Here is a 1,153,433-nt window from a genome sequence, read left to right as displayed (position 1 = left end):
TATCATTAGTGTTTTATTTAGTTCTAAATATTTATTTTTTAAACCAAATGTCACTTGATAATAATATGTCACCTAGTTTCTAAATATGTAGGATTTTATTTTAGCTATCTTTTAAAAAATATGAATCCCATAACCTCATTGTCCAAATGGGATTGATTCTTTGGAACTTATGGCCTGATACATGTCTCCTGTTGTAAATGTGCCATGTATATTTAAAAAGAATATGTTTTCTTTTTTTTATGTATGTGTACTATTTAATTGTATTTTCAGTTTATTCATATCACAGTGTTCTTTTTTTTTCATAGTGTTCTTATTTCTATTTGATTCACAGTTCTTAGAGATGCATATTATAATATTTCCAACTACAGTTGTTAATTCATGTATATTTTTCTGTTTATTTATTTGATAAAGTTCATAAGATTGTACTATTAGGTGCATGTATGTCACACTGATTATATCTACCATTCTTTAATTAAACATTTAAAGCTATAAAATAATATACAAGCAAAAAGCTTATATACTTTTGTGTACATTTAAAGAAATACTTATAGAATGAACACTCATTTAATCATGACTAAGTTCGAGAAATAAAACATTGTCAAAAAAATAAAAATAAATAAATAAAATAAATAAACATTGCCAACATTTAAAAATCAAGAGGGAACACACAAAAAAATCTAGCCTTTTCTGGCAGTAATCTATCTTTCTCACCAAGCCTTCCACACACCACCTGCTTTTTTAGGGATCAGGCTGTTCATCATGCATTAATTCTGTCCTTCATTACACCCAGCTGCCTCCACACTTTTCCCTTCACTCTAACTCACCCCGGGGGGGGGGGGGGGGCCTTCCCCCAAGCTCACCTGCTGATGCTTCTAGCTGTCACTAAACGGGACCTCTGTGGAGAACTTTCTTCACCTTGTCTCTTAGAGGAACCTTCCACCCCTCTCCTCTCTGTGTATCTCTACACCAGTTTCCATATACTCCTCGTGTTATAGTTATTTTCTTTGTCATCTACTAGACATTGGCTCCTTAAAGACAGGACCAGGGTCTTGCCATCTGAATTTCTTATAGCTTCTGATTTAGAGGCATATGGTAAGTACTCAACAAATATTTCAAAAAAATAAATGGAATCTCTCTTTCATTCCCTATGTCTCATTAGCAAGGCACCTGGCACTTTTACCCTTATAATGTCTCTTTATCTTAATTCTCCATTTCAATTGCAACTGTTTTATTTCAGGGCCTTATCCTCCTCACATCCAAATAGCTGCAGAAAGAGAGAGAAAAGAGGGAGGGTGGGAGGGAGGGAAACGGGGAGGGAAGGAGAAAAACGAAAAGAAGGGACTATGCTCAGACTTTCTCCCCAGACCAAATGAATCAGAATCTCTAGAGAAGGGGCCAAGGTATATAATTTCTCAGTGCACCACCAGGGCTAAGAACCACTGCCTGTTTGGTCACTCTTAATTTAATCAAGTTTACTTCTAAAATTTTGATACCAGAAACAAATCTTTTAAAAACACAACTCTCATGCACACCTTACTCCCAAATCTCCCCAGCCAAAGACTTCTAGATGACTTATGTAATAGATACACAAACAGGAAGGAAGGAAGGAAGAAAGGAAAAAAAATCCAATGGCTTTCAAGGCTTACATAATGGGCCCCATCTACAAACTTTATTCAGCCACTTCCTCCAGCAGGCAACTCTCCCAATTCCACAGATGCACCCTGTTCCGGTCTTTGTTCTTTGCTCTTCTCACCTGGAAATTTCCTTTCTCCTCTTCCCTCCTAACATTCTAACCACCTTTCATGGCCCTTCCTGTATTTTATCTCCTCCAAGAAGCTTTCCCAGTCCTCTGCTCTTGCCCCATTCTAAATTCCTGTAGTGGAAAAAAAGCCTTGGGATTCAGCACAAAATCCCACACAACAAATTTATCACCACCACTAGTCCATGTCCTGGTCTCCCAACAAGATCACCAACTCCCCAGGGCCAAGAACCACAGCTGAAGATTCTCTCCCCTCCTCCCTCCACCTAGCCCCTCGCCAGCGTGGAGAAGAGATAGTGTGCTAACTGAATGCTTTCTCCAGAAGGGCTGCTTTAATCCAACCCTGTTACAGATAAGGATATGACGAAAGTGATTTATTGGAGGTCCCACACCTAGTGAATGGGAGAGTCAAGATAAAAATTACTTAAGTCTACTGAGACCTGTAGCTCTTGTTGTCTGGTTGCTTAATCATGACTTTCCTTCTTCCGTCTTCATGGGTTCCCTCCTTGCTGGGTCCTTGCCACACTGGAATCTCCTCAGATTTCTCCTTGAGGAGAGCAGAAAGCCTTCTTGTCACTTCTCCGACTTTGCCTTATGAGCTGTCTTCCCCAGGGGTCGGTCATTCACCGGGCGGATTTGGGAACAGAGCCCAGAGACCAGCCCAGAACCACAGTGCTCAGGGTAATTGAAGCTATTTTCTGAAAATCTTCCTTGATGATCATTTTTTGTGTCTATGTGGGTTTGTCTTCTGGGTGGACGGAGAAAGTACATATCTGAGCTGGTCCGGTGAGAGGCTTCAGCAGAGGCTACAGGAGGGCAGGGCATCACTGCAGTAGAAAATTTCAAAACAACAGTTTAGTAGAAATAGACCCTGCTGCCATCAAGCTGAAGGATTTCAGGCCGGGAGCATGTGGCAGCAAGAGAACCAGAATTCTGCACTTGAGCAATAATAGCTCTGTTATCCCAAGTCATTGGTAGACATTGAAGTAATTTTTATTCCTGGGGGGGTGGCAGAGATGCCAGAAATTCCTCTGAATTTCTTCCTGGTCAAAGCTGTTGGCAGGGTCTCGGATGAAGATAGAAATAGTGTAATAAGGGGAGCGAAGAAGACAGGAAGGGTTGGGTCTACACAAGTGGCTGCTCTCCCCATTCTCAGCAGTTGATGGTTTTGATTAGAGACGTAGGACACCTGTGGGGGAGTAAAGCCACCTTCCCAGGTACAGCTGAAGGAGCACTCAGGAACAGGGCAGCTGCTTGTAGGTGGGCTCTCTTGTGCCCTGTGTTCTATCACACTGGGATCTTCCAAGCTAGGGTGGAAATAAACTTGATTTATTGAAATCCTGGGACAACTCTGCTAGTCTCAGAGAGAAAAAGAAGATTTAGAATGATAGGGCCAGAGGATTATAGAAATGGAAATGACTCCTGTTTATGAGAACTTGGATGAGAGAACAGTCAACAAAGCATTTACAAAGCATTAAACAGAGCATTTAAGTGAGTATTTACTACAGCTATGCAAGCCCTGAGGACTAGGTGTGAGGGGTTCTTTCTAGTCTTAGCTCCACCACTCAGGAAGTATGTGACCCTGGGCAACTCTTAGCATGGAAGTGCTTCATCACTCCTGCATGTATCATGTGCAGACGTAGAGCAAAATGGCCCTGGAGACAGGACTGATGACTCTAACTTCAAATCCTCATTCTACAGTCAAGAGGTGAGGGCTCAGATCACACAGCCAGTTAGGGACAGAGCAGGGCTAGAACTGCCACCTTGAATCTTTCTCCGCCTACTAGACACCTCCATTCCTTACATACATGATCCCCAGCTGTGCTTTTAATAAGAGCAGTGAGAGTAGGAGCCTTGAACAATAAGGCTGGAGAAAAGCCAGCCCCCCAATAAGGTGGCCTGCAAGCATCACTTCCAGATGCCAAGGAAGGACCTCTCTGCCCCCTTCAGGGGGCTCCCCCACAGAATTGAGGACGAGCCAGATTCTACCAAGTGGGTGTTTAAAGACAATTTGGTCATCTGTATTACTTGGGCTTCTAGCCGTTGAGTATTTGTATATTATCTTTTTTAAAAAAGATGTTATTTATTTATCTGAGGGAGAGAGAGAGAGAGAGAGAGAGAGAGAGAGAGATAGCAAGCACATGAGCAGAGGGGAGGGGTAGAGGGAAAGAAAGAGAAAAGCAGACTCCCTGCTGAGCAGAGAGCCCGCTGCGGGGCTCCATCCCAGGACCCTGAGATCATGACCTAAGCGGAAGGCAGACACTTAACCAACTGAGCCACTCAGGTGCCCTGATATTTGCATATTACTTAATTAAAAAACAATTGAGTACAGATTCTTACAAGTTCTTCCATTAGATTAATTTCTTTTGGCTTAAGTGGTATTTGATTAGTAAAACACAAATATCCCAGTGGTGGACAATGCATACAGAACTCCTTATGGATAACAACAAGAGCTCACATTTATTGAGAGCATACCACGGGCCACGCAGTCGTGTATACTATTGCATTTTACACTTTGGACAATCGATGAGGAGCTGTCAGTAGCATCTTACAAGCGTGGACTCTGAAAGCTGCAGTAAGGTTAGGTCTTTTGTCTGGTCACACGGGCAAGGTATGGAGCCAGTATGCACACTCAGGTCAGGTCGACTACACGGTCCATATCCCTAACTCCTACCCACATTGCCTCTCCATAGGTATTTACACTTGGCATCCGTACGTCTCTAATGCCTTTTCTAAAAATCAGATTTCAAACGGTGGAAGGGGGATAAGAGTAAGAACATCACAGTGCCTGGGTTCAAGTCCCAGCTTCACCACTAACAGCATGACTTCAAGGAAGTTCACTTTTTTTTTTTGAAGTTCACTTTTATAAGCTACAATTCCTCATCTGTCAAATAAGAATTAAAGAATCTTGCTCACAGAGCTGTTATGAAGATTAAATTAGAGAATACATCTGCAATGCTCAATGCCATGCCTGGTATATACTAAGATCTCAATAAATATATTATCATTATGGTTCAAGAGGCCAAAGGCCCCTTTATAGCTTTGCTGCTGGTTAACCCGGGCGGGGAGGGGGTGGGGGTCATGCTCCCTAGCCATTAGCTTCTGCAGCTGAAAGCTAAACATTCCCTGACTTAAAGCATAAAGGTAGCTTCCAAGAAAAGCACAATTTGATCTCAAATTAAACTATGATGTAAAAGAGAGCTGCCATTCATATGGAGCCCAGTCAGGACAGCTGGACAAGCTGGGGATGCTATCAGCCCAAGAGGGTCATGTCACACATTCCCCAGCCAGGAGCGTGGGGCGGCGCTGGCCATCCCTGAATGCCTTAAGCATTCTTACTGGTTTAGGGAAACCTCATTTCCCCCAATTCCCTGTGTCTGCAGCAGTGACGATGTACCACCCTAGTTAGGGTTCTGCTCAGCTCTATACAACATGAATTAAAAGAGTTTTCAAGATGAGTGTCTTAAAAGCCAAGGGGAATGGCCTCAGGTTTTTCTATTTATCCAAAACCAATTCCAAAAGGTATGGGCTTTCCAACTCCAGCTCTGACTACATGTTTCCATACATCCTCTTACACAAGCCTGTCAATCCACCCCCTGCTCTGAAAACACAACCTTCTTGCCAGGGCCTCTGTGCCTTTGCTCCTGCTCTCCCTGCCTCCGAATGAATCACTTTCCACCCTCCACGTGAACCCCACATTACTTCCTCGTTTTCACATCTTTTGTATGAGATGTTCATCTGCGTCTTTGTCATCCTACTACACTGGAGGACAGGGGCCACCTCCTTGTCGTCGTTACGTCCACTAGTCTCTTAGTGGTAAAAAGAAGCACCAAGTTGGTCCTCAAGGTAGGAGGCCAACAAATGTTCGTAACCGCAAATAGTAGCCTCTGACCCTCACAATGAACAATCAGGCCACTTGGCTCACAAACTCTTCAATATATTGCAATTATACATGGCAGGTAAGCAAGATGTTAACATCCGCTGTGGTGCAGAGCAGGACTGACGATTTTGAAAACTGTTTTTTATCCTTTATCATTTTAAATGCATTGCTACTTGGAAGCGGTGCTGAATGGTATTTATTGCTTCCACCGCACAAGCACAAAATGCTGGCTCACTCTCAAATTCAACGTGGACCTTGGGAAAGTAGTTAAATGCTGTGAGACTTCGTTTTCCAATGACGTTAGTAAATTCCTCTTGGGGGGATTGTAATTGCAGGTGGTGATCAGAGAACGCAGAGACCCCAGAAGAATTTTATGGCATTCCAGGCAGGACACAGACCGGCCTGGGGGAAAGCAGGAATAAGAACTGGCAATCCAGGGAGTAGTACTACTAGGCAGAGATCTCTGAAGTGAAACAATGGTAAGAAAGACCTTCCAGCACCCAGACTGGTTCTGACACAGTAGGGAAGAATTCTTAGAGGGACCCCTTTTATTGAAAAGTACTCATTTTACCGGTACCTATGCAGACATGATTCAACAGAAGCATTCTGGTTATTCCATAGCCATCGTTCTGGAACTGTTCTGACGACTCCTCTCCTGCATTCTCCTTCTATTCTCCAAATCTTCTCCCATCTGGCTTCTCTAAATTAATTTTTTTTTTTTTGAGCTAGAGCTTCCACTTTATTGCAATGGTTACTTTCATGTCTCTTATTGCTTTCTTTAATAACTTTTAATGACCCAAGAAATAGTTGGCTGGGTACCATTTTCCACTTCCTCAAATGATAGCACATCCTACACCCTGTGTTTACAAGTATCAGAGAAGGGCAGCACTAATTCTCTCTGCCTTATCTCTACTAAGGCAGGCCTGGATTTTCAACAGGGCAAAAGAGAGCAAGAAAGTGGTTTTCTACATTGCTAAGAAATAACAAGCAAGCCCAGATGTCATGAGAGCTAGCAACCTGCAGAAGTCATCTGTCCATTCTCTCAGTGATTTCCTGTATGTGGTTTTGGTGCCTCCCATCAGAGGAGCACAGAATTTGGTGCTTTGGGGGGAGATAGCCAAGAGTAAGGCAAAAACACTGCCTTAAGGAGCTTTCATTCTGCAAGAAGAATAAGACAGATGTCCAAATCAATATGATACAGGTTGCAGAACACAGGTGTCCCAGGAGACAGGTGTCCCAGTAGAGGTTACAAAGAACTATGGAAGGTCAAACGGGGGACAGATTGCATCCCATCAGAGACCTGGTGGAGATCCCAGTCAGTTTTAGGAATGTTGAGTTTGAAATCAGTGGGAAATTCAGAGGCAAGTAATAGCGGGTGGCAGGAACATGGGTCAGAAATCAGGAAGAGAAGGGCAGATGAGAAGTAGAGTCCAAAGTCATGTTTGAAAGTGTTTTTTTCTCAGTTCCCTGACTCAGGTTGGACTACTGAGGTGCTTTTACTGCTACAGCTTCCAGACCCCATGTATAGATGGGGCTTTTCATTTCCTAGCAAAGAGACTTCCTGATGCAGCTGATGTACCCAGGACCTAGAGTCAAAAGGACTTCTGCTTAGGCAAAGTTGTACTTCAGTTTTTAAAACTGAAAGTTTTTTGTTTTTGTTGTTTTTCAGATTTTTACAGTAATACCTGCACAAAGTTTCAAGCAAGTTAAAAAAAAAAGTCATTCCTATTCCTAGTACCCAGAAATAATATATAGTAACAAGCTTTGCAAAATAAATAATGCAAGTTAATATCTACATATTAATTCCATTTTTTACTTTAATATTTTTTAAAAACAACAATTGGGTTGTGTTAGACATAACCTTTGGAATTATTTTCTCTTTAACTCTGTAAATAATATGCCATGGCCTTCCTTGACATACACATCTACATCATCATTTTGGGTTCAGGGCAGAAAATTCCAACCCCTATTGACAGATATTTAGGTTACTTTCACTTTTAAACTGCTCTTAAATGATATTGTGATAAACATCGTTGTGTGTACACTTCTGCACAAGTGTTTTGGCTTTTTTTTTTCTTAATATAAATTTTTTAAAGTGGAATTCCAGGGCCAAAAGATATGTTTCACTGGATTAATACACATTGTCCTTGGACAAAATTTAACATCAAACAGTTTAAACTTTGAGCTCATCTTCCTCTCCTTGAAGAACTCCTCACACATCAGGTGGTACTCCCTCCTCAACCGTACACCAATCTTGATCTCCATTCTTACAAGACCTGGGCTGACTATTACCTAACTGCTTTAATCAATAAGATATTCGCTTTTTATGGCTTTTAATGACCCATTTTCCTGAACATAAAAATGGTGTCTGGAGCCAAAGGAATAAAGCTATAATGAAGAAAACAAGGACCGGAGAACTCTTATGGTCTGAACCCCTGACTGATAAACCTCAAAGCACACCATTATTAGCCAGGATGAGGCATTTTGAGTTAAAATCAGATAATTGGTCCATTTGCAATGTGAGATTTTCTTGATCTTTCATCAGCACAATTTCTGCACTGACATGATCACCAACATTTCCATTTTTAAGATCTTTTGTCATTTCTCCAACCTACCTTCTATTGCCTTTATGGAGAAAGAGAATTGCCACCAAAGAAAATTTGGTTTTGGATCCCACCTTCCCCTCTCTGTTCAATAGAGGCACAGGTCCCTTGGCCTTTGTGTTCATTTCTGCAGCCCATCTCAATGGTAATAACAACTCAGGATTATGACCAATAATTACTAAGTCCAGTAACAAATTCCACTGCATTATCAGCCACAAGCATCACATCCTAATCTTGCAAAGCACATCTGTGGGCAAGCCAGGGAGGCCATGGAAAATTTACTGTGGGACTCTAGGATCTCATTTCATGTTCTCACATTTCTCTGAAAAAAAAATGTTACTTATAAACACTTAGTTAAACGCTTACAAATTTCACATTACAAAAGAAAAAGGGAATCCAATCTTGAAAATTCAGCCTAAAAATACCTATATGTTTTTTTTAAATGCAATGTTTTAAAACCTAACCAAAATGAGTGACTACTGATTTTTTTCTCTCCATTAGTTTGATGTTTCAGTTAGTACCTTCCTATTGTGAAATTTGATTTTCTATTATCTTCTTACACATAGTAGGCATTCAATAAATGTTTATACAACCAGCTGAAGCTAAGACACTTAGATCAATATCTTTCACACATTCCCTATAGTAGTTTATGGTTGGAAAACCACATTGACAACAGCCATTTCAGTGCAGAGATAATACCAAAGGGAGCTCTCTTGAGATACCGGAGGTAAATTATTAAATTCTCATTTAGCCAGCCAATATTACCAATTTGTTTTAAATAACTTGTCCAACTCTTAGAAGGGAACAATGATTTGGAGAACAAGTAGATCAAGAAAATTGAGAGTAAATGGCAGGGGTAAAGGGATACATATTTGCAATTCTGGCTTCCCGTGGTGAATATTCAAAAGCTCTCCTACCAGAAAATAATATCTTGAATTGAAAAGCATTTAGATTGTGGTGGATTTCTAACCCTATTAAATTTCCTCCTCCCAGGTAGTCTATTTACTAAAGCAGTGTGATGGCTGTTAATATTGTCATTTGATAAACATGTTTCTGTTGGGGGAAAAAATAAAATAAAATAATCCAACTATATTCAACATGTAAATAAAGATTTCTACTTAAAATTTTAGCTTTGTTTGAGGTAGTTGCTTTTCTTTTCTTAGGAATTCTCTTCCTTAATTCTCATAGGAATTAAAATTACCAACAAATGAAATTAGTTACACAAAGCAATAAAATACGTTTTTCATAATATGCAAATATCTTCCCATGTTCTCAAGATAACAGCACACTGGAAGGACTGGGATACAGAAAACTGTCACTTAAAATGCCCCAAAGTGTTGTTTTTTTTTCATCAGAAAACCATATTCAAGCAGCCCCATTTTTCATTGCAATGTACTTGGTCACTCTATTCACTCAAAACTTCTTGGTAAGCATTTATGCATCACTCCCGATGCCTCACTAGTTCCTTGGGTGACTTCCTCTGGAGAGTAAACAGAGTTGAACAGACAAAATAATGCATCCTGTGTTCACATTACACCAATGTGCCTTCAGAGAAGCATTTCAAACACACATTTTCTCATTAGTAGGAAAGACTCTATTGAGCAAAATAACTTTAGCTTAAATATGATCCTAGAAATCTTTTCAAAGATAAGATAATCTTTTTCTAAGCCAATGGGAAACCTTAAAAGAGTATAGGCTACAGGTGACCAACTTATCTGGTTTGCCTAAAACTGTCCCAATTTGAAAACAAAAAGTCCCACATCCTGGGAGCTCCCCTCAGACCCAAGCAAACCAGGACAACTGGTCACCCTAAAATAAACAATCTTTGAGTGCAGATATCAGAACTGTCAGACCACTCTTTTTCACTAAATTTAAAAAGGCTTTATTGAGTGCCCTGCCATGCGTAAAGCACTGTGCTCAATAGGTGTCTGGCAGGGTTCAGGCAAGAACAAGATGGCACAGCCCAACAGGGTAATTTGAGGAGAGTTTCACGAAGATGTTACGGTACAGAGGTATGGGCAGAGTTAGGGAACTCAATAAGATGTCAGGCAGGATCCTGGGCTAGCAGCAGCGGGGGGAGGGGAGGGAATAATTATCAGAACCAAAGGCAACTGTTCAATGAGGGCAGTCTTCCTGAATGGTGACACGGCTCCTGTGGTGACACAGCTCAGGAGGAAGAGAACCTAGATCTCTCTCTCTCATCCCACTCTCCAGATTTGCATCGATGCCTCTCCTTTCTGAATCCAACTAGAAGGCAGAGGAAGGAAGTCTGTTGATGGAATTCTCATATGTCAACGTCCCAGGCCATGGAGCAGCACAGACTGGGTCTGGAGAGGCCCAAAGAGACTTAAGCCTGGTCTCTGCTTTTAGCAATTTATTTTTTTTTAAAGATCTTATTTATTTATTCATGAGAGACACACAGAGAGGCAGAGACACAGGCAGAGGGAGAAGCAGGCTCTATGCAGAGACCCCGATGTGTGACTCGATCCCGAGACTCCAGGATCACGCCCTGGGCCAAAGGCAGGTGCTAAACCACTGAGCCACCCAGGGATCCCTAGCTATTTAAAATATGGGAGAAATCTTAAAGCATTGTTTTTTGCTGAATTTTATTATAAATAGGCTTCACACCTAGTGTGGGGCTTGAACTCATGACCCTGAGATTAAGAATCTCATGCTCTACCAACTGAGCCAGCCAGGCACCCCTTAAAGCAGTATTTTACCTTATTTTATTTTTAAAGATTTATTTATTTCTTAGAGAGTGTGTGTGAGAGAGAGGAAGGAGGGGCAGAGGGAGCAGGAGACAAGCAGACTCTCTGCTAAGTGGGGAGCCCAACACAGGGTTCAATCCCATGACCCTGAGGTCATGACCTGAGCCAGAACCATGAGTCAGATGCCTAACCAACTGAAGTGCCCAGGTGCCCCTTAAAGCATTACTTTAGACACACACATGCAGTTTCCCTGAGATAACTTGCTAGTACCAAAAAACTGAGTCTTGCTAACTAGTCTTTGCTGCAGTAAATAGAAATCGAGTTTCTTTATGCCTTTGGGCCTGGTCTGTCTTTAGTCAACTCAAAATGAATGAACCTGAGAGTTAAAGAGGCATTTGTATAAATCTTAAAGTATTACCTCTGCTACTTTCATGATTAGGCCTGAGTTAGAGTCGTGCATGTACTCACTCCCTTAATAACTCCAACAAAATAATTTGAGGGTATCTCTCGGGTGGCACTGAGTTACACTGTTGGATTTACTCGACAGCACTCTGCCAACATTTTTACTCAGAAGCAACCCACTCATATCGAAAGTGAGAGTCTTCATGCTTTCCCAAAGTGTGTCCATTCCTGTCAAAGCTGAAAATAAATGGGCAGGTCACCCAGTAACGCAAGCACTGTTTGCTCCACGGCCACTTAGATTTACAGAAGACACGTGACAGGAAATCACTGCCAATGTGATCCCCAAAATCCATCCCTAGTATTATCACCTCTGCCATCATTAGTCCAATTTCTAGAGGTTAAAACACCAGTGAATGGGGGCACCTGGGTGGCTCAGTTGGTTAAGCATCTGCCTTCAGCTCAGGTCATGATCCCAAGGTTCTGGGATTGAGCCCCCAATTTGAGTCAGGGTCCTTGCTCAGCAAGGAGTCTGCCTCTCGGGCTCCCTCTGCCCCTCCCTCTGCGTGTGCTCTCCCTCAAATAAATTAGTAAAATCTTTAAAATACCAGTGAATGTATCATAAAGTTAGCTCTCATTCTGAAAGCATTCAAACCGCTGAAATTCCTCACACAATCACAGCATCATGGCTGCTCATGTCTCTCGAAAAGACCTCAACTTTTCATGTAAAGATGCTTATTATCTTTAAAGTGATTGTGAGTGAGTTACTCTGAGATTCCATTCCTTCCTTCATAAAATGAGGGAACTAATGGGTAATTCATTGACTGTCGTAAAGATTAAGAAGTAACGTAATTTCAGAAACTATCTGACAAGAAGTAGGCCCAAAACTGATGTCCACACACACTGTGACTTACCCTCCTATATATTACATATACATTTGGATATATAGTTCTAGTAACTTTATATTTGAATAACTTAAGAAACGTATGCCATAGAATCTCTGAACGTATCTGCTCATCTCTGCTCCTGGACACTGAGTAGCCATCGGCAAATATGTGGGATGAGTTGAGACAAGTATGGCATTCCATTGAACAAAGGGTTTTCAGAGAAGTATGAGCTTTCTTTGTTTTAACCCACTTGAGGTCGTCCAAATCAGTAAGAAATGAAGTTTAGCTCAGCAACATGCATTCAGGTGAGGGGAAAGGGTAGAAATCTTACATATTTATCGAGAAGAAAATTTAAAGGGTCCTCTCAGACACATTCTTGTCCATATGTGAGGTAGATTGGCAATGCACATCCCTTCAGAGACTCAAGCTCACCTGCTGTGGGGAACATGAATCAATACAGGACAATGAGAAAAATGGTCAAGTCATCCTTCTGGCCAAATAGCTTTTTTTTTTTTTTCTTTCAAAGCCTGGTGTTTCTTTTCTCCTCCTCTCTCTCCATTCCATCCAATTCCCCCACCCCCACCGAAAGAAATTAAAATTTTCAAGTACCTCCATTTGATACTGTGTTCAGTGTCAGCCCTGGGTAGTCATGGATCCTCCTTCTTGAATTTTCACTGACAAACTGCTTCCAGCTGCCCCTCGGGTGGGACAACCACCACAATAAAATGCAGTGTTTGTTGAGGATTTCAGCTGCCACCTGGGGGCTCAGCGCACTCAATGAGGGCTATTTAAGCAGGCTGGTGGTGAAATGGTGACAAATGGTATGTTGACGTTTTTTCTGGTGTTTGTGGTTTAGGACTCGCTGGTTTCAGCCTTGCTGGCTCTTGCTTCCGTGTGACCAACCTTTTCCACATTTAAAGTCTGTTACTGCCTCCCCTTCAGGGTTCTGGCAGCAAGCTCTGTGCTGTTGACAGAAGCCATTTGTGGAGTAGAAGGTTCATATTTTAGACTATTGGCAAGGACTGATTTTACAGTTAGTCCATGGATCTGAATTTACATTTATTTTTTTAAGGGTTTTCTTTTTCAACTAGCTAAAAAATGTTTCTTCATTAGGTTGTTATCACTCCACCTCGCGTGCAATGGCCCTTGACTGCTCCTTCTTTTATCTCCAGTCACACCCAGTAAAATTAGGCTTGTGCCTATATGATTAGCCAGAGACTGGTCCACATCTGAGTCACATTTGCTCTCTAAACATCCCAGTGGCTTCACTGGTATAATGGACTCTGGCTCAAGCTCAGCACCTAATATGTCACCTTTCCCATCTCAGAGTCCCCTCCCTAGCCATAGTGGCAGCTCTCAAAGACAATCATCTTTGCATGTCTCAGTCACCGAGGCTTCTTTCAGTTGACTTCCGTCTCCTTACACCACCTTCCTCCTTATCCCTCATAGTTCCAGGAAACCTCCAGTTATTTCTGCTTCAAGGTCCTGATCTGGACTATTGGCTGAACTAAAAAAAAATGGCTGCACCCAAAGATCTGAGGAAGGACAGTTTCCACTCTATTCCTGATGCGGACTCTTGCTTATAAAGGGAAAGGAAGTACACTTCAACTAAAGACGTGTTAGGAGTTCCAGCAAGCCCTTGGACAGAAGACTTTGGCCACTGAGATAGCTGTCTGCTTCCAGCTGTAAAGAGATCCAAGAGCTATTCACTTTCAAAGACGTGCCATGGGTTCAGGACCCTTCTGTGCACTTCACATCTTGTCTGCTCCAAAATAACAAGGTCAGCTGACCATTTGAAGTGGGAAAAAATGGTTTTCTCCAATCCAAAGCAGGCTTGGGGACAATCTAGAGGTAACTTAAGCTATTTGCAAACCACACTGTTCCATTTATTTAGGACAAACCCGTATGTACACAGGCCTGGACCAGGTCTCAGTTCTGCTTCTCAAGCCCGGTCCCAGCTGTGAACCTTCCCAGAGCTCTTCTTTTCCTCCTAAGTATCCCAATCTCCCTCTAAGTATCAAGTCAATTGAAAAATCAACTTTTTTAAACATCTACTGTGTGCCAGCATGGTAGCCAGCGACATAAAGTCATAAATTACAACACAGAGTGATCACAGTGAAAAAAGTGGGACGAAATACCTTCTTCTCCAAACACATGAACTCCACCTCTGTAGCATCCTTCTAGATGTAGATTCCATCCACCCCTGGAATCTCCCCAAACCAGACTCTCCCTCCTGCTGGCACACAGCCTGCCTCAAAGATCTCAAAGAGGCCCTGCTGCCTCTTCTTGCTCAGTTCTCCTTCAAGCTTTGTGTGAATCTACTTTCTGTGAAACTCCATTTTGCGTGGGTGCAGTCATGCGTGCTCACACACACGTTCACACATGTTCACACACTCACACACAAATATACACACCAGAATCAACAAGTCATGCTGAGAATACAGAATCCATATCCATATTTCCAGACTGTTCTCAGACCTCCTGTATAGCCATAGTCCAGACACGGGGTTACTCAGTCTGTTCACTGTTTTGGAGGAGGGAATACATGTCACACCAACACGTAGATCCAACCAGCCCTGTTACCATCAACGGGACCCAACCATCTTTTGACTATGAGGGTTAAAATGTGGAGCTAGAAGTACAGGTAACCTGAAACACCCAAAACTCCAAAAGCTTTTCTGGTCTGAAAGCATCAGCCGATTTTCTTCCAGCAAATATAGTTTCCTGATGATGTTTGGATTGAAATGTTATTAGAGTAAGTGTCTACAACCACAGGTAGTCTGCAAAATGATCAAGGCAAATTCTGGGTGGCACAGTGAAACCAGCATGAGATACAAAGCATCTGCTGAAGGTAAACCATAGAATTGAGAAAGGAGACTTAATTCTGTGTTTTTCCAAAACTGTGTCCAGATAACGAAACTTACGTGCTCCCAAATGAGGGAAGGAAATTCTTCGGGAGACAAAGCTGAATGGCTTCAGCACTGGCACCAATTGTCTTCTTGCCCAGCAAGTCCATTTTAAGTCTCGTTCAGGATTACGCTGGAGTGGACTAAGGGGGCCAAAGTAAAGTCAATGAGACATCCATTGTGTTCCCTGCAGGCACTGTCCTCCAACAGGCAGTCAAAGCAGCCAACGCCCATTCATAGCGCATCTGTCCTCAGATGGAGGAGAGATGCTGCAAAAAATATTTTTATATATACACTATATAAAAATTTATACGTTAAAAATATAAAATATATAGCATAGTGTATATATATTTCTATTTAAATCAATATTATGCATATATGTCATGTAAATAAAGGTCTCACAGACTCCCTGACCTTAAGGGGCTTAACACCCAGACAGACGTGCAAATCCAAGCCTGTGTTGAAGGCAAACTGCTGAGAGCGGAGGGACGAGTGCCAGCTGAGCCAGGGACTTGGGCAAGGAAGTAGGAGGTAGCATTTGAATCTGACGCTGGAGAATGAATAACTGCATGCATGCATCAATGAATGAATGAAATCAGACCTCCGTGAAGACAGAAGGCAAGGGAGGTCAGTCTGGCCCCGGCCCCCTAGGAGCCAGGACGGTGAGATGTGCTCTCCAGGGTGCAAGCGAAGCAGGCGGGGCCTGGGGACCAGGCTGAGGAGGGGTGGGAATGCAGAAGAGCCCCAACGAGGCCACCGCCAGAGGAGAAGCAGGGGATGCCCGCATCCTGGGTGCCGCCGGGCTGAGTCCTGGGAGGCTGGGCCCCAAGCAGGTCCAATCGGATCAGGCCGTCTGGATGCTGAGCATCGCGGGTGACCTTCCGGCCGGAGCGTGACCAGTGCGAGTGCGGAGGCCTCCTGTGTTTGCAACCTTGCACGGCCTGTGACACAAGCTGCCACTGTGCTCGTCTCTCTCAAAGCCACTTAACACTTGTGGCTGATTTAAATCTTAGAGTGAGGGGCGCCTGGGGGGCTCAGCGGTTGAGCATCTGCCTCTGGCTCAGGGCCTCATCCCGGGGTGCTGGGATCCAGCCCCCACCGGGCTCCCCGCAGGGAGCCTGCTTCTCCCTCTGCCTGAGGCTCTGCCTCTCTCTCTCTCTCTCTCTCTCTCTCTCTCTCAATCTGTGTCGCTCATGAATGAATAAAATTGTTAAAAATAAATAAATAAATCTTGTAGTTAAAAAAAGCCTCTAGGTTTCGCATGAGGTGCTGCTAAATCACGAGTCTCTCATCCTCTCTCCATCTTTAGGGGAGGTTTAGAGGTTCCTTCCTTGGGGAGTAAGGGGTGCTGATGTGTTAGATTGCCAAGATGCCTTCTAAGGGGGCCCCCGAGATCTAACTCAAGCGATGAGAACGCAGGGTCTGTGCCAGGCCTCAGTGTAAGACATATGCTTTGTGAACAAGAAAGGGGCTTTTTGCCCTTTGCTCCCTCTACCTCCCATCCTTCCATCATATTCCTTGGAATACGTAAAAAAATAAAAACAAAAAGAAAAAAATAAAGAATATGTTAAAAAATTCAGCATAGGGATCCCTGGGTGGCGCAGCGGTTTGGCGCCTGCCTTTGGCCCAGGGCGCGATCCTGGAGACCCGGGATCGAATCCCACATCAGGCTCCCGGTGCATGGAGCCTGCTTCTCCCTCCGCCTGTGTCTCTGCCTCTCTCTCTCTCTCTGTGACTATCATAAATAAATAAAAAATTAAAAAAAAATTTATAAAAAAAAAAAAATTCAGCATAGCAGTAACGTGTGCAGGGGAAAGGGGGAGGTTGCAATATTTATTTGGGGTGTCAAATGCAAAGAGATCATTTTATTTTAGAACTCTTGTATGTATGTAGTGCTTCATGACAAAAATCTTAAATATACAATGGTTTAAAAGGTCTATCTGGGGTTGATTTAAAATAGGAAGAAATTAAAAAAAAATAAAAAAAAAAATAAAAAAAAAAAATAGGAAGAAATTCTCAATATTCCCTCAGCATGAGGTTTTTAAAAAAAAAAAGCGGTAATGGAGAAAAATGAAAGAGAAGGCATTAAATAAGCAAAATGAGGGGAAGATAAAAAGATTTAAGGTGGAGAAGGTAAATGAAAGAATGAAAGTGAGAAAAAAGAGAGAAGCAGAGAAGCTGGGCAGCCAGGCGCCCCGTGGGGTGGGGAGGAGGCTTTGTGGGCTGCTGGGCCCGGAGGGGACCAGACAGGAGCAGGTGCAGGCGGCCAGGTAGCCACAGCCAGAAGAGATGGGGGTCAGGAGAGGTGGAGGGTGCCTGGGACTCCAGGTCCCCTCGGCCCCGGCCCCGCCGTCCGAGGTGGTCAGCGTCCTCCCGGCATCTGGACCACGGTCCGCAGTCAGGAGGCCGTGAGGCCCGCGTCCTGCCGGGGCTGCCACCAGGCCTCCCCTCAGCTCTGCTGCAGAGGCTCCTAGATGGGAGGTGGCCCCCACGTGACCCACCTGCTGTCCTCCTCTCCCCCCAGGGCCTGAGCGGCAGCCTGCCAACCTATAATCAGCAAGAGCCCTGCAAGCCTCAGGAGGAATGGCAACATCTTTCCAGCGAAACCTGCCAGGTGGGTGTGCAGACTACCCAGGGCTTTCTTGGTCACAATGGGACTCCTAACTTCAGGGTAAAAGTCATGCAGCCCCACCTCCACGCCCTCCCCACCCACCCCCTCAACCCCCAGTGTGGCAAAATTCCACTTGAGTTAAAGAGTTACATGTCTTTAAAAAGTGCAACCATAAAAATGTATGTGACTCAGATAAGTAAGGTTAAAAAAAAAAAAAAACGAGATAGATAAACAAGTGCATGAGACCAGTGCAATGGACAGTCCAGACTTTATGGTGTAAACCATGAAATGGCTTTTTTTTTTTTTTCCTCAATCTCTGCCCTCATGGCTTCCTCTCCAGTCTCTTCTTGACTCCTTGGACTCAACACACAGCTCTTTAGTCGTGCAGCTTTAAGAACAGCCTCATTCAGGTCGTTAAGATTCCATTTCATTTATTAAAGGCCAGGCCAAGCCAAAGATTAATTTCACATCCATTCACATCCAAAGACTTTTCCCCTCCAACCCTCCCGGGCTGGACTTCTGGCCCCGGGGTCCATCTGGGAGGGAGGGGGAGTTCTGCTTTTGCATGGTTCTCCCCTTGTCTCCCTCGCCCCATGCTTCCCCCTATGGAGTTGGAGGGATGGAGAGTGAGAAGAATAGGGCAAAAGGACTTTCACTTGACTCTTGCAACCTCCTCCTATCTTGGTAGTTGTGCTCTTGGGTCTAGAGGGCCCACCCACGTGAATTCTCCTGGAGGCCCTCGGGAGTCTCACCGTGGCACTGCTGTCTGACCCGGGAGGCATTCAGGGTCATCTCTCCTCACAGTCTCACCCCCAGGCTCCCATCCTGCTATGCCCATCACAGCCTAAGGGTGGGGGATAGGAGTGTCCTCCCCAGCCAGCCACCTTGGGTGAGGCACCAGCAAGGTGGTATACCTCAGTTTCTACTAGGACAACTTTGAAGCTTCTCATTGGGCTGTGAGTGACAGTAAGAGAAGCACCCCAAGCCACACCCTCTCTTTCTAGATCTTGGTTACGCAAGGATTCTTTTGGTAGTCTTATGTCAAAAGGTTTACAGACCCCCTCTTAGAATAATGTTTTTAAATTTATAAAATAAGGTAGGCCGTAGTACAAAGGAAATGTTTTAGATGCAGCTGGCAAAAGCATTTTTTAAAAGTTGTACTCTAGTATGTGTGCTGCTTTATTAACACATTATGTGACAAGTTCTAGCTGTGATTTTAAGTGGTGATGAACATAAATGATAATTTGAGGTATCTGCAACAACCGTAATATGAAAACACCTATGGTTTCTTCTGGTGACAGTTACATTTGTTGCTAACACTACTGTGGTTTACTGCCTACATTCATAATGGAAGGAAATACTAAATTTCAGCCAGAAGATAGCAAAAATAAGGATGGGCCCTTTTCCCCATGCATGTTCATAAACCCCCTCAATCCTATCCACAAATCCCCAAGGACCCCAGATCAAAAAACCTTGCTCTAGATGAGGTCTCCTGCTCCAGAGAACACTCCTCCCACAGGCTTCCTGCTTCTGCTTATATAGGTCAGAGAGAATAAAGGGGAGGTGGCTGCAGGGCCAGTTTGGTGGCCTCTTGGTGAGGTTTGCAGCTCCTATAAGATTGGAGAAAATTAAATCCAATAGTCATCAGCTTTGGGACACATAACTGAATCGACATGAAAAAGTCTACTGCATGACCTGATGCTGCAGCAAATGTAGTTTATGGAATTGGTACCCAAGAAGCTGTTAAGGGTAAATATCTCCAGGGAGTAGAGGGAGAGGTTGGGATGAAGAGAAGGGAATGACTTTTCATATGAAGCTGTTTAGTACTACCTATAAAAAGTTTAAAATATTTTGTTTATATGATGAAAACTGACTTTAAAGAAAACTTTGAAACTTTTTCTAAAGGAAACTAGTTGTGATTTTAACTGATCTAAGGCTGGTGAGGACTTTCCAAGCATACAAGTAATAAGAAAATGATGGGGAAGATGATAGGGTTGATGACACACAAAGATAAGGCAAAGTGTAATGATATCATAAACTAAAAGAAAAAAACTTGATATCTTCAACAAAACTTACAGAAAAGGAGCTAACGGTCTTATCCTATGAAACCATCTTAGGGACCAATGGAAAAAACAGTCCCATGCTATAAACAGCTGTTCCGGACTTTTCAGTACTCTTTCTTCTTTCCGCCCTAATTCCACCATATTCACCTACAGAGAATCCTAAATATATAGATGAAATCTCAGATTCCGTGGTGGCTGAGGCCGCTTCCACTTCTCTTTTATCCCCACTTCAGTCCAAGATTTGGTTACTGACCACTGGTGCTTCAAACTACATAAGGCTTGGAGGACCTTGGACCAGTGGACCTGAATTTCCCTACGGGAGGGGAAATAAGTTGATCTCCTGATCTCCCATCTAAGACATACCTAGAGATAGATGATACTCTTCCAATAAAAATGCAAGAAAATTTCTCAAGAAATAAAATGCGATGTTTATTTGCACTGGCCTCCTGGAACATGCATGGTGCCACATGCATGATGGAATGGCCTTTGGAGACCAAACTAACGGATTCAAGTCCTGGCGCTGCTGCCTTATACCATCTATGAAACTTGGCCAAGTCACTTAACTAAATCTTGGTTTTCCCATCTGTGAAATGGTAATCATGGCTACCTCATAGGGTTGTTGTAAGGTTGAGAGATAGTATGTGAGGTCCTTAGTTCATGGCGTAGACACAAAAAGATTCCAGAAGGTTCAAAGAGATAAATGTTTAAATAAAACATGAAAACTCTTTGAAATACAGGCTAATATCTTCATGACCTTGGAATGAATTGGAAGGATTTCTTGGAAAGGATTTCTTTTTTTTTTTTTTTTGTAAATTTATTTTTTATTGGTGTTCAATTTGCCAACATATAGAATAACACCCAATGCCCATCCCATCAAGTGCCCCCCTCAGTGCCTGTCACCCAGTCACCCCCCCCCGCCCACCTCCCCTTTGGAAAGGATTTCTTAAGTAAGGTCTGAAAAAAAGACAAATGATAAAAGAAAAATATGTATGAATTGGACTACAATGAGGTTTAAAACTTCAACGCAAAAAAAAAAAGAGTTATCTTTTAAAAAGTGAAGACAAACAAAAACCTGGAAGAAGATATTTGTAATTTATAAAATAAGCAAAGCATTATTATGGGACACACTAAAATTCTTCTAAAACATTTTAATGCAAACCCAATAGAAAAAAATGAGCAAAGGACACGAAAAATAACTCACAGAAGAAATCACTCTAGCCAACAAATATAGGAAAAGATGTACACTTTCACCAAAAACATGACCATGCAAATAAATCCAGAGTGAGACATTTCACTCCCATGAGGTTAGAAAAACTTTCAGATTCTGATAAAATCAGGCACTGGAGAGGATCCTGGGGAATCGGGGATTTTCATGCACTGCTAGTGGGAATGTAAATTGATTCAATCACTTTGGAGAACAACTTGGCATTATCCAGTAAAGTTAAAAATAGTCACAGCCTCTGATCCAACAATTCTACTTCTGAAGAAACCCCTGCAGATGTTGCATGTGTGCACAGACATATAAAGATGTTTACTGTAGTCTTGTTTTATAATGGAGATTTACTAGAACCAACTCAAATGTCCATCTGTAGAAGGATGGATGAATAAATTGCAGTACATGCATACAGTGGAATACTATATACAAGTTAAAATAAATCAACCAGATTTATATGTAGAATAAGGAATCACAAAAAATATAACTACATATGCTCTGATACCATTCATGTAAATATCCTTAAATACCCAAAGCAACACTGAATATTGTTTAGAGCTAGACACATACAAAAATATGAACTTGGGGCACCTGGATGGCTCAGTGTCCAACTCTTGCTCTCAGCTCAGGACGTGATCTCAGGGTCATGAGATCCAGCCCCACATTGGGGTCCATGCTCAGCACAGAGCCTGCTTGAGAGCTTTCTCTTCCTCCCCTCTCTCCCTCTGCTTGTGCTCTTTCTCTCTCTCAAATAAATAAAATCTTTTTTTAAAAATATGGATGGGATACATACCAAATTTCTAATGGAAAGGAAATTGGGCAGGAAATATAGAAAAATTGTTATTATACTTTATTATACTGCACTTTTTAAATTGAGGTATAATTGATATATAACATTACAGTAGTTTCGGATGTACAACATAATAATTTGATATTGCAAAAAAAATAATTTGGGTATATTGCAAAATGATCACTGTATGTCTAGTTAATAGCCATCACCACATACAATTAAAAAAGATTTTTTTCTATTAAAATTTTTTTTGTTGAGAACTTTGGAGATCTACTCTCTTGCAACATTCAAATACGCAAGACAGTCTTATTAACTATAGTCACCATGCTGTATATCACATCACCATGACTTATTTATTTTATAACTAAAAGTTTGTACCTTTTAGCCCTTTGACTCATTTTGCCCATGCTCCATCCCCCAGCTCTGGCAACCACCAACCTCTTTTTTTTTTTTTTTTTTTTTTTTTTTTTTTTTTTTTTTTTTTTTTTTTTTTTTTTTTTTTTTTTTTTTTTTTTTTTTTTTTTTTTTAAAATTTTTATTTATTTATGATAGTCACAGAGAGAGAGAGAGAGAGAGAGAGAGAGGCAGAGACACAGGTAGAGGGAGAAGCAGGCTCCATGCACCGGGAGCCCGACGTGGGATTCGATCCCGGGTCTCCAGGATCGCGCCCTGGGCCAAAGGCAGGCACTAAACCGCTGCGCCACCCAGGGATCCCAACCACCAACCTCTTTCCTGTATCTATATGCTCCAGGTTTTGCTCTGTTGTATTTTCCTATATTTTTAAAACATTTTTCCAAAAGAAAATAGCAAATGGGAAGTACTAAGGAGAGTGCATGACCTTTATTAGGTATTTGTTAAATTATAGCTATTTTTGAAATTTTCTATCAACTACAGGTAACTAAAGTGACTTCAGTCCCATGTCCCAGCTACAGGAAGCTGGTAGCCTTTACCCACCCAGTACACCAGCTAATGATAGGCTCCATGTTTTGTAAAACAACATGAGATTAGTGTTAATTCAGTGGTTCTCAACTGGGGGCAATGTTGACTCACAGGGGACACCTGACGATGTCTGGAGATATTTTGGTTGTCACAACTGGAATGCGGAGCATTGCAACTAGAATGTAGAGGATTAAGACCAGGGATGCTGATGAAGATCCTACAATGTGTAGGGGAGCCCCCTGCACAGCAAAGAACTATCTGGTATAAAATGTCAATAGTGCCAAGGCTGTAAGCTCATAGAAAAAATAAATATCCATTGAACTGAATTTAATATATAAAATTTAACTACTTTTCTGATGAGTTGTTTTGTTTTCTATTTTTCTAAATTATCAGACCTGTGAAACTACTCCTTCTTTCTAATACTGGACACTAGGGCTAGAGCAGAGAGCATGGGTACCAGAGCTGCTCCCACCCAGTCCATAACCCTTAGTTTTTTTTTTCTCTTTTTCCTTAGTAGGCAAGATGCGATCTGCCAGAGGGAGTGTACTCTCTATAATAATTTTAATTGGGCAAAGCATTACAGAATTTTTTTCCAACACTAAAAATTTATCAGTCTTGCATCCTAATGCAGTCCAACACTGGCTGCTTCCAAGCTGAAACAACATAGGCATTTCTTTTCAACTGCCCAGGAAATAGTTTAGCTGGTCAGTGGACCAGACCTCAAGCTCACAACACTAAACCAACTACTTTATATTAAAGTTCACCTGGCCAAATCAGACATAGTCTATCAATCATAATTAGATTCTGCTTCATAGGTCAAAACTGCAAAAATATATTAGCTTAAATAAGATAGAACTTTATTTCTTTCTCATTTAAAAGATCTAGAGGTAAGGCAATTCAGGGCTAATTTGCTAGTTCCATGACATCATCATGCTTCTTTGAACTGTCTGTGGCCCTCATTCTCATAGTCCAAATGGCCGCTGAAGATCCAACTAGAACGTCCACCTTCGAATCAGCAGGATGGAAGAGAAGGGGGATAGGCAAGGCCCTTCCCTTGTAAGAGACTTCCAGAGGGTTCCTTGCAACTCAACTACTTTTTATCTCATTGGTCAGAACTTAAATACTTGGCTATACCTAAATAGTAAGGAAGGCAGGGATACAAAGATTTCTAGCTGGGCAATGATGTCCCTAGTTAAAAATCAGGATTCTTTCATTAAAGAAGAGAAGAGTGGATTTGGTGGAAGGCAGCTAGCAATTTGGCTTCCCAAATAATCATGCATATGCTTTTCCCCCTACGTAGATACATGTATCTCTGTCTGCAAAAGAGATGACCCCAAATGCAGTAACTAGATGAAATTCCAAAGTTTCATTCAGTTATTGCATTTCACTCAAAATCCAGAATCTCCGGGTAATGTCATTCCCAGCACGACCAGATGTGGCTCCTCGTGGTCTGGTAATTCACAAACCAAAAAATAAATTATCTGCATTTACATGCAATATAATTGCTGAAGTGGGAGTGGAATAACCACAATAAAACTCCCATCAAAAAGGTAGGAAAAGGAAATACTGCAGGTATGGTCTACAGCAATTATTGAATCCTGTTAGATAAGAATGGCAAACACTCCCTTCCTGGCAGTGGAGTACATGCCTTGCTTGGTTCCTCCGGTAGCTGATGCCTTGGAGGAACTCCTTTGTCCATTGTCCACCATGACCTCTGGCTTTGCCCCTTGGGACACTCTTCCTTGTCCATTTTCCTCCATGGCTGCATTTGAGCCATAGACAGTGGAAGAAACGATATTCTTTGGAGCTGTATGGTTTCCACAGCCATTTCTCTCTTGTGCAGGTGCAGGGACCCAGGGATTCTTATAAGAATTGAATAATTAGAAGTTTTTGCAAGCCAAGCTAGAGATTTCTGTCCAAATGGAGTAAGCTTCCAACATATTTGCTTCCTAGTCAGTTCCAAGTGTGAGCTACCACAGCCTAAAACTGTGTCTGGAAACTCTATGCCTGAAAATTCTGATCTTTTATTTATAGGTCTTTATGCTCTGCCAATCTCTTGCTTCTCAAATTGAAGTTGACTATTCTTGAGACCTTTTGAAGCAAAGAATGAAAAAGTTGGGTGGGATGGCAATACTCTTCATCTGTCCTTATGACCAGACTTGTTTCCATTGTCTAGCACTGAATACATAGAGAAGATGCTTGAAAAGGGCTTGGGGCCACGTTCTTATCTCCTGCCAAGGCTGGATGCACTTGCAGTTGCTTCTTACCACTGCTTCAGTATGGGCTAAAAAGTAATTGGATTTTTCACCCCAGCAAGACTCCCAGTTATAGGACTCATAATCAATTTAGATCATAGGCAGAGACAATCCTTTAGCAAAGCTGTATTCCCTTCCATTTCTGTTGGCAGGCAGGATAGCTCCAGCCTGTGTTCACATCTTTATTGTGGTAGTTGAATAAAAGCCACAAGAAGCAAACAATACAAACCAAAGTTTTACTTTTCCTACCTTTTCTCCTACCCACACCCTCAGTTCGCCGCTTTATTTACATAATTCAGCAGATGACAAGTTGGATCAGATGATTTGCTACCGCATAACAAGAGTCCCTAACTTTCTAACCAACATTATCTGTTTCATCACTACTCAATATCTGAACTTCTCCACTAAGGCAATGACACTGTTGGATTTTATTGTTGACATCACTCAGTACCCAGGTGCCAAATCTCATATTGATAAGGATGAAGTTTTAGTTGTTATCAAATACTAAGATACAAGATAAAAGCGACTTAAAGAAGAAGATGCTACACCCAAAGATGTGACTAGACATATATAGGATATAGGAAATATTTCTTAATTAGAACAGTTCCTAGAAATAACATTAATCTGAGAGTTAATAACTTAGATAAAACCTTTTCCTACATATAATTCGTAAGTCTTTTCTCAAGTTGGAATAGGATTTGAGATGATATTCCTCATAAGGAGGACTCCAAAGATTTCATGATTATGTAGACTAATCCTGACTCAGAATATCAAAGATTGGCCATGAAAGGATTAGAGATGTCATCACTGATGCCTAGCACAAAGGTCAGATGGGTATTGTAAGGGGAACATGGAAGGAAAAGAAGAGAGGTGACTGGGACTCATCAGCTCAGAATCTGACTGACTATAAATTGCTAAATTGTGAGAGAAAAAGAGAGAGAGAGAGAGGGATTGAAATAAATCAGAGTCTTTCAGAGTCCTGCTGCCACTGGTTATTATAATAACCAACATTTTTTGACACTGTGTAGTAAATGGCAATGTATTAAGTTCTTTATGTGCCTCAGGTAATTTTCAAAAACTTATGATACTCCTGTGATGACCACTTTACAGATAAGGATACTGTGACTTAGGTTAAATAATTTACCAAAGGTCATAGCAAATGGCAGAGCCAAGACTTCAGAGATCAAAGGTACTCTTTGACCACTATGGTATATTGTTCATCATGGATTTTGAGGTTTGGGAGTTTTTTCTGAAACGAATGACTCTTAGCCATGTTAATTTGTCAGTACTAGACAGTTCTTCATCACCTATATAATCAATCTGTTTTCATTAGGAGGAAAGTCACTCCAGCTCTAGATTACTAATTGAAATTTTAAAACCATGTATTATGGTCTTAATGAGCTGGAAGGGGGGTAGGGGAAAGGATAAATAGGCCAAGTATGATTTGAACACCTTTCATCCTACTCTCAGAAACCTCTTTTCTCCCTTTACTCTTTTCTCATCAAATATTAAGTGTCCTTTCTGTGCCAGTTAATGCACTTATGACTGGAAATGTCACCAGGCTCAATGCTCCACTCCACTCACAGAACAGGGCAGTAAGTGCTGGGAGGGGTGAGGTCAGGCACTGCATAAGCACATAAGAAACATGTCATGCCCAGTCTTGGGGGGCTATGAGAGGACAAAAGCCTTCCTCTAGGAAAAGGTGTCCAAAGGTGTCTAAATGTCTATTTAGAAGGATAAATAGATATTAGCCAAGTCCTGGCAGGCAGGAAGGCCACCCTAACCAAGGAGACAACATGAGTAAAGCCCCAGAAGCAAGAGAAAGCATATATCTAGGGAACTGGTGGGTATAACTAGAATTTGGAGGTCATGAGTAGGGATGGGAGAAGAGTCAGCCTGAGGCTGGATTCAAATCCTGAAGGTCCTGGTTGTGCCACACTAACCAGTGTGGGTTGTATCTTGAGGCTAATGGAATGTTGAGCACAAGAGAGAGATATCCAATTTGTGCTCTAGAGAGTTCACTCTAGTTTCAGGGTAGAGGACAGTTTGAAACATGATGTTAAGTGGAGAAATTAGGGGGTAATCGATCAAGCTGATGTAGTGTTGAGATGTTGACGGTCAGGTCTCAGGTGTAACAACAGGCAGCAGTGGACAGACCAAAGTGCTGCTGTGGAGGCGAAGACAGCAGACTTAATGCCTGCTTATGAGTGGCAGGTGAGTGACAAGGAAGAGTCCAGCTCCACATCTGGTTCCACTTGGAAAACTAGGTGGGTGAGGGGGACCAGAGACAGGAAGAAGAGGAGCAGCTCTGAAGACAGGTTGATATCTAATAGGAGTCATAGGAGTGTAGAGTTCACCAGAGAGATCTGGCCTGGAAAAGAAGGTGTATGGTTGTGCACCTGCCATAATTAGAGCCAGGGACAGGGGGAGCTTACACAGGGAGCAAAGTGGGCCTTCTTCCCTGCACAGATGTCACAGGTCTTTCTTACTTTGTGCTATACTCACACCACCTAGGTCTTTCCACTGTGGTGGCCCCCCACTCAGATTACTCTTTGGGGTCTTACCCCATTCTGGGATAGTTGCTCTAATCTGCATCTAAAATTAGATTCTTTGTCTCAGGATCTCTCTCCTAGTTATTCTAATAAGTGATTTAATGGTAAAAACTCATTGACATTAATGGATTATTACCTGAAACATTTCTGAATTTTAACTGAAGAGAACCAATAGGATTTGAATTCACAGAAATCTCAGAAATTTTTCTTCCTTTCTTCTTCTCTCTTTATTTTTGAGTTGTAGGTTATTACTGAGGTGAACTGCCCTTAGGAACTCCCACTGCCACTATAACTCCCATTTCCTCAACCATGGATGTGCCAAACATTGAGTATCTGGGTTTTTTGCTTTGAAAGCATAGGTATAAGTTGCCTTCCCAAATCCTGATCCTTTTTGTCAAAGAGAACCTCTACAAGCACTTACTGCATTTATTTAACAAAATAGCAAATCAGGTTATGGCTATTTTAGTGCCTGGCATTGCCAAAACACAGTCAGAACATGCAGCTATTTCCCACCAATGCAAGGCCCGTAGGTTAGAGACGCTGTAGGGGGTGGCAGAGAAGAAACCATGGTGTTTTGGAAATCAAATGCAATACCCCAGAGAAGCTTTGGCACAGCAATCATTAGGGGTTCCAGCCCCATGTTCTCATCTCATTTGTCATACTGCATTGGAATTCTTTTGTTTACAAGTTTTTCTTCTTATATTTTATTTCTCAGGAAGAGAAAAATCATACCTTTTCCTTCTTTTCACTCCCTGTCCCTGTGCTTTGACACATGCTGTTTATAGCAGGTGCTTAATATATGTATCTGTTGAGGGGCACCTGTAGTGAGATTGAGTCCTGCATTGGTCTCTGTGCTCAGCCCAAAAAGTTTATTTGAGATTCTCTCTCTCTCCCTCTTTCTGCCCCCCTACTCCCAACACACACTCTCTATCAAATAAATAAATAAATCGTTTTAAGAAATAAGCCATTCAGAGCATGTCAGGTAACTTTTTTTTTTAAGATTTTATTTATATATTCAGGAGAGACACAGAGAGAGGCACAGAGACACAGGCAGAGGGAGAAGCAGGCTCTCTCAATCCCAGGACCCAGGATCATGATCTGAGCTAAAGGCAGATGCTCAACCACTGAGTATCAGGTAACTCCTTGATACACCAAATCACATGGGCAAATTTTCCAGGACATAGAGGATTTCTACCATTCCATCTTCCACTGGGAAAAAGTATGGAGAATGTGTGCTAATAACAGGTTGTGTGACAAATATCAGATGGCTTCTGGTGGAGTGTGAGAAAGAGAGAATTGAGTGAACAAAAATGGAAGTTGATCACAACAAGTGAAATAGATAAATAAACTAGGCTTAGTGGTGACCATTTCACAATGTATACAAACATCAAATCATGCTGTATACATACATGCTGTGCTGTATACCTGAAAATAAAATAATATTTTAAGTCAGCTTGACCTCAATACATTTAATAAAAAAGAATTTAGAAGCAAAATGGAGGTATGATGGAATTAAGAGATGTAAGGGAAGAAAGCCAAGAGGATGAATATGAATGAGCGCAGGATTGGGAGCCAGGAAAGAAAAAGTTTGTGGTTGGATGGGAGAGATTAATGGCAAATATGTGAATTTAGTAAACTGTGAACTGATGATGGAGTTGAGAAAGGTAAAAAGGAAAATGTGCCAAAAGCCAAAAAGTCACTTACAATGAACCATCCCTAAAGGTTTCTACAGTTTTAGTCCTGCTATTCAAAGCTTTCTAAAATTCTTCTCTTTGTAGAAGTCTTTAACAGGAAAGGAGAAAACATTCAAACTTCTCTGATAGAATTGTAAGACTAGAAGAGATCTTAGCAATCATGGAGAACCTTTAGTCTACAGATGAGGAAATTAGGAAATTGAGGCCCAGGGGATGGAAGTTACTTCCCCCCAGGGTTGGGCCATTTTGAAGCCTAAGACAAAACCACCGTCTGTATATTTCCAGATCCGTGCTCATTCCAATAGATACTCATTTCCTGCTCCTATTTCTCTCAACGGAGGACATCTCTGTCATCTGAATAAAGTGAAAGAAAAAACTTTGTTTTGTTTTTTTAAAATGAGTCAATAAACATTTCTATGTGAAGAAATAAACAAGAGATCTAGGAGGAAGAGCCTGTGTTTTGATTGTTACTATACTTCTATGACCTAGCCCAGCACCTGGCAGAGTGATTTTAAATAAGGTTTAGATGGATGGCTGGATGCATGGGCAGATAGACAGGTGGATGGATAGATGGACGGATGAATGTGTCCTATCAGGGCTGCCACTGCTACCCAGATATTTATTGAATAGACTTACATTTTCGGATCTTAAGAGCTATCTGAATCCAACTTCCAATTGTATATGGAACAATGACCCCAAGTTGTTTTAAAGAACACCCCATATATATTGATAAAGTGAATCAATGGGCTGCCCTCAGATAAGGTATAATCTCATCGAAGTCCCAAGTTGTAGACACAAGTGTAAGTAGTAAGCAATAGAGAACAACAGCATGCTAAGAGCCAGGTAACTCTACACGCAGGTGTGGGCTATAAATAGCGTGATTCTATGACTTATTTCCTAAACTGGGACCCTTTTGGGGCCCTGAGTGGCTCAGTGGTTGAGCATCTGCCTTCGGCTCAGGTCATGATCCCGGGGTCCTTGGATCAAGCCCCACATCGGGCTCTTCTCAGAGAGCCTGCTTCTCCCTCTGCCTAGGTCTCTGCCTCTCTGTGTGTGTCTCTCATGAATAAATAAAAACAAATAAACTGGGATCCTTTTGAGAATGAAGGGAGGCTACTACTTAGTCTTCTTCAAATGAATAAGTATGATACACTAGATGGCTGTGAAAGATGCATGTAAGTGATAGAGGCTAGAGAAAGAAAGAAATGGAGATTTTGTAAATGCTGTTTAAGTTTGTGGAGATGAGTTTGCTATCTCATGAGAGAAAATCAAACTGTCCTTCTAGCATTTTAAATTACAGATGCACAATGAGCAAAATGCCCTTTTTAATGGTCTAATGAGGAGAGTCTAGAAATTTGTTTTTAATGACAGAAGAGTTGTTAACAAGGGTTTATACCCTTCCTATGTAAAGTGTGATTGATGGGCCAGCAGCGCTGGCATCCCGTGGGAATGTGTTAGAAATGCAGAGTTGGGGATCCCGGGTGGCTCAGCGATTTGGCACCTGCCTTAGGCCCAGGGCGAGATCCTAGAGTCCCGGGATTGAGTCCCACATCGGGCTCCCTGCATGAAGCCTGCTTCTCCCTCTGCCTGTGTGTCTCTGTCTCTCTCTCTGTGTGTGTCTATTATAAATAAATAAATAAATAAATAAATAGTCTTAAAAAAAAAAAAAAGAAATGCAGAGTCTCCGGCCCCACCCCAGATCCACAGACTCTACCTATTAATGAGGTCCTGGGACGATCCGGGGGCACATCACAGCTGAGAAGTATTGGTCTAGGGATCCCTGGGTGGCGCAGTGGTTTGGCGCCTGCCTTTGGCCCGGGGCGCGATCCTGGAGACCCGGGATCGAATCCCATGTCGGGCTCCCGGTGCATGGAGCCTGCTTCTCCCTCTGCCTATGTCTCTGCTTCTCTCTCTCTCACTGTGTGCCTATCATAAATAAATAAAATTAAAAAAATAAAAAATAAAAAAAAAAACTGAAAAAAAAAAGAAGTATTGGTCTATAGCACATGGATTCTTCCAAAGAATAACATTTCTTTAAACATTGGAATATACTCTTCCTTCTTTGCTCCTGCTCCCCCTTCTAAAATGTCTTCAAAGTGCACTTCCTTTTGCTTTTCAGCCATGTCAGTGTCTGGAACTTTAATGATGATAACGAGGAGGACTCTTTGTTTACAAAAAGAACAGGAAAACTGGATAGAAATACCCTTTGTCCCACAAATGCACTCTCTGCCCGGGGCTGAGGATGGGAAGCATTCACATTCGCAAGATAAGCTTCTCCATTTCGGTGCAGACCAGCTTTAACTCCACTCAACCAATTTTGGTTTCAAACCTTCTCTCAGTAAGAGGGGGGGAAAGGAGAGAAGAGGAAGGCATCCTTGGAAATGCAAACGAATCTAGGAAATCTTCACTTTCATTCATTGTAAATGCTTCACAGAGGTTTTATCTTTTCATAAGTTGAAGGAATATTCACACGCTTCGGAGGTGGCTTGCTCATCTTTCCTGTGACTGTTCTGTTGGCCCCAGGCCCAGTGTGAATTTGGTAATACCGGGCAAGGCCACAGCTGTGTGCCGGCCTGCGTGGCATCTCTATTTTTGCAGCCATTAAATAACTTCTCCGATCGCCAGCATGTGTTGTTGTACATGTGACCCGATGAATCCCCTGTAGAATGAAGCAACAATAATGGGCAGGGCAATTAGCTCAGGGACACGGGGCCTTCCTAGCCGCCTCTTGCCCATGTTCATATTTGCAATGCATCCTGGGCGGGGTGCTTCTGAGAAATCCACTCACGGCCCATTACCATCCCCGAGGCTGGGAACCGAGGGGAGAGAGCTCAGTTTCCTTCCTGCCCAAGATGACTGTTGTGAAGGGCAGTTGAGGGGGTTGGGAATGCCTCCAAATAAAGATCTTTTATGGCCCTTTAAAACTGTAAGTCACTCAGTCATAGTCTCTTTTGCCTGCTGGCATGACAACTTTAAAAATGTACATTTCTGAACTTGCAGTTAAGCAGGCTTTCATCCTAACTTCGGTGAAGAAGAATTAGAACAGGGAAGGTTTAAGTATATGGTGTGGGCTCAAATCGGGTGATACCGACTAAGGGCCTTCATGGTGCTCTCCTATCATAAGCCATTACCTGCCGACTAGAATTTTATGTTCCAAAAAGCATAGATGAATCTTCAACAGTCGAGGCTGCCATCCCGAAAGGTCATGTAGACAGGATATTTCATAGTGAAAATCATGGAGTCTTCGCTCTGAAAGATCTTTAGAACTCCCCTCTTTTTTTCAAGGGGAATTGTCTATAAAATGAGGTCTGTACCTAACCTGCCTCATCGTATTACAGTAAGGACCATGTCAAACAAAATGGGAGACTACGTTGAAACTCTGCAAACCAAAATAATACATATGTTTAGTGATCTTCATTATTATTTTAATATTTTTAAAGCCTTATTTATTTATTTGAGAGAGAGAAAGAGAGAGAGCTCAAGTGGGTGGGGAGAGCGGAGGCAGAGGGAGAGAGGAAACTCAAGCAGACTCCATCCTGAGCAGGGAGCTGGATTCGGGCCTCAATACCGTGAACCTGAGATCATGACCTGAGCCAAAACCAAGAGTCAGACGCTCAACCGACTGTGCCACCCAGGTGCCCCTTCGTTGTTATTTTAAACTGAGAAAAACAGGCTCAAAGGAGTCAAATGGTGACTTGTCCACAGCTGCTAGGCCATGAGTTCCTTTAGAGGTGCTCACCCACCTGTGAGCTCAACTGGACTAGATCATTTTCACAAAAGAACTTGTCCTTCCCCTTGATCTGCCAGTGGTCAAAGCACCTGTGCCTGCCCTAGATCATACAGGATACTTGCACTCAGGGCTGTCACTGGAGAATACAACCTTGAACTTCCTACTGTCCAGTCCATTAGCAAATACTGATTTTTGAAAAATAATGTTTGTGGGAATACCCTGAAGGGTATGCAAATTAGCCATTCGGCTGGATACCCTACAATTTATCTTAGGACCAAACATGATTGTCAGGGTACTTGTGTGCTTAGATCACAGGTATTTGCCTCCTAGTAGAATGGACTTAGATGGACTGTGCGTACATAGAGGGCTACTCTCAGATCCAACCCTAAGAAATGTATCACTGTATCTAACAGAGATTTTGTTGATAACCCAGTCTGCTACATGGCCAGATTCCTCTTTACGAGGATCCATAGGAGAAATTCCCCTGGAGTTGCAGCTTTAGGAGAATCATGGCTTTTACTAAATATCCATTTATCTTATAAACAGCAGCACCAACCTCATAACAAGGAGTGCTTTCATTGCTCTGGCCGCTAGAAAACTTAGAGCCAAATTTATTTAGCAAGTGGTATACATTGCTCCATAATAATTTTACTCTTGCTTTGACTTCCTTACCCTCTTTTCCCTTTGACAATTTCTTTTATCTCTTTGTATTGCTTATGTTTTGTAAACCAACTCATTTTTTTTTAAAGACTTTATTTATTTGAGAGAGAGAGAGAGAGCACACCGGGGAAGGGCAGAGGGAGAGGACAAGAACTTCAAGCAGACTTATTGCTGAGTGTGAAACCTGCCTTGGGGCTCAATCTCAATCTAGTGCCCAGGTGCCCCTAAACCAACTCATTTTTATAAACCCATTGTGGTAACTTTGTAAATTTCAGTTGGATTGAATTGCCTGAGCTCAGTCTTTATGCTGGGTACTTGCAGCAGCTGGGCATTGGAAATGATGCTCAGCTATGATTTTTTAGAGGCATATGCAAGTCATGAATGTAAATAGATCACATTTCCAAGACCATGAAGTTGACAGATTTTTATATCAGAAGATGTAGTTAGCTCCATAAGATCTCTTGAACTTACAATCAGATATTTAAGGTTAAATAAATGGCCTTTGACATTTAGCTCTTGGCCTCATCAACATGCAAAATAGTAAATTTCTATCGGACTGTATTTTTGGATTTTTGTGACAATCTGGAGAAAGACTGGTTGAAGTTTACTCTTTGTCCTCTGGATACATTAAACAAATGAAGAATGTAATTTGTAAGAAGGAATATTAAAATGCCATTAAATTACCTTGCATAATCGAGCATTGAGCTGGCTAGTACTTTGATATGCTGATTACAAACCTTCCTTATTTACTAAATTAATAATTGATTACTCAAATTAGAAAGTCTAACATTGATGATAATAAATATGCACTCTTGAAAAATATCCAAAACATTTCTAATATATATGGTCTTGACAATCATGCCAGCTCTTGTAATTGCTCTAAAATTTAAGTAATACATGGTAGGTGCTTTTTCTGCAACATTTGGGAGATGTTCACTTTCTGTTGAAATCCCCCCCTTTCTCGAATTCTGTAATATTGCATCCACTTTCTTCTCTTGTTCTCTCTCTGATTAAGTCTTCGTCTTATCGAGCGTCTTCTCTTCCTCCTCACACCCTTGGACTGGAGGCATTTTCCAAGTTTAGTGCTCAGTCTGACCACTTCCCACTTCACACTTGCTAGGGTAATGAATCCTTCTTAAAGCATCAACTATCACTCCTAACAGCTGACTCTCTGATCTGAATATTCACTTGAGTTCCAACTTCTCAGCTCAAATTATTTACTAGATACTTTCATGGACACCTCAATTCATTGGGTCAGCCGTTAGTAAATACTGTCAACCTTGTTAGTGCTATCATAACACTTAGCAATCACACACAAAAATTTTGTATTGATTGTATATACTACATGTTACAATAGGTGCTCTAAAAACAAATTTCATTCCACCCTCTAAACCATCCTGGATTTTGCGACCTTCACTTTATCTATTAGGAAATTGGGAATGAAAGAGATAATAGAAACTTGCCCATGTTTTTTTCAACATTACAAAAATAAAATTTGAACTCCAGTCTGTCACATTAAGCTGCCTCCCAAACTTATATCTAAAATTAAATTCTCTCTTTTTTTTTTTTTTTCCAAAATAAACTTTTGTGATGTTCCTATTTTTGCCTATGGTACCGTAATTCTCCTATTAAATATAGAAGTTTAAAACTTTGGTTACTTATTTGGTCCTCCCTCTCTTTATTCTTCTTAATCAAATCCATCACCAAGGCCTGCCATGTTGCTTCTTTCTAATTTTTCTTTCTTCCTTTCTCTACTTCACACTTATTCATTAATGTCTCTAATAAATTTTTTTCCTCTCTTTATGCCTCTAGCTCTCCTGCATGCTTTCCTTCCCTGATTCATGACTGTTGAACCTTCCATAGGGCAGCCTTTGCCTTGCCATTAGCTGGTCAAAAGAAGCCTTCAGATGACCACATTGTCTTAAGGCCCTTAGCCCAACAGTGTAGGACTTCTACAATTCAACTGATTTTTACAGTTTTGTCGGCCTTCACTTTACCTCCATTTCAATTTTCCGCTCTCTTCATTCTCCCTGAAATGGCATTTAATTGCCCTTCTAAACTTTTGTTCACACAATTTTCTCTCTTTTGAAATAAATATCCTTCTCCCACTTCTTGCCTTAAAATGCTCATCTCAAGCCTCAGAGTTGGTTTTGTGGTTTTTACCTTTGTCAAAAGTTTACCCGTTGTATTTATTATTACTTATTCAGCACAATGATATGTTGCCTTGTGTTGTAAGGAAAATTGTGTGTGTGTGTGTATGCGTGTATGTGTATTATGCCTCCTTGGTCAGATTTTAAATTCCTAGAGGGCAGGGATGGATTTCAAAAACCTTCTATATCCTTTGGAGGTTTGAAGTGAGTTATAATATAAATCATCTACAAACAATATTCAAGGAAAGCAAATTACTTTGATAGAAGAAATGAAAAGAACATGGGTTTTAGAATTTATAATACCTGAATTCCCCTTCAATCAACTGTGCAAATTTAGTCACTTCAAATTCTTTAATAACATGAAGTTACTTCTGTCTACCTCTTAGCTTATTGTGATAGTCAGTGAAGTACAGAGAATGTAGGCCAGTACCTGCCATCAATTATACTGAAAAATGAAATTATTATGGTTATTTGATAACTGAAGAGAGTCATTGTCTTTTTAAGCTCTATGTGATCATAAATGATTAGTTTGGGCCACCACTGTGTCTATAGTTGACTGACACGAATAAATGTATAGAATATACACTCAGCCCATGTAAAATAAGTTTGTTGCTTTGTTTGCTTCATCTGTTAATAGGAACTTACATAGAAATATGCCCACCAAAATGAAGGACTAGTCAGTTTTCCCCTGCAGCTCTTTCCATTCTTGCTTTTTATATTTTGAGGGTATAGAACTAGATGCATAACTTTATGCATCTAATGACCTTCCTGGTGAATCAGATCTTTTGTCATTAAACATGCAGTTTCTCTATCTGTAATAAAGTCAATTATTTTTTATGGTAAAAATAAAATAAATAAAATAAAATAAAATTGTTGCATATTTCTGTGCTTTGAATCATACTATTTTAGAGTGGAAATGGTTCTCATCTAAATCATGATTCCCCAACACAGGTCTGCAAGAAAATGAGAAAAACATTATTTTTAAAGATTTTATTTATTTACTTGAGAGAGAGAGAGAGAGAGCATGAGCAGGAAGAGGGGCATTGGGAGAGGGAGAAGCAGACTCCCCACTGAGCAGAGAGCCCAACACAGTGCTCGATCCAAGGACCCTGAGATCATGACCTGAACCAAAGGCAGACACCTAACCGCCTGAGCCACCCAGGCACCCTGAGAAAAACATTTTTATAATGGTCTTTTTTTGTGACAACAAATAATATAATTTAAAATATTACCCTACATATTGTGATTATGATTCTCCTACATTGTGTACATGTTAAAATTCCTTTGTTTTATGAAACAATGTTGATGATACATAGTAGAGGGTAGCAGTTGTGAGTTTTGTGGTAACCGAAATGACTTTCCTTGATGAAACAGAAAAGTGGCAAATGGATGATAATTTCCACAGTATTTTTTAAAAGGTTACAGGTCCACATTACCCCAAATGCCTAAAACCCTAGCCTAGCCCAAGCTCTTTGTTTCAGAGTGGAAAATTATTTGACCTACAGAAGTTATATTACTTGTTCAAGCTCACAAAACTAGTGCAGACCTACCATGAGAATTCAACTCTCTAAACTCTCAGAATGTATATCATCCTTTAAGTGAAAATTGATCTTTTCTACTAATAGAAATGGGAAGCTATTTTCCATTTGACTCTTGAAGAAGGTGCATTGTATACATTTTATTCATTTATAATAAACTTATTTATTCCAAAGGATGACTTTATCCCTAACTGGAAATAATAATAAGCTATAAACCCTTAAAGGATATTTAAAATAGTTTCCTAAGTTTTTAAAATTTCATATTTTCCATTTAGTTTCAAACAAAACTAATTTTCTTACTTAAAAACTATGGAAAATACAGAAATAAAGGAAGGAGGAATAAGAACCATATTATTCCAGAGAGAATCATGTTGATATTTGAGCATAATTCCTGCTATATATTTTTCTTTTTAAAAAAGATTTATTTATTTATTTATTTATTTATTTATTTATTTATTTATTATTTGAAAAAGAGGGAGAGAGAGAAAACCTGCAATTGGGGGGAGGAGCAGAGGGGAGGAAAAAGGAGAGAAGCAGACTCCCTGATAGGCTGGGAGCATGAAGCAGAGCTTGATCTTACAACCCTGAGATCATGACCTGACCTGAAATCAAGAGTCAGACATTCAACCAACTGAACCACCTAGGCGCTACATATTTTTCTACATACATGTTTGCATAGTTGAAATTATACTATAAATAGAAATATGCAATATTTCTATTTCTGAGTTCTTCATTTTAATTATTTCAAAATTTAAAATATAAGTAATACATTCACATTGTTTCAAGCTCAGAAAGTACAAAGAATATAGAGTGAATATTCTCTTCTGACCTAACTTGCCATCACCTTCTTCTCCTACTTAACAAAAAATAACATTTCCAGTTTTAAAATTTTTGGTATGTGTATTCTTCTAGAGGTATTTTATGCTTATGCTCAGGTTCTTTCACTCCATATTAAGACATAAGCATTTCCCCATTAAAAAATTATTTTTAAGTGCTATATATTGTTTTATTTTGTAGATATGCCATAGCTTATTTAGTCATGCTTATATATTACACATTAAAATTGTTTTCATACTTTATTTTTAGTAAAATTTCAGATCCTATAGCTTAAACTAAATGAATCCATTGATATTTTTACATTATAAATTATAAGGCCTTAGTTACAACTTTCCTTAAACCGATTAGTTTTATTTTACTTCTAGTCCCAAAAACAAATATATTGTTTCTTCAACTGAAGCTGGTCAATCAGTCTGGGATTGAAACAATCTTTTATTTACATGAGCTGATTTCAGCTGAATACACTCATATTCTCTCAAGAAAGAATATTGGCCCCCTTCAGTGCACCATAAAGAACCTACTATAATAATGCAGCAGTAGAACAAACTTTTCAGTTTAAGATGAACAAAGACTGAGATCTAATGTAAAAAAAAATGGTGAATATAGTTGATAACACTGTATTGTATAATTGAAATTTGCTGAGAGAATAGAACTCAAATATTCCCACAAAAATTTTTAGAAGATAAATTTGTGAAGTAGTGGATGTGTTAATTAACTAGAGTGGGAGAGTCCTTCACAATGTACGTGTATGTGTATCAAATACATATATCAAATCACCATTGTGTATGCTTTGAATATCTTACCATTTTGTATATCAATCATACCTCAATAAAACAAACTAAAAAGAAAGGAATGTACCAGTAGAGTTGATGCCATTTTGACCTCAATATGATCACTGCATCCTATATCCTGGGAGCTCATGGGTTCACATATTGTTGGCTAAAACTTTGTTTAGAGCTCTCTCTCCCTAAAGCAGAGAGAAGAGATGGATTCAAACATCAGCAAGGACATGAAAAGGACAGGAAAAACAGCATGGCAATTAATAAAAAAAGAAAGATTATCCAAGTAGTAAACATACCAAGAATAAATGTTTATGCTGCTTTCAGAGGACCATGCAGTGTCGATGGGCTTAGTGCTAAATGCTGATGACATTGGTTCCTCGTGGATTGGTCAGAAAAAAAGTTTGCTTCGTTGAGAAGAATATTCATGACAATGCATAAAGAAAGGAGAAGCCTCAGCAAAATAGGGTACAGGCCATCCATTTCTAGCATAGAGGAAGGTATATGAGAAATTGAGCTATGCAGGGTGAGAAATCTGAACCTAAGCTATGACAATATTAGCACAAAGGGACTAAAAAGAAATCTGGCAAGAATGGAAAATACCTGGTTAAAAGATCTACAGTAAATAAGGGAAAATATGGCTTTACCATAAATGGAAATATGAAATATAAGCCCAACTTTCAGAAAAGCAACTTCACTTTATGCTTTTCGCTCTAATTCTCTCCCAACCAAGCCAATTCCCAGCCCCATCCTATCCTTCATAAATAAAGTCCTTGGCCTTGTGTCATTCCTTGATGTGGAAATCTAACATGTTCTCAATTTGGTGTAAAGTGTTATGCAATTGCAGGATCCAGCTCACTCTTCTGGCTATATTTCCAAATATGTGTTACAATATTAAGCTAGAACTCTCTATTATAGAGATGTTCAAAGTGACTTTAGGAAAAAGCAGAAATCACTAATGCAGAAAAATCATAATGCAGAAAAATCACTACTGGAGACTTCAGTTCAGGTTTGAATTATCTCAATCCATGATACTGGTTTTGGGTGACCTTTGAGTATAAGTGCTAAAAGCACTTAGGTTGGTGGCAGAAGCAAACATAAATCCTCTTTGGAGAAAGATAGCATTATTCTGGACTTCAAACATTTCTAGAATTTTGTAAATACTGTATCTAGCCCATAATAAAAAAACATGTAAGGAGTAAAATAATATGAACTAAAATTGATAGAAACAGCAGATAATAGAGACAGATTCACAGAAGCTACAAATATGAATTTGAGAGACTAACTTCAAAGTAACTGTATTATTAAGGTCAAGGAGATTTTTACAAATCAAACAAGATTGAAAATTTTAGCCAAGAGCAAAGAAACTAATAAATCAAATGGATAGTCTGGATTAAATACAACAACAAAAAGTTTAAGAGCAGATCAGACACAACTGAAGAGAGAATTAGTAAACTGAAAGATAAGTCAGAAGAAAGTGTCCAGAATGAAGTAGACAAAAAAAGAATATTAAAATCAGGGGAAAAAAGGCAAGAGATATAGAACTACAGTGAAAAATTCTAACATATGTTCACTGAATTTCAAGAAAGAAAGAGACTGTGGCAGTAGCAATTATTAAAAGATAATGATTGAGAGAATTTCCCAAATTGGTGCAAGATGTCAACCAATAGATTCAATGAATCCTATGAACTCTAAGAAGAATAAATAAATCCTTAGATACACTATTGGAAACCAAAGACAAAGAGAAAGATTTTAAGATAATAATAGAAGACAGATTACTGTCAAAAGAACAAAAATAAAGCAGATTCCTCAGTGGAAACAACAGAAATCAGAAGACAAAAAATATGTAAAATACTAAGAGAAATAAACACTCTCACAAACAGCCAATCCAAGCCAAATTGTGTTTTCTGCAACCTTTGTCTATGAATAGTCAGAATTTGGACTGCCAGATCCCTGCATTTTGCCCCCCACTTCCAACTCAGGAACAACCAGGAAAAGCCAAATATATTTCCAAACCAATCACATAAGATGCCCTGCTCCTAGTTAGCCCATTTCCAGCTTCCTCATGCCAAAAACTTCTAATCGGAGACACCTGACTCCGATTTTCTCACGATTGGCTTTCACATTCCTCTGACTGTCTTTGAGTTTCTTCCCCATACAAGTGATTGTGGCTGACTTCTTTGCTATAGCAGCTCTGAACTGTTCTCATTTGAGTGGTCTTTTGATTTATTCCCACACTCCTAAAAATAAAGCCCCAAACAATCTGAGAGTTTTCATTAACTGGGCTCCAATTTATCAAGTTCTTGTGATACTTGAACACATCCTTTAATAATTTAAAAGGAACCATTTAAGAAAATTTACTAATTACCAATCATTCTAATCTGTCCAATAAATCAGGTCTCTTAAGGACCTCTTATATAACAATAGACCAGTTTCTGTTTTATACGTTCCTAATACTGAGCACACATGTGTAAGTCATACATATGACTTATGAACTTCATCTACCTATTTTTCTCTCTCTTTTTTTTAAAAGATTTTATTTATTTATTCATGAGAGACACACAGAGAGAGAGAGAGAGACACAGACACAGGCAGAGGGAGAAGCAGGCTCCATGCAGGCTTCCTGCAAGGAGCCTCAATCCCGAGTCTCCAGGCTGAAGGCTGCGCTAAACTGCTGAGCCACCCGGGATCCCCATCATCTACCTATTAATGGCCAAGTGTTTGTAATCTTTCCTTTCCAAACTAAATTATAACGTCATCTCAATGAGATCTTCTCATTGATCATCTTAATGATCTAGACTTCCAGTTATAAGACGAATAAGTTTTGGGTATATAAACATACAGCACGGTGTCTCTTAAAATAACTAAAAGTAGATTTTAAATATTCTCATCATGAAAAAATTGTATTTATGTGAGGTGGTGAAGGCATTAACTAACCTTACAGTAGTAATAATTTTGTAATATATATATATATATCAAATCATCATAATGTACACCTTAAACTTACACAATGTCAATTATATTTTAATCAAGCTAGAAGAAAAGATATCTGTTTTTAAATTTTTTTTATTATTTATTTATGATAGTCACAGAGAGAGAGAGAGAGGCAGAGACACAGGCAGAAGGAGAAGCAGGCTCCATGCACCGGGAGCCCGATGTGGAACTCGACCCCGGGTCTCCAGGATCGTGCCCTGGGCCAAAGGCAGGAGGCGCTAAACCGCTGCACCACCCAGGGATCCCAAGAAAAGAAATCTTGATGATTTTATATAAAAAAGAAAAACTGCCAACCTGGAATTCTATACCAAGTGACATAGCCTTCCATAAAAAAATAAAATAGACATTTTCAGACCAACAAAAATGAGAGAATTCATCCATCATCAGCAATCTGCACTAAAGAAAATACTAGTTGTTTTTCAAGCAGGAAATGATTCCAGATAGATTGGAACTACAGTTAAAAAAAAAAAAGAGCAGCAATAAAAATGATTATGCATGTGAATCTAAATAAATACTGGCTACATAAATCAATAATTATAGTGATTTTTGGTATTTGAAATAGAGAATTAAAATACAAAACTACATTTAGGGTAAGACATGGGTCAGTAGGATACGGAATAAATGATATAAAGTATTCTCAGATTATTGTGTTATGCAGAAAAAGTTTAAAAGTATTGCTATTACACTTAGTTAAGAGAAAGATGAATATCATAATTTCTAGGGTTACAATTATATATATTGTAAGAGAACATATGACCTCCAAGATAATGAAAAAATGACAATATTTTCTTAAAGTTCTCAATCAATCTGAAACAAACTGATGACAGGGGGAAAAAAGAAACCTAGGATAAGCAAGATAAATAGAAAATACTGAGTAATTTGATACTACAATACTACTACTACACATATCAGTAACTACCTTAAATGTAAATTGACTATACTTTAATTAAAATGCAAAGATTGTCATACTGGATTTTAAAAAATTGCTGTTTATAAGAGACATATAAAAAACATAATGATCCAGAAACTTTGAAAACACAAAGATAGAAAAATATTTATCTATCATAAAAACATGAATCAAAAGAAAGTTAGTTATAAAAATTTTAATATCAGATAGTAGGCTTCAAGTCTACTAGTGTAATAACGCTAGCATTAATTGATATACTAGCATTAATATATTAATATTATTAGTATCTTTGTAATGACAAGATGCCTCACTTAGCAGGTAGATATAATAGTTTAAACTTGTATGTACTTAATAAATTAGCTTCAAAATATATAAAGCAAAACCTAACTGAACTAAAAAGACTTAAATAAATTCACAATTATATTGGGAATTTTTAACACATCTGTTCCAGTAACTGACAGATGATTTGAACAACATAAATAGTAGAACAGGATAAATATTAAACTGAAATATATATATGGATATATATCTCTATATATAAAAATATAGTGTATATTCATATATATAAATATATTATTACTATACTATATTGCTATTACATATACTATGTTATTATATTACTATTATATATAATGTATATCTAGTGTTATATAAATAATATATAATTTATAGATCATCATATAACTTATGTAATAAATTATATATTTTTTATATATAAATGACACTGCACATAACAACTGCAAAATATAGTCTTTTGAAGTACCATATAGAAAATTAGGATATCTGGGACATAAAATAAGTCTTAACAAATTTCAAAGAACTGAACTTCTACAGATCATGTTCTTTAACTATAATGCAACTAAGCCAGGAATCAAATAACAAGTCATAGAAGAAATCAAAATGAAATAGAAATATATTTTGAAGAAATGATAATGAAAATGGAAAATATCAAGAGGTGAGGGATATAGAGTAATTTATAGATTTAAATACATACATTTGAAGAGAAAGATCAAGTCAATAAAGTCATGTAAAGAAATTAGAAAAATAACAATACCTAAAACCCAAAGTAAAAAAGAAATAATAATGGTAGGAGCATAATGAAATAAAAGACACTTGCAAAACAGAAAACCAAAATGTCCAAAATTGCTTTTTTCAAAAGACTGATAGATTAATACAGCTCTGGCAAGACTGATAAAGAAAAAGAAGAAAAATCACACATAATTTGAAAAATAGAAATGGGACATTACTACAGACCCTACCCATACTAAAATTTCTGAATAATTTTATGCCATTAGATTTGATTAATTTATATGAAATGGATGAATTGACATAGAAAGAAACCTATTTGTTCATTAAAATTGTGAATCTATAAAAGAGGATTAAAGAGCACACTTATTGTGATAAGCACTAAATAATGTACAGAATTCCTGAATTATTATACTGTACACCTGAAACTAATATAACATAGTATGTTAACTATGCTTCAGTTAAAAAAAAGGAAAAAAAATTGAATGTATAATTTAAAGCCTTCCAACAATAGTGCTCCAGGTCCAGATGGTTTTATAAGCAAAAGCAAAAAAAAAAAAATTTTTTTCTTAAATAAGCAAAAGCATATAGAATACATGAAGAAATAATGGCATTCACATACAAACTAAAAATTGAAAAAGAGGACGTATATACCAATTCCTTTTATGAGACATGTAAAACTTGATATCAAAACCCAACAAAGGCATAAAAAGGAAAATTTCAGGCCAACATTTCTCATAAGCATCCTAAACACAATATTCTCATAACAAATATAACAATTTATAAAAAGGATAATGCATCAAAACCAAATGTGGCTTATTCCAGAAAAGGAAAATTGGTTTAAAATTTAAAAAATGACAAAAATAAATAAACAAACAAACAAATAAATAAATAAAAATAAGTAATGTAAGTCAACATGTTTACAAAATGAAGGAATAAAATCTACAATCATTTCAATAGATGACAAAATTCAATATCCATTCATGATTTAATAAAATTTTTCAAAAATTAGTGTTAGAAAGGAACTTCTTTAATCTGGTTAAATATGAATACAAAATCACTGTAGCAGTTATCATTTCTAATGGTAAAAGCTTTCCCTTGGTAATAAAAATCAGGAAAAGATGCCCACTCTCACCATTTCTGTTTAATGTTGCATTGTAGATCTTAAAGGCAGTGTCCATAACCTCAAGGGCCTGCTGAATACATGCCTAGCATCAGCAAAGTATTCTTGAGAAATTTATTTTGAAATAATCTGATATCTTAAAAAAGTATCAAAATTAATGCAATACTGCAATAATTCCCTAACTGGTCTGCCCCAACCACTTGTTCTTCATAGAGCCATGCTTTTTAAAAATACCGATCCAATTATTACTTAAGACACTAAGGACACTGCCATGACTCACCAACCTCACCTGATTCTTAATCATATTTAATGTCCCTCTTCCTCTTCTCTGCATTCCAATCCCACCAGCTTTTCTCAGATTCTCCAAGATGGGCTTCTTACACATCTAGACCTTTCCACAGGCTCTTATCCCAGGCTGAGACCATCTCTACCATTCTTTTACCTAGTTCTTTGTTCAGACTTTACCTCACCAGTTTAGGGATAATCTAATAAAAACCTAAGATGTCACAGTAGCCATCAGTACATTAGCACCACATCTTGCTTTCTAAGATGATTCTTTAGTAAAAGGAAACAGAGCTACTTGAAGATATGGCTGGGCCAGAAAATCTACAAGATGAACCTGGAGCATCTAATAATGTCAGAAAGTAAGGAATTGGTCAGGCACACATACTTAACACCCCAACCCATGATCTGAATATGTCAAAGGGGCACAGAAGCCAACTGAAAGAGCTCCTAATGGCCAAAGCTAGAATAGTCAAAGTAACACAGGAAATAAAGAAGTATGGTTTGTAATCCTAAGTATAAAATAAATTTCCATGAGTCCATATTAATAGAAATGATTGAATAAATTAACAAACTGACAAATCTCCTGCACAGAATTCCAAATAATTTTTGTAGATACCCTGCCCTCAGGAAGGAGGAGGAGGAGGAAGAGGAGGAAGAGGAAGAGGAGGGGGAGGAGGAGGAAGAGGAGGAGGAGGAGGAGGAGGAGGAGGAGGAGGAGGATAGTTCCTCATTCCTTAATATAGGCTTTCCATTGTAACTCCCACCCAAAGAGTATAGAGTAGAAAGGAGGGTAGGGGAGAGTAACTTTACAGTGGAGAAACTTGCCAAACACTACTTTAGCCAGGCAAACAAGGTCAACATCAACAGTGATAAGTCATGTTGATAGTACATACCTTCAATATGATGTGATGAGAAAGGCATTTTACCTCTGTGGTCTTCCTCTCAAAAACATCTAACCCCAGTCGAGAAAAACATCAGGCAAATCCCAGTTGAGGGTCAGTCTACAAAATATTCAATCAGTACTTGTCAAAACTGTCAAGGTCATCAAAAACAGGAAAATCTGAGAAACTGTCATAGGCAAGAGGAACCTGAGGAGATACAATCACTAAATGTAATAGATTATCCTGAATAAGATTCCAGAAAAGAAAACAGACATCAAGTAAAAAGCATGGAAATCTGAATAAAGGACTTTAGTTAATAGTAATGTATCAGTATTGGCCTCATTAATTGTGACAAATGTACCATACTAATGTAAGAGGTTAACAGCAGAGGAAACAGTGTGGGGTGTTTGGGAAGTCTCTATACCATTTTTGTAATTTTTCGGTAAATCTAAGTCATTTATTTTTAAAAGTTCACAAAAACCACAAAGAAATAAACCCTAAATACTGAATGCAATATAGTATACTCTCTACCTTCCATAAATTATTCAAAAAAGTCTGCCAAGTATTGGCTTGAATATAGAAACATTTTTCTTAAACTGGGGAGTGGGTACACAGACTTCTGTTGTATTCTCTAATGTCAGTTTGAAAGTTTAATACTTCATTTTTTTTAAAATGCTAAATTATAAAGCAATTACATGACAGTTGAATTGTTGATTCTCCTATAATGGCTACTTAGATGGCTTTTTCTTAAGGCATCAAATGATTGGACAATAATTTTTCAATGATCCTGCTTTGTTGGTATCCAAATATCTCTAGAGTACCCAGCGGGTGATGGACACCGTCTTTGGGGAAGCAGCAGACCAGACTCATCTCCAGGTAATAGGGGCTCACAGCTCCCTGCCATTTTTCTTGATTTATAATTGAGACTTTCTATCTGATGATTTTTTTTTAAAAGATTTTATATATTTATTCATGAGAGACACAGAGAGAGAGGCAGAGACAAAGGCAGAGGGAGACAGGCTCCTCACAGGGAGTCTGACACGGGGCTCAATCCCTGACCTTGGGATCACGCCCTAAACTGAAAGTAGATCTTCAACTGCTGAGCCACCCAGGGGTCCCTCTACCTGACAATTTAATGTCTATCCATCCCAGTAGATTACTAGTTGCCTGAGAGCAGGGATGATTGTGTATATCTTGCTTAGCAAGGGGCCTGGCACACAATAAGTGGTCAGTAAATATTTATAGGGTGAATGAATGACTTTAATTTAATGATTCAAAGCTCAGGCCCTGGAGTTACCTGGGCCTGAGTATAAATTTCAGTTTCTCTACTTACTAGGAATCAGGCCAATAATAGTGCCTATTCCAAAAAGTGCATTATGAATGGATGGTCATGCTTAGGGTTCTTTGCAAATGAGCTATAATTTTTATTAGGTGCTCATTGAATTAAAAAGGTTAACATTTGTAAAGTACTTATAATAGTTCCCAGCTTCTTGTTTGTGTTTATTTATTTATTTATTTTTTAATGTTGCCGTTGGCCAAATTAAGCTGTATTCACTTTGCACAGTCTGTTAGCAATAGTCTTTGGAAATGCATGCATAGTCTTTGGAAAGAAAATGCCTAAAATACATACTATAAATCCTCATTAGTTCAAAATATATTACTCTTAGAATATGTGATAATTCAGAAAAGAACCTGGTCCAAACACCTTTGTAGTATTTATGGAGAAAAAAATTGTACTATAAAAAAGGGATCATTAAACCATTTAAGAAAATAGTTTTAGAGCACTTTGGCAATACCATTAATATATTATTAGTAATCCAACCATGAGAAAATTATGTGGGGGATCCATAAATTGGGACCCATCTCCCAAACATTAGTTTTCAAAATTTTTGATCTGAATCAAAATGTAGCAACGAATTTTACATTATGACCTAGTATGTGATAATATGCATGTATATGTGTGTATGTGTATGCACATATTTGTATAAATATTTTATAGGTGTGTATATATATATTTTTTATATGTATATATATATATATATATAAATAAGTGTGTGTACAATGGAAATAAGAGTCACCCTAGCGGAGTAATGAATGCATTCTGATTCTTTTTCCAAATCCACTCCATTCTATCCATTCCATTTTGTCTCATTTAAAAAATGCTATTCAAGATTTCCTAAAATGATCTAAATATCCACTAATGTTTTGAAATCTGTAGCTTGATAAAAACAATAACCACGAAGAAATAAACAACACTGTTCTAAACCACTGCCTCTCAAACTTTAGCATGCATCAAGATCACCTAAGGACTTATTAAAGAGATTTCTGGGTGCCTGTAGGTGGGTGGTAGGTAGAAAATTTGTGCTTCTAACAAGTGGAGAGTAAGTCTGTTGCTACTGGTCTGGGGACCACAATTTGAAAACCTTTGCACTAGATAATACTAGTGATTGAAAAAAAGCAAGCACGAGTACATGGTTCCATATGCTTCGTGGTACCAGCTTTATTTTTTAGTTCATTTTGAACCTCTTATCTCTGCTTTAGATTCAGTCCCTACCTGTTCTGGTCCTGGGCTTATTCTGGATTCCACTGATTTTGGTGGGCCTGGTGTTTCTATTTTCCTTATGAGCCAGAAAGTCCACACTCATCTCCTGCTTAGTGGCTCTCTCTTATTGATAATCTCTCTCTTCAGAAAAGTCCAGAAAGTAATGAGGTTATTGGGATGGTCTCGGTTGAGTGACAAACATAATTATTCCTCACAATGATTCAAGGAACGTTCACATTTGATGCTTATTTTGAAGAATCCAAAATGAATTAGTTACTGCTCTGGTAAAAAGTCAACCAGAATGTCATGCCAGGACCTCAAGGCAATTTACTCTCTATGACTTTTGGTTATTTTCTGTTTCCAGAAGGTGGGGTAACGTGCAATGTTATGAACGAATACTTTCTCAATCTTGATTAATTCAATCAAAAGATGGTTCAACAAATACGTACTACAAGGATTCTTTGGGTAGAATCACCATTAACTAAATAGAAAAACAAACAGCAATTAGAAACTAAATCTAGTTGAGAAAGAAAATGACCCTTAATTGTGAATTGATGAGGTTTGGGCAATGGTGGTACCTCAGCCTAAGAGGAAACTGGTGAAATCAAATGTGAAGAAGTCTCAGGATTGATATCACTAGGGCAGAGATCAAATAAATGGTGGCATTGGGCCAAGAAATAGCAGTGTGGCAGCTGCATTAGATACCAGAGAGAATAATACCCGGGACCAAGATAGATGTAGGGAGGGAGAGGCTGCCCGTTGAAATGGGGATATTGACTGTTTGGCTAAGGGAGGAAGCAGGAGCTGAAACCAGGAATCAGAGATTACTGGTTGTCCAGAAAAGACAAAGGGCACTGGTATCCAATTTAAGTTTTTAGAGAAGGAACGAACTGCTTGGCTCTAAGTTCACCAAAGGGCCTAGCATCCGAATTCATCTTAAGACTGGTTCTCTCTGTTTCTCTCTTTTGCTTCTCCGGCTTGAAATTTCTTACTTTCTTTTGAGTAGGTGATTGAGATAGGGATTTCCCAAAGTTTTGTGGAATGAATGTTCTGTAACAAGAATGGTATTTAATTTCTCTTTGGCTACAGTGTGCACAAACAAACAAACTTAGGTCACTTCTTCATGAAAAACGCAGTTCAGTTTGGGGTTTTGGAGGAGGTACCCAAGATAGATTATGTCTTTGGGTTACAAAATTAATGAAGGGAATCATTAGCAGCAGCTTTTCCACTGCTACCCAACCTGCCTCAGGCTGAGGGTAGTAGCTGCTAGATTTTGGCTTCTTTTGTCTTTCCAGCCCCACCCCCACCGATTCTCGGTAGCCTTGGAATTCAAATGTAGATGAAATGCAGATTCTTGGGAGTAGGGAAGGAGTGACTGGTTGGTTGGTTGGCTGAATGGGAAAAGAGGAGACCCTCCAATTTGAGATTTTCCATTGTTCGACTGAGGTGGGGAATGGCTTCGACTCTGGATCTGAAGAGTCTTCACTGGAGCGGGGCTGATAGTCTATTACCAATTGTTCAGATAAATTTGGAAAAGGAGTAAACTGGCTTGTGTTGGTCTCCACCACTGGCTCGAGTCAGGTAAGAGCTGAAGCTTACTGCCGGTAGATGGGTGTTTTAATCGTGTGTGTACGTCAGCTCACTTGTTGACCACCCCCATAATCCTCAAGGTTTACATATTTTACTAATACATCCCATTGTGCTGCGTGTATTTTTGGTACAATGCCGATATCTCCCTTGATGAGTTTTGGGGATGTGATTCCACTTTTATTCTCAATTCACCGAGAAAGTGCTTTCACAGCACCCACACACGTGGTCATGGTAACTACTGTAAGACTTCACTATTTCATAAAAGGTGGTATAAATTCAAAGACATTCTATGGTCTCGGACGTATTTGCTTCTCTTATGAGCACCGATAAGTGTTGATGATTTGAAAAAAAAATGAAGGAAGAAAGCAAGATTTGCTTAAAAGTAAGACAGTTTGAATTAATTGAGGTAAAATATATACATGAACAAAATAGTACTCCATAAACTGGTTGGGTGTTTCGTGCGGAGGGCAGATGAGAAGTAGTAACAAAGTGGACAGCTGAAAACTTGCTCAAGTTCTCGGTCACTGGTCGGGTATCTCAGTACTGCTCACAGTGGAAAGCCACTGATTGCTGGGAGAGAGGGAGCTGGAGCTGAGCTTAGGAGAGTGGCTTACCCCCGCTTCGTTATGGGGGTGACCTCTACCCAGTGGTTGTTCTTTTACTGTCGTTGACTAGTCATAGCAGCATAAATAATCCAGGTCACCAGGATTAAAGGTCCCTGTAAATTGGCTTTTTGGAGTTACCTTTTTAAAATCTGTAACTCCCCCTTGCTCTTTTTCTCCACATTGACGGAAGTCACCTTAGCACTAGGATTGTTGTATACACGCTGAAGGTACCAGCTCAATATCTGAGTATGGCTGTCTTTCTGTCCTTGTTTCTTTCTCCTTTCCCCTTGGCAACAGTGGTAGTGCTGGAGACCTTAGGGACGCCGTATTTAACATTACGGACCATTAAGAACATGGTGGACCACTGGTGAATGCTTCACAAATTTTGTTCTAAGAGTGGAAGTAATTAGGGCGGTGGCCTGGCGGGAAGAAGAAATGTTTATATTTGTATCAACCCATTGCATATGGGTTTCTATGTGTGAGCTGTGTCTGTTCATTTTAGACTGAGGATCCCTTTTTAATTTACATTTTCTTACACTTGTGTGACTTTTAACCATCTGGGCGTTTGGAGTAAGTAGGTGAGCTAACTGCTTTGAGACTTCACAGATTATATATGAAGTCCTAGTCCTTGCCTTCAGGGAGCTTACAACTTTCATTGATGTTATTTGTGTGGCTGGAGAGACCATGATTAGATGCAGCCTAATAATGACAATGTCAAGCGGGGAAGAGGAGCAAGTATTAGGAGGAGGTAGAATTTGGGCCATCAGAAAAAGGGGCAGAGCTTGAGAGTTCCTTATTTGGTAGAGGGGGTGGGCCATTTGTGGTTGTGTTGTCAAAGCATTTGATAACGGGGGAATCCCTGGGTGGCTCAGCGGGTTAGCTCCTGCCTTTGGCCCAGGGCGCGATCCTGGAGTGTCTGGATCGAGTCCCACGTCAGGCATGGAGCCTGCTTCTCCCTCCTCCCCCCTCTCTCTATATATCATAAATAAATGAATAAATCTTTAAAAAAAAAAAGGCATTTGATAACGGAAGCTGGACGTCTGCATGTCAGACTTCACCGTGAACACGAGAGTTCCAACTCATTGAATAAAAACTTTTTTTTTTTTATTTTTATTTATGCAGAGAGAATGGTGCTGGGGCTGGAGAGTCCAATTTGCAGATGAGGTCTGAAAGGAGGTCACGGTCTAGAAGTGGGGGTGGGAGAGCAGAGTGGACCAAACAGTTAAAACAGGCAGAGATGGATGGATGGGCCCTTCGAGGGGGGCACGCCCGAGGGCCCCGGGAGCCCCTGGAAGCCAGAAGGTTACGCTTTTGAGGTGACGTCGGAGCTGGAGTTGAGGGTTGCGAGGGCGCATTCCGGGCGGAGGGGATCGCAGGCGAGGCGCGGGCGGGACGAGGAGGGCGGCTCGACTTTAAGTGACTTAAGGGCAAGCGCTCGTGCTCGTCCCGGGAGCGGGGAGGGCAGGAAATTCGGCGGGGTCTGCGGACGCCCTGCGGCTGCAAACTGTAGGTCTGGGCCCAATCGGATCGGGTTACGGGAAGAAGAGTAGTGGGAGGGGCCTGGAGGGTGGAGGGTCGGTTAGGGACCCGCGCCGGATAGAGCACCGCGATCGCGGCGCCGGCCGAGGGCCCTCTCCGGGAGATGTGGGCTCTGGTGGTGGCTTCCAGGTGCAGGGGTGGCCGCGCTCGTGCGACGAGGTCCACGTAGTGTCCGGGGAGCGGTCGGGGAGGGCGGCCTGGCGCTGTGGGCTGTGGGGCGGGAGGGAGGGCGGGCGCGGCCCCGCGCCGCTGGGGAGCCGTCCGGGCGCGGCAGGTGTGCCCCGGCAGGTGGCCGGGCGGGCCGCCCCACGTTGCGCATCTCTCCTCTGCAGCGGAGCAAGGGCCACCCCTCGCCCGGCTCGGACTGGAGGGCCCGCGTCCCCCCCCACACCCCGCCCCAAGAACCACCCCACTGACAGCCTCGTTCCATTAGAACCCAGACCTCCCGGGAGCCCAGATGCCGGCCCCTCCTCCCCGCTCGCCGTCCGGGAGGAACAGGGAGGCCCGGCGTGGGGGAAGCTGCGGGCGGGGAGGCGGCGGCCGCGCCCTCGCACCGCCCCGGTCCCACCCCCGGCCTCCCGCCCCGCGAGCCTGTCCCGAGCGCTCCGGGCCGCACGGCGGGGCGCGGGCTTCGGGCTCCGGGTCTTGGCGGCCGCCGCGGGGGAGGCGGGCACGTGTCGGGGCGGGGGGACCCACCTGGCCCGGGGCGCGCGTCTGGGGGCGGGAGCGGGGCGCAGGGCGGGGGAGCCGCTGCCGTCGGGGCGGCGGGCTCTGCAGGCCGGCGCGGCGCCCCCACGGCCCCCGGCCCAGCTCCGGGCCCGCCGGCGTCCTCGGCGACCTTCGAGGCCCCCCGCCCGCCCCGGGGCCCCGCGGCCCCGCTCCCACGTCGGGGCGCGCCGGCGGGCAGCGCGGGCCGCGGGCGTCCGACCCCGGCGAGGGCGCCCGCTCGAGCCGGCCCCGCCCCCCGCGCCGGGCCCCGCCCCCCGCGCCTCGGCCCCGCCCCCCGCCTGGCTCCTCCCCTTCCTGCCGCCCCGCTCCCCGCCGCCGCCCGCCCGCCAGGCCCCGGAGCCGAGCCCGCCGCTCCCCGCGGCCGCCGCGCCCCGCCCGCCGCCCCGCCCCGCCCGCGCGGGCGGCCCGAAAACCCGGAGCGCGGGAGCGCGGCTCCGCCGGGCCGGGCGGCCGCACTGGGCATGCTCAGTAGCCGGGGCAGGTTTTTTGGTCGCAAGTAGGAAGCTTTTTGCACTACACCGGAGAGGGGGAGCCACGGAGCCGCCGCGCCGCCGTGCACCGCCGCCGCGCCCGCCCCAGCCCGGCCCGGCCCCGCGGCGGGGCGCGATGAGCCCGAGCCCCAGCCGGCCCGCCGGGGAGTGAGCGCGGGGCGCGGAGGGCGCGTTGCGCAGCTGCTCCTGCGCACAACCCCGCCGCCGCCGCCGCCGCCGGCCCGCACCGGCCGCGAGTGCGAGAGGCTCGTCCTGCGCCGAGCCCCGGGCGCCGGGCGCGGGAGCAGGAAGCGCAGGCCACGCAGGGACCCAACTGAAACAAAGTGTCGGCCGCCCGGCGGCGGCGGCGGCGGCGCCTCGCCCCGACCCTGCCCCTCCCGCGCGCCCGCAACTCCGCCGCCCACCATGGCTTCCGAGGAGCTGTACGAGGTACCTCCCCTCCCCCCGGACCCTCGGCCGCCCCCGCCCGCGCCCGCGCCCCCGCCCGCGCCCAGCCCGACGGCCCGCTCCGCCGCGGGCGCCCGCCTCGCCCCCTCCCCTGCCCCTGCCCCTGCCCTGCCCCTCCCCCTCCGCGGCCGCAGTTTGCTGGACGGGAAATGTGCGCGGAGGGAGCCCGGGCCGCGCCGCCCCGGGGGCAGGGCAGGGGAGGGGGGGGGCTCCCGGAGTTGTGGGGCGCCCGCGGGCGGCGGGCGGGGGCGGGGGGTGCAGGCTCCGGCCGCGGGGAGCCAGCGCCGGCACCAGCGCCCCGGCTCCCGCGGAGCCCCGAGTGCAGCCGGCGGGGGCGGCGGGCGTGAAGCCCCGGGGTCCCCCCCCCCCCGCACCCGGGGCGTGGGCTGCGGGCCGTGCGGGGGCGGCTCTCCTGCCGGCTGGGGGAGCGTGTGCCCCCGGGGCGGGGGGGGGGACGGAGAGGAAGAGCGCAACTGTCTGGCTGGGCTCCGTCGCGATGCAAAATAACGCACCGCAAGGGCCGAGCGGCGACCGCAGGCTTTAATTAGGTTAGCATCGTGGCCCGAGCCAGGAAATTTGAATTTAACGCTGATACACCGTCATTCATTTGCGCCCGCAGATGCGTTGCAAGTGAGAAAAGGGCACACGGGCGGGCACGCGCGCGCACAGAGCTCTCCGAGTTAGGGACGATGGGCTCGCCAGCTCCCTAACTTGCAAGTTTTGGAGTTATCTGCCGGGATCTCTAGACAGAACGTGGCTGCCTCGGTGCTAACTTCTCGACGTCTTTCAAAGTAGACTTGCTGAGAGTTAAGCTTTGGGAGGCTCTTTCTCTCTTCTGTCTATGGGTGTGTCTGGATGCATCTTCAGAAGGGGCTTTAGGAACTTGTGGGCACTCCGTGGGTTCGCCTCTATGATGCATTTTAGAGACCTGGGTGTCTGGGTGGGTGGGTGGGGGGGTGGGGGGGCTTAAGTCAGCGTCTGTAAGCAATAGAGCCCCGTGGTCCCTGTCAAGCCCTAGGAGGTGTTGCTGTTGCTGTTGGCACAGAATGGCACGCTCTTGCCCACAGTGATGGCCTTCTAGCAACTTTTTGTTGCTTTTTGGAGGCAAGTGTTTGCAAAAGTTCTCAGGAGGAGGCTGCTTTCTGTAGACGTAATGGTAAGATTGTTGCCTCCCCTTACATTGTACGCGGTCAGTGTACCTTAGCTGGTGCTTGAGAATGTTCTATTCACTGCAGCCATTTTGCACATTAGCTGTGCCCTGGTGTATTCAAGATGCTATCTTGGGTCATTTGGGTATGTGAAGGGCGGGGGGGAACTCCCTGTCCTGTCCTCAAGAAGTTTCCCTTCTAGGAGGGAAAGTGGTGTGCATGGGAAAGGTCCACAGCCGAGGCTGGTAGCTGAGATAGATGCTGGTCTTTCTGGCTGACATACGTTTGGGGAGATGCATGTGAGGGGTTCTGGCTTCTGCCTCAGGTTATTCTGTGCTGGTGTTCAGGTCTGAGTACTCACTCTTTCTTAATTTTTGTGATTATAAAGACGCAGTCGTGTAGGTCATCTCATTAGGGAAAGTTGGGTGAAGGCAGAAACTTATACGTAAGTTGTATCTTAGGGTTTATAAACATGACCCTGAAGACCGTACATTTACCGCCAGTGCGGTGTGAACTACATTTCTTTCTTTCTTTAGTCATGTCTTCAGGTTTCCTGGTCACTGGAGGCTTGGCGGAATTCATGTAGAAGTTACATTTTGTTGGAAATTGTGCACATTCAGCCTCCTGTTGAATGTCTGCCCTACAGAGGTGCCATAGGGAGATAAGGAGGTGGAAGGTATGAGGATGCTTCCTGTTCTCGTCATTGATTGGGGAAGAGATAAGTACATGGCAAAGAAATGATGATACACTTGCACAATTGACCTTTAGATTCTGGGTTTGGGGTTAGTTTTGAAAAAAAGCGTTCTAGGAGTGGAGCTGAAGTGACGGTAAATAACGTATTCTCCGGGATAAGTTCTCTTCTCCTTTACTTGTAGACAGCACTGCGACTCCGTGACTCTATTACAATTCAAAGTTGATACTTGAAAGTTCTGCATAGTGGTTGAGAGCCTGGAGTTGGGAGTCAGAAAACCTAGTTGTTGAATTCCAGCCCTGTCACCCTGGGTAGATTGCCTTGAGAGCTCAGTTTCCTCATCTGCAAAATTGGAATCAGTGCTTACCTCCCAGAACTGTGAAGGTTAGGTGAAAAAATACATATACAAAGCATACTCCACAGTTCCCATAATGACTACTCAGTAGGTGATGGTTATTGTTATATTTTAACCGCTCTAACACACCTCCCTGAGGCCTGGTTTTGTTTCTAAAGATAGAGAATTGCATTGTTTTAATCGAGGCAGTATTACTTGTGAGGTGGAAATGATGTGCATTTGTAAATAAACACTACAGTCTAACAGGCTATTTGAACAAAGCTGGGGAGAACACTAAGGTACATTAGTAATAAGGTCAGGGACATCAGTTGCCTTGTTTTGTTTGGTTCGGTCTAAATCAGAAGACAAGTTTCATATTTGGCCTCAAACTCTACAATTCTGTAGGGATGTATTGACAAAGGAGGAAGTTCAAAGTCTAGCTTCTTCGTGTAACCTGGTATAGTAAAAACACGGGTTTGCAGTAGCTGTGTGAATTAATCTGATTGCTAAGCCTCTGTTTTGTCACCTAAAAGAAATGAGATCTCCAGTACTTAGCATGGTGCCTGCGTATGGTAATGGGTCCTTAGGAAATGTTTAAAGTGGCTGGCATAGCTCTGTTTGTGAATAAAAAAATAAGGAAACGAGCTGGGATGGAGCGTCAGCCTTACAAAATTGGAAGAGCATTCTGTTGGTGATAGAGTGGATTTACTCCCGGTTATCTCTAGCAGCTAGGATTAGGAAAGATGGATCTTTTACTCACTCCTCCTGACTACTTTAACTTTCACAAAAAGACAAGCATCCTGTTGATCAGAGGTCCACGGACTTTATGTCAAGGGCCAGACAGTTGATATTTTAGACTCCTCGGTCCACGCGGTCTTTCTTGCAACTCCCCAGCTCTGCTGTCGTAGCGCAGAAGCAACCATAGGCAATACCTAAACGAATGAGTGCCATTTTCCAATAAAACTGCCGATGGACAGTAAAATTCTAATTTCGTGTGATTTTTACATGTCCTAAAATATTCTTGTTCCCCCCCGCCCCCCGTCAAATCACTTAAAAATGTAAAAATCGTTCTCAGCCCACGGGTTCCACAAAATCTATGGGCTGGACTTTGTTTCCTCACCGCTGCTTTAGATGACCAGCTACTCAGGAACTCAGGTTGAGGCGAATGGAGGTGGAGTGTGGAGTCATGAAAGTCCTTCCAGCTCCAATCCCAGGTCTAGAGTGGGGTCCACTCTTTTCTTCTGTATAATGAAGGGAGTAACTCTGTGTCTTCGGTAACTCTCTCTCCTGAACCTCCTCTTCAGTAAAACGTGAAGCTTGAATGACATTAGCATGTAAGTGCAATTTGTAGTCGATAAAGTCCTTTACCCAAGTGTTAAGTGATTATATTATTCTAGGAAACTTCTTTATCTTCTTCCATTCTTAAAAGCTACCAAACTCTCAAACCCTGAAACCAAACCTGTTTTCCTTTGATACTTGGTATTTCAGAACATCAAGTAAATTGATTATTACCAAAGAAAACTGAAATCAAGAAGACTTTATCTACTGGTCACGTAACCAGCATAAGACTTTGTTCATGTGGGACTGAATAAGGAATACACACTGTAGTAAAATGGAGATGCATTCTCCTTAGATGCGTATATTAATTCCTTTTTTTCTCAGTGGATATGGGGCTGTTCCCTTGAGAACTATTATAATTGCTAATTTAAATTTTAGTAAGATCTCAGTGATCTAGTCCTGGCCTTTTGAGAAACTTATCTAATACATGCATATTCTGGTCCATCATAAATGGAAGTAAATTTTTAAGGATGAAATTGCACCTGGTTTATAAGAAAATGTCTTAAAGTTGATTAGCTTGGAAGGATAGTCAGGATTTGAGGGAAAGGTAAGTCTTTTTGAATTCTTTTTATTACTTTGGGATATGATTGCTCCTGTTGCCTCTGCATCACAAGAATTTTATGAACATTGACCAAAAGCACAGTTATAAATAAAATCTGCTTGGGTCATTCAAGTGGAAGTCACAAAGATCAAGAGACCTTCAGTGGATGTTGGTCAAGATAAACCCGCATCAGTTGTGTGGTGTGCTGGCTCTTAAAAGATTGACCGAGATAAGAAAAAAGAGTCGTTTTGATTTTTGGAGTTGATTGTGGGACAATGAAGTCAAATGTGTATTTTGAAAATTAGCATCTTGAATGTGAATTGCAAAGAATATTATTTATTTATTTATTTACCTAAGCAACAGTGTGGAGACATCCCATGTGCTTTTCCTCCAAATTTGCTTTCAATTCCTGCATACTAGAATAAATCTTTTTTTTTTGTTTTTGCTATAATATCTAAGAATCATTCCATTGTTCTTCATACTCTATAATGATTTTTAACCATCAAAGGTATTTCAATGGTATATAGGAAATACTTTATTTGCAGTGTCCTGATTCACAGTTTTGTATATCTGTGATGCACAAAGCTAATATGAATCAAATTTTTGTGAACAGGATGTAGTTTTCATATTGTGTGTGTTCTGTAGAGGCAACAGAGTCATCTCAGGTCCTTTTAAAATACAGATTCTTGGGCCCAAACCATGAGAGTGTAGTGTTCAAAGTTTGGGTGGAAACTAGAATCTGTCTTTCCAAAAAGCTTGTATATGGAACGCTGGCAGATGTAGTAGGGGCCTTTGGTTTGCAGTGGTCTGTGTTTCTGACACTGAGGCAGCAGCGTGTTGAGGTTGGGAAGGGTTGGGATCTGCCTTAGCAGAAGAACTCCACGCGGACCATACTAGGCCTTTTTGCAGGCTCTTTGTTGCTGGTCTTAACGGAGTCATCCCAGGAAGGGTTCTAAAAACACTCAGTAGCTAGCTAAGGGTGCTGTAATGTCTGCTTTCTGTCTTCATTGTATGGCATACCTGTCCATCAGATTGTTGGGCTGGTGCTTACAATATTTAAACCTAGGCTTTTTTTTTTTTTTTTTCTGCTCGTTATTTTCCAGAGTTTAAATATTGCAATAGTTGCACAATGGTTGAAATATGGTTTAATCAAAGAGTAGATTATAGGAATGACTCTCCATTCTGGACCCCTTCCCTCCAGAATCTCCCTCCCCCAAACATTATGCCTTAGTTCCTCCTCTGCATATGTGGTTTCAACTCTTGGATAGGAGAACTTCTAACTTTACTGTTTCCCACACAAACTTAATTCTCTTTAGCTTTTTAAGCTGTGCAAGGCCTTGGAGAACCTGTGTTCTCTGGGGAGTCTGGAAAAGGTCTTTCTCATTTGTATGAAAGTTTGTACAAGTCTCTATGAGAGTTTTTCTCAGGGAGAGAATCAGTAGCTTTCATCTGTTGCTCAGAGGGAGCTGTGGCCCAAAGCAAGTATTGAAATTGTTCTTGAGATCTTTGAGCCTAAGACTTGACTTTCACTGTCCTTCATTGACTACTCTGATGTTATTTTTGCCAAACTCCGTTCTGCTTCAACAAGAGTCCACAGTAAAATCATATTAAAAACTTGACTGGGTTTGGAAGTTGTGTGCTATTTCTTTAAGCGGCTGTTCTCAAAATTATACATATATGAAGTCTAAAATCAATCCAAAGGGGAGTGGGAGATACAAGCTTCAAGTTATGGAATGAATGAGTCATGGGGCTGAAAGATCTAGAATAGAGAATATAGTCAATGGTAATGTAACAGCATTGTATGGGGACAGATGATAGCCATCTATGCTTGGGGTAAGCATAGCATGATGTGTAGACTTCTCCACTCACTATGTTGTACACCTGAAACTTATGTAGCATTATGTGTTAACTGTATTTCGGTTTAAAAAAAAAAGTGAAGCAGTAATTTAGCTTCGCTTCTGACAGCATAAGGACTTTAGAATCCCTTAACTTTGATTCCCTCCCTCCAGATTTATTTACATGCTGTTATTTTCCAGTGTTTATTATCATCTGTTAAAAGACAAAACCTTACAAAATAGGACATTATTATTGTGTACAGACAATATTTGTTTAGATTTACCTATATTTTTACCAGCTTCTTCTATCTTCATTCTTATATTACGGAACTTCCTTGTGGGACTAGTTTTTCCTTTCTTAGGTATAGCCTTTAGAGATTTCTTTAGTAAAGGGTCATTGGTGGAAATGTCTACTTTTTTTTGTCTGGACATGTCTTCATTCTGCCTTCATTTTAGGAAAACAGAATTGATTCTAAATAAAACCAATTAATTGGTTAATTTCTTTCAGCATTTTGAAGATAGTATTCCATTGTTTTCTGGCTTTCCCATTATGATGGCGAGGTTGTTGTCAGCCTAGGTGTAGTTATTTAAGAGATCTGTCTTCTGTCTCTGGTTGCTTTTGAGATCCTCTCTTTGACTTTGGTGTTCTCTAGACTTACTGCAGTGTCTCTCTGTGAGACTTTCTATTAATAAGATTTATATATGTTGTGTTTCTTTTGTCAATTTTTGCTGTATTAGTTCTAAAAATATCCATTTTATCATAAAATACTGCTTCTTTAATACACTTCTGAAATTTCACCAAGTAGGTATTTATAAGGTCTTTTCATTTTCTCCTCCCTGTCAAAGGGTAAGAACCCTCTCATTTCAATCTTGTTTTAGTTTTGTTTGCATTCTGGGTTTTTCCTTGGATCTGACTTCTAGTTCATTAATGAACTGTGCCTTATTTAACCCACCTATTGAGTTTTTAATTTCAACAATTATATTTTTTAGTTCTGATCATCTGGGGCTCTCCACCCCCAGTTTGTAGCTTGCTTTCTTAGTCTTTGGGTTTGTCTACTTTTATGATTGAAGCATTCTTTATGGTTGGGTTGGGGAGAATTATGGGGCACTCAGGTATTTTCCCTCTTGCAAGTTCAATAAAGCATTAAGCAATATACTGTATTGAAGATCTAGTTACCTTGTGGTGAGAATGCCCTTTTGGAATCTTGTTTGCTTTCTTTCTTTCTTTCTTTTTTTTTTTTTTTTTGCCAGAATTGGAAGAAACCTTATTGATTTTGAATTTGTGGTAATACGAATTGGGCTAGAGCCAACACTTGAGATTTACATAAAGATATTGAAAATGCAGATAAAGTATAAACTAGATTTCAAGGGGACTGAAAACATATGAAAATTGATGTAATAGCTTCAGAACTAATGCTTCTAAGGCATCTTTGTTCTGTCAGCCTTGATTTATAAGCATATTTTCTCTAACTTCTCTTTACCTGAGATTGTCCTGCTCAGTGGGTCTGAGCTACTGAAGCCATAGTTGTTGACTTATTTTGTCCACACCTGCACAGCCCATCCTTTCCTACCTTAGTGTTGTCATTTTTCCCATAGGTGAGTCCTCCAGCTTGCTAGCTTCAGTGTCAATCTTCATTCAGGACCTCATTAGAGTTCACACCTGGCAAGAATCCTCCCCTCCAAACTCTGTGTAACTAATTTACTCATTTCTTTTGCACTATTGATTATTAATTTGGACTTTAAGTATTACTTTCTCTAGGTATTGAATAGTATGTATATTTTCCCCTATATTTGGCAATTTTTTGGTTTGTTGCAGTGCTCAATCTGAAGACCTGAATGTGGTGAGCAGTCAGTGATTACCAATGTTTAGCTAAAATACAAGTATTACAGTGTCTGGAGTTACATTGTTTGAAATTATACCATATATGTAAGAATTATGCATTTAGTTATCTTTTTAACAAAAACTCTACACTGTGTTTTGTAGGAAAATTATTTCTAAATTTGATACAAATAATTTGGAAGAAAATTGTGTTCCTAGAAAGAGCATTTGAAATGTTCATCATACTGTTTGTGTTTAGCTGTTGATGAAAAGTGTTGGGGAATGGGGGAGATGTCTAAAAATACTCTCCAGTTGGAGAAGTTAACCACAATATATTTAGGAAATGCCTTTGTTTTTTGTCTTATTTTCATTTATAATGGGCTCTGCAGTGTGAAGTTTTTAAGAGGTTGATATTTTCCTAGTGTTTGTTAATAAAGCTCAATGATGTTGATTGCGTATATGAATATCTGTGGTTAAAATGTACCCATTTTTCATCAGTAGTTTAGTATTTAGGATTTTAGGGCATCACAGAGCTGCATACAGAAGCATTTCCTATTTTAACATGTAACTAATTTGGTTGCCTCAGCTATTTAGAATATGTGAAAACAGGACCAGATAAAAGCCTTCTTGGCCTGTAAAAAGGTGTCACACCCTCTACACATTAAACAGCTCTGGGCCTCTCTTGGAGACTGTTTTATTTGAGGCATGATATGCTTGGACTTCACTGGCTTCCTTATCAAGTTAGGGACAGATATTTGGTAAGGGAAAGAGCTGTCTAAGGCAGGTGAGTTGACATTAATAAAATTGTTTGTGAGCTGAGCTGGTGAGACGGCACCTCCAGGTCATGGATAGCAAGTAGCTCCTGAGCCCCCAGAGCATGTGAAAGGCATGCTTATGAAAAGAAAGGCATATGTTGAAAAGAGCTGTCAAAAATTATTTTTAAAAGTTTTGGCATGTAAGTGGCAACATTCAGTTTACTTTTATGGTATGTTTTCCAGAGATTCCACTCAAGTGTTCCTAACAGCAGAAGCAAGAGATCAGATAGCCTAGTAAAGAGATGGAGGTGGAAGTTGGGGATTGAATGGCCTGCCTGCTGCAGGCCTGGCCTGTTTTCGAATTCTCATGTTACCTGAAGCCTTTGTGAATTTAACAGTGTGTGCCGTAGAAAATGGTATGATATTAAGTCCCTTAAACATGTTTACCGGTATGTACTTCATCATAAAATTTTGGATCAGGTTGGTGTTTTGGGGAGATGAGCCATCATCACTTAGTATCTTCATACAACTCTTGATCTCCCTCTGGCTGTGTGTACCCAACATAGGAGCAAGGGCTTGCTGTGTTCTCTTTCATGATGACGCCAGGTAGAAGAATTATTAGCTGGTTTGGTGATATGCAAATGAGAATATTTGAATGGAGTGATCAAAAAATTTGTTTAAATCTCATTTCAGTCATTCCTACCGCTGAAGAGTTTTTTTTATTTTTTAAGATATTTTTAATTTTTTCAAGAGAGACACACAGATGAGGCAGAGACCTAGGCAGAGGGAGAAGCAGGCTCTAACTTCCCTCTTGGATGCAGATGAGCTTTTGAGCTTAAAGCAAGAGGGAAATGATTATTTTATTATCATTTTTAAGGATGGAGAGTCATGTGTATGTGGCAGAGGGTGCTAACTAGAATATGATTTGTAGTACTCTTCCCTCAGAGTATACATGAGTAAAATTTTCTCCAGAATTATTTTATATGCCATCATTCAACACCACTAGCTAGCTTCAACTGATAACTGAGCTTTTTGAGTGTCTTGATTAAATAGATACATACCTAAAAATGTATTCCTAAGGGAAATGATCCTAAGTAACTGTAGGTTAGGACTGCTTAAAAATGATGAGGTTGCAATGATCTTATAGAATGAGTTTAAAAGATTGTGGAATGAGGGGCTCCTGGTTGGCTCAGTCGGAGGAGCATGCAACTCTTGATTTCTTAGGGTTGTGAGTTTGAGCCCCACATTGGGTGTAGAGATTACTTAACTAAATTAATATTTAAACAAATAAATAAAAGATTGTGGAATGAGATCTTGTCAAGGTATGTCGGTCCACCTTGGCAGGAGGGAGTTATATGTTAAGACCAGGCACATTTCAGTTTACCCAGGAACCTGATCAAAGCCAACAGAAAAGAGATTGTGGTCACGAGTGGACAGCTTTACGGCAGTGCTGCAGCCCTACTTTTGTCAAACAATGGCCTGGGAGAGAGACCAAAACCATGAAGTGAAGGATCAGATGTGGAGAAAGGATTGTTCTCAAATTCAAGCCTCTTTTATGCATAATCCCACTCAAAGAAGGTGAAACCCTGGAGTCCTTGTCTTGACTGATTTCTGTTGCAGTAGAGGGACGTGCCTTAGAAGTTGGGAAGCTCTTAAAAAGCCTTTGCTATCGTGGATCATGTCTCCCCTCGAGGAAGAGTGTTCTTCGAGCTTGAGAAGGGGACATGATTGGAGCAAGTGGGGACATTAATGTGACCAAGGCTTTGAGAACTTTGCTTCCCCTCTGAGGTGGTAGGCAGGATGCCCCTCACACCCCGGTGACTGGGGTGGGAGCGACAAGTAGGGTGGACGTTTCCATCCTTCAGGTGCTTTTGCACTACCTTCCACACTCAGAAGAGTGAGCCCTATTTCTCCAGAGTCCTTCTACCACACACACAGGAGCTCCCGCCTGTTAGGGCCACAGCTGACTATCTGCTCTGCTCCTTGGGGGGACAGATGTCCTCCTGTCCTTCCCCGAATCGAGTGGAATTGCTTCCTATAATTCCCCAGGTGACATGAGGTCAGCTAGAGCCCTCACCTTGGCACAGGAGTTTTTGCTTTTTCCTTGTGCTTCCCTCCTGGGTAGCTCCCCTGGTAAGGGGAGGGATCTGGGGGCAGAGCGGCCTGTGCTCGCCGTCCACCCTCACACCACAGACTTCATTGCTGGGCCAACTCTGGTCTGGCCCCCTCCTGGTCCACGCACGTCTCTGAGTCACTGTGGCCAGGAGCTCTAGTGGTTCACACTGCCGTACCTCGTAGCTGCAGAGAAAGAGTGGCCAAGGGCCACGTGCAGTGGGTTCTCAGCTTTGACGGGAGATGTGGATCAGAAGCTCCTATCATTGAGCATTGAGCATTGATAGGATCGATTAACCATCCAAGATTTGTTTCCAAATTGCTTTGTCTTTTTTCTTTAGCCCCTGTTGCATTTTTGGCCTTTTCTACCTCTGGGACAAGGGCATGAGACTGCGAGTTGCTGTCTCTACCCCCTGCCCACCCTCTCTGTCCTCACCCAGCCTCCTGTTGGAGAGCACTACCCTGTCGCACTCCATATAATATGGAATCGAACTTTTCAGAAAAGTTTAGTTTCCTGTTCTTAATGAAAAACAACAAGCAAGTGAACAAAGAATCCTGTCTTTCTAAAACAATAAACTTTCAAATGACTCAGCTTCTCTTTACTTGTCCCCCCCGTTTCCCTGTGGTTTGTTTGAAAATGGATTTCTCACTCCTGCTGTACATCATTATCAATTTAGGACATGCCATCCAGTCAGGTTTTTGCTTATCTATCATATATAAAGCATCAGTAAAGACACAGAAGAGCAACAAACATGTAGAAAGATGTCTTCACCCTCCTTATCTCTTTTGGGTCTATGTTGGCAAAAAACTAGTAAACATCATTAATTGATGTGTGTTTGTTAAAAGTGGCATTTGAAAGATTTCTTCAAGAGAGTTTATAAATAATACTCTTGAAACCTTTTAAATAGGAAGATTGTGGGCAGCCCCGGTGGCTCAGCGGTTTAACGCCTGCCTTTGGCCCGGGGCGTGATCCTAGAGACCCGGGATCGAGTCCTGCATCGGGCTCCCTGCATGGAGCCCACTTCTCCCTCTGTGTCTCTGCCTGTCTCTCTCTCTCTCTCTCTGAATGAATAAATAAATAAATCTTTAAATAAATAAATAAATAAATAGGAAAATTGCATAAATTAAAAGATCTTTTACTTAATAAATTTTAATGAGCATCTAATAACGTGACTCAGTACTCTAAGCATGTGTAGGTGGCCTTTTGCATTAGCACGCTATATAGAAACTTCTCTGAGTCCAGGAGGCATTACCTCTGTGGTTCGGGTTTACTTTAAGTTGTTGATGTTACCGCCTTGTAAGAAGTCATACATCTGTACCTTAACCAACAAAAACTCACTCATTTTCCTTGCTATGAGGACTACAGTTATAAGGGTTTCTTAAGCTCTTTGTGTAGTATAAATTAACAGATGACGGTAGTAGCTCCATTATAAAAGATAGACAGGATCCTCATCAGTATCTTAATCTGCCTTTTCTACCATGGTCACCATACTCAAGGTCATTAAGCAGAATGTAGAGCATATGTGACTAAAGGAATGGCATTTTCCGATGTAGTTTGCGGAAGCATAACAGGAAAACTCAACTAATTACCTGTAATTTCAAAGGCAGCCAGTAGGTTCCCCATGCCCAGCAGCTTGACAATCTTCCGTATGGGCCTAATAATAATAACTATATAGGGTAGAAAATGAATAAGCTTTGAACGAGATTAAACAAATTTGCAAGGAGAATGAACTTAATGCTCCATCATGGATAGCAATTTTTGAGTGTTCTCAAAGATTTCAAGTTAAACAAGGTATTCATAGTGAAGCACAAAACATTGATGAAAACAGAAAAGATTCCATTTGTCCCGTATTGTTGTCCACAAAAAATAAGCAGGTATTCACTTTAGAAGAGAGTTTGGAAATTCCCTCAAAGATGCTGAATACAAACAATGATGATTTAACATTTTCTATGATACTTTTTTAAAGAAAGAGAACAAAGTGATGGGTTTGGATAGTGTATTAAGACATGTCCAGTGTAAACTTTAAACGACTCCTGCTGGTGGCAAGCATTAACATTCCCAGGAAACAAGAAAGGAGCGGTGTCAAATCAGCGTGAGATTTTTGTCACCAGTGGCACTGATCATTGTATAACTGATTCCGTAGGGACCCACATAGATTTAGTATGTGGAAATGAGAAAGTGGAGAGTCATGAGATGCAGAAGGAACACACCCGAGGCCTGAGTGATGGGTTTCTTTATTAGGATGCTTCATACTGTTTGTGAGCAGCCACTTTTGATTTACAGCATATCAGCAATGTAAGTCACTAGACTTACAGTTCTGAATTATGTTCATTCCAAAATTCATTTCTCCCTTAGGCGGTAAAGATTGGGCGCCACAGAGGATATTCAAAAGACTGTGTCTGAGGGCAGTCCTAGACCAGGAGAAAGTTCTGGGAATGTTTTGTGTTAACTGCCTCTTTGAAATAAGAGTTTGGCCTTTAAAGTCAGTACTTGAACCAGCTGACATCCGCTTGGCAGACAGGTCCTTTGAATTTCATAGTGTCAGAATTTACATGGTCTCCTAACCTTACTTGTGGTTTGTGTGTGAAGGCCCTATGCATGTTTACTGAGAAAAGGAGGGGGGAGAAGTCTAAAAGGGAAAGAAAATTCGTTGCTCTGCTTCCCTAGATCAGCTACCATGAACCATAGAGGACCACCATTGTGGCCATCTCTATGCATAAGTACAGTTAGAAGAATGGATTATACAGATAACAATTATTTCATGAAAATAGAATTGATGTGCCTGCTGTTTAATAGAAGACAGAAAGTAACAGGAAAGAATTGTAGAATTTTATATAAACTTTTTTTTCCTTATTTGTCCATTTTTCGTTTGCCCTTTTCTTACTGATTTGTCGGATGAACTTTGGTCCATCTGTTTTTATGTGTGATATGAAATTGCGATCTGACTTCTTTTTAAAATGTGGATAATCTATTGTCACTTTTTATTAGATAGTCCATCCCTCCCCCACTCATTTGCCACCTTTGCCATAATGTAAAGGCTTCATTTACGTGTGGGTCAGTTTCTTCAGTTCCTATTTATCTTTCTTGATTACACCACACGGTTGTGATTAATATGGGTTTATAGTAAGTCTTGGAAACTTGCCCTACCAGATATTTTTATCTTGTTCTGTTTTTCTGAAAAATTTCTTAGTCCCTCTTGATGGTGTGCTCTTCCACCTAAACATTGGAATCATTGTGTTGAATTACACAGGAAACCATGTTGGGGTTGGGATTGATGCTGCATCGTGCCTGTGGATTCATATGTGGCAGTGGAGATACAGCAGTGGGCCTAATAGATAAAGTCCCTGCCCCAAGGGCCTTATATTCTAGTGGTAGCGGCAGACTGATTAGGATACTGCTGGTGGCTTGGGGCGTGTGTTATTTTTATGTAAATTGTTAGAGAAAGCCTCATTGATATGGTGACACTAGGGTCTTGAAAGCAAAGGAATCCCTCCCCTCCCCCTTGTTGGCTTGTGCTTAGGAAGTTTGAGCTGCAACCAGGAGGCCACTGTGTCTGAAGACTGAGGGAGAGAATGGTAGATGAGGGCAGAGTGGTGGGGGGATCCGTGCAGGCTCTTTGTAGGTGTTCTAAAGGTTCTGAGTTTTATTTTATTTTTTTACTAAGGTAGGGAAGCCATTGGAGGAATAATGTAATCAAATGAAAAATTTTAAGAGGTTATGCTGGATGCTATATAAGGAAGAAACTGTAGGGGGACCAGGTAGGAAGCAGGGAGATTGCTTAGGAGGTTGGTAGAGTGATTCAGGCAAAAGATGATGGTAGTTTGAAGCCCAGGTGCTGGGATAATGCTTGGAGGTGGGGTAAGTGAACAGTGATGGCATTGGGGGCATGTTTTGGAGGTAGAACTGAGCAGGATTTACTCCTGAATTGGACATTGAATATGAGGGAATGACAAGAAAAATGGAAAGAACCCAAGTTTTTAGGCTTGATTTGCCATTTATTCAGGCAGGTGTCACCACATAAGGTGCACCTTTGGTTTTATTGGAAGTGAGGGCTGGTGGTGGATAAATGGGAATTGGAGTTTAGACATGTTAAGTTTGAGATGCCTTATAGACGTGCAGGTGGAGGACGGCTTGAGCGGCAGCAGGCTCTACAAGCTTAGAGGTGAGGGCATATGCTTGGGGGTGGATGATATGGGGAGATACCAGTGTATATACATGGTTTTGAATCTCCAAAGTGTTAGAGTGTAGGTAGAGAAGAGATGCGAGGCTTCAGTCTTGGGAGCATTCGTGTGTAGAGCTTGGGGGAGATGAAGGTACAGTGGAAGGAGACCAAGAAGTGGGGTGGCCGGGAAGGTAGGAGAAACGGGAGTAGGTGGGAGCCAGGTGAAGAGCATTTCAAGGAGGGCGTGACCCCGTGTGTTCTACGCTGCAGCTGAGGACTGAGGATTGGTTGGGATTTGGCACCGTCTGTTTGGTGGAGTCCTGGGGATGAGGGGCTGGCCTGGGCTCAGGAGGGAAGAGGAGAGAGGAGGGATTGATGATAGTCGGCAGCTCTCACGACCAGTTTTGTGAAAAGGGAACCAGGAGGGCGAGGTGGGCCCCAGAGTTAGTTTGCTTTTAATTTTAAGATAGGGGAAATTAGAGTGTGTTGTGTGATGATGGGAAAGAGCTAATAGGAATGGGGAATTAACGAATCAGAAGCAGGAGGGAAGGCGCTAACTGGAATGCTTCACGCGAGTCTACAAGAGGGGATCTGATCCAAGAGCACGGGGGCGGTGGACGCACATTCTCTCTTCTCTGTCTCTCTCCCAATCTCCCCGCCTTTTGGTTCTTCAGTAATGCTATGGACTTTTTTAAAGTTTTGCACAGACTTTCTTGGATTTATTCCTAGAGACATACTTGTTAAAGTTATATTTTCAAATTAGTTATTACTCTTGCACAGAAAGGCTATTTATTTATACCTGCTTTTTAGGTCTGTTTACCTTGTTCAACTATCTTAGTATTTGAAAGTTGGTAGGTTCTTTTAGGTTCACATGTAATCCTATCTTAATGCATAGGGATAGTTACATTTTTTTGTTTTCACCTTCATACCTATTCTTTTTCTTTTATTACATTCGACAGGACCATCCAGTAGAGGGTTGAATAAAAAGTTAACAACATTCTTATTTTATTTCTAATTCTGAAAGTCCTATAAAATTTTATTAAGTAAAAGCTGTAGATAATTGCTAGATACTCTTTTTAAAAATTTGTTTAAAGCTCTTTTTTCTTCTAGTTTGAGTTTTTAATTGTGAATGGTTAATGAATTGTATTGAAATGTGTTCTCTGCATTTGTTAGAAGTTGTCATTTTTACCCCATTTTACTATTTTGATAAAATATATTAATATCTTTTCTGATGTTGAGCTATCCTTGCCTTTCTGGTTTATTTTTTATTTTTATTTTTTTAATTTTCATTTATTTATGATAGTCACACACAGAGAGAGAGAGAGAGAGGCAGAGACATAGGCAGAGGGAGAAGCAGGCTCCATGCACCGGGAGCCCAACGTGGGATTTGATCCCAGGTCTCCAGGATCGTGCCCTGGGCCAAAGGCAGCACTAAACTGCTGCGCCACCCAGGGTTCCCGCCTTTCTGGTTTAAACCTTGCATAGTCACAGTGTATTATATTATGTACATTGTTAAATTCTTTTCAGAATCAGTGTTGGAATAGTCATTGAAAGGAGAGGTAACCAATTTCACTTTTTTTTTTTTTTTTCTATTCTGAAAGATTTGCAGGATCTTTGGAATTTTTGTTTTGAGGATTTGGGCTTACTTGCCTATAAAATCATTTGGGCTTCTGTTGACTTTTAAGATTGGAGAGGAACCATTTGATTATCCATTAAAAAAATCAGCTCTCATCGATTAGTAATGCTTTCCATTTGTTAAGTCAATTGTGGTCTAAAGTTTTTTATATTAGAATATTCTTCGGACCTTTATTTTTTTTTTAATTTTTTTATTTATTTATGATAGTCACAGAGAGAGAGAGAGAGAGAGAGGCAGAGACACAGGCAGAGGGAGAAGCAGGCTCCATGCACTGGGAGCCCGATGTGGGACTCGATCCCGGGTCTCCAGGATCGCGCCCTGGGCCAAAGGCAGGCGCCAAACCGCTGCGCCACCCAGGGATCCCTTCTTCGGACCTTTAAAAAATCTTACTGAATCTGTGATTATATACCTTCAGAACCACTTTTTAGTTTTATTGGCTCTTTCTATCTCTGTCATCTACTTTATTTATTGCTCTTTATTTCCTTCTGCCTATTTAGGTTATCGGATTCTCTTCCTGGGTTATTGAATTGAACACTTAGCTCATTTGTTCTTTAATGAGGCTATAAAATGACCTATAGTACAGCTTTGGCCACTTCTTTCAAGTTTGCTAAATTGTTTTTCAATCTGGTCTCTAGATTTTCCCTTGTGTTTATTAAAACATTTTTATTAACCTATTTATTCATATGTTTTAAAAGCCAAAAAATTATTTTAAGAAGTTAGCCAGGAAGATTTCTGTGTATATTTGAGTACTTAAATGTATTAAATATTTTAAAGGTGAAATATGGATTTTGAACTGAAGTGCATCGTGGTCAGAAAATGGTTTTTATGAATCCTTGAAAATCGTGGGGGAGGTTTCCTTTTGTGATCTTGTAAAAAGTTTTATTTTGGGGTTAGAGTTCAATAATTGATTCAGGGCTCAAATATTATATACATGTATATGAAAATTTATTAAATATTGACCATACTGTTCAATATGTAGTACTCCTCTATTAACGAATTATTCTCTTAAAATTTGTTTCTATATGTTGTATACACTTGCTTTAGTTATATTGTTATATTAACTGGGTTGTATTTACTAGTCATATCTTTTCCTCTTTAAAAAAGTCTCTGGTTTTGTCTAGAACTGTCTTGTAAGCAACGCATAGTAAGTTTAAAAACTTGGATGTCTTTTATGAGTTTAATATTTTTGTTAGGATTTATGAAATATTTGGACTTGTTAATTTTGCTGTTTATCCTTTGCATATTTTTTTCTTTTCAGCTGTTGGTTTAAGAGAATATTCTGTGTGGATTTGCTGTTTATTCCTTTACTGGTTTGGAATATACAGATTCTTTGTCTGACCTTGTGGTTGCCATTAATTTCTTTAAACTCTGCTTAACTTTTCCTGAATAATCAAATTATTCAATAACTTCTCATCTTCTGAAATGTGACAAGAATGTCAGCATTCTTTACCTTGGGAATAGGTCTACTCATTTTCTGCTCATCCAGAACTTTTTTTTTTTTTTCAATGTACCCAAAAGTGAGATCTGTATCTAATAGTTAAGTTAGTCTATCTTCCATGAGAATATAGCAGGGACACAACACACTACTATTGAAATCTCCAATTTTACCTCCACTAGATTAATACTGTCTTGTATTTATTCTATCCTTCAAAAATACACTAATAATTTTTTTTTATAAATCTCAGGCTATTTAAATTTTTAACATTATATTTGAATACTGTTTTGTTTATCCCTTCTTTGTGGGCTTTTTTCCCCTGAATTTTATTTTATTCTTTCTTTCCTTTTTTTTTAAAGATATAATTCACATACCATAGAGTTCTCCTTTGAATGTACAGTTCAGTAATTTTTAGTATATTCAGAGCTGTAAAACCATTACTATTGTCTAATTTCAGAACATTTTCATTAGCTGTCTGTCAGTCCCCATTCCTACTCCCACCTCGTACCCCTGACCACCATTAATTTACTTTCTGTCTTTACAGGTTTCGACATTTCACATAAATGGAATCATATAGTATGTAGTCTTTTCTGTCTGACTTCTTTCATAACATGCTAATAAGCTAGTATAATGTGTTCATGGTTCATCCATATTGTAGAGTATACCAGCACATCATTTCTTTTTATGGCTGAATAATATTCTGTTTTTTGGATATAGCACATTTTGGTTATCCACTCATCAGTTGATACATATTTGAATTGTTTCTATTTTTGTCTGTTAGGAATAATGCTGCATGCAGTGAACATTCATGTAGAAGTTATATGGACATAATGCTTTCAGTTCTCTTGAGTGTATAGCTAGGAGTAGAACAAACCACAACTTCTAATTATTTTAACATTTTTTTAATTTTTATTTTTTTAATTTTTTAATTTTTTATTTATGATAGTCACAGAGAGAGAGAGAGAGGCAGAGACATAGGCAGAGGGAGAAGCAGGCTCCATGCACCGGGAGCCCGACGTGGGACTCAATCCTGGGTCTCCAGGATCGCGCCCTGGGCCAAAGGCAGGCGCCAAGCCGCTGAGCCACCCAGGGATCCCAACTTCTAATTATTTTAATGAAAATTTGGGATATTAGATTCTTGGTATTTATGTGCCTGTAGATAATCTTTCTGTTGTAAATTTTGTTGGCTTTTTAGCTCAGTGTAAGTTTTATTAGTTTTGTAGCTGATGAGAAATATTTCCCTATTTATAGGTCATCTGAGTTTCCAGTAGTTTAAGATCTCGTACCTTTGGGATCCCTGGGTGGCGCAGCGGTTTGGCGCCTGCCTTTGGCCCAGGGCGCGATCCTGGAGACCTGGGATCGAATCCCACGTCGGGCTCCCGGTGCATGGAGCCTGCTTCTCCCTCTGCCTGTGTCTCTGCCTCTCTCTCTGTGTGTGTGTGTGACTATCATAAATAAATAAAAATTAAAAAAAAAAAAAAGATCTCGTACCTTTGATAGTTCTGCAGTTTTATTACAGTGGGTCTAAGAGTAGATGTGATATACTTTAGATCTGAGTATGTTTAGTCCTTTTAATGTTAATGCCTTGAGGAATTGTTGTCAATGTTCAGGAGATACATGGGTCTGTAACTTTCTCTCCTTGTTTCATGTCAAAGTTATGCTGACATCATAAAAGGAGTTAGGAAGCATTCCTTTATTTTCTGAAATTGGTTATTTCCTGAAGTTGCTTTTGATTCTTACACGAGTGTTTATAGAATTTATCAGTGAAACCATGTGGTACTGAAATTTTCTTGTTGGTTAATTAGACTATATATTAACTATCTTGAATGACATATAAAGCTATTCAAACTTTCTATTGAGTTTCGGTGTTGCGTCTTTTAAGGAATTTACTTTATCTAGAGTATTGAACTTATTAATGGATAGTTTCCACTCTTTATTATTATTTATCTTCCACTTTTGATTTAATTTGCTTTTCTTTTTAATTTTATAAGGTGAAAGTTCAGGCCATTGTTTTAAGACTTTCTTTATTTTCTAAAATTAACATTGAATGCTGTACATTTCCCTAAAGCCCTGCTGCTGTATGTATCCTGTGAAATTTGCTATGCTTTCATTTCAGTTTAGTTCAAAATAGTTTTTAATTTCCCTTGTGATTTTTTTTTCTTTGGTCCTTCGGTTGTTTAGAATTAGGTTATTTACTTTATAGATATTTGGGGATGTACTAGATGTTTTACTTTTGATTTTTTGATATTCTGTTGTAGTCAGAGAACATTTTCTGTAAGACTTTAGTCTTTTGGAATCTTATAAAGTGTAACGGCCCAGAATATAGACCATCCTGGTTGAATGTTCTATGTGCCCTTGAAAAGGTTATGTAATTCTTCAGTTGCTGGCAGAGTGTTTTATAGATACCAGCTAATTAAGGTTGATGTTATTATTTAGATCTGCTTTAGCTGTACTGGTTTTTGTCCAGTTTTATCAATTACTGAGAAAATCTCCAACCACAAACGTGCATTTGCCTCTTTCTTTCTTTACTTCTGGTTTTGTTTCACATATTTTGAAGCTGTCATTAGATGTGTGTATAGTTATAATGTTGGCAGATCTGCCATTCTATTAATCTTTTAAGTCATGAAATGTCTCTTTTTGCCCTCTCCTATGTAAAGAGCCCCACACAGGGCTTGATCCTACAACCCTGAGATCATGACCTGAGCTGAAATCACAAGTTGGACACCTGACCGACTGATCCATCTAGGTGCCCCTATTTTGTTTTGCATTAATATATTTATTGCAACCTTGGTATATATTTATTCAGTTTCCTAGTTTGTTTGTTTCTTTATATTTAAAGGATTTTTTGGAAACTAGAATATAATTGGAGTTTGCACTTTTTAAAATCCAATCTGACATCTCTGCCTTTTGATGAGAATGTTTAGTACATTTACATTTAAAATAGTTACTGCTATGGTTGTACTTAGGTCTTTCATTTGTGCTTTTTCAGGGAGAGAGTTTTGTCATTATTCGTTCTTTTTTTGGTTTTTGTATTAAAGTGTTTAAATTCTATTTTAATTCTTCTGTTGGTTTTCTTTGCTTTTTTTGAAGGGGTGGTGTGTGTTGCTCTCTAGGGATTACAGTTTGCCTCTTAGCTATATCTCAATCTACTTAGAGTTAATATTGAATCATCTTGAGTAAAACACAGAGTTTTTCAAACAGTATATCTCTACTTTCTTCTTACTCTTCATATTATTGTTCTAATACTGTATTATATCTGAATACTTAGTTCAGTAACACATTTCCATTTTACCCCCCCCGTCCTCAGTATTGTCATATGTGTTATGTCAGTATACCTCGTTAACCTGACAATAATGTTATAATTTTTGCTTTAAACTGTCTCTTTTATAGACACTAAAAAATTACATGTTATATATGCCCACATAATTACCATTTCTGGCTTTCTTCCTTTTTTCTTGTAGATCCAAGTTGCCATCTAGTGTAATTTCCATTTGGAATAGAGAACTTTCTTTAGCATCTCTTGTAGTACAGATCTGGTGATAAATTGTTTTTTATTTGAAAATGTCCTTGTTTCACCTTTATCTTTAAAAATCTTTTTTTTTTTTTTTTTTAACTGGATATTCGATTCTTTGTTGACAGGATTCTTCTCCCCGTTTGGCAATTTGAATATGTGGTCCCAGTGTCTTCAAACTTCCATAGTTCCCAGTGAGAAGTCAGTCCACATTCCTATCATTTTGTCATATTTCTTGTGTATAACATGTCAGTTTTCTTTAGCTGCTTTCAAGATTATCTTTGTATTTTAGCAGAATGGCTAAGATGCAGGTTAGTAGTTTTATTTGTGTTTATTTCACTTTTAGTACATTGAGCTTTGGGGAGATTTCTCAAAGGTTACATCTCAGTTACTTTTTTCTCCTTTCTCTCCTGGGCTTCCAGTTATTGTGCTCATCTCTATTGTCACTTATGGTTTTGAATTCTACTTATTTTTCATCCATCTCTTTTTATTTTATTCAGATTCTTCTATATACAAGTTTTGTTACAGATGGCAGATCAATCTGTTTAGCCAATCTAGTGAGTTCATTTTAGTAAATGTTTATTTGTTTTTCTGTTGATATTGCCCTGTTTACTCATTGATACCACATTGCCCTTCAATTCCTTGATGACATTTTTACAATATTTTGAGATATTTATGGTAGCTGCTTCAAAGTCTGTTAAATACAACATCCAGGCTGTCTTGCAATCAGTTTTTATTGATTATCTTCTTACCTGCTCACGGGTCATACTTTCCTCTTGTTTTCCTTGTTTAGTTGAAAATTAGATAATGTGGTGACTCTGAACTCTTCTGTGTTCTTCTGAGGATTATTGGGTTTTATTATACAGACAGTTAACTTGCTTGGAGTCAAACTGTAAGCTTAGTTTTCACTGTGTTATGCAGCTACTTAAATCTCTGTTTCTAGGTCTTTCTGCTTATGTTTCTTTAGTCTGACGTCCTTTAGGTCTCCTCTGCCTGTAAGATTCAGAAGTCAGGAAGCAAGTGCGTAGAGATGGACTTAGTCTCTGAGGTTGTCCTTCTTTGGGGGATTTCCCTAGTTTCTAACTGGCCTATCAGCTCTGGGCACCATTCTGGTATTTCAAGCTTTCTACTACCCTAGCTAAGCACAATTGGGAAAAAGCATCAGATTCACAGATTTGGCTCCATATTACTCTTTAAAAAGAAGATTTCTTTCTGGTCCCTGACTGCTTTTTCGGCATGCTGTTTGTGGTTTCCTCTGAGCATATGTAATTCAGCTGTCAGCCGGGGATTTTAGCATTTTATGCTCCGAATTTGAGTGTCATTTCTACAGTTCTTGTGCTGTCAGAAAGCTCTGAATTTCTGGTTGCTTCCCCAGCTCTAAACTCTGATACCTGGCACCTTTAGCTGGTAAGGCTTTGTTGTTTTTTTTTCTGCCACCAGTTTTGCAGCCATAGCTCTGGGGTTTGCGGTGCTCTCAAGTTAAGGAACCACATACTCAATAGTTCTTACCCCTCAGGGTTATAGCATTTAAGACTTACTCTTTCCCTAGCTTTTGTAAACATTGTCTTTAGATTTTTTTAATTCCCCTTTTTTTTATTGTTATCTGTGGGTATTCATATGATCTCTTCATTCTTCCTGCGTATTATAGAAAATTGGCAATTTTCATTTGTTTTGAAATATTAGGATACGGTTTATCTGATTTATGAGCATGTCTTCCTGCTGTGTTTTTGTGGCTGGTAGCGTCGTCCTAGTCCTCATTCTTTTTTTTTCTTTTTTCTTATAGTATGTTTGTATGACGTTCGACTACTATCCTTTTTCTTTTGTTCAATCTTATTTGAAATTAGTCATTCTGTACTTTAGGAAGGGGGATGGGTCAGGAAAGGTTTCTGAAGTCACAGCTCCAGAGCTCCCTCTTCTGTCGTATTTGAAAATATGGCATGGTGCTTCCTGAGATCCGGCTCTGTCCTGCTGTCCCTACCCCTCCACTGTCATCTGGCCCTTCTCTGCCCATTTTCACCAGTGTCCTTGTCCTCCCCAATTTGTATTCTGTTCTCAGCAGGTTTCCTTCATAAAGGGTACCTGAGTTGGCTGATTTCAAGAGCTTTTCAGCCTAGACAACCCTAGTCCCCTCGGACCTGACTAGTTCCCTTGTGCAGAAGTTCCTTCCACTTCTGATTGTTGTTCTCACCAGGGCTCAGTGTTTTCCAGCAGGTACCTGTTGATAATGTTGTGGTTCCTCTGTTTGCCTCAGTCAGGTGCCCTGTTGCTTCCCTCTCCTTCCAGCACAGACCCTGGTACATCTCCATCTTGTAGCTTCCAGTGATTTGTTCCTTCTCAATAGTATTCTGTAGTTTGTGGGGTGCCTTGTTTTCTTTTGGCTAATAACTGAAGATTTTTTTTTTAACTGAAGATTTTTGGTTTTTATTAAGGCAGTGGGGATATTGAGAGCCTGCTCTCCTCATTCTCCCATCGTTCCTCCTTTCTTGAGGTGGAGCAGGGCTTTATCCTGCTCTGAAGTCTGGAATTCGGGTGAGACTCCTCTCACCAACTTCCTCTTCCAGCTGAGATTGCTAAAAACGTGTTTCCTTGTTCTGTCCCCTTGTCACTCACTTGAGAGAGTAGCTTGCCATCTTGCCTGTGTTTGTGGGTCTCTGAGATAACTTTCTACATCCCACAGGCTGTCTCCTGATCTCTAGATCACCAAGCATCAGTGGATGCCCTTGGGGCCATTCTCTGGCTTCCTATTTGGCTCACCTTTCTGGGTTTTTGGATTCTTATCTTTATGTTCTTGAAGATTTCCCTTCTTGCCAGCTTGTGAGTGATGCATTTCAAAAAGTATTTTTAAAATATCTTAGTTTTCTGCTTGTGTGTTTATTGTTCTAGGAGGCTTTTTTAAGGTATTTTGCTACCATATTGGTGAAAATGTGAAAATTTCATGTTTTTTTCTTGAAATTTGTCTTTTTCTGTGTTTTGTCTGATTGCTTAGCATGCTTTCTTTGCTCTCTTAAACTTTGTGGTTTTTGAAATACCATTGTTTTCAAAGTTTGCTGTCTTTCCCCTCAAGAAACCAATGCACGATCTGTAATTTTCCCCAGGCTTGGGATTTGGGTCACTTACAGACTAGCCAGTAAGGATAAAAGGGAGAGAAGTGTAACACTGATGTTATTAGATCTGGGTGACAGAGGTCACTCCCCACATTTTGCAAGTTTGTAGAATATTATAGTGAGAAAGGTCCTTTGGCAATAATCTTGCCTCATCCACCTCTTGCACTTTCATGCGCAAGGATACCATAACTGACACTGAGAAGCTAATTACTGAATTATGATGAAGTGCAAAACTCTAGGAAGGTAACTCATGTTCCTTACATCACTGCAAGGCAGATGTTAATCACCCCCGTTTAGAGCTGAAGCAGAGAGTCAAGTATTGAAATAGAATTACAGTTCAGATCTCAGAGACTTCTGACCCCATTCTTCTGACCTATAGTACCCCAATAGGGGTACTCAACCCCAAGAAGGTGATGGGTCATGCTGCTTGATTTGCTCAGATTTTTAGTAAATTTAAAATGTACCTCCCATGATTAAACTTAGTGGGACCTACCCATCACTCTCTTCCCATCCCTGTAAACGACAGACCGCACTCACTTCCTCTGATCTTTTTCTGGCACTGTTTCTCAGACTTGACTAACATCCAAAAGCCTAGTAAAGGAAGAAATTCTTATGCTCATCTCTAGATATATTCTCTATCCCATACTAATTATAGAAATTCCTAGTTCTTTGAGAAAATGTCTTTCAGTGGCATATTAACCCTCCAGAAGAGTAATTAGACTTAATAATTGGATTATTTTTTAGTTCATCACTTAAATGAAAACATAAAATTGAAAAATGTTGTGGAACTATTGGCCCATTTAGCATATATAGTTGTCACATTTCTATGTTTTATCGTGTGATCCAGGTTACTCTTCATACTCTCACTTTTTCTTTCTTCTTTTTTTTTTTTGTTTCCTTTTAGAAGAGATGATACAGAGATTTTCCTTGACTATTTTGAAGGTAGTCTCTACGCTTTGACATTGGATTGCACATTAAGTTCTATTTTGAATATTAAAGAGAGAAGTTGTTCATAGTGGCTTCTTAGTTAACAATGGTTTTAGCTGGAGTAAAGATTTTAATCAAAATGTCAAACTGCCCACAAAAAAGTAAACTAGAAAGTGCTTTCGACTGGGAATAATGTATGTAAACTAATGTGTATCACAAGATACTAAGGCTATTAATATGCTAATTGGCGAGTGAGTTAACTTTTTTCCCCTTCAAAGTGATGAGTGAGTTTTGCTTACTTTCTGAATTTCTAAAACCTAGCATGATGTTCCTGTTAATCCAGCTGTGGTGGCAGCACAGATCTATTCTGCTTCTTTAGGGTAAGGTATGTGGTTGGTTAAAGGAGAAAGGAATGTAATTGGTGTCATGTCCAGGGGAAGTGGTGCTAGGACTTGAGTCTGTCATAGTCCAGTCAGGACTCTGAAGCCACACGGGTAATCTGAGGGGGTCCCCTCAGTGAGAGGTGAGAGCTGGGGATGGAGAAGACTCATGCACAGGGAAGCAGAATGACAAAGGCAGATACTGCCCCCCCCCCGGGGGGGGTATGAAAGGAGCTTCGCCTGACCCCCACCTTTGGGGGAGTGGTGCATGAAGGCCCCCAACCCCCCCCCCCCCAGGTGGTGCCGCCCCCACTGCTGGAGGAGGAGGTAGGAAGAGGGAGGGTCCCTTCTGGCAGTGGCCCTGCAGCACCCTCTGTCGGCAGAGGAGGGAGGAATGTGTACCTTGTCCTGCTCCTGTGTCACAAAGACAAGACAAAGCAGAGTTTGGAACCGAGTGACAGTAAATTAGTAACTCCTCCACGTTGCTCCCGAGTGATCTTTCTAAAATTTAAAAACCGTTCCTAGCATTCCCCTACCCAAATATCTTACTGGTTCAACATTTTTTTAAAGAGCCTTTTTAACTTTTAATTCTGGAGTTACTTTAGATTTCGGGAGAGTTGCAGAAAGTGATCGGGAGTGCTCATATACCCTTCACCCAGCTTCCTGAATCTTCGCATCTTCCATAACCACATAACCCCAGCACAGTTAGCAGTCGTCGACAGACTACGGGCTTCATTCAGATTTTGCCAGTGTTCCTCTTAATGTCCTTTTTCTGTTAGGATTCACCATTGTGTTTCGTCGTCAGGTCTCCTTAATCTGTGGCAGTCTTTCCGTTCTTGACCTTGCCATCTTTGAAGAGTATTTGTAAGTTACTTCGTAGAGAGAGTGTCCCTAAATTCCAGGTTCCTCTGTGCTTTTTCGCAGTTAAATTCGGGGTTCCCGCATCCTGGGGCAGGGTTGGGCGCGAAGAGTGCGCGTCCCCGCGTCCCTACCCTAACAGAATAGGGCCGCGGGGGCTTAAGCCACAGATGCGCTCTCTCCCTCAGAGCTCTGAAGGCTGAAGTGCTGATCGGCAGGTTTGGTTTCTTCTGCGGCTTCTCTCCTGGGCTTGCTTTCGGCTGCCTCCGCTCCGGCTTCTGCATACGTGTGTGCCTGGCTTCTTGGGCCCACACTTCCCGCTCCTCTAAGGACACCCGTCGGGTTGCACTGGGGCCCGTCCTGACAGCCTCATTCTAACTTAGTGATCTCTCTCAAAGGCCCTGTCTCTAAACAGTCATTTTCTGTGGTTCTGGGTTTAGGACTTCAATGTAGTGACTTGGGGGTTGGGGGGGACACACACAATCCAGCCCATATCCCCTTCCCAGTGCATCACATCAGGAGGAGGGTATAGGATGCTGTTGTCTTACTACCGGTGGCTGGGTAAGCTGTGTCTGCCGGGTCCGTCCTTGTGCCTTGTAGTTAACACATATCTGGGAGGAGGTCGCATTGAGCCTGGGCAGATGGAACATCGCGGCCCGCGGACTGGAAGGCTCCAGAGGCGGCTCTGGCCTGCGGTGGATTTTCCTTGGTGTCTACCTAACGGGGATTTCTGTTGCCCTGACCTCTCTTTCCCATTTATTAGTTGGGAAATTTTCTGGGAAGAGCTGTTGCTTCCCCCCGTATACATTCATTCAGTCACACCTGTCTTTATGGAATCCCCGACTTTAAACATTCTCTGGGTTATAATCCTGGACTCTCCTTCTGGTGTTCCGTTGTTCTGCTTTTGGCCGCTGAAAGTTCCTGTGTGTGGCTTCTGTGTCCTTTGGTCACTCTCCCTCCCTCCCTCCCTTTTTTTGAGCACTTCCCTACCCTCATCTACCAAGGGTGCTCGGGACTCGACCTGAAGTTTCCTTGCCCCAGCACTGGAATCAGCCACTTCTCCAAACAGCCGTGATTCGTTTCATTGGAGAATGACGTTTAAAAACCCTGATCTGGGCGCAAGGTGTGCTTGTTGCTACTGGGGTGTCATTGTCTAGACCCTCCTGGTGGACAGAGCTGTATGTGTGTATGTAAACTGGCCCACAGACCCACACATCTTGTCGTGGATCTGTCTGGGTCTGTATTGAAAAAAGTTCAAGCTGATAAACCTCCATTTCTCAGCCAGCATCTTACCATTCACTGTAACTATTCTCCTCTCCTTATTTGTAGTTTCTTGCCCCAAAAGTGAGAAACCTGGTCCTCATTATTTATCATACATTCACTCAACTTTAGGAGTTTGGAGTTGCTAACCCAAACTAGGTAAGAAAGAGCTTTACTAACTAAACCAGAGTGTGGCCCATGGGCCAAATCCAGCACACTTCCTGTTTTTGTAAATAAAATTTTATTGGGATACAGTCGCCCATTTGTTTATATATCGTCTATGGTTTTTCCTCACTACAGTGGCAAAAGGGAGCATATGGGCTGCAAAGCTGAAAATATTTATTGTCTGGCTCTTGATAGAAAAAGCTTGCTGATTCCTAAACTGTAGAGTATGGATTTTGTACACAGTTCCTTTTGTCTTTGGCCTTTTGGCATCCTAGTAAAAATAACTGTTTTCCAAACTTATTTTTCCCTTTATCTCTTTCTGTGTAGTAACTAAAGCTGTAGATTAATAGTTTGTCATACAATTAGATTCATGTATCACTGTGTGTGTTCCATTGTGAGTTCTCCAGTATCCTGGTGGATTGTAATTGTTTATTTTGGGGTATGTGAAACACACTTCCGCTTTAGGAGTGGGAGCTGTGCAAAAGGGGATGATGAGAAATGGCCCTCCCCACCTCGTTCCTACTACCCCCTTCCCATTCCACCATGCTGCCCTCTTTTCCCACCCACCCTCTGTGGGTAACCATCCTCTTTAATTTCTGACTTTCCTTCATGTATATCTTTTGTACAGATTAGCAGGTACATATGTATTTCCTTATATCTTCTTTCCTACAAGAAGAGTAGCCTGTTGTAGATACTCCTGTGCTTTGCTTTTTTTTCCCCTAGCGGATGTCTTGGAAATCACTCCAAACGGTTCATAAAGATCATCCCCACTTTTTAGAGTACCTGCGTAGGAGCTCCGTTGTGTGAATGTTCCATAGGTGAGTCAGCCACCTTCCTGTGTATGGCATGTGGAATGTTTCTGACATTTTGCAGTCACATACAGTGCTGTAGTGAATAACCTTTGTGTGTGTACTTTCATATAAGGTTGGGGGCCTGCCCTCAGTATAAGTTCCTAGAAGAGGAATCACTGGGTTGGAAGCTAAGTGCACATGTGGTTTTGTTAGCTGTTGCCAAATTCCCTTCGAGGAGGTTGCCCCACTTTGCATTTAGCATCAAGGTGTGAGAGGGCGTTTCCCTGCAGCCTCACCAGCAGAATGTATTGTCCTGCTTTTTTCGTATTATTTTACTGGTGTTATCTCAGTGTTTTTAACTTGAGTTTTTCTAATGAGTTTCGGTAATTTTTCACGTTTGACTTGTTTTTTATCTTTTTGTGACTTTAAAATATGTACATTAATATTTTAAGTATCTTTTTACATGAATTGCCTGTTCATCTGTTCTTCCAATTTTTCTATCAGATTTTGGTTCTCTGTATCCTCTGACTTTTACGAGTTCTTCTGTACATCAGCTGTTGGTGATTTTTTTTTTTTTTTTTTTTTTTTTGTCAACTACACCTCTCCCCCAACACGCACATTGTCTTTCAACTTTGATTATGGCATTTATTTTTACCTTAATGACTCCCTCTTGCCTAGGGAGTGAGGTTCTAATTAATACACAGTTCTCTAAATGCACCATTGCTAACCCTTTGCTATTCCCTGTTTGCAGTGTACTTCCTACCAAAGACAAGTCAAGCATTGCCTTCCAAATGATTCCTCAACTAGAATGGGTTAAAGAAAGAAATTATCTTTTGCTTCCTCAGAGGATGCTGCTTTTCATAGTTATTTGATCCTCATATTTGATGGTTTGATGATTCTCTGTGATTATGTGACTAGTACTAGTTAACGAAGTCAGAGTTCCTTTCAGATTTCATCATTGCCATGCCTATATGGAATGATTCGCTGCTAGATTTGCGACTTTGTTTTCCCAATTTGTTATGATTTCATGAATGTGTTTCCACCAAAACCCTTTTCTGCCCTGGCATATAATAAAATGTATAAGTCCCGCTGTTAACTTGAGTGGCCATTTCTGTACATTCAATTACTGCAGACAGCTCCTTCAATAAACAGCGAAATGGCTGGTCAGTGCCTACCATCTCCTGTCAGGGCAGCCACAGAGAGGCCAATTTACTGGGAGCTAATGAAGCTTCAGCTTCAGGTCCCCTCTCTGGCAAGGGCCAGGCCTGGAGACTTTTTCATAGTTGTCATTACAGAAGGGACACTTCTGCATGCTCGTTAATTCTTTAGTAGTTAAGAAGGATTCCTCTGGAAGGATTAATTAGCAAGTATATGTGGTAGAGATGAAGCCTAGTAGGCCAGGTGAAAAACGCCCGAACTATGTTGCATAGATGCTACTTAAAGGTGGAAATAGCACTTGTTTATTTTTAATAAACTTATTAGGTCTAAAAAATTTAAGACTAGAACACCTGATTTAAACTAGTGTTTTTGAAAAAAGTACCTCTGCTGTAGCTGTGGGCTGTCACCACCAGGTCATCAATTAATTTCCCTCAGCTGCTCCTCTCTTCTGGCCAATTACTGAGTATTATTTGAGGAGCAGAGGTGGCCAGTGTTAATTGACCCTCTCTGTGTACTTGGCGCCATGCAATTCCTAGAATTCAGTAACTGTATACTCAAAAATGGTCTGTATGGGTTTTTTAAAACTAGCTTTTAATGCACAGTACATGACCGCATTATTCTTGTTAAATTAAAACGCTGTTAAGTAAGGCTGAAGCCCCCTTTTAGTCCTGCGGATGGTCTCCCTGCCACCCCGTCCCGCTTTGGTTCTCCTTGGTGTCCAGCCCCCCTGGAGCCTCTGGGTCGCCTGTGCACCTTCCTCTCCTCCGTGTGGTCCGCACACCAGCAGCGCCAGGGTCTCATTGGGCGCTGGTGAGAAATGCAGAAGCCCAGGTACCACTGCCAACTTGTTGAGAGCCGGAGTCTGCATTTTTTTTTTTTTTTAACATAGGAGTTCATAACAGCTTCACTCGTAATAGCAAAAAAACCCTAGAAGCAGCTGGAACATGATATATCCAGCAAAGGACTGCCTCTGCGGCAGATATACAGGACTATGTACATTTGTCAAGCAGAATCTACCGTTTACAGGGTCCTTAGGTTTTCGTACGTACATGGTTTTGTGTACGTGTATTAATGCTGCCGGTGTGTGTTGGAAATTTCCGCCCGTGGCCTGCTGCTGTGTATTTCCATCAACAAGCTGCCCTGGAGACTGTCCATCCCGCTGGCGTTCCCTAGGCCTGGCTCCTTCTTTCCCTCGCAGCCGCCCCACTCCCTTCTGTACTGTTGTTAAATGGCCAGTCATTTCCCCATTGAGGGATGTTAAGGCTGTTGGCAGCTTTTTGGTTTTTTTGAGACATCCAGTTTGGCAGTGCACTCTCCTGGGCATATCTTGTGTGCACGTGTCAGTGAAATAACTAGATGGAGGGGTGTGAACGTTTTAATGATGCTGCTGAATTTGCCCTCCAAAGTGGCTGTATCAGTTTGACTCTTCTTTTGTTCAGGGATTAATTTGCATATTTTAAATTCTTTATAGAATTGTTTTAATTACTGCAGCTTTATCAAGTTGCCCAATTTCCCTCTTCGTGGTAATTTTAAATTATATTGACTTTTAAAGAAATTTTGCATTTGTCTTCTGTAGGAAATTTAAAATAGTTTGTCAGGTTCTGTGAAAAAAAATCTCTTAGGGTTTTCATGGCAAGAGATTGTATTGAATTTCTAGATTAATTTGGGTGGAGAAGTCAAGCCTTCTGATATTTATTCCTGAACATGGTATTTCTCTCAATTCATTTCAGCCTTAAGTCCTTCAGTAAAGCTTTATTGCTGGTTGCATATATGGATGTATTTATGTATGTGTGGGTTGCATTATAGTTTTACTTATTTTCTGTTAGGTTTATTCTTCGCTAATTTTTCTAGCTATTATAAGTGGCATTTTTGAAAATCTGTTTGTCTATTTTTATTATGTATATTTTTATTGAAGTATAGTTGACAATGTTGTATTAGTTTCAGATGTATAGCACAGTGATTCAACAAGTCTGTTAGGCTGTGCTCACCCCAAGTGTAGCTAACGTCTGTCACATGCAATGCCATTATATTACCGTTGACTATATTCCCTGTGCTGTACCTTTTATCCCCCTGAAAAGATTGATTTTTAATGGATTCTTAGTATATCTGTGGGTTTTTTTTTTTTTTTTTTTTTTTTGGCGTGTTAATCTGGTACCTGCTTCTGCTGGACACTAATAGTTTTAATTATCTGTTAGAGCTCTAGGATTTTCTGAGTAGGCAATCACATGCCCTCTAATTAATTGTGGTTTTATACTTTTTTCCTAGTATTCATACATCCATTTCATTTTCTCATCTAATGTAGGCTGAGAACTTCCAGGACAGTGTTGAATAAATAGTAGTATGATAACATTGCTATCATCTTCTTCACTTACGGGGGAGTGCTTCTGATAATTCACCATTAAAGTATGATAGTTTCCAAAAAGACTTTGTAGTAGATATTTTTCCATCCAGATTTTCTGGGTAAAAGGCGTTTATTACTTTTTAAAATCATGAGTGGGTTTTTAATTTGATGGTATGCTTTTCAGCATTCACTGATACTGTTTTTTCTCCTGCTTTTTGATGGTAGTGATAGATTTTCTAATGTTGAATTATCGTGGTATTCCTAGGGCACACTCTACTTGGTCACCATTTATTCTTTTGCCAGTGATGGATTCTGTTTGCTAAATTATTTGTTTAGAAATACAAGTGAGAGGGACACCTGGGTGGCTCAGCAGTTGAGCGTCTGCCTTTGGCTCAGGGTGCGATCCTGGGGTCCTCGGATCGAGTCCCCGCAGGGAGCCTGTTTCTCCCTCTGCTTATGTCTCTGCCTCTCTCTCTGTATGTCTCTCATGAATAAAGAAATAACATTTTCAAAGGAAAAAAACAAGAAAAGAAATACAAGTGAGATTGACCCACATATTTTTTTTTTCTTCGTGTTATTCGGGTTTGGTTTGATATCAGATGTTAATAGAATGTTAATAATTTGATTTTTGGGGATCCCTGGGTGGCGCAGCGGTTTGGCGCCTGCCTTTGGCCCAGGGCGCGATCCTGGAGACCCGGGATTGAGTCCCACATCGGGCTCCCGGTGCATGGAGCCTGCTTCTTTCTCTGCCTATGTCTCCTGCCTCTCTCTCTCTCTCTCTCTCTCTCTCTGTGACTATCATAAATAAATAAAAATTAAAAAAAAAAAACTTAAAAAAAATTTTGATTTTTGACCTTTTGGTAGGATTTGTCTTAACATTTCTTGTGAACAGGATTGTTGGTGCTATGATTTTTTAAGTATTTTTATTTCTAATAACAGTGAACATTAGCTTTTGGCAGGTCTGTGTGGCATTCAAATTATCTTTATTTCCACATTTAAAATTTTTCTCAGCAAAGCTTTTGGAATAAAACTGCATTTCCTGAAAATATTGGAGTAATACATTTTCTTAAACTTTGTGTAAGCAGCTCTTTTTTTATGCTTAGTGAATTACTTTAGAGTTGAAATAATTAGGTGGAAAAAGAACCATTAAGTAATTGACTTGAACCTGTTGGAAAATGAAACTGAACGGAAGTTTTACTGTCCTGTGGAGTACAGACAGGGCCAACCAGAGAAGGCGAAGGAATTTAGAATTCAAGGAAATTCTACTTCAACTAACTGAGGATTTCCTAGGAGAGGAGTAGGGCGGACAGGCGGACTGAGGCCTGGGAACAGGTCCTGCAGACCTGCCAAGTGGGGTTGGTGTCAGCTTGTTGTGGCTTTGAGGTGGAATCCATTTGAAAAGGGGGAGAGAATGAAGAGAGCAGCCGAGTCCCTGGTCACAGATCCCAGTACCCTGCTTCACAGACACCCCTAGTTTACCCTCTTTGTCACTGCCCAGCGGCCCAGTCTTCAATGTCAAAATCACTCTTTTAAGCCATGAGTAGGAGCTCCAGTTTGGGTGGCACCTGCTCTTAGGCTAGTAATAATAAATAATTGCAGACGTTAAAGGGGACATCTGTTTTCTCCTCCTCCGTCCTAGAACTTTCACAGCATACTTGCACATGCGTGTGTGTAGACAGGACTACTGGGTCCGGAAGTATATGTACTTAAAAATTCTTTCTCGCACCAGATGACCTTCCAAATAGTTGAGCTGTGTGCCCTCAAATGGAATACCTGTTTTCCTGTAGGTAGATCAATTTTGATTATTTATTACCAGTCTTTAAGTTTCGTTAATCGAATGGACAAAATATGCTTTGTGATTGTCTTAATCAGGCATGTTATAAATCGTAGTCCTGTGTTGGCAGTGTTTTTTCCTAACCCTACTACCTGCCGTAACTTTTAAATATATGTATCTTTTGCTCTACAGAATGTTTTTATTTTGATAGTTAACTGTCTTCTTTATTACTACTGACTTGTGTCTTGATCAAGAAGTCCTTTTCCTACAGCAACATGATAAACACCCTCCTGTATTTTTTTTATATTTTTATAGTTTTGTATTGGAAAAATAATATTTACAGTTTGGGGACATAGGATTGAACTTAACATTTTACTGTATGAAATAGCCAGTTTCCCGCTATTTTATTGAATTTCTGCTGTTTGAAAATGCTACCACTTAGCATATATTAAGTTTCCATAAATTTCTGAAGTTTCTATTCGGCTCCATTGAATAATTGATCTCTTCTGCAGTGTCACAGACTTCTGACTACTGGAGTTGCACAGTATGTTTTGATAACCTTGTATGTAAGTTTCCCTCAATTTTGCTCCTTTCAGTCAAAATTCTTTTGGGTATTTTTGTATGTGTATGTGGATTCATTTTAAGAGTTTAATTTTGAATGGGGTTCCTGGGTGGCTTAGTTGGTTAAGCGTCTGCCTTTGGCTCAGGTCATGATCTCAGGGCTCTGGGATCGAGCCCCACGTCTGGCTCCCCGCTCAGTGGGGAGTCTGCTTCTCCCCACATCCCCACCCTACCTGTCATTCTCAAATAAATAAAATCTTTAAAAAAAAAAAGTTTTATTCTGGATTTTATAACTAGTAAAGGGGCCTCATTTTACAAAGGCAAAATACAAAGCTCCTTGAGAAATTAGCACTTACCCAAGATTTATTTCTATTTTCCAGTGTGCTGGATGTTGTTTTAAGTGCTTTGCAAATACTGTTACAGGAAAAGCACTTACAACCTTCATTTCTCAGTAAGCAGAAAGTTAGCCTGATGGAATGACTGTAATAAGAAAACATTAACAAGCCAACAACTATATATTTTAGTAGAGACAGTAGAGATAGTATATAAGTATGGGTCTGAAATGCACCAACCAAAATTCCAGTCTTATTTCCTCCATGTGCACACCTAATTTTTGTACACTCACATTTAACGTGATTTATGTATTAAGGGTGTTATGTATTTATGTGCTGCTTTCTGTAAATTCGGAACATTTCCCCATCTCATCAAAACAGTTTTATAAATGTAACCAATAACTGTTTTATATCTTACATTGTTTCAAAATCTACCTAACCCTTACAGGTGATTTATTTGTCTTTTAATTGCATTTTTCTTTCATAATTTTGATACATGCAAAAGAGTAGGTCACACTGAAGTATAATAATCATGGGCACACCTGGGAACAACCTGATTTCAATGAGAGCCTGTCTAATAGTCGTGCATGGAACGGTGTGCTCTTCTCCTAAAAGTCTTTTTTTTTTTTTTAAGGTTTTATTTATTCATGAGAGAGAAGAGAGAGAGAGAGAGAGGCAGAGACACAGGCAGAGGGAGAAGCAGGCTCCATGCAAGGAGCCCGATGTGGGACTCGATCCCGGGTCTCCAGGATCACGCCCTGGGCCAAAGGCAGGCACTAAACCGCTGAGCCACCCGGGCAGCCCCTAAAAGTCTTAATTAAAGCTACACAGTTACAGTACTGTGACCTATTCTCTGGTTGTCCTCCTCCTTTTAAGAGAGAGTTTTTGTTTGTTTTAATACAGTGAAATTACTGGTTTGGAAGCTGTGAACATTGTAAGCTTTTGTCGGAGTCAAGCATTCACTCCCACCAGCGGTACCTGAAAGGGTATCCCAGCATTTCCTTACCAGTGTTGGGTGTTACACATCAGATCAGTTCAAGGGCGCCTGGGTGGCTCAGTGGTTGAGCGTCTGCCTTCGGCCCAGGGCGTGACCCCAGGGTCCTGGGATCGAGTCCCACATCGGGCTCCCCACAGGGAGCCTGCTTCTCCCTCCACCTGTGTCTCTCCCTCTCTCAATGTGTCTCATGAATAAATAAATAAAATCTTTTTAAAAAAATCAAATAAAAAATTTAGCTCACCTGATAGAAAAGTTCTCTTTTTATTTGTATTTCTCAATGACTAGAAGCTAAATGGTTTTGAAATTTCTGGCAGTCCTTTTATAGTTAGATTTTTTCAAAATCATTTCTCTCTTAACTGTATTAAGGACATCCACCTTTTGTGGCAAATGTATTTTCTCAATTTGTTTTCTTTATACTTCTGTGCTTTTTATTATCTGAGTTTTACTCTTTAAAGTGTAGGCAGGTCCATTGGTCTTTCTCTTTATCATATGAGATTGAACAGTTCGTTCCCAAGTGTAAATTCAGTATCTTTATCATTTTAAATAAACCTTTATTTATTTTTAAGTAATCTCTACCCCAGGATGGGGCTCCAGTTCACCCAAGATTAAGAGTCACACGCTCCACTGACTGAGCCAGTCAGGCGCTCCAAGTTTTAAAACTATAAAAAGTTTATAATTTATCTGGAATTTATTTTGCCCTGTGTTGTGTCTTGATGGTCTAATTCTCAGTCAATTAGGCAGTATTTCCAGTGTTATTTATGACTCATCTTGCCCATTTACCAGAAGTTGAAGCTTCCGTGTGTACTAGAATCTGCTTTGGACTGATTTGCTAAGTCAAATGTAGATGAATCTATCTGCCCATCTCATTTCTTGGGACAAAGCATTTCTCTAAAGGAACTTCGAAAAAATATCTTTTTAATATTTGAAGTATTTATTTAAACATTGGTAATTCTTGTTTAATGTCTGCGTAGCCACCAATGTTACATTTTCTCAGCCTTTGTATCTTTGAGTATTAAATTTAAAACAGGAAATTATTAACATTAATTAGAGTATTAAAATTTAAAACAGGAAATGCCAGGAAAGGGTGTGGGTAATAAGAGTGATATTGATAAACCCTTCTAGGAAAGATCATTTGTTTTAGGAAAGGAAGGGAATTTTAAAGGACTGTCTGAGACCTTTTTCCCTGTGTATATTGTATAGCTTACGGATGGTGTGCAGGTGAATTAGAGTTGCAGTCTTTTGCCCTAGTGGATTGTATGGTTAGTGGGGGTGGGACTTCTTTCTCTAGTGTAAGTCTGAGGCTGGACATGTGTTCAATAGACTTACAGGGTTTACTGACCTTCAGCCGGAATTCATTTGTCTTCCACGAGCAAATGGATCTTTCTTTTGTTGGTGCCCGGTTTTCCTACTCATGGTCTGCCCAGCCTACTGTATCTGGGGGCTTTTATCATCATATTAACTTCTGTTCTTCAAGAGGAAGAAAGCCATTGTATTCTTTAGTAAAAACACTAAACTGGAAAGATGATAAAAGTGAACTCTTACCACAGGCTTTTTAGCATTTAAATGCTAGCATTTAAATACACATTTAGGGGGATCCCTGGGTGGCTCAGCGGATTAGCGCCTGCCTTTGGCCCAGGGCGGGATCCTGGGGTCCCGGAATCGAGTCTCACATCGGGCTCCCTACACGGAGCCTGCTTCTCCCTCTGCCTGTTTCTGCCTCTCTCTCTCTTTCTGTGTGTCTCATGAATAAATAAATAAAATTTTTTTAAAAAATTAAAAAATAAAAATCACAGATTTAAAAAATCATATTAACTTGAGTGTTATTCTTTTACCAGGTGGCTGGAACAGGGGCCCCAGGACTATGTTTGGTTTTTGGTTTTTGTTTTCTAGGGATTGATCCCCTCCTACTTTTAAGACCAAGTGTCTGTTGTGAAAATTAACACAAGTGCTGTGTAACTGTGTAGGTCCCTATGAATTGGGAATGCAACCCCTACAAAAATGAGTGTTGGAAATTTGGCTATTGTCCTGAAATCTAATTCTGTATTTACATTGATAATCATAATACTACCTGGATTTTTTTTGTTAAGGTTTTCTGGTTTTTGTGTGTGTAGGTATCTTCAGAGTTTTTTCTGATTGGGGGAGTTACTCATGTGTGTTGGATTTATTCATGTGTGTTGGATTTAGTGTTTTATAATCTCAGTCTTATTTTGAGATTTGGTAATGTTTTGTTTACGGTCAATTAAAAGAAATACAAAGAATTATTTATATTTTTAAATTATTGGGTCTGGAGCTTCCTTTGCTAAGATGTCCTCAGCATAGATAATGTCAGTTCAAGCTGGAAGATGATGTGATCTTCTGAGATTTCACCATTGGACAGAGGGAAGAGTTGGAGGTCCAGAGGTTGCGGGGTTTGCCCAGAGTCACACTGGTAAGGCTGGGACTTGAGTCCAGCTACTCTGATATCCACCCAGCGACCTGTCTACCGGATGGTGCTGGCTTCTGGCCTTTGTCTTTCCGCTTAATTGATAACCTCCACGTAGTGGGGCTCCTCACTTTAAAGGTATCATCAGGGCGGCGACATCATGAGGTTTGAGGTGGACACAGTTTATAGAGGAGTGTCCGACAGCTTCCTGGTGATGCTTCTTGTTTCTCCCCTTTCTGTATGTAATCTGATAGCTAGTGGGTTTTTTTAATTTTTTTTAAATTTTTATTTATTTATGATAGTCACAGAGAGAGAGAGGCAGAGACACAGGCAGAGGGAGAAGCAGGCTCCATGCACCGGGAGCCCGACGTGGGACTCGATCCTGGGTCTCCAGGATCACGCCCAGGCCAAAGGCAGGCGCTAACCCTGGCGCTGCGCCACCAGGGATCCCTGACAGCGAGTGTTTATGGCAGTGCCCTTCCGAGGAGGGGGCAGATCCTGTTTGTTCTCCGGAGGACATTTGATAACGCCTGGAGACATCTTTGATGGTCCTGACCGGGCTGGGGCCGCGTGCTCCTGGCACCCAGTGGGTGGGAGCCAGGGGTGCTGTTTGACATCGGACAGTGCAGAGGACACGCCCCACGGTAAGGAAGTCCCCGGCCCAGTGGGCCGCGGTGCTGGGGCGGGAACCCGGGCCTTGGGAACGGGCCAGAGGTCAGCGGTGGGGTGGCAGGGCCCAGGTGGTCGGGGAGACTGAGGAGAAGGGGCTGTCGCGGGGAGTAGTGGAGGGACGGCGACTGATTGTCCTGCCTCGGTCGTAGGCTCCGTGGCGGTTGGCCCTGCCGTCCTCCTGGTCCCAGGAAGGTCCTAGGACGCACGTCCGTAACCCGTGGGAGACGTGGGTATTGCCCCGGAGCACAGGAGTAGATGAGAAGCTTTCAAGCCGCAGCACCTTCCCCATGGCTCAGGGCCCTGCATGTGCTTCTGTGATGGGGGGGGGGGGGGGGTCAAATAGCAGATGGTGAAAGACAAAATCGCAGGACGGTGGCTCGGCTCCCACCCCAGGGTCCTTCCCTTCCCGCAGCTCGGTCGCCGGCTGACTTGGCCCTTGCTTAGCCGTCCGGTACTCCAGCCCGGTCCTCACGGTGGTTCCTCGGGGATGTTGTCTGCTCTTCCCTTTTCTCTTCTCTCTCTGGTAGTGTCCGACTTCTCAGGGTGCTGAGACAGGCCCTGGGCCTTCGGGGAGGCGTCCCCAGGGAGGAACAGGTGTTCAGCGCTCGCTGCAGTCCTTTGTCCAGGGCCGTGCGTGGTCCCCCCCTCACATTGAATTTAGGAAGAGGCTGTGTAGACAGGGAGACCCTCGAGCTAGACGAAGGAAGACAAGATCAAATCAAAGCGCTAGTTCCCTGGTGATAAGAAACCACGTCCACAGGATGGCTGAGCCTACTTGCGTGGATGGAAATCGTCTTCCCAAACACCTGTGAAAGTAAAAGTACAGAGGCAGGCTTAGCATATGCCAAATGACTTAGAATAACGAAACATCCCAAAATTTGTGGAGGGAGCGAGGAAGTAGAAAAAAAAAAATCTAAAAGATCTTACCTCACATCCAGAATGTAAGGTCCATAGTGAGAACTGTTCAGTTCTTAATACTAGCGGTTGAACTTTAAATTTTTCTTATCTTGCTTTGATTGTATTAATCTTATTAATGATGCAATGTAGATTTTCATGTTACATTATCACTATTCATCTCTTTCTCACCTTTTCATCTTAGTGAGTTGTAGTGCCTTTGTGGGCCAAGTGAAGGTTCAGAAGCACAAAATGCAAATCCCAGGGGGGAGGGGGTGATCTCTATCATAGAGTAATTGTTTCTATAAAAGTTCTCCTTGGGTTTTCATGTGTTCTTAAAATGCGTGATTTACAAAACTTAATAAAGCACCCTCCTTTGGGATCATGTAATTTAAAATATGCATCTAGATCATCCATTAGATGATCACAGCCAAATCATAATTCCCCAAATTTTACTTAACTGGTTTTTGCATTGCATGTGTACCATCAACAAGGTGAATTTTTTCTTTAAATCAGCTTACTTTCCTTTTTAAAGGCAAACTTTCTCACTGCCATACTTGCTAGGGTCATTTAGCTTAAGTAGAGGTATAAAAAAACAAAAACAAAGCAATAATATTAGTTTTGGGGAAAAATACAATAACCACAGCAAATTGATTTACAAAAATGTATCCCTGAAAATGTTTTTTTTTATCAGTGGGAATGTAGTTGTTTCATAATCAGTCAATAATAAAGGGGTAAGAATGTTTAATACTCCCTAGTGAAGGCAAAAATGAGATTTTTTATGTAATACTACTGATTGAATGATCGATTAATAGTTTTATAATTTTTGTCAGCCACATTGAGAGCCAGTTCACATGTACATGATTGAAAGTACAAAAGATATTTAACTATTTTGATAGTGTTTGAATACCAGGAATTTCTAATACAGATGATGAAAGTGACCTTGCCTTTAAGGAGCTGCAAGAAGCCATCCTCCATAAAATAGTCTGAATGTGTTGAGTTTTCCAATTAGTAGTGAGACAATGGAAGGGGGTCCCATAGCCACTCATTGTTGCCATTTTGGTATGGCAAATGAAACCCTTAGGTCTTTCAGGTTTTCTTAATATGTAAAGTATTTTCTGTAGGTCATTCATTCATTCATTCATTCATTTTAAGGTTTTATTTATTTATTCATGAGAGAGACAGAAAGAGAGAGGCAGAGACACAGGCAGAGGGGGAAGCAGGCTCCCTGCAAGGAGCCCGATGCGGGACTCGATCCCAGGACCCCGGGATCAAGACCTGAGCCGAAGGCAGGCGCTAAACCACTGAGCCACCCAGGGATCCCCTCTGTCCGTAGGTCTTTTAAATCAGTTTATCTCTAGGTCATGCAGATAACAAAAGACCCTCATATACTTTTATCAGTCCCTAGTCCCAAAGTTCTACTTTTGTCCTCATAATGGAATTCATTTCATCTTGCATGTAGACTACTACTTATGTAAAGATAAATCCAGGTGACTTAAAATGAGCCAATGTCTTTGCAGGGTATGATGATTCGTGAAGTTTTGCTTATTTGCGCCTATGCCCTGACATGGACATAATCTGTCCATCAGAGTGAGAATCTCTTCCTGCAAGGAGTATAGTAGTGTAGACCTTCAAAGCTTTGGAGTTTCAGGATTAAATGGCAGTCAGACTCACACCTATCTCTATGGGAAGTGGAGGCAGGAGGATTTAGCATCTTTCCTTAATATATGGTAACATTTTGAGTTTACTTCTCTGTCTAAACAAGGAATAGATTTTATAAGTTCCCACAAGTGTCCATATTTCCATCATGACCTTAAAGACTCTTTTTAATTACTTAATCTTACGATAAGTTTAACAGAAAGAAGAGAAATTCAGAGAACAGTCCCAACTCCCATTTCCCAATTATGTATATTTGTATGATAAAGTACTGCCAACTAAGACAAACTTTTGGTCTGTCAGTGATGAGTGCATTGATACATTGAGATTCAGCGTTCAGAAGTCTTGGTTGGCCTTCGGGCATAATGTCCCATCTATCTGTACTTTTTCCCCCCCTTTCTTGTGATAAAATATAACACAGAAGTTGTCACTATAACCATTTTTTTTTCTTTTTTAAGTGGGCTTTGTGCCCAGCATGTTGAACTCAACTCTGACTTGAGACCTGAGCTGAGATCAGGAGTCAGACACTTACTTAACTGACTGAGCCACCCAGGTGCCTCTGCCACTATAACCATTTTAAGTACAGTTCAGTGGCATTCACACGGTTATACTATTTCCAAAACTTGTCATCACCCCAACAGAAACTCTAACCACTCAGTAATAACTCCCTATTCTCCTCTTCCCACAGTCCCTAGAAACCTGTGTTCTACTTTTTGTCTCAATGCGTTTGCCTATTCTGGATATTTTATATAAGTGGAATTGTATAATAATTGTCCTTTTGTTTATGACGTCCTTCACTAACTAGTTTCAAAGTTCATCCATGTTGTAGCATGTGTAAGAATCACATTCCTTTTTATGGCTAAATAATAGTCCATTGTGTATGTATATTCCACATTTTATTTAGTCATTCATCTGTTAGTGGTCATGTGAGTTGGTTACCTATTTGGGCTGTTGTCAGTAATGTTTCAGTTAACGTTAATATATATATTTGAGTCCCTGTTTCCAGTTACTTAGGTTGTATTATCTAGGAGTGGATCATAAGGGTTGTCTGGTGGATCATTGTTGGGTCATATGGTAATTCTGTGTTTAACTTTTTGAGGAACCATTAAACTGTTCTACACAGTGGCAACACCAGTTTACATTTCCATCAAGAACGCTTGTTTTCCCTTTTGTAAAATTATAGTCATCCTGATAAGTATGAAGTGGGATCTTATTGTGGTTTTGATTTACATTTTCCCAAAGACAAACGATGTTGAGTATCTTTTTATGTTTGTTATCCATTTGTGTATCTTTGAAGAAATGTCTAGTCCTTTGCCCATTTTTTATTGCTTTGCTTGTCATTATTGTAGTTCTTTGTATATTATGAATATGAAACTTACAATATTCTGAATATTAAACTCTTAACCCAAATGTGATTTGCAGATATTTGTATTCTATAGGATGTCTTTTTATTCTTGATAATGTCCTTTGAAACACAACAGTTTTAAAATTGATGAAGTCCAGTACCTCTATTTTTTCCCTACTGCCCAAGTTTTTGTTGTCATAACTAAGAAGCCATTGCCAAAATCCAGTGTTGTGAAGATTTATCTATACGTTTTCTTCTAAGAGTTTTTGGGTTTTGCTTATATGTTAAAATTATTGATCCATTTTATTTTTTTTTAATTTTTATTTATTTATGATGGTCACACACACACACAGAGAGAGAGAGAGAGAGAGGCAGAGACATAGGCAGAGGGAGGGAGAAGCAGGCTCCATGCACCGGGAGCCCGACGTGGGATTCGATCCCAGGTCTCCAGGATCGCGCCCTGGGCAAAAGGCAGGCACCAAACCACTGTGCCACCCAGGGATCCCTATTGATCCATTTTAAATTACATCTTGTATATGGTGTGAGATTGGGTTCCAACTTCATTCTTTTACTTGTGCATTTCCAGTTGTCCCAGAACCATTTGTTGAAAAGACTATTCTTTCCTCCATTGAATGGAGGTTGGCACCCATATCAGAAGTCAGCTGGCCATAGATATATAGATTTATTTCTGGAGCCTCAATTCTATTCCATTCGTCTATGTGCTTACCCTTATGTCAGGACTACACTGTTTTGATTACTATAGCATTGTAGTAAGTTTTGAAATTGGGAAGCTTGAGCCTTCTAACTTTGTTCTTTTCAACATTGTTTTGGCTCTCGGTCCTTTGCAGTTCCATATGAGTTCGAGGATCAGCTTTTCCATTTCTGGAATAAAAACAGCTATTGAAATTTTGGTAGAGATTGCATTCAATCTATAGATCCCTTTGATTAGTATCTATTGCTGTTGTATAGAAACACGTTGATTTGTGTGTGTGTATCTTGTGTCCTGCAATTTTGCTAAATTTATTAGGTCAAGTAGCTTTCTTGTGAGTACTTTACATCTGTTTTCTTTACACAAGATCATGTCATCTGTGAATCATGATGGCTTTATTAATTCCTTTCTAATTGGATGCCTTTTATTTCTTTTTCTTGTCTAATTGTTGTGGCTAGAACTTCCAGTACAGTGTTGAATAGCAATGCTGAAAGTGGGGCATCCTTGTCTTGTTCCTGAAAGTTTTAGTCTAACCCATTGAGTATGATGTTAGCTGTGGGTTTTTCATAAATACCTTTTATCATTGAGGAAATTCCCTTGTGTTTCTAGTTTGTTGAATGCTTTTATCATGAAAGGGTACTGAATCTTGTCAGTGCGTTTTCTGCATTGAGATGATCATATGTTTTTTCTTTGTTCTGTTAATGTGACGTATTACATTGATTTTCTTCTGTTAAACCACCTTTGCATTTCTGGGATAATCACATTGGGTCATGGTACATAATCCCTTTAATACGCTGTTAGATTCAGTTTGCTGCTAGTACCATCAGTCCTCCTTTGTGGATTCCATATTTGTGAATTCCTACATGTTGATAGAGTTTATTTGTAACCCCAAAATGAATATAGGGCATTGTCATGATTATTCATGAATATGCCTACATTTGCACCTTCCCGCTTAAAATTGACTAAGGAGCCGGTGCCTTCTTACTTTGGCTCTCACAGAGATGACCAGGGGATGGAAACAGTAGGGGGCAGTGCAACATAATGTAAGAGGCTGTGTCTCTGGGCCTGTTGACGGAGTTTGAGTCCTGACTCTGGCACTTGGAGTAGTCTCAGGTAAGTTACTTAACACTTCGCAACCTACCTTTCTCTTTGGTAAAATAAAAATCTGTAGGTATAAGTTATTTTTGATTTAAGATTATAATCTATGTGCAGGGTGTATTTGTATGTCTATACCTCTGTAGGACCAGTGATTCAGTATTTGCAGCAACTTTATCAAACATAACTACTGTGAATATTGGTTTCTATTGTATTTCGTTGAGGATTTTTGCATCTTTATTCATAAGAGAGATTGACCTGTGATTTTTTTTTTCTTGTCATATTTTTTACCTGGCTTTAGAATCAGATAATGCAGGCCTCACAGAATGAGCTAGAAAGTGCTTCTTCTTTTATTTTTGGGAAGAATTTGAGAAGGTTTGTTGCTAATTCTTCTCCTAATATTTGTTTTTTTTTTTTAAGATTTATTTATTTATTCATTCATTCATTCATTCATTCATTCATTTATTTATTTATGATAGACCTAGAAAGAGAGAGAGAGGCAGAGACACAGGAGGAGGGAGAAGCAGGCTCCATGCTGGCTCGATCCCAGGTCTCCAGGATCGCGCCCTGGGCCAAAGGCAAGCACTAAACCGCTGAGCCACCCAGGGATCCCCTTCTCCAAATATTTGGTAGTGAAACTGCCTGGTCTTGGACTTCTCTTTGTTAGGAGGTTTTGATTGCTGATTCAGTCGCTTGTTACATGTCTGTTGATGGAGATATTCTATTTCTTCTTGAGCAGTTTAGTTAATTTGTGTGTGGTTCTAGGAATTTGTTCCATCTAGGGTATCCATTTGTTGGTATATGACTGTTGATAATTTTTCCTTAAAATATTCTTGATTTCTGTAAGATTGGTAGTAAAATGTCCCCACTTTCATTTCTGATCTTAATTATTTGAATCTTTCTCTTTTTTGTCAGTCCAGCTAAAGGTTTATTTTATTGACTCTTTATAAAGAACCATCTCTTGGTTTTATTGGTTTTTCTCTATTGTTTTTCTGTCCTTCATTTTATTTATCTCTGCTCTAATATCTTTTTCATTCTTACGCCACCTTTGGGTTTAGTTCACTTTCTTCATTTTCTCAGAGTGTAAAGTTAGGTTACTGATTTGAGATTTTTCTCCTTTTTTAATGTAAGTTTTTAAAGCCCTAAACTTCTAGGTACTACATTCACTGCATCTGATAACATCACAACATATATTGTGATTTTGATTTCATTTGTCCTTAAGTAACTTCTAATTTCCTTGTGATCTTTCTGACCCTTTCAGTTGTTTCTTTTATTTAACTTCCACATATTTGTGAATTGCCTAGTTTACCTTTTACGTTTCTAGCTTCATTCCAGGGGATGGTTTGTATGACTTTGATCTTTTAAAATGTGAGGCTGTGTTGAGGTCCAGTATATGATCTGTATTGACACTTGAAAGGAGGGTGTGTTTTGCTGTTAGGTGGTCTGTAAATGTCTCTTAGGTCTAGTTTGTTTACAGTGTTGTTCAAGTCCTGTTTCTTTACTGGTCTCGTGGTCAGATGTTCTTTCTGAAAAGTGGTGTATTGAAGTCTCCAATTATTATTGTAAAATTGTCTAGCTCTTCTGTTGATGTTTGCTTCATGTATTTTGGTGCCCTGTTGTTTGAGGCAGAGATATGTAGAACTGTTTTAATTGTTGTATCATCTCAATGAATTATCCTTTTTTGCCAGTGTCCCTAAGTCTTTTGTGAACAGTTTGGACTTAAAATACATTTTATCTGATATTTCATAGCCACCTGACTACTATTTGTATATAATATCCTTTCCTATTTTTTTTTCATTTTCAGCCTTTTTTGTGTCCTTGGATCTAAAATGAGTCTTTTGTAAATAACTTACAGTTGGATCATGCTTTTATATCCATTTTGCCACTTTGCCTTTTGATAGGAAAGTTTACACTAAAATATATGCTAAAGGAGGGTTTAATTCTTCCATGTTGCTGTGTTCTGTACGTCTTACGCTTCTTTTGTCTTTCATCTCTTTGATTATTGCTTTATGTGATTAGTTGATTTTTGTAGTGAACGATTTTGATACTCTTCTCATTCCCTTTTGTGTATATACTTTTTAGGTATTTGTGTTTTTTGTGAGGATTACATTTAACATTCTAAATTTGTAGCAGTGTAGCTTGATTTCCTACCAACTTCAGTAGCGTACAAATGTCTGCCTCTGTATAGCTTTCTCAGCCCCCTCTATGTTGGTGTCATGAATTATGTCTTTATTCATTGTGTTGCTAATAATAGATTTATAGTTGGGGTTTGTTTTGCATTTGTCTTTTAAATCATGTGTGAAATAAAAGTAGATTTCCACCCCAAAAAACAGTAATACTGGCTTATATATATGCCTTTACCAGAGAGTTTTGTTTTCAGACAAAACACCACCACTCCTAGTCTTTGCATGTTGGCTCTGTGACAGGGCACTCCTTCAGCACTTAGATAGGTTTGCACTGAAGTGAAAACTAAAGGTCTTCTTGGGTCTTTTCTGAGCACGCATCTTTCCTTGGGCACGTGCATGGCTTTCCATCTCCCCATTTACAATACTTTTGAGTATATTGATTTCTCTCCCCCAGCTTTTTTTTCCTACACTTTTTGGGGGACTTTGTTGCGTGTGCCCTGGGTGTGTATGGTGTTGCGTTACCTTGCGGTGTTTATGAGCAATGAGCACCACTTTTCTGGCCTAAGTTCAGACATCCTGTGTCACTCCTTTAGGTAGCCTGCCCTGTCCGGTCAGAACATAACCTACACAGTAATTTCTGAGAAAAGTCTGCTCTGCTCCGTCCACCCCGGGACCCAGGGCCCACGTTGGGAATGCAAGCTGCCTCTGTTCAAACTGCTGCCCCCCGTGGGGGGGGAGGGTGGGCCGAGACCTGGTGAATACACCACAAAGCTTTCTGTTCGGAAGTTACTTTTTCACTATTCAGTGTGTGTTCACTAAATTGCTGTGAGTCTCTGCCTTCTTTCCAGAGTTCTGACAAAGTTGGTTCTGACGGTTTCTGCTGGTTTTGTTTTTTTTTTCCTTTGGGGGGATGAGAAATCAGAGCTTCCTAGTCCCCACCTCCTCGAGCCTCTCCATACTCCTGAGTGGCTCTGGTGGGAGGTCACTTAAAATCTTAAATGTTGAAGGTGTGCATGGGCACCAGTGCAAGGGTCCGTATACAGGGACCACACTACCCCTGTAAATTTGCTAAGCAGTTGGTGCTAGCTATGGCTTTTCTTTTCTTTTTTTTTTTTTTTTTAAGATTTTATTTATTTATTCATAGACACAGAGAGAGAGAGGCAGAGATACAGGCAGAGGGAGAAGCAGGCTCCATGCAGGGAGCCCAGTGTGGGACTCGATCCTGGGACTCCAGGATCACACCCCAGGCTGCAGGCGGCGCCAAACCTCTGTGCCACCGGGGCTGCCCAGCTATGGCTTTTCTAATACACATTGAAATATAATGTTAGTAAATTGAAACGTTCACCCTTGTGCCACCTAAAAATTATCTTGGGTCGCCTCTGCAGGACATATATTGTGCTTTGGGAGATACTTGCCTACCGTACATAGGGAGCTTGGATGGCAGTGACGATTTTGTCTCAGCAGCCCCTGCTGCATTCTAGACCAGGCTTCCCTGTTAGGTACTTTGTGTCAGCCACCTTTGCTTTGCACTTCACAACTCATGCGTGCTTTATGGTCTGAAAGTCTTTTTGTTTGTTTTTTAATTAGTGCTTTTGAATCTAGGAACTTTTGTTTTTTTAAAGAGGGCTTTGGGGAAGAGACTCTTAAGCAGGCTCCATGCCCAGCACAGAGCCCTACATGGGGCTCGATCTTATGACCCTGAGATCTCGACCTGAGCCAAAATTAAGAGTTGGATGCTTAACCAACTGAGCCACCCCTGGTGCCCTGGAATCTGGGAACTTATGACTCCGTGTTATTCATAGGTTTAGGTTTCCAAGTCTGCTATAAATGCCACCCATAACTTATGGAAGGTAGAAAATACTGTGGAACCAAAAGCAGGTTTTGGTTCATTTATTTTATGCACGTACCCCACTAGAGGAGATGGTGTGATAAACCAGTGTAATAAATTCTCAGTGTGATTTAGTTTACTATTTTTTCATTTTTCTACCTCTCTCGAGAGTCCTAGGCATTGAGCCTTCTACTTCCCTTTTCCCATGATGTCACTTGTTGTGCATCCACGGAGCATGGCTCTCACTATCTTCTCTCCAATTTTTGCAAGAGACACTTTGTTCTCTACAAGTCTCCTAAAGGGCTTCTTACTGAGAAAATTTTTTTAATCTGTTAACGATAGGGGGCTTTTTTTTTTCTTCTATGCACACCACCATGCAGCAGGGAAAAAATAACTTGTGCATATGTCATGCAAGGGATGGAAGACAGCAAGAGCTTACATGTCGTGCACTTCAGGGTGGGTTTGGCTGTCAGTGTGCCTAAGAGAGAGAAGCTGGGGATGCCACCTGCACAGGTGCTTGCACTGAATGTCCGGGGGGGGGGGGGGCGGTGGGCAGGGGGGAGGTGGCTCCTTGCTGTGAGGAGCCACCTGTGAGGCTAGAGGCCTTGTCCTGCATGGACCACTAGACCTGGAAACCAGGAAGCCTGACGGAACAAAGTGGGGTTTGTATTCTGGTGTCCCTGGCCTGGAGGGGGAAAGTGGGGGTGTGCTTGCTCACACGTCTGCCCATGTCTGTCTGGCTCACCCCTCTGTCCTCTTGTGGGATGGATCAGTATCCAGACCAGGTAGCAGAGCCATTCTGGGAGGTGGGCACCCGAGCACTCACTCTCACACGTCCAGGGGTATAAATTGGCAGTTGATTTTATTTTACCAATTTAACTCCGTGTGCACCCCCTTCACAGGGTTTTATAATTAGAGCGACTATATAATTTGTCATCACATGGACACATGTGAGAGGAAAAGGGCGACTAAAAATAGTTACATAATCATCAAAATATTTTTTGACCAAATTTATTGTATTGATAGACCTGTAAAATAGTTCTATTTAATAAACTGTTTTGCAAAATAAAATGATCTGAAGTAAATTTTTGTAAGTTGGTCATCCCAAGTATTGTAGGCGCTGGTAATTATTCTTGGTCTAGTCTCATTCTTTTATCATGTGCTGTGTTACTGATGTTACTCTGAAGAATGTTTTTCACCAACATGGTTTTATTTCCAGAATTCTCATAATACAGCCTGCAAGCTTCTTCAGAGTTGTTTTTTTCAGTAATAAGTTTGATATTGTCAACATTTTGAGTTTATCTTCCATGTGCCATAATTTTTTATTTTTAATTGAAATAATATCCTTTGGGTGCTAAGGCATCTAGTAAGTTCAGACCAACTTGTGCTGAAGGAAGATCATTTTCAGTCTTTTTTTTAAAACTAAAATGAGAAATATTTCAGCTCAAATATTTTCACAAGAGTCATTTTTACTTCTCTTCAGAATACCTTTGTTCAGCAAATAATTTTATAAGATAAAAATTGTCAAATAAATTACTTCTCTTTGATTATTTTGACTGTATTTGTGAAATTTAGATGATATAAAATTTTTAGTTCCTATTTCATTTCTTTTTAGAGAATATAAATTTATCCAATTAAAAACAAAAAGCTCTATAAAATGATTCTTTGTATAAATTGATATATTCTAAAGTGCACTGAATGAATTTCAAAATTGTTATATACCTTCCTAAACTCTGAGTATTTGATCATTTTAATTCCTTGCTTTTTTAATAGAGATTAATTTCATTGTCTTACTTGCAAATCTTCATTTCAATAATTGCAGTCTGCCAAAATCTTCAAAAGCAGACTTAAAAAAAAATTGTTTGATAAAAGCTTTGACCAAAGATATCCAGCTGATTTTGAGTACAATTCAACCAAAATTTTGTATTCTCACAAAAAATAGTCTAAATCATTTTTGCAATACTGGATTGATTTTTCAAGGTAGTTTTCTCTTTTTTTCTTTTCTTTTCTTTTCTTTTCTTTTCTTTTCTTTTCTTCTTTTTTTCTTTTCCTTTCTAAGATTTATTTATTCATGAGAGACACAGAGAAAGAGAGAAAGAGAGAGAGGCAGAGAGAGACACAGGCAGAGGGAGAAGCAGGCTCGATGCAAGACTTGATCCCATATCCCAGGATCACGACCTGAGCCAAAGGCAGGTGCTCTACTGCTGAGCCACCCAGGCGTCCCTCAAAGTAGTTTCTTAAAGACTTAAGCAGCAAAAAGAGAATGCATGTTGTCATGCTAAAGCATTTTTATTTTTTTCTCTGAAGCATTTTTAAATTCAACTTCAGTCTTTAGAAATTTTTCACTGTGTATATATAAAAGTTTGTATTCATGTTAAAATCACAAAAAGTGTCCTACATTGAGCTTTTACAGTATTTGTTCATAATCATATCAGATGTTCAGTCTTCAAAGATAAAATTCAGCCCTTCTGTAAAGGGCCAGATAGTAAACATTTTATACTTTGTAGGGCCAGAGATCTGCTGTAGCTACTCAGTTCTGCAGCTGTAACCTGAAAGTAGCTATAGACAATATATAAACAGATCACCATGACTGTGTCTCAATAAGAGTTTATTTATGTGAATTTCATATGATTTTCACATATCAAAAGTTATTATACCTTTTTTGACCTTTTTCCAATCACTGTGAACTGAAAAAAATACCTTTATCTTGCAGGCCATGGCAAGAAAGAGGTGGCAGGCTGGACTTGGCTTGCAGGTCATACTTTGCTGACCTTTGTTCCATGAAATGGATGGAAAAAAAAAAAAAATAGAACCACTAATGAAATCGGTTTTCTGTGTGAAAGCGCAAATTGACTTCTTGTAAAGCTCTCCCATTGCTTTAAAATGAGCCAGTGTTTAATGGCTGTTTTGCCTAGAGTTTTATATGTGTAGGAGAAAATTTAGGGGAAAATGAACACAATTATAATACTTATTTGATCTAAATGAAAAGTCATGCTTCAGAAAGAAATATACATGCTATAACTATAAACGGAAATTCTTCTGTAGCTGCACTCCTGAATTAATTCTTTTCGGGCACTCTGTTTTAAATAAAAAACCAGGTAGCTTCTAAAGTTGCTTGTTGAACACATGTCTTCTGGTGTTCACTGAACTGACTGTGGCGTCTCATGGAGCATGACAGGGGCAAACATTTGCAAAACACACACTCATCATTAACTTCCTTAAGAAGTGGAAATGTAGTACTTATGAAATCTTTTTATTAAATCTGTATTTAATTTTTTTAGTTCATTGCTAATAAAATGCTTTTTTGCAAAATACAAGTAAAGCAATAAAATCAAAAGTTATTTACACCATTTAGTGAATGCCAGAATCACTGTAATAAGAACTATCAGACTGTTCTCTATATGTAACTCCTTCCCACAGACTTCAGAAGTGTACAAGAGTCTTAACACTAGCATACCCTGTTCAATCCATGAGTGCCGTGTGTCCTTTAAAAAGGAAGGAGTAACTGTAGACCTAGAAGGAGTTTGGAAGATAGATGGTTTACTGCTGGTTGATTTTCACATGTAGCCACATTGTAAAATGGGAAGTCTGTTCACTGTACACTACTAGATGAGGTTGTAGCAGAAGCAAGATACAGAAAATAGAGGTATATTTTACTGGAACTGGCTTATTTAAACGTGATGATGAGTCATAATATTTAAATAAAAGTGAAAAATGGACACAGGCAAAACCTGGTTGGACATTGAAACAGCAGGAGTAAGACTGTCTTAGGCAAACCAGAACATACGGTTCTTCTGTTTCAATACATAAAATTAAGCTTTTCTATGATTTGAATGGTTCTTCTCTTTTCTTTTTCCCAATTTGGTCAGCACAGTAGCTTCCTAACAGGGTTCACTGACGGTCCCACATCCACTTATTCCACACACGTTGCTTTTACATAATCCAGCAAGCTAACAAGACCCAAACCCAATCACGTCTATCCTATGCTTAAAAACTTCATGTTAACTACCCATGAATGTCATTAAGGGACTTTCAGTGATTGTGTGCATCAGTCTCTAGTGCGTGAGGGTAAGTGCAAATATGTTTCCTGTCGCAGAGACTTAGATTCACTGGCACATGGGAAGTTGGGGCCCTTATCAGGCTGTCTTCAGTGTTCTCCCATCCCCCCTCCAGTCTCACAGTCTGAACTATTGTAGTTCCCTGTGTCTCGTTTCATGGACCTGGACATCTCCCACCAGCCAAGAGGACTGTTACCATACACCTTTGTGTTGAAATTATGTTTATTGCTTTTTGATTCCGTTTTCCTCTAGACTAAGCATCTTGCGATAGCAGGTTCTAGATCTCAAATCACTCCTGTATTCTTAACCTGACACCTGAAACTCATGGCAGCCGTTTAGTGATGATTATTATGGGTATAAAGTTCAAGGTAAGGATCATTCCATTGTTCTTTTGTCATGAGCTGAAAGTTAAGAGTGAATCAAAGTAGAGTTTGTATAGTCCCTTCACGTAGCTCATTGCGCCTATTAAGTTCTGCCTTTAAAACTTAAGCTTTCTCCAAAATTAATCAGTGTGCTGGTGATTATTAATTTCAGGCTTTAAAAATTGTGCTTTAGAGCAGATGAACCCCTTAAATGTTAACAACCACTGCTTTATTTTAAAATATAACAGCAACTATACCTTTCTACAACAAGGATAGGGCTCAACAGTGAAGGCTCAACAGTAGAAGATGTTGGAAGCCTCCAGCTCGGTGGGGATAGCACAAGAGCTGTGTTAGTAAGATTCTCAAGGTTCTTTCTGCACATCAGGATTGCTGTCAGGATGGTTAGGGAATATCTGCTCAAGCTTTCCTGAGAGTTTGTGCCAGTGGGACATGTCTTACACTTTGAATTAAGTTCTGGTAAGAGTCTAGTTAACGACTAGTGTTAAATTCACAAATTTCTGTTACTTGTTTATGCTTTTGCTTATAAATATTGAAGTTTCATAAAATTCAACCATGATTACCTAATATCTTTCTAAATGTGGTAGGCTTTCTTAAGAAAAAAAAAAAGCCATGTATATAAGATAGGATTTTTTTTTTTCTTGGCTGGAAATCGGGGATACTGATACTCCATGATCTCGAACAGCATCTGACAAATAGTAGGCACTCAATATTTGTTTAAGGAATATACTCGGACTTAAAGTTTGAGTATAGCGAATTGATTCTTTGATGCTTCAAATTTTTCTTGCTAGCAAATTTTTACAGAAATTGAAGAGTTTTATAAAATTTTTAAATACCCAGAATTATCTATGCTATCCTCTCTTTAAGCCATCAGTTTGAAATTAAGTTGCTAGTACTTAGAGCAAGATTAATGCTTCTTGTTACGAGATACTGAGAATGCTCTCTTTTTGACAAATGCATAAATGAAGAAGCATGTAAGAACAATGTGCAGCTTCTTGTTTAGAATGACAACAATGAAGGTGTTCCCGGCAGGAAAGCATTTGCATCGCGTGAGTGGCTGGCCTGAATTTTTCATTCAAGTCAATGAAAAGGCAAATGTTTTGATCAGGAGAAGAATTCTTCTTGGAGAGTATATAAATAGCCCAGGACAGCTTTAGTCGTAGCTATTTATATCTTCCCAATGATTTGTGTTTTAGTTTTTATTTGATTTTTTTTTAGGATCCCCTGAGTGTTGAGGGTCTTAAGCCTTCATTGTATGGTTGACAGAATTTGAGCCAGTTGCTTCCAAGGCTTCTCTCTGAAACCTCTTAGGACAAGGAGCAGAACATTATTGCACAGAGAGGATATTTGAAGCCTGTTGTTTACTTTGTTAATATTTGACTAATTTTCCCAAACATTTCTTTGTGTAACCTCAAAGTTAAAAAGATAGTACGTTAATGTGTTTGGCCCTAGTCGTCATTATTGTGTCCATACTTTTTATTGATCAAATTTTAAATTTAATCATGTTTACCTTAGAAAAGTGGTCTTATTTAATAAGAGTGTCCTGATTATTTGAGGCCATCTGGATAAAACAGTTTGACTTACTCTTAATCTTTTCTTTGAATTTCCCTAGCCAAGTATTGGTATTTCTTAAAAATCAACAATTGGGTGAAGCACCACTTTATGGGTAGGGCAGCTTTGTAATAGTATTGAAGCTTATTAAAAATGTGAAATGATAGGCCAATTACTAAAACAGATAATAATTTTTCACAAAATGAATCTTCATTGGAAGAATATATATTAATGATTGTCAAGTACAAGTGCTTTTTGAGGGTAACTGAATTTAAACAGGAAGCTACAGAAAGGTTAGTACTGAGCAGCATGATATTTATGCAGTATGTTTCTTCCAAAGATTTCATTCATTTTAAATGCTCTGTCTGCATGATATGTTACTAATTTATTTGGGACAGTCATTTAAATAAGTGTCCATATTTTCTTTCTCACATCAGTGCTTTTGGACATAAACTTCACTGTTCAAAGAACTTTGTTCATTTAACTTATTTATTTTTAATATAGTTTCCCCCACATGGTAAAATTGGTCATGCCGGAACAAAGTCCCTCCCACCAAGTGTAATCAGTTAGGTAAGTCCTCCAATTTTGCACCTGCTATATGCCCACACTTAGCCGAGTTCAAGGGATACAGCCAGCTACAAAACAGATGGGCTGCCTGCCTTCATAAAGCTCACAGGTAGACCCCACAGGATCAAGAAGAAACACATGCCATCCTGGAGAGAGAGACAGGGTGCTGAGAACTCAAGAGAAAACAAAACCAGGAAAAGTGGCGGCAGGGGACGTGCAGCTGGCTCAGTCAGTAAAGCAGGCAGCTCTTGATCATCAGAGTTGTGAGTTCAGGACCTACGTTGGGTACAGAGACTACTTAAAAATAAAGTCTTAAAAAAAGCAAGGAGAGGGGATACATAGCCCTGGGATGTGGGCACAACACAGGGCAGTTCAGCTGGGTGACTACAGGTCTGTCATTTAACTCTGGAACTTGGGTTCTCATGAATAAATGGATAAAAATAGTACATGTTCAACCTGCTACATAAGGTTGTGTGGGTAGAAGGAATACTGTTAGTGAAAAGGCCTTATCAGTAGTTCATATAATGATAACTGTTAACCTTTTTTTTAGTATTAGCTTATTGAATCCTTACAATAACGCTGTAAGTCAACTGCCTTTATTGTGATTAATTCCTTGATTAATTTAGCAGATAATTACTGAGTGTCTTTGTGCTAGACACTAGTGATATTGCTAGGTTTTAAATAGAGAAATCTCTGCCCTCATTCTATTTGAGGTATAGTTGAAGAGAAGTAGCATTTAGTACCTCTCACAATTGCTTTTGTATATTTTATTTTTATTAAAAAGTTAAGTTTGGCAATCTTTTGCCAATTAGCCAGAAAAGTTTATATTTTAGTGAAACCTATGATAGGAAACTCATTATGATTTCATTGTCCCATTAATTGGTCTTGGGACCACTCAAAATAGTAATTGCTTTTGCTCCGTAAGCATCGATTTTAAAAGTATTCATGAAGTTCCTTCTATTCCTTTCCTTATAAAAATTCTGCTGTAGCTCTCGATTTATAATGGTGTTCAGTAAGAATGATGAATATAATAAATTTCGTGAAGACAGTATAGATCAGGAAATAGAAATATGTCATTTGATAATTGAAAGCGGTCAGGTTGTGAAAATCATGTACTGGAATTTAGCTATGCTGATGAAGTGCTGATTGGTAAATGAGGTAAATAGTTCTCCATTTGGGAAAAAGGAGTGGAAAGGATACAAATAATTTGAGTACTTAAGAAAAAATTATCAATAGTTAAAAAGTTCTTTGAAAAAATGAATAATATGCATTACCAGGCAATATAGAGTTCTTAATTGAACAACTAGAAAATCCTGCTGATTGGGGGGCGAGGGGAGGAGCTGATTACCAGGGTTTTCCTACTTCCTACTACTTTTGTAGTAGGTATCAAGCATTGTCACTGTGACTTGTTAAGATCAACTCTGTACCTAGAATCTTGGGCTAGCAAAGACTTGACTGACTCGGGTTTATGATTTAATCTTAAGGCCCTTAGAAATTTTGGGCAGCCAGCACTGTGTCCTCACTGACTCAGACACAATGCTGACACTCAGTTCTGGGGACGTAACTCCATGAATGACAGTGACAGCACTTATTTGGATGGGTAGGCATAGTTCAGAGCTGGAGGACATGTGTTTAATAGAAGGTAATTTGGGTTCAGCATCTGTGAGCTCAGTTGCTAATTCAACAGTGTTGGGCAAGTCACCCAGCGTCCTGGTGCTCCTGGTTTCCTCACCTGGACATGGACATAACAGGACTGTAGGACTCAAATGAGGTAATGCAGCACCTAACCCAGTGCTTGCACACAGATGCACGAAGTGCATGATGATCATTAGCTGTTGTTACTGGTGTAGCTGAAGGGTTTTCTCCGAAGCGTGAGCGCTCCACCATATCGAAGGGGCCCTGCTCTTGGAAGGGTTTAGCTCTCCCTGTGGCTGCGAGTGAGTCACTGTAGCAGGCAAGATTCACGGCACTTCCTCCGGCCTTGTGTGGGTGCAAGAAGTTCGAGTCTGGGAGTTGTCTCTTGTTAAGGGATCTCTGGAAAGGTAGAAACATTGGAGATCATTTGCTTGCACCCCCCACCCTCACCCCCAGGACCAAGCAGGAAACCATAATCCCTGTCTAACTCCTCACTGCCTTTACTGATGCTTTGCATTCACCTGCCTCTGGGCAGTCACTGATGCTGACAGGCCTGGAAATGTGGCTCTGCATCTAGTCAGGCTTTCTCAGCCCGGCTTCAGTAGAACCCCGCAGCTCTCATTCTTCGTATTTAACCGTGAGAGACTAGGGAATGGTCTGATAACAGGCTGGAGGGTGCTAAAACCACCCACCAGCAACCGAAATGCTAGGCGTAAGCCGTGGTGATAGGGATACTAATGAACACAGCGTGCTGTTTTATACTCTTGTCTAGTACAATCCCCCTTACGTTTATTTATTTGCTTTTACATTGACTTTTCGAGGTGCTCACGTTAGTTTTTTGTTGAATGTCTTGCCTCCTGGATTTATCTGATTGTTTCCTGGTGGTGTTTTCTAACTCATTTCTCTACCTCTTGCGTTTTCTGTAAATTGGAAGTTTGGGTTGAAGGCCGGCTACTCTGTGTTGTCACATCCCGTTACTTGCCACCCCCGTGGCAGGTTGTCCTGCTGGTGAATGCCAACCTTGATGGCTTAGGTGGTGTCTCCATTGAGAAAGGGATGCATTGCCCCCTGCTCTTAGTGCAGAGCCTGGCAGGAACGCACCTGGCCCCAGGCAGAAGCCCCGTTTCCATTAATGTCTCAGCCTGTGAATTTGGCATCTGCCAATGGTCCTTCCTGAATCTTCTGTGGGTATTGCAATATAATGACTTCTAATTCTGTCATTTTTTTTCTGTGTTTAGTAGGTAGAATTATTTTGTAAATAAGAGCTTTCTCTTTCTCATCAACTGGGATGAACTCCAGTTCCTCCTGGGAAAGGCAGGGCTTAATTCATTTTACCAATTTTCCAAGTTTAGATCTAGTGTAAGAGTTCTTAGCTTCATTGATAAGTGCAGGCTTAAAATTTTTTTGTGGGTATCATTGTGGGCTTTGGATTTTTACTCCATGATTCTGATACAGTCATTCTTTTTTTGTTTGGATTGTCCCAATTTTCAGCCAGCGGGAACTCTTTCTCGTGGGCTCCTTTGTTCTTTTGACATCTGCCCACACCCCCTCATTAGTCTTTGAGTTTTTCCTTGCATTTTGGCACAATAAGGCTCCCCCTGTATTTCCCCCATGTAACTGATGACAGTAATTATAGATAACCATTACTGAACACTTCCTGTATGTCAGGTACTGCTTCATATTTTAAAAGCATTACTTCATTCAAACTTCGTAGCAGCCCTGAGGATGGGTACTTTTATTTTCCTCTGTAAAATGAGCACACTAAACCTCAGAGAGGTTAAGGAAGGGTGATACGACTTCTCCGGAGCTAGTTGTTAAATGGCAGAGTCTGCATCTGAATCCAGGCTTCCAGCATCAGAGCCTCCAAAGCAACCAGATTGCATGTTACCCACGCATCTACTCCCCCGTGTGTAGGGCCAGAGTAGCCCCTGAACCCTTTGTCTCAGCGGCCTGAATACTTTCTTGCTTCAAGTCCTTCTAGATTACTGCTGACTCTCTGCCTCTTGCCTTTCTCCTTCCAATATCTATATTCTTTCCATAAGGATTAAAAAAAAAAATAAAGCGAGTATCGCTTTTGCTTACAGAGTAAAGTCCAGCCTCTTCTGCCTGGCACACGGGCCCTCCAGGCTCCGTCCCCTGAGCCAGCCACAGGCCAGTTTCCCCCACACCCCAGGGCCCCCCCACAGCATGCACAGGTGCAGAACAGAGCAGCATGCAGTCCTCAGAACACTTGCTTGACGCTCATTCCTGCACCTCTCTTTGCACACCTGGTTTCTTCTCCTTGGAATTCTCCTCCCACTTTTATTTTTTTTTTTGAAACTCAGCACAGATGGGCACCTTCTGGGAATGTGTTTTCCTGACTCTCTGTACAAGGTGTCTGTGTTCCCGGCATGCCCCCTGAAGTGTCTCCCTTGGGTGCAGCCCACCTTGCGCACATGGCCTTCTCCACCTCTGCCTGCCCCATCTCTCGCGCAGCTCCTCCAGCCCGCAAATACAGCGTTTTAGCCCTCAGCCCGCATGACCTTTGATAGGCATTTGAGCAGAATGACTTCTGGTTCTCCTCCCTGGAATTGTCACTTGGACTCTCCTTTATCCCAAATGACAGCCATCTTGCAAGATGTAGCTCAGAACTCCTCTTCTGCAAGACATTTTTCCTCATTATGCCTGTTTTCTTAAAAACTCAGGATCTCCAGTTCACATGACCCTATTTATGTGATTTTATACAATTTGGTATTTCATTATGTATTTTACCACCAGATCTCACAGTTTAAACATGAGAGTTCTTCCCACTGCAAAGAACTCTGTGTACCCTGTAGGTCCCTAATGAATCATTTCCATTGAAGAGGTGACATGGGCCCTTACTCAGCTGGGAGCTCCATATGTGTGCTCTCATTTTAGACGTGTTTCTAGAGAGAGAACAAATACACCAAGTCTTTCAATATGGTAAGTGTTCTCAAAGGGTGAGAGCTTAGTCACCTGGGATAAAATTCCAAACACTCATGGTCCTTTGTGAGTAGAAAAGTAATTCCAAGACTTGCAGGTAAAAGCTTGTTCTGTTTAGCATGTGTCTGCTGAAAAGGTAAGTTGTGGCCTCTCAGTGGCAGAACAGGGAAGACTCAGTTCCAAGACGTTGTCACTCCCCAGATCTATTTACCCTCAGGCTATATGTATGTAGCAGGGAAATATATCTGAAGCACCCACAGTGATTTATGTTTGTGCAGTCCTCTTTTGGTCACTTGTGTTAAGAGCTAGCTAAGATGAATGTCCACAATGGCCAAGGTATGGAAAGAGCCCAGATGTCCATCAACAGGTTAGGTAAAGAGGTGGTGTATATATTCACGCTCTCTCTCTCTATGTGTGTGTGTGTAGCACCGAACACGCCAAGGTGGTCCTGTATATATGTGTATATATGTATACATATATACACAACCGTCAAAAAGAATGAAATCTTGCGTTTGCAACAATGCATATGGAACTAGAGAGTATTATGCTAAGTGAAATAAGTCAGAAAGACAAATACCATTCATTTTATTTCATTCATAATGTGGAATTTTAGAAACAAAACAGATGATCATAGGGGAGGGGAAGGAAAAATAAAATGATATCAGAGAGGGAGACAAACCATAAGAGACTCTTAACTATAGGAAACTGAGGGTTGCTGGAGGGGGCAAGGTAGGGGGATGGAGTACCCGGGTGATGGGCATTAAGGAGGGCATGTGATGTAATGAGCACTGGTATTACATGCAATTGATGAATCACTAAATTCTACTCCTGAAACTAAGAATATACTAATGTTAACGAAATTGAATTTAAATTAAAAAAATTAAAAAGAGCTAGCTACGATTAAGGACAGGGCAAGTCTAATGAGGCTTCTGGTAATTTGACCAGGTGTGTTTACAATTATAAAATACATGGATAGGGCAAACAGGAACTTTTTTACCAAGTGCTGGAATTCTAGACCTAGTCTCTATCCAGACAAGGCTGATTTAGGGTTAAATGAACAAAAATAATTATCTCGTGGATAATTAGCTTAAGATTTTAGAATGACTAGATGGATTGAAGGATGATTTACATATATTAATTGATCCATAATGGATTCTCAAAAAGGTATCAGAGAAAGCCCAATAACTAACCCTTTTCACTGTTAATATCCTCTTTGTCAATCATTTTTAACCTGTTTAAGCCATGGATCCCTCTGGAATCTGCCAAAAGGCCATGGACTCTCCATCTGGAAAATTGCACATAACACACTCAAAATTTTTCCACATAGCTTTTTTTTCCCCCTTTGGGGAAAAGTCAGAGAAGTCACAGACCCCTTTGAAAGTTATTTCTGGACCCTTTTTCTCAAAAGTTTTCTTGACCACAACCCATAGTTAGAACTAGATTTTATATCACAATCTATACATGTATGTAAGGTCATCGGTAGAATTTTTATGACACACTAACGAGTCTCCACCTGCCGTTAGAAAAATATAACTCTCAGGGTGCAAAGTTGCTGAAGTGTAGAATCTTTGTCTTATCATAGTCAAATTCAATATTGTTGAGACATAGCTTTTATGCCCAGTGTCCATTTGTTGCTGAAAAGGACAGGTTGAGCTTGGCCATATGCTTACCTTAAGCAGTTAGAAGAAGAGGGTTACAATTTAGTTTATGACCAATTAAAAGTACTGAGATCTGAACCACATTATTCATATAGGTTGTAGAAGTCACACATGTTCCGTGAACACACATCCTTTGTGCTCACAAAGAGCATCATGGTATAACAGTGAATAAAATAAAAATTCTTGCCTTCTATAGAAGAGGTAAGCAATATCTCTTATAAAATAAAAAATGTAGTATATCAGGTTGTGATAATGCTAAGGAGAAAAAATAAAAACTAAAGGGAGTGGGTATGAAATGTTGAGATACAGCTTGAAGTTTTAGGTAGCATAGTTGGGGTGTTAAACTCACTGAGAAAGTAACTTTTGAGTAAAGACCTGAAGGAAGTCAATCCTTTAACCATCAGGTATTCAAGGATAGAACTTTACAGGCAGAGGCAACAGCAAGTGCAAAGGCCCTGAGAGAGAAAATGCCTAATGGGTGGGAGGACTCAAGAGCCTCCTGGTGTCAGGAGAGGAGTGACAGGTGCCCTTGGAGGACTTAAGCTCAGTAACCTGAAGGGTGTCAAAGGCAGAGGCAGGAAGACAGGTGGTGATGTGGACCAGGATGATGGCTATGGGAACATCGAGAGGTGATTGGATTATGGAAAGTCGGGAAGTGGTAGAAAAGAAAAGAGCCACGGTTGGCACCAACCAGAAGAGGAATTGGTGACCAAGTAAAAAACTTGGAGGCAGGAGGCTGCGTTGGGTTATTAGATTGGAGGTCTGGGGATTATGATTTGGGGCAGGTGAAAATTTGACATGCCTTTTACAGCAATTGGGAAAGTCAGGAAGTTATTAGGATCCTTAATTTGTAATTTTCGGACATTTCCTCATTATAGCTTGAAAGAGAAGCTCTAAACTTTTTCTGACAAATATAGTCATGATGTTTTTTGTCCACGGCTATCCTGCATACTTTAATGTGGGGTTAAATTCTTGACCGTTCCTTTCTCAACCACCCTAGAGAAGTCTTCTGAGCAGGAGAAAAATTAACAGATGTTGGCAAGGATGTGGAGACAGAGGAACCCTCGTGCTCTGTTGGCGGAAATGCATGCAAACTGGTGTAGCCACTGTGGAACACAGTATGGAGTTTCCTCAAAAATAGAATTACCTGACAGCCCAATAATCTCACTCCTGGGGGGACACCTGGGTGGCTCAGTGGTTAAGTTTCTGCCTTTGGCTCAGGGTGTGATCCCGGGTCTGGGAATTGCGTCCCACATCGGGCTCCCTGCACGGAGCCTGCTTCTCCCTCTGCCCGTGTCTCTCTGCCTCTCTGTCTGTGTCTCTCATGAATGAATATATAAAATCTTAAAAACAATTAATTTATTGATTTAAAAAAGTCTCACTACTGGGTATTTACATGAAAAATACAAAAATACTAAGTCAGAGGGATCCATGCTCCCCGATGTTTATAGCAGCATTATCTACAATAGCCATATTATGGAAATAAGGTAAGTGTCCACAGACTGAGGAATGGATAAAGAAGAGGTGGTGTGTATATGTACAATGGAATATTACTCGGCCATAGAAGAAGAATGAAATCTTGCCATTTGCAGCAATATGGTTGGAGCTGGAGAGTATTATGCTAAGTAGAATAAGAGCCAAATACCAAATGATTTTACTCATATGTGAAATTTAAGAAACAAACCAACAAAAGAAAAAAAAAAAAGACAAACCAAGAAGCAGACTCTTTACCTGTGGAGAGGAAATAGATGGTTATCAGGAGGGTGGGGGGATGGGTAAAATAGGTGATGGGGTTAAGGAGGGTGTTTGCTGTGATGTGCACCAGGTGATGCATGGAAGTGTTGAATCACTGTATTGTACACCTGAAACTAACATTACAGTGTATGTTAACTATACTGGAATTTAAAATAAAATTAAAGAATAAAAAAGAGCACCTCTCTGGTAAAATAGCATGATTTAAAAAATAAAGGTGTGGATCTGTTCATCTAAAGATTTGTCTGCTTCACAAATCCGCTGGTCGCATTTCCTTATTTTGTATTGTAATACCTCACTGATCACTGTTTTCCATATCCTTCAAAATTACTTAATAATGCAAAAATTTCAACTAGAAACCTTATTTATTCACTTTCTTTTCTGACTCCTCTTATCTCAAAATATTCTTCTTATCCAAAGTGAGACTTTTATTCCTCCCTCAGGTATAAATAGCTCTGATTTTGGATTATTGTTATTAAAAAAAAAAAGCCATATGTAGAAAATTCAAGCAGTAAAGTAACTTACAGCAGGATGGGGAAACATGTAAAATCTGAGTCAGATCCAAACCACTGTTTGTTTTATTGATCATTCTTACCGATTATCTCCTTATTCATATGTAATAATGATTAACATAAATTCAGTCTCAGCAGGTGCCAAGCACCAAAAATGCTTTACGCCTACGCACATCAGTTACTTCTCACAGCAGCCTTTCAAGGGGAGGTAGGCCCCCCACCCCCTGCAGCCCCCAAGTGCAGTGTGCTAGAGCCCTGCAGCCCACACAAGCCGGCAGCCACACCGGAGCCCGGCGGCGTGCATGCCAGGCCCAGCCAGCCGCTGTCTCTGGAATTGCCCCCTCATTTGTTGGAGTGTCCCCTACATACCATACATGCTTTTAACCTGCCTTTTTTTTTTTTTTTAATTTGGGGATATAGTGAAATTCTTTCACTGTTTACACATTGACTCAAAATTTAAGGCCATCATCCTGAAGGTGGTTAAGTGTAGACTTTGGAGTCAGATTGCCTTGGTTTACATTGGCACTGCCTCAGTTCCTTCTGTGTAAAAAGAGGATATGATCTACCTCCTAGGGTTTTACAAGAATTAAATAAGTAAATACATGTAAAAAGCTTAAAATAGCCATAGCCATGGCTAAATAAGCCCTTAAGTGCTAATGTCCTGCTATGTTAATAGTATGATACATGTCTGTTGCCTGCTGTGTCCTCACATGGTTCTGGGCTTACTCATGAGTGATCCTTTCTTGGAGCGCTCTCAGTGGTGCCGGAGTTAGAGTACATGTGCACATATTTTACTGATGATGTTATTTCTTTAAGTGTTGTCCGTGGTAAGGTGTTTGGTGGCTGGGCAGTGTTTCATTCCACGTTCCTTAATAATTTCTATTTTGTGATGTGTTCAGTGAGTCACAGTAGAGATCACACAGTAGAAGGCGTGTTCTGAGGAACAAACCTGCCCTTGGATTACCACAACAGGGTAATTTTATTACAGTCGGGAGCTCCATTCCATGAGCTGTGTGCTTCCACATGTAGTCTTTTCTTCCGATTACAGTCACCTTGGATTACTTGCTGTGATGTGTTGCTGGTCTGCTATGCTCTGGGTGCACTGCTTAATGTAGCATACACGTCATTTCACCTTCTCAACACCTCGAGTTGCTTGCCCTTGTGTTGTCGATGAGGACATGGGTTATGTACCTGCCATGGTTTCCTGGCAGAACCAGTGTTGCTCTCCAGAGCCTTTCCCTGCCCTTTTGCCACATTTATTCTGTCCAGGAAGCTTGATTTTTTTTTTTTAAGATTTTATTTATTTATTCATGATAGTCAGAGAGAGAGAGAGGCAGAGACACAGGCAGAGGGAGAAGCAGGCTCCATGCAGGGAGCCCGACGCGGGACTCGATCCCGGGTTTCCAGGATCGCGCCCCGGGCCAAAGGCAGGCGCCAAACCGCTGCGCCACCCATGGATCCCCAGGAAGCTTGATTTAATGGTGGCTGCCTTTTCTGTGACTGTTCCATGAAAGGACATTTTTATTAGGGGTTTTATTAGATTATTTTGATTAGGGCTAGTTCTGAAAATTTGCATTTTCAGGGACTCTCCGCCTTATTTAGGAGATTGTTTTGTCTTTTAGGTGTTCATAAAAGAGCTTTTTAAAATTTAAGTTCCATGTTTGCTGAACAAAAGGGTGTCTGTTCACTAGCATCACCTCTCCTGACGCTTTGCTTCCTCTTCCTCTTAGCACCTTACACTGACTGCAGGGAGCAAAAGAAGGGCTTAGATGGCTGTCTTGGAACTAACCTGACACTATGACTTTTGTAGACCAAAAAAAGAAGAAGAAGAATCTTAATAACAAGTTTATACTTCCTGGTTTTTTTGAACTATAGCCTTTGAGTGTTATTACACGTACCTAATGTGTATGATTATTATTGCCACTCTTACAAACCATATTCTCCCTCTTTGTCCCCCCACCTACCAGGTAGGAGCTTATGTTAATAGCTTATGATGTTGTAACCTGTAGGCGTTAGCATATGGTAGCATATGGGTGGTTAGGAGCTTGTTACCAATAATTAGAATAGTATAGAGTGAGATTAATTCATTGACAGCAGTTACTTATTTTCTGACACAGAGGACCTAAAAATACAAAGCAATTAAAATGTATGAATGTCCATAGAGAATGTAGTGCTGTGAGCAAAATATTACGGAAGAATATCCATATTCTTTTAAGTTATGTCTATTAATGACTTACACAGTGATGCTTTGATTCACATCCTCCCGATGTACACCCAGGCCTGAAGAGCACTAAGGTGGCACATAGGGTGGTAGTTGTCTCAGAACCAGGCAGGTGGCTGGAGAGGAGGTGACCCAGAACTCCTCTTTGGAGGTTGTTGTGTCACTCATCCCTGGTGGTTTTTGTGGCCACCTATGAACTGAGCTGGAGCTGGTCCAGGCCCTGGCCACGTGTGAGCTCCACTTTCCTGCATCAGATTCCTTTGAGGACCAAGACGGCCAGTATATCATGTCTCACCTTTTCCTCAAGTAGTAAGAAGAAACTGGTAGGATAAGAAATGGAAACCTACCTCTTAAGACGTGGCTCACCTCTGTGTAATATGCCTGAGGATGTTTTCATTAATAAAGCTATTACTGAAGGTATTTTGATTTTATGGAAGTGCTCTCTAGAAAGAGTAGAAAGAAACGGTATGCTTCTTGTTGCCCTTGAAAACTGTCCTTTTGAGTTGGGTTTGTTGCCATGTGCCACTCTCTCCTTAAATGTGCTCAGTATACAGAGTGGCTCCCTGGTGTTTTTCTGTCCCTGAACAATTTTATTCGTCCACTCAACAAACCTTTAAACTCAAAGGTTTACACCACTCTGGGTTACAGGTGCATGAATCTGGTTACATTAACTTGACCATCTCCTAAAATCCAGCAATGACCATAAAGTATATATTTGTTATTAAATCACAACAGGCCTTCCATAGCCCTGGTAATAAACAAGAAAGTAGGGAATCAGAGACAAAAAGAACTGTTCGAGTGCTGGATAGCCCTCTTTGAGTAACCAAGCAGGTCTGTGTGTGTGCCTGGCATTTTTGTTTTAATGTCTCATGTTAAATAAAACGTTATAGAGTGATATAACACCATACATTAATTATCCTTCAATTAAAAAATAACTGTACGATGGGAATTAAAAATTCCCCCTTCCCTGTAATTACACCTGATTTCCTGGTGTAGTATGTACATACTAGCTTTGAAAGAAATGTTAAATGTTTGTGTTCTTGTTTGGGATGTGTGTGTGTCTGGAGGGGTGAATTTATTTTGATTCTGGTGTAAGCTTATAAAGTTGACATTAAGCCCACAAATAAGACATGAACAAATCCATCTAGTGACGACATATCCTATTTTTACTCTAGCCATATAAACTTAAAATTCACAGTAAAATAATAAGTATTATATCTATTAAAGCATATTTCATGTAACTAAGCTTATAGCTGTAAATGTCATCTAATAAGTAAAGATCTCAAAGTTCGCTACCTTTGGAGGCAGTCCAGTTAATACATGTGAATATGTACTATCAGGCAGTGTGCTCAATTTGCAAAAGTTTTCCATCAGGACTGTTACCTAATTCACTCATCCTTCGTTTATAATTCCGAGATCATTTTATCATTAATAGCTTCAAAAGGAAATTCCCTGGCAATAATTTTTTTAGATCATCTGTGGCGACTCTCTGGTTTAACATGGTGTTACAGACCTGGCAGGTCTTCTCAGCTCGTCAGTGTCTCTTGGTTTGAATGAGACTTCCTTTCAGATAGCTAATTTATTTAAAACATCTTTCCCTACTTTATTGCAAAAATTGAAAAAAACAGTCCAGTGATTCCTTATGCTTTTTGGATTAGAAAAAGTCAATTTTATGTTAATAAAGGATGATCCTCCCAAAGGAATTAGCAGCTCCTGGGTATGGCTTGATATTTCCATGTAGTGACATTCTTCTGCAAATGACTCTAGCTTCGATGCAACCCTTTCCTGGTGCAAAATGCTACTTCCCATAAAGCTTGATGTTCTGATGTTCCCAGAAAGCCATTTTGTGTCACAGACATCTAAATTAGTCAGGAAAACAATACACTTCTGCAGGTATTTATAGGTATGTGAAACAAATATTTAACACAGAAGCCAATCTCAGACTGAATTGGATTTTAATGTCTATGTTGGGATAAACTCAGATCCTATTTCCTTGCCTCATTCAGGTCCCCCAAGGCCTTGTCTCAAGCCAGAGAAGGTCCAACTTAAGTAAAATATGTTTTTCAGAAAAGTGGACTCCAAGGGACTAGAGAAATAATATTGGAAAAGATAATGGCCAGGAAGATATGATTATGGGGTTTTTAAAAAAAGATTTATTTATTTATTTATTTATTTATTTATTTATTTATTTATTTATTTATTTGAGAGAGAGAGAGAGAGCAGGATAGAGAGGCAGAGGGAGAATCTTCAAGCAGACTCTGCCAAGTTGGGGAGCCCAGTGTGGGGCTCAATCCCAGGACCCTGAGATCATGACCTGAGCCAAAATCAAGAGTCAGCTGCGTAATGGGCTAAGCCACCCAGGTGTCCCTCATTATTGGGTATTTGTTTGTTTTTTAAAGAAGTCCTCCAATTGAAGCACTAAAACCTCAAAGAAATTGAGCCCAGACCCTGACAGAGTAAACTGCAAAACATGAAAGGCAAAGGAGAAGATCTTGAAGAAGCAAAGAGAAAATATGGAGAAAGATGACCTCAGAAAGACCAACCAGGACACCGACCACAGACATGAACACCAGGCAGTGAAGCCAGAAGCTGGAGCTGAGAAAAGAGCTGCCGACCTGCCCTGCTTTACTAATGCAAACTATCATTCAAGAAGCAAAATGAAATGCACGCTTTCAGACAGACAAGTTCTGAAGGTTTTATCGCTGGTAGATTCTAAGAAGATCATCAAACGTTATTCAAAAAGAAGTTGTTGTACCCAGAAAGACATGAAATATAAATGATCAATAAGGAAAGAAATTGGGAATAACAGGCAAACACACCGTAGTTGTATAAAACAGTAATAGTTAAATTGTTGATAAATTAGGTCGTAATAAGTTAGATGCAGCGAAAATTTGTAGTTACGAGAAGATAGGTGATCAGAATTTATGCTGTCTCCTGCCCTTTTATTACTTGGAACAGATTTTCTTTTTTTTTAAAGATTTTATTCATTCATGAGAGACACAAAGAGAGAGGCAGAGACATAGGAAGAGGGAGAAGCAGGCTTCTTCTAGGAAGCCCGATGCAGGACTCAGTCCCAGGACCCGGCGATCACAACCCTGAGCAAAAGCAGATGCTTAACCACTAAACCAACTTTAGATTTTAATAAAACAGATAAACATGCTAAAGCTTTAAGGGGGGTATAGCTACTTAAGAAAAATACAGAATGTAGGAAAGAAGGGGGAAAGAATGATAGGAAGAGCAAGGACAAATAGAATGACAGGGTCAGAATGACTATAAATAGAAACATATTTGTAATCGCAATAAATAAAGGAACGTGTCTCTTAAAAGAGTATGTCAGATTGGATAATATAACTTTAAGGCAATAAAGGGACAAACATAAAGGGTCATTATATAATAGTGATAAAAAGAACAATCCTCCATGAAGTTAAAGTAATTTTAAACTTGCTTGCCTGGGCAGCCCTGGTGGCGCAGCGGTTTGGTGCTGCCTGCAGCCCGGGGTGTGATCCTGGAGACCCGGGATCAAGTCCCGCATTGGGCTCCCTGCATGGAGCCTGCTTCTCCCTCTGCTTGTGTCTCTGCCTCTCTCTCTTTCTCTCCATGTGACTATCATAAATAAATAAAAATTAAAAAAAAAAAAAAAGAAATTCACCCCAAACAAGGATACCAATCCAAGAGTTAGCTCTTAGAAGATACCAAATGTGACAGAACTTATAAAGGATGAGAAAAATGAGTAAACAGCAGTAGGAATGGACAGGAGTTTACATCTACAGGTGAAACAGGTGTTTTTAATGTGTAAAACTACAGACAAGTGTGTGCCAGCAAGTGTGAGAAGCTATAATGCTTTGTGATCTACTAGAAATATATATAACTTGAAATTGACTCAAGAAGAGTAGGAAACCATTAAAAATTTTAATCACAGCAGTCTATATGCCCACCCCTGCACCTTACCCCGATAGCAGACCCAGAAAGCTCACTAATGTGTTCAACCAGAACCTCAAAGGAATGGAATCTCTACATATTATTTAGATATTTCTAGAGAAAAGAGACTGGATTGATCTTTTCTGGAAAGATCTTTTCTTTCTATTTTAAACTGTTTACTATGAAAAATCTCAAATTATATCATGGTATAATAAACTCTCTTGAACCCATCATCCATCATTCATCATACAAGAATAGGTCTCATATTTTAAAAGAACATATCTACTTATTGAAGGCAGGGTTCACTACCTCAGACAAAACTCCGATATGCAAATCTTGTAACCTTTCTAATTTCTCTCTGCTCAATCTATTTGTTACTTATAGAGAAGTTACTTAACAATTTCCCCTGAACATAGATCTGAAATGACATCAGCTTTGTCTTCCTCTACATATTTTGAAGCAAACAAATCTGCAGTCAACAATTAGAATATTTTGCCATTCATGTTTTGTCTGTACTTCCTCATATATACCTTTTTGGTTAGTTTCATTTGTCATTTCTGGGATATTTTAGAGGAAATACCATTTTTGTCATTTCTTTGCTAAATACTTAAGTAAATATCTCTATAAGGATTTAAGAACATAATTATACTGTTACTGTGCCAACAACATTGACTAAAAGTAGATTTTAAAATGCCATTTTTATAAATGGTTTGTCTTAATTAGAATTCATATTATGACTACTTTGCATTTGGTTGACATGGCTCTTAAATATTTTCCAACTTTCTCTTTTTTTCCCCCCTCATCCTATTCATTTATTGAAGGAATCAAGTCGTTTGTCTTCTAGAATTTCTCCAGTATGGTCTGGCTGATTGTATCCTTGTAATATTGTATAACTTATCTTCCACTCCCCTATATTTACTACAAATTGATAATTACTAGATTTAGAGGCTTGTTAGATTTGCGTTCATCACTTTGGCAAGAATACTTGAGATAGTACTGTTTCCTTCCTGTTGTATCCTATCAGGAGCACCTGATGTCTGGTTGTGGAACTTATAGTGATGTTAATTAAGGTTGATTAGTAGATTCAGAAGTTATATCTATGAACATAGACAAAAAAAATTTTCTAGAGTATCAATTTAAAAATTTAGCAGTATATTAAGAGCAGGATCAAATGAAATGTATTTTAGGAACGCAAAGACGGTTCAACACTTGAAAATTTAATGTAACCTACATTAATATACAGCATCTCAGTAGGTTAAACACTTTAAAAAATCTACCTTCCTTTATTGATAAAAACTCTTAGGAAATTCTACTTAACCTTCCTCTAAACATAGTAATAATAGAATGTTGAAAGTAACCTAACTTTTAAAATTGGGAATAGATCAAGGTAGAAACCCTGGAAAGCAAGAAATAAAGCTATCCTTATGCACAAATAAGACTGCATAAAAATGGTAGACAAATTTTTAGAAATTAAGAGTTCATCAGTAAGGTTAGACACAAGATTAATAACTGTGTATATCAGGGTACTAATCTGAATATATAATTTTGAAAGATTGACAAGAGCACCAACACTATAACCACAAACTTAAAATATGCAAAATCTTAATGGAGAGAATTCTAAAGCTTTATTGGAGGAAATTTGAGAACCAAATAAATGGAGAAGTTCCATGCTTATGGATGAAGGCTTATAACTGTAATGTCCAGTTCTCCCAAATAAATCTGTGAATTTGGAATCATTTTTATGAAAATCCCAACATCAGATGTTGTATTCTTCATTTGTTTTGCTGCCTTCTTCCTTCCCTGCCCCCTTTTTTGGGTTGTCGTTGTGTGATACTACTTTGTTTTGTAATTTATATGGGAGAACTTTGTGCCAGGAATAGCCAAGATAGTTTTCAAATAGAACAAGGTAGAATGACTTAATGAACCAAATGCTTATTATAAGGTCATTTTAGACAATGTGGTATTGATGTTGGGAGCAAATAGTACATAAAAGTGAGTCATGTAGAAACTAGCAAGAAAGAAACAAAATTAGATTTCCTATCTCACACTGTACAGAAGCCATTTATATGTGTATCAAAGACTATCTTTATGACCTTGGGAAAGAGATGAGTTTTTTAAGCAAGACATCAGAACCAATAATTATAAAGAAAAAAAACTGGATTTAGTCAAAGTAAAACAATAACAACAAAAGTCTCATAAAAGCAACCTTAAACAAATTGAAAAAGAGAATCCACAGAATGGGCAAAATATGTGAACAGGGCTTCACAGAAAAGGAAACCAGAATAAAAGATAAAGTTTTATAAGAATTCTGGGGCAGCCCGGTGGCTCAGCGGTTTAGCGCCACCTTTGGCCCAGGGCGTGACCCTGGAGACCTGGGACCGAGTCCCACATCAGGCTCCCTGCATGGAGCTTACTTCTCCCTCTCTCTCTGTCTCTCATGAATAAATAAATAAAATCTTAAAAAAAAAATTATGTTCTCACCAGTTATTGAGAAAGTACAAATTAAAACAAGTTAGCATTCTATGCTAGTCAGACTTTAAAATAGTAGTTTGCTGGTGAGGGTGAAGAAACTGTGCTCATTTGAAGTATTAATGGTTAACCAGCCACTTCAGACAATTTAATAATATCTAGTTGACTTGAAAGTGCTTCTAACCATCTGATTTAATTAATTTTATTCTAGATATATACTTTAGAAGAATAGGTCATGTGCATGAAGAATTGTTAATAAGGATACTTGTTACATTGCTGTTTCTTAAAAAAAATAAACAACTCAAATGTGCATGAGAATGGATATGTAGCTGAGGGAATTATTCCTACTGTGGAATACTATATAGCCTTGATGAATGACCTAGATCTGTATGTATGAATATGGATTAATTTCAAAATCACTGATGAAGATTATAAAGTGTCTAGAGCTTAAAACTATGCAAAATAATATTGCTATTTAGACACACACAAGTAATATACTTTTTCAAAAATGTATGAGAATGATAAACATCAGATTTGAAATAGTTACCTCTGAGAAGTGGACAGGAGATGGAATCACAGAGAGGTGCTCACTGGGTTTCAGCTGTATCATATTGCTTTAAAAAACAAAACCCTATATCACCTATAAAGTTGATCAGTTAGGTGGGCTGTCAAAATAATAGATAATCCACCACCACCACTCCCATTTTTCTGTGTGGTTGAAATACTGCTTTTTGGGAGTCCAGAAAAAACATTGCCATGAAGTGAAGCAAGGGTAATCTATCTGGTAAGAAGTACTTATAATGAAGTATAGACTTTAAAATCATTATTGAAAGGCAAGCGCTGGGAGTATAAATCTGCAGCTGGAATGTCACACCACTACATCACCAGTACCAGAGCTAAGGGATCAATAATGGTAAAGCAGGATTCCACAGCCAGGAACTGCTTCTGGACATAAACAAAAACGGAAATACTCAAACTTCCTTTTGGTCCCATTCAGACTATATTTTCTGTGCTTCTTATTCGAGCAAGAGCCAGTCTTAGGATGTGGTTGGCTTTGGTCCTGCAGGTGAGCAGAATAATTAGGCAAAATCAGATTAATGCACCTTGAAGAGAAAATTTAAGCCTAATACATGGACAAGTCCTGAGCCTGCGTCGACCTACAGATTTTCTAAAATCAAATGGTGCCATTCTCCAGTTTTACTGCCAAACTTGTATGGTTAATGCTAATCTTCTGAGCAACCCTAACTGTTAGTGCTGCTTTAGGGTGGCGTCTTCTCCAGCATGTTAGCTGTATACCTGGTCCATGAGAAGGCAGCCACAAATCAGAGTCTGAAGCAGTGTTTCAAAGACACAAAACACTGCGGCTTGCTTCTCCAGAATCAGCAACTTTGCAATGACTAGTCACAGGTTTCAAGCAACATCATTCTTCCAAATCACAACAGTCCTCAACCTTAAATTCTTTCCTCTCCCAGCTTCAACTCTATGAAGATGCACCCAGAGTACTGGTGTCTCTTTACCACAGGGCACGGTAGGACCCATCACTTCCCAGATCTGTCGCGTTCCCCCAGATGGAAGCCCATAGGCCCCAGCGATTTAGATCTTCTTTAATTTCTCTCAGTAATGCTTTGAAGATTTCAGTGTAAAATTCTTGAACTTCTTTCATTAAGTTGATTTCTAAGTATTTTTATTCTTTTTAATAGAGATTGCTTATTTTCATTTTTGGATTGTCCATTGCTAGCATACAGAAATACAGTGGATTTTTATGTATTGGTTTTTAATTTTTAATAAATTTACAAAATTTTTATGTACTTCCTATATATCCTTCAACCTTGCTAAACTCATTTATTAGTTCTCATAGTTATTTTGTAGGTTTCTTAGCTTTTTCACACTGAATCACATCGTCTGCAATTAGAGACAATTTTCTTTCTTTCTAGTCTGTGTTTTTTGTGCTATGTAGAGCCTACAGGGAGTGGCAGTAGGAGTGGTAAGAATAAACGTCTCCCTTTTAGTTCCTAGGATATTTAGGGGAATGTCTTCAGCCTTTTACATTAAGGATGATATTAGCTGAGTTTTTGTAGACTTCCTTATCAGGTTAAGAAAGTTCCCTTCTACTTCTGCTTTGTTGAGAGTTTAGTCATAAGTTTGTATTTTGTCAAATGTTTTATCTGTGGCCATTAAGATGATCATGTGGCTTTTGTTCTATAGTCCATTAGTATGGTGTATTATTGCATTAGTTGATTTTCAGATTGCAACTGACCTACCTTGCATTTGGGGGATAAGTTTTGCAAGATATGGTATACAGTCCTATATATATGTTTGTTGGTCAATTTGGTTTGGGATTTTTGTGTCTATGCTTATAAGAAATACTGTTCCGTAGAGGGTGCCTTTTGTTTAGTTTTGTTTTTATGATGTCTTTGTTTGGCTTTACTATTGGGTAATACTGGCCTCAGATAGAATGAGTTGGGAAGTGGTCTTTCCTATTTTTGGGCAGTGTTTTTATAGGATTTTTTTTCTTTTTTTAAGACATTTTATGCAATTCATAACTGAAGCCATCTGAGCCTGTACTTTTCTTTGTGGGAAGACTTTACTAAATATACTATTTACTTGCAAATCTATACAAATTTTCTCTTTCTTCTGGAGTCAGTTGTGATAATTTTTATCTTCCTGGGATATCTCCATTTCTTTTTTTTTTATTTTAAGATTTTACTTATTTATACATGAAAGATAGAGAGGCAGAGACACAGGCAGAGGGAGAAGCAGGCTCCATGCAGGGAGCCCAATATGGGACTCAATCCTGGTGTCCTGAGCCAAAGGCAGACACTCAACTGCTTAGCCACTCAGATGTCCTAGGATATCACCATTTCATCTAAGTTGCCTAATTTGTTGGCAGAGTTGTTCATAATACCTAGTATTTCCCTTGTAGTCCTTTGCTTAATTTCTGCCAGGTAGATAGTGATACCCTCTCTTTCATTTCTGATGTTACTTATTTGTGTTCTCTTCTTTTTTTAGTTGGTCTAGTTAAAGGTTTTATCAGTTTTATTGACCTGTTTGAAGAACTATCTTTTGGTTTCTTTGACGTTTTGGTTTGTTCTTGTCTTTGCTGTTGTATTGATTTCTGCTCAGATCTTTATTATTTACTACCTTGTGCTTGCCTTGAGCTTAATTTTCTCTTGTTTTTGTTTCCCAAGGTGGAAATCTTAGATTATTGATTTTTTTTTACTTTATTAACTTCTCTTCTAAATGGGTGTTTAAAGCTATAAAATTGCCTCTAAGCACTACATCAGCTGTTTCCCATAAGTTTTTATATGTTTCCCATTTTCTTTCTATTCCAAATACTTTGATTTCCCTACACTTTTTTCTTGGACCCATTTTTTAGAAATGTGTTGTTTGATGGCCAGTTTTGGAAAACTTCCAAAATTGATGATTTCTAATTTAATCCCTTGTCTGTGAACAAGATTTTTCTGTCTTTAGCTTTCATTAGTGTGACTATTAGGTGTCATAGTAAGGATCTCTTTGTATATCTTTAATTCTTTCAAATTTATTAAAGCTTGTTGTGTGGCCTCAAACATGGTCTGTTTTACCTCAAACATGGTAAATGTTTTGTGTGCACTTGGAAACAATGTGCATCCTATTGTTCCTAGATGGAGTTTTCAGTAAACGTCAGATTGTGTTGATAGATAGCATTCAAATTTTCTAGATCATTGCTGATTTTCTGTTGTATTCTGTCAGTTACTGGTAGTTGGATACTAAATCTCCAACTATAAACATAGTATTGTCTATTTCTCCTTTCATGTATATTCATTTTTGCCTCATATATTTCAAGACTCTTTTAGATATATACATTCATAGTTATTATATCTTCCTGAAATATTACCCCCTTTCTCATAATAAAATGCTCCTTTCAGTCTCTGGTCATATTTCTTGGCTAAAAGTCTGTTTTCTCCAATATGAATACACTCTCCTGTGGTTACTATAGTCATGGTATATCTTTTTCTGCCCTTTTAGTTGTATGCTATTTTTTTCTTTGAATCTAAAGTGTGTCTCTCATAGATAGTATATAGTTGCTTTTTTGAAAAAAAAAAAAATCTGGCTTGATAACCTCCGCTTTTTGTTAGGAGTGTCTAATTCTTTCATACTTTGTGTAATTATTGATTTGGCTGGATTTACTTTCTCAATCTGCTAGTTCTTTTCTGTTCATCTCATTGCTTTGTTCTTGTTTCTCCTTTCTGGTGTTCTCTTATGTTAAACTCTTTTTTTACCCAGACCACATTAATCTGTATGATTTTTAAAACTATGTCTTTGGATTATTTTCTTGGTGATTGTTCTAAGGATTATTATTATATATTTTTTTAAGATTTTATTTATTTATTCATGAGAGAGAGAGAGAGAGAGAGGCAGAGACACAGGCAAAGGGAGGAGCAGGCTCCATGCAGGGAGCCTGACATGGGACTTGATCCCGGGTCTCCAGGATCACGCCCTGGACTAAAGGTGGCGGTAAACCGCTGAGCCCCTGGGGCTGCCCTATAATATATATTTTAACTTCTCACAATCTACTTACATTTAATACAATCAACATTTACATTTACACTTACATTTAATTCCAATCAACATATCACCTGTACTCCAGTATATCTCCATTTTCTCCCCCTTTGGGCTGTTAGAGTTCTGTATATTGTATATTGTTAGGTAGGTACAGTGCTATAATTTGTTTTATACAGTCTTGTTTTATTTAAAGAAATTGAGTAAAGAAAAGAAATAATTTTTAATTAGTCTTTAATATTTACCCACATATTTACTATTTCCAGTGCTCTTCCTTCCTTTTCCTGGTTTTAAATTGCTGTCTGGAGCCTTCTTCCTTTTAACCCATAAGATTTTTTGTAGTGTTGTTGCTTTTTTGTTTTGTTTTCCTTTTTCCAGACAGTTATGCCAGCAGTGGATTTTCTCAGTATCATTTATTTGGGAATGTCTTTATTTTGCCTTCATTTTTTTTTTTTTTTGGAGGGTAACTTAGCTGGATATAAAATTCCTGGTTTCCTTATGGTGCTTTGTGTCATTCCCGTTTTCTGCTTTCCATTGTTTCTAATGAAAAGCCAACTGTTAATTATATTCTTATTCCCCAATACATGTTAACTTGTTATTTTCCTTGTTATTTTTCCAATTACTTTCAAGATATTTTTTGTTTTAGCTTCCATTGATTTATTATATCTCTGAAGAGCTCTTTAATTGATATTAATTGGGTTCTGTTGAGCTTGAATCTATGAATAATTGCTTTTTATCATATTTGGAATGTTTTCAGCCATTATTTAAAAAATATAGCACCATCTCTCTCTTTTTTCTATCTTTTTTCTCTCCTTCAGTTTGGATAAAGTCTGTGTGTCTCTCAGTCTTCTTCCATCTCAAATCTGCTAGTGATTTTTTTCATTTCCATTACTACTGTGTTTTTCAACTCTAGAATTTTTGTTTATTTGATTGTCTATTTCTTATTTCCTGTTTGAGTCATTTTCATCACTTTTTCTTTTCTTTACATGTGTTTTTTTCCCCAAGTCTTTAAATGTATTTATAATAATTGTAGTATTTTTCTGCTAAATCCAAATTATGGGACAACTGAAAGATGGTTTCCATGGACAGTTTTTACCTTAATGTGACTCCTATTTTCCTGGTGTTTTACGTTTATTTCAGGGTTTTAATTTTTTTCATTTGTGTGTGTGTGTGTGTGTGAGAGAGAGAGAGAGAGAGAGAGAGAGAGAGAGAGAATGAGAGAGAGAGAATGTTTTAAGCCATTTACCTGGGTGTAATCTGAGCAGTCTTGTCAACCCTACATTGTGTGGCCACTGACTTCTCTGTTCCAACTATCTCCATCCCAGTTCTCATCTTTATTTTTTGGCCAGACTTTATAGGGGCCAGTCTGCATAGTTTATCTGCATAGTTTATCTGTGGGCCATGTTTTGGTTTAGACACTTCAAGCCCATAAGACTTCCACCCTCTGCATTCGATTTATGCTTGGTTTGGGAGTACATTCAAAGTTCAGACAGCTTTCAGGGCTACCCTAGGTTTTACTCTGTGCTAGTTCTCTTGAATGTCCACTGTATTTGGGGCATGTGGAGTGTTCATCAGACTCTTCAAGGCATGATCTCGTTTCCAGAATCTCAGTCTCAGTTTAAATTTCTACCAGTTCCTCCATTCTGTCACATGCAGGATGCCAGCCTCTCACTAGGAGAGCTTCTGTTTCCTGGCTTGGGTTTTCTGCCCTTTGCTTCAAATCATGTCAGCCCCCTTGACAGCCAACCTGTAGGCTTTCAAGGCTGGCCCCATGGCGATAGAACCACCGTGCTATTGGAGCAGTGGTGGGGAGCAGCCCCAGGCAATAGGGCCACCAGCTTCCACTCTTACCCCAAGGTCAGCAATTCTTCATGGGTATATGTTTCTCAATCTGTTGTTTGCTTTTATTGGATTTCCAGAAGCCTGGAATGGTTTGACCACTTCCAAGTTTTATAGTGATTTTTTCAGTGGTAAGGATTTGTCAACCTTTCATTCCTCCAGAGCTGGAAGTCCCACTCTTCCAAGTCTGATTTAGTCCATTAAGATCAGTGGTGTGATCATTGACTCCTCTTTAATATACTTGACTTCTGGGAACCACTTTATTGGATCTCTTCCAACACCACTCCTTTATTATTTTTTTGTAATCTCTGCTGGAGTCTTGTTCTGTCTTGTAAATGCGTATCTTAGGGCCCACTCCTCAAACGCCTTCCTTTTTTTCTTTATCCATCTGTATCTTTACTCCCTTCTTGATCTCAGACTTAATGACTTTTAATGCCTACAAATTCCAAATTTCTTTCTTTAGTATGCATTCCAAATATGTAAATCAAATGGCCTATTCTGCATCTGCTCTGAATGTCTTTAAAATGAACTCTTTTGTCTTCTCACATCCCAGTAAATGTCAGCTCCACCTTTTCATTTACTCAGGCCAGGTATCTTGGTTAACCTTCACTTTTTGTGTTCTTTCATATCTTACTTTCTGTCCATTAGGAAATCTTATTAGCACTCCTTTAAATTGGACTCCAAATGCAGCTACTTCTCACCATGTACTGTATCACCATTCTAGTCCATGTGATACCTTCTTTCACTGGGATTATCACAGTAGCCTACCAGTCATTCTTCCTTGTTTCCACAGGGTTGCTGGACTCATAATTCTGAGATGTAAAATAGATACCATCTGCCCAAAACCTTTCCATGGCTTCCATCTTACTGAAAGCAAACCCCAAATATATACTTCCTACAGGGCACTAAATAATCCCTTCCCCACCCTCTACCCCCACCTCTAAGCCTTCTTGTACTGGTCTTCTCCATTTATCCCTTGTTAGCTCCACTTCAGCCTTGCTGGCCTTCTTGCTGTTCCTCACTCACGCAGCAGTGCCTCACCTCCTCCTGAACAACCTCTCTACCATTACCCTGTCCTCTTCCTGTGTTTTTTTTTTCTTTTTAGCACTTAAATATGTGTAACATCTTCCATATCTATTTAGCCTGACTTTTTCACTTGAATGTAAAATAATAGAAATACTGTTTTTGGTATCCTCCTGTGTCCTCAGAAAAGAAGCAGCCAGATGTAGGGTCTCCATATATATTGGTGGCATTGTTGGGATTGACTATGATAGTGGAACTGGATTTTAGAATCCATTCAGTTCAGGGGCCTCCAGCCAGACTGTCAGGGTCTCTAGATCAGAATCTCTTATTTAGCAGATCTCAAAGTGAGTTTGTCCAACTTAGTTAGAATCTGCATATATTGACTACTACTTCCATGATAGTTTGTAGCTTGTTACGGTTTTGTATAAAAGTTACATTTGGCAGTGTTGTGTCTACCCTTAAATGGCCTTATCTAGATGGGGCTTTGGAGGATATATAAAGGAGTACTTTCTCACAAAAAAAAATACCCCAACCTGGTTCATGCTGTCTCTAATGTTCATGCTAACCCTAACCCTAACCAAAGTTCCTGTTACCCCTTTGCACTGACCTTGAGTATTCCTCATTGGCATTCTGACAGATGCTACTGGGAGCCTGCATTGTGGAACTGGAATATGACTACCATAATAGCACCTGGGATCTCTGTGCAGGAGTTGAGATTTTGGGTTTTGGCCAAAGCAATTATATTCTGGTTCCTAAATGCTTTATTTGTTTTTCACTGGTCTAAGTATGTGTGTGCAAGTATATTCCTGTGTAGTTTTAATAGTCTTTTATGGGCTATAGAACAGTTCTGCTGCATTTCATCCCAGAGTGGGTTGTATTCCTCTGGTGGATGTACTCATTGCTTGAGCAGAGGACTTAGGAGGTTTTCAACACAAAGATACCTTCTTCATGAGTCATCTTGTAGTTTATGAGATTTTCATCAAACTGTATCAGTGAAATCTGTCACAGATGTTACTTTTACTATGTGCTGGGTATATTCCAAAATTATTTTACTTAATTTTGGCTTTTGGTAAAACATCTAGGTTTAAAAGTTCACACTTCGACAAGGTTTTTATAATGTAAAGTACACGGAACCTTGCCTATACCATTGTCATTTCTAATTTTGCTGTTTTGTTATGAAAATAGGACCAGATTCCCAGCCTCAGAAATCTTGGTTTATCTATTTTGAGTTCCTGAACAGTTTCATCTTTGTCTCTATTCATTTAATAAAGCCAGACAGTAAAGCATAGCAGCAAACATTTGACTCAGAACAGAATTTTCTTTATTATTTCTTCAAGCTCCCTCTTTAGCATTTTTGGTTTGTGTTGTCAGTGGAAACAACAAATGCTTTATTCTATTTTGAGGTATCTGAAGAGTAATACAGTTGTTATGAATATGTTTTTATAGGTTTTCAGTTGTAGCAGCTGTGCAGGAAAAGTTCTCATTCAGCCTTGTTTATACATTACACACATATAGATCTGATTCAGTTTGTGATTTGTTTGTCAAGTATGCAAGAAGCAAGTGGTTTTATTTGTACCAGATACCATCCTACTCTTATTCAGAACAAAACACCAGAAATGTGACTTACTGGTAAGATTTCTAAATGACTTAACCTTCAAACATTTTTTATCCATTTTTACTTGTGTAAAGTCACATAAGAAAAAGTGGATAGATGTGGTGAGTGTTGCCACTTACAGCCAAAGGAATCCCTTTACTCTGTGTATAGATAGAATTCTGAATCTCACGTTAAGGAGGAAGAGGATGGGTACATAGGACCTCCGCACACCTTCGTGTGTATGTACTGAGAGGCATCACGTTGCTGGAGTATCTGGTATTCTTATGGGAGGGGGAAGATGTGGACAGTGATGATACTGTTCCGTACATTTTTGTTGGGGCAGGTGGAAATCCACATTTACTAACAACCTAAATCATAGCATTTCTCCTTTGTTTTTGGTCAGAAGATTGACTTACATTTAACCTTTTGGAAAACGCAGCCACTGAAAATTCTTACACCTTGATTCTATCTCCTTCAAGAGTAAATTGATGAAGACCTAATAACACAGGATTTTACCAGTCATTATTGAAAGAATTCAGAGCTGAGATTCAGTTTGCCTATGGGCACCCATCTCCCGGTGAGCAGGGCTCGGAGAGCCTGGTGGAAGCCATCGAGGAGATGCCTTCTCCCGGCGAGGGCGAGGGCCAGGGGTGGGAGGGTGATTACGGACTCGAGCCTGCAGATTTCACCTCATCTGCTCCCCTGCTCCCCTGTGTGTGCCCCACGAGCGCCCCGGAGCATGTCTTCAGTTAGTTCCTTGAGTTTATTCCTTAACTAAATTCTCACATACAGAGGAAGATTGTTGACAACCCTTCTTGATGTTCATTGTTAAATTGCCCTCCATAAAATAGCGCATGCACCCCCTTAGCAGTTAAGAAAGTAGCTTCTTCACACCCTCGTAAGCCTGACCCACAGAAGTGACATCTTACCTTGGTGAGGTTAAACGTTGTCATAGGCTTATTGCCGTTTGTATTTTCATATACGAATTGCTTACTCATAGTTCTGCACCTGCTTTATCACAGTGCTGACCTTACTGATTTGAAAGGGCTTTTTCTGCAGTAAGATTAATAGCCTCTTAATCTCTACTTTCCATAGCTTGTCAGTTTTATTTGATGGTGATTCTATAGATATATACACCTGTATATATCCAGTCACATGTTTTCAGTGCTTCTGTTCAGACCTGCCACTGCCAGCTTTGGGCTGAGGCTTGGCAGGGCCTTCCCTACTCTTCTGCCCTGGGAACCAGCGGGCTCTGCCCAGGGCGGGAAGCTCTGCCCGGGAGGAGGCAGCAGCGGTTGCAGATGTTTTCTGCCAGAAGCATCTTTTCATTCCCTGACTCATCCCAGGCTGAGAGCCGCCTAGGTTTTTTCCTGTTAAGGTTGTTCAATGAGGTATGACTCCCATGCGATAAAGGCGTAAAGGTACAGCTAGATGAATTTTAACAAACGCGTATACCTGTGGCACCCCCGTCTTGCTAGAGACAGAGAGAACATTTTCACCACTTTAGTTCCTTGTGCCTCCATCCATTCCCCTCTTCGCACCCCACTGCGGCCCCCACCCCAGCCACAAACGGCCACTGTTGCACAGGTGGGTTTTGCTTCTTCTGGGGCCCTATACAAGTGGAACCACATAGGACAGATCCCGTTGGGTCTCATGTCCTCTGCTCAGCCTGATGTTTGGATTCACCGGCGTTGCTGCATGAATCCGTAGTAGTGCTCTTCTATTGGGAGCGGCAGTCCATGGCGTGAGGATGCCTCCTCGTGTGGCTGCACTCTGCAGGGTTTCCTGGCCCTCACCTAGGGCTGCTGTGGACATTCTTGCATAAGGCTTACTGTTGCCCTTTGTTCCCATTTCTCTTGGGTACAATACCTAGGAAGAGAATTGCTGAGGTAGGAAGCGCCAGTTTTCCAGAGTGTTTGTGACATTTTCCATACTTGCCAGCAGAGTTTGAGAGTCCCAGGTGTTCTGCATCCTCATCAACATTTACCCTTGTTTTAATTTTAGCCAGTAGAGTCAGTCTTGAATTTAGGTAACATAAGCCGTCCAACTTTGTGCTGCTTTTTCGAGATTGTCCTGGCTATGTATAAAACTTTGGAGTCAGCTTTTTCAATTTCTATTAAAAAGCTTTGGGGGTGTTTTTATTGGGATTATGTTGCATCTGTATCAGTTTTGGAAAAATAGACAACTAAATTATATTGAGTCTGCCAACAGACATGTCTCTCAATTTAGAAGTATTCAATTTCTCTCCACCATGTTTTGTCATGTTCAGTATAGGTGTTTTAGGCATTTTTATTAAATATATTCGTATTAATTTTGTTTTTTGATTATATTATAAATGGAGATTTTTTCCGTTTTCTAATCATTTACTACTGTTATATAGAAATTCATGACATTCATTTGGTTTTTTGAAATTTAATCCTGTGACTTTACTGAATTCACTTCTTTTTCCTAGTAGTTGTTTGTAGATTCCTTTATTTCTGAGTTTTTAAAATCAAGAATCAACATTGACTTTTTCTCGCGATTTTTTAATTACAAAAAAGTTTTAGACATCTAAGATGAAAGAATTTTACAGAGACCGTTCATATGCCTAGTACATGTTCTTCCACAAACATTTTATTTTTCCGCCCGTTCTCCATCCATCATCTCATTTGTTGACACATTTCAAAGTAAACGCTGACTTCAGGGCATTTCCCTATACAAAACTTGATTAGCATGCATTTCATTAACTAGAATTCCGTATTGTTTATAGCTTTTTACCTTTGATATAAAATTTTCTAACCATGCGATGCACTGGTCTTAAATATGATACCATTTGCTGAGCTTATTAATAATAACAAAGGCACAGACATACCTGTGTACTCCAGAAGTGCTTATTAAGCTAGAAAGCTGTCACCGCAGGAAGTTCTCTGATGCTCCCCCTTAATCCCCCAATCAATTCCCCACCAACCTTTGTTTTGCTTTCATTTTTTTTAACAGGGTGTGGGTTTTTTTTTTTTTTTGGCTTGTTTAAGAATTTCCATTTAAATGGAATTATGCAATGAGTATTCTTTTGAGTAAGACTTTCTCATTTAGCATGTTTTTGAGGCTCAGCTATTTTCTTGTATGCATCACTAGTTGAATGCTTTCTTTTGTTAGATGATACTGTCTGTACTTACCACACTGTGTCCAGTCACTTGCTGGAACTTTGGGCTCTCTCTGGTTTGGGGCCATTATGAACCAAGCTGCTATAAATAGCTTTGTACAAATCTTTTGCAGACCTATGTTTTCATTCCTTTTGAGTAAGTAATTAGGATTAGAATTACTGGATCATTGGCTAGGTATTTGTTTAGTTTTATAAAATGCTGTCAGACCTTTTACCAAAATGGCTGTACCATTTTAAAATCTTCCCAACAGTGTGTGAATATCTCAGTTGGTCATCATTGGTGTGTTTTCATGTTAGCCATTTTATTGGGTGTGTAGTATCTCATATTTTTTAATCTATCCGTTCCTAAAGAATGATGATATTCATCACTTTTCACTGTGTTTATTGGCCATTATCATGTCTTCTTTTGGAAATGCGTGCCCAGATCTTTTGCCCGCTTCTTAATTCTATTTTGTCATTATTGAATGCTAAGAATCCTTTATTAGGCATTGGGACCAGTCCTTGAAGATATCTTTATGGACAGTATCTCCAATATATGACTTGTTTATACATTTTGTCAGCATGGTGTTTTGATGAAGTCAGGTTTATCAGTTTTCTTTCTTTCAGGTTAGTACTTTTTTATCTTTTTTATCACCTAAGGAAGCTTTGCCTCGAAGCCAAGTCACAAAGTTGACATCCTACAGCTTTTATAATTAAACGTGTAATAAATCTTGAATCAATTTCTGTGTATAAAAGTTGTGATAACGGTTGTGATTCACTTTTTTTTTTTTTAACCTATGGATAGCCAGTATCGCAGCACCGATTACTGGAAGGACTCAACCAAATAGATTGCTTTGGAAGCCTTTCCTACCAAAAATAAATGAATGAATGAATCTATGGTCATATCAGTGAGAGTCTACTTCGGGCTCCCTTGCTATCTCCTCTATGTCAGTGATCTCTCTGTAGGCCGTGTATCCGGACCATACTCTTTGAAATCTGTTGCTTTATGGTAGTAGGTCTCGAAGTAATGCTGTACAGCTACTTTTTTTCTTTTTCAAGATTCCCTAGGGTTTCTTTTCAGGTTGTTGCTTTTCTTTGTGAATGTTAAAATCTTGGCAGTTTACACACAAAAGTTTACTGGGATTATTATTGAGATTGTCTGAATTTGAGATGCATTTGAGAAAATTTACTGTTTAACAATATTCTTTTAATTCATGAACATCTTTTCTTTTGGTTTCATTGAAAGAGAATTGACATACAGCATTATATAAGTCTAAAGTGCACAGGGCAACCCCAGTGGCTCAGCAGTTTAGCGCCGTCGTGAGCCCAGGGCGTGATCCTGGGGACCCGGGATTGGGTCCCGCATCGGGCTCCCTGCATGGAGCCTGCTTCTCCCTCTGCCTATGTCTCTGCCTCGCTCTCTCCATGTCTCTCGTGATTAAATAAAAAAAAAAAAATCTTAAAAAAAAAAGTGTAAAGTGCACAGCATAATGACCTGATATATATTTTGCAAAATGATTACCACAGTAAGTTTAGTTAACATCCATCATCTCATATAGATACAAAAAAGGAGAAAAAAATTATTTTCCATATGATGAGAACTATTAGGATCTACTCTCTTAGCAACTGTCAAATGATACCATACAGCAGTGTTAACTAGTCATGTTGTACATTAAATCACCAGTACTTATTTATCTTATAACTGGAAGTTTATACCTTTTGGCCACCTTCATCTAGTTCCTGCACCTCCCTCACCCCCTGCCTTGAACATCATTTAGGGATATTTGTGTAGAGGACAACAGTAGTTTCTCCCACCAGCGGTTGGGGCAGGCACACTCACTGTCCATCATAAAAAAACTCAGCTTCCCAAGCTCAATATTCCTCTCGTAACATAAACATTGTATGGCCCTCGTGTGTCATCCTGTGGAACTGGGGCTCAGGGAACTGTAAAAAGAAGATGCTGGTACTCTGACTATTCAAATTGCTATGAGTAGCAGAAGTCCTCTTATCTGTGACTCTGGAGTCTCTTGCCTCCTCCCACATCCATGAAACTGGCAGGCTCACTTGTTAGCTTGCAAATAGTGTAAAATCACAAACCAGTCGCAGTTCTTAACAGTTTCAGTTATGGTGACAGGAAGCTGACAAGGATGTGGTTTTCTCAAAGGGAAGGATGAAAGCCTCCTGGGTCAGTTGAAGAGATTTGAGGGAAATCCATGAAGATCAATAGCTTGACATGTTGACCAGCTCCTCAACCTGGCAATAAATGGTCGTCTACTTCATTGTGGGAGGTGATTGCACACTGAGCTCCTTACTACGTGGTCACATTTGATCACGGCTGCCAAACACTGCTCTGATTATTGTACCTCCTTCCTGGACAGGAGGACATCCTCACTGGTTTGATGGGCAGACGGTCCTGGCCCTTCTCGAATGGTTAAAGGACCGAAAGTCACAACCACGATGGGCAGAAAGCAGGTGGATTGTTAGGACTTTGGCTGGTTCTCTTGGGAGATGAGGGGTTGGGACTTGTTAAAGCAGGAACAGCGAGGAAGCCCTGCCCTCCCTTGCTGCACCGTTTCTCCAACACTGTCATGCCACCATCAGGTCTATCGGGAGGTGACAGTAAAAGGCTCAGGTTTTTTTGTTTTGTTTTGTTTTGTTTTTTTTCAGTGGGTTCTGGCTGCCAGGGGGGTAGGTTTGGCCCTCGTGGAGATTTCCCAGAGACAGACAAATAACAGTGGGAAAATATTGATGATACATTGACTGGTATTCCTGGGGTTTTGACTGTCCCAGATTGGATTTCTAGTGTTGATGAAGGTGACCCACTAAGGAGTGAGAAGCCCTAAAAGTTGGAGATAAATTGTTGCCATCAGCCTCTCTGCCTGGAAAATTCTCCCCTGGCCTTTTTGCTAAAACCATGTAAGATGTCAGGACAGTGGAGCATCGAATAGCCATAGTTTAGTCACACGCCGTGAAATTGCTGCTCAGCAAGTCAGGCTTGAATCAACCAAAATGTGCAGACTGGCCCCAGCCAGATGAGACTGCTGAAATCAGTGATGTCAGTGATGGCCTTGCCACCTGGTAAAGGGCTTCATTACAATGGACTGAAAACACTAGAAGTGTGGTTGAGCCAGGAGGAGCTGCCGTGCTACTCGAATGTGCTTATTTACCAATACAGCACCTTTCCCTCTCTCTGCACCCCTGACCCTCTCTCCACCTCTACTTTGACCCCAGCTGCTTTAGGGGAAGATGTTTAGGGGTCTGACCAAGCCCTGCCTGTCCTCAAAGGGGACTGCATACACACCCACCCCATATTCTAGGAACTTTGGACAGGGGAGGAGCTCAAACATTTTTAAATCTCTTGAGTACAGCCACCCAAGTCACCATCCTGTCCAGTCTTGCAGGAGTAGGTGGGACCTGAATTCAGCTGATGGGCTTTGGTCAAGCTTTGTACAATGGGGGAAGAAGTTAACGTGACCTCTTGGGTAGAGCGCATTGGGCCAGTTCAGTGTCCTGTTGCTATATATCGGAATCTGCTGTGGGAATTGATGTGTTGTTACTACAGGCTTCCCTATCCTGTAAGTTTCAGGGAGGAGTCTCCCAATCAGAAGGAACTTTGTGTAGATTGTAGTACATCTTTGGGGGTATGTAAGTTCCTCTGCAGATTGCCCGTAGTGAGTAGGTTAGGATTTAGACTGACTGCCCTTGCCCTCTGGAATCACAGCTTTCACTCTATGGGTAGTGTCCTGGTAGGCATGTCAGAGGCCTCGGTCTCAAAAGCCTTGTCTGCAGTATCACCACCAGCAAGAGTGACTGACTCCCAACATAATTGAGAGGTCTACTTGCTTTGTAAAGTAGCAGCTTTATGGGCAGACTCATGGTCTGGACCCCCGTGTGCACTCAACAATAATTTTTCTCTTTTTAACCCCCACATCAGAAAGGAAGTCCAGTGCTTTATTGAGCTTTGGAGGTTGGAGACAGTGCATGCCTCACTTGGGCATTATTCTACTTGGTCCATTATATAGGCCAACTTGCAAATCAGCATCCTCTGAGGCCAAGTCTAGCAGGTTGTGTTGGAAGCTGTCCAGAGGTCTGCAGCTGTCTTGGCTGCAGGTACACCCCTTTTGAAAGGCAGCTAGCTATTATTAGCTTGTTCTCACCTTGCTGCCAGGCCCTCGTCGAAATTGAATGCCTGTGCCATGGAGGTCTTGTAAGTCTCAGGCCCGATACTCTAATTTTGAATGGTGAATTTGGAATCAGTGACTAACCCAATGGGAAGGGCCCAACAGGCCTGGATTGTTCAACGGAAATGCCGTATTGAAGAACTAGACGCCTGGTCCCAGTGGCACGTTAGCTTTATGTGAAAAGTGGGAGGAACCTGTATCCCCCACTCCTTCACCCTAACCCAAGCCACTGGCTCAGTAGGATCCTTGATTCATAGAGTTCCCTGAGATGCCAAGCCTGGTTCACTCATGGTTCAGTTGAGCTGAAAACGGATGGTGCTTCATCTGCATCACCTGCTCTTGAGATGGGAAGCGGTTGCTCTGCTCAGTAGGCAAACCTCAGGGCGGTGCTCAGTGTTCTGCTCAGTTCTGCCCTTGGTGAACCCTGTGAGATGTGGACTGGCTCCTGGGCTGTGGCTTAGCCTTTGGTCTGCCACTTGGAAAATTCTGGACTGTTTTGAGTCACTCATGTAGTCGCTCATGTAGACACCCCTGGTAAGTGCCTGCTGTCTGATGAGACCAGCTGGAATCAAGCTGCTGGTTGAGCCTGCACCATCTAGGCTATCATTGTGCCAGACATGACAACACATCTGCCATCACAGACTGGAGGCCTTATAAAAACTCTCATGTTTCTGGTGCACACGTGACCACTGCATGTCCAACATAACGATTCCTGCCAAACATTTACCTAATTGCCTGACAGGGGACCCATATCACATGGGTCTTTGCCCCACCTGCCTCTTGGCAGGCTGATTACGTGGGACATTTGAGCCTTACTCAGAGCTAATGGGTGCCTCCGGACTCTGGACACTTTCAGGTTATGATGTTGCTGTTCTACTGCGACTGGCCAGCTTTGGCCATACCTAGTGACCTGTGAAACTAATCTGTTCCATGTTTTCAGCCTCCCAGACTGTGTGCAGTCTGACATCGGTATACCTTTATCTCCAATGCCACTTAGTAATAGACTTACCATTAAGGCATTCAGTGGGCCTGCCATGTTCCCTACCATCCACAGATAGCATATGGCATCAGGGGGAATTGGACTAGGCTCTTCGAAACCCATGCAGAAAGGTTTCTGACTCTGTCTCCTTCATCTCATCCCCTCATACTCTAAACATAGCAAAGCAGTTGGATCGCTGAATATAGGTTTCCCCAGGAAGGGATCATTTCATCTTAGCCACTTCCTGGGTTTTGATTAGGACGAAAGTTATGAGACGTTTTTTATATATCCATTTCAAAAATTCTAGATTCCATCCTTGATCATTCATGGGTATCTTTTTTTCCCATAACAGCAACTGCAGACTGCTTTAGGTGACAGCCGAGCCAATGGGGATTTAGGGAATTTGAATTTAATTCTGCTCTAGCCACCTGAATTAATTGTCTTGCTGGACTTATAGGGGGAACCTAGATTATTAGGATAACGACCACTTATTTTAATCCTGCTGCTGAGTTACCAACAGGGTCCACATTGGCCAAGGTGGAAGACTGTGTGAGCTGCAGAAAAATGCCCTCACTTCTCCTGTACCTGGCCCTTCATTGCAGAGGTCTGGGTGTGGGTAAGGTGTGATTAACAAGCAGGTGCCGTAATAGGAACATGTGGTGTTGGAGGGAAGGCACCAGTGCTGACACTTGGGGAAGAGAGCTGGGTGTGGTTCTCTCAAATTTTTGCAAGGGACTGCGCTCAGGCAGTCCCTCCGAAAACAAGGACAAGATAATTATTTTAACTGAGCCGTAAGCCTTAACAAGCTGAAAAGCTATGTTGGAGGCACTTTCAGTGTATGGAAGGGCCACTTGGAGGAACCCCAGTCACCGAAAACAATACTTTCCAGGACCAGCATGTGCACCATTGGGACTGTATTTGTATAAAATCCAGAAATTAACATGTTTCTCTCCCACACACGTGGTGACTTAGACCCTGAGGGTGGTCACTGAAGACTTAGAAGTGGTTAAAGAAGAGCAGCCAGTAGGTCATAGAACCCTCATAAGACTGTGGAGATCTCCAAAATGAGGCTACTCTTGATTACTCAGAGCAAATTGCTGGAGGGATAATTGACTTACTATGTCCTGCAGAGAGTTAGCACTACTATGAGAGCCATAGAGAAAGCAGTAGGAAATTTGTTCCTGGCTTTCTCTGAAGTGAGCAGTAAGAATGCCTTGGCCCTGGAAGATGTTCAAGTCAGCCTCAGCTCACTGGCCAGGGCTGTATGGATGCTAGAATTGCTCTGGATTTCCTCCTTGTGGGCGAAGACAGAGCTTATGCAATTACTAACGCGTCCCGTTGTCCCTGTATTAATGCCCCAGAGCAAGAGGAAAAATCAATTCAGAAACTTAAGGAGAAAGCCACCTGGCTTTTTGAGATAGATCCTAATAGTTTATGGGATTTGTTCAGCCACCTGGGTCCAGGACACTGGAGGCCTGGTTAAAGACAAGACCGCCGGGTAGCTCATTCTGATGCTTGGAGTCCTACAGATAGTAGCTTTAATTAAGTGCTGTGTGAGATAAATTGAATGGATTTGGTCCCAGCCTCTATTGGTCAGATTGATCACAGCAGCTGATGGAGTGGTATACTTAGGAAAATGTGCCAGAGGCCAAGACAGTGTGAATACAAGGGGTAGATACCGTTGGTGCACAGTTCTCGAGGGATCTCTTTCATTTCCTTATGTCTTGGGAACAGAGACTGCGAGTTTGTCCCAGACCCTTTTCAATAATATTGGTATAGCAAACAGTCTTGGAGACACAGTGGCTCCTTTCAGACCTTAGGGTAGATTTGCTGACAGCTTTGGATGATCAAGGGAGGGTAGGCATCCTAACTGACCGTTGAAAGATTTTGGTTTCCCAGGCTGAGAGTTACACTCCTGTCTTGCCTGCCTACTGGATGAGCAGCTGTCACCTGGCCCTCTTTCTATTGCCCTGTAGGAACTGGGGCTCAGGTGGCTGGTACCACCAAATGCTGATACTCTGACAATTGCTATTGCTCTTGCTCTCAGTAATAGAGTATTTCTTCTCTGATAAGAAGCATTAGAGCATCCATGAAAATGTCAAAAGCTGACTCAGCAGATTGTAAATAGGTAAAATTTCAGGTAAAAATTCTTCTTAGTTATTGGAGGTCTGTTGCAAAAAATTCTTCCAACTCTTCTTTCCCTGAAAATATGTTTAATATTTTCTTTAAACAGCTTTTATGAGATTAATTCACCTACTAAACAGTTCACCCATTTAAATTGTACAGTTCAGGGCAGCCTGGGTGGCTCAGCGGTTTAGCACAGCCTTGGGCCCAGGACGTGGTCCTGGAGACCTGGGATCGAGTCCCACGTTGGGCTCCCTGCGTGGAGCCTGCTTCTCTCTTTGCCTGTGTCTTTGCCTCTCTTTCTCTCTCTCTCTCTCTGTGTCTCATGAATAAATAAAATCTTTTTTAAAAAATTGTACCTTTCATTGGCTGTGGTTTATACAGTGTTGCATCCATCACCACAGTCAATTTTAGACCATTTTCATCACTTCAGAAAGAAACCCATATCCACTAGCTGTCACCTGCTTATACGCCCACCTGCATGGCCTTCTCTCCCCACCATTGCCCCCCATTCCAGCCCCAAGCAGCCACTAATTTGTTGTCTATCTCTAAAATCACCTGTTCTGGACATTTCTTAGAAATGAAATCATATAATTTATGGTCTCTTGTGACTGGCTTCTTTTACTCGGCCTAATATTTTCAGGGTTTATCCATATTGTAGTATGTAGCAAGTACTTCATTTCTTTTTACAGCTGAATAATAATCCCTCATGTAGACACATATGTATTATTTGGTTTATCCAGTCATCAGTTAATGGACTTTTGGGTTGTTTGTACCTGTTTACTATTAACAAATAATGCTGCTATAAACATTTATATACAAGTTTTGCTGGGGACAGAAGTTTCCTTTCTCTTGGGTGGATACCTAAAAGTGAAATCGCTAGGTCATATGGTAACTGTATATTTAACTTTTGGGGGATCCGGGGTGCCTGGGTGGCTCAAGGGGTTTAGTGCCTGCCTTCTGCCCAGGGCATGATCCTAGAGTCCCGGGATTGAGTTCCGCATTGGGCTCCCTGCATGGAGCCTGCTTCTCCCTCTGCCTATGTCTCTGCCTCTCTCTGTGTGTGTCTCATGAATAAATAAATAAAATCTTTTAAAAAAAAAAAACTTTTGGGGGAATCTGACAGATTGTTTTTACAAAATGACTGCCCCATTTTACATCCCCACAAGCAGCATATAAGGTTCATTTCCTCTACATACTTGCCAACACTTGTCTTTTTTATATAGCCATCCTAATTGAGTATGAAGTGGTGTCTCCTTGTGGTTATGATACACATTTCCCTGCTGGCTAATGATGCTGAACATCTTTTCGTGTGCTTGCTGCCCATTTGTACATCCTCTTTGGAGAAATCTCTGTTCAGATCCTTTGTCATTGTTAAACTGGCTTATCTTTTTATTACTGAGGTGTAAGACCTTTTGTATCCTCAATATAGGTCTCTTACCAGTTATAATTTGCAAAAACTCTGTCCTATTTTGTGCGTTGTCTTTTCACTTTCTTGACGGGGTCCTTTGAAGCACAGAAGTGTTTCATTTTGATGTCCAGTTTATTCTTTTGTTGCTTTTGCTTTTGGTGTCATGTCTAAGAAATCATTGACTGATCCAGTTTAATAATTTTAACTCTTACAAATAAATCTTCGATCCATTTGAGTTAAATTTTGCATGTGGTATGAGGTAAGAGTCCAACTTGATCTTTTGCATGGGGATATCTAGCTGTGCCAGCATTATTTGTCAAAGACTGTTCTTTCCCCTCATTGAACGGTCTTGGCACCTTTGTAGAAACCATTTGACTTATACAAAACCATTACACAAGGGCTTGTTTCTGGGCTCTCGCTCTCTCTTTCTCTTTCTCTTTTTTTAAGATTTCATTTATTTATTTGAGAGAGAGAGAGAGAGAGAACGAATGGGAAGCAGAGAGAGGGAGAAGGAGACTCCCCGCTGAGCAGGGAGCCTGATGTGGGGCTCAGATCCCAGGACCCTGAAATCATGACCTGAGCCAAAGGCAGACGCTTAACCGAGTCACCCAGGCTCCCCTGGGCTCTCTTATCTATCCCATTGGTCTCTATACCTGTCTATATGCCAGTCTCACACTATTTTAATTACTATAGATTTGTAGGAAATTTTGACATAGAGAGGTGTGAGTCTAACTTTTTTTTTTAAGATTATTGTTCTTCCTTTTGAAGAGCTATATAGTCCCTTGGAGTTCCATAAAGATTTTAGGATTAGCGTGCCACTTTCTCCAAAGTCAGCTGGAATTTTACTAGGGATTACATTGAATGTTTAGGTTAATTTGGGAAATACAATAATAGTAATATTGTTATGTATCCTGATCCATGAACATGCGGTTTCTTTCCATTTAATTAGGTCTTTAATTTGTTTCAACAATGTTTTATAAATTAAATGTTTCCATGTAACAGACTAGTACCTTTTTTGCTGAATTTATTCCTAAATATTTTTTCCTTTTGATGCTATTTTGAATGGACCTGTTTTCTTTATTTCATATTTGGTTTGATCATTGCTACTATATACAATGAATTCAGTATACTGGTATACAATTTAGTTTTGTATTCTACGATCTCGCTGAACTTGTTTGTTTTAATAGTTTTTATTGGACTCCTTACCATTTTTCTGTATCATGTCATTTGCAAGTAGAGATAATTTTACTTCTTCCTTTTCAGTGTGGATGCTTTTTTATTTCTTGCCTAATTATCCAGCAAGAGCTCTAGTATGATTGTCGCGTAGATGTGGCAAGAGTACACATCCTTGTCTTTCTGATCTTAGGGGGGAAAGCATTCAATCTTCCACCATTGTGTGTGATGTTAGTTCTATGGTTTTTGTAGATGCCTTTATCAGGTTAAGGAAGCTTCTGTTTCTAGTTTCTAGTTTATCGTGAAGTGCTATTAAATTTTCTCAAGTGCTTGTTCTTCATCTGTTGAAATGAGATGTGATTTTTCTCTTCATCCTATTAATGTATAGCAAATTACATTAATGAATTGATTTTCAGATGTTAAGTCAACCTTGAATTCCTGGAATAAATCCTTCTTGACCATGGTCTTTTTTTTTTTTTTTTTTTTTTTTTTTACATATTGCTGGATTCAACTGCTCATATTTTGCTGAGGATTTCTGTGTCTAAATTTGTAAAAGATACTGATCTCCAGTTTCTTATTATGTCTTGGCTTTGTTATCAAGGTAATACTGGCCTCATAGAATGAGTTGTGAAGTGTTCTCTCTTCTAATTATTCAAAGAGTTGGTCTTAATCTTTCCTTTAAAAATTTGGTAGAATTCACCAGAAAAGCAATCTGATCCTGCGCTTTTTCTTTGTGGGAAGTTTTTGTTTCATTTTGTTTTTGTTGTTGGTTTTGTATTTTGGTTTGGTTTGTTTTTTTTACACATTCGATCTTTTTGTTATAGGTCTATTTAGATTTTTAAGTCTGCTTCGTGAGTCTCTGTCTTTCCTGGAATTTATTCATTTCGTTATTCGTTTAACTTGTAAGTTATCCAAATTGTTGTTCACGGTATTATAATTCTTTTTATTTCTCTGCTTTTGGTAGTTACCTTTTTCATTCCTGATTTTAATAATTGGAGTGTTCTCTTTTTTCTTGATTAGCCTAACAAGTTCAGTAAATTTGTTGATCTTTTCAAGGAAACTAGTTGTGTTGATTTTTTTATATTGCTTTCTTATTCTTTGTTCCATGAATGTCTACTCTAATTTTATTATTTTCTTCTTTTTGCATGCTTTGGCTTTAGTTTGCTCTTTTTCCAGTATCTGTCTTTTTCTTTTTCTTTTTCTTTTTCTTTTTCTTTTTCTTTTTCTTTTTCTTTTTCTTTCCTTTCCTTTCCTTTCCCTTTCCATTCCTTTCCCTTTCCCTTTCTTTTTCTTTTTCTTTTTCTTTTTTTCTTTCTTTCTTTCTTTCTTTCTTTCTTTCTTTCTTTCTTTCTTTCTTTCTTTCTTTCTTTCTTTCTTTTCTTTCTCCATCCATCCATCCATCCATCCATCCATTATGATGGGGAGGGATAGAGGGAGAGGGACAAACAGATTCTGTGCTGAGCATGGAGATGACGCCTGCCTCAGTCCGTCCCAGGACCTGACACCTGAGCCAAAAATCAAGAGTCTGACACTTAACTGACTGAGCCACCCAGATGCCCTTTCCGGTGTCTTAAGGTGGATGGTTAGGTTATTGATTTGAAATTTTTCTTTTTGGGACACCTGGGTCGCTCACTGGTTGAGCATCTGCCTTTGGCTCAGGTCATGATCCTGGGGTCCTGGGATCAAGTCCCGGATCAGGCTGCCCCAGGAAACCTGTTTCTCTCTCTGCCTATGTCTCTCTCTCTCTCTCTCTCTCTCATGAATAAATAAATAAAATCTTTTTTAAAAAATTCTTCTTGGGCAGCCCGGGTGACTCAGCAATTTAGTGCCACCTTCAGCCCAGGGTGTGATCCTGGAGACCTGGAATCAAGTCCCATGTTGGGCTCCCTGCATGGAGCCTGGTTCTCCCTCTGCCTGTGTCCCTTTCTCTCTCTCTGTCTCTCTCTCTCTCTCTTTCTGTCTCATGAATAAAGAAATAAAATCTTTTAAAAAAAATTCTTTTTCAATGTAGGCATATGCAACTATAAATTTCCCTCTCATTACTGTGTGTTGTGTTTTTGTATTAACTTATCTTGAGGGACTTTCTAATTTCCCTTGTGATTTCTTCCTTGTCCCACATTAGTAAGTTTCTCAAATTTTTCTGTTAATTTTCATTTTCACTCCATTTTATTGGCGATAAGACTTTATATGACTTCAATCTTCAGATTTATTGAGGCTCATGTTCTGGGCTGGCATATGGTCCCTGCTGGGGAATGTTCCATGTGTTCTTAAAGGAATTACATTGTGCTGTTGTTGAGCAGAGTGTTCCCTGGATGTCTGCTGGGTGTTCTGGACTTCTGTTACCTTGTTGATCTTCTGTGTACTTTGCCCATTACTGAATGTGGGAGTTGAAGTCTCCAACTCTTACTGTTGAAGTGTCATTTCTCTTTTTACTCTTCTGTCAATCTTAGCTTTGTGTATTTTTTGGCTCTCACTAGATATGCTTGTGACAATTACATATTTCTGTATGTTATAGATCTAGCAGTGCAACTGTATATGTGTTGTTTTGTTGAATTGTTCTTTATGTAAGAAGAAGGCAGAAAAATGGGCATTTTGAACTTTAAGAATTACATAATTATCTCTACCGGTCCTCATTGGGCTTTTGTGTGTGAATTCTGGCTTATATCTGTTTACAGCCTGAAAAACTTCCATGGGTATTTTTTGCAAAGCAGGTCTGCTAACAACAAATTTTATTTTTATTTATCTGGGAGTATCTTTATTTTGTTTTCATTTTGGGAAAGGAAGTGGTTTGTAGACTTTTATTTTAGAGCAGTTTTAAGATTCACGGCAAAATTGAGCAGAAAGGACAGTGTTCCCATATACTTCCTGCCCCTACACATGAACGGTCTCCCCCACGTCATGGTCATCCCTGACCAGAGTGGTGCCATTGTCACAGTCGAACCTGCACTGACCAGCCATATCACACCCAGTCTATAGTTTACATTAGGGTTCACTCTTGGCCTTGTACATGCACTGGGTTTTGATAAATCCGTAATGACATTTATCTACCATTCTAGGATCATAGAGAATAATTTCACTGCTGTAAAAGTCTTCTGTGTTTCACCTGTTCGTTCCTCTTTCCACGCTAACTGACCTTTTTACAGTCTCTACAGTTTTACCTTTTCCAGAATTGTTGTACGGTTGGAACCACACAGAAAAACTTTTCTGTTTTTTTGGTTTTTTGTTTTTTGTTTTTTTATTCAGGAGAGACACATAAAGAGAGGCAGAGGCAGAGGGAGAAGCAGGCTCCCTGTAGGGAGTCTGATGTGGGACTCATTCCTGGGACTCCAGGATCATGACCTGAGCTGAAGGCAGATGCTCAACCGCTGAACCGCCCAGGTGTCCCCCCTTTTCTGTTTTCATTTCTGAAGGATAGCATTGCTGGATTGAATCAGATTCTTAGCTGGCATTGTTTTCGTGTAGTACCTTGAATGTTGTCCCACTGCCTCTTTCCTCCATGATGTCTGATAAGAAGTTAGCTGTTAACCTTATTAGAATTCCCTTGTAACTGAGCAGTTGTATCCCTCCTGCTGCTTCCAGGTTTTCTCTTCGCCCTGACTTCCAGTATTTTGACTATAACATGTATTTCTGGATCGCTGCATTTATCCTAAACTTGGGATGTTGTCACCCATTTTTTCGAACACTTTTCTGCTCCCCATGCTCCCCATTAGCACATATGTTGGTGTGCAGATGCATGTCTCCTTTTTCTCTGTGGTTCCGTTTGTATGTTCTGTATTCTTCTTTGCATAATTTCCATCCATCTTTTTTTTTCAAGTCGATTGATTCTTCTCATGCTCCCCATTAGCACATATGTTGGTGTGCAGATGCATGTCTCCTTTTTCTCTGTGGTTCTGTTTGTATGTTCTGTATTCTTCTTTGCATAATTTCCATCCATCTTTTTTTTTCAAGTCGATTGATTCTTCTGCCAATTCAGGTCTGTCAAGCACCCATAATTAAAAAGTTGTTCCTTTTAGGGATGCCTGGGTGGCTCAGTTGGTTGACCTTGGTTTCAGCTCAAGTCATGAGATCGAGCCCCATGTTGGGCTCTGCACTCAGCATGAAGCCTGCTTAAGATTCTCTCTCTCCCTCTGCCCCAGCCCCCTGCCTTTAAAAAAAAAGAAGAAGAAGAAAAAAGAAAAAAAAAGTTTTTTATTTTAGTCATTGTACATTTCAACTCCAGAATTTGCCTTTGGTTCTTTTTTGCATTTCTAGCTCATTAACAATATTCTTTGTTTAAGGTGATCCTGTCTTCATACTTTACTTCTCTAAGCATGGTGTCCTTATTTGAAGTCTTTGTTTGCTGTACCTGATATCTCTCCCTTTCACCGGCAGTTCCTGTTGCCTGCTTTCCCCCTGATGTGTGGGCCATTTGTTGTTATTTGCTTGGTGGTTTGTTTTGTGACCGACTATATTATTTTGGTGAAATCTATTACCCTACTATGCAAAGACTTCCATGGACTCCTCAGTGGGCACAGTCTTGAACAGTCCTGGAATAATAGTGATTTCATAGAGCTCTCTTTGGCTCTCTCCTTCCCTGGTTCTGTAAGCTGCTAACTTTATTTGGTATTACACCTAGCCTGCTAAGACTCCACTGATGACTGGTTGACCACTCTCTTGTTTTGTTTTTTGTGTGTTTTTTTTTTTTTTTTTTTTTTACAATGTCTGGTGCATTAATTGCTCAACAGTCTGATCCAAGTAAACTTGGATAAAGGTATTTCTGAGACCAGTCTGAGGTTTGTTCTTATCCTAGGAGGGCTCTTAGCTGGCTTTCCCTGGTGACTAGATGAGTTATGGTTTAGTTTGTTGTCTTCATTATCATTTTCAAGAGCATCCTTAGGTTTAAACTTAACCCCTACTCTGTCTCAAACAAAGTCAGTTATTTGGAGGGGGAACAGTTTTCTTATGGATTACCTCTCCCCCAGGGCAAACTGTCTGAACCACTAGTCTGGGTGCTGAGTGGACTGGTAGCCTCTGATAATTCTCTGCCTTGCCTCTGCCAACATAAAACCTCTCCCCTAGGAATGACTCAGGGCAGAATTGGTCACAGTCCCCAATATTTTTGCCCTGTCCCCCTGGGATAGAACCTCCTTATGAATAGGGGTCAGCTAGAGGAAATGAGCCCCTGACCTCTCAGCCATACTAATCAGTGGTTTTTACCTCTTCTACTCTGAGTGGAAGAGGAGAAATGTTGGTAGCCTGTCTCTCCTGGCAACATTTGATGAGCTTTGATTGGGAGCTGAGAGAGGGGAGAGCGAGCCTGTATTCTTGGCCATACTCAGAATGAGATTCTGTCATACTGAATGAACTGAGGGTGGGTGGGGAAAGAAGTAGGTCTTGGCTCAGATATCATAAACTCTCTGTTCTTATTGAGTGTTAACAGACTTTCTTGAATAAATGTTCCTTCGTTTGCTCTATGGCCTTAGGACAATTTCCAGAGACTTTAGGGTTTTGTGATTTTTTTTTTTTTTTTGTAATAGTTTTTACCAGCTTTGCTTATTTGATTGAGGAATGTGTTTATAGAGCTCCTTATTTTTACCGCCATCACTGAATTGGAACTCCACCTTTGCTTTTGAAGCTTTTTTTTCTTTTTAATAAAGAATTCTGAGTTGACAGGTCCTTCCTTCAGTGCTTTAAATATGTTTCCTTTGTCTCCTGTCCCCCATTGTTTTGGCCCCGTCTATAATGTCTTCTCCCATCCTCTACCCGCTGGCTAGTTGACGTTACCCTTATCTTGGTTTGTTTAGGTTTGACTATGATGTCCATTGGTATGATTCATGCTGAACACCTGCTTTCCTCCCAAGATTCTGGAATTTTGATACATGCTAGGCAGAGGATGCCTCTGTGGCCAGGCCCCAATAAAAACTCCTGGGCAGGAAGTATTTAATGAGCTCTGATACACAGCATTTTCCATGTGTTGGTGACAACTTGTTGCTGGAGGAATGAAGCACATCCTGTGTGACTCCCCCGGGAAAGGACCCTTGCAAGCTTGTGCTCAGTTTCCCTCGGACTTTCTCCCACATGTTTTTCCCTTGGCTCATCTTGCTGAGTGTCCTTGCGCTGTGTTAAATCATAGCCACGAGTGAGACTGTATGCCAAGTCCTGTGAGTCCTCCTAGTGAGTCCTCAAACCTAGAGGTGGACCTGGGTGCCCCCAACACACCAATTGTTGTTTTCTACCAGTCTATTGTAGTTCAGGAATCTGCCTGAGATTTGAGAGGGTTTGTAATGTTGTTTCAGGGGGCTCCCCCTTCTGTGGGGCCCTCCTGTCCGACCTCCACTGGATTTCTAGCACTCTCTCAACTCCTGACTCTGCCTTACGACTCCCGAGGCCTGGAAGACTGCACTCTGCGTGAGTCCTCCCAGCTGCAGATTGGGGAGTGCAAAAAGCCTTTGGGCTTCCTTGTTTGAAGGGTCCACTACCTCCACCCCCCACCCCAACCCCATTTCTACCGGCTTTTGGTTTCTTTACATTGTTGTCAAATGCCTATGTCTATATTATTCCTTTACTTCTTGCAAGGGAACTGTCTGCCTGTGTTTTTAATAGTTAACAAATGTTCCTAGTAATTCAGGCAACTTTTCCTGTTCTTAATAGTAAACACAACTTTTAAATGGCCGGTGAAACACATCTTCTTTATATAAAGAGCTGTTGCTTTCTACAGATCCACTAGAATTCCTTGATAAAAGCAGGGGTTTTGTTTATTCATTTTTTCCATAGCAATGCTCTCTTGTCCCAAATGTTCCAGCCGTTGGTGTAAGACCCAAATCTGAGAAAAAGCTTTCAGCCTTTCTTGTGGTTTCAAAGTTATCTTGGCAGCCGGCTCCCACTGTTCTGGCTGGGAGGAATCACAGCAAGTATTAGCAAGCAGCATCTAGCTGACAAGGTTATCGATGATGATACAGTGTGCCAAACTTTTCCTACTGTGAGTTTTTTGCAACTTTGGTCTTTTCTTATAAGCTGATATATTTGCATGCCTTGCCCTGATACAATTTCTAGGCTGTTTGGCATTTAATTGTAACAATTGCAGAGTTAATCTTTCTTCCAGCTCTTCCTGAGCTCTTTACCCAGTTTGGGCTTCTCTGTGGGTTTTTGTTTCTGTGTTAAGGAACCTTTGTCCATCCTGTCCTGGCTTCTGCCGCTCTGTGGCACGTTTCAGCACATTCCCAGAGCCACAGATACCAGGATGTGCTCTGAGGTAAGTGAGGCGGATTAGGTGTTTGGAATGATCTTTTGACTAATTTCACTGCTCCACAAACCATCAGAGGACTTTGTAATGTTAAGGAAAGCCTTGTTTGACTTGTGTCACATCTTGGCTTTTTAGGTTGAGTTTTAGAAGGAAATCCCAACAAAAAGAACTTTGATCAGTTTACTATGTTTGCCACCTGTAGTCAAGGCTGTTGTGATTTGGATGAGAACATCTAGGTAATTTGGATGAGATTTTCATGCCTTTATTTCTTCATTTTGTCTTGTCTTTTAAGAATCTTAGGAGAACTTGTCTGCAGTTCTATACTTCTGAAGTTTGTTTTATATAAAATTCTTTGCATTGAGATTCTATAACCAAAGGGCGATACCCGTGGATATACTTTAAAAAGACTGTTCACTGACACTAGTTTGTAGAAACAGCGATGTTAGCAGGGAGAGGAAGAACTCCACGGGAAGGGACTGAAAACCTGACGGAAGAGTTATTCACGTGTTTCTCTTATGATCAAGGCTTTCCTCCCTTAGCACCATAAAAGTGCTCTGGAAATAATTTTAGTCTTATTATTACAGTAAAATTTTTTTGAATCGGGTGATGCCTTTTTGTGGGAAACTAATTTATTTTAGCCCCAGGAATCAACAGGACTTTACCTTTAAGCTTTCAAAGGGGGAAGAAGAACATGTGTCCTTGACTGGTGGAGAGAGGGTGTCATGTACCCAGTTTAGTCTGAGGTTGGTATCAGAGGACTGTGGTCATTGGCCTAAACCCTACTCTGCGTCTAGTGCCCAGAGTGACTTTTGTAGACCTTCCACTTGAAAGGTATGGTTGCTGGCTCCTTATCCGCCATATGTGTCTTGTCAGTTTGCAAACCATGTTCCCCATGAGAATTAGTAGGACAGCAAGTCTGCAACCTGAGTGTCATATGTCCAGTTGTTTCCTCACAGTCTACTGCGGGGCTCAGCAAACTGTGGCCTACAGGTTAGCTCAAAGAATGGTGTTTACCTTTTTAAATACTTGAGAAACAATCAAAAGCTTAATATCTCATGATATAAGTAAATTTATAAAACTAATTTTAGGGTCCATGAATAGAACTGTGTTGTTTTTAGTGTCTTGTCATTTACATGTTGTTTGTGGCTGTTTTTGTGCTGCAGTGACAAGAGTTCAGTGGTTGCGAGCCCATATGGCTCATGTGCCCCTAAAGTTTGCCAATTCCCAATCTAATGTGTCCCCCATTTCTGCCCGCCTCCCATGTCTACACAAAGTCTGTCCACTGAGTATACATGAAACACAGCATATGTACCAGCACAGCTCTGACAGAGAGGGACAGGCCTGGTGGGGGCGCTGCCAAGTGAAGGTTCCCATGGGTTCTGGCCCTAGAGGAAAACACCAATGATACGAGGAGAGGAGGAGCAAGAATCTCATCTCACTTTACCAGATTCCCCCTCAGCTTTAAGAAAGTGGAAGACGGAAAGCGTGGTTTAGTTGACTCTTGGACAACATAGGTTTGAACTACATGAGTCCTCTTATAGCAGATTTTTTTCTGATAAATACAGTACAGTACTCTAAATGTATCTTCTCATACTTAAGACTTTCTTAGTAACATTTTCTTTTCTCTTCCTTTATCATAAGAATACAGTATGTCTCGTATGTACAAAATATGTGTTAATCAATTGTGTATGTTATCGATAACGCTTCCAGTCAGTAGTAAGCTATTATTAGTTGTTTTGAGAGGAGTCAAAAGTTATATGCAGATTTATTTATTTTTTTTTTACTGCCTTGAGGTGGGGGTCGGTGCCCCTAACTCCCATGTAGTTCAAGGATCAACTGTACCTCATGCTTCTGGAATGGAAATTGAGGTAGAAAAAAAATAAGATTAAAATGTAGCTTTCTCTTGAGAGATCATCCCTTTACTCCTTGTCTTTAACACTTCTAAACTATTTCTGCTGTAAAATTGATTCACGTGGAATTTTCTAGAAATAAGTCTTTATATGTAATTTTTCACAAGCAAAGGAGCAGGGAGGAAAATCACTATCAAAGCTTTCAGTGCCACATTATGGACTGTGTGGACTTATATATGCAGATCCAACGTTAGTTGTTAGTTAATAATCTAGAGAGATTATTAGTTATCTCTGTAGAGATTTGTTAGGCATGAAACCTGCCACCTACTGATACAAGTCCTTTCTTTACCTTTTTGCACAGAAGCCATAATGTATATTTACTTTAGGCTTTTCTATAGTTAAGGGCTTTAATTCCCTATATCCCAGATAGACATATTGGAGAGTTTTTTTTTAAGGGGGGTGGATTTTGAGAGGGGAAAATGATGGGGTAAGGTATTCTCCCTTTCTCCAAAAGTGTCTCTTGTTGTATTCCAAATTAGCCCCTGTTACATTGGAATGTTGGAGAACTAGGCATACCATTATGTCATCTGACCTGACCTGTAGCTTTGCAAGAAATTTATTGATGTTCTTGGTAATTGATGGACTTTGACTTTGCATCCTTAATTAAAGAGCTGCTCTGTGGCTGTGGGCCTCTCCCTGCAAGGTACAGAGAGGTGCACGCTGCCGCAGGGAGAGCAGGCTGATCGTGTTTACGTTAACTATAGAGAGGTTCCACTAGATTCTAAGCATTTTCCCAACTACACGCCGAATATTAGGTCAAATATATTTTGTTCACATGAGTCATCAGATATCTCCCATTTACACTTAAGAACGTGAAGGTACTAGAATTTGTCGCAGTTATAACTATCTTTCATGACAAATTCGTAAATTTGTGTAAATTCATAAATTAGCCACTGGATGTACTGATCACCAAATTCAAAGATTAGCAGCATCTTCTTTAAAGACATTAGCCCCAAATTAGTTCAAACCAAGATTCGGAGGTGAATAACTTGCCATTTTGTTATTGATACAACATCATGAATTCTATGGACCTCTCTCGGCTTTAACCGAGTAAATAATACTTGCAATACTGACCATGTTTCTTCAGTGAGCCAGTTGCACACCTCAGAAGGCTCCGAGCCCTGCATAGCTGTTTACCACAGCCAAGCTGGTGCTTGAGGACCTGCCGTTGGTACCCTAAGCATGACCACGCAGAAGACTGTAGATGACTAGTCTGTTGCAGCTGGAACTGAGAACCAACTCGGGTGGTCAGGGGCGGAGGTAAAAACAGAGCCCCGTTTGAAACACAGAAAAATAAGCTACCCAGTGTGCATCCATGTGATCTGGGCATAAAATTTTAGCATTTCGTCTGACTTAATTTCACAGAAATTGCTAAAATCCCCAGTGTTCCGTTCCTGTTCTCTTTTCAGATGATTCGGCTGAGGAGAGAGGTCATTCTCCGTACCTGTTGCGGTTTTTATTATTTTTGATGCTTCTTTATGAAACTTGCCTCTTTTTTCCAGACAATACGTTGACACCTCTTTCTTTTCTGTGTGTGAACAGGTTGAAAGGATCGTTGACAAAAGGAAAAACAAAAAAGGGAAGACCGAATATCTGGTTCGGTGGAAGGGCTATGACAGTGAGGACGACACCTGGGAACCAGAACAGCACCTTGTGAACTGTGAGGAGTACATTCACGACTTCAACAGACGCCACACCGAAAAGCAGAGAGAGAGCACACTAACCAGAACAAACAGGACATCCCCAAACAATGCCAGGAAACAGATCTCCAGATCCACCAACAGCAACTTTTCCAAGACCTCTCCTAAATCGCTTGTGATTGGCAAAGACCACGAGTCCAAAAACAGTCAGTTATTTGCTGCCAGCCAGAAGTTCAGGAAAAACACAGCTCCATCTCTCTCAACCCGGAAGAACATGGACCTAGCAAAATCAGGTATAAAGATCCTTGTGCCTAAGAGCCCCATTAAGAGCAGGACCGCAGTGGACGGCTTTCAGAGTGAGAGCCCTGAGAAACTGGACCCCGTCGAACAGGGTCAGGAGGACACGGTGGCCCCCGAAGTGGCAGCCGAAAAGCCAGTCGGAGCTTTATTGGGCCCTGGTGCAGAGCGAGCTAGGATGGGGAGCAGGCCCCGGATACACTCATTAGTGCCTCAGGTGTCTGGGCCCGTGACTGCAGCCATGGCCACGGGATTAGCTGTCAACGGAAAAGGTGAGTGTCCAGGTGAGCTGCTCAGCGGCAGCGTCCCCATCCGTGGCCACGGGCCGTGGCTCCACGTGCCGGCGATGTCCTCAAGGTGCACTGGCACCCCTGCTGCCGCGGTGGGCCTGCTCTAGAAGCTCCGAGCTGGTACAGCCTCTGCCTTTCCTTGAAGACTTTGCCATTTCTCTCCTAAGTCAGCGCTAGCTGTCTCTGTTGAATCGTGTCCGCAAACTGTCCCGCCGCATCAACCTGCTTTATAGTGTCTCCCCACTCTAAATCGGTTACGCTTGGGATTTTTCTGTTTTCTTTTCTTTTCTTTTCTTTTCTTTTCTTTTCTTTTCTTTTCTTTTCTTTTCTTTTCTTTCTTTTCTCTTCTCTTCTCTTCTCTTCTTTTCTTTTTTTTAAGATTTTATTTATTTCTTTGAGAGAGAGCAAGTGAGAGCACAAGCAGGGAGAGGGAGAAGCAGAATCCGATGGAAGGGAGGGTAGCAGGGAGCCCGACGTGGGGCTCGATCCCAGGACCCCGGATCATGACCTGAGCTGAAGGCATACCCTTAACTGACTGGGCCTCCCAGGCGCACCACGCTTGGTATTTATCTTCCTAGCAGGTTTCTTCGAGAACCTTTATACATCTTAGATACGGAGTCTGAATTTTCTAAGTGTGACCAGTATTGGTTAGAAGTCATGAGCCTTATTTGGCCAACCCCTTTAAATAACCAGAAATGCCTTTCAAGTGAAGGTACCATTCACCTAATAGAACTTTTCATTTGCTTCTCTGTAATCTATCATCTGTTCAGATCACATTGTCCTTTTTTCAGAATAGGAGTCCACTCAGCAGGGATGGTATTTTCTGCTCCTGCTCCTGGATTCTGCAGCTTAGTTGGTTGTTCCATGACCCAGCTCCAAAGACTGCCCAGCTGGGATTAGCTTTACTGTCCCCATGTCTTGGCTGGCCACTGATTTTTATAGAATTCTGTTATGGGTTTCTCTAATATAGGCCTCACTAGCTTTGCCTCACTTTAGGCCCTGATCATTTCTTACCTGCCATAGCTTTCACATTGGTCTCCCTGCTTCCTGCCTCTTGATGGTTCCTGGCCATTTACTGTAGTTGTTGGACGGGAGGAGCCCCCCCCCCCACCCCCGTCACCAGTCTGATCATGCCACCATTGCTTTAGTTAACAGGTGTGCTCCTGGGTCTCTGCTTGGCCCTCAGCCTCTCTCAGCTCCCTCTGTGTCGGCACTCCTGCCGTTCTCTGCCAGAAGCGTCACATCTCCCCTGCTCCTCGATCACCTCTGGGACTGCCCCTCTGCCTTCTGGCTCTGTGTCTTCTGGCCTCATATGCTGTCCACGTCCTGTGTATTGCAGTATTGTAATTGTATCTTTCTCTGTGTTTCTGTAACCTCATGCTTAGTAGAGTAAGATAAAATAAAATGGTGTTGGTTTGGAGGGGAGGAGCTGTTTCCCTAAAGGAGAAATGTTTACCTGAGATGCTGCCCAACCCAACTCACTGTGGTGTATCAGTGAGTTTTGGCTTAGACCTTTGTGTGGTAGTGAAGATGGATGGATCCAGAAATCTGGGGTATCCCTTTGGACAGTAAATTGCCATCTGGCTAGTGTCTTTCAGATAACACGTTTTACCCCAAATGCTGCTTTTCTTCCACTCTAAAAGTTTCGGCCTTACTTGGGACTTGTGTGAGCTTGTTTACCGAGTTGACTTCCCGAATTGTTGGCCTGCTCATAGATACGGTTTTCTTTTACCTTGTTGTAAATGAAGGATTATAGAGGTTCAGAGGCAGAAGAGAAATCAGCCATCTAACCGTATGCTCTGTTTCATGGAGTGGGAAGTCAAGTCCACAGAGACTGTGATGTTCAGAGAGAACTGAAGGCAGAGATGGAGTCAGAACACGTTTCTTTCTTCCTACTCCCATGTTCTCACCTTTGCTTGCTACCTTCACTAGACAAGGAGCATTTACTTCTTGATTAATTATTCAGGGCTGTGCACTCCCCTGGGCTGTGGTGCAGCAGGTAAGGGCTAGGCATCTGCTGACTCTGGGGCAGGTGTTGGCAAACCGGCCCATTAGCTAAACCTACCCCATCACCTGTAGTGTATGGCTTGCAAGCCAAAAATGGTTTTGATGTTTTCTAATGCTTGAAAAAAATCAAGAGGAATAGTATTTAATGACATATTGAAAATAAAAGAAATCCAAATATGTGTCCATAATGTTTGTGTGGGGGGGGGGGTTGCTTTGGTTTTTAGAGAAGGGGAGAGAGAGAAAAAGATTGTTCTTTCTTTGGTTTTGGAGAGAGAGAGAGAGGTAGATAGATGGGGGGAGGGCAAAAGGAGAGAGAATCTCAAGCAGTCTCCATGCCTAGTGCGGAGCCCAACACGGAGCCCAACACGGGTTTCCATCCCGCAGCCCTGAGATCATGACCTGAGCATAAATCAAGAGTCAGACACTTAACCGACTGAGCTACCCAGGCTCCCCTCCCCTCCATAAATAAAGTTTGATTGGAACCCAGACACATTCATTCATTCACTCATGGTCTGTGGCTGCTTTCTCATTAAACTCTCAACAGTGTTGAATCATTATGAGAGAGGCTATATAGCCTGCAAAGCTGAAAGAGTTCTTTCAGTCTGGCTCTTCACAGAAAAGTTTGCTAATCCTTACTCTAGAAGGTCACGCTCCTAGGACAGTATTTTTGGGAAGTAAGAGGACACGAAGGGCTTCAGAAGACCTGTGGTTCCCCATGTCCACAGAGGTGGTATGTCCGTGCAGCTTCTATGGGATATGTGGGGCTTGATTTTTGGAACTTCTTTGACCTTAAAGTTCCCAAACTTTCTCTTGAGCACACTTACACAGGCTTGGCTTTCCTCCGCAAAGCCTTCAGTTTCCTATAAAAGGATAGTGACTTCTGTTTAAAGAAGGAATTAGTGCCTTCCTTTTTCATTACTCTTCCCATTTTGAACTATTTTTAAATGTCCCTAAAGGTGGCTTTGGTTAAAACCACCAGAGATGTGTGAGCATAAAATCTTAAATTATTTTATCTTGCTCTGTGGAGTTAGATTGGTTGGGGTGAGAGTAATACTGTATTTGCAAGGCCCTTGTGACCTCCTTCTTCTCCTGGCCGGGAGTCCTATATGGTGTTGAGAATACACTCTCCACTTAGATGAAAGGAAGAATAGAAGCCACTGGGGAAGAGTTTTAGGACAGTGATAAGTGACATGGCCATGATCTATCAAATCAGGCTTCAGATGAAGAGGGGGGAAAGAACCATCTTCTTCCCTCTGGAGCCTCCCATTGGGATTTCCTTTCTGAACAAAATATGACGGCAAAAGCAAATGGTGTCTTAGACAATATATGGCTGTCTACAGGCAGATGCTTCAGAGGATTAGAGCCTTTGCTTCTCCTCATCCTTTTCTTTGTATACAGAAAGATGCTTTTGTTCCCTCCTCTGGAAAGTAAGCTCCAAGAAGGGATGGCATCTTGCCAGTGCTAGATCCTACCATGTCCAGAGAGTACCTGTGTGTGGTAGATGCTCTGCCAGTGTTTGTGGAGGGAATGATTCCAATAGAAGGGGTGCTCACTGAAGACAGGAACTGTAGTGAGTTCTTTGTAACCCTATAGCTGGGTCACACTGAATGTGAGGAAAGAAATGCTATTGAGATGACAAGGTATGGAGGCCAGAAGTACAGGAACATTCTAGAAAACCGATTACTAGCCCTCAGGGCATTTCTTTTCTGAGAGAGCAGTACTGAAGCTGTGTCAGGTTGTTGGTCCATACTCATAATTTCTTAAAGTAGTTGTTTGTTTTTACTTTCCACATTAATTTTAGGGCTACATAGAAAACTGATTTGTTTTTCTAAAACTAATTGAAGCAGATACTCATGGAGTCACTGGGAAATGAGTCATCTTATTCAAAGCATTAATCGTGTGTATGAAGGATATTTTTGCCACCAAACACAACAGATATTTAAATATCTGTTAACCAAAAGAGTAAATGTTTCTGGAGAATTTTAACACACAGGATTGCTTTTACAGAATAACCATATGTATATTTGGTTTGTAACTGTTTTAAGTATGAAACAAAGATTTAAAAGATGACTATATTGCTTCCTTTTAGAAATATGAAAAATTTTAAAGTTTAGGCCATGTCACTGTCTATTTCTACTGTTCTTTTTTTAAAAAAAAAAAGATTTTATTTATGTATTCATGAGACAGAGAGAGAGGCAGAGACACAGGCAGAGGGAGAAGCAGGCTCCATGCAAGGAGCCCCACGTGGGACTTGATCCCGGGTCTCCAGAATCAGGCTCTGGGCTGCAGGCGGCGCTAAACCGCTGAGCCACCTGGGCTGCCCCTCTACTGTTCTTTATCAATAAGCTAATGATAGTATTTTCTTGCTCTTTTAATTGCCTAACAAATTAATCCTACAAAAGAAGCAATTGTTTTTAAAAGCTGTCTTGTTATTTTATTCTTTTGTGAATTCAAATATATAATTGTTCGTTTGACAAAGTATGACATTTGAGAAAACACTGCTAACACGCTTTAAAAAAAAAAAAAAGGTCTAAACCCAATCAGTGTTACTGCATGGGGTTGCTGCTATTAAGTCAAAAGCCAGAAGATTCAGGAAGAAAATGAAGAAGTACCTTAACTTACCCACAAGTCTTTCATCCCATGAGCATTTCCATCCAAGAAAGGCTCCCAGGAGAACTTGTTCAGAAGATTTGGCTTCTTCTGAGGAGCTGGAGTGTAAATTCCCCTAAATAAAAATATGAAGCTGATGATCTACCTCCCTTCTGTATCATTATCAGGGAAGCTGATGTTCCAAATCAGTAGCTCCAACCGAAGAAGAGACCCACAGTCCCCTAGGGCCATTTACAATTTATATGCCGAGATTAGAATTAACTCCAGGGAAAGTTAAGAAATCAGGAGACCAGTCGCAGAAGCCACTGAGCAGACCTCAACAGGAAACGTCAAGAGAGGACAGTCGAAGCTGTGCCTAACAAGTAGTCAATTGACCGTGCCAGTGAGGGTTTGATTACAAAAGACTTTGGAAACCAACATTTACTGGAGCCTCTTGTAAATGGATTCCATGGTAGATAGTTCCACTTATCACAGGGTACAAACCTACTTATTCATAAAGCTTTTTGCAGGAAAAAAAAAAAAAACCTTATTCATAGGCAGATTATAGAAGCTAAAATTGAACCAAGTAAAGTTTTGAGGCAAGCAGATGTGCAACTCCCCACCCCACAGAACATTTTACTAGGTGCTTCAGGCAGAAGGATGTGGTAGCCAGACACAGTTGTTCCTTCTTCCTTGAGGGGATCCCAGTGGGCTCAGAACTCCCTGTACTCAAGCATCTAGTGGCGTTTTAGGCACAAAGCTCTTACGGAAGATGCTCTTGTCCAGCAGCAGCCATCTGCTAGTGTCAAGAGTTGGCCACCTCCAGGAATCTTTGAGAACATAAAACCATAATCATTTCATTGTAAAGCTAAAAATATGCAGCTCTTTGCCATTGATCTAAAGCCCATGCCTTTACATAAAGGAGTACTTTGATATGCCACTTGTTTGGTGAATCAAGCCCTTTTCCTTGGGAATGGATCTATTGATCGGAGCTCAGTTGTATGGGAAGTGCATCCATAACGCATCATCTACTATTGCCAGTTTGGATTTCACTGAAGTGGAGCAGAAACGTCGGTGCTTATATGTCTTGGGTCCACAGTCCTGGGATTTTTTCATTTTTCCCATTTTCTCACTTAGACCTGACTTGACAGTTATTTTCACTTAGAGCCTTTCCAGAGCATTAGACATCATTTCCCTTGAGGCCTCAGCTCACCTCTTGTAACCATATCTCTTATCTTATGTAAAAATGAATTAAATACAGTAACAAGTTCCACTGGCCTAAGAAATTTAGGACAGAAGCCCAGCCAGCTCTTGGCCAACACACATCCCAGCAGGAGCAGCCCAGGGGCTGCTGCCAGAGACCCCCTCGCCCCCTGAACTTCCAGGGTTTGATGGTGGTGTTCAGAGGTGATTAGGACTTGGGGAGGGGTAACCCAATGAACCTGTTTCAGAGCTTTTGTGATTGTTTAGTTTTCTCTTTTTGTTTCCACTCTCTTGGGTATTTTTTCCTATACCAGCAATTCTCAAAGCCTGATGCCAAGAGCAGGTGCCGCAGTGGCATCTGGGGGCCTGTTAGAAATGCACGTGCCCAAGCCCCCCTCTCGCCTCCTGGATTGGAATGTCTGCTGGGCCCAGCCACCTGTTTCCCAGGACCCCCACGTGGCTCTGCTGCTCGCCAAAGTGCAGCAACGACCCCCCTGTACCATGCTTTATTTTAAATTTGGTTTTATACAGCAAGATGGGAAATAAATTAAAAAACGCTACAAAATTCTTCTGTTTATAGCATATTTTAGATTCTTATAGTTAGATCCTATTCTCTCATGAGGTTGCTTAGCCTTCGTATAGCTTGATTTAAAACTATCTTCAGGCTTTTGTAATTTGTCTTAATAAATATTTATAATTAGAAATTTTTAATGACAGGGAAGAATTATAAAATAATTAAAACATCTCAAAGAAAAACAGAAGCACCCCTCCAGGACCCACCTCCTCCTCCTTGTCTCCAGAGAGAGAAAACTGCTGTTAACAGTTTATTCCTTCCAGAAATTTTATAAACATGCACAACTTTTAAATACATCAGTGGGCTCCTACTTGCCATACGGTTCTACAACTTAGGGGTTTATTTTTAATTTTGATAGATCTTGGATATGTTTTCATATCCACACAAATAGCCCTATCTCGTTCCTCTAAAATGTTTTGTGGATCTTTATGGTGTGACTCTATTGTACATGCCTGCTCCCCGGTGACTTAGTGTCAGTATTTCGCGGCAGGGGGCGCTTTGGCCTTTGGGCCTGGACACTTGCTGGTTTAGCATCTCAGGCCCTGCCCTTAAGATGCTAGTAATGGCCTCGGGCATCGTGACAGATCGCAGTGTCTGTTATTCCCATCTGCCTGCCCAGGGCCTGTGTCTGGGTACATCCATTGTGTGAGCATCTCAGCTGTAGACGTTAAGAGTTTTTTCCACACAGATGGATACATTTTATCGATGTTGCAACAGCAGAAATGTTAATGCACCTCCTGTCTTAAACCTCTTAAGTAATCCATAAATACTATGAATTTTTATACAAGTAATTTAGAAGTACACTGAGCAAAATAGGAAAGTTTACCATTACCTTCTCCCCTAAGAATACCATTCCTTCCCCCAGAGGGAACATTAATAGTTTGACAGGTGTCATTTCAGACCTTCTACATACTTACACTCTTATTATGGAATCATACTATGTACATTGTTCTGGTATCTGCCTCTTTCATTTAACATCATGTGTCATGTCATGGAGAGCTTTCTGTTTTAAGAGTCAGAACTCTTACTTCTTGAAGTTTTTTTTTTTGTTTTGTTTTGTTTTTATTTATTCATAGAGACAGAGAGAGAGAGAGAGAGAGAGAGGCACAGGCAGAGGGAGAAGCAGGATCCTCGCAGGGAGCCTGATGTGGGACTCGATCCTGGAACTCCAGGATCATGACCTGGACTGAAGGCGGCGCTAAACCACTGAGCCACCCAGGCTGCCCCTTCTTTTGAAGTTTTAAACTTGATTTGTGTCTTTTTGGATGCAATTTCAAATTTATGGAGAGTTGCAAAAACAGTACAAAAAGAACATGTACACTTTATCACTTTCTCTGCAGTTGTTTCCGTTTGGCTTCATTGACTTTCTCCCTCCTGCAGGCGCAGGCGTGTGCCTGCGTTTATATAGTCACATATGTACATACACACATGTGCATATGCATCCACCCTGCACCCCCTCCCACCCGTTTGAGTGTTAGCTGGAGACTTGCTGCTGTAAACAAGAATAAAGTATAAGCTTGTAATTAAGATTTTGCTAGATGTTGCCAAATTGCTCTCTAAACAAGCTATAAAGATTGCGAGTGCCCATTTTCCTATTGTTCTTAATCAACTTTTAAATATCTGTCACATACTTAAAGTAGAAGATGGTATCTCCTTGTCTTAATTTTAAATTGTGAAAGTTCTGCTTTTACAGGTTAGAATTGTTTGCATTTCTTTTTCTGTTCATTCCCTTTATATACTCTCTTGCCTGTTGATGGGGGACAGAGTAGTGCAGTTTTTCCAAAATGTAAAGACTTTGTTGAATTACGCCCGTCATCCTTGCCCAGGGGCCACGCTAATCTCCGCGTGTTTGGCCTGCCAAGTACATACTTTGAACAGGAGCATTTCAGAAGAGGTCACTGACTTTGGCTCTCCCAGTACCCACTCAAGGACAGATACTTTCATGCCAGAGGTTAGAATGAATAGTGCCATCTAGTCTCTGCCTTAAGGGATTTACAAGAGTTTAATGAGAAAGCCTCAAATTAATTTGCATTGATTTTATGGTTCCTGCTCAGGTTTGAATATACCAAAGTGTATTTTATTAACTTGGAGTTTTACAATTTACAAGAAATTTGGGTTCGTTAGGTCCTATGTCAGGAAAGAATCTGACTGCAGTTCCTGCTCCTCTTGAACTTTGTAACTGATTGGCACAAGGGCAGAATAAAAACAAGTCATCAATTCAAGTGAAATTCCTTTTCTTGGACATATTTGCTCTTGTTGGCACCTGCTGCCAGGGGCTGAACACCTGTTACAAATCCCACTTGTCTTGGGGCACCGGGGTGGCTCCGATCGGTTAAGTGTCTGCCTGCATCTCAGGTCATGATCTCAGGGTCCTGGGATCGAGTCCTGATGTCAGGCGCTCTGCTCAGCACAGTCTGCTTCTCCCTTCCTCCTGCCCCTGCCCCTGCTTGTGCTCTGGCTCTCTTGTTCGCTCGCTGTCTCTCTTTCAAATAAATAAATCATTTTTTAAAAAAAGAAACAAATCCCTACTACTTCATGCCCATTTTTATTGCTGTTATCTTTAGCAGGGTCCTGGTCTTCTAGAATATTCCTCTTAGGACATCCTATATCTTAGAAGTGAGAGCAGCTACGTATGTATATAGTGTACAGCCCATCCAGCCTTATCCCAACTATACTGTTGATTTTATTGTCTTCAGTTCCTTTCACATTATTCCTCGTCTTCCAGAGAATGCTTATTTTATAAGTGAGCCTGGTTGGGAAAGAGAAAGGGATTTGATAAAAAGTCACTCAGCAGAGTTCATAAGACAGTAGGGTCCACATTATAGCCTGCTCCTGACTTCAGTTTGTGTCAGGCTGGCGAAAGGCATTTTTTGCAAGCCTAATTCGGTGTTGCTAGTATTATATTAGACGAAACTTGTTCTTTCTTCAGTGAAACCGAACTCAAATTGGCTTCAACAGACAAGCAAACAAAAATGCCATCTGTTGGCTCAGGTGAGCAAGCTCAGGCATAGGTGGATCCGTTGCCTAAAAAGTAACCAAGCCCCAGCCCCCCCCCCCCCCCCCCCCCCCCACCTCAGCCCCAGGCCCTCTCCCCACCTCTGGGCTCTCTTGGCTGCGTTCAGGTGGACCCATCCTGCGGGGAAGACTGGTGCTGCCCGCAGTTCTGGGTGGCATCCCAACCCTCCCAGTAAGCCAGGCAGAAAAGAGTCTTAACTCTCCCAGAAGTTCCAAGAGAGAAGATCAGCGTCATCCAAACTCTGGTTGCCCAAGCGAACCCCAGGGCTGTTCAACGGTAGGAGTGGAAGTGGGGGCTGAGCTGTTGACCGGCCTGAGGTTACTGAGCACCCTTAAAATCCAACAGTGCTTTCCTAAGTTAGGGAATACCGTGAGTGCTAAATATGGAATAGTAATTGAACAATCGTCTCAATTCATGTTTGAGCTTTTGGGCAGTCCTCTCAAAGCGTATGTGACCTTCCAGTACACCTGGATGTTGCTCACCATGAGCTTGAACTCTGTGTTCGCCGTTGCATTTTCTATTTTTGTGTGTCTAGGTGTGCTCTTCCTCCTTGGTGGCTGTTTTGGAGGGGGCTGAGCATGGTGTCTATCTCCTCCTAATTTGGTACGTCGCCTTTTTCAAGGCCAGCCGCGTTTTTCATTACAAAGGAGGAAAGGCTATGTTCCAGTCAGTTTATTAGGAAACTCTGGAAAGAAGACACTAAAGAGTCCTGTTCCCCAACGTGCTTTTGCTTTGAGTGGAGTCTTAAGTGGCTTGGACGCCTAGCCTAGGTAGAGGAGAGCTGATTCCTTAGGGGAATCTCCAAGGAAGTAAAATCTGGTGGAAGAGAGCCAGAGAAAGATCCAGAATAGACAGACAAATTCAACAAAACTTTAGATAATAGAATGGGAAAGCATTGTGGCAAACGTTGTAATCTTTAGAATCTTCTGCATTGTCTAGTCCCATTGTTTACACATAATAGGTGCTTAATTAACATTTGTGTTGTGAGGGAAGAAGTTGTCTGAGCAGTTTTTTTCACTTCTACTTTCATCATTACTGTTTGTCTTCCCAAAAGGGTACGTGTGAAAAAGAGACGAGGTTTGTGGGGGTGGTTGGGAGAAATTGCTGAGGAAGTAAGAGCCAGGGCAAGTTTTGAGCTTGCAAACACGGAATGATACGTAATGCTTTGAGCTGGAAAAACTCAAGAAAACATCTGTAGGTTCATGGTGCACAACGTCTTTTAAAAATACCAGTGAATAATTTTGCTCCGTATGACAATATCCAGGAGGCAACTTTATGGGTAATAAGTAGGGCCCCTCACCCAGATATATTCACTGCCAGAGCTGTGTCACTAGATTGAGCCTCAGACCAGTAGAGCCTTTCTAGTGCCTTAGTTCTTGGTCATTGTGAGATGGAAATAACCTCACTGCGGGATTCTCTGCATTTCCTCATTGCCTTCCCAAGCCACAGCCCCTGAGCCCCTGAGCCCCTGCAGCCTGTGCCTGTAATCTGATCCCCGCTGAACTGCTTTCTTCCCCTTTCTCATCTGCCCCCACCGTAGTAGCACACCTGCAGCGCTAACAGCTGTGTCTTCCTCAAGTTCCCCAAGGCTCCCAACCTCCCGAAGGAGGATTTCCCATTCGCCTTCCTTCCTGCCCTCCCTGAAACCAGACACCTGCCCTGCTCGCAGGTCCCCTGCCTTCCCTCACGGCCTCTGGACTGCAGAGTGTTCATCCGCAGCCCTCCAAGGCCTGGGGGGCCAGAGGCAGCCTCCTCCCAACCCAGATGGACAATTCTCTGTCGGGGCCTGCGTGTTCCTTCTCCTCGCCCCTCCTTACTGTCTGCCTCACCGACTTCTTGGCCCTATGTCCGCGTTCCCCAGAGACAGGCCTCGGGGTCCTGGCCCGCCCTTCCCACCAGTGCTCACCATCACTCCAGAGGACTGGGCTCCACACGGAAGCCACGACAGCCTCATGGCTCATCCTGCTGGCAGCGTTTCCTGCGTCCCTGCAGTGTGCTGGGTCCACTCCATCCATGTGCTGCTGGTCACCCCTGCTGGGACTGCTAAGTCCTGCCCGTGTTTTTGATGACACCAGCCTGAAAGACGGGAAGGGACTAGAATTCACTAATGCCTTTTCCTCAGGGTTCTGCTGCTTTGCACCCCGATTCTGATTTTTCCTCCTAGGCCACACTTCTGGAGCATTCCATCCGTGATCACTTGCCCTTTTCCTTTCCCACCCACGCCCAGAGTGGCTCCTGCCCTGCTGCTCCGCAGCTGCTCTCAGGCCCCAGGCCCCAGTCACCTCCAGTTCCAGTGCGGTGCTTGTCTTCACCAGTACAGGCCACTCCCAGCCTTTTATATGAGCACCATGGCTTTGTTTCTGTTTTCACTTTGATTGTGGCAAAAACACGTAAACCCTGAGGTTACCATCTTAAACATCTTTAACTGTATAGTTGAGAAACGGTGAAAGTGTAGTCACGTTGCTGTGCTACAGAGCTCTAGAACATTTTCACCTTACAGTTCAAACTCTACCCTTTAAACATTAGCACTCTCTGCCCTCTCCCCCCACAGCCCAGCAAACACCTGTCTCTGTGATTTTGACTACGTTAGATACCTCCTATGAGTGGAATCCTGCCGTATTTATCCTTTTCTGATTGACTTACATCACCTCACAGTGTCCTAGAGATTCATCTACGTTGAAGCCTGTTACAGGATTTCCCTCTTTTTCTAAGGCTGCATAATATTCCATGTTACATATACAACATGCTTGCTTCATGCGCTCATCTGTCAGTAGACTTGGGGTTGCTCCTGTCTCTTGGCTGTTGTGAATGATGCTGCAGTGAACACGAGTGTATAAATCTCTCTTCAAGACCTTGCTTTGAGTGCTTTTGGATAAACACCCACAAGTGGAATTGCAGGATCCTGTGGTAATTCTATTCTTAGTTTTGAGGAGCCACGACACTTTTCTTTAACAGCTGAACCATTTTACTTTCCTGCCACATTTTAAAACCTCACCCCGATACTTCTTGCTTCCTCTTTGTTTTTGGGATGCTTGTTCCAGGAACACTACTGTTTTTTGTGCACCTTTTACTTCTCTGGCTGTTTCTTTTCTCATTTGCCCTTGTGTCTGTTCTTCTGTTACCCCTTAAGTGGCACAGCCCCTAAGACTGCTTGCCATGGCCACCCATACGCAGAAGGACGTTTGGTGCACTGGGCCTCCGGGAGGATGCTGATGGAACAGGAGCTGGGGCCAAGGGCCGTCCGCTGGGGATTCCTGCTGCCTAAGCCCTTAGGGTCCTTCTTCCAAAGCAGTCAAGGTCTGCAGGCCGCCCGTTCTCTTGCGCTGCTCTACTTGCACATGTCCCTGTAAGTGGAGTTGACACACCTCTTTATTTTTTTTTTTTAAAGTAATCTCTACCCCCCATTGTGGGGCTTGAACTTATGACCCCAAGATCAAGCGGCATGCTCCACCAGCTGAGCCAGCCAGGCACCCTGACACGCTCCTCCTTACAGCTGTGTCCCCCATGTACAGGGACCTTCCTGAGAACAAGAACCAAGACTTTTCTCCCAGGGTTTCCACTCCCTGCCTCACACCAGGTGGCCACCCAGTGTGGGAAGTGGAGAGAAAGCGTTTTCCTCTTCATGGCTCATCCTAACGTGTCTTCGTAATTACTGTTTAATTGATATTATTGAATTTGAAAGTTACATTTTAACAGCGTATTAAGATTAATGCAATATTGTTTTATCTGGGCAAAATCTAGTTAAAAGAATTCATTTAAATTCGCTGAACAAATGCAATGATAAAAGAGCACACTTTTTCCTCTAAAATGTGTACAACTACTTGCCATTATCTGAGTGCTCAGGGAACCAGCAGGCTTCTAATTTACTTTCTCCAAAGGAGTGTGGGTCCACTAGGGCTCCTGGATCCCCTTACCTCTCCCACCCCGTGGCTTTGGCTAGAATTGTCTGCGCTTGCTTCACGTTACGTGGCTCCAAGCATGGTTGCTGGCTCCTGATGAACTGCCTTTGGTGAGTCCGAGTTCCTGAAATAGTTTTTCCTCTGGCTTTAAGGCATGTTTTAAACTCTGCTTTTAATTTCTGATTGACTATGTTCCATGCCGTTCTCTGACAGTCAGCCACCTTTGTACAGGGAAGTTTCTGGAAGCTTCACACCTCCTTATCGTGCATTCAGTGAGCATTTACTGTGTGCCAGGCTCTGCTGGATGCTGATAATTCAGAGCCCAGTGAAATACGGCCCCTGACTTCTAGGAGCCCATAGCCTGGTGTAGGACAAATGTTCATGAAAGAGCCTTTGTTTCTGACCCTAGGGATCCATTTGAATGGCATCGCAGTTGGCAGAAAGTAGCAACATAGGTAAAACTGCCTCCCCACCAAAGTCAAGGGTGAAATGGCCCAAAATGGATGGAGCCCTACTGTGCTCTTGGCCAGACTGCGGTGCTGAAAGTTCAACCCTAGGGTTATAGGCAACATTGCTTAATGCAGGAACAGCACACCAGACCATTGATAGGGAAATTATAATAAACTAATCCTTGTGCAGACCTGTTCTTGCTGAAATGATGACATCTAATGAGATAAACTATCTCTATAAAAAAAAGTAATTACCCTCATGTAGTAAATACCCATCTCCCCGAGTGGTAAGGACCTAATGTAATTGCCTCTCAGTCTAGGACCATAAATAGGCTCTGCCAAGGCATTCAAAATATGAAATATTAAGAAAGCACTTTAAAATCCTAACCTTCAAAGTATTTTTTCCTCTGGGTTATTTTCTGAACTGTGTATTTGCTCTTCCATTCTCCATGCCACGGCCCTCCCCACCTTTTAGGAAGATGACACTTGATCATCAGGTTTATTTATGATCACATCTGGTCTGCCCTTCCTGCTTCATTATTTAAGAGTTGCTTGTGCTTAAAAATAGTCTTTTTAATGGGGACAATACTGGGTTCCCAAAATACCTTAAAACAGCCTCCTTCCTGCCCAGTTATCTCAATTGCGGTTCTCTCTAATTTCTGTCTGCAGTTTAAGTTCTTATTTATGTATGTGCGGCTGGGGGGCTGGGGAGAAGCATGCTGTTGGGGAGAAGGTGTAAATCTGCTCCCATGGAACAAATGCCGCTTGTACTTAGGACCATATTAGCCACTTGGAGTGCGGCTGTGCACTGTAGATAGTCCCCTCACTTCTGTGCTGAGAAGGACCTGTTGCACAGTCCGTGCACTGAAATAGTGGCATTGATCCCTAGCAGATCCTCAGGCCCCATGTTGCCAACGGTGCCAGCCTTGCCTTGCCAGCCTGAGACGCACCACCCACCCCAGCGTTAACCTGAATTTCAGAAAGTAAAAGTTGTATAAGAATAGTAGGCCCCTTAGCATGGTTGTAAAAATTATGTGTATCGCAGTCTTAATGAAGTTGGTTTCAATGATTGGGCTACTAACATGAGTTTCTGTTCTCTCCAACCCTCTTGAGACTTGATTAAGAATATCAAACCGCCTGGAGTCCTTGGTGACCTCTAAAGGACTGTCTTAATCACTCTGGGACAGCTCAGTGTCCCACATGTCAGGGTGGTCATGAGTCAGTACATGGGAGGTGATGATGTGCCCATGGGTGCTGGCCTCTCCTCCCAGGAGACACGCTCGGCTCATTCGGAAAACTGTACTCTGTCACCAAGGAGGGTTTCGGTGTCTTTTCTGCAGTGGCATGCCAAATTCTGATGGAGGGTGGGTTCAGAAGCAGTCTGCGGGGAAGGATGAATCCCTGGATTATTTTCAAGTAATAAGGGAGGAGATCACGACATTCGTTTCCGTTGATTAAACTGGCGAGGCCACTGGCCCCAGTGGGGTGAGAGCCGCGCGGCGTGGAGACCCGAGCACGCTCCGTGCGGAGGAGCCCCTCCTTCCCCAGTGCTGGCTTCCACCTGTCAGACACCTTACACCCAGGACCTTTATCCTCAGACCCACAGGACCGTTTCTAGTGTTAACTGTCATTGTCGTGGGAATCCTGTGTCTCTGGTGGTTGGAGCCCTGAAAGAACTTAGTTACTTCTAATTAAATTTTAAAGTCAAATAATAAGATGACATGGTATATGAGAAGGTGCACCCTCAGTTTTAATTAAGTTTTATGTTGCTAATGGAGGGAGGGCTCTGCATTTTATCCAGTAAATGACACTCTGCCTGCCACAAGGATGTGCAGGGGGACTTTTATTAAATGTAACACACATTGTTACCTGGAGCTCATAACGGGACAGAGACTCTTTTTCATCTTGCTGTTAGAGTCTTAAATTATGTATTCCGTGTGAGTATCGTAATTGTAGTATTTTCTTCTTTGGATGACACTTTTCAGCAAAGCTTGGTAGCTAGTTCTTGGCATTACCTCTAAAGGTTAAATGACATTTTGGTTCTGTAAGAACACTGTGGAAACGTAACGTGAACATTAGCAGCATGACTGCGGAGGCTCACGCTGTTTAATTGCTGTGTCGCCAGAGAGCGGAGTGAGCTCCGCCAGCATCGCCCCCTCCTGCCTTCCTAGCTGCAGCTCGAGCGTAGGGGCTGGAGGAGGAAGGACAGGGCCACCGGCCCACGCCAGCATTGGAGCATGTCGTGTCTTATCCACGGTGTGGCTTTGGATACACTGTTTCTGACTGCTGGGACCCAGACTGGTTTTTGGACTTGGCAGGGAAAGTGGGACACATGTCCCGTTGCCCTGTCACAGGTGTGTGCTCTGGTGTTTCAGGTCAAGCACACGTGATGGGACAGGACTGCCACGGCTTTATAACGGGGCAAGGAGGGCCATAAGAGGAGTCTCAGTCTGGCTGGGAAGGAGCGGTTGCCCTAGTGAATTTTCCACTTGCAAACTAATCCAGTTTTCTCGAGGGATTTTCTGATGTGCATTTAACAAGCAGTTACACACCGGGTTTTCCTTCTCCTTTCATCTGGGTGATCCTGTGGCCACCGAGGGTGGCACTCCGCCACAAGCGTCAGGGTTGCACACGTTACTGAGTATGACTAGTCCACGTTAGAAACGGGGGCTCGAGGAAGTCAGATGGTGGCCCCGAGAGCCTCACCACTGGAGGGACAGGGTGTCCCCAAGATGCCCGACACGGGACGGAGGGGCCGCTGCTGGTGTCTGTTTCCTGGATTTCTGGAAGAATTAAAAGAAAAGCTGACTACTGGAACTTGACTCAAGTACAGTTTTGAAGTAGTCCGTGATGCTCAAAACCGGATTTTAAAATCACTGTCTTATTTTTTTTACACTGTATTTCAGGTTTTTTGCTTTGTATTTTGAGTCTGTTGTGTGGAGGTCAGTTTTCTGTCTTAACCTTTGAGTAGCTTTCGTCCTCATCTGTAAAATGATGCGTTAAATGTTCTCTCGTGAGCCCTTGCCTTTCAACATGTGATTCTAACCTTCAGCCAAAACATCCCTTGTCAAGTTGAGTAGTCGGTGCGATGGCGTGGCTCTGTCCTGAGCTCTGAGTCCCCTGCCTGTTGTCAAGGGGTCCAAGGGCTGTCATTCTTCAGTGTCCGTGGTGTGTGGACTCCTCTAAAGGCCAAACACGTGGAGTACCCTTGAGAAGCTTCTCGTACCCCAGTTGGAGGAATACTGATTAAGAGTCCCCGCAGCTCTCAGCCCTCGCTGCGTGTTAGGAATACCTGTGCTCCCTGGCAGAGAGGGAAGTGGCCCGTCCTTAATGATTGTTGTGGAAGGCTGGCTCAGAGCCACAGCTGAAGGCGGCGAGCCTTGGCAACAGCCTGATTACACCCGATGGGAAAGGAGCCTGAAAGCCACATGGCAGGCCATCATCAGTCCTTGTAGATGATCACAAGGGTAAAAGTGCAGGATTTAAGGGGCGCCTGGGTGGCTCAGTGATTGACATCTGCCTTTAGCTCAGTGCATGATCCTGGAGACCCGGGATCGAGTCCTGCTCCCTGCATGGAGCCTGCTTCTCCCTCTGCCTGTGACTCTGCCTCTCTCTCTGTGTGTGTCTCTTATGTATAAATAAATAAAATCTTTTAAAAAGAGAGAGAGAAGTGCTAATCTGGACTAAAGCTGGATGTTTATCTTAGAATTTGCTTTAGAAGATACTTAATTTCAGTCTAGTTTGCTTAGCCTTTTCGCTCTGCAGATGAAGCTGGCTGCTTAGAGTGACAACGCACAGCGAGAGTCCCTGGAGCAGCTCTCCATGATCGCGGGTGCTGCGGGCCAGCCTCGCAACAGCATCAGGAACTTCTTCCTGTGGCGGCTGGCGTTAGTGGCATGCCCCGGAACTGTGCATTAGCTGGCCTTCATCCTTGGCTCCCCAAGGTTGCAGGGTCTATTTTCTGAAGCATAAAACCTTCTGTTACTTTAAAGCTATTCCTTAAAAGACAGTGCCTGACCTGTGAGCTTACCACGGTCTTTCCTCATTTTTCCCTCTCCATCCATAAAAAAATGAAACTTTACTTCTGACAGGGCCACCAGTAGGCCACACGTGGCCCTGTGACATTTTGACCCACTGTAAATCCTCCAACCAGCAACTCTTTACACCTACCTGGAAATGTGCTGTGTGACTTTAGTGAATACTGTGATACTTTCTTTAGAGGGTCTGCTTTCCGGGCATGGGGTCACATTCTGTGTCTATCTAGGTGCCCCATTCTTTACTGGGTTCTGCTCACCTGATTAATCCACAAAGGGTTCTGTGCTGTAAACAATAGGTACAGGCTCAAGTGTCGATGCCCATGCACCAGGGTGGACAGTTAGAGTGTACGTGGGCGAACTTACCATCCCAGTCCCACCCCACCCCTCATGACCCCAAGCCAAGAGAGGCGTTCTCAGTCATCTGAAAATATTTGTCTTGTGGTTCTGTGAGAGTAGAGAAATCTCATAAAGGAACCCATCCAGAACGGGAAAGGAATCAAGTATATCAGGAGGAAAGATGATCTATTTATCATGTCATTACTTACGTCCTTGTAATAGGCTTTTTAAAGTGATAAATTTCATCATGAGTGTGGTAAACAGTGAGTCTGTTTACCAGGAGCATTGTAAACAGTTGCATTAATTATTGGCCTCCTTCATCCTGGCAGGGAGAACAGGGAACTCAGTGAGTGCTACCTCCATCTCTCTAATAGCTCAAGCCACAAGCCACAGATGGGCCATGCCTGCCCCTCTCCCTCATCCTTACCACCCCGCCGCCCACTCCACTCCATGCCAAGTGTGCCAGTGTCCATCTCCTTCCTGACCTCCAGCCATTGCCACCTCCTGGTCTAGGTAACCAACATCTTTCTTTTTTAAAGATTTATTTATTTTGCAGGGGAGAAGCACAGCAGAGGGAGAGAAAGCATCTCAAGAGCATCTCAAGCAGACTCCCCTCTGAGCACAGAGCTTGATGCAGGGCTTGATCTCATGACACTGAAATCATGACCTGAGCCGACACTAAGAATCAGACACTTAACCAACTGAGCCACTGAGGCACCCCCAGCATCTTTCTTTTTTTTTTTTTTTTCCCCAGCATCTTTCTTAATTGTCTTTTTCAATCCATTTTTTACTTAGTCGCCAGAAGAATTTTTGGAGATATAATCCTACATTAATATCCTGCTGAAATATCTTTCTTGGCTTTCTCATGTACTTGAGATCAGACTCAGACTCCTCACTGTGATCTGCAGAGCCCTCCATGGCTTGCCCCTTCAGTGCATCTGCTTCAGGTGCACTAGGCTTCCTCCAGTCTTGGAATTGGCTAAGTTCTCTCCTTTCTCAGGGTTTCACACGTGCTTCTGTTTTATTGTCTGGTTAATTCCTTATCTTCCGGGCCTCGGCCCCTGGCAGTTCCTCTAAGAAGCATTCCTTGATCTTCTCCCAAACTCTTTCCCCTACCTCTAAAGTAGACCATTTATGTTCTGTGACTTTCTAGCATCATCCACATTTCTACTTGGATACTTAGTGTGTTTATTAATGTGGGTTGCCGGAGGTTGGACGCTATATATACTCTCTAGCCCCATATCTTCAGCATCCAGAACAGCGCCAGACAATGGCTGCCTGCCCAGGTTTGCTAAATGGTCATTCTGATTTTCTTGTCTTTCTCCTACCAGATTAGCTCTGTTCCTGGCCAGAGTAGGTGCTCATTAATGAACGAATGCTCTGCATTTAACGACCATTTGCCTTTGTACTTTTGCTTTCTTCCCTCAACTTGATTTATTAAGCATCCTGCACACTGTGTGCCAAGTATTATGAGCTCCAACTGGTGACATACAAGTGACTAGTCTCTCTGCTCCAGGAGCTGGTGTTTGCTAGGATGAGAAGCCAGTTACGGAGGCTGTAACATAAGGCAGTGTACAAATGCCTGTAAGTGACTTGAGAGAGTGTGTCTGACTGAGATCAGCAGTAACATGGTGAAGAGGGTAGAGGTGTCTCCAGGGAAGCATTTAGTAGGGTTTTGTTAAACAGCAGCTGTACTGGGAGAGGTGGTCTAGGTAGAGAAGCGTAAGCAGAGGTCCAAGAAGTAATAGTGGAGTGATTCTGGTGACTTATACACAACTTGAAAAAGGACCTAAGGCAGTTTACAATTTGAAACTGCAAGGTTTGGTTTTTCCAAATGAAGACATCAAGACAAATAGGAATGAAAGCGCGATGAAACTGAGAGCATGATAATGTAGAGAATGTGTGCACAACACTGAACATTGCCAGGGAGCCACAGATGTGGCTTCAAGCTGAGAATGAACAGGTGAATCACGTTCACCTGAGAATATCCTGAGAATGAACAGGTGAATCACGTTCACAGAGCACATGCACACTTGTACACAAACACACACACACACACACACACACACACACACATGCGCGCCCACACATGCTGCTCAGTAAAAGTACAATTAGGCACAATTGTAAGACCTGAAAGAGTATTTCTCTGTTTGGTGAACACCACCATCTTCGCAGTAAATATAAGGTTCGGAGGTTGTTTCTTAATAGCTGATCTTTGTGACTTAAGGCATAAACCCAAGCAATCTGGGTATCTGTTCTAGAGAACAATGATAGTTCATGGCCTCAGTGTTCCAAGTCAAAAAGAATAGTGTGTCTAAAAATCCCCCTTAGATAAAAATGAAATCTCAGGAGGGGATCCATTTAAGTAACTTCTTGGGGCACGTGGGTGGCTCAGTCAATGAAGCGGCTGACTCATCATCTCAGTTAAGGTCTTGACTTGAAACCCTACTCTGGGCTCCATGCTGGACATGGAGATAGCATTGTTAGTTTTAAACCTGTAGCATCTGTCAAATTAAGATTTTCAAAAAATAAACACAGGTCTCATAAATACAGAATGACTATATGTCAAAAATTTGTTGCAGGAATCAAAATGATGGTTAAGTTGGTTTCAAAGAAAATTCAGGAGACTGACTAGAGTCACTGAACGAATGCCTGAATAGTCCCAGGGTTAAGTACAAAACCAGTGAACGTCCTTCTGGACCATCAAGCCAACCTTCGGTGTTACCTCTCTCCTGAGTGGTTGCCCTTTGTATCTCTAACCAATGCTATTCATTGTATATCACCATCAGTTCTCAAAAATTAACATCCATGCTTACAGACTTCTAGAATATCCTAATCAATGCCAAATTCATAAGTCAAATGAAAGTACCTAGCCCTAGAGAAGGCCATAATCTTTGGTGGACACATCTCACAGTGCTCCGGCATGACATTGAAGTGATATGTAGGCATCCTGTTTTAGCCTTCAGCCTTGTTTCCACTTTGGAGATTTTTTTTTCCCTCGGACCATGATGAAAAATGTTGGCTTTGGTTTTAGAGAATTTGATCTGATCCATTCTTTCCAGGAGTAAATGGATAGCAGGGCCACCTCTCATTTATTCAGACAACTCCAGGCCATTGTTAATCTGTATGTGGCCTTGAGGGTCATCTGTTTTCTGCAGGAGATGCTTAGGAGAGAAGTAGCATCCTGTTCATCAAAGGAAGAGACCAAAAGTGCTGGTTGAAAGAGCTGATAGTCAGGGGCCGAATCATGTAGGGCTTTGTAGGGCAGGGTAAGGAGGTTGAATTTTTTTCAGTATGGTGAAGGGGCTGAAGTAGAAACATGATGTGAACCATTTGACATTTTGACATTGATCGTTGACTATAAATGAAAGAAAATCTCTGCAGTGTGGCTGTAGTCTTTGACACTATTTCTTATTACTTAAGAATTATTTTAGGGTTGTTTTTAAATGTCTTTATTTTTAAGCTTTCTGTTTAGCAGAGTAGCATATGCAAAATATAGTGCTTATCATACAAATAATACTAAAAAGGCACCAACATTCCATATCATCAAAAGACCCTAAAGAGTTAGTTATGGTATTGTGTGGAGAGAGTGATGGTGGAAGAATGAGTCCTTTTCGTTCAGCACTGACCTTGTGAGGTGATAGCCGTTCAGACATCCAACTCCACAAAGAGTGAAGCAGCCCCCTAAGGGGTTTCTGTACTTACACCCTTGGTACCTGACTTAAAGGGCAGGCATGCTGAGCTAGTCTCCGTCCCTCTGAGGAGCTCCTGGTAGGGTAGAATGGCCAGCCACCATACAAAGAACACTTGCCCAGGAGAAGCAGCGCAGGAGGTACACAGTGGGGCAAGTGGACTTTCCACCATCGGTATCCTGCCTTTGGCACAAGGTTCAAAGAACACAACCAAACTGGCCTGAATCTGGAGGAAGGGCTCACGGGAGGGGCTGTGTCCAACCTGGCGTTTGTGCATGTGTGATTACAAACATTTTGAAGAACCAACATCTGTCTCTGGGTCTGTTTCACTGTGTCATAAAATAAAATCACTCTGGTGGAAAGAAATCCTAAATCCCAATCAGAACAGCCTCCCAGGGTAACAAAAGAAGCACCTGAGCTTGTGCTTTGGATTCATGTGTCCTCTCCCATCACTGACCTCACCTGAAGATTGGTAGATGTCGGGTGTTGTTTTACTTGTGGTCCATGGTGGTTTTTCAAGAGGAGTGATTATGTCTTTCAGCTGATGGTCATATTTGTATGTGCATAAGTACATGGTTTTAAGGAGTTTCGTGAAGCCCTTTAGTTTCTTTGCATTGAACAGAAAGCGGTATGGACCAGAAATACCCATGAATATCAGAAATGCACTTCCACAGAGCCGCGTCAGAGCCCCCGCTGTGTTAGTGCAGGCATGTGACAACAGCCATTCCCAGGAGGTCTCCAGTGAGGCGTCAAGTTTCTGTCCTTCGCCTTGTTCTGTAGAAGAGCATATTTACCAATAATATTAGTAATAGTGATAGTATAGTATCTGGTCTGAATCACTTTTGAGTACTTTGAGGTCCCCTGTGAAGCAAATGTTATATGTATTACTGTCCCTTGTTTAACAATAAGGAAGAACAAATGGCTTACGGTCGCAGAGCTAGTAAATGACAGAACTAGGTCCTCTGACATCTCTGCCAAAGTGCTCTGAGCAAGAAGGTAGAGGGCTACTGGCTGTGGTGGATCCAGATTCACAGACAGCTTCTTGCAGGAGCCTCCCACTACCTCCAGGTTAGCAAAAATAATAAAAATCCTGTGTTACAGAGCAGCCCCTAGTCCTGAGAGAGTGGGGACACTGACCTGCCCCCTCTCATCTGTACACAGAAGCCCAGGAGCAGGAGGCAGCCTGTCTGGAGGGAAAAGCTACTTTCTTACTAGGAAATGGGGTTGGGTGGTAATCAAACCAATATGGTGTCCAAAGCAGTTGTTTTCAGTGTATTTGGGAGGAGTGGGGAGGGGCTCCATGGAGCTCTTTCTCTAATTCAAAGGCAGTTCTCAGCTATGTCCTTGGGAGAGAAAGCCTTGTTGAAAGGGAAAGGCTGCCTGCTGCCCCTGGTCTTCCAGGCTGAGTAAAGATGACCTAGCCATCTGCCTGCCCACCCTCAGGTGAGGACGGAGAGAAGGTTCTCTCCAAATTAGTAAAGAGGCCAAAGTCTGCCACGAAGTGGGAGGGGCAGGATGATGGGTAGATGGCAGCAGCAACAGTGTCTCAGGTTCTTAAAAGAAGAGGAAGCGACCCATAGCCTTCACCCTGCTGGTCCTTATAACTTAGCAGGGTCATACACTGTGGAGAGCAGGAAGTTCAGATTAGCATTTTATCTCAAGGTAAGTGGGACCAGGAGGCCAGGACCTGGGACTTCTCAGGGTCATCCTGATGGGACAAACCTTTAAAGATATGATGGTATATATGAAACAGAAGACACGGAAGCATATCAAACTTGAGTGGCCAGATTGAAACAACCAAAATAATTTGTAAAAACACACTGATATACCGCAAGAGGTAGTATATGTGCAGACCTCAGAGGTACTACAGGCTCATTCCAGACCACCGCAATGAAGTGAAGATCACAGTAAAGCGAGCAAAGTGAGTTTTTTTTTTTAGAGTGAATTTTTTCGTTTCTTGGTGCGTATAAAAGTTATGTTTACACTCTACTGTAGTCTCTTAAATGTGCAATAGCATTATGTCTAAAAACACAGTGTATATTAATTTAAAAATACTTCATTGCTAAAAAATGCTAACCATCATCTGAGCTTTCAGCGAGTTGTGATCCCTGAACACAGATCATTGTAACAAATATAATAATAATGAAATAGGTTTGAAATATTGCAAGTATTATCAAAATGTGACAGACACGAAATGAGCAAACACCGTTGGAAAAATGGTACCAATCTACTTAACCCAGAGTGGCCACAAAACTTCAATTTGTACCAAAAAAAACCCACAATATCTGCAAAGTCCAGTAAAGCAAAGCACAAAAAAAAAAAAAAAAAAAAAAAAAACCCCACAAGGTTTTGCCTGTATTTTAACACTGCCAAAATCCTTCTTGCATGGGCATGCATAAAACCAATGAGTGAGTAATGAGAAGGCTCATCTTTATTTTCCTGTTTTCAAGCTCTTAGCACTAATGCAGAACTCCTGTTGCCACGGAGAATTGAAAGCTAACTGTACCGCTCCATTTTATGAATGAAAACTTGATTTAACAAAAGAGTTGGGATTTTGGAAACTACCAAGTAAGCCTGATACTATCCTTTCCAAAAATGTGGCATTGCTTACAATCGGGGGAGATAAATGTGTTGGGGAAGAGGCTGGGAGACAAGGGAGGGCCTTGGGAATCCAGTAACAAATGTCTGGTGGTCTTGCTTCACAACTTAAAGTTGGCATAGTTTTTAAAATATTGTTTAGATTGTGTGCTCTTAATGTGAAAATAAAAACTTAAATCAGCTTTTTAAATGTCACATGACAAATATAAATACGTATCTCAAAAAAAATAAATAAATAAATACGTATCTCAGAATTGTTGATTTCAGAACTTTACCGTCAAAGGACTGAGTCATGGTGGACTTCAGAGCCACCTCAGTGAATTTTGCTGATGTGTGTGTGTGCCAAATTTCTTACAAATCCTTACCAAGAATTACTTTCTAATCAAGAGTGGGAGAGCCTATTTCAAACATCAGATAGACTCTTAGTTTCAGTTTTCAGGCAGTGGATTTATCTTCAAAGATGACATGCCTGTTAGTATGAAGAGATAAGCAATCACTGATCAATCTGTCTTGTATCTGTGTAAACAGAAAGGAAGCCCACCTCTTTGAAGTATGCTTTGAGAAAGGTACAATATATTATAAGATTGTTGGAATGGACATCTAGGTGGTGAAAGCTCTGAAGATAGATGTAATGTGGGAAAAAATCTTGAGATACAGGAAAAGAGCTTTTGAAAAGATTTATAGGAATCTTGAAGAGTTTGAGGTTAGTCTTCATTATTCTGAGAGCATCAGAAACATCAGAATCTTGTTGAGAGTGGGTGGGGAGAAGCAGCAAAAACACATTTGATTTTTAGCCAGTTTCTTTTTTTTTTTTAATTTGTGGAGAATAAGCAGACCCAATATTCACACTGATATCATATGATCAACGTCAAAATTGTATGGTTTTCAAGACAATTTTTCTCCAGAAATGACCATTAATTTGAGTTGTTTTTAATCATGGTAATGGTTTTCCAGTACATTAAAGTTTCAAATATAATTAAGAAGACAACTGAGAGGGGAGCCTGGGTTATTTAAAAAAAATAGTGAGGGATGAGAAATACTTGTGGAGTGTATGAGAAGGAATAATTTTGTTGCTCTGGGACTGTCAGGGGACAGGGAATTGTTTTGAACATGAACTTTATACCTGCCCCTCAGATAGGCCTGAGTACAACATACAGACAGCATCATATCCGAATATAGGTTCCTGAATTACCTGTTGAAGGTGGTTCATCCTCAGTAACATTACTAGCGCCTGCTCATGTTTGCTTGCTTTGATTAAGAGATCAGTTACAGGTTACCTGTTTGGGAGTATCTGTGGTTTCCTTAAAAACTACTCCGTAACCCCTTTTTAAGTTAATTGTTTGTTTGGTTTTTTTAAGTTAATAGTTTTTAAATACAACCCATATCTCTGTGTTGGCATTGTTTGGTTGGTGATTCTATGACATTGCCACACTTTCTGCTTTTAGCCAGAGAAAGTCTGGCTGCACGTTGGCAAAACAAATTTAGACGGTAGAAAATAATCTTTGCTTTAAAATCCTGCTAATAGCTAAACTGTTACCTCCTTCTAGTCTTCCAGGGAACTAACCTCCCCCCCCCTTCCTTTCTATGATGATTACACTGCACATAAGAGGACAGTGTAGCCAAAGGATCAGCACACTTTTTCTGTGAAGAGCCAGATAGTATTTTAGGCTTTGGAGCCTACGCTCCCTGTTACAACGTCTCGGCCTAGGAAAGTTGCCCTAGACAGCGTGTGTGAACAGATGAGTGTAGTAGCTGGATATTCCAGCAGAACGTTGTTTACAGAGACGGAAGCCCAGATTTGGGCCGTGCACCCCTATCTAGCCTACTGGCTAGAGCTCTTTCCCATCTTCTCCCCCTGTCCCCATCACTTTCAGAAGTATAGTTTGATATCCTACAACTAGGGCACTCCCCCCTAACGATCTTGAAAATACCCTAGACTCCCTTCCATATTTTTGCTGCCGTCTCATCTACGTGAACAGGATGCACGCTGCTACTTCAGCGGCTTATTCTTACCGATTTGTAAAAGTTCCGAACATATTCCAAATACAAGCCCTGCATACTCTGCACCAGCCTCTGGTACAACCTCTTTGTCGGAAGTGTTGCAAAGTTCTCTTTTCAGTCTTTGCTTGATTTTTTTTTTTTTAATTCTCTGATGGTCTTTTGATGAACAGAGTTCTTAATTTAGTGTACTCCAGTGTATCTGTCTTTTTTTCCCTCTTCTTGTCATGCTGTTTAACACATGCTCCCTAATCCCCAAGTTCATTCTCTTAAGTTGTCTCCTAGAAGCTTTCACATTTAGGTCTGTCATTTCCCCTAGTGTATGTATAGGAGTCCAGTTTTACACCACTTTTGCTGCATAACCCAGGGACTGTCTGTATACAGGTCAGCCCGTTCTGTTATCTATGCTTACACCAATTCCACATTGTCTTAATTGTAGTATCTTTAAGTCTTGTCAATAATCTGGTAGAGAAAGCCCTCCTACTTGGTTTCCTTCCAGTGCCTTGGTTACTCTTGTCCCTTTCCAGGTCACTGTACAGTGTACAGTTAACTTTTCATTTTCCACTCCGCAGGAAGAAACTTCCTGGAATTTTGACTGAGACAGCATTCAGTCAGGTCATTTACAGAAATTGGCATCTTTACAAAAAATTAATGTCTTTTTTTTTTTTTCTGAGTTAGAGACCTTATTACATGTTTTCTGTTATTAGATGGATTCCTTCAGATTGTTGTTGTTGTTGTTGTTGTTGTTTAATAAAGTTTTGTGGGGATCCCTGGGTAGCTCAGCGGTTTGGCACCTGCCTTTGGCCCAGGGCGCAATCCTGGAGTCCCGGGATTGAGTCCCATGTCAGGCTCCCGGCATGGAGCCTGCTTCTCCCTCCTCCTGTGTCTCTGCCCCTGTCTCTCTCTCTCTCTCTCTCTCTCTCTCTCTATCATAAATAAATAAACAAATCTTAAAAATATTTTTTTTCATGTTATTATAAATGGTGTCTTTTAAATTTTGTTTTCATGTTATGTTTATTGTTCTGTTCATCCTAATCTCTGAAAGAAAATTGCAAGATTTCATCATTAAGAATAATGTTTGCTGTAGAGATTTTAAATACTGTGTATCAGGCATCTCAGTTATCCATTGCCATTACACTGCTGTGTAACAAACTATCTCAAAACCTCAGTACCATAGAACATTTGTTATTTACACATCTGATGTTGTTGGATGGGCAGCCCTGATCTTGCCTGGGCTTTCTTCCAGGTCTGTTTTTATATAGGAACATATTAGTATTGAATTTGACTCCTTTCTAAAGATATAATCCAAAGATTAAAATACAGTGACAATCTCTTAAAAATAATTTTTTTCTAATTCTAGAGTTATAAAAGATGAACATAGGTTGTTCTGAAAAATAGTTCAGAAGATGGGCGATAACAGCAATTCCAAAGGGGATGGGAAAGGAGCAATTTAAAATATTGGGCATGTAATAGTTGTAGCATGTGTCCATTGACTGGTTAATGCATGTCAGGCACTGTTGTAAGTACTTTACGTACAGCAGTGATTTGATTGCATAAAAGCCCTGTGATGTAGCTGTTACTGTCATTCCCATGTATTGATGGGCAGAGCTAAGCAGCTTGCTCAAGGACACACAACTAGTCTAGTGAGTGACAGAGCTAAGAAAGCACTGGAAACAGTCCAACTCAGGACCCCAAGCTGTACTGCTTCAGATGAAGGTAAATATTTAAAATCCTCATCTGATCTTGAATGGCCTCAGCTGGAACAGCTGGGGTGGTTCAGATTGGTTCTTTCCTCCTCCAGCAAACCAGACTAATCATATTGTCACAGCAGTATCAAAGATACAAGAAGAGCGCAAGCTCCTGTTCAAAGCCCATTTCAAACCTCTATTTCCAGATTCACCAACTGTGACAGCCAATCCACATTGGGAGAAAAACATAAAGCTACATGGCAAAGGCATATGGATACAAAGAAGAGTTAACAGTTGGGGCCATCACTAATGAAGAAGTTCCATTCTATTTCTAATTTGTTAAAAAAAAAATCTTTTGTCATGAATGGATATTGAATTACCTTTATCTTTTGAGATTTTGCCTTTCTCATTTATTTTATTAAGCAGGTGTATTTCCATTGGATTCTCTTCCTTCCTTGCCCACCCAAAACACCAGGTCACCCTTGCGTTCCTGGAATGAACCCAAACTGATAATGATTGTTTTATGCTTTTTATATGTGGCTGGATTTGCTTTATTAAAATCATGTTACAGATAAAGGATCCTAGTTCATTGTTGACATTGACCTAACATTTCCCTTCGTGTGTAGTAATCTGGCTATTCAAATTTTTTTAACTTTCACTGTTTTTAATCTTGTAATACCTTACAGAGCAAAGTGTAAACATTTATATTATTTCTATCAGCAACTGTCTATTGAGGTTCTGCTATTTGAAAGGTGCTTTTACGTTGCATTTACAAAAAAGGACAAAGTCATGCAGCCATCGACATTTTTAATTCCAGAACACTCACATCACTCCAAAAAAGAAACCCATACTCAGCAGCCACTCTCCTTTCCACCTTCCTGCCAGATGCTGATAACTACTCATTTACTTTCTGCCTCTATGAGTTTGCCTATTCTAGACAATTCATATAAATGAAAGCAGATACATGGATTTAGTACCTGTGTTTTTACCTAACATAATGTTTTCAAAGTTCATCTGCATAACATCAATGAGTACGCCATTCCTTCTTATGACTGAATAATATTCCATTGTATGGATATACCACATTTTATGTGTGGTGAATAATGCTACTATGAACATTTAGATACGTGCTTTTGCATGGACGTATGTTTTCAGTTCTCTTGGATATATACATGGGAATAACTGGATAATACAGTAACTCTGTGTTTAATAATTGAGGAACTGCAAAACTTTTCCAGAGCATCTGTACCATTTTACATCTCCACCACCAGTGGAGGAGGTTCCTAGTTTCTCTGCATTCTTACCAATACTTGTCATTGTTATTATTGCTGTTCTTCTTAGTATAGACATCCTAGTGGGTATGAGGTGGTTTTGGTGTTTCCATAATGACTGATGATGTTGAGCATCTTTTCATGTGCTCATTTTCCATTTGCATGTCTTTGGAGATAGGTCTGTTTAGATCCTTGGCCTGGTTTTTAAGTTGGGATTTTTTTGGGGGGGGGTCTTAATTGAGTGGTATGAGCTCCTTATATATTCTGGATATTATAAGACGTTATGAGACATGTGATTTGCAAACATTCCTCACATTCTGTTGGTTGCCTTTCACTTTCTTGATAGTGTCCTTTGAAGCAAAAACATTTTTAATTTTGATGATATCTAATCTTTTTCTTCTTTGGCTTCTTGTGCTTTTTAGTGTCATAGCTAAGAAACCTTTGCCTAATCTGAGGTTAGGAAGATTTATACTGGTCTTCCTCCAAGAATTTTATAGATTTTACCCTTTCATTTAGGTCTTTGATTCATTTTGTGTTAATTTTTATATATAGTATAAGTATGTGGCTATTGTGTTGTTCCAGCAGCAATATTTGAAGAAGAGTATTCTTTACTACATTGAATGGCCTCGGTACCCTTGTCAGAGGCCAGTTAACACAGATATATGTTTATCTCTGGACTCTTAATTCTAGTCCATTGATCAATATGGCTATTCACATACCAATTCTGCATTGCCTTGATTACTGTAGCTTTGTAGTGGATTTTGAAATCAGAAAGTATGAGTCCTGTTTTGTTCTTTTTCAGGATCATTTGCTATTCTAGGTTCTTTGCCATTCCATATGAATTTTAGAATCACCTTGTCCATTTCTATTAAAAGTCGGCTGGGATTTGCATTGATCAATTTTGGAAAAACTGCCACCTTAACAATGTTAAATCTTCTGATACATGAACCTTCTTTCCATTTATTTAGATCATTAATTTTTTTTCAGTGGCTTTTGTTATTTTCAGTATACAGGTCTTGCACTTCTTTGGTTAAATTTATTCCTGTGTATTTTATTCTTTTTGCTGCTATTGTAAATGTAAATTGTTTCTTTAATTTCATTTTATTTCCTATTGCTACTATATGAGAAATACAGTTGATTTCTGTACATTGATCTTGTGTCCTGCCACCTTGCTCAACTCCTTCATTAGTTCTAACAATTGTGTATATGTATGTGAATTCCTTAGGATTTTCTGTATTTACAGTTATGTCTCATCTGAAAATAAGTAATTTACTTCTTCCTTTCTGATCTTTTGTCTTATTTTCTTACCTAATTGCCCTGGCCTCCCAATTCAGTGTTGAATAGAAGTGACTAGAGTGGGCATCTTTGACTTGCTCCTGATCTTATAGGGAAAGTGTTTAGTCTTTCATAATTAGATATGATGGTTGCTGTGGATTTTTCACAGATACTCATTATCAGGTAGAAAAAGTTCCCTTCTATTCCTAGTTTCTTTAGTGTTTATCCTGAAAGGGTATTGCATTTTATCATACACTTTTTCCATATTTTTTAAATGATCATGTGTTTTTTGTCTTCTTTTCATGTGGTTTATTACATTGACTGATTTTCATCTGTTGACCCAACCTTGCCTTCCTGAGGTGAATCCCACTTTGTCATGGTATATAACTGAATTGTGTATGCTGCTGGATTCAGCTTGCTAACATTTTGTTGGGGGATTTGGGATCTATGTTCATAAGGGTTATTGGTCGGGAGTTATCTTGTATTACCCTTGTGAGGTTTTGGTATCAGAGTGGCTTCATAAAATGTTTGGAGGTGTATTCTATTCTGTTTTTTTGTTTTGTTTTGTTTTGTTTTGTTTTGGAAAAGTTTATGAAGTATTGGTTTTAATTCTTTCTTATGTTTGGTAGACTTAACCAGTGACGCTTTTGTGGAAAGTTTTTTGATTATTCATTTAATCTCTTGTTGCAAGTCTTTTCAAATTTTTTCTTTCTTCTTGAGTCAGTTTCAGTAATTTATATCATTCTAGGAATTTGTTTCATCTAGGGTATCTAATTTGTTGACCTACAGTTGTTCATAGTATTCCATTATAATCCTTTTTATTTCTATAAGGTCGTTGATGGTATTCACTCTTTCATTCCTGATTATGATAATTAGAATATTCCTTTTTTTCCCTAGTCAGTCTAAAAAGTTTGTTGAATTTGTTGATTTTTTTTTTTCAAAGAACCAACTTTTGGCTTCTTTGTTGCTCTTGTCTTTCTAGTGTATATTTCATTACTTTGTGTTCTCAGTTTTACTTTCTTCTTTCTGCTTGCTTTGGGTTTAGTTTACTTTTTGACTTAGTATCCTAGGGTGGATGCTTAGGCTTAATAGTTTGAGATCTTCTTTTTTGATGTGGAGGTTTACCAAATTTCCTTCGGTCACTGATTTCTAATTTCATTCCATTGTGTTTCCAGGTGTTTGAGTGGGTTGTTCTCCAGATGTCTAGTTGGTCTAGTTGGTTCATGGTGGTATTCAGTCTTCTTTCCTTGCTGATATCTGTCTTGTTCAGTCTGTTCTATCTAGGTCAGTATCTATTTTGAAAGTGGATTAAAGACCACTTATTAAAGACCTCAGTGATTACTGTTGAATGGTTTATTTCTGTCATACTTCATCTTAGGGCTCTTTTTTGGGGGACACATAGTTTATAATTGTTATGGCTTTTTGATGATTTCACACTTTATTATTACAAAATAGCCTTCCTTTTCTCTTGTAACTATTTATTTTTTAAAAGATTTTATTTATTTTTATTTGAGAGAGAATGAATGAGAGTGAGCCAGAGGAGGAGCAGAGGGAGTGGGAGAAGCAGAGTCCTTGCCAAGAAAGGAGCCCAACCCGGGGCTTGATCCCCAGGGACTCTGGAATTCTGACCCGAGCCAAAGGCAGACATTTAACTGACTGAGCCACCCAGGCGCCCCCAACTATTTGTTTTAAAGTCTGTTTTTGCCTCATTTGGAATAGGCATTTCAGGTCTCTCTTGGTTATTGTTTATGTACCATGTGTCTTTCCCAGTCTCTTAACCTTTTCATGTCTTTGTATATAAAGTGTTTCTCATACAGATAGCATAGAGTTAAACCAGGTCGTTTTATCCTTTCTGCCAAGCTCTGCCTTTTAAATTGAGTGTTTGTAATTACTGATATCTCACACCTTTTTTTCTCCCTCCGTTACTCCATTATTGCCTTCTTTATTCATGTTATATAGGTATTGTCTAATGTACCATTTTAATTCCTTTATTGTTTTTTTACGATATATTTTTAGCTTTTTTCATAGTTGTTGCCTTTACATTTTAATCTAGGAAAATGTTAAGTTCAGTAGTATATAAAAACTTCACTCTTGAATAACATTGTTCTCTCTTCTCTCCTTTGTGCTTGTAACTGTCATACAAAATCCATCATTTTCGTTTATATGCCCATCAATACAGATTTATTATTATTGCTTTATGTACTTGCCTTTTAAATTAGATAAGAGAAAGAGAATTGTGAACTGAAAAACATTTACCCTGTTTTTTTATAACTACCTTTTCAGTTGCCTTTGCCAGTATCTTTTATTTCTTTGTGTGGATTTCAGTTACTATCTAGTGTTCTCTCATTTTAGCTTGAAGAACTCCCTTTAGTATTATAAAATAGGTCAGCTAGGCACTGAATCTCTGTTTTTGTTTATCTGGGAATGTCTTAATTTCTCCTTCATTTTCAAGTTTAATTATGCTAGATATCAAATTCTTGGTTGACAGTCTTTTTTTCTTTTATTACTTTATATATTTATTCCACTGCCTTCTGACCTCCATAATTTCCACTGAGAATTAAGCTGTTAATCTTATCAAAGGTCCTTGAACATAACATGTTGGTTCTCTCTTCCTGCTTTCAAGATTATTTTTCTTTATCTTTCAACAATTTCATTATGATTTGCCTAGGCAAGGATCTCTTTATTTTGTTTGGAATTCCTTGAGCTTCTTCGGTATACAGAGTAATGTTTTCCTTTAAGTTTTGGAAGTTTCTGGCCATTATTTCTTGAAATATTTTTTCTGCCTCCATCTTCTCCTTTTAAGACTCCCGTAATGTGTGTTACTATACTTAAGGATGTCCCAGCATCTCTGAAGTTCTGTTCTCTTTCTTCATTTTTTTTTTTATCCTGTTCCTCAGACTAGATCATCTAAATTGACCTATCTTTGGTGATTATTTCTTCTGCTAGTCCATTTCTGCTCTTGAGCTGGTCTAGTGATTTTTTTCACATCAATTATTGTACTTTTCAACTCAAGAATTTCTATTTTTTAAAGTAATCTATTTTGAGATGCCTGGGTGGCTCAGGTCATGATCCCAGGGTCTGGGGATTGAGTCCCACAGTGGGCTCACCACAGGGAGCCTGCTTTTCCCTCTGCCTATGTTTGTGGCCTCTCTCTCTGTCTCTCATGAATAAATAAATAAAATATTTTATAGAATAAAATAGTCTATCTTTATTGATACTATTTGATAAGGCATTTTTCTCATACTTCCCTTTAGATCCTTTGACATTATTTTCTGTTGTTCTTGAACATATTTGAAATAGCTAATTAATGTGTTTGTTAAGTTTAGTGTCTGGGCTTCTTCAAGTGAGTTTCTGTTGACTTCTTTTTTCATTACGGTATGGGTCATGTTTCCTTGTATCTTTGCATGTCTTGTGACTTGTTAAAAACAGGACTTTTAGGGCATTTGGGTGAGTCACCCCACTCATGCTCTCTCACTCTCAAAATGAGAATAAGTAAAATCTTAAACACACACACACACACACACACACACAGTACATTTAAAAGAATATGGCAACTCTGGAAATCAGATTCCTCCCTTCACCAAGGTTTGTTGTTGTTTCGAGTTTTAACGCTTGACTTTTTCTTACAGTTTCTGTGTCTTTACTGGAATGCCCCATTTGTTCATGCAAGTTGTCTACCTTTTCTAGTAGGTTCTTTCACATGTATCTTAGTTATTTTAATGTCTCTATATGATAGTACCATTATCTCCGTCATCTCGGAGTCTGTTTCTTTCAATTGCTTTGTTTCTTGACTATAAGTTATTTTTACCTTGATCTTTGTGTATTTTATAATTTTTTATTGAATGCTGGACATCTTGTAAAAATAGGAAAGACTGAGATAAATAATATGTATGCTTAAAAATGAGCATGGTTCTTCTCAGGCAGCTAGTGTAGGGGATGAGTCTGTCATTCTAGCCAGGAATTGAGCTGGGTTTGTGTTTTGCCTTGCTGTGGTTGCTGGAAGGGTTTTCTCAGTGTGCTTGTAAGCTTTCAGTTGTCTCTATCTGCCTGAGTCATAGAGGATTTCTCTCTCCGTGCTTTTGCCCCTCTCCTAGAGGAAGACTTCTATTGATTTTTTACTCAGTTCTTGCTAGGCTGTTGTAGGAAAGTGCAAGGTGAAGGGGGAACAGGACGGTTCCTTCTATTTGGAGTAGAAATTTGGTTATGCTCTACAAGTATCTAAGCTAGATAGTATCTTCCTTTAGTATCTAAAATTTGAAATGAATGCCCATGTACTATTAAAATGAAATAGAAAAATTAGATTATTATTGATTCACTATCTCACTAAAGCAATAGTGGCAGAAACTAGTTGGTCCTAAAAGTCAAGGTACACATTATGAAGAAAAGTGTTGAGAGAATTCAGTGCTACGTCAAATAAGACAGAATCATTATTGCAGGAAATAAAATTCTTATGGATGTAATAAATAATAAGATTCCACTGTTGGAGAATTATACCTTGTAGATAGTTGTCATTCTTATATTGTGTTTGTGTTTGTTTTTCTTGTCAATCCTTCTGTATTCTGAGCAATAAAGAGGAAGGTAAGTCTCGTTATCTTCTGTTCTGGTTTTTTGGTACTTTAAGGTGACGTTATAGTGTAGAGATTTTCAGTAAGTTTTTTTTCTTTCTGATATTTGACTTACTATCAAAGCTATTAATGAGAAAATAAAATATACTAAATTTAAAGTATCGCCTATCTTACTGGATTTATTTTTGAACCTACCCTGATATGCTTAGTTTGAATAATAGGATTTATATTGCTAGTAATTTTTCATTTTTTTGTTTTGGTTTATCGTGGTACAATTAAACTTTAATAGCTTGAATTTGCATTTGTAATTAAAGATTGATCATGCTTAAATAAAGTTTTCCATCAGTCTCTTCAAATAACATACTTCACTTTTAAGGATTTCAGTTTCCTCGGTGTTCTTAACTTTGATTCTAAAATGTTGGTTGCTAATAGCTTTGTAACTGTGTTATCACCATATGTGTTGAAAAGCTGAGTAAAGATGGATGCTTAAATTTCTTTGGGTCTATTAAGGACTTCATTGCTTTTCTAGATTTGGGAATCCAAATCCCTTTAGAGTTTAATGCTCTCTGAGGAGCTTGATCAACAGAACTCAAAATGAAGATTAAAATTGACAGAGGATTCTTCTCCATATAATAATGCTGCAGAGTACTGACCTTTATGCGTCAGAACTTTAAAACGTGGACAAGGGCATTTGATTGTCTTTAGTTACACTCTGAACTGACCGTAGATGTTTGCATAGTTTACAGTAACATTGCTTATTCGAGTGTTTCTGTTCTAAAAAACAAAAATCCGTAAATTCTTTTTTTCTCCTACTGTCAGAATCAGCAGACTTAGTGACCTCAGTAACAAGGTTAGTGGTCAGAACCAGAGGCACAAGCTTGATGAGGCCTGGACCCTAGCCACAGGGAAGCATGTGACCTGTATATGGACACTTAAACTGCAAGATTGGCTAGCAGAAAACAATTTCTGGCCATAAAAAGAAACAAGTGATATACTTTATGAGGGTTTTGTCTCTAAACTACGCCTCATAATTGGCTGTGGATCTTTGTGCGATTTATCTGTGATTATATTAACTCCTCTTCAATATGTAAAGGATTTTACATCCTTGTCTTCTCTGGTTTCCAATCTCAGGAAAACAAACAAAAATAGAAAATAGCACTGAAGTGGAAGTAATCACCATCCAGTCCATGATTTGGATCTTCTCCAAGAGTTTGATTATAATTACTAATTAAACACATTCTAACTAATTTAGGAAAATATTAAATATAATTTCAAAAAGCAAACATGAAATTATCAGATGATCCATTTGTATATAAACAGATACAGATGTTTCTATATAATCCATAGAATTATCAATTCTACCTCTAGCTGGAGTATCCAAAGAATTGAAAGCAGGGACTCAAATATTTGTACATTTATGTTCATAGTGGCATTCACAGTAGCCAAAAGGTTGGAAACAACTCAGAAATATCCACTGATGGATGAATGGATAAACAAAATGTGGCTTAGCACAATGGAATGTTATTCAGCCTTAGAAATGATATTCTAACGCAGGCTCCAACATGGGTGTAGGCTACAACATGGGTGAGCCTTGAAGACATTATTCTCACTGAAATAAGTTAGGCAGAAAGGACAGATTCGTACGATTTTGTGTATGTGAGGTATCTAGGATGGTCCAATTCATTGACACAAAAAGTAGAATATTGGTGTTGGGGAACAGCGAGTTCTTGTGTAATGAGTTCAGAGTTTTGGTTTGGGAAGATGCAAAGAGTTCTGAGAGCGGTAGTAGTGATGGTTGCACAGTGTGAATATACTTCATGCTCTTAAAAATGATTAAAATGGTAAATTTATAATATGTCCACGATAAAAAAAAAAGCATATTCTAAATTCTGTTTGCTAATATTTTATTTAAGCCTTTTGCAAAAGATCTAGAGAGATACACAAAAGCAAAGAAGTTTGAGGTGGTAACGTGCAGTTGAGGTTTAAGAGGAGCTGTCCCGTGCTGTGGTGGGCAGGTGGTGCAGGTGGAAGGTGTGTGGGTGTGACCTGCGGGGTAGGCCCCGGCCGGGGCCTGCGTTTCTGTCTGCGTGAGCCCCGGAGTCCACGTGGCAGGAGACAGACTAGATGAGCTCTGGGACCAGGCCGACGTGCTGGCCCTGGACTGTAATTTTCTGAAGCACAAAGCCCGCTGATGTCCTGTGGGGGCAGAACTGCAGTCGGATGCCGCGGACAGAGCTGCTCTCGCACAGCTGCCGCCTGCCCCTCGGCAGCTCCGGCCGGTACTTGGGATAAGAGCCGGGGCCGTGAAAGTCAAGTGGCGAAGCCAGGCTCTTCACCTAATTCTGGGTCAGTTGTTTGTTCTGATCCCCACACTGGCACGGCGCGTCCCCACCCGGCCCCGGCAGCCCTGCGGTGGGCAGAGCTCGCAGAGGACGTGCCCCCGCCCGAAGGCCGCGGGAGGATGCATTTGCCCGGGGCCCCTTCCTGGCGTCCTCCCCGCAGGCCGGGCAGGCCGGGTGGTGACTGCGTCCACAGGACTGGACTCCGCGAGCTTTTCTCCCCGTTCGCAGGAAGCCATCCCTTCCACCCACCCTTCCTCTCCACCCGACCAGAAGTACCGTGCCGCTCTAGTTGGGAGCCCTTACAGCTGAGCAAGCAGTTGACTGGGCATGTGTTGGGACTTATTCCAGCCTCTGAGGTCTTTTTTCCCCCGCAAGTGGCTCAGAATACATTTCTGGCCCCTGGAAGGTCTTTCACGGTCCTCTTTTCCTAGGCTGGATGTTTAGGTGTTACAGGCAGGTCCTCTGTTGCCTCCAGCATTCAATCCATTTTCTTTTTAACTTATTTTTAACTTGGTATAACCCTTAACAGGCTGATTTCAACCAATTCTTTTCCAACTTTTATTTCTTTATTCATGAGAGACACACACAGAGAGGCAGAGACACAGGCAGAGGGAGAAGCAAGCTCCATGCAGGGAGCCCGACGTGGGACTCGATCCCAGGTCTCCAGGATCAGGCCCTGGGCCGAAGGTAGGCGCCAAACCACTGAGCCACCCAGGGATCCCCTAACTAAAGTTTACTTAAAGTTCCATAGCCTTGTGGTGCCTGGGTGGCTCAGTTAAACATCTGCCTGATTGAGCTCAGGTCGTGATCCTGGAGTCCTGGGATTAAGCCCTGCGTCAGACTCCCTCCTCAACAGGAGTCTGCTTCTCCCTCGTCCCACCCTCTCAAATAAATACAATCTTTAAAAAATAATAACAAAATCACTTAGTCTCGATTGCTACTTTTTAATCTCAATATTCTTCTCTTTAAGCCTTCTCATTGCTTTTTCATACCTAATATTTTTAGATTGGTTCTTTCTGAAAGTTAATAATTACACAGGGTGATTTTAATTGAAGAAACCACAGCTTATGTTCTATTTTCTGTTGATTTTCAAAATGCTTCCTAATTCTGTGTACTCTGGGGTTTTTTTAACTAACTCATTTCACAGTTTTCCATTTGTCTGTTTCGAGTATATTCCTAGCATTCATGAGTTATTTAGTAGTTTCAAGGAAATAATTTGTATGCTTCATGGACTAAAATGGCTTTTATGCAGGCTCCATTCTTAAGTATTCTTTTGCTCTTTAGAGAATGAGTTGTTTGGAGTATGTTTCTCTGAGTGCTAATACTGTGCCAATAGCCACTCGGTACAGAGTTTAGGAACCCACTCAGCCAGCTAGCATGGTTGCAGCTCATATTAAACATCTTGGATGCATATGGTTGTGCCTGGACCCTGGAGCAAAGTGCCTGATTAATTCTTAAGAGATAATGTCAGAGATGCAAAAGAGACTGAACTTATGGAAAACCTTAATTATTTCATCTGATCAGTTTTGGTTTGTTTGAATTTTTTGGTTAAAAGGAAAACACTTGAGTAAAAAAGGTTTGAAGAAAGTTATCATGGCAATAAGAGTTGTCGTGGCTACTGTGCAGTAGCATAGTAGAAGCCAGAGGAGCAGTGAGGCTAATGGAGCGGTCCCAGTATAGAATAGTCACTTTGAAAATCAGGCGAATCAAGAGAACAGTGCAGAGGCAGAGCTATGAAGGGGTTAACAAACGGGATGTGAGTGTGCAGGGTCCTAAATCATCTATCCCCTCTTCCCATTTCCAAAGGTGGGAAGACGTGACACGTAGAGGACAGTGACCCAGTGTTTGCAGCGCAGAGTGACAGCAGGCCAAGGAAGGGGAGACCTTGATCATGCTGTTGAGAAGGCCGAAGACATGCAGATCAGAGTGGTGGCATTTGGGTCTCAGATTTATTCATTTATCAGATACTGAGGTCCAGGCACAGAGGTGTCCTCAGGGGAGTCGGCTCCTTACAGCCCAGTGCAACAAGTGCCAGAGGGTTCAGGTGACACCAACACCAAGTTGGTGCGTCAGGAAGACCCCTGGGAAGGCCGTGTCCAGAAACACTACTCAGCCTTTCTCTCTGGATGGGTGTTGCATGCACAGCTGCTTGGCAGTCTAAGCAGCCTTCTCCAACTCCTCCAGCGGCAGTCCACAGTAAGACACACATTTAATCTGCTGGCCCCGGGTCCTGCTGGCCACCATCTCTGGTTTCTCCTAGTCTTCTCTAAATAAAGGAATACTGATTGGTATCCCCGAAAGGGATTTTGTGTCCCAGAGCTTGCAAAGCACTGTTGTGTAAGCAGGGGAAGGTGACACAGCACTCACTTGCCTGTCCACCCCCAAAGAACCCCAGAGCTGATGATGAGTCTAGGTGCAGGGTAGCCACACTGAAATGATTAGAAGAAAGGGACCTTCTAATCTAGACCCAGAGTGGATAACAATTGCTGCAACAGCTGGAATAGGAAGGCACCTGCCTCAGGCTTTAAGATCATAGACTGACTCTGGCAGGTTCACCTGGCCTGCGCAGAGCATTGCTGTGGTTTCCAGCACATTTATGGAAAGTGTGCGCTAGTCACTGAGGATAGTCTGGTCTTCCCTCTCATTTCCTGTGCCACTGTACCATCTTGGGGTCCAGAGGCTGGAGCCACAGGACCTAATGACTAGAATACGTGGTCCGGGCCAGGGAGGCAGAGATGTCCAATGCATCCACAGCATAGCCGAGTATTGGGAATGGACAGGACAGGGGAGATGTATTTGTACAGCAGAAACTGGACAGATTTATTCTTTTTTTTTTTTTAAGATTTTATTTACTTATTTGAGAGAGCATGATGGGAGTGGGGAGCAGAGGGAGAGGGTAAAGCAGATTCCATGCTGAGTGCAGAGCCCAATCTCAGGCTGATCCCATGGCCCCATGATCGTAGAATTGGACACTTAACTGACTGAGCCACCCAGGTGCCTGCAGACTTAGTCTTAATGATAGCGATTCTTATATTTCAATTTGATTACATGTCTTAAGTAATTTACGTTTCTGAATTAGGGTTTGTCCTAATACAGTGCACAAAAATAAAGCACCCCCAAGCACAGCACTCAGGGGCCTCAGTGGTGATATAAAAATGAGCTTGCACTGGATGTCTGAATCCCAAATCCTGAGCTGTAGGTGGTCATCAGGCACATCTTACCAGCTGTGGGGGGACCTGCCCTGTGGGCTAATCCTGAGGGACCTACCAGGGAAGGTCTAGGTGGGCTGGGAGTCACAGGCCAACAAGTGTTGACGGATTCTAAAGACCATTTGCACTCTCCTAACCCTCCTGCGGGGTGACAGGTGGGGCCTCCGTGTTCCCGACTGTTGTGGCCAGTGATGTGGTCTGAAGGGAAGAGGAGAAGCTCCTCTGCACATCAAGGGTGGCAGGGATTGCATTTGAGGTACCATTGCCCTTAAACACAGGTCTCTTGGGGAGGATTGTGGTGGTAGGTGTTGCCCTTTGAAACAAAAAGGAATATATTTAGCTTGAAAGTGATCATGAAGCTCTAATGTCAGATTTGTGGGTAGAAAGAGAGATTTGGGGGCAACCTGCTGTGGAGAACAAAGGACTGATCCACAGAGAAAGCAAAGCCCACTTAAGGACTTTGGAACACACACACACACACACACACACACACAGAGCACCCTGCTCTCTCCAGTTGTTGGGAGAATCTTCCTTCGGCTCCAGAAGCCTAGGTGCCCTTTGCCATGGAAGCCCACTCCGTTGGGGTGGGGACTGCAGCATCCAGGCACTGTGCGGTGGCATTTGGGTGGAGCCCCTGCTTGACATAGGGAGTTTCTCCGGGAAGGATTGGGCTGATGAATACCAAAGAGCTCTCTGAATCTGGAGTTTGATTGTACGCATTTCCATCCTAATTCCCCATTGAGCAGTTGCTTGTTGGTTTATGTACGGCCTCTTGAAGCAAATCATTAGTTAGATGGTTTTATTTTTAAGGCCAGGTCTAAAACGTGGCTGTGAATAAATTCTTTCTTGACTCAGGCAAAAAGAATGACTTTGATACTGAGCAATGGAAAGAAAACTTACAGCCAGTTCTGCTATAATGTGACGTATGCACTCCTGAAAATTACCGCACTATGCAAAATCATGCACTAAAAACCATGGGCTTAGGTGGGAAACGGATAGGAGCCCGGCACTCAAAAACCATGTCATTGGCATATTTAAAAATAAGGAAGGTCCCTAATAAGAACGGTACTACAGTTTGGCATATTAAATGTTTAAGAAAAACAAATACTACAATAAATGTGGTTCTTTATCATGAAAGAGGCATGCAGTTTGCTGGTGGAAGTGGGCGTGCGAAGGGTTATAGCTTGTGAGGCTGTGGAAGGAGCATCTGAAACCCGGGGTGGCTGGTGGCAGTGTGTGTTTTGTGTTTTTCTGCCCAACTAGAGTCACCTGAGTTGTGGTTGTGCGTTCACCAACTCTCTCCAGACAAAATTAGGCATAAAGAGAACATGAAATTTGCAGCATGCTCAAAATTGTTACTTGTATATCAGTCGTGTTGGAGCAAAAGCCTCTAGCAGCACTGACCATATATTATTGTCTTTGATGAAGACAGCTCAGAATAAGCATATATAGCCTTATACCCAGGGATCCCTACACACGGGGACCTGTATTTGAAGGAATTGGAGCAGAGAGACTTTTATAATTATGTATAAAGGGTTCAATCATTTAACATGTTCTGGAAAAAAGGGATACTGTGTTTAAAGCCTCCCTTTTACTTCCACATTCATTCAGAAAGTTCTCTGCTAATAAATTCAGTTTGCAGATTATATAATCTCAATAAAGCAGTAAGCTCTCTATGGTTAAATAGGATTAGGGTTGGTCGGTGTGGAGGATGTTTTGAAATGTTAAACTTTATAAAGGATGGTTAATAATTCTATCAACACTCTAGTGTTTGCTCTGTAACTTTAGACTAAAGAAAGTAACAGCTGGTTTTGAACTTTTCTTACGGCTCAGACCCATACTGCCTTGACAACATATTAATTTACCAGCTTTTGATTAAACAACCCTATGCTAAAATACACTTAGAAAAATACCAATAAATCTTTACCTTTTTAAAAATAGTACCCCAGAAATTTTTGTCTGGTTTTTGGCTGCTATAGTCTGTTTCCAAGTGGTTTTTACCCTGACATTGGTAGTATAGTGTACAAGTTTACAAAGTACCAAGAATATTTTAAAAATCACCCATAACTCCGTCACCGAGAGAGAGCCATTAATAACATTTTTATGTATTTCCATTTCCAATAAACTCATACATATGCATTGTTGATTACACTGTATATACTACTTTTGAGATCTTTCATTTTCATTTCTGTACTGTATAATTTAGGGAGTAACAAAGTAAAAGAATACAAGCTTGGGAGATCTGCAGACACAGCCCCACTTTCAGACATCCCCAGTAGTTTTAAATTAGATTTACGTTAAAAGCTTGGCATATGTAACATATCATGTAATAAATGGTAGCTGTTGTGACACACTTAGACCTGGGTGTTAACAGTGTGAACATCCCAATAAGGGCTGCTTCCTATGTGTCAAGATGTATCTCATTGATCATTTAACCATTTCCTTACTATTAAGGTTAGGCCTCTTTACAGTTTTTCCATTTTAAAAATAAAGTTATTTGAATACTTTTATTTTTTATTTTTTGACCTTTTATAAGGATCCCTGGGTGGCGCAGCGGTTTGGCGCCTGCCTTTGGCCCAGGGCGCGATCCTGGAGACCCGGGATCGAATCCCACGTGGGGCTCCCGGTGCATGGAGCCTGCTTCTCCCTCTGCCTGTGTCTCTGCCTCTCTCTCTCTCTCTCTCTCTCTGTGACTATCATAAAAAAAAATAAATAAATATAAATAAAAGAATACCTTTTATATGTGAAAACATGTCCTCATCTAAAGAAAGAAAGAAAGGAGAAAGAAACAAAAAAGTTTCTTTTGTTAGAATTCTAAGAGTGGAATCACAAGGGCAGAGGTTGGTGGATACACCTTACAAAATTGCTAAAAGTGAATCCGTTTATGCGTGTGTGCTCTTCACCAGCCCTGATGTAATTGTCATTTTTAAAAAGGTTTCCTAATCTGTAGGTAGAAAGGACCGTTTCATTTTTTGTTTGTGAGATCAGTTTTTCATGTTTTGGTGTTTTCATTCCATCAAATGAATTTTCTGTACTCATCTCACATGTGTGTCTGTGTTTTATTTTGAATAAAGACATAAACAGACAGTTTTAAGAAACTTTGTTTTTCATTACCACTTACTGAATGATCCTTACCGACTTCTTTTTGTCTGCAATGCCATAGATTGTCATCATAGGAACTAGTCCTAGGTTAATTCTAGTCATCTTCTCCTACACTAGCCCCATGTCCTCAAGAGCTATAAATACGTAATTATCAGGGCGCATTTTGCTCATCATTCTCTTCAAAAAAATTTTAGCTTGTCTTCCAGCCAAACCTTAGCCACTGAGGTTGCAATTGGAAGTCTGTTAGAATTAAAATCAAGAAGACAGATCTCTTTATGATATTTGGTGTTAGCAAAATAGAACTGTGGTGTCACAAGTCATAAGTAAAATTGGCATGTGGTTTGGTTTTGTGTCATCAGTGTCAAGTGCTGACATCAGAGTTAAATTACCTTCCCCACAAAATGAATCTGGCAGATTTCCTGCTTTCCTCGGAGCCTCAGAGCCTTTTCTTCCGTGCCCAGCCCTGCAGCACTTTTCAGAGGCAGTTCTTCAACTTACTTCTATCTTCCCTCGGTTATTCATCGTGCCAGACATCGGTCTTGAGAATGCATATTTTTCCAGAAAGTTGTCAATTCCTCGGAGCTACTGTAAGGTATTCATGGAGCGTCCACAAAGTGGTTTTTACTCATTCTGGTTAGGTTGGTGTGAAAGCAGGGGACACGTTTCTGTGAGGAGGCCAGTGACTGCCTCCGGCCTGTAATCAGTGGAACGGGATGTGCAGTGTGTGCAGGGCCACTTGCCCCCATGTGTTCACACTTCTGGGGCTCCACCTTCTTCTGTGTGCTTTTGCCTGAAGAGCTTCCTTTAGCACTTTGTAGAGCAGGTCCGCTGGCTACCAATTTCCTCAGCTTTTGCCTGGAAAAGTTTTTATCTGTCTCTGTGCAGGACGGATAGGCCACAGGTATGCAGTTCGCGTATTTTGTGCCCCCCACACTGTAAAGATGCGAGCCTTCTCCGCGGGGTTCTCTGCTTTCAAAGATAAACATGCACTGGCTGTTATGTTGTTCTATCTGTTGGGTCTTTCTCTCTCCGTCTCTGTGCTTTGAAGATTTTCTATTTATCACTAGCTTCTGCAGAGTGATTATGATGTGCCTTACTTTTGTTTCCTTTATGCTTATCCTGATTGGTATTTGTTAAGCTTCTAGGGTCGGTGAGCTTCTGGTTTTCATCAGATACGGAAAACTTTGAGCCATTTATTTCTGCAAATGTGTTTTACACACATGCACACACCACATCTTGGGCTCAAGTTATGCATATGCTGGATGTTCGATGTTCTCCCTCAGGGCACTCGGGCTCTAGTCTTTGGTTTTTCTTCTTTCTGTGCTTCATTTTGGGTAGAATCTGTTGGTAGGTCTCAAGTTCTCTGATCTTTTCTTGTGCAGTGTCTAATCTGTTAAACGTATCCAATAAAATTCATATATTCATGCTGTCTCCTAAATTCTTGAGCACACTGAGGGGCTTTATCACTGAGGTGATTGAGAACAATTTTGGAAATGTCCTTTTCTATTATTCCATCACCTCTCATTTTTAGATCTCTTTCTGTTAAATGAGTTCATCTGGATCATAGGTCCGAGTTTTCTACTTTGCATTGTCTGTAGTTTGTGGGCTGCTAAATGTTGGGACTTTTACATTTTGGGGCACTGGTTTTATTTTATGCTTTTAAAAGTGTTAGGTTTGTTCTAACATCCACTTGTTACTTGCAAATCAGTTTGACCTTTTCAAGGCTTGTATTTTTAAGCGTGGTCAGTGCACTTCTAGAGTATCCTTTGTTCTAGAGCCAGAGGTGCCTGTTCCGGGGTCTCGACCCCGTGTCCAGTGTATTCAGTGAAGTCTTTCCACTCTGGCTGGGGACGACTGCCAGCCCCATGTACACTCTGGCAATTACATGGTTTATAGGTCATTTTTTCCTCAAAAGTTGTTATCTGGCAACCCTTGTGGAATTTCACCTCATACATACTCAGGTTGGTGTTCAAGGAAGACTCAGGAGGGTCCCGAGGCCATTCTGGAACTTTCTGTGTGGCTCCCTCCTTTTTCAGCACCCCACCCCACGGATGATAGCCTCCTGGGCTCCTCCTGATTTTAGGACTTCTGCTGGGCAGCATGCAGTGTCCCTTCCCTGCACCCGCCGTGTGGACGTGGCCTCCAGGCAGAAAGCCTGCTATGTTGTTGAGCTTGCCAGGCTTGGTCCCCTTCATGCTCAGAATGTGGTCCTGCCCTGCCCATGGTCCAGCATCTGAAATAGTTGTTTGGTGGATTTTTTTTTTTTACCTTTTGGTTTTCCACTTACGCGGGCAAGTAAGGAAATGCAGCTGTTTCTCTCGATGTTTAGAAGCAGAAGGCACATTTCATTTTTCGAGAGACATGCTTTTTGAAGCAGTGATTTCTAACAGGTTAATAAACACATGTTTGAGGGTATCCTTTTTGTTCTCGAGCATGTTGGGAAAAAAAAAAAACATTTATTAGGAGAGGCTCTAAAATGGTTTTTCTGCCAGTAAATCCTAGGAAGGCACTTAGTAGTCTCTGAATCCAAATCCTTAAGAAACTGTCAGCTTGCTGAGAACGTTTGCTCCATTTTTTCATCAGAGCTGTTGGTTTAGGGAGTCACAGTAAATTTTCACACAGTTTACATGTGGAGGATATTTTTTCCCGAATCTCAGTGTTTACCTTTTAGATTGGTCATTAGCAGTTGATTCTGCACTGAAGCATACTACTTGCTGTCCCCAGATTGGCAGCAGGTGATCAGCTGTGTGACGTCGGGCAGGCCACTTACCTTCTCATCCCTCCGTGGAGGGAGCTGGGCTGATGGGACTTGAAGGGCCCTTCCATTCCTTCCTTCAGTGGATATTGAGTGTTCCAAGCCCTGAGGATACATTAGTAAATGAGACAGGCAGGGATGCTGCTGTCACAGAGCTCAGTGGAGTACAGCAACGACATAGACGCTACAAATAAAAAAAATCAAATGAGGAAGAGAAATACCTTTGGTGAAGGGAGCTGTGAGGAAAACATACAAGGGCAACATGAGTGGTGATGGGAGGGCCCATGTTAGGGGGTGCTCCTCAGAGGCTTGTCTACAGATGGGATGCTCGAGCTGCCATCCAGATGAGCAGAAGGAACCAGCCATTTGAGGCTATAAGGCAAGAACATTCTAGGCAGAAGGAGGAGCCAAGTGTAAAGGCCTTGAGGTGAGCACAAACCCAGAATGGTGAGAGACCTCCATAGCTAGGTTGTCATGAGTGAGGGGCTCAGGGGCACAAACGATGGCAGGGGGTGGTGGTGGGGGACATCAGGACCCAGCTCCTGCTGGCAGTCTGATTCTGATACTCAGTCCTGCTGTGACACTTCTCTACCCACATAGGGCACACAGTTAGATGTCACGTGGCCCCATAGGTAGATAACAGAGGGTTCCAGGAGTCCTTACTGGGGTGGGTGTGGTAGTTGAGGCCCTGGTGAGATCCCAAGGTCTGAAATCAGCAGGGACTGAAATGGCACCAGGGAGCCAGTGCAGTTTTAACAGGGAGATGAAGGCCAAGTTCAACAATCCTGGTCAGCATGAGCCAGCATGAATCCATATCCACATTTGCAGAACCACGGATAGCTCCATAGGACCTGTTGCCTCAAAGAAAAGAAAATGGGCTTTTTGTGAAGTTCACATAAAAAGACTACACGGACCCCATAGCCAGAAATCCCGCTTCTGGGGAAAGAAGCCACCAGGAAATCTGCCTGTAGAGTTAAGGAATGCACACCTTTTAAATAGGGAAAGAAGAGACTGCGAGAAGCAAGAGCAGTTCAGGGAGGGGAAAGGGGCCCGATCTGAAGTCAGCAGGCTTTGTTTTGGCGGAAGGCAGCTATCCAACCCTCAGCAGACCATCCCCCGGGTTGCTGGGTCGTTCTCCCTGTGTTCTCATACAGCACCAATTAATTCAGTTTGCAGTTAGTAACTCTTAAGGATCCAGACAGCTCTCCACCTGTTCTTGTTAGCACACTGGCCTGTGTAGTCTGCAAGAACCCCCTCCTCCTGGGCCCGCCGGAGCCTCCAGCCCGTCTCCGCTCGTTTTGCTTTTGTCACATCATCTTTCACCTCGGAGTTGGGAGGCCTCCAGGCTTGCCTGTCTGCACAGGATGGCTCCTCATGTGGTCTCTTTTAGGGCAGGGGAGTCACTGTTGTCAGCTGCCTTCTCCAGCCCAGCATCCTCTTACCTGGCAGTTGTAGCTCTGTGTTTCTTAAAACAGCATATTAATAGATTCTTGATTTGACCATGAATGGTTTTTTATTTAACAACTTTTAACTGTCTTTCATTGTCTCCTGCAGTCTGGCTTTTTTCCCTTAGCACTCCAGTGACACTGCTTGCCCGAGTTTATTAATGGCTTCTCATCTCCCCTCCCATTGCCTCTTCTTTCTCCTTCGAGGGGAGCCTCTTACTGCCTTCCTGCCTCCCCACTGCCTCCTGGCCCTGCATGTGGTTCCAGCAGGCTTGCTCCTCACTCCTCACTCTTCCTTTGGAGCTCCTGCTTCTCAATTCAACCATCACTTCTGGGCACCAGCTCTACTCATCTCTACCCTGATTTCTCTCACCCCCATTTCTGGGCTCTGGAGCATCTACACTTGAGTAATAGCTGTGGATAAAATCACGTTTCTCCCTTCTCGCCCTCCCGCAGCCTACATCAGACTCCCCTGTGGGTGCCCCATCTGCTGGGCACCCAGGCTCAGTGGTTTCAGGGTCATCTGTGATCCATTTGCCTGTTACTCAAGAAGTTACCTGGTCACGTTGCCTCTAGCTGTAGTGGAGTGTGTTGAGGATGGTGGACAGAGGGAACACCGTGGGGGAGGTTCTGATGAAGGAGAGGCTGAAAGTTAAGAAAGAGGGCCCTTACTAGCTTCCTCGGGATTCAGGACACCCTGTGTTACTGGCAACAGCAGCTTATCAAATGCTCTTTCAGTTGGCAGTCCCAGCATTGGAGTGACGGAGGCCAAGGTAATGTTAGTGTTTATTGCAGTGTGGGTCAGTAAAGTGGATCACGGAGCCTCCACTCAGTGGACTGATAATGCAGCCTTAGAAAAGACTGAGAGCTGACCTGCTAAGACAAGTTCTAAGATACTGTCAAGTGATAAAAGCGAGAGAGGACAAAATACTATGTCTACTAAACTACCACTTGTGTTTTCTTTAAAGGTGAGTGGAAATACTTATATTCTTACTTGCTTGTGGATACATCCAGACACTGTGGAAGGATAGCGGGAAACCAGACTGAGTGGTTACCTGGAGGGTGCGGGTCCTGGGCAGGGGGAGGGCAGGGGTGCTGGGGGGCCTCGTACCACACACCTTCTTACATCTGTAGGTTCTTGAACCTTATGCATGTATTTTAACCTCTTCCAAAGTTCCAAAAGACTGAATTTGTTTTTTAAAGAACCTCTGAAGTTTTTCTACCAATTGAATGTGAAAGTCGTTTTGTTTGACCAGGGAGATTATTGGACTTCTCTAGACGGCCATTCCTGAGTCTTTTCTGGTGGCTTTGGCTTATTTCCTTTCACTGTGGAAGAAATATTTCTGACCTATAATTCGTGTTCTTCCCCTCACAGAACTTCTACCCTTGCTAATTTTATGAGTTAAGCTTGATCCAATTTTCTTACATTTCTTTCCCTTTCTTCTTTCACCCAAGGCTCTATATATTATCAGATGTGATAATAATACTCCGACAATTCATATGAATAGGATGATTATAGTTCTTTATTAATATTTCAATTCTTGGGCGCCTGGGGGCTCAAGTCAGTTGGGCATCTGCCTTTGGCTCAGGTCATGAACCTAGGGTCCTGGGATCAAGTCCCAGATGGGGCTCTGTGCTCAGGCGGGAAATCTGCTTCTCCCTCTGCCCCTTCCCCTGCTTGTACGTGTTCTCTCTCTCTCTCTCTCTGTCTCTCTCCCTCTCCCTCCCTCCCTCTCTCTCTCTCCTCCTCCTCCTCCTCCTCCTCTCCCTCCCTCCCTCCCTCCCTTCCCCCATCCCTCCCCCCCTCTTCCCCCTCCCTCCCTGTCAAGTAAATAAAATCTTTAAAAGAAAATACTTGAATTCTTACCCGGATGTAACTTGATAAACTCTGCAAAAGCATTAAATGAAACTCTGGCCTCTATTCTAAGAAACACTCCGTTCAGAAGACCGCGTGTTGAAGACGCAGCAGCTGATGTGCTGACTCAGGAGGGAGAAGTAGCACAACACTTCATGTGGCAGGAAAGAGAATTGTCTTGAAGTGCTAGTTAGAAGGCTGTTTGTAAGAGGGGCTGGCGGAGAGCATCACATCCCAGGGCAGGGAGGGAGCCCTCCCGAGAGGCTGGGGCCCCGGGGCCCGCAGGGGGCGCTGGGCTGCATTCAGAAAAAGAAATTTCAGCTGAATTTCAGCTGAAATTTCAGCTGAATGAATATTGGAGCTTTGGCTCCAATAATGATATGTTTTGAAGCAATTTCCCTTTTGCGTTCCACTTCTCAAGCCCGGAATAGGCACTCTTCCTGAGGCCCACTCTCTCGGTCCCTTTCTTTAAGAGTCTCAAAGTTTGTAGCTTTTCAGCAATCCATCTTTATTTATTTAGGAGAGATAAGCAAGAGAGGGTGATTTCCTTGTGAGACTTGGAAGGAAAGCAAATGCCCTTAACAGGAGACCTTTGGCGGCCCTGGGGCGGGGGTGACTAGGCCGCCACAGACCACAGACCCTGTGATTTCACGCTCTCGGCAGGTTCGTCTCCGTTCATGGACGCGTTAACAGCCAACGGGACGACCAACATACAGACGTCTGTTACAGGAGTGACAGCCGGGAAAAGGAAATTTATTGACGACAGAAGAGACCAGCCTTTTGACAAGCGGTTGCGTTTCAGCGTGCGGCAAACGGAAAGTGCCTACAGATACAGAGATATTGTCGTCAGGAAGCAGGATGGCTTCACCCACATCTTGTTGTCAACAAAATCATCAGAGAATAACTCCCTAAACCCAGAGGTGAGACACGTTCCTTGGCCGATTCCTGCTTCGCGTTTCCCCGCGTGCCCATTCCCGGGGCCTGCCTCGAACCGGTGCTCTCTGCGCCCTTCCTGCTGCGCCCTTGGCCTGCCCCGCTCGCAGGGGACCGGTGTCGCCGCTCCCCGCTGCAGGGCCTTCTGCAGCGGGGGCCTTCGTGCTCCTCGCAGGGAGCAGCTGGCGAGGTCGGCTCTCGGGTCCGGGGAGCCGGGGAGCGGTGCTTGCACACGTTCAGAAACAAACCCTCGGGGTCTCCGGGGAAGTGCCGGAGCCCGCGCCGGGCGTCCTTACAGCCCTGCACGCCGCGGGTGGCTCATTCCCCCTGGGAGCGCCCAGGCCAAGTGCTTTCCAGACGAGAAAACCAAGAGTTCGTAGGTCTGGCCGGGCCCCGTGGCCAACCCGCTCGGGGCTGGCGTCCGGTACACCTTTAGACTGCAGAGTCCCTTGTCCCTTCGTCCCTTCACTGGGTATTTGTAAATGCTTCAGAGGGATCGTGCCCTCTTTTCAGTGGCTTGTGCCCTTCTAGAACGACCCCTGCTGCTGTGCTCGCACTTACTGTGCTTCTGCACCAAACTGCTGGGGTTTCCGTCCCAGCTCTGGCAGGCGGGTGTTTAAAAAAAAAAAAAGGGAAAAAAAAGCAGGGAACCCTAGTTTCTTTCAACTGGTTGAATGTGCCACCTGCTGTCCGAACTGTAGAAATGCCAAGTGGAAGTCCTGTGTCCCTTGCCTCGCCCGCCAGAGTCCCAGCGACAGGAAGCGGAGGTGACTCGGCCTCACCTGTCCCTGTCGCACACCGCCCCCAGCGTTCCCAGGCTGGCTACAGGAAAGAGGCTTCCTCTGGGGCCAGGCTGGCCGGTCGCAGAACGCTCTTAGGATTCTGTCTCGAGAATACTCTTTGCCACTTTAACTTCTGGTGACTTCCAGGTAATGAAAGAAGTCCAGAGCGCCCTGAGCACGGCCGCCGCCGACGACAGCAAGCTCGTGCTGCTCAGCGCGGTGGGCAGCGTCTTCTGCTGCGGGCTCGACTTTATTTATTTTATACGACGTTTAACAGACGACAGGAAAAGAGAAAGCACTAAAATGGCAGAAGCTATCAGGTATGCAGACCCGGTGTTTCCTCACGGCTCTGGGAGGGTCTTGCCTTTCGCGTACCCCGCACCCCCGACCCCCGCCCCAGAATAGGCTCCAGCAAGCCCGCCCTCCACTGAGACACCGGGATCCAAACTCATTAAATCAGCTGTCTTTCCTGTGGGCCTGGCGTCAAGTGCTGCTTGCCTTGAGCAAATCACGGATTTCAAGGCTGGCTCGAGCCCAGCGCGTGCTCAGGGAACGTTCCAGCGGTCAGCGTGGACAGCAGCACAGAGCCAGAGCGCCCGTTGTGGGTACCGTGAGCGGGTTCTGTCCTCAGCCCTGAAAGATGCATTGTCTTTCCCATAATGACTTACCGTTTGCTCGACTCTGAAAGACACTGGCTGGGCTACATGACACGCTGGTGCCATAACATCGCATGAAAAGCGTGTTTTAGTACAAGCACCTTCTTGTGCAAGTCCATCCCGAGCTCCAGCGACCCATAAAACTAGACCCCGTAGGGTGAAAGTGAGAGTTCCCTTTCTCTCACGTGTTCCCCGCCCCCCAGGGACCCACCATTCGTTTAGGTCTTCCCAGCCTTTTTCTTTTTAGTTCCGTTAAACAAATGGAATTATACTGTGTGTTCTTTTGCAACTTGCATTTTCCGTTTAACCGTGTGACTTCAGAGATCCCCTGTTTGGGGATCTTTTACTGCCATATCATAATATTGCAAAAAGCTTCCCTAGAATCACCTGACGCTGCCATGAGCCTATCTAGGGACATATTCATTTTCCATAGTTTCCAGTGAGGAATAAACTGTAAGGATAATTTAAAATATCTAATTATTCAGAAATTAATTTTATTTGGAGTGAATGAAACCCAGTCACCAACCAGGAAGACCACTGTACTGCCTTAACCCACCTCCCTAAAATGTCATATCCCCGAGTGACCCCTGAGAACCCTCCCATGTGCTTTTGCCTTGCATGGGGTTCAAGAAGATGGGAACTTAGACACACAGACATGCAAAGTAAACTTGGTCAGATCTTCTCCAAATCCCCAGATACTTGGGGTTGAAGCTGAGCTGCTTTGGGTGATTATTGGGCCCTTTGTGGCTAAGATCCTGTGCCCTGACCCTGGAGGCACAGGGCTTCCTGGTACCCCCAACAATCCCTATAGGTGCACGTCGAGATCAGTGGAAGTTCTGTCTTGGTGGTGCGGACTGGGGCAGAGGAGTCCTGGAACCCCATACCTAGGGGTGTCCAGGCATTGCCTTGGCCTTTGTTAAAATTGTTAAAAATTTTCAAAATTCGTATATTTTGTCACTGTATACAGATGCATGCATGCATACAACAGGTTCCTTCGTCTTTTTAAACATTACCACTTTTCAGATTATTATATGATAGTTTTTTCAAAAACAGTTTGAAGTTTTACAGTCTAACTAAGTATTGTCTAAGTATTGTCTCTGGTCTCCTACATAATTTCATACGTGTAGTAGACTGGACCATCTTTTTTTTTTCTTTTTTTCTTTTTTTTTTAAGATTTTATTTATTTATTCATGAGAGACACCGAGAGAGAGAGGCAGAGACACAGGCAGAGGGAGAAGCAGGCTCCATGCAGGGAGCCCGATGCGGGACTCGATCCCGGGACTCCAGGATCACGCCCTGGGCCGAAGGTGGCGCTAAACCGCTGAGCCACCCCAGGGTGCCCTGGACTGGACCATTTTATGACTCAATTTCCAATTGACCTTCTTGATCAATACATACAATTACTTGACTCAGTACCTCTAAGACAACTTGTAGGTATTCCTGATTATTAACCCATCCCATCCTTTTAGGATGAACTACGTGGGTCTAATTTTCATTTTTTTTTTTAATTTTCATTTTTTAAATACAAAGTATTGCGCCTCAGGCGGTGACTTTGTAGGTTTTCTGTAAGCTCACACTGACTTTACACATGATGCTGTGATTTGAGGAGCTCTGCCGTAAAAAGGGACCTGGATTTGTCAGCCAGTGCCTTCTGCATTCTGGCTCATTTCTCCCTGGAGACGCTTCCCTGAGCTCCACTCCTAAATCTCGCTGTCTCCACCCAAGCCTGGCCCACTCTTCCCATGCTGAATTGCCCTTGACGGTGGCTGAGGCTTCCATTGTGGGTACTGGAAAACATCCAGGAAAGATGGATGGACAGACCACATTTGTGGGACCTTTAGGTCACTGCAGGAGTTTATCAGACAGGTGCCCTCTCCCGTTTCTTGTCCAGACTGTCCCTTTCCTCACCCCCAACAAAAAGACCAAATCCTACTTTACGGAAACCCACTTGGTTCTTCTTAAAGTGATTTTTTTTTGTCAATGTGAATTCCTCTTCATGTACTCTGGCAGGGTGTGACAATAATTAGTTATACCAGATTCACTTAACCTCCGCTCTTGCTCATTTGCATTTAAATTAATTTTTATATGTATAAGATGGGCTTTACACATAAAGCTGTATATTTGTTGCTGCCGTGTTGCTTGGATCCCTTAAAACTTTGGGGCGAAGGACGTCCCCGTGACAAGTCTCCTCCATAAGAAGTGGGAAATGGGAAGCTGGGGCTCGGATGGGCCGGTCGGGTTCCTGCTACAGCGAGTTCGGTCCCGGGGCCGCAGGCCTAACCAGGGGCAGTGGAATCAAACATTCGGCACATTGGTGACAAAAACACAGTTACTGTGACTCCATTTATAACATGAGGCTTTGGAAGTCTGTGGGAACCAGTGGCTCCCTCTTAGCCACTGAAGGACCGGGAGGCTCCTCCCGCAGGGGGCAAGCATCTTGCACCGCGGCCCGGACCCGGAGGCCAAGCTGGCAGCGACCTCTCCCCGTTGAGGCCTGTGCGGACGGTCACAGTGAGGGCAGAGGTCCTTTGAAACACGGCAAGGAGCTGGCGATTAGTGGCCTCGTTTCCTGTTGTTCCGAGGTGGTTTTCTCACTTTCTCGGTGACATCTGTGAAGTAGTAAATGTTTTTCCAAAGAATGGGTGAGAAGTTCGCTTTTGTTAAGTTGTGTTTTCCACCTCCTCTGATGACCAGAATATAACCTCTTTCCTTCCGTGCCATTCCCGGCACAGCCTCGATAGCTCGGTTCACACTCACTTCCCAGGAAGCTGAAATTTAAATCCAGTGTGTTGCGTTGAGCACATTTGGACTCGCATGCGTTTTGCTTGAATGCATGCTCTAGACGCCCTGGAGGCAGCAGAGGTGCCTCCTTGAAGGCCACACTCCCGAGGGCAGTGTCCCCGGGCCCGAAGGCAGCCCCTGCCTCCCTGTCTCTGGTCCCAGGGTGGCTCCATACGCAGCCCACGTGGCCAAGCCTTTGTGGCTCTGCAAGTTTCTGCTAAACAGAAAAGCATCTTTTTTTTTTTTAAGATTCTATTTGTTTATTTGTTTATTTATTTGTTTATTTATTTATTATAGACAGAGAGAGAGGCAGAGACACAAGAGGAGGGAGAAGTAGGCTCCATGCCGGGAGCCCAATGCGGGACTCGATCCCGGGACTCCAGGATCACGCCCTGGGCCAAAGGCAGGCGCCAGACCGCTGAGCCACCCAGGGATCCCCCAGAAAAGCATTTCTATGAAGTTTGTTGTCGTTGTTTTCAAACAACAAATTTGAGGGGCGGGGGCGGGGCACGCTCATTTCCGACATCTCCGAGCTCACATGTCAGAATGGTCGCTGTGTCCTCTAAAAGAAGAAAGATGGTCTTTGCTCAGGTGTCCCAGAAGCAGCCACCGGTTTCGAATGAAGCTATCATCCCAAGCAAAAATAAAAATAACTTGAGGGGCGGGGGTGGGGAATCAACCTCAAACAATTCTCCAGGCTTTGATTTTGCAGTATCTATTTTAGAAGCATTTTTTTTTTTCTTCTGTACAAGATACAACGTGAGCAGGAGCGCTTGCTCTGGGGGGTGATTGATTCCTTTGACCATTTCTCTATAAAGTCACTCTCTTACTGCAATATGTGGTCATTTCTTTCATGTTACCCTGCCATCCCATTCATGGTTTCCAGATGTTGTTAGCACTGGTGCAGTTCCTACCGGGCGCCTGTCCACACGAGGCAGATGAAAGCAGGGCGACTCCAGGGCACCCGGGGACGTGTTTTGAAAACGTCTGCTCTGTATCATGGAGACCTTTTCAGAGTCATCAGACTGAGCATAGAAAATGTATTTCCAAAAAAAAAAAAAGAAAATGTATTTCCGTCATGTCATTGACCCAGAATCCTCAAGAGGTGGCACAAGTGAAGTAGCTTCATGTAAATTGTCTACATTATTTCAAGAATCCATTTAAAAGGTTGTCTGGCTCTCTTTGTATCATTAAAACCCAGAGTGATCTTTCTAACAATGCCTCAGGCTCCCGTTTAGAAAGTCTCACTGCACTCATTCATTCGAATGAGTCAGTTCTCACTCAATGTAAAGATCCCACAAACCTTAGGGGACCTTGGGGGCTGGGCTGAGGTCTACACTGGCTGCAGGGTGCCTTTGAGATCACTCCCTGGAACTGGGCGTGCAAGCTGCCACATTCTGCAGTGTGTCCCCTCTTCTGTTCTTCACGCACACACACGCGTGCTCCCCAAACCTCCTAACCTGCCCTTTCCAAAAAAATATATGACCCCTCGTGTCACTATCTGGGGAAATGGGGAGAGCATTTAAGATGTTGAATCATGGAAAAAAAAAAAAGATGATGAGTCATGATTTCCAGAGATAATCTGAAGAGATGTGCTATAGCCTTTAAATTGCTGAATTGCAGAGAGCAACCAGATTGTTGATTCTGGTCCTAAAGATGGTGGTCAGGTTTAGAATTCTGTAATTCTGAGCTAGAACTCTGACTGCCTTAAAGGAATTCTCTTCTGTTTTTGTTAGTACATGTTTGTCCTCTTCACCGTGTTAAATCCTAACAAGCAGCAACCTCTGAAAATAAGGTTAAAGTCTAGTGGGAAGAAGATAGCTGCACGTTCCCAGTATGGCATGGCACCAGCCTACTACCCTCAGTTGAAAAGCAGCTCACTTTTCCAGTCTGATCCTAAAATAAATCCCAAAATAGCATTGGCTCGGTTTTGTAAAACTGCACATCCTCCGTGAAGGCTGCCCTACCCCTGGTCTTGCTCTCCTTTCCAGCCCTGATGTGATTGTGGTCGACAGCACACAGTGGGTACACAGTGGCGCACAGGCATGGGTCTCTGCTGCTTGCTGTTCTTCCTTGGATCTCCTGTCTTACACTAGCCTGGACGTTTCTTGGTTTAGCACCCCCGAGTCATTCCATCTAATTCTGGATACACTCCAGAAATCTCTGGTGTTTCCAAATAGTGAGTTGTCTGAAATTACGTACCAAGTCCAGACCCAGACGCCATGGGTCCTAACCCCAACCTCCTAGTCGTTGCTCAACACCAGACAGTCTTGGTAGGCCCTGTGCCAGGTTTCCTTTGGGAGAGTTCTAGATTGGTCATCAGAAGCCCACAGTGTTTATTGGGCTCCTTATGTCTTAAAAGGAAGAAAGGTTGAAGAGAAAGATGGATTGGCCCTGGAGCCCGAGCGCCAGCTGCAAATCCAAGAGCAGCCTCTGACTGGACTTCACCCACAGTCTTCATACAGGTCCTGTAGCCACCCTCTCAAAGCATCCAGGACACCTCTGGGCCCTTACACGGTCAATAAGTCCGTGGCCTGCTTCCGGGAGAAGGCCTTCAGCGAACCTCAGCTCGTACCGATCTCTATAGTTCACCTCTTGGTTTATTGAACTTTATAATAGTAGATTTTTCTGTTGCTCAGATACACGATGTTTTGAGTAATTTCCCATTTATTTTTCATTTTAGAAACTTCGTGAATACTTTCATTCAGTTTAAGAAGCCTATTATTGTAGCAGTAAATGGCCCAGCCATTGGACTAGGAGCCTCCATATTGCCTCTTTGTGATGTGGTTTGGGCCAATGAAAAGGCTTGGTTTCAAACACCCTATACTACCTTCGGACAGAGTCCAGATGGCTGTTCCACCGTTATGTTTCCCAAGATTATGGGAGGAGCATCTGTGAGTATCTCTATTTTTAAAAATTATTCTAGAAAACTTCCTGAGGAAATCTAGTTTGGTCGTTGGTTTTCTAAATATATACAGGGTGTCATTTTTGTGGGGACTTCTATCAAATGCACTTGTGGTTCAGTTCTGTTCATTAACTCATATTCTTCATGAAATCATGGATTTTCATATTTTGGTTCATAGAACATTTATGGACACATTGCATCATTTCCTAGAGAAGGACTTTACTCGGTGAGCACTGATAGGCACTCGTAGTAAATACCCAGTTTGTAACCCAAACAGTAGAGTGTGCCATCAAACCATTCTTGGCCTGATAACTTAAAAGCCAATAACCTAAAAGCTGTACTTTTAAGGCAAAAAAGGCAAAGTGAGTCAGGATAAGAGAAGTCTTCCCGTGTGATTGTGGAGCTTTATCTTTTTAACTATTTAATCTATCCATGATAAGAGTGTTTGTAGCTTTTGATTTTTTTCAAGCAGTTACATACATTGTATTTCTTACTCCTTGAAGTAGGGCAAGTGGTGGTGTCTTGGGTTGGGGTCTCCACAAGCCCACACTGAGGTGTGGACTTTGGCATGGTGGAGAAATATCAGATGGTCTGCGCCTGCGGGCAGGGTGGCCAGCGAAGCTTGGGCCACCTGTGGGGATCCCTAGAGCACGTACGGCCTTGTCACGGTTGTCCCACAGTGGACTGAAATGGCTGGTTCCTTTATGTCCATCACCGCCAAGTGTGGGCTGCCCGGGAAGAGTGTCGTGACCGTGGACGAGGCAACTCTGCAGCAGGGGACGTCCCCGAAGGAGCTGATGGTGGCTGGCTGCTGACAGCTCTCCCACCAGCTGGGACAGCACAGCGTCCCCTGGATGGGCCTCAGTGGCACTTCCCCGTGTCCATCACAGTCCACCGTTTGGCCTTTCCTATCCACCTTTCATACGCATTGTTCGGGGCCCTCTTCCCAGGGCAAGATGTGGAGGACAGGGATTAGCCACTGATGACTGTAGTGGGCGAGAACCGCCTGGATGTCAGTTAGCGGGTAAGCGTATGATGAGAACACGGCTACTTGCATCCTCTCCTTATCTGCGGTGGGAACAATCGCAACTTTACAGTAGAGGAGCCTGGCAGGCACCACCTTACTAAGGGCTCGGAGTTCCCAGAAATAAGGCCCGTCTTCAGCCCCAACCTGCTGCAACGAGGATGACACAGCATCAGTCCACCAGTCCTGCCAGGTGGGCATCACCTGCGTCCAGCCTGGAGAGAGCACTGGACAGGCCCGGACGGCGACAGTCTTTGGACTGTGAGCAGGGCCCTTCCAGAGAGCTGCTCGGTCAGAGACCTGGGCGCCGCCCCACCCTGGAGGGGACGGAGGGGCCCAGCACCTGTGCACACCATGGGGTGTCCCACGTGCTTTTGGGTCAGAGGAAGGACTTTTCTAGGAAGACAGTCGAACTTTGCAGACGGTTTGTGGCTCGACTCAGTACCATGCTGACAGTCGCTTTCCGGTTTTGTTCGTTGTAAGAGGTCATGTGAGACGTTAACGTTAGAGACAGTGCTGGGTAAAGGGTGTATGTATGGTCTCCGTGCTGCCTTTATAATCCTTCCGTAAGTCTGGCAGGAAGCGTAGAGGAAAGAGGCAGGAGTTGAGTGGACCCACATAGCTCCAGTAGCCACCCCATCCTTGTCGTCTCCCCCCAGCCGCCCCTGGCAGCCCCAGTGGCCATGCTGTGTGGGGAACACAGGTGTCCCCCCCGCCCCACCACTGCCGAGGAGCTGCCCTCGTGCCCCGTGGCCACGGCTGGGCCAGGGAGCACCAGGACGTCCCCAGCAGGCAGCACAGGCCCAGGGAGCGTCCTAGCCTTAAGTTCCCTGGGACCCTTGCTGCGTCCGCTGGCCGTGTGTGCCCCTTGGGGACCTGCGGAGCCCAGTCTCAGCGGCAGGAGGCACGGGGGCCCTCGGATCACAGGTGGGGCGCAGGGGCAGTGGCAGGTGCCCCCGGCCTGCTCCCACCCCTTGTTGCCCAGTCCCGAGTGTTCTGGTCAGGGACATGGTACCGCGGCAAGGTCTGTGACGCCCTGTGTACACCGTCGCTCGGGAGAGGGTGCCGCCCCCAAGCCGGTTCCCCGCCTGCCCCTCAGACTGTCCCCAGCTCCGGTGGCCAGAGGACCCCCGGGCCCTGGGCCTGGTCCCCCGTCCTCTGGCCTGGCCTGCCCCTGCCTGCACACTGGGCCCCCTGCGAGCCTCGGAGCATGGTCCTCGTGAGGACCTCGGGCAGGAGGACAAGCCCGGACTACAGTAGGCATCTGTTCCCGTGAGAACAGTCGGCGGCCGCCACGTGGCCCACCAGCTGGTCTCCCCAGGAGCGTTGCCAAGCAGGCGGCTCGGCATCGGCGTCTGGCCGGAGGCTGGCTGTTCTGCGGTGACAGCGACTGAATCAGCCTCAGTGCACCCGAGCGCATGGACCCCTGCGTGTGCGTCAGACCCGCGCGGGGCAGCCAGCGGCCGGGACTGCTCCTCCCGCCGCGGGGGTCGCCGGTGTGACACAGCCGTGTCCACAGCCACCACAGGCCGGGCCCCCGGGCCCCCAGCCTCCCAGGCCCCTGAGCAGCCAGCCAGGCTGTCGCCGCTGCCCTCGGGCACCGTGTCCCGATTTGGATGCGCTTCTCCTTCCACGCCAGCTGGTCCGGCACATCCGCTCTGGAGTGTTTTTCTCCGTCACTGTCTGGTCCAGCCCCTGCCCACGGAGGCTCCAGGGCCCTCGCCGCCCCTGTTTCAGCTTGCACCCCCCGGACTGAGCCAGCCCACCCACGAACCCCGCTTGCTCGTCAGGACTCCCCGAACGGCCGCAGGTGGGAGCCGAGGCGGGGGCCTGGGCCAGCCGCCCGTGTGCCCACCCTGCCCTGGGCCGTGTGTGCCTTATCCCGGGTGCGCGCCCTACCAGGGCAGGCCCGATGGGACGGCTCTCGGCCGACGTTTCCGACGTGTGGTCGTGGGTCCCGTGGCTGGGTGTCCGCCTCCGCCCGGGCTCAGGAAGCACTTCACAGTTGTTTCCTAAAAGACACGCTCTTCTCTGCCGTGAGCAGCGCAGCCCGGCTCAGAAGCCCGGGGGCCTGCCCTGGTCATCTCTGGCGCGTGCCCCGGGCTCCCTGAGGCATCTGGTCCCACCCGCTCGGCCGGCGGCTCGGCAGCTCTGACACTTCAGCTCCACCTGGCCTGGGGACCAGCACCCCCCCCCCGCCCCCAGGAGCAGGGTCACACCATCTGCCAGACGCTTGCCAGGGAGGTAAACCTTGTATCCCAGCAGAGCTCCAGCCCTGTGTCCTGGCTCTGAGTCCGGCACCCTTGTGTCTTCGTGCAGCTCCTGGGACGGAGGAAGCAGGTGACAGGCCTAGCGGCCGGGAGGGGAGGCAGGGCAGGACTTCGGGGGAGTGGGCCGTCTTGCAGGGGGAGGGCTCTGCGTCGTCTCCAGCCAGATGGCAGCGCTTGTTCCCCTGGGGACAGAGGGCGCAGGAGTGTGCGGTTCAGCTTGGGGTGTCCGCCTGAAGTCCCTATGCCTGGTTTAAGGACCTCCTCCGCCCGCCCCTCCCCACGCAGCCCAACAGACCCTCCTGGTGGCTGACCTTGTCTGCAGCTTGACCACCAGATGATAAGCGTGGGTCTGGATCTGCGCCTTCTCTGCCTTCTTGCTACCCCGGAGCCCCTCTGCCTGCATCAGTGACAAAGAGCAGCTGCTGTCCCGCACCCGCGAGGGTTTTAGCGCTTGAGCCCCCACCAGTGCCGGGCACCCCGGGTGCTCTGCTGGCCCGTGAGGGGGGCGGTCGCCGGGCAGCCCGGGAGCGAGCTTGCCCCGAAGCCCCCTCGTCCCCTCTCTCTCCCATTCCCACTCGGGACGGGTTAGTGTTCCTGGAAGCAGAGGCTGGGGGTTGGGCAGGCCGCCCACCGGGTCAGCATCTTGGCGGGGCAGGGAGGAGGCGGACTGGGCTGAGGGTGAGGTGAGGAGTGGTGCCCCCGGTGCACAGGCGCCCCGGAGCGGGCGTGGCTGTGGGGGGGCCCCAGAGGGGCCGTCCCCGAGCCCCCGGCCAGCAGCGACCGGCAGGCACATGCGTCCGCCCCGGGGAGGGCTCCGTGTTGTGCGGGTGCAGGGTGGGCGCCCGCCTGTCGGGTCCCCCCGGGGCTGGCAGCAGAGTCGTCCTCAGGGCAAGTACGTCAGGTCCCTTCTGAGTCACTACCGTGGTAGGCTGCTTGCTAGCAGTTCACTGGTCGTAGAGACTCCGGAGCGGGCTGAAAGCGTCCTGCGCGTCCTGAGGCCTCGCTGGAGATGGAAGTGGAGGGGCTCCGTGCCCAGGCCGCGGGAGCCGGGCCGACGCCCGAGTCACGCAGACGCAGGAGCCGGCCGCGGGGCACTCCCAGCCTGACGCTTACACGCAGTTCGGGCAGAGACCAGAGACCTCCTGGAACTGGAGCCCTTGGGCCGGGGTCTGCTCCGGGCTGGACGGTGGCGAGCGGGACGGCGGACGGACGGACGGACGCCTGCCTCACCCGACGGTCTGCGAGACGCGCCCCTCCCGACCGCCTGGTGGCCTCCCGGGGTGCAGGGTTCCCACGGGGCGGTGTGTCCCGTCGCCCCCTCCCCACAGGCGGCCGCCGGGGTCCGGGGGCCCGACCGTCCCACTGAGGCGACGCCGGTCACAGGACCAGCTCCCACCTCGGGGCTCTCGGGCCCGGTGCCTCCAGCGCCCGCCGAGAAACCCTGCCCGGAGCAAGAGCGGGGAGCGGAGAGTCCGCTCGAAAACTGCAGACTCGGGCCTCCCTGTGGGGGACAACTGATGCCGCCGGCCTGCGTCACGCCCGGACGGCTCTCATGGAAGGGCCCAGGGAAGGCCCTCCGTGAGCCCGGGGAAGGTGACCGACCCCCCGGGGAAGGCCCTCTGTGAGCCCGTGGAAGGTGACCGACCCCCCGGGGAAGGCCCTCCGTGAGCCCGGGGAAGGTGACCGACCCCCCGGGGAAGGCCCTCTGTGAGCCCGTGGAAGGTGACCCCCCGGGGAAGGTCCCTCTGTGAGCCCGTGGAAGGTGACCCCCCGGGGAAGGTCCCTCAGTGAGCCCCATGGAAGGTGACCCCCCGGGGAAGGTCCCTCTGTGAGCCCGTGGAAGGTGACCCTGCGGGGAAGGTCCCTCTGTGAGCCCGTGGAAGGTGACCCCCCAGGGAAGGTCCCTCAGTGAGCCCCATGGAAGGTGACCCTGCGGGGAAGGTCCCTCTGTGAGCCCGTGGAAGGTGACCCCCCGGGGAAGGTCCCTCTGTGAGCCCGTGGAAGGTGACCCTGCGGGGAAGGTCCCTCTGTGAGCCCGTGGAAGGTGACCCCCCGGGGAAGGTCCCTCTGTGAGCCCGTGGAAGGTGACCCCCCGGGGAAGGTCCCTCTGTGAGCCCGTGGAAGGTGACCCTGCGGGGAAGGCCCTCCCTGAGCCTCTGGTGCGCGCGAGCTCCCGGCAGCCCAGGCAAGGCCCCGGCAGGTGGGCTCGGCACAGGGCGTGTCGCGCTCTACATGGGCCAAGCCCCGTCCCGGCCCAGGAGGGCCTGCCCCGAGCGAGCTGCGGAGCCTCGCCACAGGCCGGACTGCTCTTCTGGAGCTTGCTGCGCCCCGTCCCCAGGAAGCTTTCGGGGCGCGCCGCATTCACCGAGCTGGGGCCCCGCTGACGCAGCTGGCAGCTCTTGCTCCGGCGGGCCCCCGGAGAGGCTGCGGCTCTGGGCTCGAGGGCCCGGAGCTCCCCAGGTGGTCGGGTCTCCCCACCACACCTCCTGTGTGGCCTTTCCGGCCGAAGGAAAAGGGGCCCCTGCTCTTCTCCGGCGTCTCTCACTCGGCTGTCTGGGGAGTCCCATTAGAACTTCTTACAAACACTAGGCCATCCTGGAACCAAAAGGCAGCCAGTGAACCTCCCGTGACCGGATCTTTGCAAATCCGTTTCTCGAGCAGAAGTTAGAAACCTGTCGTGCTCAAGCTGCTGGAAGTTGAGCATACGAGCACGTGCTCCTTGAAATTGTGCACATCGGATCTCCACGATCTTACGGTCTTACCCGTTGACCTGTAACTTAAACCAGCTCCCTCCCTGTCCTTGCACGAGGAACGTTAACAACCTGGAGTCGGTCCTACTTTTGTGCTCTTGGGTAAAGTCAGAAACGCCCTCTTGTCCTGCACGTAGAACAGAGCAGACTGAGGAGGGGAAGACTCCGGGGACAGCGGCCGTGGAGTTAGCCCGGCTCTGGGAGGAGGACCTGGGGCAGTGACCGCTCACCGCGTGGCGGAACTGACTGCTCTGGTGGCCCGGCTGGCTAGCACAGGACGGGCCTGGGGACAGGAAAGGGCTGGGGGACGGGGTAGGGCTCTGTTCTACCTCCAGGGGGCAAAGAGCAGTATTCAGAGAGGCGGCAGGGTGGGGGCAGCCCCATAGAGGGGCGGAGAGGGAACCCGTGAAGGAGACTCCCTCCCCACGCCCCACTCTCAACCGGCTCCCGTTCGCATCCCCCGCCTGAGCCAAGACCCTGTGGTCCGAGCTGGTCTTAAGTGACATAATCTGGTGTTGTCTTCACTGTGTGTTGTGAGTAAAAGAAGCACAACTTAGGAAAACCAGTGAGCACTTCCCACCCAGTCATTGTGTGAGCGCTCCTGTCCCTCTTCCTCGAGGCATTTAGATCTGTCTTCAGGAGAACTATCTTACCAGCTAACAGCAAGGTTAAGTCGGATTTCTAAACACATTGTTTAGACCTTTTCGTTGAGAAGAGGGTGTTCCGCACACAGGTTTTCGAGTAGAACATCTCCAGACTGTTCAAACATTCATGACTTTGTTCGAGACTTGGCACAAATAACAGATCCACGTTGGGGCCAAAATAAGTCATGAGTGTCACGGACCTTGCAGTCCTCGTGGGGACCCAGCTCTCCGCCCTGCTTTCCGTCCTCTGCCTGCGTTACAAGGGTAGTGAGCGAGCCCGGACGCTTGCTTTACCTGCTCTTTTTCCTTGGGTGCCGTCCACACTGTGCATTTCATGTGCAGAAAACGTCTTGATGCATTTACGGGGGACGCACAGGTCGACTGAGAGGGATACTTGAGTAACCGTAAGGCCTTCCCATAACAATATATTTACCTCTTTTGGAAAAGGAAGGTCACGTCCCAAGAGTGTGCTTTACCTGAAGCCCAGTAGATTATGGTCAGGCCCTCATCGTGATCTTCCGAGTGTTTGAGGTTAGCAGTCGGGGAATTGTCACATCGGATCAGAACCTATCCTTGTCACTTAGGTTTTCTCCCTATTTTGGTTATCCGTGAGCCTGTGATTTGAATGAGAGAAAATCTACGCACATCGTGTTGAGACTCTAAGTGAAATAGAATCCAGGACAAAGTTAAGATCAGTTTCATGTACGTGCACATACACACGTGTCCATATATACTTCTTTTATGCAAAAACAAATATTTCCTCAACTGAGCCATTTGAAATAATTATAGTCAGACCCTTCTTTTAAAAAAGAAAAAACAAGATTTTCTGTACTTATTTGAGAGAGAGAGAACAGGGCAGAGGGGGGTGGAGAGAGGGAGCAGCAGACTCCCCCCTGAGCACGAGCCCCACACGGGACTCAACCCCAGGACCCTGGGATCATGACCTGAACCGAAGACAGACACCCAAGCAGCAGAGCCACCCACGCCCTAGTCAGACCCTTCTAGGAAGCCTACAGTAGTGGTCATTTTGGATGCATTCAGGTGCTGAATAGTTTCTGTAACATCCAAGTGGTAAAATGTGGCCAAGTCATACTCCAGCAGAAACATTCACTGCCCTTAGGACATTGTCAGTGAATACTGAGAAGTCTCCATTGGCCTCTCTCAGATCTAGAAAATACCGAGTAGTAACTGATTTAGATCCCTAAAACTACAAATTTTCTAGCTTTGCTTATGCCTCAGTTTCCCAGGATACTGTTTTGTGTATTAAATGACTTCACATGTGGGCTGCTGCTGCGAAGGAAGAGGCAACTGGAGAGGGGCCCGCCAGTAGCTTCAGGCTGACGACAAGTTGACCTGGACCCCTAGGGACTCAGTCAGTTGGGCATCTGCCTTCGGCTCAGGTCGTGATCCCAGGGTCCTGGGATCGAGTCCTGCACCCAGCTCCCTGCTCAGCGGGAAGCCTGCTTCTCCCTCTGCCTCTGCGCGCACTTGCTCTCTCGCTCTCTGTCGAATAAATAAAATCTTGGAAAAAAATAAAAAAGGACACCTTCTCTAAGGGAGATTTCTTGGTCATGCCCACGTGATTTTGTATTACATCATAAAATAAGCCTTTTACCTTTTTTTTTCAATTGCCATTTAGTATATTACCTGTCGTGCGTAGTCACTCATGCCTCGTTGGGTTTATTCTCGGTGCGTGGGCTGCAGAACAGTGCTCCTTAGATGGAACCAGGGAGGAAGTGCAGCGCGTGCCTACCGGGCCCCACACGTTCAAACACCCGTCCTCACTTTGAATATGCTCTTAGATGAATTTTCAGGCCGGGTCTTGTCCGCCTGCCTCTCACTCACATCTCACACCAGTATCCACTCTTCTTGCTTTCAGGCAAATGAAATGTTGCTCAGTGGACGGAAGCTGACGGCGCAGGAGGCATGCGGCAAAGGCCTGGTGTCCCAGGTGTTTTGGCCAGGGACCTTCACCCAGGAGGTCATGGTTCGCATCAAGGAGCTCGCCTCCTGTAATCCAGTTGTAGGTGGAATTCATTCTCTTACACACGTTACCTTTTTTTTTTCTTCTTTTTACTCTGACCTTTCCCCCAGGGAACTCGCACATGTAACGGTGTCTTCTGAGGCCCCGACCTCTGCTTCCGCTCAGCCGTCTGCATGTGAGATGCTGCCAGAGTGGAGGCTGATGCCACTTTGCACATGTGCTTGCCTTACCTCCCAGTTGCAGGTGCCTAGGAATGAAAGGGATGCATTTCAGTCAGATTTAGTAACTTCAAAATGTCCTAGAAAACTCTATAAACATCATCAGTATAGTTCCTTCTGTTTCTAGAGCTTTTCTCCATGACCATGTCTGCTCCCCTGTCCCTTACGGCAGGTGTGAGCTTTGGTTTAATCCATTGGGTAATACTCAGCCTTGTAACAGAACTGCATTTAGCACCTTATGAGATGAAATGTTATTTAATATCAGTTGACAGGACTCCCACCTAGACTCGCCCTGACATAACAGCCCTCGTTACTGGTACTGCATTTCGGTCAGCAAATCCCCGAGCAGGGATTGGTGGAGTGCTCACTGAGCATCCCAAGAGCTGACGTCCGCCCAGGGGCCAGCCCTGCAGCAGCACCAGGGGACCCGGGCTGCTCGGTCTCAGTGCAGAGGTGCCAAGGTACGAGAAACGTAGCTCTCCGGATGTAGCTCAGTGGCTGTTTCGAAGTTGAGAATTTGCCTGGTCCCTAGTGTGAGCGTACGTCAGACCTAGCTCAGACCCGATACGCGCTGAGAAAAACTGGTGGCCTTTATAAGGCTTTAACAGGCAATTACTCAAGTGTGATAAGTGCATCCATCAATGTGGGGACAAATAGAGCCAGTGCTTGCGGACGCGCACCCTTGCTGACTCACTGCTCATCGTTTGGTCCAGGTGCTGGAAGAATCCAAAGCCCTTGTGCGCTGTAACATGAAGATGGAGCTGGAGCAGGCCAACGAGAGGGAGTGTGAAGTGCTGAAGAAGATCTGGGGCTCGGCCCAGGGGATGGACTCCATGCTGAAGTACCTGCAGAGGAAGATTGATGAGTTCTGATTGGCAGGTGCCTGCTGGTGACACTGGAATTATAGAGCAGGACATCTGCGGTGCCAGGTTGCCCTTCTCCATCCTCACCGCCCGAAACAAGTTCACTTTTAGCTCACGCTTGGAAGCAGGACTTGCAACATCCAAGCTATTTATTATCAAGGAGTTTTTAAGTACTGTAACTTTAAAATAAATAACTACAAAGCTCCTTTGTCCAAACGTCATTATTTTATACTTAATATACACACAAGTATAAAAGTATAATGGTGAGCTCTAGACTGCTCTTTGAAGCTCTAATTTTTGTTATCTTTAGCTAGTACTGTATAAAAAAAGAAACGAAGTGTGTTTTGCTGGTTTTGGGTGGCAGAAAAGTCTGGAATAATGTTTGTTTTCCTTATCTTTTTTCCTTCTAGAACACAGAATCTAAAGAGGTGTTAGCCAGCCTCATCTCCCCTGCCCCAGTTAGAGATACAGAAAGATCTGAGATGTGCCTTTGTCTCCAGAAAGGTACAGATACCTCAGAGATGGAATGTCCTGAATCAGAAGTAAGACTTATCGTGTAGGATAAGTATTTCTGATGAAAAACCCACTGACGAACATACCCTTAAACTGAAGTACACTTAGGATTCATGCTGGAAAATCCATTGATTCTTCCTTTTTCATATGTCCAGTTCTTACCCAGTTAACATGAAGAAACCACTGTCTCTCCAGAAGAAAGCTTGTTTTGCAGTATTAGTGAATCACTGAATAGCTTAAGTATGAATATCTAAGTTATAAGTTAATCTTAGTGGATTTTAAAGAGTTTTTCTGACCCTTTTGAAAAATAACTACATAAGTGCTTCTTGTTGCTGGGTGAGAAATACTACTTTATATACAGTTTTGGTTTTTCTATTTGCAGATATGATTGATGTATTACACCAAAAAAAAGTATTTTTATGTTTATAAAGTGTAATTTTTAGGTTCACTTAGAATATATTTTATTTAATAAGTTAAAATTCTTTTGGCACACTATTAAATGCAGAAACTCCTTTTAAAAGAAAAAAAAAAAAACTACCTTATATTCATTGTTTAATGTTCCCGGTCTCTGCTTTCATGTCTACGCAATATGCGGAGTACAGTGTGGTGTCCAAGAGTGCCCTGTGTAAATAGACATTCACATTCCTTTCAGGAGTGGGGACTGATTCCTGATAACAGACGCCTATTATTAGTTAGGCTTCTGGGCTTGCAATCATATTGAATGTATGAAGAATGAAATAAAATCAAAACCTTATTTTTGTACAGTTTGGAAGTTTATACTTAGAACCGACCACCTCCCGGCCACGTGGAGAGCTGTACAGTGTGTAAATCTGCCTTTACCTTGGATTGGTTGGTGCAGTATTTTTGCATCTGTGGGACCTACTTTTTCGTTCAGTAGTTTGAACTATATATAATAAACTGTACAATCTGTAAAGTTTTTATAGAATAAATATTCAGCTGTGAAAACTGGTTAAATAAAACTAATATTTCTTAACACATTTGAAACGTTTGTCTCGTTCTTCACTCCCGAAGTTTCTCGTGGGATGTGCAGTCATTTTCATGGGATACGCACGTGGGCATCCGTACAGGCTGGAGGGTTAGGAACACCTGTGGACCGTGCCCGGAGAGGAGCCGGAAGGTGACAGATACCGTCCTTCCAGTCATGCCCATTGCACTGTCCCCAAGCTGCCGCTTCTTGGGCTTTGTCCCCATGTCCTCACTCCTGTGTCGGGTGCACATTGCTGAGTACATGGCTGACTCCTGCCTGTTTCTGAAATTCATACGTTGTGTCTCCTGTAAGCCTCGGTGACTAATTTAGCATTAAGAGGCTTAGAACTTAGTCCTTCTCTGCCCAAACCCACAATGTGGGCGTTTTCATTCCTGTTAGAGAACGTGAAGTCTGAAACACCCGACGTAGGGGGAGGACCAGGCTTCCCACCTGGGTCGGTGTGGCCAAACCAGGATTCTGGCGGCAACCCCGTACTGTGTGTTTCCTAGAATTTACAAAGAGGGAACTGATTCAGCCAGGTTCCCTCCAGGTAGAGACCTGACTACATCCTCCTGGATTTTGCAACCTCTGGGCCACGTTGACCACATTCTGTCTTCTCTGAAGCAAAACGTTCGTGTTCCGACTTCTGGCGCACGAGTCGAGCCCAAACAGGAGGAAGAACTGCTACTTTAAATCCTTAAGCTTGTGCCCCGTGTCGGTGAAGGTGGCAGGAGATGCTGTCTTTCAGAGCGGCGGGAGTCTAAACTGGTTCCACTTCGAGGAGAACGTGACGGGATCTAGCAAGTGCACGTAGGATTCATCATGGGCAGCCCCGGTGGCGCAGCGGTTTAGCGCCTCCTGCAGCCCAGGGCGCCATCCTGGAGACGCAGGATCGAGTCCCATGTCGGGCTCTCTGCATGGAGCCTGCTTCTCCCTGCCTGTGTCTCTGCTACTCTGTCTCTCTCTGCATCTCTATGAATAAAATAAATAAATAAATAAATAAATAAATAAATAAATAAATAAATAAATAAATAAAATCTTAAAAAAAAAAAAAGGATTCATCATAAGGAATGAACCCTTGCAGGACATACGAGAATAAAGATACATAATGCAATGCAGTTCATCTCAGGATTTCTCCTAACTGTGAAAAGCTGGAAATGGCATACAGACTCATCAGTAGGGTTTCAAATAATTATGCCACCACCACGCAATGTAATACACAGCTGTTAAGAATAAAATATTTATAAATCATAGGTGAAAAACATGTTATCAAGCAACTTATCTCAAAAACACCCATCGTATGCTTTTAAGAGCTTAAAATGATGTGCTTCCCAGCTCCTGGGTCTCAATACTGCTCAGCCCTTGGCAAGTGGAGGTGGAAAGCCAGACAGAGATGGGCACTGCTGCCCTCTTGGGCCTCTGACCAGAGCCGACCCTTGTTCTTCATTCCTCAGCTGTGCTAATAGTGAAACCGCTAGCATGTACACTGCAGGATGTGCCAGGCGCTGTCCCAGACACTTTTTTTTTTGTATGAGCTCATGGTTGTTTTGAGGGAACTTCATTTCCAGAGATTTATTAATGTAATATACAATCACTCTGAAATGAAAGCTCTCAAAAAAAAAAAATCTTTTGATAGGCTGATTCAGTTGCTAGTGACTGACAAGAAGACCACTGAAGACAAGAAACGAGAAGAACCCTGAATTTTAAAGATCTTTGAAGGAAATCATGCCCGGGATGTAAGAGGGAAGGTGCCTGGACAGCTGCTGGCTAGGCTGCTCCTGCTGCTCCCTGGCGTCATTGCTTGGTTGGGAGTGAATGAGGGGTAACCCAAGCCTCTGGGCAAAGCAAGAGCCCAGTGGGCCAGGGGCCAGCCTCCATGCCCAGCTGTCTCAGCCACACCACAGAGGCTCCAGCCCACTCCTATCATTATTCGCTTATCGCTTATCTTGTTCATTGTCTGAACAAGTGTTATTCTCCAAAGGAAGGAAGTTGTGTGTGTCGCAGGAAAATTGGCACTTACCAAATACAAACATATCCTCGAGGGAGAGCCTGGGGATGTGGAGCTATGTCAGCTGGGTCTGTCACTGCTCTCAGGAAGCTCAGTCTCCTCTGCTTGCCCCCAAATCCAGCTGGCCTATCTGGTGGCCTGTTACTCACCTTTCTATCCTCCCATAACCAACTTTGCCCAGTCCATGCCTTTCCTGCCCTAGAGTGCACTCTCATGGCCTGCACAACATGCCAGGGGGAGCCCTGGCCTTCATAGGAAAAGAGACCCGAGGCAAGTGAAAGTCCTCCAAGAGGCCTTAGCCCTGGACTAAAACCCAGAACTGGAGAGTGGGAGAGGATCTGTGACATTGCGTGCATCTATTTATACACGAGACAGACTAGAGGTGTCAGGTGACCTTCTCGTCATTGGACAGCCTGTAAGCGGCCTGGCATCCAGGAGGAGCCAGTGCTCTTCACAGTCCATTTCTGTCTGCCTGCCTGCCTTCCTCAGCACCTTTATTGGACAAATTCAGATTGAGATGAAAACTGGCTACAGGTAGTATAGAGTGGTGGTTATCCAACCTCTTGCACATTAGAATCACCTACAAAGCTTTGAAAACTCTTAATGCCTTGGCTATATATGAAAACAAATCCCAATCCTGAGCTGGGATCCATGCTCAAATACCCCAGGTAGCCTAACCTGTCCGTGCCTGGGGGTGGTGATGGGTAGGAACGTGGCCTGGAGAACGCAATGCATTATGGCATCTCATGGACCTGATTCTGTGGGTGGAAGTGGGACAGTGAGGCAGAGTGGCTGGTTTCAGGCTGCTTGGTGGCTTGGGATTTAGGACTTTCTCAAGTGGAGGCTGGCCTTTCCCTAGAGAGTTTCAATGGTTTACAAACTATTTCTACATCTGGAGGAACTGGACCAGTCCACAAAACCTTAAATACTAGCATCTAGAAATAAACATCCTCAATGTTTGGCAACACAGGAAGGACTATATCCCAGGAAACTCCCCCCTGTTCTCTAGAAAGTATTCCTGAAGTGTTTCGATTACTGAAGACGCTTGGAAATCTCTGTCTCTGAAGAGATTCTGAAAATGGCACTTGGAAATGGTTTTGAACACTGGTTTAAAAGTGACTCTTTTGGTAAGAAAGAAAACCTGAGTTAAAAGCCAACTTTATGATCCATATGAGCCATATTATGTCCTTAGATAACAAATAAGATGTTTAATAAGAACATTTTTAAAAATAAAAGCTAAAGCCTTAACTAGTTTAAAAAAAAAAAGATTTATTTATTTATTTGTTTATTTATGATAGAGAGAGGCAGAGACACAGGCAGAGGGAGAAGCAGGCTCCATGCCAGGAACCCGACGCGGACTCGATTCTGGGACTCCAGGACCGTGCCCTGGGCCAAAGGCAGGCGCTAAACCGCTGAGCCACCCAGGGATCCCCGTCTTAACTAGTTTTAACAGTAATTCGTAGCTTCTAATTTTACATTGTATTCTAAAACTGGTAGCTGTATATCTGTATCAGTATCCATACAGACTATATATATAATCACCTGGATAAAACAATTAGACATAAGATTACAAGGAAATAGAACACCTGAACAACAGTGTAGACCATACAGATCTATACAGGACATATTGTGGGGATCATTTCATAATGTATAAAAATACTGAATCACGGGGCACCTGGGTGGCTCAGCAGTTGAGCGTCTGCCTTCAGCTCTGGGCATAATCCCAGAGTTCTAGGATCGAGTCCCACAACGGAAGAAGCATGGGGAGCCTGCTTCTTCCTCTGCCTATATTTCTGCCTCTCTGTGTCTCTCATAAATAAATTTTTAAAAACTTAATCACTATGATGTACAGCTGAAAATAATAAGATTCTATTCATCAATTGTACTTCAATTTAAAAATGTAAACCTAATACACACATCTGTAGAACCCTCCACCCAGCAGCAGAATACATATTCTTCTCAAAGGCACATGGAACATTTTCCAGAACAGAACATGAGTTAGGCAATAAAACAAGTCTCAATGAATTTAAAAGGATTCAAATCATAGAAAGTGTGTCCTTCAGTGGGTTGGAGTTAGATATCAATAACAAATTTAGGAAATAGAAAAATATATGGAAATTAAACCTCACATTCTTAAAGAGAAAAACTTTACAAGAGAAATTAGAAAAGATCTGGAGATGAATGAAATTGAAAACACAATGTAAGAAAACATAATAAATTATTCATTTAACGAAAACATCTGTATTTTAAAAATAGAAAAGTAAATAGATACCAAATCAATAACCTAATGTCTACCTTAAGAAACTAGAGAAAGAAGAGCAAACCGAACCTACAGCAAGCAGAATGAAGGAAATGAAAATGATTAGAGCAGATATAAATGGAGAATATAAAAAAACGATTTTTTAAAAAAGGAAAGTTCTTTGAAAAGCTTAAAGAGAGAATATCCAAATTACTAAACCAGGAGTAAAAGAGGGACAGTACTCCCAACACTTTAGAAATAAAAAGAATTCTAAGAGAATACAATTGTATGCCAACAAATTAGGTAAACTACATGAGATGAATTAATTCCTAGAAAGATGAAAACTACTGAAACTGACTTAAATAGAAAACCTGCATAGACACCAATAACAAAAAGAATGATTCAGTAATCAAAAAGCTTCCCACCATGAAAAGTCCAAGAATAGAAGGCTTCATTCATTAATTCTATCAAATGCTTAAAAAGTAATCAATACCAGTCCTTCACAAATGTTTGCAAAAAATAGAATAGGGGGGATCCCTGGGTGGCTCAGCGGTTTGGCTCCTGCCTTCGGTCCAAGCATGATCCTGGAGTCCCGGGATCGAGTCCCACATCGGGCTCCCTGCATGGAGCCTGCTTCTCCCTCTGCCTCTCTCTCTCTGTGTCTATCATGAATAAATAAATAAAATCTTAAAAAAAATAGAATAGGAAGGAACACTACTTATTCTGTGTGGTCAATTCTAATACCAAAACCACACAAAGATATCACAAGAAAACTAAAGATCAATATCCCTTATAATACAAATGCAAACATTCTCAACAAAATAATCTGGCGCCATATAAAAATTATACACCATGACCAAGTGGGACTTATCCCAGGAATGCAAAGTTGGGTCAACATAATAAAAATATATATTGATAAAGAATAAAATTACATGATCATCTCAAAAAATGCAGGAAAGTAAAAATCCAACAACCATCACAATAAAAACCAACTTAACAGAAGGGAATTTCCTCAACTTGATAAAGGACATAAATAGGGCAGCCTGGGTGGCTCAGCAGTTTGGTGCTGCCTTCGGCCCAGGGTGTGATCCTGGAGACCCGGGATAGAGTCCCACATCGGGCTCCCTGCATGGTGCCTGCTTCTCCCTCTGCCTGTGTTTCTGCCTCTCTCTCTCTCTCTCTCTCTGTCTCTTGAATAAATAAATAAAACCTTTAAAAAGAAAAAAAACCATAAAAACCACAGTTAATATTAAATTTAATGGTGCAATTAAAAGCTTTCACCTTAAAATCAGGAACAAGACAAAGACGTTTGCCTTTGCCACTTCTACTTGACATTGTACTGAAAGTTCTAGCCAGAACGATTAGACAAGAAAAAGAAATGAAAGACATCTAGGTGGTAGAAGAAGGAGTAAAATTATCATTTGCATGTAACATGATCTTATATGTAGAAAACACTAAGGAATCCACTGAAAAAACCTATTACAACTAATAAGGTCAGTGAGGTTGCAGGATATGAGATAAATATACAAAAATCAGTTGTATTTCTATACACTAGCAATAAATCTGAAAATAATTTCATTTACAATAGAATCAAAAGCAATAAAATACTTAAGAATAAGTTAACCAAAGAAATGCAAGACTTGTGCACTGGAAACTACAAAACACTGCTGAAAGAAATTAAAGAAGACCTAAATAAACAGGAAAACATTCATGAACGGGAAGACTTACCTTGTTAAAATGGAAAAACTATATCTACATGCAGATTCACTGATAACCCCTGTAAAAATTCCAACCTCCTTTTTTGCAGAAATGGACACGCTAGTCCTAAAATTCATATAGAAATGCAGGGGACCCAGAATAGCCAACTCACTCAGTCTTGAAAGTGAAGACAAAGTTGGAGGGTTCACACTTCCAAATTTCAAAACTTACTACAAAGCTACAGTAATCAAGACAGTGTGGTACCAGCCTAAGGAAACACATAAAGATCAATGAAATAGAATTGAGAGTCCTAAATAAACCTATACATCTGTAATCAATTGAATTTCAACGAGGGCACCAAGACCATTCAATGGGAAGAGAACAGTGTTTTTCAACAAATGATTCTGGGATAATTGGATATCCACATGCCAAAGAATCAAGTTGAACTCACCATATACAAAAATTAACTCAAAATGGATCAAACTTTAAATGTAGGAACTACAAGTATAAAACTTAGGAGAGGGATCCCTGGGTGGCGCAGCGGTTTGGCGCCTGCCTTTGGCCCGGGGCGCGATCCTGGAGACCCGGGATCGAATCCCACATCAGGCTCCCGGCGCATGGAGCCTGCTTCTCCCTCCGCCTGTGTCTCTGCCTCTCTCTTTCTCTCTGTATGACTATCATAAATAAATAAAATTTAAAAAAAAAAAACTTAGGAGAAAACAAAGGTGTAACTTCATGATCTTGAATTCGGCAATAATTTTTTTTAGATATGACATTAAAAGCACAGGCAAACCAAAGAAAAGCAATAAATTAGATTCAATTTTAAAAGATTTTTTAAACTTTTGTACTTCAAAAAAAAAATTAAAAAAATAAACTTTTGTACTTCAAAGAACACTACCAAGAAAGTGAAAAGGCAACTCATAAAATGGAGAAAGTATTTGCAAAGTATATGTGTGATAAGGGTCTAGTGTCCAGAAAATATACAAAAATCTTCATACAAAAAATCTTGCAACTCAACAATAAAAAGACAACTCATTTAAAAATAATAATAAAAGGATCTGAATAGACATTCCACCAAAGATATACGTGGTCAATAAATACATGAAAAGATGTTCAATATCATTAATCATTATGGAAAGAAAAATCAAAACTACCATGAAGATAGCACTTTACAACACCAGGATGGCTGTAATGGAAAATAACAAATACCAATGAATATATGGAAAAACTGGAATCTTCTTACATAGCTAGTAGGAATGCAAATTGGTGCAGCCACCATGCTAAACAACTTGGCTGTAACATAGAGTTACTGTGAACTCTGCAAATAAATGGACTCCTGGCTATATACTCAAGAGAACTGAAAACGAGTTCTCAACCAAATACTGTACCCAAATGTCCATAACATCATTATTCATAATAGTCAAAAAGTGGAAACAACCCCAATGTTTATCAACTAGTGAACGAATAAACAAAATATGGTATATCCAAATAATGAACTGTTATCTGGCAGTAAAAAGGACGTAAATATTGATAAATGCTACAATGGGATTGAACCTTGAAAACATTATGCTAAGTAGAAGAAAGAAGCCAGAAACAAAAGGCCACATATTGTATGATTCCGTTTATATGAAATGTCCAGAATAGACAAATCCATAGAAACAGTAAGTAGATTAGTGGTTGCCAGGGAACTGGAAGTGGGGGAAGGGAGACAAAATAGGAAGTGAACTGCTAACAAGTACAGGGTTTTCTTTTGGGTTGGTGAAAATGTTCTGGAATTAGTGGTGATGTTTGTACAACCTTGTGAAAACTACTAAAAACCATTGACTGCCATTAAAATGGTTACTTTTATGGTATTTGAATTATATCTCAAAAATTTTTAAAGTTATTATATCCTCTAAACTAACATAGGGAGAAAATGGGGAAAATACTTAATTGATCCAAAATAAGCAAGAAAGGAATGAAAAAGGATGAATAATAAACACATTTGACATGGTATTAATATCAAAATATTAATATAAAAAATTAAATGAAAGGGACTGAATGTATGAAATATCTGGAAACACGTATATGCTAGTTACCAAAAAAAAAAAAAATGTCAAAAACTGAAAAGCTCAATTAATAAAGAGGTAGAAAATATATATTGTGCAGACACCAAACAACAACAAAACCCTGCTATAACCATATTGTCAAAAACTATTAAAGCAAAAAGCATGTTAGAAAAAAGCATTACTTTATAATGACAGCAGACTGAGTACTACTGAAAGATGAAACACCGAATTTCTGTGCCCTACTTAACTTATCCCCAAAATATATAAAGCAAAAATTGACAGGTCTACTACAAAAAAAGTGACAAGCACAACATCATTATGGGAGATTTTGACCCTACTCAGTAAATGATAGGATCTGACCCTCTTACATTTTCAATGAGGGTGTGGAATTTAACAAACATGTACCTGATTCGAAGTTATTTTATCTTTGCAAGTTCCTGAGTGTGAGTTTGGTAGGCAATAGAAACGATTTAGAAAAATCGGGTCCCCATGATCCCAACTCCCAACACTCACACTCTTGTGTAATCCCTTCCTCTTCTGTGTGGGATGGACCAAATGCCTTGTTTTTAACAAATAGATTATGGAAAATGCGATGGGGTGTCAGTTCTGAAATCTGGCTGTGAAAGATGGTGACTTCCACCTTGCACACACTTGTTCTCTTTCTGCCTCATCTTGTTCACTCCGGGGAAGCCAGCTGCCAGGTTGTGGGGTGCTATCAGGAGAGGCCAAGAAACAGGGCGATTTCCACCAACAGCCAGTGAGGAGCTCAGGCCCTCAGGCTAACAACCCAAGAGGAGTAAATCCTGCCAGTGCCCACATGATTGAGCTTGGAAGGAATCAGGAATCCTGCCCCACCCAGTCCAGCTGTGAGACGAATGCAGCCTGGCCAACATTTTAAGCGCAGCCAGCTAGAGACCGCTGGCCACAGGATCCAGCTCAGCCATACCTGGATCTGTGTTCCGGAAACTATGAGATGATGAACGCTGATATTTTAAGACACTAAGTTTTAGAGTAATTTGTTATGCAATGGAAGATAATGAGTACACTCGGGTGACCAGTCTCACAGCTTACTTTGGTATTTGATCAATAGATAGATAAGAAGTATACATATAAATATAAAGATACATAGGATAGGTAGTAGGGTCTTAGATAAAATTTTCATTTTAACATCCTGTTTATTGTTTGCATTTAAATATCCTTTTATGAGGGACTGGATGCATAAGTGGTTTTATGCTCATACAATGGAATTGTGTGCCACTCTTAAAATGAATATGATGATGATGGTGTAGTAGTAGTAAATATTCATATGATATTAATCTCTTAGAGTGGTAATTATTAATTATTTCTAATTGTATTAGAATTATAACATACTCCATTTTTCAGATGAGTTTTAGGAAGGTTATATAATTTCTCTAAGGCCATCCCGTAAGGCAGCCCAGGTGGCTCAGCGGCCTGATCCTGGGGTCCTGGGATTGAGTCCCACGTTGGGCTCCCTGCATGGAGCCTGCTTCTCCCTCTGCCTATGTCTCTGCCTCTCTCTCTCTCCCTGTGTCTCTCATGAACTAATAAATAAAATCTTAAAAAAAAAAAAATAAGGTCATTCCATAGTAAATGTTGGGGCAGTGTTTGACAGCAACCGAACTGCACCCAAGAACAACTATCTCAGGGCTCCTGGCTGGCTCAGTCAGCGGAGCATGTGACTCTTGGTTCTCGAGCCTCATGTTGAGTGTAGAGATTACACAAAAAATAAAATCATAAAAAAAACAAAACCTCACTTTCTCTGCCTCATTGTCCCCTGAGCTCTGTGGACCCTTGGGTCCTGGAATACATAACCCAAGGAAGGGAGAAAGAGCTGTGAGCCCTTGAACTTGCCCATTTTCTCATTTCTCACGAGCAACTAAGAAGCAGACTTGATTTTGTCTAGAAGTATATCTAGAAATATATGTAAATGTGACATTTATGGCCTCTTGAACTTTAGAAGCAATTTGTATACTTGTGACATGTATGTTATTATAGGAATCCTTGCTGTCCAAACTTTCACTGTCGAGCTTAAGAGTCAAATAAGGTCAGATGACTTTTATTTTTTACACTTGAATTTTATGGTTCAGTTTTGTCGGGTTGTTTTTTTTAAAGTAAGTTCTAGACCCAACGTGGGGCTCGAACTCATGACCCTGAGACTGAGAGTCACATGCTCTACTGGCTGAGCCAGCTAGGGGCCCCCACTAAAGTCAGATGACTTTTTGGATACATTCTTTGTTATGTAAACTCTTGCTCTTCACTGTCTTAAACTAAGGAAACAAATTCACTTGGAATATGCGCTGTCCCTCCTGACTCAAGCTCGGGGTCTGCCTTTCATTGCCCAAATCAGGAAGCAAATACCTTTGGGTGGTGAGAGACCGATACACATGCGCAGAAAGTGCACCAGACTTTGATTTGGCTCTCACCAGTCACCTCAAGGGCCAGTTTACTTTTCAACTAAATTGGTGTGATGTTTTGATTTTTACAAGCATGTTTACAGAAATGATTTATTTATTTTTTTTTAAGATTTTATTCATTTATTCATGAGAGACACAGAGAGAGAGAGAGACAGAGGCAGAGACACAGGCAGAGGGAGAAGCAGGCTCCATGCAGGGAGCCTGACATGGGGCTGGATCCCGGGTCCCCAGGATCAGGCCCTTGGCTGAAGGTGGCCCTAAACCGCTGAGCCACCCAGGCTGCCCCAGAACTGATTTCTATAAAATACACCAGTTGGTGCAATACCCCTGGTCTCTATCCGGGGAATCATAATCCAGATTCTCCCAGGAGGCCTTGCCCGAGTGTTCAGGCACCAACGCCCTCAGCCGGACAAGCATAGGCCTTGTCCCCCTGGTTTCCCCATTCAGATCTTGGCTCCTATGGGGGTTTCCTTGGTGTCACCTCTGGTTCGCTGGGCTGACGCCCCTGTGTTCAAGGTGCAGCCGTTCATGGCCGATGTGAACTCTCTAGACTTCACTAGGAAGTAGACGATTCATTCCCCAGGCCGCGGTCGCCCTCGGTCCACTGCTGGGCATTTGTGGGCTGCTGAGTAGGAGCCTTTGGGACGCTTTGCTCTGGGGCTCAGCAAGGCGGCTCTTCCTCCTACTGTGGAGCCGGCGCTTGACCAGGCCCTGGTGGGCTCGGGCGCTCCGGCCTGCGAGCCCTGGCCAAGGGGCGAGGGCGGCAGCCCCAGCAGCCGTTGCTCACCGGAGGGGCCAGCCCAGCGGGGCGCACGGGCCGGGGCCCCCAGAGAAGGCTGCGCATCCCAGGTGGCAGGTGGAGCCTCCGCCACCCGCACAGCACCGCCCCCTGGGCCAGCAGCAGCACCAGCAGCACCATTTTAATGAAGGAAACACAGTCCCCGAGGCTCCCACGTGGCTGGAAGGGCCTGCCTGTCGCGCCGTCCCCGTGACAGTCACCACTGGGCTTGCTTCTGCCCTTTATCCCCGGAAAGCTGAGCGGCTGGAGCTCGAAGGCCCCCGCGGTGAGAGCTGTTACAGAAACAGGTTGGGAGAGAGCGGAGTGGCCTGTGACTCTTGGTCCCTGCAGACGGCGGCTGTCACAGCAGCTCGGTGCACAGCTCGCCTGGGAGACGCTCAGCTGGGCCTCGTCCCCTGACCCAGCGAAGGACAGGCGGGGACCCTGAGCTTCAAGTCGAAAGCTCCAGCCACCGTGTTGTGGTAGCAGCCCGGGGACGGGGACGGGGACAGGGATGGGGTAGGAGTGAACCCCCCCACCTGGGACTCCGGCCAGGCCTTCCCTCTGCCGGCCTGCGTGGCATCCGGTGCCTGGGCCTCCCGGTGACCAGGACACGGAAGGACCGCGGCTCCCGCAGAGCAGGTGGCTCTGGGGAGACCGATGCTCCTGGTCGAGTGGTTGAAGCAGCTCTTGAAACACTTCACTGCAAGCGAGCTGTGTGCGCACGTGTGTGTGCAAACGTGCGCCTGTGTGCGTGTTGGGAGACTGAGGGCCGACTGGCGTGCAATGAAGGGCACCTATTTAAGGGGTGCAACTTGCTCCATTTTGATGTATGTGTACGCCCGTGACGTCATCACCATAATCAAGACGGTGAACATCTGGGGCGCCCGGGGGAGCTCAGAGGTTGAGTGGCTGCCTTGGGCTCCGGTCGTGACCCCAGGGTCCTGGGATCGAGTCCCACATGCGGTTCCCCGCAGGAGCCTGCTTCTCCCTCTGCCTGGGTCTCTGCCTCTCTCTCTGTGTCTCTCATAAATAGACAAAATCTTCCTTTTTTTTTTCTAATAAAAAAGATAGTGAACATCCACCACCCCAGCTTCCCGCCCCCTGCCCCCTCCCCACACTCCCTCTCCCCAAGCAGCCCCTGACTTGTTCTTTGTCACAAATTCATGGTTCTGTACCTCCTTGTAATACCCGATCGGAGCCCATCAGGCAAATAGGTGGTTTTTGTAGGTGAACTTTTTATTGTGTGTTTAAAGTTCTCCATTCCCAGACAGTGAGGGAAACAGAGACGCACGAAAGGCTGGGGCGCCTCCCGGACACCTGCACCCCTTAAATGTGTGCCCTGCATTGATGGGTGGATTCTAAAAGCTCCCTAGGAGGCAGGTGAGGATTTCTTCAACAGAACACGCACACGCACACGCACACGCACACGCACACGCAGCCTCGGCTCCTCTCCCTGGAGGGATGGGTACCTCAGACCATAGTAAAAACGAAGAATCCCTTTCTCCCCGGTTTTGACCTATAACGCCGTGTAAGTCGAGGCCTACAACACAACGACCTGACGCATGCACGTCCTGTGAGATGAGCACCACAGGAAGTTGAGTTGACATCCGTCCCCCACATGGTTGCGAGCTGTTTTCTTGTGATGAGAACTTTCAGGATTTACTCTTTCAGCAACTGCCAATATGCACTATGACAGCAGTGACTCTACTCACCAGGCTACACGTTACTTGTAACTGGAGGCTTCTAGCTTTTGACTCCCCGCACCCATTTTCCACCCACCTCCCCCAACCTCCAGCAATCTCCAACCTGTTGATGTGAGTTCAACTGGGGGGAGGGGGTGCATATGAGTGAGGACATACAGCATCCGACTTTCTCTGACTTACCTCACTTAGAACAATGCCCTCCGGGGTCATCCCACGGACACAAATGACAGAATTTCCTTCTATTTTATGGCTAAATAATATTCATATGGTTTCATATATATAATTCAGATATATCAGATATTCATATATATTCCTTTCCATATAGATGCATAGACCTATACCCGTCTTATCCATTCATCCATTGACGGACACTTAGATTGTCTCTGTGTCTTAGCCTTTGTAGGAGATGCCGTGACCAACATGGGGCGCAGAGAGCGCAGTCAGAGAGTGATTTTATCTCCTTCAGAAATACACTCAGCAGTAGAATTGCCGGATCAGAGGGTAGTTCTATATTTAATTTTTTAAATAATCTACACATACAGTTTTCCCCAGTGGCTGCACCAATTTACATCCCTACCAACAGTGCACAAAGGTCCCCTCTTCTCCACATCCTCACCACCACTTGTTCTCGCTCGTCTTTTTGATCATAGCCATTTTAACAAGTGTGACGTGCCATCTCGTTGTGGCCTGGATTTGGTTCCTGATGATGAGTGATATTGAGAACTTTTTCACGTCCCTTTTGCCATTTGGATGTCTTCTTTGGAAAAAATGTCTATTCAGGCCCTTCGGTCATTTTCAAGTTGGATTATTATTATTGTGTTATTATTATTATCATTTGCTATTGAGGTACATGAGCTCCTTATCTATTTTGTTTTTTTTTTTAAGATTTTATTTATTTATTCATGAGAGACAGAGAGAGAGAGAGAGAGAGAGAGAGAGAGAGAGAGAGAGACAGGCAGAGGGAGAAGCAGGCTCCATGCAGGGAGCCTGACATGGGACTCGATCCCAGGTCTCCAGGATCACACCCTGGGCTGAAGGCAGTGCTAAACCGCTGGGCCACCTGGGCTGCCCTCCTTATCTATTTTGGATCTGAACCTCTTACTAGATGTGTGTTTTTTAAATATTTACTCCCATTCCATAGGTTGCCTTTGCATTTTCATTTTTTCTATGCTTCTTAGTTATAAAATAAGAGAGTGAAAGGGTCATAGATGGAGCAATATATTCATAATATATATAACAGACACAGTACTCACGTCCAGAAAATGTAACGAGGTCCTACAAATTAAGAAGAAAAAGGCTGATAACCCGATTGAAAAAAAGAACTTAAGAGATGAGCAACCTAGAAGTGGATGGTGGTGACTGCATGACAACATGCATGTACTGATACCATGGGATTGGATGTTGAAAAAAGTTAAATACTATATATATGTCACCATAATAAAAAGTAATCTCATTAATTAAATAAATAAATGAACAGATCCCTCACCAAAAAGGGAAGGACGGGTATCTGAATGTCCAAAAGGCATATAAAAAGTATTCATCTGGGGCACCTGGGTGGCTCAGTGGTTGAGCATCTACTTCAGGTCATGATCCTGGGGTCCTGGGATCGAGTCCCGCATCAGGCTGCCGGCAGGGAGCCTGCTTCTCCCTCTGCCTGTGTCTCCGCCTCTCTGTGTCTCTCATGAATAAGCAAAAAACACATATTCGACCTCATAAGCTATATGACAAACTTAACCCACAGTAAGAAACCAGCACACACCTACCAGAATGGCTGACATTGAAGACTGTTAATCCCCAGGGCCAGGGAGAATGCAGAGTAACCACGGCGTCATCCGCTCATTCCCACTCGTTCCCACCCATTCCCACTCATTCCACAGGGGAAGTATAAAAGAGCACAACCACCTCGGGACACTCTTTAGGAGTATCCAGTAAAGCTGAGCATACCCTGTTATCCAGAAATTCCAGTCCTAGGCATAGACTCCAAAGAAATGCGTGCATATTGTCACCGGTGTGGGGCACTAGAACGTTTACAGCAGCAATATTCCTAACAGCACCAAATGTCCAGCACCAGGAGGACGGATAGGCACGTGGCAGTACATCCATAAAAGGAATTCTTAGGGAAGTGAAAACGGATTAGTATGTGGCTTCTGTGTATACTTGATGAATCCCACCGACATGATGATGAGCAAAAGAAGCCAGAGGCAGAAGAATGCGTCCTATAGGAGTCCATAGATATGAAGTTCAAAAGCAGGTAAAACTAACCTACGGCATTACAGATCACTACACCGATTACCCTAGGGCTACGAGGGGGTGCTTGGGGGGGAAGGTGACTCTGGTAATGCTCTGTCTCCCGATCTGGGGGCCAGTGGTCCAGATGCCTCACTTTGTGATAATTCACTGGGCTATGTTCTCAGGATTGGTGGGTTTTCTCTGTGTATATTACACTCCCATTTTTAAGTTTATTTTATAAAGCTCCTACTGATAAAGAGGCATTCTGTTTTCTTTAAAACAAACCTTCTAATTATCATCCTCACTTGATCTTCATGCCCCACATAAAATAACAAAAAGCTGGAAAGCTTTTAGTAGACTGGTGGCCACGTGCTAACTATACTTACACATACATTCGTTGTGACTTAAAAAAAAAAAAAGAGCATTATGGATTCTGGATTTAATGGATAAAGGGGAAGGGTTAGTCTCTATATCAACAAAGTGAACAACAGGTAAAATCGGGAAACGCCAAACCAAAAACTGGCTGTATTTTCTTTGGAATCTCTGCTTATACTTACAGATTGAAGGTCTTTGTTCAGTTGCAGAGATTCGAAACTTGGTAGAGAAGGTAGGAAAGCTCATTTTTGGCGAGGGAGGCTTCCTTTCTTAGAGCCAGCACGGATCGCACGTGGGCGCGCACTGGGCCTACCCCAAAGCCAGCCTCGGCCCAGCAAGAGCCAAACGCAAGCCAAGCCTCCTGAGGCACCTGGCCTTTGCTGGGCCGGCTGACCCAGGGGGACATGCTGTTTTACTCTCCTCGGTCCCACATGGCAACTACTACTTATCAGAAGTCATGATGAGCCTTAGGGACCCCACCATAAATCAGATGTGGTTCCTATTCTCCAGAGCAGGGAGCCACGGAAGCAGAGCACAATTCAAGGGGATGATAGGAACGTTGTCAACTATACCAGCCGTGGACTATGACCCCAGACAGGTTGTTGCACCTCCCTGTGCCTCAGTTTCTTCATCTGTGAGCTGGGGGTTACAGAAGGCACCCCCCTCCCAGGGTTGTTGAAGGATGAAGTGAGGTCAAGCACGTAAAGCGGTTAGCAGAGGCACCTGAGTGGCTCAGTGGTTGAGCATCTGCCTTCAGCTAAGGACGTGACCCTGGGGTCCTGGGATCGAGTCCTACGTCAGGCTCCCTGCATGGAGCCTGCTTCTCCCTCTGCCTGTGTCTCTACCTCTCTCTGTGTGTCTCTCATGAATGAATGAATAAAATCTTTTAATTAATTAACTAAAGCGGTTAGTCAGTGCCCCACACACGGTGAGGGCCCTGGGGTCCACCCTGCTCCATGTCTGGGATGAGGAGGAGCAGAGGGCGGTTACAGTGATGGGGGGCACCCGGTGGCGATGGGAACATCAAGACCCCGCCGAGGAGCTCACGGTGCCTTTTCTGGAGGAGATTTAAAGGAAAAATGTATTTATTCGTGAGAGACACAGAGAGAGGCAGACCCGGGCAGGGGGAGGAGCAGGCTCCGTGCAGGGAGCCCGACGTGGGACTGGGTCCAGGGACCCGGCGCCCCTGGAGGGGATCTCAGAGGAGCGACAGCTAGAGAGGGCGCGGGCGGGGGGGGGGGGGGGGGGGGGGCGGCCGGGGGCGGGGGGGCTCAGGGCCTCGGCGGGACCCTGTTTGGTTAGGTTGGAGGGAAAGGGGAGCCTCTGGTTTGCAGAGGGGACGGGGAGCCCCGGGGAGGAGGGGGAGGAGGGGGGAGGAGAGGAGGAGGGGGAGGAGGAACAAGGAAGAGGCGGAGGGGGTCGGGGAGGAGGGGGAGGAGGGGCAGGAGGGGGAGGAAGGGGAGGAGGGGGAGGAGGGCCAAAGAGGAGGGGGAGGAGGGGGAGGAGGGCCAAGGAAGAGGGGGAGGAGGGCCGGGGAGGAGCGGGGGAGGGGGAGGAGGGCCGTGCACTGAGTTTCCAGCCACTCGGGTGCGAGGCGCTCACGTAGCAAAGTCCAGGGGCACAGGTGGGTGGGGCCGCCCTGGGGGCCCGGGAGGCGGGAGGGGGCAGAGGGGGGAGGTGGCGGGGTAGGAAGAGCTGGGAGGTGGTGGGGGGGGTAGGGCCCTGGGGAGGTGGAGTGGGGGGGGCGAGGAGGGGGGAGGGCTAAGGGGGTAGGAGGAAGTGGGAGGGGGTGGGGGGAGGTGGAGAGGTAAGGGGAGGTGGGAGGAGGGGGCTTCCCCGGGGGCCCAGGGAGGCGGGAGGTTGGGGGGTGGGAGGTGGGGGAGTAGGGGAAGGTGGGGAGTAGGTGGCCCGGCAGAGATGGGAGATGGGGGGGGGTGGGTTAGAGGGACACTGGGAGGTGGGAGGTGGGAGATGCAGGGGTAGGGGGCCTGGGGAGGTGGGAGGTGGCAGGAGATGGGGAGGCCGGGGGATGCAGGTGGAAAGGACAGCACATCCGGGCACCAGCACCCCGGGACTAGCAGAGTGGGGAGCCCAGGGGAGAGCGAGTAGGACCAGGACCAGCTCCATAGGGACCTCCGGAGGCTGGAAGTGCAAGACCAAGGTGCCCCGGAGGCCGCTGTCCTCGTGTGCAGGTGCCACCTCTCCTCCCTCCCCATCTCAGGCGGTCCTCCCCCTGGGTGTGTCTGGGTCCCCATCTCAGGATGGGCCCACCCCCGACCTCGACCTTGTCTTGCCAGCAGGTGGCAGGAAGGGGGCTGGGGACACCGGATGCCAGGAGAGGCAGGGCAGGGGCCCGGGGGTGCCAGGGCAGGAGCCAGAGGGCATCGGGATGGAGACCAAGGAGAGCCTCAGGCAGGGGCGGCTGCGGGGCAGCATCCCTGGGGGTGGGCAGGGACCGCAGGTCAGGACCCCGGGGGCCCCTCCCTGGGGGGCCATGGGAGCACAGGCAGAGGCCTCTGGGGGACAGGCTGGCCCACCCCGAGCCCCTGGGCTACACCCTCTGCGAGGAGGGGCCCACCCAGGCTCGCCTTGACTCCTGCCCCCTCGAGACTGGGGTCTTGCCCCCGGTGAAGGCTGGTGGCCGGCCGAGAGCACAGGGGACTGGCGCAGAGGCTAACAGAGCAGAAACTTGGATTTTGTGAACGAGAACATTATTTTGTCCTTAGCCTCAAGGTATGTTCTAAATTTAAAAAAAAAAAATTCTTGCCCTTATCATTTTGAGGCCTGAGGACGGAAGAGAGTTGTCAGGTCCCTCTGCTGTGTATCCGAAACCGATAGAACACGGTATGGTGACTACACTGGTGTTGCATTTCGGGGCGCCCCGGGGGGCTCAGGGGTTGGGCGCCTGCCTTCGGCTCAGGGCGTGACCCCGGGGTCCTGGGATCGAGTCCCGTGTCGGGCTCCCTGCGTGGAGCCTGCTTCCCCCTCTGCCTGGGTCTCTGCCTCTCTACGTCTCTGTCTCTGTCTCTCTGTCTCTGTCTCTCTCTGTGTCTCAGGAATCAATCATAAAATCTGAAACAAAAAAGCATGAGGCAGGAGACTCGCCGGGCCTGCGTCTACCAGGGGCTGGTACGGGCCTTCTCAAAGCCTGAGGGGGTTCAGGGGTTCGGACACCAGCAAGACCTTTCAGAGCAGCAGTGGGGGCCACTGCCCTTCACTGGGCCCCTATCACGTGTTTGTGTTGCTCGCATTTCCCCGTGCTTTGCTGTGTCACAAATGGCATCTGGTGTGTAAGGAGGACGGCCGGGCCCCAGGGAGCCACCGAACACCGAACACGGGGCTCCTGCAGCTGGCCCTGTTGTGTCTGGGTCCGCTTGCCTCGGGGGGCCCATCCAGGGAGGGAGCCAAGTGCCTCGCAATCTCATCTCCCTGAAGATTTAAAAAAAAACAAAAACAAAAAACCCGCCGTGGCTGGCCCCTGGAACTCCAGAAAATTCTGAATGAAGACAGCAGTTGCCAAATGGGATGGGTTTACACACTGCAGCTGACTACTCCCTGGCTGCCTCGGGCTTGGGCAGGAGAACATGCAACGTGCGGCTCGGGGCTCGGGGCCCAGCCTGTGCCCACGACCCCAGGCCGCGGGGTGAGGCCGGCGGGGCACAGGGAGCAGGTGTCGGGGGGGCTGAGACTCCCCACTTTGCGGGCACAGCCGAGTCGCCCGCCTGCCTTGTGCATGGTGGCCCAGGGCGCCAGGGCTCTGGGGGAGTGGATCGGGGTGCGAGGGAATGGGTCGGGGTGCAAGCCGGACGCCCCGACAGATGCCCGAGCTGCGCCCCAACCGGTCCTGTCCACTTGTTTTGTGCATAGAACTCAGGCCCCGTAAATACACGTTTCCTTCTGGAATATGCCCGAGGCAGGCCGGTGGCTGCACCTGCAGGCTCCGAGGCCCCGGGTCTCCCCAGCGGCGGGAGCGGGTGCCCCGGAACCGGGCGTCAGGACAAGCTGAGCCGCCTCACTCTGCCCGTCAGGTTCCCGGGCCGCGTGCAAGCCAACGGCGCTCACCGGTGCCCCGAAGCGCCGCAAATATCCATCCTGGTGAAGATCAGCATCGTGCTTCCTTTTGGAAAACAGCATCTTGGGAAAGAAGCTTCCCCCGTGAGTCCACCTGGGAAGATTCTGGGGGCTCAGGCGGCTCCTCTCCCGCCGCCCTGCACACGGAGACACTCCACGAGGGTGAAGCTGCGGGGAGCCGGGCCTGGATCCGGGTGGTCCACACTGGCCAGAGGCGGTTGATGCCCGGACACAAGGGGCTGGGGAAAGCCCCCTTCCAGAAAGGCCAGGAATTGGGTCACCTGGCTCCCAGGGACTCCCAGGAGCCCCAGCCCGGGAGCATCTTCCTTCAGGGATGGGATCCAGGAGGGGGCGGCCGCTCCAGCCCTCCTCTGCCCCCCGGGGGGCTGCACCCCCCCCCAGTGGGAGCCAGCCTGCCAGCTGTTCTAGGGCCCTGCTTCCGTCCGGGCTGAAGGCCCTGTCTCAGCCCAGCCCCCCCCCCGCAAAGTCAGACGCTGGCTTCATGGTCAGACCAGAATGGCCCAGTGCACAAAGGCCATCACCCCCCCATTCCCCCGAGTGACGACAAATGACTTCAAACCACGGCAGTGAGAATAAAAACTAAAGAGAAGCTCGGTGCACAGACTTGCCCGAGAGGGACACCATTCGTGAGCCCACCTGCTGGGTCCCGGGGAGAACGAGACGGGTAAGGCCTGCACCAGGGCTTCTGTCGATTTAATCTCCTCCGACTGCAGGCCCCGGTCAGAATTCAGTCCTCGGGTAGTACATGCGGGTCTGCACAACGTGTAGACCAAGAATCCAAGGTGCTCAGCCTCCTAGAGCCAGCTGGGTGAATTCTGAGGTCAGCGGGTCCTCCCTCTGAAATCTGAGGGGCAGGCGTGAATAAGAGCCACTGGCTCAATGGGTGCAGAGTTTCAGTTGTGCAAGAAAAACTTCTGGAAATCTGTCACACAACAGTGTGAACACAGTTAATGTTAACTGAACTGCACACTTACAAATGGTTCAGCTGGGGGCGCCTGGGTGGCTCAGTGGGTTAGGCATCTGCCTTCGGCTCAGGTCATGACCCCAGGGTCCTGGGACCGAGCCCCGCATCGGGCTCCCTGCTCAGCGGGGAGCCTGCTTCTCCTTCTCCCTCTGCCCCTCCCCTGCTCATACACGTGCTCGCTCCCTCTCTCTCCCTTGCTCTCAAATAAATAAAATCTTTAAAAAAATGGTTAGGACGGCCCACTGTATGTTACAGCCAGACCTCATTTTATTGCACGTCATTGGATTGTGCTTTGCAGATACTGCAGTTTTTCATTTTGTTTTGTTTTTCACGAATTAAAGGTTTGGGTCAAGCAAGACTGTTGGCACCGTTGTTTTCAACGGGATTTCCTCGTTTCACATCTCTGTGTCACATTTTGGTAATTCTTGCAATATTATAAACTTTTTCGAGATTACTCTATTTGGGGGCACCGTGAATCACAGCCGTATAAGAAGCAAGCCTAACAGATGTGTTTGTGTCCTGACTGCCCCACCAGCCCGTTGTTTCCGACCCCCTCCCCCTCCTCGGGCCTCCCCGCTCTGAGACACAACAGTATTGACGTCAGACCAATTGATGACCCTGAAACAGCCTCTAGATTTTCAAGTGAGAGGAGGAATCCCATGTTGAATCACTGAATATTTTAAGCGCACTGTGGAGACCTACTGCTCAGAAGAGAAGATTCCTTTCAAAATATTCCTGCTTGGGATCCCTGGGTGGCGCAGCGGTTTGGCGCCTGCCTTTGGCCCAGGGCGTGATCCTGGAGACCCGGGATCAAATCCCACATCGGGCTCCCGGTGCATGGAGCCTGCTTCTCCCTCTGCCTGTGTCTCTGCCTCTCTCTCTCTCTCTCTCTCTCTCTCTCTCTCTGTGACTATCATAAATAAATAAATTTTAAAAAATTTTAAAAAAACAAAAAACAAAAAACAAAATATTCCTGCTTGTTGACAACGCACCTGTTCATCCTGAAGTTCTGACGGGGATGCGCAAAGAGATGAAATGTTGTGTTCAGGCCCGCTAACACAACATCCGTTCTGTGGCCCATGGATCAAGGAGTCATTTCAACTTTCAAGTCTTATTATTTAAGGAAAACATTTCATGAGGCTGTAGCTGCCAAAGGTAGTGATGGCTCTGATGGAGCTGAACCAAGTCAATTGAAAACCTTCTGGAAAGGCTTTGCCATGCGACATGCCTTTCAGAACATTCCGGATTCAGGGGAGGAGGTAAAAATATGAACATGAACAGGGGTTTGGAAGAAGTTGATTCCCACCCCCATGGATGACTTTGAGGGCGTCAGGATTCCAGTGGAGGAAGGAACTGCAGATGTGGTGGAAACAGCAGGAGGACTAGAGTTAGAAACGCAGCCTGAAGACGGGACTGAACTGCTGCCATCTCATGATAAACCTGAAGGGATGAAGAGTCGCTTCTTAGGGATGAGCCAAGAAAGTGGTTTCCTGACGTGGCATCTACTCTTGGGGAAGATGCCATCAAGACTGTTGAGATGACATCAGAGGGTTTAGAATATGATATAACTCAGCTGATCAAGCAGTGGGGAGAGGATGGACTCTATTTTGAAAGAAGTTCCACGGTGGGTAAAACACTATCAAACAGCATCACAAGCTACAGAGAAATTGTTCCTGAAAGGAAGAGTCAGGAGGTGTCGCCGACTTCATCGTTGTCTTATTTTAAGGAATCGCTGTAGTCACCCCACCTTCAGCAACCATGACCCTGACCAGGCAGCAGCCGTCCACATGGACACAAGATCCTCCACCAGCAAGAAGATTATTCACTAAAAGGTCACATGATGGTTAGCATTTTTTTTTTTTTTTGGCCGTAAAGTCCTTTTAATGAAGTCTTTTTTAATGTACTTAAAAAAAATTATTTATTTATTTATTTATTTATTTATTTGAGAGAGAGAGAGAGAGCTGGGGGAGGAGCAGTGGGAGAGGGAGAAGCAGATTCTGTGCTGAGCATGCAGGCTGACCTGGGGCTTGATCTTGTGACCCTGAGATTACTACCTGAGCTGAAACCAAGAACCAGACTCCTAACCGACTGAGCCACCCAGGTATCCTGTACACGGGTTTTTTGTTTTTTGTTTTTTTCTTAACATAATGCTATCACAGACTTAATAGACTCCAGTATGAACATAACTTTTACATGCACTGGGAAACCAAAAAATTCATTTCACTTGCTTTACCGCTGTCCACTTTATTGTCTGGAACAGAACCCAAACGTCTCCGAGGTATGCCTGTACCCGTTTTTTTGTCACAATTTAAAAGTTACCCCAAAAAGCAAACAAACGAAAACCCTGAGGGGGCTGCTGCCCAACGTGTAGAATCAGTGCTGACGGCCACGGCTCCGTCTTGTCAGTGGGACAGCAGTTCCCACCCCAAGGCCCGCCAGGTGTGCGCGGAGCTTCTGAAAGCACATGGCGGCCCTCTGGCTGAAAGCACCTGCACCCCGTGGCGGGACATTTAGCAATCAGCCTCTCCTTTCCTGACACTACTGCTTGTGACCACCAGGAGCTTCCCTCCCTTGGCCCATTTCAGAACTGAGGCCCCACAGCTTTCTGGGCCCCGAGCCTCTGGGCCCTTCACCACTGAGTTGGTCTGACAGGCCCACAATGACAAATACCCCAGACTGGGTGCTTTAAGCAGCAGAAACTCATTCAGTCACGGTTCTGGAGGCTGGAAGTCTCAGATCAAGGTTGTCAGCAGGGTTGGTTTCCTCTGAGGCCTCTCTCCTTGCCTTGCAGTTGCCACCTTCTCCCTGTGACTTCACATGGTCTTCCCTCTGTGTCTGTGTCCTAATTTTGTTTTTCAACAAAAACACCAGTTATATTGGCTTAGCACCCATCTATATGATTTCATTTTACCTTATTCACTTCTTTAAAGGTCTTATTTCTAAATACATTTGCCTTCTGATGTGGAGTGGTTGTGGTTTAGGACTTCAGCATATGAATTTTTGGAGACATTACTCAGCCCATAACAGCAGGTTCCCTCCAAACACCTCCCGATGATACCAATCGTGGCTGCCTTTTCAGTGACCGTGTACCCCAAGTGGCCCCTCCAACTTTAGGAAAACTTCCAAAGGTGACCTGATGGGACCTCGAGGTGCCCAGTCCTGACCAGCCCAACGTGCCTTGATAAAAGCCATGTACCCAGGACGCCTTGGTGGCTCAGCGGTTGAGCCTCTGCCTTGGGCTCAGGGCGTGATCCTGGGGTCCTGGGATCGAGTCCCACGTCGGGCTCTGTGCAGGGAGCCTGCTTCTCCCTCTGCAGGTCTTTCTCTCTCTCTCTCTCTCTATGTGTGTGTATCTCTTATGAATAAACACATAAAGTCTTTAAAATAAATAAATAAAGGCCAGGTACCCAGCACTTCCCTTCCAAATACAGTTTCAATATTCTTGTTCTGGAGATGGCTGATAGTGACGGTCACACAATGAGTGTACTCCATGCCGCTGAACTTTAAACTTCAATATGGTTAAGATGGTAAATTTCATCTTATACTTCAACGTAATTTTTTTTTTTAAGTGTTAGAGATGATGAAAATTTAAGACCAGGCCCACTAGGGGCGCCTGTGTGGCTCAGTCAGTTAAGCATTCAACTCTTGGTTTCAGCTTAGGGTTGTGGGATCAAGCCCAACGTCTGGCTCCATGCTCAGCATAGAATCTGCTTGAGATTCTCTCCTTCTCCCTCTGCCCCTCCCACTGTTCTCTCTCTCTCTAAAATAAATAAAGATTTTAAAAAGAGAGAGAGAAAGACCAGGCCTACTAGTTTAACACAGCAGCACAAAATGAACCAAAAGCTCCCAGCTTTTGCTCCTGTGAGCTTCTTCTTCCACTTGATTGCAATTGCTTTTAAAAAATCACGCAGGGTGCCTGGCTGGCTCAGTAGGTAGAGCAGGCAACTTGATCTCAGGATTGTGAGTTCAAGCCCTGTGTTGGATGTAGAACTTACTTAAAAACCAAACTATGGGTAGCCCCAGTGGCTCAGCGGTTTGGCGCCGCCTTCGGCCTGGGGCATGATCCTGGAGACCTGGGATCTAGTCCGGTGTCGGGCTCCCTGCATGGAGCCTGCTTCTCCCTCTGCCTGGGTCTCTCTCTCTCTCTCTCTGTCTCTCATGAATAAATAAATAAAATCTTTAAAAAAATTAAAAACAAAACAAACAAACAAAACAAACCAAAAACAACTTCACCCTTCCTTACAAACCTTACAAAAGTGTCCCGTGTTGCTTACTCCTTAGATCCCCAAATTTCTGTTCAGCACCAGAGATGGATTGGAAAGGAGGAAGGAGCATGGCTTTGGAGTCCAATAGCTCCTCAAAACTAGGTCCACTGAGAACCAGGCATGTGACCTGGGCCAAGTTACTTCTACTTCTCATCTGTAAAGTAGAGATCATAATAGAACTGGGGTTTTGTGACTATTAAACCAAATAATGAGTGTGTTGACAAGCTAACTCTCCTTGGAAACAGAGAATATTAAGTTAATAAATGAACTTGCCAATTATTTTTTTAAAAGATTTTATTTATTTATTCGTGACAGGCACACACAGAGAGAGAGGCAGAGACACAGGCAGAGGGGGAAGCAGGCTCTATTCAGGGAGGCTGACGTGGGACTCGATCCCTGGTCTCCAGGATCACACCCAAGGCTGAAGGCGGCGCTAAACCGCTGGGCCACCAGGGCTGCCCGGACTTGCCAATTATTGATTTATTTAGCAACCTGAACACCGCCACTCAAAATTGCAAGGTTTATAGGCCAACAGCTATATGTGTAATTTGAAACTCTAACTGGTGTCTTTGCTATGAGCCTGAGAGGAAGAGATGGACGCTTCTCGGGTAAATAAAATATTACCACATAATGTCTGTTACTGTTACCTCGGCCCCCAGTGAACCACACCTCCTAAGACTCATGTCCTTGTATAGTCTCCCACACTGACTCAGGGCTTGGCCATGAGACTAACTTTGGCCAATGGGCCATTAGCAAGTATGTTAAAAGTGGACCTTAATACACACTCTCAAGACCGGGCTTGTCCTCTTGGAATGTTCCTTCGTAGAGCCCAGTCAACCATGCTGTGAGAAATCCCAAGCAGTCACACAGAGGGGCCCATGCGAAAGAAGCCATTTCGGACTGTCCAGCCAACCCATCATCAGGTAAAACAGAGGGCCTCCTGGTCAACCAGCTGAGTCATGAGAAATAATAGATTGTCGTGGTAAGCCATTAAGTTGTAGGGCCGATTTGTGACCTTAGGATGGATGGCTGAAACAATTCCTTTTCATCTTCCCAACCTCATTTTGGTAATCACACAGGAATAAGGGAATTTGCAAGAGATACTATGTCTTCATATGTAAAATCTCCAGCTATGAAATCAAGCTTTTTTTTTTTAATATTTTATTTTTTTATTTGAGAGAGAGAGTGTGAGAGAGCATGAGTTGTGGGGAGGAGCAGAGGAAGAGGGAGGAGCAGGCTCCCCACTGAATAGGGAGCCCGATGTGGGGCTTCATCCCAAGACCCCGGGATCATGACCCGAGCCAAAGGCAGACACTTAACCAACTACGCCATCCCGGTACCCCAAACCAAGCTTAATTTGTCAGTTTGGTCTCACTGCTTACCTAGCCATGTAGCTTCGAGAAGATTACTTAATTTCTCCAATCTTGCCTGCAGAATATGGATAACGCCCGCTTCAAGTGTCTTTAGTGGGCATTTACTGACGGAACGTGTATAAAATGCTTAGCCTGCCTAAACACACAGTAAGTGCTCAGTAAAGGTCAGCTGTTACTATGAGATTGGATATACTGGCTGCTACTTCTATTCTGAGGACTTTAGAACAAATTCGAAATGAAACAGGGGCAAAGTTTACCAGTTGAGAAACCGAGACAAGCGTTAGAAGTTCGGAAGGCGTTATCTGCCCATAACTTTCCCTCAGGAACAAAGACGTTGAGGCCTGTTACAGGCCGATGAGAAACATCACAAATTCTGTCCGCTTAGAGACCCAAGAGACCGCCCTACATTCTCAAGGCCTCCAAATCTTATCTGGGTCTCTCACCCAGAAGAGTAGCAGGCAGCCTGGCCTAAAAGCCAAGAGACTTACTAAGATTTACAGAATGCACTGCCTTGAAGCTGCCAATTGTTATCTGAAATAAGAGCCAGATGTGAGTTCTTCATAAATGAAAAGGGCTCCAACTTTCCTCATTAGTTGAGGGAAACAAAGAAAGTCTGCAGGAATATACTTTTGTGTGTGGGCCTGTTTTTCCCTCAGAAAGGGCTCACTGATGCTAATAGGGTGATAGCCCAGATTCCAGCCCCTGAATTTCTTTACATTTCCACCTTTCCCACTGAGGCTTTCCCTGCCAATGGTGCTTGAGTGATTGTGATGGCTTTCGGCAGTTCCTTCACACTTGGTCGGCTGCTGCAACCTCCTCCACTGACCACCCCCACCCGCCCAGCTCAATGAGGATATTAAAAGAGAAAGAAAAAAACCAATCCTATCCCAAGCCCAGATGCCTTTTCCATGAGTTTTCTCTGTCCTAATATAAGGGAGAGTCACTCTTTAGAAGCAATGCATGAACAGCTGGCCCGTAAGTGGGGCACCAGGCTATACCTAGGAAAATGGTTGTTTCTATAAATTAATGCATTCTCTTAAGGCAAGTTTTTCTTTCATCTTTAGAGGAAAATGGCTCCTACCAAGCTCTAGCCAAAGAGAGCTGGTGTCCTGTTGAGCAATGTCTTCCCAAACAGGGGTTGAGGGGGTAGACTGAAAGAGAGTAACTCCAAGACCAGGAAGCTCCCAGGTGGCTTTCCTCCCCAAGGGAAGAGCCCTAGCTGACCTGAAACTCCATCCCTTCCAGACTGTTCATTCAGCTCCTTCATGGACTAGTGTACCATGTTAGCTGGAGTCAAGAGCTAATGGGGTCAAGGTAGAGACATCAATCCTCCTGACTAGATTTTCCTCAAAAGGAGAAGTCATGTTAACAATTTGTTCTGTTCTCATAGCCTGCACAGGGAACTACTGGGTGTAAACTAGATGCTCAGCAAACACTACAGACTAAAGTAGTAATCCATGAGGGTGTGTGATGGTTAGTTTTGTGTGGATCATTGCAGTATCCAGATATTTGGCTAAACATTCTTTCTGGGTGTGTCTGGGAGGGGGTCTCTGAATGAGACTAGCATTTGAATCCGTGGACTCAGTAAACAGATTGCCCTCCTTCGTATGGGTGGGTCCTCATCCAATCCCTTGAGGGCCTGGATAGAGCAAAATGGTGAGAAAGGGGGAATCTGTACCCTCTCTTCCTGACCGCTGGACTAGGACTCACACCACTGGCTCTCCTAGTCCTCAGGGGTTTGGGCTGGAATGAACTACACCACCAGCTCTCCTGGGTTCTCCAGCTTGCAGGCAGCGGCTATTGTGGGACTACTAGCCTCCATAACTGTGAGCCAGTTCGTCATTATACATTTTCATAATATATAAAAACATGTATAAGTACGTATTCTTTTTTTAAAAAAATATTTATTTATTCATGAGACACACACACACAGAGGCAGAGACCCAGGCAGAGGGAAAAGCAGGCTCCATGCAGGGAGCCCGATGTGGGACTCGATCCAGGGGCTCCGGGACCACGCCCCAAGCTGAAGGCAGATGCTTAACTGCTGAGCCACCCAGACATCCCTATAAATACATATTCTATTGGTTCCGTGTCTCTGAAGAATCCAGGGAACTTTGTGGTGAAAATGGCACATGGGTTTAGAGGCAACATGCCAGAAGGAGGAAGGAAACACCAACCTTGGGCAATAGGAAAACAAGACGAATATTTCTTCAGTTCTAAGAGATGAAAATAATCATCTTTGACCTCTGGTCATTTCCTCAGAAATGGGTGGGCCACACTTGGCTTTCTGCCAAGTAATTTAATTTGATTTATTAAGATGAATACTTTGCATCCAAAGCATAACCTTTTCCCCTAATCTGGATTCTGAAGAATATGCTTGCAGTAGTCCCTCTGGTCCTCAAGTCCCAGCAAATGACACTAAAAGAATTTGAGCACAATCTTAGCTCCTTAAAAGGGATGCTTCTGGCATAGGTTTTTTTTTGTCGGTTGCTATGTTACCATCTCCCTGCTCCAAACTTAAGAAGAAAACTGCCTTGGTAATTTGTAGGTCTTTCTTTCCTTCTCTCTCTCTCCCTTCTTTTTTTTCTGGAAACCTCTTGACACTTGTTCCTTGAAGAGCTACAAGTCTCTTCCTATGCATATAAATTCATCACGTCAGTCTTTAGAAAATCCTTTATATCAGATTTTTATTTTAATCTTACGTAGAAAATAGTTGAATATGGTATTAACTGGCAGATACAGTTTGAAAACACTAATCAACCCCAGATTATTCCAAAGAATGAAACAGCAATAAATCTTATTCCCAAATTCAATTGACACCTCCTAAATTAGGTTCCCTATTAACAATACTTCCTCTCAGTTGGCATGCGCTCACACAGATAATCAGAGGGAACGGGAACACCTTCCGATGCTTGGGCTGGTGGTTTGCATCATGTTGAGGCAGAGAATGGAGCAGCTGGAAGCTTTTGGTGTTAATACTGTCAAGTTCTAAAGCAGTCCTGGAGGCTATTCTAGGGCCACTGCAGTTCTACAGAAATACACACACACACACACACACACACACACACACACACACACACACACACACCCTGCTGGGATTTGGATTGGGATTGTATTGAATCTGTATTTTGGGAATAGGACATTTTAACAATGCTGAATCTCTTGGCCCACAAACATGGTATATATTATTGTTTATTTAGGTTTTATCACAGTAATATTTTGTAGTTTTCTTGTGTGTGTGTGTGTAGTTTTCAAAGTATGGGTCTTTCACATTTTTTTTGTCAGATTTTTTTCCTAAATTCCTATTTTAAGCTATTGCAAATTTTTCATTTCAAATTGTTACTATACATGCAAAACATGGTTTTTATATGTTGCTTTGTATCTTGCAACTTTGATAAAGTCAATTATTCTAATAGTTTGTAGATTCCATGTACATTTTTTCATGTCTGAAGATGTTATCTGTGAATAAAGGCAAATTTGTTTTTTCTTTCCAATCTTGATGTCCTTTCTTGCCCGATTGTGCAGTCTAGAATCTCCTTACAATGTTGGATAAAGACATCCCTATTTGTTCCTGATGTTAGGGGGAAAGTATTCAATCTTTCACAATTAAGTAGGATGTTAGCTCTAGGGTTTTTGTAGATGTCCTTTATCAAATTGGAGAAGTTCCCTTCATTCCTAGTTTCCCTGAGTTTTTCCCCGAAATAGATGGTGGATTTTGTCAAATGATTTTCTCGTATTGATTGAAATGATTATGTGAATGCTAATCCACCCTGAATTCCTATGATAAATCCCATGACCATGATATATTATCCTTTCATTATGCCATAGGATTCGATTTACAAAACTTTTCCTTAGAATTATTGGACCTATGTTTATGTGGAATTGTTTTGCAGCTTTTCATGTAATGTTTGTCTGGCTGAGGTACCAGGATAATTTTGGTGACAGTACACTGGCCTCAGAATGAATTGGAAAGTATTCCCATTTTGATTTTTTTGAGTCTGTGTAGAATTGGTATTATTTCTTCCTGAAGTGTTTGGTAAACCTCACCACTAATGCCACCTGGGCCTGGATTTTTGTTATAGGAAGTTTTTAAAACTGCAATTTCAACTTCTTTTGTAGGGCTGTTCAGGTTATCTATTTCTTTTTTAGTGAGCTTTGGTAATTTGTATCTTTCAAGGAATTTGTTGGTTTCTTCAAGGATGTTGAATTTATTGGCAAAAAGGTGCTTCTAATATTCCCTTTAACATCTGTAGGACCTGTAGTGATGTTACTTCTCTCAGTCCTTACATTATCTTTTTTCACTCCCTACTGTGGCTGGAGACTTGCCAATTTTATTGGTCTTTCCCCCCAAGAACAAGCTTTTGGTTTCACGGATTGTTCTCTATTGTTTTTGTCTTTTATTTCATTGATTGCCACTTTGATCTTAATCTTTATTATTCCTTTTCTTCTGCTTACCTTGTATCTAATTTCTTCTTTTTCTAGTTTCTTAAAGTGGAAACTCAGGTCACTGATTTGAGACCTTCCTTCCTAATATTAGTACTTAATACTACAAGTTTCCCTCCAAGTACTGCTTTAGTGCAACCTACAATTTCTTTTTTTTTTTTTTTTTAAGATTTTATTTATTTATTCATAGAGAGAGAGAGAGAGGCAGAGACACAGGCAGAGGGAGAAGCAGGCATCATACAGAGAGCCTGATGTGGGACTCGATCCAGGGTCTCCAGGATCACGCCCTGGGCTGCAGGCAGCACTAAACTGCTGCGCCACTGGGGCTGCCCGCAACCTACAATTTCTTACTCTAAATTACTTTCTTAATTTCCCTTTAGATTTCTGGGACTCATTAGTTTCCAAATATTTGAGGATTGTCAAGGATCTTTTTGTTATTGATTTCTAACATAATTCCTTGTAGCCAAAGAACATACTTGGTATGATGAATACTTTCAAATTTGAGATTTTTTTTAATGGGCCATAATGTGGTCTACCTTCATAAATATTCCGTGTGCACTTTTGTGTTCTGCTGTGGCAGGGTGAAATGTTCTATAAATATTGACCAGGTCAAATTGGCTGTTACTGTTCAAATATACTATCTTTTTGTTCTCCCAACTTGCTCTCAGTTTATAAAGGAAGTACTAAAATCTTTGATAATTGTGTATTTGTCCATTTTTTCCTTGCAGTGAGGTTTTCCTATCATTTAGGATTGCCATCAGCTACTCATTAACTGACCCCATTATCGGTATGAAATAATCTTTAATTGCTGTTAATAGTCTTTGCTCTAAAATCGATTTTGTTATTAATATGCTCATTCCCGCTTTCTTTTGATGTTAGCATGGGTTACCTTTTTTCTATCCTTTTACTTTTAACCTACTTGTATCTTTAAAGTACATTTCTTGAAGGCACACTGCTTTTTTTAAATCCAATCTGGCAATCTCTGGCTTTCGATTGGGATGTCTAGACTATTTACATTTAATGTGACTATTGATATGGTTAGGTTTGAATCTGTCATCTTGCTATTTATTTTCTATTTATCCCATCTGTTCTCTACCCTTTTATCTCTTGTCATTTTTTGTATTAATTCACTGTCTTTATTCCATTTTCTCTGTATAGTTTCACAGCTATAATCCTTGGTTATGTTAGTGGTTGCTTTAGGGCTTGTAGAATACATCTGTACTTAGCACAGTCTACATTTAAATAATGGTAACTCATTTCAGATATGGTTCAAGAACCTAACAAAAAGTATGCTTACTTACAGTCTATTTCCCTGCTGTTAAGCTATTCTTGTCATCCATTCTGCTTCTACGTTAAGTCCACACCACTTTTCTGTAATTTGTTTAGACAATTAAGTATTAGAGGTTTAAATAATAATAAATCATACATTTACCCATTGTTACTATTTCCAGCGCTCTTCAGCCCTTTGTGTAGATCTAGATTTCCATCTATCATTTTCCTTCTGCCTGAAGAGCTTTTTCTCATAATGAACATCTGGTGATAAGTCTTTTGCAAGTCTGAAAACACCCCTTTTCCTTCCTATTATTCTTTTCTCAGTGGTACCTAGCCTGCCGTTATGTAAGCCAATCCACTGAACTTTCAATTAGTGTTCCTTATTCCTAGATTTCCATTTGGTATTTTTACAATCATGCTCTTTAATCTCCCTTATTTCTTTAAATATAAAACATAGATTATATTATGTCTGGTAAGTCTTAATAGCTTAAGTCTTTGTAGGTCTGCTTCTTCTGTCCACTGTTTCTGCTGGCTCTCATCTATCTATGTGTTTTTGATTTTTGACTGCCAACTTCTATTCCTTGAAACCATTTGAGTTCTTCCAAAGACCATACGTTTTGCTTCCGTCGGTTACCTGGAAGGCCCTAAAGACCTGATATCACTTTAAATTTTCAGCGTGAGATTGTTTTAAGACTACCCAGACGGTTCAAACAAACCACCTTCAGAGCTGCTTGTGGCAAATCTGTATATATTCTCAGGGGAGATGGAGATGTATTCTCTCAGGACTGGCAATCTTCCTTGCTACCTGGGGGAGTGAGGGAGGACAAATGGAGATTGGAGAGGGAAGAGGCAGGCAGATTTGTTCAGTTCGCCCTTACAATAAGCCTATCTTTTCGAGGTCTCAACTTTATGAGGTCTCTATCCCTCTCACCTTGGGCAGGCCCTCAGCTTTGTTTGCTATGCTAATGTCTCTTCCCCAACCCAGGTGATGAAAAATAAAGCTCACTTTGATACTTGGCAAATGTCCTAAGGGTAAAGGTGGCACGAGTGTCCTAATTATCTGTGTTTCTACTATGGAAGTAGCATTAAAGTTTTGAGACTTGTTATTTTGCAGTTCACTGATCCATTTTTAAAAATGGTTCTTGGGGATCCCTGGGTGGCTCAGCAGTTTAGCGCCTGCCTTTGGCCCAGGGCGCGATCCTGGAGTCCCGGGATCAAGTCCCACGTCAGGCTCCCGGCATGGAGCCTTCTTCTCCCTCCTCCTGTGTCTCTGACTCTCTGTCTATCACGAATGAATAAATAAATAAATCTTAAAAAAAAAAATGGTTCTTGAGGGGCAGTCCAGGTGGCTCAGCAGTTTAGTGCCGCCTTCAGCCCAGGGCCTGGTCCTGGGGATCAGGGGATCGACTCCCATGTCTTGCTCCCTGCATGGAGCCTGTTTCTCCCTCTGCCTGTGTCTCTATCTCTCTCTCTCTCATGAATGAATAAAATATTAAAAAAAAAAAAAAAGGTTCTTGATACATATTCCAGACGTTTTAGTTGTTTTCAGCCACTGTGCTAGGAAAAAAAAAATCTTTCAACTTGTTTACAATATACAGTATCCAAATATCCTTCCTTGATCCGGATGTGAGGGTGAGAACACACACTTAGGAACCAGTTGGCCTGAGGTCAGGTCTCAGACCCACAAGCAGTGTGACCTTGGTAGCTCATTTATAGTCTGTGCTGTTGTTTCCTCATAGGGTTGATGCAAGAAATAAACAAGGTAAAATACAATCAGCATTTAAAGCAGGGGCTTGCTCTGAGAAGTAGGATATAAGGACTTCTTTTTTATTATTATGTGAAAAACTTGTAATCATATGCTGGAGTAACAGCAGATGTCTACCCAATGGTCTAAGAGCACCTATTCCCTGGCCATCCTAGTCCACTCTACCATGCAGTAACCCACATCTCTTTACTTATATTGACACTGACCAGGGGTAATCAACCATGAGCTACTCACTGGATGTCAGTCCCAGGTACACTCAAAGGATGGGCCCTAAGTCAAGGGCAGAATGTTAATGGATGTGGATGCCGATCTAAGAAAGGCCATCATCATACAAACCTGAGTGAACACCATCAACAAAATCTGAAAGCAAGTATAAACATAAACAAACATGATTTTAAGTTTTATATTTTTTATGGTGGACAGTCATCATTTGCCCCAACAGCCATCTGAAGCCAATAGTCCTGATTATTAAAAATCACAAAGTTGTATAAATGCTCTCCTCCTTTTCGAAAACCATGTTCATTTTCTCTCCACGAAACAGGACTGTCTGCAAAGCCTTGTACTGACAACGTAACCCAAGGAGCCAACTTTGGTTCATCAAAGTAGTGACTGAAAAAAGAAAGATAAATCTTAATAAACAGGGAGGGCTAGGAATGTTCACACTTTTTTTTTTTACTTATTTAGGATAAGTGGTATTTCTGACGTTCCCATGAAGCTTAGACTTTAGCTTTTATCTATAAAAATTAAGAGATACCAATTACATTCCTGATCCTATGTAATATATTCAATAAACGTTAACCAATTACAGGATACATAGAACCAACTTCAGCAGTTCCTATGCTTACTGTGCAGCATCATGTAAGATTCAAAAATAAGAAAAAAACCCAAACCACAAAGTACAGTAACAGCTTCCCTCCTTTAACAGTGTTGTTTAATCTCTGTTAACTGAAACACTGCAGAATAATTTGTTGGATTTTTTTTTTAAGATTTTATTTATTTATTCTTGAGAGACACAGAGAGAGGCAGAGACACAGGCAGAGGGAGAAGCAGGCTCCATGCAGGGAGCCCGATGCGGGACTCGATCCCAGGACCTCAGGATCACATCCTGGGCTGAAGGCAGGCACTAAACCACTGAGCCACCCAGGCGTCCCTAATTTATTGGATTTTTTTTAAAAAAATCCTTCTTACTGAGGAAAATGAAAGTCCTACACTAATAAATGAAAAAAGGTACTGGGCTTAAAAAAAGAAAAGACTTGGGACGCCTGGATGGCTCAGCAGTTGAGCGTCTGTCTGCCTTCGGCTCAGGGTGTGATCCTGAAGGCCTGGGATGGGGTCTGGGGAGCCTACTTCTCCCTCTGCCCGTGTCTCTGCCGTGCTTCAGCTAGCAATTTTTTTTTCGCAATTCCACAGGAAGTGGTTTATTGCTTTTAGAACAAAATAAGATGCTATTAAAACTTTTGTTAAGTGAAGAGAAACTGTTAGAACATGAAAACTTTTCTAAAACGATATTTTTGTCAGCTGACGGATGTAGGCACTTCAACAGAGAAAACTTCTCGCCTGTAACAACTGTGTGCACCCTAAGCAAACCACCTAGAAGCAGGGCTTGCACTTGCGGCCGGTGTACTGGGTGTCAGGTCTGACCTCCTTGCCCCGCTGCCTACGGCGCTCCTTCTTCTCCAGCACCCACTCTGTGTCTCTCATGAATAAATAAGTAAAATCTTAAAAAAAAAAAAAAAAAAAAAAAGTTGGGCACTTAACTAGCTGAGCCACCCAGGTGCCCATCAGTCTTCACTTTTTAAATGTGTAAGAAGTCTTCTCTTTGTTGTTGTTGTTGTTGTTGTTGTTGTTTTTAAATATTTTATTTATTTATTCCTAAGAGACACAGAGAGAGGCAGAGACACGGGCAGAGGGAAAAGCAGGCTCCCTGTGGGGAGCCCGATGTGGGACTTGATCCCAGGACCCCGGGATCACCACCTGAGCCAAAGGCAGATGCTCAACCACTGAGCCACCCAGATTCCTTAGTGCCCAAACTCTTGATCTCAGCTCAGGTGTTGATCTCAGGGTCAGGAGTTCAAGCCCGCTGTTGGACAAGGACAGGACAGGACAGGACAGGACAGGAAAGGAAAGGAAAGGGGAAAGGAAAAAGGAAAGGAAAAAAAGAGAAAAAGAAAACGCGATCCTGGAGACCCGGGATCGAATCCCACGTCGGGCTCCCGGTGCATGGAGCCTGCTTCTCCCTCTGCCTGTGTCTCTGCCTCTCTCTCTGTGTCTCTCATGAATAAATAAGTAAAATCTTAAAAAAAAAAAAAAAAAAAAAAAAGAAAAAGAAAAAGAAAAAGGAAAGGAAAAAAAAGAAAAAGAAAAAGAAAAAAAAAAAAAAGAGGGGATCCCTGGGTGGCGCAGCGGTTTGGCGCCTGCCTTTGGCCCAGGGCGCGATCCTGGAGACCCGGGATCGAATCCCACGTCGGGCTCCCGGTGCATGGAGCCTGCTTCTCCCTCTGCCTGTGTCTCTGCCTCTCTCTCTGTGTCTCTCATGAATAAATAAGTAAAATCTTAAAAAAAAAAAAAAAGAGGGGATCCCTGGGTGGCGCAGCGGTTTGGCGCCTGCCTTTGGCCCAGGGCGCGATCCTGGAGACCCGGGATCGAATCCCACGTCGGGCTCCCGGTGCATGGAGCCTGCTTCTCCCTCTGCCTGTGTCTCTGCCTCTCTCTCTCTCAGCTTACTATCAAAAAAAAAAAGATATTTAAAAAAAGAAAAGACTTGGGAGCTGCGCTGGTCTCAGCTGTTGAGGTCGTCTGCCTTCGGCTCAGGGGTGTGATCCTGGAGGTGGGATGGGGTGGGGGAGCTATTCTCCCTCTGCCGTGTCTCTGCGTGCTTCAGCTAGCAATTTTTTTTCGCAATTCCACAGGAAGTGGTTTATTGCTTTTAGAACAAAATAAGATGCTATTAAAACTTTTGTTAAGTGAAGAGAAACTGTTAGAACATGAAAACTTTTCTAAAACGATATTTTTGTCAGCTGACGGATGTAGGCACTTCAACTGAGAAAACTTCTCGCCTGTAACAACTGTGTGCACCCTAAGCAAAAACCACCTAGAAGCAGGGCTTGCACTTGCGGCCGGTGTACTGGGTGTCAGGTCTGACCTCTTGCCCCGCTGCCTACGGCGCTCCTTCACCGCAAACGGGAGAGAACGGACTCCGGGCAAGGAAAGCAGGGTCCCGAAGCACTTCCATAAGCGCACAGGTCACATCCTTCCCAGGGATAACCAGATCTGTCCTCACGACCCCTGAATTACTTGATTTCCAAATCATTGTAGTGGTACACAATTTACAACCTGTAGGCCAGCCAAAAGAAATCAATTTCAGTCTTTTCTAGGACACAGATACTCAGCACTTCTTGAATTGGGAAAGATAATCCATCAAATCAATGGAAACAACTTTAAAGAATGGAAAGAGGAAGAAACAGTTCATTCGTATACATGCAGCCTGCACTGTGGAAAAAGTCCAATAGTAAGAGGCATCAGCATTTTTAGAAATTTTATGAATAGGGGCAGCCCAGTGGCTCAGTGGTTTAGCGCCGCCTTCGGCCCAGGGTGCGATCCTGGGGTCCTGGCATCGAGTCCCATGTCGGGCTCCCTGCATGGAGTCTGCTTCTGCCTCTGCCTGTGTCTCTGCCTCTCTCTCTGTGTCTCTCATGAATAAATAAAATCTTAAAAAAAAAAAAAAAAGAGGGGATCCCTGGGTGGCGCAGCGGTTTGGCGCCTGCCTTTGGCCCAGGGCGCGATCCTGGAGACCCGGGATCGAATCCCACATCGGGCTCCCGGTGCATGGAGCCTGCTTCTCCCTCTGCCTGTGTCTCTGCCTCTCTCTCTCTCTCTGTGACTATCATAAATAAAAAAAATTAAAAAAAGAAAAAAAAAAAAAAGAAACTTTATGAATAGCAATAATTACCTTGTTCTTCTGGCACTCCTTTGGTTTACCACACCAAAACTCTGCCTTTCACGGGCATTTCTAGCGTTGGTAATTAGTAACAAGAGATGTGTTTTAAGTTCATACTTTTTCTAGGTCACAGCCCAAGAGGAGAGGCCCTTGGAAGGTCAAGCCTAATCTGCAGACGTGACAGCCGCTGTCATTCATGTTCAGGCCGGACACTCGGCACAACCGTACCTCCTCACGGGGGTGCCTCCTCCAGTATCACAGAAACTGGGCGAAAGTAAATTCTTCACGAAGAACAAGTTGTAGGCTCTTATCTTGGGTTCATCAGTTTGAATTTTTGACCCAAATCCCACATATTTAATGGGCCACTCCGATTCCGTGATCCTTAGAAGATGCAGCCCACAGCCGAGGAGAATCAGAAGCAATAGCAATCTTACTCTCTCCAAAGCTCAGCCCAGAGCCCTGCGGGTCAGAAGTCTTAAAGCCAAGAAAAAGGCATGTTCCTTCTGAACAAGGGAATGGCGGCAATTCTAACATTTAAACTTCAATTGCTACAGGAAGATTACTGACTTGTTAGAGACCGATGGGAGCATAATACTTACTAAATTTCATGACTTTTCTGCCAGAATATTGAGATGGACGACCTTGAAGGCCAGTTTCTTCGTAAGTGTCTTTATCCAGTGATAAAATTAATTTCCCTAATAAATCAAATAATTTCCATAAAAGAGATGTTAAAAATATGACATGTTCTCTCACTCAAAGAAAGCACAGCCAGTTGAGCAGTTAGATAGGAGCAAAATAAATCACATACAAAGATCTTCTTTATGACACAAGGACGTTAATACATATGTCTTATTTATGTCCAGGGATATTTTAATATGTTGTACATACAAGGACATTATTTATGACAGCGAAAACAGACATTATCTAAATTTCTGTTAAAGAAAGAACGGTTACATAAATCATGGTATTCCCCTTCAAATATCTTCGAAATCTTAAAAATAGTAAGTCAGAACTATATGCCCTGATAGGGAAAGATGTCTATGACATATTGAGAAACAACGCAGTAGAATGCAATTTATGTTAAAAAAAAAAAAAAAAAACAAGCTTTATGTGTGTTTATAAATTTATAGGAAATGTGAAGAAGAATAAACACCAGCCTGTTAACAACAGTTCATTCTAAGAAGGCGAGTGAATCTGGAGATTTGACTTTTTTTTTTTTCTGTATGGTATTTAACAGTAAAGAAAAAAAAAAGCGTTTTTACCGTTTGGCAGCAGGGCAACAGTATTATCTTCATCGATATTTGTGTTGTGTGTTAGTGCATAGCACGAGCCTGTAAGAGAAAGGCCAGATGAGAAATTAAGACAAGAAAAAAAAAATCACACCTGCAAAAAGGTAGTGGATTCTCTTCACACGGTAACGTATCTTCCCGGTGAGTAAGGGTCAGTATCCACCACTGCTCCAGCTGGCTCAGTAAGCCTAAAACCCGCCCAGGGCGAGCTGGAGGACACAGAGGCCGTGCTCCAGCTCGCTCACGCCCCCACCCAGGGCCCACCTGTACCAGGTGACCACCACAGAGCAGAGAATGGACTCAGGGCATAGTGTGTGCCTCCGGGGAGGCTGGCGGAGAGGCACAAAGGAGAATACTAGGTCAGTGCACACCCCTGAGACGACGGGTTCCAGGGAAAGACTCAAAACATGCCAGGACCTTGTGTGACGTTAGGAAAGCTGTTCAGTCTCTGTGAGCCTCACTTTTCCTCACCTGTCAAATGGGGATCGTGGGCCTACTTCATAGAGGTGTTTCAAGAGTTCAACTGGTTAAGATATGTAAACGCCCCCGTTACAGCCAGTGGCCACATTATGAACAAGTAGGACCAAACTTCAAGAGATGAAAGGACTACAGGTGACGGGAACCAAGACCACACAGGGCCAGCAGCACCCGAATGAGAGGAACTGCATGTAACTGGGTTCTTCACAGCTCCGTCTACAACAAGAGAAGGGGCGGGCTTACTCACAGGTGCAGTGAAGGGGGAATCCCTAAAGACAGCCTGAAATATGGTTTCAAACAAGCAACCCCTAGGAAACAAGTGGAACAAAGCAACCAACCCAGCAGGTATGAATGGATGTGGGGTGAGCAGAGAAAGTCAGAGCCACAAAATCATAATGAGCACACGGCCTGGTAAACGGCTGCTATGGTGGTATCAGGGGATGAACTTTTTGAGACGGCTGAGGGGAGACTGCTGGGAACATAGTAGTCTCTGTGGCCACACACCCAACAGCAGTGTATTTGAACACACAGATCCCGGGGCACCTGGGTGGCTCAGTGGTTGAGCATTTGCCTTCGGCTAGGATCTGATCCCAGGGTCCCAGAATCGAAGCCCAGCATCAGGTCCCTGCGTGGAGCCTGCTTCTCCCTCTGCCTGTGTCTCTGCCTCTTTCTCTCTGTGTCTCTCATGAATAAATAAAATTAAAAAAAAGAAAGAAAGAAAGAAAAAGAAAACACAGATCCCAAGACTCTCTCCTCTCCCTGAATCCTTGTTATGTTACATCCCCACGCCACACGTGGACAAGTGTCGTCCGAAACCACCATCTAAAGGGACCATGAGAAGCAGCAGGGTGAGGATGCTGAGGGAGGGGGAGTGATGCATGCATGTGGCCACAGACTATCTCCAAAGGCCCTGGTTAGGACAAGAGAAGACCCTAGTGTTGTGATGTAATCTAACTATACTTCCTCGTCTTGCCATGTTCACAGACCAGGTTCTTCTTACCTTTCTTCACAAAGGTGTTGATGAATTCCTGTGTAATCAACTCATGAAGAGGTAAGTTCTTCACGAAGTAATAGGGTCCAGTTTCCATGACGAGGTTCTTCAGTTCTTTCGATAGTATCCCACACTCAGGAATCAGAAACGAGACCTATTGGAATGTGTCACGTAAGTCTTATTTTCAAGGAGATCAACCTCCAGCTTTTTAAGGATGTTATATGTAGGCTGCTAACTAGTCCCCCCACAGGTTTCTATAAAACCCTAAAGTTAATTTACCCGTCTTAGAAGAAGAGAAATCTGACAATTCATGTTTTTCATTTTCTGTATTCAAACATTATAGGGAAGCGAACAAGCGAAAAAAAAAAATGTTGTTAACGGAAAGCTCTTGCTTGCATTTCATCTTTTGCAAATAAGCACTATGTTTTATATCCTGCCCACTGCTCTAATTAATTTTTAGGGAAATATGGTACATTGGAATAACCCTGGATTTTTTTTTTTTATCCTGGTACCAGGCTGGAATCAAGAGGACGGTCCCTTAGGACAGAAGGAAATTAAAGACATCCATCAGTAAGAGGCTCCTGGGAAGCAGAAGTGCTTCTGGCTGTTTCCGCTTTCTAGGCAGGTGTGCGGGGGCGGGGCAAGGTACCCCGGGCTGCTGCGGCTGCGGCCAGAGACCCGCTCTCCCTCCCCCGCAGAGGAGCTGCACCGAAACTGTTTCAAGTGTTGCCCGAAACGGTTTCAAGTGCTGCCCGGTGCTCCAGACCTTGGAAAGCCCTCTCCCAAAGCTCACACATCAGCTGCTTCCTGAGACACGGGGTCACCACCTGGGTCTCTGGGAAACAGCCGGTCAGGCCTCGGTGGACAGGAGGCTCATGAATTCAAAATGTTAAAGGCAGGGCAGGCCGGGTGGCTCAGGGGTTAGCGCCGCCTCCAGCCCAGGGCGTGACCCTGGAGACCCAGGATTGAGTCCCACGTCGGGCTCCCTGCATGGAGCCTGCTTCTCCCTCTGCCTGTGTCCCTGCCTTCCTCTCTCTGTGTGTGTTCTCATGAATAAATAAATAAAATCTTAAAAAAAAAAAAAAAAAACTTTTAAAGAGCAGTTCACGGGCAGTCGGGTGGCTCAGCAGTTAGCGCCGCCTGCAGCCAGGGCCTGATCCTGGAGTCCCGGGATCGAGTCCCACGTCGCGCTCCCTGCATGGAGCCTGCTTCTCCCTCTGCCTGGGTCTCTGTCTGTGTGTGTGTCTCTATCATGAATAAATAAATAAAATCTTAAAAAAAAAAAAAAAAAACTTTTAAAGAGCAGTTCGCGGGGAGTCGGGTGGCTCAGCGGTTAGCGCCTCCTGCAGCCCAGGCCGTGACCCTGGAGACCCAGGATCGAGTCCCACGTCGGGCTCCCCGCGTGGAGCCTGCTTCTCCCTCTCTGTTTCTCATGCATAAATAAATAAAACCTTTAAAAATAAAATAAGACGGAAAAGGCTCAAAGCATTGCTCGGGTTGTTTCTGGAGCCTCGCCGCTTACGTGGGCCGGTGAGGAGGGGCCCTGGCCCGGCGCTGGTCCCCGTCCAGGCCTGCGGGACGCCGGGGGATCAGCCTCACCGATGCCCCCGCGGACGCCGAGGCCCCCACGAGGAGGAACTCGCACGAGCGACCGGCGGCGTCACCCCGGGAGGCTCCCGAGCGGTGCCTGGAGCAGGGCCGCCCAGCCCGCGCCCGGGGACCGCGCAGGGCGAACCTCTCTCGGAGACAAGCTGGCTCCCCCGCAAGGCTCCGGCTCGGCCACCGGCTCCCACCAGGCAGCAGCAAGAACCGCGCGGGGGACTCCGCGTCGCGCCCACGTCCCTCCCGGGGACCGAGCAGCCAGCGAGCTCTGCAAACCGCCCGGGACGCGCCGCCGCCCCCGAGAGGAGAGGGCACGGCCCCCGCGCCCGGCGCATCCTGGAACTTGTATTCCTGCAGCCCCGCGAGCGGCCACTCTGGAGCACAGGAGGGACTACAATTCCCAACATGCCTGGCGACGAGCCCCGCCCCCTTACGCGTTCAGGGCGGGCCCGCTCCGAGCTAAACGCGACTTTCCCCAGACCCTTCCAGCTTCCGGGGATGAAGCGATGCCCGAGAGGCCGCGGCGGCCGTACTCACCCGGTAGTTGTGATAGTGCGTTTCCACCAGATGCCGGTGGCGCGACTTGTCGTGGCCGAAGTTGGATTTCTCGCAGACCAGCAAGTGCCGGGGAACCTCTCGCAGCCGGCGTAGGGTGGCCATGCTCTCCGCGGCTCCGGCGCTGGGCGGGCTCGGCGCGCCCCGCCCCTCCTCGGCGCCCCGCCCTTCCTCGTCACTTGGCCCCGCCCCCTCAGCGCCCCGCCCTTTACCGTCCCTTAGCCCTGCCCTCTCTCGTCGCTCCGCCCCGCCCTTCCTTGGCACTCCGCCCATCCTCGGCGCCCCGCCCTTCCTCGTCACTTGGCCCCGCCCCTCCTCAGCGCCCCGCCCTTTACCGTCACTTCGCCCCGCCCCTCCTCGGCGCTCCGCCCCCTATCGTCACTCCGCCCCTCCTCGTCGCCCCGCCCTCTCCTCGTCGCCCCGCCCCTCCGCCCCGCCCCTCGGGCATGCGCAGTTCGGCGGCGCCGAGCGGGCTGGGGCGGCCTGCGCTCGGCGATGGGCTGGAGCTGATGCCCGGCCTGGGTGCAGGAACCTCAGCAGAAGCTCGCCCGCCGGTGCCTGCAGCCGCAGATTCATCACCTAAAATGGAAACACCTGGCGCGTGGAAAGCCGGAACTTGCCTTCTCAAACCTTTCTCCCCTTGCCCTCCTCCTCCCTTGCGACTGTCTCTGGCTGAGCATCCTCCTCCCCCTGGTCCTTCCCCAAAAGTTAAGGAACTCTGCGCAGGAGGAGACCTCAAGGTTTCCTGTTCCTGCCCTACAGTACGACTTCTTCGGCGCCACTTTAAGATCCCTTCTTTAAAAATCCCATCAGAACGGCTTTTAAAAATGTGTTGCTGTTGGGGGTTGCGGAGAAAATTCATTTTTCCATGAATTTTCCAATCAGGTACCGCATTGGTGCAAAATTCACTTTTCCATGACTTTTCCAATCAGGTACCGCATTGGTGCAAAACTCACTTTTCCATGACTTTTCCAATCAGGTACCGCATTGGTGCAAAACTCACTTTTCCATGACTTCCAATCAGGTACCGCATTGGTGCAAAACTCACTTTTCCATGACTTTTCCAATCAGGTACCGCATTGGTGCAAAACTCACTTTTCCATGACTTTTCCAATCAGGTACCGCATTGGTGCAAAATTCATTTTTCCATGACTTTTCCAATCAGGTACCGCATTGGTGCAGGCTTCCCAAAGCGTGTGCCCAGGCCCAGTTCTGTGCAGAGAGGATGCGGAACAGCAGGCTGATAGGACTTTCTGGAGCTTCAGTTTTACTATGAGATTTGCAACAGCTGAAGTTAAGCAATTTACAAGGTAAGTATTTAAAGATTTTAAACTGAGACAAGGCTGGAAAGTCCATCTGCCCATTAATGTCAGTGACCTGTGCCTGAAATGTCAGACTATCTGAGAAAACCATGAAAAACACATTTCCCCGTGTTTACTTTTAAAGATTTTATTTATTTATTCATGAGAGACACACAGAGAGAGGCAGAGACACAGGCAGAGGGGCCGACGTGGGACTCATCCCAGGACCCCCCGGCGTCACGCCCTGAGTCAAAGGCGGATGCTCAACCGCTGAGCCACCCAGGTGCCCTTCCCCTTATTTTAAACAGGAAAAATTATAGGGAATAGCAGGTGAATTGAAAAATTCTACCAATTTTCTAAGTCCCGGTATGGCACCTCGATATGTTACCACTGTCCTTTTAGGAGATCAGATGTTTAAAACACCACTTTTTGGTCACCTCCCATTTAAGCAGCAGTGGCCTCCCTTCGAACACCATCAGATGTCTACACCTTTGCTGACACTCCAGAATTTGCACAGTGACCAGTGTGATTTTAGGGTCTGCCACTTGTATTTGGAATCCAGGTGAATGTTTTCTTGCAAGCCATGTAGTTTAAAATGTCTTAAGTTTTGGAAACTCAGTATAAATTGTATCAGCTAAAAAGAGACAGATGAAGGGCCACTAGGCAGTCTGCTTACTCATGACTCCACTGTTCTTCCAGGGAAACAGTACTCGAGGACCTGTTCTGTGGGGTGTGCCTGTAGCATGAAATAGAAGGCAAAAATCTCATTTATTTTAAGGACTAAAGCTGTAATTTCCAGCAAAGCTGGGACTGAAGAGTCCTGAGGCCTCCATCCCCGGTGCTCTGGGGCTCTGTCGGTAAAGGATTCATCATTTCTCCCTGCCTCCAGCTCATCTCTCAGCATACACACAAGCCTCAATGTGCATTAGGCAGAACACCTCCTTTGACCCCATATTCCTCTGCATTCTCACCATTGTGTTTCTCTGCTCCGTGAGAGCCACTTCGCACCTCTCCTGAGCCCATTCCATTCTCGCTTTACTCCACACGACTTCACGGACTTGGCTTTTGTCGAGGTCGCCAGTGATCTCCATTTTGCCAAATTCAAGGCCACATTTGTGTTCACTCAGTCTTTAGATGCACTTGACACAGAAGATGTAGTTGAGACTTCTTCCTTGTATTAATTGTGTTCTCTTCTGTTCTCTATTCCTGTTCTCTGATGCTCTGGTACCTGGGGCCTCGTGGACCAGGGTGGGACTGCCCCTTCCAGGGTTAGCTAACTCCTACACACGGCAAATTACTTGTGCAGTGAGCATTTGCCAACCTGGAGTTTACAGCCCGAAACACCCCAGGCTCCTAATACCCCAGGGCCAGGTGCTAGATACCTGGGGGCAGGCCCTCTACTCCAGAGCCCACGGAAACCATTCAAACTAGCCATTCCTCAACCTACTTAGTCTCTTTACCCCGCCTCACCCCTTCCTTCCCAGAATAAAAGCTCTGACAGATGGTTTGTTCATACTATTATTTGTCTGACTTTCTGGTATCTAGAGCTGAAAGCAGTCTTAATTGACAAACATATATTAGATCATCAATTCAAGAGCATAACAAAAGTGTCTAAGGATGATGGGGCAGGAATGGCAGAAAGGAAAGAAAGAAAGAGAGAGAGAGAAAGAAAGAAAAGAAAAAAGAAAAGAAAAAAGAAAGAAAGAAGGAAGGGAAAGAAGAAAAAGAAAATGGAAGGATGGGGCAGCCCCGGTGGCACAGCCACCGTATCCTGGAGATACGGGATCGAGTCCCACGTCGGGCTTCCTGCATGGAGCCTGCTTCTCCCTCTGCCTGTGTCTCTGCCTCTCTCTCGCTCTCTCTGAATAAATAAATAAATAAATCTTAAAAAAAAAAAAAAAAGAAAATGGAAGGAAGGAAGGAAAGAAAGAAAACAAAAGGAAGGAAGGAAAGAAGGAAAGAAAAGAAAGGAGAAAGAGAAAAAAGAAGGAAAGAGAGGAGAAAAGCACAGGAAATAAAACATAATGGATTTGTATATATACACCCAAAAGAATATAGTAGCAAATGAATTTTTTTTTAAAAGCCAACCCATCAGCCTTGCCAAAAACAAAAAACAAAAAACAAAAAAACAAAAAAACACCACCACAACAAAAAACCTTTGACTAGATTCTAACAAGACAAAAATATACTTAGTATATCTAAAAGGACAACAATTTTATACATCATATTTTGGGGGCTACCATGCAATAAAATTAGAAGCACAGAAACAATTTAAATATGCTCAACTCTAAAAAATGTTAGAAGATTATTATATATAAATTAATGCTTAGGTTGGTGTGCAAGTTCAAAACACAAATATAGTATCTATGAATATACAGTTGACCCTCGTAAAAGACAGGGAAGTTAGAATGCTGACACCCCCTATCTCCTGCAGGCAGAAATCCCCATATAACTTTTGACTCCCCCTGAACTTAATTACCAATAGCCTATTGTTGACTGGAAGCCTTACTGATCACATAAACAATAACACATAGTTTATACATGTGTTATATACTGTATTCTTACAATAAAGGAAACTAAAGGAAAAAATGTTAAAATAATGAAGGAAAACACATTCGCAGTACCGTAAAGCATTCACGAATAAGTGAACCCACACGCTTCAAACCCCATTATTATTCAACCGTGCATGTAAATACAGTGAATCTATGTTGGTGAACAGAGCGAGCTCTCCAGCTCAAGCTCCGGGGGCCGTTCATCGGGATGCAGTGCCAACCTGGAATCAGCATCATCCCATTACGGGTGGGAGCAAGAAGAAAGGTGGTGCTGGGAACTGTAACTGTTGAAGACACTGCTAATAAATCAGAGGCCTCCCTCCCGCCAAGCCTAAACTTGACCTCAGTCCTCCAGGCAGCTGCCTCAAATGGACAGGTGTTGGCGTACAAGATCAGAACTACCCTCTGGGGGCACCTGGAGGGCTCCGTGTTGAGCTTCTGCCTTTGGCTCAGGTCGTGATCCTGAGGTCCTGGGATCGAGTCCCGCATCAGGCTTCCCACAGGGAGCCTGCGTCTCCCTCTGCCTGTGTCTTGCCTCTCTCTGTGTCTCTTATGAATAAATAAATAAAAATAAATAAATAATCCTCTGATGGCAGGCAGCAGGGGAACTGGGTCCAGAGGCTGCAGTGGGAACCATTAGTGGCCCCCCCGAGAAGGATGTGTTATCCCCCTCAAGAGAGGACTTGCATCGCTGGGGGATAGACTCAGAGCCAGACGGCTTGGCCTCCTCTCCTCTGACCGGTTGGGAATGGGTGGAGCCCGGGAACATGTTAACAAGGGCAGCTATGTGGACTGTGTCCAGGTGTCCCAGTGGAAGTGTACAAATGAAGGAGTATTTTAAAAACAGAACACAATGTTATATGTCAATTAAATCTCAATAAAGCTGGGGGAAAAAGAACACAGAACAGTCACACCGTATGACTAAAGCTCTGTCACATATGTTCAAATAAAAAATTTTGGAAGAGAATTTGGGAATGGTTGACATTTTTTATAAAGCTCATTCTTTTGTTTAAAGTAAAAAAACATATGTTTAGAAGTAAATTGGTGCATACATTTAAATCTTAGCTTCCCAGAGACTTCAGATATCTAGAATGAGGCATTTCTGTGTACCTGGAATTTACTATAATGTGAAAACTATTAATCCATAATGCAGTTGATGAAATAATATACATTAACAGAGAAAGGAGGGGCGCGTGGGTGGCTCAGTGGTTGAGCTTCTGCCTTTGGCTCAGGGTGTGATCCCGGGGTTCTGGGATCGAGTCCCGCATCGGGCTGCTTCTGTGTCTCTGCCTCTCTCTGTGTTTCTCATGAATAAATAAATAAAATCTTTTTTAAAAAAAACAGAGAAAAGAGCAATCTATAACTTTATATATAGTTATCAATAATTGTGTAATAATATATATACTACATATGCGATACTGAACCTCTATAACGAATCAGGCAGTACTGCAAGCACTTTACATTAATTATCTCACAAGAATCCTCTCTGAGGCGGGTTTTCGTATCTTCATCTTAGAGGCTAATTAGTAAACAATGCATAGAATTGAGTAAGAAATCTTAAAATATGAAAGACTCAGAAAACACAATGTTGAAAGAGAAATGGAGGTTACATATGTACACTTGGCACGTACGTTTGCAGAAAGCCTAGAAACTTGCAAAGTTAAACAATATACTACTTAGAGGTACATATGTAGCAAAACTATAGTGAAAATGGAATAATAATTTTTAGAAATTTCAGACGAATTACTACCTAGGAGGGGAGGCAAAGAGTTGTATTTGGGAAGGGCCATGCAGACAGCATCAAAAGTAGTAGTAAGATTTTATTAAGCAGGTGACAGGTACAGAGTGTTTGTCTTTATACCATATAATTTCCTGTGTGTAAAACAGTTCATAATTTGTAAGAATTTTATTTTAAAGATTTTATTTACTTATTCATGAGAGACACAGGCAGAGGGAGACGCAGGCTCCATGTAGGGAGCCCGACGTGAGACTCGATCCCAGGACTCCAGGATCACGCCCTGGGCCCAAGGCAGGTGCTAAACCGCTCAGCCACCCAGTGATCCCCGATAATTTGTAAGAATTTTAAACCGCTTTATTGGGATACAATTCACGTCCTGTATAATCCACTCATTTAAAGTGTATAATTTAATGGTGTTTATGCACAGATGTGTGTGTAACTGGCACAAGTCAATTTTGGATCATTTTCATCACCTCAAAAAGAAATTCCCTGTAGCTGTCACCCCGGTACCCTCCCACCTGCCTCCCCTAGCTCTATGCATCCATTAATCTTCTTTCCATCTTTCTAGATTGGTCTTTTCTGGACAGTTCATATAAATGGAATCTTATAATATTTAGACTAATATATATTTAGATAATATAGTAGACTATAATATACTAGACTTGCGACTGGCTTCTTTCACGCCACATAATGTTCTCAAGGTTCGTCCAAGTTGTAGCACGGGTCCCTACTTCCTTCCCTGGTACGGCTGGCACAATAAAGTAAAAATTTGTCTTGAATGCTGGTGCTTGGGGAGAAATAGCTTAATTAGAAAGAAATGAGGACAATGAAGATTTCTGTGCAGATTCTAAAGGATCTTGAACTACTTCCAGGATCTCCAGAAGTGGATGGCACTGGTTCTTGTTCTAGACCGTGACTTCATTTTTTCCCTCCCAATCTGTGGAATCCTAAGCTGTGGGGTGAGTGATTCCCAAGTGAATGTGGGGCAAAGTGATAGAAGAGTTCTTTGATGAGGAAAAGCAGACAAGAACTGCTGGCAGAGGTATAGCAGGAGGGGTGGGGAGGGAAGGAGGGAGGAATAGGGGGCAGAGCTGCTCACAGGAAGGGAATCGAGCTGTGAGCAGAGGAATGCAGAATAAAAGGCAGAAGTACCCCTGGGACAGATTGAAGGGAGGTGGTGATGAGGTAAGAACTTTGGGTGAGAGAAGTCCCCAAGTTCTCTGGAGGCCCTGCCCTGGAGCTGGGGAGCAGGGCATGGCTAAATCCCAGGAAGGATGGGGGGAAGGGGGCATCTCATCCACAGCACCAGGTGTGAACTTGGCCTCCATGGGCATTGGAAGTATTCATTTATCCAATCAACAAGCTCTTAATTAAGTTCCCGCTGTGCTAAGCTAAGCCCCAGAGAGACTCTCTCTCTGCCCCAGCTTTGGGGGACATGCCATGTCACGGGAACGATATTGATTATTTCTTTTCCATCTCCCCACAGTTCCTGGAAGAGTATTCTTCGTAGAATGGGCAATTTTGCAATTATTGTTAGTAATTGAAGAAAGGAAGCTTTTCACATTCAACTCAGAATTTCAAATTCTATGAAAATGCAATATGTTAGATGTAGAACTATATATCTTTGGCTTTAAAGTTAAAGAAAATGAAAAAAAAGTAATTTTATAATATTAAATGTCCACATTGATGTCAATGGGATTTTTTTTTTTTCTCAGAGAGTCTCTACACTTAGGAACTTAAGCAGTTGACAGAGGGGGTGAGGAAAAATACGTAATAAGTGGCACATGCTTTATCATTTCCCTGCATCTCATGGTACTGTGATGATTAATATATACGTGGATTTATGGCTCTGAAAGTTGTCTTCAGGGCACATCTGCTTACAATTAAAATGTGGATTTCATCTTTATTCCTTTTGAATTCAGTTGGATCCCCCAGTAGCCCTGGAAGGACTGCTGCATGGAGGCTGGGCTTCTCTCCTTGAAAATGTTTATTGGAAAAGAAAAATAAGTTGCCTTGCATCAACTAACAGCCATCATGCTTGCTTTCATTGAAGAGCGTTAGTATTTAGTGTTTTTGTGGAGATTTGCTCTCTTCGTAGCATCCCAGCCCTGTGTGGATTCGGCTCATGGTCCCATTTCTATACCAGTGATGGCACTGGGGACTGTCACAGTCTAATACTTGGTATGGACCAAGTCCTGGGAACGTACTGGAATTCTTGGAAGCCATGTCCCTCTTTGGTAATGCACATGCCTGTGAAAGTTCGCTGCGGTGTGATTCTAGACTCAATCCATCTTGTCCTTTTTCCCAGCTGTGGCGGGCAATTGGCATTTCTGATATTAGAAACTAAAAATGTAAACCACAGAAAGAAAAAAAAAAAGAAAGAAGAAAAGAAAAGTCCTCTAGCTTGTGAGAGCGTCAACCTGCACTTCAGCCTTATTCCTTAATCACCCTGGAGGAAGGGAGTCTGTGAAACATGGAACTATCTGGACCTAGAGCCAATCCGCGAGAAGCTAAATAGTAAAGGCCTGGAGCCGAGGAGAGTGTCTTCGCCCTGTTTCTGCAATCCCCGTGCAAAATAATTACCAAGCACGATGTTGAAACGAATGCTTTTTATGAATATAAACCTTAAAATCAAAGCCTTATTAAATCCCTTATTCACAAATGGGGACAGTAAAATGCCAGATTCTTTTAAAACTTCAGATTTCCTAACCTTCCTGGCTTCTGCTCTTCCGAGGAAGCACCCCGAGCTTTGAAAAGGAGGCAGGCCTCTCGGACAGGAATGTCCAGTAGAAACAGGAGGTGAGCCACGTCTGTAGTTTTACATTTTCAGCAACGTTACAGCAAATAAAAAGAAACAGGTGAAACTGACTGTAATACTATTAACTTATTCAGCCTAATATATGTAAAATATTATCTTAAGGTGTAATCAGCAGAAAAGTTTTGATGAAATATTTTCCCTTTTTTTGTATTAAATCTTTGAAATTCACTATTTTGCACTTTTCAGCACCTCATAACTTAGAGGAGCCACAGTCTAGGTGCTGAGTGCTCATGTTGAGAGGCTGCCCCCCTGGAAGGGTGACTCTTCTCGACCTCAGGGAGGTGACTTGCCTGAACATCCCCTTCTCTTCCAGAGGTGTCACCCCTTCCCTGCCAACCTCTCTCCTTGGCCCAAGGTGAGAAGAGATGGTGCCCTGAGAAAAAGTTTCCCAAAGTAGACCACAGCTTCCCAATTGCTTCTTGGGGGGTCCATTCCCCCTTCCCAGAGGTCAGACAGAGTGGAGAGGAAGGTGGGGAACTCTGTGTCTTCAGATCTATCTTCAGCCTTGGCCTCCAGAGTTTAGATTTGGAGGGAATAAAAGGAAACTTCTTATTTTGCAATCTGGCCTTGAGCCCTAGTGGTCAGGCTCTGGTCACCTATTCCCTCTCGCGGTGTGGGGTTTTTTTTTTTTTTTTTTTAGTAAGAGAGTATTTATTTTTTATTTATTTTATTTATTTATGATAGTCACACACAGAGAGAGAGAGAGAGAGAGAGAGAGAGAGAGAGGCAGAGACATAGGCAGAGGGAGAAGCAGGCTCCATGCACCAGGAGCCCGATGTGGGATTCGATCCCGGGTCTCCAGGATCGCGCCCTGGGCCAAAGGCAGGCGTCAAACCGCTGCGCCACCCAGGGATCCCCGCGGTGTGGGGTTTTGTGTGAGTTTAAGCACCAATCACATACATCTGCATCTGCATATGTATTTCTGCTTAACTCAAGAGATGCAACTTTCTATAAAGGAAGAAGGAAATCAGCACCTATAGGATGCCTACTGTTTGCCAAGTAACTTATAATTAATACATCATTGCATCTTGACATCTTATCTGCAACTGGTGTATTAGTTAGCTATTGTGTAACAACCCACCCCAGTACTTACCTAGCTCATGACTGAGCTGGTCAGCAGCTAAGGCTGGGCTCAGCAGGACCGGTCTGGTGTCTGCTCGGCTCCTCCATGCATGTGTGGTCAGCTGCTGGTTGACCAGGGGGCTCTGCTGCTGAGGGGTGAGTTGACTGTCAAGGGGGCACCGTGGTTCTCTTCCTCATGGCATCTCATCCTCCAGCTAAGGCTGGACTTGGAGCCTCTCCAAGGCTAACATGGACTTGGAGACAGCTGTATTCTGAAAGGAAAAACAGAAGCATCTAAGACTGGCCGACTGTCATGGTCCCACTGCATTCTCTTGGCCAGAGCAAGTAAGACCAGATCTGATGCAAAGTTTGGATGAAGAGAGTCTGCCTCTGAAAGGGAGCAGCCGTAAAATCTCATTGCAGAGGGCGTGCGCTGCCAGGAAGAATGAAGTGCTGCTGTTTTTGTAATCAGTACCCTTATGCCTCTTCTTGCAAGAGGTTTATACAACTGTCGTCCAAGTCACGAAGTCTGTCCAAAGCCCCAGAGCTACTAAGTGGCTGGGCTGGGACCCTCCTGACTCCACCACCTGACTGCAGAGCTCCCCTGACTCCACTAGTTCAGACTGCTCCTGCAGCTTCCCTAGTCATCGGAGGTTCTTGAAAGTGAGACTTCTGCAATAGAAGCAGAATTCCTTTGAGATCGGCGTCCATCTCATACTCTTCACATGGGGAGTAATCCCCTTCAGAGAATGCTGAGTGTCTTGGAAAGACTTGGGATAATTTAGGGAAATGGCTGAGGCCTGAGTTTAGGAAATCAAGTCTTCAGCAATACAGTTTTCCTTTCTAATCATAGGAGAAATTTGAAAACATATGCACTCCACATGTGTTTGCAAATTCTTTTCATCCCTTTTTGGTATCTGTAGGCCATTAATGATTTTCAACACAGACTAAATCAAACTGCTGTGCCCGGAGCAACCTCCTATTCTGAAAGCAACCGACATAAAGATAGATCTGCTAAGAAGACTTTTCCTCCTATTGTAGTTTAGACAAATAGCTGAGTTATCTGAAGTAGTCCTTTGATTTTAACAGGGCAGAGCTGTTTTCTAAAACCCCAGAGCACACACACATCACTTACAGCAGATGCATCCCTGGCCTTGAATCTGTGGTCCTCACCACGGGCTCCTTATTAAGTCAGCAGGAGGGTGGGCAGTGGCTTTTGAAATTCCCAGAACCCAAATTACAACAGATCAATCAAATCCAAATCCCTGGAGTGGGACCTGGGCATCAGCATTTTTAGAGCTCTTCGGGTGATCACAGTGTCTGACCAAGGCTGAGCGGCACTGCTTTAAACCAACATCACTGGGTCAACTAGTTGCAAATAGTTGATTAAATAAAGTGTAAAAATGTTTGCTGGTGAGTGTAACCTTTCAGTCTTATCTACCGTCACCTGCTCACTCTCCCGTGCACAAACAAGCCTCTCGTACTAGGTTGGTTCCCGTCCACACAGCTACACGAGTATGGTGTATACCACGTGCAAGGCACTGCGCTAGGTGTCCTGGTGCTGGTAAACATCTTTGGAAATGAGGACTTCTCTGGAAAAAAAAAATGCATCATAAAAAATCAAAACCAGGGCAGCCCCGGTGGCGCAGCGGTTTGGCGCCACCTGCAGCCTGGGGTGTGATCCTGGAGACCCAGGATCGAGTCCCATGTCGGGCTCCCTGGGTGGAGCCTGCTTCTCCCTCTGCCTGTGTCTCTGCCTCTCTCTCTGTTTCTATGAATAAATAAATAAAATCTTTAAAAAAAAAAATCAAAACCATGTGACTTACCAAATTGAAGCAAAAATGGAAAGACCCTAGGAACTCACCCAAGGTTTAGGACAGTAATACTTTGGAATATTAAAATCCACCTGACGATGCCCTGAGCAAACATGTTGTACTTTAACACAAAACACAACAAAATGCTGCTGTTATTCTGAGATATAGAGTTAGGATTTTTATGCAAATATGTAGTATTTAAATTTTAACTAACATAAGGGCACTGGGTGGCTCAGGAGGTTAAGTGTCAGCCTCTGACTCAGGTCATGATCCCAGGGTCCTGGGATGGAACCTGAGTAGGACTCCAGTAGGGTTTCTCCCCTGCCCCTCCCCGAGCTCAGGCGCTCGCTCTCTCTCTCTCTCTCTCTCTCTCTCCCTCTCTCTCAAATAAGTCCTAAAAATAATTGTTTAATTGACATATGCATACAGAAATATATGCAGACACAATTCATGTAAAGCTCAGTGAATTATTACAGACTGAATACACTTGTATAACCAAGAGCTTGAACCAGCTTCGCTCAGGCTCCCTGACAATCACTCTCCCCTTCCCTCTGTCACAAAGGTAACTGATGTCTTTTTTTTTTTTTAAGATTTTATGTATTTATTCATGAGAGACACACAGAGAGAGACAGAGACATAGGAAGAGGGTGGAGAAGCAGACTCCCTGCGGGGAGCCCAACACGGGACTCGATCCCGGGACCCCAGGATCATGCCCTGAGCCAAGGCAGATGCTCAACCTCTGAGCCACCCAGGCGTCCCACAAAGGTAACTGACGTCTTAAACGGCTAACACTGCAGATTAAATAAAGATCACTGCAAAAATCTCTCATGCTGTCGCTTTGTACTCAGCTCCTCCCCCCACCTTATCCCTTGGCAACCACTGATTGTTTTTCATCCCTATAATTTTTCCTTTTCTAGAATGTCATGTAAATAGAATCATATGATATATAGCTCTTGGTGTCTGACTTCGCTTAGAGAAATGCATTTAAGATACATGTTTGTCCTTGTGTGAATCAATACTTTGCTCCTTTTGTTGCCAAGTAGCATCCTACTGTATGGATGCGCCATAGTTACTTATTCACTCACCTGTTGAAGACCACTTGGTTTATTTTTATTTTTTTTGACCACTTGGTTTATTTCCAACTTTTGGCAGTTATGACTAAAGTAGCTCTAAATATTCACACACAAGTTTCTAACATTAGTTTTCAATTTACTTCACTAAATACGTAAGAGTGGAACAGCTAGGTCGCCTAATGTTTAACTTTACAAAAAACTGCTAAATTATTTTCCAAACACTGTACCATTTTGCATTTCCAGTTCTAGGCATTCCAGAGTCTCTCAGAAGTACTGTTATTTGCAATTATTTTTATTTTAGCCATTTCTAACAGGTATGTGGCTTCAGCTTCATTTTGAATTAGAGTTTTGCTGAGTGAATGTGGAATCCTGTGCTGACATGGACTTTTTCCCCTGCACTTTAAAGATATCATTTCATTGTTAATTTGTCTCTCGTTCTCAGTGATATATCATCCATCATTCATATTATTATCCTCTGTATGTAATGTGGTGTCCTTCCCTGGTTGCTTTCAAGATTTTCTTAGAATATTTGGATTTTTGCAGTTGGACTATGAGGTGCCTAGGTTTAGTTTTATTTGTATTTTCTTTTGTGTGTTTTAAGTTCTTGATTTAAACATTTAGGTTTCCTACAAAATGTTGGGTTTTTAATTTTTGATAAGCTCAAAGTTAATTCCTTTTCCTTTTGTCCACTTTCTAACTTTTTAAAAATAATTTCCATTTTTCTGCTGAGTTTCCACATCTGTTCATTAATTATGAGAATATTTTCCTTTACCCCCAGGAACATATTTATAATTGTTGACTTCAAATCCTTATCTGCTAACATCTTAGATATTTTAAGGATAGTTTCCAGTGCCTGCTTTATGTCTCGTGTATAGAATACATTTTCCTGCTTTCTCACACATCTTATGATTTTTAAAAATTGCAAAAAAATAAAAAAAATAAAAATTGCATACTAGACATTATCAACAATAGTTATAGAGACCCTGGATTCTGTTGTATTCCTTTGAAGAGTGTAATTTTCCTAGCACAGTTAATGTGCTAGACTCAAAACCTCACCTACAGTGGGCACAGCTGAAATTCTCTTTTGGGCTGGGTCCCCTAAGGGATGCTCTGCGCATATGTAGTTTGAAGATCTAACCTTAATTTAGGGAAAACTTACATATTTTGGAATTTACACCTCTCTTTCTCCCTTCCAGAATTCCTCCCCTAACTTTCTACCTACTCTGCTAGCCCCAAAATATGTTCTCCCTGACACCACCAGTAAGACTATGGTTTTCTGCCTACATGAGTCATGTGTAGATTGTGAAGTGCATGGAGGCAAAAAGACCCAAGTTTGCAAATATTACCTGTTGCAATTCTCATCATTCAAGAGTAGACTCCCCTCCTTTTCTGCTTGCTTTCTGGAAATATATACACATATATGTCATATGTCTATTATATATAGGTACATATTTCCATATAACTATATATAATATTTTGTCTAGATTTTATCATTGTTGTCTGTGAGAGTGTTAGTTCACAAGCTACTTCAACATTATTTGAGGCCAGACCTCAGTTTTATTTCTCCATTAAAAAACATAGATATAGGGCAGCTTGGGTGGCTCAGTGGTTTAGCTCCGCCTTCGGCCCGGGGTGTGATCCTGGAGACCTGGGATAGAGTCCCACATCGGGCTCCCTGCATGGAGCCTGCAGCCTCTGCCTGTGTCTCTGCCTCTCTCTCTCTCTCTGTGTCTGTCATGAATAAATAAATAAAATCTTTAAAAAAATAACATAGATATAAATGGAATTATATAGTTGGTAAACTTTTGCATCTGGTTTCTTTTCTGCAATATTATGATGGTGATATTCATCCATGCATTGTATGTAGCCATAGCTTGTTCATTTTTTATTTTTTTATTTATTTAATTTTCTTAAAGATTTAATTCACTTATTCATGAGAGACACAAAAAGAGAGGCAGAGACATAGGCAGAGGGAGAAGTGGGATCCTCAAAGGGAGCCTGATGCGGGACTTGATCCTTGGACCCAGGATCATGACCTGAGCCCAAGGCAGACACTCAACCGCTGAGCCACCCCAGGTGTCCTAGTTTGTTCATTTTTTAAAACATTATTTATTTTAAAAAATTTTTAATAAAAAATTATTTTTTAAACAACATAAAATTTACCATTTTAAGCATTTTTTAAAAGTGTACAGTTCAGTAGCATTAAGTACACTCACATTTTGTGCCACCATCACTTCCATCCATCCATAGAATTTTTTTCATCTTGTAAAACTAGATACCTCATATCTAGGTACCTCATGTGAGTGGAATCATACAGTATTTTTTCTGACTACCTTATTTATTGTAGCATCTGTGTGAATTTCATCTCTCTTTAAAGCTGAATAATATTTCATTGTATGTATTACCACATTTTTTCAACTCACCCATTGATCGACACTTGGGTTTCTCTCCCTTTGGCTATTGAGAATAATGCTACTATAAACGTGTGTGTAAGTATATATCTTAGTGTCCTTGATTTCAGTTCTTTTGGGTAAATTCCAAGAATTGGAATTATTGGATCATGTGGTAATCATATTTTTAATTTTCTGAGGAATCATCATACATTTTCCATAGTGGATGCACCTCTTTATACTTTCACCAGCAGCACACAAGTGTTCCAATTTCTCCACATCCTTACTAACATTTCTTATTTTGTTTTTTTTTTTTTTGCTTGTTTGTTTTAAAGATTTTTAAAAATTTATTTGAGAGAGAGAGCAGAGTAAACAAGACAGAATACAAGTGGGAAGAAGAGGGAGAAGCAGTCTCCCAGCCAAGCAGGGGCTCACTCCCAGAACCCTAAGATCATGACCTGAGCCAAAGGCAGACACTTAACTGACTGAGCCAATCAGGTGCTCCTGTTTGCTTGTTTTAAATCATAGCCATCCTAATGGGCGTCATGTGGTATCTCATCATGATTTTGGTTTACATTTCCCTAATGATAAGTGATACTGACATCTTTTCATGTGCTTATTAGTCATTTGTGTATTTTCTTTGGAGGAACATCTACTAAAGTCCTTTGCCTATTTTTAAATCAAGTTTTTGTTGTTTTGAATCATGGATATTAATATGTTACTATAAATTTGATTTGCAAATATTTTCTCCCATTCTGTAGGGTTGCCTCTTTATTAAGAGTGTCCTTTAATGCACAATTTTTTTTTTCATTTGACCAAGTCTAATTTGTCTATTTGCTCTTTTGTTGCCTTTGCCTTTGGTATCATACCCAAGAAGTGACTGTAAAATCTATTATCATGAAGCTGTTCCTCTATGTTTTCTTTGAAGAGTTTTATAGTTTTAGATCTTAAATTTAGATCTTTGATCCATTTTGAGTTAAATTTTGTGTATGGTGTAATTTCTAATTTTAGTAATTTGAGTCTTCTATCTTCTTAAATTAATCTAGCTAAAAATTTGTCAATTTTATTGATCTTTTCAAATAGCTAACTTTTGGTTTCATTGATTTTTTTATTCTCTATTTTATTTAACTCTGCTCTAATCTTTATTTCCTTTCCCCTGGTAGACTTGAATTTAACATATTCTTCTATTTCTAATTCCTTAAATTGTAATGTTAGGGTATTGATTTGAGATCTTCCTTTTTCATGTAAATATCTATAGCTATAAATTTCTCCCTTAGCTCTGGTTTTTCTGGGTCCATTAAGTTTTGATGTATGGTGTTTGTTTTCATGCATCTCTAAGTATTTTCTGGTTTCCCTCGTGCTTTCTTATTTGACCCATTTGATGTTTAGGAGTGTGTTGTTTAGGGGCACCTGAGTGGCTCAGTCAGTTGAATGTCTGACTTTAGGTTTCAGCTCAGGTCATGATCTCATGGGTCATAAGATTGAGCCCCACGTGGGGCTCCACACTCAGAGCAGAGTCTGCTTGAGATTCCCTCTGACCCTCCCCCTGTTCTAAACCTTTAAAAAAATAGTTTTATCCACAAGTTAATATCCACAAATTTGTGAATTTTCTAGTTTTTCTTCTGTATTAATTTCTAACCCTATCCTGTTATGGTCAGAGAAGATACTATATATGATAATTGCCTTGTTAAATATATTGAGACTTATCTGGAGCTTAACATTTGTGGCTTACGCTGCAGAATATCCTTACATATATTTGGAGAAGAATGTGTATTCTGTTATTTCTGGGTACAGTGTTCCATATATGTCTATTGAACCTAGTTCGAGTATCTATCATGTTGTTCAAGTTCTCTATTTTCTTATCTTCTGTCTGGTTATTCTCTCCATTACTGAGAGTGCGGTATTAAGGTCTTCAGTTATTTTTGTAGAGCTCTCTATTTCTCCCTTCAATTTCTGTCAACTTTTACTTCATATAGTTTGATGGTTTGTTGTTATGTACATAAGTATATATGTGTTATATTGTCTTGCTGTTGGATGAAGTTGTCTACAAGATCTGCTTCACTTGAAGTAATTAGATCTAGTTGATTGATCATGCTGTCCCATTAGATCTTACTGACAGTCTACCTGCTGGGTTTGTCAATTATATGTAGAATGTTGCTTGAAGTCTCTCCCTGTAATCGTGGGTTCATCTATTTCTCCTTGTAGTTCTGTCAGCTCTTACCTTGCATATTTTGACACTTTATTATTAGGTGTGTATACATGAAGGGCTGTTATGTCTTCTTGTAGAATTTAATCACTGTGATGTCACCTGTGACCCAGCTTGAGAAACATAGCCTCCTACTTGGACACAAAACACTGAGCTAAATGGTGCTGCCAGTGCAGAAACAGCATAAAATAACATCTCCTGCCCTTGTGGAAATTAAAACCTATTTTGGGATATGAAACTGGGAAAAAAATCCATATGGAAGGTGGTGCCTACTCAAGTAAGTCCTAGAGATGTTGAAAGAAGGGAAAATTACAGGAGGAGGAGATTGAGATCTTAATGGATGGGTAAGATTTAGCAGAGGAAACAATGGCACCTTAATCATGGCATGGCAGTGAACAAAGTCAAGTCAGAATACTGGTGAGTTCATTCTAGTTTTACTCACATTCATAATTTTCTACCATAACTCTGATGTTGGGAGGAATTGAACCCAGGTAGGTCACATGACTTATTTAAAAAATTAGTATGGTTACAGTGACTTTAAAATAGTTTTCAAGGCTTTCCACCCGGATTACAATAGAATTACCTTCTATCAACTTGAGTTAGCTACATTTTTTTTAAATTAAAATTTAATTTAACTAACATACAGTGTACTATTAGTTTCAGGGATAGAATTTAGTGATGCATCAGTTGCATATAACACTCAGTGCTCATTCCATCAAGTGCCCTCTTTAATGCCCATCAACAAATTAACCCATCCACCTACTCCTATCCCCTCCAGGAACCCTCAGTTTGTTTCCCAGAGTTAAGAGTCTCTTATGGCTTGTCTCCCTCTCTGATTTTGTCTTATTTTTCATTCCCTTCCCCTATGTTAACTGTTTTGTTTCTTAAATTCCAAATACGAGTGAAAGAATATATTTGTCTTTCTCTGACTTATTTCACTTAGCTAATACCCTCTAGTTCCATCCACATCATTGCAAATGGAAAGATTCCATTCTTTTTTGATGGCTGAATAATGTTCTGGTGTGTGTGTGTGTGTGTGTGTGTGTGTGTGTGTGTATGACATCTTCTTTATCCATTCATCTGTTAATGGAAATCTGGGCTCTTTCCATATTTTAAAGTGAGCCACACTTGTTTTTTTTTATAGAAACAATGAACAGCAGAGTGTATGGAAATCAGTCAGGCCACATAAGCAGACAAAGCCACAGTGTAACTAAAACATAGCACTCTAATACCCTGACTGTATCTACCACATAGAACAGGACCACTTGGAAAGGTATGTTCTGACATTGCAGCCCTGATAGCAGCACTAGAGATTTTCCCTTCCTCTCACTAACTTCTCAGCCAGGGTCCCTCCTCTGTTCAAGGCCAACAGTAGTGGATATCACCATGGCTGCCCTCCCCAACAAAAATTAGCTGGTAAAGGTTTATAAGATATTGTCTGGGAACAGTAGTGGGAAAAGAAGAGCTTTAGCATAAAAACAGCTCATCTGCAGTAAGTAAACATCCCCACCGTTGGTGGATCAGAGAGCAAAGTTCTAGGCCTTGGAGCTATAGTGGAAAAGATACTCACCAGGAGAACAATTCTGAAGTCATTCTTACTACAAGAGGATTCCTAACTCAATATATGCCATGTCTTAAAAGCCAACAGGGAAAAATGGTTGACTCCAGGACACCATAAATACACTCGCTTCAGTTATACTTCAAAACTACACATCAACACTAATGAAAAGAGGTAGACTTAGACTATGTCAGAGGTATAAAGAACCAGGTGGATCAGCTTAGGAAACTGAGGCAGAGATTTCCCATTGTCATGTGGGAGCTCTAGGGATGGAGCACAGCCAGAACCTGGATCTTCTGAGTCTCAAGCTGTTAATTTTTCATGACATGACATTGCTAACAAGCCTGAGTCAAGGTCCTTAATGTTAAAAAAAAAAAAAAAGAAGAAGAAAGAAAAATGGGGGCCTCCTTCTTTGGTATCACTGATGTTCAGAGCTAACAGCAACAGGATTGTTCTGCAAAACCAGCCCATATTCTCTAAACATGTTCTCAAATAACTATGCTCACAGTGGATTGGGGAGAAAGGATTGGAGGGAGAGAGAACGAGCAGTCTCCTGATAAAATTAAAATATTTTCCTATCCCCTTCAAAAAAAGAAAAGGGACACCTAGGTGGCTCAGCAGTTGAGCATATGCCTTTGGCTCAGGGCATAATCCCGGAGTTCCAGGATCGAGTCCCACATCGGGCTCCCTGTGTGGAGCCTGCTTCTCCCTCTGCCTGTGTTGCTGCCTCTCTCTGCGTCTCTCATGAATAAATATAAAATCTTAAAAAAAAAAAAAAAAAGGAAAGAAAAGAAAGCTAATATGTAGATTCTTTCCAATTTATTCTCCTACAGTTTGGTGGGAGGAGGATACCTATTAATGCTGGCCCATCCTGGACTCTAGTATAAATGGATGTCTCATTTAACAACAACAAATATAAAAGGTATAGTCATTTAAGGATCTATTAAGATCATGCAGTATAATGATTTATGAGAAATATATACTTGGTCATCTTTTTCAGATATATTTGGTCTTTTTCCATAGTTCCTGAAAATGCTGCAGAGCCATAAATGTGAAATGGGCATCTTGTTATTAATGACAGTGACTTTTAGACCCCAGCCAAGGGCAGAGGGATGTTTGGCAGGAGGACCAACCATGTGATTAAAAGGTTAGAATTTTCAGTCCCAATTCTGGAAGGGGAGAGGAGCTAGAGGTTGAACCAGCCAATGGCCAATGGCTTTGTCAATCACATCTATGCAATGACACCTCCATAAAAACTCAAGAGAATAGCTTTTGAACCTTTATTTCTTTTAAAGGGCTTCCTCACATGGGAAATCAGAATGCTTCCATGTGCCATCTTCTGGGCCCCAGGCTCCATGAGCATAGAAGATTTTTTGTTTGGGACCTTGCCCTAAGCACCTCCTCATCCAGCTATTGATTTATATCCTTTTTCATATCCCTTAATAAAATGGCAAATATAAGTATTTCCCCAAGTTCTGTAAGCCGCTCTGGCAAATTCAACAAACCAGAGGAGGGGTCTTGGGAAACTCCAATCTGTAGCCGTTGGTCAGAAGCACTGGTAACCATAGTCTGGGCCTTGCAGTTTAACCTATGGAATCTGACGCTATCTTCTGACAGATAGTGTCAGAATTGCATTGAATTCTCATTGAATTGCTTGAGAATTGTTTGGTGGTGTTGGGGGAATCCACTCACACATTAGAATTGGGTCTGGGAACCCTAAAAGACATCAGTATTTTAAGAGAACCTGCAAAGTATAGCATGAATTTCAAGGACTCGTTCATTGTTTGAGGACAGATCCCTTCTATCCCCTGTCTACTCTCTGAAGGGGGTATGAAAAGTCAGCTGTACAGACCAGCAGTCAGTATGTTGTCTCAGTAAAGCCCAGAATAATGTCAACCCCCAGTGGAACCCACAAAGTGGGAGTCAACACAAGGCAGGCAGCAATGCAGGTGTACCTGTCCCCCTGCCCATCCCCCAACTGCCCTTCTCAAGGGAGGCGGACAGTGGTCTAGTCAATCCAGGAGGGAGGGTGAGAAAGGAGAAAAGGTCAACTCACAGCTCAGTGGCACGTAAGGATGCGTGTTGAACGCAGCAGACCCTACGGGCAATCCTTACCATATACAATGTCACCTTTTCTGTGTGTTCCTCTCTTCACCAACTTCACAAACTATGTAGATTTTACGTCAAAGAACAGGAAAAGTGTGAAGTAATACCTGGCACCATTAGCACGGTGCTGATTAAATGAAAGATAGTAAAGAAATGTTAGAGGTGTTTTCCTTCCCTGTTTCTCCAGGGTGGGGGTGGACTCAGCTCAGGGCTAGAAAGGCAGGATCTCCCTCAAGAGGTCAAATGCGCTGTCACCCCAGCATAAGGGATGAGGCTATGGAGCAGCTGCATCCGTGAGGGGCCCGGGCTGATTTACCAGGCTCATGATGATGGTTTCTCAAATCTGCGTGTAACGCCCTTAACACCAGGTCTGGCTACCACCCTGGTTAGCTGCACTAACTAGCTCAATTCGTAAGAGTATTCAGAGCTAATTATCAGACACTGGGAAGTAAATTAATGCAAAGTATACATAAGTCACTGGCTCAAAATGCTGCCTCCTGGGAAAGAACAGCCCACACCCCAACTGCAGGCTCCCCACACTCACTACTCTGAGCACCTGATGACACTTGCACATGGAGCTACAGTAATGCTCAGAGCAAACACCGCTGCTTGCAGGGCTCATTCGGGGTCTCCCATGTGGCCAGTCTGCTCTGGGCCCAGGTTTTAGAGGGAGCAGAGTGACAAGGCCATTGTCCCCAGAACCCAAAGCCTTAACAAAGGTGGCAGAGGAGTGACAGAGATGAGGAGCCTGCCTATTTGCTCAGCAGACCCTGCCAACCACAGACCCTGCTGGTGCCAGTTAGGGTAGGAGGAACCGGACCTGTCCTGGAGAAGGACCTGCAGGAGGATCTCAAAGCAGCCGCTGGGAGCCCTGGGGAAGCAGCCATGTGGGCAAGGGTCCCTCTGCAGACTTGCCAGGACGGTCCTGTGCCGGATGCTAATGATGGAGGAAAACGAAAAGTGCTCCTCCTGATAACATGTCAGGGTCCCTGCTCTAGAATCTGTGATCACTCTGCCCCGGGCAAAAGAGACGTCCAATGTCACCAGCTCAGGGATGTGGGCTTGCCTTGAGACCAAGCGTAAGTCCTGAGTCTGGTGACACACGCATCAGAGATAACAGGGGAGCAGAGTAAGCTCTCCACGGATGGTCACGTGAAGCAAAATTGCTGTCCTGACCCTCCTGGAGGAAGGTAACCTCCACGTCAAGAGATGTGTGTGCATCTCCTAAACTGCATGATATATTGGCAACCCCCCTAGAGAGACACAGAACCCGGGGATCTCCCATTGAGAGCAGCTGGGAAGGCAGATTTGCAGCTCCTCTCTGACGCTGAGTCTCATCTCTGCCACTCTGATGATTAAAAGTTGGCTCTTTTATATTAATTTCTTTGATTATTAATGATTTTTAAAATCTTTTCATATTTTTATTAGATTTTTGTATTTTTTTTTTAAACTACCTGGGGTATTGATTGTTTCCTTACTAATTTGTTGATCACGTATATTGCATACATTGGAAGTATTTGGTCATTTGCATCGATGCTTATAATTAAGAAAAGTAATTATTGGGGCTTCTGAGTGGCTCCGTCGTGAAGGTGTCTGCCTTCAGCTCAGGTCATGATCCCAGGGTCCTGCTCAGCCAGGAGTCTGCTTCTCCCTCTCCCTCTGTCCCCTCAGCCCTCTCTCTCTGTCTCTCTCTCAAATAAATAAATAAAATCTTTAAAATAAAAAAGTAATAGCATGGGGCACCTGGGTGGCTCAGTCGGTTAAGCATCTCTTGATTTCCGCTCAGGTTATGATCTCAGGGTTGTGAGATCAAGCCCCAGGTTGGGCTCTGTGCTGGGTGTGTAGCCAGCTTAAGATTCTTTTCTGCTCCCCGCTCCACCACCAAAAAAAAAAAAAAAAAAAAAAAAAAAAAAAAAAGAAAGAAAGAAAGAAAAAGAAATCATTTAAACAATTTTATCACTAAGCATCACAAATCATAGCATCTTTCTAAATAAGTGAATAGTCTTTTATGGCTAGACTGAAAATACATGCAAAATATTTCTGACGCTTATTCTTAGGAACCTGTTGCTTTGGGAAGATAAGATAACACACCCTGCGAGAAACCACCGGAGATGCTTTTGGCCCTTGCTTTTCACAACCGAGTGATCCTTTGTACTGATGCTTGGAGGAGGCTGGACACTGCTGACACCGGCCCCTGACAGGGAGGCAGACAAGGCAAGTGGGACCATGGCAGCCCCTGCCTCCGCCGGATGGCAGAGGGGGCAACACGTGGCACACTGGTGATATGCATTTAGCATCAGGGAGGGGAAATAATAATGCACCATTCTGGCAAGTTCCTTAGGTGCGATATTCAAGTTAGGAATAGATTTGCTTCAAGGCCTCTGGCACACAGTATGTCTGCAATTCCTCTCTTTATACTGTGAACAAAACCCCCAGATCTTAACCCATCTACTAGAGCTGCCAGCTTACAAGGGGAGGAGATATCCGAAGGAGCTGGTGTGCCACGTATCAATGGAATTGACAAGCAACAGAGAAACATGCTGTTTTTTACATAAAAAAAGTAACCAGACAAAAAAGGAGTCTTAGGAAAGGTGAAGGCCATAGCTGATAAGTGCTCAGATTTCTCAGGATCTGCACCCACGAGGTGCACGGGAGTACGAGGAACCAGGTGTCTGCCGCTGCTTGCCAACAGGCCCCTCCCTGCGACCAGACGGCACGTCTCTGCACACGACAGTCTAAGGAGGCAGGGAAGTGACAGAGGAAACAGGAGGTCTGTTCTCAGGGAAAAGCCAGTCTGACTCCCTTGAACACAGTAACCTTAGGGCTCATCCTCCCAGAAGCGGGACGGCAGCTCAGGGGCTGCGAGCCACCCCCAAAACGCAGAGGAAAGGCTAGATCCACCACTCGGCAGGCTGAACTGGTGGAGCAAACAGCTAGATTCCCCCCAACACTGCTTGCACACCGTTCACCACGTACCCACGCTTGGGGTCCCTGAGCGTGCACCCTTCACACCTTGGAAGGTGGAAATCCGTTCCACCAAGGCGGCTCAACTGCACCTTCACCAACACTTTCCAAAATGTGCGAGTAGCAGAACAAGTGAGAAAGCGAGATGATGGCCGAGAGCTGGGAGGGTCCGCGCTGTCACGGACGGTGGGATGGAACTGTCACAAACACCTGGGGGGAAAATCGTCCTCTCTTCCCAGCAGTCATCCCTGAAAAGAGCAGTGACTGGCAGGTAAGGGAAGAGGAAGTGGAATAGATTATAAGTTAATTGGTACAGAGAGCAAATCCCAGAAGGAAGCTGCCTATTAGCTTCGAGCAGGTAAGATGTATGTGCGCTATCCCTGGTCTTTCCGGAATAACTTTACCGCCCTGTGCCATCGAGCTGCTGTCACCGCAGACCCAGGGTCAGCGGTGGAAAATCCTTGGTGAGGGCAGCTTCCTGCCTGCCATTCCCTGAGGCGCAGCAGTAATGAGCCCTCACCAGCCTGGTCATTCTGCTCCGTCCCCCAGGAAACCCTGGTAAGACTCTGGGTGACCGCGGCTCTCCATCCTAGTCGTTCATATTTCAACAGAAACTCAGGATGAAAAGTCTTAAAAAAATAAAGACTTAAAAGCCTAACTCACTACTTGTGTGATTTGGGGTGTAAGGAAAGCAGCAGGAGGTCTTTTGAGCATGTCTTAAACCATAACAGAAAAACAGCCCCATCTTCTTAGGGCCAAGCCTTGGTACCTCTTGTTGTGCAAAGCAGGGTAAGACCAAGACGGCATGAAAGGTTCTATCAGACTTGATCTTGCCCATCAGAGCTATGTCGCTTTAAGTGACACAGTGGGTGTTTAAAATAAATAATAGAATATAAAGAAAGAAAAAGCATTCTTTAGAGGGAAAATGTTAGGAACCAGAGAAAAATTTTCACATCCTATAATAAATTATATGTCCTATTCTGTCCTAATGGGTAATACCACCAGTACCTCCACAATGCTTTTAATTTTCAGCTCAAAAACACAGATGCTTTTAAAACCCCCCAAAATCAAAACATCGGGAACACAGAATCATTATTTTTTAAAGCTGACAAAAGTAGTAACACACCAGTGACTCCCAAGGGAACGGCTCTCAAACTAAACAATTATGCCTGGTGGGGATGGTGGAAGCTGGGAGCTATCACTGTGAATGACGGAACTTATCCAGAACAATCCAAATACTGATTAGGAACAAAGGGATTAAATCAAATGGCCAGGGACACTTACTTGAAAATCAAACTCCCAGCGTCATCCCCAGGAGCATTGCTGGAACTTTCCCTCCGGACGCAAGTTTTTATCTTCCAGTATAGACAACACCCAAAGCAAACCTGGACCCACCGGGACAGAGGAGGAGGAGTCCCTGCTGGGGTGGCACTGAGAGGGACTCTGTGCAGGGGGTCACATCTCCAGGGGCCCCAGGGAGGAGGGCTTCCCCCAGGAGGGTCCTCGGGGACTTGGCGTACCTCCCCTCCCCATCAAAACCAAAGCAAAACCACCAGGAAAGACCACCTGCCTGTAAAGCTTTTGCTCCTCTTTAAAGCAAGTTGTAAATTCAAGCGATGAAAAAAACCAATCTACTCACTTCCCGGCAAAAACAGTGTTCCTAGAGGAGAACCGGCCCTGTGCTGCCGTGTCCCCTGCAGGGAGAGCCGTGTCCCATGGACGGATGCGTGGATACAGACCCTGGAGGAATACTCAGCCCACAGAAAGACTGAGACCTTGCCACTTGCCACAACCGGGGTGGATCCGGAGGGTGTGAGGAGTGAAGGCAGAAAAAGACACATCCCATGTGACCGCACTCCTGGAATCTAAGAAACTAAACAAATGAACAAAGGAGGAGAAAAAGGGATAAACCAAAAAATAGACGGAGCTCTAGAGAACAAATTGTGGTCACCAGGGGGGGGGGGGGGGGGGCAGGTGAAGGGGGTTAAGAGGGCAGCATCGTGAGGAGCACCGCAGCACAGGGAGTACCACAGCACCCAGAGCATCGCAGAACCCGGAGCATCGCAGCACCCGGAGCAACCGCAGCACGGGGAGCACCGCAGCATGGGGAGCACCGCAGCACCCGGAGCAACCGCAGCACGGGGAGCACCACAGCACCCGGAGCACCGCAGCACGGGGAGCACCACAGCACCCGGAGCACTGCAGCACCCGGAGCACCACAGCACCCAGAGCATCGCAGAACCCGGAGCATCGCAGCACCCGGAGCACCGCAGCACGGGGAGCACCGCAGCACCCGGAGCACTGCAGCACCCGGAGCACCACAGCACCCAGAGCATCGCAGAACCCGGAGCATCGCAGCACCCGGAGCACCGCAGCATGGGGAGCACCGCAGCATGGGGAGCACCGCAGCACCTGGAGCACCGCAGCACGGGGAGCACCGCAGCACGGGGAGCACCGCAGCATGGGGAGCACCGCAGCACCTGGAGCACCGAAGCAAGGGGAGGACTGCAGCCTCCACTGGCTGCGGTCCTCTGGCTTGGGCACGCTGCGCACCCCGGGCACGCGCGGCAGCACCCGGAGCACCTGGAGCACGCGGAGCGCGGCAGCACCCGGAGCACCCGGAGCACCCGGAGCACCCGGAGCACGAGGAGCATCGCAGCACCCGGAGCATCGCAGCACCCGGAGCACCGCAGCACCTGGAGCACCGAGGCAAGGGGAGCAGCGCAGCACCGGGAGCACCGCAGCACCCGGAGCACTACAGCACCTGAAGCACCGCAGGACAGGGAGCACCGCAGCACCGGGAGCACAGCAGCACCAAGAGCACCGCAGCACGGGGAGCACCGCAGCACCTGGAGCACCGAAGCATGGGGAGCACCGCAGCATGGGGAGCATTGCACATCTGGAGCACCACAGCACCCAGAGCATCGCAGAACCCGGAGCATCGCAGAACCCGGAGCATCGCAGCATCCGGAGCATCGCGGCACCGGGAGCACCGCGGCACCTGGAGCACCGCAGCATCCGGAGCACAGCAGCACCAGGAGTACTGCAGCACCCGGAGCACCGCAGTACCTGGAGCACTGCAGTACCTGGAGCACCGCAGCACCGGGAGCACCGCGGCACCCATAGCACCACGGCACCTGGAGCACCACAGCACCCAGAGCACGAGGAGCACCCGGAGCACCGCAGCACCTGGAGCATTGCAGCACCCGGAGCACCACAGCACCCAGAGCATCGCAGCACCTGGAGCACCGAAGCACGGGGAGCACCGCAGCATGGGGAGCACCGCAGCATCTGGAGCATCACAGCGCCCGGAGCATCGCAGAACCCGGAGCACCGCCGTACCCGGAGCACGAGGAGCACTGCAGCACCTGGAGCACCGAAGCAAGGGGAGGACTGCAGCACCCGGAGCACTGCAGCACCCAAAGCACCGCAGGACAGGGAGCACTGCAGCACCCGGAGCACTGCAGCACAGGGAGTACCACAGCACCCAGAGAACCGCAGCACGGGGAGCACCGCAGCACCCGGAGCACCGCAGCACCAGGAGCAACACAGCACCTGGAGCATTGAAACAAGGGGAGCACCGCAGCACGGGGAGCACCACAGCACCCGGAGCACCGCAGCACCCGGAGCACCGCAGCACGGGGAGCACCGCAGCACCCGGAGCACCGCAGCACCCGGAGCACCGCAGTACCTGGAGCACCGCAGCACCCGGAGCACTGCAGCACGGGGAGCACCGCAGCACCCGGAGCACCGCAGCACCCGGAGCACCGCAGTACCTGGAGCACCGCAGCACCCGGAGCACCGCAGCACGGGGAGCATCACAGCACCCAGAGCACTGCAGCACAGGGAGCACAGCAGCATGGGGAGCACCGCAGCATCCGGAGCATCGCAGCACCGGGAGCATTGTGGCACCTGGAGCAACGCAGCATCCGGAGCACGGCAGCACCCGGAGCACCACAGCACCCAGAGCACCGCAGCACCTGGAGCACCGCACTACCTGGAGCACCACAGCACAGGGAGCACTGCAGCACCCGGAGCACCACTGCACCCGGAACACGAGGAGCACCGCAGCACCTGGAGCACCGAAGCAAGGGAGGACTGCAGCACCCGGAGCACTGCAGCACCAGAAGCACCGCAGCACCCGGAGCACTACAGCACCGGGAGCACTGTGGCATCCAGAGCACTGCAGCACCCGGAGCACCGCAGCATCCGGAGCACCGAAGCACTCAGAGCACCGCAGCACCCGGAGCACCGCAGTATCTGGAGCACCGCAGCACAGGGAGCACTGCAACATGGGGAGCACCGCAGCACCTGGAGCACTGAAGCACCCAGAGCACCGTAGCACCTGGAGCACTGAAGTAAGGCGAGCACCACAGCACCTGGAGCACCACAGCACCTGGAGCACCGCCGCACAGGGAGTACCACAGAACCCGGAGCACCGCCACACGGGGACACCGAACCACCCGGAGCACCGTAGCACCTGGAGCACCGAAGTAAGGCGAGCACCACAGCACAGGGAGCACCACAGCACGGGGAGCACACACCCCGGGGGCCATCACCCTTCTAGCTCTGGAAGCCCTCCAGAACAGCATCCGGGGGACTGCCGGAGGTGTCTACTTGTTGCCACAGGGAACTGAGTCCTGAAGCCAAAGTCCACAACCTTGATGGACATCAGCATCCAAACGCAGGTTCTCTGGCTTTGGATGCCTGTGGCCACTGCCCTCCTGGTGGCAGCACCGCACAGCAGACATCCTCTGGAGGACCGTGCTACAAGCCTCTCTCTCCTTCATGGGGCGGTGCTGCAGTGGGCAATCAACCACCTTTCCTTCACCAGCACTGTGCCATGACTAGGTGGAGTGTTTTCTGGGTCCCCATGACCTCAAATAGCTTCAGGATATTGGGATGAGTCAAGGCCTTCACGCTTTGACCTTTGAGGAATAGTCTCTGGAGGCTGGAGGAACTGATCTTGTTAATGACCTTCATGGTGACCTGTCCCAGCCAGGATGGGCCAGATCAACTCCACCTAAGTGAGCTGCCCTGGCTGATGGTCTAGAGGAGCTGGACATTGTCAATATGGGTGTCCTCACCATGAGAGGTGGCCAAGAGGCCCTGCAGTGTGCTGACCTGATAACTGTACTAATACTAACAACCTTGATTCACAATGCTAATCATGGTAAAGAACAATACTAACAGACTAAATTTTTAAAATATATGGGAAAGGGCAGCCCGGGTGGCTCAGTGGTTTGGCCCCACCTTCAGCCCAGGTCATGATCCTGGAGTCCTGGGATTGAGTCCCACGTCAGGCTCCCTGCATGGAGCCTGCTTCTCCCTCTGCCTGTGTCTCTGCCTCTCTCTCTCTCTCTCTCTTTTTCTCTTTCTCTTTCTCTTTCTCTCTTTCTTTCTTTCTGGTCTCTCATAAAAAAAAAAAAAAGCTCATAAATAAATAAATAAATAAATAAATAAAATCTTTAAATAAAATAAGATAAAATATATGAGAAAAATGTTAAAAAGGAAAAAGGAAAGTGAAAAATGAAGCCAAGAAAGAAATGAGACAAAAAATAAGAATACAAACCAGGAAAACACAGTGTGAAAATAAAAACGAGATAATAAAAATAAAAGAACAAAGACAAGAAGAAAAAAGAAAAATGAGGAAATTAAAAAGAAAGGTAAGATAAAAAAGTTTAAAAAAGAGAATAAGAGAAAAGAAAGGAAAAAAGCAGAGGAGAAAAAAAATAACAAAATGAACAAAAAGTCAAAGAGCAAAAGGGCTACGTGTGGTTAAAGTCCCTGAGATCACCAACAATCAGCTTCCGGGGTAAAAGGACTGAAAGTCCTCAGCCCAGCACGGCCTCATGACGTCATAGCATAGTCACAACTGAGGAAAATCCACAGTGCTTTCCTCACTTGTTGGTCCCAAGAAGATTTTACTGTTCAAGAAAAAAAAAAGGCGGGGGGCGGGGAGAACCCCAAAGGGCTTTTTGTTTATGTGGTTGATAGCAATCAGTATTTCCCTTATTAGAAATTAAAACCTGTAGGATGCTTCAGTGGCCTTTTTTTTGTTTGTTTGTTTGTTTGTTTGTTTTTTGTTTTGTTTTGTTTTGTTTTTTCAGTGGCCTTTTCTGTTGGAGAAGCTGTAATAACCTTTGGCTTTAAAAAAAAAAAAAGCTCATAATGTCTACACTAAGTATATCCAATTCCTTTTTCTTTAAGCTCTGAGTGATTGGTCTCAAAATGATGCCATGACCTAATTGGCAGGAGGATGATGCTATAACACAAATGTTCTGTTGCACAAGACACACTCAGGTGCATTATTAACACCTATAAAGCTGAGGGGAAGATGGCTTTCATCATGTTTTTGGTTCTTATTCGCTGTTTTGCCCAGAGTCTTTGGAGGTTCCCATCTTCCACGAGCCAGAGACCTCACTATGTCCATTTCAGTAATCTGCTAAATGTAGAGGCTACAGCTGTGCATCGAGAAAGTTATTCTCTTTTTTAAGCCAACAAGCTGTCAAACTCCATGTCTATATTTTTCAGCTTGGGTGCTGGCCGCGGGGCATGGCACCAGCGCCTCACGGGAGGGAGGCGAGAAGCCCCTTCATTATTTCTCCCCTAACACTCCTCCTTTCTTTATGTGGATTCCAGTTTCTATGAAGAACTACTTCTAACACTTCTTGCCAGGCACATTTATTGGCAACAAATTCCCTCAATTTTTGTCTGTCTGAGAAAGTCTATTTCTCCTCCACTTCTGAGGGATAATTTCACTGGATACAGAACTCTAGGTTGGTGGGGTTTTCTTGCTTGCATGATTTGTGAGACGTCTGATGGAATCTTTATCCTTGTCCCTCTGTAGGTAAAGTGTTTATTTCCTCTGGATCTCTTCAGGATTTTCTCTTTGTCTTTTATTTTTCTGCAGTTTGAATAGGATACATCTTAGTGTGGTTTTGGGGATTTTCCTGCACAACATTCCCTGAGCTTCCTGAATCTGTGGTTTGTAGTTTATCATAATTTTTGAAAAATTCTCAGCTGAAGTATTATTACTTCAAATATTTCTTCTTTGCCTTTATCTCTTTCTTCTCTTTTCTTGTATTTCCATTGTGTATGCATTACAGCTTTTAAAATTGTTGGGCAGTTCTTAAATGTTCTCTTCTTCCTTTTTTATTTTTTCATTCTTTGTTGTCTTTGCTTTCTGCTTTGGGAGGTTTCTATTGATGTTTATCTTCAAGTTCGCTGATGTTTTTCTTGGCATGTCCAGGCTGCTGATGAGCCCGTTGAAGGCATTCTTCATTTGTTATAGTGTTTTTGATTCTGGCATTTCCTTTGATTCTTCCTTAGTTTCCATCTCTGTGCTTACATTACCCATCTGTTCTTGCATGGTACCCACTTTTTCTACTACATCCCTTAGCCTATGAATCATAGTTAAGTTCTTGGTCTGATAATTCCAAAATTTCTGAGTCCACTTCTGATGCTTGCTCTGCCTCTTCAAGCTGTGTTCTTTTTTCCCTTTTAGCATGCTTTGTGATTTATTTGAAAGCTGGACACGAAGTATTTGATAAGAAGACAAGAGTGAGAGAGAGAATCTCAAGCAGACTTCTGGCTGAGTATGGAGCCTACCTGGGGCTTGATCTCACAACCCCAAGATCATGCCCTGAGCCAAAACCAAGAGGCAGATGATGCTCAATCAACTAAGCCATCCAAGTACCCTACTTAGGAAAGTATATTTTTTAACATTCGCATTTGAAGCTACTTTCTCTCTGGAATTGATTGTTGTAGATGGTATCAGGTTTCAAGATTTTCCTTTTTACATATTAGTATCCAAATGACCAAGCACCAATAATTTTTAAATGTATTTTTGTCACTCATCTATAGGACAGTTGACCCTTGAGCAACCACAGTTTGAATGGCTTGGGTCCACTTATATGTGAATTTTTTTATAGTACACTAGTGTAAATATATTTTCCTTATAATTTTATTAATAACATTGTCTTTGCTTTGGCTTAAGAATACAGTATATGTTACACACATAACATTCAAATATGTGTCAATCAACTATTTACGTCATTGGTAAAGCTGCCAGTCAACAGTAGGCTATTAGTAATTAAGTTTTGGGGAAGCCAAACTTTTTTTTGTTTTTGTTTTTGTTTTTGTTTTTTTGTCTTGTTTCTTTTTTTTTTTTTTTGAAGCCAAAGGTTTTATGTCGATTTTTAACAGCACAGGGTGTCGGTGCCCCTAATCCCCATGTTGTTCAAAGGCCAGCTGTACTTGCTTTGTCATAGATCACATGGGTGTGGGTTGGTCTGGGGGCTCTGATCTCTTCCATTGGTCTAGTTTTTTTCTTGTTTCTTTATTACTGCCTTAATTCCTGTAGATTTGTATTAAGTCTTTGTATCTATGGAGTAGTTTCTCTTTCTTAGTTCTTTAATTATGTTTTGGATCTCTTGGCCCTTAGCATCTCATGTCAATCTTAGAATGAGACTATCAGTTTCTATTTTTAAAACCCTGCTGGGATTTTGATTTATTTAGTCATTAATTTTTAGTTGGGTATTATTTATTTTCTCAGTGGTCTTTTTGTTTCTGATTTTTCCTGTTGTAATTATGATATTTTGTAGGTGATGATAGGAGAATTGCTATTAGAGAGCAGGGACATAATCTTTTAAATGTTAATATTATCTTGCAAGAAGAAACCCCTTTTAATTTGTTAGCATAAACAGTTAATCAGGATTGGTGGGTCAGTCTGGCATTTCACGAGAATTGCCAGATCCCAGGAGGCACAAATGGAACTCTTGATTTCTTCCATGGAAACAAACTACAGCAGGGTTCTCAAACTCCACGGGTCTGATGTACATTATAATCCATGAGCTCAGATTTATCAAAATATTTTTAGATGGTAATCTAAAAGAATGGCATGAGAATATTCTGAATATGACCTTTATTTTTGAATGACCTTTATTTTTTTCGCAAAGTTGTGCAATTTCTAGTCCCAAACTTATAATAAAGAAAGCCAGAGAGTGACATGTAAATTTCTTTATGTTTCCATATTAAGTATCATAGATTCACCAAAATCCTATAAGCCTCACTTCACACCATTGACATGAAATAACTACTGGATGAAGGCTTTAATTTGCTCACACTTTTGTACATCAGTCTGGTGCAGAGTAACTCACCAGACTTTAATAATAATTGACATTGTTTTTTTTTTTATAAATATGAGGATAGATTACCTCAATAATAGCAAATATGCTTTCAGGAGAATCTATTCCAGTGTTATATATTTACTAGTGTGACAAATATTTTAATTTCATTCATGTAAATGTGTTGTCCTGAGACTGACTCCAACAACCCGCCTACCAGAGCAGGCGTGAAGCTGCCGAGATACTCTGCCTCTACTTGTGAGTCAGTTGGTGTCCAAAGCTGAACTTCCATCAGGCATCTGAATGTAAGGGTGGCTTCCAGGTGAATCTGACTGCTGGTTCACTTCCCAGAGGCACAGGGCGTCAGACACATCTTTCTCCAGTGAAACTGCCCCGTGGTTCAATATCCTGGGGTGCTTACCTTTGCTGCGGGTTACAGTACTGTCTGAATTGGGAGCAGCTAGGGTGGGAGGGGGTGTATCTACTAATTATAGACACAAGTGGTCCAGGGGTCAAGGGCAGGGAGAGCCTCTGGTTGAAGAAGCTGAGCATACAAACTGTGTCAAATACAGAAGCACAGTTGGGTGCTTCTTCAGCTCAAAGGTGTAAATCCACGTCCCATTTGGAATAAAGTGAGATGAAAAGTGTGAGGAACAGGCACACGACAAGGTTTGACTTTGAGGCTCCGTATCCTTTGTCTTGGGGAATGATGAGGTCGTCATCTGTTGGCCCCGATCTGTGGTTCGATGCTCTGGGTAACAGGGTCCCCCACCCCGCCGGGAATGCAGGCCTTTATCAGTTCTAAGGGATGAGTGGTAGATGTCAAGCTATATTCGACGTGCTTTCCAGAAATCCGCTAAGACTCCACAGGCAGCAGTGAGCATGCCCTCCCCGGTGCTTAGAGTAACAACAGGGAAGAGCGCCCCGTTCACAGGCCTGTGCTTTGGGGTTCCAATGGATCTGTTGTAAGAGAACTGCTTGGTGAGCAGTAATGAATCTGCTGTAGATAAAGTAAATCAGAGCTGGAAATAGGACAGGGGCTGGCCTGGGGCTGAGTAACCCAGATGGAGGCTGGCTGAGCCAGTAATGAGTCTTCCGTGATGGAAGCTGGTGACTGCCTGAGGTGCTCATCGTACATCACTGGGTTTATGGAAGTCTATAACCAGTCCAATAATTAACATGCTTACTGCTAATTATTTGTTGAGGGTTGTTTTTTTCCCCTTTTAGTCAGGGAAAATAAGAGTGGAGGAGGGGGAAAAGGAAGGAACCCCAATGGGCGACAAGCCCACAGATCATTAACAATACTATTGTGGCATTATTCTGACTCACAGCTCGCTTCAGGTTGCACTTTAATTGCTGTTTTCATGTTCAAATTGCTCATTTGGTTGCTTAAGGTCTTTCATAAATGCTTTAATTATAAAACTGTGGTGCAGGACTTTGACTTACTTATGACCTTCATTCCACCCCTTGCCCTACTCTCCACTGTTCTAAAACGAATGGGAAACGTTTGCTTGAAAATATACCATTTAAGTTCCATGAGAGCAGGAGATCTGTCCGTCGTGTTCACTGCTGTATTCCCGGGGCTTAGTCCGGCCCGTAGCTAGTTCTCGGTAAATGCCAATTAACTGAATACTACTTTCCATACTGCCTGGCTTCAAACTTCTGAAATGATACTAACAGTTTCTAAGTAATAGCAACATCTGGTAAATGATGTGGAGAACAAAGGCAAAAGAAATATAGAAAAAAAATTAAATTCCTTATAACTTACAGCCTACTGACAAGTACTCGAGACAGGCAGTTGACCTCCCTCCAAGGGCTCAGCTGCCATCAAGATAATATTTTGCTAAGGGCAAAGGCAACCTTAGCTTGACCTTAGCTGACCTTAAGGATCCTGTTGGACTTCTTTAACATATAAAAATCCCTTTCGAAATGTCCTTTATCTCTACCCCTACAAGATATACGTTAGCAATCATCCCCCAAGTATATGGCCCCCTGATATACATCTGAAGGGTCTCATGACTAAAGGTCTACCAGACAGTAATAAATGACCTTTTCCAAACAATAGCTGACCCCCTCAAGGTCCTGGAAACTTTGCTTCCAAATTCCTTAGAGACCCACGCTCTCCCTAACCCCTTCCCAACTTGAAAGTATATAATCTGCCACTCTTCATAACCCCAGTGCAGCTCTTTTTGCCTTTGTGCTTTAATGAAACCACAATTTTTTTGCACCAAAGACAAATCAAGGATTCTTGAGGTACCCCTCAAGAATTCTTTCTTGACCGTTTGCTCCTGGACCCCAACGTTTCACATCTATAAGCTTCATGCCTGTTTCCTTTGCAGCGTTATTACACAACTCCTTGGGGCTCCTGGGTGCCTCAGTTGGTTAAGCGTTCAACTGTTGATTTTGGCTCAGGTCATGATCTTAGGGTCTTGGGATGGAGCCCCAAATCAGGCTCTGCGCTCAGCAGGGAGTCTGCATGTTCCTCTCCCTCTGCCCCTTCCCCCACCTGTGTGCTCTCTCAAATAAGTCTGTAAAATCAATCATCAATCAACCAATCAATCAATCAATCAGCAACTCTTTTATTTAGACTAAGGAAAACAAATGAAAATAAGCAATATGTTGTCGGCCCACTCATTCAGTGTTCCAGTCATATCAGACATCCTCAATTTTCATCCAGAAATAATTCTGATAAAAGATCCACTGGCAATATGTTTAGACAATCCATAAAGGAGATAGTTAACCAGCCTTGTAGGCTTAACCCAAACATTTAGAGCAGGTCAAAATAAATTAGCCGAATTGGCAAGTCTTCTCAAAATCAGGAGTTGATGGCCTTTGGAGACCTAGATCACAGTGGACTTTGAAAGGACCCTCCTTGGAACGACTCACCTGACTTTCTAGGCTTCACCGGCTGCCTCTGTTGACTCACAGGAGCTCCAAAAACAGGACCTCAAGCTCCCTGCATTTTGATCAGTCTGTGCTTTCTAATTGATTAAGTTCTTCTCTTTCATCTCAGGAGGAAGACCCCAGGGGCACAGCATTCCCTGTGGGAGCCCAACCCCCCACTCCCTAGCAACAAGGACTGTCCTGAGCCAGTGGGATCCCCACGACTGACCACAGGACACTATGCCCTGACCGTCACCGCCCCCGGCAGGTGCCCACTGACCTCTGTCCCACATTCCCCTTATGTAAGCCCGGGAGGATGCGCAGCACTTGGGAGATGGTGCCAGAGACGCTAGTCCACCAGCCTCCTGGTGGTGGCCTCGTGGAGATAACTTCCCTTCTTGCTTCACCACCCTCTTTGCTCTGCCTGTGGATTTTGTCAGCGACGAGGGGCCGAACCTGGGCTGTTCGAGGGTCTGAACCTGGTCAGTGCCACGTGCCGTCCCCTTGGTGCAACTTGAGTGCATCCCATACCCACAGGCCTGAGAAAGTGCTTACTTTCTCCCCATCCTGGTTCCAGGAGGAGGTGCTAGGCCCAAGGGCAGCGCCTAATTTATGGGTGGTCTCCACCTTGGGAGGTAGACAGGTGGGATCTCTGCCCAGCAGGAAAGAGAACAACCATCTTAAGCAATCAGATCCTTTCTTTGGGGGGAATGTGAATTTGTTAATCTGGGCGGAAGCACAAGGCAGGCAAAGAGAGAAGTGGCCGAAGTGACGAGTCCAGACAAGCCAGGACCAAGCATTGTCTGGAGCAGCCGAGTCTTCATAGCAGCAGCCCCAGCTGAGGGAGGAGCTCACGTTCATTCTCGAAAAGCCTGCTGGTTGTGCAATCACAGGGCTGCTGCCAGGGGCCCGGAGCAGAGCTGTCCACGGATGACCTTCCTTCCAGGCCCCGCAGCCCCCTGCGGAGGGCTGGCTCTGTTCTCTCTCCTCCTGTCTCCTTAGCTAACCTGGAGGAGCCTCATGAACACATGTACAATAAAACTCTCCAGTTCTACAATTCTAGAATTACACCCACCAAGCACAGTAAAAACTCATTAATGTAGACCACTCGTTCCAAGTTTCTAATTATTCCTTTTGGACTAAACTTAAGTTTATTTGGTCAGCAAAATTTTCTTATAGATAGCTCAAATTAAAAAGAGGGCAGAGGAATTATTTAAAATATTTCAGAGAACAAGCTATTGGTTTAATGTTAATTTTAAAACTACTCTATTTATTTAACATGTATGACCTGGGGCGCCTGGGTGGCTCAGTCGGTTAAGCATCTGACTTCAGCTCAGGTCCTGATCTCAGGGTCCTGAGATCCAGTTCTGCATCAGGCTCCCTGCTCAGTGGGGAGTCTGCTTCTCCCTCTCCCTTCACCCCTCCCCCAAACTGTATGTGCGTGCACACTCTCTCTCTCTCAAATAAATAAAATCTTAAAAAAAAAGTATGACCCAAGGAACTTTAATTAGGTAGAATGAATAAATATTGTTAACCTTTATGTTTTTTTTTTTTCAACAAATATTTACTGATCATCTCTCTGGGCCAACCTCTGTGCTAAGCATCAGAATACAGAAACGTAGAATCAATTAAATATGATAGAGTACTGTATGTTAATTTTTACAATAAAATAAAAGTTCAATATAAGGGGATGCCTGGGTGGCTCAGTGGTTGAGCGTCTGCCCTTGGCCCAGTTCATGACCCCGGGGTCCTGGGATCGAGTCCCACGTCGGGCTCCCTGCATGGAGCCTGCTTCTCCCTCTGCCTGTGTCTCTGCTTGTTGCTCATGAATAAATAAATAAAATCTTTAAAAAAAAAAACTCAATGTAAGATATATCTCAGTGTTGGTTTTGCCACCCACAAAATTATACCTGTATGTATGCATATACCCAAATGTATATATATACAAATATGTATGTGTGTGGATGGATGGATGGATGGATGGATGGATGGATGAAGGGGTAGGAAGGAGGAAGGGAGGAAGGAAGGAGGAAAAGAAGGAAGGAAGGCAGGGAGGAAGAGAAGGGGGGAGGGAAGGAAGGAAGGAAGGAAGGAGAAGGGGAGGGAAGGGAGAAGTTGCCCTCAAGCAGCTCAGAGACGATGGGGGGAGACACACAGATGCTTGAACGACTGCATCGCGGAGCCAGAGGAATACGCACAGTGTGTTACACACGGAAGAGGAGCATCTCCATCACCCCGGGGCTCGGGTCCAGAGAGACTTCCTGAGGGTAACTGGTGAGGAGGTCTGAGGATGGGTCAGGTGACCAGACCAGAGGAAAAAGAGGGCGCCCCAGGCAACCACAGATAGTGGAGCCCACAAGGCAGGCCCAGCGGGAAGGACAGTCAGTTCTCACCGTGCACAGTAGTTATGTCCCGGGAACTGAGTGCAAATACTGCATTAGTGGATCCGGACCGCCGCCCTAGGGAAACACAGGGTTAGGCTCCGGGGAGCCCCAGGCATCGTTTTGTCAATCAAAACCCCATTTGTGTTATGCAGCTTTGTTTGCCAACATCCTTGCAAAAGAAGCCTGTTTCATCAGCGTTGAAAACCTGCTCTTCCACATAACACCTTTCCTGTATAATGTTTAACAGATGTTTTAAAAATTCTCCCTGGGTGCTTGGGTGGCTCAGCTGGTTAAGCGTCTGACTCTTGGTTTCGGCTCAGGTCACAATCTCAGCCTCCTGGAATCAAGCCCAACGTTGGGCTCTGCAGTTAGTGGGGAGCTGCTCCAGGATTCTCTCTCCCTGTCCCTCTGCCCCTCCCACTTGCACTCCCACTTACTCTCTTTAAAAAATAAAATCTTAAAAAAAAAATTCTTTCTGGGGATCCCTGGGTGGCGCAGCGGTTTAGTGCCTGCCTTTGGCCCAGGGCACGATCCTGGAGACCCGGGATCGAATCCCACGTCGGGCTCCCGGTGCATGGAGCCTGCTTCTCCCTCTGCCTATGTCTCTGCCTCTCTCTCTCTCTATGACTATCATAAAAAAAAAAAAAAAATTCTTTCTGAGCCTCCTGATTTGCCTCACCTGCCTCACATGCCTGTTTAAAGCTTTTTTACACTGTATCGCCTTTGAAACATTGCAAGAGAGCCAGCCCTAATTGAGAAGGGTTTAGCATTTCCCTGGCCATAAATTTCTTTGGCTTTCCTCACAACACTGCTCATTACGCTTTTTTTTTTTTTTAATTTTTTATTTATTTATGATAGTCACAGAGAGAGAGAGAGAGAGGCAGAGACACAGGCGGAGGGAGAAGCAGGCTCCATGCACCGGGAGCCTGATGTGGGATTCGATCCCCGGTCTCCAGGATCGCGCCCTGGGCCAAAGGCAGGCACCAAACCGCTGCGCCACCCAGGGATCCCTACGCTTTTTTTTTTAAACCAACTATCATCACATGAATCCACAAGTTTAGCTGCTTTTCCATCTTTTTCATAGCTTCATCACCCACTACAGATGTTACTTTAGTGCTTTCTGGAATGGCCTCATGTACAAATCGGTGATTTCTTCTTTCTTTTTCTGGAGATATTATATCACAGATTCATTAACATTGAACTCATGGCTGATGGCCCTGTAGCTCATGCTGAACGTTCATCTAACACACATACTTTCTCCATAAGGCACATCACTGCTTTCTTGCACTTAGGAACACCAGATATCGCTTCAGCCTAAGTTTGGGGGCCATTTTAAACGGTGAAATCATCAACAAAAAGAAAAAAAAATATGAAAAATGTGGCACTAAATAGGCCAAGAAAAGAACACTTGTTTACAGTATGAGCTGAAATGAAAAGCAGAGTGTCATCTGGTTCAACCTCAGCTAGGAATGTGCCCAGTGAATAAGTCCATTTTTCTTCCTCTCTGCACATCTGTGAATAACTGCAAACGTGCCAGGAGTATTGATTTTGGAATTACAAATACATTGTAGAGAGTAAGCAAATTGGCAAACACGGAATCCACAGATAATGCAGATGGGCCGCCCTGCTAGCGAAGCGGATAGAGTCCTGCTGTAAGTGGAAAGGCTTGCTCTTGTCTGAACGCTGTGCGCAGCCACCAAAGGCTTTTAAACAAGGGAGTGACATGATCTTTGCTGTAGAAAAAGCACTTTTCTCTAAATGCAAAGTGTGGTTTGAAGGGGGAAGACTGGAGAGAGGCAGGGGCTGGCTGTACTGGGTGAGGGTGAGAGTGAATGAACTCAGCCAGGGCAGAGGTTTGAGGAGCTGCTCTGAGAGCCACGTGAGTCCAGGTGCCAGCCTTGGCTGGGTGTGAGTGTTGGGGGAGGAACTGAGGACAACTCCCAGGGCTCTGGCTTGGGCAAAGGAGGGGTGCAGGGCCGTGGGTGAGAGCTCTAGTCTCAGAGTCAGAGATGCTTGAGTTTAAATCCAAATTCCACCAACTTACTAGCTGTGTAGCCACGGACATTCTCTGCCATTCTCTGAGCTTCAGTGTTTTCTTCTCCAGTAGACAGATTCTTTATGATGGGAAAATAACACCTCAGACTTATTTTGAGATTGAAATAAATGCTGTTGTTTTCACTTCAAATTAAGGAAAACAGGTAAAGCACGTGGGGTCGAGGGGAGCAGAAGAGGAGTCCCACTGGACACGTAAGTTGGATGTGCCTGTGGGCATCCACGTACAAAGCTCTTTGATATGCTCCCAGGAGGCCAGCAGCAGAGAAGTTGGGGGAGAGAAAGACCGACTTGGAGGTGATTAGAAGGCAGGTGGCAGCAACAACCACAAAGAATGGGCAGTTCCAGCATCAGAGGTCCGAAGCCCAAGCCTGGGGAATTCCAGCACAGAGGCAGAGGATGGAAAGGAGATCAAGAAAGAGCAGCAGAAGGAGGAGGAAAACCAGGAGAGCGTGGGATAATGGAGAGCACGGAAGGGAATTCCCGGCAGGAAGTGAGTTCAGTTAGCGTCCTGAAAGCATTAACTGAAAGTCATAGAACTTTTGAGCTGGAAGGAACCCAAGACCTTTTAATCCCCTTAGCTCTTCTGATGAGGAGATGGAGATTCAAAGAGGTGAAGTGAGTTGCTTGAGGTCACACTGTGATTTCAGAGCAGGACCCCTGATACCTAACGAGTAATAAAACACTTCTTCTAACAAATATTCTAAAATTCAAAATTATTCCTATTCAGTCACACTGCACTTCTTCCCAATGTGATGAAATTAGTGAGATTTTATTGCTGTACAAGAACAACTGTTAACCTTTCCATATACTAAGATGCAGTACAGTAAACCAAACTGTACTTCATAGATCTGTTTATAGTGTACATTTAAATAACTCATGCTCTAATGAATTTAAAAACATAAGAATATACATCAACGGGCATCCCGGGTGGCTCAGCGGTTTAGCGCCGCCTTCCTCCCAGGGTGTGATCCTGGGGACCCGGGATCGAGTCCCACGTCGGGCTCCCTGCATGGAGCCTGCTTCTCCCTCTTGCCTGTGTCTGTGCCTCTCTCTCTCTCTGTGTCTCTCATGAATAAATAAATAAAATCTTAAAAAAAAGAATATACATCAACTCAACAACATGCAAAAGAATGAAACTGGACCACTTTCTTACACCATACACAAAAATAAACTCAAAATGGTTCAGGTATGAAAAGACCTAAATGTGAGACCTGAAACCATAAAAAAATCCTAAAAGAGGACACAGGCAGTAGGTTCTTTGACATTGGCTCTAGGAACTTATTTTTAGGTATATCTCCTGATGCAAGGAAAACAAAAACAAAAACTACTGGGACTACATCAAAATAAAACACTTCTGCACAGTGAAGGAAACAATCAACAAAACTAAAAGGCAACCTAATGAATGGGAGAAGATATATGCAAATGACATCTCCGATAAAGGATTAGTATCCAAAATATATAAAGAACTTATAAAACTCAACACCCCATAAAACAAGTAATCCAATTAAAAAAATGGACAGAAGACATGAATAGATAAGTTTCTAAAGAAGACATACAGATGGCCAACAGACACATGACACAATGCTCAATGGTCACTCATCATCAGGGAAATGCAAATCCAATCTACAATGAGATCTCACCTCACACCTGTCAGGATGGCTAAAATCAATAACACAAGAAACAGCAGGTGTTGACAGGAACATTCTTGGCAAGGATGTGGATTTGAAAGGGTAGGAAAGCAAACCGTGGAAAACAGCATGGGGGTTCCTTAAAAATAGAACTACCCTACAACCCAGCAGTTGCACTACTAGGTAACTACTCCAAAAATACTAAAACACTAATTCAAAGGGATACATGCGCCCTGATATTTATAGCAACATTATTTACAATAGTTAAATAATGGAAATAACCCAAGTGCCAATTGATTGATGAATGGATAAAGGAGATGTGAGATACATACATATACACACAGACACACACACACACACACACACACACATACAGTGTAATATTACTCAGCTGTAAAAAAGAATGGAATCTTACCATTTGCAATGACATAGATGGATCTATAGAGTATGATGCTAAGTGAAATAAATCAGTAAGAAAAAGAAAAATACCATATGATTTCACTCATATGTGGAATTTAAGAAACCAAACAGAGGAGGAAAAAAGAGAGAGAGAGGAAAACCAAGAAACATTCTTAATTATAGAGAAGAACTAATGGTCACCAAAGGGAGGTAGGTGGGTTAAATAGGTGATGAGGACTAAGGAGTGCATGTGTTGTGATGACCACAAGTGACATATGAAAGTGTTGAATCACTATATTACACACCTGAAACTAACATTGCACTGTATGTTACTGGAATTTAAATAAAAACTTAAAAAAAAAGAAAGATACAGTCAACTAATATTCAACAAGTAATGCTCAATGGAGAAAAGACAGTCTCTTCAATAAATAGTCCTGGGATAATCGGATATTCATATGTAAAAGAATGAAACTGGATCCATAGCATACACCACTGACAAAAATTAATTGGAAATGGGTTAGAGACTTAAATGTAAGACCTGAAACCATGAAGCTCTTAGAAGAAAATACAGGACCAAACTCCTTGACATGGGTCTTGGTAATGATTTTTTGTATTTGACACTTAAAGGACAAGCAACAAAATAAAAAATAAAGAAGTGGGATACATTAAAATAAAAATCTTCTGCACAGCAAAAATCATCAACAAAGTGAGAAGACAATCTACAGAATGGAAAAAGCTATTTGCAAGCCATATATCTGATAAGGGGTTAGTATCCAAAAACATAAAGAACTCCTACAACTCAAAAGCGAAACAATTTAAAAATAAAATTAGAAAAAAAAAAACAGGCAAAGGACCAGAATTGATATTTCTTCAAAGAAGATATACAAAAGGAAAGATGTTCAACACCACTCATCATTAGAGAAATGAAAAATCACATGAGATACCACTCCATGCCTGTTTAAAATGGCCATAATAAAAAAGACAAGAGATAACAAATGCTGGTGAGGATGTGGAGAAAAAGGATTGTTAAGACTGCACTATTGCAGTCTATTGCACTATTGTTAAGACTGCAAATTGGTGCAGCCACTAGGGAAAACAACATGGAGGATCCTCAAGAAATTAAAAATAGAACTGCCATATAATCCAGCAGTTTCACTTCTGGGACTATATCAAGAAGAAGTGAAAACACTAACTTGAGAAGATATCTACACTACCATTTTCATAGCAGCATTATTGACATTGGCCAAGACATGGAAACAATCTAAGTGTCCATTGAGGGATGAATGGATAAAGAAGTAGTTGTGGTATATATACATATATATGATGGAATATTAGGGATGAAAACAAAGAAATCCTAATATTTGTGACAACATGAATGGACCTTGAAGGCCTTATGCTAAGTAAAATAAGACAAATACCATATAATCTCACTTATACATGGAATCTAAAAATATAGAAAAGAAAAACCAAACTCATGAATGGATAAAGGAGATGTGAGACACACACACACAGTGTGGACCTAAGGGATAGAAATATTTAAATATTTGGAACTTGATTGTTCTTATAGCTTTAAGGAAACTATTTCTACCATATTCTTTGTTTCCCTCACTATGAAACAAGAATGATATCATCTTGCGAGACTGATATCATAGTTTATTGATACATGTGAAATTCTTGAATAAAAATGTTAAATACATCATAAATATTTTCTGGTAAATATAATCTAACTACATTTATAAATAATGGCATTTTATAGCCCCATTAGAATTATAAATTAAAACCCATTTAAAAACATATACAAATATATGCATATATATACCAGTAGGAAAAGAAAGCCACAATTATCAATGAACAAAGACAGAAAATATCTCTTTCATATAAGATTATTTTGATTGATATAATAAAAATACTTTGTGACTGATCTCTTTTCACTTAATTCTATAATGTCATTTGGGCTCTGCTTAATGCATGTGAAATTGAATATAGCAGGAAACTCTAACACTTCTGCCCTTTTTTTCTAGCTAATGAAGAGAAGCAGAATGATGAAATTATCTTGAAGATAAGCCATTTTATTTATTCAAAATTTGCCTCTGCTTTAGGAATCCAGGACTATACAGTGGCAAAGCTTTGCATGTCTAGAGGGAATGTTGCTACATATCAGTTTCTCAATCTTGGTACTATTAAGATTTGGGGCAGCTGAATAATTCTTCATTGGTTGGTGGTTGCGGGGTGGGGGGACATAGTCTTGTGCATTGTTGGGTGTTTAGCAGCATCCCTGGCCTCTACCCAGTAGATGCCAAAAGCACCCCACCCCAACGTGTGACAACCAAAACAGTCTCTAGACATTGCCAAATGTCCTTGGGGGGCAAAATAGTCCCCCCAACCACTCCTACAAAAACCTCTTTGTGCACAAGTGGCTCCCCTTTATAATGCACTGAGGATACAGGTGGTAACAGGTCTTTGTGTTCCAAACTGTCATGTACCACTGGTTGGGCAGATACAGCAGCCTCCAGATGCGTGGATGACCCCACTTCACATCTCTAGGAATCCAAATAATTCCAAATAATTAAGACAATGGACCAATTCTGTGTCTAGACAGAAGTAGAGGCACAACAGGGAATGCTTGCACGGCACCTTGAATGAGCTGGGCTAGCAGGCAAGTCTTGTCTGCTCATAGCGCTGCCCAGGTCCTCCCAGGGCTCATGCCTCACCTCCCTACGCTCTGTAGCTAGGGCATCCAATTATGTCAAAACAGGTTGGCATTTTGTCCACAGAAAAATCAAAAAGATCTCCGAGTTATCTATTTTCATACATTGCAACTTGAAAACAAGACTAGAGGAAGGAATGTGTAGAAACAGGTAAAATGGTCATCTTAAAGCTGGGAGGGGTCTTGGAGCTGAGGTCCCAACAGTCACACCAGCCACATTTCAAGGTCTCAGTTGCTACAGGTGGCTGACGGCTGCCATACAGGACAGCGCGTGGAACATTTCTGTCATCGTGGAAGTTCTTGCAGGCAGCACTGTCTGAGACTCCCTAGGTCACAGGCCTTATTTTATAGATGAGTAACTAAGTCCTAGAAGCTGTATAAAATAATCCAGTTAAAAAGGGTGCCTGGCTGGCTCAGATAGAAGAGCTTGCAGCTCTTGATCCCCTGGTAGTGAGCTCACGTGCCACATTCAGTGTTGTTTTCAGTGTCTAAAAATAAATAAATAAACTAGGGACACCTGGGCGGCTCAGTGGTTGACCCTCTGCCTTTGGCTCAGGTCATGATTTCCAGGTCTTGGGATCAAGTCCTACATCCTTGTCTCTGCAGGGAGTCTGCTTCTCCTTCTTCCTGTGTCTCTGCCTCTCTCTGGGTCTCTCATGAATAAATGAAATCTTTAAAAAATAACTAAATATTTTCAAAAAGTAATAATCCATCCAGCTTGCAGCAGAGCCAAGACTGAAAGCCTGACCAGTTAACTCCAGTCCTGCGCCCTTTCTCCCACACAGTGCCTTGAGCTAGGCCCAAGCCTGGGATGCCCCGGGGCCTTCTGGCCATTGTAGCTTAAAAAACGGGTGTCTGAGGCAGAAAGACAATTCTAAATAATTAAGACAATGGACCAATTCTGTATAAAACGTTAATCCAGGTCAGTGAGCATGTGCTGTGTGCCTGCCACCACCAGGAACGTGGCCCAGAGAGAATCCCTGTCCTCGTCGGGGGGATACAGACGGGAAACCTTCAGGACCACACAGCCCGAGCACAGGGGAAGGTGAGCCCCGGGCCAGCAGGTGCATGAAGAGGGTGGGGAAGGCGTGCGGGACCCTGACACGCAGAGGCAGCCTCGGGAGGCCGCCTGGGCCACTTCTCGGGCTCCTTGGGTTCAGTTCTGCTCACCTCCGGGCAGCCCGGAGACCTCCATCCCTGAGCCAGCGGTGGCCCTGGTCCCCGGCCACTTCGGGGCACTCGGGCCACCTCCACAGAAAGCACCTCCCTGGCGGCCCGCACACCTGCACACCTGCCCCGCCCGCAGGCACAAGCGCTCGGGGCCTGACAACCAGCCTCCTCTCTCCTTCTCCTTCTTTCTCTGTCTCCTGAGCGCCCGGTGCCCAACCTCTCCCCAGATTCTAATCCTTTTCTTACAAGTTCAAGAACCTACTCTGTACGCTTTACCATCTTTGTTCCAGCTGCCATCCTTTTATTAAAAAGACTATTTTAATTGTATTTTAATTGGAAATCTATTTTAGTTATTTAAAAATGTGACAGCCGTGAGTTTTTAGTATATTCACAAAGTCCTGCGACCCTCACCGCTGTCCCAGTTCCAGAACGTTTCACCTGCCCAGAAAGAAGTCCTGCAGCCATCAGCAGCTGACACCCCCCGCCCCCCCCAGCTGCTGGCCTCTCCCTGACACCTGCCGGTCCACTTGCTGTCTCTAGGGATTTGCCTGTTGCACACACCTCGTATAATGGAATCACACATTATGTGATCTTGCGTGACTGGCTTCTCGCACTTAGCATAAAGCCTTTTCCAAGCTCCATCCTTCCTGTAGCACCTGTCAGTATCGGTGCCTGACGTCTTCGTAATGGTCTAATCCTCCCACCGTAGGGATAGCTCATGTTTTGTTTTCCCACGTGTCAGTTGGTAGGCGTCAGGATGGTTTCCACTTTGAGGCTGTCGTGAATAGTGCTGCTGTGACCGCGGCTGTACAAGTTTCAGTGTGGACGCGAGGTTTCAGTCCTCTTGGGTACCGTCATCTCTCAATAGCATTAGGGGATAAACCTTGCAGTCTCCCCTGCCTCCAGGCTTAGCCTCTCCATTCATTCTCCACACGGACATCAGAGTCTTTTAAACATGTAAATAAATCTTCAGTGTGTGTAAATCAGATCGTGCTGAGCCTGTATTTAAAACCTTTCAATAACTTCCCATTGCACTGAAGAAAAAACAAAAATCAAGAACCCAACTCACTTTTAGGTAAGCTGAATCTACAAGGAAGGTCACCACAGCATGAGCAGCTGTCGGGGGTGGTGGTGCCATTCGCTTCTTCCTGGTCCCTGGGTCCTCTGCCCAGGGTGCTTAGACGATGGGGACAGCTGGGGGCCGGGGGAGGGGGTGGACCAGGCTGTCCTCCTGCAGATTCTCTTTCCTCCCCTCGGGCCATTCCTGAAAATCCAAGTCTCAAGATCTCAGACTGCTACAGCTTCAAGGATCCTTGGGGGAGTTTCCAGGCTGGTGATCTGTGGGCTGTGCTCTGGACACCCCCCCCCTCGCCCCCAGGGCTACTGGGACAGGTGTGAGAGTGGGGGGAGTAGAGGACATGAGCTCAAGTGCGCAGGGCTCCATAGGATGTGGTTTTGAGAAAAATCTTTATGAGCTGAGAGCAAAAAAGAGACTTGAGAATTAATTTTTTTAAATCATTGTTTGATATGTCTCTTATGTCTCTTACAGCTCACTATAACCTCCAATCTCTTTTTCCCTCCATGTATATTTTGTTGATATTTGGGTCATTTGTATTGTAGAAATTCCCATAACCTCAATTTTGTGTCTTCATTTTTTTTTTTTAACATGTTCCTCCTGCCTGTTTGTCTCCTGTAGATTCTTATTAGACCTAGAGGTCCTACGAGATTCAGGATTTGTTTTGGTTTTGTGGTGGGGGTGGGGGAGGGACAGAGTAACTTCGCAGTCCGTGCTGTTTACTTCTACCTAGAAGATCCAAGGTCTGGGGGTCTTCCCTGCGACGTTAGCAGCCATTAATGCTCATGTCCATGTCCATGACACAGGAGGAACTGCAAACTGAGAACGTCCTAATTCTATTACTCCTTTTGCATGTATTAGCTGGGATACTTAAGCCTCTTCATGTACAGGCGAGGTAACCAAGGCTATAGCCCGCAGAACTCTTACTTCTGCAAACCCTCCCTCGGGAGTGCTCCCACCCTCGTGCGTGTCCCCGAAAGGCAGGTAGCCCTGCTTCCCCGAGATGCCCAGGGAGGCGGACAGGCAGTGGGCATACTTCTGGGACACTGAGGCAGGAAAAGGAGCCATCCAAGAGCAGAAGGATAGATGCCGGTGGGGAAAGAAGACCGTGAGCTTTAAATCAGAGGTAATAATAGGAGTGGGCCATGACTTGGGGCCTGGGGCAGGGGTACAGGGGGAGGAATCCTCTTATTAATGACTTGCCAGCTGGCAGGCACAGGCGAAAACTAGCTGCCTCCAGAAATGTCATCACAGATGAGAAGAGGCTGCGTCATGTGACCAGGCTTTCAGGAAAGTTTGGAGGTCCCAGAAACAAACTTCGGGAGGGAAGGGAAGGGTTGATGCGGGAAAGTAAGTGGAGGGGCTTTGCAAGGTGGGAAGCCGAGCTGTCATCCCCCTTCTGTCCCTCGGGGCTCCTGACCCAGTCTGAGAGCAGAGGCTGTTGGGATCCAGCTGCAATTTTTCAAGCCAATTAAGGAGAAGCGCTTGGGCCCCAGGGGGGCGTGCTGTCTGCCTCTCCTGAGTCAGCAGGCTCAGACCAGGACCTTTGGGGATGACATCTGAAGGCTCTAATTGATCCCCTCAGAGTTAAAAATAAAAAGTAGCAAGCAGCTAGTCTTTTGACTTTAAACTGCTGCGGGGTGGGGGGTCTCTTTTTCAACAGAGGTTTTCCATCACAGACGCCGGAGAGCAGTGTGCCCGCTGGCTTCACGGTTGGTACCCAGGCTCCGCACATTTCCCTTTGCACCTGCACCATCTACTTCATGAGGCCTCCGGTCCTGAAATCATCCATTAGCCAAAAGGAAGTTCCAATGGGCCCGACAGTACTGCCATTCAAAACAAAAGCAGCCCAGATCTCTGGGCTGAGAAGAGTCACTAAGACCCTGTGCCCCGTCTTAAACCTCAATCAGTCACTCTTAAGACAGTTGAGTGAAAAGCCGTGGAATATAACAGAGAAAGTGGGCCAAACCATCCCTTTTGGTCATTTTGCAATCCGTAGACCAAACTGCTGGCTGTTAAGGTTTTACTTCTCCTCCGATTTGTCTGGCATTGTGTAGAGGCTGCTTCAGAAAAAAAGGCCCTGTTCACCCCCCCAAGCTGGAGAATCAGAACAGAAAGGTCTGGGCTTGCATAGTTGGGAAGGGAAATGAAATCCGAGCATTCGCTGTCCTCAGGAGCGATCCTCAGACTTCTCTCTTTCCCCAAACATGAAAGCCAAAAATACGTTTTCTGCTTTTCTATAAAAGTTGGACAGCAGCAGAATCATCACTGACTATAGTTTATGAAAACACAGCTCAGTACAATGTAATCCATATAAACATGGGATCCCAATATGGCCTAGTCCTGGCATGCTGTTGCCTTCCAAGAAATAACAGCCTGACATGAAAGTAGAGTTGAGAGGAGGCCAAATCTGTATTTAGTCTCTTGAGGGAACTTGAAAGAGGAACCAATTTTTAGACACAGCACAACATCTACAAAAGGTTCTATTTCTTCATCTTTCTCTCCCCTGGCGCCCACGCCTTCCATCCGAGCTTCCCACCGACCCTACTTCTGACTCCCAGCCCTCCTCCCCTCCTTCCTCTCAGGCTGTCTCTTCACTCTATCCATCCACTGTGGCTTTCTGGATTCTATCATTTTCTTGTTTTATTTTCTAGCACCTGGATTCTATACAAAATAGACCTGAAGAACCAGGAATTGATCTAATAAGAAAGTGGAAAGTGGCAGGAGGGGGAAAGGTTAAAAGGTGTATATGTGCCAGTTTGTGCTCTTCTTTGTTGGATCTCTGTGAGCCTTTGCCGGGCAGGAAAGTATAGTTACTGTATCTCCCAGAGGGGCTTTGGCTCAGCCCTAATCCCATCACTGTTTTTTCTCCTTCCTGTTGATCAGAATTCCTGCCCAGGACTTCTGAAGACATTCTCTGGAAATTTCCAACACTCCTCTTTGCAGACCGGGGAGCAAAGATACTGGTTTAAGGGCTTAATCCCGCCAACCTCCTCCAGGACCCCTGGGCCTTTGGCACTAAATGACCCATGCTGGCACAGCCAGATCAGACAGGGGGACAATTCCAACCCCTGAAAGCCTGAGAAGGCTGGAGGTGTCACCAGATTGGTACCACCATCCTGGGGCCTGCCTCAACCATTTCTTCCCACAGAAACCACAACAAAGGCTCTTAACCACATTTTTCCCCTCTCCCTCTGCCTCCAGATCAACCCTGGTCCTTCCCCTTGGTGCCCCCCACCTGTGATGTGTCATGCCCCCTCCTCTTAGGAACTGTGAGTAGTAAACTTTCTTTTCAGAGGCCATTGTCTCCTAATCTGTTGGCTTTAGTATACCTCAAATTTCCTGTTAATACACTTAAAAAAAAAACACAGCTAGGGAATTTCTTATCCCACTACATATAAAAGGTTCAATCTCAAGAGGGTAAGGCTTACCTGCTTTGTTTCAGGATTTCCATGTACACCCTGGTGCCTAGCTCTGATCTCTGTTGGATTCGTTCCAGGAAGGTGGCCATGGTTTCTTTTTCTTTTTCTTCCTCAGCCTTGATTAACTTTGACAAACGTGAGAACTTTGCCCATTTGGTTCATGATGAAATCCAGAATTGATTAGCCATTCTCGGCTCTCAATTCTCCTGGACTGAGCTGACCCAGTCACTTCTGATTTTCCAAACTAGGCTCTTGAATCATCCTTGGTGGACAGAACACTTTTGCAGCCTATCCAATCTGAATACAGACATGAAGCAGTCTTTCCTTTTTATTTTATCCAACTTCATTTGCCATTCTAGAAAAATGTCTTAATTTTTTATAAAATTATATGTCCTTTGAGATTAGATTAAAAGTCAGCTTTGAGCTGCTAATATCATAAAGGCGTCTTTTAGATTGGTGGCCAACTCCTATTTGTGAGTATACTCTGTATTTCTGTCATCAGTGCATTTTCCTGAACCTCTCCTGGTTTTAGCACTGAAAGTCCAGCACCTTAGGCCCCCAAAAAACCAGGATGGTTGGTCATCTGAATTTTATACATCCTCAACTTCACAAACTTACCTAATGCTAAAAGCAGACTTCCCAAACCATGTATTTGCCTTAAAATTGTGATTCCAACTCTGGTGAAGTCTCCACATATTCTTTTGTCTTTCTGGTGATTGTCCCGGTCTGTAATGGTTGATATTGGATCCACTTGTATCTGGAGTGCTATAAATCCAATAATACGGCAATGAAGATGCATCTTGGGCTGGGCCTGCAGTGGTTATTTTAACCCCAGATATAGCCGAGTACCATATCTTAGATCCAAAATTTCATATGGTAAACCTTAAAAAAATGTAACTCATATGAACCTACAAATTCACATGACCCATTCTCAGTAGATGTCATGTTAAAAAAGCAATTCAAGTTTTATGTGCCTTCTGAACACTAACGTGTTGCTCACTTTTTTCCTGTTATAATAGCATCAAGCATCTCAAAGTGGAAAGAGTTATGTGTACCGTGGAGTCCTGAGTGGTCCTGTGATGGTGAAGGTAGTAAAGAGGGTATCCACTTCTGTTCCTCCAGCCTCGGGTCTCTGTTAGAGTCAGTCAGCATTGCTGATTTCAATAGTTTTCTACAATGTACATGCATGATAAATTCTGGGTGATTGAATGGTCCTGTTAAACTCAATCTCTCTACTAACATATTTCATTTTCCATTAAAGTTATGAGCACCTGTATCCCAAGATTTGTATAGAATGTAGATCATAGGTTAAAATTTGGGTGACAGACAGATCTCAATGATTCTGTAGGAACTTTTCCATCTGATCACACTCTTGTTCATGGCCATCTGGGTTCTGCAGAATAGCAATATCGCACTTAAAGACAGGCTCTATTTTGGCACTGTGTTTCCATGAGTACGTTCCGTGCTGTCCATCATGGAGCCCTACTTCACTTTGTGTTTTTTTTTTTTTATGTTAGGGCTCCACATGGACAATGATGCAAGGAGGAAGGTGGCACTGAAGGATGAGGATGGGCAGGTAGGGCTGGGGAGTGTGTGCCTCAGTGGAGGAGATCAATGTTTAAAGAAAGGTAAGTCTTGGCCTGAAAAGGACAATAAGACGGGATAGAAAGCTGGTAGTCCCTCTGAGCTCCTGGAACTGGGGAATAAGTACTGAAGAAGTAGCAGAACCTGCTCCAGAGGGCCGCAAGGGAAGCAGTTCTCTCGGGGTGGGGGTGGGGGGCAAGAAGATAGAGCAACCTTCAGGGAGGGGCTTGTGAGGAGAGCTGAGGACAAATGAGGACAAAGGGGGTTTCAATCACAGGGTGAGGAAGATGTGAGCGGCCTCACTGCAGAGGAGGGCTGGAAGAAGAGCAGGCATTGGAAGGAAGAATGATGAAGCAATGAAGATCTCGTGGGCATCACCAGTGTGAGACAGGCCTAGTGTTTGTCAAGACTTCACCACCTCTGGTCCCAGAGGAGTCTTGTGTTCCTGAAGTAGGAACCTGTATCCTTCCCTTCACACACAACATGGAGCCCCTGCCTCTACCCATGTTGATAATCTGAGGAACCCATGGGCTCTTCCTTCAGGCCTGAGGGCATTGGCAAGTAGGGAGCTTGCCCCCAGAAGACCCAATCCATGGGAGCCCAAGCTTTCCACCTGGTTAGCTAACGAACACTCTGTGCTGTAACTGAGAGTCTCTTGCATCCTGCTACGCCCACAGAATTATCTCCTGTCAAAAGAACACAGCAGATAAGCAGTTTTGGAGTTTGCAGGGCCTAACACTTAACAGCTGCAGAATCTTTAACAGGTAAGGTATTGGCTCTTCTAACTCTTTTATCTCATCTTTGTCTTTTTAAATTAAAGATTTGTATTTATTTATTTATTTATTTATTTATTTGAGAGACAAAGAGTATGATAGAGAGAAAGTGAACAAGCAGGGGGGAGGGGTTCAGGGAGAAGCAGACTCCCCACTGAGCAGGGAGCCCAATGCAAGACCTGATCTCAGGACCCTTGGATCATGACTTGAGCCAAAGGCAGACACTTAACAAACTGAGCCACCCAGGGACCCTGTTTCCTCATCTTTAACACGGGAATAAGAATGGGTTATTATACGTGGCCTCTCTGAGAATCTAATTTGGGTCTCTTTTTCAAAAGGAAAGTTTGAGTAGAAAAGTTTGGGATCTCTTTCCCAAAAGAAGAGTTTGAATGTAAGAAAGATGGTGAAGTAGGAAGCATCCAGAGTCCCTCTTGCCATGTAGACAACAGTCACACTATAGGGTCCTCTATCCACCAGCCATGCACAACCTCCTGAAGCAGCTTGCACACAGCTTGCAAGAGCTAAAATGGGTGAGAAGGATCCTGTCCTCTAAATAACAGGGATCTGCCTCTGATCACTGATTGCTGCTTCTGATTGCAGAGGTGCAGACACAGAGATGGGCAATGTTGTTGTAGTGTTCATTGCTATTTTTATAAACCCTGCTCCTCCAGCCAAAGTGCTTTCTGGGGGATTTAAACAGCTGGCCCCTGTTTTGGGAGACCTTTTTCCCTTTGTGTTTCCCTTTTGCCATTTTGGAGGCTACACATTTAAATAGTAGGACATTCAAAAGCAATAGGACATTCAAAACAACCACTACACATTTTAAAATATGAATACATATACATTTACACACTGAATTTAGAAAGTCACAGCATGTACCCAGGGAAAGGCACAGGCTCAGAAAAGGCCTGGGAAGACCTTAGGTTTACATCTCAGGTTGATCTCTATAAAAACAAAACCAAAAACCAGCGAGGGGAGAATGTGAGTTCCACACTTACATGATAAGATTCAAATGTCTGGTGTTCAATAAGGCATATAAAGAAACAGAAAAATATGACACATTCAAAGGAAGAAAGATAAAGAGTAGACACCATTCCTGAGAAAGACCAGATGGTAGATTTATTAGACAAAGAACTTAAAACAATTGTCTTGAAGATGGTCAAAGAGCTGAATGAAAATTTAGACAGAGTCAAAAAATGATGTATGAACAAGATGTAAATATCAATAAAAAGATAGGAAATCTAGAAAGAAATCCCCAGCTTAAAACTACAAAAATTGAAATGAAAAATTCATGTATGAGAATCAGAACAGCTTTGGCAGATGGAAGAAGCATCAACATTCTCAGGTCTGAGGAACAAAAAGAAAAAAAGACTAAAGAAAAGTCAACTGAGACTACAGGAGACTACAGGACATGTGGGGTGCAATCAAGTGGACCAGCATACATGTGGTAGGAGTCCCAAAAAGAAGATAGAGAGAGAAGAGGGCAAAGAGATTATTTGAAGAAACAGTGGTTGAAAACTTCCAAAATTTGATTAAAGGCATGGAAATAAACATCCAAGAAGTTCAACGAACCCAAGTAGGATAAACTCAAAGAGACCCACACCAAGAGACATTATAATCAAACTATCAAAAGACAAAGTGAGAATCCTGAGAACTTGCTTCAGCAGCATATATAGAAAAATAGGAACAATGCAGACAGGATTAACATGGCCCCTATGCAAGGACAAGAGAATCTTGAAAGCAGCAAGAAAGAAGGGACTCATCACATACAAGGGATCAATAGTTTCAGGGAAAAAATGGTGATGGAGAACACAGCTTCCCTGATGTCCCACGAGTGATTGGACAGCTATCTATCCACCACAAATAAAAACAGCTCTGGGAGACCTCTAGAGTCCACTTAGAAAGTTTAACAGTACAGTGTGACAAAAATAACTGAGAATAATCAAGAACTGCATTTGCTTGTATCACCCAATCCCACATGCTGGCATGGTGCAGCATCAAGAAGGAACTTGCTAGCTAGAAAGAGTTCCTCTCATCAGGAAGGAAGAGCAGAGTGAGTGACAAGTTTTTCCAGCCTCTCAGGGCACTGCACGAGTGACCTGCTTCAGTACCACCCCAACCAGACTAGCAAACCTGAAATGCATAGAGCTGCTAGGAGCAAGGAAGAAAAGCAGTGGCTTGATTAGCAGACATGCAGGGAGAGCAAATGCAATGTACAGAGATCTGATCTGCAAACAAACTCAGCAAACTTTGCCACTGACAAAGCTAATGGCCAGCACAGCTGCCGCGGATGCCTACGGATTTTGCCAGCTTTTACTCCATAGGTAAACACATTTGTTCACTGACACTATCTGCTTCATTTTCTCCTCGTGCCCTCCCACCCTGCTCCTGCCAGAGACAGCCATCCGATAGCCATCCAAGTCTCTGCAGCTGCAGCTGTGCAAGTAGGAAACCAGTCACCTGAATACTCCCTCACCTCTGCAGGAGCCCTGGAGCCATGCCTGCAGCCAACTTGGGCCTCTGCAGCTGCATGAGCACAAGACTCTAGCCTAGAACCCTCTCCCCGCTGCTGTGCCCATGCTCGGGGCTAGCCCTTCCAGGTGTGCATCTACACAGCACCAGGCTGAAGCCTATTGTCTACCACCACAACAATATGCATGCCCTGGGGGTGGAGGTGGGGGAGAGTGTGAAGTCATAGGTGAGCATGCCAACAGCCAGAGACCGGCTCCCACCTCCTAATTGCTTGTGGCCCTGGATCAGGCCCTGCTGTCTGTCACTGGCCAGCAGCACTGTGCCCAGCAGCTAACCCCTTCAACTGTGTACCTGCATGTCCCTTGCATGATTCCTGTCACTGACCTCCACCAGTGTGGATGCCTGGGAGGAGGATGTGCCGCCACAGGAGAGCATGCTGCTAATCAGGGCCAGTTTCTGGCGAGCTCATAATTAGCCCCAGCCCTTGGTGTCTGCCTTGACCCCATCACTATGTGTGGATCTGTAACACCCCTGCCACTACATAGGCACCTGCAGCTGACCCTCACAGCTGAGTGTGTCCACACTTATGGTTCCGGCCATCACCACTGCCTGCTGAGGTTCCTGGTACCCAGGAGTGCTGTTGAGGACTCCAAAAGCTCTTGCAGCCACTGCAGCTCCTCTGAAGTTCTCACCAAGGACCATACAGTTGTTAATGTTGTGGGCCCCAGTGACCTGAGCCAATGAGACATCGTATCCCCTCAGACCCAGTGCTGCCATGTGCCCCTAAACTTGGCACCATATACCATTAGACACAGGGTTACAGCACAGTCCAGCATGCTCCCATCCGTAGGTGAAAGCTTCCCTTACTGAAATCAGTCTATAAAGTCTGGAAGAGGTGACTATGTCAGACACCTACACAAGGCTACCAGGATCATGAAGAATCAAGGAACATGTTTCCACTAAAGGAATACAGTAAATTTCCAGTATTTGTCACCAAAGAAATGGAGATGTAGGAACTGCTGAGCAACAAATTCAAAATAAGGGTTTTATAGATGCCCAGAGAACTACAAGAAAACACAGATAAGTGATTTAACATTATCAGAAAAACAAAATAAGAAGTTCAACAAAGAGATAGAAAATACTAAAAAGAACCAAATGTTGGAGTTGAAGAATGCAATGACTGAACACACCTTACATGAGAATGGCCATCGGGCAGCCCGGGTGGCTCAGCAGTTTAGCGCCGCCTTCAGCACAGGGCGTGACCCTAGAGACCCAGGATCGAGTCCCACGTTGGGCTCTCCGCGGGGAGCCTGCTTCTCCCTCTGCCTGTGTCTCTGCCTCTCTCTCTCTCTCTGTGTGTGTCTCATGAATAAATAAATAAAATCTTAAAAAAAATAAAAGAGAATGGGCATCCATGACAAGCCCACAGCTGACAGCATCCACAATGGGGAAAGTCTGAGAGCTTCTCCTCTAACATAAGAAATGAGACAAAGATGCTCACTCTCACCCCCCTTACTCAACATAGTACTGAAAGTCCTAGCCAGAGCAGTCAGGAAAGAAAAAAATAAAAGCCATCCAAACAGGAAAGGAAAAATTAAACTATCTTTATTTACAGGTGATAGGATATTATATATAGAAAATCCTAAAGACTCTACCAAAAAAACCTGCTAAAGTGAATCAACAAGTTAAGTAAAGTTTCAGTATAAAAAAAAATCAACATACTAAAAACAGTTGCATTTCTATACACTGACAACAAACAATATGGAAAAGAAATAAAGAAAATCTCATTCACAATAGCATCAAAAACAATAGAATATTTAGGAAAAAAATGTAACTGAAGAGGTAAAAGATTTATGCCCTGAAAACTACAAGACTTAAATGAAAGAAATTGAAGAAGACACACATGGAATGATACCCCATGTTCACGTATCAGAAAAATAATACTGTTTGAGGGTCCATATTACCAATAGCCATCGATAGATTCATTATGCTCCTTTCAAAATTCCAATGGCATTTTTCATAGAAATAGAAAAAACAATACTACAATGTGCATGGACCCACAAAAGAACTCATGTAGCCGAAACAATCTTGAGAAAGAAGAACAAAGATGAAGGCATCCCATTTTCTGACTTCAAAACATACCACAAAGCTATATAAATCAAAACAGTATGGTACTGGGAAAAATAGACCAATGGAACAAAATCAAGAGCTCAATAATAAATTACTGCATATATAGTTGATCTTCAAACAACGCAAGGGTAAAGGGTACCCCCTCCCCCCCCACACCTGTGCAGTTGAAAATTCATGTATAACTTTTGACTCCCCAAAACTTAACTGTTAATAGCCTACTATTGACTGGACACCTACAAAAACATAAACAGTTGATTAATACATGTTTGTATGTTATATGTATTCCATACTTTGTTCTTAAAGTAAGCCAGAGGGGAAAATGTTTTAAGAAAATCATAAGGGTGAGAAAATACATTTACAGTACTATGCTGTATTTATCAAAAAATAAATCCACATATAAGTGGATCCACATGGTTCAAGCCTGTGTTATTCAAGGGTCAACTCTACAGTCAACTAATATTTGACAAGGGAGCCAAGAATGCTCAATGGGAAAAGGATGGGATAAATGGTATTGGGAAAATTGAATAACCATACGCAGAAGAATAAAATCAGACCCCTCTCTTTCGCCACTCACAAAAAGGGAACTTGAAATGGATTAAAGACTTAAACACAAGACCTGAAACCACAAACCTTCTAGTAGATTATATAGGAACAAAGTTCTTGACATTGGTTTTAACAGCAATATCGTACATATGACAACAAATACGGAAGCAATAAAAGCAAAAAGAAGTAAGTGGGACTGCATCAAATTAAAAGATTTCTGCACATCAAAAGAAATAATCGACAAAATTAAAAGGCAATATATGGAATGGGAGAAAATGTTTGCAAATCATACATCTGGTAAGGGGTTAATATCCAAACTCCATGAAGAATTCATGTAATTCAATGGCAAAAAACAAATAACCTGATTTAAAGATGGGCAGAGGAACTGAAATGGTGCCATAGTATATGAAATGGTGCTCATCATCACTAACCATCAGGAAAATGCAACCCAAAATCTCAATGACCTATCACCTCACACCTGTTAGGATGGATACCAACAAAAAAGACAAGAAATAACAAGTGGTGCTGAGGATGTGGAGAAAAGGGAGCCCTTGTGCACTGTTGGTAGGAATGTAAATTGGTGCAGCCACTATGGAAAACAGTATGGAGGTATCTTAAAAAAAATTCAAAAATAGAACTACCATATGATCCAGCAATTCCACTTCTGGATACGTATCCAGCAGAAATGAAAACAAGATCTCAAAGAGACATCTGCACCCTCATTGTTCACCGCAGCATTATTTGCAAAAGCCAAGATATAGAAACCATCCACACGTCCCTCAGTGGGTTCACGGATAAAAAAGATGTGGTGCATATATAATAGATGATTCAGTTCTGAGAAAGAAGAAAATATTGCCATTTAGACAACTTGGGTGAAACTTGAGGACGTTATACTAAGTGAAATAAATCAGGCAAAGTCAAATACTGTATGATATCACATACGAAATCTAAAAAAAGTCAAATTCAGATAAACAGAGAGTGGAGTGTTAGTTTCCAGGGGCCAAATAAACCCTTCCCTCCACCCCAGTTCACTAACAGTCCCCCAAAGCACAGAACTAAGGAACTGAGAACGGCCAGCTGTAGAGTAAAGCCTCTGACTTTGGGGCCAGTAATGCAGAGGAGGGAATGGGAGAGGGAGGGAGGGAAGGAAGGAGGGAGGGGAGGAGGGCAGAAAGAGGGATGGGGCAGGAAAGGACACGAGAAACAGCAAAGAGAGAAGGAGGGACACCACTCACTGGGAAATAAGTAGCAACAGAACTTTGCCAGAAATAGAAGCAGATTTCCCTAGAACACCGTGGGTAAGGACTCTGCTCCTAAACGTGCGGCAATCATCTCTGGGAGCTTACTGCAAATACTAATAAGTGCTCTGACACAATAAAGCCACATTCTTTTAAAAACTGGACATTGGGGCAATCATCTCTGGGAGCTTACTGCAAATAGCAATAAGTGCTCTGACAATAAAGCAACATTCATTTAAAGTGTGGGCATAGAAAACAATCTCTGGGCAATTGTTTATAGTATTTTTAGTATTGTCTCCAAGTTAACCACACAGACAATTGTGTGTGGCTCCCGTTCTGTTTGAAAGAATCTCAGCCATTTTCGATGAATCCCTTTGTTGTTTTCATGAAGTCCCGAGGTAAGGACCCTATATATTTAGTGGGTGTGTGCTGCCTAGTACAGTAAAAAAGTTCTAGAACCCAATGCAAGCAAAAACAGATAAACAGCCCTGCTCCCAGAATATGTCTTTTTTTTTTTTTTAGATTTTATTTATTTATTCCTGAGAGACAGAGAGAGAGGCAGAGACACAGGCAGAGGGAGAAGCAGGCTCCATGCAGGGAGCCCGATGTGGGACTCGATCGCAGGACCCCGGGATCACACCCTGAGCCAAGGGCAGATGCTCAACCACTGAGCCACCCAGGCTCACAATGTGTCTTAACCAGAGTTAATATGGTCTGGTTAACCGACCTCAAATTCTGATAACAGTACCTGTGCTTTCACTGACTTGCCATTAAGAGAAAATCATTAAAACAACTACTTACATAGGAACACGCATTGTGTTTTCTAGTCTAGCTCATCCCTTCCTTCATCCAGGAACTAATGTGGGGATGGTTCTGTCCTCACAATGGTTACCTGGTCATGACTGGAATCCTAGTCTGAGTGTCTAGGGATGGAGGGAGGAGATGGGATGGAGGGAGGAGGTGGGAACACAAGGAAAGTTAATCATCATTACATGAGTGCTTTGTCCCAGGCACTATGCTTCCACGTGTATTTATGATTAATTACCTTAATTCTGAGAGGTTGGTCCATTTTCCAGATGGGGAAGTGGAGGATTGAATAATTGAGTAATTTGCTCAAGATCCCAGAGTAAAGACCTGAGAAAGCCAAAACTCCAGCTGAGTTGTGCCCTGCTCCAATGCTTCTGGTCTTGCCACAGGAGGCTCATGCCATCATCCAGGCTTGAGCTTATTCTCAGCGTTAAATCATTCAGAGTATTTCTAAACAATCTTCTGATAATAGTCTTAGTCTAGGGCATGCCGAGGAGATGGAAATGATGCTGGTTATGGGAGGAGATGTGGAGACAGAAAGGTAGGAGGAGACAAGACGTGACTTGCTTTCACCACGATGAAGTCAAGGTACCCAAGGTTGCTTCAGATCTCTGTATGTTATGTTGCAGGGCCAAACACTACACGTCCCTCAAGACTGAGTCCGAATGCTACCTGCCTCCAGGCCGTCTTCACTTCACATCCCACTTTTCAATCCCCTTGGTTCAGTTAAAAAGGGCTTATTAACCCAACTGCCATCTCAGGACCAGATATACGCCACCTTATATACCTTGTCCCTCCACCACCACCCACCCAGGCTGGGACCTCCAAAGGAGGAGAAAAGGAGCCTGAGCTAAGTAGGTCTCTGATCACCATCCGGAATCTACTAGACGCTCAGACCATGGCTTCGAATCAGGAGTCTGGAGGGACGGAGCCAAAGGGGACCTACTAAAAGGTAACCTCAGAACAGCTGGAAGCCATTCGCATCCTGCCTCATGGACCTGCTAGGGTTACTCCCAAATCGGTGGTTCAAGTTTTTGGTCCTGGGACCTCTTTATTGTGACTGTTATTGTTGGCATCGCTGTTGTGTTTGGAGACCCCCGAAGGAGTTTACCATATTTCCCATAATAGAAATTAAAACAGAAAAATCTAAAATACTGATTTTTTAAAAATGGAATTGTGCGTTACCATTAAAAAAAAAAAACCTTTTATGGAAAAACCCTATATTTTCCAAAACAAAATTAGTCAAAAAGGCAGCAATGTTTTCTATATTTTGCACATCTTCTTAGTGACTGGCTTAAAAGGAGACCGTGGATTCGCTTATCTACCTCTGCACTCAATCAGTTGTGATAGGCACTCTGCTTGAAGCATATGAAGAAAATCCAGCCTCAACTTGATGCATGGTTGAAAGAGGAAAGCGTGTTTTTAATAGCCTCTTGGGATGAGTTGGACATTCTCCTTTGATACTACATCAAAATTCAACTAGATGCTCTTTCTTTCATGTAGTTACAGTGTGGATTCTGAAACCTTGTCAATGAATTCTTCATACTCCCTTACATTACAGTTTGGTTTATCTTGCATTTTGTGAGAATCTTTTACCCACATGTGATTTTGTAACATCACTCATGGTTGTTTGGAGAATAAGATTTCACTGAGATAGGCAGATCTTTCAAATGTTCATGCCTCTCATTATATCAAATGTCAAAAATCACATTTGTTTCACTGCTGATCTTATCAGAAAGTCCTCAAGCACTAGAAAGCTGTCAAGCTCACGGTAGATACAAGTGTTCCAAAATGACAATGTTTCTTCCAAAGTCCAGATTTTAAAACTGGCAACACAGGGACACCTGGGTGGCTCAGCAGGTCTGCCTTCAGCCCAGGGCGTGATCCTGGAGTCCCAGAATCGAGTCCCGCCTCGGGCTCCCTACATGGAGCCTGCTTCTCCCTCTGCCTGTGTCTCTGCCTCTCCCTCTGTGTCTCTCATGAATAAATAAATAAAATATTTTTTAAAAATAAAAATAAATAAAACTGGCAACACATTCTTTCTGATGTTTTCCTTGAGGTCAGAGACCCATTTCAGTGGTTCTTAAGAAAATGTCTACTAAATGCCCCTGTGTATGTTCATGGTTCATTAGTCATTCTTTGAAGTAAAAATGATGTTGTGAAACAAGCAGCCACTTCAACTCACAGGTCAACTATCACTAAAGTGCTTTTCCTCAAGGCAGCCATCACGCTTGGCACTAGAAGCGCTTTATACATACTTCCCATTTTGTCACATAGACTATTAAAAGCCACGTACTCAGGGGTTGAGATTTAATATAACTAAATGGTTTTTACTGGTTTATCTAGGATATTCTTAAATGGCACTGGCATGATTTTACCCACCATTACTTCTGCACCGCCAGTGCAAAGTGAGAAAAGGCAAATAATGTTTTAATGTTGTTATAAAAATAGTTTTGACTTCACGAATCCCCAGCCCCTCCCCCAGAGTCTTGGAACCCCTGGAGACCTCACATCAGGCGCTGCTGTCCTATCCTGTGACAGTTGCTAAAGGATGACATGGGCTTTAACCTAGAGGGGGAGCTCAAGGCCTATCTGATCTCTTTCCCTCTCTCCCTGTCCAACTTGGGAACCAAATTGGTCAGTATGGAAGACCCAAAGGGACCTTAGCTCCAGAGCTGAAAGCTCTCTCATTCTAGACCATACCCTTCCTTTTCTTCATTCAGTTATTTACACGGCCCACTCCTTGTTAAGTTCCAAATACAGTTACGTCTTCTTTATTAAGTTCCAATTACCCAAGATCCAGTCTGCTTCTCAAGGATTTTCATTTTGACTCCCTCAAGAGTCAAAATGGGGCTCTCTCTGCCTAGAGAGAGGAGATGGTTGGAGCCCAATGAGACCACTTGGGCCACTGCTCGGTCACATGGGGTCACTAGGGAAAACAAGTTCGCTCCAGGGTGATGGAGGAGGCTCCCTAAATGCTACGTCTGCCCAGACCCTCTTCCCCAACAACCCGCCCAAGCCCACTGTCTCCATGGGAATAGAGTCTCTTGCCCTTTTCTGCTTCTGGGTCTTTCCTGGACGCTGAGTGGTTGGCTCAGCTTCAAGCCTCCTTAGGGGGTACTCAGTGGGCACCCATTTCCAACCTATAGACTGCACTGAGGACTCTTAGCTTTGTCTGCCTCCAGAGGTTATCTTTTCCCTTCCTCTTTTATAGTCCTCTATTATTTTTCCTGTTTTATCGGTGTCATATTTGGCTTTACAGCTCCATATCTCCGTACTATTTGAGTATATAAAATTGCTTTAATGTCTTTGTTTGTTTTCCATTTTATCCTACTGTTTTAATTTCCCTTATTTTTTTCATGGTAAAAATTTCCTGCTTCCAACTTGTTTTCCTGGATTTTTTATTAACTGTTTTTAATTGGAAAAGTAATAAAAGCCCACGACGAAGTGGAAAATGATAAAAGGGTAAACAATGAAAAGCAAGCAAGGCCTCTGGTCTGCTAATCCCTGTCTCCAGAGACAACAGTGTTACCAGTGTCTGGTGTTTTCTTCCAGAAATGTTCTATGAATATAATAAGTATACTCCTCCCCCTTTATTGAACCAATAGAAGCTTGCTTTTCACACAGTTCTGGACCTCTCATTTTCTTTTTAACCTTGTATCTTGGAGATTGTTTTATATCAGCAGGCAAAGAGCTACCTCAATATTTCCAAGGATTGCACCAATAACAAAAATTATGGATGGGGCACCTGGGTGGCTCAGTGGTTGAGCATCTGCCTTTGGCTCAGGGCATGATCCTGGGGTCCTGAGATCAAGTCCCACGTTGGGCTCCCTGCATGGAGCCTGCTTCTTCCTCTGCCTGTGTCTCTGCCTCTCTCTCTCTCTCTCTCTCTCTCATAAACAAATAAATCTTTGCAAAAAATTATGGATGTATGTAATATATTGAATCTGTCCCCCTTTTATAGAACATGTAGATTATTTCTGATCTCTTCCTGTTACAAATAGTGCTTCAGTAAAATATGTACACGCACATAAAAGTATGGGAAAAGTTCTAGTACAGTTCTTAGGTCAAATCTATTTGCTTTGACAATGTTGATAGGTATTGTTATTGTTATATTGCCTCCCGAAGCATAGGTCATAGGTGTCATAGGTGTTGGAAGTCTTTTGACTTTATTATACATACTTTTTGCCATGAAGAGATAATGGATTTTTATACAAGTAAATGATTTTTTTATGCTTTGCAGGTAAATTCATGTATGGCTTTTGATCTTTGTTTCTTCCTTAATTCAGGTCTTCTCCTATTAAGATTTTTTTCCCCTTGTACTGTGCTTTTTTTTTCTGGTCTCATTTGCTTTCAATTTTGACATTAAAATCTCTCTGGAATTTATTTTGAGAATTAGAACCAAGAAGAGCTTTATTTCTTCCCAAATGGCCAATCGGTTTTACCAGTAGTAGTTATTTTTTGTACATTTTTAATTAAAAAAAATTTTTTTTTGTACATTTTTTTAAAAGATGTATTCATTCGTTTTAGAGAAAGAGAGACAAAGAGTGGGGGTGGGTGGGCAGAGGGTGAGGGGAGAGAGAATCCCAAGCAGACTCCACACTGTGCACAGAGCCCCAGGCAGGGCTTGATCCCAGGACCCAAGACCCGAGCAGAAACCAGAGTGAGGTGCTCAACCGACGATACCACCCAGGCGCCCCACCAGTAGCAGTTATTAAGTAATTCATCTTTTCTCCACTGATGTTAAGTATCACCTTCATCACATAGTTCCTATAGTTACTTGCATTTATTTATAGGTTCTCTGCTCTGTTTTAGTGATCTGTCTTCTTAGTCACATGTCAGGATCAATCTGTTAAGTAAATCACTTTAAAACATGCTTTAATATACGTTAGGACCAACCTCCTACTCATTCTTTTTTTTTTTTTTTTCTTCTCAGAATCTTCCTGGCTATTTTCATATAAATTTTAGTATATAGTTCTCCAAAATATGTTTATATTTATCGGGGTCATAGTAAATTTGTGGATTGTCTTAGGAAGAATGAACACCTCTCTACTATTGTTTCTTCCTACAAGGCTCTTCTTTTCATTTGTTTATGTATTCTTTTGTGTCGCTCAGTAGAAATGGAGTTTCCTTTAATGTACAGAGTTGAGCCTATATATTTCTTGTTAAGTTTATCTGTAGATATTTTATATTTCCTGTGTTTTTTATTAAGTGGAATATTTCTTCCACTAAATATTCCATCCTCCCTCCTTACCCTCAATTTTTAGTTTAATTATTTAAAACAGAAGTAAAAAAAAAAGATTAAAAAAAGTTAAATAAATAAATAAATAATAAATAATAAAAAAATAAAAAATAAAAAGATAAAACAGAAGTGTCCTTATTTTGGGGGGGTATTATTTTACTTTTAACTCTTTAATATTTAATTCATTCTTAATCCCTCAATCCTTCTATTTTTGTGATTTGAACTTATTCCTCAGGCTTTAGCTTTTTGTTTCCTTTATCCAAAACATGATCTATAAGCAGCTTTCTGTTCCATGTACCAACTACTAGCCAATGTATACTTTCTTATTGTCCACTAACACCCACAAACCACCTCCCATGTATGGCAACAAACGACCATCTCTATCTTCCGCGTGAGTCCGACTCTCAGTCAACAATTCAGGTCTGGCTGAACTGTCACCTCTGTCTCTGTAGAGCAGTGATTTCCCAACTATGTGAATACTTTATTTCATTTTTGCCCCTTTTTGTAATATAAAATAATGAACAACTCTAAAATAAAGAGGGTTGATTTTATTTATACTACAGATGTGATAAAGATAGAAATATTAGTCGTGCCCTAAACTTTTAGCTTACTAGGCTTACATAGGTTTAATGCATGTTCACTAGAAGTAGATAAAGGGAAAAAAATAAAAAAAATAAAAAATAAAAAATAAAAAGAAATAGCTAAAGGGTAAGGGGCGTGTGTGTGTGTGTGTGTGTGTGTGTGTGTGGTGATGAGGTGATGAGAATACTCTAAAACTGGCAGTGGTGATGATTACACGTATCTGTGAATGTAATAAAAAACAAATACTTTTCAAAACAGTAAAAGCAAATGAAAGAAGCTGTTAGAAATGTGGGAAGGGCGCCTGGGTGGCTCAGTCAGTTAAGTGTCTGCCTTTGGCTTAGGTCATGATCCCAGGGTCCTGGGATCAAGCCTCGCATTGGGCTCCTCACTTAGCTGGGAGCCTGCTTCTCCCTCTGCCTTTTTCTCTGCCTGCTGCTCCCCCTGCTTGTGTTCTCTCTCTCTTCTCTCTCTCTCTCAAATAAATGAACAGAATCTTTTTTTTTAAATGTGGGAAAAAAGAACATTGAAGATTATATCCATAAACCTGGTGTAGGAATATAGGAAATGGGGAGAACTTGAACATTCTGGGATGACAACTGTCATAAAAAATTATTTTGATCCAAATGCAAAGAGAGTTTTTCTTAAAAGTATTTAATAGGCTTAAAAAAACTATTGATAGGGGAGCAACCCGGGTGGCTCAGGGGTTTAGCGCCGCCTTCAGCCCGGGGCCTGATCCTGGAGACCCGGGATCTAGTCCCAGGTCAGGCTCCCTGTGTGGAGCCTGCTTCTCCCTCTGCCTGTGACTCTGCCTCTCTCTCTGTATGTCTCTCATGAATAAATAAATAAAGTCTTAAAAAAAAAAAACTACTGATAGGGATACAAAGAAGTTTTAAAGAGAAGACAAGGAAATTGATAGGGTACCATCAAAATCCCCTGCTCAGCCTGTATAGATTTACCCAGACCAAATCCATCTCTTCTCTTTGCCCATGTGACACTGAGTAAACTGAGAGAACTAGATTTGAGTGACAAATAATTTTTTATTTTATTATTATTATTATTATTTTAGGATTTTACTTATTTATTCATGAGAGACACACAGAGAGAGAGGCAGAGACACAGGCAGAGGGAGAAGCAGGCTCCGTGCAGGGAGCCCGATGTGGGACTCGATCCCGGGTCTCCAGGATTACACCCTGGGTTGAAGGCAGGCTCCAAACCGCTGAGCCACCCAGGGATCCTGGGACAAATCTTTTTTTTTTTTTTTTTTCAAATCATTAAAAAAAAAAACAGTTTCATTTAGATATAATCCTCATGTCATACAATTCACCCATTGTATATGGTTCAAATGTTTTTAGTGTATTCACAGATACATGCAATCAACACAGTCAGTGTTAGAATGTTTCACTGTATTTCACCAGAAACCTACGTCCTTTAGCTCTCATTCCCTGCTTCTCCAGTCCCCCTAATCCTAAACAACCATGAATCTACTTTCTATCTCAATGGATTTCCCTATTTGGGATATTTCATATATATGAAATCTTATAATTTATGGTCTTTTGTGTCTGGCTTCTTTCATTTGGCATATTTTCAAGGTTCATCCAAGTTGTAGTATGTGTCATAACTTTCTTTCTATGCTGTAATAATATCCCATTGTATGTATATACTATATTCTGTTTATCTATTCACCTGTTCATGGACACTTGGGTTCCAGCAGCATGGGAGACGAGGATGATGCCTATGAATCCTCTCCTGCTACAAATACAAGGATTAATCCTGGATAAAATATACACATATTCCTAGTAAATTATACTTTACATTCATAAAGTTGATTGTTTTAAGTTGGATAAAAAAGCCCACATAACTCCCTTTCTTTTTAATACGTAACTACGTTTAAAAGAATGAAATGCAGACCCTTGGTATCAGAAATACAGAGAAAGACAGAACCCAAGTGGTAAAAAGCAGCTGATGCAGGAGTCTGGGCTGGATCCCAGTAGGAGGGGCTGAGGGCCACAGTAAATGCCCAGGAGCTCAGAGATGTGTGCTCAGTGCTCGGCTGGAAGTACCAAGGAAGGAGGCCCTCTTTCCTAGGCTTCACTGGCAGGGTAACAATGACAGGTCAGGGCCGTGTGTGAGAGTGAGGTGGACGGGGTGAACCCAACACTTGCATGGCCCAAGAACTGAAGCCTGAGAAAATAATATAAAATCAAGGCCCGTGACCAGTGAAACCCCAGGGTGCTCGCAGAAAGAAACTTCATAGTCTTCTGTACTGTGCCAACATCCTTATCACCAACGGCTCACAGGACCCCCACAGAAAACCAGGAAAACGAGTTCGGTTCCTTCACAAAGTATTACAAGCCACTGGGAGAAATAAACATTATGCAGAGCTGCAACACCCAGAAACTGCGTATTTACACCATCACTGAGGACGTTGTAATATGTCTAACTTTCTGGAAATGGAGGTCTTTTATACGTGTGTATTGGCCAACTTTTGTGTAATTAACTCTGGTACTTTTGTATAAAAGTAAGATTTCAGTACTGATATTTTGCTTTTTTTTTTTTTTCTATTCTCCTGGTTTAAAATGCTATTATTCAAAATTCCTGATAATACTTAGTTCTCCTCAATCTCAGGACTTTGCTGTGTTTTTCTTCTCCCGTCACAGTTTTATTTGACTTATAATCTCTTTTTTAGAAAGGCCTGAGGCAAGTATGGGCAGCGGTAGGAAGTAGCACAAAAGGAAGGATTAGAAGCCTTCTTGATTCTGAGCTGTCCATCCTTTTCTAACGAAAGTTCATCTATTTTAAGGTTGGTCTTTAAAAAGAAAAAACAAAATCCACGTTCACCACCTCCCTCGTCCTGGGTGACCCTCAGGACAAAACTCCTGTCTCTGTGCAAACGGCCGTGAGTTCCTGGCCCCTTCAGTTGATTTCTGGAGTTGGATGCTCCTGGAGACACCACACAGCTCAGAATCTGTGATTCCTCATGAGTGTGTAACTGCTGGATCGGGGGCAAACCAAAGCCTGCCACAACCAGGAAGGGCAGGGAAGAAGGAAGTCACATGGAATGGACCTTGGTAGGACCCATGAGGTAATGATGTCCCCAAGGTCAAGGGGACCATGTTGGCAGATGGCGTGGCCAGTCCACCACTAGGCCTATGGAACTGCTCGCTCCCAAACCAGCCCTCCAACAAATGCATTTCCGTCTCTCCACTTCCCTCCTCAAGAGACATAGGAGGAATCTCTGTGGGCATTTCCCCTTCATTACAAAGCTGTCCTGAGTAGCATCGTTTAAGTGGGGTAAGGGGGGTAGCTCGCTTAGGCTTTTTTTTTTTTACAATGGCATAATCTAGGAAGACGGGGAAAAGGCCTTGGTCCAAAGGCCTTGGTCCCATGATGCAGCAGTGCAAGAGATGGCTGAGGCTGGGCTTTACGGGTCCACTGTACCCCCAGGGAGAGCCAGATGTTATTTTGGGGAGATTGGAGTCCCTCCCTAGCAGCCACATTAACTGAACTTCCATTTCCAGACCTTCGTGCCTTCCCTGACTTCCCCATATCCGTCCCGGCACCTTCTGCTCATCCAATCCTCCTTACCCCTCTCCCCTCCTTTGTTTTTAGCAGGTATCATCACTCACACTCATGTGACTATGATCTGAGCCCCTCCAGAATATCTGACAGTCCCAGGACTTTGGCTTCCTCACCTCTGCACCCAGCACCAGTACCGTGCTATTTGTTCAGTGAATGAGCAAGAATCTTCCCGACCGTTACTCCCCGGCAGGTCTCACGTTGGGCACCACTGTGGACCGTCATGGGGAGCCATCTCCTGGGGTTGGAGCCATCCTTTTAGTGATGGCTGAGCCTCTGTAGGCAACACATCCCCTGGAATCCTTCCAACAGCTGCCCCACTTACCCCAAGACCCTGAACAATTCTCTTCATCTCTGTTCACACAGCACATTGGTAACCTGCCCTGGGGACTGTCATCTGCTTCCCAGGACCTGGCTGGACACACTTTGCCTCCCAGAAAAGGAATGTGACCTGCCGAGTGGGGACGGTGGTCCAGGGGGAGCTGCCTGCCTAGTGATCTGAAGCTCTGCAGTGAGCTTATAGCCAGTTTCTTTCAGATCTAGTAGACTCTTCCTGGCCCAGAATCTTCTGGAACATTGCAGGAGTCCATCCTCAATCTGCTTTTAATAGTACATTCTTACAAGGGATCCGGGTCCTGGGATATTCTCTATTCCAAACTCAAAGTTTTTGAACTTCTATCTGCTGGCTGGAGAAAAGGAAATAAATAAATAAACATTAATCAAAATAAGGATGACGGATGAATCAGTCTTCCCATCTTGCTCACAGAAATTGCTGTTTCAGCTGGCCCTGATTGGTTCTCTGGCAAATTAGATGTGATATCTGTAAATTAAATAATTTCTCAGCACATGGAGGCTGGCTTTGCTAAAAGAAAGTGATTCAGGAGATTGAGGAGAACCCTCAGGAGCTTTTATAACCCAGCTGGGCAGTCAGGCAGGGCCACAGCTGCGGTCTCCTGCTGGTTACGGGTTCGAGAGGTTGGGGGTGTGGGGACATTAAATACCAGAGGGCAAGGATCCCTGGGGACGATTTGGGAGGCGGACTATCATAGAGTGGAATTCAGGGATTTGTTTTGTGACTCTTACAGAAAATTTTATATTCGGCAAATGGAAAAATTACCAATTTTAATCAATTTAGGCTTTACCCATATAAAGCAAGCAGTATTAAAACAAATTAAATACCAGGTGGTAGCAAACAAGTTGTGCCGAGGCATTTTCACCATCATGATAAATGGAATAATAAAATTATTCAATATGAATACACAACAGGGAGATTTAAAATTTGCGTGAACATCAGTGAATGCTTGGATATAGGAATATCGTAGGGATAAATTAACTTCCACATATTTAAAATCTTCTATCAAGAACACCCTGCATTTATCTCTGTGTTGGATACGCTCTGTTTTCTTTTTTCCCTTAAAAAAAAAAGATCACAGTTCCTCCCACTCTGATTTATTTTAGACTTGGGCTCATAGATTTGGTCTTCGCTTGTTTACAAACAGATGTTTGCCTTACAGCGGTGTCATCTGTTTGCACACCCATTTTGTGAAGTCCAGTTGAGGCTCTAGCCGGTTTTTAAAAGCAACAGTAAATGGCTTGGGGAAGGAGCAAAGACAAGGTCAACACCTGGAGCAGCGCAGGGAGACAAACTTCCAGGACAGGAGCCACTGTTTGGTGACACAAGGGGTCAAACACCCTCCAGCCAGCACCTCCCAACCCCTCGCCCCACACAGTGCCAGAGTTGCTGTTTACTGTCCTGACTTCCACAGAGCAGCAACTATTGATCACAACTGAGTGCAAACTTAAGAGGACAACAGTGTGCTCATCCGGAAGAAAACCCACGTCAAAACGCGTATTGGTTGGTGTCTCCCCGTGGCGTAGGTCCAAGTGCTGTGTGACCCCTGGCTTGGTTTTTCCACGCTGCTGCCCTTATCACTCATATACCCAGCATCCATTGCAGGTCTATCCTGTAGGTCTGCAGAGTTTAAGTCTCATGTGCGTTATATTTGTGACTGTTTTGTTGACCTCTGTGTCCCTGACACCTAGAAGAATGTCTGGCATGTGATCGGCATGCGATAAATGTGTGCTGAATTGAATGCACGATGCCAATAACAGGTCATATCAGAAAACAATCACTGAAGGCAATTTGCATGGATTTTCTTCTTTAAGTAGGCACTAACATTATTCCATTTTACAGGTGAGGAAGAGCTCAGGGAGAGCAAATGAGTTGCAGAAATGGTCTCCCAGGGCCTTATGCAGATCAAGCCTCCTATCCCACACTCGGGGAAAATTGCAAAGACCAGCTAGACACGATCCCTATCCTCCAAGCAGAAATGCTCATTGGAGAAAAGATTCGGAAACAAGGGGATCCCTGGGTGGATCAGCGGTTTAGCGCCTGCGTTCGGCCCAGGGCCTGATCCTGGAGTCCTGGATCGATTCCCACGTCAGGCTCCCTGCATGGAGCCTGCTTCTCTCTCTGCCTGTGTCTCTGCCCCTCTCTCTCTCTGTGTCTCTCATGAATAAGTAAATAAAATCTAAAAAAAAAAAAAAAAAGTCAGACCCAACGAGAGCAGTAAATGGTAAGAAGTAAGTAAGCCAGAGAAGCCTGCGATAAACTCTGGGTCTGAGGGAGTGGCAAGGGGCAGATAGGAAAGGATGAACACTAAGATACTGACAGGATTCTTGCTGGATGAGATTATGAATGTTTATACTTTCTATTTCCTACTTTACCTGTATTTTCTAATTTTTCCCTAACGAGTAAGTACCACTTTTGTATTAAGGAAAACAATTTGGGATCTTTGGGTGGCGCAGCGGTTTGGCGCCTGCCTTTGGCCCAGAGCGCGATCCTGGAGACCCGGGATCGAATCCCACGTCGGGCTCCCCGTGCATGGAGCCTGCTTCTCCCTCTGCCTGTGTCTCTGCCTCTCTCTCTCTCTGTGTGACTATCATAAATAAATAAAAATTTAAAATAAAATAAAATTGGGAAAACTAAAAATATGTATCAAGTCAGAATGTGTAGGAAGAAAAACAAGTAGCTGTTTCAAATGGCTCATAAAAGGAAAATGCCAAACCCTGTCCTAACCAGGGTTCCTTTAGAAAAAAAAAAAAAAAAAGGAAAACAATTTATCTTAGGAGATTTTCTCTTAAAAACTGAAAAACACCCGGTGCCTGGGTGGCTCAGTCAGTTAGGGGTCCGACTGGGTTTTGGCTCCGGTCATGGTCTCAGGGTTGTGAGATGGAGCTCTGACCCGTGCTCTGCCCTGGGTGTGGGACTCTCTCTCCCTCGCCCTCTGCCCCTCCTCCTACTCACGGTTGTTCTCTCTCTCTCTCTCTCTCTCTCTCTCAAAAAAAAAAAAATTTTTTTGAAAAATACATTTTCTAAGGCAAGCTTCCCCCTGTCATTGCCATTTGGCTTCCCCTGTACCAGGCTTTATATCGATTTATTTTGGTAACTTTTCAATGATAGTCTGTGTCAGCAGGTATATGGCAATGTATTTATGGTTAAGGTTTAACTTAATATGGTTTTGAGAAAATAATTTTAAATATACATATATTTATATATTATTAAAATATATATAAAAATGCTATATAAAATATATATTAAGCATTTTTTTCAAACCATATTAAATTTAACCTTAACCTAAGGAGTCAGGAAGTGCTGCTGAGGAAAGAAATATACCTCCGGTTACTTTTCACAACCTCCAATAAGCAGGGTCAGGACTCAGGTGAGATAAGATAGGCATTTGGCGTGCGCACAAAATTTAAGGGGGCACCAAAAAACTCAGCAATCAAGATAAATATTTTACTTCAATATTTTAAAAATCAAAATTGTGCAAGAAACTCATGAGAAGCAAAATATAAAAATTTTAAATAAAAACAGAACCAGTAAAAGGGTGGGAGGACAGATCCCAGGTTACATGGGGCTGAAACTTATAATTGCAGGTATTATAGGGTTTTCCCTTCAGTGTCCGTGGTTCTTGGTCACACTGCTTCCAAGAATGAAGAGGTGGACAAGACCAAGAGTGGTGGGCAGCAAAGCAAAGTTTATTGAGTGATAGTTACAAAGCTCCCGAAGAGGGAGGGGATGCGAGAGGGTCTCCATTGGAGTTTTTAAGTCTAGGGGTTTTTATGGCTTTGTTGGTGGGCTCTCTTAATCCAATTAACCCTCCATAAGCCTGTCCCCCAATCAGGTTTTTGTCATCCACCTGTCCCATGGGGAAGGGTGGAGGGCTCCTTCCACAGTCACGTAAAATCCTTTTAAGGGTGGTTTCCTCTTAGGTCAGGGGCCCGTTGTCCCCAGCTGTGTCTCTTCCAATTACCCTTCATTACAGGGTGGTGGAGAGGGAAATTTTGGAAAACCTCCATCATGTCTCTTTCACACGGCAGTTGTAAAAGATGTATTATGGGTTTGCACTTGCAAGTGCAGGAAGCTAATAAACTCTATTTCATATAATTACCCTAAAAGAAAAATCTTGCTTTCCACATGAGCCTCTTTCTTCAGAACATTTCACAACATGGCATCTGGCTTCTGGAGAATGTCAGTTAAGAGAGAGAGCCAGAGAGTGTCAACAGAAGGCCTAGCATGGAAGTGGTGTCCTATCACTATTCAGTAGGAAGGGGCCCTGGGCTCTACCCACACTCCAGGATAAGAGATTACATAGAACTGGAACGCATCACAATACGCAACCACGAAATCTGCCACTTTGGCATGAGGATTATTTTGAGCTGAAGAAAATTAAGAAATAGTAGACAAAGGAAAAAAGCTCTCTGCCTTCCCCCTGTCTGGCTAGAAGCATCATATAAATTTCTATTTGTAAAGCTGTTTTCCTCTCCTTACCAGGAAGAGGCAACTCTTAGACTCTCAATCCCTGGAGATGACTCTAGATTCACATCAGCTCAGACAGCAACGGAGGAATCTATATAACTAACCTTACTATAGCAACACTGTTTTCTGCTGGTTTTCCCTGTACATTTACCTTCCGGCGTTTGCCACCTCTAAAAGGGTTTATCCCTGGGACACCGCTCAGCAGTTGAGCGTCTGCCTTTGGCTCAGGATGTGATCCTGGAGACTCAGGATCGAGTCCTGCATCGGCCTCCCTGCAGGGAGCCTGCTTCTCCCTCTGCCTGTGTCCCTGCCTCTCTCTCTGTGCCTGTCATGAATAAATAAATAAAATCTTTAAAAAAAAAGGGGGGGGGCGGGTTTATCCCTTTTCCTTTGTCTTGTCACTTCTTTTTGTTCTTTGTTAAGAACAAAGATAAGAGGATGTTAAGTCCAAGTTCTAACCACTGACCGTCCCTGTGAGTTACTCATCACTGAGTTTCTCCCCCGTGAATTAGTGCTGCACGTTTCTTTTCTCCTATTTTTTTTTAATTTTTTTATTTATTTATGATAGTCACACACACACAGAGAGAGAGAGAGAGAGAGAGAGAGAGAGAGAGAGATAGGCAGAGGGAGAAGCAGGCTCCATGCACCGGGAGCCCGATGTGGGATTTGATCCCGGGTCTCCAGGATCGCGCCCTGGGCCAAAGGCAGGCGCCAAACCGCTGCGCCACCCAGGGATCCCCTCTTTTCTCCTATTAATCCATCTTTTGTCAGCTTAATTTCCCAGAGCCCCAAGTGCAGAACCTAGTAATTTAGAAGAAAAGTTTTCTCCTTCTCCCTATAGCCTGAACATCAGGAAGCAGGACTCCTGGGAGTTATGCGGGAGCTGTGGTGCTGTGGGTGCTGGCCTCGTAGCACACCACTGGCTCAGTGCAGGGTGGGCCACGGAGACATCCTGGAAGCCATGCTGACGGCAGACATCTAGTAATAATACCTCACATAGACATGCAAGTCATTGCACACCCGCCACCTAAACATACTCCATTAAATTGGAAGATGTGTCCCCAACTTGTTCACCCCTCACCTGGATCCCAAAGTGCTACTGGACATTCCAACACCACCTCACACAAATGGTCTTAATTAACTGTGGTTAAAATTCCTTACCCCTGCGAATTTATGCTATATGTTGGCAAATTGAACTCCAATAAAAACATATACAATAGTAATAAGAATAATTTCAAAAAATTTTTATGAATGCACAACTGTGAATACATCAGGAGGGGGTCAAGGAACACTTAAGCTTCAGAAGCTTCACTGTAAATCTGTCTCAGAGCCAAAGTCACCATTACTGACTAGGTTGATCCAAAAAAATGTCACAAAGGAAGTAAAATTTGGACATTGCCTTAAAGACCAGGTCATGGGCAGCCCCAGTGGCCCAGTGGTTTAGCGCCACTGCCTTCGGCCCAGAGCATGATCCTGGAGACCCAGGATCGAGTCCGACGTCGGGCTCCCTGCATGGAGGGAGGTCCCTGCTCAGCAGGAAGCCTGCTTCTCCCTCTGCTTGTGTCTCTGCCTCTCTCTCTCTGTGACTCTCATGAATAAATAAATTAAAAAAAAAAAAACAGGTCATTTCAAAAAGTGGAGGTGGGGGCAAGATGTTCCAGGCAATGAGAAGAGCAAAGGCACTTTTTTCTTTTTTAAGATTTTATTTATTTATTTGAGAGACAGAGAGCATGTGAGAGAGCACAAGCAGGGGGAGGGGCAGAGGGAGAGGGAGAAGTAGGCTTCCTGCTGAGCAGGGACCCCCCCCTCCCCAACACAGGATTGGATCCCAGGACCTGAGATCATGACCTGAGCTGATGGCAGACACTTAACTGACTGAGCCATCCAGGTGCCCTGCAATAGCACTTTTAAGGGAAGAAATTTTAGAAGAGCACTAGTTTTAAAATGTGATGGTGATGATGATGATCATGGTGATGATAAGGGTGATGGTGATGATGATGATCATGGTGATGATAAGGGTGATGGTGATGATGATGATAATGGTGCTGGTGATGATGATCATGGTGATGGTGATGATGATGATGACATTGTTTTGCTGTGGAGTCTTTTCCTCAAACAGTATGTTGGGGAATCTCAATAATGTAAAATACGTAAAGGTACAGTTTCTCAGCTAGATTTGGAGCAGAAGGCACAGAGCCCTGTTGTCTCAGCTCACATCAGCCCAGGGGGCCCCTAGAAGAATTCCACAGAAAATAACTCATTAAGGTGAATAGAGAAGAGGGGATGCAAAAGTGGTTGGAGTCGGATTATTTCTGGGTAAGGAGTTTGGACTATACTTGGGAGACGGATGTGGATGGTGTCAAAGCAGAGAGCGGGTAAGATTCCTCCATCAGGGCTGTGCCAAGGGACTGGAGGAGGTCATGCTAGATGACTCACGGGGATAGGAAAAGGACAAGACGGCCCCACTATAACAAAAGGAAGAATGGGTGGAGGAGTAAGAGCAGGCAGCCAAAGGTAGCCAACGAGAGGGAAAAGTCAAGTGTTATAATGAACTCAATTTTTAAATATTAATCCTACGAATGCTTTATATTTTTAAGATTATGGCAAAATAAACATAACACAAAATTTATCTGCAGGTGCTTTAAAATATCTACAACTTAATAAAAAGATACTTGCACAAGACAAAGGATTCAAACAGTACAAAAGGATCTGCAATAAAAGTGTTTTCCTCCCACCTCCTGTCCCAGTCCTTTAGCTTCACTCCCCAGAGGCAACCCCTGCAGCAGGATTTTTCCAGAAAAACATCATCCATAAACAAACAGATATATGTTTCGCATATTTTTTTAAAGATTTATTTATTTATGATAGAGAGAGAGAGAGAGAGAGAGAGAGAGGCAGAGACACAGGCAGAGGGAGAAGCAGACTCCATGCAGGGAGCCCGATGTGGGACTTGATCCCGCGACCCCAGGATCACACCCTGGGCTAAAGGTAGGCGCCGAACCGCTGAGCCACCCAGGGATCCCCTGCATATATTTTTTTCACATAAAACTTTTGTCCTTTTTTTGTTCATTTGTTCATATTTTTTCACTGAACAAACTAACCACATTTGTTCTTTTGGAGGAAACGGATGGGCGGGAGAAAGCAGAAGAGTCAACTTCAGCACAACTTCCAGATGACTGGAGAGAAAGCAGAGAGGGAGGAAGCAGCCAAGCTCTGAAGTCGGATCTGGAGCCAAATGCTGGCTCTGCCACCGGCTCGTTGATATCCTTGGGCACATTCCTTGACCCCTTTGAGGCTCCATTTATTCTCTCTTTCAAAATTATTATAATAATGCCTTCCTGTTAGGAGACCCTGGGCTGCGACCAACAGAAAGCTCAATTAAATTGGCTTAAATCAAAATGCTGTGTGGTAAGAGGTCCAAAGACAGGGTCTCATGGTTCTCGGAGGCGGAAGGGGGTTTGGAAACAAGAGTATGGATTTTTTGATTGTCCCATTTCTGGAGCAGCTACTGGCATTTTGAGCGTAGGGTTCATGGATGTTAAAGATCTTAAAATGTTTGCTGCAGGGATCCCTGGGTGGCGCAGTGGTTTAGCGCCTGCCTTTGGCCCAGGGCGCGGTCCTGGAGACCCGGGATCGAATCCCACATCGGGCTCCCGGTGCATGGAGCCTGCTTCTCCCTCTGCCTATGTCTCTGCCTCTCTCTCTCTCTCTCTCTCTCTCTCTCTGTGACTATCATTAAAAAAAAAAAATGTTTGCTGCAGATGGTTGCAGCAAACACTTGCCCTGCTCACAATGCCCATAGCCTTCCCACTGAGAAGTGTCAACTGAGCAACTCCGCCGCAGAACCATGTCAACCTCCCATCTCCCACGCTCAGTTTGCACCTCACCTCTGTCGTGAGGTAGTTGTGATTATTGTGGGTCCGGGGACTAAGTGATTCCACATCATCTCCTGCTCTCTCTTGGGAAAAGGCAAACATCCCTTGGAAGCTTCCTCTGACTTCTCCCTCACGTCTTACTGGCCAGGTCACTCGCACATTCCTCAACCAGTCGTGGGCCGGATGGGGGTTCCCCCGAGATCAGACAGATGCCTACTGTGGAGGGGAGTAGGGGAAAGGTGTGTGTGGGAGAGGCAGGACACCTGGCAGAAAGGAGGAAGAGGGGTGGGGGGGGCTGGCCAGCCACGTGCCCACCACACTCCCTCGCAGGCTGTCACACGCCCTATTAGGAGACCAAGTCTCAGTCACGTAGTGAGAAGGCAAGAAATGTGGGTTCAGTCCCTCCTCCCTTCAAGGAAAGATGTCAAACCCAGTTGTTTCCCAAACCTTCCTGTGTTGCCTGCCACGCAGAGGAAGAAAGCAGGCAGCCTCTGGACGAGAATGTTGAGAGGGCAAATGAGGGGCTTCCTTCTAGAAGCTGATGAAGCTCCATGGAGCCACGCAGAAGGAGTGGGTTGGTATCAACCCTAAAGTTTCGTAGGCTTACTCAGAACTGTGTCACTTAGACCAAGAACTTCAGTTTTTGTATTTATTTATGCTTGTGATCATGATTGGTGTTTGCAGCCATCCAAAGCCAAGTGAGAAAAGTTACTAAATGTAAGCAAAATGCCTTAAACAGGACAGAACATTGATACGAGAATAAGAAGGTCACTGAAACTTCAAGTGTTAATAGATAGGAAGTCAACTCGATCCTAGTGGGCTCTTTATTTTCTTTCTTTAAGATTTTATCTATTTATTCATGAGAGACAGAGAGAGAGAGAGAGAAAGAGAGAGAGGCAGAGACACAGGCAGAGGGAGAAGCAGGCTCCATGCAGGGAGCCTGATGTGGGACTCGATCCTGGACCCCGGCATCATGCCCTGAACCAAAGGCAGACGCTCACCCTGAGCCACCCAAGCGTCCCTTGTTTTTATTTGTTTCTGTTTTTTGTTGTTTTGTTGTTGTTGTTTTTTAAAGCCAAAAGCAGGGCAGCCCGGGTGGCTCAGTGGTTTAGCATCGCCTTCAGCCCAGGACGTGACCCCAGAGTCCCGGGATCGAGTCCCACGCCGGGCTCCCTGCATGGATCCTGCTTCTCCCTCTGCCTGTGTCTCAGTCTCTCTGCCTCTCATGAATAAATAAATCTTAAAAAAAAAAAAAAAAAGCCCAAAGCAACATGACTTGTCTCCAGTGGATCCCAGAGGGGGCTGTGCCGGGCCCACTCATGAAGGCTGAATCCTGGCTGAACGGACTCGGCCCTGGATAACTAGAGCGGTTCATTGAACCTTCAAGAACTCCAAGAGTCCATAGTGTGGCGGTCACCATCCCGGTGGGCCGGGTGGGGGTGTGCGATGGTGGCAGCAGCTCCTGACACACGGTGCAGAGCGAGTGGGGGCCTATCAGAGATCACCCAGCGCCCCCTCCACGCGCGGCCCACGGCTCTGGTTAAGTAAATCATTCGAATCTCACGTGGCTTTATTTCCCCACTTTTGAAACAAGTCAGTTGTCTACTAAGGCCTCTTCGAGCTCCTTGGCTCCATTAGACGGCCCACATAAGAAAGAAAAATGAACCAGGCGAGCAGGGTAATTTTTTTTTTCAAATTTATTACAGCTTCATTCCATCGCCATATTTCAGTGGTGCTGACAAAAGTGGCCTAAGGTGCTACAAAATTTGATCCTTTCAAGTTGGAAGGCATTTTTCTAGGAAGTTTCCATGGCTGCATTTACGCCCCTGAAAAATCACCGTGACTTCACCTTAATCAACCCAATCTCCTTCAAAAAGCTAGAGTTAGGGGGGACTGGTTCTCAAATGTTCCTGCTCTTTTAAAATACTTCAAAACAAAACAAAAAAAAATAAGATACTTCAAAACGTATTTTTGAAATACCGTAACATATTATAGATGATGTCTCTACTTAGATTCTAACAATTAAACTGACAAAAGACGAACTTGCAAGAGGAAAGCAGAAAAAGTTCACTTCCTGTTAGTAGTGTTGTGTGAACGTGGAGGCCTTCGTTTGTAAGAAAGGAAGACCGGAAGAAACAGGTAGGCCTGAGAGCTTAGGCACCATTTGAACAAAAAACAGTAAGTCAGGGTGGGGGGGGGCAGGGAGAGGAGATGTGGCAGGACAAAGGAAAAAGGGGTCTGGGCTGAGGAGGGTAAACTGTGGGAAAGTGGCCCAGAAATACATGGGGGAAGCTACCGGAAGCTAAGAGTTATTTTAGTGGGTTTGTTTGTCCAGACTCATCTTGGTGCCAGCTCTGCCTGCGGTGATAAGAATGTTTTCCTTTTCCTGGTGCAGGAAATTTATGCCCGCTTTTAGGTAGAAAGGAGGGGGCCAGAGAGCCCTTCCCCATACTTGCTGATTCTCAGTTGTCCTCACCTCAAAATAAAATAATCCATGTGCCTGCTCTGGTCTGCACGCTTGTGTCTCCTCGGAGTTCATATGTTGAAATCTAACCCCGGTGTGGAGCTACTAGGAGGTGGGGGCTTTGGGGGGAGGTGATTGGGTCATGAGGGTGGGGCCCTTACAAGCGGGATTAGTGCCCTCATGGAAGAGACCCCAGAAAGCCCCCTTGCTGCCTCCACGTGGGGCATGAACTCCATGTTCCAACCACACGAGGACACAGTGAAAAGGCAGCCGTCTGGGAAGCAGGCCCTCACCAGAAGCCAAATCTGCTGGAGCCTCGATCAGGGACTTCCATAGCCTCTGGGACTGTGAGGAGCAGTCTGCTGCTCGTAAGCCACCCAGGCTACGCTTTTCCGTTAGAGCATCCAAGACAGACCAAGCCAAAGCCGAGGTGGCATATTTTGGGTCGTATGCTCTGATCGCCTTCAGTTTCCTGTTACGTAAATAATATCAGCCTGTTTACCGAACAGTCTAACCATCAAAAAAGAAAACCACTGGCAATCAAGGAAGGGTATTATCTTACGAAAAAAAAAAAAAAAAAGAGTTGACTGCGAGGCACAGTCTCAAAGACTAAGAATTCGTGCCTTGAGTGACAAGTTTGAACAACTCTCTTTTCTTCTTTGTCAGCCTGCACATCCAAAAAATTAGATTCTCTTGAGTCCTTTCTCATTTGTCTTGTTCTTTTTTTTTTTAATTTTTATTTATTTATGGTAGTCAGAGAGAGAGAGAGAGAGAGAGAGAGAGAGAGAGGCAGAGACATAGGCAGAGGGAGAAGCAGGCTCCATGCACCAGGAGCCTGATGTGGGACTCGATCCCGGATCTCCAGGATCACGCCCTGGGCCAAAGGCAGGCGCCAAACCGCTGCGCCACGCAGGGATCCCTCATTTGTCTTGTTCTATCACAGGTTGGTGGTTTTAAAACACATCGGCCATATCTTGGACACTCTTCCATCAAGTGGGATCTAATTCCTGTCTCTGGACACACTGGCATTCGTGCGTGACTCACTTCTGAGGAGGACAATGTAGCAGAAGAGGCACTGGGAGGCTTCCGAGACTGGGCCATAAAGTCACGCAGCATCTGCCTCTCTCTAAGCAAACAGGTCACAAGACCTGGCCCTGGGCCACTGTGCTGATGGTCACACAGGGCTGCCTGAGGACCTCCGAGTCCAAGCATCCGATCTTCCGAGTCCCAGCATCAGATGACCCCGGCCCCAGCCTTCCAGTTGCCATGACTGGAGCCCTCCCCACCTTGCGGATTCATGCAGAAAATAAATGTGGTTATTTTAATAAGCAATTATGTCGGGGGGGGGGGTGCCGTGGAGCAGCAGGTAACCAGGATAGATGGTAAGGCTGGGAGCCTCTCAATGCCTGCAGTAAACATTTTCGCAGCCGAGGCATGTGATATTTGAAGTTGGACCAGACACATTTCAGTGGGGTGGCCTACATTTTAAAGTTATTTTTTGAGGCACCTGGGTGGCTCAGTCGGTTAGGTGTCCGCCTTCTGCTCAGGTCATGGTCCCAGGGTCCTGGGATGGAGCCCACATTGGGCTTCCTGCTCATCTCTGTTCTCCCTCTTCCCCTCCCACCCTGTCCCCTACCCTTGTGCTCTCTGTCTCAAATAAATAAAATCTTTTTTAAAAATAAAGTTTCATTAAAAAAAAATAGTTATTTTGCGGGATCCCTGGGTGGCGCAGCGGTTTGGCGCCTGCCTTTGGCCCAGGGCGCGATCCTGGAGACCCGGGATCGAATCCCACATCAGGCTCCCGGTGCATGGAGCCTGCTTCTCCCTCTGCCTGTGTCTCTGCCTGTTTCTCTCTCTCTGTATGACTATCATAAATAAATTAAAAAAAATTAAAAAAATAAATATAAATAAATAAATAAATAAATAAATAGTTATTTTGCATCATTTAATGATCGACTTCAGGCATCCAGATCCTTGTGTGGAGGAGACCTGGGCCTTGTCCTGGGTGGAAGCTCAGGAGAAAGGGAGCCTGGGGCCTGAGGCCACCCACTGTGTCCACATCTTTCAGGAGATGCGGGAGTACCCCACAGGCCCCGTGGGCCCCAAGTGGAGTGCTTACCTCTCCCGCTTCTGAAGTCTTCCCATGGCTTCTGAGCGACAGAGCTGTTTCCTGAGTGCTCATGCTCTGTCCCTCTGTGGGCTCATCCTTCTCCTGGGCCAGCTAGAGCCTGTGCCAGCTAGAGCTGCTGAGAGCTCGGTCCTGGGCCCTCGTCCTCTTCTCAACTCGAGATCTGTCCATCCTCTGTGGTGTAATAAAAATATGTAGTACGCCTTTGTCACCGGTCCTGGCACGGAACTCCTACAACCCTGGAAATTTCCCAAGGGGTGGGAGTGCCTTATCTTATAAGCCCCTTTGGATCACACCTATTTACACTAGTGAGATGATTTAGGGTAGGGCCTCCAGGTGGCCTCAGGATAGCCCAGGGAGGAGGAGGAGGGGGCTGGAGACTGAGCTCCAGGAAAGCTCTTGAACAAGAAGCTTCAGAGAGCTTCCAGGTTGGTGAACACATTGCTGGGAGGGGGTACACGGCGAGGGGGCGAGGGCTTGGATGCTCTGAACTACTTCCCCACATCTGTTTCATTTCACTGGTCCTGAGCTCTATCCTTCATACAATGGATAAGCTGGTAAATACAGGTGAAGTGTTTTCCCGTGTTGGGGAGGAAACACTTTTCCTCTACCCTGTTAGGTTGTGACCAGAGCCTGCAGGTTAAACTGACAAAGACAGATTAACAGGAGAAAAGGTTTATCTCATAATGCACACAGGCGCTTCACTAGAAAGGAGTGAAAACCCAAAAAGCTGTTAGGCCAAGGAGCTAAGAGACCACCTTGCCAAAGGGTGATAAATTGTGGAAAAGTGACAGAGGAAAACGTGCCTGGGCTTCTAGGGGCAGTAATCGTGGGAAGGTAAATATACAGGGGAAATGAATGGACAATAAAGGTTATTGTCAGGTTTATGTGGGTTATGTAAGTTTACGCAGACTTAAGTCAGCATCATCTCCAGGGTCATTTCTGGTGATTAAGAGAGGGAAACACGTTTATAAGTGGATATTTATTATGCTACTTTTACAAGGGAAAATTATGCCCTGTTTTAGGCAAAAAGTGGAAGGACAGAGATCTCGAGCCTGTTCTCTTTAATTGCTTTTGAAAAATAAGCCTTACGATGAAGTAGCATATTTGGGAGAGCATATTCTTATCCCCTTCACCCGAGTCCTATGAGCCATTCTGGTGGACTGCTGAACCTGAAAGGGCAGACTGTGGGGACCCCAAATCTGTAGTTGGCTGGGCCACAGTGTGGTGGCCTGGGCACATCACTTGCATCTGGCATCTGAGAGGGGGCAGTCCCACAGGAGTGAGCCCTTTAACCTGCAGGATCTGATGCTACACCCAGGTAGTTGCAAACAGACTTCAACTGTTGGTGTCAGAGAATTGGTGTCAGAAAGAACCAGAGAATCTACTAAGCTCAAAATGCCCCAGGGGCACCTGGGCGGCTCAGGGGTTGAGCATCTCCCTTTGGCTCAGGTCGTGACCCCGGGGTCCAAGGATCGAATTCCCATTGGGCTCCCAGCAGGGAGCCTGCCTCTCTCTCTCTGTGTCTCATGAATAAATAAAATCTTTTTAAAAAGTGCCCCAAATGGGATTCATGATCTTGCCATCCCTCTATTCCTTCTCTTGATGGTCCCTGCCCCAGGGAACCCTACTGCCTCTGGTAACTGCTCACATCTAAATCCTCAAGGCATCTCCCCTCCCCCCGCCCGCTATATGGGTCCATAAGCACAGGATGCTGGCTTCACCCCTAAATAGCTCTCAGATATGTCCACCCACCCCGTCACCGTTCATTCCTCTTGACCTAAGTATGATCACCTTTCATTTGAAAGGCTGTGATGGTCTCCTAAGAGTCACACCCACAGTGCCTCCATCCCCCACAACCTGCTCTTCATTCTGCTTCCAGAACGAGCTTTCAAAACTTAAAATCTGGTTAGTCACACCTATGATTCAAAATCCTTCAGCGATTTCTCAATCCTCAAGGCCCCGAGCGGCCGGCCCCTTCCTACCCCTGCATCCTCAACGCTCCAACCTTGCGCCCTGCACGAGCCTGAGAGTGAGGCCTCCTTGAGCCCAGTCCTTAGGCCCCTCACCTTCCTTGGTCCCCGTCCCGCCGTGGGCACATGCCCTGGTGAGGGTAGTAGCCAGAGCACTAACTCAAGATCCCTTCAGAACCCTTCTTTATCCTCCAAACAGTTTGCAAATTTTGTGTTTAACTCCAGCATATATAAATGTTCACCGAAATGTAAAAGCAACGTCGCCTCCTCCAGGGACCTGCTGCAAAAGGCCCACAGGCGCATGGGGGCGCCTCGCAGGCTCCAGGTCGGCCGCACCTGCCGCCTTCGGTCCTGGGCGCCGCGGCTCGGCTGCTCGCGGGCCCTCCCGGCCGGACCCCCCCCCCCCCCCCCCCGAGACCGCGCGAGGTCAGGTCAGCGTCCCCGACGCCCCGGGGCCCCGCAGGCCCGCTCCCTCCCCGGAGCCCTGGCTCTGTCCGCCTCGCACCTTCGGGAGCACGGAGGCCCGGGACGGCCCCAGCCCCTCGGGGACGCTGACCCGCGGCAGCCCGGGGCCACCAGCGGCCACGCGGCCAAGTCGGCCTGCAACGCCCGGGGCCGCGCCCCCCGCCCCCCGCCGCAGCCGCCGCCGCCGCCGCCGTGCTAGGGCCCCGCGGGGTGGGGGGAGGGGCGGGGCGGCGGTCCCGGGGGGCGGGGTCGGTCCCGGGGGGCGGGGCGCGCGGAGTCGTCCCGGGGGGGCGGGGTCGGTCTGGGGGGGGCGGGGCGCGCGGGGTCGGTCCCGGGGGGGGCGGGGTCGGTCTGGGGGGGGCGGGGCGCGCGGAGTCGGTCCCGGGGGGCGGGGGGGCGGGGCGCGCGGGGTCGGTCCCGGGGGGGCGGGGTCGGTCTGGGGGGGGCGGGGCGCGCGGAGTCGGTCCCGGGGGGCGGGGCGGGGCGCGCGGGGTCGGTCCCGGGGGGGCGGGGTCGGTCTGGGGGGGGCGGGGCGCGCGGAGTCGGTCCCGGGGGGCGGGGCGGGGCGCGCGGAGTCGTCCCGGGGGGCGGGGTCGGTCCGGGGGGGGGCGGGGCGCGCGGAGTCGGTCCCGGGGGGGCGGGGTCGGTCTGGGGGGGGGCGGGGCGCGCGGAGTCGGTCCCGGGCCCGGGCCTGGGCCCCCAGCGCGGCGGGCGGGGCCGGGGGAGGGGCGGGGCCGTGCGCCCGGGGCCCGCGCTAATGGCCTCCGGCGGCTCGGGGCGCGGCCCCCCGGGCACCCAGGGGAGCGCGCGGCGGCGAGGTCGGGGCCCGGGCGCCCCGAGGTCCGCGAGCGCAGGCGGGAGGGAGCGCTCCGCCTCCCGCGGGCTTCCCTAGCCGCGCGCCGGCCCCGGGGGCTTCCTGGAGGAGGCGACTGCGCTGCGCCCGCCGGGACCGGGACCGGGAGCGGGACCAGGACCGGCGCCGGGCGGGAGGAGGAGGAGGAGGAGGAGGAGGGAGGAGGAGGGAGGCCCGCCCGCCCCGCCGCCGGTGTCCCGCGGTCCGCGCTCCCCGCCCCGGGCCCTCCCCCGCCGCGGGCAGGCTCAGCCGCGAAGCCGCCCCGCGTCCGCGCCCCCTCCCGCCCTCCCGCCCTCCCGCCCGGGCCCGGCGGCCGCCGCTAAAACCCGAGGCTCCGGGGCCGGGCCGGGCCCGACGGCCGCATGGAGCCCCCCGCCGAGGAGGACGCGGCGGCCCGGCAGCGGGAGGAGCCCCCGGAGGCCCGCGGCGGCCCGCGCCCGGCGCCCGTGCCCGCGGCCCGGCTCCTGCAGGCGGCGCTGCTGCGGGGGGCGCGGCCGGGCCCGGGCGCCGAGGGCGGCTGCTGCGCCAAGTGCACGAAGCGGGTGCAGTTCGCCGACGCGCTGGGGCTGAGCCTGGCCAGCGTGCGGCGCTTCAGCGAGGCCGACGAGCCGCGGGTGCCGCCCGCCGTGCTGCTGCGCCTCGGCGGCCCCCCGCGCGCCCCGGCCCCGGCCCCGGCCCCGGCGCCGCGCCCCCGCCTGCGGCCGCTCTTCCAGCTCCCCGGGCCGGGCGCGGCGGCCGAGCGCCTGCGGCGGCAGCGCGTGTGCCTGGAGCTTGTGCAGTGCCCGGCGGCCGGGGGCGCGGCGGTGACGGGCTCGGGCCGCGTGCTGGGCTGCCCGGGGCCGCGGGCCGTGGCGGTGCGCTACACCTTCACCGAGTGGCGCTCGTTCCTCGACGTGCCGGCCGAGCTGCAGCCCGAGCCCGCCGAGCCGGAGCGGGGGCCGGGGCCGGGGCCGGGGCGGGAGCCGGGGCGGGAGCCGGGCGCCGAGCGCTTCCACTTCTCGCTGAGCCTCCCGCCCTGCCTGCAGCCCGAGGCCGGGGACGCCGCGCCGGGCGCCGCCGTGCACTTCGCCGTGCGCTTCCGCTGCGCCCAGGGCGAGTTCTGGGACAACAACGCGGGCGCCAACTACACGCTGCGCTTCGGGCGCCCCCCGGACGCGCCCTGAGCCGCGCACCTGCCCGCGCCCCCGCGCCCCGGAACCCCCGCGCCCTGAGCCGCGCACCTGCCCGCGCCCTGAGCCGCGCACCTGCCCGCGCCCTGAGCCCCGCACCTGCCCGCGCCCTGAGCCGCGCACCTGCCCGCGCCCCGGAACCCCCGCGCCCTGAGCCCCGCACCTGCCCGCGCCCTGAGCCGCGCACCTGCCCGCGCCCTGAGCCGCGCACCTGCCCGCGCCCTGAGCCCCGCACCTGCCCGCGCCCTGAGCCCCGCACCTGCCCGCGCCCTGAGCCGCGCACCTGCCCGCGCCCTGAGCCGCGCACCTGCCCGCGCCCTGAGCCGCGCACCTGCCCGCGCCCCCGCGCCCCGGAACCCCCGCGCCCTGAGCCGCGCACCTGCCCGCGCCCTGAGCCCCGCACCTGCCCGCGCCCCCGCCTCCTCCTGCGCGAAGGTCCTGGCCCTGCGCGCGGCCGCCGCCCTCGGGACTCGCTGCCAGCCGTGGACGCGTGGACGCGCATCCTCGCGGGCGCCCCGGCCTTCGCCTGCTGCTCAACCTCCCCCGCTCCGGGGTGGGGGGGCTGGCTGGGCTGTCCTTGTTTGCCCCTTACCTGCGGTCTGGGTGTTTGCACAGCCCGGACGTGATTTCCGTGGGCCGCTGTGTACACCTGTCCTCGAAGGAGTAAAGGCCACCTGCACACCCCCTGTGCACGCTGTTCTTGGTCCCGCAGCTCCTGCGCCGCTCGGGAGGTCTGGCTGGTCAGGGGATCGCCCTCGGCGGAGCAGGCGGGCAAGCACTACTTCCACGTTTCCTGTTTTCAGTCTTCCCTCTCTGAGGCGGAGAGGCCCAGATGGCCCATTCTTGAAAGCCTCTTGCAGAAGGCGCTTGGTGACTTGGAACCCTCGTGGGCCTGCTGTCCCCGGCAGGGTCGCTGACCCTCAACCCCTGTGTGCAGGCAGGGCTCATAATAGCCGCTAGACTTCTGTGGGCCTTTAGCAGTCAGAGAAGTTGGGCTCTCAGGGGCTGGATGATGCGGGGCGAGGACAGGTGTCTTTCTGTCCGACTCGGAGCCACAGCGGGTAGTGGTGACCTGACAGAGGAGGAGGCATGCCCAGCACGTGCATGCTGCCCAGACCAGAGGGGTACTCTCAGGCTGGGCTTCTTCACTCACCTGCCGATGGCCCTGGATGCCAAGATGATGTGGCCCTGCACGAGCAGGGCTGGTGAGCATCCTGAGAGAGGACCCGATTTTCAACCATGCTGTGCTTAGTCTTTGGTAATTTGTCTGTCTTTGGTTGTCGTATTTTCTGGCACCTGATTGCTACAGTCAGTTCACTGCGTCATGGTAATGTTTAAGGATGGATGGCTTCTACTGTTGCTTTTTAGGAACCAGGGTAGGCATTCTACGGCCCCATGGGCCTAATTCAGCCTGAAATCTGTTCTCGTAGGGCCTGAGAGCTAAAAATGATTTTTACATTTTTAAACACTTGGAAAAATTCAAAGGAAGAATACGGTTTCGTGACACAGGAGAAGTGTGTGAAATTCAGATTTCAGTGTCCATAAATAAAGTTTTATTGGAACACAGCCATGCACATTCATTTACATATAATCTCTGACTGCCTTCCTCTACAAGAGCAAAGTTGAGTAGATGCAACAAAAACCATATGGCAGAAGCTAAAATATTTACTATATGGCCCTTTATGGAAAGCTTGCCATCTCTTGCTCTAGAGAAGTGTTCTTAACATATATGCTGAGAGTTACACTTAATAAAGCAGCTAAACTTTTTAGTAAGGTTTGCCACTTGAAATTAACCTCTTTTATTTAGAGGTAATACTGTTTCTATTACTTTCAGTAATCTTGATCAGAATAAACACGAAGACACCAAATGTACAATTATTACTATACAGGGGAGGAGAATCTACTTGTCATCTTTCATCTAAGATTAATAATAAATCAGTACAGCTGAAATATAGCATCTATCCGAACTGTCGTCAAGCTATCAAAACTGACGGATACTTCCATGCATCAAAATGAGATGTCTTAAGCCATAGAAATATTTAGTTTCGCCTCTGCTTTGGAGACCTCCCTTTTGACCACGGCAGTGTTTGCCAAAGGTAATTGAACTTGGGAAAAAAAATTTTAACATAATTATCCGTGGGAAGCCATCAGAAGCCAATAAATTATAACTTACACTCAGAGTAAAGCAGACTAAAAAACAGTCACATCTATGAAATAATAATTCATACCTACTTATGAAAAAGCTTTATAACAGTAAAAATAAGCAATGATAAGAATTACATCATTTTTCTCTTACAAACATAATCAAGCAATGTCCCTTCCTGGGTTTGGTATACTATTTCTTTTTAAAAAGTGCATTATTGCGGGGGATCTAGGTGGCTCAGTGGTTGAGCGTCTGCCTTTGGCTCAGGGCAGGACCCTGGGGTCCTGGGATGAGTCCTGCATCAGGCTCCCTCCCGGGAGCCTGCTTCTCCCTCTGCCTTTGTCTCTGCCCCTCTCTGTGTTTCTCATGAATAAATAAAAAAATTTTTAAGTGCATTATTACATAAAAACACTAAGATAAAAGTTTTATATTTTTTCTTATGTGTTTTGGAGTACATTTTTGTTGAAAAGTATTGGTAGTGTACACAGCCTATAGCACAATTTGAAATGCCAATTCATATGATAATTATGTATTATTTTAGATTGTTTGGGATTATTTAAAATTACACAAGGATGAAATGAGGAGCCCGATAGCATGATCAATATAGAGATCCCCTTGTCTGGCATTCTTTAAAATGGTAGCCCTTCAAATCTGGAATAAAATAAGAAATGTGTTCTAAAGAGGTGTGAAGAGCAAATTTTCTATTCCTCAAAAAAAAAAAAATTGACTTTCAGAAGTATATTTTGGAATTCAAGCAACTGATCTTTTAAAAGTACTTATTTCATAATATAACAAATGTCCAACCTGCCTTTTAGGTAAGGAAGTCTAGCATTGCTGTCTCCCAAATCATGGAGAACCGCTTTTCTAAGGTTCAGAATTTTGTAAGAGATTTGCAACAGCCCAGTCTGTCTGCCCGTGGTTGTAGCCTTTGCAAGTACTAGGCAATCTTCTAAATGTCAATTTTATTTTATAAAGAGCCAAATTTTTGTCACAGACTGAGAACAAGTTTTGTAAAGAAACATAAGGAAGTTAAATAGGTTTTATTTTTGAAAAGGCAGTTTCAGAGGAAGGAGCAATACTGACCACACTAGGGAAGTATTTAAGAGTGTTTCCCCCCCCCCCCCAAGGGAATGAGTTTTTGTTCACACCCATGCCCCAAAGCAAAATTCCAAAATTCAGTTGTTGTTGTCTTCCAGGGCTGTTAACCTCAACTCCAGGGAGTGCGGGCATTCTGGTGGAAACGTAAGAGCTGCCAACTGTACCCAGCTCCAGGGGTCCGAACTCCCTTCTGCTCGGCTCAGCTGGCCTCTACTGGGAGCTTCCAGCTTCTTCCTCACGGGCTGGTGGGTCCATGGGCCCCGGGGCCGGGGAATGTGGGATGAAACGTGGGTCCCCTCCCGAGGAGCTCCAGAAGCAGAGGCTGCGCTGTGGCAGTCTGTGGGGAACAGGGCTCCCCCCTCCCGTGCCCGAGGTGAGGCCAGTGTCCTGCTGCAGGGAGGGGGGCTTCCTGCAGCATCGGGGTGGCCCCTTGTCCTCCGGGGCCGGGCCGGAGCTGGGGCAGAGCCACTTAGTCCTGGGGCAGGTGCCCGGGGCCTTTCGGGCCGAGCCCTTCCCTGGTGACGCTGTGCTCCTGCGGCCTGGGCACCTGTCAGCTGGCGCAGAGCTCCTGCCTGGTCCATGCTAGAGCCGTGGGGGGCCTGCACCTCCTTCCCCGGCCCCACACCCCCCTTGCACAGCGGGCATGCTTGCCTCCGTGCGAGGCCTTGCACCCCGACTCCCGCGCATGTCTTCGGGGTGTGTGGCTCGGGGCCGCCGGGAGGCCTGTGACCCGCGTCACACGCGCTGTCAGGAGCGCAGGGAACGGCCTCCCAGAGGAAATGGGATGCTTTCCTTTTTTGTAGCGTCGTGGAACTGAATCCAATGTGTATTTTTGATTCTCGCAATGGAGCACAAGTGTGCAGTTTAGAGGGAGCCCGTGACGTGGGGGAATTTAATCAGCCGCGGGCAGGGAGCTGTGGGCGGGCCAGCCTTGCACAGCTAGTCCCCGTGAGGCCAGGGCCAGGCCGGTCTTCCAGAGATCCGGGATGTGCTTGGTGTAGACGCGGGGGCAAAGGTCTGGGGGCAGGTGGCTCAGCCCCGTGGCCCCGGCTCTGCCTCCCTGGCAGGGTCCTGGTCACCCTGCACATCAGCCCGCAGAGGGGAGCTCTTGTCCCTACATAGTAGACACGCTCCACCTGGTGATTTGCTGGGTTTTCATGCCCCCCCCCCCCGACCCCCTTTAGCTGGTCGGGGAGATGACCAGAAGGCAGCCCGGGGTGGTCCTCTAATCCTCCAGAGGCCGGGTGTTGGAGCCCTAAACAACTTCAGGTTCCTTAGGATTTACATTTAATTTTGAATCTTTTGGGTAGACTTTGTATCTGCGTTTTGTAGAGTCTAGTCCTTTGACCTTGGCTGTCCCCGAGTGGACAGATTTTGGCCAGGGGAGAGCAGAGTCACATTCCAGCTGAATGTCGGTTTTGGAGATGGCAAAGATCAACAAGGGCTTACTTTTAAGGTGTGCTGCTGAGTTTTGCTATTGAATCTAATAGAATAGTTTAAGGCAGGAGTTCAGAGCCAGTTCAGCCGGGACCTCTACACACCTACAAACATCTCCGGTAAAGCAAAAATATTCTAGACTCTTTAAATGTTTCAGACATTCAGAGAAATGAGACTAGTATTGTAGTTCCTGATTGTAGTCACTCATCCCATTCTCATGGTTGGTATCGCGCAGGTCCTTTGAAACTGTTACCCGAGGTCATTTCCTGAGGACAGTCAACGGCATCTTCATGTATCCTGGAATGGGAAATTGTGCCTGAAAATCTGAATTGAATAAACATGGAAAACAGGTAGGTTTTTTTTTTTTTTTTTTTTGGTGAACTAAGTTTGAAACGTTTCATCTCCACTTTGAAAAATTCATGAGCACATCCTACAGATGGCTTTTCCTGCAAATAGCTGTGCGCGTGTTGTGCTGAGGGAGCATCCACTCCACGGATGAGGAGTTTATGGTCGTGGGAAACCAGGTCTTTCGAGGGGCCACCTTGCAGTGCTCTCTGGAGCACATGTCCTTTCAGCTCCTTCCTCCACAGCTCTGAGTAAAAAACATCCTTGTTTTCAGGAGGTTATTCTGGTGTAATGGAACAGGTTACAGTTTCCTGGAGAGAGTTAGGGTTTTTTTTTTTTTTCTAATTTTACATTATTTAAAAAGAAATGTGAGTGTATATTCAGAACGACTTTAATTTTTTTTTTTTTTTTTAATTTATGATAGTCACAGAGAGAGAGAGAGAGAGGCAGAGACACAGGCTGAGGAAGAAGCAGGCTCCATGCACCGGGAGCCTGATGTGGGATTCGATCCCGGGTCTCCAGGATCGCGCCCTGGGCCAAAGGCAGGCGCCAAACCGTTGCGCCACCCAGGGATCCCCAGAACGACTTTAAATAGTCCAGAGCCTTCCATTTGTATATTCCTGTTGGGTTAAGGAGCCTCTGGTTAAGGAGCAATTATGATTTTATGCACAGATTTGAGGCATGTTGTTTTTTGTGTGTGTGTATTTTAAGATTTTATTTATTTGAGAGAGAGAGAGAAAGAGAGAATGAGCAGAGGGGGAGGGACAGAGGGAGACGCAGACTCCCTGCTGAGCAGGGAGCCTGATGTGGGGCTCGATCCCAGGACCCGAAATCATGACCTGAACCAAAGGCAGCCACTTAACCTACTGAGCCACCCAGATGCCCCAGGCATGTGCTATTGATATTACATTTTTCAGCCAGAAAACCCCAAAGCTGATGTGTCCACTCAAATTAAGTGCAGACCCCAAGATTAGTGAGGTCTGTTGTTTTAGGATCATAAATCTATAAATCAAATTGAGTTTGAAGGTCCCAGAGATACCTATACATTGATATTGAACAGATAATTGTGAACATAAGTGGATGTTACATTGCAAATGAATGCTTAACAATGAACTAACTACACAACATGTTCTTTTGCAAATAACTAAATAACAATACATATTTAGAAAGGTTTGTGAGACTCAATCCCTTTGTCCCCCCATTTCTTCAAATCTGAGTTAGCGTTTGCTTCTGTTCCTAGATCCTCTGTTATTTTGGACTTTGCGATTTACCATCGAGCCATTAAAAATGAATTTACGCATCAGTCAACATGCCCAGGGAGACTACTTTCCTGGCAGAGGAAACAACAGCTTCAAATTGGGTTGTACGAGCCTTGAGTTCTGGGGGTGAGGGCTGCGCTGCCCAGCACTACCGACCACCGACCACCGCCTGGAGCCGTGAGAAGGTCGGAGGGGATGACACTCCCACCTTGGGCCTCAGGCCTGGGCCACCGTTGTCCTCCCGCAGGCCCTGCAGCCTCTGGCCCGAGCAGAAGCGTGCTGCTGGACACTGCGAGCCTTGGCTTTTGACTCTGCCCCTTCCAGGAGGTTCAGAAGATCTCACAGATGCAGGCTTCACTCTCCAGATCACTATGTTACAGCCCAGGGGTTCTAAAAGGATTCAGCAACATTCTCTGTAGTCCAGGGAGTCCGAGGCGACGCAGATGCCTGTGGTAAGGGATCGATTATGTGATAGCAGAGGCCTGGGATTTGGGCAGGAGACTGATGTGCAGTGGCTCCTCCCTCTGTGAGTGGGGATGGAGTTGGCCTTCTGCGTGTTGGCCCAGGCCGCCCCCCCCCTTGGGGCCAGGGACACTGCCCGGGGAGGGCTCTGGCTCCCCAAAGGAGGGAAGTTGGTGAGGTTCCTGCCCTGTCTGGGGGCGGGGGGTGGGTCTCAGAGCTGAAGCAAAAATGATCAACTTTTATTGGCACAAGGTCTGCCCTCCTTGGCCGAAACCAGATGGGGCCAAATGCTCCTTTATTAGCCAGACAGCAGGTACGAGAATGGGCCACTATTTCAGACAGTAGACTTTTATGTGATTCCATAGAAATTTTACAGTTCTTTCCGATAACGCGAGAGAAAATAACCTCATCAATTTCTGTCTTAAGATTTGCTTGAGAAATGTGCCCAGTGGGATGTTTGCGATGAGTAACAGATTTCTGTGAATGTGATTTTTGTTAGTGTTTATTTAAACAGAGAATTGTAGTCAAAACGCAGCCTTCATCTTTCTCCCTGATTTTTTTTTTTTAAAGGCTAGTTATATTTTTGTGGTTTGAAAAAGTCTTTTTTAAATTCTGAAGACTTAAAAAAAACTTTGTTTGCTGTGGTTATTTTTCTATATGTGTTAACATCTAAAAAAAAAAAAAAGAAGTGCTGAACACCAAAATTGTATTTTGAATAAAGAATGTAAAGCAGTTTGGTACTTTTTTTTTTTTTTTCTTAGTTTGGTACTTTAAAAGCTATCACTGAGTCTGGAAAATTTCTGGTAGTCACAATTGGGGTGCAGGGTGCTACTGGCTGTGCTGCCGAACATCCTACAATCACAGGGCAGCGCGCCACCACAGAGAATTAAATCCTCACTGCGGATGTTGAAAAATGAGTTAGGCGTGTGGAATTTAAGAAACAAAATAGAGGATCATGGGGAAGAGAGGAAAAAGTAAAACAAGATGAAATGAGAGGGGGAGACAAATAATAAGAGACTCTTAATCATCGAAAACAAACAGGGTTGTTGGAGGGATGGGGTAGGGGATGGTGTAACTGGGTGATGGACATTTAGGAGGGCACGTGATATAATGAGTACTGAGTATTACATTTGACTGATGACTCACTGACCCCTAACTCTGAAACCAATAGTACATTATATGTTATTTAAATGAATTTAAATAAAAGTTTTAAAAATGCAAAAAAAAAAAAAGAAAGAAAAGAAAAGAAAGGAAAAATGAGTTAGGTGCACCTGGGTGGCTCAGTTAGTTAAGCATCTGCTTTCGGCTCAGGTCATGATCCCAGTGTCCTGGGATTGGCTCCCTGCTCAGTGGAGGGTCGGCTTCTCCCTCTGTCCCTACCCGGCCCCCGCTTGTGCTTTCTGTCCCTCTCTATCAAATTAATAAGTAAAATCTTAAAAAGAAAAAAAGAAAAGAAAAGCTTTGAGTTAGTGTTGTACCAACATTGACTTCCTGGTTTTGACAAAATACAGTGATTATAGAAGAGATTATTATCAGGGAAAGCCGTGTACCAGATACGTGAGATTTCTCTGTACTATTTCTGCAATTTCTTGGGAGTTTTAGACCATTTCCAAATTTAAAAAGTCATAATAAAAACAAAATTAAATTAAGCCTTCAAAAAAAAAAAATCCCTATCACTGAGAAGTGTATAAAGCACTGTCAGCTGCTCTGGTAGGAGAGTACACTTCTTTGCCGGGGTTGGAGGCGTGATGTGGGGAAGCCACGTGGGCTCCAGGGGAGCCAGGCCCTGCAGCTGGCCCCAGCTCAGCCATCTGCGTGCTTTCAAACCCGTCCCTTAACCTGTGTGAGTTTTCCTATTTGCAGGATAGGCGTGGGAACTGCCCCCTAACCAGATTGTCTGGAGTACAAAAGGAAGTATTTTTTTTTGTTTTTATTTATTTATTTTTATTTTATTTATTTATTCACAAGAGACACACACAGAGAGAGAGAGAGGCAGAGACACAGGCAGAGGGAGAAGCAGGCTCCATGCGGGGAGCCCGACATGGGACTCGATCCCGGGTCTCCAGGATCACACCCTGGGCCGAAGGCAGGCGCTCGACCGCTGAGCCACCCAGATGTCCCCAAAGGGAAGTTATTTACAAAGTCCCAAGCAGACAGTTGGTTCTCCACATCTTTCTCTTTTCCCTTTGATCTCTACCAGGTGGTTTCTACTGATTTCATCCTGACGGTAAATGTTGCCCATCTTCCTCGGAATGTAGGAAGAATGAGCGAAGCTCCCAATGTGCTAACCCAACTGTTCTTGTCACCGTACTAAGCCAACAGGCCACTTGTTTCCTGTGGTTCACATGATAGGATGTACACTGTGTCCGCGTGTTGTCGTAACATACGCACCGTACATATGTTCATCTGACGTACATCTTCGTGTTTCCTTGAGGCAGCTTCTTCCAAGGTGATCCACCCTGGGTTAAGAAACTACTTTTGGAAGGCTTCCTGTTTGGTGTTGTTGAAAATCCATTCTTTGGGACCTGTTTTGATTTTTGTGGCCACCCTCTTCTGATCTGCTTCCTTTCCCTCTAAGCTGTTCCTTGTCAGCCCCTCTGGGACTGATTCTCCTTCTGCCTGCCACACAGTTCTCTGGAAATCCACCTTTAACTTTTTTTCTCTTATAAAGATGCTGAAAATTCTACCGGGGAAGGCAATATAGAATTCCTTTTTTTTTTTTTTTTTTTTTAAAGTAAGCTCCATGCCCAACTCACGGCCCTGAGATGAAGAGTTGCGTGTCCTACCGACTGAGGCCACCCTCCCCTCAGTCACCTCATCAGAAATCTATCCATTCTTTCAGCAAGAGTGGATGGAGCTCTTCTCATGGGGCCAGCACAGCCATGGTGTTGGGAGGTGTGGGGGTGAAGACATAGGGGGGAAGTGGCTCTCAGGGAGCTTGCGTTCAGGCCAGTCGGGCCTTTATGGGGACAACTCCAAATCTACATCTACAGGCACCTTCTCTGTACTCATGCTCCCGTCTTCCTTTCTTCTACAAACCCTAGCCAGCTCCACACACATGGGGAAGTGTTTTCCTCAAAAAAATCTGACCCCCCTTCCCCGAACCCCGGAGTTGGTTCTGCAAGGCGGGGGACGGCTGGTAGGCCTGTGGCTCTGCCTCTGTTGCCCGCAGATGATCCTCCCTCAGCCCCTTTGCATCACCCCTGTCTCACATGCATGTCCAGACCTCCCAGAAGTGGGACTGCCGCATTGCAAACCTGTATCTACTACGGTGGAATGCACACGGAGCCCTCTGACCAGAAGTCCCACAGATGTACAGGTGTGTATATGCATGCACACCTAGAGGCACACAGGAGGAGGTTTCCAGCAGCGTTGTTCCTAACCTGGAAACCATGCCTCCCGCAGTCATGGGCAGCACACAGAGATCCTTACATCGTGTCCGAGGCACGGTGGATGGATCGGCAAGAGCTACAGGTGTGCACATGCCATGCTGCATCTCCCTGAGACAGACCCCCCTCGAGCTACAGTTGTGGGCAGAACTTGTCTGTGGTGTCCTAACTTGTCAGTTATGTCTCTCTCTTGCTGAAGAGAAGGGCTGATTGATTTGGGAAGATTCCCACGGGACGTGATGCCGCTTGCCAGGATTAGCTCCCTCAGTCCTCACAACTGGCAGTTGGGGGCTGGGGAGGGGAAACACCGTTCCTCCACTCCTGGCCACTGGATTTCTCCCTCGCTGGTGGGCTCTTGCGCCCTCCTGTCTGCTGCCCACGGTGGCCTGCGGGGTGGGCCGCAGCCGTCTGCCCACGTTCTCCGGTGGTGTGGGCTCCTGCACAAGTTCTGAGGGCGTCTCCTCTCACGGCAGCAGTGGGGGGCCACAACCTGGGCAGTGTGTACACTCTGCAGACTCACACTCACCTGGTGTGAAGGGGCTCCTTGGGAATACGGATGTATTTGGCCCATTTTGACTCACACATTTGTAGACTTGGTCCCTGTAGCCTGCGCCAATAACAAAGATGCCGTTCTGTTCCTACGGGCCTTCGTTGGTCTTATTTTTCAAGTGGTACAAAGCTTGGGCCACTGGACTCCCCTGGGACTTCAACACAACTCTGGGAGAGACATATTATTCCGATTTTATAATTAAAGCAATTGAGTCTCCGAGAGGTTGAGTAATGTGCCGAGTAAGAGATTGAGCTTGGATGTGAATCCAGGACAGCCCGACCCGCATCCATTTCTCTTGTCCATGTTCAGCTACAACAAACACAAAGAAGACAACATACCAAGTTCATCCATAAGAAGCAAAGGCGGTTTTGCTCGGGTTCTTTCCTTCCTTCTGGGTCTCCTGGGAGGGTGAGGCCTAGACCTTCTAGGCCTCTCAGGGCGTCGCTAGACATCTAGACCTCTTAATATCGGGACAAGAGGTCCACCTCCCTCTTCTTCCTACCTCCTGTCTTCAAAGTGCCAGTTACCTACTTCTGGGGGGAGAGAGAACCCACCTACTGAAAAACGTGAACTTGTGCTCTTCCACCCGGGCCCGGATTTCATTCAACAGCATCAGGCAATGTTCCAAACTGCAAGTTACAGAAACCAGCTCCAACCAGCTGGAGCAAACAGGGGCGTCCGTCTGATGGATGTGGGGCTACCACGTGCATCGGAAGGCAGCTGGGCCTCTCAGGGCCACCGGAATCAGGAGGCTCTCTCTGCCTCCTCCTGCTCCGATCTGCTGCATTCGTCTCTCCCTGCAGACTAGCATCTCCTCTCCTCCGTCCGCATGACGAATGGAAGGTGGCTGCTCTGCATCTCCCGAGTCTGTGAGTCTGTGCCCTCCAGTTCCAGCAAAGAGCCCAGCTGGAAATGGAACTCTCGTGCCTGATTCTGAGTTTCCTTCTTTCTTTCTTTCTTTTTTTTTTTTTTAAAGATTTTATTTATTTATTCATGAGACACCCACAGAGAGAGAGGCAGAGACACAGTCAGAGAGGGAGAAGCAGGCTCCATGCAGGGAGCCCAACGTGGGACTCGATCCTGGATCTCCAGCATCAGGCCCTGGACTGAAGGCAGTGCTAACCCGCTGAACCACCCGGCCTGCCCCCTGGTTCTGAGTTTCTAAGAGAAAAAATTCGGCCCACTTTGGGTCAGACAGGGTATGCATCTCTGTTCCATTAGCTGCGGCTGGAAGTGGGGTAGGATTATGATGTGAAATGGTTGTCAAGAGCCCCCAATGCCTGTTGGGGTCTCGGGAGGTGGGCAGATACCCCAAAGTGTCTCTACTGCAACACAGTAAAACACACAGTACTGTGAACCGTAGGCCTACAGCAGTGCAGTGAGGTGTATATCTGGGGACGTGAATTTGCCCCAAGGGAGACGTGTTGTTGGCCTACGTGTGGTTCAGTGAGAGGCAACCCCACCCTGCCAGTGTTTCAGGACCCAGCATTCCAATGATCTTTGCGTCACTCCTATTCTTTAAGTATCCCTTCGCTCATCAAATCTGTCACTTGCAAATGCCGTTTGGATCCATTCTTCCCTCTGGATCCAGTCCCTACCACGGCGCACCCCAGGCAGGCGTTAGACTCCATCTAAGTGACGGCGACAATTTCCCGGCTGTCTCCCCCAAGAGGCATCGTGTGCACCAGGCAGTTAATCTGCTGTGTCCCACCATCCCCTTCTTAACAGCTCTCTTCCCACCAAATAAAACTCAGGCTCCTTAGCCTAGAATTCACAGTTCAGGCAGAAATATTTTCTCCCTTTGATCTCCCCTCCCCTCCCGCTCCTAGCCCTGAAAGTAGGGCCCTCCTAGGTGACTTACCCCCTTAGACTTTGCAAAGGTATTTACATGTCTTAGGTGCTGTCAGTGAGCACTTTAAGGGAAAAATCTCCATCTGGTTCATTTTTACATCCCCTAAGGCGTCTGATACAGTTTTTCTTTTTTTAAGATTTTATTGATTTATTCCTGAGAGATACAGAGAGAGGCAGAGACACAGGCAGAGGGAGAAGCAGGCTCCTACAGGGAGCCCGAAGTGGGACTCGATCCTGGACCCCAGGGTCACGCCCTGGGCCCAAGGCAGGCGCTCCACTGCTGAGCCCCCCAGGCATCCATTTCTGAAACACTCCAACAACTTGCTCCCTTCCACTCCCGCCGTATCACTTCTCATCGGGTCAGCGACGAGAGCCTCCTGATGCGACTCACCCATGGGTCCCTCCAGTCTGGTTTCATACAGAAGCTACAACTGACTCATAACATGGTCACTTAACCCTTTTCTCTTAGACTGCCGTCCCAACTCCTGGCCTTGGCTTCCAAGGGCCTTCGGAAAAGGTGACGTCTCATCCCATACCACTGTGCTCCTTCTGGATGATTCTCTTTTTTTTTTTTTTTTAGATTTAATTGATTTATTCCTGAGAGACACACAGAGAGGCAGAGACCCAGGCAGAGGGAGAAGCAGGCTCCATGCAGGTTGCCCAGTGCGGGACTCGATCCTGGGACCCCGGGGTCACACCCTGGGCCCAAGGCAGGTGCTCCACGGCTGAGCCACCCAGGTGCCCCTCTGATACAGTTGCTAAACGAACGCTACAACACCTAAAGTTTGCTCGCTCATTCCGTATCACATACGGTTGAAGAACTTGATGTGCGGCACGGCAGCATTCACGATCCTTAGGGCCACCCTGTCAGGTGGGTAGGCAGTTAGGGCCATTCCAGAGACGGGGGAACAGAAGTTTAGAGAAGCTACTTACCTGGGATCTCGCTGCCAGGAAGAGGCGGAGCTGGAAGAGGAGAACCAAGGACTTTCTGGGACGTGGGCAGCTTGGGGCCACGGTGTGCACCTGCCCCTTTGTCAATACTCAGCGCAAGCGGCTGGGCCGAGCTGATCTAGCCTGTGCCCCATTTTCCGCGTCCCACTGGGGGAGGGGGCTGATTCATGCCCCAGGATCTCTCCAGCTCTCTCCAATCGCGGTTCTCTTGCTCTCGTAGCCCATCCAGCCTCTGGTCATTTTCCAGCTGTTCTCCATGTGTTTAGCTGCGCTCCCCCAGACAATGCCCAGGCATAGGAACCCCGGGCTCACCCACAAGCTGCCTCTACCCCAGAGTGCTCACTCTTGCTTGCATACGTTTCGAACTTTCGTTTTTAACCACATGCCTGTAGGGAAAACATCCAAAGCAAAGTTACTGCAGGGTAAGCCAGGCGGGGATATCCCCTTTCTTTTTCAGCAGGGTCAAGGTTTTGCTTTGGGAATCTCAGAAGCCAGCAGAAGCTAGGGAGAGAGTTTTCATTTGTTTAAATAAACAAATTTATATTTATATAAATTTATATGTTTATATATATACTTATATATATTTATTTTTATTATTATTTTTTTTAGTAGGCTCCATACCTGGCGCGGGGCTTGAACTCACAACCCTGAGATCAAAAGTTGTGTGCTCTACCAACAGAGCCAGCCAGGGGATCCCAAGAAAAAATGTTCAGTTCAGAAAAAATTGGAAACCTGTTCGGTCAGATACGGGGCTGGAGGCTGGGGAGGATTCCGAGGGGCCAGGGCCTTCCTCCAGGACTTCGCTGTACCTTTGCAGGGAGCTCAGCTGGCTGCGCTGCCCAGTTTAACCCAAAATCCACATTCTCATGAACCATGGGCTGGGCTGAAAACTACGGCCCACACAAAGAGCACCAAACCCATACTACTTAGGGGACTCATCCTGAAGATTTCCTTTTTTTTTTTTTTAAATTTTTTATTTATTTATGATAGTCACACACACACACACACACACACACAGAGAGAGAGAGAGAGGCAGAGGGAGAAGCAGGCTCCATGCACCGGGAGCCCGACGTGGGATTCGATCCGGGGTCTCCAGGATCACGCCCTGGGCCAAAGGCAGGTGCCAAACTGCTGCGCCACCCAGGGATCCCCTTCCTGAAGATTTCCTGATAATTATTCCAGAAACACTCAAAGCGTCTCCAGGATTGTTTCTTTCCTTTTGATTTAACTGGCATTGCAAGCTGTGAAGCTAGAAAGGTTGCTAGGGGTCCAGGGATCTGGTCATCCCACGTTGCCTACAAGGAGCAAAGTCAGTTAGTGGCCCAGCTGGAGTTAGAGCCCCTCCTGCGGTGGTATCCCTAGGACTCAGGCTATCTGGCCACTTTCACCTTCCTCATTCCCCTCATTGCTCCATATTCCTGTCTACCAGTTTTTTTTATTATTTATTTATTTATTTATTTATTTATTTATTTATTTATTTATTTATTTCCATATTCTCAAAAGAATTGTTTTTTCTTCCAGTTTTTTTAGAAAAAGAAATATTTTATTTTTTTGCAATCTGTTACTGACATATCACTTCCCTCTTTGAACAACATCTACTTATGGAGTCCCACAAAGACGTGCCTTTAAATGTTAAAATTCGGCAAATTAGTTGTCCTAACACAGGTTACATGTTTGAAGCATGAGTAGAGAGTAAATATGGTAAATCTTTTTTTTTTAATAATAAATTTATTTTTTATTGGTGTTCAATTTGTCAACATACAGAATAACACCCAGTGCTCACCCTGTCATGTGCCCCCCTCAGTGCCTGGCACCCAGTTACCCCCACCCCCCACCCTCCTCCCCTTCCACCACCCCTAGTTCGTTTCCCAGAGTTAGGAGTCTTCCATGTTCTGTCTCCCTTTGATATTTCCTACCCATTTTTCTCCCTTCCCCTCTATTCCTTTTCACTATTATTTATATTCCCCAAATGAATGAGACCATAAATATGGTAAATCTTGATGAGACACTTGGCATTAGTATTGCAGTCCCTGATCCTATATCTACGTGTGCTGTGAAGTGTTCCTTTAAAAACCCAGAACCAATTATATTATTAAACTGTCTCTGTGCTCAAGACAGATGAAGTCACATGAATTCACTTAGTAAGTGATCAAAGGTTTTTTTTTGTTTGTTTGTTTAGGTTTTATTTATTTATTTGAGAGAGGGAGAAAGAGAGAGTGTGGTGGGGGGGGGGCAGGAGAGGAGCAGAGGGAGAGGGAGAAGCTGCCTCTGAGCCGGGAGCCAGATGCTCAATCCCAGGGCCCTGAGATCACGATCTGAGCTGAAGTTAAGAGTCGGACGCTTAACTGACCGAGCACCCAGACACCCCCGATCGGAAGTTCTATCGAACTGTTTTAGCGATTAAGTGGCAGTCGTTGGAGTGATACCGTCAAACAAAGTAAATAAAGTAAACTTTATTTAAAAAGGGTGCAGTCTTCTGACTGGAGGAGGAGAAGATCATCTCTAGGAAGCTGTGGCCCTGCTGCGCCGGCTGCCCTCTGGAGGCCCAGCTCCTCTGGGAGGGGACACGGGCTCAGCCTGGGGCCAGCGGCTCTCGAAGACCCCGAGTGTGAGTCCAGCTCCCCTGGAGTCGACATCTGCGTGTGGCTCATTTCAGGATGGCAAGACCCTGACCTCGTTGGCTGCTGCCATCGTGGTGTCAGCGGTCGCCGCTCGGCCAAGAGCAGATTCATCCCTGCCAGCTGTCCTTCTGGGGCTCTGCCCCTGAAACTTTGCCCTGAGCAAAGGCAGGACTGTCCCTCTCAGTCTGGACTCTCCACCCGAGGAGCGGTTTTCACGGACGGTTCCCTGAAGCACTGAGCAGGGCTGCAGAAACACTGAGAAGCAAAGACCTTGTTTGCTCTCAGAGGCGAGGTGAGCCACTGTCCGTAGAGGGCATGGCAAACTGTCATGCCGAAATCACTGCTTTCTCTACCAGCTTCCAGATCTTTCTGTAACAACCGGCCAATACCAGATTGGTGATGAGGTGCCTGCCATCCTGGCATGTGTGAAGCACAAGTTCCTGCAACTGTTTCTTTTGTTCATAGTCCTGACCATCTGCATGGGCCTCCCCACACTCGTCTGCATAACCTCACCACATGAGTCTGTTTTGACGATTCAGAAAACGTGGCCGCTTCTCGTGGCTTCTGATTTACACGCTGGGCCACTGTCATGAAGCCCACTGGTAAGTTTAATGGGTCGAACTTTTAAAATGTTCTTCGGTTCATATGATTATCTTTAGTCAAGAACTGGTCATCCAGGGGCTCCTGGGTGGCGGAGTCGGTTGAGCAACCAACTCTTGATTTTGGCTCAAGTCATGATCTCAGGATTGAGCCTTGTGTCCGACTCCGTGCTCAGCACAGAGTCTGCTTGGGATTCCCTCTCTCCCTCCCCCTCTGCTCCTCCTCTTGCTCTCTCTCCCTTAAAAAGCAAAACAAAACAAAATAAAAGGTCATCTGGGTTCTGACCATATTTAACAAAGAAAAGAACTTCTTGTTCGTGACCTTGGGTAGGCTCAGAAGAAGAGTTCCCAACTCAGAGAACATCATTCTTGGCATCGGAAATGCGTTCTCCTTCGTTCTGAGTGCTTATCATGCCTTCAGCTGCTGCTCTATTTACAGCCTGGCCTCAGTGCGTGTGATAGCCGCCAATCTAGAAAGCTACCAACAGTTTGCTGAAGTACCAAACAAACGAAAGCAGCTCGTTCTGTTATAAAATGTGCTGGTGCGCTTCCTGTATACTTGTTGATATTCTACTGGGCATTTTAGTTGTGTTCTCAGAACTATAGTCTTAGACTGTGTAGGCCAACCTTCCTTCGCCTTCTTTGAAAATCTTATATCACCTTTTACAAAATATAGAAAAATTTCCTCCTACTCATCCTGTCCTCAGAGACAATACGTATCTACAGGCATTACATGGAGAAGGAGTATATTTATCTTACAGAGAGCTATGGGTAAAGTTTCTTTATAAGGGTCTTTTATTAAATTGTTTTCTTCTAGTGGATTTTTTGTTTGTTTGAAAAAACCAGGAATAATATTTTCAACCTTTGGAAGTAAGACACACATTTGTAGATGCTAGTCTTTCTGTTTGAACCTGGCAGGAGGAGAAAGCTTCAGATAGTGCCTACTCCGGTCTTGTCTCAGCTGGTGGCCTAACCTCTGCTCAGTCACCCAGGCCCCAAACCCAAGGCCTTGGAACCCCTCCTGGACTCCCCTGACACCCTCTCTGTACTTCACATCAAATCAATTACCAAGTCCTGTTGACTATATATTTATTTTTTTCTTTCTTCTTTTTGGTCCTGTGTTTTTTTTTTTTTTTTTTTTTTTTTTTATGTATACCCTAACAGGGTCCAGTCGTTGGCAAGCTCTTTTGTCTTTAAGACACATGACATCTGTACTCTGTAGGTACTGTGGAAACGGCTCTCCACAGGAGACCCACAGTTTTATTAAGTTTGCCTACCTACTCTTTGGTTTGCTATGTGGCCCTGAAAAAGAGATAAATTACAATACTAGCTCTCTGTATTAGTCATTGCTGCATAGCTATCCACAAACTTTGTGCCTAAAACAGTAATTTGTTCTGTATCATAGGCCTGAGGGTTGGCTGTAGTTGACCCATCTCAGCGAGACTTGGCTGGGAGGCTCAGCTGGGCGCCTCTGCTCCACACGTCTCTCACTCACCTTGGGAAGAGCGGCTGAGCCAAAGCAAGTTCTTCTCAGGGTGATGTTGACTCTACTTTGCAACGATCATCGTCCTAGGTGAAGTCACCACCATCTCTTACCTGGACTAGTGTCCAGTCTAAGCCTTCCTCCACCTCCCATTAAAGTTGGTTTCCCTGTACCTCTCCTAATCTGTTACCCCTCTACAAACTTTATCCTGCTGAAAAACTTCAATAGCTTCTTAGGTCCTGAGGCCAAGGCTCCCTGGGCCCTCCACAGTGCGGGTCCTGCCTTTTGACTCATCCTTGCTTGCCAGCCATCCTGGTCTGCCTTTAGTTTCTTGCATGGTGCTTCCCGCCACCCTGCTCCCTCATTCAGGCTTTGCATATGCTGTTCCTCCTGCCTAGAGAGCTCCTCTCCCCACCCTTGGTCTGGCCAAGTCCTTATTTATTTATTTATTTATTTATTTATTAAGATTTATTTTTATTTATTTATGATAGACATAGAGAGAGAGACAGAGAGAGAGAGGCAGAGAGAGAAGCAGGCTCCATGCCGGGAGCCCGACGCGGGACTCGATCCCGGGATTCCAGGATTGCGCCCTGGGCCAAAGGCAGGCGCGAAACCGCTGAGCCACCCAGGGATCCCCCCAAGTCCTCATTTAATCTTCAATTTAAATCCCCCTTCCCTCAGGGAGGGCTTTCCAGATACTCCGCATCAGCTCCTAGAGGACCTTTATTTCACCCTTTGTAACGCTCCTCAGACGTGTCCTTTCTCATCCAGTTCCTCTGCTGGACTGCAAGCTCTGCAAAGGCAGGGGCTGCGTTGTTCACTGGTCTCCCCCGCACCTGGCACCAGCTGACTCACAGTCAGTGCTCAATGAATGAATAAAAGACCAGCGTTAGGGATGGCAGAGAAAGGTCTGCAGATGACCCAGGGATGCTCAGCATCTTGGTTTTCACACCTGCAGATCTGGGGCTTGGACCAGGTGGGCTCTAATGCCAGTCAGCTCTGACATTTTGTCATCTCGGTAGCCGTTCCCCTTGGCCTGTCCCCTTTGCTCCCGAATGCTTGGTTGTGTTCAGGGCCTGGAGATGTTGGATGAAGCTATGGATGAAGGTAGTGAAAGTAACTGCTGCTGGTGGCAGGCGGAGTAGATGTGAAGCCAGCTCTACTCAGATCCCGATCTTCTTTCAGTTCCACGATCCAGAGACCCACAGCCATGCACTTGGTCAAGTAAGGTTTCCCAGGTATTAAAGCATGATAGCCAGCCCTGCCGAGTGTTATCTCTGAAGGTCTAGAGAATCGCTGTGCTTGGCCAATGGTTTTGTCTTGTAGTGGCCTTTCTCATTTGCTAAATGCTGACACGGGAAAGTGATCTGCAGACCCCAGCCAGAGCCCCTCTTCACAACAGCCGAGCACAGCAGAGGTCTGTGACGCTGAGTGTGATGTGGGGGTTCACTCAAGCATGGGGAACGCTCAACTCTAGAAACAGAGATCACTACTCTGGGTGTGTCACTTTATTCAAAGCCCTAAGTCCACTCTGGTACTCTGAGCTGAGGAGCACCCAGTGCAAGGCTCTGCCCGCCTCTCCTGAATCTGGAAGACAGGGTCAGGCCCCCTATCTGTGGATTCTGTGGGACAGGCTTCTTGCGTATCTTTCCATATATTCCTAATGCATAGTTATTCTTATCTGAGTCACAAAAATTAGCTCTGTTTAAGGCTCTGGGCATGTTCAAACCCATTCATGGGCTTTGATTAGCATAAAAGCAACCTGCTGTTAGACCTGCAGAACGAGGTAGGCTTGCTTGGCCCACTGCCTCTGTTAGTCAAATCTGGGGGGGATAGCTCCTCTGGAGTGGATGCCCTGCTAGGAACGTGACACTTCTAGGGGAGGGGTTCAACCCCAGACAGGTTTCCAAGTAGCAGCAGCTTTAATTAATTAAGTATAAATCAGAGGTGACATCCATTAGCTAGCCCTTGTTGCTGAATGCCCATATATCCTACCGATGCAGAGTGGAAAAGTGACCCAGAGCCGCACGTCCCAGGGTGGGCCACTCTGTCCCATGATAGTCAGCTGAAGGGGGAGAGCACATTTCCCACATCACCTACACCCACAGTGTGCTCCATGCTGCCGCCCTAACATTGTTTGGGGCTGGGGGGAGCTGTCCAAGACCTACCAAGGTTCAGGTGTACAAGACTATCCATGGGCAAAAGCTTTCTGAAGTCCTAAGTTGTACTGCCAAACAGAAGGAGTACACTTTTAATCTATTTTGGATGCACTGTTACAACAGAATCTACAATCTATGGGTGGCAGGTTCGGTGACACTGTCACAGCGATGTTAGGCCTGTAAATATTTATATGAGCCTGTTCCAAACCTAAACACCCTGGTAATGAATTCACTTAGTGCTGTTTACAAAGGTAAACAAGTCACTCAGATAGTATCTGGGTTCCCTATAAAACCCCCAGATATCAAGTAATTTAATACCTTCTTCTATTTTTAGCTGATGTGTTTCCACGGCTAAATGCACACAAATATCTTTATTACCTGCAACATCCTCAAAAAGCAGAGCTCCTGCAAACCAACTAGACATTAAAGACATGAGGGGACTTTTAAGCATGTAAATATAAATGATCGTGCCTCACCTCTTACTTACTAAGTCAGAGCTGAGGGGAGGGATGTGCCAAGAAACTGCTTTTAAAAAAACTCTGGGCTGCCCGGGTGGCTCAGTGGTTTAGCGCCGTCTTTGGCCCAGGGCATGATCCTGGAGACCTGGGATCGAGTCCCGCGTCGGGCTCCCTGCATGGAGCCTGCTTCTCCCTCTGCTGTGTCTCTGCCTCTCTCTCTCTCTCTCCTCTGTGTATTCTCATGAATAAATAAATAAAATCTTAAAAAAAAAATAAAATACAGACAAAAAAACTCTCCAATTGTCAAGTGCTCATGGCTCTGTCCAGGAAGCTAACTCTGGGAAGCAGTGCCGAGTGGCCCTTCCCCAACCTTGGCTGGCACTAAGGTCACCTGGATGTGTTAGACTTAGGATTCTGATTCAAAATGTTGGGGGTAGGGCTTGAGATTCTGCATCTCCAGCAAGCGCCCGGGTAGGGCCCACACTCTGAGCAGCAGGCTGGCAGGATCCTGTGCCCACGCGTGAAGCCACATGCGGGCCCCTCTGCGGTCACACAGGGGATAAACTGCAGGATGTACCCTCTACCCCTCTGGCCCTGCCCTCTTCCCCGCAGCCCTCCAAATCTTGGGTGCCTAGACTTGCCTTCACCAAGGGGACCGTCCTGCTGGGTCCCCACCACCCTCTGCAGGACCTGCCTCAGTGGCAAGTGGCAGTGCCTTCATTATCGGGAACATTCTGGTGCAAGAAGGCTCAGGGAGACAATTCTGTTTATTGTCAACCAAGAAACAGAGGGTGGAGGCGCTCTATACAAGTGGTGGAGAGATACAGAGGAGAGGAGATGCGACAATACACAGCAGTGTTCCGAGTGAGCGCCACTTCTTCATTCTAACACCTGAATCAAGGAGACACAGCCATCCTTTTCACTAAGGCTGCCGAGGAATGGACACCGGACTCAGTTTATCAGCTCCTCGAGGGCAGGCGGAGCGAGAGGCTATCGTTGGAGGAGGCCACCTGCGGTCTGTGGGGAGCCGACCAAGCGCAGGATGGATGCTGAAGGCAGCCCTCCGCTGCCCGTGGCGGCTGGCCCCGGCTCCCTAGGTCCTAGGCTTCTCTTGATTCTCAATGATCAGCTTGTCAGTCGAATACATTTGGCCGATGTGGACCTGAAGGCAGAGAAAGACACAGATTCCATTAGCTGCGAAAGGTCAGAAAAAGCATTTCTAACATTTAAATGCCAGCCTCTGCCATCCCAGGGCTGTTCCTGTGGGAAACTGCATCGTGAGGCCAAGGGTCGTCACCAGGTTGGCCTTTGCCGACTCCCCACACCCTCCAATTCCCACTTCCTTGTGAGGACAAGTTAGAGATCCACGCTCATTCTTCCTCGCCTTTGAAATGGCACCAGCAGCCGTGGCCTTGGTTTCCTGGGCTGTCCTGGGCTAGCTGAGACCGTCCACCAGCTTCCGCGGCTGGTGGCCCAGAGGGAGAGCCGTCTAGATGTGGGCGACGGCAGCTCCTCACCCAACAGGACCCCCTTCCTTTAGAACTGGTTCTTCCGTAAGCAAAGGCTTTCAGCATAAAGCAGAGATGGGTCTTGGCCGTCTTGGGCTAGAACAGGGGGTTACATCGCCTCTTGTCTTTCCTGACCTTTCCTTTCTCAGTGTCCTCCTAAACTGAGTGTTGCTGTTAGTGCCCAAATGTTCCCACTGTCCTAGGTGGGTGCTGCAGCACCAAGACTCTCAGGTGGCTTTCCCATCTTGCTTTAATATTCCATTCTGTTAGAGAGAGAGAGAGAGAGAGTGAGAGCTCCGTGGGGAGGGGCAGAGGGAGAGGGAGAGAGAGAATCCTCAAACAGATTTTCCACTGAGTGTGAAGCCTGACACAGAGCTCGATCTCACAACCCTGAGATCATGACCTGAGCTGAAATCAAGAGCCAGATACTTAACTGACTGAGCCACTCAGGTGACCCATCTATTTTATTTTTTTATTGGAGTAGAGTTGACACAGCATCTTACATGGTTTAAGGTGTACAACATAATGGTTCAACTTTTCCGTATCTTCTGTTATGCTCACCACAAGGTATGGCTACCACCTGTCACCATACAACGCTACTACATCACTGTCTTCCCTGTTGACACCCCAACAGACCATCTGAACTTTCCCATTTTCCCACGCCATTGGTTATGTCCTCCAGCACACCCTTGCGTAGAGGTGTCCCGATGGCCCAGGAGCACTGGGGACTCACAAGCATCCTGGTGCTAGGAGAATGTGAACAGAGGTCAGAGCAGCCAGGTTATTGATAAAGGAAAGCTAAAGTACAGAGTGGAGATTTAGGGCGATGAGGATGATCGTGTAGATATTTTCACTACAAGTGAATTCCTTAATTTGATAAAAGAAAGAAGTGAGTGGTGGTTGTGGAGCATGAGTGCTCTGCCCCATTCCTAACAGAAGTCGGGGATGAGCTCTGCTCCTGTGCCTTCAGTCTCCCTTCCACTTGTCAACGTAAAGAACACATATGGCTTCCGATGCAAGCAGAGAGGGCAGGCCTGGGATTCTGTGGGCCACACTCTGACAGTGAAGTCATACACCACTCTGAGGTGTGAGATTAGCTGGATGAGATTTCAGGATGAGTGGAGCAGAGGCTTGTCCCGGCTTCTCTTCTTGATGAGCTGGAATAGCTGCGGGGCGAGCAGAAGCCGTAGGCACCCTACTCCAGAGCGGACGCAGGGCAACGGTGTTCGCCACACTGGGTGCTATAGGGTTTTATTTTCATGTGCTAACCTCAACAGACACACGGGTCCACTAGCAATGCTTTTTTAGAAGAAAGCCTAAAATATCAATTATTTTAAAAGGAAAAAAAATCATTTTTTGGGGGGATGTCTAGGTTAATAAAAATAATTTGATGTAACCACTCAAATGGTTCATTTGCCTGGGAACTTGTTTTATATTTCATTGATCGGGAAGGATTTATCAGGAAACCCCTCTTAGAAGTGTCGACAATCACTCAATATCCATGAGTGCTTGACTGAATTTATCAGTGTTTTGTCAGGGCTCTAGTGCCAAGGAGAAGTTACGATCCAGCATAAGGAAGAACTCTTTCACAAGGTTGTCAAAAAATGGAAATGGCTGACTTGGGAAGCTGTCAATTCTCTGTAAGGAGGAGAAGGTGAGGATGGAGAAGCAATTTATATGCTGGACAGAGACAGAACCAGATGGACTCCTTCCACCCCTCAGCCTCTCTTACTACTTGTTGGGTCTCCAGGACGCACCTCACACACCTTTCAGAGCAGCTGGGTGACCCCTGAGAGGCCCAGTGTCAAGCCATGTGTGCGGATACCCTGAGAAAAGGTGGTCTCCGTGGTGGACTGTCTGAAGATCCAGTAGCATGTTTATTATGCTGCAAAATAAACATGTCTCCTCCCACACAGCTCACTTTGTGTTCACAGCCACCCTCTTGATGGGTGGGCTACAAGAAGGACACAGGGTTCTCCTGTAGTGTGGCCTTTCTCTTCTATTCCTAAGCCTCGAGGGATCCAGGTAACACACCAGTGGTTCTCCTAGTCCACCAATCCAAAGGATGGAAACTTTGGGGGGATGGGTGCTCTCTTGAAAGAAATGCAGATGTAATATGGGGTGACTTAGTTGCAAGCAGCGCCACGTAAAAGGCTCCAAAGAAAACCACAGAATGAAGAGTGAGGGGCGATCCAAAGAGCTCAGGCTTTAGGGAACTTAAAACCTTCAGAAAAAGAAAAAAACAAACACAGAGAGGGAGACAAACCATAGGAGACTCTTAACTACAGGAAACAAACTGAGGGTCACCGGAGGAAGGTGGGTGGGGGGACATGGTAATGGGGTGATGGGCATGAAGAAGGACATGTGAAATAATGAGCACTGGGTGTTATATGCAACTGAAGAATCCCTAAATTCTAACTCTGAAACTAATAATAATTAAGTTGAATCTAAATAAAAAATTTAAAATAAATTAAAAAAAGGAACCACTTCCCTCCACAAACCTTCAAGTTTGCAGCCCATTTTGACAGACATAGGAATTAGATTTAAAAAAATTCCATTCAAATACAACACTTTTATGGCTTTTGGGGAAAAAAGTGAAATCAGATCTTATTGTTAATGATGTGAAGAGAGCATACCAATTAATATCTGTCCAGGCCCTGTGGTCTGAGAGCAACAGTCCTCTGGTGCCCCCCCCCCTCCCCATGTAGCACAGAACTTCTCACTGACTGCCGTGAGACTCTGGGTCTTCCAACTTCTCTTTCTGAGGCTCCTCTCCCAAGAAAGGCTCATTCCAGGTCCACCACACAAAAGACTGCCCACCCTTTGGGTGAATGGATGAGGCTTCCCTGGGTCCCCTCTGCAGGAAGGGCTCTCTCGCTCTCTCTTGCTCTCTCTCTCTCAGTCCTGGGAGCACTTACTGCATGTGTCTGCGTGTCTGCATCAGTTTTTTTGCATGAGCATCAGTGACTGCCAGGGACAAAGGAGGGACTCACGTGCTACTTGTTCAGACGTAGTTACTTTCACAGCATAGTTTAGGACAGTGCTAGGCGCGTAGGGAGTGCTCAGTGAGTACTCGGTAACTAAAAATAACGGGGTCTAGTATCCCTGGTTTATAACCAAGGCTCTAGGTCCACTAGTTCTGAAACCTAGATCTGTTAAGTAATTACACAGTCCTTTGGTAGTGAGCTACTAGTGGAATTGATAAAGGCAAGTTGATAAAAGTAGCAATAGGACCATTTCATTGTAATAAGAATGCTCACTCGCTGTTAAGGAAAATATAATGATTTAAATTTGGCCCAGCAGAAAGTTTAAAGCTGTAATCCAAGGCTATAAGGGATTAACCCAGGGCAATTACAGAAGATGTAAGAGAAATATTCAGTTCACACAGGGAGGAAATATTAAAAAGTCATCTCAATGAGAAGGATAGAGGCGAGGCAATAAATGTTTGCGTAACAGTTCTGTTGCATTTATTTGGGCTATAAAATGTGTGAGCACACATGGGGGGGCGGGCAGCTTGGGGATGGATGCTGTGGTGCTAATGACGGAGCATGTTGCTTCTGAGCTGGAGGTGAGAGGAACCGGTCAATGAAGTGAGGAAGTACAGTTACCAGCTTCAATTTACAGCCTTTCCAGAAGTCCCGATAGGCTTAGCCAGCCACATCCAAATATTACCACGCATAAATTGGTCATTAAAGCTGATCACACTTTTATTCTATAAACTTCAGGAGCTGGCATTAGAGTCCATTAGAAAAATACACAGCTTACTCAACTGCAAGTAGATGGGATGGCTGGATGGCCTAGAAACACTTATGAGCTCTGAGACTCATTAGGCAAATAACCTGCTGGGGAGGAAGGAGGAGGATCCGAGAAAAGAATTCAGTACAATGTTTCATGTCTTCATTGCTCACTCATCTGCAGCAGTGCGCTGTCTCCTGTGCAACACATCTCAATCTGATTTAGACTCAGAGGAGCTGGGCTTGCCACAAGGGGTGGGGGCTGTGGGAGGGCCGCAGTGGGGCCTCTGCTACTTCCTGCCTTTTTCACGCCGTTGTTATGAGAATCAAATGCGATACGAGACTGGAAGAAAATGTACCAATTGCCCCAGATACTTCCTAAGGCTCAATGACATGAGCTGTCATCACGTTGGTGAGAGGATTAAATAAGAATGGTAGCGGGCATGTAGTCATGGCTTGTCACATGTTACCGATGCACACGGCATTGTGCACACCCCGTCTGCTGTCCACAGGAATACCACAGGGTGTCAGATCCTGACCTCAAAGATTTTGAAGTCTCCTCACCCCCTGGCTGCAAGAGTCTATGATTCTGTAATTGTTAAACACGGTCACACTGTGCAGAGGGTGTCGGTGATACCTGACACCACTTCCTGGGTTTGTACTTGAGCTTCCTGGGCTGGACTTGAGGACTGATTGACTCTCTTCATTCTCTGCTCTGGGCCAGGGCTTCCTGTCCAGTAGGCCCATGATGCTTCCGGCTGGTCATCAGAGCGGTCCGGTGTGAGGAGGTGCCCTAGGCACTGATAAGTTAGGGGAGAGATGCTGACTCTCCTGGCTTTGCTGGAGAAGCGTAGGGATGGATGGTCCCTGCTTTCTTACCTCTCTGAGGATGGTAAAACCACCCAGGCAGAGATGGTTCCCTGTCCAACAGGGGAGAGGGACAAATCTTGCCTCTCGTATTGTACTGATTGCACCATTACAGCTCTTGATGATAATGATGATGAGAGGTAACAGTCACATTTAATGAGCATTTACTATGTGCCAGGCACTGTTCTAAGCATTTAATTAAATCAATTAATTAAAAGTATTTAATTCTTCCTATCTCACAACAACTTTGAGGAAGATACCACTATCATCATCAATTTAAGGCTTTCTACAGGCAAACCCCATCTTTAGTATTTATTTTCCACACTTGGAAGGAGTGTAATTGCTCAGATGGGCATACCCTTCCAATATAAGAAGCCAGGATCTCAGTGGATCACACTGAAATATGAGGAGAAAAGACAGTAACAACAGTCACCACCACAACAAAACAACACATCCAGACATAACCCTAAAAAGATTGTGTAAGGCTTTAAGAATCAAAATGATAAAACTTAAAAATATAAAATGAATTTGAATGAAATAAGATATACCATGTTCATGGAAAGACCGAATCATATGACAATGTCAATATCTTGCCAAATTCACTTATGTTGAACAAGATAATAAAAACCCCAATGGGGTCTTTTTGAGACATTTGAGGAAACAACTTTCATGCTTATTTGAATGAATACAAAGTCAAAAATAAGAAAGAATTTTTGATGAGAAAGATATTAAAGCATTTTTGAGATAGGATTGAAACAGTTGGCAAGGGCCCAAGGAGAGAGAAATAAGCTAGAAACTAGGCCTTACCAAACAGAGGTAGTTAATACACAAAATCATACTCATGAGGGCTTGGGGCTTAGCTTGAAGAGGATGTAGGAACTAGGTAACTAGAACATTTCTTTGCAGTCTCCTAGTGAGTTTCATGTAAATGGTGTATTCTGTTCCACTATATATTTATACTCATTTTATAAAAATGTTTCCCCAACTCTGGCCCTTTGATAAAATGCATTTTATTTACCCTATGCCTTTGAGTGCCTCCTGACACACCTGGTTGAGAGACATCTTTTTAATTCCCGAAGACAGTTACACTTGATCAGGGCTTTGGAAAGTCCACCCAAAACCTAAGAACCACCAACATAAGTGTATCTTTGATAGCAGAATTTCAGCTTTCAGTCTCCTTGTCAGAACACATGTTCTGTTGACTGCTGCCTGTCTGCTTGACCCATGGAAGGCGGGCAGGACATCTGTGCCCCTCCTCTGACCTATAATGATGTCAGACAGTTTTCCAAGCTGCCTGCAACTTCCTCAATGATTCTCCCAGTGAGCTTCCAGTGTGGAGAGTCTCTGTCGCAGCCTTGCTATAGTAGAGCAACTGCTATGACATCCATTTTCCAAATAGGCTATTTTATCATACTTGGTTTCCTAGTTTTTTTTTTTTTTTTAGATTTTATTTATTTATTCATGAGACACACACACATAAACAGGAAGACATATAGGCAGATAGAGAAGCAGGCTCCATGCAGGGAGAGCAATGTGGGACTTGATCCCGGGACCCTATGATCATGTCCTGGGCCAAAGGCAAATGCTCAACTGCTGAGCCACCCAGTCGTCCCTCCTAATAAGTTTTTAAAGAAGCAAACTGAAATAGGGATACGTGAAATTATATATAATTTTTCCAGTCTTTTCTCTTTAGCAGTAAGAGGTAAAATCCAAACTTAGGAATAGAGGTCACACGGTCTTCCTCTAAAAATAGGTCTTGATGCATACACTTTTTCTTTCTAGAATTTGGTAGCCTTGTTTTTCAAAATGTTTTTAATATAGTAACATAACATTATTGCTTTTGAATTTGCCATCGCTTTATGAAATAGAAGAATGTCTGAAGTGGTCAAACTAGATCTTTGAGAGGTCAGTCCACAGATAGATGTACAGCAGAGAAAGAAGGCTAGTCCAAAGAATCCAGAGATGAATCTTGTTGTGTTTCCTTTCTCACATGCTCTATCTCCATTCAGCTCTGTGGGCCTTGAATTTTAGATACTAGATATTTCTAATGTGGAGGGTGGTGGTGAGGAACTGACCCCTTATTTTTTTCTGTGATATTCCTGGCAGGGCGGTGAACAAATTCCTATCTCCTCTCTACATCCCCTGTCACAATTAATACTTAGTATGTTTCGTCTTTGCTGGTAGGGACAAGAGACACCCCAGATACAGGACTGTGTCCTCTCATCAGCATGACCGGATCCCCGGCTTACACCTATTGTCCCAGTGTGATTATTAATAGAGCCTTCTTTCACTCTCAAGGGTCCCCATTTGTGATGAATTATATGGTTGCCCTATCTCTTATCCACCATTGTCAGATTTCTAGGCCATTCTGTTGTTTTTCTGCATGTCTGATGTTCAGTTAAAATTTTTTTAAAAAGCCCACCAAGAGATGGCCTCTTTCTTTTGTATCCCAGGCCATCAGAGTAAAGGAAATCAAACCATTGTAATGGGTCTCAGAAAATTGTGGCCTCAAAGAGCCTGAAGTCATGGGCAGCCAGCAGGGGTTCCCATTCCGACAAGCATGCTGTCCCCTCTGCAGGAATGAGTCTTTTTGAACAAATATACATGTAAGGCAGTGGTTCCTAACAAGACAGGCCTCAGAACCACAGGGTCAGCTTTCAAGGATACACATGGCCGGGCCCCACTCAGAGTTTCTCATTAGGGAGGTGGGCGAGGGGGGGGGGCGGGAGGGGGAGGTTCATGCATGTCACCATTCTCTTGCTTCTGATTGGCACCCCTTAGTGATGAAGAAGCACAAATATAAGGGCACTCAGGCTCAGCATTTATTATTAATATTTAAAACTTATCAGTTTTTTTTCCAGTGAGCCAATACTTTTCCAAAAAACCCCCCAAAATCTAGGGTTGATATTCACCCCCCAGGTACTCTTTGGGCATAGCCCTTCCAGAAGGTATGGCCATGGACTACAAGACCAGGGTGGGGGAGGCAGGTGTCTTTGTACCTCGGTGTTACTCTAGGATGCCACATTGTTAATAAAAGCCAGGGAATCCTCCCACCCCTGTTCTTTAGAGCTACTGGGTACTTGTGGATAGTGTTTACCTGCTAGGCTGCACCATTGCTCGTGGTGGGCAGAGTTGCAATATGGGAAACAGGCCCTAGCTGTGTTCCCGCTATACCCGATGTTCTCCTTCCCCTGCCTGAGGCATGGCGACCATGGGGGACCCTGGATACATCGGCCAGCTGCTGGACGGGAGCCTCCTGGAGTCACAGCAGGCATTGCATAACCAAGGCTCTGAGAGAGGAAAGCACGCACACGGCCAGCGCGCTGTGTGGCAGGTCAGCATCGCTGCAGCCCAGTCGCCGGGCCCTTCTGGGAACTGGGACCCGAACTCAGGACCCAAATATCACGTCAGAGTGAAACCCGGGACAATGACAGGTGCCCAGGCAAAACGCCAGAGACGCTGGCCTTCCTGCACTGCGCTCGGCTGCACCTCGGCCCCTGAACTCAGTGCTTCAGGCCAACAAAACCACAGCGGCAAGACCAGCATCTGGCACCACTGTCAGTAGCTGCGAGGTCAGGCAACGGCCTAGGCTGGGGCCTCCTGGGACGGTGCTGGGCCCAGCAAGCTCGGGACTGTATGTTTGTCACTTGCTTCAAGAATATCCTTGACAGTTTTCTGAGATAATCAGGTGCTATTTTGTCCTTTTAGGGACACCTTTGTTTAGAGTTAGCTTGGTTCAATTCTGATTTTGTGTGTGTGTGTGTGTGTGTGTGTGTGTGTGTGTATTTTTCCCCTTAAAGAGAGAGGGGGTGGGCAGAGGGAGAGGGGCAGAGAGAATCCTAAGCAGGCTCCACACTGCTGTGGGGCCTGACATGGGGCTCAATCTCACAACCCTGAGATCATGACTTGAGCCGAAATCAAGAGTCCGATGCTTAACTGACTGAGCCACCCAGGCGCCCCTCAATTCTGATTTTACATTTGCTTAAACAAATGTAACTGAAAAGGTCAGGGTGGAAAAGAGAGAGAGAGAGAGAGAAAGAAAGAAAAATACCGAGTTAGATGATTACCCACCACTTCAGACAACTGTTTCTAGAGACTTGCAGATTGACTGTATTTCATTTGGTTTGGCTTTGTCTCCCTCCTTAGAAGGCTGACAGCACCATAGCTGGTCAGATGGTACAGAGCATGGTCACTCACACCATTGTTTGATTTTATAAGTTTTTCACTTTGTGGGCTTCTAGGTTTGAGGAGAGCACGGAGGCATCTGTCACTGTAACTGATTCATAATTTCCAGGGCACTGAACACAGCAGATCCAAAGTCAAGGTTATAGAGTTAAAGAAAGGGCACTCAACACTGGAAAAAGTTAAAAACAAAAAACAAAAAAACAAAAAACCAAAACAACACTGCAAAAAGTTTCCAGAGTATGAACCAGAAGGTGCACTTATAATCCTTTTTTAAAATTCAGGCTTGTGAAATGTGTGGACTTACTGGCTTCTTTTGAAAACAGGATGTTCGATGCCTTTTGGTATTCAGAAGTCAAGGATGACCAAGTGTCCCCTCCCCTGCTGTGCTCACAGCTCTTACAGACCCGGTTTGCTAGACAGTATCCCTGCAACAACCCCACGCTCAGCTGCCCTACCTCCATCTCAGGGGCCGAAACCCGGCTCGTGTAAGAAATGGTGTGAAACGAGAGAAACAAGAAATCAAAATCCACACTTTTTCTCCAACTTGCCCTTTGTCAAGCTCAGCATCTTTACTGTCAGGACACAGATCTTTCTTTTAAACAGCTGCCTTGCGTTCCTTTGTGGCCATCCCCCACGGGGACCTGCTACACCGTATCCAGGGATGTTAAAACACATGGTCAGCAACATCCTTATTTTCCCAGGGCCTGGGAACCTTCTGGGAATATTAAACCTTAAACAACACTGGGGTCAGATGTATAGCAACATGTGTGATTAAGTGCCTCTCCTCTGTCTCTCCCCATCCACAAGTCAGGTTGAAAAGAGCACCAAAATGGACAGGAGAGAAAAACACTTGTGTGAACTAGAAAAAAAAAAAATGAGGTGGGAGGGTCCTTGGAGGGAGCACTGGGTCCAGATAAATTAAGAAGGTACGCTTGCCGGGCCTCCAACCCAGCACTCGGGGTGGGGAGGGGGTGGGTAGTTGGGGCAGTGGACACCCACAGCGATGGGCAGTAAGGTGTGGGCAGTCAGCGGGTGGTACCTCTGCTTAGACTGGCTCACCCCCACAATATCCTAATCTTGAACCCACCACCTTCTGCAGGACCCCCAAACTGGCAGGGTCTAGGCCCAGGAGGGACGTCTGTGTAGGGACTCCTGGGCATACTTGGAAATGTCTGGGGGAGGGGGACACAGGGTCTCTGTTGGCCTGGGGATAGGGCAAAGCTGATATTCAGCCGGTGGGTACTGGACTTGCTAAAATGTTGAACGGCTTCCAGACTGTGGGTAAATGGTTGCTGCTCAGGGACCCTCCCTCCCTGAGGGTCCATGATGTTTGGGCCTCACACGTAGGGTCTCCCTCGCTCCTGCCATCTCCAGGGTAGGACACCTGCATCTCACACTCAGATCCTCATTTGGCTTGGTGGCGTGGTTCTCCTACCTCTTTTGTTTGTTTAAAGATTTTATTTAATCATTTGTGAGAGACACAGAATGGGGCAGAGACATAAGCAGAGGGAGAAGCAGGCTCCCCTGCAGGGAACCCGATGTGGGACTTGATCCCAGGACCCAGGGATCACGCCCTGAGCTGAAGGTAGATCCTCAACCGCTGAGCCACCCAGGCGTCCCTCCCTATCTCCTTTTTAAACATTTTGGAGCAAGGACCTTTTTTTTTCCTAGAAAACATATTACTTCTATGAGTCATGTGTCTTTTGCCTCTTTTCTCTACTCTGCTCCCCTTCGCCCCCGCCCCCACACATCTGATAGGGCTAAAGAGAAACTTCAGAAGCTCAGAAAGTGAGCGTCCCCGCTGGATGGGCCCTCTGAGACACACTCTGGGTTCAGGGAAATGGGGGTACACTTTGAGCAACCCCCAGGACTCTCTGGAGGCAGCCAGGTAGCGAAGAATGCGAGTCACATGGAGACCGGGTTCCCTCGGCTCGGGGGTCCTCCTGGCCACACGCGGGCCCCGCACCCCTACGGCGGGCACACGGCCTCCCGCCCGGCCGGAGCTCCTCCAGCTGTGCTGTGTTTGCCAAAGGCTCTCTGCCAAGGCCCGGACATGACGCTGTTAGCAGAGCTGCGCTGCAGCTTCAGACCATGTTTGGAAAAGGGCTCCGGGCACCCCAGGCCTTCTGTTCTGTCGCAGCACCAGCCACACTGCCCTGACGTTCTGTTTATGTAGTTTCTGAGCTACTTGAGGTCAGGGGCTGCGTCTGTTTCTCGTCCCTTACACCCAGCGCCGCGCCGTTCGCTGCCTTCCCATCCCCTAATGAAGCCGTAGTCCCCTAAGAGCCTGGGAGCACCACAAGGCCTGGGGGGCACCTTTTGTGTCCTTGCTGATGGGGTCGGGATAGCCATAGAAGGGAGGGTGGGACCCTTGCCCGACCTCGGTCCAGTGCACACTGCTGCTAGAATCATCTCTCTCTGATCATATAAAGGTTCTTGGCAAGGAAACCTGTGGTTTCTTTACTTGTATTGAATCCTCAACCCCTGGCTGAGCTCTGGGGCCTCCACCAGCTCTTCTCCCCCTCCAGAGCAACTGGGGGGAGCCAAACACTTGCTTCTTCTGTAGCCTGAACACGGAACCCTGGGTCTGTGCAGGTGGGGTTTGAGCCCATGAGCCAGTCTGGGTGCAGCATCCCCATTCGCCATCCCTAGCGCTTATCAATCTCTGCTGAACGAATGGATGGGTTCCAGGAGTGGGAGGTGCTTGTTTGTCCAAGGTCTCAGGGCAAGCCCTGTCAGAAGAGGAGGAGGAGGAGGCTAGCGCTGGGGGCGGTCACCAGCAGAGGCCACGCCTGGCAGAGGAAGGCTGCTCACGCTGTTAAGCAATAAGATGTTCTAGTTACAGTCACCCGAACGAGAGAAACTTCATCATCTGAGACACTCAGCTGTTTCTTAGAAAAAAGTGAAACTTGAAGCTTTTGATGATGGTCCAGTGTTACAGCTGCGCTCTGGATGTTCATTTTGACCCGAGTCCCAAATGTGACCTGCTATAAGTAGTTTCCCCTTGGATTGACTTCTGTTTTGCTTTTCAGTTCAAAGAAGGTGGATGATCCATTTCTGTCATCAAGGTGAAGGGACCCTGACACCGGATTCAACCCTGAGGACATGGCCCGGCCAGTGGGGGAAGCCCATCTTTTATTTATTATTTGTTTAGAGATTTCTTTAAAGATTTATTTATTGATTTTAGCGGAGCGGGGGGCACAGAGGGAGATGGAGACGCGGAGAATCCCAAGCAGACACCCCACTGAGTGCAGAGCCTGACACAGGGCTCGATTCCAGGACCCTGAGATTATGACTCGAGCTGAAATCCATAGTCGGACGCTTATCTGACTGAGCCACCCAGGCGCCCCAACAAGCTCCTCTTTTAGAGTAGCTTGCTCACCTTTCTCCGTTCCTTTCCACCCAGTGTCTTAGTTAGAGTGATGTGTTCCTGTCACTTAGCTTTGGGAATCTACTACTGAAAGCTAGAGTTCACCATAAATTTAATTCTTTTAGATTTGCTTGCTTTATTTTTGGATAGAATATTCCATACTCTTGTAATGCACAATGAATGATCACCCAGCGCTGTGAGAACACAGAGCAGGTTGATAAGAGCTTTTTATTTATTTATTTTTTAAGATTTTATTTATTTATTCATGAGAGACACACAGAGAAAGAAGCAGAGACCCAGGCAGAGGGAGAAGCAGGCTCCTCACAGGAAGCCCAATGCTGGACTCGATCCCAGGACCCACGGTCATGCCCTGGGCCGAAGGCAGAGCCCCCCCAGGTGTCCCAATAAAAGCTGTTTCCGTCCTTAACCATTTGGCAGTGACCTCGACACAGCCCAGCCACCAGCACTAACTCATCACAGTGTCCAGGTGAATGGAGACAAATCCTCTGAGACCACAAGGAGATCAGTAGTGTTGCTGCTATCAGTGCCCAGTTATTTGAAGAATGTAAACAACAGGCAGATATAGCCAAGGAAAATGCATACAAAATTAAAGCACGGGGCGTCTGAGTGGCTCAGGTGGTTAAGCATCTGCCTTCGGCTCAGGTCATGAGCCCCGGGGTCCTGGGATCGAGCCCTGCGTCGGGCTCGCTGCTCAGTGGGAGTGGGGAGCCTGCTTCTCCCTCTCCTTCTGCCTGCCGCTCTGGCTACTTGTGCTCTCTCTCTCTAAGAAATAAGTAAGATCTTTAAAAATGATGTTAAAATATGTTGAAAAAGACATTAAAGATTTTGTGTTTATAGCCTCAATACTGCGCTGTCCTATTAGCCACGTGGCTGTTTAGCACCTGAAATACGGCTCTTCCAAATTGAGAAGTTCTGGACGTATAAAATACACACTGGGTTTCAAAGACTTAGAAGGAAAAAAGAACATAAAACATCTTATTAACATTTTTTGGTACTGCATGTTGAAATGACAATATTCTAGACACAGCAAGTTAAAGAAAATACATTATTAAATTAATTTTGCCATGTTCTTTTCAATCTTGTGAATGTGGCCACTAAAAAATCTAAAATTACACATGTAGCTTGCATTTATAGGTTGTATTATACTTCTGCAGTATAGTGCTGGTCTGTATCATCCTCTAAAAATTTTTATTTATTTATTTATTTATTATGTATTTATTTATTTAATTTATTTTTAGTGGGCTCAAGAATTGTGGTAAAATATATTTTACATACCAGTAACATTAAAATAAATTGTATCAAAAAGTATCACTTTAATCCTTTTTATTTTGAAATAAATATACAGTCCCAAGAAGCTGCAAAAAGCAGAACAGGGAGGTCCTGTGTACTCTTCACCCTATTTCTCTGAGAAGGGAGCTTTTGCTTAACAATAGCACAATACTAAAACCCAGGAAACTGACATTTATTTATTTTTTTTATTTTTTAAATATTTTATTTATTTATTCATGATAGACACAAAGAGAGAGAGAGGGACAGAGACACAGGCAGAGGGAGAAGCAGGCTCCGTGCAAGGAGCCCGATGTGGGACTGGATCTCGGGTCCCCAGGATCACACCCCGGGCCGAAGGTGGCGCTAAATCGCTGAGCCACCCGGGCTGCCCAGAAACTGACATTTACACCTTCCATTTAAATTTTTTTGGTGTAAGACTGATCAACCCTTGATGAGGAGAAATCTGGATGTGCAACAAGAAATGGTACCTTAGGGACACCTGGGTGGCTTAGTCAGCTGAGTGTGTGCCATGACCCGGGTCATGGTCTCCGGGTCGGGGCTGGAGCCTGGCATCAGGCCCCCTGCTCAACAGGGAATCTGCTTCTCCCTCTCCCTCTGCCCCTCCCCTTACTCGTGCTCATGCTCATCTCGATCTCTCTCTTGCATGAATAAAAAAAAAAATCTTAAAAAAAAAAAAAGAAACGATATCTTAAGGTTGTTGATTCTCTACAAAATAAACACTACTCCTGCTGGAATAAAAAAAATTAAGTGGAAATTTAAATTTAGATTTCCTGCCATCTGCACAGAAATACTTTACAGAACTTGTCAACGTGAAGAGAACCAGTGGTTACAGAGATATTTTGGGCGAGGGTGCCTACTGCAAACTCCCGGCTCCTAGCCAGAGGTGGGGGCGGCCCACCGCACAATCACTCAGTGGCAAAACTCAGTGCACCTGTGGCTGCCTTGTAGGTGCGAGGCCTTCCTCAGCTCCCCAGTCACAGGGGGCTGAGTGACGCCGTCAGGCTTGGTCGTAGCTGAGCCCTTCCTCGGCGAAAGTCAAAGTTACAGGCTGTCTGGCTGACTGACAGCAGATAAAAAGGAGCCACCTCTATCTTTCCCTTTTCAGGGAGAGAATCATACCTGAAGATTTCAGGGGCCACCTTTCACAAACTGTCACAAAGAAGTGTGTATGGAGATCATGCTCCCCTTTCCCTCCCCACAACTGTTTTGTGACTTGGTCTTATGGGCCCTCTGACTATTTTCTGTTTTCCTCTCTCTGTCCACACTTGATGTTCTTACACAGCTTTGGATGTGAACGACTAGGTGGGGTTTGACCGAGTTCACCCATCTTGCTTTTTTACTCACATGTCTGAGGGAGGCCCCATCTCTCCTGTGTGACAAGGTTTAGATGTTCCCCCACAGATGGCACCTGAGATTCTCAGTCTGTGCTGCACCGAGACCTGCACTCCTTGGAAAGCTTGGCTTGGCCTCCCCAGAGCCTCTGACGTCACATATGCACTCGCTCAAAGAAGACTCATTCTCTCCAGAGGACTTCTCTCGGGCACTGGTGGAGAATATGCCCACAGGGGCACCGTCTCTAAGGGCTTAGAGGCAGCAAGCAGCATCAACTGTCCCCACCCCCAGCGACGCTCCCAGAACCTTGAGGGTCATGGTGTATGTATGGCGTGTGTCTCAAGACTGTGTCTCTTCCATTCCTTCCTGGGGACTGGGGACACAGGAGATAGTGGCATTGGTCTTACGGGCTCTCCGAAGGACTGATTACCTTATGTATTAATTGCTGCTGTAACAAATTACTGCAAACTAGGTGGCTTAAAACAACGCACATTCTGGAGGCCAGAGGTCAGTTAGTTTCATGGGGCTAAAGTCAAGGTGTCAGTAGGACTGGGCCCTTCTGGAGGGTCTAAGGGAGAATGTCTTCTTGTCTTTTCCAGCTTCTGGTGGCCTCTTCCTCTGTCTTCAAACCGCATCACTGCAATCTCTGCTCTGTTGTTACATCTCCCTCTCTTCTGTAGTCAAGTCTCCCTCTGCCTTCCTCTTATGAGAGACATTAGTGATTACAATTAGGGCCCATATGATAAATCCAGGATGGTCTCATTTTAAATCCCCTCATCTTAAATTGAGAAGGCTATCCTGGATTTTTCATATGGGCCCTAGTTGTAATCCTTGTCACACTAACTTGTCACACTAACTTGATTACATCTGCAAAGTCCCTTTTGCCATAAAAGGAAATAGACAGGTTCCAAGGATTAGGATGTGGACATCTTTTGGGGGCCATTATTAAGCCTCCCACTCTTTACCTTCATGGCTTTGTTGAAAACATAATTTTTAAACTTCAATGTATCTTAACATAGAAAACATGAAATATAGCTCTACGCCCATCTTTACATTACCAGCGTCACTGAAGGAAGGGGAGGGAGAAGTGAGAACACAAGGCAACCCCCAAAAGGCCAAGTCAAAGAGACGGAGACAGCAAGGTGGAGGTGTGGGGTGGGGCATGGAGGGGGCAGGAGGTTGTGTTCTAAAAGGTCTTTATTTCTAGGTCAACTAAGTTCTTGAAATAGGCTTTTCTTATAGATTATGTTTTACATATTGCTTAGGTCCCCTGTTCTCACTACACAACTAACTGAATCTGAAATCTCTTTAGTAAGATAGCAAGTGGTAGCAGAGAGTGGGGTTCTGGGAACTTGGGGAGCTGAATATACTAGCTTCCCCCCTAGTCTCCAACCCAGTCTGACTCTGAGACAAGCATACAGCCACTGAGGCAGGTGGAGCAGCTGCTGTGAGGTCTCAGGCACAGGGCTGGGGTGCTGCAGGAGTTCATGGGAGCATTCTTCCTGGAGACCACACATGATCTGGAGACCAGTGCTGGGGATTTGGGGATGAGGTCTGTGGGCCTGGGGTTCTGGCCAACATCTGCCTCTTGTAAGAAAGTTTTCCAGTCAAGGAGGAACTGGAGGCCAAGACTGGTGCTCCCTGTTCCTGAGGCTGGGATTGTCCAAGGGGACCTGGGAACAGGAAGCAGGTGGCTGCCATCGTTGCTATGCCACCAGGCTCCGAGGGAGTAGAGAACCCTTCCCTTCCATCCTTGTGGAGCTGCAGCCATCGAGGGCAGTCCAACAGCCAGACCTGAACCTCAGGGAGACGATTAAAAAAAAAAAAAAAAAGTACAGGAAGAGCACTTAGATTCAGGAAGAAACAACTATTAAGGAAGGTACAGATTTATGAAACTTATATATGAGGGAAATGGATGTCTTGATGGGAAAGACAGGTATTCTTTTTCAAATAATAGTAACAAATGTATGCTTCCAATTACAGGGATCAGGCTACAGACAGCAGGGACAAGTAGAATTCCCCCCCAAAAAAGAGGGGGAAAAAGGAACGCAGAGCTACTTCACAGACCAACAGAAACGAAGAAGGGAGCAAGAGAAAACAAACTACAATAAACGGAATGTGGTGTTAGAACACGATACCGATGTGAACGACCTAACGGGTAGATAACAAAATACCTGCAAGAGTGATAAAGACTGAAAACTGAGGAATGAATTAGGATACACTAGGCATATTTTGGGGAAAAATACTAGTTTGTATTAACAGTACACAAGGCAGACTTGAATCTGAAATTGCTAAATGAATAACGAGCAACATTTATTAACGAGATGTAGTCTTGAACTCCGCACAGCATGTCAGATGGTCGCTAGGTATACAAACCTGAACTATCAGAAATGAAAGGAGAAACTGGTAAAATAATGATCAAAATCGAATAAAATTATAGTGGAGGACTTGGATATTCTTCTTTCAAAACCACAGAAAGCCAGTATATTGAAAAAAGTACTGACATACAGTATTTGAATCATACAGTGAGCAAACTAAATACACATACTTGCGCCTCAAAGAATATATATGTATTTTAAATGTCCATAAAATATTTATAAACAATAGCATTTAGAAACATTGATCAAGGACTTGGCCAAAGAAAAATCTTAAAAAAGTTTTATTTCTCAGCTTAAATTACTTTTCATTAGATTTTCAAATTAGCTGCCACAGAGTCACCCATAGCTTTCTCTTATAGTATATCCTTAATATGTCATTATTAAAAATGACATTGTAAAAGAATATCAAGTGACCTGGAAATTATATTTGAAAGGGAAAAAAGAAGCAGGTATGAATCATAATTGAAAGGCAATCATTATATGCCTTGGCCTCATAGCTTTATCCCTAACTTATATCTTTATTTTCAAGTAGTCATGGATCCTCGATGGATACATCAGGATTTACCAGCACATCCTAAATTGTACGTAACCTGGTTTAATCCCAAGCAAGCTTCCGGAGATTGTACCCAACTCTGGCGGCTTTCAGGCACTCCCACAGGAGAGAAGGCTTTTCTGCATCTTGTCCCTTAACCTCTCTGGCCTCAGGGATTAAGTCGGAGGATCACTTGCTTTACCTACTTAGCAACACATATTTAGGGAAGTTACTGGGCATGTGCCAGGCTTATTAGATGGATTATTTTCTTCATTTTTTCTTTTTTCTTTTCTCTCTCTTTCCTTCCTTCCTTCCTTCCTTCCTTCCTTCCTTCCTTCCTTCCTTCCTTCCTTCCTTCCTTCCTTTTCTTTTTTTTAACAAATACCCTATACAATACTTATACATGCATCTTATGGACGAGTTCGCAGTTCTTATTAGCCACTCCACATTTTCACAACTGGTAAATGAATTTTATAGAGCTGCCATATTCCATTCCAGGTCCTGTGACTTCAAAATTTATGAGTTTTAATTTTTTTTAAATATTCACAACCAAGCTTTATACTTTATTAGAGCTGAACAAGCATATCAAGGGTCAGGGCATGGAAAGAAAGAAGCAGGGTCTGCTTTTGGGTTGGAGATGAACCTAGAAATGTTGCTGGTGAGGGGAATTGGGTTCAGAGCCAAATCTATATGACCTTGGACAGCACAAGTCCTTGGAATAAGTGTCTTCTATTCTTTCTAATTAATATTTTAAATGGAAACCCCATGTTATTCAAAGAGAAGAGTCCTTCTGACCAGAGGACATTTTATTTTATTTTATTTTATTTTATTTTATTTTATTTATTTTATTTTATTTTATTTTATTTATTTATTTATTTATTTATTTATTTATTTATTTATGATAGAGGACATTTTAATGTCTCGTTCTCTTTCAGGGATGCTTCTCAGCCTCACTTTCAGGAATGGGAGTTTAGGATGTTCATGGAGTGACGCAGAGCAAAGGATGTTACAAGCCATCCATCTCTTGGATCTCTTAAAGGACTTAACTTTGTGAAGCTGCATGGGGAGCAACAAGCTGCTTGCCCAGTGTTTTTGGGTTTATTCAGATTTTGCCAGAAAAGGAAGCTGGCTGAAGCAGAGGAGAACTAGGACTCCCGGTCTACATTTAGCCTATTTGTAACTCTGCCAAAGCCAGAGCTGGCAACAGCCGTGGCCTGATACGGGCTCATGGGAGGCTAAGGAAATGGCAGTTTCCTTCCTGAGGTCGGGAAGCAAGCTCTGCTGAGATTCGACAGGGCCGAAGACCTCCTGAGCCGTCCCTGGTTGAGAAAGATGACAAGAGAAAGTTCACTGCCCTCCCCGAGCACCAGTGGGGGTTATTTGGCCTCTTGCCCGTAGGTCTTCTCAAGGAGTGGCCAGGAGAGCACCCGCTTTGGCAGGGTCTGTGCTGGGAGGCTGTGGGGCCCCTTGCACGGTGCCCCCACCCCATGGGCCACACTGGCTGCCTTCCAAAGCTCAGTGGCAGTTAGAAAAGAATGGAGGGCCTTTTTCTCTCCTATTAAAAAAACAAGGTTGAGTCACTATTTTGTACACCCGAAACTAATGGAACACTGTATGCCAACTAACACAAGTTTTAAAAAACCCCACTCAGGTCAATGCAAGATGATCTTTTCCTTCTCCAGTTTTCCAAAATTTATTTTCTAAAAAAAGAGACAACATTTTGCGTGACTTGAAGCAGCGATTTCTGACAGCATCTGCTGACTCTAAGCAGAAAAGACATAGCTATTCCCAAGAACAAGTGAACAGACTGGCACAAACTTAAATATATCACACCTCCACTACCACCTACGAAGAAGGCTTGAAATCCAGCCTCCATCAAGAATTCCAAGTCTTGGCAGTACACTGGCATCCCTTGGAGAGCATTAGAATATTCTGATGTTTGGGTCACACTTAAGAGATTATGATTTACTTAGCCTCGGTGTGGCTTTCACGTCAGAAGTTTTAAAACTTGTGGTCAAATACATAACATAAAACTTACCATTTAAGCCACTTTAAAGTGTATGTTAATGACACTGACACTGTTGTATACCCATGACTGCTATCGAGCCCCATACGCGTTAAGTAGTCACTCACCTTTCCCCTCCCCTCAGCCCCTGGCCACCACTAACCTACCTGATGTCTCTGGATTTCCCCAGTCTGGACAGTTCATATACCGGGAACCATAAGATATATGGCCCTTGTGTCAGACTTCTTCCACTTAACATGTTTTCAAGGCTCATCTGGATTGAAGCATGTAACAGCATTTTATTAATTTTCCGTTAATGGAATGGGCTCTATTGTATGGGTATATCATATTTTGTTTATCGATGCCTCAGCTGAAGGACAGTTGGGTTGTTTCCACCTTCTGGCTATTGTGAAGAATACTGCTACATTTGTGTAAAAGTTTTTCTTTGAACACCTGTTTCAATAATTTTGCTGGGTCACATGATAGCTTTATGTTTTTATTCAGGAACTGCCAAACTATTTCCACACATGTCAGGGTCTTTTTTTTTTAAAAGCTCTCTAGGTGAGTCTAATGTCTAGCCAAGGTTAAGAACCTAACGGTTAAGATTCAACTACCATTTTTTATACAAGTAAGTGACAAAACAGATGAAATCAGCAAAATCCAGATATAAGAACTTAACTTTGTCAGCAAATGAATTATAAGGAAAAACAAGAGTGAGGAAAAAAAAAAAAAAAGGATTCAGGCAAGACCTCTACCTTAAAGGAAATCCAGAAGCTGATTTGGATCTTAATTGAAACACACAAAGTTTAAAAGATTATGAGACTGTTCAAAATTCAGATGCTGTATATTTTATGATACTTAAGAATTATTATTGATTTGTTAGGAATGATAATGGCATTATAGTTTATGTTAAAAAAAACTTCTCAGATTTGTACCAAAATAGTTTTGTATGAAATACAAATTTTTCTCTAGATAATATGGGAGGGCATGGGCTCACATACAGATAAAATACCACTGGCCATGAATATAAAATCATTAAAGGTGATCAGTACATGGAGATCATTATGCTATTCTGTATACTTTTGTATTTATCCATATTTTTCCATAGTAAAATTTAAAAAACAAGTTCATATAGCCATTATGGAATAACAGTGTGCAGCTTCCTCAAAATACTAAAAATAGAACTACCACATGATCCAGCAATCCTGCTTTTGGGTCAATAGCCAAGGAAATAAAATCAGTGTCCCAAAGAGGTATCTGTCCTCCTAGGTTCATTGAGGTATTGTTCTAACAGCCACGAAATGGAAACAACGCACATGTCCCTAACAGGTGGAGGGATAAAGAAAATGTCTATATAAATGAATACACACACACGCACACACACACACAGTGGAGTATTATTCAGCCAAAAAAGAAGGAAATCCTACCATTTGCAAAAATATAGATGAACTTGGAAGACTTAATATTAAATGAAACAAGCTGGACAAAGACAAATACTGGCAATGATCCTACTAATAAAAGTCACATTCATAGTAACAGAGAGAATGGTAGTTACCAAAGGCTGGGGGGATGGAGGAAATGGGGGAGGGAGGCTTGATCAAAGGGTACAAACTTTGAGTTCTAAGTAAGTTTACATCCTGGATACCTAATGTACAGTATGGTGACCACGGTTATTAATAATAAAACTTGCTAAAGAGAGTAGATCCCAAGTGTTCTCACCACATGCACATGGAAGGGTAGCTATGTACAATGCTGGACATTTTAATGAGTTTGGGGTAATCATGTCCCAATTTATATGTCTATCAAAATATCATGTTATACACTTTTATACACACATTTTTTATTTGTCCAGCAAACCTTATTAAAGCTGGGGGAGAGTAGAGTGGTTAAGAAACAAAATCCCAGCCATTGCAAACTAATATACAGGAAAGAACGTAATCAAGCGTACCTCATCCCTACTTATTCTTGTCTCCAGCTAACTACATTGCTTGGGACTGTGACTGGAGTGTGGATTCCCTCCAGGTGTGCCTTTTTTTTTTTTTTTATCCATTCATGAGAAACACAGAGGGGGGGTGGGTAGAGACACAGGCTCCATGTAGGGAGCCCGACGTGGGACTTGATCCCAGGGCTCCAGGATCACGCCCTGGGCCGAAGGCGTTGCTAAACCACTGAGCCACCTGGGCTGCCCAGGTATGCCTTTTATTAGCTCCTTTGGTGGGGTTCACTCTGGATGTCTCAGGCCTTGTCTCCTTCCCAAATAAGGACTTTTAAATATTCCAGTTGAACCCACTCAAAAAAAGCTTTCCTGCTCTAAAATTTGAAATATACCCAATACTGGTTTTTTATTGTGGTAAAATACATATAACATAAATTTGCTGTTCTATTTTGAAGTGTATGCTTTAGTGGCATTAAGCACATTCACAATGTTGTAAAAACATGGCCATCATGATCTTAACTTTTTCACCTTCCCAAACTGAAACTCTGTACCCATTAAACTGTAACTTTTCATTCCTCCCTTACCCTGGCAACCATGCACTTTCCGTAAGGACCTCCCTCCCGTAAGTGGAATCACACAATGTTTGTCCTTTTTGGCCTGGGTTACATCACTGGGCATACTGTCCTCAAAGTTCATCCCTTTGTAGCACGTGTCAGAAGCTCCTTCCTTCTTAAGGTTGAAAACATTCCACTGTATGCACAGACCATTTTGTTTATCCATGTATCTGCTGACGGATACTTGGGTTGCTTCCACTTCTTGATGATTACAAATAATGCTGAGAATACTGGTATACAAACATCTGTCTGAGTCCCTGGTTTCAATTCTTTTGGGCAAATACTCAGAAGTAGAATTGCTAGGTCATTTGGTAATTCTTTTTCTTTTTTAAACAATTTTATTTATTTATTCATGAGAGACACAGAAAGAGAGGCAGAGACACAGGCAGAGGGAGATGCAGGACTCGATCCCAGGACCCCTGGGATCACGACCTGAGTCAGAGACAGACAGATGCTCAACCACTGAGCCACCCAGGTACCCCTCATTTGGTAATTCTATTTAATATTTTTAAAACTAAGTCAATATTTGGGGCACCTGAGTGGCTTAGTCAGGTGTCTGATTCTTGATTTCAGATCAGGTCATTATCTCAGGGCCTTAGGATGGAGTCGCGGCTTGGGCTCCCTGCTTGACATGGAGTCTGTTTGAGTTTCTCTCCCTCTGTCCCCACCACCCACTTGCCTGAATGTTCTGTCTCTAAAATAAATAAAATCTTAAAAAACTAAGTCAATAACTTGTCCACAATTTCCTGCTGCTTACAATGGGCTGGAGTGGGGGTGGAGAGGAGGGAAGTCAGGAGAGGTAATCTATGTTGAAGAGCCTGGGCTTTGTCATGGAAAAATTCTGGTTTCCATCTTTGCTCTGCCAATCACTAGCTCTGAAACCCTGGTTATATTACTTAACTCTGGAGCCTCAATTTCCTTACCTGCAGCGTAAGGTAACACTGATCTTATACCAACAGTACTTGCAATGTTTTAGCACAATGCTCGGCCCATTAGCGTTCAATGAATGGCTTCTATTAGTTAGATTACGTCCACTTCAGTTGTCCTGAGTGTTGGCTGGGCAAGTGGTACCTGCATGGAGGGGAGTCTCACAGGTTCTTTTTTTTTTTTTAATAATTTTTTAAAAGATACTTTATTTATTTATGAGAGAGAGAGAGAGAGAGGCAGAGACACAGGCAGAGGGAGAAGCAGGCTCCATGCAGGGAGTCTGATGTGGGACTTGATCCCAGGACTCCAGGATCACGCCCTGGACCAAAGGCAGGTGCTAAACCACTGAGCCACCCAGGGATACCCAGTCCCACAGGTTCTAACCACAGCCTCTTCTGATGGCTTGCTAAAGTGCCCTGAGGTAATGACACCTGTAGGAAGACTGGTTAGACTTTCTTCATTTCTAGTTGTAGGGAACTACGCACAGAATGAACTGGTCTTGTCCTGGTGCCTCTTCTTAACAGCCTAACATAATTCACACACCATAAAAGATTTCAAAATATACAGTCCAGTGGTTTTTAGTATACTGACAGTTGTACACTCATCATCATAATCAATTTTCATGATCCACAAAAGAAGCTGTACCTCTGAGTTGTCATCTCCCCAACCTCCCAAACCTTCCCAGCTCCTGGCAACTACTTCTCTATTCTCTGTCTCTATGGATTTGCCTATTCCAGCTATTTCATAAAAATGAAATCACACAATATATATCCTTTTGTGCCTGGCATGCATCAGTACGTCATTACTTTTTATGGCTGCATATAGTCCATTGTATGGATATATTATATTCTATTTATCCATTCATCAGCTGATGAGCACGGGGTTGTTTCCATTTTTATGGCTGTTGTGAATAGTGAGAATACATTCTTGGGATTGCTGGATCGCAGTCCTTCTTCTTTATAAGGCCAATGTGGAACTGCTGCTTCCAGGATCTGTCAGGACAGCACGAGACCAGCAGAAACCAAACTCCTGGGGTTGGCTCCACTCAGTGGCTGACTTGAAAAGCTGTTCAAGTTTGTAGTTTGTCATATTGCTTGTTGGTCTTTCTTCTTTGAATTCCTTCTTACATGAACTCTAGTGCACTTTACTGTTGGCTGGTGATAGTCCTCTATATGTCTACCTATGTTTAAAATCATCTTCCTTAGGGGCACCTGGGTGGCTCAGTCAGTTAAGCGTCTGACTTCAGCTCAGTTATGATCTTGGGGTCCTGGGCTCCAAGTCGGGCTCCCTGATCATGGGGAGCCTGCTTCTCCCTTTCCTCCTGCCCTTCCCACTGCTCTTTCTCTCTTTCTCAAATAGATAAAAAAAAATCAACTTCCTTGGATGATGCAGATTTTAATATTCTGCATCTAATGTCCTGTTATTCTATCTGTATAATTAAAACTACTCAATTGTTTGTTGACCTACTCTCAGAAAAGACAGAATTTCTGCTCTCTTCTGGGGGATCTCCCTCCAGCCTAGTCACAAACTCGTGTAAGAGTTGATGGGCTTTGCTTGCGAGTTGCCCATACATATATTTTTTAATGCAATTTTTTAAAAACTTGAAGTATAGCTGACACACAATGTTACATTAGTTTCAGGTATACAGTATGAAGATTTGACAGCTCTATACATTATGCCATGCTCAGCACAAGCGCAGCTACTAACTGTCCTCATACAATGCTTTTGCAATACCATTGACTACATTCCCTATGTGGTATCTTTCATCCCCGTGACTTACTCACTCCATAACTAGAAGCCTGTATCTCCTACGCCCCGTCACCCATTTTGCCCACCTCTCCTCTGGTAATCACGAGGTTGTTCTCTGTATTTATGGTTCTATTTCTGTTCTTTTGTTTTGTCTATTTGTTTTTTTTTTAAATTCCATTTAAATTTTTAAATGGTAAGTGTAATCATATGATTTTTCTTTCTCTGTCTTATTCCACTTAAGCATGGTACCTTCTGGGTCCAACCATCTTGTCAGAAATGGCAAGATCTCATTTTTTTTTTTTAAGATTTTATTTATTTATTTGAAAGAGAGAGAGCTAGTACACGAGTGGGGGGAAGGGCAGAGGGAGAAGGAGAAGCAGACTCCCCGCTGAGCAGGGAGCCAAAAGTGGGGCTTGATCTCAGGACCCCGGGATCATGACCTGAGTGGCAGGCAGGTGCTTAACCGATTGAGCCACCCAGACGCCGCAAGATCTCATTTTTTTAACAGATGAGTAATATTCCATTGTATATATAAAAATCTTCATCTATCATCGAATACTTAGATTGCTTCCAAATGTTGGCCATTGTAAATAACGCTGCAATAAATATATGGGTGCATACATCTTTTTGAATTAGCGTTTTCGTTTTATTTGGGTAAATACTCGGTGGAATTCCTCAATCATATGGTAGTTCTATTTTTAATATATTTGTGGAATCTCTATACTGTTTTCTACAGAGGCTATAATGATTTGCATTCCCACCAACACTGTATGAGGGGCCTTTTTCTCTGCATCCTCATTAATACCTGTTATTTCTTGGCTCTTTGATACTAGCCATTGCATCAGAATATATTTTTGAAGGAGGATATGGAACATTCCTCCCACAGTTTTGCAAATTCCAACTTCTATTCTGCTTCTCTTTCTAGCACCAACTTATATGAGAGGCTCTGAATTCACATTAGCTGCAGAAAGACAGTCACGTCTTCTGCATAAAATCTGACCTCTCTCAACTGTGTTATTTACACATCTGACGTGGTGCAGACTTAATTTTGCCTTTGGTCAAAATCTACTGGGTATGGTCGTGGTTGCACACGTTACAAAGAGGAAAAGTGTTTGCTGTCTTCCAGGAGATGGAAAAGGATCGTAAAAAAGATTAATAGTAGATAAGGGGGGATCCCTGGGTGGCGCAGCGGTTTGGCTCCTGCCTTTGACCCAGGGCGCGATCCTGGAGACCCGGGATCGAATCCCACGTCGGGCTCCTGGTGCATGGAGTCTGCTTCTCCCTCTGCCTATGTCTCTGCCTCTCTCTCTCTCTCTCTCTCTCTCTCTGTGTGTGTGACTATCATAAAAAAAAAATAGTAGATAAGGGCTCTGAGAGGGTATCATGAAAGTAAATTCCATGAAGACAAAAGAAAAATGCCTGCTAAAATTTTTATATATAGAACAAATGATGTTGAATACTTTTCCTCAGTTAAAGAATTTTGAGTCAGTAGCCGGTGGGAATGAGTGTTCTTATGAGTGGTTTCCAGACTATGTCACAAAAAGGCTTACATATTTTGACATTTGTATATTACACACATCCCAAACTCAAAACCCAGGAAAACAACCCTAAGATTCAACCGAAAACAAACTCAGTGACAGATGTGACTTTGGACTCAAGACTGGGGGTAAAAAAAGTGACAGAAAGGTAACAACTAGAGATATGAGAAAAGAAAAGCTCTCTTGGAATTCTGAATAGAAGCAAGTGCTAGAGATGAGAAGAGCTAACATGAGATGAATCCTTTAGACGCAGAAATGTTGCTCTCCACAACCATGCTAGTACTCCAATAGTCTCTTGACGATCAAAGGACTTCAAAGTGGTTGCTATGGATAAAGCCTGGGAGAGTTTAATCCCAAAAGAAGAATATGAATATTCTTTGAATACCTACTAAGTTCACGCACTTAATGGGAACTGAATGTCATTCCCTGTTATTAAATTCTTAGGAAACAGGTATTAATATCCCTGGGGTAGGGAGGAGAAGACAGAGGCCAGGGAAAAGGGAAGGAGCCTGTTCTACATGACAAGAGCTGGTGAGCTGCAGGGCGGCTACTTGGTCAGGTAGCCAGCCCCTATGCCCATGGAGAAACAGGGTCAAAGTTCAAACCACCTCATCACCATGACTCCATAAACACGGCAAAGGCATCATAACGAGAACCTTGATCGAGGATATACTTTGAAGTTAGGCAACAGAATATCAAGTTCAATTCATGACACAGGTCACACCCTCTATTTACAAAAAATACAAACTGGAGTAGGAGACTGAAGAGTGTTATGTAAAAGTCAATGTTTGGTTTTAAAACAGTAGTGGCTTGCTGGCTCTCGACACTTTTGACGTAACTGTGTTTAGTATTACACAAGATATTTTTGAAAACATAAAATGTAACTAAAATTCAGGACAAAACTTAAAAAAAAATGGTGGAAGTAGAATTTATTAAGTAAATGATGAGAACATCCAAATGACGTAGGGCTTAGCATTCAAAAAGGTCAATATATGGAAAGGTCAATATATGGGTTTAGACAAACCATGATGGGCTGTGAGTATTTTACAAAGTAGAAGTTTTTCATGCCGTGTTTTACAGGTATCTGCAATTTGTGGCTAGAGCACCTCCCTATGGAGTGTGGAGCTGGGCCTGGGAAAGTTACCTTGTGCTTCAATTTGATTTGATTTGTGAACAGTAAGGCCCAGCATTTCCTTGTATTCTTTACGTAACACATGTTCTTAAAAATGGTTAAGGTGATAAACTTTATTATGTGTATCTTACTACAATTAAAAAAACACATACAAATTTAACCCCAAATATGGCCCCCTTCCTTTTTCCTACACTGTAATGTAGCAGTACGCTTCTCCTCATGCCCCCTACCACCTCCTAAATAATTAACTTAGTAGATTAAAAAGCCTGTATTTAAAATACCTAGTTCTACACGTATTCAAATGTTGTTGGTCCCCACAAACATCATACCCAGAACCTCCATGTGTGATCATGATTACCTCTCGTTAAAATTAGGGTGGATTTCCGGTTTTTTGAGGTAGAGTTTTCATGTCTAAAAAATCGGTACTTTTATGAAAACTAATTGAACATTTGTCGTATCTGTGGAATTAAAAAGAAGATGGCAATGTCACCTACGGTGCACACATTTACATATTTTTGATTAACAGGATGATGTCACACAGAGTATACTGCCTTAGGTGACAAGATTTTAGCCTACACAGCCTCTAACCCTGCCCTTTATGATGGTTAATATTATGTCATTTGGAATGAGCCAAGGGATGCCCATGTTCAACACTATTTCTGGGTGTGTCTGTGACGGTGTTTCCAAATGCGATTAGCATTTGAGTTGGTGGACTCAGAAATTAGGATGCCCTCCCAGTAATTAGGTTTGTGCTCCCCAGAAGAATTCACCGCCTTTCACCATCTCCTGTTCTCAGGCCTTCAGACTTGGACTGAATTACAGTGCCAACTTTCTAGGGTCTCCTGCTTACAGACTGAGGGACTTCTCAGTCCCTCGAATTATTTCAGCCAGTTCCTCACAGTAAATCTTTTAAATCCAGTTGGTTTGTTCCTCTATTGAACCTTGACTAATACACCTGCTGACCTTGGGCACATCACTTGGCCCCTCTGTGCTTAAGTTTTCTCAGTTGTAAAATGGAGAGTTTGATGATTTCCAAGTCCTACCACAAAGCCACTTTGTGATTCTATGGTTCCACACAAAGGAAAACATCTCAAATGGCTTGAATGGGAAACTTACAAACACAGGAACCCTATAGGCTCAAGTATCCGTGTAGCTAAGCAGAATTAGCGTGGATAAAGGAATCTTGTGTCAAAAGAAATATTAAATCATGTGAATCAGCTGAAAAAGTTTAACTGATAATTTAATAGGCCTTTTGTTTTACAGAGCAGCAAACTTGTTTTTTTTTTTAGTGTGAGCAGGATGGAAGTGAGGGGCTGTCAGAGAGACAGGATCTTAAGCAGGCTCCACACCCAGCAGGGAGCCCCACACGGGGCTCTATCAATCTCAAAACCCTGAGATCATGACCTGAGCAGAAATCAAGAGTCAGATGCTTAACCCACTGAGCCACCCAGGCACCCCTGGAGCAGGAAACTAAAACCCAAAGAGGCCGAGCAATTTGTTTCAAGGTTTCAAGGCTCATGATCAATCAGAGCCAGCAGAAATTTTAGAGATAATTTAATTTGGGATTCTCAAGGTGGGGAGGGGAATTGGGGTTTTTGGTGCGCAGGGGGGTGGGGGTGGGGTGCTTTCCCAAACTTTTATCATCACCCTCTTACTCAGAATTACTGCTGTAGCAAGCCCACTACCATTGAAGCATGTGTATCTGGCTACTAAGAAAAGGGAATGGTCACTGACTCAGAGCTCGGTGTATTTGTCTTCTGGGAGAGGAAACTGAGATCCAGAGAGACTAAGACCAGGTCAAACTGCATGCTGGAGAGAGAATCAGAACCGGCGCCAACCCACTGACCCACCCATTTGTCCGTGGCATACCTGTCCAGTGTTCTCTGGGGGTCCACAACACGTCACACTCTGTTGCTGTGCAATGTAAGGAGGTAATTACAATGAAGGGCACAGGCAGGCCTGATGTATTTTCCACATGTGTGACTTCATGCTCCTCTACTGAGAGCAGCTTAATTTCCTCCTGCTTGAATCTGGGCAAGTTCTCCGAGCACCCTGACCAACACACCTGTGATAGTGGCAGTGACATGGCATGGCTTCCGAGGCTAACTCGTAAAGGCAATCTATTTTCTGCCTGGCTCTCTTCTTTGGGGCTCTTGTCCTTGGAATCCAGCCACCATGTTGTGAGGAAGCCCCGTGTACCTGGTGGGGCCGTGTGTGCATGTTCTGGTGACCGCTTCTACCAGGCCCCCAGTTGACAGCCGGTGCCAACCACCAGACGGGTGAGTGGGGGTGATTCCGGGCCCCTGCTTGTGAGGCTCCTGCCCGAGGTCTAGTCACTGCAGGACATTCTCCACAAGACGTGTGCAGTCTGAATATCTGACTCATGGAAGCTGGGAGTGGTGATAAACATTGTTTTAAGCTACTCGGTTTTGTAATTTATTATGCAGCAATAGATAAGCAATATGTCCAATTCTGGAGTTTACAGCCTTTGTTAGACTTTTCGATGTTCGTCTCTACCATTCTATCATTCCATATTGCTTATGGTGAAAGTGAAAAGCCATCCGCTTTTTAATCTCTCACTAAACTTGAAACATGATTCTCTCCCCGTCCCTTTAACTTCCTTTGTCTTGGGAGATAATGTGTCCTGACAACATCTTCTTTGGGGGCCATACTCATGCCCAGAACCAAAGGGCCCAGGACGCTTTAGGAACTCTGCCTCTTAGTTTCAGGTTATAGAATGCCTTGGCCTACGAAGACCACGGTCATCTCCAGGTATGGCTCCTCAGCCTACTAGTCTGTCACAGATGTCTCATACAACATCTGCATCATGGATGTGTCACAGTGCCCCGTGGCTCAGAAGGGACTTCTGTGCCCTTGCCCTACCCTGAGTCGCCATGTGGCTATGTTCTGGATATTCTCTATCCAGCGTTTCACGAAACTTCCAGGAGCCGAGATGCCAGTGTATTGTTTCTGAGCTGGTAAGACATTAATGATGCCACTTCATGTTCAGAAGGGCTCATGGCTGTAACTCAGCTGTATAATGCTCATACGTCACTTGAGGATGCTCAGGTGACCCCTGTTAGTGCTCCACGACCCATGGCTACGTTGGAGATCTCCAGTTTGGCCTAGAGTCTGATGCCCGGTTGGCTCACCACTGTCATTCAGGATGTGATGACCATTTTGAACGGATGTCAAAAAGCTACACAACAATTATTTAGCCATGTCTAAGTAATTAGCATAGGTAACCAAATTTACCTCCTGGCTCTGGTGTCTCATGGCAACATCCGGGGTAAGGTTTCTGCACTGGGAATCCTGTGAGCTCATGCTGATTTATGGGCAAGTTTTACTGCTGATACCAATAATTCCTATTCATTTGCTGTAACGTATTGGTGACGTGACATACAGACACTGAGAGGTAGACAGCTGTGATAACGGGACCCAACCTAAAGATAAACGGGGTACTGAGTCCTCGCCCTTGAGATGCAGGCTGGCCAGGGGCATCTCCGCCCCATCCTGTTTTCTCTGTCCTCCCAGGGTTTTAAAGATTACTACGGTTCTGCTTTGCAATCCTCAAAACCATACGGGATTTCAGTTTGCGTGGGGGGGGGGGGGTGGGGTGGCAAACTTTACCCTGGAAAAATCAGAGAGCAGAAGGACTATGAAGAGGCTGCAGAGGAAAACTGGGAGTCAGATTTCACAGCACAATAGCATATTCGGACAGCAGGTGGCAATAGAGGACTTCGTGAGCAATTCTGGCCGCTGCGCTCGAAATGCTGGAAGGTAGCTTTTAAGGGCTATTGTATAAGTGATTTATGTATTTGGATTCCGCTCAATGTTATATATGCATTACTGAATAAAACATTCACAGTGTATTTCCCACTAGCAGCTGAGCTCCAGTTCCAAGCTTCTGAGCCCTAATTCCCAAGGCTCGAAGGAGCCCCTGACATCAAGTTGCTTTCCTTCCAGAATAGCCGCTTCATAACCCAGAAAAAGAAATGCTTAGGGAGAGCCGAGAGAGATCTGAGGTGACCACGTCATCAGAATGGCTTACCAAGGATGTGTTAGGAAAAGCAAATGTCTGTCAGATGGTTTCTTCAAGGCAAAGCTGTCCAGGGCTTCCCTGAGCTCCCACTGCTGTTCCTGGATTTCCTCACCCCTGTTCTGCTTTGCTCAGCACCACTGGTTTGACAGGCTCGGACAAGAGGGGGACTAGCCTCAGCATGGACACGGAAGGCTTATTTGTCAGAAAGATGTCAAGTACATAAAAAAAAAAAAAGTGAAATATCTCATAGAGGGTATTAAGTTAAGGGGTTTTACTTCTTGTCTTTTCCAGGGAGTTCTAGTTAACCACAGCCATGGGAGCTGGGAAATGTCTTCAGCATCCCAAACAACCCTGAGCTAGAACTGTCTGGAAACAGCAGGCGTGGGGTGCTTGCTCCGAAGGTTCCTGGGCCATTCCTGGCCACACCTCTGTAATGCCTTCCCATGTGGTTTCTCAGCTGGGGCTGTGCCACCTGACTTCTGAGGCCTCTGAGGCCTGATGCGCTGTGACGTTTTGATGTGCCATTATAAGCAGGTACAAGCCACAGGACTGCTAGCATAAACCCAAGGTGTCATTCGCTTGATGGCGTGGCCCCCTGAGAAGGAAATACTCCCTGGGAATGTGTCTGAGAGGCAGAAAGGCAGCCTTTGTCACTGGGCTTAGAGCTGGGACATGGTTCTAGAGAAAACACAGTGGGATGGGCCAATGCCAACCGACCCTTTTAAGTACACACGACCCCCACGTTGGCATTCTGGCTTCAGTCACTAATACATCATATTAGCTGAAGTCGGAAGCAAGCTTCTGCTCCTTTTCATATTTGCCTCCTTTTTTGTCTCTATTTGAACAAAGGAAAGGAAATGCAGTTATGATAAGTGGAGATAATATTATTCTCATTTTGCAGGAGAGGAAAATGAGGTTTATAAAGATTAAGAAATGTGCTCAATTTCACGCGACTAATGTGGTGGGGAGCCAGAACCGAAACCCGGAGCGTGTCTGACAATAAAGTCGACGCTCCTCATCACGATGGTGGTGGGGGCTATGGGGGAGGGGGGGTGACATTTCTTTGCAAAAGGGAAGGCCCTCCTGCCCACAAAGTAAAAAACGCTTCATCTAAAGGGAAGGCAATATGATTCTAGTCATTGTGAGGGGAAAAAATAAATCACAGGAGACCTACTGCCAAGGAGGAGAAAGAACATTGTATTTCTTCATTGCTCATGCATATTGATATGCAGCAGCATAAAACATCAGTAAGGCCACCAATAGGTCTTTAATAAATACTCAGTACATGTGCCCTCATTTATACCCATGGCTCCAATGTGCTGAGAGCACTGCCTGTTAAATCTCTATTGCTAGGCCGGCCCTGTCTCCTGAGCCCCCAACCCAGCATATTCAATCTTCAAATCACCTCTAGTTCATCCATCCTTTTCCATTCCAGCTGTCATCCCCTCTCAGCTCCTAAGTTCTCTCTTGCTTAGATTAGTTAGTTCTACTTGGACACTCTGCCTCCATTCTCAACACTCTACAATTAATTTTCTTCATTACGGCAATCCCTCTAGCACATCAATTTGATACTAGCCCTTCACTGCTTAAGCTGTTCTAAAATGCTCTCACGGCCTATGGTGCTGATCACACCACCTGCGTACCTGCCTGCCTCATTAGGCCGGGAGCCGCCCCGACACAGGGTGTATCTCGTTCCTCGGGTGATGCTAGCCTGTAAGCTCAGCGGCTGTTTTGTGGCATCTTCCCCTCGTTGGCCCGAATAAACAAATGTCTGTGAAGTAAACGAATTGTGCAGAGCGCCGAGGGGTCCCTGATTAACAACTTGTCCTTAAAGAGCTTAGACCTGACTGGGAAGGAAGAGCAGGGCTGTGCATTCATGTTTCCTCTCATGTCATCTTTGGAGGTAGACACTGTTATTATTAGTGGAAAGAGTGTGATGCACGCGTGAGACCCAGTAATTTCTCTCAGGCCCAATCAGTCCTATTAGGGAATACCTGGAGTGCTGGTCAAATGCAGGTGCCCAGGCCCCACGTGTTAAAACCCACTGTGTCTGAGCCCATTGGCTGCCTATCTACAGCTGTCCCTTCTTTGCCTCATTCCCTCCCAACAAAGCCCCAGATTGTTCAGCCCCCTGTGAGCCTTAGGGGAGGCTGGCCTCTCTCTAGCCTCATTGGTGTCCATCTGGACTGACCGAAGCCCATCACTGTGGCCTCTGTCTACCTGCTAGTGAACCACTGGAGGACAACCATGTAACACAACTTTGGTTAGCGTGACTAGAAGGGAGGATGGCTGAGGCCTCGTGGAAAAGGTGTCCTTGCTCTTAGGTGCCAGGGACTTTCTACTTTCCACTGTTGGGCATTGTCAAGCTGGAGCCAGGTTTATGGGCCACTGAATCAACCAATCCAGGATTTGTTGTGAGAAATAGTCCCAACACATTCTCCTGTCTGGGATTTGTAGAGAGAGCGAGAGACCACCAAAGAGTCATTCTGGATTTTTGTGGGAAATGCAACAGCAAGAGGATAGCACAGAGATGATGGAATAATCCCATAAACCATTTACTTCTTCTAGAGCATGAGATGAACTTACAGCCTATGAGCAGGTATTACTGTGTATGCTTGAGGTTTATATTTTTAATGATGTTTCTAATTGGGTGACAGGTAAGCTTTGCTGTGATCTTTGTGTTTGAGCCAAACATACGAAGTCAGAGTCTAGCTGATGTCCTAACATTTTAACCTGGATCTGGGGTAATTAAAGATAATTAGAGTGCTTGGTTAGGCTACCAATGAACAGTCCTGAGCTTCCACCTAAAATGCCCGTCAGCAGAAAGCGTCCCCAGTGTCCCTTTCACGACGAATGGGGTTCATCGTGAGGTTATGGTTTAAATAGTGGGTTATCAGTGTCCACAAAATATACTGTCTCAGGTTAAGTAAAAAAAAAAAAAGTCCTTGGATCTGCCTAACCAAATTCTATATATGCTCATAGGACTACATACGTTTGTTAGGTTAATATATATAACTGTAAATAAAGATATTTTAGAAATAGATCTCTCCCCACTTTTAAAAGGATTTTTATTTATTTGAGAGAAAGTGAGTGACAGGGAGACAGGGAGGGAGACAGAATCTGAAGCAGACTCTGCACTGAGTACAGAGCCTGACACAGGACTCGATCCCACAGCCCTGAGATCATGACCTGAGCTGATAACCAAGAGTACGACGCTTAACCCACGAGCCACCCAGGCGCTCCTAAACAGATCCCTTTACTCTTTGTTTGAACGAAGACAGGAAAGAGAGATACAAAATTTCATAGTCACAAAGCATTCAATGCAGAGAAATTTGGCTTCTTCACTCTCCCCCCACTGCCTGAACTCCTTGTGCGAGCAAGTAAGGTCAGCACAGTGAACCGGGGGGCGATGGCAAAGCACGTGCTGTTTCAGCTCTACTTTTTCTTGTGCTGCTGCTGAAGCAGGTTCTCCCATGGGCTCTGGAAGCTCTAGGTCTCATCAGTGATCACGGGATGACTGCCTGCAGCGGACGCAGTGGACACTCCCTGGCTTGTGGACGCTGCGGCTTGTGGTGGGGAAGCTGGGCCAAGGGGCTTTTCACGGACGTGGAGTCTAATTGCAACAATCCCTGTCTTCCTGCCCCCTCAGGGCACCTGCTCTTCTCCATCCTCCCCTCACGCACCTCTTCCTGTCGCCAACCCAAATCAAGGGTCACTCGCTCCGAGAAGGCATCCTTGACAGGTGTCCCTGGTCACCCTCTCAGGGCTGTCGCCCTCCTTACCAGAACTTAATTTGGCTTGTGATAGGTTCACCCCTGTGCTTATTTGTTTGCTGTCTGTCCTCCGGGGAGCAGGGACTGGACCCCGCTGTTAGTTAGCCCACCGTGCCTTGGCCTGTATTGAGCAGGTGTTTATTGAAAACATGAAACCACGAAGAAGAGAAGGCCTCGACAAGCCCCAGGCTCTCAGACACCAGCAGTGAAACAGTGCTGGGCTATGGGCCGAGAGAGTTAGACTCCGAACTTGAGTCTGGATCTGTGTGACCATTTGAATTGTGGCCCTGAATAAGCCACCGTGCCTTCTGGATGTTCTCAAGTACAAAACATGGATGCAAAAGTGGGAAAACTGGATTAGTCAGGATAAAGAGATTTTTTTTAATGAAAGAAAAATTTTCAGGTTAGTTGATAGATTACTTTTGCTCAGTGAAGAGATGGAAACACACACACACACACAGACAACACTACAGCAACCAAGAAGGCAATTTTTCTAAAACCATGCCAACAACAATTATTGAAAATGACAGCCTCTTATTTGGAATCATTTTCCATTTATAGTAAAGATACATAATGAAATAACTGCTAATTAAACCTATCATATATTTATAGGGGAATCTTCATGGGAAGATTTTTGTCTTATTTATTTATTTATTTATTTATTTCATTTCTTTTTTTTAAATTTATTTACTTATTTATTTGAGAGAGAGAGAGAGAGAGAGAGAGAGAATGCACACGCGCAAGCAGGGAGGAGAGCAGAAGGAGAGGGAGAAACAGGCTCTCCATTGAGCAGGGAACATGATGTGAGGCTCCATCCCAGGACCCTGAGATCATGCCCTGAGCCCAAGGCAGACACTTAAACCACTAAGCCACCCAGGTGCTCCTTCTTTGTCATTTCTAAGGTACTTCCAAATGTACAATTATAAGTTTTGGATTTCTTTCCGAACTCAAGTTTCATTTCTGATTTATCTAGAATAGTTCTTTTACCAAAATTTCATTTTATGACACAATGCTTGTTTGATATTACAAAACTGTCCTTTAAGCTTGAGATTTTGTATTCGTTATTACATTTTTTTAGGATTGTAGGATGACACCACGTTTCAGATAAATGACTGGGTGAGTAAAATTTAGCCAATTTAAGCTTTGGATGTATAGTCCTGAATGATCATTATAATTCAGTGAAACTTCATTACAATGTGTGATACTTTCAGGTTTTCAAAAACCATAAGTGAACTAGGTACTATTGTGGTGATGCTGAATAATACCATAGGTACGTATAAAATGAGGATAATGATAAGATGAGGATCTGACAGGAAAACGCCATGAGGGAAAGCCTGCCAACGGAGAAGCGCTGCAACAGGAGGTCTTCCTCTGAGGGGTCTTCAATCCAAGACTCTCTTGTATTTTATGGTCTTTAGCTCATTAATTCTCCCAGGTCTCAAGGTACCTGGGTGGCTCGGTCAGTTAAGTGTCTACCTTTGGCTCAGGTCATGATCCCAGGGTCCTGGGATCGAGTCCCACTGTGCTCCTTGCTTAGTGGGGAGTCTGCTTCTCCCCCTCGCTCTACCCACCCCTTCACTCTCCTCTTATGCTCTCTCTGGCTTTGCTTCTGCTCTCTCTCTCTCTCAAATAGAATAATCTTTAAAAAAATTCTCCTAGGTTTCGAGGACACAGGTATCAAGGATGGTTCATTATCTCAGACTCTGAAGTAGAGGCCAGGATGGTGGTGGAGGGTTCAATCAAGATCATACAGCATGTCACAGAGCTGGGAGCCAAGCCTGCCTGGAAAGTCACAGCTCAAACTGCTGCTTGGTCCTTACTGCTCCTCCAGACAGTCTCCAAGTGTTCTTTGTGGGGGCAGGGTGGAAAAAACCAGTAACTGCAAAGTGACCATCAGCAGCCGGATTTATTAAATATCTCAGGATAATTAGCTATATACTAAGGTTGGTGGGAAAAGTAGACTTAAAATCTTAGTATGCCTCAGAAAAAAATGTATATCTGAGTTTCTTATATCTGAAAATAAATTTAGCTGAATGGTCAGAGAGCTTCAGAGAAGCCGCCTCTGCAGAGCCATGACCAGAATAACAAAACTATGGGAAAGTGGAAAACTTGGAGCCAATGTTCCCCTGAAATTTTTTTTAAAGATTTTATTTTTTTAATTTATTCATGAGACACACACACACACACACAGAGAGAGAGAGAGAGAGGCAGAAACATAGGCAGAGGGAGAAGCAGGCTCCACGCAGGGAGCACGACGTGGGACTCGATCCTGGGACTCCAGGACCACGCCCTGAGCCAATGTCAGGTGCTAAACCGCTGAGCCACCCAGGGATCCCCTCCCCTGAAATTAAATATAAATATTTAGAAATGTAAGCATCAGCTACACTGTTCCATTTACAATCAGACGTGTGCACGCATGCCCACACACACACAGCATGTAAGTCATTGCAGGATATGTCATCCTACTGGCGTGTCATCGTACTAAGTTTGTTACTCTGGCAGGAAAAAGATCATCACTTAAAAATCACATAGGATGAATGTAACGAAGGGCAAAGGTTACACATCAACCGTTGATGTAGAGAAGCAGCTGAGCACAGCAGCAGCAGGCCTCTGGGCTCTCTGAGGTCCTGCTGACTTTCAGACATTCCCCCTTCTTCCAGGCTGCACGGATACGGGGTAGCGAGAGGCAGGAAGGTGCTGCTGCCCATCTGTTTCACTGAGTATGGAAAATCCTAGCGCCATCAGTTATGAGCTCAGTGTGCAAGCTTTGTGGGAGGCAGGTGGATGTCAATGGTGGTGAACCAGCCCTGGTCAGTGCAAAGTCACTCCAGTCCCCACCCTGACTCTCCGAGCATCCAGCGGCAAACTGCTCAACAGCAATAGGTTGTGCTTCTGCCCTTCTTGCAATTCCTTCTTTTTCTGAGGAATCAGATTTTCCTCAGTCATAGCACCTCTTTTCCTTTTCTCTGTTTAACCAAGGCTGGGGACCTAAAGGCCATTGGACCTGGGCCCTAACCTCAGCTTTGCCATTCACTAGTTGGTTAACGTATTTACCCCTGTCTTAGCTCCTTGCTACAAAAAATGAGCTCCCCTCAAAGGGATGCGAGGACTGAAGTACGCACAACGCTGAGCACAGTGCCTGGTATACAGCAGGCAGTTAATAACTCCTAGCTATCAGCATGGCTATTCTTTCGCTGTGGCTCTCTTCAGCCAGCACAACAAGCACCCGGGATACCAACTGTGCACGCGCTTTGTAAACAGGAGCCGCCAGCCTGCACGGACTCTCAGCCTGCAGTTCCCCTGCAAAAGCGTGATCCTGTGTGCTCTGGCTCTGGCCGCTTTCTTAGGTTCTGGAGCTACAGCTGAAGAAGTCGTGCGCGTCTCGGGCTCACTGGAGTCAGGGTCCTCATCACGCCTCCCCAGTCCGTGCCTCTCGGGTGTGTTTCCCAATGACAGCATCTTCTTGAGAAGGCCACAGAATGCTCCAGTGCCTCCTTTCCCTTCCCCACTTCTGACCTTCAATCTCAGGCCGCCAGCTCGGCCCTGCATTCTTGCACGGCTCCCCAGCCAGGCCAGCGGACTACGATCTCGTTGCCGTCCACGTGAGTACTCACGGGGCATAGCTGGATGTGACCTCTCATCCGAAGCTGGAGTAGCCCCCGAATGCCTTTGCAGTAGCTCTCGGATCTGTCTTTGCCAGCTGCCTTCCCCCTCCTGCTCTGCCGCCAGTCCTTCATAGGTGTTGCTCACAGGGCAGAGGGCAGCGGGGCTTCCTACCTGCGCATGGCTTTCTCCCTCCCGTGTCCTTGCTGGAAATAGACTTCCAGCTCACATGTGCCAATTCCCCCATTTTTAAGTCCTTGAGCAAATGGCTCCTCTATCAGAAAGGGCTTATCCTGCCCCTAAAAGTATCCAACTATTGATCCTTCTAGCATTTTATCAGAAAGCCTAAGCTCTGAAATCAGAAGGGCTGGTTTCTGAATCGTGGTTCAACATCCTAGCTGCACAACTCGAGGCAGGTTACTTGTTCTCTGAATGTTTGCTCCCTTATCTACAAAATGGGACAATAATATCTACCTCGCAGGGTTATTGTGATAATTAAGTTAAATGCATATAAGGTATTTACATACCTTATATACCTAGAAGAGAGTCCCTAGGGCACATAGAGAGGCTTAATAAATTATGGCTTTCTCAACTGATATATTTCCTTTCACTTTCTGGGAGAATGATCCGTGATGCATTTTTGTCTCCCTGGCTGGATGGTACGTTGCAGGAGGGCAGTCTTTGTGGGAACTTTGTGGGAACTCCTTGTTGGGTTCTCCACAGCATCTAGCATAACCCCCTAGACACAGAAGGTGATACACACAGACTTAATGATGAATTACAGTAGGATTATATTCTTGCCAACATGAGTCACTGGCATCATTGAGTAAGAGAACTGGAAAGGACCTCAGAAATACATCACTCGTTCACTTTCATTTTATAGATGCAGGAATCCCATAAGCCAGAGAAGTTAAATGTCTTGCCGCTGGTTAGCACACAAGTAAACAGTGGCCAACTCTCAGCTTATGCTTCTTGCTCCACCATGTTGCTTCCTAGACCAGTGAGATGTTGCTGGCAGGTGTGTGGTGCCAAAAGCATTCTCAGGAAAATCTTACCACCCATATAAGTTATGCTACTTGGGGAAACATCTACAGGAGATAAACGACTTGTAATCTGACAACACATCTGTGTATCTCTGTGCTGCCATGACATAGTAGATTAAATAAGGAAACAGAGCTGGCTTTTAGTAATCTTTCATCCTTCTAATCTAAAAAAGGTATCTCTCAATGTACCTCTGGTAAGAATGTGCCGTCAGAAGGCATGGATGGTGGAAGTAAACAGGGAGGTGGGGGTAGGGTCCAGCTTCCTCCCTCTGACTTGTACCTTCTCGCTGGCCCTCCTTCCCCTGGCTGTCCACCTCCTGCAGGCACCCTACCTGCTACCTTGGGCAGCTCACTTAACCTGAGAGTCCCGGTTTCTTTCTCTGTAAATGTGGGGGTCATCAATAACACTTGCATTATCTTTTTCATGATGAGTGAAAGTGACATAAAATCATGTGAATTATAACCTGACACTCTTGGCAAATCCGTGGTTCTCAAGAGGGAGGCTCACCAAAATCATCTGTGTGATCTTAAAACAATCTATTTTGATGTCTAGCCATAACTGGGAACCACTATTAATGGTACTCAACAAAGGTAAGGAATTACTGCTATCTCTAGAGTCATCCATGACCACTTGAACAGAATGATCACATATTCTGGGAATACTGAAAGATACAAAAGAAAGATTCTGATAACTCCACATGAGAAAACTGCTTATCCCTTAGAAGTAGTAAGCCCACATAAATGCTAAATTAGCAGGAATAAAGCCTGAGAACACCCTATACAGGGATACACAGAATGCTCTGATTCTAAAATACTGGTTCTTGGGCATCCCGGGTGGCTCAGCGGTTTAGCGCCACCTTTGGCCCAGGGCCTGATCCTGGAATCCCGGGATCGAGTCCCACATCGGGCTCCCTGCATGGAGCCTGCTTCTCCCTCTGCCTGGGTCTCTGCCTCTCTCTCTGTGTCTCTTATGAATTAAAAAAAAAAAAAAAAAAGAAAAGAAAAAAAGAAAATGACTTGTTAAATGTTATCATAAACGCTGTGGCTACAATTTTTACCTAAGTTATAAAATAAACCAAGAAAAGGCTCCCTATAAATGAGATATTCTATATCTTTAAGCCAATAATTTTTGTCAATATTAGTCTGGGAGTTTTAAATGACTTTCTTCTGAACCTGCCCACCCCCATCAAGTAATTATCAGAAATATTGATTTCATTCCATACATTCAATCTTACAAGTTCAAAAAATATTAGCCTATTAAGTTAACATAAAAAAGTGTAATTCAGTGGAATTAAACAGCAGAGTGAATTCTGTACAATACCCGGCAAGGGGCCTATCTGAGGGAGATTTTTAATATCTCAGTGACAGCCCTTCCCAGCCTCTTAGCCCTGGAGTGGGTTGGGGAGGAGGTTACAAAGGGGGCTAAAGTAGTAGATGCTAGTGTGCAGGACCTAAGACTGTGCTGCACACAGATGAGACATCAGAAAACAAAATCCTGACACCTCATTTGCAGATTAAAAAAAATCAAATTAACACGTGTACAGTAACTTAACCCAAATTTTCTACTTAGTATCAGGCGCATCAGAAATCAGGTCCCTTTACCCCAGGTCTGGGACTTTTTACAAATGGTATCACTCCAACAGGATGGTTGGTTGAATGGACAGACATGGAAAGAAGAGTGATATGGAGAACTGATTCCTTTCTGTACAGAATCACTTGCCTGTACTGCCTACTATTAGACTGACAGCTAACACCACCACAGGACAGGCTTCCAGACTCCGACTTCACCAGGCTAATAGTTAACTTCTCAGCTACCAAGATCACATACAGAATGGAAATTATTAATGTCGATGAATTCTATCATTTTTCAATAACTGAGTCTCAACAGCTGTGTGTACATGTGCTTGGTGGGACGGGACAAGGTGAGCCATGCATACACAGATCACACATACCATTTAATTATCATGCACTTTTGTATCAAGATGTTGTGAAGCCTATCGAGAAACTGGGATTCTAATACTGGCTCTTTCTGTTGTGATGGGCCTGTTTTCTCTGCAGCAGAAGGTGGATAATAGCCTCTCCTAGTTACTTTGAAGATTAAAATGATAACAAATGGGAGAGCACTTGGAAAAGTCTAAAGCATTAAACAAAACAGAGATTTTTGGTATGCTACAGCTTCTGTTCACACACTACACACACACACACACACACACACACATTACTGTACGTTACAATTTGTGTGTGTGTGTGTTCCAAAGTGTCACACTTGCTCCCTGTGAAATAAATATTGGTTGGTGTATATGTCTAAGAAAAAAAAAAAGGACAGAGAGAAAAGTCTTGAGAGATCTTTGGAGGCAGGCAGGACAAACCAGACATTCTCATTTCACACGGATTTCTCCAGAGGTAACCAAACATATTTATAATCCCGGGCATTCAATAGCGAATTCTCCAGTAGGACTGTATCATCTGTCTTCTAGAGTGTTTGCCAAAGCAGGAGGCAAAGGTAAGAAATGAATAATCCTGTATCAAATCCAAGACAACAAAGCTACGTTGCTAGCTCTGAAGAGGAAGATCATGTAGCAGAGACCCAGCCTAAACTCAAGATGAAATGAGCCAAGCCTCATGGTCCCTTCTCTGCAGAGTGGCAGAGGTGTGTGGACCACAGGTTTCTGCCCAGACCACAGGAACTCTGCCCAGGGCAGGTGGGGATGCTCCAAACTGAAAGAGTTGAAGCAATTGTTTCAAACAGAGTCAGCCAGCCTGCCGGTAGCAGAATGAATAAGTAGCAGGGGTGGAGGGTGGGGAAGCAAAGAGGGGCGGCAAGGCGAGGGGAAAGGTGAACTTTGAGAGCTGCCACTGCTTCTTGAAGGACCTCCAGTCTTGATGAGACAGGAGGGGTGAACTGCTGGGGATCTTTCCTGACCTGCCCCATTTCTCCAGGTGTTACTAGAATAAACGCCCATCTCAGGTCTGTTCTGGGCAACCTGAACTTCTGAACCTCCTATTGCCTGTTCTGTGCAAACAGAAAAAGCCTAACACAAGGAGATAGTCTGGGTCCCCTTAGGGAGAGAAATCTTGACTGCTGCAAGGCAGTCCTGACTTCCCAGAAGTAGCCCTGCAGCTCTTGCAAACCTCTATGGGTTTCAAATCACAACAAACATCACAGTAGTATCACAAGACCCTAATCTCCCCCTGCAGCCTAATTTCATCTTCTTGAAAGAAAAAGAAGAAACACCCTTCCAGCATTTTGAACTTTGCCTTGTGAGTAATAGTAAAGCAATGCTCAGTCTTTCTTCCAGAACTGTCTCCTTGAACTCAGACAAGCAGCACAGAACGGCAAGTTCAAGTTCAGGGTTTCTGAATCTTAAAAAACAGAGAAAGTATTCTTCTGAAAATCATAAGGATATTTGCTCATTTATAAACAGATACTGAGTGAAAGCCCACAACACGGAGAAGTATTTTACCCTAAATCACCAAGAATAATCTACAATGGCCGAAGTTACTATTTCATGCCTACCTTTTATTTTATGATTGATACTTTCACTTAAAAACAAACATTTAAGTGAATAAAGACGCAGGTGTCTGCTATGGACTATGATGCAGTACTCTGATAATTAGTACTTTATTACCAGGCTCGGGCTGCAATTTCTCTAATACGCGAAGGTAGATACACAGCAGCCGCTCCTCACGTGATCAGATGTTCACAGCCAGCTAACATTACAAAACGTTCCTGGTATGAGCTCTGCAAATGGAAAGCAACTACATGGTGTCTAAAGTTAAAAAAAAGAAAGGAGTACTGAAATTTTATATTTACGACATTATGTTTTAACTAAAGGAGAAATCCTGCAGGTTGCTTTAAAATAGAGATAACACAGCAAAATTCCCAGAGGTGGCATTTAGCAGTGAGATTTGGTTTTTCATTTCACCTGGCTTAATAATGAAAACATGAAGGATGGCTCCCGATTTCCCCCAGATCAACATATTAATCCATTTAAGGAAATACCACAGGAGGCTGTTCCTACTTTTCTGCAGAAGGCAGATTTAGTTTGTTCTTGCTTAAAATTGAATGTAGCTCTCAATTATAACAGTACTGGAGCCTGAGCGCTGTAACATGAGCTGGATTTCCATCAGGCCTGTGAGCAGAGGCTGCAGTGAGAGCAGAGGGGGCTCGGGCTCAGTCAGCAGCCCCTGATGCCCTCCGTGGTGTCAGAGGAAAGAGTGTCAGCACTAAACTCCAGGGCAACGCCACCACGGCACACACCCTGCTCTGCTGACTACTGGGACAGAATCAGAGAGAAGGGAAAGAAGGAAGAAAAATGGTCCCCATCCCTCAAAAGTTCTATATATATGTGTGTATGCGGGGGTGTATGTGTGTGGATGTGATTGTGTTTACGCATGTATGCATGCATGCACGCTCACGTTTTCTATGTGTATACATGTGTATTCACAGATTTATTTATATACGTACAGACTTATATACCTACGTATTTATATAGAATAGGAGGAACTTCATCAGTATTTCAAAGTATATCAAGCATAAGCAAAAACGGGCAGGAAAACCTCTGGCCGGTACTCTTGGCTATGAAAATTGGCCCTGAACATAAAGTCACAGGCCAGCTTTAATAACAACATTATTTTCCAAAGCACTTGCCACAGAGTGAGACAAACTGGCTCCAAGGAGGGTCCTCTCCTCTGGTCTACAGCTCTTGAGGTTATGCCCCTTGGTAGGAAATCTAAATAATCACTGCCATTGCCTTTGCTAGGTTGGAAGAGGGTCAAATCCAGAAGAAGCAAAGATTTCTAGAGGCATCATGACCATCTGTTTGAGTGGGAATTTTTAAAATGTCCATAATTATAGTGGAATGGAGGCAGGTACCCTCATTGTGTAGGCAGGTTCACAACGTGACACTCCTCTGGGCCACACTGGCAAGTGGGGATCACAAGTTCTAATGCCACCACATGGGAGAGTCACAGGAGTTTTAAATGGGGAGGGACAGGATCAGATCTGGGTCCTGGCAAGAGTTGCGCTGGAGAGGGCAAGGCTGACAGCAGGTGCCACTCACTCTGGGTGAAATGTCAAGTAGGAAGGCAGGTCAGTGTGTGGTCTGGAGAGATGTATGGGTCAGGTGTCACCGCCACTCAGGTCGTCCCCAAAGAGATGAAGGTGAGTGGGGTGGGCAGAGGGCAGACCATGGTAATGCAGGGAGACAAGGAAATGGTTGAAGAAAGGAGCCCCCAGAGGGGACTAAGGGGCTGCATAATGGTGCAAGAGAAGCCAGGGAAGTAGGGGCATTTCCAAAACCAGGGGAAGATAGTTTTCAAGAGAGATAGGTTACCACATGGCTGAAAGTCAAGAGAGATCATGTAAGATACAGGATAAAAATTATTTATTATTTTATTATATTTTATATATTGTATTCATAACAAAGAACTCAGTGAAGGCTGCATGTGAGCTAAAACACTATGCAGTTCTTTGCTGCATACTAACCCACCTCAAGGTCTCTCTTAAAGCAAAGCTGTCCTCCAGGTCTCTAACTGGCAATTATATCTTAGGTCTTCGGGTCTTCCCATCATGACATTTTGTTCAAGAAGTTGGCTTAAAATTCATTCCTTTTATCCACCTCCATCACACTTATGCTGTGAAGCTTTGTGGGACCGCCTCAGTTCAGAAGTTCTTGATACTGCCTTTATAAAGCATTTATCGTAATACTTGACATTGGGAATATGTTAACCTAGCCATGCTTATTCAGCATGTGTGTAAAGTCTTGGAATCTGCTTTTCCTGTTGCTCATCTATTTCCCCACATCCTCATTTCCCCCTTCTCTTTGGCTTTCTCCTTCTAAGCCATCATCTTTTCCTGGAATGTTCTTTTTTTTGCCTGCCCATATCCTGCCTCCTCCCCTGCTTTTTTTGAGAGAGAGAGAGACAGCGAGTGAGCTAGCGAGGGCGCTTTAGTGAGGGGGCACATGTGGGAGTGGGGGAAGCAGAAGCAGAGAGAGAGAGAGAGAGAATCTCAAGCAGACTCCCTGCCAAGCTGAGGCCTCACCATCTCAGGATCCTGAGATCATGACCTGAGCTGAAATCAAGAGTCAGATGCTTAACTGATGACTGAGCCACCCAGGCGCCCCCTGAAATCCTCTTTCTTAAATTTCAGCCATGGCTGCTCTTTTCTATGAAGAAGGGGTTCTGCTGAGCATCCGTTCAGAAGTGATCTTTTGTTTTTGTGGAACACTTTAGCGGAATGACTATTCTTCCTGCAACGCTGAACGGTAAATGGTATTTCATTTCATGTGTGTCTGCTTGTGTGTGTAATTCCCCCTCCCTTCCAACTGGATCTGAGCTCCTGGAGAAGGAGCAAACTAAGCTTTTCAGCACCTGACTGATCTGGGTCTACCCTCTTGGACTGGTGTGTAGGCTCCTTGAATCTCCATGTTCAACTGAAAAATGGAGGCCAAGATGCTGACTTTGTAGGGGTGTGGTTCTCAGCCAAGTCAGGTGTGAGCGGCACCCTGCTCCATGCCTGAGGTCAGTGGCAATCACTGACCAGCAGATGGATTCCTTCCCTTTTTCCCTTCCTTCTTCTACCTCCAAGTCAAGGGGCCATAAATTAACAGAGATGAAAATGTGCCCCAAATAAATAGGAAGCAAAGGATTTAGATCAGAAAAATGGAATTCCAGTAATCATTACATCCTGTATTCATAATACGGGAAGTCAGTCTAACTTCTCTGAATTTTGGCTTTCCTTTTCTTGAATGAAAAATATAATACTACTGGTCCTGGCCAAATTACTGAAAATGCTGAAAATTACTGAAAATTCTGCATGGGATAATATATATGACATGTATAAAACTAGAAGAAATTGCTGAATTACTGAGTAACGAAAATATTCCAAATTATGGTTCATGATATACAACTTTAGATCTTTTATTACATAACAATATTCTGATCTAGTGAATGAAAAACTATGTTAGGAATAAGAATCGGATTAGGGGTTGTAGATTAAAATTTTATCTATTTGCCCTTTGGTTGGCAGAAGACATGGATGGGTAAAGGAAGAGAAGAAATACAAGATATGAAAAAAACTATTAGCTAAATAATAAATTAGTAGGATTTACCTTTAAAAGTTTTCTTTTATTTACCTTTATGTAGACTTTTCTATTGCATTTCTTTGAATTGCTTTATATAAGCAGCTGCCCCCCACCCCCAACACAACCTTAAATAGATTATCAGATGAGCACAAAATAACCTTTGCGGTCAGCCTTTGTAATAACTTATGAAATCAATTAAAGCAGTACAAATACAAAATATTAAAATATAGTGCATCAATTATTTTTGGTTACTGAAGAGGAAAGTAAATAAGATATTAATCATGGAAGAAAGCAGTTACAAAAGGCTGTATGAATTATGTAAAAATTCTAGTGATGTATTTTCATCACAGTAGATCTGTATTCACAATGGCATTTAAGAAATAAAATTTTAAACAGCCACTACCACCATGTTTCTCTTTGGAAGGAGCTGCCAGGGCTTTGTGCTTTCACGGTACTGAAATACTTGAGTTACAATCATGAATTCTTAATCAGCGTGGTGGGGCCGAGGAGAAGGAAAGGGGGAGGAAGGCCGGATATAGCAGCAATCTAGGCCTTTCTTGTCTGCTGAGCTAGCACAGCGCACACATTATCTTCAGTGAGGTGCTCATGGGGTAATTAGGAAGGGAGGGCAATCTGTGGAAAATCTGAGCATATTCTTGAAAAGACAGTTTCCCCACTTCCTGTTAGGCACCCTCAGAACTCATAATCCCTGGAGAACTCTGAAAAAGAAGAGGTATCCCTCCTCCCCAGTCAAGCCAGAACACAAATGATGCAGTCTAACAGGGTTGCTCTTTGGGGCAATCAAGGTGGTATTTCAGTTTTAACTGTGCCCTGACTCAAGCACCAGCAGGGGTCATGACCTTATCAGTACATGAGAATCACCTGGGGAGCTTTTAGAACTCCTAAGGTCCAGACTGCAACCAGAACCCAGGTATCAGCAAGCTTTCAGAGCCCTCCAGGTGATTCTAATTAATATGTATGGGAAGAGAATGGTTTAACTTGGTCAAGTTCACACCTATTTCATTCACCTAAAAAAAACAAAAAACACAAAACACCCCCCCACACACATTAAATCTTTAGCTTTGAACAGCTTCCAAGCAGAGAATACAACAGGCTTCTGCATCATCTTCTAACCCTGCCACTTAGATGTCCCTTCTTTATCTCCCTAAAGGTGATAGGAGTGACCAGCAGTAGTGAGCTTGATGTGGCTCTGGGTCAGGGGGAGATGTCCATAGCTCAAAGATTGGATTGTGTGTGTGTGTGTGTGTGTGTGTGTGTGTGTGTGTGTGTGAGAGAGAGAGAGAGAGAGAGAGAGAGAGGGAGAGAGAGAGAGGAAGGAGGGAGGACGACGGGGGTGAAGCAGGCAGCAGGGGAGATCTGTTTGCTCACATTTCATGGTAATGGAAAAGCTAATTTTTTTTAGGGTTATAAGTATGTGTGAAACCATCTGGTGTTTCCTGCTGTTGCATCCTTTAGATTTCACATGTTTATATGTCCATGGCATCAAAACATCATGAACCTAAAACAGTAATATTTAAAGGACATCACGTTTTAGTGTAATTACAAATATTATTGATGTTTCATAGGCATACTATTTTAGAGTGTTAGCAGTAAAAAAGTAGCTGGGTATGTACATGACATACATATTCTCTTATTATAAGTAAGGAGAAAAGGAAAAAGACACAAAGAACCCCCCACCCTCACCCCCATGTTAATTGGCCATCTGAATATCACCTTTTGTGAATGTTCATATTTTTTACCCATTTTTTAAAAGCTGGTTTCATTCTTTAAAAAAAAATGATTTGTAGGAGTTTAAAAAATATACTGGTTGTGGATCTTTTTTTCAGACATTTTCATGCATTCTTTTTTATTCTCTTAATAATGGTACCCTGGCCATCACAATTTTAACCTGGCTCAATGTATTCATTTTTTTCTTTTATGGGTCACACTTCTTGTGTCCTGTTTAAGAAATCTTTGTATACTGCAAGGTAATAAAGTAGTTTTCTTTTGTTTTCCTCTAAATTTTTATACACACACATACTTTTCCCACTTAAATCTAGAATCCGCTTTTATGCATAAAATGAGGAAGAGGTCAAGATTCTTTTCTCTCCAAAGAGCTATCCAATTGGCTGAACAGCATTTATTGAAAAGGCTAATAACCCTTTTCCACTGCATGCTGAGTCATCTGTGCCATAAATCAGGTGACAATATATAAGTGGGTCTCTTTCTGGACTGTATTTTTTCCATTGATCAGTTAGCCTAGCACCAATAACACAATCTTAGTTATTACCAAAGCTTTTTTTTTTTTTTTTAAATTTTTATTTATTTATGATAGTCACACAGAGAGAGAGAGAGAGAGAGGCAGAGGGAGAAGCAGGCTCCATGCACCGGGAGCCCGACGTGGGATTTGATCCTGGGTCTCCAGGATCGCACCCTGGGCCAAAGGCAGGCGCCAAACCGCTGCGCCACCCAGGGATCCCTTACCAAAGCTTTTGAATAGGTTATTTTTTTAAAAAATATTTTATTTATTTATTTATTTGATAGGTGGGGGCAGCGAGAGAGAGCAAAAGCAGAGGGAGAGGTAGAGGGAGGAGCAGAGTAGGAGGAAGAAGCACAATGATGTGGGGCTGAGCAGGGAGCCATGATGTGGGGCTCCATCCCAGGACCCTGGGATCATGACCTGAGCCAAAGGCAGATGCTTAACCAACTGAGCCATCCCCTTGAATAGGTTTTATATACAATAATGGAAGTATTCTAGCTTTCTTCTTTAAGAATTCCTTGGCTATCCTTTGTCCTTCGTAAATCCATGTGAATTTTTTAATGAGCTTCTCAGTTTCTGCAAAGAAAATTGCTAGTAATTTGACTGGTACTGTATTATACCTATACATCAACTTGGGGAACACTGACAACTTTACAACGGGTATTCCAATTTCTAAACATGAAATATCCCTCCAGGTACAAATATATGAAAAAGGGCTCATCTTCATGAGTTACTAAAAAAATTACAATTAAAACCACCATATATCCCCTAGAGTGGTTAAAATGGAAAGAGACAGAAAATACCAAGTATTAGAAAGGATGTGGAATAACTGGAATATATATTGCTCATGGGAATGCAATTTGGGGCATCTATTTTGGAAAACTGCTTGGCAGTATCTTCTAAAGCCAAATATATGCAAAACCTATGACCAACCAAGCAATTCCATTCCTAGAATGACCATTCACTAAAAGATAAATACAAAAATATATATACTGGCATGACTCAACCCCAAACTGGAAACTACCCAAGTATCTGTCAGTAGTGGAAAAGATAAATAAATTCTGTAGTGTATTCACACAATGAAGAGATACAGAGGCCTGAGGACAAACCATCCACACCCACATGCAATAATATGGACAAATCTCCAACAATATTGAGGAGTAGCCTGGTTCCACTTTAGAAGGCACAACAGGAAAACCAATCTATGGGATAGATCCCTGACGGTGGTTTGACTTGGTGAGGCAGAGTGACAAGGAAACACAAAAGCTGGGTGTCACCTGCCAGCCGCCGGCTCCCGCGCCTGCTCGTGGGCTCCCCGCCGCAGCTTCAGCACCGCGGCCCCACATGCTAAAGTAGCTGTGCTTGGGGCTTCCGGAGGAATTGGGCAGCCCCTTGCGCTGCTCCTCAAGAACAGCCCCTAGTAGCCGCCTGGCCCTCCGCGATGTTGCTCATGCACCCGAGCGGCCGCGGATCTGAGCCACATCAGGCCAGAGCGACCGTGAAAGGCCGCCTCGGACCTGAGCAGCCGCCGGGTTGCCTCAGAGGCTGCGATGTGGTGGTTATTCCGGCCGGAGGGAGTCCCAAGAAAACCAGGCACGACACGGGATGACGTGCTCAGCACCAAGGCCTCAGCTGTGGCCACCCTGACTGCGGCCTGCGCCCAGCACGGCCCCGAGGCCACGATCTGCGTCAGTTCAAATCCGGTCAACTCCACCATCCCAACCGCAACGGAGGTTTTCAAGAAACACGCAGCTTACGACCCCAAGAAAATCTTCGGGGTGACGACCCTGGACATCGTCAGGGCCAACACTTTCATTGCAGAACTAAAGGGCTTGGATCCCGCGCGAGTCAGTGTTCCTGTCATTGGCGGTCATGCCGGGAAGACCATCATCCCCCTGATCCCTCAGTGCACCCCCAAGGGGGACCTTCCCCAGGACCCGCTGACAGCCGTCACTGGGCGGATCCAGGAGGCCGCACGGAGGCGGTGAAGGCCAGAGCTGGAGCGGGCTCTGCCACCCTGTCCGTGGCATACGCCGGAGCTCGGCTTGTCTTCTCCCTTGTGGATGCAATGAATGGGAAGGAAGGAGTTGGCGAATGTTCCTTCGTTAAATCCCAGGGAGCAGACTGTGCCTATTTCTCCACACCATTACTGCTGGGGAAAAAGGGCATCGAGAAGAATCTAGGCTTTGGCAAGGTCTCCCCTTTTGAAGAGAAGATGATAGCAGAAGCCATCCCGAGCGGAACCTCCATCGCAAAGGGAGAGGAGTTTGTGAAGAACATGAAATGAAAGGGCAGCCAGCTAGCAGCCCGTTTCCCTCACTTGTAGGCATCATGTCCCTGCAAAGCCATCTCCTGCCCTCATGTTTCCCTTGTGTTAACCACCAGTGTCATGTTAACGTCACCGCCCCTTCCACTCGCAGGTCCACCAATGTGTGCATCAATAAAAGCAGGCTTCCATTTTCTTTAAAAAAAAAAAAAAAGAAGAAGAAATACAAAAGCTTGGGGGAGTGTTCATAATGTTCTCTCTATTGATTTGGGTTCTGAGTACATAATACCTTCACTTCACAAAAAGACTATTTATATATTTTATATATATTATATATAATATTTTATATATTTTAACAAAAAGTGTTTATATATTTTAACAAAAAGCATTTTTAAAGGAATTCATAATTGGGCTTTCCATTGAAAAAACAATTCACTTTTAAATAATTCCCTCTCCCCATTTGTCCCGCCCCCTTCCTAGGGCATTTTTATGACCAATAACCTAAAGGGAATTCTTTTTTCTCTTTTGAATTATTAAAAACAAAACAAAACAAAACCAGAACAAAAAAAGGGGGGGGGGAATTATGCTCTGCAGAAGCTTCCCCAGTTGGATTAGTTTAAGAGTTTAAATGCAGTGCTTTTTTGTATATTCTTTCAACCAAGCATGTTGAACTGTTTGTGAGCATCTAATTAGAAGCGTTTTCTTTACCTTTTTAAAGATGAGAAAGTGGAGAAATAAAGGATAGAAGACATTGCTAGTTTCAATGAGTTTGTCTTAATTCCTTATTCAAATCATTACTTATTATTCCTGCCCGTTAGAGTGATTTAGCAATAGCTTTAGCAAGCACACAAGTGTATCTCTGTGTTTATTTTTCCATGAGCAGCCTCTTTAATGGTCCCTTTGCCCATCTTTTTGTAGATTTGTTATGCTAACATCCAGTTGTCCTAATTTGTTTTTCTCTAGTTTTGTGCTGGCACTAAACTAATCAGTGGATACAATCACAGAATCCCAGGAAATTCATTTTTAGATATGACACAACATAATTTTCCCCAAACTTGTAACGAAGGCTAGCTTATTTCCTTCTAGTCTATTTCTAGAAAAGAGGCTACCGAGATTGAGCGTTTCCATAATCCACTAACTGAAAAGTGTAGAGTGAAACAGAGAATTGCAGATAAAGCTGAGACTGTTTAACAAAACCAATAAAGGGAAAGGCTAGCAGGGCAAATGTAGTTTTTTAAAAAAAATTATAAATACAATTATAATTCAACTTCTAATAAAAATACCAAAAATGATTATAGTAAGAGAAAAAAATCTTATTCACTAGAATAGCAAGTGCTATGAAAGAGCTATCTGAAGAATATTTTGTTCTCTTTGTATCTACCTCAGCGTTGGTAATACATTAAAAAAAAAAATAGAATTTTTTAAGGAATACCCTACAATAACCATCACCACACAGATTTGTGGTAGTGCTGAAAGCTGTCTGTGGATAAACTTTTTTTTAACCACATTAAATATTGAAAGGTTCATTTATTTTTTTTAAATATATTTTTTAAAGATTTTATTTATTCATGAGAGACACACACACACACAGAGAGAGAGAGAGAGAGAGATTGATTGAGGCAGAGAGACACAGGCAGAGGGAGAAGCAGGCTCCACGCAGCGAGCCCGACATGGGGCTCGATCTTAGGACCTTGGGGTCACGACCCGGGCCAAAGTGGCGCTAAACCGCTGAGCCACCCAGGCTGCCAGAAAGGTTTCATTTAAAACGCTCAGAAACTACCCAACACCATCGTCTAAACAGTGTGGAGCTGAGGTGGTGACAGTTGTTTTAAAAAGCTGCACTATGTGATTTTCAGGCCCAGTTTCTATGCTGAATATATCATGTAGCTATTCTTCATTTTTTCTATTTATTTATTTATTTATTTATTTATTTATTTATTTATTTATTTATTTATTTATTTATTTATTTATTTATGATAGTCACAGAGAGAGAGAGAGAGAGAGAGAGAGAGAGAGGCAGAGACACAGGCAGAGGGAGAAGCAGGCTCCATGCACCGGGAGCCCGATGTGGGATTCGATCCCGAGTCTCCAGGATCGCGCCCTGGGCCAAAGGCAGGCGCTAAACCGCTGCGCCACCCAGGGATCCCTCTTCATTTTTTTCAAGGTGTTTTTATTGTTTCTGTTGATTTTGGGGGGTGAGGCAGGAAGTGGAGTGATGTTATATCTGTGCTGTTTCCCACTTGTCTCCATTTGTTCCAGGATATCTGTCAGAGACCAGAGGGGAGGAAAACGAGTTCTTTGACCCCATAAGTGATCCATATCGGGATGAACACCCTATCACCACCACCGGATGAGATGATAGCACAAGGAAAACAAAACACTGATTTGAGCTTCATATGCTTATTTTTGTACATACAAGGAAACTAATAAGTTGCTTAGAATGAGGAGGAATAAAATACTAGTTTTTAAAAGCTCACTTGGATGAATGAATTGTTGAAAATTGGAATCATCTGTACTTGAGTAAATAAAAATTGAATTTATTTTGAGAGTCTGAGAATTTTCCTGGGATATAATTTGTTATATTCAATGGAGGCAACCCTAGAAAAAAACCTCTTATCACCCCACTGTGAAACATCCAAAGCAAACCAAATCAAGCACAAAGGCCCTGTAGTTGGAGCAGTTGGCTTTATAGGGAGACAGGGAAGGGCCATCCATTGACAGAGTGCCTTCTACATATGTGTTCCTCTCCATTCTTACCTGTGCACAAATCATCACAGTGAGTGTAATCCACAGTTGAAAGCAGCCCAGCATATAAGTATAAAGCTGATTAACCCACAAAAATAATTTTACTGAGGCATCCTGTCCCCAAATGCTGTATCATTAGAATTTGACAAGAAGCACTGTCTACCCTGGGGAAATGATTATTTCAAGGTGGTACCATAAGCAGATACACGATCATTGGCATTTAAACCTTTGTGGTAATTTAAAAAAAAAAATGGTCGTAGCAAAGCCAGAGAAGCTGACTTTTGAAGAGTGTAATTTCAGAAATGGTAGATCAAAACAAACTGTTCAAAGACTCCATAAATACATGCAGGTATGCCTTGACTTATTCAGAAGACACATCCTAATGACTCTGCTTTCAAAAATACAAATCAAAGTGTATTTTAAATAAACTAGAAGCAATTAAGCTTGATTTTTAAAAAACACATAGTGACTCTTTTCTGAATAAAGGCAAAGAAGACTTTGGTGTCTGTGCGAATTACTGTCCTGCTACATTAGTCCTCCCAAGGCAGGCCTACTATGGCAGTCCCCCATAGCCTGAAAGATCAATTCTAACTTTGCTCTCACTACCCAGCCCGGGCTTCAAGTCTTGCATTTAGTTAGCATAGACCCCTCTTCCCATTGGTCCAAACATCTTCGATAAGCAAAATCTTAAATTTGTCTTTGTTGTTACGAGTAATATACGCACAGAAGAGCATAAAATAAAAAAGTTTTTTTCCTTTTCTCTTGTCCCTCTGGTCCCCTGCCCCAAAGATAATCACTGCTAATGGCTTCTTATGTCAGAAAAAGTCTCCTATCATGAACACACAAACACATAAATACACTGATTCAAAGTTCACTTTAGCTTTGAGCTGCTTTACAGACTAATTCTCCTACGTTCTGCTCTGTGCTACCTCTTCCCCTACTAATTCCTGCAACATTAATAAGTACACTGTCACATACTGACCTGTTCCTCTTTTTCAACTAGCTTTACCTCCTTTTGCCTTTTTAACAATATATCCTTATAGATCTACAATAGCACTCAGCACGGTGTGGGGCACACAACAAAAATTATAAAAACTCCTGTCCAGTGAATGATTTTACATTCTGAATTGTGAGTACAATTCACTTTCCCTTTTCTGCTGCCATGGAAGAGGCTTCTCACACACAAACAATGCCAAGTCAGATATTTCTTTTATTTTTTTTCAAGTCAGATATTTCTTAATGACCTACTCTTTACTGAGAGGAAGTGCCTGTTTATTTAGATTATTAGTAGCTGGGCTCTGATCCAGAAATCCATTTCTGGAGAAATACATTTCATTTTACTTTTAGCTATGAATGGGGTATACATTTTCTTTGGTTATTTAAAATAGTTGGCTGCTCTGATAAAATATAGTGATGGACAGAAAATAATAGATCGTTGTTTCTTATGTCATATTATTGGGAAGAAACAAAGAAAAAAACACTTTTTTTTTTTTTTTTTCAGAAAACAAGGAGGTGCTCAGAGACTAACCAGGGCATGCCAAAGGGTCACAGGAACTGGTTAGAAAAAGCTCCCACTGGCAAATGTGAGCATCAAAGGAACAATGATGGCAACGGACCACACTTTGAACAAACAAATCTCTAGTGATACTCAAAAAAATAGGGGAAGAGTTAGGGAGAAAAGAGAAAGCTCTTCTGTATCTGTATAGAATGTCAGCAAGTTGGAAAATCAGCTATTGCAACCACTCATGTAATACAGGCAAGGGTCATCACCAATGACTCCTGAAACCTAGATGAAAAGTTGAAGCAGAACATGATATCCAATAGGCCTTCAGTATCACTTACTACTTACTACAGGGAGAAAGGGAGACCTCAAGCAAATATTCAAACTGAGCATCCCCAACAATGGGGAGCTTCCTGATGTGACAAAATGAGCACACAGAACTCATGTAGTATTCTTGCCAGAAATTTTTTACCTGAATCTAAGGACAACGAGCTATGTCTGGGTGGCAGGACATTATCTAAGACAACTGGCCTGGACTCTTCAAAACTGATATCTCACAGAAGACACAAAAAAGGGTGAGGAGAGGGTTGAGAAGTGCTGGCAGTCCAGATTTAAGACAAAAGAAAGATGGCAGCCAGTGGGTGGACCCTTTATTGGATCCTGATGGGAGCCAGGAGAGGGAGGAATATGATGGGAGACTATGAAGAAATTTGTATTGGATTGTATTTTATACTAATGGATAATACTATTGCATCATTGATAACTGTCCTGGATGTGATATTGGTATCTTGCCTATGAAGGAGAGTGTGCTTGTTCTTAGGAGACAAATGCTAAAAAATTAGGAGAGTGCCATTATGTGTGCAACTTACTTTCACATGGCTCAGGAAAACATACAGAGAGTGACTGTCATGGTGACAGAGGAAGAGGAAGGAGAACAAGAGGGCAGGCAAATCAGTGAGACAGAACAAATGCGGCTAATGCTAGCAACTGGTCAACCAGGGCGAAGGGTATGTAGGTTATTATTGTATTATTATAATTTTTCCTTTTTTTGTATTTCTGAAAAAATTGAACATAAATAGGTATGAAAAAAACCAGAGCAGCGTATTTTTTTCTCTTTCTTGATTGAACAACAAATGTTAATCACTTAGATGATAGTAGTTAGAGCTGATCAATCTGAGAATCAAAGCAGAGATACAACTGGTTAGTTTTTAAATGAGAACACAAGGAGCCAGCTGACACACAATAAAAGGTGGGAACAAAGCTTGTTGGGGCACATGACAGCATCTTTGTCAAGCAGGTACCTCTTTTAAAAACAGAGAATTACAATGGTACTGCTAATGGCTCTGCCAACAGTGTAACCAGGTAGGTGGAACACAGCAGATAAACCAACCACTGGTGAAGCTGCCACAGGTATCAAGAAGTGAATCCACAAATACGGAATCTGCAAATAATGAGAATCACCTGTATGTGAAACATATACCTTTCATTCCAACACACCATACGTATTCTCCTTGGAGGTTAAATCCCCTTTTGCAACCTTGAAAGTGCTTCCTTGTCGAGGGTTGTGATGCCGATTTATTTGCTTGCCTTTTCCCAACTGTCTCTTAGTATTCTGTAGGCCCCGAAGGAAAAAACCCAGTTCTATTTTACCCTGTCACTTTGCACTCTACATTTGTTGTGTGACTTCTGCTAGGTTTGTGGGAAGAAGAGATGACCATTGTGGTACTTCTGGATGATATTAACATTTAAATCAGTAGACTGAGTGTTGGAGGAGGTCATCAAGAGGATGTGACCGCCAGTGACCTGTGAGCCAGACCCTGGCAATTAGAGGCTCCTCACTTCCTCCCTTGTCCTTGGAATGTGTGTTTTCCCACCGTTTCCACAGTAGGAGCTGATTTCAGGGACGTTACCTTAAGAGAATACGGTATTTTTGAGACCACCTAGATGGTATGTGACTGAATCCATTTTAGGCCTCTGCCTAGACTTTTAGTATTCAAACCTGCCACCTACCAACCTGGAGCGGTCTGCCTCTTGCTTTGGTCTCTGCCTGGCCCTTCATGTGTGGGGGCCAGTGTGTAAACCAACGCTGAGTAAAACAGACTACTTTCCATAATGTGGATGTGCCTTTTCCAATCAGTTGAAGGCTTGAAAAGAACAAAGTGGCTGACCCTCTCCTAAGTACCAGAGAATTCTTACTGCTTGATGGTCTTAAGAGGAGTATCAGATTTATTCTGTTTTTGGACTCAAAATGACAAAAAGGCTCTTCATGGATCTTGAACCTAAAACCATTAGCTCTCCTGAGTCTCTAGCCAACTCACCTTGCAGATCTTGGAACTTGTAGCCTCCATAATTGTGAGGCAATTCCTCATAACAGATCTCTCTCTCTTTTCCCCTCTCCCTCTCTCTATAAGCATATATCCTCTTGATTCTGTTTCTGTGAAGATCCCTGATTAATTCATTGGGCAAGGAAAGCTCAAGTGGAATCTAAAATTTCACCCATGCATGACTGGAAGAAGAGGGGTATGATTAACAGAAATTTGAATGCAAGGAGGTGGAGCATATTCTGAGAAAGAAATGATGAGTATGGCTTTGGTCATGCCAAATGGGACAGTGAGATATTCATTTGGATAAATCCTGCAAGCAAGAAAAATGCACGAACAGATGGGGTAAAGTGAAGCATGTGAACATCACATCCTATATGTTTAAAATGGTCTCACCCAAATGGCTCAAATAAATCTTTGATAACCCTCTGCCAAATGTAAGTCGAGAGTAGTAAGGGCAGTCTATCTTTTTTTCAGAATGAATGATTTCATTCTTGGTTTCAATAATACTTTATAAAAGTCCAATATAAAACAGACTATACATGGAAGACCATAAAGTATTTATTAGACTGGAACAGAAACAGTAAGTTAACTTCATTCTTAACTGATATGAAAGTGATAATAATTAAAAAAAAAACTAAGAAGTACCTTTGTAAGTCAAAGACTGAACTGGAGTTCAGGAGCGGATGGACTATTGGCATTGTATACACACACACATTTTTCTAGGGGAGCATCCAAAGCTTAGCCAGATTCACAAAGGTTCTGTGACCCAAGAAGTAATTAAAAGTGAAACCTCATTTTGTTCCTTTAAATATGGCCATACGAATGTCAAGATTTCATCTAATCTCACAGCACAGGAGTAACACAATAGTAGGACATTAAATATAAACACCTTCTCCTCTCAAATTGGGCATATATAAAATTTCCTTATATTGGGTATCAATTTTGACCTATCACATCTATTTCCAGTAATCTGGAAATCCCGAATGAAGAGCTAGATAAGTGAACAAAGATGTATCATTCACAAGGAGGTCTGCCAAAGCTTTGCTTAAAGTGGCACATATCTACAGGTGTAACAATAAGGGGTTAGCAAAATAAATGAGGTTGGTGCATTGGGTGGGACCCTATGTGTCCACTTAAAAATGATGATGCATGCATATTTTTACTGACTTGAAAAATGTTAACTTGGAAATCACAAAATTATAAATGATTAGTAGGATCCCATTTAACAAAAAAAAAAATACACATTCATACGTGTCTATCTACAGAAGTAACATTCTGGAAGGATATACATAAAAACTGGTGTGTCAGGATAGAAGAATTCTGAAATAATTTTTCTTTCTCCCCTCAAATATTATTATAGTAACTATAGATTATCCATGTAATAAAAAATGTAATACTTCCCTTGAACCAACCTTCCCAATGGTAACAAAACCACTAATCATTCATCAACGTCATATCTGTCTCCAGCTCCTACCCTCTCTCCCCTTGTCAGGCAAAACAGGAAAGCACTGCTTCTTGAGAGCCCTTCATCCTTTCAATTCCTACATTTGCAAGTATGAATCCCTAACACCATTCGGCATCTAGCACTTGGAGGGCTTATTCCAATTCATAGTCGACTCGACACCTCTTACTGAGAAAGACACACCAATGTCACACAAAAATGGGAGGGGTGGTGGAGGACAGTGACTGCTCACAGAGATCCAAGACTTATTTTATAATCAGGAATAAATCTGCAAGTTTAAGCTTTCCACAGCCATAATACAGCAATCAATAGCAGTTGTTATCATTTTGCTGATGCTTGTTAACCAACCGTATAAGCATTTTAAGAGTCCAGGAAGGAAGATAAGGGGAAGGCAGGGGAGAAAAAGAAACATTTTAAGAGTCCAAAGTGATGACAAAGCACCTCTTTCTGTGGTGAAAGCTCTGCTGGAGCAAAATGTGGGGATTTTAGGCTACTGTCACGGTAGGTGATGAGATTTTCCCCCTTGCTTTTATCAAATGTGGCAGATTTATACAGGATGTTTAAATTGTTTATTGTTATTTTTTTTAGGTTGACTGGATAAGGAAACAGCTATGAATTGGGGGAAACCTACTCAGAGGTAATCAGTTTCTAGAAGAGAGCACTGTAAATCTGCACCATGCGAACAGAGTCCATCAACTTCATCGCGACACCCACCCAGCCATGTGGGGACGGCAACAGGATGATGGTCTGTGTTTGTAACTCCAGGTTGTGTGCTTCAAGAAAAGCACCCTGAGCTAACCAGCTGCATTACGAACTGTAGCCCATGTCCAAAAGGGGCTCTGGAGATGCACTAACTACGGGATTACAGGCCTGCCTGGAAGCCAAAGGTTGGCAGCGGATCTAAAAGGTAACAAGTGAACACATGTGCTATAAACCCATGCCTTCTAACACGCTGCGAAAGTGTGCAGAAACACGGGCTGCCACTGTGTGCAAGAGACACGGTCTGAAGAGCAGCAATTTTCAGAAAGCCAGAAAAAGCAAGAGCTGGTGAAAGAGCATTTCCGAACACTGAGGGAGAGAGAGCCCGAGATAAGGACCACAGATCCAGGAACACCTCCATTCCTCTGGCTTCCGTGCTAGATTCGCACAGCTGGCCTGATCCTGTTTTGCAGGATGCCCTGAAGGAAACCCCTTTCCCCAAGCACTTGGCCACCTCAGGATTCTGACATTCGGACCTGTACGGTGGGAAGTTGCGCTTTACATGGAGGGGACGATGCCATGTCACTGCACCTGGCCTGAAGTGCCTCCTTCATCTCACAGATACACAGACCTGAAACGTCCACTGAAATTGGGGCACCCAGCTGGCTCAGTTGGAAGAATGTGCGACTCTTGATCTCCAGGTCATGAGCTTGAGCACCACACCAGGTGTAGGGATTACAAACAAAACAAAATAAAACAAAATTTACTGAAATTATTCTCATGTTCACTAACTCTGAATACTATGTTCCTATGAACTCCAAAGGGATATGTAAAGTAATGTGGGGGAGTAAAAGTACTCATTCAAAGTTTACAAGCTGGTTAGTTATTCCTGGATTTTAAAAAATGGGCTTTTGATGATTTTCAGAAATAATAACTACCAGATTATACCCAAACTCCCCAGATTATACCAATGAAACAACATGGTATGAATTCAGTGACCTATGGGGCTAGCACCTGGTTAGTGTTTCACTCCTTAAATGTTCGAAGATAAGAACAATGAGAACTCCCTCACTGATATGGGGCCAGGTTTCACAGCAGCTTCTTTACTGTCAATAAATCCATTTTCTAATTACATACAAAGACATGTTTGTCTTTGACCCTGATTACATTAAAATACCAGAAGTATCGTTGCTTTAATGTGCATTATAGAAACACAACTCCCTAAGTGAATCTGATCCATTAATAACATCTCTTTAACTACTAATGATTTTTGCAGACATGTAATAAAATATTTTATGGCTGTTTTCAACCATCTGTCCTTCTTTCTCAATATGAATTTGCCAGAGGTGTAGTGAAATTCCCTGTGCTTTGTGCCCTTACACAACATACCAACTAGACAGTCTCTCTGTCACGCATGCTGTACATGGAGCTATGCTCCGGGTACTGCCCTAGGAGCTGGATGGAACCTTCTGTTTCCGAGATTCTTTACGTTATTCCTTGAGCCGGGTGGGCTTCTAACCTACTGTAAAGCAGCACAAGCACCTGTGTACCCAAGATATGCAGAGCTAATGAATCGTGAACTAGTCAGTTATAGGATAAGAACAACCAGCTGCATTAAAGATGGCACGCTTTAAAGAGTAAAACATATTTAAGATTGCAGTCCTTTGAAGTTAGCAATAACCTGTGTTAACATATTTGAAATGCCACTGAATTATGTTATTGACAAGAGCACTTGATGTATGAGTGATCAATAAGACATCAGGCCATATATGTTAAGCTTTCTTCATTTACAAACTTAGTATTTACTGAGTGCCCATTATGAGCTAGAGGCCTCTGATGGTCAAGTTTTCTGAGCTGAGATAGGGCTCATGTTTAAATACGGATGCAGGGCAGCCCGGGTGGCTCAGCGGTCTAGCGCCTGCCTTCGGCCCGGGGCGTGATCCTGGAGACCCAGGATCCTGAGTCCCATGTCGGGCTCCCTGCATGGAGCCTGCTTCTCCCTCTGCCTGTGTCTCTGCCTCTCTCTCTCTCTGTATCTCTCATGAGTAAAAAAATAAAACCTTTAAATAAATAAATAAATAAATACATACATACATACATACATACATACATACTGATGCAGAAGAGAAATGTATTTTACAATGAAGTAGGTCTTAAAATGGACCAACTTTCAAATGATAGTAACCTGCTTTGAGAGTTGCTTTCCCAGCAAGTTGTCCTAGAGATAAGAGGCAGATTTCTGCGGCCCTGGTGGCTGTGGAATAAGGAGGCCGTGAAGAGTTACTGGAAGCTACTGAAGGACCTTATGCCAAGGCCTTGGGGAAAAGGTCGTGGTGACCGCTCACGTCACTTCTGGTCCTGAGCTCCAGGATTCTGTGACAAGAGAACCATGACCCGGGACAAAGACTTCGGAAAACCACCTCTTCTATCGTCAGGCCTGATGTTTTCCAACACACAGGCTTAGGAAAGATCCCTGGCTGCTACTGCTCCACCCTGCCTCCCCCCCCCCCCCCCCCCCGCCCCCGCCAATAGAGTAAAGGAGGAATAAAGAGTTTCCCACAGCAGCTGCCTGTGTTTAGATCTTACAATGCATTTTTACAGAAAGTAGTGAATGTTCTAGAGAATATTGAAAAAAATCATTAAAATTTCACCTTCAACCAAAAGAAAAGCAACTAATTTCACCCTGCCAGGGCACTACCCATGCTACTAAGGATAGTGTCACCTTTAAAATCAATTACTGTGGTTAAAACGAGGACCGTATCTGTCTTTCCTCACTTGTGGCTTCCCCCAGAGGTGATAATGAATAGAGCCCGAGGGATGTATATTGCACAGGGACGTTTTCACAAAGACTCACGTCATAAAAAAGGAAGATAAAGAGCATTCACTGTGCTCATCCTGTTTGGTGTTACTATGACATTTCTTCTCAGAGGGAGGGGGTTATTTATAAACTCCGTTAATGATTAGTTTGAAGAAGGCAGGAAGAAAAATAAAGCTTTCGCTTTAGATTTCTTAAATCTCTTCTTTGTTTATTTTCCTATACTTTTATTTTTGTCTTTACACTTATAATCAGTAATTGTTAAGTTCCAAATACTAAATTGGGGTACATATAAAAAATACCTATTTTTCTTTTTACAGATACCAGGCTTAGGACACATTTAAATTCTAACCAAAATTGAGAAGAGTTGAGGCTATGAAATAGAAGTCAATCCTTCGATTTTATACAGCTAGGCAATAGAGGTCTGTTCCTTAGCTTAGAGACTGGGCTTAGAGACATTGCACATATCCTTAATGCACTACAATGCTGCCATTCCTGTGCTAATTACAGAGGGAAGAAGCATGCCTTCCACTTAGTGAGAACCTAGATTCTTGAACAGAGGCTCTAAGAGGCCGTCTACACTCCAGTGTGCAGATTCTTGTGAATAAATATAAAAATGTAATTTTAAATACTGCTTTGCTTTATGAGTTCTGGACCTTTTTAAGAGGGGTTCAGAGCCTGTACATAGATAATAGTATAAACCCAGATCCCAGGAAGGTCCAGAGGCCCAAAACTGGTGGTCCCTGGGCTACGTGCAGCCAGCAAATGTGTCTGTTGGCCCACAGCATGTTTTTAAAACAATGTGAGCCAATTCAAAAATCCAATTTCACAGTAAAATGGATAGATGTGGAAATACAAAGACTTCATTCTAACCTTCATTTAGAACTAACAGCTGTCCCCTAAAAAAACTTTATTTATTCATGAGAGACAGAGAGAGAGAGAGAGAGAGGCAGAGATACAGGCAGAGGGAGAAGCAGGGACTCCATCCCTGGACTCTGGGATCACGCCCTGAGCCAAAGGCAGGTGCTCAAGCACTGAGCCACCCAGGTGTCCTCCTGCATTTGATTTTTTTACGTGTGCTTATTCAACCTTTTCTTCCCTGCCTGACTGAGGGATTTAAGAGGTAATGGGACAGGGGTGGAACTCCTAGGCCCTTATTCTTGAATGGATGGTGGCAGTGGGGCGGGGAGTTAGAACATATAATTCTCATGTAATGTAATACAGGAATTATAATTCTTCTGAGAATTCCAGGATAAATGGGCTGTTGTAATACTAAAGAGAAGGGGTCTGTGGTTGTTTTAAAACAGCCACAAATTTTGTGACACTCCTCCCATTGAGAAGTGGGGGTCTATGTCCCCATCCCTTGAATCTGAACTCGGGGCTGCTGTGACCAACAGGGTTTGGCAGACGTGATGCTATGTGTCTTTCAAGACGAGGCCATAATGGCCATGCAGCTGGGTCTTATCCTCTGGAATACTGTCCCCTGCAGTTCTTGCGGATGTTCTGTTCAACAGTCGTAGTGGGTCCCAGCCAAGGCAACCAGATGGGTGTGAAGAAGCCTCCAGGTATTTTGACTTCTAGCCGACTGAGTTATCCCCAGCAGTTTAGTGTTCCCTAGTAAGGCTGGCATCATGCATCAGAGACACATAGTCTCTGACAGTACCCACTGTGTACTATCAGTTCTCTGTATTTACGAGTCTGTGCCTGTTTCATTTGTTTTGTCTTTTAGAGTCCAAATATGACTGAAATCATATGGTATTTCTCTTTCACTATCTGACTGATTTCACTTAGTGCCTTCTAGCTCCATCCGTGTTGTTGCAATGGCAAGATTTCATTCTGATGGTGTACGTATGTAGTGCAGCTCTTCTTTATCCATTCATCTATCATTGGGTACTTACGTTGCTTCTATATCTTGGCTATTGTAAATAATGCTACAATAAACACTGGGGTGCATATATCTTTTCCAAACTCCTATTTTATTTTCCTTTTGGGTAAATACTCAACAGTGGAATTACTGGATCTAGATTTGTCTTTGGAAAGGACATTTTCATTTTTTTGTCCTCAAATCAAGAATGATGTCAGCTGATTACCTATTTCACAAGTCTTTCCAAGTTTGGGGGAATATGAATCTCAGATTTCCCAAAGTGAGAGAATATTATTTTATCACCATTGGAATGAAGATGGAGGTATTACTTCCAAAACTTCCTGTATATTTTCCAGTTTCTCATCACATAATTACATGTAAGCACTGTTGTACTTAGGGATATACTTCTTTGATGCTCTAAATGACACGTTTCATTTTGTTTAGGATTGTTGGCTCTTTGAAAATACCTTAAAAAATCTCATTTATATGTCATAAATGTGTGTCAAACTTGAAAATGGCGATATGAAAGGTAAATCCGGAAGTGTGCTAATATAGCTGCATCATTAATAATTGAAGGAGGACTACTAAGGTCTCCCATTTCGCTGTGTGTTTAAGGGAGCTGTGCTTTTGTGACAGCTGTGACCACTGCTGAAATATAAGATTTGGCACAAAAAATTCACAGATGATTTGAGAAATTTCTCAACTCTGTGTTTCACTGCTAGTTAATGCATCTTCTTAAGGCTTTTCTTAAATGGCACAGTTGATGTATTCTTGAGGATCTCAGAAAGGAGTTTTCCTGGTAACACAATGATAGTCAGGAATAATCACGCCCTGGCTTGGAATGAAATCTTCTGACCAGAAAACCCTGCCCCTGTTCTCCAGGGTGATTTCTTTTTAAGTACCGACTGCTTCTTTAAGAGCATAATTCAGTGATACATGAGCTCTTTGGTGCCAACACAATTATCATCCACGTGAAGGATGCTTGTTTAATTTACCTCTCAAGCCAGACTCCCATGTTGTCTTGTTATGACAGGCTGTTTCTGTCCTACTGCTCTGGCTTGAGGGATATTTTACTTAAATGTTTTTTTTTTTTTCCTTCATTTTGGCTACACTTATCAAATATATCCTTATGGTGCCAGGTTATTTCAATGACTTACAAAAATATAAAATCCAACTAGAGTCATAAGATGCTCTAACTTATCTTCCTTGAATAGTTCGAGGGGCTAACATACAAGTTATCACGCTAATAGTGTCTGTTTTCTATTATTCTAAACGAGTCAGGCCAAATGCATTTATTATTCCTTATTATTTACTATAATCATTAGGAAATGAAGATAGTCTTCAAGAAACAGACAAGACCTCCCACCTTTCTTAAGACTGTCATTTGTGGAGATGATAATGAATTCCAGGGATGGTGTCTTTGTTCAAAACATTTCTGAAAGCCACTCCTTGCCCTGGGTTCCTGCTATCTACCCATGTGTGCCACCACTTTTCACTATATATTTAATTGTTTGAGAAGATCTGTTTTCCTCTAAAACTGTCAGCAGCTAAGGAGTAAGGACTGGAATGGTCTGCTCATCTTATGTCCCTCTTGTCCCACAGAACACTTGGCAACATGGTAGGTATTCAATATTTATTGAATGAATAACTCATACATTCATTTGCATATTGCTTGTGTTGTCAAAGTTTCATCCTTTGAGGGTAGATTTACCTTTCAGAAATAGTCAAAAGTGATTCAGAGTCAAGTCTGAAGAAAGAGGCCATGATAAAACTCAATTTTCTTATGTGCATTGGAAACTGACACTGATGGCAATTCTGAAAAGGAAGTTTACTGAAGTAAACAGGTAGGTCCTTAAGGCAAATAATTTAAAGAGTCACACTTGGATGTAGAAATTCTCATGTGGTTCTTAAAAATCGTTGTTCAGGATTCTTAAGCATAACTTTTTTTTTTTTTTAAAGCTTCTACAAGTGAACTGCTTTCCTGCAGATCTGTGTTTGTGTATAAATGAAAAATACAAAAATCACTTATTTGTATCAGTGTTTCTTAAAGGCACATGTGAATATGGGTAGATTTCATACTTGGGCAATCTGTATTAGTTTAAAAGGGACCAAAAGCACATTTAGCCTTTCCATCTTGGCTTCCTGTTCTATTTCTTCCTGTTTCTCTATATCTCAGCCTGAGGTGAGGCACCAGTGCAGGCTGGAAAGAGACAACCTTGTGCCTTCTCTGGCTCACACCTGTGGCAGGCATTGTGTACTGGTGTAAACATCTTTCTCCTAATGCCTGTGGTGTGCAGAACTGGGGAGAAATGCAAAAATGGTGACGGAGTGAAAAGTAAGCCGGGTCAACTCAGGAGTGAGTAATGTCAACATTACCTTGGAAGTGAGATACGCTGAGGGTGAGCTTCATTGTGAGATGGCCGGAAGCAGACAGCCTTGGCCCAACGCGATCCCATTAACCTTGATTCAGGGCTGAAGCTTAGCCTTCCTCTGCACCCACCATTCTTTACTCAACTGCTATAAATGCCAACTTTTAATTCAAATGGATGTATTGCAAAGTTCATCTACTTAGACTTCTTTAAACCCCCCGGTGTATAACTTACATATAGTAAAGCATTTACACCATTAATGAATCAAACTATCTCTGTTATGGCTGTAAGCAATTCCCTTCCCTGGCAACTTCTAAAAGGGACAGGTGAATACATTCACTTTTAGCATAGATCACTTCAAGAACGAGAAGAAAGACCTAAACAAATTTAATCCCCAACATTATTTTTAGTACGGTCCAAAGACGTTGAAAATCAGAAAAAAAAATTTTTTTTAAGTTTTCACGGAAAAGAGATTTTATACATTTTCTGTGAAATGACAGGCTAGAAGAATCAATATTGAGCACCGCAAAACAAGCTGGTCCTGAAAGTGAACTTCACAACCCACCTGACTACCCTTGTCTGCCTCCGCCTCTTTCTCTTAACTGTCATGGTCTATGTGGGCTGCTTTAACACTGGGTGGCTTCTAAAACAACAGACATTAACTTCTCATGGTCCTGGAGGCTGAGGGCCTGAGATCAGGTGTGAGCACCATGGGGTGCTAGTGAGGGGCAGACTGGTGATATTTCCTTATGTCTTCACATGGTAGAGAGTAGAGGGAGGAGGCACACTCTATCAGGACTCTTTTAGGACACATCCCATTCACAAGGGCTCTATCCTAACGACAACTAATCCTAAGTACCTCCCAAAGACCTTGCCTTCTAATATCATCACGTTAGGGGGTGAGATTTCCACATATGATTTTGAGGGGACATGATCATTGAGTCCCTAACAAACACAGAGGACCACTCTGTAGCTACCATGAGGACGGTCGGTCGGTAATCCAGGTCAGTGTCTGATAGCACCAAAGCAGCTACAGATATTCTTTCTCTTTTTTCAATAATAAATTTACTTTTTATTGGTGTTCAATTTGCCAACATACAGAATAACACCCAGTGCTCATCCCGTCAAGTGCCCCCCCTCAGTGCCCGCCACCCAGTCACCCTCCCCCCCGCCCTCCCCCCCTCCCACCACCCCTAGCTACAGATATTCTTTTTTTTTTTTTCTTCAGATATTCTTGTGTATGCTCAGCTAGCTCCACTTCAAGTGTTGGCTGGAGCCACCTTTTCACCATTTTGCTTTTTAGGGCTCTGCCAGGGTAATGCTTCCCGAACACCTCTACTGCTCCATCCTGTTTCATAGGCAACTGATACTGATGCTTATTTAATCCCACTCAAAAACAGAGGCACCAGAACACCCTCAGTTGGACGTGTCCTTTGTGTCTCTGTGGACTCCCTGCTTCTGAAAGTGGAATTGGCAGATTGTGCTCCCCTTCCTTACAACTACCCCCCCATACTTACTCCACACATCCCAAAACAGGAGAAAGGTTATGAATCTACAGGATCTTATTGATCTCTGGGAATCTCACTTACAAAGGAGTCAGTCATGGCTCGCTGAGGGTAACGCTTCAATGAAGTGAAGATTTAACTGAAATTTACACCAACAACTACTCACCCCGTTTTTCCTTGGAATGCTTAGTGAAACACAAAATAAAAACATGTATTGCAATAATCCAGATAACGTGGCCAAGACTCTAATAGAGAAGCAGACAGATTACAGAGGGGATTGAATATGAGCCCAGGCCAGCTCGGGGAACCTGGTAATTTTGGACAATAGAAAGGAACCATAGATCAGCTAGCCTGTCACGCTTATTTTACAGCCCAAAGAGGAAAATGGCTTTCCCCAAACTGCGCTGTGAACTTCAGGCAAAAGTATAAGGAGCAGCGAGAGAGGGAGGCTGCCGGGTTCGCAGGGCGGCCCAGGGCCCTGTGGGCTGTACAGCTGTCTCATCCCAGGGCTGGCTGGTTCTTAGGACTGCGCTCTGATCCAGGCTCTACGGGGAAGTCTAAGATACGAAGCTGGAAAAAGAGAAAAGACTATCAAAGTGATGAAAAGGTGCTATTTCCAATGGAGATTTCCTATTCAAAGTTTTCCTACAAATAGGAGAAGGAATGAGGTAGCTGCTCCCCACCCGAATTCCGCTTCGCCTGCCTTGATCCCAGTGGGGAGGTTGGAAGATGTGATGCCTTATACTTACCAAGTGTCATGGTTTGAGAAAGACAAGTCTTTCATATCTATATTACCTTTACTGACCCAGAGAGAAACAGGAGCGGAAATGAATAGAATGGGTGGGTTCAAAGTTTTCTCTGGTTATACTTCCCTGCCAGAGTGGGTTAAAATCAAGTGAGTTCTTTTTAAGGAAGAGGGCTGACTAGCAGTCCAAACTTGCCATTTCAGAGTGGGGTAAAGCATGGATTTGCATGTGCGCACACACACGCATGCGTGGTTTATACACCCTTGTACAACTAGGAAATGATATATTTTCATTGGTAAGAACATGCTCTTACTGACCTCACTGAGATGCACAACTGAAACAACGGGGGAGCAGACACCTCTCAACAACTCCAAGTCAGAGCCCGAGCCAGTATTATTCTGTTGTGGTCAAACATATAAAACCTAACATTTATTAATCACCTAAACCACTTTTTAGAAAAATGTACCCATACATTTTTATAAAATTGTGGTTAATTATACCTAAAATTTGCCATTTAAACCACTTTGAAGCGTACAGTTCTGTGGCATTAAATACATTATCATGCTTGTGCTACCATCACCATCATCAATATCTGTAACTTTTTCAACTTCCCAAACTGAAACTCTGAACCCATTAAACATGGACTCTCTGTGCTGGCAACCATCATTCCACTTTTTCTGTGTCTATGAATTTGGTTATACTAAATACCTCTATACATGGAATTGTATGAGATGTGTCCTTTCATGACCAGCTTATTTTCCTTCATATCATGTTTTCAAGATTCTTTCCATGTGCTGCCATGAGTCAGGGCCTCATTCTTTCTAAGGCTGAATAATATTCCACTGCACATCTAGACCACATTTTGCCTATCCCTTTATCCATCAATGGACATTTGGGCTGCTTCTACCTTATGGCTACTGGGATTCACGCTGCTGTGAACATGGGTATAAAATATCTCTTTTGAGACTCTGCCTTTAATTTTTTTGGGGGTATACCCAGAAGTGGAATTGCTGGATCATACAGTACCTCTATGATTATTACTTTTTTAAATATTTATTGTTATTTATTTATGATAGACAGAGAGAGAGAGAGGCAGAGACACAGGCAGAGGGAGAAGCAGGCTTCATGCCAGGAGCCCAACGTGGGACTCGATCCCGAACTCCAGGATCGTGCCCTGGGCCAAAGGCAGGTGCGAAACCGCTGAGCCACCCAGGGATCCCCTATTATTACTTTTTTTTTTTTTTTGAGAAACAGTCATACAAGGTGAGTTTTGTAATATCTTGCTCCATCATGCTTATAATACATTTTGGGCTATGGCTCTGCTTACTATTAATTCCTTACTGTGCTTAATCACAGGAGATGTGACTATATCAGATGGGGTCTTATTATGCCAGTCACACAGGCTAATCAATTTCCTTTACTTCTAGTCACACGCTGCAGTTTCTCAGGTAGAAACAAACAAGCTAAGTCTCAATGCAAAGCCACAAATGGTGATTCAACTAAGTAAGTAGATTTGTTTGCTGGGCAAAGCTGAGAATGTTAGCATCTTCCAGGAGATGATCACTGATGAAATCTGAAGAGCCTATAATCCTAGAGGCTCCTATAGAACCTCTTGATTGAAAAAAAAAAAAAAAAAAGAACCTTTTGATTGTTCTGAAGTTTCTATCTACTTTTTCTGGGGTCACCATGCATGGTGGTGCAGGTACACACTGAGGCCGTCTTGGCCCTTTTCTCATACTGGTAGCTGTTACCTGTTCCTGCCCTTTCTCTGACATGGTCCCTTTGGTCCCTAGCTCAGTTTTCCTGTCTACTCATTGCTCTGCCTGCGTTTTTAGGTTTATCAGCTTCTACGCTAATGACCTTTCAAACACCCTGCCTCATACCTATTATCCTCAAGTCCAGTGATGCTCCCTGCCTCCCTAACGTCACTTACCCTTGGTTACGGACCTCACCGACATAGCCAAGTCCAAGACGGTGAGTTAATCTCTCATCCTTCTGCTTTTCTCAGTCTGTCACCCCAAACTTGCTCCTGCTTCTCAGCATGGCCTCCAGCTGATGGGTCTCTTCCATTCTCATGGCCCACCTGCCCCTTCCAGCCCCACAGCTATGCCACCCAGCTTGGATCTGGGGGCTGGTCACTGCACTGATGCTTGTGTGGGTGCCCTTGCTTCATCTGATTTCTACTGCTGCATTTTCCCTGCCAATCCCAGCCTGGCAGATGGCATTAACTGCTCTATCTGCTCCAAATGTTGCAAAACAAGGCTGATTGATCTCACTGCTAAAATGCGTCTTTGACTTTCCTTCTGTCACCTCAGTTGCACAATGACCCTTGGACGCTTTGTTAATGGCCGCCCTTTGCTTTCTTTACATCTGTCTATCAACCCTCTTTATTTCTTTTCACGGCAATGCATTCTTAGCCCTACCTATAAAACTAAAGTTTATACGGTTTTGCTAATTTCTTTTAAAGAATTGAGAGCATGTAAGATAGATGGATTTTCATGCCCAGAAAAACAACAGTAAAAGAAACTGTTGACGTATTTGATGCCATATTACAAGGTTGTTACAGTACCAAACACAAACCTGCTTGAAACATGAATGACAAAGCAGGAAAAAGAAAATGTGTGCTTCTTCTACTACTGTTCCTTCTTTGCCTCGGATCTGTCCTTTTTATCTATTCTACTCTCTTTCCCTTCTCTAATGGTACTTGAGGCTTCTTGAGGAAAACTACTTTCCCCTGGTTGCTCTGAGATATCGATCCATTGATTTTTTCCTATTCTTTATTGTGTCTTCAATGATTTCTTTTGCATTGACTCCTTTTGGTCAACACACATAACGAAATCTTGGCACCTTGAAAAAAATCAACCCCTCTCCTCCGAAATCCCAGATGGACCCATCTACCTATTTTCCAACTTCTCAAACAGTTCTCTGTTCTCTCAGGCTCTTTACTACTGAGCTTCTCTTCCATGGTTTGGTGCCTCTGTCTCTGGGTCACCAGCTTGCCCTGCTGATCCTGTTCTCTCTCATTAAGTGGCTCTCAGAATACAAACGGCCTCCAACTGCCCCTTCACAGACAGCTTCCTGATGAGCTCTAAGTCATGGACCCAGCAAATATCATGCTTAGAAAACTCTGTTCTGAATGCTCTCTTGGCGTCTTTTCTCTCTGATTGCTCCCTCTAGGCAACACAGCCCAGTCTCCGGGTTTTGCCTCTTCTCGGATAACTTTCAAACTTCCATCTCCTGCCCTCTGACCTCTAGGTCTGCATTTTCGCTATTCGTTGGACATACCTAGCTAGGTGGTATAATGGTGGCATGTCTGACTCGGTATGGTTCTGGGAGAACATTTCCTTCCTTCCCATGGGTCCTTTGTTCTCTATTGCTCATAGTAGTCCAGTTGAACAAAGGAACAAATAAAGTACAGACACACACAGTTGTATTGATTTAACAAATGAACTTTACCCATAAAAGGGCAGCTTGGATTGGTGCCCAGGAATCAGGTGGTATCTACTTCAGGTCCTGCAATCTCAAGTATTCTTTTCGTTTGTTGGTAAGATTGAGATTGGTATTAATTAATGTGACATTTCTGAAACTCTAAACCTACAATGTTAGTTTTCTGGAATAGGTTTAGGAGTAAGTACAGAAACTGGTTCTGTAATGACTACTTTTGTGTTGTTACAGCTACTTTTTAAGATGTTTGAAGAGTTTTGGGGTATCTAGGTGACTCAGTGGTTAAGTGTCTGACTCTTGATTTTGGTTCAGGTCATAATCTTGGGGTCATGAGTTCAAGCCTTGCACTGGGCTACATGCTAGGCATGGAGCCTACTTAAAAAAAAAAGATGTTTGGAGAGCTTAAAAGAAGCAGCTCTATTAGATTAGTAACTGCTTCTTATTTTATTTTTTAAAAGATTTTACTTATTTGCATGAGCAGTGGGGAGTGGCAGAGGCAGGAGGAGAGGCAGACTCCCCACTGAGCAGGGGGCCTGATGCAGGACTTGATCCCAGGACCCTTGGATCATGACCTGAGCTAAAGGCAGATGCCCCAGTAACTGCTTTTTAAATTGGTTAAGTAAAATTTAGCTTGTAATCAATGCATAAATGTTTAGCAAAGATCCACTTTAGAAGTTTCTTTTTCTTTTTTTTTTTAGAAGTTTCGATTATTGTGTATAAGATTAATAAACTGGGAATAAACTTATCTGTGGCCATAAGCCCTCTGGATATTAAAAGGCAAACGACACGTTAGAGGTATGTCTCTGTTTGTCTTAAAAGTAGTTAAAAGTCATGGCTTTACCATGACTGGGAGAGTCCAGGTGCTTAGAACTACAAGCTTTAAAGAGGTGGTCCGAGATGTGAGCATGTTTAAGAAGCACTGTTTAGATTCTTTCTTTAATCAGCATGGTAGACACAGGACAGTTAAGCAGTTAAGTTACTAGTCACTTAAATTACTAGTCAAATCGCCATCTTGCTTGACATAGATGGACCTTCTTTATTCTCCATCTGAAATGGATCAGTTTTCCAAGAGGCTGTAACCTAAGAGCAGGGGATGGGGAGATTTCTTATTATGAAAAGATTTAGTCTGTGTGTGTGTTTTACTTTTATAATCTAGTGTTTGTCACATCAAATTGTAGAAACTATAATGACAGCATAAATCCTTGATTTTAAGTGAGTACCTGGCACACACATATTATTTCATTACTAATGGCTTTTCTTCCTCTCTGCCTTTCCTCCTCTGGCTTAGTTTCCATGTGGAGAAATGTTAACCTAATAGCCAGTGTGCATTTATTTAGAAAAGCATTTGGGAACAGGGTCTCTTGCCGGCTAATCCAGAGCTTATGGGCTAACGGCTACAGGAGAGAGAAAAAATACGTTGCTTTGTAATTTCTGGCCTTTCCTATGATGTATAAATGAAAGGCTCCTTGTGCTTTCTATCACTACACAGCATTCCCCATCTGCTATTGGGGCAGTCATTTTAAATATGGAAATGTGGGGTTTTGCAGCTTTGAGTGGCATGCATTGGTTTCAGCCTTAGTGAAAATACGTTTATAGTGTCTGGAGTAAAAGAAACAAAATGAATAGTAGCTGTCATCATTATTATTATTACTCTTACTATTATCATCATTATTATATTTGGAACTATTATTATTTAGTTCCACACCAAAAGGGATTAACATGTACCAATAGAATAATTCTATGAGATCCCAGTTATTAAGACATGTCCAGAGAGCCTACTACTGAGTCAAATTCTTCTATCTGCATACAATGTCCTATTGTGAGTTTCACATCAGACCTCATTTGTCTTTATCCCACATCCTCCCTTTCCCCCTTCAGATCCACTGAATCAAGTATATGGTACAAAAGGGGTAATTTCTCATCTTTTGGCTACATGGCTAGAAATAAACAAAATGGGCAGGGAAAAGAATCTGGCCATGAAATAAGAAAGCCTGCATCTTATTTAAAGCTCTATTTGAGATGTTAAGAATAATAAAAATCAAGTTTCCTTTTCTCTCCTTGTGTATCAAAAGCTTTTATGGAAGGGACTAAGGGGGAAATGTGGTCTGTTTTCCTGGTTTCACACTTGCCTTTTTTGATGACAAATGTTTTTTATTATATATTTTTAATGTCTACATGATATATCTTGTGTATTAAAATAAATAGGCAAATTCCAAAAATCTAAAGCAGAATACAAATGGCGAGTGGTGTGGCATTTCACAATAAAGGGGTTCAAAATTATAAATCCCTGGGATAGTCTCCCCTCCTTCCTTGAAAGAGCTGTCTCTTTAAAAGAAAAACAGCTGTACTTTTCTTTCCCCATTTAGAAGGCAATAGATAACAAACAACCTAGTGTTCACACTTCTATTAAGGCTTGATTTTACTCTGAGGAGAAGTCAGAATCCTACAAAAACAAAAAGGACTTGCTTATATTTTATGAAGCTCAACCATATTAACATTTTAATAAACTGATTTAAGCCATCTGGTGTTTAGAAAATGGGTCTGGTTCTCCAAAGAAAATAAACAAGATATAAATAACTCTTGAGTTCATTTTTTTTTTTTTTAAAGGAAAAGAAGACTCTCGATCATATACCCTGCCTCAACATTCACTCATTTCCACACCAACTCTGTTGAGTGCCGACTGCGGCTCAGGAAGTGTTCTAGGTTGTCATGTTGAAGAAACAGTCTGCCCCGAGGCACTTCCAAAGGGCAATAAGTAAACAGAAGATGCGTGTAGATACCAGCAGAATGACAGGGAGCTGTGTGGAGGAACGAAAGAACAAATGTGATTGTGTGGCTGCTCCCAAGTAAAATGTGAGGGGCCCCTCCCTCTGGATAAAGCCCACACATGGGGTGCAAGGCCCCCAGGTCTCCAGCTCTTGCTTCTCTCTGCAGTTACAGTAAGCCTCTCTTCACCAGAGCCCTCGCCCTCCCCTGGCTAACGCTCCTGGGAGCCTCCCCTTGAACAGCGCCCTTTCTCCCAACCTCCCACCCCATGTGTTCTGCGGTCCTTGTACTTACTTTGCCTCATTACAATAGTGTCCTGCGCCTGTGCCTGGAGGGCTGAGTCTGCCTACCACCACCATAGTTCTAATGTCCAGGTGAGTCCAGCACGAAGGATAGCTATTTGTCCAGTGAATGAATGAATGGATGGATGGATGAATGAATGAATGAATGAGGGAAGATGTGTCTGTCAGTGACGCTGTGCTGGGGTTGGGGGGACAGGAGGTTGGCTGAGTCAGGGGGATGTTGGCTGAGCACAGACATCTAAAGTGGCCACAGTGAGGATTTTCCTAGAACAGAGCTTGTCTTTCTGATGGAGGCTAAGCTTCTGGAGAAAGACTAACAGATAATGGGAAGAGATGGGTTCTGGCTTCAAATGGCGGGTTGAAATATGAAGTGAATACATATGCCTACTTTGTCAAAGACGAGCTGTATAAAGTCCACAGTATGATACCTGACACAGAGTGGGGCCCTCAATACAGCAAAACCTCATCTTGTTTAAAATACAATACAAAATACAACACTATGGAGTCTCTGCCCATATGAAACCCAGCATCCTGTAGGAGAGATGGACCCACTTGGAGGCTGAGAGACAGTAAGTAGCTCCTAAGGATCACTGGGCTGGTAAGTGGGAGCAGCTGAGATCCCAGAAGGCTTGTCTGGTTTCAATGTCTATGCTCCAAGGGGAGGTGATGACTAGAGGCAGACTTAACAGTCATCGTCAAGGGGGACAGATGCATCATGGTGGTGGATGTGATCAGAGGGAAAGGAAGGGCCAGCCAAGGAGACTGGCAGGGGTGGGAGGTGGGAGTGAGGAGTGAGGATGCCAACAATGCAGAGGACCTCTAGAATGGCTCTTCAGAGGTGTCAGGCACTGCTAGAATGCCTGGTTGGACAATATTTGTGGCCATTAGGAACCTGGTTACTTCTGGAAGAGCTGGCATATCATTGGGATGACAGGGGTTGCAGTGTGAAAGGAAGATGAGGAGATGGAACTTGACAGTGTAGCACAAGGGAAGCAAGGAGGGCAGGAGCTTGACATGGAAGCAAAGAAGCCTAAGTGAACTAAGTGGGAAATGCGAATGTGCTTTACAGAGGGAGTGTTGGAGCCAACAGAGGGAGAATGGAGGCTTAAGGAGGGTGGGCAACTGAAAATTAGTGGGATTTCGGAGGCAGGAACTGTGGTAACTGACTGAACTAACTTGGGTAAAAATAACGGGTGCTTCTTTATGAGCTAAATGGAGGGAACTGAAATTTCTGGCCTGGTAAGTTTGGTTAGGAGAAAGATGCCTACTTATTCGATAAATGGTATTAGGACAAGGGAATATCATTTTGGATAAAGTTAAGCTGAACCCATACCTCCATTATTACACTAAAGTAAGTTTTAGATGCATCAAAAATTAGACATGAAAAAGTACCTATGAAAGCACCAGAGGAAAATACAAGAGAATTCTGGAGTCTCGGATTGGGAGTTTGGCATGATGCAAAATTTAAAGGCAATAATGTAAAAAGTAACTACACACAAATTAAAATCCTCTGTATTAAAAAAATGTAGTAATGAAGGCCAAAAAGTAAATGAAATATGGGGAAAACAGATTTGTGATAATTATGACAGGAAACAATAAAACTGAATAAATTAACAAAGAAAAACAGAGCTGGCTAACATAAACTATCCTTAATTTGACCCGTACAACCTTCTACAAGTTGGACTGACAGAGAGGACAATGTTTGATATTCTTGGGGCTCTAGAGTGAGGTGAAGACAGGGTTGGTGGGATGGTAGCCAACTGGGCAGCATGGGAATGCTGGGCTGTGTTTTCAATGCCCACACCTTTGACTCAGCTCTTCCTCCTCTAGGCCTTTATTCGACATGAAGACAGGTACTGTGATGTTTGTGGGTGCATTGCTCATGATGACAAACAGCTGAGGTCACTAAATGTCCATCACCAGTTAGTTAAATTACCACACTGTGGAATAGCATCTAGCCATTAAAGAGGGGGAAAGGGTTGTATGTTCTGGTATGGGAGAATTTAAGTGGGGAAAAAAGAGACTGTAAAAGAGTATTTTTAGTATAATATTATCTGTTTTAAACAGAAGAGTTCACACATATGCATACACATATACTGCACCTCTAAATGTACAGGAAATTTCTAGAAGGCTACATAAGAATCTTAATGTGGGAAGTGAGATTTAGAGTCAGGAGAAAAGAGTGAAAGCAACTTTCTTCTGCCTTTTATCTTGAAAATGTAGTATTTTGATCAAAAAATTGTAAGTAAAGAGATGTAAATGTCTGAAAGACCAAGTTACCCAACTTGCAAATCACAGGGGGTTATTGGTTGTATTCTATTCCCCTTTACTCTAACATTTGACAATGATCATCATATCAGGTAGATTCTTAGGAGCTGGGGCTCTGAGTCTGTGTGAATCCTGGGTCCCTTACTTATTAATGACAACGGGTATATAATTAACTGCTCTAAACTTCAGTTTCTTCATCTCATAGTCCTGGCTGAAAGATTAAATGAGACAGTGCATGTAAATCATTTAGCATACGACGTCAGTGCTCAATAAATGTGATCTATTATCATTATTAATAAAACTCTTTCATCTTACAGTTTGTCATTTCCTTTTACAAATAATTCTTACTTGATGCTTGCTTTTCAGATGATAAAACATTATTATCCTACCTTAATTTCACAACAGCCCCCATTTTTACTGAGTTTCAGAGAAATTAAGTCGTTAGCCTAACATCACAATTGAGGGTTTAACAGCAGATCTGACTTGAAAAGTTTTCTCCTTCTTGATCACAGCTGTCTGCTGACCAACAAGCGCACAGCCTCTATATTTTGACACGAATTAATGTTGATTGTAAAATCCTAGGCATTAGGGACCATGAAGCTCTATATTACTTCATATGGTACTTTGGACAGAGGAAACAAAAGCACTATTTACAACTCAATTCTGCTGATAGGTGCAACTTTCCTTAAAAAGAGTTAAATGAATCTGTCTACATGGTTAGCAATGCTGGCACAAAGAGTTCAGAAAATATAGAAAAGAAAAAAAAAAAACCCTCACAAAGATGGCTAAATCACCTGTCTGAAAAATCAATACATGCTTCATTTACCCTATGAATCTGACCACTGTTGTCCCAAATCTAGGCATTTTTATTAGAGTACTACTATGTTCAATGATTCTTTATATAACAGAAGTTGATCTGACCCAAGGAATATTTTTCCTGAAGTAGAAAAGTAGGCTGATATTGGCATCTTCATTTAGTAGACAAGACGAAGAGATTTTATGCAATTTTCCCAAGGTCCTTTAGTGATTTAAGGGCAGAAACAGATCTGAGTTCAGTTGCTTGCTTTCTAATTTGCCTCAAATACCACACACTGAGATCACACTCTTCTCTGCTTTAATTTTTTCATAGGATTTTCCTGGAATCAGTTCTGAGTTCATTTTGGTATATAAAGTATTACACTGAGCACACAGAATAGACAGTACTGGAGTCTCAGTAAATTCCTTAATAGACTCAAAATAATTGATTTCCTTGAGGTCTTTTTTTTTTTTTTTAAACAGTTCGGCTCAAACTGAGAATGCACATTTTTTAAAAATAGCTTTGACTTCTAAATGCTCTCCTATGTATAAATGTATTTTAGCACAATGCAACTTTGCTTAGGAAAAATCTACTTAGAAGAAAATTCATTTGGTATTTTGTAGTAGTATCATCTCTGTTCTGAACTATCTTAATGAAGAATCAACGAAATATGATGGCTCTACTAGGCTGTGCACTGAAAATTAATTTGATGTTATTCATTTAATTGAAATCACCACACCCCCCCAACACACACACGCATGCATGCACAGTACGACTGACCACCTCTGATGTGACTGAAGACTCTAATCCAGAAAACATCATTTATTTTTAAATTTTTTTCAAAGATTTGTTTATTTATTTTAGAGCTGAGTGTGGAGTCCGATGTGGGGCTTGATTCCACGACCCTGGGATTATGACCCAAGCCCAAACATTGGATGCTCAACCAACTGAGCCACCCAGCACCCCAGAAAACATCACTTAAATCAGTCATCTTCCTCTGACATCTTGGTAAGCATTTTTGTGTTAGACATTTTCTTGGAACATAATGCAGTTAGAAATCTCTGTGCCATATATCAGCTGCCCAATATTGAGTACTTGGAGGGAATGACGTAGACAGTATGAATTAAAATTCCTATGTTTTAATGGTGAGGTGGAAGGGCAGCTATTGATTGATTGATTTTTTTCTAAAGATTTTATTTATTTATTCATGAGAGACATCAAAAGAGAGGCAGAGACACAGGCAAAGGGAGAAGCAGACTCCATGCAGGGAGCCCGATGTGGGACTCGATCCCGGGACTCCAGGATCACATCCTGGGCTGAAGGCAGGTGCTAAACTGCTGAGCCACCCAGACGTCCCTGATTGACTGATTTTTAAAAAAGATTTTATTTATTTATTCAGAAGAAACACAGAGAGAAAGACAGGGACATAGGCAGAGGGAAAAGAAGGCTCGCTGCAGAGAGCCAGATGCAGGACTTGATCCCAGGTCCCCGGGATCATGACCTGTGCTGAAGGTAGACACTCAATCACTGAGCCACCCAGGTGCCCTGGACAGCTATTGATTTAAGTGACCTCAAAATTCCAATATTTTCCCCAGTAAATGCTGCTAAGAATTCATTGGCATGTTCCATTCCAAATGAAAGAAAGATTAAAAACTATCTGGGTTGCAGGGTGCCTGGTTGGCTCAGTTGGTTGGGTGTCTATCTTCAGCTCAAGTCATGATCCCAGGATCCTGGGATCCAGCCCTGAGTTGGGCTTCCTGCTCCATGGGGAGTCTGTTTCTCCCTCTCACCCCTGCTCTTGTTCTCTCTCTTTCTGATAGATAGATAGACAAATAAATAAATAAATAAATAAAATCTAGGTTGCAATTCCCATTGTGGGATGTTCCTAGAGTCCCAACAGTCAAAATCAAAGGTACTTAATCATGGTATATTCTAAGATCTTTAGCGGAAAAATATATCAGACCTATGGATTGGTCAGTCTAGGTTCTCAAGTTAGTCTTCCATAGTATAAATACATTAGGTTAGAACAACTGAATTTATGTAACGGATCAGGGAACTTCAAACTCAAAGTGTTATTCCCCAAACTTCCATAACCAGAGTTACTAGCATTTAGTTATGGAGAACAAATGTGAGTCACTGATTATGAGAGGTAAGTGTTCACTGTACTGAGGATTACAAGAGAACCTGTAGGAACTAATTATGAATATAAAATATCCCAACTCTTCTCTCGAAAAGTGAGAATTTCGGATGCAGTCATACACATTTCTTAACAACAAATAATAGAAAAGCTCCTAACAGTCTCACAACTACTTATCAGAATTAAAGCTAGTGTTTGGAATCATAAAATGGTATGATCCGAGTAGGCATGAGAGAGCTCCTTGGAGAATGTGGTCTTGGCTAATTTTCATACTTAAATCTTGCAAACTGATTTCCGAACCTGAGCCCACGGCTTCAAGAAACCCAGATATCTTATGCAAAACTTATGTATATGTAGGTGAACATTATTTCTGGGGAAAGGGTGAAGAGCTTTTGTGAGATGTAAGGCACCGTCTTTAAAATCCACCTCAAAGCCAGATCTCTGGGGAGATGGCAGATGAGGAGGACCCCACGCTCGCCTCCTCCCCAGGATACAACCAGGTAAGACTCACAGCTGCATAAATAAGCCAGAAAACAACCTGAAGACGGCAAAACAAACTGCGCAGCTAAATGTAGACAAGAGGTTGCAAGGAAGGGACTCAATGGGGAGCGGACGCACCTGCGGGGGCTCTCTGTGGGAGGGAGGGACCTGCAGGTGCTAGGAGGGGAGAGAAACAGACCCCTAGGCCGGGAAGGCAGATCCCTGCAACATTTGGCTTTGACAACCAGAGGGGCTGAATATCAGGAGTTCTTACAGTCAGTGGGACTTAAAACCTTGAATTTTAAAAATCAGCTGGTTCAGAGCAGGGAGGGGAAATGAGTTCTTGCCCTTAAAGAGCCAGCACAACAAACAGCCTAAGGAGATACAGCATGAAAACAGCAGTTTGAAAACCCGGCTGAGGTCTATAGAAGGGAGAGCTGTTTACTCATCGCAGAGCTGTTCTGGAGGGACAGAGATTCTTGGGCGATTCCTCCAGAAACAAAAGAGCTAGCAGGTGGCATTTCTCTCCTCTGCTTCCCCGCAAAATACACAGGCACCTGCAGGAACCAGCAACTTAACTTGCGAATGTTCCCCCTCCCCCTACCACTGTACTCCAGTGGATCTGTCCCCTCTGGCCAGGCCTGCCACAGTTCCTGTGCTGCAGGCCTGCACCCCTGGGCCTGTGAGCAAACCTAGCAAGCACTGTTCATCCAGCCCCTCTGCATGTTGCAGATCTTGCCCCTCCATAATGTTCTTGCCGACAGCCCATCCAGAGCGGTGCTACAAGCCTAGCAGTGTGCAAGCACCCCCAAAAGGGGTCATCACCACTCCAAAGACACTTCTGCCCCAGAGAGAGGGAACGATAACCCCACATACTACTCAGGCCCCAGCAGTGCACTGTCCTAAGTTAGTATGACTACAGGCCTACTCACCAGTAAAAGCTTCTCAGGGGACCACACAGGGAAAGCACCTTGCAGTCTGGTGCTCTAGTCTTCCACAAACAGCTGGTCTGACTCAACTCAAGCCCAAGGAAGCCCCAGACTGGTCCACTAACACCACAGGGACCAAACACTGCCCACAATAAGTAAAGAGAGCCACTGCAGATGACTGGACTAGAGGAAAAAGCAGCATAGCCACAACAGCAGGATGTACCCAGAACCCGCAGGAGACACCTCTGAAATACCAGGTTCTTGTGAAGAGGGGACACTGCACTGCAGGGCACTACAGACCTCTTCTTCATAAGGCCACTATTTTCAAGAGTAAGAGATGTGGTTGACTTTCCAAACACAGAGAAACAGACAGAGACAGACAAAATTAGGAGACAGAGGAATATGTTCCAAATGAAATAATAGAACAGAATCACAGCAAGAGACCTAAGCAAAATAGAGATAAGAAATACATATGAATTTAAAGTAATGGTCATAAAGATACTCACTGGACTTGAGTAAAGAGTGGAGGACATCAGTGAGACCCTTAACAAAGAGATAAAAAAAGAACCAATCAGACATGAAGAACACAATAAATTAAATTAAAAATATGGAATAAACAGTAGATTAGAGGAAGCAGATGTCTCAATGACTTGGAGGACAGAGTAATAGAAAGTAATCAACTGAGGATATGAGAGAAAAAAATTATGCAAAATAAGAATAATTCAGGGAACTCAGCGACATCAAGTATCATAATATATGTATAAGAGGGATCCTAGAACGGGAAGAAAGAGAAAAGGGGGCAGAAAATTTATTTGAAGAAATAATAGCTGAAAACTTTCTGAATCTAGAGAAGCAACAGAAATCCATATCCAAGAGGCACAGATTATCTCCTAACAAAATCAAGCCAAGTAGATCAACACCAAGACACAGAATAATTAAAATATCAAAAAGTAGTGACAATTTTCAAAGCAGTGAGAGAAAATAGTTACATATAAGGAAAACTCCATAAGGCTACCAGCTGATTATTCAACAGAACTTTGCAGGGCAGAAGAAAGTGGCAGGATCAGGCAAACTGACTTTAAAACAAAGACTGTAACAAGAGACAAAAACACTATATGATAGTAATGGGGATGATACAATAAGAAGTTATAACAATTATAAATATTTATGCACTCAACATGGGAGCACCCAAATATATACAGATATTAGTAACAACCATAAAAAGTAGTATTAATAATAATACAATAATAGTAGGGAACTTCAAACCCACTTACCTCAGTGAACAGATCATCCAAACAGAAAATCAACAAGGAAAAGGTGGCTTTGAATGACAAACTGGACCAGATGAATGTAACAGATAAATTCAGAACATTCCATTCTAAAACAGCAGAATATATATTCTTTTAAGGTGTACATGAAATGCTCTCTAGACTAGATCACATATTGGGCCACAAAACTATTCTTGACAAATTCAAAAAGACCAAAGTCATACCATACATCCTTTTTTTTTTTTTTTTCATACATCCTTTTTGACAACAACACTATGAAACTAGAAATCAACCACAAGAAAAAAATCTGGAAAGACCACAAATATATGTAGGTCAATAATATGCTACTAAAAAATGAATGGACTAACCAAGAATCAGAGAGGAAATAAAAAAAAAATATATGCAGACAAATATAAATGAAAACACAATGGCCCAAAGTCTTGGGGAAGAAGCAAAAGTTGTCCTGAGAGGGAATTTTATAGCAATACAGATCTACCTCAAGAAGCAAGAAAAATCTCAAATAAACAACCTAACCCTACACCTCAAGGAGCTTGAAAGAGAGGGACACCTGGGTGGCTCAGGGGTTGAGCGTCTGCCTTTGGCTCAGGGCCTGATTCTGGATTCCTGGAAAGGAGTCCCGAATCGGGCCCCTTGCATGGAGACTGCTTTTCCTCCCTCTGCCTGTGTCTCTCTTTCTGCATCTTTCATGAATAAATAAATAAAATCTTAAGAACCCCCCCAAAACCCTCAAAAACCCCAAACCAGTAGAAGGAAGGAAATAATAAAGATCAGAGGTAAATAGAAAACTAAAAAAAAAAAAACAATAGAACAGTTCAATAAGACCAGGAGCTGGTTCTTTAGAAAAAAACAAAACAAAACACAAAATTGATAAATGTTTAGCCAGATTCACCACAAAAGAAACACAAAAACAATCCCCCCCAAAAGAGGACTCAAAGTCAGAAATAAAAGAGTAGAAATAACTGGTATCAGAGAAATAGAAAAGATTGTAAGAGAATATTATGAAAAATTATATGACAACAAATTAGATAACCTTGAAGAAAGGGATAAATTCCTAGAAACATAACCTCCCAAAACTGAAGCAGGAGGAAAAATAAAATTTGAATAGGTTACCAGCAACAAAACTGGATCAATAATCAAAAAACTCACAACAACAACAACAAAATCCCAAGAGGAGATGGCTTCACAGGTGAATTCTACCAAACGTTTAAAGAAGAGTTAATACGTATTCTTCTCGGGCAGCCCAGGTGGCTCAGCGGTTTAGCGCTGCCTTCAGCCCAGGGCCTGATCCTGGAGTCCCAGGATCAAGTCCCACATCAGGCTTCCTGCATGGAGCCTGCTTTTCCCTCTGCCTGTGTCTCTGTCTCTGTCTCTCTCTCTTTCTGTGTCTCTCATGAATAAATAAATAAAATCTGAAAAAAAAAAACACCCTATTCTTCTCAAGCTATTCCAAAATATAGGAGGAATTAAAACTTCTAAATTCAATCTATGAGGCCAGCATTACCTTGATACCAAAACCAGATAAAGACTCCACTATAAAAAGAGAACTATAGACCAATGTGTCTGATGAATACAAATGCAAAAATTCTCAACAAAATATTAGCACACTGAAGCAATAATACATTAAAAAAATCATTCACCACAGTCATGTGGGACTTATTCTTGGGATGCAAGGGTGGTTTAGTATTTGTGAATCAATTAACATGACACATCACATTAACAAGGGAAGAATAAAAACCATATGTTCATTTCAAGAGATCTAAGAAAAAGCATTTGACAAAGTACAACATCCATTTATGATACAAATCCTCAACAATGTAGGTTTAAAGGGAACATACTTCAAGATAGCAAAGGCCACATATGAAAAACTCATAGCTAACATCATACTCAACAGTTGAAAAACTGAGAGCTTTTTCCCTTTCCCTACGGTCAAGAAGAAGACAAGAATGTCCACTCTTAAGAGTTTTATTCAACATAGACTAGCAGTCCTAGCCACAGCAATCAGACAAGAAAAAGAAATAAAAGGCATCCAAATTGGTAAGGAAGCAGTAAAACTCACTATTTGCAGATAACATGATACTATATATATAAAACCCTAAAGACTCCACCATAAAACTACAAGTGATAAAGGAATTCAGTAAGGATACAAAATAAATATACAGAAATCTATTGCATTTCTGTACACTAATAATGAAGCAGCAGAGAGATTAAGAAAATAATCCCATTTACAATTATACTAAAGATCATAAATTTAACCAAGGATGTGAAAGACCTATACTCTGAAAACTGTAAACCACTGATGAAAGAAATCAAAGATAACACAAATGGAAAGATATTCTATGCTAATGGATTGGAAGAACAAATATTGTTAAAATGTCCATAACTACCCAAAGCAATTTACAGATTTAATGCAATCCCTATCAAAATAGTAAGAACATTTTCACAGAACCGAAACAAATAATCCTAACATTTTGAATGGAACCAGACAAGACCCCGATTAGCCAAAGCAATCTGTTTTTTTTTTTTAAAGATTTTATTTATTTATTCATGACACACACACACATAGAGAGAGAGAGAGAGAGAGAGAGAGAGAGAGGCAGAGACACAGGCAGAGGGAGAAGCAGGCTCCATGCAGGGAGCCTGACGTGGGACTCGATCCTGGGACTCCAGGATCACGCCCTGGGCTGAAGACAGGTGCTAAGCCGCTGAGCCACCCAGGGATCCCCCTAGCCAAAGCAATCTTGAAAAAGAAAAGCAAAGCTGGAGGTATCACAATTCCAGATTTCAAGTTGTACTAGAAAGCTGTTATAATCAAAACAGTATTGTATTGGCACAAAAACAGACACACCCATCAATGGAACAGAACAGAAAGCCCAGAAATAAACCCATGATTATATGATCAATTAATCTTTGACAAAGGAGGCAAGAATATGAAAATGGAAAAAAGACAATCTCTTCATCAGGGGTGTTGGGAAAACTGGTCAGCTACAAGAAAAGAATGGAACTGGACCACTTTCTTACACCACACACAAAAATAAACTCAAAATGGATTAAGGATCTAAATTTATCAGGTGAGACCTAAAACCATAAAAATCCTTGAAGAGAGGACAGGCCTAGTGATTTTTCTGACATCAGCCATAGCAACATCTTTCTAGATATGTCTCCTGAGGCCAGGGAAACAAAAGCAAAAATAAACTACTGGGCTATATCAAATCAAAAGCTTTTGCATATAAGAGGAAACAATGAAACCAGAAGGGAAATTAGTGAATGGGAGAAGATGTTTGCAAATGACATCTCTGATAAGGCTTTAGTATTCAAAATATATAAAGAACTTATATGACTCAGCATCCCAGAAAACAATAATCCTATTTAAAATTCACAGAAGAGGGATGCCTGGGTTGCTCAGTGGTTGGGCACCTGCATTCGGTTCAGGTCATGATCCCGGGATCTGGGATCGAGTCCTGCATCAGGCTCCCTACGAGGAGCCTGCTTCTTCCTCTGCCTATGTCTTTGTCTCTCTCTCTCTGTGTCTCTCATGAATAAATAAATCTTAAAAAAAAAAATCTATAAAAAAATGGACAGAAGATGTGAGCAGACACTTTTCCAAAGAAGACATACAGATGGCCAATAGGCACACGAGAGGATGCTCAATATCATTCATCAGGGAAATGCAGTCAAAACTACAATATCACCTCCCACCTGTTAGACTGGCTAAAATAAAAAAGACAGGAAACAACAAATGTTGGTGAGGATGTTGAGAAAAAGGAAACCTCATACACTGTTGGTGGGAATGCAAACTAGTGCAGCTACTGTGAAAAGCAGTATGGAGGTTTAATAAAACATGGAAAATAGAACTATTCTATGATCTAGTGATTGCACTAATGGGTATTTACCCAAAGAATACAAAAATGCCAATTCAAAAGGATATATGCATCCCCATGTTTAAAGCAGCATTATTTGCAATAGCCAACTTACGGAAGCATCCCAGTGTCCATTGGTAGATGAATGGATAAAGAAGATGTGGCATATATATATATATATATATATATATATATATATATGCAAGGAAATATTATTCAGCCATAAAAGGAATGAAATCTTTTGCCATTTGCAACAGAGTATAACGCTAAGTAAAATAAGTCAGTCAGAAAAAGACAAATCCCGTACGATTTCTACTCTTACATGGAAAAAGAAACCAAACAAAGGAAAAAAAAAAAAAAGACAAACCAAAAAACCAGACTTTTAATTAGAGAGGACAAACTCAGGCTTAGCAGAGGGGAAAGTAGGTGGGGGAGAGGTGAAATAGGTGAAAGGGAAGAAAGAGTACACTCATTATGATAGGTACTGAGTAATGTACAGAATTGTTGAATCACTATATTGTACACTTAAAACCAATTAATTAGATTAATTAATTAATAAGATTTTATTTATTCATGAGAGACACACACAGAGAGGCAGAGACATAGGCAGAGGGAGACTCAGGCTCCCCACGAAGAGCCCAATGCCGGACTCGATCCCAGGACTCCAGGATCATGCCCTGAGCTGAAGGCAGACGCTCAACCACTGAGCCACCCAGGCATCCCTAACACTAATTTAATACTGTATGTTAATTATATTGGAATTTAAAAAATATAATAATTATAAGAAATTGCCTCAATACCTTAAAAAACCACTGATTTTAATTTTAGGAACTTGTCTTAAGAAAAATGTCAGGGATGTACATAAAGATATTTTTGGCCATATTGTCTGTAATAGGGGGAAAAATAAAAAGAAACCAAGTAAAATTTCTACTTTTGGGGGACAGAATAAACAGATCATGGTAAGGCATAAAATGGAATCCTAGAAGCCATAAAAAAATCATGAGGTAAAGAGAACTGATTCACATGAGAACTATTCCCTATACCTTAGGTAAAAAGATGTTATAAACCCAGTGTGCAGTTATGATCCTCAGGGGGGTAGAGAGGCGAACCTGGTCTCCATTTGTGTTCATGCCGGTGGTCCATGTAGGTTGACTGATTATCACAGGCAATTCAAGGAATGATCTGAAGTCCTTCTGAGACCAGACTGACCCCAAGCCTCTGAGTGTAAAGAGTGGAGCCATGTGATTCTGGGAAGAATAGAACTCTAAGACAAAACCTCAAAATGGGTTAGTAGGGGCCGTCTCCATTGAAAACTGGGCTAGGGAAAGGAGTTTGTTGGACTGGGAGAATTAAGATAGATTAGTGAGAAATGTACCTGAATGTAATTTAGTTTTTTTCCTCATTAAAAATGGGCCCCCCAGTGATCTGCAGAAGCAAACTCGGTGACAAGGGAATAAGAAAAATTAACAGTTTGCAACCACACAGTAAATAATTCAGGCAAGGTATGTTAATGGGTCTGAAAACTACTGGTGAAAGGTTGATGGGGCACAGGTTATTTATTTACTATCTATCTATCTATCTATCTATCTATCTATCTATCTATTTATTTATGAGAGAGAGAGAGATTTAAAGATTTTATTTAAAGAGAGAGAGCACCTGAATTGGGGGGAAGAGCAGAGGGAGGGGGAAGCAAGCTTCATGCTGAGCAGGGAGCCCAATGTAGGGCTCGACATCAGGACTCCAGAATCATGAGGGGCACAGGTTATTTATTAATTACAAACAGAAACAGGATGCTTATAATGGAAATATCTGGTCAACTCCAATCTAAGAAATGATGAGACTTAGCATAAACAAATAATGCTACAACCGGCACTAGGGGCCTCCTCACATGATGCAAAGGGAGAACATCATAGTACCAAAGCAGTGTTCCTGCCAAAGTGATTACTCGGAGTGTAATGAGGGAGAAAGAATCTCACACATTCATATTAGGAAACATTCTAGACTAAATATGTCAGTGTCATGAAATTGATCAAAAAAGGGCAGAAGAACTCTTCTCTGTTAAAGGAGACATAAGAAACATAACTACAAAATGCAATGCTTGATCCTTAAATGGATTCTGGATTAGGAGGAAAAAGACATTATAAAAGGTACTGTAGGACAATTGGAAAAATTTGAACTGCTCCATAGTATGTATTGATGTACGTATGGACTGCTCCATAGTATGTATCAATGTTCAATTTAGAGGTATGAGAATAGTATTGTGATAAATATAGAAGAATGCTCTTATTCTAAAAAGATATACATTAATTTATATGGAGGTAGTTATTATGCCTGAAACCTATTTTCAAACAGTTCAATAAGAAAAAACAAAAACAAAACAAAACAAAAGGAAAGGAAACAGATGAGGTAAACATGGCAAAAAATTATGCCAACATTGGTAGAATTCAGTAAAGGGTAAAATGTTCATTCTTTTACATAAGTTAAGTCCAAGTAAAATAATTTCTTTAAAGAAGAAAACTATCCAGAAGAACATGCTACTTTTCATTCCAAGGAAACATGCTTGACATGCTGGTTTTAATAGCCCATAAACTATCCTAGGTTCCTACCACAGGTACTGGAGCAACGCACACTGAGTAGAGCACACATTTAGAAGAGGGAATCATAAACCTCCTCAAAGTTAAATTTGCAAACCTCCCATACATGTTATCAGTAAATATCACAGGCATTATAAAATTAAGATGAGATTTTTATCGTATAACAAAATGCTGGTGCTCCCTCCTGCAACATTAATAAACTAAGAAACTACTTCTAATCAAAATAGAGAGCTAATGAAAGCCTGAAATTAAGAAAAGCAATGAATGCATCTATCGTCCACTTCTTCAGAGACACCGTCTACTTCCTTGCTGAGTAGTATACTTGCCATAGGACCCTGTGAATGACTTTTAACATGCTGTCACTTTCAAAGGCAGATGACTAACAGTGAGGGCGTGGAGGGGGAGTTGGGCAAAGAGAAGTGCTAGGACAGGAAGGAGGGCCCCAAGGGCAGAGTCTGGCCATGTCATACAATGATTCCCTCACCAGGTGAGCAGGGTTAGAAACGTGCAGACTTTTCTGAAAGTGTTCTGAAAAAGCCCTCCTCACAGAATCCCAAAGGTGACATGTAGCAAGGGTCTATTAGAAAAAAAAGTGAATGCAAACATTAAAGAAAATTCTGAGGTCCTAATTATTACTATACTGTTGGGACAATTAGACCTCTGTGCCTCCTGCATCCCCCTCTGCTTGTGAGGGGCTTGTCACAGTCCACGTGGGAAAGTGCTCTGTGGGAGGAGCACTGCTGCTCTGCCCCGTGAGCAGATCAACTCTTTTCAGTGAATGTAGAGCTAAAACCCACAACAAGCCATAACCATAATGTATCCAATGTGTGTCTAGGCATAAAAGCTTAATCTTCATTTGCAGTTTGGTAGACACCATAATAAAAAGCATGGTGTCCTATAAGAGAAAGCCTAAAATGCAAGATCCTTGAACAAGAAAGTTAAAGGGTGGATATCACAAAAGAAACTTGGGAGTGACTACACTTTCTCCTCCTGTTGAGTAATAAGCTCTATTTTAGCATCTCCATGTATTACATGTGATTATTTCCCCATAAAACACTTTAAAGAATGTCTTGCTAGCCTTATTAAGAGTCCTATTTCTGAAGACTCTCAAGTTATAGGTCATTAGTCACTCCCACTGAAGAAACGTGATGGTAGGGCAGGGCTGTTTGGCTCTTTCTAAAGCATGTCATCTTTACAGAGGGAGTAGAGAAAAATGGCTAGGAAGAGACTTAACATTAGCAGGCAGATTCTGTATGTAGGGCTTCTTTCTTCCCATTTTGGTCTTTAAAAAAAGGCAGTGGGAAACTTAAGAGAATCAGGGAGAGGGAAATAAAGTAGATTTTGCCAGCTAGCCAGAAGTACTAAAAAGGCAAATTGAAGTTGTTCTCTATATTACCTAACGATCTAAGTAATGAGCTCCTTAAAACAAGCCTCTAATCAAAATCTGCATATATGGTGTGGTTAGGAGGTAGAGGACAAAGGTAAGGAAATAGAAAAATGGACATACAGTACCAAGGCACTTGTAACTTACAGTTACCTAAGAATAATTGAAGTGAATAATTTATGTTTAATTTCAGGGGCTTAAACAAAAATATGATGATAGTTTATTTTTTATTTTTTGATCTGATAGTTTAAAAGCATGTTAAACAGGGCATGGAAATCAATAGTGTGTGTTTATATGTACATATATACGAATATATGTATGTAGTATATGTAGATGTATATACAGAAAGAGATTTATTTTAAGGAACTGGCTCCTGTGATTGATTATACAGGCTTAGCAAGTAGGGGGTAGGCCACCAGACTGGAGACACAGAGAGAAGTTAGAGTTTGAGTCCAAAGACCATCTGCCGGCAGAACTCTTTCTTGCTCAGTGAGGGGTAGAGGGTGAAGAGGTGTCAGCTTTTTGTTCCACTTAGACCTGTGAGTGACTGGATGAGGCCCACATATCATAGGCAGTAATCTGCTTTACACAAAGCCCACCAATTTAAATGTTAATCTTATAAAAAAAAAACCTTCGTAAAAATATCTAGAATAATTGACCAAATATCTGGGCATCTTGGCTCAGCCATGTTGACACATAAAGTTAACCATCATAAAACTCTATCTTTGGGATCTGAAAAGGAGTCATTCTATCACTTAGGAGTAGTAAATCAGATCCCAAGAAATACTTCTAAGGAAAGAAATAACAAACAAATTAGCTGCAAGGGCTAAAATAATAAATCTTAAGTTATGAAATAAGATAAAAATTCTCAGTGAAGTAGGAATAGAGGGAAACTTCCTCAACTTGATAAAGAAACCTAGAGCTAACATCTTACTTAATAGTGAGGAAGTAGCTTTCCCACTAAGATCAGGAACAAGGCAAGGTTTTCTCCCTCACTACTCTTTTCGATACTGCACTGGAAGTCCTTGTTAATGCAATAAGGCAAGAAAAAGAAATAAAAGATCAGGAAGTAAGAAGTTATGAAGTAACACTAGATGTTGCATTTTATGTATTTGTTTTCACTCACTATCCTTGATCTTTACCAAAAACCAATGAACAAAACCCTCCCAAAACTAAGAGAAGCTATGAGATATCTATAATTTAGTAGGATCATTGTACTGATTCCATGTAATAATGGAATAACTAATGCACATGAAGTGAATTTATATTTATAAAGAGCTTCACATTTATCATTTCATTTGATTCTAAAAACTTTGTATGGCAGATAGGGCTGGTGTATTCATGATTGGTGGTGCCAGAGTTCAAATTCAGATCCTTTAACTCCAAATCGTGTGCTTTTTACACCATGTGTGTGAATTTCTAGAGCATGCTCTTCTCTCCTGACATATAATTAGATATTAAACTATGAATGCAATTCTTCACCAATGTGAAGTTCTGATTTGCATCTTTTCTACCTTCTAGGCCATGATAGGTAAACCAGCAGAATCCAGAAAATCATAGAATGCTCTAGAATTATGCTGTCCAATATGGTAGCCACTAGCTAAAACAGCCACATTTCAAGTGCTGAATCAACAGCAACATGCAGCTACTGGCTATTGTGTTAGAGTAGACATGCAATATTTCTATTAGCAGAGACAGTTCATAGGAAGACTTACAGATTAATCCATCATTTCATCCATTTCAGAGCAGAAAAGACTGAGACTTAGAAGTTATGTAACCTAACCAAGATCTCACAGCTCAACAGTGGAAATGTAGGTCTGTGAACCCCACGTCACTGCTTTTCATGCTATTGAAAAAGCTTTCCAGATGAAATCCAACAGATTCACATAAATCTTTATCAACCAATAGTTAGCAGAAAACTAATTTCTAGGCATCATTCTTTTCCCAACTTTCCTGTTCAAGCTTCTAAATTCTCTCTCTGTTCCCTTTCTCCAAGAACCTTATACATTAATGGGAGTAAGGAACACAGACAGGAAATCACTGTTAACTGAGCACATATTTAACTATCTACTTTGTGCTGAAATTAGCCAGAGTTGTTTTTTGTTGACCACAACTAAGGATCCTGACTGCTGATATATGGGGATGGGGAGGGAGAGAACATGCAGACTGTCTCCCTAACTGAAATTTGCCTCTAATTAAAAGTCACCTTCATGCTCCCAATTTGGGGATTAGAAAAGAAATGTTACTTCCTCTGGTAAACTAGTAAGAAAAAATAGTCACAGTCCTTCTAGCAACATGAGAGACTGGTCAGCATTCACCTTGACACATGCTAAAATGTACTTTCTGGTATACTGCTAGTAATGAGCATCAGCTTTATAGTTCTTAGTTTTAAAATTTCTCTTCGGGATCCCTGGGGTGGCGCAGTGGTTTGGCGCTTGCCTTTGGCCCAGGGCGCGATCCTGGAGACCCGGGATCGAGTCCCGCGTCGGGCTCCCGGTGCATGGGCCTGCTTCTCCCTCTGCCTGTGTCTCTGCCTCTCTCTCTCTCTCTGTGACTATCATAAATAAATAAAAATTTAAAAAAAAAAATAAAATTTCTCTTCTCTGGCAAAATGATTAATTGCTGAGTTGTGGGTATAATCTCTAAAATACTCTGTTCCCTCATCTCCAAAGTGGGTATAAGACCTATTTCATGGGCTCAAAGGAGGATTAAACGCAATAAAACCATTAACTCCCACAAAAACATTAAATATTGTCATGATTGATTTTTAAGTTCTTCAGTAGAGGAGAAAGTATGATTAAATTTTCCATTCATGTGGAAAACTATTACCTTTAAAGTTGAAAATTATCCATAAGTGACCACATCAGAAATAAGGAAAATATAAAAACACTGTTTCATTATTGCAATAGCTTCTGACTACAAAGCTCAGTCATTTTAGTAAAACTTACAGCAGCAGACTTCAAGCTTTTTAAATCGTTTACCTCATTAGCAAAAGATGTTTATGTGTGCATTGTAATGTACATTTATATTTATTTAGACGTTATTCACATGTGCTCCTGCGCTATTAAAATTATGCACATTATAAAATATGTACAATAATACACATTAAAAAAATGAGATAAAAATTATCAGCAGAAGTCCCATTCCTTCTTGTACCTCACAGGATTGTCCTTGCATAATCGTCCCACCTCACCTCGATGATCCAGAGAATGACAGACAGTTTTAAAGTAAAGCAATGTTAGAATTGATGTTTTAACCACTGGTTGCATTAAATCAACCTTACTTTGCAGAGGGATGTTAGAACATTATAAAAGCTCACAGTAGCAAGCCTCTCTCTCACGATAACCTCAGTTAGCCTGTGCCTGGCCATCCTCAGTGATTATCAGAGAAGGGCAGGGGTGGCAATGTCAGAAATAGTTCATTCAGGTGCCGAATGGCTGCTTTACTGATTGACATAGTAATTTTCTTTTTCTCTAATACAGAATATAAGCAGCATGAAGGCAGGGGCAGGGCCTAGATCTGTTTTGTTTATTGCTGGGTCCCACTGTCTAAAACAGTGTCTCATAAATAAGATTTGCATGATTAATGTATAAATGGTGAGTGTTTTTTTTCTTCCTCACACCTAGTCTGGCTTTAAAATATAATAATAGGGATCCCTGGGTGGAGCAGCGGTTTAGCGCCTGCCTTTGGCCCAGGGCGCGATCCTGGAGACCCGGGATCGAATCCCACATCGGGCTCCCGGTGCATGGAGCCTGCTTCTCCCTCTGCCTGTGTCTCTGCCTCTCTCTCTCTCTCTGTGACTATCATAAAATAATAAAATAAAAAATAAAAATTAAAAATTAAAATATAATAATAGTAACAGTGGCACTTGGCACACTTACTACGTGCTGAGCACCTTTATCAAAGGCACTTTTCACGTATTAACTCACTGAATCCTCACAACCACTTTATAATGTAGGTACTGTCAAAACTCTCATCTCAGCTCAGGAAAGTGGGACACACAGTGGCCAAGCGACTTGCCCAAGGGCAGGGGCTGGTGAGTGGCTGAGGGGTGATCTGCTGGGGCCACACTTGAAACGATGGCACAACACACTTGAAACGATGGCACAACACCGCCCCTCAGCAGGTGATAGGGCTGCCCTACTTCTGCTGCCTGTCTGCACAGAAGACAAGGTCTAATCTCCTTCATGGTAAGGGCCTTCGCGTATAGGACAGACCTCCCAAGCCTTTCACATTAATCTTTTTTCAATATTTATTTATTATTTATTTATGTATTTATGTATTATTTATGTATTCATTTATTATGATAGTCACAGAGAGAGAGAGAGAGAGAGAGAGGCAGAGACACAGGCAGAGAGAGAGAAGCAGGCTCCATGCACCGGGACCCCGACGTGGGATTCGGGATCCCGGGTCTCCAGGATCGCGCCCTGGGCCAAAGGCAAGCACTAAACCGCTGCGCCACCCAGGGATCCCTCATCTTTTTTCTGAGCAAACATTCTAGAGTCTTCAAATGCCTAATAGATGATGTGGATTGTCCCTTGAAACCTGTGGGTCTCCCTCGACTTTGGGAGTTTGGTCAGGTCTGTCCCTGAATAGTAAAGAACCTAGCCATGGACTCTGCAAGCCCTGGGTTTGAGTCCCAGCCTTGTGAAGCCACCGTTTGACTCTCCGTAAATAACTGCAGCTCACAAAGCCTCAGTTTCCTCTCCTGAAAAAATGAGCTGATAAAGAGCTCTGTTTTTGCAGGAGTGCAAACTGTCCTTTTGTCCAAATTACTCTCCGAGGAACAGGCTTGGCACAGCACATCACTCGCAGGGGAGACACACCAGCATTCACTTGGACAGTAACGCTGAACTTTATGGGAACGTATTGTACTGGCTTGGGAAATAGCTTTCTTCTCTTTTCATTGGAATGATTTAGCCCTTTAACTTAATTTTATATGGTAACACTGGGGACTCAATTCTCTCTGTCTCTTGCTATACTGTTCCTTCTTTCTCATAGGAAAAAAAGTCCTCATAAAAACAATTTATAATACATCAAAATATTGATAAACCTTAAAGCCTTAATGTCTGAAGATATCTGTGGGCATGATTTATTATAGAAGTTCCACTGTTTTAACTTGGCAATTAGGAAATATTGATAAATGCAAACACATTATTGATGTCAATTAAAAAAAAGCACAAGATTGATGAGCCTCCCAAAGTACTTTGACACACACAGTTAGAGAGTAATGCCCATCAATACACATCTAACCACTATAAATGCCGAGGGAAATTAGGCTGCCAGGAAACAAAGGGTGCTTTCACATTAAAAGTGAGATTATATTTATCTAGGTATGTCTCTGTCATGAAGACCATGCTCCAGGGACATTTGAGGGACTGCCAGGCAACACGAGCTTGAGATAGTCTGGAGAATTCCCTGTGGCCAGGTCTTGGGCCGCTCTGAGATAGAGCATGGGATGGAACCACACGGGACAGAGACTGGGTTAGGAAGTCCTCATGAGCCTCCATGTTGGCCGGCGGAGCTGCCACCATTGTCTGAGGTGCCACCGGTCCTCGCCGTGCGGACTGCTTCAGGGTACTTGATAGACTCTGCTTCACTGTGTGTTGAATGGGTTATGTATTTCTGTTTTGCTTTTTAAGTTTATTGTTTTATCGTTTTGGTACCTCAGAAGCACCTCTATTGACATTTGTTTTGGATGGGTTGGGTGTACCGCTGTGGCTGCCCCTAGAAGTTAAGGCAGCCTCTTTTGGAGAGGATGGCCTACCTCTTTGTGAAAACAAGATGTCATTTCGTGGAAATAAAATGTAAAGCGTAAAAAAAAAAAAAAAAAATCTGTTTATATTTAAACAGATGAGCACCTAGTCCACAGGAATCTCTAACAGAACCTCAAGTAGTCCTACAGAGAAAACAGAATGCTTACTGGTGATCTGTGATAAGGGAGGCAAGGAAAGTATTCAAGAGGAGTCAAGGATTGTGATACACATTGGCTTAGCTAAAGGGTGAGCCAAGTACCTGAGTTGGTTAGACCTGATTATATAAGTGAACAGCATATACCAAGCCAGAACCTAAAGAAAAGGTAGTTTTTAGGGTAGTACCTCAGAACATACCTTAATATTCCCATGTACCCTATTGTAGAGGACCTGAAAAGAGTCTTAGACTGATTTTAAATGGATCACAGACACAGTCGAGGCTTAATTCTCTGTGCATGGGGGAGAGCAAGCACTAGAGCATGGGTTACCAAGAGAATGGAAGTACTGGGAATTCACAAAGGAAATGAGTTGAGGGGAAGGTAACTCATTAAGTTTTGGTCATGATGGGTTTCAAGTGCTTATAAAATACCCAAGTATAAATATCTACTAGACTGAGGCCAACAGTTTACATGAAAGAGAGGACCAGATATGGAGTTTCAAGGAGTAAACGACATCAGATCTGTAAAGAATAAGGATATAAAAAAGATATACTGACTTAGTGGTCTATGTTTTTCAGACAGTAGTTGAATTTCTGTAGGAATTAAGGTAAAGTTAAGAAAAAAATCAACCAATAGTAGAAGAGTTACTGAGGCACTACGAAGGCAAAGCCCATCACTCAGATCATCTGGGAAGTTCATCTCTTCAATCCAAGCTCAGGGAGGGCCTGATAGCATTCTCATCCAGAGCTGCTGATCATGTGAATTAACCCCTCCCTACCCAATGCACACTGCCAAGCCATACCTAACTCTTATATACACTGTAAAATCCACGAGGGCTTAAACTGGTTCTCAGGGAACTGAAGTTTAGATGTAGAGAAGGACTGGCCTGAAGTTCATGTGGACAAAATAAATACATAAAAATTAAAACCAATCTTAACCTTCCCTTGAATATCCCAAGAGCAACTAGGTCAACATTAGCTTTCCGATCTAAATCTGATTGTTTTATGTATAAAAGGGACACCATACTACCTCCCAGACACTGGGATTGCTAGAAGTGTTTGCAAGAATGTGGCAAAATCAGAACCCTTACACAATGCTGACCGGTAATGTACAATGGAGCACTTACTTTGGAAAACAGGCTGGCATTCCTCAGAAGGTGAAACAGAGTTACCATGTGACCCAGCAATTCCACTCCTAGGTATATACCCAAGAGAAATGAAAACATACATCTACACTAAAATTTGTACACAAGTATTCATAGCAGCATCATTGATAATAGCAAAAAAGCAGAAATGGCCCAAATGTTCATCTTAGAGAGAAAATGTGATATAGTCATACAATGCTACTAAAAAGGAATGAAGTATCAATACATACTATGAATGGATGAAACTTGCAAACATTATGCTAAATGGAAGAAGCCAGTCACAAAAATAAATTCCATTTATATGAATGTCCAGAGTAGGGGTAAATCCATAGAGACATGAAGGAGATGGGTGGTTTCTAAGTGCTGGAGAGAGTGGGTTGGGGAGAAATTGGGTCACTGATGATGTGTATGATGTTTCTTTTGGGGTGATGAGAACATTCTAAAAATGACTGTAGTGGGGACCCCTGGGTGGCGCAGCGGTTTGGCGCCTGCCTTTGGCCCGGGGCGTGATCCTGGAGACCCGGGATCGAATCCCATATCAGGCTCCCGGTGCATGGAGCCTGCTTCTCCCTCCGCCTGTGTCTCTGCCTCTCTCTCTCTGTGACTATCATAAATAAATTAAAAAAATAAAATAAAATGAGCTGACGGGCGAAGTATGAGAAATAGGCATTTAGAAAACCAAGGGTTGCATGCAAGTAGAGAAAAATATGACATCTTACCAATTTCGCAGGGCATGCTTTTAAAAAAAAAAAAAAATGACTGTAGTGATGGTCACACAACTCTGCGAATATACTAAAAGTCACTGAATTGTATAGCTTAGAGGGTGAATTTTATATGTGACTTCTGTCTCAATAAAGCTGTTATTTTTTTAAAGATTTACTTATTAGAGAGAGAGCATGAGCTCATGGGATGATTGGAGAGGGAGAGAGTGTGTGCAAGACAGATAGAGAGAATCTCAAGCAGGAGCCTGATGAGGGGCTCGACCTTATGATCGTGACCTGATCATGACCTGAGCTGAAATCAAGAGTTGGATGCTTAACTGACTGAGCCACCCAGGTGCTCCCCATTCCTTTAAAAAAGATTTATTTATTTATTTATTTATTTATTTGAGAGAGAGTCAATAAAGCTGTTATTTAAAGAAAAAAGGCATACACTGAACATTCTAGCAAGTTAAGGAACACATGATCTAGTGAAATCTATACAATCCTGGCCTTCACTAGTAAAGAACAGATTGAACTGCCAGATTTCATTAAAAAGTTTCATCAATGGGCTGAATCTTGATTGGTTCTGGAGTTGAGAAAAACCAGACTAGGAAATTTCCAGACAACCGCCTGAGAAAAATTTGGTGCACCAGCAAGCCAACTCACCCCAATTTAAGCCCTGATAATCTAGTTCCTTTGAGTGCTAGAACATTTGGCCCTGGTGCATTAGCATTTGTCACTGGGCTGGCTCCCAAAATCTGCTGCCCTGTTATGCTTCCACTGGTCTCCTTGCTGTTCCCATGGTGATCTATCCGAGAGTAGATGCTGAGGACAACTTGTGCATCTGAGGGCTGTGGAGTTTCAAACAGACCAAAGTAAAGAGCACACTCATATCAATTATCTTGAAAGGCTGAACAAATTTTACAAGTATCTTTCTTGGAATATAGCTCTATTACTCTTCTTTTTTTCCCCCATCTATTTCCCCGAAAGCAGAGAAGGTGCATGCATGACTTCCTGAATAATTTTACCTGCACTTGGAATATGGCTGCTATGAAGGTACAAACTGCAGATACTCCTATCACCAGGGTTTATGTGACAAGCAGAAATGCAGGATGGATGAACTATAATTTATATGAGCAGCAAACCCACAGTTGCACTAAGAAATATCCTCCAAAGAGTGTTAAATAACTTCTCCCTGAGATGAAGATGGCATTCCTGAGAAGATGTCTCTTCTATTCTTTCGACATTAAGCCGTTATTCCACTTGGTTGTTAAGAATATTGTCTTGTGATAGCAGCCGAACCCCAGAGCTTCACCAGGAGCATGCATGCTATCTTTCTTGATGGGAACACATGAGATTTCCAGTTGTAATAAGAGAGTTTCATTGTTCAATATATAAGAGAACTTAGAGTCTGAATCCGTAAAAGTGCAACAGAACAAAAATTATCCCTGCAACAAAGGTTAATTTAGAGAGATGCAGAGATCAGTAATTACAAACATTAAAGACAACTTGCTGGCCTTCTGGAGAACAGGCACTCTGTGCAGGGTGACATGTTTGGTTGGGGAGGGTGGAGAGTGGACGCCTGTTCAGGGGCTCAGTATCAATTCTAGTTCTCAACCTTGGCTGCACATTGAAATCACCTGGGGAGCTTTAACATGGCTGATGCCCGAGTTCTACCCCCAGAGTCTCTAATTCCATTGGCCTGGAGTGGCCTGGTCAGAGGGATGTGTGAAAGCACAAGGTGGTTCTAATGCACAACCAAGATTGAGAACCACGAACAGAAGGGGCAAAGTCCTGTTTTTGAAGATCCTACTGATGATCAGAAAGCCTTTGGTCCCCCAGTAATACAGTTAAAATATAAAGCTGAGTTGAACTAAATTCCACGTGTACTACAACATAGAGGCACAAAACATGTTAAGATGAAAACTTTCTTCATCTTGGGGAAACATATCATTGTTGTTTTGAGATTGATTACAATTTTTCTTTCCAAACATTACAAAATGTTTAGATCATGGAAAACTTCACACTTGTGTATGGTTTCAAGTATTTGAGGTGAGTTAGTAAATAACACAGGTATCTGATATGGAAAGTGCTAGTCTTCATTTAGCTTCCTTTTACTTCCTTTTATTTTCCCCTATATTGATCATGCATTAATGATTGGGTTTAAACCTGTTTTGTTTTGTCCCCCCCCCCCCCCCCCAAGGAAGGGCTTTAAGCAACCTGGCAAACCTTGGTAATGTATTCCTAAAAGATCCTTCTTGTTTGCATACATGCATGGACAGGCATTCGCCTTCCTCCTCAAGAAGACCTAAACTTTAGATCCTTGACAGTGGTCTGGAAATATACCATAGCCTCGAATGGCCATCCACTTGGGGAGTGCATGGGGCGGGAGGGTTAATTTGCTCATGCCACAAACCATCCCTTTTCTCTGAGTGAATCATTTCACTGGTCAGACTTAATTCCCTGTTCAGCCTTCTGCTCAGCTCTGGGTCAGGCCTCTGGCTTACCTTCTGAGCTAATGCTTGCTGCCTCCAGAGGGAAAAATCTGTGTTTCAAATCCTGCCAGTGGTAAGGCTCGAAGAGCTCCAAGGGCTCAGGGTTGCTCACCTCATTCTCTTTGTATGTACCCGAGGACGAGGGCATGGAGATCTAAGAGTCAGAGGGCTGAGTCATAGGCCTGTGGGCACCTTCCCCAGAGACACACTCCTTGATATTGAGCACCCACTGGCTTTTTGTTGAAAGGGGCTGTCAAGGCTATAGGAGTATATTTAAATCAAATTTTTATAAAATTCATTTTATTAAAATGCAGTGAAAGATCCTACTCTCTGGCAACATGGGATGGCGATAAGAGACCTCAGCTCAAATCCTGCCTTCAACCACTACTGGCTAAGGAGTTTCCCTCTCCTTAAAACCTCTCTCTGTGTGTTGGTTTCCTCACTTGTAAAATGAGGACATGCTGTGGAGCAGTTGTAAATGAAATGATCCATGCCTGCAGCACGTAGCATAGAGGAAGAGATAATGAAATGTTAACCGCCCCTAGTCTCCATAGTCAGTGAATAACCATAACCAGAATTAGTTTTTGTAAGTGTTCAACCTCTAGTTATATTTTCTTGGTAATCTGAATTTTCTTTTCTTTTAAAAAAAGATTTATCAATCAATCCATCAAAAGCAAGAATGCACAAGCAGGGGGAGGGGCAGAGGGAAATAATCCTCAAACTCCCCAGTGACCGTGGAGCTGGACATGGGACATGGGGCTTGATCCCATGATTCTGAGATAACAACCTGAGCTGAAACCAGAGTCGGACACTTAACCGACTGAGCCACTTAGCGTCTCTGGAAACCTGAATTTTCATAATGGATTTGTTTAAACAAAGAATCCTGGCAAGAACTGACTTTTGACCTTCCTACATTTCTGGGCATGTCTGAATTCACATAAAATGAGTTCTCCCAAAGGATAAAAGTCACTAAATCATAATGTATTAGGACCTTTGTGTTTATAACATTTGTATTCCAACTTGATCAGAGGGCAAGGGGAATCCCAGCTCATTTTGCAGTTCTTGGTTCCCTGGACTTGCCTTTGATTGCCACCTATCATGGACATACTGATTTCCCAGCTTCCAATCTGCTCACACATAAACAGAAGGAACATCCACCTTATGCCATCCCAAGAGGCTACCAAACGAAGATGTAGGCCGTGGAAGGAGCATGCAGACCAACTCAGCAGTTTTTTTCACTCATATATTCAGACAAGAATGACTTGCTCTAACAGGCCTCTCCAAAGCAGGTAACCCCGACTCTCTTTATGCTCCCCCCCCCAAAATATGAATAGATTGTCCTAAGTTTGTATGTATGTCAGGACCATCATCTGTTTCAAAGAGAGAGCTATTATAATTGGTTATGGTTCTAATTATTGTTCCATGGTATGGATTAAAATTTTGTTAGCTCAGGTAAGGCCTTTTGCTTTGTTGATAAAAGTTAGTCCATAAATAGAGTGAATGACACTGAGCCACTACTATTCAAGCATATATAATTCAGTCCTTTAGAATTAAAGTATATAACTTTTTTTTTTTTTTTTTTTTGAGACAGAGAGAGAATGTGACCAAGCAGGGGAGGGTCAAAGGAAGAGGGAGAGAGAGAGAATCTTAAGCAGGCTCCATGCCCAGTGCAGAGACCAATGGGGGCTCGACCTCATGACCCTGAGATTACTAGCTGAGTTGAAATTAGGAGTCAGACGTGTAACGGACTGAGACACCCGGGTGCCCCGAAGCATGTAATTCATTCAGCAATATTTCCAAGCATTATCAGTGTGTAAGGCACTGTGGTTAAATGTGAGGATAGACAAAGATCTTGACCTCAGGGAGACAAGGAAAAAAACCCATATTGAATGAAGAAACCACTCATGCGACTCTCATGCCTTGTCCACCTCTACAAAGGCATGTGTTCGAACATGTACACCTGAAGTCTATCAGTCATCTGTCATCACAAAACAAGTTCCTCAAATACTGACCATTCTTCGCCCTCTCGGCCTCGACTTTGGTGGCTCATTCCAGTGGACACTCAATCATGCCTAGGAATAAATACAGATCGTCTGAGATGAGCATTACAGAGAGCTAAGGGAAATTTCACCCACGCTCTGTGAAGACACGACGCGATCAGACACTGTTCTCTGTGTACGGGTGTGGATAAAAAGACGCAAGTCCTTCTAGCTGTAGAGTGTGCTCTGCTTGCTAGGCCCAGTAAGAGCTCCTGGCTCTGCCTTCCCATCTTCTGAATTTGAGGACATCTGTATTTATTCAAATTAAGGCAACCCCAGTTTTCACTTCCAAACACCAACTGGTCCTTCTTACTTTCCTGTAGCCTTTCCTTCATGTCCCTGCCTGGTGGTCTGCGATGTGATGGGAACATCTAAAATAAGAAGGTAGGAATATGTGGACTGAATTTCCCTTTTGCCCTCCTAGTTCCATTTGGTGGATATGCTTTTATCAGCATGTGATAAATATTTCATACGGAAACTGTCACTTGGAATCTAGTCTTTGCAGCTTCACTGAAACCACTGAAAAGCATTTTGGAAAGTCAGACCTATCTTACAACAAGTACCATATGCCAAGAAGCCTGCAGATGAGCAAAGCCTCTGGAGTAGCCATGGAGAAGATTGGAGAACAGAGCTGCCTGAAAGAGGGGCCGGCCGCCGTTCCCTTTCTGCACATTTAGAGATCTGAAACCAAACTGCGACACGGCTCCATCATTTTAGCGCTTGAGATTTTAAAAGTATGGAGAAAACCAAGCTGAAGCACCGACACGGCTGCCAATTATCTTTCATTTCCTGAACATTCACCATGAGCCAGGGACTGTGCTGCATGCTTTACAAACACATTTCTCTGTCTTCTCACGTCCCGACAAGGCGGGAACAGGAGGAGGTCCACAGAAAGTCATTTTCCTAAGTTCATAGAGCTAGGGAGTGATGGCCAGGATTTGAAACCACTCCTGACTCCCTGGTCCTGTGCCCCTCATGCCTCCTAGTGGGGTAAGAAAATAGGAACCCGGTTTAATAGCCTTGTTTCATACTGTTGGAATTCACCTCACTGGGTCAACTTTTGTTTTCAGCTTATTTTGGCAGAGCCAATACACTAATTTCCAGAAGAAATTCTGGCTCCAGTCTGGTATGGAAGGTAGCCACATCCTCAGGGAAAGCAGGGTGTTTAGTTTGAGGGCTGAGTGCTGGCTACAAAAGGTTGTTAACTCTACTGACTGGTGAGTGGCTCTGCTGATGGTAGAGGGCGTTGGCCCACGTGATCTCCTTTTGCAGTCACCAAGATGCTAAGAAGGCTTCCGGTGAGAAAGGCCAAGTCTGCTGCTCTTGTCCTGAGTCTGGGGCACAGTCTGGGCTACAGTTTAGTTTAAAACTCTTCCTTCTGTGTCTTCCCACCAAGCTACCGTGACTCTGTGAAGGATTAATGGAGGGCTTACGATACCTACAAGGCACTGAGGGCACCACGGTGAGCAAGAAACCAGCCCTGCCTCTCTGGAAGGTCAGAGGCTAAGGGCCGATGTGACATACTAATATGCCGCTGCAATGCCATGTAATTAATGCTGCAGATCACACTTCAGTGCACTGGTGGCCTGGCACACAAGATTTCTGCAGGCAAGAAAGAAGGAGGAAGGTCATTCAAGGCCTTCCCGGGGGGAGCTGGTGAACGCAGAAAGGTGTTCTCTGGGCGTCTGTGTGCCTGGTGCGGTGCTGGTCCATTGGACACGGCAGGCGAAGCCCTCAAGGATCCTGCAATCCGGCCGAAGGGAGACTCAGCTGCGTCCAGTCGTGAAGTGACTGCGGTGCTGCATGGGCAGGACACAAAGCCGACTGTCAGGGGGACTGGCCCTGCAGGGCACACAAGCAGGAGCAAGCTATCTTCCTAACACCTCCCTGCACTGCCCAGCACAGAAGGGAGCGCTCAGGGTCTTGTAGGGAAAAATGGGCTCAGTTCTAAAACACGTTTCATTAGAAAAATACTCAGTACCATGGAAAACACAGACAGCTATACAGACCTCTGCAGACTTTCCGTGATAGCGGAGGAACTGAAAAAAACAAAACATGAAGTGTGGCAATGCTCAGAACCTTGCTCAAAGCAAGGGGGAACATTTGACTTTGCTCTTTTTACCGGTTTCCCCTTCCCCAGCCCACTCCTTCTTGAAGGCCTGCTGGGTCCCGGTGAAGAAAACCTCTTTAGTAAGGGGGAGGTATTTACAATCTGTCACCTGTCCAAAAAGGCAGCTTCTGTGCAAGGTTCACAGGTCCCCTGATGTCACCAGGATTTGGTAACAGTCCCGCCATCACTCCGTAGTAAAAGCTTTTACAAAGTATAGCCAAAGGGTTTTCTCGAACCAGCCCGCTGCTGCGGCCGGTGACGAGGAAGCAAGGTTACATAACTCAGCCTTACATAACCCATTTACTGCCCCCTCCCCCCCAACAAAACATGCTGTCTGCGAGCTCAGGGCAGCTCGGCTTTATTTCTAAAGTCAATTCAGTAAACAGAGGAGGTCAGTGCCATAACTCACTCCTGGTCAAACTCCGACACTCCCAGGTGTGTTTCTGGGGCCTAACGATCACCACCAATTATTTTCTGAATCAGAAACTGTCCTGAGCGAGGGAGACATCAGAGCGTCATGGAGCAGCCCCCTCCGGAGTCCCAGGAGGAAGCTGGTAGGAGAGGACTGCCTGCCCACCGGCAGGGGTTGGGAGCAGACCCCAAAGGTGCTGGCTGCCGGGCCACCCAGCTTCAGTGCCTGTGTTTAATGGGCTCCAGAGGCACGTTCATCTCTGTGTTGGCTGTTACAGAGTGCACTCACTTAGTGCTATCAATAACCTGTAGAAAGAAATCTCAAGTGCGATCTCAACCAGGCAGTTATACTTAGGTTTGTTAAATACGGTAGATTCATATATAAATGCTTGTGCTCCGGGGGATCTGCGAAACCAATGCACCCAAGGCCTTAGATTTTACAGGTGAGGCCTAACAGGTCATGGACTTTCTGGTGATGCTACTGCTAATTTCTGACAGACTAAGGGGGAAATCCACGTGGCCTCAGAGTTGGTGCTACTTTCACTGCATTAAAGAGTCAAGATAGGTGGGGAGAAGAGAAGTTAGGCCACGTCAACTGGAGATATTTGAGGAAAAGGAAAGTATTTAAAATACTGATTTAATTGTGCACTAGCATTAACTGAATAAAACTAAGCCACATCTTAGAGAATTTTTAGAGCCTTTTGATTATTTATAATGGACCAATTCATGACATGACAGCCTTAATTGCCAGACTGGGTAAGAGAGAAAATTTCTGACACATTATTTGGCTTTGGTATTCCAAAAACAGAGCAGGTACAAAACTAACAACTTCAGGATGGTATTCCTTTGCCTTTAGTAGAAAAATTGAACGATGATAACATTTTAAGAGAAATTAACTAACATAACCAAGGCCAGAGAGCTACTGGATAAGTGTTAGGATTTCAGTTTAGGTGTTTCCTGCTCAAAATCTCTTCTCTTGGCTACCACTCTTATTATGTCTCTGCATAAAACAACATGGGTTTTTTAGACTCACATATAATTAGGAGGTATCTTTCCAATAGCACCAGTGAATCTATCCTTCATACATATATACAGATGAAACACATCAAGTTTGAAAAAATCCAATGCAGATGTCAAGTGCTCAGGAAACAAGTGTATTTTCTCATACACAACCTGGGCATGGGAGATCAATGGCTCCCTGCCACCTCCGAGGATGTGACAGAGAAACACAAACATAAACGGGCTGAGCCCCTTCCACTGCCCTGCCTGGAAGGGCAGGGACGTTGTTTCTCTGTCATCTTAGGAGAAGATCTTCTGCATAAGCATGACTGAAATTAACTTTGATTACTTGAAAGGACAAGCCAAGCAGCAAGGCATCAAAAGGTTTTCAGTGAAGGGCACTTCGGTGATAGCTTGTCAGGGAGAGCACAATTGGAGTTGCGACCTTCAGATCTATGGGGAAATTCTGAGCAAACACTTCTTAAATAAGGTGGCTGAACTTTAACATTTTCAGACTGTGATTTCTATATTTTTTTTTCTTTTGAAGGCAGTGAGAGAGAGTGAGAGCAAGAGTGAGAGAAAGAGGGAGGAGATAGAGTTTTTTTTTGAGAAATGATAAAGGAGATCAGCTCCTAGGGAAAAACTATTCATATGTTACCTTCTAATATGAATTCTAAATGAGCAATTAGAAAAGGATACCTGCATCTTGCCTTCTTCTCTCTTCTCCAATGTCTTATTTACTCCTGTTGAGATCAGACCACCCACAGTTTGATATCTCTTCTAAGAACTGGCTAGAAAGTGAGAATAGACACTAACCACTCTAATTGTGTGTCCTTGGGGAGTTATTCAAACACCCAGAGTCTGAATTTCCTCATCTAACACATGAGGAAAACAGTATCTTTCTCACAAGGCCACTGTCAGAAGCTGAGACATGTTCAAAGGGCTTAGTCTGTAGTGTCAGTGCATAAAGAGGATACAATGAACCAACACATCATCATCATCATCATCACCACCACCACCACCAGCATCACCTTTCTCAATAGTCATCAATAAAATCTTCTCTTTACACATGCGGTCAATTATGCAAAAAAATAATGACCCCAAGATCATGTCATTCCTATCAGAGCTCAGATGGTAATGTCCCCCTCTTGCCTATGAGATCAATGTCCTTTTTGCTCTAGAGTGGATGGTATCTACTTCCATTTTAGATGCTTCAGCAACAAAAATAGTTCCTTGAGGAATTCAAGAGTGTAAAGCTCTAGGAGGTTAGATGGGAGAAGGATAATAAAAGTTCCTAAATGAAACCCCTGCAAAGCTTTCTACAAATAGCATTACTGTTGCCTTCCTCATGAGGTCTTCTGAACATGTAAATATGAAAAAGAACTACTATTGTATATGAAAAATACGGAGGTGGGATAGGCTTCTTTTAGAGAAAATGGAATCTTCTTTTGTACATGTCAGCCTTGGAGGAGTCAAGCAAATTTAATGCACAATCTCCACCTGAGAGGCATTTCTTCAGAAGGAATGCCAACTGTGGGAATAGTATTGCCCTAGACTCAAAGATTTACTGGAATTTCTAGAAAATGCAGAGAAGGAGGAAATTAGTTTAAATTCTTGTATGAAGAAGTCTTTTTTATAGCTGCAGAGGAACTATATATTGAACAGACTGAAAAAAAAAATGAATGCCATACATAGGCCAAGCTATAAAAGTAATCAACTCTTCTCATTTGACAGGGCGTTGGGGAATCTTTCATTCATATTGAAGGAATTCAGATATCCAAAAGATACAGAGTTCACTCAGGGGGCAATTCTGGTCACTGTATATAAATTCATGTTGATTTCCTGAGGATTTTTATTGAAGTCCAAGACAGAGTGCTTAAATCTCCTTTGCTTCGGACTGCTTTATTAGCTTTTAAATATGTAGATTGATCTTTTGATCTAATTTTAGTTGATCTATACAGGCACAGGGGAAAGTATTGCTGGGGTACCCTATTAGAGTCCATATATTTCTGTTCTATTAAATGAACAAATAGGTGTGATCTAGAATGAAGATGAAAGGTTTGTCTCCCAAGAGTCCAAATGAGAAAGACCTCCAAAGTTCGGATGGACTTCAAAATTCTATTCCCAACTCTGCCTGCAAAGAGCTTACAAAGTCAATTCATAAGTACATGGCACAGAGTGGGTGCTTGGTAAATATCTAGGGAAAGAAGCTGTGGGCATGGAATTACAAATACATAGTGTCATTTGATTTATCTAACAGATTGTCTTTCATGCAGCTGAGAAGCCAGCCAGGGACCAGGGAGAAGGCAAATCAAGAAGAAACTAGTATTAACATCATGGTGGGGCTTGAGGAAAGCATTTTAATCTTTTTTCCTGACTATCAAGTTATCATATTATTGCTCTTGAATTGCTATTTAATTTTCTTTGAGAGAAAAAGTTTTGCTCAGAGATATACTCTAGTATTGGGGACGTATGTTCTATTAGAAAGGAAGGTTAACAGTAGCGGTGCTAGCAACATTAATAAAATAATTCAATTTTCTGACCTTCCTTATAGCAGAAAGGTTAGACAAAGAGAAGTTTCTGAAATTTATGATGGCATAAATACACAGATGGCTTACAGCTTTGCTCATCTATAGCCTAAACTCTGTTAAGATCTTAGTAAAAATTGGTCAAGGAAAGCTGAGCATAGAGTGGTTTACTAAAAAATGTATCAGTTAAGTTTCTGCAAATAAAGAAGGGGACAGATATCTATGTGAAATGTTAAACCATGGGATTTTAGACTTGGAAGTAGCCTTAGGAATCACAGTATAATCCTTTGATTTTACAGATGAGAAACCGAAGGCTCACAACTATAAATCCACTTGTTGAAGCTTCAAAGGACTGAAGCCTTCTGCACTTAAATATCAATGTCTTAAAAGCATTTAATTTTATTTTCTGCAATTAAGAAAAAATTGATGACTAGCTATAATTCTTCTTTGGGGGGCAGCAGAGATATTTTTTTATGGTGGAAGAAAGCCCCTTAAAATTAGCCGTCTTAACCATTTTTAAGTGTACAGTTCAGTAATCCTAAGTACACTCACATTCTTGTGAAACAGATCCTCAGAATTCTTTCAACCTGCAAAAATGCAACTCTGTACCCATATAGCAATAACTCCAAGCATCCACCATCTTTCAGCTCCTGGTAACCCCCACATATAATCTCTCCTTTTGCAACTGGCTTATTTCATTTGCATGATGCCCTCAAGGTTCATCCTAGCTGTAGCATGTGTCAGAAATTCCTTCCTTTTTAATGCTAATATTCCATTGTATGCATATCCTGCATTTTGTTTATCTGTTGATGTACAGTGGGACTTTGAGTTGTTTAAACCTCTTGGCTATTATGAAGAGTATATGATTCTTTTCATGTATTTTCAATGACCCTGATATAGGAGTTGACTTTTCCTTTACTCCATCAAAACAACTGCCAGGTAAATTTTAGAGAGTCCCCCATATTATCAAAATGGTACACGCTAAATGCATACACAAAGAGAGATGCACAGTGTGCTATTGCTCTTCCTCCAAAGGATCTAAAACAATCCTACCTTTTCACAGGCTGCGAACCATGGATAAGCTATTACTTTTTTTTTTTTTTAATTTTTTTTAACTTTATTTATTTATGATAGAGACAGAGAGAGAGGCAGAGACACAGGCAGAGGGAGAAGCAGGCTCCATGCACTGGGAGCCCGACGTGGGATTCGATCCCGGGTCTCCAGGATCGCGCCCTGGGCCAAAGACAGGCGCTAAACCACTGCGCCACCCAGGGATCCCCCCCCCCTTTTTTTTTTTTTTAAGCTATTACTTTTAATTCAGTTTTAACCACCATTTAGGGCATTGGAATCAATGTGGCGGTGACTGACAGTGAGAGAAAAGACAGACATCGTTCACGAGCTTCTCGTTTCACAACCAGCGCACTAAAAAAGTTACTGGGTGGACATTTCTTTTGAATGGCCATTTAAAGACTAAACCATAAACTCGCAAACAAAAGTAAAAAAAATTGGTTTGGGAGACTCATCTATCACCATCCAAAATGCCAATAAACTGGACAATTACTTTACTTTTAGTGACCTACAAATAAAGTAATTTAGTGTAAGCCAAGAAAGGCTAGAAATGCTCACACATATGCACAGTCAGGTTAACAAAAATGCAGGCTACCTATGTAGTATCAACCTCTTTCCTACTATTTTTAATGGCTGCATGGAGTCTGCTCTTAATTGCTCACGCCTGTAGTTTCATAACCCTGAGTCTGATACATCCATTATTTGAACTGTTACCTTATTAAAGACCCTAGCTGGGGAGGTGGCGGGGGGAGAAGGCCTCCTCAGCCAGTCACATGGCAGGCGGGGCCACTGCAGCCATATGGCCAGTGGTGCCCAGCGCAGGATGGTGCTGGAGGCCTCATGGTTGGTGGTGTGAGAGGTGCTGTGGCGGCAGTGCCTGCAGATTTCCAGTTCAGAATGGTGTACCATTTTCCTTCCCTACTGGCAATGTATGTGCAGTCATCTGGCTTCTCCGCATCCTCACCTGCATTTCAGTGTTATCTCTGGATACCCATGGCTTCTTGAAGGGCTTTCTGGTTTATTCATAATCAAATCACTGGTTTTAGTTTGTTTGTTTATTGGTTTGAAGATTTATTTGTTTATTTCAGAGAGAGAAGTGAGAGAGAATATGCAGCCTGAGCAGGGGGGAGGGGCAGAGGGAACAGGAGAGGAGAAGCAGACTTGCTGCTGAGGGGGAGCCCCAGTGAGGCTCTTATCCCACAAACCTTAGATCATCCCCAGCCCAAACCAAGAATCCGAAGCTCAACTGACTGAGCCACCCAGGAGCCACTCACGGGTTTTAATTTGCATGGTAGCTCGTCACCTGAAGAACCTGACATGGCCATGGCTTGACTCCACTGGTTGCCTTCTACCTCAAGGATACCTCACTCATGATTCCTCCCCTGTTGGTTCTGTGCTGCTTCAAGATACAGGTTGGAGATGCAGCAGCCATCTCCTCCAATTCTTCCCGTCCATCCTGATGTGCCCTTTTACTATGTCCCTGATGCTCTCATCAAGCCCATGAATTTAGCTGAAAGCAGTATTCAACAATTTCAAGAGAAGTTTTTATTTTTGTTCTGACACCTTAACGAGTTAGAGAGAGATGCATATCCAGAAATTTTATTTTATTTTTCCAGGTGGTAGGAGAGATTATATAGTCCAAGTTTGGCTGGGACTTTGCCTGGCAGAGACAAGTCGCTCTTAAGAACAAAACTAACCCAACCGTCTATGTATGAAAGTAAATGCGAAGCCATTTCCTTTGCCTGGCTATGCAGCACCACCTAAAAATGGGATTGAACATAAATACAACTTTAGTTGGGTTATCTTCAGCTGTGCCAAATCAGATTTCCATTTCTTAGGCATGAGAAATTGGGAAGAATTACTCCATGTCTGTATATGTTGTATGAGTTCACATCAGCCACGTCATTACAAAGACTAAAAATGAAGGTATTAGAAATCTTGGTCATCCTGAAAAATTAATTAAAGAAAAAATTTTTCTTAAAGATTATTTATTTATTTATGAGAGATAGAGAGAGAGAGAGAAAGAGAGAGAGAGAGAGAGAGAGAGAGAGAGAGACACAGGCAGAGGGAGAAGCAGGCTCCATGCAGAGAGCCCGATGTGGGACTTGATCCCGGGGCCCCAGGATCACGCCCTGAGCGGAAGGCAGGCGCTAAACTGCCGAGCCATCCAGGGAATCCCCAATTAAAGAAAAACTTAACTGCAGCTCCGGATAGTCAAATTCCTTCAGATATCCTTGATGTGCCCTTTAAGGAAAATAAATGAGGCCGACAATCCCATGCCATGCAGTGCCTTATACACATCTATAGTGTTTTGATGCTGCCCTTTGTCTGCAAATGAATGAGAAGCCTGCTTGGATTTGTCTTGTGTGTGACAAAAAAGCTGCCCATGAAAAGTCTATTTTTAGATGGGCTTTTTACAGAAATTCTCAATGACTGTTCTGATGTGTAAGAGATCACATTCCAAGAAGATGGTTCTTGGTATCCAAAGAGACAGAAGAAAGAAGCTATGAAAGTATCTGGCAATCATGTAACAAAATGAAACTTTCAAGTGTCTTCATAAGCCTTCTTCAGGGACTGTAGCCAATGAGGCAAGCAAGAAGAAAGTGATGTTATTGACCTAACACTCAAGAGCTCTTCCCAGAAACAGGAAGACCCTCTTGCCAACAGAAAATGCATCTTGATGTCAGAAACACAAAACAGTTGAACTAAGGGAGTATCACTCATCTTTCATCTGGGGGCCCAGTGATCAGTTGATCCCACTGTTATCCTACCTTCATTAACAGACTGTTCGGTACCATCCCACCACACACAAATGTAAAGGACGTCATCAGATCTGGCAGGTTTGGATTTTCTTCTTCTTATTCCACTTGATCCCTAGTACTGTTCTCTTATTGTATAGTCCTATTGGATATTGGTTTTGGATAGTCTCACCTCATCCTTAACAGGCAAGAGTACATCTGTTCCCACCACTAGCCTCCATGAAAACAGTACTCATGTTAGTTCAACCAGCAGCAGAGTGACACAGGGGTTATCCCCAGCAGTGGCAGCACCATTCCTGACATCATCTCCTCATTGGATTAAAGGAGGACTCACCTGACTCTGGGAGTCATTCATTAAAACTGCTCTTTCTTGGGTCTCTCTGTGGAAGCTGTTTTTTTTTTTTTAAACAATTACTTTGATATTTATTAAAACATCAAATGGACAAGAACCAAATGACATGCAAGGATTTTTCTTACTAGTGCTGTACTTTGAACACTAAATACATTCAGCCGTAACCGTTATCTTGAGAGATGGCTTTCAATTTTATATGTTAGTGGATGAATTCTACAATTCAGTTTAAAACTTTTTTTTGTTGTAATAAAGATTAATAAAGTTATGTAAGTATTCATGTAAGAATATTTTTCCTAATAAAAGAAGATGTAATCAGTGATTCTAAAATGACAGCAACTTTTGTTTAATCTCATGTGAAGGAAAAGTTAAGGCAAACAAACTGTTAAGAAACAAAACAAAAGAAAACCCTTCACTCCTTCCACTCCCAAGCCAAAAAAACAAAACAAAAAACAAAAAACAAAACAAAACAAAACAAAAAAACAAAACTCCACAGAAAATAAAATGAAAACCGACTTGGCTTAAGAACGACCGACGTGTAATAAAATGGTCATCACTGAAAAGCTGCTGGCAAGACTGGTATGACTCTAAAACCTTGTTGTTACCCAGCATGCCCAATCACATGCTATAGAATCAAATATCTTCATCCAAAAACTGAAGCTACACACAAAAATCCTTTTTGGGACGCCTCCCTTACTTCACTATATGTACAACCCACCCCTGATATGGGAACCAAACATTATTTGGATGGAAATTTAGTGCTAAATCTGCTAGCCTACTCAAGTTGGTGGTTGGGAACTTCTCAATAGAGAATAGTTGTTCTTTCCCTAGAGATTATGATTTTGCCAGTTCGTAGCACATGCGCACACATGCACGCACACACCTCTTCTGTTACTCAGATGAGCTGCTACCTGAGGATCCAGGGCAGCAGCATGGCCTTCAGAGGATGCCCTCTGATGAACACCGAGGGCATCACATAGCTGGAAATAAATCCAAACTTTGCACAGATATACTAATTTTCACCAGGTTTCAAGAAAAAGTTGCTACACATTTAGGCTATACCTGAGTATTGCTAAAGTCACACTCCTAATTTGTATATTCAAGTAAACTTTGTTAAAGTACAGAAAGATTAGTCTGGTGATGCCTCCGCACATAGCCACAGTTTTCTGCCCTCAGCTGCTTTTTCCATTTCTTTTTTCATAGACATGTGGCTATTCAGCTAGGTATAGAACAAAGGTGACAATTCTACTTCAAAATGCCTGGAAAATACCTTTAACTTTGAAGAACACAAAATATCTGTGAACTACACAAGGAGAGAAGGCCTTTGGGTGATGGCAATGGTCACCTTGAGTAGCAAGGGTATATAGAGCACAGAAACAATGATATATAAGGCAGGGTTTGTTTGTTTAAAATCCAAAGGTACAAGACAAACTACAATGAGTAGGGATGATTAATTAAGGGCTATTCTAATTAATACCTTATAAATAGGAATCAAAACGAATACCTTCAGAACAGTGAAATGGAAGAAAGAAGCAAGACGAAAGCATGGTTGACCTTCTTGCTCTTCTTTCTGATATGAAACACCCAAGGGGCCTTGTTTACTGTCTGAAGTAGAAAGTACCTAGGTACTTCTCTGCTGCCCAGATTGTGTGAGAGCTGTTCGCCCAACCTTAGACACAGCCCAGCTTTTGTGCATCCTTTCTGGCACCATCTGGCACATACACATAAGGCCTCTCTCTCTCTCTCTCTTTTTTTTTTTTTAAAGATTTTATTTATTTGAGAGAGAGACAGAGTGAGTGAGACAGAGCATGAGCAGGGGGAGAGGCAGATAAGAGGGAGAAGCAGACTCCCTGCTGAACAGGGAGCCTGATACGGGGCTCGATCATAAAACCCTAAGATCATAACCTGGGCTGAAGGCAAACTCTTAACTAACTGATCCACCCAGGTGGCCCAGGCTTCTCTTACTTTTTGATCCCACTCAGGAAGCAGAGAGGGAAGCTAGGTTTAGTGGGGGCTGGTCCAGAACTTGCTTTCAACAGAGAGGAAATATTCATACAAGTTGCTAGGGTCAATCTGTCTTTATAGAACTATTTTATATGGACATAATGGGAATTTAGAGAAAGGGTGGAAGGATGCCTCTGCTACTTATGGGATATGAGATGATGCTTGTAGCTAGAAAGAGACTGACAGACTGGATTATAATTTTCAGGGGTGAGTTGGTTTAAGAATGTCAAAGAAAGAACAAGCGTATGCCATACTTCTATTGAGTGGGCCAGGAGTCTGACTTATTCATAGCGGAGGAAAAATAACCTGCCTTGTTACTTCTTGAAATCAGAATAATCCTTAGGAGTGGTGTGAAAGGCGAATGGGAAATGCTAATGCTCAGTAGAACCTTTCAGGGTTGCCACAATAAAGACAAAATCTCTCTGCACAGTAAAGATTCAAAGGAAGAAAGGCCTCTGAGGAGAGGCTGAGCTGGGTTGATGTTGTCCTTAACTATCTCAGGTACAAAATTGGAGAATGACTTAATATCTTTATCCTTCAGTTTCACTGACTCAGGAGTTTATGTCCTTGAACTTCTGAGTTTGCTCTAAGCTCACATCTGGCTACTTGCCATGGACAAGGCATCCAGCTTGCACCTTGGTTTCTCTACCCAAAAAAGCCAGAAGAAAATCTCTGCTCAGACACTTCTTTAAAAACTCATAATCTTACCAACGTGCACATCACAGCTGATTCAAGGGACCAAAGAGACGTCTGCAGAGAGCAAGATCCACTTTAAAAACTGACAAGAAAGCAGGGAAAAGGTAAACAGTGTCGAGAGAGAAGAAAGTCAGATGGGGGTTCTACATTGAGCATGCCTTCACAATGCGTATCTGGCAGCTGGAAAGATGGCCAGGGCTTTCTCATCCATGGAAGAGTGAAGCTGTGATCGATGTGCATCCGGGTGGATGGTCTTTGGCTTACAAGTATGCAAGAAGAAGAAGGATCTGATATGAAGGGTATTACAGCTTATGCTGGTTATGTCTCATTAGATTACAGGCTAAGGGCGTCATCTGGTTTCCACTTTGCCTTCATGGTTCATTCTCTTTGAAGAGAGGTTCTGGGCAGCCAGCAAGATACCATGGTTTTGATGGCACAGACCCCCTAATTGAGATGTATGATCCCAGGAGCCAAATATATCTTCATATATTCCTTTACTCCACAGAGGATTATTAAGAACCCACTGCAGGTGGGGCCTTTCTAGATGCTTCTGAGAACAATAATAGGAAGAATTTACTACATGCCAGAATCCTTCTAAGGGCTTCATGTATATTAGTTTATATGAGGCTCACCATAACCCATGAGGATTGGGCCTGGTCTCATGTGTGTTTTTTATTAGGGTACCAAGAGGTTAGATATCTGGCTCAGGATCACAGTTAGTAGCCTGAGTTAGGATGTTAACACAGGGGGGCAGGCCCCAGAGTCCATGCTCTGGCCAGTCAGGCACTGGTGACCATGACAGGGGAGAGTCCTGTCCTCATAGAAGAGGAAAAAACAGACAAGTCAAACAGTGAGTAATGTTATTTTTGGGACTGATAAATGCTGTAAAGAAAACCAAAGCAGGGTAGGAGATAGAGGGACAGAGGGAAGGCTATTTTAGATCATGTGGTCAGGATAGCCCTCTGTGAGAAGGTGAAATTGGAATAAAAGTCTGAGTGAAAAAGGGAATTGAGCGACAGGAAGGTCTGAGGAGAGATATTCCAGGCAGACGGTACAAAGCCTCCACCATGGGAATAAGCAGGGGGTGTAACAACAGCATCAGGAAGGCACCTGAGAGTGTGAGGGAGACATGAGCAATAGAGAGCCTTTGAGGACTTCTTAAGGACTTGAGATTTTATTGCCATGGTGCTATGAAGCCTCTGGAGAGTTCTGAGCAGGGGTATAACCTGCTCTGATTCTCCTTTCCTTTTAGAAAAAGATCACTCTGGCATATGTGGAGAACAGATCATTCAGGTGAGGGACTTCAGACAGGCACATTAGGAGGCTTATGATAGCAGCCGGCGTGAAGAAAATACAGACATTGCTTTACTTCAGGCCTTTAGGCCAAGGTCAACTCATACCAGCACAGGGCAAGGCAGTGCGAGGAGCCCCTAATGTCTCAGAGGCCAACTAGGGTAAGCGGTACACCCGGATTTGGGAAGAGTCCTGACAAGAAAGGGAAATAAATGGGAACTTCCCAGTTGTTGACCTGTAATTGGCTAATGAGTTCTCTGATGGAACGGGAATCCTTTCATTTATCGGAACCTTTCTGAGCAGTCTTCAGGGCTAAAATCATCTGCTGCTCCCCTGGTGAAGGGAAGCCCTGGACCTGAAAGTAGGTGCACTTGCCAGGCTGTCCTGGGGAGGGTGCCCCGGCCCCCACCGGTCCACAGGTTGCAGTGTTGGGAGTCAGTTTTTTTTTTTAAAAGGTTTTATTTATTTATTCATGAGAGACAGAGACAGAGAGAGAGAGAGAGAGAGAGAGAGAGAGAGAAAGGCAGAGACACAGGCAGAGGGAGAAGCAGACACCATGCAGGGAGCCTGATGTGGGACCTGATCCCAGGACTCCAGGATCACGACCTGGGCCAAAGGCAGGCTGGGCCTCCCCATGGGAGTCAGTTTTGAATGCGGATTCACTGCGGATGTCTGATGAGAGCCAGTCTAGTCTTTTTGTTCTTGAAAGGGTGGTTTTAGCATCTCAAACTGGGAGGTGACATAGACCATTACGTAACAGAAGGAATGGTGGCACAGAGTACCTACAGGCACCTTTTCAAGGCAGTTTCTACTCTGCGCAACTTTATGCTAAAGGATAAAGCCAGTCTGCTTGGGAGATGCTTGCCAATGTCTACATAAGAAAGTGCCAAAGAATTGAATCTGAGTTTATGTGAAATAAGGACTTAAGCCTGCTTGTTTTTTTCCAAGTTCCAGGGCTAAAGAATCCCATAAAATTCAACCATTGATGCCTGGGAAATGCCATTGTCCTAGAGTTTTTAAAATGACACCTAATTTACCTGCCACTATCAAAGTACATGCAAATATGGATGAATGTGGCAAAGTTATTCTGTTGGTAGATAAGTGTGGAACTAGAGGAGGGTTATCAGAATCTGAAAGGTTATTCTAGAAGGGATTGTTTCATGATATTGTCTTTTGAATTTGACATAAAGGGAAAACTACAGCATTTAATATTGTTTCTTTTTTTGAATTGTTTAGAGTCACGCATGAAGAAGGGTTAGGGATGCGTGTATATATACGTGCATATACATGCCATATATTGTGAGATGATATGTTGTCAGGTAAGTTGGTATCTCCTGATGATGCTGAATAAGCCTTTTCTAAAACACCAAGCAGAATTGAGGGAAATATAAGGGGTTTGCCTTTGGCACTTTACAGACAAATTTACTGCAAGCAAGAGACAAGTGGAAGCAGGACTGGAGCATATGGTGTGATTGTTGTTAAAAGAAAAGAAAAATAGTGAAAAGGACGATTTTTTAGAGGGTGAGAAAACCAAATGAAAGCGGGCCTTTGACTCTAATTAAAACTTTGCAGAAGGAGGGACGTCACACTACCCAAGAGACCATGCTGCCGCAGATGCTCCAGTCCACCTCATGAGGAAGAGAAAAGCAAGCACAAATCAAGGTGATCCCTAGCACTTGTACGAGACAAAGACAAAAACACCTTCCAGGGTCTGTTATGGGGTCAGGAGCCGAGCAGTGCTTTACACCACCTGCACCTGCAGATACACCTTCCGTGTGGCACCAAAATTTAGGTTCCTCACCAATGATAGGGTCTTCAAGAAAGAGACAATATCACCTTGAATTCTGACCTTAAAATACCAGGAAAAGCAGAATATATTTATGGTCCCTGACATATGTCAATGCATAAATATGTAAATATGTCTTACAACGGGATAACATTTTTAAGTTTCTCATCCTTAAAGATCAATCTTTAGTAAATTCTGAGAATGCAGCTTCCCATTAGGATGCCTTCCCTGAATTTCTGGAAAGCTGGTATTTTCCTTTATGTTCTCCTTGAGTTTAGTAATATAATAGGTCATCTTTCTGTGTCTATATGAGTAAAAGGAACAGTTTCATGACTCCGCGGTATAAATCATAAACACCAAAAGCAGTGATGTTCAATTAAGGGGGATATGTCAAAGTTTACAGCTCTTAATGAAAGACAGTACATCATCGAACCATCTTACCTGTCGACGAATTATTCCGAGGTCTCTTTTGGCTTTATTCACTAGGGCCTGAATTTCTGCAGGATCCTTTACATTCTTATTTTCTCTGAAGGCATCTCTTATCCTCCTGACAGCATAAGTTCTAAATGAATTCAGGAAAAAAAGAAAAAATGTCAGCAGTCTCAAACTATGCTTTTAAATGAAATCAAAAGCCTTTCCTTACGAATTAACTGTCTGTATTCCCCTGTGGATAATCCACTTAGATCTTTGCTCTTGGGACAGGCCCATCTATTACTATTCTGGGATGACTAAGCAAACAGATTAGGGAAATAAATCTAGCACAAACAAATCACATATAAATGGCAAACTGCTACTAAGATTACGGGTTCTTTAGTTACTCATGTCTGAGTTCTCTCCATCAACGTAGATAATTGAACCTTTAATGTACAGAGACAAATCAAGAATTAAAAGAGGTGAAATGATGCACCATATATTCATGTGCCCAGATAGTGATCTATGCCTGACTCGAGTCAGCTCTCCAATCTCGTCCCATCATTTAGCTGTTTATTCCTCTTGTGTAATATAACATACAAGGATTCATGTTGGGATCCTACCACAATCCAGAGTGGAGATTATACCAAAATGCTTTCTTCCATCTTTTTTTTTTTTTTTTCTTGATTGAGAAAGAGAGAGAAAGAAGGAGCCCATGCATGAGCACATGAGCGGGGGTGGGCAGCAGTAGAGAATCTTCAAGCAGACTCGCCACTGAACAGGGAGCTGGACAGGATCCCACAACCCATGAGCCAGTGACCTGGGCTGAACCCAAGAGTCAGATGCTTAACTGACTGAGCCACCCAGGCGCCCCTGCTTTCCTTCATCTTTAAAGTGTATACATGTGCACGTACATGCACACAGAAACACCCTCTCCCCAGCAATATAAATTACATGCAGCACAGGACAGCAGTTCAAGAGCACGGCTTTCAAATCAGACAAGCTTGGCTTTGTTCCAAGCTCCTACTGTTTGTGTGAACTTGGGCAAGATTCTTAACATAAGCCCGTGTTTCCTCATCTGTCAAATGGGCGTAATACCACCTACCTCTCAGGGCTGCTGGGAGGATTCACCTTTATAATGTATGACTGGTATTTGGCACAGAACTGGCTGCAGAGGAAGATCCAATCAATGAAAGTTCTTCTTCTTAACACCTTACTGCCATTAGTCCTAGCCTCATCTTTATCCTGCATTCTCGGTCATACCACAGTGTCCGGACAGAGGGCAGAATGGTCTGGATAACCAAGAGTACTTAATGGGATACACCCCACATGCACAGTCATGGCCTTACCGCATGACCTCCCCATCTATGCAAGACTGCAGGAGACTAAGGAGGAGTCCAAGCCAGTCACATCAGACACCATTTTCTCTAGTCTTCTTATGATCTCAGATGTCTGCTTTTAACTTTAAACACCAGCTAAAGAATCCATGTGAAACTAATAATAACATTTGCACATAGGGGGAAAGAGATGAGAGAAGTGGAATATAATTTCTCTGGGAGTTGGGTGTACGTTTTGGGAGGTGGATATAATTTACTGGGAAAACCCGTTTTAGAGAAGACTACTTTTGTTTTCAATCAACTTTCCTAAAGTAAAGAGAATTTTTAAATTAAAAATCCAAATGCTGGGTCCCTTTGTGTTTAGAAGCAAAAGTAAAATGAAATCTTGTGACATTAAGAATCGTGACGGAGCAAGTCAGACACTTTTTAGTGTCTGGGGAGACTTTCATCCGAACCCTTGGTGCACCAAGTAGAGTATTTGCAGAGGCGCTCCTGGGTGCTCAGGATCAATCTTGGGGCAGCCATGACTAGAAATGGAATCCCTAAACTAGCAGACATTATGTAATGACAGGGGCTCCTTCATTATGAAGACTTGGAAAGAATTTTTACTAATAGACTATATCAGCTATTCCCCTCTTGTATAGCTGCTAATCTAACAAGGTTTCATATAATAGCTAGGAAAGCTAAAAGCAATTTCTGAGGTACTCTCTTGCATAGCATGATGGTTATTAACATAGCACAACATCACTGCCCTTCCTCACACCCACACTCCTCAAAACAGCTTCTTTGTGGGTGATGATGGGAGCAGAGTGGACACTATAATTTAATTCTAATATCTTGTTTCACATGTACAACTGGTTTTAGAACCGGAATTTACCCCAGGGAGTCATGCGTTGTTTTAGTTCTTCACTCAGGATGTTACAAGCGCTTTTCAGAAAAATAGAATGGTCAATAGTAGCCGTTACTACCTTCATTTGGCTAAAAGTGGTAACTAGCCCAGAATAGCTAGCAAAAAGAGGAATATGGCTCTGAACACAAAGTCTGATGTTCTTCTAAAGTTTAAGAAATCAGAAAATAACTTACGGTGCCCAATGATTTCTATCAACTGAGCTCAAGGTCCAGCAATTTACATAGTCGGCTGGTATTCTCATCGTCTCCCCACATCTCCAAAGTCCACACCTAAAGGAATGAAGCTCTAGATGTTTGAATTAAATGTGTCTAAAGCTATCAAAAGTTGTTCCAAATTTGAGTGCACCTCTAACATGAACGATGGGACGGTGGCTGTCTTTTCTTTCTTATTCCTCCTCCTCCACTATCCAAAACACAAGGTGTTGTCCTTTGCCCCAAGAGAGGTCATGGCATTGGCTCAGAACCATATAAACAATTACTGTTGTGTGAGCAATTTTTCAGTTGTGTGAATTATTTTTTTACTAAAAGATGTTTAAATTTTTTTGGAGGGGAAGGAGGAGAGGGAGCAGGAAAGAGAACCTTCAGAGAGAATCTTCAGCAGGCTCCATGCCCAGTGCAGAGCCTGTCGTGGGCTCAATCTCTCCACCCTGAGATCATGACCCGAGCTGAAATCAAGAGCTGGATGCTTAATTGACTGAGCCACCCAGGCGCCCCAGTTGTATGAATTATTTCAAATGGTTTTAACTTTGTGAGGGTAATCACAAATCTGCCTGAACCTTCAAACTTTGTAGGAAAGGGCTAACTACCAATTATTTCAGTTCTGCCCCCACCTGGTTTTTATCCTTTGCGTTTTTTTTCTGCCACTACTAAGGTAAATCATTTATTCTTGAACACATTCTGGCTATTGGCCTCCTGACCCTATCACTGAGCAAAAGCATTTCAAAGAAAAATGTGCAGCTGCTGCCATGAAAATGTGCAGCTGCTGCACAATGTCTTGCCTTAGGATGCTCCTGATATGAGTCAGATGCTGTTTGGAATAAGGCATGAAAAATTAGCACATAAAAGCCAACACTGGGGATCCCTGGGTTGCTCAGTGGTTTGGCGCCTGCCTTTGGCCCAGGGCCTGATCCTAGAGACCTGGGATAGAGTTCCGCATTGGGATCCCTGCATGGAGCCTGCTTCTCCCTCTGCCTGTGTCTCGGCCTCTCTCTCTCTCTCTCTTTCTCTGTGTCTCTCATGAATTAAATAAATAAAATCTAAAAAAAAAAAAAAAAAAAGCCAACACAACTGCAAGAGCTATCAACTCTGAGAAAGAGAAAGCAGGCCACATCCACAGAAACAGTAAGGCTATGCTGCTCAGTCACCTCTCACTCTACCCTCCTGAAGCTTTGCGGACCCTCTGTGCTTTTCTCTGTGTAGATTTCCATTTGGCTTTTCTTCTCCACCACAACCTTTGCTCTTTGGTCTGCCATGATACCTTCAAGTGCACACCGGCTCTACTGACTATCCTTTCACCATGCAAGGATCAAACTCCTTTATGAGATTCTTCTACCCATCGTAATTTCCCAGCTGCAAAATAAACAGCAGACAGTAATAAAAGCTCTGTAGTGCCTGAGGTCTTGCTTTACTTTCTCCCCTTCCAATGCAGGCCATGATAATCATAGCATTTGCAGGCTCACATTGGTTGTAGCACCCGAAAGGTGCAACTGGGAGATAAGCTGATATAATTTGTGTCATCCTTCATCACCATCCCACCCCTCATGCTGGTTTCTCTGCTTATCTGTCCTGTGAAAATACTGGTGCTTCTTCCTTCTTCCTCTAAACCCAAGTCAAGTATCCTGGTAATAAAACAACTAGACGCTTCTTTCAGCCTCTTGGGTAAACTCCTTCAGTTGTTTGGAAGGACATGTCCTCCATCAACATATCAACTCAAATGTGCTTTGCCCCCCCGAAGACAGTGCTTTCTTTATAGCCATAAAGAGAAAGCTGCTTAATTTTGCTATGCCTCCAGATTCCAGGGCCAGTGTGTTCTGGGATCCCACTGCTGCTTACGGGTCATTAGTTCATCCTTACACATCTTTGAGGTCAAGCTGCCTAATAAATCCATATTGAAGCCCCGATGACACTGTCATCTGCTGACTTCTTGATGTCAAGACTTAAGATTCATTGAGTCTTAATATCCAAATGGCACTCAGTGCATATGTAGGCTACCTGTCTTAGGTAACTTGAAAAATTTTAATTTTTAATAAAAATAAGATCTTTTAAAGTCAGTAATCTTTATAATGAGATAGATGACAGTGTTTGCAATCTTTTACTGAGTTATCTACATTTGCTTTACTAATGGAGAGTTTCACAGTGAGCGGGTGTCTCCTCTTGTTTTCTAGATCTACTGGTATTTCTTCCTAGGCTACTTTGTGATGTTGCCTCTTCTATGTTGTAGTCTCTAGGGCTCCCTACTGGACCTGTTTTCTTTTTAATAAAATCTCCTCCACTAATTGAATCTGTGCCCAAGGTTTTACTATCATATATATGCCTTTGGCTACCAAGTCTTTCTCTAGCCCATGCTGGCTTTCTGAGTCCCAAATCCATATTACCCAACAGCCTTTTGGACTTGCTAACAAAAGACACTCACTATACTCACTACAGCTTCTTTTATTGAACACTTTGAAACTGAAGTCATCATCCTATTTTCCCCTAGGCCCCAGAGGCCAGTATTTCCTTTGTAGGTAGGTGCATTTTCAAACGGCTAACTATCTAAATCAGATGTTTGGAGATTCATCCTAAATCCCCTCCTTTCCCATAGCTCTTTATATTCAATCAAGCACAGTATCTCATTCTTTCAACCTTTTACATCTCTTCTGAATCACCTTCCACGTCTCAAAACCTTCAGCCCTAGTCTTGGTTCACACTCTGATCTCTCACACTAATGCAATAGCCTTGGGATTATGGTGTGTGTGGTGTACGATAAAATGGATACTAACAACAACAGGAGAGAAAGCTCAAGGACGATTTGAAGGTCATGAGTACTCTGGGTAGATAACAGGATGAGGGTCAGATCAGAAAGCTTCCTTCTTATGAATTTAAGTTTCCACTAGAATATAAGCCCCATACAATAGAGACCTTTATCTTTCTTGTTACCCCGGATCTCAAGTGCATAGCTCAGAGACTGTACTCAGTAAATATGTGGGGAATAAATAAACTTCTCAAGACATCATAGGTGATATTAAAAAGATCTTTAGGAAAAGGCCAATAATCAATAAGGAAAACAGAACGAAGTGTTATACAAAAGGAAAGAGAATGAAAAGGGTTTGCAGCACAAAGACTGAAATAGCCTTGGAAAGGTAGTGGTTACAAAACGTGCACTGAGAATTTACTTAAGAACTAAGTACTGAGGGATCCCTGGGTGGCGCAGTGGTTTAGCGCCTGCCTTTGGCCCAGGGCGCAATCCTGGAGACCCGGGATCGAATCCCACGTCTGGCTCCCGGTGCATGGAGCCTGCTTCTCCCTCTGCCTGTGTCTCTGCCTCTCTCTCTCTCTCTGTGACTATCATAAATAAATAAAAATAAAAAAAAAATAAAAAAAAAAAGGATTAAGTACTGAGTGCCTATTATGTAAGCACTAAATGAGGTACTAGGGCTACATTGGAGAAAAATAAGGTTTTGGACTCAGGGACTATATAGGATTCTACACAGAGATGAAAGAGGAAATAGAAAGTATTTAAAGTGAACACAGAAGGGCTAAGGAGAGTTCTAGGGCGCAATGGAATAGTTCTTAGCTTGACTGGGGTGGTATTTTCACAAGCCTTTACATTTGCCAAAACATTGAAATTGTACACTTAAAACATATACATTTTATTGTAGATAAACTTTTTCTCACTACGGTGACTTTTTTTTTCTTTCAAGATTTTATTTATTTGAGAGAAAGAGAGAGAGAGAGAGAGAGAGAGAGAAAATGAGTAGGGGTGGGGAACAGAGGGAGAGGGAGATGCAGACTTCCTATCAAGCAGGGAGCCTGATGTGGGGCTTGATCCCAGGACCCTTGGGATCATGAACTGAGCCTAAGGCAGATGTTTAACCAATTGCATCCTCTCCCTAGGGTGACTTTCAAGGGACATTGAAAAAATAAACAGTATAGGAGTCATATTACATTTGTCTACTTTTAAGAAAAGCAGAAAGATACCACCAAATAAAGACTATAATACTAGAGAATGATTATGTACATGGCTGAAGTAGAAATTAATGCTGTATTCTAGAAACAGGGTGGAGGACAAACTGGAAAATCAAATCTGAAACAGAAAAATTATGTAAGTTGATGAGAGATATGTAAGAAAAAAATTAAGCTTCAGAGCAGGGCAAAGATACATAACCTATGAATAAGTGTGAATAAACTGAACTGAGTAGGAAATTAAAGTTATAATGGAAGAAAATGTCCCAGGAGTGATTATGAAAAACTGAGAAGACTCACTGAGATTTAACCACCAGAGTACAATGCCAAGATATTTACTTTTAAAACGCTGAACTCCAAGGTCAGAGAAAATGTACTTTAAGAAAGGGTAAAAAATAAAAAATAAAAAACAAAAAAAAAACCTTTAAGTAGGTAGTAGAGAATGGAATATAGATTTCTGTTCTCAAAGCTGCCAAGAGAAAGGCTGCTTTCTGCAGTCATTTGCTGTCTTCAGGGTCCAAAAGGGGGAACAAAATAATATCTATGATTGATGGCACAAGTACCACACACAGGACACTGTGCTTAAGTACGTGGATATATATGTTCTCATTTAATCCTTACCAACTATGGCTCAGAGAGAATTAGAACATTTAGGCCAAGATTACATGTCTAGTAAGTGCAGAGCTGGGTCCTGAACCCCATTGACTTACAGTCTGATTTTCAACTCTAAGCTATGCCTCCTCTAGTGGTCAGTAAACTCTATCCAAATTTCGAAAAGAACTTGGTATAAGCCAATTTATTAATCCTTTGAAAAGGCATTAAAAAAATTGTCTCTTGCATCACAAAGCTTAAAAAGATCATCTGGTTTCTCAACATTGCTTCAAGTGTTCCTATAAATAGTTCAAGGACCAATCGTGTCTTATGAAAAGACAAGCAGCTGAGAGCATTACAAGGGAAAGAGCTATTGATATAAGCAGTAAGAGTGAAATAATCGAGATTAATTATTTTAAAAAGGTGGACAGTGATCAATAAGAGGAGTTGTGGACTGAGGAGGTGAAGTTACTACCAGAAAACCTACTTTGGAGACCAAAGCTCCTTAGTCTTGGGGCAGCTGCTATAAATAAAACCTACTTCATACTTCTCTGTTAGAATCCCCTAATGGCTTTTCATTATCTTCAGGATAAGGGTCAAATGCACGGATGGTATACCCCTGCTTGTCTCTCCCACTCTATCAAGCGCCACTTCCAGTATGGACCACCAACAAGATGTGTCATGTCCTCAGTCCTCTCTCCTTCAGGCCTGCTACTCCTCTATACGAGGAATGTCCTCCTCCAGCTTGGTTTCTTGGCTAACTCCTACTCGTCCTTAAAGACCTAACCCAGTTAGAAACAAGTATGACAAAAGATTAATATCCTTAGCATATACATAGCACACATAAATCGAGTGCAAAAGATGTTAGGACCACAGTAAATAAATGAGTAAGAGTCCAGAAACAATAATTCACAAGAGAGCACAGTGACTAAATTTAGAGAGATAAATGTTCAGTCTCCATCATAATTAGAGAAATGCAAATTTAAACAAGCTATGATTTTGTGCCATCAAATTAGCAGAATTTTTTTTTTTTTAAACAAAGGGCCAAAGAAAACAAAAACAAAAATGAAAACAAAGGGCCTTTACATCCTGCAGGTAGATGTATGAACTGTACTTCCTGTGGGGAAAATAGCATAATAATGTGTAATAAAGTTCATAATTGTTTATCTAGTAATTCTACTTTTAGTAATCTTACAGAAATAATCTGAAATACACATGAAGATATATGCTGAAAGATGTTCATTACAGAACTATTTGTAAGCATTAACAACAACCCTAAATGTTCAACAATGGAGAAGTGGCTACATAATTGATGAAATTATGCTTTTAAAATCAATGTTTCAAGAAACTTAAACTCCCAGGTGCAAAAGTCAAAGGTGTAAAAAATGTGAGAAAGATTAGTCTCCCTCCCAGTTCACGCTAGATGCAATCACAGCAGTTTCTTACTAGCCTGTCAGAGAGTAGGTTCTTGACAAAACCTTTGTATTTTTTTCTTCCTTAAGTGGCAGCACTCTACACACGATGGGTACCTTTAATTCTTCAATTGGAATGTTATCAGTGAACATTTCAGATCAATACAAATGGAGCTGACTCATAAAAGGTTGTGTCGCATTCCACTGTATGGATGAAGTAGGATTCATCCACCCAGGCTTTTATTAACGGATATTTAGGTTACTTATAATCTTGCTCTTACAAACAATGCTGTAATTAATCAATATCCTCGTTTACTGTAGCATCACATATGGGTGTCTACGAGATCAATTCTGAGAACAGGAATTTGTAAGGCAAAAGACATATGTATTTACGGCTTTGATAAAATATTGTCCAAATTCTGTGTAGAGGTTCCATCGGATATAAATGTGACTCTTTCCTAACATCTTTGCCAAAACAATGTATTATCCAAATTTTGATCTTTGTTAATCTAACAGGTGCAAACAGTATCTTATTTTATTAAATTTTTTTTTGTTGTTGTTGAGGTGTAACATATAACATTATATTGGTTTCAGGTGTATAACATAATTTGCTTCCTGTATACACAGTGAAATGATCACCACAATAGGTCTAGTTAACATTTGTCACCATATAAAATGAACTTTAAGGACTTACTCTCCTGGCAACTCTCAAGTATGCTCTGTAATATTATTTACTATCGTCAGGATGCTGTATTATTACTTCCGTATGACTTACTTAGAACTGGAAGTTTGTGGTTTGTGTCTCTAGACTCTCTTCACCCATTTTTGCCTACTCCCCCCAACCTCTTCCCCATTGGCAACCACCATTCTGTTGACTGTTATTTATGATATTGGTCATGTTTTGTTTGGTTGTTTTTTTTTTTTTTTTTAGATTCCACATGTAAGCAAAATCATATGGTATTTGACTTTGCCTTACTTAGAATAATTACCTCAAGGTTTGACTGCATTGTCACAAAGAGGTAAAATGTTACTCTTTTTTTATGGCTGAGTAGTATTCCATCCTATATGTGTATATATATTTTACACACACACACACATATATATATACACACTTTACACATATACTTACATATATACACACACACACCCCACACCACATCTTCTTTGTCCATTCAGCTACTGATGGACACCTACGTTGTTTCTATACCTTGGCTATTATAATGCTGCAATGAACACAGGTAGGTGCATATAACTTTTTGAATTAGTGTTTTCATTTTCTTCAGATATATTCCCAGAAGTAAAATTGCTGAATCATATGGCATTTCTATTTTTAAGTTTTTTAGGAACCTCCATATTGTTTTTCACAATGGCTGCACCAATTCACTTTCCTATAACAGTCACAGTGGTCCCCCTTTTTTCCATACCTTCACCAACACATGTTATTTCTTTTCTTTTAGGGAATAGTCATTTTGACAGGTGTAAGGTGATTTCTCTTTGGGGTTTTGATTTACATTTCCCTGATGATGAGAGATGTTGCACATTTTTTCATGTGTCTATTGGCCATCTTTATGTTTTCTTTGGAAAAATTTCTATTAAGATCTTCTGCCCATTTGGGGAGAATGAAGCGGACCACCTTTTCACAAGCTTAAAGCCATTTATATTTCTTTTTATATCCTTTATATTTTTTTGAATGATTTTTTTTTTACCCCCAAACCTGGGTTTGGTGGGTTTTTATTTATTTAAGAGTTAAGAGATTTATTTATTTATTTATTCTTAGAGACAGAGAGAGGTTGGCAGAGACACAGGCAGAGGGAGAACCAGGCTCCATGCAGGGAGCCTGATGGGGGACTGGATCCAGGGTCTCCAGGATCACGCCCCGGGCTGCAGGCGGCGCTAAACCGCTGCGCCACCAGGGCTGCCCTGATTTTTTTTTTTTTATTCATTTGCAAGATCTATTGTGAGGAGTTGAAATGCTCTCCCCAGTTTGTCCTCTGGCTTTGTTTATGATGTTTTTGTCATGTAGAGATGTTTAGTTTTTAAGGAGTCAAGTGTTACCAATTTTTATGTTTTGGCTTCTGGGTTAATTATATGTACAAAAGCTTCTCTACTGTGCGATCACACAAAAAAAAATTCACTCATGTATTCTTCAGAATCTTTATGGATTCATTTTTTTGTTTCACTCTTTCTGGAATTTATTTTAGTGGGAGGTGTTGAATATGAATCTAACTTTAGCCTCTAAGGGTTAGTTTTTTAAAATGAAGGCTATAACTATATACCCAGAATGACCTCCATTGTGGAATATATAGGCACAGAAAAACTAGAAGGAAATATAATGGCATGCTAACAATAATTACTTTCAGTTACTAGAGCCTATGCTTTCTAAATTATTACACTAACCATAATTTCTTCATAACTTTTTAAAATGGTTTTATTTATTTATTCATGAGAGACACACAGAGAGAGAGAGAGGGGCAGAGACAGAGGCAGAGGGAGAAGGAGGATCCTTGCAGGGAGCCCGATGTGGAACTCAATCCCTGGACCGGGATTACATTTTGAGCCAAAGGTAGACGCTCAACCACTGAACCACCCAGGTGTCCCTCCTCATAAATTTTAAGTTCCTAGTGACGTCATAAAGTCAGTAATATACTACAAATTAAAGAAGAGTCAGCAAAAGAGAAGGCTCCATTGGTGGGGGAAGAGATTGGGTTTAGATCTCTGGTGAGAATGTCCAGGCTAGCGATAAACTTGAAAATCCCTGATCAAGAAGAAGGAAGCACAACCAGGGTGGGTAGAGGAAACTGTTTAGAGGAAAGCAGTAGTATGGGAAGAGAAGCTAGTCCTGGAGACACAGTAAATATTTAAGAGCAGGCACAGGAGATCAGAGTGGAGGCAGCAGAGACAGAAGACAAGAAAGTATACTTTACATGAAGAGAGTAAATAAGATTGTCACAAGTCCTACAAAGGATTAAGACAAAGGCTGAAAAGGGCTCCAATGAAGTTAGCAGTTAGAATATTATTAGTAACATTAGCAAGAATTACGTCAGTGTATACTTACCAACTACAATGTGGTAAATGTATAGAGGAAAAAAACTCCCTAAATTCTTGGAAATATACTCATAAATAATTAGTGAGCCTAAAAAACCTTATTAAATGACAAGAGAATATTTTTAAAATAATGAAAGAGATAATGCATAAAATCTTTGGAATGAGGTCAAAGCCATACTTAGATGAAAATTAATGGCTTACATAGCCTTATTAGTAATAAAATAAAAGCAGAGTTTAATGAATTAACAATATTTCCTAATATTTTAAAAAAGATTTTATTTCTTTGAGAGAGAGCAAGTGAGTTGAGTGTGTAGGGGGAGAGGCAGAGGGAGAGAAAGAATCTTAAGCAGACTCTCTGTTGAGCACAGAGCCTAACTCTGGGCTCAATCTCAAGACATTGAGATCATGACCTGAGCTGAAATCAAGAGTCAGAAGCTCAACTGTCTCAGCTACCCAGGTGCCCCTTTCTTAACATTTTAGAAAGGCATACAATATCCATGAGAAAACAAGAGACAAGGAATCCCCTGGGTGGCCCAGCAGTTTAGTCCCCGCCTTCCGCCCAGGGTGTGATCTTGGGGTCCTGGGATCCGGTCCCACATCAGGCTCCCTGCATGGAGCCTGCTTCTCCGTCTGCCTGTGTCTCTGCCTCTCTATCTCTAATGAATGAATAAATAAAATCTTTAAAAAAAAAGAAAATATTTTTAAAATGTGTCAAACAAATTAAAAATGAAAGAAAAATAGTGGAATTAGCTAAGACAATTGAGTTCCTTTATGCTATGGTTTCTGGGATATACACCAGAAAATAAAATTATGAGGGAAAAAAAAAAGAGTGAGGAGGATTAGAAGTTTGAAAAGAGGGGTTGAAAAGAATTTCAGAAAATGAGAGCATGCCCAGACTCCAGAAATTGCCAAACAATGAGAAGGGGCCAGTGGAAGTTGGAATCATCCAGAATGATGGTACCAATTTGCCAATCGTGGTGATTCTTCTTCTCCAGTTGTGGTTGGTGGCCCAGGTCTAGTTATGGAAAAGACAGATGTTTGAGTAAATCCATATTTCCAGGTTTGACAGATGAAAGTAACAGAAGGGCAAGGCAGAGAAAGAGTGAGAAAGAGTAGGGGAAGAGAAAGAAGAGAAAAAACTGCCTAGGGCTCAAAGGAGGTGGTGCTACGAGCTTCTTCCCCCATGGCATGAACTTCTGAAAGTTCATAAACTTAGGCTATCATCCCACTCAGCCCCCTTTTGTGGGATTTAAGTTCTAATCTACATGTCCAATAATAAACAAAGAAATTATGGTAAATTAATAGACTATCTCTATTAAAATAAATTTGATAATTATATACAAATGAGAAAAAACATATTCAAAAAGCACTATGACCTAAAAAAACAATTTCATATAATTACAGATTTTCAGCAGGTTTCTGAAAATAGGGAATTTTATTTTATTTATTTATTTTGAAAATAGGGAATTTTAAAAAGTTTCTTAAAAAAAACAAACAAACCACTAAACTAATAAAATAACAGAAAGAAAGGCGCCGTCATCCCGTAGCAGATATTCTGAACCTCTGGCCCTAGAGGAAAACTGTACAAGCATTCTGTCCAGGTTTCCTTTTTGGTGCTTAGAAACCTTTAATATCTTTAAATTATAATTCATCAAAGTTGAACTTGTAATTATCACTTAGATACTTCCTCACAGCCACTGACATTTTGTTGCAAATAAGATTTTTCAAAATGTAAACCAATTTATCAAAGTAAAGGCCACCTATAAAACTGTGGTCCAGCTTTCTGCAGTAAAGTATACAGATCAAGGATACAGATCATACCCAGTAGTGGGTATGTCCTGGCTTCTCTTTTATTTGGTTTTAGACATGGGTGTTAGGCAGTCCTGCACAAGCTGGAATCTAGAACTGGTGACAGAGGCTCAGATCTGCAGTCCTTTCTTCACATATTCCTGGCCTGAAAGATGAACAGGTCTTTTATTTGTGGAGTCCAGCAAATGCTCAGGGGAAAAACAAGATAATATTCAAGTATGAATTATTTTCACATCCACAAATCCTGTTCTTATGGAATTGGCCGTTTCTCTTTTAAAAGTTATCACCGTGACATAAAGCCTCTGTGTGCAGGGACAAGGTTTTCTGGCTCTGTTTCCCACTACATTTACCAGAAATAAGCTTGACCTTGTCCCACGAAAGCAAGTTCAAGTTTTCATTATGTAATAGGGGATAAAAGTCAGGCTACAGAATACAACTTTAAGAATTTTATTTTAAATTATAGTGTGAACTAGCCAGTGTAAGACATGACCTTTAGATGATTTAAAATTTATGGAGAATAACTATCCACAGTAAGAATATTCAATTAATTACTTCTGGATTTTCCATTTTTGGGGGGTATAAAGCAGGAATGATGGAAATTACTATTGGTCATTAAACTCAAATGTCTCATTAAAATTTCCTATCAGGGCAGCCCAGGTGGCTCAGTGGTTTAGCGCCACCTTTAGCCTGGGGCGTGATCCTGGAGTGCCCGGATGGTATTCCATGTCAGGCTCCCTGCATGGAGCCTGCTTCTCCCTCTGCCTGTGTCTCTGCCTCTCTCTCTCTCTCTATCTCTCATGAATAAATAAATAAAATCTTAAAAAAAAACCCTAAAATTTCCTATCAGTGCTGCTAAGAAGGCCAAATAAAATGCATTTTGCTTTACTCTTTCCTCCTGCCATCAGTCACCAGCAACAGTAAATGAGCAATGAAGGAAAGACATGAGGGAACACAGAAAGATAAGTCACCTAGTTTGTGCTCAATATATTATTAAGGATAATTCACAAAAAAAAAAAAAAAAAAAAGGATAATTCACATACCAGAAAAAAAAATGCAGAATGATTCTTCCTATGTCTTCTTACAATGTATAAAATAGAATATTTTCTGTGTTATTCAGAAGGAAAGAAAAATCTACATAAAAATATTGGGTATATAGGACCCATACCCATCCATAAGAAAACCAGAAACCAGAAGAGAAATAAAAAAGATGTCAGGGCCTAGACATGGCTGCAAAGTACAGTCAAAATCCTGGTGAGCTTCCCCTGAGTATCCTGGCTTTGGAAAGGACAGTAAGGGACAAGTTGGGTCTCAATTCCCTCAGACTCTGAATACTGGACTGAATTCAGGGTAAGGGAGGCCATTAGCTAACTTTGCTTTGCTTACTTGGAGTTAAAGGGTTCTGAAAGCTATATGTAAATTTATGCAAATTAAAACATTAATCACAGCCCTAGATTTACTGACAAAATCTGGTAGCCCTTTCTCCCTTTGGAGAGCTTTAATTTTGCTTTTCATAGAGAAGAGGCATCTCTAAAGTCTTGTCTAAAATTCTATGAATTTAAAAATGCAATTAACCTCTATGTCTCCTGGGATGTCATAAGCAGCATGAGGCACAGAATATCATGCACTATAATTAAGGGATGGTTATTTTGATCTAGGTGCTATACTGCCTTGAAACAGAGTTTGTTTGCTTGGCCATCTATAATACAAACAACTTGTTACTGTATCTTTCTTCCAAGTAGGTCAAAATATTTCCATGCATTACATAATTTCCATAACATCTTTGTGAATCATCTAGTAGGTGTTTGTGTGTTAAGATTTAATTTTATTTTAAACAACTTGAAGACTTTAAAGAAAAATGAGCAAATGTCTGTATTTACAGATTTGGTCGCTGTTTATCATACTACTTTTTCATATTAATAGTGACTAAATAATATTAGAACGACACTTGCCATTTAACTGCCAATACAACAATAAAGTATACATGGTAGGTCAAACCACACATGCAGTTTCAAAATAAACTCTTCATTCTGCCTGCCACAGGACTGGCGGCAACAGGCATCTTTAGTTGTGAGTGTACTACATCTTTCCCTTCAGGGTATGCTGTGGCTGAAGGAAGCTGGCCATAGGCTGTCCCTCTAACCTTCCATGTCTTGGTTACTACCTACAGCTCCTGTCCAAAGTCAAGTGTTGGTAATTCTCGTGGGATACAGATAATTCTGAAAGGTAGTGACACTTTCTGGACACTTAAGTGCATGCCATGGTTAGGAAGACATGGTATTCTGAAGATAGGCAATTAAGTGCCATTACATTGACAGGAGCCAAGACACTTTACAGAAGTGTAAAGAAGTGCAGGGGAGGAATGTACTGCATTGCTAATAAAACCCTGCACTATAATGTCACTGGGCTTTTCCCTTTAAAATTTGATATTCTTCTTCTAACTGCTTAAGTCCAAGGTCTTAGCAACTGCTGCTCTTTGGATGCTGACCACAACTGTGATATACCAGGTCTAACTGGTAAAATAAAATATGAAGGGCTTTATTCCCTGCCACTTAGATATTAGCACTGAAAACTCAGGGATCAGAAATCTGCGATAAACTTTGATTTTGAGTTGCATGAAACTTTTATTACTTGGCCTAAATCTAAGGCTGACTTCTCAATATACATAAATGCTCAGAGCACGAGGGCAATTGGCCTCAGTATTGTCTGTTATTCCATGATCCAATAAGCCCAGCCCAGAATCAACAAACGGCACGTTCACGGTGAATACTGGGCATACAAACTGAAATCAGTTCCACCTTCTTTAACTACCTCCTAAAACCTTAAAAATGTAAATCTTGCATTAAAATCCACAGGAGTGTGATAAACAGTATTTACTTAGAACCACTATCCATGGATTAACAAAAAAGAGAGGCCCCAGCCAGCCTCTTGGCCCATGTTCAATACACCGAGGTTCACTTGGGAAGCCTTTCCTTGCTGCATTCGTTTGCAAAACATGTTTCCTAGAAATAAAGAGTTCGGTGTAAATGATCAACCACAGCCACAGCCGGCAGAACACGGGTGACCTGGTAGGTTTGGGGAGGACCTTCCAATTGCCTAGCTGAGTTTTCAAGAGACTAAAGCAGGTGAAAATCAGATCTGACAGCATTTCCTAACATGTGTTATGTGGCGGGAAAAAAAATCCACTAGTATCCCCTTGGGAAGAGTTACCAAGAATAGTTGCATATTAAAACAGTAAAGAGGGATCCCTGGGTGGTGCAGCGGTTTGGCGCCTGCCTTTGGCCCAGGGCGCGATCCTGGAGACCCGGGATCGAATCCCACGTCGGGTTCCCGGTGCATGGAGCCTGCTTCTCCCTCTGCCTGTGTCTCTGCCTCTCTATCTCTCTGTGACTATCATAAATAAATAAAAATTTAAAAAAAAAAAAAAACAGTAAAGAAACCTGGAAACATGGGAAGACAAAGCCAGGCACCCAGATTCATTTACGGAACCTCTTTGCACCCCGAGTAATACCCATTACATTTTGGGAAATGTTGATCTGGGCAAAATTTCTACTGAGGCTGCTCTTTTAAGGCTCAAGAGCTGGAGGCTGAATGGGCAGGTCCCACACCTGTGACAACAGTTCCCACCTGCAAGTCCTGCTCAGTCTCATTAAAGGCTACTTACTGAGCATCACAACTGACCTCAAACCCTTCTCTCCCAACAGCTAAGTGGTCCAGCACACTGACTACATACCAGGCACAGCCTTATTACTTTACTTGTATCTCCATTAACCCTCCAGCAACACAGCCTAAGAAGGGCACCAGCTGTGTGTGAAATCCATTAGTTACAGCAGAGATCCTTACCAGAGGTCACCAACCTCTTCTCCCCTAAAGTCCCCTGCCACCCAGACCCCACAGCCACCCCAAAGTCAGGTCACAGTAACAAAGAGGATCAGAACATTCTGCCCCCAAATATGCCACTTTGGCATTTGGTTACTTTGAATGGCAGGCAGTTAACTGAGAAACAGGAGATGCAGGAAGGGCACTCTGTCCTTCCTTCTGTCCAGAAAGCAGGGGATAAAATTCCCACGAGAAAGGTGTCCTCCCAGTACCAGGAAAAAGAGAACATTCTTATTGGAGATGGGAGTCTACACCAAGACGAGTCTGCACAAAGAAGCCAAATGAAAACATCCCTTATAATTCATTAGTTCCCTCCATGTGTTTCCTAGTCACTTTCCTATAATATGCTACCCGCCAAAAGCCCCAGTCCTTTTCTGTGCCTCGCCACTTCTCCACAGTTCATCACCCTTTGTAAAAATGGCATGAGTCCCCAAGTCTAACTGCTTGATGGGGGGCTTCATTCTTCTATGTAGCCATCCGCATGCCCTATAAAAATACTAATATGGAACAGAATTTGTATACTTGGTCTCCTGCTAATCTTTCCACAGTTTAATTTGCAGGTTCCGGGCATAGAACATTAGAGCTCTCTCATGTTTTTCTTCTGCTACAGTGGCCCGTGGGATTGCTCAGGACCGTGGGCAGTGCTGGTTGAGGCGATGCTGGTTGACCTGTGGATGTGCCACCCAGTCTTGCCTGAGTATCTTTGATCAGGCTGTGATTCTACAGCTCTTCCCCCAGCTTGTCCCTTCACTCCTCCACTGTAACCACTTTGTTTTGCTTAAAGGTAGTAAAAAAACGTGACTCCAATTTCAACACCTATTTCTTAAAACAGCCTATACTATATATCTTTCTATCATGATGTTATTAAAAAAGTAAAAACTCACTGTTATTTAAGATGACTAAATTTATCACTACTTTATTTATCACCACTTTAGTTTTGAAGTATTAGTTTTGGGGGAATCTTCACCATTATTTAAAAATAGTTATTTTATTTGTAACCAATATCTCTGAGGTGCAAAGAATGACATTTTGGGGCATGTACTTATTAGTCAAAGGAGAGTCACTAGCCCATGTGTCTGCTCGCTTGCACACACACATCCATTTAGGCAGCAGGTACTGAGTTAGGTAGTGAAGGTTCAAGTGGAAGTAGGCCAAGGCTTTACAAAGCTCATGGTGTCAGGTACATACTCTAAATTATTCTAACAGGGATATTTATGAGGAAGGAGGGAATAACTTGGCCTGCGGGTTTGGCAAGTCTTTCTAGTAAAGATAAACAGATAAACATCTTTGAAAGATAAACAGAATTTTATCACAGTGCAGCAGCCATGCTACAAAGGGAGGCCAATGACAAACTCAGAATTCAAAATCCCATATTTCTAGATGACCCGGAAAACGTATGGAAAAGGAAAGAGGAAAATACGGAAGAAGGAACATAGTTTTGGAGGAAGGAGAGACGGAAAGAGAAAAACTACTTTTTTTTAAACATGAGTCTCTGAACATGGGATGGAATTCTCTGGTAATATTTAGTTGCAAGATCAAGGGAGAAGGAAAATGCCCTTTGCAGTAAAGTTGTGGTTTTAGTATTATAGCTTGCAGGGAAAATTTCATCTCCACCAGTGAGCACATACATCCAACTTCCGTGCCCCACAGCTTCACGGCAGTCCCATTTCCAGGCCACCTCTTGGCCTCTAGCATGTTGTTTCTAGCCTTACGGCGTACCTCCATTCCACTGCCTTGTCCCCGCGGGTTTATGGATAGTGTGTCACCCCACCAGGTTCTCCATCTCTTCATGACAGGCAACCTGACCCTGTTCATCTTTCTTCCCCACAGGCCATACTATGCTTTGCTTATAATAGGCACTCTACAACTACTGTTCAATAAAAAAATCTTACTAGAAAACGAAATACCAAAAAGCATCATAAAAATCTGTGACCCAATGGTACAAGATTTCTAAACCAATAGGAATAAAAATTCAATTATACTTAGCCAGAATTATATGTAGCAATTAACTGACACTTGCTATTATTTTTTAACCTAACAAGCAATTTTAGATATTTTTTATTTCACCTACTAACCACATGTTTATATCTTTTCCTCACTATCATTTAATAATTATTGTAGTGAGTTACCAATGTTAGACAGTTCTGGAAATAACATACATGTATCTCCAATTACTGTACATTATGTTTTAACATTTCCTATATTAAGCATAATTTGGACACATCATTACAATTCTATTCCTGCAACATCACATATGTGGTTAAATTACTTTAGAATATGTCAGACAGAAAAAGTCTGGTTGTGGTAGTTTTAAGTACGTGGTTTAAGGCCTATTCTTTTATCTCTGTGTCCAAACTTGGTTACAAAGCAGTTTCACTGGAAAACAGTGTGTTTATTGACTACCACTGAAAAAGTTTTTTTTTTTTTTTTGGAAAAAGTTTTTAAATATAAGATGTTCTCACTAGTTTAGAGATTACTAACACATAGATTAATAGGTTTGGCTTAGAACCAGAGAAAAGAGGTTATCCCCGTGCTAAATGCTCAACTCTATCCTTCTGAGGGACACTGTGCTGACAAAGCTAGGACTGTTTGAAAAGAACAAAGTCCAGTAGTCTCTCCTTATCTGTGGTTTTGCTTTCTGTGTTTTCAGTTGCATTTGGTTAACCAGTCTTGAAGCAGACGATCCTCCTTCTGATGTATCCTTGGAAGATCAATGTAGCCTAACACTACGTCACAATGCTGACATCGTGCGCCTCACTTCATCTCTTCATATGGGCATTTTATCATCTCACACCATCACAGGAAGAAAAAGAGTGAGTATGGAACAGTATTCTGGGAGAGAGAGACCACATTCACACACCTTTTGTTACAGCACATAGTTGTAATTATTCTATTTTATTACTAGTTACTGTTTTTACTCTCTTACTGTGCCTAATGTATAAACTTTATCAAAGGTATGTACATATAGGAGAAAAACTGTGTGTACCACAGGGTTCCATATTTTTTTAACAGATTTTATTTATTTTTCATGAGAGACAGAGACAGAGAGAGAGGCAGAGACACAGGCAGAGGGAGAAGCAGGCTCCATGCAGGAAGCCTGATGTGGGACTTGATCCACCCTGGGATGGGACTCCAGGATCACACCCTGGGCCGAAGGCAGGGGCTAAACCGCTGAGCCACCAGGAATCCCAGGGTTCCATATTATCTGTGGCTGCAGGCATCCACTGGAGGTACTGAAATGTGTCCCCTACCATGGATAAAGGGAGATAAAACATCTCTCTCCTCGAGCACAAAAGGAAAGGTATACCCGTAGGCAGATAGGTTTTGACAAACATGGGGAATGGTCTTAAGAGACGATGGTTTTGAGCTCAAAATACTATTTTAAAAAATCAGCCTTAGATAACATTTTCTGAAATCGAAGTCTTAATTTTTGGTACATGTTAAGTGGCTTATAGCTCAAAATAACCCTGTAGGATAAACCAATTTAGTTATATAGGGGTTCATTCTATCACTGATTTATTTGAATATTTCATCTAAAAGTTATTTTAAGAAAGATGGTCCACTTAAATAGCCTCTTAAGAAAAACCTTAAAGGTATAGAACTAGAGTGGTTCCAAAGTTCTTAGAAGTCTCTGGTTCTGTCCACGGCCAATTCCCTCAAAGTAAAGTTAAAGCTTTCATTTTCTATTCAGTTTAGACTTTGCCTGGGAGTGTAATTCCACTCATTGCTGCTCAAAACATATCAAGTCTCTGACTGAAGTAAGTACAATTTACGTAGGATTGACTAAAAGGCAAGCCCTCTATTCCTCTGGATACTTGGCTCTATCTGTGGATTATGTCAGGACCTAATCTTGGGTCTCTTGTGGAGCTGCTTCATTGCCTGTGGTCTGGTACCATTAGGCTGCACTAGGAGATGCCAGAAAAAACTGTTCTTTGAAACTGATTGTATTTATGCTAAGGATGTAGCCCTTCATGAGAGTAATCTCTTGAGTTTTCATGCCAGGAAGAGTGTATTTCTAAGCAACTGGGTGCTTATATATCACAGACACTGTGACTCACATTACCATTCATGGTCTTCTCTTTGCATAGGCTACTAGGAAGCTCAGAGCCAGACCAGAGGCTGCTCCTGGCTGCCAAATGTCCTGTCTTCTCAGCACCCATTTTGATTGTTAGCCTCATTCTAGTTTTCCTATTTATTTATTTATTTATTTATTTATTTATTTATTTATTTATTTATTTATGATAGAGAGAGAGAGAGAGAGAGAGAGAGGCAGAGACACAGGCAGAGGGAGAAGCAGGCTCCATGCACCGGGAACCCGACGTGGGATTCGATCCCGGGTCTCCAGGATCGCGCCCTGGGCCAAAGGCAAGCGCCAAACCGCTGCACCACCCAGGGATCCCCTCATTCTAGTTTTCCTATCCTTATTTTCCTGATCTTCTTACTTAAGACACACATCCTGATTAAAAACACGTTGAAATAAATTAGGAATAAAATACAACACAGCTTGTTTCAGTTTATTTGAGAAAAGAAGTTATTTGCAAAGCTTCTTATTTATTAATTGAGAATTTGGAACACTGCTAAAAGACGATAAGGTTCCCAGGCTAGCCCAAGGAAATTTAATTTAGCCACAACATAGCAAGATGTAGTGTTAAGAGAAGCTACTGTCATTCAAAACGAGTTCTGAAGGATAATTCCATATTCATGTTAAAAAAGAAATCTCTCTCATTAGAGAATTTGTGTGTAAAGACATATCACGGATTACCCAAACTCATACAGGCACAAGATACATAAGTTAAGTCAGCTAAGAAATTCATAAGCATTTAAATAAGAGAAAGTCCAAGGGCCTTATAAATAATCCATATTTTATTCAGTTAGGTTGACTTGCTCTTTTTTCCCTTATATAAACAAATAACTAAAGGTAATTTAATTCAGTGAGAGTAGTGAAGTGAATAGAGATCTTTGAAGAACAATAAAATGTTAATTTTATGATCCTATTTATTTTGCTAAAGCTTAATGATAGGACACAAATGCAAATTTTGACTCAGGGGTCAATTCTTAATTTTCCAGCAGTAGAAAACGAAGTCTGAACTTTATAAGCAAATTCGACATATTTCATATAGATAAACATAATAATGTCTTGGACATATTCAGAGGTCTAGAGTGTGGCTCACATTTACTGGGCTTTCATTCAGCATTTACGCATTTGAAGACTACTTAGTCAAATTTTCTTGATAGATCTTGGCTTCTAGGGGAAGAATTCTGCTTCTTTTAACCCTTCGTGCTACTTTTAAATGCATGACTTCAGAGAGTGGCACCACTGGATTTGGACTTAGAGAATCATGCTGGTGATGAGAAGAAGGATGCCTGGTAGTATCACTAAGAGCAAAAGGTGCAGAGATCAGTAGGAGGCTGCTATAAAATCCGGACAAAATCTGATGAGAGCCAAAAAAGGGGACACAAAATTTCTGCCAGTAAGAGAAATATGTGAGATAATCCACTGGGCAAAAAGAGGGCCCCGTGGATAAAATAAGGAGAAAAAATGAAGTGATTTCCAGCTTGAGAGCTGAACATCCAGACAATGAGAGGGAATGCAGGAGGGTCATGTTTGCTGGGAGGGATGCAGGATTTTGTGCAGACACACTGAATTTGGTAGCATACCCAGAAGATGAAGGCAGGCTTTGGAAGGAAGGGTTTGCAGGCTAGGGGAAAGCGTAAACCAAGGGGGAATCATCAGAGCACACAGGGTTGAAGCCACAACTGATTAGCACATGTGGGGGGTGTGAGGTCAAAATGCAATGTAAGGGAGCTTTCATATTGAAGGAAGAGAGATAGAGGAGGAGGAGTGTCTCAAATGGGGAGACACCAGGAGACAGTGGTATCCTGCGTCCCAGGAGGGAAGGAAAGATGATCATGGTGTTAAATGGGCCAAAGACAAAAAAGTAACAGAAGGAATTTGGCAGGGCAGACTGCAGTGGAATGAGGAGTAAGCGGAAAGCATGTGTAGACCATTCCTACCATGAGCAGGCTATCAGGGGATCATCTATGTTAAAAACAGACAAACCACACTCGTCTTTTTTTATACAGGATTGGCTACTGGCTCTTTTAGAGTCATGATGTTTTCCTACAGAAGCTGGTTGTCTGTTCTATAAGGTTCCTTTGGCACAAGCCCTCAGCCACCATTCTAGTCATCCCCATAAAGGAACAGATGCAGACATGGGGCAAGACAAGAGCATGAGCAACCAGAAGCATGGGAGGGAAGGTGATGACAGCAGCAGGACACTCACAACTGCACAGCTCCCATTCTGTACCAATCAGGAAGGAACTGGGGCCTCTGGTCCAGAAAGATTTCCTTCCCTTAAGGTAAATGGGGCCATGTGGCCTTGTGCCACATGACACTCATAGCACCACACATCTTCCTTGGGAGGATGGCCTTTTGGTGGTCAATCCAGCTCTGCCAAAGCTAGCCTCACCTGTATTCTACTGCTAAAAACCTCTCCTCATGGCACAGTGACCCTGCATGCTCTTTCTGCTTGTTTTCATTAATCTCTTTTTTCTGATAAAATCCTGCCTCCCATTTTCCTTTCTTCTTCTTTTCTTTCCCCTCACTACTATTTGGCAGAAATACTATTTTTCAATTAATACTGCTTCTACCCCTCATTGATATTTTAGAATATGGCAAGTTAATTATTTTCAGTTTATATCCCCCTTTGTGATAATATTGCCTTAGAGTATGCACACACATTACAAAATATTTACTTAAGAGACCTAAAACAAAATATCCGTTGGGAGCAACGTCTATTAAAATATCAACTGTGGAATGACAATTTTAAGCATCTGTTTTTGTCTTCTGTCTTAAAAGGAGCACACAATGGGGTCATCAACCTGGAGCAAGAGAGGCGCTCCAAACTCAAGGGGGCGTCCTGGGGGATTCCCACAGAGGACTGTAAATCCTCAGTAGCAGCATTCAATGTGAGTTTCAGATTTGTGAGCAAGGCCAATGGAAAGCAAGATGAAATTATTTAGGGAAATTAAAATTACACAGCCCAAACTTGGACCTGGACTTTGAAGTCAAGAGTTACTAAGAACAGAAGGTGATGTCAGTAGGTCCCCAGGAGAGGTTTCGACAGACAGCTTACGTGCACCTATTGGTGGGACACCAGAACACTCTGATCTATCTCTTATGCCAAGAAGTCCACCCAAAGAGAAAGAGCTGCATCTTACTGTGGAGACAGGTGGAGGCTGAGTCATCAAGGAACATGGGGAAAAGAGTTGGTACTGGAGGTACACAGGAACTCATTAACTCAGTTTCCTACTGGCTGTATCATCTTAGGTTTGCTGCTTTACTGCTCTGAGCTGCAGCTTCCTTACTTGCAAATTGGGGGAAATTAAAAGATCTGCTTCATGGAGTTTTTATGATGATTAAATGAGATGATGCAAGGAAGGGCCTAACGTGTCTGGCTCATGAGAAATGTTGAAGTATAAAAAGGCTGCTTTTACGGTTGTATTTGTAAAATGGAGTAGTAATATCTATTTCATAGTAATTCGACACTGAACAAGACAATGCATACTAAGGATATGATATACAGTGCTTGATACACAGCATGTGATCCACCGATGTTAATTCACTTTGGAGTCCCCCTCTCTTCTTTCCCTCTAGACACTAGGGGATCTGTGTGAATATGGAACAGATACCCGTGAGGCAGTAAACAGCCTTTGTGCAAGGACTGATTTTATTAACATTATTTTAATCAGAATTTGAATAAAATCAGTTCTCCCAAAGCTTTTGACCACTGGAATGAAACTGTATCTAAGCCTCAACAGAGTACAGAATTTGGTACAACAAACACATGTTTAAGACTACTACCTCCAGTGGATCTAGTTAGCAAAATGTTGGAAGGCTTCTGTCATAATACGGTCTTACTAGAACAGAAACTCTATGAACGCAGGCCCCAGATAAGTTTTACTCTCTGCTGCATCTCTAGTGCCCAGCAGAATGCCCGATACACACTGGAACTTCAATACATATTTGTTAACTGAATGAATACGGCTTCCAGGGATATGTTATATGTCAGTGTCTTTGTGAAAAAGTTACCATCCACAAGGATCATGGAGTTCAGGAAAGCAGGCACAGGAGGAGGCCCAAAGGCAGCTCTGGTGGTGACAGTGGACAACTGACATACCACAGCATAATGATACATGGCACTGGCCTGACTCAGGAATACTGGGCATTCCAACATAGCCCTTCAACCTTAACCAGGCCATAAAAAGAAGATAATTTCAACCTAAGTAAGACAAACTCAAACACTCCCAACCATATTACCACTACCTTAATTTGAAAGTGCTTCACAGATTATAAATTCTCGTTTAATAATTTGTTGGCCTGTGTGTACTTTTTATTAGAGTCCCTACTAAGTCAGTGGGGGTGAGGGGGAGGTCTAAAAAAAAAAAAAAAACCACAATATGAATGTGACAAGATTTCTGCTCTTCACAGATTCAAAATATAACAGGAACCAGCAAATCTTTTTTCAAGGGCAAATTCTGTTAATTCATCCATCTGCTCTACCCACACTTGACCCAGGTGTTCTGGCTCCATTACGGAGTCAGATACTCAGGACTCTAGAGAGATTTATGACCCTGGGAGCACAGAACGCAGGTCTCTAAACCTTCTGTCCATAGCTCCCATTCTCTTGCACATATTAAAGACTTAAAGAATAGAAATCAACCAGATTCTCTTTTCTTAGGTTCCAATATTCTCAACACATTCGTTTTCAGGCTGGCAAACGAAAATATAAAGGAACTGCAAAATGAAACAGGCTGTGCTATAAGGTAGTAACTCTTTCCTCTATCCTTAAGAAAGAAAAAAATGGAAGATATGGTAAAAATAAGCACTGGGTTCTCTCTTATTCCTCAGGGTTAGGAGAATGCCAGGGAGACACTCCTCTGTGATAATAACTGTATGCATGAAATACAAGAGGCTTTCTGGGTGACTGTGGATTAAAGTTAATTACTGTAGAAATATGATTGCTAGTAGACGACTGCATAGTTTCGTAGCTGTGGTCATGAAACAAGAGGTAGTTTTTTTGCATTTTGGTTATTTTTAATTATTTAAAACAAAGAGGCTTATTTTCCTCTTTACTATTTTGCATTGGTTCTTCTGACCTTTGAATATTCTTCTCAGTGAAACAGATGGTGGTATCTTAAGAAAACAACATGTTCACAATCACTACCAGTGACAGATATTTCTGACAGTATGGACTTGTCTTCTTCCCATACCAAGTTTTGTTCATCACCTGAGATATCTCATTTATTCATTGCCGGAGATGTCTCAACGTTTTGGATTTTTCCCGGTGTTTTTATTTTTTTTTAGAAGGAAAAGGAACTAGCTTTTAAGAAACCATATGTCCCACATATCTTGCTCTCTGAATTGAGTCTACTACTTAACAATGCTATTGACAAGATATCCCTGTGATAGAGCCTCTTCCCCCATTCCTGCTCGTCCTTTAGGGGACGGACCAAGTCTGAAGGTCTTAGAGCATGGAGAGCATCTGACTGAGGATGCAAGAGCAGGGGTGCTGGGAAGGAAGAAGAGAGAACCCTGTCTGACGTAGCTCATGTGTTTAGCCAGAACATAGAGAGAAATAGTTCCAAACCTGAGATTGTCACTCTAGCTTAGGGTAGAAGCTGGGGCTTGCTCTTTGAACATTCATCTAGTCCGAGGCTCTTTGAGACCTCAGCAATGGTGGTGATGCGGATGGGCAGGCCGGTAACGGTAGCATGCACACTCGAGCATTCCAAATAGCAGACACAGAGAACCAGCCTGTGCTGCCAGTGGGCTGGGGAGGGGAGGCTGGGAGCCCCTTTCTCAGGGCTCCTGCTGTAGCTTACTCCACCTAATGGTCTTCCTCAAGCCTGGTGAGGCAGCTTGGAAAACAACTACCCTAGTAACCATGTGATCACTTGTTAGTAATGGGCTTGCGTATACACACCTTATGGTGATCCCAAAGAGAAAGGAATCAAGCTGGTTTCATTTGCAGGAAGGCCTTTTAAAATATAATAGGTAAATTTCTGGGGGAAAAAAGAAAGGCTAGATATAAATTTGGTTGGGGAAACCAAATCTTATCTTAAAATTCTCTTAGATTTCTCTCTATTCAGATATATGAAGAGGAAGAAAGGAAGATAAAATTATGTGACCTTCTGTGCCCTAAACATGGTCACCCTGGTAGTTAATCGGAATCTTTTCACTTATCCTTATTAATAAGGAGTTACCTATACACACAGCATTCACTCATACGTTTCTTTTGCTTTTACAGTGTGTTATCACAGAGAAAACAAAGTTGACTCAAATATGCTCCCTACACAAGAGTGATGGGGCAGATTTTACACAAAGTGTCTGGAAGACAACGGAGGAGCCATCATAAATATGACCCATACATTTGCCACATACTGTTGCTTTCATTAGTGCCTGGCTTGGATGCTGCGGTGAGAGTGGTGAGCAAAACCACATATAGTCCTTGACCTTCTGCAGCCTGTGGTCAGACTAGTGTGGAAGGCATTATGGAGGTAATTACAAAGTTCATGCAGAATGACATCCGGTTTAAGTATCATGACAGAGAAGTCACGGGGCTGTGAGAGCTTGCAACACTGGGGAGTGCCCTTCCTGGGGTCTAGGCAAGTGAGCAGAGAGTGGTGACCTATACGAACGGAGAAAGACCCTGGAGACACAGGAATAGCATGGGTTCAAGGTAGCACAGTATTTAAGGACATCAAGAAAAGGCCAATATAAGGGGAGCACCCCCAAAGTGGGAAGGTGATGGAATGTACCCCCTAAATGGGAAACTGACCCTGTGGCAAACATGGGCCATGGTAAGGATTTTGAACTTTATCAAGAGCAGTGAGAAGCAACTAAAATTTTTTTCTTTTTCCTTAATTGCTTAATAAGGAATAGAGTGGGTTTGGGAGGTTTCAGAGAGCTTATCAAGAATCAGTCTATTAGCTGAATTTTGAAGGATGATTAGAGATTTGCTGCATGAAGGGAGGAAGTGTTTCAAACACAGGAACCAGGAAATGATCACACGAAAGCCTAAAGCCACGTGGCACCATTAAGAAAATGGGAGACATCTGATCTGGATGAAGTGAAGAGAGGTAGAGAGGAGGCGAACATGGAGAGGGGCCTGTGAAGCTAAGGAGAAGGAATTTTACTCCAAAAGCCACACCGGTCCTCTGGTGCACTTAAACAGGGGGAGAGGGTGGCTGCAGGGGAGCATGCATATCTTGACTCTGTTCCGTACAAGGTCCTGCAGTTGGATCAATCAAGGCACAAAATCTCTACCTAGCCTGCTTACCCCAGCGCCCAGCCCTGCTCAGCAAGTTAGGCAAGGGTACAAAGGGGACCGATGGTAGATTATGGGTTCAGCCAACCAGATGAAGAGTAACGATGAGCTGGGCCAAGCTAGTGGAGGTGAGGAGGAGGGGATGGGCCTGAGTGGTGTCGGGGCAGAATGTGGGAGAACAGAGAGCTAGGTAAAGGGAAGGGATCTTGGATGAATGTCCAGTCCCCAGCTCAGCTGGGCAGCTTTGGATATGTGTGAACTGTCTACTGCACCTGGTGCTTGGGCTGGAAACAGATCTGGGAGTAAGCATCAAATCAAGGTGGCAAATGAAACCATAGATTATATATTCCATGTCTCCACAACTTTACAGGTCCACCACCGTCCCAAAATCTTTTCAACCTTGGTCTGAGAAGAAAAGAAACAGAACACCAAACTTGAGTACATTGTGAATATTCAATAAAGAACTGCTTAATGAATGAGAGACAACTGGACCAGGATAGAGGCTCAATGGTTTGTTCTGGCTCCAGCATGGCTGCAAGAAACTACACTCTTAACTTAGCAATTTGCTTAGTAAAGGAAGGGCAAAGGAGATTTTAGATAAGATACTTCTGCCTGCAGAAATGATTTCTGGTTAAGACAACATAACCATGAGGGATCAGATGCCAGGGAGGGATATTATATAGGGAAAATATTTGTATTTATTCTCAAACTGTGGATGAGCAAAAAGAAATGAGGAGGGCATGAAATGAATAATTATGATACAAAAAATATATATAATGAATTGATTACACAAGTAATTTTACACTAGGCAAAAGGGGGGTGTACTAAATCCACTCAAAAATTACTACAGAAACAAAAGAATATAAGGCTAATAGATGCATTAATGATATCTAATGAGCCATCTATTAAATAAAACAAATAATTACCTTGAGAACAGAGAAAATCAACTAACTGAACACTGATGAATATTAACTGGCAAATTAATATATGAAACATATATAATTGGAGAAACAAAAGTGAGCTAAGTGTACATAGTGCTGCAGATTAACACCTAGGGCCAAAAAGATGCTTTAAAATCCTGTCTAAAGGGGCACCTGGGTGGCTCAGTGAGTTAAGCATCTGCCTTTGGCTCAGGTCATGATCCCAGGGTCCTGGGATTGAGCCCCGAGTTGGGCTCTTTGCTCAGCGGGGAGTCTTCTCCCTCTTCCTCTGCCCTTCTTCCTGTTTATGCCCCCTCTCTCAAATAAATAATTAAATAATCTTAAAAAAAATTTTCTCTAAAATGTCCAGATACTCTCCTGAAGCTGTATCACTGCACACAAATGGACGTACATAAATGTCTTCCTTGTACCAAGGAGGCACTGTCCCTGCTACGTAAGTTTCATTTGGAATGGTCTTTCTCCTTCCAATTATATTCTGCTAACTGCAGTTTGAGTCATTCTCTCTAATCCAACATACTCAACCAATCACCAAGACCAGCTAATTCTATTTCTCAATAGATCTCAAAACCAGTTTCCTCTTTCCTTTACTCACCATTGCTCCAGTCTGCCCTTCACCATCATGACTCAATGAATCAATGCCACTGGCTTCTAACTGGCCTCCGTGTCTTCAGCTTCCTGCATGTCTGGAGTGATCCAGGTAAAGGGGACCTGGAGTCTGCTTAAAATACCTAATGGCTTTCCTCTGCTTAGCAACACATCCCAGCAGCCTAACAGGCCACACAGGGCTCTGTCTTCTGTGGTCCCACCTCCGGGATACTCTCACTTTGCCCGCTGTCTGCCACAGTGGCACCAAACTGCTGGCACTTCCTCAGGCCCAGCACGAATTACATTGGTTGTCGTCTTCTTATTCTTTTATTTATTTAAAAACATCTGTCCCCTCTGCTTTTGCCTCCCTTCACCAGCAAATCCCCACTGGATCTTTGCAGCTCAGACCAGCTACCACAGCTTTCTAAACCTCACCCACAGGCTGTGTTGCATCGCCTGTCTGCTCCCATGATACGCGCTCACGTCTCTATTGGCATGCTGCCACCACCCTGTTGGAAGATTGGCCGTGAACGTATTCCTGCACGGGCTGAACTGTGAAGTTCCTCTCAGGCAAAGATCATGTTCTGTTTATTTCTGTACCTCTAGCAGGGAGCAAAGGGTCTGGCATATTGCAAGTATCCAAAGAAGGCTCGCTGAATGAAGGCTCACACCAATCTCACCATTTTGAAACTGTGTATTACAGCGATAGAGATTTCTGGATTGCCAATAAATACCTGGCGCAGAATGTGACTCCACAAGTTTAACTGGGCTGGCTAAATCACTGTTATCTACTAAAAATTTCAAAGATTTGGCAGTTGGATTGCCAGTGTAAAGGTTAATCCATAGTAGCTAATTTACTTGTATTTGCTGAAACAAAAGACATGACTCTGGAGTACCTGGTGTATGCCAAATGGTCTGCCAGAAAGTTTTGCACCTTTAGCATTCTCATTTTATAGATGATGGACTGGGGAGTAAATTATTTATACCAAGGTCACAGAGCTAGTTGACCTTAAATTTGAAACAAGTTTTCTTTTCATTCTTTAAAAGTAATCTCCATATCTAACATGGGGCTTGAACTCACAACCCTAAGATCAAAAGTGGTATGCCCCGGGGGTGCCCAGGTGGCTCCGTGGATTGAGTTGTCTGATTCTTGATTTCAGCTCAGGTCATGATCTCAGGGTCCTGGTATTGAGCTCCATGTTGGGCTCCATGGTCAATGGGGAGTCTCCTTGATATTCTCTCCCTCCCTTTGCTCCTCTCTTCATGCCCCCAAAATCAATCAATCAATCAATCTTTAAAAAAAGAGTGGTATGCTCTACCAACTGAGCCCTCAGGCGCCCCCAAAACAAATTTTCTTCGTTCCAAGGTCAGGAATCTTTCTAAGTCAAGACGGTCTTGCTCATAATTCTCATTCATAATACTGAAAACAGTATTTAAAGCAAATTAGTTCAGGAATGAGACTATTAGAGGAAGAAATAAGGTGTAAAACAACAGAGCCATCCTAGCAAGTCATTGTAACTTTTGTTTCTGTTTTGTCATGAAAAGACATTTTTGTGAGCTATTTTTTTTGAATCTCAAAATATGAGTTAAAAAAACTGCTATACTTACAAAGACAATTCCAAGAATGAGTGGCTATCAAGTCATGTAGCAAATCAAGATGTGACAGTGCTACATTATTATCTCCTAATTTGGAAATTCTAAATCTTCTTCTTAAAACAGGAGGGTAGAGATCAGCTGAAGGAACCCCATTCAAGGCATTCTTATTACTAACACAAAAGCCAAGAGGACCCATCTTGATTTAGCTGACTCTTATTAAATCTAGAGATTCACAGCTTGGCTCATGTAACTCATCTAGTTTTATCAGCTAATTTGGTTTCTGTAAAATTTTCCTAAATTCGCTAGGTACCAGTTAATTGTGAAAATAAACGCTAAGTCATACGTAAAAATCTATTACCTGATGAAATGGGATTCAGTGTTAGGAAAGGGGTCATAGAAGAGAAGAAACAGGAGATGAAGTACTTTTACCCATGACAAAGTAGTCATTTGGCTGCTGATGCAAATAATTAAGAGGCAGGCAATTTTCTACGATGCTCATTACAGTTTTCAAACAGGATATTTTGTAAGTATACTTGTGTTTTTTTTAAAAAAAGGATTACCCTAGTACAACACAGAATTAAAGATACTTTATCGGAATCCCACTTATTTATAATTGCATTTTATGGTCTATCTTTACTCCTTACTTTCTTATATTCTTTACTTTTATTTCCTCTTTGCTCTGATTCTCTCGTTTATTATTTTTTAATTATAACAATTATTTCATTTTATTGTATGTATTTTTATAAGTTTTTTAAATGCTTTAGGGGCCAAGAGAAAGTATAAATGGATAAGTGCAATTTGGAAACTTTTATAAACTAGACTCAGTAATTCAACAGTGACACTTAGATCTAATAATTTTTTAACACTTTGCTCCACTGTCAAGAGTAAAAAATGTTATTTTTCCCCCAATTCAGGCTGCTGTATATGTTAAATATCTCCTTCTCTGAGTTAGCTATACAATTTTTACTTATTTTTCAAAACAATTATCACTCAAAATAGTGGAACTTAGCAACCTTAAAGGAATTTTTTTTCTTAAAGGAAAAATTTTTAAGGAATTCCTTAAAGGAATTTTTTTATTTTGAAATTTCAAGCATATTTAATGATTATAAATAATCCTTCCTTGAAGAGTCTAAGAGGCTGTTTTTCTTCAGCACAAATGAACTGTCTGTAGTTGTTGTGGGGTTTTGTTAGAAAGAAGGGATCAGGTAACAGTAGTTCTACTCAAGTGCCACAGGCTATCCCATGAGTTCAACAGTATAAATTCGGAACAAATTTAAGAGTAAGTTTGGGAAGAATTTTAAAAATTTAATAGTCTTTTTTTCTTATACTCCTCTCCTCCTTCTCTGTGTTCTTGAATAGTCTGTAATATAAAAGTTAAAAAGCTTTTCACAGAGAGGTATGATTTATTTAACCATTGTATAGTGAGCAAAACTCTACTCTGGCTGCTTATTAAACTATTCTCTGGTTTCTTTGATCGCTTATAATATACACATCCATTTCAAGACTTAAAAAAAGAGAAAACTGTTTTGGGGTGGGGGGAAATCCTAATAATCTTGTTAAGAGTACCAAAAAGCAAAATGCAACACTTGATGCTCACCACACACTTAATAGCTGTCCCAGGTGGCAGGTCTGCGTGGCTCTGAACTGAGTGAAGGAATAAAGGGTACAAAAGAACAAGAGTTCTTGTGGAATTTTCCACGCACCAGCAAGTTCTGATTAAAGGCAGGTTTGTATTCTATCTGCTTTGAGGCTTTAGTGCAATAATATATATATATACCATGAGTTTTCAAGAACTGTTAGGAACAAACTGGATTTGTCCATTTGTTCCAAAGTGAAAGAATATTTGGCAGTTCATGTCTTCAGTGTAGCTTGTTTTTAGAAAGAGAAAGGTGCTTGGTGTTGGTACTCTTCACATTAGATTATTATTCACCTTAGCCTTCTTGATCAATCAGTGGCACATGGGCGCAAAAGAGGCAGTCAACGTCAAAAGGTCTGCAACAGTGAGCACAGAAACCTGTGGAGGAAACGCTCTGCCTGGTTCCTGTCCCGTCCAGGAGCTCAGGGATCTGTGTCCTCAGCTTCTAGTTCAGATTACTAAATAGGAACATCAGTCCATTCATTCAGACTACAATCAAGAGGCTTCAATAACACTGCGTTTAGTGGTGTAGCAGGTAGTAATTAAGACCTGACATTATCAACAGTTAGTAATTTACCAGTCACAAAACTAGAGAATGCTTGTTTGGCTACTTTGGCTGTTAAAAAGAAAGAATTGTGAAAATAAATATCTTTGATGTTTCTAATACTTTTTCTGGCCAAGCCAGGGGATGCATGGGGTTGCAGGAAGCTCCCACACCGCAGCAGAGTGTGGAGTCCTGGAGAAAGCAGCGCACCGGGGGCTGGGAGGCATTCTAGTTCCCACTCTGTCATTTACCAGTTGTGAGGCTTGAGTCAAGCTATTTATCCTTTCTACCCTTGCCTTTGTTTGGGACCCATTTTATCACTTGCTGGCTATTTCGCCCACACTCGAAGTCACCCATGCTGGAACACCAATGCAGTGCTTCTGGTTCTGACGCGCGCCCCCTTGTGCCTCACGGTCGGCCCGGTCGGCCCGGAGTGCTCCTCCGCCCAGGTCTCTGGCCCCTGCTGTGGCAGACACTAACTGTTGGCTGGCCCAGCAGCCACTGCCCAACCCTTTTCTTTGTGCGGCCTCCTGCTCCGAGGCTAGACTAGCTAACCTTCCTTTTTCAGCCTCATGCTCAGCTAGTGATAGAAGAGTTGTGGCCAATGCTACAACCAGAAGTCCACTAGAAAGTTCCAGGAAGTTTACCCTTTCCTTATGAAGAGGAAATGTACTCTTTCCGGGTTGGGGTGCCCTGCTTTCTTCTTGCCTCAAATAGATATATCTGGAATGTCAAGAGCCATTTGCAACCATCAGGCATAAGCATCGGAGGAAAACAAACACTCAAGACACCTCGACATCATCTAGCAGCTAAATCAGTTGGAGCAGCTCCTTGTCTCTAGACCTTGTCTATGTGAGAATAAACCCCTTACGTACTGTGTAAAGGTTTTCTATTACTTGTCAAAAGCATTCCTAATGATATTTATTTTTAAGGTGGTGCTGATGAGGTCAGATCCTCTACACACGTTTTCTTCCTTTGAACTTTATGGATAAACTTCTGATGATATGAATATAATAAAGGGAAGTCTCATTTAAAATGTAGTCGGGAAGCCGTGTAGGGGCTGTCTCTCACCTGCTGTCTAGCTTATCTCACACTAGTGGACAGGAAGAAGCTTACTTTACTACCCCAACAGAAGAAGGAAGATTTTCTCCTGGCCCAGCAACAGCCCAGCCAACGAGAAATCATCACCACCCTGAGCTCTTCACTTTTCCTCCAACTGCCTTTTGTTCCAAGCAGCCCTTCTAACCTCCTCCTTTCTCTCTACAATGTTTCTCTCCTTTGTTCTCCAGAGTAGCCTATGGCTTGCCCTAGCCTGCATGTTCTGAGTTGCAATTTCTCTATTCCTGAACAGACTCATTTGCCGGGTAAAATAAGGGGCTTTTTGGTTACTTTACTGCTCTCTACCATTAATGGGAGGCTCATTTTGATTTGCAGTTCTCACCACAATGCTTAATGTACAGGAAGTGTAATACTCAAACATTGAATGAAGAAAGGAGGAGCTCTGACACTCAACTTGGTAAGCATTTGGACATTATTGTTCCTTTTTCTCACATTTTACAACACTTTTAACCTATAAGAGGAATTGGCTGATAAAAGTTACCTCTGAATACAATTTCCTCCTACTTTTCAACAAAGAATTTTTTTAAAAAAGATTTTATTTATTCATGAGAGACACACAGAGAGAGGCAGAGACACAGGCAGAGGGAGAAGCAGGCTCCATGCAGGGAGCCCGACGTGGGACTTGATCCTGGGTCTCCAGGATCACGCCCTGGGTGGAAGGCAGAGCTAAACCGCTGAGCCACCTGGGCTGTCCTGAACAAAGAATTATAAAAATACACTGGATAGTTATTGTGCTAAGCACTAGAAATAAAGACATAAAATAATTTTTGCTTTCGAGGAATGAATGGCAGAGACAAGTAAACGTACAGCTACAATAGTGTTTGATGTGTGTAATAATAAATCTGAGAGCATAATGCTTCCTCAATATTTACTTACTTTCCACTTTATCCAAAAACTGGCTGTCAGGCATGGCACCAATCACCTCAACTTCCCATCCTTCCTGCATCTTCGCCTCCTTTACCCACTGATGAAAAAGTGTCTCTCTGCCTGTCCCAGGACCAACTGTGCTCTCAGATACACCACTTCTCACCTCTTGTGGGGTCTTGCTCTAACGGTTATCTGAACTCCCAGATCACGTTAAACAGACTTCCTGGGGTGGTGGGTTGGTTTATACTCACTGCAGCTATTTACTTCCTTCTGATTCACTTCTAAACCCCCGTAATCCAGGTTCAGCCTTGACCACCTCACTAACACTGCTCTCTGGTAAAGGTCCCTAGAGATCTCGGTACTGCCAACACCAGGCATCACATTTCCATCTTTATTTATTGGACCTTGCTGAAGCAAGTGACCTTGGCCACAACCACCTTCCAAAAACATGTGACTATCTTGACTTCTGTGATACTGCTTGCACTGCTTGTTTTCTTTTCTTCTTCGTAGATACTACAGTAGTTATCCAGGTGTGGCCAGGGGCCACTGGGGGGGTCTGAGACCTTCCAGGGGATCCATCAGGAAAATTATTTTCACAGTACCACAACTGCCTGTTCTCATTCTCTTAAGCGTGTCCAGTGGAATTTCCCAGAGGCTAAATGACATGTGGTATAGCAACAGGCTGTAGGCAGCAGCAAATATAAAAAAAATCTTCTCTCCTTCTATTAAGACATTCATTGAAAAGATTGGCAAAAATGTTGAAGAATGTCACTCTTGTCACTAATTTTTTTTCTTTTTTGGAAAAAAAATGGTTACTTTTCCTAAAAATGTCATTTATGTTAGTATGTAATGGGCTTATTAATTCATTCACAAATAGGTGTTTTCGTTTTGATTTTCACCATGATATTGATAACTATGCCACACATACACAAAGCTTTTGGGTCCTCGGTTACATTTAAGAATTTAACAAGATCCTGAGACCATTACGTTTGGGACCACATTCTTAGACTATGTCTTCTTGGCCTTCTGTAGCAGCAATTCTTTGGCCAACCCCTCACATTTTGATGTTCTCTAGAACAGCATCCTTAGCCCACTAATTTTCTCACCATACACTAAGATTTCTCAATCTTGGCATGTTTGACATTTTGGATCAGATAATTCTTTATTATGGGGACTTCGTGTTTAGACCAGAGACATCCCTGGTCTCTAACAAGACATCCCTGTTTCTAACTACTAGATGCCTCTAGCATCCTCTCACTCAAGTTATAACAAGAAAAATGTCTCCAGGTATTGTCAGATAAAATTGCCCCTGGTTTAGAAGAACTGTTTAAATACTCTTCCTGGAAATTTCACCTAATATCAAAACTCTTTTTTAAGAGAGAGTGTGCACACATTGGAATGGAGGGGAGGGAGAGAGAGAGAATCTCAAGTAGGCTCCACGTCTAGCACGGTGCCCCATCACACAGGGCTCCATCTCACAACCCTGAGACCACGACCTGAACTGAAATTAGGAGTTGGATGCTTAACTGACTGAGCCACAGAGGCGCCCCAGGCACAACTGTAAGCACCTGACATGTATTAACTCATTTAAACTTCCACTTGAGAGAAAGCATTATCTCTGCTTTACAGAATCTTTGTTTAATAGATTAAGAAACTGCAGCACAGAGAGGTGAAAAGACTTGCCCAGGGTCACAAGGCAAGTAAGTAAGGACGTTAACTCTTGCCCTGTTTGCTCCCCTGAGCTGTGGACTCTTGTGAATAACTGTCTTTGCTGGGCATCACTGACATTTACTCAAGATGTCTGAAGATGTATTTGTAAGTCTTCTTGTCACAAGACCAGCTATTTCTGTATTTCTTAAGTCCGTCAATGGCACAACGTCCCATTTAATCTTTCTGTGCCTCAGCTAAATAGTAACCTGGAAGTGATTCTAGACTTTCCTTGGAATCTCTTCTTCCTTATTCCTGAATGCAATCATTCACAGGTTTCTAACAAGTTTACCCTATAATTATTAATCAAACATGTCTTTTTTTCTCTATCAGCCACTATTCCTACCTTCATTAGGAACCTAATCTCTCCTCAGCACTGCTATAATCCGCTCCCATTTGGTGTCCTTATATTTAGTCCCCAAATTTATTTTCTACACAGCTACCAGTGACCTACCTAAAATGCAAATCTGGCCATGTCATTTTCTGGCTTAAAACGCTTTATTGGCTGCCTGTTAGCTCAGAATAAAGCCCAAGTTCCTTAGCATGGTGCCCAGGCTTCTGAATATGTGGGCTCTCCACCCTTAGTCTCATTCTTTGTCACCCCCTGAATCACACTTCACTCTCTAGCAATTAAAGCATCTACTGAAAGAAAAAAAAAAATAAACCATCTACTGTTTACTGTTATTTGAGCACACTATGTTATTTCATGCTTTTGACCCAATGTCATCTTCTGGGAAGTGTTCTTGATTCTACCCCATCATGCCGATTACAGCACTTAACACAGTTTGTGAAAATGATTTCCATAACTGTATCCTATGGAGGTATGTTAAAAAAGCCACTGACGGTAGATGCCTTGCTGAGCCCAAAGCTCTCACCTTTCTACCTCCAGGTTTTGGTATGGTACGGAGCAAAGTCTTTGGACGTTTCTGGAAGCACTGAAGTAAAATAACACTTTGTCCTGAGAGGATCATGATGGAGCTGACTCTCAAGAGGATGAACTAAAGACAAGAGTGTTTAAAGGGCATGCCCACCAGAGAGAACTTCACAAGGGGAAAGCACTGTCTTTGAAATTCTCAAGACACAGCCTAATACAGAAGGACATTTTTTTTTTAAAAGACTTTCTTTGAGAGAGAAAAAGCAAGCATGTGCAGGCAGCAGAGGCAGAGGGAGAAGCAGGCTCCCCAGAGCAGAGAGCCTGATGCAGGCCTCAATCCAAGGACCCTAGGATCATGACCTGAAGCCAAGACAGACGCTTAACCAACTGAGCCATCCATACGCCCCCAGAAGAGCATCATTTCTTAACTATTAAGTTTATTATCTGAGAGCTCATACCGGTGGGAATCTCAGGTTTTAGGTCCATGATTTCAAGAAAATGTAAAATGATTACCAGATTCTTATAGTTAGTACATTTACATGCATATTTTAAACTAAATAAATTTAGTTTAAAAGCATTATTCAAAGTATAATTTGAACAATTATTTACTAAATGTGTATTACTTTACAGTGGCTCATACAGAAACCCATTTCCAATTTTCTGCCCACAAGGTACAGCTTTGAATGATTTTCCTGAGGTTTACCCCTGTTGACTTGGCATTTATTCACTTGATAAAATTTTGCCTCAAATGTGGATTTCCCCACCTGGCTCATAAATCATTTCCAAATGGATTTTTAGTAATGTAGCAGTCCTCAGAGGTTACCTAGTCCGACAAGCTAATTTTGTAAACAAGAAAATTGAAATACTAAGGTTGAGTGACTTGTTGAAGGTTATATATTCTCTGAGGCCCCCTCTTGACTTCTCTACAGTGTGCTTTCACATCGACCCCATCCCCCCTTTCAGTGTGGGGCCTATATACTGATTCCTAGTTCTTATTTATTTTCAGCAAATTTAAATGACAAAATATCTTTTTCCAGACTGTAAACACCTGGTCAGCACTTATTCATGTGCATATTTTGTAGGTTTCTTCAACAGACTTGGTGAAGTCCTTGGTGCTAAGTACTTGATTCAGTTTTTGTTAAAAATTCCACGTGTACCCCTCATGTTCGCAAACTTTACCTTCCAAAGACAAAGTCACTAAGTAGAACCAGGCTCTCCCAGGATACGTATCTTTCAACCACTTGACTGGTCTTACTGGTAGGACTCAATGTTGCTCTCAAATTTACAGGACATAATGACTTTTCTAAGCAGGTATCTAAAAATTAGTCACTGCTCAAGAGATCTAGCTTTCTGTCCCATAACCAACACTGGGCTGGGTCTACCTACCAGGGTGCCTGCCGGCTCATACACCCTTGGGAGGGTGGCACCTGTCGAACCAGACTCTTTCTTGGGACACTCGATCTCACCCACAGTGAGACCTGGCCTAACTATGGCTCAAAGTCTGAGTTGTGGAGGTAGAAGGAAAACACCAAACCTAAGGATGCAGAAGGAAGATCCATAAGACACATTCAGTAAAAATGAGTCAGAAGTTGTAAGAAAGCAAGGGCTGTGAGGCAGACCAAAGTATGGACGTGAATGAGGGAGTGAGAGCAAGTGTGAGAAGGGGGCGGGCGTGGGGAAAGTTGTGCACTGCACTGGGGGATGGGAGTTTAGCCTGTCACTCTCCTGCCACGAAGATCCTTTACGCTGTATCCCCATCTGATGAGGCCAAGGCAAGTGTTTCAGAGCCTAGAAGTCTGTTTCTTTCCTTTAGTGCTACCTGAATCTCCTGTTCTCACCCCACCGCCTCCTCAAAGCCAGTGCCCCGAGGAGCAAGGATTTGATTCTTGCAACCAGGAAAGCGAGTCAAGGCACCTCGCCGCAGCGAGGCTTCAGCTTTCCCACAGGCTGCTGCTTCCACGACCAACTCTTCCATCCCCGGGAAGTTCTGCACGCGCCACAAGCCGGCCCTGAGCCTGAGGCTTGCGGAAGCGCAGCGGTCAGCGGCCCCCAGAGAACCACCCAGGGAGCCATCACAGGATCGGAATCTCTTCCCTGATACGAGGAAGGGCGAGCCCCCTCCCCCCTGCTCTCTCCTCCTCCAGGTTTCAGAGGGCGCCCTGCTTCCCCTCCCACCGAGGTTTTCAGAGGACACTCTGCTCCCACCAGGTATCAGAGGCCCCCCCCCTGCTCCCACTCAAGTATCAGAGGGTCCCTGCTCTCCCCCCAGGTGTCAGACAGGTCCCTACCCCCCCACCCAAGGTACCAGAGGACCCCCTGCTCCCCCTCAGGTGTCAGAGGACCTCCTGCTCCCCCGCCCCCAGGTGTCGGAGGCCCCACTGCCTCCCAATGTGTCCGAGGCCCCCCCTGCTCCCCCCCAGGTGTCCGAGGCCCCCCCTGCTCCCCCTCAAGGTGTCCGAGGCCCTCCTGCTCCGCCCCAGGTGTCCGAGGCCCCCCTGCTCCCACTCAGGTGTCCGAGGCCCCCCTGCTCCCCCGCCCCCAGGTGTCCGAGGCCCCCCCTGCTCCCCCCAGGTGTCCGAGGCCCCCCTGCTCCGCCCCAGGTGTCCGAGGCCCCCCTGCTCCCCCTCAGGTGTCCGAGGCCCCCCTGCTCCCCCGCCCCCAGGTGTCCGAGGCCCCCCCTGCTCCCCCCAGGTGTCCGAGGCCCCCCTGCTGCCCCCAGGTGTCCGAGGCCCCCCCTGCTCCCCCCCAGGTGTCCGAGGCCCTCCTGCTCCGCCCCAGGTGTCCGAGGCCCCCCCTGCTCCCCCTCAGGTGTCCGGGGCCCCCCTGCTCCCCCTCAGGTGTCCCAGGCCCCCCCTGCTCCCCCTCCCCCAGGTGCCCGAGGCCCCCTGCTCCCCCTCCCCCCAGGTGTCCCAGGCCCCCCCGTCCCCCGCCCCCAGGTGTCCGAGGCCCCCCCTGCTCCCCCCCAGGTGTCCGAGGCCCCCCTGCTCCCCCGCCCCCAGGTGTCCGAGGCCCCCCTGCTCCCCCGCCCCCAGGTGTCCGAGGCCCCCCCTGCTCCCCCAAGGTGTCCGAGGCCCCCCTGCTGCCCCCAGGTGTCCGAGGTGCCCCCTGCTCCCCCCCAGGTGTCCGAGGTCCCCCCTGCTCCCCCCCAGGTGTCCGAGGTCCCCCCCTGCTCCCCCCCAGGTGTCCGAGGCCCCCCCGCCCCCCGCCCCCAGGTGTCCGAGGCCCCCCCTGCTCCCCCCCAGGTGTCCGAGGTCCCCCCCTGCTCCCCCCCAGGTGTCCGAGGTCCCCCCCTGCTCCCCCCCAGGTGTCCGAGGCCCCCCCGTCCCCCGCCCCCAGGTGTCCGAGGTCCCCCCCTGCTCCCCCCCAGGTGTCCGAGGTCCCCCCCTGCTCCCCCCCAGGTGTCCGAGGCCCCCCCGCCCCCCGCCTCCAGGTGTCCGAGGTCCCCCCCTGCTCCCCCCAGGTGTCTGAGGCCCCCCTGCTCCCCCCCAGGTGTCCGAGGCCCCCCTGCTCCCCCGCCCCCAGGTGTCCGAGGCCCCCCCTGCTCCCCCCCAGGTGTCTGAGGCCCCCCTGCTCCCCCCCAGGTGTCCGAGGCCCCCCCGCCCCCCGCCCCCAGGTGTCGTCTCCGCCCCTCGCTCCCCCCGAGGCGCTCGGACCGCGCTGGCCGGCCTGGGAGGCAGGTGGGCGGCGGAGGCTCAGCACCCGGGCCCGAAGCCGCCGCCGCGGGGCAGACACAAGCCGCCCCCGGCCCCCGCCCCCGGCCCCCGGCCCCGGCCCCCGGCCCCGCCGCCCGCCGCCCGCCGCCCGCCGCCCGCCGCCCGCCGCGTCACCTGTAGTTGTAGGCGCTGAAGTGCTTGCTCTCTCTCAGCATCGCCCGGTACAGATCTAACACTTGTGCGCGGCTGGAGGCTGCCATTTTGGAAAGGGGGAAAAACCAAACAAACCCGCGAAGCGCGTCGTCTTCGGGAAGGCCCCGACGTCACCCAACCCGCTCGGCAAAGCCGCGGACGCGCTGAACCGCGCGGCGGGGCCGGGCCGGGGCGGCCAGCGGGCCGGGAGCTCGGCAGGCGGGCGCAGGCGGGCGCAGGCGGGCTCGGGGCAGCCCGAGGGGGAGGCGCCGGCCGGGAGGCGGGCCCCGGGCGCGGCCGCCGCCCCCCCCCCCCCCCCCCCCCCGCCGCGGGCCGAGGCGGGCAGAGGGGAAGCCGCGGGGAAGGGGCCGAGCCCGAGGACGCCTGGAGCGCCCAGAGCCAGCCGCCCGAGAGGCGCCCGCCGCCGCGTTGCCATGGTTACCGAGCGCGCCGCCGCTCGACGCCCCGCCCCCGGCCGCGGAGGACCCGCCCCCTCGCGCTGGGGCTGCCCTCCGCGCTGCCTGAGGGGCCGAGCCGGGTTTCGGGGGCGCCTTTACTTTCCCGCGCGTGTCTGTGGGCCCCCAGCGCCAGGGCGCTTCCGGGGTGCGAGGTCGCGACGCGGGGGCCGCCGAGGCGGTGGGGGCGAGGGACTCCTTGCTGTCCGGCTCCGCTCGGGGCGACCGGCTTGGGGCCTTGAGAGCAAGGACCCCTCTCTTGCCAAGATGGCGGCGCCCAGGGAGCTGTGGGGGTCTCGCTGAGGCTGCGAGTGCGGTGGCTGCTTGGAGCCTCCCGGGGGGGTGAGCAGCGCGCAGCGCGGGGTGCCCGGGGGGTGCTTGGGGGTGCCTGGGTCTCCTGCGGGCGGTGGGCGACTGCTGGCCTGGCCGCGGTCGGGGGCGCGGGGCTCCCCTTCCCCGCCTGTGCTCTGAGCTCTCGAGCTTTGCAGGGTCCTGGGTCCTTCGGCGCCGGGGCCGGGCTGCTGCGCCCGCGGAGACCTGGGGCGCCGGGGCCGCTTCCGTGCATTTAGCCGACCTGATGATTTTTTTTTTAAAGATTTATTTATTTATTCACGAGAGACACAGAGACGCAGGCAGAGGGAGAAGCAGGCTTCATGCAGGGAGCTCGACGCGGGACTCGATCCTAGGACCCCGGGGTCACGCCCTGGGCTGCGGGCGGCGCTAACCGCCGAGCCACCCGGGCTGCCCCGCCGACCTGATGATTGTTAACGTAGCTTTTGCGTTTCATCAAGAACTTGGTATTTTCTGGGACTTTAAGGGCAGGAAGCGCCCGTCAGCGTACTTGCAACCTGGTGTCCCTGCGTGCACCCAGGTGCACTTGGTAACGTTACTCCTTAGGATGCAACGGCGTTTGAAAAGAAAAAAAAAAAGGCACGGAAGAGAACATACTTTTTTTTTTTTATCATTATTATTTTAAAGATTTTATTTATTTTATTCATGAGAGACATACTCGAGAGGGAGAAGCAGGCTCCATGCAGGGAGCCCAATGCGGGACTGGATCCCGGGACCGCGGGGACATGACCTGGGCCCAAGGGAGGCGCTCAACTGCTGAGCCACCCAGGTGTCCCCCAAAAATAATTTTTTTTTTTTAAGATTTTATTTATTTATTCATGAGAGACACAGAGAGAGGCAGAGACACAGGCAGAGGGAGAAGCAGGCTCCATGCCGGGAACCCAAAGTGGGACTCGATCCAGGGACTCCAGGATCGCGCCCTGGGCCAAAGGCAGGCGCTAAACCGCTGGGCCACCCAGCGTTCCCAGTTTCAGGGATTTTTAAAAAAATTCCCCAGGTGATTGGTTGCAGTCTGGTAGAGAAGCATTGATCTGTAGGAATTAGGGGGCCTTTTGGAGGAGATGGTATTCATGTTGCTTGAGAGAATTTAGGTTACCTAAATCTTTTTTTTTTTTCTAAATATTTTGTTTATTTATTCATGAGAAAGAGAGAGAGAGAGAGGCACAGGCAGAGGGAGAAGCAGGCTCCATGCAGGGAGCCCGGTGCGGGACTTGATCCCAGGTCTCCAGGATCATGCCCTGGGCGGAAGGCAGGAGCTCAACTGCTGAGCTGCCCAGGGATCCCCAGGTTAGCTAAATCTTGAAAGGAATTCCAGGATTTGGATATGTGGATGTATTAGTAAGATGGTTATGAAGAATGTAGGTTTACCCGTACAAAGGGTAAAGGAAAGAATCTGAGTGAGGGCTAGGGGAAGATGATCCTGGTCTACAGAACCCTGAAGCCTTATGAGGGAGGGAGTAGGAGAGTGCTTGACGGTGAGTGCAAGAGAAGTACCCGGAAAGGGCTGAAGCCAGCTGAGTCCTTGTAGGATCTCAGTTAATCCTTTGGAACCTTGATGGGAAAGAAAGCTGTTAATTGCATTTAAAGACAGGGAAGCTGAGAAGTTAGGTTACTGAGCTGGAGGTAAGCAGCTAGGAAGCGGGGAGGGTAGGCATTGGCCCAGGATATGATCTGCCTAGCTGTGATGCTACACTGCTTTACAGACAGTCTTCAGTGGAAGCTTCAGGAGTTTGAGGTGTTTTAATTTTTCTTGGATAACATGGGTAAATTTCAGATGTATTTGAAGTTTAATTTAGTTGGATTCCCACTTATTTGTGAAGCTAACTGGTTAGCCCCTGACAAATATTCAGAAAATCGCAAATGTTGATTTTTATATTAGCTTTTTAGTCTTTTAAGAGAAATTTACATTTTTTTCTATTACCATTTTTTTCCCTATAACTATGTCTTAGAAAAGACCTACATCGAATACCTTTTTTAGGTTGTCTGTTCTTATGTGCCACAGATATTATTACCTCATGGGGAATTTCTGAGACTCACCTTTCTATAGAAGCTCTTTTCAAATATACCTAAGAAAATCTGTTCTCCGAGAAAGTTAGAAAGCAGCTATATAGTCTAACTTCATTGATTGGAGGATAAGAGTTCCCCTTGTGGCAGCAGCAATAAAACTGACAATCGATTTTATGTAAAGTGTATCAAATGTCACTTCTAGAGGATTTTTTTTTTTTAAACAAATTCTTTGCCTTCTGAAGGAAAGAAACCATCTTTTTCCTAATACAGACTCCTACCAACTTCAGAATTCTTTCACAGTGTGGTTTATGGTAGTATTCTGCTACAGATCACCTTCATTTTTTATACTAGTTATGAGGGATAACTTAAAGGAATGATGTTTTTTTGTTTGTATGTTTTCTAATGATTTGTTAATCAACCAGCTATGTGTGATGGTAATGACAGCTATTATTTATTCAAAGTGCATTTTCTCTTCCAGCAGCTTTGCCAGGCAGTTCACAAACATGTCAGTAATTCTTATAAAGACCCATTTGAAGCTCTGATGGACTTCTTGGAGTGGGGAGTAATACCTGCCATCTCTTGTTTGTCCAGATTAGTTGGTCGTTTACAGAAAACATTTAGTATCTGCAGTGTTGACTATCCTGTTTGGAAGAAAAAAACAGCCTATGTTTTGCTAATCACTGACAAAATACCAGGTCGATGTCTCCTGATATTCAGTAACTGAGTTCCATGACATTGACTGTTTTCCTGGAGGGAGGAGATACATCTTTGTAAAGGAAAATCCTACAGTTCTTTCCTACTATGTGTTTCTTTCCTATTTGTCTCCTTAACTACTCAAAACAGAACACTTCACCTCTGGTCACCGGATGTGTGGGGTTTTTACTGACACCAAAGCAATCCTCTGTAATACCAGCCGGGTGTCTTAACAGTTCAGCTTAATTTTGACGATACTCAAAGGCAGTATCAGATGCCACAGGTTAATAAGGGCTCATTCCCACAAGACTGCCCTCCCTTCCCTCCTGCTTCAGATGCCAATTACAAGTAGTAGGTCCCCAGGTAACCCACACCTTCTGTCCACTTTGTCTGCAAATTAGAGGTTTCCATGACCTCTTTCTCAGGTTTGAATAATTTCCTAGAGAGGCTCACAAAATTCAAGGAAACAGATTATCAGTTAATTAAAGGTTGAGATAAACATACAGATGAACAGCCAGATGAAGAGATACATAGGGTGAGGTCTGAGAGGGTCCTGAGTGCAAGAGCTTCTGTCCCCATTGAGTTGCGGTGAACCGGGGATCCCTGGGTGGCGCAGCGGTTTGGTGCCTGCCTTTGGCCCAGGGCGCGATCTTGGAGACCCGGGATCGAGTCCCACGTCGGGCTCCCGGTGCATGGAGCCTGCTTCTCCCTCTGCCTGTGTCTCTGCCTCTCTCTCTCTCTCTGTGTGACTATCATAAATAAATAAAAACTAAAAAAAAAAAAAAAAAAAAGAGTTGCGGTGAACCACCCTTCCTGTGTGGATGTGTTCACTCACCTGGATGCTCTGCAAACCCCATACTATTGGAATTTTATGGAAGCTTCCTCACGTAGTCATGATCAGTTAGTAACAACATTTCTAGCTCCTCTTGTTTTCTAGAGAAGCGGGTTTGGGGGGTGGTGGGGCTGAAAATCCCGAGCATCTAATCATGGCTTGGTATTTCTGGTAACCAGCTTCCCTCAGGAGCCTTACAGGAGCCCACCCAGACTCACTTAAGAATAAATGATGCTCCTAATGCTCTTAACACTTAGGAATTTTCAAGGGTTTCAGGATCCCTGTGTCAGGGCTGGGGTCAAAGACCAAATATTAGAACAAGAGATGCTTCTAGTATTGTTGCCTTTTGGAAAATAAAACAAGGTTGTAGGAGACAGGAACTGGGGGTAGAGACCCTATATATATATATATATTTTTTTTTTTTTTTCTATTATTTCACAATCCTTGATACTTGTCTTAGTCTGTTTGGGCTGCTTTAACAGGATATCATAAACTGTATAGCCGATAAACAAAAATTTATTCCTTATAGGTCTGGAGGCAGGGAAGTTCAAGATCAAGGTGCTGGTAGACTCAGTGTCTGCTGAGAGCTTACCGATTCATACATGGCTGCCTTTTTACTGTGTTCTCACATGGAAGGAGCAAGGGATCTTTCTGGGGCCTCTTATAAGGGTACTGATCCTGTTCCTTAGGAATCCTCATGATCTAATCACCCCAAAGTTCCTGCCTTTTTATACCATCACCTTGGTTTTTAACTTAGGATTTTAATGTGAATTTTGGGGGGACGTTTACAAACAGTAGATTGCAATATTATGCTGCAGGGTGTTACTAACATTAAAAGCTAAACAGAGAAGTCATGAATTCTCTGCCATTATAGTGAATACTTTTATATGATTTAATATTTCATAGCTTTTTAATTTAAAAATTTATTTGCTGAGCACAACTAAAGCAATTCAGCAGGGCAGACCTGTGTCCTGTATATTGTGTAATTGTGAGCTTGAGTTAATTAATATTTAAGAGTATAAAAACCTGGCTTGTGTGAAATGAATTGCAATAATATTGACAGGCAGTGATCCAGAGTTATCTTCAGTTAATAAGGATTCATTTATTGGGAGAATATCTTTATAACGATTCCTGGAATTCTGGACGGCAGGGGAGAGTGAAAATGGAGAAATCGCAATATAGAAGAAAGCTTATCAGGCATACTTTCTTCCCTCCTTGACATTTCCAGGTACAGGCACTGGTATCTATTTCAGGTCTCTGAGCACTGTGAAATAAATGCATGTGCCTGAGCATTGATGATGTTAAGCTCTGTTAGAAATCCCATTCATACCTTGGTTTCCAGGTGCAGTGAGAGCACTTCGAGCCTCCTGAGACCTGGTTGTTATGGTGCCACTCTCATTTGTAGAGCCCTGCCTTCCAGGAATTCTCTATACTCCCTACTTTTTAAAGCATCTGGGTAGACTGTCCAGGATTAATACATTTCATGACAATAAGGTCAGTTTCACCAGGATGTCCAAGCTGAGTTCGAATGTCCCTCTGTTAAAGACCTTGTAGAGGAGAGTCCGTGGGTGCCACATTACACTGTTTTCTGAAAATCTTTTTCTGTCGTCTTGACAGCTCTTTTAAAATATTCAGTGTAAATTTATATGACAGTAATTTATGCTAATCTTCCCCCCCCCCGCAAAAAAAAACCACTGCATCATTCTTATTTCAATAATTTTGGGGGTCTCTGGGAGGCTCAGGCAGTTAAACATCTGTCTTTGGCTCAGGTCATGATTCTGGAGTTATGGGATTGAGCCCCATGGTTTTTTTTTTTTTTTTTTTTTTTGTAACTTTTTTTATTGGTTTTCAATTTGCCAACATATAGCATAACACCCAGTGCTCATCCCGCCAAGCGGCCCCCTCAGTGCCCATCACCCAGTCACTCCAACCCCCCGCCCACCTCCCCTTCCACTACCCCTTGTTCATTTCCCAGAGTTAGGTGTCTCTCATGGTTTGTCTCCCTCACTGATATTTTCACTCATTTTCTCTCCTTTCCCCTTTATTCCCTTTTGCTAATTTCTATATTCCCCTAATGAATGAGACCATATAATGTTTGTCCTTTTCCGACTGACTTATTTCACTCAGCATAATACCCTCCAGGTCCAACCACGTCGAAGCAAATGGTGGGTATTTGTCGTTTCTAATGGCTGAGGAATATTCCATTGTATACATAAACCACATCTTCTTTATCCATCATCTTTTGATGGACACCGAGGCTCCTTCCACAGTTTGGCTATTGTGGACATTGCTGCTAGAAACATTGGGGTGCAGGTGTCCCGGCGTTTGATTGCATCTGTATCTTTGGGGTAAATCCCCAACAGTGCAATTGCTGGGTCGTAGGGCAGGTCTATTTTTAACTCTTTGACCAGTTCACATTCCCACCAACAGTGCAGGAGGGTTCCCCTTGCTCCACATCCTCTCCAACATTTGTGGTTTCCTGCCTTGTTAATTGTCCCCATTCTCCCTGGTGTGACGTGGTATCTCATTGTGGTTTTGATTTGTATTTCCCTGATGGCCAGTGATGTGGAGCATTTTCTCATGTGTCTGTTGGCCATGTCTGTCTCTTCCTCTGTGAGATTTCTGTTCATGTCTTTTGCCCATTTCCTGATTGGATGGTTTGTTTCTTTGCTGTTGAGTTTAATAAGTTCTTTATAGATCTTGGATACTAGCCCTTTATCTGATACGTCATTTGCAAATACCTTCTCCCATTCTGTAGGTTGTCTTTTAGTTTTGTTGACTGTTTCTTTTGCTGTGCAGAAGCTTCTTGATGAAGTCCCAATAATTCATTTTTGCTTTTGTTTCTCATGCCTTCATGGATGTATCTTGCAAGAAGTTGCTGTGGCCAAGTTCCAAAAGGGTGTTGGGCTTCCTGCTCAACTGGGAGTCTGCTTCTCCCTATGCCTCTGCTCCTCTTTCCATTCATGCTCACTCACTCTCTTACAAATAACTGAAATCTTTAAAGAAATTAAAAAAAATTTAAAGTTTATTTATTTTAGTAATTTCTGCAGTCAGCATGGGACTTGGACTTAAAATCCTGAGATCTAGAGTTGCATGCTCTTCCAACTGAGCCGGCTAGGTACCACCAGTCCCTCCTCCCACTCCCTGCAGCATTTTTTGAATAAAGTCTAAACAAGTCTGTATAAACTCACTAACACAGCCAGTATGACCTTGAGGGGGCAGTTGCAAATGCTGACCCAAGTGCCTGGAATGTACTCTCCCTTTTCTAATTTGTCTGGTATCAGTTTAAGAAATACTCAAAGACACCTTCTCAAACTTCACACAGATCTTCCTCTTTTAAGCCCTCTTAATGTTGTGAGTGTGAGTATTTTTAGCAGTGACTGCAGTTGCAAGTAACAGAAAACCCAAGTCAAATAGATTTGAACCAATGTAGTGGCTTTATTGTTCCATGTATCTTGAAAGTTCAGAAGACAGATGGGTTTTAGAATTGGTTTATTTGAGTGATATTGTCAGGGACCTGGTTTTGTCCTTTTTTCCATTCTTTCTTGTACAATGTCAACTTTATCCTCAGGCTGGCCTCCTTTCTTGGTTGTAGAAGGCCGCCAACAATTCTGGGGTACTTGTTTCTAGAATGTCAGAAGAGAGCTTCTGTACCAGGAGTGCCCTAAAGTTCTCTCTGTTCACCCCTTTGGTCCTATTAAATTGTGTGCTCATCCATCTCTAACCAATAACTGTGGGTAGAACATAGGATTACAGTCCGTTTAGGTTTGAGCCACCTGTTTAAATCCTAGAGACAAGAATGGGGGCAGCTGCCCCCATGGTATTCAGGCTGTGAGAGCTGGAGATGGGTAGGTAGGCATGAGGGATACATACAGTGAAATTGAAGTAGTAGTTACCAAGAGAACAGGGACAGATTTTTTTGATAAAAGGCACCAAAGTTCATTACAGCAGTCTTGCTAGAGTTCTGTATCTCTTTGTGTGATTATTTGATTAATACTTTTCTCTGTTATCAGCTTGTATATTCTGTGAGGACAGGGGCCAAGTCTGCTTTTTATTACAGTTATTTCCTCAACACTTTGCATCTAGCTTTGCATATGCTAGATGATTAATAAATACTAATAGATGAATGAATGAATCCATTGCATAAGCTCTAAATAACTTACCTGTAAAAATTATTGGGTGATTTCAGATAGTGTTAGTTGTCTATCAACAACCACACTTCTTCTTGGCTAGCGCACAGTAATTTTTTAAGTGGCCATGTGCCTAGTTCCTGGAAATGAGTCATAATAGTCTAGAAAGTCGTCATGGTGATTCCATTCCCTTTTGGCTAGATATTTGGTTTTCCAGCTAATGAAACAAGAAGACGTTGGCTGAAAGTTTTTCAGGAGAGATTTTGCTTCCTGTTAAAAGATAGGTATTCCCAACGGAGCGTTTGCTTCTGCCATCTCTTCTTTCCTGCTTGGGATGTTAATGTGAAGACTAATGCTTGAAGCTCAGCAGCCATGTTGCAACCATGAAGAGAAAAGCCTGTGAGAAAGGGTGAGGGAATACAAGAGATCCCAGCTTAACGTCCTGACTTTTCTGAGCTGTTAAATGAAACCTGGAACTGGGTACTTCTGGTCTCCACGATGAGTAGACAATAAGTGTGCTTCTTATTAACTATTTGGGCTTTCTTACAGCTCAACACATCTTCATACAGTAGTGCCAAAAAGAGAGTTTCATTGTTTCAGCCTTGGCAAAAATTTTTACTTGGAATTTTTCGCATTTGTTAATTTAAGGTAATTTCTTTGCTACTTGTGAAGCTTTGGAATTTTCTCATGTAGTTTCTTTATGTAAATTTGTTGTGTGCATATACAGGCTTTTTTTTTTTTTCTTCACTTAAAGAATTTTATTTTATTTTTTAAATTTATTTATTTATTCCTGAGGGACACAGAGAGAGAGGCAGAGACACAGGCAGCGGGAGAAGCAGGCTCTGTGCAGGGAGCCCAATGCAAGACTTGATCCCAGGACCCCAGGATCATGACCTGAGCCAAAGACAGATGCTCAACCACTGAGCCACCCAGGTGTCCCCCACTTCAGGAATTTTAAACATCAGGGTCCCTCTCTGGAATAGTAAATCTTTTCCCGTACTCTTCATTTGACTAATGGCTGTATAAATTACATATTCCATCTTCAGCAAGGTGTTCCCTAGCCTTAGTTTAAATTATACCACCTTGATCTTATTATTCTTTCTTACAGCATCTTATTCTTTGTTTTTTTATAATGTAAAAGTGTATTGCTTGTAATTCTGAGGTACTGGTTTAATGTTGACTTCTCCCATCAGAAGTCAATCCCGTGAGGGCAGAGACTATGTTTTGTTATAGTATGTTATAGTATAGTATGCATGTTATAACTATGCAAGGTTCATAGTTAGTGCTCAGTAAACATTTGTCACATGACGGGATAAGAGAAAAGACTGAAATCCTTAAATTTCTGCATATTCCAGTTTCTTACCCCATCACAACCAACAATTGTAGGTAATATGAGATGTTCAGCCACAGCACCGTGTCTGTTACACTTGTTTAGATGACATTATTCCCTTTTGGCCAGAGTTTCCCTTTAGATTTTATAAGGGAAGTAGTATAGTCACTTAGCGTACTAACTGAGCAAGCATCTTGTCAGTTTCCTTAGAAGAGTAATACATATTTTGGACACTTTTTCTTAGGATTTATTCTCCTTGAATTTTGCATTATCTTAAACTTTATTGGCACTATTTTTCGAATTTGACTTGAAGAGCCTCTGGTAGCGATTGTTTTTATTTTATGTTTTAGAACACCCTGGAAATGATTCTCATTTTAGCAGGTTATTGTGCGTGGTTACTAGTCATTTAGAATCTCTGTAACTTCTTTCTAAAAGAGTGGTCTCAGGGGAGGCCGTATGAATTATTGACACAAGCTATTGACCTACAGCAGAAATGCTTTTAAATAAAATTTTTGAGTTTCAGCAGACTATGATCCTAGATTGTTGGTAATAGTTTTATTGTTTCTAGGGAGAGTTACTGTGAACTTTTAAAATGATTGTAAACACTATGTATGTGAGTGAGAGGGAGAAAACTTGACTAGGATTTTGTTGATTTGGTTACATTTCACAGCTATCACAAAGCTTTTCCATGTCTTTTTAGGTAAGTCACTTAATTTAACATTTGGGTGATCATATGCATTTCCTAAATCAGGATACTGTTGAGATCAATGGAAGTGGATGCTGTTAAATAATGATGCTGGGACAAGAGGCATAAAGCTGAACTGCCTTGGGGAAACCGAGATGTTTGGTCACTCTGGTACAGTAGTCTATGATGACTATGTTAATCTACACACCCTGGTGTCTTAAGACCTTCCAAAATCAGGGGTCCTTCTTTTTCATGACAAGGCCATAGACTGTTTTGTTTGCAAAGAGAGAGGAATTGGAAGAACAGAGTGAGGAATTGTAAGATTCTGAAACCCATCAAAGCCTTCATTTCCCTTTTATTCCCTGCAGGATCCCTGTGTCCTCCTGCCCTCTGCCCAGAGGTGGGATTTTCCCATTGTATGGATAGCTCTGGGTCCCCAGTCTCCTGTGGCTTCCTCAGCTGTAGGCAGTTGCGGGTGGGGAGTTGGTGCCACAAAAGGGTTTTTTTCTTCTTTAGGGTTGAATCTTTTTGTGCATGAGAGTGGGCTGTACTAAAGTGTAGAAGTAAGGGAAGTGTTTTACTGTTTCACTTGATACAGAACCTATGGGTTCATGGTTCTAGCTAATAACAGTGTTATTTTATGTTCTTTGGACTTCTAGAAGAAAGCTCCTAAATACTAATAGGAACATAAAAAAGCAATCAGGTATTTCAGAACAGAAGAGTTGTACCCTTTTGAGGTTGTTTTCCCTGTTGTGGCTCTGCAGCCTGTCCTTTGGAAGGGGCCCAGCCGTAGCCCAGCCATACCGGGGTTAATACTGTCCTGATCTGTTAACTCTTCTTGGCACTCACGAGAAGGAAGAACGATCAAATGTCAGTGTTGTGTGGTCCTGAGCCTCATGGCACACACTTTCTTGAGGGTACAGACAGTGCTTAACAGTTCTCTTCTTCCAACCATTTTCCACTTCATTTTTAGGCACTGCCAAAGACATCTGACAAAACTTTCTTGGTTCTCATACTAGTTGAATGAACTACACACTTTTACCCCAATTTTACCAGAAACGCAACCCTGAGGCTTAGAGAACTTAAATATGTGTCCTGGTTCACTTGGCAGATTTGATATTTCAACTGTTTGTTTCCAAAGTGTTTGTATTTTTCAGATTATATCATGTCATATTGAATTGGTGGTATAAGAGCAGTCTTAAGAAACTAGCAAATAATTTACATTGATTCTTATTTTTCTGTTAGCATCCCTATAGTGTTTTATTTAGCTCTGTGTGAGCCCTCATTTTCAAGCTCTAGTTGTCCCATAGTTGGGTTATTGGGCTTTGTGTTTGGTTCTGTGCTTGAAAAAGTATGATTAGTGTGTAAATGCTTAAATACATATGATTGTAATGAATGATCGTTACTTCACATACTAAATGTATTCAGTGATTGCTACTTGATCAATAATTTGAGAGAACTTGTGCTTTGGTTTTGTATTTTGCTAGAATCTCTCTGAACCTGTTTTTTCAACTGTAATACCAGGGTTTTTTTTTTTTTTTTTTTTTCCTCTTAGAAACGTTGTACTGCAGGTTCTGCAATTTTAGGATGAAGAATATGAATTTTAGAAGATTCATGGTCCTGTCAGTTAACTCAATCAGGTAGGACAGTGATTTCCAGTCTGTGTGCTAGACAACAGTGGGAGCCACAGAGAGAAGAGCTTATGAGTCCCTATGTTTCTAATGTGCTCTCCTCTCAATTTTCAGACATATGCACATAGTATAGTGGTTGGAAAAATACGCAGTGATAAAAAGCTACTGTGACTTATTAATGCTTTTAAGTAATTTTGAATTATACAGTGGATGTTAAAAGTGTATGTTGCTGAGAGAGTAGATCTTGAAAGTTCTCAGCAAGGAAATGTTTTTCTGTAACTATGACAATGGGTGTTAACTAGCTAGACTTATTATGGTGATCGTTTTGTAATATCGAATCGTATGTTGTACACCTGAAACTAATATGTCAATTTTACCTCAGTAAAAAAATAAAAGTACTATAACCCAGCCTGTTGTTATCATTAAAGGAATTAATACATACAAAACATTTAAAATAGTGCTAGATTTATAGAAAATGCTGTAGAAAGTTATCTGCTATTATTATTGATTTTTTTTTTGGGAGGAGAGCCTGGCGTGATTAGGCTCTCTGAAGTATAGATTTTCCTTAGGAACTAACCATCTTTTATCATTGGATACCCATTCATTCATTTAACATCAATCTCAAAAAAAAAATATGTCTGATCTTGTGGAGATTAGATGATTTTTCAAAGTTAAAATTTATTCTTAGACTGAAATTGGTTGGGATCCCCTGATCATGCTGTAATAAAGCCAGAATGTTTCTGCTGTGTTAACCATTATGTTTCCGCCTCCTGCGTGGCTGCAGAGCACATTCCCAAGCTGTGCATGTGGCAGAAACAGGCCATCTCATCACTCAGGGGACATTTCCTTGTCTTAGGCCAGGCCAATCTTGACTTCCACTACTGTTTTGTAAATACAAGCAATCAGTCACTTCTACTTATTTTACCTCTAATTGCTCTTTAATTTGGTCTGGGTGCCGGACAATATATAATAGCAGTAAATGTGAAAATAACTTATTAGACTGTGCTTTGCATAGCATTCAATAAATATTTGCCAGTTGATTGGTCAGTGATTCAATGGAGTTTTTTTTTTTTTTAACTAGAGCTGCGGTTTCATCATTTACTCCTGTCCTTTGGTTTTCTTCTTTCTCTTCAAAATTGGATTTCTTTCTTGCTGCAGGATTCTTGTGTTTGAAGCTAAGTAATGTGAATTTAAAAATGTGGATGGCGCTATTCTGAGGACTAGGTTTCTCCCTCACCTTGCTGGGTCCTGGTTCCCTGAAGGGACTAACTACTCTTGTACTACTTACTGTGTGGTGGGTGTTGGGCTGGCTGTTGCATGGGCTGCCTTATCTAGTACTCATCACAATCCTCTAGAACGAGGAAACATAAATAGCAAGTGGCCCGGCTGGGATTCACAGTTAAACACATTTTATTGACCAAACTGCCTCCATACTCTCAGTTTTAAGTGTTTCTCTAACTCTGTTCTTACCTTCCAGCTTATTCCTTTTGCTACTAGGGCTGCTTAATTCTTTATTCCCACCAGCACTTGGAAGTCTACTGGACTTTCTACCTTTTATTGTGCCACATCTGTCTCATATCTTTACTTCTTCCCTCCTTACCCAACCTAGACTTCTTGTTCACTGCTTTTTTTTTTTTTTTAAAGATCTAATTTATTTATTCATGAGAGACACAAAGAGAGGCAGCGACACAGGCAGAGGGAGAAGCAGGCTCCATGCAGGGAGTCTGATGTGGGACTCCATCCCAGGACCCCGGGGTCGCACTGAATTCCTGAAGGCAGACGCTTAACTGCTGAGCCACCCAGGCCTCCCTGTTCACTGCTTTTTTGATATATCTGATTGGGTCTGCTTCAGACTAGTGTAGTTCTCAGTCCTAATGATTTCCCTAGTCTGCTTTGTTGATGTGCTTTCATTAGTGGAATTGACATACCGTGTAAGGGAGAAACAAGGTGAGCATCTGTACACCTGGCTTCCCACTGGGTATTTCTGCCTGTGATTTAGTGCTACTGCATCTGTAACCAATATGTTGAACTGGCATGACCTATGGGATGGATGTAGGTCAAACATGTGTCTGCCCCTCTCCCCGCCCCTTGCCGCCAGGCTTCTTTGAGATTTTGTTCAGTGGGCTAATCTTCCCGTGCTTCTGGATGTAAACTTACTTCTTCCCTCACCCATTCCTTCTGCAAAGGAACCTGTGATAGGAAAGGGTGGTGCTGTGTGTGTATGGCTTTTTCTTCGTGCATTAGGTATCCTTTTCCCCTGAGCTGGTAACTTCACTAGGCTCTTATTGTTGATCATTGCATTGTAATTTTTCCTGGAGCATGGTCTGCTCTTGATTCTAGGATAGAGCTTTTATAGAGCTTGATTCTAGGATAGAGCTTCATGTCTTTAAATGTTTTCTTTTCTTTTTCTTCCTCAGAAGCATCAATAATGTGAAGTAGATCTTTTGTCTTAACGTGTCTAGTGTTTTCTTTCCGGTCATTTTTGTATTATTCATTTGCTTCCTTTTGTACGGCTTCTCAGACCTGGCCTTCCTGTGCCTGACAGGGTTTTTATTTGTGTTTCACATTTTGTTGCATATAATATGACACTCATTTTGTAGGAGTTTCATTTTTCTCCACTCTTTCTTGAGCTGTACCAACTCCCTTTTTATCTTCTGTTTTTATATAACCTTTTTTTGATCTTTTGTATGTATTTTTTTGACCCTCCCTAAGACCATATTTTATCTTTTTATCTTTTTTAGTTTATCTCTAATTCCTTTGATTTTGGAAAACAATTTGAACACTTTGTTTTTTCGAGTAATTTTCTTTGGTGGACTTTTTTGTTTTATATTTTTAATTTTGTTTTCATTCATTAGTTTCTATGGAGTGTCTCTGATTTGTCTTCTTTTCTGATAATTACTTATCTCTGGATCAAGGGAGTTTCTCTCTGCCAAAGGACAGCCACTGTGAAGCTTCAGTTGAGGGTTGGTTTTTTTCCTTGTTTGAGGGCACTTCAGTTTTGGATGTCCTCGACAGTGTGATTTGTGTTAGAAGCTCTGTATTTTGTAAAGTGGTGACTGCTAGTTTCCCTTCATCTTAACCCCACCTCACTTTGGCAGTGACTCCTCAGGTATGTTACAGATGTTAAAGACGGTGTGTTGGTGTGCCTTCTTCAGCTCCACTTCCCCCCTGAGTTCCAGGATCATGTTTATAACACATAGATATCTCATTTTATTGCTCCTCTAATTATATTCCTTAATTCCTAATTCCTTACCTCCTCAGAATGTGGCCTGGAACTCCCTTTCTCCTATTCATTACTACTCCATCCTTTGCTCCCCACACTCCTCATCCTGAGCTACCAGCTCTTTTAGGATCTTCATACTCTTACACCTCTGGTCCTTTGCACTTGTGGTTTTTCCACTTTGTAGAAATTTGCTATCAAGATCACTGGTCTGCTGGTTGATGTTTAATAAATGATATTTATGGGAGGAGTGCCTGTCGTAGTGTTTGTCTGTGACCAGTATATTTATACCCAATTTCAGGCCACCGTCAAAAAGCCACTGATTGTAGAATTGAGAAGAGATGTGCTGTCTCTGATGGTGTTAGCTGTCAACCACTGAACATTCATTCTTTGTGAAATTTTTTCTGCTCTTCCTCCATGTACAGTTAGTCACCTCCTCCACTGTCCTTGAGTTTTGGTTGGGAAACTATATCTCTCACTCTGGTTTTGTGGTGGTCTGTGAGCTCCTTGAGGGGTATGACCGTTCTTAGTTACAGTACCAGATATTCAGTAAACCTTAAAATAGCCAAATTAGTGTGTCAGCGATACTGGTTGTAATGTTCCAGATGGGAGAATATAGATGGATCTTTATAGACCTATTGTCTCTAACGAAAAGAGTAAATCCTTGATGTTTGTGTATTATTTTCTTATGTACTTCTATTTCTCATGCTTTTTATTTTGGTAATGATAATTGTACAAATGGTCTGTTAGTTGCTGGATTTAAGAGGTGTATAAATCAAATGGAAAACTGGATGAGATTTTTTTTTCCCTGTTAATTACATTTATTTGTAAATTGATGTTTATATGTTATTTTCTTATATACCTCCTTTTCTCATACTTCTTATTTTGGTCATGATAATAATTGTACAAAACTGTCTAGAAGTTACTAGATTTAACAGGTTTATAAATCAAGCGGAAAACTGGCTGAAATTTTTTTCCCTGTCAGTCAGTTACAGTTGTTTGTAAATGGATTATACATCTTAGCTTTCCTATCATTTAGTTGTAAAAGTGTGTGATCCACATTTCCTGTATCAGTCTCCTAATTTAACATAATTTGTTTGCTGCTTAATAATCATTAAGTTCCCTTTGCGACCTGGTCAGATGATGACAACCCCAGAATTTTAAAGGATATGATACTCAAAATATCTCAGCTCATGATACATGAAAGAATAAGGAATAAGCCCCTGCTGTTATTGTTCTATTTAACTTCAATATACTTTCATTAGTTTTAAGGTTTCGACATAGGAAATGTAGCATAGGACATTAAGCCAGTATTCAGCAGAAATATTCTGTATCTCCATCTGTACCTTATCCTCTTCTCTGTCTAGGTTCCCTGTCAGCCAAGGGGAACCCACCATCCCAAAGATACCTTTCTGGCATTATTTGATTTGCTTGTCTGTGAATTTTGGCTCTCTGGGCTTAAGAGTTTGATTCATGAAGAAGAAATACTTCAGAGGCATAATTTATGAGAAATTTCAATACCAGGGATCAAAACTTCGAGAGGGTAAGGGAAATAAAACCTGATTTACTGAACATCCACTTTTTGCTATGCCCTTTACCTACATTTGCACTTTTAGTTTTTATGAGAACTCTTGACTCCAATTCCTATCTAGTAGATAAATAAATTAAACCTTACAGAGTGTGTGATTTACTGCAGCGTTGAAGCTAAAATTTGAACCTAAGGCCATAGGACACTAAAGCCACAGGGGTCTATTTATTCTAGGGTTTGGATTCCTTCTTTGCCCTTCACTTAAGTTTCTGTTCTTCTTTGGGAGTTGTGCTGAATAGTTGAACTGTTCTTTGCTCTGACATTCAGATCCATCAATTCTGTCTTTTTTCATAATTAGGCATCACTGCCAATTTTGTATAACAAGTAAGCTATGATTCTTCTCCACAAGTTGGCCATGAGACATCTTTGTTACTGGCTTTAGGAAAATATGGAGGTTGTACTATGGCTGTGAAACTTTGAGAAATAATTTATTGAATGTGTCTTATGTGTGAAGAGATGAGCTACAGGATGCCTCTCTTCTTTATTGCCAGAGGCCCATTTGGATTACTTAGAGGTTGACACAACACTCATTTTTGAATACTTGCTGTACTACTTGTTTTACCTGTAATTCATAGTAATATGGGTAGGACCCTGATGAGATGGAATGAGTGCCAGCTTACATCTGGGAAAACAGGTTGAAAGAATCTCCTCAGTGGGCTAGAGCTTTACAGCTAGCCAGCGGTAGGATGGAAATTTGAACTCTTGCCTGCCTGTGTGTGAGCTCAAGCTCTTTGCTCTCACATGAGCTGCCTCCCCCTCATACTTCTTTCTCAGAGAGGGACCAGGATTTGAGTCATCTAAGCAAGCTCAGAGGTCAGATCCGTCTTCATCTGAACTTGTTCCCCTTTGGTTGCTCCCAGATCACATTAGCTGACAGATGGATAATCTTTTGTTTTCATTAAGCCACTGATTCTCTGGCCTCATATTACACATCTGAGAACCTTTAAAAATTACTAGTATTCTAGTTCCACTCATCAAGTCCAGCATAAACCCTTGGCATGGGACCCAGTAATAATATAGTTAAAAAGTGTCAGGGGTTTCTTAATGTGCCACCAGGATGGAGGACCACTGTCATCAGGCCCCAGCCAGACAGCTGTCTGAAAGCAGATGGCATCCATCCATATTTATTCTACTCATGCAGGTGTGGCATTGCCCTTTCTTAGCAGCATTGTGGTGGGGAAAGCCCTGAATATGGTAGGGTGATGTAAATACATCCTCACTCCCAGTGCTCCTGGAATAGCTCACATGACTATGGGCTAGGTGAAAGTTTCCTTTGGTAAGCCCCTTTTCTAAGAGGGAGAGCCTAGTTTTAAGAGAAAATAAATCCTGTACTTGAATTTTTCCTCCCTCAAGCAGTTTTTAGAATTGATCCTGTCCATAATCTTGAAATACGTGACAGTTAACATTACACCAAGACTTCTTGCTACCCCATTTAACCAGTCTTCTTGTGACATATGTGCCTTATTCTTTCAAACCCTAAGAGCAAATCAATAAAGTAAAATCTAGTTTTGCATATACAAAGGCCTGAATTTATATCTTATCAGCCTGCCGTGGAGCTGGTCTTAGCAAAACTTTCTGTAGAAGATGTGAGAGATGGGAAGATAATTTCAGGAGTCTTCTGAAAATGGCCAATATTGCTTCTTCCTTTTTGGCAAAATAGTATTTTTATTAAATACCATTTTGACTGATCGCAGTAATTAATTAAAAATGAAATTTACATATGAAGAGGTATTTGTAATAAAAATGATTTTTATGGGGAAATCTAGATAATTTTTAAAATGATTATCTAAAGATGCTTATTAGCCTTCTCAGGGCTGTATGCTAATTGAAATTCTGATGACACAAATCGTCTTTTGGAACTAAGGCAAAAAGAAATATCTGAGTTAGATGTTAGGTATATTGTGAAATCCTAGGGTGAGTTAAAAAACCCTTGACAATTTGAGAACCAGTTTGAGAACTCTTGGCCTTCGCGGTTGTGGGATTTGTGAACTGTCAGTCTGGAGCAGTGGCTCTTGGTCTTGGCTGCACATTATAAACCCTAGGAGCTTATGAAAGTATTAATGTCAGGGCTCTTCCCCCAGCAATCAAATAAAAATCTCATGATGGTGCCTTGACACAGATCTTTTTTAGCAGCTTTCCAGGTAATTCTAGTGTTTAATCAAGACTGAGAACCACTGACCCTTAGTGCTGCCACCAATATGTGTGACTGATGAAGACACAGTCCTTGCCCACTACTGATATTGGAATTTTGCAAAGCTGGCCTTCTGAAATGTTTGAAGGCAAAGACTTTTTATTTTTCTGTTTCCTAGCACCTTGTCTAAAGGCACAGCAAATATTTGCAAATTAGTTTTATTTTTTTGAAAGTATTCCAGATTTCAAGCTATTCTCTGGATCAAACTGATTTTTTCCCCCAGATAAGCACAGTCCTATGTATACAAATATTAAAATGAAGACACCCTCCACCTCATACACACAACTGAAAAAAAAAAAAAAAAACAACCCAAAACAAAACCCAAAAACAAAATCAGGAGATTTTAAGAGATTTAAAGCAGGGAGGTCATGAAGGCCTCGTGTAGTGGGAGTGAATGGTTGGTGGAGCAGGAGTTATTCCTTCCGATCAAGAGGAGAAGTCTGTCCAGAAAGTCCCCAAGACGTCGGGAGCACCCTGAAGAGGAGTTCTCTGATCTAGCTCTTCCTGTCTCTGTAATAGGCAGCACAGGAACAAATCTGTGTCATTGTTAGGTTTTCAAATAAGACCTGTGCTTCTCAGATGCAGGCCCAGTATACTCCTGAGTCAACTTTAGAACATGGTGGAGGAAAGAAAGAGCATTTATCCTCTTGTGATATTTAAGCCTTATACATACAGAAGCTATTCTGTAATTAACTTCACCTTTTTGTTATTTATTGATTAGATGGTGGCTGCAAAGCAGGATACATGCACAGGTAGTGGATTTAGTTAATGGTACTCAAAGGTTTTTGCATTTGTAGACAAGGGCTTGTTCACAGTATTTTCTTTAGATTAATTGGTATCTGTCATATGTAGATATTTGACTTTTTTCCAAAAGACTTAACTAAAACATTAAATAAAATTGCAGTTAGAATTGCAGAGTGGTTGCACTCAGGAAGTTTTAGAATGACTGTACTTTTCAGTTACATTTTTTTTGTCTTTTAAAAATTATTTACTTTTGAAATGTAATTAATACACAGTGTGATTAATTTTATCAGTTATACAATATAATGATTTAACAATTCTGTAGGTTACTCAGTGCTTGCCAATTACATTTTTGAGAAGGAAATTAGATATGGATTTCAAATGGGCAGTTATACTTTTTTTTTTTAAGCTACAACAGAAATCTTATTAACGAGAAAGGTACAAACTGGAAAGCATAGAAAATGTGATAAAGCTTCTTAAAATTAAGGAATGATAACTTCCAAATGCCTTCTATGTTAGTACTTAAAGACAGAGTATTTTTCAAGTAATCCCTATGGTGTATAAAAGGTTCTGGCCATAGGGAAGCTAAACTTTGTTTCTATGTGGTAGCATATTATCAGAAATACTGTGTTTAGAAGTGAATATATATATTTAAGATATGAAAGATATGGATGGACTTTTTAATTGAATCTATCACAATTTATTCATAATATGAAAGAACATTGGTGTTTTTTCCTTGCTCAGCATTATTTAAATATTTCTTTCAATAAAATCCCAGCATCACATTGTCAGTTCTTACCCCTAGACCCCCATTTTAAGGAATATCCTTGTGCCCGGATATCCCATTGTGGATATCTCCATATAATAAGTGAGGGAAGTTTTGAACAGGGTAGGTACTTGTGGCTTGGTATTTTTATATCCTGCTTGTTTGGATAGAACCCTGATCTTTTAAAGTGATTTTTCCTTAAAGTTATACTTTATCTGTAATTAATCCAAATTATAATTTAAAATAAAGCTGCTACCAGTTGCTGACATTTTCCAGCTCTTACAGTATGATCCTGAAATGGGTCAAGTATGAACACAGCCCTGGAAGGTGAGCATTTGGTGGTGCTCTGCCCCAGCTGATGATCGGGTTACTTTTTCCTGTTTGATTCCTTCAATCCAAAATGGAACCAAAATAATCTGTTGTCTCCTTACCTCTAGGGACATTTTGTAAAGATTAGGAATGTAGTCTCATTATTTTGCGCCATAAACTGAATGTTTGTGCCCTTCTCTCCCCAATTCACAGGTTGAAATCCTAACTCCCAATATGATGGTATTTGGAGGTGGTACCTTTGGGGCGAGGTGATTTGGTCATGAGGGTGGAGCCCTCATGATTGGGTTTGGTGCCTAATAAAAGGGTCCCCAGAGAGCTCTGCCCCTTCTGTCTGTCTTGTGAGGACACAGTGGAAAGATGGCTGTCTGAACCAGGAAGCAGGCTCTCATGTGGTGCCAAATCCGCCAACACCTTGACATTGGACTTCCTAGCCTCTAGACCTGTGGGAAATAAGTAAATAAGTGTGTGTTGTTCCTAAGCCACCAGACCTTTGGTATTTTGCAGTAGCAGCTCAAACTAAGAATATGCTGCTTTGGCTTTCTGTTTAAAAACAAACAAACAAACAAACAAACAAAAAGATGTGTAAGGAGGGCTTGGTATCATTGCCATGAGTAAACCAGGTCTGGCAAAAGCACAGGTTTTAGATTTTTGTTGTTCCTTTAAAAAATTTTTTTTTGATAAATTCACATGGTTTTGTAACATCTGAAGCTTATGCTTTCTTCAAGATACAGTAAAATGAAGTGTTTTTACAAGGTCTTTTACTAAAAACAATAATGGCACACTTTATTTGAAGGAAGCTTAATTTTAATTACTGAAATGTGTTTGGGCAGAAATGTCGCTATGCAATGAATGTTTTGACATGTGTGGATTTAAAATATGTTCCTTAGCTTGATCTTCTGTAACTATTCAACCTCACTGGGCTTTTCAGTTTAGTTAGCATTGGGCTTTTTTCTTCATTAAGGCTAAAAAATCAAAATCTGATGTCAGCAGCATAATTTCCATATTTGACTCTTAATTAATTTGGTATGAGGATGCAGCAGCCTCCTTTTTTTTTTTCTTTTTTCCAATGCCAAGCACTTCAGCTCTTTCCAGCAATGGAGATTCTAATTTTCTCTCCATGAAAGAAATGGGACAGGAAGGAAATTGGCTCGTTTGGCTCCCCTTAAGTATAGAGGGAGATGGATTCCAGCCTTGCATGCAGCAGAGGACAGTGGCTTCAGCGCTAGTTCATGGCCCTCCTGCCTCAGCTCTGCTCGGAGGTCTTGGGTGTGTAGTGATGAAGAAGTTTGAGAAGACAGTGGGGATGACAAAGTGTGTAAATGGAATGAGTTGCCAGGCAGATGTGTTCTAGGCACTCCAGCTGTAGAGGCCTTGAGGGGTTCACTGTATGGAGTCCCCCTCAGTCCTGTCTTTTGAAAGGTGGGGTGTTTTCAGCACCCTACCTGAGAGCTGTCGGTGGGGCAGTGACAATGCTGGGGTGTCCACTGCATGGCAAGCCACTGTGACTCCTGGGAAGAGGATTGTCTCCCCCCCCGCCATTAGCTTTCAGCCCCAGCTGCTGGACTTTACTGCTCCAGGTCTGTGTGGGTTGTGTGCCCTTGGTGGGAACAATGACCGCCTACCCTCCAATGGAAGCTGCTGCCCTTGTGATGACAATATCTTGGTTACCCATGTGAATAGTGGCCTGGGAGAACACAGCTAGTTAAAATTCACTGTAACTCAGAGACCTCGGTTAAGCCCGTTTTCTCTCTGCTAAGAAGTAACAAAATTAATTGCTCTTTCTTTTCCTGCCCACTCAGAAGTTGGTGCTTCCAGAAATGAGATGACAAAAAGGCAGGTGATTTAGAGGGAGAGGGAGAGCTGCCTAGGATAATGTATGGACCGTTGTCTAACTTCCCCATTGGAATAGATTTGGGTGTCAGTTAAATGCTTTGCTTAGTGTTTCAAGTTTAATGAGACAGCTGCAGAATGTACTGAAATCAGTTTCCAGAACATGCTAAGCCCTTCCCACCTGAACACTTTGGTTCTTCAGTTCCTTCTATTTGGAAACTGTTTCTTTTTGAATGGCTTATCTTACTAGTCTTGGCTTAAACATCATTTCCTCAGACAGGACTTCCCTGGCTGCTCTTCTTTATTTAAAGATAAGGTCTCTACTTCTCTACTTTTTAGGTTTTATTTATCTCCTACTTAAACGATTAGTTTCATTCATGGCCATGCCTAATAACCAGCACAGTGCCAGTCCCATAGTAGGAACTCAGCAGCAAACATATGTTGAATGAATGAATGAAAATTCTGTGATTGCTTCAGAAAAAGGCATTTAGTATCTAGAACTCTGTTCAGTAGACTTTGTGATATTAGTGTTTTTGTCTATGCTGTGGAGTATGGCAGCTATCATCTGCTTGTAGCACTTGAAAGGTGGCTAGTACAGCTGAGGAACTAAATTTCAAACTTTAATTAATTTAAAATTAGGTAGCCACAGGTGATCAGTGGTTACTGTTAACACAGATAAAGAGGATGTGCTTTGATCAGCCTGCAACATTTATTTATTAATTTTTAAAGATTTTATTTATAAGAGCATGCAGCATCCACAGGCGTTCAGGAGCCAGCATGGTAGGGGGAGGAGGGGCGGTGGAGCAGAGGGATAAAGAGAAGCCTAACTCCCCGCTGAGCAGGGTGCCCTGTAAGGGGCTGATCCCAGGACTCTGGGATCATGACCTGAGCCTAAGACAGATGCTTAACCGACTGAGCCATCTAGGTGCCCCTAGCCTTCAACATTTAAAAATATTAATATTTAATACTGTCGCACTAAACAGGTAATTTCTGAGGCTGAAAAGGCTTTCTAAAAGCAATAACATGTGCATGGTTCGTTTAACAAAACATAATAGGGGTGTTTTATGATTTACTTGAGATGTAGAAGATCTTATGTCCTGAGGGACAGTCTGTGAGTTAGTGTTAACATTACATTTTTCTTCTATTAGTTTTTATTATTTTAATTGCATTATTTTAATTGGCTGGAGCCTTCCTGGGCTTTAGTATGAGAGAGGACTCATCAGGGAATAAGGGTTGGGTTTCTTTGCATTCAAGCCTGCTATAGGTTCCTGTGCTTGGCATCCATTGTCAGCAGCTATTTACTACAAAACAGCTGCCTAGTGACTGCACATCATGGATCTGTCTGGGAGGTTAAAGCTTTTCTAAATCTTTTTTTTTTTTAAGGTTTTATTTATTTATTCATAAGAGACACAGAGAGTGAGGCAGAGACACAGGCAGAGGGAGAAGCAGGCTCCATGTAGGGAGACAGATGTGGGACTTGATCCCTGGTCTCCAGGATCGGGCCCTGAGCTGAAGGCAGCGCTAAGCCACTGAGCCACCCAGGCTGCCCAATTAAAGCTTTTCAGATGAAGAATAGGATTACAAGAAGGAAAATTAGCGGATTAAATTTAAGTAATAAATTTGCACTTTCCAAGTGAAGGCAGGATTAAAAAAATAATTATTAGAATAAACTTTATGATTAATGTATTTGAAGCATCAGACTTAAACTCCTGATCAGTAAACTGTAAACTGCTGATGTTTTGTTTATATTGTCTTTTTAAATAAAGTACAGTCGACATACAATATTGTATTAGTTTTGGGTGTGTAGCATAGTGATTCAGCATTTTATACAGTATGAATTGATCACAGTATATCTAGCTACCATCTGTCACCATACAAAATTGTTACATATTATTAACTATATTTCCCATACTGTGCATTGTATCCTTGTGCCTGACTTATTTTACAACTGGAAGTTTGTACCTTTCAGTTTGCCTCCTTTGCCCATTCCCCACCATATTGTTCTGTTTCTATGAGTCTATTTCTATTTAGCTTTGCTTGTTCTTTTGTTTAGATTCTACGTGTAAGTGAAATTATATGGTATTTGCCTTTGACTTATTTCATTATTTTTTATGGCTAAAATTTCATAAACGACATCTTCTTTTTCCAATCATTTATCAAGGGACCTTATCCATTCACTATTGACAGACACTTGCTTCCATTACTTGGTTATTATAAAGCTGCAGTGAACATAGGGGTCCATATATCTTTTCGAATTAGAGTTTTTATTTTCTTTGGGTAAATATCCAGAAATGAAATTTCTAGATTGTGTTGTGGTTCTACTTTTAAGTTTTCTTGGATCCTCCATACTGTTTTCCATAGTGGCTGCACCATTTTGCTTTCCCACCAGTAGTGCATGAGAGAGATTTTTCTTCACATCCTCATCAATATTTGTTATTTCTTATCTTTTTTGTTATTTGCCATTCTGAGAAGTGTCAGGTGATTTTTTTTCACTGTGATTTTGATTCGCATTTCCCTAACGATTAGTGATAATTGAGCATCTTTTCATGTTTGTTGGCCTTCTAAAGCCATATCTCAGGAACTTTAAATATGCAAAAGTCCAGGAGTCTCTGAAGTACCTCTCTAACAGAGGTATGTCTTCTTTGGAGGAATGTCTCTTCAGGCCCTCTCTCCATTTGGATTTATTTATTTATTTTTTGATACTGAGTTGTGTGAGTTCTTTGTAAATTTTAGATATTAATCCTTCATCAGAATATCATTTACAAATATCTTCTAATCAGTAGGTTACCTTTTCATTTTGTTGATGGTTTCCTTCACTATGCAAAAGCTTTTTAGTGTGATGTAGTCCAGCAATTTATCTTTGTTTGTGTTGTCTTTGAGGAGATAGATCCAAAATGTATTGATCTGATGTTCAAGAGCTTACTGCCTATGTTTTCTTCTAGATTTTTACGGTTTCTGGTCTTACATTTAAGCCTTTAATCCATTTGGGCTTTATTTTTTATGTATGGTGTAAGAAAGTGTCCAGAATAATTCTTTTGCGTGGAGCTGTGCTGTTTTCCCATCACCACTTACCGATGAGATTGTCTTTTCCCCGTTGTATATTATTACTTGCTTTGTCATAGATTAATTAGACCCTATGGGTTTATTTCTGGACTATTCTGTTCTATTGGTCTGTGTGTGTCAAAACCATACTGTTTTGATTATTAGAGTTTTGTAGTACAGTTCAAAATCAAGGAGTGTGATGCCTCCAGCTTTGCTTGTCTTTCTCAAGATTGTTTTGGTTTTGGGGTCTTTTGTAGTTTTTTTTTTTAAAGATTTTATTTACTCATGAGAGACACAGAGAGAGCCAGAGACATAGGCAGAGGGAGAAGCAGGCTCCCTGCAGGGAACCTGATACTGGACTTGATCCCAGGATCCTGGAATCATGACCTGAGCCAAAGGTAGATACTCAACTGCTGGGCCACCCAGGTGCCCCTCTTTCATAGTTTTCTTATAAATTTTAGGATTCTTTGTTCTAGTTTGGTGAAAAATGCTGTTGACATTTTGATAAGGATTGCATTAAATCTGTAGATTGCTTTGGGTAATATGGACTTTTTAACAACATTAATTCTTCCAGTTCATGAGCATGGTATATCTTCCATTTATTTGTGTTTCCTTCAATTTCTTTCATCAGTATTTTACAGTTTTCATAGTACAGGTCTTTCACCTACTTGTTTAAATGTATTCCTATTCTTTTTGGTACAGTTGTAAATGGGATTATTTTTTAAATTTCTCTTTCATTATTAGTGTATAGTGGTGTAACAGATTTTTGTATATTAATTTTATATCCTGCAACTAGAAAAATTCATTATTCTAACAGTTTTTTGGTGGAGTCCTTAGGGATTTTTATATATAAAAATATATAAATGGGACCCCAGTGGGACCCCAGTCCCACATTGGGGTCCCTGCCCTGTGGTCCCCTGTGTCAGGTTGTTTACAAATAGTGACAGTTTTACTTTTTCTTTTCCGATTTAGATGGCTTTTATTTATTGTTTATTTATTTATTTTTAAGATTTATTTATTCATGAGAGAGAGAGAGAGGAAGAGACACAGGCAAAGGGAGAAGCAGGCTTCTCGCAGTGAACCCGATGCAGGACTTGATCCTGGATCCGGGGATCACACCCTGAGCTGAAGGCAGACGCTAACTGCTGAGCCATCCAGGCATCCCTTTGTGGCTTTTATATCTTCTGTTTTTTGTCTGATTGCTGTGGTTAGGACTTCCAATACTATATTGAATGAAAGTGGTGAGAATGGGCATCCTTGTTTTGTTCCTGACTTTAGAGGAAAAGTTTTAAGCTTTTTGATATTGAGTATATTAGCTATGAGTTTGTCATATATAGTCTTTATTATATTGAGGTATGTTCCCTCTCTGCTCACTCTGTTGAGAGTTTTTTTTTCATAAATGGACATTGAATTTTATCAAATGCTTTTTTTTTTGCATCTGTTGAGATGATTATATGATTTTTTTTAATATGGTGTATCATGTTGACAGATTTGCAGATATCAAATCTTTTTTGCACCCTTGGAATGAACCCCCCTTGATCATGGTGTATGATTATTTTAATGTATTGTTGAATTTGGTTTACTAATATTTTTTTGAGGATTTTTATAGTAGTGTCCATCAAAGATATTGGTCTGTTTTTTTTTTTTTTTTTTTGGTGGTATCTTTGTCTGGTTTTTGTATCAGGATAATGATGGCCTCATCTATAGAATGAATTTGAGTGTTCCTTCTTCAATTTTTTGCAATAATTTGAGAAGGATAGGTATTAATCTTCATTAAATGTTTGGTAGAATTCACCTGTGAAGCTATCTGGTCCTGGACTTTTGTTTGTTAGGATTATTTTGTTTAGTGTTTCAGTTTCATTACTAGTAGTTTGTTCAAATTTTCTCTCTTCTTGATTCAGTCTTGGAAGACAGGGTTTCTAGTAATTTATACATTTATTCTAGATTGTCCTATTTGTTAATCTGTAATTGTTGTTTGTTTTAGTTTTGTTTTTGGGAGAGTGTGTATACATTCGCCCAAGTGGGGGAGAAAAGGCAGAGGGAGAATCTTTTTTTTTTTTTTGGGAGAATCTTAAGCAGTTTCCTCTCTCAGTGTGGAGCCAATGTGAGGCTCCATTTCAGGACCCTGAGTTCCTGACCTGAGTTGAAATCAAGAGTTTGACATTTAACTGAATGAGCCACCCAGGCACTCCTAGCATATAATTGTTTGTAGTAGTCTCATATGATCCTTTGTACTTCTTTGGTATTGGTTGTAACTTCTCATTGTACTGATTTGGGCCTTTTTTCTTGATGAGTCTGCCAAAGGCTTACCAATTTTATTTTTTCAGATAACCAGCTCTTAGAGTCATAGATCTTTTCTATTCTCATTTTTTTTTTTTTAAGTCTCTAGTTCATTTATTTGCACTCTGATCTCTGTTATTTCCTTCCTTCTACTAACTTTGGACTTTTTTAAAGTATAAAATTAGATTGTTCACTGGAGATTTATGCTTCTTGAGGTGGGTCAGTATTGCTATAAACTTTCCTTTTAGTACTGGTTTTGCTGCATCTCACAGACTTGGACTGCTGTGTTTCCATTTTAATATGTCTTAAGGTAGTTTTTGAGTTTGTATTTTAATTCTTTAAGTTTTGGCTTTTTATACCATGTTGCCCACCCACCATATGTTTTTTTCCAGTTTTCTTCTTGTAATTGACTTTTAGTTTCATATCATTGTGGTCTGAAAAGATCTTGATATGATTTCAATCTTCTGAAATTTATTGAGTCTTGTTTTGTGGCCTAACATATGATCTCTTCTGGAGAATGTTTCATGTGTGCTTGAAAAGACTGCGTATTCTGCTGTTTTTGGATGGAATACTCTGTATATATCTATTGAGTCCATCTGGTTTAAAGTGTCATGTAAGGCAACTGTTGTTACCAATTTTTCTGACTGAATGATCTATCTATTGATGTAAATGAGGGTATTAAAGACCCCTACTATTATTGTATTGCTGTCAGCATCTCTCTTAATGTTGGTTATTTCTTTCTGTAAACTTCTCTCATAACGCTTTATGTATTTGGGTGCGGTGCCTCTATGTTGAATGCATAGATATTTACAAATGTTTTTATCCTCTTGTTGGATTGAGCCCTTTATCTTTATGCAATGCCCATCTTTGTCTCTTATGACAGTCTTTGTTTTAAAGTTTATTTTGTGTGGTTGGTTGCTGCCCCAGCTTTCTTTTCATTTTTATTTGCATGGAATATCTATTCACTTCCCTTTACACTGAGTCTGTGTGTCTTTGGATCTGAAGTGAGTCTCTTGTAGGCAGCATATAAGTGGGCCTTGCTGTTTTTAATGCATTTCTTCACCCTTTTGTCTTTTGATTGGAGCACTCTGGCCATTTTGGTGATTATTTTCTGGTTGTTTTTGTAGTTATTTTGTTCCTTTCTTCTTTTGCTCTCTTCCTTTGTCATTGGTGACTTTGCTTAGTGTTCTGTTTATATTCCTTTCACGTTTTTTGTGTATCTGTTATAGATATTTGCTTTGTGGTTAACATGGGGTTTATATATAATATTCTACATATATAGCAGTCTATTTTAAGTTGATGGTTGCTTAAGTTCAAGTGGGTTCTAAAAGCACTACAGTTAAATAAAAAAATCTTAAAAAAAAAAAGGGTAGCCCAGGTGGCTCAGTGGTTTAGTGCTGCCTTTAACCCAGGGCCTGATCCTGGAGACCTAGGATCCAGTCCCACATTGGGGTCCCTGCACGGAGCCTGCTTCTCCCTCTGCCTGTGTCTCTGACACACACACACACACTCTCTCTCTCATGAATAAGTAAATAAATAAATCTTTAAAAAAAATAAAAGCACTACAGTTTTATACAACCCTAAACCCCATGTTTTATGTTTTTGGCATCATATATTACATCTTATTTTTTTTAGAAAACTTTATTTGATAGAGACTGAAAGAGAGAAACAAGCACAAGCAGGGTGAGTAGCAGAGAGAGAGGGAGAAGCAGGGATCACAGAGCCTGATATGGGGCTTAATCCCAGGACCCTAGGATCAAGACCTGAGTGAAAGGCAGATGGTTAACTGAATGAGCCATCTAGGTGCCCCCATATATTGCATCTTACTTTGAATAGCACTTGACTCTTTTAAGTCTAGATAATTTTACAACTTTTGTCTTTTGATTTTCTTAGTAGCTGTACAGGTGGTTGAGCCACTCCCTTTACTGTTTTTACCTTTACCAGTGAGATTTTTCTTTCATAATTTCCTTATTTCTAGTTATGGCCTTTTAAAAAATCTTTCAGTTTAAAGAAGTCCCTTAAACATTTTTAGTAAGACTGGGTGGTGTTTATGAGCTCTTTTAGCTTTTGCTTCTCTGGAAAAACCCTTATCTTTACTTTAATGCTGAGTGATAGCATTACTGGGTATTCTTGGTTTTAATTTTTTTCATTTCAGCACTTTATGCAATGTGCTACTCCTTTCTGGCCTGTGAAGTTTCTGTGAAAAATTAGCTGATAGTCGTATGTGGGTTCCCTTATATATAACTAGTTGCTTTTTCCCTTGCTGCTTTTAAGATTCTCTTAACTGTTGACTCTTGATTATAACATGCCTTGGTGTGGATCTCTTTGAGTTCATCTTGGTTGGGACTTTCTGCACCTCCTGGACTAGGGAAATTTTCAGGCATTATTATTTCAAATAGGTTTTCTGTCCTGTTCTCTTTCTCTTCTTCTGGGATCCCTGTAATGCAAATATTAGCATGCTCAGTGTTGTCCAGTGGTCCCTTAAACTATCCTCATTTACGAAAAATTCTTCTTTTTGCTTCTCTGATTAAGTGATTCCCACTACCCTGTTTTCTAGATCACTGATCTGTTTATCTGCTTCATCTAATCTGCTGCTGTTTTCTTCCCATGTATGTTTCATTTCAGTGACTTTATTCTTCAGCTCTGTTTGATTCTTTTTTATATTTTTTATCTCTGTTGAAGTTCTCACTGTTTTTCCATTCTTCTCCCGAGTTCAGTGACCATCTTTATGGCCATTACTTTGAACTTTTTATCTGGTAGATTGCTTATCTGCATTTCATTTAGTTCTTTTTTTGGTTTTCGTTTTGTTGTTTTGTTTGCAATGTGTTTTTCTTATTCCTCTTTTGCCTGATTCTCTGTTTCTCTGTGTTAATCAATTCCATCTCTTAGTCTTGAAGGGGTGCCTTTATACAGCAGGTGTCTTGAGGGACCCAGTAGGACAAAACCCTCTTGGTCAAATGAGCCAAGTGCTACAGGATTGTCCCCTGTGTGGGTTGTATGCATCCTCCTATTGTCACTGTCTTGCAAGTCGTGATTTGGCCTTGCTGTTATGCAGGGCTGTTGATGTCTGGCTAGGAATGCTATTGTCCTCTGGTGAGTGCAGTTAGCTTTCGGCCCATCTAGCAGTGAGTCTCATTTGTGTGCTGGCAGGTAGAGCAGGTCTTCTGTGGGCTTAACAGTAAGGCCCAGATGTGATCAGCATTCTGGTATTTGGGGCTGGCCCCCTGGGTGGTGGTGCTTTGGAGAGGCTTCAGTGTCAGTGAACGTTCTATGTCAGGTGTGGTGGGGCACAGACCACTTGGGAGGGGCTCTGGTACTGGCTAAGGGTGCCCATTTAGAGTGCTTGGTTGTAGCTGTTTGGAAGGGATCATCTGGCTTGGTGGCTGGTTTGGCAGAGCAAAGGGAGTCTACAGGGAAACGCTGGGACAGAGTGAGTGGTGCAAGTACTATAGATGGAGAGTGTCAGATAGTGCTTGCCAGCAGCAGGCCAGCTAGTAGAAGGTAGAAGGGCAAGATAGAAACATGGCATCTGTTAGCACTTTCATCCCCAGAGGACATTTCTGGCACATGCCCTTAAATCAGTGGATCTCCTCCACATGTAACCAAGAAGCTTTTCAAACTATTGTGTCTGTACTGGGACTTGGAGTGAGTGAGATTGTTTGAGTGCCCTTAAAGAGCATCTTTGTATTGCCCTCCATCTCTTCTGGACATAAGCCCCATTAATTTTCAAAGCCAGACATTATTGGTGTTTGTCTTCCTGGTGCAGGTCCCCTGGCCTTTGGATCTCAATGTGAGGGTTGGACATCTCATTCCTCATGGAGGGGCTCTCTGGTTGTGATATCCCTCCCTCTTGAGGGGTGCCAAATGAAATTCGTTGGTTCTGACTAAATGGTGTCTCTGCCTCTTCCACCCTTCTCAGTGTGGCTTTTTCTTTATATCTTTATATCCTTATGTCTTCTGTATTTTTGTATCCTTAGTTGATTATGATCTGTTTTGCTAGCCTTCAGTTTGTTTGCAGAGATGGTTGTTTTATATATAGTTATAGGTTTTGGTGTGTCTGTGGGAGGAGATGAGCTCAGGATCTTCCTACTCCACCATCTTGATCCCACTTTGTTTCTATTGTCTTACTCAAGTCTTGAAATTAGAGAGAATCAGGAGTTGCATCTTTTACTGTGTAAGAATAAAATGTTTAAAAGTCATGTTTCATGATATATTTTGGAAAATTATCATTGTGTATTTATAAAAAAATTTACCATTTTAGTGATTTTAAATATACAGTTCAGGGGCATTAGTACATTTACATTGCTGTGTAACCATTGCGTCTATCTTCTAGAACTTTTTCATCTCCCAAACACTATCCCCATTGAACAGTAACGGCCCATTTTCCCTCCCTCTGGCCTCTGATAGCCACTATTCTACCCTCTGTCTATATAAATTTGATGGTGGATTTTTAAATTCTTGTCCAAAGTCATTGTCCAAACCAATATATAATACTGATGTCCTTATGTCTATAGGGATTACCTTTTTACAAATGACCTTGACCTAACTAAATGCATAATTGCCATATATTGGGAAATGGTAGATACTTCTTGCTAAGGACCTGAAGCCATCCAATTTAGTCACTGCTTCTAGCCATCACTAACTTTACTTGGTTGCCCCGAGAAAGATCATTTTTCTCATTTATAAAAACAATAACTCTAGAAAATTACTTAAAAGTGACAAGTTTAAAATTGACTTTTTTGAATACGTGTTGTCATGTGCTTGGCATTCCAAACTTTTCATCAGTCTTCATTGAGAAAGGCAAAAAGAAGCAGGGATCAGTTATTTAAAATTTTTACCTTCTAAGTTAGAATAATATCATTCTGAACACTGGGGGACTGTGCAGAATAAGCACATCTAAACTATGGATTCAAGATGGGTTTTTAGTCTTTTAATGAGCAATAAGGGTTTGGGGAATTTGAAGGGAAGTGCTGTAACCTTCACCAAATGACTTGCTCCTATTGCTGAGAGTGCATCACTGTATTCAGAAGATGAAGGAACAAAGCAGAGGATGCAGCCCCAAGGGGAGGCTTAGCATTGGTATATGTGCTTAGGAGAAATCAGTGGAATGGGCGTACAGGGCCACCTTAAAAAAAATACACAGTTCTTCTGTCATATCTCAAATGTACATTAGGGAATGTTTCCTGAGTCAGTGCCCTTTACAGTGAATGCTGAAGGCTACAGAACATCTTAGCTGGTGCATGTGGGGAGGAGAGACGTATGTAGGATGGGGTCATTCCTGGTGGAGGAGGCCGCTAGAATTTAGGTTGATGGGTGGGGAAAAGCGGTTGTAGTTCTAGTCCTTGTGAGCAGTTTCATTCAACTCGAGTGTGGGGTGCAGTCGCTGAGAGACAAGGGGCTTGGGCCTGTGGGGAGTACTGTGATAGGCCAACTAGAGACCAGGTCTTTTGAAGCTTAATAAAATTGTGCTTTAGAAGGAGAAGTCCAGACGTAGTGCATAAGCTGTATCAGAGAAGGTAATCATTGTAGGTAGAAGGTGGTTAAAAGTGGTTTAATTATTTTGGAGGAAGATAATAAAGGGTCTCTAAAATTATGTCGGTTTTGGTGCAAGTAGATAGGAGGTCCAAAATGGCAGAAATGTGAAGGTGGGATTCACAGGCCTGATTGAATGAAGCCGAGTAGGGAGATCAAAAGTGGTCATAAAGTCTCCAGGTTGTAAGGCATATCCTGTAAAATTCAAAAGTATAAATGTATGATTAGAAAAGTGAGCCTCTTTTCTGTGTCTGCCCCTCAGCTCTTATCACTTCTTATATATTTTCTTATATATATGTGTGTATATACATAAGCTATGTTTATATTCCTGTTATAAATACTAAAAATTGCCCTGCATAGTAATCAGTGCTTTGTTTTTGTCATTTAATGATATATTTTGGAGCTATCTTACGTCAATACAGGTAGAGCTGCCTTATTCTTAATTTACTTAGCTAGTCCCCAGTTAATAGAAATGTATTTCCTGTCTTCGGCTCTTACAAATTGTTTAGTGAGTATCTTTGTTTATGCATTGTTTTGCACACATGCCACCAAGTGATTGAAATCACTACAAGTGGGATTGCTGAATGAAAGGATATGTGCATTTTAAATGTTGATGATGTTGCCACTTGTTTTCCACAGAGTTTTTATCAGCACTGCTTGTTTCTTAAACCCTCATTATAGTATGATATCAAACAATATAATCTTTCCCAATCTGCAGATTAAAAAAATCTAATTGTCACTTTAATTTGCATTTCTTTGTGAGTGAGATTGAGCATCTTTTTATAACTTTCAGGGGCATTTGTAATTCCTTTTTGGGAAACATTCTGTCACTGGCGATTCCCATTTTTCTATTCAGAAGCTGGAAGGCTTATACTGGTTTCTCTTAAATAATAATTCTGGAGTTTTGGTGTATTTATAGGGATGATACTAAGGCAATAGGTATTCCCATTTATTAAGAGTTTGTTTTAATGAAGAGTCAGTGTTAAATTTTGTCAAATGCCTTTTGAGCAGCTGGGAGGGCTGATGATCTGTTTTTTAGCTTTGGTCATAGAGTAAACTGGAAGACAGATTTTCTGTTTTTTAAAGATTTTATTTATTTATTCATGAGTGATACAGAGAGAGGCAGAAACACAGGGAGAGGGAGAAGCAGGCTCCATGCAGGGAGCCCGATGTGGGACTCCATCCCGGGACTCTGGCATCACACCCTGGGCCAAAGGCAAGGCGATCAACTGCTGAGCCTGCCCGGTGTCCCCAGATTTTCTGTTTTGGTTTATCCTTGCATCCTGTGCAGGATAGGCACCACCACCCCTTTTTGGCCACAGAATAGTATGTTAGTGGTTTCTGGGTTCTATTTGTTCATGTATTATTTGGGATTTTTGCGTACAGTCCATAAATATCTTTTTCATCACTGAAACAGCTTTTCAAAGACTGCTAATAAGCTCCTAGCAGTTCAGTTACCCCTTAACTCATGTACAGTCATTAATCTTGTTCACTTTAGTGGTGGCATTTCTCATTCTTACCAGTGTTTTCACTTCATCTTCTTAAAATGCTCTCCTTTCTTAGCTTTTATGATACTGGGAGCTGAGCCCTCCACTCTGATGGATTCTTCTCAGAGGAGACTCTGTCTGCCCAGAGCCTCCCTCCTTGACTTTCTTCCAAGCCTGACATCACTAATGTGGAACGACCTCTCCTGTGTTATATGACATACCCATCTGCATATCCCACCATACACGAATGCAGTGTATTTGTCAGAAACTCAGCCCTCGCTCTCATCCCCAATCAGCTTCTTTACTTTATAGATTTGCTTCTGTTCATTGTAACATTTACCATTTTCATGATGATCCTAGTTCTGGCATGTATTGAGCACCTGCTGTATGTCAGGCCCTGAGAAGCTGAGTAGCTAGGAGAGAAAATGGAAACTAGGAGGGCAGGTTCAACTGTAAGTTCTTTTTTCTAGAAACTCGATATAATGGAGAAAAAGACATTATTTGAAAAGGTGAAGGGATAAAGAAGTTGAGGGAAGCCTGATTTGTTTGAGGTGAGGAAGCAGTCAAAGAGGAGAAGCATGAGATACAAGACTTGAAGAGGCTAATGAGAGCATTGCTTAGGAGGTACTGATGGAATCAGTTGCCAGAAGGAGAAGAGAAGGATGGGAAGGCCCATGAGGCCTGGATTAGTGAAAAAAAGTGTTTTGTTCTTGGAGAGAACAGACATTTTAAGTTCTTTTTTCTCTTCTCTTTTAAAGATTTTATTTATTTATTAGAGAGAGAGGGAGAGAGAGAGACAGAGAGAGAGAGAATGAGTGGGGGTGAGGGGCAGGGGCAGAGGGACAATCAGGCTCCCTGCTGAGCAGAGAGCCCGATGTGGGACTTGATCCCAGGACCCTGAGTTCATGATCTGAGCTGAAGTTGCTTAACCAACTGAGCCACCCAGGTGCCCCACATTTTAAGTTCTCTGAACATTTTTCTTAATGTGTCTGTTTTAACACAGTCCTGCTTTTGGCTACATTTAATAGACTATTGAAGTCTGTAGAGGGCATGGAGAACCATCAATAGCTAATGTTAGCATGTTGTAGACGTGCAGTTATTCTTTGAGTTTAAGCTTCTATCTGCAAGTACATTTTTTTGTTCAGGGAAGACTGCGTGTTTTTTTTTTTTTTTTTTTTAGGATTTTATTTATTTATTAATGAGAGAGAGAGAGAGAGAGAGAGAGAGGCAGAGACACAGGCAGAGGGAGAAGCAGGCTCCATGCAGGGAACCCAACGTGGGACTCGATCCGGGGTCTCCAGGATCAGGCCCTGGGCTGAAGGCGGCGCTAAACTGTTGAGCCGCCTGGGCTGCTCCGAAGACTGCTTTTTTGTTTTCTCTTTTAGCAATTTGGCTATTAGGAGCATTGGGGCAGGTAGAGAAGGAATTAAAGTCTCTCCCAATGCCACTCAAAGCATTTAGACCATGTGCGGATTTTTCCTAGTAACAGTAGCTGTGTTTGAGGAGCAGTGAGCCACTGTGCACTCCATGAGCAGCTCCCCCAGCCCTCCTCATAGAAGCCGTCCACCCCCAGCCGTCTGCAGAAGTCCTCATGGTCTCAGAGTGCTGCTCCTTTTCATGGGCTTTTTCACTCCAGTTGTTTGTCTTGATTGTTACAAAAGTTCATATATGAGATTGGTTTTTATGTTTTCCTTCCTCCTCTAGGTTCCTGCTCTCATCTTCCTGTATCAACCACGTCTGTCCCTCCTTTGCATGATTGCATTTCAAGTACTATGATAGCTAGCCTTGTATCTCTTCTCCAGGCTAATTTTTTTTTTTTTCTTCATGTTCCTTTTCCACTAAATACTTGATTTCCGGACAGTTTATATTCTCCTAGATACCTGTAATTTCTGTAGGATTGCATTAGTACATTTTATTTTATTTTTTTATTTTATTTTATTTTATTTTATTTTATTTTATTTTATTTTATTTTATTTTATTTTATATTTTTAACATTAGTGCATTTTAAAGAGAGCATTGGGTTAATTATTTCCAATGAGGGTACACTACTACCTTTCCTTTTGGTCATAAATAGAATTGTAATCTGATTTACGGTCTGTGTTCACTTAGGTACAGTGCTTTTCATGAAGATATTTATAGTTTTTCTTTTTTTAAAAATATTTTATTTATTTATTTGACAGAGCACAAGCAAGGGGAGTGAGAGAGGGAGAAGCAGACTCCCCACCGAGCAGGGAGCCCAATGTGGGGCTTGATCCCAGGACACTGAGATCAGGACCTGAGCCAAAGACAGATGCTTAAATGACTGAGCTACCCAGGTGCACTAGAAGTTTATAGTTCTATTCAGAATATAAAGTGCTTTTTCCTTACCAGTGGTCCTACCCTCTGTCACTCTGTATATAGAAAATAAGTATATGAGAATGTGTATATGTACATATTATATACATAATTACACACATGTAATAGTATATAAAAGTATATAAGAATGTGGTATATATAATTATGTGTATAGTATATAATATACATAATTATATAGTATGTAAACTAGATGATTATCTATAAAGCGTATATCATATCCGTGTGTGTGTGTGTGTGTGTGTGTGTGTGTGTGTGTATTGAGAGAGAGAGAGAGAGAGGAGGGAGGGAGGGAATAAATAGTTTCTACATGTTAAATAATTGCCAGATTAATTCTGGTACTGCTTGAGAATCTTTCAGAGAGCCATAGACCCCTCCTGGGTCCTCTTACCTCTGGGAACCCTGAGTAGGGAAAGTTGGATTGTGTCAGACCTAACTGGGAAGAAAGCTGTGCTTGTGGCCTCTAGGTCTGACTTTGTACCTTGTCTCTGTGGAGAGGTGCCTGGCAAGGAGATATCTTTACACAAAGAACCTGACAGATTCTGTCTCCCGTATCAGCCTGCCCTGGGCCTGGTGTAAGCCTATAGATCGGGACATTCAGTTTTCTGTTCCTGTATGCTTCCCACCTCCTAGCTATCCTTCCTCCCAGACAAGAATCTTCTAGAGTGGACCTATACTCTGTCAATGCCATTTCCTTCTTTGGAGGTTTTTTATAGTATGTCACAGATTCTGTATCAGAAAAAACTCTGTTTCTATGAGTGTTTAGATGGAACCCTTTTCCAGAAAAAACGCCATTACTACAGATGAGGAATTCTTCAAGACAAGGAGCTTACCCCAGTTCATGTGGTTCCAGTCCCCTTTCTCAGTAGGTGCTTTATGGCCATATTTTTGGAAATTGTAAAGCTGTTTTCTCTTTTGATGGCGGGGGATAGGGATGAGTAGCAATGTGGCCTCCACTTATTAGAATATGTGACTTCAAATATGTGACGCAATTGCAGGTATCTGGTTATTCTATAATATTTTTTTTTTCTTATTTTGTTCTTGTTTTCTTTCTTCCACCCACATGGCCTTGTTCTCAGAGTCCTCCTTGTGTTTATCAGGGGGTGTCACCACATCCAAGATGTTCTTTCTCCTTGCTCATTGGCAATGTCATAGTTTTGATTGGGTGGCAAACATTTTCTCCTCTTGAGTTTTGCTTTTCCATCTGTGCTGAGCCCAGTGATTGTCATTTCTTGTCCAACCATCTGTCCTGATTTTGCTATCTTCTTTTGATGTTTTTAGTCAATATTTGGAGCAACTTCTTATAGTGCCTTATTGTTGGCCTATTGAGGGACAGGTTGACCTCCTCTATTGTGCTCTAAATTGTTCTCAACAATTACGTTTGCTGACACTACAGAATTTGATGACAGCCATTTTAAGACACAGCATGACCTGTCGTTGTGAATATATGTAGCCCAGTTCTCTTATTTCTTTTGTTGTGGGGGCACTGTTGTAGTTGCAGGCCATAGGTAGGCTATATGTAGGCATTGGAGTGGGGTGGACAAAAGTCCCTGCTCTTGTACAACTTCTATTCTCCTCCATGGAGTTTTAGAACATACTCTTAAAGGATAAAGAAAAATACTACTCTATTGGCTTTTAATACACAGATGAGAGAAAATGGCAGTGGTCTGTGCCATTGCTTCATTGCCTCTGATACTAAGCCAACACAGTTATTGAGTCTGTTTGCTCTTTCATCAAAATGGTCCTAACTTTAGGCAAGTTGTAAGACCAATATATGCTTACAATTATTTTTTTCTTTTAAAGATTTTATTTATTTATTCATGAGAGACACAGAGAGAGAGAGAGAGAGGCAGAGACCCAGGCAAAGGGAGAAGCAGGCTCCATGCAGAGAGCCTGACTTAGGACTCGATCCCAGGTCTCCAGGATCATGCCCTGGGCTGAAGGCGGCACTAAATCCCTGAGCCACCCAGGGATCCCCTATGCTTACAATTATTTAAGCTACTTGTAGGAAGCATTCAGATGAATTCAGAGTTACTGTTATTATAGATGTGAATAAACCTCTGATGAGTACATTTGTTCTCTTCCATAGTAAATAAAACTATTGAGTAAAGTTGAACAACTTTACACAGTACTGTATAAGGTAAGGGGAAATACGTGTGTGTGTGTGTGTGTGTGTGTATATATGTAACATATACATATGGTGTCTGTGTAATTGTAGTGCTTGGTTTCCCCTACATTATGAAAAATAACATTTACTAATAGATACAGCCATTGTACTTACATTAAAACATTCAAGGAGAAATTTTGACAGTATATAGCCTGAAATACATAACTGACAGTCACAAGAAAATCACTTTTAAGTCCCATTGAGGTGTCTAAAGTGTCAGTCATTTATTCTAGGTTGAAGTCCTTAGATGTTTAACTCTCAGTATTAATATTGTAGAGTATATTTACCCCACTTGTGACCGTTCCTCACAATTGACATGTACTTAGAGCTAGAGAATTTTGATGGGTCATTCATTTTAACAGCAATAATTGAGTTATTCTTAAAAATGTAAGGAAATCTTAATAAAATATTTGACACATTTGACATCTTACATGAATCAAATTCCAGATTCAAAGGAGAAGGGATTATGTTTGAATTTTAATCCTTAAAAGTTTGAGTATTCCTTAGTTTCTACCATTGCCTTAAAGATGGGGAATGATAGACCACTTCTGTGGTTACCAAACCAGGCATGGGTTTGAATTCTTACATCATGGAATCCAAAATAGACAAAATGCTATTCCTTTGTGCTTGGGTCTTTTTAGAAGCTGGTCAGAAATTCTAAAGTTTTCAAGATCATTATTAAATATAGCTGATTCTTGGGATCCCTGGGTGGCGCAACGGTTTGGCGCCTACCTTTGGCCCAGGGCGCGATCCTGGAGACCCGGGATCGAATCCCACATCAGGCTCCCGGTGCATGGAGCCTGCTTCTTCCTCAGCCTGTGTCTCTGCCTCTCTCTCTCTCTCTCTCTCTGTGACTATCATAAATAAATTAAAAAAAAAAAAAATATAGCTGATTCTTGAACAACATGGGTTTGAACAGCACAGGTTCACTTATACATGGATTTCTTATAGTACTGTAAACCTATTTTTTATTTTTGTGATTTTAACATTTACTTTTTTTTAGCTTTATTGTATGAATAGTATACTGTATATACTATATTATAATGAATATTATATATATAATGTAATATATGTATATAATATACAAAATATGTGCTAATTGACTATGTTTTTGGTAAGGCTTCCAATCAATAATGGACTATTAGTAGTTAAGGTTTGGGGGAGTCAGAAGTTATATATGGATTTTGACTGTGCAGGGGTCAGTGCTGTTAACCCTAGTGTTGTTCAGGGGTCAACTCTAGTGGTGTTTTTAATGTATGAAATTGTTTTCAAAAAAATGGAAATAGCTTACTGCATGTTACATTTCCTAAAACTACAAGAAAGGTGAATTTTGGTATATCTATAGCATACTTAGGAATATGGGACTCTCAACAGATTTTTTAACCCTTTTTTATCTACTTTGCATCAAAATTATGGCAAAAGTCTTTGTGTGGGATAGAGAGGGGCATTAGTACTCCATGAACTATGCTTTCTGGTACAGAGGCTTCTTTAGGTAGAAGACTTTCTCTACAAAGTTGATGTGTTCTGTGGATGTAAGATGTAATATCTCACTGATTGTCATTAAGTTACTGCTAGGATTGCAAATTCCATTGGAGTAAAGAGCATAAAGTCATTTGGATGTCTATTTTATGACTAATTAAAATGCACAGTATATTTATTTCTAAACTTTTATTTTTTTATATTCAAACTTTTAAAGTTTGAAAACGAGAGCCTAGATTAAATGAAATAGGAGTTTTTCAAGCAGAATGTGGTTCAGTTTTTCTTTCCACTTTAACTACAAAAATTCTAAGTTGTCATGTTCTTATTTTGGTGGCCTATGATTGGTTAATGAGATCCAACTTAGTTGGTAATATCCCCTTTCCTCCCCCTGGGGGTGAGGTTAAAACAATTCTGGAATGGAAGTACTGTGCTAGCCTTACATGGAGCATTTCTTTCCAGATGTCTCCTCAAGAGCATATGTAATAGATAAGAATCTATCTTTATTCTTCTCTCTTTAGTACACTTCAGAAACAGATGTAGAAAACTTCTCAAGGTGTGGTGTGTGTTCATTGGGCAATGAACTTGATTCCTATTTACCTGCCAAGTGCTTGATTATTTTGATAAGTTAATTCTTGTTAACATGATCTGATACAAGGAACTTGGTTTTATTTGGCCTAAGACTTTGCTGCTTAACCTTGATTCTTTCTTTTATCTTTGGAATTTTAGCAGGATGCTGCTTTTGAATAAGTTGAACATGTTCTAATCTTTGTTCCATAAGCCAACAGTGCTTAAAGCACTTCTCTAAAGGCAGTGTGCTTGCTGCAGGATTGGGCAGGAGTCAGTGAAGGTGGCCAATGGTGATTCCAACTCCCCAAACCAAATGGTTTGGGGAGAAACAAAACCCCTTTGACTTTTATAATTTGTAAGAAAATGAAGTGTAAGGTCTCTCATAAAAAATAACATTTTTCCATTGTACCGATATTTCATGATTTGTCTATTTTATTGTTAGAATTAAATTCTGAATGTGTTTGGTGGAAAATCAGCCTTTTTAATGAAGGTACATTCATTAATTTTGCAAATGTATGGTAGTGGAACATGCAAAATCTAATAAGATGCATTTCCTTTCTCCTGAGACTGCATAGTTCAGTAGGAGAGACCAAGTCAACAACTATAATAAAAAACAGTGATCTGGATGATCAGTGCCGGATAGGCACACAGTGCTGTGGTTGTAGAATGGAGAGTTACTTCCCCTGGACAAGTGGAGTCAGAGGAGTTTTTCTCAGGGGGGTTGTTACAACTCGTGGGACTTGCAGGCAGAGAGTGGGAGGGCTTCCTGTGGCTGAGGGAGCTTTGTTTACTTGGACACATGCTTATTATGTGCTTATTGTGTATGGCTGATGTTTGGGGGGTGGCAGTTGATGGCAACATTTGGGGTAGGTCAGATATTCAGGAAATAAATTATGAAGATAAAGCGCTTTAGAATCTTTTTGTTAAGTTTTAAATAGAAGAGGGGAACCCTGGGTGGCTCAGCAGTTTGGCACCTGCCTTCGGCCTGGGGAGTGATCCTGGAGTCCCGGGATCGAGTCCAACATCGGGTTCCCTGCGTGGAGCCTGCTTCTCTCTCTGCCTATGTCTCTGCCTCTCTCTCTCTCTCTCTGTCTCTCTCTCTGTCTCTCTGTGTCTCTCATGAATAAATAAATAAAATTTTAAAAACAGTTTTAAATAGAAGAGTGACCCTATAAGACTTGTATTTTAGATAATTTTGACAGGAGCTTGGAGGGCTGGTCAGAGCTGCATGTGTTGATGGCAGGTAGAGAGCACTACACTTGTGTATTTTGGTAATCTAGGTGAGGAATAATGAAGGCCTGAACTAGCAGTAGTGGAGGAGATGGGGGGGTGCACAAATTCTAGAGATTTGGGATGTAGAAGCAGTAGGGCCTAGCAACTGCTTGAATATCAGGAATAAAGGGGAAAGAGTAAAGAATGCCTTCGAGTTCTGTCTTTACTACACCCAATGTAGTAAATGCATGAGCTAGTATCAGATTTTGGATGTGATGAGTTTGTAGTGCCTGGGCAATGCCCAGGTGGAGAAGTCCTGCACATGTAAACTGGAGCTCATGAGGGAGATGGGAGGTGGAAATACAGAACTCTGATAGACCTTGGCATGTAATTGGTAATTGAAGTCAGTGATAATCAGAAGTAGATGGGACCAAGGAAGGATATGTAGTAGAGAAGAAAACATGACCAAGGACTGGGTCACTGACTGATAAGGGATGATTGGAGGATGTGGGTCCTTGAAAGAGACTGAGGAGGAAGGTCAGGAGAAAGGCGGAAAAGCTGAGGGAAGGCACACACAGGAAGAGGATGTGACCAAAAGTGTCAGATATTCCAGAGGCTTCAAGTAAGATAAATAGTGAAAAGTGGGCATTGTGAGTAAATGGGAGGCTATTGGTGACACTACTGAAAATAGTTCCAATGGACAGGGAACCTAGAGTTGATTGGGTTGAGAAAACGAAGACAAGTCGGGTTTAAGGCTTAAATTAAGCCTCACTGCCTTCTTGAGAAAAAAGAGAGGAGACAAGACTGGAGACTAGCTGAATGGGGTTGTGGGTTCTTGTCCTGGAAGAAATTCGAGCATTTTTGTATGCTGAAATGAATAAACCATAATGCTTTGGCCTAGGTGGGAAGAATGTTCGCCTTTCCATTGAAATAGGATACAAGTGAGAAAGATGGATGCCAGTGGAGTGAAGATTAAGTGTATGCTCGAGGGGAGGAGGTAGAGCTGGGAGGATCATTACTTGGTCATTCCATACCTCCGTGTAAAGAGAGATAAGTTACTCAAAACCAAGAGTGAGCCATGTGGTTTTTAAGATGAAGAAACTCATTTCATTGCATAGAAACTTGGGTGATTTATAAGTCTTTAAACCCCAGTGTAGGAAAAGTTATATTATACTTAATAATATCATAGACATTCACTTTTATTTAAAGAATCCTGGTAGAAGACAAATTGGAAACTCCATGTGCTGTTTTTTCATCTACCAGAGGGTTTACTCAAATTATATTCCTGTCATTGGCATTTTGGAGCTTGAGGACAATAGAACTGTTACAACATGAATTTTTAGAGCCAATTTTGACCACAGTGAAGTGACTGTGAAGGCTGAAGGTCAAGAGCATGATTGATTGGGTGATTACAATTCCTTTTAAAACAAATTAGAGGTGGCAGGTTTGCCAGGGGCGAAAAGTACTGCAAGGAAATGAATCTCATCAGCATTTAAAACTTCTTGGATCATCAAAAAAGAGTTTAGTGTTTAAAATATAGAGACACACACACACACACACACACACACACACACACACACAGAGGAATGACTTGCATTAGGAATTCCCACGTGTGATATTTTACAATGTAGAGTCTAGCCTTATTTTTCTGTTAAATCATATATAGGCACTTAATTGGGAATGTTTTTTATTTTTAATTTAGGGATTGGTACCCTAAATATTAAATACCCTTATCAGTTCAATTCATTTGTTTTCTTATTTGTCTTTATATTTGGGGTCTTCTAGATGATTGGATTTGTGATTAATTGTGTGTGTTTGCAGGGATGCAGGAAGGAAGCAAGGACCAACGTTAGGAAGGGAAGGATAAAGTAAGTGATGAAGAATGGAGAAAGATACGTGGAGGTGTCTTTTGTCTTGGAGGAGGAGAGTGAGATGGTGGTTTTGGAGAACTAATTTTTCTCAGGAAACTATTAAGTGTCAGACACTAAGCTGTGCACTTTCATGTATTTTACATCCTCACAATAACTTTGGCAAGGTAGATACTCAAGTTATTTGTAGTTTCAAAGGAAAAAATGAAAGGAGGTAAGAAGATACCAGAAAAGAACTTTCTAAAAAAAAAAAAAAGATTTTATTTATTTATTAGAGAAGGAGAAAGAGAGTGTATGTTCACATATACACTCATGCGAGTGGGGGCGGGCAGGGAGAGAATCTTAAGACTACCCTGAGTCAGAGCCCAACTTGGGACTTGATCTTGTGACTCTGCGATCATGACCTGTGCTGAAACCAAGAGTCATTTATTTAACTGAGCCACCCAGGTGTCTCCCAGAAAAGAACTTTTAAAAGTAAAGAAAAATAGTGATGATGGTGCTTGTTATAGTTGAATAATTGCTTCAGTGTAGCTGGTTGTGGTGCTTTTATTATCATATTTTGGGGAGAGAATATAGAGTCTTTGGAAGAATTAAAAAAGAATGTTATTAAGCTGGTTATATGGGGGCTAGTTGAACTCTCTACTTTTTTATATGCTTGGAAATTTTCATACTAATAGGCTTTTTTGATCAGGCAAGGAAGTAAAATAGTCTTGATTGTGGTAAAAAGTAAAAGAATATATATATTATATATAATATATAAATATAAATATATAATATACACACAGATATATATATATAAATAGTAGGGAGATTTTCCTTCTTTTTTCTACTATCAGACGTCTATAAATGGTATTAGCCTTGAGCCCATTTTTGAGGCAAAATTCCTAACCATTTAGGAAATGAAGACAATAAAATCAGCTTTTTTTTCTTTTTTTTTTTTTTTAATGTGGTCATCTCAGCTTTATGTGTGACGACTGCAGAAATTAGGTGTTGTCTTTCTTTATCTAATTGCAGTGGAAGTTTTGTCCCAAGGAAGGAGCATTTGCTCTAGAAGGAAGGCCTGAGCTGGAACTGTCTTGTCGTAGAGGCATACAGCTCCGAGGGGGAGGATCGGAATCTAGTCAGTGAGCATCTGTTTCTGTAGAACAGGATAGTGGGTACTGGAGGGAGCTACAAAGACAGAAAAATAAGATAGTAGCTATTATTTATGGAGGGCTTCCCCTGTGCTGTGCACTTTCTAAACACTTTACGTACATTTAATCCTTACAACATCTCTTGAAGATAGGGCTCTTTCTTTTCTTCTTTCTTTCTTTCTTTTTCTTTCTTTCTTTCTTTCTTTCTTTCTTTCTTTCTTTCTTTCTTTCTTTCTTTCTTTCTCTATTTTTTTTTTTGTGGCAAAATGTACATTACATAAAAATGACTATTGTAACCATTTTTTAAGTGTACAGGTCAGTGGCATTAAGTTTACATTGTTGTGTAAACCATCACTATCATCCATCTTGGAACTTTTTCATCTTCCCAGACTGAAACTCAGCACCTAATATACACTAACTCCCTATTCCTATCATCCCATGCACCCTGTCCCAAGCCCCTGGCAACTGCCCTTCTACTTTTTTGGTCTCTATCGGTTTGACTTCCCTAGGGATCTCATATAAGTGGAATCATACAGTGCGTGTCTTTTTGTAACTGGCTCATTTCACTCAAGGTTCATCCATGCTGTAACATGTATCAGAAGTTTTTCCCCTTATTAAGGCTGAACTATATTCCATGGTATGAATGTACCATCTTTTGTCCAACTGTATGTCTTTATTTTAATTTTATTTTTAAAAATATTTTATTTACTTGACAGAGAGTACAAGCAGGAGGAGGGACAGAGGGAGAAAGGGAAGCAGACTCCCCACGGTGCAGGGAGCCCAATGTGGGGCTCTGTCCCAGTATCCTGAGATCATGACCTGGGCTCAAGACAGACACTTAACCGACTGAGCACCCAGGCGCCCCTGTCCAACTATATGTTGGTGTAGTCTTGGGTAGCTTCCCCCTTTGGCTATTCTAAGTAGGCTGCTTTGAACATGTGCATAAAACATGTTGAGATCTGGCTTTCGGTTCTTTTGTGTATATACTCAGAAGTATAATTGCTGGGTTCATATGGTAATTCTATGTTTAATATTTGTAGGAACTGCCATACTGTTTTCTGCAGCGGCATCACCAGTTAGAGTTGTGTCAGCAGTGTACCAGAGTTCCAGTTTCTCCAGATCGAAGGTAGGTACTATTCTTATTTTAGTATCATAGAGGAGGAAGAGAGGTGCAGAGAGGTGAAATGGGCTCACACAGCTAACATACACAGATCTGAATTTGAACCCTACAGTCCAATGCAGAACCTCTGATAACCACGTAAGATGAGGCCCAGAAAGGATCAGAGACATGATTAAGGGCACTATGCCTAATACATTTTCAGAGCCTTGATTCAGACCAGGCACCTTGCCTTCAGAGTACATATTGTTCAGCATTCTTAGGTTTAGTGGTTTCTCTTTGTTCTTCTTTTTTATCCGCCCCCCAAAAAAACTTTAAAAAAATCTCACATTTTGTAGAAAGATATTAATTTTTAGATATCTCTATATGGTTTTTTCCTGCCATTCTAAATTTATGCTTTAAACTGTTATTTAAAATATTATCTTAGGAAATGTATGCAATATGTTCAATTTTCTCTTTATTCAGGTTTCTTGGGTAAAATTTGCCTTTAAGTGTTTTGAATAAGTATAAATTGACTGGTAGAATTTTTTTATACATCTCCACTCTACCTACTCCTGCCAGAAGTTTGATTTCAAATAAAACCAAGCAAAATTCTCTCAAGCTGGATTTAAATTGGGGGAAACTTGGAGGGTAGCAATGGTAAACATTGAGGACTTTTTTTTTTTTTTTTTTTTTTGAGAGAGTAAAGTTTCCAGGTTTACTGACAGAGGAGCAGCAGCTAGGAAATGTACTTATTTTTTTCATCCTTCTGTGTGTTTTGCTAGGAGGGCGTGCATTCCCCCTCAGCGCGGTCACCAGGGGACTTTGTGGCCTTCTGAAAGTAGTGCCATTCCTCCGTGATGCTGGCTTCGCTTGGCCAGTGTGTCAGTTCATGTGCCCTGTCTGCAGAGCCTCCCCTACCACTGCCAGTGAGGGGCCCTATGATGATACAGACCTAGGGGCCTCTTTAAATCCTGCTCATGCAGGCAGGGCCTCTGAGTGGGTGACTTCTGTGCTCTTTAAGGCCGCGGGGCTGCGTGTGCATGGCCTTGAGTGCCCCCCCCGCGGTGAGGGTGACAGCTTGTACAGCACACCATTATAGCTGGGTGTTCGTTTCAGACAAAGACTCCTGGACCCATGGTATCAAGGGCCCACAATCAGCTAAGATGAGTTTTCTGATCCGGAAGATATCTTTAAGATAATCTGATTCAGTGCCTCCCAGCCTTGGTGTACACTATGCTCTACCTAGCAAGCTTGAAAACAATGATGCCTGAGGCCAACCTCCAGAGATCCTGAGGTAACTGGTCTGATGGGTGCCCTGGCCATTGGGATTTGTGAAAAGCTTCACAGATAACTCTAGTGTATGGTCAAGGTATAGGATTGTTGCTCTAGTTTCTCTTGACTACCTGTTTTTTTTGGCTCTAAGATTTTTACCACCACAGAAGATACAGGAGGTCTTTTTTTCTGGTTGTCCTTCTCAGCAGGGATTGCTGGAGTATATTTCTCACATAAAAGGGAATCTCTTCTATTTTATCTGTGGTTTGAAAATTATTTTCATATCCTTATGGAGTATTCACACAATTTAGTGCCGGTTGCTATAGAGGACAAATCTTATTTACTCTGCAGAGCCTTGAGTTTAGGAATATAGAGGAAAGACAACTGTTTGTTCTCCAAGATTTCAATGCAAGCTCCAGGTCACTGAGTTCTGATGGCAGTTTCATTTTATAAAGTGAAGACTGCGATGACATTGGAGCTGATATTTCTGCAGTTCTGGAAGGCTTCTTGCTATGTGTAGCATCTGCCCTCCTGTGCTTTTAAACACTCAGCCATATCATTACTTTGGGAAGTCTGTATCTTTGAGTAAACCACATAGTCAGTTGGAGAGCATCTGATTTAGAGGAATGCTGTGTCCTAGCCCCTCCCAGACTGTTTGATGAACTTGGCATCATCTTTCCTATGTTGGACTGTGGCTTTAAGATTATTTGGTTGAAACTTCATCAAAGTTCATAGATGAGAGTTGAGGTTTGAGGGAGCAAGTATTCTTGTTTGATTTGGTTTTAAAAATGAGTATTTAGATGTAAAAATTTCTAACTTTGTCATTGTTCGTATTCTGTGTATTTATGAGAGCTCTGTCAGCAGTTGAAACAAAGGCTCTGTGGTGGCTTTCTTGCTGTGTATCTCTTAGAGACCCCAGTTTAGGGTAGACAACATTTGAGTTACTCTAGTAGTTAAGGACAAGGACTTCTGGACCCACTCCAAAACCTTTCTGATATGGGCAGAGCAGAGCAATTTGTACATGTATATGTGTATGTACTTATGAATATACATAGTAGAAGCATACATAATGTTACCTTTATTCATAATCCTACATAGCTGCTAATACAGAGTGGTACAGAGGAAATTCTTGTAGGATCATCTGCTACTCATCTTCCTCAGTTTTTTCAAAGAGAGGCACATTTGGATTTGATCTGGTATTCACATTTAGATAATTTTATAATAGTTGTAGGGCTTGGACTGGGGAGGTGCCTCCCTTCTCACATTTGTGTGGATTTCTCCTCGTAGTTAGTTACCATGGTAACGTGTGTGTGTAAAGGTGGACTGAGGGCACTGATGGATGAGGGGGACCAATTGCTTAGATCAAAAGCAAGGGCATCTGGTCATTTCCAACATCTTTGAAAATGAAAGCTGTGCTTCCCTGGAAGGACTTGATGGGGTTCTTAGATCACTTGGAATGGTTTTTCTGCTCTGTAGTCTTATTTGTTGTCCCTATCACCTTCCCACTAATTATTCCTTGGTTGCTGACTTCCAGGGGCTGATTAGTTACACATGTCACTCAAAAAATGGTCAAGGGTTATAACAATGGGGGACTTAATTTTCTGTTTCCTCAACTTCATTTTTAACATGCTGAATGTTTGAAATGAAAAGGCAGCAAAGTACCAGCAAATTCTCTTTGAAAACATAGCTGGTTGTTTGTGGAGGATATTCTACTGGCCCCTCCTAGCTCCAGCCCAGCTCACTGCCACGCCTGGGTCTTTCAAAGCTGGTATCATTTCTAAGAGCAACAGTTTAGAATTGGATCCCTTCCATTCATAATAGTATGTGGCATCTTCATATAGGAAGTGTAGAATCAAATATTATGTTATGGTGGGATAGGGAGGACCCACTAATATAGCAGTAAAACAGTTGTGTGTGCGTGTTCTTTCTTTTTAATAAGACTAAAAATAGTATTCCAATTTACGGAAGAAGGGGATAACTTGCACAAAAGTGAAGATAGCATCAGATGATTACAGTGAGCCTCTTCCTCTATGTTAGGCAGTTTCAGTTGAAAAATGAAGATGAGTAAGACATAGTCTCTCCACTGTAAGAACTTCTGAAGAAGTTCTTTGTGCCATTTATCTTCTCAGTGATACACTCTTCCATAGTTACCAATCACATTGCTCTCCCTTCTTGTCCACTTAACAGATGCCCAGTGACAGTTTTCTCACATCTTGGCACCCTTCCTATTTGCAAGGCAGGGCTCTCTTCTCATTGTGGCACCTGCTACTCCCAAGTGTGGTCCTGGCATAGTAGTTTCAGGTCCCCCTCCCCACCTAGATCTGTGTTATAACAAGAACCCCTGGTGACTTGGGTGTACAAAATATGTTAATATGCATGTCCCATTTCAGTCAGGCTAAGGCAGGCCCGAGAATCTGCATTTCTGATGAGCTTCCACGTGATGCTGATTCTGGTCTGTGGACCTCACTGGGGATAGCAAAGATTTGCTTTCGAAAGCCTACTTAAATCTCTCCTAGTGCATAAGAGGAACAAAGATGTTTGGCTTGTTCTGCTAATATGGAATAGCATATGTAGCTAAAGACCTCTGGCTTAAATACTCTCATGGGGAGTCAAAGTTGAAAAATTACCTGTCTACTAGGTGCTAGACATAGCTTTCAGAGTTTTATTAATATACTTGATCCTCACAGCAGGTTTAGGGGGGTAGGCACTGTTACACCTCTATTTTATAGATGGGGAAATTGAGACCCAGAGGGGTTAAGTAGCTTGGCCACAGTCACGTTAACTATCAAGTGAAAGAACAGGGCTTTGAATGCAGGCACTTTGGCCTCAGTACCTCAACTTTGAAAGGATTGCTACGTACTTCTTGTGTCTAAGATGTTACATATGTGAGGAAGTGGAGTGAGATCATGGCTGAGAAATGAGAATGTCTCAGTTTGGATAGTAGGGTGGTTCCAGAAGGCAAGCTGAGTACAGATTTGTGATTGGGATACGGAGGGTTTAGCCGTAGAGAGTGGGTCATGCTGTTCATGTTTACTGGACAGGATTAGTGGGGGGAGGTGAGACAGGCATGATGCTGGCAGTTGAGGAACAAAAGGGCATGTAGGCAAACTTTTATTTTAGCATCCCAGTATATCAGATACTGTGGTTTATGTTCATTCATTCTTTTTTAAAAAGATTTTATTTATTCAATTGAGAGAGAGAGAGTGCATGCAAGTTGGGGGAGGGGAACAGGGAGAAGCAGACGATGCATAGAGTGCGTAACCTAATGCAGGGCATGATCCCTATACCCCGAGATCTTGGCTTGAGCTGAAGGCAGGTGCTGACTAACTGAGCTACCCAGACACCCCTACATTCATTATTTCTTTTGAACCTTGTAATCTTATGGCGTAGGTATAGATTTTAAAGATAAGAGAACTGAGGTTTGAGAGATTTAAGTAATTTTCCCAAGGTTGACAGAGAGGAGGGTGACAGTGACATAATATGAATTTTTTAAAGATTTTTTTTAAAGATTTTATTTATTCATTCATGAGAGACATAGAGAAAGAGAGTGAGAGGGAGAGACATCGGCAGAGGGAGAAGTAGGCTCCATGAAGGAGCCCAATGTGGGACTTGATCCCGGGTCTCCAGGATCATACCCCGGGCTGAAGGCGGTGCTAAACTGCTGAGCCACCCAGGCTGCCCTAATATGAATTTTAAGTCAGTTGCTCTATCGCTTCCCAGGGCAGGGCTTCAGAGCAGAAATTAAGGTATAGAGGGGGAGGTGAGACCTAGGTTGTTGACACTGCATTATAAAAGAGATGCATGGTCAAGGGATGAGATTAAGAACACAAGAGCTGTAAGGCAGAGAACCTACAAGTCTCACTCAATGCTGGCCATTTAAAACTGGACTAGAGTTCCCTAAGATCTCCCTGTGTAGGGCTGGTCCCCAGGTTGGACACAGGGTTGACACTGCATGTGGGGTTAAGTGGCTCCAGGTTTAAATTAGTTTCCATCTGGTGATTAACATGTGTTGGGACTGAACACTCTCCCTGACCTCCTGTGTCCTTCCTCCTTGAGTCAGCCCAGGAGAGGTCAGTCCTGCCCTCATGTTGACTCCTATCTCTGAGACACACACCCCTGGTGCCACACTCCTCTGCTTCACCACAAGTGACAGGTACTTCTGTCTTCTTCCCCTCATCTTTCTGATTATTGCATTTCTTGCCGCAGACCTTCCCCATTGCTCCAAATGTGAAAATCTGAGCTTATTTACTTTAAATAAATTATCATACAGCCTCATGTGACCCCATATAAATCTCCTTAACAGAGAACCTGATGGCATATGTGGTGTGCTTGGGGAAATCTCTGCCTCAGGATGCTCGTAATGGAGGGAACCGACTGGAGTTAGCTCGTGGGCACTGTTCATGTTTTGGCAATCATTGACAATATGGGATACCTCCAGGTGGTTCTCCATGAAGCTGTTCTCTGCACATGGCTCCCTGCCCGTCATGCAATGTGAAATGCCTCTGGTCCCCTCCCTCCTGGGTGAGAGAGCCGACTTTGCTCTCTGGTGTGGCCCCTCTCATCTTTATTCTTACAGTCAAAGGCTTCCATTTCATTTTGTATTGTTTTATTTTTGTTTTTTGAATTTTAACTTATTTTTTTTTTTTTTGAGAGAGAGAAAATAGAGGGGGCGGGGGAGGGAAAGGGGGAAAGAGAATCTTTCTGGATGTGGAGCCTGACACGGGTTCAGTATCATGACCCTGCATGACCTGAGCTGAAGTTAAGCGTTAGATGCTTAATTACCTGAGCCATCCAGGCACTCCCCCATTTTTTTTTTTTTTTTAAAGATTCTCTTATAGAGGCCTCAGAACTATATTGCAAAAAGCTAAGAAATAGAATGGGAAAAAATGCTCCCGTGCTCCATGATTATCGTTTTTTGCAATGATTTTTACATATTTGTATGTTTTCTATCTTCATTCCCTGTTAGTACTACATAATCTCCATCATTACCATTTTAATGGTTGCATAATATTCTGTTGTATACCATTAATTATTTAGCTGTCTTGTTGACAAGTACATTGCTCCCAACTTTTCACAATTATTAATAACATTGTAAGGCATATCTTTGTGCATGTTGCTATTTCCATATTTTGAATTAGATTCTTAGGAGAGAGTCCCAGGTGTGGCATTACTAGGTCAAAGAGTATGAACAATTTTATGGCTCCTAAAACATATTGCCAGATTGCTTTCCAGAGGAGTGGAAGCAATTTACAATGCCATCACAAAGTCATTTGTTTTCAAGATGTTTAGCTAGGGTCAAGGATGCGGTCTCTCACAGTAGGACAGGAGGAGGGGCGTGTGTGTTTGTGTGCGCATGCACACAAAACTCACTGATTCGTATGTGTATTGATTTCAACTGCAATGGTATGCATTGTTCTTGTTAATAGGAAGATACTAGGTATCTAATGCCAATCTAATAATTATTCAATGCAGTATTTAATATCACAGTGTGAAGGAATAAAGCAAATTATGTATATTTCCTGTTTCTCTGGAATTTTGAAAATTTAAAAAAATTGGCAAAGATTAATGAATAAGAACATGCAGGCACTGTGATGAGGTTCTTCGTAGCCCTCTCCTTTTTGAGAACACCTATTAATTTGGAGGTGAAGGTGGAATTTGAAGAAAGTTCGTAGGACAGGCAGAGGGGAGGGCATTGGAAATAGCTGGGCCTATGCTCGGGAGCCCACCTAAGTCAGGTAGCAAAGATGCCCTCTCCTGGCAACTGCAGTCTTTCAGATGCAGAACGGAGGAGTGCTTGTGACCTCAAAATCCTTCCTCACACATCTAGGGCTCAGTGGGAAAGGTACTTTGGTTAATTAGTAATTTGTTCTAGATCTTTGCCATTACAATTTTCTCCAATTCTTTGTATTTCCCATTGGACTGTTTTTGATGTTGGTAAACATCAAATGCCTTAAAGTAGGGACTGTACCTTTTAAAGTCATTAATTTTTATACCTCTCCCCTGGATTGTCTAGCACACTGTTTTATGTCTTATGTACCTAGTGGTGGCCTTGTGTCTTCTGACTGCCTGTGGGAAACTTGTGCTGTATCCGATGGTCCCAGGAGTTCCACCAAAGCCCCATGGTTAAGTAATGGGATCGCCCAGATCTTGTGCTCACATGTAAAACTCACAGCTGACCTCACAGGGGTAAAGGAAGAAGAAACTTTGGTGGAGAAATTACCTGAGAAAGGTGATTTTGGAGAAGACCTCTGACTAGTGTGTATTATCTCTCACATCATCTAATGGGACCTCCTTGTTTGACGGATGGAGAAACTGAGCCCAGGAAAACCAAACGTCTTCCTCAAGATCACACAGATCATGGGTGTTGAATGTAACTGGACCTGGCCCTTGGGTCCTACTCTAGTGTCCTTTCCACTACTGCCATCTCCCTATGCCCTCAACAGATCTGTATTTGAAGGTTTTTAATTTTTAAAATTAATTTTTTTTTTCTGTATGCCCACGTTTTGCCTCTCTTACAGCTACACAGAAATGTGTTTATAGAGTGTGACCTTGAGGCAATAGTCAGATCCGGGCAAGAGCCATAGAGGCTTAGAAGTTTGTATTGAGAGCCAAGAGATAGTGTGGGATCGAAATTCAGTTTCATATAAAATTACAGCTTTGCATTATTATCTTTGAATTTAAATATAAACCTTTTATTTCAGAGGAAGAATGTTCAGTTATTTGTGGTACATGTTTGGGGTGTGTATTTGCCACAATTGTGATCCTAATAAAACTCTCGTTATGATCAATATGCACAGAGTAGAGATTTACGGTTTTCAAGAGAGCATTAACTTTGAGTTTCTTGATTTCTCCTTTGCGACTGAAAGCTAAACCTCGGTGTTGTGTCCTCTGTGTGGTGATTTTTCTTCTTCCTCTCTGTAACTTCTTACCCTGAATATGACAAGCACATTGGTTTGCACAGTTGAAGTTCTGCAGCTAAAGGCTTTAATAGTGAGGGAGGTGCCCATGGTCAATGTCAAATGGAAGGACCGAGCAGACAAAGCAGGAGGGAGAATGAACAGTCTCCTGGTCCTTTTAACAGCTCTGTGATGTCTGCCCTGGGATTTGAATGATTTGTGAATGACTACAGCCGGCTCAGTCTGAGGTGCTTGAGGCCTCTGGAAATTGATGTTAACCACATCAGCTGTCAGTAGTTATAGCTACTGGGTAATCGGGTTTGGAATTTATGGGTATTTACATTTCATGGGGCTTTGACTATGTTTCTGTAAGTTGGGAGTAGAAATGTTTGTCCTTGGTATGACTGAATAGCTTATTTTATGCATGGTGCCAGCATTTCAAACTGTCTCAGTGTGTAAACCACTTTCTTCCTGGGAGAGGAAAATAATCTCATTAATCCTATCTGTGGCTAGTGGATGGGATGATTTTTGCCTGCATCCCAGGAATCTAGCTCCATACTGCCTTCTGTGCAATAACTGGTAATATGGTTACACAGTAAAAAGAAGTTAGAAGAGTCTTACTGAAGGCTGTTGATAAACATTTTGTTACAGCTTGCTGAGGTCGGCACTTTTTTTTACTTTGTTTGGTCTCAAAGGGATTAACTTTTTTTTTTCATGATAGGAACTAGAAGCTTGTTCTCAAATTTAGAAGATCAGAAAAAACTGAAAGAGCAGAGAAAATTAACCCAAGTTCTTTCCACTTGAATGCAAGCAATAAAAACATTTCAAAATTTTCTTTCATTCCTTTTCTATACATAATTTTTATGTGGCTATAATTAAGCTATTACATTTTCTTTTTCTTTTTCTTTTTTTGTTAGAGAGAATGTGAGGAGGAGGGGCAGAGGGAGAGAGTCTTAAGCAGACTCCATGCTGAGTGCAGAGCCTGTTTTGTGGCTTGATCCCATGACCCTGAGATCATGGCCTGAGCCCAACCAAGAGTCAGTTGCTTAACCGACTGAGCCACCCATGAGTCCCTGTAGTTATTTTTGGGAAAAAAAAATTTTTTTTTTTGTTTTTCTTTCTACTTACCACATAGTTTTTCCTTGTCATATAATTTCCCTTTCAGAACCCTAGTTTTTCATTGAGAGGCACTTCTTAAAATATTTGCTTTTTTTGTCAGTGTCTGGATCAGAGGCTTAGCCCTCTTTTATCGGTGGGGTTTTGCACTGCTCCTCAGCCATGAAGACAGGCCTGGGTAAATTGTCTCTTCAGTCAGTAGTGCTGGGCTCTCTCTTTCCTTTGAGAGTTATTATTTGGCATAGCTCTAATATTTTCCCAGTTGAAGATTATCCTCTAGTTCGAACTTTCTGTGCATGAAGCTTGATATGTATTTGGGATTAGTTCTTTAGGATATTTTCCCAGAGTTGAATTGCTGGTCGAAAAAGACGAAACATTTTGATGTTATACACATACACACACACACACACACACACACACACACACAGAGTTTTATGTTGTATATTATACATGTTATTTTTGATAAGTGGATACTAGTAATGCCAAACTAACCATACAGTGCACCTTAACATTAGGTGTTACTGCTGTTTAAGCTTTGTTAAGGTGATATGTAAGAAATAGCATTGAGTTATTAAGTCTTTGCTTAGCAGTGAGTTTGAACATTTTGGCATACATTTGCTAACTACTTGGTTTCCTGTGTTATGGATTACCTCATCTTAGCTTAGTGTTCTTGTGGGTAAGGAAGGGTGATGCCCGTGGGAATCTTGGTGAGTATGGTTAGCACACAGAACTGCCCTGCAGCCTTGATCTTGGCAGGACCCTACGTTGTGCTTTTAGCTTCTGTCTTACCTAGTGGCAGGCAAGCACTCACCCTCCCCACGTTGCTTCAAGAGATGAGAATCTTTTAAGACTGAAGTAAAGGGTGGGAGTTGGGCTTAGTTGGTAGTGTATGTGACTCTTGGTTGTGGGGTTGTGGGACCAAGCCTCATGTTGAGTGTAGAGAGTACTTAAAAGTAAATAAATAAAATAAAAATATATATATTTTAATAAAGATTGAAGTAAAGGAGAGTGAAATGTTTTTTAATAAAAAAATGGAGCATGGATGTAAGAATTTTTTTCACTTTTAAAAAATAGCCTGCTACAAAATTGTTCTTCTTCCGTTAATTCTTTCCTGAATTTATGGAGTGTCTACTGGGCCAGGTATTCCTGAGGGAGTGCCCCATGCAATGACCTCAAGGCAGAAAGAGAGCACTGTGTCTTGGGAAGGCAGGTAGAGCCAGGGCACCTGGATGGTGACCAGAAAGATCTGGGTGAAGCCACAGGAGCAGGAAGGAACCCAGTGATGTGGACATTTGTAGGCCTGGAAAATGTTGAGGGCAAGCTCTGAAGGGTTTGAGCTGTAGTACCCTAGAAGGATCACTGTATTAGTGGATTAGAAGGGCGCAAGAGAGGAAGCAACAACTCCCATTGGGTACCTGTCAGGGTAGTCTAGGCATGAGGTGATGGGGCCTCACATGTTCCGCTTCTTAAACCATCTGGCAGAGGAGCATAATTTTTTATTTCTAATCTGTTGTGATGGATGTGTTTGTAAAGAGATATGTTAGGAAGGGTTAAAGACCTGGGAAAAGGAAGAGCTTAGAAAGGAAGCCTTAGGGAACCCTGGGTGGCTCAGTGGTTTAGTGCCTGCCTTTGGCCCAGGGCATGAACCTGGGGTCCTGGTATTGGGTCCCACGTCGGGCTCCCAGTGTGGAGACTGCTTCTCCCTCTGCCTGTGTCTCTGCCTCTCTCTATCTCTCTCTCTCTCTGTGTCTCTCATGAATAAATAGATAAAATCTTAAAAAAAAAAAAAAGAAAGAAAGAAAGGAAGCCTTGATATCAAAGGGGGTCATTTCTCTGGAAATCTGTGAAATCAGTGCTTTCCCAATTCAGAAGAGCCATAGGATTTTTGTTGTTGTTCAGGGAGGGAGTTGGTGAAATGATACAGAATTCTTCTGGAGAAAAAAGATGTGAGAGAGACCTGGGAAATTCTGAAAAAAATAAGGAATGAGCAGCAACTAGACTTAACTGGATGTTAAGGTATGTCATGAAGCTAGAATTGCTTAAGTGCTGGAACTGGACAATTTAAGCTTTTTGCTGCAGAAGAAGAAATAGGCAAACAGATCAATGGAACAAAATAGTATCCAGAAATAAACCTGAAATGGATCTGAAATTAGATGATGATAATGATGGTTTTTAGATCGCTGTAGAAAACAGATTTTCCAATAATTTAAATAGGGAAACGAGGTTAAACAATATGCATTTTTCCTCTTTCACACTTTACACCCCAGGGAATTCCAGATCAAAGATTTAAGCATGAAAATATGAAAACAGTAAAACTAAGAAAACATGGGTGGATTTATTTATAATTTCATAATAGTGAAGATCTTTCTCTGAGCCATAAATTTGTAACGCACATGGCCAAGAAAGAGTTGCCATTAGCGATCTTAATTTTAAAAGAACTCATAGATGCAAGTAATGAAAAAACTCTTAATTCAGTAGGTTTTTGTGTGTGTGTGTGAATTTAGTAGATTAATAAAAAATATATAAATGCTGCTAAAAAAGTAAATGAGGTATATAGCCTTGCTGGTAATAATTATTGGAAGGTATGTCAATGACATACTATTTTTGGCCAGTTTGGCAAAATAAGAAAGAAAGAAAATTCTAAGTGCTCACAGAATTTGGGGAAACAGAAACTCTCACCACAGGAGATCCACAGACAGTATCAAAATAGAATGTATATGCCTTTTCCCTAGAAATCCTACCTTTAAGAAATTACCGTCCATCTGGACTTATAATGATTTGTGAAGATATGTGGGCAAGGATGCTTATTCCAGCATCATTTGCTATAGCAAAAACCTGGGAACAGAGCGCCTCAGTGTGGTACTGGTCAAATAAATTGTTCCACTCTCAAATGGTATATGATTTGTAGCTGTCCAAAGAGTGAGGAAGGTGTATAATGTGCTGACAGAGAAAACATTCCAATGCATGTTGCTGTTAAATGAAAAGCAAGATGTGGTCTGTGACTCTGTAGAAATAATCAGAAAGAATATGTTTTATAGATACATGAAATAAATCCCCCACTCTTCCAAAAAGGATCACAGGTAACATTAACTGTTGTAGGAAAAGTGACAAAGTAACTGAGGTAGAGATTCAGGAGGCATCCCATTTGAATTGTGTGTGTGTGTGTGTGTGTGTGTATGGTCGGTTTTATAATTTTTAACTCAACAGGGGTTATCTGAGTTTGAGATTATAGCGTTTTGTCTAAAACACACACATCAACACTCCCTAATAATTTTTTTTAAATTTATTTATTTATTTATGATAGTCAGAGAGAGAGAGAGAGAGAGAGAGAGAGGCAGAGACACAGACAGAGGGAGAAGCAGGCTCCATGCACCGGGAGCCTGATGTGGGATTCGATCCCGGGTCTCCAGGATCGCGCCCTGGGCCAAAGGCAGGCGCTAAACCCCTGCGCCACCCAGGGATCCCAACACTCCCTAATAAATGTTAGTCAGAAAAAAAAATCCTGTAACATTTTCTTTATTTATAAATTGTGGTACGAGACTCAGATACACTTATTTATCCTATCCTCCTGTGACACTCTTAAGATTGAGACCTTTTCAGTTTTTTATCTTGGTGGTTTAATTAGCTAAAGAGAGGACCATGAGCTGCTTTTTAAGCATGGGCAATTTCCAGTGTAGTGAACAATATAGCATTATATAAGTTTTAGGCGTATAATATAGTGATTGAACAGTTCTATACCTTACTCAGTGCTCATCATAAGTGTCCTCTTCAATCCCCATCACCTATTCCACCCATCCCCCCACCCACAATTTGTTCTTTAGAGTTAAGGTTTGTTTCTTGGTTTGCTTCTTTTTCTCCCCCCTTTGTTCATTTGTTTTGTTTCTTAAATTCCACATGTGAGTGAAGTCGTATGGTATTTACCTTTATCTGACTGACTTCTTTCCCTTGGCATTATATTCTAGCTCCATCCATGTTATTACAAATGGTAAGGTTTCATTCCTTTTTATGGCTGAGTAATTCCTTTGTGTGTACCATATACTACATCTTCCTTACCCCTCTGTTGATGGACATTTGGGCTGCTTCCATAATTTGGCTATTGTAAATAATCCTATAATAAACATATTGATGCATGCATCCCTTTGAATTAGTGTTTTTGTACTTTTTGGGTAAATACCCAGTAGTCTGATTACTGTTTATGTGGTATTTCTATATTTAATTTTTTGAGGAACCTCTATATTATTTTCTATAGTAGCTACAACAGTTTATGCTCCCAGCAACAGTGCGTTGAGGGTTCCTTTTTCTCTGCATCCTCACCAACACTTTTTTGTATTTTTGATTTTAGCCATTCTCATGGGTGTGAGGTGGTATCTCATTATAGTTTTGATAGCATTTCCCTGATGATGAGTGATACTGAGCATCTTTTCATGGGTCTGTTGGCCATCTGGGTTTCATATTTGGAGAAATGTCTGTTCATGTCTTCTGACCATTTTTAAATTGGATTATTTGTTTTTTGGTTATTGAGTTGTATCAGTTCATTATATATTTTGGATATTAACCCTTTATTGGATATGTCATTTGCAAATATCCTCTCCCATTCAGTAGGTTGTCTTTTGTTGGTTGTTTCTCCCAGAAGGCAATTTCTCTCCCCCCTCCTTTTTTTTTTTTTTTTTTTTTTTTAAGATTTACTTATATTTTTGAGAGAGATTTAGAGGGGAAGAGGGAGGTGAAAGGAAGAGAATCTTAAGCAGACTCTGCACTGAACCTGGAGTCGTTCCCTGAGATCACTTGAGCCAAAACTGAGAGTCAGATGCTCAACTGACTGAAAGCCATCCAGGCTCCCCCCAGAAGATAGTTTCTGATAGAGAATTTTTTTTAAGGACTCTACTATAAGAACAGGGAACCTTTCTGGGAACTAGATTTGTACAAGCCATAAGTGAAAGAGGAGTGTTCACAGGGAATAGTCTCAGCAAAGCCATGGGTGCTAGTAAGCATGAGAAAGTGCTGAAAAACAGAAAATGGTTCAGGCAGGCTAGTTTGTGGCTTGGAGTTAGAGAATATTAAGAGGTGAATCCAGAGAGGGAAGCATTGGTTCCTAAAGCTTTGGTGACTTTGGAATCACCTGGGAATTAAAAAATACTGATAACTGGCTTCTACCTCCAGGCATTGTGACTTCATTGGGATGGCGTGTGCTGAGGCATTGAAATTATAAAGCTTCCCAGATTTCTGTATTTAGCAAAATTTGGGAACATCCAAGCCAGTTTATGAAGGTCCATATAATCATACTGAGTCATTAGGATTTTATCCACAGAGACATTTTTGGCATGGAGGAGCTGCTGAATGATTTTACCAGTAGAGTGACTTGATCAGAACTGTAGTTTGGAAGATCTTGCTGGTGGTTTTGGGGTAAATAGATTGAGAAAGCTGAGACTGGAGGCAGGGAAACCAATCAAGGGGTCCCCTTAGATAAATGAAAGTGGCCTGATGGAGGGAATGACAATTAGTGATAGAAAGAGGCAGATGGATCCCTGAGATATTGAAGAGATGGATTCAGTAGAACTTGTAGTGGGTGGGATGGGGTGTATGGGGCAGACGGGAGTCATCAGTTGACTGAGGCAGATGGGAGCAAGGAGAGCAGGGATGATGTAGGGGAAGGGATAGATCCTTTCTCCATGTTTCAGTAGGGGTCACCAGCACTGCTGGTTTCTTCTTCTAAGGAGTAGCTAAGCAAGTCTATCCATTCTTTGCTAAGCACTGACCTCATTTGATGAACTGCCTCTAGTCTGATTTCTCCTCAGGTAGATCTTATATCTTACTCCTTTGCAGTCTGAGTGGTTGTCTTTTCTCTAATGATTAATGATCTTGTATGTCTCATGCATTAAGAGATCTAGTAAGGGGGATTCTCCACATACTTGTGATCCATGGGAGTCCTGATGGCCACTGTGTCTCAGTGGCATCTAAAGAGCTTCAGTTTTCATAGTTGGGGAAATATAAATTTCATTAATCTTTCATATAATTGAATCAAGAATATATATTACTTTTACCTGAAAAGCTTTTGTGGAATTTTTGAGGCAGATTTAATATAGCAATCTGGATTTGAGAAAAATGCAATCTATGAAATAAAAGTTCAGTTGTGCTGTATTTTAAGAAAATCTAATATATAAAAATCTGAAATGACAAAGCTGGTAAATTGTGGGTGGTGATAATTGGTGGTTGATAATTTTGCTAATTCTTGGCTTTGAAAAGAGGTGCTTTAGGAATCCTTCATAATGTAAGGTTTCTGTGTTCATTTAAATGATTTGGATTTTAGGAAAAATATCTTAGGATAGGGAACAGCCTGCCTAGATATTAGATAATTAATATTGTTTTGAGAATCCTGGAGAAGCATTAATAAGGGTTAAGACCCCTCTCCCCCCATAATGCTGGACAATGTCAGACAAGGTGAGTATTCCTTTGTATACATGTGCTCTCTGACCTTTCCCCATAACTGTAGGTTTTGTGAATAGTTGTCTCATTTTTTTCCATGTGTGCAGCTCCTGCAGAACCCCATAGTGAAGTCAAACCTTGTGTATGACATTTTGGTCTATAGACATAAATGTGATTCTAAAATTATAAATTATATTTAATGAAATTCACTATAGATTTACCTAGGTACCGGAGGTTTGAAGCCAGAAATTATAGAGTTAGATGGGAAATGCATTTCCTGGTGAGAAAAAGGAGCTAAGAGAAATTATGAAAATATAATCTGGAAAAAAAAACCACTCCACAATATGAAAAATATTAAGACCTTAACATTAAGTATTTGTGGTAAAGTAATAGCTCTCCCCAGCTTTCAAAGAAAGAATGATATACCAGCAAAAAAAATGTGTTTTCCAAAGCATCAAGATATACTGTTGGCAACATATTATTTTGAAAAGAATTTGTTTTGTTTCTAAAGAGTAGAATGACTTTTAGAGAAAAAGGGAAGAGAGGGTACCTGAACACCTAATACATTTGTGATGGGCTGGTTATAAATGCATGTTCAGAGGCAAATGACCATGATAAACAACCGTATAGGAACCTGCTTCATGTGAAATGAAATCATTTGCCTCCTACCACCTTGCATGGCATCAACAAATGAGTTGTGCATGAGACATAAAGCAGCATATAGTGCTGGTGCTCATTCTGTCATCTGCTGGGGCTTCATTATGGAGAGGGAGGCTCGTGGCTATCCACACGCTTAACTGGCAGCCTTCACTAACTAATGGAGCCATATTCCTGTTGGCTGACATCTGGTTTTAGAAGTTATTTGTAAAGAAAAGTTTGTTGTAATCCAAACAGAGATTTTTAAATGTCAGATGTGTTGCACAAGATTCATCTAATGTGAGTGGCATCATAGGAAGGATTAGCTATTTTTCTAAACACTCATATATGCTGAGGCTGTTTTTCCTGTGTGCACTTAGTATTTCCATATAGCATGTTAAAGCAAAATATTAGAAATAAGCATAAATTTCTGTAGTTTTGAACATTGTAAATAGGACTACAATATCACCAAAGTGACAATGTTAGTAAACCAAAAAATTTGATGGGACAACGTGTAAAGACCTTAGAAGTCCACATCCCTGGCCTCATAATGAGAAAATAAGCTCAACAAACAAAATCAATAACTCTTTTCAGATCCATCAGTGATTCAAGGTTATGAGGTAAACTGCTGCCCCAAGAAATGCAGAGAAGAGTGCATACCAGGAATCAGAGTTTACTGGAAGCAGAAGTCCTGGGGTAGAACCCTCCTTCCCTGCCCCACCCTTCTACCCCTTCCCCCACCAGGACTGGTAGGAGCAGTTAAACTGTTAACAGTTGAATTGCTAGAGGCTTGGTGTACACAAGACTGAGTGTTCAAAACTACCAGGGCCTTGTGTGGAGGGGGAAGGGCTCTGTGCTTTCATGAATTTTATTTCCAGGAGCCCCACCAGAGTCTCAGAAAAAAATCCTGTCCTGTTTTTGGCAGGGGGAGGGGAAAAGAAACCATTTTGAAATATATCCAGAGCATTCTGTTCTCCTTAACAAAAGCCTACCCTAAAACTAATTTACTAAAGCTTAACAGATTTCTGGATTTTACCAGAACCTAACTGACCTGGGGGGTGGGAAATAATCAGTTGCAGCCCCTTCTACACTTTTGGTCTCACCCCAGAGGGAAAAGGAAAGCTTAGTCACTCTTAAGAAAGTCCGTGTCAAAAAAAAAAAAAAAAAAAAAAAAAGTCCAGGGGCACAGGCTCTGTAAAAGACAGACCTGCTCATAGCACTATAGAGGGCTTCCCCTCCCCCCAACACCTTACCACCATTTCAGTCATGGTCCTGGGTAATAACAAGGGATTATCAACAGCAAGACTCAGACCCTATTTAAGAGAAAGCTAAAGGCAACAAGGAAGACAAAAATGGACACTAGAGGAATTTTTAGCCTTTCTGACACCTAAAACTAACAGTAAACAGAGCTATCTTAGCCAGATACACAGAAGACCTCACACTAAAGACTTCAGTTCCTTTTGCATAATACATCATTGTCTGGCTTTAAACAAAAAATTTCAAGGCATGCTAAAAGGCAAAACACAGTTTAAAGATACAAATGAAGCATCAGAACCACAGTCAGATATAGAAGAGATTTTGTAATGATCAGACTGAGCATTTAAAATAAATATATTTAATATGCTAAGGGTTCTAATGGTAAAAATGGACAAAATTCAAGAGCAGATAGATGTAAGCAGAGAGATGGAAACTCTGGAAAGAATCAAAATTAATGCTAGAAATGAAAAACACAGAAAGGTAGAATGTCTTTTGGCTCATCAATAGACGGGCCTGGGCCAAGGAAACAGTCAATGGGTTTGTAGATTCGTCAAGAAAAACTTCCCTAACTGAAAAGCAAAGGAAAAAAGAATAAAAAGTACCAGAACATAATGTTTAAGAACTCTAGGACAGTTAAAACATAAAATATGTGTATTGAGAATACCAAAAAGAGAAGAAAGAGGAAAAGAAGAAATATTTGAAGTAATAATGGCTGAGAAATTTTCCCAAATGGGTGATGGACATCAAACTACAAATCCGGGAAGCTCAGAGGACACTATGCAGGCAAATTCCAAAAAATCTGCACTTAGGTATATCATATTAAAACTACAGAAAATCAAAGACAAAGTTCTGAGTAAAGCCAGAGGAGATAAACACCTTACCTCTATAAGCTCAAGGATAGGAATTACATTCGATTTCTATTCAGAAACCATGTAATCAGATGAGAAAAACAGCCAACTTAAAAGTCTGTACAGGTGTATCTCATTTTATTATTCTTTGCTTTGTTGAATTTTGTAGATACTGTGTTTTTTGCAAATCTTAGGTTTGTGGCAGTCTTACACCAAATAAGTCTCTCACTGCCATTTTTCCAACAGCTTTTCCTCTCTTCATGTTTCTGTGTCACATTTTGGTAGTCCTCAGAATATTTCGGACTCTTCCATGATTACTATATTTGTTATGGTGATCTGTGACCAGTGATCTTTGACGTTCCTCTTCTGATTATTTGGAGGCACCACGAAGTGCCTATATAAGAAGATGAACGGAATTGATAAATGTTGTATGTATCCTGACTGCTCTACTGACCAGCCATTGCCCCATCTCCTTGGGCCTCTCTCTTCCCTGAGACACAATGTTGAAATAACGCCTATCACCCTATTTTGGCTTCTAAGCCTTCAGGTGAAAGGAAGGGTCGCATATCCCTCACTTTAAATCAAAAGCTGGAAGAGATTAAGTTTAGTGATGAAGGCATGTTGAATGCTGAGGCAGGCCAAAAGCTAGGCTGCTTGCACCAGTTAGCCAAGTTGTGAATGCAAAGGACAAGTTCTTGAAAGAAATTAAAAGTGCTATTCCAGTGAACACATGAATAAGAAAGCAAAACAGCCTTACTATGATTTGGAGAAAGTTTTAATAGTCTGGATAGAAGATCAAACCAGCTGCAAATTCCCTTAAGCTAAAGGCTCATCCAGACTAAGGTCCTAACTGTTCAATTCCGTAAAGACTGAGAGAGAGGAGGAAGCTGTTGAAGAAAAGTTTGACATTAGTAGATGTTCATGAAATTTAAGGAAGGAATCCATGTTTGTGGATTCATCAAAGTGCAGGGTGAAGCACCAGGGCTAAGGTAGAAACTGCAGCAGGTTATCTAGAAGATCTAGCTAAGGCAATTAATGAAGGTGGCTGCTCTAATCAGGTTTTCGGTGTAGACAAAACAGCCTTCTGTTGGAAGAAGATGGCATTCAGGACTTTCATACCTACGGAGAGGTCAACTCCTGCCTTCAAGGCTTCAGAGGACAGGCTGACTCTTCTGTTAGGGACTAATGCAGCTGGTGACTTGAAGTTGAAGCCAGGGCTCATTTACCTTTTCAGCATCCCAGGGCCCTTAAGAACTATGCTAAATTATTCTGCCTCTGCTCTAAATGGAACAGCAGAGCATGGATGGTGGCACATCTGTTTACAACATGATTTACTGAATATTTAAAGTCTGCTGTTGAGAATGATTGCTCAGAAAAAAAGATGAGCTTCAAAATATTCCTGCTCATTGACAATACGTCTGCTCATTCAAGACTTCTGACGGAGAGGTCTTACCAGATGAGTGCTGTTTTCAGGCCTCCTAATACAACATCTATTCTGCAGCCCATAGATTGCGGAGTACTTTCAAGTCTTATTAAGAAAGATGTTTCATAAGGCTAGAGCTGTCATAGATAGTGATTCCTCTGATCGAGTTGGGCAAAGTCATTTGGAAACTTTCTGGAAAGGATTCAGCTTTCTAGATATCCTTCAAGATATTAGTGATTCATGGGTAGAGGTCAAAATATCCATATGAATGGGAGTTTGAAAGAAATGGATTCCTCCCCCCCCCCATGGGTGACTTTGAGGGCTTCAGGATTCCAGTGGAAGGAAGGAACTGCAAATATGGTGAGAAGCAAGAGAAGCAAAATCAGAAGTGCAGCCTGAAGATGTGACTGAACTGCTGCCATCTCATGATAAACCTGAATGGATGAAGAGTTGCTTCTTAGGGATGAGCAAAGAAAAGTGGTTTCCTGAGATGGCATCTCATCCCGGTGAAAATGCCAGGATTACTGTTAAGATGATAACAGAGGACTTATGATATGACATAACTCAGTTGATCAAGCAGCAATTTGAGAGGATGGACTCTAATTTGAAAGAAATTCTCCTGAGTATAAAATGCTATCAAACAGCATCACAAGCTACAGAGAAATTGTTCCTGAAAGGAAGAGTCAGTAGATGTGGCTGACTTCATCGATGTCTTGTTTCAGAAATTGCTACAGTCACCCCAGCCTTCAGCAGCCTTCATCAATCACCACCCTGATCAGTCAGCAGCCATTAACGTGGAGCTAAGATGCTCTGCCCGTGAAGAGATTATGACTTGCTGAAGGATCAGATGAAGGTTAGCATTTTTTTTTTTTAGCAATAAAGTCTTTTTTAAATAGGTCATGCACATTGTTTTTCAGACATAATGCTATTGCATGCTTAAGAGACTACAGAATAGTGTAAATATAGCTTTTATATGCAGTAGAAAACCAAAAAATCCATTTGACTCATTTTATTATGAGATTTACTTTATTGTGGTGGTCTGGAACTGAATTCTCAATATTTTCGAGGCATGCCTTTATCTTGTAAAATTATCCTGCAAAACTGAAGGAGAAAAGAAGAATTTCTCAGACAAATAAAAATTGAAAGAACTTTCCACTAGTAAATCTGCCTGGCAAGAAGTGTTAAAAGTTCTTCAGAGAGAAGGGAAATGATAAGAAACTTGGTCAGAAACTTGGATATACACAGGGGTAGGAGGAGTAGAGGGAAGGAATACATGAAAGGGCATCTCGCTTCCCTCCCTTGAGGCACTGGTGCCATGTTCTGCACCCAGCACCTAAGCTAAATAATATAGATAAGGAGTTTTCTGGCTTGTTGGCTTAAAAAAAGAGAGTAACTTTCTGAACCCACAGCTGCCTGGGTTAAATGACCTCTGCATTTAAAGATTACTGAAATGGATATAGCGAGGTCTCTGGCTCATGGAAGATAGGAATCTCCAAAGACTCTGGGCAAAACTGCAAATAACAAATGAAAATATAGCAAAAATCTTGTTCCCTTTTGTATTTATATATATTAATATTGCACCTTATTGTGTCTTATACGACAGAAACTTTTGTTATAGTATCACCTTGTCAGTTACTGTGGCGTCATTTTAAGATCAATCACTCAGAGCTTAAAGAAAAAAGAATTGAATATATTAAGTGTAGACATATGAGCTCTTTAAAAGCCAAGCATTATTATAGCTTTTCAAACTAGAAATGAAAGGGCCACGGAAGCATCATATTTATCTTAAATTTTTCATATATTGATGGCTCTCAACCAAATAAATGAAAAATCTTTTGGGGTACTCCCTTTAAAAAAAAAGGAGGTCTTGAGACAAATGTGAGAAAGTAAGCACTGTGGATTATTCTTATTCATGATTGGTGCGTTTCTTGCTCTGACCTCATAAGGAACCATTGTTAGGGAACTACTAAGTACCTGCAAGGAGTCCATGGGTGGGCCAATTGGGCTTTTGGTCCTTTTACTGAAGAAGTTGATTTTTGGTGACCTGAGGGACATTGACCACAGTTAGCTTTTTTCCTTTATGGGTTTTATCTATTTTGATTGTTCCTTTTTTTTTTTTCTTATTCTTTAATTATTTAAAATTATTTTTTTTTAAAAAAACTTTTACTTTCATTTCTCCTCATTCTTTTTAAAAAATTTATATTTTCAATTCTTATTTTTTTTCCATTTTTTCTCTTATTTTTATTTTTATTTTTTTAGTTAATAACTTTAGCTAGTATCGGTAGTATAGTTAGCAAGTTTCCATGCTGCAGGGCTTTGCAGCAGTCCATACTAATGAGGACATCCATATAGACAGTTACCAGCTCCTTAAGACCATTGGCCAGGACAACTTCAAGGTTGACTCAGCATATTGTGGAACAGAAGTGGCTGTGAAGGTCATTAATAGGAGTCAGCAGAGATTTTACGGCCTCCAGAGACTATTCCTTGAAATCCAAAGCATGAAGGTCTTCAATTACCCTAATAACATGAAACTATTTGAGATGGTCTTGACCCAGGTACATCTGCCTGCTTCAGAGCATACGCTAGCCGCTGTTTGACTACCTAGTGGACTGTGATCACATGGAAAAGAGGCTTGTAGCAAATTTTTCTGGAGAGTGTCCACTGTACAGTGCTTCTTCCACCAGAAGAGTATTGTCCACAGGGACCTAGAGCCAGAGAACCTGATTTTTGATGTTGATCTTTACATCAAGGTTGTGGACTTTGGCTTTGGCAGTGTGTTCACCATTGTCAATAAGCTGAATACCTTCTGTGGCAGACCCCCCTTTTTCCATGGAATTCTTCTGGAGCCGTACTTCTGATGCCTACTTGGTGGATGTTTGGAGCATTGAAGTCATCCAGTTTCCTGCCTTTTGAGGGATCAGAACTCAAAAGACCTGTGGGAATGGATATTGTGTGGAATATACGGCTTTTCTTTCTTCATGTCCATAGAGAGTGAAAACCCACTGAAGAGATTCCTGATCCACAACCACAGCGACAGAGGCATTCTAGAGGAAATCATGAGCGACCTGTGGACAGACATGGGCCCTGAAGAGGAACTGAAGCCATACATTGAGCCACTCCTGACTACAAGGATACCCAGCAGCCTAAGTCAGTGCTGTCCATGGGCTACAAGTGGGAAGAGATGCACGACTCAATGATGGGCCTGAAGTATGAAGAGTTAATGACCATCTGTGGGCTTTGGGCTACTAAGACAGCCCAGCTGGAGTACATTCTGTCACCATGAAGTCCCTGCCTACAGCTGATCCCACCAACAGTGTTGTCCCTCTCCATCCTGTGGGGTAGAGGCTAGTGTCTCTGTAAATCCAAGCAGCAAAATATTGTCATTCCCACCTTTCCTTTGTTCTCTAAGATAGAAAAATCAGTGGTATGAGGACCAAGAGTCTGGGTGGAAAGCTAGCAGAACAGCCAAAGTGACTGTAAGTCCCTGCCCAGGCAGGAGATGAAGATTACCACCCGAACACTACTCTCCCACTTTTCCCCTGTGGTCTCCTCATCCCCCAACAATGCCAGCAATGGTGGTGGAGTGTCAGGCTGAGCCACCTTTTCCCAGCTGTATGTAGAAGGCCTGGCCAGCTCAGAGGACTTTGCCTAATAGAGGATGGAGGTGTACAAAGTACAAAGAGGATGGAGTTCTCTCTGTGGGATTGAAGCTATCTGGCACTTCCGTGGCATTCAGAAGCATTGAGGACAAAACAGCTGTGATGCTTAAGTTTCATAGAATTGCCAGGAACCCTCTTGGAGGGTAGAGAGGCCAGCCCCCAGTTTTACCCATACCTGGTAAAACTTCAGAGATTAGACTCTACCTGGAGCCTTTCTCCCTTGCCCTGCCCTTCTCCCTCCTTTCTTCCATGTTTGTTGGGAGGGGAGATGGTTTTGTAGAAATAAACACAAGTACTAATGGGTAAGCACTAAGTATCTTTCTGATTTGCTTGTGATGATGGATCTTAAATAGTGACTATGGATTTGAATGGATCTTTAGACATGTGTATTTGTCTTAGAGAATATAGAGTTGTCACTGCCTTGAGATTATACAGCAATGATATTAACACTGACAAATAACAAAGACTTTCTCTGCCTTCTAATTCATTTTAGCCACAAATGCCCTCTTAGCAGATTGGGAAGTGAATGGTGAGGGAGGGTAAGCAGGTTGTTGACAGCACGGAAGGGGTGAGTGGCGATCTCCTGTCCTGAGCTAGTGCTTTCTACCCAGTACAGTACAGAGTGGCTCTATGGCTCAGATCTGGGGGTGCCGGAGTCCCAGTTCTGCCATCCTTTTGAGGTTGGTTATACTGTGTCTCTTTTTTTAATATTTTATTTATTTTATTTTATTTTATTTTATTTATTTTATTTATTTTAATTAATTAATTAATTAATTAATTGTCACAGAGAGAGAGAGAGAGAGAGAGAGAGAGAGAGGCAGAGAGGCAGAGACATAGGCAGAGGGAGAAGCAGGCTCCATGCACCAGGAGCCCGATTTGGGATTCAATCCCGGGTCTCCAGGATTGTGCCCTGGGCCAAAGGCAGGCGCCAAACCGCTGCGCCACCCAGGGATCCCTATACTGTGTCTCTTAAATAGATAATTCAGTCATATGAGAGATGAGACAGCGAGCCACTTTGTGTAGTGCTTTTCTGAGCGCCCTGTGAATTAATTTGCATACAGTCCTTGAAGCAGGACATGGTCTTGCTTGAGATGTTGCCTTGAAAATGTGAAAGGAAGTGAAGCTGTCCATGGTACTAGAAACATTAAGGGTGTATGGAACTCTGTGTATAGGAGGCATGGTGCCTTGTGGGTCCTTTGGCATGCAAGTTGGCCACCTTGGTGTTATAGCTTTTTTTGTTTTAAAGATTTATTTACTTATTAGTGAGACACACACACACACACACACACACACACACACACAGAGGCAGAGGCACAGGCAGAGGGAGAAGCAAGCTCCATGCAGGGAGCCCGACACAGGACTCGATCCTGGGTCTCCAGGATCAGGCCCTGGGCTGATGGCGGCACTAAACCGCTGAGCCACCAGGGCTGCCCTGGTGTTATAGCTTTTTACTGGAGTGTCTTTCTGGCCTCAACCTGCTCTTTTGCCTCACATCAAAATCCTTCTGAGTTGGAGAGCAAATGTGGACTGATGACTTTAGGCTGAACAGCTGTTGCATATTTCAAGTACTTATTGAGTTGGAAGAGCCTTCCTAGCCCAATCCTTTTCTATTGTGCCAATTAATGTATATAAGTAGTTAAGATTTTGACTCCTGAGGGGATGTTAGAAGCCAAAGTAATATGTATAATATATATTTGTGAGATGACCGTATTCACTGGGCAGCTACCACTTACCTGAATCTTACAGGAGCTAGAAAGGTGAGCACATGTCTCCATGCCCTGGGTTCAGCCACAATGGCAGATCCTCCGAGCTGCAGCATGCTCTGGGCGACTGTCCTCTCAGACCATCTCCAGTCTTCAGGCATAGGGTCCAGAGATCTCCATTAGGCTGGGACTTGAGCTTTTTCCACTCAGACTGCTTGGTGAGGCCACTGGAAAATTTAGCGGTTAAGTTTTTGGCGTGTCCTTTGTCTGAGGTGCAACCTTTTTGGCACAGACTTGTTTCAATATGACTGTTGCGGTGCCTGGCACATAATTGTGCTCACCAAAGAATATTTTTTTTCTTTCTTCCCTGTAATGTAGCTACAAAAAAAGAACTACAGGAAATATCAGAAGAGAGAGAGAATGCTCTGTAAACTGAGATGGATCAGGAATGTTTTCTGGATGAGGCTGATATGAGGCAAGGATCAAAGGCTAGGTTCTTTCATTTATTCATCTGATGCTATGGTCTATCTACCTAGTATATTTTAGGTATTGCTATGTAATATTAGAGAAGATGGGAGCTTTCAAATATAAAATAATAGAACTAGTCCACAGTAATCAAGACTTTGATTAATTATACAGGAGCTTATTCAGATGAACAGAAATACTGGTAAATCAAATTTTCATCATCATCCCTGGGAGTATTTGTGGAACTTTCCCTCTGGACACAAGTTTTTATCTTCCAATATAGACAAAACCCAAAGCAAACCAAGACCCACCGGGACAGAGAAGGAGGAGTCCCTGCTGGGGCAGCACTGAGAGGGACTCTGTGCTGGGAGGTCACGTTTCCAGGGGCCCCACAGGATGAGGGTTTCCCCCCAGGAGAGTCCTCAGGGACAGTTAGCTTACTTCCCCTCCCCATCAAAACCAAAACAAAACCACCAAGAAAAAACATACCTAAAGGCTTTAGTTTCCCATTTAAAGCATGCAGATCATCCCATTGTAAATTCAAACAATGGAAAAACAAATCTACTTGTTTGTTGGCAAAAACAGTACTCCTTGATGAAAACATGTTCAATGTTCTGCAATCTTACCAGGAATACCCATAGTTCAATGGGCTATATAATCAAATTTCCTATGCACAGGCAAACATGCATTGTTTTTATAAATGAGGGATTATACCCTACACTTTTATATCTTTTTAAATATACCTTTCTTATACCTTTTTAAGTACCTAGTGTTACTGTAATAATTTTATAAGTTGGTTAAAACAATTCCAGTGGCTACATTATATTAAATCATAGGAGCATATTATCATTTATTTCATAATTTTTCTATGGGACATTTAGGTTGTTTCCCATGTAAATTTATATTTACATGATTACCTGATGAACGTTTGTCTGACTCACCAGATTACAAACATTTCTCTTTGTGTTTTGTGACCATTATTTCCACAGGAATGAGTATGGCATACAATTTAATTATCATAAGATGTAAAAATTTTAGAAATTTTTCCTCTGATCTGTAATATTTTACTTGTAAAGAAAGTTTTTCTTTTTCTTCTATTATTTTAAGCACCTCCTGTGTCATGTAAAATGACATAGTTATGATGGACTGGATAACGCTCATGTAACCTTTCATGCCGTCTTGGTCTTACCCTGCTTTGCACAATGGAGGTACCACGGCTTGGTCTTATGAAGGTGCGGTTTTTTTCTATAATCCTGTCAGAGATCCTCAAAAGGCCTCCTTCCTGCTGCTTTCCTTACACCCCAAATCACACAAGTAGTAAGTTAGGCTTTTAAGTCTTTATTTTTTTAAGACTTTTCATCCTGAGTTTCTGTTGAAATATGAACGACTAGGATGGAGAGCCGCGGTCACCCAGAGTCTTACCAGGGTTTCCTGGAGGACGGAGCAGAATGACCAGGCTGGTGAGGGCTCATTACTGCTGCGCCTCAGGGAATGGCAGGCAGGAAGCTGCCCTCACCAAGGATTTTCCACCGCTGACCCTGGGTCTGCGGTGACAGCAGCTCGATGGCACAGGGCGGTAAAGTTATTCCGGAAAGACCAGGGATAGCGCACATACATCTTACCTGCTCGAAGCTAATAGGCAGCTTCCTTCTGGGATTTGCTCTCTATACCAATTAACTTATAATCTATTCCACTTCCTCTTCCCTTACCTGCCAGTCACTGCTCTTTTCAGGGATGACTGCTGGGAAGAGAGGACGATTTTCCCCCCAGGTGTTTGTGACAGTTCCATCCCACCGTCCGTGACAGCGCGGACCCTCCCAGCTCTCGGCCATCATCTCGCTTTCTCACTTGTTCTGCTACTCGCACATTTTGGAAAGTGTTGGCGAAGGTGCAGTTGAGCCGCCTTGGTGGAACGGATTTCCACCTTCCAAGGTGTGACGGGTGCACACTCAGGGACCCCAAATGTGGGTATGTGGTGAACGGTGTGCAAGCAGTGTTGGGGGGAATCTAGCTGTTTGCTCCACCAGTTCAGCCTGCCGAGTGGTGGATCTAGCCTTTCCTCTGCGTTTTGGGGGTGGCTCGCAGCCCCTGAGCTGCCGTCCCGCTTCTGGGAGGATGAGCCCTAAGGTTACTGTGTTCAATTCAAGGGAGTCAGACTGGCTTTCCCCTGAGAACAGACTTCCTGTTTCCTCTGTCACTTCCCTGCCTTCTTAGACTGTCGTGTGCAGAGACGTGCCGTCTGGTCGCAGGGAGGGGTCTGTTGGCAAGCAGCGGCAGACACCTGGTTCCTTGTACTCCCGTGCACCTCGTGGGCACTAATCTTGAGAAGTCTGAGCATTTTTCAAAAATTGATTTTACTTTTAAACATGTTCCTCTTAATTTTATTTAGTCTATTTAAGTTAAAAAGAATGTTTTTCTGTTGCTTGTCTGTTCCATGGATACGTAACATATCCATTCCTCTTGGATATCTCATCCCCTTGTAAGCTGGCAGGTCTGGTGGATGTTTTAAAGTCTATGCTATTTTTGTTTTTCTTTTTCAAAGGGGAGTGGAATTGCTGACATACTGAGTGCCAGAGTATTTTGAGACAAATCTACTTCTAGCTTGAATATAGCGGCTAAAGAAATGCCAGAGTGGTGCATTAGTAATTTTTCTTCCTAATGGGTATGCTGAGTACCCATCCAGTCGCAGGTGGGGAGTGGCATGATCCCACCTGTTTAGTCTGCCTCCCTATCTGGGGCCTGTTTCAGCTTGTCAGGCTTCCTCTAAGCTTTAGGAGTCATAGGGATCACTCAGTTGCTGAAGAGCAGGAGCCACAAGGCTTTCTGGTGGTTTTTCTCATGTAGCATAATTTTATAGCTTAATCAACAGTTTCCTAAAACTATCAGAATTATTTTACATGTTTTTTCAGTCTAACCATGAAAAAATGTTTTACTTGTTTTGGAAAGTAGTATGATTTATGCTTAGTGATTAATTTTTTCACATTTTTTTTTAAATCAGGCACCATAAAAAAGGATGAAATGCCAATAGCCAAAAATTTCTAATATCTACAATGTATGTGAGGGAAAAATAGTTATAAAACAGTCATCACTGTAGTATTAAAAATGTCAAGCACCATCAATTTAAAAAAAAGTACAGTAGTTTAATAAAAATAAGGAAACATTTTAAATACCACTAATAATAGGAGAAATGGGTTTAAAAGGATACATTTTTGTCAGGGAGGAAGTGTTGAGGTGCCTTCTCAGCTACTACTGAGATCATTCACAGGGACAGTGTTTTTGTTAAGCTGTGGGTGTGGGTGTGAATATGTTTAAAATGCAGAATATGCATACATTATTTGCTCTGAAAATTCCCTCCTATTTCATCCTTATATGACTGAAGCAACTCCCAAGGTGGTTGGTCTAGTTCATCTGAAGTGACCATCAGTGGAGTGTTTACTCTGCCTCCACTTTCCACTGCTGTGTAACTCCCTGGACTCAGGACTTATGGTGAGCCCCAGAGCAAGCTCAGTCATTATGTTGGTGACTGAAAGGATATTTATTCCAGACAGTGATCACAGATTCTAGAGCAGGGACCCTGACATGTTATCAGGAGGAGCACTTTTCGTTTCCCTCCATCATTAGCATCCGGCACAGGACCGTCCTGGCAAGTCTGCAGAGCGAGCCTTGCCCACATGGCTGCTTCCCCAGGGCTTCCAGTGGCTGCTTTGAGATCCTCCTGCAGGTCCTTCTCCAGGACAGGTCCGGTTCCTCCTACCCTAACTGGCACTAGCAGGGTCTGTGGTTGGCAGGGTCTGCTGAGCAAATAGGCAGGCTCCTCATCTCTGTCACTCCTCTGCCACCTTTGTTAAGGCTTTGGGTTCTGGGGACAATGGCCTTGTCACTCTGCTCCCTCTAAAACCTGGGCCCAGAGCAGACTGGCCACATGGGAGACCCCGAATGAGCCCTGAAAGCAGCGGTGTTTGCTCTGAGCATTACTGTAGCTCCATGTGCAAGTGTCATCAGGTGCTCAGAGTAGTGAGTGTGGGGAGCCTGCAGTTGGGGTGTGGGCTGTTCTTTCCCAGGAGGCAGCATTTTGAGCCAGTGACTTATGTATACTTTGCATTAATTTACTTCCCAGTGTCTGATAATTAGCTCTGAATACTCTTACGAATTGAGCTAGTTAGTGCAGCTAACCAGGGTGGTAGCCAGACCTGGTGTTAAGGGCGTTACACGCAGATTTGAGAAACCATCATCATGAGCCTGGTAAATCAGCCCGGGCCCCTCACGGATGCAGCTGCTCCATAGCCTCATCCCTTATGCTGGGGTGACAGCGCATTTGACCTCTTGAGGGAGATCCTGCCTTTCTAGCCCTCAGCTGAGTCCACCCCCACCCTGGAGAAACAGGGAAGGAAAACACCTCTAACATTTCTTTACTATCTTTCATTTAATCAGCACTGTGCTAATGGTGCCAGGTATTACTTCACACTTTTCCTGTTCTTTGACATAAAATCTACATCGTTTGTGAAGTTGGTGAAGAGAAGAACACATAGAAAAGGTGACATTGTATATGGTAAGGATTGCCCGTAGGGTCTGCCGCGTTCAACATGTGTCCTTACATGCCATTAGCTGTGAGTTGATCTTTTCTCCTTTCTCACCCTCCCTCCTGGATTGACTAGACCACAGTCCGCCTTCCTTGAGAAGGGCAGTTGGGGGATGGGCAGGGGGACAGGTACACCTGCATTGCTGCCTGCCTTGCTTGTGTTGACTCCCACTTTGTGGGTTCCACTGGGGGTTGACATTATTCTGGGCTTTACTGAGACAACATACTGACTGCTGGTTTGTACAGCTGACTTCTAGTGGCACATTGGGAAATTTTACTCCTTTCAGAGATTAGACAGGGGATAGAAGAGATCTGTTTTTAAAGAGTAAAAAGAGAGTACTTCAAATTCATGCTGCTCTTTGTAGATCATCTAAAAATACTGATCTTAGTATTTTTAGATCTTAAAATAACTAAATGTGTATCTTTTATTTTTGTTCTGTTAAATCAGACATCCATTTATACTGGATTTCAGGTTAGGCCAGAATTAAATACCCTCTTTCCCGAACATTGTGAGAAAATAAATTGGTAAGAGTCTACCTATCATTATGTAGGATGTTCTTTTATTTATAGCAGGAGGCTGCTTCATCCTTCTCACTAACACTTTCTACCCTCAATCCACTGTGGGTGTAGTTGTTAGAGAATGTGGTCTAGAGAATAAGAGTGTGGTGTTGCAGAGCAGTCCTGTTGCTTGTTAGGTTTGAGCATGAATGATAGGAAGGTAGGACACCCTCCTTTCTTTCATTAGGATCCCGTGTTAGCCTCTTCATTGGCAACGTCATATTATGAAATGTTAGCAACTTGAGATTCGGGAGACTCACATTCTGGCTAGCTTTGCTCTCCGAAACTCCCATAGGCTGTGAGGAAATATCTGCTTCAGTTTCCTAAGCCAGTCCCTCTGGTCAGTCACATCCTTTTCTACAGCTTTTTATTACTCTTATTTTGTTATTTTTTTTGAAGTGTGAGCGATGGCAGTATAGTTTAGGCATCTTGGTATCTCCTGTTTTATTCCTTTTGTCTTTAAATATATGATGTGTATTTTGTTGGGGATTCTTGTGTAATGTGAACAACTCAGCAGTAAGTTCTTAGTTGTAGGAAGAACAACTTCTGAGCCATTTTAGTTGTGAAAACTGTACACTGCAGCTCCTAGGCCTAGAATGTTGTTCTGTGAACTTCTTTGTCAACAGTGGTTTATATAAACAGAAGTTTATTTTCTGCAAGTGAGCCCAGTTCTGCATTTTAAACAGCTTTTCTTTCCCCACTACTATTTCTTGACATTAACTTATAAACCTTCAGCAGCCAACCCCTGCTGTGGAGGGCAGCATCATGAAATTCACTTGAACTGGACTGAGGGAGTGCCTTGTCAGAGAAGTTAGAAGGAGGCAATGTCTCCAGTGCTACTTCCATCAGGGCTGCTGATGTCTCCAAAGGGCAGAGCATGCCTTTTAAAATGGTCCTGCTTTATGGTGGGTAGGTTCTAGAGTGATAGGGTACAATGTTTCAGCTACCCCTTGGCTTCATGGATTTTCACCCAGTCTCATAAATTTTTTTAGTATAAAACATGTAGGGCTGTTTCCACTCATAATGAGGTTGGTGGAATGTAACTTTTGTAATTTGAATTCAACTACTTGGAGTATTTTTTTTTTTTTTAAGATTTTTTTTTTAAAGATTTTTTTTTTTATTTATTTATTCTTGAGAGACAGAAGGAGAGACAGAGCCAGAGACACAGGCAGAGACAGAGCCAGAGACACAGGCAGAGGGAGAAGCAGGCTCCATGCACCGGGAGCCCGACGTGGGATTCGATCCTGGGTCTCCAGGATCGCGCCCTGGGCCAAAGGCAGGCGCCAAACCGCTGCGCCACCCAGGGATCCCTACTTGGAGTATTTTAAAAATTTTATAGCATATTGATTTCCACAGTCACTCATGTGCTTTACTTTATTTGTTTTTTCCAAACATTAGAGTGATGTTCCAAAATCAAGAATGTGAGTGAAAAGAAAAAAGAAAAAACGTGAGTGAAATTGAGAATGAACTTACCGTTGTCTCTTAGGTGACCATTATTGTTGTCCTGCTATGTTTGAAGTGCCTGTGAGCTGTGTTTATTCATAAAATATTTGATACCAGATGCATCCTTTCTTTGTTTCTTTCCCCCCATACTAACCCTGTATTCTACCTCTCCAGATACTAACTGGGTATTCTGCAGTAAAGTTTGGTTCTGCACTAACTACCCAGATTTAGTTCGGACTCTGCAGGTAAAGTACTTGTCCCACCAGACTCCCCCTCGCCCCCCCCGCCCACCCCCAGCCCCTTCAGATGCCAGTCACCATCCCAGCTTGTTACCCATACATCTCACCAACTACCTATAAATCTTAGGTTTCCAGTAATCCCCACCTGAGATTCAGTCATTTGCTGGACTGACTTATAGAACCCAGGAAAGTGTTTTACTTACTATTTACTGCCTTATTATAAAGGTTACAATTCAGGAGCAGCTAAATGGAAGAGATGCATAGGAGAGTGTATTAGGATGATACAGTGTGTTTGGCAGCACCTTTCAAGGCATCCCACGTTCCAACAACTGTGTTCACTAACCTTCAATGTTTTTTGAACCCCATTGTTTAGGGATCATTTAATGGTTGCTTTATTTTGTACATAAGATTACAACAAATGTAGGGATATTATGTATTAGGGAAAAATGAGAAACACGTAATGAAAGAAATGTCATGTTCATTAACAGACCACTTTGGATTATGTCTCCTGCCTCCCCTTGAGATTTAGTTATTACTTCTATTCTGTTGGGTAGATTTGACTAGTAGCATCATGCAAGTATTGGAACATACTTTGTAACTCCTAAGAGACTATACAAATGTTTGCTTTATTATAGTAGACATTAGATCAGTACTAACTGATTTATAATCTTACCCCAAATATTTTTTGGACTATCATTTCTTAGGTACTCTGAAGTTTTTATACTTAAATAGTCTTTTGGATAAAAGATTTTGTTTTCTCTCTTATTTTACTTGGCTGAATTAGTCATGATCTTTCTCATTCTTATGTTGCCTATTTCAAGGTGTGTTTAAAGACTAGAAAGTTGTAGTTTTAAAATGCTTTGTATTTAGATACTCATAATGAGAGATTAACCAGAGCTGTGTTTCATATCTTCTAGCATTCAAATTTCTCTCTTTCCCCCATCCACATCCAGCCTGCCATGTACTATACTTGTTATATATTTTAGGATAATACGTCTGGTCATACAGAAGGGCTCAAAAAATAGTGTTCTCCTGGTGACTGGGATTTCTTCTTATCTAGCCCAGGAACTTAGCTTCACTGAAATTCATCTCTATTTCTCCTTGGAATGTTAGTACCAAGTGGATTAGATACAGGGGTTGGATACAAGGAAGGGCATAGATACAAGAAGGATTGAGGGATTAGCTGGCCTAGGAGTCATATTATAGTTGTTAATGGGTCATTTGTAGACTTGAGTCTAAAGGAAGTGTGAGATCAATAATGACAGCATCGAACCATGAAACAAGTTGTAGGAAATATTCTAAAATGGTCAAGGTGATTTCCAGCGCACATTACTGCTTCTTAGGGCTTAGTAACCCCGTCTCTATAGTTACTGGTCTTAAAGGGGAATTACTTACTCTGAACCTATTGTCTGACATGACCTATGTAACTCATGACCTCAGAGAGAATTTGGGTGAAGATGTATGTGTGATTTAGTGAGAATCATCTATAATTTCTTCAGTCCTTATGTACCAACTATTCTGATTTTAAATATACTATTTCATTTAGTTTTCACAGAAACTCTATGAAATAGATATTCTTCATTCCTATTTTTCAGACAAGAGACAAGTCCTGGGAGATCATATGATCTGCTCATGTTCCAGTTTAGATTTGGAAAGTACTGGAACTGGGATTAAAAGCCAGGACTTTGTCACTGTAGCAACCTGTGACAGATATTGAGCACCTACCATGTAGCAGGCACTGGGCCAGGTCCTGGAAGTGCAAAGAAAAATTCAACTGCCTTTACTTCAAGGAAAACAACGTATCGTCTTCATCAAAATGCTAAGGAGATTCCAAAATGACTTAATTAAAAGCACTGCATAAATGCATGGCATTATATTAGGTTGGCAATGGTTTCCTGCCAATATATGAAGTACTAAAAATCAATAGGAAGAAGTATATGGTTATAAAAAAATGAGCAGAGCCATAGAAAGGCTAATTGAAAGCATGGAATGTTAAGGAACTCATAGATTTATTTGTGTAAAGTTTGGAAGATGCTACTCTAGCAGTTTCTGGCTGGTTTTGATGATTGATGATATACTTAAAGTAGCTGAGCCACTCAGATTAAGTTAAGTTGCTTTATTTAAAACTGTGCTCTCTCAGAGAATCTTACTTTTAATATACCCAAAGGTATATACCTGTGTTATGTTGCAGATAAGCTATTTTAGAGCCAGAGAGGAAATGAAGAAAACAGGGTCAGTATTACATGGTTTCAATGCTATTTGTCAATATATTGTCCATGATATTATGCCAAAGCAGCTAGTGAGAAAATGGGGAGGGCAAGTAGGGTAAAGGCTCATATGGAAGGATGACTAGAATCCCACAAGGGTTGAGCTGTATTAGTCATGATCTTAAAGGGGAATTACTTTAAGATCCAGTAAAGATACTTTAAGATGGCTCCCAGAAGTCCTGGGAGCGAGTTCCACATAGGGCTCCCCATGGGGTGTCTGCTTTGCTTCTCCCTCTGGTATGTCTCCACCTCTCTGTGTCTCTCATGGATAAAATCTTAAAAAAAAAACAAAAACAACAACAACAACAACAAACCCAAAAAACCAGTGGTTCAGTATTAAAGAATATAGAATAGCAAGTATTAGGAATTTGCTTTTATTCAGCAAAATGAAGAATTCTTAGGTTTATAGATCAAGAATGTTATATTAATACAGGGTTTCTTATATCACCTCTTGAATTTAGTTCAAAATACTTTTTTTCAAAAAAAAAAACAAAATACTTCTTTTGTTTTTTTATTGGTAACTTCTAGAATGTACCATTCTTTTTTCTGAATGGTCTAGACACTATCACTGAGTACTTTTTTTTTTTTAACTGCTCTGATGGGATTATGCTAGTGAAATTAGAGGAAACTAAAATATGTGCTTGGGAGCAGTTAATATTTAAATGGTACTATATATTTTGGTTTTATTTGAGGTAGGCTGAAAGGGAAGAAAAAGAAATTTGTGTATAGAAACTCCCTTTGTATGCCAGGCACCCAGCTATATTCTATATGTAGATTCTCTTTCTCTCTCCCTAGGTTTAAATATCATCTATATCTATCTATCTATCTTATATCTATATAATTTCATTTGAATAGCATTTGTAACCATTTTGCAGAAGAGGTTTTACAAAATTTAAGGTGGGTGCAGATTGAAACCCAGGGCGTTTTCTTTCAAAACCCTTGTTTTTGCTAGAGCTTGCTGCTGTCTCAGATTTGAAATGACTGAATTGCAGTTATCCTCAAGATAAAACACAAAGTGGTGAAGTTATAGCCTCATTTTTTATTTCTATTTTGAGCAGCATGCTTATATCAAGTAGATATTTTTAAGGGAATCCTATAGTGCATGTATAAAATGTGCAAGAAAAGTCCTGGCTTACTACGGTTTTGAACCTTGTTTAAAAGATATAATCACCTAGAACCTTTCTGAATTGCTGGTCTCCATTTAGAGTTGATTTTTAGGAATTCTTTTCTGCCACTGTTAACCTGTGTTATTTGTTTTTTTTTTTTTTTTTTTTTTTTTTTGCTTTTCTTGTCTGACTGGCCTGTTATTTTGGCAACCTCTGGCCTGGTGTTAGACCAATAGCATGTAATGTAAGTATTTGTTTTGACTTTATTCATCTTGTTTTTTTTTTTTTATTCATTCATTCATTCATTCATTCGAGACAGAGAGAGAGAGAGAGAGAGAGAAAGAGACATATGCAGAGAGAGAAGCAGGCCCCATGCAGGGAGCCTGATGTCAGACTCGATCCTGGGACTTCAGGATCATGCCCTGGGCCAAAGGCAGGCACTAAACTGCTGAGGCACCCAGGGATCCCTCATCTTGTTTGTACACCATCTGCTGTCTCTTCCTTGTAATTTTCTGGCTGCCCAGACTTGAGTTATTAGTCTTACTCCTTCCATGAATGCATTTCCAGTCATTGTTAGCATTTGCTGTTCCTTCTTCTGTACCTCTGGAACCTTGGGGCTGTTCTCTTTTTAATTAATCATATGTTCTTTTATAAATGTATTTCTGTGTTTCATTTTGAGATACTTCATTTGAGATACATTTGAGATACTTCAGCTTCATACATTTTAAACTCTTTGATTTCATGGATGGTGATTTATTTTTTATTTTTTTTAAAGATTTTATTTATTTATTCATGAGAGACACAGATAGAGAGAAGGGGGCAGAGACAAAGGCAGAGGGAGAAGCAGGTTCCATGCAGGGAGCCCGACGTGGAACTCTATCCCAGGTCTCCAGGATCAGGCCTTGGGCCGAAGGAAGCGCTAAACCGCTGAGCCATCCAGGCTACCCTCATGGATGGTGATTTAAACAACAGTTCTTTATACAAAAGTAGGACTTAAAAAATGTTCTTAAAAAATATTTAATGTAACTTTATTTTAGTAAAACTTTGTCAGTATAGAGATGAAATGGTTTGATCATTTATGGTGCTACAAAGGGTACAAGGAGTGTGTCACTCATAATTGGTGGGGCTCTTTGGTGAGACTTGTATAGTGAACTGCCACTTGAGAGATCCATTTGATTGTATCCGTTCAAATTTAAAATGTATAACCATTTGACCTTGCAATTCAACTTCTAAGAGCCTATCCTAAAAATGTTAGAATGTGTATGCAAACATATGTGTATAGGAGTATTTTTAATAGATTTATTCATTTTAACAAAATATTGGAAAACATTTTAATGTTCATCAATAGGAAAGTGGCTGCATACATACATGGTGGGGCTTTCATGTGATGGAATTTGGAATACACATCGTGAAAAGGAATGAGGTGGATCTCTGTGCATTACTTCTGTGCAATGTTATCAGTGTAAATTCTTAACTGGCAAGAAAGACTATGATACAGAAAGATATGCTAACATTTTTTAAAAAATTAAGTCTGTGGGAAAGGGGCTTACATGTTTGTACAAACATGCATACAATTGCATAACACAAAGAAAATGTTTATGGGGGGTAAAGGAGGCAGTAGAATTTTACTTTTCATGTTTACTCTTTTATAACATTTGAATTTTATTGCCACATACATGATTTTTCATTGAATAATATTAGTTTTTTGGAGTCTGATAATACAGATAAAATTCTCAAGTCTGTTGACTTAACAATAGATGAGATCTTGTGTATAAAGAACGTCTTATGGTTTCAGATGTAATAATGAGTATTTAGTAAATTATATGAGCAGTGGTCATGGTGAAGATGGTGGTGGAGTAGTAATGATGATGTCAGAACTTGACACTGAAGAATCCCTAGTGGCAACACATAGTGAATGTTGCATCTCACATCTCACCCCTGCCTGGGGCTCTAAGTAGTCTTAAAGAGGTGGTCTCAAGTGTGGTATATTTTACAGTTCTGGTACTGTGGTATAACATTAATGATTTTTTTCTTTGTTCTGTATTTCCCTATTTGGTTTTTTTTTTTTTTTAGCATGAAATGATTATGAATCACTAATATCAGGGACATAATTTAAGAAATTATTCAGTCAATATTTGCTTATCTTGTAGTAATGTGGAACCCTAGTTCTTTGCCATTAGCTCCAGGTGTATATAAGCCCTATTCTGTTTGAAGCAAAGATTTCTATCTATCAGTTAAGGTTATGATCTGATATTGCCCTTTGATGATTTCTATGATGATGTAATGATTTTTCTGAAAGTGATGGAACTAACTTTGGTTTCTAAGTCATGTGACCCCTTCTTGCCATTAGACCTGTAAGAACATTGGTTCCCTGGCTTGTGTGACCATACTCTAGTAGGATGTAGTAGTCCAGAATTGTTACTTCCAAATCAGTATCCTCACTTCAGGGGTTTTTACTGTTTTCAGTGGCTCATACATTTGCATATTCCATGTCCATTTCAATTCCATTCCTGTCTGGTCCTTTGTTATGACCTAGGCCAAAAAGGGAAACAAGTGCTCTTTAGAGAGGGCAGGTAGGAATGACAAACCAGTAAATGCCAGGGAAAGATCCATAGGTAACCGTCAAGGTAACTCTGTGCTGCCTTTGCTTTGTGTTGTTCCTTCTTCAGAGTGTTGAGGATTTCTGGTTTGATGGATCATATCTGTGAAACTATTAATGGATGTGTTTTTTAAAATTTGTGTCTCGCACTTACATATTGATGTTATTTTTTGATCAATATTCTAATTTAGAATTTATTTAAATGCACAGATATCATTCAAATAAAAATGACCTCAAACTTCTGAGCAGGATTCTTAGATGAAAATTAACATGTTATGAACAATGAGCAATTACAATATAAACCCTCCCTTTTTAAAATGCTTTAGCCATGTTATTAGGTGAAGTAAAATCACATGAAGTGATTCAATATGTAGAAATGTCATGAATGAGCTTTTCATTATTACTTCTAGAGGTTAGATTTTGGAGAAATTGTGTGACCAGTAATCAAGGAATATGTAATATTCTCAAGGTAGAAAGTAAAACAAAACTTTAATATTTGACATGCAAACATTGGTGTCATTTTTTAGTCATATTTTCAAATAGTATTAGTATTTACATGTATAACAAGTGAAGTAGATATTGGATATCTATGCATTTGATGCCATTCTTTTTATGCCATTGGGGCAGGTATTTGGCCTTTTATAGAGGAGAGAGGCGGGAGTGTTTTTTTTTTTTTTCTGCTGTGCTGGACCTCAGAGGAACCCCCACTTGCTTAATGTCTTTCTAGTATAAACTTCGAGAAACAGTGTGCCTGTTTCCTCAAACAGCTCTTACTTATTAGACTTAATATGAAAAAAATCACAGAGCATAAAGGTATTTGAACCATTAATTTTCAGCTTTTTTCCTATCATGTCTTATTTTTACTTTTCAGCTACTATCTCCTTTGGGATTAAACTAAAAGGTAAGTTTGCTTTTTAGAAAGCTCAGAGTGGAAGAAAAAAATCTTAGTTCTAAATATATCTTTCTACAGTTAAAAAAGTAAGATAGCTTTTTCTCTGGAAGAACAAAGATATGGCAGTCTGATGGTTTTTAAAATCTCAGAGACTTTATTTTATACCTGTGTAACTGAAAGCTCTGAGTCTTTTCAAACTGTTTCCAAGATCAAAGATATCTCTTCACATATGTGGGATCTCATAAATCTATGCACAAGTAAACTATTTTTAAAAGCCCAGGTTTGTTTTTGAAATAAAATGTAGACTTGTGTTTTCCAGATCTGTATTTAAAATGATGCAAAAATCTATTTATATGGCATAGAATGTTGAAAAGGCCATCAGCATTTCAAAGAGCTGATACTCTGTACCAGATCTCAAGTAAACAGTGGCTGACTATGTCATTTACTGCAGAGATTTTCCCCAATTTTTTTTTTAATGTTCAAGTTATTTGATGTTTATAAATATCAAAAGTCTTAAATTTTCATGTGGTCAAATTTATGTGCCTTCCATTTATTACGTTTGCTTCTTTTGTAGAACAGTCATTCCTAACCCCAGATCATTTAAAGAATCACCAGTATTCTGTTTTTGTTTGTTTTCTTTTGTATACATATAACTCTCCACAGAAGTCTCCACAGTCTGTTTAGGCATAGGACATGAAATGAAGATGAGTTCGTTTTTCTCCCAAATAGTTTCACACTATTTCTGATATAATTTACTTCTACATTGGTTTATGAGGATATGTTAAATTTAAAAATATCTCAGAATCTACTTGCTTTGTCAGTTCTTTTGCCAGTTTTCACTGTTGCTTTTCTCTTACTGTTTTTCAACAAATTCTTAGCTTCTGTCACTTGTTTAATTTTTCAAATTAACTTGAGTATTATTTAAAGTCCTCTTAACCACTCCCATACAAATTTCTTTGGAAATTACATTAAAATAATTTGGATAGAGCTGGCATTTTATACTATTAAATCTTCCCAGTCAATATATGTCACTTTCTATTTATTCTGATCTTCTTTCATGGTTGCTTGTAAATTTTTGTAATTTGCTTCAAATTGGCCTCTTTATACACAGTAGTCCTTCCTTATTTACAAGGCATCCGTTTTAAGATCCGTAGCAGGTGCCTGAAACCACAGACAGTATTGCATCCTATATATCCTGCTTTTTCCTATATATACACATACCTATAATAAAGTTTATAAATCAGGCACATTAACAGATTAACAATAACTAATAATAAAATATAATGATTTTAAGAACATACTGTAATAGAAGTTATGTGAATATGGTCTCTCTCTCAGAATATCTTATTGTACTATACTCATCTTTCTTGTGATAATGTGAGATGATAAAATGCCCATGTGAGGGGATGAAGTGAGGGGAATGATTCAAGCACTGTGACCTGATGTTAGGCTTCTACTATCTTGCTGACGATACTTGGAAGGAGGATCATCTCCTGCAGCATGTTGACTGCCGGTAACTGGAATGGTGGAAGGTAGAACTGTGGATAAGGGAGGACTATTTAGTATTTGTTACTGTAAATGATTTTTTTCATTATGACTTTATTTCCTGTTGTTTATTGCTGGGATTGAAAAATGCTTTTGACTTTTAGGAATTTTAAATTCATTCCCTTGACCAAACTGTTATTTGTTCTAGTAGTTTATCAGTTGATTCATTTGAGCTTCTTAGATAGTTTTGTTGTGGCCAAAAATGCTTTGGTTTCTTCCTTCTAGGAGTCCTGTCCCATTACTTTCTGTTTTATGTTCTTATGTTGGCTAAAGTCCTAAATTTAAAAAAAATCATTGGTTGTAAAATAATTGCTCCGTTAGAAATGATTTTATAACTTACCTAGAGACTAAAGTTACTTTCTACCATGAAGAAACGTTTTTGTGAAATTGTCACATTTCCTTGGTAATGCATCACTGAAATCTGTTCATGCTTTTGGAAGAATAATTACAATTTTAGAGAAAACTTGTTAAAATAATTGCTTTGAAAACTTATTGAAATCAAATTTAAAAAAGAAAAGAAAGCAAAAATTTAAATAGATTGTTACATATTTTTCTTATTTTTATGTTTCTAAGTGGAAACTTGGTGATATTGGGAAAGAGAAATTCAGAATTAGAAAATAATATGAGGGAGCGCCAGGGAGGCTCAGTTGGTTGACTGTCTGACTCTTTCTTTTGGCTCAGGTCATGGTCTCAGGGTGGTGAGGTCAAGCCCCAAGTTGAGTCCCACACATCAGGCTCCCTCCCTCCCCCCTCAAGTGTGCTTGAAATTCTCTCCCTTTACCCCTCCCCCTGCTCGTTTTCTGTCTCTCAAATAAATATTTTAAAAACAAAAATAATAAAAGCTTAGTGATTTTAAAGTAAAATCCAACTTTTCTGGATAATTGTTATACTGGCTATTGATTATATAGAAAAAATAGTTTTCAGTTTTTCATTAGAGACTCAGCAGAATTATCTTTCCTTTAGTATGCAGGTAACTTTCTTACTAATTAACTTGGTTTTGTGATATGTGTTTTCTATCTCATGAATTGTCTCCACTCTCAGAAAGCTGAAGCCACCTATTCCCTGTGCTTTGGTGTGTTTGCTTCCCACCTTGCATACTTTTACCCATATGCAGGTGTCTTCCTTCTTTTCTCCTCAGCAGTCTTTTGCTTAGCTTGTCACTTGTCCTGAGGCTCTGAGTAGAATCCACTGCTTCTGCAGCAGTGAATTGCCTTTCCCTGTGTATAAGAGACCTGCCTTTTTTTCCCATCCACTTCATTACCAAACCTGTCTACCTGGCAGGATTTCTCAGTTCACCTCGATGAGAGGGCTTTCTCTCATTATCTCTGCCAGTAGTTCCTGGAGCCCCAGGGTGCTTTATGGTAATCTTTATGGCGTTTAGCACTCTAGCTTGCTTTCTGTGTATTTGAGACATGTTTATAATTTCCCCCAGTGTTAAATGGCTGGGTCACATTTCCCACAAATCCCTAGTACTTGGCACTGCTGCAGTGTTTTGAATGAATGAGTGGCAGGTTGCCTATATTTTGGTGCTCAGTACTTGGGAACATGCTTCTTGTAATTTTCCTACATGCTTCCCAGATTTACTAGCCTTTTCTATATATTCCCCTTTTTCAACAATACTGTCTTAATAATGATCATGATACACGCTTGTGTACTATTCTTTCCTAAATGTATATTTTTTTCTCAAAAATGTTATTTTCACAGTGATCATAACACATAAGTTATACTACATAAGTTTTCTGGGCTTCATATGTTGCTATTAAAAATGAGTGGAAAGTAAAGTTTGTTTTTTTTTTTAAATGGCTTTTCCATTAAGATTTTGTTTTAAAGGTAGAGCTCCTAAAAGTTGCTTATGAATTCAACATGAAGCATGAGAAACAGAAATCACAGATGACTTCAAGGTTTCTTACTTGATCCACCAAAAGGACGAACTAGGGAAGAGTCATTGGAGGGGGCAGTGCAAAATCAAGAGCTTAGTGTTGGATGTGATAGGTTTGAAATGACTGTTAGACATCCAGGGAGAGATGCTGAGTAGGCAGGCAGTAGGTTAGTAGGTTTGGAGTGTAGGGAAAGAGGTTATAGCTAGAGGCAAAATCAGAAAGTTTCAATTTATGGATGATATTTAAAATTGTGAAATGGATCAGTTTACATAGGGAGTGAGTGTAGTATAAGAGGAGTGGCTTGAGGACTGAGCCCTGGGGCACTTCAGTGTCTAGAGGTGGGTGATGAGCAAGCATAAGCTAGTGACCAGCAAGGAAGAGCTAGATCTGAGAGAAGAATATGTTCCAAGAAAAAGAAAGGAGCAACTTTGTTAAATGCTGCTGATTGTTGAAGCAATCATGCTCCATTGTTGATGGAGCAGAGGAGTTAGAGACATCAATATATAACACTTGGAGTCGTTTTGTGGCACAAGAATGGAAATTAATGGGATAATAGCTAGAGAGGAAGATGGGATCAAGAGAGGGACTTTTTAAAAGACAGAAAATATAGCAAGTTGTAGGGCTGTGTGAGTAAGACCTAAATAGTTTATTAGAAGAAAATAGTGGGAAAGTCTATAACTTCCCAGGCCACTAAAAGAAAAAGAGGGTACTGAAATTTTTTAGTTTTACCTTCTACTTATTAGCCTTATGACTCTCTGTGATTTTACTGGTTTTATTATATTCAACCAAATCATTACATATGAATGGAAATCTCGATAGTTGTTCTTGGGCTACCTTGCATATCTTGGCAATATTGAGTGCCTTTTCTTGGAGGAACAATTTCATCTATTTACTTGTTTACCTCCTGTCTTGCAGTGAGGAGCTTATAAATGAGGCTGAGATTTTTGTGGTTTGATTTATTTCCTTCTCTAACCCATGAATTTTTGCTTATGATTCACTACTAATTTCACTTGGATGTACTTTATTTTAAAAAAATAACAAAGTAAATGAGAATTGCCTTTCACCACATTTTTTCATGCACTAAGAATGGAGTGGAGGAACATCCAACTGATTAGTGCTTCATTTATATCTATCCTATGGATCTTGGACTTCTCTGCCAATGACATTAGCAATTACCGATAGCTAGTGTGTAGCCGGATTAGATGTCCCAAAGCCATTACAGTCTACTCATAGGAGAGAAGCCTAGCAAAAGAAATACAAAAGATGTACTGCCCAGGAGAGTGGGTTCCAGGCTTTTCTGTGCCACTATGGACTACTGTCCACTTTCATTCATAATTTATAATTAAAGTTATTATTTTTTTTCCCAAGATTTTATTTCTTTGACAGGGAGAGAGCTAAGACACACCCAGGGGGAGTGGCAGGCATAGGCAGAGGGAGGAGCAGGGAGCCCGACACAGGGCTCTGTCCCAGGACCCTGGGATCATGACCTGAGCCAAAGGCAGATGCTTAACCAGCTTTTAATTGCCTCCACAATTAAAAGTTTTAAAACTTTAATATATAAAAATTAAACATGTGGTTTTATATACCCAGAAAACTAAAAGATAAATGTGTTTTATATCCAGGTGTTATGCAGCGTACATGTATTTCTAGAATTTTAACTTATGTCAAACTGAAATGTTGACAGTTTTACAAAGTAGTAATTTTGTTGCTCGGATTTTGCTTCTGTCAGTAATCCTACTATCTGTAATCTGTGAAGTAAACTGTTAATACTGTTAGGAGTAAGGAGTTACCAGTGGTAGTTTTGTTAAGGAGTAGAGCAGAAACTAGCGATGTAGACTTTGATGGTATCTCTTCCTTTCTTCTTTTTAAGAAAGTTCTAGTTACGCTGATTCTTGTGGTAAGATGTATACCTGGCAGATAGACCCACGAACCGCCCCCTACCCCACTCTGTATTTGAGTTACTGGAATGTTCTGATGGTAGTTTTCATTTAATATTTTTGTCACTGTCTTAAAGTTTTCTATCAGTCATCCTCATTGCTTGGAATGTCCTTAGACCTTGTGGTCTTGGTGCTGGAGATATCTGTCCTTTTTCCCTATTACTTTTGCATAAAAGCTTTTGTCTCCTAACTGGCCAGCTGATGTTGAGCCATCACTTATATACCTTTAATTATGTCCATCTTCGTTTCAGTTGTACTGTTAGAATCAGCACTTGTGTTTTTCCATTTCCACTCATTTTCAAAAAATAAGTAAATGTGACACAATATTTAAGTTATTGCACAAGTAAATGTTGCTTGGCAAAATAGAACTGTTGGTTACTGTGCTTTACTGTGATGAAGCAGTGGGATGTGTGTGTCCATCAGCTGATACGTGGTTAGGAGAGATGGTTTGAATATTATCCCCTTTTAACATTTATAAGTGCTGGTTGCATGGACGTCATGCTGTAAAGTTGTGGCATGCCCACAGATAACATGGTGATCCTTGTTGAGTGTTTTCTGGGGCTGTTTTCCCTCTGCGAGATGACCAAGTTGGTTTTATGGTCTTTCTAATGTGGTCAGCGTGATTCTACTTAAAGTTTTAGGTCCTTACACAGAAACTGAGTATTATTTAGATATAATTTGAACAAGTTTATTTTATTAATCTTCTTTTTTTTTTTCCAGCCTGGGACAGAGAAGAAACTGGGTATTATTATGATTTATTTTTTACCTTTCTCTCTTTTTAAAAAAATCTAAATTTTTTTTTTTACCTTTCTCTAATACATATAATGGAAGGCAGCTTACAACAAGGATGTAAATTTACAATATGACATAAAAATAAAGAGGTCCACGTAGGAACGTGGAAACAAAAGTGGAAAAGAAGAACCATACAGAAAGATGACCAGCATGCTGAATGTTAAGACCTGCGATGCCCAGGGGTGTTGACAGGCAGAGAGGCAGGCTCCCCCACAGAGAAGGGAGGTGCTGGCAGCTGGGAGAGGGCCTTGGTCTCGTCAGTTGTCCAACCCATAGACTCCCGTTGCTTTCCTCTTAAGACGGTGGCATCCATGTTACCCCTTAAGAGTTTCAAAATGAAATTCACCCCCCTCCCCTGGCCCAGGCCCTTTAAAAGATGAGAACTAATTTATTAACTCAAATAAACTGAAATGTGGCGGTGGTCCGTGGGTCCGATGGCAGCTGAGCCTGAGCCTTGTCCCGCTCTGAAGTGCCCCCTGCCTCCTTGCTGTAAGCACCAGGCTGGCTCTGCCCTTCCATGCCTCCGTTCCTGAGCCCTCACTGGTGGTTTCTGGCTAAGCAGTCACCGAAATGGACATCAGCCCAGATTTCAGTCCACCAAACGTCACAGAAGCCATTGGGTTTTTATGTGGTGACCTCAAGGCAAGCGGTCTCCAGGTCCGGTTTATCTGTGTCTGAAGTCGTGATTCACAAAGGCCACGTGACCACTTCCTGCTGAGAGACTGGCTGTCGTGGAGGGTTTGCTGGCCAGTGCCATCACTGCACGGGAGAGGGGACGCGGAGGTGACGCGCTGGCTGCCGTAGGAGAGTCACAGGGACCTGTAACAGACCCAGCTGACTTGCAGCCGCCTGGCCTTCACCTCCTGTCTCGCGCAGCCTCTGTGCCCTCCCGGATTCGCTCTACCTCCCTGTTCTCCACCGGCAGGCCAGGTATTGGCAGGTGAGCTGGTGGTTAGGGAGGAGGCAGTGTGATGAGGAGCGAGGTTAGGGCACAGAGGCAGCGCAGGGGCATCTCCGGAGGCCTCCGTCTGCATTAGAGGCGGCCTTGCACCAGATAATTCTGCTCAACGCCCCCGGAAGCCATGTCGGGAGCAAGAGGTCTTGATCGTGGTAACTGAAATTTATCCCCATTATCCACTTCAGTGGAAAAACTGGGGGCTTTGGGGGCTATATACCCTTTTTTTTTGTGTGTTAACTGGAATCTCAATTTTCCTTTTCTATAAAATATCAACCTTGGATTGCAAAGGTGACTAAATGAGATGATGTATGCAAAGTGCCCAGTTAGTGACTCAACAAATACTACTAATGCCATCATTATAATTATTAATTTGTCTACCAGACCTTTAAAAATTGATATTAGTAAAAAGAGAGGTAGCTCGTAGAGATGGTGGTTTTTTGATTCCTCCGTAAAGGTGAAAAGTCTTAAAGACAAACTGTTATTTTGATATTTGAGAAATACCACAAAGACCGAAGGCTGCATAGATTATAAAATTGGTAGCTTAGCAGGTTACTTTTGACAGGGCTATCACCTCACCCCCTGGTAACTTCTTGACTGTACTGAAATATCCACTCCAGGGCTCCCTTAGACAGCAGTGTACACACAGCTTCTCAGACACGCGTGTATAAATGAGGCCCACATGCTCTTTGTGCAGAGCAGGTAATAGAGATTTAGAGAGAAGAGTAATTTCAGCTTAGTGTTTGAATTTTGTGTTTGAGAATAGCAGACAATTAAATGCTGTAAAGTGGCACAGGAAAGTGGCTTGAACTTTAAGAACATTCTTTTTCCTCCATTCTCCCACTTCACTTGGAGATATTCACATTTATATTAATTATCTCCATAGCTCATATTAGGCTATACAATAGAATCTGAATTTCAAATAAATGTCAAAATCAGAAAATAGGCCTGTAATCTTTCACAGGCAGCTATGAAGAAAATGGATCTTGTTTCTTAAGCATTTGTCCTGTGAAACACAGACCTTATTTTTCAAATACCTTGTCACCAATATAACTAGAAAAATCTCATTAAATACTCCTCAGGGGTGCTGGGGATCATGGCAGAATGCAGTGTTACAGAAGAATGAGCCAGGTACTGGCGGCACCCCACGAGCCTGGGCCCGGTCCACCTCACACTGACTTGCAGGGATGACCTGTCACCTGAAAGTCTCTTTCCTAGCTGACCCAAGTTTCTCAGATGGAAAGTCAAGATAGGAAACCAGTGATCTTCAGAGTCCTTTTAGTATTCCATTTGTATCCTATGGGAACACATATAAGGCACCGCTTCTCATATTTTACCCAGACATTCCTGAAAAAGATGGGTATTTTGTTTCTCATGTAGGTCCATGGTCCTTGTGTGGATGAAACTCGTCATCACCTCTAGCAGTGATTTTTGTGTGTGTGTGTGTGTGCCTGAGTGTGTTTTCTTTGTATCACTGGAGTCTTTAAAGCTATTTGCATGAAATTCCAATTTATAAAGTATATAAAAGTAAAGCTGGTGTGGTATCATTAGGGCCAGGGTTCTTCCTGTGTAGTTTTCACCCTCTGAGCCACTTCCATAAGAACCCTAGGGTTTGAACACTAGACGTTGAAAGGGCGAGATCCATACTCTTCAGTGAACCACTGTAGGCTTGGTCTAATCCCATTTTTACTTTCCCCACTTTTTCATTTTCCATTTTGTTAATGAAATTTTCAAGCATACAGTACAATTTAAAAAATTTTTACAATAAACTTCTGTAAAGCCACCTGGATTCTTCTGTGTGTGTGTGTGTGTGTGTGTGTGTGTGTGTGTGATTCTTTTAATTAACACATTATTATGCTCTTTTTACCATATATCTGTCTATCCCTCTGTCCATCCACCAATTCAATCCACTTTTTTCGAATACATTTCAAAGTAAGTTGTAGACTTTCTTCAAATGCATATAAAAATATAATTCTGTTTTTGAAGGCAACGTTTACATACAGTGAAATATACAGATTTCTGACAAATGTATATATGTATGTAATCCAAACCCCCTATCAAGATACAAAATATTACTTATATTTTATACCCCAAGAAGTTTTCTCATGTTACTTTTGAAGATTAATCTCCTCTCCCACCCTCCAAGGAAGGCATTATTTTAATTTTTTTCGACTACAGGTTAGTTTTATTTTTACATTATCTTACATAAGGGGAATCCTATAGTAGGGACTCTTAGGTGACTGGTTTCTGTCACTCATTGTAATGTTTCTGAGATTCATCTATATTATTGTGCTTTTAGTAACTTGTGTGTATGTATGCAATTCCATTTTATGATACCATTATTTGTTTATTCATTCTTGTATTGATGAACATCTGGGTTGTTTTAGAGCTGTTATGAGTAAAGTTATAGCGAATGTTCATATGCAAGCCTTTATGTAGACATAGTTCTTGGTTAGAGATCTAGGATTAGAATTGTTGGGTCAGAGGATAGGTGCATGTTTAGTTTTATAAAATATTGTTCTGAGGAGTGGTATCATTTTACACTGTCCCTAACAAATGTGTGTAAGTTTTGGTTGCTCCATGTCCAACATTTGGTGTTGCCTGTCTTTTAAATTTTAGCTATTATACTGGTATAATAATAATTAATAATAGTGGCAGTAACTAGTAGTGCTATTTCACTAGTATTTATTTGCATTTTCTTGCTGAATATTGATGTCAAGCACTTTCATATGTGCTTATCAGCCATTTGTATATCTTCTTTGAAGTGTGTTGAAATTTTTTTTTATTTGTTTTTAACTGGGCTGTTTGTCTTTTTATTATTGAATTATAGGGACTCTATATATCACAGCTGCCATCTTCATGTTTTTCAAATATTTTCTCTCTCTTTGACTTTCCTTTCATTTTCTTAAAGATGTCTCCAGAACAGAAAATTTTACTTTTCAAAAAATTCGTGTTATCAGTACTTTCTTTCATGATTATTGCTTTCTGTTTTCTAAGAAACCTTTGTCTACTCCAAGTTATAATATTAGAGAAAATATTCTCATACATTATCTTCTAGAAGCTTCACATTTAGGGAGATTAGTTTTTATGTTTAGGTCTTTGATGTATCTTGAATTAACACATGTATATGCTCCACAGAAGTGGCTCTGCCTTTTTGCCAACTTTCAGTGTAGTCTTTGGCTTCTGATATTCTGACTCATTGGTTATTCTTCTAATGTATACACACACTCATGGCTGTATACTTGCACATTCTATTCTTTCTTCACTATCTTCCATAAATATTTATTAAGTGTTTATAATGTGATAGGTGCTAGGCTTAGTATTGGTTATATACCATTGAACAAAATATAAATAATTCATGCCACTGTACAGCTGGTAGTCTAGTAAGGATAAATACTCGTTAAGCAAATAAACACAAATACTCTTATATTTATGTCTTGTGAAGTCTTATTTATCCTTTAAGAATCACCTTATTTGAATATTTGAAAACCACTCACTGTAGTCCATCATAGCAGACTAAAGAAAATAATGTGACCATATCAATTGATAAAGAAAAAAATGTTTGACAAAATCCAATACTCATTCAAGATAAAAATTCTCAGCAGACTATGAATAGAGGGGAATTTCCTCAACTTAAGAAAGGGCATCTATAAAAATCTCCAGTTAAACATCATGTTTCATGCTAAAAGACTGAATGCTTTCTAAGTTGGAAACAAGGCAAGGCTATCTTCTCTTAACACTCTATTCAACATTGTGTTGGAAGTTCTAGCCACTGTTGAAAGGCAAGAACAAGAAATCAAAGGCCTTTAAATTGGAAAAGAAGAAACAAACTATCCCTTTTTACAGATGATTGATTGTATGTGCAGAATATCCCAAAGAATCTACCAAAAACAGAACAGAACAAAACAGAACTCTTAAAACTGGTAAGTGAATTCTGTAAGGTCACAGGATATAATACCTACCAATAGAAATCCATCACATTTCTGTACACTAGCAATAAACATGTGGGAACCAAAGTTATAAACACAAAACTAATTACAGTTACTCTTTAGAAAATGAAATACTTAGGAATATATTTAATGAAACCTGTCTTGGATCTATATGCTGAAGATTAGAAAATACTTTTGAAAGAAATCAAAGACCTAAATAAATGTAGAGACATACTGTGTTCACAGATTGTAAGACTCAACATAGTGAGGATGTCAGTTCTTCCTAAATTGTTCAATGCAAGTATTATGAAAACCCTAGCAAAACTTTTTTTTTTTTGTTTTCACTTAAAGATGTCCTTGATGAAACAGTAAAAATTATTAGTCCTACTAAATTTTAATCTTTGGACACCTGTCTTAGAAATGTATATAAAAGTTTTTATTTGGGGTCACCTGGGTAGCTCAGTGTTTGGGCATCTGGCATTGGCTCAGGTCGTGATCCCAGGGTCCTGGGATTGAATCCCACACCAGGCTACCCTCAGAGAGCCTGCTTCTCCCTCTGCCTGTGTCTCTGCCTATCTCATGAATGAATGGATAGAATCTAAAAAAAAAAAAAAAAAGTTTTTATTTTAGAACAGTTTTAGATTTACAGAACAATTGGGAAGATAAAGAGTTTCCATGCATCCCATTCTCATTTCTCCTCTTATTAACATTTTACATTAGTATGGTATATTTGGTACAATTAATGAACCAGTATTGATACATTGTTATTAACTAAAGTCCAAACTTTATTCAGATTTCCTTATTTTTTACATGATGTCATTTTTCTGTTCCAGAATCCCATCCAGGGTACCACATTATATGTAGTCATCTTTGTTGTTAGCTGGACAGTTTCTCAGACTCTTCTTGATTTTGATGACCTTGACAGTTTCAAGGGGTATCTGTGGGATACTTTTAGAATGCCTCTCAGGATTTGTGTGATGTCTTTCTCATGATTAGACTAGGGTGATGTGGGTGGGTTTTTGTTTGTTTGTTTTTTGGAGAGCAGCGACAGTGGTAATGGCCATTTTCATCACATCATATCATGGATTTGTACTACCAGTATAACTTATCACTGTCAATGTTGACCTTGATCACCTGGCTGAGGTAGTATTTGTCAGGCTTCTCCTTTGTCATGTGACCTCATCCCTTTCTCTGCTGTACTCTTTGGAACCAGCAAGATTTTTATTCACAAGCTTCTTCTAAAATTTGTAGGTAAAGGCACAGGTCCTAAAATAGTTAAAAATCATCCTGAATCATTCTACCTATTATTAAAACCTACTATAACTATAGTAAGGCATAGGGTAGGGGTAGAGAGAGGTGTAGACACAGAATAGGGAATCTAGATAAAAGCAATTTGATGGAAGAAAGGATAACGTTTTCACAAAATGGTGCTGGAGCAGTTGGACATCAATTGGCAAAACTGTGTGTTAGCCCTCATACATTATATAAAAATTAACTCAAAATGGCACATGAACTTAAAAATGTAAAATGCAAAAGTATCATTCTTTTAGAAAAAAAAAAGAAAAATTTGGGGTTCTAGGGCTTGACAAGTAATCCCAAGACTTGACACTCAAACCATTATTCATACGAGAAAACAATGGATAAATTGGATCTCATCAAAATTGGATTTTTACTCTGCTAGAGACCCTATCAAGAGGATGAAAAGATAAATTACAAAATATTCACAAAATACAAATTTGATAAAGGACCAGCATCCAACATATACAGAACTTTCAAAATTCCACAGTAAAAACTAGTACAAGTAGAAAATGGACAAAACCATGAACAAACATTTTACCAAAGAATATCTACAGATGGCAAATAAACACCTAAGAAGATACCCTTCATCATTACCCATGAGGGAAATGCAAACTTAAACCACAATGAGATATCACTACATACCTATCAGAATGGCAAAAATAAAAAGTAGCTTGACAACCACAAATGGCTGGGGAGCATGTACAGAACCTGTATCACTCATATATTGTTGGTAGGAAGTAAAACGTACAGCAATTCTGAAGGCAGTTTGGCAGTTTCTTAAGAAACTAAACACACAACTCCCATTGTGACCCAGCAGTTGCACTCTCGGGCATTTATCCCAGAGATGTGAATACATACATATGCACACGTAAAAATCTGTACATGAATATTCGTAGCAGCTTTATTTCCTTATAATAACCAAAACACAGAAACGACCCAGATATCCTTCAAAGTATGAATCGTTAAACTGTAGTTCATTCATATTATGGTATAAAGCAAAAACTTTCCGTTATTTTCCTTCCTATCTAGGAAAAACCCACTTCTCCCCTATAGTGTATTCCCCTTATCTTGTGTGTCTGTCTTTTTTACCTTTACAGAGAGTGCTTCCCTTCTGAAACTTCTGGTCACTGAGTATTTAGAGAGTTTTCTCCACGTCAGTAAGCAATTTGCAGACATCAGCTAGGTGTCCCACAATTTAATTCTAGCGCTCTCTACCCAGAGATAATGTCAGATTCCACAGGTTAAGGGCTCAGTCTTATAACACACACATATACACTTTAGCTGCCCACTGTTAAGTGTCATCTGTGCTTCTGAGCAACTGCCTATAGAGATTCCTTCAACTCCCTCTTCAGTTTCAGTCAGTTTGCTGGAGTGACTTACAGAATGCAGGGAAACGTTTATATTTACCAGTTTATTAATATGATAAAGGGTACAGTTGAACAGCTAGATGAAGAGATACTTAGGATGAGGTCTGGCAGGCGTCCCTGAGTCAGGGGCTTCTGTCTCTGTGGAGTTGGCATGCATCACCGTCCTAGTGCGGATGTGTTCAACCCGGAAGTTCTCTGAACCTTGTATTTTTAGGATTTCATGGAGGCTTTCTCACATAGGCGTGATCAATTATTAATTCCATTTCTAGGCCCTCTCCCTTAGAGGATAGGAGGTAGGGCTGAATATTCCAAGCTTCTACTTGGTCTTTCTGGTGATCAGCCTCCCGTGAGCTCACCTGTAGTTGCCTCCTTAGGACAAAAGTTATTCCTAGTCCTCTTACCATGTAGGAATTTACAAGGGTTTTAGAAGCCCTGTGTTAGGGATGGGGCCAAGGACCAAGTAGTAGAACAAGAGATGTCCCTACTGTTCTTAATCGCTTAGAAATTTATGAGTTTTAGGGGCTCTTTGCCAGAAGCCAGGGGCAGAGAATATATATATGTAGTTAATTCTACGTCTCACACATGGGTACTAGTCATCGATAAAATGAAACAAAGTCTTAATATAACGACCTGGATGACTCTCTAGAGAATTAAGCCGAATGAAAATACACAATCTTAAGTGATCCTATATTGTATGATGCCATTTGTATAATATTCTTGAAATTCTGAAATTATGGGACTGGAGCACAGGCCTTCCTGGTTACCATGGGTGATGGACATGGTCGGTGGAGAAGTGAGCATGTCTGTGAAAGGCCAGCTTGAGAGCTCCTTGTGTCAGAATATTCTGTGTTGTGAACTTTTTGATGTCAGTATCCTGGTTGTGATCTTGGTGCTGTAGTTTTGCTAGATGTTCTTATTGGAGGAAAATGGGCAAAGAGTCCATGGGTTCTCTCTGCAGTATTTATTATAACCGCTTATAAATCTATAATTATTTCAAAATTAAAAGTTTAATTTTAAAAATCACCTTAAAAACTATTTCCTCTAGAGATCTGGGTTGTCTTCTAGCCCTTTGTATATTTGTCAGTCATTTACTCATTTAGTAAGTTCCTACTTTATGCCAAATTCACTACTAGTTTCTGAAAATACAAAGAGTGAAGACAAGTTTGGATATAAATATTTCGGATGCAGAAACATCTAAATGGTAGGGTACTAACCAGGGAGGATATTGTAGCTTCAGGTAGTGTCAGAGCTGTACTTACTTCACTCTGCTGTATTGAATTCCAGACTGAATGTGAGTAGAGGGCCATCATTTATTCATCTTTATATGCCCAGGACTTGTCCCCCAAAATGGCACCTTGGCATATTGAAAATCTTAAGCTTAAGGAATTTGAAAAAATGACAGAAGCAAGAAGGTCACTCTGCTTCTCTCCACTCTCTTCTCTGAAAGCAGGAAATAAATCTCCCATATGAAAGGTACCCTCCTGTACTAGGAGGAAAGGATGCATTTCTATCACCGGAGAGGGAATTTGGGGCTGAGAAATCTGTACAAACAAACCTTGTTAAACTAACCCTTACCTTCTTAGTTACTTAATCATTTACTACCCTTCACCCTTCACAAATTGATTGTTTCTTTGTTTATAAGATAGGACAATTTCCTGCTCTGGTCACTGTGTTGGGCCTTGATTCTCTTGTGAAGGCTTCCATATACATTGTAAACATTTAGTAAAATTTGCGTGTTTTTCTCCTGTTAATCTGTCTTCGTCAGTTTAATTTTCAAGCCCTGCTATAAACCCTAAGAAGATGAAGGAAAACTTTTTCTTTTCCTACAAAGGCTTTAGTTTTTATAAGAGCAATAAGCTTTATGGCCAAAAGAACTGGATAGGGAGATGCAAAATTAATTTTTTTAGATTGTGGGAACATGTCACAGTATGATGAACAGCTACTGGTTGGTGGACTTGAAGTTTAGCAAACCCGCAAAAATCTACATCTCCAAAAAACTAATTTCTTATGTATTCCTTATATAGCCCATGGAAGATTTTCAGGAGTACTTTGACAGAATATTGACAGTGATTAACTGCATTTCTCCTCTTCCTGTTACAGAAGCTCAGTGTGTAAAAGCAGGATGGGGGAAATCAGATGTAGTTAATTTTTTCATATGCTCTTACAGTAGTTTTTCTAGGATAAGACACAAACATATGTAAAAAATAAAGGCAGCATGTTATATGTATAATATTTTAGCTGCTTTATCTATTTTACAATCATTGTCCAATGTCCAAAGATATTTTTAATTACCATTTTCTCTCATATCATTTGAACTGTTAAAAGATAACTGGATGCACATTAAACATTTTAAGAGTTTGAGCAAATACAGATTTGATTTGAGCAATGCCAAACCAAGAATGGTTAGGAGCACTCCATGGACAGGAGACTTTTATAGAGAAAAGGTGGAAGCAAAGTAAGGAAATTATTGATTGGCCATGGCTTGAAGCCAATTGGTTGGTTGTTAATGTTCTGAAATTTTGATTTCGTAATCTTGAGGCATTTGCAAGCTTAGATTTTGGTTTGCTTCTATAGGCTCCCATGGCGTTACAGCCACCTCGGTCTAATGGCTTCTTCTTAAAATTAATTTAAAGTATCATACTTTATTTCACCAACTCCTTAGAATTGGACTTTTAAGGTTTTTCCAAATGGGAATACTCAGTTTCTTGTTTTGCCCTATTTAGTCATTTAAAGGTAGCATACTTTTGCCATTGCCGTAAAAAGACAAGTACCATGTGTAACAGACTAAATCTCTGGCCATAAATATTTGAAAACAGCTTTTGTTTTTTCCCCATTTATAAGGTTGACAGTAACTTTTATTTCTGGGATGAAGACTTAAATATAATGCTCCTCTTTCAAAAGATTAGCATTGATTTTTTCTTTTTTCTTTTTTTTCTTTTATTAAGTCTTTACTTTTAATTCCAGTATAGTTAACATACAGTGTTATATTAGTTTCAGGTGTATTATATAGTGATCCAACTATTCTGTACATTACTTAGTGCTCATCATAGGAAGTGTCCTCTTAATCCTCATAGCCTCTTTCATCCATCCTCCCACTCACCGCCCGTCTGGGAACCATCCCTCTGATCTATATAGTTAAGAGTCTGTTTCTTGATTTCTGTGTCTCACTCTCTCTGTTTCCTTTTGTTCAGTTGTTTCTTAATTCTACATATGAGTGAAATCATCTGGTATTTGTTTTCTCTGACTTATTTTACTTAGCATTATACTCACTAGCTCCATGTTGTTAAAAATGGCAAGATTTCATTCTTTTCTATGGCTGAATAATATTTCTGTGTGTGTGTGTGTGTGTGTGTGTGTGTGTGTGTATCTTTATCCATTCTTCTATTGATGGACACTAGGGATGCTTAAATAATTTGGTGATTGTAAAGAAAACAGCAATAAAAGAAGGGTGTATATATCTTTTTGGATTAGTGTTATTGTTTTCTTTGGGTAAATGCCCAGTAGTTCAATTACTAGATTATAGGATTGTTCTGTTAACTTTTTGAGGAACCTCCATACTATTTTTCCATGGTGGCAGCACCAGTTTGGGTTCCCATGAGTAGTGCAAGAGGGTTCTTTTTTCTCCACATCCTCACCAGCACTTGTTTCTTGTATTTTTGCTTTTAGCCATTCTGACAGGTGTAGGCAATACCTCATTGTAGTTTTGATTTGCATTGCCCTGATGACGAGTGATGTTGAGCATCATTTCATGTGTCTTTTGCCATCTGGATGTCTTTGGGGAAATGTCTGTTCCTGTCTTCGGCCCATTTTTAAGTTGAATTATTTTTTAGGTGTTGAGTTCTTTATATACTCTGGATATTAACCCTTTATCAGATATGTCATTTGAGGGTAGCCGGGGTGGCCTAGCAGTTTAGTGCTGCCTTCAGCCCAGGGCATGATCCTGGAGACCCAGGATCGAGTCCCACGTCGGGCTCCCTGCGTGGAGCCTGCTTCTCCCTCTGCCTGTGTCTCTGCCTCTCTCTGTGTCTCTCATGAATTAAAAAAAAAAAAGAAAAAAAAGATACGTCATTTGCAAATATCTTTTCCCATTCAGTAGGTTACCTTTTAGTTTTGTTGATTATTTCCTTTGCTGTTCAGAAGTTTTTTTTTTTTTTTTGATGGCATCACAATAGTTTATTTTTGCTCTTGTTTCCCTTGCCTCAGGAGACATATCTAGGAAGATGTTGCTAAGGCCTGTGTCAAAGAAATCACTGCCTGCACTGTCTTACAGGATTTTTATGTTGCCAGGTCTTACATTTAGACCATTTTGAGCTTATTTTGTGTGTGATGTAAGAAAGTGGTCCAGTTTAATTCTTTTGCATGTGGCTGTCCAATTTTCCCAACGTCATTTGTTGAAGAGCCTGTCTTTTTCCCATTGCATATTTTTTCCTGCTTTGTTTAATTGACCATAAAACTGTGGGTTTGTTTCTGGGTTTTCTATCCTGTCCTTTTGATCTATGTGTCTGTTTTTGTGCCAGTGTCCTACTGTCTTGATTACTACAGCTTTGTAATAGAACTTCTGGAATTGTGATGCCTTCAGCTTTTTCTTCTTCAAGATTGTTTTGGCAAAAATTCTAAAAGCTAAAATAATTTATGTGTATAATGCCCACTCCGTTCAAATATTTGCTTACTACTCTGTGAGCGTTTGTGCTTTCTTTGTGTGAATGGAAATACAGGTGGGATCATGGAATGAGCACTAGGTGACAAGTAAACGAGAATAGAAGGCCTGGTCTTTAGTTGACTTGGTGTCTACAGGAAAGGTGTCTCTGGGCCTCAATTTTCACATCTGTCAAATGCCATAGTTAGTTTAGCTCATCTTTAAGGTCCCTCTGACTTTAAGTTTCTTTTCAAATGTCCATACTTGCTTAATTAGCCACAGAGAGAACCTTCCTTTCAAATGTTGGAAAGGCTGTGGAAGAATGAAGCCCAAGATAAAATGGCAAACCAGGTTTCTGAGCTCCTCTTCTTTGCAACTTTGTACTTTTTTTTTTTTTTCAACTTTGTACTTTTTGAAGTGAATTCTTACAACAGTAGACACAGACATATATTCTAGTCTAAGTGAAAAATATTTCCAAATCTTAGTATGTTAACATCTCCATTATATCCAGAGATAATTTTCGATCCATGTCATTCTTTTGGTGCACAGTCAAGGTCTGGGAATTAAAAGCCTATAGGAATTAAAAACTGGCCATTTCAGTAGTCCTGCACTAAAACCAGACACTTTTCTTAGGTCTGCACTCAGTCTTATGGATACTTAGCATTTAATTCTAATGAGCTTAATTATTTTGCTTCCCTGATAGCTCACAACAGAGTGAAAGCCTCAAACTCAGAGAGGATGGCAGAGCTGTTAGTCCTATTAGAATAGTGGTAGAGGTTCTGTTGGCCAATTGAAATCAAAACAGCACAAAATTTAAAACACTAAAAAATCTGTAATTGCAAGAATAGCATTAGCTTTTCCTAAAGGATGACTGTTGTCACTGAGAAAAGTTTAAATTTTGTTTATAGCCTTTGTTAAAGAGTATAGTAACCTTTCAGAGTATTTTTGTACCAGTGGTTCTCCATATGTTTGTGATTTTCCATTTTTGGATGCGTTTGATTATATTTTCATTCCTCCTTATTCTTATTTGCGTGTCTTTTTACTGTCAGAACTCAAAACTTACTTTTACTTTTCTTACATTATTAGTAGGTATAATGATGTTTTATCATAAAATTCCCTCTCCTCCCCCAATTCTAGAGGTTATAATAGGTACAAAAGTAAGTTTTTCCTCTCTTCCTATGCCTCCCAGCCACCCACTTTCCTTCCTTGGAGCATCTACTCTTGTCAGTATATATATATATTTTTTATTAAAGATTGTTTATTTATTCACTCATGACAGATCCAGAAAGAGAGGCAGAGACATAGGCAAAGGGAGAAGCAGGCTCCTCGCAGGGAGTCTGACGTGGGACTCGATCCTAGGACTCCAGGTATCACGCTCTGAGCCAAAGGCAGAGACTCAACCACTGAGCCACCCAGGCATCCCTCTTGTCAGTATCTTGACGTGCGTGCAGTCCTTATCGTTTATGGATTATTCATGGATTCTGTATTTGTGAATTTTCCTAATTGCTGACATTGGTTTGTAACCTCAAAATCAACACTTCTGGGGCTTTTCCAGTCATTTGAGAACACGTACAGAGCATTATAACTTTGATGCATCCATATTTCCACCTGAGGTCCAACAAAGCAATGGTTTGCCTTTTTGTTTCCGGCTCATGCTGTAAACACGTGTCCTTTTTGCCGTCTATCTAGTGCCATGTTTTTTACATTTTTGCATTTGTTTTGGATGATTTTGCTGTTTAAAATGGTCTGCAAGAGTACTACTAAAGTACCGTCTCATGCCACAAAGCTCAGGAAGACTGTGATGTGCCTAATGGAGAAAATACCTGTGTTCAGGACTGAGTTATAGTGCTGTTGGTTGTGAGTTTAATGTAAGTGAATCAACAGTATATATTAAATAGAGTATCTTTTAACAGAAACACACATATAACAAGGTTATGCATTGATTAGTTGACAAAAATGTCAACAGAGGCTCACAGGAAACTGTATTTCCCCTAGGAGCAGTGGTTTAGTATTCGCTAATCTAGTGTTCTCAGAGATGTTATAGATCATAACTACTGGGAATAATGAGAATGGACTGTGTATATATTCTTTTCATGGTTTTTATTTCATATATCTTTTGCAATTTCAATTGCTTCCATGTACTCGCTAATCCTTACTAGTTACGAAGCATATAGAGAAATGCAGAACTATGCTTTTTATAGGGCAGTGTTAGTGGAGGGCACAATATAATCTGGGCTGATTGGGGCTGATGGGACTCTCATAAGTGGGCCTATATTTCACTCTTCTGCCATCTGGTCTCTGTATTGAGGAAATGATTTAGCGTGCACACAACAGCCTTCTCTGAAGTAAGAAAGAATGTTGTTTGACTTCCATCTTTCTAAATGGCTTGCTAAATGAACGTCAGTGCTGTACTTTACTTTTAACTACTTATCATTAGATGTGCTGTGTGGAGAGGGTGGCACAGTGGACTTGTCACTACGAGTTCATGAATAATGTCTTTTCTCAGCAGAACAGTAATAGAGAAATATGTAACATGGATGTTTCTAATGGGGTTCACTCTTTTTGGCTTGGAAAAACATTTCTTTTTTTAAGGACAAAAACATTGTCCCTATCCTCCAGTCGCTTAAGGTCTAGTAGATTGACTAGCAGCTCTTGGATGCGTTCAGAGAGTGTTTTATGTGCATCTGGGGAAGAGAGGAGAGAGACATGGCTCAGTTGGGTGTGAGGAAAGTACGAAGGAGAAGACGTGGTTTCACAGAGATAAAACATCTCTGCAATTATGAAGCATGTCAGTGGGAAAGTGTGTTTTTGGTTTGAAAAGAAAATTGCCAAGGAATTTATCAGGACTGCCTATTGGAAAAAGCTAGGAAGGCCCATATTTATCAAGAGAGGGCTGGAAATGGAAGTGATGATGGGTCAGGACTGGCACTTGGCTAAGTCAGAAGGCCTTGGCTTGAGTCCTGATGCTGCCTTTTAGTGCTTTCAATTTTCAGTTAGTCACATGTACTAACTGTGACTACAGTTACAGTCCAGAGTTACAGTCCAGAGTTTATGTTTTAATAGTTAAGTTTATGTTTATGGACAGTTTATGTTTTTTGTGTTGTCCTGAGAACAAAATAAAAGAAAGAATAAAAAGAAGAAGAAGAAAACACATCAGAGAGGAGGTGATGTTATGTCACCATTTGCCGGTGGAGACATATTCCAGGCTGGTAGCTGCGGCTTAATAATTGTGGAACTGAGGACTGGCACAGAGCCGTTGTGTGCCATAATATACTCCTTCCTCCACTGCAGCCCAGACTCCAGGATTTTATATGCAGTGACTTTATTTGGGGAATCTTAGATAAAATCAGTTTATTTAGAATATTTAGGAGAAAATAATTTTTAACCTGGAGGCTATTTCTTCTATGTAATGTTAATATTTCTAATAACCTAAAATAGTTTTTAATATGCAGTCTCATGAGTTGATTTAAAATAGGTTTTAATTTTACTTGCCATATCTATTCTGCTTGCTAAATTATTTCTAGGTGAAAACTTTATTCTTTTTCATTAGCTGAGTAGTTTTTAATTTTAAGACTGTTATGTACATTTACATTAGTAAGATTATTATTCTTTTTTTTTAAGATTTTTATTTATTTATGTGAGAGAGAAAGCAAGCAAGTGAGAGAGCACAAGCAGGGGGAGCAGCAGAGGGAGAGGGAGAAGCAGAGTCCCCACCGAGCAGGCAGCCCAATGCTGGGCTTGATCTAAGACCCTTGGATCATGACCTGAGCCGAAGGCAGACGTTTAACCAACTCAGCCACCCAGGTGCCCCCATTAGTAAGATTATACAGTTATCTTAAATGTAGAAGTTAGCGGATAATTATTCTGTCATTCTTCAAATGTGGAATATGGAGAACTACAGTATATACTGTTCATTAAAACCAAATATAAGTGATGACTAGTAGGTTGGTTCAAGTTACTCAACTAGGAGTTTTGATGTTTCACTTGAGTTTGCTAACATGCTAGGGAGCATAAAGGATGAGTCTGATACATTTGTCTAACAGTGAGTGTGTCTCTTATAGTTTACATGCAGGGAGAGGACTTTTTCCCTGGCATATCGAGGAAAGGTTCGTTCATATTAATGGATATTGGTTATGTGATCTTAATTTTAACTGATGATACTTTTCATAAGTGAAAAATAGTGCAAGAGTGGTTGGAATCTCCTTGCAATTCCAAATACGGTGATATCTTTAGATACTTATTAACCAGTCTTCAAATTAATTTTTAGCATCTTTGGTTTGCAGTCATTCCCTCATGCATTTGTTTAATTACAGATTTTAACCTTTTGACTTAGGACAACAAAACTCATTTCTCCTGGAACCTAGTGTCGTTCTTTTCCATTTGTTTTTGTGTCCATCACAAGACACTTTTCTCTTGAGGACCTCTCTATTCTTGAATAATTAAGAAGCTCCAGTGTGATAGTACATTTTCAAATCTCTCATTCTTGAAAATATGGCATTTATTAGCAAAGAATAATATTGATAGTCATTTCTCATCTGAATTTATAGTGATGAAAAGACCTCTCTTCTGAATAGGAACATTGTATATTCAGATAATGACTCTTTTAAAATTGCTTTTCCTGCTTCTTTTCTCCCCCTTAGACTTAATTTCAATAAAAGACATTATCTACACAAAAGGTAACTATTACAAAAGAAGACTGACGTGTCAAGGGATTTCTTGGGCTCTCTGATCCTTGTGCCCTGGCACCATCTCTCATCAGGCTTGCCCTCTATGTGCAGCTGCCAAGTCTTCTTCTTGTGTAATTGTCTTGACAAATGGTATACTCGTTGATACTGCAACTGGGCCTTTGCCAGTCTGTGGAAGCCATGTGCCCCAGGCAGCCAAGTCCAGTGCCAATTTCTTGCTGGTAGCTTTCATCCTTAAACACAGCCTTAAATACATTGTTGAGATGGATAAATAAATAGTCACTTAAGGTAAGAAGTACTTTCATTTATCCATGCAAGATAAGAGCATTTTTGAAAGGTAAGGGGCCACTGGTGTTTCTGAGCTGTAGACCCTCTTGTATAGTTGGCACGACAGCTTCCTGCCTTGGAGGCCTCCCTTTTGTCACTTACATGCTCCAGAATCAATGAGAAAAACACATCTTGGTGAATACCTAGAGAAAACAGATTACTCACTTTATTCTCTTTAATGCTGTGGAAGTGCCCAAGGTAGAAAAGCAACATTGTTCTTATCAATGCCCATAGTCATTTCCAGGAATTAGGCACACCAGATGCTGTGCAAAATAATAATTGTGTTTGTATGGACAAAAGTTGAGGAAAGAGTATGAGACGCTCTCAGAACAACTGTGTGTTAAAAAGTTCTTGTAAGCCTTTCATTTTATTGCAGAGTAATGATTTCAAATACAGTGTTCTTTTGAGCCTATATTGGTTATTTACCAGTGGGAGAGATGTACATGTCCATAGATAATTGCTTCTAGGTTTATTGACATAAAAACTGGATATTTCTATTTTAAACATCCAGGTTATTAATACTAACTTCAGCTCGGCCAGGAGGAGATAAATTTTCCTGGTGCCCAGTTATTTCCAGAATGTGTAGAAACTGTGTCTTCTGTTCTTCTGTACATCCAAGCTGGACTCTTGGTGATCTTATTCTTTGTGTATTGTATAGAACCCCTCCTAGTTATCCTCCAAGGTAGAGGTATGTAGATAACATGTAGCCTTATCTCTGCTGACTGAATTCCTTTGCATGTGGATTTTTTCATGATAGTCTCACTCTCAGGATGAAAGAACTGTGGCTGGGGTGACCAGGACCTGGGTGTGTACAGTTTAATTTGTAAAACTTTTGTCCTATTTGACCAGGTTTCAACTGTGTTCTTGGCTTCTCTAACAATTTTGAGAAAGGTTATATTCACATAACTTTTATTAGAGCATATTGTTATAATCGTTCTATTTTATTATCATTTGGTTTTAATAATCTCTTACTGGGCCTCATTTATAAGGTGAACTTTATCACAGGTATGTATGCTTAGGAAAAAACAGGATATATAGGGTTCCTTACTATCCACAGTTTTAGGCACACACTGGGTGGCTTGGAATATATCTCCCCCGTGAGTAAGGGTGGATTAGTGTACATGTATTTTACTTAGGAATGATTATTTATATAAGACAACAGAGGTAACCAGAGAAGTATTTTCTGAACAGTTCATTACCACTTTGTATCAGCAGTACAAGGTCACTAATGATAAAGTGGACAGGAAGAAAAATGAAATTTTACTGTTCCTAGTTAACTATTTCACACAGCCTTACTTTCAACTTATTGTGAAAAGTAATGCTGTTGATGTTACTTTTGCCTAACCCAAAAATGTGACATCTGTAATAGAGCCTTGGTGACTAAAAAATTTTATTCCCTCGATAACTTTAAAGGTAAAAACTGCCGGTTATTTTTCCAGCAAAAGATGAGTTTACTTGGGCATAAAAGAGAATTGCAGTCCCAGGACAAACAAGCTGTGCCAGCTGCAGACAAGTTTGGGGAACAAATGAAAGGTAGGCTTTTTCAAGGAGAAAAGGAGTAAGTTGGGAAGGCAGTGGTAAAGTAAAAGTCCAGTAGAGTAAACTGAGAGTTCTAAGTATGGTGGCTTCTCACTGGCTGAGCTGTTGCCTGGGGAATGAGAAAAGTGTCTCTTCCTCCAGTTTCCTTCCTTGTGCAATTTCAGGTCTCTGTAGGGTCAAGTCCAACTTCCTGTTGGGTCTGCAGTTGATCAAGAGTGGTAGGGCTCCTTGCCGAAACCTCCCAACTTTGTTTTGATAAAATAATTTCCTGTTTTAAACACATTAAAAAAAAATAGACCCAAACTGCATGCTTTCTTTAGAACTGTAGGTTCTACGGTTTTCAGTACAAGAACTGTACTGGCACAGAAACTCAGCCTTAAAAATACTATTTACACAGTTGCTAAGGCTTGAAGTGGGGTAGATGCATCAACACTACAAAGGCTTGGTCCTGGCTTGGGACTACAGTGATGATTGAAACTGTACCTGCAAAGAAGACATTGAAGAAAACTATAGCACTAATGCAAAGATGATGTCACACTCCCTTCTTCTTCTTCTTTTTTTTTTTGTCATACTCTCTTATGCCAGAAGTTGATCACCCAGAAGAGTAATAAGTTGAATAAATTATGAATTTGGTAATGTTTACCTCCCTTACATTCCTTGAATGATGATGAAATTGCTGGAATTTTATTGAGGATTAATGATTTCAAGCATGAGGAGAGTAGTGCTGATGATGGTGACATTGTGAATGCAAATGAGCTAATGCAGTTGATAATAAGAAATACACATTTGGTTTAGTCCATGTTTTCAGCACATAGTTCCTAAAACCCTTGCAATTTCTAATTGTAATTATAACTCAGAGGAGCATCTTTTGTTATAGTATTTAGTTTTGTTCCCAGTACCAGAGATAGGTCCAGGGCCATCAAGATGAAGTGGGTGTCTTTTCTAGTACAGCTGAGTTTATATGAATAAAGTGGTTTTCAGCAAGCCCCCTAGGTAACCTGAGGATGGGGGCTGATTGCCAAGGGAACCAGCTAGACCTTTGAGGAGAGGGAGAGGGGCTGGAAATTGAGCTCAGCCACCAGTACAGTTGATTTAATCATCCAGGCCCATGTAATGAATCTTTCCTAAAACCCAAAAAAGGATGTGGTTGAGAGAGCTTTAGGGTTGCTGATCATGTGGAGGGTTGTATGCCCAGGAGAGGCGTGGAAACTCTACCCTACCCTCCTTCCCACAAAGCTTGCCCTCTGCATCTCTTCCATCTGGCTGTTTCTGAGTAACATGTTTTTATAATACGTCGGTTAAATAGTATGTAAACTGTTGTCCTGAGTGCCACTCTGGTAAATTAATTAAACATGAGGAGGGAGAGCCTCTGATATATGGCTGGTCATCACCTGAACTAGTGATTGGCATTTAAAGTGGGGCAAGAGGGCAGTCTTGTAGGCCTGAGCTCTAAACCTGTGCTACGTAATGCTATCTGCTGGTAGATGGTGTCAGAATTCAGTAAATTGTAGGACACCTAGCTGGTGTCTGCGGAAAATTGGAGAAGTGCTTGGTGGAATTGGAGAACGTACATCACAGCAAGTGAAAAACCCCATGGGCACTGTGGTAAAAACTGTGTCATGAGTTAATTCCTGGCCTTGGAGCAGTGAGTGTGCAGTGGTAACAGCAAGCAAGGGGGAATTCAGTTGAGCCTGATAGGATAGAAACCCGTATTAGAAGGCCAGAAACAAGCCTTTTTAACTTCCGTGTATCAGGGCTAGTCATCATCTGATGGCCAGATTGAGGCTGATGATTACCATGAGGATAGTAATAGTGCCGTATTTCTCTGAGATCCTCTGGCAGCCCCATACAGTGACCTACATGTGAACCCTAGATATTAGCTTATTTTGGACTAAGTTTTGTTGGAAATTTTCCTTAGAAATAAATAAATAAATAAATAAATATATATATATATATATTTTTTTTTTACTAAATTACAGTGTAACATTTTAGCTTTAATGTGTATTAAAGACTTAATGGGTAAGATTGAAAAACATTTATTTGGTATAGAATCTGGCGTCAATTTCCCAGAAAATCTGAGTATCTTAGGAAAAGAACTTTGAGTGATTGGCATTGTGATTATGACAATTGATTTATATTTAGGGAGAGGAAATTGGAAAGGCAAAGAAGTTCTTACAAGCCAAGCATTCTACCTGCTTTGTTATAAAAAATAATTGCTTAGCTGGTCACTGGACGCAAGTAATTAAATGCTCTATGGCCATGTTACATTTATTCTGGCATTTGTTTTTTATATAAGTGAGTTTAATACAGGCCTTTCATACAGGCCTAAGATGATTAAAGCTCAACTCAACAGTTATTTTTAAAATAACTTTTTCTTATAATAACTCAACTCTTTCAAATAAGACAGGTCAATTAAAAATGTAATATCTGTTTAGAAAGCTTAGAAATATAAAAATAGAAAATAAGGACAAGGGATTAAACCTATTAAATCTTGTTTAGTTCCTAAATGTAGTATGCATGTATTTATAGGTAGGTCATATATTTACATAGCTAAGATCATATCATACATACAATTTTATGTCCTATTTATCGCTTTATAAGTATATGGTTATATCATTAAAACTCTGAGACCATTATACTTTATGAGTGCATAATATTTTATTGTATAGTTCTATAATTTACTTAATCACTCCCTTGTTGGGGGATGTTTATATTGTTTCTAATTTTTTTGTATTATAAATCATACTGTAATGAAACTTCTTTGTGTTTAACTTCTGCTTTCATTTACATTATTTTCTTGTGATATATTCCTAGAAGGGTAATTACCCTGTCAAAGGGTATGAACAGTTTTAAATCTCCTGGTAGTGCTGAATTGCTTTCTAGAAAGGTTGCACCAATAACACTCTCACAAGTAATGGAGAGAGCTGCCTTTTTAGAGACATTTGTATTGTTGGTGTTGTTGTTGTGTTCATACCACTCAGCAGGAACATAAGCACACTCTTGCCTTGCCCTTTTATGAGTAAAAGTCTATGGAAGTTGGCCATTTCCCCACCATATTTCAGTGGAGTAAAATGTACAGATTGTATGTTGACTAAGGCACGATCCATATTTTTTGGTAGAAAGTGTTTAAGCACTGCATCTGGAGGTTAATGGAATGTGCCTCATCTTTTTTTTGTGTGGTCGTGACCATATGTGGGTCATGTTTGCTTACAATGGCCCTTTCCCATAAGCTAATTGTGCTTTGAAATGACCAGTCCAGCAGACTTAATGCACTGCTTAGTTTCTTTTACATACAAGACTGAGGGACATTAAAAGGAAAGACTGTTTTAACCATTACAAAATTCATTCATTCTAACAACAAATACTTACTTGGTGTTTTTCTAGTTGTAGTCACTTGAGCTAGATTTATAGTGGTGAAGAAAGCTTACTGTGTTCTCATGTGGCCTGTTGAACAACTTAAAGTATCCAAATACAATCTGTGACCATATAACAAGATGCCTTACCTATCTTTTTAATTTTTATTTATTTATTTATTTATTGAACTTAATTTTTAAAATAAGAATTAGGTATTTAAGATAAATATAGTGATTTGATACACATATATATGAAATGATTTCTACAAACTAATTCACAGTCATCTCACATAGTTACCATTTTTTTGGTATCTAATGACAAAAAAATCTGAAATCTTTACTTTCCATGAATTTCTGATACTCAGTACAGTAGTATAAACTGTAGTTGTTATCATGCTGTACATTAGATCTCTTGACTTCTTCATCTTACAAACTGCAACTTTGTGACTTTTGACCAACATCTCTCCATTCCCCCCTCCTCTGCATCACTGGTAACTACCTTTCTACTTTCATGCTTCTGTGTACTTGATTCTTTTAGATTCCTCATTATAGGTGAGATCTTAACTGAATTCAAGATTAGAACAAATTTGTACCTGGGAATTAGGCCAATGGATTATCACCTCTGACTGATTGATTGGCTGCATATCGTTGGGAATATAGTTAATCTGTGACTTAGCTTCTTTATGACTGTTGGACTTAATGATTTCTTTAGTCCTTTCTAGTTTTCAAGTTGTTAAAATTTTTCTGAAGATTGAATATCTGTTTCTAAGCTGAAATCCATATACTATTTTAGAAGCTAGTTTTAAAATACAATCTTAGGAATCAGTTTGATTGTTTTGAGACTGGAATTCTCATTTTTCTTATATGAGGGTCTAGATCTGCCCTGTCCAGTATGGTATCTACTAGTCATATGTGGTCAACTTCAATTAAAATTAAGTAAAATAGAATGAAAAATGAAATTCCTTAATTGCACTGGCCACATTTCCAATACTCAGTAACCATATGTAGCTGGTTCTACCACATTTGACAGTGTGGATAATAGGGTATTTCTGTCATTGCAGAAAGTTCTGTTGGGTGACACAGACCATTGTTTTTTGGTCAGAATAAGTTGTGTTTTAGTATAGAGAATTGAATAACATTTGTATCAAAAAGAGCTAAAGGGCAGCCCCGGTGGCTCAACGGTTTAGTGCCTACTTTCAGCCCAGGGTGTGATCCTGGAGACCCGGGATCGAGTCCCACGTCGGGTTCCCTGCATGGAGCCTGCTTCTCCCTCTGCCTGTGTCTCTGCCTCTCTTTCTCTCTGTGTGTCTCATGAATAAATAAATAAAATATTTTAAAAAAAAAAGAGCTAAAAAAAGTGATCTAGTATCTATTTAAGTTGTACTGCTTTGGGTACGCTAGGACTTCTCTTTCCCCTCATTTAGTTCCAATGTCAATTTTCAAGAAATTTTTTCTGTCCTAGTTGGAATATAGAGCTATGTACATTGATTTTGACACTTGAAGAAAATGAGCTTTAGCTGCACTTCTGTAAGGACTTCACAGTGTTAAAAATGTTAAAATGTCACTATGTAATTTTGCTTAAAAAAGTTGTTTTTACAAAGTTTCAGTTTGGGATGATAAAAAAGATCCAGGCATAGATGGTGATGATGTTGCACAACAATGTGAATGTACCAAATGCAACTGAACTGTACGCTTAAGAATGACAAACTTTATGTTATGTATATTTTAACTGCACAAAAACCAATTTGCTCTGATTAGAAGGAAAATGAGCATCTGGGTAGTATCAAAGTGGCGTTGAGTGTACTGTCCTTATACTTCAGGAGGAGGAGTAGAGGTTTTAATCTGGATTCGCCAGGAAGCAAATTCTGAGATGAAGATTGGGATGCAAGATTCATGCTCTTCCAACTGGGCCAGCTAGGCACCCCTAGGTAAGGCTGTCTTGAAAAAAGGCAGAGTCTTGAGGAGTATCTGGGTGGATGAGTCCTTCCTTCCCTACCGCAAATTTGGGCAGTGCAGCACAGTTACTCCTGGTTGTATCAACATCAAGCCAGAAGTATGTTTCCTAATAATCCACATTTCTGGACTATGTAAATAGAGGCCCAGAGAGTAAGAGAAAAGGGCTCTTGTAGTGTTGGGTGAATCCAAGAAAGTCACCAGCTGAGGGCTCTGGTGGTCGGTGCAAATAAATATATTGATCCGAATACTACTTAGTACCAGATAATCTATCTTCCTTGTACATTCTCAGTTTTAACCTACTTTAACAAGAGTGCTTTACATTTTATGAAATAATTTCACATGTGCATTACTAATTCCAGTAAAACCTCCTCCAGTACACACAATTATTAGCTACAGCTACCAGTGACCAAGAACATAAGAAAGGGCATGCTCCACTCAGATTTTTCATTTCTTTTCTGGTTTGAGTTAATTATTTGTAATTGTTTATTTTTTCTTATAAACACAAAGTTATATCATAGCTATAAGTAAATGTCCTTTAGAGTGACATAATAATTTTTTATTTCTTATGATCTTTTATTAGTCAAAGTAGCTTGAAATAATGTATGTTTGTATAACTTGGAATGACCAAAGAAGGAAGGAAAATATGATGGAGTGAATTAGCCCATACTGTACAGTGGGAGAAACCACCCTCTTATCTTCCCAGGTACCATCATCAACAAACAACAGCAGTGAGCACTTTTTATAGGGCCCTGAGGCACTCAGTCTAAAGCCAGTAGAGTGATTTTGCCTCTTTCTGACTTTTATGGGGAAATGTATCAAAAGAAAGTCAGCACAAACTTACCTGAATAGCCTTTTAAAAAGAGTCTTGGCCTATTGCAGACATCTCAAAATGTCCTTGTAAGTAATAAAGAAAAAAAGTTCATTGCATTTTTTAGTAGTGTTGACTATCTCTGGCATATTATTTTTAAGTCATGATAGGGTGAGAGGTACATAGAGTTCTTTATATATTTAATACATGACATTTTTATATTCATTTTATAGAACTAAAACTTTGTACCACTGGCTAAAGAAATTCTTATTTATACCTTTGTTTTTGTGTCCTTTTTGCCTCCATCTTATTTCTCTTTTTCAGTGGCATAGAATGGAAACATCATGGGATTTTAAAGTTAGAAGACAAGGATTTGATCCCCTATTTGCTACTTTATCCGTGGGAATTGAGTTATGTAATTTGTGAACCAATATTTCTTTTTCTGTGAGTTGTGGCTAATAATTGTGTGTACTGGAGGAGGTATTACTGGAATCAGTAATGCACATGTGAAATTATTTCATAAAATGTAAAGCACTCTTATTAAAGTAGGTTAAAATTGAGAATGTATAAGGAAGATAGATTATCTGGTACTAAGTAGTATTCGGATCAATATATTTATTTGCACCAGCCACCAGAGCCCTCAGCTGGTGACTTTCTTGGATTCTTACAGAATGTATGTTCATTTTTAATTATTTATTTATTTTTAAAAATCAATAACCTTTGAGTCTATCTAGAAAAATCTTCTAGTGACTGCTCTCTGCTGTTAGGTTGTTCATGGATAACAGGTCACCAATTAATGTACTTCTCTTTGGCTAACTCCTGACTTTTCAGTGGCCACATCAATCAATCATCATTATTCCGCTAGTGTTTCCCTCTACATTCTGATCTTATACTTTCTCTGAATCAGTTTTCTTTTTCCTTTTCAAATTTCTCATGTTTCTTTGAATTTTTATTTTCTACAAATTACTCTTAAATAGATTCTTCTTAATTTCTGGCATAGTGCCCTCCTCTGATCCTACTATCTAATATTCACAACTTTTCAAACTAAACTATAGCATTCCTCTTTGAAAAAAAAATTACATTTACCTGGTGAATGTTGAGATCATACACAATATTTTTCTTATAAATCTAAAGCTTTCCTTGGGAGATTAGGACTATCTATTAAAAGTTCCCTTAGCTTACCTTCCTTCAGTTTCAGAAGTTTTAAATGTTTTTATTCTCTCTTTAGTATCTCCTTCATTTTGATTCATGTCTTCACCCTTGATAATCTGATTGCTTCCTCACTTAGCCATGGAAATTGCCCTGTTGTTGGTCATTCTGTCAAATAGTTCTTTTCTTTGCCCCCTGCCTAACCTCTTTGTTACATTTTATCATATTGACCAATTCTTTCCCCATCCTTTTCTGGTTTTCCTCTTTCACCTCTTCCCTATTCTTTCATCCAGTATCAGGTGTAGTGCTTGACTCTGGGTATATGAAGATTTACATAAGAGAGAGATGTGTGTATTCTGCTCTCAAGAACTGCATAGTCTAACAACAAGATAGACAAATAGTAATAATACTGCATGCTGAGGATTGCACATACAGTGGGTTCAGAAAAGATCTTGGTTGCCATCTAGAAACTCTCTGCCCTTAGGTTCTGTGATATTGTACGCTTTAGTCTCTTCTGGCTTACTCTTTATATACCCTTTTCTTAAATAGGGTAGCTTCCAAGAATTTGGTCTTTTGCCCATTTTTACTTTTGCTCTCACCTGCCCATGGACTATCGTATGCTCTTATAATATTAACTCTCACCTCAATACACATAATTTTCAAGGCCTGCATTTGTAGCACTAATCTCTCACCCCATTTTCAAATCCATACCTCAGACTGATTCTTAGAAATTCTAACATGACTATGATCAGCCATATTTAGCTTTAACCTGTCCAAAGCTGTTTCCCTCTCCAACCACAAAAACACACATGAAAATCATTTGAACAGACAAACAAAATTCATCCTGTGTTTCCTGTATCAGTGAATAACTACCGTTTTTCTGTTATCTGGTCTCTAGAAGTCTCTGAGTTGTTTTAAACTCTTGATTCATCTTTTATGTATTGGGCCTTGAGTATATAATGAACAGGATCTAGTTTAATTTTACTATGAGGTAGGTATTGTTTTTTACAGTTTTCTACATGAGAAACTTAAGAGTCAGAAAGGTCAAACCAGGGGCCCAAGGGTAATACACAGTGCCTGAAGGGCTGACTTAGGGTCACAGCCACGTGGGTGTCTCTGCAGAGTATGGTCTTTTGCCCTTTGTATTCTATTGACTCTTGGTCACGGTTGGTCTCATTGTGTCTTCTGTACTATTATTGGCACATTTAATATCCATATACTTTTGTTACTTTTAGTGGCTCTATAATCTGCATATTTTGTGACTAGGAAGATATTAATAGTTTGGAAGAACTTCTCAGTTAATGAAGTTGAAACAGGGCTCAGCAAACTTTTTCTGTAAAAGATAGGATAATACATGTTTCAGGTCTTTGTGAGCCATATGTTTTCTGTGGCAACTATTTAGCTTTGCCTTCATGGTAGAGAAGCTATTGCAGACTATATGTAAATGAATGGGTTTCATATTGCTACATTCCAGCAAAACTATATTTACAAAAACAGAACATGGACAGGTTTGGCCTACCAGTTTTTGGTTAAATAGCATTTTGTTCCCACTATCTAAACTAGTGGGTTTTATTTGATTTATCAGTTTATTCATTCATTTAAAATGCATTTATATATAATTTAAATTGCTCAGGTAAGAGAAATTAAGAGAGCTAATTAAAGAGATGTACTTTGTATTTAATAGTCTGGGAGCTCTTGATTGTATTGTATTCAGTATTTAAGTTGGTCAGGGTTCTGAACTTTGTCCATGGGGAGCTATATGGGTTTATGCAAGTTGCATGATCTCTCTGACTCTTAGTTTCTTTGTAAAGTGGTAGGAATAACACTTAACCTCGCAGGGTTGCTGAAAATGGAACAACAGAAGTATGACTGCCATTGGTGGTATCATTTTCCTGGGTCTCCTGTGTTTTCCACTTGAACTGTTTCTTTGTTTTTTTAATTAAGGATTTTATTTATTTATTATTTATTTGAGAGAGACAGAGTGTGTGTAAGCACAAGAGTGGGAGAGGGGGAGGAGGAGGGACAAAAGGAGAGGGAGAAACAGACTGCCCGCTGGGCAGGGAGTCTGATGCCCAGTGTGGGGCTTGATCCCAAGACCTGGAGATCATGACTGGAGCTGAAGGCAGATGCTTAACTGACTGAGCCTGGAACTGTTTCTTAGAAATTTGAGAGAAAAAAAAAATTTGAGAGAGACAAAAGAAGGACATCTCCTTCTGAGATGGAAGTCGTAAAGCTATCATAATCATTATTCTCTCACTCTAATAGGTGACAATAGAAAAAACAAAAAAGCCAAATTGGGCAGCCCTGGATGGCTCAGGGGTTTAGTGCTGCCTTCAGCCCAGGACCTGATCCTGGAGACCCGGGATCGAGTCCCACGTCAGTCTTCCTGCATGGAGCCTGCTTCTCCCTCTGCCTGTGTCTCTGCACACCCCCCCCCCCCCCCGCCATGAATAAATAAATAAATAATGCTTAAAAATTTTTAAAAAATAAAATCTCCTTTTAAAAAAAAAATCAAATAAATTTCTTGAGTGGGGAGAAGTGACAGTGGGGAATATATGCCAGGGCTGCACAGATAGATAAAAAGTCTGGAAAAAAGGACAAGAAAATTAAACTTTCCTCCTCAAGCTAAAGGTAGGGTGAGGTGAACAAAAAAGGGGCATGAGGAAGTTGGGGCACATATGTGGGCACATATGGGGGAACAGGACCTAGAAGTGGGTTTGGATGTGTGAAGGGCTGGGAACCAAGAAGGAAAAGATAGCACTCCATGAACGACTGCACCAATAGCATGTTTCCAGAAGAATTCTGACCTTTGCATAACAGCATATACTTTTGGAGGAAAAGAGATGCTTTCTTGTGTCTTACTAAGGGTGCTGAGCTAGATATTTGACAACCTAACAGTGTGACTGTGTGCTAAGATGTATAAGGTGGCATATGCATATTTAAAATCTCATCGACAATCCACTGAACACTGTATATGGGAAGACAGATTTCCACTGAAGTTCAGCCAAAAATGCTTTTTGAAACTGACAAAATAGTGCCATAAATGAATAAATCCAGGGGAGTTCCTGGTATCTTCTCATGATGGCAGTTTCCTGCAAAGGTGCTATGCGCAGGCTTCTAATAAGCAATCACACACACACACGGTAACTTGTAGCTAGATATTTTCAGTTACACTTTTGAATTAGATGCACTGTGATGCCTGGGTACTACTCAGTATGCTTTTGATGTCACTTGGAACAATAGAATTCTCTCCTCAGGCAGCTTACTATCGTGAAGGTATGTGTTTTCGTAGTATGATTATTGGGCCTTGAAGTAGAATAACCACATGGTTGTATGCTTTAAAGTAGCCCAACAGATAAAAAAAATCCCAATTTTTTAAAGATATTATTTATTTATTTGACAGAGAGAGAGAGAGAGAACATGAGCACTCATGCACCAGAGGAGGGCACTGTAGTCAGAGGCAGAGGGAGATGCAGGCTCCCCGCTGAGCAAAGAGCCTGATGGGAGGCTGGATCCCAGGACCCTAGGATCATGACCTGAGCCGAAGGCAGATGCTTAACTGACTGAGCCACCCAAGTGCCCCAAATTCTAGACATGTTTTTAAAAAAGATTTGGTCAGTACTCTGTCTTCTGGCTGCTTTGTATCCATTCCCAAGTAAGTGTAGCCCCATTCCTGGTTTAATATAGGTGCATATTAGAAACTTGCTCTTTTACAAAACAAAAATATAATGGTGGATACTGCACTGTTATTTAGTTTAAATGACATGACCAGATGTGAGGATAGAAAAGATTTGTGTTTATAAAAATAACTTCAGCTGTCCATTGGTATAGTCTATAATATTTAATATTACACTTTGTGTAATAGTTCCTTAAGTTGTTCTTTCTTTATTTCTTTCTTTATTTTTAAGATTTTAAGATATTTATTTGAGAGAGAGAATTCACAAGCATGAGGGAGGGACAGAGGGAGAGGGACAAGCAGACTCCCCTCTGAAAAGGGAACCCGATGCAGCTAGATCTCAGGACCCTGGGATCATGACCAGAGCTGAAGGTGGATGCTTAATTGACTGAGCCACCCTGGCACCCCAATATTTAATATTTTTATAAATATTTAATAAAAATAACCATCACCCATAGTGGTATATTTTATTTGAAATATCAAAAAAAGTTAATGTAACAAATTGTAGTAGCAGTTTTGTAAATTATATAATAACATTTTGTAATACAGTGGAATAACCAGGAAGTCTATGTGTCAAAGTTAAGCAAGTTTTGAGGTTAGGAGAATGATGGGCAGAAACCTGCAGGATGTCTGTTTTATCCTGTCTTCTGCTGTATATAGTCATGTACTTCCTTTCATTAATGAGACATTGTTAGGGTTAACCAAGCCTTGTCTTTTAGACTATCCCTCTAAACCTTTTGGTTCTAGAATATAGTTCAAATAAAAGCAAATTGTCACACAAAGTTTTATTGAACATGAGGGATTCAGGACATGACATGACACGATAAAGGAAGTTTTCTTCAAACCCATGAAAGTCAGCCTCAGTCAGCAGATTTCCTTAATGGGGTCTTTGGTCTGTGTGGAAGAGGTAGTAGGGGAAACACGTCATTAGGACAGTGGGGAGCAGGTTGGAAACACAGGACATACTTACCTTTTACAGAGTGAAGCTTGACTTGTGTTTTGTATGTGTGCTCTTTCCAGAATCTGTGAGAGAAGTTGCAATGGTTTGCTCAGCTCTCAGGAGAGTTGCCCATATGCATGTTTACCTGGTGAGGAAAGCCAGTAGTGTCTCCAAAGGCCATCATCATCATCATCAGGCCTTGGGCTTGAGACCTGCTGCTTCACAGTTTGCTGCCCGAGGAGCTCCAGGCAGTGTGGTAGAGCTGCTGGGCAAATCTTACCCTCAGGACGACTATAGCAACCTGTCCCAGAAGGTCCTCTCCAGGGTTGGCAGGAATCTGCACAACCAGCAGCATCATCCTCTTTGGCTGATCAAAGAGAGGGTGAAGGAGCACTTCTACAAGCAGTATGTGGGCCGCTTTGGGACGCCAATGTTCTCGGTCTATGATGACCTCTCTCCGGTCGTCACCACCTGGCAGAACTTTGACAGCCTGCTCATCCCGCCTGACCACCCTAGCCGGAAGAAGGGAGACAACTATTACCTAAATGGGAATCACATGCTGCGAGCGCACACGTCCGCACACCAGTGGGACCTGCTGCATGCTGGGCTGGATGCCTTCCTGGTAGTGGGCGATGTCTACCGGCGCGACCAGATTGACTCCCAGCACTACCCAGTGTTCCACCAGCTGGAGGGCGTCCGACTCTTCTCTAAGCACGAGGTGAGTCTTGAGACATTTCTTATCATTGATAGACAGCATGGACATTCTTGTTGAGGTCACTAAAGTTTATCTCAGTGAAAACAGTTTAGCTCAGTGAAACCAGACCTCATTTTGCATTTGTGAATTATACATCCTTCATGGTTTCCTTTATACAGGCAGAGAATTTATATATATATATTTTTAAAGATTTTATTTATTCATTCATAGAGACACAGGGAGAGAGAGAGGCAGAGACCCAGGCAGAGGGAGAAGCAGGCTCCATGCAGGGAGCCCGACGTGGGACTCGATTCCGGGTCTCCAGGATCACACCCCGGGCTGCGGCAGCACTAAACCGCTGCACTACCGGGGCTGCCCAAGACTCAATATTTTTTTATTGATTTGTTGTATTAGTACCTACAGAAATTAGTGGGCCTTTGTTTTCCCTCGTCTGCCCTTATTCTTTCAGTCTTGAGACCTGCCTTTCTCTGGGTTCCTTTATGTGAATGAACAGTGAGGGGCTCAAATTTATCCTCAGTCTAGGATGGTTAAGATAAAATGCTGAAACCTACAGTTGGATAATTCCACTTCTCAGTTTGTAAAAGTTGATTAGGTATTCATATTATTAGAGAACAGTGAATTTCTTACACAGGAGAGGGGACTGGCAGTTTATTGGCTTAGATTGGAAACTATGTTCTTGTTCCCAAGCTCTTACCTTAGCCTTCCCTTTCTTACACCTGTACGTGCGTGACATTTTTTCCATTGTCAGATGCTGAAGTGTATCTTTAGATGCTTTGAAGTTTTTGATCAGGAAATCTGACATTCTGGTTATTCTCAAAAGCACCCAACACCTTTGTTTGCTGATATAATATACCGATTTCCTAATTTTTTTTTTTGGCAAATTATGAAAATCCCTAAAAGCTTGAGTCTGTTTCCTAAAATCCTTTAGTACTACTTGTCTTTCATTCATATATTTTTAAATCTGTGTTTTTATGTAAGAAACAAATGGAATGAAATGAAACACAGGAAATGTTCCATTTCAATTTACTCCTTTCGCACTTCTAAACATGCTCTTGGAAACAGGAGGAACAATTACCATCACAAAACTCCCTCCTGTGAACAGAAGCTAAATGGACTGTTGGGCATGGAAAAGTATAGTATATGATCCCTAGACTAAGAAGTAACAATTGTTTTGTTGTATTAAATGAGTCACATCATCTGAGCCAACTGTATGCCTCAGGTTTTCCTTTGCATCCATGATACTCCAGCAGTAGGGTAGCTTTACACAAGAAGGATCACAGAGCTGCTTAAATGAGCATTCTTACTACTTAGAATAGCTGACTTTTCTAAATTAGAATTAATACTATTAATAAGGGTATGGGTTTATTAGAAAATGAAAAGGAAATGAACACAGACAAGTTAAAGTCTAAGAAATATGACCAAGTGATAGAATGTCACCTACAATTAATGTGCTGGAGGAGATGTATGCTAGTAATAGGGTGTCTGGGTTACAGTGGCCGGCAGGTGCTCAGCCTAGTTTACCTCATTACAAACAAATTCATAATCATAGTAGAAGATTTTAAATGACTTTAATAAAAAACCAATAAATTAAGACGACAAAATGAGTAAAGATACAGACAATCTGAAAACATGATTAACAGGCTTGAGTTATGTTTATTTTTAAAATTCTGTAACTAAAATAAAATGAAATCCTGTAACTATACATACAAATGGCAAATTCTATACTCAGAGCTATGCAGTCATATGGGATACCTAAAATAAATTGTTCATGTACTAGTTGACAGCTGAAGTCTAAACAAATGTCAAAGAATCAATAACACAAATAGAACTGTGCTTGACTACAATGTAGTTTATGTAGAAAGCAGGAGGAGAGGACAATAAAATTTTTTCATATCCTCAGACATTTAAAAATTCATCGTTACAAGGTGCCCGGGTGGCTCACTGGTTGAGCGTCTGCCTTTGGCTCAGAGCATGATCCTGGGGTCCTGGGATCGAGTTCCACATCAGACTCCCTGCAGGAAGCCTGCTTCTCCTTGCCTATGTCTGTGCCTTTCTCTTGGTGTCTTTCACGAATAAATAAAATCTTTAAAAAAATAAAAACTTAAAGTTATAGAGTCATGGGATGAAGAGAAATATTACAGTAAATTGCAAATTACTTAGGATTAGCCAAGCAATGAAAATACTGTCTTCAGACTACTCAGGTGTGCAGGAAAATAGTCACTTTATTTTGAAGAGACTTGGTAGGCCCTACTTAAATTGTGTGATCTATATTTAACATTAATAAAGCAAAATGTTTGGATGTAGCTAAAGAGATACTTGTAGTTCATTTAGTTTTAAATATTTTTAGGAAAATCTTAAAACCCTGAAAAATCAATGAATTAAGTATCATCTTAAGATACTAAAGCAAACAACATTGTTCTAAAAAAGTAGAAGGGAACTGGGTTGTATAGTTTTTAATAATCCCAAATCTTACAAAACAGATATAGTGCCTGGAATAGTAAAGCCCATCTCCAGCACAACTCGGTGACAAGGTCTCCCTAAGATCTTCACAAATGGTGGGAACTCTAAACTGCCAGCTAGAAGACCTGCATGGTGTCAGAAACTGGGCCCGTAGAGACCTCACCAGTGGGCACGGATCCTCTCAGAGAAAAAAAACTTTGGACAACCAAATTTACTAGTGGGCTTTTGACATTTAGTACTAGTAGTAATATTGTTCACTAGTGATCACCAGCATCACAAAAAGAGGAGCCAGGGCCAGACTTTTAGGTCTCCTGATGGAAGAATACAATGCCAACTATAAAATCTTGCCAAAAAATTTGGACCTGAATCTGATCAAATCTCTAGATCCAGCTCCAAATTTATAGGAAGTACAGAGGGCACAGAAACATGTTAAACTATGCCATGGAGAATTAATAAGCAAAATCTGGCCTGTAGGAAATGTGACAGCAGTGCTGTGATGTGATGTGTATAATGAAATAAACAGAAGAATCAAAAGGAAGACCTTAGAAATGTTTAAGCAGTAGTGCTTAGAAATGTTTAAGCCATCATATTCAAGCACGTTATCAGGAGACTTCTTTTGTAGAATAGCATATAAACTGGTTCTTCATTACTCCTGGTGAGTTGCATGTGTTCAGTTTGTGTGGTAGTCATGCACAGTAGGACCATGTCTCATCTGAGACAGATTGGAAATCTTAAACTGTTCCTTCAACATAGACCATTTGACAAGCACTGCTCTACAGGACAAATGATTCAATTTTGTCAAATAAATTGCAAGAAAAATAAAAGGGAAATATACCTATAGATTAAAAGAAAGATGAAGAAATCACAATGCATAGATCCTTTCAAGAGAAAACATCTTTAAGGAAAAAATCATTTGAGACCATTGGGAATTTGGGTGTTAACTGAATGAATTTAAGGAGTCCTTTAATTTTTTAAGGTAAGATAGTGGTATTATATTTTTATAAAGTCATATTCCTTTAGATATACATGCTGAAATGAACAAATATCTGTGATTGTCTTCAGAAAATATGGGGATTGGCATGTGGGGATGAATAGGAGAGGATTGGTTATGAACTGATAATTATTGAAGCTGGGTGTTGGATACACAAATGATCATTGTCCTTTAGTGTGTGTTTGAAATCTTTCTGATAAAAGGTTAAAGACTAAATGCAAAACACTGGGGTCTGTCAGTCAATCAGAAAATTATTTGTTGAACACAAACTGGGGTCCAGGTCTGTAAGAAGGTATCAAACAACCGTGAGATGCTCCCTGGTTTCATGTGGGAGACAACTGTTGAGATTTAAAAAAACAAACAGGAGACAGAACATATTAATCATAGAACAACACATTGCATGCAGTAGAAGACTGAAACCACTTAAATCTAGGATTAATGATAGCCTCTCTTCCATCATTCTGAGATGATTTTGCATGTTTTCACCAAGTCTGAAAGATTCGTACGGTCTTTTTCAGAGAATAGAGACCTATCAAGCTCATTTTATGAGATTAGACATGTTAATATACAAACTAGATGAAAAATAAAATTTTAGAAGTTTCATCTTTATGAACATAGATGATTCTCTATTTTAATGAACAGATATAGAATTATTAAATGAAATATTTGCAAATTTAATTCACTGGTGTATTGTGTCTTACCACATTACTATTAATACATTTATTCCATTATATTAACTGATGTAAGGAGAAGAAGCATGTGATCACCTCAATAGATGTAGAAAAATAATTTGACAGCATTTAATGTTTTAGTCTTTAAAAACAAGCATTTGATGACATTAATGACTCATGATAAAAATTTTTAGCAGATTAGGAATAGAAGAGAACTTTCTTAAGTGATATTTGTCAAGCAGTCACAGCAAACATCATCATTAGTGGTGAGTCATTATAAACATTTCCATCAAAATTAGCAAAAAATCAGGAATACTTGCCATCACTGCTTCTGTTCATCATTATGTGGGAAGTTCTACCCTATGTAGTAAGCCAGAAAGAGAAATGGAAGGTATAGCATTGGAAAACATGAGATTAAAGCTCCTTTAGATGAGCTTTAATCATCTAAAACTGTTTTACCTAGAAACTGACTAGAATATTCAGGTCAATTATTAGAACTAATAAGTCAGTTCAGTCAAGTTGATGAATACAAAGACAATATGGAAAAAATATGTTTCTTAGCCATAGGTAATAGCCAATTAGTAAACATATGGAATAAAGATTTCATTCATAGTATCAACTAAAACTTTGAAGTGCCTAGGTATGTATAGTTGGTTGCAGAAGATGATTGAGATATTTATTGATAAAATTACCAGATGTTATTAAGACATAAAAGAAGAGAAAAAGTAGAAATATACCATAATCATAGATTCATAGCTAGGAAAACAATATCATGAAGATGGCAGTTCCCCAAAATCAATGTATAAATTCAGTATAAATCTAATCAAAATATCCAGTGGGTATTTTGGAGAAGTTGAAGGTCTAATCTTCAAATTCAAAAGAAGAACAAATTTATGAATAGCCAGACAATTTTTTACAAGCATTGGTATAAGGTCATGCCTTACCAAACATCAAGACTTAGAATGCTTTAGTTATTAAGATGGCTTATTATTGGCACAAGGTTAGTCACATAAAGAACTTTGATAAAGCTCTCATCATATTTGTGAATTTATTATTATAAATGGAAATGATGTTATGTAAATGGGGAAGTGATGGATTCTGCATGAATTGCTCTGAGATAATTATCTGTGTAGGAAAAAAGAATTGATCTTTATCTCATACCAAATGAAAATTTCAATTCTGGATGGATTCACAATCCATTTGTGAAGAGGTCTTTAAAACTCAAAGAAGAAAATATGAGAGATTATCGTTATCACCTTGGGGGTAGAGTATAATATCTCAAACTCAGACTCCCTGAGCAAAAAAAAATCCTGAATGGAAAAAATTGTTAAAGAGTGATTACATTAAGATAAGATTTCCGCCTAACAAAAGCCTTTCATAAATGATCTTAAAAGACAAGCAACAGGGGTGAAGATATTTGTGTGCATACAGCTAAGAGATTAATGTTGGTCAAATTAAAAGGTCTTAGTTTGGAAAAAATCCAATAGGGAAAGTCTGTCAATACCAAGTGTTGGCCAATACTTGGAGCCATGGGAGTGCTCTGGTGGAGTATAAAACCACACACTTGAAATTTAACTTCCATGTAAATACTTACATACGTTCTTGAGTGCTTGTATTAGCAGATAGATGAGAATGTTCATAGCAGTCTTAGTATTAGTCCAAACCTGGAACAACCCATATTTCTTCCAAGAATAGAACAGATAAGTAAATTGTGGTATATTTATACGATGGTATGTGAGTCCTATCTATAAAAATGAGTAAATCACAACTATACGCATTGAATGAATGAATGTGGAAAGTAATAGTAGGCAAAGAAAGTAAGTTACGGAAGCTTACATTGTATGATTGCATTTACACAGAGTTTAAAAAATGGACAAAATTAATCAGTATGTTACTTAGGGGTTTGTACAATGAGGAAAAATTAAGGAATGCAGGGGAAGAATGAAAAAATTTAATTGTTACCTCTGTTAGGAGCAGCAAGGGGATTGTGATCAGGTAGGGGCATGAAGGGGGCTGCAAAGTTTTTGGTACTGATTTCTTTTCTGAAAATGGATATGGTGGTGAGCACACATGTATGTGCTTTTATTATTCTTTAAACACATATACTATACCATCTTTATATGAATGATTTATTTAGTTTTTAAATTAATAGCCTATCGTCAACATTAACAGCCTACCAGTAGATGTGATTGACCAATAAGCAAGAACTGGCCTTACCAATAAATAACAAAATGCAAAGTCAAAAAAGTAAAAGAACCAGATATTGTTCCAAATCCATTAGAATAGCAAAAATTAATAAGCCTGACAATGGCAAGAGTCTAGAGGAACCACAAGTCTTATACCATTCTATGGGGAGTGCATATAGTTTTTACTATGTAGAGCTATTTTGTATTTTTTTTTTAAATTGTATGCTCTGTAATCTGGTGTTTTTTTTCTTGAAGTATAAAGAATAAAGGACAATTGGCATTATTTGTACATTGAATACTTTATTGTAGCTAACAGAGTACTTATGTCATTGTGGATGAAGTTTTAATACAATTTTGAGAGAAGTTATGAGTGATACCAAACTATTTTTTTTTTTTTTTTAAGAAAGAGAGAGAGAGCAGAGCCAGGGTGCTGGGGGGCAGGGAGGGGGAAGAGGGAGAGACAAAGAATCTTAAAGCAGGTTCCATGCCCAGCTCAGAGTCCCGGCGGGGGGCTTTATCTCACCATCCTGAGATTATAACCTGAGCTGAAATCAAGAGTCAGACGCTTAACCTACTGAGCCACCCAGGTGCTGGTAAACTATATGTCTTTCTTTTTAATTTTTAAAAATTTTATTTATTTATTCCTGAGAGACAGAGAGAGAGACAGAGAGAGAGAGAGAGAGAGAAGCAGGCGCCATGTAGGGTCTGATGTCGGACCTATCCTGGCTCTCCAGGATCAGGCCCTGGGCTGAAGGTGGCGCTAAACCTCTGAGCCACCTGGGCTGCCCCTATGATGTCTTTCTTAATAGATGTTTTAGAATATGCCCAAATAACAAGTGTTCTCATTGAGTACTTGACTTATGCTTTGTCTCTTTCACTTGCTCTAGCTCTTTTTCCTTCTCTCTCTCCACATCCACCCCCCCAATCACACAATTTTGTTTGTTTTGTTTTTTAAATATGTAGGTGTGTGTGAGAAAAATACATGGGAATGATAAACACCAAGATCAGGACACTGATTACCAGGTAGGGGAAGAGAAGGTGAGAGGTAGCAGGCATTATCATTGTTTGCAAATAATGGCAAATATTATGATTTTTTGGAGCCAAGAAGCATTTTCGAGACTCAAAAGTTTGAGCACCATTGTTCAATTCCTTCAAAACTAAATTTTTACTAAACATGTGAGGCATTTATTTTGCAAAGAATAAGCAAATCTCATGTGTTTGACAGGCCCACCAGAGGGAGCCCATACAAATCCTCTATTTATTCTGACTTAAAAAAATTAATAAGTACCTACCTGGACCGTGCTCAAAGAAGCTCTATTTTCCTTTTGTCCCTGGAGTTGCCTTGTCCTGTTTCACCAGCTGTGCCCTGTGTATGGTTCCTGGGAATGCACTCAGTCCAGTGAGCACACCGAGGGGGCTGTGGAGGAGGTAGGAGGCTCTGCAATTCATTCTTCACTCTGGACTGTAGACTCTTTGTTTCCTCAGTGTGTCTGCATTGTCTCCATTCCCCTTCGATTACTCCCTCTGGGTCAGTTTTATCCAATTTTTTTCTTACATACACACATGTGGAAGCTGTAATATCCCCCTGATTATTTTAAGATTGTTCACAATGAGCCTTTCTTTCTTCCTATTTCTGTCTTTATTATTGTTACTAAAAAATTTCAAAATGCTGCTTTTTTTTTTTTTTTATTTTAAGACTGTGTATCTAGCTTGTGTTCATCTTCTTGGCAGGTAGTTCTCAAACTTGAGTGTATTTACAAGTCCTGGTCCATGACCAAGTTTTTGTTGATCTTACAGGATAATTATTGATATAAGAGCTATGTAGCAAGTTTTGTAAATGCATACTTGTTCACTTTAAAGGACTCTTTGCCTTGAGATGATTTCCTTGCTACTTTCTTAGCTATTAAAATATTCTTTTATGAAGTGATGGTGATGGTATTTTAAAAATATGCCTCTACTTGACAAAATAAAGCACTGCCAACCTTATCTTAGTTCCTAGAATTTTTTGAGATTTTTACGAGCCTGTGAAATACAAAGTAACGTCATATTTCTAAGTAAATACGCATATGTCTTGATAAATGAAGACATCATTATATTATGGAGATTTTATAGATATTCTATAATTAATAGTGATTCATTCATATTCACACAGAAACAAAGGGGAATGTTTCTATAAAAGAGATGAGTAAAGCTATACAGGGAAGTAAGCTTTGTTATAATTTGGACCACAACATATTACTGAAATACTACTCTATTCAGAGGTCCAAATTCATAACCCGTCCCATCTCAACTGCCTTCTCTTTAAAAATAATCACCATCATTCCCCATTTTTTCTTGCAGGAGTGTGGTTATGGGGTTTCCCCCCATGGGTTGTGCTTCTTGCCTCTAATTATTCAGTCCAAGTGAAGTGAATATCCTTCATTTTGAACAACCCCTTTGGCATCCTTTGTGGCTCATCCTTATTAGAAAACCACTCTCATTTATCATCAGAAAATTTCATTTTTGCTCCCTTTGATATTCTCTCCTACCTTCCAGATGGTTCATTAGAACCCTCCTGTTCTTGGGCTTCTTTTCCTGAGCTTCCCCACTGTTACTCTTGTGGTGAGCCAAAGGTAGACTCTTTATTCCTGCTTTCTACACCGAATCACTTTTCTCTCATTCAGTCAATGACAAGGTTTTATTCTCCACCATGCGGTTATTGGGTTTCCTTAATAGCCTCATGCGGAGGGGCTTTATTGAAGGCGTTTTTATTTGGCCTTGATAGATTATAGTCACCATGTTTCCCTAATCTCCTCTTTAAAATCTTTTAGGAAGGACTCCTTCTGTTAAAGACACACTTAAATTGAAATGGCTTTTCTTTTTTTTAAATTCTTTTTCTCAGCCTGAGTGTTTACTTAGGTATATCTCTTGACATTGAAGCAAAAGGCAACTGGTCACAGCCAGGAGTCCACAATATATTGGATTTGAGTAATACCCCGTTATTGGAGGACAAAGTAAGGTTTGGAGAACCACTTAAAGAGAGACCAGTCTCTGTTTTCTGTGGCACAAGGCTTTTGCAGATAATTTGTTCTTGCTGTGACAAAATAGAAACTCATAGCCTCTTAGCCTGAGACCCTGTCATTGACCTATAGCATTGTGGCCCATGACCCTCACTGAGCATTCAGTATTTCCTGCCTTGAAGTTTTAGTTTGTGTATGCCTGGTGTCTCCAACTGGTTGGTTGCTTCCTTAAGGATGTCTCCTGTCCAACCCAGGATCCTGCAGGGTAACAGTTGGTAAATGTGGTGCTCGATGTCTCCCTCTTTCTGGTCTGCCATCCTCCATTCTGGAAAGGATGGCAGTTAACATAGTTAATTAAGTGCATGGCAGTTCACCTGTCAGCTTTTCTGACTGGGCAGTCTCAGAGCCATTTCTCATGTTCCAGCCTTTCAGAGGTGCAGGTGTATCATTTGGGACAGGATTGCAGGACAGAAACTACATAATAATGGATCAGGGAAAGCTCAATATCAAGAATTATTAACTATAACATAGAAAATTGGGGCAATCAGGGATTGTCCAGTAAGAAGTAAAGAAAACTCTAGAGAGTATAGAACTAGTGGGTAAATGAGTGGTCGAGACCCCTAGGACTGACACTGAATGCCTTAAGGAAGAGCCTTTTTCCTCCCAACCCCCCAGGTGTGGCTCACTGAATGGCACAGAGGTGGTAATAGTTTCATGCTGCTGAAATTGCTGGATATCTGTGTTCTGGAATTTGCTGGAAATCTGCTTTTTGGGGTTCCAGGGAAAGCTATTTTGGGGGTGATATCTGGAGGAAGCAGCTGCCCACTGTGGGAGCTCCCGGGGGGCTGAGTGCTGTTGCTTATTAGGCTGCCGGACACCTGGGACCCACCAGTAATCCCTGTCTTTTCAGAGATCTCTACTAACAGAGCTTAACATTGTACTGCTGGCAAAGGGAAAATATTTGAAGGGCCCAACTCAGTTTTCACCGAGCAGTCAATGGAGGGTTGATTTCCGGCTGAGAGGCAATACATTGATAACTGGCATAGCCGACTTGCTCCTTTTTCTGAATATCTAGAAGTCTATGGAGTTAGACTCTTACTCACCCAATAAATGGGTTGCTAGGGCAAGTCACATTTAGGGAGGCACAGACATTTGTCCTTGATTCTAATTTAAAATTTCTGAACATAATTTAGGTTGTGGACAAGCTGTCTAGTTACTGGTTCTTAGTACATGGATACAAAAGGACAGAGAATATTCTGAAGGGTAAAAGTTTGAGCCAGTATTGCATCTGGAGAAAAATAGATGAATATCTTCCACATTTCATTCCTTGAAGATCTCAGGAAAATCATTATCATTTATATTCTGCGTTTGCTGTTGGAGGCCAAGAGGGCCTCATTAGGTTTTACTGAATCCATATAATTACAGTAGCAGTATTTTTTGTACTAGCCGAAGTGATGTGTGAAAGTAGCAAAAATATTTTCACAGTGATATTATGCTCTTTCACAGTAGACTTCACACCTTGCTGGAGACTGCTTTTCTTTATGTGGTGCACATTACAGAAACCTACTTTTTATGGGAGGGGTGTTGTAATTTCACATTTTCAACTTGGTAGGTGTGGGTGGGAAGGTAAGGAGATAGTTTTCTGTACCAGCCAGTCTCAGAACTGTAGTAACCTGTGATACCTACATCTTCTTGAATTGTCAGTTCAGATGCCCGAGTCTGCTCTTAGATGTGAGAGATGATATTCTTGCTATTTGACTGGCACTTGAAGTGTCTTCTTCCGAAGCTTTGTCCTCACATCTTCTCATGTCATCCCCCAGACTTATCCTGGGGTAGGTCTCTGAATTTGTAAATTAGTTAACATGAATGAATTTGAAATATAAAACAGAGTTTTCTTAAACTAGATATATCATTATTATACATAATATTATAATAAATAACATTAAAGACCATGTTATTTTTCACCTATCTAGAGACTTTCTATAATGTTGTATATATATAATTGAAAGCATTTCATCATAGCCATGATTTCTAGTCTTTCTTTTACTATTTGGGAATCGCTGAGAGATTTGAGTACTACACACACATATGCACACAGGATTTTTTTTTTTTTAAAGATTTATTTATTTTTTCAGAGAGAGAGAGAGAGAGAGAGAGAGAGAGAGGTAGAGACACAGGCAGAAGGAGAAGCAGGCTCCATGCAGGGAGCCCGACCTGGGACTCAATCCCGGGTCTTCAGGATCACACCTCGGGCTGCAGGCGGCGCTAAACTGCTGCGCCACTGGGGCTGCCCTGCACACAGGATTTTGTATGTAGTTTAAGGGGTGTGATATGTTCCTGGATTAGAAGTCACTGTCTAGGAGATAGTTCAGTCTCCATGTTGATAATTCTCAGCCTACATCTTTAGTAAACTGGAAGAACTATTGTTCTTTATTCCCTTAGCAATTCTCTCTTCCCACTTCTGCTCTTTCTTTATAATACCTCTCTTGCATCATTTGAGATCTGGTCCAGGCTTATTATGTTTGTTGGTGGGTTACATGAACAGCAGCAGCAGTTAGGGTTACGTTAGCTATAGGAAGACAGAGAATTCATCCTAACTTGGAAGTGACCAGATGTTGGCTCTTGGAGTGATTGGAGGATCAAGGTTGAAGTCAAGAGTTAAGATTCAGGGCTGTCCAGGAATAGGTGGGGGACTTGAATGTGTTTGGGAAAGCCAAGGGAACAATTTCTGCCTAAATCTGAGAGCCTTTATCTTCCTACATAGTGACCATTCCAGATTCAAAAAATGGAAATACTCGTTGTATGTTTAGAAGCTTGTAAGGTAGAGAGCTACCTTGAGATTGGACTCAGGTACAGAGTTGGGTGGCATGTGTCTTGTGGGGAGATCTTTGCACATATCCAGTAAAAGGTGACTCTTGGAGGCCTGGCATGTGTTGTGGTTTAGATAATTCATTGCATATATCATTTAAGGTTTATGACCTAGGCTCAAATCAAAACAGAGAAGGGTTTACATTAGACAAACGAAAAGGGTAACTTTCTCACTGTAAGAATTATGAGTAAGAGGCTGTTGCAAAAGGATTTGGGGTTACCTTATCATCCAGGTTATGTTTCTCAATATTTTAAGGACATGGACTCCTAGAGAGGTGAAGGACAACCCTCAGTTCAGTTGCCCCAACTCTGTTACCTTTCAGTGCAAAAACTTGGGATAACAATGATGTGTCATTTCCTAGGGAATTTGGTGGTGGGACCATGTAGAGTATGTATCTATCTGCTTTGGCAGTAGTGGTATAATTGATTCTTATTTGAACCAAAATATCAAATATAATTTTAAAATTTAGTTGTTAGATGTTGGTTCCATCATGTATCTGTATATACGATAGCATTTGTCAAGTAATCCACAATAAATATATCCTTAATGACAGGACTCACAGTGATTTATTGTTAAAAAGCTCTACTAGCATTTGAAATCTACAACCAACCAACTTAGTTCATCTTCAGTTGAAGATAAACTGAAAGTCTCCTCCTTCTGCATTGTGGAAATCCTGACTTTTCAAATATGTCCAGGGCTATAAGAGCTTTTTGGTGTCGTCCTTTTATGTTAGTCAGGATTCTCTGGGAACAGAACCCTAGGGTGGTTTTGTGTGTATGATTTATATAAAGTTATTTATTGTAAGAAAGTGGCTTTTGTGATTATGGAGGCTGAGAAGTCAGACCACAGAGAGCCGGTGGTATATAGTTCCAGTCTGAGTCTGAAGGCCTGAGAAGCAGGAAAGCCAGTGGTATAAGTTCCAGTCCAAATCCACAAGTCCAAAGTCAGAAGACTGTCATTCTGCCTCAAAGACAGTCAGACACGGGGCAAGAGTTGTTACTAAGCCTTTTATTTTATTCTGGCCTTCCAACAGGTTGGATGAGGCCCAGTCACATTGGAGAGTGCAGTCTGCCTGACTCAGTCTACGAATTGTGATGTTAATCTCATCTAGAAAACTCTCATAGAGATATCCAGAAATTATGTCTAGCCAGATATGTGGGTACTCTGTGACACAGTCAAGGCGACACATAAAATTAACCATCACACTCTTCTTGGGCAGCCAGAGTTTGTAGTGGCATGCTGAAAGTCCCTACTCAATTCTCTTAAGTCCTTAATTTTCTGTGAATTCCACATTTTAGTAACTCCTAGTAAATGACTTAATTACTAGTAAGTAACCTTTATTTGTACATAAAGGTGTGAAGGTATGAAATTTTGTATTTTTCACCCTTCAGGATTGAATAGAAGACTTGAACTTGTTGGAGCCTGTCTTGTGGGTCTTTGCATCATAGATGGAAAATGTTTTTGGTAGCAGTGCCTGTTATTCTGGAAATATTACCTCCTTTTGAGCTGGTGTGAGGGGAGTCAAATCCCGGCTCTGCAACTTCCTCTCTGGTAACCTTAGATAAATTACTTCACTGCTTTGAACCTCAGTTTCCTTAATTAAAACAAGTACAGGACACCTGGGTGGCTCAGTGCTTGAGTGTCTACTTTTAGCTCAGGTCATGATCCCAGGGTCCTGGGATTGAGTCCCACCATCAGGCTCCCTGGGAGGGAGGGAAGCCTGCTTCTCCCTCTGCCTATGTCTCTTCCTCTCTCTGTGTGTCTCTCATTAATAAATAAATAAAATCTTTAAAAAAATAAAATAAGTACATTTCCTGAGTTGTGGTTAAAGAACTTAGCATGATTCCTGTCAAGTGGGAGGTACCTGGCAAATGTTCACTCCCCAGCCATCCCCTTATATTATCATAAAAATAGATACCTGCCCTATTTGTGTGGCTTAAGTGTAGATCCAGCTCTATATCAATGTGTAGGTACCTTTTGGGTCCTTCTTTTTAGATCTGATCTACTTTTTCTTTCTTTTTCTTTCTTTCTCTCTCTTTCTTTTCTTTTTTTCTTTCTTTTCTTCCTTTTCTTTCTTTCTGCCACTATCTTTTCTGTTAACTGATTAGTAATATGGCTCCTATCATCTTCCTTTAGAGTAGGTGATAGAGTTTAGATGGGGCCATGGTCCTGTTCTATTTCACCCACTGGCATCGAGAATGAGCTGTTTAGCCGCCAGAAGAAAATGGAATCTCTTTCTCTGCTTATCTGTCGTTACAACCTAGGAAGAGGATGACGAGAGATTTTTAAAGGTGACAGTAGAATGGATGAAGTTTCTTTCTCCTTTAAATGGGTGTTGTCACGAGAACCAGTTCTCAACCAGGACTGGCTTTTTTTTGTTGTTGTTGTTGGTGTTGTTGCTTTTTGCCTCCACACGTCCAAACATTTAATCTCTTGTGTAGCTTGTGTACAGCTTCACGTAACCTCCTTGCTTTGATAGATTGAAGTTTCTGATGTTTCCTCTCTAGGCTGGAGCTTGGCAGAATAGTAATTTTCTTCTCTTTCCCACCGGCACACCTAGGAGAACCCCAGGAGAAGAAAAGTGCTGAAAAAATAAACCTGTCACGATATACTAGAATTATTGAAAGCAGGCAAAAATGTTGACCAGATTTCCAAAATAGCCAGAAGCCTTTGGCCACATCTCTGGGGGCAGGAGGGAGGCAGGAGTCACTGATGACGCTCCCCTGACGTTGCTGTGGAGCACAGCCTCTGCGCGTGCCTGGAAAACAGCTATGTGGAGTCCTGTGGGCGCCTGCCTGCCGTTTTGAGGATTTCCTGACCCTTGCTTCTTAAGACCATGTATTTTGTCATTAAGCAAGGAAGTGAAGAGCCTCTGTGAATATATATTAACATGAGTTTTCTCTCATGGAGGCTTCAGTTAGGGAAGATTTGGAAAGATTGTGTGGTCCAGTGGGGACCTGTTTGAGTTTGCAAATGAAGGTCTAGGTGTGTGTGTGGGGGGGTGTTCCCTGAGAAAGCATTTGAAACTGGAGCTTCTCGTTTTGTAGAGCACCCTTGACAGCCAGGATTTTGTTCAGCTGCCTGGCAGCAGTTGCTTTTCCACTACCAGTGTATTTTTGTAGCATCTTTCACCACAGAGCACTGACTGTTTCAGATCTCTTCCCATTACTCCACTGGCACAAAGTTCCATAGCAAGGAGAGAAAATAAAGTCTGCTTTTGCAGTGCAGAGCTTCAATGCATTCCCTCTCTTGTGCTAATCTAACTTGATTAATTGGCATGTGGTACATTACAGAAAATCCAGGGAATGACAAAACTGCTTCAGTATCAATTAGCTAAAACAGGAATGGACTTCCCACAGTGACCCCAGGACAGAGTTATATTTAAATGGGTCCTTTAAAATGCAAGGCTTCCCAAATGATGAGCAAAAGATTTCACTTAGGGCCTGGTTGTTTAAAGAAATTAAAAACTGTGGAAATTAGCAGCTGAAATCCACTTGGATGAGTCTGCTATCCCTTTAATATGTCTGTCTATTCATCTCAGTAAGACATCCCAATCCTTCCTCCAAAGTGATTTGAATACTTAATATTTGCCAAAATGCTTTAGTTGGATTTGAATAGCGTAATTGAATTTGCTTGCTGCATTCAGGGGGAATGAAGGCTTGGGAGTTCGATGGTAAGATATGTGAACGTGCTTCTTTTTAGAAGTGATTCTTACTTACTTCTCTGTCTGTGAACCAAGAATTAATAAGCAGTGGGCCTGCCAAATATATGGGGCTGGATTCGTCAGAATTATATGCTTTACCTGTCACTCTCTAGGTCACTGGCTCAGCGGCGATCTGCTTAGGGATAGGTGTTGGTTGAGCTGAGTTGGATATAGATTGCCTTTGTGTTTGGATGCCATGTGTTCTTAGGGACCAGATCAGAAACAGGTTAGTTGTAGGATAAGGACCTATGTGCTGTCCTTTTGTTTATGGCCTAGTGAAGGAGACAGATAAATAAACTAGAAACTCAACACAGCCAGTACAGTGAAAGAGATATGGCCAAGGCACAGAAGGAAATGTTTATCTGTAGGATAATAATAGGAGACTTACCAGAGATTCTTCAAGAGAGATTTGAAGTTATCCTGGCAGAGAAGAGGTATTCTATTCCAGGTTGTGGTGGTAGCATATTTGAAGGCATGAGGAAACAAGAGAGTGCTGAATCCTTGGACCATGTATTGTGGGGTGGTTGGAGCATGGAGAAGTGATGGGAGATGAAGTTAGAGAGAGGTATAAACTGCTTCATGAAGGGAGTGACTTTTTTGGAATTTGAGCTTTCGTTTAAAAATACTAAGGAGTCTTTAATGATTTTTGAGTTTAAGAATATTGCAATCAGATTGGCATTTTAGAAAATAATTCTTCAGGGTAGCCCATGGAATGGAGTGGTGTAGGCAGCATTGGACATTAGGAGACTAGTTTAGAAGACTATTTATAATCATCCAAGAGAAAACCAATGCAGCCCAACCAAAGAAACAACTGATATAACAGATAAAGAAGAATGGACTTGAAAGATGTTAAGGAGGTAGAATTTACTGGATTTGGTGGCTGCAGGTAGGCAAATGAGGGAAATGGAAACGTATTTGAAAATAACTCTTGATCTGATTTCTTGGTCCTATTCCCAAAATTTGGGATGACAGGAAAGGAGAAGTAGGTTTTGGGGTTGGGGTCAAGAGAGGTAGTTTAGTTTGGTATACATCTGAATGGAGGATTTGCAGATGACCGTGTTCAGGAGGCTGGCATGGTTGCCTAGGATGGATGTGGAGAATTACGATCTATGGCCATGGTTGCAGCTAAGAGTTTGGCTGCAGTCATCTAGGGGAGCATAAGCAGAGTCAGAAGTATGCAAAGCTGAAAACGAAGACTGTGGAATACAAATATTTACTGGTAGGAAAGGAAGGAAAGGGAAGCTGTGAAGAAGATCAAGAAAGAGTGACCAACTTTCTTGGGAAGAGGAGAGTGGGTTGTAGTAGTGTAACATGGGATGAGAGGGAGCTTTGGGTCTTTTGTAGGCTGTTTGTTTAAATACTGAGGAGAAAACTGGAAAAGAGAATAAAGAAAGAAGAGATATGGGATGATTTCTAAGTAAGAACATTAAAGACAGAGTCATGGACTCGGGTATGTTCAAGTCACTGTAAGGCCTGGAGCCTGAGCATAGGAAGGCACGCTTTTTCCTTTTCCTTTTTCTTTTTTCTTTTCTTTCTTTGTCCCCCCACCCCCTTTTCTTTTTATTTTAGACTAAGGTGGACATGAAGGACTGAAGGATGACTGTAAAGACAAATGCATTTACAAGTGGGAATGGGAGGCTAGAAGTTGAGGAGTCTCCTCTCTGATGACTGTTCTTTTTCAGGAAAAAGGAAAGGTCAGTTTTCTTCCCCTGGTGGAAGTGTTGGGGAGACAGGTACCTTTAAAGGGGGATGTACCTGATTAGTCTCTGAAGTTGACTAGAGGAAACAGCAAATACTTTCTCCAAGATTTGGTTCTCAACTCAGCACATGCCTATAGAGGCAGTTCTAGATTCATCAGGTAGTTAAGAAGACATGCATAAGCATCTGCTCTGTCCAAGGCATTGTGATGATCGTATTAATTCTTGTGGCCACGCTGGTCACATGGAGCCTTTCCTGTTGCTCTTCAATTGGTTATGAACCACGGTAGCCTATCTTCTTTCACATTAGGGGTTTGGAATAGTGCTCTTTGGGCATTAGTCAGTCTCCTTTTAGCATGCTGACATTAGTCAGAGGAGTCTATAATCCCTATATTCAATTTTATAATAAGCTTTTTATTTTAGAATATTTCTAGGTTTTTTAGATAAATTGCAGAGACAGTGCAGAGTTCTGTATACCTCACACCCAGTTTCTCCTGTTATTGACATCTTACATTAGTATGGTATACTTGTCACAATTAGTGAACGAATTTTTATATATTATTATCTATATTTATTTATATTTATTTCCAAACCTTCTTGCTGTGGCCTGTGCAATTATCTTTGCTATTACTGGTAGTATTACTTACTGGTAGGAATACTTATATACCAGTAATTCAGAAACTTGAACAAGCAGTTTGAGTGTTCTTCCTGTTGTGTCTTTGGGATTGTCTTGTCTTAAGCCCTACTTCTGAAGCACCTGGGTGACAGAGTCAGTTAAGCATCTTACTGTTGGTTTCAGCTCAGGTCATGAGATTAAGCCCCATGCCGGGCTCTGTGCTCAGGGTGGAGTCTGCTTAAGACTCTCCTTCTGTATCCCCACCCCTGCTCGTTCTCCTTCTCCCTAAAATTAAAAAAAACAAAAAACAAAACAAAAAAACCCTTACTTTTAATATCTTTGAAAAGTCATCTAATTAAGGAGGTGAAAAAGCCTACAAAGAAAAATAATATCAACAGGTATCAGTTATGTGTCTCTAATTTAAAAAGTATTATTATCCAGTAAATGCAACTTGGGAGACAAAAATCTTTTTAAAAATGTGTTCAGTGGGGATAAGTGTTGTTTTGTTGTTGAAGAGGTTGTGTACCATCATCACCCATGGTAAAGTTCTCTATCCTCTTTGCCTCTAGGTGGCACTATATGGTGTTTTATACTGGCTTATAGTTTTGAAGCTATAAGATTTGGAATAAAGAAGTCTTTCTGGTTTATGTTATGTCTGTGTTTGCTGGTGTGCCATTTTCACCTCCTGCTCAGCGGAACACAGAACTAGGCACCTCTCTTAGTTCCTGTGAGAGGCCCATCCTAACCAAGTCATATCAGCAATGTGGCATTTGCTGATAACTCTGTGAGTAAGGAGGAGGGCATTTGTATCATGTACTCGGCAGTGCAGTCATTTTGGAAAATTTCTGAATAAGCCTGTCTCTTCTCTCCTGATTCCTTTTTCTGTGGTCAATGAGGAGTTGTTCTGAGCTGGTCCTCTGCGTAGACCTTAGTTCTCTGGCATCCCCTTCGCAGCTCCAGGAAATTGCAAAATCCATCAAAAAATTATCTTTGTCATGCAGAGCTGTTTAACAACTATCTTGTATTCCATGGGCACCTTTGGGTTTTCACTTCCCTCCCTTCTCATTGCCTCCACCCTCTAACTGCCAAAGTAAAGAGGTTTACTTGGTACTCAAAGACAATAGTTATTTTACCCCCCCCCCCATCTAATTAAGCTGGTAATCTTTTGAGTCAGATCCTTTCCAACAGAGTCATACAGCTAAATGAAACATTTAAAAAATGTCAGCTTGCAGAAATATTTTATGACTGTAGGTGTAGCGTCATTCTGAAACAGCACATCAGCAGACTGAGATGTCATCTCGGTACTGTTGTTGAGATTTGAAAGCTCTTTCTCCTCCCCTCTCCTCTTCCAGCTCTCTTCTCCTTTCTCCTCCTTTTCCTTCCCCTTCATTCACTTCCTCCCTCTTCCTCTTTATTAAAATGCTGGTTTGCATAGCCCGAATTCATAGTTGGCACCTCATTTCTTTCTTGTACTCAGCCTTTCTACTGAAACTGTTTTATTTGGCTGTGTCACTTGGCAGTACTTTCCCATTAACACGATCTTGGATTATATGTTCGCTACTCATGTTTCTCTTGCCTGCATTTCTATTGTGCAGAGCAAGAATGCTGTCCCACAGGGCTTTAGACTTCTGCTGTATTACCTCAGGCAAAGACTGACTTAGGAACCTTGAATTAACTGAATTGGTGATGTACTAGCGGCTGATTGGTATACCAGCTGGTCAAAATTTCACATGCTGTTGAAGTGACCTCATTATACCTTTGTTTTAATGTTATAATGCATCTGTTTCAGATGTATTTTTCTGAGTTGTCTTGATGCTACTAATGCAGTTTCTTGTTCCAGTACTTCCTTAGCTTGTATAGGTTATTCAGAATGTGAGCCTGATATTTTCCTTCACCATGAGATCAGGCTCGGCGTGACATTTCAGGCAGTAAAGGTGGAATTACTTCAGCATTAAGAGGAAGTTAAAAAGGAGTGAACATGTGCCCTCGCGCATCCCACGTGCCTAACACATTCTTATTGGATGCCTTTGAGGGACCTTGCCTTTATGAGCCCCCAATTGCCTCGGGGGCTACTTGAACTAAGGTTTTATTTTGATTATTTTCTATGCTGTTTCATCTTTCAGAGTGTTATACAGTGAACAACAATATCATAAATCCATGTCTTTTCTTTCTGGAGGGTTTCTTCTGAACCACTTTTAGGTTTGAGCACTATTTCTTCTGCTTCCTCACCTCTATGAGGTTCATTTATTTGCTCAGTGCTGAAACACTCCAATTCCACATTTCTACTGCTCTTTTCATTTGGTTCTGTGCTTTCCTTTAGTGAAGAAGGAAAGCACCGAGGTAACCTCCATCAAGCACTGGTGTCATAGTAGGTGCCACAGGAGTGTCCTCCTCCTTGTGCTCGATACTGTCTTTGGAAGTACACGTGGCCTCTGCCACACATTGCCTTTCTGTCGATGAAGCAGAACATTCTGCAATTTCTGTTTAGTTTCAAAGCAGTCTTCCCTAGATAACTGTCTACATTGATGCACTTACACATATTAATGCATTTGAAAGGCAAACCTTAATTATTTTTTGAGAGATTTATTGGACCTCATGCAATAGTAATGATTTAATTAGGATAAATTGTCACTATTTTATATACGGTGCCTAAAGCAGTATCACTGTGTGAAATTGTGGCAGCTCATCTCTGTTCCTGTTTTTATATTCAGTTCCTAATCCTGTCCACCTGACTCTATAGATTCTTGCCACATAGAAGACAAAGAGATGATAATATACATATTGTCATGGAAATTACCACAGAAACTGGAAGATGGGTCCGTGAGTCCGATTTTGGTTTGAATTCGGACTCTACCACTTACTTGTTAAGTGGCAAATCACTTAACTTCTCCAAACCTCAGATTTCTGAGTAATGGGAAAATAAGGATTGTGAGGATTAAATGGAGACATAGAGTAAGTAAGCTAAGCACTTAGTAAGGCAGCGGATAGAGTAAATGATCTAAAACGATTAGCCAGTCGTAGTGCAAGCAGCAGCAGCAGCAGCAGCAGCAAAATTTGTTATAGGGTCATTTCACGGGAATTCAGAGGCATGGTGTGTATTTAGCATTATTATAAAAGGCAGACTGTATAGATTAAACCAGTGATCAATGGATATCTTTAAATGGCTGAATAGAAAAACTACTGCTTTATCCATCACAGACCAGTCCTGAATAACTCTGTCCTGCTATCATCCAAGTCCTCTTTATACACGGTCACTTATGATTTTTGCATAGATGTATATTATTCTTCTGACCATTTGCTTTTTTATTTGCTTTTTAAATGTGTGTTTAAAAATCTGGGCCATTTTGAAAAATCCCTTTGACTGTCTAAATTTTAAATTTAATTGGCTTTGCAGCCCACTTTTAGTTTTAAGCCTGATTAGAATTAATTTCTCACATTCATTCTTTTCTCATCTGTGAACTACTTGCCCTGGCTTTTGTAAGCAATTGCAGTAGTGGTGGAATTTGTGTTCTGGGTCATTCGGGTTTATGCAAGGACACTTAAGAAAATGTCAGAGAAATAGAAGGAATCCTAGTAGAAAAACAAATAACATAGCCTATTGTGTGCAGTTAATGGAAATCAAATTTAATTTCATCATCAGTGGCTGTCTCTCAAACATAAAGCAGAGAGAGAGCCAGCCACTTAAAGTCCCTGGAATCAGGGGTGAGCTGAGTTGGTTTAGTCCCAGTGTGGTGACTAATTGGCTCAGTGATCTTAGCTTCTGTGGATCTTACCCTCTCTGGATTTCATTTTCTTACTTGGAGTTGGTTTTGTTGATCTGTAAAGTCTCTTCCAGTTTCACTCATATTTGCTCTATAAATAATAACTGGTTCGCTCACATGGTTTTATTCTTTTGTGTTGTATTGTGCTGATGGCCTTACAAATTACTGCTTTTCTTTCTTTGAGAATTTTCCCAACTTGAATTATTAGTGTATGTTACAATTATTTTTGATTTTTAAAGATTTTATTTATTTATTCATGAGTGACACACAGAGAGAGGCAGAGACATAGGCAGAGGGAGACACAGGCTCCATGCAGGGAGCCTGATGTGGGACTTGATCCTGGGACTCCAGGATCACTCCCTGGGCCGAAGGCAGACGGGCTTAACCACTGAGCCACCCAGGCATCCCTATTACAATTATTTTTTTATTATACCCCTATATTATATATACTGTTAGATGTTAGTGATTTTTAAAAAAATAGTATTAAAATGAATGAATTCTTTTACTTATCATTGTCCTAAGCTCTCTGCTGTCTCTGAATTTAGGGGCTTGATATGGGAGTGACACACTTTTCTACTACATAATTAAACTAATATATAACTATAATATATTTACTTGTATATCTCCCTAAATCTTAAAAGAATAAATGCTACTTTTGGGGAAACATTGGTGGCTTTTGGGTTTCATATATCAACCATCCCTGCCCTCCCCTAACATTTTTGATAAGTTTTCTGTACCTACATGGACATGCAGTGCTCTGATTGATCTATTAAAACTAGATTGGCGGGATCCCTGGGTGGCGCAGCGGTTTGGCGCCTGCCTTTGGCCCAGGGCGCGATCCTGGAGACCCGGGATCGAATCCCACATCGGGCTCCCGGTGCGTGAAGCCTGCTTCTCCCTCCGCCTGTGTCTCTGCCTCTCTCTCTCTCTTTGTGACTATCATAAATAAAAAAAAAAAAAAAATTAAAAAAAAAATTTAAAAAAAAAATAAATAAAACTAGATTGGCCACAATGAATAATTGAAACTTGTAGTGCACAAATGGACTCCCAGAATTATGATATGTTAACTGAAAGCTTGGGCAAGACACAGAGAGATTTATATGCCATGTGTGTCAAGTGTTCATAGCAGGAGTGGGAGGATTTGTAGGTGATGGGGAGGTTTTTATGACAAATGGAAGGGAACAATGTGTGGATCAAGAAAAATGCTCTTTAAAAAATGATAATATGCCTTACAGGTATGAGATATGATTAATGTTACCAAGAAGAACACCACAGTTGGAGAAGGGCACTCTCTTCTTTTGTGAGACACACACTAGGGCTATCATCTTGGGTAAGACCAGAGAATGGTTATGGTGCTTGTCTTTCACCTGTTCAATAGTGTATTTGTGTAGCGTGTGTTACGAAAGGAGCGGAAATGATGAGACATCCTTGAGCTTTGTGTTCTGCTATTATGTTGAGAGAATATTTACTTTAGTTTTTATTTCCCTCAGTCTTGACCCATGAAAACCAGGAAAATCACCATATTGAACTAAATTTCTGACTTCAGGCTCTGAATTCCTAAATGATCAAGTATATCATTTTGTCTGCTTGAGTGGAAATTTGAGAGAGGATTCCATTTGTTCCTGGTAATGTAATGACCTTGGTGTAAAAAAGAGTATTTAAGCCCTAGAATGAGGGGACTATAAAGCCAATTTAATACATATGTACATAAGGTTATAATAAAACCATATGGATATTATTGTTCACACAGAACCTAAGTATCCAATTAAGAAATATCTAATTGGATGGCTTTTGATGAGAAATATGCTGTTTTCCTTGTTTCTTCTGTAAGTGACATGAAGCAGTGGTCATTGGCTTTTACCTCCAAGTGTCACTTTGAAATATCCGTATTGCTAATAAAAACGCCAGTTTAAAATTGTTTTTTATACATTCAGTGTCCTTAAATAACAACAATATAAAAGGATTCTTTCTCATAATGCTCATTAACTTTTTCCATGACACTCATTTTGACATTTGGTGTGGTACAGGAACCATATTACATCTTCTTGTCTTGAAGGGTGGTCTTCATCTGGTACCCTGGTTTTTGTGGCTACCACCCAAAGAACATATCATTTGATGTTCTGGCTCTTGTGGCCAGTGGGGCTTGTGTTCATGGGTTTAACAGGACGGTAGCAAAGAAAGAAACAATTCTTAACTGGCTGTCCTCTTACCTACCAGTCTTCCCTTGAAGGAAGTGTATTTGCATATTTTGAAAATTGCTGCTTTACAGTTTGGCTTCTAATCAGCCTACATCTAGGTGCTGACTGAGATCCTCCCCTTTGGGACAGTAACAGGTCTTGTAGCATCCTCAACTACTGGGAGTGATTAAGTACAAAGAAGGCTACTTGAACAATGATAATGGTTTGAGAAACCATCAAGAGCTGAGGACAGGGTTGAATGATAAGTTTCACCTTCTATACATGGCCACTCCATCAATAGTGAGAGAGGGAGTTGTTTTACCTAATGCACAGAAGCCAACACGGAGAGTTAAGGAAAATGAAGAAATAGAGGAATATGTTCTAAATAAAAAACCAAAATACAATCTCAGAAAAAGACCTTAATGAAATAGATAAATGATTTACCTGAGAAAGAGATAAATGATTTACCTAAGAAAGCGTTCAAAATAATGGTCTTATTTATTTTTTTTAAATAATGGTCTTAAATGCTCACAAGGTTAGGAGAATAATGCATAACTAAAGTGAGAATTTCAACAAAGAGAAAATATAAGTACCAAACAAATCGCAAAGCTGAAGAATATAATAACTGCACACAGAAATTCAGCAGAGGATTCAACACCAGGCTAGATGAAGCTGAAGAACGAATTAGTGGACTTGAACACAGGGCAGTAGAATTCATCCATTTGGAGGAGCAAAAAGAAAAAATAACGAGAGTGAAGATAACTTAAGGTATTTGTGGGACACCATCAGGAAGAGTATTTTGTATTATAGGGATCACAGAAGAAGAGATAGAAAGGGGCATATTTAAAGAAATCATTATTGAAAACCTCCCTAAATGGAAAGGAAATAGACATCCATATCCAGGAAGTGCAGCATGTTCAAAATAAAATGAATACTAAAACATAATTAAATTGTTAAAAGTTGAAAGTAAGGACAAAATCTTTTTTAAAAAGAGTTTACAATTTTTAATTTTTTAAAATTTTATCTCTTTTTAAAGATTTTATTAATTTGAGAGCGAGAGCACAAGAAGGTGGAGGGTCAGAGGGAGAAGCAGACAGCCCACTGAGCAGTGCTTATCATGATAAGTGTCCTCTTAATCTCCATCACCTACTTCACTCATCCTCCCATCCACTTGCTTTCTGGCAACCATTGGTTTGTTCTCTGTGTTTAGGAGCCTTTTTTTGTTTGTTTATCTTTGTTTTATTTCTTTAATTTCACATATGAGTGAATCCTATGGAATCTTAAGAGCAGCAACAACAATAAAAAATCTTATTTATAAGAGAACTTTCACAACCCTCCTATTCCATAAGACTATTAACAAAATTTTCAGCAGAAACTTTGCAAGAATGGCAGGATATATACAGTGCCAAAAGAAAAACCTGCTCAATTGAGAATACTGTACTCAACAAAGCTGTCCTTTAGATTCGAAGAAGAGTTTAGTTGACAAGAGCTGAAGGAGTTCATCTAGACTGACCTTAAAATAAATGTTAAAGGAATTTCCTTAAGCTGAAATAAAAAGGTGCTAATTAGTAATAGGCAAACATAAAAAAATATAAATCTCACTGATAATGTTAATTACATAATTAAATTGGAATAATGTAATGTTAGTGGGTTAATCACTTATAACTCTAGTATGAAGGTTAAAAGACAAAAGTAGTAAAAATACAGCAATTTCTTAATGGATACAAAACATAAAAAGATGTAAGTTGTGACATTAAAACAAATGAGGGGAATAAAAATGTAGAACTTTATAATGTGTTCAGCATTTTAGTTGTTTACAGCTTAAAACAAATTGTTACAACTCTACTGTATTTTAGGTAAGCCTCTCGGTAACCACACAATAAAAACCTATAATAGATACAGAAAAGATAAAGGAATGTAAATATACCGATACAGAAAATCATGAACTCACAAATGGAGAGAACAAGAGAAATAAAAAGGAACAAAGGAATTCTAGAACCACTAACAAAATGGTAATAAGTCCATACCTATCAATAATTATTTTAAATGTAAATGTCAGTCTTCCAATCAAAAGACATAGAGTGGCTCAATGAATAAAAGAAAACAATACTCAACTATATGATGCTTAGAAGAGGCTTATTTCAGGGTTAAGGACACACCCAAACCTAACGTGAAGGAATAGAAAATGGTATTCTATGCATAGAAACCCAACAAAAGCTGGGGTAGCTATACTTACATCAGATAAAATAGACTTTAATAGTACTAGGAGACAAAGAAGGGCATTATATAATGGCAAAGGAGGTTACTCCAACAAGAGGATATAACATTTGTAAATATGCACAACATGGGCACCTAAACATATATAAAATAAATATTAACCCAACTAAGGGAATAAATAGACAGCTATACAATAATAGTAGCAGACTTCTATATCCCACTCTCATTAGTGGGTAGATTATGCAGACAGAAAATCAATAAGGAAACGAAAGACTTAGAACTATACATTAGTAGATGAACTTACTAGATAATTACAGAAAATTCCATCCAGTACAGTATACATTTTTCTCTTCTTCATGAACTCCCCCACAATAGGTCATATGTTAGGCTACAGAAGAAATCTTAATAAAGAAGACTGAAATTACATTAAGCATCTTTTTTGGTCACAGTGATATGAAGCTAGAAATCAATAGTCGATGAAAGATGAACAAATCATACACATGTGGAGATTAAATAACATGCTACTGAACAGTCAGTAAGTCAAAGAAGAAATTAAAACAGAAGTCAAAATATACCTTGAAACAAATGAAAATGGAAAAACAGCATACTAAAGCTTATGAGGTGCATTGAAAGCGGTTTTATAAGGGAAGTTCATAGTGATAAACATCTAAAATTAAGAACTAAAAAAATTTCATATAAACAACCTAAGTTTACAATGCAAAGAACTAGAAAAAGAAAAATAAATGAAGCCCAAAGTTAATAGAAGGAAGGAAATAACAAAGATGAGAATGGAAAAAAGTGAAATAGAGGCTGAAAAGTAAGAAAAGACCAATGAACCTAAGAACTGTTTTTTTTTGAAAGATAAACAGAATACACATATCTTTAGATTGACTTACCAAGAGAAAAAGTGAAGAGACACAGTATAAATAAAATCAGAAATGAAAGATGAGATGTTACAACTGATATTGCAGAAATACTACTATGAACAATTGGATGCCAACAAATTGGATAACTTAGAAGAAGTGGACAAATTCCTAGAAACATATAATCTACTAACACTGAATTATGAAGGGCTAGAAAATCTGGACAGACTTGGGGCACCTGGGTGACTCAGTTGGTTAAGTGTCCTGACTCTTCATTTCAGCCCCAGGTCTTGAGCTCAGTGTTCTGAGTTCAAGCCATGTGTTGGGCTCCATGCTGGGCATGGAGCCAACTTAAACGAAAAAAATCTAAACAGACCAGTAATGAATAAGGAGATTGAAATAGTAATCACAAACCTCCTAGTAAAAAACAGCCCACGACCAGACTTCTTCATTGGCTAATTCCTCTAAACATTTAAAGAAGAATTAATACCAGTCCTTCTCAAACTTTCCCAAAAAATAGAAGAGGAGAGAGCACCTTTAAAATCATTTTACAAGGTGAGAATTACCCTGATAACCAAAACCAGGAAAAGAAAATACAACGAAAGAAAATTACAGGCATTATTTAGAGATATTTCAGGTTCAGTTCCAGACCACTACAAAACATGAATGTCACAATGAAGTGAGACAAATGAATTTTTTGGATTCTTAGTTCATGTAAAATTTATGTTTGTGCTATACTATAGTCTGTTAAGTGTGCAATAGTGTTATGTCTAAAAAACAATGTACATACCCGAAATAAAAATTCTTTATTGCTAAACATGCTAATCATCATCTGAACTTTCAGTGAGTTGTAATCTTTTTGCCGGTGGAGGGTCTTGTCTCACTGTTGCCGGCTGCTGATGATCAGGATGGTGGTTGCTGAAAGTTGGAGTGACTGTGGCAATTTCTTAGAGTAAGACAGTGATGAGGTTTGCAGCATCAGTGGACTCTTCTTTCACAATTGATTTCTCTGTAGCATGCAACGCTGTTTGATAGGCTTTTACCCAAGGAGAACTTGTGTCGTAATTGGAGTCCATCCTCTCAAACCCTGACACTACCTTAACAACTAAGTTATGTCATTCGAAATCCTTCATTATCATCTCAGCAGTCTTTATGGCATCTTCACTGGGAATATGTACCATGTCAGGAAACCACTTTCTTGGGATGCCTGAGTGGCTCAGCAGTTGAGCATCTGCCTTTGGCCCAGGGCGTGATCCTGGAGTCCCGGGATCTAGTCCCACATCAGGCTCCCTGCATGGAACCTGCTTCTCCCTCTGCCTGTGTCTTTGCCGCCCTCTCTCTCTCTCTCTCTCTGTGTGTGTCTATCATGAATAAATAAATAAAATCTTAAAAAGAGAGAGAAAAAAAAAAAAGGAAACCACTTTCTTTGCTCACCCATAAGAAGCAACTCCTCATCTGTTCAAGTTCATGAGATGGCAGCAGTTCAGTCACATCTTGAGGCTTCACTTCTAATTCTAGTTCATTTGCTGTTTCCATCACATAGTACTTCCTCCAGTGAAGGCTCAAACCTTCAATTCGTAAAAAATGCAATTTGTTTGAAGTGCAAGGAATTGAAGCACAAAAAAATGAAGAATGTCTGTAGTACAATCCATTGTCCCTGATGAACATAGATAAAACAAATCTCCAACAATATTAGCAAACTGAACTCATCAGGACATTAAAAGGATCATACAACCATGACCAAATGGGATTTTTTTTTTTTTCCAGGGTTGCAAGGAGGATTCAACACCTGCAAATCAAACTGAGGCACCATATCACCATAACATGGGATAAAATTCATAAGAACTCAATAGATGTAGAAAAAAAATTTGACAAAATTCAACATCCATTTATGGTCAAACAAAACTCACAAACTGTGTAGAGAGGGAATGTCTTCCATGCAATAAAAGGCCATATATAACAAGCCCACTGCTAACATGCTCAATGATGGAAAACTGGAAGCTTTTTTTTTTTTTTAACCTAAGATTAGGAACTAGACAAGGATGACTCTTCTTGTAATTTTTATTCATTATATTACTGGAAGTCCTAGACAGAAATATTAGACTCAAAAAATAGTATTCAAATTGGAAAGCAAGAAGTAAAACTATTTTATTTGCAGATGACATGATATTAATAAAGACCTTACTGAAAAACTGCTTAACTAATTAATAAATTCAGTTAAGTTGCAGGGTAAGAAATCAATATACAAAAATGTTATGTTTCTATACACTAGTAATAAATGATCCAAAAGAGAAATATTAATTTGGATTAATACCTAAAATATATAAAGATCCCATGAGAGTCAATTTAAAGAAAGTCAATTAAAAATGGGAAGAAGAGATGAATAGATATTCCCCCAAAGAAGACATAGATATGGCCAACAGATACATTTAAAGATAATCAACATTACTTTTCATCAGGGAAATGCAAAGCCACAATGAGATACTACTTTATGCCTATTACAGTGGTTTCTGTCAGAAAGACAGGAATTAACAAGTGTTGGCAAAGATATGGAAAAAAGGGATTCCTTGTGCACTGTTGGTGGGAATATAAATTAGTATAGTCTCTATGGAAAACAGCATGGAGTTTTCTCATAAAATTAAAAATATAACTATGACATGATCCAGCAGTCCCACTTCTTCCAGGCATTAGCCCAAAGGAAGAGAAATCACTATCATCTTGAAATATATCTGTACCCCCATGTTCATTGCAGCATTATTTACAATAGTCAAGATATGGAATCACCATTAGGGTCTATTGATGATGAACGTATAAAGATGTGTATACATACACACACACACACGCCCAGCCATAAAAACAAAGGAAATCCTGCTGTTTCCCATAACATATACAGACTTTGAGGGCATTATGCTTAGTGGAATGTCAGAAAAAGGCAAGTAGTGTATGACCTCACTTATATATGAAATCTAAAAACCCTGAATTCATAGAGAAAAGATTGTTGGTTGCCAGAGGTAGGGGGTTAGGAGGTAAGGCAAAATGGGCAAAAGGCGGTCAAAGGTTACCACTTCAATTATAAGATAAATAAGTTCTGGGGATGTTATATACAGTCTGGTGGCAGTAGACAATAATACTGTATAGTATATTTGAAGCTTGATAAGAGAGTAGACCTTAACATTTCTCATCATAAGAAAAAACCATTTTGTGAATGTGTGTGATGGTAGATGTTAACCAAAGTTGTTTTGGTAATCATTTCACAATTATACATATTTGAAGTCATAATGTTGTATACCTAAAAGCCATACAATGCTGTATGTCTGTTTTACCTCATTAAATATATAAATATAAAAAGGCTGACCTTCATCTTCTGGAGTGGACACAGAGCAGGGCAGTCACCCTGCGGGCCCCCATTTCATGTGTTTTGGTAGTTACACCAGAGTCATTCCACTCAGCTCCAGTTTCCTTTTCTAGTTGAATATCTTTTTTTTTTTTCTAGTTGAATAACTTGATGTTGTGTTGATCGTTTGTTGGTTTTAATGCATAATTGTGAGTAAAAGGTTCTTTTCTATTAGCCAGCTAGGTCATGTAATAGAATTTTTACTTTTAGTGGACTATAAAAGGTATCTTTTGGAACCTGGGGCTTTTACATTTCTATCATTTATTATGTGAGGAGAACATCTTTTACCTGGATATTCATTTTGATGAAGAGTACCGCATTCCTTTTTCCTTTGTACCGTTTACTGATGAAATGTTCCTTTCCATTTCACCTTAGTGTTCAGCTCTCCACATTTCTTTCTAATTAATGTGTCCTTAGAGTGGTACTCATTCCTGGAAAAACAACAGCTTTATTTTCATCTATAGGAATATTAAGTACTATTTGCTGATTTTGTGTGTGTGTGTGTGTGTAGTTATTTTGGGGTCAGTGACTGTATTCATGTAATATGGTATAAGTTACTTGTGCTTTTATTTGTGTATTACAAGCCACATGGTGGCGATACGTATAATTTTTAATTTTGATCACTTGGTAAAGATAGCATCTGCTAGATTTCTGCACAATGAAGTAACTATTCTTCCCCTTGCAACTAATACGTTTTTTGTGGAGGGATACTTTGAAGCTATGTAACTATCCTTTTTCTCATTATATTTAGCCCCACTAACTTTAGAGCCAGATGTTCATTTTCTTTATCCATCATTTCATCTAAAGCTGTTCTGTAGAATTTTATTTTTAGGAAGACTTTTACCTTCTCCCATATATTTATTCAATTAATTATATCAGCATGACTTTGTAGGTAATTATTTTATCGGTTATATATCGCCTTACTGGAATTATTTATTTCACTTTTCAGCTGACCCCTCCCCCCCCCCCGTTGGCCAGTGGGAACCCCTTCTACTAGTCTCCTGTTTCTTTTGACACGTTTTCATCATTTTTGAGTCCCACGTCGTATCTTGGGTTCATGGTGTGCTTCCTCTGTCCCAACCCTGGAATCAATTCATTTTTTTAAGGGGCCCTGCTTTTTTATTGAAAAATGGTATTTAGAATCCCAGGCTTGAGTGTAATATTGTTATTGGGATGTCATTGCTTCTCATTCCCCTCAATGGACAGAAAATATATGTACATGTACTTTCATTTTTTTAATCAATGTATATGTAGAAAATATGAATTTATATGGATACTTCAGTTTCATGATGACATGAGTCTTTCTAGCTCTCCTCATGTTTTTGTTTTTGGACTGTGAGTGAATAACCTGGTTTTCCTTACTCAGTTTTAGAATGAACATTGAGTAGTTTCAGAAATGTTGACATATACTTCTGTGGAAAAAAATTACATGCTGGTATATATTTGCTGTTATTTTCTGTTAAGAAAATAGAATATCACTTTTCAAATTTACTTTGGTTAATTTTTTCCTACCCTCTTCAGTGTGTGTCAGCGTCATTTATTAAGAATAGAAGCAGCTCTATTGTTACTCATGGTATTCTGCTTTAAGTTCTCGCCATATCTGGGTGAGTTCTGATTATTTGTAATTTTTTTAGTAGGTAAAACATTCCTGTGATTCTAAAAGTCAGAAGTATACAAAAAAGTTTACTTCAGAAAGTTACTCCTATCTCATCCTCACTCCCAACACCTCCTTCTTTTTTACTCCATTCCCATTCACTGATTCTTTTCAGTCTTCAATCTGTTACCACCCGATTTCCTTTACAAAATCAACCTCTTTAGGTTCATCTTTTTGATGTTGTTTGTTCATTTTATTTTATACAAATGAACAGATTTGTGTATGTTTTATTATTTTCCTTTTTTTTTACATGAAAAGAAGCATAATTGGTTTTTTAAAATATTTTTTAAATGTATTTTGGAGTGAGAAGGGGAGAGAGAGAGAGAGAGAGAGACAGTGAGTGCACAGAGGGATAGTAAAAGGGAGAAGCAGGCTTCTCACTAAACAGGGAGCCCGATGGGGCCTCAATCCTAGGACCCCCAGTTCATGACCTGAGCCTAAGGGAGACACTTAACTGACTGAGCCACCCAGGTGCTCTTATAATTGATAAATGATATATGCTTTATTTGCACTTTGCTTTTCTCACTTAGCAGTGTACCTTGAGAATCATTGCACATCAGTTCAGAGAGATTTTCGTTCTTTCTCCTATCTCTAAAATACTCCAATGATGGATAGATCATAGTTTAACTTATCTCTTATATATGGACATTTTTTTTTGTTTCCCATATGTTGTAGTTACAAACAATGCTACAATGAAAATCTTGAATATAGGTATTAGTTCTGGAGGTTTATCTTCAGGGTAAATAGAAGTGGGAGGATTGAGTAAGGAGGTGAATGCATATGTAATTTTGTTAGCTATTGCCAGATTTGCCTTCAAAAGAATTCTACCAATTTCTGTGTTTTTGTCAACAATCTATGTGAGTATGAGTTTTCACAGGTCCCACCAGAAGAGTGTGTTTTGAGTTTTAATTTTTCTAATGTCATAGTGTTGTTTTAATTTGCATTTCTCTTCTGAATATCTTTCACGTGTTAAGAGTCATTACCTTTTTTTTTTTGGTGAATTATATATTCATATATGTTTCCGTTTTTTCTTGATGTTTTGTCAACTCTTAAAAGTTCCTTATATATTTGGATAATTGTCACTTTGTCCTGTTGTTTCCTGAAAAACATTTTCCTTTTTCCTTTTTTCAATTTCCATGTAGAAGGGCGTGTATATTTTCTTTTTTTCTGTTAATGACTTTTAGTTTGTAGTATTGGGGTAGAAATGTAACTTATTATTTCTTATTATGAGACACACTTCTTTCTTCTTTATGGAACACATACTTTTATTAAAAACTGATATATGATCAATTTTTGTTCATGTTGTCTGGGTCCTTGAGGTGAAAATGTATTTTATACTGTCAAGTAGCAAGATATGTATATTATTTCCTTTATTAGTTATGTTGTTTAGGCCTTCTGTCTTCTTAGTTAATTTTGTGTACTTGATTTTATTCTAAGAATGGTGTATTAAATTCTCCCAGTATTAGTGTTTTAAAGTGTGTCTTTTGCATCTCCTATGGATTTTTCAAAATAAGTGTGATTACTGTGTTATTTGATTTGTAAATATTGATAAGCCCTGCATATTATTATGATTTGAAAATTTTAGAATTAATGTCTTGTTTTTCATGTTTAGTGTTGTTACTGTTTTTTTTTTTTTTTTGCTTGAATTTTACCTTTTCTGATTTCATGATTACTGTGCTTGATGTTTCGTTTCTATTTGCTTGTTATACTCTGTTTCTTATTTTTAGCATTGTCTTAGATGTGTTTCTTATAAGCAACATATAGTTAGTTAGGTCCTGCTTTGTTATCAAATTTAATGTTTTTGTTCTTTTTTTTTCCTTTGAAGGGGTGAATCAAGTCCATTCACACATAGTGATATGCCTGATATGTTTGGTCTCAACTCTGTCATAATATTGTGTAATTATGTATTATTTTATATTCAGCTTATTTCTTTCTCCACCAAATATATTTTATTTTGTTTTTTGCCTTTGAATTAATGTTTTTTGCCTTTTAGAAAGGTTCATATTTTTGTTTTAATGGTAACTGTTCTATTTACATCATTTTAAATACTTCATTTCACCATTTTCTTATTTAACCTACTTGTTTGTTCTATTTTTTTTATTTTTTATTTTAAAGATTCATTCATTCATTTATGATAGACACACACACACACACACACACACACACACACACACAGAGAGAGAGAGAGAGAGAGAGAGAGAGAGAGGCAGACACAGGCAGAGGGAGAGGCAGGCTCCCTGCAGGGAGCCTGACATGGGACTCGTTCCCGGGACTCCAGGATCGTGCCCCGGGCCAAAGGCAGGCGCCAAAACCGCTGAGCTACCCAGGGATCCCCTACTAGTTTGTTGTAAAGGTGTTTTTTAACTAATACCTGTCATGTATACAGTAACCAATTTGTATTTTTCACTTGCCACTTCTACTCCATCTTCTTCCATTTCTTATTTTATTATTTCTACTTTGTTTTAGTTTCAGATCTATAATTTTATGTGTTAATGTGTTATTCATTATTAATGTGGTAGGTTTTTTTGTGAATATTTCTCAGTTACCTTTTGCTTGAATAAAGTTTATGCTTTGGTGAATTCTTTAAAAAGAGCTCATTAAGGGATGCCTGAGTGGCTCAGTGGTTGGACATCTGCCTTTGGCTCAGGGTGTGATCCCAGGTCCAGGGATCGAGTGTCACATTGGTTTCCCTGCAGGGAGCCTGCTTCTCCCTCTGTCTATGTCTCTATCTCTGTGTCCTCATGAATAAATAAGTAAAATCTTGGGAAAAAAACCACCAGCTCGTTAATATGAAATTTCCCATGTTGTTGTATGTTTAGAGCTTTTTCTGTAGACCTGATGTGCAAAAGCCAGTGTTGCTGGGTATAAAATTCTTGGTACATAACTTTTTCTTTCTTTAAAAAATTTTTTTTAATTGTTATTGGATTGCTTGAAAATGTGACTCCCCTGCTGCCCTGCTGCATGTTATTTCAAAGAGTCTGATGCTAGTCTAATTGCTTTGCCCTTCTAAGTTATTCGATCATTTTGCTTGGAGGCCTAGGGTATTTTTTTCCTCTTCATCTTTGAAGTCTGATTGTGTTTACCAGAATATGTCTTGTGTTTTGTCCTCCCAAGCTACATTTTCTCTAGTGCTCATTTTATCTGGTGCCCATTAGTTCTGGTCTCATGGTGTTCTCTCCTCTTATAGGGATTTCCAATTATATACATGTTATTCCTTCTTTGCATCACTTCCATTTCCACCACTTTCTCTCAGATTCTTCTTTCTTCACCTTGTTGTTCCTACTTTTCTTTAATGTTCCTAATTAAATTTTCCCCGAGGCTCTTCTCTACCATGTACTTCGTGATTTAGACTTCTATTTCAAGAAAATTTTGTTGTCTTTCTTGAGTTTAATCAACTTTATTTTCATTTCTTCCTGTTTTTCATACATTTTTGTTCTTAATTTTTGAGTTTTTGACTCAAGCAGTTATTCATAACCCCAAATGCTTTTTAGTGTATTTAATTTGGTTTTGAAGTATTATGTTACCTTCTTCTGCTGCTGCTTCTTGACTTTCTTTTTGAGGGAAAGGGGAAAATAGAATTTCATCAGTTAAGCTGTACTGAGTGTTTCTGGTATTTTCTATGTAGCTTTATTTCATTTTCTTCTGTTACTTTTTGTGGGTGTTTTGGTTTGGAAGAATTTGTAGGTGCCTGGTGCCCTCTTCTGTTAGTGTAGCAAAGTACAGAGCCTCCAGTGGAATTTTTTGTTTTATATTTTGTATTGTTTTGTTTTTTGGATGAGATAGGGAAGGAAATGATTTTATAAACCCTCTAAGTTTTTAGGTTTGCTTTATTTTTATGGAACCCCACTCAGTTGCCAAAGGATGTTTTTCATTATTTTCATCTTTTTCTTTTCCATTGTAACCATGCATTTTGATGATTGTCACTTTTAATTGGTCATGCTGTCCCTTCATTGTGATCTTTAGTCACATATCTTAGAATACTTGTAGGATTTTCACACTTACAGTCACTTACTCTTTTTAGTGGTGATTTTAAATCAACCTTAATCCTTCACCAATTCCCCTTTTTTCTCTTACCCTCAATTTTTCTCTGCTTGTGCTTGCTTACCTCAAAGGTAAAAAGTGGGATGGAATTTAATAGTTCCTTTTCTCTGGGAATTATTTAACTTGCATGCCTTCCTTCTTTCCTCCTTTGCTTCCTTGCTCCCTCTCTTCCTCCCTTCCTTCTTTTTTACATATAATCATTTTGAAATTTGGGCATTGTCCTTTTCCCATGTTATTTAACAGTTTTATTTACTCTTTGTTGTTCTCAGTTATTTTAGAATAGTTGTTGAAGAACAGACTTTGGCAGCTGCATTGTCTTCACTCTAATAGGACTAGTTTGAGTTATAGGATAGTAGAATCTTTTTTTTGAGATTTTCTTTTGATTTTGCTAGACACTTAGAGAAGCTACCAGTCTGCGATTGCTTTAGTTTATTTTCACAGCCTGAGATTCTCTCTCTTGCCCAAGTAATGTGACTCCTAACTGCAAGTCTGTACAAGAATATTGTATTCATCCTTATCATGGGGGTAAGTCCTTTAAGGCTGTTTATTGGATTATGCAATTTGGTCAGACACTGTGGGGTTTCACTTGACCCTGACTTGCTGTGGTAAGCTGTCATAACCAATGTTCAGCTTTTCAGTAGATACATTGCATATGCAGATATTCTCAGTGTTTCTCTCTGGCTTATGTGGTGCTTTTTCCCCTGTTTTTTTGCTTTCCTGTAGAGTTTTAATTCCTCTCTATTGTGTTACTTCTGTGCTTTTAGGGATTTTTGTATATTTTAATAGATTTATGAGGAGGCTTGGTTCTAATTATTCAGCTCAATATTACTAGAAATAGCAGTTGACTTATTTTTTTTTTTTTTGTTAAAACATTAATTTTTTTTTAAATTTCTTGGGACATTAGGTGTTAAGAATGATAGATTCATTTGCTCAGTTCTCCATCTTGAGTCCTCTCCTAGCAGGTGAAGATTTGCTTTGTTGTTAAAGATGGGTACACTTTAAAGGAAGGAAGTGAGGGAACCAGCTTATGACTAATAAGAGATGTGATTAATAATGATGATAATTAAAATGTATCTAGTCATTGCAGTATGCTGTGCTTTTCATATGTTATTTAATTATCACAGTCTCTTAATTTAGTGTTATTATTTCTACTTTACAAATCATTACCTGAAATTTATTTACCATAACACATAGCCTTGTGTTCACCTATATTTCATTTTCTGTCCTAAGTTTTGGAGATAACAGGGTTAAGCAAAGTTCAGCATGCTTTCTGCCTTCGTGTGCTTTAAAGAATTTAATTCTTGGAATATACTTTCTTACTTAGTCTCAGGTCACACTGTAAGGACACTGTAGGATGTTCAAGAATACATTTTAGAGTCCGAAAGCTTGATTCACTGGTATTTGCACTAGCATTGAGGATAATGTCTCTTTTGAGGAAATGACTGTAAGTTAAGCCAAAGTAAAATGAAGAGATGAGAAAAGATCAGAACAGTATCTTTTAATTCGCTAGAGACTCTCAATTACATGTAGCATAGTGCTTTGTTCAAAGTCCTACTAAGTGAGTGTTAATTTCAGTATGGTCATTGACTAGAAGACTTAATGGATTTTTTCCCACATAATGTTTTTTCATGTAGGCTGTCCAGGATACTATTTTTATTTATGCATATTATTCATCTTGGTTTACAGTTATTTGCTGGCATAAAGGATGGAGAGAGCCTACAGCTCTTTGAACAGAGTTCTCGCTCGGCTTACAAACAAGAGACACATACCATGGAGGCCACTAAGCTCATCGAGTTTGATCTTAAGCAAACACTTATCAGGCTTGTGACACATATTTTTGGAGATGGTAGGTACTTAAATGCTTTTGTTTTTCATTGGGGGCTTAAATGTTTAACAAATACCACCTTTCTGAAATCATTAAGGCTAATTGTATGTAATTGTATGTAGGTTTTTTTTTTGTCTAGGTTGGGGCTCTCTATGAAGTAGAACTTACGGATTTTCTGGTTTATTTCACTGGAGCAGGAGGACATGAAAATGGAATTAGCTTGAGCAAGAAAAGTGATTACAACCTTTCATGAGAATGATAATGGATTAAGATAGTGGAGAGGAAGCCTACAGCTGATTAGTGTTATTATTATATTTTCATTAGGTCAGCCTTGGATTGTTGGGGCTAGATTCTCAACCATGTGAGTTGACCCAGTGGAAAATTTTATATGTTGGCATACTGATTACTGCTATTAATAGCAAACATATTAACTATGAATTTCCTGGAGGAAGAACAATCTTTTTAAGACCTGGATTCTCAGTTTAGTCACTTACTCTTAGTTACTCTTAGTTATATCTCCAGCATAATTTCTTGTCTCTAATGCTGCCTATCCCCCTCACTATTTTAATTTACTCAAGACATTATTTTGCTTATTTTCAGGATGTAAAGAGAAGGCTAGGGGATGTTTTTAAGTCATGGCCTGTATTTTAAAAGATGTTTAGAAGACAGAAGCCTAGCATGGTTCAGATTGTTTTCAATTTCCTACTATTTTTATCAACTTTTTAAAGGAACAGCTTTATTGAGTTATAATTGATACAAGATAAACTCTACATATTTAAAGTCTACAAGCTGTTGACATTCAGTAAACTGAACATATGTACACACTTCTATGAATTTTGACATGTGTATGCACCTATGAAACCACCAGCAGAATCAAGATAATGAACATGTCTATCACCCACAAAAGTGTCCTCCTGTTCCTTGGTAATCTCTCCTTCCTGCTTTTCCTTACTTCTTACCCCAGGCCATCAGTGATCTACTTTCTGTCATTACTGACAGATTTTTATAAATGAATCCTATGTTGACCCTATTTTTGAGGGGGAGGCTGGTTTCTTTTACTATAATTATTTTAGGATCCATACATATTGTAGTGTGTATCAGTAGTTCATTTCTTTTTATTGCTTAGTGGTATTACATTCCATGGTTTATTTATTTATTCATGTGCCCGTTCATATTTGTTTTTTCATCTAACTTTTGGTAGTTATTTGGATTGTTTCCAGTGTTTGCTATTACAAGTAAAGCTATGCACATTCATGCACAATTCTTTGTAAGGATACATGCTTTTATTTTGCTTAGGTAAATACCTGGGAATGGAGTGTCTATGTTATAAGGTAGTTGTATTTTAACTTTCTAAGAAGCCACTGAACTGTATTCTGATGTGGTTGTGCCATTTTACATTCTTGCCAGTAGTGTATGAAAATTCCAGTTGCTCTGCATCTTCAACAACACTTGATGTGTTCAATCATTTTATTTTTTATTTTTATGTATGTATATTCGTATGTATGTATTTATTTATTCATTCCTTCATTGATTCAGAAAGGTGAGAGAGAAAGAGAGAGTTGGGGGCTGGTGCGGGAGAGGGAGAGAGAATCTTAAGCTGGCTTCTTGCCCATTGTGGAGTCTGAGGCAGGGCTTGATCTTGTGATACTGAGATCATGACCTGAGCCAAAATCCAGAGTCAGACGTGTACCTAACTGACTGAGCCACCCAGGCACCGCTGGTCAGTCATTTTAATTTTAGACATTCAATGGGAATACAGTGGTATGTCCAAGAAGTATTCAGCATATATAAAGAATACCTCCAAATAAACAAGCAAAAATCAAGAGAAAAATGGTGAACTTTTGGTGAAGAACAAGTCGTGCAGCTAGAATGACTAGTGAACATAGGAAAAGATGTTCACCCTTATTAGTAACAAGGGGAAAGTAAATGAAAACCACTGTCAGTTACTGATTGTCATTTTCATATGTGAAAACCTACATACCTAACATTTGTAAGTGTTGAGAAAGATACAGAAAAATAGTATATAATACATAGTGCTGTCCCTTTGTAGGGGTCTCAGTTATTGTTCTCCCAGCTGGAACTTGAGTGCTCACCTACTACTCTTAATTTATGTTTATTTTTTTGTGCCTCCAGTTTTCCCTACTTATGTGTAAATTCAAATTGCATTTACAAAGATTCTTGTTCTAGTTTATTAGGCCTCTGCTGCCCTGTTTTAGCAAGGGTTTAGAGTATATCAACAGCTGTATTATAAAATGCATAGTTCATGTAATATTTAAGAAACCACTAAATAATCCTATATAGTCTTTATATTCCTGTATTTTTAAAAAGAGTACATCAACTTTATGCTAGTGTCTTTTTCCAGAAGGCAGAAAGCCACATTAGGGAGGAGATAAAACCAGGCTTCTAAATGTATTCATACTGTTTTATTAAAATTAAAAAGATATAAAGTTAAATATGACAGAATGTTCTGATTTCATGAAACTGAATGGTGGGTGCATGGATGTTTGTTATTTTCTTTTTGTCTCTTGGTATGAAATATTTTGTATTAAAATAATGTAATTTAATAGTGAAACAGGTTTCACATAGAGATTGCTGATAGGAAAATTCTATTATAGCCTGCTCTTTACTTTCATGATAAAAGGAAGGATTTGTGATATTTCTAGCAGTACTATTATCTATTTAATACTGGAATATGGGGGAATGGATTGTGTTGTTTAGGCTATTTTCAAGGCAGGTCAAGGTAGAAGGGCTGGTGTATTTGAGGGAGAGATAGTGTTCCTTCTCCAGTAGTAGCTTTACAAAGAGATTCAGGATCATCAGAATTTACCTATTGTCAAACTATGGAAAGAATTGTTTTTAGAGCCCTCTTTTTTTTACACCTTGCAACACATTTCTGTCATCAAATGATTTGCTGTTGGTGAGGTTTAGATAACTGAGTGGTTTTGGATAGGCAGGTAGCCTCCTTCTTTAAATGCGTAGTAGTATTTGTGTTTCTCCTATTGGTTATTTTTATTCTTTTCTTCCCCCCTCCTCACCTGGTTAGTCCTCCCAGTCTCTTTACCCTTTAACTGGATAATTATTTATTATTATTTTTTCCCCAACTAGGTAATTCTTATTTATCCTCTAGTGTCAACTCAGATGTCCACCAACCAGGAGGTGCCTCTTCTACGTGCTCATCTAAACTCTCTTTGGGGGTGGGTTTTTATTTTTCTGAGCAGGAAGTGCTATTGGATTTTTTGCACATTGCAGGCATCCCAATATTGAATAAGTGAGACATAATCACTTGTTTTCAAGGAGCCAATCTTGACTCCTTTCACAAGGAAATGCAAAGTGTTTGTTATAGGAGCACATAGGAGAGGCATCTCCTTTGAAATTTGGCATGTGCTCCAGGATAGGTTCCCGGTTGGAGGATGTCAGAGCTGATACCAGCCATTGAGAATAAGCATATAGAATTTAGGGATGAAGAATGGAAGAGGAAGGAAGAAAATGGTTAACAGAAAAATCTCATGTCCACTGAGAAATGGTAGTGTGCAATCAGAAAAATTAAATTTAAGTTCTTTTTCCTCCACTTTAAAATCTTAGGTCAATTAGTGCTTTAGGCCTCAATTTTTGAACTTTTAAAAACCAAGGTAATAATACTTGGTTCCCGTGAGAATAAAATGAGCTATGTGAAAGGTGCCTTGTAAGGAGAAAATATTAAATAAATGTGTAAATGTGAAAAATATGAAGGCAAGAGAAATGAGGACAAGGCAATAAAAACAGGGAGCTTTGAAGAAATATAATACAATCAAAGAACATTAATTTACAGTTGATTTGTCTTTATTTTGTCTAATGAAATGAGATGTGTCTTTCTGTGAGACTGGCACAGCAGTCAGGTGGGTATTGATGATAGCCTTAATGTCCTCTCTGAGCACAAGCAATATTTTAAAAAGAAAACATTGTTCCAGGCCCTGTTTAGACTCTAAAACCTTCCCAGGGGCCTTGGGGATTATTTATCTGAATCTGGTGCTGGATTTCTTTTATGTTATTATTTTTAATATTTGTAATTGAATAGCATTCAAAATCGTGCTTTGAGGTGAAAGTTTCCAGATAACAATTTTCCTTATACAAAAACATTTCTGCAGTGTATAATTTCTCTGGCCATGGTGCCCATTGTACATAATGGGCATGCTCGTGGCCAAGAATTAGGAATCTTACCTTTCGCAAGAGCAGTGAAATTGTAGCCTATTTCAGACAAACATTTGCTTCATTTTTAAAATGCTATTAGCCTAGACATTTAGATTTTAGATTTCATTACAGATCAGAGTTGCTATGTTATAAATCTTCAAATTTACTTTGTGTTTGTAATAGCGGAGTCGTGGAATGGCATTGAAGTAAAAAATCCAACGGGCTTGGAGAATACATGTTCAGTGCACTAAAATCTATCTGTGATTTAAAAAACCTTTTATTTTTTCTTTCCTTCCAGCCATGAGCTTATTTTTAGCCCCATTCACACAGTAGCCAAATACCCTGAAAATCCTTAAAGATGCATCTTTGCCTAACTAACCCCAGTGTGTCTTTGCTTTGTGTATCGCCAAGGGAGCTGTCACCGGGAGGGCTGTGTTAGCTTGTCCCCAGGTGTGTTTGCATGTATATAACATCTGCTAAGGTGCTTCTCAGGGTGGATGCTAACTAAGCAGGGTGGGAAGGTGAGCCAAACCCAGGCCATTTTATGAACTACAAGAACGAGGGGGTATGTATCATAGGAAACAGGTGCTGTGTGTTCTCCTAGTGTTCACACTGAATCTTAACAACTCCCTCAAGACTCTTGGCTGTTTCTTCTGCACTCTGAACAGAAGTGTCATGTTCTTACTTCAGGCATTTCAGAGGGTCATTTAACTTTTTTGGGAAAGGAGGTGTGCTGGTTTTTGAAAAATGTCTTGGTAAACCTGTCCTGGTACAAACACTCTGAGTGTCATTTAAATATTTAATAATAGCTTTAATTATGATAATGACAGTGCCTGAGATAATAATTAACAGTGTCAAATTCTGCACTCGGTTCTTTTTGTTTTGACCTGTGTCTATGATTATAATCCCCATTTTTTTTTTTTTTCTTTAGACAAGGGAACCTAGACAGAGAAATGCGGTGCCATGAGGATCACACAGTTGGGAAGTACTTGAGCCCTGATTGTAGTGCCATCGGGCTGATTTCCTCGCCCAGGTTAGAGGTTAGCTCTTTTGAAAAGGCAGAAAGAAATCATTTCAGTAATATTTCTGCGACTGAGGTCTACGAAAGCCATGATGTCCAAAAAAAAAAAAAAAAAAAAAAAAGAGCCTCTCTTTAGGGTTCCCTTCTGACCTTCCCTGTACTCTGACTCCTATATCGAGCTCTTGGTAGGGCCCTATTTGCAGCATCATACACATTATATTTTGACTACCAAAGATCATTTAAAACTTCAGATTCAATCTTTCTTTAGTTGATGAGCAGTAACTGCCTCGGCAGAGCTCAGAATTATCCAACGACTCTTTTCTATATTTGTTTTTATGGTCTAAGCTTGCTTTCTACTTTTTTGATGTTCCTGTTATTAGTATCATCTTCCTTTGTTCTTGGAAGGCAAAATTAAAAATTAGAACACGCTATTTCCTTGTGGCAATTTGTTGTTATTACAGCTGCTTTAGTTTCAGTTTTTCTCCCCCTGCCTCTCCAAAGCAGTTTTATTATTTTCTGCTAACATTTCAATTGTGCCAGCATCCTAAGGCTGAGAGGTTACCAGGTTAGAATTAGAAAGAAATAAAATAACCCTTTAGAGTGTTTTCATGCTTGTGGCATTTGCTGTCATTTTTTAACATCTCTAAATTGTTTCTCCAATATTTCGTATCATATTTGGCTGATCGTTTATTTCAGAGCAACTAACGTGGAGGCTTAGGATTTCTAATGTTTTATTTTCACTTTCTGTCCTTCAGGATTTATAGCCCTTCTTTGGCAGTCTTGCTAAACATTGGACTTTCCATTTAGAAAGCACTGGCCTCATAGCACAATATAAATGAACTAGTCTGAAGGAGAAATGGGCTGTGATACTCTGCTCTTGACTAGATAAGTTGCCGTGGGCAAGTCATGTCTCACCTTTTGTTTAAAATAAAAAGGATTTGGGAAGGTCATTGAGGTGCATGTTTCAGGATCCCTTCCAAGGACCCTACCGCACTACCATACCACTCTGGGGCAGTTTTGAGGGGCTAAATTCCAGAGTTGTGGTGAGGTTAAGGCTTTTTGTGCCTGATTGCAGCTCATTGACTTCTCCTTCTGCCCCATACTGTTGCCGCCTTCTTCCTTCATAAGTATTGATACTCCCAAAATAACCTGCTTGCCAACCGAGCCTACATATGGTCCCATCCAACCAAAACATTCTAGGCTCTGTATTGTGAATGTTGTCCTGGTCAAGAGTGAAGTTAGTAATGATAATGAAGATCCCATGTCTTCCATATCTGCTCACATTTTTCTCTATCCATAAATACCTGTTAACATAAGTGAAGTGAAAATAATGGAGAAGAATAATTAGTTTTATAGTTGTTAGTTATATTTTGTTCTTAAAACTGAATCAAAAAATTTTAAGCATGTTATTTTAATGATTTTTAAATCAGCGTGTTTGGGTTGTCTGGCGTTTGATTTGGAGAGGGTTGTCTTTCTCTGAGTACTCCTAGAAAGTGAAGGAGCAAACCACTTGTTACATTTGGCCAGTGTTGAGTTGCCTGTGCTCACTGTGGCTTGGATCTTGTCCAAGCAGGCTACACTTGTAAAAACTGGCCGGCGTGGTCAACTTCTGTGAGCCTTACGATCACTAGCTATGAAATGGGGATATGAAATATCTTGCATTGTATCCACTAGGGGTATTCAGTGGAAACATGACATCACCTAGAAATCAGGGGGAGAGAGACCTAAGACAGAGTTTTTTTAAAGATGTTTGGTAAATGGAGAAAACTTGTATTGGAGTTGACATTCCCATCCAAAGAAATTGTCCAAGGAAACCTCTTGGAAGAAAGTTTGGGATAGGCATGATTGAATTGAACTGGAATATTTTTCTTTAAAGATTATTTATTTATTTATTCATAGAGACACACACAGAGAGAGAGAGAGAGAGAGAGAGGCAGAGACACAGGCAGAGGGAGAAGCAGGCACCATGCAGGGAGCCTGACATTGGTCTTGATCCAGGGTCTCCAGGATCACACCCTAAGGCTGCAGGCGGCGCTATACTGCTGTGCCACTGGGGCTGCCCTGAACTGGAATATTTTTAAGGAGCCTAAAATGCCCACACTTCAGTGACGATTGGGCAGGGGCTAAGGAATAGGTTGTTTGGGATTTTATGTAAATGAAATAAAATTATTGGGCCTTAAGGTACAGTGAAAAAAGTGCTTAAAATTTTAGGGATACTGTAATCAAGATGACTAATGTGCCAGGAACTGCTCCTAATGCTTAGCGCTTCTGCTTATAGGTGGTTGATATACAGGCATCCTAGAAAACATCAGGGTTTATAGGAGAGGGAATGTTTCTTCTCTACTTTGTAGGTTTATAGAAAGCTCAAATTCTTGATTCATTTCTTTTACTTCTCTGGTCAGTTTGTTGCTCTACCCCTGTTAAGGAATGGATAATCAACACAAGGCTAGTTATCTAAACTCTGTTCTCAACCACTATAATTCCTTTGCTTTCTCTACTTTCTTGATAAAGACCTAAACTTGAATTGATATTCAAATCAACGCTTTCTGCTTTTTCCCTGGTCAGCTCACTGCACGGACCTCTTTCTCAGATATTCTAGAACACTACCGTCTCACCTTACCTTCCTGTCAGAGGATAAGCTTGTCTGTTGTACAAAGAATATTCAGGTGACTGGGTGTGAAGTTTGAGATACTTCCATGTTGTGCCATGTATTAATACTTCATTCCTTCTTATTGGTGAGTTGTATTTTATTGTATGGACAGCTCACAATATGGTATCCATCCAAGTGGATGGACATTTGGGTTGTTTCTAGGTTTTGGTTATTATAAATAAAGCTGCTACAGTGTTCAGGTCTTTGTATGGGCATATGTTTTTATTTCTCCTGTGTAAATAGGTAGGAATGGAATGGTTGAATAGGAGGGGTATGTTTGAGTTTTTAAGAGACTGTCAAACTGTTTTCCAGAGTGTTTGAACCATTTTACATTCCTGTTAGTATATGATAGTAGAAGTTACTCCCCATCTTTGGCAATAGTAGGTATGGTCAGTCATTTTAATTTTAGCCATTCTAATAGGCGTGTAGTTGTATCTGACTGTGCATTTCCTTAGTTACTGTTAGTGCTGAGTGTCATGTGTTTATTGGCCTTCCATATGCCTGTTCTTTGTGAAGTTTCTAAATCTTTTGCTCATTAAAAATTTTTTTGATTTTCTAAATTTTTTTATGTTTTTCTGGAGACAAGTCTTTTATCAGATATGTGATTTGCAGTTCTTTCCCCTCATTCTGGGCCTTGTCTTTTCATTCTCTTAAGAGCGGAGTTTCTTAATTTTGTTGAAACTTTATTTTTCTTTTATGGAGTGTGTTTTTGATGTGGTTTTTAAGAAATCTTTCATAACCTGAGGTCATAAAGATTTTTCTACTCTCTTTTCTTCTAGAAGATTTATAGTTTTCAGCTTTATTTTTAGGTTTTTGATTATTTTGAAAATTTTTACGTGTAAATGAGCTATGGATCATAGCTTTTCTGTATATGAATATGCAGTTGTTCCAGCACAATATGCTGAAGTGACCATCCTTTTTCTTACTTAATTACCTTTCTGCCTTTATCTAAGATCAACTGACTATATATGTTTGGGTCTATTTATGGACTCTCTCTGTTCTATTCATCTAATATTTGTCTATCTTGATGCAAAATTGTACTGTTTTCATTATAGTAGCTTCATAATAGGTCTTGAAGTCATTTAAAGTCTTTCCAATTTGCTCTTCTTATTCAAAGTTGTTGTAATGAGGTGATTTGTGTTTATGTGGTTATTGATGTGGTTGAATTTAAGTGATCATTTTGCTATTTTTTTTTCATGTTTTTTCTTGGTTCTTTCTCTGTCTTTTTTCAGCTTTGCTTCCTTTGGATTAATTGTGAAATTTTTACTATTTCATTTTATCTGCTTTGTTTGGCTTAGTAGCTATAACTCTTTGTGTTATTTTAGCAATTGCTTTATGGTTGATAGTATATATCTTTAAGTTACCATAGTCTGTCTTCAAGTGATACTATACTACTCAAATACAAGAACCTTGCAACAGTAAACTTTAATTTCCCCCTTTCTGGACTTTGTGCTATAGGTGTTATGTATTTTACTTTTATATGTGTTATCAACTGATAATCACATTGTGGTTATTTTTGTTTTAAACATTTGATTAGCTTTTAAAGATCCTTAAATAATAATAAGAAAAATTCTTATATTTATCCAACTAGTTATCATGTCTACCAATCTTTGTTTTTGAGATATTTTCATTGGGTAAAGGATTCTAGATTGATAATTTTTTGTTTAAGTTCTTTAAAAATATTCTTTCTTCTCACTTAATGTTGTTTCTCATAAGAAATCTGTCATTCTTGCTTTTGCTTTTGTTCTTCTGTACATAATATGTTTTTTCTCTTTGTTTTTGAAATTTTTTGCCATTGGATTTAAGGATTTGGTTATGATTTCTATAGGTGTAGTTTTCTTTAGATTTTTTGTTGTTGTTGAGCTGGAATCAGTGGGTTTATATTTTTCATCAAATTTGAGAAATTTTTGTAAATTTTTTTTTCAAGTATTTTCTCTATTCTTTCCTTTGGGGACTCCATTTACATCTACGTTTGGCCACTTGAAAGTTTTTTGCAATTCACAGGTGTTCTGTTTACTTTTCTTTCAGTGTTGTTTTTTTCTCCTGTGCTTCCTTTTGATGGTTTCCGTTGCTGTATCTTCAAGTTCACCAATTATATTTTTCTTCAGTGTCTAATCTGCTCTTCTAGCCACTGTTTCTTTCTTATTCACCCCATTCATTTGTTTCAATTAGGGTCTTTTTATATCTTAGTTACATCTACTTAACATTTTCAGTCTTTCCCTTAACTTTTTGAACATATTGAATACTATTGTCATGCATATTTTAATGTCTTTTTCCTACTACTAATATCCTCTGTGTCATCTTTTGATGAATTGCTCTTTATTTTTTCCTATTTGTTGTTTTCTTCTTTGTATGATAATTTTCTATGGAATGCCAAGTAGTGTTAATTTTACCTTGTAATGGTATTTTTGTATTCCTCATAATATTCCTGAAGTTTGTTCCAGGATTCTTAGAAATACCTTAATCCTTTTGGGTCTTCTTGCTAGGTCTTATTAGGCAAGACCAATGTAGGATTTCAATCCAGAGTTAATTTTTCCTCCAACCAATGTGAGACCCTTTTTAGTGCATAACTGATAATCCATTGATTATTAGGTTTTCCACTTGGCTGTTGGGAACTAGCAGTATTTAAGCTCCCAGCATTATTGTGATCCTTGTGAGCTCCCAGCATTATTGATCCTGTGAGCTCCCAGCATATTTTTGCGTTGTCTGTTCCCTGGCCTTGGGTAGGTTCAAGCACTGATGGTCTTCAATTGAATACTAAAGGGGTATTTTTTTTTTCCAGATCTTCAGAGTTCTCTGTCTAGACAGCCCCTTTCTCTCCTTCACTATGTCCTATGAACGGTAGTTAACCCTGACTTGTTCAGACTTTCAGCTCTGTCTCTTCAACTTGGGAGGACTTCTGGGCTTTTTCTGTGTTCTCTGTTGGGAAAATGTTAGGGCTCACTTCTCAGGGATCAGTGCCCTTGGTAACTTAATGCCCAGTGTTTTGTGTGGCTTTTTGTTTTGTTTTGTTTTGTTTTGTTTTTAGTTTTTCACATGGAGGGATAAAACTGGTTCATTATTCCCGATTGTTCAGACATAGAAGTCTTTCTTTTTAATTTGACACTTTGACTACTCTTTCTTTTAATTGTAGAACTTCCTTGATTTATGATGTTATTACGTCCTGATAAACCCATTTTAAGTTGAAAATATCCTAAGTGGTATACACATTTAATACACCTAACCTGGGCAGCCCTGGTGGCTTAGCAGTTTAGCATTGCCTTCTGCCCACGCCGTGATCCTGGAGACCCAGGATCGAGTCCCACGTCAGGCTCCCTGCATGGAGCCTGCTTCTCCATCTGCCTGTCTCTCTCTCTCTCTCTCTGCCTCTAATAAATAAAAAAATCTTTAAAAAAAAATACACCTAACCTACCAAACATCATAGCTTAGATTAGCCTACCTAATGTGCTCGGAACACTTATATCAGTCTTTAGTCAGACAAAATCATCTAGCACAAAGCCTATCTCATAAAAAGAAAAAGTCTTGAATATCTTATGTAATTTGTTGAATACTGTGAAACAGTGAAAGTGAAAAACAGAGTGGCTGTAGTGTATAGAATAGTTGCAACTGTATCCGTTGTTAACTTTATGATCACATGGTTGACTTCTACATTTGGACAAAATCAAAGTGGCACAAGGAGACACACCACACTCAGAAGATTTCATGGACTGCTCTAGAGCGTGTGCTGCCCAGCAGCTCAAGAGCCTGGGAAAAGATCAGAATTCAAAATTAGGGGCACAACTGGTTAAACATCTACCTTCGGCTCAGGTCATGACCTCAGGGTGTGGGATTGAGCCCCACATCAGGCTCTACACTCTGTGGGGTGTCCGCTTTCCCTTTCCTCCTCCCTCTGTGCTCTCTCTCTCTCTCAAATGATTTTTTTGTATATTTTTTTTATTGGAGTTCGATTTGCCAACATATAACACCCAGTGCTCATCCCTTCAAGTGCTCCCCTCAGTGTCCATAACCCAGTCACCCCATCCCCCTGCCTACCTCTCCTTCCACTATCCCTTGTTTGTTTCCCAGAGTTAGGAGTCTCTCAAATAAATAAAATCTTAAAATTCAAAATTAGATGTATGGTTTCTACTGAATGTATATTGCTTTCACTCCACTGTAAAGTCAAACAATCATAAATAGAGGACTGTAAAATAAAAAAAGAACTATACCTTTCCTCATACCTCTCTCATCACTTTCTTTGTTTTTCTTTGGCTTCTTTTTTGATGCTGTTTAATGTTTGTAACAGGAATTCTTTGAAACTGGGGCGTGATGTTTTCCTTCTTAAAGCAGAATTTTATAGGGAGATGGCTAAAATCTTAAAGTTGCATTGTTTTAGATTTGGTTTATGAAAAGATTGCCTTATAATTTTTTTTAGGACACATCAATAAATTGTGTTTTATTGTATCTCTAGAGATACCTGAAACATACTTACTTCAAAATATCAGGTTGTTTTATTTTTTTAAAGATTTATTTATTTATTTTGGGGGGAAGGTGAAGGGGCAGAGGGAGAAAGAATCTCAAACAGACTCCCTACTGAGCATAGCCTGACACTGGGTTTGATCTTAAGACCCTGGGACCATGACCTGAGTTTAAACCAATAGTCTGATGCTCAACTGACTGTGCCACCCAGGTACCCCTAAAATATCAGGTTGTTTTTAAAAAACTAATCTCATCTGAAGTGAATTCATGTTTGATGTTGATTTTGTTGGTTGGGTTACTTAGCATTAGATTTATTCATGTACTTTGGAATTTTGGTTTGCAGTTTCCTATTTAGTGGAGGAGTTTTGTTTTTGTTTTGTTCCTTTTCTCTGTTTTCCTGCCTCTTGTCCTCTCCTGCTTTACTTATCTCTCTCTTATGTGGCTTTGCAGTTGGTACCACCTCGCTCTCTAGACTTGAAATCCAGAACGGACTTAGAGAGATCTGTTAGATATACTAACCAGCACTGTTTTAGGGGATGTGGCCAATCCAACACCTATGGCTTGGATCTCTGAGTCTACAGCTCTTCAGAACTCCTGCCCCAGGCTGTATTTGGTGAGTTTTTGTCACTCTTCTTTTATGAGCATGAAGCTTATTCCATTTTACCATCTGACTCTAAGCTTTTAGCTTCCCTCAGATCCCAAGCCAGTAGTACACTATCCTGCTGAAGGCAGGCTCTGGGCTCCTTTTCCTGAGCGTCGACTCTGAACCCATCAGCACTGTGCTTTCTCCTCTTTCACGGTTTTGTATTTCTGTTCTGTTTCTAGCCTGTGGAGGTATTTCTCTTACCTTTGAATGTAGACTATACCTTGTTAGTTTTTTCCTTTTTATTACACCTGTTGTAATGTGTTAGAAAAACAAGGAGTCTGATGGTGTCATCTTGGTCCTATGAGGCCACTTTGCATGGAAAGTCAGGTGAGTGTAGTTTTCATTGTCTGCTCCAGTGGAGTGAGTGCTGGATTGGGCTTTATTGTCTGACACCTGGTTTTGAATTCTGTTAATGGCATTTACTCTGGAAACTTAGATACGTAAGCTGTTGTGATCACTGTTCCTTCTATAAAATGGGAGCAGTAGTAGTTATTTATTAAGCAGTGTTATGCCAGCCTTATATCAGTATAAAGATTAAAGAGGGCATGTATTCAGCATAGTGCCACAGTAAATGAACTGCAAATGTTGACTACCTTAGGAATCCAATTTAGAAATGTTTATTTTTTTCACATTTTTATAAAAAGGTGAGAGATATTTTAGCCTGACTTACAATGACATTCAATTCAGAAATCACCCATTTCGTCTTTAGGTTCTTTACATACTTTTCCTTATTTAATTATCACCAAAACTCTGTCAAAATGCAGACATTGAAAGAGGGTAAGAAATTTGCATGGCTAAAACAAGCTGGAATTTGATCCTTAGATCTATGATTGCTCTTTCCATACATTATGACCTACCTACCCATGTCTCCTTGGTCAGATTTGTGGAGCGCGGATTCTAAGCCTTCTGTCTAGAAGGACTGTGTACCATTCTTTGGGAATGGTTGATGAGGATGATTGAGGGTCCAAAGGGCCTGTGGCTGTGGCTTACCCCAGGCCAGGTTGCTGTTAAGCTGTTCCCTCTGTTTCCTCCATAGCCAGTCACTTATCCTAGTGCCTCTGACCCCATGCCAGATTTGGAAGGAGGGGCCATTAAATGGTGCTGCACTCCATTTCTTACCCCATTGTGGGGTGGAGAGATGATATTAACATTTTCAGATCCAAGCCCTAGTCAAAATGATTCCTGTGTCCCTTGTCCAGGACAAGAGCCTAAAACCTAAAACAACACTTCACCACACCAGTCTTTCCACCAAGCAGGAGACTGTGATAATAGCTGTGTGATCAGTTACACTCTTGGTGATAGAAAATGCTAGGCTTTTCTTTTTCCCCTATTCCTTTGGGAATATCTTAGCAGAGAGCGACACTGTGGCTGAAATAGTGCTAATAGCTTCTGCTGTGTGCTGTGGAGGTCCTACACCAGAGAAGTTTATTACCCTCTTTCCCTCTCTGAGAGGGAAAAGGTAGTGCTTAACATTAACTGTGTAGTTGGAATGATTTTATTGCACTTAGCATTCTGTAATCCTGGACTCAAAGATACGTCACTGTGTGGACACACAGGATATATATGGCATGCTAAACAGTCAGTGATGGCATTGCCAGGTTTGTAAGGCCCTAGATGGGGAATTCATTGTAAATGGTGAATGACAACATGCTGCTTGTGAAGTGGGCTTTGGAAATGGAATCAACACTCATATTCCCACATGGACGCTTCAGACCTTACCTATGCTTCCTTTTCCTCATTTCTGCCAACCATGTGGTTATGTATTCTGGAGGATATTCTTCTCATTTGCTAGGGGAGAGATAGGAGATGCAAACAGATAGCAAGGACAAGGAGCTCAGCAGGAACCTGGGAATCTTGTTCATGGTGCTCTGCTTTTGCGTTGGCTATGTGGGAGCTGCACAGGGACGCCAAACCTGGGTAGTCTTGTCTCAGCATCCAGCAGATCCTGAATATTTAGTCAGGACTTGAGCTTGAATTTGATTCTTTTACTAATTAGTTATGTGGCCTTGGCCCTCTTGAAAAGTATTGAGCCGATGGGACTACAAAATATTGCAACTCCTATAGAGGACAGTATTAAAACTATAAAAGCATTTACTCTCTGACTGACAGAGTGTTTTGTTGCAGCACTATTGTTCATAGCAGAATAATGAATATAATTCAAGTGTAAGAATTTTCTACATAAATGGCACAGCCCCTTGCTGGAGCACTGTGCAGGAGTAAGGAAAAGAATGAGGAGGTAGTGCTGTGTGTATTTAGGTAGAGAGTTCTCCAGAATGTATCATTAAGTGAAAAAAGCCTGGTGTAGAATAATGTGCAAGAATGCTGTCTTTTATATAAGAAAGGAAGGAAAACAGATGTACATGTTTGTATTTGCTTATATCTGGTGATATGAAGGCAGCCCTAGTATGGGCCTGGGTCCAAGAGGAGGGGACTGAACAGGAGACAGGGATGCAGTGATACTTAACATATGCCCTATTTTTCCCCAGTTTTATTGAGATATAATTGACATACAACGTTGTATTAGTTTAACATATACAACATAATGACTTGGGATGTGTATATATTCTGAGATAATCACCATGATAAATTTAGTTAACATTCATCACCTCACATGGTCACAAAAATTTTGATCATTGTGATGATGTCACTGGTGGTCTATCATATATAAAATGTATCCTCTTACAGTATTTTGATTTTGAACCCTATGAACATATTTACCTAATAATCTTTCTAAATTATTTATTTATTTATTTATTTATTTTTAAAAGATTTTATTTATTTATTCATGAGAGAGACAGAGAGGCAGAGACACAGGCAGAGGGAGAAGCAGGTTCTATGCTGGGATCCTGATGTGGGACTCAATCCTGGGTCTCCAGAATCATTCTCTGGGCTGAAGGCGACGCTAAAATGCTGAGCCACCCAGGCTGCCCTATTTTTTTTTTTTTTTTTTTAAAGAGAAGGATGGGGAGAGGCAGAGGGAGAGAGAGAGATACTCTAAGCGGGTTCCAACCCCAGCTTGGAGCCTGATGTGGGGCTTGATCTCACAACCTTCAAATCATGACCTCAGCTGAAATCAAGATTCAGAGGCTTAACTGAGCCACCTACGTACACTAAAATAATTTTTTTAAAGAAAGCTTTTAGAATAGAGAGATATTGAGAAATCTGAAAAAAAAAAAAAAAGCCTATCTAGCTACTTGCTATGTATTCAGTTTAAAGGGCTGCGGGTCTTTTTTTTTTTTAAAGATTTTATGTATTTACTCAGAGAGAGAGAGAGAGAGAGGCAGAGACATAGGCAGAGGGAGAAGCAGGCTCCATGCAGGGAGCCCAATGTGGGACTTGATTCCAGGTCTCCAGGGTCATACCCCCGGGCTGTAGGCGGTGCTAAACTGCTTTGCCACCGGGGCTGCCCTGTGGGTCTTAATTCAATTAAACTGAAACAGAAAAGATGGAATTGTCAGGTAACTTTGACAGTGGTGACCAGGTAATTTCCCTAGTGAGACTCTAGTCATAGTATGATCTTAATTTTTCTAAGAATTTATTTTTAGCCTTTCATCCTTTTTATCCCTACCCTGCTTTCCTTCCTTGGATGCATGCTGTTTCCTGTGCAGAAAGCCTGAGTAGCAGCCCTGGTATCAGAGCGCTATATTCTACTATTTCTCTGCTGCCAACTGAGGGAAGAACCTGCTGAAAAATTAATGCCCAATAGCACTTATTAATTGCATATTTGTATAGTCAATTTAAAAAATTACCTGCTTCAGTGGAGGGAAGCTTTGGTAGGATATATAAAATCACTGTTACATGCTCTGGTTTGGGCCATCAACCTTTTAAAATCTAGATTTTCATATCTCCAGGGCGTGGTTCTTTTTTTTTGGGGGGGGGCATGGTTCTGATAGCAAAGTCTCATCTTTAAATATAAGGAGTAAGGGAAACAGAAGAAGAATCCCTTACTTAGTGAAGCAATAAGTCAGGGCAATGAAATGTATTAAATGAGGTACATGATGAAGGTGGGTTGGAGGTGGAATGACCCCTGTTTTCATTTCAGAGTGGTTAGGCACTGCAACATGCATAGCAGGCAGGGATTGGTGGGGGGAGACCCACACACCTTCCCCCTTCATTATGTCCCCAGGTGGTTTTCCAAGGATCCAGGAGTTGTGAGGCTGATGCACAAAGGAAATGAGATGCAGGGTCACCTTTCCCACGCCCCTGGTTTCCTGTGGCAGTTTGGGGCAGATAATATCTCACCAGAGTGGAGAGAATTAGTTTTCTTGCTACCCCTTACCCACTGGAGCTCACATCACTTTGCTGAAGGAATTTTCACTAATCATTCCTGAGGTCCCAGTTGACTTCGTGCTCTCTTCATTCTTGAACAAAGTCAGCATCCTCATTTAGGAGAGAAAGCAGAGTGAGTGCGCAGATTGCCAAAGAGGATCTCTGCATTTGAGAAAACCTGGACTCACATAGGTTCTGTACTGAAGACCCCTGGTGAGATAGTCAGCATTATGCCAGTGGGGAGAAGAGGCAGCCAAAGCTCAGAGAGGTGAATTAATCTCCCTACTGTTTCACAGGAGAAAGGTAGAAATCTGAGACTCGGATCAGGTTTGGTTTCTTCTCAGGTGTTCTTTCTTCTGTGTGGTCCTCAGCTGAAAATTAAGGTGTATAATTTTTGACAGTTTCTATTGTCTTGCAGAGTCCTGTGGCAATTTTTAAAATGCTCTGAGCTTCACTTATAAATATGATTTAATAAATCATTACATCCAAACCAACAACCAAGCAAACAAAAAACAAAAGAAAAAACTTTGGCATTATTTTCCATTAGATATATAACACCTGTGTATTTAATTTCTATTATCCCAATAAGAGATTGGCCTAATACATAATGAATCCATATGATTTGGACATGTTTTCAATAAGTTTTCCTCTATTAATATGTAACAGGGGATCCCTGGGTGGCTCAGTATCTGCCTTTGGCTCAGATTGTGATTCCAGGGTCCTGGGATTGAGTTCCACATCAGGCTGAGCCTGCTTCTCCCTCTCCCTATGTCTCTCTGCCCCTCTCTCTGTGTCTCTCATGAATAAATAAATAGAATCTTAAAAAAAAATATGTAACACAAAATAGAGTTTGTGTTAAAGAGTTTTCTTTAACTCTTCTTTAATAGCTTTTAGTGGATTTTTTTTTTTTTTATTGACTCCTGATACTTGGCATGTGAAATAAGTCAAAATTAGTAAAGATTTTAGCTGGCTATTTAGAATCACATTTTTTTTTTTTAAAGATTTTATTTGCTTGAGAGAGAGAGAGAGAGAGAGAGAGGCAGAGACACAGGCAGAAGGAAGGCCCCTTGCAAGGAGCCCGACATGGGACTTGATCCCCGGACTCCAGGATCACACCCTGGGCCGAAGGCAGGTGCCAAACCACTGAACCACCCAGAGATCCCCAGAATCACATCTTTTAATACAAGCTATATGATGATTGATGATGATTTTCAACCCAATATATTAATACTTACTGTAATTTTGAGGTTATGGGGAGAAAAAAGAAAAGCATATTTTGAGTATGACATAAAAGTATTCAATAAATGATTACATTACCAGTGATTAAAAAAATACTGTTAATGTGTCAATGTAACTGGAATTTAAATTGTTAGAAGTTATAGAAAATACGATATTTTGGCAAAAATTACACATAAACTAATAGACTTTACTTTGAAATAAAGACCATTTGTATTTAAAGTAGAGTTACAGGCTTCTCAAAACTGGGGTTTCTTAGATTTGACTTTTGCCTGTTGCTGTGAAGGAAGCACTGAAGCTCTTTAAAGAAGAACAAAGAAGGTAAATTGTGTATGGATTTGGCATTCTTTGCAAGGTCATATAGATTTGAAAAGGAAACTTTTAACAAATGATCTAAGGAGGTGAAGAGGTTTAAAAATGTTATAGTCGCGTTGGCTATCTGTGTTTTCTTAGTTTCTGTGATATTATTATCAGTGGGTTCTGCTCCACAGATGTGTAATACTAATCATCTTCATATATTCATAAGTACTTTGGTTAACTTCCCTGCATTTTCTCACTCTGCGGGTGGAGTTTTCAGGGTGGAGTGATTACTTTCTTGCCTCCTGACAGACGTGAGCAAGAAGAAACCCAGGGTCAGGGTGACCAATGTCTTAAAGCACAAAAGAGCAAGGGTTGATGCAACCAACATGTGGACATTTTATCTGAAGAATTCATTCACCATTAAAAACATTTTAATCCAAGGTTATAATTTTTTCTACTTTGAGAAGTGCTAAACCCTTCAGTAAAAGAAGGTTTCCAGAGAAGGGTGATATCCTTACATCACTTTCCAGGGCAATTCTTGTGCTAGGTTGACACAGTCAGCACCAGCAACTCAGATGGATGTGGAGAGAGAATCCTGTCTTTATGGAGGCTTCACTTCCCACTGACCTTATGCAGTAGGGATTTAGTTTAGGCTTCGTAAAAACTGGTAATAGAATAATTTTAATTAACACTCGTGGTTATTTTCAGGGCTTAGTAATACCTGAAATATTCTTTTGCTCTGACTAGTGACTAAGGGGGGACTTAAGTTTTTACAGATGTGAGGTATAAAGCTATATAAACTAAATTCTATGTGGAGTGTCTAGGGGGCTCAATCAGTTAAATATCTGCCTTCACCTCAGGTCATGATCTTAGGGTCCTGAGATTGAGCCCCGCTCCTCCCTTTTCTCCCTGCTTGTGCGCTCTCTCGCTATCTCTCTCTTTCAAATAAATCAAGAAAATCTTTAAAAAACCCTAAATTCTATGTATTTAGCTTGTCCAAAGGAATAAAATAAGGATATGCAAGAAAAATTAATTTGTGTAGACCTCACAGAACTCTGTTCCAGGTGATGTTTAATTATGTGATGATGGAAATCATTGTGTTAGCCCTGAGTACTCATCTTGCTTTTGGTAGAATTTGATCCAAGCCATGTAAACAAAATTGGTTTTTCTAAATTGTTTTCCCTAGGTGATTTGTGCTTATCTGCCAGGAGTTACAAAACGGAATGATAAAAATTGTTTATCTGCCTGTCCGTCTGCACTCAGTTATATATCCCAGTGCTTCACACATTTCCGTTTGCCAGCAGGACTGCCTCTGTAGCTTTGTAATAAAAAATCTGGTAGGGGATTGTTGGCCCCAAAGATGGGCAAACACACAGGTGTACGTTACTTTCTTCTCAGAACATAGTGGCAGATAAGCACCTGCTCTGCACATAGGAGCTTCCATATAGAAAAGTCAGAAGGACTCAGGGGATCTGAAGACACTTCTCCAATGGCCTGCAACAGGATCAGCTTTTTTTCCCCAGTTAGAAAAACTTGGTGAAATCTATTCAGTAATAAGAAGGATGGAACTAGGAGTGCCTAGGTGGCTCAGTCAGTTAAGCATCTGCCTTTGGCTCAGGTCATGATCCTGAGGTCCTGGGGTCAAGCCCAGTGTGGAGCTCCCTGCTCAGCAGGGAGCCTGCTTCCCCCTCTGTCCTCCTCACCCCTCCCCACTCGTGCTCTCTCTTGAGCATGTGCTCTCTTTCTTTCTCAAACAAATAAATAGAATCTTAAAAAGAAAGGAAGGAACTATTATGTGCAACATGGTTGAAACTTAAAATCATTCTGCTGGAGTGAAAGAAGCCGCACCAAAAGAAAAAAAAGTACATGCTCTATGATTCTATTGTTATAAGATTCTAGGGAATGCAGACTCCTTTGTAGGGACAGAAAGGAGATCTGCAGGTGCCAAAGAGTGTGAGGGGTGAGGAGAAGAGATAGGGGCAACAGGCAAATGGGTAGGGTTACAAAAGGACACTAGGAAACTTCTGGGGGGTGATGCATATATTCATTGTATTGATCATGGTGTTGGTTTCATGGATGTATACACGTTGTCAACGTTTATCAGGTTGTGGATGTATATATGTGCAGTGTAGTGTTTGTTATAGCATATGTATAACAAGAGGGAAATATTGTATTACTGGTGTAACAGAAATCAGCTATCACTTGCTATAGACAGCAGGTAAGTAGGAAAATAAAGGCAATTAAAATAGAACAATGAAAGAAAAGCCTCCCTTGTCCTTTGTCATCTGGGGCATAAGGGAGGTTCTCGTGTTTCATAATTCTGTTCCCATGTCCTCTTTGATTCTTGAAATAGCTTCTTTTGATGGGTAGGAATTACATTTTAATTTTTAAGAGAAGCAGTTTTGGAGTTGGGCTGACCTGGGTTTGGCCTAGTCTTTTGCTAGCTGTATGCCTTTTGGGCAAGACACTTGACCTTTCTAATCATTTTTTTCCCTACCTGTGAAGTGGGCTGACAGAGGCAGAGTAAGTCCTCAATAAATGGAAAAAAATTTGTTATTATTATTTTTTAAATTCATTTCACATTCTGATTCCCACAAGGTTTAAAATGCAGATAGTCTTGGGTGAGAAAAGGCAGTGTTTTCAATTCATAGGAGGTAATGTTACCATGGAGAAATGGAATCAGAAGTGTTGCTTAAAGAAGAAGAGAAACATCATTACACAAAGCGAACGGAGCACGGGCAGGAGCCTGTAGATAATTTGTTAGCTGCCCACTCTCCTGTGTTTCTCACCGTGGGCATCTAGCTACCAGGTAACCTTCTCATCTGGTTTTCCTGTTTGTAATGACTTCTGCTTTTTGCAGGCGTTGTTTTTACTTCATTACTTTTTCCCTTTGTTAGTTAATAACATCATTGTTTATGAGCGCCATGTACATGATTGCTTGTTGAGAAATTCATTCTAGCATTTAGGCTGTAATAGTTTGTTTTTTCAGGTGAATGAATATTTGTCATTCCTCTGTAGAACAAAATGTTTTGACTTTCAGTATGTTTTGCTTACATTTATCTGATAGATCTTATTTAAGTTTTATTCGTTCTTCTAAATCTAATTAAAAAATTAATATACATACTTATAGAAACAACAGTTGATTAGTTTATCCTAAACTGTCATATTGTTGATAAGTAAGTTTGCAGGATATATAGTAAAACTCTTTTTTCTTTAACTCTGAAAAGATACCATTTTCACTTATAGAACTAGCAGAATCACTTGCTTTCCCATGATCTTGACCTAATTTTTTCCCTCTACCAGGTGTTTGCAGGGATTTGACAAGTGATTGATTTGGTTTTAGAGGGTCCTGGAGCTGCACAAAGTGTTTTTCATATTGGAAAAGACATGCCCAGTTTTTCACAAGTTTTAAGATTTATTGCCTCCCCCTAACATGTTGCAAATGAGTTTGTTTACTATTTATTTTACTCAGAATGTCGTAATTGTTGTCATTAGCCAAAGGGCAGGCTTGATCTAAGGAAGGATAGAGTGTCTTTTAACACGGTCTCTTTTTCTTTGGTATCTTTGCAGGACTGGACATTAGATGGGTAGATTGCTACTTTCCTTTTACTCATCCTTCCTACGAGATGGAGATTAACTTCCATGGAGAATGGCTAGAAGTTCTTGGCTGTGGAGTGATGGAACAGCAACTGGTAAATTCAGGTAAAAAGGAATCCAACATTTTATTTATAGGCTTTCTTAAAAAAGACTTTCTTTTCCTTGAAGTTCATTTCCATACTCATTTTCCTGTGTATTTACATACCCCTACAGGGGCAGCCTCATCATCCTTCTCTCTTGTTGCCCTGCAGACTTATCCCTGACACTTAACTCTGGAAGAACTTAATTTCTCACATCCAATTTTGCAAAGATTTCTTTTTGGGGGGGCATCTTCCTTGTTAACATTTAGGTGTTGGACTTCTACTTTATAATTTTATATTTCTTGATAATGTTGCTTTGCAACTGCCCATAGGCATTTGATGCAAATCACATGAGTGCAGTTTGTCTTGCAAATTATTTAAGAACCAGACCAATGTATAATCCTTTTTTGTTCTTATTTCATTTATAACAGTGCCCAAAATTCAAGATTTTTCCGAAAATATGACAAAAAAATATAAAAATACTCAGACCTAAATGTTTAGTTGTTTGCTGCCCTCAGTGTTGGCAGTACCACCTGACTGAGGTGAAGTGGGAAAATGAGGCCTCTCATTAAATCCTACCTGTATCTGCAGGTACTTGAGAAAGATCTCTACAGCTCTTCTCTGCAGGACCATTGCTTAATAAAAATGAGTATTTCTAAACTTAACCTCAGAGCTGTTTTTTCTTTTTTTTTTTTCAAATCACTATCTGAATGTAATTAAAAAATATTTTTTTCAGAGTATAAACCCTCCTTGGGAAGTCAGTGGGGTTGAGGGTGTGAGCAGGAGCTCTCTGTGTGAGCTGTAAGCAGAGGGGAACTGATGTGGGTCCCACTGCGCCCCTCCCCCCTTCCTATAGTAGGATGTTTGCTCTGTGGACTTGGAGGGCAGTGGCTCTAGTTCAGGCTTCGTCACAGGTCCTTGGGCATCAGAATGGAGAAGAGCGGGCCCTCTTGGTGACTAAGAAATGTGGAGAGACCACTGCTAAGGTCAGGTGGTTAGATATTAAGGGTGGAGTGAGACAGAAGAGATAAGATGGCCAGGAAGTGCAAGATTTGTGATGTCCCGCCTGGGAAACTGGAGGCCTGGCTTTCCCTTCTTACCCATAGGTAACCTCTAATCTCAATTAGATCAGCCTGGACTTAGCATACATATTCCTCTCCATTCTGCCAAGGAAAGCGTGGGGGGCGGGGGGTGGGGGCGGGACAACACCTAGCACAGTGCCAATGCTGCTTGGATGCTTTTCAAATATTTGAAGGACCGACCTACAGAAGAGGGACAGAGAGGTCTCATTGTTAAGGGCTGTGAATAAAAGTTGTAGGTTTGGGTTCAAGTGTCTGTCTTAGGTTTTCTGTCAGTTGACAACTGTGTGTCTTTGGGCAAGTGCCTTAACCTCTCCAAGTCTTAGTTTTCGCATAGTTAAAATGGATGCAATGAAACATCCCTCAAAGTTTCACTATGAGGTTAATCGAGGTGACACATGTAACATGCTCATTTAACCACAGGGTCTGGCACATAGTAAATCTAGACTAAAATTAATTGCTGGTTTTTTTTTCCCCAAGTCATTAGAGCCAAGAGTCCTCCTTAAAAAGGAAGTATTTAAACAGAGGCTGTCCTACCTATCCCAGAAATGATTTCTAATTAATTGGAACTTGATTACTTCTTTGATCTCAGTTATCTTCATATCCATGATTCTAGTTTGAGTGGTTTAGGAAGGAAAAAGAAAATTAACTGTAAGAGACAACAGGAAAATCAGCCTAAAAGGTGTATACACATCTTAGTAGGAAATACAAAATATTGGGAGCAAATATGTAAGATTTAATCTCTCCTTGAGTAGGAGCTAGCTTCCAATACTTCTGTGAGGGGACCCCTGGGTGGCTCAGTGGTTTAGCACCTGCCTTCAGCCCAGGGTGTGACCCCAGGGTCCTGGGATCGAGTCCCACATCAGGCTCCCTGCTTGGAGCCTGCTTCTCCCTCTGCCTGTGTCTGTGCCCCCTCTCTCTCTTATGTCTCTCGTGAATAAATAAAGTCTTTGAAACAAAACCACACAAATGCTTCTGTGGTGTTTTTTTGTTTGTTTTGTTTCTTAGAAGATTTGAAGGAATCCCAGGCTCCCCTCTCCGGAGCCCTTGCCCCTGGGAGTGTGTGTTGTCAAGGGTGGGAACTGAGAAAGCCGGTTAGGGGATGATTAGCTCACATGTCAGTTGTCACTAGGAATTGTGCTTCCTAGTCTCTCTTCCAGTATCCTTGATGGGTCTTTATGAGGTTTATTCAGATAGTAATTGGCCGAATATAGTTATCTAAAACAGGTCTCCAAGTCATTATTGCACATTAATGAGACTGCTGTTCTACAATTAGATCAGCCATGTCAGGTATCCTTGAAGGAAATGACAAAGCGAAAGAAAAAGAAATTATACAAAACCAAACCAGGACATCTAAGATGCAAATATGTTAGGTTCACACTTGCGGTAGAATATGCTGTAAGTTGGTGGGAAATTGTACAGATAAAATTTAAATATCTTGCAAGAGAGGGAGACAAGAAAAGGGAGAAGAGATGATTTTATAAAGAAATTCTGTGTGGGCTTTGCTATTTGAACTTGAAGTTATTGTGACAAAGTTCTGCTCCGTGTTCTCAGACTCGGATGTGTTTTGACATCTGGAGTTAAATTTTAAACGTGTGTGCCTGACAGTCACTAACCACAGGCATTATTTGTAAGAACAGCTAATTTTCTGTTTTCTGAGTTCCCGTGGCCTGGAGAAAGGCAGACTGTGCACACGTCATCCCTCTAGTTCTGTTTGTCATTCCTACTATCTCTCCTCTGATACTTCCTTCCCTCTCATCTCCTCTTCCCCTCCCCTCCTCTGCCATGTAAAATAGAACTCCCAGGGTCACCTGCTTGGCTCAGTGAGTTATGAGTCTGACTCTTGCTCTCAGCTCAGGTCTTGATCTCAGGGTCGTGAGTTCAAGCCCAGTGTTGGACTCCATGCTGCATGTGAAACCTACTTAAAAAAATAGAACTTCCAAAAAAATACTGAAATTGATGGTTGTAAATCTCCTTCTTTACTGGTCTCATAGAGGTGCCAGTAAATGCTGAATTAACTGGAAACCAAAGAAACTGGGATGGGACAGTGATAACTTGCTGCCACACGTGGCAGCCCTTCCTCTGAAAGGCAACCCTTCTGCACTGAATGAAAGCTTTGGAGACGTTCTTTCCTTTAGCCTTGAGAACAAAGCTCCAGTGTTAGGCACTGCTGTTAACGCCATTCACAGAGCCCCAGAATGGGACCATGCTATGCTACCCAGATAGTAAACTGTGTGATTTTGAAGTGTCTAGAAATCCCTTTCAAAGCAATGATTATGTCTAACATAGAATGAAGAATTTGAAACCAAATGAAACAAACAACAGCAAACAGAGCTTTCTTTGTTCTGTTTTATTTGTTACCCCCAGAGAAGGACCAGGCCATCATGTATGGTATCTCCTATGATAGAAGACATTTAATTAAGAGTGATTTTAGATTGCTAATATGAATAGTCTGTGAAAACACTTTATTACACTTTTAAGTTGACTTTGGCATAGACATAGGTTTTTGGTTTCTTTTTCCTGGAATAAGATAAGGCTCTTCCACATGGCTTATTGAATTTTACTTTATATTTTCTTCTTTAATTTATAGTGTATTCACCTTTGCTTTCAGACCTCTTAGATTTAGTAATTGCAATGTGGGTGGTGACTGCTGTCATGATGATTTGATTGGTTTTTCCTTGAGATGTTTTGAGGGCAGTACTGAGTCACATCCCTGAATACTACACCCTTATTTCCCGTTGGGCTGACTCAGGCTGCTAATGTCTTTTCAGGTAATATATGGAGCACAAACATCTAAAACCATCGCCAGGGGTGACTGTAGGCCGTGATCGTGCCAGAAATGAATTTACCATTTATTGAGCCCCTATGAAATTTAGAAGATTGTACATAGGCTGGGGAATAGAAAAAGCCCTGTAGTGGAAAATAAGTTAAAAAATGGAATCTCTTTCCTTACCTTTTGTTAAAATTGAAAAGTGGGCTCTTCTTTTGGGAAAACCTTGTAAATATGTACATGAACAGTGTCCACTTTTTACAATCTTTCTTTGTTACTGGTTTTTTTATCTGTCATATTTTTCTTGAATTCCTTCTAAGGCTGTAGAAAAGCAAAATAAGCAATGGTTTGGCTTTGGGAATAGCATAGTGCACACAGACTTACAAACAAGTGATTACAATACCATGTGCTAAGTATTTGGAACAGAGGTACAGCAGGCAAAATGGGGAAGAAGAAGAGATTGGGGAAGATTTTGCCAAGGCCTTGTTCTAGTTACTACATTCAGGAGTGAAAACCTGTTTCCAGTCTGTTACTGTCATTGGTAGTCAGTCTCTCCAGTCTATACGCACACTTGTGACATTAGTGTTATTAATCTAAGTTGGTGACCTTTTAGATGGCATCAACCGAGATGTGTCCCTAATATAAGCAGACTTGCCGTTCATCTGCTTAGCATCTTTTGTGGATAAGGCATTGTGCTAGCCAAAGAGGAGGACACAAAAACCATAAGATGTGACATCTCCCTGTAAAACATTGAGTGTAGTGTGGAAGATAAGACTATATATTTAGAGCATGGTAACGTAAGTGCCATTTGTGAGATGGAACTCTGGAGTTATGAAGAGGGAACAATGTCCATCAGTTGGATCAGTAGAGGTGTCAGAAAGGAGGTGGCATTTGAACTTGGCCTTAAACAGTCGTTCTCAGTATGTGGCTGGTAATCACCTGGAGAGTCTATTTAAAATATCTTTTTTCTGTAGGTCTGGGATAAGGACTGAGATGTACATTTTAAACAAACACCCTAAGAAATTGTTGTAAATGATCAGACCATGCTTTGAAAACTGTAGGTTGAATATTTTCCCCAATTTTATTGGGGTATAGTTGAAGTATAATGAACTATGAACATTTAAGCTACAAAGTTTGATCCATTTTTGACTTATGTATAGACCCATAAAATGATCACCACAATCAGGATAATAAACATTTCCATCACCAACCAAAGTTACTTTGTGCCTTTTTGGTAATCTGTCTTTCCCTCTACCCTATCGTTAGGCAACAACTGACCTACCTCTGTCATTATAGGTTAGTTTGGATTTTCCAGAGTTTTATATAAGTGGAATCATACAATATGTATTCTTTATTGAGCATATTGAGCCTCTTTCCCTGAGCATAATGATTATGAGATTAATCTGTGTTGTGTGTATTGATCAATGTTGTATGCATCATTCATTCCTTTTTGTTTTGAGTATTGTTTCATTGTATGGATATACCCCGATTTGATTGTCTATTCACTTGCTGATGGACATTTAGGTTGTTCCCAGTTTTGACTATTATAAATAAAGCTGCTGTGAATATTTGTATAAAAGTCTTGGTGTACCTATATGTTTCCATCTCCTTTGAGAAGAAACCTAGCAGTAGAATGTTCTATAAATGTTAAATAGATCAATGTAATTGAATAGTGTTCAGCTCTTTTATGTTTACTGATTGTTTTGTTTTGTTTTGTTTTGGTCTTAGTGTTCTATCAATTTCCCAGAAAAGAAGGTTAAAATTTTCTGCTTTGATTATGGATTTGTATATTTGCTCTTTTATCTTATCAGTTTTTCTTCATGTGTTTTGAAGCTATGTCATTATATGTATATGCTTTTATAACTCATGTCTTCTGCATGAATTGCCTCTTTTATCATTATGAAATATCATTTTTATCTTTGGTATTAATCTTTTTCTTGAAATCTGTTTTATTTATGTTAAAATATGCATTCTAGCTTACCCTGTATTCTCAGTCACTTTCATGTCATTATAGTACATGTATTATGTCTACATACATCGGACACCTCACCAGTCAGTGTTAGACTTTCTGCTTTAAAAAAGTCATGCGCATTTTAAAGAACTTAAGAGACTATCATTTTCTAATCTATTTACCTAGCTATTTACAATTTCTCTTGCTCTTCCTTCATTCCTGAAGATGCATGTTTCCTTCTGGTATTTTTCCCCTTTGGTATGAAAAACTTCTCTTAGCATATCTTATTGAGTGTGTGTGTTGGTGATGAATTTCTTAGTTCTCCTTTATTTGAGAAGGTCTTCATTTACCCCTTATCATAAAGGGTATATTTATGGAGAATAGAATTCTGGATTGACAGAAGTGTTCCACTGTCATTTGCCTCTACAATTTCTGCAGAGAAACGTAGAATTATTTCAATCTGTATTCACCTGTATATAAAGCATTGTCTTTCTTTAGCTACTTTCAAGATTTTTTTTTTTTTTACCTTTGGTTTTCAGCAGCATAATTTTGACGCATCTAAGTGTGGCTTTCTTGGAACTCACGTGTTTCAGGTTCACTGAGCTTAAATGAATTTATGTTTATGAATATGTTATGTTTATGAACTTATGTTTCTCACTTATTTTGAGAAGTTTCTGGTCATTTCTTTTTCAGATAACTTTTCTGTCTCAACCTCTTCCTCCTCCCCTTCTAGAACTCAAATTTATACCTGTGTTAGATTAGATATTTTGATTTTATCCCAGGAGATCCAAAGACTCTGCTAACTTTTTTCTAGCTTTTGCTGTTTGTCATACCAGATAATTTCTGTTGATCCATGTTTGTGTTCCTATATCACTTCCACTCAGCTGCCTTGGGCGTCAAGTAGATTTTTTATTTTACATTATTATTATTTTTTAGTTTTAAACCTTTTAATTGTTTTTTAAGTTTACTTATTGGTTCCTATTTCTCTGCTGAGAATTCCTCTATTTTCATTCCTATCAGTTGTGTTTTTCTTTAACTCATGAAACATAGTTAGAATAATTGCTTTAAAATATCTGACAGTTTCAACATCTGGGTCACATAAAAAATGAATTCTGTTTAGAATAGATCACATTTTCCTGGTTCTTTGTCAAGTAACTGGATTGTATGCTGCACCTTATGAATGGCAAATTGTGTATACTTTGTCCTGTTTTAATCCTGTGGTAACTGTGGATATTTTATTTTATTAGATGGTCACCTCGTGAGGTTTGGGCCTTAGTTCTGACTTGCTTTCTGTGGGCAGTGATTCAAATATCAGTGTAAGTCTTAGTTCTGCTGATCTGTGTCCTTTCTGCACCCGGGTACCTTAGGAGTTAGTCTGGAACTTGTTGAATGGTTCAAATCTGAGTTAAATTTTCTTAGCTTTTGCTATGCTGGCTTGAGTCTGTGCTGTGCCTGTGTAGTCCAGGGGCTAGGCTGATGCTTGTGTGCGTAGAATTAGGGCGTCCCCTTCTGGGCTCTCTCCACTCCAGCTCACAGAAGCTCTTTCCCTGCAAAAAGGAGGACAGGTTTCTCTTTGAGTCTCAGCTGCCCCTGATGCTGCACAGCTCTGCAACTGGGGCCCATCTTTGGGGCAAAAACAAGGTGGAAACAGACATGAAATTTGTCCTATGTAGGTCATTTCTCCAAATTTTGACTGACTTTTCTTTTCTTTTCTTCTCTTTTCTTTTCTTTTCTTTTCTTTTCTTTTCTTTCTTTCTTTCTTTCTTTCTTTCTTTCTTTCTTTCTTTCATTCCTTTCTTTCCTTTCTTTCCTTTAAGATTTTATTTATTTATTCATGAGAGACAGAGAGAGGCAGAGACACAGGCAGAAAGAGAAGCAGGTTCCATGCAGGGAGCCTGACATGGGACTTGATCCCAGATCTCCAGGACCACACCCTGGGCTGAAGGTGGCGCTAAACCGCTGAGCCACGTGTGCTGCCCAAATTTTGACTTTGAATCAAAATTTGTCTTGTTTATTTTTCATAGTGTTCTATTAGTTGCGTATGGGTGTGTGTACTTGTTCAGGGATTTAAGTTGTATTCAAGGTGAGTCATAGAGAGCTCATACATGTAATGGGACCAAACTCTAGTTTGGATTGTGAAGACACCCCAGGTAAAAGGGTAAATTGTGTGACATAACCATGTGGTACCAAAAAAGTGTGGGTGTATTGGCTCCAGTTGTATATTTAATCCATCGAGTTTATTTACTTTCTCTTTTTAAAGATTTTATTTATTTATTCATGAGAAACACAGAGAGAGAGGCAGAGACACAGGCAGAGGGAGAAGCTGGCTCCATGCAGGAAGCCCGATGTGGGACTCAATCCCAGGATCCCAGGACCACATCCCTGAGCCGAAGAGAGATGCTCAACCACTGAGCCACCGGGCCTGCCCTATTTACTTTTTTAAAAGATTTTATTTGTTTATTTATTGGAGAGAGAGATAGTGCACATGAGTGGAGGGTGTGGGGAGAAGGAGGGCCAGAAGGAGTGGGAAAGGGAAAGACTCTCAGGCAAACTCCGTGCTGAGCATGGAGCCTGATGTGGGGCTATATCTCCGGAACCTGAGATCATGACCTAAGGTGAAACCAAGAATCAGTTGCGTCACCAAATGAGCTATCCATGCCCCTAATCCATTGACTTTATTAATCAAAATTAAGCAGTGAATTTTTGAAGTAAAAACAACCGAGACTAAGATCTGGAAAACTCTGGCTCCTTCCCCTCTCCCTCCTTAATCCTTCTCCCTCCCTCTCTCCCTCCCTAGCCCTTCTCCCTCCCTCCCTGCCTCCCTCTCTCCTTCCCTAGTCCTTCTTCCTCCCTCTCTCCCTCCTTAGTCCTTCTCCCTCCCTCTCTGCCACTCTCTCTCCCTCCCTAGTTCTTCTTCCTCCCTCCCTGCCTCCCTCTCTGCTTCCCTAGTCCTTCTCCCTCCCTCTCTCCCTCCTTAGTCCTCTCCTTCCCTCCCTACCTCCCCTTCATCCTCCTCACTTGCCTCCCTTCCTGTAAGTCAGTCCTGGCCCTGTTAGTGCCCTTTCAGAAGAGCAAACAAAGATGTATCAGCCCCAAGTGTACGTGTTGCTTTGTAGTTCCTCTCAGTGACATATTTTCAAGCTGTCAGAATAGCAATGTCTGTTCAAATATTTACTTAGCCTTTGTCCTTTATCCCTTTTTCAAAATGGATAAGATGGTGAGATTTTTTTTCCCCTGACCGAAAGCAGTCTGTAATCACTGAAAAAATTAAGAAAATAAAAGTATAAAAAAATGAAAGCAATTCCATTGTTACCTAGGTAAAACTTTAAAAATATGCATATATATAACTACACTTATAAATAGTATAGTATTTCTATAGTATTTACATACTATACCCCTATGTAAATATCATACATAGTTCAGAAAAATAGAATTATTCTGTGAATTTTTTTTGTACTATGCCTTTTCACCACAAATTGAACATGAGCATTTTTTCGTATTGCCAGATATCTACCTGTATCATCATTGTTAATGGTTGCATGGCTACTGTGGGTGGGTCTTTTTGGCCATTTATGTATTGCTAGGTTGTGGACAATAAACAGTCTTTATACATGTGTCCTTGCATACTTGCCTTAGTATTTCTCCAGTTTTAAGTTTGTAGAACTGCAATTACCAGCTTTTCCCCCTCCAGAGTTTCTGATGGTATTGCTAGATACACACTGGAAAAAAAAAAAAAAAAGCATCTGTAGTATTTGAAAGTACCTCTGTTCCCACACACTTACCACCACCAAATACTACCAGTGTCTTTACTCCTTGCATGTAAGAGGAGAAAATGTTGTGCCAGTTGTATTATTTCTTTTTCTCTGGGTGTGAAAGTACTTTAACGTGTTTCCAGAAGTTATGGGCTCAGTGTGTTTTCTCATGGTGCTTGAACGGATGCCAGGAAACCTACTACCTCCTTTCTGTTCTCCCACCCCAAGTTCTATCTTTATTCGCTTATTCACCTCATTGTGTCCTTAACACGGACACTTCCTATTTAACTGAGAATGTCTAAGCTACCTTAAGTGAACTCTCAGTTTCCCTCTTTTCCATCACAGGACTTCCTGCACTTTCTCAGTTCCTCTTCTTGACCAAGGCTGGGCGGCATTGGCTGTGGATTCTGTGCACATAGCCCCTTGGGAATCCGACTGCATCACTGTCCTCAGTTGTCCAGCTACATCTTTTCTCTTCTAGTCCTTCATTTTTAAAACTTTGTTTGTTTAAATAAATTATTTAGTTGAAATTCACATAACACCAAATTAATATTTTAAAGTGAACAGTTCAGTGACATTTTACATACACCGTGTGGCCAATCACTGCCTTTGCCTTGTTCTCTGGGATTTCCCTTACTCCAAAGGAAACCCTCTTACCTACTAAGCAGTTTCTCCCCCCTTCTCTGACTCACGCCCCTGGCAACCACAATCATTATTCCGTATCTAGATTTCTTTATTATGATTTCATATAAATGGAGTCATACAATATGTGATTTTTTTGTGTCTGACTTCTTTTACTTAGCACAGTGTCTTGGAGATATATCCACAGGGTACCATGTATCAGTACTATGGTCCTTTTTATGGGTGAATAATATTCTGTCCATATATACCACTGTTTTTTATGTATTCATCCACTGATGGGCATTTGGGTTATTTCCACTTTTGGTCTATTGTGTATAATACTGCTATGAACATGTATGTACATTTGTTTGAGTCATTATTTTCAGCTTATTTGAGTATATAACTAGAAATGGAATTGCTGGGTCATATAGTAATTCTATATTTAACCTTTTGAGGAAGTACCAACTTGTTTTCCACAATGGCTAAACCATTTTACATTCCTACCAGCAATATATGAGGATTCAATTTTTCTGCTTCCTTGCCAATGCTTGTTATTTTCTGTTTGCCTGGTATTGTATTGTTTTGTTTAATAGGCATTGTAGTAGGTGTGAAGCAGTACTTCATTGCGGTTTTGATTTTTGCTTCCCTAATGACCAATAATGTTAAACCATCTTTTCATATACTGTTTGTATATCTTTTTTAGAGAAGTGTCTACTTAAGTTCATTTTAAAAATTGGATTGTCTTTTTTGTTGCTGAATTGTATATATATATATATATTCTGGATACTAGACCTTTATCAGATATATGATTTGTAAATATTTTCTCCAATTCTGTAGGTTGTCTTATTTCTTGATAATATCGTTTGAAGCATAAACGTTTTAGATTTTAATGAAGTCTATTTATCTGTTCTTTTTTCTTTTGCACCTGCTTTTGGCATCATAGCTAAGACTCTATTGTCAAACCTAAGGTCAAGGAGATTTACCCGTATGTTTTCTTCTAAGAGTTTCGTGGTTTGGGCTCTTCTCTTTAGGGTATTGATCCATTTTGTGTTAATTTTTGTATATGATGTGAAGTAGAGGTCCAACTTTATTCTTTTGCAGAACAACTGGACATCCAGTTGTTCCAGCACCATTTGTTGAAGAAACTATTCCTTCCCCATTGAAAGCTCTTGGGAGCTCTGTCAAAAATCAGTTGAACAGAGACGTATGTGTTTGTCTCTGAACTCTCAGTTCTATCCTGTTATCCTATATTTCTGTCCTCATACCACACTGTTTTGAATCCTGTAGCTTTGTGGTAAGTTTGTAGAATTGGAAAGTGTGATGCTTCCAACTGAGTTCTTCATCTATTAATTCTTTACTATAAGCATACTGAAGTCTTTCTAATTTTTTTTAAAAGTTACTTTTTTCTTAAAATTTTTTTCATTGACATACTTTATCTTTATCATTATACTTTGCCCATTTCTCTGTCTATATCTTTCTATCTGTAGTCCAGTCCTTTATTTTTATCTTTTAGTCCATTATCCACCAGCTCATTTGGTAGAGGATATTATACAGTGGAACACCCTATGTATCCCTTTCCCTTTTTGTTAGTATCTTCCCTCTTTCCCTTCCTCCTGTGAGCAATCACTCTTTTGAATTTTGTGTTATTACTTTGATTTTCATTATAGATTTATTATGTACATTGTACAAACAGGTTAACTTCCACTGGTTTTTATATTTTTACAAATGGAATCATGCCATCCTTTTATGATTTTACTTTTTCATGTACCATTGTGAAGTTCATCTATGTTGTTATATGTAGAGTTTGAGTTTAGTCATTTTTTTTTTTCACTAAAAATCCATTGGATGAATAGTTTATTCATCTATTTAACGGATTATTTCCAGTTTGGTTTGTTTGTTTGTTTGTTTGTTTTGGCGATCACAAATGCTATTGCTGAACATTCTTGTATATCCTATATGTCTAGGTGTAAGAGTTTTCTCTAAGGTATATTTTATTTGGCAGTGGATTTACCAAGTTAGTACTTATGAACATCTATAGCTTGGCCATCACAAGATTATTTCCCAGAGCAGTTGGGCCAATTTATACTGCTTTGGGCCTTTGTGTGAAAGTTCTTGTTACTCTTTAACACTTGTCCTTGCTCAAGTTATTTTGCTGGTCTGGTGGGTTTAAAATAGTATCTCACTATCATTTTGTTTGCACTTAACCTGATTACTTTAAGGTTGAATACGTTTTTTTATATATTTATTTGATGCTTAATAGTTTTTCTTTTGTTCATTTTGGGATGGGGCTGATTTTTCTGCTTGTCTTTTTTTTTTTTAATCGGTTGGTAGGAATTCTTTATTTTGAAAGCTAATCATTTGTTATTTTTATGTATTAACAATTGTATTCTCTAGGTGTCTTTTCTTTCTTATTTTTCAGTTACTCTTTCATAAATGGAATCTATATATTTCTTACTTGAGAAACTTTAGGTTTCTTTATATAACATCATTCTCCAAAAAAATCACTTCATCAGGGAATGTGAGTGGGTGTAAGCTGACAGATTCCATACGATAACCCTTCTGCTTGTCATGCTTGATTCTGGTGGTTTAAGTCTCTGATGTTATTACTATATTATTCATATTTTCAGCATGGAGATTCTAAATATTTAATGACTTTCAAACATCTACCCTCTCTCCTGATATTCTGTCAGATTTGGTCCCACCCCCTGTGACAGTTTCTCTGGTTGGGAAGGTATGCCCTGGGATGCACTCGTTTGACTAGGGAATGTAGCTTGGAGCTTGCTTGGGGACTTCAGTTATACTCTTTGTACAGAATTTGATTTGTTTCCTGGTATATTTTTTAGTTTTCTCTAGCCCTGCTTAGGAGCCTTGTCACCTCCTTCAATAATTCTGTTACTGCGATGAAAGTAAAGGTTTTGGTAACTTGATTCAAATTTTGGTATGTGTACATTTCTGATGTTTTTGCAGCTGTGGTAGTATGTACCCTATACTGTCTGTGGCATAATCTCTTTTTTTTCCTTTTTCTCCTCCTCCTCCTCTTTCTTCTTCTTTTTTTTTTTTTTTAAGAGAGGCAGAGAGAGAGAGAGAATCTTGAGGCTCCACACCCAGCATGACCCTGAGATCATAACCTAAGCCTAAATTAAGAGTCAGATGCTTAACTGACTGAGCCATCCAGGCACCCATCTTGTTGTTGTTTTTGTTTAGAGAGGAAGGGGCATGCTAGGCATAATTTCTGTATGTAGTAGACTTCTGGGTAGCAGAGAATTTGCCCTGTATAGTATTTTCAGTGTATAAGGGCTTCTATGTTTGGCAGATATAAAGCACTTGTCATTCAGTCTCCCAACCCTTCCCTCATTGATGTGGACTTAATTTTTCCACTTTTAACTGTTTTGCTTTTTTCTGTTGTCTCTCTCATTCCTACAGCAGTAACCCCAATAACACAACCCAACTGTTAGCGTTTAATGCTGATGGAATAATTTATGAGTTTCCAAATAAGGGGTTTGGATGAGAAAGAAATGGAAGTTTGGTGTTTGGATTGTTGCAAGTGGTCATTTCTTTCATTAGACTCCATTATTCCCAGTTTGTCCCCCCTCCCTGTATCCATACACTTTGCCCCCATGACTTTTGAAGCACTTCCCACACTGTGGGAGGAATAGATTTTTTTTTGTCTTGGCCATGTGACTGCTTTGGCTAACAGGATATTAGCAGATATGATTTGGAAAGAGGCTTGAAATGTACTCAGCAGTTAGTTTTGCCCTTTTTTTGCTTCCCTCTTTTTTGATGAGATGAACATACATAGCTTGCTGGTTCTAAAACAGTAAGAAGAAGAAGTATGTGGAAGGGACCTAAATCAACCTGGAGCTGAAGCCCAGCCCATTTTGGACCCTCTGAGCCCCAGTTAAGCCCCAGCCCCATAGACGTGTGGTTATGGTTGTATACCACTGAGATTGTGTAGTGGTTTGTTCATCCGCTGTAGCTGGCTGATAAAATGTACATTGTGGTTGTCCTGTATATTTTTTCTCAGTTTATGCAGGGCTCATAGGTACTTAAGATTCTCTCCTCCAATACATTTCACAGGATTGACTTCTTTCAAGTTTTCCTTACCACTTCCCTTTCTAACTTAGTGAGAAAGATGGTTGAAAAGGTTTGAGTTTTTCTACCCATCCCTCTGTCCCTGAGAAGCCGTTGTTTCCTAGTATTTTGGTGTGTGTTGTGGTTGTTCCCTAAACCAGACAGTGATTGGGGGTGGAATTTATCTGGAAAGTTCTCCCTATGTGAGTTTTTTAAAATGCTGCTGATAATATGGAGGGTTGTACGTGCATGCATGTATGTGTGTATGCATGTGTGTGTTCACATTCTCATAACCTTTAAATGTTTTAGTGCTAGGTGTGTGACTTCAATCAGTCTCAGGTAGAAAACTCTGAAATCTCTAGAATGATAGCAGGGAAGTTTTTGGTTTGACTACCACTGTATTCCCATTTCCTTAACAATGCCTAGCACATTGTAGGCACTCAGTATACGTATAAAATTAAGGATGGATATTGAGTAGGTGGACCCCTCCAACTCGCCTTGATGTTAACTGTTCTTTCTCTAGACTTATTGAAACAATCAAGTGTGGAGAGAAACTACCCTAGTTTCTCAGCCTGGCTCTTGGCCTGTCTACTCTCAGCTGCTCAGTCCAGTTCCTAAATTAACAGGAAAGTGCAGTGGGAAGTGCAGGGTCACATTGAGAAGATCTGCCTGTTATCAGTCCTGGCTACTCGTTGCTCTAGACATTTTGGGCAGGTACTGAGAATCTCAGTTTCTTCATCTGTAAAAATAAGGGTCCCCAATGATATAAACTCCAGATTTCCTTTTAGCTCTCAGATCCTGTGATTTGGCCTCTTAAACAAGCCAGAGATTTTTAATAATAAAACCCACAGGGGATTGTTCTTTGTTTTATAGCACCACATGGAAAATTGCATAACAGCAGGACTTTGGTATATATGGTTGGTTAATCAGGTTTCTTCTCCACACCCCCTTAAAGAAATTTTCAGAGTTAAAAAAAAAAAAGAATGCTCATATAATTGAATTTTATTTAAACTATTTATGAAACTCTTGCTTCATGGGATCACTGTAGCTTTGCAGGCAGGTAGCAATGTGCTCCTCAATGGCTCAATTTTATTTTCTCCCTTGCAAAAAGGCAATTTAGAAGTTTAGGAATTATTTATGGTACTGTGGGGATAAATACAATCTGCTAAGTTATTTTTCTTGTATCATTTTTTTTAAGGTTCGTTTTTTTTTTTTTTTTTTAATTTTAGGTCGGAAACAGTGCCTTCAGGAAATAGCTTTGTTATGTCCACAGATAAAATGAAGTAATATCATTAGACAAAACTTTTACCAGATTTTCAAAAAAAGTTTTTAATTGACATAATTTAGGATTTGGTCAAGTGTAACATTTCTCAAAGTGTATGACATAGAACATTGGATACTCTTAGGTCTTTCACACAAGAAAAGATTTGATATTCAACTAAATGTGGAGATTAATGAGTTGACAAAGTCCTGTAGCTATCTTTAGCAGGGTGCATCTCCGAGCCAGGAAGCTCCATACAAGGGACAGAATAAGCAGCATTTCCAAACTTAATCAATCACAAAATCTCTTTATGAAATACCTTTTGTTGAGTATGTTCTAAGAAGGACACTTAGGGAAGTGATTGTACATTTGGTTGCTTGGGGTTGACAGCAAACTAGGAGGCTAATAAAAGTGGGTTTGGGGGAAGTATAGTAAGGTATTCTTTTAAAATTTTACCTTGAGGAGTGCCTTCAATATGAAGGAAAGCAGCGGATGTTAACATACATAATTTAGAACATTCATTTGACATTTTACACTGTTTGTCTGTGGAGCCCTGGAAATTGAGGGGTTTGGGGCTTTGGAGACATTAGGAAGAAAAAGCTCTTGAAATCCATTATTTGGTACTTCCATTTATTAAAATCACCCTTCCTTCTGCTCATTCCTTCAACAAACATTTATTGAATATCTGAGTGGCAGGCACCATGTGAGGTGCTGCAGGTACAGAGATCATTTCTGCCTTTGAGGGATTTAGAATTCAGTGGTACAGACTGAGAGGTCATGTACTATGTCCATGGTGCTCTGATAACAATTGAAGGATGAAACCGTTGCTCAAGAGACTGAGCAAGGCCTCACCAAGGTTATATTGCTTGACCTGAGCAATAAAGTCCTCTTTATTAGATGTTAGTTAGATGTAGGTTAGATGATAGTTACAGAGAGTCGCTTGTTCAGAGACGTGTAGGGTGGGAGGCAGCGCCTTATGTTCCGGGAAGACTGGTAAGCGGGAGTACTAGCAAAACCAAAGGCATGGGAACTAGGTAGAGGAGACGGAACACCTCCTGGTCATGGTCAGCTCTGGAAGGGTTTGGAGGGGAAATAGAAGACCTCACATCCCATCCTTCTGCTAGTAGCAGGTGATTGAGAGATTTTGAAGTAGAAGGATGTGATCAGGCCTGTGTTTTAGAAACCGGCATTACTATGGAGAAGTTGAAGAAATGCAAGTTCAAGGTCAGGGGGACCAGGTGAATAGCCTAGACTCTAAATGATGAGAGTGGTAGCTGAAGCAGGGGCAGGACAGAGAGAATGGGGACAGACTGGCTTTGTGTGCCTGGGGAGCCACGTTCTTGGAATGACGAAAAGGCCATGGACTTGAGGATCAGGTAGTCCAGGTTGCACCTCTCCTAGGCCTGAGTGATACATAGAACCTTTGGGCTTGCTTTGCCACAGGATGCCCTGCAGAGAATAAGTGAATTCCACAGTCTCTACCCACTACTTCTATAGATCTGTTGCCTGAGCCCTAAGTAACTCGTATAACTTCTTTCTCATCATGGAGGCATTTTTTTTTTTTTTTTAAGAGAGAGGTAGCAATCAGCCAGATCTTCTCTTAAGTTACAGAAACGTTTTCTTTTTGTTTTGAAGGGAGCTCTTCTGAATTGAGTAGATGTTGAGCCCTATAAAACCAGTCTTCACTCTTGGAAAAAATGCATGTAGTGATTTGGCTCTTAGGTCTTCTAGAAGATTATTCTGACTTTCTTTGGATGGTCCCTCTCTGTATCTACTCTGAGTCCAAGTGTATTTCCCTCCTGGAGAGTAACTGGTTGATGGATAGTCTACACTGGTTGGCTGGCACAGAGAATTAGTCTCTACCTGAGTAGACCTGAATACCTCCCTTTCTTTGGGTATGGGACTTTCTTTTTGGTGGGGAAAGTGGCTGCGGGACTTTTACATTGTTTAATGAAATCAATTTTTTCCTTGCCCATGGCTGGTTATTTCTCTGTTAGTCATTAAGGGTGCTGGCCACTGGCATCTTCATTATTTATACTTCTATTCTTTGTCAATATCTTGGTGGTACATGGAATAGTAGATATGCAGAGAAGCTGGTGACAGGAAAGGACAGTATCTCATAGGACTTGCTTATTCTGGTACATACTAGCTACTTCTGACTGGTTTCCTCAGCCATCATAAGGTAGATATGCTTGTCTATAGAAAATATCAGGAGGTTTAGGCCAGAAAGGTACACTTTCTTTGATAAGCACATGTATTTACTTAACATCCCTGAATTCCAGTACATCATCTATAAAATGAGAATGATAATATGCACCTCTTTGGTTTGGGTTGATGAACAAGTGAACTAATGTATGTAAAATGCTTAGTGGAGTATTTGGTGCATCAAGAAGTATTAGATCCTTTCTCTCCTAACTGTAACCTTTCCATCCTTTGGAGAGTAAAAGTTGGAAACTTCAGATTTCATTAACTCTGAATCCCCTGAAAGTACATGCCAACTTTTGCATCTGTTCATGAAGGGACATTTTATGGTAGGGTGATGGCAAAAGAAATTATCATTTTCATTAGATAAGAACCACTGATCTAGTCTAATTACCCTTACTTTGCATATGAGGAAGTAGAATTGCATAATGGGGCAGTTTTAGGTATGTGTGGTGGAGAACCAAATGCAGGTATGATTTTGAGGGGCATCAGACAATTTCTGATTAACACTGCTTTCTGCCTTATGGACCTTATTCAGACAAGTGCGGTTTCTTACCCAGACAGGCAAAACATTCATCAGATGCTTATGGAGGAGGGAGTGATGAAGGCAGGTAGCATTTGATGGATGGGTAGATGCTTGACAAGAACTCCCATCTTCAAGGAGCTAATGGTCTAATAAGGGGTAAAGTCATACACATAGCTCCAGAGTAAAGTCATCCTGCCAGGTGGCAAGTAGCTTCAAGGAGGGTTCAGGCAATTGTCCCAGAAGCGTTACTCTGAAGAGGTGTTTTTTCACCTTGATCTTGAAGAATGTGTAGGACCTTGCCCCAGAGCAAGAGGAGATGTTGGGCCTTCTAGGCAGGTGGGTGGGGGCGGTATGTTGAAAGATACAGACTTGTAAAGAATTTGGAATGTTTGAGGACAGAGAATTTTGATGTGATTGGAGCAGTGTGTGTTGGGAGACAGATCCAGAGGGGCCTGTAGTATGTTGTGCTTTTTGGCAGAATTAAGTCGTGTGGGCTTGGTAACTGTGGTTTTGCAGCCAATGGGGTTTTATTTGGGAGCAGACGGGATAGCTGAATATAAGAAGGAATCTTGTCCATTTACTGTGTAATCTTATTTTTTAGGTAACACATTCATTTGGGCTGTGGTGTGTTTGAGGTGTGTGTGTGTACACTCTTCCTTCCTCTGCTTTTGCTTCTGATTTTTCTTTGTATCCTTGTAGTTTTTAAATGCAACTCAAATTTATATTCTTTTTTCCCCTTCTTGAAAATAAATAATGTACTATATTATTTTATATATTTTTTTCACTTACAATGTACTTTAGAGATCTTTGTAAGTTAGAAAGCATACTCATTTATATTCACAGCTGTCTGGTTTTCCATTGTGTGTATGAGCCATAATGTTTTTAACTAGTGCTGAGTTGGTGGGCGTTTTGTATGGTTTCCAGTCTTTTGCTATTAAAAACAGTGTTTCAGTGAATTACTGTATACACATGTCACATTTCATATGCAAGTATCTCTATGGGATTTGTTCCTTGAAGTGAAATTGCTAAGTCGAATAGCATATACAATATTAAAAATTATAATTTTAAAATATATACATATATTTTTAATTTTAGTATAGTTAACATACTATATTATCTTAAGACAAAGAATATAGACGATTCGACAATGCTATACGTTCTTCAGTACTCCTTATGATAAGCGTACTCTTTAGTCCCATCACGTATTTCACCCATCCCAGCAGCATTTATAATTTTTATAGCCATCATGCCTCTCGAATAGACTTGATAGATAACCACGTCATGCTGCCTGTTTCTGTTCTCACCTGTGACATGTGAGAATACTTACTTCCGCACACCCCTGCCAACCTATGTATGATCAAGCATTGGAATGTTTGTTAATCTGACAAGTGGAAAACTGTGTCTCAAGGTTATTTTAATTTGTACTTATCATGAGTGAGGTCTAAGCATCTTTTCATATATATGAGATATTTTTATTTTCTATGAACATTGCTTATATCTCTTGCTCAAATTTTTCCCCATTAAAGGTTTTTTTTTTTTTTTTTCCCTTTTTTTTTAAGTGGTGATATCGTGATCAGATTTAGGTTGTTTTTGTTGTTCTTGCTGGGTTTTTTGGTGAGAGAATTCTAGAACTATGAAAATTGGTAATAGGAAGACTAGATAGAGGCTGTTAATCCATGCGAGAAAATGGTGGTCTGCATTTCAACCATGACAGTGGAGAGAAAGAAGAGAAGGTGGATTTCAAAGACATTTCTGGGGTGAAGTAACCATATCTGGCATGTGGATTAGATGGGGTGAGCAGAAGGAAGGTATTGAGGGTGATGCCAGGTTTAGCTTCTGTGAGTCATAATGTCATTTCACAAGCTGAAGACAGTGAAAGGTATGGAGATTGCACCCAGGCGTTGGACCTCCTAAGTCTGAAGTGCCTGGAAGATATCTGGGTGAAAATATCTAGGAGATAGTTGGACAAAAAGATTTAAGTGTAAAGTGAGCCGTATGAGAGAGTTTGGAGTTACCAATATTGTTAAAAGTCATGAAATTAAGATAATATAAGAAAATCATTATAGAGAAAAAGCAGAAGGACAAGAGATATAAGATTGTAGAAAAATAAACATCTGGAGTTCCTTTGTCTTTTCAATTTGCTAGAATTTACTGGCATAGGGGAGAGTTTTCATGTGATTCACTTGTTCATCATTCATTCATTCATTCATTCGGTGTTTACTGAACACCAGGTAGGGATAGAACATAAAGCTGGCAATGGTCCCTGCCCTCAGGGAGCTTACAATCAGATGGGGGAATGTAGACAGATAAATGTGTGGCATGACGCTTGTTGTGAGGAGGGGAGGGCATTGTGCTACTTGTGGGGGTGGGGGGGAAGCGGCATCTAGTGTGACTTAGAGGATGTCTTCAAAAAGGCCTTCTAGTCTGAGACATGAAGAATGAATGAGAGTTAGGGGTAACGGGGAGTGGGGAAGGGAAAGCACTTTAAGGCCAGGAGTAAGCAAACTCATTTTGTAATGGCCCAGATGGTAGACACTTCAGAGTTGGCTGACCGTCTGGTCCCTGTGGCAGTGAGGTGTGATGTGTGACATCACTATGCTGTGATGGTGTGACAGCAGCCACAGACATAGGTAAAGAAGCAAGTGTGGCAGTTTTCCAGGAGAACTTTATTTGTGGACACTCACTATGTCTTCTAATTTTCATATGTCATGAAATAGTATTCTTCTTTTGATATTTCTCAACCATTTAAAAGTCTAAAAATCATTTTTAGCCTGCAGGCCATGCAGAAAATAGAGGAAGTGGGGACCAGCTTTGGCCTGTAGGTTGGAGTATGCTGACTTCTGTTCTAGGCTAGAGCAGCATCCTGGTCAGAGGTGGAGAGGGAAGAGAAAGCACTCCGGGGCTTCCGTAGTATCCTTTTTTCAGCTGGCCTCCTTGCATCCTGGGTCCCGTTCCTCCAATCTACCTCACGTGCAGTCGCCAGATCGATTATCTTGGACACCTCTTTCATCGTATCTCTGCTTTTCTGAAGAAATTTTAGTGATTTCTGATGAAGGTGATTAAGATCATTCCCTCACTGTCTGCTTTGTTTGCCTGATTGTCCCTTCTGGAGGAATTTGTAAAAAATTTATGCTCCACTGACAGTAATGTAGTATTTTAGGTATGATTGGAAGTGCTATAAACACTCCAGGGCTTTCTAGGTCACTGCTCATTCCTGTAGATGCATACTGAGTTTGCTTTCATTTTGAGCTTTTTGCATATTTTCTGGAAAAGTTACTTTTGGATTAATTTACATATAAAAGTCCTATATTTTCATCTCATTTTTATCCTGCCACCTCAGGTATAGGGAAATAAATGAAAAAGTCTTCAAATGTTGACTTCTAAGACTTTATTACTACAGACAGCTTCATTATGTTTGTGGAAATCTAGTGTGCTTTGAAGGAATTAATCTAGCCTTACTTGCAATCTGTATATGTTTACATAGGATGAACAAACATTGCATTACGTTTCATGAAAATTCAATTATTCCTGTCTCTAGGAAACATGTTCTGCTTAGTATTTAATTCTCAAGTTAGTCAGTATTATGGCTCTTGAACTCTCATAAGAATTTGGGATTTTGAGCTCACAGCTCACTTTATAATTCATGGGGAAATGGCCAGTGGAGACTTTATTACTATGGCTCTGACCCTTGTATTTGGAGATATGGGTAGCATCTGCCCCCGGGGTAAGAGCTGATACGAGCAACTATTCTTGCTAGATTTTTCTTAGAATTAAGAGAAGTAAAGTTCAGTATAATGTTATACATGATTAATATCTTATGTTGGAATCTCTTACATATTACAGAACTTATTTGGAATCTCTGTGATAGTTACCCAGCTAGCTTACCACTTTCTTCCACAGATTCTAGGTAGGAATCATACCTAGAGGGTAGGAACCATACTGAATTTACACTTGCTAGTGAGGAGATGGTGAGTAGGGTTTTCAGCAGGCAGAAATGGATGAGATGGGATGGGGCCTACTGTGACCCTAGGGCAACGATTGGAGTCAGGCCAGGAGCCTAGCTGCTTAGAGTCTCAGAGGAGTGAGATGTCATTGGGTGTGGCACAGGACTAGGAGTTGAGAACAGATCAGAAAGATAGATTGAGCCTTTACTTGAAGCTGGGAATGGGGAACCACTGGACGTTTCTAAATGAATCTCTAAATGGAGATCAGCATGGTGCGTCAGTCGTTTCTGACCTGGGCTTTGCCTGCCCCTGTAGCTTTGTCTTCCACTCTTGCCTGTATGCAGTCCATGCTCTGAGGAGCTCTGGGACGTGCCAGGTGTGCTCTGTTCAGTATTTCCCGACAGGACATGAGGTATTCCTAGCGCTCACTTGTCATCCTGCCGTGTAGTTTGTTTATTGCTCGGCCTGTGCTCTATTCACGAGCTATTGAGGAGAGATCAGGTTTCTTTATTTCTTTGTCACCAGTGCCTCTCACATACCTAACTTTCAGTAGGTACTCAGTAGATATTTATCAAATGCGTGGATGGGTGAATGCATTTTGGCACCAAACCTCCACTTCCGAACTGAAGGATAGATTGGATGGAGCAGAGACGGGAGGTAGTGAGAGTGGCGTGGAGCATCATACAATAGCCGGGGAGAGAAATGCTGCGAGCTTGAATTATATCTGTGGTGGTAGGAATTCACGAGAGGAAATAGATTCTGGACCTGAGGAGGTAGAGCTGACAGGCCCAGTGATCAACAGATAAAATGGGTGCTATGAAGAGCCCAGGGGAGCAGGAAAGGGAAAGACAGACACCTGACATGCACCTGACCTTGTCACTCCCTGGGTGTTTTGTTGGGGGACAAGGGAGCCATTCTGGGTAGATCTCATTGGAAATCAGCTTAACTGAGGATTAATTGCCTTGGTTTGAAAAGCTCTTTTCCTTGAAGGATGCATAACAGTGAATTGTGGAGCACTAAAGCATCCTTTGCTTAATAATTTATTTAGATTTATTCATCACACGCTTCTACAAAGGCTATGAGATAGTGACATCTATAGATAATAGATATATCTGGATAAAAGAAATATTGAGGGGCAAAGATAAAGAGAAAATAAGTACAGGAAAATATAAAGCTGAGTTAAGGTTGCAGCAGAGAAGTACACGTTTATCTCAGTTGCTATAAGGAGACAGATTTGGCTCTAGCTGCTTAATGATAGAAAGGAAAGAGGGAAACATAATTAGTGAATATTATCTGCGGTATCTACAGGATAAAAACATGGCCACGTTTGCAGGGAAAGCACAGTGTTCTTGACACAGAAAGCTGAAAGGAAAATCCCCCCTTGTCTGCGAGGCACTGTGTCTTTAAAGCAATTGAATTTCATAATATTCTTTTTTACCTTCTTTAGTCTTTTATTACCAGTGAGATAGGATTTGATTTGCTCTGTTTAACATGTAATGAAGTTAATTGTGAAAGATCTCTATAACCCAAATCCACAGGTTTTTTCCAAATCCCATTTTCTGTCTTTTGCTAATTGCTCACTTGATGAGTCAGTACTTGCTGCTCCTGTGTGCTTGGCACGTTGCCAAGTGCCCTGGATGGTACCAAAGTGTGTAGGAATTTCTTAAGGGGTACACAGTCCCTGCAGGCACTCTATTCTAAGCATCAACACAGGCAAAGTGTGTTAAATGCAAGAGTTGGCCAAAAAGGTAACCATCCAGGAGAGCTAGCACAGCCTGACCCACTGCTGTATGCGTGGTGAGACCTTAGGTGACGTCTGTGAATGGAGATGCAGGCTGGAGGGGCCAAGGAGCTTTGAGAAGGAGAAATGATCTTTTCTTTTTTAAATGAGAGCCTCAGAATTTTTATTATTTGGTTTATATGGTAAATTGGGAATTGAGTCATTAGTTTATTCTTTTAACAAATTTTGAATTTTACGATAGTCTTTAGAAACATCAACTCCCCTGATTTTTGTTTTCCTTTTTTTCCCCCCATAGAAGTGTGCATTTCTGTCAGTACCACTGGGGCTTACTAACTATTCCCTCCATCCCGTGGATCCATGAACATGCTCTTCTACTGTCGCTCCTAAGTGCGGAACTCACAGTCCTTATATACTATCTTACATTATTTTATTTCACATGGTTTGTACTGTTCTGAAAACATAGACACTTGTTTTTCCAGGGATGATCTTTTAGCAGCCATTTCTTTATTGTTAAATCTCTTTATAATCCTTAGATTCTCAAAGTTCAGAGGGTGAAATTCAAAACCCATAGTGCTGTATTCTTTGGCTTAGTTAGTACCTGCTGTGGGTCTGGTCCTGACCACCTCTCTGGCTGTCCCAAGTTCCCATTCCTCTGGCATCAGACATTCCTGCCACACAGACCTTTCAGATTGTCCTTCTTGCTCAGGCATGCACACGGTCTTCCTTGTGCTGGGACTGCCCTGGCCCGGCAGAGGACCCTGTGGGACACGTGCACCTGCACACGCCTCCGTGGTGAGCATTGCCGTTGCAATGAAATGATTGGCATTGTGTCTTATTAAATGTCTTTGATTCTGGCCCCCCTCTCAGCACCTCAGGTGCCTTGAGGATGAGGACCCTGTTGATGGATCGTTTGCCATTGACCCCCAGCATCTTGGAGTGCCTGGTGCAGAGCTTGTGATCACAAATCCCTAGTTTTGAACCATGGTGTCATTGTGAGGTTCCCTTCTCTGGTCTTCATTCTGGTCTTGGTTTTCCTCATTTGTCACTTGTTTCTGACCCTGCAGTTGGTTTACCAAGCAGCATTTTGATTTTAAATCTTTGCAGAAGGTCCCAAAAAGCTACTCCAAAGATGACACAAGCCACTATTTGTTGCCTTTCTAAATAGATACACTTTTAGTGCCAGGGGATGATTTTTGAAGCTTGAGTATGTGTTGGTATCTGGGGAGCCAGTGGGAAAGGGCAGATTGTGTGAGAGTGCAAGTGAAGTAATGTCTAATGTAGTTTACTGAGCAGTCTCAAAGAGTAATGGGAGGTAATCTCAAATTTTAAGCATCAGAGTTGTAAAAGCATTTTGAGCTTTTGTTTCATTGACCTGAAATCAGAATGTTTCTCCCATCCTGCTCCCAGTTGGGTTTTATTACCTTAATATTCTGTGTCATGGAGGTCCTTTAACATTTACTCTTGCTCAGGCATGCACATGGTCTTCCTTGTGCTGGGACTGCCCTGGCCCGGCAATTTTAGAATTTTAGAATTAAATTATTTGGAGATGTAGAAACTGCTGCTTTCTAATTTCATTGCTCTTAATTAGAGGGCATTGAAAATGCAAAAACCAGGGGTAATGTGGGGACAGTGGCAAGAGCCTTAGACTCAGCACCAGGAGACCTGGAGAATAGTTGTGGTTTTACAGGTGAACGATTAACTCGGGTGGGAATGGAGGGGGATCCTTTGACACCTCCATGTCTCTAATTCCTCATCTATAAAAGGGATTAAAGATGACATTTACGATTGTTTTTAGTTTCCATTTATAGTTACCTACATGCACCAGATTTTGTTCACTTAACAAATACTCATTTCACACCTACTGTGTGCCCACTGCTCTTCTAGGTGTTTGAGACACAGCAGAGCACAAGCAAACAAACCTTCTTGCCCTGCTGGTGCTTGTGCTCTAGGAGCATTTGAAATGTTTAATAGTTAGCTAGGGCCCGTTTCTGATGGTTGTGTGTGATGCGAGGGGGTGTTTGGAGGCTGTGGTCAGTGAAGAGATGGCGGGGTCACTGGCCATGCAGAACCGGACAAGTCAGCTTCATCCTGCTTTGCCTGGTGGAAGTCTCCCCATCTAATCCCCGGGCATTTCTCAGAGTGCTGAAGGAAGGGCCGGCAGGGAGGCCAGGATGTTCCCGGGCCCTGTTCCTCTTCATCCCTGTTTCCGGCAAGAGTACTACTGCACGGTGGCGAGGAAAGGGAGGCTTCCCACTGGCCGTGGCCTTGGCCTTGGTAAGAGGCTTCCCTACTGTTTGAAATTCCAGTTGTGATACTCAAGAAGCTCCGTGACCCTTTACTGTCTGCCAGACAAACCACAACCACCTGCTTTTCCAAGGAGGCTTCGAGCCACATCCTCACCTCCCCCAGCACGTGTCGCCCAGCACCAAGGTGCGCGCTTTGCAGCCTCCAGGCCGTCCTGCAGTTTTCTCAGGCTCCCAGCACCGTCTCACGGTCGGAGAGCGTGCAGGGGGGTGGCCGCACTGCCGTAGCCTGCTCAGCTCCTCTCCTGGACGTGTGACTGCTGGGATCAGAGGCTGTTGCTCTCTCTCAGACTCCCTGCTGCACCTCGAAGGGAAGGGCCGGCTGACTGCTGTCGATGACTGCTGTGATCTTACCTCGAGTGCCTGATGCAAGGCTGCACCTACCAGGTCCACAGAAGTTGTTGAGCCGTCTGTGAGCATGTTCTTCCCACGGTATTTACCATAGTTTACTGTTTGGAATAGTTATTTAAGGTTTTTTTGTTTTGTTTAATTTTCTAGATCTGAGCTTTTTGACAGTAGGGCCTGTGTTTCTTTTATTTATTTATTTATTTATTTATTTATTTATTTATTTATTTATTTATTTATTTAATCCCCTGAAGCACTTGGTTCTTGGACTCACTGAATATTTAATGACCTGAAATAAACAGAATTGAATTCTTAGATAGTTGAGTTTGAGAGGTGGAATTAAGCATATGGTTTCCTTTCTTGTTTCTCTGCGGGGAAACTGAGTCAAAGAAAAATAAGTAACTCATGAGTTGATGTCTAAGCCAAGGCTAAAAATTGAGGAGGTGTACCTGACAGATCAGAAATTTAGCAGTAAAAGAGCATTATGATTTTCAAAGCTTCCAAATCTCTCTTTTTATAAGAAGTGTTTCCTACTTTTCACACTTAGATCTGTTCTACAAATTATGCTTTGTTTGGTGATAAAGCCTCTGGATACCGAGTGGATTGGCTGTGGCACCAGCGACATCCCCGATTTCAGGTGGAGATGAGACCTGGATCACTGTGGCGTGGCTTCCTCGTGGTTTCCTCGTGGCTGTCATGGATTCTCTGCTCCTGGTTCTGCTGTGGGGGCCGTGATCAGCTCCAGGGCACAGCTTGTGCGTCTGTTCCTGCTGCCAGTGCCCCTGGCCGCCTTCCCCTTGGCTCTGGTTGGCCCGACTCTGCCTTCTGTTCTTCGGGTCTGTCTCCATTTAGTCCCTTGCAATCATTTAGAGCGAGTGCCACTCATGACTGGAAGTGCAGTACTGACTTGGTGGGAAAAGAGTTTGGACAAGAATTGGCTTGCAAGGTGTGTAAAATACCTGAAGCCTGTCCTGGCTGGAGATGTAAGAAACCCAGGCTGGCTGGCAAAGTTGGCCATCCTGCCCAGGGCCGTGGAGCCCTATTCTCTGGAAAGGGGAGCACTCCAGCTCTTTGGCCAGCTAGATCAAGGCCCTCTGTAGTCTCAAATGTCACATGAATCCATCAGTAGGAAGACCTAGAGATGACCTGGGTGTCCCTTCACACACTGTCCCCCACTCACTGTTATAAATAATAGCTAATAACAGTGAATTAACAGCACAAAATAGGATTTTGCTTCCCATGTAGAGATCAGACCCATTACCCCTGGGCGGTTGTACAGTGAGGATAATGCTGAGACTGACTCTTCTGACCAGAAGCCTGCTAAGTGAGGACATTTTTATTGTTTCTTCTACCTCCTCAAAATGTCTGTTGTTTCTTAGTCCTAAGAATGGCAAGGAGTAAAGGATTATTTATTTCCCTTGATATTTTTCATTTCAAGAATCAACATGGGCAGATTTACAGTGTTCACAAACATGCTGGTAGCAATTTGATTGCAGGAAGAATGAAATTTTGCTTAGGCAAGTGCAGATTTATCTATCGTGGAGAGAGGGGCTGTGCCTGTATAAATGGTACAATTCTATCCTGAAGATAAATTTTAACAGAGATGGTGGTAGTGGTTCTTAATCTCTTTTGTTCTCTCCGATGCGGTAGTTTATAAATTAAAAAATGAAATATATTAATTTGGCTACATGGAATCTTTCAGCTGGCTGTGTTGTTCTGTAAAACTTTTGCATTGACTCACCACCCATACTTTTTAACAGAACTGGTGGAACCTGGTCCATGTGGGCAGCATTGAGGAGAATAATGACTCCTCTGAGAACAGTCAGCAGATCTGTTTCATAGACCCACACTACTTCCAAGAAAAAAATGAATTAGTTTTATATATTCGTGGAAATCATGCCTCTTGGATACTAGAAGCAAATTTGAATTTAGGCAGTCTAATGAACCTTTAGCTCAAATTTTGATACTTCAACAACTCTTTAAGATAGAGACAGTTGCTAGTGGTTGCCTCAAACTTAATTCAGATGCTTTATGTCTGAAAACAAATTTATGATATTTTATTTGCTCCCCAGTATTACTGAGATGTTGCTTTTGTATCTGATCTGCTATCCCTTTAGCTACAGTTTTATTCGAGCTTCTCTTCTCTTTTGTACTCTTGGCTCACTGTGACGCAGTTGCATGCCACCCATGGCAGCATGCCCAGAGCATACTGTTCACAGGGCCCAGAACAGGGGTATCCCATCTGTACCCAGAGGGCATTGGCCCCTGGATGATAGGAAGGATCCTTACCACTTCCTTCACTTTTTTTTAAAGATTTTTTTTCCTTTTTATTAAAGTTTTTTAACCTCACAGTTTAAAAGAGTTCAAGTAGTTCTTCAAGTTTTAGTAGAAACTCCAACCATCCCTCATGTGCATTTCTTCTACCTACCCCTTCTCTCCCTACATTCCCATTTCCTCTTCCCTAGAGGCCATGTTTCAACTCTTAGAGCTGATTCTCTGACTTTACACGCTTATACTGCTGCTTCTTGATTTCTTTTCATTTTAAACATTCTCTTTTTAACTATGCAGTATCCACCCTAACACTAAAACAGGTGCCTTTTGTATCTCCCAAACTTGTCTGTAGTTAGAATATAATTTGGAATACATTAGTATTCTGTGTTAGGGTATTTTGATTGTATAAATGCTATCCAGAGGTGAAATAGTAAACTGTGATTATCTTTTTTTTTTTCAAGATTTTATTTATTGATTCATGAGAGACACACAGAGAGAGAGGCAGAGACAGGCAGAGGGAGAAGCAGGCTCCATGCAGGAAGCCTGACGTGGGACTCGATCCCGGGTCACCAGGATCACACCCTGGACTGAAGGTGGTGCTAAACTGCTGAGCCACCAAGGCTGCCCTGATTATCTTAAAAAAAAAAAAAAAAATTTTCTACCTGTTTCTTCCCTCCCCAAACCCTGCCTTGGGCAACCATTAGACATTCTCTGTTCCCCATATATATGAGCTAGTGTTTTTTTCGGTTTTTGCTTTTTTTGATCCCACATATAAGTGAGATCATATGGTATTTGTCTTTCTCTGTCTGACTCATTTCATTTAGAATAATGCCCTCAAGGTCCATTAATTTTGTCACAAATGAGAAGATTTCATTTTTTTTTTTACAGATGAATAATATTCCCAGTGTGTGTGTGTGTGTGTGTGTGTAATATGTACTATAATTTCCTTATCCATTCCTCCATTGATGGGCATTTAAGTTGTTTCTGTATCTTGATGGGTTGATTTCTGTGGTTGGCACTCTGCAGGCTTCTTGCTGTCTATCTCTGCCATACGCTTGGAAATGCCTATACCTTTCTTTTATATGTGATATACTGCTTCCTATATCATCTTGTGTATTATATTATTAAGGGGTTCCGTTGGAGGATACAGAAATCACACTAGCCAATTAAACAAAAATAGAGATTAGGTGTCTTCCATTTTATTGGAAGTACTGGAGGAGTGAGCTTGAGGCTGGGCTTCCAGGAATGTCCTAGAACCACACAGTTACCCTGACTGCCAAGGGTACTGTATCATCTACCATATTCGGATGGGAAGAAGTCAGAAGGCCACTCCTAGGATTATTAACTTTAAAAATCTTTTGCTATAGCCACAGACTAAAGATCAGAACCTGTCACAGCTCCTGTCTCTTAATATCTTTGAAGCTGAAGACAGCTACACAGTGGAATACTTGTAGGAAGACCCACGAGTCCCCCTGCCATGCTGGCCAGCAGAGAGAGCCAAGCTGCAGAAGGATCACCTCCGTGTCCACATCCCATCTTCCTTGAGTGCATCTAATTGGAGGAATTGAATTTACTCAAAGAACCCAGTTGTGAGGGAGGCCACAAGTGTAGTGTTTAGTTTTCTAGCCTCTGCTGTACAAGAAAATACATAGAAGTGGATAGGATTGCTGAATGCCATACCACGCTAAATACCACACAGGGGCCGTGTGTGTATGTGTGTGTGTGTTCTCTTGTTTTCATGGACCTTATCCTCCAGAGCCTTTCTGAGAAGAATCCATGGGAAGCAGTTTCCCCCGTATCCTCACATGTCTGAAAGTCATTTATTCTGTCCTTACGTTTTGCAGCCATTTGTGTTAAGGTATCGCTTCTGTGAAAATCTTTTAGAATGATGAAGAATGTCTTATAGATTCTAGTGTTCTGTTTGGAATTCTGAAGACATTAAATCCTAGTCATTTATTTGTGACCATTATTTTTTCTCCCTGGAACTTAAATTTTTAAAAAAAGTTTTATTGAGGAGTAATTTACATAACATAAAATTATCCACTGCAAATAAAGAATTTCAAGGATTAGTTTAGTAAATTTATAGAGATTTGCAGCCATCAGTATCATCATCTTTTTGCACATTTCCAATCATCCCAAAAAGTTTCCTCACGCCTATGTGCAGCCAGCCATCATTCCTGCCCCCACAGCCCCAGGCATCCAGTGCTCTACTTTCTGTCTCTATAGAGTTGTTTTTTTCTAGACATCTCATATAAATAGAATCATGTAGCCCTTTGCATGTGCCTTTTTTTTTTTCACTCAGCATGTTTCACAGTTCATCCTGTTAGCATGTTTCAGGAATTTACTCCTTGGTGTTGTTGAATAGTATTGTGTGCGTTTTATTTATCCACTCACCAGTTGGTGGACATATCGGTTATTTTTGATTTGGGCCTGTTATGAATAAAGATTCTGTGAGCTTTCATATAGTTTTTGTGGGAACCTATTATTTTATTTCTTTCCATAGATACCCAGGAGTAAAATTACTCGATTGTGTGTTAGCACATGATTGACCCCCCCCTTTTGTTTTTTTAAGAGATATTCAGTTTAATTAACATATACTCTATAATGAGTTCCAAAGGTAAAATTTAGTGATTCATCAGTTGCATACCACACCCAGTGAATGATTTACTTTTGAAGATGCCTAACTGGTTTCCTGAAGTGACGGTGCCATTTTATGTTGCCACCAACAACATATGAGGATTCATTCTAGTTTTTCTGCATCCTCATGAACATTTTGTACTGTCTTTTTGATAATAGTTATTTCAATGTGTGTGGAAAGGGATCTCACTACAGATTTAATTTATGTTTTACTTATGAATAATGACATTCAGCATCCATTAATAGTGTGTGTTAGCCATTTATTAATCTTCTCTGATGAAATGTTTATTCTAATATTTTACCCATTTTAATTGGGTTATTTGTCTCCTTATTTAGTTGTCAAAGTTCTTTATATAGTCTAGATATAAGATCTTTATCTTATATGATTTGCATAAATTTTTTCCTAGTCAGTGGCTTGTCTTTTAATTTTCTTAATGATATCTTTTGAAGTGGAATAGTTTTTAATTTTAGTAAAATCCAGTTTATCATTTTTTTCCTTTTGTGGATCATACTTTTGGTGTTATGCCTAAAAACTCTTTGATCCTGGTCATGAAGATTTTTCTCTCCTATTTTCTTCTCGAAGTTTATTGTTTTATTTCTTTCATCTGAATGTATGTTCTATTTTGATGTAAATTTTGTATATGGTGTAAGGAAAGATTCTAAATTCTTCTCTTTGAATATGACTATCCATTTGTCCAGAACTATTTGTTGAGAAAACTATTCTTTCCTTACTGAAACGCCTTCATGTCTCTATTAAAAACCGAATTCAGTACCATGCAGTCTTGATTACTATGGCCATATAGGATGTTTGAAATTGGTAATAGTTCTCAAACTTTGTTCTTTTTTTTCAAAATTGTTTTCACCGTTTTAACTCCTGTGTTTTTCAATATAAATTTTAGAATAAGCTTGTCAATTTTAAACAAAAGGCCTGGTGGGATTTTAATAGGAATTGCTTGAATCTGTAGATCATCTTGAAGAAAAAAAGTGCTTTGTATTGCATTAGAATGGAGTGTCTCTCCACTTATTTAGGTCAGAGATTGCCACACCTTTTCGTAAAGGGGCAGATAGGAAGCAGTTTATTCTTGTGGACCAGTCAGTCTCTGCCTCACCTACTCAGCTCTGCTATCATAGTGGGGGATTAGTAGGGACAGTGAACTGGGGCTCTGCTCCAATAATACCTTATTTACACAAAAAGGAGGTTGGACTATGGGCTAGAGGTTATCTACCTCTGACTCGATCATATTCAATTTCAGCAGTGTTTTGTAGTCTTCAGTGGACAATCTTGTACTTATTTTATGAAATTTATTTCTAAATAATTTTTTCTTAACGGTGTTGTGAGTGGAATTACTTTCTTAATTTCATCCTCAGATTATTTATTGCTAGTAAATAGAAATCTGAATTAATCAATATATATTGATCGTGTATTCTTTAACCTTGCTAAATTGGCTTATTGGTTCTAGAAGGTTTTGTGAATTCCCTAGGACTTTTTAGGAAACTCTTTTTGGCTCCATGTTATGAAATGTCACATTATATATCTTGGGCTGGGTCCACTTAACAGCCAGTGGTTGAACTGCCTTTGCTGTCATCTATAAGAAAACTAACAGGAATTCCTTTCTTGAGTTTAGAGTGTTTATTTTGTTGCTTGTCTTTCTAAGGAAAAATAAAAGAGCCCAGTTATGTTATTATGTCTCTGCTGAAAATATCATAGGAAAATTTACAACAATAATAGGCGTGATAAAACTTTAATAATACAGATTATCTGTAGATTCATTTCTTGTGCCTGTGGCATAAATACACAAATAGCATTTGCAAAGTATGGTTGCTTAGGTATGTGCTATTTATGAGGTTTGTTTTCTTAAAAAAAAAAAAAGAATCTGGATTAAAGTATATCACACGTGCCATTTTTCTGTTGTTTCTGTACATGAAAACTGCTTTCCTGATTCAGCATGATAGAGTCCCCTAACAGCATGTTTCAACTCTAGATTGCTTTCATTTTTCTTTCTGTTTATATTACTGATTTCCTTCTTCCACTCCCTGTAATATTATCAAATTGGAAAAGGTCTTTTTGAAGGGAAAGAGTAGGGGAGGCTTTACTAAGGTTTCAGAAGTTCATGTAGCCTTGTTAATATATTAAGGTAAAAGAGGTTTTATAAGGTGTCCTTGTGTAGGGAATTTGTGCTGCACACTGGAATGGTCTAAGGTTCAGCCTCTGACCTGAAGCATATATACCGGGCTGCTGCTCCCCATCTAATGTGCAGGGGTATGATAGTAAATCCAGTGTCTTTGTCTCTTGGAGGCTAACTTTAGCAATTGTTCATTTGTTCATTAATTTAATAACCAGTTTACTAACCTATTTAGCAACACTTACTGAGCACCTGCTGTGTGTTATTTCCTAATGCAAAGAAAAGTTAGCTCTGTTAAGGGGTCAGGATTCCATTTGGGATAAGAAGAAATAGTTTCTTAATGTTAAAATCCGACCAAACTTGAGAAGCGGGCTGTGACTCAGCAGAGCAGCTGGGTTGGCAGCAGCTGGTTCCACCTATGTGCTGCCCCTCAGTCCAGCAGATGGATATTCATGACCTTGACTGTTTTTCAGGCCTAGGTCTTCAAGTCCACCAGGGCAGTCTGGGTGGAGTCGTTGGCAGTCCTGGACTATCTTCCAGTTTACCCCCAGTTCTTCCTCATTAGGGGTATATTGTGGTGCAAAGAGCCTCCTCTGTCAGATTTTGTTGAACCTGCCGTTTTGTTTTGTCATTTTGTCCCTTTTCTGTTTCAAACATTCCAACCCCAATTTATTTAATTGCCATTGGTGAGAACATTTCTTCATAATGTGCAGTTTCCCTCCCCATCTATTAGATACCCATTTTCCTCTTTGCTTCATAAGCCCTTCTAATACTAGGACCATATGTGGTATTTTCAATTAACTGTGAACTAGCAACATCCTTAAGCTTTTCACAATGCTTGAAAATGTTCAAAATGCACAGCATCTCTCAACCACAATAAAGTACCTTTTTGTAGATTCAGAACAAATAAAAACAAAACAATCAACAACAAAAATACAACTTGTTTTCAGAGAGGTCAGTGACTTAATCATGTGTTTACATGATTCAGCCAGAACAAACTGAAAATAACAAAATGACTGTTTTTTCTGTAAAGAAGATGACATATCTTTTCTAGAGTTCTTGAAGGTACAACTAAAGGAATCACTGAAGCTTCAATATGAAGGCTTTTGGTTAGAGACAGTAGTTCCCTCCACCCCCCCACTTCTGTCACAGTTTTGCTTTCTGTAGTTTCAAGCTCCCTGTGGTCAACACACAGTCAGGAGGTCAGTAGTAGTCTAGCGCTACATCACCTTACTTCATCTTGTCACATAGGCACTTTATCATCTCACGTTAGTACAAAAAGAAGGGTGAGTACAGTATAAAAAGATTTTGAGAGACTATATTCGTATAACTTTTATCACAGCATATTGTTATAATTGTTCTATTGTTATTGTCGTCACCGTTCCTCATTTATAAATTAAAGTTTATCATAAATCTGTATGTATATATAGGACCTACAAAACATGGAGTATATAGAGTTGCATATTATCCACAGTTTCAAGGATCCACTGGGGGGTCTTAGAATGTATCTCCTACATACAAGAGGAGACTACTGTCTACATAAAGCCTCTAGCCTATGGAGATTGGTATAGATTGAACTAAGTTACTAAGGGAATATACAACTTTTTGACTTAGTGAGTAGGTCTTCTCTTTCTGAGGGCATTTTAAATATAGCCCTCCTGAAAGGAATAGATTTAACGTCCTCTGAGAAGACAATCCTAAGCCTAAGTATCTCTCAAATTTATTTATGTAAAAGCAAAAATAGGGGGAGAAATCTGGATTTAACTATTTGGTTTTTTGGTAGTTGTGTTGGGATGGAAATTGATGTGTTCAGCGTCTTCAGTGACTATCTCATTTAGGTCTCTTGTCTTTTGAAAAAGTAGAAGCAATGAGAAGCATTTCTAAGAGAATAGAGTTAGAAAGGTGGTTAGTGTGAGTTGTGTGTGTGTGTATGTGTTATTTGTATATTTTTTCATTTTATGTTGACTATCATTCATTTAAAGTTAACCTAGTCTGGGCAACCTTCTGGTCTTATCTGTGGGTTATAATTTATTTATAATTTTGCTCATTGATTTCTAACCAAAACCAGATCAGCTCAGCACCTTGCTTCTGTAGCAAAGCTATTGTACTGGCTTCAGACTACATCCTCAATTGATTTTCTGTTCTTACTTATGACTTTTTGAAGACCCCCGCTAAGTCTTTCCATTTATGTGTTTCATCCCCATTAACTCTGCCTGTATGGACACACCTCTGATTCTCAATCCACTGGTCCCTTCTATAGCAATTTCAGTGTAAGCACACCTATGAAAAACAGTCCTTCAGTCTTTTATATTCGTTGAAAAGTTCTTGACAAGCATTAGGAAACATCCTTCCTTTTTTTCTCACATTAGAAATTTTATAGTGTAAGCATCATTAGCATTTTAAATTTTTTCAGGTTTAATTAAATGTACATTTAATTAAATGTCCATATTCTTCATAACCATATTCTTTTTAAAAATTTAAAATTATTGACTCCTATCCAGATCTTCCCCAGGTCTATACTTCCATTGTAGGAGAATCAGTCCTGTCCTTAATTTAGGCATATGTCATTAACCCTGGGGTAAGTAACCCTTAGCAGGCTATCTCTGCTTCTTTTTTCTGTCTCCTGCATACTTCAGAAGGCTCATTTCTTTTTTTTTTTTTTAAGGTATTTTATTTTATTATTTTTTTAGAGAGAGAGAAAGTGTGCACATGTGTGTGTGCACGAGTAGGGTGAGGGGAAGGGTAGAGGGAGAGAGAGAATCTAAAGCAGACTCCCTGCTGAGTACAGAGCCTGATGGTGGGGGCTCCTTCAATCTCATGACCCTGAGCCAAAATCAAAAGTCAGGTGCTTAACTGACTGAGCCACCCAGGCGCCCCTAGAAGGCTCATTTCTTATGCACAACTCCTATATAGTTCTTTCCTTTCAAAGATAATAGATCACATATGGTCTCCTGAATGCTCCTTCTCTGTTTGCCTCTTTAACTTTACATATGCTATTTCTTCTTCTCTTAGTCCCCTTCTCTTTTCCCATTTTCTCCCTTTAATTTCTCTTGTCCTTAAAGATTTAACATCAGCCCCTCATTTAACTCATTTGCAGTCTTCACAGATTTTATGTCTCCCCCTTCGTTTCCATTTCTGTCTCCACCCCTGGCCAAGACGGGGCCTTTCTCTGTATTTCTAAAACTCCCCATGTACATCTTTCCCATGCTGTTGCATACTTTAATGCTTTCTGAGTTTTCTTTCTTTTCTTTTCTTTTTTTTTCCTATATCCCCCCACTAGATTTTGAGCTCCTTAAAGGCAAGAACTGTCTTAGTCAACTTTGTACCTGCAGACTTAACTCTGAAAATATAATCTACAAATGTTTGGTGGAAGAAAGTAAGGTAGTATGTTATATTCCATTTCAGAGGTTTCATTTCAGTTCCAGATCAAACCAGAGGAGGTAAGCCTTCGTAATAGCCCTGATGACACTCACCTGTCTCGTGAGAGCTCTCCAGGCCTGCTGGCAAGACAACTCCATTCCTAGTGGAGCAATTCTCAAATCTGGGAGTGTGATACAAATGCAGGTCCACTGAGATTCCAATTCAGGCCATGTGTGAGGTGTCCGGGATCCATAGTCCAAAGCAGTACCCCTGGTGATTCTGGTGCTGGGAGTTATTTGCCATCTTCTGGGAAGCACCGGGCTTGGGACTGGTTCATGCTGGCTCCTGTTTTGGGTTCCCTATCCATGAGGATGAGGACACCTCAGCCCTGTGCTGCAGTGGCTTCTCTCCCCAGGGACATGACCTATAACCTTCTTGGCAGGAATGGTCAGAGGCACATATTCCTTAGTTTATGCAACACACATTTCCCTGAAAAGTTGTATATAAATATAAATTTTATAAAAGGAACATAGGATACCAGTAATGAATTCTTTTATAAGTAAATAGTCACTCCCTACTTTTTTAGTTGAGATATATGGTATTAAGAATTAGTTTAAATTAAATGAGATGTTTCTGTATGTGGCTTAAGTTTTTTGACTGTATACATTTAGTGATGCTTTTCCCCAGGTAGTTACCTGTTATTAACCAATCCTTAAATGGATACTTTAAGATTTATGTAAGAAATTTTACTGCAATGGAAGAATTAGTTTTGAAGTTTCAGAAGCCCTAATTTAGGGGCTATTCCATTTCCGAGAAGTTCTTCGTGATCATTGCATAAGTAGTTCCTCATTACAACATTGAGAGTCCTTGAAATCACGCCTAGCCGCGTGTGAGCTAATAACGTTTATCCAAGAGGGGTTTTTAAGATGCTGAAGATACAGTAGATGTGAGATGGTAATCAAATATTCTTCGTGATCTCTTTTCTCAGTCTTCTTTGCATATCTGCTTCCTTCGCCAGTTCATCAAAACATAAGTTTTTGGTGTTGACAGGCTTATTCTCCCCCCACATGCTGCATGCTATGGTTGAGAAACCTAATCTTTTCCAGTTGCTTCCAGTCTCTCCTGTGGAGGCATCTAGCAAATCACTTAACCACATCATAACCACCTCTTGGCCAAGCATTCTCATTTTCAGATGATGAAAGTGCCTTCTACTCTTAGTTTGGAGGCTGTGAATCTTCACATGGTGTTCTGGGCTCTTCCAATGAGATGGAATACCAGAAGGGAAGAAGTAACTTCACTGTATTGAAGGTAGTAGCTATGGGCAAGTACATATCAGTTTCACCTTTGCTCCCCATCTGCCTGGCAGTAAGCACACATCTCCAGAATGCCCTAGGTGAGTTGCTTTAAACCCTCCATGGCTTTTGAGGCCCAAATGGCCAGACAATTCTGTTTTCAAGATTATGCCTGGGTTTTAGAGTCTGTTGAGAGTGTGGAGTTAGCATCCGTACTTGTAGCACTTACTGTCCGCATCATTTTCTGAACTCTCATCCTTAGGTGGATTTTATTTTAGTTCCTCATTCAGAGGGCAGTGTCTTCATTCTCTAGATACCCCGGCACATGGCACAGGGCATGGTAATCCTGAAATACAGAGTCTTACGTTAGTTAATTCTATGAATCTAACTATAAGAACTTGGTCAGTTTATTTGGGAAGCTGTGGTTTCTCACAGTTTCATGGTTAAAGAGCCGGGCTGTAGAGTCAGACTGCTTGGTCCTCATCTTGCTCTGTCCAGCCATAGGGTAAACTTAGACTCCCGAGATAGCCTCTTTGCACCTCAGTTTTCTTATTTGGTAAACTCGGCATGGTAAGATTAGTGGTTATCTCTCAGATTCTTAAAAAGGTCATATGTGGAAACACTCAGAGTAGATGTAGGCACCTATATATCTTCTGGTAAATGTTAGTTTGAAATAATAATAGTAGTAGTATTGTTTTTATTAGTATATTTCTCCAGACTTCTCAGTTTCCGCATCAGTGAAATAAATGGGATTGTGCTAAAAGATTATTTCTGAGATTCCTTATGCCTTTATCTTTTTATCTTTATAGTTCTGTGATTTTAGATATGCATTTTGATGGTTGTAACTATACATTGCCTTAAGAAAGTTACCAAAGGGAATGCTAAGCCATGTTTCAAGACTTTTTGTTTTCTTAATATTGTGATTTACTTCAGAATTCCCTTAAATAGGGAATTCATCCATTTTCCTTATCGAGAGACTGAGGCCAGTGGTAAAAACCTACAATCACCAAATATCAAGGCTGGAAGGGACTGAGAGAACATCTCGTTCATCCTCTGCAGAAAGTCTGTGATGTTCTCAACCCAGGATTTCTGGTCACATGTTATACACATCAAGATCAACTTTTTTTTTTTTTTTTTTAAGATTTTATTTATTTATGAGAGACAGAGAGAGAGAGAGAGAGAGAGAGGCAGAGAGACACAGGCAGAGGGAGAAGCAAGCTCCATGCAGGGAGCCCGACATGAGACTCTATCCCGGGACTCCAGGATCAGGCCCTGGGCTGAAGGTAGCGCTAAACCACTGAGCCACCGGGCTGCCCAATATCAACTTCTTTAAGAGCTATGACCCTTAGTGTCAGCAACATCAAAGCCAGTGATTTCTTAAGTGGTATTTCTCATCCTGCAATGCATTGAAAAATAATATTCTAAAGCTCTGAAAGACTGTACGTCTGTTTCCAAAGTTAGATTAATATTTCAGAGCATGCCAATTAGATCTTTTTCCCCCCTGGCTGGTAATAGAAAAAAAAATTTTTTTTAAGCTATATAATGAAAGAGGAGGATTTGTGCGATGGTGAAGTAATGTTGTATCTTATTATAATAACTGAATTGCTTTCATATATTCATCAAGCACTTCATATTTAAAGAGAGAACTATTTAAGGATAATCCTAACATTATAGAAAGAAATTCAGTTTCTAAAATATAGTTTGACCAGAAATCTTTAAATCTTTGTCAAAGGAAGCCATTTCATTCATGAAATGGAATGATGACATTACTTTGAGTACTAGTGTTTGATCTTTGATCTTTTTCCTATGTCTACAGAATAGATTATAGAATCCCTGCATAACCTGTAAACCATTTCATTTCCTAAAAGCAAATTATTCACACTGTACAGAAGAATGGCATGCCTGAGATGCTTCAGTCAGTTCCTGTTCTTATTGGAAAGTAATCATGAGATAAGAATGAAAAGATAATTTCATTCGTCTTTAGAGGATACTCTATGGGAGATGAACTTGTGTAGTCCATCCTTGGCTCAGAATGATGAAAGTTAAGGATTTATGTATCTGGAATTTGTATCTGTAAGATACAAACGTAGATGTGCACTTGGCTAGGCATCCATAACACATCCATAAAAATGTGAAAATAGGACTTCCTGACTGTCTCACTTTGCTGGTCATATCTAGTCTGATGGGATTCATGTTCTTGAAAAGGGCTAGAGATCCATGTTAACCTCTTGCACAAATGTCTTGACAGAAACCCATCTTTAGCCATTGCTCCTTCCACTCTGGCCATTTCTGGGGTGTGTTCAGGAGCAGCCCCACGGTCAGCTACCCATCCAGCAGCTGTATTGCTGTCCCCCCTGGGCCATCACCACCCGCTGTCCCAATGAGGCTCCTTCCAGTGTAGAGCTGTGCTCTGTCTATGCCAGCTCCCAGCCCAACCTCTCCTCCTCATCTCTGATCCTCACTCACGCTTCAGACTCCTCCTTTGCTCTGAGTCCCTCCTGGCCTTAGCTGAAGAGACTCAAGATCATGGGTGATAAGTAGCTAATCCTGCTGATGCATACTTTCTTCTCCCTCTCCCCAGACAGCTGCTTAGGGCTGAGAAAACCCCTTTCCCCTGCTCCAGCATGATCAGAATCCAGCAGCTCACTGTTACTTGCCACTGTAGCAACTCACAGACCATCTGCTGGCCCTGAAATTGGGGCACGTGGAGTATTCTGGACACTGGCCCTGGTGTTCTTTACTGGAGCTGGGTTTCTGTCCATGACACCGTCTCAGTTCAAGGGTAAACTGATGATGTCCCATCAAGAATTAAAAGTGATAGAAAAATATGTGGTCTTTGCTTCTAAAAATATGAAGCTCGGGTTTGGAGGTGGAAATGTTGAAGATAAATAGAGCTTTTATAATTTTGATGTTTCTTTAAAAGATGTAGATTCCATGATCAACAGCTTTTTTAAGTCCGGTCTCCTCAGAATTCAGTTCTACCCAGTGTTCTTCACTATAGCCTCAGGGTTAATTTGGGGGCTTAGGATTCGGATGGCTTGGATTTGAAATCTGGTTTTGTTACTTGTCAGTTGTGTGACGTTACACAAGGTACCCATTCTCTGTATCTCATTCTCAGAAATGGAAATGATATTGGCACTGACCCTGAGGAGTTGTAAAAATTAAAGAATGTAACAGAGAGAGCACTTAGAATAGTTGCTGCCACAGAAAAACAGTTCAATGAATATTAGATTTTAATATATTATTTACTATTATTAACGCCTTTCCAGAAGGAGTGAGCTTTGAATACAGAAGCAGGATTTCTTCAAAATGCTGTCCAATTTCAGCTCTCAGCTGAACTTGTATTTGTAGTTGTTTAAATGTTATTTAAGGGTCATTTACATAATGGAGAAAAGGATGAAACTGTTTTCCTTTGTCATATGTATAACTTTCAGTTTATTATGATAACTAATAAGTAAATCTAGGCTCAAGAGTAGGTTTGTTCTGTTCAGTCTTGTGGAGGATGGGTCTGGGTTTATGCAAACTAATCTCAGAAACAAAATTGGAAACAACTAGTGCTGCGAATGTTAAGAATTCCAAGAAAAACAAGGTTTTCTTTTTCACTTGACTTATCTAGAAAACAGAGCAATTAAGAGCATATTGATGCCCTGCTTTTTTCCCTTCTTGTCCTGGAACAATGTGAGCAGAAAGAAGGATATCCTCCTCCACCTCTTTTGTTTTTTTTGTCCTTTTAATGTTTGCTCATGATGCAAAGTTGAGCACAGTGAATTCTCTGGGCCTTTCTCACTCTGCTGTAATAAATAAGCTTAGGAAGTCCTCTTGGTGGAAGCCTCTTCCAGCGATAACAGCCAACCTTTTATCTGTTTCTTTTCCTCCTCCGTTTGTACCTTTCTTCTTGCTCTTTCTTATCAATAAATGCTTCCTAACCAGAGTGTGAGAATACTTATTAACAATAAGTGAACCCCAACAACAGGATTTCAGACTCTGAGAGACTGACCCAGAAGCAGCAGTAGAGGGCGCTCAGCCCCTCATTTCATCATAATGGAGCCTGCACCAAACATCTTTCATTTGAGGAGCTAAAAATGAATTGCACATATTAATTAAGTCTTGTGGAGACCTTGTTCAGTGATCCAGTGCTAAATGCCTAAAATAAGTAGATCTTATTTTAATCTTGGGGAAACTGTGTGTAAGAGGGTATTTCCTAAGATTCCATGGGAAGAGTCAGAATTTCATTAATGATCCAGGAGTCTTTCTCTTTCTTCTCCCTACTGTGGCCAGGATACCAAATGCTCCTTCATTTATTTAGAAAGAGCCAAAGGTAAAACCCAGGAGTTTTAATTTTCTCCTGAGTATTGCCTTTAATGCAAGATATATGAGATGCATGCATTAAGAAAATCAGTTACCACAACACTGTACCACAAGGGATTTCAAAATTAAACCTTTTTGTAAGAAAGCTATTCTTGTGGCTCTTTGCTTTTAGCCAACAAAGACCCTTAAAAAAATGGAAAATGAAAAATAAATAGCATTCCTGGAATTCGTGCAGGCAGATCATATTCCATGTGATCTTGTTCGCTCTTATTATGTGGTGATTAGAGCCGGGCTTCAATCAGCTGGAGGATTCCCCAAGGCAAGGTCTCGTCCCACCAGTGCACATGGCATGCCCCGTCTGACACCAGGGCGACTTGAGAATTGAGCCCAGGGAAGCTGCAGTGTGGTGCAGCAGATGAGCACCAGTGGTTGCCATGGAGATCACTAATACTGCTGAAACTCAAAGAAAGGGCACTTGCGGCAGCTCAGGAGCCTGCCTGAAAATGAATAAGAAACAAGCGGAATTTAGAATAGGCCCTCAGCTAGTTGTCCCACACGGAGTTTTAATTTCCTTTCCTTTCCTCTCCTTTTCCTTTTTCAAAGAATAAATTGAAAACAAGGCTGTATTCTAAAGCATGCTCAGGCCCCTGCCACCTCATCAGAGCCTGGCATATCCTTGGAAGCGATGTATATTAATGATGGTGCATGACTAATAGGATTGGGGGTGGGGGCCAGGGCAAGGCGTGTGCGGCCCTTCTGGAGCCCTTGTGCCGCTTGTCACTGGGGTTTAGTAGGCACCTTGGGATTTGTCTGCAGCATATGCGCTGCTGTTAATGATTGAAAAATTACCACAACAATTAGTCACGGATCGCTAAAGGCAGGGCCCCCGAATGTGATGGACAATGTGATTAAATCCATGTATGTGACAATTAACTCTCCTGCAGGTTTATCCACCAAGGAGAGTGCCCTAGGGGTGAGAGCAAAGGGGAATGAGGAGGAGGAAAAAAGGGGTAACAAAAAGGAGCAGGAGAAAATAACACTGCAGAATGGATCTGATACAGCTGGCGCTATTGGTTTTAATCTGATTTTGAATTAATCACAGTTTGATTAATCCCAGTTTTATTGCACCTTTCTATTGCCCATTTATTTATATCTCCCTTAATTTATGGAGGCATGACTGATTAAATTCTGACCATTCCATGTTTTTTGCATTTTAAAATCGGGTCTCTTCACTTAATGTGCTGTTCTAGGTGATCCAAGGTGCAATTATCTCGTAAAAGCTAAGCAGGCACCAGACATAGCATGTCATGAATCCCCATATGTATCACAGCTGAGTAACCCAGAATAAATATTTGTTTGCTCAGTATTCTGCCTAAGTAAAAAAGCCTTGTGATGTCAATCTGCTTGTTTATTTGGGTAGAAGAAATAAGACACACACACTCACACAACTTTGTTAAAAAAGAGGGGCACAAATACGGTATATGTCACATAAAATTTTGTGCACAAGGAAAACCAGTGTTAATATTTGGATGCACTGTCTGCAAATCTATATTCACAGCATAAAAGGGTATTTGTAGACCGTGGATATGTTGATATGTGGGGTTATTTTAACCAGTATGTACTGTTCTTATTTTGAATACAGGTTACATGTTATTTTTGATGTTACTCATATTTTTATGCAAAACACTACATTTAAATAATGCCAAGGAGGTGGTGATACAAACCAGCATAAGCAAAGCCTTGTGCTTTGTAACTCAAGAGCTTTGTATGCATGTGTGAGTTAAGAATACCTCACTCCTAATTCATGAAAGGGCATCGAAAGCTTTAGAAAACACTGAATTACATATAAATACATAGTTTTTCTTCTTTCAGTTTTCCTTAGGTTTATTCCATTGTTCTTATTTAAAGTGAATTTGGTAGAAGATTCCGGTTTTTTTTCTTTATATGCACATTAAAGTGAGTTATCTTTGTTATTTGCATTTTCACCTGATCTACACAGGCATATAAAAATAGAAGATCTGTGATGTGGGCAGCAGTGTCTTTCAACACAGTAGTAAAAGCAGATGACCAGCACAAACAAAGATCTTACTGCATAGGTGACATAGCACACAGGCTGCCCTGTTAGATACCCCTAGAGATGTGCATCCCTAATTGCTAGTATCACCACATTTTAGAGCACCAACCAAGAAACTGAGTCTGGCTGTGGATGATTTGGGAACATCAGGATCCCAGCCCTGTTGCCATATTTGTGCTTTCTATGTCAACCTTCAGTTCTGCCAGGAATTTACATGAAGTTAGGAAAAGATACTCCATTCATGAAATAGCTTTCATACCCCACCAAACTAGAGTAACTGCATACTTCTTGAGTCAGTATCTCATATTCGTATTCTGTAATGGCACATGCCACTGTCTACCTGTGTTTATTTCTGCTGGAGCTTTAATTGTCAGCACCAACCAACACTGTTTGTTCATTTGTTTGTGAATTTAGCAATTCATATATTTATTATTTACCAAACAAGTGACATATACCAGTCAAAGCCAGACATATTCCAGATAATTGAAGTGAAGGTGAAGGTAGAAGATGCGGAAACTCACAAACATATACTTCATGCTGATAGTGTTGTAAATATAAGACATATAGGAAAAGAACCATATGCAAGGTAAAAATTGGCAATTGCCCACAAGAGGAAAACCAGAGGAAGAGATGTGATTTGCAGATGGGAGAAGATGACTTTTCTCAGGAAATTGGACAGCTTTTTGGCATTTGATCTGGTCTTTGAAGAAGTTCCTAATGCACTCATAGCCAGTGGTCAAAAGACTAGATTTCTTGTTTCGGTTTCTTAAAAGTGTGGAGCTGGATGTGTAGGCTGGAAGAGAAGTATATTCACAAGAATGTGTATGTAGTACTACTTAGGATATAACAAGGGAACACATTATGATTTGACTGTATGATTTGGAAACTGTTGCAGCCAGATCATAGAGGACCTTAAGTGCTCAGCCAAGGAGTTTGTGCTTCATTTTTTAATAGTTAGTGAATTGAGTAATCATCAAAGAGGATGAGAGGACACTTCACGAAACGTGTGTTTCAGACCAGACCTGACTACATCCTGAAAGCTTCCCGCAAAACTGCAGGTAGAATGGCAGCTCCCATACAAGACCTTGAAGCTATGCATGTCTAGCCCCTGCCCATTGCTCTGGCTTCATCAGACTTTCTCATTCCTTCTCTCTACTGTAGTCGTACTATTTTCCGTTTTCTGAAGAGGCTGATCTTGCTTTTGTCTGAGTCTCTTGCTTCTTACTGATTTTTTTATTTGAAACACTCTCTCCCTTTGGCTTGCCATGGCCACTTCTTTCTTACTAATCAGGTCACAGCTGGGAGAATCCCCTTTTCACTGTTTACCTATTTCCCAGCCCACAGTTCTCCTCTCTACACCATAACACCAAGTGGCTCGCCCTCGTGGACACTGGCAGTTGCTCCCCTGATTTCATTCTCTCCCCTGATTTTGCTCACATAGTCATTTTGAGCCTTGGCAACTGAGGGAAAGATGCCCATCCCTTCTCCAAGTGTAGACCCTGATTCGTCTCATCTTCATTGTAATTCTCTTCTTATTAGTGGTTGGTTTAGTCCTGGACACATGACTCAGGGCTGGACGAATGAGATCTGAGGGGCTTCTGGGAAAACTATGCTCTCTACTAAGAAAGTGTCTCCAGAAGACGTGGTCTCTTTTTCATTCCCTGAAAGTTGAATATCCAATGGCGATATAGAGGTCTACTGCCTAAGGACAAAACCAACACCCAGAGGAAGGCAGGGCCAGAACTGCAAAGAGCCAGAATCCTGATGGAGCATGTCCAGAACCTCTCCACTTTAGATTTCTTGTTTCCTGAGATATTAGTTCCTTTTTTCAAAGTCCCTTGAGTTGGGTTTTCTGTTACCTGAATCAAAGCATCCTAATTGATATGTTGTCTTTTATATCTGCAGAATTATTTTCTTCATGGCATTTATCACTCTGAGTTTTTCTGTTTATTTATATGATTATAATCTGTCTTCCTTACCAGAATTTAAGTTTCATTTGGATATGTACTTCTCTGTCTTATGACTATTAACTCCACAAGTCCTAGAACAGAGTGAGGTGAGATAGTGGGTGATCCGTAAATACTTATTGGCTGAATGAATGGAGTAAGGGAGGGAGGTTAACATAGCCTTGTGTGAAATACCATGGAGAAGGGTTAGAGATGGCTGGTGGAAACCTATTGCTGTGGCTATTGTGGAAGTTCTATAAAACAGTGAGGCAGTGAGACCCTCCTCCTTGGTTGCGGGGGTGTAGTGGAGGCAGGGCCAGACAAGAAGGATACGATAGACCAAACAGGACTTGGACTTGGCAACTGACTGAGGGCATTGGATTTTCTCCTGAGACTAGTAGTCAGGGTTATTGGGAGGAATAGGGGATGTAGATGACAGAGCAGGCAGAGGAAAACAGGTAGGAAAAAAGTGTCAGGCATCACCATGAATCCCTCTCTAGCTGGTGGCTGAAAATCAGGAATGGAGATAGAATACTTTTATAATAAAAGAAAATATGCCTTCCTTTCTTTCTAATTAGGCTTGGTAGTTAACCTTTTCTTTCCTAGTTAAAATGCATGACTGAAAAGTGGGGTCCATGTCCAACTCAAGTTTATAGTCCAAAACCCTGTGTGTGTGCTTATCACAATATTTTGCATGTAATTCTTTGAGACAAAAACAAATGAAAACCTTGACTGTGCTTGGTTCTAACAGGGCTAAGCAGAATTCATCCGAAGATTAGTTTGTGGTGCTCTGAGATGCCTAGGAAATGGTTTCTGCCCACAAGGCAGACCTCCTTCAGACACTCTCTATCCCATCACACTTAGTTTCTTATTAACACTTCCCAGTTTTCTGAAGAGCTCTTTGTCCATTTGACTCACAAGAACAGGTCTCACTGCAGCATCTTCAGGATTTATAACAAGAGTTAGGAGCATGGGTTTTGGATTCACACTACCCAAGCTTGAATCCTGTCTACTAGCTGGGCAACCTTGGCAAATTTCTTAACCACTCTAAGCCTTACTAAGTATTGTGAATTAATGTGTGTGTGTGTGTGTTATACTACGTGTATAATTTTATGTATTATATATAATTTACATGGAATTTTCATAGATCCACAATTTACTTACATATATACACACACATGCAAAATTTAATATCTTTTGAGGATTAATTGAATTAATTCATATGTTTAGTCAGCCTTGGCCCACATACAGCGCTGTCAGTATTAGCTTGGCATATGAAGGCACTCAGGTACTGTTCCTTAGAGGTCAGGGCTGACATAATCAATGGGGAAAAACTGAAAGCTTTCCCTCTAAGATACAGTATAGGGTAAGGATGCCCACTCTTGCCACTTCTGTTCAACATACTACTGATAGCTAGAACAGTCACACAAGAAAAAGAAATAATGTAAAGGAAGAAGTAAAATTATCTCCTTTTTTAGGTGTTATGATCATGTATTTAGAAAATCCTAAAGAGTGCATCCATGTGCCAGGTTAAAACTGACTGACATAGGTAGCACTTAGAAATGATCTTAACCAAAGATGTGAAAGACTTGTGTACTGAAAGTTATTTTTAAAAATTATGAATAAAATTAAGAAAGACACAGATAAATGGAAAGACACTCTTTGTTCATGGATTGAAATAATTAATATTGTTAAAATGCCCATGCTACCTAAAGTAAACTACAGGTTCAGTGCAATCTCTATCAAAATCCAGTGGGATTCTTTACATAAATAGGAAAAAAAATCCTAAAATTCAAATGAACCACAAAGACTCTAAATGGTCATAGCATTTTTGAGCAAGAACAAAACTGGAGGTATCACACTTCCTGATTCCAAACTTTATTACAATGCTACAATAAATAAAACAATAAGATACTGGCATAAAAGCAAACAGAAAAAGACCAATGGAACAGAAAAGAGAGCTCGGAAATAAATCTGTGTGTCTACAGTTGACTGATCTTTGACAAGGGTCAAGAACACACAGAGAAGAGATAGTCTCTTTAATAAATGGTATGAGGGAAAAGTGGATATCCACATGCAGAAAATGAACTTGGACCTTTATCTCACACCATATACTATCAACCCAAAATGGATCAAAGCCTTAAACATAAGATTCAAAACTGTAAAATTATTAGAAGAAAACATAGGAAGAAAGCTTCTTGACATGTTCTGGAAAAATGACTTCTTTTGGATATCACACCAAAAGCACAGGTAACGAAAGTAAAAGACAGTGGAGCTACGTCAAAATAAAAAGCTTCTGTAGAGCAAAGGAAACAAAAAGGCAACCTATGGAATGGGAGGAAATATTTGCAAACCTCATTTCCAATAAGGGATTAATATTCAAAGTGTATAAGGAACTCATACAACTCAATAACAAAAAAAAAAGGATTAAAAATGGGCAAAGGACTTGATTCGATATTTCTCAAAAGAAGACATACAGCAGCCAACAAATGTTTGGAAAAGTACTCAACATTACTGCTCATCAGGGGAATGCAAATCAAAACCACAATGAGATCTCCCCGCCTACTTATTAGAATGGCTAGTATTAAAGAAAAGAAGAAAAAGTAAAGGTTGGTAAGGATATGGAGAAAAGGGAACCCTAAGCACTGTTGATGGGAATGTAAATTGGTGTAGCCGTAGTGGGAAACAGTATGGAAGCTCCTCAAAAAATTAAAAATCAAACTACCATGGGATCCAGCATTTCAGCTTCTGGGTGTATATCCAAAGGAAATGAAATCAGTATCCCCATGTTCATTGCAGCATTATTCACAGCAGCTGAAATATGGAAACAACGTAAATGTCCATTGGTCAATGAATTGATAAAGAGAATGTGGAATGTATGAGTACACTAGAATTGTAGTCAGCCTTTAAAAAGAAAGAAATCCTGACATTTGGGGCAACATGCTAAGTGAAATAAGCCAGACACAGAAAGATAAACGTTGCCTGTTTTCATTTATATTTAGAATCTAAAGTAGAGAATAGAACAGTAGTTGCCAGGGGCTGAGGGGAGAGGGAAATGAGGAGATGTGGTCTGGGAGCACAAAGTTTCAGTTAGGCAAGATGAATAATTTCAGGGGATCTAATAATATACAGCATGGTGACAGTCATTAACAATATATATTGTATTCTTGAAATTTGCTAAGAGAGTATATCTTCATTGTTCTCATCTCTCTCACACATACTGAGAAAACAGTAACCATAAGAGGATCAATATGTTCATTAACTTTCTTGTGATCATTTCACAGGTACATGTGTATCAGAACATCATATTTTATGTCTTAAATATGTATCATTCTTATTTGTCACTTATGCCACATTAAACATGCTGTAGAAAAAGAAAAGAAAAATAAATAAGCAAAAAAGGAAAATATGAAAAAAAATATGTATGGACTCCAATCGCAAGAAAACAGATTCTTGTGGTAGGGGCTTCAGATAATTCCACGATCTGTTCTGTGACCAGACGTGTTTAACCTGTCTGTCCATTGGTAGCTTTTTCCTATTGTATTTAAAATTCTAAAAGGTGAGACAGAGAAATAATTTTCTAGCTGAGGATAATATATTTTACATCTGTAAGGTGCTTTTACCGATGATTTTCTTACTCTCCTATCACAGTCTGTTTTTGGAAGGGTCCGCGGGAGCGTCATTGCCATTTTATGAGGAGAGAAGCCTCGGGATAGCGTGGTTCAGTGTCCTAGTAATGAATAGCCGAAGCATGAGCCTGAGCCTTCTGTTTCCTAGGCCCTGGCTGGAGCTGCTCATCTGTTAATCCGTCTGTGCTACCAACACCAAGTAGAATAAATACCCAGAAACCTAGGCTAGAGAAAAGTATTCAGGCCTCTGTAGTTCTCTCATGCTGACTGAGGGTTCCCACCTTGCAAATGGAAAACAACCATGTGGTTGTTTTGGGGGTGGCAAGTAACTTAGTTCACCGAGGGTAACTTTCCCACCTTTGCCCTAAATTAGGGCTATTTTGGCCTCTTGACCTACTCTCAGCAACTGTGAATGACCAGGTCATTGCAGTTTGATCCTTTACTTTTGGCGGCCAGGTGGCATTGCTTCCCAGGATTGTCCCTGTCCTCAGCAGAGGAGAGGGTGCTCAGACCCATGGGTGAGTAAGACAAAGTCCCAATGCTTGTTCCATGAGTAAATATTTTTAGAAGTCTCCTGTCTTTTCTTGACTATAATATATACAAGTATTATTGGCACCATCCTATATTTACATTTATTTTAATATATAAAAGCACTTAACATAATGTGTCCTATAGTGAAATGGTGGCTTTTAAAAATTCCAGTGTGCTTCACCTGTGAGTCTTCATTTCCTAGACACACTTGGGGATGCCTCTTACCTGGAAGTCTGGGCTCCTGGCATATGTTTGGCTCCTCTATACAGATATTTTCACTTGTGATACGTTTTTCCTTTTTGTATAGTCCAGCACGCTGCAAGCAACTAGCGTGTTGCCTACAAAATCTGGTAGGTTTTTCTGCTCTTTCTTGTTGGCATAGCTGTATTCTCCTCATTCTGTTCAAAATTGATTATCTTTTTTTCCAGTGGGGACCACCAGCAGAGAGGCAACATGACATAGAATTATGTTTTAGGATTCTGGACCAGGGATTAAGTTATTCTCCTCTGGTGTCATGAAGTGTTACTCCTAGGCAATCTCTTCTTGAAAACCTGAGAACAGGAAGGTTTCCACATATTCATGTAGGTTTGCCTCCCCGATAATACCATTTCTAATATGCAGTTGTTTATCTTTTAAATTTTATTCATCTTTCTGATTCCCAACTTCTCCTTTTGCATAATATATCTATAAACGTTATAGCATCTTGGAACAAATGCTATTCCAGCTCAGATCTCTGCATAATAAAACAATTTCCAAAGCCTTGTGCAATGACCCAGTTTAGGTGGTATTGTATATATAAAATTCCAGATAGTTGGAAAAAAAACATTCTGCTTTGAGCTAATAGTATTGACCACCTTACAACTTAATTTTAAAGGTTAACTAACCGCTTTAAGGCAGTTAAGCCAAAACTACATAGCCATGCCCGAGTGTACCAGTCTCAGGCAGACATCGGCTGGCCATCTTGGTGCACCCTCTTTTAGTGCAGGACAGGAGAAAGGGTGACTGGAGGAGAACCAGGAGGTTGTCTTCTCAAATTTGCGTATGTGGTTCCTCCACCTCTCCACTAGAGTAAGCAGGCATACACGGGATACACATGCACATGCACATGCACTCAGTGTTAGGTTTTCTTGTCTCTGGCAGATTGGGCTCAGCCCTCCAACCCCCCCCAAAAAAGGCACTCAGCTGCACAAGGGCAAGTAAAAGTTTGTGCAGGATTGGAGAGGGTCGAAGGCTGGGGAGACTCAGCACAGCTGCCTCTATTTACAGATAAGGTAATAGAAATACTGGGGACAGAGCATCTACTGGCAACTCTGGGGCTATGTCTTCTGAGACTCAGTTCCATGCTCCTTCCAGGGTAGCATCTCAAGCGCATGGGGAGAGAGACATTGCCAGGTGCTTGAATTTTATGCTTTCACTGTTCGAGGTAGTTTGTTTGTTTTTTAATTAATTTCAGGTTTTCCCTTTGTCTGTTTCCTATGCTGAAATCTCAGGTTTTTAATGTAGCAGTATGCAGACCTCTGGTAAGTGGCACATACAAGCCATCATGTTAGCATTCCCTGATGTGGAGGATGAAGTTCTGGTTAAAAAGAGAGTTATGTTTATTAACTACTTCCTTGGGACTGGGGATGCCTGGGCAGTTATTAGGGTCATAGTGCTGCCAAGACTTGCCTGAAAATTCCTCTTTCCCCTCCCTCCCATCTATCTTTCCACTGAACTCAGTACCTAAATTTATCTAATAGCAGACAGAGACCACATAGGATATTGTGTATCTGGATATCCGCGAAGCATTTGAGAAACTATCCCCAGAGGCCCTCACAAGTAACATGGAGAAATGTGGGCAGGGCAGAAGAATCATACATTTGTATGTATTTGGACAGACCTTTCCAGAGTATGGGATATCGTTTTAATATTAACCTGCAGGGATATTTATAGTGAAGCTGTGCAGAGCTCTGCTTTCAGATTTGTCTTGCTCATAATTTTTCAGTGACTATGATGAAGACACGTTTATCAAATTGGCAGTTGACACAAGGCTGGGAGGGACAGCTATAATGTGATTAGTGACTTGATCTTGAGTCAAGAAAATCTTGATCATCTAAAATGATGCACCAGAAATAACTGGGTAAAAAATAGGAAAGATAAAGTCTTTAAATTAGGTTTAAAAAATTAATTACACAACTCCAGGGTGGGGAGAAGTAGAGGACATCATTTGTCACACATTCAGTACGAGTTAATGTATGGGAATGTAGATGATATTCTAGAAGCACAGAGTTCAGTCCAAGGGAAGTATTAATGTTGAACAGATCACATCTGGGCTGCTGTATTGAATAATCCCTCTCTACCCTAGATACACTAGAATTCAAATATCACCAAATGATAGGTCCATTTTCATGTGTTAAGTGAAAATACTTAATTGCCAAGTGAGATCTATAACTTCTGGATAAACTTTTCAAAATAGAAAGGAGTATTTCAAAACCCATCTTGGGAAGTGTTAAAAATCTAGCCCTTTGGCCCAGCCCTTTGGGTGACACTCTGCCACCCTATTCCCACCCTAAAATTAAAGCCTTTGCTACTTCTGATACTCAAAGCAGATGCATGTGTTCTTTACTGACTGAAATGTTTATGTCTCTTAACCTGCCCTGCCCATGTTTAGCACTTGGGTGAATTGGAAGTGTTTTAATGGTTCTCTCTGTAAAACAGGCTTCTGCAAGCTCTGTAGAGGACTTTAAAAATGAAAACAACATTGTGTGCACACACAGGCTAGTCTGTTGGTTGAATCCATTTTGCAAAATTAAAAATGAAAGCACTCTTTAAAAAATTCCCTTTTGCAGTTAGCCTGCAGCAGAGTGTTTACTGGCAGCGGGAAAAGACAGTCCTTTCTGCATGTCTTACACCTACCTCCCTTTCAATTCCCATCTCTTCGCCCTGGAAAGAAAAATATTCTGGCACAAGCATCTTTTCGTCATCTCTGTTTAGAACGGGTACCACCTGCCTCCAGAGCCCAGGGGAGCCCTCCGTGTGTTCCTGCCCAGGCACACCACATGGTAACGTGGACACTGTGCCAGGCCTACTTGCTAATAGGCTGGAGAGAAGGGGAGAGCCCACTGGGGGGAGGGGAAGTGCTGGCGCGTTACAAACCCTTGGGCCACTGTCACCTGTTCATTAGCTGGTTACGGCTGCCTGCTGCATGAGGAGGGAAGGATAAAAGGCACAGGGCATATTGCAAGCTGTCAGTTGGACACAGAGTGCAAGTTATAATTACTACCAGTTTCTTTTCATTCTTCCTCTTCTTGGGTCCCCCTAAGTTCATTATACTTAGGTTTGGGGAGTGGGGAAGGTGACTCGCTATTTGTCATTGGGAGTCCAGGATCTGTACGCATTCACTTGACCCTTCAGAACAAAACAGAATAGGGATGTCGTTTCCTACCACCAGTTCTACCATCTCTCAGACTCCAGGTCTTATTGGCTGTTTCCTATAGCCGTGCACAAGAACTTTCTTTTACATTTCTTACTTATTACCACCCATGCAATCTTTTTTCCCTAGGAGTTTGGAATTTCTGTGTTGACATGTATTCTGAGAGGGACGCTTAGGTTTTCACTGTGGGGTACAGCCGTGAATTAATGGTTTTTCGTTCTTCTGTTGCAAGTGTAAGAAGTACAAATATCCATGGATGTCTCTGGAAGGCTGTCCTTATAAGGTCCTTTGCAGTGTTCAATGAAGTAAGTTCACTGCAAGGTTTCTTGAGCAGAGGTCTTGCCAGAGTGAGGAGTGGGCCTCAAGAAGTGGACAGAGAAGAATACCAAGGAAACATAGACTCTCTTCCTTAGAATTCTCAAATATTTATTTTTATTGGTAAAATGCAGATAATAATATCTGTCTCTCAGGATTACCAGCTTAGATCTTTTCTGGAATGGGATGGGAAATAAATGGCACATTTCAAAAGTTCTAGAAAGTACAAAGCTTCTTTCTCCTGCATTTTTTATATTTCTGAAGTTAGTACTTGTCTCACAATCAGTACCCTCTTTCAGTTATTTTGGCAGTATTTTTTTCTTTTCCTGATGGTAAATCAAATAATGTAGCATCTTATAATCAATGATGTCTCAGGTCTGATGAAACATAGTTTTGTTTGTTTGTTTGTTTTTCTGATGAAACATAGTTTAACCGACCAAGACTGTTGCTGGATTAAATGAAGTAGCACAAAGAGCACAAAGTTCTACAAATGCCCATTTAATTTGTTGGCACTGGGCCCTTTATCTCATGCTTTATTAAAGGAGAACATGAAGATGGATAGAGATTTGGACTTCATGCTTCCTATTTGGTGCATGGGCTGTGCTCCTTCCTCTTTTCCTTCTTTCCATTCACTGCAGTGATAGATAGGTATTGAGCACCAGTACCCCTGGCGGTATGCTAGGGGCAGCATTCCTACAGGTGAAGGACAGTTTCCCCCCCTAGGGGAATTCAGAGTCTAGCGGAGAAAGGGAGAACACACACTTACAAGTGACTGTGAAGAGTGCAGCAGGGTGCTGGGGGAGCCCAGAGAAAAGGCATCCAGCTCCACCGGGGGCGAGCAGAGCAGCAGGAGCTTCAGGGTGGAAGCTACTCAGGCCAAGCCCTAAAGGATGATGAAGAGCTAGCAAGGGAAGTTCACAGTTGGCATCTTATGAAGTTACAGAAGGGGAAATGATGCTTGCTCTCATGTTCAGAGAAGCTGCCTCAGCAGCTCTTGGCCCAGCCCTGGGTGTTCAGGCACAGCAGCAGGGAAATCACAGGAGCTGAGACTCACCTCTGCTGCCAGGGCCCACCGTTTTACTTTCTGCCTCCGGGGCTGTAGGCACTCATGAGACCCTTGCTTGAGAGCTTTCTCAAAGTATGGCCCTCAGCTAAGGGTCTGGGAGTTAGTGGATAGATAGATGCCCCAGGCTGACAGTTCCTCCGAGTCTTCCATATGGCAGCTTTGAGATTCTACTGTGAACACTAGCAACCCCATAGCCCACCTTTCTCTTAGCTTTTCTCCTTTCATCGGTTGCTCTGCACCCTTGCTCTAGCTTCATGGGATCAACTTCCCTCACCAAACCCACCTGCAACAGTGTCCCTGCTTCAGGCTCTGCTTTTGGAGCAGCCCAAACTGACTGACTACTGAAATTATTTTATTTTTTTTAAGATTTATTTATTCATGAGAGACAGAGAGAGAGAGAGAGAGAGAGAGAGAGAGGCAGAGACACAGGCAGAGGAAGAAGCAGGCTCCATGCAGGGAGCCTGACATGGGACTTGATCCGGGTCTCCAGGATCAGGCCCTGGGCTGAAGCAGCACTAAACCGCTGAGCCACCAGGGCTGCCCTGAAAGTATTTTTATAGTAATTACTTAAAGCCTCCACTGAGGAGATTTATAATATATTATAAAACTGGCCAACAAAGGGGGTCCAGGAGATGAAGAAGAGGGTAAGTCAAAGGCTGTTAGAGAGAGGCAACAAAGAACTAATCAGATGGGTAAATAGACGCACTTCTAAGCCTTTCGTGATTTCTACAGTAATATACAGTCTCAGTAGGTCAAGGCCTGAATATTCCAGTTGAGAAAGGAGATTTGGAATTTCAAATTGCCAAGTAAAACTTCCAGGCAAACATTAATTAATGATGTAATTGTCAGATGGGCAAAGGGGAGTGTGTAAAAAGAAGTGTTCAGAAATGACCGTGAGTGGTTACGGTGCTGTGAAGGACTTTAATTAGTAATTGCTAGAAATAATTTGGCAACAGTTGTGTGGCATAGGTGTCCTGCCAACCACAAGTTGAACAAAAAAGCATCATCTCTCGTCACATATTTGTCTTTGCTAATACGTGGTTTTGGAATGCAGCATGCTCTGGTATAACATATAGTATAACATCTATATGATGGCAGTGTTCTGGATGCTGTCCAGTGTGGTAGCCACTAACCACATGTGGCTATTGTGCTTGAGTTGTACATAAATGCAACCATGGAACTAGACTTTAAATATCCTGTAGTTTTAATTAGTTTATTTATTTATTTTTGTTTGTTTTAATTAAATTGAAATCTCTGCATGTAGCTATTGGGTCTTATTGGACAGTGCTGTGTAGAGCATAAGAAGAGGATCAAAATACCAAAGGCTCATGTGTACCCTACAGGAAAATCTGAGGCCTATCAATGGGCCCAGGACAAAAAAGTATAGTTCACCACAGTGTAAGTTCCAGAGGCTCCCAGGTCCCAAGAATCACAGGAGTATCACACAGGATGTCAGAGAAAAGACTTGCTGGCTATTTCTAAGGGCACGATGAGTTTTCTAGGTACCTCAGCTGTTGCTGTAAGAGTGGTGTCCTACTTCATGCATGCCTGATGGCCAGGTAGAAGAGGGCAAAGCTGCTTTGACTTTGAGGGGCCCTGACTCTTGAGAGTTGTGCTCCTGTTGATTTTTAGTCTCCCAGCTACTCTGCAAAAAAAAAAAAAAAAAAGCCACTCTACCCTTCAGAGACTGTTTCTGTTCCAGAAACTGGACAAAGCCCTGGATGAGCCCATTCCCCACCTCTCCTTCTGCACCCACTTATCTAGTAGAAGGATAGAGATTCTTTCTCCCACAGAGGGAGAAAACCTGTGGCCTTAGCTGTTTTGCTTAAATCAGGCGGATGTGTGGGATGCTCATACTCATACTGTTTTCTTCAGCTTCTACAGAAATCTTATTTCATAGGGCAGCCAGTGGATTTGGAGTTGCCACTTCAGTGTAGCACTGAGCCCTGTGTCTCAGTCTTCTCCTTTGTGAAATGGGTGTCCTGCGCATGAGGTCGTTTTAAATAAAACATGGAGTAATGAATGTACAAGCAGTTTGTAAATGTGAAGTGGTATTTTGGTAGCTGACTGTACAGAACTTAATTAGGGCATATCTTAGTCAGCACTTTTTTGCCTTTGCTCAGGCTTGGATCACTTAAATACTATAAGGGAAAATATGAAAATGCTCACATGGCATGATATTTAATGGCATCCTCATACAGTTAAGATTTAAACTGGGAGACTGGGTGTGAAATCTCTTTTCCCAGGGGCAGTGATTTTGGTGGTTAAGAGGACAGCTGTAGGCCAGGGGGCTGTAGACTTTTTCTGTAAAATACCAGATAGTAAATATTTTAGGCTTTGTGGGCCATATGCTGTCTCTGCTGCTACTGCTGCTTTTCTAAAACCTTTTAAAGACATAAAACACATTCTTAGCTCATGGCCATGCTAAAACAGGCTGCTGGCCAGATTTGGTTTACAGCCTATAGTTCTAGGACCACAGCTCTAGAGCTGTTCTGTGCAGTCCAGTGTTACAGCCTCTAGCCACTCTTGTATTGTGGCTATTTGTAAATTGAAGTTAATGGGAAATTTAATTCCTCAGTCACATGAGCCACATTTCTAATGCCTAGTAGCCATATATGGCTGGTGGCTCTGAACTGGACAGCCCAGATACAGAGCATTTCTAGCATACGGTTCTATTGGGCACTCAGGTATAATCCTAGCTCTCCCACTAACTAGCCTCATGGACTTAGACTAGTTATTTATTCTTTCTGAGATTCTGTTTGCACAACTGTAAAGTAGAAATTCTAGCCTTACGTCTCCCAAGGATGTGGTAAAGATTCAATGAATATAAAGTACTTAGCACAGAGCCTGGCCATACTCAGTAACTAATAGTAAACTATTAATGTTATAAAAGTAGACATTTCTGTTACTGGTAATGTTAATAAAGCTTAACTTTTTAAAATGTTATATTTTGGGGGAAAAGATTATTATGTCTTTTTACAGGACACTTGTAAAGTACAAGATTACCTTGGTTTTGGTTTTAGTAGTTGTCCAACGAAAGAGAATGCTTCTCTAAGTCTGGAGCCATGTTACCACATAGAACAGGTGCTGTCTTTTTATTTTTATTTTATTTTTAGCCGAAGTATAATTGACATACTAAATTAGTTTCAAGTGTACAGCATAGTGATTTAACAGTTAAATACATTACGAAATGCTCACCACCGTATTACAGTATTATTGACCATATTCCCTCACAGGTGCCTTCTTGTCTGTCATTCCTATGACTTGTTTTCAATTTAACCTTCGATTCAGGTTAGTACTCACCCTATAGTAATTTTGTGAAAAAATCCATGATAAATATTTGCCTAGCTTAGTGGTGTGGTAGGCATAAAGGTTAGTTCACAGGGGAGTGTACTCTGCGATCAGGATTTCAGAGTAAATTATTGTTTTACTTTTGCTTGTGAAGGAGTTCTACCCAACACTGTATTGATTAGTCTCTCCTTCAATGCCAGCATATTACTTGTTGCTGAGCAACAAGACTTCTTTTATATGTTGTAATGAGCCAAATGTGATGTTAGGAAGGCAGCTTGTGGGGTCATGGGCTTCTTAAGCTTGGCATCACTTTCTTTCATTCCCCTGTGGGCAGCTGTCAGCCACACTTACATCATGTGAATGTATAAACAGGCCACTAAGAGCTGACCTGTTTGCCTTTCTGTGCAAAATCATCTATCTCCATCCTTGCTGAAGAGAGATCATGATCTTCACGTGCTAATATTATCAGCTGATAGTGGTAACATTCTTAGTGATTCCAAAGGAAACTTTGACCAGTTGAATTGTGTGATTTTATATACTCAATCCTTTGTTTTTGTGTTCTGCATACATCATACTATTAGAATCCTAGAAGGGTCCCATCACTGACAGAAGTGAAGGTGATTGGATATTGGTTTCTCACGTCCAGGGTATTGGCGATTATTACAAAGAAGTTACAAAGTGAGGTATATATAAAAAGACAATCCTCAGCTGAGATGACCATGCTTATACAGAGAAGGCATCTTGGTTATTTGTTTTTCAATTTGCCATCAAGACATTTTTGTGGTTCCCCCCCTGGGATGTGCAGTCCTATTTGTGTGCCTGGGCCTCTGCGTTCACTGCCTGGATGGATTCCTTTTTATCATGAGCAAGCTGCTGCCACGACTGAGAGGGGCCCCACTGGGACAGTCCTGGCCTCATGGGACAGGCGGTGTACTCTGCCTTGTGAGGTAGTGTGGAGGAGTGCTGATTGTTGACCGGTGAGAGCCAGAAATGGGGCCTCTGGTACAAGGCGCTTGAGGTGGGGTGCTGACCTTTTTAGAAATTTAAGGTATCAAGACCAACAGGCTGGTGAAGTGTGTTAAGCACGATAACTGATTGACTCTAAATCTTGGGATAAAGTTTGTAAGAACCAATCCCAAATACTCACTGGATAAAGCAGAGTCAGAGTAGTAACAAGACCAGGCAGCACTGTAGTTACTAACTCTGAGCATTCAGGAACTCTGGGCCAGGCACCGTGGTAAAAACGTACCCCAGTTATCTCCTTCAATATGTACAACAGCCCCATACTTTAGGCACTGTTGCTGCTGTTCCCTTTCACTGCTGACCAAGTGGGGACTTAGAGGAGGTAACTTGCCCAAAGTCACTTGTGTTAATTGATGGGGAGCTGAGTTCAAGTCTAGGGACTCCTGTGCAGATCCTGTGCTCTCATTTCTCGCTTTGCCACGTACTGACCATGCCCGTGCAAGCATATGGCTCTACCTCTCTGGGCCTCGTCTCCTTTTCTGGAAATCGAGTGGTTTGACTAGACTGTTCTAAAGTCCCTGCAGTCATTGATAGCTGTGGTTGCTTTAGGACGGCATGTCTTCTCCAGTAGGTTCCTGGGACATGTGAATGTTTTTAAGTCCTGGAATGACCAGTCTTCCCTCAGTACCTTTACTCATTTATATGAGTTGAGCTCCATGACAGCATGTGCACACTCTGTCTGGCACACGATAAGGCTCAGTAGATACTGAAAGAGTGAGTTAAACTCTTATTATTCCATGTTGGCAGGGACATGGGAGCTGCCTTCTAGGGGCAGTAATGAATCTGAATCTCAGAATATTATTTCCTTGAGACAGTATCCATCATGCTTGAGGATAATTTCTTTAGGATTTTCTTTTTCATTAGGAACTAGGTGTTAAGGTCAGCTGCATCCTGGGACAAATGTGTTTTTTCCTATCCCTGGAGTCAATTGTTAGCTTTTTTGTTAGGCCCCGTTTCTTTAACTATTTCTCTGAATCCTGTCCCCATCTTCACACAGTCTTGCTCAAAATGATGGCGGTTGAATTGCTCAAACTTGAAGAACAAAAGTGCAACCGTGTTTTTGATGATATTCAATTTAGTCGGTCTGTGATTCTGTTTCTTAAGAAAATCTTTTCATTGGTTTTGTATATACGAAGTACTTAGACTTCTACTGGTCTGTTAGGGAAAAAAGATTTAATAGGGTTGATGTCTACTATTGCACTGCCTATACTGACCTTACTTGCTTGCATTTGATTCCATGGACAGAATTATGTGTTCTGTTGATGATATCCGGTGATGCACAAAGTCGCCATTACAAGGTGTCCATTCTGTTCAAGGATGAAGCTTTTACAAAGCACAGTGAAGGACAGTGTATAGGAAAATATTTTAGATTTTTGTTTGTGTGCCTTAGATCCCTTTGTTGAAGGAGAGCAAGTTTACTGGAGCCTAAGAGTTAGTCATGGACTTATGAATTTGAGGTGCCTCTGAGAGAGCTCATATTTTTCCAGAGCTTCAGCCATTATCTTTGGAAAAGTCACCAACCCCGACTTCTCCCACAGCAGCCTCGGGTTGTTCTTTAGCTATGACATTCTGCGTATTCAAATCTAAGTCCATCAGTTCTTCCTCATCTCCTCAAACACAATACATACACACCCATTAATTTTCCTAATTTTTAAAATCTCTTTTAATGTTTTAGCAAATATTGACTGAGCTCTTATGTAGCAGGTACCTTTCTAGGTACTGAGTATATAGCAACAAATCGAACAGGACAAAACTGTACCTCTCTGGAGCTTATACTCTGGTGGGAGTGGATAAACAACAAGGTGAATGAGCCAAATACGTTACCTGTTGTCCTAAGATCATAAATGATGCAGTGAAAAATGAAGCTGGGAAGGAGGAGGATAGGAAGTTTAGATTAGAGGGGTTGGTGAAGGTATTTCAGTTTAAATAGGACAGTTAGCAGATGCCTCACTGTGAAGGTGGCATTTGACCCAATATTTGAAGGGTCCCCTTTGATTCTTTTTTACCTCCAATCAGTTGGCAAATTGAATCGGTTCAACCTGTGCAATATGGCTTCCAGCTCTTTCCTTTTCTCTCTTCATCACACCATTACTTTTAGTTCAGGACTTTCCCCACCACTCTTGCACAATTATGTTACTTTCCAGATAAGCCCACCAGTCACTAGTCTGTCTTTGGCATATAAAACCATTTTTGCATTTTGTGTATAGTAACATATCTTCAGAGTTGAGAAGCAGACAATAATGTCATGTGCATAATAATATTCTCATTAAGGTATTTACATAAAATAAAACCTCCATTTCAAGCATGCAGCTGGATGAATTTTGGTAAATATATACAATTGTGTGATTACTGCAGTCAAGACATGGAAAATTCCCTCACCTTAAAAGGCTTCCTAACGGCCCTTTGCAATTGTTCTCTCTCCCACTCCAGCTGTAAGCCATCACAGATACGTCTTCTGTTGTAGTTTGCCTTGTGTAGAATTTCTTATGGAAATGGACTCATAGAGTGCATAGACTTTTGTGTTTGCTTTCTTTCACTTACAAAGTATTCGAGATTCATCAATGTTGAATATATTAATATTTTATTCTTTTTAATTGCTGAGTAGTGTTTCATAGAGTGGCTATATCACAATTTGTTTATCCATTCATCAACTGATGGAAATTTGGATTGCTTTCCATTTGGGACTATCATATATAATGCTACTATATGATCACCCAAGTACACATCTTTGTGTGGATACTTGTGTTGGTTTCTTTTTAGTAAACAGGACTGAAAGTGAAAGAAGGGTCATTTGGTAACTGCTTTACTTTATAAGATACTGTTACACTGTTTTCCAAAGTGATTTACCATGTTGTGTTCTCACCAACACTCTATTACTGTGGTAGCCATCCTGTAAGATGATCCCCAGAGATCCCTGCTCTCTGAGGCTCATACCTGCATAGTGTCTCCTCCCACATTGTGTCAGGATTGGTTTGAGTGAACAGTAGAATAGAGCAGAAACTATGCTATGTTACTTCTGAGCTTAGATTATAAAATACACTGCAGCTGTCCTCTTGACTGATTGCTTACTCTCTTTTGAATTACTCCCCTTGAGAGACACCAGTTGCCATGTTGTAAGCAGCCCTGTGCAGAGACCCACGTGATGAGAAACTGAGGCCTTTGGCCCACAGCCTATTAGAAATTGATACTTCTGTGAGTGAACTTAGAAGTAGATAATCCAGCCCAGTTTTACCTCCAGATGCCTACAGCCTTGGGGGACATTGTGACCACAACTTCACAGGAGACTCCAGAGTCAGAACCACTCGGTTGAGCTGCTCTTAGATTCTTGATCATCAGAAACTATGTGAGAGAATTAATGTTTGTTGTTTCAGGTTGCTAAGTTTTTAATAATTTGTTTCATAGCAGTAGGTAACAGATACAGTAAGAGTTCTAGTTTCTCTACATCTTCAACATTTGACATGGTCAGTCTTTTAACTTTTGTGATTCTCGTATGTGTGTAGTGGCATCATCACTGTGTTTTTAATTTACATTTCTTTGATTACTAGTGGTGTTGAATATCTATTCATGTTTTAAATTGCCATTTACATATCTTCTGTGAAGTGTCTGTTCCTACTTTTGCACATTTTTTAAATTGGCTTGTCTTTTTTCTTTCTTTCTTTTTTTTTTTAATCTGCCCTGAATATCTCTTGTGCCATCTCTGTGGGAGATAAGAATCCTTTCTAGTCATGGCCTCTGTAATTGTTGCTGAGCAGAAATGCAATAGCATTTCTTAGGAGCAATTTGACCATACTTACCCTTAAGCTTTCAATCTCTTTGCTTTTTGCTGGAGTCACATTGGGTTAAAAATAATGCACCATTGAAGCAAATTCTGTGGCCACCACTCAAGACCTTTTCTGTATCCTAAATCACTTCTCCTTGTCTCTTGCCAGTTATTGAGAGTTGCATCAATACAGAGCTTTTCCCATGTTACACGATGCCTTCTCTGCCTTTAGAATGGTTTCTCTTGGCATCTGCTTCATTCCATACACATGTGCAACATTCATCATTTTCTTACCCGATTCATACATTACCGTCATCCCTAATTTTTGTTTCCACCGTGAACTCATCTTTTTCACTACTGCCGTAGATACTCACTGCTTTTGTACTTTCCAGATGTTATGAGACCAATCTTATTCTCTGACACCTTCAAATTAACTACAAATAACAGAGAATGCTAGTAGAATGGTCTTCAGTCAGATTAGCAGTGTTTTATTACATCCATGTCATGAAGTTGCTGTAAAGGTTTATAAGATAGTGTGTATCTTGACTTTCCTAACTTAAGGGATGAGTTAAAGAATAGACTCCAAAAAAGTAAAATGCATTCTATAAACAATATAATATTACTATTTACAGCTGGCCTTGTTTAAATGGGGGGCACTTCCTCACAGCTTTATGTTAAGCAGAGATTTTAAATTCTACCAGCAATAGAATCATATCAGCAAATATTTATTGAATATCTACAGTATGTTAAGCATTAGACTAGGTCTGTAAATGCCAAATGCCACTTGGCATATTTTCTATGAATTTTAATTTATTTTCTATTCAACAAGTATTTATTAAACCCATGTTCTGGGCACAGTGCTAAATAGTGTTAGGTAGTAGATATATGAAAATGAATAAGCCAAGAATCTTATAGCCCAGGAGCTCTCAGAGAAGCAGACATGAAGGCTGGCAGGCCCATGAGGCGATGTTGCACAAATTAGAAAATGTCTGGGCAAAGCACAGAGGCAGCTCCCCGCAAGCCCGAGGTCAGTTGTGGCTGAGGATGCCAGAAAGGCTTCCTGCAGAGTAACCTTGGGGCTTAATTTTGAAGGGCTAGCAGGAGTTCACCAAAAGGTAAGAGTCAGTATAGGATGTTCTGGGATGTGCAGGATAAGGCAATACACAGAAGTGTCTTTGAGAACTAGAGTACAAAACGTTCCTGTATGTTCTTCCATCCTTATTGTGGGAAGCGGAGTGCCGTTTGCATAAAAAATCGACAAGGTTTTCAAGGGACAGGACTGTATCTGACATTATTCTATATTATTTTCATGACTCCTGCTTCTTTCCTTTATCTCAGCATTGACCTAAGTTATATTAGTGCATTTGCATCTTTCTTTTCTGTTTTGGTGATTATTAAATGCATTTGAGGTTATGCAATTTGATTATTTCAGTGTATTTGTTGTATAATTGGAGCTCAAATTAATGTAGCCTAAAAAGATACTTTCTTCTAATGTGATAAATTCTGTAATGCTAAACCAATTTGTTATTTCTCCCTGCAACCTTTTGCTTATGTAATTGGCTTAGCGACTGTCACCGGGTTGCACTGCATTAGACTCAGCAAATCATACTCCTGTCTTGTCTCCACCAGTTTAACAGGTTTCAACATTAAAAGTGTGCCTTTATGGAATAAGTTTAGTGTTTGCCTCTCCTCTTTCTAGCATTATGGTTTCAATGGTTCACCGAGCCACCTACAAATTCCTTTTCTGGCCTTTTTCTCCTGTGGTCCTGTATTCTATATATGTCTCATTTAGAAATGAGCCACGTATTGCATTATCTTGCTCTCTTGTTATTTAATTATTGGATAGTTGCTTTTAATTCTCATTTGCTTCATTTGCTCCTCCTTTCTCCAGTAAGATTTTCATATTCTTGAAAGTAGGAAATCAGCATATCTTTTAGCACAGTACTTGGTACAGAACAGTATTTAAGAGCTACTTTTTAAACGAAAGAAGAGTCTGATGAAATATTGATAGAATAAGTGGCTTTTGTCATGTGGCTACATCACAACTGAATTAGATTGACCTTTGAGGGGATGAGTAGGCAACATCGTGTTCTCCAGGGATGATGCTATGTCTCCAGCAGATGGCTATGCCCGGACTCGGGGGTCTGACTTCTAGCCGCACTGCTAGCAGGTTCCGCAGCATTGGGCACTTCTCTTCATGTCTCTCAGCCTCAGTTTTCCACAACCATGAAACGTAGGTAAGAATATTACTTATTCATAGTTTTGTTTTGAGGATTAACAGAAATAAGGCACAGATATTGGGATGAGTCTCATGTGGCAGTTAAGGCATTATTTACAACATCTTTGTTATAGAGCACTAGAGATGTAATGATAATAAATTATTTATAAAGTATAAAGGTATGCCACTATTTTACTGCTTCTTGCATTTACTTATTTATTTATTTATTTATTTATTTATTTATTTATTTAGTGGCATCAGTGACATACCCTCTGTGTTATGAAAGTACCGTTTTAATTTGAAGCTACAGTGGGCCATGCCATCTGTAACAGTGACTGGAAGGCCTAGACACAGGGGCAGTTGTGGGAACTCATGTCAAAAGTTGATCTTGGTCCATCGTTGAGGGCAACTCAGTCCTTCCTGTATTGCTCGTTTTCTCTAGGTTTTGTTTTCTCGCCTACTCTCACACTCCTATATACCCCCTTTTTTTCTGTGTTATAAGTAGTCTTTGTGGGGATAGTTTAAAAGTCTGGGTTATATAAAGTCTCAGTAGTTAGTGACTCCTAGTCAAATTTGGTTTTAAAAAGTAAAGTTGTAGATTTTAGAACTATAGCATTTTTAAATGAAGACACGTTGGCAGTCATACAGTCCAGCCCTCCTTAATCTCACAGATGAGGCTCAGAAAGTTCTAGAAGCCTGCCTGAGATTGCACAGCTGCAGGACTAGAATCTGTCTGTGTTTTCTGGCGTTCTACATCACCTTTGCCTTTAAACAAGCATCACACCTGCTCTCTTTCGATGCTCCTGCTCTCGTTCGATGTCCTTGGCATGTTCTCTTTTCGATGCTCCCTTTCGATGACCTTGGCATGTTCTCTTTTCGATGCTCCTGCTCTCTTTCGATGTCCTTGGCATGTTCTCATGCCCTTTGTGTCTTCCCATTACTCGTGTGAGTCAAGTAGTTTGGTTTGCACTGTACAAGACTTACTTCATGTGTTTGGGGAAGGCAGTCCTCTCATAAATGGGCACACCATTGAGTAGGTGTATGCGTGCTAATCTTTTCTCTTTTCCTGCTACCTGTCCTTTTGATTTGGGGTGTTCTCTCTTCTATCTCTTACATTTTATCCTTCTTTACTTTTGCAGTGTCTCCCTTGCCATATTGCCTGCCTGAGTTCCCATGTTTGATGACTGAAATTTCAAATATGCTGAATACTGAGAGGTTATATACTTTCCTTTTTTCCCTAGAGCTCAAGTGTTCAAGGTATTCAGTGGTCTAAAAAGAAAGCCAGGTGAAGAAATAGCAGCAGAAAACTCTCTTAGATGCTTCCTTCTAGTTCAGATTAATCTTTTACTCCTTTTTGACCCTTTTAAACAAATGAGCATGTTGGCCCATTTAAGGGGTAATTGCTTTTCTCTTGGGAACACACTTCCTAAAATGACTAGCTGTGAGGTTATGCATCTTGGGTGACAAAGGTTGGCAGGGGTGAACTGCATTATTTTCCCTCCCGTGGCCTTTGTTCTCCCCTCTCAAATCATATACTTTTTTTCCAACTATAGCAACTGTAGAGGTCAAAGGTTCAGCCTGGTGAAAATTGTACCCACCTTAAATTAGGACGTACATTTTTAGCTTTTGATCCCAGGTAGTGTGCCGGCTAGAAGATGTAGATTTGTCATCATTCTCTGCCTCTGTTTCGTCTTCTTTTTCCTTTCCTGCACTGTCATAATTCTCTAACTTCATTGTTTCTCCCTGCTGTTCCCTCCCGTTGGTAAACCCCTCTGCTCCCAGTGGGACCAGAAGAAATTGTACATGGGGTTTTGATATTTTGCCAACTGTTCTCTATAATTAAAAGTGAATTGGAATGTGAACACTGCCTCTGTTCTACCATTGCTTCTGGGGTCTTGTCTAATAGAAACACAAAAAAGTGTAAAAAAAGAATCTGCAGGTAGAAGGAGAAAATGGAAGCAGGCTATCCAGGTTAAAAGGCTCCTAATGGAATATAAACCCTTAAGCTTTTGTGTTATCTCTTCTAAATTTGCTCTCTTATTTGGGTCAGAAGATCATCTGTTAGGCTTTATCCAAAATTAAACCAGTAGTAGTGAGGTGGCGGTTCATGTTGCTCCTGATTGGCTTCGTCCACATGAATTATTTTGCCATGTGAAGTAATCGAGAACAGAAACCTACATAGAACTACTTGAAACTGAGAGAGATTTTTATTTAAATTTTCATGCTCTAAGCAAGAACAGTAAATAGAGCATACCTCTTGTATCAGCCCTGGATGACCTGTGTCCTGGAGTGCAGGGCTATGGACTGTGCACTGACTGGACTGGACAGCCCATTGAAATACTGCAGCGTTGTTCAGACAAAATAACTATCCAGCCCTTCACTGTGATAGCACTTTTCCTTAAACTCTGAAACTACTGCATTGCACACTGATGAGACTTTCAGCTCTGCAAGGCCAGGGAGCATGTCTGTCTTTTTACCACATCTTTATCACCTAGACCTATGCCCCACCCACTATAAAGACTCAATAGGTGTTGATGAATGAATGAATGAAATGAGAATCTTTGAAGCATTCTAGTTTTAATGTTTTGACTTTACTCAGCAAGTTCTAAAGTTAGATACTTGTTATACCTCCATATAGAGATGGGCTGGACATAAAATTGATTTAATACAAAAGCCACAGAACACTTAACCTATAGGAGGGGGAGGCAGGGATAGCGTGAAGAGATGACATAAACAGATCTGCGAGCATCTGCCTCATGCTCCTTCTCTAGTAGCTTTGTTTAAACTATAAGAATTGCTAGTAGATTTTCAGATAAATGGTTAGAGGGTTGGTTATCTCAAGTCTTCTTTCATGTTTCACCTTTTTAATCTCCTACCTACTTTAAAGTGGATACGACAGAACAGCAAAATAGCCTCAAAAATACAGCAAAGGAGAAAAGAAAAAGTTTTTTTGTTTAATGAAATGTCAACTGCAATCACATGAAACACATGTGAGGAGGGAGTTTGTCTGCTGGACCCTGTGACATGTTGGGAAGCTTCCAGAATAGTTAGCTCTTTCACTAGCACCATGTCCTTTATTTGTTTGTTTGGTTCACTTAGCACAGTGATACAGAGCATGAAGGCTTCTGTGTTTCTCTCAAGATCATGTCTTTCCTACAAGAACAAAGGGGTTGTTCTTAAATGAAGGCACTTTTTGGCCTAATGTTCAGTTTCTTCCATTCCTGGCTACACATGGGAAAAAACACACTTAAAATCATCAGCACCCCTCACTTCCCAAATGACTCTCCCAGTGCCGATCCCCCTCCCCCACCAGCTAATTCCTCTGCTGACTTTCTTCCCAATTACTTTGGCCACATCACATAAAACTATATATTTCTTTACCTTCTATCTTTCTCTCTCTCTTTCTTTCTTGCTCTCTCTCTCTCTCTCTCTTTTTAGGAGGAATCGTTAAATTCATTCTAATACTCAGTTTTGAATATGTTGCATGTTTTCTGGTTGCTCTGTAGCAGAGCATATTGCTTCAGTGGATCATTCGTCACTTAGGTGTTTTTAGATGTTGACTTTGGTGTTGGTATTATAGGAATCAAAGATTATTAAAAGTGAAACTTTATGAGATGCTTGGTATTCAGAATATTTTTCAGGAAAGGCAGAATTTTGTGAAATTAGTGTATTTGCTCTACCTAAAAGCTGGAGATCTGTGTCTAGCATTAAGTGGATGTAGGGGGTGTATTAGTTTACTGGGGCTGCTATAAAAACCCACAAAGGTGGCTTAAATAGAAATTTATTCCCTCACAGTTCTGGAGACTAGAAATCCAAGATAAAGATGTTAAGAGGCTTGGTTTCTTCAGAGGCCTCTATCTCAGTTTATAGATGCTACCTTCTCCCACGATGTTCCATCTGTATCTGCCTGTGTCCTAATATCTTCTTATAGAGACACCAGTCCTTCTGGATTGGGGTCTACCTCAGTGACCTCATTTAATCATTTTAAAGAACCTTCCTCCAAATAGTCACATTCTGAGGTACCTAGGGGGTTAGGACATCAGTATATGAATGGCGGAGATAGCACAATTCAGCCCGTAGCAGGGGGTGAATAAACTCTAATCCCTAGACTGAATAGTATTGAATGGAAATAGGAGACTAAGAATAACTCCCTTATAGGATGGTACTGAGAATTAAATAAAATCTTGGGTGTGAAGATTTTGAAAACTCCAAATCCTCACTAATAATAATGTCATTAACATTGTATATAACATATGACAGTAAATATAATGATTATTATAATATAAAATGATAATGTTATTTGAAACATTTTTTGAATCCACATGAGGAATGAAAGAGTTTGAATCTATATTACATTTCCCAGAGTTCCAGAGAAACTAGTGCAAGCAGAAGAGGAAATAAAAATCTGGAGACAGAGGCAGGCAGTCTGCGTCATTGCAACTCTGCTGAGTTTTGAGCAGTTATAAAGAGTGAATCTTTTTGCCAAGCCTGTTAAGAATGAAATTCTTAATGTCAGATGAAGGGCGAACTAAACAGTATCTGAAATGATTGACTGTCATGGATTAAATGTCAGAAAAAAAAAATGAGTAGAAAGAACATTGTGTTCCTTTCTTAATAATAGAAATCAAAATGTTTCACTAAACATTATTTCACACCTTCAGTCAAGAGCCTATGCTATTACCATGGTAAATAAAGTATTAACGTTGACAATGAACACTGATAGTGTCCTTCAAACTCTTTAGAGTTTTCTAAGTATATTTTAAATATTTTCCTCAGTGTTACTGTGAATAAGAGCTATAGATGTGGGTGATTTTATAAGTCTTAGTTTTATTATAAGTAGAATTTTAGAAAATGTCTGCTCTAAAAATGTAATCCCTTAATTTATTGCCCTTTATCCCAAAAGGTTAATCCATTAACCTCTCATTGTAATAGGAGCTGGAGCATTTGAAGCCAATGGAGTGTTTTACATTATCTTTCATTGTGAATAAACAAATAATTTTCAGTCCTCTTTCCTTACATTGCTATAATTTAGGGATCAGATAGCTAATTATACAGCTCTGGAGCCAGTTTTGAGAGGGATAAAAATCTCTTCCAAACACAGCTGCTTTCGCAGCCTGTACTGCGGACTCCTGGGGGTAGAAGAGCCTCCCTGGAGGTGTTTAGGAGCTAAATATTTGTTGCATTAGGCAATTTGATATTACTGGCAGTTTCACTGAATGAAATATAGGACAAATCTTTTAGGAGAAGAAATTATTTTAAATTTTTTTTCATATTTCATAGTTCCAGATTGGAAATCCAACTTCCTCTGATCATAAATAGGTTCTAGGTTATCTTAGAAGATATATTTTTGGGGGTGGTAGAGATTTGGGGCTCCCCTTTTTTCTTCCTGTCCTTGTCACCAGGCTTTTGGCTATTTCATTTTTCAGAGTCACTATTCAAGAGCACTAATGGGAGAAAAGAAATGCCAAGATGGAAGTCAGATTGGCCGAGTTAACTGTTTGACAACAAGAAGTCTGATTATCTCAGAAAGTTGAAGGTGTTAAATCTTTTGACTTTTATGTTTCTCACTTGGAGGAGGAATCTGCTCTTCCTGTGTCTCTAACAGCAGAGTGACACACACACCCAGGGCACTCAGTAGACCTCATCTGAATTGATTGTTGAATTAGAAAAGATGAAGATCCACTTAGTCTTTGTTGTTGTTGTTTTCACTTTCTGCGAAGAAATTCATTTTGTCAATTGGCTTTGCTTGCCTACAGCTTACTTGTCCAGCCCTCCTGAGAGCAGCTCTCACTGCAACTACTACAGCACTTTCATCATTTTTCAGGGTGAATCCCCCACCCCCACCCCGTCCCACCATCTCTTCACAGGGGGATGATGAGGTTAAGATCACTGTGTTATGTGGAGGAGCATCTCAATTGCACGGGGGGAACCTGGAGCATAAATGAACCAGGATGCTAGAAATTTAAATGTGACAGCTGCATCTCCAGTGAGGCAAGCAGTGCCTTTCTCTCATTGGAGTCTTGTGTGGGGTGTGCATTGATGACGGCTGTACCCAGCTTGGCCCTGGCAGTTCTGTCACCTGGCTCTGGCACAAGTGAACCCCAGGGAACCTGAGAGGTTGGAGCAAACACCTTTTTACAGTATGAAGTGTTTTGGGTGGACAAAGAGGTGAAGCAGTGCGGTGCAGGACTTCCTGGTGGTTTTCTTAGGGAGGTAGGGCCAGGTCTATCCTTCAGGAGATGAAGATTGCACTTGAGTGCTTCGGGCCTAACTCCTGTGAACCAGGGCGATGTGGTGAAGAATGGAATTAGAAAGCCTGATTTCTAATCTCAGATCTGTTGCTAATGGGGTCTGTGACCTTGGATCAAGTCATTGACTCTCTGGGCCTCAACATGCTCATCCATAAGATGAGTGAGTTAAGTGGATGATAGCTAATGACTGCTGTTCTCAGAAGCTCCCTGTAGGGTTCTCAGTGTTTGCTGGAGCTTAAACTTTGAGAGCATTTTCTCCCACTTTGGATCCCTTTGGCTTGGTGATGTCATTGCGTGCAGAAATAGCAAACTGGCACAAAGCCATTTATCCAGTTCTGTGCACCAGAATATCTTTGATGAGATCATATGTTGCTCTTTTGCTTTGAGAAACTCTGACTCAAATAGTAGTCACTAACTACTTAAAGGCTGGGTGTAGCAGTGGCCTATATTTCCTGTTCATTTCGTGTTAGTTTTCTACTTCCCTGTGTGATTGCTTCCTTCTCAGTGCCTTCTCTCCTCCCTCCACAGAAATAATTGTAAGGGGCATCCAGAATTTTGGCAGAAGCAAATACCAGTTGTACGAAGCTGAGGTAGCAGTTCCAGGGGCAGTGTCCTTTGCAAATGTGTTGTTTTATGAAGATCTACTTTTTATACAACTGTTAGCGTCAGCAGTTTTGCCCACTGGATGGTGTTTAAAAAGCCTACAGAGTATCTGATCCAGTCCCTGCTCTTTAGCTCTGCTGCCCAGTTCCTCCCTCCTCTCCTCCAGCTTGGAAGAATGTGTGTGGTACAGTGAGAAATTCTGGCCACTTGGGTACTGCCTTTTCTTCAGCATCTTGCAAAAGAGGCTGATGTGGAGGCTGGAAAGTATTCATAGAAATGCTGCTTCTCACAAGGCTGCTCACAGCTGCCCGTGACTCTGTGGAAGCAGAATGCAGACTAAATAAGATTTGAGGAGGAAGATACCACACTACAAAGTATCTATCTCAGACAGCCCCAGGGAAATGAAGGCCAGCGGGAGCGGCCAGGAGTGGAGCGCAGCCAGGTGCGGCAGGTAGAGGCTTCCCAAGGAGAGGTGTGTGCAGTTTCCTTCCAGAGTATTCCCTCTGTAGCACAGCCAAGGGCAGCCCCCCAGGTGGTGGCTGAGGAAGATCCCAGGCCTCTGTGGCTAAGAGCACAGATTTTAAAGTCAGACCTGGAGTTCACTTTTGAGGGGTCAGGGTGCTTTGGTTGTAAGCTCTAGAAACCAGTTCTGGCTAACTTCAGTTTAAAAGGGAGAGGAAAGGTTAGAATATATTCAAAGGACATCGAGTCAAAGAACTGTAGAGGCCTCAAACAGTGAACCCTCAGAAAGGGGAGGGAGGCACAAGGGAGCTGTAGAGTCCAGGACAGCTTCTCTAAGGCGATGTCACTGGAATGATTTGAAATAAAGCGTTTTCTGTCCTTGTGAGTTTTCATTCAAGATACAAATCCTTGGGGCACTGGGTGGCTCAGTTGGTTAAGCATCTGCCTGTGGCTCAGGTCATGATCTCAGGGATCAAGTCCTACATCAGGCTCCCTGCTCAGTGGGGAGTCTGCTTCTCCTTCTGCCTCACCGCCCTACTCCCCTCCCCCGCTCCGCTCCTGCCTTCTCTTTTCTTTCTCTCCCTCCCCCCCCTTTCTCTCTCTCTCTCAGATAAACAAAATCTTAAAAAAAAAAAATCAAAATCCTTAAGAGACAAGTGATGGGCCCTGCCTTGCATTTTTTAGGGGGAGTGGGTGGATAGGGAGTTGTCGTGATTAACATAGACAAGGTTGGTTCACCCAAAGAAAATTGTCTACCCTATGTAGAAGAGGCAGTTAAGGCTGTTCTGCAGACTTAACCAATACATGTTCATCTATCATGTAAGTGAATCCTGCCTCTTAGTAGTTTACTCTGAGTCTCAGGTAAAACGTCAGACTTGGGCAGGGCCTCGAGGACCTCAGCTTTGAACTAAGAAAGCTCAAGGAAATAAGTCTGTTGAAGAAACGGTACCTATTTCATAGATAAGCTCACTGGGACATTGAAAAAGATAATACCCCAAAAGCTCCTAGCCATATGCCTCGTGGTTAGTGAGTACTTGGTGATGGTTGACCATGTTAAGTGTGTTTTCTTAGCAAAGTCATTAGTTCATGAGTGACCCAAGCACATTTCAATTTGCTTATGACAGTCCCCGTTTGTGCCTTTATACCTTCAAAATTAGCATTGTTTCAGATTTCTCACATTTAAAATAAACTGTCATTATTAGTGGTTGCATTAAAATGAACCAGGATGGGTTAGGGGTTTCTGGGTGGCTCAGACTCTTGGTTTCACCTCAGGTCATGATTTCAGGGTCCTGGGATGGAGCTCTGAGTTGGGCTTCACACTCGGTGGGGAGTCTTTGTGAGGCTCTTTCTCACTGCCCCTTCCCTCTGCTTATGCTCTCTCTCTAAAATAAATAAATAAATCTAAAATAAAATAAAAAACATAAAATAAATAAAATAAAATAAATTAAATTAAAAAATAAATAAAATAAAGCCAGATGGCCTAGATAGATCTTTCCTTTGCATTTACTTCCAGCTCTGCCCTGCCGTTCCTCCAGTAGTATGTCAAGAGTGTGTACAGTGAACACTGTTCTTGGTGAAATCTGAGTCTGACCAGCAGTGACCTCCCTCTCTTTTCTCAAGCCTTTCAGAAAGCAGCTTGAACAACACTGCCCTTTACCCTACCCCTTTATGGATGGTATGAGGAATGCCCTCCCAGAGACACTGATACACAGGCGCTGGGCTGGGTCAGTTAACTCCTCCCAGTCCAGAGCAGTGGTGGGAAAAGCCCTGGGTACTGCTCCCCCTGCCAGCCACGTGCTCGGTTGGCCGGCTGTCCTAGGGCCCACTCCACATCCTCTAGGACATGAGCCACTGGCACTCAGTCAGCTTGCACAATGAGAACTATAACAAATTATCCATTGAAATATGTGGGGAAGGAGGTCAACAAGGTTCTGCAGTAGAGCCTGTGCCTATAGAGAAGAGTCTGCATGCTCTTGCTACAGGGGTTTATCACATGGCATAGCGTGTAAATCTGAAGTTCTTCATTTATTTCACTTTTTGGTAATGATTTTTATCTTTCAGTAAACCCTTTTAGTAGCAGTTATTCCTCCCTGGCCCCAAAAAGTGCCATTTTAAAAGAGAAACTGAATGACTGCATTTCCATTTTTCAAGGAAGTTGATACTGAATGTGTAACCTTCACATGAGGGGCCTAACGATATCACTCACCATAATAAAACCCAAAGAAATTAATCTGTTGAAGAAACATTCTTATCTAGCCTAAAATCCAAAAGTGAGAGTTTAACACATGCAGCAATTTTACATATTATTTTTGAAAAATAGGTTTTCATTTAGATCAAATAACTGTTGTTTTAAGTTAATTTCCCTCATTTTGGAGTTCTGTTTTTCTTCTACACACACTAAAAATATAGTTGTAGCTGTTCATGTCTTGGCTCCACTAGCAAAAGAACTTTGCAAACAGTTAAGTGATCATGCCAATTTTTTTTTAACAGTTTTATATTGATTTCAGGTGTACAAACAACATAGTAATTCAACAATTCTGTGTATTACACTTGATTATCACAGTAGTTGTGGTCACCATCTGTCTCCATGCAACATATTACAGTATTATTGACCATATTCCCTATGCTGTACTTCTCATTCTCATGACTTATTTATTTTATAACTGGAAGTTTATACCTCTTAATACGTTTCACTTGTTTTGCCTACCCGCCTCCACCTCCCCTCTGGCAACTACCAATTTGTTCTTTGTATTTATGATTTTCTTTGTTTATGTTTTTTGAATTCCACATATAAGTGAGACCATACGGTATTTTTCTTTTTCTGTCTGACTTGTTTCACTTAACATAATAGCCTCTGGGTCCACCCATGTTGTTACAAATGATAGGATCTCATTCTTTTTTTAACTGAGTAATATTCCATTTGTGTGTGTGTGTGTGTGTGTGTGTGTGTGTGACATCTTCTTTATTTATCTTTTAATGGATCCTTAGGTTGCTTCTATAACTTGGCTGTTGTAAATAATGCTGTAGTGAACATAGGGGCGCATATATCTTTTCAAATTAGTGTTTTCATTTCCTTTGTATAAATACCCAGTAGTGCAATTACTGGATTGATTGTATGATAGTTCTATTTGTAATTTTTTTAGGAGCCACCATACTATTTCCCACAGTGGCTGCACCAATTTACATTCCCACCAACAGTGCAAGAGGGTTCTTTTATCTTCACATCCTCACCAACACTTATTTCTTGTCTTTTTAAAACAACCATTCTGACAGGTGTGAGGTGATACCTCATTGTGGTTTTGATTTGCATTTCCCTGATGATGAGTGATGTTGATGATCATGCCAATTTTATATCAGTGTCATCTCATCAGATACTTCAAGTAGAAAATTAGTTAAATTAATTCCAATAAATATTCAGATTTTTTCCACCCATTTCATAAGATTAAAGGAAAATATTTGGAAATTCATTCTGTCCATGGAAACACATCTGACATTATTGTACTTGTGATTGCAAATCCAGTCCCAAAGTTAAACATTTATGGACAAAGTATTTAATTTTGTTTTTTTTTTTTGTTTTTTTTTTTTTTTTAATTTTTATTTATTTATGATAGTCACAGAGAGAGAGAGAGAGAGAGAGGCAGAGACATAGGCAGAGGGAGAAGCAGGCTCCATGCACCGGGAGCCTGATGTGGGATTCGATCCCGGGTCTCCAGGATCGCGCCCTGGGCCAAAGGCAAGCGCCAAACCACTGCGCCACCCAGGGATCCCAGTATTTAATTTTGTAATGATAACGTATTACAATTTTGTACCGTACAGTACTTTAATAAAAACAACTTACTAAATTTAGAAAAGTAGATTAGAAATATACTTGGAACTGATTGCAAGATATAGATAGGTAGATAGATAGATAGATCACTATAAAATTTTTGTGATGAAGATGAAGTTAAATACAAAAATCACCTTGGTTTGACAAGAACTCTTATGCCTGCTATCCTTGCTGCCTGTTGGAAGTAGAATTTGAGCACTGGCTCAGCCCTTGAAAAACTAATTTGTATCTCCCTCACTATTCTATAATGTTATTGAATGTATGAATCCTTTACATTTGGCTATATTTCTTTCCCCAAAATCGATTGGAAATCTTAAAGCATTCAGTTAATGGAACACCAAAAATATCAGCGTTTTAAGCTATTAGAGAGTTGCAGTTATTAAAAACAAGGTCTGAAAACTAGAAGGTGCTATAATATAGTCTCACAAAAGGAAGGCAGGGACAGAAGAAACACATGATGAGGGCCCAGTGATACGTAAAACTTAATTTTGTAATTCTGACTTAGTATAACTCTATTATGGAAAGGATTTCTTAAATGTAACTTCTGTATTTAATTGGGTAAATTTTTGGGATGCCTGGGTGGCTCAATGGTTGAGCATCTGCCTTCAGCCCAGGGCCTGATCCTGGAGACCCAGGATTGAGTCCCACATCAGGCTCCCTGCATGGAGCCTGCTTCTCCCTCTGCCTGTGTCTCTGCCTCTCTCTCTCTCTCTGTCTCTCATGAATAAATAAATAAAATCTTAAAAAAAATCTTTATTAAAAAATTGGGTAAATTTTTATGCTGTAGCACTGTGGCATGAAATTGAGATGACTTATATAATATTGCATCATTAAAATATGGCAAAACATTCAACAGAATCATAAATAAGTCAATTTCTATGAAGAGCTTGTTCTTGTTAATATGGTTGTTAAAGACCCATATACTCTGAATGGAAGCAGAAACGCATTTCCTTTGGAAGTATTGTGGCTGAAATATTTACGCACTCCAATAAAAAATAGAATTGAGAATGTTTTCCATTCAATAGGACTTGTTCTGAGCATATCATATACCCTTAGGGGGTGTTTTAAAAAATCAAAATAGGGTTGTCTTCACAGAAGGGTCCATTGAAGATGTCAACAATCTCAACCTGCAGAAAATGGAACTTCAAAGAAGATTGCAGGGAATTTCATGACAAAAATGTAAAATACCAAGGTCATATTTAGAAACATGTGCTTTTAGAAAAATACCAGGGATAGAATTTAAAAGGAAAGGTTATAAAAGTGATCAAGGTTTGTAAATATATGCTAAGACCTTTACTGTTTATACTGCTTTTAAGTGTTCATAAAATGAATATAAAGACGTTTATTGGGATCCCTGGGTGGTGCAGCAGTTTGGCGCCTGCCTTTGGCCCAGGGCGCGATCCTGGAGACCCGGGATCGAATCCCACGTCGGGCTCCCAGTGCATGGAGCCTGCTTCTCCCTCTGCCTGTGTCTCTGCCTCTCTTTCTCTCTCACTGTGTGCCTATCATAAATAAATAAAATTTAAAAAAAAAAAGACGTTTATTTTGCTTTAATATACATAACATTTTTTTTCTAAAAAATTTTTGGAAATAATTTCTGAATAAAGTGATTCTGTAGATCTATCAATATAAGAAAACTAGTTAACAAGTAAATGCTTCGAAGAATAATATAGTTTTAATAATTTGCCACATCGATTTTTACTCTCAAAAATGTGTTGGTTTGAATAATAAATTATGTGGGTATCTTATTCACTAATAGTCTTGATGAATCTTAGGATTAAAACATAGCAGAACTAAGAATGTTCCAATCAGGTTGTAGAGGGTTTGCTGCCCTGGAGACTCATTCCCTCACCCATGCAGCTTGGTAGTCAAAGTCTAGTTGTACTTTAGCTGTGCTGCATTACCTCACTCCCTTCCTTAATTATTAGCTCTGCTCCAACTAGGCAGTTGGCGGGAGTGGGCCCCTGACCCAGGCTGGGACGGCCACCCAGGAACTGTGGATTTAAGGCAACAAACAATACAGTCTCTTTTCAGTGCCTGAAGTTAGAAGCTGTGAAGCTGGGGAACATTTGATGAGATGGCCATGTGTCTCATACTCTGGACTTTAGAGCAGAGAAAAAGCAGAAAGCAGATGAGAATGAGAGGCAGGATAATATTTAATTTCCCAGGTGAGTTTTTCCTGAGGCTCCCCTTAGGTTTCACCAGTCACCTGAACATTTTTATAATAAATTAACCTTTTGCTATTGTAAATTCAAGTTTAATTGCTGTCAATTGCAACCAGAAGAGTCATTTCTTCCTCTCCTGAGTTTAAAGCGAGTTAAGAATAAGACATCTAAGCAGACGGAAGAAACAGAATGGCAACTCTATTTTTCCTAAGCTGATTGGACAGCCTGGCTTTCCATGGCCATCTAGGGAGCCCACCTCACTCCCTTCCCACCACCTCTGCTTCTCCTCTCCAGCTCCCCCCACTCCCAAGGGATGGTGGAATTACACATAACTGGCATAGTCTCTCATCTAGCTGAGGTAGAAGCTTAGGAAAACAAATCTCCACTCTTTGAGGTCTTTTAATAGATCAACTCTACCCCATTCAGAAGGATGGACCCATCAGATAACTTACGTCTTCAGTAGGCACTCAGTAAGAGGCAGAGGAAGAGGTCAGAATAGTTGCTCTACTGGAAGTTTCTCTGCAGTTGGAAACTCAAAGGCCAGCAGATAGGAGGACAGCCCCTCACAAGACTGAACTAAAACCTGAACCCAAACTCTCAAGATTAATGAACACCAGTATTCACGTGGTCAGCTAGAGGGTGTGGGCCTGGGGTATGACTTTGGGATGGACTATCCAGCCAGTCCATAGTGTGCCAGCTGTCTTAACAGTCATGTTATTCTCTGTTTAAGGCACTGTTTGTGAGCACTGTCCCTGGGTGGGATCAGTGAATAGGCTTTCCTAGCTGGTCTCTAGCACCTCCCACCTTTGCCTGAAGATTCCCAATATGTATCAGTCTACCGAAGACTAGCATTTAAAAATGGCAGTCTGGAATCCTAATATTTGTTGATAACATTGCTAGTGATGCTCTGGACCTGGAAAGGATCTGCTCCTGGGGGAGCAGGGCAGATTTAGCTAATAGATGAGACTACGGGTGAGAAAAGCCATCTGCTGAGGTGGTTGATCATTAAGGCATTTGTGAAAACAGCTAGATATAAAATCACTCTGAAAGTTCATGAACAATAAGATAGCAGGGGAAATCTGACAGTTTCTCTGGCAATCCAGAGTTTTCCACAGAGAGAGGCTAAAAGGCTAACTATATATTTAAAGACTGCCCCCCTTTCCTGGATGTGTGTCTACTGTAAATGGCTTTGATTTTTCAACCCAGGATTACTTTCTTCCAGTTTTGCACATTCGAGTGCACGCACACTGCTGTTTCAGGTTTCAGATCTTTCTAAAAACTGATTCACACAGACACCTAACCTCTCCAACCCCTTTCTGCCACCTACGTTCTCTGTGAATGCAGTGGCTCACAGCCTTTCAAAGAGAAAAGTTTCAGAATTTGGCAGCAAAAAATTGATGGCACCTAACAAATTAGCAGTGTGGTTGACAGTAGTGGTTACTCACCTCTGCCCTGCCTGACTGGCTTTCCTATTGTTTAGTGTGGCCTCGCTGGCTAACATTGACTTGGAAACTGGCATACAACTTAAATGTTTGTGTTCAAAACCCCTTTGGAGTTTGGGGTATCATCATCTCCTGTGTGTGTTGTACCAATTCATAAAAAGAAAGCTCTTTTTTTTAAGGCTGACCTTTAGCTCCTTTTGACCTATAATGGCTAAAAATGAATTTGAAGCGTATTACTTTTCATCTTTTCTTTTAGCTGTTAATTTTTAGTACTTTCATTTATGTTTGAAAAAAGCAGAAGTGAAAGTTCCCAGACAACAGTGGGTAATTGGTGGGCTGCGGTAGAAGGCGGGGGGTGTGATGATTTTAAGAGAATAATGAAAATAAAATAGCTTTCAAGAGAGGCAAGTGCTGTCATGTGAGCTAACATTTTGCATTACGATCATTGCCCAGTGGCCCAACTTGACAGCTGGTGACCTGTAGGCTAGTTAGTGGGTCAAATACAGAGGGTGATGCTGGTGAATCATGGTGGCAATGAAGAGAGGACTAAGAAGAGCAGAGGAACAAAGAAAAAGCAGACATCAGGGGAGGAAATCTTCTAGCCTCTCTTTCTTAGGGATTTTATAGCAAAGTTATATTATTTTCTTGAAAGTACAAGAGTTCCAGAACAGAATATTTATAAATATTCAGCCTTTTTAAGACCTGATCATTCAAATGAGTATTTGAGACCGGAGCGTATGCTCTGCTGGAGGAGTTTCCTTTTCTTCCCAAATTCACTATATCTGATAAGCAAGTGATTTAAGGGTTCTGGCTTTTCATATGAAGATTTGGAAAATAAACAAGTCTTGAATGTTTTAAAGCCGAGTATAGTGCTGTCTCACATTTATTTATTTTTTTTTAATCCCCTTACTTATTACCTAGCACTACAGTCTGTACCCCATACTCCAATCTTTTTTAGGAGATAAGAGGCAAAAATATGAAATACCTTGAAAACAGTAAAGTGTGTGACATAAAGCCTAAGTATAATAATGTACCTCGAGCGTAGGTGGTTTGCATGTTGAGATCTGGTACAGTTTTGGAAACCACATCCAAGAGAGGATCTTCCCCCGGATGAATTCCTCTCAGCAGAATCTCCCTTGTAGTCTTTGTCTTAATTTATTTGTTTCACCATCGGAATCTATAAGATGAGCAGATAATTCAGCAGGAAATGACAGGGAGTGAATGAACACTTGGCAGCATGAATTGAAAAAAAAAAAAAAGAATGTGGAGTGGCCAGTAGGTTAACAGGCCGTCAGGAGAAGATCCTCTGGAGGAATCGGGAGCAGCGCTGGGTCTGGGCTCGGCAGAGGAGGCGACAGAAGCGTGCGCAGTAGGGCAGGAAAGCTTGAAGTGTGCAAGCAGTGGGGGAGGGCACCAGCCACATGGGGCAGAGGGCAGAAGTGAGACCTGGGGGCCCTTGGGAAATGGGCTTTGGTGGCAATTAAGAGCATAGAAGTCTTTGGGCATGGGTTAAAAGGATTCAAATGGTGACTAGAAGATCAGCCTGAAGCAATCCCGAGGATGGGTAGGAGAGAAGGAAGATACCTCAAACCATGACGTGGAGAGCAGTGGATCATAGTACGATCATTGGAAATTGTGGCGTAATTGACTTGAAGAGCCTTTTGGAGGAAGAAATGGCGGTGATATTCAGTGATATTAGGAGGTGATACTTAGTGATAAATCTCAGGTAGGAATGAGCAGACTTTTCTGTAGAGAGTCAGAAAGTAAATATTTTCAGCTGTGTGGGCTGATCTCCAGACAATATTTACATGAATGGGCATGGCTAAATCTGGCCCAACAGCCATGGTTCACCAACCCCTTCATATCATGGATGGGGAAAAAAATTTAGCCTTAGGGAATAGAAATGGACATTAGATACAAATTGGTAATCTTGTGACTGAGATTTTGTTTCTGTGAACCAAAATTGTTATGAACACTTTCTTCCTGAGATCCTAAACATTCCAACATTGCCCACCTCTACCCACTTCAACCTTCTGTAGCCTGGAACTGCAGGATGACCCACTGCGTCAGCTACACCTTGTGTGGTAAATGGGTCCTTGCTACGTGATGTAGCTGATGAAGTGTCATAAAGAAATTTCAGCGAGCATATTGGCAGAATGAGCTGATTGTAGTAGAACAAAACTGGCCCAGATTTTTACAATTCAGCTCAGAAAATGAGGGATGGTCTCGAAGGGTTCAGGTACAGGGAAGGTGAGTTCTTAAGGATAAGGCAGGGTGTCCTTGGGACTTGTAAGGGACTGACTTCCAAGCATTAGATGATGAGCAAGCAAAGGATGTCAAGAGGATAATAAGTCAAGCTCGATGTTGGAGCTGGAAAGTGATGGGGCAGAAGGAGGGTGGGAAGAGCATCAGGACTGTTCTCAGAATGTGGGTGGTTTCTTTATGTGGATACCTGCTGTAGTGCACTGCTTTTTAAAAAAAACAGGTTAGTGGGAAGAGCATTATCCACAATACAACATCTATATATACCAACACATAACATATGTATACTCCTTGATGTGTTTATATATACACATCATTTCTGCTTTATTTTCCTTTTACTCAAAATACATTATGTCTCCCAATTTTGTTTTCTAATTTAATGTGGAGCTCTGTCTGGTGGTGTTAACTATAATTTTAGCTTTACATTTTGTGAGGCCTGCCAGTGCGGGGTTGGGGATTACAGACATTGTCTTTTAGATAGATGGCAGGGAAGAGCAATAACCACAAATTTGACAGGGGCAGAAAGGATAGGTTGTTTGGGTCTTTTTCTCTCTTTTTTTTAAGCAAAGATTTTGCCTCATTTCTTTTTCCTCCTCCTCCTCCTCCCTCCTTCTTCTCTTTCTCTTTCTCTCTCTCTCTGTTTTTTTTTTTTTTTTTCCTAATTCAACCATTCTTTGGTTATCTAAAAGGTGAAACATTATTGTTTTCAGGGATGGCAGATGTGTATGTGATCACTTAGGGGAGATTCCAGTTGGTCCTTTGCCGCCTTCCTGTGGGATGCCATCCTGTCCATCTTCCTTTCCTTAAACCCTCTTGCTAAAGCAGTTCCTCCTTGTTCACACTTCAGAGCGCACTTTCTCTAAACCTTTCCTTGACCACAGCAGAGCCTGTCTTTTCTCTTAGTCTTTAAGCTTCTGAAGGCCCCCAGAGCGACGCTACTGTGCAGGGCCCTGCACTTTGTAGGAGTGTACTGTTTGTTGGATGAATGGGGAACTTGAGTGGTTTGAGCGCACGGCCTGTGTCTTACTCACTTTGGTAATACCAGTGCCTAGTAGACAGCTTGGCAGATTAATCAGTTTGTTGAATGAATCAGTGAATTCATGGATGACAAAACAAAGTGATAAGCCTATTGCATATACAGTAGAATGGGTCTGAACCCTATTCCCAAGACCTGCCACCATCCTTGTTTCCTCTTGGGGATTTGCCCCAGTGGAGCTGAACTCACAAAAACAATAGTTAATAGCCATATGAAAAATGAGCTGTTTGCTGATGCCTAGGCAAATGTCCAGGAACCCCCCGTTGCCGCCTACAGTATCTGTACAGGCCTTTTCTAATACACATGTTTGCAGTTGGAATCTGATATGAGTTCCCCTTATCTGGTGCAGTGAGGATGCGAATCTGAGCCAGAATTGTTCCCTGCACCCTACCCTGGGCTCAGAGAGGACTGAAGTTCCCTTCACTCTAAAGATACAGTGGGCACAAGGCCTGGAGGCAGAAGTGCTATTCTACATGCCCACCCCAGACCGGCTGCACTTGCTGGCCAAAACCAGTAAATACGAGGAAAATAAGAAGGATGGAAGCCATAATAAGAAAGAATAATAGAGGGCAGCCCGGGTGGCTCAGCGGTTTAGCGCCACCTTCAGCCCAGGGCCTGATCCTGGAGACCCCGGATCGAGTCCCACGTTGGGTTCCCTGCATGGAGCCTGCTTCTCCCTCTGCCTGTGTCTCTGCCTCTCTCTCTCTTTCTCTCTCTCTCTCATAAATAAATAAAATCTTTAAAAAAAAAAAGAAAGAAAGAATAATAGAAGCCAAGATGAATAGTTTTTACAAGAGAAGGGATTTGAGAAATCTTGAGACTTTCTTGCAGATGAAAATGAGGGGAATAAAAGCCATTGTGCTGGTGAGAAGTAACCTATAAATAACTTTTCAAATCAATATAAATCACGAAATAGCATAAAATCATTTTGATTTCATTATGTTAATGTTAATACATTTTAATTTTCAGGTGCATATGCCTAAAGGCCCAAAGGCTCTTACACACAAAATAATCAAAAAGCTCATTAATCATAAATGAGCAACTTTCCCAAATAACTCTAAGAACAGTCACAATTAAGAAATCATACCCTATCTGTGGAAGTAGAATAAAAATGCACAAATATACAAGAAGCTTAATTACAAGGCATAAAAACCAAAAAGAAAAACATGGAGTCTCATTTCCTAGGCTAGGTAAATTCTCCAAATGTATTTGGGGGAAAACTGAAGATAAGAGTTATTTCAGAGATCTATGGCCCTAAATGGCCCTTTTCCCTGTTTTCCTAATTAAACTCATTCTCCTGGGCCTCTTTAGGCTCTTGAATCTCAACTCATACGTCTAGTATATTAACTATTTCTTCCAGCCTTGAGAGACCTAGAAATCTGATAAGCATGCCTTCTTTTCCTCCAAGTGCCTGCTGAGAACCCTAAATAGAATAGGGCACGTTCAGGGGCCTGTCAAGGACACTGGTGAACTCTCTCCATCCGTGCTGGTTGGTCAGAACATTTTGCATATATTGATTCAACAGGTTTCACATCCATCCAAGTGAACAGTTGAGCCTTCTTTTCTCTTTCATGAGGATATTTTAAGAGACTTTAGCCAAGTGCTTTGCTATATCCAAGCATGCTTCATCTATGGCATTTTTTTTAGCTTATTCACACAGTGATGCAACCACAAGAGACAATGAGAATGGGGTATTAGTCAGCACTGTTAATTTCAAGAGTCAGAAATCCAACTAAAGCCGGATAAAGGATTTCAGATGCTTACATAAGTGGGAGGTCCACAGGGTGGGCTGGCTTCTGATACAGCTGGGTCCAGGTCACGCAGCTAATTAGAAGTAGAGCCAGTGTTAAAATTTACTTCAGGTCCTCTGATTCCCAGGGCAATTCTCTTTCTATTACATGCTGCTACGTTCATGGTACCTCAATCGATATCAGCTGAATTCAAAGAAAAATGAAATGAGAAGGGCATGTGTCCTCCCTGGGGTCACTATAATAGGTTATTCTGATTTTACCTCTCAAGACCTACATAGTTGCTGTTCCTGAAGGAAACTTAACAAGGGCTTTTGGGTGTCTTGAGGAAGGATAGAATCGCTGCTCACTACTTGCTTGTGTTCCATTTTGGGTCCTTGGCTAGGCTAGGTGATTTGTCCAGCAATCCTTTGTCCCTCCATTTACTCCACAAGTGTTAATGGTAGAGTGTTTCCTAGCTTAGAGATGCTGTGCTAGGCATTTGAGATGCAGATATGATAAGAAAACTGATGACTGGAGATAGCAGAAATTTCATGCAGAAGGTCTAATAAGTGTAGAAACATGAATACTTCATTTATTCGTTCTTTTAATCAACACATAAGTAGTAAGCATGTCGTAGGTGCCAGGAACCATGGTAGATGTCACTGGTAGGCACAGAAGAATAGAACATTTGTGCGAAAGTACAAATAGTTAAAGTGGCGGAAGTACCAGGTAAATGAGAGAAGATATGGGAACCAAGGGAAACCCCAGTATCAAATCACCAGACACATTGGAGAAACCCTACATGGGTCTGATGTAAGAGAGCATCATGATCCGATTTGCATTCCAGGGGCTCCAGTTGTAGAGGTGTAGTGGGTTGGAGAGAGTAGGGACTGCAGGCTGTGGGAATAGTTCCCAGGAAAGATAGTTGCGCTAGACAGTGGTGGTTGGTGTAGAAAGAAGCTAGACTCAAGAGAGAATGCATAGGTCAAACCCAGCCAGCCTTAGTGACTCATGTAATGTGAGGAGGGGGAAGGAACAGAGTCAAGACCGATTCTGGGCATCCAGGTGAATGGTGAGATCATTAAGGGATTGGAACTCTGGGAAAAGGAGCAGAATATTGTTCACGTTGCATCCATTTTACCTAGAACAGTGCCTGGCATATGGTAAGGTTTCAATAAATATCTTTTAAGTGAATACTTGAATATAACAAAAAGAGCAATACAAACTTCTGTGGAAGTATATGAAAGGGAATTTGTCCTAATCCAGGGGAGGTCCCACCCCCACCCCACCCCGAAGAAGTGATATTTAGCCTAAGGTTGAAGAATGGCTGGGAGTTAGCCAGGAAAGAGGGAGTAGAGCTGTGTGATACATTTGTACATGACTCTGAAATTCCATGTAGGGTTTGCCTGCCTTTTGGTTCTGGGTGCTGCTTTAGTTCCCTCTCCCTTCCTGGCTTTTCCCGTTAGCCTTTTCCATCTGTCTAGGTTGCTGCTGGGTTGGCCAGGGTGAGAAGAACGATAATGGTTGCCCTAGTAACTGCTGTTCATGAAGCAGTTTTCTTGTCCCAATCTGTGTCAGCAGCTCTCGGCCTGGAACATGAACACAGAGGCTTTAGAGCTGATCATTGCCTAACTGGTCATTTAGGCCCCAGTCAGGTCCCTAGGATGGGGAAGGCTTTCTAAACCATTATAAATTTTGAGAGTCAAGAAAAAATGGCTCCATGAGGTATATTTTATATTCTTAAAACTCCACTGATAGGTCAGATGTGATATTTTATCTCTTTGTTTTTTTTATGTTCGTCCATGTCGCAGAGGTATGAGGATGCTTACAGTAAAACACAGGACACAGTCATCAAGTAGGAAAAAATAAAATAAAAATGGGGAATAGGGAAAAACATAAGATAAAGTGAATCTAGGAATGTCCCAGATGTGTTTTGATTTTAAGAAAAGTCTGTGTATTGCAAATTCATGAGTATTCAGCCAAACTCTTAAATGAAGCACAAGTAATCTGCCAACCATCTAGTTAAAACAAGTTGTGTGAATTATAATGAAATTCTTTCCAACCAAGTACACATTTTTAATGTAAGGAACTGTACTTCAGACTAACATTACAAAGACAGAAATCTTTTTTTTTTTCACTATTTGTAAGTGGTACAATCATTCTTTTTATTGAAGTATAATTAAACTACAATATTATTTTTGTTTATGTGTTACAACATGGTGATTTGACATTTGTATACATTGTGAACTGATCACCCTAAGTCTAGTTACCGTCTGTCACTGTACAAAGTTGATGCAATATTATTGACTGTGTTTCTCATGCTGTACTTTCCATCCCTGACTATTTTATACCTGGAAATTTGTACCTCTTGATTCCCTTCACTCATTTCTAGCTCCCCCAAACTCCCGTACTCCTGGCAACCACCACTCTGTTCTCTGTATTTGGATTTTGTTTTGTTTCTTTTGATTTTTAGATTTGTTTTCAGTGAAATCACGTGGCATTGTTTTACTCTTATTTCACTCAGCATACTACTGTCTAGGTCCATTCTTGTTATTGCAGTGACAGTCTTTTTTTTTTTTTTCTTTTTTCTTTTTTTTTGAGAGAGAGAGAGAAGGAGTGTGTGGGTAGGCCAGAGGGAGTGGGAGAGAGAGAATCTTAAGTAGATCCCGTGCCCAGCTCAGCCTCAAGACCCTGAGATCATGACCTGAGCCAAAGTCAAGAGTCAGATGCTTAACCAACTGAGTGACCCAGGTGCCCCCTCTTTTAGGATTTCATTCTTATTTATGGCTGAGTAGTATTCAGTTGTGTGTGTGTGTGTGTGTGTGTGTGTGTGTATCACCTCTTCTTTATCTATTCATCCACTGATGGACACATGTTGTTTCCATGTCTTAGCTATTGTACATAATGTTATAATGAACATAGGACCACATATATCTTTTTGAATTAGTGTTTTCATTTTCTTTGGATAGATACTTAGAAGTGGGATTGCTGGGTCTGATGATTGTTCTATTTTTAATTCTTTTGAGAAACCTTTATACTGTTTTTCCAAGGTGGTTGCATGAATTTGCATTTCCACCATCAGTACACTTGGGTTCCCTTTTCTCCACATTCTTACCAACACTTGATATTTCTTATCTTCTTTATAAAATCCATTATGACAAATAATCCTAAGATTTGTATGGAACCACGAAAAGCCCTGAATAGCCAAAGCGATCTTGAGAATGAACAAAGGGCAGAGATATCAGGCTCCCTGATTTCAAATTACCCCACAAAGGCTGTGGTAATCATACATTATGGTATTGGCATAAAAACAGACACATAAGATCAATGGAACAGAATAGAGAGCCCAGAAGTAAACTCATGGAAAATTGGTCAATTAATTATTATTGATTTATTACTTTGACAAAGGAGGCAACCATATGCAATGGGAAAGGATAGTCTCTTCAATAAATGGTGCTGAGAAAACTGGGCAGCTATATGCAAAAGAATGAAACTGGACCACTTTCTTACCCCATCCACAAAAACTAACTCAAAATGAATTAAAGACTTGCGTATAAGACCTGAAACCATAAAAATCCTAGAAGAAAATATAGGCAGTAATCTCCTTGGCATCAGTCTTAGTAATGTTTATTTGGAAAAATACAAAACTCTTGATCATCTCAGAGATGTGGGTAGCCTTGCCTTGCATAGTTATTCTATAATAGTAATTGGGAATTACCTAGTTTAATTCATTATTTAGAAAGGCTTGGCAACATTTAAAAGTGTAAGCATCTATGAAATCTGTTCTAAATGTCTAAAAGTTTTTCAGTATGAATTTAAAATTCAGACATTCAGGGAATTCACCCCACAATTGGCTGAAACACAAGGTAATCATGCTTTCAGTTTGCAAAATAACTATTGCTGTGAGCCACTCTGCCTGGCGAAGACTATCTTCTCTACAATTGATGCCAACTCTGACTCTTTCCAAATGTTCCAATACAATCTTATACTGACATCCCTGTATGTACATTCAGGAGATAGAATTTATACATCATTAATCCTCCCTAAAATGGCATCAGTGGCTTTTAATTAAAGATATAATGTACATGTATAGGTAGGGAAGTAATCACAGCTGGTAAAATTTAAAGAGCTTTTTCCTTGTAGTTTCAGAAATAAGTTGATATAAGATGGTCATCATAAGATGACCAAAGCCTGCTTGAAGTTCCCTGATAATTCTGTCATTAGGAATTTCTTATGGAATGATAGCCCGCGTGAAAAGAAGATTCTAGATCCTAGACTCACAGTTACCTTCAGTGATATAGCCATTTTGTGAGGATACTGCCAAGTTTAGAAACCTTACCACGTGGTGAAATCCTGTTCAGCATTTGGTTTCATCTGTGTGTTTTCAACATTGATGATTTCATAAATCTTTAGCCAGACTTGTACCTGATAGATCTTTTTTTTTTACCTGATAGATCTTAAATTTATAGTTTATTATGCCATTTTAAAAGAAAAGAAGTAGCAGAAAATATTTTAAAGTGGATTTGTATTGAGGCACCTGGGTGAATCAGTCCATTAAAGTGTCTGGGTCTTGATCTCAGGGTTGTGAGTTCAAGCCCCGCATTGGGCTCGGTGCTCACTACTTAAATAAATTAATTAATTGAATTAAATAAAGTGGATTTGTATTTAGTATTTTAGTGTAATGTTAATTACATTTGCTAGAGGTACTCCATTTCAAGATATAGGTCCTTAGGAATGTAATTTAGTTTCCTATTGGTTATAATTCAGGGTAATGAAGCATGAGCTGATGCCACCGAAAAACAACCTCAAAATCTCAATAACTTAGCATGACCAAAGTTTATTCCTTGCTGTAATGGGGGCTGACCTCTGCCTTTGGTAACTCAGCAGAGTAGGCCTTTTCCTGCAGCAATGCCACTGCATGCTGGGTCTAGGATCTGGAGAGAGGAATATGTAGGTGGCACACCAGCTCTGAAGTGCCTCAGCCTAGAGGTGACGTGTGCCTCTTCCACGTGTTTTGTTGGCTAGAATGTGTCACATGGCCCCATGGAACTGTAGTAGAACCAGAAGGAGTAGCATAGGAATATTTGTTGAGCAGTATATTATCTGCTGAGCCATCTTGAAAGGTTGACAGCAATAATAACAAATAGACTTTCAGTTGTACACATTTTCTCTATTTTTAAATGGAGTTTAAGTATAAATTTTTTTGGCTTAATATGAATAATTGACAGAACCACACATCCAGGCTGGTGTAATGGAAAATTAAAGGGACCTGGACACATGGTTATGGGGCTACTTCTGCATTAGTTGATTTTATATATTTGTATTTGTCACTGTAACTCTTGGACCTCTTTTCTCTTCATTTATGAAATACCTAGGTCATATCTAACATTCCTTATAACTTCCAATTTTAAATTTCTGTATTTTACCCCAGCTGTACCACAGGTATACTGTCTCTGTAAGTCAGCTCTGCATGGAAAGAGAACCTCTGCAGGAATTGTGTATGTCTGCAATATATCTTTGCAATTTTTCATTAACCAGGGATGTGCGGTGGACTCTTGGACAAGGCGAGTTTGGACTACACAGGTCCACTTTTATGCAGATTTTCTCTGATAAATACAGTGCAGTACTGTAAATCTATTTTCCTTATGACTTTCATAATAACGTTTTATTTTTTCTAGGTTACTTTGTTGTAAGAATACAGCATATAATATATGTAACTTACAAAATATGTGTTAGTTGGTTATGTTATCAGTAACACTTCTTCTGGTCAACTGTAGACTATTAGTAGTTAAGTTTTAGGAGAATCAACATTATATGTGGTCCTAACCCCCACGTTGTTCAAAGGCCCACTATAAGATGTTCACTTAAAAACAAGAATATAAATTTATAACTGATTTAGGGCACACACAACTCTGAATCTTTTTAATTCAAGGGGACTTAATTGTCTGCTACTAAATACAGTCATTTAATAAGTGCTTGAGATATAAATGAGTAGATCTGGTAGGATTTTGTCTGGAGGAACCAGTATTCTAGCATTGGAGACAGACATAGATGAATTCAGTGTGCTTTGGAAAGTGTTGTGATGGTGGTGTGCACAAGAATTCATGAAATATGAGTCTGTACTTGGTACAGCGTGGGAGGTAGGAAGGGCTGGCTGAGCTGAATCTCAAAAACTGAATATGAGAAAGTTTGGAAAAGAAGAACAAAGGCATAAAAAACAGCATGGTAAATAGGGAAATGTATCAAGCATCTTGTTATTGCAAGAGCTGTACTGTCCAGTATGGTAGCCACTGGCCACACGTGGCTATTGAGCACTCAAGATGGCAAATTCAGATTTGCTTTAACAGTAAAATATACACAGGTTTCAAATACTTCAAAAAAGAAATGTGGACTATCTTATTAGTACATTTTAAAGTATTGATTACATGGTGAAATGGACATTTTAGATGTACTAGATTAAATAAAATATATTAATATATAATTTTACCTGTTTCTTTTTCCTTTTTTTAATGTGGCTACTAAAATATTTAATACTACATATATGCCTTGAATTGTATTTCTGCTGAGTTGTAATTTCTGTTTTATTCTAGGGCATAACTTGTAAAGGAAGATGTGGCAGTTGGTGATGCAGAGGGTGGTGGGAGTCAGGGTTTGGAGAGTCTTGGGTGTTGGTCTCTAAGCAGCTTACTTTTTAACTATCTAAACTGGAAAAGTTCAGTAGAGTCACAAGGTCATGTTTGCATTTTAGCTAGCTCTGAGCTATGTGGATCATGGTGTGCCAGGCTCTAGAATGGAGGCTAGGATACTGGCCAGAAGGCTGCTGCATATCCAGAGGGATAAATATGAAAGTTGTGTAAGGGCAGTGGCATTAACAATGGAGATCAGGAATTGAGAGTTTCAGAACAAAGAGTTAAGGGTGACTCTTGGGTTTCTGGTGTAGGTGACTGATGGGCAGCTGTGTCACAAACTAAGATTTGATGCATCAGGCATTGGGCCGGGTAATAGTTCAGTTTTGGAAATGTTAATGTGACTTGATTGTGCCCCATTCACAAGGTGTTTGCGTAGGTGAATCTGAACTCTGGAAGAAAGGCAGGGCTAGAGAAATAGATTTGAGAGTGATCAGCTGGTAGATAAAACAATGGAATTCTATGTAATTACCTAGAGAGACCATAGACCGAGAAGCGTAAGAGGCAGAAATGGTTACCTGAGGAACACCCAACAGGTAAGCATAGGTCAGAGAAAAATCTAGGAATACATAAGACTTTAATTGATTTTATAATATATGAAGATATATGCTTATAATTGATTTCAAAAAGGATCACCAGTCTTACTATAACCAATGTTAAAATGTGGCATTTCTTTTAATAGTAGTATCAGTGTTGGCATCATGCAAGAAATGTATATTTTGATTATTTGATAATTTTTACAATTATGTATTATCAATAATGTATTCCTAATAAAATTTAATTTTTTAATATTACTAACAAAATGAGATCCTAATCAAATCTAAGAATTTTGAAACAGACAAGAGCTTTATAGTGGTTATAATATCAGCACTTGCAGTTTTGCTGGATATTTAGGAGATTTCCAGATTAATAAAAATTGATATAATTCTTAGAATGTATTAAGGAATATTTGCACAAAATAAGAATGATTAAGGTAAAAGTTTACCTATAAATTGTTGATGTAATAACCTTTGGTATAGTACATAACATACAGAATTCAGTGGCTGATGAAAAGCATCATAGGGAGATTTGTCCAGAAGCTATGAATAGATGGCAATAAGCAAGATGTTTGCTGGCACATACACATTGGGTGTATGAGCCGACTTGTCTATGTGAAACCTCAGAAAGCGCTCATTGCAAGGGATGAACATGCAGCACTTCAAAAAGAAGGATGTTATGCAGCAAATTTGCTCTGAAATCGTTCTTTTAAAAAAAATTATTCATTCATGAGAGACACAGAGAGAGAGAGGCAGAGACACAGGTAGAGGGAGAAGCAGGCTCCATGCAGGGAGCTCGACGCGGGACTCGATCCTGGGTCTCCAGGATCACGCCCCAGGACGAAGGCGGTGCTAAACCACTGAGTCACCCGGGCTCCCCTGAAATTATGGACTGAATGTTTGCATCCCCTAAATTCATGTGTTGAAATCCCCAGCGTGATGGTTATTAGGAGGTATAGCCTTTGAGAATTGATTAGGCTCAGCCATAATAAATGGCATTAAGCCCCTAATGAAAGAGACCCCAGAGAACTTCCCATGCCCCTTCTGCTATGCAAGGCACAGTGAAAGAAAAAGAAGAAGAAAAAAGACAGGCCATGAAGCAGGAAGCAGACCCTCAGCAGTTATTGAATGCTGGTATTCGATCTTGGATGGCCCAGCTTCCAGAACTGAGAGATTAATTTTTGTTGTTTATAAGCCGCCCGGTGAATGGTGTTTTTGCTTAAGCAACCTGAACTAAGGCAGTCGGCTCTAGAAAGTGGCTTTAAATTTGACACATAGAGGCTCTTGTGTTTGTGAAAGTAATCTTAATGGGATGGTGTGGTAGAAACCAGATCACAGTTAACTTTGCTCCAGAGAATAAGTGGGAGTTGAGGAAGTGGAAACAGTGGGTGTAGACTACCCTCTCAAGAAACTTGTCCAGAAAGGAAGAAGCCAAATAAAAGAAGAAGTAAAACATCTTAGAAGCAGGTCACGGAGGGTTTTGATGGAAGAATTTGAAACATGTTGATTGGTTGGAGAAAGGGGTCATGAGTTTGGACAGTTTGCTGGGTGAAGCTTGGGTGTGGAATGAAAATAATGCCATTAATTTCTCTATCAATCACACACCTCCCATATGGCCAAGGAAGGAGACCTATACCTATCTAATGAAAGAACCACTCTGTATTCCAAGTGTTTTCCCTCACCTTACTCTTAACAAGAGTATGACTCTGTGAGTCCTGTCCCCTATGTAACTTTAAAACATAATAAAATAAAATAGGGGCCCGTTGTGTTATCAGATTTAGTTGTCTGGCTGTCACTGCCCTCACAGTGTTTCTGCCTTTCTGCCTCCGTGGATAGAACCCGGTGTAGTCTTACTGTGGTTGAGCTATGTTGAGAAAGCGCATGATTTATCTACTCATAATTTTGTTGTGTTGCTTTGAAACAGCAAATGAGATTAGAAATGATAATCCAAGCATAGAAGTCTGAGCTATAAGATTAGGTGACTTCCTTAAAATTCAGTTTGCTTCCTGTCAAATAGAGTGACTAAGGTTGTGTTCTTCCTGCCAAAAGGTCCCAACCAATTAATTCTCCACAATGCCATGCTATTTGCAGATTTCAGGGGAGGTGGACAGCAGTGCTTACTTCCTCTTCAACAAAAACAGAAATGTGCCAGAGGACACTGCCGTACCCTAGGCTGAGCAGAACGTGAGGATCATGAAGTTTGTTCAAAGATGAAGCATAATGTTGGACTGGTTGTTGTTACAGAATATTTTTATTCCTAGGTGTGTGAGGCCTGAGTGCAGGTCTTTAAGAAGCAGCTGTGATTGTAGCTTGTGTCAGTATATTCCCTTTTCCTGCCTTGGTTCTGGCTCTTGCTGGGAGTAGCCACATCCAGTTCAAAATTGACCAGTTAAAAAGTACTTGTGTCTCTTGTTTCCCTTAGACTAAACTTGCATAGTTGTTTCTTCATAATGGGCAGTATGTGAAAGAAGTGACCTCATTTGTCCCTGCCCTTTCATGACATGTTCTAAAAATCATCACTAGGAAAACTTACAAGAATTTCACAAAGTATGGAGAATAATGTAATACTCTGTTCAAATCAACAGCTCATGAAAGAAAACATTACAGATACAACACAAGCCCACTGCACCCCGTCTTGCCCCCAGCAGCAATGTATGAATGTCTCTTTTGTCCACTCTTGGGCCAGCAATTTTCATTGTCAGGCTAAAATGTTGGCCAATTTGATGAGTCAAAAACGATGAAGCCATATTTTTCAAGTTATCCTTGGAGTTTCTGAGAATAGATAACACAGGGAGGATAAGTTTTCAGAGAAATACAGCCCCCAAAAGAAGTAAAATATCCATTAAAAATTCATGATAAATTTATTAAAATTTTTCAAATATCGACATATATGCATGTTAGTAAATCAGAATATTCTGTTGGAATTTGATCGGTTACTGAATGATGGATTTGGCTGCTTCCTCCAAGGGAGTCAGGGTAGATTTTCTTTTGACAGATATTATTGATGATATTGGTTATGATAGCCATGTACCTATTCTTTCCTGATAACATCGTACCAACCATGAGCTCTGGTGGTTAGAAGCTTTTACTTTTATGTACACTCAAGAGTTCTTAGAAATCTTTCTTTTCCTTCTGTAATTATTTTCGTATTTCTGTTTTGTCTGCTTTTCTCTCTCTCTCTCATTCTCTCTCTCTCTGTCTCTCTCTCTCTCTTATTCTCCCATCTCTCTCCCCCTTTTTTCACTTTGAATGTAAAAACTTCTGAAATGATTGGATCCTGGAGGTTTGAAGAAGATCCTGATGATTTCAGCTTTGGGTTTTGGTGACGATGGGCAGTGGGAAATTTTCTGTGCATTGACGACATTCAGTAATTTGCAGTATTCCGGGTAACAGTTGACAGTTGACACTGGAGTTGAGAAGCAGTGTTCCACATATGATATTGATCTTGTCCTACCAGAAATATGTGGGGATATCACATATTCAACTATACAGTTGGTGGATTATAAATTTATGAAGAGAGAGGCAGGGTCTCTTCCACTCTCCCTTCCAACCCTTGTACTTGGTGCAGTGTCAGCAGGTGCCCTGGCAGGACTCACTAATTAGGTGGTAGATTAATACACACCAGAATTTCCTTAATTTTCTTTCTATAATAGAATGCCCCATCCTGAACAAGGTTTGTAAAGCTGGAAAAACCCTTCTGGATATTCTGACCAAGACCTGAAGTTCTAGCAAGGCAAGAAGCTGACTGAAGTTCTGACACAGGCGACTGGGTGATTGTCAATCTTAATTATAGATACTTCCAGAACTCTTGATTACACAGCCTTTCAGGGTAACCTGTTTTAGTGCTTAGTTCCTTAGACATTGAAAAACTCCTTTTCTTACACTTTAGCCAAGTTCTTGCTTACTGAGCCTTTGCACAGTGTACGAACATCATTTTCTTAATTATAGTGTGTAAGTAGTTGACTCTCCAAAATCTCCTCTAGAGCTTATATGAAATGCTTATTCTGAGTTAGCAAAATTATTTTTATAGTACAGAGAGAAGTGGTATTGATTCTAAGAGTGGTACCAATCAGGTTGTACAATTCTTTAGGGAGTCCGGATTTCTCAAACATGTCAGGACGTTAGGGCTGATTCATGGTCAGGCTGTACTAATAGGGAAATCCCCTGAAATCTCAGTGGCTTAATCCACTGAAAGTCCAAAGACAGTGAATGTAACACTGACCAATGTGGGGTCCATCCACACTGTCAGCATCAGAACATGTGACTGCCGTAGTACCCCACAGCAAGGAAAGAGAGAGCTGGAGAGTCTCCAAGGGCCACATTGAGAAGGGGCCCACATCCTGTCTGTCTAGATTTCTCTTAGCAAGAGCACAGTCACAGGACCCTCAGTTTCTCAGCAAGAAGGATCAGGGGACACAGACTTGCCTTCATTTCCAGAAAGACAAGAATGAAGCAGGGTTTTGGTTTTCACATAGCATTTTCTCCCACATAGATTATTCTTACTGGCCTAGATGTGAATTGAAAGAGTTTGCTGATGAAAGGGACAATCTGTACCATTGTTCCAAGATAAACTCTGCCAATTTGGTCTGTCTGATTAACACATCATGATACAGAAGTTTCATGTGCTTAGACCCGTGGAATTGTGTTTTTAGCTTTGCCAACCGATATCTTATTTTTATCCAAGTCTGTTCCCATGTCCTTTTAAGTTCCCCTCCATCTGTTTTATCTCTTATATTCCATAGTCATGGCTAAAAAATGCATTGGGTTTGCTTGGGAAGAGTGAGCAATTTTCATGACTAAATGGATGAATTGGGGCAAGATATAGGAATAAGAATGAAAAAATTGGTTGCAATATGCAATCCATATTCTTCTGTTCCTTTTTCTATTCCTTTTCCATCCATTTATACTCTGTTTAACATTTTATGCTATTCTAATTTCAGTCAGCAGTAAAATATTTAAATATTTCATGTATGTATTTGTTAACCCAGAGGCATTGGGAGGCGAGAAGCAGGTATGAGACAGTGGGAAGCACAAAGGAAGAGAGACGTGAATGAGGCCGTTTAGGATGAGGGGAGGGGATAGGGAAGGTTAAATTAAAATGTATTTATAACATTGCATTCAGTGAGCTGGACTCACTAGAGGTAAACTTCTAAAATAGTTTATTTTTCACACCATGGCCTCCAACAAGTCCTTACCATTCTTCCCTCATTAAGAGCCCTCATTAAGAATGAAATTTCAAATAGATCCCATAGCTTTCTTGGCCATTTTCGAGTACAGTCCAATAGCAAAGCTTCCATCTGCCATCTACTTTAAAGCTTTTTCTCCTCCCTCAAGTCAGAACAGGGGCACAGTGTGGAAGCCTGAAGAGTGGTAATGGTGGAGCAGGGAGCAAAGGGTGAAGAGGTTTGGGTAGGAAGGACAGAAGCAAGGCAAGAAGCAACAAAGGACTTTTTACTCTTAGATTTGGAATTTGGCTTTGGTGACTTCTGGATGTGACCACTGTCAGGATGCTAATAACTTCTTCTCATGGGATACATTTATGGATTCTTTAGAGATTTCTATTATTGATATTTTTTAAGATTTTATTTATTATTAGAGGGAGAGAGTGGGAAGAGGAGCAGAGGAAGTGGGAGAGAATCTCAAGCAGATTCACACTGAGCATAGAGTTGGATGTGGAGCTCTATCCCATGATCCGGGATCATGACCTGAGCTGAAGTCAGATGCTTAATCGATCCAGGCGCCCCTCCTATTAGTAACTTCCTACTGAAGGCCCCATATGGGTGATGTCATATCGGGATAACGGCTAGGTGCCACCCCAGGGTCACTGTATCCAGTGGTATATTTATAGGCGCACTGGTGTATTTATAGGCTCTTAATGCTGAAGTCAAGTCATCCACTACAGGCTACCCATGGATTGAGTGCTTTTCAAGGCAGCAGATAGGCAGCTCCCTTGGGCTTGAGTGGCCATCCAGGCTACAGAAAACCCACAGTTCTCCAGTGGTCTAGCACAGACTTGTTTTTCTGTTCCACTATTACAGCCTTTTCCATTTAATCTTCAGCCTTTAGAGCTTTTCAGGTGTGGGTGAAGGGTAGTCTTTGGGTCCCCCAAATCCAGGTAGATACATGCCAAGTTCTCTAGATGGTTTCCTAAATCCCCCCACTTCCTTGACAGGGAGTCATTCCCTGTTTCCCCTAAGTGAGAGAGAAAGGCCGCTATCCAGTGGTAACTGTCCAAAGAGGGCATTTCTCTAATAACACAGTGAATGTATAGCTTGTACTAATGTATCGTGGAAGCAGGTGATAAGCAAGCTTATCTCACTTTCTCAGACCATGTTGAGCATATATCTTTCTTAGCCTTTGGAATCCCCACTGACAAAAGGAAATATTCCACTTCACCTTCTATTTCATATTCACATCTAGTGAAACAGCCAGGATACCCATATGAACATGAGAGGATGTATTTTTATCTGATATGAAGTGCTTGTTCACAGCGAAGGGTTAGCCCAAATCACAAATTCCAAGTGAAGCATGTTCATCGCTCCTCTCTCTATGTACATCTCCACAGAACTGTGTGATGATCATTACAAGCTCTCACAGAGCCCTTTCTGTGTCCCAGGCCCTCATCTGACCCCTTTACCCCAATAACCTAATTGTCAGAGTGGCTTCATGACATAGATACTGTTAATTGTGCCTACTTTACAGATGGGAAAATTGAGTCAGAGAGAGGTTAAATAATTTTCGCAAGGTCACCCTGCTCATAAATGATGCAGCCAGAACTAGTCTGGATCCAGAGTTAGTGCTCTTAGCCTATCTATTTAGATTAACAGTATGTGACTAAGCTAAGTCCATAGGAGGAGATTGCAACTTACTTAGAGTCCAGTTTTCCTCAGAGGAAGAAGACAAGCCCCTGTTAGTTGGCAGCTGCTTTCTTCACTGACCTGAGATTCTGTGCAGTTCTAAAGAGTGGGGGCTGCTTCTGAATGGGGCTGGAGAGCCTCTGAGCAAGAATGGCCAATCAGCAAGCCTTTGTGGAATACAGAGGGCCAGCAGTCCATCCTGTGGGCACACACGCTCATGGGGAATTTTAAGAAAAGGAACACCTGGCCTCTACTTACTGAGAGATTTATCTCTGTTCAACTTCCGTATTATTCCTAGCAAGCAACCTCCTCCCCAAAAGAACTTCTTGCCTATTTGTACACAAGATGCTGTCCTGATTGAGGAAATAGGTCTGTGCCCTGCCTTCTTCTCTGTCAAGTTCTCAGATTCCAGAAATGTCCAGAAAAAGAAAGGGGATGGAACAAGAGCAGATTCCCCAAGGGAGCTTTTTACATTAGGAAAAAGAGCATGGGGATCCCTGGGTGGCGCAGTGGTTTGGCGCTTGCCTTTGGCCCAGGGCGCGATCCTGGAGACCCGGGATCGAATCCCACATCAGGCTCCCCGGTGCATGGAGCCTGCTTCTCCCTCTGCCTGTGTCTCTGCCTCTCTCTCTCTCTCTCTCTCTGTGACTATCATAAATAAATAAAAATTAAAAAAAAAATTTAAAAAAAAAAAGGAAAAAGAGCATGAAAATAACTCCATTCAGGGAGCCAGTCAATACTATTTGTCACATTTAGAAGTGTCCATTTGTTAATAATGCATCTAGGTGTAGAATTAATATTTGCATGTGACTGAGTAGGTTTAATGGAGAAGCGAAAACTGGACAAAGAATGAGAGCAGAAAGAAGTTACAGAGTGGTGCGCTAACATCCCTCTGCCAGGGGAGTTTCTAAGGTCCTGGGGAGGATTTCTTGGTTTACTGACTTGTAGGAGTTATAGACAACTGTGTTAGGAAGAGTTTTACCAGACTACTATTGAGAAGGAGGTCAGGATTTTGCTTTACACCAGTGCTCTTGCACTTGCCTTTTTTAAAAATTGATTTTGGGGGGATGATTGTAGATTCATTTGCAGTTGTAAAAACAGGTCTTGTGTACACTTTATCCCATTTCCACCGATGCTACCATTTCGCCAAACTATAGCAGAGTATTTATGCAGATTTTTCTAGTTTTATCTAAATTCATTTATTCATGCATATATTCAGTTCTATACAGTTTTATCATGTGTAGATTAGTAAACTTACCACTAAACGTGAAGGTACAAAATAGTTCCTTCACTACAGGGATCCTTCATGTTGTCCTTTTACAACTGTACCTGCCCCCTCTTCTATCTACTGTCCCCTACACCTAGTAATCACTCATCTCTTCTCCATTTCTAAATTGGAGAAGTACCTTTGGAGATCGGCGCTTCTCAAAGGGAATCTATAATTCACTGTAGGTTTATCCAGGTGTTACCTCTGTCAGTAGTCAGTTCCATGTATTGCATGGATTAGCATTACGTGGTATGTGGATGTCTCACAACTAATTTAACCATTGACTTGCCAAAGGGTATGTGGTATATTCACTTTTGACCTCTTGGATCGTAGACAGATTGGCCTTCTAGTAATTGTTTGTATCTCATTTTATTACCATATCCACAGATCAAAAACTTTTGGATTGATGTGAAAAAAATACATCTAGGTTATTTTTCATACTGGTAGAGGCTTATTATTGTGAGTTACTATTACATCCCTGCTGACCCTGTGGATGATATTTTATAACACTGTTAGCTGTGGATGCATTGCCTTACAATGTGAATGAGCAGTGCCTGTTAAAGGGAAGGTATTAGGGCATGATCCGTGTTTTTTCAGATTTTGTAATAATTGGTTTTATACAACTGGGAGGGTCAAGCCCTGAAGAATTCCAGTGAGGATCTTAGTTCCAGGCCTCCAATCAATCCCTGGTTACTTTGGCTTCATAAGGAATGTGGCCTTGGTCACAAATACTTTGTTAGACTAGAGAGTTACATTGTATAAAGAAAACTGTGGGAGTGCAAGAAGGAGACGGAGAATGGGGAGTTAAGATTTAAAAATAAGAAGGAAAAAGTGGTTCAAAGAGCTTGCCAAGAAAGTTTTTGTTCATTTGTCCTTAAGATATTTGGGGAGAGATTGAATCAAGCTGTTTAGCATTTGCTCAGCAATGTTCTTTTGTGTATGATAATTAACTTGGCTTCAGCCAAGAGGTTATCTAGGCTTGTGTGTTTGGGCTAACATTAAAGGATGTCTTTTCTCTGAGTGTAGATGGTTGTTAAATGAGATGACCTAAAATAGTAAAGACCACGAGTATGTACCTTAATAAATTTTAGACTATTGGATCAAACTAGGGAAGAAAACAGAAGCCTTTATAAGATATTGATTTGTTTTCTTTTTGGAAAGGTCAAGGAATATTTCCACAGCAGTGAAACAACCCAATTAATATCTATCCAGTAACAATGATAATATTATCCAGCTTTTCGTGTATTGACAAGGGAGATTGATGCCCTCAGTTGACAGATGCGCAGGAAAGGTTGAAGTTAGAGGTAAGAGTTTATCTGAGAACTTGTGTCAACTCTCAGTGGAGGTAAAGAGGTGCTTCTCAGTTGCTTTTCCTTTGGGGGTGGGATGCAGTTGGATTTTTTTGTTTGTTTTAAATGTCATCTTTTAATTATATTTTGGATAATGATGAAGAGAGATGCAATTTGGTTATGAGAGTAAATCTTAAAAGGCTCAGTGGCTCCTTTATCTATTGCTTAAAACAACTCCCACTAATAAAGAGTGTTTCATTAATTGTCGTTACTTGGGAATTACGGAATTAGAACAGCTGACATTTCTTTTATCATTCATATATTTAAGTGACAGTGGCATTACTTACTCTAATTTAAGTTCCTTTCATGGTTAAAAAATTATAACAGTGTGACAAGAAATAGAGCACCATTGGCTTTTATTTTGGAAAGCAATTTTTCTAATAGAGATATGAAAGCACGCTTTTTCAGACTGCAGGGCAGACAAGTATTATTCCTTGGTTCTATAACAGGAAGAAGTTGGTAAGTACACCTAACTTAAAACCTCAGGAATCTTGACAGTGGAGTAAACTGTTCAGAAGGTACATCAGTGGGTTTTTATGTGTTCCACACTAAGAAAAGAAGAAAGCATTCCTCTATGGTACTTATGTAAATTCCATAGCAAAGATGCCCTTTCGGCATCAAGGGGCTGGGCCAAATTAATCTCTCAAATTGGAGCTGACCCTTGTTAAGTCTGTGTTTCGTGGGAAATGGAATCAGAGCAAGAAAGGGCCACTGGTATCAGTTGGAAGGACCGTGTTGACCTTGCCATCCAAAGGCCTGTCCCCTAGGACCACAGTGCTTCTGTCATTTTGGCTCAGGGGATTTACAGAGTCACTTTCCATTTTTGCTCCTTTCTTCCTGAAAGACTAACTCAATTCTAGCTAGCTTTTTTACTTGTGGCTCAGTTTTGATAACTCTTGTTATTTGATAAGGAAACTTAATGATACATTTGAAGTAAGTAAAAATATATCTCAACTAACAACTCTGTATAGTATTTGATGGTGTTCCCTCAAATACCTACTATGGACTCCCCTTATAAAAATTGATGTATAGGGCAGCCCGGGTGGCTCAGCGGTTTAGCACCACCTTCAGCCCAGGGCCTGATCCTGGAGACCCGGGATCAATTCCCACATCAGGCTCCCTGCATGGATCCTGCTTCTCCCTCTGCCTGTGTCTCTGCCTCTCTCTCTCTCTCTCTCTCTCTCTCTCTCTGTGTGTGTGTATGTGTCTCTCATGAATAAATAAATAAAATCTTAAAAAAAAAATTGATATATAAAGAATCCATAAGTGATTAACTAATGACCCTGCTAGTGCACTACAAATATGATTCAGTTTTTTCATAAGTCTCACCTGTAAATGTTGGGAATACATTGTTACCTGAAGCTCTGTCTGCAATTTAAGCAATTATAGACAAAACATGACAAAAGCAACTTCTATATCAAAAATGGAAAATTTTGAAGACTAGTAAACAGGAAGGCTAACTTTTGTTGAATGAAACTTTGTTTTTGTTTTTTAATAAGCCCCATGCCCAATATGGGGTTTGAACTCATGACCCTGAAATCAAGACCTGAGGTGAGATTAAGTTGGACTTTCAACCAACTGAGCCACCCAGGTGCTCCAGAAATGAATGAAACTTTTATTTGCAATATACTATGGCAGTACTTAATTCCTTGAGTTCTAGGATCCTAGATTAAAATGTGAGGGAAAGGGGTGAACAATAATACAAATACTATATTTTGGCAGCTAGTCAGAGGGAGATATAAGAGGTGAGATATGAATCCTTGATTCATTACATTGGAGTCAATATATTTCTCTCTATAAATGCTAAGCAAGGTATGACCATTCCCTTTTCATTTTCATATGGTTCTGAATTACCCTGTACTGTTGTCAGTTTGACCAACTGAACTTCACGTTTCAGCCTCCATATGTTTGATTTTCCTTTTCCCCTTTATTGGAAGATCTTTATCTTTTTAAACCCTACATGTCATTTAAACCAAAATCATCTAACCCTTCCAAAACATTCTTGTTAAGCCAGCCTCAAAGTAGACCTCCCCTTCCTCTGTGATTCCACAGAACGTAGCCTCTGTTACTCATGGGACCTATCATATATGTGTCCATAGGTTTTTCTCCCTCTGATCTGAAAGTATACATAAACTATGGAATTAATTACACATGCCTGTGCTCAGATTCTTGATCTAGCACTTAATCATTGTTGCTTGGCTAACCCAATGCCATTCCCAGCCCCATTTTTCCTTGGATACATCCTAGTTTAGAGTTTAAGAAACCAGGCACTCATTTTCCTGGCATCTCTTACATGTAGTGGTGGCTAAGTGGCACAGTTCTGGGCAGTGAAATGAAAGAAGTTTAGGGGCCTTCTGGGATAGCTTTTGCTTCCCTGTAAAGCAATAGGCCCAAGAGTCATGTCCACTAGAATTGCCCGTGTTGCTGCCGCCTCTTTCTCCCGCTCCTTCTATCCCTTCTCCTACTCCTCTTCCTCCTTTAAGATTATATTTTTAAAATCTTACATGGGGCTTGAAAATAAGTCTGGGGCTCGAAGAAGAAGGTAGGCACCTCCTCCCTCCTTGTGTAGAATGTGATGACTACAAATGGACAAGCCATTTTACAGTCATGACAGGAGTATAGTAAGAATGAAAACCAATCCAAGGATGGTGGAGCAAAAAAACAGAGAGCAAGGCTCTTCGGGGATATCCTTGAGCTGCTGTACTGCACCTGGAAATGCTTACCTCTAGAATCCTAGTTATAGAAATAAAATGTTAATTATTTCCTGTAACTTGCTTGTAATAAGATCTTCTGTGGCTTACAGCCAGAAACTTTCCCAGATAGTATGCAATCTGGCACAAAGTAGTAACTTCTCTAAACTTTTGTTTTCTCATCTATAAGATGGAATAATAGTGACCTAACAGTGGATATGAGGATTAAAAGAGAGTATTTTTCTGACACACGGTAAGCAGATAATTTTCTTTGGGCTCCTTCCTTCGTATAATTTTGTTTATCAGAAAGCATGTATTGAATGTTTTTATACAAATATAGGCCACAATAAATATCTGATGAGTGAATTAAATGACTATTAAAATAAAGTAGTTGAGTAGACTTTGCAAGACTAGCTACTATAGTAGCTTTCCATAGACTTGTTAACAGCTGAGTAGACAGTGAAGAAGGAATTAATCTAATAATCACTGTAGAGCTAGGGGAGAGAACTTTTTGGAAAGCAGCTCTGGGCAACCAGACTCCTTACTACAGTAGGTTAAAAAATGGCCATAAATTCTAGCCTTCTCATTAATTCTTCCTCTACTCCTTATAATGTAACTTAGCCATGTGATTTGCTTTGACTTATAGGGATAGTAGCAAACTTGATGCAAGAAGCTTGTAAAGTGTTTGCATATTCGGACTTGCCCTCTTACTGCAAGTAGGTCCCTGCAAGCCACCATGTACAAAGGCCTGAGCTAGCTTGTTGGATGATGGTGTTCTAGCCATCAGGCAGCCAACACCAGACATGTGAGAGCTAAACCCAGTTGAGAACAGAAAAACCTCTTCTTACCAAAGTGCCAACCAGTATTGAGCTAAGTGAGTAGTTTTCTTAAATTACTAAGTTTTTGCAGCAAAAAATAAGTGGCATAGGGATGTTCTTGGGAACCCCTGATACAGGGTAGATAGATACTGTGCGTCTCTAGAGGAATGCCTAGAAGGTAAGAAGGATACCATAAAACTTTTGTAGTATTCCAGCTGGGTTCTGGAACCTGAATCTAATCATGAAGAAACATCAGAGAATCTCAAATTGAGGAGGAAATTCTATAAGATAATTAGTCAGAATTCTCCAGAATGTCAATGTCTTACAGGACCAAGAAAGGCCAACTAGCTGCTCCAGATTAAAGGAGACTAAAGAGACATGGTGCATAAATGCAATATGTGACCCTAGACTGTATCCTGTACTGGAGGGAGAAAAGCATATAAGGACATTCCTGGGAAAATTGACAAAATCTAAAGATGAACTACAGATTAGATAAGAATATTACATTAATGTGAAATTTCCTGAATTTGTTAACTGTGCTATGGATACATAAGATAGTATCTTTGTTCTTCGGAAATATACATGGAAGTATTATGGACTGAAGGAGCATGGTCTAAGGGGCCAATTCTTAAATGGCTCAATCAATCATTACATATAATACGTATATTTATATAATTATAATATGTAAATAAATATAAAATAACTGGTATAGCTACTGGCACACTGTTTTGACTGAGGGAAGTTTTAGCAAGTGTTTTTAAGTTTTTAGTGAGTGTGCTCACTCTTCTGTACATTGTACCTTTTGGTATGTTCAGATAACGTGAGTATAACATGTGAGTGCTGTGGAGCTTATAAGAGCAAACCAAAATCACAAAGTTGCTTATTACTGATATCAAGATATTGTGTGGGCTGTGTTCTCCTTTTAGGGTGATTACTAATGGAAGTTTAGAGTTCCTTTACTCTGACTTTTGAGTGATAACCTACAGTGACTAGTGTGCACTTCTAACTTGGTGGCACCATTAGTTTCTTGTGCCCTCTCATTGGAGCACTGGGACTGCGACAAGCTTATCAGTTCTCTTTCTTAAGGAAGTTTATTACTAGGCAGAGCTGTGTTAACACCTTTCATGACTCGGGTGGCAATACTAACTCTGCATGAAGAGATGCCTACACAATACTGATATAGGCTTGACTACTGTACTTCCTATTTGTTGGAAATATTGAAGAAATGGCTGAGGAGAGTTATCTGTCTGTTTTCTCGGAGCCATTTTCCTTGCTTTGATAAAAGTTGAAGTCATACTTCTCTATCAGTAGTTGCAGGAAAAATATATCTTAGTCTCTTGGCATTTGGGGGATGAATCTCCTATGGGCATCCTTTGGTTTCATTTTTCTGGAATTTTCATAGGGTTCTTGATCCACTCTATTGGTCTTTTAGGTTGTTCATAACCTTACTAAGATCACAATTCCCATGTTTCATGCCACTGAGACTGGGTAGCCTGGATCTGAACGTTTCCCACTGACGTGTAATGGTTAGACTTTAGAGAAGGCAACCTAAACCCAGATAAAGGCTGAAATTTGTTATTTGTCTTGAGTCCTGAGAGAAGGCTTTAAGAAGGCCAGATTTCTTGCATTGAAATTACCTTTGTCTCCCCAACAGGACCTTTCTTACCAATAGGTCTAGATGGTCTTCTTCCTGATGTTTGGTATATCAGGATTTATGTATCTGTCAGCAAGAAGCAGAAACCATAGATAACAGTAGTTTAGGTCCTACAAATTTTATAATTTATTTCAAAGATGAACAGGTCCTAATGTATAGGCTGTAGGGCTGGTTTTGAGAAGTCCAGGCCCTTCTCACTCATCCTCATCTCTTTCCTCAGCACAGTGGCTTTCATCTGCCAACTTGTTGCCCTCTGGTCACGTGTTGGCTGCTGCAACTCCAGGCATCATATTTTCATGTGTAACATCTAATGCAAGAGGGAAGATAGGAAGAGTTCCAAAAGACCTGTATCTTGCCTTTGAGCATACTAGAAATTTCCCCGTGTATCTCATTGGCCATGTCTCCCCTAAATGAGTCATTGGAAAACAGTGCTCCTTCCCTCCCCTGAGGGTAGGTACATTGCTGCCCAAACTCCAGAGAAAGCAGGATGGCTGCTGGGAAAGCAACCAACAGGGTCCACCATACCCAGATTAAAGGCTCAAGGAGCAGAAGGGGGCAGATTCCTAGGATGCAAGCCCCTAAGGGAAGCTGGAGACATTATATGAAGGATTTGTACTAGACAAACCTTTGGGAATTGCTTCATGTACTATTATTAGGACGTGCACCAGAAACTGTTTTCCCCTTCATTAAACTACAGAAGACTGAAATCCAGGACGCAAGAAAGAAAGGAAGATGGTCCAAGGTGAGCTTTTTAAGATGGGCTTTGAAGGGTTTGTTGTTTTAAGTTTACTCGAATGCAGTCTAGCTCAGATTGTATTAAGGACTACTGTCTCCACAGCTTACAGAATCTGATCCATAGTCTGCTCCACACCATCGAAAGGTTCTTTTAAAAGAGGTCTCCCTTTGGATTGTATGAAGGACTTATTGACAGAATTGTGTGGGGCCAAGGATATATACAACTAGAGAAATTTTTCACGCAGGAGATCGATCTTTGGGCACAGCTTGAGAAGTCAATCATCCAGTCGCAAGTCTCTAAGGAATTCAAGAGTTGTAGCTGGAAAGCATGGGATCAAGGACTGAGTCCGTGGTGGGAAGAGAAGAAATCAGAATTTATGTAGCTGTTCTGGCTTTTTCTAGACCTGAGTCTGGAGGTACAGTGTCGCACTGGGATACCATGGGGCTTTTTTTTTTTTTTTTTAATTATTATCTACTATGGGGCTTTTATTCTTGTGTGACTGCCAGCATAACTAATGATCAAGGGAAGATGACGCTTTCGTCCAATACCACTGCTAACTACTAGTCCTATCAACTCACTTTGTGTATACTAGTCAAATTCAGTGTGAAAAGCATGTTTGGTATAGTGGATGAAACCCAAAATTCAGAAAAATCTACTGATAGATTTGAGCATGCATTTACACAGGTCACTCCACTAGCTTTCATGGAATAATGATAAAGTCAATCAGGAAACTGGCAGTTACAAAGTAGAAAGCACACAGGCATAAGTGGAATTTTCTGATGGCTTGAAGTAGTTTGAATACCGCCCCTCTAAGATAATGTTTGGACATACAAACTTGAAGGGAAAAAAACAGGTCTGAGTCCCATTGTCTGTGACTTTACTTAAATGGTGTTTATTTTTTCATTATATGCCAGTTCTGACATTCCCTTTAGGATCATTGTGAGGATTAAAATCAAGATAATATTGATGAAATGCTTTTTAATTGATAAGGTTTTATAAAATATGAATGTTAATTGCTTGGTTGTTCCAGTATTTCTTGTAGCATTTATTTTGGGAAAGCGTGAATTCATTAAGTCAAAAAATTCCTAAAAATTAGCCCCCATTGACAAGAAAGGGAAAAATATATACAAAAATGTTTTTTTCAGTGTGGTAGTTTAAAGTTCTAATTTGATCGTTGGCTTTGCCACAAAACATTTTGAGAGGGAAGCTCAGGATGCAGGGACTGTTTACATCTCAACAGTTCAGCCACTGAGGAATACAATAAAACAGAAAAAATACTGAAGCAGAAGCAAGACGTAGGCTTCCAGGGGTTTGTGACCTGCTGCCAGCTGAACTGTATGAAGTCAGCTCAATGAATAGCGATGAAGGTTGGGATGACTGGTTAAAATATTCATCTTTTCCTGTTGTTCCTTCTTTGTGTTCCAGTTCTCTCCTTTCTAATATCACCACTGTTAAACATGATAGATATTTCATGTATGAAATTTATGATCTGATAGATATGACAGATGATATAGATATGTCTGTCTTCATAATATGATAGATAAAATCTCTCACATTAGTCACTGTATTGAAAACTTCCGTTTAAGCCTGCAGTTCTTTGAGAAACAAGTAATTTAAAAAAGTAGAAAAGTCTCAACACTTCTCCCTCCATACCATGCACTCAGTTTGCAAATATCCGAGCACTTGTCACACCCCATCCTAGCTCCTCAGGATGCATTAATAGGAAAAACCAGCAAAGATCCTGCCCTCGTGGATTACAGACTAGCAACAGTCTGACCATAAATAAGTAAAAGAGATACGAAAGGTTGTAGTATCTTTGAAGAGGATATTCTCTGAAGAAAACAAGGCAGAATAAGGGGGATTGGACGTGGAGATTGGTGGAGATGTATATAGTTTTAAAGTGGGTGGTCAGGGAGGCCTCCTTGAGAAGGTGACATTTGAACAGAGACCTGAAACAGGTGGGAGAAAAGACCATTTCAGTGGATACAGCTGCCCAGTCAAGGGAAGCAGAGTTGAGTGTACCTGAATTTCTGGGGGAAGGAGACGAGATGGCCACAGGAGAGGACAGTTGACAGACCTTTGTTATGCTCTTAAATATTAAACAGGATTATTTTGCAGTACTTTATACTTCATTGAAAGCTTTTTTAGAGTAGACCTTAGTTAACTCCTTCAAACTGAGCCACATCCTAGATTGTTGAGAGCTGGAAGGAACTTGAGATGCTGTATTATTGCTGTTCTTTTATTTTATGGGAGAAGCAGCTGTGGTCCACTGAAATAATTGGCTGCATAGTGGCTCAATTGGTAAATCTCAGTGTTTTCAGAGATGGATGTGGTAATGAGAAAAAGAAAATCTTTTCAGAAAGTGAAGAACATGCAGAAATGTCCTTCAAAGTTGGCAAATGTTTTTTTTAGCCCCTTTGAAATTTTATTTTTATGTGGTAAAATGTATACAATAAAAAAATTTGCCATTTTAACCGTTTTTAAGTATACAATTCCCTGACATTAATTACATTCACAATGTTGTTCGACCATTGGCACTATCGATTTGCAAAATGTTGTCATCACCTCAAGCAGAAACTACTCATTAAACAGTCCCTCCCTCCTTCTCACTCCTTAATAACCTCTAACCTTGCTATCTCTATGAATTTATTATTCTAGATGTTTTACATATGTGAAATCATTCAGTATATATCCTTCTGCGTCTGGCTTCCTTCACTTAGCATATCTCTTTAGGTTCACTCATCCTATGGCATGTATTAGAACTTCATTTCCTTTTAGGGGTTGAATAATATTCCATTTTATACACGTACCGTATTTTGTTTATTCATTCTCTGACATTGAGTTATTCTTTTTACCTTTCATCTATTGTGAATAATTTTGCTGTGAACATTAGTGTACAGTTATTTTGAGTCCCTTTTTCAATTTTCTTGGATATATGTATATCTATGTATCTGTATGTCTATAGGTTTTGTGTATGTATATGTACACACACAGATGTATACACACACATACAGATAGAAATAGATCAGTTGATCGAGAGAGAGAGAGAGAGAGAGAGAGAATGAGAATGGCTGGGTCATATGGTAATTCTACATTAAATTTTTTGAAGATCTGCCCAACTGTTTCCCACAGCAGCTGCACCATGTTACACTCCCAGCAACAGTACACAAGGGTTCCAGTTTGTTCACGTCCTTGTTGGCACTTGTTTTCTCAGTTTTTTGTTTGTTTTATATTATAGCCAGCCTAGTAGGTGTGAAGTAGTATCTCACTATGGTTTGGGTTTACATTTCCCTAATGACTAATGATGTGGAGCATCTTTTCAGGTGCCTATTGGTTATTTGTATCGAAATGTCTATGTAAATCTTTTGTCCATTTTTAAATTGGGTTATTTGTTTTTTGAATTGTAGGAGTTCTTTATATATCCGGGATGGTAAACCATTTTGTTTTCTAAAGATTTTATTTATTTATTCATGGGAAATACACAGAGAGAGGCAGAGACACATGCAGAGGGAGAAGCAGGCTCCCTGCAGGGAGCCCAATGTGGGACTGTATCCCAGGACATGGGGATCACACCCTGAGCTGAAGGTAGACACTCAACTGCTGAACCACCCAGGCATCCTTGGATAGTAAACCCTTAACAAACCTTTCTTCCATTTTGTGGGTTTTCTTTCCACTCTCCCCTCTCCTTTTTAAATGAAGACTTTAATTTTTTAGGGCAGTTTTAGTTTCATAGCAAAATTGAGGGTAACATACAGAGAGTTCCCATATACCCTCTGCCCCAACACATGCATAGCTCCCCAATTATCATATCCTCTATCAAAGTGCTACATTTTTTCTATTGATAAACCTATATTTGACATTATCACCCAAAATTCATTGTTTACCTTATGGTTCACTCTTGGGGTTGTACATTCTGTGGGTTTGGACAAATGTATAATGACATGTACCCATCATTATAGTATCTATATAGAGTATTTTCATTGCCCTAATAATTCTCTCTGCTTCTTGCCCCCCCCCAATTCTCCCAAATTCCTCATCTTCTCGCATTGTCTGACAAAAATATAATTTATTCTGTAACTGTCTCTCTGTGGCTCAAGATCATCACATATAGAGATAAAGGCACATAGGCTTCTCTTGTCTTGGTGCAGCTTTAATACTGTGTGTGTGTGTGTGTGTGTGTGTGTAGATCTGTTTCATGGTCAACAACTTTCCATTCTCAGCCTTTTCTCAGGTTGGTGATATGATCTTTTCTCCGTGACACAGTGATTTTTCTAAAGACTTTTTTGGAATGGGGGTTTGAAAAGTATCTCTACCCACCACCCCTGGTACCTTCCACTCAAGGCACAGATGGCCTTTGCTTTCAAAGGCATGGTAGCCAGTTTTTGTCTTTCTTCAGGGCTCTTTGGTCCCCATCCTGCCACATAGGCAGGAGAGCCATCGTCTCTCTAAGATGCCTCATGCTCCCAGGGTCTGTGCTTGGAAGGGCCAAACCAGAGGCCATGTGCCAAGCTTTGTGCAGTGCTTTGGTTTCTCTCTTGTTCCTGCTTCTCTTTCTGCAGCTGTTGAGGCAGAGCTTGGACAGCCATCTGCTGTAGAAGGGACAGTTTATGGGATTAGATGGCTTTAGGTTCTAGGATCCACTTAGTTTCTCCACTTTGACGCTGAAGACTTCTTACTGTCCTCTTTTCAGTTGGCATCATCTCCTCCTCTTCCTCCTCTTTTTCTTTCTCTTTTTAATTTTCCAATCTCTGGGCTCTCACATTATTTTGCTTCTATATATAGGCTGACCTTCTTAGGATGATTTTCAGCACCAACAACAAAAACAATTTTTCCTGTGTGGGTTGTTCCATTCAGTACAAAGCCGTGTTAATCAGAATACCTACCTAATTGCTTCCCATCCTGAATATTCTGTTTAATTGAGGAGGTTTCTCTGGAGTCAGCTTTCTGCTTTGGGGACTCTAGTTTACTGGAACTCTCTACTATTGGAATAGGGAAAAAAATATACTGCCTTAAAACCCTGTCAGCCCTTGAGCACCTGGCAACAAATTACAGCTGAGGAGTGCCAAAGACCTGAAAATTAGACCTGCCTTGGCTGACAGTATCTTTAAGTGTCTAGTTATTTATGGCTCACTTTCTTCCATAAAGAATTTGAAGTGCCATATAAAAGTATGTACAAGAGGCTAAAATAAATAGTTGAGATAATCAGGACAAAGAGGAAATAAGGATAAGAAAATAAAACTGGGCCAAGAGTCACACCGAGAAATGTACCCTGAACACTTGTACAGTTGTAGAGGTGACCTGCAAGGTTGGCTCTAAGCTTCTATGGGGCCAAAGTTAGGAGAGAATTATGATCAATTATGTAACTCGTGGTATTGTTAAAATGAAAAACAACCAGTTGTTCAGGGGGAAAGAAGCATTTTCCATCTTCTTAGATCTGAGATCAGTTTATTTAATGGCATCTCTTAGAGAAGACTGTGTGATACAGTGATCTGCATCCTGGATGGGAGCGCCTGGTGTCTTACTAATAGCGTCCTAGCCAGATAGCACAGTGAGGGGTGCAATTCAGAAGAAGTAGGTGTTCTAGGTGGGACCAAAGCAAAAGTGTTTCAAAGGTAAAATTTGATACAGCTCAGCAAACAGATGCCACATCCTTTCTTGCAACCCTCCACAGTAATGGATTGTCCCAAATAGGCCTTTCCATAAGAATAATTGTAAGACTCAGAGTGTGTTGGAAGGAAGCTAGAGGCCCTCTGCTCCCTGCTTCTACCCAAGATCTCATCCATAACTGAAGTGGTTGGGATTCCAGGTGCCTGATGCAATGGATGCCTCACTGGTCTTCGCATTGGGTCCTCCCAGTAGAGTCAGTCTCCTGTCTTCAGAAGAGTGTCTGCGCTACTCCCCACTGACATGTGAAACAGATGCCCCAAAATCATGCATTCTGTGGAATTTTGTAGATCATGATCTCCTAAAGTCACGTATCAGTAACCTTTGAAATATTTTCCTTAGGAATTGCCATCTACAGTCAATGCCATCTACAAATAAAGACAGTTTTACTTTTTTCTTTCCAATCTGTTGATCTGCTTTTATTTTTGTTTTTGCTTCCTGCCCTCCCCCTCATCCACTCACCACTCCCTGTCCAACTGGCTTGGAACTCAGGTTAATAGAAAAAGAAATAGAGTGGATATAGTTGTCTTCAAGCTGACCCTGAGGGAAGGCAACTGGTCTTTCACCACTGGGTATTGTATTGGCTTTTCATTTCTTATTGTATCTTTCATGAGATTAAAGAAATGCCCAGTGTTCTTCATTTGCTGAGAATTTTTATAATTAGTGAATGTTAAATTTTTTAATTGCTATTTCTGCATCTACTGAATGATCATGTGTTTTCTTTTTTAATCTGCTTATATGATGAGTTACATTGACTGATGTTCATATGTTGAGGCAAACTTGCATTCCTAGGATAAATCCAGTCCTGACATTGTGTCCTTTTCATGCATTGCTGGATTCAGTCTGTTAATATTTTGTTAAAGGTGGTTTGTTTGTTTTCTCTGTTCATGATGCATATTGGTTTAAAGTTTTCTTTTCTTGGAATGTCTTTGTCTGGTTTGGGTATAAGGGTAATCCTAGCCTCATAAAATTTCATTATTCTCTACTTTCTGGGAGAATTTTATAGAATTAGTATTATTTCTTAACATTGTGATAGAATTCATAGTAAAAGCCATCTGATCTTCAGGTTTTCTTTGTGGGAGGGTTTTCATGACATTCAGTATTTTTAATTGATACAGATTATCTGTTCGTTTTAATAGGCTTTGGTAGTTTGGGTTTGTTTTTTTTTTTTTTTTTTGGAGGAATTTTCCATTTTGTATGGATTGTTGAATAGTTGTATTCACTTGCATAAAGTTATTCATAATATCCCCTCATTATCCTTTTAATGTCTCTAGGATCTGTGTTTAGTGAGGCCCTATATTTCATTCCTGACATTGGTAATTTGTACCCTCTCTTTTTCTTTTACCCTTATTGGTTTGGCTAGAAGTTTATCAAGTTTTAAATTTTTTTAAACAGCTTTTGGTATACATGTAGAATGGGACATTACTCAGTCCTCAAAAGGAAAAAGACCTTGCTATTTGAAACAATATGGATGGACCCAGAGGTGAAATAATTCAAATAGAGAAAATTTTTTCTTATGACTAATATCTCATTATACATATATGTATATATAATATGTATATATAATACACATACTTTATATATATATATGTATATATATAATAAACACACACACAGCACCCTTCTTTGTTCATCTATCAGTGGACACCTGGGTTGCTTCCATGTCTTGGCTGTTGTAAATAATGCTGCAATAAACATAGAGGTGCATATATCTTTTTGAATTAGTGTTTTCATTCTTTGGGAGGGAGTAAATACTCGGTAGTGGAATTACTAACTTGTATGGTATTTCTATTTTTCATTTTTGAGGAACTTCCATACTATACTGTTTCCCACAGTGGCCACAATTTACATTCCCACCAACAGTGTACAAGGCTTCCTTTCTTTTTGAATCTTCACTAGCACTTGCTATTTCTTGTCTTTTTGATTCTAGCAGATACCATATGATTTCACTTAAAAATGGAATCTAGAAAACAAATAAATAAATAGCAGAAACAGACCCATAAATACCTAGAACAAACTAATGGTTGCCAGAGGGAAAGATGGTGAGAGAGTGGGCAAAACAGGTGAAGAGGAATGGGAGATATAGGTATCTCCCATTATGGCAGTTATGGAAGAAGTCACAGGATTAAAGGCACAGCAGAGGGAATATAATTGATGATATTGTAATAGTAATTTATGGTGACAGATGGTAGCTACACTTTTGGTGAGCATACCACAACATATCGGAGTTGTGGAATCACTATGTTGTACATCTGAAACTAATGTAAGTAACATTGTGTATCAACTATGCTCCAGTTAAAAAAAATTATTTTAAACCAGCTTTGGTGTCATCAGTTTTCTCTATTGTTTTTCTGTTTTTTTACCACTTAAATTATTTTCTTTATTTTTTCTTTGTTTTACTTAGTTCTTAATTTTCTTTTCTTTTTCTAGTTTGTAAAGTAAGTCATGATTTGACACCTTCTTCTCTGACATAAGCATTTAATGTTACAGGTTTCTTTTGAGTCACAGGTTTAGTTGCATTCTATTCATTATTATGTGTTGAACTTAATTTGTATTTATTTCAATGCATTTCCTAATTTTTGCGATTTTTATTTGAATCTTGGATAATTTAAGAGTATGTTGTTTAATTTCCCTGTAGTTGGGAAATGTTCAGATATTTTTATAGTATTGACTTCTGATTTAGTTTCACTTTGGGCATGGGATGTTCCTTGTAAATTTCAATCCTTTTAAGTATTTTGAGGGTTTTTTTGTGTTTCTGAAAATGGTCTGTGTTGGCAAATGACCCATCTGCATTTGAAAAAAAAGTGAATTCTGTTGTTGAGCAATGTCATGGGCACAATTTTATATGTGACAAAATTAACAACCTGTGAGGTATTGAAAAATTTTTTGAAAGTTCTTTTCAACTTTTTCAGTCTACTCCTTCTCAGTCTATCTGTAACACAGCTGAATACTTGTGTTTCCACTTTTTTTTTTTAAGATTTTATTTATTTATTAGAGAGAGAGAGAGCACATGAGCAAGGGGAGCATCAGGCAGAGGGAGAGGGAGAGGGAGAAGCAGGCTCCCCATTGAGGAGAGAGCCCAACATGGGGCTCTGTCCTAGTGGAGCCAAAGGCAGACGCATAACCAACTGAGCCATCCAGGCACCCCATCTGTTTATCTTTATGATTGCCTCGGTGCCAAGTAATGAACAAAGATGCTAGTATTTAACTTACAGTAAAGCATTTTCCCAACTGGACCTTGTACATCGAATCTTGAGGTTCCCTGAGTATTCAAGTTTAGCTAGAGTGAATGGGGATCTATGGAATAATTTTAAGCTTTTTTTGTGTGTGTTTTAGAAAGACAATAAATGCAAAATAAGATTAAGAACAAATATGGTTCTTAGAGATGAGTCATTCATTGTTCTTCCCTTTTATACTGGTGACAGTGTCCAAATTTATGTTTTATAAAGAGAATCGGTGGCACTATCACAGATGGACCAGATAGGGAGACAGACGGTGACTACTTGGGTGTTTCTTAGAAGAGCCCAGGTGAGAGATATTTGTTGAAGGCACAAATCGGTAGTAGCAATCAGACTAGAATAAAGAGATGGTTTTGAGAGAAATTTTGAGATATACTTTAAAGGTCTATATCTGAAATGAGGTAGTGTTTGGAGTTAAAATTTACTCCCAGGTTTCTGCCTTGAATAACTAGATGGCTGATGATCCCATTCATCACAAAGTAGAAAAATAAGATGAAAAGCAGTAGTTGGTTGGGAGAAGGGGTATTACATAGTTTTGGCGTAGGACTGTTTTGTTTCTATGTAGGATGAACAACGCAATGAATAATGTGGGGTGGCATGGCCTTTGTATATAGATGTGATATTAGGATGTAATTGATACTATGACATACAGGATACTATAATATAGTAGATTCATCTTATTTAAAGCTTAATTCCTGATCTCTCCTAAGTGAAACACTATCTAGTCTTTATTTGCATCATCTTATATCTCAAATAAATGAATTTACATCAGTAGTTCAGTTAGCCTTAGTTTAACCATAATCAGAAATCTTTATTTATTTTTATTTATTTATTTTTTGGAAAGGTTTATAATACAAAGCAAAATGCAGGTGATTTAACAATGTCTGGTTATCCCTTGTTGAATAACAAATCTCTCCAAACTTAATGGCATAAGAGAGCCACAGCCATTATTCTGTGGTCACAAATTTGGATAGCACATAGTGGGGACAGTTTCTCTCTCATCCATGGTGGCTGGAGCCTTGGGAAGATTAAACAGCTGGGGTGATTTAGAGAGCCAGGCCTGGCCCCCTCCTAAGTCTCCTTTACTGACATATTTGCTATCGGCATTAGGATGATTTGAAAGCTGGATTCACCTAGGACCGTCCATAGTGCCTATACGTGGTCTCTCCATGCTACTGCCTTCTCAGAGCATGGCAGTTGGGTTTCAAGAGAGAATGTGTTAGAGGGAGAATTGTGAGAAGGGATGTGCGAAGAGCAAGCATTTACAGAAGACCAAATGTTAGTTGTGTGGCTATTTTAAACTAACCTTGGGGGGGATCCCTGGGTGACTCAGTGGTTTAGTGCCTGCCTTCAGCCCAGGGTATGATCCTGGAGTCCCGGGATCAAGTCACACATTGGGCTCCCTGCGTGGAGCCTGCTTCTCCCTTTGCCTCTGTCTCTGCCTCTCTCTTTCTCTGTGTCTGTCATGAATAAATAAAGTCTTTAAAAAATAAATAAATAAACTGATCTCAGAAGTCATGTAGCATCATTTCCTCTATAGTCGATTAGCTGAACACATTACAACCCACTGAGATTGAAGAAAAAAGATATGAAGGAATTTGTGAGGGTTTTTTTTTTTTTTTCTTTTTTTTGAAAGCCCCACCAATAATGACATTTCAGGCTTAGAAATGCATTGGGTCTTATAGAATGAAAGAGACCCATCCTGGCTATTAGAAGGAGGACATAGGAATCCATTTTTATTAATTATAATTATCCTGAAAGTTTGGCTCCCATGTAACATGAGAGGAATACTTTGTTCTTATAATCTCTTAAAAATAAACAGAAGAACCAAAGAGGTAAAGGATCTATACCCTAAAAACTATAGAACACTTCTGAAAGAAATTGAGGAAGACACAAAGAGATGGAAAAATATTCCATGCTCATGGATTGGCAGAATTAATATTGTGAAAATGTCAATGTTACCCAGGGCAATTTACACGTTTAATGCAATCCCTATCAAAATACCATGGACTTTCTTCAGAGAGTTAGAACAAATTATTTTAAGATTTGTGTGGAATCAGAAAAGACCCCGAATAGCCAGGGGAATTTTAAAAAAGAAAACCATAGCTGGGGGCATCACAATGCCCGATTTCAGGTTGTACTACAAAGCTGTGGTCATCAAGACAGTGTGGTACTGGCACAAAAACAGACACATAGATCAATGGAACAGAATAGAGAATCCAGAAGTGGACCCTCTACTTTATGGTCAACTAATATTCGATAAAGGAGGAAAGACTATCCATTGGAAAAAAGACAGTCTCTTCAATAAATGCTGCTGGGAAAATTGGACATCCACATGCAGAAGAATGAAACTGGACCACTCTCTTGCACCAGACACAAAGATAAACTCAAAATGGATGAATGATCTAAATGTGAGACAAGATTCCATCAAAATCCTAGAGGAGAACACAGGCAACACCCTTTTTGGACTCGGCCACAGTAACTTCTTGCAAGATACATCCACAAAGGCAAAAGAAACAAAAGCAAAAATGAACTATTGGGACTTCATCAAGATAAGAAGCATTTGCACAGCAAAGGATACAGTCAACAAAACTAAAAGACAACCTACAGAATGGGAGGAGGTATTTGCAAATGATGTATCAGATAAAGGGCTGGTTTCCAGGATCTATAAAGAACTTATTAAACTCAACACCAAAGAAACAAACAATCCAATCATGAAATGAGCAAAAGACATGAAGAGAAATCTCACAGAGGAAGACATGGACATGGCCAACACGCACATGAGAAAATGCTCCGCATCACTTGCCATCAGGGAAATACAAATCAAAACCACAATGAGATCCCACCTCACATCAGTGAGAATGGGGAAAATTAACAAGGCAGGAAACCACAAATGTTGGAGAGGATGCGGAGAAAAGGGAACCCTCCTGCACTGTTGGTGGGAATGTGAACTGGTGCAGCCACTCTGGAAAACTGTGTGGAGGTTCCTCAAAGAGTTAAAAATAGACCTGCCCTACGACCCAGCAATTGCACTGTTGGGGATTTACCCCAAAGATTCAGATGCAATGAAACGCCGGGACACCTGCACCCCGATGTTTCTAGCAGCAATGTCCACAATAGCCAAACTGTGGAAGGAGCCTCGGTGTCCATCGAAAGATGATGGATAAAGCAGCTGTGGTCAATGGAATATTCCTCAGCCATTAGAAACGACAAATACCCACCATTTGCTTCGACGTGGATGGAACTGGAGGGTCTTATGCTGAGTGAAGTAAGTCAATCGGAGAAGGACATTGTATGTTCTCATTCATTTGGGGAATATAAATAATAGTGAAAGGGAATATAAGGGAAGGGAGAAGAAATGTGTGGGAAATATCAGAAAGGGAGACAGGACATAAAGATTCCTGACTCTGGGAAACGAACTAGGGGTGGTGGAAGGGGAAGAGGGTGGGGGTGGGGGTGAATGGGTGACGGGCACTGAGGGGGGCACTTGACGGGATGAGCACTGGGTGTTATTCTGTATGTTGGTAAACTGAACACCAATAAAAAATTTATTATAAAAAAATAAAATTGTATGAAAAATAAAAATAAACAGAAGAGAAATTATTTTATCTAGTAACAAAAATCTCTGTTATCTGAAATATTTCTTGTCACTCTTTATTTAAAAAGGCATGTAGTGTGACATCTTCCCATTTTTGTCCTCCATTTGCTCAGTTCTTTCCCAACCACCCCCAAAGTAAGAACAAAACAAAACAAAACCAGGCAGCTGCTGCTTTCATCAAAGTTTTTGAAATCTGTCAGAGATTTTTATAATAATATGCCATTGTATGGACATAGCAGATTATTTAGTTGGTTCCCTAGTGATGGACATTAGGTTGTTATCTTTTGCTCTTATAACCAATACTCCAGCAAGAGGACTTACACATTCATAATTTCCCATAAGTAGGATTACATTCTAGTAGCTAAAGTAACAAGGTGGTATATGCACCTGTAATGTTGATAGCTACTGCTATATTATGGTCCTTAGGTCAATAGGTTAAAAACCCAATTGTGAACCTACCAGCAATGTAGAGGAGAGTGCTTGTTTTCCCTTGGCTTTGCTATAAAGTATGGGATCAGATGTGTTTATTCAGCCACTCTGATAACTAAAGTACAGTAACTTGTGCATTTTTACTTTTCATCTTTCTTAAGCTTTTCTTTTGCTTAAGGGTAATTTTTCTTCCCTTTTCTATGAATGACTTCATATTCTTTGTCCATTTAAAAAATTAGATTGTTGGGGCACCTGAGTGGCTCAGTCAGTTGAGCATCTGGCTCTTGATTTTGGCTCAGGTCATAATTTCAATTTCATGGGATTGAACCCTATGTTGGGCTCCATGCTCAGCATGGAGTTTGCCAGAGATTCTCTCTGTCCCTCTCCCTCTGCCCCCCACCTCTCTCAAATAGATAAAACAGTCTTTAAAAAACATTAGATTGTTGCTCTTACCTACTTTGAGGAGCTCTTTGTTATTCTTGTTTTTGCTTTAAAAAAAGTTTTGGGGGTTGGGGAACTAACTGTGGGTAGCTGAAAGGAGGAAAAACTAAGATACTAAAAGAAAGAATAGATATTAAATAAAATCATGCCATAAATTGACTGGCTCATTCAGTTACAGAAAGTAGGCTTTCAGTGGTTGGTTATATCTAAAAATTGGTAATAAAATCTAAAAGATTAAGGAAAAAAACCTAAGTCACAAAGCAGCATTAATGTCCCTACTTATCTTTATTACTTGTTTATTTGAAAAGACTGTTACAATTACAGGAAAATGTTTTAAAGTTGTTTAAAAACTATTACCCATTGTTATTCTTGAACACCACATTTTGTTTTTATATTTTCACAGTACAGTCCTTTGTATCTATATTAAATAGTAGTATCATAGTACATATTCATGTTATCATAGATATTTTTCATAATTCCTTATAGTCTGTCACTTATTAAATACATATTTATGTAAGTATGATTTTTAATGACTGCATCAAAATGTCCCTGTAATTTTAAGCCATTCCCTAATTTGGGCTACTCAGGTTGTTTCTCGGTTTTTGCTCTTATAAGTTGTACTGCTGAGTATCTTCTTTCATTTATATTTTTCTTTTGTTGGATTATTTCTTTAGGACAAATTTCTGAGTAAACCTATAAGAGTAAAGACTATGAACATTTTTTAAGGCAACACTTTATATGTATTGCCATGTTATTTCCAAATTGTTATTAAAATATGTGTTGTAACCGGCAGTGAATGAGGACTCTGAATGACCACCTTACCAGGACTGCAATTTTCCCTTTTCATTTAAAGAAAAAGAAATCTTCTTTAAATAGATTTAAAAACTCTGTCATGATTATATGATATTTCATGTCTGTAACTAGTGGCCAACCATTTTTCAGTATGAATTATTGCATCAGTATGAATTATTCCAAAATATTTGGCCTCACTCTTCAAGTGCTCTCTTAGGCACCTAGTCACTGGGTCAGGGATTGTGCTCACTCTTTCGTGACTCCACTGTCTGCAAGGTTAGACACCCCTCTCCCTTCCTCCTTATCTGAATGCTCATTCTTACTCAGGGACGGGTGCACTCAGCCAACCACTTGCTTTTCTTTCAAAACCCACCTTCCCTCCTGCTACTGAGCCATTTTCTCTCTCTCTTTTTCTTTTGTGATCTCATTTTGACTATTTTAATTCATTCAACTTTTATTTTTTTATTTTTTTTAAGATTTTATTTATTTATTCACGAGAGATAGAGAGGCAGAGACATAGGCAGAGGGAGAAGCAGGCTCCATGCAGGAAGCCTGACGTGGACTTGATCCGGGACCCCGCGATCACAGCCTAAGCCAAAGGCAAGACACTCAACCACTGAGCCACCCAGACGTCCCCATTCAGCTTTTAAACCATTTGAAGAGGCTCATACATCTGCATAGCTTCTATTACACATTTATCCTTGTCTATTCATAAACAATGGTGGTAGGAGTAGCTAGGCAGAAATGGGTTCTCTTCTCTCTTACCTATCTCAACGTTGAACCATCTGTGTTTCCAGAATCCACTACTAACCATTCTATGTTGTACTGTCACCCCTTTGTTACTGAAGACGTTCCTTCAGTCTGAGATTTTCTTTTACCTTTCTCCACATTTTGGATGCATGATTGTTTTCTTTTGCTAGCTCACAAATTAACCTCATACTTAATGAATTACAACAGCATAAATGTATGTCACATTTGCCTTGCACCAGAAGTCCAGGCGCATATTGGCTGGGTCCCAAACTCAGGGTCTTCAAGGTGGATATCAAGATGTCAGCAAGGCTGCACGCTCTTCTGGAGTTCAGGGTCCTCTTCTAAGCTCATTCATGCTGTTGGGAGAATTCATTTCCTTAAGGTTGTAGGACTGAGGGTCTCATTTCTGGCTGACTGCCAGGCCTCCTCCAGCTTCTAGAGGCCTCCCTCAGGTCCTGGCCACAGGGCCCTCTCATTTCTGTAAGCTGGTTTGCTCAGAAGGTCCCACATATAAAGTAACCTAATCATGGGTAAAACTCCATCCCATTCCTGGGGTCCCTCACATTCAAAGGGAGGGATCCACACAGGACACACATGCTAGGAATGAAATCTTGAGGCCATTGCAGCCTGTCCAGGACCCTACTCACCCTTAGTGTTCAGTTGAAATTATGTTCCTTTCATGAGCCCTTTCTGAAAGCTTTTCCAGTCATGTGAATTGCTCCCTTGCCTTCTTCACGCAGCACTTTTATGTCTTTGGTCTTACTCTTGTTTCAGATAAGCGAAATAAACCCTTCAAGTTCATGGCATTGCCATAATGTAAATAAAATTTTTTTTTTTTTAATTTATTTATGATAGTCACAGAGAGAGAGGCAGAGACACAGGCGGAGGGAGAAGCAGGCTCCATGCACCGGGAGCCTGATGTGGGATTCGATCCCGGGTCTCCAGGATCGCGCCCTGGGCCAAAGGCAGGCGCCAAACCGCTGCGCCACCCAGGGATCCCTCCATAATGTAAATAAATAACACATCTTCCCTTTGGAGTGAGTGGTAGTAAATGAGCATTTCATCTTGGCTTGCTTGCTCTCTATGTGTTACTGAGGTAGCTCTTATTAAGGGTAAAGTTGTTTTAATGAAATGGAAGGTTCTTCCTGAATATTAATGTCCACTGTGACATGTTTCAAATATACCTGCCTGTCCAGTTAAGCCACCTAGGGACGGAGATGATTTTTTCTGTCTTCTTCTCTGTAACCTGCACATAGTAGGCTAAATGTTTGAATCAGGGCAAAGAGGCAGGAGCCAGGGCTTAAAAGATCCTAGAATGTAATAAAACATGAAAGGCAATCCTAGAGTCAGCATGACTCCAGAGTGCTTTAGTGAGGGACGTGAGTAAGGAATGTGGGAAGCATGAGAAACATAAGATGGGGCACCCTCGTGGATGTCTCCACAACCCCTCCCCAGTGCCTCTAGCAGGCATTTAACAGTGGTACTGGTCACTTATCAGCAAGTAGTATTCACCTGTGAAGCCTTTATATTTTTTAAGTCAGTTGTTTTGTTTTCCTATCGTAGCTGGTGCTCAAGATCGAATTGGCTGGGCCTTTGGTCTAGGATTGGAAAGACTGGCCATGATCCTCTATGACATCCCTGACATCCGCCTCTTCTGGAGTGAGGATGAGCGTTTCCTGAAGCAGTTCCGCGTGTCAGATATCAACCAGAAGGTGAAATTTCAGGTAAAATGACTTGAAGATTCCAATAATAATAGTAATAGTAATAATAATAATAATAGTTTTTAAGAACTGAAGGGGTCATATACTTGAAAGGAAACTTGTGGAATTTAAAAATAATGTGTATTTTTTTAAAAAGTGGGTTTTTTTTAAAGATATTTTTATATTCATGAAGCAGAGGGGAGGTGTAGAGGGAGTGAGGCTCTATCCCAGGACCCCAAGATCATGATCTGAGCTGAAGGCAGACGCTTAACCAACTGAGTCACCCAGGTGCCCCTTGGAAAATGTCTTAAGTAGAGGTCCATAATCACACAGGAGTTCATAAACTGTCAGAAATTGTATGCAAGAAATAAGAAATTTATCAAGCTTTTAGTCTGAGCAAAGAACTAACTTTGGGCTTTGTTAATGATCATTTTATCATTATGAAATAGCCATCTTAATCACCGATGATACTTTTAAAGTTTAGTTTTTCTGATACTAACGTAGTAGACACCTATGATTAGTGTTTGCAGTGCGTGTCCTTGTCCTCATTTTATTTTCACTCTAGGTCCTTATATTAAGTGTGCCTCTTGTAAACTGCACAGAGTTGGGTCTTTTTATTTAAGCCTGGATTTAATGGAGTGTTGAATACCTCTTACATATACTGTAATTACACGGGAGATTCTTGGGCTTAATCATGTCATTTTTTATTTTCCCCTTCTCTTTTTTCCTTCATTTGGAAACTAAGGTTTTGTGTTTTTTGGTTTGTTTGTTCTTTTCCTCCATTTTATTACCCTGATCCTATTCGATCTCACCATTTTGTATTTTTTTTAAAAAGATTCATTTATTATTTTAGAAAGAGAGCACAAGTGGGGGGAGGGGCCAAGAGAGAGGGAGAAACTCAAGCAGACTGGCCACTGAGCATGGAGCCCTACGCACAGCTCTGGCCTATCCTAGGACCCTGAGATCATGACCTGAGCCGAAATCAAGAGTCACTCTACCGACTGAACCATCCTGGCACTCTCCATTTTGTATTTTTAAGTGGCTATTCTAGATTACAGTGTGCGTAATTAATCCATCACCCTTTACCGTGGTAACTATTACACAACTTCATGAGACATTTAATTTTCTTCAATAGTGTAGATTGGCTTACTCTCCTTGAGTTTAATATTCTTATTTCATTTCTCCATGTATTATAATTCCACAGTCTATCACTCTGTTTGCTTCAAATGGCCAATTATTTTTTAAAGAGACTTAAAGCTATTTTGTTTTATATCCACCTTGATATTACCCCACTGATCATCGTTCCTTTCTGCCGATCTTGGTTTTTATCTGGGATCATTTCCCTTTGGTCTGGAGAACTTCCTTTAATATTTTCCTGTAATGTAGCACAAAAGTTCGCAGTTTACTTGTCTGGAAATGCCTTTGTTTCATCCGTACTTTTTAGGAGTATTTCCTACCAATATAGGTGTCTAGGTTACCAGTTTGTGTGCACACATGCATGTATGTGTGTGTGCATGTGGACATTGTGTACACGTGTATGGATGTGTAGGTGTGTGTGTGCCTGTGGGTGTGTGCCCACACATGTGTGTGTTTGCGCAAGTGAGTGTGTGTTTTCCTTTCAGCTCTTGAAACATGTCATTTCGTTGTCTTTATCTTTGTACTGTGGTTTTCAGTGGTTTGACCTACGTGTGCTTTTCTGTCTTTTCCTGCTTGGGATCTCACTGGGTTGGATTAATGCCCTTTAACCATCCTTGGAACCCTGATATCTCTTCCAACAAGCATACTCTATTCTTTATTTTCTTTTCAGGCTGCAACTGCATGTATGTCAGACCATTTGAAGTTATGCCATAGTACTCTGATTCTCAGGGTGTGTTTTTTATTACTGATTTTTTTTTCACTCAGTGCTTTATTTTAGATAGTTTTTATTCTCTTATCTTTGGGTTTACTAACCTTTTCTATTTTGTCCATTTAACCATGAAGAAGCCCCTCCAGTGAATTCATATTGTACTTATCAGTTCTACAATTTCTATTTGCTTCTCTTTTAGAGTTTTTATTACTCTGATGAATTCTTCATCTTTTCACCTATTTTGTACATTTTCCCTTAAATTCTTTAGCATCTTCTTAATAGCATTTTTCAGTTCTGTTAATTCCAACCATTTTGTTACTATTGTTCTCCTTTTATTCTTTTTTTTTCTTCTTTGTTATGGGTCACATTTTTCCTGCTTTTTCACTTATCTCACTTTTATATTGTGTATAAAAAGACAAAGATGCCAAAGTAGATAATACCTGTCCTCAGAAAGCCTTGCCCTTTCCCCTGTCAGGCAGGTAAGATGAAGATGACTAGGCAAGATATCTTGTTCTAATCAGGAGTCAAATCACCATTTGATTTCCCCTTGATGGTGAGATTTGGCCCCAGCAGCAGAGTTTGGGATCTGTGCATGGGAGATGAGATCTCTCTACTTTCCACCAGGTTGCCAGCTTCTTCTGCCACCGGTGCTTACCAGGCAAAAGTATTATGAAGGAGCATTGCCTAGCAATGAGGACTAGCTGTTCCTCCACTATCCAGTCTGCCGTACTAGTCGATGCTTGGCTGATCAAAGTTTGGCTCATGTCTCCTTATTCCAGTCAAGTTTCTTTTACCAAAAGCAGGCTAGCTTTTCTGCCTATTAATGCACCAGTGGTGAAGCACCCATAAATGTCTGTCCACCCCAGAAAGGGCTCATCCCCCTCTGGAATTTTGCTCGTTTAGACTTGTGTCCAAATCTCCTCAATATTTTGCATGACAAATAAGATTTCTAAATTTATTGTTTTCTCATCGTTACAGTGGGACATTGGTTTTCTGTGACCTTTTGCATCCTAACCTAGGGTGGAAACATCTCCTACAACCTATTCACATTTTTAGTTTGACTTTTAGTGGCTTTAAAAAAAAAAAGGTGATTTTTTTTTTTTAAGTAAGCTGTTTATTTTTGCTCTAGCACTAGGTCCTTCTAGGTTAATTTAGAATAAAACTCCATCTAAATGATCAAAAGTAAAACCTGACTAAGAATCTAAGTTTTTCTCATTCACCTTTTCATTTTTTCAGTCATTTATTGACTTGGTAAACATTGATGGAACACCAGCCAACATTGTACAGAACAGGCACTCAGCGCTCGTGGAATATTCACAGATAACACATTTGCTACCATGAGTTAGTGGCATAAGTCCAATCTTAAGTGCACTTTACCTGTCACCTCTTAGGAGACACAAAGATACCTAGAAAGAGACTATGGTTTTCTTGTATTACATGTCATTTTTTTTGTCATTTCTTCTGCCTTCACATTTCAAAATCAATGTATGCATACTTGCACTATAATATAATTTAAATGGCTGTCTTTGAGTAATAAACTTAAGGACGTCTGATGGAGCAGTTAGGATTTAATCACCAAAATAATGTCTGTCTATAAAATACTTTGTAAATTATAGATCACAGAGAGCTGTTTCCTAATTATGCACCTATAATTAGTATTTATTGATGATAATCTGGGTTAGTTCCCTATTGCTGGCATAACAAGTTACCATAAACCAAGCAGCTTAAAACAACATCGTTTATTATTTTATAGTTCCAGAGGTCAAAATCAGTCTGATTAGGCTAAAGCAAAGGTGTTAGTGGGGCAGATTCCTTCCAGTAGCTCAAGGGGAGAATCCGTTTCCTTACCTGTGAGAGCTTGTAGGGCTGTTCTCATTCTTGGATCATGGCTTCCTCTCACACTGCATTTTTCTCTCTCCTTCCCTTTGTGGTCAAATCGTCTTTTCTGAATTTTTGTTTGCTTTGCAAGAAAAGGACCCTTGTGATTACATGGAACCCACCAAGATGATTCAAGGTAACCTCCACATCCCAAGATCCTTTCTTAATCACATCTGTAAAGTTCTTTTTGAATGTAAGGTAACCTGTTCACAGCTTCCAGGGATTAGGACATGGGCATCTTGGGGATTGGGGGGAGGGCATTATTCATTTATCACAGATTCCTTTAGATACCCTATTTTTATCATGACAGGTATAATAGAGCAGATTTTTGTGGGTTAGGTATAAGTAATGCAGACAGTACTAGAGTGTTAGCAGTTTTAACCTATTGGACTGAAATGGTTCTCATTATATATATGAGGGAAATGAGATTGATTTTGTCACTTAATGTTGCTGGTCTATCTTAAGACGAATGTTTAACATGATCATAATATGATGCAAGACTCCTCGCCAGAGGGGAAGGTAGGAAATGTAGGGGAATAGGTCTGCTGGCAGCTGTGAGTTTATGGCTTCTCTGGCTAGGAAACTCTGGGAGCCACTTGGGAATTGTAGGGCTGGCAGGAAGCAGAAATTTCTTTTCTTTCATCTCCTATCAGGCCATCCAAGATTATGTTTTAGGCTCTCGGCCTCTCTGGCATCTTCCTCTGCACAGTCTCCATAGTCTTATAAATCCATCTATCCGTCTCACTATGCTGGCTCTCTTCTAGGGTCTAGCAACAGTCTGATTTGTATCACCCCAAGGCTCCATCTATGCCACTCTTCCCTGAATACCTTCAAACCATTGCTTGCATCTAGTAAGTAGGAAACTCAGGTTATAAGGTGATTTTGATTTTTGGTTTCTATTTTACATGGTTTGAATTAAGTGCTTTGTTTGTTGTGGCTCTCTTTACCCGACCTCAATCAGTGCTCGAAATACATGGATGAACAAGCTGTTGGATGAACGATTCTTGTTCTGCACAAGAGATCTTTGTCCCCCACTCTGTAACCCCTGACTGGGCTTATTCTGGCGTTTGGGTGCTTGTTGTGTGTCTATCTGCCAACCCCCCTAGGTAGGATGTCACTGTTTCAGGACATTGAGTTGAATATTCAACAATCCAAGCTGTGTTCATCTCTGAAGAATTCTTTAAACAGTCCTAAATTGTGAATTCAGTATTTAGTCCTATAGAGAGTAATTCTTGTTATTGAAAATCATTCATTAATCAGTATTATAAATTTTATTCACATATTTTACTTAAACATTGTGAATTCCCTGTGAGTCCTATTTGATGAAAGAATTCAGCAGTGTTGGTTGTACTCTTCTCCCAGGTAAGGAATTCTCCTGACTCTCTTCTGTGGGCACAGGCTGTATTTATCCCTAATCGTGAATATTATTTCAAACTCTTGTCTCTGCAGCAGGAATAGTTGACAATGGATTGGCGGTGACCCGCGAGCCTCTCATGTGGCTTATGGTTGTGTGTAAGAGCATAACAACAATCACACTTAGCGTATAACACTCATTTAGGCCTCACGCTGTGTTCAGGATTCTAAATACCACACAGGCCTTAATGCAGTCCTCTTAATAACCCTCTGAGTTTAGGTATAATTATTCTTTGCACTTTACAAATGGGGAAATGGTCACTGAGTAGTCACTATACATTGTGTGTTACCACAGGGCTTCCATTCAGGGCTTCCAAGAGCCATTTCCTAAAGTTTTATCCTGAGTTTAAAATCTATAGGTTGATGGGATGAGCACTGGATGTTATATGTTGACAAATTGAATTTAAATTTTAAAAAAAAGTAAAAATAAAGGGAGAAAGAAAAAAAATAAATCCATAAGTTGATTACTCAAAGCCAAAGGATTTAAATTTTTCTTAACAGATCCAAAGATTTAGTGTATAGTTTATAGAAAAATAAGGCATTGAGTAAAATTATCCAGTTTATTGACTCACTGGTAACAAACTGCCTGTATTAATGCTTCTCAGACGTCAGTGTGGAGATGAGTCACCTGAGGATCTTGTTAAAATGCATATTCTAGTTTAGTGTGACTAACACAAAGCCTACGACTCTGTGTTTCTAACAAACTACCAGATGATGCCAATGCTCTTGGTCCATGGACCACACTGTGATGCTACAGAAAGAGGGACAAAATCATCTTACTTGTCAGAGGCTCATCTGTAAAATGAGATGATAAAGTGAGATCATCTGACGAGGTGATTAAAGTCACTTCTTCCTGGTGTATTTCAGGTTTGGGTTTATTTAGTATAACCAATGTGGGAAACAAAGGCAGAAGAAAAGTTATTAAATTTCCTTCCTACTTACATCCCACTGACAAGTCCTTGAAACAAGCAGTGACCTTCCTCTAGGAACTCAGCTGCCTTGATGTTAATACTTTGCTGAGGACAACAGGCAATGTAAGCCCGACCCCAAGGAGCCTGTGAGTCTACTTTAACATATAAAAACTCCTTTGGAAACTTCTTTTATCTCTACCCCTCCAGGATACATGTTGACAATCATCCCCCAAGCTTATGATCCACAGATATCCATCCAAAGGGTCTCATGATGCAGGTTTTATTAGACGGTAATAAATGACCTTTTCCCAACATTAACTGGCCCCCTCAAGGTCCTGGAAAGCTTGCTTCCAAAATTCCTTAAAGATTTATGGTCTCCCTAACCCCCTCCCAACATGAAAGTCTATAAGAGGCCACTCCTTATGACCCCAATGCAGCTCTTTTTGCCCATGGGTCCTGTCCCTGAGCTTTAATAAAACCACCTTTTTGCACTAAAGACGTCTCAACAATTCTTTTCTTGGCCGTCGGCTTTAAGCCATAACGTCTTTCATACATCATAACTATTACAATAAGTGGATCTATGAATTATGATCTCTTTAAACCAATCTTGAAACTCTTCTTTCTTCTTGCCCCTGAGTTTGTTACCAAGAATTTCAGTTGCAATCCTATAACACTTTTGTTGTTATGACCTGCCAAAGGTCTTCTTTCTTTTCCTCTTCCCTTCCACCCTTCCTCCCTCCTTCCTTCCTTTCTCTCTCTTTCTCCCTCTCTCTCTCGTTCATTCATTCATTCATTCATTCATCCTTTTGTATTTGTCAGTGTGAGGGGACTGTGTGAGTAAACTCCTACCATTTAAATGTATTTAAAACATTATGCTTAAGTCAGAGATTTGTTTTGTGTGCTTCATTTATTTAGAAAAAAACAAGCAGAGATAGGAAGGATGAGGCTGGATGTGCACAGAATGGACCTCTGAAAGGACAGTGACGGTGAATTCCTCTCTGAGGATAGACTCCTGTGGGACAGTGTGTCAGTTTGTCCTTGCTCCCCATATAATATGAAGCATCAGTGGGGTATGCTGGGTCATGTGAAGACTGGAAGTCTCGAGAGGCCAGGGTTGTCCATTTTCCCTCATTGATGTCTTTCAGCGATCATAGTTCACTGGCTCTTGTGTTGCATGTAAATTTGTTTAATACCTTATAATACTTGCCATTTGTTGAGTGCTGGGTGCAGGACACTGGACTAAATACTTTGCCCACATTAGGGATTTCATTTATTACAATCTAATGGGGTGGGTGCTGTCAACTGATTTTACTGATGGTGAAACCGAGGCTAGGAACCACCAAGTAACTCCACCACAAGAGTTACTTACTCTTAGTTACTGAAGTAAGTGACACACCTAGGATTTTGTCTGCACCTGACTGCAGAGAGCTCCTAATGATGAACTAGTAAACTCCGTTGTGCCTAGACTGAAACACTAGGAGTTCTGGAGTCAGAAAGATGACATTGACAGTTCCTGACATCACATTATTTCCAGTCTGGAAGAGGAAACAGATTTATCAAGAGATAATTATAAAGAAATAAAGAAGTAAATAATGGAGCTGTGTAGGTGTGTGTAGAATTTTGAGGACATTGACCAGTGCATGTGGAGGTCAAAATTTTCTTCTTCCTTTTTTTTTTCTTTTAATCCTTTTTTGCTAGTCTAATTCTCGAAATCCCTCCATGTCTCTCCAGAATTGTATTAGGACTTGAGCCTGTGATTACTTGCTAATCTCCATGACTTGGACTAGCTCCTAGATCTGGTTCTGCTGTCATTATCATAAATGTTGTCTGATAGAGACTTAATGTAGGATTATGCAGGGGTTTCTTCATTCTATTCCCAAATAAATCCAGCTGTGAGAATCCCATCAGCTTCATTGTGTTGTAATGATACGAATGAACCTCGGATTTTTTTCAGTATTTCCATGTGCACTTTTTCCCAGCTCACATACACGCATAATTTTTCTTCTATAAAGGGGATGTTTATCCCAAGAACCTTCAGACATACCTCATTTTATTGTTTCATTTTATTGCATTTCACAGATATTCCATTTTTACAAAATGAAGGTCCGTGGCAACCCTGTGTCAAGCAAGTCTGTTGGCTCAATTTTTCCAGCATCATTGGCGTGCTTTGTGTTTTTATGTCACATTTTGGTGATTCTTACAATATTTCAAACTTCTTCATTATCATGATATTTGTTAGGTGATCTGTGATCTTTGATGTTACTAATGTAATTGTTTGAAGTACCACAAACCAAGCCCATCCAAGACCCTAAACTTAGGGGGAAAATATTGTGTGTGTCTTGGCTGTTCCACCGACCAGCCAGTCCCCCATCTCTCTCCCTCTCCTCAGGTCCCCCTATTCTCCGAGACACAACAATATTGAACTCAGACCAGTCAATACCCTGCATAGCCTCCAAGTGTCCAAGTGAAAAGAAGAGTTGCACATGTCTCACTCTAAAAAATTAGAAATGATTAAGCTTTGTGATGTCAGTTGCCGACACAGGCCAAAAGCTAGGCCTCTTGCCTCAGTTAGCCAAGTTGTGAATGCGAAGGAAAGTTCTTGAAGGAAATTAAAAGTGCTACTCCAGTGAATGTGAACATATGAGCGATAAGAAACTAATACAGCCTGATTGCTGATATGGAGAAAGTTTTAGTGAGCTAGATGAAAAGAAAGCTAGCCACATTTCCTCAAGCCAAAGTCTAATCCACGGCATGATCCTAACTCTTCAATTCTGTGAAGGTTGAGAAAGGTGAGGAAGGTGTAGACAGAATGTTTGAAGCTAGCAGAGGTTGGTTCATGGAGTTTAAGGAAAGAAGCCATCTCCATGACATCAAGTACAAAGTGTGTAAAGTAGCAAGTGCTAATGTAGAAGCTGTAGCATGCTATCCGGAAAATCTAGCTAAGATAATTAATGAAGGTGGCTGCATGAAACAACAGGTTTTCAATGTAGACTGAACAGCCTTCTATTGCGAAAAAATGCCATGTAGGACTTTCATAGTTACAGAGGAGAAGTCAATGGCTGCCTTCAAAGCACAGACTGACTCTCTTGTCAGGGGCTAACGCAGCTGCTGACTGCAGCTGAAATTGAAGCCGAAGCTCATTTACTATTCCGAAGATCTTATAGGGCCTTTAAGAATCAGGCTAAATCTACTCTGCCTGTGCTCTGTAAATGAAACAAAAAAGCCTAGATGACAGCACATCTATTTATATCATGGTTTACTGAATATTTTAAGCTCTCTTTTTGAGACTTCGTCTTCAGAAAGATCCTTTTCAAAATATTCCTGTCCATTGACAATGCACCTGGCCACCCAGCAGGTCTAATAGAGATGTACAATGAGATGAATGTTGTCTTCATGCCTGCTAACACAACATCCATTCTACACCTTATGGATCAAGGAGTAATTATGATTTTCTAGTCTTATTATTTAAGAAATATGTTTCATAGGGCTATAACTACCATAGATAGTGATTCCTCTGTTGGATCTGGGCAGACTGTATTGAAAACATTCTGGAAAGGATTCACCATCCTTGATGCCATTAAGAACATTTGTGATTCATGGGAAAAGGTCAAAGTATCAACATGAATAGGAGTTTGAAAGTTGATTCCCACCCCCATGGATGAGTTTAAGGGCTTCAGGATTCCAGTGGAGGAAGGAACTGCAGATGTGGTGGAAACAGCAAGAGAAGCGAAATTAGAAGTGCAGCCTGAAGATGTGATTGAACTGCTGCCCCTCAATATCAAACTTGAACAGATAAGGAATTACTTCTTATGGATGAGCAAAGAAAGTGGTTTCCTAAGATGGCACCTATTTCTAGTGAAGATGCCATGAAGACTGTTGATATGACAACAGAGGGTTTAGAATGTTACATAAGGTTAGTTGATCAAGCAGTGGCAGGGGGTGAGAGGATTGACTCCAATTTTGAAAGAATTTCTATTATGGGTAAAATGCTATCAAACAAGCATTGCATGCTACAGAGAAATCATTTGTGAAAGGAAGAGTCAATCAACGTGGCAAACTTCATTGATGTCTTATTTTAAGAAATTGTCACAGCTACCCCAACCTTTGGCAACCACCACCCTGTTCAATCAGTAGTCATCAATATGGAGACAAGACCCTCCACCAGGAAAAGAATTACAATTCACTGAAAGCTCAGATGATGCTTACCAGTAAAGGGCTTTTATTTTTATTTTTTTAAAGACTTTATTTATTTATTCATGAGAGAGGCAGAGACATAGGCAGAGGGAGAAGCAGGCTCCATGCAGGGAGCCGGACGCGGGACTCGATCCCAGGTCTCCGGGATCACGCCCTGGGCTGAAGGCAGCGCCAAACCACCAAGCCACCCAGGCTGCCTAGTAAAGGATTTTTAAAGTAAGATATATACATTTCTTTTTAAGACATAATGCTATTGCACATTTAATAGACTTATGTTTTCAGTATAGTGAAAACATACCTTTTATATGCACTGTGAAACCAAAAAGTTCATTTGACTTGCTTTATTGTGATATTTGCTTTATTATGAACCTGTACTAGAAAGAGGTGGAGGAAGATGTGGGGAAGATGACCATCTACAGAACCTTTTGTATGTGCTCTCTAATCATTGACTGCAAAATGAGGAGAAATGCAATGAGCAAGAGAATGGACAAATTTGTATTAGGAATCGTTAATAGTGCATATAGGTAAAGCATTTATATCAGAACCTGTCACATACAAAGTGTCTCATCCTGATTAACTATTATTCATATTTTTACCACCACCACTGCTATTGCTGTCACCACCACCACAACTACTCCAAAACAACTATTCTGAGTGTAGCAGCTACAATCCTCCTGATTCCTGGCCTTCCCTGCCCATAATTTCCATTTTTAGCTTGCTTTGCCAATCTTGGTGTTATATAACCTCACTCTTAAGATGTAAGGACATTTCATTGACCTGCAGTCTGTGGAGCCCTCTGAACTGTGTCCCCATGTTTGTATTGGAGTCTCTATCCTTAGAGGCCTGTGGATTTATGACTGATTTTTCTTTTGTAAAGGCAGAGGATCTCGTGAAACATTTACATATTTCAAAAATTGCTTAAAAAAAAATTGCTGCCACAGATCTTTGTTTAAGGCACTTTTAAAAAAATATGAGATCTTCAGTGTCTTCTTCCACAGCTTTCTTGTAGTGTTGATTAGAAGGATGTGTGTTATGTGACCTTTATATGTACACACATTCAATATCCATATTACATTTTCTTGGCTATTAACCTTGGAGATGTACAGAACTTCCTATTTATAGACAATAACATTAAACTTTGAATCTTGCTAACGTTCATAAAATCTAACAAATTTGATGTAATATATTTTAGAAATTATCTACCTGGCTAGAGGAGGTTTTGTTTTTTTGTTTTTTTTTTAAGATTATGTCATTTGAGAAACAGTGCATGTGCATGCGTGGGGTAGGGGGAGGGAGAGGGAAACAGTCCCAAGCAGACTCTGCACTGAGTGTAGAGCCCAACATGGGGCTTGATCCATGATCCTGAGATCATGACCTGAGCTGAAACCCAAGAGTTGGATGCATAACCAGTAAGCCACTGAGGCACCCTGAGGAGGTTTTGGTATTTCTATCTCTGGAACTGGGGGGATATGTTAATACTGTCTAGAGTCATCTAAACAATAGTTGATAGATCATAAAGTTAAAAGTTAAAGTTTTAGGAAATAAAAATGTATATATGTGTTTCAGAGCATCACACTGTACACCTTAAAAATACATATAATTTTGATTTGTCAGTTATATCTTCATAAAGCTGGGGAGAAAAAGTTATAGTTTTAAAAGGAAATAATCAGAATAGAGACCAAAAACAAAGACAGTTTTGAAGGAATTGTCATGAGAAGAAAGAACATGTCAATTAAACAAAGCTGAGTAGGTGAGTGGGTTTTTTCCTCCTGATATGAGTATTGGAAGTAATTGTTACAGGATTGCAGTAGGGATGCTTTTGGCTTCAACCAAGAAAAAGCCAACTCAAAATAGTTTAAATAAGAGCAATAGCCGGCATCACTCAGTGATGCCAGGACTCTAGAACCTTGAGCGCTTTTGCCTTGAAAAAATGGCAACAGTAGGATGGAGCATCACCTCCTACAAGATCCAGAAGCAGGGAACAGAATACGTTTGTTTCCTTTTTTATGTGTGAGGGGAAGTTTTCCAGAAGTCCTCAGCAGGGTCTCTTCACCTGATTTTCAAGGTAGGAATGGTCTGTGAAGGTGGCTTGCTGTTTTCTGATATTTATACTGAGCTCATGTCAGCAAGGTTCATTCTTCTGTGTGATTTCACTACCAGTAGTGCTGGATGCATACAATTAGGCCCCGTGGCAATGCTGTCTCTTATTACCACAGCCATTTGTATGAATAAACAGTCACTTCTGAAATGGGAGGAGGAGGCTGCTTGGGAAGCTGAAACCTACCTTCTGATGGCTAATGCTAGAAACCATCCCTTAGAGTTGGATCTCTCATCAAATATGAAATATCCTTCTTCCTAGAACATACTGTGCCTACCTTCCTAGGACAACTGGATGGGATTTGCAGATGTATGTGGTTATGGGCCATTTTTGTCTCTATTTCAAATTGAGTACAGAAATCAGCATCAGTGTGGCATATCTAACTATGTTAACTATCTTAGCCAAAGGAGAAAAGGGCTGAAATACTAACCTGAAAGCCATTCACCTAGGAATGAGATCCTAGGAGTTGTCAAAGACTGAACAAGTGTTGGTTAGAGCCAATTCAAATGGAAAATTCAAGGTTTATATTAATGTTCTGGGAACCAAATTGAAGCCAACTAATTTGCCTTACTAGATTCTTAGTCAAGAGGTAAGTGTGTTTGTTCCATGTCTTTATCTCATCCTGCGCAATAGGAAAAACAAATCTCTTCACTGTTCCAATTAGAGTCAGGCACTGCTCCTTCACTCAGACGACAGGAGGAACATTTGGGTTCATCTGAAATGTTAGGACTTAAAGTCAGCCAGTATTTAGATAGAGAAATGAGAATTTCTTTGTGATCACATTATTGCATTGCTTTTCACACTTTGTGCCTTTAGGTTGGTATTCTGGATCTGTAATCTTGTGATCTTGAAAATGAAGAATAGTTAAAGTAAGCAGTAATTTATATAGTAGATAGCTTAATTATTCTTTCTACCAGTTGGCTGAGTAATGAATCAAATGTTTTCTTTCAATATGAAGGAAGAATTTATTTTCTGAAGGGCCTCCCTGTGAGTTTTATAAATTACAATTATAGATCGTAATTCACTACCAAAGATAGTGAATGAGAAATACATCACCCCTGTAGAGTCCACTTGGCAGATTTTGAACTCTAGGTTACCTGCTGTTTGAGAACCAAGTAACTATTTTATATTTATTTTTATTTGTTTTTAAAAATAGATATTTGAAACATACAAACATATATTTCTTTTTTTATTTTATTATTTTCTAAAAACACTTTATTTAAATTCACTTTGCCAACATATAGTATAATATTCAGTGCTCATCCTATCATGTCACGTGCCCACTTTAGTGCCTGTCACCCACTCACCCCATCCTCCTCCCCTTCTGCAGCCCTTTCTTAGTTTCCCAGAGTTAGAAGTCTCTTGTGGTTTGTCTTCCTCTCTAACTTTTCCCCACTCAGTTTCCCTCCTTTCCCTTATGGTCCCTTTCACTATTTCTTATATTCCACATATGAGTGAAACCATATGATGATTGTCCTTCTCCAATTGACTTATTTCACTCAGCATAATACCCTCCAGTTCCATTCACATCAAAGCAAATGGTAGGTAAACATATATTTCTTGATTCAATTTTCTACAAACATAAGACTGTGTGCCCTCTTTCCAGTTAAGCCACTGTCTCCCAGATATGCTAGGATTTTGCCACAGATTCATATATAGAGTGAAAGCATCAGAGGTGCAGTTGACACACCTAACCCTTCCCGATGACATTCTCCTTCCTGCTGTCCTACCCAAAGGTGACCCCTGACTTTAACTGATGCCTGCCACTTTCATGTTATTTATATATATTCTAAAACAGTTTGTAGGATTGCTTCAAAATGCATATTAGTGGCCAAAATAGATAAAAGATAGAAATTCAGACAGGTTTTATGGGAAATTTGAGTGGATTCTAAAATGTGTATAGAAATACAGAGGGCCAAGAATGGCCAGATAACCAAGGTAGGAGGACTTACTTAATCTGATGCCAAGTCCTTTTTAAAAGCTGCAGTGATTGAGAGTGTGGCACTTGTGCAGGGTGGACAGAGAGGCCACCAGATGCAGAGAGGAGCCCAGAAACACACCTCTGCATTATGGTAGGCCTGTGACCACTCCTTTGCTCTGGAAGAGATAACCGGTCTTATAATGACATTTTAGAGTACTGACCTCTTGATTAAAATATAGTCACCAAGTTAGAGCTTTGATCAAGAGACTGTATCTGCTTCTCTCTTTTTTTGCATAGGCCCACAACTTCCTATTGAGGAGGTGACATTTAGTTTAGTTGATTCTGTCCTTGTTCACCAGAAACCAAGTTATATGGCATGTGTCTGTCTGCTACACTCAGCCTTTTCCTCTCCCTGACAGTGCTTTGGCACAGCCCATTTCCAGAGATGTACCCAGGCCTCTGAGCTATTAGTAACTCTACCTTTTCTTCTCCCAAACAACCAACACATTCTTTTATGCAAGTGATAACCTCTACTTTAATTTGTGTGTGTATCTATATATATTTAAATATTATATATAACTAATATATAATATATAGAATGTCACTAATTCTCTACACTGGTGGAATAAGTCCAGTCGTCTACTCTCCAAGGTCATTCCATAGTCTGTGATGCTATGAAAGTGAGTAGGATTTCCTTGTATCCTCTACTGCCCACCTCAGATTGAATTGCTACACTTCACATTCATTTTGACTTCATTTTACCAGCTAAGAAAACAAAAAAACAACAACAAAAAACATGGATTATAGAAAGATATGACTGTGTCTGGGCCCGTATCCCTCAGAAAAGTCTTCCCAGATGGTAGAAATACCTCTAAGCTGATTTTGGATTCTAAGGTCAAAAAGAGCAAAAAGAAGACCGTAATCTGGAATTAAGGAAGAAGAACCCAATCTTTATCTTTTTTAAATCAGTTCTTCCGGAGACACCATTTACTGAGGAGCCTCGGGCACCTCCCCTCCACCTCATCGTGGCCCCCCTTCTGTCTCTAGTCTGTCTCTGTACTTACATCTCTCTGTCTCTGTTCCTCTCGCTTTCTTTTTCTGTCATACTTTCTCTTACTCCCTGTCACTCTTTTATTGTGTGGTTCTGATCCAAGTAAGGTGGTCAACATAGCAAAGAGGAAAACTGTCCCAGGCTGCATGAGATCCCAAGGGAGTTATTCCCCTGCTGTTTCTTCTTGAGACCATAGTTGATGTAGATGAAATATGACAGGGTTTATCCCAAGCATAAGAACCTTACCAAATAGTCATTCATAAAACTTTTTGAGCATCAGTTGCACAGGGGATGCAGGAGAGCATAGTCCCTTGCTCCTGTGCTCATGTACTAGTGGAGAGGACATTAATATGGGTACATGCTTTGATAAAGGTAGGCTGTGGGAGTCTGGATGAGAGGGAGACAGTAGGCCAAAAAAGTGGGGAGAGGGAGGTGAGGACAAAGGCCCAGAGGCACCATCCAGCCGTGGTCTCTGATTTTGTTTAGGGTATTTACAGGGGAGTTTGCTGAGATAGAGAGGAAATGTGCACAAGGGCAAATCTTAAGGACATGAAAGTTCGGTTTTCCATTTTCTCTGGAAGGCAGTGAGCAAAACAACACATGTGATGATCAAATTTTCATTTTAGATAGATCACAGTCCTGATGATATAAGGGTGGGCTGGGGCAGGAGGCCAAGAGGCCAGGCCAGGCTGAGGGGGGCCAGTCGTAGAGAGACGAGAAGCTAAGGTTTTGGCTCCTGACATTTTCAGAGACACAGGTGAAAGGTCTTGGGGCCTGGTATGAGCAGAGTGTGGTGACCATACACTTCATCTGAGTTGAGGTTTGGTTCCCTTTGAGAGTTGCTACACAAGCAAACTGGTATTGACCTGAGCAAACTAGATGTTTAAACACCGAGGGGAAAGACAAGTGAGAAGCCTTTGGAGCTGGCTGTAGAAGACGAGAAAAATCAGATTTGAGAAATTTACAGGAGTGGAAAAAATTTAAGCTTAGGATATGTTGGTATCACCTTTGCACGCACTGCTTTTTGCTGTGGTGGCCTTTGCCATTGCTGTTCTGTTCTAATTGTCACAGGCAAGTCCTCAGTTCATGTATGATGAACTTTGGAGAGCAGGAGCTGTGTGGCGGTGCCCAAGTGACCACTCAGGCCAGGATCGAAATTAGAAATCAGTATAGTTGAGGCAGAGCTGAGTTCTTGGGAGAGAACTGAGGCAGGTTACGACGGGTGTGCACATCGTGACCAAGTGAGATGAATTTGGTGAGCCAGCATGAAGGTTGGTGCTGGGGAATTGCTGCTCAGAGGACAGAATGTGAAGTATGAAACTGGTGAAGCTTCCTCCAGGCCAGAGGACGCGGTAACAGAGGCCGGGTGGGGATAGAAAAGGGACTGTCGGGTCAGATGTACAGTTCCTCTGTGGTGCCTGCTTCAGGCGAATGCGCCTTCACTCAAGGACAGTTACAGAAATGCTAATCATCATGGAAGGTCAACCTTAAGTTATTGTACACACAAACACACACACGAAAAAAATCATGGTTGTTTTAAGCTTTTGGAGATTTCTTCTGGAATGTTTCTGTAAGGGAAGCAGAAAATATTCTCTTCTTGACCAAAATGAAAGGAAAAAAATAGAATCAAATATTCTAATCAATGCCATCCACATTTGAATATTTGGAAGATCTTCCTAATGTGTTTATTTTGTTGGAAATGTGAGGAAATGAGAAGAGAGGCTATCGAAAGTTGGCTTGTATTATTTGTTTAAAGCTTCAGTGATCTTGAATATTACTGTATGCCCTCTGAATTCTGGTGGGCTGTTTAAAACCGTAACATCTTTTTTTTTTTTTTTTTTTGTAGACTTCAGCTTCTTTAGCATTGTATTACCATCACTTCTGCATATTTTAAAGGTAATTCAATTGCCCTCTTCCCAGATAGAAGGGGATATCTAGTTTTCTAGGGTTTTTTTTTTTCCTTCTCACCCAGTTTCCCAATTATCACCTTGTTAGCTGCACACCTGCTGCACAGAAAATTATATTGTGCCATTTAACCTTTTAAAAGAGAAAAGATAGAATGGAAAATACGCTTTGTTAATTGGCTAATTCAGCCTCTGGGTGTAGAGCCTCCACATTCTTACTGAAGGGGAGAACCTGCTTGTTTCACAGATTCTAGGACCAGAGCAAGAAAGACCATTGGCAGGTCCCTTGTTTTAAACAGAATGTCTGCACTCTTCCCCGCAGCTGGGCCTTTTCCGTTCCAGTCCACAGAGATGAGGCCTGATGAATAAACTCTTCTTTCCATCAGTTTCTACCCATTTCTTTCTGAAAGAGGCCCCTTCATTATTATGCCTCTCTGAAGTAATTCTCATTTATCATCGCATCCAGTGATTAGCTTTATTTCATAGTATAGAAGAAATAAGTAGATCCACTGGCTGCTTAATATTCAGATTTCTCATGAAGACGTGGTTACTTTACACCTAAATGGTTATTCATTTATTATACTTACTTTCACATACTGTATCTATTAAAGGCAAATACACAGCCATTAGTATGTAAATTGAACTTGGACACTGAACAAATGAGGTAGAGCCTCAAACATTATTTATTGACTAATTAGTTTTATTGTAATCAGAGGAGAGCCTATAGGAGTGCCTAGAACTGCGGGTGGGAGGCCTGCATTAATACAAACACGTGTCCGTTTCATTTTGGTCTGACTTCATTCACGCCCGTTTTGTGACATGAGGTATAATACCTTCATTTCAAAATGGCTTAGATGCTTACAAAGCTATTAAATAATAATAGATAATGTAATGGAATAGATTGTTGAATCATATGAAAAAAAAGAAGCCTCACAGAAGCCTGTAGAGAATCCTGCCCTCAAAGCAACCGAAGTTAACAAGAGGGCCCCATGAGACCTTGATTCACATCCCCTGCTTTGCATTTTCAGAGATGACAACCTGGAGCCCTCAGGTAGCAACACCCTTCCCACTCCCCTCGCTGTCATCTATCCACCCTCCTGGTCAATGAGAAGCTCTAACACCTGGCCGGCTTCTCTCTGCCATCCTGGGAGCAATGCCACAGTTACTTGGCCTCCTGTGAATCACCCAAAAAGCATCTCCACCCCACAGATTTACTTCACAGTGCATCTGGATCCTCTAACCCCTGGTCTTGTGCTGCATATGCCTGTCCTACCATAATCCTCTGTCCTTCCAGCTACTTCATTTCTTTTTTTTTTTTTTTTTTTAAGATTTATTATTTATTTAAGAGAGAGCATGTGTAGGTACGAGTTGAAGGAGAGGTAGAGGAAGAGAACCCTCAAGCAGACTCCCCACTGAGCATGGATTCTTGAAGCAGGGTTCAATCTCAGAAGCCTGAGATCATGACCTGAGCTGAAAACCAAGAGGCAGACGCTGAAGCAGGCTGCCAGTCTGCCTGCCCCTGCCACCCCTGGCCTTACTTCTTGCTCTACCACACCCAGACTGAGCCTCTGGTCCACTGCTTCTACTGTCTTCCCAACAGCACCCTCCTATTGCTGCCAGCCTATATGGGCAGACCCCTATCCTGTGGTAACCCCCAGGTCTCCTGTTTGAACATGTTGTTTCCATGTTGGACAGGCCTTACTTACAAGATAATAACAGGGCAGAACTGATTGTCCCCTCTGCAAATGTCTGATCTCCAATTGGGAGTCCTGGATTCATCCCACAGACTCCCCCACCATAGCCTTTAACGTCATTTCATCACTGTAGAAAAGCAAGGCCCTCGCCCATGGAATCCTTCATCTTCCTTCTGCTCCACTTGTGATTTTTTTAAATAGTTTTTTATCCATTCTAGATCTACTGAGAATATTTTGGGGACGGGATCCAGAAATCTGCTGCTTACCATGCTCCCAGTGGTTCTTAGGTGCCTTACCCTATGAGAACTTCTAGCCTGCATTCTCATAATCACCACCAGACTGGTTCCCATGACTCTGGGTTCTTCCCCTTTCCAGCTATTATCCATGTAGCATGATGTTACTATCTTGTTTTAACACTTTCAGTAGTTCTGCATTGCTTAGAGAATGGATCCTGAACTCTTTGGGCTGATGTCCAAGCTGTTTGGTCACTAATTGTCCCTTCCTATCCTGTCTCCTCCTCCTGCCTCCCTCATGCCTTCTTTCTGACTTTCTGACTTTTGTGACTACATAGGTCTTCTGTTCTTTGAAATCAGTCATTTTTTGGTTCATTGATTCCACAACTTGTTGAGTTTGTTGTGATCAAGCTCTGCATTCAGCCGTTGGGTTTCTGACCAAGACATCCCCGCCCTGAGATTACAGTCATGTTTAATTCTATTGTTTCTCTTTGAAAGGCCCCTGCCCTCCCTGTTTCTCTTGCTGGAAACAATATGTAACTTTTATTAAGTGCTGACCATGGGCTAAGCAGTGTGCTTTAGCCAGCCCTCCCACTTTACCCCCTTTCTCCTCTGTGTCCCTGTCTGTGTTTGTATATCTGTCTCTCTATATGTATAATTTTATTTAATTCCAGTCATATGGCATAGATACTGTTATCTTGGTGTCCCCATATTGCAGTGAAGGCATTTGAAGTTTAGAGTCCCGGAGCTGAATCAGGTGGACTCTGGATGTGACTCCCTGACCTTCTGACTGCAGCGCTTGAACTTCCCTTCTATGTGCTCTGCTGCTCACCCTTCAGACAGTGACAGACAGTACACCCTCTCTGTCATCCTCCCATCTCCACACCTTCCCCTCCTCCTTTACTTTAGTTTTCCACTAAGCACATTGTTTATTCAGTAAACATCAACAAAATTTAAGTACCTTTCCATACTGGGCTTAAGTATAGCATGTTCCACTTTTGCCAGGGTTGGTCCTGCCTTTTCTGTGCCTCTGGGTTTTGGAGGCCCTTAAGTGCCATGGATCAAGTCTTATTCCTTTTCTCTTCAGTACACAGTGCTGGTTTTCTCCGTATCACTAACACTATTTGTGGGCCAACAGCAGCACTCGGTACTGTTCAGCGAATGATCTAAGGGAAGCAGAGCATTTTCAGTTAAAATGTACTTTCTGTAGTCTGTGCAACTAAAACCATGGTAACAATAAGAGAAATATTACATGATAAAGGCTCACAAACTTTTCCCAGGAACACTTACTTCAGTAGCACCATTTGCATCTCCATAACGCATCTGTTCATTGCATGTGGTTCTCGGCTACCTTATTAAAATCATTAGGACAGTATCTTCAAAAAAATAGGTGTAATGTATTGAGCAATAATATTTGTAGTAACAAGGCTAAGAACAACCTACACCTCCATCAAGAAGAGACTGTTTACATAAATTATGGATGGCTTGTAAAAGGAACACTATGTTGCAGTGAAAAAGAATAAGGAAGCTCTCTGTATAAAAATGGAAAACGGTAGCTATAGCATGCTCCCACTTGGATTTCAAAAATAATAAAAGTATACACCATGTGTGTATTCACAGAAAACCCCTGGAAGAATGAATACATAAACTCTTAGTAGTGGTTGCATCTGGGGAGAAGGAGGGGGCAAAAGGTCTAGGTTAGGAGGAAGACATCATTTTTACTAAATACCCTTTTATAATATTGGACTTATTTGCTATGTGTATGTATCACATTTTTGGCTGTTTTTATACTTGATGTGATTTTTTGATGACTTTTAATTTTCATATGAATTCAAATTTAAGGAGTTATAAGAACAGTACAAGGAACACTCAAATACCTTGTATGCACACCAATTGTACGTGTAGGGACAATTGATCCTCATTATTTGTAGTAGTTATGTTCTATACACTTGACTTGAACACCAAATACCAAACTACACCTCTTGGAGAAGTACAGGGTTAGATTTCTACCAGCCTCTGGTCACAACACTGTCATCAACCAGTCAGTGCATAACCTTGTTTTATGGGCATTTCTGCTTAAGACCCCTGATTTAATATAGTTGATTCATTAACATTGAACTTACGACCAACAGCAGCATCCTCATACCTGAACAAAGCTTAGCTAACATGGATATTTTCTCCATAAGACACATCACAGCCTCCTTGCACTTGGGAGCCATTTTAAGCAGCAAAACCACCAACAAAAAGCATGAAAAGAGCCTAAAGTATGGCACTAAATAGATTTCAAAAAGGACACTGTTTACAGCGTGAGAGCTGAAACAAGACAGCAGTGTGGCTTTGTTCAACCTCAGCTGGGGGCGTGCATGTTGGGCAACTTTAATCTGTCACCAGTGTGCTCATGTCTGCAAATGACCATGCAAATGCTGTAAGTATTGATTTGGGGTTAAATACAGAACCTGAATAATAAGGAGGAATATATATATGTATTATAATATATAATAGCATACATATATACATATATGTATATAGCACACAATAGTATGATATATATAGTATAGTATCTTTTTATATTGTATTTTTTATGAGACAGGAAATGAGAATTGAATACATACTATTTATGTGCATACAAATGTGTATATACACACAAATATGTATATATATATATATATATATATATATATATATATATATACCCTCTGGTTTGAGATCAAGTGGCCCACACATGCCCTTTCCCCCTAAATTTTCTCAGAAAATTAATTTTCCTCCTGTATTTTCTAAGAACAAGAACTTTTTCTTACATAACCACAGTACAATTAATAAAGTCAGAAAATTCCATGTTGATTCAACCTCTTACCCACAGCCCATATTTACAGTTTGTCAACTTTCCCAATAATGTTTTCTGTTGCTATTTTCTTCCCAGCCCAGGATCCAATACAGTTAATATTTGCATTTAGCTGTTATATATCTTTGGTCACCTTTAGTCAGGAATAATGTCTGAGCATTGGTTTATATTTCTTGACTTTGACATTCTTTGAAAACAAGCTGTATAGTAATGACCTCAGTTTGAATTGTCTGAAGGTTCATCATGACTGGATTCAGAATGTGGGTTTTTCACAGGAATACCACAGAAGTGATGTTTTGTCCTTGATGTGTGGAGGAACATGATGTCTGTTTGCCCTCACAGTAATGGTGATAATTTTAATCACTAGGTTAAGGTAATGCTCATCATGTTTCTCTACCTTTTAAAGTAGTAAGTAATCTATTTATGGGGTGATACCCTGAATTTCTTGTGTCTCATCAAAATGTCACCCATTTATTGATTGATTGACTCATTCATTCATTCATTCAATTACTTCTATAAAAAGGGCTTGTGGCTTATTATTTTATTCAATGAGCAGTCCTTTATCATTTTTTTTTTTTAATTTTGAACCTCTCATTTTCCCAGATCTGGCACTTAGGCTGCCTCCTATGTCCTTTCGGTGTGTCTCTATGATTCTTAGACAACTTTTGTGTTACCTGAGGTGATTGGAAATGTCCTAGATCTTGACAGGTGGGCTCTAAGAATGTGCTTCTATAATTTATGCACTTCACTATCTTTATATTTTACACATACAAAAGAAAGAATGAAAAAGTGCTGAACTCTAGTCAGTAGGGTCTTTTTTATATATATAATGCTATAGGTGAGTAATTCTGAACTCTCTCCTTTTTATTCTAGTTTGAGCAAAGGAGTCAGTAATCCTGAGGATAATAAGTGCCAGGTTTCTCACTGTTAAAGAAAGGAAGAATAGATGAGTAAAGGCCATAGTGAACCCTGGTTGCTAGATTCAAATAGAGGTACCAGTGGTTTTTTAGATAGTTCAAATAAATTGTGTGTCCACATGTGTGTGTTTCCTGTCTCTACCTCTGCCTACTTCGAGGGCCTAGAAACAGTGATATTAACAGTAGCACTGACTGGACCTAGTGCTCAGATTTAAGTTTCGAAATACCCTAAATTCTCCCTTAAAAGGAAGAAGGGTTCTTTGTCGAAAATGACTGAATCCATGGTCAGGGGAGGGAGATTATGAGATGGGCCTGGAATATGTCCTTGAACTTGATGTGATTTTATTATATATTTTTTCCTTCACAGTAATTTCTGAAGGATTGAATTATATTCACTTTTTCCATTAAACTGCTTCCTAAATCTATAGGAAAGCAATACCATGGATCCTTTGTTAACCATAAAGTCAGAAAGCAGAATCTACTGATACCTAGCAGTAGCTTTGGAAGAAAAAATAATTTGATTGCACTGTATCTTTCATAGTGTCCTCTTGCAGCTATTAATCTTAGTTACTGTTTCCTGAAATCTGATAACACTTCCATTCCATTCATAGACATAAATAGTGGTTAAGTCCTCTGGTGGCTGCCCAGTATCTTCTTCTCAGCATGTTTGGTGCCAATGTCCAAGAGCAAGTATTTAGCCAGGGCCCCAGCCTACTCCCCAGCCCACTAATGGCAGCCTGGGCAATGGCCCATTCTCCCTGGGCAGAGGGTCCATCACCCTGGGAGCAGCTCTGGACTGTGGTGAGATTGTGCTCAGATTCCTGCCTTTCACTCCCTGTGCAAATGGCCATAAAGAAGCCTGCATGCACAGGGTAGGAGGAAGTAACTTCATTACCTTTACAGGTAAAATAAATAAATAAATAAAAATAAACGTTATTTAGGGAGCGCCTGGGTGACTTAGTCAATTAAGTGTCTGACTTTTGGTTTCAGCTTGGGTCATGATCTCAGGGTCATGAGATCAAGCCCCAAGTTGAACACTCTGCCCAGCAGGGAGTCTGCTTGAGATTCTCTCTCCTTTTCCCTTGGTCTGCACTCCCTCCTCCCCATGCTCACACACACACACACACACACACACACACACACTCTCTCTCTCTCTCTCTCTCTCTCTCTCTCTCTCTCAAATAAAGTCAGTCTTCTTTAAAAATTAAGAAAAATTTAGAAGAGAGATACAAAGTAAACAAAATAGTGGTAAGACATGACCTTTGGAGCCATACTGCCTGAATAAGTCCCAGTTGTACTACTTACTAGTAGGTATTAAAAAAAAATAGTTCTCTGGGCTTTTTTTCTCACCTGTAAAATGAGAATAATAACAGTTTCTACCTATAGGGTAATGTTGTAAGGATTGATCCATTTAATATATGTAAAATCCTTAGCACAGTGCCTGACATATGCTAAGTGTTATGTTCATCTCAACTATTATAGCTGTAAATGTCTGTGTTATAATATTAAATAATGTTTTTAAATGAGTTTAAGTGCTTGTGTACAAAACCCTCAGCTTGGGCCCTCTTAGGAGTTACTGTATCTAATTTAAGGTAAGAGTAAATGTATCAAAAAACATTTGGGGGTGGGGGGAAGCTCTTACTCTTTACCAGAATGACTTTACCCACAAAAAAGAAAACTGAGATTTTAATACCTTCTTCTCTGAGTTCAGCAGAAGGAGCAAGTTGTTTTTCCCCAAGCCAGTGTTTACTTTTGCCCATTCCAACATTCTTCACATCCTGTATGGAGGAGGTGTGTGCACTTGATAGCCTGCGAACGGCACCGCATGTCTTGTTGAATCACCAATGATTCTCTGTGGTTATTTCTTTTCTGTAAACAGATACGTAATCACCATGGCAGCACCGTCACTCACTGCTGATGGAAGTAAGCTTTCTATGTACCTGCAAATCTACTTAAAAATAAAATAATATTTTTTAAAAATATTGCTCTCCCATTTGAGATCAAATACTCGTCCTTTCTTTCTTTGTCTCCCCAACCGCCCCCCCCCCCCCGACTCTTGGTTTCATATGCTTTTTCTTTGCTAAAACCTAGAGCCCTTAGGAAGAAAGGGTGGAATTTTCTTAAGAGTTTGGTTTTCTGGATTGTGATATCCCTCTTTTTTCATTTGCCAAAACTGAAGCTGCAAGGCATATTTTTACTAGATTGTGGTCCAGAACAACAACCGCACAGAAACTAAGTGGCCCTGTCCTAATAGCTCTGCCTGTTGAAAGCACAGATAACCAAATGGCCAGTAGCATTGTCCACAATGTGGCTCCGCAGCTACATGCATAAGCTTTCTTGTTTTTGTTTTTTTGTTTTGTTTTGTTTTTTTAAAGATTTATTTACTAGGTGCCTGGTTAAATGTCTGCCTTTGGTCATGATCCTGGGGTCCTGGGATCAAGCTCCACATCAGGCTCCCTGCTCAGTGGGGAGTCCTTCTCCCTCTGCCTATGCCTGCTGCTCCCCCTGTGTGTGTGCTCACTCTCTCAAATAAATAAAATATATATTTTTTAAGATTTATTTATTTATCTGAGAGAGAGAGAACAGGGAGGAGGAGTGAAGAGGAGAGGGAGAAAGAAACTTTAAGCAGACTCACCATTCTGAGCATGGAACTCCCATCTCATGACCCTGAGATGATGATCTGAGCCAAAACCAAGAATCGGGCGCTTAACCAACTGAGCCACCTAGGCGCTCCATACATACATAGGCTTTCTAAACCTTGGTTTCTTCTGGAAAATGGGCGTAATATACCCCCCTCCCCTACGTTTTAGTAGTAAGTGAGACCTTCCATACATACATAGGCTTTCTAAACCTTGGTTTCTTCTGGAAAATGGGCATAATATACCCCCCTCCCCACGTTTTAGTAGTAAGTGAGACCTTGCATGTGAAATCCCTTTGTGTACAAGGATAGTACTGGGCAGTGCTATAAAGATGTAAGTTATCACTATGCTTCTGGAAACCCTTCTGCATCTGATGAAAATTGAGAAGCCTGTTCTCAGGGGGAGGACTTCACCTTTAGGGTCAAGTAGTCCTGTTCACTTCCAACTAGAGGACTGGCTGATAGATATGTATCTCAGTGTACACTTAGTGGAAAACATAGGTTGCCAAGACCCACATTTGTTTAGTTTGAAGGATATAAGCAGAACCTCTGGGAAAGTTGTTTATTCACTGGTTCTGGAAAGATATCTCTCAGTGTGCATAAAATTATTAAGTCAAGTCTTTGGAATGAACCACGGCCACATGGCAGAATTGATAGGAAGCCAGACACCCATGTGGGTTTTGTTTTGAAGGTTTGCAGCCGAAGTGTGCTGACTCCGGGATGTGCAGCATCGATTATTCACCATCGATTTATTGAGAGCCTGGTGTGTGCCCAGCAGTAGGGGTGGCTCCCGCCTTAGAAAGTGCCCAGGTGAGCTGGGGAGAGCAAACCAAGGCTTCAGAAGCAATTTCAGAAACATGTGAGTGCTCTCCTGGCTAAGAATGCAGAAGGAAGTTAAAACAAATAAAAAAACAAGGAGTAAATAGGGTAGGCCGTAGTGGGCACAGAAGTGGATCTCGGAAAGCCTTTATATGGGTTATATTTTGCTTCTTACTAGAAAAACAAAGGAAGCCAGTCATCTGTCCAGCCTGCCAGCACTGCTGCCGTTGCCGCAGCCGCAGCCAGTTTTGTTGCTGAGCCGGGTCCCCCAGGGTACCATTTCTCAGCAACAAGCAGGCGGGAGCCCAGCCAGGTGTGTGCCAGAGCTCAGGCTTGCTCCTTGCTCTGAGCTCTGGAAACTTCCTGCCGTTGACAGTGACTTTCTGAAAACTGTCACTGCTATTAATGCAGACAAGGGACAGAGGAGAAGGAAGGGCATGGTTAGGAGTCCTGCCTGTGCACGTGGTGCTGTGGAAGGATTTCTTCTGAAGGGCTGGGTGCTCACTACCCGGTACTCTTTACCCTGATTCCAGTAGGACACTTCCAGTTCCGACTGACCCCGGGAAGGCGACGTCAGAACCAGATGCTAATATTGTACCAAAAAAAATTTTTGTACTATCTTTCTGCAAAATAGAATGATCCTTTTGTTAAACGTGTGAGTCACTAAATAATGAGGTTTATGATGTCATTGCTGACATAAGAGTGTTCAGCCTTGCAGATTCTGTGATGTAGTATATAAGTGCTTTGAGTTTTTTCAAAGTAGGGTACCTAGTGAAGCTCTCCTAGAGATGTTTGAGGCTTATTGAGTGTTCAGCCAAGGCTTGATGGAGTTTAGGAAATAAATATGCTGCATGTTTGATATTTCCAGCCCTCCTTCATTCATCATTAGAACAGTGACACTCTGTACACAAACATCTTACATATCTTACCAATGAATGAATGCTTCACACACCCGATACATAATTCCCATGCTTAAAAAAAAAAATCCTAAAAATGAAATGTTTCAGCATGCCAAATATATCACTGTTCTTCCTCAACAATTAGAATCTGTAAACAGAATGAAATGAAAATAAAGAATATTTCTAGCTCTGTTACATTTCCAGTTAGGTCTCAGACCTCAGGAAATTCAGTTCAGGCCATCAGTGTTTAGCACGCACCCACTGTGGATATAGACAGATGAGAAGCACTGGGCAGGACTTGCAGAAGAATTCTATATGTTTAAGTATAACCGCTTGGTGCATCAGTTTCCCCCACTTGTAAAATGAATGAAGATGGTTCCACTTCTAGAGGATTTCATTTCTATGACAACTGAAACTCTTCCCGTGAAACATAGATGTCATTAAATTAGTACGTCTAACTGATGAGTAACAGAAACCAACTCTCTTACTAGCTCACTAGCTCCTGTATTTATAATTATTTGCATAGCAGATCCTTATATCATACTCCCCAGCTCTATTCTAGGCACCTTAGGCCACAGCCACACACTCAGGATGTAGGAGAACCAGGTTTAAGTGCAGGCAGTCTGGTTCATCCACTTAGTGAGTGCATGTGATAACTATGCAGGTTGGTCTGTCCGTAGCACAGGCAAATAGCTCTTTTCACTGAGGAGGCCTTTGTTAGATGGATTCTCTTTTGTGTCCCTAGATGTGAGGCATTTTGAGGAAGTTACTGCTGCTGCCTCAGAAATTATTGACTTTTTAAATCCAATTTGTGGTGAAATTCAAAAGCAACAAGATGGATTTAGGGGCGCCTGGGTGGCTCAGTCGGTTAAGAGCCTGCCTTCTGCTCAGGTCATGATCCCAGGGTCCTGGGCTGGAGCCCCACCTGCTACAGGCTCCCGTTCTGCTTCTCCCTCTCCCTCTGCCCCTCCCTTTGTTTATGCATGTGTGCGTGCGCTCGCTCTCTCTCTCTCTCTCTCTCTCTGCCTCCCTCGAATAAATAAATAAAATCTTCAAAAGCAGCAAGATGGATTTTTCCAGGAGACATCTCCATTTCTGCTTTGTTGTAGCTGCCAGATGTAGGCCTCCCCTCCCCCACCCCCCTGAGTGTGCAGGTGAGGGAGCTGGAGCAGCCTGGAGATTATGCAGGTCCAGGTGAGACAGAGGAGGGGTCAGGGCCTCCTCTCTGGCATGGATGGCACCCCTTATCAGAGTTCTGCTTTCCCTCTTCCTCGTACTTTCATACACTCATTTATCCAGGCTATACGACAGAAATAGCAGAATTCACCAGACTCTTCAAAGAAATGGGGCAATTTTTGCCACATCATTGTCTCCTCCCTCCTCCTCTACTATCCAAACAAACAAGAAAACGAGCAGCCATCCATTTTCCAGCCATATCTCTAAATGCTTATTACTCTCTGCATAGGAATTTCAGATATTTTAAAAGAGGCTTTAAAGGCCTTTTTGTAATAAACTTCCTCCTTGATGTGTATGTTTGGGGGGGTGTATTTTAAGTGTGTCCTTTGGAGAAAGACTGTCCTAGGTTCTGTGAGTGGCACATTTCCTTGATGGTTATTTTATCAGCATGTTTTTTTTTCAAACCTTCTATAGATATGTATCTGCCCCCAAATAGCATTTAATGAAGAGGTCTTTGAAATAAATCTCTAAAAACAAAAGCTACTTTATTCATCATCTGTGGGGAGAGCAGCCAGTGAAGCTCATCTGTAAAATGCATAATTAGAAACCAGAGGAGTGTGTTTCTGCATGTGCCTGAGCGTGGGTAGATATCGATGGTGTTAATAAAATCCTGGTTTCCAGTTCCTTCTTCTCTGATCAGAATAAGAATTAGGTTACATGGAAACTAAATGACAAGAGGCAGCAGAGGGAAGAAAAATGCATTATTTTTATTATTGTAATACCCTTCTTCCCATATTCTTTTTCATAGCAAAACACTGGTGTAGAGGTCTTTAGATTTGTGGGGAAAATAAATATTTACTTTTTTATAGAATAAAAATAACCTTCCATATTTCTCTTTTAAAGGCTACTAGTCTTAAAATTGGTTCCTTGATGTACTAAAGTCCTAGTAGTCATAACATGACTAAGCCACATTATTTAGAAGCCTTGTTATAATATATTCTCTGTAAACCACCACACTGAGGCATGGGGTTAATCAAAATGTGTGGCTAACTGGGAGCTGTAGGAATTTAACTAAATGACTAATGTAAAAATAACTGATAAATAAGAAACCAAAATGCATTTAGTATAAAAACATAATGTTTAATGAGTCCATTCACATCTGGTAGTAGTTTATGATGTGCCTCTGGGGAAGAGCAGGTGAACAGACACTTTCTTGATACCCTTTTGACCATTGTCAATTAATTCCCTTCTCCCCTTCAGGCTTCATTTCCTTCATCTTTAAAATGGGAATGCATTGGGGTGCCTGGGTGGCCTAGTCAGTTGAACATCTGACTCTTGATTTTGGCTCAGGTCAAGATCTCAAGGTTGTGAGATCCAGCCCCAAATGAGGCTCCCCGCTCAGCAGAGAATCCGCTTCTCTCCTCCTTCTGCCCCTCCCCACATGCTCCCTAGAGCTCTCTCCCTTTCTCTCAAATAAATAAATAAATAAATAAATATTTAAAATGGAAATGCAGTGATTTCCATTTCACAAAAGAAGAAGTAAAACAGTGTCAAAATATCCTGTATGTGTAAGGTTATTTTTTATTGTCTTCCTATTATAGATGTGTTAGAATGGTTTTCTAATAGAAGTGCAGATTAATAGAATCAAAGCAACAAGATGTATTCTGAATTGAGATTTCTGGTTAGCAAGGAAAAGGTGAGATTATAAGCTAAAGATTTCTGTAAATGAAATATTATTTTCAAAGATAGAGGTTTGCATAAAAAATGTTTGGTTCAGAAAATCTATACTGCTCATCCCATTATGATGAGGTTTTGTTCACATGGCTCTGGAACATATCCTAGCCACTACAGCATATTCCATACTGTGTTCCTTGCAGAAAGAAGATTTCATAACTAAATATGGCTTCACTTACTTGGAGATTCACAAAGCCCCTTAGTGTTTTAAGGGTTCTAAGAAGTCTTAAACAATAAACCTGAAGCTACCGTTTACCAAGCTTGTTTGACCATGGAACCCTCCTCCCCATTTTTAAAAGATTTTATTTATGTATTCTTGAGAGACACAGAGACAGGCAGACATGTAGGCCGAGGGAGAAGCAGGCTCCCTGTGGTGAGTCTGATGCGGGACTCGATCCCAGGACCCCAAGATCAGGACTTGAGCCAAAGGCAGATGCTCAACCACCGAGCCACCCAGGTGCCCAGACTATGGAACCCTTTTAAGGAAAGCATCTATTAGCATTCTTCTAATGCCCAGACTCCTTCAAGTTCGTGAGCTTTGGACGCAGACTGCCCATGTTCAAACCTCTGTTTATGACCTTGAGCTAATTACTTGTTATTCTCATTTTTTAAAAAAGGCCAATAGTATTTATCTCATAGGGTTTTTAAATGAGATAACATATGTTTTTAATACATATTGTTAGATGAGGTATTGCATGTGAATTATGAACGAACACATTTATAGACGTGTAAGACTCTGCTTTTGGGGGTGGTGGGGCAGGGCATGGGCTGGAAGCACTTACTGGCCAGTGGTCCTCTCTGGTCTTTTATTCCCCCATCAGACAACTCTTCATGATTAAGTTCTCCCCTTACTGTGAAGTGTGACCCTGACTTCTTCCCAGAGCAGTCTTATTACTGCCTGTTCTTATTATCTGAACTGTGGGTTGGAAACTCACATGCATATTTGGGTTAGATGGGGGCATGCACAGGGCCAGGGGGAGGGAAGTGGCAGGGCTGGTGGACAGCAGGGCAGTGCCAGCCTCTTCTACGGGGGGTCCAAGCTTGGTGTTGCCACATCTTCTAATTTTTAAGAGATAAGTTAGAAATCCACATAATGTAAAGTTTCCTCATTTTTTAACATAGCAAGTATCCAGATCAAAAATATAAACAACATATATTTAGTCCTTGAGTTGACAGTTTTGCAACCTCTACATTGAAAGCAAACTCACAGGTACCACCTCCTCCCTCCCCTGCCATCTTTCCCACCTTTTAGCTTTGGCCTGACATCTGCCTTTGTCCTTGCTAAGAGGAAGGAATCCTTTCTTTTAGTTAAGCTAATGGGCTCTCTTGGTCCTGCCTACTGGTTCTCTAGTCTCATAGGACCCTCTTTCCTCTCAGTCCTTCCTGCCCAGTATCACCATTCATCCACGATTGCCTACTAGATGCCAGACCTGGTAGGTTCATTTCCACATAATTCCTCCTGGAGACCCTGCACTGTGAGCTCTCAGGCAGCCTGGGAAGAGCCTCCCAGGTCAGAGTCAGAGTCGGAGCTGCATCCCAAGGTCGCATGGGCTTCTTGCCCTCCGCCTTTCTCCATATTCACACTTTCAGTGGGGCTGATTGGCTTCTCAGAGGGCCATTTCCTACGAGTTAGTACTCTTAGCAGATTGAACCTTTCTTGATCGTTTCTATTGACAGTTTTAGGTTAATCTTCAAAGTGTTAGTCCTTTCAACCTACCTGGAAAACTAGCTCTCACTATCTTAGCTCTGTTAGACTGGTGTGCTTCTCCACTTCCAGAGGCGCTGTACCCTATTCACCTTTATCATCTCTGTACCCGTCACAGTGCTTGGTAAATAATAAGAGGATGGTAATGAACCCGGGAACTGGAGCCAGCTTGCCTGGTTCCCACCGCAGTCCTGTGGCTCACTGACTCTAGGTAGATAGTTCTATACAGCATAGAATTACATACTAGTTATATAACTGTGATCTTGGGCAAGCCTCTTAGCCTCTCTCTGCCTCAGTCTTCTCATCTATAATGAGGAGTTGGTGTGAGGATTCATGGAAAGCACTCAGGCAGTATCTGGCACACAGAGCTCCGTAAATACTGACTCTTATTAATAGTGAGATTACTATTCATCTGGCAGGAGTGCAATACATGCTGATCAGAGGAATGAACTCAGAAGACAAAGTTTGGTTTTGGCATTAATCTTCTCCAGAACAATGTAAGAATCTATCCATCTTTTATTTTGAAAACAGTGAAAGTCCTATAGCTTTCCTCAGCAGCATCACGTTTTTCAGAGCGTGCTCGATTTGTAGGCTGAATGCGGTCACCTCTGCAGATGGGCTGGACTGCAGCGGTGCGCCTGCAGTGACTCCTTAGGTGTCAGATGAAGCACAGTGGAGCATGCCGTCTCTGGGAGCGCCAGTGCTGTCCTCTTAAGATTCCAGACACTGAGACTGGGCGCACATAATCAGCAAAGTGTTTTATGAAAATAGATGCTGAATATATATCCCTTCAATAAATCACTTCCAAGTAGATATTTTATTTTTTTTCCATTTTGTGGATAAATATGTATCAAATAGCCTTTTGTACATAGATGCAGAACACATTTTAAAAACTGAATACCTCATACATATCAATGAGCTGGTATGTCTTAGTGGCTAGATGCATAAACTTTGATGCCAAGCAGATCCGATTCAAGTCCTGACGCCACCCTTAATAACCGTGTGACCTTCCCCAGGTCACTTAACTTCTGTAAGTTATAGTTTCTTCGTCTGTAAACTGGGAAGCCAATAGTACTTACTTCCTAAGGTTGTTTTTGAAGATTACATGTAAAAATGTATGAAAGATCCTCAGCTCAGTACCTTAGCAATTGCTGGCACACAGTAAGTGCTCATTAAATGATGGATAATACGTATGTTTATGGTTGACAGAGCTACTGAATTGGTCTCAGTGTGGGCAGATGTGATAGTGAAGAACAGCACATGTGTGACCAGTGTCCTTTCACAGTGAGAGAAGTGGTGAATGGGGCTACTCTGTTTGCATCAGAACCCTTCTGAGAGCTCTTTGAAGCGATGTATGCTAGGCCCTCCTCGGGCCCTTCTGGGAGAAGTGTAGATTCTGTTGGTTAGGGGGCTCAGGCACCTGGGCCAGAGCATATGCTCCATTGGTCATGAAGTCGTGGCCAGCGTCCGCCAAGGCAGTCCTCAGCACGGTCACACCCTGGTGTCACCCAGCACAGAGATGTGCACTGGTTGATAAAGGACAAGCTAGGAGTGCCAGTCTTCATTCAGCACCATCCCCACCTCTGAGATGATATTCCCAGCATGTCTGCTGGTAGGAATTTAGGTTGGAAAGGGAAATGACACACCACTCACATTCCTTTTTTACCCTTAAGCCCCGCATATGTAGCTCCTGTTCTTCCAGATCGTAGCAGTCAGAAGTATAGCTTTGTGAATTATACCGACCTGGTCACCACTTTGATTTGGGGGAGAGGGGTAGATTTTGCTTTGCTTTTGCACATAGCCTAAAATGTCTGTTATGAACATTTCTAGACCTTGCTCTTTCACTAAATTTTAAGCTCCTTTGAAGAGTGTCTATGTCTTATTCATTTTAAATTTCTTAACAACTGCCTTGCATTATTATAGGAATGGAGTGAAATCCCTGGGGAATTGGATTAGCCATGAGAAATTAGTAACCAGTCATCAAGATGAGCTTTGAAACATTTATTCTGGGGTCATTAAATAATCCAAATCAGCCGCATATTAAAAATATATAGATCTAAGAGAACAAGTACAAATGTAACATTATAATTTCACAATAGAGCTAGACTTCTTGGTGAAACTTTAGGAGTGGAGAGGGAAACACTGGCGTTAATGTCATTGAAACTCAGATAAAGAAAACTTCACCATCTTATCCTTTTAAGCCAAACTGTACATTAATTTCATGGAATTTCGGGAAAATACCCTACTTAAATGAAATTCAGGTATCTTAAAAAGTCACAGACCTAAGGCCACACAGCAGTAGGAAGGAGTTAAGCCAAGACTGAGCGACTAGGCTACACGCTCAGTGTCTTGTTTTAGGAGGTGGTTGCACATGACATCAAACTGTACGTTGCGAGTTACATCAACTCCTGAGAAACTACTCGGTTAGAAACTGGGAGGGAAGACCACAAACACACAAGATGGGCCTCCTGCTCTCGTGAAGCCTCCACACTTCCTCATAGACAGGGTTGGAGGCCGCTCGACTGCCCTGAGGGAGCGTCAGGTTCAACATACCAAATGGACTTCGTCTGTTTCTCAGCCTTTGGAACTCTAAGGAACCTCAGATATTACCTCCTGGATGTTGCTGAGAGGATGTCTTTGCTGAAGACATTTTTCTCACGCCCTGAGGATGCACTGCTCTCTCCCACTCGCACCACTGGCCACGCCTCAGGCTCAGACACCCGCTCCCTTCATGAACATCCCAGCTGAGCATAATGGCTTATTGGCTTCCAGTAAGGTGTTTGTACCTCAGTCCTTAAACTCACTTGAGCTTTAAGTTAAATATTTCTAGTAACTCATACCAACCACCCCTATCAGCTTGCAAATATCTTGGGGTAAAGAATATGTTCCTCACCTTAATGTCTAGTGTGTGCCTTTCATGTTTCTTTGTATATAGTGTTCAGGAAGTATTTGTTGAATGAGGGAATGAATAACTAAAAGACTGACAAAGGTCGGTTGATTGATGCCCAACTGTTTGCAGACAGTGTATTTCGGAGACATTCACGTTCTTGGGTCCCTTCTCTAGCCCTTCCGAAATGTGCCATTTGTGTTTTGATTGGCTCGGATCTTTGAAAGATCCAACCTCTACTATCCCTTGCAATATATTTTTTAAAGATTTTATTTATTCATCCATGAGAGATACAGAGAAAGAGAGACAGAGACACAGGGAGAGGGAGAGGCAGGCTCGACCCCAGGACCCCGGGATCACAACCTGAGCCAAAGGCAGACACTCAACCACGGAGCCACCCAGGCATCCCTATCACTTGTAATACTTCTGGAAACAGTGGTGAGATCTAACAGTGGAAAGTTCGCCGACCAGCCAGCCCTAAAGAAATCTAGACCGCCCACACAGACTGTCTTTTGTTTATTGGATTTATGTAGCGCCCTTGCTTCAGGGCTGAGAGGGCGTCTGTCAGGCACCTGAAAGGGTCCCATATTTCAGCCACTCACAATCAGCAGCCAAAAAGAAAGTCCCCAGTGTCTGCTTTGTGTCTTCCCTCGTATCCTGTTCCCTCTGGTCAGCACCTCTGCCCACCAGCACCGGCCCCATGGCGGGAGGGGCCCAGAAAGGTGACCGGGCAGGTCCAGGGGCAGACGGCTTGCGGGACCGTCCGTGACGCTGGCTCGGTGCAGTGCACCTGCTCGCAGCCCTGCTCGCGCCCGGGCTCTTCCCTCGTGGACCTCAGCCCCTTCCCTCCTCCAACCTCTGCTTTCTGCCTTATCTCCTTGTCACAATCAGAGCAAGGGTGAGCCGACCAAAGCCCCTGAGCACGGGCATGGTTCTGGCTCATCAGCCGCACACGGACAACAGGCAAGGCGGGGCGGACGGCACCGACAGCCCCCCCGACCGGCAGCGAGTAACAGGTGCATCAGCTCAAGGCAACTTCCAGGTTTACAGCTCGCTCCTCTGCCGTTTCTCTTGGACGGTCGCCACCGTAGCGCCTCCGGCCTCCCCGGCCTGCCACCCCCCACCCAGGCACGGAACTCCTCATCACGTTTCAGGGACAGGACCGCCCTCCAGCTGAAGCGAGGAGCCAGGATTCTTCCCTCCCCCCCCCCCCCCCACCTTTTTCAGCCTTTCTCTCCAGAAGATAAATAGATAAATTCAGAACCTTGGAAAACCCCACCAAGAGGAAATTACCTCCTGTCTGGTTTGTCAGGACTTTCTGTGGGAGAGAATACTGTCTCCCTACTGGCTGTCAAGTGAGGGTAACTGTAAAGCATCACTACCTGTTTGAGTGACACACCATTCCTGCTGGCCCCGCAGGGTAGTGGGAGGCTGGACACACTGTGGCTGAACCCCTGGCTGTGATGATTCTGGAGGGGCGTCCCTGCTCGGTGCCAGACTGCCGTGGCACATCCCTCCAGCCCTGTTCCATCAGCCCGGAGGTGCTTACCCCTCTGGATGTCTGTTCCCACATGCCCCCCCACCCCCAGCCTGGAGTGGTTTCCTCTGACACCAGAGTTGTATTTGATAAAGGAATGAGGAGAAACATGAAGGATCAAAGGTCTGGTTATCTTTTTTCCTTGCAGGGCTTGAGCTTCTTTAGTTCAGGGTATAGTATGTGGAGAGTGGCTCCTTGTTGGTTATTAGAAAAGAAGGAGATGCAGTTGGTACCTTTGATGTGTTCCTAAATGAGCAGAGGCTCTGTGCTTGAAGAAACAACTCTGTTATGCTCTGGGCACCTTTCAGAGGACCCTTTTTGGTTTCCATTTCATTGTTTAGACTTCTGAATGGTTATTCTGGATCTTGTTTCTGTAGTTTATTAGAATCTGGTATCATATCAAGGACCACAGACTCTTGGTAAATCTCTTTCTCCCTTCCTTCCTTGGTATTTTCAGTCAGGATTTAGGCAGGAGACCAAAATGCCACCAGTTTGTTTTATTATAAAGAATTTAAGAATTCTTTTTATTATATTAAGAATTTGTTTTATTATAAAGAATTTAGTTACCTCCCTTTTGAGGGAGGTAACTAAAAAGTCCAAAGGAGAGCACTAAGATTTCATGGGTTTAGCAATTTGCAGGTAGCAGCTCCCCCTCTTAAAGCTCAGAGAACAGAAGAAGTTGGAATTAATAAAATTTAAAAACTTGGTCTCTCAAAGCTAAGATTGGACCACTGAGGGGGAAGAGCAGCTGTCTCTCAGTACAGAGGATGGACTGGGACCCACCTCGGGGGAGGGTTCTGCAGGAGTTGGAGGCCCCATGGTAGGTCCAGCTGCTGTACGGTCAGAGCATCCTGGTGGTGCCCACGCAGTGTTGCTGGGGTCCTGACAGCAGGAAGCCAGTGGGGGAAGCCTGGCCATCCTCTCTTCTCCCTCCACCCACCCACAGTCTGCAGAGCCCAGCCTGTCCTCACACAGCACAGTGGGGAGGTGGCTTTGGAGCTGGAAGGGAGGAGCTTAGTAACTGGCACAGGAGGTACCCTAACAGGGTGTTTCTCCCTCATCACTCGGAGCCTTAATAAAATTCCAAAATCTTGGGCGCCTGGGTGGCTCAGTGGTTGAGCATCTGCCTTTGGCTCAGGGTATGATCCCGGAGTTCTGGGATCAAGTCCCGCATCAGGCTCCCAACAGGGAGCCTGCTTCTCTCTCTGCCTGTGTCTCTGCCTCTCTCTCTCTCTCTCTCTCTCTCTCTCTGTGTGTGTGTGTGTGTGTGTCTCATCAATAAATAAATAAAGTCTTAAAAAAAAATCCAAGGTCTTGAGCATCTTATTGTTTCCTCCTCTCCACTCCATGTGTGACCCCTTAGCTCTCCAGAACAAAGGTCTAAAAGGCCCTTGGTACTTTTGTGTTTTCAGTTTATAACCCTCTCATCCCTCCACCACAAGGCTCTGCTAAGGGAAGTGATGTCTCTGGTCCACCTCTCAGTCCTCTGTCATTCTCTCCGTCAGCATCTCTCACATGGCCCCCTCCCCCTTTGCCTCCTTCTCTCCTCCAAGAAGCCCCTGCCCTGGGACCACAGCCAGATCATGGTTGATGAAACCAGCAGCCACAGAAGAGAGCCACAATCCCACACATGTTAGTTATTTCTACTCTGTGCCAAGCACCGTGCTTCACGTAGACAGGGAGAAAATGTGGCCTCTGCCCTTTGAGACACTTTTAATCAAGTCACACAGAGAGATCTGTAAACTCCTCCCAGATTACAGAGCGTAGTAAGTGCCACAGCGTCAAGAGGTGGTAGATACAGCAGGATCCGAGTCATGGATCCGAGTCATGGTTCGGCCACGTACAAACGAAGCAGAAATGAAGCACTAAACATTTAGGTAGTTACCATGTGCTTCACGTGTGCTGATGCTTTGATTCTGACAGCAGCCAAATGAGGGCCACTGGCAGGATCCTTGTTTTGCAGATGGGGAGCTGAGCGTGAAGGTACTGCCCAGCATCACAAAAACTTGTAAGCGGCAGGGCTGAATTGTGCCAGCTGAGTGACCTGCCTCTAGGCTTCATTTGAAGGTGAACCAAGGTGACAGTCCCTGGTAGGCACTAGCTAACTGGTAGCCGTTGCTGTCGTTAATCTGATAACTTTTTTTAAAAGCTTATAAAGCAAAAAGAATGGGATGGTTAATCATACCTTACCTTACCTTATAAGGTGTCTTGTAATTTATAAGGGTTTTTAATATATATTAATCCATTTAATCTTCATAACAATTCAATGGGTAAGGATATCATTCCTGTTTTGCAAGGAGTCTTGGGGCTGAGGGATGGGCCACAGCTCAGAAAGGGTGAAGAGGGTCTTAAGAGTCCGACTGTTGTCCTGCATATTCAGGGAGACCTCAGCAGGAGGGGCCCTTCCCTGGGGCTGGTGTGATTTCACGGATGAACTGGTGATCTGGAGGCCACATGCACCTGTTCAGAGCCCCCTGGACACTCACTCATTACCTGCGCACCATTCAGCGCAGCCTCTGCCCTCCCATTTCCCCATCTGTACAACCCGGATGACACCGTGTGTGCCTTGCCCCGCTGTGAGGTTGGGTACCTGGAAGTGAAAAGCCTGGGTCACGTGCAGGTAATGTGATCGTTTTGGAGGAAAGGAGAAATCTCGAAAGGTGTCTTCGTGGCTGAGCCTGTGTACGGGAACATTTTGATTCATTTTGCATAAGGGAAGTTAATCATTAATGAGCTTGGAATATTACCTCTTTGAGTGACAGTTTTGCTTGCTTGTAGCCCCCGCGACATGGCATGAGGTTTATTTGATATTAAGTCCGAAAAGTTTATTTTTCTGACTCTAAAGTTCTGTTTAAAGTGGCAAGAGGGATCCCTGGGTGGCGCAGCGGTTTGGCGCCTGCCTTTGGCCCAGGGCGCGATCCTGGAGGCCCGGGATCGAGTCCCACGTCGGGCTCCCGGTGCATGGAGCCTGCTTCTCCCTCTGCCTGTGTCTCTGCCTCTCTCTCTCTCTCTCTCTCTGTGACTACCATAAATAAATAAAAAAATAAAAAAAATAAAAATTTAAAGTGGCAAGAAACTCAGGGTCGTTTTGAGTGGCAGAAATTGTGATTTGGGTGGAGGCAGCACTGAGCCATCCCAGAAGTCAGGACATGGATGTGTTTGGCAAATGCCCCTACCCGTCCTCCCTGGCAGGTGGCGTGGCTCGCGTAGCCAGCGGAATCGAAAATTTGGGCTCACTTGATCCTTTCGGCCATTTAAGACCTAGACCTCAGAAGAGGAGGAAGGGTGGGTTTTCCCTGCTGAAGTTGGTAAAACCCAGCATTCCTCGTGTACCTGACGACGGCGCAGGCTCCTCGGGGTACCTCTTGTGACATCCTGTGGGGCAGTTTTGATAGACCACAGTGTGTGAAGTGCCAAGTACTTTCTTTTGCAGAGGAGGAAATTGGGGCCCAGAGAACTTGGCAGTTTTCCATGGCCAGAGAGAAGAACTGTGGCCCTGCTGCCGCTGGGCAGTGGGTGTCCTATATGGCAGCGCCTTCTCCAGAAAGGGGTCACTCGCCACCTTTTCTCCCTGTCAGCTTGGGCTTTTGACACGACAGATGGCCCAAAACTTGTTAATACGCACTCCGCATTTTATTATTTTAATGAGCTTATCTTACGGAGACTTTTATTTACTGGATGGAAGATGTGTTTTCTCTCGGGAGGGGAGAGAGGGAATCTGATGGCCCCCCTCAGGCCTCTAGCCATATCTACAATATCTGAGCCTCCGGGACCACAGGGAGTCTCCCCCTGCTCCAGTGCACAAACCACATTCTGTGTGTGCCACTTCCTATAGCCTTCCCCTGTCATCCGTGAGCTCCTTGGTGGCAGGGACAGTGTCGGAGCAGCCACATAGTAGGTGCCTGGTGAGGTTATTGTGTTCTCTGTCTGCAACTACATGTAAATTCTTCTGCTCTCCCCTGAGTGGGGGGGTGTCTCTCAATTAGAACCCATATTTGCATTCCACTTACTTTCAACTGAGGTATCACATCTGCACCCTATGAACTTTGTTGTAGACTTTGCTAGACTCACTTGGATTTGGTACAAAAGAAAATGATGCTTCACATTTGTCTCTAATGTGGGGAAGCTGAACTCATTGTTTTCTTTGTTGAAATAGAATCCAATATTAACAGCTGGAATTTTATTTTTAAATATGGAAAAAACATTTCTTTTTTTTTTTTTGGAAAAAACATTTCTTTTTCACATGTAAATGCATAATCTGTGGCCAGTGTTTCCCTTGTTACATAATTTCTCTAGGTGAATGACTAAGCATTGATACCCTTTTTTACTTTTTTTTTTTTAAAGATTTTATTTATTTATCCACGAGACACACACACACACACACACACACAGAGAGAGAGAGAGGCACAGACACAGGCAGAGCGAGAAGCAGGCTCCATGCAGGGAGCCCGACGTGGGACTCGATCCCGGGTCTCCAGGATCAAGCCCTGGGCTGAAGGCGGCGCTAAACCACTGGGCCACCCGGGCTGCCCCCTTTTTTACTGTTTTAATCCAGTGTTTGATATTTGAAAAATAACATGTTTAAGTTGTGAGGTATAGTAGTACAGTGGATACCCATGAAGGCAGCACCCTGCTGTAGTGAATATCACCAGTATCTTGCATCTCATGGTTTCTTCCCCATTTCATTCCATCCCCCTCCACTCCTCTCCTTGCCCAGGGCAGCTACGATGTTTTCTCTTAAAAAATTGAGATGGTCTCAACCTTTTTTTCCCCTATCCATTTTTACTCTATGACTGAGAGTTGGTATTAGATTATATTCTAGGGGAAAAAAAAACAAAAAACAAACAGTAAGTGTTCTTTTTTTCAGAAATAATTAGCTCACCCACTTCCCCTACACATTTCTGTTACCAAAAGAGATGGAGAACACGTTAGACACCGGATGGGTATCTGTTCCCTGGGGTCTGTTGCTGTAGAACAACTGAGACAGTGTTAATCCTTTGGCATTATGGGAGTCAGAAAGAAATATTAAAACATGTAGCATCAAGTCATCTTGATGGCCTAAAACATCTAAAAGGATCTGGCCCGAAAGGACCAGTGAACAGGGATGTAGGGGACGAAGGTAGGATAAGAAAGAAAGGAAGAAGGTCAACTCCATGAGCATCTGTAAGAGGCCTTTTGTCTGTGAGAGTCTTGAATTTGATCTTTACTCTGGTTTTGAACAAACCATTGAAATCATATGTCTTAAGTACTTGAGGTTAATTTTTGTTTTGTCTATTTTCCCCTGAACCCTGGAAGAGTCCGAAGGCTAACTCTGTATGAACTCAGGCAAGTTCAACTTACATTTTCCAGCTGGTTCTTGGTTTTACCTCCCAGCATGTACTGTCCCTAACGGAATGGGGTGCTTGTACAGAAGAGGGAACATGAAATGTAGACTGAAGTCCCCCTCACAGAGTTCATGTTCTAATTAAGCAGGTACCATTTTGAGGTTAAATTTGGGGTTGGGGAATTAACAAACCTAGTTTCCCATTTTGGTTTTTTTTTGGGGGGGGGGGAGGCAGGAGAACAAGATGGGATAAAATGGAGCCTCTGTTCACTTACTTGAGGCATAAGAAAGGGAAATATCGGTCTCCCAGTAAAACATGATTTACTGGGAAAAATTAGGGTCATAAAGCTAAATGTGACCTCACTTAAACTCTAGTGATTGTATAGAGCTGTGAAGGTCCAGACCAGGCATTTTATGAGAGATTTAAACACTCGGGCAAAACTTTGACAAACATTTTACCTTGGAGAAGAAAGCCCAGAGTGCAGAAGTAATGCTGGCTTCAGAAAGATTTGATTATCTAACCTGAAAATATGAGTGCAGAGATGAAGTCTTTGATAAGTTCTGAAAATGAGGTAGAGAGACTACAAACAAAATAGAAGCTCTCCATTTCCAGAACCCTGATTTCTTTGATCAACAAGTTTACTTATTCACTTCCTATTCTCACAACTTTACTGAGATATAATCCACATACCGCACAATTCACCCACTTAAATTGTGTGACACCCCCGTCCCCATGGTCTTTAGTATGTTTGCAGAGATGTGCAGCCCTCTCCACCATCGATTTGGGAACATTTTCATCACCCCCAATAAGATATTCTTTTATTTTTCACATTTGTCTCCTGCATGCAGACCTCCGCCAGAGCTCCGAGGAGGTGGTCTGGGCTGCAGGCTCCCACTCCCTCTGCTAGTCCTTCTTTAGCTAGAAGCACATATGATATTCAATTTGAACAAAGATCTCTGAGGCTTACTTAGAAATCTAACAAGTTAGAAGCCATGACATTCAGGCAGGGCCGGGAAACCTGGCTTAGGATCCCTAAGGTCCCACGGAGAATGTGAGGCCACAGCTCTCAGCTCCACACCCGGCTTCACGTGCATCTGTCTGTTTTAAGTAATGAAGACATCTAGTACTCAAAATTTGGAAGGATTCAAAAATATTTGAAATTTTGTGTCTGCTCTTAGGGAGTTCAGTAGATAGTTGAGGGGGGAACCATGGCATAGAAACGTGGAAAGTTAATTCAGTAGAAGCCTGCCCTAAAATGATGGTTCCACACAGTTTCATTGTGGAAATTCTTTATTTTCTATGAATCTTCAGCCAGAACTGAAAGTCTATAAAAAGTTTAGAACAAATATGAGAGACTGAAAGTTGGAAAGAATGTTTAGAACTTGCTGGTTCTCATGTGGCTTCTGGGTGAAGTAACAGAATAAAAGTCGCCTGGGTAGGGACTGTGCTTGCCTCTGACCAACACGCTATGCTTCTGGCGCTCAGAGAAATTAGATCAGAGTCAAATCGGAATATTGGAACAAAGTGAGAAAATCTGTAAACACCAAGGCCGCGTGGAATCATGAGTTAGAACAACCTGAATTTGTGAAGTACCGAACCTGCCAGCCAAATTTGATAAACAATTTTTTTATTACAAAATGAATCGATGGAATTAAAAGACGGGCTATGGAACATTGCAATGTAAAGCAGAGTAATTGATGGCGCAGACTGTTTTTATAGGTAAGACTGATTTTTAAGTTAATTTAGATAAGAACACAATCACACGGACTGTAAACAGTCTAAAAATACTTATAAATCAAGATAATTAAAAGCTCCATGAATCATTCGAAAAAGAAATGTCATGGCAGGCAGCATAGGGATAAATGTTAGATTTGTTCTTATTTGCATAATTATTAAGTAGGGTGGATAGAGTACTTGTGGGAACAGTACTGGAAGCTGAGCTACTTTCTGTGAGCCTGTAGTTTTAAGAGGGAGGCCTTAAAGCATAGGGTTAAGAGCGTCACCTGCCCTGCACTAGATCTTGGCTCTGCCACTTCCCACTCTTTGACCTTGGGCAAATGAGCTGAAGTCTGCAAGCCACGGTTCCCTCAGGGACACAGTGAGAAGAATAGCATCCATCTCGCTAGATAGTGCTGTGCACTGATGAGCTGACGCATAGAAGTGCTCGGCACAGTCTTTGGCACACAGAACCCCACAAATGGTAACCATCAATAATACTACAGTAAAAACCAAGGGGCCATGTGTTCTGATCTAGAAAGAGAAGCAGTGCCTGGAAGAGCTGCAAAGTAATCTTTTGCCTAATCTTGAACTTGGTTGAAAGCTGACTAAAAGCCACTTTGACAGTTCCAGAAGAACTTGTCAAAAAAGCAGACCCTCCCCTGTTAGAGGGACTGTCAAAATTATGACTAGACCAGAAAAAAATAAATATCATAGCTTTGCCTAAAGGCAAGAAGGCAGAGGTTCAGTTAATAATGATTGACTAGTTCAGAAAACATGCATAGTGGGGAACGATGATCTCTTATCCTGCCTTAGTTATTGTTGAAGAGAAGAGTGTGTAAGAGGAACATTCTGATAGAAATACAGCAAACTAGAATAAAAGTACTGAGTTGTATTACCAACTGGAAGTTAAGATTGTCTTCCTTGAGAACATTTATGAACAGATACAGAGGGCCTAAAGAACTTTGATTTTTTTTTTTCCATGAGTTAATAAGAATGGGGACTTTGAGGATCTTAACCTTGGAAGATACATGGGGACACTGGTATTTTTTTTTTAAAGATTTTATTTATATATTCATGAGAGACACACACACACAGAGGCAGAGACACAGGCAGAGGGAGAAGCAGGCTCCATGCAGGGGGCCTGATGTGGGACCCGATCCCAGGACTCCAGGATCACGCCCTGGACCAAAGGCAGGTGCTAAACCACTGAGCCACCCAGGCGTCCATAGACACTGGTATTTTAAATATAGAGGTGAGCCTGGAGCAAGGGGCCAGGTAGGATGGAGGAGTATTATGAAACCTAAATCTCACCTTTTAGTCCCTGCCCCCACTCCAGGCATTGGGCAAGCATATGATTTATAACCAGATGTCGTGGACAACTGTCAAATACGATATATGTTCAACTATCCAAGTCATTCGTGTGGCTTGAAAACAACTAAGTCTGTGCTTCATGAATGTCATGTCATCTTCATTACAGTTTGCTGAGGGGAAACTGTAACGAAGTTTATAGACGGAGAGACTGTGATGTAAGATTAAGGTGCCGGCAGGATTGGTTCCTTCTGAGGACTGTGAGGAAGAATCTGTTGCAGCCTCCCCCTAGCTGCTGTGGTTTGCTGGCAATCCCCAGCATTCCTTGTCTCATAGGAGCATCACCCCTATCCCTGGAATCTCCTCACATGGTGATCTCCCTGTGTGTGCGTCCCTCCCTCCCTGTGTCCAAATTACCCCTTACATAAGGACACCAGTCATACTGGATTAGGGCCTCCCTAATGACATCATTTTAACTTGATTATCTCTTTAAAGACTCTTTCTCCAGGAAAGGTCACATTCTGGGATATTGGGGTTTAAGACTCCAAGATAAGTCAGTCTGTAGCAGAGTGGATGATTATAACATACGTTGTGAAGTACCCCATTCTGAGGAGCCCGTTCTAGACTGCAGCTAAGAAGTTTTATATCCTGTGACTCTTTTGTGAGGAGAGCAAGGCAGGAAGCTGCCTCCACCTCTTCAGAACCCAGGTGGTGATGAGACGCTGCCTCATAACAGCCTCCCAGGGGAGAGGTAGGGGTGAGTAGGAGATAACCTCCTAGCAGTCCTCTCCAAGAGGATCACAAGGCACCCTAGATGCACGTGGGACTGTGGTTCAGGTCTTCACCTGCGGGGCCTCACGTGCACCTTTGGCAGGGCAGCACTGTGGAGTCCTTCTCTCTAGCACACAGCTGGTAGAAGGCACCCGAACTCCAATCCAGATCTGCCTCTCTCTGAGTGAGTGTAGGTCCCTTGGTGCTTGCTGGCCCCCTACACACCCAAATTCTTCCATCAACTGGTTTTGTTGATGTCTAGGAGTCACAAGTCAGGTTCCCTTAGCAAGCACACTCTAAGACAGAGGTTAGCAAGCCGGAGGCTTATTAGCAAGTTCTGTCAGGATCAACCCCCGTGGAAGGGAAGGCACAGAAGTGGGACTGGTCAGCGGAGAAGTCTGATGCAACAAAGGCCTCAGCACACCCACAGGCAGCTCTGAAATCACGGTGGCCCTTCAGAGTTGTTCTGAGTTGCAGTAAGGAGTTTCTTAGTCCAGCCTGTAAGAAGCAGACTTTTTTTTTTAAAAAATAGAGTCTTTATTTTTTTTTAATTTTTATTTATTTATGATAGGCACACAGTGAGAGAGAGAGAGAGGCAGAGACATAGGCAGAGGGAGAAGCAGGCTCCATGCACTGGGAGCCTGATGTGGGATTCGATCCCGGGTCTCCAGGATCGCGCCCCGGGCCAAAGACAGGCACTAAACCACTGCGCCACCCAGGGATCCCAGACTTTTTTTATTTATACAAATATGACTACATTCCTAGTAGCTACTACAAGACAATGATGACTTCGTGTATGGCTTTATTATCATCAAGCGTACATTCCCTACAGTGTATGTGAATGCAAACTATACATACTTATGTGTCTCTCATATGGTAGTAAAGAACAATTTTGGAATTTCATCAGTTCCATTCGAATACTAATTTCAGTCATCTGTATTTGAATTCACAGCACAATTTTAAGTACAGGTCAGAGATGGGATCCATATCTGACTCCTTGAATGACTTTTACTGGGTTTGCGAACCCTAGAAGCCTAGGCAGAAATCTGTGTTTGGGAAAATATGCTTTGGGAACAAAGATCTGAATCTTCATATTCTCCGAGAGGTCTGTGTCCTCTCCCATACCAAGTTAAGAACCATTGTGTAAGGAAATACAGAGTCAAGCTGGTGTTGCTTTGTAGACTGTTCTTTACCTGCTTCACACAAGCAGCAGTGATAGAAAAAATCTAAAAAGAGAACATGAAAAAGACAGGACCATGCCTTTACCGTTTCCCCCTACAAAAAGAGCTGTATCTGTGGACAAGAGACAAACACAAAGTGGAGAGTGAGAATGAAGACACTGCGCACGCCAGGTTCATAAGCAGGGAAGGGAAACCAATGGTCTGGCTCTGGTGGAGCATCAGGACTAAAAGAGCTCACATGATGTGCAGGGTCAGGTGGTTGTGCTCTCCTACTCTAGAAAGGAGGCAATAATACTGCTGCAAATTGCTGCCACCATGACCTGTAGCTTAAGTGAAGCTTTGATCCTAGGGAGAGAACAGGACAGAGACATGGCCTCTTTAATTTTAATTCCAGTATAGTTGACATACGGTGTTACATTAGTTTCAGGTGCACAGTATAGGGATTCACCACTTCTGTATATTACTCAGTGCTCATCAACATTAAGTGTACTCTTAATCCCCTCCACCTATTCCCTATCATCCCAGCACCCACCTCTCCATCAGTTTGTTCTCTATAGTTGAGTCTAGGTTTCTGTATCTTCTTTCTGTTTGTGTCTATTTTTTAAATTCCACTCATGAGTGAAATCATATGATATTAGTCTTTCTTTGACTTATTTCACTTAGCGTTATACCCTCTAGATCTATCCATGCTATTGCAAATGACAAAATTTCAGTCTTTTTCTGGCTAAGCAACATTCCATTGTATAGATACACCACTTCTTCTTGTCCATTTCTTAGCTATTGTAAATAATGCCACAGTAAACATAGGGGTGCATATATCTTTTTGAATTAGTGTTTCCATTTAGTGCAGCACCATCACCATATGATCCAGTAGTGCAGTTACTGGATCATATGGTAATTCTATTTTTAATTTTTTGAGGAACGTCCGTAGTGTTTTCCACAGTGCCTATACCAGTTTGCATTCCCATCAACAGTGTATAAGGGTTCCTTTTTCTCCACATCCTCACCAACACCTGTTGTTTCTTGAACTTTTTACTTTAGTCGTTCTGACAGTTGTGAGATGATATCTCATTGTGCTTTTGATTTGTACTTCCCAGATGATTTAGTGATATTGAGCATCTTTTCATGTTTCTGTTAGCCATCAGTCTTCTGCCCATTTTTAAATTGGATTATTTGGCTTTGGGATGTTGAGTTATAGAAGTTCTTTATATATTTTAGATACTAACGCTTTGTCAGATACCACATTTGCAAATATCTTCTTTCATGTGGTAAGTTATCTTTTACTTTTGTTGATTTTGTTGATTGTTTCCTAAAAAGCAGAAGCTTTTTATTTTGATATAGTTCCAATGGTTTATTTTTTATTTTGTTTCCCTTGCCTTAGGAGATATATTTAGAAAAACGTTGCTACAACCAATGTCAGAGAAACTACTGCCTGTGCTCTCTTCTGATTTTTTTATGGTTTCACGTCTCAAGTGTAGATCGTTAGTCCATTTTGAGTTGATTTTTGTGTATGATGTAAGACTGGTATAGTTTCATTCTTTTGCACGTAGCTGTCCAGTTTTCCATCACCATTTGTTGAAGAGACCGTCTTTTTTCCATTGTATATTCTTGCCTCCTTTGCCAAGATTAATTGACCATATAAACATGGGATTATTTCTCGTCTTTCTGTTCTGTTCCATTGATCCATGGTGTCTATTTTGAGACATGGCCTCTTTATCAGGAACTGGGATAAGTCACCCCTATAGCATCATCAGCAATCTCACCATAGGTGGGAACCCAGAAAGCACTACCAATTTGATTCTGGGCTAGGAATACAAGTATAGGAACTACAAAAATCTCTAACCAAGGAGGGGTGATTAGAGAGAGGACATTAGGGCAGCCTGGGTGGCTCAGCAGTTTAGCGCTGCCTTCGGCCCAGGGTGTGATCCTGGAGACCCGGTATCGAGTCCCATGTCGGGCTCCCTGCATGGAAGCCTGCTTCTCCCTCTACCTTGTGTCTCTGCCTCTCTCTCTCTCTCTCTCTCTCTCTCTCTCTCTCTCTTTGTGTGTGTGTGTGTGTGTGTGTGTCTCATGAATGAATAAATAAAATCTTTTAAAAAAAAGAGAGAGAGGATATTAGTGGTTGTCTCTCATACGAGATAGGTCTGCACACACAAATTCCAAACCATATAAAAAACTCTAACCTCAGAGTGTCAGCCAAAATAGCAACTGGAATCTGGGTTCAGTGGGGAGTAAGGTAAAATCAGAAAGCATTCTTTAAAAAAAAATAATGCCTAGCATCCTTAAAGAGATCAACAAAGGATAATACCCATTAAAAAATACAAAAGGACAAGCGGGGGGAGGGGCAAGATGGTGGAAGAGCAGGGTCTCCAGGTCACCTGTCCTCAGCAAATTACCTAGAAAACCATCCAATCATCCTGAAAACCTACGAATTCGGCCTGAGATTTAAAGAGAGACCAGCTGGAACGCTACAGTGAGAAGAGTTCGCGCTTCTATCAAGGTAGGAAGACGGGAAAAAAAGAAATAAAGACACAAAAGGCCTCCAAGGGGGAGGGGCCCCGAGGAGCCGGGCTGAGGCCGGGGCGAGTGTCCCCAGGACAGGAGAGCCCCGTCCCGGAGGAGCAGGAGCTGCACCAACCTTCCCGGGGGAAAGGCCTCCCGGGGAATTGGAGCAGGATCCCCAGAAAGGCGGGGACGCCCTCGGGCTCCCTGGGACAGTAACAGAGGAACTGCGCCCCGGAGAGTGCGCCGAGCTCCCTAAGGGCTGCAGCGCTCGGCGGGGCCCGGAGCAGCTCGGAGGGGCTCGGGCGGCGGCTCCGCGGAGGGGGCTGCGCGGCTCCGGGAACAGCTCAGAGGGACTCGGGCGGCGGCTCCGCAGAGGGGGCTGCGGGGCTCCGGGAACAGCTCAGCGGCGGCGGCTCGGGCGGAGGAAGAAGCTCCGCGCGGAGGGGGCTGCGCGGCTCCGGGAACAGCTCGGAGGGGCTCGGGCGGCGGCTCCGCGGAGGGGGCTGCGCGGCTCCGGGAACAGCTCAGCGGCGGCGGCTCGCGCAGAGGAAGAAGCTCCGCGCGGAGGGGGCTGCGCGGCTCCGGGAACAGCTCGGAGGGGCTCGGGCGGCGGCGCGAATCCAACAGCGCAGGCCCCGGAGCACAGGGCGCCGGGACACAGCCCAGGATCCGGCCTCCCCCGGGACAGGCAGAGGCCGGGAGGGCCCAGGACAGCAAGGACGCTCCTGCCTGGAACTGAGCAGATCAGCGGCCCCGCCCCGGAGCCCCCAGGCCCTGCAGAAGGAGAGCCCCGGAGCTACTGCGGGGGCTGGATCCAGGGTCCCAGAGCTGCCCCCGCCACTGTGGCTTCCTCCCGGGGCCTCACGGGGTGAACAACCCCCACCGAGCCCTGCACCAGGCAGGGGCAGAGCAGCTCCCCCAAGTGCCAACACCTGAGAATCAGCACAGCAGGCCCCTCCCCCAGAAGACCAGCGAGACGGACCAGTTCCAAGGGAAGTCAAGGGACTTAAACTACACAGAATCGGAAGATACTCCCCGTGGTTTTTTTTGTTTTTTGTTTTTTTGTTTTTGTTTTTGTTTTTTTGTTTTGTTTTGTTTTGTTTTGTTTTGTGCTTTTTTTTTCTCTCTTTCTTCTTGATTTCTGATTGCTTCCCCCACACCCCCTTTTTTCTTTTTTCTCCTTTCTTTCTTTTTCTTTCTTTTTCTTCTCTTTTTCCCCTATTTTTTTTTCTTCTTTCTCTTTTTTCTTTTTCTCTTTTCTTTCCTTCTCTCTCTTTTTCTCCTTTTCCCAATACAACTTGTTTTTGGCCACTCTGCACTGAGCAAAATGACTAGAAGGAAAACCCCTCAAAAAAAAGAATCAGAAACAGCCCACTCTCCCACAGAGTTACAAAATATGGATTACAATTCAATGTCAGAAAGCCAATTCAGAAGCACTATTTTACAGCTACTGGTGGCTCTAGAAAAAACCATAAAGGACTCAAGAGACTTCATGACTGCAGAATTTAGATCCAATCAGGCAGAAATTAAAAATCAATTAAATGAGATGCAATCCAAGCTAGAAGTCCTAACGACGAGGCTTGACGAGGTGGAAGAACGAGTGAGTGACATAGAAGACAAGTTGATGGCAAAGAGGGAAACTGAGGAAAAAAGAGACAGGCAATTAAAAGACCATGAGGATAGATTAAGGGAAATAAATGATAGCCTGAGGAAGAAAAACCTACGTTTAATTGGGGTTCCTGAGGGCGCGGAAAGGGCCAGAGGGCCAGAATATGTATTTGAACAAATCCTAGCTGAAAACTTTCCGAATCTGGGAAGGGAAACAGGCATTCAGATCCAGGAAATAGAGAGATCCCCCCCTAAAATCAACAAAAACCGTTCAACACCTCGACATTTAATAGTGAAGCTTGCAAATTCCAAAGATAAGGAGAAGATCCTTAAAGCAGCAAGAGAAAAAAAGTCCCTGACTTTTATGGGGAGGAATATTAGGGTAACAGCAGACCTCTCCACAGAGACCTGGCAGGCCAGAAAGGGCTGGCAGGATATATTCAGGGTCCTAAATGAAAAGAACATGCAACCAAGAATACTTTACCCCGCAAGGCTTTCATTCAAAATGGAAGGAGAGATAAAGAGCTTCCAAGACAGGCAGGAACTGAAAGAATATGTAACCTCCAAACCAGCTCTGCAAGAAATTTTAAGGGGGACTCTTAAAATTCCCCTTTAAGAAGAAGTTCAGTGGAACAATCCACAAAAACAAGGACTGAATAGATATGATGACACTAAACTCCTATCTATCAATAGTAACTCTGAATGTGAACGGGCTTAATGACCCCATCAAAAGGCGCAGGGTTTCAGACTGGATAAAAAAGCAGGACCCATCTATTTGCTGTCTACAAGAGACTCATTTTAGACAGAAGGACACCTATAACCTGAAAATAAAAGGTTGGAGAACCATTTACCATTCAAATGGTCCTCAAAAGAAAGCAGGGGTTGCCATCCTTATATCAGATAAATTAAAATTTACCCCGAAGACTATAGTGAGAGATGAAGAGGGACACTATCTCATACTCAAAGGATCTATCCAACAAGAGGACTTAACACTCCTCAATATATATGCCCCGAATGTGGGAGCTGCCAAATATTTAAACCAATTAATAACCAAACTCAAGAAATACCTTGATAATAATACACTTATACTTGGTGACTTCAATCTAGCTCTTTCTACCCTGGATAGGTCTTCTAAGCACAATATCTCCAAAGAAACGAGAGCTTTAAATGATACACTGGACCAGATGGATTTCACAGATATCTACAGAACTTTACATCCAAACTCAACTGAATACACATTCTTCTCAAGTGCACATGGAACTTTCTCCAGAATAGACCACATACTGGGTCACAAATCGGGTCTGAACCGATACCAAAAGATCGGGATAGTCCCCTGTATATTCTCAGACCATAATGCCTTGAAATTAGAACTTAATCACAACAAGAAATATGGAAGGACCACAAACACGTGGAGGTTAAGGACCATCCTGCTAAAAGATGAAAAGGTCAACCAGGAAATTAAGGAAGAATTAAAAAGATTCATGGAAACTAATGAAAATGAAGATACAACCGTTCAAAATCTTTGGGATGCAGCAAAAGCAGTCCTGAGGGGGAAATACATCGCAATACAAGCATACATTCAAAAACTGGAAAGATCTCAAATTCAAAAGCTCACCTTACACATAAAGGAACTAGAGAAAAAGCAACAAATAGACCCCACCCCCAGCAGAAGAAGAGAGTTAATTAAAATTCGAGCAGAACTCAATGATATCGAGACCAAAAGAACTGTGGAACAGATCAACAGAACCAGGAGTTGGTTCTTTGAAAGAATTAATAAGATAGATAAACCATTAGCCAACCTTATTAAAAAGAAGAGAGAGAAGACTCAAATTAATAAAATCATGAATGAGAAAGGGGACATCACTACCAACACCAAGGAAATACAAACGATTTTAAAAACATATTATGAACAGCTGTATGCCAATAAATTAGGAAATCTAGAAGAAATGGACGCATTCCTGGAAAGCCACAAACTACCAAAACTGGAGCAGGAAGAAATAGAAAACCTGAACAGGCCAATAACCAGGGAGGAAATTGAAGCAGTCATCAAAAACCTCCCAAGACACAAGAGTCCAGGGCCAGATGGCTTCCCAGGGGAATTCTATCAAACGTTTAAAGAAGAAATCATACCTATTCTACTAAAGCTGTTTGGAAAGATAGAAAGAGATGGAGTACTTCCAAATTCGTTCTATGAGGCCAGCATCACCTTAATTCCGAAACCAGACAAAGACCCCACCAAAAAGGAGAATTACAGACCAATATCCCTGATGAACATGGATGCAAAAATTCTCAACAAGATACTAGCCAATAGGATCCAACAACACATTAAGAAAATTATTCACCATGACCAAGTAGGATTTATCCCTGGGACACAAGGCTGGTTCAACACTCGTAAAACCATCAATGTGATTCATCATATCAGCAAGAGAAAAACCAAGAACCATATGATACTCTCATTAGATGCAGAGAAAGCATTTGACAAAATACAGCATCCATTCCTGATCAAAACCCTTCAGAGTGTTGGGATAGAGGGAACTTTCCTCGACATCTTAAAAGCCATCTACGAAAAGCCCACAGCAAATATCATTCTCAATGGGGAAGCACTGGGAGCCTTTCCCCTAAGATCAGGAACAAGACAGGGATGTCCACTCTCACCACTGCTGTTCAACATAGTTCTGGAAGTCCTCGCCTCAGCAATCAGACAACAAAAAGACATTAAAGGCATTCAAATTGGCAAAGAAGAAGTCAAACTCTCCCTCTTCACCGATGACATGATACTCTACATAGAAAACCCAAAAGCCTCCACCCCCAGATTGCTAGAACTCATACAGCAATTTGGTAGCGTGGCAGGATACAAAATCAACGCCCAGAAATCAATGGCATTTCTATACACTAACAATGAGACTGAAGAAAGAGAAATTAAGGAGTCAATCCCATTTACAATTGCACCCAAAAGCATAAGATACCTAGGAATAAACCTAACCAAAGAGGTAAAAGATCTATACCCTAAAAACTATAGAACACTTCTGAAAGAAATTGAGGAAGACACAAAGAGATGGAAAAATATTCCATGCTCATGGATTGGCAGAATTAATATTTTAAAAATGTCAATGTTACCCAGGGCAATTTATACGTTTAATGCAATCCCTATCAAAATACCATGGACTTTCTTCAGAGAGTTAGAACAAATTATCTTAAGATTTGTGTGGAATCAGAAAAGACCCCGAATAGCCAGGGGAATTTTAAAAAAGAAAACCTTAGCTGGGGGCATCACAATGCCAGATTTCAGGTTGTATTACAAAGCTGTGGTCATCAAGACAGTGTGGTACTGGCACAAAAACAGACACATAGATCAATGGAACAGAATAGAGAACCCAGAAGTGGACCCTGAAATGTACGGCCATCTAATATTCGATAAAGGAGGAAAGACTATCCATTGGAAGAAAGACAGTCTCTTCAATAAATGGTGCTGGGAAAATTGGACATCCACATGCAGAAGAATGAAACTGGACCACTCTCTTTCACCATACACAAAAATAAACTCAAAATGGATGAGAGATCTAAATGTGAGACAAGATTCCATCAAAATCCTAGAGGAGAACACAGGCAACACCCTTTTTGAACTTGGCCACAGTAACTTCTTGCAAGATACATCCACGAAGGCAAAAGAAACAAAAGCAAAAATGAACTATTGGGACTTCATCAAGATAAGAAGCTTTTGCACAGCAAAGGATACAGTCAACAAAACTAAAAGACAACCTACAGAATGGGAGAAGATATTTGCAAATGACATATCAGATAAAGGGCTAGTTTCCAAAATCTATAAAGAACTTATTAAACTCAACACCAAAGAAACAAACAATCCAATCATGAAATGGGCAAAAGACATGAAGAGAAATCTCACAGAGGAAGACATGGACATGGCCAACATGCACATGAGAAAATGCTCTGCATCACTTGCCATCAGGGAAATACAAATCAAAACCACAATGAGATACCACCTCACACCAGTGAGAATGGGGAAAATTAACAAGGCAGGAAACAACAAATGTTGGAGAGGATGCGGAGAAAAGGGAACCCTCTTACACTGTTGGTGGGAATGTGAACTGGTGCAGCCACTCTGGAAAACTGTGTGGAGGTTCCTCAAAGAGTTAAAAATAGACCTGCCCTACGACCCAGCAATTGCACTGTTGGGGATTTACCCCAAAGATTCAGATGCAATGAAACGTCGGGACACCTGCACCCCGATGTTTCTATCAGCAATGGCCACAATAGCCAAACTGTGGAAGGAGCCTCGGTGTCCATCGAAAGATGAATGGATAAAGAAGATGTGGTTTATGTATACAATGGAATATTACTCAGCAATTAGAAACGACAAATACCCACCATTTGCTTCAACGTGGATGGAACTGGAGGGTATTATGCTGAGTGAAATAAGTCAATCGGAGAAGGACAAACAGTGTATGTTCTCATTCATTTGGGGAATATGAATAATAGTGAAAGGGAATATAAAGGAAGGGAAAAGAAATGTTGGGAAATATCAGGAAGGGAGACAGAACATAAAGACTCCTAACTCGGGGAAACGAACTAGGGGTGGTGGAAGGGGAGGAGGGCGGGTGTTGGAGGGGAATGGGTGACGGGCACTGAGGTGGACACTTGACGGGATGAGCACTGGGTGTTTTTCTGTATGTTGGTAAATTAAACACCAATAAAAAAAAAAAAAAAAAAGGAAAAAAAAAAAAAAAAAAAAAAAAAAGGAGTAGAAGAAAGGGAAATTCTGAATAAGTGGCAAATACAGGCAGAAATAGAGTGTAAGTGAGCACTGGGTATTATTCTATATGTTGGCAAATTGAACACCAATAAAAAATAAATTAAAAAAAGAAATAGTGTAAGTAGATATAAAAAAGAAACAAATATCACAAATGAATAACAGATTCATTGAAATAAGAAGAAAAAGCAGATGAGACTAGACTCAGTTGAGAAGAGAATTAAGAAATTAAGAATTTACTGAAGAACTCACCAAGAATCCAGCATGAATACATAAAGATTAAAAACCAAATTGATCAGTTAAGAGAAAATAGATTAAGAAGCTCCATAATATGTATTATGCAGTTCCAGAAGAGAATGAAAAGAAAGGCAGAGAAGGAGTGGCTGGAATTTTTCCAAAGTGGAACAACACACGAGCCCTCTGATTGCAAGCACACCCTGAGTGCTGAGCAGAATGAACGAAGAAATGGAAGAAGAAATGGTGCTGACAGCAGACTTGTCATCAGCATAATAGGTCTAGAAAAATAATTTCAAAATGCCAAGGAAAGACCTTTATGAACCAACAATGTTGCACCCCTTGTGTGTGCTTTTTAAAAGATAAAAATCCAATAGTTGGGAGAAAAAAAAAAGTGACATTTCTGTCTTATTTAAGACAGAATAGATGATCCTAAATAAATTTAGGCTTTAGAACAGTTTATTAAAGGATATTTGTGTGTGTATATATTAAAGAATAGACATGCAGGGGAACCTGGGTGGCTCAGTCAGTTAAGTATCCTGCTTTCAGCTCAGATAATGATCCTGGATCCTGGGATTGGGCCCCGTGTCAGGCTCCCTGCTCAGCGAGCAGTCTGCCTCTCCCTCCCTCTCCCTCTCTCTCTTTCTCTCTCTTTCAAATAAATAAATAAATAATAAATAAATAAATAAATAAATAAATAAATAAATAAATAAAATAAACATACAATTTACAGCTTTTTAACTGAAGGAAAAATACTAGAATATTTTTAAAAATTGCCAATAGAATGCAAGAAAGGAGAAAATTTAGAGAAGGACATAGTTTGTGGGATATATCTAAAAAGATACTGAGAGGAACATTATAGCCTTATATGCTTTTACGGAAAACTAAGAAAGCCCCAAAATACAAGAGTTAGTTTTTCACCTAAATAAACTAGAGAAAGAACACAACAAAACCAATTAAACAGCAAAAAGATAATGAAGATAAAGCTGAAATTAATTGGAACAGGGGAGAAATGCACCCCACTTCTATCTGCCTCTTGTTAAATACTTGGACTCTAGCACTTCAACTGCCAGTGTTCTCAGCCGCAAGTCTGGAGACTCGGGTCTAAAGATATGAGTGGGCCTTTTAAAGGAAGTAGGGGCAGTGGAGAGAGTAAAGGGACATGGGTGTAAAACGTATTAAGCAGAACTACTTGAAAGAAAAAGGGGAGAAAACAACTTCAGAAACCAAATTCATGTGACCCAGATTCCATGGAGAATTGTCTTTTTTGGAATCATAATTACTATTTTAAAAATTCAAACTATCCTTGAGAATTTGGGCCACAGACCCCATAGTGCAGTCAATTCAGCATGAGTTTAACTGGCATTTATTAGCCGAACACTGTAGTGCTGCTGGGCTACACAGGTAAACCAGATGTTGGTCCTGGTCCTAGAGGACATAGTGACAGGGATATGAACCTACAGGGGGCACTCGGTACAGTTGGAGGACTTGGAGTTAGGGTGGTGCATAACTCCATGATCTGTCCCCCAACCCAAAATAGGAAATAAAACAATTCTGGGGTTAGAACTGTCAGTAATTGGCAGAGATAAGAGGTTTTTAAAAGGGCAAACTGTGAAAAACATTTATAGGTTCCCAGGATGATAAAACAAGGATATTATTCCAACCCCATTAGAAGTAGCCACAATGCTGTAAGTGTAAGGATAATGCAGGAGAGGGAAAAATATTTTTCTTTCTGTCCTTCTAAGTATCTGCTGGTGCTCTGCAACAAAAGTCATATAGTTATAAGGAAGATTCAAATGGGGATCACAAATTTTGCCTGATTCCATTCTAATCGCTTTTGTTGTTTACTGCCTTGGGTTAGGATTTATAATATGACAGAACAAGGGTGAGAGTGGGTATCCTTATGTTACTCTTGATTTGGAATACTTCTAAAAAACGTTAACATTGAATATGTTTGCTCTAGGTTTTCAGTAAATGTCTTGGAAGGAAGGACACTGCCTTCCATTTATAGTTTGCCAAAAAACTCTTTTTTCTTATAATGAATAAGTATTACATTTATCAAATACTTCCTCTCTCTGAAAAATAATCATGATTTTTTTTCTTGATGTGTTGAGCAGTAGTTTTTTTGTTTGTTTGTTTCAAAACATTCCTGTTATTCTGGAATAAACCCTACTTGGTCATTTTGTGTTCTCATGTTAGTAGGCTGTCGACTTGTATTTGTTGAAGTTACATTTAATATTTATTTGTAGGTTTTAAGGAGAAATTTGTCTACAGCTTTTTAACATTATTCTTGATTATCCAGCTTTGGCTTCAAGTTTATAAACTCACAAAATTAGCTGATTTTTCCCTCCTTTTCTGTTTCATGAAATAGTTTGTGTGTTAAAGAGACTGCTTCACCTGAAATATTTGATGAAGTTATACTATGAACCATCTGAGTCTAACACTTGTTGTGAGATTTGACTGATAATTCAATTGACATTGTCCATTGGTTTAAATTTTCTGTCTTGAGTGAAAATTATCATTTAATCCAAGTTTTCAAATTCAGTGTTATTAAATAGTTCATAATATTGACTTGTGATTTTTAAAGTCTCCACTGTAACTGTAGTTTTTGATCACCTTCTCAGGTCTTAAAAAAACAAAACAAAACAAAACAAAACAAACAAAAAAAACCACTACAAGAATTCCATAGACAATCTCAAAAGAAAAGAGAAATCAATTCATGGTTATTTGATAAAACCAATAAAGTAGACCTTGCTCATCTAGATCAAGAAAAGAAATGAGGAAACAAAAATAATACTATGCTATTTAAAGTCTGTAAGAGGATTTCAGTCTAAAATGGAACCGAAGATAGGAAACATGCTCCCTCAGAAGAATGGAACTCGAGAACAGGGAGACTGGGTCCCTGTAAATACCTGATTTACAGATAATTGAGATTCGTCTCCTGACCAATGAACATCTGCCAAGAACCTTTCGCCATCCTCCAGACTGGCCGGACTCCCTTCTCCGTGCGCTCCTTCCCATTAACAGAGCTGCCCCAAGCCCTCATTGGACCTGCCTGCAGCATGCATTTTCCAAATTGCAATTCCTCTGCTATTCCTAAATAAACCCAGTTTCTGGTCATTCAAGCTTGCCTCAGTTTACCTCTTTCGGTTAACAGATTTCTTCCAATCCTAAAATTGTCTGGTTCTGTGATGTGGATTAGCAAGTCCCTACCAAATCACTTTGCCTCTCCAGCCTCACCTTTGTCATTCCATATGGTCACTATGTCTTTATCATACAGCATAGCCAGGGACGGAGGCAAGTCTCTATGACTTACTTACCTGACCTGTCCGTTAGCTGGTCTGGTTAGAGAGGAAAGAACAGCTAAACTGATTCACGTAATTCACTGTAACATAGCCATTGCTCACACATGGTAGCATTGTAATGGGCTCTTGATGAATACCTACAATATCATGGCTAATAGAGGAGCTTAAAAAAAGATACACGCTCCACCCTCAAAAATTGAAATATACTGGGAGGACAGACATTAAGTAATTACACAGACCATTACAATTACGAAAGGTGCTCTGAAAGAGAAGTATAGGCTGTCATAACAGGGGACTGCTGGATGGAGTCTGTGAGGCTTAGAAGTGAACGTGGTAGCCGAGGACCAGAAGTAGGGTAGGGAAGGTGGAAACAGTATATGGAGGAAGTAGCTTAGTGTGTTCAAGAAACCAAATAAGCCAAGCTCATGTGAGCCTGGAGGACAACAGAAGGAGCTAGAGCTTTTCAAGAACTGGGGACTTTATCCCAAGATCAGTGGGAAGCCCTGGATAGTTTTTAACACCACCTCTGGCTAAGCCTCAGAAAGCCTACATTCTAGTAGCCATAGATCTGTAATTACCTCATTTTTAAAACAAACTTTTATTTCCCCCCCTCGAGAAAGCAGAAGTCCCTAGGAAGTATCCACATCTGACACCTGCCAATTAGTATAGTGAATGCTTGCTTCCTTTAGATAAACCATGACTTTAAACTTGTTCTATATAATTTGTTAGCTTGAACTAGTTTGCGGTACAACAAACAGTCTGAGCTATTCTCCCTGGTTTTTAAAATGGTAATTTATTTTAAAATGTATTTCTTCATGTCTTGGGGGCCTGTATTCTGGCTGACGGCATTATTATACTACTATCGTGTATTACGTGTTGTCAATGGGTTGCTTACAGCAAATGCTCAGTTGGGCGCCTCCCATGTCTGATGTAAGAACCCACTGGTACCTCAGCTTGGGTCAACTGAAGAGGACATTACATGCTAATTCTTGGCAATCCCAGCCTTTTAGCCAATCCCCCTAAATTTCCACATTCCTCAAGCGGCAAAAGGATGTTGTCTAAGGAAAAAGCAACTGGTATAACCAGCATAATCCTATCGTGTATTGTTACATTAACCCATGGAGGATTTATCACAGGATCTTGACTTTACTGGAGGAGAGAAAACCAAGGATGTTTTTCAGGAGCCGTGATATTTTGTCAAAAGCACCTAGATGGTAGCTTTATTATGTTCATTTGAAATGTGTGTTCTGAACCGATGCATTTGTCTGACAACTTTATTGATATTTCAAGTTGAATGATCATTTTTTGTGTGAGTGTTTGGTTCTTCAGAGGTTTTACCATTTAAAAAGTTATATACTTTTTCTGATCAGTGATTCACCAAAAGGTTTATAGTAATAATCAGGCTTGGTGTAAACCGGTTTATAAATTTGCTTTTCTAACAGATATATTTATACCTTAGCACATATCCCCTTAGGACTTCATAGTTATATAATGAAACATTTTTTATTGTGGCAGTAACTTATAACCAATACTTACTATATATATATACTTATATGTGTATAAGCCATGTAAACAAAGGCAGTAACTTTTAAAAGGATCTAATTTTAAGTGTCTGCCCAATATAATATTGAGCTTGAATAATTTGGAGAAAAAATAGGATAAACGGGAAAATGGCTACATTTGTGTTTATCCATCCTTAAAGTCATAATTTGAAAAATAACTCTCTCAGTGACTACTTATCATCCCAGTACTTTATTTTAATAATTAGAAAAACTAACAAATAATGACATTACTAATTGAAATATCAATTTTGACAAGCCTTTACTTCTCTATTAAAATGATTTCCTAAAAATAATCATAGGAAGTTATAATGAATCGCTTGTTAATTAAATTTGAACTTTTCTCCTCTAGTCTTCAATCAGAAAAAACTCATATGATATATTCAAATTGCTTTATACTAAATTGAACATTAATGGTTATATAAATATAATATATGGTAATTTACACATGAATGTGATAAGAATCTGTAAATTCATAATGGAATTTGCTAGTTTTGAATATTGGCTTATTGTTTAAGTTCATTTTGTTCCTGAAAGTTCAAGGACTCAAATAATGTTTTACCAGCATTTTCTAATTAGCCAAGTGTAACTTTCCATGAAAAATTTAAACATTCTTATCCAACTAACAAATCAATCTATCTTTTCTTCTCTTGTTTTGTTAGCCTCTTAGCAAATACCCTGCTGTGATAAATGACATCTCATTCTGGTTGCCCTCCGAGAATTATACAGAAAATGATTTCTATGACTTGGTACGAACAGTTGGAGGAGACCTAGTGGAAAAAGTTGATCTGATAGACAAATTTGAACATCCAAAGTAAGTAAAAACACTTTCTAATTTTATCTGTTTTTTTGTCTCTATGTGACAAATGGCATATGAAAACATATAATAAAATTTTGCTGAAATTCAATGCAGATGAGACAAAATATCTCCAGAATTTATAGTGAATATATAGTTAGGAGAAAAGGCTTTGATATCAGTCTTTTCTATAAATCTTTCTAAAATGCATCTTTAATCTTTCCTGTCTTAGCAAATATGTGAAACAGAATGTTTTAAAGATCTTGGAGTTCTTCAGTATTGTTTTTAGAAGTGATTTGTTACCATATCACATCCCAGGAACAGAGGAGATGTGGCAGAAACAGGGGTTTGAAGAAAAAAAGCTGTTTTGTCAGTCTCTCTCAGTGAATATTTATTCAGCACTTGCCACATGCCAAAAGCTGTATTAGGTCCTCGGATAAAGTTTAGTAACTTGGGATCGGGATCCATCTCGGTGTTGGCCTGTTCTCCCTGGGGTATGAGAGAGGGGGTGTTTGGGGGGGGTGGGTGTGGGTGTGTGGGTATGGGTGTGTGGGTGTGTGGTGGTCTTACACTGATGGGATTTGACTCTGCTTTGGTTTTAGAAAAGTTTTCTTAAGTTATATCATTATAGATTTGTTTTGATCCATTGTTCTGTTACATTCTTCAGGAATTCCAGTTCTGTATGAGTAGGCTGTTCTTTATCTGATTTCTCTACCTATTACTTTCTCTCTACTGTTTTAAAACTCTTTATTTTCACTTGATTTTGAATGCTTTTCTCATCACTACCTTCTCCGTCCCTTCCTATTTTCTGCAGTTTCTTCTTCCTTGCTCACATTCCATTTCCATCTTCTGTTACTTTGTTTTTCCCCCTTTTCTGAGCTTGCATTTCAGTTCCTCCTGTTTTCTTGCCATCTATTCTCTGAATTATTTCTGCACTATAGTTTTACTTCATAGAGCAATTGCTTCATTTGGTTTTTAAAATTTATTGCAAGATATTTGGCCAGTAATTTCTTACAGTCCCTGGGCAACATTTTTTTTCTATGACTTCTTTGCTAATAAGTTTTTCTGCTATTATTTTCTCCAAGTTTTAAAATTGATGTACCTGTGGCATGCATGTGATTTGCCTTTTTGTTACTTGTATTTGAATGGCATTGGATTTTCTGCACCAGCTATGTGCACAAAGTTGAGGTGTGAGGTTGGGGGTTGACATGGCAGGGAGGGGCTCAGATGATCCTTCAGGCTGGTTTGTTTCTACCACCCTACAGCTGTCGTCCTCTCCAGTGCCAAGAAATAACTCACTCATCTCATTGATTCTTTGTGTAGTTCTGCCTCCCACCGCAAATCTTCTCTTCTTACAAACAAAAGATTTGTCTTTGTTTACCTCAGTTTCAACACTTACTGGTGATAAAGATTTTGAACTTCAGATTATAAATAACCCTCCGCTCTGAGAAATATATCTTTGCTGGTATTTTCTGACAAATGCCACTGTGTGTGTTTCTTTACTTCACATCTTCTCATTGGCTTCTCCCTGCTTTCAGCGCTATTGACAGCTTTTAAATATGTTTTGGAGTTTGCAGATGATATCCCCTAACTTTATAGAAAAAAGAATATATGGAGCAGCCTGGGTTTTTGACATGATGGAATACCCATTTAGCCCGGGACTTTTCTGTGAGAGAAATTTCTAGGAATTTGCATGTTGATAGTGAAATTCCAGTTACTTCCTTTTGAAGGGAAGAGAAAGTATGGAACTAAGACTGCTTGGTATTAACTAAGATACTAAAAGCACATGACTTATGATTTTTTTCTCCATTGTTGTTTAATACATAGAAAACCCTTGGGAATCAAGGATTCAGAATCCATTCCTAATTTCTCAAGCTTCTCAAGCTTTTGCTTCTTGACGTTGCCTTAGCCTAACATCTACCTCTCATATCATCAGTGTCAAAAGTTAGGGTGAATAGCCCTTTCTGGTTGGAGATGATCAGATCTTAAAGGTTACAGATGTGGGAGTAAGTATGGTTTGGGGAGGCATAAATACTGTTTTTTTCTGACTTAGTAGGTGATTTGCAGTGGTGAGGGTAAATGCTGAAGAGGCATGTTAATTGGAGAAATTGCTGTGAGAGTGACATAGTGTCAGGGTCTTTTGACCATGGACAGACTGGGCAGGCAAATATATTCCATTTTTTAAAAAATCACTGGACTGTATAGGAGCACTGTATTGATGCAGGTCTGGACACATAACCACAGACTAACTGATGAAAGGAGAATTTGTCTAGTTCCTTCCAGAGGAGACCGTACTTTCAATTGGAAATTTGAAAACAACTAACCGACCAAAAAAAAAAAAAAAAAACTTTTTTATTGGCACTGATCTTACCATTTTTTAAACAAATGCTAAATATTTAAGGCCAATTATTCTGGAGCTATGCCCAACGATTACCCTGCCCAGAGTATGCACTATCTTAACAAGGGGACTCGGCGGTTGGAGTAAAGTTCCTATGGCAGAGATTGCTAATTATCTCTCAATATCCAATCCCCCACTTAAAAAATAATGTAACCTTGATTTTTTATCTAAGCAGCTTCCCAGCCAACTGAAAGTCTTCAGTTCTGAGCCTCCACTGTAGTTAGGTGTACCTATGTGGCCCAGTCTAGCCCATGATTTATAAATAGAAATGTTTAGGTATTTCTAAAAGTTTCCTGAAAGTTGGGTTGAGACCATCCTTTTTCTTTCCTGCTACTTGGATGTGAATGTGATGGCTGGTACTCTGGCATCCATTTTGGACCATGATGTGACTTTGGCAATGTGGAGGTTGTATCGAGTACAGTCTGGGTGTCTGAAACTGGAGCATCAGTTCAGCCCTGGACTTCCATGTGAGAGACAAATGTCTTGTTGAAGCCATTTTTTTTAGGTCTTTGTTACTGGTAACCAAGTTGGACTTTGCTATTACAGCCCTGAGGAAAGGAACAGACTTATGGAAAAGCATGCATTATTTAGTAAGAATGGCTCACTGAATAAAGACTCTCAGGAAATACCTAAGGCAGGGGGGCCAGATAGTTTCTGTTAAGGGCCAGATAGTAAATATTTTTTACTTTCTGGGCCATGGGGTCTCCATAGCATCTACCCGCCTCTGCTATTGCAAAAACAGCCATAGATAAAATGAAATCAAGCAGACATAGCTGTGTTCCAGTAAAGCCCTAATTACGGCAAGTGATGGGCGAGATTTGGCTGACTCCTGATGTACAGGAGGGTGCCACATACAATTGTTTAACTGAGCCCCACTCACGTATTCTAAACTCCTCTCAGAGATCTTTCTCCCTCGGACATCCTCCCGTTCTCCTCCCGGTAACAGTTCCTGACTTGGGTGGTGGCAAGTGAAGGGTCACCTGACCTTGTGCTCATCAATGCATATCTTGAGCTCTGATCCTCTCTTTGCCTAATATCAAGAACTGAGAGATGCTAATAGTAAGTGAAAGACTCTCTGACATAAACAAGTAGTCGAACAAATTGTGTATTTTTAAATTGTTTTTTTAAAAATTCAGTGTCATTTGTGAACAAGAGCAGATCCCAAGATGTTTCAGGAAGATATAAACTTCTGAATACGGACCTAATTTCATAATGTTAGACAAATGGGCGAATTTTTTCTGGGTTACAGGTAACCAGGTATTTTACAGGTAAAAATTTGTACCCCGGAGGATTACAGATAACAGCTGTTCAGGTTAAAAGAAGATGATTTTTTGTTCTGGTCCATCATTCAGAACCTTCTCCCAGAGCATCTTTGCCACTTAGTCTATAGGCCACTTAATGTGCAGAAACATTCTTATAGTTCCAAATTGCACATAACAAAAAACATAGTGGTGACTCCTAGAGAGGAGAACTGTGGTCACCGGATATGATTTGATGCCTTTGCAATATGTATTATAGACATGTACTGAGTAATGAGAAGCCTTAAGAAAATAAATTATGTATGTCAACATAAAAACCTAGATCTCTGTTGTCCAACGCATTTATGAGCACACTGGTCATTTGAGTCTCTCTATCCGTATGCCTAAAGGAATTATGGGGTACAGTGTTTATTTTCTCCTGTGACACAACTGCTTAAAATAGTTCCTAGCCCGGGGTGGGAAGAGGGCAAAGAGGAGCAGAAAGAAACTTAACCGTTGTCTTCAGCCTCTAGCACTTCATGTAAGGATGCCACCAATTATTTGTGAACTGTGGAAATGGACTGTGCAGTGGGCTCAGATAGGACAGATGTGGGTTGAGCCCAAGGTAGAGGGTTTTGGAGTTAGAATTGGGGGATTTAAAAGACTTACTTGACTGGACTGCAAGGAAGAGGGGGTGGGGAAGATGCTCCAGGTGTCTGCAGCCAGTGCTGCCTGGCCATATGCTCACACCAGTGCTTCTCCTAGACAGCCACCTTGTTCCTGGGGCTGCCATTTACTCTGTGCATCCTGCTCATACAGACATGGACATGCTTTCCTGGATCCATAAACCCATGGTCAGGGTCTAGCTAGGGCCAAGATGCTAGAAGTAAGCATACTGAGCTGTAGGTGAGTCCCAAGCTCTCTTCACCCCTCCTTGATCCAACTAACAGTACTGTTCTTTATGACTGGGTCATTAATGTTGGCTCATTCATATCTTGTGTTCCTTATTTGCATTTGAGCTTTTCTAAGCTATTCCACGTGATGGAAACTCCATAGGGCACTATGGCATAGTCACTTGCTTCCATCTTCCCGCAATGTTTATATCAGTGGAAGAAGGCTGCCTCCCTGCGTGATGCTTGGTGGGTGGCTCATTGACCCTTCTTCATTACTTAGAGGAGCTTTTGTTAAATGACCAGAAGTATTTTATGACATAGGAAGTAGAAGCAATGTAGTCCAGTGGAAGGAGCTCAGAATTCCTAGTCAGAGGCCATCAGCCAAGTCTTGGCCGTGCACATCTTAGATGTCTGATAAAGGGACTTTCTGAGCCTGTTAACCTCATCGGCCAACCAAAGGTGCTGACATTGTCTTTAAATGGCAGCTGCAAAAATTAGATGAGCCTGTATATGTGAAATACTTTAAAACAGCACAGAGTTGCATTTGGTTTTTTTGTTTTTTGTTTTTTTTTTTTAAATAGCTATCACAGTAAAAACCAGTAACTTTCACAATCAACCCATCTTGCTTATTAAAATAAAGAATAACCTCAGCACAGCTGGAAGTCTTGGATTTGGCAGCCAAAGACATATGACTAGGAAGTTCTGGTAATCACAGGAAGCAGAGTGGGACTTCATAGAAAACTATAATCCTGAAATGATACATGTTCTTCCTGCAGCTAAAGGAGCACACATTTAATCGTAAAAAATAAAACTACTGAAGTGGCACAGATGCTGGGCAGCGGAGCTGTGTCGTCACTATGGCTGTTCCCGGGTTGTGTGCTGGGAAAATGCTGTGGCCCATGGCAGGTGGGATGACATCTCTGGTTTACAAGTCACTCCCTGGTCTGCTTTCTTGTGACAGAGCCAAACAAGTGAATTATCTGAACATTAAGCTTGGCCAGCAATGAAAAACCAACCGCAGCTAATCTTGAGAGAGCGTGTGAGCAGTTGTGTCCCATTGAAGTGGGCAGCGCGGGAGCAGGGCCGTGGCTCAGGCGGCCAGGCCGCTTCAGAGCTCTCCGGCTTCCTCCCTTCCCTCGCTTTTATTGCAGTGCCGGTGGCGTGAGTTATAAGAACTTTTATTGTTGCCGCTCAGACAGCCCAGAAAGCAATTCAAAGAAAACTATTTTTAGCCTGGATATTTGTCTTTGCCTGCCCTCCCCCAAGCCTTCTCTTTAAAGCAGTCCACGAGGGGCGCGTTTTCTCGCGGCCACATAAGCAGCCCTGTTTGCCACCAGCGTTAGTCAAATTAACACACAATTAGCTCAGTCCCTGAACACCTTGTTCCGCCTTGTTCCCAGCACCTCGCCGTTTGCTGAAGGATTCTTTGGGATTACCTTCAGCTCTGGCCTGCAGGGCCCCAGGAGCGGCATCTCGGCCCGAGCGGAGAGGGAGAGACGGCGGGAGGCCGGCGAGGAGAGAGGCTCAGTGAGCGGGATCTCAGTGATCCCCTGTGCTGCAGCACCCCTTTGTGAAAATTAACCCTGAAGCCGCTCTTCCCCCTTTCACTTTCAATTAGCAGTTTTCAGGGAATTCTTTGGATAGAATCTTCACTTGGCATCCTGTGCACCTTTCTGTAGTGTGGAGGTTGAATGCTCTCTTGCTAAGATGCAAGGCAGAAGTAACCCGCGTCCCTTGATGCTTCCCTGTCCCACTCCCAATGGTATCGATCACATTAAAGCAAGTTCAAGTGCATTCCAAGGACAACCTAGCAGGGGAATGTAAGTCTCAGTATTGCTGGCAGAAATGCAATGGCGAGGGGCAGCCCCAGCCCATTATTTTGGGCAAGTATGAGTCATGCTCCAAATCATTTTGGATCTTTGTTTCTGTTACCCCAGGTCACAAGGTCACTTCTTTTAAGTAGCTGCCACCCAACTGTGATGTCAAGAGCTTCGGTGGGAGCCTGCCTCCCTCTCCCAACCACACCCTCCACACTGTGTCCGTTAATTTGTCTTTCATACCCCACAGAGGGTTGGCCTTGACCGTACCACGACCCTCACAGTTAATGACGATGTCTTAATAACCAAGAGAATTATGAATCCAAATACAGCTTGACGCTTTACAGCCTCAGAATTGTCTGTAGGATGACAAAACACTTATTCTGATAATAGATCTTGGAGTTGACTCTCTGAGGATGGCCTTATGATTTACAAGAAACTCTTTGAGACCCATTTGAATCACTCAAGAAAAATCCACATTTCTGAGCAGCAGAGACAGACTCAGCAGAGCTCCAGCACCACAGAGTGCGCAAGCCGGGGTGGTGCCATGTGGCAGCCAGAGTGTCTCTTGGGCTAGTTACTTTTCCTTAACTTGGTCATAACTGAGATTTAGGCTGTTAGTGTACAAAGGCAGGCAGGGACCTCTGGGGATGAGAGGTCAACTCCAGGGGAAGGGACCAATGACGTACACAGATGGGCCAAATGGCACCCAAGATCTAGGGTGTCTTTCTTACTGAGGACGTTTGGTAGGGCGCCATGCAGTCAGCAAGTGCAGCGGAAGCGGGTGGCAGAGCAGACAAGCGGTCACAGAGGAGCTGAGCTTGGGGGCAGCAGTTTGCTTGGGTGCTCCACTGTTAGGTGCTGCTCCAGGGCTCCTGATTTCCCCTCCTTAGAGGTGGGATCGGATTTGGATCTTCATGGGGGTGGGAGGTAGGGGAAGGCTAAATTAGAAAATCCAGAAGACCAACAGGAACTTCATTTTGTTTTTTGTTTTGTTTTGTTTTTCTTGATTTGTTTTGTTTTAATAGCCTATAGCCTCACTGGGGAGAATCTACTTATTCAAGTGTATAATTTGGAGCCGGAGAAAGTATTACTTGATTTAATCAGGTGTCTAGTGAGAACAGAGCAAGGGAGAATATTCCATAAGATTTACATGAAGAAGAGAAAGACGCCTCAAGGCAACGTGGTACAAGTAAGGGCGTCCCCTCTCAGTGGGGCCCCTGTGGCAGAGAGAGGGCTAGGCTACCCGGATGCTTAGGAAATGAATCGAGGAACTTATATTGGAATATCCCCAGCATGTTACCACCACCTGCTCACGGAGACCTCAGCCTCCTGCAGAGCTCCCCTCAAGTACTTCTGGAGATCCCCAAGGATGTCCCACATTTACTTACAGACAAACTTCTCCTGAACATGTTTGTGACTCATGGGGTCCATGGTTTCCTCCTGGATTTTGTCAGCCCTACAGCCGCCCCAGCCAACACACCTGAGACTTTGGGGGGTCTTCATGGTGTCCTGAGCTATTTCAAGTTTGGGCAGAGCTGCGCCTTCCCCTGCTGGTGTTACACCTGCCACCAGGGACTCAAGCGACTCTGCTTTGAGCCCTGTCTTCCTTCCTACCTTGCAGAGCCCCTGCCCCGAGGCTGTCCTCTCCAGGTAGACCCCTGCAAATAGACGCTTGGGGATTCTAGCGCAGACCTGACTCCATCTGAGTTCAGTTCAGAGTCTTTTCCTTGGAAGCATAGTTTGGAAATGAGGACAAAAATCAACAAAATGCAAGTCACCTTCTCATCTTTTTTGAATGTAACTGTTTTTGCAAGATGCCTTACTTAATATTTCTGAGAGGAGAAATAATACCCCATGAAAGGTTTTAGGTTCTGTATTTGACAGATCCAGCTACTTTTCTTAGCCTCCACTTACTCCTAGGAGAAAGTGACAATAGTAAGATGAGAGGAGAGGGAACCAGCAGTGAAAATTAAGAAGGCGAAATATTTGTACAAGAGATGACAGCTGTGGTCTAGACATTTACATGGAATTTTACTGGAAAAATCACTTATCCCAGCATTTATTAAATATGGTAATCTCTCCTAGCTAATCGTCTGTCCAGCAACACACATGGTATGGATGCAGTTCTTAAAATTCTGTAGTGATGGTGGAATAAGCCTAACATGTTCTTTTTTGGCAATTGCCACATTGCATTGTATTTATACAGTTTCCACCCCTGCATTCTGAGTTACTGCCAGCCACTGGGTCTTTAACTCTCTGCTCTATTTGAGATCTAAAACCTAGCAACTAGTCAATAAACATGATGAATGAATGAATGATAAAAAGAAAGAAAATCCAGCAACAACATACTTACATCATGTTCTCTCTAGATATAACTGACATCCTTTTCTATGTAGACAGGAAAGAGACCCCATTTGGTAACATTTTCCAGATGGGTGGCCAGAACCCTTGCCTATCAGTTATGACGGTTCCTTACTGAGAAGAAACAGAGTGGGGGTGAGGATTGCTCCCCAGGAAAAGGAATTAGGTTATAGCATGTTGGATTCTGAGTAAGTGCTGGGATAAAAATAGCATTTTTGAGACTAGTGTTCAAATAGAGAAAAGGAAGAAAATAAAAGGGGAAAAAAGTGCCTTTAAGAAGATTGGTTGTATCCTATGTAAAAATATATTTTAATGCTCTGAGCTCCCAGGATCAGAAAAGTGTGGGGTGTTGGAAGTATGCAAATTATTCATGATTACCTAGGAAATCCTTTCCTGATTGGAAGAGGGGAAATCACAGGGTTGAATAGAAATTCAAGGAGTCAAATTATAACATGCTTGTGTGTATGTTTGTGTGCCACAGGTGAGGAACAAGGAAAAATTTTGAAGGCAGGCAATATGAAAGGAAGAAAAAAGCTGTCTGTACAGGGAGAGCAGAAAACCGTAGCTTTCTTGAATGTGGGCTTTTGAAACCACTATGTACCTAAGCCATCCTGTAATAGAGTCATGGTAGTGGATCCCTGACATTGCTGCCGACATCCTTTTCTAGAAGCAGCTTCTTCCCCCGTGTGCCATGTTCATGGGACAGCTTCCACACTGATCCAGGGGGACTCTGTCCCTCGGCCTAAATGATTCCTCTAGGGTCGGGCACCTCATGAAGCTGGGCCAGTAAGGCCTTTTCTCCATAATGTTGGATGGAAGACCAGAGAGAGCTTAAGCCATGAGTGACATACCTAGGAACCATCTCTAGCCATTTTCCCCAGTGGAAGAATGTAGTGAGCAGAGAGGGAGAGAGAAGCAGCTGGTGATGGAGAGAAGAGCTGGTGTGGTTGAGCCCCTGGTTCCATTGTGTTCTGGGATCCAGCTGCACCCCACCCTTCCCCCAGTTCAGCTGTCCAATCCTTGCTCAGATACCCAAAGCAAGTATAACTCCCCTGTTGTTTAAGCTGGTTTCACTTGGGTTTCCATTATTCGAGATCAAATGAGTTCTAAGACACAGAACTACAGACTTATGGCATTGGAAGAGGGCAGGAAGGAAGAGGGTGACAGGCTGAGGTCATCAGCTTCCGATCCAGAGAACTCTGAGGCACCACAGAGTTGAGGCTGCACTGGGCCCTTGAGCTCTGAATGTTTCTATCCAGTATAATTCTGAATTGTTCTTTTTCTCTTAGCTAGAGTAGCTAAAAATATATATCTCAAGTTGTGACTCCTTCATTCTAGTGAACATGTGATGTGAACACTTACCATGGGTGAGGCACTGTGCTGTCCGATACTTGTGGTCAGGAGATGTAAAAGTGACTTTTTAAATGAACTCCTGTCCTCAGGGAGCTCAGTCTGATAGGAGGTCAGTACACGTAGATATTTGCAGTTTAATGTGAAAAGTGCCTTCGATGAGAGACGGCACCATCACGATTTCAAAAAAGAGTAGCACCTCACTTTGCCCTAAATGATCAAGAAATGCTTACAGATTGTGGTTCAGCTGACAAATATGAATTAGCTATGGAATTGGCCAAGAAATGCCAGGCAGAGTAGAACGGCCTGCACACAGACAGGAGAGAGAGATGAAAACCATTCAGGGTGCCCAGTGTACAGGAGGCATGGCAGGGTGAGGGGATGGGCCAGATCTTAAAGGCCTCGTATATCCTTATACACATGTGGATTTTTCTGGGAGAACATGTGGAACTATTGAGCTACTTCACCTGTTTTCAGGTATGTAAGTGATGATCTGTTTTGAGACTGGGTTGGCCACGGGTAAAGCTGGAGGTAGAAGCACATCTGTATAGCTTACCTGAATTCAAGGAGATAAGAGTCTGGGCTGAGACAGTGGCTGGGGCCTGGTGGGAAAAGCTGACTGGTGGAAAGGATATATGGGGATTAAAATCCCCACAGGCAAGGTGGCCCCATTTGAGGGAGAGAGCATGGAGGTGAAGGAACCAAATATAACTTCTGAGTCCTGGGTGGTGTGACTTGAGAGGTTGAGGGCTGACCTTGAGGCAGGGGTTAGGTTAGGGGAGCAGTGCTTTGGTGGAGATTATTTGGTTACTTCTGGTCTTCTTGAGTTTTAGGTAGGCTACATGGGAATACTGCCGTAAGGGCTCATGAGGGAAGGGCCTGGATTAGAGTATACAGTTGGCAGTTGGAGTTCCTCCAGACAGGACTGAGATGCCCAGGGGACCTGGAACAGGTGTCTGGAACAGCAGAAGGGGAAGGCTAAGGAAAAATGAACTCCAGAGAAGGCATAAGGGATGGAAGAGAGAAAGAGTGAGTGAAGGAATTAAGAAGGGTGCGCCAGGAGGCCCAGGTCAGAGGAGCAGAAGCCATGGAAGGCTCGACTGGCAGGAGCGAGATTAGAGAGTGCAGTCAGGTCACCTGCCAAGACCTGCCAAGACCACACGGATTTGGCCAGTAAGAAGCCTCTAGTAGTAAGTTCAAAGTTAGAAATACTTTGGTTAATCACATTTCTTCTCGTTTCCCCCCTGTTGTGCCTTCACGAATATTTATTCCACAAATGTCAATTAGAGAATACCTGACTTAGTGGATAAACACAGAGGGTTGACGTGTGATGGAGCAAACAACATGTCCAAACTCCAGCCCCTAGACCTGCCTCTTTGTGCCTTTGTGTTTGGTAATTTTCATTTGGAATAAGGTTGTGGGGGAAGTTTCACTTTTCAGCCACTTACCCGTTTGTACATTCCCTTCCCCTGTAGCTCTTTTAAAGGATGGATAGGGCAGGTGAAGCATCTCCATTAGCCTCCTCTGAGAAACAGGAGTTACGCAGGAATGATGTAACCATCATTAGTCCCCAGCGCTGGGGTGGCCCACCTAAGACCAGCATCATTAAATTCGCTTCATAGGGGATAGCCAGCCTGTTTAACTTAAAGGATAGGGCATGGCAATTCAGACCAGTAAATATGAATGGAATTTGGAATTTGGACAATACTTGGATCAGCATTTCTTAAAATGGCATTTGGGGAAAGAAGTCTCTTTAAGTAAGATTGTGTATACTTTCCTTTGGTTTTGTAAGGCCAGGCAGCCTGGTTACCTGCTGGGTGGAACCGCCCACCCCAAAGGCTGAAGCCACCTCTGGGGATGAGAAGTGCAACACAATACAAAGCAACCACAGGTCCTGAAATTAGACTTGACCTCCTCTCACCTCTCAAGGCAGAAACAGCCTCCCCAAAATGAGGGAAGAAAAGCTAGGAAAAGGAGGTGTGAGCAACGTCTCAAAAGGAAAACAGAGGGGAGTTGATTTTGATTATATTTAGAACGTTAATTTTTTTAACCTAGAGTGAATCAAGGAATACCTGTACATTGAATTTCTTCGTTTCAGGATTTCTACTGCCAGAAAAAAATCTATTTAAATATGAACCCCAAATAATGTGATATTACATCTGATACGGAAATATATCTGGCAATATTAAACAGATCAAATTCTTGGGAAGACTAGTCTGAAGAAGCTATTCTTAGCATAGTGAAGTAAAGGAGATCCATACAGATATTCAAGATGGAAAAATCCTAATGGTTAATAGAAAAACCAAGATTCAAGGTCCCTCCAACCTTCAGAGCAGAGCTGTTTCAAGTGCTTCTCAGAAAACAAATGTGTTTTAGAGATTTTAGCCAGGAGCCCCTCCACATCCTCATGTCCTTTTCTGGGGCATCCTTCCTTCCTGCCTTTAACTCTTCTAATGTCTTGTGTCCTGCCTGCCTTGCCCCCTACCCTCCCCCCTGCCACGGCTTTATTTGGCCAATGGCTGGACCAGGTGGAGATTGAAATTGGATCCTGTAACAAATGACCCATTTCTACATCGTAATTACACTGTTTAATTGTTTTAAATAATACTTGTACTTAGGTTTCCTGCTTATGGTACTACTAGGAGGATTTTTGTTCTTCTAGCTCATGCTGTAATAGGAAAATGGCAAGATTGTACTCCTAATTGCAAATTTGTTTAATTAAAATTACATTCAAACGTTCTGACATACTTTCAAGCAACTGTGAAAAATAGCTATTATGATCTGTTGGTATGCTCCCTTGAGTAGCTAATAATTTTACTTGGAGGCTGGTTTTAGTTATCGTCAGTAAATATGAAAAAAAAAATATCGTCAGTAAATATGAAAAAAAATAAAATAGCAGTAATTTCAAAATTTGATATATTTGTTTTTCAGTTGGGCCTTTGCATTATGTTTTTTTTTAATTTTTTTTTAATTTTTTATTTATTTATGATAGTCATAGAGAGAGAGAGAGAGGCAGAGACACAGGCGAAGGGAGAAGCAGGCTCCATGTACCGGGAGCCTGATGTGGGATTCGATCCCAGGTCTCCAGGATCACGCCCTGGGCCAAAGGCAGGCGCCAAACCGCTGCGCCACCCAGGGATCCCCTGCATTATGTTTTTAAAACCAATTCCCCTCCCCATCCCCCAAGAAAAATGAAGAAATTATATCTGTTAAAATATCTGTTGGTTGTATTCTGTGGAAAAATAGATCCAAACAGTCCATAGCAGATGTGAGGGAGGAGAAAATCTTATCTACTGCACTCTATTCCTGTACCCAAAATCTCAGACTCAAGGATATCTGACATATCTATTTCAGATCAGTGTCCATGTAGATGGTGTCTCCATGGAAAGGCTGCTCTGAACTTATTTTTCTGTGATTGTTTTTTTTTTTAATGAGATAACATTCACATAACAAAATTAACCATTTTCAAGTGAGCAATTCAGTGGCATTTAGTACGTTCACAGTATTATGTAACCACCACGTCTATCTGGTTATCTAGATCCAAGACATGTTCATCACCCCAAGAAACCCCACACCCATTACAGGGCTGCTTCCCATCCCACTCCTTCCAGCCTCCAGCCCCTGGCTACCACCAATCTGCGTTCTACTTCTCTGGGTCTCCCTATTCTGGATATGCCATATAAAACGAATTCATACACTGTATGACCTTTTGTGTCTGTCTGCTCCTTTAACAGGAGCCTTTTGTGTGTGTATGCTCCTTTAACTCAGCATGTTTTTAAGGTTCATCTGCATTTCAGCATGTAGCAATACTTCATTCCTTTTTATGGCTGAAAAATTTTCATTGTACATATAAACTACAATTTGTTTATCCATTCCTCCCTCGGTGGACATTTGTGTTGTTGCTATGTTTTGGCTAAATGTTAATAATGCTGGTATGAACATGTGTGCGGAAGTATATGAGTCCCTATTCTCAATTGTTTGGAGAATATACCTAGGAATAGAGTTGCTGAGTCATTTGATAATTCCGTTTGACTTTTTAAGGAACTGCCAAACTGTTTTCTACAGAGGCTATCACTTTACATTCCCACCAGCCACATACACAGGTTTCAGTTTGTATCTTCTCCAACCCTTCTTTATCCTCCCCTCCCTCCGTCTCTCCCATCCATTCATCCTTCCTTCCTTCCTTCTCTCCTTCCTTCTGTCCATCCATCATTTGGTCACAATTTACATTTCCTTAATGACTAAACGATCTTTTCATATGCTCATTGGCCATCTGTATATCTTTGGAGAAATGTCTATTCAAGTCCTTTGCCAACTTTTTAATTGGGTTGTTTTTCCCTTTTTTGTTGAGCTGTAAGAGTTCTTTATGTGTTCTGGATGCTGGACGTTTATTACACCAAACTTTTTATTGCCTCTTCTTGAAAGTTAAAAATTATTTCCTTCTTTCTCCTTCTTTCCTTTCAACCTCCTCCTTTTTTTCTTACATACTGAAAATATTAGATTTGGGTATTAGATATAATAGATCTTTAAGAAAAGAAAGATATAGTAAGATGATTTAAATTCCCCACAATTCAACCACCCACAGATAAGCACTGTTTTCATTTCTATACCTTTCTTCCCTTCCTTTTTTTTAAATATATAGGATAAGCATGCATATATATATATTCAGGAACTCTGCTTTTGCTGTGTACTATTTTAATGTTTTAATGCTTTTTTTGATGTGGAGAAGTTATATTTATTTACATAGAATTCTCAGAGCACTTTGTTGTTTTAATGACTAGTGAAATAGAAACTTTCCATGTATTTGTTAATCATTTTGAATACCTCGCTTAAGTGTTCAAGTGCTTTGCCCACTTTTTCTGTTGGGGTTTTATAAACAATAAAACATATCAGGTCAACTCATATAAGCTATTTATATACTCAGAATACTGGTCCATTTTCTTTCATGGTTGTTAGGAATTTTTTTTTCAGATTGTTATCTGCTTATCACTATTCTGTGTGGTGTTTGAAACATAGTGATATTTTATGTTCTTTTAATATTGTCATGTCTAACATGTTTTTCACTGATTGTTTTTTCATGTAAAAAGAATCCTTGTCTGTCATATAAAGGATTATATAAATATTTGCTTACTTTTCTCTTAAGTTGTTTATGATTTAAATTGTGTTCCTGGCTCCATCTGGAACTTATCATGATATTGTGAGATGAGAGGGTCACACTTTATTTTCCTAAACAGCTAACCATCTTTCCTGATACCATTTATAAGATCAATAATTTGCAGTAAATGAATCTGTTACCAAAGACGTGAAACCAGTTGTTTTACTCAGTTTTTTAAATGACACTTAAACACTGTCTTGTATAAGAACTGGGTCATCTGTGCCTTGGTTTACATGTGTCCCTATTCTTACTAAGCGAGTAGCCACATTTTCATGTCAGACTAGAATAGCCACTTGGCAACCCCCGGTCCCTCTTCGGGAGGCTACATTGTAGTCTGCAGATACTGGGAAGCAAAGCCTCAGCCTGTCCTTTGTCCCAGGCAAACGCTTACGTGTCAGGTTGATCAGGTTCCTGAGATTGGTGGTTTCTGGGGTTCAGTTTACCTGGCCTGGCTACCCAGTGTAGTTGTTACCACATTCTGTCTTCATGTTGTGTCCTGGAAGGGATAGAGTATGTCACTGCTCGGGGCTGGGAAGCCTTCCTAGCATAGTGGCTACAGCATGGGCTCTGGGGGTTGCCGAGTTCAGCTCCTGTCTTTGCCACTTGTTGGCCTGTGAGACTTTGAGCAACTTGCTTTATGTTTCTAAGCCTTAGTTTCTTTATCTTTAAAATGAGTTTAACATTAGGACCCACTTTAAAAGGTTATTTTGCAGTGCCTGGTACATAAGTAAGTGTTAATACTGTTGTTGATGGTGGTGATAATATCCTAGTGGTGAACAACTTCTGGGAGAAACTAATGATAATTAAATGCAAGCATTAAATACACACCAAGAACAGCAAAGCATCTATGTTAGAAAGCTTTGTGTGTTATATTTTCTGTAGTTAATCCCATACTCAAAATAAGCATCCAGTTGCCCAATGAACATTTATTCCAAACAATATAGTTGCTTTCTCAAGGTCTTAATTGTTTTGGATAGGAAGAGGGAACAAGAAAGGTGAGGATATGACAAGGGAAGAAAAGTATGGAGGGATTAAAATCTGAGAAAGGGGGCAGCCCGGGTGGCTCAGCGGTTTGGCGCCGCCTTTGGTCCAGGGCGTGATCCTGGAGTCCTGGGATCGAGTTCCACGTCGGGCTCCCTGCATGGAGCCTGCTTCTCCCTCTGCCTGTGTCTCTGCCTCTCTCTCTCTCTCTCCTCTGTGTGTATTCTCATGAATAAATAAATAAAATCTTTAAAAAAAAATCTGAGAAAGGGACTTTTTAACACCTTAATAAAACACTGAAACATATGGGGGGGGGGGGCAGGGTAAGTGCTGTAGGACATAGGTAGCACACCATTGCTGGTAGAAAAGTACAAGAGAGGAAATGAGAAGGATGCCCCGGGGTAGAAAATGACAGAATTGGGCTATGTACCCAGCACATGTGTTTGCAGGGCGGGATTTGATGAGACTTCCATTCTGGATGGGCCCTGTATCCTCATATCTCGGGGTTTTGATTCAGGCCTGAAGTCGACACCATGGAGTCTGAATACCAGAGGGATCCTACACAAGGCAGACGGTACTTTGGATTCTGATTTGGAATTCAGCAAGGAGTTCATTCAGTGATGTACGGGAACACCAGCTCGTTACTGTCAGTGTTCATGAAACAAGGGATATCAATCATTTTTAGGAGATATCACTATTTTGCCATCATCTCTTGGTGTTTCTAAATCTATTTCATGGTAGAATAATTTCCAAACCACATCAACTACTAGACATCTAATTTTAAATAGCATAGTTATATAGTTATATTAACTCATAAAAAGCAGTTGCAAACCTACAGACATAATAGGTTTGTTAGGGTGTTTGGTGGTTTTTGTTTGTTTTAATCAGCATTTCTATTCAGAGACGTCTATTGAGCATTCCAAAATTTAAAATCATATATGAAATTATACTGGATATAGCTAAGAAAATGGCAACACTTATATGAAAGCCTAAAAGTAAAAATCTCTGGGGGGCGCCTGGGTGGTTCAGTCAGTTAAGTTTCCAACCCTTGGTTTTAGCACAGGTCGTGTTCTCAGGGTTGTGAGATCGAGCCCCTCATTGGGCTCTGCGCTGAGCATGGAACCTACTTAAAAACACAAAAACAAAGCAAAGTTGCAGACATTAGTACGCTTCCCCCAAAATACTTCAGTGTGCATATCATTGACTATATCACATGAGTCTGTATACTTCGCATGATATGCGTACTTACATTATTAATTACAAAGAAACGTAATTATCTAACTATACCATTCTGGGGCACCTGTGTAGCTCCAGTCCAGTAAGCATCTGCTCTTTATCAGGTCATGATCTCAGGGTTGCAAAATCGACCATTAGGTCAAGCTCTGCACTGAGTGTGGAGCCTGTTTGGGATTCTCTCTCTCCCCCTGCTCTCTCCCTCCCTCACTTGCTCTCTCTCCCCCTCTCTAAATAATAATATTAACAGTAACTTTAAAAATAATATAAATAAATAAAAATGTCTGTGACCCTCCCTTCTCTCCCAGTCCAGAGCCACGGCCCTGGCAGCTGTGTCATGCAACAGGGCTTCCTCTCTAACACCACCCTACCCCTGACCCCCAGTCTCAGCTCACTGGACCTGACAGATGCTTGACCACAACAAGAATTTACAATTGGGGTTGACAGGGATTTAGTCATTCCTTTGATAGAAGCACCTTCCACGTTGTCTGTTTGCCTGAGAAGCAGAGAGCAAAGAATGTCGGTCTGCAGAGAAGGGAGCCCAGCAGATGTACAGAAGGGAGTGGAGACCAAGGCCACGATGGAGTCTGGAGGGCAGTCAGGTCCCTTATTCTTTGTTTTCCTGGGGCCAGAAGGCCTGCCTCTCCCTGGCCATCTGGCTCCTGAAACAAATTCCCCTTCTCCATGGGGCCCTCAGGACTAAAGGAGTCGACTTCTTTACTTGCCCCCGGAGTCCAACAAAGCTACACTGGAAGGCCAATGGTATCATTTCCATCCCGTGAGAGCCTCTTTGTTAGTGTAGATGTCTCTGGCACTTAGGAACTTTGTTGTGTAGGTGTCTCTGGCACTTATGAACTTTGCTGCCTAAGCACTTCAGTCCATGAGTCACACTTTCTGACCCACTGCATTAGCACCTGGGTGGCTCAGTTGGGTAAGTGGCCAACTCTTGGTTTCAGCTCAGGTCATGATCTCAGAGTCCTGCCATCGAGCCCCTCTTCAGGTTCTGCTCTTGATGAGGAGTCTTAAGTCAGGATTCTCTCCTTCCTTTTCCCTCAGCCTCTCCCCCTCTTGCTTGGGTACACACACACACACTCTCTCTCTCTCTCATTCTCTCTCTCTCTCTCTCAAATAAATAAAATCTTTAAAAAAAAAAAAAAAAGAGCTTGTGCAGTTAAGTTGATTGACATAGGAGAAAGAGACCTCCATTCTAACCACAGCTTCTCTCCTGTTTGGACAGGTCACTTGGCTTCATTGAGTCACTGAGTCCATCATCTAAAAAACTGATGTACTAACCCTACCTAAAAGCAGTATGACAGGCACCTGGTGGCACAGTCAGTTAAGTGTCCCACTCTTGGTTTCATCTCAGGTTGGGATCTCAGGGTCCTGAGATGGAGCCCCAGTGTCAGGGTTGGTGTCAGGCTCTGTGCTCAGCAGGGAGTCTGCTTGAAATTCTTTCTCCCTCTGCCCCTTCCCCCAAAATGGATAAATAAATCTTAAAAAAAAAAAAGTATTAAAGTCTAAAATGAGATGAGGTTCTTAAAAGTACATCCAGATATTTTGAAGCGAGGTGATTGCGCTTTTATTCTAACGTGTATTTCTTCAGCCTTCTGTTGGACGGCCCGTCTCTCCCCAGTGCCTGCTGCTGTACCTTGGTGCCTTCGGTCCTGTCCTGGGAGGGGGTTATTTGACCAGAAGTCATAGTGGTCTTGGTGATGATTTGAAATTTGCACATGAAATGCTCTGATGTTTATACCTGCACTTAAAGAACTTCTGAAAAAAAAAAAAAAAAAAAAAGAACTTCTGAAGATTGGCTCTCATCAGGGAATGCTGTCAGACGTATTCGGAATATTTGGAGGAATTTTCGGGAATGTGAAGTAGCCACTTCTTATTAGTAAGGTCCCCACTTCAGGGAGCCATTTGTATAAATGGCCTGTGGGGAACAGTGGCACCTGGGAAAGGCCACATTTTGGGAACTGGAAAATCAGACCTATCTTCCTCTCCTCCTTGACCGACCTTTGGCTCTTTCTTACAAATAGGTCTATGAGAGCAGAGCCAGTGAGGGCTCTGGATGTGTAGGGCCTTGGGAAGGTGCACAATGTCCCTTCTTGTCAAGGTGAGGTCCCCTTCAAAACCAGTCCGTCACTCACCATCGGAGGTGTGGCCTGTCTGCTGCTTCAGGTCCTGGGATCTGAAACATGGGGTTCTCTGAAGGGTCCCCTGCCTTCCTCGCCTTGCTTCAGAGCTTTAATGCCCATGGTCACATACTTCCCCTGAGGTAAACTGTCTCTTTAATCAACTCTCACTCAACTGGTGAGTTTCTGAATAATCATTTTTTATCTTGCTCCATTTTGTTCATCTGCTTTACCATAGGACTCTAAAGGTTGTGATCTTAAATAACACCTAACTTTTTGGAGGGTGCACCTTTGAGGTCACTTTGGCCTGTAAACCCCTGTGAGTACCTTGGTTAGGGAGTGTGTGTCTGCGCCGCAGCACTGCAGTTCCGTAGGAGGGACTCTATTATGTACTGATCCAGCGGGAGGACTGTGCTCAGAGAGTCTAATTCACTGGCCTGAGCTCACACAGCCCTTAGGTCATCGTGGCAGGGTTAAAGGCGACACAGTAGCTCCCACATTGCTTCATATGCAGAACAGTCAAAGTAAATCCTGGAGGTGGCCATCCCTCCTCCTTGGAGCACCAGAATTTTGCATTTCCAGGCCAGTGTCACAGACTCGAGGCCTGACTCACTCACGCAGCTAGCTAACAGCAGAGGTTGCTGAGGGCCCAGGTTTTATGCCCAAGCCCCTGCTGCCCGGCTCCCAGTGTAGGCTGGAGCCAGGCCAGCTTCCCTTCCTCTTGGGAGGAGGGCTATGAGGGGAGTGAACAGCTCTTTGGGAAGATTGTTCTTATTTTTGAAATGCCATTCGTTTCCCTGGGGGCTTTGCTTACATTGGTGTGTGGTCAGAGAACGGAGAGGGGAGGTGCACCAGCGGAGTTATTCAGCGGGCATCTCATACACTCAACTGTCCCTCGTTATTTTATGTGTCAACAGTTCTAAGGACAGCACACTCCCAGGCTGCATTCCCTTGATGCCAAGTGCAGGTAAATGAAACCAAGGTTTAATTTTAGCCCAAGGAACCCCTGCAGAATTTGCTCACTTACCCATAATGGTTATCTATGAGTGACCACACAGATGGACGAAGCGAGGGGTGCCAGGTGTCAGAGACTTCAAGTCCAGAGGCCACCAGGCAGCCCTAACAATACCACTCAAGGACCCCCTTCCTTAGGGAACCTCTCACGATACCCCGTCCTCCATGGATAGTGTTCGTGCTTGGTGGTCACTGTACCTACACGATGTCCATCGACAAGCCACTAACATTTTATTGTACTTCGTGTTTTCATGCCTCTCCCACTAGACCTTAAACTCGGGGGTAGCAATCTTGTTTTATTGATCGATTTTCCTCAGTGCTTACCAGGATGATTGGACAACTAGTAAATATTCACTGAATGAATAAAATCTTCTTAGTCGTAGACTACAGCGGTCCCCACCTTGTCCGCACGGCGTGTTTCCAGGACCCCCAGGGGATGCCTGAAAACGCAGGTAGTACTGAACACCATATGTACTCTGTTCTTCCTACATGGATGCACCTGTGATAGATAAAGCGTAATCTGTAAATGAGGTGCAGAAAAGAGATGAACAACAACAGTGATAAAATAAGAATCATTATGGTAATATACTGTAATAAAAGTGATGTGTCTGTGGTCCTTCTCTCTCAAAACAGCTTACTCCCTGTACCCCCTGCCCCCGTTCTTGTGATGTGACAAAGTGCACACATGACGAGATGAAGTGAGGTGGGTAACACAGGCAACCGTGGTGTAGTGTTAGGCTACTGCTGACCAGCTGACCGTCTGCTTCCACCCGGGGCTGACTGCGGATAGGTGGAACCGTGGAAAGCCAAGCTGTAGACAGGGCGGGGGGACCACTGTGTTCTGATAAATACACGTATGTGTGAATGGATGTGCACGTGGACTGCGACCCGCCCATACGTCCTTATGCGTACACACATATAATATATTTTAGACACTGGTAGCTTATCCGTTTCAAGAGAACTATAAATGTAGAGCAGTGAAGGCTTAAGCATGAGCTATGCTGATCCAGGACAATCCATCTACGGTGCTCTTCGGAATACTCCAAATCCCAGATGTGTCTTTTCTCTCAAGTCACTTGACCATTGTTTAAGCTCTGTGATGATTTGGATGAAGGGCTAATGATGGTTTTGCTGCGAGATAAAACCGTTACTCGGAAAAAATAAGACTCTTAATTTTAAAACCTTTTGGAATATCTCAAGTTATTCTTTCCCCTTTTAAAACAGTAATTGAGAGTTGGTATTCTAGTGTATCCTGTCTCTGCCCTGCGTGTGGAATCTAACCCAGCACCTCAGGAAGAAGAATGGAAGAGGATTTTTTTAAATGTCAAAAAATAAAAATAGAACTTCCTCCTGTGCCTCTCACTCCAGCTTCTGTGGCAGACCTCGGATGCCTGCTTTCTAGGATGAGATAAGAGCGTAATTTGCACAGCTGTAAACAATTCCAAAGAGGGGCCGATCTGGGCTGCTCTGTGCCATGTGGGTGCTCATGATTTGAGGCCAGCGTGCATGTAGGGCAGGCACAGAAGGACGGGGCCTGCGAGGGAACCCACTGGGTGCAAAAAACCCTCCACAGGCTGCTGTTTTGCTTCCGGAGATCCCTCTGCATCGTCCTGACACCAGGGCCGCCGCTGCCCTCTGGCCCCTGCTGGGCCTGACCCCGCCACTCTCACCATCGCCTCGTCAGCATGGCCCCATTCAGAATGATGGGACCGAAGGAGATGACAGTAAGAGATTTGGAACATGAGATTCAGGAAGAAGCTTGATTAGCAGCTTTTTAGAGGGATCGTTATTTTAGATGGAGGAAATAAACAGTTCGACTCTAAGAAAAACTCTCACCTCCCTTATGATCCAGCTGCACACACAACACGCACACAAATTCTCTTCCTGGAGGAGGGAGCAAACGTAGGTGGGTGAAACAGGGAACTGAAATAATAATCCAGCTTTGATCCACACACCTTGTTAGAGTGTTCCCTCTGAAAATGATTTCTAATCAATGAGCGCTACCGCGGAGCCCCGACCAGTAATTACCTTACATGTGTTTCACTCTGAGCTTCGATTAGAAACAAGATGTGAGATCAGAGCGGCAGAGGACGAACGTAAGGAGGGGGGATCTCAGATGGGAGCTGAGCGGCACCGGCTGGGGCTGTCAAGGCGGCTGAGGCTCGCTCGAGGTGCTGATGCCCACGACCGCTGTCTCCCTCGGGTAACGTTCCCTGCCGCGCTGAGAGCAGGAGTGACATGGCTCGGGCTGCCCTCCTAGGCGAAGACAAGGCTAACAGCTGGCTCCCGCTGAAGTGCGAGCTTCCGTTCCCAGGTGCTCTGGTAGCAGAGAGGGGTGTGGGCCCCGAACCTGCACCTGCACGTTTCCCAGCAGTTAGGAGCCAGTTCTCAGCCGGGCCCGCTTGGTTCAGGCTCCAGCCTGGGCTTTATTGGTCCAAGGTGAGAGGCAGGGTCCCAGAAAAGGGAATCATACACTTGGGATGATTCTACTTAAGTGAAAGAAAAGCTTAAGAAGAGGCCAGGGTCAAGTGCATGGTGGGATTACTGAGAAGGTGAAGACAGCTTGGTCTGTCGAGGAGAGAAGAGGCCTCTGGCCCAAAGTGTTTGAGGGGCATTTAGCAAACCCGTGAGAAAGCTTCCGAACTCTTAAGAATATATGGTGAATATATTCTATATACAATGCAAACGCTCGCACGCCGAGAAGCAGGAATGTCCACTCTGACGACCCTTCTGCCGTAGGGCAACGCTCAGGCCAAGAAGCTTACCCGCATTTGTCAGTGAGACAGAGGATCCCCCCACGACGGGATCACCACCCAGACACAACACAGCGCTCTCGGGCCTGCTCCTTCCTTCCCTTGAGTGGTACCAAGTGTGCACCCTGATTCCTTTTAACTCTTGTCTTCACGTAGCTGAAAGAATGTCAGCATTTCTGCACATGTGATCTTTAAAATCCTCTCAGCATGCTTAGCATGTGATTTCCTTAAAAGCATTCTTGCTGGGCGATGCTCTCCCCAGAGAAGAGCTTGGAGGTCCAAGGCTTGACCTTCCAGCTTTAAATTCATTGTCAGCGGCTCACTTATCTTACGATGTTCCTCAGGCTTCACCCCGCATTCCTAGTCCCAGTAGGTAATGCTGTATATTGTTTAAATTCTTATCCTTTGCAAAAGGATTGAGAGGAGCTCACAAGAGTGTCAGGTAGATGGTGGGGTCATTCCCTGAATACACTTACAAATGGGAATAGCTACAAATGCAGGATGATTGAGGGCTCACTTTAATGTATCTTAGAAAATAGACCAAATAATATCTCATAGTTAACCCAGATCTTATGATTCCCAAGAAGTGACATCTAGACACAGAACGGCACCTTACCCTATATCTTTGCTTCAAAAACTTACTAGCTGACTTGGCTAGGACATCCTTTCCACCTTCAAGGATGCTTAAACTCTTCCTAGGTTACCCTGGAAATCTTTCACCCAGCAGTAAATAGTAGCCACCTCTGAACCAGTGAATGGCAGTCATGCTGCCACTGGCATAGAATTAGGGACTGGACCAGAGTGCCTTTCCCTGCTTGCAGGTGGAATTAAAACAGCCAAAATGTGCCTTGAGTATCTAAGGAAAAATTTGGCCAAGGCTCTGGGCCAGTGTGTCTGTTGTTATTTTAGATTTATTCAATTAGAGTCACAAGCAAAGTAAATTGAGCTCTATGGCTGATTTGAATATTACCTTGGAAGAGAGCGTAAAGAGATTAACAAACCCTAAGGGACTTGGGAAGAAGAGTGCCAGGCCCCTCCTTCTGTCCCCACACTCAGGCCGGGTGTTACAGCTTCATTTACTAAGGACCAGAATCAAAGCAGAAGAGCAGACGTGCCTTTTGTTCAGTGCCACGTAGTCCTTTTCCTGCTTTACCTCCTCCAAAATTTTCTCCGTGTGTGTGAACCACAGCAAAAATAAAGCTGGCATGTGTGGAAGCTTTCAAGTTGAAGAAGGAGGCCTATCCTGAGAAGGGGGAGGGGGGCATTTGGGTCCAGTTGAATTGTGCCTTTGTCTTGGCATTTGTGTTGTCTGGCACAGTCGGCTGCATTCAGTGGACCTGGTGCTTCAAAAAATCAGCACGTGAGAAATATTAAAATTAATTGCACAGGCCTTGTGTTTCCTTAGGCTGTAGGATAAATACACTATGTATTTCAACAAAGAGCTTCCTTGGCTCTACCATCTTTAGCGCCATGTAGCGATTGGTTGTCTCACACTTCATTCAAAGAGGGAGGCATTTTTATATGTTTTTTTTACTCATGGTTTAACAGAGGTACAGGAATAGGATGATGCCAAGGAGGCCATCCTGTTTTCAGGATCCAAGTGGTATTTTTAAATATAAGTCTTTCATGCTTTGGCAGATTGAAATGGTGATGAGTTTTCGAGTAGAATAGGAAGTTGGAACCGAGGACAGAGAGGGAGCAGTAGGGAAACCACAAAGTGCATTGAGGTTTTCTCGGGGTTTACTTTTCACTCCGTCCAAATCATGACTTTTTAACGTTATTCTTATTCCCATGGGCTCTCACTGTTTTCAGGATATATCTGATGCTGCCCTTAATAGCAAGCCCTATAGTACTGCAATGAGAATTAGATTAGGGAAGAATATATCTAGGCTGCAGTGGCTCTGCCACTAATTGGTTGTGTGACCTTGGACAAATCACTTCTCTCTGAGAACCCACTGCCACCTGTGAGATGAGGGAGTGGGCTCATGGCTTTCTGACCATCCCGGCGTTGCCCATCTAGGGTCCGTGTCCCGTGGCCTCGGATCCCGATCCGTGGCTCCTCTGCTCTGGAGAAGAGGAAGGGTGTCTAAAAGAATGCCTGCTGGGATTTGGATTTGCCATCTGTTTGTTAGAACTGTTGTGGTTTCCCTAGTTCCTTATAAGTATTTTTATCAGAGAATACCTGGGGTGGAGGGTGGAGATGAAACCCACCGCATCTCCTTTACTTGTTACTAATATTGATGAGCTTGAGGGGCAGCAGAATGAACACAGTTGCCCAGATGTATCTTTGGTTTTATTTGTTTGCTGTGTTCCTCCCCCACAGTTAGCAAGGGTTGCAAGAGCTGTTCTCTGTTGCCAGCTACTCTTTTACTACTTCATCCCATCCCAGGCAGGGAGTTGGACTTTGGGCCCGTCTTCCTTCCCCTGCCTCCTCTTTTTCCCCTTGCCTCCTGGGAGGCACCAATGTCTTATTTGTCTTCGTCCTCTGAGCATAGTATTTGACACATAACAGATAATCAAAATGTATTTGTTGATTGCCTTGGTTCAAAAAGTAGACCAAGAAAATGAGAAGGGAAATTGGAATTAAAACTGAAATTTAATGTAGCCAACCATGTCCTAAAAATAAAATGGAATTACCACTATAAGCTGGAGAAGATAGAGCACGCGCACACTTGCCAGCCTGGACTGGAGTAAAGGGTGGCTAGAGCTCTAGAAAGTTTTGGTGATGGATGGATCACCTCTGTTTTCTTTACCATCTTGGAAAATGTGTAACCTGCTCTATCAAACGTACTCCAATCACTGCTTTCTTCATTCAGAAAGTTAGAGAAGCTCATCCCTTCTACTTCAAGCACCTTGAAAACAATGGAACAAAAACAGGTTCTGAATAGAGTATGATGTCTCCCCTGGAAGAGTCAGATGGCAAAAGCACTAGAATTAAAAGCAGGTAAAATACAGACATGTGCTTTAACTTCCACAGAATAGTCGATGCATGATATCACCACACATCCAGGAACCCAGGCAACCTCTTGACTCTCCCTCTTCTTGCAACTCCTGCAACTGGCTTGTAACCTAAGGGTTAACAGCATGAAATCTGGAGCCGAGCTGCCCACATTCAAATTAAGCTCTGCACTCAGGGGCTGTCATTCTAATCTTCCTGCCTCAGTTTCCTGGTCAGCAAAATAGAGGTAATAATAATCCCAGCTACATTCAGAGTATTGTGAGAACCGAATTCATGTATGTAAAGTGCCGGGCACGCTGCCTCCTGGTCTCATGGCAGCTCTGTTTCTCACTGAAAACAAGTATACGGTTGTTTGGTTTATAAGTAGTCTGAAAGACGTGGGATAATTTCAGAGAAATTCTCCTCAATAAACTCATGTATGCTGAACTGGGTAAGATTCATTAAGTTAAATGCCAAACCTGGCATTTCTTAGCAACGTCTTTTGCCAACTCGCTAATGTGTGTGCCTCATTCAGACTTTGGAAACGGGACTGGCTCCCTTAGTGGCATCCCCCCGCCACCTTGTCCCTGCTCTTTTTTGCTGGCAAGAACATGAGCCATCCCCAGGTCACCGGGCCATCCATGCACTGGTCTAAGCGTCCAATCCCACGCACCCCAAGCTCTCCTGGGGCAGCCCGTTCCTCTCCCTGCCTGGGTGCTACATGTCAGGGCTCTGCATGCCTGCCTGGGAGCCAGAGCTTGCCTCCCTCTCCCTGTGCCTAGGACCCCACCCACAGGAGATTGGAGGGAGAGAAGGAAGAAACAGGATTTCTTAGAACCAGGATTTCTGGTGAATGTCTGTCCTTGGATCCTATTTTATGAGCTCCAGAACTCCTTAAACTCCTTTCTGATGCTTGCTTTGTAATCTTTGCCTTCTCCTGTTTTGCTTTTTTCCTGTCTGTCTGTCTTTACCCTTCAAAGAATTCAAATCCTAAAGCTAATTGTGTTTTTTTTTAACCCAACTCTCTTTATTTGAAATATATCATTCAAGTCCACTACCCTTTTTAAATTTTCTTTATAGTTTCTTTTAGTGCTATAAAAATATTATTTATTAGTATGTTTAGTGTCTGCCAGCAAACATACCCACATAGAGACAAGAACTTTGTCTATATTGCTCGTGTTGTATCCTCAGGTGCCTGATAAGCCCTGGCACTTAGTAGGTACTCAGTTAATTGTTGAATGAATAAATGCAATATAAAACAACATTGTCTTCTGTGTGTATAACGTCTGTGGGCTAATAGCCAAGGATCGGATTTAGGAGCTCCTCATTATCGTTTTGACAGTCTTATTACAAAAATGTCTTAAAGAAAAAAAAAAGACCACCAAAGCACACCACGCCCCAATTTGTTAGAGGGTTAATTTCTGTAATTACAGTGGCAGTTGGTAAATCTCCTTGATGAATCTTGCAGAATTATGGCTGATGTGAAAAGGTATATAGTTAGCATCTGTTTATGCTGTGCATATATCTCTCATCCATGCTGTATGTATATTTTAAGGAACACTTCTTTGATGCTGTGTTTTTTTCTATTTATGTCTTCACCATAAAAATATAAATAGATCGTTTATCTCCGGTATCCTTCAAGTAGCTTGCATCATTTCACTTTTTTAAACTTTTACATAACCGAAGTTTCTATCCCCAGAATACATCTGAATGGCTGGGAGCAACCCTAGAGACACTGAGGTGAGCTTCCAGTGAACCCCAAGGTTTTTGTTCAGGGCCAGGAGCTGTGTGCGCTGACGCCGGGTAATCTCTTCCTAGCAACATCATGCAGGGTACCTGCAGCGTTCACCCTGCCTGGCACCAGACCACAAGCCATTTAAAGGTAGAGCTGATTTGTTCATTTTCGGGTCCTCCACAAAGTGTAACCCAACTCCTTGAACATAGTAGACATTTTAATAAATCTCAGGTGAATTTGTAACATAAACATTTCTTCTTTTTAATTGAGATACGGTTGACACATAACATGATCTTAGTTCAAGCGTACAAAAGAATGATTTGATTATTTGTATATGTTATGAAATGGTCACCATGATTAAGTCAGCATACAGTTGCAAAGTTCTTTTTTGTGGGTGCATAAACATTTCTCAAATGTGGTGATAACAAGAAAAATAAAATATCCATTAGCATTTACTAACCAAGTACCACTAGATATTATGCTTAATGTTTAACATACAATATCTCGCTTAAACTAATAGTAGCTTAATAGAGTGACTCCAGTGACACCTGTCATCTTACAGAAGAGAAAATCAAGGCTTAGAGAACTTAGGTAGCTTCCCCAAAGTGCACACAAGTGGTAAGTGACAGAGCTGGATTCGAGCCCAAGCCTGTGTGAATCTAGAGCCTGTGCTCTGATCCACTAGCAACGCAGCATAGACTGAGTCTGATGGGGATCCACAGGACAGGTTTGTCATGTGGGGCCCAGGGTTGGTCATGAGGAGAAAGCCCTGACTGTTGGTGAGAGAGCCCTAAAAATATCCCTCTCTTTGACTTTTTGGTCAAAAGACCTCAGACATTTTCTGAGAAGGGTTTTGTTTTTATCTTTGTTTTTATCCCTTTCCTGGGAGTATTTTGATCACTGGAAAAGGTGGTAGTTGGCATTCATGTTACTAGGCAAAGGACCCCTCTGTTGGAGCTATTCCCTTCCCTGTCTGAAACCCTTTCAAACTAAGGTCAGAGGGCTGAGCCAGAACCTTGGGTAGGATTCATGGAGCAGAAGTGAAACATTTAGAACAAGGGGTGGAATGGGCTTTTGTCCTTTGGAGACGAATGTGCTCTCCTGAAAAGAGTAGGACTTTAGCATCAGGCCAACCTGAGTTCAGGGACTGATTTTATTTCTTACCGGTTTTGTGAGCTTCAACACATTACACACCTTCTCCTGGTACTTCACATTATCTTGCCTAAGAAATGAAAGTTAATAGACTTCTGATTAAATATGGCAGATTGGCCACAAGCATTAATCTCAGTCACCTCTCAAGATGCCAGTATAGTAATGGTAAAGTTTTGTTTGTTTATTTCTTTATTGTGGCATAAATTAACTAAGGACTAAGTGAAGGGGACAGGAGACATACTTTTGGAAGCTGAGAAGCAGTTGAGGAAACAGTAGCCACTTTAAGCAGACCCCCAGAGAGCTGAAATCCAAGTTGGCAGTGGGAAAAGCCAAGAAGCAGCCCAACCTCAACTAAAGTATTTCGGCCTGAGTAGTACCAGTTCCCCCTGGAGTGGCGAGTGGGGGGTGGGCAGTGAAGACAGGGCTAAAACAGGAAGCAGAACTCTAGATTTCCTCCCCAATATCTGTGTAGCACGTACTGCTACAGCCTTCATCTTGAGAGAAGACTAAAGAGTTTTCTATCAATAGGATCAAGCAGAGGATCTCTAGTTTTGGGGATGAAGGAAAAGTGTCCTAGCTGGATCCTGAGACCCCTCCTCACCCTCTTCGCCAACTTGCCTCTCTGAATCCTAGCCACTTGAGTTACCACCTCTGCCCTTGCGGGGTGATTGGAATAGCCACTCTGGGGATCTTATCAGCCTGTGAGAAAGCTTAATGGACTGACGGGGGCTCCCAAGAAACAGAGCACACAAATTATTCTTCACTGAACCCCTCTCCTGGTGCCTGCGTCACCTTACCTAAGAAGTACAGTTAATGGACTTTTGATTGAAGGTGGCAGATTGAACACAAGTATTGACCTCAGTTACCTGTCAAAATGCCATTGCACTAACAACACAGTTTATAGTGACAGTAAAGTAAAGCCCTAGCCTTCCACAAGGCACATGCACGGACACACAGGGTTCCCAGCATCTCTCCCCAAAATACAGACACACGTCCAAGAACTACCAGGCATTTGCAAAGTAGAACCAGAGCAAAAACAAAACCAATAAATGCAGCTTGAAGGAACCCTAGAATGTGGAGGAAGAAGGAAACATGAAAAAAAGAATTTGCCTTTAACATCCTCCGAGAAGTAAAAGATGCTAATGATTTTGGAACAAAAACAGAGACTCATTTAAAAATGGAATGTTCAGAGAACAAAAGGAGCTCTTAAAAATTAGAAATGTGATAGCAGGAATATAGAAGTCAGTAGGAGAGTTGAAAACTAAAGTTGAGTCCTCTTAAAAAGGGAAAGAAGATTTTAGAGAAAACATAAGAAAATGTGCATTTCCACATTGAAAGGACTCACTAAGTACCGGGGGCAATGAACAAAATAGGAGCCACACCAAGACTCTCAGGCCTTACAGAAAACTGGAGACAGAAGATCCTCAAAGCTGAGAGAGAGAGAGAGACAGTGTGAATCAGGAGTTGAAGAATGACATCATGTGTCTTGGCAGTAGCTCTAGAAACCAGAAGAGCAATGCCTTCAAAAGCTTGATCAAAAATAATTTTCAACCTAGAATCCAGTGTTTAGCCATACCATCCATCAGCCTTAGAGTAGAGGAATGATACTTTCAGACTATTAGAGGACATGTCACCACAATGAGAAGTAAGCCAAGACAAGGTCCATGAGGCAGGAGACTCAACCTCAGAGGAAGGCAAAGGGCATCCCCAGGATGCCAGAGAACAGCCATCCCAAAGCCCTAGCTGTGGTGCAGTCTCCTAGAAGCTGATCCATCCAGATTGGAACAGATCAGAAGGCTCCAGGAGAGACTGTAGCAGGCTGTCATAATTAAATACTTAATAACAACCATCACCATTTCGTGTTTATTGCAAAGTCAGCACGTATCAGATACAATTCTAAGCGTACATGTATTCACAATCAAATCCTAAGAGTAGCTATTAGACAGATAATCGTTATTATCTTCCTTATACAAATGAGGAAATCGAGACATCCAGTGCTTAAATAATTATCCTAAAGTTACATAGCCAGTAAGTTGCAAAACTGAGATTTGAACGCAGGCGATGCACACCCATAACCACTGCACCATGCCTCCCACCCCCTCAAAAGAGGTAAAGAATGTGGGAATGAACACATCTGTAGTAACAACACAGATAAAAAGTCAACACAGTTATTAAAGCCAGAGAAAACAGAAAGTTGCACAAGAAAAGAAAAATAATCATAATCTGTGTGTTCACACATAATAGTGTGAACACTGACTGGCGGGCCAACGAAAGTCTCAACATACCTTTACTGGGACAACGGTGGGACATATGCCTGCGCAGAATGGTGGTGTGGGAGGAATGGGGTGTGAAAGAGCTAGTGCTTTTCTTCTGCAATGCAGAGTTAATATATAATGCCTAAAACGAAAAAACAAACAAAACTCCAAGACATAGCAACACAAGTATCTTATTTAAAAATACAGAGAAAAATAGCAAGTGAATCCACTAAAAGAGGTGAACATGGGTTGCCTGTGGGGAGCCGACTGTGGCAGGACTGGGCTAGGGCCTGCAGTGCTTGGGAATAAGCCCTTAGAATTATTTGGCTCTTCAAATATGTGCAAATACAACTTTGATAAAAATGAAAACTAAATTTTAGAAAGAAACACCTGGCAGGCAGGACTATTACAAAATAAATTTGTTTGATCTTCCTACAGACTCAATAAATGTTAATTGTCCTCCCTGTTTCTTTCAAGGCACCAAATTCCTATCACACGCAGAAATCAAAAGACTGGCATGTGGCTCTGTTGCCTGCCCACTTTCCATCACGCAGCTACCCTTCAGCCCTTTCATTTCTCAGTCACTAACGTACAGCGAAGAAGAGAAAAGTAGGGAATTCTATTGACAGAGACTTTTGATCAGTCTGGATTGAGGCACTGCAAAGGCCAGATCTAAGGTGTAGCTAATGTGGTGAGAGAAACCTCCGGCTTTGATGGTAAGGGGCATTAAAAGCATCTCACCGTGTTGTGAGCACTGAGCATCCAGTGCATTTCCTGACCGGTGGGAATTGACAAGCTTCCCCCCAGACGGTCTGTAAGGAAATGATAGTGTCAGAGATCCCAAAGGTTGCTGTTTAGGCACCTCAAAGTAGGGCAAGGGGCCAGTATCTTGAAAGACCTAGTCTGGGGTTTGTGTGTGTGAGGGAGAGCGAGACAAAAATGTATATATTTATAAAGCATGCCATATGCTATTTGTTCAATGCAATCTGCATTTTATTTTTATCTCTTCTTACTTCAAAGATAGGGAAAGCCTATTAGTAAATCTAGTCCTATGTATATACATATATCTATATTAATATTAAGGCTTTTGGATTGACAAATAGACTTAAAAATGCTTTCACTTCTGGCAAAACCTTGGATGTTGATAAATCAGCATCCTATGGATTTATCACTAGACTATTGGAGGATGACTTCTTATTTTACAGTAGTTCTTATATAGGGTAATTATGAGTTTGAAACAAAAAGTATATTGTTTTACTGTGATCTTCAGTTATGATCCAAGTGACCCCATTTCTCCAGAAAAATTGAAGAAAAGATGCTTTACTGATTCAAATCTGCTGGTATTTATTGAGCACCTACTTCACGGAAGGCATTGGACTGGCTGCAGCAGATACAGTGATGGATAAGACAGGCTCAGCCCTTAGCCTTGTATAGTTTGTTTTGGAGAGGAGACACGTAAGAACCAAGTGATGGCAGCGCAAGTCTGAGGAGAGTAGCATATGAGAGGATTCAGCAGGCTCTCTCTCGGGGGCTCAGAGGGCCAAGATCTCATTTCAGGGACCAGGAAGAGTTCCAAGGAGTTTTTTTAAAGATTTGCCGTATTGTAATTATAAAACAAACACATTCCAGCCTCCTTTCATTCATTTATTTGCTCATTCCACAAATGCAAGTGCCTACTCTGTGTCAGGTGGCTCTCTGGACACTGAGGATGCATCAGTGAACAAAACAGAACCCCCTTTGTAGAGTACATCGCCCAGCTGGACCACCTTCCATCACAGCAGCTGCTTAGGCAAAAGTCTGAAAAGGAAGGGTTGCATCTCCTCTGCTCTGACTCTAACGTGTGTTCTATGACCATTCAGAAGTTTCCTGTGTAATGTACACGTGACATTAGCCCTCAGCAGGGCTGGCCAGTTCTTGGGTGGTCTGGTCTCAGGCTTTGACTGTATAGGTGCTGTATGTGATTACAGCGTCAGTGGTGCCCTGGGTTCCCTGGTAGCATCCATGACATCCCTAATAGAATGAGCAGCGCCCATCAGATGGCCCTTCGGCCATGGAATCAGAGTCCAGTTAGGGCCCTCAGGCCTCCTGGGAGAGGCAGGAGCTGCTTCACTGCGAAAGCAGGGCTGCCCCAGCCCAGCTGGGTCATGGAAGAGAAAGGATCTTTGATGGGTCATCGCAACCTTTCCCGAACCTCCACCATGTCCACGTTTCCTCTTGGCAGATCATAGGTCAGTCACCCCTCCCAGTCCTTCCCTTCGGTGTTAGCTGATGATTTCAGGAAGATTAAATCAGAATTTTAAAATGTTTTCTTGGAGTTACTATTTAAAATATTTATCCTTCAAAGAAAGATGTTGCTAGACTGATACATCCTTTGTGACTAATAGCTTGGATCACATTAGATGCCCCTAGGGTTGGGGTAGTGCCTTTCCCCTTAGGATTAACTGAAGGTTTGGTGAGACCAAAAAGCTTTTAAGGCCTAAAGACCTGAAACTCATGAGGGTGGAGCCAGCCATTGTAAAGACTTGCAGAGCAGATTTACATATTCCCTATACTACTCAGTATGTCAGAAGCCTCCTACTCCACTGTGCTTGAGTCCAGGCAGTGGGTATACTTCAGCACCTGTCCTTCTAATTATATGCTTTTCTCTCACTGTGTCTTTCTAGCCAAATTTTGTCTTCCTTAAACCCAATAAAGCTTGAGTTTCCACTGTATGGTCTGAGAAAGCCCTCTTTCCTTACCATTTGAGTAATACTCCTTTCAACTTGATTTTTTTTCCCCCATTTATTTTTGTGCCCAGAATCCCGCCTTTCACTCTGTAGTAACTGTATTCGTTTCCTATTACTGCTGTAACAAGTTGCCACAAACTTAGTGGCTTAAGACAGCGCAGATTTATTACCTTACAACTGTGGAGGTCAAGGTCTGAAACCAGTTTCACTGGGCTGAAGTCAGGATGTCAGCAGGGCCCATTCCCTCTGGAGGCTCTGGCAGGAAAATCCTCTGCCTCTTCCGGCTGACAGAAGCCACCTGCCTTCCTTGGCTCGTGGCCCCTTCGTCACATCACCCTGACTTCTGCATCTTGAACCTCATCTTGACCCTAACCCTCTTGCCTCCCTCTATTAGGACTCTTGTGATCACACTGAGCCTACCCCAGTCATTCACATCTCCCATCTCATGATCCTTAACTTAATGACAATTGCAGTGTCCCCTCTGCCATGGAAGGAGACCTATCCACAGGTCCCAGAGATTAGGACGCGGACACCTGTGGGGGAACATTATTTTGCCTTCCCCTGAATAAGAGGAAATAGGCTGAGACAGTAGCATACTTGAGCAATCCATTTTGTCTTCCATTTAATTGTTGCCCACCTGCCAGAGCAGTGACACTTTTAAACAAACCCTAGACCAGTAGTTTCTCCTTGAGCTTGTCTCTGATACAGCTGTTTTAAGCATCCATGTGATGTTTCCCAGTGAGAATGGAAAGCCTGTGAATGGTACCCACACCGTGTACATCTTGGTCATCCAGCGAGTGTCACCTGACTGGCTTTTGACAGATACTTAAATATCATATATATATTACGGGCACTAAAATATTATACATTTCCCATATTGTTATGTAATATATAATATCTAATCTATACACACGTATATGTTTATTTTATATGCACTATGTATGTGTATACATATTTTATGTATGACATGTATGTAATAAGTATAAAAATTTTTACACATAGTAATATGTAAAAGCCTTGAAAATCCTTTTCAGCTGTTACCCCCAGTCCTCCTTTTGTGCATATATATATCAAGAAAAAAAAACTTAATAGGAAGTGCCCTTTATTATTGTTCAGTTACCTGTTCTGGCTCAGCGTAGAAGACTGATTCCTGTATCTTTTTAGAGAGGAGACTTTATCTAAATAGGTGCCGAAGGGCTTAAATCTTCCTGGCCGAGGCCAGATTAAGGATCACTTGGTGCAGCAAAGGCATCTTTTCCACTTTGCTGCGCTGATTGGATTGCCCAGTCAAGCTTAGAAGAGGAAATGACATGGAAGATCAGACGTGGGAAATCACTTAAATATTTGCCCTCCTGTTAGATCACCGAAGTCCACTTATTTTGGGACACAAAGTTTTTACCATTAAGACGTGAGAAGGTGGCAAAGTAAAACTGGTTCTGGAGGTGTGTTGTTCTAGAGTCCTCTGCCCTTGTAAATGAGGTTCTGGCTTCAAAGGGGTTTTGGTTATTAGTGCTCCGTTGGGATTTATATGCATTTAGTACATGGAGCCTGAATTGCAGTAATGGTTTTTAAAAGCAGAGAATATTGAAAGAGAACACAAAGTCATATTCAAAAATTGATGTTCAAAATTGTAACTCTGTTTTAATAAAAGTTTACATTATATTATAGTCAGTAGTTTGTTAAAAAAAAAAAAAAACCCGGTATCACATTGTGGTTAAGATCATGGGCTTGGAGGCAAGCTGCCTGGGTTCAAATCTTGGCATTATCACTTTCTCTCCATGTAGTCCTAGGCAAGTTATTTAACTTCTCTGTGCCTCAATTTCCACATCTGTGAGATGGGGAATAATAGGAAATAGTGCCTTCCTCAGTTACTGTGAAGATTACATAAATGAACACATAAAGGCACTTAGGACTGTCCAGCACAAAGTAAGTACTCAGTAAGCATTGGTGGTTATTACTAAGTTATTGTTAATACTCTGCAGAGATTGGAAGCATTAATACATTTTTACAAGATTTTCATCCCCAATAGTTATAACCAAATAACAGCTTGTAAATGCTTCAAAGTGAACACTGAGCTATGCAAATGTATCCTTCTGGGGTCTGAGGCTGTCATTTAACTACAGTAATTATTTACTTGTACATTCTTTAAGAAATATATATTGCACAGCACTTTATTGTCATGGCTATGGTGGCATTTACATTTATGGTGGTAAACTGGAAGGAAGGTGTCAAGAATTTTCCATTAATGAACTAAATTTTCCAGAATGAGATAGATACATTGTTAGCAAAATATATGACTGGAATGTTTGTCAGAAATTTTCAGGGAGATGACTTTTTAGGAGGAATTAAGCATTTTCTTCTCCAAGATGAAACCAAGTTATTAGATAATCTTAACTGCTTGTTAGATTGCTTAATTAATCATCCTTTTTGTACAGGCTGCTTACTAAAATAATTTATATATGCTCATATCCTATTTCAGATTTGGGTTATTTTTTATTTTCATTACTGCCTCCTGAGGTACTAGGTTACTTGGCACTGCTCTTAACCCCTGTTTTACAATTGTTCCCTATAATGTTTTGCAATATATTGAGAGATTTTTAAGCAAAGTGCCAATATTGGATTATAGTTGCTCCTTTACCATGACCCTTATTAGCAATGCCTGTTAGGATTAGCATTATGGAACATTTCTCATAGTCACACATGACTTATTGTCATTAGTATGATTGCTTAGTCCTTGGCTGTCCCCAACTTTTCTCTGCTTGGTTGCGTGTTCAATTATGTACTCATCAAATGTGAGACCTGAGAGAATTATCTTGGAGAGCATATTGTCTTACTGTGTCATTTTACCTTCAAGATTCTTAAACCCACAGAGACAAGATCTTTCTAGCCAAGACTAACCTGCTACTTAGTTTGGGAGCTACGACCAGATTTTGATTCATTTGGCAACTAAATTAAGGGGTTAGAGAAGAGAATCCCATTTACTCTACACAAAGACCAAAAGGCCTGCCATCTCTTGAGGAACTCACAACTTAGAGAGGTGGCAGTTGGGTGAATAGATAATTACAAAATTATCTTCTGATTTCCAGCCCATTGCTCATTCACCTACACTGGAATGCCCCATGTCAGGGTGATGTAATTATTTGTTTGGAAGATACTGTTTTAGTCCATCTACACAGTTATAAACTAGACAGCTTTGTTTTTGATGCCTATCTTTACATTTATCCAATTCCTTATTCTTCTGTGAGTCCTTAATCAAGAAACACTATGAGAGGCACCTGAGTGGCTCAGTTGATTGAGCATCTGGCTCTTGATTTTGGCCCAGGGTCCTGAGATGGAGCCCCGTGTCAGTCTCCGTGCTTAGCACAGAGTCTTCTTGAGATTCTCCCTCTCTCCCTCTGTCCCTCCTCCTGCTTTCTCTCTGTCTCTCTCTCTGCCTCCCTCTCTCTCTCTCTCTCTCTCTCTATATATATATATATATACATATATATATATATATATACATATATAATCTTTAAAAAAAGAAAAGAAAACCCACTCACGAGTCCCCAAGCTATGCCGGGCACCAGCATCATTTCAATACTACATATCAGGGGAAGAAAATCATGGTCCTTGGCTTCAAGTAATTTCTAGTCCAGTTGAAGGAGACAGGCATATAAAGAACAAAGTACAAAGATGTGTTAAAAGAACTGTGATATAAATATGACAAGGTGCATTAAAGACTGTTTCAATCCTGCTAAATCTTCCTAAGGCTTTCACAGGTATTTCACGTGTTAGTTAATGGAATGAACTTTAAAATGTACCTTCTCGGGGGCATTTACATTTTAAAATAGGTTGGAAATCTTCCTTCCCTATCTTCTTTCCTCTCCCTCTTTCCCTTTCCTTCCTCTTAGGTTGAGGAACACGTCCAGACTGTGTCATTTCTGAAAGAGGTCTTGCTGGTAGACCTTGCTCTTGCTCCAGAATGGAACAGCCATCTTCCTTCTTTACCCCACTCTAGAAGAAGGTCATTTATCAGTCCTGCACTCTGTCTGTCACAGTCTGGTTACCACCTTCATTCAGTAGTCCGTTCACTCATCTGTTCACTCAACTGAATATCTACTGTGTGCCAGGCACTGTAGTTACAATGGAAAGCAAAGACAGACATAGCTAATATTTGTTAAGAGCTTAGAGTCTAGACTAGATGGAGAAACTAAATTTAATCAAATAATCATACATATAAATGTGAAATGACAACTGGGATAAGTGTTATCAACATGATGTTTTAAGAACAGTTAACACTGGGATCAAACTTGTGAGGTGGGAGAAGAACATTCAAAGCTGAGGAGCAGCACAAGCAAGGCTATGGCAGGAAAAATTTGAAGCATCATGGACCTACTAAGAAGGCCAGTGTGGCTGGACAAAAGGGAGAATGTGGTAATGAGGCTGAAGAGGCAGATATGGCCAACCGTACTGGGCCTTACCAGCTGTGTAAAGATTTCTCACTTTATCAAGAGCAATGGGAAGCCCCTGAAATGTTTTAAACAAAGCATGTTACATGATTAGATTTGATTTGCAAAAAGACTTTTCCTGGCTGCTCTGTAGAGAATAGATTGGAAAGAGAAAGTGGGGGCTATTGCTGGAGCTACGCTAGAGATGATGGTAGCTGGACCAAGATTATGGCCAAGGGGCTGAGGGAAATGAACAAATCTCAATATGAATAACTACAAAAATTTCCAGGATTTGCTACCTGACTATGAGAACCCACAGTAGATGACACCAATTGTCTGACTTGTGGAACTGGTTGGACAGTGTTGGCATCTGTTTATAAAAAGGATGTGGGCAGTTGAGATTTAGGTTTGAACACATTGACCTTGAGATTTACCTGAGATGCTGAGGTAAACACGTTGCACAGAAAGTTTGAAATAGTCTGGCCTTACAGGAGACACGGAAACTAGAGTATACATTTGTGGGTAATCTTCATTTAGGATATATTTGAAATTGAGGGTATGGAGAAGATTGACTAGAAGAATGGAAAGAGAATAAGAAAGTCCAAAGGGACTTTGGGTGAGTCTTGAGAATTCAAGTATTTAGTGACCAGCTATATATTAACAAACCTGAATGGAATAGGCAGGGCTGGGCAAGTGAGAGAGAACCAGCACATGGGAGTTACCGAAGCCAAGGGACGTACACATATCAAGGCAATGAGAGTAGCCAGCATATTGCATCACATCAGAAGGCTGATGATTTTGTTAGTGACTAACAAAGAGCCACTGTGTTTAGGCTTACACAGGAGTCATTGGTGACCTTAGTGAGAATGAGCATTCTGGGGAGGCAGAGGCAAGGTTAAAGTGGATTGAGAAAAAGGTGTGATGGGAGGAAATGGAGACAGTGACTAGAGACAACTCAAGGGAAGGAGAGACACAGTGTAGTTGGAGGGGTGCACAGGTCAAGGGAAGTTATGTAAGAAAGTAGTAAACTTCAGTTTGTTTAAAGGTCAACAGAAACGCACCAAGAATGAACCCCAATGTAAAGTATGGACTTAAGTGATAAGGATATGTCAGTGTAGGTTGATCAGTTGTAACAATGTAGCCCTCTGCCAGGGGATGCTGATCATGGGGCAGGCTGTGCGTGGAGTGGGGTGGGGGGCAGACTATATGGGAAATCTCTGTGCCAACTTCTCAATTTTACTATGATCCCAAAACCCGTCTAAGAAATAGTCTATTAAGGGATCCCTGGGTGGCACAGCGGTTTAGCGCCTGCCTTCCGCCCAGGGCGCGATCCTGGAGACCTGGGATCAAATCCCATGTCGGGCTCCCTCTCCCTCTGCCTATGTCTCTGCCTCCCTCCCTCTCTCTCTGTGTGTGTGTGTGTGTGTGTGTGACTATCATAAATAAATAAAAATTAAAAAAAAAAAAGAAAAAGAAAAAAGGGAATAGTCTATTAAAAACTAAATAGAAGGATCCAGTAGAGAAGGAAAGAGATTGATTATATGCGGGAGGAGGAGAGGGGATCCCCGATGCTGCATTGTTCCTGAAAGAAGGCAGGACATCATGATACCCAAAGCTGAATGATTGAGGTAAACAGAGCTGACCTCAGAAAGGAGACCGATACCACAGGCTTCTCACTTCAGCGACTGGCAATTGATGGCGTTCCCACCTCAGCGGTTCTCTTTCTCTGTGAAGTAGATGGGGGAGCTTTCTTGAAGATGAATGACGGAGAGGTCAGGACGGGTGGTTTGAGGATAATGGAGAACAGTTGAAATACTGTGGTGGAGTGGAGAAGCAGGCTGAGCAGGGGAGCCGGGCCTGTGTGTGTTGGGTGCCGCGAATGAGGGTGAGACCGTCCTCCAGATCCTTCCTAAGGGTCTCACGTCGCTGATGCACGCCAACCTCCTGCCTTCATTGGGAAACCTTTTGTTGAACTGATCTCTTGAAGTTAGTATGTTCAACTGGACAGAAAGTCATTTTACATTGAATGGGGAATAAAAGGAAAAATGTTTTTATTGTTTTGCTTGGATTTCCTAGTTGGGCTTCTCTTTGACATGGGTCCAGGCCACTGTAATTTTTTATTAACTTCTTACCATGGGTTCTTCGCCTCAACATGTTTTTAAATTCACGACATTTTTTTTCAATATTCTTTTCTTCCCTCAGCTCTTTGACTACAGAGCACATTTTTCATTCGTTATGTGTCTCCATCCTTACAGGGCGTTGCTTATAATACTGTTACTGCTGTTCTGTATGCATATTATTCCTTTAGTTTTGCAGGGACCTCCCTGTGAAGAGCAGAATGTAATTTATGAAGTATGACAATCATTGTTGTAACACCTCTGTGCTACATGTTAAACTCACTCCAACAGCAGCGTGGAAGTAGTTACCCGTACTGCCAGCTTCCAGAGCTTTGTGCTGCCCCTGTGTGTAGGAGCCTCCTTGGATTCCTCTCAGGATGGAGCCATAGAGGGAACTATTGTCTACCGAGGCCGTTCCCATTTCTGGCATTTACTGTTTGAACTAATTCAGGAACAAGCGTGTCTAGATTAATTGAAATATGTGTAAAGACACATAATTCTACTTCTGGTTATTAATCGAAATTATGATGATCTAAGAAAGTGACGTTAGCCAGTTACTCTTCAGGCTCTTTCATGAGAAGCCAGCAGTAATTGGCACGGCAGTGGTCAAAAGGGAAGATGCTCAGGTGAGACTGGCTAAGTTTGAATGTTGGGCCTGTCAGTTGCTGGCCCTGTGTGGCCATTGTGCCCCCTTTTTACTTCTGTTTAAAATAGACCTAATACTTCTCATCTCAGGTGATTATTATAAGGATTGAAAGAGTTAACTCACGTAAAACTCTTAGAACAATGCTGGACACATCATAAGCATTTAATAGAGTCTAGCTATGGGGCGATTAACTCAGCCCGGGTGGCTCAGCCAGTTAAGCGATTACCTTCAGCTCGGATCATGTTCTCAGGGTCCTGGGATTGAGCCCCATGTCAGGCTCCCTGCTCAGTAGGGAGCCTGCTTCTCCCTCTGCACCCTGCTCGCTATCCTGCTCATGCTCCTCTGCTCCCTCTTCTCTCAAATAAATAAATAAAATCTTTAAAAAAAAATAGAGTCTAGCTATTATTGTAGATACTAGAATGTGCTTCAGAAGTCTCTATCTTCCACCGCCTCCTCTTGTTGGCAGTTCTATTTAGGAGACACTTCCATTTTCATCACATGCAACTTTAAAAGTAGGTTATTGTATGCCCAATTTTCCACAATGGCTCAGTTAATATGACCTATAGTTATAAGATTTTATATTATATGAATGTTGGTTTATCATCTCCCATATATGCAGTAAGCAATATTTATTTGCTTTGTGCTGAAAACATTCCCTCCCAGGGGGCATTGCAAAGGCTCTCAGAGACAGGGACTATCTTCATCAGCTTGGTACAGATAAAAAAAAAAACATTCTTTTTCAGCTCTTTTAAACTATTTAGCAGAGGAATCAGATGATTGAACTTTCCAGAAAGCATTCTTCCTAAGTCTGTTTGGATGAAATCATTTGCTGTAAAGATCCAGTGTTATTCAGAGCCACTCTGTGCTCCCTTAATTGAAAAGCTCTGACATTGACATTGAAGAGAGATTGCCTTTGGGGCCACCAGCAGACAGCTTTCTATAGCGTCTTATATCGTTAATGATTCAGAAAATGTTTTCCGATGAGATCAGAAGCAACCCACTAACGAAAAAGTGGAGAGAACTTAAGAGCTTCAAAGAGCGGAGAGGAGGGATGTGAGAAAACCTAAAAAAAAAAGACAAAAGTTAGTGTGGAAGAAGGGGCGGGGCTAGTTCCATGGCAAATTTGTCATTTGTCCCAACCCAGCTACTCAGAATCTTTGTTCCAGTAGGGAGATGACCAGAAATCCTGTCCTAAGGGGCGGTGGAAATATCTCGGAAATGATGTGAGGGGAAGCCAGAGGCAGACATGGAGTGAATCTGGACCTGCCCTGTGGATCTGGAGAAAAGATTAACTCAGCACTATTGTTTGCTCCCGGGCCATGTCAGTGTGTGTACTGGAGGCGCGGGATGGACGGTCCACATGCTGCCCGACACCATATGCCCTGCAGGTGCTTACATGTCCCCATGGGTGGATGGCTTTGTTCACAGCCCAGAGCTGCTGTCTTCCTCCACCTTCTTCAGCCTTCCTCGGTGCTACTCCACTGCTGACAGCTCAGCAGTGGAAGTGCAGACTGAACACAAATTAAGTGGCAGTCTTGGGATTTTAAAGAAAAAGGGAAACTTTTTCATTTTAGAAATGAAAAACGTAATGTGTGCTGTGTCATTTCACTGTGTGTCCCCTGAAATGGCTTCATCTCTATGCTAATTTCATCCAGAAAATAGAAACTCTCCTGCACTGAAGAGGAGGGAAAGGGCTGGAAATGAAAGATATTGGAGTGGCTAAGAGCTAAGTAGACTTCTTCAACTCAGTGCCACTTAGCGAATGTCCTCTGGGCTGACCTGGCCCTCGAGACTGCCAGCATTGCACTGAGGGCCACGTCTGGGGAGCCAAGGGCTTCGCCTCTCACCCAAGAAACCAGCTCCCAAGCCCCGGAGATGGATTCGTGACCTGGAGAGTGCCTGTGTCTCCATAGTCTTCTACCAGCGATTTCCTTGGTACATCCACATCCCCAAATTGACTTCCTCTGACTTCCTCCACTTCTGTTTTAGATGAATAATTAATTCACAAAAAGCATCATCTGAAAATCACAAAGTAACCCATGATTCCATGACTGTAAATTCTTTAAATAATGGACACTGTATTATGTTTAGTTCTGGATTTGTCTCTTTCGCTTAGTGTAGAACATGAGACGTTGAGGACGGGAACCTCATCTCTGTACCGTTAGCACTAACATGGAACCTTCCCCAGAGCAGGCACTTACATAACTATGATCTCCAGAGATTCCTCTGGGTCTGCCCCCTTGGAGTTCAAGGGCAGTTGGACAAAGGAGAGATGGGAAGGGTCTCGTTTTCACCGCTTGTTAACTGGCTTCCTCCAGACATTCTTTTTATCAGTTTGATCCTGCCAGTTCTCTTCCCCTAATTTTACGTACCCATTCCTACATGATAATCCTGGCTGGTTGTGCTATTCATGTCGTTATAAGGAGACAATTCATGATGAAAGGGAATATACTTGTTTCAGGAGCAGGACTAAGATTGGTGGGAGAAAACTGTAAGAGGTTGATCTCAGCTCCAAAGCTTCCTAATGATGGGGGCTGTTTGTGAAGGAGCAAGAATGTGTTTCAGCAGAAGCCTGATGGTCACACAAGACTATTGTCCTGACAGTGCCTCCCTGAGCTTCAGCTGGCTGAGGTGCTCCTGATGACACCCTGGGCACCCTCTGGCACCTCAGACGGCAATGGAGGAGATGCAGCGGGGGCAGGAGGCCGCGTTCCTTAGGCCCTCTCTGGGGGCACACCACGACTGGCCGTCCACCGTGTTGCTTGAGCCTGTGGGGCAGAGCTTCGAGAAGGCACAGAAAATGCTGACTGGGTGGGCATGCTGGGACCGTAAAGCAGCTTATCTTCAAAGTGGAAAGAATTTCTTGGAGACGTAGTCCTCGTACACTCCTGAGGGATTTGAGATGAGAATGTCCAGGAGACGCAGAAGCGTGGGTGTGTGTGTATGAGGTGGTTTCTAACTGCTTGATAATAGGGCCGTGAGCTTTACGTTTCTATTGTATTCATTTCCCCCTTCTATTAGGATGTGCGAACCAGAAACATGTAGCCCGGGGCAGGCATTTTAGTGACCTAGACCAGAGAGACGTGCATCGTAAACAGTTTTGGGAACGTAAGGAGCTAGAATGCATTTAGCCATTTAGAAAGATAACAGAAATTGTGCTGCTTTCTTTTAACTATTTCCTTTGAAGTGTAACTATGGAGTATTGCCTTTTTAATTCTCTCACAAAACAGACCCTGATAGAATTCAGAGGGGTAAGCAAGAAACTAGTCACCTGCCAGCTTTGGGGGAAGCTGGGAGCTTCCAGCTTGCTTTCTATGCCAATTCCACCCTCCTGAATAGAAGGACTTGGTGCCGTGGCAGAGAGCCCCGAGGGATTTGGAAAGAGGTGGCTGTGGTGGTAGAGGCGTTGACATTGAGGAGACCCAAAGAGAAGAGGTGCATCCGGCTCCATGGTAGGAACCCAAAAGGAGGAAAGTGGGGTTCGTAGCCATAGAAGGTCTAGGGGGCTGTACTTGAAAACACTGCAGTGTTGACTGAATCACCGAACTCAACCCCCAAATCCATGTGTGATGCCCTGAAACAGGAGCAGTGAGGCATACGAGGAAGACTCCAGTAACTCCCTCAACTAACTGAAAACATTCATCTTAAGGGGCACCATTTTTTTACAGAGAAAGAGCAAAGCACATCAATGTGCTCAATAAACACTTGCTGATTAACGGCCACTGCAGGTCCTGGAATGTGCCTTTAGTTGGAAGCGGTGCCAATCTGCATGCTCCATGAGGGACTCTTCATAATGACAGCAGCCAGTCGAATTGTAAGACCCTGCAAGAACAGTGTTCAGTCTTGCCCTGTACGGCACCAGGAGCCCCAAGAGGCTTGCCAGCTGAAAGGAGACACAAATTCAATCAATATTTAGTGCGTGATGCAGATTTGCCATGTACCATACATACGCAGTGCTAGACACTGGAGATACAAAAATAGACAAAATAAGCAAAATGTGATTAGGTACATGACCAACAAAATCAAAATCTGTGGAGAAGAAGGCAGTATCATTTGATATTAAAGCTAGCCCCTGGGATCCCCGGGTGGCTCAGCGGTTGAGCACCTGCCTTCGGCCCAGGGTGTAATCCTGGAGACCCCGGATCGAGTCCCATCAGGCTCCCTGTGTGGAGCCTGCTTCTCCCCCTGCCTGTGCCTGTGCCTGTGCCTGTGCCTATGCCTCTACCTCTCTCTCTCTTCTCTCTCTCTCTCTCTCTCTGTGTGTGTGTGTGTGTCTCATGAATAAATAAATAAAATCTTAAAAATAAATAAAGCTAGCCCCTCAAAAGAAATCTTTTGGGCCGGCAGCTGAGTCCTTAGAATTACAGAATGTCGGAATCAGATGAGCCCTCGGATCTGTTCAAATCTGTTACTTTGCAAACAGGCAATGGAGACCCAGCACGGAGAGGTAAAGACATCAGCCACGTTTAGTTTACATTTCTTTTTGTCTTCATTTACAGTAGGTAAATGCACCTTAACTTTAGTGGGTTGATGAAGACAGATGCTCCCTCCTCTTACACTGTGCTGGCTGGTGGTGACCATCTCTCAGAGCAGGAGAAGCACTTTCTGACATTGATGAGGAATTATGCCTGTGGTGTGTGAGTCTCCTGAGCTGCCGAGCTTTGTCTCCAATCCCCTGCTTTATTGTTTCCTGGCATACGCTGCTTTCATGCCCATCATCAGAGAGTTTCTCTTGACTATTCCTCGGCTCTACTCCTTCAGAAGTCTCTGTATACTGACAAAAAATAGTTGGTCTGAAAGCAGATGAGAGATTTTTAAATTTGGCTTTTTCCCCCCAAGGGATGATGTAGGGCTCCGTGGCTTCAGTTCTGTTGAATTTTACTTATAAATGGTGATGGCTTGTGTATAATGTAGGTTTTATTTTCTGTTTTATTTGTACTTTATACGCAGCTGCATTAGCAAATATTTAATTTATGTTCACTCTCGTACCGTTGGACGGCGACAGCCAGTGTAAATGATACCGCACCAGTTTCAGCTGGGACTGACTTATCCAGATGTCTGTATGACCCTGAAGTAGTTGGTAGATTGATCATTTCAGGCAGAAAGAGAAATCAGTGGGAGAACCCCCAAAACTTAAATAAATGGATTGATTTTTAGGTGGTTTGGACTGTTTGATTCAGGCAAAACATTTCATCTTTTATTCTTTTTTTTTTTTCGAAATTCATTTTTTTTAAAGATTATTTGAAAGAGAAAGCATGAGAGAGAGAAAGGGAGAGCACAAGCATGGATGAGGGAGAAGCGGACTCCCTGCTAAGCAGGGAACCCACTGAGGGACTTGATTCCAGAACCCCAGGATCATGACCTGAGCCAAAGGCAGATGCTTAACCGATTGATCCCCACCCCCCATGCTCCATCCCCGCAGGTGCCCTTACTCTTTATTTAGAAAGAGCTGAAGCAAAAATACATGGCTTCGAAGACATATCCAAGTCCGATTCCAGGTTTTACCTCTCAGTTACTATGCCTTGACCAAGTTACTTAACTTCTCTGGGCTTCAGTGTTTTCACTTGTAAGAATGGGAATCATAACACTTCTTGCATAGTGTTTTCAAGAGAGTGATGTTTAGGGGCACTTGAGTGGCTCAGTTGGTTATGCATCTGCCTTCGGCTCAGGTCATGATCTTGAGGTCCTGGGATGGAGCCCCACAGAACCTGCTTTTCCCTCTCCTCCCTGCTCATGCTCTCTCTTGCTATCTCTCTCTCTCTCTCTCAAATAAATTTTTGAAAAGCAGTATGTTTAAATATTAAATATAAAGTACCCAGCACAGTATCCAAAACAAACAAATGTTAATTCCCATCCTGCTTAAAAGGAGTAATCCCAAACAGATAAATGGGAGTCGTTTTGTAACAGTGTGTAGACCGCATCATTCTGATCTTCACTGACAGATACTTCAGCGGCTTGTACTCAGCATCCATCATCAGGGCCTGTAAGAAGCAGCTCTATGAAATACATTACAGCATGTCCAAGGGAAGATTGTTGAGGATCTTGTCCATCCTATCACTCAGCACCTCGTCACTAAAACCTTTAGTGAGACAGGTCTTAGGAGTTAACTACCAAGGGGTCCCTAGGCGGCTCAGTGGTTGAGCGTCTGTTTTTGGCTCAGGGTGTGATCCCGGAGTCCTGGGATCAAGTCCCACATCAGGCTCCCCACAGGGACCCTGCTTCTCCCTCTGCCTCTCTCTGCATCTCTCATGAATAAATAAAATTTTTAAAAATAAAGATACTTAAAAAAAAAAAGAGTTAACTGCCAAGAGAAGCTTAGCTTACCTTAAGGTACAGGTGAATCTAATCTCGGAATTTTGTCACTGGCCCTTTTCCCTTTCACTCTGGCCAGGGACAGGCTCAGAGCCAGATGTGAAGCTCAGCTGGTTCCGTGCAGAAGCCTTCACAGCTTCCTGCTTGCATTGCCCTTTATCCTGATCTCTGCAGGCCTGTTTTACTAACATGTCCCTTCCCTGTATTGTTCTGTGTGAGGAAGGAGGTTTCAGTGCTGTTAGGTAATCTTTCAGCCACAATCCTGGAGTTGCCAAATCCTGCCCCGCACATCACTCCCGCCCCTCGTGGGCTCCCAAGTGAGTCAACAGAGAGCAAAACATACAGAGGGCTTTAGCCTCGAGAGCACCCAGCATCCAGTCCAGTCCTGCAGCTGGCGAAGGACAAGAGGGTCTGAGTTGGTCAAAGCACATTCGACCACATTCTCCGCCCAGACCTGCAGGTGTCTTTCTGTCCGCTCACGTGGCTCATGGCCTTAGGGGGGAAACAGGGAAGGAGTAGTCACATGTGAGTCTGGCTTGAAAAGGTGTCAGCAACATCCCGCCTCTCGCATTCATTCTTCATTTTCACTCCTACCCAAACATTTTTTTAATCATACATTTCCTTAAATCCTTCGTAGAATAAGGCAAGATGCAAAAACACGAAGCTTCGCAGATGAGGTGTACCAGTGAACCCAGCACGTTAACGGTGCTCGCACTCAAACCCGGGCGAGTGTGCCCAGTGCACACGTATCTGTTCAGTGGCCGGGGCCAGCCGCAGGCAGCGTGGTCGAGTCATAGTTAGGTTCCCCTTCGTGGACCACATCAATCAGTAGCAAGCAAATGAACTTGTATGGAACAGGCGGTACACCCCACTAATCATTGCAGCTGTCATCCTGCAGGAAGTCGTCTACTTACCGGGCTGAGTCTCCTCGGCTTTTAGCTTCTGGAGAGCAGAGACCATTTCTTATTGCTTCTTATATTTACAGCACTCAGCCCACAACCGATGCATAATAAATGCACAAGGGATAGAGTGGATAAGTGAGAATTCTCCAAATGGGGAGATTATTCAGAATAAACAAAGTGTACAATATCAGAATATTTTATAAGGAATGGCGGTTGGAACAAGTTGTTATTACTTGGAGATACTTTCAGAAACACAGACTGTTCCCCTAACCAAATGCTACTAAGATCCTGCTTTAATAGATAGAGAAACATGATTTCTCATTAGCATGCATAGCACTGAAGCCCAATTTCGTGTTTTTTTTTTTTTAAATAAACACACTTTTTAAATGTTTCCACGAAGCTCTTTCTCTCAAAAAGCTTATCATCTGATCTCCAGTGTTCATTTTCCTAGCAGGCCCCGCTCTACTGACAGTAGAAAGTTTCAACTGGGACTCTTCACAATTATTACTGATTCTTAATGAAGATGAAGTCAGGTGGTTTTACTGAATTTATATTTGCCTGAAACATTTTATTTTTAGTGTCTCAATCGTGCCTATCCGAGACTATACATTCAGCAGCCTGCAGCCTATGCCTGACTATATAAAAAATTCGACTGTTCACACGCTGTAATAAATAATGAGTGTCAGTGAACTCATTATGGTAAATCCTTAGGTAATTACTTTCTGCCTTAGTTAGGGGACGTATGGTAGCATAAGCTAAAATTATTCCATCTCGAGACAAACCCTGAGGTGGCTGTTAGAGTTAAATATAATTCATTTGCAGCATGTTTATTATAGTTAAATTTAACTAATTTAGGGCCTGTTGCTGGCCAACAGCTGAGGAGGAGGAAGTTTCAGCGTCCGTGAGTGCCTCAGAAAGAAAAATGAGGTTCCCCGACCGAGCTCTCAGAACATGACGCAAGAGCTACTCCCACTGTCTCCGCTCGTCCTGTCCCCAGAATTGGACAGCGTCGATGCCCGGGGGCTGGCTGACGGGCTAGTCGGGCGCTGAATTACGTGGCGTGGCAAGAGGAAATCTCCGCATTAAACTGGGGTTCTGTCCAGTTCCCTGTTCCGATCCAGAACTTGCTGAAGTCCCAGAGAGGAACCCTCATGTCCAGGGTCGTCGGGATACAGACAGATGAGCAATCTGCGGATTACTGGTCTCCTTCCTTTTATGCCAGGCTGCCTCTCAAAATCATAGGGTCAGTTTGGGGGTGATTTCTCCCCAGGCCTTCCAGCCTGAAAGAGCGTTTACTCTGGGGGGGAAAAAAAAAAGTAAAATGAAGAACTTCTTCAAAGAACCGAACAACATGTTTACAGAGGGCCATGAGGGCCATTTACCATGTAAAGAGGTTTCTGCTGAAGGAAGAGTGTTTAGAGGGAAATTTGTCTCTTGACAGCTCTCCTGAGCTAGATGCCTTGCCCCCTCCCCCCGAAGACGGTGAGGGGACACACATGGGAGAAACGCACAGGGTGCCCAGGGGACACTTAGGAGCTTTCCACTTTTGTCCGAGAATAAAAGTGAAGAACCCCTGGAGGGGGGGCCTCTTCCCCTGAAGACAGGAATAGTGCCAGGAGAGGAAACAAAATTCCAACCATCGTGAGGAATGAGGATTTGAGGAAAACACTGTCCTACTTTTTAACAAAAATATCATGTATCTACTTTGGAAACATGTGTGCTGTTCGCATCACTCAAGAGAAGGTGGCAGTTGGAGAAACTCCAGAGAAGGATGAGTGTTTGAAGACAGGAGTCAGGAGGTAGCTGTGTGAGAGCTAGAAACAGCAGAGCGCCTTCTAGGGCAGGGGTCTAGGGCAGGTACACTGGGGTCAGGACACTTTCCTTCACCACATCCGAAGGGCACAGCCACCAGGTGCCCCACACGCACACACACCCACAGCCCCAAGACTCCATCTGACACAACTGGCCCAGCCTCACGCACTGTGGTCATGTCCTTGCCATCCCCCCCCCCCCCGCCCCCCCACTGACCCTGGTCATTCCCAAGATCACTCAGCGTACTACGGCCGGGCTTCCTGACCCTAAAGCCAGCGTTCTTTCCACCACACCACAGTGGCCTGCCTTGGACCCAGACTCTCCTGAAAACTCCCCTTTACCATTTTGATCAGATGCACTTCGGCCGCGGGAACTGTTTGCGACTTTAATGGGTGGCTGTGATATAAAAAGTAAACCGTATAGGTTATGTAATGTCAGGGGCAGTTACTTCTCCAGAATTCTGGTGTCAAGGCGAAGATTTCATTTAGGCTATTAAAATTCAGGAAAACATAATACAGCTCCTCTGTACCTCCCCCAACCCCCCACCCCCCGTAAAAATAGCCTCTGAAGGCTCCACATAACTGAGTCACTGCTTGGTGTGATCCAGGGCTAGGTCGCAACTGGACCTGTCACAATGAGGCCACAGTGATTCATGACAGAAACCAAGTTTGGTCGCCACTGACAACATGTGTTCCTTTCCGTTTTTGGACTTTGGCAACACCACATTTTGCCTTTGGAGTAGCAACACCTTTGCATAGTGATAGTAATAGGATGAGATGAGCCACTGCAGTGAATGTACCCTCTGGGCTCTTCCGCTAGGACACGCACAACCCGCAGCCATTCATTAGGGGCAAGCGTGAGTAATCCATAATTATGTCCTACGGAGACCATAGCTGTGCAGGAAGTTTACCACATCTACCACTGCAGCTTAATATTAAGTCAGTCTACCAGCTAAGTGTTCCAGCACTTTCCATGTGCCCCAAACTGTGCTTCCCATTGAGGGGAGACAAAACATTGAGGAGATGTGATTTCTCCCCTAAAGGAACTTAAGGAAACTTGGAGCACCTGCTTGCCTCCCTTGACATTCAGGACTTGGTCAGCACACCATCCCCTCATGGCCTTCTCAGGGCACAAGTGTGGGCCCGTCCACCTGGACCTAATGCAGGTGTCTAGAGAAGGGCAAGGAGAGGTATGTCAGGGAGGATGCAGTTATAGTGGTTTTATTTTAAAAGTGGGACCTGAGGCACCTGGGTGGCTCAGTGGGTGAGCATCTGCCTTCGGCTCAGGTTGTAATCCCAGGGTCCTGGGATCGAGTCCCACATCACGCTCCCCACAGGGAGCCTGCTTCTCGCCCTGCCTGTGTCTCTGCCTCTGTGTGTGTGTGTGTGTGTGTGTGTGTGTGTGTCTCATGAATAAATAAATAAAATCTTTTAAAAAAAAAAAGTGGTGGGACTTGGACCGTAAACAATTCTGTGCTCCCCAACATTTGTGTAGAATTTAGCCAAATTTATGCTAGCTGGACATGTGCCAGCTCTTTGGAAGTGAGGGGCAGATAGAAGAATTGTGGATACTTTCCAAGAAATAAAGCTGCCTCTGTAATGCTGTTGGTGCTTGTTTCAGATAAACTCAGACTTATGGGAAATGTAGGGCAGAGCTTCCCAAATACGGTGCCTTAGTATACAGATGTACACACATAGGTGTGCCAATGTAATATAATAGCCTCTGGAGCTCTTTGGACACCTAGATATGCCTGCAATACAAAATGGATTTTATAGATGAATATAAATATAGACGTATATATATAATGCATATATACTTTGCAGGAGACTAGGAGGCCATATATACAAGATGCTAACTGCTTTAGTCTGGATTGTATTTTTTAATTTTCTTACATGCTTATCTTCATTTTTATATGATTTATATGGGTTAATCATAAAAATTGTTAAGCCTACAAATTTTGACCAAAATGTTGAAGTAAGACTTACACCAAGGTTTCGTGGTCCAGCCAAAGATTTATATATATGTTATATTGCATCACTGATGTAGAAACCATTTGTCCTCCTTTTTTTTTTTTTGTCATTTTAAAAATGACTATTTTCAGTTAGATCATACTCTTCAAAAAAAAGAAAAAGAAAGAAATAGGAAAGCAGATGTCACACATCAGAGAAATTGTTGCATGTTGACAGATTTCACACCATTTATTTTCTTTGCATCTACTGGCCCAAACTGGTAATAACCCAAACTTTCTCCATTTGTGGAAAGTCTTATAAGGTCAACTTCCTGTTATGTTTGATAGCTGTATTAAGAGAAAAACCTGTTGGTCGGATGTTAGTTTCAACTGGCCCAACTCTAGGGGACACACTGATGCTTGACTCCTGGAGAGTGTGGAGACAATGAGCAGTAGACATGCTGGGAGATCTTGTTTCTCTCTTCATCCTCCCACTTGCCCAGCAGCTAGAGGCCCAGGGTGAGAATTTGATGGTTACGTTTTATGGCACGTTATATTTATAAAATGTTTCTGATCATTCAAATTTGTTTTATTCAGAACAGTTCTGTGAATGCCTAATTTCTTCTTACCTGGGCTTAGAGTCTTAGATATTTGACTTTCTATCATGTTAGAATGCCTGTAACCTAAATAGGATCGATATCTTTGTTCTTCTGGGAGAAGTACTATTTTCACCTGTTTCCAAAATTATAAAATACTTCCATTTTTGGAACTGTGACATTTTGGACTCGGGGATATTTTTAAGAGATTGTCTGGTTCTGGGCCTTCATTATACAAATGAAAAAGTTGAGACCAACACAGTCGAAGGAAAAAGCTCCAAGTCCCAAGACGCGGTGAGTGGCAGGCCTGAGGCTAGAGCCTAGTTCTCTTTTTACTACTTCTATCCTGTACTTTTTACTTAAGATTTCCCAGTTCTTATGGGTACTTAAAATAATATTTTCTAATTGGAATTTTTTAGGGAGAAAAGAAACAAAAGGGCAGTGGCTGGTACAACATAGGTAGTCAATAAATATTTGGTGAAGAAAGTATTGATATGCTTGCAATAAAAAATACAGCACATTTGTGGACACACAAATATCTAGATTGGTAGCACACACACCATTACCAGTTACTTATTAAGATGTATTGTAAATACTAATAACTGTTACTAATAAGTAGTTGGTAATTGCATGTGTGCTTTCAGGCAGCACAAGGATTTAGTTATCATGTGCTCCCAGTTTTCCGTGGCTCTCTTTAAAGGAAGAAACTCTGGGCAGCCCGGGTGGCTCAGCGGTTGGGCACCTGCCTTTGGCCCAGGGTGTGATCCTGGAGTCCCGGGATCGAGTTCCACGTCGGGCTCCCTGCATGGAGCCTACTTCTCCCTCTGCCTGTGTCTCTGTCTCTCTCTCTCATGAATAAATAAATAAGGTCTTAAAAAAAAAAAAAAAGGAAGAAACTGGAGACGAATGACAAGAGAGTTTAGGAGACAGAGAAAATATACTCCTTTTCAATGAAAACCTAGCAGGAACATCGGTGTGCGTGTGTTTTGCTATCCGTATAGTCTACAGTAATTCTTTGTTTAGTCATGAAATATGTCACCTGCCATCCCACACAAACCAACTGTAGTGTTCAAGAGACCTGTTTGATTAGGATAAATCATAGAGGAAGTGTAGTAAGAACATCACCCCGTAATTAACTAGCACATCCTTGTTGTGGATTTGTGCTTCCAAGTTTCTTTTATTTTACGAGAGTGACTTAGAAAACATTAAAAGAAGAGCCAGTCTTCACCAAAATAGAGTGAAAAGTTCAGAGATAAATAAAACAAACCTGGACAAATTCATAAATCCCCTACAAGAAGGGAACATTGTTTTTCTCATGTTTTCCATTGGCTAACATACCCGGCAGGAAGTTAAATTTCATTTCCTTTTCGTATCGCAGAATGTGTTTTCTTAATCACCTTCTTTACATATTGAACAACATCTTGATCCTAATTGTGGCATATGCTCCATTGAAACTATGGTGAAAATCATTCTTTTTCTCCCACCAAAGGGAAATTTCACTTTTTTATTGAATGAAGGAGGCATTTAAAGTACAAATTAAAATAAAGATAACTACTATTAAATTTGGTTAGGCTCCTATAAAAAAATAATCAAATAGCAGTGCAAACAACCTGACTCAAGCTTGCTACAGAAAAGTTTAATTAATTAACACACTATATTGAAGCTTGCAGGAAGATTTTCTTAATGATACGTAAAGATGCTCATCTCCCTAATCAAGGAAACTTCCATACTCCTCTACTATTGATGAGTCCATTTACTTGATTCTTCTTTTTCTCTCCTTCATTCTCATATTGTGCCCTCACTCCTTTGTTTGAATTTTACATTTGTTAAATACAAACAATATCATACACATTAGGCCAGCTATATATCCAGAAATACGCATTTATATAATCTTCCATTTTTAAATCATGAGATGAACAGTATATTTTATTGCACATGAATCTGGTGTCCTAGTTTAAGATCTGCTTAAATTCTCAATAACATCCTCATAAAACTGTTGCAGGGAGCAGAGCTAGCCATAAGGACATTTACAATGTCACATTAAGGTAAGGCGTATGTCACGTGCCTTGTAATAATACATTAAATGATTCAAATAGGATTTTCTATCGAAAAAGATCAAAGCAGTTTAGAAAATTCTACATGGAGCCATATTTCTGAATGTGAAAGTCCCGTTTTGTTTAATTACCTATTAAATTCTCCCAAACTTCATAGGACTTTGTGCTTTTACTCTCTATATTAGGAAGAGAAAATCCTTAGAGTCAACCTTCTACGAATGTGTGCCCCATTTTGCCTCAGTGATAATGCCTGCAAGATTCCTTCTCTCACTCTTGTATCGTCCCATGATATTTGCTGCTTCCTGAAGTCAATATAGACAGACCCGAGCCAACTTAAATGTCGTCTCAATATTTACCTAGTACAAAGAAAATTCCATTTGAGAAAACCACAGAGTATAGTCATTCCTGGAACAACCAAGAGATGGTTATTACTGCTGGACAGAATTACTTTGCCCTGCTTTACTTTTAAGAGTGACCAAAAATAGTTCTTTAAAAATCTATCTTAAATTCCGAGGCATATGTATATTTAAAGTGCCTACACATCGAGATGTTCCTCATTAGTTTCCTGAACTGTTAATTCTTTTAATTAAAAACATTTGAAATGCATAACCAAAGGTGGTTTATTTTATATAAATTTGTGAATCAAAAGGAATTCTTATCAAACCATTGCCTTTTTTTTTTTTATGAACATGGTATAAATGCTTAGTATCAAAGCAACTGTAATTAAAAAGGACTGGTCCGTAAGAGAGCTGTAAAGGAGGCAGCCGGTGTGCTCAGCTCCCTTTCATTTCATTCTTCTGACTCCCTTTCAACAAGTTCTTTCTTCCCACCTTTGCCCCTTTCCACGTAATATCTGTTAAGAACTTGGCAACGACCCACAGAATACAATCCTGGCAGCCAGACCTCTCCCAGAGTGTTTAGGTGATCTGTTCCCAACACGTGGTAACAACCACAGCCACAGCAAAAAGACACCGGCAGCGCCTTTGATAATCAGGCCACCTATGTGTGAGGTCCTGCGGGTGCTGGGTCGATCCCTGGCGGTGACGTTGGCCTTGCAGCACTGCTTTGGGAAATAAACCTGACTTCAGAGAGTAGGACAGAGAGGAGCGCCGGAGGGAGAAGCCAGGGGCGGTTCCCAGAAGCCAGAGTCATTATTCCTTCTACCACGTGCTTGTACACGAGTGTGTATACATTTCTTTTTTTTTTTTTTTTTTTTTTAATTTATTATTTATGATGGTCACACAGAGAGAGAGAGAGAGAGAGGCAGAGACACAGGCGGAGGGAGAAGCAGGCTCCATGCACCGGGAGCCTGATGTGGGATTAGATCCCGGGTCTCCAGGATCGCGCCCTGGGCCAAAGGCAGGCGCCAAATCGCTGCGCCACCCAGGGATCCCTGTGTATACATTTCTAATGCTTCTGGCTTCGCCAAGCACTTGAAGTGTTTGTGGACGTGTCTGTTTCATCCACCTGATGGTGAAATTCCTGAAGGCAGGAAATTCTATCTTGTTCCCGGCACAGAGGAGGCACGTAGAAAATGGGCCTAGAATGAAGGAGTGAAGGAGTCAGTCGGTCAGGCCGTCAGTTCATTCACGTGACACCAATAAGAATATGGGTTCAAATGATGATAAAAATTGCAAAGATGGATTGAAATACACAGATGTAGAAAAAATTGTTTTAAAGATTTTATTTATTCATGAGAAACAGAGACAGAGAGAGAGAGAGAGGCAGAGACACAGGCAGAGGGAGGAGCAGGGTCCATGCAGGGAGCCCGACATGGGACTCGATTCCGGGTCTCCAGGATCAGACCCTTGGCTGAAGGTGACGCTAAACCGCTGAGCAGAAAGGTAGAAAATTAAGAGAGGTACCAAGTGGTCGATGCCTCCAGGGTTTTGAGCTGAACTGAAGGGAGAACACAAGTGGCAATGGATGGAATGGGGAGCTTGGTAAGAGGAATTTTGTGAATGAAGTTGGCAAATATACTTTTAGGCAAATTGAATAAAATTTGACCAGCTGGGCATCAAAAATCTTTTTTCTCGAAGAAACAGCCTTTAAATGTTCATCTGACATCTTCCCTTACCACACCTAACTCCATTTCCTGAAGATCTGATTTCAGATAAATTACCAACAGAAAAAAAACTATTTTGCAATTGGAGCAGTTTTACATGGTTTAAAGGACATTTCCATCAATTCTTGAAAGTTGCCATCCTTTGTAGATTGGGAGGAGGGAAGGGATCTAGAAAACCTGAGACTGGTACCTTGAGAAGATTCTCCCAACGCAAGGAGGCCTATCCTGTAGGAGGGTAACTGCTGGCAGAGGTCATCGCCTCGGGACTTGGCATCCCTCAGAGATACTAAATCCACATCAGAGAAGACACTTAGGCTTACAATTTGTGTTATAAACTGAGCCACCCCTGGAGATCGCCTCTTAATATCTAAATACATAATGTTCGAAGGAGGAGAATCACCTCATATCGCATCCAGCCACCCTTTGTAGCACGAGGGCTGCCTGGGCAGTTTCTACTGTCTTATAGGCCTCTGGAGCCTCAAACACATCTCATTCCTACATGTTTCAGAAATGCCAAAGGAGGGCCTCCTTACCTGGATAATATGTAAGCCAGGGGGAAGTGGCCTGATACGTGCATATTGAAGTCTGTGAATCATGAAGAGAATATTATAAATATTTCATTTTCAGTTTTCAGCCCCTCATTCCTCAAGTTTTTGGAGTGAGCTCTCTAAATTTCCCAAGGACTCCCCTGAGAGTTCTAGTGGAGGACAAGGATGCGAAGATACCTGCTACGTGTTTTCCTGAGTTTTGCCCATTGTCTACCTGATATCCTAAAGAATTAAGCTGCAATCTTGTCTTAACCCAAAAGTGGTGCCCCTTGGATCAGAAGGAGTGTCTGGAACACATTGATCTGTGGTTGGAATAGTAAGCTAAGCTCTAGGAACATCCTGCCAGCGGCCTGTCCCTAGGAAATCATCTTAGATTCTCTTGCTGGTGAAGGATGACATGCTGCAACTGACCTTCTGTGGAAAGCCAGAAAACAGAGAGGAGAAAGCAAGCCTTTTACTTTCTAATATTTCCTTCAGGCTATGCTTTTTTGAGGGTGATACCCTCTATATCCTTAGAGACCCTATTTGCTAGACATTAAAACTAGGTCCTCAAAATGAGTGATCACCAGCCTCTGGAGTAATTATAACCAGATATGCCCTCAAGTCGCAAGCCTTCTCTTACCCTTGCCTTTAAAATCCAAACAAAATTATTCAGACCTACATAACCAGTATGCCCTGTTGAGTTTCTGCAGATCTCATTGGGGGTGTATTTATGTCCTTCTCTATCTCTTGTTTCTGAACCTTTTTTTTTTTTTCATCCCCTACCATCTTGGCAACATTCCATAGGTTGTTGACTTCATGACATTGATCACTCCTTTTTATTCCTCGGGATACCCTAAGTGGTGCAATGACTTGCAAGAGATTGGAAATAATGGAGAGGAAGCTGAAACTACAATCTCTGCATTGCAGTTGTGACAGTGCATCAGTGATTTGTCACCACAGTGAATCACTTACCGGCCATCTCTTGTCTTGTTTCTAGACTAACGCCAGGAAGTAGCTATCTCTTTAGAGAAAATTTATCATTTCCTGGCCTCCCCTGGTGCCCGGTCTTCCCTAAACCCCCATCTCTTTGGCCTGACCCAAGGAAACCACCACAAGTCAGTTCTTTCATTACAGTCTCTGATAGGGATATCCTTTTACTTAACTATGTAGAGTGGTTTAGTTTCCTCTGTCTCAACTTCCCTGTTCATGGTAATAATAATAAGTTTGTTAAAATGTTTTCTCAAACTACAGAGTTCTCTCTCTAAAGCAGAATTTTATCCTTAAACCCAATGTGGAAATAGCTACGTCCAGGATAAGTTAACAGCAATTGTATCATTCTGCTGCACAGTGAAATTTGGATTTTAACAAACTCCAGTGGCTACCATTTGCAGTGTCGCTCAGATGCTGAGACTCAGTGAGGTCATGAGAAATAACTGTGTGGCCAGAGCACTTGCATGGGCCTGGACCTTGTGTAAATGGAGGCCAAGTTGAGTTGTGTTGCAATCCACAACCTTGAGAAAAGGTGCCCTTCCAACAGGGAGACTCATAACCAGGAAAATACAACTGTAACTCTAATGGTCAAAGTAGCTATGGGTTATGCAGTCATCCATGCCACTAGCTTGTCCAGATATCCCCACCATTTTTTATCCACAGGGTCACAGAGAAAAGGATTTTGGATAGATAACTCTATCAACGATAGAGGAAGACCTAACAAAAGTGTTAAATGAGAATTATGGTAAACCAGAGTTAAAGAGCAAAGTGGTCCTCCATGTATTTCCCACACAGCTACTCTCTAGTTTACCGCCCTGTCCAGTCTTTCTGCCATCATCACCACAGGCAGCTTATGTGGAAGATCATTTATTATTACCATTTTATTATGCTTCTAGAAAATTCAGCAGGTAACTCCTAGATCCACCTGAAACTAGCATTAACATTGTGTGTTAACTATACTTGAGTTTAAAAAAAAAAAAAAAAAAAGTAAATAATCTGCCCTAAGGAATTCATTTGAGAAGAATTCAAAGAGTAGTGCATTATCATTTATAAGAAAACTTGGAAACAACCTGTATGTTACCCACAGAGAGACAAAGCAATTGTGCTTTCCTCGTCTGAACAAAGAACTGCTTTGCACATATTCAACTCTGTTATTTTAAAGAATTGTCACAGACTTTGAACAGAGGTTCACAACATAATAGGTCTAAAGGGTAAAGAGTGGAATATGTGTTGTAATTCTACGGTTATAAAGATTTACGTATCCCTAAGGGAGAGCGGGAGAAGCGCAGGTGTCACACGTGGCCAGCCCTGGCTCACAGGACTACAGGTGGTTTTTACTTTCTTCTTTATCCTTTCCCGTATTTCCCAAATTACTGCCCGTGACTGTTTCATTTGTAAACCAAGAGAGGGGAAGAGTTATTCAAAGAGGAAAGAGAAGAAAACCATACGCCTTTACAGCAGCTTATCAAGCATTTTAACAATGCAAGATGGGAAAATCCTCAGGATATACAAGCCCTTTCTTCCCCCTCTGACTTTGGCTGATTCATCTCACAAACTGCTGACTGTTTTCTCAAGAGAGCAGAGAAATAAAACAGGCTCTGACTGGCGCCTTTATTAAAGTCTTTCCAAAAGCTCCCTTCCGGCTGCCACCTCTTCCCCTCCTCGTCCTCCCCTGGCTTCCTCCCTCCCTCCTTTTGGTGCCTCTTTGTAAGGCTGGCTGCATTTGGCCAGTGGTTGAAGTCATTTGTTCATAAATAATTTGTGCAGTGATTTAGAGCTTTCTGACAACAATCTCCAGTTTGCTGCAATAAACTAATGTGATGAAGAGTCCAAATTTGGGCTGCTCCGCGACAGACATCATGTAGTTCCACTCTTCCCTAGTCAGGATGTGGTTTGGGTTCTGCTGAAAGAACACCGCTGATACTACCTCAGTTTATGTGGCATCTTTACGTTCAGTGAACTTCTAATAGCCTCGTGCCCCAAAGAGGCTAGGTAAGTTCTACAGCACGGCCCCTGGGTGGAATATTGCAGAGACGTTAAAAACGGCAAAGCCTGGTTGCCCATCAAAAAGTGTTTAAAAATGTGAAACAGGAAACAAATTAATGCCTCTATATGGTTATGACAGTGCAAAAATATATACTTGTATTTTGAAAGGAATAGAGGGAACATGGAGAATGAAAATAATTAGTTTGATGGTGGATGATAGAAATGTTTAAAATTCGGCAGTTTACCGGACGCCTGCAATATGCCTGACGCCATGCCAGGCCAGTTTTACAATGTGGTTCTGCGAGATGTGCGATTCTGAAGAAATGTAGGGTGGGGGATTCATCTTTGTAGATGTTGCTGTGGGCCGCGCTGTGTCCAGACAGACCCACACTGGACCCGGCTAAAACCTATGCGCTGACTCTGGTATCTGTGCGATCCTCAGGGGCCAGAGGTGGCTTTCCCCCATCTGCTGCATGTCATTCATTCACACACCCACTGAACAGATGCGTGCCAGGCTCTGTTCAGGTGTGGGCAGTACCCAGGGACCAAGACGACAAGGCTCTGTCCCCACTGGGTTTCCAGGCTGTCGGGAAGGACAGTGAACAAATTCATTGGCGGTGTGATTTCAAGTACCGAAACCTGCAGTGAAGGAAAGTAGGATACAGAGATAGTGACGTGGAAAACGGTAGCTTCTTTTCAGGAGAGTCAGGGAAGGTCCTGCTGAGAGAACAGGGAAGTAAAGTCTGGAGGAGGTAGAGGGGAAGGGATATGCAAAGGCACTGAGGCAGGAACAAGTTTGGTATGTTTGTGAGACAAAATGAATTCAGAGAAGCAGGTGAGCCTGGGAGCTCCGTGGGCCACAACATGGAAACTTTTCTAAGTGCAATGGCAAGTTGTTTGGTTTTTCTTTTTAAGATTTGTTTATTTGAGAGAGAGGGAGGGGGGAGAAGCAGAGGGAGAGGGAGAGAAAGAATCTTAAGCAGACTTCATGCTGAGCTGACAAGGGGCTCGATCCCACAACCCTGAGATCATGGCCTGAGCCAAAACCAAAAGTGATTGCTTAACTGACGCAGCCACCCGGGGACCCCTGTGGTGGCAAGTTGTAAGGAGTGTGGACACGTTTTACCTCTTCTCGGTAGTGTGGACTGTCAGGCGGAGGAGAAGCAGAGGGCCAGCTAGGGGTTCAGCAGTGCAGGTGAAAGGTCAAGGGGGCTTGGCCTGGGGGCTGGCACAGGCATGGAGTTGAGGGCTATTGAGGGCACAGCGTGTATGACGTGCTGACATGGGCCCCAGGAAGAGTTAGGAGACTGGGATGGCTCCTGGGCTTGGGAGTGAGTCGCCGAGCGGTAAGGCTGTGTGCTAGGAGGGAGGAGGAACAGGTTCTGTTATTTCTTAGTGAAAAGATTTGATCTAGGTCAGTGTGGAAGCTGCTGCTAATTCCCAGAGTTCCGTGCTGGATGTTCAAGGTAGGAGAAGGGTTTCACGGGACAGTGGAGAGACTCCAGCTGAGGAGCCCAGAAGCCTGAGTCTGGTCTACGCCTGCTACAAAATAGCAGCTTGATCTAGGACACATGATGTCACCTCCGGAATTACAGTTTCCCATATGTGTGGGTTTCAGAGCTGTGTAAACTGTTTAAAGTTCAGCCCAAGGGACGCCTGGGTGGCTCAGTGGTTGAGCGTCTGCCTTTGGCTCAGGGCGTGATCCCGGGGTCCTGGGATCGAGTCCCGCATCAGCTCCCCGCAGGGAGCCTGCTTCTCCCTCTGCCTGTGTCTCTGCCTCTCTCTGTGTCTCATGAATAAATAAATAACACCTTTAAATTAAAAAAAAAAAAGTCCAACACAGACACATACTGGTGCACCCCCATGTAATGAGCATTCCTGTTTAGCATCATGACCTGGAGCGTGTGTGAAGGCACAGGTCAGGAGAGGATTGCCCCTGATGTGCTGGCTGCCTTCACACCACCCCCCGATTCACCCCTGGCCCACCACCCAGCACCGTGCCAGGCCGGGGCACCCGTCCTCAAACAAACAGCTTAGCAACATCCCCTTCAAGAGTGAAACAAAGGCATATTCTGATGTATCCCTGAGTAGCTAAAAAATTAAATTTGTGTTTCGTTCTCCGAGGACTCTTGCCAGCTGAGGTGGTTGGTTTGTTTTCATTATCACCGCCCTCCTGTGTTTGCTTCCAGGGGCCGTTTCCATCAGCCTTCCCCTGGATTAAGCCAGCCATATAAATGAGAAGCCGCCGCCAGAAGCTGACTTCTCCCCTGCAAGCACTGCTTAATGGGCCTAATCAGCAAACTTCCTTACTTTCTCCCTCTTAAATACCATCTTGAGAAGTCCCAGCACCTGTCACCTAAAGAGGACATCTTCTACCGTGAATGGGGAGGTAGAATGGGTTTTGAAAGGACGATTGAGGGAGCTAATCTAAACGATTAGATGTTTTTCTTGTTAATAGGAGCCTAATTCTATTGTATCTCTTACAGACTCTATTAAGACAGGTTTCTTTGACTCCTAGTACTCTGTTTAAACTTCTGGAGTCCTTCGAATTGCCCGCTCACCAGCTGGGGGAAAATGTAAGCAAATAAAAAAAGCAAGGGGAGCCAGAGAACAATTTTCTTTTATAATTTCTCTACTCAAAGTGAGGAAATTCAGAATCCTTCACCGAAAACACCATGGGGTTCATCAAGATTGATGATGGTGAGGAGGTCAACTCGAGGGACATTAAATGTGTGCAGAAGCGTGGGGGACAGTCCACGGGGGTCAGGAGCAGACTAGCTCAGAAGGATGGAGGCCAGATCCATCTGGAATGCAGGCTGAGAGCAAAAGGGACACGGTCCTGTTGTTTGGGGACTAAACCAGTCAACAGGTTTTTCTTACTTCTGCCATTTCAGGGAGTTTTCTTCTCGTACATGTAATTGCTTCTGCCTAAAAGATTCCTTATTCGTGAGCCAGGTACGGGAGCTGAGACTCCCCTCTGACTCTGTGAGCCTCTCGCCGTCTCCGCCCCGGACCATAGTATAGAACCAATTTGAGTTTACAGACCCAAAGGCTGGCTTCAGAGTTGTTTGTCCAGCCCTTCCACCCAGCCCAGGTTGTAACGACTGAGCTAAGCAGGTAGGCCTCTTCGCCACATCCTGAAAGTCACTCTCGTGATGACTTTCATCCAGAGTTAACTGACCTTGATGTAGAGAATTCCATTTCCAGTGGCCTGTCTGACCCTGCTCTACAGAAGGCAGGGAGAAGTTAGTTTGCAGAGCAATTTAAGCCGGAGAGACTCTCCGGACCGGAAATGGCATTTTAGATTCTGCCCATAGTGAATCAAGCACCTGAGGTTTCGGTTACGGGCACAAGAGGGGAAGAGGAGCATCCCCACCCCCACCCCCACCCCCACCCTGGACTGGCCTCTCCAGGCCGCGCTCACAGGCTTCCCAGGCGAGGCTTGTAGAGGGTCTTGTACGTCCTGTTCAGGTCTAGTTGCCTTGACAGTGTTTTCCCATATTTTCAAGTGAGAAAACCTTCTTAGCCAGAAGAACAAAAACTATTAATTAGAACGGAGAACTTTAGAATACAGTTCCCATGGCACAATTCAGTCAGATCACTTTCTGCGAGCTCAGGTCTCCCATGTAAGATGGTGAAAATGAACCTGAGCTGAATTTATAGTGTCTGGAGGCCTAAGGGAGACAGGACGAACGGGGAGGTGGTTCTGTTTCTCCTGCGTCACCGAGCATGGCACCTGGATGCTCAGAAGATGTCCATGGGGGTCAGGTGGTTTTCATATTGTTGGTGGTAATAGGCTTGTTTCTGTGAACCTTTTATGCTGTTGAAAATTGATCCCAACTTCGTCTTTTCAAATCATAACTAGACATCAGTGTATCCTTTGGCAAGCCGTTGTAAACTCTTTGGCCTTAAGTGTCTTCTGTCCTTCAAAAGCTATTGGCTAAGCCCTCCGCACCACACCCCGAGCTGGGCACTCACTGAGGTCTTGTTCAGAATTTACTTTGATCGTAAGGTTTTTTTTAAACCTTAGCTGGAAATAAAGTATACATGCAGAAGCCAATAGGCTTAAAAAATGTAATGCTTGGGGATCCCTGGGTGGCGCAGTGGTTTGGCGCCTGCCTTTGGCCCAGGGCGCGATCCTGGAGACCCGGGCTCCCAGTGCATGGAGCCTGCTTCTCCCTCTGCCTATGCCTCTGCCTCTCTCTCTCTCTCTCTCTGATGACTATCATAAATAAATAAGAATTTAAAAAAAAATGTAATGCTTAATGGTTAGAAAGTTTAATCTGTTTACTCCTAACCAACATTAGGCAGGGGAATGCTAAATCAGTTTTATAATGTACCCCCCAAAATTTACTGTAAAGCATCCTGACATGAAGATGTATGTACTGTAATATATTGAATTTATGCCACATGAACATGTGGGATATGATGTGGGGCTCTTTGGCATTCATACCTTGCATGCTGGTCCAGGTGTTCAAACATGTTATAAAGACCAAGTCCGTGGTAAGGTCACCAGGCTTACCAGATTGCTACTGACCACTCCAGGCTTTATGGGGATGAAGCTCTATATTCTACTCTCCCCCCTTTATTGCTGCCAGAAGTGAGGATCCTTATAAATTCAAATTAATCAATACTATATTTCCTGTTCCCGTTCAGACTTTTATACCCTGCATCAGAGAATTTGCATCTCACCTGCTTTGCAAAAGAAGTATCAACAATAATTGCAGGGGCGCCTGGGTGGCTCAGTGGGTTAAGCATCTGCCTTTGGCTCAGGTCATGATCTCAGGATCCTGGAATGAAGCCCCACATTGGGCTCCCTGCTCAGCAGGTAGTCTACTTCTCACTCTACCCTTTCCCCCTGCTCATGCTCTCTCTCTCTAATAAATAATCTTTTTTAAAAATCAAATAAATAAGAATAATTTTAAAAACAGTAATAGTAAAGTTAGTATTGTACTCTTTGGACACGGTACCATCCTATGAGTTTACTTTGTCATATATCAGATCCAGCCTGCCATTTGTCTTTATATTCTCAGGATAAATGGTTTTCAGCTTAAAGAGTCCCAGAAGCAACTGTCAAAAGGTGTCAGCTGGAAGCAGTGACAGAGAAAAATGCGGCATCTGAAGAGCAACTTGCAAGATGGTCTAAATATTTTATTTTCTTTTTGGAAAGCCCTCGCCAGATTTGCCCCTTCACCACTAATCTTTGAGCAGCCTGACGATTTATGGGGAATCCATCGTTTGGCTTTTACATAGAGAGTAACAGCTGAACGACTGCTTCCCAACATGTGGCTGTTTAGCAGGATATTAATGGGCAAGGTGGCTAATCTGTTCACATTGTTCCGGCAGAAGTTTTGCAGTGCTTTGGGGAATCATTTATCCTCAGCAGTTGCAAGATAGCCTGTTTTTAAGTAAACCTAGGATAAAAATCCAGTAATTTATTGCTGTGTAACAAACTGCCCCAAAACTGTGACATAAAGCACTGACTGTATTACGCGTGCAAATCCTTGTCCCTGTTCTGTGATGCCAGGGCCTTATCTGAGGAGGTTCCAAGACTGGGAGTGGCTTGACGGAAGCTGGAATGAGGCTGGCAGCGGACACTGGCTAGGACTTGGTGGGATTTGGGCTGGATAGCGTGTGGCCGGAGCTGCCTCACCACAGTCACCTCTGGATCTTTAAACCCCATCTATATGGTGGCTGATGGGCTCCAAGAGCAAGTATTCCAGAGAATACTGGGAAGCTGCACAGATTTTGTGACCCAGTCTCAGAAGTCACATTGCATCACTTGTGCTACCCTCTGCTTGTGGAACCCGTCATAGAAGCCATCTGGTTTTGGGAGACAAGGACATAGCCTGCCCCTCTCAGAGGAAGAGCTTTCAAGGTCACATTGGAAGAAGCGCGTGTAGGATGGAAGATGTCATTGCCACCACTTGAGAAGGTGATTGTGCCTCACTCCGTGCACAGATTTTTGTAGGGAATGAGTGAGTTGGGTTTTCTGACTAAAAGACATCTGAAAATGTTTATAGAATAGGACTAGGATTGCCGTTTTCCTTGCAGACGTTAAGATCAGTATCCGTAGACCTGGTCCCAGAACGATAGATCTGAGTGCTGAGTTAATAACCAACACAAGTATTTTCTAGGTACTTAAAAATTTAAACTGAACCAAAGAGCAATGGGCATTCTGAACAATTAGGTCTTGATACCTTAGATCTAGATTCACTTTTTGGTTAAAAAATCGTGATGTTACAGTGCTCAAAGTGTATAGGAAAAATAAATTCCTTCCTATAAAAATTGCTTAGGATTTTATATTTGTTAAAGTAGGAAGCATATTAAATAATTGAGTTCTTTGAAGAAATTTTTGCTTTTCTAGATCTGTTTAGCCATAATCAGATAATAGGAAGAATGTGAATGTGTAGCATATGCCTTTAACGAGACGTACGTACATGTTTCTCTTCATATTCTAAGGGGGATTATCAGCATGTATAGTGCTTGTGAATTCTCATTTAATATAAGAGGAAGATGTGAAATGCCATGTAATACTTTTAATTTCTTGTTTCAATTCTGTTCTTTGCTCTGGAGCAGCAGTTTCTTCCCTTCATTCCCCTGAAAATTAAGGTAAAGACGTCATTCTTACCCAAAAGCTATATGCCTATGTCATCATCACTGGTGTTTGCCCTGAGCCTTTTTGGTCAGCACAGGTCCCAAAAGGATCAAAAGCTTTTAGATCCCAGGGCACTCTAAGAACCGTGCCAAGAATTCATCGTGTTTCCTGGGAAATTACACAGTATAAGCATTTTTGGCAGTATGACAGTAAGCCAGGTGATAGGCCCCTGGGCGATGTGCTGTGATTTCCAGTCCTCTCTCTGCCTCCCAGGGAAACGTGAATCCACCACAGGTCTAGTGCTCACCCCCTAGAGCTGAGTGATGATAATGTCCAAAATCTAGAGGAAGCAAAGCTGCCATTTACTGAATCCTCCCTATGTGCTATGCACTGAGTCACAACTTACATTATTTTATGTCATCTTCACGATTATCCTTGAAGGTAGCTTTATTATCCTAATTGTACAGATGAGGAAATTGAAATTCTAGGAGAAGGGAGTAATTTGCGGGTCACACTGTATGTAAGTAATGAGCCAACCTCTTCAGCTACTTTTAGTGGTTTATAGAGGTTAAATTCGATGCATAGTACCTGTTACCCCATACATTTGACAGCACTGAGTATTATCAACTTTTAGGAATTTTGCCCATAATACAATAACTGAAAAAGGGTAAGTCACAGTTATTATTAATTTATATTTCTCTAATCATGAGTGAGGCTGAGCACCTTATCCTATGTTTATTATCCGTCTACATTATTTGCAAAGTACAGATCAGTACAATTCTTCTGGAAGGCAGTTTTCACGATACATACCAAAATTGAAAATACACTACTTCTTTGACCCAGAATTTACTTATCCCACAAATATCATGATACAGGTGTTTAAAGATGCACATGCCAGTATGTTCATTGCACCGTTTGATATAATGCCCAAAACTGTTCTTCAGTTGAAGACTGAGTAAATAAATTTTAGAATGTTCACTCTCCAGAACACTTGCAGTCATTAACAGTCACATCTGACAGTAAGAAAAGATGAACAAGATATATTGAAAGAGCATTCTATAGATGATTTCATTTTCTGTGTTTATAAACAGAAATTGTATGCTCGTATGTATACAATTTCTGTTGTAGGAATGTTGCATGTATGCTTTTTTTTGTGCCTCTCTATAATATCTAAAATGACACGCAGGAAACCTCCACAGCAGGGACTAGAGTTGTTATCTTTTTCTCTTCAATTCATACCCCTTTCTATGTAATTCCAAATGTTTACTATTAGCATATATTATTTTTATGATAAAACAATAAGTTTTTAAAATCCAGTGTGGAAGACATTCATTTATTTGGCCCTATTTGCAAGAGGCAGCCTGTTTAAGTGGATCATCCCGTGTTGACAGATAGAACTTACCCATCCATAGAGAACAGGTATCAGTGACTTAATAAACAATAAAGGTAATAAAAATTTTAGCAAAACTGACTGGAATCTCTTGGGAACAAATCTTTCCAGCTAGGTAAGTTTTTCAGTATAGCAGAAATAGGAAAAAATGGTTTTGGGGACAGGACAGTTTCTGAGATGCTATCCAATTTCATGTATTTTAATGCCTTTTCTCCTGTTTACCAAAGTGACGCGTTCATTGTCAGGATTTGGAAAATACAAATAAGCTCAAAAAATTAAAATTTCACATGGGTTTTATTTTTAGCAGGCTATAAATGTAGACACAGAGGACAATTACAAGATTATGTCTCAGCAAAAAGAACAAATGAATGGCTGAACCGATGGATTAGAATGAGTTTTGAAATTTCTTTTAATTTGCATTATGTGAGAGGTAAAGGAAACAGATCGATGGGGTGGGGAATAGGAGGCTCTGTAAGAGTCTGAGAAGAACTAGAAGCCTTCTTTGAGAAGTACGCATATTTCCAGCCAAGATAAGTTCACATTGCCCATTGAAGGGAATCCTAAACCAGAATGGCAGAAACTACGGAGATGAAAAGACCTCTAACTCTGTTGTCCAAATGAGAAATTTGGGTCCAGTTGTTTCAGTAATTTAAAAATATTGATCGCGTACCCAGTGTAGTGCTCTTCCCGATAACTATCTGATGCAAGACTATTTTCCAAGGACGTTCGTTGCTCACTATCCACTTGAGCAGTAAGTATGACTTTCGATAAACAAACACAAAATCATGAGCTACCGCTACCGTTGGTGATTCGCCTTTGAAGTGGTTTCAGGTCATTATTTTAAAACTGTGCTCACACACAACCTGTTTTACATTCATTTGCAGACTTCAAATATCTAATTTCAGGGTGAGGTTTGGCTGAGTGACATTAGAGCCCTCTGAACTGTCTTTAGTTTGGTGTGAAGTGAGAGGTCTGAAAAGAAGATCAAGCTAAATCTTCCACTTAAAAGCAACAGTTATTTTTTTAATTAAAAAAAATCATCCAATATAATTTGAATCTTTTTTTTTTAATATAATTTGAATCTTAACAGTAGATTTGTGTCACGTTCTTTAGTTGAAACTCTGGATGCAGAAAACTGGCTTTGGGAGAGCTGGATTGAAATAGCAGAGGTAAAAACCAAATGATAATGTCTGATTCTCGCTCCCTGTGCAGTGGGGGAGCAGGAGAAGGGAGAAGAACACACCATGGCCAAGAATACTTCTTTCAGAACTGTCTTATTTACAAGGGAAGCTTCAGGAGCTCAAGAAACACTTCTCATTGGGGGGCCCTGTGGCGTTTCCCTGGTGGTCCTGTGGGTTGCGTAAGTCATTAAGCCCGAGGTCTTCAAGAAACCTCTCCCGTCCTAAATGGAACCTGGATGGTTCATCAGCTGTCTCACTGGGCCACTAGGAGCCTCAGAGCACTCTGCCGGGTTGCTGGGATTGGCCTCCACAGAATGAAGCCACCTGATGAGAGGATCAGTCATTAGGGATTGCCCAGTCTCGTGTTTCCATAACCAATAACCTGAAAATCTCCACCAGTTACCCCGACAAAAGTGGGTTTGTCACTCTGGGAGCTGGGCTCTACTCTCTCAGTTGCTACTGGCGCAGCCATGTTGCAGGCAGAGGAGGGTGGGCATTGAGGAGTGGTGGCTTGGCCCACCCCACTTGCTCAGAACTGCAAGGGGCAGACATGAGGAAGCCCCCCATGTGCCTGGAAGGAGAGAAGTAAGAGGGGAACAAGGAGTCTTTTCCACAAGGAAAAGTCAAAGGCACTGGCATTCACACCCATGCTGTTCTCATCAGTTACTCAGGCCACCGGGAAGGACCATCTACCAAAGTAGACTGCGGTTTTATGGGGTCTTTTAGATCCTTGAAGGGCCTTTTACAAGTGTACCCCTTAGCAGGGGTACCCCTTGTGGGTGGCACGGAAGGACGTAGGGTTACTTCCCCTCCATGAGCCTGCTACCAGGACTCCTGAGACTCCTCTGTATCTATTCCTTCTCCTTAGTAGCTTCCTGACTGCTCTCCTATCCCATTCCCTCCCCTTGAAGTCTACTTATGCTGAAGGATGCTCGATTCATCTTTAGGAAGTGCAGTTTTGATTACATCACCCCCTCATAGAGGGTTTTGGTGGTTTACCATTGTCTAGGGTTTTGCTACGTAAACTAGTCCAGGAGCCAACAGCATCCTCTGGGGTCTTGTTGAAATGCAGAGTCTCAGGCCCCACCCCAGACCCACTGAATCAGAATCTTCATCTTGACAGGATCCAGGAGATTCATGTGCATATTTGAGTTTGAAAAGCACTTGTCCATAGCACTGGTTCTCTGATTTATCCTCACCTGTGAATGAAGTGGAGAGCCTTTAAAATCTGCTAACCCTCAATTTGCAGGTCTGGAGTGAGGCCTTGCACGAAGATTTTAAAAAGCTCCCGGTGTTCTTTCATGCAGCAGAGTTTGAGAACCACTGCTCTACAGGGACCCAAGAGACAGTCACAGCCACCATTAGTGTGTCCCACAAAACCTTTCCCAGGGCCACCGTCACTCTATAATGGACTGACCTCCGATCCCCAAGTACCTTCTACACTTTTATAGAAAGTGCAGTTCTAGTCTATTAGCAGAAGTCACCAGGCAGCGTATATGTCTCCCGTATTGATTGCAGAGGCCTTATGACCACCTCATCTAAAATTTGCCTTAAAGTGCCACAGCTACAAGTCTTGGAAATCAGAATTCATTAATTTACAGAATTGTCCACTTGAAGTATTTTCCTGATAGAATTTAAAAGTTGACTTCCCCAAATGACAGCATGAGGTTACCTTATTACGTTACCCTGTCTCCTTTTTTATTTTATTCTTTATCTTACATCAGAACTAAGATAGATAACGAGAAGATTAGACTGTGCTTGGTTTTATTTACGTAACTTGATGGGTTATATAGAGAGGGGTCATTTTCAAAATATGTAGCAATAACTGTGATAATCTGCTTTTAATTATTCTCAACTCACTGAACTTGGGATTGGTGACACATAATGTGAGGGACACCTGGCTTTGGGGACAGGATCAAATAAAGATCCTCTTTGATAAAGCTTTCCTAATGAAACGAGGATGTCAGACAGACACACCTACAAGGGCTTTCTGCCGCGGGCCAGCAGGTGCAGAACCGAGCCCCCACCTTTGTGGGGGACACACCCGTGTCACCACCGTGCCAGACTGAATATCACTCCTGGGTAGGTGGTTTTCTCTCCCGAATGGCCCCCAAAGAGACCAGTACTTTTCTTCCTGCTTATATTTGACCAAGGTGTTATTTTCCACCAAGAAATTTTATGGGCACAGTGAGGAGCGGTGGCTTTTCCGTGTGAACATTAAATAAGATTCAGGATCTGAAAAGCCGGCCCCAGAGGCCCAGAGGATCCGTGGGATTTGCTGGGCCGGTGCAGACAAATGGGCTGCCAGCTTATGAGGAGCTTGCAGGCGCGGGGGGGGGGCGGGGGGTGGCTGGCGTCGGGAGGCAGGCGATCCTCGAAGTCATCGGGGTTCCCTGGGCCCCGGGAACTCAGAGCCCGAGGTGTGCCTGTCCCTGGAGAGGCCGTGGACGGCGGTGGCTGCCTGGGCACCGTTGATCCCCCGGGCCCGGCCCCCTGAGCTCGGCACCCCCACTCTGCAGAGCCGCTGATGAAGATGCGCAGCATCGCGCCCCGAATATAAAGCATGACTGTGAGGATGAAGGCGCGTGCTCAGCCCTTCACCTTGGCTCCCACTGGGACCAGGGGCCACACACAGAACTTCGGACCCGTGCAAAGTAGGGGGTTCCGGGGACACCAGGAACCGGCGATCGTGGTGCTGACAGTGCCTTTGCTTTTCCTCTCTGGCTTCATCCCTAACAGAATAATAGAAATGAGGAAGAAATCATCATTAAATGTGATAAATTAAAAGCAGGGAGCGGTTGACTTTATGTCAACTTTAAGATAACCCTGGTAAATAAAATGACTAATTGAAATTCTTGGTGTGTTCTAATAAGAACTTTTTATTATTAAGTTATTTTGTGCTTAGTGGTTACTCATGGCATATGGTTGAGTGCAGCTCTCTTTATTACTCATTTTTATTAACACACACAATAAATATTAAAATAGATCTCGGGTAATAATAAGGTGAGAAATAGATGCGTGACTTGTCAAATGCAAAATGAAGCAGTATGTGTGTTCTTAGTCCGTTTTTAAATTCATATTGGCTACTTTTTACCCTAATCTAGCCTTTAGCTAATTTCTGTTTCATTATATTGTTGTTCCTGACCTCCCCCCTGCCCCAAATTAGAATTTGCCCCAAGCCCCATGGCAGGCTTCCTGCTCAGTGGGGATCCTGATCTACCCTCTCCTCTCTTCCCCTGCTCTCTCCCTCTCTCTGTCACTATCTCTGTTTCTCTCTCTCTCAATTAAATAAAATCTAAAAAAAAAAAAAAAATCTGGGACTTTTGAAAGCCAAAGGTATATATATCCCTTTAAAGCATTTCATTAGGGGATCCCTGGGTGGTACAGCAGTTTGGCGCCTGCCTTTGGCCCAGGGCGCGATCCTGGAGACCCGGGATCGAATCCCACGTCGGGCTCCCAGTGCATGGAGCCTGCTTCTCCCTCTGCCTGGGTCTCTGGCTCTCTCTCTCTCTCTGTATGACTATCATAAATAAATAAAAAATAAATTTAAAAAATTAAAAAATAAAGCATTTCATTACAAGTAAGCAAATAAACATCAAAATCTTCAACATTTTTTCCCTGTTGGGAATGTGTTTTATATTTTTTAATTGGGATATCAGAAATGTTTTTAAGTGTTCCTTTAGCAAAGTGTATACTGAACCAGATTTCCAGTAGTATTTAATGTTGAAAAAAAAAAAAAAACTTTCTGGGGAGGCAGTGTCTGCGAAGGTAATGATGTCTATTTTGATTTGCCTCACTTAATTGGAAGGTTCTTTGAAGTGTATGTTTTGATTAATTCAGTTTTTTTAGTAATGAGAATTAATACAGAAAACCTTTTTAGTTTCTGTTCCTGTTGTTGGTCTTTCTATAGTGATATGTGTACTTTCTGGCTTAGTAGGTAGATAAAATTTAGCTTGAACCTTTCTTTGACCATTGAAATGTTTTTCTTTTTTTTTTTTTTTTAAGATTTTTCCAATTTATTTATGACAGACACAGAGAGAGAGAGAGAGAGGTGGAGACCCAGGCGGAGGGAGAAGCAGGCTCACACAGGGAGCCCACATGGGACTCAATCCCGGGTCTCCACTATCACACCCTGGGCCGAAGGCGGGCGCTAAACCACTGAGCCACCCAAGGATCCCTGAAATCTTTTTCTAATAGGCTACAGTCACAGATATTTCTAGAATTTGTGGAAAGGTAATTCACTAATTTCATGAATTAGCTTAGGCCAGTTTTAATTGTAAAATTTTAGAAGTTTGGAACTAGGTTTGGACTATCCTTAAGCCATATTTAAGAAGTTTTAATTTTTTTAAAAAAACAAATGCTCAGTCTGCCATCTTCTAAAAGTGAAATGAGAGCATAGTAAAGCTTGTCTGAGGATTCTGGTCACTTGGATTTTAATTAATTAGGAATTTTGATGAACGTTGTGATTTTACCTTCCCTTCAGTTCACTACCATGTCCCCAGACACTGGGGGCTGAGATGCCGAGAGGTGGGCAGCCTAAGCCTGTGGGCTTCTCTCTGTGTGCCCTCGGGGCTGTCACTGTCCTCACTGTTGCCCTTTGCGGACACCAGATCATTTCACCTAGAGGGACTTGGGCAGAACTTTTATATGTACGGTTTGGTTTTATGGATATTGGCATTTCAAGATTTTTGAGATCTCCTTCTTCAAAGTGAAATGAGGTCTTCTCAAGCTTGGAAATTTCCACAGGCAAAATTTAAAGGAAAGAAGGAAGGGAGGGAAGGAGGGAAAGAAATTACAGAGGAACAAAGTGTTTTCCTAAAATTCTCATTTAATAAAATTCAGACAATTGTTAAAAGTACTTGTAGCTGCCAGGTCTTGTGGATTATGGCTCCTAAGAATGATGAACCTCTGGTAGCCCCTGCGATGGAAGGTTTTCTTACTGTGTTGTGGATTCTGAAGGCATAAACTTAACTATAATCAAACAACATCAGGTCAGCTCAACATGTTTTTGGTGTATGCTTACTGTCTGCTAGCTGCTGGAAGGTCCCCGCTCTCATGTTGCTCATGATGGAGTATGCTGTTTTGTAAAATAAGGTTGGTGGAAATTGTCTTTTTTTTTAAGTCCACATCATTAAATATTAGGCAATCCACGTGTTTCGACTTAACATGCTCAGAGAAACGCAGAGTGAGCCTGCCGACGTGATTCCTCCGCTAAGCACCGGGGCGGGCAGCCACAGACCCGGGCTGGTGACCATGGTGAAGACCAGTTCTGCTCCGTGAGTGTGTCAGCTCCACTGTGCATTCTGCTGGAGCCGCTGAGTGTACCTCCACACTGGGCGGGGCGGGTGGCAGGGTTGGGCACAGGGTGGGGAGCAGCAGATGAAGTGCTGGGTGACTTCCTCTGCTATCTATCCCCTCAAACCCAAGCCACGAACCCTCCACTATTTAGTTAATGTAGGGGGGAGGGAGTACATCCGGATCATGACTGATGGCACCACGACCTGAGCGGAAGGGAGGGGCTTCTATCCAAGAAAGAGGCTGCCCCCAGGTGCCAGGCTGCACGCTGGCAGTCCCTGGACGGGTGTCGAGCAGATGCCTCTTGTGTCTTGTGCAGCCCACCCCTCCAAGACAACCACTCTCTGACTTCTATCACCATAGGTGAGTTTTTCCTGCTTTTGCACGTCATATAAATGGCATTTTATTCATTTGCTCCGTGAGTTTTGAAGTAAGGGTTAAGGTAGAAGCATTTCCTGGTGACAGGGAGCGTGCCGGCAGAGAGCTTCCCCACGACCTCAAGCACTTACCAGAGTCATGGAGACATATTCAGCATTTTGAATAGCCTGAACCTATCACTGAAATCTTATACTTTTTAACTCTGAGAGTAGAATGATAGAATTTCATTTAAAAAAAACACACACAAAACAAAATCAAAACTGAATTGCAAATGGCTTGATTTCTGAAAAGTTTGCATCTTTCTCTGTGTTTCTTTCTCTGCACTAATGGGAGAAGGAGATTGGGAAGCCCTGGAGGTCAGAGTTGCTAACTACATCCAAATGCTACTCTAGGATATGAGGAAACACTCTGTAGGGAAAGGGAAAAAAAAAAAAAAAGACAATCAAAGAATAGATGAGAAATCCACCCACTGCTTTCTTCCTTCTGGATCAGACACACTTAACCTTCTAGATCTTGAGTGTTTCCTGCTCCTGGATTTATGAGCTGATTCTGGAGGTAGTTTCCAATGAAGATATTCACTGTGACCTCTGGATTGATCCCCACGCCTACCATTGTCCAACAGAGCCACCAGACACTTGCCCTTGGGCCAAACGACAGCAATTGTTTTCTAGGATTTTTATTCTAGTAGAAGCAGAGCACTACTAACAGTCGGGGTAGCGGTTAAAGTTACCACTTCTGAGGCTTGCTCTGCGGCAGACACTTGCTCAGAGCCTTACTTCCTATAATGTTCCCAGTGGGTCAGGTTGCTGTCCCCTGTATAACCTCAGGGGAGTGGAGGAGGGAGCTTAGTGACCAGGAGGGCAGAGCCCTGGCACGCTCTGCGCCTGGGACCCCGGGGCTTGTGGCTATGGCATTAGCCCGGTGTGATTCTAGAAACCAGACAGGGGACAGGGGAGTGTGGCACGAGCTCACCATCCCTGACCTGAGCAGGTACCTTGCTGGAAGGAGGGTCTTACTGACAACAGCCAGAAACAATATTTACTTTAAAAATAGTTTCATGGGTGGGGGGGGAATACCTGGGTAGTTTAGTCAGTTAAGCAACTCAATTTCAGGTAAGGTCGTGATCTCAGGGTCCCAAGATCGAGCTCCGTGTTGGGCTCCACACTCAGAGAGGCGTCTGCTTGAGATTCTCTCTCTCCCTCTGCCTCCCCGCCGCCACTTGCTTGCAGCCTCTCTCTCCTGAAGTTTCATTGTTGTTAGCCAGGATTTCTTCGACTTTTAAAAATCACTAAATAATACCATCCACATGTGTGCTCCCTGCCCTAAAAGTGGTCCTTGGAGGCCACGGACACTGGTCTAGCCTAAGAAGTTAAGAGTTGATTTAGCTGGGCCTGGCAAGTGGTAAGAGTGGGAGCGCTTCCCCTCTTATGAAAATTGAAATGCTGAGGGCCTCAGTCTTAAAAAACCAGGGAACATGCTTACCCCTGTTCTACTTGTGGCATCCCTCCGTCCTATGATCTCACTATGCATAGGCCACATGCATCGCTCTGGATGAGGATGGGGACCTGTGTTTTAGGGAGCCCCTCTCGTGAGCTCCTCTGCCACCTGCCTGGGCTGCGGGCCAGACCCACACGGCACTCCTACTTCCCTGCCTGTACACTTCCTGATTCCTCTTACTCCACCGTCCCCTGAACATGAGCTTCCGCTCCCTCCTGCGCACCCACTTCCACAGCAGCCGCCACCACCCTCCTCCACTGGCTCCCAGCCCTGCGTCCACAGCTGACTTGTCCACACAGCCTCAGGCCCTGTCTCCAGCTGCCTGCTGAGACCCAGGCCTGGAAAATCTGCCTGCACCGCAGGTTAAATAGGCCTCAGCAGGGCTCACTGTGTCCTGACCTCTCTTCTTTCTAAATGACTTCAGCCTTCTGGGCCACCGGGCCATGGGACCCCATCCTCACCTCCCCAGTCCCACCTCCCACCCCCATCCTTCCCTGCTCACTTTCGTCTGCCTTTTCCTCCTCCCGCCTGGATTGTCAGCCCAGGGCACGTTCTCCTTCCCTTCTCTTGAAGCTACTACTTGCTCAATCTCCAACTGGCTTCCCTTTGCTTGTCTCCTGGCCTTCATCCCAACTCAGCCTCAACATTACTGTCCAACTAATCTTCCTAGAAGACAGATCTAGAAACCTCCCTGCTGGGAAACGGACGGCAGTTCTCCAATCTCCCGACCAAAGCCAAGTGGCTTATCCTAACTCATGCTCAGGGCTCGTTGGAGCCCACCTATCTAAGTCAGCTTGCATTGCTGTAACACGAACACCATACACTCGTGGCAGAAAGGTTTTGTACATTTTCTTCTAAGTAACGAGAAATTGTTGTAGCAGGTAACATCCGATTTTTGCTGGAAACTTCCATTCTTTAGACTGGCTCAGGAATATGGGATTTCCTCATGGTTTGAACCTTAATCTATATATCTATATTTAAATTGATTCTGTTCTTCTTTTGCTTTTATTGGGGGGGGGCTAATTTCACTCTATCAAGATTTGAGATCAAGGGGCTCTGTGACTGGCCAGCCATAGTCATTTCTCAGTAGTGATCAGTTAGCTTCAGCTTGTCCCATGGCCTCCTGACAGTGCAGGAATTCATAGGTAGGGCCCCAGGCAGTTATCCTGAAGGGAATAGGGTAAAGACGAGGGGCAGCCATTGGAAGTACCTCAGTTTAATTTAGCAGGGATCTGTGCTGTGCCCACTGAACACAGAAGTTCTTAGACAGACAGTTGCCAACGCTGAGCTCAGGGTGCTGCTCCTTGGCAGCTTGCCTACCCCCGTTGCTACCACCCCGGCCTCTGGTTGAAGGAGGACAAAGTGTGTTCACGTTAACTGGCATACAGCTGACTCCCCAGTTCTGTGTTGCAAACTACAGGTAGATCTACCATTTGGGGGAGGCCAATGTGCACAATGAAAAGTCCCTTTGCAGTATTTCCGATTGACAGTGAATGAGATACTGACATCTGAAAAGTATCCTTTCCTTTGGTGTAAGGTTCCTAGATTTTTAAAATTTATTTGCGAGTCGTTAAAGCCTGCGTCATAGTTTTGGGAGTAAATCTGTTAAGGCCTGAAGGCAATGGAATTGAGACCCAGAGGAAAAGGACGATGTCCTATTTATGTTCCATCAGGGCGTATATTGCGTGCATGTGTGTGCATGCGTGTGCGCTGTGTCGTTCCTGCTGGTGGAGTTGAGATGTAGGGAAGGCTCGGAGTCGAGCCCCGGAGGGGCATTTTCAGCCATGATTTTCCATTCTCTGCCCTCATGAGCTGAGGGAGTTTCTCAGCTCTCCCAGATTGAGGGGGAAATCCCGTGAAATCAGCCATTCTCCTGGGGGCTGTTAAGGCTGCTTTGACATGTGCACATCACTCAGGCGGGCTGTTTGCGGTCAGCATCCTTGGGCATCGCTGGCCGGCGCAGGCCCTTGTCTCCCGAGAAGAGCAGGGTTACCTCCATGTGGGGGCCCCCTCCCCAGCAGCCGACTGATCATCCTGGAGCTGCGCCGGGAGGCATTTTGGCTTTCAGAGCCTCCCAGCTTCACCTCCAGCAACCTCCTATGTGATACAGGCAGTCACCCTGCTCCTGTGATGCCGGGTGCCCAAAGCTGTGGCCCCCACTTGGGAAGGAGAGGACTCGCCGCAGATCACTAGGACAAGACTTGAGTATTGCAGGAAAGTCTATCACACAGGGTTCTAAATGGGACCTTTTATATACAGTGGCCTTCAGAACTGCCCAGGCCAAGGTAGAGGAAGACGAGTGAGTTTACTTCCCACCTCAGAGGATTAAAAATTTAGAGAGAATATACAAAACGGTGGTTTGCAGAGGTTGGACACAAGGTAGTATAGGACGGAGTGCCCAAGAGGGGAGGCCATCAAGGCAGGCCCTATAGTCCTCCCGGCCCCCTGCTGGGAGAGGTCCCAGGCCACAGCACAGGGTAGGGGACCCAGACCAAGCCCAGGAGTCTCCAAGCTTAAGAGATGGAGTTAGGGAATCGGGCTGGGGCAGCTGGAATTCACTAAGCAGAGTACTGGGGGGCAGAGCTGCCCGGAGAGCAAGCTCTGGGGGCCTGCAGAGGATTTCCCGGGGTCCTCAGGTGGGTATTGCTTAGCACGTCGTGCGAGGAAGCTGCCAGCAGCTAAGGAAGGAGCCACAGGACAGGAACAGAACAGTGTCTGAGGCCCTACAGAGCACGGAGTAGCTCGTGTTCCCTGCCAGGCACGTAGGGATCTTGGTCAGAAGCGTAATCGTCGGTGTTGGGAAAGCAGGAGACTGAAGGCTGCCCTGGTCCTGACCGACAAAGCTTGACGGCAAGCCCACAGGCTCCTCGGAGAGGTGACAGATTCTAGGTCTGGGGCCGGACATACCTAAGATGAGCCCGAGGTATCCCGTAATGCCAGGAAAGAAGGAAGTGCCCCAAAAAGAGCCACGGAATTCGCTCTCCCAATCACACAGCCAGAAAGTAGCGGAGCCACAGTTCAAACTAAGGGACACCTGCCGGTAAAGGCCGTGATCTTCCCGCTGCAGTGCCTGCCTCTCCCTCCGGCACCTGCCATCCGTGTCCGTCCCCCGCCCCTTTGTAATCCTGAGCCAGTCGGCAAGGTGGGGAGAGCTCCCGCACTCCTCCTGCCAAAGCGCTGCTCCGCATGCACCCGTCCAGCGTGTGCTGAGGAAGCTGGGACTAGTCATGCTTGGTCCCGAAGCTCACGCTGCAGACATACGTGCCCGTACCAACTCCAGCAGCTCTCCCTCAAATGGAGCATGCAAAAGTGTCCCTCTGGAGCTCTCACTCTTAGCGTTGTGATGCTTCCATTCTGATAAGGTTTCTGGAAGAGCCAAGGGACAGTGTATGACCTACTCCCTAGCTTATGGTGATGTCCAGTGCACTACCACAATCCTTGAAGAGTCAGGGCAGTGTGACATTATGGTGAACTGCTGAGTTGTGGGTGGTTGGGTGGTTGGGTGGTTGGCTTCCACGTATCCTCTTTAACCTGGGAATGGACAAAATTGACAAGGAAGAAGGCAAGTTACGTGCGCTGTAGGTGAGGATACACTGTGTTGTCAGAGGTCGCAGTGTTTTGGTTAGAACACATCAACGTATTTCTGTTTCAGTCACCAAGCCCGAAGAAACCAAAGAGATTATGCAAGTAAATTGAAAGAACGCTACTCATTTTAGCCAATGTTTAAAAAAAAAATTGTGAATTTTAGATATTATAACAATAAAAGAAAGCTTCTTTTCAGGTCATTCTTGTGTAGGACATACTTGCTCACCTTACAAATGGTATGAAGGTCTGAAAAAACCGACACTTAGGGAAATAAAGTGAATTACCACATTTATTTTCCATAGTGCCTGACAGGCTCATGTATCAGTAACCTATTAAATGCCTACACCCATTCACACTTCGGATTGTCTTGCTGGTCCTTGGTGGATCCCAGGGGGAGGCCTCACCTGTGAATGAGCAGTTTTCAAGTAGAGTGCTGAGTAGCACAGCTCTAAGACAGCGTCCACAGGAGCCTTTGCATGTTTGGACAGGCCACTGCAGCTGGGGGCCAGGTGCTTAGACCTCATGGCCCCGGGGGGATCTGGCCCAAGCACAGCATGGCACCTGCCCAGCCAAATGGCAATCCATAGGGCAGAGCAGAAGAGCACAGTGCTGTCTTGCTCTACCATGTTTTTCAAAGCCGTGAAATGTAGTCCGTATGTTTAAATCTCCCCTTGGCTGATTGCCTTGTGCAGTTGATATGTACAGTACAACAAAATAAAAATAAAAATCTGTTTTGGAGCAAACTTGAATGGGAGAAAATGCTATAATTCTGTGTGGAGAGCATATGTGAGCATATAAATCCCATTGTGTGTGTGTGTGTGTGTGTGTGTGTGTGTGTGTATGTGTCTGTCTGAGCTGTGCTTTCAGAGTGCCATTTATAAAATATTTATCATAGTTTTACTGATTTAGGTTCATGTAGAGCCTTTGTTATTGAAAAGGAGCCACAGCACTTTGCTAATTTAGGAGGCTATGTGGGGGTATAAGAGTGAGAACCACAGATGACTGCATTAGAATCCAGAGGGAAAATTGGCAGTCCTGCTAACATTAGCAACAAAAAGCAACCATCCCTGGGTTGAGCCAGTCTTATTCCAAAGGCGCCACCAAAGGAAGGGGTCTGCAGGATCGTCTGTGGGCTTTAGCCTTTGCAGTTTCAACATTTGTGGCCATTGGGCAGGTCACCCAGACCTTCTGGAATGGAACTGATTGCTGTGGCTACAGTTGGTCTCTTATCTTACTGCTCCTCCCAAATCCCCCATCTGGAGCCTGAAACCAAAAAGAAAACTCATTCACTCAAACCTTTTGAAGGAGGATACCTTTTTAAGGAGAATCATAAAAATTAAGAAACTGAAAACCAACAAAACCTCAAGAAGAGCCAGGAAGCCTTTTCTGAGCATCTAGTTCCTGGCCATAATTTAGTTTCTGAGGGAGATGCTGAAGAAATGGCAACTCCTGAAGGATCTGACAGGAGAAAAAAAAAATGGTTGAGAATAATAGTAGTTACCTGTTTATTGAGCATTTCATATGTGCCAAACACTGCTCCACGTGCTTAAATGTATCAGCCACATTTAGCCCATACACACCTGTATTACCCCCATTTTACATCAGGAAACTGAGATTCAAGGAAGTTAAATATCTTGTCCAAGATCATGCAGCTAGTAACTGGCAGAGGAAGGATCTGACCCAGAAGATTCAATAATAGAGCCAACATATTTTAAAAATTTACAACACCTGATCTATTAGCGCCTGTATCCTTACCCACTCTCTCCTAACAGGGATTCTTTTTTTTTTTTTTTAAGTGTCTAATTCACTGGCTTTTAGTGTGTTCACAGAGTTGTGCATCTATCTATTTTAGAATGTTTTCATTACCCTTAAAAGGTAATGAAACCATCATACCACCCACCCCAATATTATAGCCCTCCCCACCCCCACCCTGAAGCAAACACTGATCTGCTGCTTATTTATATAAATTTGCCTATTCTGGGCATTTCTTCTACATACATGGAATCCTGTAGTGTGTGGTACCTTGTGACTTCTTTCACTTAGCATAATGCTTTCCAGATTGATCCATGCTGTAGCATGTGTCAATACTTTATTTCTTTTTATTGCTGATTGATGATAATAGGACTAATATCATGGTGAGCATCTTTTCATAGACTTATTTCTCCACCTATTCTTTTGAAGCTAATCCCATGTCATTCATAAATGCCCACATATATACCGACAACAAAAACACTTTTCAAAAACCGTAATCACAATATTTTTATCACTAGCTGAAAAAAATATTTATCAAATAGTCAGTATTCAGATTTTCCTGTTTTCCTGTTTGTTTCATACTTTATCCTTTCAGTGGTTGGTTGAATTCAGACCCAAACAAGGCCCATGCTTGCATTTGCCTAATAACATCTCTTAGGTCTCTTTTAGTTGATATTTCCTCTCTTCCTCTTTTTTTGGTAATTTTATTATTGAAGAACTTAGGCTGTTTGTCCTGTGTGGTTTCCCACATTCTGGTTCCAGTTGCATCCCCGTGGTGTCACGTAACAGGTTCTTCTGTCCTGTGTATTTCCTGTAAACTGGTAGTTGAATCTAGAGTCATCATCAGATTTAAGTTTGATTGTTTTGTGGGGAGGCAAGACTGCTTTATGGGTGGTGTTCTGTACTTCTGTATGTCTCTCTTTTTGTACTCTGAAGATTGAGCAGTAGATTCAGGGGTCATCAGCTTAGCATATCTATGATAAATTTTCCCTGTCAGCTTTGTGCTGAATGGTCTTAGCAGCCATTGATGACCACTACTTAGATCCATTATTCATTAGGGGAACTTGTATTCCTTAATCACACTCATCAAATGCCTCCCAAGAAGGCAACAGTACTCTTTTTACCCTGCCCTATTTCCCTTATATTACAAAAGTATGAACATTGGGAGGTTATCAGTAATTAAAAGGATGTTTTGCTTTTTATATTAGTTGTATAAAAACTTACCTCTTATGTGCCAGACTTCTTGAGGGCAAGAACTGTATTTACCACTAGGTCCCCAATGCCCACCTCCCCTAAGCCAAGCCCCTGGGAAGAGCTTACTAAGTAGATGTTGAGTGAGTGAGTTAACGTTGAATCTTTGGTTCTTCTAAACCAGTCAGTGTCCCACCAGTCTTTCCATGGAAGGTCGCAGGCATGTTTCCAATCCCACTCAGAACCTTATTGCTTGCCACGGGTGCAGAGCACATTGTTTGCGACATAATCAGGATCTGAGATTTATCTCCTGCCTCCCTGTATCCCTTTTACCTATCGACTCAGTCATACTTGTCTGAAGAAACATCCTCAGATGCTAACATGAGATTTTGAAAGCAGAAGACGATTATTTTGGAAAATCCAGACATGACAGGTGTGAGGGTATAATCAGTGCCCTTGTGTATGGACATTCTCTTAGGTTTTGACACAAATAACTTTATGTGGACTTTGGTGTAAGCTCTGGGTTTTGAGGCCAGCCAAGTGCTGTGGCTGTCACTGGTTTGTCAGTGATGTGACACTAAAAAATGAGAGTGTACATCTTTCCAAGATAACTCCAAGTTCAGGTTCTGCAACATCATTTGGCTTGTCTAAAAAGTTGTAGCATGGTGTGTTTACTTCTACATGAGACACCTTCCAAATGTGACTTCCTTTTAGTGTGATGCCAACCGTCTATGAATTCTCTCTGTCATACCACAGAAATTGCCATAACCACAATATCATTTGTCTCCCAGAAGCCAGAAAGTCACTTTGAAGACCTGTCGTGCACTTTCCTACTAAAAAGTGATGTTTAAATGGTAGCTAGGCTCCTCTTTAATGGATGGTGTAGCAAGGTCATCTGCATGTTCCATGTGCAACAGTAAAAAAGGAAGGGAAAAAAACCCCAAACATGACAGCAATCCAGTAGTTAAAATTAAAGCAATTATATTTAACACATTTAGAATGAGTTTTAAATTTTTTATCTGATGGAGGCACTTAAGAAAGAGGAAAGGATGAAAAAATAGTTGGAGATGTGTAGGGTGATTCTGAGAGAGACATCAGAGTTCTGCAGGGGCTTATGTACTCCTGTCATCATACTCCTATCATTGGGACCTCGTGTCACTGGCCTTAGTCTAAGACTTCTGAGCCACTGCATAGCTTTATGGAACATTTTGAAAGAGAGCAAGGAGGACAGATAACAAAGTAAAGAGAATGTGCCTTTAGTATATTCATTCATTTATCCACCACTAGAGTAGCAGTTCTCAAACATTTTAGTCTCAAGATCCCCTTTACACTCCTAAAAAAATATTGAGGACTCAGCTTTTGTTTATGTGGGTGTTATACCTCTTGATGTTGACCATATTGAAATTTTTAAATGTGATATTTAAAAATACTTTATTAGTTCATATAAAGATAATAAGGAAGCCATCGCATGTTAACAAAAATAACATATTTTTAAGGGGAAAAAACTAAATCATAATGAAGAGAGTGGCACTGATTTACATGTTTTCAAATCTCTTTAATGTCCAGCTTGATAGAAAACAAGTGGCTTCATACATCTGCTTCTCCTTTCAATCTGGTGTTCCAGGTTGTTTTGGTTGAAGCACATGAAGAACATCCGACCTTGCCATGTGTTGCTGAAAAAGAGAGAGTATCTTAATAGCTCTTTAAGAAAATTGTGGATATTCTTTTTTGATATTACACCAAAGCTCAGCAAGTAGCAGTTTCTTAAAAGTTAGTTGTGCTGAGAATTCCGAAACAATATCAATGAACTTTTTATTAGTTACACTAAAATCTGTCTTGCCGTTTGAATGGATCTTTTACAAATGCATGATTTGGGGACATCTTGCATTAGTCAAATGAAAAATATTGGTTGACTAAGCCATGCAGCTCTTTAAAATGTTGATATATCTCATTATCCAAGATTTTAAAAATCACATTTATTAATAACACCACCATTCTTATCTGAAATGTCTTAAATATTGGGAAGTGTCAGCAGATACAAGTTGTCCAAAATTCAGATTTCCACTTGAAAGCTTGATTTTTTTTCTTTTTATCCTTGGCAAAATTGCTATCAGTTGTGACAGGCTCACTTGGTTCATTTCTGAGAAAATCTCTGCATCATCTGTCAGTAGTTCATGGTGTTTCATGAAGGAAGTTGCTAGTTCATCTCATAATTCAAATGATCACAGAAGTGCTTTTCAAGCCTATATTTCAGTGTGTAGCAGATAGGCATCTCATTTAGTCACACAGAATATCAAAAAGTCACGTACACAAGGGCTAAGATATAATAAAGGCAATCATTTTTACTGCCTTTTCAAGGACATTCTTAAGTGAAACCAGATTGTTGTTTTTCCCTGCAAGTGTGAGATGGTAAGACATTTCAGCGGCCACCAGTAACAGATTGGCACTAACTACCATGACTTGTGTCAAGGTATCATGCGTTTTATCCACCTTTGCTTTTTTGTCAACATTACAAATGTCAACACAGTGAAAAGTACAAATAAAGTGTTATTCTTATGATACTGTTTTGAACTCATGAATCCCTGAAAGGGCCTTGGGGGCCCCCAGAGGTCTATATGAGATACTCAGCTTGACCTGTACAAGACTTTCTTCTTGTAGAGGAGCAAGAGAGAGAATTTAAAAAAAAAAATGCGTAAGATGCTATAACCAAAATAAAGCAAGGCTGTGTGTCAGCAGGCTGTTTGAGGTTGAGTGGTCATTCAAGGCTCCTCAGAGGTGACATTTAAGGGAAACTTCAGAGCAGGTACAACAGGACCGCTACCTCAGGCTCTGAAGCAAGAATGGCCCAGGAACAAAAAGAGAACCATGTTGCTAAGCGTAGTAAGTGAAGGGGCATGGTATGAGGGAAGGTCAGCGAGATAGGCAAGGTCCACACTGGACTGGACCTTAGAAACCGAGGTGAGGGGCCAGCTTTTATGCTAAATTTGAGGAAGACATGGAGGGGATTGAGCCAAGCGATAGGTGACAGCCACCTTGTACTGCCCCCAGGAGGTGTCTTTACCTCTTTCACCTCCTTTCTTTTGCAGATAACTTTATCCGGCTTTAAGATTCTAACTGCTGGTTGTAAAGTCGTGGATAGAAGTGGAAAAATCCCCAAAGATGACATAGAACATGACACTCTCCTTATACAATAAACGTAACTTCCAAAAATATTTTAGTCATGATACGACTATGTAAAAAAGAAACCAAGGAGTCAATAAACAGAAATTCGGAATAGTGATGACCTCAGATAAAGGAGTCAGGAGGACCAGTTCAGGGAAGACCACACGGAGAGATGGAGGTCCTCATTAAAGTTCCAGTTCTAATGTTGAGTGGTGGCTTTGTGGGTGTTTATCACCTTGCCTTATTAAGAACAGGTGACTGAGTGATAGCAGGCAGGTCACGAATGGGCCAGTCATTGGAGTCCATTGGGAGCCGCGGATAATGACTAACCCAGGCGACTGCACCAGAGTTTAATAGAAAAAGGAAGTACGAGTGGGAAAGATCCAAATCTAATACCTTTTTCACTTCTTCATAAACCAAAAGGCAACTTCCTAGGCCGTTCTAACCATAGCTGTGCAAATATCAATTATAGCATCTGGTTAAGAACTTGAGCTTCAGGGTAGAAGTGCGTGGATTCACGTCTTTGCCTTATGCCCTACCAGCTGTGCAACCGGACACACAGTACTGGCCCCTCCAGCCTCTGTCTTCATCTGTAAGGTGGGATAATAGCAAACTGCCTGTCTTTGAGTTGTTGGGAAGATGTAATGAGATCACACCTGTAAAGTGCTTATTACAAAATTTCTGTTAGTTTGGGGGGGAGAGTTGTGGGGGGGTGTAAAAATTCTCGTGAAAATTCTCATTCCTGTAGATACTCCCTGCTTCTTTCCATTTTTTTCTTTCTTTATGTAACTGAGGGAAACCAAGAATGGAGCAGGTTTGTTTTTTGTTTTGTTTGTGAGAAAAAGCTTGTTGAATCTCCTCTTAAGAATGTTTGAATTAAATTCCCTGGCCCGGGGATGATATTTTTATCTTATATGATTGTTCTTTGAACAAGCAGTAAACACACACACACGCACACACACACACACACAAAATGAAACTGGAAGGCTCAATGCTTTCTTCCTGAAAAGAGGCTTCAGGGCTTTAGGCCAAAATGTGGCTTGAAGTGAATTTTAGAAGCAGCCGCAGCTGGCGGTATCAGTTGTGAGGGGCCCTGCTGGTGACAAGCACACTCCCCCAGGACAGGGGAAGCACTCAGCAGAGCACTCACTGGGCTGCCTGCTGCCCAGGGACCCAGCAGGAGGAAGGGAGTGTGCTGGATCAGAAAGGAAGAGGCCCCCCCACCCCGGGATACCCGAGGGACCAAGCCAGGCAAGTGTACATTACAGCACGCCTTTCCCTGAAATGCATGATTTCAGTTCCATCTTATAGGGGGTCGGAATCTCCCAGACCTGACGCCCTTAAGCTGACCCTGCCCCTCACTCTTAGCCAGTGACATCCACTGATCTGTTTTCTGACCCTATGCTTTTGCCTTTGCCAGAATGTCATAGACGTGGAATCATGTGCCATGTAAGTTCTTAAATTTGGTTCTCTTTCGTTTAGCGTGATGCCTTCGAGATACATCCACGTTGTTGTGTAAGAGTACTCCTTCCCTTCTTATTGCTGAGCTGTATTCCATTGTGTGAATGAACCACAGTTTATTTCTCCATTTTCCAGGGGAGAGAGATTTAGATCACTTCCAGTTTAGGGCAAATATAAATAAAGCTGCTCTAAACACTCACGTGCATTCATTTCCCTTTGGTAAATACCCAAGAGTGGGATTTCTGGGTCACTTAACTGTATATTTAACTTTATAAGAAACAGCTCTGCTGTTTTCCAAAGTGACCATACCATTTTACAGTCTTACCAGCAACATACATATATGATGGTTCCAGTTGCTTAGCATCCTCATCAGCACTTGGTATTGTCAGATCTGTAGTTTGTTCATTTGGTTAGCTTTTAGTCTAATAGGTGGGTGATAAATTATTATGTTTTTAATTTGCATTTTGCTAATATGAAATGATGTTAAGTACCTTTCATGTGCATATTTGCCATTTGTATATCTTTGCTGAATTGTCTCTTTGTATCTTTTGTTTATTTTTTTTTTAAGTTGGCTCCATGCCTAGTAAGGAGCCCAGTGCTAGACTTGAACTCACAACCCTGAAATCAAGGCCTGAGCTGAGATTAAAAGTCAGATGCTTAACTGACTGAGCCACCCAGGCACTCCTCTTTCATTCACTGTTTTAATTGAGTTGGGTTTTTTTCTTTTTATTAAGGTTCATTTTTTCAGTATTTTCTTTTATGGATCATATGTTTGGCATTGTATGTAAGAAATTTTTACCTAATCCAGGATCACAAAAATTTTCTTCTAGGTGCTTTGTAGTTTTAGGTTTACACTTAAGTTAATTTGAGTTAATTTTTGCAGAATGTACAAGATGTGAATTGAGGTTCCTTTTTTACTTTTTTTGCATATGGACATCCAGTAGTTTCAGCACCATGTTGAATAGACTCTCCTTTCTCCATTGAATTGCATTTACCCCTGTTTGAGAAATCAGTTGACCATGTGTGTATAGATCTATTTTGGGTTTTCTGTTCTATTTTTGTTTATTCTTTCTTTAATACTACAATGGCTAGATTACTATTACTTTTATAGGAAATCTTGAAGTCAAGTGCAAGTCCTCCAGTTTTGTTTTTTTACAAAATTGTTTAAGGTATTCCTTTGCTTTTTTATAAAATTTAAAATCAACTTGCTCATTTCTACAAAAACTCCTCCTCAGAATTTGGTTGGAATTGGGACGCCTGGGTGGCTCAGCAGTTGAGCATCTGCCTTTGGCCCAGGGCATGATCCTGGAGTCCCCAGGATCGAGTCCCACATCAGGCTCCCTGCATGAAGCCTGCTTCTCCCTCTGCCTATATCTCTGCCTCTCTGTATGTGTGTCTCTCATGGATAAATAAGTAAAATCTAAAAAAAGAAAAAAAAAGTTAGAATTTGGTTGGAATTGTATTGAATCTATAGAGTAGTCTGGGAAGAACTGACATCAAAATATTGTCTTTCAATCCATGATCATGGTATATCTTATCATTTTAAATCTCCATGTGTTTGTATCTTTCATCACACATATCTGGCACTTATTTTCTAAAATTTATTCTTACATGTCTTTTCATGCTAATGCAAATGGCACTGTTTGTATTATATTTTGGTTTTCAGTTCATTGGTAGTTTATAGAAATATGGATTTTTTTTTTTAAATACTGATTTTGTGTTTTGTGACCTTACTAAATTCTAGTAGTTTTTTTTTAAATAGATTCTTTTGGGTTATCTATGTGGCCAAATCATGACATCTGTAAATAAGAGATTTTATTGTTTTCTGTCCAACTCATTCCTTTATTTGTTTTTCTTACCTTCTTTCACTGGCTAGGATCTCTAATATGATGCTTATTATTGTTTATTATTAATTTATTCTTCATGAGTTTATCATATTGGTCCTCTTGGAAGAAGTTATTCATTCATTCCTGCATTCATTCACCAGACATGTCTTGAATATCAAGTGACAGGTTTTCTACTTGGCACTATATGGGTTATAAGAAAAATAGCTTACCTAAGTTTTTTAGAACTTAGGCTTATGTAGGAAATGTCAGATATTTACACAAAAGAGAATAACATTAAGTTAAAAAAGTATGGGTCATGAGATGCCTGGATGGCTCAGTGGTTGAATGTCTGCCTTCAGCTCAGGGAGTGATTCCTGGGTTCTGGGATTGAGTCCTGCATGGGGCTCCCTGCGGGGAGCCTGCCTCTCCTTCTGCCTGTCTCTGCCTCTCTCTCTCTCTCATGAATAAATAAATAAAATCTTTAAAATAAATAAAAACTCAGAAACCCTAGAAGGAAGGTGAAGCAGGAAGAATGCCCTCCAAACACCACTCCTTCCAAACTTTGAAGGTCAGCCAGAAATATGGGATGGGCTACAACTCAAAGGGAGGGAAAAATGTGAGGTATGAGGGGCAGTGGGGTGGGAGCGCAGGGACTAATGAGAAGAGAGGCCAATGAGAAGAGGAGTCATGTGCAGCTGTGTACTCTTAGCCCTCTCCTTCCCTGTGTGACTCTCAGTGTCAAGGCTGGGAAGAGATACCACAGTACCTGGTTTCTGGAACTCAGAGGAAAGGGAGAGCTGAGTGGTATGGGAAGAGGAAGCTCCTTGACCAGAAAGATGGGTAAGATGTGCATATTCAGAAATAGAGGAGGACCTTCTAGGCCGAGGACAGGAAAGATAGACTAAGGATTACTAGCCCAGAGCAGTGATACTGGACCCCCTGCTCATGCTTTTGTACCTCACGCATGGAACAGAGCAGCATGCAGTGGGCTTATAGGAAGAAAGCTAGAACAGGACTCTGGAAGCAGGCTGTATGGGGCCTGAGTGCCGCCTAATGGGTTGGAACCGAACCTGATAATCAGTGGGAGAGGAGAAAAGAATTTTGAGCAGGGAAGAAAATGAAATCGGAGTTTTGAGGTAGTGATTATAAAATGGTTCCAAGTGTGGCCTCTCCAGCTGGGCTGCCTGGGTTCAAATCCTCGCCACTAGCTGTGGAAAGAGCCTGTCCCTCTGGTTGCCTCAGTTTCCACACCTGCGAAACAGGAATAATAGGTACTTGTAACGATCAGATGAGTGGATACATGTGAAACTCTTGGAATAGCGCAGGGCATGTGAAGAAGTGCTGTACAAGTGTTACCTTGCATTATGCTTATCAGCATTGTCATCGTTGTTATTTTAGGAAGCTTAATTGGAAGGAAGTGGGTGAATTTGAGCGGTTACGTGACTGCACAGTGAAGCACACCAGCCTTGTGAGGCCTGACTTTAAAAGTCTGGATGTGCTACCCACCCCTACCATGGCACTTGGCTGCGGGTTCTTCCCTCTTCTTCCACCCCGGCAGTTGCAACGCAAATAGAAACTTTGCTCTTTTTTTTTCTTCTTTAAAATTTTTGTCTTTCTGATCCTCGCTTGGGTTAATCACGCTCTGGAACCCCTTCACCAGAGTGTATAACAGATGTGTGCACGTTTAGGGCTATGTAGATTTGGGGAGTGAATTTTCAAGCGCCTCATTCCCGAGCCAGCAGGCCCCTGTGCGGGGGATGCAAATTTGATGTCTGGAGCCCACCATCAAGATGATAACTACGAAGACTGCAGCAAATAGGAAAATATTTAGACAATAATGTTACATGAAACAAAACCTAAAATTGTGCATACATCACATAACTATGTGGAAATATGGGTACATATTGGCAAGGACCGCAATGAAATGCAGACACATGATGACATTTGTGTTAAGATGTGAAGAACATGAGCACATTAATTGCTTTTCCTTTTAGTGTTTCTCTGATTGTCTTAACAATATGTAAAAAGTAGAGAAAAGAGAGGAGGGGGCATGAGCCTCCATCCCCCCCTTCCCAACCTAAGAGACCCTTGCTACCGAATAGCCATTGCTTGAGCAGAGAATGGAAGGGTAGAGAGCATCAGTAGTTAGCGAGGCCATGGTGCCCAGCGCCGAGGTCTGTTCTGCACCCTCTAGCCCCAGAATTCACCCATCTGGCTCCCACCAGTGGCTCCCACACTCGCTCCCAGCAGCAGAGGGCCCCTCCCTTCTGTGCCGACGACACTCCCCAATGACATGGGATGCACACATCTCATCCTTAGGCCATCACAGTGATGGTCTCAGTTAAACAAACATGATTCAGATTCCAGCTTTGTCTCTGTCTTGTGCAAATGGTGCGACCTTAGCCTCCTTGACCCATCTGTAAAATGGGATTAACAACATGTTTTTGCAATAGGCTAGTAAGAATAGCATAAATACAGTACTTGGCACCCAGGAAATTGTTTAGTAAATAGTTGTGGTTCCTGTATGTGGCGGGGGGGGGGGGGACGGGATGCGGGGGGGGGGGGTTACAGGTTGTTAAGAATCGTTATTATTTTATTGGAGAGAACTATCATTTAACGGCTAGCTCGCACTCTGCCGCCTTCATGAGGTCAGATCCCATTCTTCTGCCCAGAGCTGCTTCTCTCTCCGCTGGTCTCCTGGAACATTTTGTTTCTACCTATTTCACAGCATCTGCTACTTGCTCTGTGGCAACAGTGTCCTTTGAATGCCTTATCACTTTTCAGAGGTAGCAGCACAATGCTGAGTGGCCAGAACAAAGGAGAGAAACGAAGATCAGAAATGCTACCCTGGTGGGGTTCGGGTAATTGTGAAGGCAGTGCATTCAGGGCACCTTCTGGTGTCAGCCCTGTGACCCAGGATGTATTTGAGTCTAGAACAGGCAGTGAAAGGGAGTCATCTGAAACGAGGAGGGCCTTTGCATGTCCCTCAAGTCATCCTTCCGACGTGGTCCCCAACTCTGCGTATGTGAAGGGGGCCTCCTCCATATCTGTGTGGTCAGTACCTGACCCTGTGAACCCGCAACACTGCTTAGCCCTGCACAGCAGCTGTGACATTGCCATGTTGCTCTTACCTGTTCTCATCTTCTGTATCTGCCACCCTCTGAGGCAGCGCTTGGAACATTGTCAGCACGCGGTACATATTAATGGCTGCATTAATCAATTCAGTCAGACAAAGTGGGTCTGAAGAATTCACAGACTGAGGTCCCACAAGGATCTCATTTGCAGGTACGTTTCCCTCCAATGCACTGGGACCACCTGGAAAAGTTCCTCGAGCTCCTGTTACATCTGCGCGTTGCCCTGTGTCCTCAGCGCTTAGAGATGTAATGCAAGGGATGCCCAGAGAGAATGAATTCTAATTGAGCTTCCTGCCTCAAGGCCAAGGTCGATCCGCCTGCGCAGTTAGAGGGGCCACCAGGTGAATGAAGCTGTTAGTGGGGAGGTAATGTGGATGAAAGGTCGTGGGAGCCTGGCCTACTGTGGGCGCTTAATGGTACTGAATAATTGAAAGAATAAAGTGAGAGATGGGTGAATGTTGCATTGACGAACCCACAATGATCTAAGGGGGTCCTAGAACATTTGCAAATTGGTCATTAATGTTTCATCCACGGTGTCTGCATCCTTTGTTCATCTCCAGTGGTAGCAGGAGTTTGCAGCCACAGGGATGCGGCTCCGTGAGAGACTGAGCTAGAGGAGGCACGGCTGGCCTGCAAGGCTGCCCGTCATTTGGGTTTACTTCATAGTGGTCTAATGGCTGGCAGTGGCCTGCTGTGCCTTACTCATGTGCTCAGAAGGGACTCGGCTGCTTTCACATTGTGACATTTGGAGGGGAGTCATGGATTCTAGAGCATTACATCTTTATCGGGGTTTTGCTGTTGTTGTTTTGCTTTGCCTGGTTTTGAAGCGAGGTTTGCTGAAGCTGAAATGACTGTTTATTCATGACGGGGAGGGGACAAGGAGGGATGGGGAATAATAATTCTCTTCATCTAGAAAGAACGCCTTCTCCAAAATGATTTTTGCTGTTGGCAAAACTGAGAACATACTCACATGATTCTCTCCGTGCAGTAAGTGACAGGGAAAACACGTCGTGCGCTGTGGAGAGCTATAACTGGCGGCGGGTTGGCTTAAATCAGGAGAGCCTCCGTTTGCACAGCTCACTCCACTTAGGAGAACCTGGCTACAGGAACGAAACGGAGGCTCGTTGTAGAACATTAGAGACGTCAGGTCCAGGCGTGAGCCTCCTGTGGTTGGGCTTTTTCAAGAAATAGCCAGGTACTTGCCCACCGTGAGCTGCACTTTTAGGTAAAATTTTCGACTCTGCTGTCGCCCTGCCCTCCATCTGGGGGACCTGCCAGTTGAAGCTGTCCACCCCAAAGCCACCCAACACCCTGCCTGAGCTCGCCAGTTCTTCCGCTGACCTTGGAAGGGGGCCCCCTTGTCTCCAGCACTGGGCAACGTGCTTTGCAGTGGCCGGCCCTGCAGCCTGTACCCAGGAAGCTGGTGGTAGGTTCCAGTGGCTCTCGGCATCTGCAGAGCTCACTCGTCCCACAGATGGCTGTTATTTCCATGTCTCACAATTAGCTGGAAAGGGCACTTAAGTGAAGCAGGCATTTAGTCCGTCCCCAGCAGAATCCATCCTCCTGCTGCAGGAGGGAGCCAGGCCCCATGCAGCTGGTGCTTGGAGTTGGTTTTAAGCGCATGTTGACTTGACATCCTCTCAAGGGAACTGTACAAATGGCTTGTGCTAATGAGTGAGGAGGACCAGAGCCCCATCAACCCCCCGGCAGAGCCAACTGGGGCCTGTTGAGTGTCCTGAGTCATCATCCCCAGGGCAGAGCAGAGGGCCGGCCACCCTGAGCTTCACCTTGAGCTGAAGCTCCAGCCTAGCCACCCCAGTCTCGGAGCCAGCCCCCTGGGGGTGGGCGCAGAGGAGACCGAGGCAGGAATATCCAAGAGATGGAGCAAGGAAGCAGGGCTAGGCACACCGCCTTAGAATAGAGGGGGTTGTTCAGAAAAGGCAACATGCATCCACCTGTATGTGTATTTTACTTTTCTCTTGCAGATGTTTGGGATGTGGCCAAGGCTCTGTATTCCACGCTCTGTTTCTCCTCTCTTTTCTCTGTCTTTCCCCTCCAGGGATGGGCATGTCAGTCATTCACAGGTGCCCGCACCCTCATTCTTCTAAGCACAAGCTGTCCTCGCCTTGTTTTTGTTTTCTATTTGCTTGTTTTTGAAACACAGAGTTGTCAAGTATAAAATTACTCATCATATTCCTCCACTTAGCCTCAGAAAACTTGCTTGTTTCCCAAGGGACTGACCTGAATCACTCTCCAGCAGGGTCTGTCGACGTTGGCACTGTTGACATTCTAGAGCGGGATAATGCTTTGCTGGGGGTGCTGTCCTGTGCTTGGTAGGATGTTGACAGCATCTCTGGCCTCTGCCCCCCATATGGCACGAGCACCACGCCCCCCACACACACCAGTTGTGACAACCAAAAATGTCTCCAGACGTTGCCAGATTTCCCCTGGTTAAGAACCACTGCTCTACAGAAATTCTGCCAAGAAAAGCCTCCCATTTTAAACATATGCCAGTCCACATGGTGGCATGGGTTGCTCTTAGTTATTAAACCCTGTGTATTATTTCTTCATTTATTCACCTATTTACCCATTGATCCATCCATCTGCTCATCCAGCTAACTAGCCAACAATCCACCCACAGAATAATAGTGCCATTGGAGCTAAACATTCTGGAATTTAAATTTTGTCTTTACTGCTTGCCGACTGTATGACCTTAGATTTAACTTCCCTATGCCTCACTCTCTTCATCTGTAGGAGAGGAGAAAACAGTGCCCAGTTCATGAGATACACAGCAGGACCAGGAATAGACGGGGCTTCGTGGAGATGTTTTGGAGTCAGGTAAAGACTGGTTGCAGAGATTTTGAGTGGAAGGCAAAGGCCGAAAGCTAGTGAGGAGAGACTGAATTGGGCCATGTTTAATGAGCACTGAGAGGAGGAGGTATTTTTCTGAGATTACAGAATTGAAAAGATCTAGAAGTAGAGGCCAGAGAAAGTGAAGAATCTAAGATGATCTCAAGACTTTGAGAGTATCCAGGTGCCTTGGAGAATGATGGACTGTGATCAGAGTGATGGCACCCAGTGAAAAGAGCAGACATGGGAGGGGAGAGGGACTTAGTTCAGGCTAGGTTGAGTCTGAGTCCTGTGGACATGAAGTTAGCTAGAGGTACTGAGCGGGTGTTGGGATGTGTGGGCTTGCAGGAGAAGTCAGCACCCAGGTTCTCTAGATAAAGGTGGCAACTTGAACCATGTGCTTGGAAAAAGCAAAGAGAAGAGGTCCTTTGGGAGCACCCACCCATACATGGGAGCAGATGAGTTGTAAGACCGCAAATGTAGAGCCCAGGAAGCAACAGTCAGAAGCTTACTAAGATTTCCAGGAGCACAAGGTCATGGAGGCTAATGGAAGTTTCAGAGAGGAATATGGGATTGGCTGGGACATGCTCACGAAGGTCCAGATGAGTGAAGATGGAGTAATAGAGCTCGGGTGGGCACTGAAGGTTACCAGAGATGTTCAAATACGTAGTTACAGGACAGTGGTGTTAATGGAGCCCCCATACTTCAGGATGAAGTGTAGAGGCAGGAAGTATAATATTCCATTTCGAGAAATTGTTCAACAAAGACGAGCACCACAGGAGAGTTTCGTTTCAAAAACTTTATGAGGGAAATATGAGCCTTTTTCAGGGAGAAAGAACGATTGAAGACAGACAAGATGATTAATGAGGAAATAACATGAGATCGAAGGCACTGAATGTTTGGAAAGAGGATATAGATGCTTCTGTTTTTGAGACCATGGGGGAGACTGGAAAAGAGAGTACGTATCAGCTGGTCTTGAGGAAGAAGATGATTTCAGCTGACCTCAGGCCTAGATCGCCCTGTAAAGAAGGAATTTTTACAAGGTCAAAAGGATCTTTGTCCAACTCGAACTGTTCTCCTTGGCTTTATTTTCCCTAGATATGTTGTAGGGCAGTAATTCATTATCATTAGTTAATATGTCTGAGCCCAAGAACAGGAGAGAGAAATGAAGATTCCTTCTAAGAGCTCGTATACAATCGACAAAAATATCCTTCACAAAGGACAGATTACACAAAGAGTTGCCAGTCTTGCAGAGGTCATGAGCTAAGTCTTCACTTAATCACTCCTATTAAATGGTCCTCTTGTTAGCAGTAATTTTACTTCCCCAAATCATTGTGATTAGTAACTTTATCATGTGCTTGTTATGCTCTAAGAGCTTCACATGAATTAATTCAGTGAGTCACTCAGCCCTATAAGGTACTTTAAAGGTGAGGCAACCAAAGCACAGCAAGGCAAAGTAACTTGCCCCACGTCACACAGCGGCTAAGGGGCAGGGCTGGAATACAGACCCACGCAGCCTGGCTCTACACACACTGGCTCCAAGACCACATGCTCATGATCTAGAGGCAACACTGAGACCTGGATGTGGGTGTGACCACCATACCATCCAGGCGAACCCATGATCTAGGGAAGGTCAGCTGATCTGAAAAGATGACAGACCCTAAACACTTAAGAGAATTGGAGTAGTGGGAGTTTTTAAAAGGCATGTAGAAAAAAAAAAAAAAGCCATAAAGCGGCCGGGAAATGCAACAGACCCCAGGGACCTCCCCACCCCCGCCATGCAGAGGAAGATACCTCTCTTCCCATTTGCCTTTCCTCTTCTCCTTCCCCTTCTTCCTTCCTTTCCCTCCCTCTTCTTCTCTATGGGTACCCCTCTCTCCATACAGCCCACGAACCTCTCTTTCTCTCTGGGAGTAAGGAGATCCTCAGTCCCCTGCTCCCCAAGTCCTCCCGGGTGCTCCCCACTTGGGGGCTCATGCATGCTATGGGCTCCTGCCCCGTGTGGATTAGGAGCCACGGGTTGGGCATTTTCCATGGGCAGGAGCATGGTTTCTAATGAGCAGCTTCACTCTGTCCTACCCTCTGATGTCCTGTACATTCCGCTGTGGGTAGTGTCCTGTCCTGTCCTGGGGGCAGAAGCTGGGCCGTATTGTTTGTCTCCTGGAGCTCAGGAGTCCCTTTCCAGTGCAATTGCATCCCAAGCCTAAGGGGCAGTCACTTTGGGGCACATTGTCTGACCTCCGTCTTCAGACATCCTTTCCCATTAAAAATTGGAGATCATAACAGCAGGGCCCCTTGGTCCCTCTCAGTTCCTCAGCATTTGCTAGCCACAGCTGGGCACTTTTTGCTTCTCAGTGACCTGAAGTGATTTGTCACGTCACGTGTCATCTGGGCCGCACCGTGGCCCTGCTGCGTCAGACCCTCTTGTAGCCCATGCGAGTGGAACCTGTCTTCCCGCATTCTCTGCCCCCTCTTCTGCTGTCCTCCCCTGGGGTCCTGCTGACCCCATTGCTGTGACAGACTTGCACAGCGGTCCCTCTGGGACTGTGCGTAGTTTTGCATTGCTTCCTAATGTGCATCCTTCCTCGTTCATCAGAAGCCACTGAAATAATACAGCAAATATTGCTCATCACCAGTCATTGTATCAGCCACTGAGCTAGGTGTTAGGGACGCAGAAGTGAATGAGCTGTCCTTAGAAGTGATGGACGCGTCAGCAAATGGCTCTAGTGACACAAAACACGACTATAATGAGAGGTACATACGGGGTGCTATTGTGATAAAGCCTGTGAACCTCCCTTGGAGGGCAGGGACCACCAGGTGTTCAGCCCTTGGAGGGCTGCAGTGAGGCTTTGAGAGGTTAATGCCTGGAACTGCGGGCAGGTGTGTCTGGCACATAGCGGGTACTCTGCACATGTTAGCTGTCGTTGTTCTTATCCATTCCCCTCCAGCCTACTTCCCCAAGTTCCAATATCAAGCCACAGATCGGGTATTCAGAACTGGTTCTTAATTACAGGGAGTCAAATGAAGAAATGAGTATTGGGCCCATCAGGAGAGATTTGGAGACGTCAGAGAGAAGACAGATGTTATGGGTGGTGCAGTTCAGAGGGGAGAGTCTGGGAAGAAGAGACTGGATCCTGTGGGCACAAGAGACTTTCCTCCCAGATCAGCCTCCCTCCTCAGTCCTAGTCACTGGTCCCCGGAGGGCCCCTGGTGAGTCTCCTCACAGCTTCTCCCCAGAGATGGGACCTTTTCATACACATAACTTTCAAAAAAAATCCAAAAGTCAGGAACACTTGAGAGCCTATTCCTCTATTCACTCTTCTTTCGATTTGGATCACTTTTCCAATCATTTATCGACTCCTTTCTGTGAGCCAGATACCATGTGAGGCCCTAAAAACACCCCCGTGGACAAGACAACCCTGTCACAGAGCTGAATCCAGCAGGACAGACCACGCAGGCCACAGGGTCCCAGCTGCCTTGCCCTGCCCCCCAAATTCCCTACCACCTCTAACAATAGGACAGGTAAAGGGAAGGGTCACGCTTGCATTCCCTTTTCCCAGGATGAGGTTTTGTGTGATTTTAACTTATTTGCAGACAATTAACCCTAAGGTCAAAAAAGCACACCCTTCTGCCTCTGCAGAGATTGAAAGCAGATTTTTGAAGAGAAGCAATTGCTGTATAGAATTAAAAGCTTCTTGATGAATAATGCTGTCGTTACGCAGGGAGGAAATTACAGTAGCACTTTCTGCGATGTAATTAAAAAACCAAAAAAGCAAAGATGAATGAAATACCCACAAGTGAAAATGGGATTTGGTTTTCAACAGAGGAAATTGAAGCTGTGTCAGTCACATGGTTTTCATTTCCCAGTCTAAGTGAAGTGTGTCCTGAATCATTTCAAATTGTAGCAGGGAATCTCATGGCACATTTCCTTTAATCTTTATAATACCTAAAAAAGGAGATTTTTACTCTAAAAAGATGGGATGTTTTGGTTTCTTTTTTGTTTTGTTTTTTTTCCCCATCCTAACCACTGACTCTCTAAAATACAAAAAGCATTTCATAGACCCAGCTGAGGCCATAATCCATTTTTTTCCTCCTCCTCACCACTGCCACACCCTGATTCCCCTGGTCACTTTGGTTCTCCCATTTTCAATCTAACCACCTTTGCTTGAGAACATATAAGATTAGCAGTCCAGAGCTGGACTTGTCAAAACCACGGAGTCTACCCTGTACTCTTCAATGTGATCTCTTTTCTCAGTGTGATGTGATCAAGCCTGCTGCACAGGCAGCGGGAACCGCTGGTTTGGAAGTCAGACCCAGGTTCTTCTCCTCCCAGCCTAGTTACTTGTCATGTAACCTGTGAACTCAGTAACCCTTCTGAACTTCATTTCCGAGATGTATAGAATAGAGGCTGTAACAGCCTCTTCCTTAGAGTTGCAAGAATTTAATCAATTGATAGATATATGAATGTCTAATACATAGTAAATACCCAAGAAATCCCAGCTATTCTCATCCCATCGTCGGTATTGTTGGAAATAACCATGGGATTCAAGAGTGCAAAATTGGTGTTATAGCTAAGGGATTTGGGATTACCAGCACCGGTTGTGGACAGTGGCAATTTTAAACATTGTGAGCAATGGAGAATATAGTCTGACAAATTCTTGGAATTCTGGAAAGCAGGGCTGGAGCTGGAGGCCTATCTAGAGGCCTTTAGAGACCTCTTTCACTGCCCCCACACCCCAGATCTCAGAGTTGTACCACTGGAGGACAAGGAAGTAAGGTCCTGAATCCATGTTTTCCTGAGAAAAGAAGATATGGCTAGCTCTCCTCCCAGGCAGGGCAAAAGAGCTGATCTTCTTTAAGACTCTAAGTACATGGAATTAGGGAATAGGTCTTGGGCCTCTGATCTTTCCACTGTGAGGAAAAGCGAAAAGGGCAATGGGGAGAACCATGCCTCTGTGGGCGCCATTCTCACTCTGCAGTCTCACACTCAGGCTGGGTGCTGGAATTTGACCCATCAGATTGGGGTCCCTCTCCTTAGAGGGAGAACAAGGAGGTAACAGTGATGACGATGACAACAGTGAGCCCTTGCACAGCACTTCATATGGCCAGGTGATACTTTAAATGCTTTATATAAATTATCTTATTTAATCCTCATAGTACTCCTTTGATATACATATTGATGTTATGCTCACCTTCTACAAAGGGAGATTGAAGAAAAAAGGAGGATAAGTTATTAGAGCCTAGAGAATTCCTCTATAAATAAAGAGGATGGACGGATGGACGGATGGACGGATGGATCGACAGATGGCTAGGATAGTGTACCTTTCTATAGAAAGATAATTCTTCTCTTCCTCTTCTTCACAACCGTTGGCCTCCAAAACGACCATCCCGGTAAAGTAAGCAGCCTTGCAGAAAATTAAGCCCAAACATATCTTCTGGTTATTTTGCAGATTATATTAAAATGCAAAAAAGATTATTAGTTATTAATTTTAAAACAAAAGCTAGACACATATATTCAGTTTAGCCTCAAGGGATTTTTTTTTAATATTTGTACCCCTGGCTATTCATTATAGAATTGTTGTCTTTCCATGAAAGACTCAGAGAGGTTAAGTAACTTACTGAGGGTCACTGAGCTAATAAGTAGCAGAGCTGTAATCTGCTTCCTGGTTCTCTAATTCTGTCAGCTGCCATTTCCATGTCTTTCTCCCGTTACCCTGTGCTTTATGTGGTAGCTCACAGGTCACATCAGTGGCCTGAACCAAGGAAAATGTGGGGAGATGAGTGATTAAAGGGGTGGGTCTTTGTAGTAAGAAATTAGCTCCTGGCCCAGATTTGACTCCCTTACTTCATGCTCTCTAGCTGCTTACCCTTGCTGGGCCTCCATTCCTCCTGGGGTGGTTGTGAGGATTGGATGAAATAATGATGTAAAGCATCAGTGCGTAAGTGATAATTGTGGTTATAATTAATAGTATGCCATATGCCCTTGGCTACGTTCTCTTAGGAATTCTTTGCCTACTAGTAGAGCAGTGCCAAGTCTAAAAGGCCATTATAAGCCTCTGAGTATTATTCCTATTAATGATCGTCATCAGTAAAAATCACGTCCTAAACCTCCAAGTTCACTCTTTGCCAAGTTGAGTCCACCCCTTGCCTGTTGAACACACCCTGTGGGACTGGCCGTGTCTCTGTGACACCATACTCTGTAGTGTGTCATGTTGACTTTTCAAAGATTGTAAGGAAGGTTGGGAGTCACAATGGCCATTTCCCTTTTAGGGAGCTGTTCTCAGGATGATTGCAAAGCTGATTTGAACCATTCAGAAGAGGGATGGTTAGTAGATTAGTTATCTATCGCTATGTAATGAATTACCCCCAAAGCAGCATGGCTGAACACAACAGACGTTTCGTTGTCTCACAGTTTCTGTGGCCAGGAATTAGAGACTGAGCGTGTTGACTGGATGATACTGGCACCAGGTCCGTCAGGGGATTGCAGTCAGGATTGGGGGACAGGGTGGCAGGGGGCCTGTATCATGTAAAGGCCAGGCCTCCTTCCAAGCTTACTCTCTTGGCTGTGCCAGGAGACCTCAGTTCCTCCATGACCATTGGTCAGAAGTGTAGCTCTTCCCCCTGTGGCCTTCCCTGCAGCCAGGGTGGCAGCTGGCTCCCATGAGCAAGTGACCAAAGAGAATAAGGCAGAAGCCATGATGTGTTTCATAACACATCATCACCTCCGCCGTAGTGTGGCCACACAGACCACCCATGGTCCAGCTGGGAGGGAACCACACGGGGTATGAATGTCAGGAGGTGGGGATCGCTGGGGGCCCCTCAGAGACTGGCTACCACAGGCGGTACAGTCACATCTCTGGACAACTGAGAGAAATGTATGTGATCTTTACAACCATGGTCTCTAAAAAAACGAACCCGATGGGGTAAGCAGCTTCTTACAGGAAATCTCAATCCACATATATTCCAAGACACGTCAGCTAATTATTTTGTGGTTTATAATAAAATGCGAAAAGCCCAATGATCGTGTTAGTTTTGAAACAAAAGTGAGAAACATATTTCCAGTTTAACCTCAAGGGATTTTTTTTTTTAACTCTATATACTCCCGGCTATTTATTGTAGAAGTGGCCACAGAACTTTAAATATAGACCAGCATGAATTCAACTCTTACAAATTTAAAACCATCGGAAGTGCCAGAACACTTCTTTTTCAGTCCAAGAAGGAGTTCTCTAAGAGTGGTGGCTAAATGCATAGCAAACCAATTGACTGCTTCAGCATCTGTAATATAGAATGATTTGCATTCCCTCTGACTCATCTCTTTTCTGTTCATATAATTCCTATTCGTATCTGAGGCTGGACCGTCTCTCCCTCCACCCTAAGTCAGATTATTTTGAGTTAAGACATTGATTTAAACTTTCTCTACTTTCACTTTGTCCTGTGAACTAGCATAAAGAAATGAAATCATACAGGCCAAAGTTCATAGGCCCTGTGCATGAGCAACACAGCCAAGTTCACTGGAAGGAAGATCACACAGTTCTTAGAAAGACAAAGTTGCACAACCAACACATCACGTATATACACTCAGAACCACTGACGGGGATCCTTAAAGGTGGTGGGGGGACAGAAGACCTATCAGAAGAAGATCCTATAGGAAGGCAGGCGAGCCCCTCCTCCCTCCCTGCAGTAGCGTGAGCAGCAGATGGTATCGGTTGGCTGACCCTACGTCATCCATGACTCTTATCCTGGGCCTAGAGGTGGTTGTGCAACCCAGGTCCAGCCAAAGAATAAGCAGGAGTTTCTGGACGAGGTTTTCCCGAAAGGCTTTTTACCTAGGACAGTCTTCTGACTTCTTACCCTGCAAGCCTTCTCCCATCGCTCCAGCTGGGGTGGAGATGGAGCAGCCGTCTTGTAACCACTAGGCAGTACACATAAGACAGCAGCCTCTGCCTAGGAATGGGGGAACAAAAAGAAGAGGCTGGATCCCTCATGCCATCACTCACAGCTGCTTTGGTCTGCACACCTCCAGGCGTGTTTTAGATGTGTTTCAGCCAGGTCAGCTTTTTTTTGTTCCACGCAGCTACACTCATCAGAACTGACACACGGTGTGGCTCAGAGCTCTGAGGATAGAGAATACGTTGTTCTGTTGCAGACAAAGGAAATGGGATCCTAAAGGAAACACGAATAGAACAGGAGCCTTGAATGTACATGCCTGCAGTCTTAAAGAGAGAGGTCAACGAATGAGATATCCAGGAAGTGATCAAGGATGAATGACACAAATGGAATGCATCATCTTTACTTAGAAGTAAAATGGCAAGGTCAGCAGACTTTTTCCTGTTTACCAGATACAAAGTTATCTACATCATTATAAGGAGTGTTTTTATTGCCAGAAACATCTAACTTTTATAAAAGCTTAAAGTAATTTTTTATCATTATTTCTGCAAAATGTTTTTATTAAAGGAAACACCATATGGTAACAGCAAGAAGAGTTAGTTACAAGTCACGAAGCTAGTCACAGATTTCTTTCCAACAGTTAAATTCGAAATACTTATCACAGACCCTACATTTAGAAAAAAAATTACAAGTTTCTAGACTCCTAAAAGCATAAAACTTTGATCAAAGGGGTTGTGCATTTATTTCATTTTGTTGTTGTTCTTGTTGTCTTTGCTCTGTAGGGTACAGTGTCAAGTCTGGTAAGACCTAGGAACCTTATTCACAGCATTTAACCACCAGCGTACAGCCTGAGCACTGGCAGGACAGACGTCCAGCACCACCGCAGGTGCAAAGTCTCAACATCAGCCCTTGGGAAATCCTGGGGGCAAGGGGCCAGTATGTGAGGGAGAGAGAGGAAGGTGCTGTAACGTGTCCCATCATACAGATCACGGACTATCTAGCCCCCGTTGAATTGGCAGAATGATAACACATCAGGCAGTGAGTTGGATCATGTGGTTTCTCCCTCTGCAATGATTTGATTTGGTTTTGAAAACATTCTAATAAGTCAGTTGGACAAAGACAATTACCCTATGGTTTCCACTCATATTCAGAATATAAGACATACTGAAAGGGGCCATAAGGGAAGGAGGGGAAGCTGAGTGGGGGAAAATCAGAGAGGGAGACACACCATGAGAGACTCCTAACTCTGAGAAACAAGAAACAGGTGCAGAAGGGGAATGGGGGTGGGGGATGGGGTGAGTGGGTGATGGGCACTAAGGAGGGCATGTGATGTGATGAGCAGTGGTGTTATATGTTGGCAAGTTGAATTTAAATTTTAAAAATTGAGAAAACATTCCAATGCCTTGATTTTAGATACAGTGAAAGATGCACCCCCCCCTCGACCCCACCCAAAAAAAGCAATCTTGACAACAAGAATCCAGATGTCTAGCTCAGTAATTTCCAACTTTGAAAAAGAGGACACTGGCCTGTTATTTGAATGATAATCGTATGAGGACTCCCTGCAAAGCAAACCAGTGGGTTGGTCGTGTGTGTGGATTTGCGTGACCACCACTGCCATCTGATACAGAACGATTCTGTTGTAAAAAGATCTCCCTATACTCCCTTAAGTCTCCCCCATCCTCCCTCCACCCCTCGCTGCTAACCAATCTCTAATCTGTTTTCCATCTTTATAATGTTGTCATTTTAAGAATTTTAAATAAATAGAATCATTGAGTGACCTTTCGAGATTGGTCGTTTTGCTCAGCCAGATGTCCTTGAGATCCATACAAGTTGTTGCATCTGTCAAGAGAACAAGAATCCTAGTTTCTAACTCAGCCATTCCATCTTTGGCCAAGTTGGGACTGTGGCCTGTTCTTGACCCATCCTTCCCTGGGAGGCAATAATTAAAATCAAAGCAGTGGGTTGGTTCTTACACTTAGAGGAAATTAAAAATTGCTTAGAAGATGGAACTGTGGCCTCGGGCCCTCAGGGTCCCTGACAGCCTGTGCATGGGAGGTGGATTAACTCATTGTGAAACATCTGCATGATGGACATGTGCTTCCCAGGCGAATATTGGCCACTTCCCTTCTCATAGCAGAATCCTGGAATATTATTGAAAAGCAGTCACCCTTCTAGGCCTCTTTCTATAGTCCTTATCCAGGAGAGCTCCCCGTGCTGCCACATGCTCACATGGCATTTCAGAGCAAAGGAGAGGAGGTGAGCTTGATCTCGATCCAGATTTCCCAGTCCTTGGGGTCTCTGCAGCCACCCTGCTAAATGCATCACTTATGGTATTTTATTCAATCCATTCAACAGCTCTCCGAGATAGATGCTGTAATTGACCCCATTTCACCAGTGAAGCAATTGAAGCTTAGAAAATTAAACAAACAAACAAAAAAACCACCTCCCCCCAGGTCATAGAGCAAAGCCAGGACTGGAGCTAGGGTTTAAAGGACTCCAGACTCCTTGCTTTTAACCACCACATGTTATAGTCCAGAGTGGAAAGCAGGCCAAAGAGCCTCCATACACTGGCACCTGCCACCCGCGGACTGGGAGAGAACATGTACCTGGTGGGGCCAGAAGCCTTGACATCTGCCCTTCAGCACCTCTTCAGCTAAGGTGTGATAAGACACAGGTGTGAAGGTGTGAATGGTTCTTTAAATGGAAAGTAAGAGGCAGGAGCTCACAATGTGGGGGCCTGACTCTGGGGTTTTAAGACACTTGGGACCTTTGAGGCCACTTTAGTTTTTCCCAAGGAAGTAAGTCAGGGATGGAGGTTTCTTAAGTCTGTAGAAGCAGAAGCCTGTGCTGGGTTTTTTAATTTCTAATCAAAATTAAGCACCAAATGAGTTGGTCCATACCTTTAAAAATGAGTGGCTAACAGTATGAAGCAAAGCATTAAGAAAAAAGATTCTTTTTAAATCTCCCTTTCACCTCTACTCTCTGTCACTTGCTTTTCTGAAACAGCAAAACCCTTCGGCTTGGTCTAAGCAGGCACGTTGAGGATATTCACCAACCCGCACCCAGTATTGTCGCAGCGCTCCCGGTGCCTCAAGGCACCCAGGCTTCCCATGCTGCTTGCCTTTTATCCCATGAAGCACACAGACCCCTGATCTGGGCAATGAGAGGTTGGGGAGCAACTGGTTGGTGTATACCCTGTGCAGACAGACCAGCCCTCCTGAAGACTGGCGCTCCGGGACACGTGGCCTGTCCTTCACCTGCTCCGTCTTTTGTAGGCAGTGCCTTTGAGAAAATAAGTGTCTGTGCACTCTGTCCCTCCTCCCTGGCCTCCTCAGGAGCCTCACTGAGGCTGAATATGCACAGTCTAAACAAAACAGACTAGCCTCCAGCCACCACATCCTTTGAACAGGTGGGTCCCCCGGGAGGCCCAGGCGGCGCCCCACCAGTTGACTCAGCAGATGGGCTGCCCGCCTCACCCTGGCCTCTGCTTACATAGGCAGGCCTCCCAACAGGGGCCGAGCATTCATGCCTCACTCTTAGAACAGTGCACCTTAGGTTTGGGGAGGAACAGTTGAACCAACCTCTGGTGTGACCACATTTCCACTTTCAACTTCTACTCTTCCAAAGGGGCCTCTGTACAGGAGGCCCCCCACTGGGCGGGCAGGTGTCGTGTGCTGACCGCAGGTGTGGACGCCAGAGAGCACAGAGGGTGGGGGTCATGGCAGCTTTGGGCCCACACAGTTGTGCTGCTGTTCCCCGGTCTCCTGCTGATTCTCCTGAACTACGGATGGCATTAGCCCCCCAAGCAGCTGGGGGCATTTCCCCAGGATCTCCAGGGTAAGCCCGCCTTCCTGAGCCACGCTGTAGTGGATGCGCTCCAGCTGGTGTCACCAGTGTCCCCACTCACTCCTGCAGCTACACTGCCCCTTGCAACCATTGGCTAGGTGGGTTATTCTGGGAAAAGACAGGCTTGCCTCTCCCCATCCTGAGACTAATGAGTAGCTTGGAGCCAGCCTTTTTTCCAAAGTCTACTTGGTCTAGTTTTGCTTACTCCCAAATCTTCATTTATTATTTGGGAGCAGGACACTCACATTGCAATGGGGGCTCATGGGGCGTTTGCTGGTGCCTCATTCTTCACTGATCCAGTTTGGGGTACGAGTTCCCACCCTCCCACAACGTTGCTTTTCATCATCATCCCATCTCTTATTTTGGCCCTTCTTCCTGCATTTCTTCTCTTCCCAGATTTCTTATCCCTTTGATTCTAAACATAGTTTCCTCAAAAGAGCCAAGTCAGTTAGTCTAAGGGATAAGGATGGGGATAAGGATGACAATTCTCAGGAATTCCAGTAGGGTTTTTTTTTTTTTTTATATTAAGCATATTTTCTATTTTCCTGTTATCTCTATAATCTTCAAAGCATTAATTTCAATGAGAACTTTGCTATGGAGAGCCTTTAGAAGACCTGGAGACTTCTTTTTGTCTGTGGTGTTCCTCTTTTTAGGCAGAATTTTTCTTTTGTTGTTTTGTTTGGTGGCTTATTTGTTTTTTGTTTTGTTTTGTTTTTTGTTTTTTTATTTTTTTTAATTAATTTTTATTGGTGTTCAATTTACCAACATACAGAAAAACACCCAGTGCTCATCCCGTCAAGTGTCCACCTCAGTGCCCGTCTGTTTGGTGGCTTATTTGGTTGGTTGGTTACCCCTCCTTTCCCTCCTCCCATGACCCTCACCACCTCCCCTTCTGCATCAGCCTCATGCTTCTTGAGTGTCTGCAAAGAGAAGGATATGTTTGTGGGCATTAAAAATACGGAAAGGGAATCTGGTAATAGTATTCTAATCAGGTAAACGTCCTATCCCATTAGGGTTTCTTTAAATAGGAAAAAAAAAAGTCATCATACATAGTCTTTGGGGGAATTGGCTATAGATGGAAAAAAGCAGAAGTCCACAGTTCTGCTGACAAGTGGGGTCACAGTACTCCCGAGAGATAATGCTCTTGCCCAATGGCCATTGAGTTGTGTATAGGTGCATAAGCATTTGGGTGGGGATGGGGCTGGGAGTGTATATAAGGATTGTGGAGCAGGAGCAGGATATATATCCAAAAGATCAGTAACATTATCAATATCCTGCCTTGTAGGTTCTGTTTAGTAATTTGAGCTTTGAGGATTCTCCTGGCTGTAATCCAGCCTTCTTGAGAACCTTGAGAAAAGTCCTTTCGGGAGTCCAGTATCCTATTAAGTGGTATCTTGCATCCCCTTTTGAAACTTTTGCTCTTCCCATCTCTAAAATCCCTTGATGGGATCGTCTTAAATTGGTGACTCATCCCTCAAACTCATCCGTCACACTGGAAACCACAGAGCCTTCCTTCGGTCCACCCGGCTGTAAGACTGAAATCCACAGCAACTGTCCCTGTTGTGGGGACCTTGACCGCAAGCATCTGGACAGCAGATGAGGCCAAGATCATACGTTACCTTTCTTACAGTGGTTGAGAGGCTACAGTGTTCATATTGATTTACAGAATCAATTTAATCAATGCCCCTAGTCTTGTTGTCTCTTTGCAACTGTACAAAACAGCTTGAATATTAGAAGGTGAAAGCCATGCTCCCTAATAACCTAATGAAAGTTTCATGGTAGCATTTAATCAGTAACAAGCCTGGCCTAGAACGAAATCATGTTTGTAGTCCTGTTGTTGAAGGCTCTCCCGTGCACCGAAATTGTTTTCATGTGAGGGTGGCTTCATAAGGGAGATCACTGTGGGTAGATGCCATGCTCTGGAGGAGTTGAGGAGAGGACGGAAAAGAGGGGCTGGGAAAGCATATTCGTAGAAACGTGCTGAGTTTAGTGTTAGCTGTTTTCACTCTCTTTTGAGAAAGTAAAAAACAAATGTATTATTTCAACAGGCATTTAATAAATGTCTTATTTACACAACGACCATAATAAGTTTCCATTCATGTAGAGCTAATTATATGCTAGGAACATTTTATGTATGTGTAACACTCACTGTGCATTTTTTCCTCAACATCTTCCTACCCAAACAGATTATATGGCAGCCCTACAGTTTGGAGCATTGACCCTCCCCCCTCACCACCACCTCTCTCAGCTCCAGGGCAGTCCCCTAACTTGTCTCAGGTAATGACGGTCATTCCATTTCTTCCACCTACTTCTGAGCCGATCAGTGCATGGCACTTCCTCTGTGACAGGGATTGGCCTAGGAATGGGCCCTAACCCAACTGGGACCAGTGATTTGTAAGAGGAAGGTGTAAGATATCTGACAGCTTCTAGGAGCATTTCCTCACACTTGAGAGAGAACCTCAGGGAAGATGTTTTCCTATACGGGTGAGAAGCCTGGACCTGTTGGCACAAGTCTGGGGATGAAGAAGCTGGCGTATGTGGGAGAGCAGAGCTTGGAAAAGGCAGAGTAACCAAACCAAAGCCACTGCCACAGGGACAGCCCTCTCACCCGCCCTCCTCGTGGAAGACAGACTTGGCCCAACACATTTCTGCATTCCTTGAACCTCTTTGAATTGGGAATTCTGTGACCCACAGCCATCAACACCCAAACCGAATCAGTGTGTTGTTAACAAACTGCCCATTACACCAGTTCTGAAATAGGTACTATGATGATCTCTGTTTGCAGATGAGGAAGCAGAGGCTTTGGGGGGCAACTTCCCCAGGCCACACAGCAAGTAAGTAGCAGAGCTGCGATTTGATTCCTAAGCCTCCACTCTCCTACCCACCAATTTCTATTCATTCCCATATCTTGGCCAGCTTTGCATAAGGACGGAGGGTGGGCAGGAGGAAGCTCACCATTTCTTTGCTTTAGAACCAAAGTGAATAAAGTGCAGAGCATAGGGCAAGTGCTCACTGACCTCTACAGTGCACATCAGAGCTCAGAAGCAGTCCTGCCGTTCCAGCACAGAAGGTACTGCAGGCCACAGCCCAGAAACCTCTTGGTAGGTGGCACATTAAACTGCTTTACCTCTTTATTGGCAAATACAACATACAGGCAGAAAAGTGCAATGAAACATAAATATACGATATAATGAACAATCATAAAGAAAATACCCCCATCAAGGTCTATTGGCAAATACAACATACAGACAGAAAAGCGCGATGAAACGTAAATATACGACGTAATGAGCAATCATAAAGAAAATACCCCCATCAAGGTCTGTTTGGATTTGGCAATTAAGTGTTGGTGGCCGAGGAGATAGTGATGATCACCTCGATCATTCTCCCCAGCCTAGTCACATCATTAACTTTATCTGTAGCGTTTGGCACTCTTTAGGAAAAGAAATGGTGTTTATGCCATAACCTATAACGTTTATGCCAAAATTAGCATCCACAAATATATCCACAAAACGGTTTAATGGCTCCTAGAAAAAGAGCCATTAAAAAAATAAAAGTGAGTTTCTGAATAAGGACGAGAACAGCAATGAAGTTATTATTAGCCTCGTTCCACTTTCTGGCTTTTTGTAGCGCCAAATTCTCAGGGACAAATGGCCTCTAAAGAGATTTCCTGGAAACCCAAAGTAAGGAGGGGCTGCCAGGGTCCCGGGAAGAGGGCACGACTGCCCCCCGTGACCTCACCCTTGGCTCCTTTTCTCCTGTTGGTGAGGAATGAATCTTCCATTTGAGACCCAGGGCACACTCGTATCGGTGGTGGGCAGTCTTAAGTAGGCCCACTTCATTGTGTGTGCCTGTGGTTTAATGATCTTTTTATTTTTCAGCAGATATCCCGCATAGATAAATACCAATTTCTGTTTGTGTGTTATCTCTTGTAATTGATTCTTTATTACCTCTTTTCAAAGACAGTAGAATAAAAAGGTCTGTTTGAGGAAAGCACAAAATGTCCATTGCTGCAAATGAAAGAATAAATAAATCAATGGGCCTTAACAACCACCTTTTATCCCAAAGTGAGCCCTCTTGACCCTGTGTGGTACAGTCAGAGGAGAGCACTAAGAAAAGCTCGCCACTGAAAGGAACCCCAAAAGCCTGTGATGTAGAGCCAAGCCCCCAACTGGCAGGCGCTGTAATTATCAGACGGATTAATCAGGACATTCCTCCCCAGTTCATATTTTCACCCTTATGTAGAGTCTTCAATTAGGAAGACAAAAAATATCTTCCAGCCCTGATAGCTCCTTTCATTATTGTAATCACTAAAGTAATCTATTTGATACCATACCTTCCCAGGCAGCCAGCAGATAATTACCTTTGTACACGGCTGAGACCAGCCCGAAGCTGGGCAGGCTTTCTTCTAGAAGTCAGAGCCCACCGTAGTGAACAAAGACAGCGGTCCTTGGATGGTACGTGGGCGAGGAAACACACACACACACAGCTGGTCTTCCATACCATTGGTATCCAGTTTACGTGTTGACAGTGGCAGCTTCTTGTCTGGTTGCCACATATTCATATTTGCACTTTGAGTGTAATCCAGACAGTGGCCTTCTGGGCCCCTTGTCATTGAGCGTCTGCCATTCAGAGTCCCCCAGCCAACGAGGATATCAGAGTCCTCTTAGTTTTTTCAAGCCCAGCTTCTTTGCAGGCAGCACCTACCCGAGCCTGGAGCTTCAGTAAGTAGCAGCCAGATTTGGCCGGTGAGACTAGGGGCTTGGTCAGGAGGAGGCTGGAGTGTGGAGGGGGAAAGGGGCTCGCTTTCTTAGGACGGGGTCAGGTCTCATTCGTGCCTGTCACTGCCGTGCCTGAAACAGTGCATGTCACGCAATAGTAATCGGTGTCGACACCTGTTACTGTGTATTAGGCCCCTGGTGTTTGCCAGGCTCAGAGACCGCGGCAGTGAACAAAACTGAAGAGAAAACCCTGTCCCCGTAGTTTATATTCTATGGGGACAGATAATAAAACGAGTGAGTAACATATGCAGTGTCTTATAGATTGTGGTAAGTGCCATGGATAAAAGTCAGAGAAGTGAACCAGGTCAAGGTCAGGTGCATGCCTCAGGTTTGAGGGATAGATGGTGCAGGGGGCCCCAACCAAGAGAGGCCGTGGTAGTTAGAACGGCGACAGTGATGGGCTTCGTAGGAGATGAGATCAGAAATAACAGTGGGGGCCAGGTCGCATGGACTCTCGTAGGCCATGAAAAGGACACCAGCTTTAACCCTGAATGTAGTGAGAGGATTTTAGGTTTTGAGCAGAGGTGACATGATGTGACTTAGTGTTTGAACGGCATTACTTTGGCTGCTCTAAGGAGGCAAGGGGCGAAGCGGGAAGACCAGTTAGACTCTCGGAATAATTCAGACGAGCGAGACTGCTGATTTGCACGGTGGTGGCAGAGGTGATGGGGAGCGGTCGATTCCGGCTACGCTCTGAAGCTACAGCCTATGGGATTTGCTTGTGGGTTCTCATGAGGCATGAAAGCAAGTAACGTACTGTCGTGTCTGCCAGGTTTGTGTGGAGTGTGTACGGAGTGATGTGACAGGGCATTGCACAGGGACGTGACTACAGGCGGCTGGGATCGCTGGGGACGACGGTCTTACAGCCTGGATACCACAGCGTGGGAAGGTGGAACGGGAACGGTGCTAGAGGGCGACCACCAGCGTACCTTGCAGTGGGGCGCGGAGGAGTTCAGTCATTTGCCAAAGCTGCATACGTGATCTTGAGAGTCAGACTATCAGCCTTCACTTTGTTGCTAAATAACCTTTTCTTACTGATTACTGCAATTGATTATCAGCCCATTTTAGATTACTACCATGCATCTCTTTTTTAGTTATTGAATTGAGAGATGGATTGTTCTTAAAATTGTAGCTAAACCTTCTATTTTCTCCAATTCCAAGCTATTCTGGGCTTTCTACTGGACTGTTTCTTAAGATCGAGAGTTTATCTGAAATGACTTCAACAAATCATTTCATTCACAATCTGACCCCCAAGCCGGTCCCACCCCCACCTCAAGCAAATTCCCACTGTGACCCTTCTCTCCCTCACCCTCCTCCCCTCTACCCACCCCCGCCTCTGTCTCCCCAGCATGAGCACCAGAGCCCATGCCTCCCAGAGCTTTACCTTCGCCCCCCAAAACCTTTCCCATTGGCGTTCTGGAGCTTCTTTTCTCATAGCTAACCAAGGGAGAAGATGACCCCTCCCACTTTGAGCAAAAGAGAAAAATAAGTGTGTCTCAGGGACTCATTTCTAGTGAAAAGAACAGTATGTTTGGTACAAAGGGCACGACCAGATAAATGCAGACAAGGTTAAGAGAAAATAATCTTGAGAGCTTGGGGAATCCCAGGCTTCGCGGCTAATGTGCTGTAAGAGCTTGACCCTTTGCCTTACCGAGAATGGTGAGGGGCAGGCAGGAGGCCAGCACCAGGCGTCATGGCCTCCAGCAAGAATCAGAGGTTAAGGGTAAAACTGAAAATAAGAAGAACCAGCCTTGGTTATTCATGTACGCCCAGTAAGTATACTGCAGGCAATACATCATTTTGTCTTAAAAATATGACTGAGGCTCAGAGAGGTTGAACAACGTGTTACAGGACACACGACTAGTCAGTGACAGAGCCCAGAACAGAACTTGAAGATAAGTTGGTTCAACTACTGCCTGCCAGTACTGAGTACCTTTCATTCACTCATTCAGCAAATACAAACTCCGTGCTGCCTTGTACCCGAACACTGTGGATTGGATCGTTGCTACTTTGCTTTTTGACTTGCACAGGGTTAGGCTGAAACAGTAGTCACTGATTGGGTTTGTTGACTTTGGAGGCGGCCCGATAAATGGCATCTCTCTTCTTCACTGAATTGAGGTATCATTAAGGAGTAGATAGAGGAATCAAACAGGTCAAGATCAAGACACAGTGTTAATATTGACATAGTGAGATGTGAAGAGATGGCTCTGTGTATAGCCCCAGTCAGGCCCCCAAAATTCCCTTGCCTGAAATCCACCCCCTACCTCCCTGGAGGGGCCGACATCCTGAGGTGCCCTCCTCCTCTTCAGACGAATCCTGCCCCTGCGGGAAGGGTCCCAGGCAGGGGCTCACACATCAGGCATCCCCCAAAGAACAAATGAGAAGACTATGTGACTTCACCTGCAGACCCAGCCCCACAGGTGGTGAGCACAGTCCACACTGGACCTCAGCCCCTCAACCGTCTTGATGAGACAGGATTGCGGTCACTGGAAAATGAGTACAGCTAGAGGACACGAGGCAGGTACACAGACTTGACTCTGACAGAGAGGTGAGAAATAAAAGAGAGCCAGAGAGGAGGCCCCATCAAAAGATGGACTTAGGCTTCTCTAAATACTGGTGGGAGGGCAGGAGAAGGCCCAGGAAGAGGAGGGTTGCAGATGCAGAAGAGAGAAAGCACCATTGTCAGACAAAGCACCCCAGAATTGGGAGGCAGTAGAATGCACATGGCTGTGCTGGGGTTAAGCCTTCGGGAGGAGGAGAGACAGTAGGGAAAGAGAAGAAAAGGGCGTGAGTGCTGGCGAGGTGTGGGTCTGGTGGCAGAGGATTGAAGGGGTTCCTCAGTGACTGCTTATTTCTGCCTGGGCGGAAAGGCACAGTCACTTAAAAAGATGACTATTCAGAGGCTCTTTCAACTTTCCAACTGGTCTCTAAGCATCTCTCTTAGTCAACCCATTCTTACAGGATCAACGTCTTCGCCGTGTTGGATGTTGCTTTGCTAGGTACCCTGTTAACTCAGCCTAGAACTTTTTGTTTCATTTTTCATGCTGAGGTCAACTTCATAAAAATAAGTTAGGCAGACTTTGAGAGGCCAGGCTAGAATCCTGACGCCTTATGCAGCGTTGCTTTGGGGTTTAGAGCATGCATTCTAGGTGCAAACTCACTGTAATAAATGATATTTTGGAACATAACTTTCCATAAAGGATCCTACCACCTCTCCTAGTGATTTTTAACTATTTTGGGAAATCACAGAAGTTGAGCCTCTTTGGTATGTCGCGTAGGGAAGAAAGCCAAGAGTAGCCAATGAAGTGACTTAGGCCAATAGACTTGGACTCTCAGTCTCTAGCTTATTAGGCAAATGGCATCTTCCAGCCCAGGGACCAGGTGCTGCTGTCCTGGACAGTTGATGGTGGATGAATTAAATGAAAAAAAAAAAAAAAAGCAGCAGTTCCCAGCATGCAACTGACAACTTTTTTCTATTAAGCAAAGCAAGCCTTAAAAATGATCCATTATGGGACCTGCCTTCAATTCTGTCTTCACCAGCATTCATTCCAGTGAGAAATCCTTTAAAATGGAGTCAGTAAATCTAACTCCAATCATAGATCCTCCTGAAGATTCTAAAGTGGAGTATCTCCCTTCATTCCAACTCCAAATTACAAAGCAGATGAATAAATGCTTCTCCCTTGCCTGTTTCTGGCTCGAGGGGTGAGCTTGGTAGAAGCCTACGGTGGCATGCAGCACCCCCCAGTCCCAGCACCCTTACCCATGGCTCATTTGTGGTCAGCCATTAATTCCACAGAAAAGGACTCTCTTGAATTTCTTCCATTTAAAGATTACTTCTCCCACCCAGAGTTTACACCCCAGCGCCCTAGCAAACGTTTCTTTTCTACGGCATAAAGGTAAATTCCTCCCACCTATCACCCTATCAATTCTGGAAGATAAAAAAAGTCCTTCACCGGGTCTGCCCTTGCTCCCCTTCGCAGGGTTTCTCCAAATCCATCGTGTGCCCAGTGGTGGTTTTGTGAAGGGCCAGGCTCATTTAATTTCTCTGTTGTGATGTGCAAAGATCTCGAGGAAGGAAAATCAGTGATTTATGTGAAACACTTGAGCTTCTTCTCTCTCCCCTCTTCCTCCAAGAAGATGTCATAACCAATCCATCAGGACTCTGAGCTCTGTGTGTTTTCTCTGCCCTGTCCCCATCAGAAATCTGTGCCAAGTTAGAACTAAATCATGGGACACATTTAATTAAAAGACAAATGGTAAAATAAGGTTGTGGTGGATGCCTTCTAATTGTGGTCTGTTAGATTTTAATTACATGTCATAAATTGTAAAAGCCAATCCACTTGCGCGTCTCTCTCTTCTCATGCTCCTGTTCTTTTTAATCACAAAGAAAATGTTCTCAGCTGCTGACAGGATGGGACTCATCGTCTGTGCAGAGCAACTTGATCTTACCCGATGGTGACTCAGCAACTTGCCGAATCCAATTAGCAGTTTTGCAGCTACTTACTCGAAAGGACTGTAGTAAAGCCTGACTTCAGACATCTCAAACTGCCTGGTCTCCCAGCCAATCATCGGCTTGTTTGTAATCAACCAGTTACACCATGGCCAGGGTGCAGTAGAACGATGCTGGGTGCCATGGGGAGAGCTAGAAATGTGCTTCCTCCTGGGTCCCAGCTTTTCATCCGTCCTTACCCGTGATGGAGACATAAGCACTCGGAGACTCAGAGTGAAGAGGCCAGATATCTTAGTGACCATCTAATCCACATGAAGGAACGGAGACCCGGGGGTGTTAGGCTCAGGATTACCTGGGTGGTTAGGGGAAAGGCTGACGTCATGGGAACCCAAACTTCTTGATACCCCCACATGTTGCTGTTTCCCAGTGCCCCACCCCACTGCTCTCACCCAGAGCCCTGTCTTAGGAAGAGGGTAGCAGGGTGTCCTGGACAGGTCCCTGTACACCCTGCCCTAACTAGCAGAGCAGGTGAGGTGGGCAAGTCACACAACCCCTGGCTCTCAGTTTCCTTATTGCGGCCACAGGAGTGATGCTGTATCAGAGAGTTGTGAGAAGTATGTGAGATAGTAAACTTATAAAGTACTTAGTATTTTTAAAATAAAAGTCCCCAAAACAAAGGAACAACTCAGCACCCAGAAGTCCCTTCAGTCTTGATTTGGGGGCATTGAGACAGAGGGAAGGTAAGAGAAGAAGAGAGAGAAAGGACGTGTGTTGCATGGAAACATTATGAATCAAAGTCACTTCTGCAAACACTGAAACAAGCAGGTGGCCAGAGGGAGCCCTGCTGCGGACGTCAGTTTATTTGATTGATAACAAAAAATAAATAAATAAAGAGTGCCTACTCTGGTATTTTTGCATGAAAGCCCAGAATTTATACTTATAACTCTGTTCCTGCTGGAGAGTACTGCCTGGCCTCTGCCAACAAGACTTTAGACCCTCTGCAGCTTCTCTCCTGGACTCGCCTGTGCTTTGTGTGTTGTGCTCTTGTCATTGGAACAGACTTATGTGTGGACCTAGAGACTAAGGCAAATGAGTGTCTTTTAATGAATTGTAAAAATGATTGGCTCTCGCACAGAGCTGTCAGTAGTCCGGGCCTTTTTTTGCCTCCCCTCACCTCCCCATGTTCACATGCACCTAAATGTCATGGCTTCGTCCTGTGTGTCTAAGAGAAAGCAGCAGATCTGTATTTTCTCTCTGCTCTATTTTGATTTTTCCTGTGGCCAGAGGTAACTGCAGGAAGTGGTTTTAAAAAAAGGGGAACCCTCTTGCACTGTTGGTGGGAATGCAAACTGGTGCAGCCACTCCGGAAAACAGTGTGGAGGTTCCTCAAGAAGTTAAAAATAGAGCTGCCCTATGACCCAGCAATTGCCCTACTGGGTATTTACCCCAAAGATACTGATGTAGTGAAACGCCGGGACAGCTGCACCCCAATGTTCACAGCAGCAATGTCCACAATAGCCCAGCTGTGGAGGAAGCAACAATCCTTCGACAGATGACTAGATAAAGAAGATGTGGTCTACATATACGGTGGGATATGACTCAGCCATCAGAAAGGATGGATACCCACCATTTGCTTCCACGTAGATGGAACTGGAAGGTCTTATGTTGAGTGAAATAAGTAAATTGAAGAAGGAAAATAGTCATATGGTTTCACTCATATGTGGAATATAAGAAATAGTAAAAGGGATTATAAAGGAAAGGAGAGGAACTGAGTGGGAAAAATCAGAGAGGGAAACAAACCATGAAAGACTCCTAACTCTGGGAAACCAACAAGGGATAGTGGAAGGGGAGGAGGGCAGAGGGACGGGGTGACTGGCACTGAGGGGGGCACTCGATGAATTGAGCACTGGGTGTTATACTATATGTTGGCAAATTTAATTTAATTTTTTTTTAAGGGGGGAAAAAAAACCCCAACCAGGATAGATCTTCCAAATCAAGTGTGGTCAACAAACACAGTGTTTCAGAAACTCGCCAGCGGCTTCCCTATAGTTTTAATGAAAACCAGCAGTCCAGTTTCAGCCAGCACCAGGGTGATGCTAACAGAGAAGCTGCTTAGATGTCGTGCAGTCGGAGGTGCTCAAAGGCCAGGAATAGTGCGATGCTGAGTGTATAGTATGTAGCACCTGGTACCCAGTAAATTTCTATTAATATTAATGCTCTTGTTTATTTTTCTCTCCTTCGGTAAATCTGGGGACATGTAACTTCTTTATTAATCTAAATAAAGGTATGTACTGCTCACTAAACCAATCAATTAGCAAAGGTTATAGTGCTAATACTAATTATAGTAACCGTTATCTCTTATTAAGTATGTTTGTGTCAGGTGCTGTGTTAGAATCTTTGCACATGTATCTATAAAATATGTTACTAGCCACCACTTAAAAGTGAGGCTTACAGAGATTCAGCAACTTTCCAGAAAGAAATCACACCTACCACGTGCTGCGAGGAGGTCTGTGTGCCTCCAGAGCGTGGGCTCTCAGCTCTCCTGCTGTGCGGCCTCGCAGTGTACTTGGGCAACTAGTCAGCTTCCCAGGGCGGCCTGTGGCCGATGGTAATGCCCCGAGCAGCAGATCGGCCTGCTGAGCTGCTCTTAGAGCAATTCTGGGAACACCATCGAAGACGGGACTGTCCTAAACCTAGCTTTCCCCTGGCCATGGTTTATTCTTGCTGGCCTCTTACATCCACTCTTTTGGAATTCAGTTTCCTCCCTAGAATATACCTTTCACAGGTGTTTCATGGAAGGTGTGGAGCGGTAAACTTTCTCATTTTGTCTCACTTTGTCTGAAAGTGTTTTTTATTTTGCCACTATTCTAGAATAACAGCTTAGCTGAGTGCAATTGATAGAGGTTGACATTTTGTTCGTACCGTTCCTTTCCCTCCTGACCTCCGGAGCTATTGAGAAGTTGCCTTTTTCTTTCATTATCCCTTCTAAGTTCTGTAGTTTTTCCCCTCTAGTTGTTTTCAAGGTCGTCTCTTTGTTCTGGCTGTTCCGCAGTTTCATTTCCAGGTGTCTGGTGCAGACTTTTTTCCTTTTATCCCATTCAGAATTTACTGTGCTTCTAGAGTCTGAGGATTTCATCCATTCTAGAAGTCTCTTGCTGTTATCTTTTCAGATGTTGCCTCTCTTTGTTCTCTCTGTATTCTTCTTCAGGGACTCAGAGTCTATCCTATGGTTCTTACCCTCTCTCCTGTCTTACGTTCCTGTACTTTGTCCTGCCGCATGCCCAACAACTCCTCAGGTCTGCCTTCCAGCTTACTGTTTCTTCATTCAACTGTGTCTAATCTGTCGGGTTAACCTTTCCATTCATTTAAAAATGATAACTATATTTTCTTATACATTTTTTGGAGGTCTGGTTCCTTCCTGCTGTTCTCTTTTCTTAACATTCTGTCACATGGTTCTTTCATGTCTTTAAGTATTTGGAGCATATTTAAATGCTTAAATACATTTTTAAGCATTTTAAACACTTTTTGGGTTTTTCTTGTTTCTGAAATTCTTGGCTAATCTTTCTTTGGTTTTTTAATCTAATATCTCAGGCATATCATGGGTCATTTCCTTATGTGCTCTGTAATTTGGGGCTACGAGGTTTTGTTCATTGGAGCTTCTCCTGAAGTGATCCCACGTGGCTAGACTTCTCTCCAGCACTGTTCTGCATTTTCTTCTGCCCACATATTCTAGGGTTAGCACCATTCCAGGACCAATGTTCTATTGATTTCCCAGTTTGAGGATCTGAGGCATTGTGTTTGGGACCCAAAAGTCTCTTGTGACACTGGGATTGTGATTCTCAGGGTAGACTCCTTGACACTGTGCTCAGAATCTAGTCAGAGGCCAGGTTCCTTTGCTCCTCTCTGTACCAAGGATATATTTTTTCCTTAGTCTACTCTTTTATAAAGGGTGCAACCCTTTAGGGTACCAGCCCTGTGCAGGAATCCAACTTCTTGTGTGATCCCAGCCTCTTGCTTCATGTGGACCAAGGCCTGTGTCTCTATTCCCACTTGGACGTTTACAGATAAATGCTAGGTTACAGTCATAGACATTTTCCCCTGCTCTAGGCAGCTGAAGCATTAGGCACTTACTGTTGCGTGTTTTTGTCTTTATTTTTTTTCACCCAGAGGTTTTCCCTTGCTTTCATATTATCAATTTAGCTATCTACTTCTTTTTAAAGCCAATGTTCTTATCTGTTATTTAACACGTCTGGGAGTATATAGCAGTAGGATCTTCATTTTATTCTGCCATCATTCTGGAACCTTCCTAGCTCACTGCTGTCTTATTCTGAGCTAACTGTCATACACGAAAGAGCCAGACCTATCCTTTGGTCACCTGTCCAGCAGTCTGTCCAAAGCACGCACTGCCCAACTCATTGGGCACTCATTCCTTTGCCCAGAAAAAAAAAAAAATCATCATGAAATGAAGGAACCTAAAGATGTTAGACCACACTAGTAGTTTCTTCAAGGTACGACAATGTGTCACATTGCCCTGTGAGCCCACAACTGAGGTGTCTTAGTATTTTGTCTGTGAAAGTAACCCAGGGGCACTCTTATCAAGCCTTGCCTAATTATTTATAATGGACAGATTCAACTTCAGAAGACTATGTTTGCCTGTAATACACCAGAAATACAAGTTTGATATCTTTTTTTTAGAAGAAAATACTTGTTTTCACTGAGTTTGAGAATGGATAACTGTAATTCAATAATATTTTGAAATGGTTTATTGACTCCAGCTCTTACTTTATTAGTACTTGCTTCAAAGTTGCTGACAATGCTTTGCTCACATGACTTCAGTTTTTTCCTAACTGCGGGACTAGTTAGGAACAAATAGCATTGCTTCTGTTTTATTGAGACCTGGAGAGGTCACCGGATTTATCCAAGTAGCAAAGATATCTAGACCACCAAACAAACTGTGTTGGACTCACGACCCACCTCCCTTGCCTGAAGCAAAATTGCTTTTTCATGGAAGTACATTTTAGGGCTATTCCCTCAAGTTTCATCAAGGGAACAGCCTTATGAAACTCACTACTGCCTTGAAATAGTGATATGGTTGAGATATTGGTCACTAATAACAGTCAATATCCCCAGCCCAGGATTAAAAGCATAGCTTTGGAGGCATTTGACACCTAAATTGTAATCCTGTGTCTGTTACCTACTGTTTGAGTGACCTGGGCAAGTCACTTTTAACCTCTCTGAGCTATAGTTTTCTCACCTACAAAATAGGGGAAATAATCACATTACGATAGGACTGTGATAAGAACTAAATAGTGCATGTAGACATACTAAGTGACCCATAAATCATAACCATTATTAGTCTGAAGTTCCCTGTGGGGAGCTTTAATTTCTTCTAGAATATTATGTTGAGGTAAGTTTTGCTTCCCTAAGAACTATGGTCTTCTCTCCTTTCAGGCAGCACGAACCATTGAATTGATAAGGCTTTCTTTTCATTTTGTCCCCAAGTTCTGTAGCAAGTTCATTACCTTCTCCGCTAGTTCAACTCCCAACCTTCAGATCTCCATTCTGTGTTCTCCAGGTTTGACTTTGTCTTCATCAGTCTCATATTCTCCCTTATTCTGGCTTTGTTTTTCTTTTTCTCTCTCGTATTTTCTATTAACGAAGAGGATAAAATGAAATTTGGAAGTGCCTAACACTAAGTATATAGTAGATCATTCTTCCCTTTAAAATGTTTTTTTCTTAGGGCACCTTAGGTGGCTCCGTTGGTTAAGGATCCTCTTTATTTCAGCCGAGGACATAATCTCAGGGCTGTGAGATCAAGCCTTGTGTTGGGCTCCACACTGAGCATGGAACCTGTTTAGGATTCTCTCTCCCTTTCTCTGTGCCCCTCCCCTCCACCCAAACCCTGCTTTCTCCCTCTAAAAAAATAAGATAACATGTTTTTTCTTTCTTCTTTCACCCTTTCTTTATACTTCCTACTCTTTCTCTGCTAAGTAATATTTACTAATGAATTTATCCTTTCCCTGTTTTGTGATAAAATCCTAGTCATATTCTAAAAGCATCCTGTAATTTAATGGGTAAATAAGAATCATTACTGTGATATCCCTGCTTAAAAGTAGTTAATGGTGGAGCATCTGGGTGGCTCAGTCAGTTGGGCATCCTACTCTTGGTTTCAGTTCAGGTCATGAGATTGAGCTCCACATCAGGTTCTGTGTTCAGTGCAGTGTCAGCTTGAGATTCTCTCTCTCCCTCTTTCTCTACCCCTCCCCTCTGCTCATGCAGTTTCTCTCCCTCAAATAAATAAATAAATCTTTAAAAAAAAATGTTTTTTAATCTAAAAAAAAAAATTTGCAGTGCCTGCAGCAGACATTGACAGGCTGAACAGAGTGTGCCCACAACAAAAGGATGCACAGACTTCAATAAAAAGCAAGTCCCCACATCCTCCACCTGTGGCCTTCATTAAGTCACTGTATCTCTCTGGGCCTGTTTCTGGCTCTGCAGAAACAGATGACAGTGTCCCCTTCTCAGGGTTGCCATGTGGGTCTCAACTAGCAAGACCATGTGGGTCCAAGGCTCTGGAAGCTACATTGCTTTATAATTGTTAATTTTTCTTATTGTTGTTACCATTATTAGTAACAAAGTATCTTCAATTGTACAACAACTGATAGCAAAACCCAGAATTTAAAAAAAGAGATGATGCTATTAATTAGACCTAGAAAGTCCCTCCTCAAAAACATTTGCAAAATAACCATAAGTCATTGGAAATATATATAAATTTCTCTTTCCTAATGCTTCCTTCATAGTTAGACACTGAGTCTTTCTTAAAGTAATTAGCACATTTCATCCATTACTCACTAAAGAAATATAAGCTATTCAGCATAACACAGTTATGGGTGATTCTATTTATAATAATGGGATTGAGGATAGATCTGTAGCGTACCCCTTGGTTGGGTGGCTGTTAATACCAGATCAGTGACATGGTAAACCATAATATCTGAGTAATCCTCTACTGTTTGGGGAAAAGGGAGATCTGAAGTTCACTGAGGGCCAGTGAACTCTACATGCAATAAAACTGCCCAGAGAAGTCGTAAGATACTGTAGAGCTATGATCCTGGACTCCGTTGTTTTGGTTGACTGCTTCCTGATGCATTTTCATTTGAGGCTTCTTAGCTAGGAACATAAGGCCTTCCTCTATAATCCCCACCCACCGTGCAGCCTCCTACCCTACCGGCTCTGTACTGTCTACACCCAGACCAGCCACTCTGAACTACTCACCTCTCCTCATCTGTCCATGCTTCTGTCTGTGCCTTTGCAGAGATGACCCTTCCCTCTTACAGGGTCATTCACTTCCTGTACATGCTGTGACCAAAGCTGGCTTCCTGCTGTGTTTGTACACGGACTTGCATCCCCTGGACAGCTCTTGACCGGACCATTTATACCTGCAACATACACTCAGCAACTCAGTGTTGAAATGGAAAAGGAAAAAGATAATAAATACCCCTCACCCTGACTAGTATTTGTGTCATGTTGCCAGCTAGATCCACCCCTTGGCCTTCACCTGCAAAAATCCTAATCATACTTTAAGATCTAAATCTAATCTCATCTCCCCTGCCAGTCTTTCTCACTGCTAAGTCATTTACAATCCATGTCGTTCATTTAACATTTACCATGAATAGCTTTGTCCTGTTGGTATCTCTTCATTAAAAATGAAAATGTCTTAAGCCCCAGATAGATGGTAATCTAGCCTAATCCTTCTTTTTGTATTATTTTGGGATACTTCTCCCCCCTAACATTGCCAGTGAGTTGTGCACAGAACAGCCACTCCATGAATATTTACATATCGATCAAGCAATTCGTATTTTGTATCTCCCACAAAGTCTGCCTCAGCACAGGATAAATAATTGCTGATCAATTGATTGAGTTGGAAATGTAGCACTTCACCTACCACAAATCTTCTGTTTTGTAACCTGACTCATCCACCAAAGTGTCAACACATTTGGGAAGCTGCCATGTAACAGTAGAGAGTTAAAGTTAGCTCTGTTGACTTTGGCTTGGCAGACTAAGCCAGGGAGAAAAATAAAACCTCTTCCAAATTTTCCACACAACCAAAAAGCACAGAGCTTTGGAAATCTGTGCAAAATGAGCCATTACTCCCAAGTTTGTTAGAAATATATGAGGATGGCTTGGAGAATCATGGAACAGTTGAAGAGAATTGTTCAAATATGGTCAAATTTTGTTATAGCTTTATGAGCAGGATATCATAAAAATTTGTGTCAAATGCAGGGCAGCCTAGTAGCTAGGTTAATGAAATCAAAACGAGCTATTTGAGGAGGATGGAAACCAACCGTGCTATACCCTTGAAATAGTCCCACCGCGTGGATATTAATGACCTGGTGGGGTTTTTGTTCTTGTCTTTTGTTTATTTGTTTTCATATAAATGCAAGTTCCCAACCTCCATTTCTAGTAACAGTCAACTGGATTATTTGGGCCAACTCTTCCCCTCGAATTTTTTTATTTTAATAGAATATACATAAAATTTACCTATTTCACCATCGTGAAGTGTATGGTTCTGTGGCGGGAGGCACATTCACACTGTTGTGCAACCATCACCACCATCCATCCATCTCCAGGTCTTTTTCATCTTCCCAGACTCAAACACCATTATACACTAACTCCTCCTCCCTCCCTCCCCCAGCGGCTGGCAACCACCCTTCTACTTTCTGTCTCTAGGTTTCACAATTCTAGGGACCTTATGTAAGTAGAATTCTATGTTTGGCCTTCGGCACCTGGCTTATTTCTCTCAATATAATGCCCTCAACTCTCCACCGTGTTGTGGCACGTTTCACATTAGGACTCCATCTTTATAGATGGGGAGCTGAAGCTCCGATAATTCATCTAAGGTTGTTCAGATCTTTCCATGTGGCCCAAAGTAGAGACCCTAGAATCTTTAGGTATGTCAATAATAATACCGATTCTTAACTATAATCCTAAACTATGCTAAACACTTAACATGTATTATTTTCATACAGTCTCTTCTAAAATCCCTATGCATTCATTATCTGTATCTTAGACTGAGAACCCGGATCAGAGATTAAGAACCGGCCCGAGATCCTCCAGCTGGGAAGTCATAGCACTGGTTAGTCTATATCTTGAGATTCTATTAGATGATTTCCCCAGGGCAGTTATTTTGGTATATGCGTGCACGTAGAGCCAGGAGCATTGGCCCCACTCCCCATGAGGCACGAGCATCAACTCCTTCCTCCTGAGGAGCTTGGCATGAGGCACTCATTGGGAAGTACTGGGGGAAGTTACAAGGACTGATGGGTATAAAACCCTTGGGGGTGCTTTGAAACTTCCCTGAGGACTTGACAAGTGTTTGATGTGAAAAAGCATTTCTTGCCTGCAAAATGTGTGTCTCCGAGGAGCTCTTAAGTTGCCAACACACGAGATGACTGGGAGCTGGGTGGGGGGCGGGGGAGGCAGGTTTGAAAGCAACTCTACTCACGCTGCACCCAGCAAGTTCCTCTTCCCTGGCTCTGACTCTCCCTCCATCAAGGCCTGGATTGGAGTTGTCTTTCCCAAGGCAGTAACTGTCAGAGGGACCATCTGGTTTGGTTTCTTGTGACTGACTCCCAGGAACAGAAATCCCTCTGGGAAGAAATTGTAACCACAGCAGCAGCAGCAGTGAGAGGCAACGCTGATGCTGGCTAGCCAGGAACTGGGGAGAGGCCCCCGCTGCGAATGGCCCACCGGGAGCATCAGGCTAAGACGTACCATTCTGAGAATGAGAAAGGCGAACCTCCTAGTTCTGGAGAGTATGGCAGTGGGGTGGAAAAAGGTAGTTGGTGAGGAGGGGCTAAAATGTGTCCAGAGTGTCCATTACGACTAGAGGTTCACCTCCTACAGGAAGACTCTCCTCGTGGGCTCTATCAAGCTGTATTCGAGCCTCATTAAGCCAACTCCCTTCCCTCTTGCATTGATCACTAATACATCTTGCGTCCGTCCATTAGGCTGTCTGCAAATTGCCCCAAATCAGAGCCCCCTTCTCTTTCATTCCATGCAGGCTCACAAACACTGCTGGCTGCCTGCCTCATTTCCTCCACGTGTGCATTTACTTTAGAAACTCATCTGTCCTCTGAACTAACTCTTGGAATGTTCAGGCGAGAAAGAGCCTCGGGCCAATTCAGTCTAGCCCTCTCACTGGGGAAGCCACACAGAGATTGCTGGAGTTTGGACTAGGACCCAGGCCTCCTGCCTGCCTCCCACGCCCGCGTGTTCTTCCCTTACATTAAACCAGTGACGCCTCTGTCAGAGAAAACCCCAGAGGAAAGTGACATAGAGTCATTACATGCTAGGTCTTATCATCAGATGTCATTTTCTCCTCTTTTTTTGGCAAAAAAAAATATATATAAAAAAATATATATATAAATATATATATATACACACACACATATTATTATTATATATGTATATATATTATTAGTCTCCAGGGCACTTATTTAAGTTACTTTTTTTTTTCTTTTAAGAGCGAGAACAAGGGACACTTAGGGGCGGCCTAGGGCATGATCCCAGGATCCTGGGATCAAATCCCACATCGGGCTCCCTACAAGGAGCCTGCTTCTCCCTCTGCCTGTGTCTCTACCTCTTTCTCTGTGTCTCTCATGAATAAATAAAATTTTTTAAAAAGCGAGAACGAGAGAGAGCAGGGGAGGGCAGAGCGAGAGAGAATCTTAGGCTCCCCTGGGTGTGGAGCCCAACACAGAACTTGATCTCATGACCCTGGCATCATGACCTGAGTGGAAATCAGAGCTGGACACCCAATCACCTGCCACCCAGGCCCCCTTGCAGACCACTTATGTAAACCATACCTGACTCAGCACTAAGCATCACTCTCCCAGACCTTCACCCCCTACCCTTGCCTGCAGGTCAGATTCCAGGCGCATGAGGGGAGGGTCAGAGAAGCACATAAGAACTACAAGTCCCCCTCCCCAGAGTGCCATTCCTCTCCCGATGTCCCCATGCATGGAGGGAGGAAATGGGACAGCCTGGGTGCTGAGCTCTCCGCCCTAGCACACAGCCCCCACTCCGAGGGCACAGACCCGGGAGCAAGGTGGTGGCCCTCACTGAACCAGGGCTTAGATGCACTGCCCAAGCCACACAGAAAGCAAAGGGCAGAGTAGGGACTGCAACCCAGGCCTCTGTAGGAGCAAACTCTGGGCTCCTGTCCACTCCACCAGGCCCCATTTCATTCTGTATTTTCAGGAGTGGCCTTGAGCAACTAGTCCCCCTTCCTTCTTTTTCCATCATCCTCTTCCCTTCCCTGAGTTGACCCCTCCCCGCGTGAAGGCACCGTGCACCCCCTAACTGCACGGATGTCGGCCCTATGGGGCCTTCCACTGAGCTGCTGCATCACACGAGCACGAGACACCTTAGGATGAATCGAGGAATCCCTTTTCCCTTCACTCAGAAAATGGAACCTACCCCCACGACAGTGCCTGGGGCGGGAATCTAGAGAAGGACAGTGATCTGAGTGAAGGCGCATCTCCGTGACAGCCCGTACACCCCGCGCCATGAGAAGGACCAGAGGGGTCCGTGTCCCGCCTGCCGCAGCGCTGCCGTCACCCAGAGTGTTGGCCGTTGGGGAGCCTCGTGGAGTCGCGTGTCCTCGGGAGTGAAAGGATCCCGTGGAGCCTGACCTGTGTGGCAGATGGACGCTGAACGACCCCAGCATGCCTGCGGCATGTGCGTGACCGCTGGTGACTGAGTGGCGCAGCAGCCGCGCGGGTCACAGATGGCCAAGCCGGCCCCGTGGGTGCTGCGGGCACTGGGCTCAGCCACGCACCCCCGCAGCCCTCTGCTTCGGGCTGGAGCCTGTCAGCTCCTTGGGAGCAGCCCCCCCCCCCCCAGCTCAGGGCTCTGGCTGGGAAGGGAGGGGGGCTGGGGCAGGCCTCCCTACGGGCGCGACCCACACGGCCCTGTCCTCAGGCAGCCTGTCGCCGCCGCAGGTGCACCCGGCCCAGGATCCCACGGGCAGCGGGGAACCGTGAGCTGCGTTGGCAGCGTCCTGCACCCGGGAGCCCTCGTAGCGGGACCTAAGGGAGGCTGGGGGGCGGGGGGCAGAGCATCTCTGCTCTCCCCCCGCCGGGCGGCCTCGAGCACCTAGGGCACCTGCCGGCCGTCTAGGGTCTGCGGCCTGCACGCCCAGCCCTGGGGTGGGAAACGGCACAGAAGAGTTGTTTGTGGAAGCAACAGTGTTTGCTGGGGTGGGGGGGCAGCCGGGGGGCAGCCCCAGCCCTGGGGGACTTAGGGCAGGAGGGGCAAGCTCCTCCCCCTGGGCTCCGCAGGACCTGGGCGCCCGGGCCCCTGCCAGCTGGCTGGGTCGGGGCTCCCCTCCCCTGCTCGGTGCCTGGAACAGGCTGTTGCCGCAGGACGAAGGCCCCTAAGGGTGGACATCGGGGCGCTCCTGAAGCTCAAGCGTTCTAGGATTCTCGCTCCAAAATCTCTGTTAAAAATTCCAGCTCCAGCCAGTGACCTGCTCATCTTAGCCGATATCCCGGGGCAATGAAATCCAAACACCAAAAGGAAGGTTCGGACTCTGTCTTCAAACCCGCTGTAATGAGATCTGCCCCCCCAGGCTCAGTAAAACGTATTTACGTATTTACGTTGCCTATGAGTAGAGGCCGTCGAGTGCATAAAAGAGAACTTTTATTTACCTTGGGAACCGCCCTTGTCAGGGTGGCCACTTCTCTCTTCCTGGGAAGGTTTCTAGTCCCGAAGGTCGTGCCGGCCTGGGTCGGGCAAGGACCACGCGGCTTCACCGTGCCCACCCGCCGTGAGGGACCGGAGCTGGGGCTGCACCACACAGCTCCCCGACAGCTCTCTTGGCTTCTCACAGCAGCCTGGCTTTGCAGCCCACCTTCGTAAAGGCCCCTTAAGCAGGAAGGGTCTTTTTTTTTTTATTTTTTTTTTTAAGATTCTATTTATTTATTCATGAGAGACACGCACACAGAGAGCGAGGCAGAGACACAGGCAGAGGGAGAAGCAGGCTCCATGCAGGGAGCCCGACGTGGGACTCGATCCCGGGTCTCCAGGATCTCGCCCTGGGCTGCAGGCGGCGCTAAACCGCTGCGCCACTGGGGCTGCCCCAAGGAAAGGTCTTGATTAAAAAGTGTCCCTGTCCCAGGCCTTCCCACCCCATGTCCCAGTTAGACCTTGTGTCTGGCTTGCGCCCTCCTGAAGGACAGGGCTGGAAAGGAACGTGGGCTTACTCCACCTCTTCCTTGAAGGTTAAAGAACTCCTAGGGGGAGTTGGGGTAGAAGGAAGAGGCTGGAGATGGGACAGGAGGGGAGGAATGTGCTGGAGCACTTGGGGGCACTTAACACTTGGGCCCTCACGCCAAACTGCCTGGTTTCTGTGTGCGTGTTTGTAACCAGGTGAACACTGACCACCTTTAAAGTGGGCGCTCCGTTGGCCTTTAGCACGTTCTCAGAGTTAGGCAGCCGCACCACCTACCTAGCTCCGAAGCCTTGTCTTCAGCTCCGTGACTCTGTGGTTCCTGTGGACAGCCCGCTCCTCGAGGATGGGGAGACTCATGACCACCTGGCAGCCCCACTCCTCCCGGCTCCCAAGCAAAAGGGGGACAGGAGCCCCAACAACTAAAAGCTCCAAACACAAGTTCCTTGAAAACAGCGGGCCGCCCGGGTGGCTCAGTCCGTCGGTCAAGCATCTGACCCTTGATTTCAGCTCGGATCGTGATCTCAGGATCCCGGGATCAAGCCCCACGTCCGGCTCTGCGCTCAGCACCGAGTCTACTTGCCCCTCTCCCTCTGCTCCTCCCCGGCTGGCACCTGCGCACGCTCTCAAAGAAATAAATACAATCATCCTATAAAAAAAAAAAAAGAGAGAGAGAAGTTCCTAAAAACAAGTAAAAGTAGGTTTTCTCTCTCTCACCAGTGATGTCAGGAAAAGGCAAAGCTGGTTGATTTTTCAGTTGAATCTACTGAATTATCACCAAATATTCTGCCAATTTTATTTCTCTCAATTTATAAAATTAATCCATATGTTTATGATTCATTTACACCTCACTCATCACGATGTTTTATGAAAGCTGTTTGAATCCCAGGGATCCTGAGTGGGGCCTTCCCTGAAGCCCACAGAAACAAGATGGTGAGTTGTTCCCGTTCATCGCGGTGGGAAATCTCAGCCCAGGTCGCAGTTGTCGAGTGGCCACATGACCAGCTCTCCAGCTCAGTAAGCGGGGCCGGATGGAGCCCCCGGGAACCCCAGTTGCCACAAGGACACTTTGGCCCCACCCTCATGCAGCACCTCGTCCTTTGCAAAGCCCTGTCTCTTTCTAGAAGGTCTCTGCAACAGTTTGGAAAGGTTAATGGGGTGCGCTGTGCTGTTACGTCTTTCAACGGAGAAGGAACAGACCCGGGAAAACTAAGTCGTGGCCCAGAGACGGAGGAGCCAGCGCTGGGACCCTGGGCTGCTGCCTCAGCAGAGGCCTCTGCGCCCCTCGCTGGGACCTAGAATTAGGGGGGCAGAGGCGGTCCCTGCCTGTGTGCAGCTTGGTGTGGTGCACACACACCCCCCCCTCGCCCACCAGGAAACCATCGCGGCCTTGCACGGTCGCCAGGTCCCTGACAACCTGGGCTCCCAGGTCATGTGGCCACCCTTGTTCTAGTAAATGTCTGCACCCCCTTCAGGCATCTGCAATTCCTATGCCCTCTCTCTCTCTCTCTCTCTCTCTCTGCTTACCTAATTTTTCCTCTTCCAGAACCTTCCATCTCTCAAAACCTCAGGATGTTGCAGCATCCTTTCTTGATGATGTCAGGTTGGAAAAAAGTCCTGTCTTCTGTTCTTCGGGGAGACAGGGTGGGATCTTCGAGCAGCTTTGGGTGGCCCTGGGGACAGTTGGGCTGTGCCTGTGCAGTGGACAGGTCCCTGTGGACCCCAGCAGGGCAGGCCTCACCCTTCCAATGGACCTGAAGCCCAGAGGCACGTCCGAGGCATGTACACAGGGCACCTGCACCAGGTGGCTTTTCGGGTGTCTCTGTGAAGACCGAGTTCTGCAAAAGGCCCCACTTCCCCGGGGGCCGTGGAAGCATGTGTTCTCCGTGGCCTGCAGCAGTGTGAAGAGAAGGACACCCCTCGGCCTTCCAGACAGCTAGAGCCCCTGGGCCAGCCGCGGCCTTGTGACTGCAGTGTGCCTAACAACCATGATCGTCCTCTGTGACGTGAGAACGGTGGAGGCACACCGGCCTCGGTGCCCACGCCTGCCTGCCTGTCAGTCCCCTGGGGAGCCCAGCGCCCACCTCCCACCTGCTGAGCCACAGTCTCTAGGGCATGGCCCGGGCACCTCAGCTGGTTGGAAGCATCCCTCTCCAGGCACTTGAAGGCACCTGGGCCGATGGGAAGAGCAGCCTCGGCTGTCCAAGCCACTGTTCCCCCCAACACTGCCTGTATTGCCCGGAAGAGGCGCGGGCCACAGGTGCCCGTGACCCCGGCTCCCACCCTCCGTTCTCCACCCGCGTTGATCTGGTCAGAGCCGCCGGCTTGGCTCCTGCAGGCGCCGAGCGCCCCCGCCCCTCACTCACCTGCCTTTCTCTTCCGTTCTCCAGGACGCACAAGACCAGCCACTGCTACCGCATCACCTACCGCCACATGGAGCGGACCCTGTCCCAGAGGGAGGTCAGGCACATCCACCAGGCTGTGCAGGAGGCCGCGGTGCAGCTGCTGGGCGTGGAGGGCCGCTTCTGATGCCACCGCCCGGACCAGGCCCGCAGCCTCTGGGGCTCCAGGACTCGGGAGACTGAACAGGATGTTGCTCGTGGACCGCGGCATCCGTAACGTTTTGATAAATGGGTCAGTTTTAGGACTTTCAGGAAATAAAGGATTGCTCTGGAGAAACTGTTGACATAACATTTGTCTTTTATGTGGGGGAAACGGGGAAAAAAGAAGCCATCATCTAAGAGTTCCCTCCTATTCCTTTAAGAAATGCTCTGCCCGTTGGCGCTCAGGGTGGTTAATTGGTCCCTGGGCTCCATTAGAGTGTAAACAGCAGGCATGATTTCTTGCCTGACAGGCCTTTGCACCCTTGTAATGAGTGAAGCCGCACAGAGGGACACCAGAAACTCCAGACACCGGAAGATTGTTTGAATCTGCTTCCATGCTTGCTTTCTTCTCTTCATTTTCTGCTTTGCAAAGGGCAGGCTTCAAACAGGGCACTAATGAAATGCCAGGGCCCCCCTCAAAAGTGAGGGCAGGCACGAGTCGGAATGGGGCAGGACATCGCCTGCTTCTCATGGAGCCGTGGCTTGGAGCCGGGCCTCTGGGCCCAGGGCTCGGGCTTAGCTCCCTTCCGGGCCACTGGTGAGGGAAGAAGGGAGCAGGAGCTGCCCCGGAGGCTGGGAGGTGCACGGGGGCCATGTCCTCGCACCCTGGCGAGCCCTACTGCCTCCCCGAGCGCCCCTGCTTCCAGAGGCGACCTTTAAGGAAGAATCTGGGGCTTTGATGTTACGCCCTTTCCATCCCAGGCACTTTGTAGTCTGCCTGCCTCACTCCTGACCATTTTTAATAATCAGATTCCATCCCTGGCACGATGCTGCAGGCTGATGGAGGACCACAAGGGCTGGGATAAATATTTGATGAGGGGTGGCCATTATCAGCTAGTGGCGTGGGGGGTGGGCAGCTGCTCTCACAGGGAAGGAACGGGCTTTCATGTCACGTTACCTTGCTGTTCATGTATGCTTTGCCTTTGGATTTGCAGGGGGTTGAGGAAGCAGCATCCCAACTCCTGCACCCATGCAGGAGCCCCCCGGCTGCAGTTCCTCAAGTGGATAGAGCTCAGTGGGAACACCCGATATGATTAATACTGTCTTCTTCGGTAGCGTCTGCTAGCAGACCGTCTCCGATCCAGCCTTGCATTTCCAGCAGTCCATTATGTCCCCAGGAGCAGTTAGGCATTTATTAATATTGTCCAGTAAAACAAGTTAGGTGGGTGACACCCGGAAAATCACAGTGCCACCCCACGGCCCACGGCCAGAGCAGGTGTTTGTCAAATCCTGTGCTCGTGCCAAACCCTCTACGAGGGATGTTCAGGAGGGTTCACTGAGGGCAGAGATTCCTCTCAATCCCCTTTAAGGTACATCTGTCATCTAATTTTCACAAATGAGACCCTGAGGCCCGAAGAAGTCACAGGACTTGACACGCAAGCCTGCTGCCTCCAGATTAATAACGTCCATCCAATCAGACATTGGTTGGCTGTGGGATCTGTGCCTCCCTCCTGCTCCGTGGGCCTCTGTTCCGTTTGGAGAACTCCCGGCGCGTGGGCTCGCACGGACCCCCTCATCCCACTCTAGTGGGTGGGAACTCGCGCCAAACCGAGCCTGCGCGGCTGGAGCCCAGGGTGCATCCCGCTCTTGGCTGGAGGCGCGGCGCTCACAGAATACATAACCAGAGGGAAGTGCTGAGGAAAGTGACTGAATCCATAAGACAAACACACCTTGCAGCTCAGGAACAGACAACTCCGTGCGTAGCTAACACCGGCGCCGGCAGCGTGACCCTCCGGGATGCTCGGTTCCCTCCTCTGTAAAGTAGGAGTAATAATAGCACCTGCCACAGAGGTCGCTTGTGGGGACCAAATGAGACCTGTCGTGCACTATCCTTGGCACAGAACCCGGAGCCTCCCAAGCCGGCAGTGACTGATACCTGCTTCGATCATCATCCAGGTGGGAAAAGGTAGAGCTGTGCAATACGAGACATGGAACAGTCTGACATCTGAACAGTGGCTCAGTCGGTTGGTCCTCTGGCTTGATTTCAGCTCAGGTCATGACCTAGGGGCCGTGGGATCAAGCCTCACGTCAGGCTTCACGCTCAGCAGGGAATCTGCTTGAGACTCTCTCCCTCTCTCTCTCCTCTCCCCTCTCTCAAATAAATAAATAAATCTGAAAAAGAAAAAACTGGATGCTGGAGGGCAGTGTACCTCCCCCTAGATGAGCATCTATACATGAGGACACTGGAGTCCAGAGGGGCAAGATGACTCACCTGAGGTCACGGCTCATCCCTGTAGAGCTAGTCCTGGAACCGGGCTTTCCAGAACCATTTTCCACAACACCACACTGAATCAGACACCCTGAGCATGTCCTTGGGCGTGAGGCCCACTGCCATCCTTGTCACTCCTATGGGCCAGGAAGGCTCAGGCTCAGGCTGCAGCCGTGTCGGGAGCTGAGGACCAAGCACCCTTGCAGCACAGGCATCATCACCTCTACGCGTGAACAAGACTCTCAAGATGCCAGCCGGATGGGGGTCAGCAGGCTCTGGCCACATCTGAAGGTCATGGTGATAAATTCCGTGACCAGCTGCAGCCTCAGGGGTGGAGCCTTGTGGGCTCCACCGCCATTCGCCCCTTTGTCCTCTCTCTGTTCTTCCCTCTTCCTGCTGAGCAGACTCCCCTGGCCTGGACCCCGTAGGTTGTCATTCCTGGAACCAGCCATCAGCTGGGGTCTGGCAGAGAAAAAAATGGAAAGGGAAACCCTTCACCACTGGAGGTTCTTTTACTTTTTTAATTTATTTTCACATATAAAGGAAATGCATGAACTCAAAGAATACATGGCAGCCGCCAAATGCCCACACGCTGACTCTAAGATCCCCCAGTGGGCACATCGCGTCCTCCACTGTCCTGCCAGGGGTCCGTCCAGCAGTCTTCGCGCTGACCACCACCATTCAGACGGCACCGGTGGGCTAGTAGCCAGGGCCATCGGCCTCTCCCCGTCTGCGGGTCACATAAATATTTTCCTGGTAGGGGGAGGACACGTAACAGTGACAGTGGGGTTGATGCGGACATCGTGGTCTTCAGGCGCGATGCTCCACCTTCGTCCAGTCACTTCGAGTGGGAGCCACTGTCCTATGCAGCACATGGAGCCATGGAAGAGGAAACCAAGTCCAGCCCTCGTGGGGTTTATACGCATCCTCCCCTTCCGTCCTCGCAAGCCCCTGGGCTCATCCCTCTATCATCTTATCTCCAAGGGTGAGATTAATTATGTGCAGGGAAGTGTTCAAAGCCAGCAGCACTGGAGGAGGCCCTCCTCACTTCCAGGCCTGTGCCCATAAGTCCTCCCACTGTCCCCTGTGCGCCTGCCCAGGCTCTGGGACAATGGTCCTCGGAGCTGGAAATTCATTCTGGACCGTGGCAGATGCAATGGGCCAGTGTTGCGGAGACGTTGCCCACAGGGACTTCAAGCTTCAGGACGGCAACAGCAGCCACAGACAAGCCACGGGACCTCTCGGTGAGGTGCTGGGTCCTGGGGACCAGCTATGGGTTCGACATCAAATCTCCTAGAAGCCCCTTTACATCCCCGGACGCTCAAAGCCTTCAGTAGGTTTACATTTGTAGCCGTAGCTGCCCCCAGAGAGCAAGTCACAGTCAAGGTCACTGGCAGAGCTGGTGAGGTCAGCTCCTGGGCGACAGAGGAGAACCCAAAACTGAACAAACCAGGACCCCGCAAGGGCGATCTGTGCTCCTCGGGCTGTCGCAGCACCAGGGCGGGAGGAAATGCAGCTATTTCTGACGTCAGGGTCGCGCTGGCTCGGAGACTTCTGGATGCTTCCGTTCCCGAACCCACTTTATTGCTTTAAAGGCAATCAGCGGCGCCCAAAAAGCCAGTGCCCACCCAGAGGTGGAGGTTCGAGGCAGATCCCCTGCGGTGTTGATGAGACCACCCTGCTCCCGGGAGGATGCGGGCACTGGGCCTCACTCGGGGCCAGGGTCCAGCTCGGCCGCAGATGGCTCGTCGGGCATCCCTCACCGGGCCTGCTCCTCCGCGCTGAGACGGAGGTGACCACCCCTGCCCTTCCCCTGCGGACCGGGTGTGAGGGGCGGCTCGCGAGCAGCAAGGGAAGCGGGTGTGAGGTCCCGACGTATTTCCCCATAGCCCGGCGGCGGCTCCAGCAGTCACAGGCCGCCTGCTCGGAGCTGGAAACATCGAGGCCAAGGCCGAGGCCAGGGCCGGGCTCCTCCAGTACCTATAACAGCGCTGGAACTTAGGGCCCCGTCTCCAGGAGACTAAAGCCCCCCCCCCTTGCCACGTGTCTGCCACGCGTGGAGGAAAGACCAGAGCGCTCTGCAGCCGCAGCTGCGAAACGGGGAGTGCCCTCCGCAGCCTTGTCTCCGAACCCCAGGCCCGTGTGCGTGCGCGTGTGCTCGTGTTTCCCGTCGTGGCGACGAGCCTAACGGAGGGCTTGGCGTCCTCACGACTCAAACGATGGAGGGGAAGCCGGCCACGTGAGTGAACAGCGATAATCCAGGAAGACGCTCGAGCCTGGTGGCACAAGGATCAATCGAGAAAGGAGATGGTGGCACAGGCCACAGCAGCGCTTCGCAGGCCTCGTTGCCCGCCGCACCCTGAGCCGTCAGCGGTTCTGCTGCGGGCACCCTGCGCCCAGGGCTGCCCACGAGGCAGCAGCGCCGCGTCCCCGGGTCAAGAAGGGATTCGGAATGCAAGCGTGTGAGCTTGACACTTCATAGAGGAAACTTCCAAAGTCTACTTTTAACATCTTCTAACCTCTGGAGAGTGAATTATTTGAAGCCATCCATACCTTCTAGTGGTTAGAGATAACGAGGGTGCCCAGCAACTGCATGGACAGAGGAAAGTCTTTCCAACCACAAGAGCTGGTTATCCACGTAAGAAAAAAGACTCTCAGCCCCTACTTCGCGCCGCACACAGAAAATAATTCGAGCTGGAGCACAGACCTCAATATGAAATCCAGAACTTGTAAGGCTTTCGGAAGAAAACATAAGGGACTGACTATCTCTGTGACCTTGGATAGGCAAAGATTTCTTAGGAAGGACGCAGAAGGAGCTAGGAAAGAAAAAAAATGACACGTTGGACTTTTTCCAGATTGGAGACTTCTACTCTTTGAAGCACATCATTAAGAAAATGAACAGAGCTAACTGTAGATTGGGAGAAAATATTTACAACCTGTATTTCACGAAGGACTTAGATCCAGAATACACAGACGGCTCCTACAATTCGATAATTACTTAAAAAAAAAAAAAAAAAAAAAAACAACTTTGAACAAAACGGGCAAAGACTTGAACCAACGCTTCACAGAAAGAAGATTTATAAACGACCAGGAAGATGAAAAGACGCTCCGCTCTATCAGCCACCGGGAAACGCACGTATGAAGGTTTGGAGCAGACGAGACTGGTCTACACTGGCAAGCGCAGAGGGCTCAGAGGTCGCCGGGGCCTGGGACGTGACTGACTGGAAGGGGCACATGGGGCATTTTGAGGTGATGGGAATGTTCTGTATCTTGAGGGCAGTAACGTGGACAAATGCATTCGGCAAAACCCATCAAACCGGGGGATCCCTGGGTGGCTCAGTGGTTGAGCGCCTGCCTTCGGCCCAGGGCGCGATCCTGGAGTCCCGGGATCGAGTCCTGCGTTGGGCTCCTGGCATGGAGCCTGCTTCTCCCTCTGCCTGTGTCTCTGCCTGTCTCTCTCTCTCTCTCATAAATAAAAAATAAAAACTCCTCAAACTGTACTCTTGAAGATCTGTGCCTTTCACTGTATGTAAATTATGGATGTACAGGAACAGAGAGAAAACCTGTCGTGCTGCCTCTCCCAGCCCAGTGAATGCTACAGCTCGGAAGCAGACAAGCCTCCACCTTCCTCAGCTCCGAGGAAGCAGAGAGGGGCAGAGAAGGCTCTAGAAGAACTCCAGGGGCAAGATCACCCCCGAGCCCCTGCTACCGCAGGGTGAGCAGCTCTCTGCAGGAGGGTGGCCGTGCATGCAGGGGACCAGGCAGGCGAAGCTGGAGGAGCGAGGGTGCAAGCCCAGCCCCATGGGACGCAGGTGAGAAATGGTGGGGCTCTCAGTGCTGTCCCTGGAGCCGGGGTGCACTCAGGGGACAGGCTGGCGGACTGGGTGGCACCGAGAGGAGGGAAAGGAGGGGCCCCGAGGACGGCTGGTGTACCAGAGCCTCTGGCTTAGGCCACTGGCTGCTCCCCTGCACCTGCTGGGGCGTGGAGCTTCTCCTGGGGCTCACACTGAAGCCAGGCGGCTGGCCCATGGCTTCCAGATCCACGGACCATCTCCCTCCCAGCTGAGGGAGGCTCAGGGTGTGGGGCCTGACTACAGGCAGCAGCACCCTCTCCCGGACTCACAACCTGGGAGGAGCCCAAGGCCCTGCTGTGGGGGGAGGATGCACGCCCAGGCGTCAGAGGTGAGCTGTGGCTCAGCCGCTGGCCGGTGGGTGAACCTCAGGAGTTCCTGAGCCTCCTGACTCAGTTTCCCCATTTTACAAACGGGGATGTGAAATCATTCTCCTGGGATCGTGATAGGGGTTAGACGAGCTAAAGCATGGGAAGCCCTCCTGGGATACTTATTAGCACAACGAGCTGTTACAGATCTGTTAGTATTTGGTCCTAAGCCCGTGTGGGGAAAATGTTCTAGAATTAGATGGTGGTGACGGTTGCTCAGCTGTGTGAATATACTAAAATCCCCTGCCATGTATGCTTTGGAAGGGTGAATTTTATGGTATGTGAACTATATCGCAGTGAAACGGTTATTTTTTTAAATGTTAAGAATATTGACATTCAATAGTAATAAAATGTTATATCTATGTATTTGCCATATGACCCAGCAGCTGCCTTCCTACAGTGCCTCCGAGACAAATAAGCAGGGGTCTTACCGAAGCAGGGCCGATGAGACAGGGAGACGCCGGGGCCCCTGTGTTCCTCGCCCCCGGGATGGGGCCCCGAGGATTCCGCCGGCAGCTCCCGCCCCAGGCTTGGAGCAGATGCAACCACGCACCTGCGCCAGGTGCACCTCGCAGCCCCTGCCGCTCCCGGGCCGGAGGTGGCCTTGGGCCCTGGGGAAGGCTCAGCGGGCCGCTGCTTACTCCGCCAGGCGCTCCTCGTACGTGAGTGTCACCCGGGACCTCAGTGGGAGTGCAGAGTCCCAGGCCCGGCCCCAGACCCGCTAACCCCGAGGACCCCGGGTGCCTGGCTCGCTTGCTCTCTCTCTCTCTCTGTCTCTCTCTTGTCTCTCTCTCTCTCTCTCCCAGGGCTGGAGCCTGTGCGCCCTCCGGAGCTCGGGGCCGTTGGGGCCTAACCAGGCTGCAAGGGCAATGAGGAGGAAAACGGCACCGCTTGGGCCCGACAGCCTGTTAGGAGCCCTGTTGTCACCTACCCGAAGAAAGACACGTGGAAGCCTAACCGCCACTTACGGCGGAGCGTGACCTCGCTGGGAGACAGGGCCCTGGGCGATACCCTGCGTCCCGCAGAGGCCACACGGGCACAGGCGGGCCCAGTGCCCCTCCAGGAGGACGCCCCGAGGACGGAGGCAGAGACTGCAGGCACGCGGCCCCAGGGAGCATCCCCGAGGACACCAGAGACGGCCGCCACCCCAGCAGAGGCGGAGGGGTGAGGGGCGACCCCAGAGGCCACGTGGCCTTGCTGGCGCCTGGAGTCCGGGCCCTGGGCCGTGGCCAGCTCTGCGGGGTGGCGGGCAGCCCTGGGAGACCACCGCAGGCTCCGAGACCCATGCCGGCCCCCCAGGAGGCCCCCGCGAAGAGGTCACCTCCCAGGTGCCCCCCCCCCCCCGCCCGGGAGAGAGCTAGCAAGCTGTGGGCTGGAGTCTTCAGGCGGGGAGAGGCCCTCAAGGGGGAGCAGGCCGGGCGGCCGGGGGCTCGGCGGTTTGGCGCCGCCTTTGGCCCAGGGCCTGATCCTGGGGTCCCGGGATCGAGTTCCGCGTCGGGCTCCCCACATGGGGCCTGCTTCTCCCTCCCTCTCCCTCTCTCCCTCTCTCTTTCTCTCTAATAAATAAATAAAATCTTTAAAAAAAAAAAAAAAAGAGAAGGAGCAAGTTTCCAATGCTCCTCACACGCCGAGCCTTCTGGGTCCTCAGGGAATGTGCCCGCCGGTGGCAAGGGAGTGGCAAGAACCTGGGAATCCAACCTCTGGTCCCACCACGTTGGCCGGGGCTCGGGGTGCTTCCGCCCCCCCCCCCCCCCCCGGGGCCCAGCGGCAGCAGCAGCTGCTTCCTGCCTGTCTCCGGGAGCTCAGGCTCTCGAGGAGCATCCTGGACTCCGTTTCCAGTTGCTCTTCCCCGCAGATCCCCACTCCAGGGGGCTGAGCACGACTCCCTCCCGGCTTCCCTCCATCCCTCCCTGTGTCTCTCCCTTCCTCCCCTTCCTCCCCCTACCCTCCCTGCCCCCTGCCCCCCACCCCTGCCCCCGGCCCAGCCCACCCGGAGAAGGCAGCTCTGGTCTGCATTAACTCAGCCCCGGAGAAGGGATGGAACCTGCGGCCCCTCCAGAAGGAGGTAACACTGGCCTCTGCTCACCTGCTCGCCCCTTTGATGAGGGAAGCCGCACCTGGCAAATCCCTACCCCGGCGAGGGCAGCTGCTAATCCTGCTGTCACTGCGCCTGAACCCTCGTGGCCGGGCTGGGCGCAGGCCGCAGGGCCTCCCGGTAGCACGGGGACAGCCAGTCCTCCGCACCTGCGTCCCTGTAGGACGGCCCCGCAGGCCCCAGGGGACAGGAGGCCGAGCAGCGCTGGCCTCCCTGCATCACGCCTCGGGCTGGCTCTGATGCGGTCGTGCTGGGCTGTTCCAGTGGGGCCCGGGCCCCCAGGTGGCCTGCCTCTTCTGGGCCAACCCCCTGGCAGGCTCCGAACGGTGTTTGCGGGCGACTCCACTCGGGCCAGGAGAGCCTGTTAATTCCTGGAGTTTATGCTGTGTGGGGGCCTCCGGCCTTGAAAAGCACCTTTAATCAGGTTGCCTGAAGCACCTTCTCAAGAGAGGGAAGGGGACACAGGAAGCTCACCCCAGCGGTCAGGAACGGGGGCTTTGTAGTCAGGCAGGCCCAAGTTGAAACGTGGGGTCCGTGAGCACGATGCCTCCTAACCTCACGCAGCCAGAGCTGTGAGCTGGGCTGCTAGCTTGTAGGGATTACGTGACCCAGTGCATGGGAAAGCACCTGCATTGGAGCTGGTGAACGATGAAAGACAGGAAATCTGGCTGTGGGTTCAGAAGGGACCACAATCCCAACTAGAAGTTTCTGGAAAAAATGTGGCACTTGGAAGTATCCCCAAAGTTCTGGACCCAAAGGAAACTTCGCGATCAATTGTCCATTTTAGAGATGAATTGCTGAGGCCCAAGGAAGCCAAATAACTTGCTGTAGTATCTGGATGATTTCGACAATCAGGTATCAGAACGTCCAACTAGACTGGCTTCGACAATGCTCAGCACAGAGGCCCGCAGGACCCGGCTGATTCAGTGGCCTGGCGCTGTCTGAGACCCCCGGGCCCTTCCCATCTCGTGGTCTGCCAACTGCAGCGTGTGACGACGTCTTCCACTCATGGTTGCAACATCCTGCAAGAGCATCAAGCAACATATCACCATACAACCTCCAAAAGCGGGAGTGCAGATGGCAAAGGGTCTTCGTCTCCCTTCACCATTTCTTTTTATCATAGGGAAAATACCGCTCAGCCTTCCCTCGAGTCTCAGCGGCCGGGACTGGTTCACGTGCCCATACTCCAGCCATCAAGGCAACTGGGAAAGGAAGTATCTAGCATTTCCAGCCTCTACTGTAGGAAAGAGAAAGTAAGGGGAGGGGGATGTTTTGTTTTTTTTTTTAAGATTTTATTTATTTATTCATGAGAAACACAGAGAGGAGAGAGAGAGGCATAGACACAGAGGGAGAAGCAGGCTTCATGCAGGGAGCCCCATGTGGGGCTCGATCCCGGGTCTCCAGGATCAGGCCCTGGACTGAAGGCGGCGCCAAACCTCTGAGCCACCCGGGCTGCCAGGAATGTTATTTTATAGGAAACCCACAGCGTCTCCCAGACTGGCCCAGTGTCATTCAGCTACTTGGGAAGCAGAAACAACAGAGACCAGAATAGAACCCATTTCTCTGGATGCCAAGCCCAGGGCCGCTTCTAGATCTCTCCTCCTGTATCTAGATCTCTCCTCGCTGAGTGGGGCCTTGAAAATGGAGTATGGTGAAGAACAGGGGGAAGGGAAACTGGTCCCTGGCCAGGGGACCAGGTAAGCTGAAACGTGGGGTCCAGACTCTGAACGGAGTGTTTAGAGCCCAGCCGGGCAGGGTGAGGCTGCAGAAGTCGTCCTGGTTGTGCTAGAGACTGAAGACACTCGACAGGGAGAGCTCAGCGGCTTCCCACGGGGCTCGCCCCCACGACCTTTCCGCCAGGGCGTTTGTCAGCAAGGGTGGCCAGCATCCGCTTGTGGACTAAGCAGTCCGGACACTGGTGTCCACAGCACGACAGATGGCTCTCCAGAGCTGCCTCTTTACGCAGTGTGTTTGCCCATGGCCCGTGCCTTGTCTTCTAGCGTTTTTAAGCTCTTCACAAATGTTCATTTATTTATGTCCACACCCCTGGTTGGGCGGGTGGCAAATACTCTTTCCAGCGATGAGAGTGCTCAGTACCAAGACAGGCGGAGGGACTGGTGGAGAATCACACGGAAACCAGCGGTCCGGCGCACGGAGGGGTTACTGTGTGTCGTCAGGGACAGCGTGTATCACCAGGAATCAAAATGCTAAGCCCTTGCTTGCTTCCTTAATTAAAGGTCAACGTAGCAATTGTGGTTGACCCGAGGTCTTGGGGGCAGGGAGCAGCCAGGCCCAGGTACAGGGGCTGCATGTGGCTCCTGGATGGTGAGAGATGCCCTGGAGAGGGCGGGTGTCGTGGCTGCAGGCCAAGAGCAGGAGGACACAGCCATGATCTGGGAAGGTGGCCAGGGGAGCAGGGGTGGGAATGGCCGAGAGGAGCCGCGCAGTGGTGCCCATGGAAGACAGCAGAGGGGTGACGGGGAGGGGGATGGGAACAAGAGATGGAGACCTCGGGCTGACTAGGTGAGCTGAGAACGACAGGAAGACGGCGGCGTCCATCACAGACGTGGAGGACGAGGCAGGGGAGGGGTCCGGAGAGAGGTGGCCGTGTCCTCTGCTTTCAGGTTTGCTCAGTCTACAGGATCTGTTGTCTCTGACCATGCGCACATCCTGGGGGAGGCCGAGCTCTGTGTCTGGCTCCTCTGGGAGGCCAGACTAAGCTGTGGCATCTAGAAGAAATGAATTCTCTCACTCTTCATTGCCTGGATCCCTTGTCAGGGTCGGAACCAGAGTAGCACAGCGAGCCACCCCTCATGGTAGAGAGAAGAAACCGAGGGCCTCCTTCGGGGGAGCGGCCACCTCCAGGAGGCCTGGCTGTGGGCGGCGGAAGGGAGGCCAGATCCAGAGCTCCAGGCCCGGCTGAGGATGTTTTCCTGCCAGGCCAACGCTTTTAGGGATTTTTTTTTTTTTTTTTTTTTTTTGCCACCAAGAAACTCATTTGTGACTTTCTCCCCAAGGACCCCATGTTTTAAGAGATTTTCATCTACCAAACAACTGCATTTATCAAGTAATAACTTATTCATTTTCCCATTTTTTAAATTAATCAAAGATAGACATAACTGCCAGCCAGAGTCTCTGATCAGCAGGAGATAACCCCTATTACCACCCTGGGTTGATTTAATTCCTGCCAAAAGCAAAGAAACTTGACATTTTAGATAGCCTGAATGGCCTCGGTGTGGGAATGTGCAGGTTTTCCATTAAGCGTTGTGAAATATTCAGAATAGCTCCTGGCCCCCCACCACCGGACCGTGGAGCCCCTGGCCTCCAGGGCCTCTGCGGGGACCCACTGCACCGTATCACGCAGGAAGTAAAACACAGAGGGAATCTCACTGTCCCAGAGTCCTGCCACGACACTGTTAAAGGGTTTGTGGCCTGGATCAAGCCCCTACCAGCCAGGAGCCTCGGACAGACTACTCAGTCTTCCTGAGCCTCAGCTTTCCCATCAATAAGATGGGAATGAGGCTTTCGGGATCTTAGCTGCAGGCAGCAGAAACAAACTCTGCTCAAATCAAGCAGAAAATACTGTGTGAGAAAGATGCTAAGGGAAGAAAGTGGGACCGCTCCTCTGTAAGTTAAACACGGACTTGCCACGTGACCCAGCAATTCCACTCCTCAGCACCTGCCCCAAAGAGCCGAGCACAGACGTTCAAGCGAACGCTTCTACGGGACTGTTCGCAACAGCTCTGTTCACAACAGCCAACGGTTGCAAACCACCCCAATGTCCTCAGTGGGTGAATGGATAAACAGTGTGGTCCGTGAGTACAGTGGGATATTCTTCAGCCATACAACGCAATGAAGCTCCATGCTAAAACATGGGGGAGCCTTGAAAATTCTAGGCTCAGTGCCAGAAGCCAGGCGCAAAAGGCCACGCGAAGATTCCATTCACGTGACGCATCCAGAAGAGGCAGATCCACAGGGGCGGAATCAGGTTGCCAGGGGCTGGGGTGTGGACAGGGGAGGAGTGGAAAGCAATTGCTTAATGGGCGTAGGGTTTGCCTTTGAGGTGATAAAGAAATCCTAGAACTGGATGGTGGTGATGGTTGCACAACACCGAGACCGTCCGTGCTTGATGCCACTGAATTGCGCACTGGAAAATGATGTTGGCGGTAAACTTTATATTGTGCGTATTTTGCCACAATAAGAGAAAAGGACACGCAGAGGTGTGGCGGGGGCAGGCGTGCTGGGTGAATCGCAGAGCGGCTGGGAGCCGCACTCTCACCTCCCCGTGGCCTCCCCGTGAGGACACCACCACCGTAGCCACGCAGACACTCCACTTGCTCGGCTCAAGGGAGTCTCCACGTCCTGCAGCCACTCAGGCCTCAGGTCCCTGAGACTTGGGGCCGGTGCATCTGCCTGGGGCTGTGGAGTCACGGCCGTCGTGGCGCTCCGGAGGCGGGGGCAGGCCTTCTCTGGCCCCTGTACCTTCTCTGGCGGGTGTCAGGCCTGCCGAGACACAGAAGGGGGACGTTCTCCCAGAACGTGGGAGGCAGGTGACAGAGAGGTGGCTCCACAGGCAGGTGCGCAGAGCTCATGTCTACTTCAGAGGCAGCAGATAGAGCCTGGCTTGGGGTGGGGGGTACCAGGAGGGAAGCAGGTCACAAGCAGGCGCTGCTCTGCAGGTTTGTGGTATAAGGCGACCTTTCCCTTCCCTCTTCGTCCTTCTCTGAACACTCCCTACCACCCCGCCACCCACAGATTCATTATTCAGAGGCCGTTGTTCTAGGTTTCTACCCTTGGAACGGGATGACAATAGCTGCTGGTCGTTTATCCGATGGACACTAATCCTTGCCGCCGGCTTCCTGTGATGCGCTTCGCAGTTCAACACAGGGGCCAGGCCACTTGGGAGCCCCAGAACAGTGAGGCGGTGCCTGGGAGTGGGGCTGCCTGAGGGCGACCAGCTGCTGGACGACAACACCCCCGCCTGCTGTTCGGGCACGGTCCCAGCCTTGTCACTCCCCAGCTCGGGTTGGGGAGATACGACGCGTGTGATGGAGGATCTTGCCTCCAATCTCTAGTACAGGCTTTTCAAGAAGGAACTGGAAGCAAGAGATGGATAGAATCCGAGTTAGGTTTTTAAGTGTTTTTCTGTTTGATAGAATCTTCAACCGCCAGAAAACTTGCAAAGATGGTGCAAGGATCTCCCTTGGACCTTTACTCAGATTCGCCACCTGTTTATGTTGATCCCATTGGCTTGATCCTTCTCCCTCCCCGACACTGCTTCATCTTGCTGTAAATACTCCAGCAGACATTTCTCAAGAACAGGGACAGTCTGTTGTGTAACCACAGCATAATGGCCCGAATCTGGAAATTCTGCATTGATAAAATTGATTAAAATATTATTGCCTAATCCTCTATTCATCAATTCATCAATTGTGCCGCTAATGTCCTTTGAAGCTATTTGGGGATTCTCAAAATGTTGGTTTCTGGATCAATTCCACTATCTTTGGAGAACACGTCCCCCTAAGAGTTCAACCTTCTGACATTTCCTGTATCGTCATCTTTTTTTTTTTTTAATTATAATTCCAGTGTAAATTAGTGCCATGTGTACAATGTAGTGATTCAACAACTCTGCACATTACTCAGTGCTCATCGGGATAAGTGTCCTCTTACTCCCCTCCACTCACTCCACCCGGCCCCCCGCCCACCTCCTCTGTGGTAACCATCTGTTCGTTCTCCAGAGTGAAGAGTCTGTTTCTTGGTTTGTCTCCTTTTCTTCCCCCTTTGTTCCTTTGTTTTGTTTCTTAAGTTCCACATATGAGTGAAATCATATGCTATTTGTCTTTCTCTGGCTGACTCCTTTCACTGAGCATTATACTGTCTAGCTCCATCCGTGTCATTGCTAATGGCAAGATTTCATTCTTTTTTATAACTGAGTAATATTCCATTAAATATGTGTGTGTGTATGTATGTGTATGTGTATGTGTGTGTGTGCACCATACACCACATCTTCTTTACCCATTCATCTACTAATAGACATTTGGCTGTTTCCGTAACTTGGCTCTGGTCGATAATGCTGCAACAAGGGGATGCACGTATCTTTTCGAATGAGTGTTTTCATGTCCTTTGGGTGGATACCCACTAGCAGAATGACTGGATCATATGGTAATTCTATTTGTAGTGCTTTTGAGGAAACGCCACGCTGTTCTCCCCAGCGGCTGCAGCATCCTGCATCTTCTTCGACGGCCTCTCCCCTGGCACTCACGGCCTGCTTCCTCCTCCCAGGCTCCCTGGACTCTCTCACACGCACAGTTCAGAGGCCGCCGTGGACCGCGGGGCGGTTCATACGTGGATTTTAGGGCTCCCCTCCCTGGCTCTCTGCTGTCTGGCGTCCCCCTTTGTTTCACAGCCACTCAGGCAGCCCTTCTCCCGGCTCTGACTCCTCAAGGCAGTAGGACCGAATGTTCTGCCTCCGCGCCATCTGCTGCACCTGCCAACCAGGGGGCGTCCAGGTGAGAGCCAGACAACCGGCCTGCCCCGAGTGCGTGCTCTGCCGGCTTCTGCTGCTTCATAGCCACTCTCGAGCACCTTTACACAGTTGGGTTTTGTTTTGAATGTTCCGCTCAGAGTTTGCACATCAGTACACACGCGCGCACACACAGAATTAGGAACCCGTCTTGTTTACGCCCCGCTCCGGGTGTGTATGATCACTCCCAACAAAATAAACTCGACCCCAACATAATGACTTTCGATTCCAGTCGGGTCTCGCCGGACTTACTTATTTCCATTATTCAGTCTTTCCTTAACATTATATGAAGAGGTCATCTGGGGACTTAATATAAATCACAAAAGAACCCAGTGAGGCAAAACTAAACACATATGAAATAAACCAGATACCATATGCTTAAACCTATGAATACATCGACCAGTAATTCACTTATACCTAAATGTGCAAAGGAGGAAGCACTGCCGAAACATTTCAGCTTGTATTTTATGAAACAGTTTTAAAATATTTGACATAGTTTAGTAATATTCTAGAAAACAGTCTGCCTCATTTGGATGGTTTTCTCAGGCTGCTATGACACTGTACCACAGACTGAGAGGCTTAAGCAACAAAAATATATCTTCTCACAACTCTGAAGGCTGGAAGCCCAAGATCAGGGTGTCAGCACGGCTGGCTCCTTCTGAGGCCTCCGTCCTTGGCTTGTGGGTGGCCGCGTCTCCCTGGGTCCTCACACGGTCTTCCCTCCATGTCTCCATGTGCGCCTGTGCTCTGAGCCCCTCTTCTTTCTTATGAGGACCCCAGTCAGACTGGTTAGGGCCCATCCCAGTGACCTCTTCCTGCCTTCCTTAACTCTTTAAAGACTGTATCTCCACGTACGGTCAGCTGAGGCCTAGAGGTTAGGATTCACAGGAATCTGGGTGGGCGGCAGGGACACAGTTCAGCCTGTAATGCACAGACAGTCTCCTGAGCCTCCTACCTCTGGTGTATTGACACATATTTTACCTGGTCTTAAGGTAGTGAGGAATGGTCCTGGTCTTAAGAAGAGTGGGATCCAGGCCCTAGAGAGCCAGGCGCACTCTGACAAGAAACCCATTCGGAGGCCCAGGAGACTCTAGAGTGGGCTCCTCAAAGCCCCATGTCCTGCTCATACCTGTCCCCCAAGGAGGGGAGAGACAGGAGCAGCACCTGGCAGATGTGGAGGTTGGCCCTGAGATCACCTCAGTATGTAACCCCCTGGACGGGCTCATTCTTAATCTGACCGGCATCGACTTTATTCTTTTCTTCTAGTTAAAAATATCAGCCAGTGTGGGTAACTAATCAGGTGGCACAAACGAACTTAGGATGGGAAGACCCTATATTCCATCATCTTAGTCAGTTGCCTTCCTCGTCCGTCTTCATCACAAAACCCCTCCCCTGGTGGCTGTCTCTCCGCCCACTCTTGTCGGCAGGCTTCTCCTGGCCCTAGACAACCCTTCCACGCCTTCTCTCTCCTGAAGCCAACTCCCAGTTCACTTGGAACATGGAAGCAATCAGGAGAGAGGTCTTCAGGCCCCCACCGCCCCGTCCGGGCCCCCTGCACCCACACCCCCGCCAGTCATGTAGACCAGTATGCACACGTCCACCCAGGAAAGCCTATTCAGGACTTCCCTCTGCCCCGGTCCCCTCTGTCCTGTCATCAGTTTACTAAGCCTAATGTAACTACATCTGAAACTGTTTAACCTGAGGAGGACAAGGCCATGCTTTTTGAAGCCCTAAGAGTTTCCTGAGGATCTCTCTCCCCGCGGTGGAGGGGAGAGCAGCAGATCCCAGAGGCCAGACGTACATGAAACAACCACTTCTAGCTGGAGAGAAAAAAAAAAAAAAGAACTTTTTAAGCTTCATTTTATTCCTAATGAATTTTTTTTTCAGTGGAAATAAAATATAGAAATTCTCTGCTGTTGGACTGAAAAAATATATCAAATTTCTCAGATATTACTTTAGGTGCATTTCAACTTTTCAACTTCTCAGAACTCATGGTTTCAGGGGGCTATAGAGCAAGTTCATCTGCCCGGGCCCCACACAATGTTAATGTCATTTGACACCCTCCCCCACACTTTGTGACATGGAATGTAAGGACATTCAGTCCTACTTTCAGGCTAACATAAAAGATATGTGTTTCTCTGCTACGAACCAACCTGTATTTGGCTGTGGCAAGGTGGACATACGGGGCTATTTGGAGCAGACAAGACCCTGGAGCCCATCCAGAAGACTAGGCTCTTTGCTTTGTACACAAGAGTCACGTGGAACAGGCGACTGTGGGCTTATTTGAAAGTCAATTTCTTTTTTTTAATTTTTATTTTATTTTATTTTATTTTTTTATGATAGTCACACAAAGAGAGAGAGAGAGGCAGAGACACAGGCAGAGGGAGAAGCAGGCTCCATGCACCGGGAGCCCGACGTGGGATTCGATCCCAGGTCTCTAGGATCGCGCCCTGGGCCAAAGGCAGGCGCTAAACTGCTGTGCCACCCAGGGATCCCTATTATTTTAATTTTAGTTAGTTAACATACAGTGCAATATTGGTTTCTGGAGTAGGATTCAGTGATTCATCACTTACATACAACACCCAGTGCTCATCACAAGTGCCCCCTTATATCCATCACCCATGTAGCCCTTCCCCAACCACCTCTCTCCATCGACCTCTTATGTTTTCTTTCCCTCTCTCTTTTTTTTCTCCCTTCCCATATGTTCAACTGTTTTCTTTCTAAAGTTCCACATACGAGTGAGATCATATGGTATTTGTCTTTCTCCAACTGACTTATTTCACTTAGCATAATACCCTCTAGTTCCACCCATGTCATTGCAAAAGGAAGATTGCATTATTTTTGATGGCTGAGTGATACTCAGTTGTATATATAGGCCACATCTTCTTTATCCATCCATCAATTGATGGACATTTGGGCTCTCTCCATAGTTTGGCTATTGTTGATAATGCTGCTATAAACATCGGGGTGCATGTTCCCCTTCAAATCTGTATTTTTGTATCCTTTAGGTAAATGCATTGCTGGTAGTGCAATTGCTGGGACCTACGACCCAGCATAGTAGAATAGTCGTTCTATTTTTAATCTTTTGAGGAACCTCTATACTGTTTTCCAGAGTGACTGCTCCAGTTTGCATTCCCAACAGCCGTGCAAGAGGGTTCCCCTTTCTCTGCATCCTAGCCAACACCTGTTGTTTCTTGTGTTTTTATTTTTAGCCATTCTGACAGCTGTGAGGTGCTCTCATCATGGTTTTGATTTGCATTTCCCTGCTGATGAGTGATGTTGAACATCTCTTCATGTATCTGTTAGCCATCTAAATGTCTTCTTTGGAAAAGTGTCTGTTCATGTCTTCTGCCTATTTCTTAAGTGAATTATTTGTTTTTTGGGTGTTGAGTTCGATAAATTATTTATAGATTTTAGACACTAACCCTTTATCAGATATATCATTTGCAAATATGATCTCCGATCCCATAGGCCATCTTTTAGTTTTGTTGATTGTTTCCTTCACTGTTCAGAAGCTTTTAATCTTGATGAAGCCCTAATAGTTCATTTTTGCTTCTATTTCCTTTTGGCTCCGGAGATGTGTCTAGTAAGAAGTTGCTGCGGCCAAGGTCAGAGAGGTTGCTTCCTGTTTTCTCCTCTAGGATTTTGATTGTTTCCTATCTCACATTTAGATCTGAAAGTCAATTTTAATCCAAGATTAAATTAAGTCATTTAACAAATTATGATTGAGAATGTATACATGCCAGTCATGGTTACAGGTATATACAGACGAAAGCAAACAAAAATGACATGGTCCTACCCTCATGGTGCTTACATTCTAGTGGGAAAAAAAACATACAGATAGATAAACAGACACATAAGTATGTAACAAAGAGATGAGGCTGAGGAGAAGGGCTTCAGCCAACCTTATAGGGCTCTGTAATCAGGTAAGGAGTCTGGATTCTAAACTCAGAGAAATGGGAAGCCCTTAGAAGGCCTAAGCAGGAGACTGCCAGGGTCTCATTTATCCTGTAGGAGTTTCCCTCTTACTGTAGAATGTGCGGAATGGATTGGAAGGGGCCAAAGTGGATGTGGGAGACCAGCTGGATGTTGCAGTCATGTAGGTAGAGACCATGGTGCCTGGGACTAGAGTGGGAGAGAGGGAGGGAGAAGGGATTCAAGACGGATTGCTTGGATGCAAAGACCAGGGGAAGGGGTGGTATTGGGGATGGCCTCTGGGTTTTGTGGTTCAAGCAGCTGCGTGGCTGATGGAGAAAACTGGAAGTACACACATTTGGGTAATATGGGGGGGTGTCCAAGAAAAACTGCACTGATCAGACTTAAACAGATAAGGAAGTCTAATCTAAGTGGCTTCTTGCTATTTTGCCTGACTATAGTTTTGGTCAAGGAGGGGGTCCCTGTCAGGGGGAAAGACCAGGGGTGCTGTTTCAGCTGGGCCAAGTTTAAGATGTCCAAGATGAGATGTCAGGTGCATAAATCTAGATGTCAGGGGAGATGTGCAGGCTGGTTATGGAAATTTGATCACTATAGAGATGATACTGGGAAACCACGACCCTCACTAAGCTCTCAGATCTGTGATGTAAAGTCTTATGGGCTAGTCCCAGCTGGAACTTCTAAACCCCACGTGGGATAGTGATACACACTGAACAGATTCTTGTCTCCCACTCCAGAGGGAGCAGGACCCAGTTATTCTCCTTCCTTGCATTCCAGGTCCTTATCACTTGAAGACACATGAAGTCTTCATAAGGGCTGGTCCCTCACAAAGAAAATTCTCATGCTCCCCTAGTGTTGAAAAGTGTGTCTATTGTAATGACACTTAGATATGTATAATTATAAAACTAAATATAACTGTTTATGCTTATGGCTATTATACAACGATCAACCCAGAGTAGATTGAAGAAATGAAATATTTCTTCATATATCTTCTTCATATATCTCCCCACCTGCAACTGACCCCAGTTTGAGAAACACTAAGGAGATGAACTCCAACATACTTTCTGTCTGTATGTACAATGGTTTTCTGAGATGCAGTGGGGAGAGAGGAGCCGTAATTGATGCAACAAGGATCAGAGGGTCAATTGGAAAATAGTTACCTAGAGATTCAAAGATTGCCTGAGAGACACCATTAAATAAAATGACTAGATAAGAAAAATAAGCATTTTACCTAAAGAAACAGAAACAAAACAGGGATAAAAAAGCAAATTTATTGTTCAGGTGAAAAGAGATCTTGCAAATTTGAAAAAATTCATCCTTTAAACCTCCTTGAGTCACTTGGCCCCATACCTACCAGGTTTAGTTAGAAAAAAAAAACTGATAGGAGACCTTTTAAAATAACTGTGATATTGGGGCGCTGGGGTAGCTCAGTCAGTTAAGCATTAGATTCTTGATTTCAGCTCAGGTCTTGATCTTGAGCCCCTCCTCGGGCTCCATGCTCAGCTTGGAGCTGCTTAAGATGCTCTCTCTCCTTCTTCCTCTCCTCCTCTACCTCCCACTCAGAAGCACACATACTTTCTTACTCTCAAAAAATAATAATAAAATAACTATGCTATTGATTTATATTTGGAGAAGTTAAGGATGCTTTTCATTTTATTCATTCCAAAAGCAGGAGGAAATCATGATTAGAGCCACTCATCTAAAACAACATGGGATCCCTGGGTGGCGCAGCGGTTTAGCGCCTGCCTTTGGCCCAGGGCGCGATCCTGGAGACCCGGGATCGAATCCCACGTCGGGCTCCCGGTGCATGGAGCCTGCTTCTCCCTCTGCCTATGTCTCTGCCTCTCTCTCTCTCTGTGACTATCAAAAATAAATAAAAATTAAAAAAAAAAAATAAAATAAAACAACAACAATACTCTTCTGTGCATTGCCTCCTAGTCCTCTGTCCTGTGCCTATATATATATTTTTTTCTTTTACCTCCCACATGTATAACAGTATTCTTCTAAAATTTAAGATTGTGAGATGTGTATTTCTCTGTTGCCAGTTATAATTAGTTGACTGCAAAATTGTGTATTTCTCATATACACAAATTACACAACCCCCCTACTATTTATATGTAAGTTGCTGCCTATTTGCCACCCGTATAAAAAATGCTACAGCGAACATCTTCAGACATACAGCCTTTTCCATCTTTTTTTTTTTAAAGATCTTATTTATTTATTCATGAGAGACACAGAAAGAGGCAGAGACACAGGTGGAGGGAGAAGCAGGCTCCATGCAGGGAACCTGATGTGGGACTTGATCCCAAGACCCCAGGATCACGCCCTGAGCAGAAGGCAGATGGTCAACCGCTGAGCCACCCAGGCATCCCGCAACCTTTTCCATCTTGTGAATTAGTTTATTTAGCCAGATTCTGGGTCAAAGTGTACTTTTATATATGTATATATAAAAAAATTCTGATGCTCTTAACAGAGACTTGAGGATAATGTAGGGAAAAAAAGACCGATTTGCGACCAACACTAATGAGCAAATTTGAAAATCCTAAGGGAGAAGCAGGGGCTGTGTCACCAGGCAGAGATGGTCCTCTGCACACGGGGGTGTTTGGTGCTCATCTTTCTAAACCTTTCTTGATGCCTCCAGGCAAAGATGGCAAGAGCTGAGAGGCAAGAGCGATGCGGACGCACTTGGCTCAGATCCGCCAGGGGCAGGAGCTCCAGCCCGCACAGGCCCTAGTTACCAAGGCGACCTCCACGTGTCCCCTCTTTCCGGGTTCACAGTTCTGAGTCTGTGCTGGATGGTCGGATAGAATTAGTTCAAAAAAGAGAGAAAAAAGAAAATGGCTTTAAAAGACCATTTATCTGTTAACTTGAAGACCCAGCACCATGCACGACGCAGAGAACCTTCTGGTCCCTTCCCTTTTCTGTATGACTTCATGGTTTGATCCTTTCTCTGGGGTGAATTTATTTCCATTTTTCTTTAATAAAATAGAACCACCAGTGTGTTCTGTGGCGTCTAATTACATACAGCCCGTGGAGTGTCAAATGTCTGTGCCACACATGCCTCATGGGGCCCCAATGGGACACGCACCGAGGCATAATAGGATGATCGTTATGGTCATGGAGAAACAAGGAACAAGGGGTCTCGCACTCATACCCCTCATCCCCGGCAAGACCCCATTGCTGCCAGACTCATTATTGCGGGGATTCTTGGGGCCCGAGGACACATTGCTCCCGGCTGCTCAGGGAAGGCTCTGAAGCCTCCACCAGCCCTGCTCCTGGCTGGAATTTTCCACGTCCCCACTGGCTTTTTGCAGCCTGAAAAGACGGGCTCGCAGAGCCTCAGAGCTGGATCACTCGGTAGGTCGGTGGTGGTCCTGGGGTGTGAGTCTGCAAGATGGGAATCCGGGGAGCTGCTGCTTCCTCCCAAGTGCATTGTCTGCATCTTGAGGCCCCAAACCAGCAACAGCCTTAGCTACAGCTCTGAGCTAAGGCACGGAGATACAGCAGGACGCACCCCTTAACAGGACGTGGCAGGAGAGAGACTGAGAGTGCAAAACGTAGATCTCTTCACATTTTCTGTAATGCATTTCTAATTCTGAACCTCCCCTCGGGCAAATGGAAAGAATAAGTGGGCTGGTTCCCAGAGTTTCTCCCATCCCTGGCCCTGGGGTTGAACACAGTGGGTCTGCTGGCCCGTGGGGTGGCATCTGACTGCTGCTGCTCCTCGGCCGTGCCGGGGGCAAAGGGATCCCATGCATCTGCCCGTGGGCCTCTCTGGCCAGACACACGGGCTCTTTCTTGGGGCTCTCTCCTTTCTGGGGGTTAGCCCTCCCCAGAGGCATGCCCAGGTTTTCGGGTAGCAGAAGTGGCAGGGGCAGTTCTTTTACGCTTGCCTCGTTCTTTCTTCCTTTGTGTTTCTTCAAGGGGCTCTGAATTCCCTTTCCCCAAGTAATTAGGGTTTCCTACAAAATAAAAAAAAAAGCCACAGGGAGTTCCTCTGGAAGTGGGCCCTGCCACTTGCCCCCCGGCATGAAGCCCAGCGGCTGCTCCTTCACCCGAAGTGCAGAGAGTAGAAGAGCAGATCCTGGGAGGCCCGTCCCCACTGTCCTCCCCCCGGGTCTCAAAATAGACTCGGCCACCTTGGCCTCCTCGCAAATCCTTCAGTCCTCGGAAAGAAAATGGTCTTCTCGGGGCACCTGGGGGGCTCAGCAGTTGAGCGGCTGCCTTTGGCCCAGGGCATGACCCCGGGGTCCTGGGATCGAGTCCCGCGTCGGGCTCCCTGCATGGAGCCTGCGTCTCCGTCTGCCTGTGTCTCTGCCTCTTTCTGTGTCTCTCATGAATAAATACATAATATCTTAAAAAAAAAAAAAGAAAGAAAGAAAGAAAGAAAGAAAGAAAGAAAGAAAGAAAGAAAGAAAGAAAGAAAATGCTCTTCTCCTCCATGTGTTCCATCATCTCACAGTAAGATGGGATCTGTGTCTCTTCCCGAAATTGGGCCCTTCGGCACGAGCAACATCTACCTGCCAAGAAGCACCTGGCCGTGTAGGTGGCATTTTCTGCAGCTCCCTGGGGATGGGGAGGTGGGCGCCGACACTGGCAGGGTTTAGACTCTGGTAGCAGATGGTGGAGACTGTTCAGAGACAGGAGGAGAGGCAGGTGGGCCGCCTGGCGATGACCCAGCCATAGGAGCGGGGCCTCTGGTGAGGCAACTCTGTTCCTGGAAGCAAAAGGCCTGGAGCCGGGGCAGAGCATGTGTCTGAGGAGGAGGAGGGGGGTGGGGGGAGGAGGAGGAGGGCTGCACAGAGGAAGGGAAGGTCAGAACAGTCAGGAAGGGGCTGGTTATACACGGCCCCTCAAATTACAAGAGGCTTTTCAAGGATTATCTGACACTGGGCTCAGCAACCTGCCACCTGCACCACAGGCATCCACGTTCAAATTTCAAACCAAATCCAGTGACTTATAAAAATAAAAATACATTGTAACTGAGTTGGGTTTAGCCCCAGAATCCAAAGATGGTTTGACATTAGAAAAATCTGTTAAGACAATGCACCCACATTGAAATATGAGAAGACTTGTTCTGGAATGTTCATAGCAGCATTCCTTGAATTACAAAAAAAAAAAAAAAAAAAAAAAAAGAATAAAGAAAAAAGAAAGAAAAGCTAAAAAAAAACTGAAGTAATTAGAAATGTTCATCAGTAAAACAATGGCTACGTGAATTGTGATATATTCATATAAGGAATCCTAGGCAGCAGGGAAAATGCATCAGCCAGTGTTACATGTATTAACATTCATGAATCTAAAAAATGTGTGGAGCAAGGAAAGCAAGCTGCATAAGACTTACATGTACTGAGACTCATTTACAATGACTGTAAACCATGAAAAAACAATCCTGCGTAACATGTAGGGAGGCCCACATATATGGTAACAGCGTACAGAAAGGCATGGTAGAGGGATCCCTGGGTGGCCCAGCGGTTTAGCATCTGCCTTCATCCCAGGGCGTGACCCCCGGGGTCCCAGAATCGAGTCCCACATTAAGCTCCCTGCATGGAGCCTGCTTCTCCCTCTGCCTGTGTCTCTGCTTCTCTCCCCCTCTCTCTGTGTCTCTCATGAATAAATACATAAAATCTTTTAAAAAAAGAAAAGAAAAGGAAGGCGTGGTGATGAGAAGGTCTGACTTCATGGGAGTATTTTCCTGTTTGTGTGGAGGTACAACTTGTAGCCAGGGACTGGCCCTCGGAGAGTTTCGAATGTATGGGTGGTGTTTTATTTCTCTATGCACAGAGGCTCATCAAATTATTCTGTAGACATTGTGCGCATCTTAAATATTTCACGATATTTTCAAATGAATTTTGAATTAGCCATGAAATGAAAAGCAAAAGGAAGTAATAAGGGGAACGAACTACTATCTGAATTAACTTTTGAACTTTAGTAAGAATCTCGTAGAAAGGAGAATGCCATCGTGGGATCAGTAGGCCTGAGCATATACCTTAGACGTCAGGGGAAGAGAAAGAATATGTAAAAATATGTAAGAATTGTATGTAAGAATGTATAAAAATATGTTAAAAAGAAAGGCTGCGTTAAAAATTACACTGACAAGAGAATCCGATTTCTCTTATCCGAGTTCTGCATAGTCAAGCCCCAGGGGAGCAGACCCCAAGCAGCCGGCCTGCGCCATCCCTCCCAGGCCACGGCGGTACAGGGTCTGTCACCCGAAGGTCCGGGGAGACCCCAGGGGACTCCGGAGTGAGCGCAGGTGTCACGAGGCTCCCCCCAGAAGATGGGGGCAGGGGCGCTGTTGAAAGAGGTAAAAGAGAGCAGAACCGAAGGTGGGGGAGAAGCCCAGAGAAGCGGACAACGGGGCAAAGCTGGAACCCAGAGGTCCCTGCAGAGCAGACGGGCACGGGGAAGGCCCGGGCACCTGCGCTCGGATGCCGAGGGCTCCGCTTACCTCCCGTGGGGCCCGGGGAGCCAGCCCAGCAGCACAGGGAGCAGAGAGCAGCTTCCAGGGGATTCAGGCCTCTGGGGGACGACTGAGTCAGAGGCACGGATCACAGACCGCTGTCCCCAGAGCTGGGGGCCAGGAAGCAGGTTAGGAAGCTGGTGGCTCGTAAGTGCCACTGTGTTTCAAAAAGGGGGGAGAATTTCAGAAAGTGTGGAACATCTTCCTGCAGAACCCATCTTCCCCCTGCCTTTTTCCTTTTGTTCTTCTTTTAAATAGACTTGATTCTTAGAACAGTTTGAGGTTCATAGCAAAGTTGAAAGGGAAGGATGGAGACCCCCCTGCCCCCTCCCCACACACAGACGTCCCCACCATCAACATCCCCCACCAGAGCTGGATGCTTGTTACATCGATGAATCTCCACGGGCACATGGAAACCACCCAACGTCCATGGCTTACGCTGGGTTGAGGTTCACTCCTGGCGTCGTTGGGGCCGTGGGTCTCCGCAGATCGCCGTCCCTGAAGCACCGTCCAGAGTGTTTGCAGCACCCTAAGACTCCTGCACGTTCCCCTTGTTCCTCTGTCTCCCGGCCCCCCACCCCCACGACAACCACCCCTCTGGTCACTGTGTCCATGGTCCTCCCCCTCCAGATGCCACAGAGTTGGAGCCAAACAGTATGAGCCTGTTCTGAGTGGCCTCCTGCGCTTAGTGACAGGCATTTACACGTCCTGCGTGTCTTTTCGTGGCCCGATGGCTTGCTCCTTTGTGGCACTGGATAATGCCCCACGGTCTGCGTGCACCAGAGTTCATCCATCCACCGGCTTGCCTAGGGACACCTTGGCTGTTTCCAGGTTTTGGCATTTAGGAAGAAAGCTGCTGTAAACAGCCGTGTGCAGGGTCATGTATGGACTTGAGTTTTCGGCTCCTTCTTCCTTCCTCCTCCGCTCCCTCCTCTTACTAGCACCTCCTGGATCTGGAAAACCGCAGGGACTGACCATGGCCCTCTGCACTTTCCTCCCCACCCACCCTTGCATTGTTCGTTGGAGTCCGTACAGCACGTCTCGACTTCCTAACTGCAGATCAGGTGTTCTTGCTTGTCATACCCCAGTGTCTAGCACGGTTCTAGCCACGAAACGCTGTTTCAGAATATGTTTGTTAAATGAACAAATGAATGAATGAATGAACAGCCCTTGGGGGGACAATGCCTCCCATGCACCCTGAGGTTCATGATCAGGAGACTCATGAAAGGGACTGAGGCCAGGCTTCCTTCACCTGCGGAGCCCTGGGAAGGTGCTTGGCTGTGGGGAGCTGGAGGCTCCGACTTCTGTAAGGGGTTTGTTGCCAAGGAGTGGGAGCCGCAGCATAGGACAGACCCGATGGAGGAGGCCTCCCAAACCCCTGGAGCACCTGGCCCAGGAGCGGAATTTCAGCCCGAGCACGCCATGAGCAGATCTCAGCTACTTCAGAGAGACAGGGTGGCCGTGTGGGGACAAGACGGGAGGCAGACCTGCAGACCTGAGACCACACAGGCGGTGGCCCAGACTCAGGCAACTGATGGGACCCAAAGAAGGCTGGCACTGTGAATGGGAGAGGTGAGGACGGACCTGAGAGGTGCCTTAGGGCGTGGGCTGCAGGGCTTGGTGGCTGAGCCCGGCGGAGAAAGAGTGAGAGGCTGACGTGGTGCTGGTCTGGGCAGCATTCGGGGTTGCAGGGTGGGGAGGGTGGGGATTGGTATTGAGGTCGGTTCTGGACGTTTCAAGCTCTAAGGGTCCGTGGGATGTTTGCACAGTGTGGTTAATCTTGTGTGTAGGGTCAACTTGACTGCAGGGTTCCCGGCTTTCAGGTCAAACATCATTCTGGGTGTGTCTGTGAGGGTGTTTTTGGCCGAGACTTACATGTGACATGGGAGAGTGAGTAGAGAGATTGCCCTCCCTAATGTGGGGGGCTTCACCCAATCCACTGAAGACCTGAATAGAACAAAAAGGCTGAATAAGAGGGAAATTTCACCTGCCTGCCTGATTGAGCTGGGGCATGAGTGTCCTTCTGCCCTTTAAGCAAAAAAAATCACACCACTGGTTCTCCTGTCTCCAGCTTGCCAGCCTCAGATCTTGGGACTTCTCCGCTGCAGTTATTGCGTGAACGGACTCATTATAATGTATCTCTGTATATGTCCATATATACGCACATATCCACGTACACACACGCTGGGTGGAGTGGTGGGCAGGCCGAGGGCACACCAGGCAGAGGGAAGTTTATTTGCAAAGGCCAAGAGGCCAGGGAGGAGCCTGGTGGGTTGGAGGAATTGGAGCCAGGGGAGCTGGCCAAGGTATGGGTGGAGAGATGGGGATGGGGGCGGGGGTGACCAACAGGCAGGATGGCAGGGTCGGGCCACAGCACTGGCACTTAAAGTCCCCCTGTAAATGGCAACAGAACCAATAAAGGGTGATGGATGGTGATGATGGGATGTCTCCATGGATGACCACAGAAGCATAGTGTTTCTGGTTTTCCATCTAGAAAGGGAGTCATTGGGACGCCCGGTGTGGGGGGCGGGGCTCATCGGTTGAGCGTCTGCCTTCGGCTCAGGGCGTGATCCCAGAATCCGGGCTCCCTGCGTGGAGCCTGCTTCTCCCTCTGCCTGTGTCTCTGCCTCTCTCTCTGTATCTCATGAACAAATAAATAAATCTTTAAAAAAAAAAATAGAAAGGGAGCTATCCTGGATAAAGTTTGTATTTTTTTACATCTTAACATTATTATGTTTTCTGGGATATCCAGCATCCAGGGCAGACCTCTGCCCCATGGGTCCTCAGGAGCTTGGGTGTATTAACTGCCTTTCACTTTGTGTATTCTGAGGCTTTGACATCTTCAGGCCTTGCTGACTCTGGAGGGACTGCCCCTCCCGGGGTTAGCTAATTCCTAGGGATAGCAACGTCTGCTTCAGAGTTCACCTTCCAAATATAAACCAACAAATCCAGGAACACCCCAGCTATATCTTCTATGGGCTTTCCCACTGCCGGCCACTACCCACCTGCCCTAATCACCCCAGAGCCAGCTACCAGACAACCAGGGGCAGCTTAGATGGCCCAGAGTCCACTGAATTTTTTTAAATAGTCCTAAGCCTACCCGCCTTTCTTTGCCTGTTCCAACCCAAGGAAATGGCAATAAAGACTCTGGCCCATGTTTTTCTCCCACTAGTGCTGCTTTTGGACCAACCCGGTCTGGCCTGGCATGGGGTGCAGCGGCTCCTGTGTTACAAACTTGTTTCTTCATGATGGCCATCTTCATGTCTGCGGGTCTAATCACACCTGATTAAAATGAACCCCAGGTCCCCTTCGAACATGGGATAAACAGTGTCCATCCGCTCAGCAAGAGACTAAATCTGGCTCATCCCCTTCTCTTCTCAAACCCTCTCGGAGCTTCGCTCAAGGATGGATATGTAGTAAGAGCTCAGGAAACGTGGCTGACCGAGCTCTCTCCTGCCCTGTTCACCAAGCCTTCCTCTTGGGCCCGTCCTTCTGGAGGGCTGTCTGTGTGTCCATCTGTGACATGGGATGCCAGCAGAAGTGGCAGTTGCAAACACACCAGGCTTCCATCTCTCTCAAAGGCAGCCTCAGGGCTCTACTTGCTAAGGGTGAAGACAAGGAGGGTGACGGGTGGGCAGAGAACAAGGCTGAGACACAGGAGGGGTCCTGCTTGAGGAGTGACCAGGTGGCTGAGGACACCCTGAGGAATGGGCAAGAGCAGCACAGAAACTCTTCTGCTCAGATTTCTGCACACCTGGGTCCTCTCCTTTCAACTGCTGCCAACTGCTGCCCTCCACCTGGACTGGAGGGAGGTGATTCGGGGCCAGATGGGCCCACCAGAGAGGTACTCACCGGCCTCTGCCCTCCCCTCTTCTCCTACCTCATGCTATGCAGGTTAAATCAGGTCAAGACGGCCGTGAAGGGTATTCTGGTTGGGGCAACCATACCGCAGAAGGGCAGGATGGGGCCAGCACCAGAAGTGCCCTCTCTTCTGCTTGGTGGTATGAACCACTAAATGTAAATGGCCTCTTTTCTGACCAGCAAAGAGAGAGAGATCCCTGCTTGGTCTCCCCCCTGGATGTTGCAGAGTCTAAAAAATCTCTACTCTGGCCATGTACCCCCATAGACCTGGGGCTCAGGCATGAAGGCTACAGGAGGGGAAGGAGGTGGCCAGAGCTGGCGGGGTTGGGGGGGGTCCCCTGCCTTTGCCATGCAGATCCAAGATCCTCCTTCTGGTCATGTCCTTTCTCTGGCTTCAGACAGATAGACACAGAGGCCGATGACTACACGGGATAACACAGATCGACTCATTCACTCACTCGGTCATTCATTCTTCATTCATTTCGTTCATCCGTTTGACGTATTCATTCATAAATCACTGTAATAAAAAAGTCGAGGGAAAAGTGGCTTTGGCACTTTGGCTACCTGGGGAAGTTTCCTTAACTTTCTAGCTTTTTCCACTCATCCTCTTAAAAAATATATTAATATCCACGAGAAGGTCTCTATAAAGTATCTGGCCTTTGGTAGATGCCCCATGAGTGGTTCTTATTAATATTGGGACTTAGAGGCCAGACCCAGGAATATGTAGACGGATTAACCCCACACTTGTTCTCAGGAAACTTTTGTTAAGTCTCGTGTTTCTCTCCAGCAGAAGTCGTGGGAAGAGACGTGTGTGAGAGAGAGGCACAGTGGGATGGGCCTGGACTCCAGGCCTCACGGAGCTGCCAGCCACAGGTGCTGCCCAGGGACCGGCCGGACAAGGACCCAGGTTCGAAAAGCACTCGGCCCTGGTGCGTGGGGTTGAACCCTGCCCCAGGGATGCTGGCCCTCCGCCTCCCCGGCTCAGCCCACCCCGGTCAGGCACCTCCCTGTGCCTCCTAGCTCTTCCCACCCTGTGGAGACCTGGGCTTGCACGACAGGTGGGGGCGGTGCCGTGACTTTGGTCCCTGGTGCCTGCAGAGAGAGGACACGGACGCAGGCCAGGGGGAAGCCCCTGGAACTGAGATCGACGAGAACGGAGGCATCTCTGCTTGCCGTGCTCTAAATGAGCAAATGTTGGGGAACGAAGGTGCCAGAACCAAACTGCCTGCGCTGTTGTCCCAGCCCCTTTGCAGCTCAAGTCACACATGTGCTAAGAGGCTTTGGCTCCAGGCGGCTGGTAGACATCGCTGACAGATCTGGGATCTGATAAGAGACTGTTGGTTTCATGCGTGTGTGCGATGTCGGAGATGGATTTTAACAGTTAAAATGGGGAAAGGGAGAAAGGAGAGAAAAAGAAAAAGCCCAAGAACATCGCCAGGATTTCAACACTGGCTGTTTCTCCTATCGGCTTTCTTGAAACTGTGAACTCTCCAAGTCGGAGGAGCCTCTTCCCGCGGGCGTCGTCGTCGTGTGTCTTCTGGGGGAGCCGAGGGGTGTTCGCAGAGCAGAAGCAAAGGGAGCCGTCGGGGGGATGGGGGCCCTCTGGCCTCCCGCGTCCTGCGCCTGCGGCCGGTGTCCCGGGCAGCCCAGCGCAGCCCCTCCAGGGGCAGCAGCCTCAGGGATTCTAGCACCGAGGCTCTACTCCGGAACCAGCACTTTAAAAATCATTGATAACACAATTTTCCTTTGCGATAAGGAGCGCTTAGGAAAAAAGAAAGTTCCTTTTCTCAGGGAATGCATAATGTGAAATTAATTTTTTTTTGAGATTTACTATCAAAGGGTTGGTTGTTTTGGAAGCCCCTAAGATAGGCACCGTGGAACCCAAAAGAATGATGGCATCCGTGGCCTGGGCGCAGACCGCCCGTCTAACCGGTTGCTCTGCACCTCGACTTCTCTGCGAATTGTGTTGGGTGAAACCCCAACCGCATTTTCCCTCAAAGGGCCCCTGTCATATCGGGCAGATCATGATCCCTTATATTCAGAAAGGTAAGATTTTGAAGGGTTTCACCCCACCTGATCCGTGCAACCCTCCAGGGAGGTAGGCACCACATTGGCGCTGGCTTAGAGATGGAGAAAATGAGGTCCAAGGGAATAAAACCACAGGCTCGTAAACGGAAGGTCCCTTGATTCTGGACCTGCAGCTCTTTCCCACCACATCCCAGTAGGAAACAGTCCAGGTTTCCTTCAAGAGTGAACGTCACTTTGACCCATGCTGCCACCCACATCCAGTGCCCTGCTGGCACCTCAGAGGACCTGGGTGACAGCCGGACGGGGAAGCATCTCTGAGCTCGTCCCCTGTGCCCTGAGTGTGGAGCCCTAGAGTGAAACATGCCGTGCATGGAACTCAGACCTGCAGGCACGTCATCTCGGCCTCCGGGGTGTCCCACCCCCTTCTTGGACACTGCCACGGGGCCGCCGCGGGTGCCCTGTCCCAGAGGTGAGCGCTGGGTCAGGTCTGGCCGGAATAGGCAGGACCTAGCAAGCCTCTGCACACTGGCCGAGAGCTGGGCCAGCTGGAGCCCTGTGGCCGTGCCTACTGCAAGCCCCTCCTGCAGAGCTGCCCCTAGAAGCAGTCATGCGGGGTGGGGTGGGGGGAGGGAGGCCTCCGTCTCAACCCGGGTCTTCACCCTCCCCCTTGCCGACTCTCTCCTGTCACATCCTGCTCCCAGCAAGACGCATAACCAAGCTGTGATGGGTGCCTGACTATTCACATTTTGCACATGGACACACCCGGAAACATCAGCCACATAAAACCTGGGAGGGGAGGGTGAATCTCTGGGTGCAGGATTCTAGATAACATGGATGCGAGGGTAGCTAATTTGGGGCATCCTCACTGTCTTTTTATTTTTTTAAAGATTTATGTATTTATCTGAGAGAGAGAGAGAGAGAGAGCGAGTAGGGGGAGGGATAGAGGGAGAGGGAGTCTCCAGCCAATGCCACGCTGAACAGGGAGCCGGACTCTGGGCTTGATCTCACGACCCTGAAATCATGACCTGAGCTGAAATCAAGAGTCGGATGCTGAACAACAGGGCCACCCACCCAGGTGCCCCCCACCCCCAGTGTCTTTGAAGCCAGTTCTCTTCAGAAGTCCTTGCTGAGGGCTGGCCCTGAGCCTGGTCCTGAGGATTAGCGGGGAAGGTGTACCTACCTCAGCACCTCCCTCCAAGGACTCTATTGTTGCCCCATCAACCAGGGAGGGACATTTCACTTCTGTCAACACATGCCTGACTTGCATCTTTAAAAATATGTCACTCTTATATTTTACTAATGGGAAAGGTCAACGTGGTGAGTCACATGAGGAGACTCGTCCTCGGTTAAGGTAGGCAACTTTTTTTTTTTTAAGATTTTATTTATTATTTATTCATGATGGAGAGAGAGAGAGAGAGAGAGAGAGGCAGAGACACAGGCAGAGGGAGAAGCAAGCCCCATGCCGGGAGCCCGACGCGTGACCCGATCCCAGGACTCCAGGATCACGCCCTGGGCTAAAGGCAGGCGCTGAACCGCTGAGCCACCCAGGGATCCCAGTAGGCAACTTTTTAAAAGGGATTAACTTCTTCTAGAGAAGTTTTAGGTTTACAGCGAAGTTGGGTGAAGAAATTTCCCGGATGCCCTCCACCCCCACACAAGCACAGCCTCCCCCATCCTCAACATCCCCCCGGAGCGGGCCATTTGCTACGATTGAGGAAACTGCACTGACGTCATCCTCATCCCTCAAGGTCCAGGCTTTACACCAGGCTTCGCTCCTGGTGTTGCACATTCTGTGGGTTTGGGAAATGTATAATGACATGGAGCCACCATTATGGTCCCACACAGCGTAGTGTCGTGGCCTAAAACTCGTCTTGGCTCCGCCTATTCACCCCTTGGTCCTCCAACCCCTGACGGCCAACCACTGCTCTTTTTACTAGCTCCACAGGTAATGGACGGTGGTTTTGCTTTTTCTAGAACGTCGTAGAGTTGGAGTCATGCAGTACGTAGGCTGTGCAGATTGCTGCTTTCCCTTAGTGATGTGCATTTAAGATTCCTCTGTGTCTTTTCACGGCTTGATGGCTCATTTCTTTTTAATGCAGGGTCATATCCCATGGTCCGGATGGCCCAGAGTTTATCCTTCACCTGCTGAAGGCCATCCTGATTGCTTCCAAGCTTTGGCCTGTACGAATAAAGCTGCTGCAAACACCCGCGCACAGGTTTTTGCTTGGACATAAGTATTTACCCAACTCCTTTGGGCAAATACCAAAGCGTGAGATTGGTGGAGGTCGTGCGGTTGCTTTGGATCAGCAGCTCTCAACCCTGGCCGCCCATCAGGATCACCTGGTCCGCATTTTAAAAAATCCCCACACCCACCCCACCCAGGCCATTCAAATCAGACTTGGCAAGGGTGGGGCTTGGACATCAGAACCAAACAGACCCATCAGGTCATCACAATGTGCAGCTGGAGCTGAGAAGCACTGATTCAGACGCTGCGGCCAGACCCGGGTTTCCATGATTTCTAGTCAGCCTCTCCACCTAGACACCTGGGGGCCTTGAGTGCAAAAGGGAAATGATTACGTCACCAGCTGTTAATGTTTTGTGAGATAGTTCTACCTCGGGTCTCCGTTTGACCAAAAATCAGTTTCATTTTTCTAGAAAATCTCCCATGTGAGGTGACAAGCCGCCGCCCTCTCATTTCCTTAGATTGTTACCAGGCCCCAGAAAGTCTCACTCTATCAAATTACAGCATTCCTGGGCCCCTTGGCGTGCCCACCAATTCCAAGTTGATGGAACAGCATCGCACCGTTCCGGGTGTGACAAAGACCTGCTCTGTCCGGACAGGGGATGTAGGCCAACTCCTTCCTCCGTGCAACCTGGCCAGCTCCTGGTGGCTAGCAGGGATGGGGGGCACCTATCACAGTTACTGGGGCAGTGTGGGACCACAAGGTGTCCGAGGCGGGGGGAGTCCTTAGGGGGTCTCCAAGCCAGTGGTTTACCCCCTCGTGTTTAAGCAGTGGAACTTCCTTCCAGCACATACGTATAGATGGACAAAGGCTGAGGGACACTCCCTGGATAGGGGGCTGGGAGGTCTGCCCACCCACGCAGCATCCCCTTTTCTTTACAACCTGGAGAAATTGGAGCTTTTCAAAGGCCACAGGAATGAGGAGGAGGAATGAGGATGGAATGAAGGAATGAAGGAATGAGGGTGGAGATGGCTGGGTGGGAGCCCAAGAGAAGGGGGTGTTGCTGCTGTAGAAATCCTCCATTTCAAAGACTTAGTGGAGCCGGCCTTAGTTGCTGATGAGAGGGGCATTCTTTTTTTTTTTTTTTTAAGATTTTATTTATTTATTCATGAGAGACACAGAGAGAGAGGCAGAGACACAGGCAGAGGGAGAAGCAGGCTCCCTGCGAGGGATCCTGTTGTGGGACTCGATCCCAGGACCCCCGGGGTCACACCCTGAGCCGAAGGCAGACGCTCACCCTCTAAGCCACCCGAGTGCCCCACGATGGGCCTTCTTTAAGCGAGTCATATACACCAGGTGCTGGGCTAGCTGCTCTCCAAACAACGTGTGGTGTTCATGAAGCTTTCTCCCTTTTCCCCACGGCCTGTCCCTGCCTCCTGCCCCCCTGCTCCCTTCCTGGCTCCCTGGGCTTGCTCTGAAGGATGCGGGTCTTCCCCTCCGATGGCAGAGCTGACCCACAAATGCGTCCGATCTCCTCCATGTTTGGGGAAAACATCTTCCTTGAAAGTCAGACTTTGAGCATTGGGGCTCACCCCGGCAGCAGCCTGGATCCCCCACATTCAGACCCGAGCGAGAAGCAGGTGCACCTCTCCCCAGCCTGGAGTTGGGGGTGTGGAGTTGGGGCCCCTCCCCGGGGGAGCAGAGGCAGAGAGAAAGTCTGCCCGCTCTTCTCTGACTTTGTTCTCTCTCCCCTGCCGTCTCCCCCTTCTCTTGCTCCCATGCTCCCGGAGCCCCCCTGCAGCTGGAGAGCGGAAAGGCCCCGGGGACGAAGGCGAAGGTGTCAGGAAAGGCTGGGGACCAGCAGCAGCCTGTGGCGCAGCCCAGGGTGGACTCAGCACTGAGCGCCACGGGATGGGGAGGTCAAATGGGGCTTCCTATCCCAGTAGCAATAAGGAACCGAAGGAGCACCTCCCGGACACACTTCCTTTCTCCCTGCCCTGGAAGCTTCTCTGAAGTGCAGGGGCTGCCGAGTCTTGGAAGCTGTAACTGTGAAATGTTTGGCTCTGCCCCGGGGAACGTGATAGAAGGGCTCTGTGGACAATGCCCACAAGTCACTGTGAAGAGCTGCTGGGACCCGACGGCAGCACGGCCCAGGCACCAACAGGAAGGGGCAGGTCACACATCCCGTCTAAGGGCAGCCACTGTGAACCTGAACCTGAAAATGCTCATGCTTCTTACCACTCCTTGCAAAGAGGGAGACCAGCGATAGCTCCCGGGGGGCAGGTAGGTTGATCCCAGTTATGGAGACGTGATTGTGGAGACCAGACTCCACAGGACTCTTGTAGGTGTGTGGCCCAAGGTCGCTGGGGCTCGTTTGTAGCAAAGGGGCCTGCCATCGAAGCTCCGGAACACGCGGAACTCCTGTAATTCAACAAAAATACAGACACTTATTGAAACACTTACTGAAAAATGGACAAAGGACTTGAAGAGCTCTTTCTTCAATGGCCAACAAGTGCGTGAAAAGAGGCTCAACAGCCCTAGTCGTGAGGGCGATGTGGATCAAACCACAGCAAGACGCTATCACACCCAATGAGGATGGTGAGTATTTAAGCAAAACAAAATCCAACAAAAGCCCAAACAGGAAATAACAAGTGTTGGCAAGGACATGGGCAAATTGGAACCTTTGTTCACTGCTGGTGGGAATGTAAAATGGGGCAGTTGCCATAAAATACAGCCTGGGGGTTTCTAAAAAAAAAAAAAAATTAAGTGTAGAATTACCATACAATCCAGTATTTCCATTTCTGGGTAAACATCCCAAAGAAGTAAAAGCAGGGACTCAGATATTTGTACACTCATGTACATAACAGCATTATTCACAACAGCCGGAAAGTGCAGACAATACCAGTGTCCATTGACGGATGAGCAGGCGAGCAGAATGTGGGGGACACGTACGGTGGAATATCATTCGGCCATAGGAAGGAAAGAAATTCTTTTTTTTTAAGATTTATTTATTTATTTATTTATTCATGATAGAGAGAGAGAGAGAGAACGAGAGGCAGAGACACAGGAGGAGGGAGAAGCAGGCTCCATGCAGGGAGCCCGACGGGGGACTCGATCCCGGGACTCCAGGATCGCACCCTGGGCCAAAGGCAGGCTCCAAACCACTGAACCACCCAGGGATCCCAGGTAATTCTGATGTGTGCTACAACGTGGCAAGAACTAGAACACATGCCCAGTGAAATTACAGCTACGCCAGTCACAACCGGACAAACGCCATGCGATCCCACCTAATGAGGTTCCTAGAGTAGCCCGGTTCTTAGAGACCCACAGTAGATGAGTGGTTACCAGGGCAGGGGTATGGTAGGGCGAGTTAGTGTTTGATGGGGACAGAGTTTCAGTTTAGCAAAATGAAAAAGTTCTGGAAATGGATGGTGGCGATGGTCGCAGAACAATGTGAAGATATTTGATATCACAGAACTGTGCACTTTAAAATGATTAAGATGGTCCTTTTTCTGTCATGTGTATTTTACCACAATTAAAAAAAAAAAAAGATAGGCAATGAAGGTGGTGAGCAGTGTGGGCAGGGGAGTTAAATTTTTGTTCCAGAAATTGGAGCAGATCCAGTGGCCAGAAAGAGAAATTGCAGAAGGCGGCTCCCGTGAGCGGGCTGTGCAGAGGGTCCTCCCACCAGGACCGGGTGCAGGCAAGGAGAGAGAGGTCCAGGCTCCTCGAGGCTGGTTGGAGCCCACTTTGAAGGCCGACCCGGCAGAACCGGAGCAGGCCAGGATTCCAGCAAGTGTCCCCAGGGTCAGGAGGGTGAGGGTACACCCTAGCGCCCTGGACTTAGATAGGGATGTTAGGTAGGACCAAGGCGTCTGGGGCTTCTGGAGCACTGAGTTTTGGACCAGCTTCCCCCTCAGAAGGAAAAGAAGGCTGCAAGTTCTGTCTAAGTGAGTCCTGGACTTGCGGAGGCAGCTTGGGGGAATTTCAGGGCAGCAAGTGTCTCTAAGGCCCGGCGTCTGCACTGGCTTGGCTGAGGGTTGTAGGGGAGAGCATCTGGGCCTCGGCAGCACCCATCAAGCCAGCACCCATGATGAGGACGGAGTTTGGAGAAAGAGCTAAAAGCTATAAGAGAAATGCAGTGAGAGTAGCTGACGTTACCCACCTTCATGCCTTGCTGGCTTGACCCCTGGGCACCCGGGGCGGAGGGTCACCCCAAGGGAGCATCCTGACGTTCCCACCTGCTGGCTGGACCTTCTGCGCCCCATGCTGCCCGGCTCTCGGCTTCTCATCCCCGTTTCATGCAGAAGTCCCACCTTCCCTAAGCCCCTTCGCCTTTGCTGGGACTTCGGGGCACGGTTGGATCTCTCCAGTTTCGGCCCCCTCCGGCTCTTCCTGCCGGGCCCCGTCTCACCGGACGCTGGCCCTGGGTCCGCGCACCCGCCTGCACCCTGTGTCCTGCCAGGGGAACACGGAGAGAGGCTGACCCTGGGGAGACTCGCTCAGGACCGCCTGCGGCCCGTGGCCTCCCGGGCATCTGTGCCCACGATCCCTGCAGCCTCGGGGGCTTGGACAGGGGAGGCCACCATGACCCAGGGCGCGCTGGGGGCAGACGCACGGAGGCAAAGACCCTCTAACCAAGGCCGGGGGCTGTGCAGGATGGGGCTGGCAGGGAGCGGCCCCCCGGGCTTATCCTCTCGCGGAGGCAGAAGGGCCAGGAGCCCGGAGCCCAGGGGAGTGTCCCCAGGTCACCCCCAGGCCAGTGCTGCTTCTAGTAGCCTTCCCTGCCCCCAGCTGCCCTCTCGGGTGTTGCTGCCCGGCCTGGAGGAGCCGCAGCACCCACGTCACCCCCAGCCTGGGCCTCTTCCTAGGGCAAGGCTCGCGGCGCCCTCAGCGAACTCCCTGAGCCTGAAAGCGCCCCTAGGAGATGCAGGGGGGGCCGGTTCGGTTGAGTCCTGGGGGAGGCGAGCCCTAGTCTAGTTTTCTACACTCACTGCAGGTCAGTCTGCCCCGCTGCCCCTCCAGCCCAGGGCGCCCCCTGGCGCCCAGCTCCGTGTCCCCCCCGCCCCCCGGCCCCCGGGCCCCAGGGAAGGGCCCTCACTGGCACCCGCCTTGCCACCGAATCCTCCAGAAGCAGCTCCTGGCCAAGGCAGTCCCGAGGAACACAAACGCTCTTCTTTCAAAATAACATCACGTGGATGGGATTTCATCCAGCTGAAAACGGGGCACCTGAGAGCCAAGCAGCGCTGGCCCCGCAGCCCCACGCTCTGGGCACGGCCAGGGGCAGCGCGGCCCCTTTCGCTCTCTCTGACCCACGCGGGGCCCCGTTTCCCCCCAGGGAGCTGAAGCCCAGCCAGCGCTGTGCAGAACCCGGGCCTCCCGGGCTCCATCGAGGGGGCGGCGGGGCTCTGAGCCCGACCCACGCCTCACGGATGGTCCCAACGACCTTTGGAAAAAGGGGGGCAAAGCCCAGGGACGAGATGTCAGGATTTGAAAACAGAGCCACGGTGACGGCGCCCTTCCAGCTCGGGAGCAAGGGCACCCCCCACCCCCACCCCGTGAAGGCCTGAGCCCGAGGGAGCAGGAGGGAGAGGCCTCTGCTGCTGGACGGGACAGCAGGAGCTCGGGGAGGGGTGGATTAGGCCCAGCCGATCTGGATGAAACGCAGCAGCCGGTGGTAATGAAATATTTATGAATGGGGAGCCGCTGCTGCATGCTGCAGTGCAGCACAGGGGAGAGCGAAGTTTCAAGAATACTGTAATAGCAAAACCCTCCATTAATTATCGGAAGCAAGCTGGAACGCCAGTTCCTATGGCAACGGGGTCCCCAGCGGATTTTGTCCTTTTTTTTTTTTTCCTAAGCTGCTCCCATTTACTGCGGTTTACTTGCATTTGTTTTCCGCCAGAGGTTTATGCTGGTCCTTTGCAAATGAATGCATCCTGTCCTCACCTGCGCAGGAGCGGAGCCTGGCAGCCCTGGGCCCAGGGAAAGTTAAAGATCCTGCAACTTGGTGGTATTGTGAACATCCTCACTTTGCAGGGGGAGGCAGGGCCAGGGCCACTGCAGGTGAGGAGTGGGAGGGGTGTGGGTTACTAGCAGGGGGGCTCTATGGCCCTGCCCAGCTGCCCACCCCCAATCCCAGCCGCCCCGTGTTTGTGATCCAGGCCTGCACCAGGGAAGCGTCCTTGTAGCCCAGCTCCAGCTCCGGCTGCCGTGGAACCAGACACCTGCCCCTAAAGGGCATACCGTGTACCCTATGCTGGAGACTGTGCTGTGGTTCCGGGGGGGCCAGAACCGCCAGCCCCTCTGAGGAAAAAGCAGTGCAGCCCCACTGCCCGGGTGACCAGTTGTCCCCACTTCCCACCGTCACCCACTGCTTCCCTCCCCCGTGGAAATGCAGCTTTAATTGGGTGGCAGTTTGAAAGCGGTCCTTCCAGGGGCAGCATACTGGGATGGCCTGGCCCTGGGCTGCTAGTCGCTGGAACGCCCTGTCCAGGGCCACAGGAGCCACTCGGGCTGGGCCGGGCCGTTGACAGCGGCCTCAGGCATCCCCCTCCAGCTGCTCCTGGGGCTGAGCAGGGTGCCTCCTGGGAGACAGGGTGCAGTTTGCAGCTGGGCTACATCCCAGCCCTTTGGGGGCTCATGAGGGTGGTGTGGCTCCTGCTAACTGACCCAGGGCAGGTGGGGGGGCTGACTTGACTCCGAGAGAGCACAGGTCTCACGTCATGAGGCTATTCCAGACCAAAACTAAATTTCTACTCCTCCAGAATTATCTCCCTGGTTTCAGTCTGCTTGCTTTCTTTCTTTCTTTCTTTCTTTCTTTCTTTCTTTCTTTCTTTCTTTTTTAAGATTTTATTTATTTATTCATGAGAGACACAGAGGGAGAGAGAGAGAGAGGCAGGGACACAGGCAGAGGGAGAAGCAGGCTCCATGCAGGGAGCCTGACGTGGGACTCGATCCCGGGACCCCGGGGTCACGCCCTGGGCTGAAGGTGGTGCTAAACTGCTGAGCCCCCCGGGCTGCCCTTCACTCTGCTTTCTAAGTTGCCACAGGGACGTTGAGGCTTTTGCAAGTAAGACACCCAAAGGAAGATCAAACCGAAATTATGAACGTGTGTTTCCATTTGTGGACTTCTCCCTGGAGTGAAAGCCCCCCGGCGTCCCCAAGGAGGCCACCCCACCCACGGGACGGTGCGAGCGCCAGCGCTGGGGGCCCTGGACTTCTCGCCTGAGCCACCAGTCCGTCCTCCTTCAACCTTGTCCTCGGGACTGCCATCTGGGTCCCCAAGCCACTTCCTTATGTCCCGAGGGCAGGAAGGGGCAGCGAGCCCATCCGACAGCGACTCCGTCCCCACGCACGCTCTGCCCTGCAGCTGTCCCCCCGTCAGCCGTGGCCCTGACGCGTGTCCACCGCATTGCAGCAGTGAAGGAACAGAGGCTTCAAGGAGGAAGGTCCCTCCCCAGGCCCGGAACCCCCTCCCTCGGCCCACGAAGCCCGCGCTTCCACACGCCTCGCTGGACGCCTCCTGCTGAGAAGGTCGAGCGCCCGATGCAGTGGCCCCAGCCTGGAGGGGCTGCACCGGAGGGGATCTGTTGGCTGCGCAGACAGAAAACCTCAGAAATTCTTGTTAGGGGTTCGTATGTCCCCTTGGACTATCAGCGTTTCTATCTGCTTTGTTCATTAGCTCAGCAGCCCATTAATCGAATGTATAAATCGATGAACATTCATGAACTGGATGTATGCCCTGAATCAGGTGAGCATATGGGAAGTGAGCCAAAGGATGGGGTCTGATGCTGCAGATAACGGCCAGCACCCACCCCGGGGCCCCTTAGGGGCCAGTGGACGGCTTGCCCTAGGCCTCAGCCTTCACCCGCAACCCTATCTGCTCCTCAGGACCCTTGTAGACACCACCCAACACCCGTCTCCTCGGGAGCGCTGTGTCTCGCTCCAGGGGAGGCACCCAGAGAGCAGAAGACCCTTGCTGGCATTGCCAGACACGGAATGCAAGGTGTGCGGCTGTTTCCCGAACCTGCTGCACCCCGTCCTCCTAGGGCTCACTGGGCATAGGGGGGCAGGGGGTGGAGGAGCATGAGCAAGGAGCATGGCATTTAGATCTGCTGGGCCACCCACAAAAGGGGCAGCTCTCTCTGACCCACGCCCTTCGCTCAGTTGGGAAGCCGGTGCCTAGGAGCCTCCCCTGACCCATCTGTGGGATTTGGGGTGCGGGCAGGGCTATGCGGGATGAACACAGAACTCATCTCCGCCTCGGCCTCAGGTGGGAATCAGAGTTCCTGGGAAAGCAGAAAGGGACCCCTCCTTCCTTGTTAACAGGCGTTAGAGTCTAATTAAATGCTCTGGACCTCAGTTTCCTCGTCTGTAAAATAAGATAAGAAATAATCAGACCTTCTTTCCAGGGCAGTCATGAGACATCAAGGGAATTCCAACATCTCCTGAAACTACCCTGCAGATCATATAACAACAGGAACCTGAAACCTTCACAGCCCTTGGCATACAGCAGGTGCTCATAAATGCTGGTTTTCTTCTGCTCTCTGCCACTTGCTAGCTGTGTGTGACTTAACTCTGCGATGTCTTGCTTTCTTCATTTTGAAAAGTAAAAAAGCGCATGTATCCTACCACGTGGTGCACAACAAGACTGTGGGGCGTGGGCGTGGGAAGGGCCGCAGAGTTTACAACAAGAGGCACAGTTGTTCCGTCAAACACCAGCCACCACCTAAGCAACCAGGTGAAAAAGGCAGGAGAGAATGGTGGGTATCCAGGGCTCCTTGTTGCTTGCTCTCTGTGTGCCCTTGTGCGGGGATTCTGGAAACCGTCCTAAGCCTTCTGGAGTCTCAATTTTCTCATCCGTAAAATGGGGATTGTAATAAATACTTAACCTCATTTGATTCTTAGGATGACCAAACGGGATAGTTAGAATGAAACGCTCAGCACAGAGCGTGGTCTGCAGTCAGTGTGGAAGCACATGTGCACATGTGGGGGGTTGGTTTATGATGCTGTCATCCCTAGGCTCCTATTAAGAGTCTCGTTTAACTGTCACACTAACCCGGCGAAGTTGACACTATCGTTCAGGTGAAGAAACTGCGGCTGGAGACTGAGGCCGCGACTTCCCTACGGTCGCACGGAGCATGGTGATGAAGCCCAGGCTCTCTGCTTCCCCGGGCTGTGCTCTCGCACTCCTACACCAACTACCCAGCCCCACGCCTCCTGGCCCTGGGCCCGCAGCTGCGTGTTATCGGCCTCTAGACAACACAGTGCCCGCAGTGGGAGGCTGTGGAAAGCATAAGGCTGGGGTGTCCAGAGGCTGTGGCCCTGTGGCTGCCTTGGGGTGCCCGGGATCCCTCAGATCACAGAGCTCAATCGCTTTTCCTTGCCGCTCCGCTAAGGAGGCAGGCGGGAGCGGCTGGCCAGGGAGAGAGGAAGCATCACTTGGCCCAGACACGCTACTTCACCACAAAGGTCAGCCCTCCAAACACCCCGGCATTCACCAGGAGGACGACAGCCTTCCCAGGGCGCTCTCAATGCTCTTTGATTTTCCTGCTCTGAAGGAAACGGGACCAGGGCCGGGACCCAGACAGAGCAGAGCAGCCTCCAGCAGCCGCGGGCTCCCCGGGCTGCCTGACTCCAGCCGCCTGGGAGTCCCGGGCCCAGCCTTCCCTCGGGGCGGGAGCGGGCGAGACCCTGTCGCTACCTGGGCCCTGGGGGAGACCATGTGGGCACAAGGGAATCACAGTAGTCACGTCTCTGAGTTCACGTATGTGTGGAGGCTGATGCGGGAGCCTGGTGGCACCTGAGCCTGCAAAGGGCGACCCAGAACCATCCAAGGACAGAGAGGAGAAGAGCGAGAGCATTAAAGTCCATCATGGAAGGGAGGAGAGGGGAGGGGGGAGGAGGAGAGAAGAAGAGAGGGGAGGGGAGGGGAGGGGAGGGGAGGATGGAAGGGGAAGGGAGGAGGGAAGGGAGGGGAGGGGAGGGGAGAAGAGAAGAGAAGAGAAGAGAAGAGAAGAGAAGAGAGAAGAGAAGAGACGATATGAGAAGAGAGGGGAGGGGAGGGGAGGATGGAAGGGGAAGGGAGGAGGGAAGGGAGGGGAGGGGAGGAGAGAAGGGAAGAGAAGAGAAGAGAAGAGAAGAGAAGAGAAGAGAAGAGAAGAGAAGAGAAGAGAGGATATGAGAAGAGAGGGGAGGGGAGGGGAGGGAAGGGAAGGGAAGGGAAGGGAAGGGAAGGGAGGAGGGAAGGGAGGAGAGAAGAGAAGAGAAGAGAAGAGAAGAGAAGAGAAGAGAAGAGAAGAGAAGAGAAGAGAAGGGAAGGGAAGGGAAGGGAAGGGAAGGGAAGGGAAGGGAAGGGAAGGGAAGGGAAGGGAAGGGAAGGGAAGGGAGAAGGGAAGGGAAACGAAGGGAGGGGAGGGGAGGGGAGGAAAAGAAGAGAAGAGGAGGGAAGAGAAAAGAAGAGAAAGAAGAGAGGGGAAGGGAGGGGAGGGGAGGGGAGGAGAGAAGAAAAAGAAGAGGAGAGGAGAAAAGAGAGTGAAGAGAGGGGAGGAGAGGGCAGGGGGCCTCACATCTATGAGCCCTCTGAGCCTCTGTCCCCCGGGGGAGTCAGGGAGCTGAGGCTCATACGCACGCGGAGCTGTTGGCTCGGGGTCTCTCTCTCCTTGGCCCCCAGACTTACTGGGGTACACTTTACAAATAAAAACTGTAAAACTGCATATATTCAAGGTATACAGTTTGACGTTTTCATATACATAGACGTCGTGAGACGATCACCAGCGTCAAACTAATGAACACACCTGTCACCTCGAATAATTACCGTTTCGTTTCTTTCGTTCCTTGTCCCCCGTGGTGAGAGCGCTGAGCTCCACCGCTCCCGGCAGGTGTCAGGGATGTGATTCGTGTCGCCCGCTAGGGTCACGTGCTGTACTTTAACTCCCCAGAACGTCATCCCACGTCACTGAAGCTTTGGGTTCGGCTCTGACTCGCGTCTTCCCATTTTCCCCCTACCGCCCGGCAACCACCATTCCAGTCTCGGCTTCTATGAGTTTGACTGTTTCAAAGATTTTTATTTATTTATTTGAGAGGGAGTCGTGGGGTGAGGGGCAGAGAGAAGCAGGCTCCCCGCTGAGCAGAGAGCCCGGCGATAGGGGGCTCGATCCCAGGACCCCAGGACCCCGGGACCCCAGGATCCAGACCCGAGCAGAGGCAGCTGCTTAACCGATTAGCCCCAGGTGCCCCGAGTCTGTTTTCGATGTGACACCCCCAGAAGTATCGCGCAGTATTTATCTTTCGGGGTCGGCCTGATTTCACCCAGGACAGTGTCCTCCAGGCTCATCCGTGTCTTCACAAAGGGTCGGCTTCCCTTTTTCTTAAGGTTGAGTAACGTCCTGCCGCAGGTGTAGACCGCATTTTCTGATCCATTCATCCCTCGAAGGGCACGTAGGTTGTCCGCATACGTTGGCTTCTGTGAATTAGGGGAGCGCTGAGATCTCTGCGACACCCTGATTTTGTTTCCCTTGGGTATCACCTGGGAGTGGATTGAGGAGTCTCCTGAGAAGTTTTTGAGCACCCGCCGCAACAGTAGCCCGATCTGCTGTGGGTTTCCCAGTCCCTAACCACGGGTGGGGAGGGCCGCAGGTGCCAGCGCTGCAGGGTCAGCCTCCTGCCCCCGAGAAGCTGCTCGCTGCCATGACTCGAACTCCCTCGCCGAGATGAAGCTCCTTGAGCTTGCAGGCAGACGGACCGTCCGGCCAGGATGAGAGCACACTTTCAGCCCCGAAGCTCTCGTGACAACCTGGCCTATGCATCAGGATTCAGCTGCGTACCTTAGGGATGGGACCCAGCGCTCGGGGCCGCTGCTCTGTCTTCCGTCCTGGTGCTGGTGTGGGCACACTGCGAGCGCCAGCGCTGGGGGCCCTGGACTTCTCGCCTGAGCCACCAGTCCGTCCTCCTTCAACCTTGTCCTCGGGACTGCCATCTGGGTCCCCAAGCCACTTCCTTATGTCCCGAGGGCAGGAAGGGGCAGCGAGCCCATCCGACAGCGACTCCGTCCCCACGCACGCTCTGCCCTGCAGCTGTCCCCCCGTCAGCCGTGGCCCTGACGCGTGTCCACCGCATTGCAGCAGTGAAGGAACAGAGGCTTCAAGGAGGAAGGTCCCTCCCCAGGCCCGGAACCCCCTCCCTCGGCCCACGAAGCCCGCGCTTCCACACGCCTCGCTGGACGCCTCCTGCTGAGAAGGTCGAGCGCCCGATGCAGTGGCCCCAGCCTGGAGGGGCTGCACCGGAGGGGATCTGTTGGCTGCGCAGACAGAAAACCTCAGAAATTCTTGTTAGGGGTTCGTATGTCCCCTTGGACTATCAGCGTTTCTATCTGCTTTGTTCATTAGCTCAGCAGCCCATTAATCGAATGTATAAATCGATGAACATTCATGAACTGGATGTATGCCCTGAATCAGGTGAGCATATGGGAAGTGAGCCAAAGGATGGGGTCTGATGCTGCAGATAACGGCCAGCACCCACCCCGGGGCCCCTTAGGGGCCAGTGGACGGCTTGCCCTAGGCCTCAGCCTTCACCCGCAACCCTATCTGCTCCTCAGGACCCTTGTAGACACCACCCAACACCCGTCTCCTCGGGGAGCGCTGTGTCTCGCTCCAGGGGAGGCACCCAGAGAGCAGAAGACCCTTGCTGGCATTGCCAGACACGGAATGCAAGGTGTGCGGCTGTTTCCCGAACCTGCTGCACCCCGTCCTCCTAGGGCTCACTGGGCATAGGGGGGCAGGGGGTGGAGGAGCATGAGCAAGGAGCATGGCATTTAGATCTGCTGGGCCACCCACAAAAGGGGCAGCTCTCTCTGACCCACGCCCTTCGCTCAGTTGGGAAGCCGGTGCCTAGGAGCCTCCCCTGACCCATCTGTGGGATTTGGGGTGCGGGCAGGGCTATGCGGGATGAACACAGAACTCATCTCCGCCTCGGCCTCAGGTGGGAATCAGAGTTCCTGGGAAGCAGAAAGGGACCCCTCCTTCCTTGTTAACAGGCGTTAGAGTCTAATTAAATGCTCTGGACCTCAGTTTCCTCGTCTGTAAAATAAGATAAGAAATAATCAGACCTTCTTTCCAGGGCAGTCATGAGACATCAAGGGAATTCCAACATCTCCTGAAACTACCCTGCAGATCATATAACAACAGGAACCTGAAACCTTCACAGCCCTTGGCATACAGCAGGTGCTCATAAATGCTGGTTTTCTTCTGCTCTCTGCCACTTGCTAGCTGTGTGTGACTTAACTCTGCGATGTCTTGCTTTCTTCATTTTGAAAAGTAAAAAAGCGCATGTATCCTACCGCGTGGTGCACAACAAGACTGTGGGGCGTGGGCGTGGGAAGGGCCGCAGAGTTTACAACAAGAGGCACAGTTGTTCCGTCAAACACCAGCCACCACCTAAGCAACCAGGTGAAAAAGGCAGGAGAGAATGGTGGGTATCCAGGGCTCCTTGTTGCTTGCTCTCTGTGTGCCCTTGTGCGGGGATTCTGGAAACCGTCCTAAGCCTTCTGGAGTCTCAATTTTCTCATCCGTAAAATGGGGATTGTAATAAATACTTAACCTCATTTGATTCTTAGGATGACCAAACGGGATAGTTAGAATGAAACGCTCAGCACAGAGCGTGGTCTGCAGTCAGTGTGGAAGCACATGTGGGGGGTTGGTTATGATGCTGTCATCCCTAGGCTCCTATTAAGAGTCTCGTTTAACTGTCACACTAACCCGGCGAAGTTGACACTATCGTTCAGGTGAAGAAACTGCGGCTGGAGACTGAGGCCGCGACTTCCCTACGGTCGCACGGAGCATGGTGATGAAGCCCGGGCTCTCTGCTTCCCCGGGCTGTGCTCTCGCACTCCTACACCAACTACCCAGCCCCACGCCTCCTGGCCCTGGGCCCGCAGCTGCGTGTTATCGGCCTCTAGACAACACAGTGCCCGCAGTGGGAGGCTGTGGAAAGCATAAGGCTGGGGTGTCCAGAGGCTGTGGCCCTGTGGCTGCCTTGGGGTGCCCGGGATCCCTCAGATCACAGAGCTCAATCGCTCTTCCTTGCCGCTCCGCTAAGGAGGCAGGCGGGAGCGGCCGGCCAGGGAGAGAGGAAGCATCACTTGGCCCAGACACGCTACTTCACCACAAAGGTCAGCCCTCCAAACACCCCGGCATTCAGCAGGAGGACGACAGCCTTCCCAGGGCGCTCTCAATGCTCTTTGATTTTCCTGCTCTGAAGGAAACGGGACCAGGGCCGGGACCCAGACAGAGCAGAGCAGCCTCCAGCAGCCGCGGGCTCCCCGGGCTGCCTGACTCCAGCCGCCTGGGAGTCCCGGGCCCAGCCTTCCCTCGGGGCGGGACGCGGGCGAGACCCTGTCGCTACCTGGGCCCTGGGGGAGACCATGTGGGCACAAGGGAATCACAGTAGTCACGTCTCTGAGTTCACGTATGTGTGGAGGCTGATGCGGGAGCCTGGTGGCACCTGAGCCTGCAAAGGGCGACCCAGAACCATCCAAGGACAGAGAGGAGAAGAGCGAGAGCATTAAAGTCCATCATGGAAGGGAGGAGAGGGGAGGGGGGAGGAGGAGAGAAGAAGAGAGGGGAGGGGAGGGGAGGGGAGGATGGAAGGGGAAGGGAGGAGGGAAGGGAGGGGAGGGGAGGGGAGAAGAGAAGAGAAGAGAAGAGAGAGAAGAGAAGAGAAGAGAAGAGAAGAGAAGAGACGATATGAGAAGAGAGGGGAGGGGAGGGGAGGATGGATGGAAGGGAAGGGAGGAGGGAAAGGGAGGGGAGGGGAGGAGAGAAGGGAAGAGAAGAGAAGAGAAGAGAAGAGAAGAGAAGAGATGAGAAGAGAAGAGAAGATATGAGAAGAGAGGGGAGGGGAGGGGAGGGAAGGAAGGGAAGGGAGGGAAGGGAAGGGAGGAGGGAAGGGAGGAGAGAAGAGAAGAGAAGAGAAGAGAAGAGAAGAGAAGAGAAGAGAAGAGAAGAGAAGAGAAGGGCAGGGAAGGGAGGGAAGGGAAGGGAAGGGAAGGAAGGGAAGGGAAGGGAAGGGAAGGGAAGGGAAGGGAAGGGAAGGGAGAAGGGAAGGGAAACGAAGGGAAGGGAGGGAGGGGAGGAAAAGAAGAGAAGAGGAGGGAAGAAAAAGAAGAGAAAGAAGAGAGGGGAAGGAGGGGAGGGGAGGGAGGAGAGAAGAAAAAGAAGAGGAGAGGAGAAAAGAGAGTGAAGAGAGGGGAGGAGAGGGCATGGGGCCTCACATTATGAGCCCTCTGAGCCTCTGTCCCCCGGGGGAGTCAGGGAGCTGAGGCTCATACGCACGCGGAGCTGTTGGCTCGGGGTCTCTCTCTCCTTGGCCCCCAGACTTACTGGGGTACACTTTACAAATAAAAACTGTAAAACTGCATATATTCAAGGTATACAGTTTGACGTTTTCATATACATAGACGTCGTGAGACGATCACCAGCGTCAAACTAATGAACACACCTGTCACCTCGAATAATTACCGTTTCGTTTCTTTCGTTCCTTGTCCCCCGTGGTGAGAGCGCTGAGCTCCACCGCTCCCGGCAGGTGTCAGGGATGTGATTCGTGTCGCCCGCTAGGGTCACGTGCTGTACTTTAACTCCCCAGAACGTCATCCCACGTCACTGAAGCTTTGGGTTCGGCTCTGACTCGCGTCTTCCCATTTTCCCCCTACCGCCCGGCAACCACCATTCCAGTCTCGGCTTCTATGAGTTTGACTGTTTCAAAGATTTTTATTTATTTATTTGAGAGGGAGTCGTGGGGTGAGGGGCAGAGAGAAGCAGGCTCCCCGCTGAGCAGAGAGCCCGGCGATAGGGGGCTCGATCCCAGGACCCCAGGACCCCGGGACCCCAGGATCCAGACCCGAGCAGAGGCAGCTGCTTAACCGATTAGCCCCAGGTGCCCCGAGTCTGTTTTCGATGTGACACCCCCAGAAGTATCGCGCAGTATTTATCTTTCGGGGTCGGCCTGATTTCACCCAGGACAGTGTCCTCCAGGCTCATCCGTGTCTTCACAAAGGGTCGGCTTCCCTTTTTCTTAAGGTTGAGTAACGTCCTGCCGCAGGTGTAGACCGCATTTTCTGATCCATTCATCCCTCGAAGGGCACGTAGGTTGTCCGCATACGTTGGCTTCTGTGAATTAGGGGAGCGCTGAGATCTCTGCGACACCCTGATTTTGTTTCCCTTGGGTATCACCTGGGAGTGGATTGAGGAGTCTCCTGTGAAGTTTTTGAGCACCCGCCGCACTGTTGCCCGTTGCTGCTGTGGGTTCCCGGTCCCTAACGCGGGTGGGGAGGCCGCAGGTGCCAGCGGCTGCAGGGTCAGCCTCCTGCCCCCGAGAGCTGCTCGCTGCCAGGACTCGAAGCTCCCTCGCCGGAGATGAAGCTCCTTGAGCCTTGCAGGCAGACGGACCGTCCGGCCAGGAGAGCACACTTTCGGGCCCCGAAGCCGTGACAACCTGGGCCTGATGCTCAGAGTTCAGCTGCGTGACCTTAGGGATGTGACCCAGCGCGTCGGGGCCCCTGCTCTTCTTCCGTCCTGGTGCTGGTGGTGGCACTCACACGGACGGAAGAGCAGATGGCATGGAGCCCGAGGGCGCCTGACACGTATTTTTATTTTTATTTTTTATAATATATTTTTTTAAATTTTTATTTATTTATGATAGTCACACACAAAGAGAGAGAGAGAGGCAGAGACACAGGCAGAGGGAGAAGCAGGCTCCATGCACCGGGAGCCCGACGTGGGATTCGATCCCGGGTCTCCAGGATCGCGCCCTGGGCCAAAGGCAGGCGCCAAACCGCTGCACCACCCAGGGATCCCTATTTTTAATAATAATAACTGGAATCCCCCCCGAGAGGGCGTGTTTTGTGAGTCGCATTGCAGGGAGCTTCATCAGCCGGCGTCTGGGCCTCGCAGCGAGGCAGCCAGGAGGAGACACGCGGCTGGGAGGCCAGGCAGGGGCCGGGTCGGGGAGACGGGGGCACTGGGGACAGCCCGGCGCTGCGCCGCACAGGCAGGCCCAGGGCCTTCAGCTGGGGGTGCGGGGAGACCGCGGGGCTTCTCTCCCAGCCGGGGAGACTTCAGTCACCCACTGTGTCTGTCAGGCTCTGAGCCTGACCCGCCGGGATTGCAGCTGCCACCAGGAGAGCGTCCACCTGCCTGGTGGAGGGCCCGGAGGGACCTGGGGACGCAGCTCGACGCATCAGCCCCACCTCAGCACCAAGGAGAGCCCTCGGGGTGCGCCCCTCGCCCCGTGGGCCTCCAGCGCCCGCGCCCCAGGACGGAGTGGGGGGCCACTAACATGGTAGCCACCTGCTCTGAGCTCCTAGGAGACGCTCGGTCTGCTGGGGTTGCCCCTCCAGCCCCTCCGCCCGCCTCAGAGTGGGGTGCCCAGCAGGCTGTCTAGAGGTCACTTTTTAGCCAGACGGAGTCATTTATCCACTCGGGCTGTGACTGTAGGTCTGCAGGTCGTGGGCTGTTGTGAGCGGGGCAAGGGGCTTAGGGCTTGGAGGGCGCGGGGGGGTGGCGGGGAGGCGAGGAGAGGAAGGGGGAGAGTCACTCGAGGTTTGGGCTGTGCAGCATTTAATGGGAAAATGAGTATTTCCCAGGCAATTGCTTTTGAGTGACTATTGAAATTAATGCCTCATTCCAGCCTCACGTCTTTGTTAGAATATTTGCCTCTCAGAGGGAACAGGAGAGAGAGAGAGAGAGAGAGAGAGAGAGAGAGAGAGAGAGAGAGGTAAAGACCTGGAATGAGCACAGCCTATGTGCTGACATCTCAGGCCGCACCCGAGGCGGGAGCATCAGGGCTCGTGCAGGTGCCCCCGGGGCAGGACGGACTCCCCGTCGGGGCCCCACCCCCGCCACCCCAAGCACCAACAGACAGCAGAGGGACAGGGAGGCTCAGGACACACCGGTGGGACCCCTGGCCTCCCGGCTCAGCAGCGAGGCTCCGGCCCGGCCTCGGCACAGGCCCTCGGTTCCCCCACGCACGGTCGTTGGCTCACTGGGAAGTCAGGGGCCCCCGCGGGGTCATCGCAGCTCCACCTTTGGAGCTCCTCCCGTGACGGGGCAGCTGTGCTTGGCGGCACTGGAGCTGGGCTGATACTGCGGCAGTGTTCTGGGCCTGTTCGAAGGTGGTAACTGGATTCCTAAGCTTATTGTGGGAATTCCTCTGAGAGGAGACACATGCTTTGCTCCACCTGAGGCCTGAAAATATTTGAGAGGGTTCCTAGAAGCCGGAGTCAGACCCCTAAGTACCCTCGACATTGTCAACCAACCCCTGCTCAACCAGCCTTGAGTCTTGGCCCGAGGGGAAACGCTTTCGCAGGCTGCTGCCCGCTTGCCTTCCTCCGCTCGGGGGCCAGGACACGGGAGTGAGCGCTCTGGACTGGGTTCGTTGAGGATGAACATCAAACAGCTGTGAACGTGAGCTCCGCCCCCGCCCAGGAGCTGCTTTAGGAGCCACGCTCTGCGGCGGCATCTACTTGACTGGAGGCTTAGAACGCTCCGTCCTGCCCTTGCAACTGGGGAGCTAGAACCAGGGGGCGAAGTCAGCACAGCTGGCAGATGGGGGGGGTGGCTGTGGCTCTGGCCCTGCTGGGGCCACAGGGAAGGTCAGGCTCTGCCCACTGCAGCAGCGACTTCTCGGGCTTTGTCGTCCCCGCTCACTGGGTGGTGGCTCACTGGGCTGTGTGCCCCCCAAGATGAGCTGAGTCCCTGGTCCCCCCTCCCCTGGCATGGCACTCCCTGGGGCCTCTTCCTAACCCCCGGCCTACCGGGTGGAGTTCACAGAGAGACACGTTTTGGCCTGAGCAGAGGAATAGCCACTGGAAGCCATAACTGTGTGGATGATGGGGCAATGTGACCACGGAAGCCTGCCAACTTGGGAGAGGGCGGGAGGAGGCTCAGGAGGGCCTCGTTGTGCCCGGGGGTCCTGGCCTACAAGGGCCCTGAGCTCCCTTCCCAGGATCTGGGAATGGGCGAGGTAAGGACACCCTGGATCATAAGAAGAGACAGCACCTCAGGCACAGAGATGGAGGTGGGGGCAGGGGAAGAACAAGCTGTGTGACCCAGGTATGCCACTTAAGCTCTCTTGGCCTTAACGTCTTTACCTATAAAATAAATCACTAGGGCAAACCTGCGGAATGTCGGACCCACAGATTTTATTCTGAGATTGCTGCTGGCAGTCAGGACTGTGTGAGCAAGGAGAGCTCACTTTGCATTTTTCTGAACCCTCCAAAGAGTAGAGGACAACCCACTAAAATCAGGGACACCGAGGAGGTGGCTCAGGGAGGTGTCCGCACATCCCAGCGTGGCGTGCCTGAAACCCCCTGTGACGTTGGACCAGTCACTTCTTAGGATCCACTGATGCAGCTAGCAGTTTGATGCTGGAATGTGCCCTACCTGCTTCCTACATGGTGGCGAGATGTGTTACACTTATTGGGGTAATGCTGGGCTGCACACTTCCTGCACATCACCTCACTCAATCCTTCCACAAGCCATGAGACGGACACTGTCATCCCCATACTACAGACAAGGACACAGGATTGGAGGACACGTGGTGAAGACAGGGCAAAGCCGGGGCTCAGGTCTGTTCTGTCTGAATTCGGAGCACAAATGTAATAAGACAAGAACATTTTTAAAAAGTAAGAGCACCGTCCTCACGGGAGCAAGGAGCCTGGCCCAGGCTGGGCGCGCTGGTATAGACTTGGGAAGCTATCCGGGGATGGGCAAACTGAAAATCAGCAGCCACCACCGTCATCCTCCTGCATCGGCCAGTTACGTCGCGGGCAGGTCCTTCGGAAAGTGGGACACAGGCCTGTCGAGTCTGGAGGGGGTGAGAGGAGGGCAGGCTGGCCCAGGGCAGGGAATGGAAGAGGGGGATGGGAAGAGAAGAAGGGGGGCAGCGGCTGCCGGCTTGGGGCCAGCCGTGGAGCCCCGTGCGGCCCTACCCTGACCACCGCTGACACTCTTAGAGGTGGCTGCAAGAGGCCGCTCGCCAAGCTGCCGCCTGCCCCTCCTGCCCCAGATGTGCCACCTGCCAGCCCTCCCGGCGGCAGGGGTGATGGATTTTTCATTTCAACTGATGCCTTGAGCTAAGCACAGGATTCCTGGCCCTGGCCACGGCGCCAGTGCTGCCAGGGGAGCCGGGCATCTGCTGCTCCCCCCTGCCAGCCCCTTGCTTGTCCCGAAGCCTGAGGGCAGCTGCCTCCGACTGCGGGGCCGCCCTTCGGGACATTACTGCACACGCGTCCCCCTCATGCTCCCTGCTGCTCCCCGAACAATGCTGACCTTCCACCCACTTTTCTCAGAGCAGCCTGGGCACTGGGGCCTGCTCTCCTTTAGGGCCGTCGACCCTGGTGGGTCCCTTCACAGACCTCACCGGCCTCCCCAAAGGAAAGAGGTCAATTCCAGACACTCTTGAAACTGTGCAGGGCTTAGGGGAGTCCCTTAAGCAAAGAAAGAAAAACAGCCTGGAATGTTCTGGGGAGCAGTGGAGCGAGGGTGGTCATCAACTTGGGAGGCCTGGATTCTCTTCATCCCTCTTCTCTGCAGGGCTGTGTGGCCTTGGGCAAGTCACTTAACTTCTCTGGGCTTGTTTCCTCATTGGTGAAATGAGCAGCAGATGGTCTCTAAGGTCCTGGCCAAACTGCAGCTCCGTCACTCTTGCAGGGATCACGCAACAGTGTGTCTCCCAAGCGTGAGGGAGGCATAAAGTGCAAGCAAGGGTCATTGGAGGTTGGCCAGAGAGTGGAGTCTGGGGACCCTGAGCAGAGTGATCGTGGGTGTCCACGCTCTCCACCAAGCTGTGCTGGTTTAGACCGTGCCCTCGAGGCTGTTGTGACCGATTTCCATGACAACGCTGCAGCACTGGGAGGGGAGGTCACAGTTTGCTGTCCCTGGGTCTGGGCAGAGCAGGCTTGGAGAAAATTCCAGTGGGGCAGAGCCTAAGACCAGTGGCTCATTTCCCCATCTGAGCTGTGGTGGCCGCAGCACAGGACAGAGTGCTCTGTCTGCAGCGGTGAGCGCTGGGACCAATGCAGGTGCACAGGTGCACCCCGCCTGGCTGGGCTGGGACGCGTGCAGCCGGGCTGCCGGGGGAAATCTGGGCGGCCGGCCACTGTCCATAAGGCGGCGGCCCTGACCGCACCGCAGGGCCCACGCACCCAGAGCACACCCTCCCCGGTGCCGATCACGCACAGTTTCCACGATCCGCCTGCTACAGAAAAGCCAGCAAAACCCCGGGGCTTCCTTCCTGTCCTGCAGAGAAAGAATAGGCAGGCTCCATCGGGTGCCACTGACTTGGGCCCCATTGGGATCTGCAAAGAGCCGGAGCCTCTGGTAGGTGAGTCCTGATAGATTGGCTGCAGGCCCTGGGATGGAGGAGGGCACATCCGAGCTCCCCGACGGTGGCCAGGCAGGGGTGGCCCGCCAGCCCAGGTTGTTACTTGCAGGAAGAAGGTAGCCATTTCGGGGAACTAAAATTGCAGAGTGAGGCTTCTCTAGAAAACCCCAGGAAGTACGGTGTGGTCGTGGAGCCATCTGGCTCCTGCTGCCAGCCCATCACTGCTGAAAGATGTGGCCTCTTGAGTGATGCTTCTCAGTTTTCTCCTCTGTAAAATGGGCATAGGTTTGGGAGTGTGGGGGTGGACTGAGGTGATTCCAGGCACATAACACGTGCTTGCTTCATCAGGGACAGGCGTCCTGTCTCTGCTTGTTCAGTGGTAGGATTAGAGAGGTAAGGAATCCTCTCCTGCCTGGTGCTATGTCCTCTGAAGAACCCTCAGGGCCGCAGGGCACTGGGGAAGATGTGGGATGGAGAGAAAAGAGGATGTGAAATGGCCTCTGTCTCCTAGGTCTCGGCTGGAGTGGAGGGGCCCAGAATAATCAGAGAACACTGAAGACATGTGATCCACACATGATCCAACGTAGAAATTGCATGGATCGTAGATATTGCTCCCTAAAATCCTAACTCAATTCCCTACCCTTGCAGAATTAGTGAACTAGTGAAGACAGGGTGGGAGGGAAAATACCCTCAGTCCAATGGAACATAGGTGGTGTGTTTCATTCTGGATAGCAAATATAATTCTAGAAAGTTCCATCGTGGCCTGAAACGTTTGTAAATTTCATCATACTTAAAAAAATCTTTTTTTTTTTTTAAAGAATTTGAAGTTTAATGCACATGCTGGAAAGTGCACATATAAATTGAACACATCTATATAACAGGGACCTGGATCAAGAAATAAAACATTATCAAGACTCTAGAGGCCCCTCCCTGTGCTCCCCTCCTGCCACTTACTCCCTTGGGATAACCACTCTTCTGATTTCTAAGAACATAAGTTAATTTTGCCAGGTTTTTGCTTTATTTAAAAGGACTCGAATACATTCTTTTGTGTCTATCTTCTTTTGCTTAACATTTGCGTTCATCAGTTTTTATCACATTGTGACATGCATTTGTGATCCATTCTCATCACTAGAATATTGTGTCATGTGAATATATCACAATTTATATACATCCGTTCTGCCATTGATTGGCATTTATATAATTACCAGATTCGTCCTGCAGCAAATGGTGCTGATAGGCACATGCTTCTACCTGAGTGTTGGTGGATATACATGTGCGTTTCTGTTGGGTATATACCCAGGAGTGGAATCTGAGTCAGTGCTTATGTGTATATTCAGTTTTTAAATTTTTTTTAAAGATTCTATTTATTTATTCACGACAGACACAGAGAGAGGGTGAGAGGGGCAGAGACACAGGCAGAGGGAGAAGCAGGCTCCATGCAGGGAGCCCGATGCGGGACTCGATCTCAGGACCCCGGGATTACACCCTGAGCCGAAGGCAGGCGCTCAACTGCTGAGCGCTGAGCCACCCATGAATGCCCTATTCAGTTTTATAAATATCGTCAAACATGTTTCTATGGTGATTATACCAATTCCCTCTCTCGCTAGCAGCATAAAGGAGTTCTGGTCGGTCCACATCCTTGCCAACACTTATCATTTTCTGTTTTTTTCATTTTAGCTAGACTGGTAGGTATCTACTGGTATTAGATCATGCTTTTAACTTGCATTTGCCTGATTAGCCTCAATCGAGCATAGATTTCTAGGTTATCATCCATTTAACTCTTTTTTTTAAAATTATTTATTTATGATAGTCACAGAGAGAGAGAGAGAGGCAGAGACACAGGCAGAGGGAGAAGCAGGCTCCATGCACCGGGAGCCCGATGTGGGATTCGATCCCGGGTCTCCAGGATCGCGCCCTGGGCCAAAGGCAGGCGCCGAACCGCTGCGCCACCCAGGGATCCCCTCATCCATTTAACTCTTAAAGGAAATGCTTGTTCAAGCATTTTGTTCATTTTTTTATTTGGTTAACTGTCTTTTTTTTTTTTTTTAACTTATTCTTATTGATCTGTAGGAGTTCTAAGGACAAGTCCTTTGAAGACGGGAAAATCCTTTCATGGCATGAATAGTGTTTGAACCTACATGGGGAAATCCAAATATTGGGCTTTCTTGCAAGTAAGTCTTACAAGGGGGCACCTGACTGGCTCAGTCTGTAGAACTTGTGACCCATGATCTCCTGTTATAAGTTCAAGCCCTGCACTGGGTATTGAGATTATTTAAAAATAAAATCTTTAAAAAAAAAAAAAAAAGGAAAGAAAAAGGTAAGTCACACAGGCTCTTACAAATTTGAAGAGGGAGGTAAATCCGAGCATGAGGAAATTCAGCCTCAAATTTTCCCAGCTACAAAGCACCTCTTAAAAAATATGAAGACTTTTGCCTTTTCCTCGTCCCTTTTCATGCAAGTGGGGACGGGCAGGTTATTCCACAGGGGGAGTAGAATGAGGAGGACAGTGGCTAGTGGACAAATGAGGAAAGACACAAGTGGGGCATCATAGAGGGTCTGTAGTCCTGCAGTTGGACTTGCTATGTAAGTGGGCACATCACCAAGGACTCATGGACAGATGAAACTTCATCTAACAAGGCCTTGGTCGAGAAAGGGAAAATGGAATGGGGGAGGGCGTATGAGTCAGAGGGAAGGTATCTGGAGAATCGGTGTCAACTCACCTAAGAAAAATGCTTTGCTTAATTTGGGGACAACCTGAAAAGCCAAAACATAGCACAAAAGTACTTCTGGTAGCACCTACCTCCCTGCCCCCAAATTAGTGCAGCTGTGGCACTGAATGTGCTTTAAGACTCTATTTCCGTATTCCTACGCGTGATTCACAAGGAGCCACACTTGTCCTAAGTCCGCATTTCAGAGACTGGCCCAGCCGCTAGTTGTGTGCTACCAACCACCCTGCGATATACAGCAGATTCCACAGCTCTTCGATACTACTGTAAAGGACTTTCCCTTCTAATTTTCATTTTACACAGTGACCTATAGATACACTTGCCGTTTGTTAAGTTGAAATGAGACCTAGGAAAAATTTTCCTGGCTTTCATTCAATCAGTAAACTTACACAGAGCACCTACTGTATGCCAAGTATCCTGCCAAAGGATAAAGAAATAGCACAAGGTCTCGGCCTCAAGAACCTCACAGTGTTGTGGAGGAAATAAAAAAATTAAAATACTAATGTCAGAGAAGGCCGTAGCTGTGAGACAGAGGTCTGCAAAGTGCCCCTCTGGGGCAGGGGGCCTAGCTAGTGGTTGAGGAGGGGGGCAAACCAGGGTAAGAAGTCTTAGGAAAGAAAAAAAAAAGAAAAAAAAAAAAAGAAGTCTCAGGAAAGGCTTCCTGAAAGAGTTAATACTTTCAAGTCTGTTTCTTCCTTGCTTCTGCAAAAGGGATATGTTTGAGAAAAGTTAGGAATTCATAAAACCCCACCATGCATCAGAGCAGAAGGAAAAGATTTCCAATTTTCTACCCTGTTTAAATGCTCCATGCTGTTATACCCAGGGTCCTCATGACTTATTTTAATGAACTTATTTTCCCCCATTTTGAACATGAATTCAATGAAAAATAATTAAAATGATGTAAAATGAGACCTTATGTGAATTAATTAATGTTAGAAAAAATGAGCCTCTTTTCTTTTCCTTCCTATTATTCACCTAAGGAAACCCTAGAAAACCGTCACCATTTCTTTATGAGGCATTGCCAGGACTTGTGGTTTTCCACACCTTTTCCTGCTTGCAGCCCTAAGAATGGGCAGCTGGGCAACTGGGTAGGGAACCGGAGGATTTGTGGTGTGGTAATTCAGTGGACGCTCCCTCTAACGGGCAGCAGGGCTAAGACCAGCAGAATCATGAGTAAGAGAAGCGGGGAAGGATTTATTATATGTCAGGATGGGAGGGGACGCATGGGGAGAAGCTAAGAAAGCCTATCAAGAAAGCCAACTGAGCCACAAAGCTTTGTGGGAGTTAGATGCTCTTTCCTGTGTTCTCCCTGATAGAGCGTATGGAGACCTGTCAGTTGAATCCTTTGGGATGCATTCGGTTGCAAGTAATAGAAACCCTAATTCATCATGATTTGAACAATTAAGTAGTTTATTATCTCACATTATAAGAAGTCCAGAGGGGTGGCAACTCCAGGTTTGGTTAATTCACCAGTTTGCGAATGTCTTAAAGACCCAGGTTATTTCTGTCTTTCTACTCTGCGGTCCTAAATGTTTTGGCTTATCCTCATAGACTGCTCTCCTAATGGATGATTGTTTCCAGAATAATACAAACACTCAAGCCCAAAGACAGAGAAGCAAACATTTTCTTGTTGTTGTTGTTGTTATTCTCCTTCTCCTTCTTTCTTCTTTCTTGTTGTTGTTGTTGTTGTTCTTTTTCTTCTTCTTCTTCTTCTTCTTCTTCTTCTTCTTCTTCTTCTTCTTCTTCTTCTTCTTCTTCTTCTTCTTCTTCTTCTTCTTCTTCTTCTTCTTCTTCTTCCTCTTCTTCTTCTTTTCTAAAGAGAGACTTCCCAGAAACTTCATCAGCAGATTTTCTGCTTAGGCCCATTGGCCAAAATTGCATCCCATGTCAATGCCTAAGCCAATCATCTGACAGGGAGGTCACTCCATCATATTTAGTTTAGGCCATGAACTCTAACATGCATGGCCTAGACTTCCCTGAAGGACTTGGTAACTTGCATGAGAATGAACAAAGCCGTATTCTATTAAGAAGGAAAGGGGTGGTTTGCAGAATAGAAGGCAAGCAAGATGTCCACACGAAACAAGAGGTTCTTTGCTCTCTCTACTTGGAGTTGAGGGGCACAGCCTTGGGGATTCGGAGTTTGACCCTTCGGTCATCTCACTTCTTCTCTTCAGGAGCAAGTAGTCATTAGAATCACATGAGGCAAATGAGCATACTGTCATGAAGAAACAACTTCATTACAGTGAGATATTGGGGGCAGACCGTATGTGAGCATGTGGCAAAGCCCTTAGCAAAATTGCAAGGTATCCAAAACTTGACTTCTGATGTGGGGCACCTCTCTTTTCTGTGTCTTTCCTCCCCATTCCATATCCCACCCAAGAGACCCAGGGTTTCCATATTCTCCTCTCTACCCCATCAAAGCCAATGTGTGGGAAAGCATCGAAAATAGTCACATGAAGCTTTACATGACAGTGAACACAGGATAAGGATTAAAAGATATACTTGAAATCTAGCTCTGCCATTTGCTAGCTTTTTAACCATTTTGAGCCTCAGTTACCTCACCTACTAAATGAAAATCAGGATGCTACCTGACAGGTTGTTGTTTCTTTGGTTGTGTCTCTTAACTGTAATAGAACAAGCCAACTGTTCACAGCTTGAGGATCTCCATGGCTTAGCAAAGGTTTATTTCTCCCTAACAAGGGTCCAATGTCGATGATCCTGGTCAGGTGGCTCTCCTGTGATCCAGGGACTCAAGGACCTTGCCCTTCCATTTTGTGCGGTCACTGTCTCCAGCATGTAGACTTTAAGGTTTCTGGAGGAAAGTCACACCTGCTTTCACTGCCTTGACCCAGAAGCAGCAACATTATTGAGAATGGACCCAAGGGGGCTAGATCCAATCTACCAGGATTCAGGGTTCTGGAATAGAAAACTTTACTATATTCCAGGAATATAGGTGTGGTGGGCATTAAAATAGACTCAGCCACATTAGTATTGTCTTTGTGGCTATTCTCATTATGAATACAGTGCATTGAAAAGGCAGTCATTTTCCAGATGTAACTTTGGCCTCTAAACATTCATTCATGCTCACTGCTATCATCCCAGGAAGCCATTTCTGAGAGATGAGGAAGCTTAATGCTGGTTTTAGATGTCAAGGGACCAGATGTCTGTTTCCGATGAGAGTCATGAAGCCTGGTGACTTCTGTTGTCTCCACGATATGCAGCATAATCTTGGACACAGTAAGTGCTAAGTAACCATGGAACTTACTCCTGGCAGATGTGGCAGTGTCCATTCTGCTCTGTCTCCTCAAGTTTCCTCTCCATTTCCATGTCCCTCAGCTCCCAGTTTGCTTTTACTCCATTCTTTGTCAGAGAGCTGCTTTCTGGAATGTGTTTTGCCTGACTGCAGAGAGAACAAGAAGTGCCTACAAATGTCTGTCCCTCTGACATAGCCCCTACCTGATGACAGGTGGGTGGAGGGGCTCATGGTGTCCAGACTTCTGGTCTGGAGATGAGCCAGTCACCCTGCAAGCATTGAGCTTTGTTGACTTTGCATATTGCTTGGCTTCCTTCTCCCTGTCCTCCTTCCTCACTTCCCTCCAGGGAACACCACCCAGTAAACCACTTTATTTCAGAATTTCAAAAATTCCAGGCCCTATTGAACCAAATAGTGGAGAGCACCTTTGGGTACACATTATTGTTTGCCTCCTGTCTCAGTTTTTACATGCATAAGGCAAAATACCACAGAAGCAGACTTTGGTATGATATAGAATCCCTGAATGATGTGGCAACTCAAAGGTATTGTAACTTGTAGGCTCTGGATTACAGAATATGAATTTCCCAAGATTCATGCTTCGACTATACAGCTTGCCCTAAGTGAAATGATTTCAGCTTTATGTTGACCATCTATAAATCCATTCCTTTCTCCTACCCCAATGAATGGTGTTCTTGGCTTTCATTAGGACTGCCCATGCCTTTGAACCTCTGACTTCCCCAAAATTTGGAGATATGTTTAGTAATGACCTCAGAGCAGGTACACACAAGGCACAGTGAGATATACACGAGGCTGCATCTCAAGTCACTTGAGGAGCTTCTGTGGCCTTAATCACTGTGCTGAGCATTGTAAAGTGCCACCCACGTCCCTTCAATAAGGACTTGCTGTTCCAGCAATGGACAGTGCTGCCCAAATCTAATGACGGAGGGTGCCAGGTACATAATGGTCTGGTCACTCCAGCCCAAATTGGAACAACTCTGAAGAGCTATATGAGCTCCCACGGCCCCCAGGGGGTTGACCAAGGCTGTCATTGGGTTTGGTTCAATTTCTTTCTCTGCTTGATCCTCCTTCCTTCCCCTCCCTTTCACGGGTGTTGACTGCTTAATCAACATTCTGTGTGAAAAACTCCATCCCAGAGACTGCTGTCAAGGGCACTCAATCTACAATAGTCACATTTTTCTCCATCAACTGAGGCACCAAAGATGACAAACGTAATGGCCACATTCAGTGCTGGACTCAGCTCTTTTCCCTTGTTTCCAAGCCCTCTGGGTCAAGGACAAGGAGAAGAGAAAACCTCCAAAGGTGTAGTTTGGGGACTGTACAATGAGCTGTGCAACTCATTTTGATGCACACGGAGGGTAAAGAGGTTTTTCTGGTCTATGCAAGGAGCAGTTCTGTGTTTTTTCCAGACATCATTCCTGAGTGCACCCTCTCCTTCAATCTCACACTCAAACCTTCAGCAAGTTAGAAAGTCCTGCAGACTCTTCATTAAAATATATTTTGGGTTCATCCAATCTTCTCTTTCTCCTGTGCCTCCATCCTAGCCAAGCCACAGTCATCTCTTACTGGATTACTTATGCATCTTGCCTCCTTGTGTTCATTCTCCACACCGTAGTCAGAATAATTTTTGATATTTTTCATTTCTAAGATCTCTCATTAGTTCTTTTCATAATTGCCAGCTCTGGAGTCATACCCATCTTTTCTCAATTGATACATGATACGTAGATCCCTTCCCTTATCTCTCTGAAGATATTACATATATGAATTTAAACATTTCTGTTCTGATTACTCTAGTAGCTCAGTTTCCTCAGTTTTAAGTTCTTTCTTTTGTTGAATTTGTTGATGCTTTCTTTATGGGGTTGGTCATCTTGAATGTTCAATGTATATTGATTGTGTGAAAATCTCTGAATTTTTACATTTGATTAAACTACAGCTTGGTGTTTGGCAGGCCACTGGGGGCATGGGTGGGAGCTGCTGCCTTGGCTTGTGTTGTAGAGAAGGCCAGCGTCTCCCACTAGGCAAGGGCTCCCACTGTCCCATCTGCATGTGGGGGCTGCTCATTTCTTTCATTGTTAGCCACTCAGGGCTCTGCCCGGCTCTAGCCCCAGCTTTCCCACTGACCAGGTCCACATTAGAGGTAGGAGCATCCCTTCCCAGGAAATCCATCCTGACAAATCAACTGAAACACATCCCCACATTGTTTCCTTCATTGCATTGATCACAAGTATTCATCAAATATTTATTTGTTTATGGGTGACCTCACCCACTAAACCGCACGCACTCTACGAAGGCAGAAAGTAAGTCTGTTTGGTCCATCAGTGCGTGTAGCAAGTTCACAACACTGCACTTAACCCATATGTATTTCAAGAAATAATTATTCAATTATTGTTTACACTTTCATGTAAGACAGGATTCTTAGTTTTTTTTTAAGATTTTTAATTTATTTATTCATGAGACACGCACACACACACACACACACACACACACACACACACACAGAGAGAGGCAGAGACACAGACAGAGGAAGAAGCAGGCTCCATGCAGGGAGCCCGACGTGGGACTCGATCCCGGGTCTCCAGGATCACGCCCTGGGCTGAAGGCGGCGCTAAACTGCTGAGCCACCCAGGCTGCTCAGGATTCTCAGTTAAACACAGTATGACAACAATTGCAGGAAAGGGTGCTGCATCACATGAAGAGCAGAAGCCGAGCCTTCTCTTTGAATTTAGATTCTATGGGGGTAGAGGAGTGCGCGAGAGTTCCTATGTATGGGCCCCACATAGGCCTCATGTCCAGAGAAAACTGCAGCCCTTCCACTGTCCTAGGCTGACTTTGGAGCCTGATTTCACCTTCCCAAGAGCTGGGAGCTCATTTTCCCTCTGAACTTACAGCCAGCTGCTAGCAGAGAGAGGCAGAGCCTGCAGAAGCTGCTGCAGGACCATTAGGGGCATCGGAGGAGACTATTACAGTAGTCGCTGAGCCCTGGGGCCTCTGCAGGTAGAAAGCAGAGATGGAGGGAGAGAGGGCTGCACCCTGGACCATGTGAGTCAGCCTAGGATGCTAGCACCCCCCCCCCATCAGGACCACTGTGCCATCTTACACCCATTTGCCCATTCCTGTTCACAGTGGTAACAGCTGCAGTTGGTACGGGACCTTCCAGAAAAGAGGATGTTATGACACTAGAGAAGGAGGGAGCTTTAAGGATCACAGCTACTCTTCCCGCCTCCTTTTATAGAAAAGTGAACCGACCCAGAGCAGAGATGCCCGGCCCAAGGTCACAAAGGCAGTAGTAAGAAGGGGAGCTGGGACCAGAATGCAAAGCTCCTAATCCCCAGGCACCAGCACTGCATCGAGCTGTACTCTCTTTTCCCTCCTCTCTCCTCCCCCTTTTACTTTGTCTCTGCTCCTTCTTGTCCTCAGCCTCCTCTTTCCACTTCAGCCCCATAACTTCGCTGCACCGCCAACCCCCATGCTTCTGCCCCACCACCGCGCAATCTGCTTACCCAGCCCAAGACTAAGAGGCTTGCTGCCTCCAACCATGTGGCTACCACCTGACCGAAACTCCCTCTGCGGCATCGAACAGAATCTAGCAGTTGCAGTAGAAAACCAGGAGTGGGCTTGGCCACAGCATACACCGGCCCAGGCTCGCTGACCCTCTGCACAGGCAGCAGGCATTCCTTTAACTCCCAGTCATAGACGAGGCCGGCCCCTGTCCTGGGAGCCTGGTTGGCAGACCTGGTTTCCTGGCATGAGAACACTTTCAAGGGCCCTGAACTGTGTAGAGGTGGCAGAGGTGGCACTTGACCACCTCAAGCCCTGACTTCTGTTTTTGGCCTCTGCTATTCCCTTTCTCCCTGGTGCCACACCTCTTCCCAGCTGCCCCCTCCAAAAGTGAGTGATCGCTCCCTTCTTCTGAGCCACCCCCATACCTGGTACGACTCCCGCTCTTGTAGTGGCCACGCTATACTGCAGTGACTTACTCTGTTTTCCGCCTCGGGTTCTCCCAGGAGCACCCTGAGAGCAGGACCTGTGTCTCCAGCACCTGAGGACGCTGGTGCTGAGAAGGGCCTCAGTCAGTGCTGACTGGCCGGGATCCTGGTCACCTGGGATGCACACTTGGGTGCAGAGGGGCGCAGAGGAGGGGAAGTAAAGCTCCCCCAACCCCAGACTTCTCACCTCCCCCCCCTGCCCCCAGCTGGGGGCACAGTGACCATGAGCTGCTGCTCAGGCCTTATTTAAGCCACAACCTTCTAACTGAGCAAAGCCGGGTAAGGTGAGTGTGAAGGCAGGAGAACAGTCCAGTGAGGAGGCCTTGGGAGCATGATTTCCTGACAAGCTGGGGATCCCAGAGTGACCTAGTCCTTATAGGAGCATTTTCTAGAATGTGTCCTGTGGAACGCTGGGCCCTTGTGCAATGCTCTGGGACTGGAAGACTCAGACCATCCAGGTTTAGGAAATGCTACTTACTTACGGACATATCCCTGTGGAGGCTTCACCGTGCACTTCGGTGTGTTAAAAGCTCTGAGCGACCCTACAGTAAGAAACAGGAATCGTAAAACTGTGAAAACAAAGATAAATAACGGGGAGACATCTCTGTCTGGCTTGGGAGCTGTCACTGCTTCTGTCCTCCCGGATGGCACTGCATGGGGGGGGCGCTTCCACCCAACCGGCCGGGCCCTTCTCCTCTGTATTTTGTTTATGCCTAGTTGCAATTTCTCCGGGGGGGGGGGGGGCGAATAAATAGTTTGAGCCCAGAAAGAGGGCTGGCCAATGAAATGCGGAGCTGGAGCATTACAGCATCAGCGAGGTCGCCCATTGGCTGGCTTGCCCTGAGGAGATGGATGCAATCCCACGACCCTCCTGCACCCCCAGGCTCCCCCCAGCCCGGCCTCAGTGAGTGAGGGGCGCTGAAGGCCTGGCCTTGGCGGTGGTCCCTGCTGGCAGCTGCTGCCTGCAAGCCTGTTGAGGAGAGAGCCTGCCTGGCGGCCCCTCGGCCCTGGGCTGAGCCCCCCACGTGTCATGCCGTCAGCGCAGTAGTGCTTAGCTCCCCCTGGGATAAGCTGCAGGGATGCTCTCCTGCCGGAGCCGATTAACCCTTCCTTCACATTCGCCCAGCCCCTTTCCCCCATAGAGCCTTATCTGCCAGCCCCTGCCCACATTACTCTCTTAATTTCTAAATAACTCATTCCTCTTGGCACCCACTTAAGCTGGAATTTGTAGCAAACCTATTATGGTGCAATGCCACACCCATGGCCCCCTTTCTACCCTTGCATAAAACCTTCTGATTTTAGCTGGGTATATGTTTTCTGGAATAAAGACCACATTCCCAGTGTCCTTGCAACTGGATGTGACTAAGTTCTGGTTAATGAGATGTCCATGTTCAACACACAGGCGGTGTCTCTAAAGGGAAGAAGTGTTTCCTTTTATGTCCCTTCCCCTCTCTGTTGCTGGCTGGAATGGAGACCCGATACCTGGAGCTGAGGCAGCCAGCTTGGACTGTGAGATAGCACACAAAGGATCGTGGAAGGAAGACAGAGGGAGGGAGGGCGGGAGGGATTTTTTTTAAGGACTTGCCTCATGCAATTGCAGGGCCCGGCAAGTTTGAAATCTGCAGAGCCAAGGATGAAATGATATCGTGGCTCGAGTCCAAAGGCAGCCTGCCCTCTTCCTCAGGGAACTTCAGTCCTTTTTTTCTAAAGGCCTTCAACTGATTGGATGAGGCCCACCCATGTGATGGAGGGTAATTTGCTTTACTCACATCTAAAAAACACATTCACAGCAACATCTAAAGTGGCATTTAAACCCAAACTGGATACTATGGCTGTTACGGGCTGAATTATGTCCCCTCCAAATCCCTGTGTTGAAGTCTTAACCTCCTGTACCTTGGAATATGACTATATTTGAGAATAGGGCCCTTGATGAGGTGTTTAAGTTAAAGTGAGCCTCTTAGGGTGAGCTTTTATCCAGTCTAACTGATGTCCTTATAAAAGGAGATCAGGACACATGGAGAACACCCGGGGTGCATATGCACAGAGGCCATGTGAGGACACAGGGAGAAGGCGGCCGTCTGTTGGCCAAGGAGAGAGGCCTCAGGAGAAGTCAATCCTGGTGGCACCTTGATGTTGGACTTACAGCCTCCACAACTGCAAGGAAATACGTTTCTGCTGTTTAAGCCACCACCCAGCCTACGTCTTACATGGCAGCCCAAGCAAACGAATACATCTGACCCAGCCCAGCTGACAGCTACAATGAACCCTCTCAGCGTGCTTGTTTACCTAGACAGGGGGTGCTGTGGAGGCCGACCCAGTTCATCCATCTGTGAAGATCATGCATAAGTCTTCAGAGCCTGCTAAGAAGCCTGGGCTCTAGATTCTTCAATGCTGGTGAGTGATGGAAAGTGGTAAGCAGGGGAGTGCCACGGACAAATTAGGATTTTAGAGGGGTCTCTGTGGAACCACTGATGGGCAAAGGAGGGTAAGACTACATACAATCAGGGAGGCTGCCTCGGAGCTTTTGTATGAGGATGGAAGAAAGACATCACGGGCAGTGACCGCGTTAGGGAGAGACTTGGGCAGTAGGCGGCCTGCTGGACCAGGGAGGGAGGGTTAGCGTGCATCCCGAGCATCGAGTTTGAGAGGTTGTGTGGACTTGACGATGCTGTCAGCCCAAGTAGAGAATGCAAGCCATGTTCTCCTTGGTAGTGGTGGGCATGGGTGGGGGCAGCAGCCAATTTGTTTGGCTTTAGGCGTGTTAGGTTGTGTATGAGCCTGTTAGGGTGGAATCGCAATCCAGATTTCTGTCATTTCCATCCAGCAATTAGATCTCTAGAAGAAATGACTCTTCCTACTGTGCTTACGTGTCTCAATCCCAAGTTTCCCAAGCATGCAAGGCCACCTGGTTTTTGTTCTTTTTTGTGTTCACTGTCATCACGATAAGGTAAATTCCAGAGAGGAAGCAGGGGCTGACCCACTGCCACGTGAGAAAAGCCCAATTTCATAGCAGATATAACACATTTTACAGACCTGGGGCCGTTCTCTCTCTCTCTCTCTCTCTCTCTCTCTCTCTCTCTCTCTCTCCAGCTCGTTTTCTTTTTAACTCAGAATCTTTCCTCCAAATCGCTGCACTACCTTAAGTGTTTGGAGGGATCTCCCCTTGGGCTGCATGGAGGTCTGGCTGCAGATTCCCCTAGAAAAAGCTTTATTTCTTCCATCTGGAATTCTTTTCACAGGGCGGGAGGCAACAACGTGAGGTCTCGGGAGTGGCCTGGACCTTTAGAATCTGCATTTGAATCTTTCCTTCTGACTGTGACCCTGGGTAAGTCTCCGTTAATCTCTCATTACTGAGCACCTGCTCTGTGCCAGGTCCCTGAGCTTTCTGGTTATATCTGGGCCTCTGCTTCCTCATTTAGAAAGAGAGAGAGAGAGAGAGAGAGAGAGAGAGAGAGAGAGAGAGAGAGAGAAGAGAGGGATAAATATACCAGCCAGGCAAGGTTATTGTGATGCATAAAATGAAATAATAAACGTGGAAGGGTCTCTCACAGTGCCTGCCTCAGAGTAGAAAGTCCATAAATATTAGGGCATTCTGCATCTGGAAACCTCACCTCTAATTACTCTTTCCTTTCCCAATTAAGCAAAACAGGAACAGCAGCAGGCAGCACAAATTGCACTCCAAGGTCCGTCTTTCTAGCCATTTTCTGCTGGTGGGGGTGTTTGCATCCTTGCTTAGTTATAAATCCTGTGCTCCCGGATCTTGAGTAGAGAGCCCAGAGCTGCTTGATTAGCTTGTACCTGCCCCTGTGCATCCCGCTCTGAGGGGCTTTGCTGCCGCCTACCCTTTGAGGAATTCACATGCTCATGTGGAGGGGTCTCACCCCCAATCTATTAGGTGAGATGGCCAGCTGGCCAGAAGTAGAGTTGCATTAACCCTCTGTTGCCCAGCAAGGACCTCTAGCACCCAATGAAGCTGCACCCTCCCCTATGTGTGAGAGGGCTCCTTTGTTGGGGGGAGAGCTTTGTTCTTTCTGGCTTCCCAGGGAAGATGCAGAAATCTCAGGGAGCCTTTTGCCTTTAGGGGTCCTTTTGCCCTGCTCTCTGGACTGGCATGTCTGAGGACAAACCCCATCCCTACTTGACATTGTGCCATGCAATGGAGCAAACCTCCTTAGGCATAAACACCTACAAATGGCCCTCCCAAGGCCAGGTGCCAGGCTTCTGATGAGGACAGTGCAGTTTGGATTTTTTTGCAAACATGGATGACATCCAGTGAGCATCTCTGCTAAGTGCACCTTCATGAACCAGTGGTCAGAGGTCCTCCTCCATACTGGTAGAGCTACATGGGATGGTTCCCACTCCACTTGTAGAATCCTGAGCTGATTTCCACACAATCCTCAAGAAGACCATGGTGATGGTGATGGTGCTACTGAGGACTGTAAAATCCACAGTAGCTCCCATGTACAGCCCTATCTGGCTCGTAAGACTTAGCGATCACCAACGCCTCCCTCTTTATACTGACTGTGGGCCAGAGATGGGCTGAGTGCCTTGCATGCATTGCAGCATTTGTTCAAACAACTCCAGAGGTGGGCACCACTGCCATCCTGCCTTAGAAATAAGCCTGGAGCTCAAAAGGCTGGAGAACTTGCCAAAGGCCATACAACCAAAAGTTGCAGAGCCAGCTCTCTCGTACCTGGGACTCTTTGCACAAAGCCGACACTTCTAAACTGTGCACCACAGTGTGTTGCTGGTGAGCAGTGGGACCATCCCTGTCAACGGCCCTCTGCCCCCACCAGCCTGACCCCACTGCCTGCACATCCTCTGCATCCAGCCAGCAGCTCTCCCTGTGGGCAGGGCTGGACAGGGGAAGCCAGCTCTCAGCTCTGTGGGGCTGGGAAGACAGAGCTGGGAGGTGGGTTGTCTATTGATTGACGGAAATTGGATTTGTTGACACAAACTGCCAGCATTTCACAGTGATGGAAGGATTGCCCACCGGCCTCATAACAAGCAGAGATTTCCCCAAGGGCCACTGGAGCCGCTGGTGTGGTTCTTTGTGAGAAGAAAGCAATTAGGAGAATGGGTGAGGTTATTAGGTCTTATTGCTTCCCTCAGCCCCTACGTACCCTGCAAGCAGCACGGCTCGGGATTTCGGGCTCCCTGGGCTACATGCTGTGTCCTCTGCTCCCACTGCTTCTACTGCATAAAGTCAGGCAAGGGACAAACACAGCTTGTGTGTGCTGACTCCAAAGCATATGGAGAAGGCACACGCATATTCAGGTCGTCAAAAGAAACCAGCAGGTGGAACCAGCTCCAGCAGACTTAAAACAATAACATCATTGGATTATGAACACAAATCAATGAATGCACAACATGCACACCTCTCTCTCTTCCTTGCTTTCTGCATCCCCTTTCACGTTTTGTCACATTAAAAGTGTTCAGATTGCTTATAGTTTAAAAGGCATCGGCAGGTAAGGGGTCAACTATACACGTCTGCAGGTGGGCTGGAAAAGGAGGGGACGGGAGGATGTATTTCCCCGGCGGACTCTCTGCATTGCGTTAGCAACTGTTTGTTGGGACCTGGAATACGCACAGGAATATGGTGAGGAGGTCACGGGATATCAGGAATACCTCAAGTCTGTACGCATGTTATAGCCACCAGAGCACTTTCACTGCTTCATTTTTTTGTTGTGGTGGTAAAATACGCATAACACAGAATGGACCGTCTTAGCCATTTTAAGCGCACAGTTCTGTGGCATCAAGTACCTTCACATTGTTCTGCAACCATCACCACCATCCATCCCCAGGAAGTTTTCCGATCTTGCAGACTGACACTCTGTCCCCATTAAACTCTAACTCCAGTCAACCCTTTAGCCCCTGGCAACCACCTTTCTACTCTTTACCTCTATGAGCCTGACATAGGGACCTCATATGTGGAATCATACAATATTCATCTTTTGTGACAGCCTCATTCCACTTAGCATAATATCCTTAAGATTCATCCACTTTGTAGCACGTTCCAGAGTTTCTTTCCCTGTTAAGACGGAATAATATCCCATTGTATGTACACATCACATTTGTTTATCTGTTCATCTGTTGATAGACACTTGGGTTGCTTTACTGCTTGGCTCTTGCGGCTGTGAACCTGGGCGCGCAAACACCTGTTCGAGTCCTTGCTTCCACTTATTTTGGGCACACACTCAGAAGTAGAATTCCTGGGTTATATGGTTATTTAATGTTTGCTGTTTTGAAGAATCATCATACCGTTTCCCACAGCAGCTCCACCATCTTACATTCCCACTGGCAGCACATTGGGGTTCTGATTTTTCCACATCCTCGCTAGCACTTACAATTTTCTGTCTTTTTTATAACAGCCATCCTAACTGGATATGAAGTAATGTCTCACTGTGATTCTGATTTGCATTTTCCTAATGATAAGTGATGTTGAGCATCTTTTCATGTTCTTGGTCATTTGTATGTTTTCTTGGGAGAAATGCCTATTCAAGTCCTTCGCCCATTTTTTTTTTAAATCGAGTCGTTTTGTTGTTTTGTTGTTATGTTGCTTTAGTTTGAGTCTTACAATGGCTAAGACCAGAGTTATGGATGAACCCCATTTTGCGGAGAGGAAAATGAGAATCTGAGATGTTCAGAGAATTTTCCAGGATTTCCCTGTCAGGAGCTGGAATGGAAGCAAGGGCCCTTGGCTCTCAGTTCTGTGCCTTTCTGCTCTGCCACGCTGTCTCCCTCAGGGGGTGAGACACGGTCTGTGCCTTTCTGGACTTTACGTTACACTTAGGGAACAGTCCATGGTGACACAAGAGCTATGTAAAATGAAGCTTACAGAGGACAAGTTTTTTGGGCATTCAGGAAAGAAGGCAGAGGACTGGGTCATTTGAGGAAGACCTGAGTAGCAAGGGGCAACCAGAATTGAACACTGAAGAATAGTGTGGTGGGCAGAATGATGCTCCCCAGAGATGCTTGAGCTCTGATGCCAGGAGCTGTAACAATGAGCAGTTTTGTGGCAAGGGAGGGATTAGGTCACGGAGGGGATTAGGGTTGCTAATAAACTAACCTGATATGGGGAGATTGGCCTGGTAGGCCAAGGAAATCCCAAGGGAGGAAGCAGGCAGAAGAGTCAGTGGGGATGTGACCATGGACTCAGGCAGAGTGACACCTTTTGAGAAAGACTCCACCAGCCACTGCTGGCTTTCAAGAGGGAGGAAGGGGCCGTGAGCCAAGGCCTGTGGGCAGCCTCGAGAAGCTGGAAAGGGCAGGGACACAATTCTTCCCTAGCATCCTCAGAAGAAATGCAGCCCTACAAGCACCTGGATTTTGGCTCACTCTGACCAATTTTGGCCTTCTGCCCTCCAGAACTGTTGGGATAATAAACTTGTGTGTTTTAATCTATTACATTTGAGTGTATGTTCATTTGCTATTACAGCAGCAAAAGAAAACCAAAAGAAATAGCCAGAACTTGGTTAACCAGAGAGTCAAGGTGCCAGGTATGAGGAGGGGATGAGCACAGGTCGGAGATAAAAGCGTTTGCCTTGGGAAGAAATCATCGCTAACCTGCATGGAGCACTTTCCTCGTTCTGGCCCAGGCTAAACATATATCCACGCATTTTCAAGAATCCTATGAGGTTGGTGCTGTTATTACCCCCTTTCACCGGTGAGAAGAGCCAGCACGGTGGTACCCAATGAGGCAGGAAGAGGTCGAACACAGATGTGTGTGACCGTGACGCTAACGCAGAGGATCCCGAGTGCTGTCGTGACGCCTCTCCAGCTGGTGAGAGGCTGGACTCTCCTCTCACCTGGAGTGGGCTTGCTCAGCCTGGCCAGCTGGCCTCTGGGCCCACGCATCTCTGTGGGAGGCCGAGGGTAGCCCTGGGCAGCACAGCCCTTGGCATCTCTGATTGGCTTGTTGCCCAGTTGATAGATGGTAAATCAAAGTGAAAGAATCATCCCTGTTTTCCCCAAACCCCAAAGCTAGGCTGGCCTCGTGTCTGACGTAGCCCACTAACAATTGTACGTGTGGCCTCTGATTCCAAAGCCCTTGCTCTCACCTTGGCCCTCCACTGCCTCTCTGTAGCAAGCGGTGGAGGGAAATGGAGGGAGCTCCAGCTATGATGGGCCAAGGCATTGAACTTTCCCCACAGGCAAGACCCGGGAAGCGCCAGGACAGTACATACACTGATCTGCTCTCCCATTTTTGCCAAAGATTAATCTGGCAGCAAGATACAGGGAGAATTGGTGGGGGGCTGTACACGAGTGTTCCTACGGCGTTATTCATAATAGCCGAAAGGTGGAAAGCATCCAAATGTCTGTCAGCTGATGAATGGGCAGGTCCATACCGTGGAATATTACGCAGCCACAAAGAGGAAGAGGTAGGCTACCTGAGGGCCCTTGGAAACTTGGTGCTAAGTGAAGGAAGCCAGTCTCAGAAGACCACGTACTGTGTAATCCCATTCTCAGGGAGGGTTCAGAACAGGGAGTCTAGACGGGCAGAGTGGATGACTGGTTCCCGAGGGCTGTGGGGGAGGGGAGATGGGGCTGATGACTAAAGGGTGTGGGGTTTCTCTTTCACCAGTGGTGAAAAATGTCTGAAATGAACTGTGACGACATTCGCACATATCTGTAAATACAGCGAAATCTGCTGACTCAGCCTCTTAAAAGGGGAGGTTGTATGGTGTGTGGATTGTATCTCAGTAATGCCGTCAGCAACAAAGAATCCTAAAGGAGGAACCCAAAGCCAGCTGACCACTGGGCCACACCTCGCTGTGACATCCAGGGACGAGAGGGTTGGAACGGTCAGCCGAGGTCACGAGCTGGGGCAGCAGGCCGGCACCGAGCTGTCGCAGAAGCAGTAGACAAGCAGGCAGGCAGCGGGCCCTTGGGGGCCGGTGGGCACCTGTGCAGACCCGACAGGCCTCTGACCGTCACTTCTCTCCTTCAAGAACATGAGGCCGGGGCAGCCCGGGTGGCTCAGCGGTTTAGCGCTGCCTTCGGCCCAGGGCATGATCCTGGAGACCCAGGATCGAGTTCCACGTCAGGCTCCCTGCATGGAGCCTGCTTCTCCCTCTGCCTGGGTCTCTGCCTCTCTCTCTCTCTCTCTCTCTCTGTGTGTGTGTGTGTGTGTGTGTGTGTCTCTCATGAATAAATAAATAAAATCTTTAAAAAAAAAAAGAAGCATGAGGTCGATGTCAGCATTCCCAACCTCAGTTACACTGAAGAGCTGTAGAAATCCCAGAGCTCAGGATTAAGGGTGAGGGCAGGGGTTGGGGAAGAGAGAGCTGGACAGGCACAGGGGCCGAGCAGGGAAGAGGCTGTCAGCAGGTGCCTGTCAGTGGGGGCCACCCAATCGGGCAAATTTTACAACCTCCCTAGCTTTAATCCTGCCCTCACGGCCGGCAGGCACAGGCACAGCACCGGCTGCTCCCTCAGAGAGCCTCTTTCCAGTGGCTTCTGCAACTGGCGATGAAGGTAGAGCACCCCAGGCGGAAAAAGGAACAGCTACGGGCCACTCCTGCAGGGGCCGACAGGTAGGAAGCTCTTGCCACAGGTGAGGGGAGGAGCAACCAGGCTGGAGTGGGAGGGACAGAAGCAAAACCGAGGGATGCATGTACTCTCTTGGATCCATGCAACCCACAAACGTTTGCTAAGTGCCAGGCACTGTTTCAGGCACTGAGAAGAGAGAGGTGAATAAAGGATGAGGCCGTGACCCTGGAGCTTAACGTCTAGAGCAGCACCGTCCGAGCACAGCTGCTGGGCCTGGGGCCGCTGAGCCCTTGAGATGGGGCTAGTGTCAAGGAGACATGCCCGGAAAGCTTGCACACCAGAACTCAAAATCCTTTTTTTTTTTTCTGTTGGTTATGTGTTGAAATAATAATATTCTGGATATCTGGAGCTAAATGAAATATATTATTAAACTTAATTTCACATGCTTCTTTTTGGCCTTTAACATGTGACGACTATTAAATGTCAAGTTACGTAGTGGCTGACCTCGTATTTCTATTGAACGGCACTGTTCCAGCGAGAGCCAGGGACAATCAGATCGTCAGGGACAATCTGTAAATAAGCAGATTGACACAGTGGTACCAGGTAGTGACAGACACTAGGAGGGCAAAAATGAGCCTTGGGGCTGGACGGGCCAAGGGATGGTGCTATTTTGGGGAGGGTGGCCTCTCAAGACGGTATCTGGGCAGGAACATGCTTGGGGTTGGGAGCAAAGGAGCAGCAGGGCAACCTGGCTGGGGTGGGGCGAGCCTGGGGAGGGGGAGTCTCTTGAAGGGCAGGGGCCAGGTCCTTGAGCAGCCTCCCGTGTGGTGCCCGGGAACCCACAGGCTTGGGTGGCTGACTGGGACCCAGGAAATGAGAGGAATGGCGAGACAGATTCTTGCTGAGCCAGTGGGACTGGGAGAGGGGGGGGGTGTCCAGGGCTCCTGTGGGCCTCGTTTGGGATGGAGAGGGGACTCATGATGACTTTAGTATTCACGTCTGCTCCTGCCACGAAATCCAAATGGAAGATGTGCAAGCTCACAGTTGGAGATAAAGGCCTGGAGCTTGGAAGCAAGGCTGGGGGGGCAGAAAATGCACATTCGGAGAACACCTGGGAGGACCCCCAAGGGCCTGAGCGAACCAAGCGGGGTGATCACTGGTCAGATCTGGTTGGAGTCCCGGCTCTGCCAGTTTCCATGATCCTGTGCTTCTGCCTCCATGTGATGGGTCATTGCCGCCTCTCCCCACCCCTTCCAGTTCTCTCTCCCCAAATAGGGGGAGACCCTGGGACTGCCCCCAGAGCAGCACTGTGCGGAGGGCCTCTGCCAGACTCTAGCCTGGACCCGAGAGGAGGGGCAAGCCCTGGCCTTGCCTCTGGGAGCCCCGAGCTCTACCCAAGAGGGTCACCCCTCTTGAGGCCACCATGTTGTGAGGAAGCTGGATGGAGAGACCGAGAGGGATGCGTGAACATCCCCCAGCCATTCAGGATATTCCAGCCGAGACCCCGGGCATCATGGAGCGAAGGTGAGTTCTCCTTGTGCTCTCCGGTCCAAGCTCCTGACCCAACGGACAGCTGAGATAGAAGAATAATGCATGGCTATTTGAAGCTACTAAGTTTGGTAGTCGCTTGCTATTTCGATAAACAGACCAACACATGAAGTGGAAAAAGAGTTAAGTATCTTATTTCTTTTTTTATTAGAAGAGTTATTTTGAAGTGCTAAGCACAGTTTCTGACATTAACGAAACATAACTACTGACATAGTATTAGTAGTTATTGACATAACTACTAAGTCAATGCTGTTTTTCTTTTTTTTTTTTTAAGATTTTATTTATTTATTTGAGAGAGAAAGCACGTGCATGGCGGTGGTGGGGAGCACAGAGAGAGAGGGAGAGGCAGACTCCCCGCGGACTCTGCCTTGGGGCTTGATCCCAGGCCCCTGAGATCATGACCTGAGCTGAAAACAGATGCTTAACTGACTGAGCCACCCAGGCTCCCCTCAATATTCCTTTTCTTTCCTGTAAAGTCAAACTCTCTCTTTTTCTTTCTTTCTTTCTTTCTTTCTTTCTTTCTTTCTTTCTTTCTTTCTTTCTTTCTTCTCTCTCTCTCTCTCTCTTTTTTTTATCAATCTCTGTCTTATCTTACCTTAGCCTTGTGGAATGCTACAGAATTACCTCAAAATCCTATTTTGTTTCGTAGGTATTCCCTTAAATGTGTGGCAATGGATCTCGAGAAATCCTAGGCTACCTCTCCTAAGCTAGATTGCCCATCTGCCCTTAGTTATACTGGTTTCCACTCATATTTTCCTGGTCACCTTGCCTAGAGTCTGTTCTACTTTAAAATTCCCTTAGGACGTGTTGCCCTCACAGGACCACCAAGGGTAAGTACAACCTTGGGCTTGGTGAGCACATCTCCTCCCTCTACATCGACACATCACCCGACTGTGTGCAGATCAGAGGAACAGTGCGGGCTTGAGGACTCTGATTCTGTTATTCAATATCTTGACCGTCATTCCCAGTTTCGTGATAACATACATTTGATCGATTACACTATCCCTCTTTTATCTGAATCATTTATAAAAATGTTGGACAAGAATGGGATGAGGATTGAGCCAATTGAGATCTCACTGTAGGTGACATTTGTTCATTAATCTGCTCTGTTGGGTATGTTTGTTCAACCAGTTATGTGTGAATCACCCAAAACTCTGTAATCCAGCCCACATCTCCCCCCATCTGTTTATGGGAACAGTCAGTCTAGCTCTTTTGCATATATTGTCTTCTTTGTTCCATACAAAGAAGTGCCTGTTAGGTACTAGAGTGGGCAACGGCCACCTCGTGTTTTCCTCTTTTTGACCCCTACGCTGAGCAGGTGAGAACCACTCAGTGAGCCTTTCGATGACCAGATCTTCGGGCCACACTGCTCCATCCATACACCTATTTTCTTATCAATCAATATGCCTCTTCTGACCCCTAACATGTTTTTATTCATAATTATTTAGTATGTAGGGTGTATAAAAAAACTCGATTTGATTTAAATTGTTCTTTTAGGTGAATCAACAGCATTCAACCCAGGCTGAATCCGTAAGAGAGGGATTATAGAGAATTATATAAGATCAGGTTTGCTTTGTGCCCCTCTAGGAGAGAGCTGCTCCGTTAAAGACAGGAGATAAGATGCAGCTCCAAAAAAAGTAAGCCTCCTTGCTAAAGGTGGGCTGGAGCCCAAGAGAAGCTGGCCATGCTGAGAGGCAAGGGACGATCAGACCAGGTGGACCTGGGAGCTCACAGGACTTAGTAGCAGTCTTTTGTTAATGTTTTGTTTAGTTAATGTGCTGACAGCAGAGACAAGAGAGCAGATCTAGCAAGGCTAGAGTAAGAGACCATTTTAGTGGTGCTAAGTCTTTATTTATTTTGCTCTATTTAAAAATAATATTGTATTTATTTATTTGAGAGAGAGAGAGAGAGAGCATGAGCAGGGGCAGGAGCAGAAGGAGAGGGAGAAGCAGACTCCCTCCCCACCGATGCAGGGCTCGATCCCAGGACCCTGAGATCATGACTTGAGGCAAAGTCACACACTTAACTGACTGAGCCACGCAGGGGTCCCTATATTGCTCTATTTTTATTGTGTGATTTATTTATGGCCAATAAATGAAAATTTAAATTTATCTTTCCTCTGATGAAATCAACATTTACGGAGCTGGTGTTAAATAGTGGCTGAGGTTATGGAGCAAATGACCTAGATTCAAAACCCTGCTACTCCATTCTTTAGCTCGGGTTAGCTATTTAACAATTTGAAGGTTCAATTTTATCATCTGTAAAGTGGGGATATTGAGTTCACAGAAGAATAAATTAGATAAGAAATGTGAAATGCTTAGAACAGTGCCAGGTATACAGGCATTGCTGGTGAGGCGACAACAGTTCTTGTATATTTTAAAGACTCAGGAGATTTATCTTCCTGGGGTTCTCTCTAAGTATTCAAATCCTAAAGTTGTTCATTCTTTTTTTTTTTCTTAAGTTGTTCATTCTTAAATTGAAATAGCTGCTATGCATCTTCAAGAAATGCACACAGAGACAAATAAATTAGTAAAGACACAATTGAGAAGAAAAGAAATTTGGAACCCTTTAGGGACGTGTCCCAACATACAAATAGCAAACAAAACAAAACAAAACAAAAAACAGAAAACAAAAAACAAACAAACAAAAAACAAACCAAACAAAAAAAATCAGTCATTCAAAGTCACAGAAAGAGTAAGCAAGTTCATGGAACGCATTATTTATGCCAGTAATTCTCAAATTTAAAAATATCACCTGATGGACAGGCTAAATAAATGGAAGCTTTCTGTCGAGCTCCCCTCCCCACCAACTTCAGAAATTCAGATTTAGTCGTCTTAGATGGGGATTCAGAAGTCAGGTTTTTAGAAAGATTTATTTATTTGTTTATTTGAGAGAGAGAGAATCTGTGAGAGCAGAGGGAGGGGCAGAGGGAAAGAAAGAGAGAGACTCCCAAGCAGACTCCCTGCTGAGCGTGGAGCCCTACACAGGGTTGATCCCACACCCTGAGATCGTGACCTGATTCGAAGTCAAGAGTCAGATGCTTAACCAACTGAGTCACCCAGGGGTCCCAGAAGCCAACATTTTTAATGAGCGTTGCAGATAAATTCAACCTCCCTTTCTTCTTTCCTCTCCTTTCTTACTCCTTCCTTCTTCCTTCCCCTTCTAGTCATTCATTCATTCATTCATTCATTCTCTCACTCATTCATTCATCTGTCATACCTGGCATTTGTACCCCACTTCTAGGTTTATGGAATCCAGGAGTCAAAAAGATCAGTGTGCCCACTCTGAATCGTGGCAGCAAATGGCTTAGTGTGTGGCTTAAACCTGGCCCCGGATGCTCCCAACAGGGACCTGCAATGTGGAGTAAGAGGGGCGAGGACACAGGGGCGCTTTAGGCTTGGGAGCAGTCGTGGCAGATTCTGGGGTGCCCTAACAAGTTGACTCCCGACCCGTGACCTTCCCAAGCTTCCACCTGCCATGTCTGGTTTTCCAACCTGGCTGTCCAGACTTTCCCCACTAGTCCCATGAGTGACTTCACAGCCTCTGAGAAATCTTTTTCCTGCCGTTTACAGCCAAGAATTCTGAGTAGCTTATATGTGGCCCACATATAAGGTGAGCAATGCCTGATGACATAGTCCAAGCATTACTCATCTCAATTATTTTACAAATAATCCCTCACTTTGACCATTGGTTACAACCAGTGATGTTATTATGGTGATACTACCTAGGTTCTACCTAAGGTCTTGATAGACCTTAAAATATTAAATATGAGTGATAACATGCTTCCTATATAATCTCAAACCAATTCTAATTTTTCCTTTTTAAAAAAAAATGATTTTATTTTTTTATTTATTCATGAGAGACACAGAGACAGAGGCAGAGACCCAGGCAGGGGAGAAGCAGGCTCCCTCCGGGGAGCCCGATGTGGGACTCAATCCCAGGACCCGGGGGTCACGCCATGAGCCAAAGACTGACGCTCAACCACTGAGCCACCCAGATGCTCCCAATTCTAAATCTTTTCATTTTAAAACATGAAGTCCTTGACACTCCAGTTGTATTTTTGGTCATTCTAGAACTAAATGTAGTTCAGTAAAGTACCATCAATAGAATGAATGGACAAGTCTAGATAAATATCACACTAGGTTCAAGAGCATTTTCCTTACCAAAATAAAAAAACAAAACAAAACAAAACAAAACAAAAAACAAAAAACAAAACTGCAGAGCTGAAAAACATGACACACAGGAAAATAAAAATAATAAGAGTAGAACAAACCCCCTTTTACCCAGCTCCCACACTAAGACAGCACTAACAGTAGGTTAATGATTTGAAGGTACCATAAGGTCTTTCATAATAAGGCTATATTCTTTCCTGTGAAGAATTCACCATCTTGATTTCTTTTTTTTTTTTAGTAGACTCTGTGACCAGCTTGGAGCCCAACATGGGGCCTGAAATCACCACCCTGAGATCAAGATCCAAACTGAGACCAAAAGGCATATGCTCAACTGACTAAGCCACCCAGGCCCCCCCCTTGAGTTTTGTTTTAATAAGTTTATGCTTTTCATCATAGCTTTATCACATCATATTTATCTATAAATAAGAAATTAATGTGCCCTTTTTTGCACATTCTATGTGTTCTTTGGCCCCATGCTTCTTTCATACATGTTTTACTTCTGAGACTAATCTATTCCAACACATGTAGCTGTGATTCATTCATTTTCATGGCTGAGTAGTATTTCATGGAATAACCATGCCATGATATACTTATCTGTCTTATTATTGATGAATATTTAGTGTTGATGAACATTGGTTTTAAATTTTGCTGTTACAATGCTGCTATGAAGATTTAAGTATATATATTTGGTATATATGAAAAAGTGTTTTTCTATGGTATATCCTTGAGGATGGAATTGGTGGGTCATGGAGTATGCATATGTTGAACCTTATTAGATAAAGTTAGTTTACTAAATGGTTAGAACAATTTACACTCCATCAGAAGTTTCTGAGTTTAAAAATGTTTACCTAAAGGTCCCTTAATCTTTTGTCATATTCTCAGGTACTTTATACCTGTTTATTCTTAGGTACTTTATAGCTATACCTTTTTGGTTGCTTTTATAAATTGTTAGTTTTTATTTTGTTTTTCTTTTACTGTTAATGGCTGATGTATAGTTATACAGTTGGCTTTTGTATATTGATTTTATATCAGATTAATTTGGGTTTTCTGGAATAAACCTATCATTTGGGAATTTTACCAGTTTTGTTTTTTATTCTGTGTTCTTTATCCTTTTTTCCCCCTTGTCTTATCACACAGTATAGAGCCTTTATTAAAATGTTCACTGGAGGGACGCCTGGGTGGCTCAGTGGTTGAGCATCTGCCTTTGGCTCAGGTCATGGTCTTGGTGCCCTGGGATTGAGTCCTACATTGGGCTCCCTACAAGGAGCCGGCTTCTCTCTCTGCCTGTGTCTCTGCCTCCCTCTCTGTGTCTCTAATGAGTAAATAAATATAATATTTTTTTAAATGTTCACTGGATATGACAATGGCAAGCATCCTTGTCTTATTTGATTTTTAAAGAAAATGTTTTTAATATTTCACTGTTTAGCATGATGGATGTTATATATTTTTATAGTTTTTTTAAAAAGTCATTTTAGGGGGGTGCCAGGGTGGCTCAATCAGTTAAGTATCCAACTCTTGATCTCAGCCCAGGTCTTGATCTCAAGGTTGTGAGTTCAAGCCCCCTGTTGGGTTCCATACTGGGTATGAAGCCTACTTTAAAAAAATCATTTTAGGAAATTTTTTATTTCCAGTTTGCTAAGGGTATTTTTAAAAATCAAGAACAATTCTTGGTAATTTCCAGCTTAGACCTGCTTTAAAAGGTTGGAACATTAAAAAAAAAAAAAAAAGGTTGAAACATTTTCTGGACTGCTCCCTTTTCCTTTTCTCCTTAAAGCCTGAAATTCTGTTTTCATAATTAGCTGCCAAGCTAATATTCACACTCATCCATTCACCCATTAAAACTTCATTAAATGTGTACAAACTGTGAGGTACAGAGAGGACACAAAAGTCTACTGAATAACACAAGAAATAGAATATGAGAGCCAAGCAGAATTTATTCATAGGGCCATCAGCATTTAGAGCTAGAGGAGCCCCCAGGGCCATTTGGTTGAACCAAACAGTGCCCCTTGGGACAACAATCCAGTCACTGCTTGGATACTTCCAGCCAAGGATGGAGAGTTCTACAGCACACCCTGACCATTGTTTGTCTGCTGTAACTGTTAATTGAAAGGAATTTTCCTTCCTGATGTTCTTTTCCTTATTTTTTTTTTCTTCAAGATTATTTATTTTTTTATTCGTGAGAGACACAGAGAAAGAGGCAGAGACACAGGCAGAAGGAGAAGCAGATTCCCTGCAGGGAGCCCAATGTGGGACTCAATCCCAGGATCATGACCTGAGCTGAAGGCAGACGCGCAACCGCTGAGCCACCCAGGGACACCCTTCCTGGTGTTATTTTCCAGTGCTCTCACTATGCCCTGAGCATTCATCAAACAACTTCTCCTACCGCTCTACATATCGGCCTTCCACATCATAGCAAGCGCATATGGTATTTCCTCAAGACCTCTCCAACCAAGACTGAACACCTAGAGTTCCTTCCACAACTCCTCATGAGAACTCCTCTTTCCTAACTGCTCATCATTCTTTCCCTGAATGCACTGCATTTGTCCCCTTGTCCTCCCAAACTTAGTGCCAGAGTCCCATGAAATTCTCCATGAGTAAACCAATCAGGGGTCAGTGTCAGGGGAAGCTGGCATCTTCCTATTCTCAGTTCTACATATTCCCTTTACTTTTCCTATTTTTATTCTCTGAATCGATCCTTGCTTTTCCTTCTCAAAACCTGGGCACCTTGGGGAGACACACAAGTGCCATTATAAATAAAAGTGGCCCAGAAGAACATACATCCATTTTTTCCAGAGGGATAATGCACTGGGATAGGTAACCATCCCAATGCTCAGGAGAACAGTTCTTTGAGGTGCTAAGATATTAACAAATTTCTCCCCCATAAGTCCCAGGCAAGAAGTGTAGCACGTGAATATTATACCAAGTAACTCTTTACAGTAAATAAAATAACGAATTTCTGCTCATTGTAGGATTTGCCACTGCTTGTGAAATGCAAATGTCAAATATGTATAATGTCAAAATATGATACCAGAGTGGCTCTGGGGTCTTGGCTGAACCGCCCACTTTCTCCAGTCCTGTTTCTTCTTCAATTCACTTGGTTTCCTCTCCAACTGCAAAACAGATGTGGCAGTAATAATCACTTGCAAATAGACCTCCCAGGGAGAGATACACATGTTGGACCTTTGTAAACAGTGACTTGCTATGCAAATGCACGGCATCATTGTCACAGTGAGTGTGGTTTTGGCAGATAGCAAGAGAATATTGTCAAAATAGCAAATCCAGCTCAAATGGGTACTACCTTTGCATTCATATATGCTGCAAATAATTCATCCGGTATTTTTAGATACAGAATGCTCTAGAGGCCATTAAGACTCTCAGAACAATCTGCTGAATGCCGTCTTACTCCTCACTGTTTTTCATCAAGTATGGTCACCTTATGGCCTGCCTGGAGCATCTAATTTCCTATTATGAAATATGAACATCATTTTCATCAATTATTCCATTAGCTGCCCATCCCCCAACTTGTGACCTTTTCTTATAGATGAGAATACATTGACACTACAGGCGACAGAAGTTTCCCCCAAACCCAGGCTCTGCCCTGAGGTCTCAGCTTCTCCTTTGATCCCTGGTGTCTCCCTTCTATGGGGTTCTCGGCTCCAGCCCATTTTTAGCTTCTGACTGCACAAAAGAATAAATGGTACATATACAGCCAAGGAAGACGATAATTTCCAATGTGGACCTATCCAAAAGGGCTCTAAAAGGAACATCCTAGCCTTAGAGGATCGTAAATAATGAAGATAATTTTCCCATGTTTTATGCAAGTATAATTTTTTGGTGGTAAACAGTGCGATGATATATATGTATATTTCCTATCCAAAACTGTATGCAATTAGCATTTGGAAGACTGTAATTATAGCTTGGTTGGGCTTTTTGTAGGTGCTAAAATTGATTTCTTGGCTGAATTATTTTGCAATAGACTTAAACCACTAATTGTACACCTAAACGAAATTGAGTGTGAACAAATCGAATAACTTTAATTTTACCTTGGATAATAATTTATTGATGCAAATAAAACTCCTTAATTAAATCTGGCATAGCCAGGCCTGTAGAGGCCCACATAAAAGCACTCTGTCACCCAGCTTTAGTGATTATTTTAATTTTAGAATAATGCTTTGCTATTCTTAGAGAGAATTGGGTATCTATTAAGGACTGTGGCAGTAGTGAGTCGTTGGAGTTCGGTACCTCTTTGAATCCCCGATGGATTTAGGATAGATCTTTTTGGAACAAGTGCTACTCATTTTTAAATTATAATTAAATGCATCCAAAATTGAACTTTCATTACGATTTCTGAAAATAGCCTCTTCATTCAGAAGCTTCCAAAGTCTCTCAAAACGGGAGGAAATGGGTGAAATGTGGAGAGACAGTTTCATCCAGATCAGTACAGGCTAGATAGCTGATCAAAGAGAAACCATTTAGATAATTGTATTAGTTTCCTAAGGCTGCCATAACAAGCACCACAAACCAGGTGGCTTAAAACAAGGGAACTTTATTATCTCGTGCTTCTTGAGGCCAGAATTCCAAATTCAGGGTGTCAGCAGATCTATGCTTGTCCCAAAAACTGTAGGGGAATGAATCCTGCCTTGCTTCTGGTGCTTTGTTGGCCTTCTTTGGTCTTTCACAGGATGTGACTGCATAATGTCTGCCTTGGGATCACATGGAGCTCTCCCATGTGCATCTCCATGTGGCTGTCTTATAGGGACACCAGCCATGCTGGATCAGGATCCACGCTTTCCCAGTGTGATCTCGTCTTAACTAATTATACCTGCAATGACCTTATGGCCAAATAGAGACATATTCGGAGGTACTGGATGTTAGGACTTCAGGAGATCTTTTCTTAGGTCGGGGGTGTTTCAACCCATAAATATAAGAAAAAAAATATTGCAGCACAACTCCAGATGTCTACCAAAGGAGGCATATACAAATGTAATGAACACTTCATTACAAATAAGAATTGCTTTATTTTTTGTGAAGATTTTATTTATTTATTCATAAGAGACACAGAGAGAGAGGCAGAGACACAGGCAGAGGGAGAAGCAGGCTCCATGCAGGGAGCCCGATGCGGGACTCGATCCCAGGACTCCGGGATCAGGCCCTGAACCAAAGGCAGATGCTCAACCACTGAGCCACCCAAGTGTCCCAAGAATTGCTTTATATATTCTCAGCATCCTTTAATTCCCATTAATCATGGGCCCCATATAAAACCTATTAGCTACCTTGAGGTATGTGAAAGGATATCATAAAATGATGGCAACTTCTTACTGTTTCCATACATTAGGACCAGAAGGATGAGGATTTCGCTCCAGTGGGGAAGCACTAAGGCAATATGCATTTGAATCAAAATGGCATAGCACTGCAATACCCTAAGAGGAAATTCTGCACTGGTTTCATTCTCTGGGATGTTTTAGCAAAGCAGAATGTTCCTGTTTGCTAGAGATGGAAATATATTTTCAAGTTAGTGTTTTCATTTTCTTGGATGGATAAATATCCAGAAGTGGAATTGCTAGATCATATGGTAGTTCTATTTCAACTTTTTTCTACTGGTGTTGAAGGTTTCTTCTGCTATGAAGAAGTTTTTTAGCGTGATGTAGTCTCATTGAATGGGAGAAAATATTTGCAAATTGTATCTGAGAAGACATTAATATCCAAAATATATAAAGAACTCAGACAAACTAATAAGAAAAAAAAAACACCCCAGGCAATCTGATTTAAAAATAGCAGAAGGAAACCACAGGTACATGAAAAGACACTCAGTATCATTAATTATCAGGAAAATGCAAATCAAAACCACATTGAGATGTCACCTCACACAATTAGAACTGCTACTCTCAAAAAGACAAGAGATAAGTGTTGGTGAGGTTGTGGAGAAAAGGAAACCCTTGACCACTATTAGGGGAAATATACCCTGTCACAGCCACTATGTAAAACAGTATGAAGGTTCCTCAAAAAATTGAAAGTCAGACTAACATAGGATCCAGCAATTCTACTTCTTGATATTTATCCAAAGAAAATGAAACCACTAACTTGAAAATTTATCTTCAGCCCCATGTTCACTGCAGCATTATTTACAATAGTCAAAACATGGAAATAACTAAAGTGTCCATTGATAGAGATAAAAGAATAAAGAAATTGTGGTACATGATACATATACATGATGGAATATTATTCAACCATAAAAACACAAGGAAATCTTCCATTTGCAACAATATGCAGGGATCTGAGAGCTGTGCTTATGCTGTGACATAAGTCAGACAGAGAAAGACCAATACCATACGATCTCACTTTTATGTGAAATTTAAGGGGAAAAAAAAAGAAGAAAAAACAAAAAAACCAAGCTCATAGATAGAAGAGATTGGTAGCTGCCAGAGGTGAGGGTTGGGAGTGGTGGTGAAATGGGTGAAGGGTGTAGAAAGTCACAAACTTCCAGTCATAAACAAGTCCTGAGGAATGTGATATGTGGCAAGGTGACTGTAGTCAATAATTCTGTATTGCATATGGAAAAGTTGTCAGCAGAGTAGGCCTTGAGAGTTCTTATCACAAGAAAAAACCATTTTCTACCTATCTATGGTGGCGGATGTTAACCAGACTTTTTGTGATCATTTTGCAATGCATATGAAATCATTATGTTGTACACCTGAAACTAATATAACGTTACAGGTCAATTATGCCTCAATTAAAGAAAGAGAACGTGGGCCAGATTTTAGATTTTTGTCTCTGAGCCTCTAGTGTTTACAAGCTTTAATGAAACGTACGTGTATACATCTGTAAATCTGCGCGTTCTCAATGGATCTGTTTCCAAATTCCACTTTAAACAACCCTGCTCGCTCTAGCATAATTATATGAGCTTTGACACTCCACAGAATTGTTTTGCATCCTCTCTCCACCATTCACCACTCTCACAATCCTGGAAAAACCACTGAACTTTTTTGTGTCTCCATTTTCTTCTCTGTCCAATGGGAATAATGATACCCATCATGTAGGATTAAATGATGTAAAATGTGTAAACCCGTGAATCCCTTCATTCATTTTATTGTGTTCTAGGTGCTTTCCCGGGCAGTGGGGGACAATTTATGGATTCTTCTCTAATTATTTATGGAGTACACATGTTGTGCTTGTAAGGGGGGGAGCCAGACTGTATGAAACGGTCATGGAGATTGCGTTGTATGGAAGGGAGACGCGCACTGAGCAAGATACAGTAAGCGAATATTTAGTAAGTTAGGTTCGTGACAGGTGCTTTGGGAACAGCTCAGAGGAGGGAAGAGGGCTAGAGAGGTGTGTGGGGCTGGGTGGAAGCGAGGAGGGATATTGCAACCTTCCCATGGTGGGATTCTTCTACGCCTTTAAGGAGCACACAGCAGATCACACTTCTTCAGTGCACAGCAGGTATGACTTGGCACTCCAGGGACTGTATCTGTTGTGGTTGATGCTATTGCTTTTGCTATTAAGGGAAAAACATCTGAACCCAATGCCATGTGAGCCTGTGTCATACATGTCTGGTCGCTGGTCACTGACTCAGTTTACCAGCTGACCCAATGTTGGTTCATAACCCCCTTAGGAGTTTCCTGGGCGGGAGGGAGGTGGGAATCTGAAATCTGAAACTGGCTTCTCTTTTGGGCAGGGAGAGACTGGAGAAAACACGCAGGTCACTCCAGGTTGGCAGGTGGCGCTTTTATTAGGCAAAGGGAAATTACGTATGAAGCTTGTCTTGGGCGGCAGCACGGTAAGTGGATCCCCTCACCTGCCTCCCACATGTTAAAGGTTTGTGTAGAGGCTTTAACTGGGTTCAGTCACGTGTGCCATGCAGGTGCTCTCAACGCCATGTCATTATCTCAAGGCTACGTCCTCGGAGCAGCCTCTGGGAGCAGGAAAAGCAAGCAGAACCCATATTCCAAGGACAAGGGAGGAGGGGAGGAGCTCTGATTGCCTGGGTCCAGCTCACAGGTCTGCTGGTGGTCACATCTTCTCTATGACCTCCTCCAACCTTCCCAGACACACTCATCCACACTGACCCCCTCCCCCTTCCTGGTCTTCCAATCTTGCACCAGCAGACGTATTTTCTGTCTACAGTGAAGGCAGTGACAAAGGCTGGATATTTACAGAACAACAGAGAATTGCCTTCATGTCTGCTTCCAAATCTGCACAATTTGAGAACTTGGGTAGACTCAGGTCCAGAGTGTATAAAATGCTCATTTTATGACTGTCACAGGAGTACAGACTTTCTAGAAAAGGAAAGAAATCCATTATCTCCCCTAATGGATGTTATAAGGTAGTTTCTACTAAATATTGAATAAAATAGACTTAGAACAATTCTCCATGCTGAGTTTATGATGCAGTCTATGGCTCTCATAAGGGAATAAATGATAATGGAGAGAGAAATATTTACCCAGACCAAAAGTGGGAGTCATTTATTAAGTCATTAACTGGGAGACTGGCAATGTTAAAAATATTGTGCTAAAGAATTTATTTCTTCAACACATCAATATCATCAAGCACGTAATTTATAAGTTTCTGTTTTAACCATCATTTAAAAAAAAAGGATTAAAGAATCCTAACTTGAATAGAGTTTTATTTTAGGAAGATGGAAAACTTTCCATGGACAAAGAGCCTGGGTGCACAGATGCCAGAAGTAATAGGGCCTCATATGAAGAGGAGACTCAAACATTGCTAAGGGGCTCTTTCTGGGGAGGCTGTTCTTTACTGGATAACTATAGAAAAACCCTTTACTTAATCTGGGGTGTCCTCCTTTGTTCTCTGTGCCTACTCTCATCCTTCCCTTCTCTTTTTTTTGGACCTGAGGTCAGCCTCCACAACCTCCAGGCAGAAGTCCCGGAATGTTCCAGCACACTCTTTCATCTTCTTTCCACCCACCTGTCAGGCTAATAGTCTGAGCTGTGCCATGTTGTCCCCATTTTCCCACCCATGCACGTCTTGCCTCTCCTCAGAAAGCAAGAGACAGGGATCCCTGGGTGGCGCAGCGGTTTGGCGCCTGCCTTTGGCCCAGGGCGCCATCCTGGAGACCCGGGATCGAATCCCATGTCGGGCTCCCGTTGCATGGAGCCTGCTTCTCCGTCTGCCTGTGTCTCTGATCTCTCTCTCTCTCTCTCTCTATCATGAATGAATAAATAAAAATCTTAAAAAAAAAAAAAAGCAAGAGACAGAGCCTCAGCAGTAAGGCAGTCATGCTTCCAACAGGTGTCTCCAGTCATTCTTGATAACATTCTGGACACTTCTTTATGTTAAATAATGTGGCCTGACTCAAAAATTCAAACATTACTGTATTTTGCCACTAGAATTTTCCCAAGCATCTGCTAACTCTGAGTTCATGAGGCACAGACCCTCTCCTCTTCTTCATGAGATTGCTTCTGGGAAATAATACAAGGATTTCTGAATTTTTACTGTCTTCTCTCTTTGGAGCTTTAATGTCTTAAGTAGCTATAATTACCATCAGGAAAACAGAGGAAACCCTGAAGTTACCTAGAAAAGGATCCTGTATGGACAAAACCAGATTTAGGAGGATGGGGAGCAGGGGCAAATTAAAATGACTTAATTCTATTTATAGGAGTTAAAAGGCAATATGTTTTCATGTTGGGAGAGTTGAAATTAAAAATAGGCAAAAGAAGAAAATAAAAACTGCCAGTAATGCTGCTCCCGAGGTAACTACTTCTCAAAGTTCAGTTGACATCCTCAAGCCTTTTTTTGTATTAGAATATATACATATATATTTTTTCTTTTCCAAAAATAGAATCGTTTTGAACAACATTGTTTTGTAACCATGACTCTTCAATTAAGAATATATTCTGAATATTTTCTGTCTTTCATTTCCTTCTGCACAGGATTTAGAATGACTGTGCTTCTTGACTTCTGATTTTGGTCACACCCTGGATCCAGTATGTTGGCAAATTCTGTTGGCTCTATCTTCACAACAGATTTAGAATTTTGCTCCTGCTTCAACCCGGGTCCAAGGCATCCTCAGAATATTGCAATATCTTCCCAATAGATCTCCCCCCTTTGACCTGTTCCCTTATGTCTGTCTTAAATAGCGCAACCAGAGTGATTATTTAAAAACCTGAGTCGTATAATGTTTGTCCTTCTCCGATTGACTTACTTCACTCAGCATAAGACCCTCCAGTTCCATCCACGTTGAAGCAAATAGTGGGTATTTGTCGTTTCTAATGACTGAGCAATATTCCACTGTATACATAGACCACATCTTCTCTATCCATTCATCTTTCAACGGACACCAAGGACAAACATTATATGGTTTCACTCGTATGGGGAATATAAAAAATAGTGAAAGGGATCATAGGGGAAAGGAGAGAAAATGAGTGGGAAAAATCAGAGAGGGTGACAGACCATGAGAGACTCCTAACTCTGGGAAACGAACAAGGATTAGTGGAAGGGGAGGTGGATGGGGGTATGGGGTGACTGGGTGACGGGCACTGAGGAGGGCACTTGACGGGATGAGCACTGGGTGCTATACTATATGTCGGCAAATTGAATCCAATAAAAAATATATATGAAAAATAATTTTTTTAAAAAGAAAAAGAAAAAACCTGAGTCAGATCATGTTGCCCCTCTGCCCAAACCCTCTATGGGATCCTCCCCCATAGACTGAATTTCAAAGTTCTTACCATGATCAGCAAGGTCCTACACTATCTGCCTCACCTTACGTACCTCTTTCCCTCCTGCTCACATCCCTTCAGCCGTAGTGACTTCCTTGCTGTTTCTTGAATGCACACCAGTCTTAGGGCCATGCATTTTCTGTTCTTTCTTTCTAGAACACTCCAGAACATTCTGTACCCCCATATCTGCATGACCTTTCCCCTTGCCTCCTTCAACTTTACTTAGATGTCATCTTCTCAGTGAGACTGTCCCTGGCTAGCCTATTTAATATGTTCTAGCTCCTACCCAAACCCTCCCCCCCTCACACTCTCCAACCTCTTGCCCTGTTTGCTTTTTCTCCACAGCCAGTATCACCCTCCAACATGCCAAATGTTGTACTTTTATGAAAAATGTGTAATGTTTGTTGCCTTTACCCACTCTCCCCAGTCTATCAGGAAGGCTTTGCTGGGCCAGGCTCTCTGTCTGCATTGTTCTCTGCATTTCTCTCACCTGTAGAGCCATGCCTGGGGCAGACTAGGCACTTGTTAAACATTTGCTGAATGAAGAAATAGCATGCCACCTGTGGATAGATCGTGATATATTTAAGCAGTCTCTATTGTTGGGCATCTGGTTGTATCAGTTTCCCTTTACTATTACAGATAATGCTGTGATCCACAAAACTAAGCCCTTTTGCCCATGCACAGTTTATTTTTTTAGAACAAATTCTCAGAATTGGGTATACTTTTTTTCACAGCTTCCAATCTATAGTGCCAATTTACTTTCCAAAAGGCTTACATCAATGAATGCTCATACCAGCAGCGGTCCAGGTCAGCGACCATTTGCCCACACCCAGGTCAGCTCTGGGTAGCACCGGGAATCTCCATGTGCGTGATTCCCTGATCCAAGCGACTGCTTCTCAGGAAACACATTAAGGGATTTAAGTACTTTGACACTGAGGTGAATGGAACTCATTGAACCACAGTCTTCTAAAGACTGGAACTCTAGAGAGTAAGTGAGGCAGTAAAAGAAGATGAGAATTGGCAGGAAGAGGGATGGTCTTGGTCTGGCCACGTGAGGATGTAGCAGTGCCACCTGTCCCTAATATTTTGGGGCAGCAATGAGACAATGAGAGCTGGGCAGACACTTGACTGCGTTGCTTTTCTTTTGTTTTTTAACAAATACTTGTAGAACACCTCTTCTGTACAAAGCTCTGTGCCCAGTGCCGTTGGGATGCCAAGTGCGTGCTGGTCCCTGCTGCAGAGATGGCAGCCACCCAGCCGGGGAGTGAAGACACGCTTAAATAACTCCCGAGTGTCCCTGGGGAGAGATGAGCAGTGCGAGATCCATGAGGGAAGAGACCCCTACGGGCTGGCGTGGTCAGAGAAGGCTTGGGACCGAAAGAAGGAGCTGACCTCTCCAGAGGGTTTACTGTATGTCAGACACTGTTCTAAGTATTCTTAGTTACTGAAAGCTTACGGTGACCCTCCTGAGGTAGGTACTACTGGGATCTACATTCTATAAAAAAAGAAAATCAAGGCACCAAGAGACGAAATCATTTTCACAAGGTCACAGGGGCTGTGAGTAGTTGGACAGATGGGTTCTGGAATCCTCTTCTACTCACTCCTCTTTGCAACCTTCATGTTTAAGTTACTACGGTTGTGTAACCAAGCACCCCAAAATTAAACACCAAGAAACCATTTTGTTATGCTCATGAACCCCGGGGGTTGGGGATTTGGACAGAACTCTGCAGGGACAGCTTGTCTCTGCTCCATCCCGCCTGGAACCTCGCCTGGGAGGAGGCCTGGCTGGGGTTCAATCATCAGGAGGTGTCCACACTTAGAGGATGAAACATCTGTCCCCCGGGCTGGGGCATCAGCTGGAGCTGCAGCTGGAACAGCCACATTTGGCTTCTCTGGGTGGCCTGGGCTTGTACACGGCGTGCTGGCCTCAGTGTACTCAGGCTTCTTACTGGCTGTTAAGGCTCTACACGAGAGTGTCCCCACAAATAAAATGAAAGCGACATCGTCTTTTCTGGCCAGCCCTGGACATCGGGGAGAGTCCAAGCGCACCCACAGTTAACAGGAGGAAATATAAACCCCCTACTTATTGATGGGAGGATGGCAAACAATTTGCAGGCTTTTGTGTGTGTGTTATCGATTTTATTTTTATTTTTAGTTGTTTTTATTTTATTTACTCATTTTTAAAAGATTTTGCTTACTTGAGACAAAGTGTGAGAGAGAGAACGTGAGGGGGTGCAGAGGGAGAGAAGCAGTCTCTCCGCTGAGCAAGGAGCCTGATGTGGGGCTCGATCCCAGGACCCTGGGATCATGACCTGAGCGGAAAAATGATGCTTAATGGACCGAGCCACCCAGGTGCCCCTAGATTTTATTTTTTAGAGCAGTTCTAGGTTCTTAGCAAAGTTGAATGCAGAGTACGGAAAGTTCCTGCAGACCTCCTGCCTCCACAGGTGCGCAGCCGCCTCCACCATCAGCATCCCTCACCCACCTGGTGCATTTGTTACAGTTGATGAGCCGACGTTGACACGTCATTATCACCCAGAGTCCAGAGTCTACATTAGGGTTCACTGTTGGTGCTGCACATTCTGTAGGTCCGGGAAATATAGGACGACATGCATTCACTGTCATAGTACCAGGCAGAATAGTTTCACCGCCCCCCGAATCTTCTCTATCTATTCATCCCTCACTTCCTCTTAACTCCTGCCAACCTCTGGTCTTTTTACTGGCTCCATAATTTTGCCTTTTCCAGGGTGTCGCAGAGTGGGAATTATACAGTTATTATAATATTATAATATATAATATATATATAATATATAATTATACAGACTTTGCAGATTGGCTCCTTTCACTTAGTGATACGCATTGAAGTTTCCTGCATGTGTTTTCATGGCTTAGTAGTTCATTTCTTTTTAGTGCTGGATAATATCATGCGATCCGGATGTGACAAAGTTTGTTCATCCATTCCTACTTTAAGACATCCTGGTTGCCTCCAAGTCTTGGAAATTGTGAATAATGCTGTTATAAACATTCGTGTGCAGGTTTTTTGTATGGACGTAAGTTTTCAACTCCTTTGATAAATAAATATCAAGAAGCTTAATTGCTGGATTGCATGGTAAGATAATGTTTATTTTTTTAAATTTTATTTATTTATTTATGATAGTCACACACACACACAGAGAGAGAGAGAGAGAGAGAGAGAGGCAGAGACACAGGCAGAGGGAGAAGCAGGCTCCCTGCACCGGGAGCCTGATGTGGGATTCGATCCCGGGTCTCCAGGATCGCGCCCTGGGCCAAAGGCAGGCGCCAAACCGCTGCGCCACCCAGGGATCCCAGTTTAGTTTTTTTTTTAACTATCTTTTTTAGAGAGAGAGGGCAGGGGGAGGGGCAGAGGGAGAGAGAGAATCCTGAAGCAGAGACTCCCCGCTGAGTGCAGAGCCAGATGCAAGGCTCCATCCCACCACCCCGAGATCATGACCTCGCAAAATCAAGAGTCACCGCTTAACCAACTGAGCCCCCCAGGAGCCCTGATGATGTTTAGTTTTGTAGGAAACCGCCAAACTTTCTTTTATTATTATTATTATTTTTTATTTTTTTATTTTTTTATTTTTCTTTTTTTTTAACCTGTCCTTCAAAGTGCCTGCGCCCCTTTGCATTCTTACCAGCAATTAATGAGAGTTCTGTTTGCTTGCAGCCTTTTAAAAACTGCCCCACTTCCCAAGGGATGTGAAGCTTGAAAAAGACCCTGAACTCTGGGTAAGTGAGATTCGTAAGTGGACAAACGAGAGGAGGAGAGATTCTGGGTCTGGAGTCATGTTCTGGGACACGATGCGGTCCAGAAAGGCAGGAGGAGTGAGAAATAGGTAATCCCCGGATTACTCCCACGGGGACGTCATCATTTTCCCTTGAAACTCTGACACTGCCGCTTAGATCTCTGTCCCTGAGAAACTTCCCAGGCAAAGCTCTTGGGGGAGGGGGGGCTTTCTTGTCTCCTTTGGGATCTGTGTAGCAAGGAATTTGGTCTCCCCAAGAGACATCAGACTTGTCCCTGGCTCCTGGAAGGTATCCGTTAACCCTCGGAACTCCCTCAGTGATAGGAGAGTCTCTGTTACGCATAGTGGGTCCTTAGTTTATCCTAATGGGGTGACTCGGGATGGGCCCCTCAGGCCGTGTGATAACAGCCCAAATTCCTTGGAGAAAGAGCTGGAATTGAGTTCAGCTCTATGCGCGATCAATCAACCAATGATGCCTCTGTAATGACGCCCCAGGACTATCTCTGGAGTTTCCCTGGTTGGCAGTACTCCGTGTGTATCGTGACCCCTTGAGGCTGGGAGACTGTCACCTCTGGAGAACAGTAGAGCTCTGGTGTCGGGAGACCCCCGGACTCTGTCCCCTGTGTGTCTTCCTTTGGCTGCTTCTCCCTTCCCATGTAGTAAACCGTAGCCATGAGCATAACAAATGTCAGTGTGTTCCGTGAGCCCTTCCAGTGACCTCTTGAAACTGGCGGTAGTTTCAGAACATCCTGAATTTACAGGTGATGTCAGAAGCGAGGGTAGCCTTGGGGACTGTTCCTTCAGACTCTGCAGCCTGACAGCTCCGGGGAGGCCTCCGCTGCCTCCGTGCCTCCTTTAGACAACAGGCAACCTTGAATTGTCCTCTATTTCAGTTGCTCCAAGAAACAATCCCCAGAGATGGCCACATGTTGTGGCTTATTGCAGATACGAGAAATGGGTCTTAGAGGAAATAACAAAGTCCACATCTTTGGCTGTACACCTAGTAGTTCGTACATCATCAGAATGTGGAATATATATATATATTCTGATGATACTATATATTGTGTATCTATCTATCTATCATCTATCTATCTATCTATCTATCATCTATCTATCTATCTATCTATCATCTATCTATCTATCTATCTATCATCTATCTATCTATCTATCTATCATCTATCTATCTATCTATCTATCTATCTATCTATCTATCATATCTGGCTATGTGCATGCAAGTGTATAACCTGCAATCTCTATGGTGTGGAAATGACACTTTTTTTTAAAATGGGAGGACCTCTTTCCGTGTGTTTTCCACATGCCAAGGTCTTTTCCCTTTTTTTGCATGCCATCAGATGCAGGATTTATAAAATAAAGCCAAACTCTCCTGTTTGTTCTTCCTCTAGCCTTTCTGACTAAACAAATCCTTAACATTGGCAAAGGGCCTGACAAGCATTTAGTATTAATTAATTCTTGGAAGTCTCCAGGGGGAAGGTAAGTATTCTTGGGAACTGACAAAACGGATTGTTTCATTAAGCAGGTAAACCATTCCCCAAAGGCCTGAGCCACTTCCACCCCATGAGTTCCCCTTGCGTGGGGCTGGCCCAGGGGCTTGATGACACCCCAACGCTTGGAAGCCACAGTGGACGAGGGCACCCTGTGGCTCCTGTGCTTGTCTCTTTATTTTTCCTTTCACGGACAGCCTCGCTCTAGGTTTTCCTATTCCAGCATTTTTCCTACTTAGGAAATGAATTTGACCAGTTATACTTGGATGTTCAAAAGGAGAACCCAGTGGTACCAGTTGCTGGCGTAGTGTAAAATTTGCTTGGTCTGTCCTTGGTTACTTTCTACACTTTTTTTGGTAATTATTTAATTATTTCTGAAGTGGGCGTGATGACACTGCTGGAGGGCTGTGTTTGCTTTCTGCTTTTCTGCTCCTTCTCACCTCATTCTCTCTGGGGGAGGGAACTCCTCGGTGTGGAAGTGGGCTGGAGGCACGGATTGGCCAGGGGAATCCTTTGTCCAAATACAGGCCATCTGAATTTGCACTGTCCATTGAGTGTGTAAATCATTAGAACAGTCGCCCTGATATCTTTGCCGTGTGTTGTGTGTTTATCACACTTAGATCCAATTACAGAGTCTGTAGCTAAAGGGCTGTAGACACGACTCACTTATCACCATAGCTTTGCATCCTCTCTTTGTGAAGGTACATGGGTCTCATCCAGCCTCAGGCCAGGGCTTCATCTTAGTTGCAAATAGGACTTTGCACACACAAATGCTCAGTGTGGTGGATGCTACTATGATTCACTAACATTCAGTTCCCTTCTAATTTCAGATTACGGTTTTCCACACTTTAGAATTTAGCGACGGCCAAGTGATGAGCTCCAGACTGAGACATGAAAATGGTGTGTTGCTTCTGGGCTAAAACATTTAGTTGCCAGGGCTTGGCTCACTGGCCCTCCGCTGTCTTGTGGGGAGCAGCGAAGCCTCACATAGGGGTGGTGGTGTCATAAAATGGTGTAAAGTAACTTAGCAGAGAACCGTCCCCCTCTCCCACCAGCATCCACTTGGACACGTAGCATGAGGGAAAAAGAACCTTTCAGTGTGTTCAGCCTCGGAGATTTTGGTGGTGTTTAGCACTATAGCCTAGCCTAGCTTACGGGTTGGCAAACTATTGCCCGTGGGCCAAATCTGGCCCTCCACCTGTGTTTGTAAATAAAGTTTTATTAGAACACAGCTATACCCATTCATTTACATTCATTATTCTTTTAAAATTTTTCTATTTAAATTCAATTTAGTTAACATATACTGAACTACTAGTCTCAGGGGTAGAATTTAACGATCTTTCATGATGCGCCAATATCACGGGACAGGGACAGCATGGCCTGGAAAGCAGAAAATATTTACTCTTTGGCCCTAATACCTGCGTATCCCGACTGACACACTCAATGAAAGCTTTTTGAATAATTAAATCACCGATATAAAAGGCGGAAGCCCAAAATTGATTCTAAAATCATGTCAGATTATTTTGCCTGATAATCAGTGCAATTTAATTGGCAAGAGTGTATGGAGTGCCAGTCTGTGTCAAATTTGGGGAGAATGCTTTGTCCTCGGGGCCCTCTGGGTTCAGGGCTGGGGGAATGTGCTCCCCTTCTCCGTCAATTTGGGAACTAAGGACTGATGGTGGAAAGGAGGCTGTGACAAGAAACAAAAACTACAAGGACTCTTCCAGGACTGAGGAACTTCTCACCACTATCTCCACTAAAATCCATTCAGTAGTTCATTCATCAGACACGTTGTGGGCCGCTGCTATTGACTAAACCCAGAGCAGAAGAGATGGCCCCGAGAAATCATGAGGCCGTGACTACACAGGACGCTATGTGTTAGCACGGCAGCGGCACAAGTCGCCCGGGGAAGGTCCTTCCTTATTCCTATCCACGCCTTAGCCAGCCAAGGTGGTAGCCAGTAATTCCCTGAGACTGAAGCCAGGCCAAGGCTAAGAATTGGAGATCCACCAGCTGGAGTACTTGGAAATGTTCTTCCCTCTGGGGAAACCCTTGCATCACAAAGCAATTTCTAGATCCTTGCTTTAGACAGGACCCCCACCACTGAGGTTAGTAACACTAAAGACCTTTCCCCTTGCTTACTTGCCTCTGGCTTTTTTCATCTGATGGAAAGAAGCCTCCTATTGATCCAGACAGCGCAGTTGGAACTGGTGATTTTCTTTTGGGGGGTGGGGTGCAAGTGGAGGGTCTCTGCAGTCGGGAGGGAAGGGCCGGCCAAGCTGGGAGCTGGGTGGGAGGTGACGGAGCAGTAGATACACACAGGCTGAAAGGATAATAAACGTGGGGTGCTACAGTCTGAGATTTTATGTGGAGTTCGCCTTTCCCACATTTGTGCCTCCAACAAATTGATTTGGTACCCGGTTCCAGCCATCGTCTTATTCAAGTTCGGTTACCTAGGAAACGGAGGGCACACTGCTGGGACAGTCTGCCTGTGTCCTGTGCCGACTGAAGCTATTAAAGCCCATCCACTTGGCCTCTGAGAAGCACCGAGCATGGACAGTTTCTACTTCCAGCCAGCTTCTTATTTATTTATTTTACTGCCTGGGCAGCTAAATGAGTTATTGAACCGTACGGTCCATCGATTGGGACAGTTTCTCCCCTTCATCCCTCGGAGGCCCGAAGCCCTTAGGAGCTGGTGGCAGCCCAGAGGCCTTGTGTGGATGGTGAGTCCTCCGCGGGGAAGCCAAGCCATGTTCACCCTCAGTCCCGGGGGGCCAGGGGTCTGGGCTGTGACGAGGTGTGGCCCCATCACACCCAGGTTCTTAGAGAGTCTTTGAACATGCGGAGAAAGCCTTGGCTGACAAACCCATGCATGCAAAACTTTATATGTAATTTAACCAGATTCCCAGGCTAAATACTTTTGATATAAATTTATTCTGCTGGGGATGAATTTCTTGGTTTTGAAAAAAACTAAATAAGCTTTCGATGTGTCTGAGATTCAACAGTCCACTGTCCCAGGGACTGGAAGGAAAATTGTATTTCACTGGACATCCTAGAGGAGTTCTCAGTCCACTTGCATTTGCTCTAAAATTCCTGAACATGCTAGAAACCATACCTCAGTGTCTCCAGGCCCCTGTCTGTTTTTGTACAACCTGAAAACTAAGAGTGGTTTTTATATTTTTAAGTGTAAAATGTTAAAAAAAAAAAAAAGGAAAGAAAACAGATTATGTTTACATTTTAAGGAGGGGAGAACAGAGAACAGTTGCTCAAGGAGTGGAGGATATTGCTTCTTGGTCTGAAAATGTATTTAAAGTATTTATTTTGAAAGAGAGAGCACGTGTGCGTGTGTGGGGTAGGGAGGTGGGGAGGAGCAGAGAGAGAGAATTTTTTAGATTTAAATTTAAACATAGAGTGTATTACTAGTTTCAAAAGTAGAGTTCAGTGATTCATTAGTTGCATACAACACCCAGTGCTCATTCCATTAAGTGCCCTCCTTAACGCCCATCACCCAGTGACGCCATCCCCCGACCCCCTTCTCTTCCAGTGACCCTCAGTTTGTTTCCTAGAGTTAAGCATCTCTTATGGTTTGTCTCCCCCTCTGATTTCATCTTACTTGATTTTTCCCTCCCTTCCCCTATGATCCCGTTTTGTTTCTTAAATTCCACATGAGTGAGATCATATAATTGTCTTTCTCTGATCAACTTATTTCACTTAGCATAACATCCTCTAGTTCCATCCACATCACTGCAAATGGTAAGATTTCATCTTTATGATGGCCGAGCAATATTCCATTGTATATATACCCCCTCTCCTTTATCCATTCATCTGTTGATGGACATCTGGGCTCTTTCCATTGTTTGGCTATTGTAGACATTGCTGCTATGACCATTGGGGTGCAGGTGCCCCTTTGGATCACTACGCTTGTATCCTTTGGATAAATACCTCATAGCACAATTGCTGGGTCATTGGGTAGCTCAATTTTTAACTTTTTGAGGAGCCTCTGTACTGTTTTCCAGAGCGGCTGGACCAGCTCACATTCCCACCAACGGTGTGAGAGGGCTCCCCTTTTGTGGAGAGGGAATCTTTTTTTTTTTTTTTTTTGTTTTGTTTGTTTTTTTTTTGTTTTTTTGTTTTTTTGTTTTTTTGTTTTTGAGAGGGAATCTTAAGACACAGAGGGAGAATCCTAAGCAGTCTCCACACACAGCTCAGTCTCACGACCCTGAGAACATGAAGAGCCAAAGTCAAGAGCGCTCAATTGACTGAGCCACCCAGGTGCCCCAAGCCTAAAATAGTTTTTACCTAGCCCTTTAAAGAAAAAGTTTACCCGCCCTATTTACCTGCTTGGCTTGGGGAGGGGCAGAGATTTCAGAGGCACCATTTGGCTTTTTCCACTGTGATAGCTCTTACCTTATAGGCCAAGGACCCAGTGGGGATGCTATGCTAACTTCCAAGTATGTCTTCGAAGTAGACACTCAGGGACCAGGGAAATGACCATCAGGGCAGGGTCTGTGGACCCAGTGGGCCCATAGTGAGCTGGGCCTAAGCCAGGGCTCCATTTATTACTCAGCCCGGCCATGTTCCTCATTAAGGTAGGCAGGCATGGCATTGCGTTGTGGCTCTACAATGTCAGCTTGGAACCTGTGTCCAATGGTCCTCAAAAGATTTCTGTAATTGGCTTTCTCCAGTGTACAGTTATCCAGGTAGATGACTACAGGACTCTTTAGGGAAGACTTGGGAAATCATTATTATGTATACTTTCAATGGTATTGCAAGGGCTGCCTGAGTCTTCCTCCCTCCCTCCCTCCCTCTCTCCCTCCCTCCCTCCCTCCCTCCCTCCCTCCCTCTCTCCCTTCTCCCTTCCTCCCATCCTTCCTTTTTTCTGAGGATGCAGACTTTTCTTCAGTCTGTTGGCTCTGGATCCAAAATCTGGATCAGGTCTAGAAACTGAGCAAAACTGGGGCACTGTCCAGCTCGTCCATTTGATTTCTTTGATTGCACAGATGGAATGATGTCCTTCCCAGCTACCCATCTATTTTGCCCCTGGGGGCCCCATGTTTTAGTAACTATTGACTTCATTCCCTGTTGGTCAGGCACCCGTTGCTGCCCCTCTGACCTGGGCGCTCACTCTGCTAATTGCCTCCTCCTCGTTCCTGATGTGACAGGCCGTGATGGGGCCTCTGTTGTTGCAGAGTTCCCTCACCCCCTTTCCTGTCGGAGAGCCCAGTTCTGTGGCAGGATCCCTGCAGAGCCACCGCTAAGCTGAAGTCCATCTCACCTGTGCCTTCTTTAGTGTCTTGGGAAACAGGGTATCCCCTGCCCTCCCCACCTTTGGAGCATATTTCTCTGCTGAGTTTTGCAGCCTCATACTGTATATCCACTTGAGCATGCACATTCCTCTGAACAGCCTTCGCCATATGCCATGGAGATGCTGGCAGTTGTACCTCACTAAGTGCAGCTATGACTTTTTCATTACTAGCATGTCTGCACCATCTCCTGGGGCCCTCCCCTGGGTGCTGCAGCCTGAATCCCAGAGGAGTGCTCCCAAACTTATGACATTTCCAGCACCAAGCCTCCTGTTCTGCCCCCACCCTTGCTCCAGCACACTCCAAGTCTGTCCCACGCATATGCGCCTATCCTGCTGCTCCAGCTGGCCGGGTCCCACTGCTCTTTTGAGGATAGTCCCTCTCCTCCTTCTCAGACCCAGCATGACCCTGGCTGGGGTATGTTGTGCCTTAACCTTACTCGAGGGACTTGTGCCAGAAGTGGAGGTGGGTGGAACCGAGAGGAGCATCTGTTTTATGGGGGAGAGGCGTCTGTACCTTCAGGCAAGGGCCCAGGGAGCAGGAGCTCTTCTGTAGGCTCAGAGGGGTCAGTGGAGTCGGGGCTTTCAAGATTCTCAGCAGCATCAACCCACATGTCCTCACCTCAGGGTCCCATTATTTTCCAGCCAGGGCCTGGCTGTGGCACCACAGGTGTGACATGTTCAGAGGAGTAGCCTCTCTGAAGCTCTCCCGCCCTGCAGATCCAGTCCCTTGCCTTGTCTTCGGTCTCCCACTGCAGAGATAAGAGTCTCTCTCCATGCTTCTGAGAAGGCCCTCTGGCTTTCACACTCAGATCTCATTGCTGATCAATCACTCCCAGCTTTTCTTTCTCTTTTTCCAGAAGCCAGTCAACTTCAGCGGTTGCTGCACAATTCTGTTGTCCTTATAGCAATGATTTTACTCGTATTTCTCGATTGCCTGATGCGTCCCCTACCTCTGACATGTCGTCCCATTTCACCCCTGGTGAAAATTCCAGCAATGGTACTTCTGTCTTATGCCAGGGAGTCTGGACTCCACCTCCACGAGTGACGGGGTTTTCATCCCCAATCAGATGGCAGATGATCCTGTTCCACTATCTATCGTAGTGTCTGCTTTCTCAAACCACTCCTGGTATCTAGCTACTGTCATGGGCTGGCTTCACGGGGAAGCCAACTCGGAGCTAAAGATTATTGTGCAGGATGTTTATTAGGAGGGAGTCTGGTGGGCCACATTCATGGAAGGGAGAGGGAGGAAGCAGGACTGGGCAGAGGAAGGCATCAAGCTGTGATACAGCTCCAACCGAGACCTCAGGGGACTCCCTAGGGGACTGTGGACCAGAATAGCCCCTTAGACTTGCCACAATCGGAGTCCTTTGTGACTCTCCATAATTGGGTGTGAGCTGCCCTGGAAAGAGTGGGTGACCTTGGGCAAGGTGGTTCTTTCCAGCATAAGCACTTTGACCTTTGTGGGTTGTCTTGTGGTAGCACTTCTGGCAGCTGGGAAATGCTGTTCTTTGAAGGGGATCTGGGTAGCACATCGCAGTGTCCACTGCACCCTCGTCAGATTATCTGGCCCCCCAGTCCCAGCTGGTCTGCTGTGGCCTTGGAGAGATCTCTTAATCTCCGTAGTCCTCAAGGTTAAGTAAACAAACAAACAAACAAACAAACAAAAAAACAAAAAAAACCCCAAAAAACCCAAAACAGGTTAAAATCAACATAAGCCCATTTTAGAAAAGCTAGCAAAATATGCTCTAGTAGAAAGCAGAGTCACCTGTAGGCTCACCCAGAGATAGACATTTCTACCCTGAAATGTGTTTCCCCACTTTTAGCTCCATAGTTTTGACATAGCTATAACTGTATACAATGTTCAATTTTGTGTTCTCATTTTCACTTAACACTATATATGAGGGTTATCACAAACTCTTTGTAAACTTTAATTGCAAAGGTAAATTGTTTCCAGCTATAAAAGTAATAGCTATTCATCATAAAAAAATTTTAGGAAAAGCATCCACATCTCTCCCTTTAGAAATAACCATAATTAAATTTTTGTTGCATAGCTCTTTGGCTTTGTTTGTGTGTTTATAAATAAAATTGGGAAATGTTTTCTACATTTTACTATTTGGAGAGTGTTTTTTCTCTCTCTTTTTAAAAGATTTTATTTATTTATCCGAGAGAGAGAGAGAGAGAGAGAGAGAGGCAGAGACCCAGGCAGAGGGAGAAGCAGGCTCCATGCAGGAAGCCCGATGTGGGACTCGATCCCGGGACTCCAGGATCACACCCTGGGCTGAAGGCAGGCGCCAAACCATTGATCCACCTAGGGATCCCCTGGAGGGTGTTTTCTAACACCAAACTCCAATTCTCCAGACACCAACCAGGTGTCCTACAGTTCACTACGACTCTAACTCTATCTCCCCAGAGTCAGCATCAGACTCCAGAGGTTTAAGGGCTCAGCCCGCAGGACCACCTCCACTCCAGAGGCCAGGTCCAAGTCCCAAGGGAGGCCACCCTCACTTCCTGTCTTTTAGCTCCATGTTTAGCTCCATATGACCAAATAGCCATACAACAGTGCCTCTCACAACCCCCTCTCAGGTTGTATAATTTGTCAGAATGGCTCACTGAACACAGAAAGGCACTTTACTTACAGCAGTTTCTTAAAGGATACAAATGAACATCTGGATGACGAGGTACATAGGGTGAGGTTGGAAGAGTCCTGAGCTTCGGAGCTTCTGTCCCAGTTGAGATGGGGAGTTCCACTCTTCCAGCACGTGGATGTGGCCACTGATTTGGAAGCTTACCACATGTCATTGTTTATGGGTTTCTATAGAGCTCAATTTTTCAGTCCCATCCCCCTTCCAATAAACTCTGGTGTAACCAAAAGAGGCTCTTCATGAATAACAAAAGATGGCCCTATCACTGAGGAAATTCCAAGGGTTTTAGGAGCTCCATGCCAGAAACTGGGGCCAAAGACCAAATATATTTCTTATGACACCATGATTTTAAATCTGTTTTTCTCACTTCACATCCTGAACATCCCTACTACATATTATATATTCGTCCCCACCATCATTTTAATACCTGCGTATTATTCTACTGCACCTATATATAGCATAGCTTAATTATCTCCTTTTTGAATATTTTTTCTTTTTCTAAATACTTTTCCTAATATTAAATAACCTCCTGATGAAGATTCTTACATGTAGATCTTTGTGCTTATCTTTGATTGTTTCCTTGGTATAAAATCTTAGAAGTAAAATGATCAAGCAAAGTCTATGAACATTAAGTTATTTGATATATATTGCTAAAAAAAAGTTGGACTCTGAATCCCTGTTAGAAGTGCATGCAGACACTCTGTGGGCAATTGCTATGCTCTCAGAGCGCTCATCAGTTTGGTCCTAGAGATGCAGATTGTGGCGCCTGCCCACGTCTCAAGTCCTTTATAGGGGAAATTGCTCAGCCATAGTCTGTTTTGGAGAGACATCCCACTTAACTGTGTTTCTATTTTTGTAATAACCCACCTTTCCTGGAGACTACTCACCCGTAGCAGGCAATTCACAGGCTTATCAGCACCCTATCAGAAGGCCTGGGGCTTAGAGGCTCATCCCTATTTGCTGAACAGGTCATCTTCTCTCTTCTAAAGTACTGAGTGGAAACATAGAATCTCTCATTTACCAATGACAGCTAAAGTTCAAATGAAAGATACAATAGTGTCATGATGAGTCGAGGCAAATTAAAGTCATGAAAGGAATCAGAAACTGTGAATAACATCAATAAGCAGGAACTCTGTCTGACACAAAGGAGAAGCTGTAAAGTGAAGAGAAGAGAGGAGATTCCAGGTGGCAGACGTTGGTCTTTTCGAAGAACTTGGGAATGGAACAGAGAAGGGGAGGGTAGCAGACATTCCTGGATGATACAACAGTACAGTGAAGATCCTTGACCTCGTATTCCCAGAGCCTTAGGACTACCTTGGAATCAGTTCCTGTCTCCTGGGGTCTGGCCAAATCCCAGCTCCTGGTCTTTGCTTGTCATTGTCATACCTGTTACCCCAAGGACACTTTTGTATAGCTCCTCTATTCCCACTGAGTTGAGCTTATCTCAGACCCCAAAGAGCCTAAGATAGCATGAATGATTCATAGACATCATAACTTTCTTAGCTATAACTCTCTTGGGCTCTACTTTTTGCTTACTTTTTGTCATTGTTATTGGCCATTTAAATGAGGCCATGATTAACATTTTTACACATGGAATTGTGTGCATGCATGTGCGTACGTGCGTGCGTATGTAGCACCTTTCCCCTGATCAATGTTACCGTGGCAAGAAATTCTTCATCAAAAGGCAAAAACACTGATTTTCTTTCATCATTAAGACAAGTGTTAAGGGGTGCCTGGATGGATCAGTTGGTTAAGCATCTGAATTCACCTTAGGTCATGATCTCAGGGTCCTGGGATCGAGCTCTACATCAGGCTCCATGCTCAAGGAGGAGCCTGCTTCTGCTTCTCCTGCTCCCTCTGCTCCTGCCCCTGCTCATGCTCTCTCTTTCTTTCTCTCTCTCAAATAAATAAAATATTTAAAAAATAAAACAAGAGTTAATAGAAGACATAGAGAAAATGTGTCCGTCTTTAAGGCCCCTTGAATTTCTGAAAGATCTGTTCTCTTCAGCTCTCTTCCAGAAGATTGCATGCCTCAAGTATTCACATTCAGCCTCCTATTGAGCCAAGAAAGAAGAATGAACCCCATCGCAGACACAGCGATCATCATTCTGGACCATGTTTGCTATATGATTTTCCTCTCTCAGCCCACAAGCTATATTTTTCTATCACCAAAGAGCTTCTCAACTTTCACTGATTAAATAACTGCCCCAGTTGGAGGGGGACAGAGTCAAGCAGAAAACCTTGCTATATAGACACATATGCATATCTAGATCTTCATATACTCCTATAGCTATGTCTGTGAATGTGTGCGTAAAGAAGGGGATGTTCATATTTTTAAAAAAGAGAGAGAGTGAAAGAGACA

General features: G+C 42.9%; 6 protein-coding genes, 2 long non-coding RNA genes, 1 other non-coding gene and 2 pseudogenes across 31 annotated transcripts; 7 read left to right on the top strand and 4 right to left on the bottom strand.

Moving 5' to 3' along the window:
* Window positions 1-10,867: 10,867 nt before the first annotated feature.
* TRNAK-CUU lies at window positions 10,868-10,940 on the bottom strand. Its single transcript has one exon. It is a non-coding gene; the product is annotated as a tRNA-Lys (tRNA).
* A 41,076-nt stretch (window positions 10,941-52,016) lies between these two features.
* Window positions 52,017-54,072, bottom strand: LOC121500842 (collagen alpha-1(I) chain-like). Its single transcript, XM_041772958.1, has 3 exons — window positions 53,580-54,072; window positions 53,142-53,390; window positions 52,017-52,771 (listed from the first exon to the last, which is right to left on the bottom strand). Exons 1-3 carry the CDS (start codon window positions 54,070-54,072, stop codon window positions 52,017-52,019), a joined length of 1,497 nt encoding a protein of 498 aa, XP_041628892.1.
* CDYL (chromodomain Y like) lies at window positions 53,663-229,056 on the top strand. 2 transcript variants are annotated; one of them, XM_041770828.1, is made up of 7 exons: window positions 53,663-54,094; window positions 159,148-159,814; window positions 210,401-210,657; window positions 211,600-211,772; window positions 217,573-217,783; window positions 226,362-226,505; window positions 227,398-229,056. In XM_041770828.1, the coding sequence occupies exons 1-7, from the start codon at window positions 54,071-54,073 to the stop codon at window positions 227,554-227,556; spliced, it is 1,635 nt and encodes a 544-aa protein (XP_041626762.1). In that variant the 5' UTR covers window positions 53,663-54,070; the 3' UTR covers window positions 227,557-229,056. The 2 variants fall into 2 exon arrangements, with proteins under 2 accessions (XP_041626762.1, XP_041626763.1); XM_041770829.1 differs by having other exon boundaries at window positions 53,664-54,094; window positions 159,148-159,538.
* A 37,500-nt stretch (window positions 229,057-266,556) lies between these two features.
* RPP40 (ribonuclease P/MRP subunit p40) lies at window positions 266,557-271,744 on the bottom strand. Of its 2 annotated transcripts, XM_041769838.1 has the most exons (5): window positions 271,572-271,744; window positions 269,442-269,586; window positions 267,938-268,006; window positions 267,275-267,370; window positions 266,557-267,149 (listed from the first exon to the last, which is right to left on the bottom strand). In XM_041769838.1, exons 1-5 carry the CDS (start codon window positions 271,692-271,694, stop codon window positions 267,142-267,144), a joined length of 441 nt encoding a protein of 146 aa, XP_041625772.1. In that variant the 5' UTR covers window positions 271,695-271,744; the 3' UTR covers window positions 266,557-267,141. The 2 variants fall into 2 exon arrangements, with proteins under 2 accessions (XP_041625772.1, XP_041625771.1); XM_041769837.1 differs by having other exon boundaries at window positions 266,557-267,370.
* An 86,041-nt stretch (window positions 271,745-357,785) lies between these two features.
* Window positions 357,786-358,803, top strand: PPP1R3G (protein phosphatase 1 regulatory subunit 3G). The gene has a single exon (XM_041772815.1). The coding sequence runs from the start codon at window positions 357,912-357,914 to the stop codon at window positions 358,710-358,712; it is 801 nt and encodes a 266-aa protein (XP_041628749.1). The 5' UTR covers window positions 357,786-357,911; the 3' UTR covers window positions 358,713-358,803.
* A 303-nt stretch (window positions 358,804-359,106) lies between these two features.
* On the top strand, window positions 359,107-366,195 carry LOC121500770. Its single transcript, XR_005990448.1, has 5 exons — window positions 359,107-359,976; window positions 360,553-360,814; window positions 362,058-362,204; window positions 363,632-363,746; window positions 364,982-366,195. It is a non-coding gene; the product is annotated as an uncharacterized LOC121500770 (long non-coding RNA).
* Window positions 366,196-380,272: 14,077 nt separating this feature from the next.
* Window positions 380,273-544,181, bottom strand: LYRM4 (LYR motif containing 4). Of its 4 annotated transcripts, none has more exons than XR_005990099.1 (4): window positions 543,866-544,179; window positions 501,727-501,847; window positions 485,256-485,315; window positions 380,273-380,685 (listed from the first exon to the last, which is right to left on the bottom strand). XR_005990099.1 is itself a non-coding variant. In XM_041769883.1 (4 exons), the coding sequence occupies exons 1-4, from the start codon at window positions 543,949-543,951 to the stop codon at window positions 380,657-380,659; spliced, it is 273 nt and encodes a 90-aa protein (XP_041625817.1). In that variant the 5' UTR covers window positions 543,952-544,181; the 3' UTR covers window positions 380,273-380,656. The 4 variants fall into 4 exon arrangements, 3 of the variants coding, with proteins under 3 accessions (XP_041625817.1, XP_041625815.1, XP_041625818.1); XM_041769883.1 differs by lacking the exon at window positions 485,256-485,315 and adding an exon at window positions 464,375-464,411 and having other exon boundaries at window positions 543,866-544,181; XM_041769881.1 differs by lacking the exon at window positions 485,256-485,315 and having other exon boundaries at window positions 543,866-544,169.
* LOC121499338 lies at window positions 431,548-433,945 on the top strand (annotated as a pseudogene).
* Window positions 487,910-496,443, top strand: LOC121499827 (annotated as a pseudogene).
* Window positions 520,933-540,615, top strand: LOC121499340. Of its 8 annotated transcripts, XR_005990106.1 has the most exons (6): window positions 520,933-521,652; window positions 522,531-522,597; window positions 525,699-525,808; window positions 527,581-527,665; window positions 529,150-529,399; window positions 530,540-532,841. It is a non-coding gene; the product is annotated as an uncharacterized LOC121499340 (long non-coding RNA). The 8 variants fall into 8 exon arrangements; XR_005990107.1 differs by lacking the exon at window positions 522,531-522,597 and having other exon boundaries at window positions 520,940-521,652; XR_005990104.1 differs by lacking the exons at window positions 522,531-522,597; window positions 525,699-525,808; window positions 527,581-527,665 and adding exons at window positions 536,906-536,987; window positions 540,054-540,615 and having other exon boundaries at window positions 520,945-521,652; window positions 530,540-531,543.
* A 396-nt stretch (window positions 544,182-544,577) lies between the features above and the next one.
* FARS2 (phenylalanyl-tRNA synthetase 2, mitochondrial) lies at window positions 544,578-1,047,165 on the top strand. Of its 11 annotated transcripts, none has more exons than XM_041772865.1 (10): window positions 544,640-544,680; window positions 555,922-556,006; window positions 590,823-590,908; window positions 660,327-660,434; window positions 667,116-667,753; window positions 705,736-705,895; window positions 728,189-728,320; window positions 852,964-853,124; window positions 914,342-914,493; window positions 1,046,877-1,047,165. In XM_041772865.1, the coding sequence occupies exons 5-10, from the start codon at window positions 667,136-667,138 to the stop codon at window positions 1,047,013-1,047,015; spliced, it is 1,362 nt and encodes a 453-aa protein (XP_041628799.1). In that variant the 5' UTR covers window positions 544,640-544,680; window positions 555,922-556,006; window positions 590,823-590,908; window positions 660,327-660,434; window positions 667,116-667,135; the 3' UTR covers window positions 1,047,016-1,047,165. The 11 variants fall into 11 exon arrangements, with proteins under 11 accessions (XP_041628802.1, XP_041628796.1, XP_041628801.1 ...); XM_041772864.1 differs by lacking the exon at window positions 660,327-660,434 and adding an exon at window positions 630,242-630,271; XM_041772866.1 differs by lacking the exon at window positions 660,327-660,434 and adding an exon at window positions 623,115-623,163.
* The last annotated feature ends 106,268 nt before the right edge of the window (window positions 1,047,166-1,153,433 follow it).

Source organism: Vulpes lagopus, chromosome 10 (genome assembly GCF_018345385.1).
Source record: "Vulpes lagopus strain Blue_001 chromosome 10, ASM1834538v1, whole genome shotgun sequence".
NCBI lineage: Eukaryota > Metazoa > Chordata > Mammalia > Carnivora > Canidae > Vulpes > Vulpes lagopus.
Note: the sequence above shows the minus strand (reverse complement) of the source record. Positions and strands in the feature narration are given on the sequence as shown.

Coding starts and splice junctions, on each gene's coding strand:
- CDYL (XM_041770828.1), top strand. CDS start 54,071: ATGGCTTCCGAGGAGCTGTACGAG. Junction 211,773..217,572: donor AAAATGGCAGAAGCTATCAG/GTATGCAGACCC, acceptor TTTTCATTTTAG/AAACTTCGTGAATACTTTCA. Junction 226,506..227,397: donor TCGCCTCCTGTAATCCAGTT/GTAGGTGGAATT, acceptor CGTTTGGTCCAG/GTGCTGGAAGAATCCAAAGC.
- RPP40 (XM_041769837.1), bottom strand. CDS start 271,694: ATGGCCACCCTACGCCGGCTGCGAGAGGTTCCCCGGCACTTGCTGGTC. Junction 269,587..271,571: donor CGCACTATCACAACTACCGG/GTGAGTACGGCC, acceptor ACATTCCAATAG/GTCTCGTTTCTGATTCCTGA. Junction 268,007..269,441: donor CAACACCTTTGTGAAGAAAG/GTAAGAAGAACC, acceptor TTTCTCTTACAG/GCTCGTGCTATGCACTAACA.
- FARS2 (XM_041772861.1), top strand. CDS start 667,136: ATGGTTTGCTCAGCTCTCAGGAGAGTTGCCCATATGCATGTTTACCTG. Junction 705,896..728,188: donor GACACATATTTTTGGAGATG/GTAGGTACTTAA, acceptor GTATCTTTGCAG/GACTGGACATTAGATGGGTA. Junction 914,494..1,046,876: donor GACAAATTTGAACATCCAAA/GTAAGTAAAAAC, acceptor TCCGTTCTCCAG/GACGCACAAGACCAGCCACT.
- LOC121500842 (XM_041772958.1), bottom strand. CDS start 54,072: ATGGTGGGCGGCGGAGTTGCGGGCGCGCGGGAGGGGCAGGGTCGGGGC. Junction 53,391..53,579: donor CCCGCGCTCCGGGTTTTCGG/GCCGCCCGCGCG, acceptor GGCCGGCTCGAG/CGGGCGCCCTCGCCGGGGTC. Junction 52,772..53,141: donor AGACGCGCGCCCCGGGCCAG/GTGGGTCCCCCC, acceptor GCTCCGCTGCAG/AGGAGAGATGCGCAACGTGG.
- LYRM4 (XM_041769881.1), bottom strand. CDS start 543,951: ATGGCAGCCTCCAGCCGCGCACAAGTGTTAGATCTGTACCGGGCGATG. Junction 501,848..543,865: donor TTCAGCGCCTACAACTACAG/GTGACGCGGCGG, acceptor GAATTCATTTAG/AACTTATGCTGTCAGGAGGA. Junction 380,686..501,726: donor TCGGAATAATTCGTCGACAG/GTAAGATGGTTC, acceptor CTCTGCCTTCAG/GTCCACATCGGCCAAATGTA.
- PPP1R3G (XM_041772815.1), top strand. CDS start 357,912: ATGGAGCCCCCCGCCGAGGAGGACGCGGCGGCCCGGCAGCGGGAGGAG.